This window comes from Ambystoma mexicanum, chromosome 6q, assembly GCF_040938575.1.
Source record: "Ambystoma mexicanum isolate Mex_15411 chromosome 6q, UKY_AmexF1_1, whole genome shotgun sequence".
In the NCBI taxonomy this organism is placed as follows: domain Eukaryota; kingdom Metazoa; phylum Chordata; class Amphibia; order Caudata; family Ambystomatidae; genus Ambystoma; species Ambystoma mexicanum.
The window spans coordinates 182,921,743-184,075,175 of record NC_090937.1 but is presented as its reverse complement, the minus strand read 5'-3'; the positions used below and the strand labels follow the sequence as shown (position 1 = coordinate 184,075,175).

The following is a 1,153,433-nucleotide window of genomic DNA, read 5'->3' as shown; positions in this document are numbered from 1 at the left end:
TAGGTCTGACTGAGCCTTTCCTACATCTGAAGCCTTTTGTATGGGTTGGTGAGTGTAAAATGTGTTGTGCTACAAATCAACCATTCTTCAATGCATTGTGGTAGCTTCAAAAATGAACATAGCCTCAGTATGGGGAAGGCCTAGAATTCAATTCCTCCAGACGGGGCTTGTAAAACCTGGCCAGAAACCCGCAATGATGAGAATGAAGGATTTGCTGGCGATTAGGTATCCATTCAAGACTGTGGAACCAAAGCATATCCTGCCTTTGCCAGCACACAACACAGTGATCTAGCACAAATTATGTGTATAGTACTTTAAAGTCTTCATGAAAAGGCTTGCCTTCTCACTTGATGCTGGCATTAGTTAGCCCATTGCCTGACCTTTATTTGTATGCAGGCCATATAAGTAGAAGGGGTCCTAGACAGAAGGGTGTTTACCAAATATACCCATATCGTTTTGTTTTTTTGTCATTTTAGGTTATGTTATTTGTGTACTTTCCAAGTCAGTTCTATAAAATGGGATTATTGTAGTCCATGAAAGTCAAACATTCACAGCCTTGCTCTAAGATAAGAAATGGGAAACAAAGTTGCAAAGTAAAGATATTTCAGACTGGGTTCAAATTGCAGTTTGACAATTTAATCAATGTGTGTAATGCTGGGTAACTCATTTAATCTCATATTGTCTAACTTGTCAAAAATGCCGTTCCCTACGCATTTTTAAATGATCATCCTCCAACAGTGATTTTTTTCTCAAGATATGATCTTCAAAAAAGTCCCAGTCTTGGTCTAACTGTCTATAGTCTTACTTCATATATAATGATAGTGACCATTGATATATTTATTACACGCCACAGCCATGTGTTTCTTTGCTCTCTAATGGCAACGCAACTTAAAAACCATAGCCCTCTTCTTATCTCAGTCTATGTCCGGAAGTCCAGAAACATGTTCCTTCCTTGTAGATCCTAATCTGCGTCTGCTATCTATTCTATGGTACTTGAGCCTTCCTCGTTGCTTCAAGTTGGCCTGCTGTATCCATGCATGACGACTTTTACATTCTGCGAGACTGCTAATATGAGTCCTATGTCTAGTCTGTGGTATGTGCACCTTTTTCACATGACCACTAATCTGTTTCCTGCATTTATATTTGAGCCTATAAACCTTCTTTGTGGACACTAGTGTAAAAACGTCTGCAATACCCTTGTCCCAGACTACGAATGTTTCCCTTGAAATGCCACTCATTTTTTATTCTGATTCCAGCAAAGATGAAGAAGGTAAGGTGACTGGAAGGGAGTACTATACTTTTAATAGCAACGCAGCAGCATACCAAGTTACTGGATGAGAGCACGACGTGGTGGGTAGGGGGGGTTGCAACTCTATATCCTGGATTCCACAACTTCTTTAGTTCTGTAGAGGGGGTTCCCAAAGGTGTCTGTGCCCCGGGCCCCAACATTTCTTAAAATGGCCCTGTCTGCATATATAAATCCTAGAACCCTAAACCTGACCACTCCTACCTAAACCTGCATTCTGCTACAATGCTTGTGGAGCACACACAACATGGACCGTATTGCAGCATAAAGGACATAACGTGAAAGCATATCACATGGAAGTTAATGCAACCTAAGCACATGGAACATAGACCCTTTGGCAGCATGGTATACAGACATGGACTTTGTAGCAAGCAGCATGGCACAAACAAGGGATATTCCCCTTTCATGAAAAACAAGACACTGTAAGTGGTTTCAACCCAGCACTACTCCTAAGTCAATGCCTAGCGTGTGATGCCCAGCTGGAACCCTTAATTATATATTTTCATGTGTAAAGTTCTTTTATTTCTGAATGATGTACCCTTATATCACACTCCTCTCTTTGAATCCCCCCAGTCTCACTGAACCAAGAAGTAGGTTGTTTTGCAAAGTTAAAATATTTATTATATGGATTTGAACAATATATATATATCACACTTTTATGAATTTGAACAATATCTAGATATCACACTATTAATATTTATACAATGATCACCAATGGGTGATATTACAATCAACAATCTCTTTAATCAATAGGAGTATGGATGAGAAGAATGATGTAGCATAGAATAAAACTTGTGTGGGTACAATGAAATGCAATGATAGGAAATTAATGCAGCACAGAATTAATACTTGATAGGAATTCAATCAAATGCAATGTAATCACTCTTTCCCCCTGATGCTACTCAATCCCCCCTAATATGCAATATAGAGATGGAAGGAGAGAAAACAGGCTTCAGGAATATACAATCTCACCAATTGCAATTTCAATCCCAATTCCCCCAGCAAGCTTAGAGAAACAGGAATGATTTAAATAGGTCAAATGCTTTTGAATGCGGTTTTGCGGTTTGAATGAATGGTAAAAACACTGAAAATTGATTTAATTCTCTAAATTGATTCAAAACTAGTGGCAGCCACTTTGGATAGCTTCAGGTAAACACTAGCAATGATGATTGAATGCCTGGCAGATAGGAAACTGAATTCAGAGGTTGAATGCAAGAAATAGCTATTTTACATGTGTTGAAATTGAGCCAAAAGCAGAATCGCAGCAAACTTTTCAGCGCACGAGAAATCCGATTACAGAAAAACTATAAGGAGTTGGAATGCGGTTTTAGGTTTGTTTGAAAGCTCAGGATGTTAGCTTCAATCTGACACTTAAACGGTTCAAAAGTTACAGAGGTTTTAGTAAAGGACGATTTTTCTCAAAAAGAGTCAAGATTTCAATTGAAAGATGCGCTTTTGAATATTACCAACAAGGATTTCTTAACACTAGGGGAGGCTATGAAGATGCAAGATACCCAACGGACAGCCACCAGAACAGCAGCGCCTCCGCTCTGACTTTTACCCGCCAAGACACTTGTCTTTCCTCAACAATATATTAGCGCAAAGATGAATTTATCACTACAATTAAAAAAGGACTATATAGATGAGGGAAAGATTCAGAAAAGACAAAAGATTCTACAATGCAGTATGGATATGCTAAAATGGTTTGGATAGGATTACTTAAGGCTAAGAGATTGGCTATGGACAATTCTATGCTAGATACTCACAACTATGGTTTTGGAATAGGCCCGTCAAAGATCTGGTCAAAGGTTTTGGACTGGGATCTGTTAGCCACCGGACAGGATTTAGGCACTTGGTTCTGCACTCAGCAAGGCACTCTGGTCTCTGCACGGCACTCTGGACTGGATCTGATGGGTTGGTTCTAGGTTACAGCTCTGCTCTTCTGGTTTCAGCTCTCTGGGTTCTGGCAAGCATTCTTGGCAAGAAACAGAAAACAGCACAGCCAGACTGTTCCATTTTTGATGTGCCCCTTGGAACTCTGGGGTTAAAATCAGGTTGCAAGATTTTAAAGGCCAAGCTGAGAAAGGTTCAGCTTTGAAATTGGGCCTTCTGCTTTCAGAGATCTGGAGTCTGGATCTGGGTTCTCTTGCAGAGCGCTTCGCCAGTAAATCAGTTGATGGGTGAATGTGTGTGTGTCTAGGTCCTAAACAGTCCCTATTTATCTATTTCCCAAAGGGGTGGATAGGCTAATTCTCCAGCATGGAGTCTGGGATGGATTCACATGCTCATGAATATTCCCCGTCGTCAGGCCGGGAATCCTCGGTATAGAAAAAATCAGTATCAGTTTCGTTTCTGATCTGTCTTTCTCAGTAGTAACCAATCACTGGTCTCTGGGTCATACTGCCCCAGCCAATGACTGCCCTCTCCCTAAACCCCGCCCCCGGCAGCTATCCTCAGATTTTTACTGCACGTTCAAGTGTTGGGAGTCCTCGTGCTGTAGCTCTCGAGCTATTGCTGCGTTTTCGCGCTTTTTTCAGGAGATTTTCTAATTTTTTCGGTTAAATAGAGCCTCAAGCTCCACCGTTACTACTTCCGATCAACGGCGATCCGTTTCGGAGTTTCTACGCCCCTCAAGGGTGAAGATTTCGTCGAGTTACGCTTTTGGAGGATTCTAGAAGTTCCGAGGCCTACCCTGGACATGGCCCAGGAGAAAGGGAGCTCGACGCCCGGGAAGCTGTTCAGGACCTGCCCTGGATGCCAGCTTCAGAACGTTTTCAAGGAGGATTGTAACGCTCACCTGGTTCCCACGGAGGCGCGGCGTCGAAGGCGCAGAACTCTGAAGATGGACAGGAAGGGCCCCTCTATTCTGGCTTCCCTGGCTCGTTGGATACCCTCCTGTGCGTGAAAAGGGAGTATTACCAACTGTGGAACAATGCTCAAGCCTCCCACTCCCTTCCAACCCTCCACGATACCTCCTCCACGATTCCCCGTGAAGCCTCACCTTAGGGTTTGGAAGGATGAGCTCTCCATCCTGCTTCTGATGCAGGGGCGCGTTGAAACCCAGTTACTTCACTGGATTGAGGATTGATGGGAGTTCAGGTAAGCTTGACTGTTCAGGTAAGGCGCTGTAAAAGTTCTGTTCAAAAGTTCAAACTTAATAATAATGTTCGTTGTCTAATTGCAGCAAGCGCTAATGCTTATGTCTTTTTCCCCTTAGGGGCCGGGGTTCGGAGTGCCGGAGATATGGCGCCGACCCGAAGTGAAACAGTTCTGGATGAGCGCTCAGGTAATATCTTTGCATTCGCTCATTCAATGTCTTTGTCTTTTTTCCCCATAGGGGCCGGGGTCCGGAGATGCCAGGAAGCGGCAGGACCCGAAATGCAGTGGGAATAATCCAACAGGTAAAACTTAAAAGGAAACTGAGCTTTCCTTATTCCTTTTCTCCCTCTCACCTTTGTTCTTGTCTTTTTTCCTCTAGGCGCCGGGGCGTAGCTGAATCCGGAAGATCGCTGCTGAAGATGGAAGCGCCTTGCAAAGGTGAGTAAAATGCAGCGCGCAGCGATCGAAACAAAATGCCTTTAAAATGATGTCTTCCTTTTCAGGGCCGTTGGAGAAATGACTCCGGGATGCAGATTTAGCAGGTAAGGGCTTTTCTTCTCCTATTCTCTTCCTTTCTCCCCTTGCAGGTGTTCCAGGGTGCTGGCAGGCGTGGCTGAAGTCAGGATGCAGGAGCTGACACGGTGAGCGTCCAGCTGCTAGGTGCAGAACAACGCGAAGCACGTGTGGCTGTTCGGGTGGGGTTTAAATAGCCTTGGAAGAAGTTCCTGGTATGTATCCTTCCACCAATCAGGTATGTATCCTTCCCCGACCACACCCGGGTGGTGAAGTAGTCCTACAGGTAAAGTAGTCCCATTCAGGCCTCAAGAGGGCCTGGATGAAGCAGCAAGGTCTGCATCAGGTAAGTGTGCACCCAAGCACTTAAACACATATCCTCTTCTATGAGCCTGGCGCCTAAGGCGCCAGGTCTGGGGTCCGCTATGAGCCTGGCGCCTAAGGCGCCAGGACTGAGTCCAAAGGGCCCCGACTTGGGCCCGCTGAGACTTCCCTGGGGAAAATGATGTCTGCCTCTGGGGTTGCTGGGCCCGGCCTGGCTCCTTGGAGGTAGGCATCATGACAGCACCCCCCCTCAAGGCCCCTCCCAAGGTCTTTTCCTCCGGGGGTTTTGGTTTGTGCGGGAATCTTCGATGGAATCGTTGAATTAATCGTGGTGCGTGAACATAGTTACTGGGTTCCCAAGATCTTTCCTGAGGTCCATATCCTTTCCAATCAACAAGATAGAAGAGTTTCGACTTAACTATCTTGGAATCTAAAATGTCTTTCACTTCGAATTCTAATTCTCCATCAATTTGGACAGGGCCTGGGGGCTCAGACAGTCTGGTTCCAGGTTGTACTGGTTTTAGAAGAGATGCGTGAAAAACGGGATGAATCCGCATGTTGGATGGTAAATCGAGTTTAAAGGCCACTGGGTTGATAATAGCTTTGATGGGGTAAGGCCCAATGAATCTGGGATTAAAAGTTCGCTGACCCTTGAGGGGTAGATGTTTAGTTGCTAGCCATACCTGATGATCTACTTGGTAAGGAGGAGTTTTACTTCGGTGCAAATCAGCGTTTTCTTTATACTTTTTCTTGGCTTGCTGTAAGTGGGTTGTAGCTTCTTTGAAGGCTTGGGTTATTGTGGAATGTAGGTGATTTACTGCAGGCATCTCCAGGGTCAGAGGTGGATCTAGGTCAGAGGTCCGAGGATGGTGACCCTACAGGGTATAAAAAGGAGTCTGTCCGGTTCCAGAATGCACTGAATTGTTGTATGCATATTCTGCAATCCAAAGGATGTCTTTCCAATTTAACTCGGATTGGTGTAACATGCACCGCAGATATTGCTCGTGTTACACCTTTGCACCGATGGTCGCTCTGGCGACAGCATCGTGTGTACAACACAATGCATTCTTACTCACCCAAGATGGCGGACGCCTCTGAATCTGTTTGTGAAGCTCACGCTGCAGAGGTTGCACGTTGTTTACCTTCACGCCGCGACGATCATGTGACTCCATATAATCCGACCAGGAAGTTCAGCAAATGCGTCGCTACTCTCCAGATCGGCGCTTCGTAAGTTCGTTCCTAGGGAATCTGTTTCATGTCCCGTCCTCCTATCTTTAGTCTTCTGTATCTAACTTCCTGTTCTCTCTGCCCCTTCCTCCATTAGGCCATTTTCCGTCATCCGTCCGCTCACCACCTCTCCTATAAGGTCCGATTCCAGCCTAAAGAGTGAGTTCTTGAGGGTTTATAGTTCCCTTCAATCCTCTTCCCCAATCTTAGCTCAAATACTAACATCCGCTTCGGGTTTCCGGAAACTCTCTCTCTTTCCTCATAGGACTCACCCCCTTCTCGAAGACTTTACACAGACTTCTCGAATCTCTCAACTCCATACCCGGAGTAAGTTAATCATAGCTTTTCGTATCAACAGCAGACTATCGAAAGTGGAGAAAACTCACCTCTCCTTTCTTTCGTCCAGGACCAGCTTCGTCTGCACCGGATCTTTTGAAGGAAAGCTGGCTGATTCATCCCGAAGGTCTACAGTATCCCGTCACAACAACACAGGGTTTTTCTTCCCCGGAGGGTTTTCCCTGGGGACTGTGGTTCCTCCGCAGCTGAAACTAACGGCTGGGAGGGAGCAGGGTTTCCCGGGAAGCCTTCACTATCTGCCTTGTTGCTGATACGGAGTCCGCCCGCTGCCCAGGTTAGTGAACTGCATAATTGTTCTGTCTCATATTGGACGCAATGTAATAGTTAGCGACGCCCTAAAAAGGAAATATTCTATTATAGGCTCTTGTGCAGACGGTGGACTCCGATGGAGCAACAAATGCAACAATTAATGGCTGCCATGCAGTCTATGTCTCTGGAGATGCAATCTCTGAAACAAGACAATGCTCAGTTAAGACAACAAGTCGCTCGAGCGTTTTCAGAAACTCCTCCTTATGCCTTACATACCGATAAGTATGACGGAAACCCGCACAAACTCAAGGAGTTCCTGGACAGTTGCCTGGTTCAGTTTACCTTTAAAGCACGTTTTTTTCCCATCTGATAAGGACAAAGTAGGTTATCTGATATCCCATTTGACAGGCCCTGCATTGGCCTGGGCGACTCCCCTAGTCACCTCAGGAAATGCCATTCTAGACTCATACACAGCCTTTACTAACAGTTTGCGGTCTATGTTTAGTAGGCAGGAAATTTCAGTCTCTACTCAGGAGAAACTACTAGATTTAAAGCAGGGAAATAAGGATCTTATGAGTTACGTGACTCAATTTAAACAGCTATCAGCTGAAACAGGGTGGCCGGATGACGGTCTCCTCACGCTATTTCGCAGAGGTCTTTCCGAGGAACTGAAAGATGAGGTCTCAAAAGTTCCTCGTCCCGCCAATTTAGCCGAGATGATTGCGCTCACGATGCAGATTGATTACCGTCTCCATGAACGCTTCCATGAGAAGAAAAGAGGGAAACCCTCTAAACTCTTCTCCAGTTCTCCTTCCCCGGTTTCTCGATCTCAGAATCCCGACGAACCCATGCAAATAGGAGTGGCCAGAGGCCCTTTGTCAGAGGGCGAAAGAGAAAGACGGATGAGTCAGGGCCTATGTATGTACTGTGGGGCTTCATCTCACATGCTGAAGGATTGTCCCGTCGTTCCTCCTCGTCGGATAAGGAATCCGATGCAGGGAAACGCCAAGACCCTGTCGTAAGGGGAACCACGGCAGGAGGTCCTGAAAGGAGTTCCCCAAAGAGACTTGGTACTTCTCTTAAAGAGGAGATTACGGAACACACTATGTTAGTACTTCCCCTGATCTTGAAATTACCAGACTTAGAGCTACGTGGGGTTCCGGCATTGATCGATTGTGGAGCAGCTGGCAACTTTATTGATGACCAATGGGCTGCGAAGCATGGAATCATTAGATCCGCCAAGACGTGTATAACTCCCATTCAGGGGGTGGATGGTTGTCCCCTTAGTTCTGGACCTATTCGAGAACAGACTACTCCTCTTACATGCCTGATTTCAGCCCACAAGGAGACGTTAGTTTTTGACCTGATAAAAACTGCTCATTTTCCCATTATTTTGGGCTTACCGTGGCTGCGAACCCATAATCCTTTTATAAACTGGAAGGCAGGAACTTTGTTCTTAGGTTCCGAATATTGTGTTTCCCATTGTCTTGCTCAATCATCTGTTGGCATTCAAGCACCTTCCATGATGGTAGTACCAACCGAAGGCTCCTCGATTGGGATGGTCAGTCAGATCCCGAGGTGTCATCAACAATTTCAGTCCATATTTTCTCAGCCAGAATTCCCTACATTACCTCCTCACCGTCGGGATGACTGTCATTTAGATTTGTTCCCTGATCGACCGATACCTTTCGGCCGAATGTACATCTTATCCCAGCCGGAAAAAAAGGCTCTCAAAGACTACCTTCAGACTAATCTTCAAAACGGTCTTATAACTGAGTCCAAATCGCCAGCCGGTGCTTCGTTATTCTTTATTCCCAAGAGAGATACAGAGGAACTACGGCCATGCATAGACTATCGAGGACTCAATAAGGTTACCATCCCGGATAAGTATCCAATGCCGCTTATCCCAGACATTCTGGAAGCCGTTCAAGGGGCTTCTCTCTATACCAAGTTGGATTTACGAGGGGCATATCACTTGATTCGCATCGCCCCTGGCGACGAGTGGAAGACTGCCTTTCGGACCCCATTCGGTCACTACGAATATAGGGTGATGCCGTTTGGGTTGGCTAATGCTCCCGCTGTTTTTCAGCGCTTTATGGACCATCTATTCGCCGATGTACTCCTTCACTATGTAATCGTCTATTTGGATGATATTCTAGTCTTTTCACAGAATATAGAGGAACACATCGGACATGTCAATTTGGTATTAGACCGACTTAAGGCCAACCAGCTGTATTGCAAACTGGCAAAATGCGAGTTCCACAGGAACCAGGTGACGTATCTTGGGTTCGTGCTGTCTGCCCAGGGGATTTCGATGGACCCTCGGAAGATCTCGGCTATTTTAGATTGGCCTTCCCCTTCAAACGTCAAAGAGATCCAACGATTTTTGGGATTCGCTAATTTTTATAGAAAATTCATCCCAGGATTCTCCAAGACCGTGCTTCCCATTACCAGTCTTCTGAAGAAGGGGAAGACTTTCGTTTGGGATGACCCTGCGCAGAAAGCTTTTTCTGAACTGAAGAATCTTTTCACGTCTGCTTCCATTTTGCTCACCCCAGACCAGTCTCGACCATTCATTGTCGAGACTGATGCGTCTCACCATGCTCTAGGGGCAATTCTTTTGCAAAAGGACGAGTCAGGAGAAGAAGGACCAGTTGCTTATCTCTCCAAAACCTTCTCCTCCTCGGAAATAAATTATTCAGTCCTCGAGAAAGAATTGCTGGCAATCAAGCGAGCCTTTGAGGAGTGGAGACATCTGTTGCTGGGCTCGGCCTACCCGGTCGAGGTTCGAACCGACCATCACAACCTCAAAGTATTACAACAAGCCCATACCACAAACAGTCGACAAGCTCGCTGGGCTCATTTTTTTCTACCGTTTCGGATAGAATTTACTTTCCTTCCAGGCGATCAAAACCTCCGAGCAGATGCGCTTTCAAGAAAGGATCCTCCAATCAAAAAGTTCCATTCAGAGCCTTTCTTTCCTAAGGCTAAATTTCTGGCAACAGTGACTGATTTTCTACATATTGTCAGACAGGAAACGGCACGTCTAGATCCGATCTGCAGGAACTTACAAGAGACTCATTCGCTGACTCAGGAGAAAGGATACTACTTTTTTAATGATCAAGTATTCATTCCGACCCCAACACTTCAGAAAGAAGTCCTGTTCATGTGTCATGACTCCAAGGCAGCCGGGCATCGAGGATATCAAAACACCCTTGAGCTGATTACTCGTCATTTTTGGTGGCCAGGGATAACCAAGGATATCCAAGATTATGTATCAGCATGCACGGTTTGTCTACAGTCTAAGACTCCCAGGTATCCACCTTTTGGTTTACTCACCTGTATGCCGATTCCGGACAAGCCCTGGCAAGTCATTTCCACTGACTTTATTGTCGATCTTCCGTTGTCCTCTGGTTACACCACCATTATGGTGACTATTGACTATTTCACGAAGATGGCCCATTTCATTCCTCTGCAAAAACTCCCCGGGGCTGCTCTGATGTCAAAGATCTTTATATCAGAAATTTTCTCTAGATACGGTCTTCCTAACACTATTGTGTCTGATCGGGGTCCCCAATATATCTCGCAATTTTGGAAGGGTATCTGTCAAACATTGGGAATCAATAGAGCCCTTAGCTCAGGATATCATCCACAAACAAACGGGCAGACTGAGCGCCTAAATCAAACATTAGAAACATATTTGCGTTGTTTTGTTTCTGCGGCACAAGATGATTGGAGAGATCTCCTACCCTTGGCTGAATATGCTTACAATAATGCCAGTCATTCGGCACTAAAGACCAGTCCTTTTTACTGTTCTTATGGTTATCATCCATCCTTTGAACCGTCCATCTCAAAGTCCTCCTCCAGATGTCCTGGAATAGACAGTCTAGTCGATGGTATTCAGAAGGGTCAACAGCTCGCTCGAATAGCTCTGCTAGCTGCCCAAGATCGAGCCAAGAGGGCAGCTAATCGCCGTCGACAAGATCTGCCATCCCTTCGAGTCGGGGATGCGGTCTGGTTATCAGCCCGGTTCCTCCCGAGACATTTGGTGCCGTCCAAGCTGTCGCCCAAATATTTTGGACCATTTAAAATAAAAGCATTTGTCGGTCCGGTGGCAGTCCGACTGGCGTTGCCTCCTTCTTGGGCCCGTCTTCATCCGGTCTTTCACGTCTCCCAGATTAAATTATCCGTGAAGGATAGATTTCAACGCACCCCTGCAGTTCGTCCTCCTCCGATGATGACAGATACGGGACCGGAGTATGAAGTGGCAGAGATTTGCGATTCCAGATATCACAGAGGCCGGTTGCAATTTCTCGTGGACTGGAAGGGCTATTCTCCTGCCGAACGGACTTGGGAATTGGCATCGGGGGTTCATGCTCCCTCGTTGGTTCGACGGTTTTTCAGGCGGCACCCTGGGAAGCCGGGTTATGCGCCTCGTAGGAGGGGGCATACTGTTACACCTTTGCACCGATGGTCGCTCTGGCGACAGCATCGTGTGTACAACACAATGCATTCTTACTCACCCAAGATGGCGGACGCCTCTGAATCTGTTTGTGAAGCTCACGCTGCAGAGGTTGCACGTTGTTTACCTTCACGCCGCGACGATCATGTGACTCCATATAATCCGACCAGGAAGTTCAGCAAATGCGTCGCTACTCTCCAGATCGGCGCTTCGTAAGTTCGTTCCTAGGGAATCTGTTTCATGTCCCGTCCTCCTATCTTTAGTCTTCTGTATCTAACTTCCTGTTCTCTCTGCCCCTTCCTCCATTAGGCCATTTTCCGTCATCCGTCCGCTCACCACCTCTCCTATAAGGTCCGATTCCAGCCTAAAGAGTGAGTTCTTGAGGGTTTATAGTTCCCTTCAATCCTCTTCCCCAATCTTAGCTCAAATACTAACATCCGCTTCGGGTTTCCGGAAACTCTCTCTCTTTCCTCATAGGACTCACCCCCTTCTCGAAGACTTTACACAGACTTCTCGAATCTCTCAACTCCATACCCGGAGTAAGTTAATCATAGCTTTTCGTATCAACAGCAGACTATCGAAAGTGGAGAAAACTCACCTCTCCTTTCTTTCGTCCAGGACCAGCTTCGTCTGCACCGGATCTTTTGAAGGAAAGCTGGCTGATTCATCCCGAAGGTCTACAGTATCCCGTCACAACAACACAGGGTTTTTCTTCCCCGGAGGGTTTTCCCTGGGGACTGTGGTTCCTCCGCAGCTGAAACTAACGGCTGGGAGGGAGCAGGGTTTCCCGGGAAGCCTTCACTATCTGCCTTGTTGCTGATACGGAGTCCGCCCGCTGCCCAGGTTAGTGAACTGCATAATTGTTCTGTCTCATATTGGACGCAATGTAATAGCTCGAGAGTCTGATTGGTTCTCTTGGTTTGTCCGTCGGTCTGGGGGTGGTGGCTGGTGGATAACCGCACGTCTATTTGTGCTAGTTGGCAACATTTCTTCCAAAAGTGGGAGATAAATTGACTTCCACGGTCTGAGACTAATATGGAAGGGAAACCATGTAACCGCACTATATTTTCCATAAATTCCTTGGCCAAGGTGGAAGCTGACGGCAATCCTTTTAAAGGGATAAAATGGGCCATTTTGGAGAATAGATCCACTATTGCGAGAATCGTGTTGTAACCACCACAAGGAGGCAGGTCAGTTATAAAGTCCATTGACAAGGTGTGCCAAGGTGCTGGTGGAATGTCCAAAGGTTGAAGTAGGCCGGCTGGCCTTTTCTTTTGACTCTTATTTTGGGCACAGATTCCGCAAGACAACACAAATGACTTTATGTCTTTTCTCCAAGAAGGCCACCAGAAGTGGCGTTTGATCTTTTCTTCTGTTTTCGCGATACCGGGGTGTCCTTCCATTAATGATTCATGATGACGGGTAATGACAAGTTCCTGCAATTCTTTACTTGGCAGAAATAACCGCTCTTGGAAGTAGGGTAAATCATCCTTAACGGTGTAGTGAGGACCCTTTTGACTCCATTCCAGTAAGGCAGAAGAGTCAAAAAGCTGTTTTACTTGAGCTTGGATGTCCTCAATGGTTTGCAATGAAGTCAAGCCCAGAATTCTTTGATCCGGTATGATTGGCACAGGTTCTAAACTCGAATTGGGTTCTTCCATGCCTATCCGGGATAAGGCATCTGCCTTACCATTCTTGCAGCCAGGGCGATAGGTAATTACAAAATCAAATTCCGCAAAGAATAAAGCCCATCGGAGTTGTCGCGAAGATTGAGCTTGGGCCGTCTTTAAATACTGCAAATTTCTGTGGTCCGTAATTACGGTGATGGTGTGTCTTGCACCGAGAAGATAGTGACGCCAAGCCTTGAAAGCTGATTTAATAGCCAGTAGTTCTTTGTCGGTAATTGCGTAATTGAGTTCAGGTGGAGAGAATTTTCTGGACCAAAAGGCTACAGGGTGTAGTTGGTTAGTTTCTGGGTCTCTTTGCGACAGGACAGCTCCCATGGCCGAACTGGATGCATCGGTTTCCACGATGTAAGGGAGATCTGGGCGCGGGTGCTTCAATACAGGTGCAGAGGTGAATTTGGTTTTCAGGTCCTGAAAGGCTTGTTCAGCCTCAAGAGTCCATTCAAAGCGTTTATTTTTCTTTAGGAGAGCTGTGATGGGTTGAACAGTTCGAGAAAATTCCGGGATGAACCTTCGATAGAAATTGGCAAAGCCAAGCATGCTTTGCACTCCCTTCACAGAGCTAGGAGATGGCCATTTGAGAATGGCGTCCACTTTCCGCGAGTCCATTCGGATTCCTTGAGGTGTCAGGATGAATCCGAGAAACTCCACTTCTGTGGTATGAAAAACGCATTTTTCGAGCTTGGCAAATAATTTGTGCTGGCGCAATTTCTCAAGAACTGCCCTAACATGGTTTCTGTGATCAGATTCTGAGGAGGAATACACCAGGATGTCGTCAATATAAACGATGACACAAACATCGATAAGTTCCCGAAGAACATCATTCATGAAGTACTGAAAGGCGGCAGGTGCGTTGCACAAACCGAAGGGCATTACTTGATATTCGAAGAGCCCAAATTTGGTGCGGAATGCAGTCTTCCACTCGTCGCCCTCTTTTATACGTACCAGGTGGTAAGCTCCTCGGAGATCTAGCTTGGTGTACACACGAGCATCTTTTACTTGGTCGATAAGCTCAGGTATCAGGGGCAAAGGGTAACGATTCTTAATCGTTATCTGATTTAGGGCGCGGTAGTCAATACAGGCCCTAAGGTCTCCTTCCTTTTTAGGTACGAAGAACAAAGCGGAAGAGACTGGTGACTTTGATGGGCGAATGAAGCCATTGGCCAGGTATTGATCCAAATACTGGCGCAAATGCAGGTTCTCAGGTTCAGTAAGAGCATAAATCCTACTACAAGGTAGTTGTGCATTGGGTACCAAGTCGATTTGGCAATCGTAAGATCGATGGGGAGGTAAGGTGTTAGCCTGCTCTTTCTGAAAAACGTCTTGGAATTCTTGGTATTCAGATGGTAGCTGTACAGGGGTGGAAGTTACAGAGGCTAGACCCATAGCTGGATTCCTTGGGTAACAGGTTGGTTCACAATCAGGAAAAGTTATCTTCTTTGCTCGCCAGTCTATTCTCGGATTATGTGTTTCTAACCAAGGGATACCAAGAAGTACTTGAAATTGTGGGGCCTTGATCACATCAAACACGATTGCTTCCCGATGTCCGTCCTGACCCACCAGAGTGATTTCAACTGTGGAATGCGTTACAGGCCCTGAGGCTATTTCGGTTCCATCAACTGTAGTAATTACATCTTGGGTTACTTTCGGGCGGAGAGGAAGCTTAATCCTGGAAGCCAATTCACGGTCTATATAATTTCCAATAGCTCCACTGTCTATGTATGCTTTTATAGCATGCAACTGCTGAGGCTGTTTTGGGTTCACAAGCACCATTGGCATGACAAAATGCGAGGTCAAAGAGTTTGTTTTCAAGCTCGGCAAGCGGACCCCTACGCTTGTCGGGCTAGGTCGTTTCCCGAACCAGGTGTCAATAACTCGTTATCAGTGGCTCCAACCACCTTCTTGGGTGGTTTAACTGGACAACTTTGAAGAAAGTGACCGGAAGTTCCGCAATACAGACAAAGTTGCATTTGTCGCCTTCTCTCTCGTTCCTTCTGCGTTAATGGTCCTTTAACACTGCCAATTTGCATAGGTTCGGAAACGTCAGTACTCTTGGAGTTAACGTGGGTCTTGATAGGTACTCTGGTTTCATACTTGAGCCGATCTGCTTTTCTATTTTGAAGTCTGTGATCAAGTTGAACCACTAAGTCTATGTAGTCTGCGCAGGCCTGGGGTGGATCTACTATCTGAGCTATAACATCTTTAAGCTCTCCGCGCAGGCCTCGATGAAACAATGTGATCCTTTTATTTTCAGGCCATCCGGTTTCCACAACTAGTCTATTAAAGGTGGCGATATAGGACAAAAGATCCTGATTACCTTGTCGTAAGGATAGCAGTTCGTTGTCAAGGGCCTGTCCCTGCGAGTGTCGAGCGAACAATCTTTCCATGCTGGCCTGGAAGTCCTGGAAATCCCGGAGAATGGGATCATCCTGATTTACCAATGGAATAGACCAATCGGCAGCACAGCCACTGAGGTAAAATAGTACAAAGGCTACTTTGGTCTGGTCGTTGGGGAAGGCCCCGGGCCTGCATAAAAAGTGTAAACGGCATTGGTTCATAAAAACGGCATATTTCTTGGGATCCCCCGCAAAACGTTCCGGCGGGGCCAAAGGCATGTGTCCAGGTAGATTGATTTGTACCGGGTTATTCAAACCCATTGTTGTAGAAATATCTCCGGAAACAGGTAAAGGAGTGTGCTCTGCCTGGCCCTGCAATAACCTTTTGGCCAGATCATCAGTTCTTTCCTTGGATAGGATTAGTTCCCTTCTGAGAGCATTAGTCTCCTGGCGGGCTGAGTGCACTTCTGCCCGTAATTCCCCTAAAAGATGGGCCAGCTGATCTGTCTCGGAAGTCTCCATAGCGCCCAGGTGGGAAATTGTGGTGAGGCTTCGCGTTCTGTAACGCTCACCTGGTTCCCACGGAGGCGCGGCGTCGAAGGCGCAGAACTCTGAAGATGGACAGGAAGGGCCCCTCTATTCTAGCTTCCCTGGCTCGTTGGATACCCTCCTGTGCGTGAAAAGGGAGTATTACCAACTGTGGAACAATGCTCAAGCCTCCCACTCCCTTCCAACCCTCCACGATACCTCCTCCACGATTCCCCGTGAAGCCTCACCTTAGGGTTTGGAAGGATGAGCTCTCCATCCTGCTTCTGATGCAGGGGCGCGTTGAAACCCAGTTACTTCACTGGATTGAGGATTGATGGGAGTTCAGGTAAGCTTGACTGTTCAGGTAAGGCGCTGTAAAAGTTCTGTTCAAAAGTTCAAGCTTAATAATAATGTTCGTTGTCTAATTGCAGCAAGCGCTAATGCTTATGTCTTTTTCCCCTTAGGGGCCGGGGTTCGGAGTGCCGGAGATATGGCGCCGACCCGAAGTGAAACAGTTCTGGATGAGCGCTCAGGTAATATCTTTGCATTCGCTCATTCAATGTCTTTGTCTTTTTTCCCCATAGGGGCCGGGGTCCGGAGATGCCAGGAAGCGGCAGGACCCGAAATGCAGTGGGAATAATCCAACAGGTAAGACTTAAAAGGAAACTGAGCTTTCCTTATTCCTTTTCTCCCTCTCACCTTTGTTCTTGTCTTTTTTCCTCTAGGCGCTGGGGCGTAGCTGAATCCGGAAGATCGCTGCTGAAGATGGAAGCGCCTTGCAAAGGTGAGTAAAATGCAGCGCTGCAGCGATCGAAACAAAATGCCTTTAAAATGATGTCTTCCTTTTCAGGGCCGTTGGAGAAATGACTCCGGGATACAGATTTAGCAGGTAAGGGCTTTTCTTCTCCTATTCTCTTCCTTTCTCCCCTTGCAGGTGTTCCAGGGTGCTGGCAGGCGTGGCTGAAGTCAGGATGCAGGAGCTGACACGGTGAGCGTCCAGCTGCTAGGTGCAGAACAACGCGAAGCACGTGTGGCTGTTCGGGTGGGGTTTAAATAGCCTTGGAAGAAGTTCCTGGTATGTATCCTTCCACCAATCAGGTATGTATCCTTCCCCGACCACACCCGGGTGGTGAAGTAGTCCTACAGGTAAAGTAGTCCCATTCAGGCCTCAAGAGGGCCTGGATGAAGCAGCAAGGTCTGCATCAGGTAAGTGTGCACCCAAGCACTTAAACACATATCCTCTTCTATGAGCCTGGCGCCTAAGGCGCCAGGACTGGGGTCCGCTATGAGCCTGGCGCCTAAGGCGCCAGGACTGAGTCCAAAGGGCCCTGACTTGGGCCCGCTGAGACTTCCCTGGGGAAAATGATGTCTGCCTCTGGGGTTGCTGGGCCCGGCCTGGCTCCTTGGAGGTAGGCATCATGACAAGGATGAGCATTCGTTATGCCTCTACTGTCTCCAAGAGGACAAGACGCACAAGGAAAAGGACTGCGCGTTTTGTGGGAACATGTCAGAGCAGACCATGAAGGATCGCCACCTCCGTCTCGCCAACTGGTTGGAAGGTAAGAGCCCGCCAGGCGAGAAGAAGAAAAAGAAGTCCGAGCGGTCTTCTAAGTCCTGTGAGGGTGCTCCGGCAACGGGGTCCCAACAAAAGGCTAAGCACCGCGAGTCCGTGGGCACCGGGAGCGCCGAACGGTCGGGCTCCTTGGCTGCCAGGCAGGGCGCATCCTCCCCAGTGCCATCGACCACGAGCCAACGCTCTGGCTCGGGTAAGAGGAAGTCCGAGAACCCGGCGAAGCTTCTGGAGAGGACCCGGTCGATCTCGAAGATTCCGGCAGAGGGGGAGCGAGGCTCAGACCCTCGCCCCAAGGTGAAGGCCCCAGGCGTACAGAAGGTGACGTTGGCCTTAATTCACCCTGCTAAGACCTCGATTGAGGATGTCGCCGCGGCCCTGGCTCAGCCTGTGGAGGCTACACCAGTGGAGGCGCCCTCAGGTACCAGAGTCTCCCTGCCACCGCGGAAGGAGTCGTCTTTCAGGCCCATCGAGAAGACCCCCACGAAGTCCTCGTTGGAAAGGGTGGGGGAGGGGTTGGTGGCCATTGTGGATACAGACACGACCTCTGAAGAGGAGCTCATCCAAGTCGTGGAGGAGGCCCAGCCCATCGGGAGGGATCCCGATGAGGGCGACGACGAGGGCGACGGTGACACAGACGAGGCTCCTCAAGAGCCCTCGCTCCCATCGTTTCCGGCACCGCAGGACACCTCGGCGGCCATTTTGTCAGCCATCCAGTCCTTATGCTCGGAGATAAGGACTAGGTTGCCCCTTCCCCCGACGGAGGTACCTGAGCCAGACCCGACGGGGGAACCGGAGCCAGGACCTTCAGAGAGCCCACCACTTAAGAGGAGGAGGACGCATCCTAGGCCTCCTCTCCCGCCTGTGCGGCCTTCTCTGCCTTCCCCCCGGTCCACTACCCACGGGGATGATACAGGTATGGACACGACTACGACGGGTGCAGATGATGACGGAGGCGACGACGGGACGTGTTCCCCGTCGCCCCCTGCCCGGGCGTCCCCGCCCGACGAGATTGGATCCTTCCATGCTATGATTTCCAGGGCTCTGCCCCGAAGAAAAGAAGAAGGAAGGGTTCCTTTACCAACGGCGCAAAGCTAAAAGGAAGACGGTCCTCGCCGTACCGCTTCTCGATGACATCTGGGAATCTGGGATGAGAGGCTCGCCCTCCTCAAGAACCCTACCACGGCTCCTGCGAAGAGGGACCGGTACGAGAAGAAGTACCGGGTCCCTGACGCTGCCCCCTTGTGCCATAGGGCGCAACCTACCCCGGATTCGGTCGTTTCGGTGGCAGCCAAGAAGAAAGCCAAGAAGAAAGCGGGGGGGGCATCGGTCTCGACTTCAACCTCAGGACGGCGAGGGTAGGAAGCTGGATGCGACGGGACGATGGGTCATCTCATCTGCAGCGACGACCATCAAGGCGGCCAACGCCCTGGCCATCATAGCCCGCTACGACAGGGAGTTATGGTTCAAGATCGCCCCTCTGTTGGACTTCCTTCCGGACGCCAAGAGGCCTGAGGCCCTGGAAATCTTACAGGAAGGTGAGATTGCCTCAGACCACGCCATTACGGTGGCTACGGACATCGCCGACACCGGTTTCCATCAGTTGGGCAACGGCGTTTGCCTGAGACGACGAGGATGGCTCAAGGCGACGGATTTCCGCCAGGACGTACAGACCAAGGTTTTGGACATGCCCTTCGATGGGAACAACCTTTTTGGCAAGGCGGTTGATGAGTCCCTTCAGGCGATCAAGACGGACACGGAGATGGCCCGTGCACTGGGTGTGCTCCAACAGCGACGGCCATCCTTTCGGAGCTCCGGAGGCAGACAGGGTGCCTCCAAGGGAGCAGGCAGAAGCTCCTCTACGTACCGTCAAGAGGCAAGATCTTCGTCACAGGAGGCCTACAGGGGACGCGGCAAGTCAGGTGGATCCCGCCGTCTTCGCCAAGGTGGTCAAGGAGGCAAAGCGGCCTCCAAGCAAGATTGAACCGACCGTCGGGTCGGGCCCCCGCCGAAGCACCCCGGTGGTAGGCCGGCTGACGAAGTTTGTCGGCGTGTAGGAGTCCATCTCCAACGACCGTTGGGTGCTGGACGCCCTGGCCCGGGGACACGCCCTCGAGTTCCACAAGAGGTGCCCCCGCATTCCTCCCATGGCCAGGAAGGAAAACCACGTCCCTCAACTGCTGTTGGAAGTAAGGACGATGCTCAGGAAAGGTGCCATCGAGCTCGTTCCAAAGAGGCTTCGGGGCTCCGGAGTTTACTCAAGATACTTCCTCGTAAAGAAGAAGACAGGAGGATGGCGTCCCATCCTGGACCTGCGACGACTGAACTAATACATCAAGGCACAGAAGTTCCGGATGGTCACCCTGCAGCACGTGCTGGAACAGCTGGAGGAGGGCAATTTCCTGTCGTCGTTGGACTTGGAGGATGCATACTTCCACATCCCTATTCTAAAGAGACACCGAAAGTTTCTGGGGTTCTCCATCAACTTTCCAAAATCCCACCTGGTCCCGTCGCAAGTCGCCTTGTTTCTGGGAGCACAGCTCGACACAGTGGCGCGGCGGGCCTCACCGTCGGAGGAGAGGATAAGGACCATCCTGGGAAAGGTGCAACATCTGCTGGCCACGGACGTGGCCAGAGTGAGGTCTATCAAGTCCCTCCTCGGAATGATGTCCTCCTGCATTTATCTGGTGCGCCACTGCAGACTTCGGATGAGGCCCTTGCAAGAATTCCTCGATGCCCACTGGATCCAGACGACGGGCAGCTTCGAGTACAGGATCCCGCTCGACGAAGCGTTCCGTCAGGCGATACGATGGTGGGGTGTCCGCTCTCATCTGACGGCGGGAACAGGTTTCCTAGCCCCGGCCCACCAGGTGACGGTGACGACGGATGCCTCCCTGGAAGGTTGGGGAGCTCACACCGGGGGTCTCCACGCGAGAGGCCTTTGGCTCCCGGAGGAGAAGACTCTCCACATCAACATCTTGGAGCTCCGTGCAGTGTTCTGGGCCCTCAGGTCCTTCCTTCCGTCCCTCAAGGGCAAGGTGGTGAGGATCTTCACCGACAACACCACCACAATGTTTTACATTCGGAAGCAGGGCGGAACCAGATCCCCTGCCCTATCCAAGGAAGCCCAGGATCTGTGGCATTGGGCCGTCGCCCAAGGGATGTTTCTGGTACCCTTTCATCTGGCAGGGATAAAAAAAACACCATCGCCGACTCACTCAGCAGAGAGCTGCGCTCGTGCATCGAGTGGGAACTGCGCCAGGATCAAGTGGACCGACTCTTCCGACGATGGGGCGAACCCCAGATCGATCTCTTCACGACGGCGGCGAACTCCAAGTGCCGGAGGTTCGGCAGCAGGTTTCCCCAACCGAGGAGCATGGGCGATGCTTTCTCGTTCCCTTGGGACAGCCTGTTCCTTTATGCGTTCCCGCCGTTGCCGTTGCTACTCCGGCTCGTCAACCAGCTCAAGAGTTCCCGGTGCAGGATGATCCTCGTCGCACCGGCGTGGCCGAGGCAGATCTGGTTCCCGGACCTTTTGGACTTGTCAGCGTCCACACCAGTCAAGCTACCGACGGACGCGGATCTTCTCTCCAGAGAAGGAGGCGCCATTCTTCATCACGAACCAGAGTCGCTGAACTTGCAGGCCTGGCTCCTGCAGCACTAGAGTTTGGAGGATACGACATCCCGGCCGACTGCAGAGAGGTTCTTGCAAAGGCCAGGGCATCCTCAACTCTCAAGTGCTACGGACACAAATGGAAGAGGTTCTCTGTCTGGTGCCGTGCACAGAAGATAACCCTCTGCGGATTACGGCCCCTCAAGTATTGCTGTACCTATTGTCCTTGGCCAAGGCTGGCCTGTCTCATGCTTCCATCAAGGTACATCTGGCTGCCGTCTCACGTTACACCAGAACTACAGGACGGGCGTCCTTGTGGTCTCATCGGCTGGCGAAGGAATTTATGAAAGGACTGTTCCGATCATTCCCGCCGGTGAAGGCCCCTGCCCCGGCGTGGGAGTTCAACGTGGTGCTGACTAGGCTCATGGGGGCCCCATTCGAGCCTATGCATTCAGTGCCGTTGAAGTTTCTGTCGTGGAAGACAGCATTCCTCGTGGCCATCACCACCGCACGACGAGTGGGAGAGATCCAGGCCCTGTCTGGCAAGCCTCCATACTTGACTTTTCACGACACGAGGGTGGTGCTAAGGACGCACCCCTCCTTCATGCCCAAGGTGCCATCGGACTTCCACCTCAACGAGCCCTTGGTGTTGCCAGTTTTCTTCCCGTCGCCTTCATCGCCGGCTGAGAGGACTCTGCACTCGCTGGATGTAGCTAGAGCGCTGAAGTTCTACGTGGACCGCATCAAAGAGTTTTCAGAAGACATCACAACTGTTTGTGAACTTTGGACCTGTGAATCAAGGGAAGGCTCTCTCGAAGACTTCCATCTCCAGATGGCTCTCCGGCTGCATCATGCACTGTCACCGGTTGGCAAACTGACCGTTGCCAGGCCGTCCGAGAGCCCATTTGACCACAGCGATCGCTGCTACTACGGCGTTCCTGTCTGGTGTGCCCCTGCTCGACATCTGCAGGGCTGCTAGGTGGAGGTCGACGCACACCTTCACGAGTTCTACTGCGTCGACCGGGATTCCAGGGAGGAGTCCAGAGTCGGCCAGGCAGTGCTGCGCAACCTGTTCACCTAAGGTGAGCCTGATGAGGAGGTAAGAGTTGCTTAATGTTGAGTTGTTGTATTGCTTGATATTGAGCCTTTTGCCACCTCCCGTGGTTGTGCATGTGTATACTGCTATGTATTCTTATATTCATGAGCATGTGAATCCATGCCAGACCCCATGCTGGAGAAGGAACAAGTTACTTACCTGTAACTGTTGTTCTCCAGCATGGGTCTGGCATGGATTCACATGCGAACCCTCCCGCCTACCCCTCTGCGGCTCTTCACTTGGTCATACTGCCACTTCACGTGCTACCAAATCTGAGGATGGCTGCCGGGGGTGGGGCTTAGGGAGAGGGCAGTCATTGGCTGGGGGCAGTATGACCCAGAGACCAGTGATTGGTTACTACTGAGAAAGACAGATCAGAAAAGAAACTGATACTGATTTTTTCTATACCGAGGATTCCCGGCCTGACGACGGGGAATATTCATGAGCATGTGAATCCATGCCAGACCCATGCTGGAGAACAACAGTTACAGGTAAGTAATTTGTTCCTTATACTAAGCCCACCCTCCAGGGATCCGATTGGTTAGCATATACCCTCTCTCCTGATTTGAGAAAGAAATCAAGTGTCATAGTGATGCTGCAATTTACAATCCAGGGAAAAACCTCCCCTTTGTTCCTACACAGAAAATCTATTTATCATAGAAAGCATATCTACAATATCACCAACCTGCTAATAATACATATCCACATCACATATTTAATAAAGCACATCTCCGTCCGAATCCCATCTTCTTGAGAGTTTCGGTTCAAAACTAACAATTTTTCGCGCTTTTGGTTGGTTACCCAGTGTCAGATCTGTACACATTTTTCCACATACATGCGCAAGACATCTGGGCATAATCCTGTAAACTTTTTCATATTCCTAGCATGATCACAATTGCTACAATATCAACATTTTCGTAGTCCGGTCTCTGAATATCGCACAAGGTTCAGATTAGTTTCAAATTGTGAGCGGCATTTATATATTAACAACCTATAAAACATAGATTTTTCCAAATTGTTCACAGTTTTCTATGAGTCTTTTTCCAAAAAGATATTTCCTTGAAATTTCAGATACACATATCAGTCTAGCTCCGCCTCCAAGGTTTGGCTGGGCCAGAGCTACCTGAGCCCCTCTTCCTTTAGCAGTTGATTTCTATTGACGCCCGAATTTGCATTTCCTTTCAGTCAAGGGAGCCTTTTGTCTCTACCCAGAGCAACAGGCCAAAATCCCCTCCCACTTTCCTTTACAACTCAATGCCAGTTCCTGAGCAGAGAGCAGGAGGAAAATTCCTTTGTTTGGGGAGAAGCTGTGGAATGTCTTTGAAGTCCATTGTAGCTGCCATTAGTTCACTTAAAAACACTGTTTAAAAATGGGCTTTTCTAAAATACAATTTACATTTTCTACAAATATCCACACAAATCTCTTCATTCCAGTCTTTTTAAAACATAGAAATTGAATTGTAGCAACCCATATTGCTTTTGATGGTAAGTCTCTCCTTTTCTACATTTTGATTAAGACACAAGTTTTAAACTGACAGTATAAGTAATGAGAGCTTCTGACACAGGCAAGCAGCGGTACTGCGCCCATTTCTGACATATTTTTCCCATGTAAGCACCTTTTGATGTGGATTTTTTTATGATGAAAGGTGTTCCTCCTGACATTGTGCTTATGGGGATTCCTTAAATAAGGTGATGGTGAACACCCCACAACGATGTTGGATCCTCTCTGCTGTTTGAGAATCATTATTTTGCAAATTTAACAGCCAAGGAAAAATGGATTTTAGGCACTTCTGGGGTTTCTTTGGGATGTAAAACTGCCTTTTCAAGCAGTTCTATTTTACTCTGTGGGCAGCCCAATGATAGGTTTTGGCAGTGTGGTCTCCTGTTTTACCACTGACATAGGCAAAAATAGATTTGGCAGCCTATTTTTCAGGTACCCCGTGCACTCTTCACAGATTTTTAGCGCACATAAGGCTTTTTGGCAGCAATTCTGTTGTTTTTGATGAAAGCAGTGCACAGTGATGTTGCAGGGCATAGACTAGTGGGTCAGAACATTCCACAACACATGGCCCTTTGGTCGAGCAAAGCAAGCAGTATGTGACATTAGATTTAGGAGTTCCCCATTATACAGCCCATGGAGCCAGACCCCTTTCTCCACATGTAGAGCATTTCATTACCTGACACTATCTCTCTGGTAGTGCATTCAGCGTGTCCCTCGCAACTTGCACTCTCTTTCACAATGGAAATAGCTTTTACTACGACACTCTACAAAAAACCAACAGATCGCAAAAACTTGTTTCATCGTATGAGTTTCCACCCTCCTAATATGATATGCGATTTACCGTTTGGACAAATGCTAAGAATAAAACAGATCGTGAGTGACCCAGAGGATTGGGAGAGACAATTGGAACAACTTCGAGAACGATTAAAAGAAAGAGGCTACCCTAAAAGGGATTTACAAACAGCACGTGAAAAGACAGAAACTTTGACAAGAGGCCAACTGCTTACTAAAAGAACAGAACATACAAACCCTGAACTAGTCTTTATTACTACATATGCCATACAAAGTGATAAAATAAAGGAGATCATTCAGGACAGATGGAATGTATTGACGAGTGATGCCCGGATTAAAGATTTGTTCCCACAACCACCCATTTTCGCCTACAAAAGAAGCAACAATTTACGCAACATGCTGGTGAACACAAGAGGCAACGATTCCAATAGGAAACCAGACAAACACCCCGGTACCTACCCCTATATGAGCTGCAGTAATTGCAATAATGTTATGAAGGGTAATACCATAATGCACCCCAAAACCGGAGCAAAAATTAAACTGAGGTACCATGCGACTTGTTTGTCAGAAAATGTGGTTTACGCAATTAGGTGCCCTTGTGGCATTTACTATGTAGGAGAAACAGCGCATAAAATATGAGTAAGGATTAATGAACATAAATCATGTATTCGCAACAGCAACATGACCTCAGCTGTTGCTAGACACTTTAAGGCAAATGGACACTCTCTGACACAACTGAGATTTGCGGTACTTGAGGTACAATCTACCAGAAAACCCAACAAAGATATGAAGAAATGGAGGGCCCAACAGGAAGCCTTTTGGATTGACAAATTAGATGCATTAGCTCCCGATGGGATCAATGAGGAGTTTGATTTGAGTTGTTTCTTATGAGAACGATTGCTTTCTTTTAAGAAGGTTACGATTTTTACTGTATAGCAAGTCCATGTGATTGCACAAGATAATGCACTAACCACATCTTTCCTATTGAACCGTGAGCCTTTTTTACTCGAGATTATGACAAATTTGGTGCCATTGTGATGTAAGGTTCATGCAGTCTGTCCAGGTTTATGTCTCTATTCGACTTAAGAATGCACGACTAATGGTTATTGTTACGAGTGGCATCTGAGTTTGGAGGTATGGCACACAACTGCTCTATTTATCACGATCACACAGGTAGTAAAGGTCACCTTGTATATTATGATTCCAACTAAACAACAATTTGGGTGAACGCAGGCATGAAGATGGTAATGGTTTTAAGTATGATGACATATGCCCATGCAATGTGTCAAACATCCAAATATCAGTTTGAGTTTGTGAATTGCATACATTTGGAGGACAGTGGTTAACTTATGGTTGTAAGGTATAAATATTTATTAATTACCCGAGGTATAGTTATTAATGTAGATCATTGGCACATCATATTATGCAACCTGACATAGGAAGCTCCAGCAACACACCTGTTGCAACCAAGCGATTGGTAAAGACATCCATATGAAATTTACAATACTTGATAGAATCGGTGTCTCCAGCAAAATATTTGAGTAATTTATTTACTCATCACTAGAAACAGCACTATCGAAGTTCTGATCACGTATGTACGTTACCTATCTACCGTCAACAAGCATTGCTTATAACCCATTTATTACGTACCCTACTTCTGGTCACACAGAGGGGTTATTTTTCAGATACGTGAGTAGTTTCACCTATACTGCCTTAGGAATATTTGTTCTGTCCACAGAACCATCATCCGGCTTTCCCATGCCGTGATGCAGTTGTAATCACATCATCGAATGGGATTCCTGCACATCGTAATTAGGTTGCTATAAGGAATCGTTGTAATGGGAAAGCAGTGCGATTCACCTTAATCGGTTCAGGTCTTTTGTACCATTTTTGAACACTTGATTTATCTGTACCTTTTGCAAACACTTGATTTATTTTTACCATTCGAAAACACACAAATTATTTTGTATGCGGAATGCTTTTATTTTGTTTCATTTTTTACACACATTAGCATTTATGTGGTAAATTTCTCCTTTCTGAATGTAGTGCTAGGTTTACACACGTTTATTTACACATTATATTGCCTGGATATAGGTTTAGGCTACAGTCTAATATGGCCGCCACTTTCGTTCGGCATTCCGCTTCTCTTGGCTCCAAGGTGTTCCCATGGTGACGCATAACAATAGACAAGCTTGTATCGAAACGCGCGTCCCCACGGTTTCACTGAGAGCTGAGGCGAGTCCTCCCACTACACTAGGTAAGCCAGAGCCCTAATTGAGATTGATTATATCCTTAGAAATCTAAATACAGGTTCTCACTTACCCTGTATATGTAGTTGCAGATTTCCATGGGAAACCTAGTTTCGAGCGCATGATCGCATGCAATCTCGTTTAGAATGCTTCCAGCCATTTTGCAAGCACCATTTCTCTACAGGACAGCCAGGTGAGTTTTAGTTTCTTTCTCCACATACATGAGTATTTGTTTACACCTTTAAGTAAGGATTAATTTTCATTTTCCTTCTTCTTTTCGGGTTGTCTCATGGCCATGCGCTCACCATTATTCAATATATATCCTTCCCGTATGTATACAATTTTTATATATGTTTTCTTCACTATTGGGTTTTAAAATGGTGGCACAACTACTTTTTTCCACACACATTGACACATTGAATAATTGGACTAATGTATACGATAATTGAATGAATGTGGTTGGCATAATCAATGTGCAATATGGACTTGTGAATTTTGGTCATTATATTGTTTTTTTGTTTTTTTTTAACATGGCGTTATTTTGGTGATGTTTAAATTTGAATTTGTGTCTTAAAATGACTATTAATAGGCCCTGATGAAGGAAGTTCATTCCGAAATTCATTGACCATCCCAATAAGCACCTGCTTTGAGAGAGTATATCTATTGCAGAATGATTTGAATAAAACTCAACTATATTAGAGACAAAACATCGAGTATGAGATTCATTATATCCAAGATACAAAATGTATAACCTACTTAAAGAAGCCACATATTAGTGGATATAGGAGTGCAGGCTGCACCGCTGGCCTCACAGCCAAGGTCTTTGAACATTGTTGCTCGCAGTGCCACTCCACGGAGGCACTATTTTCAGCGGGTTTGCACCCTAAAGTTATGAAATTCGCTTGAATTTTAAAGAAAAGAAGTTACTAAATATTGGTTGTGCTCACTCACCTCAATAAACCTACAATTTTTCATTCCTCATCCGTGGAATTCCTTGAGTTGTAGCACACCAGAGGGAAAATGTCATATGAAGATATTGAGCATCTAACAGACAAAAGAGCAACAACATTAGGCTTTACAGCCGATGAAGCAGATGCTATTTTGGGGCTGATTAAAGACACAACACGTACCAAAACAACTAATGACCCAACAAGTAAAATCAAACAACTTCAATACTCAATCAGGAAGTTAATCAATAGAAAACTGCATGCTGTTACATTAGGTAGATATTACAAAGTACAAAGAATCCCAAGAGGTTTAAGAATCCCGCTACGCCCCACTCTGTGTAAAGAGAGTAAGGACTTTGTTGAAAAATGGGAACAGATACTTAACAAGTGCTCCTTCATCCTGATACTGCTTACCATTAGAGAATTGTCAGGAAACATTGGACAACTTGAAAACGAAATTGAAAAACTGTCACACGAGATTATAGAAGTAACCAACACTGAATCTTTCACAGAAATTTTGGCGGACATAAATACCAAACTTGAAAGCTACGAGCGGGATTTAGAAGCCAGAAAAGTCAGAAAATTTCAAAGCGATACGTATGATTTTCTGAACAATGAAGTGTATACTTGGGCCGATAAGTACATGCAGCAGAATGTAAGAACAAATAGACCAACCAGTGATAACAGTAGTTCAGAGTCGGATACAACAGAACAAAGGCCACAACAGAGTACTTATAATCAGTCAGCAAGCGGTTCAGGAATAGAAAGAAGACCATCCCTATCTACGAATCAAGCCTCTGGGGGATTTTTAGACAAAAGAGGAAGAGGACAAGAAGAGGGAAGAGGAAAAATATACCAAGGAGTTCAGACCAGGCAACAGACGAGTCAAAACTAGTAGTCAATTGGTCTAAAAGAAGTTTGTCTAGCCAAGAGTTTTGAACATTGGAAAAAGGCTTGAACTTTGTACCAACTCACAGTACAAATAAATTTCAGACAAAGGGGGAACTGTACAAACTAATACGTAAGCTCCAGCTCAAAACCTATTTTGCAGAGACTGTGAATGCACCAGTTCCTGAGGCAGAAAGTGAATACTTAGAATTTAAACCTAAGAATGCATGTTGTGCACCTGTTCATGTACCAGCTATAGACATTTTCGAAAAAATGGTGTTGAAAGATTTATCTCAAATTCAATTCAAAAGTCCGAAGAGATATAACCTGAACAGAGGAGAGTTCTCCCAAATCAAAAGTTTGTTCACAGATGATTCTATCACAATCAGGCCAGCAGATAAGGGCGGCGCAATAGTAATACTAAATACAGAAGATTACCACAACGAATGTCTAAGGCAACTAGCGGACACAAATACATATAAAGAACTAACATACGATCCTACTCTGGAGATAAAAAATGAGTTAGAACTACTGCTAGATGACGCCTTGGAGAACTATTGGATTACGGAAAAAACTAAATCATACCTCTTTACAATATACCCTAAAATGCTGCATCTGTACATCCTAACTAAAATACAAAAAAGAATGGATAAACCACCAGGAAGACCAATTGTGGCGGCAACAGAGAGTATTTTACAACCTCTCGGTGCATATATAGACTATTTTTTGCAACCAATTGTACAAAAGACCCCAACTTTTGTTAAAGACACTACGCACTTTTTACGAATACTGAACCAGATACAACTAGAGGAACAAGATATCCTGTTTACTATTGATGTGGTCAGTCTATATATGAGTATACCCCATGATTGTGGCCAAGAAGCAGTTCAGACTCTCCTACTCCAAACAGAACAGATTGGAGCTAACAAAGAGTTTTTAATGATGCTACTCAAGTTTATATCCACACATTCTTGTTTTGAGTATGATCACAAATACTACAGACAAATATCTGGAGCTGCAATGGGGGCAACCATGGTGCCAGTTTACGCCAACTGTTTTAGGTATATATTCGAAAGCCAAAACATCCTTGAAAATACAAGATGGAAACCTTATTTGAAAACCTGGATCCGATATATCGATGATATTTTTGGGATATGGTCAGGAGTAAAGGGAAAATTGGATTCTTTTCTAAGATACCTTAACAACATATACCCGCGTTTACAATTCACCCTAGAAATTGGAGACCCTAACATTCATTATTTAGATGTACAAACGGTGATTAATGGGAACAGGATTGATACGACACTCTACAAAAAACCAACAGATCGCAACAACTTGCTTCATCAAATGAGTTTCCACCCTCCTAATATGCAACGCAATTTACTGTTTGGACAAATGCTAAGAATAAAACGGATCGTGAGTGACCCAGAGAATTGTGAGAGACAATTGGAACAACTTCGAGAACGATTAAAAAAAGAGGCTACCCTGAAACGGATTTACAAACAGCACGTGAAAAGACGGAAACTTTGACAAGAGACCAACTGCTTACTAAAAGAACAGAACGTACAAACCCTGAACTAGTCTTTATTACTACATATGCCATATAAAGTAGTAAAATAAAGGAGATAATTCGGGGCAGATGGAATGTATTGACGAGTGATGCCCGCAATAAAATTTGTTCCCACAACCACCCATTTTCGCCTACAAAAGAAGCAACAATTTACGCAACATGTTAGTGAACACAAGAGGCAAGGATTCCAATAGGAAACCAGACAAACACCCCGGTACCTACCCCTGCATGAGCTGCAGTAATTGCAATAATGTGATGAAAGGTAATACCATAATGCACCCCAAAACCGGAGCAAAAACTAAACTGAGGTACCAAGCGACTTGTTTGTCAGAAAATGTGGTTTACGCCATTAGGTTCCCTTGTGGCATTTACTATGTAGGAGAAACAGCGCGTAAAATATGAGTAAGGATTAATGAACATAAATCACTCTCTGACACAGCTGAGATTTGCGGTACTTGAGGTACAATCTACGAGAAAAACCCAACAAAGATATGAAGAAATGGAGGGCCCAACAGGAAGCCTTTTGGATTGACAAATTAGATGCATTAGCTCCCGATGGGATCAATGGGGAGTTTGATTTGAGTTGTTTCTAATGAGAACGATTGCTTTCTTTTGAGAAGGTTACGATTTTTACTGTATAGCAAGTCCATGTGATTGCACAAGATAATGCACTAACCACATCTTTACCATTAGACCCTGAGCCTTTTTCACTCGAGATTACGAGAAATTTGGTGCCATTGTGATGTAAGGTTCATGCAGTCGGTCCAGGTTTATGTCTCTATTCGACTTAAGAATGCACGACCAATGGTTATTGTTACGAGTGGCATCTGAGTTTGGAGGTATGGCACACAACTGCTCTATTTACAACGATCATACAGGTAGTAAAGGTCACCTTGTATATTATGATTCCAACTAAACAGCAATTTGGGTGAACGCATGCATGAAGATGGTAATGGTCTTAAGTATGATGACATATGTCCATGCAATGTGTCAAACATCCTAATATCAGTTTGAGTTTCTGAAATTGCATACATTTGGAGGACAGCGGTTAGCTTATGGTTGTTAGGTATACATATTTATTAATTACCCGAGATATAGTTATTAATGTAGATAATTGGCACATCATATTATGCAACCTGACATAGGAAACTCCAGCAACACACCTGTTGCAACCAAGGGATTGGTAAAGACATCCATATGAAATTTACAATACTTGATAGAATCGGTGTCTCCAGCAAAATATTTGAGTAATTTATTTACTCATCACTAGAAACAGCACTATCGAAGTTCTGATCACGTATGTACGTTACCTATCTACCATCAACAAGCATTGCTTATAACCCATTTATTACATACCCTACTTCTGGTCACGCAGAGGGGTTATTTTTCAGATACGTGAGTAGTTTCCCCTATACTGCCTTAGGAATATTTGTTCTGTCCACAGAACCATCATCCGGCTTTTCCATGCCGTGATGCAGTTATAATCACATCATCGAATGGGATTCCTGCACATCGTAATTAGGTTGCTATAAGGAATCGTTATAATGGGAAAGCAGTGCAATTCACCTTAATCGGTTCAGGTCTTTTGTACCATTTTTGAACACTTGATTTATCTGTACCTTTTGCAAACACTTGATTTATTTTTACCATTCGAAAACACACAATTTATTTTGTATGCGGTATGCTTTTATTTTGTTTCATTTTTTACACACATTAGCATTTGTGTGGTAAATTTCTCTTTTCTGACCGTAGTGCTAGGTTTACACACGTTTATTTACACATTATATCGCCTAGATATAGGTCTATGCTACAGTCTAATATGGCCGCCACTTTCGTTCGGCATTCCGCTCCTCTTGGCTCCAAGGCGTTCCCATGGTGACGCATAACAATAGACAAGGCCGTAGCAAACGCGCTTCCCCGCGGTTTCACTGAGAGCTGAGGCGAGTCCTCCCACTACACTAGGTAAGCCAGAGCCCTAATTGAGATTGATTATATCCTTAGAAATCTGAATACAGGTTCTCACTTATTGTGTATATGTAGTTGCAGATTTCCGTGGGAAACCTAGTTTCGAGCTCATGATCGCATGCAATCTCGTTTAGAATTCTTCCAGCCATTTTGCAAGCACCTTTTCTCTACAGGACAGCAAGGTCTGTTTTAGTTTCTTTCTCCACATACATGAGTATTTGTTTACACCTTTAAGTGAGGATTAATTTTCATTTTCCTTCTTCTTTTCGGGTTGTCTCATGGCCACGCGCTCACCATTATTCAATATATATCATTCCCGTATGTATACAATTTTTATATATTTTTTCTTCACTATTGGGTTTTAAAATGGTGACACTACTACTTTTTTCCACACACATTGACACATTGAATAACTGGACTAATGTATACGATAATTGAAATTGAATGAATGTGGTTGGCATAATCAATGTGCTTTATGGACTTGTGAATTTTGGTCATTATATTGTTTTTTTGTTTTTTTTTTAACATGGCGTTATTTTGGGCATGTTTAAATTTGCATTTGTGTCTTAAAATGACTATTAATAGGCCCTGATGAAGGAAGTTCATTCTGAAATGCATTGGCCACCCCAATAAGCACCGGCTTTGAGAGAGTATATCTATTGCAGAATGGTTTGAATAAAACTCAACTATATTAGAGACAAAACATCGAGTATGAGATTCATTATATCCAAGATACAAAATGTATGACCTATTTAAAGAATCCACATATTAGTGTATATAGGAGTGCAGCCTGCACTGCTAGCCTCACAGCCAAGGTCTTTGAACATAATAGCTTTTACTTTCACATTAAAGTTCAAGAAGACAGTTCTGTAATGTGAAACGGAGCGATTGCGAGCCGCCGTACTTCCTGACTAGCAGTAGTGCGAGCCTCTCCCACGTCATAGCAAACAGTAACCCAACACTTATCTGTGTGTCTGGGTGCCCTGCAGGGCAACCCAGACCCAAAGAATGAAGGCTGAATACACACCAAGCCGCTTCTGATCACCGGCGAGGCCCAGGCTTCTATGAACGCAGCATTCCTCCGGCGTCCCTCATGTCCGCAAAATGCTTCAAACAAACAGACGTGGCCGTCCGTGCTGGAAACCCACAATAATCCGAACCTGAGCACGGGCGGCCGGAGCAATAAGTAAGCCCTTTAATCATAATTAGTTGGTGTGGAGCGTGAATGCCCAAACCACACGATATGCCCCAGGCTGCTGGGTAATGTAGTTTTTACACGTTCTTAGTCACTTCACATAGATAGCAGGCTTTTTCCAGCCCCAGCCCCAATTCCTGACAACTAGCATCCCTATATTCAGATTACCACAACCCTTTTGAAAAAGGTGAAAGGTTAAAACAAGGCATTTTGGCCTGTTATATCTTTATTCTGTTCTAGGTTCTAAACAATTTGAAAACTTATTTTGAGAATTACACCTTTAAACCGAGTGAGAAACTGGTGGCACTCCGTGCAAAATAAAAGGATGAGTACCCCCCTTTTTATTTATACATCAAAATATATACAAACAAAAATTCCTTTCTCTTTAAAAACATCAAGGCTTAACTTATGTTCCATTAAAATTAAAAATGCTAATATGTTTGTTTCAGATTCTCTCCTGATGACCCACTATAAGTTAGTGGAGAAACGCGTGTTGAGAGAAAATATATGAGGAGAAAAGATTGTGCTTAGCATTGGAAAAATGTAAGATATGGTGGAAAAGAAATACATGGTACTGTGGTGTTATTGAAATAAATCACCTCACTATGATGTATAAAAGGAATCTATAACTACAGCTGGCGCCTTTAGGAAGATACCTTTTGCAAAAACTGTATCTTTGCTTAGCCTTTCAAAGTTCAGTTACTCCTGTTGGTTTTCAATTATATTTGCGTCACTCATCGCAAACGCCTCACACACTATTGCCTTTATACAAAGTTGCTGCTTGCAACCTTGGTTCAAAATACAAGCTGGTTTGGTATCAATCGCTCCAACTCACTGGCTGAGCTGTCTTTTCTGATGCTGCTTTGTTGTAGGAACCAAGAACAGTACCACAGCAGCAATTGCTTCTCCCCACCTGGGTTATCGATGTGGGAGAGCCCCAGGTATCGCCAACACACTATGCAGGTTTGATCAGCCTTATTTCATGGTCTTATGTTTCTTATTTTCCAAGGCTCATGAAAGTAACAGTCTTTGCAGGTCAAGGGTGCTTCACTCCCTGCAACCCCTTCTGGTCTCGCCGTCTTTCTCCTTGTACTAAACTGCCATCTTGGAACTGCTGTCTCCTCATGTGTTTTGCCTCGCTCAGAGTGTGCTTTCGTGCTCTGCCTTTTATCCTTGTGCGGAAGTGTGATGAAGACAGCTCTGTGTAATATTCCGTAATTGCCTGGACTTGCCTGACCGTGGTGTTGGGGACATGTCAGATATATAGCTCTGGTTTTAGTCTGTTGTCGCTCACGGTGGGCTGGCCATGAGAAAGTGTTTGCGTCGGGAAAGATGGTGGGGTTGAGTTCCCAGGTACCTACCTGGTACGATGGGGAAACAGTGTTACAGGAAAGGGCATACCGAGTCTCACCCTCCGGTGTCTCACTTCCCCTCCCCGAAAACCCCTCATCCAGGTGATCCTCCTACACTGGTCCACCCCCAGGATCTGGATCCAAAAGCGATGCCCGTGTCCGGGCCACCTGGATGACAGATCCCCGGGGACTAGAGCATGAAACACCTTCAGGTTTCTCACAGAGAACATTGTGACCTGTCAAGGAGCATAGGGGTTTAGGGATCAAAGCCAGAGACGGGATGGTTAAACTTTGGTAGGACAAGGCAGAAGTACTAGAATGAGAAAAAGAATACTGGTCACAGAACATACTGCCGCTAATAAATATTCAAACAACAAAGCATCTGTCTTTGAAAGTGAAATGGAAAATAACAAAGCAGCCTGAGATAGGAAAGTGGTAATAAGATTGAAGGAAAACCTCTTGCTAAATTCAGATTACCAAGCTCCTGGTGCAAGCCTGGGGGATTTGGCAACCACTACACTGGCCAGCTTCTAGCCTCTTTCTGCTTAGCATGCGGGTGCATGTGGGTCCTGGAGATGCAGGACGAACGCACCCCAGGAATCAAAGATGAGAAAAAGAGGGCCAGGCTCGACCAGCCAAGGGGTCAAGTGTGACGGGTGGCACAAAGAAACCTGCTCAAACAGTTTTTTGAAGGTTCAAGGTTTTTATTCTTGATTTAATACAGAAAATTGACTTTTGTGCGATCCCAGTGTTTGCAGGTCCTCAAGGAGCTTTTTGGTATGTGGCGCTAACCCTCTTGCTCTCTCATCTCCCTTGGGCTCCCACCACTCTAGCCTAGTCTTCCATAATGGTGTCCAGTTAAAGTACCGAATACAAAAGGATCGAATGCCAAAGGGTCGACTCAATTTGACCTAAAACAAAAGGGTAGAATTTTTTTTTTAACATTTTTTTTTTTTGGGTTTCCTTTTTGGTTTTTACCACAAAAAAGAGGATTTGGGGTGGTCTCCCCCAAAAAAAAATACAAAAAAAAAATGTGACCCTTTTGTTTTCGCCCCTTTTGATTCAACCCTTCAGTCATTCGATCCTATGCATTCAAAACTTTGACCTAGAACCTTCCATAATCCCAGTTAGAACTAGGGCTCGATAACCCCGAAATGTACAATGTTTCGTGCTAGGATGAGTCTGGTGGGTGTGGGTTAGGAGAGAATGTGTAAGGTAGAGTGTGGAACGTTGGGGGAGGATTCCAGTGTTGGCAGCTCGGGGGAGAGTGTGTAGACTGAAGGCGGAGCAAAGGAGCGCTATCCCTGAAATCACACTTAACAAGATAAATACAAATAAATTGTTACCATCACTACCAACCTCAGCATCCATGCCGTCATATCACTGGTGATGAGGATAAGATCAGAACCTTTGTGCATGCAAAGACGGGAAGGCGAGGGGAGTGACAAAATGTTTTACAGGTGTGTGGGGGGGGATCACTTGGTGGTGTCAAATGTATATGCCAGTAGGAAACGGATCTGTAGCAAATTCAAAAGATGCAGTCATTATGCAAATTACTGTCACCATTTTTGAGAGGGACCTTGGAAGGGTGTGAGGATGGTGGCGATACGTGCACTAGGGGAATCTTCCTAGGTTGACAAAGCAGAAAATGTGAACATGATAGATGTGCAGGTGCTAGAGAGTGAAGGGAGACATGTGGAAGATAAGATGAATGTAATAACCCATTGGCAAGGATACCGGGGAATGGGAGGGAGGTATCGACAATGGCTGACTCAGGAGAAAAGGTTACTCTGATATCGAGAGAGGTATTAGAGAATGAACTGAAAGGGAATGTTGATTAATTAAAACCACCAGATGTCAATTCGGGTGGTTACAATATGGTTAGAATTGAAATATTTGGGCATCTAGAGGCTACCCTGGAGTTCAAAGGAGGGGAAGTAATAGGTAAAGTTTACATATCAAAACAAGGTGCTTCATAATTAGGGTAGAGGGAGCAGAGGAAATTACATATCAGGCTTGATCTGAACACCGAGTAACAAGTTCTAGAGGTAGGGCATGGAAATGAGACTAGGGAGGTGAAGATGTTCCCAGAGATGTTTGCCGAAAGATTTGGAATGTTGAGGGGATTTGTGCATCAGATACATTTGAGAGAGGGAAGTATGCCTGTGGCAGCAAATTTGAGCAATGTGCCATTGGTTTTGAGAGAGGGTGTGCATTGTTAATTGGAGTGGTTGTGTAGCATGGGGATAATTGGGTTCCATGTGTTAATATCCCCGCAAAAATATTGCCATACAAGAATATTGCCATATTTTGCGCCGGTATTAAGCCATGGAACCTGCGGGGTACACCCCCGGAACTCCCATATTTTTTTTAATGGAGCGTGGGACACCCCCGGAACTCCCGGTCCCAATAATCCCATAAATTATCCCCACGAATAATATCGCCTATGGCCTTACCCCACGACCATATATATGGCAATATTATTGGTGAGGATAATATTACCTGATAACGATTATTGAGAGTATGGGTGTCGTGGATAGATTATCACCATTGTATGTAGCTCACAAACAGAATAGTGAGATAAGGTGAATAAGGATGGCATTGGGGAGCAGCACCCATTGCCGAATATGAATGAGATGTGATCGATAGGGAAGTGCAAGGTATTCACAAAGCTGGACCTCATGTCTGAGTGCCATCAGATGGGGCTCCATCCGGAGTCTTGTGCATTAACAGCTTTTGCTTCGTATGAGGGGGTGTTTCAGTTTCAAAGGATGCTGTTTGGGTTAATATCTGCATCCTCTGTGTTTCAGAAAACAATGTTTAAATTATTTGGTGGGATAAACAATGTAACGTGTTTCCAGGATGACATGCAACTGCTGTGTGGAGAGACCATGAAAGAACATGATGAGGCTTTGATGCAGGTATTGTGGAAATTGGCAGATAGCGGCCTTACCTTAAAAGTGGAGAAATGTGCAGTTCATAAAGGGATGGTGGATTATTTTGCACATGAGATCTCGAGTGAAGCGGTCAGGCCGGATAAAGAGTTGTTGAAGGGTATTCTGTGTGTGAGTGAACCCAAGAACAAAGCGGAATTTCGATCATTTTTGGGCATGAAGGAATTTTATCAAAAGTTAATATGAAATTTTGACGACAAGGTGTATGTGATGAGAAGGCTATTCAAAAAAGGTGTGGGGTTTGAATCGAGGGAGCAATGTACAAAGGAGTTCAAAAGGATAAAGGAAAACATTGATCAAACGGTTTCTTTGGGACAGTTCGATAAGCGGAAGAGGTTGATAACCACATCGCATGCGAGTGACATGGGTTTAGGAGCAGCATTGTCATAGAAAGAGGATAATGGGGAGGAATTTATAATTGCTCATGCACCAAGGTTGTTGAAGGGTGCTGATGAACGGTACTCAGTCATGGAGAAGGAAGCTTTGGGGTGCTATTGGACAGTGAAGGAATTTCAAATGTTTCAGTGGGGCTCATTATTTACCTTAAGAACTGATCACAAACCATTGATGGTGATATTAAAGTCGAATGTGAATTGGAGTGTGATGAATGCAGGGCGTTGAGCTGGTGATGTGGGGTTGGAAGAAGAGAGGCAATGTTGGCACGTGTAGTGCTGTTGATATGGTCTCTTCAAGCTGTTACTAGGGAAATTCCCTTTGAGTTGATGAGAGTGCGAGGAGCCCACACCAAAGTGTGCCTGCCATGAATGGGTCAGGCATCACAAAGAAGTGGGAATGTGGAAGGAGTAAGGGAACAGATTGAAAGGTCAAAGAGGGGGAGAAGAAGAGGAGGAATGAAAGGTTGGGTGTTTAAGAGCGAAATGTGAAAGAAGGGGAATGGGTGAGGAAGGCGAACATAAAAAGAAAGGGTGATGTGCTGTTTATAGAGCCCATGAGGGTGAGAAGAGTTACAAAGGGGGCAGTGGAGAGCGAAGGGTGGCAGGTGTGGAACATGGGCAAAATTGTGAAAATCGGGGCACCTCTTCTTCAGAAATGATGAAGGGGAAGCTCTGTTAGGATGGTTCTGGTGGGAGTGGGTTAGGAGAGAATGTGTAAGATAGAGTGTGGAAGGTTGGGGGAGGATTCCATTGTTGGCGGTTGGGAGGCGAGTGAGAAGGCTGAAGGTGGAGCAAAGGGGGTACTGCTGTTGCAATCATACATACTTAAGCATATTAATACAAATAAAGTGGTACCTGTACTACCAACTGTACTTTCATTTCGTTTTGCTTAGGACTAAGGTGGTTTTCCTAAGACAACAGCTCCCTTTGGACTTCCTAACTATCCCTAGCCTAGCCCCGCTTAGTGATCTAAGGGATGGTTGGGTCAGTACCTTGCACTCACTCTGGTGGACTCGTCTACACAATCACGTGCAAACTCTCCTTGCCCTTCTACTTGACTGTTCGCCTTTTGTTCTCCTCTATACCAATCTTCTCTTCTGATTTTTCACTCCTTCCACCTAGCCCCATCCTTAGTTATGATCTTCTCTGCCTCTCCTTCTACTGCTTTTTGTCACTTCCACTACCTCTCTTCCTACCGCTACTACATCCTCTCTGCTACGACTACTCTTCCTCTCATTTCCTCTATTACCAATTCTCTTGTATTACAGCTTCCTTGCTACTACCACTACCTCTCCCCTTCAATCCTACCTCTCTCTCTCTTCTCAACTATACTGTCACCCACTACTACTGCCTCTCCTCTACTGTACTACTAATACTTCTCACTACTACTATCATCGCTCTACTACTACCACAATCACTCAACACAACTACTACCTCTACACTGCTAATACTACTATCACTCGCTACCAATGCCATCTCTTCGCTACTAGCACTGCAAGTCACTTATCGGCACGGACACTCACTCTGCAGTACCCTTTTCTCTGACAATAGCCTCCACACTCCTCTCTCCTCCTCTTGGTCATCCTCTTAACTCCTCTGACCTCATAATACTAATCGACACTTCACCCTTCTCAGTTCCTTCCTTAAATAACCCAAACCAAGGATTTGCTCTCTGTACCTAGCCAATCACCTTGCCTAATATAGAGGGGCGTGTGAGGGGAGGACAGTGGAAAGTTCAAAAGGGCTTCTACACGGATTGCCGCGTTAATCCTGGCCATGCTAAACAGCCTTTTGGCATCGGTTTCCCCTCTCGTTGTTGCATTTTATTTTGTAGGCTTCCCTGGTAGTCTAGTGGGTTCTTCCACATACAAGTGCTCCAGCTGGTGCCAGTCACTATAGATGCATTCATTTCCCTGTAGCTGTTTCGGCTTGCGGGTCCCCTGGGTTGTGTCTCTCTCCCAGTCTGTGCAGGACAGGAGATTTCGGTGGGGACATGCTTTGCATGCTGCCTCCTGTGCCATCATGTTCCATCTGCCAGTGCAGCAGGCTTGGGCTGTTTTCCCGGGTCTCTCTACAACACTGCCAGCTCTCCATGGTGCGGTCTCTGCCAGCTCTAGCTCTGTGTCCAGCTCCACACCCCCCTGGGCTGCTCCAGTGCCAATTTCCTCTTCTGGGGCCGCAATCCACAGCTTCCTCTTCTTCCCTGGAGGCCACCCCACATTCTGGAGATAAAGCCCTGGAACAACCGCCACACCAGCAGGTAGGCAGGGCTCCCACAGGGTACTGCCTGCAGTCGTGCTAGCACAGAGGGAACAATGGGTAGGTCTGGGTCTCCTCCTCCCCTCTTTGACAAGCCCAGGGGACTGGCCTTGTCCCACAAGAAAGAAGTGTTGGGACATTCAAATACAACAGGCCTCCGAGTGACTGAATTGATCTTCTAACCCATAAAGAGAACCTGGATTGAGTTTTTCCAGTTGAGAGCTGAATTGAGAAACCTAAGGAGAAGACATTCTGTTTGAAGTGTTTTTTGTATTTGTTTAGCTTAGCACATGTATTCTTCCTAATCCTTATTCCTCATCGTCATCCTAGTAATTTTCCCCCACACTGCTTCCTCTTCATCATCATCATGGTACTTCTGCCTTGTCCTAGTCTTTCCTCCTCATCCTTGTCATAGTCCCTCTTTCCCATGTTCATGTTCATCCAAGCCGCTCTTAATTTTCCTCTTTCTGTCTTATTCCCTGTTCCTTTTCTGCTTCCTCGTCCTAGTCCCTCTTCTTCATTCTAGTCCTTCCTCGTCCCAGTTACCCTTCCTCACCCCATTCCCTCTTCTTCATCCCCCTTTCTTCTCCTCACCCATCTTCTTCATCCTTCACACACTTCCTTGTCTTAATCCACTTTTTAGTTCCTCCCCTACATCGTCTCTCTCCCTCACTCCCATACCTCTTTGCCACCTGTGTTCCTTGTCCTTGTTCCTCTTCTTCCTCCTACTCCCTCATCACAGTACCTCTTCCTCTTCTTAGTCCCCCATTCTAGTCCCTCTTCCTCATCTCAGACTCTCATCCCAGTTGCTCAACCTTGTCCTAGTCTCTCGTCCTAGCTCCATTCTCCGTCCTACTCCCCCCCCCATATATATCAGTTAATCTATCTTTTCCTATTGGCCCTTTCCATATGACCCTCTTTGGCTCTCTGTGTCTCTTTTTCTCTTGCTTGCTCTCTCTATCTTTCTCCCTTCCTCTCACTAGGGAGTGTATGTAAGAGGACCGGATACTTAAAGCATAAAATGTGATGAAATCTATTAAACTTTCCCTCAAGTATGCTAAAAACAACCAGCCATCAAGCGGTGTATGGATCTACGCGTAGACATTTTACATTCCAGTACTGGGGTCTCACTTGATTAGAGGGATCAAGATATACATGGAACTAAACTTCTGTTATCGTGTTTGGCTTTTATACTGTGCAAAACCACCACTCTAGCAGCGTCAGAGCAAATAGGCTGTGGTGTGGTAGACTGTGCCTCCACCAGCGGAATCCAGAACTCAGACTGCTGGAAGAAAGAAAATGAGCAAAGGGTAGATAGGAGGATGGGAAAGCGGGTAACAGATGCTACAAACACAGGGGCGGAAGGATGCAGTGGGGGAAGAATGTTCTGTGATAGCATGGTGCAGGTACGACTGGTTAGGTGTACCATGGTTCTGCAAAAGAAAGAAGGTGGATATGTTCTTAAGTGTTGTGAATCCTGGGTTATGTTTCCGAGGCAGAGTCAGAGAACTGTAAGTTAGTACACATTGTAATGTTTGCTGCTTGGGGGCCTCGAAAGTGTGATCGGGCAATCCTGGAAGTTTGGTGACTCATTTCCCCGGGGATCTCTATATATTATTCCAGGTCAAACTCCAAAATATTAATTCTGTGACTGTCAAGACTGAGCCAAAGGTGGCATAGTCAAGAGTAGACTATGTATATAAATGCTTGTTTTTGGTAAGGGCATGAAGTGGTCAAACTGGTACAGTAAAGAATTGAAAATTCCAACACATTGTTGTCAAGAGGGTTGTCAGTAAGAATGTGTTTTATATTCATGCTAAACTTTATTTTAGTTCACATTGAGAGAGGATGGTGCCTTTTTTCTTAGAGTAGGCTATCAAAGTATAGTAATACATAGCCAATTATAGTGAGAAAATATAGCCTGATCTCTGAACGGAGGACGCATTCATTAGACTATGTGAAAGGCAGAGGTGAGTGTGCAATCAACCAGGGAAGGTAAAGAGGAGGACCAGATGTCTGTCCTTCTGTATACAGTAACAAACTGCCACCCTTCTATAATGTTATGTTGCTATGCTGTGAAGTGTGAAAATTGCAAGAAAGCACTGAGTAGAGCAGCTGCCTCGGTTGTCCTGGAGGTAAATGGTAAGGCATGATTGTTACTCTAATCTTTCTCGGGCCGGAAAGGACTTATGGCCTTCACAACAAGTTATGACTAGCAGGGTTCCATGAATGTTGAGGCCCTCTTTGCATGGACATGCCTGGTGAACTGTTGCTTTATCGTGGTTCAGCCCAATAGTCACAGCTTGCTGCAAATTATAGTTCTCAAGCAGTTATTTGCACGCCCGCTACACATGAACTCATATACCATGTATGTCTACATTTATATTGGGATGGCATTGTCCTACAATTTGGACTTGTAGTATGGATAGCTAGAGGTGTCACAATCTTTCAGATGGCGTCCCTTCTCCCCAGGGGAGAACACCCTCTCCATGCGGCTAGGGAGGTGAGGCTGCTAACCAAATGTCCCCCTAGGGGTGGTAGGATCTCATGGAGAAGGACTCCTCTCCTGGGGATAGGGATGCGATTGGGAGACACTACCCCTTAAATACCAACCCGGTAGGCTGACGGTAGGACATGAACCTTATGGGTCGAAACTCCAGGTCTAAAACCATGTGGTACTGTGAAACATCAAACTACCCTGGCGGTTTAGGTACCAAGACAAAGAAGCTCCTGAGAATGCTACAAGAGAGCAGGAAAAACACACCAATCCTTAGAAAGAAAAAAGAATGGGAGATTTGTTCAAAAATCAGCTGTACGAAAATAATGTACAGCCGAAATCTTTTAATAAATCCCCCATTCGGTGTCATTATAGTGAACAAGGTGACTGGGGGCTGCAGGTGTGTCCCCTGCACATTTGTTCACTATAATGCCATCAGGAGTTGCGGGAGTGTCCCCCGCTCCCGAATAAATAAAGTTTTTTTTTTAAAAGAGGGCACTGCAGCGCTGGTTGCCATGCATGTAAGTGAAGGGAACCGGCGTGGCAGATGGATGCAGGAGACGGCGGCACACAATGAAGTGTGCCGCCAAAAAAAGTAAGAGTGCCGGGGGTGCGGGTTATCAGAAACGTTTCGGGGAGTGAAAACTGAAAGTCATTTTCATTCAAATGACTTCATTTTTTTCTCCCTCGAACATTTCTAATTCGGCTAATTCATGGTACTCCAAAAACACCAGAACATCTGAAGTCAATGAAATGGATGTTACGTCAAGACGGACATTACTGTATCAGTGCATCAGAAACAAACAAAGGCAAAAGAGTACCGGGAAGGATACTGGAGAGAGTATTAAAGAGAACAAGAGAGAGCAGTCAACATGGAGAGACAAATTGGCAACCAGAGATCGAAGCCGAGAGAAGACCAGAAGGCAGGCCCGAGAAACTTGAGCAAGAAACATGGAGGGTGTGGTTCAATAGAACACACAAGGACATCTGGCAGGCCCAAGGGGTGTTGGCCGTGGAGAAAGCAGAAACAAGGAAGGCAATAGGCATCATGTATGGAGGCAGAATGCCAAAAGCTATACAACTGGAAGCTGGTCGCCAGTGGGTGAGAAGCAAACCGAACAAGAGAAGGAGTGGCAGATCAACCCGGTTGACCAGAAGTACATTGTTCGTAACATGCAAATAAAGCATCATACCAGTCGGCCGAGAGTCGGCCCTATTGAAGGACGGAGACTGGGTTGTGGTGGCGAGACCTGTAGAGAGTGGACCAGGTGGTCCAACAACTGCACCCGAAACCTCTAACTTTATCCATTCGCACAGCCTGAACAGAATTCACAGAGGTGGTGGCTGGACGATCTGTACAGGAAAGGAAGGTCTAGTCCCTGGTCCGCTTCCCGACAGCCAGCTGTACAGAGCTCAAGAAGCAAACTGTGATGAGAGTAGGAGCAGGCGACTGACTGTCATCTGAAATCCTACTACCCCGGTGAAGCATCCTGACCCCAATACAGGTAACGGGAGTCAACAAAAGTCTGTGAGGGAGTGGACAAGCTGTTTAAGAAACCCTTTAGACATTGCATGAAACTTAAGGCAACAAGGGTGAACAGTGAATAATATGAACTGAGAACACCTACCTCAGCAATTGAGAAGATACATTGTAAGTGACTCCGAGATCCCAACTGCATTAAAACACCAGAAAAGGGGATATCAAACCTGGAAAGTACAGCAAAAGGGGCCTAAAATGGTGTGCATGCTCTCCTTCTCTATCCAAACATTAAGTGGCTGGGAAAACCCTTTTCAGAGGAAAGATGCTCTGTACACACCCACAGAATAGTCTAAGGCTGGTCCATCGAGCCAAACCCTAATCATCTCGCATGTCAACGCCACTGTTACTCATTACTGATTGGTCAACACCAGATTCTGCCAAGAGTCCTGTATTTTCAGCACATGACCTTAACCTTGCCTTCCTCAAAGATAAGAAGAAAACCGTTAATATTGTCATTTCCTTTGAGCTTAAAGGAAAATAGAAAACCCTTTTGAGACTGTAACCACTCCAGCTGGAGGATATCCCCCTGTACAGGATGTTTGCCTGTAGGGGGTAGTCTGTAACCACTCCAGCTGAAGGATATCCCCCTGTACAGGATGTTTGCCTGTAGGAGGTAGTCTGGAGGGCGCATGTGAATCCATGAAAGATACCAACGCTGGAGAAATGGAGTTACAGGTAAGAAACGACTCCCTTCTTCAGCATTGGATCTTTCATGGATTCACATGGTGTGAATAGATTTTATAGAAGTATACATGTTAGGAGGTGATCGATACATTTACATTTTCTGCATTAATGCGAGAAGAATACATACGCAAGTAGAGAAAGGAAACAACCCTGTAAGCTGCAGGGCTTACCTTACTGGAACAGCCATTGAAGGATTGCTCGTCCCATCTACACATCTTCAGTGTGTTGCTGATGTAAGCAGTAGTGACTGGTAAATGTGTGTGGCACTGCCCATGTTGCTGCTTGGCAAATGTCTCTCATTGTCACGCTCGGCGACCGCGGCCGCGGCCGCGATCGCTGGTGCTTATGGAGACGCTGGTGCTGGAGCGGCCATTGACATGGCCGCTACGCTGCCGCACGTTCTCCGACAGCGTTCTAGCGTTCGGACGTCTTTCCGACGGCGCACTTTATCAGGAGCGCCAACCCGGAAGTCCGCGCGTTGCAACCCATTCGCGTTAGGCTTCCGGGTTAGTACGCTCCTGTCTCTGTCCTCCGTGTTCCACTTACCTCTCCCCTATTACCCCTTAGTCTTGGCTCTTCTCTACTAGCCTTGGCTCTGCTCTGCTTGCAGTCTGGAACTTCTCGTGGTATTCTACTCCCTCTCTTTCCCCTACCCTCATAATCCTCCAAGCTTCTCTTCTTTCCTTGTATTCCGCTTCAGATAGTCCTCAGCCTTTCCCCTGGTCTTCCCTTCCTGGTCGGATGGTCTTGGCCTACATATCATTTCTATCCGGTATCCAGCCTGCGTACTCCATCAAAAGGGGGTTTTTTATGCCGGTTGGCTTTTTCCCCTGCATTGGTCTGCCCCGGTTCGGGGGCCCCCCTTAGGCCCCGAGTCAGAGGGGCAGGGTGGCTTCCTCTCGAGGCAGACCCCATCTGCTTTCCAGAGAAGAAGCTTTGAGAAGGAGGAGATTTGGACTCCAGACTAAAGAAGAGTCAGCAGGTGAGCAGGAGGGCATAAGGGACACCGTGGTTGGAAAGGAATCCGTTAATTCAGGGAGCAAATCTGACAGTTTGCAACGCCAAAGAAGCAATATGGCCTCCCCTGAGCAGATCCAAGAATTAGTGGCCGCTGTCCAGGCCATGAATGTGGAATTGCAGAATGTTAAAGCCGATAATGCAGTTCTACGGCAGATGATCTCCAATCGAGAAGCTAGAGATTCCGACCTACCTCCTATGTCGTTATCCACAGGCAAATTCGATGGTACCCCCAAACGCTTAAAAGAATTCTTGGAAGCATGTTCCGTTTACTTTGCATTCCGACCGCTGATGTTTTCCAATGACCAGGCCAAGGTGGGGTACATGATATCTAACATGAGCGGAAATGCCTTGGCTTGGGCCACCCCCTTTGTGACCAACAATAACCCTATTATTAGAGATTATGGGGGTTTTCTGGCCTTATTGCGTCAGGCCTTTGAACAACCTGAAGTAACCCAAGTAGCTGCAGAGGAACTTTTGGATGTACAGCAGGGCCCCCAGGATCTGTTGACTTACATCTCCACCTTTAAACGTTTGGCCTCGGACGCTGGATGGCCAGAAAGGGCCCAATATACTATTTTCCGTCGTGGATTGAAGGAGGAGATAAAGGATGAGCTGGCCAGAATAGCCCGTCCTACTACTTTGTCAGACTTATTCTCAATAGTAACACAGATCGACTACCGCCTTAGTGAACGCAAGGCAGAGAAGAAGAAGCAGAAGGGGTATCACAACCCTCCATCCAATGCCTTTAATAGCAGACATACTGGAAGCGGTACAAGGGTCAACCATCTTCTCAAAATTGGATCTCCGGAGTGCTTACCACCTTCTCCGGATAAGAGATGGTGATGAATGGAAGACTGCCTTTCGGACACCCTTTGGCCTTTTCGAATATCGGGTGATGCCATTTGGTTTGGTTAATGCTCCAGCCGTATTCCAGCGTTTTATGGATCGCTTATTTTCTGATCTACTATTCCTCAATGTCATTGTCTACTTAGATGACATCTTGGTTTTCTCAAAATCCTTCTCGGAACATACCTCCCATCTTCAGACAGTGTTTCATCGTCTACAGATCCAACATCTATTAATCAAACCGGAAAAGTGCCTTTTCTACGCATCCTCTGTTCCTTATTTGGGATATGTCTTATCTCTGAAAGGCATAACCATGGATCCCAGAAAGGTGTCTTCCATTCTAAGTTGGCCAGCACCCACGTCGTTGAAGGAGGTCCAACGATTCTTGGGATTAGCCAACTTCTATAGGAAGTTTATAGGACATTTTTCCCAAATAGTACTGCCCATTACTTCATTGCTCAAGAAGGATGCCAAGCCTTTCCAATGGTCGGAAACGGCCAACCATGCCTTTATGGACTTAAAGAAGAGATTCTGTTCCGCACCTATTCTGGCACAACCTGATCAGCATCAGCCCTTTATAGTAGAGGCGGATGCTTCTGCAAGCGCCTTGGGAGCGGTACTTCTTCAACTCAAGGACGGACTGGAACACCCTATTGCATATCTTTCTAAGACTCTATCCGCGAGTCAACTGAACTACTCCGTAATTGAAAAGGAACTTCTAGCTCTCAAGGTGGCCTGCGAAGAGTGGAGACATCTACTTCAAGGCGGTTCACATCCTTTCACTCTACGTACAGATCATAAGAATTTAAAAATTCTTCGAAACATGGAATGTGTAAACTCCAGACAGGTTCGCTGGGCACATTTCTTCAGCCAATATGACTTTTCTATTTCCTATATTCCAGGCACTCAGAACAGCTTGGCGGACGCTCTATCGAGGTGTCAGTCCTCCGATTATCACTCTTCGTCTTCTGGTCAGAAGATGTTTTTTCGGAACCGAATAGTGGGAATAGTCTCATCATTTCTTCAAGAAGTTAAGACCGCTACTCATCCCGATTTGGCAACCTCGGTGCCGGGCGTCTTACATCCTCAACTTCGTTGGTCTGAAGGACTTTTACTGGTGGGGCAACGGTTGTACATACCTTCTAAACCCCTACAATTGAAGATTCTAGAATGGGGTCACGACCATGTTACAGCCGGTCATAGAGGTGTCAAAGGTACATTGGAATTAATCTCTCGCTCCTTCTTTTGGCCTTCTCTTTCTCACGACGTGAAACAACACTGTAAGTCGTGTATGATCTGCGCCCAAAACAAGAACCCCACTCATAAGCCTTATGGGTTGTTGATGCAACCCGTATTACCAAGCCAACCATGGTCTCAAATATCCACAGACTTTATAGTTGACCTGCCCCGATCCCAGGGGCTGACATGTCTCATGGTAACCGTTGATTCATTCACTAAGCTGGCCCACTTCTCTGCACTTAAAGGAGTACCATCCGCTACAGAAATGGCAGAAGTATTCCTTAGGGACATATTCAGAATCCACGGACTTCCGGATAAAATTATTTCTGATCGGGGCTCTCAATATACCTCTCGATTTTGGGGAGCATTATGTCAACGGTTGGGTATCGAGAGAGCCTTGTCATCCGGTTTCCATCCTCAGACGAATGGTCAGACAGAACGCCTCAATGCATCCCTGGAACAATACCTTCGATGTTATGTCAACAAGAATCAAGACAATTGGGTGAGTCTTCTACCCACCGCCGAATTCGCGTATAACAACGCTGTACATTCGGCAACTGGACTCAGTCCTTTCTTTTGTTCTTATGGCTTTCACCCGAGAAGCATACTTCCAGTCTTCTCTTCTCCCTCTAATATACCCACCATCGAATCCTCATTGGATCAACTAACTACAGCTCACTCTACCGCCCAACGAAGTCTGGTATCCGCCAGACGCCGGTATAAGGAAGTGTCTGATCGAGCTCGTTTACCGGGTCCTGATTGGAAGGAAGGAGAGCGAGTCTGGTTGTCCACCAGATATTTGCCTAAATGGGTCCACCCAACCAAACTTACACCCCGGTTTATCGGACCTTTCAAAATATTCAAGAAGATTAACCCAGTGGCTTATCGACTACAACTCCCCAAGTCCATGTCTCGGATTCACCCAGTCTTTCACTCCTCTCTCTTCCGTCTAGTGGACCCAAACACTCCTGTTAAAAGGACCACTAGACTTATGTGCAATCCACAGTCTATCCCTGAAGAATATGAAGTGTCTGACATATTAGATTCCAGATATCGCAGAGGCAGATTGGAATACCTTGTGTCATGGAAGAACTACCCTAGTTCAGAGAATTCTTGGGAACCCTGGTCATATGTTCATGCTCCTAGACTGTTAAAAAGTTTTCACCGAACTCATCCGGGGAAGCCCGGTGGGTTGGGGTCTGGAGGGAGGCATACTGTCACGCTCGGCGACCGCGGCCGCGATCGCTGGTGCTTATGGAGACGCTGGCGCTGGAGCGGCCATTGACATGGCCGCTACGCTGCCGCACGTTCTCCGACAGCGTTCTAGCGTTCGGACGTCTTTCCGACGGCGCACTTTATCAGGAGCGCCAACCCGGAAGTCCGCGCGTTGCAACCCATTCGCGTTAGGCTTCCGGGTTAGTACGCTCCTGTCTCTGTCCTCCGTGTTCCACTTACCTCTCCCCTATTACCCCTTAGTCTTGGCTCTTCTCTACTAGCCTTGGCTCTGCTCTGCTTGCAGTCTGGAACTTCTCCTCGTGGTATTCTACTCCCTCTCTTTCCCCTACCCTCATAATCCTCCAAGCTTCTCTTCTTTCCTTGTATTCCGCTTCAGATAGTCCTCAGCCTTTCCCCTGGTCTTCCCTTCCTGGTCGGATGGTCTTGGCCTACATATCATTTCTATCCGGTATCCAGCCTGCGTACTCCATCAAAAGGGGGTTTTTTATGCCGGTTGGCTTTTTCCCCTGCATTGGTCTGCCCCGGTTCGGGGGCCCCCCTTAGGCCCCGAGTCAGAGGGGCAGGGTGGCTTCCTCTCGAGGCAGACCCCATCTGCTTTCCAGAGAAGAAGCTTTGAGAAGGAGGAGATTTGGACTCCAGACTAAAGAAGAGTCAGCAGGTGAGCAGGAGGGCATAAGGGACACCGTGGTTGGAAAGGAATCCGTTAATTCAGGGAGCAAATCTGACACTCATGGGTACTCCAGATCAGAGAGCCGCAGAGGAAGCCGCGGCTCTAGTGGAGTGCGCTCTGGGCGCTGTTTGCGATGGCCTATTGTCCTTCGAGTGGCAGAAGGAGATTGTAGATGAAACCCATCTTGAAATGCCCTGTTTTAATATGGATTTTCCCTTGTTGGATGGACCAAAGGTGACAAACAGCTGCTTAGTCGATCTGAAAGATTTTGTGCGATCCAAATAATAATTCAATACCCTTTTGACATCCAGAGAGTGCAGGGCCTTCTCCGCCGGTGAAGTAGCATTTTGAAAGAATATGGGCAGAGTTATGGTTCATTTTTATGAAACTCTGAAGGAACTTTAGGAATTAAATGATTAGTGGAAAGTACCACCTTGTCTTTCATGAACCGTAGATAGGGAGGATCTACAACCAAAGCTTGGCGTTCCGAAATGCGTCTAGAAGACGTAATGGCAACTAACAAAGCCACCTTCCATGTGAGAAATTTGATGTGTGCTGCACACAAAGGTCCAAACTGAGGCTTCATAAACCCTGCCAGGACCAGGTTCAGGCTCCATCCAGGTGGAATCCTTTTTTTTGGCGGAAAGGTACGAAAAAGCTGGTTAGCCTGTCACTGTAGAGAGGGGAAGATCTTTTCTGTGTAAATCTAGAAATTGCTGATAAGTGCACTTTGATGGAAGAGATTGCTAGACCTTCTTTAGCTAACTTTAGCAGATAAGGGATAAGGAAGGATCTGATGAGGTGTTATAGCTAGCGGCTGCAGGATAGGCTGTTGTGCACACCATGCACAGAATCTTTTCCATTTTTGGCTGTAGGAAATGTTGGTAGAAGGAGCTCTAGCTGCTGCTCGAATGCGCCAACAGTCTTGAGGGATAGTCAAATGACTGAATTTGGTGTTGTCAGGAGCCACGCTGTTAACTTGAGAGAGCCTGGGTCGTGATGAAAAATCATTACGTTGTCCTGGGATAGACGATTGGCATGAGATCCTAGATGGATTGGATCATCCGCTGCCAGTTGGAGGTCCGAGAACCAGGCCTGCCTGGGCCAGTATGGAGCTACAATGATTATTCTGCAACAATCTTTGCGTATCATCTGTATCGTTTTCCTGAGAGGAAATGGAGGGAACGCGTATGCAAACACGACTTTCCATGGGAATGAAAATGCTTCCCCTTGAGAATCAGGATGAGGAATCCTGCTGGCAAATTTCTGGCGAACAGGTCTAGAGGGGTTGGCCCCACCTTGAGAAAATCTTGGCTATCTGGATGTTGTGCAGTTGCCATTTGTGTGACTGCAAGGAATCCCTCCTCAGGGTGTCTGCTTCCTTGTTCTGTATCCCTGGCAGGTGGAAAATCTGAAGTAGAATGTTGTGTTGGGTGGCCCAATGCCAGATGGTCTGTGCTTCTTGCGACAGGGTGCTTGACCGTGTTCTGCCTTGCTTCTGTAGATAAAACATTGTGGTTGTGTTGTCCGTGAGCATGCGAAGGAACAAGTTACTTACCTGTAACTGTTGTTCTCCAGCATGGGTCTGGCATGGATTCACATGCTCATCAATATTCCCCGTCGTCAGGCTGGGAATCCTCGGTAAAGAAAAAATCAGTATCAGTTTCGTTTCTGATCTGTCTTTCGTAGTAGTAACCAATCCCTGATCTCTGCGTCATACTGACCACAGCCAATGACTGCCCTCTACCTAAGCCCCGCCTCTGGCAGCCATCTTCAGATTTTTACCGCACGTTCAAGTGTTGGGATCCTCGTGCTATTGCTCTCGAGCGTTAGTGCTATTTTTTCACGTTTTTTCTCGAAAAACTTCTATTTTTCGGTCAAAAGAGCCTCAAGCTCCACCGTTTCTTCATCCGATCAACGGGGACCCATGTCGGATTCGTCTACGCCCCTCAAGGGTGAAGATTTCGTCGAGCCACGCTTTTGGAGGACTCCAGAAGTTTCTCAGGCCCATCTCGGACATGGCCCAGGAGAAGGGAAGCTCGACGCCTGGAAAGCTGTTCAGGGTCTGCCCTGGATGCCAGCTTCAGAATGTCTTTAAGGAGGACGAACACTCCCTTTGTCTTTACTGCCTACATGAGGACAAGACGCACGTGGAGAAGGACTGTGCGTTTTGCGGCAATATGTCGGAGCGGACCATGAAGGACCGCCATCAACGTCTCGCCAACTGGCTGGAAGGGAAGAGCCCGTCAGGCGAGAAGAAGAAGAAGAAGTCCGAGCGGTCTTCTAAGACCTTTGAGGACGCCTCGGCGACGGGGGTCCAACACAAGGCCAAGCACCGCGAGTCCGCTGGCACCGGGAGCGCCGAACAGTCGGGCTCTACGGGCGCCAGGCAGGGCGCATCCTCCCCGGCGCCATCAACCACAAGCCAACGCTCTGGTTCGGGTAAGAGGAAGGCCGAGCACCCGGCGAAGCTCCTGGAGAGACCCCGGTCGAGCTCGAAGGCCCCATCGGAGGGGGAGCGAGGCAGTGACCCTCCCCCCAAGGAGAAGGCGGTGAGCGCACCTAAGGTGGTGAAAGCCTTAATCCATCCGGCCAAGGCCTCTATCGAGACAGTCGCGGCGGCCCTGGCTCAGCCTGTGGAGGCTACACCAGTGGTGGCGACCTCGGGGCTCAGAGTCTCCCTGCCACTGCGGAGGGAGTCCTCTTTTATGCCCATCGACAGGAACCCCGTGAAACCCCCGACGGAGAAGAAAAAGGGGGGGCAGGAGGTCGTCGTGGATTCGGCCTCAACCTCTGAGGAAGAGCTGATCGAAGTCTTAAGCCATGGCGTTGGCGTGGAAGAAGACCAGCCTGTCGGGAGGGACCCCGATGTAGGAGACGACGATAACGTCGAGGGTGCCGACGGGGCCCCTGACGGCCCATCAGACTCCCCTCAACCAGTGCCGCAAGACAACTCGGCGGCCATTTTGTTGGCTATACAGTCCTTATGCTCGGAGATAAGGACGAGACTGCCATTACCACCAGCGGAGGAACCCCTCCCGACGGGGGACCCGGAGCCAGGCCCTTCTGGGAGCCCTCCCCCTAAGAGAAGAAGGATTCATCCTCCACCTCCTTTTCAGCCATCGCGCCCTGTTCAGCCCTCCTCCCCGTCCACGACTCGTGGGGATGATACGGGGACTGACACGGCCGCGACGGGTACGGACGACGAGGTTTACGACGAGGATCTGCCGTCACCTCCCACCCGGGCTTCCCCGCCCGACGAGATTGGATCGTTTCACTCCATGATCGCCAGGGCATCCGAGCTTCTCCATCTCTGCCCGGAAGTGAAGAAGAAGGAAGGGTCCTTTATCAACGGCACGAGGCCAAGAGGAAGACGGTCCTCTCTGTACCTCTACTGGACGATATTTGGGATGAGGGCCTCGCCCTCCTCAAGAACCCATCCATGACGCCGGCTAGAAAGGATCGGTACGAGAAGAAGTACCGGGTCCCGGACGCGGCCCCCTTGTGCCTTCGGGCACAGCCGACCCCAGACTTGGTCGTCTCCGCGGCGGCCAGGAAGAAAGCGGGGGGGGGCGCGGCCTCTACGTCGACCTCCCCGCCGGACGGCGAGGGAAAGAAATTAGATACGATGGGACACAGAGTCATCTCGTCTGCAGCGACGACGATTAAGGCGGCCAACGCCTTGGCTATCGTAGCCCGCTACGACAGGGAGTTGTGGTACAAACTGGCCCCCCTGCTGGACTTCCTACCGGACGACAAGAGGGCGGAAGCCCTAGAGATCTTGCAGGAAGGAGAGGTGGCGTCGGACCACGCCATTACGATTGCGACGGACATCGCTGACACTGGATTTCGCCAGTTGGGCAACGGCGTGTGCCTTAGGCGGCGTGGATGGCTCAAGGCTACTGACTTCCGTCAGGACGTGCAGACCAGAGTCTTGGACATGCCGTTCGACGGAAACAACCTGTTTGGGAAAACAGTGGACGATTCCCTTCAAGCCATCAAGGCAGACACGGAGACGGCCCGGGCTCTTGGGGTTCTCCAGCAACGGCGGCCGCCCTTTCGGAGCGGCGGAGGCAAACAGGGTGCCTCCAAAGGTTCCGGCGGCGGATTTTCCACCTACCGTCAAGCGGCCTGTTCGTCGTCGCAGGAAGCTTACAGGGGACGAGGCAAGTCAGGCGGACCCCGCCGTCGTCGCCAAGGAGGACAAGGCGGCAAAGCCTCGTCGAAGCAGGACTGAACCGGCCATGGGGTCGGGCCACCACCGAAGCACCCCGGTGGGAGGCGGGCTGGCAAGCTTCGTCAGCGTGTGGGAGTCCATCTCCACCGACCGTTGGGTGCTGGACGCCCTAGCTCAGGGTCACGCGCTCGAGTTTCTAAAGAGGTGCCCGCGCGTCCCCCCTGTGGCCAGGAAAGAACATCACGTCCCTCAACTTCTCTTGGAGGTAAAGGCGATGCTCAAGAAGGGCGCCATCGAGCTCGTCCCAAAGAGGCTTCGGGGCTCCGGAGTTTACTCAAGATACTTCCTCGTGAAGAAGACGACGGGAGGATGGCGTCCCATCCTGGACCTGCGACGACTGAACAAATTCATCAAGGCACAGAAGTTCCGGATGATCACCCTCCAACACGTTCTGGGTCAGCTGGAGGAGGGCGATTTCCTGTCGTCGTTGGATTTGGAGGATGCCTACTTCCATATTCCCATCCTAAAGGGACACCAAAAGTTTCTCAGGTTCGTGGTCCAAGGGCGTCACTACCAGTTCAGAGCCCTTCCCTTCGGACTGAGGTCGGCACCCAGGGTGTTCACCAAGTGCCTCGCACCGGTGGCGGCGCAGCTGCGCCAAGAGGGGATCCACGTCTACCCCTACCTGGACGACTGGCTCATCCGAGCGAAGACGAAGGAGCTCGGCGTGGAGCACACGGCAAGGACCGTCCAACTTCTCACGGACCTGGGATTCTCCATAAACTACGCCAAGTCCCACCTGGTGCCCGCGCAAGACGCACTGTTTCTGGGAGCGAAGCTCGACACAGTGTCGCTTCTGGACTCTCCGTCGGAGGAAAGGACGAGGGCCATCTTGGGCAAGGTGCAGCGGATGCTGGTTGCGGACGCGGCCAAAGTGAGGTCCATCAAGTCCCTCCTCGGAATGATGTCTTCTTGCATTTACCTCGTCCGCCTGTGCAGGCTCCGGATGCGCCCGTTGCAGGAGTTCCTGGACGCGCGCTGGATCCAGACGACGGGCAGCTTCGAGGAGAGGATCACACTTGCGAGAGTTTCCGACGAGCGATCCGGTGGTGGGGCACCCGCGTGCATCTGACGGCAGGCATGGACTTCCAGACCCCTGGCCACCAGGAGACAGTGACCACGGATGCCTCCCTGGAAGGGTGGGGAGCGCACACCGAAAATCTGCACGCGAGAGGCCTTTGGCTCCCGACGGAGAAGTCCCTCCATATCAACGTCCTGGAGCTCCGTGCAGTGTTTTGGGCCCTCAGGTCCTTTCTTCCGTCCCTCAAGGGCAAGGTGGTGAGGATCTTCACCGACAACACCACCACCATGTTCTACATCAGGAAACAGGGCGGAACCAGGTCCCCAGCCCTGTCCATGGAGGCGCAGGATCTGTGGCATTGGGTCGTCGCCCAAGGGATGTTTCTGGTGCCGTTTCATCTGGCAGGGATAAAAAAAACACCATCGCCGACTCACTCAGCAGGGAGCTGCGCTCGTGCCACGAGTGGGAACTACGACAGGATCTAGTGGACCGCCTCTTCCGACGGTGGGGCACACCCCAGATCGATCTGTTCGCAACGGCGACGAACTCCAAGTGCCGGAGGTTCGCCAGCAGGTTTCCCCAGCCGAGGAGCATGGGCGATGCTTTCTCGTTCCCCTGGGAGAGCCTGTTTCTATACGCGTTCCCTCCATTGCCATTACTGATCCGGCTCATCAACCAGCTCAAGAGGTCACGGTGCAGGATGATCCTCGTCGCAGCTACGTGGCCGAGGCAGATATGGTTCCCGGACCTTCTGGACTTGTCAGCGTCCCTTGTCCCTTGTCAGTGCCCAAGATCACACAGTTGAAGTACACTTTAAAAGTCTTTGCAGATAGTTCAAAAAGGAGTTAGATCAGTTCAGAAAAGTTAGTTAACAGGTCTGAGGTCACCGCAGGATAGAGAGTCAAGGATTTACGGGACACCTTGAACAGTCTGTTGCAAGGGAGACCAGACGGGACACAGTACCTTCAATGGTGAGAAAGCTTCAGCGGGGGCAGTTGTTCCTGGCAGCGGGTGCAAGTCAGTGCTTCGTCCAGGGGAAGAGAAGATCTCGATATGGAGGAAAGCTGGAGGTCGTTGCACTGCCAGGGAAGAAACCAGCCGCTGAGTTTCCTGGTGAAAAGGTACTACCCTTTTATTCGCGGTAGTGGTGAAGCGTGGCTTTCCGGCCACCGGGGTGCTTGGCACGGGCGATTCGACCACGAGACGATCCAGGAAGGCGAAAAGAGGGCGAACTGGTTAACCCCACTAGCTCAAAGGAAGAAGACTCTCCTGTCGTTGGGAAGTGGTGAGTCGGTTCAGCAGGGCTCCACCGGTGGTGTCGTTGTTGCAGGTTGGCTCAGCTTCTCCCTCTTCGGATTCTTTAGGTCCTGTGGAGACTTCTGAAGTTCCAGTCCCCAAAGCCCTGCTTTTATGCAGAAAACCCCCATTCATCAGTCCTAGCTGTCACTCAAACATGCTAAGTGGTGAGCCGGGCGGCTCACCACTGGGCCAATCACACAAGAGTGCGACTTGAGTTGCCGAGGCAACTCAGTCCAGGGTGCCTATTCCCCCTCCCACACATCCTGTAGACCCAGACAGAGTGGCACCACTTTTGGAGGCTTCTGTGCAGAAGCCTGCCAAAAGTGGAACAAAGGACTCGACTTGGGTTGGAGTTACAGAGGCGAACACAAACGCCATTTTGCAAAAAAGACCCAACCGGGGAATAAATATTAAATAATCCGGCGATATCTTTAACATTGCACCAAAAAAATGGTGCATATAAAATGAATGGGAAAATCCCATAGGAAATATTCTGGTGGAATATTTCGCATGGTAACCGCTGCCACCAGCCAGAAACTCGACAAGGGGGGACTGGACAGTACCCCCTTGAAAAACAGACCCAGGGGCAATCGAATTACCCCTAGTAGTACTTCCACAATATGATGGTTTGTACTGGTTCTGTTCACAATTTAAGACTAGTAAAGCCAATGGTGACTTTACATGCCCTGGGAGACAGTAGTCAGTCCCAGGGTATGGAGTCTATGTTTGGGGGTCACTATGACACCCCTGTCTTACTGCACTGAGGGTGCTGTGTAACACACTTACCAAAAACACATGAAGCCCTATGAAGTAAAAGACCCCATAGCCCATAAAACACATTACAAAGTCAAAGGATATTCTCAAATCATGCCTAAGAGTGGGAGAAAAAGAGTCTCACTCTTAGCAGGAGAAAAAATTAAACCCCAAAAATCCAGCAAAGCTGCTGGGGGACTCACTAGGTTTGGGAAATTAGCCTTTACAGAGAATTCTCCCTAACAATGTCTGTTGCCAGACACATTGCTCCATTACCTGTGTCGATGTGGCCCACAGAGGTCTCAATAATATATTGGGGCACAATTTCACCACCACCAGACCCGCCATGAATGAGGCCTGCTTGTCCTTAGGGATATCGGGCAGAAAGTCTGATCTCCCTCCACAGGTATTGATTAGCTGCAGCGAGGATAGCATCCACGTAGGCCTGCCTGAGGTGTAGCCCGGCATTTCAATAGACCTTCTTCCCATATGATTTGAGGGTCTTTTCTTCCTGGTTAAGGAGGGCTGTCGTGGCAGTACTGGACGAGGAAGCCTGGGGTTTGGCGTACACGGACGCAGCCTTGATTTCTGATGACTGGGGCTGCGGGTGTGTAGAGAGTAGTATGCTGTCCCCCTCAGTTTGCCTGAACCTAGAATCAAGCTTTTTGTTGACTGGTTGTGTGGAGTGGGGCTTGAGCCAGTCCTTCCTTGGCCAAAGCTTCCGCATCCCTTTGTAGCGGGATGCCCGACCGAGCCTCAGCCTTGATGCTCAGGACCTCCGCCAGAACTCCAGCTTCAGGGAGCTCCTTTTGTGGATGGGGAATACCCAGATATTCTGACAAGCCTGCAATCCTGTTGTGAAAAGCGTTCGCCGAGGAGGGCGTATACTGCTGGCGGTCTGGGGCCACACCAGTGTTGTTGGAATCCCTGCACTGGGCTGCTCCGGCAGTGGAGCCGGAGGAGGAGGCATGAGGTTAGTTGCAGCGGGCTGCGCCAGGGTGGCCGGTGGCAAAATGTCTTTAATAATGCCCCTGAGGATTGTACCCATGAGTGACATGAACTGGTAAAAAAAAAACCTGTCCTCACAGGCTGGCTGCGAGTGGTCTTTCGAGGGGGCAGAGAGGGCGAATATGCCAACCGTCTGCCTAGCCCCTGTCCGTACATGGGGATATTGTACCCAGCCCCTGGCATTTTGGGATACGACGTGGACCAGGTGACAGGCGTCAGTGGAGCCCACTCTGTCCTAAGAGTCAAACTTCTCCTTTGCCGATCGCTGGCTTGACTGGCCTTTGCACCCACCTTAGAGCCTCCCCTCCTTTGCTGCTTGGGAGTGGCAGCCATCATGTCTCGATGTGCCATCTTGTCCACACCTTGAGCACGTGGAGCTGTAGCTGGTGTGTTTCCGGGCTTGGCCTCTGGCCCACCCTGCACCTCTGGTGTACACCCGGTAGGCAGTAAGCCCTCAGCCTCCTGACCGGTAGTGCCGGTCCTGCATGAAGGCGCTCCCTCGGGGAAGGACCCGGTATAAGTGCAAAGCCCCTCTGGACGGGTCCCGGTGGTCGTAGAGCTCACAACCCCTTCGTCTGCAGGACCGGGAGGGCCCTTGGACCCCTCAGCCATGAGGCCGGTAGCTTTGTGAGCCTCGGTGCTCCCTGCGCCGGTGTGAGGGCCAGACTGACCACTCCCACCAGAGGGCTTCCCTGGGAAGGAGTCGCCTCTGCGGGGTGCTTTAGAGAAGAACACAACTGTCTTCTGTGTCTTCCTCCGGACGTAGTCCTCGATGTTCTGCGGAGGAGTCATGTTGAAGAATTCCCTCCAACACTCGAGTCAGTGCTTGAGTGACCTGAGTGTGAGGGAGTCACAAGCGGAGCATCCGTCCCAACCGTGGTCCTCACCAAGGCATCGAAGACCAGCGCAGGGGATCTGCTGTCGGGAAGGAACCGTTGCACGATGGACACTTGCTAAAGCCTGTCGGGGCCAACATGCGCCGGGGACAGAGCTAGGGCATCGGTGGATGGTGTTCCCAAGTCTGCAATAGAAAGAAAAATTAGATAAAATGCTGGGGAAGTGCGTGGAATTACGAGCCAAGGCCTCACCCAGGTGCGCTAGTGGCAGGGTCCGTTCCCATCAACGCGGAAAAGGGGACTGAGGTGTGGTGCCGATGGGCAGGGATAAGAGAGCCCGTGCTCCTGAGGCAATGGGCAAGTAAATTTGAAGGGGAAAAGTCTTTCTGGTGGAAAAGATGTTCTGTTCATGTCCCTCACGAGGGTCGCTCATACAGGATGGAGGAAAGGGTACTGGATGTAGGAGTACATCTTGTAACAGGAGGTGTAATGGGAGAAGGCATACCTTATTGAACCAAGCATTGCAGGACGGCTCTTCCGACCTTTCCTTCAGCCTCTCCTCATCCCTCCATGCAGTAATGCTTGACAAAGGTGAGCGGGACTGCCCGGCATATGTTCGACATGGGAATCCCTGCCCACAGCGCTGCTGAAGATCCCACTGCTCTAGTGAATTGAACAGGTCCTTGTAGCACCGATTGCCCTGGCTGTGCGCTGTGAAATTGTGGCGGAGACCCATCTAGCAATACCTTGTTTTGAAATAGGTTGACAGGTTATGGGGGTACTGTTGCGCTGGAAGATGGCCACTGCCTGAAAGGGCGCAGTTGAAGGCAGAGAAATCCTGCGGCATAATTACACTTGCTGTGGGTCCCTTTGCCCCGAAAATGCTGGAGGGCAGCAGCGGAAAAGGGCTGTGACCTCCTGGGTTGCGGCGAGCGGGCTGCTCTGGCCCGTGGCCCACAACACACCAAAGTGATCCTCTGTGGCGGTGCATGCCAACATCCGTCCTATACTCGTGGCCACCTGGGTGCCCGCTGACTGTGCTTGGCCGCAACGGTGAAACAGTTTGTGACCGGACGGCAGCCTGGAGGCTGTCATACCCTGGTGCCGCTGCAGATCCCAGAGTGCTGAGGGCAGCTGGTGTGTGAGACGAGCCCGCAGTCCCCTCGCCCGCCTCGACCAGACCCGCAACAAGGAAGGTGGGTGTTGTGGGTGGGAGGGGCGCAGCGGGTCTCTGCGTGTGCTGCGGCCATCTGGCCCATTGCCTCCACCTCCTAGCCCATCACCAGCATTGCCGCGTTGGCCTCAGTGCCTTCGCTGGGCCCGGGCAGGCGGCGGCTGTGTGGCTATATTCCACAGCAGCACATCATTACAAAGCCACACAAAAAGCCCCCCCCCCTCATGAGGAACTGCAACGGGGCTGTGCCCCTTAACTTTGCCAGATAGGGAGTGCCCCCCACCCTCCCCCATGAGGAATAATGACGTGGCCTCGCCCCCTCAGCATGGTTGTCCTGTACACGCCACGGCTAAGCACGGGGCCCCAGCACAGACAGGCCACCTGGCCTGATGCTGCAACCAGCGAGACCACTCTTGGGCACTCCCGGAGGTTGCCCCGTCTGCATTTAACCACAACAAGGCCTCTCACCCTACACCCTGCTGGCTGGCTGGACCGGCAGATACTCAACCTTACCCTTGCACGAGCGGAGACTCCTTAGGACACTGGGGCACCACAAGATCTGTTGCCACCACCCTCCCCATCATGGGCAATCCGAAAAAAGACAGGCCAAGATGGACCAGTTCGCAAAGACCGATCAACATCCCTCTGCGCCCGCTGCGATGCAGGACCCAAGCAAGTTGGACATTTCCGCCTTGAATAAGACCCTACTGGCCCTCAAGTCCAGTACGGAAAGTCTTGGGGACAAAATAGATGCTCTGCCCTGCAAAGTGGACGTGTCAGCTGTGCAAATCGACAAGCTCTGTGGCTGCATGACCGAGGCGGAGCCAAGAATTGGCGATGGGGAGGATAAGGTTGCGGTACTACAGCGCAAAGTTGCCTCTCTTTAGCAAACGGTCAAGAAGGTGGTGGTGAAAAATTACGATCTTGAAGGGAGGTCCAGGCAAAACAATAAGTTACTCACCGTAGTGACTAACGTACTCTTAGCCCACAGTACCCTTTCCTCCATACGTCCCCCCATCCTCTCCCCTAATAAAACATTAGGCAATGCTAATATTGTTGATGCATCAATGGGGACTGAGGAATGGCGCCAGTGGGCGCAGTCAGTGGAGCGCATGCTCCCAGGGCCACGCGCCTCTATATTTAAAGGGGAATAAGATTTTTTCTGGTGAAAAAGGTTCAGTCTACCGTCCCTAGCAAGGGACGCCCATACAGTATGAAGGAAAGGGGACAATGGACTAGGAGTACTAGGAGTACGTTAGTCACTACGGTGAGTAACTTATAATATATTTCGGTTAGGTACGCAAGTGGTCAGCGCAGCATTGGAAAATATCAGGACGGTCAATGTTTGGGGCGTACACATTCACATTCACAAAAAGAAAGAATCCGCCAACCCGCTATCTCCCCTGCCACTAGGAGATACCGGCCATCATCATCCTCGATCTGCTTATGAAGCTTGAATTCCAAGGAGCGGTGTATGAACGTTGCCACCCCACAGGAGTTTGTAGAGAAGGATGAGCAATACCTATGAACCCACCTGGCAAGGGTAGTGAGCCTACCACCCTTGGGCAAGTGTTTCCTGTAGGCATAAAACATTATGGTTCTTGGCGTAATTTGAGATTGGTTGCGCCTTTTTACTATTAGTAAATCCACGCATATTCCAGATCCAAAGTGCGATTCCACCCTCCGAACCGCTAGATTCTCCCACCGCACTTGTATAGCTTTGTGGTTATCAAGTCTAACCGGGGCATACACCATGGCCATCGGGAAAGTTTTCCCCCGTGGGGGACAGAGGGGCCTCAGAGCATAGTGATGGTTTGTGATGTCCAAACATTTTGCTTCTTGACATAGCTGTACCCGATTAACCCTAACATCAAAAACTCCCTTAACCTCAACAATTTGACACCATCCCACCCACACCAGAAACCATAACATATCGGTCACGTATCCGTCCCCCACCCTACAATTCACCCAACATTGACACCAAGTAGTGGCGCCTTAGCCACTGAGCACGGGGGAATGTTGGTGGCTGGGTTCTCGGTATAGCTCAAGGCGTATTACCACATCTGGCGCTTGGGTTCAAAAGGTATTTATGAAACATATTAGGAATGTCCTGGAAGCACTAACAGGTCTCCCTGCAATATGGAGTTAGCGCATGCAGGCATGTCGCCAGCAGGGCGATGGGGCAATCAGCGGGGGTGGAACCCGAGTTCCAGAATATCCATTGTGAACTGTTCACAGCTTTGGGGGATGTGAAAAAGGAGACTTTGCCCCCGCGTACCACCCTGAGCTTGGCCGGGTATAGCATCGAGTAGCAAATTCCCTTCTTTTTGAGGATGTTTGTCTGTCTGATATGTCTTTCTTTGGTCCTGGACCCGAGGACTGAAATTGGGGAAGTGGCATATGATGGAAGACCCCCATCTCAGGACTTGTTTTTGCCTGGTGGCATGGAGCATGATGTCTCTATTACGTTAGCTGAAGATCCAAGCTATGATGGCCCTTTCCGGGGCCCCAGGACGGGGTTTGGATGCCAGGGACATGTGTGCTCGCTCCACCATGAACACATTCGTGACCGGGGGGTGCTCCAGAACATTCATGAGAAGTTTCTCTACGAACAGCTCCATGTTCTCCGCCGGGGTGGAATCAGGGATCCCGGTTATTCGGATATTACTGCTACGTCCCGTCCCCTTTCCTCCATAGTGCATGGGCGATTACAACTGAATGTAGCCCCAGTGTGGAGAGGTGACCCTCCTTAAGAAAAGTTTCTTAATACTGCCAGCCTGAATGTCGCATCTGACCTGGAACCGGCATCCAAACAGTAGTGCTTGCAAAAAGCCGAGGGAGTGGCCGACTTGGCCGCCCAGCTAATGACCTGCCACGGGACATGTCTCTGAAACACGACCGGTATCACAAAGGAAAGGTAAACTCCCTGATTTATTGTTGTAGGGGGATCAATTCTAAAAAGGGAATACAGATATAATCTAAACACAAAAGGAAGAATTGATTACCCCTCTCTACACCAGCCTAGAAGAAGGAAATGGGCTGGTTATTATAAATAGCTTAACAAACAAATGACATAGGGTTCACTAAATGACAAGAACACAACATGACAATTTTAGAACACAATCAGGCTTATTTTAATATTCATAATGCACAGCTTAAAAGAACAGTACTAAAAAAGATTGAACAAATAAATACATGAATATTGCCAAAGTTTCAAAACAAAGATTTGAAGAATTAAAAAACAGGGGAGTGGATCACTAGATGAACAGTACTAAGCAGAATTAATTCATTGGACTACTATCATTAGTGGTCTTTTTAGGAGATAGTCGACATGTTTCGACCATACAATAAATTAGACACTATGGGCCTCATCATGAGTTTGGCGGTAACCCTTAAATCCGGCGGTAGCTCTGTTACCGCTGGATTTAAGGGTCCGCCAAATCAGGGCTTCTGCGGATTTCTCCCCAGCTCTGAGCTGGAGGGAAATCCACCGAAAATTCGCGCACATACCGCCGGCGGGAAATCCGCCGGCGGTATGAGCGCGAAATTTCGCCATTGAGCCCAATGGGGAATTCCTGAATGTGCTCAATGGGGAATGGGGATTTCCAAATCCGCCAAACCCGTGATCCGGCGCTAATAGCACCGGTGGGTTTGGCGGTAGGGCAAATAGCGCCAGCGCTATTAGCGCCGGCGTCACCGCCCAACTCGTGAGGAGGCCCATATCTCTGGTGTCTTTTCGGAGATTGTTGTCACGGCCATCTTCAGGACAAAGGATTTCTTCCGGGAGATCTTCAAATAAATGATTTACCCCGTTTTGTAATGCCAAAATTGCATCACTGATCTAAAAAAATACAAACAGGTGATTATTAACTAAAAGTGATCTCGTGTCGTGTACAGGTGTTATTAGACCCAGTTTCTAATACCGAAATCTGAGCGCAAGCCAGAAAACATTTATCACACATGGTTTACAAAGAACCAGGAAAGGCTTGTACATTTCGCCAAAGACCTTTTTTCTAATCAGAAGGGGAAGGCGGGAGTTAACTGAGTGTTAAAGTAGCTTCATTCAATGTTTTGGTTTCACATATACACAAAGAGACAAATGACATATCAAGTTAAAAATAGAAATAACAACACCGATCTCTTACTTTCTTTTCCAGGCTAGGTGAGAAAAGGTTGACATGGGTTGGTCAAATATAATTTCTTTAGGGGTGCCAAAAAAAGTACCAGTGTTGGATTTAAGGCAGGGGACGTCTTGTCCTACAATATAATAATTATTGTTAGTTCTCATAGATAGGTTCATTTTGAATACACTGGAGTAATTTACAGTTTGCAGTGTAGTGCCAGACAAGGAGTGAAAGGCTAGCAGGGTCGTCGTTTGCCCCAAGTCAAAATGTTCTCATTTAAAAGGGAGAGCTCTGTTGCACTAAAGTGGCTCCATGTTCTAGGACATAAAGTACTACATAATGTGAAACTGGATCTCTCTCTGTCCACATTCAGTATGCCACAACGTTATAGGCACTATTCAGGGGACAGTTTAAGGCCAGAAGTGTGCACAGGCCTGTCATACGACCAAATTGCAAGGTTGCTTTTAATCAAAAACCAAGATTCAATGGCTTACTTTTAAACGTCTTAACTAATGCTGCAATTGTAGAATGCTAACGTCGTGTTCACATTGAGCTCTGCTTCAGAGCAGTTAGAAAGGAGGTTACTACACAGCCCAAAGGGTAGCTGGTGGGTGCAAAGACACTGTGGGATTACTGTGCAAGATAGAGAAAATTAAAGCCACAATTAATGATCTGAAGGGTATCAAAGGAAAGCATCAAGTGTTATTGTTATGTAAAGTAGGCAGTGACTTATTTCAAAACGACGGCTTGTCAATGCTAGAGTGGATAGAAACGGCTGTTGTCGAGATGCTGTTTTCAAAATGCCGTTGGGATACGGCCAGGCAGGAAATCTAGCAAGCTGATAGCGCGACAAAACACAGCGTAAAGAAGTCTGTTAAGAAGAGCTGGTTAAGAAGAAAACATGGGCCCCATTATGGCAGACATCGAAAAAATTCTCTGCGTATTCGGGATATAAAATTAATGTTGCTAAATCCGAGTTGTTCCCATTAAATTCCAGCATAGGGGCCATTTCTAATGTACAACAATTCAAATGGTCCCCGACCATGTACGATATCATGGCCTCTAGGGATAAAAACACACTATACGCTGAAAACTATGGGGATCTACTGCAATCTCTTTCTATTAAACTCTCATTTTGGACCAAACTCCCGATCTCTCTTTACGGGCGAGTAGCAATACTCAAGATGGTCGTGCTCCCTAAACTGCTTTATCTTTTTTGCAACATTCCTATCTGGCCAGGTAGAGGATTCTTCACAAGACTTAAGACGTTGGCCTCCTCATTTGTGTGGGGAGGGAAAACTGCTCGGCTAAATGGTCAAAGATGGTGGAGCCTTTCTCGAGGGGAGGGATCGTAGCTCGGGACTTTGAATTATATTACCTTGCTGCGCAGGCACACTTCGCGAGGTACTGGTATAACACAGATGATACAGCCACACACATCCCTCGAGAAAAATACGCTGCATCGCCGACGAACCTTCGGTCGGTGATGTTTGACCCCCAAACGCAGAGATCTCTGTGAATTCGACCCAGTCAGTACTACGACAAGAGCCTGGTTTAAGATCTACAAAAGAATTGGCCTAACAAACCCGTACGACCCTTAGATCCCATTATGGGACTTTCCAGGCATAACACCAACATTTGACAAGGCTATTGTTACGCTCACCTGGCTCCCACAGGGGCGTCGATCTGAACTGGACAGCTGCGGCCTCCACCAATGTGACGCGTAGTGCCGAGATGATGGACTGGGCTGGCCCACCTAGCTTCGTTTGCTTGGCCTGTAGGAATATTCTTCTGATGGTTTGGAAAGATGAGCTCTCCATCCTGCCTTGAGCGCAGGGGCACGTAGATACCAGTTACTTCACTGGCTCGAAGGAATTGGTGAGTTCCAGAACAATATTGACTCTGAAACTCCCGGCAAGACGCCTTAAGTATGTTGTTCGTAAGAGTTCAAATGTCTGACTTTCACTCTTGTCCGATTCCTTGCAGGTTGCAGCTTGACCCTCGCGAAGAGTTCCTCGTGGCAACTGGTAATATTCAGGTAAGGATTTGTATTATCCAACACAGCCCGATAAAATAATGTCAATATGTAACCTGTTGCTTTCTCCCTTATTCAGGCGCTGAGAGAAAGTATGAAGTCTCGGGGAATAATGCCTCCGGCGGTAAAATCAGATAAGTCTATTGTGGTGAGAAGGTTTCCCCTTGTGTGTCCCTTTGTTTCACCTTGCTGTCCTTTTGTTTCCCCTTAGGGGCGGGGTTTGGCGAAGATGCAGTGGAAGTTGCGCCGACCCGTGAAGAGGAATAGTACACCCGGTGGTAAATCAGGTAAGTCTATGGGGGGTAACTAATATTGCCTCTGTGTATTCCCTTGGCTCTCCTTGCTGTTCTTGTCTTCCGCTTAGGTGCCGGAGTGCGGCAGGAACATGCAGGAGGATGCGGTAGAATGTGAAGATGCTGCGAAGGCCGGTGAGTTCAGCCCGGCGCTGCAGTAGGCGAGGCGACGTGCATAAAATAACTTCTTTCTTCCAGCTCGAAGGCGCGATGGATCGGGAATTCAGGTAAGGATCAAAGGTATTGCTCTTGTTCTAACCTTTTCTCCTTCTTTCTCCCTTTTTCTAGGAGCTCCAGACTCGAGGCGGGTGTGGCAGGAGACTGGATGCAGACTTGCAGGCACGGTGAGCGTTACGCTGCTGGATGCAGAATAACGCGAAACGTGTGCTGCTCTTAGGGTGTGGTTTAAATAGCCTCCAAAGTCATCCCAGGTAAGTATTCCTCCCCAGCCCTCCCCCCCCCCCCTTTTGGCTTGGAGCTCTTTCAGCATGGTCTGCATCAGGTAAGTTTGCAGCATGGTCTGCATCAGGTACGTTTTAATCTATGAGCCTGGCGCCTATAGCGCCAGGACTGACTCTCCATATGAGCCTGGCGCCATAGACGCCAGGACTGCACCCGAATAGCCCCTAGCAGGGGTTGTTGGGCTTGCTTGGGATAACTTGATGCCTGCTTCCGGGCTTGCTGGACTTGGTCTGGGTCCCCGGGGGTGGGCATCATGACAGCACTCCCCCCCCAAGGCCCCTCCTAAAGTCGTTCTTCCCTGTGGTTTCGGATTGTCTGGGAAATTTCGGTGGAATATTTTCACCAAACGGGTTGCATGAACATGGTCACTAGGTTCCCATGACCTTTCCTGTGGTCCGTAACCTTTCCAGTCGATTAAATAAAAAAGTTTTGACTTTATCAGCTTGGAGTCCAGGATGTTCTTAACTTCAAATTCGGGTTCCCCGTCTACAAGGATGGGGTCTGGTGGCTTGGTTAGTCTTGTCCCTGTTTGCACTGGCTTCAAAAGTGACACATGAAAGACGGGGTGAATTTGCATATTAGCAGGTAAATCCAACTTGACAGCCACCAGGTTGATAATGGCCTTAATAGAGTAAGGTCCCAAATATCTGGGGTTAAAGGTCCGTGTTCCCTTTAGAGGTATATGTTTTGTGGCTAACCATACTTGGTCCCCTATCTGGTATTGTGGAGTATCACTTCTATGCCGATCAGCATCTTTCTTGTATTTTTCTTTCGCCTGTTTTAAATGTGCAGTTGCTTTCTTAAAGGCTTGTGTAATCGTAGCGTGCAGATGGTCCACTGCGGGCATTTCTAAGTCTTGGGGAGAGGCGCGGTCTGAGGTTCGGGGATGGTGCCCATATAAGGTATAAAAGGGGCTTTGTCCAGTTCCAGAGTGTACTGAATTATTGTATGCATATTCGGCGATCCAAAGAATGTCTTTCCAATTACTCTCAGTCTGATGTAACATACAACGCAGGTATTGTTCGAGAGTCTGGTTGGTCCTCTCCGTTTGACCATCGGTTTGGGGGTGGTGACTGGTTGATAACCTCACATCGATTTGCGCCAATTGACAGCATTTTTTCCAAAAATGTGAAATGAATTGACTGCCCCGGTCAGAGACCAATACGGATGGAAATCCGTGTATGCGAACAATGTTTTCGAGGAACTCCTTGGCCAGGATTGAAGCTGAAGGTAATCCCTTTAAAGGAATAAAGTGGGCCATCTTGGAAAAAAGATCCACAATAACTAGAATGGTGTTAAATCCATTGCATGGGGGTAGATCAGCAATAAAGTCTAACGATAAGGTGTGCCATGGTGTAGGTGGAATGTCTAAAGGTTGCAAGAGTCCAGCTGGTTTTTTCTTTTGACTTTTGTTTTGGGCGCAAATGCCACAAGACATCACAAATGATTTAATATCCTTTCGACAGGTGTGCCACCAGAATTGTCTTTTAATTTTAGCTTCAGTTTTTGCAATACCTGGGTGCCCTTCCATTAGGGTATCATGATAACGGGAAATGACTAGCTCTTGTAGTTCCTTGTGTGGCAGAAATAGCCGCCCTTGATAATAAGGCAGATCATTGGTGACAGAGTAGTCTGGTCCTTTCTTTACCCAGTCCTGCAGGGCTGTAGGATCAAAGAGTTGCTGGATCTTTACCTGAATGTCCTCTAGTGTCTGTAGAGTAGTCATGCCAAGAATCCTTTGTTCGGAAATTATAGGTACTGGTTCTGGGTTCACTTCTACCTCTCCCATCCCTATTCGGGATAAGGCATCTGCTTTACCATTCTTACAACCTGGTCGATAGGTTATCACGAAATCGGACTCGGCAAAGAACAATGCCCATCGGAGTTGGCGTGACGATTGGGCCTTGGCTGTCTTTAAATACTGTAAGTTCCGGTGATCATTGATCACCGTAATGGTATGCCTGGCACCGAGAAGATAGTGCCGCCAAGCCTTGAAGGAGGATTTAATGGCTAATAACTCCTTGTCGGTAACCGCATAGTTTAACTCGGGTGCCGAGAACTTTCTGGACCAAAAGGCTACTGGGTGAAGCTGGCCAGTTTCAGGGTCCTTTTGAGACAGGACAGCCCCCATGGATAGACTGGATGCATCAGTTTCCACTATGTATGGAAGTTCAGGGCGCGGGTGCTTTAATACAGGTGCAGACGTGAATTTCGCTTTCAGCTCTTGGAAAGCATGTTCAGCTTCTTCAGTCCACATAAAGCGTTTATTTTTTCGGAAGAGTGCTGTGATGGGCTGTACATGTGAAAAATCCGGGATGAATCTGTGTTAGAAATTGGCAAAGCCGAGCATGCTTTGTACTCCTTTACCTGAACTTGGTGATGGCCACTTAAGGATTGCGAGCTATACACAGCTCCTGCTGGTGAAATTTTCATTCCTTGCCGCTTCCTGGAGGAGGCGGAGCCAGCCCGCAGCACGTGACGGATCACGTGACTTTACAGGACTATTTCAGGAGCCGTGAGTCACCCTCGCGGCGATAAGCCCGGCAGCGAAAAGGGCGCTGCATTTCTGTTAGGCTGTTGGGCGGGTGAAAGGGCAAAGATAAAACCATCACGCTTTTCTGCTTCGGTCGATAGTGCAAGAGTGTGGTGAGTGCCTAGTTGTCCGTGCTCCACATTGCATAGAAGCCACTCTTGGCTATTATATCTGTTCCTGACTGCTTGTGCCTTGTAAAAATGAAACGAGGCTTCAACTCTTTAAAAACAGGAATGCCTCCTGCTACTGCTGCTCTTTTTACGAATAGCATCCATGCCGTGCCAAACGTGGCTGCGGAAACTTTGAACAAAACGAGATTGAGTTCAACTCCTCGTGTGAGGACTCAAAAAGTGATGTCCAAAAGTAAAGCAGTGTTATCCGATGGGATGGACATTCGATCTTTTTGTTCTAAATCCATTTATGAGATCCCCTGTGATTCTAATAACAGGGATAACACTTTGAAAGTAAATGACTGTTTGGTTGAATCTATTGCAGCTATAAAAAAGGATTCTTCACATGGACAACAAAATAAGAATAGTGTAATGGAGGATGTTTTGACGGGGGGGGGGGGGTTGCAAAAGCTGTCTCTTCAACTGAACCTATAGTAAAGTTTGCCAAAGAAAATGTCTCGCTTACAGATAGCATTTTGCTTAACAACGTACTGACTGGTGCCGGTGTGCCGTGTGATAAAATAGCTTATAGTCCTGTTATATCTATAAGTGATGCATCAAACTTTAAGACATTTATTTCGGATGAGGGCGAGGTGCCAGTAATTGATCTTGACATAAATGCCTCTGGTTTATCAAATCATACTTTACCTGAAAATCTTTCCAAATCGCCCATCTTGTTTACGAACATCAGCGTGGCAAATTCTGTAGCAAATCTATCCTTTTTAGCTCCAACTCCACGGAAAGTACCTTCACACAATATGCCAGAGTTTGGATGGGCAGAATCACAGAGTGTAAACATAGGATTTGCGCTTACCTCTTTGAATACGGCAATTTTAGCGTTAGCAAAGTTGTTTGAAGTTTTAGTTACAAAAGCCGATGCACACTCAGATCAATTAAATCAGCTATTAGCTGAACAACTTGTACATTCTAACAAATTGACTGGTCTAGGGCATGCTGACTCCATCTCTAAAAAAAAGAAGTCTGTAATGTCTCAAACCTCGGCTCAAGTGTCATGTAATCTTCAACAAACATATCAACCCATACCAAGTTTTCCAGCACCTTTAGTTGACCCTTTCATTCCCACAATCCAAACTTTAGCTAAACAGCAAAAAAAAACACCATACCCATTGTTTGATGTCAACACAAGTTCAGCTGATCAAGTGAAAACAGGGCTGAATAAAGCTGTTTCTCAACCGAAAAAGACAAAAAACATCAAATCTGTGACTAAATGTGCCTCACAAATTAAATCTTTTGTGAAGAACCTGTCTATACCAGCTGCAACCACTTTAGCTGCTGCTAAAGTAATATCAAAGAAATATGCTCTTCAGGCACAGTCAAAAAAAGCAAAATCAAATCCGGTGGTAGTTCCCCCGGTTGTAGACCATAGTCCCCTAAATGAGCTGATACGTGTGGCTACTGACGTGTCTAAAAATAACTCTAAAAATCGGACACCCAGTGACTTTACTCTTACACCTGCTACTTTGTCAGGAGCGGGGGTCAGGGATGTACGGCTTAAAGAATTAAGGCAAGCAATTGATGACTATATGGTAGCCAAACCTGCTCTTAAAAGTCTAACTTTCGCACCTTGTGAAACGGCTCTTGTTCATAAACCTGTTACGACGTTGACACAATCACCTCAAACAGCAAGTTCACAAGTCCCTTCTAAAGTGAGCACAGTACAAGCTGTGTCTCAGGCATCAGCCGCTAACGCACAAAACACCCCGGTACCTGAGCCCTTGTCTGCTAGTGATATCGAAAGGTTGATTCAGTCTTCGTTAATTAAATTCCTTGAGATTCCTCCCACGATCCAAGATAAAGTTTGTCCACCAGCCCAACCAATCTCGAACCCGCAGCCTCAGGTTGATACCTCAAAACGTGCGCGCATCTGTGCAAAGCGGCCAGCAATCCATGCTTTAACACTTAGTTGTTTGCCTGTACCTGTCAAGCAATATAACTTGAATCGTGCATCGGTGCTAGCTATATTTAGTGAGATTCCTGAGCTCGATGATATTGGGACGGTTGACATCGAGCTCGTTGAATTTGTTAACAACTCTAACTGGACTGCGTCAACTCTCTGGATTAATTCAAGGATTGTAGTAAATACACTTTGGTCTGTCAAATCACAACTGTTGGATCTGGGTTTCTCCCTTCAACTTAAATCTGATTTATTAGACTCTTCTGTACACTTACAACAATCGGCTAACCTAAAACAAACACTAAACAAAAATCAAGCGCTGTCTCATCCCGCATGCACTTGTGAGTTTAAAATCAATCAATCAATGTTAGCATGCGGAAATTACAGAATCTTGTTTGTCATTTGTAAGCTGGAATTCGAGAGGGAACAGACATCTGCTAAATAATGGGAGTGTACAGCTATTAGAGCATGACGTAATTATGATACAAGAGTCATGGTTTACTAGTGTTCCCACATGGAACAATTATGATGTCACTCTGATACCAGCTGAGAAGGGTCTTTGGGGACGGCCTACTTCTGGTCTACTGATGGGGGTGAAACAGACCGTGGGTCTGAAAATTGAACCTTGGTTTTCTCCAAATGCTTTTCTACAGATGACAAAGATCGGTGGCAAGGACTTTGTGGGTGCCGCTATCAATGTGTACTGGAACCCGTTGCGCATTTCTGATGAGTGTTTTTTGGAGTCTGTGGTTAAGGCTATCGATATTGTGATGCTCGAGGGCTTGTCTCATTTTATTATTCTTGCTGGTGATTTAAATCTGCATTGCCTAGGCCCTCCAGGTAAATTGGAAAAAAATCGCTTGAGTAAGTGGTCAACTTTAGTCAAATCTCGAAATTTGTTCATGTTAAATGGTGCCTTCCCGCAAGACACGCCACCAAGATCTACTTGGCATCGTGCTAACAGCGAGGGCATCATTGACTTTATGTATGTTAATGCACAGATGTTTAACAAGGTAACAGCATTCAAAATAATTGACTCAGACATGAGCGACCATAATATGCTATGTATGCTTCTGTCTGTAAATGTTAGCATCGACCAATTAAAACCTTTCTTTCTTATGGGCTCGCATAACATAAATCCGGCTAGAAATAGATTAATATGGACCGAGTCTTCGTTGGAAGCCTTTAGGACACACTATTATGCTCAACTTAATGATGGAGCATCCCAAAACTCTCTGCCAGTTACACCATATTATGACCTAATGCAGATATTCCAACCGGGGTCCATCAAACAGAAAGTGAAACAAACCCCCCATCTGCACATATTTGATCACCAAATTAGACTTGAGAAAGCTAGGGTACGTTCTGAGAGGAGAGCAGCCCTTAAGCTCCCTTTGCATATGCGACAAACTGTTTTGTCCCGTATCAAAACTAAATATAGAAATTGGGCAAGAGGAAGGAGGGCAAAGCTTTACCAAATTGATGGAATTAGCATATTAAAAACCTTGGCTTCAAAGAACACTGCTCAGTCATGGAACATCATAAATCAAGTGACTGCAGGGCATCAGGTGGCGGTTCAATCAAATGATGTGTCTGAAGCAAGGTGGATACAGCATTACGCTAAACTATTTGCTGAACCTCCGGTGCATTCCTCTAAAATCTCATTTGATACTCTCCCTCCTTTCTACATATATTTTGACAGAGAAGACATCATGTATTTTATCAAGCGAGCCAACAATTCCAGAGCCCCAGGCCCGGATGGCTTATCCAATGCTCACCTTAAACGGTTTCCGGACATCTGGGCGGATATCCTTTGTCTCGTATTTGATCATATTAACACCTCACAGAGAATTCCCCTGTCGTGGAAGCAATCTATTGTTGTCCCGATTTATAAGAAAGGTGAACGGGCCAACCCAACAAGTTACAGACCGATCTCTCTTTTGGATGTCCCGGGTAAGATCTTTTCTCAGCTGATCTTGCGTGAGCTGAAAAACTGGACAAAAAAATGCCTTAAGAGAGATCCTTTTCAATCAGGTTTTGTAAGTGGACTTGGCACACTTCCTAACATGATCACATTAAATATGTTGAAGTCGAAATATGCACTTAGGAAGCAACCTTTATATTTTGCGTTTATCGATTTTCGTTCTGCTTTTGATTCTATCAACAGAAACTTATTATTTTATAAGTTAAAAGTTTTTGGTTGCCCTTCTTCTCTCTTGTCAATTATCATTCAATTACACACGGACACGTCTATGCGTGTTAGGCTCTCTTTTGAAGGTCTTCTATCTTCTTCCTTTTCAACGTTCCTGGGACTCAAACAGGGGTGCAGCTTAGCATCAATATTATTCAATTTGTTCATATTGGATATGGGGAGCTATTTCATGCATACTTTGTCGGATGCTCCTGAACTTGGTGGTCGGCGCATACCATGGTCGCTTTATGCGGATGACCTTGTTTTAATATCGCAAACTCCTAGAGGTCTCCAGAACTTGCTGTCTGCATTGTCTAACTATTCTAAGGAGAACCAACTTCTAGTCAACTTGGAAAAATCTCAGATTCTAGTCTGTAAGTCAAGAGGGAAAGCTAAGAGCTTAAATATAGTGTGGTATTTACAACAACAACCAATAGAAATTGTGTCAGAATACAAATATCTGGGCCTATACATTCAAAATACCATCATCGATAATAGACACTCGACTGTGTTACAGTCAAAACTGTCAATGCTGCTGTCACAGGCGAAAATACTCGTTTATAAGTACGGGAAATTTACACTGAGGCATTTGTTTATGTATTATGAGCAAAAAGTCATCCCCATCTTGTTATATGGTGTAGAATCCAAGCTGTATTCTAATGACCAAGCTTGGGATAAACTTGAGGCCACATTTTGGAGAAAGGTTTTAAATTTGCCAAACTGCCTACCTTTGCCTATGCTGCGTTTTGAACTAGGGCTCAAATCATTATCTAGTAGGGTCAAATGGAGACTGTGTTCTTTCTTTCGGAAATGCATTCTTGGTGGTGGTGAGAACAATATAATGAGTACGATTGCTGGCTACTTGACCTCCTCCGGTTTGGCCTTTCCTAGTCGATGGCGTGGCTTTGTATTAAATGCTATGTCTGAAGCTGATATATCATTACAGCTGCTGATGGAGAACCCAATTCGTGCTAAAACAAAATATTATCAATGGGAGTGGATCCAGAACTATGAACGTTGCAGACAATATAAAGATTTTAATTCTAAAATCTTTGGCATTAAATGCTTGGGTCAAGCGCCAAGTTATCTACTAAAATGTCCCTCTGCGAAAATTCGGTCCAAGTTCTTGCGTTTAAGAATGAACTTGTGGCCTACGAGAGAAGTGTTGGTGAGGCGGAAGACTATTCCTCCTGAACTAAACTTTTGTCGGTTTTGTAATCGTCACAGTGTCAAAGAGACTTTACAACACGTGATAGTTGCATGCCACGCTTTGGAAGACATACGGGCAAAACACTTTACGAATCTGCTAAATGTGCACATGCAACGGGACGATTTGGAGATATGGAGTTCTTTAATCAACAGTACCAGATTTTCGGTTATAAAGGCACTGGTGCACTTTCTAGAATTTATATTTCCTTGTGAACTTTTTTTATGAACAGTCATATTAATAATTGGTTGAATGTACATGAGTTGATGTGGTTTTCTATCTTTTGAGATTGTTTAATAGGGCAACTTGTGCTGATGTAATTGTATTATTCTGCAAATTGTGGTATTTGTTGTCGTTCAGCTTTCTTTACTATATGTCCTTAAGTGTATGCTAACCATGTATTGGGACCTTTTTATGGAATTATCATGTAATTTTGAAAAGTTGATTTTATTCAGCTATAACAAAATAAAAAAAAAAAAGAAAATAAAAAAGTATGTGGTTAACTGTAGCCACTGATGGAGATGGTGTTGCAAGTTGCCCCCTACTTGCTGTAATTGGACCGCGGGTGTGCATATCCAACAGAAGTCAGGCTTGCTTTTGCTGCCTGCCCTTAGAGGTGGATGTCGTTGGTCGCCTTCTTGGAGCTTGCCTGTAGGCTTTGCTTATATGGGTACGACAGGCAATATCCCTGGTAGTACGCTTGCGAATATGAGGATGTCCTTTAGTATGCCCTTCCTCCTCTTACTTGTTGCCGTATGTTATGCGCGCAGGTTCTCGGAATGGGATACGTACTTTTCGTGTCACCAGAAAGAACACGGGAGTCAGCCGAGCTTTGTGTTGTGGGTCACGGGGAGGAATATCCCGAACTTCGGTCTTCCGAGGTGGCTGGAGGTTGCCATGGAAGCTTAGCAATGCGTTGCTAAGGAGACGCAACGTGCGTGCCGGTTCACGGCGGTGATCATGTGACATTGGGTATTTAATCCCACCCCCCTGCTTGCTCAGTGCTTCTGATCAAGCATTTTTGCCGCTACTTGTTTACTTGCCTTCCATCTTGTTTACCTGGTATCTTGAACCCTTGCTTCTCTAACCGACCTTGCTTTTGGATATTCCTAGTCTGTTTTGGTGCTTCAGTGATCTACTGGTTTTCGACCCTTGCCTTCTGCCCTTGGATGTTGTTATTGCCTATTCCTCAGTCTAAGTTTGCTCGTATGGATTTGACCCGGATTGTTTAAAGGATTTCTTTTGAATTTGTTGACTACATTCACTCTTGATACTTTTCGACTTACTTCTTGTACTGTCAACACAGTATCTGTTATTTCGTGGACAGCCTCCGCTGCAACGTGGGACAGCCTCGGCTACGCCGCGGGACAGCCTCCGCTGCAACGTGGGACAGCCTCGGCTGCGCCGCTGGACAGCCTCCGCTGCAACGTGGGACAGCATCTGCTGCATCACGGGAGTTGCTCACCATTAGGTAAAAACACTTCGACTTTCCGTATTCCTTCCAACTCAGACGGAAATCATCTTTCTCTTTCATCACGAATATTTACCATGTACACTTAACCCTGGAATCCCTCTGGTAAGAATCTCTGTGCTTTTTCTTGTTATTGGTAGTTTCGTGTAATAGGGATTGTAACCAGAGAGGTCGCTTGTTTTGCAGAATATTCCTATTATTTCCCGATTCCTGCTCAGATCGTGGTTAATCAACTTAGGATCAATTCTATCTCTGAGCAGGTTAGTGTGTGAGGAGTGTTAGTATTTAGTGAAGACACACGGTATACTTGGATACTAATTGTGCTTCTTTCCTTCTACAGCTACGGTGGTCTCGGGGGGGATATCCAAACATCTTTCAATTAATTGATCCCTCTGTATGTGTATTGTTACCATTCAGAGGGGTACATTGGTGGGAAGAATTCTTCTTCTACACTATGGGGTCAACCAGTGAAGAGGAATTCTGACACCGTAGAACAACTAGAGGCCCATCGGAAGGAGCAAAAAGTGTGCCCCCCTGTCAGTGTGGTGAGCAATCTCAGTATCAGTGTCTGCTTTTATGGCATCATCAATTATGGGACCAAAGAGTTGGTATCCCTCAAAAGGTATGGCTAGCACCTTTGCACATCTTTTCTGAAGTCTGTGCATTTTAACCATGCCCGTCTAAGTAATAATCCATTACTAATTTGTTTAAACCCCATTTCCGCTATGTCAACTGCTATGTTTATAAGATGATTTGAGGAGTTTTCACCCTCCGAGGATGTCCAGGGCACGTTTGCTTTGGTCTTCTGGCAGGTATTCTAGCAGCAGTGTGTACGGGTTCCACATCGAGATTATTGCCAGCGAGTTAGCCACTTTTACTGTCCTGGCTCCTGTGGCTAAGACTTCCTTACCGAAAGAGTCTTGCTTCCTGATATCATTGTCAGGTGGTACTGCACATTTTTGACCTTGCACGTTTCACTTTCTAGACGCTGCTGCTGATACCACAGAGTTCGGTGTCAGCAGGGATGTAAGACATTTAGGGGACACCTCAGGTGCCTTAAATTTCTTCTCCAAGTGGCCTTTCAATGCTGTCTCTGTGGTCTAGGATGGGAGTGGACATTACCGCCTTCCTGCGGTTGTGCATTAAATCAAAAAGGAAGCAATCCTTTTTCTGCTCAGATGTTATTAGGCCAGATTCTTCACAAGCCTTTTGTACAGTATTGTGGAAAGCAGTTAGGTCATCCGATGGAGACTGACCCAGGTTCTTCAGAATCTTGGATCAGACCCAAGTCTGTGTCCTCCCAGTCATGCGGTTGTGTAGATTTTGAGGTCAAGGTATCTGCGTCTGTTGCCTTCCTCATCTTCGGTAGTAGAGGATTGGAACTCTCCTTCCTCTCGACTGTACGGGGAATGGTGTGGTCCTGTTGAAGACCCTCATGTTCTAATGGGTGTGCTGGTCCTGTTGGGTCGTATGTGCCTCATAGGCCTGATGGGCGGTCCCCTAGGTTCATTCACCCGGTTTCTGTCAGGCCTTCTGGGTTTCCCCCAAAGGGCCTGGCACCTCTTTGGGTGTTTGCAGGAGGTGCTGGCTTACTGGTAGCCTGGTCTCTAGTTGTTGAAGTAGGTTCCGAAGAGTAAATGGTACTTTTAAAGATAACAGGGACTGAAGGGTTGAGTAGCGGTTCTGTTGGTTGTGGACGAGCAGCCAGGGTTGGTAATGTCGCTTGCAGTAATTCTTGTAGCCTTGGTTCCACTGGTGTTCTCTGTGGTGAATATTGGCTTTCTTCAGATGACTGGGGGGCGAGAACCCCTGTTCAAACTCTGAATCAATGTGGTGCTTCAGTAACTGGTCTGGAAGAGACCGGAGACAATGTTGGACCCTTGGTTGCTATTGGGTCATCAGTGTTCCCTTTGGGTGACAGAGGTAAAGAATGTTGGTGAAGAATGTTACCAATCTTCTGTTATTATGTCACGCCCATTCATGACGTTAAGCGAGTTCAGGTGCTTGATAGGCAGTTTTAGGACTATCTGACCTTGTTGGGCCGGTGCAGAGACCAGTATTTGCTCTTGCTCCTTCCTATTTGGCACATGTTTGTCATCCGACTTGCGCTTGTGCTTTTGTTTTTCTAAACCTTTAGTTTTCCATTTTTTATATTTTGTGCATACCCGTAGAAGCATTAATGTCCTTTTTCGTCATACTCAGCCGACAGCGCAGACATGAAAGGTGTTGGTGAACATTCAATGTACTGTTAGTGATGCCCCATTGTTTCCAGTGGACGGGACAGTCAACAAGGAGGAAGTTGCCGATTTGTCATCAAAGAGCCGAGTGTCGACGGGCATGTGGACAGTATCGTCGCAGATTATCTGCTTAACCGTCAACGACGATGTCGACAATGGCAAGGCCGCCGCCGCCGATGGGTTTGCAGAAGTCAACAATGGTTTGATGGTAGTTGACGATGAGGCCTATTATAACAGTTTTGCCGTCGAATTACTATTTTGTCATGGACGGTCTGAGTGCAGTCAGCAGTGGTTTCATTGCAACCATTGATGAGTGCCTATTGCCGACTCAGTCGCCATTTGTCATCTGCGATTTAGTCAACGGACCGGTTTTCCTTCTTTTTCCTTTTGTGGTTCACAGATGAAGAGGAAGACGCCTTTTGCTCCTTTGATCTTGCCCTTTTATAGGCTTTTGGCCTGTCTGATTTGCCTTCAACCACACTTCTAGAGGATTCTGCCTCTGAAGGGAGGTATCTGCCTTCCTTGAGCCAAAGGGCCAGTCTTCTTTTTCTATCCTTCAGGGTTTTTGTGCAAAAGGTTGCACAGATTTCACAATCCTCCTGATTAGGATAGAGGCAGTAAATGCATTCTGCATTCAGAATGCGTGTCACCCTCATAAGCATTAATACCACATGACTGGCATGCCTTGAACAGAGCCTTCCATTTTTTCCCCATATTAAGAAAATAAGAAGCACTTTTCTGTCTAGATTATGTATTTGTAAAGTTGTGATGAAATTATACATTTTTGTTGGTTCTTTACTTTTTTCGACAGGAGAGAAAGCCTCTGGGACTTCTCACAACGATGTGCAGTTAGAATCTGAAGATGGCCTCCTGGGTGGGGCTCGTCACGCGACGTCCCATTGGCTGAGGCACAATACACCCAAAAGGTCATAGATGGGCTACTAAAGTGAGTTTAATAACTATTATAAGCTTTAATAAAATGTTACTGACTATTCCCAGCCTGTCGGCGGGGAATATTCAAAGCATGTGAATCCATGAAAGATCCAATGCGGGAGAACCAAGTCAGTATCCATGAGCAGCTCTTTAATCTACTCCGGGAACCTCGGGAGCTTGTGGTGCAGGACAAAGCTTACTCGGAGGAAGCAGAAGTAGCTTGTACTTCACAAGGTAACAGATGCTACAGGATCACCATTTAAATCCAACAGAAGGGCAATTTTTGTCACATCCTATTTCAGTGCGACTGTAGGGACAATGGGGTAAGTAGTAATATCGAATACAAAACGAGTGAAAAAAAATAACGAATGAATCAACAACTAATAGCAAAATAACTAAACTAAAACTGGGGTTGAGAGGATATAATGTTTTTGGGGTGGAGGAAAAGTATTAAAACAAAAAAGGGGGTTAGGGGGTATACCCCAAAAACAAAATAAATTACTTATTTTGGAATTAGTGGTTTATCAGTTAATTTTTCATTAATTATTTCATTGTCTCGTGAGGATAGCTCAGGTACAACGCACTTGCCTTGGAAGCAGGAGTATGCTGAGCAACACAGGTTCGATTCCCGGGTCCACACTTAGAAACCTTGGGGGTATTAAGCGTGTTATAAATGACCAATTACAATTAGGTATAATTGCATGTAACCCATCGGTGCCGTTTAAGACCGGTGTGTCTGTACACGGTCAGTGTGGCTGAGGACAACATGAGTGCTGCCCATGGCAGACCAAGGACTTGTTGGGAAGGAACCTGGGTCCTCCCGAACTCCCCCTGCCCCCTAGCGCTTTAGAGTTAGGCAAGACCTCTTTAAGGAGCTAGAACGGACTAGGGGAGGAGGGGCACTGGGAAGGCTCTCTCACGCAAATAATCACATACACAGGCAAGCACTGAAGAAGGTAGTTATTGTCTAAATATAAAGGCACAATTAACTATTAGTTGGATAGATTTGGAATGTCAGATCCCAGGCATTTTAAAAGCTTAAATAGTGCTGTAGATTAGTCAAACTCCCCCTCCTTCCCAGAAGGAACGTGGCCTGTGGGATTCAAAATAGACTGCAGGCTTAGTGTGCAGTATCTGTCACCATGGCCAGCACAAACTGACTCACCAGGTGTCCACAGTCCATCAAGAGTCCATGGGCGTTAACACCAGGACTCGTGTTTTTGTGCAGCAAAAAGCAGAATGGGCTAAATTATAATTATAAAGTGTGGAAGAGACTACAGGACCCAGATAAACGTGAGCAGGATGAGTGGAATATGGATAGAATAACTGGAAAATGTTTGCACACAAAAAACAATGTTTAGTTTTTCCTTGGGCTAGGCCTCAAGGTTTGTAAAAGTCTGCAGAGCTGTATTATGTTTTTGCATAGCTAGCAAAATGTAGAACAGCATGCTCTGACTAAACCTCTGACAATGAAGAAAGAAGGCTTTGGAGCATTCCTATTATGGAAAAAGGACAGATTGGGATGAAGCCATGATCCAGTGACATTACCATGGCAAGACAGGCCTATAAAAACCCCTACTTGAGACCACTCTAGCAAATGTCTCCGATGGGTACCCCAGACCAGAGTGCCACTGAGGCAGCCGTGGCTCTAGTGGAGTGCACCCTGGTGGACAATTGTAACTGCTTGTTGTCCTTAGAGTGGCAGAAGGAGATTGTGGGTGAAAGCCATCTTGAGATGCCCTGTTTTGATATGGACCAAAGGCTTAGTCAATCTAAAATATTTTGTGTGATCCACATAATTTTTCTTTTTTAAAAAAACATATTTTTATTATTTTCAGCACCATATAACAAAAACTATTACATTATAGAACTTCAAACCACAAAAAAACTAAAATAAGTTTCCCCGCATCCCCCCGACCGGGATAATCTCCGTCTGTGTTGGTCTTCTCTAGGAGGTTCATTTCACCTTTCACGTAAATAAGTCCAGTATCCTTATTTTGTGTGGGCACCATTGTTCTTTATAGTCTGATTGGAGGAATTCCAGCACTAGCCCCCAGTCATTTCTGAACTTCATGTGTTCTCCTTGGATGTTGTATGTTAGTAGTTCCATGGCTAAGTGTGTCCAAACCCTTCTCGTTCAGTCTACTGCAAGTGGAGGGGATTTATGTTTCCAATTGTATGCGATTCCGGCCAAGCCCCTATTATTAGGCCCATAAAGTTCCTCTTCTGCATAGTGTTTAGACATTTATCCCTGGGATCCCATAGCCCCCCTAACCAAACTTCGTCTCCCAATTGCTCTGTCGCCGGGAAAATTTTGTGCATTTGGATTTTACTCTCCTCCCAGTAAGAGCTTAACTTCGGGCATTCCCACCAAATATGTCGCCAGTCCCCCTTCCCTCCAGCATTTGTTTGGGGTGTTTGCGAACATCGTGTGCAATCTCTCTGGGGTGTAGTGCCATTGCATCATTATTTTCACCCACATTTCTCTGGTTTCAATGGCTCTCGTCAATTTTGGTATCAGGTGCCATATGTGTTCCCATCGATCCCTGGGAAATGTATAGCCCAGGGTTATCTCCCACCTTTTCATGTATTGCCATGTGACAGGTTCAGCTTGTGCGTTTACATATTTGTATGTATTAGAGACAAATATGTGGGTACCTGTATGCGTCATGATGTAGGTTTCGAAAGGGGTCAACTCCCTGGTCACTGCTTCTTTTATGCGGGGTGTGCTCAACCAGTGGTGGAGTTGTTCATATTTATAGCGGTCTTTCGATGTTAAGTTCAATAGTGCTGTGCAATCCGCGAATGACCTTATCTGCTGGTCTAGGTGCATATCTCCCACCATCTTGCATCCCGCCTCTTCCCATTTTCGGAAGGCTCCCCTTTTCATTCCTGGTGGGAATTCTGGGTTACCAAACAATGGCATGAACGGGGCAGGATCGAGTTTCTTTTTTAGTAGCAGCGTCCCACACCCCCAATGTTGTCTTCATTATCTCACTTATGTGCCTGTTAACATGTCTGAATCGTCTGTTGATCCATAATAAATGTCTGGTGGAGGTTGTTGCAACCGCCCTATCCTACATCTCCTAGATTTTCTCCCCCTGTTCTAGGATTCATTCCCCTAATACCCAAAGCTGGGCAGCTTCAAAATATTTCTTAAAATGTGGCATGGCACCCCCTCCCTTCTATGTGCTGTCAGAACCGTGCTAGAGACTCTAGGGGTTTTGTTCTGCCAAACGTAGTTTGAGACCATCTTCCTGAGTGCCTTAAAGAATGCTGGGGGGATATTTTCGGGAGGGCTTGGAATATGTACATTATTTTTGGGAATATCGTCATTTTCACCGCTGTAATTCTACCCCACCAAGAGACTGGTAATGGGTTCCTTTTTAGCAAGTCTTTTTTAACATTTGCTGGGAGTTGTGGGTAATTGTGGGCATACAATTCGTCTAATTTCCCGGTGAGAGTGATTCCCAGATATTTAATTCCTGTGGTCGCTATTTTCAGTTGGCAAACCATTGCGATTGCTCGGACTTCTTCTCTATTACCAGCCAGGATCAGTATCTCCGATTTCTGCCTATTCATTTTTAGTCCCGAGATCTCTCCAAATGTTTCTATGACTGCCATTAAATGCGGGAGGGATTTCTCCGGGTCCCCTAGAGCCACTAGCATGTCGTCTGCATACGCAATCGTTTTATGCGCCTGTCCCACCATCTCTATGCCCTTTACCTCTGGTTTCTCCCTAATTTTTGCAAGTAGGGGTTCTAAGTAGATTGCGTATAGGAGAGGAGAAAGCGGACATCCTTGCTTCGTCCCTCTTTCTAACTGTACCATGTCCGATAGTCCTCCATTGACCGCTATCCTCATTGACGTGGAGTTGGTGCGGACCATATCTATATATCCCTTGCCCATCCCCATTTTCTTTAGAACCTGGAACAAAAATGACCATTCTACTCGGTCAAACGCTTTCTCCGCGTCGAGGGCAACCAACGCAGCAGGGGACTGTTTGATTCCTATTTTTCCGACAAGATGCAGGACTCTTCGTATGTTGTCGTGAGTCTGCCGATTTGGGACAAATCCTGATTGATCTTGGTGTATCAACTTAGGAAGGAGTGGTACCAGTCTTGTTGCTAATATTTTTTTTTTTAACTTTGTTTTTATTGACATCATACATATAAGGTAGGGTGCACGGGCAATCCCTGCCAGCAATACATTGAGCAAACATTGATGGCAGTTTACATTTTTTTTATCTTACCCGCCAACCCCCACCCCCCCCAACTTTTTGAACATACCAGGTCTAGAGGTTTTGCGGGTTATAGAAGCTGCAGAGAGAACATTCGGATATCAATATGTTATTAGACATACAATAAGACATAGTGGGGTCAGATCAGTTCACAGCGAGTAGGGGGCCCAAGCTAGGTCCCTGGAGTTAGTGGAGAGATGTGTGAAATGGGGCGTTAAGGGACGTACTTTACAGACGCATAGAGATGCAATCGTCATTAAGAAGCACTGCGGTCCATTCCTGTACAAAATCCGACATGGTGTCATTTGTTATCGCAGTGAGTTTTTCATAGGTGAAGATCGACCTAAGTTTACAAAGCCATTCCTCCTTCGATGGAGCTAGGACATTTTTCCATTTTTGAGCTAGCGCTAGCCTCCCCGCCCTCAACATGGCCCCAATGACCCTCGGGAATGCAGGCTGTTCTGTCTCCGGGATAGGAGTACCCAGGAGGATTTCCAGTGGATGTAAGGTCGGGGAGTACCCTTCTATGTCCTTGATCCAGCTGAGCAGTTCCGACCAGTACACCTGAATGACTGGGCATCCCCACCACATGTGAAACCAAGTGCCCCGTTGTTGACATGTCCTGGGGCAAAAGGGGGACACCTCCTTAAACATTTTGGACAGGGTGGCTGGAGGGCGATGCCATGAATGGAGTATTTTAATGCTATGTTCCATGGCAGCAATGTACAGTGAACCCGTGAATATAGATTTAAAGATTGCCGTCCATGTGTGGTCGTCCAGCGTCATGCCCAACCTTTCTTCCCATATTTGTTTGAAGGGCTGCCTACCCTCCAGATTAGCCGTTATCAGTGTGCCATAAAACTTAGACAGGGAGCCTTTCCTGGAGGCGCTTTTAGCTAGGACAGTTTAGAAAGGTGTGAGGGGGCATTTGAGGTTATCGGCCCACCGAGGGTGGGGGTCAGGATCCCTTTCAGGCGCAAATATTCAAAGACTGAGGGCGGATTGTCGCCCAATGCCTCAGTCAGCTGATCATATTCTATGAAACCCTCCTCCCGAGAGAGTTGAACAACCCTCTCCAGGCCCAAGTCCGACCATGCCTGTGTGTCTCTAAAGCCCCTGGTGTCTAGACCGAAGGGGGAACCCCACAGCGATGTTAAAGGGGACAGCCAGGATGACAGCAGCTTGTTGTCCTTGTTTGGCTTCCAGACTGCCCAGAGGGCCGCTAAGGTTGGGTGCGTTCTGAGGTGGGGGGATTAGGGGTGGGGCCCATAGCAGGTCCCTGACTTTTTTCAGGTGGGTGTGGACATCCTCAATGAAAGTCCAATATGTCCCCAGGTCATCCCTCATGTGCTCTAACATCACCCGGAGTTGAGCTGCTTTGTAGTAAAGTCTAAAGTCCAGGAGGCCAAATCCACCATGAGACTTGGGAAGAGTTAAGGTAAAAAATGTGACTCTTGTTCTTTTGCCGGCCCAGATGAACTGAAGGACTCGGGACTGTAGTGTCTCAAAGAAGGCCTCCGGGATCACCAGAGGGAGGGCCGCAAAGAGGTAGAGTAGGCGGGGAAGGATATTCATTTTAACCGTGACCATATGCCCAAACCAAGAGAGTGTGAGAGGTGCCCATCGTTTGAGATCACTACTAATCTTGGCCAAGATCCCCGGGAAGTTACATTGATAGAGTTGTGACAGATCCCTGGGAATGGTGGTGCCCAAATACCTGGTGGAAACCCGCTCTATTCTCACTCCCAGGATTTCGGAGTTACCCCCGATGTCATGATCCCCGGATCCCATGGGCATAATGCTAGACTTGGACGTGTTCACCTTAAGCCCCGAAAAGGTGCCATAGTAGTCTATAAGTCCGATTAATCGGGGTAGAGAGTCCTGAAGGTTAGTCAAGTAGCCCAGGATACTGTCTGCAAACAGGGAGAGTTTAAAGTCACAATTGTCACATCTAATCCCTGCGATTTCCTGGTCAGCTCTGATCGCTATAGCCAGGGGCTCCATTGCCAAGGCGTACAGAAGGGGTGACAAGAGACAGCCCTGACGGGTGCCTGTGGATAGGGCCAGCGGGTCTGAGGTGCCACCATTAACCAAGACTCTTGCCGAGGGACCGTTGTAAAGTGCTGAAACCCTACCACAGAAGTTGTCCCCCAGACCCATTTTTCGGAGGACTTTACCCATATAAGGCCACTCGACGCGGTCGAAGGCCTTTTCCGAATCTAGTGAGAGGAGATAGCTTTCCACCCCCTGCCTTGAACCCTCATGCATAAGATCCAGGGTCTTCCGTATGTTATCAGATCCCTGGCGACCCGGGATAAAGCCCACTTGATCTCTGTGTACTAGGGAAGGGAGGAGTCTCACCAGTCTGTTTGCTAAAAGTTTGGCCAGTATCTTTACATCGGCGTTGAGGAGGGATATAGGGCGGTATGATTGGCACTGAGAGGGGTCCTTCCCTTCTTTGGGGAGCACTACTATCAGAGCGGACATCATCGTGGGTGGAAGGGAGCCCAGTTCCAGTGCCAAGTTAAACATCCTTGCCATGAACGGGGCCAACGTAGACCAGTAGGTCTTGTAAAACTTAACAGTGAACCCATCATCCCCCGGGGCTGTTCCACTCTTCAAAGAGGATATGGTGTATATTATTTCTTGTGGGGTTATGGGAAGGTCTAGTGTTTCTGCCTTGTCGGGAGAGAGGCCCGGGATCGGGAGGGAGTCCAGGAAGCCATCTATTTCGGTTCCGTCCCCTGCATACTCCGAGCAATACAGCCATTCATAATATTGTCTGAATTGCTCAGCTATCTTGCTGTCTCTCACTGTCGAGTCCCCTTCCGGGGTGCGAATGGAGTTCACCCTCCTACTATTTCTGAGCTTGCGGAGCCTCCAAGCTAGTATCTTATCCGCTTTTTCCCCCTTTTCCATGTATTTCTGTTTCAAGAAAGACAACTTCCTTTCCGTTTGTCCCACCTGTAGGTCCACCAACCCAGAACGCAATCTTTGTAGCTCCTCCCATTGTCCGGGGAACATCTGCATTTTCAGTTTCCCCCCCGGTTGGATAGTGTCTATCTTTTCCCTCAATAGCTCCTCCTCATGGCCCCTCTCCCTCTTTTTTCTCGAACCTATCTCGGTAAGGATGCCCTTAATGGTTGCCTTGAATGCCTCCCAGACACCCATGACGCCAACCTCCCCATTGTCATTGGCAGAGAAGTAATCTTTTATGGCTTCTAAAAGGGTTTGGCGTACTTCCTTATCATGCAGGAGGAGGTTGTTGCACCTCCACAGGGATCCGGATGCGGGGGCTGGGGGGATGCCCATTTTTATTCTAACCAAATCGTGATCAGACCAAGGGACAATCTCCACCCCCGAGTCCGTAACCTCACCCCGAAGCAGGCGTCAGCCAGAATGTAATCAATACGGGAGAATGTGGCATGAGGCTTTGAGTAGAAGGTAAAGTCGGGGTCTCGGCCTTGCTTAACGGGGTGCGCATCACTCAAGCCCAATTCTCCATTGACTTCTTGGAAAACTTCTGCCAGTTTTTTGTGGAAACGCAAGTCTGGACATGGATTTACTGACTTCCTATCCCTCTCGGGGCAAAGAACCATATTAAAGTCCCCACCTACCAATAGGGTGCCCTCGGAGAAAGCCATCATTTTCTCTTTCATCCCTTCCCAGAAGATATCCTGTGCCTCGTTTGGAGCATAAATACAAACCAGGCTAAACGGCCGGCCCCTCACCTCCCCCTTGACCATAATATATCGTCCTTCCAGGTCCAACTTCTGAGCTTTGGCCACGAAGTGGGCCCCGGGAGAAACAAGGAGGGCCACTCCATGTTTTTTAGCCCGAAAGGACGCCACATACACCTGATCATTGTTTTTAGCCCTTAGCTTAGGTTCCTTGCCCCGAACCCAGTGAGTTTCTTGTACAAACAGGAAATGAAGGCACAGCCTTGAAAATTCTCTCACCACCAACGACCTTTTTGTAGGTGAGTTAAGCCCACGTACGTTTAACGACCCCACGGTCAAGAATTGGAGCGAGTCATCCATCAAAACGATGATAAAGTCTCATGGCTCCCTCCGTGGAGCGAGAAATGACAATGTTCCCGCAGAACTTTCACACCCTGCTGATGCCCAGAAACAATTCTATAAGTGCAAAGTAGACGTGAAAACCTGGTGTGACCCAACTGAATCCCCAATAAACAAGCCCCAACTTCTCCCTCCCACCTCCCGCCTCCCCCCGAACGCCTGGTTGATTAGCGGCTTCATCTTGTCGCCAGTCCAGGCCACCATTGTCTCCCCCCTCCCAAACTCTTCAAAAACAACAACTCGAGCCCCCACCACCCCCTTGTCCTTATCAGTCCATAAACAGTTGCGTCGCCTCCCCACTCACAGAATCAGGTACACGCTTGATCGTCGAGCTCCCGGGGGCTCTTCAAGTGTTGGGCAGCTCCGGGGATGCCGGCGCCACTCTTCTGAATTTCCTGTGGCCTCGGACCTTACGCTTTTCCTGTGGAGCCCTCGTCTGCCCGGGGCCAGCTGGGGCTCTCTTGCGTTCTTGCTCGCCCACTTCCATATTTGGATCATCCAGGAGCTCCCCCGATACCCTGCGAATATCGTCCTCCGTGAACAGGGCCTACTTGTAGCTGTCTAGCTCGAAGGAAAGTGAGAAAGGGTATCCCCACCTATATTGGACCCCTTTGGTCTGAAGCATTTTCGTCAGCGGGGAGCAGAGCCGACGTCTCGCCAGGGTGAAGGCAGACAGATCCTGATACACCGAGATCTGAGCCCACTCCCAGTCCACTGGGCCCTTCTTGCGGGCCAGTTCAAGAATTTTACTTTTCTCCGCAAAGTAGTGGAATCGTACTAGAATGGACTTGGGGCCTCTGTTGGCTGCACATGCTCTATGGGCTCTATCAATAGTCGGTTCGTTCGTGTTAGCCCCTTCAAAGAGTGATCGCACCACCGCGTTAACAGCTTTTATAATGTCTGCTTGTGTTTCGCCCTCACGCTCCGGGAAGCCTAAAAAGCGCAGGTTATAGTGATGTTCCCTGTTCTCCAGATCGTCAAGCTTTAGGGAACATTTCTCTTCCCTCCTCTCGAGCTCCGCCAGGCGCATGTCAAATTGCGTCTCAAAGATGTCGTTCGAGGCCGTATTGTTTTCTAGAGCTTGAACCCTGTCATCTATATTGTCCACTTTTTTGTCCAAAGTGTCCAGACGTAGCATTATATCCGCCCTGAAGCCTCTGATCTCCTCGAGGAGGGCGGCCATACCCTTGGTGACCGTGCTAGTGTCTGTTAGTTCCTGATGCGTCGAGGCCGCCATCTAAGCCGGTCAAGTGGCACAGCGAGTAGAGCGCTCGCTTTGACACCCGTGCAGAGCCTGTTAACGCAGGTTCGAATCCCGGCGGGGCCAAACTCAGCCTTTCATCCTTCCGAGGTCGATAAATGAGCACCACACACCGTGGGTAATAATAAGCAGCGCTCAGATACCTGAGGGTTTGTAGCGCTATATAAATGCCTAATTAATTATTATCTCAGGGTGAGTCGGGGGCCAGGGGCCAAACTTCGGAATTTCTGCAGATTCTTTCCAGTTCATAGGCCTCCCCCGGCTCCTCACCACTTCACGGGGTCCACCCCTATGAGCCCCAAGCCCAATGGGCACCGCCGCCGGGCCACAATACGCCTCTGAAGAGGTCCTGCCCGCTTACCGTCCAGGCCCTGTGCTCACTTTTGGGGTGGGGGTTATTTAGGCCTATTCTCCGGTTCTAGGTCAATGGCCGGCTCTCTTTGCCCCCAATATAATGCAGCACTTTAGGGCAGCCTTTCACCTCATGGGGGCTCCGGTGCCCCCTCTGCACATCTCCCGATCCACCGCCAGATCCAGGGAGGGCCCGAAGCGGGGGGGATGGGTTGGCTGCTGTGGGTACCCCTTGGGGAGGGTGCTCGCTCTTCTAAGTCACCAGAGGGTGCTTCTGCTCTCGCCAGACTCCAATGAGGTCTGGCCCCCCGGTTGGAGGGTGGGCCGGGGATGTCGCGGGGGCAAACCAGCTCTCCAATGGGCCCTCCTGGGCCGAATCCACTGAGAGCCAAAGCCCGGGAATGCAGCGCAGGCCTCTGCGCCCGGGGTGTGGCCCCAATGGCGGGAAGTAGCCCAAAGTGTCGCGCAGCCCTGCTGGGCTCTGTGGGGCATGGGAGACCGCTGCAGTCAAGTTTGGGGGGGGCGCTCTCCCCACGCTGTCCGATGAAGCTGCCGGCCTCACCTTATCCGCGGCTCTCTGTTGTTTTCGTGCGGAGCCGCAGCGCCGGGGGAAGCGGGGCACTCCCTCCCTCCTATCTTCGCGGACTCACTGCGCAGCGAAGGCGCCACGTCGGGAGACCGGAGTTGGGGTATTCAGGTGCCCCACGGTGTTAGAGGGCTGCGGTGGGGGTCGGCACTTCACTCCAGGGGTCTCAAGTCCCAAAAGCGGCACCCTTCGGAGGAGACGAGAGGAGATGAGTCAGTGTATCTCTGCGCCCCCTGGTGGTCTCCGTTGCTAATATTTTGGTGTACAGTTTTGCATCTAGATTAATTAATGCTATGGGGCGATAAGCGGTAGGGAGTTGTTCTTCCTTCCCCTTTTTATGGAACACCAACACTTTTGCCTCATTCATGGTTTGGCTCACGTTTCCCCTTCCCCCAAACATGTTAAACAAGGATGACAGTGGTGGGGCTAAGATATCTTTGTATGTCTTATAAAAGAGGGCGGTATATCCGTCGGGGCCAGGAGCCTTATTTTTTGGGAGGGACTGGATGGCTGCATAAACCTCTTCTATAGTGATTTCCCTTTCTAGAGTTTGCTTGTCTTCCTCTTCCAGAATGGGGAGTTGCACCCCGGCGAGAAAGGCTTCTTGCTGTTCCCTTCTTGGGAGATCGGTGGAGTACAATTTTTGGTAATATCTTTGAAATATCTGTCCTATCTCGGAGGTCTGGGTCTTGAGTTGGCCCGACTCCTCTTTTAAAGCCCTGATCATCTGTGCCTGCGGTTTGCCTTTCAGTTGTCTCGCTAACAGTTTGTCGGCTTTGCTCGCCTTCACGTAGTACCAATGTTTTGTGTGTAGGAATGCCCTTTCGGCTTTTTTTGTGCGGAGTGCTTCCAGCAGCCCCTGGACGTGTCTTAATGCTTGCATGAGTTTTCTGGTAGGGGTCTGGATCAGTTCTGCTAGGATCGCACCTATTTTCCCCTCTAGTTCTTTTTTCCATTGGCGGTTCTGTTTCTCTCTCTGAGCTTTGAGTGCTATTAAGTGTCCTCTTGTTACCGCCTTTAGGGCGTCCCATACTGTACCCTTGTTTGTTTCTGGGAGGTCCTTGCTAGCCAGATAGTCTTATAATGCGTTCTCTAAGCTTCTGACCCATTACCTGACCCCTAATTATATCCTCTGGGAGGCGCCAATTCCATAGCCGGGGGTAGTGCTTTGACCAGTTTATGGATGCCCACAGGGGGATATGATCCGAGAGTGTAATGGGATCTATCTCTGTCTGTCTTATCTTCCCAAGGAGGCCCACTGAGACCCATTGGTAATTTATTCTCAAGGCCGTATTATGCACATACGAGTAGTACGTATATCATTTCTGTTCGCCATTGCGCCAAGCATCAGCCAGCCCGAGATAAGGCATTTTCTGCTTTAAATTTTTGGATGGGGCGCCCTGATCCTGTTGCCTAGGTCCTGATCTGTCTAGGGATGGGTCCCATGCCATGTTGAAATCCCCCCCCCCCTCCCCAGTATGATATCCCCAGTATGATATCCCCAGTGGCCTGCTGCTCTAATTTGTCAAGCATATCCGTTAAAAAGCCGTCTTGGCCAGTGTTAGGGGCGTATACTGTGGCCAATGTGAGGGGTCTGCCTTCAATTGTTATTGTCACTATCAAAAATCTCCCTGGTTTGTCTCCCCATGTGGACTTTACCTGCGCATGCAAGGATTCTCTGATCGCAATGAGCACCCATACCTTTTTTTCTTGTGCGTTCGCCTGATGGATTTGGTTGAACCCCTTAAAGCATAGTTTATGTTTGTCTTGGGCTCTTATGTGCATCTCCTGGAGCATTATGATGTCGAAGGCTTCCTGCTTGAGGGATTGCTCCACCTTTTTGCGCTTGACTGGGTAGTTTAGTCCCCTAACAGTATGCGTCAGGATCTTTATCCCCATCCCTTCTTCTGTGGGAGGTGTGTTTCCTTAGGTTCTTTTACCCCATTTGAAAATTCAGAGTTATTCCCGGTCTTCCCCTGTCCCCAACTCACCCTCCACCCACCTTGTGTCATGCAATCCCCAACCGGCGTGTGCCCCACCCTTTCTCTCCCCAACTGCCTTGAGGATGAGGATGGCATGATTCTCTATTGTTGCTCAGGCATGTCGCTGTATGCTTCACACCCTCAAACACTCTCAGGGATAACTTTGAAGGGAATCCTAAACCCTTCCCCGTGACTTCAGTGGCTACCGGGTCTTCACCCCCCTCCCCTCCCGGCACCTGTTAGTTGGTCTCTCGATTCTGCTTCTGCCATGAACAGTCCCTGTGTTTGATGCTATGTCGTCATTCTGTTCTTGCGCTTCAGGGTGCAACTCAGATCTTTATTTCCTTCTGCTTGGGAGTCTCACCCTCCCATTTGCCGTTTTCCATTCCCAATGGTTCTTTCCGACTGTGGGGTCCATGCCGCTTGCCTATGGGAGTTCGACTTCCTTCTCCTGTAGATTCAGCAGTCTCTGACCTTCTTCCCTTGAAGTTATTCTTTTTTGCATCCCCTCCCAAGTGAACAGCAGGCCAAACGGGAATGTACACTTATATCTGATTTGGCGTGAGGCCAATTCCTTTGTTATCTGGGCCATGTCTCTTCTTTTCTCGAGCGTCGACAGTGCTAGATCCTGAAACAACTGTATATCCTCCCCATTCATTCGAATATGGTCCATTGATCTGGCTTTTCTTAGAATCTGTTCCTTTTGTGAGTATCTGGTAAGGGCCACCAGGACATCTCTTGGGCGGGCGCCCTGGGAGGCCGATCTTTTTGGTCCCACCCTATGAATTCGGTCGATTGGGACTTCTTCCTCCCCCTGTTCTAGGATGTCCATTAAGACTTGCTGCACTGCAGAATTGAGATCTTTATCCTCCACAGACTCTGGCATATTTTTAATTCTGATGTTTGATCTTCGTGATCTGTTTTCTAAATCTTCGCACTGGAGTTCCAGGTTGTGCGTTAGGAGGACCAGATGCGCCTGCGTTTCTGCCACTTGTTGCGTCTCTTCTTCCAGGTTCTGTACTATTTTCTCTAGGGTGTCAGTTATTTCCCCTAGCCCTGCTATTTCAGTTTTTAGTTCCTGCCGATTTGAATTCACTCTTCATGGAATCCAGGTGCGTGTTCATTGAGTCCATAAATTTCGCCTGAAACTCCCTCAAGTCTTCTTTCGTGGCCATTTCTTCGTGGGGGGGGGGATCTGTATCGGGGCCTCCTTTTGATCCCTTAGTTGGTTTTGCTTTATCTGGGGTCCCTTTGTGACTTCCCCAGAGGTGGACCAAGTTCTGGTCTTGCTTCGGGTGGTGGGTCAGAGGATTTGTTTGTCCTTGCTTCCCTCTAGATTTTGACATTTGGCCCAAGGCGTATATACTTCCCGATGGGGTCTTGTGGTGGCGGAGTGGTGTCCGTATCAAGCCTCTCTAGGTCCTCTCCTTTCTTTATCCCTCTGGGATATGGGACGTGTTTTCACTGTCTGATAGTGTCCCCTGCTATTTACCCCAGGGTGGGTGGGACAGACGTATTAGTCCTCACTCCTATCTTGGACTGCTTTGAGAAGGGGTGTGGGGGGCACTCCAGCCAAATGCGTCTGTGCCCTTGTATCCTGTTGCGGAGGTTGCACCCTCCCTTTCTATGGGGAGTCTGATTCCCCTGCTCTGTGTGTCGTTTCTCTGTTCATGGTCCTCTCAGGTTGTACATGAAGTGTGGGGGATGAGGGAGGGCGGGTCCGCGTGCTTATCTTACCGGTGCAAGGTGCCAGTGCTTCTTGCTGATCCTCGTGGCCCCCTCACCCCTGCGATGCAGTTATAGCTGCTGGGCCTCCGCACCGCCGTGTAATGCTTTCCGCGGGCAGCAGCTCGAGTGCGTCTCCTGGTGACTGGACTCCGCTCCAGCGGGCCGGGGGAGGGGCTGCTCACTGCTCTCTCCTCCCCACCGTCCCCTACCGAGACCGTGCGAGGCTCACCTTCGCCTCTGCCCCCGCTTCGCCGGCTGTCTGCAGGCGGCTGCTGTCAGGCGCTGGTCTCTTCTTTTCTCGGCCGTCCGGGGTGCTCACTCCGGCCCAGCCACCTTCTCCACTCGCTAGGTCTGCCCTGTCGCCCTCACTGCGTGGGCCCGCTGCTCCGAGGGCGCTGGGGGGCTCAGTCTCCAATGATTCCCACCATCGATGGGGGGTCCCGTTGCTGGACCATTTCTGGGCTTCTCCGCCATGGGCGTTACTCTTGGCGGGAGCCGCTACCCTCTCGTGCCGCTCCTCCTCCTACCCTCCGAATGCCTCGGTCCTTGGGGGTGTCGATCCGCTCCGGTCTGCGCTGAGGGCTCCGTCGGCAGGTTCTGGGGATCCCTTCTCGAATTATTCCGATCGAGAGTTCAGCTTCATTGTCCGGCTTCTGGTGCGGCCCGGGAGGGGAGACGGAGCTCAGCTCACGCACGTCCTCCCTCCACGGCGGCCATCTTGAAGTCCCAAATAATTTTTCAATGCCCCTTTTACATCCAGAGAGTGCAGAGCCTTTTCCGCTGGTGAAGTGGCATTTTGAAAGAATCTGGGTAGAGTTATGGTAGCATTTTTATGAAACTCTGACGGTACTTTAGGAATTAAATGAGGATTAGTGGACAGAACTACTTAGTCTCTCATGAACCGTAGATACGGAGGATCTACAAGCAAGGCTTGGAACTCTGAAACAGGTCTAAAAGACATGAAAACCACTGAAAAAGCCACCTTCCAAGTTAGAAAATTGATGTGGGATGTCGACAAAGGCTCGAATTGAGGCTTCATAAGCCCTGCTGGGACCAGTTTCGGGCTCCATTACATGTGGAATCCTTTTCTTTGGCAGGAAGGTACAAAAAAGTCCTTTTAAGAAGTGTTTGATTAGCCTGTCACTGTATAGAGGAGAAGATTATATCCATGTAAACCTGGAGATTGCCAATAAGTGCACTTTGATGGAAGATAGCCAGACCCTCGGATCTGATGAGGTGTTCTAGCTAGCGGCTGCAGGTTAGGCTGCTGTGCACACCATGCACAGAATCTTTTCCATTTTCGGCTATAGGAAATGTTGCTAGAATGCGTCAGCAGTCGTGAGGGATATTGAAATGACCGAATTCGGAGTGGTCAGGAGTACACTGTTAAGAGAGCCTGGGTCGTGATGAAAGATCATCCGGTTGTTCTGGGATAAAAGATTGGCATGAGATCCTAGATGGGTGGCCAGCACGCATGCCGTGAGGAGAGACTTCCACGGAGCTCCGTCCGTGATCCTTAGTTAAACGAACTGCTTTCGCTTAACCCACGTCCGAAACGTTATATAATACTAAAATCCCGCAGGGGAACCGATTGCCCGCACTTGACAGCAAGCTCAGGCGGAATCGGTGAGCAAACGCCGGAGAACGGGAAGCCTGACGCCGAGCCCCCTGCGCCTTCAAGATGGCGGCGCCCACTGCGGAGTGTAACTGATCCGGACTCGCCCGCCCAGGCCATCCAGCGGACCGCTGCGGCTGAGGGAGCCAAGACGGAGGAGCTTGCTGCCTGCGCCGCCAGCGGGCACTGGAGACTCAAAAACTGACATTGAGGTCCCCCGCAGCTGCGGAGGTCGAAGGAGCAGGTGCGTGGGCGCGACCCGGGAGAAGAATCACCCACCGAAGACCCAGGATCGTGGGACTCGGAATCGATCCCGAGCCGCCGACCCACCCGCAGGAAGGTGAGACCGGGTGGGCTTCCGACTGGGCGGAGGCACGGGGAGCGCAACCGCAGGCGGAGGGCCCTTGAACTACGCCGAAAGCGGGACTGGGCCCCCCTCTAGCGTCTGAACTTGCCTCGATTCCCCAGCGGCTCGAGGGTGCACTGAACGCCCGACCCTGGGGCCCTGCATTAACTCCTGCGAGAGGGCCTGGTCTGGCCCAGTAGGGCCCCTGCCGCCCCTGGAGGCCGCCCATGATCCAAAATAAGCAGACCCCCCCAAAAAAAAAAGCGGGAATCCACCCACAGCACTTAAGCCCAGAGAAGAAGGGCGAACATTATAGGGACTGGAGTCCCCAAGAAGTCCTGTCCATAGGAGGTGGGACAACATCTCCCCGCCGGCGACCCACTGGGGGCACACCCAGGAATCAGAACTCACCCGAATACAGACTGTGGTCCCGGACAGATCTGCACCACTGCGTCTGCAAGTCCGAGGCCTTCCAAAACCCGCGCCCACAAGCTCCTGTAAACTGGTCTCGGAAACGTGAGCTGCTCGAGACAGCGGAAGAGCTGGGGTTGCGTCCCTACGAAAACCAGCAAACAGGGGCCGGAGCCCGACCTGCACTCCGCAGGAGACTGCATTTATAGCCTCCAAGGCAAGAGATGTCTCCCCCCAGGGTCAAACCGAAACTAGTCACGATGGACTCCTTTACAACAATCAGATCTCAAAGACAGTCAACACAACAAGACCAAGAGTCCCCCGAAAACCCGCTTCAACAGGAAGAGGACCTTAAACACACGCAAGTCCTCCAAGCAATAGCTGCCCTCCGCACACCACTCGAGGGACGACTGTAAGAGGTGAAGTCAGATATACAACTCATGCGCCAGGATGCCCGCAACCTAACGGAACGAGTCACAGTGGCAGAGACCGCCCTGCATGAAAATGTTGAAGTCACCCGAGATCTAAAGAAGACCGTTAGAGATTTGGAACAAAAGGTGACAAGACTGGAGGCCCGCTCTGAGGATGCCGAAGGTCGTGCGCGCCGTAACAACATCCGTATACTGGGGGTCCCCGAGGATCTAGAAGGCTCAGACCCGACGACCTTCATCGAGACGCTCCTGCAACAAGAGATAGGGGCGGGAAACCTCTCCCAGGGGTTCTCTGTTGAAAGGGCCCACAGGTCTCTCCAGAAGCGCCCCCCGCCCGGATCTCATCCCCGGCCAATCATAGCTAAGATCTTAAACTTCAGAGATCGCGAAACCATACTACGGTTCTCCAGAGAAGGCGGGGAGATAAAAAGGAAAGACTCAACAATAGTTATATACCCGGACTACACCCCGGCAGTGCAACAGGCCAGAAACTCCTACATTCCAATAAAAGCCCGGCTGAGAAAGCTCAACTTGAAATACATGCTGCTATATCCGTCACGTCTCAAGATTTTATATAACGGAAAGGCGACGTTCCTGGAGACCCCGGCCGCAGCCAACCTGTGGCTCGAGCATAATAATCTCGCGGACGACAAGGAAAAACCACTGAACCCAGATCGGAGATGACCGTTCACCCCCCGGTGAAAGCAGGCAAAGGGCAGTCCCCCCCAAAATGAAAGTACAGGCAATAAAATGAACGGAAAACGAACTGCAGACAAATGTATCATCACGATAGTCCCGCTGTAAAGTACGCAACATCGGACGAGAGCTCGGAAGAACACACGAGTGGCAGACAACCAACCCACCCCACCAAGAAAGGTGTAAGCACTTTGCTCACACACAACCTGATCCGGAAGGCCAGGAGTGGCCTGGAAGGCTCAGGAACCCCTGAGCACTGCAAGTTAAAAGCAACTGCTAGGGACAGTTTGAAAAGTTTTGTCTAGTTTTTCCCCATTTAACATGATGGGAGTTCCACAAGTTCAAAAATCTCCAACCAGCGAAAAGATTGAAGCCGGGACGAGGAGCCAGGCGGAGAGGAGGCCGGGACATGGTGAAAAAGTGAAAAAAGGAGGCCGGCAGGGGCCAGACAACCGTAAGTGTAACTCAACTGCCCTGAAATGACGTCTAATGCAAACATAAAGATATTGACCTGGAATGTGAGGAGCCGGGGCTCTTACCTATGCCGGAATAGAATCAAATCCTATTTGACCAGAAAGAAAGTGCAGATAGCGCTACTGCAAGAGACACACTGTACGGCGGAATCCCTGGCAAGGTTGAGAGAACACTGGGGAGGTCAAGGGGTTGGAACTTCGTACTCCAAATATGCAAGGGGAGTATATACCTGGATTCACCCACAACTCCCTTTCCATTTAATTAAGTCGGAGGCAGACCCAGAGGGAAGGTTCGTAATACTATGGGGCAGACTAGAACAAATGGAGATTTGCATAGTGAACTCTTACCTCCCTAATACCAACATCCCAACCCACCTAAACTCCATGTACGCCAAGATTGCGCCATACAGGCATGGAATCCTTTTCTGGGGGGGAGACTTCAACTGTGTCCACAATGCGAAACTTGACAGGTCCCTCCCGCACCCAAAGGGGCCCTCAGCGGCTACAACAGCCCTCTCCCTATTAACGCATAGGTTACACCTAGCAGACACCTGGAGAGAGTGCCATCCTAGCGCCCGGGGTTACTCATATTTCTCCTCCCCGCACGGTCTCCACACGAGACTAGACTATGTCTTCATAAGCAATGAACATTTGTCACAAATAGTAGAGGCCCAATATCTGGGCAGAACCATTTCCGACCACTCGCCACTCCTGGTGGATTGGAACCACACGGGCCCTAAGCCTCCCATTCCAATGTGGAGAATGCCGATAGATGCCCTTGATGACCCAGTATTCAGGGAAGACCTACACAAATTTATAGAGAGCTTCATTGAAAGAAACACCGGAAGCGTGGACCAATTAAGCACGGTGTGGGACGCCCTAAAAGTAGCGACAAGGGGGGGAAACCATAGCAAGGGCGGGGGGCATTTGGAAACAACTTAAGGGCGAGCTGAATCACTGGGAGCAGCAGATTGAACAACTGGAAAGTGCCCCGGTGGCCACAGAGCAAAGAGAGGTCAACCTCAAAGAACTTAGAAATAACACTGCTTTAGCATGGGATAGGCTCGCCAAATTTGACTATGCCACCAAAACCGACAGGATACACACTGAGGCAGATAAACCTGGTAGAATGTTAGCTTGGCTCTGCAAGAAAGAGCACCCCAGGCACACAATCACGGGGGTACAGACTGAAGACGGAGGGGTAGCACAGACACAGTAAGCCATAAACGAAACCTTTAAAGGCTTTTATGAACACCTTTACTCTCATAAGGATCAGGTTCCCCTAGAGCAAATCATGGATACGCTGGAAGAGATAGGACTCCCCAGGATACCCCCTGAACACTCTGAGGCCCTAGATGCAGACATTACATCTGAGGATATCTCTGAGGCAATTAGATCACTAGCCACCCGCAAGACTCCTGGGAGCGACGGCCTGCCCACTGAGTTTTACAAGGCGTACGAGTCCACCCTAACGCCCCTCCTACATGAGGTCTTTCGGGAAGCACATGAAATAGGGATTCTACCCGACAGCATGAGGGAGACCCTCCTGATCCCAATCATTAAGCCTGATAAGCCCCCTGATAGATGCGACTCTTACCGTCCGATAGCAATCCTTAACTGCGATGTGAAAATCCTGACCACAGTGTTAGCAAACAGACTAGCCAGAATCATAGGGGACGTGGTACATGAAGATCAGTGCGGCTTTGTACCAGCCCGAAATACTACCATGAATTTGCGCAGAGTGCAACACGTTATTGCCCAAACCGAAGATTGCACAGAACCGTACGCCCTGTTGTCCCTTGACGCCATCAAGGCGTTTGACTCGATTTTTTGGGAATGGCTAATAGCAGTTTTGGAAGGGTTTGGCTTCGGCCCAGGGTTCATTAGGTGGATCAAGATATTATACACAAAGCCTAGAGCCAGGGTAAAAACCGGGAAATATATATCAGAGGTCTGGAACATATGCAGGGGAACCAGACAAGGTTGTCCTCTCTCCCCTATGCTTTATGTGCTGGGACTAGAACCCATTGCTATCTACTTCCGAAAACAATTTTTCGATGCTGGAATCCGACTGGGCAACTCGGACCACATTATCTCCCTCTATGCGGACGATGTTTTATTATTTGTCAAGGACCCATACAACAATGTGCCCACGATGTTGGACGTCCTAGACAACTTTGCGAAGTTTTCTGGTATAAAATTCAGCCGGGCAAAATCCTGTCTTTTCCCCCTGGCAAACCTTAAGAGAAAGGTAACTTCGCAACTACCCCTGATGGGAATAAAATGGGAGCACACCTCGTTCAAATACTTAGGGATACACATAATGCACTCCCCGGAACAAATGCATGAACGCAACACTAAGGCTGCTCTTCCTGCCTTGAGGAAATCTATGGCCTTCTGGGCGAAACTCCCCCTATCCATGATGGGCAGGGCCTCCATAATTAAAATGATCGTCCTCCCTAGATTCTTGTATGGGTTTCAAAACGTACACTTCTATATCAAAGCACCCTTTTTTCGCCTAATGGAAAGGATGCTGAGAGACTTCCTGTGGGGGAAGGGAAGACGTAAGATAGCACTTACTACTTTGTCATTACCCTACACCCAGGGGGGAATCCAACTCCCGAACTTTGAAAAATACTATCTAGCAGCACAGCTTGGCTTTATCACCAAGTGGCTGGCTGACGATGCCACATCGGAGACGCCATTCTTGCAGCCACTGATCTCCCCGTTGTATATGAAAGAACTTCCCTGGGCCCCCACCCACCTGATAGTAAATGCTCCCATGTTGGTCACCCTTGGCCGCAGAGTCTGGCGTAGGACTGAATCTCTTGCCCATGCCAAACATCAATACTCCCCGAACATACCGCTGATCTCGGACCTATGCAAATCCCCCGAGGAGTTACAGCACCTCAGACACTGGGAACAAAAAGGGATATACACATGGGGGGACCTGTACACAGAGGGAGAGTTCAAAGAATTCGAAACTCTCCAAGAAGAAAATGATATCCACACAGGCCAGTTTCTGTGGTACCAAAAGTTAAGATTCACGGCAAGAACCAACTGGCCGACATGGCCAGAGGAACCAAATTCAAACCCCCTGATCACACTACTATACGAATTGGGTGAGGGAGGTAGACCGGTGTCTCAGATCTATAGCCACCTAAGCGACACCCCCAATCCACGCAGCGCTCGTCTAAAATCCAGTTGGGAAGCAGATATAGGCCGAAAATTAACAGATGGCGAATGGGAGAGGGCCCTGACATATCCTAAAACAGTGTCCAGGAACCATAGATTTAGACAAATACAACTGAACCTCTTGCACCGGACATACTTAACCCCATCCAGGCTGGCCAAACTTCACAAGACTCAAAATTCCAAATGCACATGGTGCGAAATGGACAATGCAGATCTGCTTCACGCATTCTGGCAGTGTGCCAGGACACAGTCTCTGTGGTTCTTCATACAACAAACTAGTGAGAAACTGGGGCTGACCAGATACGAATGGTCTCCGGCGGTATGCCTATTGGGCACATATCCCAGACCAGCAAAGCTAAAGCACCTCGCCAAATTAATGGACATCATGTGCATCCTGGCTAAGAGGACAATCGCGATGTCCTGGAAGAAACCATCGGGGCCTCAACAGAAAATCTGGCACAAAGAACTGAAACGCTGGGTGCTAGCAGAAACAAAAGCCTGGGAGGAAAGTGTGGCCAGATCCGCAGATGCCTCGAGCATGACGTTGGATGCCTGGAAAGGACTCACAGACCCCTTGTTCTACCCCTCTGACGATAAGCCCCCATTAGCCGGCACAAACCCACTATAAGAAGATCCATAGACTAAATTGGAGCCCCGGAAGCAGTCCACTCATGGCTGCTCGTAGTCCCGACCAGAAGACCCCCCCTCCCCCGAAGGGCTTAGCCCCCCTTTACACCCCCATTTGGCACCGGCTTCTCAGGAAACAAAATTGGAGATAGTTAAAGTTCTAATGTTAAGTTATTATTATTGTTCTGAGATGCAATGCAATTCATCCTCTAATGGCAGCTGAGGTAACTGCCCTGTGGTTGTACTACATAACAAATGCCAATAAACAAATTTAAAAATAAATGAGATCCTAGATGAATTGGATCGTCAGCTGCCAACTGAAGGAGATCCGAGAACCAGGTCTGCCTGGGAGAGTACGGGGCTACCAAGATTATTCTACAACAACTCCCCCCCCCCACCCCGAGTCAGGATGCAGAAACCTGCTGGTAAATTTCATCCACTGCTTGTTGGGGCTGGTGAAAAGGTATAGGGGAGGGGGGGGGTGGAGGGGGCGGGGTTATGACCCCCACCTTGAGAGCATTTTGGTTATCTGGATGCTATGCAGTTGCCACTCGTGTGTCTGCAAAGAGTCCCTGCTCAGGGTGTCTTCTTGCTCATTCTGCATCCCCGGCAAGTGGAAGATTTGAAGTAGACTGTTGTGCCGGATGGCCCAATGTCAGATGGTTTGTGCTTCCTGCGACAAGGTATTTGATCGCATTCCGTCTTGCTTCCATAGATAAAACATAGTGGTCGTGTTGTCAGTGAGGAAGCGCAGCACCAAATTCTTGATTTTAGGAAGAAAGGATTTTAGAGTCCAGTACACTGCCCGTAATTCCAGAACATTGATCTAGGCCAGCTTCCTCGGGGGGACCAGAGGCCATTGACCTCCAAATGAGCACCCCAACCCGACTGGGAGGCATCGGTTACAAAGGTAAGATGGTAATTTGGTTCTATCAGTGGCATTCCTTTTGCGATGTTGCAGGGGTATGCCCACCATTTCAGTGTGTTTGACAGAGTCTGGGAGATGGTTACTTTGTCTGACCAGGTTTGGGACGATCTGGTAGCCAGAAACGTTTGCACTGGCCGCATGTGTAGCCGGCAGTGGGTAATAAGCAGAATGCAAGAGGACATGCTCTTAAGAAGACCATGTATGCGCAGACTGACAAGCTTGTTTGGCCTGAATGAGCTCGCTAGAGCTATCAATCTTTTGATTCTTTCTGCAGAAGGCTTGACCAGATTGTGGCCTGTAAGGAATTGAGCGCCCAGGAAAACCGAACTCCATGAGGGAACGGTATAGGATTTCGTACAGTGGATTGTAAAGCCCAACTGTTGGAGCAGTGCCTCTGTTTGGTTGAGGGAATATGAGGCTTGTTGATACATTCACCCTCGAACTAGCAAATCGTCCAAGTACGGGTAGACATGGTGGCCTTGTTTCCGGAGGAAGGATGCTACCGGTGCCAGGCACTTCTTGAATGTTCTGGGTGCAGATTTCACGCCGAAAGGCAGTACCCGAAATTGATAATGGCTTTCGCAGACTAGGAATCTGAGGTGCCTTGGATGTATTGGCACATGGAAGTAGGAACAAGTTACTTGTAACTGTTGTTCTCCAGCATGGGTCTGGCATGGATTCACATGCTCATGAATATTTCCAGTCGTCAGGCTGGGAATCCTCGGTAAAGAAAAAAAATCAGTTTAGTTTCTGAACTGCCTTTCTACTAGTAACCAATCGCTGGTCTCTGGGTCATACTTCCCCCAGCCAATGACTGCCCTCTACTTAAGCCCCTCCCTCTGGCAGCCATCTTCAGATTTGGTAGCACGTAAAGTGGCAGGAAGACCAAGAGAAGAGCCGCAGAGGGGTTGGAGGGAGGGTTTGCATGTGAATCCATTCCAGACTCATAGTGGAGAACAACAGTTATAGGTAAGTAACTTGTTCCTTCTCCAGCATGGGGTCTGGCATGGATTCACATGCTCATGAATACTAGAATACATAGCAGTACACACATGCACAACCATGGGAGGTGGCAAGGCTCAACATTAAGCATCTCTTAACTCCTAACTAGACTCACCTTCAAGCGAACAGGTTGCGCAGCACTGCTTGGCGGACTCTGGACTCCTCCCTGGAATCCCGGTTGACGCAGTAGAATCTTGTGAAGGTGTGCGTCGACCTCCACATCGCGGCCCTGCAGATGTCCAGCAGGGGCACACCAGACAGGAAGCCGTAGTAGCAGCGATCGCTCTGGTTGAATGGGCTCTCGGACGGCCAGGCAACGGGCAGTTCGCCAACCGGTGACCGTGCATGATGCAGCCGGATAGCCATCTGGAAATGGAAGCCTTTGAGAGGGCATTCCCTTGGATCACAGGACCAAAGTTCACTAACAGCTGTGATGTCTTCCGAAAACTCTTTGTGCGGTCCACGTAGAACTTCAGCACTCTAGCCACATCCAGTGAGTGCAAAGTCCTCTCAGCCTGCGACGAAGGCGATGGGAAGAAAACAGGTAACACCAAGGGCTCGTTGAGATGGAAGTCCGATGGCACCTTGGGCATGAAGGAGGGGTGCATCCTCAGCACTACCCTCGTCTCGTGGAATGTCAGATATGGAGGTTTACAGGAGAGGGTCTGGATCTCTCCCTCTCGTCGTGCTGAGGTGATGGCCACAAGTAACACTGTCTTCCACGATAGGAACTTCAACAGTCCCGAATGCAGAGGCCCGAATGGCGGACCCATGAGCATGGTCAGCACCACGTTGAGCTCCCACGCCGGGCCGGAGCCTTCAACGGCAGGAACTGTTGTGACTTGAGTGTCGTGTAGGCAGAAGAGGCCTCCGTCCCCAAATGCCGCACAGAGAGAACTTAAAGCCACTCTCTGTGCAGCCGTTGAGGCCACAGGCGAAGATGTTCAAGTCCGGGACCGCGAACCTCTGGGACCCCACACTGCTGCAAGAAAATGCGGATTAAGTACCAAGCAAAAACAGTAATCACAATGTTTAGGAAAATGGAAAGGTCTTACCAATCAGGGTCAAGGAAGAGGTATTGAACCTAGTGGAGAGGTCCGGGACCCACGTGGACGGAGGCACCCTGTAGTTCACCTGTTAGCAGGAGCTGTGGAGCTGTGAGGCAAGCAATCCAAAGAGTCAAAGTACAAGAGGGTGATCCAGGAGGCAGTCCTATAACAGTCCGTGGTCGAGAGCCGTGTATCGCTGTGCAAAGGGGCAAATCCAAGAGGAGTCCAGTAAAGCAAGCCAGGTCGATACCTTGAGTAAGTGATCCAAAGGTGATTCAAGGTTCGTAACGCCAAACAAACTGCAGAGCACAGCTGTGAAGCAACGAGTATCCGGGTTTTCCGAGTTTAAGTACTCGCGCTGCTGGTCACGTGATGCGCGGCTGGGTCACGTGATCGGGCAAGAGCATCACGTGACCTTACAGTTCCGCGACGCAGAAGTTCAGAGCTAGCCCTTCGCGATCCTAGGCGCCAGGGCAATTGCCAATGTAGGAACGGCCGTAACTTGACCGCCGTCCTGTTACGGACCAGGCGCAGGTGCGCTCGCAAGGCGTGTGAGAGTCCACGTGAGTCCTGGGGAAGGTGGGAAGAGATGGAAGGGCGAGACGGGGGATGGGGGAGTACCTTGGGGACCACATGATGAGGGATCGTGACAGAACTCCCCCCCCCAAGGGCCCACGACCCCGTGGGCAGGAAGGGTGATCCCGGTGGAAGCGAGCCACCAAGCGGGGAGCGTGGACATCAATAGCAGGAACCCAAGAGCGCTCCTCCGGGCCATAACCGACCCAATCAACCAGATATTGCAAGCGCCCCCTGCAGAACCGGGAGCCCAGGATGGAGGACACCTCATATACGTCTGGGGATGCCAAGGACACCGGGGCAGCAGAGGCGCGTAAGCGGGAAGGGGCCGGACACGGCTTGAGAAGGGAGACATGAAACACAGGGTGAACCCTCCAAGAACCCGGGAGAACCAGGCGGTACGTGACAGGGTTGATAACCCGGGAGACCACATAGGGACCCACAAAACGGGGCAACAGCTTCCTACAACCCACTAACCTCAAGTGACGGGAAGAAAGCCAAACCCGGGAACCCACCGAGAAAGCCGGAGCCAACAGCCGCTTTTTGTCAGCCTGGGCCTTCATGGATGACTGGGCCTCACGGAGATGTAAAGCAGTCTGGGCGTGGATAGAGGAGAGATCCCTAAGACAGGTACTAGCGGCCGGATTGGTGGAGGCCGCAAGGTCAGGGACCGGTAGCGTGCGGGGATGTTGGCCATAGAGTACATAGAAGGGGGAGAACCCAGTGGATGCATGAACTGCATTGTTGTAAGCGAACTCAGCGTGTCGGAGAGCACGCAACCAGGAACACTGCTGTTGCAGAATCAAACAGCAGAGATATTGCTCCATCGTCTGGTTCGTCCTTTCGGTCTGACCATCCGTCTCCGGGTGGTAGGCCGAAGAGAACCGGACATCAATACCCATCAATCTGGTCAGAGCGCGCCAGAAGCGAGAAGTGAATTGAGAACCCCGATCTGAGATAAGAACAGAGGGCAACCCAAAGAAACAAAAGACGGAATCAAAGAACAGGGTGGCCAGGGTGGAAGCAGAGGGGATACCCTTACAGGGAATGAAGCGTGCCATCTTTGAGAAGGAATCTACCACCACCCAAATAGTGTCGTAACCCTGTACCCGAGGAAGTTCTGTAACGAAATCCATGGTTATTGTATGCCAAGGTTTCGGGGGTACTGGTAAAGGGAGAAGCAGGCCTAATGGGCGTCCCCTACGGGTTTTGCATGGTGTACATCTGGTGCATGTATTGATGTAGCAATCCACGTCCCTTTTCATGCCCGGCCACCAACACCAGCGCTTCAGGAGGGACAACGTACGGCGTTGGCCAGGATGACCATTTACAGGGGCATCGTGCGACCATTCCATGGCCATATTGCGTGTATCGGCAGTGGGCAAGAATAGGCAATTCAGCACAAACGGGAGACCATCCTGGAATACCGGATCCCATTCTGATAGCTGGTCGGGATGCAAGGACACCCATTTGCGTACCGCGTCCACCAAGGGCACTGAGGGGGTACATAGACAAATAACCTTAGTGTCGTCTAGCATTGTGTCAGGAAACACCGGCAGAGAAACCCCCCCGGGAGAGCGGGACAACGCATCGGCTTTGCCGTGTGCAGAGCCAGCCCGATGTCGGATTTGGAAGTCGAATGCTGCAAAGAAAAGGTGCCACCTCACCTGTCGGCTGTTAAGACATTTCAGGGACGCCAAATCCTGCAGATTTTGGTGATCAGTGAACACCGTGACTCGATGCTTGGCGCCCAGGAGGTGGTGTCGCCACACACGGAATGCGTCCATAACCGCTAATAACTCCTTCTCGGTCACGGTGTAGTGTGACTCGGGGGTGGTAAATTTGCAGGAATGAAATGCAACTGGGTGCAGACGACCCGTGGCCTGACAAGCTTGGGACAAGACGGCACCAAGAGCGAAGGAGGAGGCGTCGGCTTCCACGATAAAAGGGAGTTCCGAGTCGGGATGCTGAAGGACAGGGGCTGTGGTGAAAGCAGTCTTCAGCGAATCAAAGGCTTTCTGTTGTATATCAGACCAAAGGAATGGAGCTTTAGGACTGGTTAATGCGGTGAGGGGGGACACGATAGAAGAGAAACCAGAGATGAATCTCCTGTAGAAATTCGCAAAACCCAAAAAGGACTGAAGAGCTTTCAGGTTCGTAGGAATAGGCCAATCCAAAACCGCTTTAACTTTGGAGTGGTTCATGGACAACCCCCCGGGAGTGATACAGAACCCGAGGAAATCAACGCTATCAACATGGAACAGGCACTTTTCCGGTTTAGCATATAGCGAGTGTTTGTGTAAGCGCGATAATACCTCACGAACGTGTCGCACATGCTCTTCCAGAGACTGAGAAAAGATTAAGATGTCGTCGAGGTAAACCACGACGTAGACATCTAAGATGTCACTCAGGATGTTATTCATAAACCTCTGGAAGGTCGCCGGGGCATTACACAACCCAAAAGGCATGACAGTATATTCATATAAGCCGTACCGGGTACAGAAAGCGGTTTTCCATTCGTCCCCGGAACGGACGCGGACCAGGTTGTAGGCCCCGCGGAGGTCCAGTTTGGTGAAGATGGTAGCGTGTGTGAGTCGGTCCAGCAAGGGCGTGATGAGGGGAATAGGGTACCGATCCTTCCTCGTGATGGCATTCAGGCGTCTATAATCAACACATGGGCGTAGATCGCCTTCCTTTTTCGGCACGAAAAAGATAGGACTTGCTGCGGGCGAGGTGGATGGTCGTATGTGCCCTAGGCTCAAGGCCTTCCTAATGTACTCCTTGAGAGTCGTTTCCTCGGATGGTGAGAGGGAATAGATACGCCCTGTGGGAATCACTGTGTCAGGGAGTAGATCGATGGGGCAATCGTACGGACGATGTGGAGGCAGTGTTTCAGAGGAACCACGATCAAACACAGTTGCAAAATCTTGGTAAACCTGGGGAACGTCTTGCACCACTAATCCGACAACGTGTTCTGATGGTATTTCTTGCGGGTCCTGCACTGTGAGACGGGCTATAGCTTGGGCAGGATTGTCGCTGAGTGCGTCTGTGGGAAGACAGAAATGTTGGCAAACGTCCGACTCAAAGTGAACCAAACCCAATTTCCAATCAATGAGGGGGTTATGTTCCTGAAGCCAAGGGATTCCCAGAATGAGCCCAAACTGTGGCATGGTGATAAGATCGAAACTTATGGTCTCCCTGTGTCTGGATTGTATGGTCAATAGCAAAGGGGCTGTTTGTTGTTTTACTGGGCCCGAAATCAAAGAAGAGCCATCTAGAGCCTGTACCGGTTCAGGCCTGGTCTTGGTCAAGAGGGGCAGGTTTAACAAACGGGCCAAGGAAATGTCGATAAAGTTACCCGTTGCCCCTGAGTCGATTATCAGAGTAACAGGATGCGAAATGGACGCTATGGGCTGTAGAGTGGCTTGTACATGAATGGGCCGGATACGCCCGAAAGAGGGTGTTGAGTTCGGGGTGTACGTGGTATAGCTCGATCCCGTCCCCGGTACTATGATCGAGCTATCTGAAAACCCTGTGGCTTGTGTTTGGGGCGGCGTGGGCATTCCTTAACAAAGTGACCTAAGGTGCCACAGTAGTAGCAAGCGTTACCTACCCTCCTACGTTCCCTTTCTAGAGGAGATATCGGGCTCCTGACGCCCCCGATCTGCATGGGTTCTTGGGAGGAGTCAGAGGAAGGAACTGCCGTGTGAGATGTAGAGGACTGAGTGAAACCTGCTTCTACTCTCCTTTCGGACCTACGTGCGTCCACCTGGAGTGACAAGTCAACCAGATCCTGGAATACAGTGGGTAAGGAGGGTACTACTGCTAAGGCGTCCTTCATGGGATTACTGAGACCCCTATAGAAGAGTACTGCCTTCTTGACCTCGGGCCAAGAAGTTTCAGCGGAGAGCTGGTTAAAACGGGTTATATATTCAATGAGGGAACCCCTACCCTGGCACAGATCCAGAAGTTCCAGATCTCGAGACTGGACCTTGTGTCTAGTGTCAAAAACCCTGGACATCTCGGTGACGAGGAGATCAAAGTCATATAAGGCCGGGTGGTCGTTCTCCAAAAAGGGGTTGGCCCATTCAGCAGCTATCCCAGCCAAATGAGAAAGGGTGAATGCTGCTTTCGTGGTGGAATCCGGGAAAGCCTGAGGTCGGCACAGGAAATGCAACTTGCATTGGTTTAGGAAGGTCCTGAACTTCTTGGGATCCCCCTGGTATCTCTCAGGGGCCGCCAATGGGAAAGGAGTAGGTAGGACCACGGAAACGGGGCTCTGAGGTGGGCGAATTGGAGGTGGAACGGGTTGGGAAACAGAGGGTGTGTCTCCAAATTCTGCATCTGGGGGTAAAGGGTGTCTGACACTTTGTATGTTGTCGAGACGTTGATGAATAGCCGTGTTGGCTGCTGCCATATCGGCTCGTAGCACTGTAATGGCTTGGACTATAGCAGTCATGGGGTCTTCAGCGTTCCCCTCCATTGCCTACACGACAACAGGCTTCACAGTCTGTTGTGACTTGAGTGTCGTGTAGGCAGAAGAGGCCTCCGTCCCCAAATGCCGCACAGAGAGAACTTAAAGCCACTCTCTGTGCAGCCGTTGAGGCCACAGGCGAAGATGTTCAAGTCCGGGACCGCGAACCTCTGGGACCCCACACTGCTGCAAGAAAATGCGGATTAAGTACCAAGCAAAAACAGTAATCACAATGTTTAGGAAAATGGAAAGGTCTTACCAATCAGGGTCAAGGAAGAGGTATTGAACCTAGTGGAGAGGTCCGGGACCCACGTGGACGGAGGCACCCTGTAGTTCACCTGTTAGCAGGAGCTGTGGAGCTGTGAGGCAAGCAATCCAAAGAGTCAAAGTACAAGAGGGTGATCCAGGAGGCAGTCCAATAACAGTCCGTGGTCGAGAGCCGTGTATCGCTGTGCAAAGGGGCAAATCCAAGAGGAGTCCAGTAAAGCAAGCCAGGTCGATACCGTGAGTAAGTGATCCAAAGGTGATTCAAGGTTCGTAACGCCAAACAAACTGCAGAGCACAGCTGTGAAGCAACGAGTATCCGGGTTTTCCGAGTTTAAGTACTCGCGCTGCTGGTCACGTGATGCGCGGCTGGGTCACGTGATCGGGCAAGAGCATCACGTGACCTTACAGTTCCGCGACGCGGAAGTTCAGAGCTAGCCCTTCGCGATCCTAGGCGCCAGGGCAATTGCCAATGTAGGAACGGCCGTAACTTGACCGCCGTCCTGTTACGGACCAGGCGCGGGTGCGCTCGCAAGGCGTGTGAGAGTCCACGTGAGTCCCGGGGAAGGGGGGAAGAGATGGAAGGGCGAGACGGGGGATGGGGGAGTACCTTGGGGACCACATGATGAGGGATCGTGACAGGAACGAGCGGAACAGTCCTTTCATGAACTCCTTCACCAGAGACCACAGAGACAACCGCCCCGGAGTTCTGGTGTTTCAGGAGATCACCGCCAGATGGATTTTGATGGAGGTGTGCGCCAGCCCCGCCTCGGCCAGCAACAGCAAGTACTGCAGCACTTGATGGGCCATAATCCGCAGAGGGTCGATCTTCAGTACACGGCACAAGACAGAGAACCTCTTCCATTTGTGTCCATAGCACTTAAGAGTCAAGGACACCCTGGCCTTTGCAAGCACCTCCTTGCAGTCTGCCGGGATATCGTACCCTCCGAACTCTAGTGCTGCAGAGCCCGGCCTTTAGGTTCAGCGATCCCGGGTTGTGATGGAGGATGGCACCTCCTTCCCTGGCGAGTAGATCTGCGTCCGTCGGCAGTTTGACTGGGGGGGACGCTGACATGTCCAGAAGGTCCTGGAATCAGATCTGCCTCGGCCACACCGGTGCGACGAGGATCATCCTGCACTGGGACCGTCTGAGTTGACTGATGAGTCGCAAAGGTAACGGTGGGAACGCATACAGAAACAGGCCGTCCCAGGGGAATGAGAATGCGTTGCCCATGCTCCCCGGCTGGGGAAACCTGCTGGCGAACCTCCGGCACTTCTGGGGATTGCCCCATCGTCGGAATAGGAGATCCACTTGATCCTGTTGAAGCTCCCACTCATGCCAAGAGCGCAGCTCCCTGCTGGGTGAATCGGCGATGGTGTTCTTTATTCCTGCCAGATGGAAGGGTACCAGGAACATCCCATGGGCAACGGCCAGTGCCACAGATCCTGCGCTTCTTTGGATAGGGCTGGGGATCTCGTGCCCCCCTGCTTCCAGATGTAGAACATCGTGGTGGTGTTGTCGGTGAAGACCCTCACCACCTTGCTCTTGAAGGACGGGAGGAAAGACCCGAGTGCCCAGAACATGGCCCGGAGCTCCAGGACGTTGATGTGTAGTGACCTCTCCTCCGGGAGCCAAAGGCCTCTTGCATAGAGATCTCCGGTGTGCACTCCCATCACTCCAGGGAAGCGTCCGTCGACACTGTTTCCTGATGTTCCGGTGCCTGGAAGTGCATGCCCACCGCTAGATGCGTGCAGTTGCCCACCACTGGATCGCTTGGTGGAAAGTCTCGTTGAGGGAGATCTGGTCTTCGAAGCTGCCCGCCGCTTGCATCCAACAGGCATCGAGGAACTCCTGTAGTGGCCGCATCCGCAACCTGCACAGACTACGAGGTAGATGCACAATGACATCATGCCAAGCAGGAACTTGATGGACCTCACCCTGGCCACTTCCATGGTCAACAGCCATTGTACTTTGCCCAGGATGGCTTTCATCCTCTCCTCCGACGGTGAAGCCAACCGCGCCACTGTGTCGAGTCTGGCTCCCAGGAACAGGACGTCCTGTGACGGTACCAAGTGGGACTTTGCGGAGTTGATCGAGAATCCCAGTTCCGTGAGCAGATGGACAGTCTTCGCTGTGTGATCAACGGCGAGTTCCCTTGACTTTACTCGGATGAGCCAATCGTCCAGATAGGGGTATACGTGGATCCCCTGCCAGTGCAGCCGCGCCGCCACCGTGCCAGGCACTTGCTAAAGACCCTTGGCGCTGACTTCAACCCGAAGGGCAGGGACTTGAACTGCTAGTGCCGCCCTTGGACCACAAACCGTAGGAACTTTCGATGTCCTTTGTGTATGGGGATGTGAAAGTAAGCATCCTCCAAATCCAGCAACGACAGGAAGTCGCCTTCCTCCAATTGTCCCAACACGTGCTGAAGGGTGACCATCAAGAACTTCTGGGACTTGATGCATCTGTTGAGGCGGCTAAAGTCTAGGATGGGCCACCAGCCGCCGGTCTTCTTTTAGACAAGAGAAGCTAAGGTGCCGAAGCGTTACCTGCTCAGGTACCACACTGAGGGCTAGTTTCCCTGGCGCAGGGTGGATGATTCTGCCTCCCTGCTGCACCAGATGATGTGCTGGGCCCGTCAGGTGTATAGGGGGCACCTCCGAGAGGCTGAGGTGCTCCGAAAACCATGGCCTGGCCGGCCACCATGGAGCTATCAGAATGATGAGGAGTCAGTGAGACTCCTTGATCTTGCAAATTACCCTGTGGATCAGAGGAGTGGGTGGAAAGGCGTAGGCTTTCATGACGGTCCACTGGATGTGAAATGCGTCGCCCAGAGAGCCGGGGCCCCGACCTTGCCAGAATACAAACTGCTGACACTTCTGCTTGTGCCAGGTGGCAAAGATCCACGTGGTGCTGATCCCACCTGTTGAAGATCTTCTGAATAACTAGGTTGTTTAACTGCCACTTGTACTTGTCCGCTCCCAGCCTGCTGAGCCTGTCCGCTTCCAGGTTGGAACCCCACGGGAGGTGGACTGCCGAGAGGTAAATGTGGTTTTCCAGGGCCCATTCCCACATGCTGATCGCCAGTCTGCACAGATGAGGGGATCTGGTGCCTCTCTGCTTGTTGACGTAGTTCATGCTGGTCGAGTTGTCTGTCTGGATGAGGACAACCTTGCCCTTGAGCAGTGGTAGGAATGCTCCGAGCGCTTACCAGATGGCGTTCAGCTCCAACCAATTGATGTGGTATTCTTGCTCCTGTTGGGTCCAGGTGCCGTGGACCGAGAGATCGTCCAGGGTGGCTCCCCAGCCCTCGAGCGAGGAGTCTGGTGATGGTGACCTGCGGCCAGGGCGGCCGAAAGGGCTTGACCGTCCGTAGGTTGCAGTCCATGGACCACCAGGTTAGTTCCGGGAGGAGAGATAGGGGGTGGGGGGGGTGTTGATAGGATTGCGAGCCCCGCTCATGATTCCATGAGGCCGCAGAGTGCAGCTGAATCCTTCTCATCCTTAGTCTTGTGTGCAGCACAGCTAACAGGACAGCTGCCAGTAGACCAAGGAGATGTTGGTACCACCATGCCAAGGTCACCTCTCTGCTGAGGAAGTGGGCGGTGGCCCTCTTGATGCCTGAGATTTTGTCCTCCGACAGGAAGATACTCTCGGAGCATGTGTCCCAAATGAGTCCCAGGAATGTCAGTCTGCGTAGGCTGCAGCTGTGACTTCTTGAGGTTGCGCGAGAAGCCCAGATCGTGCAGTGTGTTAATAAGGGCATGGGAAGAGTGGCAAACTGCTTCCGGAGATGTAGCCCTGATGAGCCAGTCGTCGAGGTATGGGTCGATGTGGAGGCCCTGCGCTCAAGGAGGGCCGTCACAGCATTCATGAGTCTGGTAAATTCCCTGGGGGCACAGTTGAGGCCAAATGGAAGGACTTTGTATTGAAAATGGTAGGCCATGATCCTGAACCATAGGAAAGAATGATGGGGCTGCCAAATCGGGACATGTAGGTACGCGTCCTTCAGGTCCATGGAGCACATCCAGTCTCCCTTGTCCAATGTCTCTGCTATAAAAGCTGGCGTAACCATCTTGAATTTTTGCAGGGGTAGGAAGAGGTTGAGGGTGGAAAGGTCCAGCACAACTCTCAGGCCCGCCTGGTTCTTCTGAATGGCGAAAATCCTGGAGGCTGGAACTTCCTCCACTGCCTGGCTCTCTACGAGCGACAGGATCTCCGCCAAAAGAGTTGCTGTCCCAACCTGTGGGAGGGGAGGAGAGGCTGGGATAGGAAGGCGGTACCCCGTGGATACTACCAAGAGGATCCAGTGGTCCACTAAATTGGAGAGCAAGCCTGCCCCCCACCAGAGACACGTGGACCCGAAGGGGCATGTTATGCCTTCTTTCCCTCTGAGGCTGAGGAGGGGGACTGGAAAAAGCCCTTATTCCCCCCACCCTTTTTTGTTGTTTGCACCAGTTCTGAGACAGTGAGCGGTCCGACTGCCTGGATCTGCGTTCCTGGAAGCCGTGGAACCCTCCATATGTACGACCCTTTTCAGAGCGCTGCTGAGATTGGGTGTACGATGTGGGCGTGGTCTTTGTAAGAATGGATAGATACTTTGCCGTTTTTTCATCCGTAGAGGAGTGGAAGATGTCCCCACCCACCTCATCGAACAGTAGATCTAGAATGCGCTTCTGGACATACGGGTTGAATTTCATTGCCCGGAGCCAGGCTGTTCTCATGTCCGTGGCAATGCAGCTGGCACAGCCTGAGGTATCGATATGAGCCACTGTGGATTCCATGAGGTCATGGGCCACAAGCTTGGCTTCAGCTAGCCCCCCCCTTAAAGCGCGATTGGCACTAGGTGGGGAGTTCCGGGAGGAAGTCCGCAATTTCCAGCCATAACCTTTGGTTGGCGGCAGCCAGCATGGCATCTGCGTTGGCCTGACGGAGGTGCAAGGATACGTTGGAGTAAATGTTCCTGCTGTACACCTCTAAGATCTTCTCCTTGCCAAGCAGCGCCGCAGAGGAGGCGGCTGAGGACGACGAAGGCTTGGAGTATAGTGATGCCGCAGCGATCACCAAGGAGTGTGGTGGAGGATGGGTTAAGAGCAAGAGTGTATCCCTCTCCATCTGCCTGTACTTGGCGTCCAGGCGTTGATTGACCAGCTGGAATGAGTGGGGCTTGAGCCAACCCTTCTTGGCCAGGGAGACTACATCGGTTTGCAGTGGAATCCCCGTGTTGGCAGAGGGGCGTTGCGTGAGGACTTCTGCCAGAACCCCCTCTGCCGGCTGTTTGACCTCAGGTTGGGGGAGGCCCAGGTACTCCGCCAGGCTAGCAAGACGTTTGTGGAAGGCCCTGGCTGAGGATGGCGTGTCTGGCTCCTCCTCCTCATCCATATCGTGCAGATCTGGAGGATCTTGTGGAGGAGTAGATGGCGCCGGAGCCTGGGGTACAGGGACTGCAGCCGGAGGCTGAGGAGGCGGTCGGAGGTTGCAGAGTTGGCTGTGGAGCCAGAGGAGGCGGCTGCACCGGGGCCCCGATGGAGGAGTCTGGTGCCGCTAGCATGGAAGGGATGACTTCCCTGATGGCGTCTTTGATGATAACCACCACCTGGGGAGACTTCCTGAGGTCAAGGAACTTCTTGCAGAGCATGTCCTCACTGGCTAAAGAGGTGGCAGGGGGTACAGACAGGGTAGCAGGGGGCTGCTGGAGCCACTGCATACTCGGTCCATATGGACGCAAAGGAAAGCTGCCCTGCGCAAATTAAGGGTAGACTGTAGGCCACATACCTGGTTGAGGCCAGTCCAACCTTCACACTCGTTCTTTGTTAGATTCCTGTAATGGCGTCAGACGGGTGCCTCTTTCGAGCCGGCTGCCACGTGCCCGCGACGTGGTGCCTGACCCGTTGGGCACAGCCTCGTCCAAGACTTTTGCATGTGGATCACGAGGCCTACCCTGCTCTCCGGGGCTCGTCCTGGTAGGTGTGACACCCTCAACCCAGGGGGAGGGGAGGTGAAATCGGTATAGCTGCATTTAGGTGCCCCCTCAGACCTATTGCCGGTGTTAGGGCATAGCCCCTCGGCCATGGTGCCAGTAAAAGGGTGTAGACCCAGTAAAAACTTTCTGGTCCCTCAACATTGCGCCCGGGAGGATCCAAGGATCCCTCGACCCGAAGGCTGGTAGCTGCAGCAGCCATGGTGGACGTGCTGGTAGCGGGACCTGGCCAGTAGAGGGACATTTGGTAGGCATCTCCCTTGCGGGGTGCGCTAGAAAATATTGCTCCTACCTTGGGCCTGGTTCGATGCTTGGTGAAGTCCTCGAGATCCTCCAGGGGGGGTGACCTCTGGAAGAGCTCCCTCCACCTGGCTAGTCTGTTCTTCAGCTTCTACGAGGACAGCAAGTCACACACCAAACATGATTGCCAACCGTGGTCTGGGCCAAGGCAACGTAGGCAGAGGGCTTGGGGGTCTGAAGTTGGGAAGACCCTATTCCAGGATGGACACCTGCTGAACCCTGTAAAAGTCGGCATGCGCTGGGGAGGAGCATGAAGCCTGAGAATCAAGTAACTGAATGATAGATAAGACAAAAAAGACAAAGAAGTATCCGCGTGTGGAATTACATGGCTGAAGCCAACCCAGGAGCGCTTGGGAATTCGGCCTGTTCAAGTCGATGCGGAAAAGGGGACTGGGGTGTGGCACCAGAAGGTGGAGTCAGGGCAGCTCATGCTCCCTGGGCCGCACCCCGCGCTCCTCTAAATTTAAAGGGGAAGGTTTTTTTCTGGTGAAAAAGGTTTGTCTCCCGTCCCTTGGAAGGGAAGCCCATACAGTATGGAGGAAAGGGGACAGGACATAAGAGTATGTTGCCTCACCTGTCTTTTGCTTCTTTGCCACCGGCTCCTCAGATCTGGACCTCTGTCTTGACAGTGACCTCCTGTCAGAGGGAGTGGTTGCTCTCCCACTCTGTGACAAGCCAACCTTCATTGAGCCAGCAGATTAGGCGTTGGTTCCTGTCCTTAAGGGTCTTTTGGGAGCAATGCTGGTAGATGTCACAGCTGTCAGCCGAAAGATTCGGATATATGCAGTAAAGACACACTGTGACTCTCCCCCTTGTAAGCGTTTTTCAGGCCTCAGGTTTCGCATGGCCTAAATAAAGACTTAGGTCCTGAAGTTTCCACGGTTGGAACTGGAAACAGATTTATTTCAACGTCAGTTGTACCAGAAGACGAAATGTGAAGAAAGTTATTTTCTAAGAAATGCAATTTTTTTCTCAGGAGAGAAACACAAGTAATGCCAACAGCTCGGAAGACAGTTGAAATCTGAGGGGGAAGCTGCTGGGGCGGAGCAATACACTCGTCATCCCATTGGTGGGCACCAAAAGCACCCACGACGACAAGACACTCAAGGTGTCAAGTTTTTCAGTAGGACAATTACTGAGTCAAAGTAACCAGGGTTTCCCAGCCCGACGGGGAATATTCACAGCATGTGAATCCATGAAAGATCCAATGCTGGAGAAGGAAGGTGGATGAGTTGCAGTGTGTGAAAACAAAGGGGGGGGGGGTGGGCTGGTCTGTATGTATTTTTTAAAACAATTTGTATTAGTTTTATTTCAACAAACACAAACCAAACTTGCAGTACATATAGTAACATTACATCTCTTTATCTGTGTCCACTGCTTCACCCCTTCTCCTACCCTTCCGAGCCTACTCTCCTTCAAGTTCCCTTTCTTCGTCTTGCAATAGGGATTCCTTTTCCACGTTTCCTGTTGGGTCCTGATCGCTTGACCAGTCTTGTGTGGGCCCAAATAATTCAGCTATCAGGTGTTTCCAGGCTATCAAGTTTTCAGCCTCCTCCTCCTCCTCCCCCCCCCCAACATTGCTCGTTACCTGCCATACTGTAGTTTCAGCCGCCGCCTATTTCTGTAGGTCTTTCCACCATACTTCTATTCGTGGTCTATGGCATGCCTTCCACCCCATAGCAATTCTTCTCTTCGCAAGTACATACGCCAGGTCTTTTAGTTTACTTACATGCTCGAGTTTACGTGGTCTGGGAAACCCTCCTATCAGACAGGCCCACCCTATATCTACCACTATCTTAATCCTTTTTCTTCCAGCCTATGTTCTATTTCTCCCCCAAATCTCTCTATTACTGGACATGACCAAAACATGTGTACCAGTCCGGCGTTTTCTTCGTCGCATTTGGGGCATGATTGTCTTCCTGTATTTTTGAATTTGCCTATCCTCTGGGGTGTCATATACGCCCTGTGGGTTATATATAATTGTATCTGTTGTAGTCTGGCATTTCTTGACACTTTTTTGTGGTACCCTTGGGCTCGTTCCCACATACCCTCACTCATTGTGGCACCCACTTCTTCCCAATCCTGTCTCAGTTGTACCACTTCCTTCCCCACTTTGGACATCATCATCTCATATATTCTAGATATCTCATGTCCCCCTTCCGCTATGTCGTATATTGTATCTATGGTGGCGTCCGGTTCATCTTCTAGTACTGTTTCGGACCATGTCTCTGATTCGCCGCACCACCCTATGATATATGATATACTGTCCTGTATGTAACCCCGTTTCCTCCCCCAGCACCTCAAAGTCTTTAATACTCCCCTCTTGCCACATGTCGCCCATTGTTGCTATCCCCACTGGTTCCCAGTGCTTCCTGATCATCAATCTTAATTGCTTCTCTTTTCCCGCCAGTGCAACTAATGGCACCTGCAGGGAACACGGGGAGGGATTCTCCATTATCTGACAGGCTCTACGCCATATCTCCCACCCGAGTATCATCATCTTTGGACGTCCTTCCATATTCGATCTGGGCAACCACATCATTTCTTTCAGTAAGAAAGGGGCACAGTCTAATCAGAACAGCCTAGACTCTGAGGTTGGTCCTTCAGAAAGCCATTTAGCTACATATTGAAGCTGACTTGCTATGTAATAGATTTCGTAGTTTGGCAATTTTATTCCCCTTTTCTCATGTGGGTTTTGTAGCTTCCAAAGAGCCACTCTGTTCCTCGTCCCATGCCAGAAGAATTCCCTGCATAATCTATCTATCCTAGCAAAGAATCGCCTTGATATCAAATATGGGATGTTCCCAAAGTAGTGCAACAGTCTTGGCAGAACCACCATTTTAAGCATTGCCCCTCGTCCCATCATCACCAAAGGGCGCTTCACCCAGAACTTCATACTATTTTCAATATTCTTGATCGCTTTCTCAGTGTTATGTTGATGCTCTGCTTCCACCGTATGATATATGTCTATTCCAAGATATCGAAACGTGCTGACCTCCCATGGGATCTGTAAAACTGGTAACTGCTCTAATGGGATCCCTCTATATCTGCCAAATGGAAACGTGCAGGATTTTTTTGGGTTCACAGCTATGCCAGACAGCCTTGCAAATCGCTCCATCACTTCCAGAACATACTGGAGGTTGTCTTCCAGGTAACGTAGATAGATCAACATATCGTCAGCATACAAGGAAATTAAATGCGGTTCCCCTTTTATGGTGATGCCTACTATGTTGTATTGTTGCCTCAGGTATATCGCCAGGGGCTCTAGGGCTAGAATATACAGCATGGGGGACAACGGGCAACCTTGCCTAGTGCCTCTACTAAGTAGCCATCTCTCTGATATTATCGCTCCTGTTTTAACCCTAGCCAGCGGCGTGCTATATAATAGTCTGGCCCATTTGAGATACCCAGGTCCTATTCGATAGTTGGTGAGGGCCGCAATCAGCCATGGCCATTTGACAGAGTCAAAGGCCTTTATAGCATCCAGCGATACTATTGCCATTTCGCCCGTATGCTCGTTTGCGTGTTCAATGACTCGATGGAGTCATCTAAGATTGTTGGTTATGTTCCTGTTGGGGACATAGCCTGACTGATCAGGGTGTATTAATTTATCGATGACCTTCCTCATTCTATTTGCCAGGACCGCTGTTAATATTTTACTATCCTGATTCAGCATTGATAGGGGTCTTTATGAGCCACAATCATGGCCAGGCTCATTTGGTTTGGGAAGTGGTATGATAATTTACTCTTAGGGACTCTGGTAGCCTTCCCACTTCATATTCCTCATTCAGCATCTCTAAGAGTGGGGGGAGTACCTCATTTTTGTACATTTTATAAAATTTGCTAGGGAGTCCATCGGCCCCCGGGGTCTTGCTAGTGGGTAGCTGCGTCACTACCTCTTCCAGTTCCTCTAGAGTAATTGGAGCATCCAGCTCCTCTCGCTCTTCTGCGCTAATCTGTGCTAATCTGCGGCAATCCAATGTCCTCCAGTGTTTCTTTTATTTCCTTGCTATCGCTCTCCCCTTCATCTCCATACAGGGGTCAATAATAGTCTGCAAATTCTTGATTAACACCATCTTGAGTGTCCACCATGTGCCCATCTTCCTTCGTTATCGTTCTGATCGTGAGCCTGGGGGTTTCGCTCTTATATAGCCATGCCAGGGCTCTCCCTGGTTTGTCCCCTTCTGCATGCTGTCTCTCTCTGTACTTTTTATAGTTAAGATTGCACAATCTCTCCGACTGTCCCGCACATCTCTGTTGCAGCCTAAGTATTACTTCATTATCTTCCTTGGTAGTACCTCCCCTTTTCAACGCTATTTCTAGCTCGGTTTCTGATTCTTGTAGGTCAACTAAGATCCCTCCTTGTTGTAGTCCCTTGGACTTGGCTATGGCTATCCCCCCTCACTACCACTTTAAAGGCTTCCCAGAGCATGCCCGCTGTCTCAACACTGCCAGTATTAATCTCAAAGTAGCTTATTATTTCCTCTCTCAAATCCTCCCTGAAAATGGCATCTTTCAACGCCTACACTCTGAGGCGCCATGTCGATATCTTTGCTCTCGGGGTCGATATTGCCATACCAGTATCAGGGGCGAGTGGTCTGAATGGACCCTCGCTTTATATTCTGTCTGCGCTATTTCTGTCATGAGCTCCTGTATAACGAACACGTAGTGCAGCCTGGTATGTAAATTTAGTGGGGCTGAATAGTGCGAGTATTGTCCATCTTGCCGATGGTAAGACCTCCATGCGTCCTCAAACCCAAAATCCGTTAAAGACTGCAGTGTCCTAGCAGCTGGAGTAGGTTTATCTGTTCTGCCATCTGATCTATCCATTTTCAGGTTTAGTGCGCAGTTGAATTCTCCTCCCCAAATCACTGCCCCCCCCCACCTAAGCACATGCTGAGTTTGTTGTACAGGGACCTAAAGTATACCGCTGTGTGCTGATTCGGGGCATATGTGTTTATAATACATGTTTTCTACCAGCACTCTTATTATAACCATCCTCCCGTCAGTCTCTACTGTAGACTGCAATAGCTGGAACGGGACATGCGGTGCAACCCCGGTAATCACCCCTCTAGCATAGGCCGAGTATGTGGCGCCTACAACGGTCCCCTTCCACTTCTTCCGGATCACCTCCAGCTTTTCTTGTGTGAGATGAGTCTCTTGTATCAGAGCTATGTCTATTTTCTGCCTATGCAGATACATCATGACCTTGTTCCTTTTTAAATAGCTATTGAGCCTCCTAACATTCCAAGTAACTACTTTAAGCTCCCCCATGGCATATTTGAATCCTGCTTCTCCCTCCGCAAGTACAGTCCATGTCTAAGGTTCCTCTCCTTCCATGTAAGCTCGCTCTCCAATACAAACTTCCCCTAACTATAAGAACTTCCCCTTCACCCACCTCCTTCCCCATCCCACTCCCCAACTCTTCCCCAACTTCTCTCCCCCCCCCCCCCAACTGTTGCCCAGCTCCATCCCTGGATCTCAGGCACCCCCGCATCTAGCCCTTTTTCCAGCTATTGCCGTACTCGTAGCTCAGCAGGGAGATATCACCCTATTGGCGATACTACTATTCTACTTCTCGGGGGTAGGGTGTCTCCATCCCGTTACACCTTTTTTGGTCAAGCTAAGCGCACCGGACGCCACCCATATTGCATTTCGCATTCTATATTCCAGTCCAGCATGTTCAAATGTCACATGTTACAGTTTCCCCATTACTGTCTTTTTCTAGCCGCACCATTGTTATCTGTTCTATTATCTCTGCCCCCACCCCTCCCACTCACCTCTTATCATGCATGGCTGTTTAATCACTTATCATATTCCTCTCACCTTTGTTCTTCGTCTCGTTCCGGAATCCAACCATGTCACCGCGTCCTCCGGGGTGTCAAAAAGATGCGCTTTGCCTTTGTGTACAATCTTGAACTTTGCAGGATACAGGAGCATGCATTTAAATCCAGCCGCACGCAGTCTTCTTTTGATTGCCACATAGCTATAGCGCTGTCTCTGTACCAGCATAGTATAGTCAGGGTATACAGTGATGGTCGCAGACGCTCGTTATCGTCCCTCCTTTCCGGAAGAATTCTAGGATCTTCTTCCTGTCCCTGTAGTTCAGGATCTTTGCTATAATTGCTCTCGGGGGTTAGGAGGGTGGCTCCGGGTTGCGGTTTCCTCATCAGGGCCCTGTGCGCACGCTCGATTGCGAACCCCTGGGAGTGCCCGCCGGCACCTCTCTCTTGTAGGAGCATGTTCTCCACATAATTTGTGGGGTCCTGGCCTTCTTCCCCCTCCGGCAGGCCGACCACGCATATGTTATTGCGTCTCGCTCTCCCCTCGGCATCCTCCGCCCGGTTCTCTAGGTTGGCCACCTGTTGTCTCAATATGTGGACTTCCTTGGCATTGTTTGTACTGGTGTCCGTGTTAATTTTCACCCCGCTCTCTAGGCCACTAGTCCTCTCTGCAAGCGCTCTCACATCTTGCCTCAGCAGATTGACCTCCATCCCCACCGCATCTATCTTGGTTTCTCACTTGGCGATTCCTCTGCCGCGGGTGCAGTAGCCGTACCTTGTGTTGGGGTGGTGGGGGGTCTGCTGCGGCTTAGTGAAAATGTCCATTGTGGGCTGCTTGCCCTTGGTTTTGCCTCCTTTTGCAGACATTTTCTGCCCTGTTTTTATGACCGGATCAGTTTCTCCAGCAGTGAGTAGGTCTTTTGCAACCTCGCAGCTTCTTCCCGTAGCTGTAGGTCTCCTATGGTGTGGCCCGTCGCGCTATTGCAGTCTTCCTCCTCTTCAGTCTCTCTTGTTTTTAGGTCCGGGCCCCGCCAAAGGGTTCATGCACTGTTTTGCGGGCTGGGTGTTAGCTGCTCTGTAGGGGATCCTTGCACCCAGTCATGAGATTTCCTTTCTCCCCTTCACCCCGTCCTTAACCACTGCGTGATTTATTTTTTGTGACGGACATCCCTCTGTGCTGCGCTTTCTGCTTAGATCTGAATGTTGTTGGCCAAATTTCCGGTTAGCGATGTTGCTTGACACTCCGTTACAGTCTTAGCTCCTTCTTTGCCGCCAGGTGAGACAAATCCAACTTTGGTGCTGCAGGCTAGCCCACTCAATGTATGGCACGCAGGGTCCCCCTTATTGTGTCACCACCATCCTTGTGTAGCAGGCTACACTTCTAATCTGGGACATGCTTTTCGTGCTGTTTATTCCTGTGTGCTTGGGTTGGGGGGGTGGGAGGGGTCAGTCAGTATCTTTTCCGGTCACACCAGCGTGCTTTCCCCAATGTTATATGCCTCTATGGCCTTTATTTGTATACTGTGCCTTCCCAGTGTCCACGTAGTTTGCTTTCCTTCTGCTGGAGCCCTTGGCCCATATTCCCTGGTTTGTATCCCTTGGGGAGCTATCTGTTTGCATTCAAGTGCCCGGTTGTTATACAGCGTATGAGTTGTTCGCGTACATGACTTGCAACATTATCATTTGTGAGCGTGTATTGACTGCGCACGCTTCGTCTTGTGGGGCCTGCCAGTCCGCAGTGCCTCATTTGTTATTTCAGCCAATTTCTGTAGTCTGCCGCAGGCAATTTTATTCCACGCTTCATCGCGGCTCGAGGGGGCTCCAACCCTATGTTGATCTTGCCTCACTGTGCTAGCAATGCCACACGCATTATGCCGCCACAGACCGCACTCCTCAGTGCCCCGGTCCGCACAGATTGACGCTTGCAGTGTCCGCGTCGCAGGGGGATACAGGTCAGCTGCCCGTTTGTAGTGCGCTTCTGCAGTGATGTGCTTCCCGGTCCTCAACTTCGCCAGGGGGGCCAATGCCATGTGGAGGTGCCAATGTTTCTTTTCTGCAGTCACCCAGTGTTCTTCGTGCCCGCTGAGCCTTTTCCTCATCGGTTGTTGTAGTCAGCACGTTGGGGAAAGGCTTTGATGTCCCGCAAGCGTTGTTTCTTTGCATCACCCTCCGAGGCTCCTTTGTTCAGGGACGACGGCCATTTTGGTTTCAGTCCATCGGTTGTTGACCGGAGCTTCAACCATCCATAACTTTAGCTATGCACGTCCCAGCTGCATTAAACCACTCTCGCTGGGATGCGCTTTATCTCCTACAGCATGTGACATCTTGTCTTGCCAGTTTGCGAAATTTGCAGGCTTGCGCTTCGGTCAGATCATTTTACGGATACAGCCGCTCAGGATGCGTGCAGCCTATTCCATGGCTGCCAAGCCACGCCCCCCTGGGCCGGTCTGTATGTTTGTGTAACAAGCAGCAGCATGCACAGCATAGCAGTAAGGTCCAAGAAAAGCATAAGAGACACACAATATTACGGGGACAGAAAACCCAATAAGACACATGCATAGGGCCCTGCCACTGTACTGCGACAGGAGAGAAAAATATCAGACAATGGGTGTTGGAAACAAGGGGGGGTGGGGGGAATGTCCTGCTCCTGGCCAGAGCAGGGTGCCCATAACAAACATGCTAGAAAAAATGTCCATCTTTAACAGCAAAATATAACGTAAAGTAGTAACAAAAAAAAAAGATTTTAGATCTCTGGCGGTTATTCGAGGATCAGGAATATAAAAAAAGATCCAATGTAAGGGGATATACCCCGTACCACCTAAACCTGCAGTAGGGTATACGAATCCAGTCCATAAGCCTCCAGTGGTAGAGAAATTGACGACAACCATATCATCAGGATCAGCAACTGGGGCCGGGGGGGGGGTTACTGAAGAGCTTTTGCACCTCCATATAACCCATCCACAAGCACAAACATGCCTGTAGCATCAGCGTACCCAGGGGGTTCACAAACAGATATGAACAAAGGGTTAAGAGCATTGCATGAAAGGTTGGTCTGGTTAAAAGAACCTGGAGAAGTAACACCAGAAATAAAGGTAATGGTGCAGAAAATAGGGGTCTGTAGAGACCAGCCAATTTTTTGGTTAGATTCAACCCTGGAGCAATAAGAGATGTTTGTGTCGGAAAAGATGGGGAGAGGGTATGGACCGTTCTGGGACAAGAAGTCAAAGCAGCGAGGGAAAATGAATGGCAAGATCAAGGTGGCAGAAATAAGAGGCAAGGGACAAAAGATCGAGGAGAGGAGGCGGCAAGAAACCCATCCCAGTCGCAACAGGCAGGGGGAAGGGATAGACCAAGAAAATCAACCAGATTTAATGGTGGTAGTAGAAGATCAGAAAAATACAAAAAAAAAGGGGTTGAAAACAAAATAGACATGCAGATGTTTCATACATAAAGGAGTAGGGATAACAGTATGTGCCATGGACACAAATAATTTGATGATGGCTCTTCCCCAGCTTACAGCCAGAGCCAGTAAATGGATCTATGAATTTGAGAGACAAACAGCAGGAGTAGCCTTAACACTAGGAGAGTAACTGGTCGCCATAGTTGGAGACCAGGCAGGTGACATATGGGTAAGGGCTGGGATAATTCTTGCAAATAACATGATGGAGCAGCCTTTAATGAAGTAAGGGCATGGGACACCCTACGAAAGATGTACCCAGATACCCTGATTTACATTCTTTAATGCAGTGCACAATGACTGAGGACCCAGTTTGGTTTATTCTTAAATTACAGGAAATGTGGAGAGTTGAGACAGGAGGGCAATGGGACCATTCAGTACCATTTTTCTATTTTATCCTAAAGAGGGAATTACCAAAATAAGTCCAGAAGGCACTAGATAAAATTGTGGGAGATGAAGCCAAAGGGTGGGAGATAGAGTATAATAGTCCATTGTAAGAGAATCAAGGAGCGTGACAGGGAGACCGCCCAGAAGCAGTAAACGGGAGGGGCAAAACTAGTGGAAAAGAAACTAAATCAGGTTGTCACCCAAGAACCAGTGACAGCTCAGTAGGAAAAGACAGTAGCTACTCAGATTGTGAATGCCACAATTGTGGCACTATGGGCCAAAGGAGGACAGGGACAATGGGGAGGGGGAACAGAACCACAAACCACAGTGGCAGAATGAAGGAACATCAAGGGGAAGATGGGGATTGAGGAGCAAGAGCAGGCGGCTTTGGGGCCGGGGGGGGAATAGGGCCCCAAGGAGGAGGATTGGGAACATCAGTGTGCTGGTACTGCTGCAGATGGGGGCATTTCATAAAGGAATGCAGGAACAGGCATGGTATGGGCCTCAAGGAATGGGACACCCACAATTTGGGCAATGGGGTCAAAAATCAGTTCACTTATGGGGCTGACAGGCAGGGACAACAACCACAGCAGGGTGAGGGAACACAGTTTAACAGGATGGCAGGGTGGGGTGGGGTGGGAACGGGTGCCCCGTTTCAAGGAGTTACGATGGCAGGGGTTGGCCCTTTTTAATTCCCAGGACAAATACATATTCTGATTAGGACGGCCCACAGAGAGCACTTGCACGTTCAAACCTATTGACAACCGCACAACATGCACGCATCCAACGTTACATCCCAGGGCATTCTCTCAGGTCAGTTGAACACGCTAGACTCTCCCAGCATTGCTTCAGTCTTGCCAAATTTGGAAAAACAAACTTTGATGTCATTGCTCCAGCAATGTGGAATTCTATCCCGCTTCACCTGAAGTCCTCCCCTCTTTGGTTGACTTTAAAAAGAACCTGAAGACCACCTTCTTCACCGCCCCCTAGTTCTCTGATCTTTATTTCCTTACTCGTATCACAGTCTTGTTTTGTTTCATGTGTGCCATGAGGTGGGCGATTCAGCGCTCTATCAAGAACTAAAATAAATAAAATGAAGGCGCCCTTGGTGGAGGCAGAAATAGGAAACAAGCCATTTATATTTATGGAAGATTCAGGTGCAACTAAAACATGCATTACGAAGGGGAACTTTCATTATCAGGTAAAACTCTTGACACGCAGGTATTCTCTGGGGCTATTTCTTTGGTTCCATACACTGAGGAGCTGGATATAAAAGTGGGGGGAATGGTAGTATGAGCCCCATTGTTATATTCAGAGAGTTCCCCTGTTAACTTGTTGGGTAGGTATCTGCTCAGTAAACTAAATACAACTATCATTCACTGATCAAGAGTTAGTGTTTTCCACTCAGGGGTGGGTGGGGGGGGGATTCGGGGTGGTAGCTCGAGCAATGGTAATCAATGCAATGGCAAGGGAGTCTGGAGTTCCTGTGGTCCCGGACATATTTGCCTAGGGCATCAAAGTACTAGCAAAAGCAGTGCCTCAAATTGGGAGAAAAAGTTGACGAGTGCCCACAGATTTTATTTTCCCACTCAAAGTGGGGGCGGGGACAATATTGTCATTAGATTTGCAAGGACTAGTAGTGTCAGTCAAGAGTAGTCCTGATTAGAACAGATCAGGACAGGTGCGAGGGGCACACTGTACTATGCGGCTTGCCCCGGCGGTTGTTGATACATGGCGGCGGGGAGTACTGGCAGTGAGTCGCCTGGAGAGCCCCGCCTGTCAACATCCTGCAGTGCGACTGAAGAAGGAACAGAGCGGCCGACCAAGCCCCATCAGTGAAGGTACGTGGCCCTGCAGAAATACGGGGGAGGCCTCCTGTGCACCGAGGTTGCCTGCCGCATGCCATTGAAATGCCCCGGAGCCCCATTCACACCATGGGGCTGCAGTCAGGCACAGAACCCTCCCTTCCATCTTCCTCTTCGCGAAAATGAATTAACAGCCACCCCGAGGGGCACCCAGAACTGGGCAACACTCCACACAACCTAAACACCCAGAGGGCACAGTGACAGAACCCACCCTATGAACGATACAGATGCTCTGCTGGCACATCCTCAAATCCACAACAGCTCAGACTGCCCGTGGGAACCCCCTGGAGGTCTGAGTTCCTCTTTTGAGCCACAAGGAGACCGGGGGGGGGGCCCTCATCCACACTGTACACAAGAGCGCCAAGGCTGATAAAGCATTTTGACAAGCAACCCAAGCAAGAACCAAACTGACCACTAGGGGCCAACACAGACAACCGGTCAGCTCGGACCCATATACAGGTATCTGGTATACACCCAGCTGACACCTGATACACCAACACCACAGTCTTGGCCAGTAATCCATAAGGCTAAGCAAACAGCTAAAACAATGCACCAGCAGCATCTGAAGCGCGGTGCAGCTTGTTTCAAAAGCCTGACGGAACTGAGGCAGCAAGCAACAGCTAGATGTGCTCCCTCAGTCCACACCCCTGAGAAAATTGTCAGAGGAACCCAATACCCTGCCAAAAACCACACTGACAACTCAGGCCCACGACCCGACCTCACCGAACAACCCTAACCATCAAAAGCAGCATCCGAGGGCACATCATATCCTCAAGCCAAGTGCAGCAAACTGCCCACCGATACGGGCATGACAAGGGGCGCCAGGGCTAACAAGAAAGGCCCCCATGGATGCGTACACGAGCAGACCAAACATGGACACCCCCCGCCCCCAGGAACACAACCCCTCCTTCCCAGGGTCTGTCCCACCACCAGCCAAACATGGATCCTTGCATGTCCGCACTCCAAGCAGGTTTTGCTGCTGTCAACAACAAACTGGACAATATAGTAACTACCATCACCTCCATCAGGGTGGACATACAAAAAGTGAATGCTAGGGTCTCGGAGGCTGAGGACAGGGAGTACACATCAAACACACATGGTAATGCAACAGAGGATATCCCAAAAAAAACTAGTCAATCCATGATAAATGTGAGGCCCTTGAGTCCAGATCGCAGCATAACTGTCATGATCTCTGCTTCCAAAAGGTCAGGGTTTTCCCAACTCCCTTGGAAGCAGATCCATAACCCAGGTTCCGAGTGCCAACCAGTCCCAATTGGGACCTTTTGGACCCAGTCCTGGCGCCAGTGGCACCAGGCTCATAAATATGCCCAGCTCTAGAAGCGCCGGGCTCATAATGCTTGGGTGGACTTACCTGCAGCAGACCATGCTGCTTACTTGCCTGCCAGTTGAGCCTCTGATCCTCTTCTGTTTGGAACTACTTTTCCTGTTGGGTGGGGCAGGAGCCACTCCCTAGGTTCAGAACACTGGAACTCTTCTGGAAAGCAGGAACTCTTTTCTTACCTAGGCGTGGCTGTGGAAGGAGACACCTAAGCACTACAGGAGGCTATTTAAACCACACCCGATGGATGAATCTTGCTTTGCGTTATTCTGCATCCTCTGCAGCAGAACGCTCATCGTGTCTTCTGCATCTGATCCTGGGCCTAAGGAAAAAGGCTTACCATCCTGAATCCAGTCTTCAGCAACACCTATAAAGACAAGAAAGAACAGTTTAGCATTACGGTCTTCAGTGACAGCTCTTCACTTACCTGGTCCATCGGCTGTCACCAACGCCTCGCTCTGCATTCCGGCATCTGAAAGACAAAGGCTTACCTACTCTTCGCACGCTCCGGAGGCCTTCGGCGCTGCATCCCGCATCTGAAAGACAAAACAAGGTGCGTTTAAAGACATTGGGGAACTTTAATACTCACGTGCCATTACTCCTTTCCACATCTAACCCAGTGGGTATTCCGGCACCCTGCAGCCGCTCCGAACTTGTACCTGCAAAATAAAAAGACAGTTAGAGCGCATCGTGAAGCAGGCAACAAGCGCTTACTTACGTGCTTCCAGGCGCTTCTATTCATCACACGGGCTCCATCTTCAACTCACTTCAGCCCGTCATCCGCCATCGCCGGAACCCTGCAAAACAAGAGACATCATTACTAAAGACTTTAAAGACAATAGAATTACTCGAAACTTACCGTTCGTGCAGTAAACGACGGACAGCAGTCCTCTGAAGTCAAGAGGCCTGCTCCCCTTATCCAGTGAAGAAACTGGTTACAGCACCCTGCCCCGAGGCAGATGGAGAGCACGGCGTTCACTTACCTAAGGTGAGAGCGTTAACCTTTGGGGTTCTACAGGAGAAGAGAAAGGGAAGAAGAGAGAGACATTCAATAACCCAGTTCATTAATCCCATATTTTCTATCTGCAGACATCTTACCCTTCGAGTCAGACATACAGTGCACAGAGGTCCAGCCCAAAGAGCCAGCCGTGTGTTACACATCACCTTTGAAGATACGGTATACGCCCAGTCAAGACCGGCGCCTCTACGAGAATCAGGTGAGCGTTACAATAACATAAGAGTGGTTGGGATGGTGGAAAGAAGAACAAATGTACCAACGGAGCAGTTAATTGAGGAAGTACTCCGCTCATTGTTCCCAGATGCCCAGTTCTCACAGCAATTCCTGGTGGAAAGGGTGCACAGATCTCCCGCCCCACCTCCCAAACCAGGTGCTCCACCACGAACAATAATAGCCCGCCTCCTTAACTACTGCGACCGTGATCCAATACTCCAACTGTCACATGAGAAATGGTCACTATCCTTTGACTCCAACCAGATCCATATCTACCCCGATTTTTCCAGCGGAGCCCAAGCAGCCAGACGGACATTCGACCAAGTCAAAAAAAAAACTAAGACTTAGACAAGAAAATTCCATCCACTGTCCTTGCCTGCAAAACATTGACTACAACACTCAGGCAGGGCCCACTTTTTTGAATCACCTGAAGAAGCCATGTCCTATATCTAATACATACCTGATGCCATGAACAACGGATGAAGCATGAAACCTATGGTACAGCGTCCAATACATATAAAAGCCTTTCATCCAAACTAGGAAGATACACACACTCCGAATCTATTAAAGGTTACATCTAAAAAAAAAGAGCAGAACGTTTTTACGGTTCACTGGAGTTGCCACACAAAGCCACTGACTACTTCAGACTGTTCTGTTGGATAAGGGAAATACTGTCCAGTTTGAGGGATTGTGAGGGGGACTGGGGAATTGGGATACAACTGAAAAAGCTGACAACTGTACCAAGATTGGCACACAAGATCGGCAACAGCCACACCACCACAAAACTTCCTGTCAGGAGACAACAGGCTCAATGAATAGAGTAAACTTTCTCTCATGGAGTGAGGGGTCCTGCAAATCCCATAAAGACCAGGAAAATACTAGCTTACGCCAGACAGCACCATATTGAGATCCTCTGCTTGCAAGAAACACACCACAAGGAGAATAGTGGAATTGTTTGCCAAAGACTGGGGCCCCATAAAAATTGGAACAGATTACTCCTCGCAATCTAGAGGGGTGCTAACCCTCGAACACCACTGCACATGTTTTCAAATGTCAAGTTCGCCAATTAACACCGAAGGGAGATATGTGGTCATATGGGGCACTGCAGTACCAGGAAGCAATCCTAATAAATATATACAGCCCAAACAGCGACACCCCGGAATTTTACATCATTAGTGACATCATGACACTAATATCACCCGTGGGAGACGCAAGGGTTTTATGGTTTGGAGAATTGAATACAATCTTAGACCTCCATAAAGAGATCAACCAGGTCACTCGGACCCCATTCCAAGGCCGCTAGGACAATAAAATAGGGCATGTCTGAGAAACCACTGGAAGATGTGTGGAGAGAACTCCACGCAGCTTTGGAAGAATACACATTCCATTCATCCGTTCACTCCTCCAGCTCACATATAGACTACTAGCTACTCTCACCAGAAATCATCCCACAGGCGGGCAACTGCTCCATCCTTCCACGCACATTATCGGATCACTCCCCGATGTTCCTTTAAATAAACTTGGCCGACGTGGAAAGAACACAACACACATGGCGGAAGCCAACGGCCCTGTTGAGAGATGAAACAATCATAGAACCCCTGAGGATAGATATCATAGAATTCTACGATCTCAACAAAGGCTCGGTGACCTTTTCAGCCACAATATGGGAAACATTCAAAGTCTGTATACGGGGCCACCTCCCATCTAAAACAGTGGGCACACTAAAAGCCATCCGGAATGACCAAAACAAGTCAGAAGTAACTATGTGCCTTGGAAAATGCACATGCATAGGTGCCAGGCAAAGCGACCCTCGGGCCACTGCAGGTCCAGTTGGAGCAATACAGAAACCTGGCAGAACAAGAAATAAGACATGCATTACTCACCATAATAGCATTTCTGATTATATCTGCTTAGATTCACATGCTGTGCATATAGTCCAACATCCAGTGGTAATAGAGCATTGCATCTCGTCTTTGGGGGACCGAAAGGGGACATCGGCATAGGCATGTCTAACACTATCCCTATCGTGCAGTGTACCCAAAATCCCTCACGCGCCCAGGTCCCTCCGACTGTATTTTTTCTGCCAAGGCTATTGTTAGTGAGTACATAAAGAGACAAAGTAGTAAGACGTCTATGTTCCTTCCATCTGAGCGGGGAGGAAGGGTGGGCACATGTGAATCTAAGCAGATGCAATCATCAGAAATGCTATTACGGTGAGTAATGCATTTCTTCCGATGCTTGTTAATCTGCTTAGAATCACATGCTGTGCATAGACTAGCGAGCAGCACCCTGAGTTGGAGGTGGGTTGTGAGAAGGAACAGTAGTGAAAACATGTCCTAATACCACTTGTCCCAACTGAGAATCAGATCTAGAATGAGTGTCTAGGCAATAGTGTTTTGTAAAGGTGTGTACAGAACTCCAGGTTGCCGCTCTGCAAACGGACTCAAGGGGACCATTTGCAATGAATGCTATGGAAGCCCCAGTGCCTCAAGCAGAGTGTGCTCTAGGCTTGAAAGGGCAGTTCTCTTAGCAGGAGTGCAACAGTGATGCATTTGACAATCCACCTTGAGATAGCTGATTTAGAGACAGGGCCCCCTTCTCTACCAGCTGCCACTGAAATGAAAAACGGGTTAGTTTTTCTCAGTGGCTTTGTTCTTTCCAGGTAAAACAGGACTTCCCAGCGCACATCTATTGTATAGGCTTCTTTCAGCCATGCTAGTGGGATTTGGGAAGAAAGTGGGTTCACATGGAACTTCCAGATGAATTTAGGCGCAAATCTGGGATGAGTGCGCAGAACCACCTTATCCCTGTGGACTGTAACAAAAGGGTCTAGAACTGAAAAGGCTTGTTCGCTAACCCTTCTAATAGAAGTGATAGCCACTTGAAAGGCAGTCTTATAAGTAAGGTCTTTCAAACTTGCTTTATGTATTGGTTCAAAGGGAGACCCCAGGAGCCTGGTCAAAACCACATTTAGATCCCATCCAGGAGCTGGGTTAGAAATGGGGGAGTGAATTCTTTTAACCCCTTCCATAAAGGCCTTAATAACAGGTATTTTCCTCCACAACACTTTCTGTTGTGACGTAGTGTAGGCTGATAGAGCAGCTAGATGAACCTTTAGGGGAATTAAAAACCAAACCTAGAGTCTAACAAATGAGTTAGGAACACCACAATGTGGATAGGCGAGCAGTCAATGGGATTGACGCCCTTGGTCTTAGACCAGATGAGAAAGCATTTCCACTTACTGGCATAGCAATAACGAGTGTTAGGTTTTCTAGCCTCCCTGGGTAGATCCATGCATCTCTGAGGGAGTTGAAGGTGTCCAAGCTCTATGACCCCAGGAGCCAGGCTGCCAAGTTGAGATTTTGCAGGCATGGGTGTAGTGTCTCCCCTCTGAGACATGTTGAACGGGCAGGATAATCTCACAGGGGAGGGCATTTCCATTAGATGAGCAAACCAGGGTTGGTGGGCCCACATGGGGGCCACCAGAATCATGGTAACTGGTTCCTGGTGCATCTTGTGCAGTATCCTGTTGAGTAGGGGAGTCGTTTAAGCATAGGCACATTTCCCTGACCATGTTATCCAGAGTCTGTTCCCCTTGGAGTGGTTCTGGGGGTACCTTGAGGTATAGTCTTGGCATTGGGCGTTCTCCCGAGTAGCAAACAGGTCGATCTCTGGGAAGCACCATTCTGCGAAGACGTTGGAGACTAGGTCTTCGTGTAGACACCATTCGTATTCTACGGGCAGTGGGAAATCTCTGCTGAGCATGTCCGCTAGAAGATTGAGTTCTCCTGGAACATGTTGGGACAGTAGGAACATCTTGTGTTTGAGAGCCCACATCAGTGTTCTGGTACAGCTTGGATAGCCCTGGAGAGTGTGCCCCCCCCCCCGCTTGCCTAGGTAATACATGGCTATGGTGCTGTCAGGACAAGTAGTGTCTTCCCTTGTAGTTATGTTCTAAAGGCTGTCAGTGCTTTGAACACTGCTAGCAGCTCTAAACGATTTATATGGTTGGATTCTACTTGTGGGGACCACACTCCATGCGCTGTCTGCTGAAGCAGGTGAGCCCCCCACCCAGTGAGTCCGTCATGAGAGTGGCTTCTACTGCGGGGGTGGTGAAGGTCTGCCCCTTTAAGAGGTTTTCCCTCGACCACCGCTGCAGAGAGAGCGAGACAACTACCAGATCTTCCCATTGTCCGCTGGCCTGACACCACTGGCTGTTGAGCCACTTTTGCATGGGATGCATCCACAGCCGCACCTGGAGAACTAAGACAATGCATGACGCCATCATACCTAGCAAGCGCATGGCCTTGCGCAAGTCATTTCCCGACTGGCTACACATTGAGGGATCAGAGCAAGCATGTTCTAAACCCTCTCGGAGGGGAAGACGAGGCTGTCTTTTGTCTGGATTAAGAGCCCCTAGAAATTGTTTGACTTGACTGGGGTCCTAAGCTGGATTTCTTCTCGTTGATGGAGAATACCAGATTGAAAAGGAAGCCTATGGTCTTCGAGTATTCAATAGGCATGTTTCCTAAGAGTCCCCGGTTATGAGCCAGTCGTCTAGGTAAGGGTAAACCGTGTCGGATAGTCTGCGCAGGTGTGCTGCCGCTACTGCCAGTACTTTTGTAAACACCCTCAGCGCCGAACGGGAGGACTTTGAATTGATAGTGCTTGTCCTCTACCACGAACCTTAGATTTTTTCTGTGCGCTGGTAACATATTAAAGTATGCATCTTTCATGTCCAGTGTTGCCATGGAATCCCCTCCCCTCTTCAACAGTGGGCTTACTTCCTGCAGAGATAACATACAAAACTTTTGGGGTTTGACAAATTTGTTCGCTTGGTGCAAGTCTAGTACAGGGCGCATGGTGAGGTCCTTATAGGGTACAAGGAAGTACACTCAATAAATATCCTTGTTTATCTGAAAAAGTAGGGACAGTTTCTATGGTGTCCTTTTCCAGCAGTGCTTTCTCCTCTTGTTTCAGGATTCGCAGATGGTCTGGTGTCAGGCGTCTTGGGCGGTCTGAATTGTGGGGGGTGGGGCGAATTCCACACAGTACCTGTGGGCGACTGTCTTTAAAACCCACTGGTCTGATGCAACTCCCTCCCATGCCGAAAGGAAAGCTGTTAAGCGCCCCCCGACCTGGGCAACATGGGAGGGGACCTGAATCTGTAGGTCATTTCTGACCAGAGGCTGTGGCTCTTCTGGAGTTGGGGCCTCTACCTGCGCCGCTGACCCCTAGGTGGATAGTTGGCGGGGGTACTGGATGTCTGCCCCGAGTTCCAGTTGTGTCCTGTGTTGTACGTATTCTGTGAGGAACGGGATTGGCCTCGAAAGGACCGACGGGAACCACTTCCCCTCTGGAGGGAGGGCTTCCGAGTGACTTATTGAAGAGGCTTAAGAGTCTCATGCTCTTTTTTGGCGGTCTCAAGAGCATCTTCGACTGCTTTACCAAAGAAGTTAGATTCCTCGATCGGCTTATTTATAAGGGCTGCTTGGGTCTCTGGCTTGAAGCCAGAGTTTCAGAGCCAAGTGTGCCGTTTGAGCAGAGTGCCCTGAGGTAGGGACCTTTCAGCCATCTTTGCAGTATCCAGGGTGTTTAATTATTTTGTGTTGACCTGCCTGCCCTCGGCCACGATAGCGAGTAATTTAACTTGCGGGTTCAGGCACTTCCTGGAGACCTTCTTGTATAAGGTTCCACTGCGGATCAGCATAACTGGCAAGCAACGTGGTGTTTGCTATGCACGTGGTAAAGGCAGCTGCCGTGGTAATAAGTTTACCCAAGGTATATCATTTTTTGACTCCTTATCAGGGGTGCCTCTCCCATAGCAAGGGGTACTCCCACCAGTTTCCGGGTGGTGGTAACCAATCTGGAGTAGCGTGGCTTTTAAATGTATTGAGGGTCACAAGGCGATGGCCGAAATAATTTCTCCACCCTTGGATTTACTGCCCTGGTCTGGTGTGACAAGGAAAGGAGCCAATCTCCTTTTAATGGAGTTTAGGAGAGGAATGGCTTGACTGGAGGGGGGGGGTTTTCTTTAAGAATGTCCTCCACGAAATCCTGTTTAGGTATGGCTTCTTGGGTGGCAAATCTGAATGTAATCTACTGCCTTCCTCAAGATGGCATTTAAGGCCATTTCATAGTCTATTGGTGAAGCTTGGCGGGCCGGAAGGAGGGGAGTCCACACACAGGACATCTGTGTCCCGATTGCGAGTAGCGAGTGCCCATGGCTCCGTCTCATCTTGAGTGTCTTCCCAGTTGTCCGTGGCATCCACCTGGTCATCTGCAATATAGTCCTGTAGGAAGGTAGTATCTTTTTCCTCATCATAAATGTCTTGATAAGTGTCCATTTGAATTTCATCTTCAGGGTGGATTGAAGTGAAATGGTCCTGAGGAGATTCTAAATTTCCAGGAAACCGTAAGGTTCACACAGCAAGAGGATCCTCCCGAGGTCTCTTGGGTGTAGGGTGCTCTGAAAGTGACAATCCTTTCCAAACGATCCATGCACCCTTCAAATTTTTCCCTGGTCCATTTAGACAAACCAGAAAGTGCAAAATCGTTATTTTCTTACCTTTAAAGCCGAAATGTATTACTGATCGTGCTAGACAAAGGCTCCCGCTCATCTTCATAGACTTCGCGAGCATCGGACTGCTGCGGCACGTCTTTAGACGTGTCAGTGGCATGCTCTTTGCATTTCGTCGACAGGCATCAACCCCACTGGCGAAGTAATCCTCGCGGTGCTTTCGGCAAGGTTTTGGTGAATCGGGCGTGCCGTACAACTAGTAGGCCTGGCGGTAGATTTTGCGCCTACCGATTGACTAGGAGGCCTAGCAGTAGATTTTTGTACTAACGGGGCCTTATAGGGCAAAGCATCAGCTGAGCGCGCTTCGCCGGCCAAATGTGATTGAGGTAGTGCCCTTAAGTTTCGATGGCCCAGTCACAAGCTGCTGCTGTGGGGAAGGCTATTGATCTTCAAGATCAGTGGATTCTGTTAAAATGTTCGTGTGCGTCTTATGTACGCCCCTGTCACCGGGTGTTGTCCCCGTAGCGTGACTTGCGTCAGGCCTAAAGGGGTCGAGGACGGGGGCGTGGCAGACTTGGAATTGTCCGTCATTAGGTCAATGGCATCCGATACGGATGCTTGGTCATCACTAGTGCCCCTGTCACTTTCGGCGGGTGCAGCGGTGGGGGAAGAAGATCCAGCCTGCAACATGCCATCGGCGGCCCACCGCTTAACGTGGCGCTCCATGTTTTAGGTCAGAGTCTACAAGCCGCGCATTGCACATCGTGATCAAGGGGCAGACAATGATTGCACTTATCGTGCTAGTTCTTCCATGGGTATCTGACCCTGCAAGAGGGGGAAAACCTAAATGGTGTCCTTTCCATAGCAAAAGGTAATGAAGATGACAACCAGACCTAGAGGGTGGAGGGGGAAAGAGGAGAGCCATAGCTAAAGATGATCACCACGACCCCACTCTCCCTACTGTGTAGGCTGGCCAGAAAACCCGGCCACGCGGAGGACTCTGCTGCTGGATCTTAAGCATCGAGGTCCACCGCCGTTGAAAGTTGTCGTAGTATTTGAAGCACTGTCAAAATTACTTTAGGGGAAATAACCAACAAAGTCGGTAAACAAGGATAAACAAGGTCTCTTATGAAGAGCTCCACATTGGGGTGACCAGTTATCTGGGTGGAAAAAAAAAATTATCTGAGGGACCTCAGCACAAGGGATTTTGGGTACACTACACCTCACAATAGTGACAGTGTTACAGACATGCGTATGCCGCCATGCCCTTTCGGTCCCTGAAAGACAATATGCAGTACTCTGCAGTTACCACTAGATGTCAGACCATATACACAGCATGTGATTCTAAGCAGATTAACAAGCATCAGAAAATATTTTACACAACCTGCAAGAGGCAGAAGATATGGGGAGGGTAACAAAGCCGGGAGGTTGATGGCATCCCTAATAAAATCAGAACAGGGGATCAAACTGATCGCATCCATCATGGGGCAGACATCACAGTCCACACGAAAGCCGACAAGATGAATGAGGTCTTCCTAGACTCCTACACCAAATTATACAAAAACACTGACCAAGTAGCAATACAAGAACTTAATACATGTCCTCAATCCTGCTCCCCAGGCTAGAACAGAGACATGGAAATACTCAAAAACCCGTTAACACAGGAGGAAATTGCTCAAGCGATTAAGGATCCGACTGCTGGGAAGGCCCCTGGCCCAGATGGTCTCCCGGCAGATTTTTACAAAATGTACTGAGCCGAATTGTCCCGCAATACACTTGCATTATGGGAAGAAGCCTTGACGTCCGGAGGTCTCCTAGGAATCCGTGAGGGAGGCCATCACAACCCTCATACTAAAACTGCACAAGCCCCCCAACAATCATATTGCCCTCTCATTAAATCAACAGACACCCAAATATATGCGAAGGTCATAGCAAATCTGCTCCTCCCCCACATGAACAAATTGAAACACCCTGATCAGGGTTCATCCCAGCCAGATCCACTTCCTTAAACATGGAGACTCTTCGCTATAATATCACTGCTAGACCCGGACACTGAGGCAGTGGTGGCATCACTAGACGCCGAAAAAACATTCGACGCAATGTCGTGGGAGGAACAAGTTACTTACCTGTAACTGTTGTTCTCCAGCATGGGTCTGGCATGGATTCACATGCTCATGAATATTCCCCGTCGTCAGGCTGGGAATCCTCGGTAAAGAAAAAACCAGTATCAGTTTCGTTTCTGATCTGTCTTTCGTAGTAATAACCAATCACTGGTCTCTGCGTCATACTGACCACAGCCAATGACTGCCCTCTACCTAAGCCCCGCCTCTGGCAGCCATCTTCAGATTTGGAAGCACGTGAAGTGGCAGTATGACCAAGTGAAGAGCCGCAGAGGGGTAGGCGGGAGGGTTCGCATGTGAATCCATGCCAGACTCATGCTGGAGAAGAACAAGTTACAGGTAAGTAACTTGTTCCTTCTCCAGCATGGGGTATGGCATGGATTCACATGCTCATGAATAAAGAATACATAGCAGTACACACATGCACAACCACGGGAGGTGGCAAAGGCTCAACATTAAGCATTACATCACACTCAACATTAAGCATCTTACCTCCTCACCAGGCTCACCTCAGGCGAACAGGTTGCGCAGCACTGCTTGGCCGACCCTGGACTCCTCCCTGGAATCCCGATCGACGCAGTAGAATTTCGTGAAGGTGTGCGTCGACCTCCACATAGCAGCCCTGCATATGTCCAGCAGGGGCACACCAGAAAGGAACGCCGTGGTAGCTGCGATCGCTCTGGTGGAATGGGCTCTCGGACGGCCAGGCAGCGGTCGGTTAGCCAACCGATGACAGTACATGATACAGCCGGAGAGCCATCTGGAAATGGAAGCCTTCGAGAGTGCCTTCCCCTGATTGACATGTCCAAAATTCACAAAGAGTTGTGACGTCTTCCGAAAACACTTCGTGCGGTCCACGTAGAACTTCAGCGCTCTAGCCACATCCAGCGAGTGCAAAGTACTCTCAGCCGGCGACGAAGGCGACGGGAAGAACACAGGTAACACCAAGGGTTCGTTGAGGTGGAAGTCCGACGGCACCTTGGGCATGAAGGAGGGGTGCATCCTGAGCACTACCCTCGTGTCGTGAAAAGTCAAGTACGGGGCCTTGCAGGAAAGGGCCTGGATCTCTCCCACTCGTCGTGCGGAGGTGATGGCCACAAGAAACGCTGTTTTCCACGACAGAAACTTCAACGGGGCCGAGTGCAGAGGCTCGAACGGAGGTCCCATGAGCTTGGTCAGCACCACGTTGAGCTCCCACACCGGGGCCTTCACCGGCGGGAACGATCTGAACAGTCCCTTGATGAACTCTTTCACCAGACGATGAGACCACAAGGACGTCCGCCCCGTGGTTCTGATGTATCGGGAGATCGCAGCAAGATGAATCTTGATGGACGCGTGTGCCAGTCCAGCTTTGGCCAGCGTCAGCAGGTACGGCAGTACTTGGGGAGCCGTAATCCGTAGAGGGTTAATCTTCTGTGCGTGGCACCAGACAGAGAACCTTTTCCATTTGTGTCCGTAGCATTTAAGAGTCGAGGACGCCCTGGCCTTTGCAAGAACCTCTCTGCAGTCGGCCGGTATGTCGTATCCTCCAAACTCTAGCGCTGCAGGAGCCAGGCCTGCAAGTTCAGCGATTTCGGGTCGTGATGAGGGTGGCGCCTCCTTCCCTGGAGAGAAGATCCGCGTCCACTGGCAGCTTGATTGACGGGGACGCTGACAAGTCCAGAAGGTCCGGGAACCATATCTGCCTCAGCCACGCAGGTGCGACGAGGATCATCCTGCACCGTGACCTCTTGAGCTGGTTGATGAGCCGGATTAGCAGTGGTAATGGAGGGAACGCGTAAAGGAACAGGCCCTCCCAGGGGAACGAGAAAGCATCGCCCATGCTCCTCGCCTGGGGAAACCTGCTGGCGAACCTCCGGCACTTGGAGTTTGTCGCCGTCAGGTCGATCTGGGGTGTGCCCCACCGTCGGAAGAGGCAATCCACTAGATCCTGCCGTAGTTCCCACTCGTGGCACGAGCACAGCTCCCTGCTGAGTGAGTCGGCGATGGTGTTTTTTATCCCTGCCAGATGAAACGGCACCAGAAATATCCTTTGGGCTACGGCCCAATGCCACAGGTCCTGCGCCTCCTTGGACAGCGCTGGGGACCTGGTTCCGCCCTGTTTCCTGATGTAAAACATGGTGGTGGTGTTGTCGGTGAAGATCCTCACCACCTTGCCCTTGAGGGACGGAAGGAAGGACCTGAGGGCCCAAAACACTGCACGGAGCTCCAGGACGTTGATATGTAGTGATTTCTCCGTCGGGAGCCAAAGGCCTCTTGCGTGCAGATTTTCGGTGTGCGCTCCCCACCCTTCCAGGGAGGCATCCGTGGTCACTGTCTCCTGGTGGGCTGGGGTCTGGAAGTCCATGCCCGCCGTCAGATGCGCGCGGGTGCCCCACCACCGGATCGCTCGTCGGAAACTCTCGTCGAGTGAGATCCAGTCCTCGAAGCTGCCCGTCGTTTGGATCCAGCGCGCGTCCAGGAACTCCTGCAACGGGCACATCCGGAGCCTGCACAGGGGAATGAGGTAGATGCAGGAAGACATCATTCCGAGGAGGGACTTGATGGACCTCACCTTGGCCGCGTCGGCCACCAACATCCGCTGTACCTTGCCCAGGATGGCCCTGGTCCTCTCCTCCGACGGGGAGGCCAGAAGGGACACTGTGTCGAGCCTCGCTCCCAGAAACAGTGCGTCTTGCGCGGGTACCAGGTGGGATTTGGCGTAGTTCACGGAGAATCCCAGGTCCGTGAGAAGTTGGACGGTCCTTGCCGTGTGGTCCACGGCGAGCTCCCTCGTCTTGGATGAGCCAGTCGTCCAGGTAGGGGTAGACGTGGATCCCCTCTCGGCGCAGCTGCGCCGCCACCGGTGCAAGGCACTTGGTGAATACCCTGGGTGCCGACCGTAGTCCGAAGGGGAGGGCTTTGAACTGGTAGTGACGCCCTTGGACCACAAACCTGAGAAATTTTCGGTGCCCCTTTAGGATGGGAATATGGAAGTAGGCATCCTCCAAATCCAACGACGACAGGAAGTCTCCTTCCTCCAGCTGACCCAGGATGTGCTGGAGGGTGACCATTCGGAACTTCTGTGCCTTGATGAACTTGTTCAGACGTCGCAGGTCTAGGATGGGGCGCCATCCTCCCGTCTTCTTCTTCACGAGGAAGTATCTCGAGTAAACTCCGGAGCCCCGAAGCCTCTTTGGGACGAGTTCGATGGCGCCCTTCCCGAGCATCGCCTTTACCTCCAGGAGAAGCTGAGGGACGTGAAGCTCTTTCCTGGCCACGGGGGGGACGCGCGGGCACCTTCTTTGAAACTCGAGCACGTGGCCCCGGGCTAAGGCGTCCAGCACCCAACGGTCGGTGGAGATGGACTCCCACACGCTGACGAAGTTCGCCAGCCGGCCTCCCACCGGGGTGCTTCGGTGGGGGCCCGACCCCACAGCCGGTTCAATCCTGTTTCGACGGGGCTTTGCCGCCTTGACCTCCTTGGCGACGACGGCGGGGTCCGCCGAACTTGCCTCGTCCCCTATAGGCCTCCTGAGACGACGAGCGGGCCGCTTGACGGTAGGTGGAGAAACCGCCGCCGGAACCTTTGGAGGCGCCCTTGCCTCCGCTGCTCCGAAAGGGCGGCCGTCGTTGTTGCAGAACCCCAAGGGCCCGGGCCGTCTCCGTGTCCGCTTTAATGGCCTGAAGGGAATCGTCCACTGTTTTCCCAAACAGGTTGTTCCCATCGAACGGCATGTCCAGGACTCTGGGCTGTACGTCTTGACGGAAGTCCGTAGCCTTGAGCCATCCACGCCGTCTAAGGCACACGCCGTTGCCCAACTGGCGAAATCCAGTGTCGGCGATGTCCGTCGCAATAGTGATGGCGTGGTCCGACGCCACCTCACCTTCCTGTAGGATCTCCAGGGCATCCGCCCTCTTGTCGTCCGGTAGGAAGTCCAGCAGGGGAGCCAGTTTGTACCATAGTTCCCTGTCGTAGCGGGCCACGATAGCCAAGGCGTTGGCCGCCTTAATCGTCGTCGCTGCAGACGAGATGACCCTACGTCCCATAGTGTCTAATTTCTTTCCCTCGCCGTCCGGCGGGGAAGTCGATGTGGAGGCCGCGCCCCCCCCCCCGCTTTCTTCCTGGCCGCCGCGGAGACGGAGTCCGGGGTAGGCTGCGCCCGGAGGCACAGGGGGGCCGCGTCCGGGACCCGGTACTTCTTTTCATACCGGTCTCTTCTAGCTGGCGTCGTGGAAGGGTTCTTGAGGAGGGCGAGGCCCTCATCCCAAATGTCGTCCAGTAGAGGCACCGCGAGGACCGTTTTCCTCTTGGCCTCGCGCCGTTGATAAAGGAATCCTTCCTTTTTCTTCTCCTCAGGGCAGAGTTGGAAAAGTTTGGATGCCCTGGCGATCATGGAGTGGAACGATCCAATCTCGTCGGGCGGAGAAGCCCTGGTGGGAGGTGACGACGGAAGATCCTCGTCGTCCGTACCTGTCAGTCCCCGTATCATCCCCTCGAGTCGTGGACGGGGAGGAGGGCTGGACGGGGCGCGACCGCTGAAAAGGAGGTGGAGGGTGAATCCTTTTCTTGGGAGGAGGAACGCCAGAAGGTCCCGGTTCTGGGTCCCCCGACGGGAGTGGTTCCTCCGCTGGCAACGGTAGTCTCGTCCTTATCTCCGAGCATAAGGAGTGTATACCCAACAAAATGGCCGCCGAGTTGACTTGCGGTGCTGGCAGAGGGGAATCCGACGGGCGATCAGGGGCCACGTCGGCGCCCTCGACGATGTCGTCGTCCCCTGCATCGGGATCCATCCCGACGGGCCGGTCTTCTTCTACGCCGAGGCCGTGGCTTAAGACCTCGATCAGCTCTTCCTCCGAGGTTGAAGCCGAATCTGCGACGACACCCTGCCCCCCCTTTTTCTTCTCCGCCGGAGATTTCACGGGGGTCCTATCGATGGGCATAAAAGAGGACTCCCTCCGAGGTGGCAGGGAGACTCTGAGCCCCAAGGTCGCTACCACTGGCGTAGCCTCCACAGTCTGAGCCAGGGCCGCCGCAACAGTCTCGATACAGGCCTTGGCCGGATGGATTAAGGCCTTCACCACCTTAGGTGCGCTCACCGCCTTATCCTTGAGGAGGGGGGGGGGGGGACACTGCCTCGCTCCCCCTCCGATGGGGCCTTCGAGCTCGACCGGGGCCTCTCCAGGAGCTTCGCCGGGTGCTCGGCCTTCCTCTTACCCGACCCAGAGCGTTGGCTCGTGGTTGATGGTGCCGGGGAGGGTGCGCCCTGCCTGGTGCCCGTAGAGCCCGACCGTTCGGCGCTCCCGGTGCCAGCGGACTCGCGGTGCTTGGCCTTGTGTTGGACCCCCGTCGCCGGGGCGTCCTCAAAGGTCTTAGAAGACCGCTCGGATTTCTTCCTCTTCTCGCCGCACGGGCTCTTCCCTTCTAGCCAGTTGGCGAGACGTTGATGGCAGTCCTTCATGGTCCGCTCCGACATGGTGTCGCAAAACGCACAGTCCTTCTCCACATGCGTCTTGTCCTCATGTAAGCAGTAAAGACAAAAGGAGTGTTCGTCCTCCTTAAAGACGTTCTGCAGCTGGCATCCAGGGCAGACCCTGAACAGCTTTCCGGGCGTCGAGCTTCCCTTCACCTGGGCCATGTCCGGGACGGGCCTGAAACTTCTGGAGTCCTCCAAAAGCGTAGCTCGACGAAATCTTCACCCTTGAGGGGCGCAGACGAATCCGACACGGATCCCCGTTGATCGGATGGAGAATCGGTGGAGCTTGAGGCTCTTTTGACCGAAAAAAACTAAGTTTTTGAGAAAAAACGTGAAAAAAATAGCACTAACGCTCGAGAGCAATAGCACGAGGATCCCAACACATGAACGTGCAGTAAAAATCTGAAGATGGCTGCCAGAGGCGGGGCTTAGGTAGAGGGCAGTCATTGGCTGTGGTCAGTATGACGCAGAGACCAGTGATTGGTTATTACTACGAAAGACAGATCAGAAACGAAACTGATACTGGTTTTTTCTTTACCGAGGATTCCCAGCCTGACGACGGGGAATATTCATGAGCATGTGAATCCATGCCAGACCCCATGCTGGAGAAGTATATGTATGCCATACTGAACCATATTGGTTTTGGCCCATGCTTCCAAAGCTTCTTCTGGCTGTTATACAGAGATCCCAAAGCTAAGATATGGACTAATCACACCCTGTCCCCCACATTCACCCTAGAGGGAGGCACATGTCAGGGTTGCCACCTGTCCCTTTGCCCTTAAAATAGAGGGATTGGCAGTATATCTACGCCAGAAGCATTCAGAGCAGGGTATCCAGATCAGTGGGTGTCCCCAGCTCATTGTTATTTCCAGATGACACCCTACCGTACCTACATAACCCTGAAATCAATCTGACGGTAGTCATGCAAGACAACAGTTTGCCAAATTTTCAGGCTATAAAATAAATCTAAATCCGAAATCATTCCTTTGACGCCGAGCGCCATAAGATCGGGCGCCATGACCCAATATCGATGGTCACCAAACATAGCCCGTTATCTTGGAATTGCGATAGTTACCGATAGAACCGTGCTATATGGCGACAACTACGGCCCCTACATTGCACTGCTAGAGACCAAACTAGGCCTGTGGAGTGAACTCCCTATAAAGATCTATGGCCGCATTGCTCTGCTTAAGATAGTTGTGGTCCCCAAATGACTTAACCTATTCTGCAATATCCCCCATTTGGCCAGGCAAATCGCTTTGAGAAACTGCAAAAATGTGCATCCAATTTTGTATGGGGAGGAGTTACAGTCAGACGGAACTGGGCCACAGGGTGCGAAATTCGATAGGGTTGGTGGAGGGGGGGGGGGGGGGGGGGGAATAGCTGCACCAGATTTCACCCTTTACTACCATGTGGCGCAGGCCCACTAGCCAAATACTGGTTCCAGGATACGGAAGCGCATACCCACATACAGGTGGAGACAAGCCGCTGCCCCAGTGGATTTTTTTCAATGATCTTCACCAGGAAACAAAAATATTGATGGCTTAAATCCAGTGTCCTGCACTACGTGGATAGGCCTGTACTGTAGGATATGAGGCGATAGTCTATTTATCTAGCGCCTATACACAATGCGTTTCAGAACGCTCCAAGGCAAGGGAGAGAACAAGGGAACATCCAATAACCAGGTTACTCACCGTAGTGATCACCTTACTCCTAGTCCATAGTCCCCTTTCCTCCATACTTATGGGACATCTCTCCGTCCTGTAGGATGGGACAGGAGCACTTTGTAAAAAGCATCCCAAAAATGTTCTAAAATTTGTCCTTCCTCTCTTTCTTGCGCAGGGCCCGGCACGCAGCCATAACCCCACCCACCTTGGCTCCTCCCCACGCATTGCCCATCAGTCATTTTCTATCGTCCGGTCAGAGACCTATTAGCAATAACAGAGGAACCTTAGGAGGGGCCGGCAGGCCGGCGTATGGAGGAAAGGGGACTATGGACTAGGAGTAAGGTGGTCACTATGGTGAGTAAGCTGGTTATACTCCTACGTTCTGTCCCCTTTCCTCCATACTTATGGGAGATTCCCAAGCACTCCCAATAGGAACTACGGGTGGATGGAAATACCCCTTACTGAAAAAGGTTCTTCAGCACAGCCTGACCAAACTGAGCATCAGCTCTTGAGCTCATGTCAAGACAATAATGCTTATAAAAAGCAGATGGGGAGGCCCAAGTAGATGCTCTAGCGATCGACTCCCAGGGGACATTTCTGAAAAGCAAACGCAGCTGCCTTGCCCCTAGGAGGCTTCCGCCCTTGGATGGTGAAAGACTAATGCAGGCGGCGATCCACCGGGAAATAGTCGCCTTAGATGCCTGCTTACCCTGAGGGTTACCAAAAGTCACAAAAAGTTAACTCCTAAGCTCAGATGTTCTGTCCAGACAGAACTTAAGAGCCCACCTAACATCGAGACAATGCAGAACCCTTTCTGCCTCTGAGGCAGGGTTCAGAAAAAAAGACCGGCAGGGAGATAGACTGATTCAGATGGAACTCAGATACCACCTTTGGCAGGAAAGCAGATTTTGTCCTTAGGAGTACTTTATCCTTGTGAAAGACCAAAAAGGGGTGCTCCACCGACGAGGCCTGGCGCTCACTCACCCGCCTGGCTGACGCAACGGCGACCAAAAAGGACACTTTCCAGGATAGGTACTTGAGGTCCACCGTGGCCATTGGTTCAAAAGGCTTATGGCACAATGCCGTCGGGACTACATTTAGATCCCACGGTGTGGGCCGACTACGAATTGGAGGGTAGAGGCGTGTCAAGCCTGCAAAATGCCTCTTAACCACTGGATTACACAGAGAGCAAGAGCATTGGTCCGTACAAACGTAAGCGGAGACCGCAGAAACTTAAGCGGAGACCGCTGAAAGGTAAGTTCTGCATGACAGAACATGAACACCCGACTCTGCTAAGAAGGAAATGAAGGACAGCACTGTGTCAATCGTAGCCCCCCTTGGGTCCAACTGTTTTTCCAAACACCAATGACAGAACCTCAGCCATTTACTTCTGTACTGGGATCTAGTCGAGGGTTTCCTAGCTGCCTGGATAATATGCATGTTATCCGCAGACAAGTTAAGATGTTCTAAAGACTTGAATTCAGGCAACATGCCGCCAAGCTGAGCGATTGTGGGGACAGGTGCCACAGCTGCTGTTCCCCCTGGTGAAGATCGGGAGTCACTGGCAACCTGATGGGCGGAAACACCGACAGGTGTTGTTCTGAGAACCAAAACATGGCCGGCCTCCACGGGGCTATGAGAAGGGAACAGTTCACAGAGTTCTTCAGCTTCCAAATTGCACGGTGACCTAGAGGCGGGAAGGCGTAACATCTCATGTTGTGCCAAGGAATCTCGAGAGCATCCCCCAGAGAGGAGGCTCCCAGCCCCCCTCTGGAGGCATACTGAAGAAGCTTCTTGTTTACTGCCCTAGTGAAGAGGTCCACCTCCGGTGTGCCCCAAAGCGAGAAAATACATGAGATGACCTCCGCCTTTAATTCCCACTCGTAGCTGACCACTGTCCGCCAGCTGAGGGCATCCGCTGTGACATTCAGCTAGCCCAGAATGTGCACTGCAAGCAGCCAAACACCATGAAGCACAGCCCACTCCCAAATCTGGATGGCCAGGTCCACGAGAGGGGGAGACTTGGTTGCCCCTTGCTTACACCACATTGTCCATGCATATGCGGACCACCTTGTTGGCTATGATCAGCCTGAACGCCCTGAGCGCTAGGAAGATCGCCAGAAGCTCTAAATGATTTATGTGGAGGAGCTTGCCCTGAGGCGACCAGAGATCCAAGACCTGAAGAGGATCGAACGTCGCACCCCACCCCAGGAGGGAGGAGTCAGTCGTGATAGTCACCGTTGGGGCTGGGTCCTGGAACCCCGCACCCACCGACAGGTTGCTGAGAGATTACCACCATTCCAGGTCCACTCATGGAAGCCGGAATCATTATCAGCTTGGAATCCAGGTCCACAGCCCGACGCAAAGAACTCCGAAGAGCCATCTGAGTCTGCCTCATCTTGAGGCGAGCAAGAGGAAGAGCCAACACGCACTAGGCCATGAGGCCCAGAAGCCTCTGGAACCACCAGGCCGACATGCTCTGCAACTGCACAAACATCTGACACGTGGCTAACAGATCCGCCATTCTGCCCCCGGTCAGGTACACTCTGCAGTCGATCGTGTTCAAGCGAAAACCCAGGAAAATCAAGTCCTGCGAGACTGTCATGGAAGATTTCTGCCAGTTCACCGACAGCCCAAGATGGAACACGAGTTGAAGGTGAGACTGAAGATTGCCCGCTGCTTTCAACGGGCAAGGACTGCGTAAGAGCCAGTCGTCCAAATACGGATACACATGGATACCCTGCAGACTAAGATAGGCCACAATCACCGACATCTTCGTGAAGACACGCGGCGCAGAGCTGAGGCCGAAAGGAAGCACTCGAAACTGGAAGTGCTCCCCTCCCAAAGAGAAACGGAGATATCTCCTGTGTGGATTCCAAATCAGAATATGCATGTACGCATCCTGAAGATACACCACGCTGAGCCAATTGCCCATCTGCAAGGAGGACCGTATCTGGCCGGGCGCGATCAACTTGAATTTCTCTTGGGGTAGGAAAATATTGAACTGGGAAAGGTTTAGGAGTTTAGGATGGGGCGCAGGCCAGTCTGGTTGGGTTTGGGCACCGTAAACAGCCAGGAGTAGAAGCCCTCCCCTCGCTCCCCGAGGGGGGGGGGGGGGGGGGGGTACAGGTTCTACAGCTCTGAGGTCCAGAAGTTTCTGAACCTCGGCTCTGAAGGAGGGTGAGCCCGACAGCTGAAAAGGAGGGTTGAAGGGTGGGGTAGGGGTAAGCGGAAGCCCGCCCGAGCGACTGACAAGACCCATCTTTCTTAGGTGATGGTCTGCCACGCCTCCCAATGAGACGCAATGCGTCCTCCCACTGGGGTCTCGTGCGAGCACGGAGAACCCTCATTTTGTAGGTTTTCCGGTGGTGTTGCCACCTGAGGAGGCAGCCGAGGAGCGGGAGAAAAACTGAGTCCGTTGTTGCCTATGGTGGATTCCCCGAAGGGGTATCCACTCTGCGAGATTTCCAGTCTAAGAAAACCCTAAAGCCAGAGGAGGGTCGGCTTTGCGACAACAGTCTCTGGGTTTTGAAAGGGGTCTTAAGAAGGACCGACAAGGACTTAACTGTCTGAGTGCTAGCCTTCGTCTTGGTGAGCTATACATCTATTGTAAAATGAAAGAGCTCCTTACCATCGAACGGGAGGTCCAGCACCTTGTCCTGCACTTCTTTTGAGAATTTGGTGGCATGCAGCCACGCCTGTCGGGAGGTATCAACCCCCAGCATAAGGCCCCGAGCCGAGGTGTCTACGTGATGAGCCGCAGCCTCGAGGAGATCCTGGGACAAGACCCTGGTGTCAGATAATCCCACTTTAAAGTCTTCCAGCTTCTGGACCGGGATGAACTCCTCAAACTCCGACAGACCTTTCCACATCTGCATTTTAGCCCCCAACACCACCAGTTCGGCATTGGCCTGCCTGAGCTGCCAAGCAGAGTTGGCGAAAAACTTTCTCCCAAGGGAGTCAAGGAGCTTATCCTCCTTTCCCACAAACTGAGTAGCCGTCGTGGAAGAGGATGCTGCAGGCCTGGACTGCAAAGACGCCGCAGCCACCACTGTGGAGGAGGGGGGCGGACAAGACGGGCCACCTTTACCGAAGAATGCGGCCCGTTTCGCGTGTCAATTATCTTATTGACGAAAAGTCCAGAGTGTGGCTTTTCCCAGACCCTGCGGACCTCGGCCAGAACGTCCTTCTGCAAGAACAGGCCGGTACGCTCCAAAGGAGCCAGGGTGAATGCCCCAGAAAGCACGCCCTCCTGCGGAGCGGGTGCCTCGGGCACCGGAACATCTGAGAAACACCTGTCCAGTACCCGGTCATGAAAACCTAATAGAGTGGGGGAGGTCCTCATTGTCCTGATCGCATAGGCAAGGGAGGCGCTGGCGGAACCACCGGAGGAATGGGTGGAGCCAGAGGCGCGGGCAGACATATCTCCCCAAAAAGCCCTTTGAAATATTCCCCCATGAGGTCGGTACCCATGAGCGTTTGTAATTTGCCGAAAAAAAGGCGTCCTCCGGGGACTGTTTTGGAACCAGAGGAGGTCTCTCGAGGAGGAGAATTCCAGGGACATAACGGGTAAGGGTGCCACACCGGCTCCTCCACATAAATCAAAGGTGCCTGCCCCGCAGTCAACGAAACATTGTGCGGAAGGGGCATCCGGGCGTTACAATCATAAACTGGCCGATAAGGATGCGCACAAGGAACTTTATGTTCACCCAGGGAACCAAGCCCTACACCTGAGGCCGATGGCACAGTTGTAGTGATAGCACCCAAAATGGTTGCCACGGTCATGGCGGGATCGGGCACCATTTTGTCATCACCTGAGGGGGAACTGCAGCATGTGAGGCAGGGGTCACCGTCGATGGATCAGGTGTCTTAACTTTAGCCTTAACATAAGGAACCTCAGCATAGCCGGTACTATGATGCCTGGAATGTTTCTGAGACATACCAACCGCCAAATTAGCCTTCCCAGGAAGGACCTTGGCACTGCCGGTAAAAGAACTTTCCTTCTTTGCCCCCTCAACAGATTTGGTGTCGCTGCAAGAGCGGGAATGGTGAGAAACTAAACTAAACTAAGGCCTTGTCAGGCCTCAGAAATGTTGGTAGCTTTAGCCTCTGTAGGAGGGACCTCAGACCCAGGTCCAGTAACAGCCTTATTCTCACAGGCCTCGAACATCCATTCGGTGACACCAAGCTCACCCACGGCCTCGGGGTGCACCCCGGTCTTATTCTTGAGAGAAGCCGATAGAGAGGCCTCAGAGTGAGCTCCGGTACCCCATGACTCAGTAGAACTGGGTCTACAAACAGCCCCCACAGAAGGGGCCTCGGAGCGTTCTCCGGTATCCACAGGCCCTTTACAGAGACCCTCGGAGAAAACTCTGGTACAATTAGGCCCAACAGGCACCTCAGAGCAATCCCCGGTGACAGAGCGATCAACACTCCTCCTGGCCCGGGAGGAACCTGGAAAGGTATCCCCCGGCCGGGGTGCTCTGAAAAGTAAAGAACTTACTGGGCGTTTCTTCTTTTAGTCGATGAACACCTGAAAATGCGAAGGAGGAGTTTGTCGGAACACCACCTCCCACCGACGTTGAAGTGCCCGGACCGAAAGGGAGTTGCAGTAAAAACAGGGGTTCCAACGGTGATCCAGACCCAAACACTCTAAACAAAGAGGATGCGGATCCGCCCTTGCGAAGCGTCGGTGACACAATGAACAATCTGGAAAGTCTAGTTTCAACGACAGACTAGTGCACGATCGCTAGCGAGAGCCAGAGAGGAAAAAAGGGAAGAAAATCTTCTGCAGATGCAAGTGCGTCCAGTCCCGAACGAGCGGAGAAAAGGACTGACGGGCGATGCATGGGGCAGAGCCAAGGTGGGCGGGGTTACGGTCGCATGCCGGGCCCTGCGCAATAAAGAGGGACATTTTTTGAAAAAAAAAATGGGATGCTTTTTACAAAGTGCTCCGGTCCCGTCCCATAGGACGGAGCGATTTTCTATAAGTATGGAGGAAAGGGGACAGGACGTAGGAGTATGACATTCTTACAGGCCATAAACAAAGATGTGAAATAAACTATCGTATTCGGCCTGACGACATTCCAGATAGTGCAAGAGCTAAGACCTAGATAAGAAAGGGAGTGGGAAGGAAATTGAATCAGACAGGTGACTACCGTACTAGGCCCGCCATTTCAGGTAGAGCCAGAGAAAAACAAAAGGTGAGGGAGGGGAGGAACAAAACAAGTGATTATCGTACTAGGCCTGACAATGTTTCAGATAGTGCTGGAGGGAGGGGAGGACAGTAAGGGGCGGGGGGAGCGACAGACTAGGTTGCCATCATACTAGGTCCAGGGACAATTCTGATAGAATAAGTGCATAGAAGAATTTAAGGGGAAGCGATGGGAAATGGGATATGAGGAGAGACCAGAGTAAGCTGTCAAAAACAGTGGAGAAGAAAGTGGAGAGCGCGAATACATTTGCAGAAGTCAGTAGTAACACAATGTTGCAAGCCAGGATACAAGACGAAGATGGGAACAGCATGATTCAGGGCCACCATGAGTACAAGATGCAAAGGAAGTCCAGCATCAGAGTTGAGAAAGGGTTTTACACCGTGAATCAATGAAGTCCATAAAAGTAAAATCCAGCATTGGCCACAAGACAGTGATGGTGAAACCAGAATGTATCAGGACAGACTCCTGTGTGCGGGAAGGGGGGGGGGCACAATGGAACATGGGGGGACCAGAGGGTGGGGATGGCCTGTGGGGACAGAGGGTGTAAACACATGTTTGTGCAGGCTTACCTGCTGTCTTATCAGGGAGGGGGGGGGGTGGTGGTCGGACCCTGGATCCTCCTGGTCCGAACAGATCCAAACAGGAATTGCCCTTTTCTTTGACTGCCCTTCACTTTGGACGCACGGGCGAGAGAAGCCCTTTATCTAAGAGTTAACAGCAGGAAGGAAGAGGCAGGGCTAAGAAGCTGGGCGGTGCTTAGGCCAGATGACCTAGATCTGGTTACACCTGCTCCACAGCTTCAAAGGAAGAGGCTGGAGGGCTCCTTAAGTAGGGAAAAGAGCAGCAAGCAGGAAGGCACCAGTTGGGCAAGGCTTGCTAGGTGGTGAAAAAGAGCAACAACCAGGAAGGCACCAGGTGGGCAGGGCTTGCTAAATGGTGAAAAGGAGCGGCAACCAGGAAGGCACCAGGTAGGCGGGGCTTAGGCCAGGTGACCTAGATCCACTTACACCTGCTCCCCAGCTGCACACCCTACTGAGCCCCCTCCCCAATATGGAACTACCCAGACATCATTCCTGCACTAGACACCTCTATGCAAAGGAAATGGGACCCTGAGCAAGTCCTCCACCTCACCGATTCATACAAGACATTATGGACCAAGATGCGTTCAGCGGAAATATTTCAAAGAAATATAGAACGGTCCAATCCCATACCCCTTCCCAAAACACTGAAATCCATATTGGAAAGGGATCTGGAGTCTAATCGAGGACATACAGTGGGCCAGCTACTGTCAGTACACCAAGACAGTATCTCTTAATGCCAACTTTAGTCTAGATCAATACAAAATTCTTAACCTGCACATCACCCTGTGAAAAAAAATCACCAAAATTGACTGATGTGCACAATCCCTTTGCCCTAAACATAGAACCCCAGAAACCAAATTTCATGTGTACTGGGAATGCCCACTAATAAGAATTCTGGGAAGAAGTAGCCACCAATCTCAGCACCATTCTAGAAACCCAAATACCGGCTACACCCCTAAAACACCGCCTAGGTGACATTGGAAAGACTTCAATTAAGAGACTTCTCGGCTGCAACCGTAGTGGCCAAATGTAATATACTCAGACACTGAAAGTCAAAGACTGCTCCCACAATCCAAGCATGGTTTTGTGACCAGATTGAAGTATATGAATATGAAGAGGGGTATGCAAGAGGCATTACACCCTCGAGCCGTCCTAAAGACATTTGTCTCCCCTCCGGCGATACCCGAATTAAACTACCCATGGCTCTGCAACAGCGGAGTAACCTGCAAGACTTGGGCCTGCCCACATGCCCATACTAACTATAAACACTACAGCCTGTTGTGAAAACATATGTAATGACCTGTATGCCAAAATGTTGATAGTGTACAAGTCAGCAGAAAAAATAGTAAAAATATAGGACTCCTGTTTGTGTGGAAGACACTACATGACCCAGATAAATGTGAGCAGATGAGTGGAATATGGAGAGAATTACTTTCCTTGGGCGAGGCCTTATGGTTTGTAAAGTCTGCAGAGCTGCAGTCGGTTTTTGCATAGCTAGCATTAGGTAGATCAGCATGCTCTGACAAAACCGCCAACAAAAGAAAGGCTTTGGAGCATCCCCATTAATGAAAAAGGACGTTTTGGGATGAAGCCATGATCCAGCTTCAGTGACATTACCTTGGCAAGACAGGCATAAAAACCCTTGCTTGAGACCACTTCAACAAGAAAGGTACAGGGAGGGGGGAGAGGAAAAGACTGTTCAGGCAGCAGAGTCCTTTGCTACCATCCTCATTTGTAAAGATGAAACTGCTTATGCTTACAAGATCGCCTTTTTGCCCAGTTTCCCTAAAGGGGTTATTCATTCAGGTGTGAGCATAATTAGGGACACCATTACAGACTTCAGTTGATCAGTGCATTGAAGGGCAAAGCAGATTGGCTTGGGAGTAGATAATGACCAGGCTAGGCCATAGTAGAGACCCATGGAATGGACCTTTGATGCCCGATCCCCATAGGACAACAAGAACTCTGCCATGCTGGGATTTGCACAACTACACGCTTGTGTACCTTACTCCAACAAACCCAATGACACCAGCCTCATGCACAAGATCATTAAGCGTGTCCGATGACCAGGATAACGCCCAAAGCGTAAAAACATGGGACTGCATCAGGAGGAAGAGTCACCATTTTTCCTGCAGAGTGAGCCTGCCATCATGAACCGGTTGAATACAGATGTCCTTTTAAGAAAACTTTCTTTAAAACTGGGAACTGAGGATTTAGTTTCTGAACCTGGATATACATCAATCTGCCAACAGAGTGCCACAAAACAGCCATTAACAGTTTGTTACTTTTCATTTATATAGCACCTTATGCACCATTGGTATGATCTCAAAAGCGCTGGTAGGTTGAACGCCCTCGGGAACCGTAGTTGAATTCAATAGAGAGTTATAAGGTGCATGTGTACACCGGATCTGCTGCTTCTTCGCGGTAGGTGTGGTGGTTGGGAGATCAGAAGTATGTGCTTGTTCTGGCAGGGTGATACCAAACTGATTCTGGCTGCGTTAGGCCCGAAGAGAACGCCTATGCTGGCGGGTGTGCAACCAGCTGTGTTTAGTTAGTATAATGGGGAGTATGTGGCAGGTGTTGGTATGAGAACAGCTGCACTGAATGGGTCATAGTATCGGTGTTCTAGTTGAGTGGTGGTGTATAGAAGAGAGTAAGCGTGGTGATGTGATATGGTGGTTTTCGGTAGGTGCTTGAGATCAAGCGCCTTCATGCTCCATGCATTCCCATGCACTCCCTCAGTGCTATGCACACGATCTGTTCAATCTTAGCCACACTCTTCATCCGCCCCCCCACTCATCCGCGCTCTACCCTTCATCCGTTCTACCCACGTCATCCGTCGCACACATCCATCTGTCCATTGCACTGGATTCATCTATTCCATTCGCTCCTTTCATTCCATGCACTTTGTCATTTCATGCCATCTATTCATTCCATGCACTCAATTCCGTGCATTCCATCCGTATCATGTACTCCTCCTTTCCATCCTCTCGTCATTTTATTCCACTCGTCCACTTAGTTCCTCTCGTCCATTTCATTTATTTCATCCATTTCTTAATTTCATCCACTTCACTGCTTTCATCCAGTTTATTCCCTTCATCCACTTCACTCGTTCTATTGTGTATCCCTTTTAATTTACATTAGCGGTTATTAGTTTTCGATTTCTCGCTCCGATCATGCTGCTGGATTGTTATTTATGATAAAGCAGCTTTGGGCTAAGGTCATTGATCACTGATAACGAGTTTGAGTTAAGAGTCAATTTTAGGGGAAGAGCCAGGTTTTCAGTAATTTGCGGAAAGACAGAAGGTCCTCAGTGAGTCAGATGTGAGGTGGAAGTGCGTTCCACAGAGTGGGGGCCAGGGCTGAGAACGAACAAGTTACTTACCTGTAACTTGTGCGAGCATGGGTCTGGCATGGATTCACATGCTCATGAATATTCCCCGTCAGGCCGGGAATCCTAGGTAAAGAAGAAATCAGTATCAGTTTCGTTTCTGATCTGTCTTTCTTAGTAGTAACCAATCACTGATCTCTGGGTCATACTGCCCCCAGCCAATGACTGCCCTCTGCCTAAGCCCCTCTGCCTAAGCCCCTCCCCTGGCAGCCATCCTCAGATTTGGTAGCACGTAAAGTGGCAGTATGACCAAGTGAAGAGCTGCAGAGGGGAAGGAGGGAGGGTTTGCATGTGAATCCATGCCAGACCCATGCTGGAGAACAGTTACAGGTAACTAACTTGTTCCTTCTCCAGCATGGGGTCTGGCATGGATTCACATGCTCATAATACATAGCAGTATACACATGCACAACTACGGGAGGTGGCAACAGGGTCAACATTAAGCAATACAACAACTCAACATTAAGCTTCTCTTACCTCCTCACCAGGCTCACCTTAAGCGAACAGGTTGCGCAGCACTGCTTGGCCGACCCTGGACTCCTCCCTGGAGTCCCGATCGACACTAGAATCTTGTGAAGGTGTGCGTCGACCTCCACATAGCAACCCTGCAGATGTCCAGCAGGGGCACACCAGACAGAAACGCCGTGGTAGCAGATATCGCTCTGGTCGAATGGGCTCTCGGACGGCTGGGAAGCAGTCGGTTTGCCAACCGGTGACAGTGCATGATGCAGCCGGAGAGCCATCTGGGAATGGAAGCCTTCGAGAGAGCCTTCCCTTGATTCACAGTTGCAAAGTTCACAAACAGCTGTGATGTCTTCCGAAAACTCTTCGTGAGGTCCATGTAGAACTTCAGCGCTCTAGCCACATCCAGCGAGTGCAAAGTCCTCTCGGCCGGAGACGAAGGGAAGAAAACTGGCAACACCAAGGGCTCGTTGAGGTGGAAGTCCTACGGCACCTTGGGCATAAAGGAGGGGTGTGTTGTGACTTGAGTGTCGTGTAGGCAGAAGAGGTCTCCGTCCCCAAATGCCGCACAGAGAGAACTTAAAGCCACTCTCTGTGCAGCCGTTGAGGCCACAGGCGAAGATGTTCAAGTCCGGGACCGCGAACCTCTGGGACCCCACACTGCTGCAAGAAAATGCGGATTAAGTACCAAGCAAAAACAGTAATCACAATGTTTAGGAAAATGGAAAGGTCTTACCAATCAGGGTCAAGGAAGAGGTATTGAACCTATTGGAGAGGTCCGGGACCCACGTGGACGGAGGCACCCTGTAGTTCACCTGTTAGCAGGAGCTGTGGAGCTGTGAGGCAAGCAATCCAAAGAGTCAAAGTACAAGAGGGTGATCCAGGAGGCAGTCCAATAACAGTCCGTGGTCGAGAGCCGTGTATCGCTGTGCAAAGGGGCAAATCCAAGAGGAGTCCAGTAAAGCAAGCCAGGTCGATACCGTGAGTAAGTGATCCAAAGGTGATTCAAGGTTCGTAACGCCAAACAAACTGCAGAGCACAGCTGTGAAGCAACGAGTATCCGGGTTTTCCGAGTTGAAGTACTCGCGCTGCTGGTCACGTGATGCGCGGCTGGGTCACGTGATCGGGCAAGAGCATCACGTGACCTTACAGTTCCGCGACGCGGAAGCTCAGAGCTAGCCCTTCGCGATCCTAGGCGCCAGGGCAATTGCCAATGTAGGAACGGCCGTAACTTGACCGCCGTCCTGTTACGGACCAGGCGCGGGTGCGCTCGCAAGGCGTGTGAGAGTCCACGTGAGTCCCGGGGAAGGGGGGAAGAGATGGAAGGGCGAGACGGGGGATGGGGGGGGGGGGGGGGGGGGAGTACCTTGGGGACCACATGATGAGGGATCGTGACAGGGTGTGTCCGCAGCACCACCCTCGTGTTGTGAAAAGTCAAGTATGGAGACTTGAAAGATAGGGCCTGGATCTCTCCCACTCGTTGTGCGAAGGTGATGGCCACAAGAAATGCCGTCTTCCACAACAGGAACTTCAACGGCGCCAAATGCATAGGCTCGAATGCCCACCCCCCCCCCCATGAGCCTGGTCAGCACCACGTTGAGCTCCCATGCCGGGGCAGGGGCCCTTCACCGGCGGGAACGATCGGAATAGTCCCTTCATAAATTCCTTCACCAGGCGATGAGACCACAAGGACGCCCGTCCTGTAGTTCTGGTGTATTGGGAAATGGCCGCCAGATGCATCTTGATGGAGGCGTGAGCCAGTCCAGCTTTGGCCAGCGACATTAGGTACGGCAATACTTGAGGGGCCGTAATCCGCAGAGGGTTAATCTTCTGTGCACGGCACAACCGCTTCCACTTATGTCCATAGCATTTGAGAGTTGAGGGCGCCCTGGATTTTGCAAGAACCTCTCTGCAGTCAGCCTGGATATCTTCACCTCCAAACTCTAGTGCTGCAGGAGCCAAGCCTGCAAGTTCAGCGACTCCTTCTCTGGAGAGAAGATCCGCGTCTGTCGCCAGCTTGATAGGTGGGGACGCTGACAAGTCCAGAAGGTCCAGGAACCAGATCAGTCTCGGCCACGCCGGTGCGACGAGAATCATCCTGCAACTGGACCTCTTGAGCTGGTTGATGAGACGGAGCAGTAACAGCAACGGAGGGAACGCGTACAGGAACAGTCCGTCCCAAGGGAACGAGAAAGCATCGCCCATGCTCCTCGGTTGTGCGAACCTCTGTCCAGTGGCGGCTGCTATCATGGGGCGGCCGGGCGCCGCCCCCCCAGAAAAGAAGGAGAAAAGAAAGAGGAAGCTAAAAGATTCAATCTGAGAACTTCTCTGATTGAATCTCTTTTAGCTTGCATTTCCTTTGCCAACAGCGCGGGGGCGCTGTGGCAAGGCAACAATGATAAAGGGCCGGGCCCGGCTGTTAACACAGCGGGGCGCGTCCCGTTTTACGCTTTTTTCTTCAATAGTAGAGTGAGTGGAGCTCATAGCTCCACGCACTCTACGTAAGCCCCCTTTAATTAGAAGGCTGGCGGGGCGCTTCAGGGGTGGCCCCGCCAGTCTAAAATGTGCGTAAACAGCGCACTAGGTCCGGATCGTCCCTCGTCACTGAAATTCCCTCCCCTCCCCTGCATGGACACAGTAATGTCATTGGCTGTTTGCCAGCCAATGACAACCCTTGCATTGGCTGGCAAACAGCCAATGACATTACTGTATCTATGCAGATCTCTGGTGCTGGGGGTGTGTGGGTGTACCTGCGCCACCTTCACACTCTCTTTAGACGACACGACGGCAGGAGTCACGAGTCGACGCAAGCCCAGCTGCCCGGCCCTGAAGACCATCCACCAGCCCAGCAGAGACGGCCTGGACCCTGGCTAGGAGCCGGCGGGTAAGTAGTAGCCAGGTGGTCCCAGCAGATTTGTTTGTGTTTTTGGGCCCGGGCGGGGACGTGGCCCACGGACCACAGCCCCAGTCAGCAACACTGAAAGACGTGTAGGCCAGGCCTACGTCTTTCAGTATTACTGACTGCGGTCAACTTAATGGGGCCTTGTTTTCGAGTCTCCGGCGGGCGGGCCTGGTGGTAGCGGGCCCGGGCCCGCCTACCACCACGGCGGGGGCCGCCAGGCCTGGGCCTTTACCCCAGGTCCGTGTGCCAAGGCCCAACGGCCTTGGTCCACGCGGACAGCAAGACCCAGGCAGGCGTGCTGCTGCTGCCCAGTGCGGGCCGCGTTACAGAATCTCCAATCCATCCAAAATGTGCCGTTTTATATTTTCTGCATTTTTTGTCGAAAAATGCCGAAAATATAAAAACGGCACAATTAGCATGATGCGGAGTGGTCGCGGGCCGCGGCTGATCAGCTCCACAGTGATGAGTGCCCTTCTCAAGCTGGGCGCAATGATTTCCAACTGGATGTCCCAGACTCTGCCTTCTCTGGTGGGGCTGAACGCCACCCGGCTGCCTTCCTCCGACCCTCTGGTAAATCCGGACTTGTCTCTTCCATCGCTGCCAGCGCTGAACCCCTTGCAGCTTTGCTGGAACTCAGCAGTGCCGGTTCGTTCCTGAGGCACGTGTGCAAACTTTCTGACTGCATGTTTCCCTTTTAACAATGACACTGCCTACTGCCATGATGCAGATGCCGGGGAGTTGAGCAGAGCTGTAGGATGCACCCGGGGCAGATGTTCAGGAGCTTAGAGAATTACTCAATATATGTTGCTGACAGGAATATTGCTTTGGAAAGTTTGTCTTCGCCCGACGACGCTGGTGCATTTCATTGACGTTATTGCCGTTTTCTTCTACAACATCAACTGCGTGTAAAACTTTGGGATGTGGTACCCATACTTGCCAGGTGTGTGTTCACGTTTGCCTTGCTACACACGTGACGTCGGGCAACTTCGGGTCGCATTTTAAGGATGTCTTTGGTTTTCCCACTAATTGCTGTGCTTAATGAATGCGCTCATGTATGTGTTTACTTATTTATTGAGGTGGTTGTTTAACACTGCGTGCACATGGCAATGCCATCCTGTGGGTAGAGGCCAGCTTTGCAACTACCTGGCATGCATGCTACATTCTGTACAGCATACCACTTGACGAGCAGACACATTTGTGAATGCAGAGGCGTTTCTCATGTTCTAATGATTTTATTTGGTTACCTGTGTTTTTGGTCAGCAAATAACGCTCTTTGGAACAACGGCATCCCCTTTCTCCTCACTAGAAAGACTGAGCAGCACGGTCCTGCGTGAATTGGAGCAGCCCTGCAGAATACACTTTGGACAATGCACACTTCCAAAGGTGTTAATGTTAAAGGGTACTTGTACCGTGCACTATCACCATCTGAATGGTCCCCTGGCGCTCTGGTGGATCTGAAAAAAGTGTGCAGGGAGGAGGGAGGGGGTTAGTATGGTATAGTGACAATAGGTAGAGCAAAAATCAGTGAGCAAAGGAATCCCCACTGATGCACAATGTTTTTACCCTTGGGCCAGGAGGTTATGTCTGTGAAGGAGCAACATGTATCCACTGTCTTGAAAGAGAAGTAACTTGCTCTCCCTGTAACAAATGTCACTCTTGGTCATGATGGCTTCAAGAGTTTTTTCTTAGACATTGTAGTAGTGAACTCTTGTGAGTACCTCAGACGTTAGCCCATTGCTCCATTGAAAGGTTGGGTACACTTTATGTGTGTGGTGCAGAGCAATCTGTTCCTCATCTGGGAGAGAGAGGATCTTTGTTCAAAGTCTTTTTGAAGACTTTGAACATAGCCCTCCAGGTTCCGGTCCTGGCTGGGTAAACCCATGGTTTGAGCGTTGTTTCTTTTAGGTGGATTTTCTATGTCCTCTTGCTTTAGGAGCAGTTGTTTGTTGAAGGCTTCGAGGTTCTCGTGGATAACATTGCCAGATCATAGGACTGTTCACATGCAGAATTTTCGAGATCATCCTCACGCCTCTCCACCTCTGCTACCAGCTTGTCCTCGAGATCTTTTGAGAAAGCTCTACCTCTCTCGCATGTATTTCAGTCCTGTAACAGGTTTTGAAAGTTGCATTTTATAGCTGGTGCATTCAGCAGTGGGTCAGGGGTGGGTGGCGTGGGGATCTGGCCCGCTGTACTAACTTCTTGATTTCTTGTCTGGTGTTGCTCCTATTGTCTGAGGATTGTCAACTCTTGGGATGCTTTGTCATCTTGTTCTCCGATGTGGGCCTGTTGTATCGGGCCAGTTGTCAGGGGGCTGAAAATTCAGTTTAAGGCCCACAGCGCCAGGACCTCAAGGCCCAGCTTTAGCTTTGATTTCAAGAGTGATAAGGTGAGGAGAGAATCGCATTAGTTTGCTGAATCAAATCACGGAGCTCTGGCTATGGGCGCAGGCGCTGCAGCAATGGGGGTGAATGGGAATATGCCAGATTTAGTTATTTATTTTATTGGATATTTGTATGGTGCCTATGCAACAATTGGTGCTGCAAGGCGCCACAAGACAAACAAATGGGGGGGGGGGGGAACAAGGGAGAAAGATAACAATAACGGTCCTACTAGGCCTTGTGACATTCTGATCGTGCAAGTTCAGTAACAGGAAGTGAGAGGGTCACATTATAACACACTGACCTACGGCAAACAACACACCCTGCAGAATGTGCAGATGTGTTGACAATGAGTGCTTGGTGCAAATGTTTCCATCATTACTGACTATATAATGAATTTCTTTATGCATACACCATAGTACCAGCTATTCTCAATACAAGCTGCTGTAAAATACACCATCACACTTGCACACGTAAGAAAAACCGAATGCTTTTTTCATATTTCTGTGGGTTTTTTGGACAGTAAATTGCACATTTTGTAGGCCATTTTTCCAAAAATGTCAAGGGGGGAGAACCCCCCCATACTCCCCCGTAACCCCTTTGGAGGGGTGGGCTCGCACGCTCGCTACTAAATTCACCCTGGGAAATTTACGCCCCACCAGCTTTCAAACTCACCAGCCGCCACTGCCTCTGTCACTTGGAGTTCGTCGCCGTTGGACAGGTCGATCAGGGGTTTGCCCCACTGCTGAAAGAGCCGATCCACCTGGTCCTGGCGTAGTTCCCACTCGTGGCACGAGTGCAGCTCCCTGCTGAGTGAGTCGGCGATGGTGTTTTTTATTCCTGCCAGGTGAAAGGGAACCAGAGACCTCCCCTGGGCGACGGCACAGTGCCATAGATCCTGGGCCTCCTTGGATAGGGCTGGGGATCTAGTGCCTCCCTTCTTCCGGATGTAGAACATCGTGGTGGTGTTGTCGGTGAAGATCCTCACCACTTTGTCCTTGAGGGACGGAAAGAACGATGCGAGTGCCCAGAACACGGCTCGTAGCTCCAGGATGTTGATGTGAAGAGACCTCTCCTCCGAGAGCCAGAGGCCTCTTGCGTGGCGATCTCCGGTGTGGGGCCCCATCCCTCCAGGGAGGCGTCCGTCGTTAGTCTCCTGATACGCCGGGGCCTGAAAGTCCATTCCTGCCGTGAAGTGCGCACAGGCACCCCACCATAGAATCACCTGACGGAACTCGTCGAGCGGGATCCTGTCTTCGAAGCTGCCCGCCGCTTGAATCCAATGGGCGTCGAGGAACTCTTGAAACAGACGCATCCAAAGGGGCACAAGGTAGATGCATGAGGACATCATCCCGAGGAGGGACCTGATGGATCTCAATCTGGCCACATCCGTTGCTAACAGGCGCTGCACCTTGCCCAAAATGGCCTTCGTCCTTTCTTCCGACGGAGATGCCAGTCGCTTCACTGTATCGAGCTTCGCTCCCAGAAACAGTGCCACCTGCGACGGGACCAGATGGGATTTGGTGTATTTGATGGCAAATCCCAGCTCCGTGAGCAGGTGGACGGTCCTCGCTGTGTTCGACGGCGAGTTCTCTTGACCTTGCACAGATGGAACAAGTTACTTACCTGTAACTGTTGTTCTCCAGCATGGGTCTGGCATGGATTCACATGCTCATGAATATTCCCAGTCGTCAGGCTGGGAATCCTCGGTAAAGAAAAAACCAGTATCAGTTTCGTTTCTGATCTGTCTTTCGTAGTAATAACCAATCACTGGTCTCTGCGTCATACTGACCACAGCCAATGACTGCCCTCTACCTAAGCACCGCCTCTGGCAGCCATCTTCAGATTTGGAAGCACGTGAAGTGGCAGTATGACCAAGTGAAGAGCCGCAGAGGGGTAGGCGGGAGGGTTCGCATGTGAATCCATGCCAGACCCATGCTGGAGAACAACAGTTACAGGTAAGTAACTTGTTCCTTCTCCAGCATGGGGTCTGGCATGGATTCACATGCTCATGAATAAAGAATACATAGCAGTACACACATGCACAACCACGGGAGGTGGCAAAGGCTCAACATTAAGCATCACATCAACTCAACATTAAGCATCTTACCTCCTCACCAGGCTCACCTCAGGCGAACAGGTTGCGCAGCACTGCTTGGCCGACCCTGGACTCCTCCCTGGAATCCCGGTCGACGCAGTAGAATTTCGTGAAGGTGTGCGTCGACCTCCAAGTAGCAGCCCTGCATATGTCCAGCAGGGGCACACCAGATAGGAACGCCGTGGTAGCTGCGATCGCTCTGGTGGAATGGGCTCTCGGACGGCCAGGCAGCGGTCGGTTTGCCAACCGGTGACAGCACATGATACAGCCGGAGAGCCATCTGGAGATGGAAGCCTTCGAGAGAGCCTTCCCCTGATTGACAGGTCCAAAGTTCACAAAGAGTTGTGACGTCTTCCGAAAACCCTTCGTGCGGTCCACGTAGAACTTCAGCGCTCTAGCTACATCCAGCGAGTGCAAAGTCCTCTCAGCCGGCGACGAAGGCGACGGGAAGAACACAGGTAACACCAAGGGTTCGTTGAGATGGAAGTCCGACGGTACCTTGGGCATGAAGGAGGGGTGCGTCCTGAGCACTACCCTCGTGTCGTGGAAAGTCAAGTACGGGGCCTTGCAGGAAAGGGCCTGGATCTCTCCCACTCGTCGTGCGGAGGTGATGGCCACAAGAAAAGCTGTTTTCCACGATAGAAACTTCAACGGGGCCGAGTGCAGAGGCTCGAACGGAGGTCCCATGAGCTTGGTCAGCACCACGTTGAGCTCCCACGCCGGGGCCGGAGCCTTCACCGGCGGGAACGATCTGAACAGTCCCTTCATGAACTCCTTCACCAGACGATGAGACCACAAGGACGTCCGCCCCGTGGTTCTGGTGTATCGGGAGATCGCAGCAAGATGAATCTTGATGGACGCGTGTGCCAGACCAGCTTTGGCCAGCGTCAGCAGGTACGGCAGTACTTGGGGAGCCGTAATCCGTAGAGGGTTAATCTTCTGTGCGTGGCACCAGACAGAGAACCTCTTCCATTTGTGTCCGTAGCATTTAAGAGTCGAGGACGCCCTGGCCTTTGCAAGAACCTCTCTGCAATCGGCCGGTATGTCGTATCCTCCAAACTCTAGCACTGCAGGAGCCAGGCCTGCAAGTTCAGCGACTTCGGGTCGTGGTAGAGGATGGCGCCTCCTTCCCTGGAGAGTAGATCCGCGTCCGCCGGCAGCTTGATCGGCGGGGACGCTGACAAGTCCAGCAAGTCCGGGAACCATATCTGCCTCGGCCACGCAGGTGCGACGAGGATCATCCTGCACCGTGACCTCTTGAGCTGGTTGACGAGCCGGATTAGCAGAGGCAAGGGAGGGAACGCGTAGAGGAACAGGCCCTCCCAGGGGAACGAGAAAGCATTGCCCATGCTCCTCGTCTGGGGAAACCTGCTGGCGAACCTCCGGCACTTGGTGTTCGTCGCCGTCGCGAACAGGTCGATCTGGGGTGTGCCCCACCGTCGGAAGAGGCGATCCACCAGATCCTGCCGTAGTTCCCACTCGTGGCACGAGCGCAGCTCCCTGCTGAGTGAGTCAGCGATGGTGTTTTTTATCCCTGCCAGATGAAACGGCACCAGAAAAATCCCTTGGGCGACGGCCCAATGCCACAGGTCCTGCGCCTCCTTGGACAGCGCTGGGGACCTGGTTTCGCCCTGTTGCCTGATGTAAAACATGGTGGTGGTGTTGTCGGTGAAGATCCTCACCACCTTGCCCTTGAGGGACGGAAGGAAGGACCTGAGGGCCCAAAACACTGCACGGAGCTCCAGGACGTTGATATGCAGGGACTTCTCCGTCGGGAGCCAGAGTCCCCTTGCGTGCAGATTTTCGGTGTGCGCTCCCCACCCTTCCAGGGAGGCATCCGTGGTCACAGTCTCCTGGTGGGCTGGGGTCTGGAAGTCCATGCCCGCCGTCAGATGCGCGCGGGTGCCCCACCACCGTATCGCTCGTCGGAAGCTCTCGTCGAGCTTGATCCTTTCCTCGAAGCTGCCCGTCGTCTGGATCCAGCGCGCATCCAGGAATTCTTGCAACGGGCGCATCCGGAGCCTGCACAGGGGAATGAGGTAGATGCAGGAAGACATCATCCCGAGGAGGGACTTGATGGACCTCACTTTGGCCGCGTCGGCCACCAACATCCGTTGCACCTTGCCCAAGATGGTCCTGGTCCTCTCCTCCGACGGGGAGGCCAGAAGGGACACTGTGTCGAGCCTCGCTCCCAGAAACAGTGCGACTTGCGCGGGCACCAGGTGGGATTTGGCGTAGTTCACGGCGAATCCCAGGTCCGTGAGGAGTTGGACGGTCCTTGCCGTGTGGACCACGGCGAGCTCCCTCGTCTTGGTGCGGATGAGCCAGTCGTCCAGGTAGGGGTAGACGTGAATCCCCTCGCGGCGCAGCTGCGCCGCCACCGGTGCGAGGCACTTGGTGAATACCCTGGGTGCCGACCGTAGTCCGAAGGGAAGTGCTTTGAACTGGTAATGACGCCCTTGGACCACGAACCTGAGGAATTTTCGGTGCCCCTTTAGGATGGGAATGTGGAAGTAGGCATCCTCCAAATCCAACGACGATAGGAAGTCTCCTTCCTCCAGCTGACCCAGGACGTGCTGGAGGGTGACCATCCGGAACTTCTGCGCCTTGATGAACTTGTTCAGACGCCGCAGGTCTAGGATGGGGCGCCATCCTCCCGTCTTCTTCTTCACGAGGAAGTATCTCGAGTAGACTCCGGAGCCCCGAAGCCTCTTTGGGACGAGTTCGATGGCGCCCTTTCTGAGCATCGCCTTTACCTCCAGGAGAAGTTGAGGGACGTGAAGTTCTTTCCTGGCCACGGGGGGGGACGCGCGGGCACCTTCTTTGAAACTCGAGCGCGTGGCCCCGGGCCAGGGCGTCCAGCACCCAACGGTCGGTGGAGATGGACTCCCACACGCTGACGAAGCCCGCCAGCCGGCCTCCCACCGGGGTGCTTCGGTGGGGGCCCGACCCCACGGCCGGTTCAATCCTGCTTGGACGCGGCCTTGCCGCCTTGACCTCCTTGGCGACGACGGCGGGGTCCGCTAGACTTGCCTCGTCCTCTGTAGGCCTCTTGCGACGACGAGCGGGCCGCTTGACGGTAGGAAGCGAAACCGCCGCCGGAACCTTTGGAGGCGCCCTTGCCTCCGCCGCTCCGAAAGGGCGTCCGTCGTTGCTGCAGGACTCCAAGGGCCCGGGCCGTCTCAGTATCCGCCTTGATGGCCTAAAGGGAATCGTCCACTGTCTTCCCAAACAGGTTGTTCCCGTCGAAGGGCATGTCCAGGACTCTGGTCTGGACGTCCTGCCGGAAGTCCGTAGCTTTGAGCCATCCACGACGTCGAAGGCAAACGCCGTTGCCCAGCTGGCGGAACCCAGTGTCGGCGATGTCCGTCGCCACGGTGATGGCGTGGTCCGAGGCCACCTCACCTTCCTGCAGGATCTCCAGGGCCTCCGCCCTCTTGTCGTCCGGCAGAAAATCCAGCAGGGGAGCTATCTTGTACCAGAGCTCCCTGTCGTAGCGGGCCACGATAGCCAAGGCGTTGGCCGCTTTAATCGTCGTCGCTGCCGACGAGATGACTCTACGTCCCATAGCATCCAATTTCTTTCCCTCGCCGTCCGGCGGGGAAGTCGATGTGGAGGCCCCCCCCGCTTTCTTCCTGGCTGCCGCGGAGACGACGGAATCCGGGGTAAGTTGCGCCCGGAGGCATAGGGGGGGCCTTGTCCGGGACCCGGTACTTCTTCTCGTACCGGTCTCTTCTAGCTGGCGTCGTGGAAGGGTTCTTGAGGAGGGAAAGGCCCTCATCCCAAATGTCGTCCAACAGAGGCACTGCGAGGACCGTCTTCCTCTTGGCCTCGCGCCGCTGATAAAGGAAGCCTTCCTTTTTCTTCTCCTCAGGGCAGAGTTGGAAAAGCTCGGAAGCCCTGGAGATCATGGAGTGGAAAGATCCGATCTCGTCGGGCGGAGAAGCCCTGGTGGGAGGCGACGACGGAAAATCCTCGTCGTATGCCTCGTCGTCCGTACCCGTCGCTGCCGTGTCAGTCCCCGTATCATCCCCTCGGGTGGACGGGGAGGAGGGCTGGACGGGGCGCGACGGTTGAAAAGGAGGTGGTGGATGGATCCTTCTTTTCTTGGTAGGGGGAACACCAGAAGGTCCCGGTTCTGGATCCCCCGACGGGAGAGGTTCCTCCGTCGGTAACGGTAGCCTCGTCCTTATCTCGGAGCATAAGGACTGTATGGCCAACAAAATGGCCGCCGAGTTGTCTTGCGGCGCTGGCAGAGGGGAGTCCGACGGGCGAGCAGGGGCCCCGTCGGTATCCTCGACGATGTCGTCGTCACCTGCGTCGGGGTCCATTCCGACGGGCTGGCCTTCTTCCACGCCTAGGCCGTGGCTTAAGACCTCGATCAGCTCCTCTTCTGAGGTTGAGGCCGAATCTACGACGACGCCCTGCCCCCCCTTCTTCCCCACGGAGGGTTTCACGGGGGTCCTATCGATGGGCACAAAAGAAGACTCCCTCTGAGGAGGCAGGGAGATTCTGGGCCCTGAGGTCGCCACCACTGGTGCATCCACCACAGGCTGAGCCAGGGCCGCCGCAACCGTTTCGATAGAGGGCTTGGTCGGATGGATCAAGGCCTTCACCACCTTAGGTGCGCTCACCGCCTTATCCTTGAGGGAGGGGGCACTGCCACGCTCCTCCTCTGCCTTAGAGCTCGACCGGGGCCTCTCCAGGAGCTTCGCCGGGTGCTCGACCTTCCTCTTACCCGACCCAGAGCGTTGGCTCGTGGTTGATGGTGCCGGGGAGGGTGCGCCCTGCCTGGCGCCCGTAGAGCCCGACCGTTCGGCGCTCCCGGTGCCAGCGGACTCGCGGTGCTTGGCCTTATGTTGGGCCCCCGTCGCCGGGGCGCCCTCAAAGGTCTTAGAAGACCGCTCGGATTTCTTCTTCTTCTCGCCAGACAGGCTCTTACCCTCCAGCCAGTTGGCGAGACGTTGATGGCGGTCCTTCATGGTCCGTTCCGACATGTTGCCGCAAAACGCACAGTCCTTCTCCACGTGCGTCTTGTCCTCATGAAGGCAGTAAAGGCAGAAAGAGTGTTCGTCCTCCTTAAAGACGTTCTGCAGCTGGCATCCAGGGCAGACCCTGAACAGCTTTCCGGGCGTCGAGCTTCCCTTCTCCTGGGCCATCTCCGAGACCGGGCCTGAGAAGCTTCTGGAGTCCTCCGAAGTGTAGCTCGACAAAATCTTCACCCTTGAGGGGCACAGATGAATCCGACACGGGTCCCCGTTGATCGGATGTAGGATCGGTGGAGCTTGAGGCTCTTTTGACCGAAAGAATCGAAGTTTTTTGTGAAAAAGCGCGAAAAATAGCACTAACGCTCGAGAGCAATAGCACGAGGATCCCAACACATGAACGTGCGGTAAAAATCTGAAGATGGCTGCCAGAGGCGGTGCTTAGGTAGAGGGCAGTCATTGGCTGTGGTCAGTATGACGCAGAGACCAGTGATTGGTTATTACTACGAAAGAGATCAGAAACGAAACTGATACTGGTTTTTTCTTTACCGAGGATTCCCAGCCTGACGACGGGGAATATTCATGAGCATGTGAATCCATGCCAGACCCCATGCTGGAGAATAGCCAGTTGTCCAGGTAGGGGTAGACGTGGATCCCTTGCAGGCGCAGCCGCACCGCCACAGGTGCGAGGCACTTGGTGAACACCTTGGGTGCCAACTTTAATCCGAACGGCAGCGCTCTGAATGGGTAGTGACGCCCCTGGACTACGAATCTGAGGAACTTTGTGTCGTTTTAGAATGGGATGTGGAAGGAACAAGTTACTTACCTGTAACTGTTGTTCTCCAGCATGGGTCTGGCATGGATTCACATGCTCATGAATATTCCCCGTCGTCAGGCTGGGAATCCTCGGTAAAGAAAAAACCAGTATCAGTTTCGTTTCTGATCTGACTTTCGTAGTAGTAACCAATCACTGATCTCTGCGTCATACTGACCACAGCCAATGACTGCCCTCTACCTAAGCCCCACCTCTGGCAGCCATCTTCATATTTGGTAGCACGTGAAGTGGCAGTATGACCAAGTGAAGAGCCGCAGAGGGGTAGGCGGGAGGGTTCGCATGTGAATCCATGCCAGACCCATGCTGGAGAACAGTTACAGGTAAGTAACTTGTTCCTTCTCCAGCATGGGGTCTGGCATGGATTCACATGCTCATGAATAAAGACTACATAGCAATACACATGCACAACCACGGGAGGTGGCAAAGGCTCAACATTAAGCATTACATCAAACTCAACATTAAGCAATTCTTACCTCCTCACCAGGCTCACCTTAGGCGAACAGGTTGCGCAGCACTGCTTGGCCGACCCTGGAATCCCGATCGACGCAGTAGAATTTCGTGAAGGTGTGCGTCGACCTCCACGTAGCAGCCCTGCAGATGTCCAGCAAGGGCACACCAGATAGGAACGCTGTGGTAGCTGCGATCGCTCTGGTGGAATGGGCTCTCGGACGGCCAGGCAGGGGTCGGTTTGCCAACCGATGACAGTACATGTACAGCCGGAGAGCCATCTGGAAATGGAAGCCTTCGAGAGAGCCTTCCCCTGATTGACAGGTCCAAAGTTCACAAAGAGTTGTGACGTCTTCCGAAAATCCTTCGTGCGGTCCACGTAGAACTTCAGCGCTCTAGCCACATCCAGCGAGTGCAAAGTCCTCTCAGCCGGCGACGGGAAGAAAACAGGCAACACCAAGGGTTCGCTGAGGTGGAAGTCCGACGGCACCTTGGGCATGAAGGAGGGGTGTGTCCTGAGCACTACCCTCGTGTCGTGAAAAGTCAAGTATGGGGCCTTGCAGGAAAGGGCCTGGATCTCTCCCACCCGTCGTGCGGAGGTGATGGCCACAAGAAACGCTGTTTTCCACAACTTCAACGGAGCCGAGTGCAGAGGCTCGAACGGAGGTCCCATGAGCTTGGTCAGCACCACGTTGAGCTCCCACGCCGGGGCCGGAGCCTTCACCGGCGGGAACGATCTGAACAGTCCCTTCATGAACTCTTTCACCAGACGATGAGACCACAAGGACGTCCGCCCCGTGGTTCTGGTGTATCGGGAGATCGCAGCAAGATGAATCTTGGACGCGTGCGCCAGTCCAGCTTTGGCCAGCGTCAGTAGGTACGGCAGTACTTGGGGAGCCGTAATCCGCAGAGGGTTGATCTTCTGTGCGTGGCACCAGACAGAGAACCTCTTCCATTTGTGTCCGTAGCATTTAAGAGTTGAGGACGCCCTGGCCTTTGCAAGAACCTCTGCAGTCGGCCGGTATGTCGTATCCTCCAAACTCTAACGCTGCAGGAGCCAGGCCTGCAAGTTCAGCGACTTCGGGTCGTGATGGAGGATGGCGCCTCCTTCCCTGGAGAGCAGATCCGCGTCCACTGGCAGCTTGATTGACGGGGACGCTGACAAGTCCAGAAGGTCTGGGAACCATATCTGCCTCGGCCACGCAGGTGCGACGAGGATCATCCTGCACCGTGACCTCTTGAGCTGGTTGATGAGCTGGATCAGCAATGGCAATGGAGGGAACGCGTATAGAAACAGGCCCTCCCAGGGGAACGAGAAAGCATCGTCCATGCTCCTCGGCTGGGGAAACCTGCTGGCGAACCTCCGGCACTTGGAGTTCGTCGCGAACAGATCGATCTGGGGTGTGCCCCCACCGTCGGAAGAGGCGGTCCATTAGATCCGGTCGTAGTTCCCACTCGTGGCACGAGCGCAGCTCCCTGCTGAGTGAGTCGGCGATGGTGTTTTTTATCCCTGCCAGATGAAACGGCACCAGAAACATCCTTTGGGCGACGGCCCAATGCCACAGATCCTGCGCCTCCCTGGACAGGGCTGGGGACCTGGTTCCGCCCTGTTTCCTGATGTAGAACATGGTGGTGGTGTTGTCGGTGAAGATCCTCACCACCTTGCCTTTGAGGGACAGAAGGAAGGACCTGACGGCCCAAAACACTGCACGGAGCTCCAGGACGTTGATATGGAGGGACTTCTCCGTCGGGAGCCAAAGGCCTCTCGCGTGCAGATTTTCGGTGTGCGCTCCCCACCCTTCCAGGGAGGCATCCGTGGTCACTGTCTCCTGGTGGCCGGGGGTCTGGAAGTCCATGACCGCCATCAGATGTGCGCGGGTGCCCCACCACCGGATCGCTCGTCGGAAACTCTCGTCGAGTGTGATCCTCTCCTCGAAGCTGCCCGTCTGGATCCAGCGCGCGTCCAGGAACTCCTGCAACGGGCGCATCCGGAGCCTGCACAGGGGGATGAGGTAAATGCAAGAAGACATCATTCCGAGGAGGGACTTCATGGACCTCACTCTGGCCGCGTCCGCAACCAGCATCCGCTGCACCTTGCCCAGAATGGCCCTCGTCCTTTCCTCCGACGGAGAGGCCAGAAGCGACAGTGTCGAGCTTTGCTCCCAGAAACAGTGCGTCTTGCGCGGGCACCAGGTGGGACTTGGCGTAGTTTATGGAGAATCCCAGGTCCGTGAGAAGTTGGGCGGTCCTTGCCGTGTGCTCCACGGCGAGCTCCCTCGTCTTGGCTCAGATGAGCCAGTCCAGGTAGGGGTAGACGTGGATCCCCTCTCGGCGCAGCTGCGCTGCCACCGGTGCGAGGCACTTTGTGAACACCCTGGGTGCCGACCTTAGTCCGAAGGGAAGGGCTCTGAACTGATAGTGACGCCCTTGGACCACGAACCTGAGAAACTTTCGGTGTCCCTTTAGGATGGGAATATGGAAGTAGGCATCCTCCAAATCCAACGACAGGAAATCGCCCTCCTCCAGCTGACCCAGGACGTGTTGGAGGGTGACCATCCGGAACTTCTGTGCCTTGATGAATTTGTTCAGTCGTCGTAGGTCCAGGATGGGACGCCATCCTCCAGTCTTCTTCACGAGGAAGTATCTTTGGGACGAGCTCGATGGCGCCCTTCCTGAGCATCGCCTTTACCTCCAAGAGAAGGTGAGGGACGTGATGTTCTTTCCTGGCCACAGGGGGGACGCGCGGGCACCTTTTTTGAAACTCGAGCGCGTGATCCTGGGCTAGGGCGTCCAGCACCCAACGGTTGGTGGAGATGGACTCCCACACGCTGACGAAGCTCGCCAGCCGGCCTCCCACCGGGGTGCTTCGGTGGGGGGCCCGACCCCACGGCCGGTTCAGTCCTGCTTCGACGAGGCTTTGCCGCCTTGACCTCCTTGACGACAACGGCGGGGTCCGCCTGACTTGCCTCGTCCCCTGTAAGCTTCCTGCGACGACGAACGGGCCGCTTGACGGTAGGTGGAAAATCCGCCGCCGGAACCTTTGGAGGCACCCCGTTTGCCTCTGCCGCTCCGAAAGGGCGGCCGCCGTTGCTGGAGAACCCCAAGAGCCCGGACCGTCTCCGTGTCTGCTTTGATGGCTTGAAGGGAATCGTCCACTGTTTTCCCAAACAGTTTGTTTCCATCGAACGGCATGTCCAAGACTCTGGTCTGCACGTCTTGACGGGAGTCAGTAGCCTTGAGCCATCCACGCCACCTAAAGCACACGCCGTTGCCCAACTGGCGAAATCCAGTGTCAGCGATGTCCGTCGCAATCGTAATGGCGTGGTCCGACGCCACCTCTCCTTCCTGCAAGATCTCTAGAGCATCCGCCCTCTTGTCGTCCGGTAGGAAGTCCAGCAGGGGGGCCAGTTTGTACCACAGCTCCCCGTCGTAGCGGGCTACGATAGCCAAGGCGTTGGCCGCCTTAATCGTCGGCGCTGCAGACGAGATGACCCTGCGTCCCATCGTATCCAATTTCTTTCCCTCGCCGTCCGGCGGGGAAGTCGACGTAGAGGCCGCACCCCCCCCCCCCGCTTTCTTCCTGGCTGCCGCGGAGACGACAGAGTCCGGGGTCGGCTGTGCCCGGAGGCACAAGGGGGCCGCGTCCGGGACCCGGTACTTTTTCTCGTACCGATCCCTTCTAGCCGGCGTCGTGGATGGGTTCTTGAGGAGGGCGAGGCCCTCATCCCAAATATCGTCCAGTAGAGGCACAGAGAGGACTGTCTTCCTCTTGGCCTCACGCCGTTGATAAAGGAAACCTTCCTTCTCCTCCGGGCAGAGCTGGAAGAGCTCGGATGCCCTGGCGATCATGGAGTGAAACGATCCAATCTCGTCGGGCGGGTACGCCCGGGTGGGAGGTGACGACAGCAGATCCTCGTCGTAAACCTAGTCGTCCGTACCCGTTGCGGCCGTGTCAGTCCCCGTATCATCCCCACGAGTCGTGGACGGGGAGGAGGGCTGAACAGGGCGCGATGGCTGAAAAGGAGGTGGAGGATGAATCCTTCTCTTAGGGGGAGGGCTCCTAGAAGGGCCTGGCTTCGGGTCCCCCGTCGGGAGCGGTTCCTCCGCTGGTGGTAACGGCAGTCTCGTCCTTATCTCCGAGCATAAGGACTGTATAGCCAACAAAATGGCCGCCGAATTGTCTTGCAGCGCTGGTTGAGGGGAGTCCGACGGGCGGTCAGGGGCCCCGTCGGCACCCTTGACGTTATTGTCGTCTCCTACGTCGGGATCCCTCCCGACGGGCTGGTCTTCCACGCCAACGCTGTGGCTTAAGACTTCGATCAGCTCTTCCTCAGAGGTTGAGGCCTAATCCACGACAACCTCCTGCCCCCCCTTTTTCTTCTCCGGAGGTTTCACGGGGGTCCTGTCGATGGGCATAAAAGAGGACTCCCTCCGCGGTGGCAGGGAGACTGAGCCCCGAGGTCGCCACCACTGGTGTAGCCTCCACAGGCTGAGCCAGGGCCGCCGCGACTGTCTCGATCGAGGCCTTGGCCGGATGGATTAAGGCTTTCACCACCTTAGGTGCACTCACCGCCTTCTCCTGGGGGGGGGGACGGGGGGACACTGCCTCGCTCTCCCTCCGATGGGGCCTTCGAGCTCGACCGGGGCCTCTCCAGGTGCTCAGCCTTTTTCTCTTACCCGAACTCGTGGTTGATGGTGCCGGGGAGGATTCGCCCTGCCTGGCGCCCGTAGAGCCCGACCGTTCGGCGCTCCCGGTGCCAGCGGACTCGCGGTGCTTGGCCTTGTGTTGGACCCCCATCGCCAGGGCATCCTCAAAGGTCTTAGAAGACCGCTCAGATTTCTTCTCGCCCGACGGGCTCTTCCCTTCCAGCCAGTTGGCGAGACGTTGATGGCGGTCCTTCATGGTCCGCTCCGACATATTGCCGCAAAACGCACAGTCCTTCTCCACGTGCGTCTTGTCCTCATGTAGGCAGTAAAGACAAAAGGAGTGTTCGTCCTCCTTAAAGACATTCTGAAGTTGGCATCCAGGGCAGACCCTGAACAGCTTTCCGGGCGTCGAGCTTCCCTTCTCCTGGGCCATGTCCGAGATGGGCCTGAGAAACTTCTGGAGTCCTCCAAAAGCGTGGCTCGACAAAATCTTCACCCTTGAGGGGCGTAGACGAATCAGACACGGGTCCCCGTTGATCGGATGAAGAACCGGTGGAGCTTGAGGCTCTTTTTGACCGAAAAAAACTAAGTTTTTGAGAAAAAAGGTGAAAAAAATAGCACTAACGCTCGAGAGCAATAGCACGAGGATCCCAACACTTGAACGTGCAGTAAAAATCTGAAGATGGCTGCCAGAGGCGGGGCTTAGGTAGAGGGCAGTCATTGGCTGTGGTCAGTATGACGCAGAGATCAGCGATTGGTTACTACTACGAAAGACAGATCGGAAACGAAACTGATACTGGTTTTTTCCTTTACCGAGGATTCCCAGCCTGACGGGGAATATTCATGAGCATGTGAATCCATGCCAGACCCCATGCTGGAGAAGTAAGCATCCTCCAGGTCCAGTGACGATAGGAAGTCGCCCTCCTCCAGCTGTCCCAGCATGTGCGGGAGGATGACCATCCTGAATTTCTGTGCCTTGATGTACTTGTTCAACCAATGCAGGTCCAGGATGGGGCGCCAACCGCCTGTCTTCTTTCTGACGAGGAAGTATCTTGAGTATACTCCGGAGCCTTTTGGGGACGAGTTCGATGGCACCCTTCTTGAGCATCGCCCTTACCTCCAACAGCAGTTGAGGGACGCGATTCTCCTTCCTAGCCACGAGAGGAATGCGAGGACACTTCCTTTGAAATTCCAGCCAGTGTCCGCGGGACAGGGTGTCCAGCACCCAACGGTCAGTGGAGATGAATCCCACATGCTGACTAACTTAGTCAGCCGGCCTCCCACTGGGGTGCTTCGGTGGGGGCACGACGCTACAGCCGGTTCAGTCCTGCTTGGAAGAGGCCTTGCTGCCTTGGCCTCCTTGCCGACGGCAACGAGACCCTCCTTGCTTGCTGCGGCCTCTGTAGACCTCCTGGGACGAAGAGTGGGCCGCCTGGCGGTAAGTAGAAGAGCCGCCACTGGATCCCTTGGAGGCTCCCCGTCTGCCTCCAGAGCTCCGAAAGGGCCGCCGTTGCTGAAGGACTCCTAGGGCTCGGGCTGTTTGTGTGTCTTGATGGCCTGGAGGGACTCATCCACCGTCTTTCCCAACAGGTTGTTGCCGTCGAACGGCATGTCCAACACTCTGGTCTGGACGTCCTGGCGAAAGTCCGTCACCTTGAGCCATCCTCATAGTCTGAGGCAAACCCCGTTGGCGAAATCCAGTATCGGCAATGTCCGTTGCCACCGTTATGGCGTGATCTGACGCCACCTCTCCTTCCTGCAGTATCTGTAGGGCCTCCGCCCTCTTGTCGTCCGGTAGGAAGTCTAGCAGAGGAGCTATCTTGAACCACAGCTCCCTGTCGTAACGGGCCACAATCGCTAAGGCATTGGCCGCCTTAATCGTTATCGCCGCCGAGATGATTCGTCGTCCCATGGAGTCCAACTTCTTGCTCTCGCTGTCCGGAAGGGAAGTGGAAGCCCCCGCACCCGCTGCTTTCTTCTTGGCCGCTGCTGAGACGACAGTCCGGCGTGGGCTGGGCCCCGAGGCACAAGGGGGCGGCATCGGGGACCCGGTACTTCTTGTCATACCTGTCCCTCTTGGCGGGTGTCGTGGAAGGGTTCTTGAGGATAGCCAGCCCCTCGTCCCAGATGTCACGCAACGGCACCGCGAGGACAGTCTTTCTCTCGGCCTCTCGTCATTGGTAAAGAAAACCTTCCTTTTTCTGTTCCTCAGGGCAGAGCTGGAAGAGCTCGGATGCCCTGGCTATCATGGCGTGAAAAGAGCCAATTTCGTCAGGCGGAGAGGCCCGAAGGGGGGTGATGACGGGATCCCGTGGTCATCGACGCCGTCGTCCGTCCCTGTATCTGTCACCGTATCCTCCCGAGGGTCCGGCGAGGGGGGATGAGGGGTCCACAGGCCTCGTAGGCACAAAGGGCGGAGCGGGGTGGACTCTCCTCCGCTTGGTCGGAGGGCTTCCCGACGGGCCCGTTTCTGGATCCTCCGTCAGGGTCCGTGGTAACCTCGTCCTTATATCTCAGTACATAAGGATTGGATCGCCAACAAAATGGCCGCCGAGCTATCCTGGGGCTCGGGTAATGGCTGCGACGGATGGGATGGCTGCTCCACTGGGCCCTCATCGTCGCTATCTTCGATCACATCAGCGGGAACCTTCCCCTGGGATCGAACCTCTCGTTGAGGCCTTTCACGGTTTCCACCGGATCCTCCTCCGAGGCTGAATCCGAGTCCGTAATGGCCACCCCCCCTCTTTTTCCGCCAGGGTCTTCACGGGGGTCTTAATGATTGTCTGAAAGGGATTTCTTCTGTGGTGGCAGGGAACCTCTGGGCCCGAGGCAGCCTCCACTTGCGTAGGCTTCGCCAAGGGCCACTGCGACAACCTCGATAGAGGCCTTTGCCGGTTGGATCAAGGCCCTCACCACCTTAGGTGCGTCCTGGGCCTTCGCTTTGGGGGAGGGTCATCGCCTCACTCCCCCTCGGCTCCCTTCGAGATCGACCGGGGCCTCTCCAGCAGCTTACCCGGGTTCTCGGACTTCCTCTTCCCCGAACCAGAGCGCTGGCTCGTGGTTGATCGTGCCGGGGAAGTCGCGCCCAGCTTGGCAGCCGAGGAGCCAGACCTTTCGGCGCTCCCGGTACCCACGGACTCGCGGCGCTTGGCATTCTGTTGGGCCCCCGTCGCCGGGGCACCCTCACAGGACTTAGAAGACCGTTCAGACTTTTTCTTCGCCTTCTCACCTGCTATGCCCTTCTCCAGCCAGGCAGGAACGACTATCTTGCTTGGTCCGTTCCGACAGCTTCTTGCAGAACGCACAGTCCTTCTCCACGTGCGTCTTGTCCTCATGAAGGTAGTAGAGACATCTCGAATGCTCGTCCTTTAAAACATTTTTCAATCCGCATCCTGGGCAGCTCCTGAACAGCTTGGATCCGGACATCAAGCTTCCCTTGTCCTGGGCCATGTTCGTTGAGGTAGGCCATAGATCTTCTGGAATCTTCCAAGAAGAGTAACTCAACGAAAACTTCACTCACCCTTGAGGGGCGTAGAAGAATTCCGAAACGGGTCCAGTTATCGGAAGTAGAAACGGTGGAGCTTGAGGCTCGATAAACAGAAAAAGAAAAAGCGCAAAAACACAGTAAAAGCTCGAGAGCTAAAACACGAGGACTCCCAACACTTGAACGTGCAGTAAAAATCTGAGGATGGCTGCCAGGGGAGGGGCTTAGGTAGAGGGCAGTCATTGGCTGGGGACAGTATGACCCAGAGATCAGTGATTGGTTACTACTAAGAAAGACAGATCAGAAACGAAACCAATACTGATTTTTTCTTTACCGAGGATTCCCGGCCTGATGGGGAATATTCACGAGCATGTGAATCCATGCCAGACCCCATGCTGGAGAATGATCCACCTAACCTGACTGAGTTGGTTTTTGGTATGACTAGGGGGCCGGCAGAGCTTGATCTTAGAGTGTGGAGGATGGTAGGGTTTTAGTTTGTCTTGAAGATATTGAGGTCTGGTTTTATGCATTGCTCGGTGAGATGCATAAGGTTTTGCAGGTCACCCTTCTGGCAACCGGAAGCCAGTGCAGAGTTTTGAGGACTGGGGAGATGAGATGTCTTGGGCCAAGTGCTAGTAGCAGTTTGGCAGCAGTGTTTGGTGCTCTTTGTAGTTTAGTCAGTTGGTACGTGTGGACTCCGAGGTAGAGGGGCTTAGCATAGTCCAGTCTTGACAATTGATTGGACCGCAGAGTGTGTTGGGAAAGGGGAGGTATGGAAAAATGCGCCTATGAGTTTTAAGGTGGTAGTGGCAGGACTTGGGGACATTGACTTGGAGCAAGAGGGTTTGGTCTGAGTCTAGGGTGCATCCAAGGTTTTGAACTGAATTTGAGGGTGTCAGGGAATTGCCCATGGCAGATGGCCAGGGTAGCGGGTGCGGAAGAAGTTCAGTGTTGCCACATACCATGATTTCAGTTTGAGAGATTCAGCAAGAGGTGGTTTGTGATCATCCAGTGATCTATGTCAAGGAGGCAGGAAGCGAGGTCGGGTTGGCAGTTGGGTTTTGAATTCATGAGTTTTAGGATTAGTTGTGCATCATCGGCGTAGTTGTAGCACAGAATATTGTGTGAGCGGATTATTCGTGGGAGGGTGGACATATAGAGGTTAAACAGGAGGGCTGATAAGTCATAATCCTGGTGGAACTCGTGTTGACTGGTCAGGCGTGGGAAGCATAGGTGGAGAGTAGGGTTATTTGGTTCCTATTGTCGAGGAAGGATGCTATCCATTTGAGAGCGTTTCCATGGATTCCCAGGGAGTGGAGGTGATCAAGGAGGATTGAGTGGTTGATTGTGTCGAAGGCGGCAGATAGGTCCAGGATTAGTGCGGCACATCCCACAGAATCAGTGTTTTTAAGGTCATCATTGAGGTTAGGGTGGTTTTGGTTCCATGTCGGGCTCTGAAACCCGATTGAGCGGGTTCTAGGAGATTGTTGGCTTCGACAAATGCATTTAGTTGGGAATAGGCGGTTCGGTCAATGAGTTTGGCAAGGAACTTGGTGAGATGGGGGTGGTAGTTTTTGGGTTTGAGGGAAGGTTTTTTTTTTTAGAACAGGCTTGACATGATCAGTTTTGAACGCCTCGGGAAAAATTCCACGAGCAGAGGGAGTCGTTTAGGATGGTTCTTGCGTGTTCGCCTATGCAGGTAGATGCGAACATTTATTTGAGGGTTGTTGCTGGGCAGGGAGCGAGATGGTTTGCGGGCAGAGAGAAGTTGAGAAATTGGTCAGTTGATATTGGAATGAATCAAAAGTCGGTTGGGTAGCGGTCGCAGGCGGTGGGATGGCAGGTAGGGTGGGTGGATTGCCTGGTGGGTGTAAGAGCTAGTTTGTTGGTTAGAGAGTATGTTCTTTCGAGAGCTGTGGTGTAAAAATGTAGAGAGTGAGAGTCGCACAATGATTGTGAGGGGGTGGGAAGGCTGTTGGTACATGATGGTTTGGCGAATTCGGCAATGATTTTGTGAAGTTCTTTGCTGGGGCTTTTACAGTTTAGGATTCGGGAGTTGTAATCAGCTTTTTTAGCTTTCCGGATTTCGGCCTTGTAGTGGCTATGGTGCCGGGCCAAGGTGGATCTGCTCAGGGATATTTTGTCTTTCCGCCATTTGCGTTCTAGGGATTTATATAGCCGTTTAGTGGTCTTCAATTCTGGTGTGAACCATCTAGGAAAAGGCCATGGCAAGCTGATAGTTTGCAAGAGGGGGTGAGCGGGATTAGTGAGGTGTTGAGCCATGAGTCAAAGGCGTCAGAGGTTAGGAGTTCATTGGGTAGGCGGGTAGGGTGAGGAGCTTTAAGGAGTTAATCGGCTAGGTCGAGAAGAATTTTGTTTCTTCCAGCATTTGCGTGGATTCAGATGTTCTGGTTTGGGTAAGGGGAGCGGGTTGGATGAGCGAATGGCGAAACAAACAATGAAGTGATCGGACCAGATGATAGGGGTGGAGGGATTGAAGATGGCATCAAGTGTGTGTCCTTTATAGTGAGTCAGCCCGTTTATGTGGGTATGGAGGTTCATTGCGTCTAGGCCGTCAACCAGAAAGTGGGTCATGGGGTTTGTGGGGATGTCAAGCCATATGTTGAAGTCTCCTAGAAGGGTGGGATGGTTTAGTTTGAGGGTGGCAATAGTCAGAGGATGTTTGAGAATGGTGTTTGAGAATGGTCCATCATAGCCAGGGGGTCTGTAGATGATTAGGAAGCTGTGGGAGAACGAAGGGGGGGGAGGGATAGTTTTATAAGGAGGGATTTCCAGGAAGGAATGGATGGCTGGTTGTCAATGATTGAGGCAGGGAGGTGAGACTTAAAGGCGATTGCTATTCCTCCTCTAGAGGGACAGTTCAGTTGGATGAGGGAGTAGTCTGGGGGTGAGGGAGATTATTCATTGGCGATAGGGGCGAAGTCGTCAGAGAACCAGGTTTCCGTGAGAAAGACCAGGTCCGGTTTGTAAGAGACGAGGAGGTCAAAGATGCTGTGTCTGTTTTTTGCTACAGATTGGGCATTAAAAAGGATGCAATTTACTTCGGAACAGGAGGTTGCAGAGGTGGGAGGCGAGAGGGTGAAAAATGGGGAGCGAGAGGGAGGGTGGTTGGTGGTCAATGGGAAGAGTCAGCAGGCAGTTTAGTTGGTGGGTTTGGGGGGAGGGGGTTGGTGTGACGGTGGATTTGAAGGTGTGGGTCAGGAGTTGGTCAGTGAGAATTCGAGGGAGAGGGGTTTCAGGTAGGGTGGTACGTTTTCTCTTCAGTGTTTGTTGCGGTTAGTGAGAGAGGGTAGGGGGAAAGGGAGGCAGCTACTGTTCTTGCCAGGGCGAGGCGTGCAATTCTTAGGGGGGGGGAGGAGTGTGGTCAGAGGGGGATGATGGTGGGAGTTGATGAGGGGAGTGGGGGTGGGTGTGCTTGGGAGGCTAGGCAGGCCGTTCGTCGGGAAGTGGTTATGACGATAGTAGGCGGGGATGGGAGGAGCAGTGGTTTTAGGATGCTTGGCTCACCATCATGGCTCTCTGGCTTGGTGTTTGGATAGGTGATGTGGTGGTTTGTGGAAAGGGGATGGGAGGTAGGGGTGGCGGGTGCGAGGGGGTCATTGTCGGCGGACCTTGGTGGGTTGGGTGGACTCATGGTTTTGATGATTTTGAACTGTGTTATAGTTGGCTTTGGATGATTTCGTTCACACCTTCCCACTTCAGCTATACCACCGGATGTTAATTGTACACACTTTCTATGATTAACTGTACTATCTTTACTGATAATTCACACTTTAAGTTCAACTATACCACCGGGTGAGATTATTCACACTTTCGAAGTTTAACTATAGCATAGGGTGAGCTTAATCAAAGTTTAAAATTAAACTATATCATATGGTGATATTATTCCCATTTCTAAGTTCAATTATAGCATAGAGTGAGATTAATCCAAGTTTTAAATTTCAACTATACTATAGGGTCAGATTATACAGTTTCTGAATTCAACTATACCACCGGGTGAGATCGAAGTTTAACTATAGCATAGGGTGAGCTTAATCAAAGTTTAAAATTAAACTATATCATATGGTGATATTATTCCCATTTCTAAGTTCAATTATAGCATAGAGTGAGATTAATCCAAGTTTTAAATTTCAACTATACTATAGGGTCAGATTATACAGTTTCTGAATTCAACTATACCACAGGGTGAGATTATTCACAGTTTCTAAATTAAACTATATCATGGACTATGGAGGATGAGTCATATGCACTCAAGATGCCTGCACCCCCCCCCTCCATCACTCCTCCCCCTCCCCCAATGTACATTTTACTCAGCTCACTTGTGACACAGGACTTTAAAATGTAGGGTTCCCTGGATCCATATTTTTTGGAGGCACAAAAAGGTAGTGCGCTCGTACCTACCCACAGGGCCTTTTCCCCCCCTCTACCACCAAGGTGGCGAGTAACCGTGGCAGGAACCAAGACCTTTTTAAATCCTGCAAAGGTTTTTGCCCAGGAATAAACAGTGCAAAAAAAAAAAAATAAGTCACATTAGAATTGAATTCTCTTTAATAAAAAGAAAGCTTCTGTAGCTGTAGAAAATTATTCTAAAAAAAAAAAAAAGAAATTGTCCGCCTTGAACAATTCCTACACACGCGTGGTAAAGACTACCCACCTCACTGGCTGCAGGACAACTGACCCAAAATGAGGTGGTCCAGATTTCTATTAAACCTATACAGAGGATTCCGGTCTGATTGGGGATATTTAAAACGTGTCAATCTATGAAAGAGCCAGTCCTGGGAGAGGAGAACAGGAGACTTGCAGTAGCCCAAACAAATACGGGAATGTACATGCTGATCAAAAGCAGGCAATAAGAGGCCTGCACATAAGTAAAAACGACTGTAGTTGGCTACATAATTTATAGGGGCATGACTGATGTGAGGGGCCACTTCATGCTGATCCATATTCTTATGGTCAACAGCACTTTTCTGCAAGGAAGGCATGGTGGTGCAAGCATAATCCAATGAAGTTGGGCAGGACGGAGAACAATTCAGCCAGGGAGGACGAGATAGGTGGAAATCTAGGGTTGGGCCCAGGCTTCCAAACATCCCTGCTTCAAGGTTTCTGGTTCACCACATCATAGACATCACAAACGTTTGGAGGAAGGAATATTGAACGAGTACGCCACAAAACTGTATTCTGTGGTTTGAAGAAAAGAAAAACCAGTTGTGGTGCCCAGGTATGCAAGTCACTTTTAGAGTTCCGACTGGAAATGTGACGATGGATGTTAAAGCCTAGCAGCTGCAAACAGATCAGACATACACTGTTCATAGGAGGCTACTGGAAACACTGACAAGCAAAAGCAACATTTTCCTGAAAATATTTTATGAAACTGAATGAGGGAGCAGTACTTTGCAAAAAGAAAAAAAATGCACAAAGGTGTAGCATATGCTTTGATGCAAATCATCATTGTATTGGTCATCCAAGTTAAGACAATTTTTTAATTATTTTGAGATTTACTAGTAAAAAAGCTGAACCCTTTTCTGTTAACTTCGTATTCTCATAATTTATTTTAAACATCTACGGTCAAATATTAAAACGAGCACAATGGTAGTTGGTGGGTGTGGTCTTCAGTCCATTCTTCCACAACCAAGTACAAAACAAGGTGTTACAGGTTTTAAAACTCTGGGCTAGATTAGGAGGTTTGGCATTGAACACCACCCCTTGGGTGATCCTCATCATCATCATGATAGGCTTCTCCATTGTAGTTACGCCTTCTTTGCTGGGATGGGTCAAAGTCCACTAGGTCAACTTGCTCCATATCTTCAGTTTCATTTATTTCCTTCCTGGCTGGCAGTAGTTTTTCCAAGAAGGGCACTCTTTCAGGTGAAAGAAATCCGTTCTCAGGAAAGTTCACCTAGAAAGTAATTTAATTATCAGTGAATCTGTCAAAATTCTCATTGCACTGCAAACTAACCAAATAGTTTCTTTGAAGTAATTAATTTCTTCAAATTGACATTTAATGAATATGAAGGACAAGTGTATCAGATAACTTAAACAAAGTTCAAAAATCTTTAATAAATCCAAGCAATCTTTCAAAAATATTTAAATGTGTTCTGTTCTTCATCATGGGCATGCTCAACACAAACAAGCACCAATATCAAGGCGCGAGAAGACCATACACGAAAAGAAGTCTCTTGAAAGGAACAAATTACTTACCTACAACTTGTTCTGCAGTATGGTCTTGCATGGGTTCACATGCTCATGAATATTTCCCATCAGGCTAAGAATCGTCGGTAAAAAGAGTTTAGCTTTAAGCTCACAACTGCGCATCACCTCTATAGCCTGTGTCCTTTGGGCCATACTGCCCCCAGCCAATGACACCAGTCCTCCTAAAACACACCCCTTCTGATCAACTTCAGATTTGGTGGCAAATTTTTTTTATAGATTCAAGCAATACAATGCTAGAGAACTATACCTACCGAGTAACTGATTTCCCAGCAATTGATCTTTTATAGATACATTTGCTCATTTAAATAGAAAAGGGAATAGTAAAACCCTGGGAGGCAGGTCCACAGATTGGAATCAACAGGTTTTTCAATACTGCTTAGCACTCCAACGTGATCAGCCTTTCATCCAACTAACAATGCCTGCAGCACTGCAAGGGACTTCCACGTGGTGCCATTGAAAGCCTCCCTTAACAGTGTTCGCCTGGAACCCCGCTGTAGCCGCCCCGTACCTTGGTGAATGGCATATCTTTTATAACTGTCAAACAATAGGCAGTCAAAGTCCAAAACAGTCAACCATTCACTTTAGGAAAGTGTTAGGGAGATGTGTACGATTCATCCCCTCTTAGTGAAATCCCCAGCACTTGTTGCTGGACGTCTGGAACTTTATCAATAATCCTGAATGACTGGAGCCTTTTTCCACTCATTTTCTTATGGGCCCTGTATCATGGAACTCTATTCTTTGTATTTTTACCTATGCTATGAGTCCATTTTTTCCTCCAAAGCTCTTCAAGGCATCTGTATTTTACTATTGCAGCAAATAGCACATGCAGTGTTGCTGGGGACCTTTAAGGTCCTTTGTGATTCTGCTCTTTATCCTAGAGTAACTACAGCTCTCCCACAAAAACAGTCAGATTGGCACACACCACCTTATGAAGTGCCAAAGGGATACCCAGTACCCCTTCTCTCTGCTCCTGTGACTTTTTAGTCACAATCTCCTAGTTGTGGCAGTGGACGTGTTCTACCAACTATTGTATCATTGTGTACTGCAGGCTATGTCCATAGACGGTAGTACACCCAAGTACCAACTTGCGGCCTCCCTTTTTTTGCCGCTACTAGCGTGGTTGTTCTTAGTTGCCCTTCTACCATTCTGGGAGGTGGATGCCAGTGTGTGGGTTTTGCCTTTGGCAGGAACCTTTAGGTGTCCACACCTAGGCCTGTCTGGGCAGGCAGGAAGAGGGGGAGGAGTGTTCCACTCCTGTCCTTTGTTTGCCAGTGCCTGAATAGAACCAGCTCCCACTGGGGGTCTTGGCTGTCCTTATAGGACAGCCAAACACCCCTTTCTGTAAATTGCTGAGAGATTGCAGAGGAGTGTTTGAACTGTATAAAAAGGCGAGGCTCCCGGAGTGAAAACCAAGTCGACCAATGGAAGCTGAAGTAACCGAAAGAGACCAGAGATGCCTACAGACCCTTTGCAACACTGAACCGACTATTGTTGTCCCGACCGTTTGTGCGACAGGAGCTCTGAAGAGTACTTTCCCTTCGGCTGGTGGGAACAACCAGTCCCAAGACAAAATTTGATTTGAGCACTCTCCCAAAGTAGTGTAGTTTCCAGAGCTGCGGAACACCAATACCAGGAGACCTGCTGCCTATTTGAGTGCATCATCATGGAAAGACTGAATAAGTCCAAATCTTTGCACTCCAGAAATCCTATCCAACTCGCCGAGACCCTCTCAAGAGTGCAGGAAGCGTAGAAGATTGACCGGGTGTATCGTGTCCTTTATTGGTGCTGCAGAGCAGGCGCCAAAACAGAAGTGAACAGAACAATTTGTGGGATCACTTCAACAAAAATTACCTTGACACTGCACACTTTTGGGCATGTATATATGCAAAATAAATTTTCTTTTACAATTCTACTCAAATAGTATAGTTTATTAATGATTCAAACAAAAATGTATGTCTGCTTGTTTATAAATGTTCCAAACAATCATTCAATTTAGCATTTTTTCATGCTCTATAATGCTTTGAATATAGAAATTTAAGAAATACAAAATATTCAAGACTTCTTGAAAGAGTATCACATTGTTCATTCAACAGTTCATTCTCTATTGGTTTGTAGGAATTTTTAGTCAATGTAATGATGCTTTCTCCAAATGGCAAATAGATTGCTTGTTTGTTGGTGTATTTCTCTAATGCACAACGTGTTTCGGGCAATTAACGCCCTTCATCAGGTGCAACCCAGTGATGTGTTTCAATGTGATGCTTTTCTGTAAGTTAAACACATGTTTCAAATCAAAACGCATGTCCATGTTATGAGAATGCATTACTTACCGTAAAAGCATTTCTGATGGTTGTATCTGCTTAGATTCACATGCTGTGCATAGGTCCGACATCCAGTGGTCACTGCAGAGTATTGCATTTTGTTTTTCGTAGTCGAAAAGGGGACGTCGACAAGGCGTGTCTGAAACACTATCCCTATAGTGACGTGCGTTGTACCCACAATCCCTCACGCGTCGAGGTCCCTCTGTTTGTATTTTTTCTGCCCTGAGGGAGCCTTCTAGACGTGAGTGAGTACAGAAAAGAGAGAGAGAGAGATATATATATATATATATATATATAAAGGAAGTCTATGTTCCTTCCATCCGAGCGGGGAGGAAGGGTGGGCGCATGTGAATCTAAGCAGATACAACCATCAGAAATGCTTTTACGGTAAGTAATGCATTCTCTTCTGATGTTTGTTAATCTGCTTAGAATCACATGCTGTGCATAGACTAGCGAGCAGTACCCGGAGTTGGCGGTGGGTTATGAGAAGGAACAGTAGAGAAAAGGTGTCGTAATACTGCCTGTCCCACCTGGGAGTCAGATCTAGAGTGTGTATCTAGACAGTAGTGTTTTGTAAAGGTGTGCACAGAACTCCAGGTAGCCGCTTTGCAGATGGACTCAAGGGGAACATTTGCAATGAATGCTATGGATGCCCCCGTGCCTCGAGTAGAGTGTGCTCTTGGCTTAAAGGGCAGTTCTCTCTTAGCAAGAGTATAGCAGAGAGTGATGCATTGAACAATCCATCTAGAAATAGTGGATTTTGAAACCGCATCTCCTTCTCTTCCTGCTGCCACCGAGACGAAGAACTGATTAGTCTTCCTCAATGGTTTGGTTCTTTCCATGTAGAACATGACCGCCCTGCGTACATCAAGTGTGTGCAGAGTCCTTTCTCCCAAATTGGAAGGATCTTGAAAGAACGTTGGTAGTTCTATAGATTGGTTTACGTGGAATTTAGAAATAAATTTTGGAGCAAACCTAGGGTGAGTGCGTAGAACCACTTTATCTCTGTGAACTGTAACGAAGGGGTCTACAATAGAAAGAGCCTGAAGTTCACTTACTCTCCTGATGGAGGTGATAGCTATTAAAAAAGCAGTCTTAAGAGTGAGGTGTTTAAGAGATGCTTTGTGCATGGGTTCGAATGGAGAGCCCATGAGTCTTGTAAGTACCACATTAAGGTCCCATCCGGGAGCTGGGTCAGCTATCGGGGGGTGTATTCTTTTTACTCCCTCCATGAAGGCCTTTATAACCGGGAACTTCCACCACGACACTTTGAGTTGGGAAGTGGTGTATGCAGAAAGTGCCGCTAGGTGGACTTTAATGGAGTTGAATACTAGACCTGAATCCAAAAGGTGGGTTAGGTATAGTACCACATGTGTGGGAGAGCAGTCAATAGGGTTGATGCCTTTACTCCTGCACCAGATGACAAATCTTTTCCACTTGCTAGAATAGCAGTGGCGAGTGTTCGGTTTTCTGGCTTCCCTGAGGATGTCCATGCATTTTTGCGGGAGTTGAAGATGTCCGAACTCTATGATCTCAGGAGCCAAGCTGCTAAGTTCATGTTCTGGGGGCATGGGTGCAGGGTCCTGCCCTTGTCCTGAGACAGCATGTTGTACGGGCAGGGGAGTTTTACTGGGGGAGATAGAGACATCTCCATCAAGTGAGCGAACCATGGTTGTCGTGCCCACATAGGGGCCACTAGTATCATGGTCACTTGTTCCTGGTGCATCTTGTGCACCACCTTGTTGAGAAGGGGAGTCGGGGGAAAAGCATAAACAAATTTCCCTGACCATTGCATCGACAGACCGTTCCCCTTGGATTGGTTCTGGGGGGTACCTGGAGGCGTAACTTAGGCATTGAGAGTTCTCCAGGGTTGCGAACAGGTCTATCTCTGGGAAACCCCATTGTGTGAAGACGTCGAAGACGATGTCTTCGTGCAGGCGCCATTCGTACTCTTCGGGCAGGGGGAAATCTCTGCTGAGTCTGTCTGCCAGCAGATTGAGTTCCCCGGGTACATGTAGGGATAGTAGGAACATGTCCCGTCTGAGAGCCCACTTCCATATATTTTGGGCCAGTTTGGATAGGCCTGGAGAGTGGGTGCCCCCCTGCTTGTTGATGTAGTACATGGCTGTAGTGCTGTCCGTGAGGACCATTACAGTCTTGCCTTGTAGGTGTTCTTGGAAGGCTTTTATTGCCTTGAATACCTCCAGTAGATTGATGTGTTTGGATGCTACGTTCGGAGTCCACACTCCGTGAGCAGTCTGATGGGATAGGTGAGCCCCCCCCATCCTGTAAGGGATGCGTCTGTGGTTAGAGTGGCTTCCGCCGCGGGTGTGGCAAAGGGTTTTCCTTTTTCCATGTTTCCCTTTGTCCACCACTGTAGCGAGAGAACCAAGGCCTGCGAGACCACCACTAGATCCTCCCATAGTACGCTGGCCTGACACCACTGGCTGTTGAGCCACTCTTGCATTGGGCGCATGCGCAGGCGCGCGCGTGAGGTACCAAATAAATACACGACGCCATCATTCCTAGCAAGCGCATTGCTTTGCGTACCGTTACCTCTTGGCCGTTTACATATTGGGGGATCTGAAACAGCATGTTTTGGACTCTCTTTGGAGGGGAAGACGAGGCCGTCCCTTGTTTGAATTAGAGCCCCTAGGAATTGTTTGATTTGACTGGGGTTTAAACTGGACTTCTTTTCGTTGATGGAGAAGCCTAGCTGGAACAAAAGGTCTACCGTCTTCTGGGTATTTGCGAAACATGTTTCGTAAGAATCCCCTGTTATGAGCCAGTCGTCGAGGTAAGGGTAAACTGGGATGGACAACCTGCGCAGGTGGGCCGCTGCCACTGCCAGCACCTTCGTGAATACCCTTGGTGCTGATGCTATACCGAAGGGTAGCACTTTGAACTGGTAGTGTTTGCCCTCTATCATGAACCTTAGGTATTTTCTGTGCGCTGGCAACATTGAAATATGAAAGTATGCATCTTTCATGTCCAATGTTGTCATGTAATCTCCCTGGGAAAGCAGTGGGATCACTTCCTGTAAGGTTACCATACGAAACTTTTGGGGTTTGATAAATCTGTTCGCTGGGCGCAGATCTAATACAGGGCGCATGGTTAGATCCTTTTTGGGTACAAGGAAGTACACTGAATAAATACCTTCCGTTACCTGAGATAGAGGCACGACCTCTATGGCTCCTTTTTCCAGAAGTTGTTGTACTTCTTGCAGAAGGATGGCAAGATGTTCCGGCGTCATGCGACGTCCCCTCGGGGGTCTGTAGGATGGGGAACTGTTGAATTCGATACAGTAACCGTGGGCTACGGTGGAAAGTACCCAACGGTCTGACGTTATCTCCTCCCATGCCGGAAGAAAGGATGTTATCCGGCCCCCGACCGGTGTTGCATGGGAGGGGACGCGAATGTTCGCGTCACTTGGAGTTGTTGGGGGCTTGGGAGCCTCTGGGGGTGGATCCCCGACCCCTCCCTTTGCCCCGGCGTTGGCCTCTTTGGCTGTACTGCCCACTATTGGTTTGGTAATTGGTGGCAGGGTATTGCTGATGTTGACTTTGTTGTTGGCGTTGGCCACGAAAAAAGCGTTTGTTGCCATAGTAGTGGGCTTAGAGATTTGGTCAAGAGTCTTGATAGTGTCGAACTCTTTTTTTTAGCCATCTCTAGGGCTTCATCTACCGCTTTTCCGAAGAGGTTAGCGTCCTCGACAGGTTTATTTATCAAAGACGCCTGTGTCTCTGGTTTAAAGCCTGAGTTGCGCAGCCATACATGGCGCTTTAGGAGTATTCCTTGTACCAGGGAACGTCCTGCTGTTTCTGCCGCGTCCAGAGAGTTTTTAACAATGCTCTGGTTCACTTGGGTTCCCTCGCCAATAGTTGACAGTAGGCGCGTACGTAAAGGCTCCGGTGCTTCCTCGGCGTCTTTTCGCAGTTTGGCCCACTGCGCGTCTGCGTAGCTTGCAAGCAAGGAATTGTTGGCAATTCTTGCTGAGAAGGCAGCCGAGGAAGTAACTTTTTGCAAGGGCATATAGCCTCTTGCCCTCCTTGTCAGGGGGTGCCTCACTGGTGGAAAGTGGTACCCCTGCCCTCTTTCTAGTATTAGATACCACTAGGGAATCCGGAATGGAATGTCCCCTAATGTAGAGGGGGTCTGAGGGTGAAGGAGTGAAACGTTTTTCAATCCGTGGATTGACCCCTCTGATCATTGCGGGAGTGGACAGCGAAGGTATGATCCTTCTCTTCACTGAAGCGAGGAGGGGAATGGTCTGGCTGACGGGGGGTTTTTCTTTAATCACTCTTTCCACAAAGTCCAATTCTGGAGAGAGTTCCCCGGTGTCGAGTTCGAAATGCGCTGCTGCTCTGCGCAACAGTGCATTGAAAGTGGGTTGATCGTCAATTGGAGACGTGTTCCTAACTGGAGAATTGTCCGGAGGAGTTAGGTTTAGGACATCAGTGTCGGAATACACTGATGGTGACTGCCAGGGGTGTGAAGGTCCCTCTTCTGGGTTAACCCCGAAGCCTTCTTCTATAATGTCTGTTCTGTCTTCCAGACATTCCTCCTGGTTCTGTCCTTCATTGTCCATGAATTCATCTTCTTCCTCGAAGTATTGTTCCTCCCCAGTGAGGTCATATACATCTTGGAAGTCTGAGGCTGTGTCCTGCTGGGGATCGACTAGCCTCGGATTTTTGGCCCTGGGGTCCTCCTGAGGCCCTTCTCTCTGGCGGGGGAAACATAGGGTTATCTAACTCGAAATGGCTCGACCTCTCCCAAAGCGTCGAGGAAAGTGTCCCGTCGCCCTCCGAAAAACCTTCAGGTGTGTCGGGTGACTCCCTGACTGAAGGGGGTAGTCCCTGCTTTCCTTCGGGCTTTTTCGGCGTATCCTTAAACTTATGCGCAACGCTCGACGTAATCTTCGGCGTACGCTTTTGGGCGTCGGCTACAGCGATCCTCGCTAAGCTGTCAGCGACTCGTTTGTCGGCGGAAGCTTGAGTTTTCGACGCTATGGGTATCGAACGCTCTACGGCGGTCTGCGCTTTCTGTTGATGCGCACCGGCCGATGGTTTGGTGGCAGCGCCCTTGTTTGCCGAAAGCCCAGTCGCAGGTCGCGGCTGCGGTTGCGAGAGGGGCTTCGAACCCGAACGGTCCGAGGAGGCCGCCGGTGGAACCTGCGTCTCCTTGGGCGCCGAAGCTCTTTTCGACTTCGTCGAAGAAGAGCCGTGGGTTGTGTGTTTATGTGGATCTTTGTGTGCGTCTGTGTCGCCGGGGTGTTCATCCCCATAAGCAGGGCGTGAGCCGAGCCCGTCGGGGCCGGGGACAGACGACGAAGCGCGTAAGCGCTCCTTAGAGGGGGTTTCGACTTCCGTAGCGGAGGTCGTGTTATCGCGTTCCTCTTCACTGTCGGTGGTAGCAGCGGCGGGTGAACCTTCGGCCTTCGACATCGCGTAGGCCGCCCACCTTTTAACCCTTCGGTCTTTTAGAGTTTTAGGCTTAAGAAGCCGACAAGCCGCACACCCTTCCTCCTTGTGATCGAGGGGCAAGCAGCGGTTACACCGTGAGTGCTTGTCCTTCCAAGTGAATTTGCCTTTACAAAGTGGGCAAAACCTAAACGGTGTCCTCTCCATAGCCGAGGCAATAAATTGCGATAAACACCCCAAGGGAAAGGAAGGGGAAAGGGAAAGGCATTCTCAGAAAGACCCAGAGATGTCCCACGACCCCACTCTCCCTACTGTATATGGCCAGCGAGACCAGGCCACGTGTTCGGCAGCGCCGAAGATTTCCTCCGCTCGACCCTCCGTCGACGATTTTTCTCGGCGGAGAACAGCTACAACTGCGTCGAGGGAGTGTGTATAAATTTTATGAGAAGAAACGACCAAAAGGTCGAGGGTTGCAATGGCATCTCAAGGAGCTCCGCGTGAAGGCGACCAGAAGCTGGGCGGAAAAAAACAATCTGAGGGACCTCGACGCGTGAGGGATTGTGGGTACAACGCACGTCACTATAGGGATAGTGTTTCAGACACGCCTTGTCGACGTCCCCTTTTCGACTACGAAAAACAAAATGCAATACTCCGCAGTGACCACTGGATGTCGGACCTATGCACAGCATGTGATTCTAAGCAGATTAACAAACATCAGAAATACATTTATTTTAGAACCAATTTTATTCATTCGTTTTGGTTTTATTGTCCTCATGTACCTGTAACTCTCTAGATCTCCACTTTAAAACATCTTGTACATGTCAATTTAGCTTTGTGGGTTGGCTCTAAGCCTCCTCCATTCCTTTGTGCACAGCGAGCAATTTGCTCGATCTGTTAAAGAAAACGAATGAACATCCGTTTTTATAGCAGTCCGGTATTTCTGTATGGGTGGGTTTTGTGCAGGGAACAGTCGCTAAAGCATAGCGCTGAGTCCCAGTCACAAAACCCAGATTAACTATCCTTGTGTAGAAGTTACGCGTTGAGCATCTTTCTGATATGTGAGCTCACCTTTATCTGATGGCTTTCCCAGGCAGACTCGTTAGTCGAGCATGCTCGCCCGGTGTTTTGTACTGCCTCGTTCTGCTCGGCTTTCTCTGCTTCGCCGCACAATATTCGATGTGTCCTATTTGTTGTGAGGTTCAAAACTACTGGTATGGCATTACTGTCACTACGCAGTCGCAATGCTTTTTTTTTTTAAATAGTGTGTATAGTCCATTGTTTCTTTCCATGTGCTCTGAAGTCACTGGCCCTTGTTGGATCCGCGGGCACCATCTGGTAGTTTCTTTGGAGGTTCGAGTGGTTGTATTGCATTGTGCTTGCTCGCTCAATCTCGCACTGGCTGCACCTATTTTTAGGTGTCCTTATTCCCTGTTTTTGCTCGGTAGTCCAGACTGCATTTTTTGTTTACATTGCATATCATAGGGTGGTTGCTGTCTTCTTCCCATTATTGGACGCCATCTTGTAGTGTACTGGGCGGTCTCAATCAGAACCTTGTATCTTGAATTCATTCTCTGCATGTTAGTACATAGTTTTATAATTGTTTTGAAGAATGGACACTGAAGCATACATTTTAGATTCAGCAGTCTGTGTTCCAGTTTACACATCTATAAGAAACTTCTTAAATCCCAATCAGCATTCATCCCATTCGGCTGCAGAGAGTTAAATTTTTCGATCCTGTACGTTTCTTTTTGTAAGAGCATTTTGTTTACATTTCCTCCTCTTCTTGATGCTTTTGTTTTTTCAAGAATGATGAATCTTATCTGCGCAATGTTATGTCTTTCTTTCTTAAAGTGTTGGGTTACTGGGGATTTGATGGCTCCTGGCCTGATGTTTGATTTGTGTTCCGACCATCTTGTTTTTGCCTTCCTCGTCATTCCTACGTAATATTCCACATGGGCATCTTATGCCATATGGCAATGCATTACTTACCGTAAAAGCATTTCTGATGGTTGTATCTGCTTAGATTCACATGCTGTGCACAGTCCGACATCCAGTGGTCACTGCAGAGTATTGCATTTAGTTTTTCGTAGTCGAAAAGGGGACGTCAACAAGGCGTGTCTGTAACCCTATCCCTATAGTGACGTGCAGTGTACCCACAATCCCTCACGCGTCAAGGTCCCTCTGTATTTTTCCTGCCCTGAGGGAGCCTATCAGACGTGAGTGATTACAGGAGAGGGAAAGGGGTAAGGATGTCTATGTTCCTTCCATCCGAGCGGGGAGGAAGGGTGGGCGCATGTGAATCTATGCAGATTCAACCATCAGAAATGCTTTTACGGTAAGTAATGCATTGTCTTCTGATGTTTGCTAATCTGCTTAGAATCACATGCTGTGCATAGACTAGCGAGCAGTACCCGGAGTTGGAGGAGGGTTGTGAGAAGGAACAGTAGAAAAAAAAAAAAAGATGTCTTAATACTGCTTGCCCCACCTGGGAATCAGATCTAGAGTGGGCATCTAGACAGTAGTGTTTTGTAACGGTGTGTACAGAACTCCAGGTTGCCGCTTTGCAAATGGACTCCAGAAGGACATTTGCAACGAATGCTATGGAAGCCCCAGTGCCTCGAGTAGAATGTGCTCTTGGCTTGAAGGGTAGTTCTCTCTTAGCAAGAGAGAAACAGAGTGATGCATTGGACAATCCATCTAGATATAGTGGATTTTGAAACTGCGTCTAGATATAGTGCAGTTTCAAAATACATCTCTTCCTGCTGCCACCGAGACAAAGAACTGATTCGTCTTTCTCAGAGGTCTAGTTCTTTCCATGTAAAACATAACAGCCCTGCATACATCTACTGTATGCAGGCTCTTTTCTCCCAAACTTGAAGGGTTCTGAAAGAACGTTGGTAGTTCTATTGATTGGTTGACATGGAATTTAGAAATGAATTTTGGTGCAAACCTAGGATGTGTGCGTAGAACCACCTTATCTTTGTGAAATGTTACAAAGGGGTCTAGCATAGAGAGCTCTTGTAGTTCACTCACTCTCCTAATGGAGGAGATAGCTATTAAGAAAGCAGTTTTAAGAGTGAGGTTCTTAAGGGATGCTTTGTGCATGGGTTCAAAGGGTGAACCCATAAGCCTGGTAAGTACCACATTTAGGTCCCATCCGGGAGCTGGTTTAGCTATTGGAGGGTGTATTCTCTTTACTCCCTCCATGAAGACCTTAATAACGGACTTTCCACCATGACACTGTGTATACGTAAAGTGCAGCTAGATGAACTTTAATGGAATTAAAGACCAGACCTGAGTCTAATAAGTGAGTCAGGTAAATAACAATCCGTGTGGGAGAGCAGTCAACTGGGTTGATGTCCTCTCTACACCAGATGACGAATCTTTTCCATTTTCTGGAATAGCGGTATCGTGTGTAAGGTTTTCTAGCCTCCTAAAGAATGTCCATGCATCTTTGAGGGAGTTGTAAATGTCCAAATTCTATGACCTCAGGAGCCAGGCTGCTAAGTTCAGGGTCTGTGGGCATGGGTGTAGTGTTCTGCCCTTGTCCTGTGACAGCATGTTGTACGGGTCCAATCCTATGAGGGATGCGTCTGTGGTTAGAGTGGCTTCCACTGCAGGGGGGGCCAGGGGGGCAAATTGTGTCCCTATTACGAGGTTTTCCTTCGACCACCACTGTAGCGAGAGAACCAAGTCGTGCGAGACCACCACTGGCTGTTGAGCCACTCTTGCATTGGGCGCAGTCGCACGTGAGGTACCAAATATATACATGATGCCATAATTCCTAGCAAACGCATTGCTTTGCGCACCGTCACCTCTCGACCGGCCACAGAGGGATCTGAAACAGCACATTTTTTACCCTCTCGGAGGGGAAGACGAGGCCGTCCTTTGTTCGAATTAGAGCCCCTAGGAATTGTTTGATCTGGCTGGGGTCTAGGCTGGACTTCTCGTTGATGGAGAAGCCCATTTGGAACAAAAGGTCTACAGTCTTTTGGGTATTTGAGAAGCATGTTTCGTAAGAATCCCCTGTTATGAGCCAATCGTCGAGGTAAGGGTATACTGGGATGGACAACCTGCGCAGGTGGGCGGCTGCTACTGCCAGTACTTTCGTGAATACCCTCGGCGCTGACCCTATGCCGAAGGGTAGCACTCTGAACTGGTAGTGTTTGCCCTCTATTATGAACCTGAGGCGTTTTCTGTGCACTGACATTAAAATATGAAAGTACGCATCTTTCATGTCGAGTGTTGTCATGTAATCTCCCTGCGAAAGTAGTGGAATTACTTCCTGCAAGGTCGCCATGCGACATTTTTGACGTTTGACATTTGTTCGCTGGGCGCAGATCTAATACAGGGTGCATAGTTAAGTCCTTTTTGGGTACAAGGAAGTATACGGAAGAGATACCTTCCGTTACCTGTGATCGAGGCACGACCTCTATTGCTCCTTTTAGTAGCAGTAGTTCCACTTCTTTAAGCAGGGCAAGGTGTTCTGATGACAGGCGTCGTCCTGTTGGGGGACCAACTGAATTCTACACATGCATGGGAGGGGACCCGAATCTTCGGGTCATTTGGTGTTGGTAGCTGGGGAACCTCTGCGAGTGGGGCCCCGACCTCTGCCTTGCCACAGCGCTGTCCTGTTTGCGTGTACTGGCCACTGGTTCCCAGAGTAGAGGACCAGTTGCCTGAAGTGTACTGCTGTTGTTGGCGTTGCCCTCGAAAAAAGCGTTTGTTGGCAAATCCTCGCTTATTGGGAGGCCTTGAGATTTGGTCCAAGGTCTTAAGGGTGTCGAACTCTTTCTTTGCAGTCTCCAGTGCGTCGTCCACTGCCTTCGTAAAGACGTTACTCCTCTATTGGTTTGTTAATGAGTGATGCCAGTGTTTCTGGCTTAAAACCGGAATTTGAGCCAGACATGACGCTTCAGAAGAATTCCCTGCACTAAGGAACGGCCAGCCGTTTGTGCAGCATCAAGAGTGTTTTTAATGATGCTCTGGTTAACCAGAGTTCCTTCTGTTACTGTGGCCAATAAGCGAGTTCTTAAGGGCTCAGGAACTCCGAGGTCTTGCTGTAATTTTCCCCATTGGGCATCAGCATAACTTGCCAGTAGTGCATTATTGGCAATCCTGGTTGAAAAAGCTGCCAATGCTGTAATTCTCTTACCCAGGGCATAGAGCTTCTTTCCTTCCTTGTCTGGGGGTGCTTCGCTGGTTGACAGCGGAACCCCCACCCTTTTCCTTGTGGTAGTTGCCACCAAGGAGTCAGGAATTGAGTGACCCTTAATGTATAATGGGTCTGACTGCGATTGAGTACATTTTTCAACTCTGGGATTGACCCCTCTTACCAGTGCAGGTGTGGACAGCGATGGAATAATTCGTCTTTTAACTGAGGCGAGGAGGGTAATGGTTTGGCTAGTGGGAGCTTTTTCCTTTAATGATCTTTTCCACAAAATCAGTATCGGGGTAATTTCGCCAGTTTCGATCTCAAAATGCACTGCTGCCTTTCGAAGTAGCGCATTGAAGGTGGGTTGATCTATTGGTGATTGATTCCTGACCAGTGTGGTCTGAGGAGAGGGAAGGTTTAAGATGTCAGGGTCTATAGACTGTTGGTGACTGCCAGGGCTGTGAGCCACCTTCATCTGGGTCTTCCTCGAAGCCCCCCCTCCCCCCTGCCCCCCCCCCATATTAGTGTTTCTCAAAACCTTCTGTTCCAAGGTTTTCACTATTTAAGAACTCATCTTCCTGGAAGTGATAGTCCTCTTCAGTGAGGTCATATGTATACATGTCCTCTTGGAGGGGGTTACATCTAGGATATTTAGCCCTAGGGTCCTCCTGAAGCGCCTCCTTTGGTCTCTTAGGTGTCTTATTTTCAGAGGTGGACATAAATCTGTCCAGCTTGTCCATACATGGCTGGAATCTCTCAGTACGGTAAACCAGAAGGGCCTGGAGGCGAAAAAGGAGGTCCCTCTGCCTCTATCCATCTAGGTATGTCCCATAACGTCGAGGATAAGGTCCCTTTGCCTTCTGAGAAACCTTCTCGCAGGCTAGGACCTTCTTTCGACGGCAGGAGCGATCCCTGCCCTCCTTCCGGCATCCTTGGCACTTCCCTGGCCTTGTGAGCGGGTTTCGGCGTGTCACTCGCCGTCCATTTCTGGCCGTCCTTGGAAACTATACGCGCCAAGCTCTCAACGATTAGTTTCTCCATCGAAGGTTCGTCTCAGGCCACGTGTTCGGCAGTGCCGAAGGACCTCCTCCGTGGAAGTTGCCGCCGTCTCAGCTACGACGTCGAAGGAGGGTTCTAATGTATAATCTTAATAACGACCAAAGGGTCGAGTAAATGTTTTTTGCAATTTCTCGAGGAGCAGCGCATAAAGGCAACCAGTATCTGGGTGGAAAAAAACAATCTTAGGGACCTCGACGCATGAGGGATTGTGGGTACACTGCACGTCACTATAGGGATAGTGATACAGACACGCCTTGTCGACATCCCCTTTTCGACTATGAAAAGGGGAAATGCAATACTCAGTGACTACTGGATGTCGGACTATGCACAGCATGTGATTCTAAGCAGATTAACAAACATCAGAAATTACATTTTTAGAGGAGTGTTTGAACTGTAAAAAGGCGAGGCTCCTGGAGTGAAAACCAAGTCGATCACTGGAAGCTGAAGGAACCGAAAAACAAAAGACGCCTACAGACCCTTTGCAACACTGAACCGACTACTGTTGCCCCGACAGTTTGTCCGCGCAACAGGAGCTCTGAAAAGTACGCCTTCCCTTTGGCTGGTGGGAACAACCAGTCCCAAGAAAATTTCATTTGAGCACTCTCCCAAAGTAGTGTAGTTTCCAGAGCTGCGGAACACCAATACCAGGAGAACTGCTGCCTATTTTGAGTGCATTGTCATGGAAAGACTAAGTCCAAATCTTTGCACTCCAGAAATCCTATCCAACTCGCCGAGACCCTCTCAAGAGTGCAGGACTGCAGGAAGCGTAGAAGATTGACCAGTGTATTGTGTCCTTTGTCGGTGCTGCAGAACAGGCGCCAAAACAGCAGTGACCAGAGAAATTGCTGAAAGTCGTGCTAGAGGTCCTCCCTCAAGACTGCTCCAAAGAAATCCTGTCCATTGTCCTGCTTTCAATCATCAGACCAAGGAATAAGGAGGTCAGGTCCAGAGCTACAACATCGGATCATCCACCACGAACATTCTTTACTTTAAGTTACAGTGGGGGGAAGGTATTGCTTACCTGATTCCAGAAAAACGCTCCAGAGCACTGAGGTGCATTTAGGTGTCCAGAGCAACCCCCCTCTTACCTCTGCCCCAATGCCGCTGCTGGTGTCCCTTTGGAGTCCTTTAACAGGGTACCCAATATTGGCTAAGCCTTCTTGTATCTTCCTTCCTAGAGACGGAACAAGTTGCATACCTGTAACTATTGGTCTCCAGCATGGATTCACATGCTCATGAATAGTCCATGTCAGGCCAGAAATCAATCCTCAGTAAAAAAGTTTCACTTTCACAAAAAATCTTTCTCCTATAAAGGAATCACTGAGCTCAGTGTCATACTGCTCCCAGCCAATGACTGCCCTCTCCCTAAACCCCTCCTCTGGCAGCCATCTTCAGATTTGGTAGCATGTAAAGTGGCAGTATGACCTAGAAGAGGGGCAGGGAGGGTGGGTTTGCATGCAAATCCATGCTGGAGAAATTAATAGTTACTCACTGTAGTGACTAATGTACTCTTAGTCCATTGTCCCCTTTCCTCCATACTGTAAGAGTGTCCCTCGTGAGGGACGAGAGACTACCTTTTCCACCAGAAAAATCTTCACTTTAAATTTAGAGGTGTGGGGGCGCGGCCCTGGGAGCTTGCGCTCACCTGACTCCGGCCACCGACCCCACTCAGTCCCCATTGAGGCATTGACAATATTCAGCATTGCTTAATGGCACCAGTATTATTAAGGGGGGATTGTGGGACGTATGGGAGAAAGGGGAGTATGGACCAAGTACGAGTCACTACAGTGACTAACTTAATTGCTCTTCCGTCCCCTTCCCTCCATACTGTATGGGCGATTACCACTCAATGCAGCCGCGGAGATGCTACTTAAGGAAACAGGTTTCTTAGAACAGCCTGTACAAACACTGCGTCTGACCTAGAAGCAGTGTCCAAATAGTGCTTACAGAACTCCAAAGGGGAGGGCAAGGTAGCCACCCTGCTGATTATCTGTCATGTGGCACATGAAGTTGCAACGCCGTGGTCTTGGCTCTGACCGCATTGGCATGCAAGTTAGCCGGCACAGATTTGAGCTGTCCCGCATAGGCCTCCTTGCTGGCCGCGACCATCCATCCTGCTATGGAGGCCTCGGATGCCTGGTAACCGGGCCTTCACCCACCGAGAGAGACAAGACGTCTGACTTGCGGAAATCCTTGGTCCTGTCTAGGTAGTATTTCAGCGCGTGTCTGACATCCAGACAGTGCCAGACCCACTGAGGCTCGTCCTTGGGGTCAGCAAAAAAAGTGGGTAAGACTATTTCCTAGTTGAGATGGAAGGAGGTCACCTTGGGTAGGGACACAGGGTGCGTTCGCAGGACAACATTGTCCTTGTGAAAGATAGTGTGGGGCCCTGAAGCCACCAGAGCCTGATCTCACCGACTCTGCACGGTGAGGATCAAGAGCAGGGCTGTCTTCACGGTGACCAGCCTGATGTCCGCAGACACCATTGGCTCAAAAGGTTGTTCGCCAAGGCGCCCAACATAACATTTATTTTTAAAGGCGGGTAAAGCCGGTGGAGGTCTGCCAGATGTCGCTTGACCCCTAGGTTGGAGGAGAAGAGGCTCTCCTCCGAATTCCTGTAAGCCCCTATGGCTGCCAGATAGGTGCGGCATATATCCACCTGTATGCCGGAGTGTGCAATGTGTGCCGAAAAGGAGAGCACGTCGTCCAAGGTGCACTTAAGAGGGTCAATCTCCCTCGAGTCGGCCCAATGACAGAATTTGGACCATATACTCTGATATTGGCACCTAGAAGCCTTGCTTCTAGCGCCGTGGATGACCTCTAGATTAGCCCGAGATAGGCTCAATTGTTTGTGTGACCTGCGCAGGAACTGCGCTGCGTGGGCTAGTGTGTGAGGAGCAGGGTGGAGTACCCTGCCCCCTTGCTGGGCCAGAAGCTCAAATGTCAGCCCCAAGTCTGTCAAGCCTGTCCGCTTCCAGGTTAGATTCCCCAGAGGTGGACCGCCATGAGGTAGAGGTTCTCCAGAGCCCATGCTGACTGTTAGGTTGCACAGCAGAGGGGGATCTGGTACCCGCGTCGCCCCCCCACCCCCGCTTGTTGACCTAGTACATGCTGGTGGGGTTGTCTGTCTGCATAAGAACTGTCTTGCCCTCGATAAGAGGGAGAAAGACTTTGAGAGCCAGCCACATGGCCCTCCATTCTAGCCAATTGATGTGGGACTCCATGGACGCTGTGGTTGTCCAGGGGGCTCCCCAGCCCTCTAGGGAAGAGTCTGTAGTGACTATGACCCGAGGGGCCAGCTGTCGGAAGTGCTTGCCCTGCTGCAGTCCGGACCACCGATGAATGTGAGTGGAGAAAGGGAGGAATGTTGGCTGGTTCCACTTGGGAGCCCTTCTCCCAATTCCATGAGGCTGCGAATGGCAGCTGTAATTTCCTCAGCCTTGTGTGGGGTACGAACAGGACCGCTGCCATAACACCCAATAGGTGTTGGTACCACCAGGCCGATTTCACTGACCTGAGGGGAAGTGAGCTGTGGCTATCTTGATGGCCGCAATCTTGTCCTCAGAGGGAAAGACTCAGAGCTTGTGTCCCAGCTAAGGACCAAGCAGGTCAGGCTCTGCGTGGGCTGCAGCCGAGATTTGAGATCAATAGTGGACCCCAGGTCGTGGTGTTAATCAGTGCGGACAGCGTATTGTGAACCACTTCTGGAGCGTTGGCCCGAACAAGCCAGTCGTCCAGGTATGGGGAGACGTGGTGGCCCTCTGCAGGATCAGGGGCTGCCACTGCATTCATTAACCTGATATACACTGGGCGCCGAGTTGAGGCCAAAGGATAGCCCCTTGTATTGGAAATGGCAGCCCTTGATCCTGCGTAGTAGTAAGGAATGATGCGGCTGCCAAATAGAGACATCTAGATAAGCGTCATTCAGATCCAGGGAGCAGATCCATGCTCCCCTGTCCAGTGTTTCCGCAATAAGAGCTGGCTTAACCATCCTGAAATGCTGCAGAGGGAGAGAAGGAGGATGGAAGGTCCAACAACTCTCAGGCCAGCCTGGTTCTTCTGTATGGCAAATATCCTGCAATAGAAGCCCAATCCTCGCTGGGACTTCCATTGCCTGGCTCTCGACGAGCAAGCGCATCTCTGCCAACAGAGTTGTTATCCCAATCTGTGGGAGAGGAAGGTAAGCGGTACCCCCATGGAGACTACGGTGATGCTCCAGGGGTCCGAAACATTCTGGTGCCCAATTTTGCATGTGAAAGGCAAGCCTGCCCCCCGCCAGAGACACGTGGACTTAAAGGGTCGTGTCATGCCTTCTTTCACTCCAAGGCTGTTGCAGAGGAGGGGGATTGTAAAGACACCCTGTCCTCCCCCACCCCACCCTTTTGTGGTTTCCTCCGGTGCCGACCGAGAACTGTCAGGTTACCTGGACCTCTGTCCTTTGAAGCCCAGGAACCTGCCAAACGCCCGCCCCTTGTCAGATTGTTGCTGCGACTGGGTGTAGGCCTTGGGTGTGGCCTTTGTAAAAATAGAAAGACCTTGCGGTTTGCCAGCTGATTTTTATCCATTTCCTCATCTGTGGTGGCGAGGTCCAACATGCGTTCCTGGGCATCGGGATTAACTTAGTAGCCCGGAGCCAGGCCGTCATCATGTCTGTGGCAATGCAGATAGCTGGGCCAGAGGTAGCAATGTGGGCCCCGGTGGACTCCATGATGCCCTGCGCTACGAGCTTGGCTTCTCCTAGGCCAGCCTTTAAGTGCGCTTGGCTGTGTGCCGGAAGTTCTGGGATGCCAGGAGGCGTTGGAGTACAACTTTTTTTCTGTACACCTCCAGATAATCTCCTGCTTGCCTAGCAGCGTCGAGGACAAGGTGTCAGAGGACAACTGAGGCTTAGAATAGAGTGACGCTGCAGCAATCACGCAACTGTGGTTGAGGAATGCGCCAAAAGAAAGTGCATCCCCTCCATCTGCCTATACTTGGTGCCTAGGTGCCGATTGACAGGTTGGGCAGAGTGCAGCTTGAGCCACCCCTTCTTGGCTAGGGCAACTAGGTCTTTCTGCATCGGGGTCCCTGTTTTGGTAGGGGGTCTTAGGGTGAGAACTTATGCCAAAACCCCCTCCGCGGGCTGCTCTACCTCAGGCTGAGGAAGGCCCAAATATTCTGCCAAACCTGCAAGGCATTCGTGGAAGGCCCTGGCCTAAGATACAGTGTCGGGGTTCTTATCGTCGTTGTCCACTAGAGTGCTTTGAGGGTCCAGAAATGGTGGAGGGGTGCTGGGTGCCGTGGGCTGCGGTGTGGAAACCAGAGCCGGTGGCTGCTGCAGAGGGTGGTGTGGAACAGCCTGTACTGTGGGAGGCAGGGAAGCCAAATCTGCTGGGGCAGCAGTGGTTGCGCTGGGGCCTGTCACCGGAGCCATAGAAGGAATGACTAGATGCCTGGTTGGCACTGGGCCCACGTTGTGACTCGTTCCTCCACCCGCTCTGCCAGAGGGGGTATAGGATGCGTGGCATCTTGTCGAGCCGAAGTCGTGGCGCCTGGCTCGCTGAAACCTGCTCTGTACAAGAAACTTGGTGTTGGAGCCTAAGGTCTATCCCGCACCTCAGGTTGTGACCTGGAAGGATCATTTCCCCCAGCAGAGCTGCCGGTATAGCTGAATGAAGGCACCCCCTCGGTCATGCCGGTACTAGGGTGCTGCCCATCGGGAGTAATCTCGGTAAAAGAACCTTGCAGTCCCTCAGCACTGACACCGGAAGGATCTGGAGACCCCTTGGCCATGAGGCCAGTAGCTCGACCAGCCTCGCTACGTGTGCTGGTGCTAGAACCCGAAAGGTTACTATCAGTCGGGTGCTTCCTTGGGAAGGAGTCGCCTATATGGGGTTGACAAAGTCCTTCAGGTCCTCCAGAGGCTATGGAAGAGAACCCTCCACCTAGCTAGCCTGTTCTTCAGTGCACATGAGTCAACGCGCTGCATGCTGAACAGCTTTCCCAGCCGTGGTCGGGGACAAAGCAGCGGAGGCAAAGGGTGTGGGGCTCAGACGTGGGGAAGAGACCCTTGCAGGCTCGACACCTGCAGAAGCCCGCTGAATTGGACATGCGCCGGGGAGGAGCGTGGCGTTGCAGGACCAAGTACCCATGGAAAAGAAAAAGACAAAGATGGAACAAGTTATTTACCTGTAACTGTCCTCCAGCATGGATTCACAGGCTCATGAATAAATACATAGCAGTAGACGTGCACAATCACGGGAGGTGGCAAGGCTCAACATGAGCATCTATTACCTCCTCACCAGGCTCACCTTCAAGCGAACAGGTTGCGCAGCTCTGGTTGCGCGACTCTGGACTACTCCCTGGAATCCCGGTCGATGCAGTAGAATCTCATGAAGGTGTGCATTGAACGCCACGTAACAGCCCTGCAGATGTCCAGCAGGGTCACACCAGACAGGAAAACCGTAGTTGCAGCTATTGCTCTGGTCGAATGGGCTCCGACGGCCAGGCAATGGTTGGTTCGCCAACCGGTGACAATGGGTGATGCAGCCGGAGAGCCACCTGGACACGGAAGCCTTGGAGGGCCTTCCCATGGTTCACAGGGCCAAAGTTCACAAAAAGTTGCGACGTCTTCCAGAAACTTGTGGTACACCTAGAACTTCAGCGCTCTAGCCACATCCAGCAAGTGCAAAGTCTTCTCAGCGGCGACAAAGGCGTTGGGAAGAATACAGGTAACACCAAGGGCTCGTTTAGATGCAAGTCCGATGGCACCTTGGCCATGAAGGAGGGGTGCGTCTGTAGCACCACCCTCATCTCGTGGAATGTCAAGTAAGGTGGTTTATAAGAGAGGGCCTGGGTCTCCAACGCGTGCGAGGTGATGGCCACAACAAAAATGACAGTGGCGCCGAATGCATAGGCTCCAACGGTGGACCAAAGAGCCTAGTAAGCACCACATTGAGCTCCCACGCTGGGGCAAGAGCCTTCACTGGCAGAAACGAGCGAAAGTCCATTGACTAACTACTTGACCAAACTATGCAACCATAAGGATCATCGTCCAGGAGATCTGGTGTAGCGGGAGATCGCCGCCAGATCTTGTTGGAAGCATGGGCCAGTCTTACCTTGGCTAACGACAAATACAGAAGCACCTGCAGAGCAGTGACTCGCAGAGGGTCGATCTTCTGAGTATGGCACCAAATGGCAAACCTCTTCCACTTGTGCCCTTAGCATTTGAGAGTAGATGACGCTCTAACCTTGGCAAGCACCCCCTTACAGTCTGCCAGGAGATCATAGCCCCCAAACTCTAGTGCTGCAGGAGCCAGGCCTTCAGGTTCAGCGATCCTGGGTCATGGTGCAGAATCGCTCTACCTTCCCTGGCGAGAAGATCTGCGTCTGCCAGAAGCTTGACTGGAGGAGACACTGACATGTCCAGAAATCATATCTGTCTCGGCCATGGCGGTGTGACGAGGATCATCTAGCACCTGGACCGCCTGAGGTGATAGACTAGTCGAAGAAGCAACAGAGGGAATGCATACAGAAACAGGCCAGCCCAGGGGAAGGAGAATGCTATCCAATAACGGGATCAAAAGTACAGTCCTCCCTCTTCGCCTCCCGGCACTGGTAAAGGAAACCCTCTTTCTCCTCCAGGAGAAGCTGGAACAGCTGAGGCCCTGGAGATCATGGCGTAAAACGAGCCAATATAGTCGGGCAGTGATCTGGCCAGCGGAGACGGGAGATTACTACTCCCCCCCCCCCCCCCCCCCCGGCCGCCCAGGCCGCTGTCATCCGTGCCAGTCGTTGCCATGTCTGGTTCCCTGTCATTCCTCAGTGGGGGAAGAGGTAGGCGAGGGGTGAAAAGGCAGAGGGAGGGTGATCTCTCCTCTCAGGTGGGTCCTCCGATGGCCCGGAGCCGGAGGTGGGGCCACCGGTGCAAGATGCATCCTCGTTCAGATTTCCAAGCACCGGTTATGCAGAGCTGCAAGAATGTCCACTAAGATCCCCAGGTGGCTGCTGGGGTGGAGGAGACAGGGACCGGGGCTTTTGCGGCTTTGGCTGATCCGCTCCATCGTCACCGCCCTGTTGCACCTCGTCCTTCTCCTTGTCGTTACGGTCACCTTTGTCATCACCCTCGTCGGGATCCCCTGTAGGGCCTGCATCTCCTCTCCTGGAGAACCGTGAGGCTGGTGAGCTCTTCCTCTGAAGAAATGTCTGTGCCCTGGAGGACTACCGTGCCCCCCGCACCCTCTTCTCTGCGACCAGGTAGACTGTTTCAGTGAAATGATAGACATCACCTTCTCCGGAGGCTTCTAGATGGGCTAGAACGAGGAGACTCTCCTGGCAGGCAGGGACAGCCTCACCTTAGGGGCCGTGCCCTGCGAATCCACCCCATCTGCCTTTGCGAGGGACGCCACCTCTACTTCAATGGAAGTGGGTGTTGGATGCACCTGGGCCTTCGTGGTCTTGACTGTGTCCTTCACCTTAGGGGGGTGGGGGGGGGCCTTCTCCGTCGGTCCGGCGTGGCTCTTCTCCAAAAACTTGCCCGGATGGTCCAACTTACTCCTTGAATAACCTGAGCGCTGGCGACACTGAACTTTCCCTGACCACTGTGGAGCCAGTCACAACGGCGCTCTTAGAGGCAGTGGACTTGTGGTGCTTAGCCTTATGTTCTGGGCAGGGGAGGCACGCTGCCGGGACTCACTTAGAGCAGGGGCCTTGGCCTGCAGCCACTCGCCGAGGTGCAAGCGTCAGACCATGTGCGCGGCTCCATCTCCCAACAAGAAATGCAGTCCTTCACATGCGTCTCGCCCGAATGCAGGCAGAGGGCACAGGGAATGCCCATCGTCCGAAAAGACGTTCTGTAGGTTGCAGCCGGGGCAAACCTTGGAGAGGTGCAGTCCTTTTTCTCTTCTGCCATAGCCACACGGTGTAGACCTCGAAGAAGCTTCTGGAATCCTTCAAGAAACAACTCGACAAAGGATTCAAAAAACGGCTTCCCGTTAATCGGATGGTTAATCGGCAGAGCTCGAGGCTCGACAGACCGAACAAAATTGAGTAAAACTCCTTGAAGAAAAAAAAACGCAGTAAAAGCTTGAGAGCAATAGCATGAGGACTCCAACACAAGGACGTTTCGTAAAAATCTTAAGATGGCTGCCAGAGGAGGGGCTTAGGTAGAGGGCAGTCATTGGCTGGGGCAGTATGACCTAGAGACCAGTGATTGGTTGTTAGGGGAAAGAGTTCAGAAGTGAAACAAACCGATTTTCCTTTACCAAGGATTCCCAGCCTGACGGGGAATATTCATGAGCATGTGAATCCATGCGAGAACCCCAAATTCATCAGCAGCGCGACAGTCCTCTCCATTGTTCAACGGCAGCTTCCCTCTGATGAGCCAGGCGTCAAGGTACGGGTAAATGTGTATCCCCTCCAGGCGCCGATGGGCCATCACTGGTGCCAGGCACTTCGGAATGAAGTCGGTGCCCAGGGTGTTCACGGTGGGAGGGCCTTGAATTGGTAGTCCCTTCCCTGTATTACAAAGCGCAGGAACTTCCAATGCTTCTTGTGAAAGGGGACGTGAAAGTATGCATCCTCCAGATCCAACTAAATCAAGAACTCTCCTTCCTTAAGTTGGCCGAGCACATGCTGCAACATGACCATCCTGAATGTTTGGGACTTTAGGTATTTGTTGAGACGCCGCAGGTCCAGGACGGGCCTCCAGCCACTGGTCTTCCTCCTTACCAAGAGGTAAACTCCAGAGCCACAGTGTTGCTTTGGAACCAGCTCTATCGCCCCTTATCTAACATGTCCCGTACCTCCTGCAGGAGCTGAGGGATGTGCTGCTCTTGCTGGGCCACCAGTGGTATCTGCAGGCACTTCTGCTGGAACTAGTGTCCGTGGGCGAGATCGTCCAGCACCCATCCGCCGGTGGAGATCTTCCACTCGCTGACAAAGCACGCCAGCCGGCCTCCCACTGGGGTGCATGGGTGGGGGCCAGACATCTTGGCTGGTTTAGTCTTGCTTCAGGACCTGCATGCCACCCTGGGAGAGACTGTCGGCCACCTCCACCGAAAGCCTTGGAACATCAAGGACCAGTAGGGTTGGCGGTATGTAGAGTACCCTCTGCCAAAACCCTTTGACGATCTGCCAGACTTCCTGCGGGAAGCACAAAATAGGCTGTGTTGAAGAGTGCCCAAGGCACGGGCCGTGTCAGTCTTAATGGCCGGCAACAATTCGTCGACGCCCTTCGGGGACAACCTCTTTGGGAAGGCTATGTCCAGTACCCTCGAATGGACCTCCAGACGGAAGTTGGTGGCTTTCATCCAGCCACAACGACACAGGCACAACGTTCCCAATCTGCCGGAAATGGCGCCAGGAGGACAGAAAGTGCCTCGAACAGCTTGTCATCTGGTAGGAACTCCAGCAGTGGGGACTTATACCACAGCTCTGTCGTCTGGCCAGGATTGCAAGGGCGTTGACAGCCTTGACTGTTGACACCACAGAGCAGATAACTTGAAACGAGGACGAAGATGAGGGGTTAGACTACTTTTTGCTGCCGCAGAGCCAACAGAGTCCAGGGAAGGCTGTCAACATAGGCAACTGGGTGCTAACTCCGGCACACCAGTATTTCTTTACTCTTGGCGGGGGTTAGATTTTTTTAATCAAAATCAGGCTGTCCTCCCAAATGTCAACCATGAGAGCACGTGTGGAGGTTGATGCGGTCGCCTAGGGTGCAGCTTCCTCTTTTGCCAGAGTTTGCCAAGGGCCGCCAGCATCTGCTTTTGAAACTCCAACACCAGGGTGTGTAGGGTCGAAAGGATGTCCTGGTACAGCCTTGGAGGAGTCTGGGCGGTCAGCTTAATGTGCCCCGTGCAATAGTCGCCAGTAGGTCCGCCATCACCTCCATTGCCATCACCCACGTCCTCCTGGATCATGAGTATGGACGCCAGGTCCTCCGTCCGAGGAAGAAATAACAGTGCGATAGAGGCCTCTTTTCACCCCCACCCCTCTTTTTGCATCCAGAGGGGTCGGGTTCAGGCTCAGGGATGGCATCCTCTTCTCTGGTGTCCTCTCAGGCTTGGCCGAGGCCTTGCGCCTCAGGGGAAGGGATACTCTGGGCATTGATGGGCTACCTTGACTGGGTCGGCACCCTTGGCCTTAAAGAGAGCAGCCGCCACCAACTCTATGGTCAATGACTTCGCCCAGACCACCAGGGCCTTATGGGGCAGGTCGGACACCTTTTCCTGCAGCTTCGTGGGGTTAGCCGATTTCCTCTTCGAGCTGGAATGATGGCTGGAGGTACAAGCAGATTGGTGACTGAGCGAGCCCAGACCCTGACTGAAATGTACTTGTGGCGCTTGGCAGGGTCTTGGGCCCCCACGGAAGAGGCGCCTTCAATGGGCTTAGAAGCCCAGATGTTCAGACCGGCCGGTCCTGGGTGAGGCATGGGGTAGAGTCCTTGGCACTGAGCCGCACCGCCAACCTACTGTGAGAATCCTTCACGGTTTGTTTGCAGAACCCGAGGCAGCTTTCACATTCTGCTTGCCTGTGATCATGGACAGTAGAGGCACTGGAAGAGTTTGTCCTCTACAAACATTATGCAGTACGCAGCTGGAGCAGAGCTTGAAAAGTGAGCTTCCCTCTGACATGGCCCGGAGTAGGCCTGATGGCCTTCTGGAATCTCTGAAACTTCGCCGGTTGTTGCCCTCGAGGGGCGTTGAAATCCACAAACCGATCCCTGCTTGTCGGCCGATGTAGAGAAAGCACAGGGGCTCTAAACAGAAAACTCAAACTTCACAGAAAAGTGCAAAAAACGCATATCAGCTCACAGGCTCCCAACACTTGAACGTGTGGTAAAAAGCTGAAGATGGCTGCCAGAGGAAGTGTTTAGAGAGGACAGTCATTGGCCAGGAGCAGTATGACACAGCTCAGTGATTGGTTTAGAGGGGAAGCTGTTTGTAAGTGAAACATTTCTTTTATCAAGAATTACCGGCCTAACTGGGAATAGTCATGAGCATGTGAATCCGTGCCAGACCCCATGCAGGAGAAGCCACAAAACATCTATGCATCTTCTACAGCAGAGGAAGAGTGGGCGCATGCGAATCTAAGCAGATCCAAGCATCAGAAATAAGATTACGGCGAGTAATGCATCCCTTCTGAGGCTTGTGGATCTGCTTACATCACATGCTGTACATAGGTGGTGGGTTGTGAGAAGGTACAGCGGCAAAAAGATGTTTTAGCACCGCTTGTCCCACCTGTGAATCTGCTTTACAATGTGTGTCAATGCAGTAGTGCGCAGTAAAAGTATGTATATGATTAACATTTATAACGCGCCTATACACAAGTTTGTCAAGGCGCGGAGCTCCATGTAGCTGCTTTGCAAATCGCATCCAGCAGGCGTTTGCAATAAAGGCCAAAGTAGCTCCTGTACCCCCTGGTAACGCGAGCTCTTGCTGTGACAAGCTGACTTGTTTGCTAGAGAGTAGCAGAGCTGTATGCATTTCACGATCCATCTGGAGATGGCGTTTTTTTAGAAACAGGATCACCTTCCCCTGCCAGGTGGCATGGAGACAAAGAGTTGGTCTGTTTTCAGTAGCGGTTTTGTTTAGATGTAAGGAAGGCGGGTCTTTACTATGTAGTCTATGGAGGTTCTCAGCTTTGCTTAAAAGGTTTTGAAAGAAACCAGGTAGTTCAATGGACTGGTTGACATGGAACTTCGATATGAACTTAAGTGAAAACCTAGGGTGTGATCTTGGTACCAACTTGTCTATGTGGATAACAAAGAAAGGGTCTTGCACTGACAACGCTTGTAGTTCACACTCTTATGGAGGTGATGGCCACCATAAGGAATACATTACTCACTTAATCGTATTTCTGGTGCTTGCATCTGCTTAGATTCACATGTTATGCATAGGCCGACATCTAGTGGAACCCGCAGAGTATTTGTTTTTTCGAAACTCGAAAATGGGTGTCGAAATAGGGCGCGCCAGTAATACTATCCCTGTTGTGACGTCCCCTGTACCCATGATCCCTCACGCGTGTAGGTCCCTCAGATTGTAATTTTCTGGCATGAGGAGCAGTGCGAGTACAGAGTTCCCAAACAGATACATATATATGGAAAGCTCAAGTAAACATTTATGCACCTTCTCAGGGGAGAAAGGGTGGGAACGTGAATCTAAGCAGATACAAGTACCAGAAATACGATTATGGTGAGTAATTTATTCCTTCTGTTGCTTGTGTAATCTGTTTAGATCACATGCTATGCATAGATTAGCAAGCAGTTCTACGAGAAGGTATTGGGTTGTGAGAAGGAGTAGCAGCAAATCGATGTTTTAGAAGCACTTGTCCCACCTGTGCATCTGTTTTGGAATGTGTGTCAATGCAGTAGTGCTGAGTGACGGTATGAACTGAGCTCCATGTACCTGCTCTGCAAATGTTGTATAATAGTATGTTAGCAAGAAAGGCTAACGTAGCCCCAGTGCCCCTTGTGGAGTGGGCTCTAGGTGTAGAAGAACAAGTTACTTCTTACCTTGTAACGTTCTTTCAACGGGATGTTCCTCCAACGTATTCCTTATCTTTGATAATACGATTCCAGCTTGCTGGCCTCGGAAATTTTTTCTGTTGAGGGCGCTGCGCGTCGATGTCCGCCGAGTCGATGTCCCTCGACAGCCAACGTATCGGCGCTGACGTCACCATGCCAATAGCCACGCGCTGCGTCCGTTGCTCAGTTCCGTTTTGTAGCATAAGAAAAGTCAACCTGAATTGGTTATGGACCTTGAAGGAGCGTAAGCTGCAACCACAAGGGAAGTATCACTGCGCGGATGGATGGGAGGGGCGATAAGGAATAAGTCGGAGGAACATCACGTCGAAAGAACGTTACAAGGTAAGAAGTAACTTGTTCTTCGAAGGGATTGTGTCCTCCGACGTATTCCTTATTTTTGATAGACTCCAAAAGCAGTGGCATGTAATTGGAGGTGGGAGTGAGAAGGTTATGTGTCCCTTTAGGGATGGACCGAATGTAATACGGCCTTGCCAAATCTGGTCTCTTGACTAGTGGAGGAATCCAGATTGTAATATTTTGTTAATGTATGTGCGGACGACCATGTGGCAGCCACACATGTCTCGGACCGGTACCCCTCTTTGGAGAGCCGAAGAGGCTGCGATACCCCTGGTTGAATGAGCCCTGAGATTTTGGGGTGGCTCTTTCCCTGCCAGTTTGTAACATTCCAGAATGGCCACAATCCAAAATAATCCACCTGGAGATTTGTTTTGTTATGCGTAGTCCCAACTTGTGACCAGAGTATCCTACAAACAGTTGTCTGCTTGCCTGATCCTAGCCATTCTGCTGATGTAAAAGCTGAGAGCTCGCCTTGGGTCCAGCCTATGTAGCCTTTCTTCCTCTTTCCCCGGATGGGGAGGAGGGTAGAACGAAGGTAAGATAATTTTCTGAGTAATATGAAATTCAGAAACCACCTTTGGGAGGAAATTAGGCTTCACCTGTAGGACAACTTTGTCCTTGTGGAAAATTGTATGTGGGGGTTTACAGGAGAGAGCTTGTAGCTCGCCCTCCTAGCAGATGTTAGTGCTACCAATGGGACAGTTTTAAGCGTGAGAAATCTCAGCGAACAAGAGTGAAGTGGTTCGAATGGAGTGCCCATTAGGAAGTTTAAAACTAAATTTAAGTCCCATAAGGGAACCTGGAATGGTTTTGGAGGATAAACATTAGTTAATCCCTTGAGAAATTGTATCACTAGAGGAAGTTTGAAATACGATGGTTCCTCCGCAGTGCGCTTGAAGATAGAAAGCGCTGCGAGATAGCCTTTTACAGTGCTAACTTGAAGGCCTGAGTTTGCCAAGTAGAGTAGAAACGATAACACTGTTGGTGTACCACATGAAAAAAGGTCGATATTCTCTTCCCTACACCAGCTGCAAAATTTGTTCCAACGGCAGCGGTATAAAGACTTTGTTGCTGGCCTTCGGGCCGAAAGCAACACCTCCATGACATCATCAGGGAGATCCCAATCCTTGTAGCTCACCCTTTCAGAAGCCAAGCGTGAAGGTTGAGGGTTCTGGTGTCTGGATGGAGAACCTGACCTCCCTTCTGCGAGAGAAGATTCTCTTTGAGTGGAAGACTGATTGGAGGACAGATGGACATATCTAGAAGGTCCGGGTACCACGTTGTCCTGGCCCAATCCGGGGCAATTAGGATCATGGTTTTCCAGAATCTTCTCAACCTCCTGATCATTTGAGGAATAACAGGGACTGGTGGGAACGCGTAAAGGAGTGGAAACTCCCAGTCCACTACGAACGCGTCTCCTAGAGCTCCTCTCGGGGTAAATTCCCGAACAGAACAGATTGCACTTCCTGTTGGTGCTTGTGGCGAACAGATCCACCTGAGGGGTTCCCCAAAGGGCGAAGATCTCTTGAAGGACTTCATGAGCTAGCTCCCACTCGTGGGAGACTGCTCTGCCTGCTCAGAGCGTCCGCTGTCAAGTTCTTCTCTCCGGGTAGGTGGACTGCCGATAGAGATTCCTTCTTGGATTGCCCAAAACAAGAGCTGCAGCGCCTCTCTGCACAGTGGCAGTGATCCTACGCCTCTTTTGTTGAGGTAGTGCATGGCCACCGTGTTGTCCGTCATTATCAGGACATTTCTCCCCTGTACGGATGGCAGGAAAGCTTTCAGCGCTAGTCTGATCACTCTCAGCTCCAATAGGTTCATGTGTAGTCTGGACTCCGATGGAGACCAACGACCGCTGATGGTCAAGTTGTTGGCATGGGCTCCCCACCCCGTGAGTGAGGCGTCTGTGACTACTGTTATCTCTGGCCATGGTTGCCAAAACAGTTCTTTCAAGATGTTCTCTGGATAGGCCCACCATTGAAGGTCGCGGGCTACCTCGTCCGGAATCCGGAGGAGATCTGTCATTCACCCTGAGAATTGCGACCACTGACTTCTCAGTGCCCACTGAAGAGATCTCATTCTTATGCGAGCCTCTGGCACAAGGAAGCAGGATGCCATGAGGCCTAGCAACCTCAAAATGGTCGAAGGCTGGGAGACGTTTGGCATTTTGAAACTTGGTGACCATCTGTAGAATATCTTGAGCCCTCACCTCTGGTGGCGAGGCTTTTCCCAGGGAAGTGTCCAGGACCGCTCCAATGAACTGGAGTCTGTGATGGTATCATCTGTGACTTCTTTAAATCGAGGGAGAAGCCCAGGTTGTGAAGGAAGTGGTAGACATAATCTAGCTGGGCTTGTTTCGAAGATACAGCCCCGAACAGCCAATCGTCCATGTAGGGGTAGACGTGGATCCCTTCCCTCCTTAGACTCGCCGCCACTACAGACATCAGCTTGGTGAAGACCCTCGGGCGGAGGTCAGCCCAAATGGCAGAACTCGAAATTGATAAGGAGTCTCGCCAATTGCGAACCTCAGGTATTTCCTGTGTTTGAGATGGATTGGCACATGGAAATAAGCATCCTGAAGGTCCAGAGATACAAGCCAGTCCTGGAGCTGGAGGGCCTGAAGGATCCGAGAGAGAGTTACCATCTTGAAATTGTCCTTCCTGAGGAACTTGTTCAATTCTCATAAATCCAGGATGGGTCTCAGTCCTCCGTCCTCCTTTGGTATGAGAAAGTAGGGGAGGAGGGGGGGGGGGGTACCAGCCCTTGTTCCTGTCCGCTACAGGTACCGGTTCTATGGCACCTTTCTCTAGCAGGTCTATAATTTCCTGCAAGAGGAGCGGATCTGGAACTTTTAGCGAGCTGTTTCCCGCTGGATGACAGAGGGATGTGTAGAAAGGGTAGGCAGTATCCCTGGGCAACTGTCTCCAATGCCCAAGCATCTGACGTTATAGCCTGCCATTCCGTCAGATGGTGAGTTAACCTGCCCCCTACAGGTGTATTGTGTGGAAAGGCCTCAGAGTGGTTTGGGGGCGGCTGATGCAGATGCCGGGGGTAAAGAGGCACCTGCTGCGGCGTTAGTACCTTTGACCCGTCCACCTCGGGTGGATCTCCTCTGGCCTCTTTGAGACGGCTGTCCTCTGCCTTTCCCGAATGAGGAAAAATAGCGAAAGGACTTTCCTCTCCCAGAGGGGCGAAAAGGAGTTTGGCGGATAGCAGCTCCTAAAGATTTTGCTGCTGCTTTAGAAGTCTGCAACTTTTCCAGACAACAGCCATTTTTCCGAATAGTGAAGAGCCGCCAAAGGGCATATTCAAAAGTCTGGCCTGTACATCCGGAGCAAAGCCAGACTTTCGCAACCACGCATCCCTGCGGATTGTTGTACTTGCCGCCATGGCCCTGCTGATACTGTCAGCGGAATCGATGCCAGTTTGAAGTGATTCGCACATGGCATCTATGCCATCTTTAATAATGTTAAGGAAGGCTTCCTTTTCCTCTCCTTCGGGTATGCAGTCAGCCGCTGATTAAGCACACTCCCAGTGTGTGACTGAACCTGGCGAGCGTACAGGTGGCGTAGATGGACTTCAACGCCATACTACAAGCAGAGAAGACTTTCTTCGCCATAGAATTGTACCTCTTGTCATCTCTATCCTGTGGGACAGTAAGTTAAGCGGTCGTAAGTTAAGCGGTCCTACTGCTAGATGAAGTTGCCGCTTGAACCACCAGGCTCTCTGGAGTCGGGTGTTTTGATAAGTATTCAGGGTCAGCAGCCGCTACCCTATACTTGGCTGACAATCTTTTATTGACCGCAGGGATAACTTCAGGAGTTTCCCAATTAGAAGGAATTTCCCTTTGTAAGGCTGCATGGAAGGGGACCACAGGGTCCTCCTGTGGACCTTTGTCTAATATGTCCGTTAGGTCATCCTGTTGATAAACAGGCGAAGGCGCAGACCAACCCATAAATTCAATAATTCTTGCCATAAGGATTCTATAGGGTGTTTTGGCATGTTCCCCTGGGTCTGTTTTAACAAATTCCACTTCTGGGGAAGTGTCCAGCCCACTTGCCTCATGTAGTGACTCCTTTAGGTCCTTCAACCTTCTTTCCTCAGAGGTGAAATCCTCTGAAATAGGCAGTGTGGTCCTCTGTAACCCAAATGTTTCCTGGTCAGAATCTTCCCCCCTCTTCATAAATTGAAGATAGTCCAGGGTACTCTGACCTCTGAAATGGTGTAAAACCCATCTCTAAGGCAGAAGGAGCCAAACTCGTCATTATTGGGCAAGAAAACGTTGATGTCGTCGACGCCGATGTGACAGGCTTCGAAAAAACTGGAAGGGGTCTCGAAGAACTCGAGAGGATCGGGATCCTACTAGAGGACATCGAGGACGGTCTCGGCATCATGCCGGAGGCCCTTGGAATCACCGTTGGCTGTGGAGAAGCCTTTGTCTTCTTTCATCGGCGTCGACGATGGCGTCAAGTCGATCGACCGATGCGTCGAAGAACCCTTCGACAACGGCGTCGATGGCGCAGATCCATGCGTCGAAGGAATCTTCGACGGCGTCGAAGATGGTGCCTTCTTACCCGATGGCTCGTGGCGCTCTCGGGTGGAATGTTTCGCTGGGTGCTGCGACTCACGGCTTTTTGATTTTTTGGGTTTTTCACCCGGGGTATCACCCTCAGCTGTCTTCGAGGGGGTCGAGGCCACTTTCTCGAAGACGCCTAACATTTTCTTTCTGAATTCCTCCCACTCAGCCTGAGAGCTGTGTTTTGTGGGACAGGAGACCCTTTCTGGGGAAACAGAAGACGAGGAAGGGGATCTTCGACGTCTTTTTGAGTGTCTTGATCTCGACGAATGATGGGAGCTACTTCGAGATCTAGAATGGGACTGTTTGACGGCGAGGAGACGAATGCCTCGACTCAGCCAAAGAAACCTTAGAGGAGGTTTTGACTGACTTAACTCTCTCGAGCTTCCCCTTGCGCTCCTTCAAGGCTTTCGCCGTCATGGACATGCAGTCCTCTCACTCCGAACAATGGTGCTCGGCTCCCAAGCACCACAAGCAGATTCTGTGTGGATCCGTTAGACATTTTTTTAACCGCAGTCTCGACATTTCTTGAAGCCGGATCGCGGCGTTGTCGGTTCCAATGAATATGCCATCGAGAACGAGTAGGTATTTATTCGAGTAGATATAGGGTTGTCCTGACTGAGCAACGACGTTATGAGGCCCCACGAAGCGCGGAAAAACAGAACTGAGCAACAGACGCAGCACGTGGCTATTTATGGGCATGGTGACTTCGGCACCGATACGGTGGCCGTCGAGGGACATCGACTCGGCGGACGTCGACGCGCAGCGCCCTCTACAGAAAAAATTGAGGCCAGCAAGCTGGAAACGTATTATCAAAGATAAGTAATACGTCGGAGGACACAATCCCTTCAAAGGCAGTGTTTTGTTCGATAATGAATAGCATGACTATCCATTTGGAGACTGCTCTTTGAAACGCGCTCTCCTCGTCTGCCTGTAGCCATGGAGACAAACAGTTGATCAGTTTTCCTAAGCGGTTTGGTCTTATCCACTTAGTGGATAAACACTCTCCTCGCATCTAATGTGTGGAGTCTGACCTCAGCTGAGCTAGTTTGCTTTTGAAAGAAGGCCGGGAGCTCAATAGACTGGTTTACATGAATCTGGGAAATAAATTTAGGTTAAAACCTAGGGTGAATCGGTAAAACAAATTTGTCTTCATGGATGACAAAGAAGGGGTCCTGCACTGACCAGGCTTGATCTCGCAGACTCTTCGTATGGAAGGGATAGCCACTAAGAAGGCAGTTTTATAGCTAATCTCTAAGGGTAGCCTGTTTCAAAGGCTCGAAGGGGGAGTTGGGGGGGCCGGGGTCCCATGAGTTTTGCTAGTACTACATTTAGATCCCAAACAGGCAGGGGGTTAGAGACTGGCGGATGTATTCTTTTCACTCCCTCCATGAAAGCTTTGTGACTGGCACTTTCCACCATGAGATCTTACTTTGAGAGGAGGTGTATTCTGATAAAGCTGCTATGTGGACTTTAATAGAATTAAAGACCAACCCTGAATCCAACAGGTGGAGCATGTAAGTAAGAATGTGTGATGGCTTACACTCAATGGGGTTGATCTGTTTAGATTGGCACCAAATGACAAATCTCTTCCACTTGTGGAAATAGTGTCTGGTGTTTGGTTTCGTTGCTTCCTTTAGGATGTCCACACACCATAGTAGAACTGACTTCAGGAGTCATGTCACGAAGTTCAAAGAGTGAAGTTGTGGGTGTAACGTTGATCCCCCCCATGTTGCATCAACAGGTTGACCTGGTACGGGTGCTCATTGGGACTCGCATATCGCCAGCTTGCGTAGATGTGGATACCACGGTTGTCTCACCCACATAGGAGCAACTAGGATGAGTCATCTGTTCCCTGTGTATTTTGTTCACCATCCTGCTGATTAATGGAGTCAAGGGGGGGGGGGGGGGGGGGGGGGGGGGAAGGGTAAGCAAATATCCCTGACCAGTTCATCCAAAGGGCAATCCCCTTGGTGTGGCTGTGGGAACCTGGACGCGAAGTCTGGGCATTGCTCGTTTTCTTTTGTAGCGAACAAGTCTAGAGAGGCGTATCCCCAAAGAAAGAAGATGTGGTCTACGATATCTGTGTGTAGTCTCCACTCTTGATCTTCTGGTAGAGGGTCTCTGCTGAGAGAGTCCGCTAGTGTGTTCAATATCCCTGGAACATGCTGGGACAGGGACGGGACATCCCTCGGAGTGCCCACTTCCAAGTTTTCTGTGGCAGCTTGGACAGATTTGGAGTGTGTGTACCTCCCTGCTTGTTGACATAGAATATTGCGGTGGTGCTGTCTGTTAGGACTTGTATTGACAGGTTCGTCAGGTGTTCTTCGAAGGCTTGTAGGGCCTTGAGGACTGCCAATAACTCCAGAACGTTTGCGTTTCTGTGCAGTCACTTGTGACGTGACTACAGGCCGTGTGCTCTGGTGAAGGTAGTGGGACGCGTCCATTGTGACAACCGCTTGTGCTTCCGGTTCGTGTAAGGGTTTCCCCTAGAGAACATTTTCTCTTGACCACCAGCGTAAGTTCTGAACCAGCGTTGGCTTAACCACTAGTTCGTCCCACTGACAACTTGCCTGAGGCAGTTTCACCCACCATTCCTGCATTGGTCGCAGGCGTGCGTGGCGGACTAGGTAACAGCAAGAAGACATCATTCCTAGCAGGCACATTGCTTTGCGTACGCTTATCCGGAGACCGGCTTGATACTGGGGTATTGGCCAAAGCATATTCTGCAATCTTTCCACAAGCCTGTCCCTATATCTAATACAGCTCCTAGTAACTGTATTTGTGTGCGTTTGGTATTCGACTTACCTTTTTCTCATTTATCGAGAAGCCCAATTGGAAGAGAAAGTCTAGTGTCCTCCATGTTTATTCTGCAAAGATGGTAAGTTTCTCCCGTGATCAGCCAGTCGTCTAGGTAAGGGTACACGGAGATGGACTCCCTGCGTGGGTGCGCTGCCACCACCGCCAGTACCTTGGTGAACACCCTTGGAGCCGAGGCTATTCCGAAGGGCAGCACTTTGAACCGACTGTGTTGGTTTGCTACTTTGAACCGCAAGAATCTTCTGTGCGCTGGGAACATAGAGATATGAAAATAGGCATCTTTCATGCCAATGTTGCCATGTAATCCTTTTAACAGAGGGATTACTTCTTGTAGCCTTGTCATGCAAAATTTTTGTGGTTTTACAAATGTGTTTGCAGGGCACATGGTCAGATCTTTTTTTTGGAACAAGTACGTTGAATAAATACCCTCGTTTACCTCTGTGTGGCACAACCTCAATGGCGTCTTTGAGGACTAGAGCTTTGATCTCTAGCAGGATAAGTTGTTCCTCCTGCAATGGTTTCTTTTGGCGCAGGGGGAGGTTTGACAGTCTAACTTGAAGCTCTATACAAAAACCCCATGTCACTGTTGACACCCCTCCCCGCCCCCCATTTGTCTGATGTTATACCCTCACAAGTCGGTGAAAAAAGATTTGCCCCCCACTGGGGAGACATGGGAGGGGACCTGTAGCGGGGCGTCATTTCTTAGATTGTTTCCCTCCACCTCTGGGGGAGCCTCTCCCTCTTCCGCGCACCCTGCGCTGACATCTGGGGTAAGCCTGGGACGCTTGTTAATTGGTATTCCAAGAGGAACCTTTGTTTTGGTTGTATTGGTTCCTCTCTGCGCGTTTTGCCCCCGAAAACGACGAAAATTACTACTACCTCTTTGGCCTGGTTGTTTAGTCAGTTGGCCAAGGGATTTAAGGGTCTCATACTCATCCTTGGCAGACAAGAGCAGCTTCAACTGCCTTTCCAAATAACACGTTCGGCTCAACTGGCATATTTAGTAGGGTAGCTTGAGTCTCCAATTTAAAGCCCGACTGTCTAAGCCAGCCATGGCGCTTTAAATGGTGCCTTCTGCAATAATACGTCCAGCGCTGTCTTAGGCGTCAGTTATTTTTTTAGGAGGACGTCTGCTGTAGCTCTGCCTTCGGCAGCCAGAAGGGAGAGTTTGCGCCGACTCTGCCAGGGCCTTTACCTCATCCCACTTTGTGCAGTCATAGCTGGATAGCAAGGTGGAGTTGTTTGCTATACGCATCTGGTATGCTGCAGTGGACGCCATCTTTCTACCCATGGCATAGAATGTATTTGCTTTCCTTGTCCGGAGGGGCTTCGGAGGAGGCCAAGGGGGTACCAGCTCTCTTGAGGGTGGTGGTTAGCAGAGTCCGGTCAAAGTTGGCCCCTTATAAGGGGTCGGAAGGTGCTGGTCTGAAAAGTTGCTCGACCTTAGGGTTCACCGCCCTGGTATCGTTTGGTAGTTCTAGGGAAAGCTGAATCCTTCTTTGGACCGACATTAGCAGGGGAATAAATTGGGTTGTCTTTTTATAAATCGCCCAACATTCTCTGCAAAATCCTTGTCCTGTTGGGCCTCAAGTTTCGATGCAGAAATGTTCTGCAGCCCTTAAGAGCATATTGTTTAATTGTGGCTGGTTCTGCACCGGGGAGTCTGTCAAGGGAGGGTCTTGCAGGACTGGAAAGTCCATCGCAAAAACCACAGACCTGGTGTCATCTTGGTCTTTATAGTCTTCCCCACCCGGCATCGTAACCCTCAATATCATAGCAGCGTTCACCCTTGTCTAAGTATTCATCCTCTCCTGCATCCTGGTCATAAAGGTCATGGGTGAGGAGTTGTGTGCTGGTTCAGCCGCCAACTCTACTGGGAAGAGATCTTTATACCCATAAAGCCGTTGCCTGCAAATGTTGTATTGGAACCAGACGCCTGTGTAGTGGGAGGCAGAGGCCAAGTTCTCCATAACATGTGGATGTTTTTCAAAGAAGTTTGCCAAGCAGGTCATGCGACTCATGACTGTCAATATCCTGTGCAGTCCATCTGGCTGAACTGGGTATAACACCCCCACCGGTAGGAGGGGACAGGAGTGGTATAGAAGGGGTATGTACAGGCTCCACTATAGTGTCCTGTAAGGGCATACTTTTATGTTGGCTAGCAAGTTGCTCCCTAGCCTTCTCCTTGTCCCTGGCCCTAGAGGAACTGTATTTCCTTATGGTCCCTACTCCTACACGATTTTTTGGAGCTTGGGGTCAAAGAGGGGGCTTCGCAGGACTCCCTGGGCTTGTCCCCGGATGTAGGCTGAACTTCGACCGAGTGGATGGCTTGCATAGTGTAATCGCGGGGCTGGACGGGGGAGTTTTGAGTCTGGTGACCTTTGTCTTGGTGGACTTGTCGTGCAGCGGCCGCTCCGGGCGCCCAGAGGACTTCCGATTGTTAGATCTGCCCTTCACCGTCGACTCTAGGCGTCCAACTTCACTCGCATCACCCTGGGCCGTGTGTTTGTGGGGGAGTGTGGTGCGCTTGCCGCTGGGTGTCTTCCCCATAACAGGACCGCCGGCCTGTCTACTAGGGTCAGGGCTGGCACTGGGGAACGTGCAAGTTCCCCGTCACCCTCGCTGTGTGAAGGGACAGCGTCGCTGCCGTTGTTGGAAGCCCTTCAACGTGCATGGCGGCCTAGGCCTGCATGGCGTGATGGGCCCAACGATTAGTTTGCCTGTCTTTGAGGGTTTTAGGTTGGAGTAGCTTACAAGCCCGACAATGAACCTCGCCGTGGTCTATTCAAGCAGAGGTTATAGACCCTATACTTGTTGACCTAAGTGAACTTCCTATTACAGGAGGGGCAGAACTAAGTACACTCCATAATATTGGTAGGCAGATGGGCGACTATGGGGAAAGGGGGGAATAAACAGCTTTATGACCACCCCCCCTCCCCCCCACTCTCCCTACTGCAAGGCGGAGGCCGAAAGGGCCATCCAAGGCCAAGTGGCGCCGTCGAAGTCTGACGGTCAGCATCAAAGTCTTCTTCAGTCTTCACTGCGTCGGTAAAGGACAGGAAGAAACACTAACTTATACAGTTCAACGGCGTATGCCGAAAATGGACTCGCTTATATTTTTGCGACTGCTCACGATGGCGAAAAAAAAAACAATCTGAGGGACTTACACGCGTGAGGGATCATGGGACGTCACAATAGGGATATTACTGGCACGCCCTATAACCAGACCACCCCCCCATTTCCCCCCTCCTTCAAATGTGTGGAAAACAGACAGAAGCGGCCGGGAGTAAACATTCAAGCTGCGCATCGGAATAGAGGTACGGGGGAGAAGAACATTCATGGAGAGACCAGAAGTCTGGCAAACAGACGCAAACCAGGTATCAATACTACTAAGGGGGTTCATCCCCTGGGCTCAGATCCTCCAACTAAAAAGACAGGCTGGCACTCGAGCCTGATCGAGGGCTAGTGACAAAACGGCAGCGAAGGGGCGCGGGTCACCTGGGGATGCTGACAACACAAGGCTACCCAGAGGAGGGCTATAATTACAGCAAGCCGCCCACCGCGCCAACTACAGAATAACCAAGACTTTGAGGCAACCCAACCCGGAAGGCCTCTGATACAAGGAACGCTTGACCACTATATAGACTGCCCAAGGGTCTGGGGCCCACAGCAGGAGAGGCGATACAGGAAAAGCATCCCTCACCAAACACCACACAGCAGAAGTCTTACCAGAACCAAATCCATGAACAAATCGCTACGATCCGTGAGGCCTCGAAGCCCCATAACGGAACAGTCTCAAAACCCCCAATTCCACAAACACTCTTGAGAGAGGGCATGCACAAGGGCAGAGGGGAGACCCTGCCCGAACACAGAAGCAGACCGAGAGAGGGGGAGCCAGCCAGGGACGGTTGATACTCCGAATAGACAAAGACCAGCACCTATGTCAAAGCCCAGGGGGAGACAAACTCAATCAACACCAGACACCCCCAGTAAGGCAAGAGCCAAAACTGCCCCAACTCTGCGGGGCAGACCCTACAACAAAGTCAAGAAGGAAGAATCAAGACTACCAGACTACAAAAAGACTCGCACGTCTAAGGCAGAGATGGCGACAAGATATGAAAGCGTGGTTTGGGGAGTTCCAAGCACAGTTCACGGCCACGATGCAGACGCAATTCGAGACAATGAAAAACGAAATAAAAACGGCCGTACAAGAACAGAAGTGACAAACCTCGGCAAGAGAACAGACACCTTAGAGAAGATAATGCAAAACACAGGAGTCCCAACAAGGTGCAGAGACACAGGAGCACTTATTACGTTTGCCACACCACCTCAAACCACAATGCGAGGACCTAGAAATCTGATCCAGGAGATCGAACATCAGGATAAAAAAATATGGTGGAATCGGTAGAAGACAAGCACTTAAAAGAAGCAGCGTCTTCAAGGATATCCTGGATGCGGGGGACAAAGTGGAAGCCCCAGATGACAGGATATACCGGGTGGGCCCAAGGAGAACAGACCAGGAACCCACCCTCAAGATGTTCTGGTAGAGCCTACTTCCTACTGCCAAAAGGAGCCGATCCCGCGAAAGGCAAGGACAATGGACCATATCGGTATGAATGGAGTGGACATTCATCTCTAGCAAGACATAGCGCAGTCGACTCTTCAGAAGCACCGCGAGATGGGTCCAGTTGTAAGAACTCGCAGCCAAACAAACCGGGTATAAATGGAGCTTCCCATTTGGATTGCTATTCTAGTGGGAAGGGAAGCAACAAAGAAGTACGACCTGCGAAGAGGGCATGCATTTAATGGGCATACAGGAGCAAGAGGATACCTCCAGGAAATAAAAAGCCGCCTCGAGGAGAACACCCTGGGAATGGAAAACAATTGACAGAAGGTTACGGCGGCCCTCGAAAAAGAAATAGAAACCTGTGATCCACCTCAGAACACACACAAGGCTGGAGCCCACCACCGCAAACATCCGAGGCCACACTTGGAGCAAGCCTCCCAAAATTCAGGGGGGGGGGGGGGGGGGTTGGGGAATCCAGTGGTGTTTAGAACTCCCTACAAGTTATCACTGAGGTTACAAAGGGCATGGCGCAGAAGGCCTTACGCCCGAGTGGTCATAGGTCCCAGAGCCCTCAGGGCAGTTATTTAAAGAGACTTGCAAGTTGGGGGGTTGCAGAGTTTTTGGGGGGGGGGGCCGAAGGGAACAAGCATAGGCAACACCACGAGACCCGCATTTAGGGAATCTGTCCACGACCGGATGGGGATAAAAATACTAACGTACAATGTCAGAGGTTTGAACTCTCCGGTAAAAAGAAAGTAATAGGAAACCCATATCAAAAGGCTGGATAGAGGGAAAGTGCGACTGAAGGGGTACAACCAAATACTACAGTTAAATGCACAAGAGAAAAGAGCGAGGGTCATGATCACCTTTCACGAGTCCCTAAATATACAGATACACAACACGGAAGTAGACAAGCAGGGGAGATACCAGTTTGTGAACATGAAATTGGAGGGATATCCCTTTACAATAGCGACAGTATACGCCCCAAACATGGTTTAATACAAAACACCATAGACAAACTAGAACATTTTGCATCGGGGGAGATCTTGCCGGTGAGGGGATTTGGGGGTGGGGGGGGGGCCTGATGGATTTTTAACATCGCCCCAGAGGACCCAGACAGCAAGGCCAGGGAACTCCATCAAAAGCCCTACGACACAAAATGAGTAACTTAACATTGGAAGACATTTGGCGAAACAACAACAACAAGGCTTCACATTTCTCACATGTTCACACCACCATGTCAAGAATAGATTATCTGGGGGTCTCGGCAGGGGTTCTGGGAAAGATTTAACAAACCGAGCCATTGTGGGCAGACATCATGCTAGCACACAGCCAGCCAATCAGGGCTATGGAGATGGACTCCCATCAGAAATCCGGGATGCTGTCATGGGGAACACTCAGGGAACACATAACTGACTATTTTGCATGGAATAACCTCCCAGAGACTTCCAGGGAAACACTATGGGAGGCCGTTAAGGCAGTGACAAGGGGACATCTCATTGCACTCAAAGCACAGAGGGAGAAAGAACAGACAATGGGAAATGGTTCAGAATCAATAGTCTAAATTAAAAAAACCTTTAGGCACGTCCAAGGGCAGCTGGAAACCCTCCGCATGAAAAGAGCAGAGCGAGAGACCTACTGCATCTGAAGCATTGGTACTATAAAAAGGGCGAATAAAGCTGACAAACTCCTCACTAGGCAATTAAAAGAAAAGGGACAGATCCAGACAGTAAAGGCACTAATAGATGACAAGGGGCAAACGAAGACCTAAACGTCGGCTATTGGGGACATAGTTAAGGAATATTACCAGAACCTCTCTTCAGACCACCCCGATGAGGAGCTGCAATCATCCTATCTGGGCTAGGCACTCCTCCCAGTAATATTGGAAGAGGAAAAGCAACAACAAGACAGAAATTACTGTAGAAGAGGTCAACAGGGCAATCCAGGACCTTCCCAGGAACAAAGACCCGGGCCCAGACGGCTACATCGCACTATTTTGCAAGACGTATAGGGACATACTAGCCCCAGTCCTTCAGAACTATATAATACATTTAAGGGTAATATTACCCAATCTATGAACAATACAAAATTTTTGGTCTTCCATAAGCAGGGAAAGAACCCGCAACTTCTAAGCTCATACCGCCCAATAGCGCTAATTAATCTAGATGCAAAGTTATTCACGAACATTCTAGCGAATACTCGCGCAGGTCCTCCTGAAACTGACTGACCAGGACCAATTGGGATTCGTCCCGAACAGACAAACCCACAACATGGGAGATTAATTCACCTGGTGGAAAATGGAGTGATCACACTCCCCTGCCATCTTATTGGCTCTCTACGCGGAGAAAGCGTTAGACCGCCTAGAGTGGTAGCTTCTCTTCCGTATACTACGCCAGATGGGCATGGGGAAGCATTCATAAGCATGATCCGGGCCAATTATAACTCCCCAATGGTATGCATAGCAGTGAATGGAGGGTTGTCTAAGAAAGTCCAGATAGGTAGCAGGACCAAACAATGGTGCCCCCTCTGACCTCTCCTATATGTGATATTTTTGGAACCGCTATTGGCAAGAATAAGATTTGCCAGACATAAGGCATAGAAATGGCAGGCCACCCCCATAAGATTGCTGCATATGCAGATGATATGTTGGTGGCCCTGGGAGACCCACAGCTCATGCTTCAGATTATCTTGCAGGAGATTGAGATATACAGAACTCTGGGCTGAAAATAAACAGACAAAAATCAGATTTGATACTCACAGGGAACATGTTTGATATCTAATCAGTAGCATCAGTCTTACAACTAAAAGGTGGCAGAAAACAGGGGCCAAATATCTGGGGATCACCCAGACGGAAAGGATAGGCAAACTATACGTCCAAAATTATCCCCAACTATTAGATAAAATCTAACGGGATGTAACGAGATTGAACCCTTTATCAACATCTTGGTGTGGCCAGATAATGGCGGGAAAGAGGACCATTTTACCTAGACTCATTTATCTGTTCCAGGCATTACCAATCAGAGTCCCCACCCTCATTGTTTAAGTCCCAGACAAAAATAATTACGGCGTAAATATGGCAGAAAGACTGCTCGAGTGTCGATGGCGGTCCTGACAGCACTGAGAAAGGACGAAGGCAGCGCCCTCCCGCACTTCCAAAAACATGAAGCTACCCAACTATGGGTGCTAAAAGAATGGTTACCGGAGATGTCACAAAATACGGGCAGCCTAAGAGCAGTAGCGAAACATACATTATGACACTGGCACAACAAAAAAAAATGTCTGACAAGTTTATAAATGCCCAAGTAGAAGAGGTCAAATGGCAATACATAAAAAGATGAGAACACTTGGAGGCACGCTCTCAAAGGAACAGTGAACATATTTGGGGGCAATCCCCAAACTCACAAGCGCTCTCCAGGCTAGAGAAATGTGGATGAAGATACTCATACAATTGCATTGCATGCTGGAAAGACTCGACACAATGTACAGAAACTCGCCAAATAAATGCTTGAGAGAATGCGGAGGGGAGAGAGACTTGCGTCACATCTGGTGGGAATGCCCGGCCTTGGAGCAATTTTGGGCAGACGTAAAGACCCAAATGTAATATTTCCCAAAGTCTGGGGGAGAAGGTGTGGCTATGCAGGCTCTGGGACCCCCCTGGAAAAACATCTGTCCATGACAAACGCAACTTTATGGGATTATTGATAGGGGCATGGCTGGAAATGGCACATAAATGTAAACAGACACCCACCTATAGCATTGGACTGGTTACGAAGAGTCTGGTCCCATTTAGCGATAGAACGCATCACGTATAACATTCAAGGGTATCAGCAAAAATTCAGAATGGACTGGGGCATGGCTCTGGACTTTCTCCAAAGTGACTGCATGGAACAATGGTGCCCACATAAAATAAGGATACTAGACATGTTCAATTAGAGTAAAGAAGGTTCTATGTCAACGCACAGACACAGAACGCCTTCTGGTGGGAGAAGTAGGTGGGGGCGGGGTAGAAAGGGATTGCTCTTGTTTGGATAGGGACTCCATAGTTCCCATGTTGTATAGAAATGCAATAAAAATACCTTGAAAAAAAAATTAACAGTCTGGTTTGCGTGCCTCCTTGAGGATTTCCATACACCTTTGAGGCCGTTTAAATGGCCAAACTGACTTCAGGATCCAAGCTGCCAAGCTCATGGATTGAGGATGTGGGTGTAACCTTGTCCCAGTGTTGCTTGAGCATGTTCGGGGGTACAGGAGTTTCATTGGATCGCACATCGCCCGTTTGGGCAGATGCGGAAAGCAAGGTTGTCTCGGCCACATAGGAACAAGCAGGATTAGCGAAACTTGTTCCTGGTGCATTTTGTTCATTATCCCGCTCAGTAGCAGTGTGGGGGTTGGGGAGGGGCAGGGGGAAGAGCCCTGACCAGCTCATCCACAGGGCGTTCCCCTTGGATCCGGTGGGGAAACCTGGATGCAAAGTCTGGGCAGTGTGTGTTTTGGCTTGTGGTGAAAAAGTCTAAGGGAGGATAACCCCAGATGGAGAAAATATTGTCTGAAATGTCTCTTCTGAGTTGTCACTCGTGCTCTTCGGGAACAGGATCTCTGCTTATCGAGTCTGCCAGAGAATTGAGTTCCCCTGGAACATATTGCTACACTAGGACAGATGCACAAAAGGCTTGTTTGGCTTTGAGCAATGCTAGAAGCTCTAAAATGTTTGTGATTTTTGGCCTGTGGTATGGGTCCAAAGGCCATAGGCTGTGTGGTGAAGGTAATGGGCTCCACAACCCGTGAGAGATAAGTCTTGTGACAGTCGCTTGCACTGTAGGGTTTTGAAAGGTTTTCCCCCCTGCAATAGATTTTCCATTGTCCACCAGCTTAGCGCTTGAACTACGATTAGCAAAACAATGACTAGATCGTCCCACTGACCGCAAACCATTCTTGCATTTGGCGCATGCACAACCGTGCATGCAAGACCAGGAAAATGCATGAAGCCATCATCCCGAGCAAGCGCATTGCATACAGTTATTTGGCAACCGGCTAGATACGGATGTATTTGCAGCAGTACGTTTTGCACTCTGACGGAAAGACTAGACCCTCTTTGATATTTATGACCGCTTGTCAAGGAACTGAAGAGTTGAATCCTGCAGGCTGGCCCACCTAGCCCCCAAAGCCTGCCTGCTCAACAATCCTTTTACATAAAACTATTGGCCAGGCAAACCCAAGGGGAATGGATAAACAAACACAGGAACTCTTGCTTCTGGCACTTCTGTTTGTCTTCACAGGAATGTCTCTGGTATTTAGCAATAGAGAACCTAAAAATGAAAAGGCAATCTTTTTTAATATTAAGCCAACTCAATATCTATTCTAAAAAACATACTCTGTTCCCATTACCTGAAGCCTATGCTTAATAGCCAATAGGCTAATGCCTTCTGTCTTTCTCATAAACAGGAGACTTCTGTAATTGTCTTTTCTTGACCCAACTTTAAATGCTATTCCAAGGAAGGACTTCTTATAAACTTCGTTTCTTCACTGAATTCTTATTCCTTGCTATTAATATTGTTCTGGAAATAATACCCAAATTATTACTATCTTATCTTTTTTGTTAACAATTTCCTCATATAAGAAATGCTTAATATTAAATACATGGTGTGGGTCTTGCTGAAAATAAATCACCATGAAGTCTGCAGGAATTTAATTTGTGAAATAATCATTCAATATAAAAATTCTGTAAAGTTTTCAAGTCACATGTGCGAAGCGTGACGAAGATTCAAAATGTTCAGCAATCCAAAAGATAGCCGCGACACAAGCACGAAGAAAATCCCAAAATGGCTGCGACGTACGACGCAATTCAAAAATGGCCGCGACATTCAAGCGACACTATAGGGTCCTTTTCTCTTAAGCGTGCGGTTAAAAAACAATACGCGCGCACAATAGCTACAGTCTCGCGCTCGTAATATAAAAGGTTAGTATTGTTATAAGATATGTTAGCAATTAAACAACTAAGCGAAAACGAATACGCTCACATTTAATTGACTAATCCAAATTTTCTCGAGTAAGGTGTTAAACTGGAACTTCAAAAATAAAAATATATACATTAAACAGATCCAATTGTTCAGATATAGTTCCAATAACAAAAATAAGTGTTTTTTTTTTTTAAGAAACACTGAAACTTTCAGAATTTCACTTAGCTTCGTCTTGAACTTGAAAAATCTGCCACTCAGCCAACCAAAGCTTCTTGGAATCTTATTTCTGCTGTAGATCTTCTCTCACTATAACTGGGAGCTACTAAATTAAATTCTGAGAGGAATTTATACTAAAAAAATAGTACTCTACTATATTGTAGTGAAACTATAACTTTATTCACTGGAGAAAACTAAAGCATGACCTACTCTTGGGAAATCTTTAATGAAAGGCAGTTGATAATTATTGGAAACATTCTAAATGACATCACAATGATGCCTGCTATAAACTACGCCAATCACTGCTGAGAAAGTGTTCCACCATCTTGGCTTGGGGAATTTTCATCTTTCTAAATGAAAGTTAGTTGAGGGAAAAAAATAGAAATAAAAACAGGAATTGTTCTACTCTCTAAACAGAATCTTTTTAATATTTAAACCACCTTCCCTTTCCAACTTTCCTGAAATAATATTTGCAACACTCTTTTCTCATAGGAATCTTGCCAATGTGAGGTACAGAATGTGAAAACCTGACACCGCTACTAAGAAGTGTTTTATCTTGCTTGGACAAAGACTATTTGGTCTTGTTTATTGAGAATCCCAGTTGGAACAAAAGATTGGTACTTTGCTTGCAAACTTGGAGTATTCCCAGTTACCAGCCAGTCCAGAGAAGGGTACACTGGGATAGATTCTCTGCGTTGGTGCGCTACCACTACCGCTAGTACCTTGGTGAATACCCTTGGAGCAGAGGCTATGCCGAAGGGGAGCACCTAGAACTGGCAGCATTGGTTTGCTATTTTGAAGCGCAGGGACCTTCTTGCGCTGGGGACATTGCAATATGAAAGTATGCATCCGTCATGCCCAAGGTTGCCATGTAGTCCTGTTTTAGCAGTGGGATTACTTCCTGTAGCGTTGTCATGCAGAATCTTTGTGGCTTGACATAGGTGTTCACAGGGCGCAGGTCTAGGACAGGGCGCACCGTTAAGTCTTTTTTGGGTCCAAGGAAGTACATTGATTAATACACTTGTTTACCTGGTTTGCCGGGACGATTATGGCGTCCTTCAGTAGCAGTGCTTTGACTTCTTCCAACAGGATGCATTCTACCTGTAGTTTGTCTCAGCGTGTGTTGGCTGGTGTTTGTATTCGCTATGCAATAGCCCCCTGCCACGGTGGAAAGTACCCACTTTTCCAATGTGATCCCTCCCATGCGTGGGTATTGAGAAATAAGAGGCATGGGAGGGAACCTGTAGCGGTTGGTCAATAATTAGGAGGGGTGGAGCCCCCTCTTGAGGATCTGCCCCTACTTCTGGGCCTTCGTTGGCCCCTTTGAAAATTATGTAGGGAGGACTGCCTCTGAAGAATCCCAGGACAAACTGCCCACCCTGGTTGTAATTTTAGGAGCACTGGCAATTCGGTCTTCTAAACCTGTGTGTATTTGAATCTTCTCTCTGCACAAGTGTTTTTGTTAGGGAGCTGTCCCAGGGATTGGAGGGTGTCTTATTCCTCCTTCGCACTTTAGTGTGGCCTCTACCGCTTTCCGAATAATGCGTTGGGCTCGATAGGCATGTTTAAAAGGGTAGCCTGGGTCTCAAATTTGAAACCGATTGACAAAGCCATGTATGTACGTTTGATGAGGGTTCCCTGACAATTTGCCGCTCATTGTCTGCTACGAGAATGTACCTTGCTACCCGTCACCCTTCAGCAATAGTGTGTAAGAGCTGTATCTTTAGGAGCTCTGGAACCAAGTCCATTTAATGTGCGACCTCGTCCCACTTGTGGCAGTTATAGCTGAATAATAGTGTAGTGTCTACTATTCTCACGCCGAGGAAATGACTTTCCTGCCCAGGGTGTAGATTCTTACACTTGCCAGGAGGGGCTTCGGCAGAGGCCAAGGGTGTTCCTGCTCTCTTTCGGTGGCGACTACTAGAGTGTCTGGCTTTAGCTGCCCCCTAATGAACTATGCGTCCAATTGGGATGGTCTGAAATTTCTCTATGCATGGGTTGACTACCCTTGTCAGATTAGAGGGTAAGTAGAGAAGGCTGAATAAGCCTCTGGATAGATTGATGCAGTGGGATGAACTGTGCTGCAGTCCTCTACCAAGTACTTATCGACTGCAGCCTTTAAGAGCAGGTCATTGTACTGCAGCTGGTTGTCCACCAGGGAAATCAGCCACTAGTTGCTTGGTATGGTCTGGGGATTGGATGATGTATACCTTGTCATAGTATTGATCCATGTCCCATTGGTCTTCTGGGTCTGTAAATGAGCCAGGGTCTTGTGAGCCTCGAGTGTCATAATAATGTTACCTAAGCCACGTCTTGATATGACGAGGTATTAAGTTGTGTAGCGTCCAGGCCGGCTTTTTTGGGGTTGGGCTGTTTGCTAGCTGCTTCGCCTTGAGCGGGGCCCTGAAGGTTGAGGAGTTGAGAGGGGTGTTCAAAGAAATGTACAAAAGTAGACATTCACCTCATGACGCTATCAAACTGTTCTGGGGTCCATCGGGAGAAGCTTGGCGTCGGGAAGAATACATGTAATATCAAGGGCTCCTTTAGATGAAAGTACAATGTCACCTTGGGCATGGAGGGGTGCGTCCATAGCACCACCCTCGTCTCATGGAATGTCAAGTAAGGTAGTTTACAAGAGAAGGCATGGTTCTCTCCCACTCGCCGTGCAGCGGAATGGCCACAAGAAATGCCGATTTCCACGACAATTTCAGTGTTGCCAAATGCACAGGCTCAAACGGCAGACCCATGAGCCTAGTAAGCACCACATTGAGCTCCGCCAGGGCCGGAGCCTTCAGCGGCTGGGAACAAGCAAAACAGTCCTTTGCCGAACGCCTTGACCAAACAATGTGACCGTAAGGATGATCGTTCCGGAGATCAGTTGCAGCGGGAGATAGCTGCAAGATGGACGCATGGACCAGTCCTGCCTTTGTCAACAACAAATACGGAATCACCTATACAGGGTTGATCTTCTGAGTACTGCACCAAACAGCGTACCTCTTCAACTTGTGCTCATAGCATTTGAGATTAGATGAAGCTCTGGCCTTGGCGAGCACCTCCTTACAATCCGCAATGGAGATCATAGACCCCAAACTCAGTGCTGCAGGAGCACAGGCCTTCAGGTTCAGCAATCTTAGGTCGTGGTTCTGAACCGCACCTCCTTCCCTGGCGAGAAGATCTGTGTCCGCCGGAAGCTTCACCGGCGGGGACGCGGACATGCCCAGAAGGTCTGGGTACCATATTGGTCTTGGCCACGCCGGTGCGACAAGGATCATACTGCACCGGGACCGTCCGAGTTGATTGACTAGTCGAAGAAGCAACGGAGGGAACGCACACAGAAACAGGCTGCCCCAGAGGAAGGAGAATGTGTCCCCCCCCATGCTCCCCAGCTGGGGAAACCTGCTGGCGAACATCCGGCACTTGCCGTTTGTCGCCACTAACTGATCCCATATGTGGAACAGGGGCATTGGCCTGCAGCCATTCGTTGAGGTGCTTGTGTCAGTCAGCGCGCATGCGCTGTACCACCTCCCGACAAGCCACGCAGTCGTCCTCCACATGCGTCTGGTCCAAATGCAGGCAGTAGAGGCACAGGGAATGTCCAGCATCCGAAAACATTCCGTAGGTTGCAGCCAGGGCAAACCTTGGAGGCGCAGAGTCCTTCTCCTCTGCCATATCCACGCAGTGTAGGCCTTGAAGCTTCTGAAATCCTCCAAGAAAGAAAATCCACCCTTGGGGGCACTGAAACCTGTGGAAGACGACATGCGCTGGGGGGGTGAGGGGGAGGACCGTGGCACCTGGGAACCGAGTATCTGAATGAAGACAGACAGTAGTATGTGCGTGTGGAATTACATGGCCTTAGCCAAACCCAGAGTGCTGGTGAATTCGGCCTAGCCCCGTCGACGCAGAAAAGGGTAGCGAGGTGTGGTGCTGGAGGGCAGAGTCAGAGCCGCGCATGCTCCCAGGGACACCACCCCCCCCCCCACACCTCAACTTAGAGAAGGTTTTTTTTCGGGTGAAAAAAGGTTCTGTCTCCCGTCCATAGGAAGGGATGCCAATGCAATATGGAGGAAAGGGGACAGAACGTAAGAGTAATTAATAGTCTTATGGGTTTATCTGCTTAGCTTCATAGACTTTGCATACTCCGACATCTAGTGGTTGGTGCAAAGTATTACCAAAGGGGCGTTGACAGGGTGTGTTTGTAACAATAGCATTGACTGAACATCACAAGAGGCCGACATATACCAAGAAGCCCTGCAACTTAGATGTGAACTGATCTTCCTGAATCCTACGTTTAGGGACTTGGACAATCCTAACAAATTGCAGAAGTGACTGCAGTATGGAGGTCCGTGCATGGGGGACGAGGAAGGGGAGCAGAGAGAAGGGATGCAGTATGTACTAGGAGCAATTTATACATTCAATGACAATGTTTATGCCTCTTGAACAATGAAAAAGAATCTACTCAAAATAAGAAGTTGTAAAAAAAAAAAAAAAAAAAATCCTTTTTCTGCGGATGATTTTAAAATTCCTCTGTACCCAGGGTTCAAAACCCTGAGCACACCAGCCGAACAAAGTCATTTCAAATTGCTCATAGGGCGGAAGTCTTTCCAACAATAATACAATGATTGAAAAAGTGAGAAACCAATCAGAATCAAATTAATCTTTACATCTGCCAAATAAAAAAAATACCTATGGAGAATGAACAATGTTCAACACAGGAGTTGAGTACTCTAGGCACAGATGACCCAGGAGTCCGGAGGACTGAGCAGGACACATGTACGATTTATTACAAGTAGCACATACTATCATTTAACAATGTACTTTTACTTTCAACAGATTGTTGCCCTTCAGGATTGAAAATCTCACCTTGAATTCAATGATCAGACGTCCCTTCTCATATGGTCTGCGATAGACAGGCATACCCTCACTTAAAACAGATTTAACATCACCATGTTTGACTATTTGACCTGCAAGATAAGTGACAGATTAAACATAACCCACAACATTTAAAAGTGATAAAACCACCATCTTCAATGAATTATGGTATGGTAAAATGTAAACATTTGACCATAGCGACTACTGCAGACCTAGCACAACATCACCCTTGCCTCCATATTGTAGGTTGTGTGCAAGTTCGGAGCATTGCTTCGCCCACCGGTTATGCTTGCCAGTAAAGGGAAGGGGGCAGGGGGAAGCATACAGAGCAAAGGGCACTAGGCCTATAGTAGGCACCGTTGTGAGTAGCTTATATACTCCAAATGCTACGCATTGCTCCATACGGATTGATTTATAAAAGCACACATTAACGGGCAGTTGAAAAAGTATTCATACTGCCCCGACTATGATCCCCAAATGAGTTGGCTTGTTACGGATACAGTTGGACCTGGCGTAGCCTACTTAACACCTGTGAGTTGCTAAAACTAAACGTAACATTTTTAAGCAATGTTTGCCTAAAACCTGCGTCATCCCTAGAGCAGTCTAAGGAACAAGTTACTTACCTGTAACTGTTGTTCTCCAGCATGGGTCTGGCATGGATTCACATGCTCATGAATATTCCCCGTCGTCAGGCTGGGAATCCTCGGTAAAGAAAAAACCAGTATCAGTTTCGTTTCTGATCTGTCTTTCGTAGTAATAACCAATCACTGGTCTCTGCGTCATACTGACCACAGCCAATGACTGCCCTCTACCTAAGCACCGCCTCTGGCAGCCATCTTCAGATTTGGAAGCACGTGAAGTGGCAGTATGACCAAGTGAAGAGCCGCAGAGGGGTAGGCGGGAGGGTTCGCATGTGAATCCATGCCAGACCCATGCTGGAGAACAACAGTTACAGGTAAGTAACTTGTTCCTTCTCCAGCATGGGGTCTGGCATGGATTCACATGCTCATGAATAAAGAATACATAGCAGTACACACATGCACAACCACGGGAGGTGGCAAAGGCTCAACATTAAGCATCACATCAACTCAACATTAAGCATCTTACCTCCTCACCAGGCTCACCTCAGGCGAACAGGTTGCGCAGCACTGCTTGGCCGACCCTGGACTCCTCATTGGAATCCCAGTCGACGCAGTAGAATTTCGTGAAGGTGTGCGTCGACCTCCACGTAGCAGCCCTGCATATGTCCAGCAGGGGCACACCAGATAGGAACGCCGTGGTAGCTGCGATCGCTCTGGTGGAATGGGCTCTCGGACGGCCAGGCAGCGGTCGGTTTGTCAACCGGTGACAGTACCTGATACAGCCGGAGAGCCATCTGGAGATGGAAGCCTTCGAGAGAGCCTTCCCCTGATTGACAGGTCCAAAGTTCACAAAGAGTTGTGACGTCTTCCGAAACCCCTTCGTGCGGTCCACGTAGAACTTCAGCACTCTAGCTACATCCAGCGAGTGCAAAGTCCTTTCAGCCGGCGACGAAGGCGACGGGAAGAACACAGGTAACACCAAGGGTTCGTTGAGATGGAAGTCCGACGGTACCTTGGGCATGAAGGAGGGGTGCGTCCTGAGCACTACCCTCGTGTCGTGGAAAGTCAAGTACGGAGCCTTGCAGGAAAGGGCCTGGATCTCTCCCACTCGTCGTGCGGAGGTGATGGCCACAAGAAAAGCTGTTTTCCACGATAGAAACTTCAACGGGGCCGAGTGCAGAGGCTCGAACGGAGGTCCCATGAGCTTGGTCAGCACCACGTTGAGCTCCCACGCCGGGGCCGGAGCCTTCACCGGCGGGAACGATCTGAACAGTCCCTTCATGAACTCTTTCACCAGACGATGAGACCACAAGGACGTCCGCCCCGTGGTTCTGGTGTATCGGGAGATCGCAGCAAGATGAATCTTGATGGACGCGTGTGCCAAACCAGCTTTGGCCAGCGTCAGCAGGTACGGCAGTACTTGGGGAGCCGTAATCCGTAGAGGGTTAATCTTCTGTGCGTGGCACCAGACAGAGAACCTCTTCCATTTGTGTCCGTAGCATTTAAGAGACGAGGACGCCCTGGCCTTTGCAAGAACCTCTCTGCAATCGGCCGGTATGTCGTATCCTCCAAACTCTAGCGCTGCAGGAGCCAGGCCTGCAAGTTCAGCGACTTCGGGTCGTGGTGGAGGATGGCGCCTCCTTCCCTGGAGAGTAGATCCGCGTCCGCCGGCAGCTTGATCGGCGGGGACGCTGACAAGTCCAGAAGGTCCGGGAACCTTATCTGCCTCGGCCACGCAGGTGCGACGAGTATCATCCTGCACCGTGACCTCTTGAGCTGGTTGACGAGCCGGATTAGCAGAGGCAAGGGAGGGAACGCGTAGAGGAACAGGCCCTCCCAGGGGAACGAGAAAGCATCGCCCATGCTCCTCGTCTGGGGAAACCTGCTGGCGAACCTCCGGCACTTGGTGTTCGTCGCCGTCGCGAACAGGTCGATCTGGGGTGTGCCCCACCGTCGGAAGAGGCGATCCACCAGATCCTGCCGTAGTTCCCACTCGTGGCACGAGCGCAGCTCCCTGCTGAGTGAGTTGGCGATGGTTTTTATCCCTGCCAGATGAAACGGCACCAGAAAAATCCCTTGGGCGACGGCCCAATGCCACAGGTCCTGCGCCTCCTTGGACAGCGCTGGGGACCTGGTTCCGCCCTGTTTCCTGATGTAAAACATGGTGGTGGTGTTGTCGGTGAAGATCCTCACCACCTTGCCCTTGAGGGACGGAAGGAAGGACCTGAGGGCCCAAAACACTGCACGGAGCTCCAGGACGTTGATATGCAGGGACTTCTCCGTCGGGAGCCAGAGTCCCCTCGCGTGCAGATTTTCGGTGTGCGCTCCCCACCCTTCCAGGGAGGCATCCGTGGTCACAGTCTCCTGGTGGGCTGGGGTCTGGAAGTCCATGCCCGCCGTCAGATGCGCGCGGGTGCCCCACCACCGTATCACTCGTCGGAAACTCTCGTCGAGCTTGATCCTTTCCTCGAAGCTGCCCGTCGTCTGGATCCAGCGCGCATCCAGGAATTCTTGCAACGGGCGCATCCGGAGCCTGCACATGGGAATGAGGTAGATGCAGGAAGACATCATCCAGAGGAGGGACTTGATGGATCTCACTTTGGCCGCGTCGGCCACCAACATCCGTTGCACCTTGCCCAAGATGGTCCTGGTCCTCTCCTCCGACGGGGAGGCCAGAAGGGACACTGTGTCGAGCCTCGCTCCCAGAAACAGTGCGACTTGCGCGGGCACCAGGTGGGATTTGGCGTAGTTCACGGAGAATCCCAGGTCCGTGAGGAGTTGGACGGTCCTTGCCGTGTGGACCACGGCGAGCTCCTTCGTCTTGGCGCGGATGAGCCAGTCGTCCAGGTAGGGGTAGACGTGAATCCCCTCGCGGCGCAGCTGCGCCGCCACCGGTGCGAGGCACTTGGTGAATACCCTGGGTGCCGACCGTAGTCCGAGGGAATGTGGAAGTAGGCATCCTCCAAATCCAACGACGATAGGAAGTCTCCTTCCTCCAGTTGACCCAGGACGTGCTGGAGGGTGACCATCCGGAACTTCTGCGCCTTGATGAACTTGTTCAGCCGTCGCAGGTCCAGGATGGGGCGCCATCCTCCCGTCTTCTTCTTCACGAGGAAGCATCGCGAGTAGACTCCGGAGCCCCGAAGCCTCTTTGGGACGAGTTCGATGGCGCCCTTTCTGAGCATCGCCTTCACCTCCAGGAGAAGTTGAGGGACGTGAAGTTCTTTCCTGGCCACGGGGGGGACGCGCGGGCACCTTCTTTGAAACTCGAGCGCGTGGCCCCGGGCCAGGGCGTCCAGCACCCAACGGTCGGTGGAGATGGACTCCCACACGCTGACGAAGCCCGCCAGCCGGCCTCCCACCGGGGTGCTTCGGTGGGGGCCCGACCCCACGGCCGGTTCAATCCTGCTTGGACGCGGCCTTGCCGCCTTGACCTCCTTGGCGACGACGGCAGGGTCCGCTAGACTTGCCTCGTCCTCTGTAGGCCTCTTGCGACGACGAGCGGGCCGCTTGACGGTAGGAAGCGAAACCGCCGCCGGAACCTTTGGAGGCGCCCTTGCCTCCGCCGCTCCGAAAGGGCGTCCGTCGTTGCTGCAGGACTCCAAGGGCCCGGGCCGTCTCAGTATCCGCCTTGATGGCCTGAAGGGAATCGTCCACTGTCTTCCCAAACAGGTTGTTCCCGTCGAAGGGCATGTCCAGGACTCTGGTCTGGACGTCCTGCCGAAAGTCCGTAGCTTTGAGCCATCCACGACGTCGAAGGCAAACGCCGTTGCCCAGCTGGCGGAACCCAGTGTCGGCGATGTCCGTCGCCACGGTGATGGCGTGGTCCGAAGCCACTTCACCTTCCTGGAGGATCTCAAGGGCCTCCGCCCTCTTGTCGTCCGGCAGAAAATCCAGCAGGGGAGCCATCTTGTACCAGAGCTCCCTGTCGTAGCGGGCCACGATAGCCAAGGCGTTGGCCGCTTTAATCGTCGTCGCTGCCGACGAGATGACTCTACGTCCCATAGCATCCAATTTCTTTCCCTCGCCGTCCGGCGGGGAAGTCGATGTGGAGGCCGCACCCCCCCCCCCGCTTTCTTCCTGGCTGCCGCGGAGACGACGGAGTCCGGGGTAGGCTGCGCCCGGAGGCATAGGGGGGCCGTGTCCGGGACCCGGTACTTTTTCTCGTACCGGTCTTTTAGCTGGCGTAGTGGAAGGGTTCTTGAGGAGGGAAAGGCCCTCATCCCAAATGTCGTCCAACAGAGGCACTGCGAGGACCGTCTTCCTCTTGGCCTCGCGCCGCTGATAAAGGAAGCCTTCCTTTTTCTTCTCCTCAGGGCAGAGTTGGAAAAGCTCGGAAGCCCTGGAGATCATGGAGTGGAAAGATCCGATCTCGTCGGGCGGAGAAGCCCTGGTGGGGGGCGACGACGGAAAATCCTCGTCGTATGCCTCGTCGTCCGTACCCGTCGCTGCCGTGTCAGTCCCTGTATCATCCCCTCGGGTGGACGGGGAGGAGGGCTGGACGGGGCGCGACGGTTGAAAAGGAGGTGGAGGATGGATCCTTCTTTTCTTGGTAGGGGGAACACCAGAAGGTCCCGGTTCTGGATCCCCCGACGGGAGAGGTTCCTCCGTCGGTAACGGTAGCCTCGTCCTTATCTCGGTGCATAAGGACTGTATGGCCAACAAAATGGCCGCCGAGTTGTCTCGCGGCGTTGGCAGAGGGGAATCCGACGGGCGAGCAGGGGCCCCGTCGGTATCCTCGACGATGTCGTCGTCGTCACCCGCGTCGGGGTCCATTCCGACGGGCTGGCCTTGTTCCACGCCTAGGCCGTGGCTTAAGACCTCGATCAGCTCCTCTTCTGAGGTAGAGGCCGACTCTACGACGACGCCCTGCCCCCCCTTCTTCCCCACGGAGGGTTTCACGGGGGTCCTATCGATGGGCACAAAAGAAGACTCCCTCCGAGGAGGCAGGGAGATTCTGGGCCCTGAGGTCGCCACCACTGGCGCAGCCTCCACAGGCTGAGCCAGGGCCGCCGCAACCGTTTCGATAGAGGGCTTGGTCGGATGGATCAAGGCCTTCACCACCTTAGGTGCGCTCACCGCCTTATCCTTGAGGGAGGGGGCACTGCCACGCTCCTCCTCTGCCTTAGAGCTCGACCGGGGCCTCTCCAGGAGCTTCGCCGGGTGCTCGGCCTTCCTCTTACCCGACCCAGAGCGTTGGCTCGTGGTTGATGGTGCCGGGGAGGGTGCGCCCTGCCTGGCGCCCGTAGAGCCCGACCGTTCGGCGCTCCCGGTGCCAGCGGACTCGCGGTGCTTGGCCTTAAGTTGGGCCCCCGTCGCCGGGGCGCCCTCAAAGGTCTTAGAAGACCGCTCGGATTTCTTCTTCTCGCCAGACGGGCTCTTACCCTCCAGCCAGTTGGCGAGACGTTGATGACGGTCCTTCATGGTCCGTTCCGACATGTTGCCGCAAAACGCACAGTCCTTCTCCACGTGCGTTTTGTCCTCATGAAGGCAGTAAAGGCAGAAAGAGTGTTCGTCTTCCTTAAAGACGTTCTGCAGCTGGCATCCAGGGCAGACCCTGAACAGCTTTCCGGGCGTCGAGCTTCCCTTCTCCTGGGCCATCTCCGAGACCGGGCCTGAGAAGCTTCCGGAGTCCTCCGAAGTGTAGCTCGACGAAATCTTCACCCTTGAGGGGCACAGACGAATCCGACACGGGTCCCCGTTGATCGGATGTAGGATCGGTGGAGCTTGAGGCTCTTTTTGACCGAAAGAATTGAAGTTTTTTGTGAAAAAGCACGAAAAATAGCACTAACGCTCGAGAGCAATAGCACGAGGATCCCAACACATGAACGTGCGGTAAAAATCTGAAGATGGCTGCCAGAGGCGGTGCTTAGGTAGAGGGCAGTCATTGGCTGTGGTCAGTATGACGCAGAGACCAGTGATTGGTTATTACTACGAAAGACAGATCAGAAACGAAACTGATACTGGTTTTTTCTTTACCGAGGATTCCCAGCCTGACGACGGGGAATATTCATGAGCATGTGAATCCATGCCAGACCCCATGCTGGAGAAGGTATAATCTCTACAGAATGAAAAAAAAAAAAAAAAAAAATAATCGGGTTGCTGCTTTGCAAAGGTCAATCTTAACATTTTGATAATCATGCGAGGTGACCTGTGCCCCAAACATATGAGCACATATGCCCTTTGGAAGCAGTCTTGTTCTGGGAATTATAGGCCTACAGAAAGTCTGGCATTAGTTATCTGCCAATTGAACCCTTGGATACCATTTTCCTGCATTAGGACAGGTCACCATATGGGACAGTCTTTCAGTTGTACTGATATTACTTAGTCTCTACAATTAAAAGGAGAGTTCCCTATGGACATTACAAGTCCCCCTTTGCCTCAGATTGAAGTTCCATGAAAGTGGGAAGACCTTTCCTGATTAACATGAAAGACAATGCATTACTTACCGTAAAACAATTTCTGATGGTTGTATCTGCTTAGAACTCTATCCCAGTTTCTTGAGGTACCCTGGAGCGGTCAGGGGGGAGAAAAGGGAGGGCCTTCTGTTAGAAAACGCTTCAACCTATCCCATAACATCGAAGAGAGGTTTCCCCTTGCCTTCTGAAAAGCCTTCTGGTAGGCTAGGAGTCGCTCGACGGAGCGGGCGGTTCCTGCCTTCCTTCTGACCTTTTCAGCGTTTCCCCAGGCCTTAATGAGCAGTAACCGACGTCTTTCGATGTCAGTCTCTCGGTGGAAATAATCCTCGCCAGGCTCTCGACAACTAAACTCGGTCGAGGGTACCTCCGGCGTCGACGTTCCAGGCGTTGCTTGCTCTACGCTGACGGGCGCTCTGCCGGTGCAAGTCTGGCAGTTTAGTGATAGCGCCCCTATCTGGGGGTAGCCCAGTCGCTAGTCGCATTTGCGAGGGGGGCTTCAGACTCTTACGGTCTGAGGCCGCCGACAGTAGGACCTGCATCTCCGTTGGCGCTAATGCGCTTAGTCTTCGACAAGGAAGAGCCGTGGATTGTATGTTTATGGGAGTGTTTTCTGTGTGCGTCCTTGTCGCCGGGGTGTTCATCCCCATAAGCAGGGCATGAACCAAGCTTGTCGGGCCGAGGACGGAAGATGAGCGTGAACGCTCCTTGGAGAGGTCTATGACTTCCGAAACAGACGTCGGGTTGTCACATTCGTCACTTTCGGCGGCGGGTGATGAATCAGACCTAGACATGGCATAGGCTGCCCACCTCTACCCTACGGTCTTTCAAAGTCTTCGGCTTAAGGAGCCGACAGGCCGCACAGCCGTCTTTGTGGTCGAGGGGCAAGCAACGGTTACGCAGTTTATGCTAGTCTTTCCAGGTAAATTTGCCTTTGCAACGCGGGCAAAACCTAAAGGATGTCCTCTCCATAGCTGAGGAACAGATTGCATGCGACAACAACCCCGAAGGAAAGGGAAGGGAAAGGGAAAGTCATTCTCAAAGAGAAACAAAATGTCCCACGACCCCACTCTCCCTACTGTATTTGGCCGTCGAGGCCAGGCCACGTGTTCGGTAAACGCCGAACAACCTCCTCCGTCGAAGGCACCGCCGTCGGAGATCTTGATCGGCGGTGAACAGCTTTGCAGCCACGACGCCAAAAGAGGGATGTAAGTAATAATAAGTTAAGGGCGACCAAAGGTCGAATTAAGTTTTTTGCAATGTCTCGAGGAGCTCCGCGCGTATAGGCGACCAATATGTGGGCAGGAAAAAAAACAATCTGAAGGACCTCGACGCGTGAGGGATTGTGGGTACACTGCACGTCACTATAGGGATAGTGTTACAGACACGCCTTGTCGACGTCCCCTTTTCGACTACGAAAAACAAAATGCAATACTCCGCAGTGACCACTGGATGTCGGACTATGCACAGCATGTGATTCTAAGCAGATTAGCAAACATCAGAAATGAGACTACCATCTCCATGGAAGACTGTACTATGGGGTGGTCCCCTGTTTATAAAGGTCCTGCAACTAGCTTAATGCTGGAATACTCAGTTGACAGACAGGGAATCCTCCAATTTAAAAATATGGAACAAGTTACTTACCTGTAACTGTTATTCTCCAGCATGGGTCTGGCATGGATTCACTTGCTCATGAATATTCTCTGTTGTCAGGTTGGGGAAACTCAGTAAAGAAAAAAAATCAGTTTCACTTCTAAACTGTCTTTCTCCTAACAACCAATCAGTGGTCTATGGTTCATACTGCCCCCCCAGCCAATGACTGCCCTCTAACAAAGCCCCTCTGGCAGCCATCTTCAGATGGTACGACGTCCTTTCATCGCGGGATGTTTTCTCGCTGGGTTTTTTGCTGAAAAAACGTATTGCATTTTTTTGGGGGGGTTAGAAAAATATAGAAATTGGGTGTTTGGGAATATTTAACAAATTAAAGGGGGGTGGGGAAGCCCCCACAAAAATAAAAATTAGATTGTTTCTTCGTAAAAAAATCTGCAGTAAAAAACCAGGAAAAAAACATCCCGCGATGAAAGGACATGGAACCCTTCAGATTTGGTAGCATGTAAAGTGGCAGTAGGACCAAGAGAAAAGCCGCAGAGGGGTAGGCGGTAGGGTTCGCATGTGAATTCATACCAGACCCACGCTGGAGAATAGTTACAGGTAAGTAACTTGTTCCTTCTCCAGCATGGAGTCTGACCTGGATTCACATACTCAAAGAATACATAGCAGTACACATGCAACCACGGGAGGTGGCAAGGCTCAACATTAAGCATCCAACCTCCTCACCAAGCTCACCTTCAAGCAAACAGGTTGTGCAGCACTGCTTGGCGGACTCTGGACTCGTCCCTGGAATCCATCAACGCAGTAGAACTTCATTAAGGTGTGCATCGACCTCCACGTAGCAGCCCTGCAGATGTCAAGCAGGGGCACACCAGACAAGAATGCCATATTTGCAGCCATCGCTCTGGTCAAATGAGCTCTCAAACGGCCAGGCAATGGCCTGTTTACCAACCTGTAACAATGGGCAATGCAGCCGGAGAGCCACCTGAAAATGGAAGCCTTGGAGAGGCCTTTTCAAGATTCACAGGGCCAAAGTTCACAAAAAGTTGCGATGTCTTCCGGAATCTTTGTGCGGTCCACATAGAACTTCAGCACTCTAGCCACATCCAGCGAGTGCAAAGTCCCGAGGTAACACCAAGGCCTTCTTTAGATGAGTCTGACGGCACCTTGGGCAAGAAGGGAATAGTTTACCTGTAACTCCATTTCTCCAGCATTGGTATCTTTCATGGATTCACATGCTTAGAATATTCCCAGTCGACAGACTGGGAACCCTCGGTAAGCTTATAAAGCAGTTTCCCATAGGAAAACGTTCGACACTTTCGTGTCCTATCTATGTCGTTTTGGGCCGCGCACGCATGCCCCACTAGGACGTAGCGGTATAATTGCTCCGCCCCTGCGGTTCCCTTCAGATTGACCCCTCCAAAGCAGAATGGGGTGAAACCAAGAACTACAAGACTATTGCATTTAGGGGAGGCCGGCGGGTGCATGTGAATCCATGAAAAATACCAATGCTGGAGAAATGGAGTTACAGGTAAGAAGCTATTCCCTTCTCCAGCATTGGATCTTTCATGGATTCACATGCTTAGAATAGAATGCACAGCAGTGATCCTGAAAAAAGGAGGTGTGAATGCAATCCAGCACCCACCCAATCCTGCGTATAGCGAACCACGCTTACATAAGATTCGAATTTAAAGTGTGTCATAGTAACTGCACAGAACAATATCCATATAACAGTATTGTATATATCCATACACATGCCCAAATCAGCATAGACCCTTCTTGAAAAAGGGCTTACCTTATTTAAATAGATGTCGCAAGACTGCTCTTCCCATTTGTATTTCGTCCGCATGCTGTCATTCGATGCAGTAGTGGCGGGTAAATGTGTGAGGCACTGACCATGCTGCCGCCTGGCAAATGTCTGTCACTGGTACCCCTGCCCACAACGCTGTCGCCGCCCTGGTTGAATGAGCTCTCGGACGTCCTTGTAGCGGTTTCCCCGCTTTTGAATGCCAGAAGGCAATCGTCGACGAGACCCATCAGGCCAGTCCCTGTTTTGAAATTGCCTTCCCTTTTGCCGAAGGGCCATATGCAACGAAGAGTTGCTGCGTAGATCGAAGTTGAGTTTGATGAAGGTAAAATTTTAGAGCTCTTGACATCCAAGGTATGTAGGACCTTTTCAACAGCCGATGAGGGGGTTGCGAAGAAGGTGGGCAGGACAATGGATGAGTGCTTATGATAAGTTGTAGGAACTTTTGGGATGAAATGAGGAGTTGACAGAATCACTTTGTCCTTGAAAAATCTTAGGTACGGAGGGTCTATGACCAACGCTTGCAACTCCGAGATGCGGCGAGCTGATGTTATAGCTATTAGAAAAGCCACTTTCCATGACAAGAACTTCATAGACTGTGGCCATTGGCTCAAAGGGTGGTTTCATTAACCCTGCTAGCACTATATTCAGGCTCCAAGTTGGTGGAAAACATTTAACCTGAGGGAATGTCCGGAACAAACCTCTCATGAAGTGTTTCACTAACCTGTCGCTAAACAAGGGAGAGGACTTACATTTTCTTGTGAACCTAGAGATGGCCGCCAGGTGAACCTTTAGTGATGAAAAGGACACTCCGCTTTTTGCTAGGTGTAGCAGATATGGAAGAAGCTGTTCCAGAGTAACCCTCTGAGGTTGCACTCCAGTCTGTCCTTGACACCACGCACAGAATCTTCTCCACTTACAACTCTAGGACTTGTTGGTGGAAGTGGCTTGCGCAGCTTGTAAGATCCTCCGACAGTCCGAGGAAATGTTCAAAGCACCAAATTCTGAAAAGTCAGGAGCCAAGCTGTGAGATTGAGACTGTCTGGATTGTGATGCCACACTGTTCCCTCGTCCCGGGACAGGAGGTTGGGAACGTTATCGGATGATCCGCTGACCGGTGAAGCAGGTCGGAAAACCACAGCTGCCTCGGCCAACACAGTGCCACCAGGATGACTCGGCACCTGTACCTGCGTATCCACTGCAGAGTCCTCCGTACCAGAGGAAACGCATAGAGGAATTCGTCAGTCCACGGGAAGGAGAACGCTTCCCCCAGCGAACCTTCCTGTGGCCACCTGCTGGCATACATCTCGCACTTCTTGTTCCTCTTCATGGCGAAGAGATCCAGCAGAGGCCGCCCCCATTTCTTGAAGACCTTCGACAATTGACCTGTGTCCATTTCCCACTCGTGAATCTGGTCCATATTTCTGCTGAGCGAGTCCGCCTGTTCGTTCCTTACTCCTGGAAAGTGATGAGCTACGATGGATATATCGTGTTTCAGAGCCCAGTGCCACACCTTCTGAGCCTCGATGGAAAGGGTTCTGGATCGTGTGCCGCCTTGCTTCCTCAAGTAAAACATTGCTGTGGTGTTGTCCGTCAAAACTCTCACTGTGGACCCTCTGATGCTAGGCAGGAACACCCTCAGGGCCCAGCGCACTGCTCTCAGTTCCAGAACGTTGATGTGCAGGAGAGATTCCCTCTGAGACCAACGGCCTTGTGTTGGCAGAGTGCCCATGTGTGCCCCCCAGCCAGTTAGGGATGCGTCTGTCACTATGGTTAACCGAAACTCTGGCTCCTGTAGGGGTACTCCTTTGGATAGATTCTGGACACTTTTCCACCACTGAACAGCTAGTAGGAGCTCGTCGACGGTCAGTTTGTCTGACCAGAGGCCTTGAGCCTGCGTCCATCGGTCCGCCAGAAACTGTTGCACTGGCCTCATGAACAGGCGGCAGTTGGCCACCAGAGGAATGTAGGACAATATAGCGCCCAGGATCGACGTATATTTTCTCACTGACAGTCTGGTATTGATTTTCAACTGAGTTTGGTGATCCTGTCGAGGGATGGCTTCACTAACCCTGACTGGGTCTCGAACTGTGTGCCCAGGAACACCAAGCTTGACTGTGTTAACGAGGATTCCTCGCGGTTTATCGCAAACCCCAGCCGTTGTAAGAGGTTCATGGTGGCCTGCAGACTTCTGTGCGTCGACATAGGGGAGGACCCCCTCACCAACCAGTCGTAGATACGGGTATACATGATGGCCTTGCCTTCGCAGCCAGGCTGCCACCGGGGCCAAACATTTTGTGAACGTTCTGGGAGGAGATTTCAGTCCAAAGGGAAGTACTGTGAACTGGTAGTGAGTCCGCCCTACCGCACGTCCTGCAGGTCCAGAGATGCCAGAAGATCTCCTTGAACTGACCGGATCACTTCTTGGAGTGTGAACATCTTGAACTTTATGCTTTCCAACGATTTGTTTAGCTCGCGCAGGTCTAGGATGGGACGCCACTTTCCGTTTGGCTTTTTCACCACAAAGTATCAGGAATAAAGCCCTTGACCCCTTTGTGACGACGGAACAAATTCTATAGCACCTTTTTGTAGCATAAGTGCTACTTCCTGCTGCAACACGCTCAGATGGGATTGAGCTACAAACGCTGGTGGAATGTGCGGAGGGTTGCTTTTGAATTGCAGAGAATGTCCGTATCTTACAGTGTCCAACACCCATTGATCCGTTATTTGCTCCCATTCGTTGATGTAACATGATACTCTGCCCCCCAGAACGTTCCGATGCCCATCATTGCTGGTCCTTGGTCTGCTCATCCCTCGTCGACGACGACTAACCTGCTCTCTTCTTGGGGGCCTGGTAGTCCCGGCAACGTTTAGCCGCTTGCTAAGCCCGTCTGTATCCCTGGGAGGGGTATACTGGCCTACTGAAGGATCTGTCCCTCGATGCCGAGAATCTGGAATTTCCCGATGCTCCCCTAAAGGGACGAAAAGACCGGAAACTCCGACCACTCTGGCGGGCCCCCAAGAGTCCTCTTTCATGCCCTTCAGGGCTTCGTCCACTTTCTCGCCGAAAAGGAGGTCTCCTTCAAAAGGCATATCCAGTACCTTGTACTGCATCTCTGGTTGGAAGTTGGTGCATTTTAGCCATGCCTGCCGTCGGAGAACCACACCGTTATTCACCTGCTTAAACACCGACTCCACGCGGTCCACTGCAATATTTATGGCATGATTGGAAGCCTCTTCACCTTCCCCGACCAGCAACATAGCCGCTTTGCGATGTTCATCCAGAAGGTGTTCCAGTATAGGAGCCAGCCGGTGCCAAATCTCCCTGTTGTATCTGGCAACTATGGCTAGAGAATTGGCCGCTTTCACTGTGGTAGCACCTACCGACAGCAATTTTTTGCCGAAAGCATCCTGTCCGGCATCACTTTCCGGGGGGGGGGGGGGGGGGGGGGGGGGGGGGTCGTGCACGTGTGCTGGGTCCTCTCCTTCCTCGCCGATACCACCGAGTCAGGAGTTGGTTGGGAGGAAAGGCACTTGGGAGTAGAGTCCGGGGCTTTACATTTTTTCTCTAGACGACCCTTTAATCGCTGGTTCCGAGAAAGGGTGGCGCATGGTCTGCAATCCTTCCTTCCACACATGAACCAGGATGGGTACTGAAAACACTGACCTTCCTCCCCTCCCCCCTCACCCCCCATGTGGGCGAAAAGAAAAGTCCTTTTTCTCTTCTTCCTGGGCCAGCCCGAATTCTATACAAGCCCTGGCCATCATGGTGTGAAATGACCCAATATCGTCTGGGGGAGACGGCTGAGCCGGGCTTCTCGGGGTTTCCAATTCTGCTTCGGACTCCCAGGTTGGACCCCTGGAGGGGGAAGGGAGACAACTGACGAGGCTCTGCTGTCTGAATCCATCAGCTCCCCTTCCTTGTGGCGTGGGGCCGAGAGGTTTGCATCCGGCGGCACTGCCGCGGGGGTTGACGGCGGTGGTTGACAAGACGGGCCCGGGTCGTCTATGACCGACCTAGCCGGAGTTGTTAGAGGTAGTCTGTCATCCAGTGTCTTCAGCAACGTTTGCAATGTGGACAAGACTTCCAATGACAAAAGTGACTAGATTGAACAGAGGGGTAGAACCCGGAATGCTCCCGGAGAGAGGCCTGGTAACCCCTAGGTCTGCAGGGCCAGCTATTCTCACATCCTCGTCTCCCGAGGACACCGACAAGGCCTTTTGCTGCAGGAGTGTCTCCGGCAAAATTGTGTCGTATACCTCTGGATGCCAGGCCTCTTGCGGGATCTCTGCCGATGAAGCGATAGTCGGCTCCGTCATCGACGTCGCCTGCGGTCCAGGAACGGTTGAGGCCAACAGCGTCAGCGGCAGAGTAGTCGACGACTGCCCTACCATAGACTATGGTGGTGGTGGTCGTGCAGGCCTAGGAGGCGTTCCTGCCTTTTCCGAACTCGACCTGCATTTTTCTGCATCTCGACCTGAGGCCGATCTAGGACGATCGCCCGAGGAGGATTTAGATTTTTCTTTTCTGTCTTTGCTCGTTGAAGAGGATGACGAGGCCTTCTACGATGAAGAGTCCTTGGAATGGCCTTCCGATGATTCTCTCCGCCGGTCGCGATTTCTTCACTGGGGGTTCTGACAACGTTGAGCGGCGCCCCTGAAGATTTTGACACCGAGGCCACGCTGCGCGTGGAGCCCACGTCCGAAGGCGGGTATGCCCCCGCTCCGTCGTTCAACCAAGCCACAAGTCTTCGACTCCGATCTTTAAGAGTCTTCAGGGAGAAGCCCTTAAATATGTCGCACTTGTCTGCCGAATGGTGGTGTAGACAGTACATGCAATCCATATGTCCGTCCCCGTCATACACCTTCAACCCGCACGTTGCGCACGGGCGGAACAGCGCTTTTCCCGACATCAGGAGAAAACTGCAACAGCACAACCTAAACAAAATAGACTACACAAGGTGGTCCCACTACTTTGGAGACGGTTGAAATCTGAAGGGAGCCACGGGGCGTGGCATTTTAACCGCTACGTCCTAGTGGGGCATGCGTGCGCAGCCCAAAACGGCATAGATGGGACACGAAAGTGTCAAACGTTTTTGTATGGGAAACGGCTTTATAAGCTTACCGAGGGTTCCCAGTCTATCGACGGGGAATATTCTAAGCATGTGAATCCATGAAAGATCCAATGCTGGAGAAGGAGGGGTGCGTTCGTAGCACTACCCTGGTCTTGTGGAATGTCAAATAAGGTGGTTTACAAGAGAGGGCCTGGACATCTCCCACTCCTCGTGCGGAGGTGATGGCCACAAGAAAAGCCGTTTTCCACAACAAAAATTTCAGTGGCGCTGAATGCATAGGAGGACCCATGAGCCTAGTAAGCACCACATTGAGCTCCCACGCTGGGGCCTTCACTGGAGTGAACGAGCAAAATAGTCCTTTGACGAATTCCTTGACCAATTGATGCGACCACAAGGATGATCGTCCAGGAGATCTGGTGTAGCGGGAAATCGACGCCAGGTGAACTTTGATGGAATCATGGGCCAGTCATGCCTTGGCCAACGACAGCAAATACGGACGAACCTGCGGAGCAGTGACAGTGTGTCGATCTGAGTACGGCACCAAACGGCGAACCTCTTCCACTTGAGCCCGTAGCATTTGCGAGTAGATTAAGCTCTGGCCTTGGCAAACACCTCCTTGCAATCCGTTGGGAGATCGTAGCCTCCAAACTCTAGTGCTGCAGGAGCCAGGCCTTCAGGTTCAGCGATCCTTGTTCGTGGTGCAGAATCACACCTTCTTCCCTTGCGAGAAGATCTGCGACCGCTGGAAGCTTGACTGGAGGAGATGCTGACATGTACAGAAGGTCCAGGTACCATATCGGTCTCGGCCACGCAGGTGCGACGAGGATAATCCTGCACTGGACCAGTGAGTTGATTGGCTAGTCGAAGCAGCAACGTCAACGGAGGGAACGCATACCGACACAGGACGTCGCAGCAGGAAGAATGCGTCCCCCCCCCCATGCTTTCCGACTGGGGAAACCTGCTGATGAACCTCCGGCACTTGGAGTTTGTCGTCGCAAACAGATCTGTGGGATTGCCCCATCTGCGGAACAGGTATCCACTTGGTACTGTCTAAGCTCCCACTCGTGACAAGCGCACAGCTCCCTGCTGAGGGAGTCAGCGACTTATTCACTCCTACCAGATGAAATACCCCCCTGGTCTACTGCCCAGTGCCATAGGTCCTGCACCTCTGGAGAGCGCCTGGGCTCTGGTGCCACCCCCCCTCCCTGATGTAAAACATTGTGGTAGTATTGTCCGTGAAGACTTGAATCACCTTGCCCTTGAGGGATGGCAGGAATGACTTGAGGGCCCAAAACACTGCCTGCAACTCCAGCACATTGATGTGCAGGATAAGGTAGATGCATGACATCATGCCTGCCAAGTAGAGACTTTATGGATCTCACCGTGGTGACCTTCAGTGCCAGTCGTTGCACCTTGCCCAAAATGGCCGCTATGCTTGCCTCAGAAAGACGGCAGGCACAAAACTTGAGTCGGAATCCCAGAAACTGCACGTCCTTCAATGGAGTCAAGCAGTTCTTTGCATAGTTCACCAAGAACTATGCAGATCCGTCAGGAGTTGGACGGTCCTTGCTGTGTGTGTTCGACGGTGATGTCCTTAGAGTTTGCCTGGGTAAGCCAGCCTTCCAAGTAAGGGAATAAGTGGATCCCTCGTAGATGCAGCTTCCCCGCCACCGGTGCCAGTCCCTTGGTGAAAACCCTTGGCACCAACTTAAATTCGAAGGGAAGAGCCTTGAACTGGTAATTGTGCCCCTGAACCACGAAGCGCAGAAACCTGCAGTGACCCTTGTGGATGTGAAAGTAAGCATCTTCCAAGTCCAGCGATGACAGTCCCTCTTCTAGCTGTCCTAGTACACACTGAAGTCACCATCCAGACCTTTTGGGACTTGGACTTGTTCAGACGACAGAGGTCAAGGATGGGACTCCATCCGCTGGTCTTTTTGACGAGTAACTAGAGTACACTCCAGCGCCCCGGACCCTCTTTGGGGCGAGCTCTATCACGCCCTTTTTTAGCATGGCCCGCACCTCCAGCGGCAGCCGATGGATGTGGTTTTCCTGCCAGGCCACTGGTGGTATACAGGGACACTTCAGTTGAAATTCTAGGGTGTGTCCGTCAGCGTCCAGCACTCAACGGTCGATGTAGATGCTTTTCCACACGCTGACTTAGTTTGCCTGCCGGCCTCCCACTTGGGTGCATGGGTGGGGGCCCGACGCCATGGCTGGTTCAATCCTGTATTGACGACCAAGCACCTCCTTGGGGACCTTGGCAATGAGCTCTAGATTTGGCACAGCCCCTGAAGGTCTCCTGGGCCGGTGAGCAGGAGGGCTGACGGTAGAACAACGCTCCTCCACCAAATCCTTTGGAATAACCTTGGGATTCTCTGCCGGAAGTCCGAAAGGACAGCAGTCGCTGTTGAAGCACGCCCAAGGCACGAGCCTTCTCGGCCTTGATGGCTTGAAGAGGCTCATCCACGATCTTAACGAAAAAATTGTCCCCGAAGGGCATGTCCAACACCTTCGACTGAACATAGTCGAAAATGAGTGGCCCTCAGCCAGCCCCGACAAAGGCAAACGTTTCCCATTTGGCAGAACCCCGTGTCTGCGATGTCTGTGGCCACCGACATGGCATGTTCCGATGCCACCTCGCCTTCCTGTATAATCGCCAAAGTTTCCATGCTCTTTGTTGTCGGTAAGAAAGTCCAGGATGGGAGCGATCTTGAACCAAAGCTCCGGGTCGTAACGCACTGCAATGGCGAGAACGTTGGCGGCCTGGATGGTCGTCGCTGCCAATGTGATAATTCTTCGCCCCATGGCATTCAACTTCTTCCCCTCACTGTCCTGGGGAAAGGAGGCTGCCGAAGGAGGAGCCCGAAGACTTCTTGGCTTCTGCCGAAACCAGAGTCCCGAGACAGTTGGGATCACAAGCACTTAAGCACAGAGTCCAGCACCCTGTACTTCGCATAACTGTCCCTCTTCGCCGAGGAAGGGTTTTTCATGAGGGACAACCCCTCGTCCAAAACTTCATCCAATGGCAGGATCGAAAGTACAGTCTTCCTCTTCGCCTTGCGGCACTGTTATAGGAAACCCTCCTTAGGGACGAGCTGTAATCGCTCCGAAGCACTGGAGATTATGGCATGAAACGAGCCCATTTCATCAGGTATTGAAAATCTGGGAGGTGGAAATGGGAGACCCACCCTCCCCAATCTGCAGTCTGTGCCAGTGCGTGTCGTAGCGGTGTTCCGGATCAGTCAGACGCTGCACTCTCCCTGGCCAGCGAGGACCCAGTCAAAAACAGCCCTCCCGTTGACAGTGGACTTGTGCTGCTTACCCTTTTGTTGGTTGTTAGGAGAATGACAGTTCAGAAATTAAGCAGATTTTCTCTTTGCAGAGGATTCCCAGCCTGGCAATGGGGAATATTCATGAGCATGTGAATCCATGCCAGACCCCATTCTGGAGAAGAGGAATACGTGCAAGTACACAATCCATTTGAATTAGAGTTACAGGTAAGTAACTTAGACTTCTCCAGCATTGGATCTCTCATCAATTAATAGAATACGAAGCAGTTAATTACAATAGAGCATGTCTCGATAGCCGGAAGGTTGCATCTGTATGTGCATGCGATATATATCTAACATACTTATAGCATACAAAGGCTACCAGAAAATACATGCAATGGGACCGTGGAAACAAGATTAAATGTTACGGAACTAAACGCTGCTCCTACCTTAAGCATATAAGTGTTGACACACTGCTTGTCCTACCACTGATTCCTTTCTGCTGTCTTCTTCCAAACAGTCATTTTGGGCAAACATGTGGGGTGCGCTCCAGGTGGCTGCCCGGCAAATTTCCTTCAAAAATACTGCCGGGAACACAGTAGAGACAGCTCTTGCTTTGGGAGTGTGCCATGGGCGCGGCTGTGGGTCCATTCAGATTTCATGATTCAACTGGAGACCCAACATGCTAGACTTTGTTTTGATATGCATGGACCCTTGGTTCGTCCTGAAATCTTTTGTTCTTTCAATGTAGAACTGAAGTGTCCTCAACACACCAAGTGAATGTAGTGTGTTCCTCTGCGGTTGTGTGGCTGCCAACAGAAAGTGGGCAAAACAATTCTTTCTGCTAAAATGGATTCAGATATGACCTTTGGAATTATTTTAGGGTGAGGCTGAAGAATGACTGTCCCTGTGAAAATGGACAGTGCTTGTAGTTGCCCAATGCGCCTGGCTGAGTTTAGCCACCAAGAAGGCTGTTTTCAACAATAAGACCTTTGTGTCACACCTGTGTGGCGCTCTCATTAGCGCGGCTAAGACTTAAGACTCCAGGCAGGAGTAATTTTCCTTTGTCTGGGAAAAGACTGCATAAGCCCTTTAATGAAAGCTTTGACCGCCAGTTATATCATCAGGCCTCGGAGATGGCCGAGATATGGACCTTGATGGAAGTAACTGTCAAACCGCTCCTTGCTTGAAGTAGAAGGTAAGGTCAAGTTTGTTCTGCAGATGCCCAGAGGGGATCTTTGCCAGCTTCCAAACACCAGGATCTGAACAGTTTCCCTTTTTTACTGTATGTCCGTCTGGTGGACGGAGGCCTGGAGGCTCGCAGTATGCCCCAGCACTTTGGCATCTAGAACAAGGTTGTGGAGTTTTCACTGCTGAGGAGCCAGCCCCGGAGGGATAAGCTGGCCAGGTTGTGGTGAAGCAGCTTGCCCTTGTGCTGTGACAACAGGTGCAAGTGAGGCTGGAGGCGAGATGGCTTCTCCAGAGCTAGTTGGAGTGCAGGGTACCAAATCTGGCGTGTCCACATTGGTGCAATCAGTATCATTGTGCAGGGTTTGTTCATCCTGCGCACCACCCACAGGATCAAAGGTGACAGGAACCCGTAAAGGAACTTCCCCCTCCTTTGTATGGAAAACTTATCCTCCAGGGAGTATCTCTCCGGGAACCTGGAAGCAAACTGATCACACTTGGTTCACTTGGGTTGCAAACAGGTCTACGGTGGGTTTTCCCCACCTGAGGAATAATTTGTTCAGGTAGCAGTCTCATCTCCCATTCGTGGGATTGAAGAATTGACGGCTGAGTTGGTCTGCAAACATTGTCCTTGCCGGGGAGATGTTCTGCCCTTATCTATGTATCTTGTGGTGTATTGCCCAGTTCGAGTTGTTGAGCCTCATCTAGAGGATGTTGGACGTGGTGAAGCCCTGTGTGTAGTGCATGACGTGGTGTTCGTCTGCAGTGTCACCATTTGTCCGGAAAGGAACGGTAGGAAGGACTTTAGTGCCCACAGAATGGCTCTGAGTTCCAGCATATTTATGTGTAAATGGGATTCTGCTGAACCATATGCCGCTGGCTTGTAGATTGCCCAGATGGGCCTGCCAGCCCGAGAGCAAAGCATCCATTCTCAAGAGTAGAGTGGATGTGGGTAGTTGGAAGGGTAGCCCCAGTAGAAGACTGCTTGATTGTTTGGCCCACCATTTGAGGGCCTTGTGGAAATTTGGACTAGATGCAATGTGCTCCCATGATCTGCTGTGCAGAACCCATTTGCTGTCCAGCTGTCCAGCTCCTCCTGAAGCAGTCTCATCTTCAGTCTGCAATCATGCCCAGGAGCGACTCATGTTGGGCGAACAGTGGAACTTGTTCTCTTTGAACCAGGCAATAAGGTTTTGCATTGTGGCCACTCTGTCCGGAGAGGGACGAACCCTGGGAACTCTGTTGTCCAGATCTGCTCCTAGAAAGATTGCCAACAGCAGTGACGATTTTTCCTCGTTGAGCGAGAAGCCACAGTATTAGAGTAAGGCTCTTTCCACTGCCTTGGACGCTGTTTGCAGGGTGCTTCCTTTTACTAGCCAGTCTAGGTATGGAAAAACCTGTACCCCAGAGCGCCTGAGGCGAGCGGCCACTGGGACCAGGCATTTCGCAAACATTCTTGGTGCAGATTTTAGCCTGAAAGGAAGTAATTTGAACTGGAAATGTTGGTCGCTGACAGTGAACCAGTTACTGTTAGGACTGTTTTTCTGAAGTCCAACTAAGGGCTTAGCAAAACCATTCAACTGAGGAAGTACAAAACTCCACTCTTAGTATAAGGCTGTACCACCCGAGTATATGGTAGCGTAGACATAGCCAGGCTTATCTTGGGAGAGCGGGCTGTAGAATCAGTACAGGTGAAATTGTAATACAAATGATCCAAAGAAACACAAACACTTTGTATTGTAAAAAATTAAGAATTTATTAAATACAGGTAGGCCCTGATAAATCTAGGGGTGAAGTAAGTACGAACACAAAATCACATTATAAAAACACATACTTGAAAGTACACAGACCCAAGTATAAACCTTATTTGAAGTACCCAACAATAGTTCTAGAAAAGTCAAAACCTTTTCATGCACATTCATTATAGGTCAAGCCTTTTCTTGGGGAGTAAAAACCAATGGTTACTTTCCGATTACATTCAGTAACGCAAGGGCAGTAGACCCTACCAGTTGTAAAAGGACTCAGTAACAAATCACATAAGCAGTCAACTGGACAATATACTTTTAATAGTGAAACTTATTCTAGGTGCAGTAGACACCTATAACTACTTTTGTCATAACAGTTATACTAGGTGAGTAAAAAATATAAGGATGTTCAATTACAGGTGCTTCTGAAATCAGGGAACCCCAGATTGAGAAGTAGTAACTTTACTGCTTTTTGGATGGCACACAGCTAACACAAGGTAAGTAAAACCCACATACTTTGTTTAATCTCACAATTTGGGGGGGAGAGGGGGAGTAAAACCCAATGTTACACTTTACTGAAGTTATTCTAGGTAGGCAACAACCTAATGCAGACTTAAGGACAGGCTAGCAGCAAGTCAGGGGAACAAAACCCGGTTGGGGGACACATACAATTATTCTCAAGAGACTAATCTGGTGATACCGTTAAGAGGCACAACCTAATCACAGGCATGTAAAATACCTTCACATCTACTTTGTATTAGACTGGCAAAACAATGGCTACGGAAGAAAAGATGTTAACCATACTTTTAAGAATAGTGCATCACACATTCAAGATCAGTAAGAACTTTTGTAACTGTTCACTTTTAGAATTACAGTTACCAACCAACTCTTTCCAAATAAAGAACTTGTAAAAAACAAAACTTAGCAGAAGTCCCAATCCCTTGACAGTCTTTCCCTTATTCTTGGAGCACGAGTGTTCTCAGTGGCAGAAGGGGGGGTTACTAGGACTAGTGACCAACAGGCAGTGTTATAATAGGTTCTTTAGTAGCAAAAGTCAGAGTTCCTTAGGAAAACTGGGCAAACTGGTTTAAGTATTTCACTGTAGAGTTAGAAGAGGGTCCAGGGGCTTTGCAGAAGACACCCTAGCAGGATTCTAGCAGTGGGACTGGGTGTACTGGACGAGGGACCGCCCAATCACAGAAACCACCACATAGCTACACAGAAATCCTAACAGGCCTAAGATAAGTACATACCCAAGCCAACACAAAACCTCTGCATTGAAGAAGCTTGGGCAGCAGGAGAACTTCAGGGTCTGTAGCCAAATACCCGGGCAGTGGATTCCTTGTCGTGGAGACTGAAAACAAGACCTCAGAAGGGACTTTGCAGCAGGGATCGATGAATGCTCTAGGCAAGGTTTCCCCTCGCAGCTGAATGCAGTTCTGCGGATTTGGTGCCTTTTCAAGGAGCACAGAAAAAAGCAGAAAATCGCGGTTGAATTCTTGTCGTTTTAAAGGTCCAGCACTCTGGTGAGGGGACTTTATGGACTATTTGTGTCTCTGGAGATCCACCAGGTTGCCCACGAAGTTTCAGCGAGATTCGTAAGACTGCACCGCACAATGGCTTGAGGTCCCAGGGTATACGGGTATTGCAACAACGCAAGATCGCAGCAACGCTTGGGATGGCTCAAATGTAGTCCCCAGGTCGATTGGAAGTAAGGGCTACAGCAGGCTTGGTGGCACAGCAGGCTCTCCGGTCGCTGAAAATAGTCTCAGCCGCTTTTCCTTCATCTTCCTCTTCGGCTTAAGTTCCAGTGGTCGACATATCTTCAGCTTTGCAATATTTATCAGGAATTACAGCACAACCTCTGCATCCTCTCCCTGCATTTTACAAGGGGCGGTCTGGTTGTCCAATCATGCCAGCCATAAAAAGAGTTAAAGATGGGGGCGTGGCTCAAAGCTGCCACAATTAGCATGATTTCCTAGGAGCTCCTGCCTGGCCCAACGCGCCTCAGACAATAGCGCCGGATCCAGACCACAACTGTTGCCGTGAGCGAAACATAGCGTGGGTGAAGTCTGCTGCAGTGATCACTCGAACAGGACCCAGGTTGGTGGCTGAATTGCTGGGTCCGACTCATCTTCCCAACCAGGACCCACCCGGTGGCAAGATGGCACTAAGACTCCAAGCTACAAGGAGCAACCATGACGGGGAGGGGTGGGGGGGGGGGGGGGGGGATGCTGGCGTGTTAGAGCAGCCGAAGCAGTCAAATGATTCCATGCTCACCCGCACTGCCCCAGGCCATCCTGCTGGCACCCCGAGGTATGACCCGGCATCTGGCCCCATAACATCCTGCAGTGCATCACCTCTGAGGAGCCGGGCGGAGAGATGTCCCGGCGCATGATGCCATACAGCAGCTGCTGCGCCGGCACTTGCCGCTCGCTGGCCCCGACTCCTCGCACCAACCCTCTGCTGACGCCGATTCAGACATTGCCAGCCGCACCGCTTACTGCGACTGGCTTCTGTGACCAGAGGCCGCCTCGCTCCTCTCGGTGCTTCCTCACCTGCTGGCGTGGTCCTCCGACAACCTGGAGGGGCAGCACTGCACCAGCGCGACACTCCCTGGACGACCCACGAAGCCCATCCAAAGCAGTGGGAGGACCCAGAATTATGGCCCGGAGTGAACATCTGCCCTCCGGACCTAAGGGTTGAGCAGCCAGGACTGCTTCCACCGACTCGCCACCAAAACTGGCGCGGCAATACCCATCCGGCCGGCCACATCTCTGGCTCCCCTGGCCTGTATGTTTGGATCTAGGAGGCAGTCGGGAGGAAAAGCTTCACAGAACACATCGCCCTGAGCTGCATGAGGTGAGGAGCCAGGAAGGGGGGGAAGGGGGCCCATCTGAGCTGTGTGGGGCTCCCAGGCCCCCCCCATAAGCACCACCCCATATTCAGGGGGCACCAATAAGGACTTCTATCAGAGTGCCCTCAACTGGGTCCCTGGGCCGCCATCCACTGCAAACAGCCTGGTCATTGCCGACCCGGACCCACCAAAGGACTCCAAGTTCCCCCTTACCCAGCAAAAGGTCCGCCAGGCGGCCTACGCACTTATAACCTCCCCCCGGTCACCCCCCCCTTAGACTGAAACATCTCGGCGGGGCTGGTATCTGGGGGGCAGGAAACTGGTGCACAGAAAGCTCAAGAGGGAACCTGGTCGAGAGCCAGCAGAAGGCGCAGGCCTCGTGCCCCCTCCCCCCCCCCCCCCAAGAAAGACCCCAACCAGGGATGATCAACCATCAACATTATCAGAGAAAACAGGTCCTCGAAATCCATGCAACGATTCTTATCGACTTGAGAAGTGCAAGCCGGATGGAATCAACCACCTCTTAAGGAGTCATTGGCCTCACAGGGCCGAGGATCCTCAGTGATAAAATGCATATGACTACCCTAGCAGTGCGGGTACATCATTCGAGCTCCATTTCACGTTTTGTTTGGCGGCACAGTTGGCCATTCCTGGCGCGTTGGCGCCACCAGTTTCCCAGTGGGATGTAGTCTTTCCTACTAGTTAAAATTCGGGGGGTTTACCGAAAGACCAACACAAAGCTCAGGGAGCGAGACATTTACGACCCGGCCCAGAGATGATCACAACATGCCCTAACATTGCCTAAGCTTCACCAACGCAACAACCTCACCTCGTTCAAGGACACCGCTCCCAGCGAGGGTCACAGTGCTAAACATAGCCAATGCAGAAGGAAGAGATGACGGCTGACACAAGCGAGATAGTAATCCTCTCGTGGAACGTCAACTCGCCAAGGAAACGAAGATCAGTTGAACATAGGTTGGGACAATTATCCAGAGACATTGTTCTCCTCCAAGAAACTCACCTGCTTCAAGAGGACGAACGCCGGGTGAAATTTAACAGGTATAAAAAAAGCTTACTTTGCAACATCTGGCAGAAGAAAAGAGGGGTGGCATTACTACTAAGCGACAGGATTCCTTTAACAAAAATCACAATAAAAGAGATCCGGAAGGCCGCTTTCTTCTACTTAAGGGACTAGTCGAGGAACTCCCCATCACTATCGCCTCAATCTATGGCCCCAACACGTCCCAAGCCAACTTTATTCCGGACCTAATCCCAACCATCCTGGACTTCCAAGAAGGGCACCTAATCATGGGTGGGGATTTCAACTCCATGCCAAATCCCCAAATGGACAAAACTTTGCCACCCACAAATACCGATTTTGCGCAAGCACTATCCCTAGCCAAACTTCTCAGGGAAACCGAGTCCGACGATGCCTGGAGACTTTTCAACGGGACCTCAAGAGACTACACCCATTACGCCTGCGTTCAAAGGTTTCTCAAGAATTGACCTTGTACTAATATCTGGGGTACTATACCCATGTTTAACTAAGACGGAAATCCACACCTGCATGATTTCTGATCACACCCCAGTGTCCGCAAACCTAGTCATATCGGGCCAAAAGCACCCCGTTCAGAGACACTGGAAACTGAATGACTCCCTCTTACTAGCTGATTATCAGAATGGAAGTGGAGGAAGCGATATCCAACTACTTCAAGGAGAAGACAACGGAGACCTCCCCCATCAATATCATCTGGGATGCAATGAAAGCAGACCGAGGATCCTTGATCAGCACGAGGGCTGAGCAGAGAAGAATTTCTAACATTGCTGCAGCCAAACTAGAAGAAAAGGTGAACCAACTAGAGGCCGAGCTGAAATTACGCAGTTCTAGGAGAACAGAGCTCTGAGGAAGGAAAAACAGCATTAGAAATGCACTGCGCCGACCGAACTGCCAAATCACAAGCCTTCACAAGGCAGTTCTACTATAGTTAAGGGAATTACCAGGTTACTCACCGTAGTGACCACCTTACTCCTAGTCCATAGTCCCCTTTCCTCCATACTTGTGGGACATCTCTCCGTCCTGTGGGACGGACTTTGTAAAAAGCATCCAAATTTTTCCAAAAATGTGTCCTTCCTCTTTCCTGCGCGAGGCCCGGCACGCGGCCGTAACCCTGCCCACCTTGGCTCTGCCCCGCGCATCGCCCCCGAGTCCTTTTCTTTGTCAGGTCAGAGACCCATTACCAATACAGATGAACCTTATTAGAGGGGACGGCGGGCGGGTGTATGGAGGAAAGGGGACTATGGACTAGGAGTAAGGTGGTCACTACGATAAGTAACCTGGTAATACTCCTACGTCCCGTCCCCTTTTCCTCCATACTTGTGGGAGATTCCCAAGCACTCCTTACAGGAACTACGGGTGGATGGAAATACCCCTTACTGAAAAAGGTTCTTCAGCACAGCCCGACCAAACTGAGCATCAGCTCTAGAACTCATATCAAGGCAGTAATGCTTACAGAAAGCAGATGGAGGCCCAAGTAGCTGCCCTAGCGATGGACTCCCAGGGAACATAATTCTGGAAAGCAACCGCAGCTGCCTTGCCCCGCACTAGGTGTGCATGAATACCTTTAGGAGGTTTCAGCTTTTGGACACTGAAAGACTCCGTGATACAGGCGGCAATCCACCTAGAAATAGTTGCCTTATGCCTTGAGGGTTGCCGAAAGTCACAAAAATTTAAGAACTTCTAAGCTCGGAAGTCCTATCCAGGTAGAACTTAAGAGCTCTTCGGACATCAAGACATTGTAGAACCCTCCCCGCCTCGCGGGGTTCGGAAAAAAGACCGGTAGGGAGATCGACTGATTCAAATGGAATTCGGTCACTATCTTCGGCAGAAAAGCCGGATTAGTTCGAAAGACTACCTTGTCCTTGTGAAAGACCAAGAAAGAATGCTCCACCGACAATGCCTGGAGCTCACTCACTCCTTGCCGATGTGACGGCGACCAAAGAGGACACTTTCCGAGACAAGTACTTGAGGTCCACAGTAGCCATCGGCTCAAAGGTTTATGGCACAGCGCCGTCAGGACAACATTCAGGTCCCATGGCGGGTGCGGATTACGAACTGGAGGGTAAAGGCGTGTTAAACCAGCAAAATGCCTCTTTACCACTGGGTTAGCCAGAGTACGAACACTGATCCGTAGAAAGATAAGCAGAGACCGCTGAAAGGTAAGTCCTGCATGACAGAACATGAACCCCTGACTCTGCTAGGGAGGACATGAAGGACAACACTGTCAACCGTGTGCACCCCCCCCCCCGGATCCAATTTATTCTCTAGACACCAATGACAGAACCTGAGCCATTTACTCTTGTACTAAGATCTGGTTGAGGGTTTTCTGGCTGCCTGGATAATACGCATGTTAACCGCAGACAAATTCAGATGCTCTAAAGACCTGAACTCAGGCACCAAGCCGAGCGATTGTGGGGCGGGGTGCCACAGCTGCTGTTCCCCCTGGTGGAGAAGATCGGGAGTTACCGGTAACCTGATCGGCGGATAAACCAACAGGTGATGGAGTTCTGAGAACCAAAACCTGGCCAGCCACCACGGGGCTATCAGTAGAAGAGAACAATTCACCGAGTTCTTCAACTTTCAAATTGCCCGGTGAACCAGAGGCAGAGGCGGGAAGGCGTAAGCTCTCATGTTGTGCCATGGAATCTCTAGAGCATCCCCCAGAGAGGAGGCTCCCAGCCCCCCTCTTGAGGCATACAGAGGAAGCTTCTTGTTCGCCGCCGTCGCGAAGAGGTCCACCTGCGGTGTGCCCCAGCGCGAGAAAATCTGAGGACCTCCGCCTTCAACTCCCACTCGTAGCTGACCACTGTCCGCCGGCTGAGGGCATCTGCTGTGACATTCAGCTGGCCCGGGATGTGCACTGCAAGCAGCCAGACACCATGAAGCACGGCCCACTCCCAAATCTGGATAGACAGGTCCACGATGGAGGGGGGTGGAGCGGGGGGGGGGGGGGGGGGGGAGGACTTCGTCCCCCCTGCTTGTTGATGTAATACATTGACACCACATTGTCCGTTCTTATGCGGACCACTTTGTTGACAATGACCGGTCTGAAAGCCTTGAGCGCCAAGAAAATCGCCAGAAGCTCCAAATGGTTTATGTGCAGGAGCTTGTCCTGAGGCGAGACCTGAAGGAGATCCAACGTCGCACCCCACCCTAGGAGGGAGGAGTCCGTCGTGATCGTCACCATAGGGACCGGGTCCTGAAACCCCGCGCCCCCAGACAGATTGCTGAGAGATGACCACCAGTCCAGGTCCACTCTCATGCAATCCAGAATCATCATCCGCATGGAGTCTGGGTCGACTGCCTGACGCCATGAATTCCGAAGGGCCATCTGGGTCCGTCTCATTTTGAGACGAGCAAGAGGAAGAGCCAGCACACAGGAAGCCAAGAAGCCTCTGGAACCACCAGGCCGACATACTCTCCGACTGCGCAAACATCTGACACGTGGCCAACAGATCCGCCATTCTGTCCCCGGTCAGGTATACTCTGCAGTCGATAGTGTTCCAACGAAAACCCAGAAAAATCAGGCCCCGAGAGACCTTCATGGAGGATTTCCGCCAGTTCACCGACAGCCCAAGATGGAACTGGAGCTGAAGGAGAGACTGGATGTTGCCCGCTGTTGCCAGCGTACAAGGGCAGCGTAGAAGCCAATCGTCCAAATAAGGATACACATGGATACCCTGAAGACGAAGATAGGCCGCAATCACCGACATCTTCGTGAAGACATGCGGTGCCGAGCTGAGGCCAAAAGGAAGCACCCGAAACTGGAAGTGCTCCTCTCCCAAAGAGAAACTGAGGTACCTCCTGTGTGGAGCCCAAATCAGGATATACATGTACGCATCCTGAAGGTCCACCACGCTGAGCCAATCGCCCACCTGCAACGAGGAGCAAATCTGGCCGGGAGTCATCTTGAATTTCTCTTGGGGTAAGGAAAGATTGAACTGGGAAAGGTCTAGGATGGTGCGCAGTCCAGCCTGGTTGGTTGGTTTGGGCACCCTAAACAGCCAGGAGTAGAAGCCCTCCCCTCGCTCCCCAAGGGGAACGGGTTCCACAGCTCTGAGGAGCAGAAGTTTCTGAACCTCGGCCTTGAGGGAGGGTGAGCCCGACAGCTGAAAAGGAGGGTTGAAGGGTGGGGTAGGGGGTAAAGGCAAGCAGAAACCCGCCCGAGCGACTGACAAAGACCCATCTGTCTTCTGTGATAGTCTTCCACGCCTCCCAATGAGACGCAATGCGTCCTCCCACTGGGGTCTCGTGCGAGCACGGAAAAACCTCATTTGGCAGGTTTATCGGTGGCGGTGCCACCTGAACCTGATGAGGCTGAGGTGCGGGAGAAATACTGCGTACGCTGTTGTCTATGGCGGTTATTCCCCGCAGGAGTAGCCACTCTGCGATTCTTACGGTCGAGGAATCCCATAAAACCAGAGGAAGGTCGCCCTTGCGACAACGGCATTTGAGCCTTGAAGGGAGGTTTAACCAGAACAGACAATGATTTAGCCGTCTGAGTGCCATCCTTGGTTTTGGTGAGCTCTACATCAGTAGACGAATGAAAAAGCTGCTTCCCATCGAATGGAAGATCCAATACTTTGTCTTGCACTTCCTTTGAAAACTTAGTGGCATGCAACCACGCTTGCCTCGAGGTATCAACCCCGAGCATCATGCCCCGAGCCAAGGTGTCTACGTGATGAGCCGCAGCCTCCAGGAGATCCTGGGACAAGACCCTGGCATTGGAAAGGCCACCTCTGAAGTCTTCCAACTTCTCGACCAGAATGTGCTCCTCAAACTCCGACAGACCTTTCCACATCTGCATGTTGGCTCCCGCCAAAATAAATTCGGCATTGGCCTGCCTGAGCTGCAAGGCCGAATTTGCAAAGATCTTCCTCCCTAGGGAGTCCAGGAGCTTGTCCTCCTTTCCCAAGACCTGAGTAGCCGTCGCGGAGGAGGATGCTGCAGGTCTGGACTGCAACGTGGCCGCAGCCACCACTGTGGAGGAGGGAGGTGGAGAAGACGACAAGGTCACTTCCTCCGAAGAGTATAGCCTGTACCTCGCGTCAATCTTTTTATTGGCAAAAAGTCCTGAGTGTGGTTTCTCCCAGACTCTTCGGACCTCGGCCAAAACATCCTTTTGCAGGAAAAGGCCGGTACGCTCCAAAGGATACAGGGTGAATGCCCCATAAAGCACGCCCTCCTGTGGAGCAGGAGGCTCGGGAACTGGAACATCTAAGAAATTCATCATGTCCAGTACCCGGTCATGAAAAGCTCCAACAGAGCGGGGAAGGTACTCTTTGTCCTGCTCGCCTTGAGGATCATCCGACAGGTCAGGATCCTGCTGAACTGTGCCAGGCACTGCCTTGTCCACTGGGGACAACAGTGGCAAAGGCGGAAGAGCAGGGGCAGGCACCACGGGCAAATGAGGCGCCGGCGGAACCACCAGTGGAACGGGTGGAGCCGAGGGCGCTGGTGGACAAATTTCCTTAAAAAGCCCTTTGAAATACTCCCTCATGGGGTCGGTGGGCATAAGCGCTTGAAATTTAACGAAAGAAGCGTCCTCAGGAGATTGCTTCGGAACCTGAAGAGGCCTCTCATGAGGTGGACAAACCCAGGGACATAACGGAGAAGGGTGCCACGCCGGGCCCTTGCCTGATGTATGCACATAAATAAAAGGGGCCGCTCCTGCAGGCAACGAAACATTGTGCGGAAGAGGCATCCGGGCGTTCCAATCATAAACGGGCCGGTAAGGATACGCACAAGTGACCTTAGGCTCACCCGAAGGACCGAATCCTACACCAGGGGCCGATGGCGTAGTTGTAGGGGTAGTACCTAACATGGCCGCCGTGGTCGTGGCGGGAACGGCTGCCATTTTGTCTTCATCTGAGGGGAACTGCGGCACGTGAGGTGGTGAGGCAGGGGTCCCCATCGATGGATCAGGGGTCTTACTTTTAGCCTTAACATAAGGAACCTCGGCAGAGCCGGTACTGTGAGGCCTGGAATGTTTCTGAAACATACCAACCGCCAACTGAGCCTTCGAAGGAAGGACCTCAGCACTGCCGGTAAAGGAACCTTGCTTCTTTGCCCCCTCAACAGATCTGGTATCACAAGAGCGGGAACGGGGAGAAACCGCTTTCACAGACAAGGCCCGGCCCGGCCCCTCAGAACTGTTGGTAGCCTTAGCCTCTGTACGAGGGACCTCGGGCCTAGGCCCGGTAATAGCCTTATCGGCACGGGCCTCGAACATCCATTCGGTAAACACAAACCCAGCCAAGGCCTCGGGGCGCACCCAAGTCTTGTTTTTTGAGGGAAAACAAAAGTCCTCAGAGCAAGCTCCGGTACCCTGTGACTCAGCAGAACTGGGTCTACACAGCCCCCACAGGAGGGGCCTCGGAAGTTACCGGTGTACACAGGCCCCTTACGGAGACCCTCAGAGAAACCTCCGGTAGAATTATTAGGCCCGACAGGCACCTCAGGGCGAACCCCGGTGACAGAGCGATCAACGCCCCTCCCGGCTCGAGAGGTACCCGGAAAGGTATTTTTCTGAAAAGTAAAGAACTTACCGGGCGTTTCCTCTTCTCGTCGATAAAAGCCTGAAAATGAGATGGGCGAGTGCGTCGGAACACCTCCTCCCACCGTTCCAACCGACGTTGAAGAGCCCGGACCGAAAGGGAGTCACAGTAAAAACAGGAGTCCCAACGGTGTTCCGGACCCAAACACTCTAAACAAAGGATGGGGATCCGCCCTCACGAAGCGACGAGGACACGAAGAACTGTCTGGAAAGTCTAACCTAAAAGACAGACAGACTAGAAGACGAACGCTAGTGAGAGCCAGAGAGGAAAACAGGGAAGAAAGTCTGAGGATGCAAGTGCGTCCGGCCACGATCGAGCGGAGAAAAGGACTGAGGGGCGATGAGTGGGGCGAGCCAAGGTGGGCGGGGTTACGGCCATGTGCCAGGCCCCGCGCAGGAAAGAGGAAGGACACATTTTTGGAAAAATGTAGATGCTTTTTACAAAGTGCTCCGGTCCCGTCCCACAGGACGGAGAGATGTCCCACAAGTATGGAGGAAAGGGGACGGGACGTAGGAGTATAAAGCAAACAAAATGCTAGCGCAAAAACTGAAAAAGATCCGCAGCAGAAACATCCTCAAACTGGTTGGGGCAGACGGGAAAACTACGCTGAGGTGGATAAAATTAGAGAACTAGTCAGGCATCATACCGACAATGACGGGGAAGAAGTATCACCCATCACGGCCGATGAAATCACATAAGCCATCAAATCTCTCAAATCCACCGCCCCAGGCCCAGACGGACTATCCGTAAATTTCTATAAGTATGCCAGAACCCTTGCACCCCAGATGGCGACTATTCAACTCTTTTCTGTCCTCAGGCTCTGTCACCGGGTCAATGGTGGAGTCGCTCACAGTCCTGCTGCAGAAGCCCGGGAAAGCCCCTGATCTGGCCACTTCTTACCGCCCGTTCACACTTATGAATAAAGATGGTAAGATTTTCGCTAAAGTTTTAGCTAGCAGGCTGGGTGCAGTTCTGCCAAACCTGATCGACCACTATCAAACAGGATTTGTCCTGGGGAGGGGGACCCATGACAACATCTGGAGGATGATGGCTATCGAGCGTCCACAGATCCGAGGCCAATATGGCGGGGGATGTCTTTAGACGCTCATAAAGCCTTCGATTTGGTGGATTGGGGTACCTCCGGGCGATCCTGAAACATTTCGGCTTCGGCCCAAATTTTATCACATGTTTAATGGCCAACTACCAAACTCCCACCACACAATTGCGGGTTAATGACACCAGGTCTAATGCAATACATATATCCAGGGGTACCAGGCAGGGGTGCCCACTCTCACCCCAGATATTCACCTTATCCATGGAGCCTTTTGCAAATAGAGTCAGACAGAGCGCGAGGATAAGGGGGGTCACCGTGGGATACCACGAACACAAAATTGCACTATATGCGGACGACGTGTTAATAACACGCACCGAGCGAGTACCTAGAGTACTGTTTGCTGTCTGGACCTGCTGCCCGGATCTCTCCTGCTTCTCGTGCTAATCTGCTTGAATCCTGCCTGGAGGACGTCTATTGCGGCAACACCTTGCCTGCCTGACTTCCAATACAGGAAGCACCAAAGGTGACTGTTGTGGCACGCTGTGTCTGGACTGGGGAGGGTGGTGAAATTGTGTTTAGTGTGGTGCCTCCTGCACATTGTATCTTGAATGGGCGTACATTAAAAAGGATGCATCAAGGGACGTTTGGTGCCTCCTGCACGTTGCGTTTGGTGGGCGTATCAGGATTGACACACCACTGTATTTGTCCCTCTTACCCCTTTTTCTGTGTTTATTACTTTTTAGGATTCCAATCAGAGATCCCTCCCCATCCTTGGCCACGCCTTCTCCCGCCTCCTTATCAACCATGGCCATTGCGCACCCGCGCTGCGCACCGAGCGAGTACCTAGAGTACTCTTTGCTGTGCGAGGTGCGGGGCGCGGGAGGCTGACACCCATCATCTGCCACTAACTTAGGGTATTTCAGCACCCAGAATCGAAATTCGTGCACTTCTCCTACTCCAAATTCAGATACCTTCGCAATCTGGTGGAGAAAGAATTTCAGTGTTTAGTATCTCAGCATCTAATCCAGCCATATATGGCGTATCGGCTTACGACAAATGCCGCCGCATATTCTGCATTTATATACTACATCAACAAGTAGTTTGATTCAACCAACGCATGACGAGGCCGGGGCTTTACCACAAGATTTTTATTCTGCTCACTCCTGCATTTTAACAGGTACCATGTTACCTACAAAACCAAAATTCACTTTTGATGACAATATAGACAAATCTATAGTCTCCATATCTTCAATGTCAACTTCCCATTTAGGGATCACTAAGAAATTGGAATACACTAACAAAGGAAATCCCTTCCTCATTAAAATCTCCCAAGTGTGAGTCAATCCGCGCCCTCTATCAGATATCACAATGTTAGCCTCTCCACGCAATTGCCAGCGTCTTTCATCATTGACATTTCTCAGATTTCCTTCCCCCCCCCCCCCCATTACTGCAGGATCAAACTGTCCTATCTATTCATGCCAGTCAAACTGAGTCTCCCATCCCATGAGTAGGACTGTTCATTAAACTGCCGAATCTCAGTGCAGCAAAATCTCCATGTCCGATTCGGCACCAAAGGCTTCTCACTCCATGTTACATTCATTTGCCCTACCTACTCCAAGAACCTTCAAGAAAATCGGATCAGACCTTTTTGTACAACACACAATCATGACTCAACCAGCATTGACAGCCATTAATACAACCATCATGAGTCTGTGCAAATTGTTTGAATCGGACTCAAGTGTCACATCAATCCAGGCAGTTTGACGACTTAATGAAGGTTGTTGACCCATTACAATTCCTCTCTACAAAAATGATTCATCGCCCAATTGGCCAAGAACGACTAACGGGCTTTTTGAGGGAGAGGTCGTACGACAGTGACGTCCAAGGTTCCTTTCTATAATGCTGCAGAGGTAGCCAGTTCGAAGGTTTGCGCATTACCTTTGATTACTGACATTATCCGACCAGTCAAGCCATCAGCTCACATTGAAACTTCGCTGAAAGAGCTTGCTCCTACAGCCCAAGTCTGTCAAACATCACTAATTCCCATGGCCATCAGTGTCTTGGCTGGCAAGACAAAAGCCAGTTCCACACTAGGCTTATTTCATCCAGTCCCTTCAAAGTTACCTATTGGGCCCTCGTTTATGCCTTCGAGGATACCCATACAGGAAAATGTTACACATGATTGTGCTCCCTTATCTCCATTGTCACAGCTGGTTTTATCCACAGATCGGAATATTGAGGCCGATAAACTAGCTGCCTTAAAATTACAAAATGCTGCACATATGAGATTTTTAATGAAAGATCACATAACTAACAGTGGGCCATGGACAGTCAAATAACAATTCTAACAGAGCTACACTGAGTATCCATTGTGACAAATTGCAATCTCCGGTCACGATTGCAAAACAACTCAGTATACAAAGGGAACAAAATTTGCCAGATCTCACGGCTGCTCTCTCAACCACGTCTCAGTTGGAGAATTTCAAACAAAAAAAATAGATGAATATTTGGCTGCCAGCTTAGCAAAAGCGCAAAAATCCCTAGCCTCAGCTGCGGAAGTTCATTTAACTCCGAAATCAACTGCCGCACAGTATGTGGAGAGGGAAGCAGATCCCCACAATTATGCCAACACAAACTATCAAGTTCCATACTTGCATTGGGCTCCACAGAAAGCTAACACTCAGGCAGTTTCACACCATTTAAATCCAGGACATGAACACTTTCACGCTTATCTTAAAATGCAGAGAGGGCAAGTTCCCTTGCTACGATCTGAATCTCCGAAGTGTTTTAAATATATTCAGAGATATTGCTGATCTAAAACATCTAGCGTCCAATGACAGATTAAATTGAATTTATTTCAGAATTATCGTGTTCAATTGTCAGATTGTGGATCCCTTCGGGTCTAGTTCGAGATTCCATCTGGCAATGTAGAATGCAATTGTTCAATATGTGTTTTCTCTTAGCAGAAGAACCCGAGAAAGCGCCTCCAAAAACTCAACATCTACTTCATAAATCAAACATTTATTGTGGAGGACAGAAGCAGACTGATGGGGCACAAAGCAAAGCTTTCAATTATCAGTAACCATCAATAGTAGGCAATACAGACTCAATTCTTTTTCTAAGTTGGAACACCAGGGGTCATTCCCATCTGCACTCTTCCATTGCCAAATTCACCACCTTTCATCATCTAATAGCCTTGCAAGAAACATGGCTCATTGCATGTCCGGTTTGGGATGGCTATGAATTCTCGCTCCTTCCAGCAATACCGAGTAGGGGTCGTCCTTCCTCGGGCCTATTAGTGTGCATCCATAGAGCCAGTGTATTTTCCATTACACCCTGGGCTTCAGTAGGTGCTCAGATTCAGCTAGTCCTCATCTTGGGACATTCCCAAGAACTGGCATTGGTAAATATCTATCGCAACATTTCAATCATGGGCGACAATGAATTTTACGATGGCTTAAATGGGATTTTAGACATCATTTTAAGACAGTCTGTCACTCGCATTGTGGCAGGAGATCTCAATTTGGATTGACGCGATATAGCCGATCCCTCTCGGTCAGCACAGAAATGGACAAACATGATGTCTGACCATAATTTATACAAGCTAAACGGTTCGGTTATGGCGACGCTCAAACTACACCTGGCATCGTGGCTCCAGCAAGAGCACTCTGGATTATATTTACATGAGCCCAAAATTGTTTCAAACCGTTCAACATCTCACCATCAGTCCCCACCCAAATAGTGATCATTGTCTTTTGGTTGCAGAGATCACATGGAGTTTTGAGTACGCCCCGCACAATCAAGTTCAACATGTTGTGGCAACAGTAAACGCCGCAAGAAATCGTCTCAGATGGAATGTTAGAAAGATTCAGACTCTAGCAAACATCTTGGAAGACAATGAGTGGCATTCCAATGGGGTACAATATCCAGATCTCAAAACCCTTCTTGCAAAATGACAATTTTGCTGCACAATCGTGCTTGCCACCCACATATCTTTGATCCTGAAATCAGGAATATGAAAGCTGAATACAGAAACCTAGTAAACAAATACTCTCCCAGAATGATCCATCTTGCTGGCAACTCCTAAATACCGCCAAATGTCGCTATAAAAATTGGTTTAGGAGTAGGTTATCGTTCCAGATCCAGCGTGACAGTATCTCCATGCAAGCTGCCATGTCAAATAAAAACTTGGCATTAATGTGGCAGTTGCTAAACAATCAAGACAAATTTACAGGGCGATGCACAAATTAATGGCGTTTCTGAAGCAGAGTGGATCAGGCATTTTTCCACCCTATATGCTGACCCAGCTTTCGATGACCTCAGATATACTCCAGCAACCAATTCCCCCTGGCAACTACATTGGTCTGAAACACCAATTCGCTCAACCATAATGCAAATCAGTTCATCAAGAGCACAAGGTCCCGATGGGCTCTTGAACTCTATGTTCAAGGCACATCCAAATGAATGGTCACACATCTTATCTTTAACAAAATTCTAATTACCTGTATAATTCCTCGTTCATGGAAAACATCTATCATAATCCCAATCTTCAAGGGCAATCGCTGCCTTCCAGACAACTATCGGCCGATTGCCCTTCTTGACGCTCCTGGGAAAGAACTCGCCAAACTTGTTCTTGCCGAATTCAATGCCTGGACCCTCCAATCACACTTACGCGACCCCCATCAAACGGGTTTTGTCGCAGGAATGGGCACGTCAATCTATTCACTTTGAATTCAATCAAATTGCAATGCCATCAGCAAAAACAACAAGTATTTTATGCATTCATTGATCTCAATGCAGCATTTGATGCAGCGAGCCGGGTTCTTCTGTTAGCGAAATTGCAGAGATCATTGTCCTGCAACTCTATTGGATGTAATATATGCCCTTCATTCATACACATCGATTAAAGTTCGCTTGTCTCTAGATGGCATGTTGTCAAAGCAGATCCACACATCACAAGGCCTCAAACAGGGCTGTCTGTTGGATTCCGCCATCTTTAACTATTTCATACAAGATGTGAGACATGATCCGTCTACCGTAATTTCAGATTCACCCAAATTGAATGGCCATACAATCCAAACCCTCTTATACGCAAATGATCTCTCTTAAACTCAAGTGGGGTTACGATTGTTGAACGCCTTTTTCAATTACACCCAGACTAACGAATTGAAAATAAATCTTACTAAAACCCAAATCATAGTCTCTTCTCCAAAAAGGCGATGCCCGCTCTCATGTATGGTCATTCAAAACCCCGATCAATAGGGTGCCTTATTACAACTATCTGGGCATCGTGTTGAGAGTTTAAAACATCCAACAGGACATTTAATGCGTCTGGAAACAAGGTTAACATCATTTATATCGCAAGCCAGCATTATAATGCACAAATTTGGTAAATTCTCGGTATTGCCAGCTTGGCATTTTTGGACTACAAAAACTATCCCAGCTCTATTATATGGTCTGGAAACTTTCCAAGAAATTCCGTCTCTTCAATTGGCAAAATGGGAGGCAAAATACTGGCGCCGAATACTACATCTTCCGAATTGCATCCCAGTTGCCTGGATAAGGTATGAACTTGGTCTAATTTCAATACAGGCATCTTTCAGTTGGCGCCAAAGTTCCTTCTTTAGAAAATGTCTGTCTACAACATCTCAAGTTCTACTAAAATGTTTCATCCTATATCTTTTAATCAAAACAGTTGTTCATTAAATCCTGGTTAACGAAGGTGTATCGTGTGCCAATCCGGGCGGAAGTATCATTAGACCTATTGATGCAAAATCCAGATAAAGCCAAACTAAAAATATATTATACAGACTGGATTTCTACTCGAACTGCATGTCTTGCATATCATGATGCTGATTAAGCTCGTTTTCCACACAAGAATATGCGTACACTACCATCGTATTTAATTCGTTGTCCATCACCCAAATATCGGAATCACATTTTAAAATTACGATTTAATTTGTGGGTCACTAGAGAGTTACAAGTCAAAAGACTGTTGAGTATCTCAATGAACTTTTGCATGTCGATGGACACTCGTGAAACCATGATGCACCTCATCACGGAATGCAGAGCTCTACATACGATGCGTGAAATTCATTTTGCGCAACATTGTAATTACTTCTTTCTCACATCTCAAGACTTGACCTGGTCTTTGATCCAGGGCTCAGGTTATTTGCCATTACAGATCGCTACTGTAAATTTTCTTTTAAGCCTAAATTTAGAGCCCACGTAATCAAACAACTAATTAATGGATTATTCAATATTCCTGTATTTTTTTTGCTTCTCTTTTAGGTTAATCTTATTTAAGATTAGGATTAACCATCTTCTGTGTTTCTTTTTCGGTTCCTTTGAATTTATGTTTTTTTAACGTTTATATAATAAAATGTATGCTAAGTTCCATATGTATATGCATTTTGTATTTGTATTTGAAAGGTTGATTTATTTCAACTAAAACAAATCAAAAAAATAAATAACAGCGTCAAACCTGGTGTCGTCCCTGGGGGCCTTATGGTAAGAGATCAAGGAGGTCGGGGCCTTAGCAGGGTTTAGAGTAAACCTGGACAAATCAGCCCTAGCAAATCAATATCTCCAAGCAGGATTGAACCAGCCTTAGTCCCCTAATGCAAATCCCATGGGTGAAAGATATAATCGAATACCTTGTGGTACATATTACAAAAGACCCGTCCCGCCTGTACTCGTCCAACTTCCCACAATTGATTAAAGACATGAATAGCGATCTAAAGAGATGAAGTCCCAAGGAATTTCTTGGTTTGGTCGGATCACCGCCATAAAAATGAATCTAATTCCCAGATGGCTGTACTACTGCACAGCATTACCGATCCGTATCCCGGGCCCTGTCCTAGTAGATCTACAAAAGAAAATCCAGGAATTTGTCTGGGGGGGAAACCCTGCATTGGTAAGCGAATAATGATGCGGGGCAAGGCGGGCTGGGTGTACCCAATGTGGCCAGATATGCTCTAGCGGCGCAGCTATCGCACGCCTTCTCCTGGGTACAAGAGTCAGACACTCTTAAGTGGACAAAGATCGAGGCGGCCTGGTGTCTGGTCACCCCCTCAGAACTCCCACACCTGCCAGATATAAAATCACAAGCAAACAACGGCCCCCTTTCTGCAACAACCACAATCGTCCGATGCTGGAAAGCAGCAGCCCGGAAATCGGGTGTTCGAGGTGCCCTGGGTCCCTTAACCCCCATTTGGAACAACCCTGATTTTTCACCAGGCAAACCTGCGCTCGGCTTTCAGCGAGTCAAAATTCGGGGTTGGACAAGCGGTAGAGATTCCACTATGCCCAAATCCGGCATTGGCTGTCCCACAGTGCGGTCCGGGAAAAATGCTCTAGAGAGTTAACGGTGCTGGAACTCTCCCTCATAACTCAAACTAAGAGGCAGAACTCTGTACCGTCTCCTAGACAGGGCCGACCCCTCCAAAAAAGAAAGATATGCTTGAATTGGAGAAGTACCCGGGTCGGGAAATAGAGGTTGAGGAATGGGAGAAAATCTGGATCAGACTGCACAAGAGCTCACAATGCATCACAAACAGGAGGGCGGCTACAAACTCTGTTATAGGTACTATATGACCCCAATTCCACTCAATAGGGCCAACCCTGACATCCCTGAAACCTGTTGGCATGGGTGCCCCGCCCCCAGCTCACTTTTCCAAATGGTTTGGAACTGCCAGAGGGCAGAAACATACTGGAGAGAGGTAATAAAATACATCAGGGAACTCACCAGGCTCTCCATCCCCTGGGATCCCAGGGTCATTCTTCTCGGTGAAATGAAGGGGTGAGGGGGGAAAATCAAGCATTCCCAGTCTCAGGGCACATTGCGCACCTATGCACGCACCTACTCCTAGCAGCAAAAATCACATTGGCCCGGTTATGGAAAAATGAAGACGGACCCTTCAGTAGCTTTATGGTGGGCCAAGTCTTGGGACATCACGGTCGCCGAAAAGGTCACGGCAATCCGTTGAGGCTCTGAACAGAGCCCTAAATATTTGGGGCCCATTTATGGGCTAAGCAGCTAAGTTCTCAGCGCTCACCAGAAGACCCCCACTCACCAGATGGCTCCAAGGCAGCCCACTCTATTAACCCATAGACTCAAGCCAGGGCAGCCCAGAGCATGGGATTCCGCTTGGCCACCGCGAATAGGTAAGGTTATGGACAACAGCGAGCAAGTTACCAATACACATTCTCCCTCGACATACAACGTGAACTGTGTTCTTGTGCCGGGGCGATTACCGATCACTACAATGTGGTTGATGTTGTGTCCATCTGTAAAACCCAATAAAATGTTATGAAAATAAAAAGTTAAGGATGTGAGTGGAAAAAGGAAAAATATCCCACAAAAAAAAAAAGAAAAAAAAAAAATAAATGTTCTGGGGTTGAACTAGGAAAGGAAGATGAACTAGTTCTTTGCAAATCTTACCTAACAGGTATGATCTGTGGGATGGATGGGTACATGGAAGTAGGCGTACTCAAAGTCTAGGGTAGCGAGGAAATTGCCCTTCTTGAGCAATGGAAGGACAAGTTTTAGGGCGGTCATCTTGACTTTTCAGACAAACATGAGGGCCCGTAGATCTAGTATTGGGTGCCACTGGCAGTTCCTTTTTTACTAGAATAAAGTGGAAATAGAATCCCTTTCCCCGTTGTAGATGTGGATGTTTTTTCTTGTCGGTGGGTGAGGTGGTCGTTAGTATGTCCCCCTTTTATTACTTGAAGCACCCATTTGTCCAATGTTATGGTGTACCAATGATTCAGGTGCTGTGAGACACGTACTCCCACTGGGGTGTGATGTGGAAGGCGAGCAGAGTAAGAGTCAGTATTTCTTGGTTTGGTACCTGCCTTGGCTTGAACCTTTTGCCACGTTGGTTCTGGGGCTTGGTGGAACCTTGTTAGTATCTACTTCCCGATTGGAATGAGGTTGAAGAGGACGCTTGCCCCTGGAACAACCTGCTCTATGACCTGTACTTTGAGCTGGCACATCGAAAGGAGCGAAAAGGACAGCGGTCCTTGTCCTTTAAAGAGCTAATCGACCTAGCAGTCAGTCTGCTTTGATGCCTTTCAAATGATCTTTTTTCTTGCCAAATAGGTCTTGCCCATCGAATGGCCTGTCTAGGATCGGAGCCTGTACCTCTGGCCTGAAACTGGTTGCCTTCAACAAGGCTTGTCATCTCAATATTGTGCCGTTTGCGATCCGTCTGAAACCACAGTGGGCGTGTCGATCATGTAGTGTTGGGGAGAATTTTCATTCTATGGCCAATTTCCCTTATCTATAGAGTCCCCCAGCAGCTTTGCTGGATTTGAAGGGTTTGTTTCTTTTTTCCTGCTAAGAGTGAGACCTTTTCCCACTCTTAGGTATTTTTGCTATGTGTGTTCTAGGCTATTTTTGTGTTTAATTTCTATGGGATTTTCTCAGCCCCATAGGAACCATCTTTATTCAGATGCGTTACACAGCACCCTCTGTGCAGTGACTCAGGGGCATCATAGCGACCCCCAAAAATAGACTCCATACCCTGGGACTGTCTCCCAGGCCATGTAAATTCCCAATTGACTTTAGTCCATTTTTATGAACTAAACCAGTACAACCCATCTTACTACGGAGATACTGGAAAGGGTTAATAGTTTTCCCCTCATGTTCATTTTCGAGAGGGTACTGTACAGTCCCTCAAAAGTTTCTGGCTGGTGGCAGTGTTTGTTTGTTTATTTGTATGGCGCACCTTACCCAGGGGCAACAGGGCGCAGGCAGAAGATAATTCGAAGCTTACAATGTTGCAGAAATATACACTTTGAGGTAGTGAAAGAGATAATCATAATTACAGAAGAAATGTACAAGTCTTCATACATACAAAGTCAATATCTATGCAGGGGTAAATATACAAATATGTACAGGGCTGTTAGAGGCGGGTACTCCTGAGAAACAATATTCAGGATTATAGGAATAGCAGGTATGGAAATGTATACAGCTTGCCTCAGCCAACCATGTCGCACTATCCTGATATGCTGGAGGGTCTCCCGCCAAGATGACCACTCCACTGTGTGTGTGACAGCTAGGCTGTATGAATGGGGATCTTTTTGCATAAAAGCAGGGTCCCGAGGACTGGAAGAGCAAGACGTCGCCACTGGAACTAAGAAGCCGAAGAGGAGAGAAGCCAAAGACATGTGCAACGACTGAACCACCGGTGAAGCCCTGCTGCAGCGTCTCACCACTTTTCTCCACACGAGAGAAGATCTTCATCTGTAAGAGCCTTCTTCCCTTGAGCTGGTGGGGCTAACCAGTTTGCCAATCGCCTTTCCGAACCGGTCTTGGTCGAATCACCAGTACCCTGTACTGTGAGGCCGGATAGCCAGGCACCAGTCCGCGATTTAAAGGAGCATACCTTTTATTCGTCGGGCAGACCGCGGCTGGTTTCATACCTGGGTAGTGCAGTAACTCTAACCTTCCTCCAAGACGAGAGCCTCCCTTACTCTGCTGGAACCCCTGAACTGCAGGAACAACCGCCACCGCAGGAGCTACTTCATTTTAAGGTACATTGTTCAGCCAGGCTGCCCTTTCTTCGCAGTAGCACTAAAGGTGTTTTAAATCCTTTACCTACCTGTTGGGTTAGCCGCCCCTCCCTCAACATTGTCTTTCACCTTCTGCATCCACCTTTTCAAAACCGTTAACCAAATACTTGACTGCAGCTACAAGAACATTTTGCTCCTGGGACCTTGCCCTGTACCACTGACTCTGGCACAGGCCTACTGACTCTTGACTACATTTGTTAGAACTGCCTTCTTTAGACTGCTTTTCGACTAGAACTGTGTTGATGCACCTACTTATAACTACCCTTTTCTTCCCCTTTCTAAACCTTGTAAAATGCCATTTTGCTCAGTTTTCATTTAAGTATTTCCTATACCGAGGCACTGTCTTGCTTAAACTGGTTCACAAACTTGTGGGAATTGTGCCAGGATGTGTTAGAAGCTATTTCTATGTAACGTGTGCTTTGCCTCACGTGAGAAGGAACAAGTTACTTACCTGTAACTTGTTCTCCAGCATGGGTCTGGCATGGATTCACATGCTCATGAATATTCCCCGTCGTCAGGCTGGGAATCCTCGGTAAAGAAAAAGAAATCAGTATCAGTTTCATTTCTGATCGGTCTTTCGTAGTAGTAACCAATCCCTGATCTCTGCGTCATACTGACCACAGCCAATGACTGCCCTCTACCTAAGCCCCGCCTCTGGCAGCCATCTTCAGATTTGGAAGCACGTGAAGTGGCAGTATGACCAAGTGAAGAGCCGCAGAGGGGTAGGCGGGAGGGTTCGCATGTGAATCCATGCCAGACCCATGCTGGAGAACAGTTACAGGTAAGTAACTTGTTCCTTCTCCAGCATGGGGTCTGGCATGGATTCACATGCTCATGAATAAAGACTACATAGCAATACACATGCACAACCACGGGAGGTGGCAAAGGCTCAACATTAAGCATTACATCAAACTCAACATTAAGCAATTCTTACCTCCTCACCAGGCTGACCTTAGGCGAACAGGTTGCACAGCACTGCTTGGCCGACCCTTGACTCCTCCCTGGAATCCCGATCGACGCAGTAGAATTTCGTGAAGGTGCGTCGACCTCCACGTAGCAGCCCTGCAGATGTCCAGCAAGGGCACACCAGATAGGAACGCCGTGGTAGCTGCGATCGCTCTGGTGGAATGGGCTCTCGGACGGCCAGGCAGCGGTCGGTTTGCCAACCGATGACAGTACATGATACAGCCGTAGAGCCATCTGGAAATGGAGGCCTTTGAGAGAGCCTTCCCCTGATTGATAGGTCCAAAGTTCACAAAAAGTTGACGTCTTCCGAAAACCCTTTGTGCGGTCCAAGTAGAACTTCAGCGCTCTAGCCACATCCAGCGAGTGCAAAGTCCTTTCGGCCGGCGACGGGAAGAAAACAGGCAACACCAAGGGTTCGTTGAGGTGGAAGTCCGACGGCACCTTGGGCATGAAGGAGGGGTGCGTCCTGAGCACCACCCTCTTGTTGTGAAAAGTCAAGTACGGCAGCTTGCAGGAAAGGGCCTGGATCTCTCCCACTCGTCGTGCGGAGGTGATGGCCACAAGGAACGCTGTTTTCCACAACAAGAACTTCAACGGAGCCGAGTGCAAAGGCTCGAACGGAGGTCCCATGAGCTTGGTCAGCACCACGTTGAGCTCCCACGCCGGGGCCGGAGCCTTCACCGGCGGGAACGATCTGAACAGTCCCTTCATGAATTCCTTCACCAGACGAGACCACAAAGACGTCCGCCCCGTGGTTCTGGTGTATCGTGAGATCGCAGCAAGATGAATCTTGGACGCATGAGCCAGTCCAGCGTCAGAAGGTACGGCAGTACCTGGGGAGCCGTAATCCGTAGAGGGTTAATCTTCTGTGCGTGGCACCAGACAGAGAACCTCTTCCATTTGTGTCCACAGCATTTAAGAGTTGAGGACGCCCTGGCCTTTGCAAGAACCTCTGCAGTCGGCCGGTATGTCGTATCCTCCAAACTCTAACGCTGCAGGAGCCAGGCCTGCAAGTTCAGCGACTTCGGGTCGTGATGGAGGATGGCACCTCCTTCCCTGGAGAGAAGATCCGCGTCCACTGGCAGCTTGATTGATGGGGACGCTGACAAGTCCAGAAGGTCCGGGAACCATATCTGCCTCGGCCACACAGGTGCAACGAGGATCATCCTGCACTGACCTTTTGAGCTGGTTGATGAGCCGGATCAGCAATGGCAATGGAGGGAATGCATATAGGAACAGGCCCTCCCAGGGGAACGAGAAAGCATCGCCTATGCTCCTCGGCTGGGGAAACCTGCTGGCGAACCTCCGGCACTTGGAGTTCGTCGCCGTCGCGACCAGATCGATCTGGGGAGTGCCCCACCGTCGGAAGAGGCGGTCCACTAGATCCTGTCGTAGTTCCCACTCGTGGCACGAGCGCAGCTCTCTGCTGAGCGAGTCGGCGATGGTGTTTTTTATTCCTGCCAGATGAAACGGCACCAGAAACATCCCTTGGGCGACGGCCCAATGCCACAGATCCTGCGCCTCCTTGGACAGGGCTGGGGATCTGGTACCGCCCTGCTTCCTGATGTAGAACATGGTGGTAGTGTTGTCGGTGAAGATCCTCACCACCTTGCCCTTGAGGGACGGAAGGAAGGACTTGAGGGCCCAAAACACTGCACGGAGCTCCAGGACGTTGATATGGAGGGACTTCTCCGTCGGGAGCCAAAGGCCTGTCGCGTGCAGATTTTCGGTGTGCGCTCCCCACCCTTCCAGGGAGGCATCCGTGGTCACTGTCTCCTGGTGGGCTGGGGTCTGGAAGTCCATGCCCGCCGTCAGATGCGCGCGGGTGCCCCACCACCGGATCGCTCGTCGGAAACTTTCGTCGAGTGTGATCCACTCCTCGAAGCTGCCCGTCGTCTGTATCCAACGCGCGTCCAGGAACTCCTGTAACGGGCGCATCAAAAGCCTGCACAGGCGGATGAGATAAATGCAAGAAGACATCATTCCGAGGAGGGATTTGATGGACCTCACCCTGGCCGCGTCCGCAACCAGCATCCGCTGCACCTTGCCCAAGATGGCCCTCGTCCTCTCCGACGGAGAGGCCAGCAGCGACACTGTCGAGCTTCGCTCCCAGAAACAGTGCGTCTTGCGAGGGCACCAGGTGGGACTTGGTGTAGTTTATGGAGAATCCCAGGTCCGTGAGTAGTTGGACGGTCCTTGTCGTGTGCTCCACGGCAAGCTCCTTAGTCTTTGCACGGATGAGCCAGTCGTCCAGGTAGGGGTAGACGTGGATCCCCTCTCGGCGCAGCTGCGCCGCCACCGGTGCGAGGCACTTGGTGAACACCCTGGGTGCCGACCTCAAACCGAAGGGAAGGGCTTTGAACTGGTAGTGACGCCCTTGGACCACGAACCTGAGAAACTTTCAGTGTCCCTTTAGGATGGGGATATGGAAGTAGGCATCCTCCAAATCCAACGACGACAGGAAATCGCCCTCCTCCAGCTGACCCAGGACGTGTTGGAGGGTGACCATCCGGAACTTCTGTGCCTTGATGAATTTGTTCAGTCGTCGTAGGTCCAGGATGGGACGCCATCCTCCCGGCTTCTTCACGAGGAAGTATCTTGAGTAAACTCCGGAGCCCCGAAGCCTCTTTGGGACGAGCTCGATGGCGCCCTTCTTGAGCATCGCCTTTACCTCCAAGAGAAGTTGAGGGACGTGATGTTCTTTCCTGGCCACAGGGGGAACGCGCGGGCACCTCTTTAGAAACTCGAGCGCGTGACCCTGAGCTAGGGCGTCCAGCACCAAACGGTCGGTGGAGATGGACTCCCACACGCTGACGAAGCTCGCCAGCCGGCCTCCCACCGGGGTGCTTCGGTGGGGGCCCGACCACGCGGCCGGTTCAGTCCTGCTTCGACGAGGCTTTGCCGCCTTGTCCCCCCTGGCGACGACGGCGGGGTCCGCCTGACCTGCCTCGTCCCCTGTAAGCTTCCTGTGACGACGAACGAGCCGCTTGACGGTAGGTGGAAAATCCGCCGCTGGAACCTTTGGAGGCACCCTGTTTGCCTCCGCCGCTCCGAAAGGGCGGCCGCCGTTGCTGGAGAACCCCAAGAGCCCGGGCCGTCTCCGTGTCTGCCTTGATGGCTTGAAGGGAATCGTCCACTGTTTTCCCAAACAGGTTGTTTCCGTCGAACGGCATGTCCAAGACTCTGGTCTGCACGTCCTGACGGAAGTCAGTAGCCTTGAGCCATCCACGCCGCCTAAGGCACACGCCGTTGCCCAACTGGCGGAATCCAGTGTCAGCGATGTCCGTCGCAATCGTAATGGCGTGGTCCGACGCCACCTCTCCTTCCTGCAAGATCTCTAGGGCTTCCGCCCTCTTGTCGTCTGGTAGGAAGTCCAGCAGGGGGGCCAGTTTGTACCACAACTCCCGGTCGTAGCGGGCTACGATAGCCAAGGCGTTGGCCGCCTTAATCGTCATCACTGCCGACGAGATGACTCTGCGTCCCATCGTGTCCAATTTCTTACCCTTGCCGTCCGGCGGGGTGGTCGATGTAGAGGCGCCCCCCCGCTTTCTTCCTGGCCGCGGCGGAGACGACCGAGTCCGGGGTCGGTTGTGCCCGAAGGCACAAGGGGGCCACGTCCGGGACCCGGTACTACTTCTCGTACCGATCCCTTCTAGCCAATGTCATGGATGGGTTCTTGGAGGGCGAGGCCCTCATCCCAAATATCGTCCAGTAGAGGTATAGCGAGGACCGTCTTCCTCTTGGCCTCGCAACGTTGATAAAGGAAACCTTTTCCGGGCAGAGCTGGAAAAGCTCGGATGCCCTGGCGATCATGGAGTGAAACGATCCAATCTCGTCAGGCGGGGAAGCCCGGGTGGGAGGTGACGACGGGAGATCCTCATCGTAAACCTAGTCGTCCGTACCCGTCGCGGCCGTGTCAGTCCCTGTATCATCCCCACGTGTCGTGGACGGGGAGGAGGGCTGAACAGGGCGCGATGGCTGAAAAGGAGGTGGAGGATGAATCCTTCTCTTAGGGGGAGGGCTCCCAGAAGGGCCTGGTTCCGGGTCCCCCGTCGGGAGCGGTTCCTCCGTCAGTGGTAGCGGCAGTCTCGTCCTCATCTCCGAGCATAAGGACTGTATAGCCAACAAAATGGCCGCCGAGTTGTCTTGCAGCACTGGTTGAGGGGAGTCCGACGGGCGGTCAGGAGCCCCGTCGGCACCCTCGACGTTCTCGTCGTCTCCTACGTCGGGGTCCCTCCCGACGGGCTGGTCTTCCACGCCAACGCCGTGGCTTAAGACTTCGATCAGCTCCTCCTCAGAGGTTGAGGCCGAATCCACGACGACCTCCTGCCCCCCCCCCCCCCTTTTTCTTCTCCGGAGTTTTCACGGGGGTCCTGTCGATGGGCAATTAAGAGGACTCCCTCCGCGGTGGCAGGGAGACTCTGGGCCCCGAGGTCGCCACCACTGGTGTAGCCTCCACAGGCTGAGCCAGGGCCGCCGCGACTGTCTCGATAGAGGCCTTGGCTGGGTGGATTAAGGCTTTCACCACCTTAGGTGCGCTCACTGCCTTCTCCTTGAGGGGAGGGTCACCGCCTCGCTTCCCCTCCGATGGGGCCTTCGAGCTCGACCGGGGTCTCTCCAGGAGCTTCGCCGGGTGCTTGGCCTTCCTCTTACCCGAGCCAGAGCGTTGGCTCGTGGTTGATGGCGCCGGGGAGGATGCTGTAACGCTCACCTGGTTCCCACGGAGGCGCGGCGTCGAAGGCGCAGAACTCTGAAGATGGACAGGAAGGGCCCCTCTATTCCGGCTTCCCTGGCTCGTTGGATGCCCTCCTGTGCGTGAAAAGGGAGTATTACTAACTGCGGAACAATGCTCAAGCCTCCCACTCCCTTCCAACCCTCCACGATACCTCCTCCACGATTCCCCGTGAAGCCTCACCTTAGGGTTTGGAAGGATGAGCTCTCCATCCTGCTTCAGATGCAGGGGCGCGTTGAAACCCAGTTACTTCACTGGATTGAGGATTGATGGGAGTTCAGGTAAGCTTGACTGTTCAGGTAAGGCGCTGTAAAAGTTCTGTTCAAAAGTTCAAGCTTAATAATAATGTTCGTTGTCTTATTGCAGCAAGCGCTAATGCTTATGTCTTTTTCCCCTTAGGGGCCGGGGTTCGGAGTGCCGGAGATATGGCGCCGACCCAAAGTGAAACAGTTCTGGATGAGCGCTCAGGTAATGTCTTTGCATTCGCTCATTCAATGTCCGTCTTTTTTCCCCATAGGAGATGCCAGGAAGCGGCAGGACCCGAAATGCAGTGGGAATAATCCAACAGGTAAGACTTATTCCTTTTCTCCCTCTCACCTTTGTTCTTGTCTTTTTTCATTTAGGCGCCGGGGCGTAGCTGACTCCGGAAGATCGCTGCTGAAGATGGAAGCGCCTTGCAAAGGTGAGTAAAATGCAGCGCTGCAGCGATCGAAACAAAATGCCTTTAAAATGATGTCTTCCTTTTCAGGGCCGTTGGAGAAATGACTCCGGGATGCAGATTTAGCAGGTAAGGGCTTTTCTTCTCCTATTCTCTTCCTTTCTCCCCTTGCAGGTGTTCCAGGGTGCTGGCAAGCGTGGCTGAAGTCAGGATGCAGGAGCTGACACGGTGAGCGTCCAGCTGCTAGGTGCAGAACAACGCGAAGCACGTGTGGCTGTTCGGGTGGGGTTTAAATAGCCTTGGAAGAAGTTCCTGGTATGTATCCTTCCCCGACCACACCCAGGTGGTGAAGTAGTCCCACAGGTAAAGTAGTCCCATTCAGGCCTGGATGAAGCAGCATGGTCTGCATCAGGTAAGTGTGCACGCAAGCACTTAAACACATATCCTCTCTTATGAGCCTGGCGCCTAAGGCGCCAGGACTGAGTCCAAAGGGCCCCGACTTGGGCCCGCTGGGACTTCCCAGGGGAAAATGATGTCTGCCTCTGGGGTTGCTGGGCCCGGCCTGGCTCCTTAGAGGCAGGCATCATGACAGATGCGCCCTGCCTGATGCTCGTAGAGCCCGACCATTCAGCGCTCCTGGTGCCAGCGGACTCGCGGGGCTTGGCCTTCTGTTGGACCCCAGTCGCCGGGGCGCCCTCAAAGGTTTTAGAAGACCGCTCGGATTTCTTCTTCTCACCTGACGGGCTCTTTCCTTCCAGCCAGTTGGCGAGACGTTGATGGCGGTCCTTCATGATCCGCTCCGACATATTGCCGCAAAACGCACAGTCCTTATCCACGTGCGTCTTGTCCTCATGTAGGCAGTAAAGGCAAAGGGAGTGTTCGTCCTCCTTAAAGACATTCTGAAGCTGGCATCCAGGGCAGAACCTGAACAGCTTTCTGGGCGTCGAGCTTCCCTTCTCCTGGGCCATGTCCGAGATGGGCCTGAGAAACTTCTGGAATCCTCCAAAAGCGTGGCTCGACGAAATCTTCACCCTTGAGGGGCGTAGACGAATCCGACACGGGTCCCCGTTAATCGGATGAAGAGACGGTGGATCTTGAGGCTCTTTGACCGAAAAGAGAACTTTTTCTGAGAAAAAACGTGAAAAAAGCACTAACGCTCGAGAGCGATAGCACGAGGATCCCAACACTTGAACGTGCGGTAAAAATCTGAAGATGGCTGCCAGAGGCGGGGCTTAGGTAGAGGGCAGTCATTGGCTGTGGTCAGTATGACGCAGAGATCAGTGATTGGTTACTACTACGAAAGAGATCAGAAACGAAACTGATACTGATTTTTTCTTTACCGAGGATTCCCAGCCTGACGGGGAATATTCATGAGCATGTGAATCCATGCCAGACCCCATGCTGGAGAAATTGCTAGAGTATCCCTGGTGTGTGGTTTACACTGCCGTTTTGCTCAGTTTTCACTCTGGTTCACTTGGTCTACATTTTAACTAGGGAGTGTATATTTTTCTTTGACTTATTTTAACTTGCTTGATAACTGTGATAAATGTGTTTTACTAGAAGTGTATAAAATACGACAATGCATTACTTACCGTAAAAGCATTTCTGATGGTTGTATCTGCTTAGATTCACATGCTGTGCATAGGTCCGACATCCAGTGGTCACTGCGGAGTATTGCATTTTGTTTTTCGTAGTCGAAAAAGGGGACGTCGACAAGGCGTGTCTGAAACACTATCCCTATAGTGACGTGCGTTGTACCCACAATCCCTCACGCGTCGAGGTCCCTCTGTTTGTATTTTTCTGCCCTGAGGGAGCCTTCTAGACGTGAGTGAGTACAGAAAAGAGAGAAGTATATAAAAGGATGTCTATGTTCCTTCCATCCGAGCGGGGAGGAAGGGTGGGCGCATGTGAATCTAAGCAGATACAACCATCAGAAATGCTTTTACGGTAAGTAATGCATTGTCTTCTGATGTTTGTTAATCTGCTTAGAATCACATGCTGTGCATAGACTAGCGAGCAGTACCCAGAGTTGGCGGTGGGTTATGAGAAGGAACAGTAGAGAAAAGGTGTCGTAATACTGCCTGTCCCACTTGGGAGTCAGATCTAGAGTGTGCATCCAGACAGCAGTGTTTTGTAAAGGTGTGCACAGAACTCCAGGTAGCCGCTTTGCAGATGGACTCAAGGGGAACATTTGCAATGAATGCTATGGATGCCCCCGTGCCTCGAGTAGAGTGTGCTCTTGGCCTAAAGGGCAGTTCTCTCTTAGCAAGAGTATAGCAGAGAGTGATGCATTGAACAATCCATCTAGAAATAGTGGATTTTGAAACCGCATCTCCTTCTCTTCCTGCTGCCACCGAGACGAAGAACTGATTAGTCTTCCTCAGTGGTCTGGTTCTTTCCATGTAGAACATGACCGCTCTGCGTACATCTAGTGTGTGCAGAGTCCTTTCTCCCAAATTGGAAGGATTTTGAAAGAACGTTGGTAGTTCTATAGATTGGTTTACGTGGAATTTAGAAATAAATTTCGGAGCAAACCTAGGGTGAGTGCGTAGAACCACCTTATCTCTGAACTGTAACGAAGGGGTCTAGAATAGAAAGAGCCTGAAGTTCACTTACTCTCCTGATGGAGGTGATGGCTATTAAAAAAGCAGTCTTAAGAGTGAGGTGTTTAAGAGATGCTTTGTGCATGGGTTCGAATGGAGAGCCCATGAGTCTGGTAAGTACCACATTAAGGTCCCATCCGGGAGCTGGGTCAGCTATCGGGGGGTGTATTCTTTTTACTCCCTCCATGAAGGCCTTTATAACCGGGAACTTCCACCACGACACTTTGAGTTGGGAAGTGGTGTATGCAGAAAGTGCCGCTAGGTGGACTTTAATGGAGTTAAACACTAGACCTGAATCCAATAGGTGGGTCAGGTATAGGACAACATGTGTGGGAGAGCAGTCAATAGGGTTGATGCTTTTACTCCTGCACCAGATGACAAATCTTTTCCACTTGCTAGAATAGCAGTGGCGAGTGTTCGGTTTTCTGGCTTCCCTGAGGATGTCCATGCATCTTTGCGGGAGTTGTAGATGTCCGAACTCTATGATCTCAGGAGCCAAGCTGCTAAGTTCATGTTCTGGGGGCATGGATGCAGAGTCCTGCCCTTGTCCTGAGACAGCATGTTGTACGGGCAGGTGAGTTTTACTGGGGGAGATAGAGACATCTCCAACAAGTGAGCGAACCATGGTTGTCGTGCCCACATTGGGGCCACTAGTATCATGGTCACTTGTTCCTGGTGCATCTTGTGCACCACTCTGTTGAGAAGGGGAGTCGGGGGGGGGGGAAAAGCGTAAACAAATTTCCCTGACCATTGCATCGACAGACCGTTCCCCTTGGATTGGTTCTGGGGGTACCTGGAGGCGTAACTTAGGCATTGTGAGTTCTCCAGGGTTGCGAACAGGTCTATCTCTGGGAATCCCCATTGTGTGAAGACGTCGAAGACGATGTCTTCGTGCAGGCGCCATTCGTACTCTTCGGGCAGGGGGAAATCTCTGCTGAGTCTGTCTGCCAGCAGATTGAGTTCCCCGGGTACATGTAGTGACAGTAGGAACATGTCCTGTTTGAGAGCCCACTTCCATACATTCTGGGCCAGTTTGGACAGGCCTGGAGAGTGGGTGCCCCCCTGCTTGTTGATGTAGTACATGGCTGTAGTGCTGTCTGTAAGGACCATTACTGTCTTGCCTTGTAGGTGTTCCTGGAAGGCTCTTAGCGCCTTGAACACAGCTAGTAGCTCCAGTAGATTGATGTGTTTGGATGCTACGTTCGGAGTCCACACTCCGTGAGCAGTCTGATGGGATAGGTGCGCCCCCCATCCAGTGAGGGATGCGTCTGTGGTTAGAGTGGCTTCCGCCGCGGGTGTGGCAAAGGGTTTCCCTCTTTCCATGTTTTCCTTTGTCCACCACCGTAGCGAGAGAACCAAGGCCTGCGAGACCACCACTAGATCCTCCCATAGTCCGCTGGCCTGACACCACTGGCTTTTGAGCCACTCTTGCATTGGGCGCATGCGCAGGCGCGCGTGAGGTACCAAATAAATACATGACGCCATCATTCCTAGCAAGCGCATTGCTTTGCGTACCGTCACCTCTCGACCGGTCACATATTGAGGGATCTGAAACAGCATGTTTTGGACCCTCTCTTTGGAGGGGAAGACGAGGCCGTCCCTTGTTTGAATTAGAGCCCCTAGGAATTGTTTGATTTGACTGGGGTCTAAACTGGACTTCTTTTCGTTGATGGAGAAGCCCAGCTGGAACAAAAGGTCTACCGTCTTTTGGGTATTGGAGAAGCATGTTTCGTAAGAATCCCCTGTTATGAGCCAGTCGTCGAGGTAAGGGTAAACTGGGATGGACAACCTGCGCAGGTGGGCCGCTGCCACTGCCAGCACCTTCGTGAATACCCTTGAATACCCTGATGCTATGCCGAAGGGTAGCACTTTGAACTGGTAGTGTTTGCCCTCTATCATGAACCTGAGGTATCTTCTGTGCGCTGGCAACATTAAAATATGAAAGTATGCATCTTTCATGTCCAATGTTGTCATGTAATCTCCCTGAGAAAGCAGTGGGATCACTTCCTGTAAGGTTACCATACGAAACTTTTGGGGTTTGATAAACTTGTTCGCTGGGCGCAGATCTAATACAGGGCGCATGGTTAGATCCTTTTTGGGTACAAGGAAGTACACTGAATAAATACCTTCCGTTACCTGAGATAGAGGCACGACCTCTATGGCTCCTTTTTCCAGCAGTTGTTGTACTTCTTGGAGAAGGATGGCAAGATGTTCCGGTGTCATGCGACGTCCCCTCGGGGGTCTGTAGGATGGGGAACTGTTGAATTCGATACAGTATCCGTGGGCTACGGTGGAAAGTACCCAATGGTCTGACGTTATCTCCTCCCATGCAGGAAGAAAGGAAGTTATCCGGACCCCGACCGGTGTTGCATGGGAGGGGACGCGAATCTTCGCGTCACTTGGAGTTGTTGGGGGCTTGGGAGCCTCTGGGGGTGGATCCCCGACCTCTCCCTTTACCCCGGCGTTGGCCTCTTTGGCTGTACTGCCCACTATTGGTCTGGTAATTGGTGGCAGGGTATTGTTGATGTTGACGTTGTTGTTGGCGTTGGCCACGAAAAAAAGCGTTTGTTGCCATAGCCGCGTCTGGTAGTGGGTTTAGAGATCTGGTCAAGAGTCTGGATAGTATCGAACTCTTTTTTAGCCATCTCTAGAGCTTCATCCACCGCTTTTCCGAAGAGGTTAGAATCTTCGACAGGTTTATTTATTAAAGACGCCTGTGTCTCCGGTTTAAACCCGGAGTTGCGCAGCCATACATGGCGTTTTAGGAGTATTCCCTGCACCAGGGAACGTCCCGCTGTTTCTGCCGCGTCCAGAGAGTTTTTTACAATGCTCTGGTTCACTTGGGTTCCTTCGCCAATAGTTGAAAGTAGGCGTGTACGTAAAGGCTCAGGTGCTTCCTCGGCGTCCTTGCGCAGTCCACTGCGCGTCTGCGTAGCTAGCAAGCAAAGAATTGTTGTTCGCAATTCTTGCTGAGAAGGCAGCCGAGGAAGTTACTCTTTTTGCAAGGGCATATAGCCTTTTGCCCTCCTTGTCAGGGGGTGCCTCACTGGTGGAAAGTGGTACCCCTGCCCTCTTTCTAGTATTAGATACTACTAGGGAATCCGGTATGGAATGTCCCCTAATGTAGAGCGGGTCTGAGGGTGAAGGAGTGAAAAGTTTTTTAATTCTCGGATTGACCCCTCTGATTAATGCGGGAGTGGCCAGCGAAGGGATGAGGATTCTTTTCACTGAAGCTAGGAGGGGAATGGTCTGGCTGACCGGGGGTTTCTCTTTAATTACTCTTTCCACAAAGTCCAATTCTGGAGAGAGCTCCCCAGTGTCCAGTTCGAAATGCGCTGCTGCTCTGCGCAACAGTGCATTGAAAGTGGGCTGATCGTCAATTGGAGACGTGTTCCTAACCGGAGAATTGTCAGGAGGATTTAGGTTTAGGACATCAGTGTCGGAATATACTGATGGGGATTGCCAGGGGTGCGAAGGTCCTTCTTCTGGGTTTTCTCCGAAGCCTTCTTCTATAATGTCTGGCCTGTCTTCCAGACATTCCTCCTGGTTCTGTCCTTCATCGTCCATGAAATCATCTTCTTCCTCCAAGTATTGTTCCTCCCCAGTGAGGTTGTATACATTATGGAAGTCTGAGGCTGTGTCCTGCTGGGGATCGACTAGCCTCGGATTTTTGGCCCTGGGGTCCTCCTGAAGCCCTTCTCTAGTCCTCTTGTGAGTTTGAGAGGTCTGGGTACTAATAAACCTTTCCATCCTCTCCATACAGAGGTGGAGTCTTTCCATGGTTTCATGGGGTACCCCAGAGCGGTCTGGCGGGGGAAAAAGAGAGTCATCTAGCTGGAAATGGCTAGACCTCTCCCAAAGCGGCAAGGAAAGTGTCCCGTCGCCCTCCGAAAAACCTTCAGGTGTGCTGGGTGACCCCCCCGACTGAAGGGGGTAGTCCCTGCCTTCCTTCGGGCTTTTTCGGCGTCTCTTTCGACTTATGCGTAGCGCTCGACGTGTCCTTCGGCGTACGCTTCTGGGCGTCGGCTACAGCGATCCTCGCCAAGCTTTCGGCGACTCGTTTGTCGGCGGAAGCTTGCGTTCGACGCTATGGGTGTCGAACGCTCTACGGCGGTATGCGCCTTCTGTTGATGCGCGCCGGCCGATGGTTTGGGAGCGGCGCCCTTATTTGCCGAAAGCCCAGTCGCTGGTCGCGGCTGCGAGAGGGGCTTCGAACCCGAACGGTCCGAGGAGGCCGCCGGTGGAACCTGCGTCTCCTTGGGCGCCGAAGCTCTTTTCGTCTTAGACGAAGAAGAGCCGTGGGTTGTGTGCTTATGTGAGTCTTTGTGTGCGTCAATTTTGCCGGGGTGTTCATCCCCATAAGCAGGGCGTGAGCCGAGCCTGTCCGGGCCGGGGACAGACGACGAAGCGCGCAAGCGCTCCTTAGAGGGGGTTTCGACTTCCGTAGCGGAGGTCGTGTTATCGCGTTCCTCGTCACTGTCGGTGGTAGCAGCGGCGGGTGAACCTTCGGCCTTAGACATCGCGTAGGCCGCCCACCTTCTAACCCTACGGTCTTTTAGAGTTTTAGGCTTAAGAAGCCGACAAGCCGCGCAACCTTCCTCCTTGTGATCGAGGGGCAAGCAGCGGTTACACCGTGAATGCTTGTCCTTCCAAGTAAATTTGCCTTTGCAAAGCGGGCAAAACCTAAAGGGTGTCCTCTCCATAGCCGAGGCAATAAATCGCGATAAGCACCCCAGGGGAAAGGAAAGGGAAAGGCATTCTCAGAAAAGACCCAGAGATGTCCCACGACCCCACTCTCCCTACTGTATATGGCCTGCGAGGCCAGGCCACGTGTTCGGCAACGCCGAAGGATTTCCTCCGCTCGACCCTCCGTCGAAGATTTTGCTCGGCGGAGAACAGCTTCACAACTGCGTCGAGGGAGGGATTATTATATTATGAGAAAAACGACCAAAGGTCGAGGAGTTGCAATGTCTCTCGAGGAGCTCCGAGTGAAGGCGACCAGAAGCTGGGCGGAAAAAAACAATCTGAGGGACCTCGACGCGTGAGGGATTGTGGGTACAACGCACGTCACTATAGGATTAGTGTTTCAGACACGCCTTGTCGACGTCCCCTTTTTCGACTACGAAAAACAAAATGCAATACTCCGCAGTGACCACTGGATGTCGGACCTATGCACAGCATGTGATTCTAAGCAGATTAACAAACATCAGAAATCACTTTAATACAAAGCTTTGGTCAGTGTTTCCTTGTGCCATAGTATTGTAGGCCTATTGTGTAAATCCTGAATACTGCTCATCTCCCTCTTGAGATAAGTGACTGCTCAGCCACAGCTACCAACTAAATCTTTGTAGTACAGAACTGATACCAAAGGGGATTTATTGCTCTCACCTGTAGTCCTAATCTTCTGTAGTGCTCCCCAACGGAAATGCACAGGATTCTGCCTAACATGTGGCCCAAGACCGCCTCGCCGCCTGAGACAATGGCTTTGGCCTCTGGGAGGTGTTTAGTGAGATGGGACATACAGAGCCATAGTTTTCTATCCAGCCTTGCCATCATGACCATGGCATTTCCGGCCGCACTGTCAACAATGCCACCGTTGAGACCTTACGCCCCATCGCTTCTAGTTTAGGTCCCTCCTTATCGGGCAGAGTTGTGAGAGGATAGGCCGTGTGTTGGTCTTTTCCTTGCCGCCACCGTGATGACCGTCAGGTTTAGGATGGCCTCCGAGACATAATGGAGCAGAGTCTAGGGCTTTGTACTTTGTCTGCTCCAGTTACCAGAGCACGAGTAGAAAGGAGTGGCCAGGCGTTTTTCACCCGCGCCCCAAACAGTCTCTAGTATTGGTATCGTGGTGCATAAGAAATATCGTCTTGAGGTGAGAATCCCCCAGTGAGTCACGTTTCTTCTGCTTCTCGATGACAATAGAGGCCCAATCGTCTGTCTGGGGTGTCCTAAGGCAGTTCACCCTCTTCACGCTAGTCATGATATTCAGGGTCAAAATACTCCCTAAATGGATCAGGTTCCCAGACATCTACAGTGTTGTCCGGACATTCTGAGGCTGTAGCAATTGAAGGCACATTATGCGCTTTGGATCTTTAAGACAACCTTGGAGTCGAGTCTTTTTTGAGACCTGGGTGATCCGCCGTAACGCGCGTATGGTGAAGATCGCAGAGGCGGCGGTGAATGATGTGGAGTACGACCTGTAGTAGACCTGCTTCCAGTGTGGTGCACCGGTGACGTGCTTTTCATACAGGAGCTTTGTGAATAACCAGGAGCCTTGCCCTTTGTCCCCTTTGGAAATAGTCCATAATTCTGCGCATTGACTGCAGTAAAGTATGGTCGAAAGGGTCTGCCATGTCTTCCATTACAGGTTGCCAGTGTGGACTATGCTCTCTAGGTTGTACTGGCTGTTGCTGCGCCTCCGAGAACTCCTCCTGCAAGGAGGACAGCAGTTAGTTCATAGAGGGATAGCACCTAACCAACCCATCTAGCTGCGGTGCAGGACGGTTACAGCTTCCTCGGGCCGTGGAAAAGACTGAATGTTTTGCCCTGCTCTTGGGGGCCACTTGTCGACTAGTGCTTTTCACCAGTGTCCTTAGTGGACGGGTACTGAGGTGGTTGGTTTGACAGTGTGCACGGTTTATCTGTCAACAGGACAGTTTTAGTGGATGGCGAGATTAGTCATGGACAGTGTCTCTTTGGACAGTCGATTCGCTGAAGGGGAAGAAAAGGAGGAACTTGCTTACTTTCTCAGGGTGGCTGGACAATGAATGTACAGTCTTGCTGTATTCCTCAGACGACATTTGCCAGCTCTCCAGGTCAAGTAATAGTCTATGCCTCTCCTCCCGAGTCTTCTTGGAAAAGGTATAACATTTTAAATGACTCGTTAGGTGGATAAAGAAAATAGATGCAGATTTTGAGGGGGTGGGAGGGGGGGGTCTCCAATTACCTTTTTATCAAACCTGGAGCAGTCCCTGAAAAGGAAGGTCTTCTCCTTTACAGCCATTACTGGAGTCTCAGCCATGAGGCGAGTAGGCAGGATAAAAACTACATTTTAAAAAAAGGTGGCAAAGGGTGGAAACTATAGCTCAAAAGGTGGAACCAGGAAGCCCTAGTGATAGGGAAGCTAAAAAAGCTTAACTTATGACAAAGGTCTAGAATATGTGAGGAAAAAACGAATTTGCTCAGAGCTGAAGAGGATTACCTGTTCAGTAGATCGTGACAAATCTGAAGATGGCCGACTGGGGTGGAGTCTGCCCTGCCACCTCATTGGTTTGGGCTTAAAAAAGGTCCAAAGGAGGTGGATGGAGTCCACAAGTGAAGGGCTACACAGGCCCTAGGGGTCTACAGTGTAGCTTTTCTTCCTAGGAAGATGTATTTAAATTACAGAGGATTCCCAGTCAGATGACGGAATATTCAAGCATGTAAATCTACGAAATATCCAATGATGGAGAAAGTGACACGGTCACTAACCACTTATGGTACTGTGCGTTTAAATAGAAACAGTTTGCCTTTACTGACAGCCTTCAGGACAGATTTACTGCCCCCAGAGTAAGTGAAGTGCAAAAGTCGTCATTTACCTCTAATGTCAAAGGATTCCAAGACAGACATTTGCTGGGCATATCATTGAAATCAATAGAGTAACAGCTAACCAAAAAACAAATACCCCCCCCAAACCAATGAGGCAAAACAGACACATGCTGAGTATTAACAGTCAGCATGAATCCGGCAACACCCACAATCATGGTACTTACCAGGGTGGGATGTTATGACAATAGTTCTACTGTCTAAAGTAGCGATTGGTCTCTGGAAGCCACACAATGCTTCAACCAGCTCAATTTCCATATGCATCAAAAGGTCATCGCCACGCCTGTGAGGAGAATAAAGGACAGTCAGGAACACCATCACCGCATTTCTGAAGAGCACAAGAAAGCACATAAATTACAAAATTTGTTGCGAAACATTAGTTATGCCGCTTTCCTCCCTTAGACTTACGGTACACCCTCTTTTTGCTTTGACTCCTGACCGGAGTTTGATATTTTTTATGTTAAGATGTATACCGTGCACCACTGCCATTTTTCATCTCGAGGCACTAAGGCATATCTGAAAAAGCAGGAGGGTTGGGAGGGTGTTGGAGAATTCTCATTTCTGTGCCAATCCCTTCAACATTAGAGACCCCCAGCTCTTTTGCTGGATTTTAGGACTTTAATTTTAACCCTGGAGTCAGATCTTCTAGCTCATATCTGATTTGGATTACATGCTTGCTTAGTTTTTCGGGGTCTGAAACTCCATAAGCATCTACTTTTTGTATGGTGACAGCACCTTCAGTGCAGTGTCACTGAGAAATCCATCCGATTTCTAATAGGATTTAAAATATCTTTTGTGTGAACTCAATTCAAGAATAGTAAAGTGAAATAACAAAGTTACTCACCGTGGTGACTACCTTACTCCTAGTCCATAGGCCCCTTTCCGCCATACTTGTGGGACATTCTATCTTTCAGGACTGGACTGGAGCACTTTGTTAAAAAGCAGTTTGTCCTCTTCTTACACGTGGTACTGCATGCGGCCGTATCCCCGCCCTTCTGAGCTCCGCCCCACACATCGCCCTTCAGTCCTTTTCTATCTTCTTAAAGGGGATGGCGGGTGTATGGAGGAAAGGGGACTATGGACTAGGAGTAAGGTAGTCACTATGGTGAGTAACTTATATACCTACGTCCTGTTCCCTTTCCTCCATACTTTTGGGAGATTGCAAAGCACTCCTCACAGGTACTAAGGGTGGATGGAACTTCCATACTGAAAAGGGCTTTTTAAGGACAGCCTGGCCGAATTGAGCATCAGCCCTGGAGCTCAAGTCCAAGCAGTAATGCTTACAAAAAGCTGATGGGAAGCCCACGAAGCTGCCTCAGCAATGGTTTTCCTGAGAACATTTTTGTAAGGCAACAGCAGCCGCATTTCCATGTACAAGATGGGCATGAATGCCCTTCGGAGGTTGAGTGCCCTAAATGGTATATGCTTCTGAAATACAGGAGGCAATCCATCGGGAGATCGTAGCCTTTGAAGCAGGTTTCCCTTTCGGGTCTCCGAACGTAACAAAGAGGAGAGGCGCCCCCGAGTCCAGATGTTCTGTCCAACTAGAACTTCCCAGCTCGTCCGACATCTAAATCGTGTAATAATCTTGGAATCTGAGGCCGGGTTTGGAAAAAAAAGATAGGTAATGTTAGATTGATTCAAATGAAAATCAGTCACTACTTTAGGAAGGAAAGATGGAGCGGGAGCACAACCTTATCCCTATGGAAGGTAAGGAACGGATGTTCCACAGACAGATTTAAGCTCACTTATACACCTTGCCGAAGTCACTGCAATCAAAAAGGCAGCTTTCCAAGAAAGGTACTTCAGATCCGTCGCAGCCGTGGGTTCAAATGGTTTATGGCATAAGGTGGTAAAGACAACATTTAAATCCCACCTTGTATGAGGATTGCGCACAGGTGGAAAAAGAGGCAATAGACCTGCGAAATGCCTTTTAATGATTGTTTGTCAAAGAAAAGACACAGGCGTCCGTGGACAGGTAGGCAGCAATAGCCAACAAGTCCTACAGGACAAGACATTAATGCCCGAAGCAGGGCGATGAGAAAAACAAAAAACGGTGTCAATCGTAGCATGTCTGGAATCTAATTGCTTAGCTGAACACCAGTGACAAAAATTGAGCCTTTCGCTCCTATACTGACAGCTCGTAGAAGGCTTCCTGGCAGCTTGAATAAAGCGCAGATTGTCTGGGGACAGGTTAAACTGCGGTGCGACTCGAATTCAGGCACCAAGCTGAAGGATTGTGGGGAGGGGTGCCACATCTGCTGAGCTGATGGCACTGGTGAAGCAGGTTGGGCATCAACAGCAGTCTGATCCGAGGACAAATCGACAGGTGAAGTTCTGAAAACCAGAATCTGGCTGTCATCAAGGAGCTATGAACAGTAGAGTGCAATCTGATGCATTTCTGGGCTTGCAGAGTGACCGATGAATCAGAGGAAGAAGCGTGAAGGCATATGCCCTCATGTTGTGCAACGGAATCTCAAGAGCATCCCCTAGGAGTCCCCGAGACTGTTCCTGGATGCATCAAGAGGAAGTTGCCTGTTCGTAGCAGTCACAAAAAGGTCCACATCTGGAGTGCCCAATTGGCGAAAGATGTTGGAGGGCCTCCATGTACAGTTCCCAGTCGTAGCGGACCGCTAAGTGAGTCTGCAGTCACATTGAATTGCCCCGGAATGTCAACCGCCAGCAGCCAAATCGCGTGCTGGATGGCCCAATCCCAAATCTGAATGGCAAGGTCCACAAGAGGTGGTGCCTTGGTACCACCCTGCTCGTTCATATAAAACATTGACACTGAGTTGTCTGACTCAGACCACCCGGTTCAAGATGGATGGTTGGAAAGCTTTCAGCAGCAGAAAAACAGCCAGGAGTTCCAAATAATGTATATGAACCCACCTGTCCTGCAGCATCCATAGATCGGAGACCTGGAGATGATCCAGCGTCACGCCCCACCCCAGAAGGAAGGAGTCTGTGGCAATCGTCACTTGTGTGCAGGGCTCCTGAAAGGGGGTCCCCACTAAGATTGTTGGTCGATGACCACCATAGAAGTTCCGCCATCATGCTGAGTCCAAAGCCTGACACCAAGAGCTCCGAAGAGCTAGCAGCATACGCCTCATTTTGAGACACACCAGAGGAAGAGCAAGCATGCATGAGGCCATGAGGCCCAGAAGTCTCTGGAACCACCAAGTAGTCATTGCTCCGACTGGATGAAGTCGACACGTGGCGAATAGATCCGCAATCCTGTCCGCCGTCAAATACACCCTGGAGTCTATAGTGTTCCAAAGGAAACCCAGCAAGATCAGGTCTTGGGAGACAGTCATGGAAGAATTTCGCCAATTCACAGACAGCCCAAGATGGAACAGGAGCTGGAGGAGGGACTGGAGATTGCTCAAAGCAATCAGAGGACAAGGGCTGCGTAGGAGCCAATCGTCCAAGTACAGGTATACATGAACACCCTGAAGCCGAAGGAAAGCTGCGACGACTGACATCTTCGTAAAGATGCGCAGTGCCGAGCTGAGACCAAACGGGAGCACACAGAACTGGAAGTGCTCCCCTCCCAGGGAGAACCACGGATATTTTCAAAGCGGCCTCCATATCAGGATGTGCATATACGTGTCCTGAAGGCCCAATACACTGAGCCAGTCACCCTTCAGAAGAGAGGACTTTATTTGGCAGGGTGTGATCTTACATTTCTCTTTGGGAAGAGAAAAGTTGAACTGGGAAAGGTCAAGGATGGTGGTTGGGTTTGGGCACCATGAACAGTCGAGATTAGAAGCCCTCCCCTTGCTCTAGGGGGGTGGGGGGGGGAAGGTTGGGGTACAAATGCTGGAGCCACTGGAGCGCAAGGTGGCGCCGGAGGTTCAGGGTAGATTTCCTTGAAAAGACACTTAAAGTACTCTTTCATAGGGTCAGAATGCATGAGCCTCTGAAATTTCCCGAAAAATACATCCTAAGATGAAGGTACAGGCACTGGGGTAGGCAGTGGCGTCTCATAAAGGGCGTACCACCACAAACGCAATGAGGATGTTGCCAGGAAGTATCAGACCAGTATGTAAAGCCCAGAGGGTCTACCTGGAGGGTACCATATCTGTCTCGGCCACGGCGGTGCAACAAGGATCATCCGAGTTGATCGATGAGTCGCGGAAGCAATGGTGGGAACACTCCCCCCCCCTCCCCCCCCCGGGGCAAGTAACCCAACTGGAAACCTGCAGGCGAACCTCCAGAACTTAGTGTTTGTCGCCATTGCAAACATATCGATGTGGGGATTGCCCCATTGTCGGAACAGGAGATCCACTTGATCCTGCCGAAGCTCCCACTTGTGACACGAGCACAACTCACTGCTGAGGGAGTCGGCGATGATGTTCTTCTCTTCACCCCCGCCAGATGAAACAGGATGAGGAAAATGCCCTGGGCCAGTGCCATAGGTCCTATATCTCTGGAGAGCGCTGGGGATCTGGTGCCCCCCCCCCCGCTTCTGGATGTAGTACATCGTGGTGGTGTTGTCCGTGAAGACCCGTACCACCTTTCCTTTGAGGGATGGAAGGAAAGCCCTGAGGGCCCAAAACACTGCCCGTAGCTCCAGAATGTTGAGGGGCAACGACTTCTCCTCCGGCAGCCACAAGCCTCTGGTGTGGAAACCGGATGTGTGCGCCACATCCTTCCAGGGGTGGGGCGTCCGTCGTGACCGTCTCCTGATGGGGGTCTGGAAGTCTGTGCCTGCTGACAGATGCGGAAACCCCACCACTGCATTGTCGACGGAACGTCTTGAGAGAGTTCTTGTCCTCGAAGCTTCCCGATACCTGGATCCAACGGGCCTAGAGGTACTCTTGCAGTGGCCACATCCGCAGCCGGCACAGCCAAACAAGGTATATGCATGACAACATCATGCCGAGAAGGGATTTTGATGGACCTCACCCTTGCGATCTTCAGGGTCCTGCCGTTGCACCTTGCCCAGGATGGCTGCTTCATCTCCAACGGAGATGCCAGGAACGACACTTTAGTCGAGACCCCAGAAACAGTGTCTTGCGATGGCACCAAGCAAGACTTCATAGTTCACCGAGAACCCCAGCTCAGTCAGCAGCTGGACGGTTTCCGCCGTGTGAGCAACAGCAATCTCCCTCAGATGAGCCAGTCGTCCAGGTAGGGGTAAATGTGGATCCTTGTAGACGCAGCTGCGCCGCCACAGGCGCAAACCCTTGTCGCTGACTAATTCGAAGGGAAGGCCCTTGAACCGATAGTGCTGCCCTTGAACCACAAAGCGCAGGAACTTGCAGTGCCCCTTGTAGATGTGAAAGTAAGCATCCTCCAAGTCCAGCGACAACAGGAAATCCCTTTCTTCCAGCTGTCCTACCACGTGCTAAAGGGTGACCATCCGAAACTTCTTGGATCTGATGTACTTGTTCAAGCGACAGAGGTCCGCCAACCGCCAGTCTTCTTGACCGAGAGTACACTCCAGAAGCCCGGAGCCTCTTTGGGATGAGCTTTATTGCACCCTTCTTCAGAATGGCCTGCACCTCCAGCAGAAGCTGAGAGACTTCGTTTTCCTGCCTGGCCACGGGTGTTATACGAGGACACTTGTTGGAATTCCAGAGTGTCCGTGGGTCAGTGCGTCCAGCACCAAACGGTCGGTGGAGATGGTCTTCCACACGCCAACGAAGTTTGCCAGCCGGCCTCCCACTGGGGTGCGCGGGTGGCAGACCGACGTCTGGGTCAGTTCAATCCTGCTTTGCCGTGGAGAAGCCGCCTCCGGGACCTTGGCAACGACAGCGACCTCCGGGCATGCTCCGGCCCCTATATACCTCATGGGTCGAAGAGCAGGACGGTTGCCGGTAAGATGATGTAAAGCCACGAAGCCTTTGGAGGAACCCTGGGACTTTTCTGCTGAGGTCTGAAAGGATGGCCGTCACTGTGGAAGCATGCACAAAGCGCACGCTGTCTCGGTATCTGCCTTGATGGCCTGAAAAGACTCGTCCAGTCTTGCCCAACAAGTTAACCCTGTTGAAGGGCATGTCCAACACCCTTGACTGCACATCCTGGCGTAAGTTGGTGGCCTTCAACCAACCCTGACAAAGGCAAATGCTGTTGCCCATCAGGCAGAACCCCGTGTCAGCGATGTGCGTGTCCACCGTGATGGTATGGTCCGATGCCACTTCACCTTCCTGCAGGATCTCCAGCGCTTCAGCTATTGTCGGGAAGAAGCCCAGGAGGGGAGCGATTTTGATCCAGAGCTCCTGGTCGTAACAAGCCACAATGGCAAGGGCGCTGGCCGTCGCTGCAGACAAGATGACTTGTCCCATGGCGTCGAGCTGATTAACCCCTCGCTGTCCGGTGGGGTGGGCAGAGGACGTCAAACCCGCAGACTTCCTCGCTGCCGCCGGGACCACCGAATCCAGGGAAGGCTGTGATCAGCACTTGGGTGCAGAGTCTGGCACCCTGTACATTTTCTCATACCGATATCTCTTTGCCGGGGCCCAAGTTCTTCATGAGGGACAGCCCCTCGTCCCAAATGTCATCCAACAGTGGGCTAGACCGCACAGTCTTCCTTTTCCTCGGGAGCCAGTTGGAACAACTCAAGGCCCTCCAGATCATGGCATGAAACGAGCCAATCTCGTCAAGTGGCGAGGCTCTGGGTGGCGGGGACGGGAGATCCACTCCGCCGCTGTCCGTGCCCGTCGTTGCCGTATCCGGTTCAGTCTTGTCCCTCTGGAGTGGAATGATGCGATGGATGGTAAGGATGATTGTGTGGGGGTTCTCCTGATGGCCCAGGTGCTGCAGGGTCTCCCGCCGGCGACGGGGGCATCCTTGTCCGAATCTGATCACAGGGTGTGCAAAGCCCGCAGGATGTCCGAGGCGGCGGCAGTGGCATAGTGTCCTCTGGATCCTGACCGCCCGGCTCCTCAGCGTCTCTGCCACCCTCCACATCTGCCTCGTCAGGGTCCCTTGCAGGGTCCTTGCTTCTTGATCAGGGGAGACTGTTTCGGGGAGAGGACCTGCATTGTCTTCACCAGTGTCTTTATGGGCAGATAAGGGGATTCCCTCCTGGCCGGCAGGGAAACTCACCGGAAGCAGTTTCCTGTGAACCCGCATCAACCCTGTGAACCCACATCAACGGCCTTTGCCAGGGACGCCACCACTCCTTCAATGGAGGTTTTCGCTGGGTGAACCTGGGCGTTCATGACCTTGGTTGCGCTTGTGGCCTTCACTGTTGGGGGGGGGGGGGGGGGGGTCAGCGCCACACCCTTATGCCTTTTCCGTCTGAGCCAACTGGGACTTACCGAGAAGTTTACCCGGGTGCTCCAACTTACTCTTCGCCAAGCCAGACCGTTGGCTCGTGGTTAAAAGGTGCCGGAGATGCTGCGCCCGCCCAGGCCGCTGAGGAGCCCACCCCAACGGCACTCCGGTGCCTGTAGTGTTTTGCCTTCTGTTGGGCCCCAGTCGCCAGAGCGCCCTCAAAAGGTCTTGGAAGACAGCTTGGATTTCTCCTTTTGGCTGGGTGACCGGGATTCACCCGACTGGAGCCACTTGGTAAGCCGCTTGCGATAGACCTTCATGGTGCGGGGAACCATATCCTTGCAGAACGCACAGGCATCCTCCACGTGCGTCTCGTCGGTATGCAGGCAGTAGAGGCACAGGGAGTGCCCATCGTCCAGGAAAATGTTTCGTAGGCCGCATACAGGTCAAATCCTGAACAGAGGCGGCGAGTCGATCAGCCATCTCCATGCGGCATAGGCCTCCAAGAATCTTTTGGAATCTGCCAATAAGGTGACTCGATTGGGGGAAAATAAATAAATAAATCACCCTTGAGGGGCGTAGAAAGGTCGGAAAGACTGATCCCCGTCAGTCGGATGATGGATTGATGGAGCCGGAGGCTCAATTTACCGAAACAACTAGAGCAAACAAAGAAAAATCTCAAACTCAGTAAAAGCTCGAGAGCTATAGCACGAGGCCTCCCAACACTTGAACGTGTGGTCAAAATCTGAAGATAGCTGCCAGAGGAGGGGCTTATGGAGAGGGCAGTCATTGGCTTGGGGTTCTATGACCCAGAGATCAGTGATTGGTTAGGAGAAAGACAGTTCAGAAGTGAAACTGAAACAGATTCGCTTTACAGAGGAGTCGGAGCCTGACAGAGAATATTCATGAGCATGTGAATCCATGCCAGACCCCATGCTGGAGAATGCATGTCTTCTGATGCTTGTTAATCTGCTTAGAATCACATGCTGTGCATAGACTAGCGAGCAGTACCCGGAGTTGGAGGTGGGTTGTGAGAAGGAACAGTAGTGAAAAGATGTCTTAGTATTGCTTGTCCCGCCTGAGAATCAGACCTAGAATGAGTGGCCAGGCAATCGCGTTTTGTAAAGGTGTGTACAGAACTCCAGGTTGCTGCTTTTTAAATGGACTCCAGGGGAATATTTGCAATGAATGCTATGGAAGCCCCAGTGCCTCAAGTAGAATGTGCTCTAGGCTTGAAGGGCAGTTCTCTTAGCAAGAGTAGAACAGTGATGCATTTGACAATCCACCTAGAGATAGTGGATTTGGAGTCCGAGTATTCGATGCCTGCTGCCACTGAAACGAAAAACTGATAAGTCTTTTAGTGGTCGAGTTCTTTCCATGTAAAACAGGACTGTTCAGCGTACATCAAGTGTGTGCAGGCTTTTGTCTCCAGAGTTTGAGGGGTTCTGAAAGAATGTTGGCAGTTCTATGGATTGGTTCACATGGAACTTTGAAATGAATTTAGGTGAAAACCTAGGGTGAGTGTGCAGAAAATAGAGCGCTTGTAGTTCACTTACTCTCCTAATGAAAATAATAGCTATTAAAAAGGCAGTCTTGTAGGGGAGATCTTTGAGACTTGCTTTATGCACAGGCTTGAAAGCAGACCCCCATAAGTCTAGTCAACACCACGTTTAGGTCCCATCTGGGAGCTGTGTTAGAAATGGGAGGGTGAATTACCTTTACTCCCGCCATGAAAGCCTTAATAACTGGTATCTTCCACGACACCTGTTGTAGTGTAGGCTGAAAGAGCAGCATAAGTGAACCTTTAGAGAGTTAAAGACCAGGCCCGAGTCAAGTAAATGAGCCAGGTACAAAATGTGTAGGAGAGCAGTCAATGGGGTTGATGCTCTTAGAGTTGCACCAGATGACAAACCGCTTCCACTTACTGGAATAGCAATATAGAGTGTTGGGTTTTCTTGCCTCCCTGAGTAGGTCCATACATCTTTGTGGGAGCTGTAGGTGCCCAAACTATGACTTCAGGAGTCAGGCCGCTAACTTCAATGTCTGCGGGCATGGGCGAAGCGTCTCCCTTTGTCTTGCGACACGTTGTAGGGGCAAGGCAGTTTCATCGGAGGAGATCGAGACATCTCCATCAGATGAGCGAACCAGGGACCACATGGGGGCTACCAATTTCAGTGACTGGTTCTGGTGCATCTTGTGCACCTTGTTGAGAAGGGCAGTTGGGGGGGGGGAGGGGGTCAGAATAAACTATTTTTCCTGACCAGGTTATCCAGAGTTCGTTCCCCTTGGAACGGTTCTGGGGTACCAAGAGGCGTAACCTTGGCATTGAGCGTTCTCTAGAGTTGCAAACAAGTCGATCTCTGGAAAACCCCATTCCGTGAAAACATTGGAGACTATGTCCTCGTGTAATCGCAATTCGTACTATATTGGTAGTGGGAAATCTCTGCTGGGTACATCTGCCAGAAGATTGAGTTCCCCTGGAACATGTTGAGACAGCAGAAACATGCGTTTGAGAGCCCACTTCCAAATGTTTTGGGACAGTTTGGACAGCCCTGCAGAGTGTCCATGTGGACAATGTCTTCCTGCTGGACTGGGACAGAAGGCTGATCGTCCTGATAATGAGTAGATTGAAGGATAGGCTCTCCACAAGACTTTCGGGGGAGGATGATCAGAAAAACTGATTTCTCTCCAGACGGTCCATACACCCCTTGAATTTCTCCCTGGTCCTTTCGGAAGACCCAGGAGGGCCTACGGGTGGAAAAACAGTCTTCCTCCCTACAGCGCCAAAAAGTGTCTTTGTCTTTGTTGGAACGAGGCTCCTAATTGTCCTCATAAGTATTGGGGCCCCATGGCGTATCAAAAGATTTGTCCGCGGCTCGCCCCATGATTTTCGGCGGAACCGGGATAAGTCCCACCGCCGTAGTAATTCTCTCAACGCTGTCCTCGATAACCGCCAAATCGGCGTGAGATAAAGGTTCCGATGGTCTATCGGTAGGTGTATTGCCTTCCATGGCGTTAGGGGGCCTAGAAGTCGTTTTTTCGACTAGAGGCCTAGTCGTGATTTTTGGGCCTAGCGCGGCCATCGGATTTCCGTGCTTCGACGTGTGAAGCTTTTGGAGTAGCGCCCTTACTTGTTTTTAATTTCCCCAGTCGCAAGACGCTGCTGCAGATGCGGGGAAGGCTTTGGATCTGCACAATCCAAGGAAACTGCCGAAATTTGACAGCCCTGCTGGCGCTTGACAGCCCTGCTGGCGCTTTCCGACGAGGACGTCGAAATAGGCGCAGGGGTTGTGTGCTTGGTGAGATGCGTTAGTATGCCCCGTCGCCGGGTGTTGTCCCTTAAGTGTGACCACAGTCAGGCCTTAAAGGTTCAGGGACGGGCGTGGTGGACCTAGAAGTGTCCGCTTTAAGGTCTATTACATCCGCAACGTATGGTCATCTGAAGTGCCCCTGTCACTCTCAGTGGGGGTGGCGGAAGGTGGTTCCACCCACGACACACTGTACTCGGCCCACCGCTTTACACAGTGCTCCTTAAGGGTCTTAGGCCGAAGGAGTTTGCAGGCCGCACACCGCTTTTCGTCGTGATCCAAGGGGAGACGGGCATTTCATGTCCTGTGTTCGTCCTTCCAAGGTTATCTGACCATACACTTAGGGCAGAACCTAAAAGGAGTCCTTTCCATAGCAAAAGGGGAAGATGACTAGACCAGAAGGGTAAAGAGGGAGGAGGGGGGAAATGGGCAGACATACCAAAAATATGGCCACCCTGACCCCACTCTCCTGTAAAGGTTGGCCAGAAGGCCTGACCACGTGGAAAATCCGGCTGCCAGATCTTAGGCGCCGAAATCCACCACTGTAGACTAATCCCCCGCAGTCTTCGAAGATGTTCATGACCGAAGTGACTTAACAGGGGATAACCGACAAGTTGGTAGAAGATCAGCAATGTCTTATGTAAGAGCTCAGGCTATAGGGCGACCAGTTATCTGGGCGGAAAAAAAAAAACAATCTGAGGGACCTCAGCGCGGGAGATTTTGGGTACACTACACGTCACGATAGGGATAGTGTTACAGACACCTATGCCGACATCCCCTTTCGGTCCCCGAAAGATAAGATCTGGATATCGGTACTATATGCACAGCATGTGATTCTAGCAAGCATAAGAAATGCCCTTTAGCTTATTTGCTGTTGAAAATGATAAGTTACTCACCATGTCCTACTCACCATGTCCCCTTTCCACAATACTGCATGGGGGTCCCACCCAAGGGACAGGAGACTAAATTTAAAGGAGAAGAAGGATTTTTCGGGTGAAAAAGGTTGAGGCGTACGGCCCTGGGAGCATGCGCTGCCCCGACTCCGCTGCCAGACCTCAGTCCCCATAGACACGTCGACAATAGACTATTGCCGAATGACACCAGTTTTATTAGCGGGGGGAATCATGGGAAGTATGGAAGCAAGGGGACTAAGTAAGTTAGTCACTACAGTGAGTAATTTGTGACACTTACGTCCTGTGCCCTTTCCTCCATACTGCATGGGCGATCACAACTGAAAGTAGTCCCAGGGTGAAGAGGAGACCCTCCTTATGCAAACAGGTTTTTAAGAACCGCCTGTGCAAAAGCTGTGTCTCATCTAGAGCCGGTCTCTAAACAGTAATGCTTGCAGAAAGCCGAAGGGGTGGCCCAGGTGGAAGCCCTGCATATGACCTGCCAGGGGACATGCCACTGGAAGGCGATGGCAGTTGCCTTGGCTCTGACCGCATGGGCATGCATATTGGCTGGCAGTGGCATATGCTGTCCCTCGTAAGCTTTGATGGCCGAGACCATCCACCGGGCTATGGAGGCCTTGGATGCCCGCTACCTGGGTCTTGGACCTCCAAAGGTGATGGTGTCCGACTTGCGGAAGCCCTTTGTCCTAGTCCAAGTAGAATTTCAGTGCACGCCTGATATCAAGGCAGTGCATGACTGTCTCGTCCTTAGGATCAGAGAAGAACGTAGCCAGCACCATTTCCTTGTTTAGTTATAACGCAGACAGCACCTTAGGCAGGAAAGCTGGGTGTCTGGAGGACCACCATGTCAATGTGAAACGTAGTGTATGGCTCCAAGGCGACCAGCGCCTGGATTTTGCTGATTCTGCAAGCTGAGGTGAGGCCGACTAACAAGGATGTCTAATGAGGACCAGCCTGATGTCCATGGACGTCACTGGTTCGAATGGTTTGTGCACCAGGGAGCCCAAGATTATATGTTGAGGTCACAAACCGGGTGCGACCTCTTGATGGGCTGGTAGAGCCTGGCGAGACCCGTCAAATGGCTCTGGCCAATTAAGTTGGACGAGGAAAAAAATCCTCAGTTTCTGTATGCCAGAATGGCTGCTAGGTAGGTGCAGCAATTGTCCACCTGCACACCTGTATGGTGAAGATGCGCCGAAAAGGAGAGCACGTCGCCCAGGGAACATGTCAGAGGGTCAAAGCCCTTCAAGTCTGCCCAGTGACAGAACCTGGTCAACTTGCTTTTATACTGGGCCCTGGTAGATTTGCTTGTGGCGCCCTGTATGAGCTCTAGATTAGCCTAAGAGGCCGAGATGTCCTAGCGTGATCTGTTCAGGAACCACACTGAGGGCCAATTTCTCTGGTGCGGGGTGGATGACCCTGCTGCGCCAGAAGATGTGCTGGGCCCGTCGGCAGGCGAATGGGATGCCTCTCCGAGAGGCTGAGCAGTTCCGAAAACCATGGCCTGGCTGGCCACCATGGAGCCATTGGGATGATGCTGAGGAGGCGAGACTCCTTGATCTTGCATATCACCCTGTGAATCAGGGGAGTGGGTGGAAAGGCATATGCGATCATCCCATCCCACCTGATCTGAAAGGCATCACCCAGGGAGCACTGGCCCTGACCCTGCCAGGAGGCGAACAGTTGACACTTGTTGCCCCAAAAGGCAAATGGGTCCACCTGAGGGTGACCCCATTTGCGAAAGATCTCCTGCAGCACTAGGTTGTTCAACTGCCACTCGTAATTGTCCGCTACCAGTCTGCTGAGCCTTTCTGCCTCCAGGCTAGATTTCACCGGCAGGTGGACCGCCGTTAGGTAGATGTTCTCCAGGGCCTACTCCCAACATGCTGACCGCCAGCCTGCACAGTGGGGGTGGGGGATTTCCGATACCTCCCTGCTTGTTGACATAGAACATGCTGGTCGAGTTGTCTGAATGAGGACGACCTTGCCCTCGATAGCCGGAAGGAAGGCCCCGAGCGCCATCCAGATGGCCTTCAACTCCAGCCAACTGATGTGGTACTCCTGCTCTTGTCGGGTCCAAATGGTTGTCTAGAGTGGCCCCCAACCCTCGAGTGAGGAGTCAGTGGTGATGGTGACCTGTGGTGTCGGTTGCCAGAAAGGCTTCCCCATCCGTAGGTTGCAGTTTCTGGACCACCATGTGAGGTCTGGGTGAAGCGACAGAGGTACTTTGATCTGACTGATGGCCCTGTTCCTGGTTCAAAGTACAGCTGTATCATCGTGTGGGGGATGGCCAAGAGGACTGCTGCCATGAGACCCAAGCCAAGGTCACTTCTCTGCAGAGAAAGTGCGCCGTGGCCCTCTTTATGGCTGTGATCTTGTCCTCCAAGGGAAATACTTTCTAGGAGCACGCGTCCCAAATGAGGTCCAAGGTGGTCAGTCTCTGCGTGGGCTGCAGCCGTGACTTGAAAACCCAGCTTGTGCATGGTGTTCGTAAGAGCATGGGAAGTAGGTGCACTGGTACGGGTAGATGTGGTGGCCTGGGCCCGGAGGAGGGCTGCTTCAGAGTTCAGCCTGGTAAAGACCCTGGGAGCCGAGTTGAGGCCGAAAGGAAGTACCTTGTATTGGAAATGGTAGCCCATGATCCTGAATCGTAGAAGGGAATGATGGGGCTGCCAGATCGGGACATGCAAGTACGTGTCCTTCAAATCCAAGGAGCTCATCGTCTCCACTATCAAAGCTGGCGCAACCATCTTTAATTTTTGCAGAGGCAGGGAGAGGTTGAAGGTGGAAAGGTCCAGCACAACTGAGGCCCGCCTGGTTCTTCTGAATGGTGAAAATCCTGGAGTAAAAGCCCACCCCGCGGTGGGAGGCTGGGACTTCCTCCACTGTCTGGCTCTTGATGAGAGCCCGGATCTCTGCCAAAAGAGTTGCTGTCCCCAACCTGTCGGAGTGGAGGGGGAGGAGGAGAGGCTGGGAAAGGGAGGCAGTACCCTGTGGAGACTGCAGTTGATCCAGAGGTCTGCGTAATGCCCACCACTGGCGAAACGTGGACCCGCAGGGGCATGTTATGCCTTCTTTCCCTCCGAGGCTGTTGAGGGGAGGGGGGTGGAAAAAGCCCTTACCCCCCCCCCCACAAACCCTGTTTTTGCACCGATGTTGGACGGCGAATGGTCAGGCTTCCTGGACATCCGTTCTTGGAATCCACGGAAACCTCTGTATGCATGCCCTTTCTCAGAACGCTGCTGTGATTGGGTGTACGGTTTGGTCATAGTCCTTGAAAGAATGGCTTAAGACTTAACCGTTTGAGAGCGGTTTTTCCTTTTTATCCAGCTCCTCGTCCATTGTGGAGTGGAAGAGGTCATCCCTTCGAATTGAAGAGCTAGTATGCGTTTCTGGACATCTGGGTTGAATTTAGAAGCATGGAGCCAGGCCATATGTCCGTGGCAATACAGATAGCACGGCCAGAGGTTGTGGGCCACAAGGACTCGATGCTCTGCGCCACGATCTTGGCCTCCAAGATAATCTCCTTGCCAAGCAGTGCCGGAGGCGGAGGACAACAGGCTTGGAGTAGAGTGATGCTGCAGCAATCACTGAGGTGTGTGGCTGAGGATGGGCCGATAGCAAGAGTATACCCCTCCATCTGCCTATACTTTGCGTCCAGGCGTTTATTCTCTGGCTGAGTGGGGCTTGAGCCAAGGCAACTATGTCCTTCTGCATCGGGATAACCGTTCTGGCAACAGGATGTAGCCTGAGGACTTCTGCTAAGAACCCCCTCTGCTGGTTGCTCGACCTCGGGTTGAGGAAGGCCCAAGTACTCTGCCAGCCCTGCCAGACGTTTGTGGAAGGCCTTGGCTGAAAATGTGGTGTGGTCCTCATCTGTCCACCTGGGGATCCGGTTGGTCCGACACCAGAGGGGGTGCTAGGAGCTGTGGTATGGGGACCGGAGTAGGTGGCTGGTGTGGACTTGCTGAGGCTGAACAGGGACCAGATGAGCCTGTACTGGAGCCGGGGGGACAATTGGACAGAGCAAGTCCCTGATGGCGCCCCTGAGGATGACCCCCATCTGGAAATTTCCTGAGCCCGAGGAACTTTTAAAAGAACCTATCCTCACAGGCTGGATTGGTCGTAGGCGATATTGACGGGTTAGCAGGCGGCTGCTGGAGCCGGTGTGTGCCTTGTCCCCATAGACGCAGCAGGAACCTGCCTTGCGCAAAGTAAGGATGAGCTGTAGGCCACATACCTGGTTGAAACCAGTCCCACCTCGACAGTGTCCTCCGCCTGCCTTGCCCTGGAGGGGTGTCAGCCGGATGTCTGGATTTTCTGCCACAGCGGCTTTCTTGTCGAGCTGCCTTACACGTGCCTGTGTCCGGTTGCTCGGCTCACTGGGCCCCGCCCTGTCAAGGACTAGTGTGGATCATGGGGCCTACCCTGTCCCTCAGGCCTAGGCCCAGATCACCATCGGCAGATCTGCTGGTAAAACTGCGTAAAGGTGTCCCCTCAGACAGGATGCTGGTACTAGGGCATAGCCCCTCAGGTGAAGACCCTGTAAAAGGACCTTCCGTCCCTCAGCACCCTCAACGGGAGGATCTACAGATCCCTCAGCTTGTCAACCGGTAGCTGATACAGCCTTGGTACTTGTGCTGGTACAACGACCTGGGTGGTCCCTCCCGTGCGGGCAAGTCCTTGGGAATGAGTCTCCCTTGCGGGGTGCACTCAAAAAGAGCGGCCCTACCTTGGACCTGGATCGATGATAGATTAAGTCCTTTAGGTCCTCTGGAGGCAATCTGTGGAAGAGCTCCCTCCACCTGGACAGTCTTTTCTTCAGAGACCTTGAGGAAAGCGCATTGCATGCGGTACAAACTTGCCAGCCGTGGTCAGGGCCAAGGCATCGTAGGCACAGGCCGTGGGGGTCTTTAGTCAGAAAGAGCCTGTCGCAGGATGGACACCTGCTGAACCCTGTAGAAGTCGACATGCGCCAGGGAGAAGCGTGACGCCTGGAGGACAGAGTACCTGAATGATGAAGACCGTATCCACAAGTGGAGTTACATGGCCAAAGCCAAACCCAGGAGCGCTGGCGAATTCGGCCCGTTCCAGTCGAAAAAGGGGACCGAGGTGTGGCGGTGGAGTCAGGGCAGTTTATGCTCCCAGGGTCGGACCTCCACATGCCTATACATTTAAAAAGGGGAAGAAGGATTTTTCAGGTAAAAAAGGTTCTGTCTCCCGTCCCTTGGAAGGGACGGCCATGCAGTATGGAGGAAAGGGGACAGGACATAAGAGTACAATGTTCACGAGACGCTTGCGTATCACGGGAGTCATCTGGTAGTGATTGGCAAGCCTGACAGCTTTCGTCTCAGTTTTCAGGATTAACGAAACCTTTGGCGCGGACGTGCTCTTATGTAGTTTGCTGCCGACACCCTTCTGACTAGAATGCCCAGACATGTCATTTCAACGGGAAGCCGACCATGGCGATTGGTGGGGTCTGTTGAAACTTTGATGGGCCTGTTGGCGTCTGTGGCCTTCGACGAATCCATCGAGGAGGCTCGTGGGGTTGTGTTTTTTTCATGGTGCGGGTGTGTTCTTGTTGCCGGGATGTTGTCTCCCCATAGCAGAACTGGTGGCCTGCCTGCTGGAGCTGGACACCTCGAACCTACTTGTTCCGCAGAGAGGTTGATGGCCTCCACATCGGAGCCATGGATGTCGCTTAAATCTTCGTCACTTGAGGCGCCTGCACCCATGGGCAACTACTCTCGACCTGCTGCATGGTGTAGACCGTCCACCACTGATCTTTTATGGTCTTTGGACATAAATGTTTGCAAGAGTTGCAGGATCGCTCATTGTGATCACGAGATAGACACTTGCTACATCGGTGAGTGTCTTTCCATTGATATTTGCAGTTACAAGTCCCGTCCGTAGCTCAGGTAAAAAGCGACAGCAAGACCAAAGGGAAAAGGGGGTGAGGGGGAAGGAAATGCATTCTACAAAGAATCAAACCCAGGGTCCCACGGTCGATGGCGTCGACTGCAGCACCAGCTGCCAAAATCTGCAGCCTTCGGTGTTTCAGAAGTAGTCGTTGGATGAACGAATATTATAAAACGGCTGTGGAGAATTACTTTTGAAATTTAAAAGCTGTGCATAAGGCGACCAGCTAGGTGGGTGGGGGGAAAAAAAAAACAATCTGAGGGACCTCGAGGGATTTTGAGTACACTACATGTTACTTTAGGGATAGTGTTACAGCCATGCCCATGTCGACTTCCCCTTTCGATTCCCGAAAGACCAGATGCACTCTGCGACTACCACTAGATGTCCGACAATACGCATAGCATTTGATTCTAAGCAGATTCACAACCATCAGAAATCTCTCCCATCTTCTCTAACTGATTCTCTATCCCTCTCCTATCACTAAATCTGTCCGGAAGAATCTGAGGGACATACTGGGCTCCAACCCAGGCCTTCCTATTGCAGACACCGATGTCACGGCTTCTGACAGAGACTTGTAGACTTTGGCCATTCCTTCATCCAACTTGTGGACTCAATCGCCTTTAACTCTCCAATCGCTTCTCCCATTAACGGTGGCACCCGCTGGCAGGTCCTCTTGACCTCTTCGCCGTTTCCAGGGCCATCATTAATGTATCGAATGCAACTATCATGGTTCAGGGTCCTCAACCCAACCTCTTTGACAGGCTCCTGCCTCTCCTCTCAAACCTTCTCTCCCCCCGGATAGGCTCCTTTGCCGACTGTGCCCTCCTCAGCACAAGCTCTTACCTGCTGTACCTTCCTCCTTTGCACAGGCTGCCCTGCCTGCTGTGCCATCCTCCAAGTCTCCCTCGCCATTCCCCACTGGGGGACCACCGTCCCCTGCGCCCCGCGGAAGACCTTCAAAGATGGCAACCTGTACAATATTGCCACGCTTAACTCTTGCTCTGCTGTCGAACACTCATCTGACATCTGCAAACCCCTTGAACCCCTGTATGTTGATGTGCTTGCTATCAAGGAGACAGAGTTTAAGGACAGCTCTGTCACAAGCTTACACTCCTGAAGGTTACAAGATCCTCTGTGCCCAGACTCAGGGATGGGGGGCTTGGGGGGGTGATCTTCTCAGAATGGATACCTGCGTCCATCGTCCCTACTCAGTCTACTCCTTCGAATTCCTAGTGTGTAGGCTCACGCTCTCTGAATCTTCTCTCCTTATGGCCACCTATCGGCAACCAGGACAGTCCACACTCTTCCTCTCGGAATGGGCTGACCTGGCCCCTCTACTTTCCTCCTCTTAACTCTTCATGCTGGGTGATCAACATCAATCGACTCTCCCAACTCATCAGGACCTTTACATAACCTATGCAATTCCCTCTCACTCTTACCCTCTGCCTCCAATCACACAGCTGGCCACACTTTGGATGTGTTCATCTCTACTGACATCCCTCTCACTACCTCTCTCAGACTGACCACTTCTCTCACACTTGAAGCTCTCTTGCATTGGCACACCCGGCGCAGCCACTGTCTCAAAGCCACCAGACCCATGAAAAGTTTGACAGCAGCTGCCTCCACCATTTCTGTAACGCTCACCTGGTATCCACGGGGACGTCACTCAGCCTGTTCTGACCTCTTACGACCTTGAACCCTTCCCTGGAGTCTACTCGACTGGAGACTGGTCCTGAAACACAGGATTGGCAGTTTAACTCGCTCTTGTCTGTGTGCTTGAACCCCTTCTTCCCCAGGGTCCAACCCCTCCCTTTGATCCACAGTTCACGTTTTTTCCGTGGTAAGTGTGCTCTCCGTCCTGCTTTCAGCGCAGGGGCGTGTTGATTGATGCGGGCTCGTTGCTGCCTAGTTACTTCACTGGCAAGAGTCCGACAGGTGAGTCTTTTGAACAGTTCTCCAACTTCGTTCCTTTCCTTCCTTAGATGATGGCCGGCGTCCGGGGATGGCGACGGGCTGCTGAGATGAGTACCGCTGAAGGTGAGTGAGAGCGTGATGCGACCCTTTCTTATTTGTATTCAACCAAGTTCTTTTTCTTGTGTCTTTTAGGTGCCGCAACGTTTTCAGCGTGGATGCCGGTTATGAAGAAATGCGGTGAGTAAGCGCGGTATGTGGCGCCTCTATCCACGCTAACCTGGAGTGTCTTTTCCCTCTTGCAGATGGATGAGAAGTTCCGGAGACAGTTCCCCCAGAGCAGCTGGGATTCAGGTAAGCGTTTGAAGCTTGTACAGTCCTTAAAAAATAAGCAAAGATTTGCTAATGCCTTTTTTCTGTTCTTTTCCCTTTTCCTTAGGAAGCGGCGTGCCAGGATGGGAAAGACACCGCCGAAGATGCCCGCAAAACAGAAGGAGCGATGAATGATGGGCAGAAGAAAGATGCAGGCCTACTGGAGACCAATCCGAATACGGCGAGTGTCACGCTGCAGGTGCAGAAAACAAAGCATGTTTCTCAGCCTGGGCGTGGCTTAAATAGTCTCTGGGTATCCCAGGTGTCTCTGGGCTGAACCACACCAAAAAGACTAGAATGCACATGCAGTTCTGGGAACCGAAATATGTGGGGGCATCCCATCTTGTCCCCATCAATGCACTACAAGTCCAATCCCCAATGTTACCCTATGGGAGTGAGTCTGGTGCCACAAGGGCCAAGTCTGACTCCAAGTGGGTCTTTGGAGGGCTGGAGAGGCCCTTGAGGGCCATGTAGGTGATCGTGGCATGGCTCCAGCCTGACATCTTGGAGGGCAGGGGACATGAGGGGCAGGAATCATGACAGTTTCCTACTCGTGCAGCTGACTCACACCCAGACAGAGCCCTCACTAACTTCAATTTCCATCTCTAACAGTATTAGCCTTTTTGACCTAAAACAATTGACCTTATGACCCATTTGATTGCATTTTGCACAGGCGATTTGGTCTGGTTGCATATATTGCAAAATACCAACCCTGGAGAACGGTGTCACAGGGTTGTACCCGCTCTCCATTTGATATTGCAATTTTGGGGGTGCCCTCTGCTTCCTTAAAATTGGAGGCAGGGGACCAAAAAAAAAAAGTATAAATTGGGCCCCGAGCAGATAAATTGCAGTCCGTTTGCAGCGATCAAACACATACCCAAACCTCTAACACCCTTGATACTCTTACCCCTGTCATGAGGGTCGAACTGAAGCCTTCAAAAGAACAAGTTACTTACCAACTGCTAACGGTTCTTCCGACTGGATGTTCCAACGTGTTCCACATCTTTGACATGTAATGTGCACAGCTGTGGACATGTCAAAGATGTGGAATACGTTGGAGGACAATCCATTCGAAAAGTGCAACTCCTAAAACACCAATCTTGCTGCCCTTAAATGCAAGTGTAGGGCAGCTGAGCGGAATAAAATTCGATGGGCGGACCCTCTGACAAACTGGCCTGCAGCTGCCTTCAAAGGCAATATCGACTCTGCATTCACACCAAGGAAAGTCTTTATTCAAGCCTGCATCTCTGTGGCATCAAATATGGCTGAACTTTTCAAAAGTCTTAAGCACCAACTAATCCTGCAGCAGCCTCCTCTTCGGTCGCACGAAACCAGTAACTTTGCTCGGCCCTGACTGCACACTTCACGCAAAAACCCAAGACATCCTTTCTCCTCTCACACTCTCCACATATCTTACACCAACACCTCTGGAGACTCCCTTGGCCCCTCCACCACTTCTCTCACTCCAGTCACACCTGATGAGGTCGCTGTACAAGTCCGGTCTATGAAGGCCTCCTCCAAACAATCAACCCCTGAGCTCCAGCCTTGGCTGATCTCTGCAATCTCTTGCCTAGAGTTTCCCCAAAAATCTCATAAGCACTCCTGTGTGCACCCTCTACTTAAACCCTCAGCAGACCCCTCCATTCCTGCAAACTACTTCCCTATCTCCATCACCCCTTTCCTGGGCAAACTCCGAGAATCGGGCCATCTCACAGCTCACCCTCCACACTGAATCTGCTGGTTGCTTGCACGACCATCAGCCTGGCTTTAGAGCATCCAGAGGCACGGAAACTGCTGTTATGAACATCAGAGCAGACTTGCTCTCAAATCCCGACACCAACACTAACTCGATCCTCATTCTTCTTGACCTCAGTCTGACAGTAAACTACAACATTCTGATTGCACATCTGCACAACACCTTGGGAATCACAGGTCAGGCTCTGGCGTGGTTAACCTCTGTTCTTTCCGACCACTCATCCCAGGTGGAACCTGGGTTCTCTGACTATCAACTTGTGGTGTTCCCCAGGGTTCTAACCTATCCCCCTGGTTCTTCAATGTCTGTATGGTTGCCCTTGCACATACGATTACCACTTTCATCTCCAACTTCCAGTGTTGTGGTTGACAAGCAATTCTCCATCAGGCTCACCTCAGCCACCTCTACCACGCTCATATCTGTCTGAATTCAGTTATGATTTGGTGCAAAATACCTCGGCCTCAACATCAGCAACACGGAGATGTAGTTTATATTGTGACTCCAGCTCCGGCTTTCCACACCAGGGCTGGCTTCCCTTGGCCCTGCGCCCGCAGCCACCTGCAAGGCAAAACACCTTGGGTCATGTTCGACTGCACTCTCCCCTTCGCCACTCACATTTCGGACAGCTCTAAAAAAAATCCAACTACCAGCTACACCTCCTAGGAGGTACTCTTCCTTTTCTGACCTTCCCCCAGTGGCTCACTGTCTCCAGAGCCCTGGTTGTCTCAAGGGTGGACTACTGCAACAGCCTCTTTCTCAACCTCCCTTCCTCTGCAACTCATCCAGAACAGAACTGCAAGGCTTTTCCTTGGCCTCAAGCCCAGGTACTGCATCTCTGGTGCTGAAATCCCCCCACTTGCTCCCCGTGGCTGCAAGGATCAAGTTCAAGATCTGCATTGTCCACAAGGCTTTCTCAAGCCTGGACCTACACATCTGCAATGCTGCCTACCTAAATACTGTCCTTCCTGAGCCCTCTGCTCATCTACCTCTAAACTGCCAGTGAGACTGTTCTCCAAGCAGAGATTTGGCGGGAGATCTTTATCCTCTGCAGAGGCCTCCCTCTGGAATAGCCTTCCTGCTGCACTCCGGCTTGAGCCTGATCTCTTAAGTTCAGAAGTTAAGGAGTTTCCTGAAGACATTACTCTTCTGTTCCTTCTCCATCTACCCTGCTAACCTTTCTCTCTGCTCCATTCCCCCCCCCCCCCCTTTTTCCGCAGACATCTGACTGGCTGCCTTTTCAGTCCTCACACTGGCCTCATCATTACTGCACTTGTTCAATGACCCTTGAGTGTGGCATCTCAGCACTTACCCCAGCCTGACTTGGTAAGACCCCACGGCACCCTCCCGTGCACTTGTCTCCCTCAACCTCTCCTGCAGCTGTCTGCGCACTTGGTCGATCTGAATGCGCCATGCCTTGAAGATAATCTGTTCTTCCCTCGTCTCCCCTCCTTGCATGGTGTCGCCTCAATGCACTTGGAAAAACTGCAGAATTGTCGTCAGACCCATTTGCAGTCATCTACACTGTTAATTGTATTATATTAACTTGTTCCATGCACCCACTCTGCCTGTGCAGACTTGCATCGTTCCTAAATTCAAGGGTTCTGAATTTACACTTGTTTCCTCCATCCTTAAACGCTTTGAAACACTTGCTGTGGGTAGGCGCTTTACAAATAAATACCATACCAAGTGAACGTTTTAAACAGAAGACAAGAAACGTCCAGTCAAAAGAGCTCTGGGTGTGTTCCTTAGTCTTTCCTTAGAAGGGGGAGGGGAACAATGGACTGGCTTCAAACATACTGGGTATCCTGCTTTGAGGCGGATGTCCAACATGAAGCAGGATAAACGATACAATCTTAAAAATAGCCACTAGGGTGCATTGTGAGGCCTTCGGACTTCTCTGCCTTAAAGAAACTGTTCCATTTCCATTACTGCATGCTGAAACTATTGGTTGCTGCCCATGAAGCCATTTGTTCCATTTTCTTTATGGAGTCTTCCTATACAGGCTTTTAATAGGAGAAAACACAAAGTTAACTGAGCAGATACAGAAGGATTAAATTCGATGAAATTATTAATTTTTACAAGGATTTTTTCTTTACATAAAAAATTTGAGGTCTCATCCCAAGATGAAGATTATTCAGGTTTATAAAGATCAACGAAGAGCCCATGATTGAGAACATTACCAGTGAGCACATTAGTAAGAACATCTTTATCGAGAACACTAGTAAGGGAAAACCTTTAATTAAAAACCATTAAACTACTAGGGACAAAAGTAAAAAGGGATATGACTCAGCGCTGAAGCAGGAGCAACTTGTCTTTTCTGCCATCATTTTCTCAAGTAGGAAGACAGCTGTTTACCTGGTAAATAAAGTATGATCCTTTTGATCCAAAACAATTACTATGTCTCCCGGTTCCAAACCTGGTTCTTGGTCACCTTCTCCATGGAAAGTAATCTTCTGACCATCTCTCATTCCTGCCAAAAGTAAAAATCATATGGCAAGTAAGGCAAAGGAAAACATCAGCGATACAACTCAATTTTAGAGTCCCAATGCAGTCACTTCCCATTAGATAAATCAATACTTTATTCTAAGCTCCAGGATCAAAAAGAGCATGAGTAGTTGTCACCAGTAACAGTAGTTGGGCAGCATGGCTGAAAAAATTATATGTTACTCACCATAGTGACTAACGTACTCTTAGTCCCCTTTCCTCCATACTGCATGGGCGTCCCTTCCAAGGGACAGGAGACTGAACCCTTTTCACCAGAAAAAACCTTCCCCCATTAAATTAAGAGGCGCAGGGGTGCGGACCAGGGAGCATGACCAGCCCTGACTCCACCGCCACACCTCAGTCCCCATTGACGCGTCGACAATAGATTAACATTGCCTAATGACACCAGTTTTATGGGGGGGGGGGGGAATACTGGGACGTTATGGAGAAAAGGGGACTAAGGACTAAGAAGGTGAGTAACTTATAATTACTCTTCCGTCCCGTACCCTTTCCTCCAAACTGCATGGGCAATTACAACTGAGTGTAGCCCAGGGTGGAGAGGAGACCCTCCTTAAGCAAACAGGATTCTAAGAACCACCTTTCCAAAAGGCCACGTCTGATCTAGAGCAGGTATCCAAACAGCTGTGCTTGCAGAAAGTCGAAGGGGAGGCCCATGTCATGTGGCCGCTCTGCTCAAGACCTGCCAGGGTGCTGGAAAGCGATGGCCGTTGCCTTGGCTCCGACCGCATGCGCGTGCATGTTGACCGGCAGTGGCTTATGCGGTTCCTTGTAAGCTTCTTTGATGAGACCATCAAACAGGCTATGGAGGCCCGATACCCCAGTCTTGATCTGCCAAAGGTGTGTGTGTCCGACTTCGGAAGCCCTTGGTGCTGTCGAAGTAGAATATCAGGGTACGCCCGGCATCAAGGCAGTGCAGAATTGGTAGGAATGCTGGGTGTGTGCGCAGGACTACTTTGACCCTGTGAAGTGTAGTATATGGCGGAGGCGACAAGCACCTGCATTTCGCCAATTCTGCGAGTTGAGGACAACTAGCAAGGCCGTCTTAATGGTGATGTCCGGACACAATTGTTTCAAATTGTGTGTGCACCAGGCCACCCAAAATTGTTGAGATTCCACACAGGGTGCAGCCACTTGATGGGCGGGTAGAGCCTGGGGAGTCCCATCAAATGTTTGACAATTGGGTTGGAAGAGGATCTCCTCAGAGCTTTTGTAAGCCCAATGGCTGCCAGGTAAGTGTCTACCTGCATGCCTGAATGGGCGAGGTGCACATAGAAGGAGAGCACGTCGACCAAGGTACATGCAAAGGCGTATGCTATCATTCCGTCCCACCAACTGTGGGACGCATCGCCCAGGGATCCCGGGCCCGACCCTGCCAGGAGGCAAACAGTTGGCACTTCCTTTTGTCCCAGGAGGCAAAGGTCCACCTGGGGGTGTCCCCAGTCCCCATTTGTAGAAGATCTCCTGCAGTACTAGGTCGTTCAACTGCCACTCAGTTGTCCACTCCCAATCTGCCGAGCCTGTCTGCCTCCAGGTTGGATCTCCCCGGCAGGTGGACTGTCGTGAAGTAGATGTTCTCCAGGGCCCATTCCCACATGCTGACTGCCAGTCCTCCCTGCTTGTTGACATAGAACATGCAGGTCGAGTGGTTGGTCTGAATGAGGACGACCTTGCCCTCGATACCCATAAGGAAGGCTCGGAGCGCCAGCCGGAAGGCTTTCAGTTCCAGCCAATTGATGTGGTGCTCCTGCCGGGTCCAGGTTGGGCCCCCCCTCCACCCCCGCCAACCCATGAGAGAGGAGTCTGTGGTGATGGTGACCTGTGGGTAAGTTGCCAGAAAGGCTTGCCCATCCGCAAGTTGCAGTTCCGGGACCACCATGTGAGGCCCGGGTAAAGCAACATAGGAACGTTTATCTCCGACTGGGAGAATAGCCCCTGGTTCCAAGATAAGTGCAGCTGTAGCCTCATCCTGAGTCTCATGTGGGTGATGGCCAAGAAGACTGCTGCCATGAGACCCAGTAGGTGTTGGCAGAACCAGGCCGAAATCACTTCTCTGCTGAGGGAGTGTGCTGTGGCCCTCTTGATGGCTGTGATCGTGTCCTCTGAAGGAAAAACTTTCTCGGAGCACGTATCTCAGATGAGCCCCAAGAAGGTCAGTATCTGCATAGGCTGCAGCTGCGACTTCTTCAGGTCGAGTGAAAAACCCAGCTTGTGCAGTGTGTTCATAAGAACATGGGAGGTGTGGCGCACCGCTTCGAGCGAGGTCACCCTGGCGAGCCAGTCAAGGTACGGGTAGATGTGGTGGCCCTGCGACCCGAGGAGGGCTGCCAGTGTATTCACCAGCATGGTAAAGAGCCTGGGGGCCGAGTTGAGGCTGAAAGGAAGCACCTTGTACTGGAAATGTAAGCCCATGATCCCGATTCATAGATAAGAACGATGGGGCTGCCAGATTGGAATGTTTAAGGACGCGTCCTTCAGGTCCAGCGGAAGGTGTCCACCTGAGGATGACCCATCTGTTGAAGATTTCCTGAAGGACCTGGCCATTCAACTGCCATTCGTAACTGTCTGCAACCAGCCTGCAGAGCCTGTCCGCCTTCAGGTTTAACTCCCCCGGGAGGTGGATCGCTGTCAAGTGCATGTCGTTCGCCAGAGCCCATTCCCAGATGCTGACCGCCAGGGTGCATAGAGGAGACCTGGTGCCACACTGCTTGTTGATGTAATACATGCTGGTGGAGTTGTCCGTTTGTATGAAGATAATCTTGCCACTGATTTGGGGCAGGAAGGCCTCGAGACCAAGCCAGATGGCCTCCGCTCCAACCAGTTGATATGGGCATCTTGTTCCTGAAGAGACCAAACTCTGCAAGTTGTGGTTGTCCAGGGTATCTCCACAGTCATCCAAGGAAGAGTCTGTGGTGATGGTAATCTGCGTTGCTGGTTGACTGAAGGGCCCACCTATCCTCAAGTTGCAGTCTGTGCTCCACCAGACAAGGTCCTGGTGGAAAAAAGGAGGAATGCTGACAATTTCCACGTGGGAACCCCTCTGGACTCCATGAGGCTGCGAAGTGCAGCGGTAAGACATGCATTACTTGCCATAATAGCATTTGATTGTATCTGCTTAGATTCACATGCTGTGCATATAGTCCAACATCCAGTGGTAACCGCGGAGTATTGCATCTGGTCTTTCGGGGACCGAAAGGTGACGTCGGCATAGGCGTGTCTAACACTATCCCTATCGTGACGTGTAGTGTACCCAAAATCCCTCACGTGCCGGGGTACCTCCGATTGTATTTTTTCTGCCATGAGGGAGCCCAAGGCTATAGTGAGTGAGTACATAAGAGAAAGTAGTAAGACATATGTTCTGTCCACCACGAGCGGGGAGGGTGCATGTGAATCTAAGCAGATACAAATCAGAAATGCTGTTACCTAAGTAATGCAGGTCTTCTAATGCTCGTTAATCTGCTTAGAATCACATGCTGTGCATAGACTAGCGAGCAGTACCCGGAGTTGGAGGTGGGTTGTGAGAAGGAACAGTAGAGAAAAGATGTCTTAGTACTGCTTGTCCCACCTGAGAATCAGACCTAGAATGAGTGTTTTGTAAAGGTGTGTACAGAACTCCAGGTTGCCGCTTTGAAATGGACTCCCGGGGAACATTTGCAATGAATGCTGCCCTGAGTAGAATGTGCTCTAGGCTTGAAGGGCGGTTCTCTTAGCAAGAGTGTAGTAGTGTGATGCATTTGACAATCCACCTTGAGATAGCCAATTTAGAGACGGGATCCCCTTCTCTACCAGCTGCCACTGAAACTAAACATTTGTTTTCCTCAGTGGTTTAGTTCTTTCCAGGTAGAACATGACTGTCCTGCGCACATCCAGTGTGTGCAGGCTTCTTTCGGCCATGCTAGTGGGATTCTGGAAAAAGTTAGGTAGTTCAATCGATTGGTTCACATGGAACTTCGAGATTAATTTAGGCGCAAATCTGGGTAAGTGTGCAGAAATACCTTATCCCTGTGGACTGTAACAAAGGGGTCTGGAACAGGAAGCACCTGTAGTTCGCTAACCCTTCTAATAGAAGTGATAGCCACTAGGAAGGCCGTTTTATAGGTCGGGTCTTTCAGACTTGCTTTATGCATAGGCTCAAAGGGAGCGCCCATGAGCATGGTCAAAACCACATTTAGGTCCCATCCCGCAGCTGGGTGAGCAATGGGAGGACAAATCCTCTTAACCCCTTCCATAAAGGCTTTAATCACCAGTATCTTCCACCACAACACTTTGTGATGTGGTGTAGGCTGACAGAGCAGCCAGAAAGCCAGATGAACCTTTAGGGAATTGAAGACTAACCCTGTATCCAACAGATGGGTTAGTTACAGCACAATGTGTGTGGGTGAGCAATCGATGGGATCGATGCCCCTGGAATTGCACCAGATGACAAAATGTGTCCATTTGCTGGCATAGCAATAACCTGTGTTCGGTTTCCTAGCTTCCCCGAGTATGTCCATGCACCTCTGAATGAGCTGTAGGTGTCCAAACTATGACCTCAGGAGCCAAGCTGCCAAGTTCAGAGTTTGTGGACATGGGTGTAGGGTCTCCCACACCCTACACCCACGGTCCTGAGACAACATGTTGTACAGGCAGGGCCATTTCCATCAGGTGAACGAACCAGGGTTGGTGGGCCCACATGGGGGCCACCAGTATCATGGTAACTGGTTCCTGCTGTACTTTGTGCACCATCTTGCTGAGAAAGGGAGTCAGGGGTGGGTGGGGAAGGAAGCGTAGACAAATTTCCCTGGCCAGGTTATCCAGAGACCGTTCCCCTTGGATCAGTTCTGGGGTAACTGGAAGTGTGGTCTTGGCATTTGGCGTTCTGAGTAGCGAACAGGTCGATCTCTGGGAAACCCCATTCTACAAAGACGGACACAATGTCTTTGTGTAGCAGCCATTCCTTTTCTTCAGCCAGAGGGAAATCTCTGCTGAGCACGTCTGCCAGAAGATGGTGTTCCCCTGGAACATGTTGGGACAACAAACATCGTGTTTGAGAGCCTATATCCAAATGTTCTGGGACAGCTTGGATAGCCCTGGAGTGTGAGTGCCCCCCTGTTTGTTCAGGTAATACATGGCTGTAGTACTGTCCGTTAGAATCGGCACCTTCTTCGCTTGTAGTTGCACCTGAAAGGCCTTCAAAGCCTTGAACACTGCCAATAGCCCCAGTAAGTTTATATGGTTGGATGCTACTTGAAGGCACCACACTCCGTGCGCTGTCTGCTGAAGCAGGTGAGGGGCCCCCCCCCCCCCCCGTGAGAGATGCATCTGTAGTTAGAATGGCTTCCACTGCAGGGGTGGTGAAGGTCTTCCCCTTCAAGAGGTTCTCTCTTGACCACCACTGCAGAGAGAATGAGGGCTGGCAAGACAACTACCAGATCTTCCAATTGGCCGCTGGCCTGACGCCACTGGCTGTTGAGCCACTCTTGCATGGGACATGCGCAGCCATGCATTGGGAACCAAGTATATGCATGACGCTATAATTCCTAGCAAGCGCATGGCCTTGAGCACCGTTACACCTCCCGACTGGCCACATATTGAGGGATCTGAAAAGCATGTTCTGAACCCTCTAGTTGGAGGGGAAGACGAGACAGTCTTCAGTCTGAATTAGAGCTCCCAGAAATTGTTTTGACTGGGGACGAGACTGGCTTTTTCTATTGAGAAACCCAGACTGAAGATCTGTTTTTTGGGTGCTTGAAAGACATGCGTCGAATGAGTCCCCCGTGATGAGCCAGTCGGTGCGGTAAGGGTAAACTGGGACCGGCAGTCTGCGCAGGTGTGCTGCAGCCACTGCCAGGACATTGGTTAACACCCTTGGCGCTGAGGCGATGCCGAAGGGGAGTACCTTGCATTGGTAATGCCTCCATCATGAACCTTAGATATTTTCTGTGCACTGGCTACATTGAAAAATGAAACTATGCATCTTTCATGTCCTATGTTGCCATGTAGTCGCCCTGTTTCAGCAATGGGATCACCTCCTGTAGTGTTACCACGTGAAACCTCTGGGGTTTTATTAACTTGTCTGCAGGTCTAAAACAGGGCGCATGGTGAGGTCCTTTTGGGTACAAGGAAGTACACCAAATAAATACCCTTGTTTACCTGAAAAGGGATGGCTTCTACGGCGTCCTTTCCCAGCAGTGCTTCCACCTCTTGATTCAGGATCTCCAGATGGTCCGGTGAAAGGCGCCGTGAGCGCGGCGGTCTGAATTGTGGAGGTCGGGCAAATTCCACGCAGTACCTGTGGGCGACCGTCTTTATGACCCACTGGTCTAAAGTTATCCCCTCACATGCCATGAGGAAAGAGGTTAATGGCCCCCCCGACCGGGGTAACATGGGAGGGGACCCGTTGGTCATTTCTGACCAGAGGCTGTGGCTCCTCTGGGATTGGGGCCTCTACCTCTGCAGCGTTTGACCCCTTGAAGGTTAGTATGCGGGGCTTCCCCAAGTTTGGCCTGTGTTAAAGTTCCTCGTACCATCATAGTTTTGACCAGCACGGCTTGCCCTCGAAGGGACAAGCGAGAATTCTCTCTCCCGGGGAGGGGCGGGGGTCCACAAGAGATTAGATTCCTCAATGGGCTTATTGATGAGGGAGGCGTGTCGCTGGTTTAAAACCTGGAAGTACGCAGCCAAGCGTGTCTTAAGTAGGGTCCCTTGGGCCAGAGACCTGCCTGCTGTTTCAGCAGTGTCCAGGGTGTTTTTGATCACATGCTGGTTAACTTGTTTTCCCTCGATTACAATTGCTTGGATTTGGTGGGTTCAGGAACCTCTTGGAGACTTTCCTGGAGCAGGTGCCACCAAGCGTCAGCATAGCTTGCAAATAGTGTGGTATTAGCAATCCACGTAGTGTATGCAGCAACCTAAGTGACTTGTTTGCCTAGAGCACAGTCTTTTGGATTCCTTGTCCAGAGGTTTTTTCACCATTGCAAGGGGTACTCCTGCCCTTTTCCGGGTGAAAGTGACTACCAATGAATCTGGCATGACGTGCCCTCTGATGTATAGAGGGTCGGAAGGGCGAAATAGTTTCCACTCTTGGGTTCACTGCCAGAGATTCAGCTGGTGATACCAATGAGGGGGCCAACCTTCTCTTGATAGAATTAAGGAGGGGGATGGCTTGGCTAGATGGAGGCTTCTCCTTAAGGATATCCTCCACAAAATCCTGCTCAAGCACAGCTTCTTGAGTGGAGATTTTAAAGTGTTCAGCTGCTTTTTTTCAACATGGAGTTGAAGGCCATTTGGTCATCTACAGGTGAGGCCTGGCGAGCCGGAGGAGAATCTAGGCACACAGTGTCCTGATCTTGCTTTGTCCATGGGTCTGTTCCTTCCTGCTGGGTTTCTTCCCAGTTGTCTGTGGTACCCTGCTGTTCCTCATAATTCTGCAGAAATTAAGCTTCATTATAAATGTCCCTATATGTGGACATTATCTTCCTGCTGGATGGGGACAGAAGACTGATCTTCAAAAAGATGGAAAAATGAAGGTTAGGCATTATACAAGACCTTTTTGGAGATGGATGATCAGAAAAACTGATAATCTTCTCCAGCCAATACATACACCCTTCCAATTTCTCTAGTCCATTCAGAGGGCCTACGGGTGGAAAAACAAGTTTTCTGCCCTACAGCACCGAAGAGTCTTAGGGTGTCGGAAAGAGGCTCTGGACTATCTTCATATGTATCGTAAGAATCGTGATGCCAAACCGCATTGGAAGATTTTTCCGCGGCTTGTCCCATGACTTCAGGCGGAACCGGTTAAGACCCACCGCCGCTGTAATTCTTTCGATGCTGTCTTCGATAATCACCGAATCCGCATGAGACAGTTGTTCCGATGGTCTATCGGTAGGTGCATTACCTTTGCAGCGCTAGGGGGCCTAGCGGCTGGTTTCTCAGGTAGAGGCCAAGTCGAAGTTTTCGGGCCTACCGCGGCCGTCTGATTTCCGCGCTTCAACGTGTGAAGTTTTAGGAGTAGCACCCTTACTTAGTTTTGGTTGCCCAGTTGCAAGATGCTGCTGCGGATGTGGGGGAAGGCTTTGGATCCGAGCAATCCAAAAAAACCGGTGAAATTTTCGGTGGACCTGTTGGCGCGTTCACCTTTTTCGACAAAGACGTCGAAAACGGTGTAGAGGTTGTCTTAGTGTGATGTGTTTGCATGCCCCCGTCGCCGGGTGTTGTCCCTGTAGTGAGAGCAGAGTCAGGCCTTAAAGGGTCGGGGACAGGTGTGGAGGACCAAAGAATGTCCGCCTTGAGGTCTATAACATCCGCAATGGATGTTTGGTCATCCGAGGTGCCCGAGTCACTCAGCGGGTGTGGGGGGGTGGGGGGGGGGGGGAGGAGAGAGGAGAAGGGGGTTCCACCCGCGATATACTGTACGCGGCCCACCACTTTACATGTTGCTCCTTTAGGGACTTTGGCCGAATGAGTTTACAGGCCGTACACTGCTTTTCGTCATGCTCTAGGGGGGGAGACAGGCGTTGCACGTCCTGTGTTCGTCCTTCCAAGGATATCTGACCCTACACTTAAGGCAGAATCTAAAAGGAGTCCTTTCCATAGCTAAAGGGAAAGATGACCAGACAAAAAGGGTAAAGAGGGGGAAGAGGGGGAAGGAGGAAAGACATACCGACAACATGGCCACCCCGACCGCACTCTCCCTACTGTACAGGTTGGCCAGAGGGCACAACCACATGTAAAATCCAGTCGCTGGAACTTATGCGCTGAAATCCACAGCTGTAGGCGAATCCCCCGCAGTCTTCGTCGAAGATGTTCTTGTGACCGAAGTGACTTAGAGAATAACCGACAAGTCGGTATAAGAAAAACAATGTCTTTTGTAAATGCTCCGCTATAGGGCGACCAGTTATCTGGGCAGAAAAAAAACAATCTGAGGTACCTCGACACGTGAGGGACTTTGGGTACACTACACATCACTATAGGGATAGTGTTACAGACAAGCCTATGCTGACATCCCCTTTCGGTCCCGGAAAGACAAGATGCAATACTCTGCGGTTACCACTGGATGTCGGACTATATGCACAGCATGTGATTCTAAGCAGATTAACAAGCATCAGAATCTCATTTTTAGCCTGGTGTACTGCAAGACGACATGCCGCCATGATACCCAGGAGGTGCTTGTACCACCACGCTGATGTCACCTCTGTTGACATAACATGACTCATGGACCTCTTGATGGCTATTCTTTTGTTGCCGAGGGAAAGACTCGGAGTTCGTATCCCATATGAGGCCCAGGAACAGTAGACTCCGTCAACTCCATCTGCAGCTTCTTGAGATTGATGGATAATCCCAATTCGTGTAGCGTATTCTTGAGGGTGGTGGTGTGCTGGACCGCCCTGACGGGCCAGTCTATATACGGATAGACATGGTGCCCCCAGAGTCCTGAGAAGGGCTGCCGCTGCATTCGTAAGTCTGATAAAGACCATGGGGGCTGAATTGAGGCCAGATGGTAAAACCTAGGAAGTGGAAGCCCATGATCCTGAACCCCAGGAAGGACCCATGGGGCTGCCAAATCGGGAGGTGTAGGTATGCGCCCTTCAGATTCAGGCAGCAAAGCCAATCTCCCGCACAGTGTCTCCACAATAAGCGCTTGGGTGACCATCTTGAACTTTTGAAGCGGTAGGGAAAGGTTGATGGTGGATAAGAACAACACAACTCAGACATGCCTGGTTCTTGTGTATGGAGAAAATTCTGGAGTAGAAGCCCATGACCAGCTGGGAGACTAGGACTGCTCCACTGGACGAGGGAGTGAGTTTCCGCCAATAGAGTGGTTATCCGAATCTGAGGGGGGGGGGGGGGGGGGGGCGGTAGGCGTTAGCCCGTGGACACTACTGACAGGATCCAGGGGTCTGCAAACCTCGTGCACCAATACTGTGCGTTAAGGGCAAACCTGCCCCCCCACCGGAGACACGTGGACCCGGAGGGGAGGGTCATGCCTTTTTCCCCCCCTGAGGCTTGTGCTGTTTGCGGCAGTGTTGACTGATACCGGTCCAGCTGCCTGGACCGACGTACCTGGAAGCCCCGTAACCCGCCAAAGGCCCACCCCTTGTTGGAACGCTGGTGCGTCTGGCTGTAAGTCTTGGCCGTGAACTTTGTGAGGATAGATCAGAATTTTGCGGTCTGAAATTTTATCAAGTTCAGTGGTGGAATGAAAGGTCAATACCACAAATTGAAGGTCCAATACGAATTACCGTACGTCCAGGTTGAATTTGATAGCACGTAGTCAGGCAATACTCATCAGCGCGATGCAGATGCCATGGCCTGAGGTGTCTATGCGCCACTGGACTCCATGATGTCTTGAGCCACCATCTTTCCTTCTGCCAGACCCGTCTTAAAGCGTGTCCTACTGTGCACCGGACGTTCCGGAACAAAGTCTATTTCCTGCCAAAGCCTCTGGTTAACAACTGCGAGCATGGCGTCTGCATTAGACTGACAAAGGTGCAGCGAGGCGCTGGAATAGACCTTTCATTAAGTCTCCAAGATCATCTTGTTGGCTAGCAGGGCTGAAGTCGAGGTGGCGGAGGAAGACTGCGGCTTCAAGTAGATGGAGGCTGCAGCAATCATGGAGGAGTGTGGTTAAGTGCTGACAGCAAGAGTATCCCCCCCCAACCCCTTCAATTGCCTGTACTTTGTCTAGAAGCGCCAGTTGGTGGGCTGTGCCAAATGGGGTTTAAGCCATTCCTTTTTGGCCAAAGCTGCAACATACTTTTACATCGGCATCCATGTTCTAGCCACAGGGTGTAGAGTGAGGACTTCCGCCAGGACGGCCCCGCCTCCGGCTGTTCGACCTGGTTGTGGAAGCTCCAGGTACCCGGCCAGGCCAGCAAGCCGTTCACGGAATGCCTTGGACGGAGTGTCGGTGTCGTCCTCCACATCAGTGTCCGCTAGGGTGTCGTGCTGGTCCGGAGGAGTAGTGGGTGTCAAAGGCCGAGGTGTGCTGACCGGAGACAGAGGCTGCTGCGGAGGCTGGTATGGCACCGCCTGGGGGCTGGCAGCAAAGGTGTGGGCCCCGTGGGGTCTGGCGTGGGTGCTGGGACTGGCAGCAGCATGTTCGATTGCATTCCGAAAGATGGCTTCCATCTGTGTGGGATCTCATAAGCGTGATGACTTTCTCAAAAAAAAAAAAAAAAAAAAAAAAAAAAAAAAAAAACTCAGGCCGTTGGGGAGCTAGGTGGCCTCGGTGGAAGAGCAGGACTCAAAGGCTGCTCAGGCCTGGGCGTACTCTGCCTGTATGCTGGGTGTATCTGACATTCGACGTAGAAGGATAATCTGTAGGCCACATACCTGGTGAAGCCAGTCCCACTTTGAAACTCATTCTCCCACCTGCTCCGTGCAGGGTGGTGGGGTTGGAAGAACGGCCATCTTGTCTGGCTGCATGCCCTGGGCAAATAATGTGGTGCTTAATGGGCTGTGCCCGGCCTCCTCTAGCACTCCTGGCGGAGCTTTAGGCCTAGTATGAGTCGTGAAGTTTGTTGCATCGCCGGTAGTGCTACGTACAGGTGCCCCCTCAGACATTTGTCTAGTAGTAGGGTGTAGCCCCTCGGGTGGACACCAGGTAAAAACATTGTGGTCCCTCAGCAACCTAACCGGTAGTATCCAGCAACCACTCGGCCTGGCGGCCAGTTGCTGAAACAGTCTCTGTACCTGTGCTGGTGTTAGAAACTGAACGACCCCTCCCGCTCTGATGTTTCCTAGGAAAGGCATCGCCCTTTCGGGGTGCTAATGTGAAGGGTGGCCCTACCTTGGCCCATGACTTGTGTCTAACGAAGTTCAAGTCCTCTGGAGGAGATAGTTTGAAGAGCTCTCTCCATCGGGCTAACCTATTCAGAGCGTGCAGAGTAAGTGCATTGCACGCGGTACAACCTTCCCAGCCATGATCGGGGCCAAGGCAGTGGAGGCAAAGGACGTAGGTGTAGGACATAGGGAAGAGCCCCTCGCAGGTTTGACACCTGCTGAAGCCCAAGGACGTAGACACGCGCTGGGGAGGAGCGTGGCGCCAGAGGAATGAGGACCTGATTAAAGGCTGAAAGACAAAAATTATAAGTTACTCACCGTAGTGACTAACATACTCAGTCTCCTTTCCTCCATACTGTATGGGCGTCCCTTCCAAGGGACGGGAGACAACTTTTCTTCAGAAAAAAAAAAAAACCTTCCCCTTTAAATTTAGAGGCGTGCAGGGGCGTAGTAGCCCAGGAGCATGTGCTGCCCAGACTCCACCTTCCGGCGCCACACCTCAGTCCCCATTGACGCGTCGACAATAGATTTAAGATTGCCCAATGACACCGGGGGGGGGAAGGTTGGTGGGACGTATGGAGGAAAGGGGACTAAGAGTATGTTGGTCACTACGGTGAGTAACTTAATTACTTACGTCCCATCCCCTTTCCTCCATACTGTATGGGCGATTGAAACTGAATGTAGCCCCAGGGTGGCGGGGAGACCCTGCGTAAGCAAATAGGCTCCTGAGAACCACCTGTCCGAAAGCAGCATCAGATCTAGAGCCGGCATCCAAACAGTAATGCTTGCAGAAAGCCGAGGGCAGGGGGGGAGGGGAGGTGGCGGCCCTGCTTCTGACTTGCCAAGGGACATGGTGTTGGAATGCAATGGCCGTTGCCTTGGACCTGACTGCGTGGGCATGCATGTTGGCCGGGAGCATCCTGTACTGACACTCATGCTTCCTTGAAGCAGCGACCATCCAGCAGGATATGGAAGCCTTGGAGGCCTGGTAGCCTGGCCTCAAGCCTCCGAATGTGATTAACAGGGCGTCCGACTTGCAGAAGTCCTTGGTCCTGTCCAAGTAGAATTTCAGGGCATGCCCGACATCCAGGCAGTGCAGCACTCTGCATTATCCTTGGGATCGGGAAATAAGGACTATTTCCTCTTCAGGTGAAATGCAGATTGAACCTCGGGCAGAAATACCGGGTGCGTCCGCATGACCACTTTGTCCTTGTGAAAGGTGGTATATGGTCAGAGGCGACCAGCACCTGAATCTCGCCAACTCTGCAAGCCGAGAAGAGCGACCAGTAAGCCAGTCTTGATGTTGACTAGCCTAATGTCCACAGATGCCATTGGCTCAAATGGTTTGTGCGCCAGCGCACCCAAGACTAAATTAAGGTCCCACACCGGGTGCGGTCTCTTGACGGGCGGGTAGAGCCTAGCGAGACCCGTCAAATGTTTGACGATAGGGTTGGAGGAGGAAAGAATGCCTTCCTCCGAGTCCAGTACGCCCCAATGGCTGCAAGGTATGTATGGCAGGTGTCAACCTGTACTCCCGAATGAGCGAGTCGCGCTGACAAGGAGAGCACGTCGTCCAAATTGCAGGCCAAGGGGTCAATTCCTTTTTTACCTAATCCATTTGCTCTTGTACTGGGCCCTGGTGGCTTTGCTCCTGGCGCCCTGTGTGATCTCCAGATTGACTTGTGAGAGGCTAAGGTGCCTAAGGGTATCTGCTCAGGTACCATGCTGTGAAGGCTAGTTTCCCTGGCACGTGGTGGATGATTCTGCCCCCCTCGCTACCTCCCTGCTGTGACAGAAGATGTGCTGGGCCCGGCGGAAGGCGTATCGTGGGACCTCAGAGGCTGAGGAACTACGAAAACCATGGCCTGGCCGGCCACAATGGAGCTATCAGAATGATGGAGTCGGTGAGACTCCTTTTTCTTGCAAATTACTCTGTGTACCAGAGGAGTGGGTGGAAAGGTGTAGGCTTTCATGCCGGTCCACTGTAGGTGAAAAGTGTCACCCAGCGAGCCGGGGCCCTGCCCTTGCCAGGATGCGACCTGGGGCACTTGTGCCAGGTGGCAAAGATATCCATGTGGGATGACCCCACCTGCTGAAGATCTGAGTAACAAGGTCGTTTAGCTGCCACTCATAATGGTCCACTCCCGGCCTGGTGAGTCTGTCCGCCTCCAGGTATATTCGTTTTCCAAGGCCCATTCCCACATGCTGATCGCCAGTCTGCACAGAGGGGATCTGGTGCCTCCCTGCTTGTTGACGTAGTACATGCTGTCAAGTTGTCTGTCTGGATGAGGACCACCTTTTCCTTCAGGAGTGGGCGGAATGCTCCGAGCGCTAGTCAGAAAGCGTTCAACTCCAACCAATTGATGTTGTATTCCTTTTCCTGTCGAGTCCAGATGCAGCGGACCGAGAGATCAGCCAGGGTGGATCCCCCGCCCTCGAGGAAGGAGTGTGTGGTAATGGTGGCCTGCGGAGGGGGCGGCTGAAAGGGCTTGCCCGTCCGAAGGTTGTAGTCCATGGACCACCATTTATGTCTGGGTGGAGAGATGGAAGAATGTTCATCTCGGATTGTGTGCCCCGCTCCTGATTCCACAAGGCCTTCTCATCCTTAGTTTCGTGTGCCGCACGGCTAACAGGACCGCCGCTGGAGATGTTAGCACCATGCTGCAGTCACCTCTCTGCTGAGGAAGTGGCCGGTTGCCCTTTTGATGGCCGAGATTTCGTCTTCCAACGGGAAAACCATCTCAGAGCACGTGTCCCAAATGAGTCCCAGGAATGTCAGTCTGCGTAGGGAGCAGCTGTGACTTGAGGTTGAGCGAGAAGCCCAGGTCATGCACTGTGTTCATAAGGGCATGGGAAGAGTGATGAACCGCTTCCAGAGATGTAGCCCTGACAAACCAGTCGTCAAGGTATGGGTAGATGGAGGCCCTGCGCTCTGAGGAGGGCCACAACAACGTTGATGAGTCTGGTAAAGACCCTGGGGCCCGAGTTGAGGCCAAACGGGAGGACTTTGTATTGGAAATGGTAGTCCATGATCCTGAACCGTAGGAAAGAACGAAGGGGCTGCCAAATCGGGACGTATAGGTACGCGTCCTTCAGGTCCAGGGAGCACATCCAGTCTCCCTTGTCCAATGTCTCCGCTATAAAAGTTGGCGTAACCATCTTGAATTTTTGCAGGGGTAAGGAGATGTTGAGGGTGGACAGGTCCAGCACAACTCTCAGGTTTGCCCGTTTCTTCTGAATGGCTTAAGTCCTGGAGTAGAAGCCAAAGCCTCACTGGGAGGCTGGAACTTCCTCTACTGCCTGGCTCTCTACGAGCGACTGGACCTCTGCCAAAAGAGTTGCTGTCCCAACCTGTGGGAGTGTAGGGGGAAAAGGGGAGGAGGCTGGGATGGGTAGGCAGTACCCAGAGGATACTGCAGAGGATCCAGGGGTCCGTGAAATTCTGGCGCCAGAAATGTGGAGAGCAAGCCTGCCACCCACCGGAGACATGTGGACCCGAAAGGGCGTGTCATGCCTTCTTTCCCTCGGAGGTTGAGGGGGACTGGAAAGAGCCCTTACACTACCCCCCCCCCCCCCCCGCCCCCCCCCCCCCCCCCCCCGACACCTCCCTCCTTTTTGTTTGCACCGGCTCTGGGACGGCAAGCGGTCCAGCTGCCTGGATCTGCGTTCCTGTACGACCCTTTTCAGAGCACTGGGCGTGGTCTTTGTAAGAATGGATAAAGACGTCGCCGTTTGTGAACTGTCCTTGTCCAGCTCTTCACCTGTAGGAGTGGAAGAGGTCCCCCTCGAACATTTGATCTAGAATGTGCTCCTGGACATCTAGGTTGAATTTCCCGGAGCCAGGCTGTTCTCATGTCTGTGGCAATGCAGATGGCACGGCCTGCGGTATTGATATGAGCCACTGTGGATTCCATGAGGTCATGCGCCACAAGCTTGGCTTCCGCTACCCCTGCCATAAAGCGTGATTGGCACTGGGTGGGGAGTTCCGGGAGGAAGTCTGCAATTTCCCACCATAACTGTTGGTTGGCAGAAGCAAGCATGGCATCTGCGTTGGCTTGACGCAGGTGCAAGGAGGCGTTGGAGTAGATCTTCTTGCCGTACGCCTCCAAGATCTTCTCCTTGCCTAGCAGCACTGCAGAGGAGGCGGCTGAGGATGACTCAGGCTTAGAGTATAGTGATGCTGCAGCGATCACCGAGGAATGTGGCGGAGGATGGGTCGAGAGCAAGAGCGTATCCCCCTCCATCTGCCTGTACTTGGCGTCCAGGTGTCGATTGACCGGCTGGACCGAGTGAGGCTTGAGCCAACCCTTCTTGGCCAGGGAGACTACATCGGTTTGCAGTGGAATCCCTGTGTTGGCGGAGCAGTGTTTCGTGAGGACTTCAGCCAGAACCCCCTCTGCCGGCTGTTAGACCTCGGGTTGGGGAGGCCAGGTACGCCACCAGGCCAGCAAGAGGTTCATGGAAGGCCCCGTCTGAGGATGGCATGTCTGGATCCTCCTAGTCCGTACCCTGCGGATCTGGAGGATCTTGGAGGAGTAGATGGCGCCGGAGGTAGGGGTACAGGAACTGCAGCCAGAAGCTGAGGAGGCAGCAGCAGTTGCAGAGTTGGCTGTGGAGCCAGGGCCCCGATGGAAGTCTGTGGTGCCGCTAGCATGGTGGGGAGGACTTCCCTGACTGTCTGATGATTCCTCCTCCCCCCACCCCCCCCCCCCCCATCTGAGGAGACCTCATGAGGCCGAGGAATTTCTCAAAGAGCACCTCCTCACTGGCCAAAGATGTGGCAGGGGGGTACCGACTGGGTAGCGGGGGGACAGAGCCGCTGCATAACCAGTCCATATGGACGCAAAGGAAAGTTGCCTTGTGCAAATGAAGGGTAGACTGTAGGCCACGTACCTGGTTGAAGCCAGTCCCACCGGGACACTCGTTCTTCGCCGAATTCGTGGAATGGCGGATGGTGCCCGTTTCTGGCGTGGTCGACTTATTGTCATGCTGCCTGCGACGTGTTGCTCAGCCTGCTGAGCACAGCCTCGTCCAAGACTCTTGCGTGTGGATCACAAGGCCTACCCAGCTCCTCGGGCTTTGGCCCGGTAGGTGCGACACCCTCCACCCGAGGGTCAGTAGAACTGCGTTTAGGCACCACCTGGGATGTATTGCCAGTGTTCGGGCCATTGTGCTGGTTTAAGGGCGTGCCCCTGCGTGCCTCTAAATTTAAAGAGCGAAGAAGGTTTTTCTGGTCAAAAGGGTTCCGTCCACCGTCCCTTGGAAGGGACGCCCATACAGTATGGAGGAAAGGGGACTGGACATAAGAGTACAAACATGATGGCAACATTAAAAGTATTAACGTATAACCTGAGGGGACTAAACGCTCCAATTAAAAGGAAAAAAGTGTAGCACCTGCTGAGGGGGCCGAAAGCAGAAGTTTAAATGTACCAGTAAACGCATATTAAGAAATTGGACAAACCACTTGAGAATGAGATGTTTCTCTCAAATTTACCAAGCCAATGTAGGGGAGAAGAAGCCGGGAGTTATGATAGCAATATGGACGTCAGGGAATAAAGGTGTAGGGAACACGGACGACAAAGGACAGGCAATATTTATTTCTGAACATAATAAGATAGGAAATTAACGCTGGCCTCGACTTATGCCCCCAATACCGATCAGGATGGATTTTTGTAGAGGTCCTGTCCAATTTGGAAGACTTTGCATGGGGTGAAATCATATGGCAAGGGATCTCAACTTTGCATTGGACCCAAACACCTGGATAGGAACACCACTACCAAACCAGCGGGGCACAGCCACCCCCCCCAATCAAGTGTCCTAAAAAACAGAATGGAAATGCTGGCGCTTCTGTGTGGAGGGCGGTAAAGGGACAAACTCTGATACACATTGCTCCCAGGTTCATTCTTCACCATCAAGGAATTATATATGGGCCTCAGCAGGTTTAGTGTGCAAGGTCAAAAGATATCTATATAGGATCAATTTCTGTCTTGGACCATGCCCTGGTCACTGCAACTTTTATAATGGGGCATGCTAGCGGCGAGGGGGGGGGGAATATGGAAGTGGAGGTTCCCAGCAGAACTCCTACGAGACTGTCATAGTGGACTCCATCAGAGGGTACATTTTTCGGATAATGACACAGTATAGTATGGGATGCATTTAAGGCAGTCTTGAGGGGGGACTTGATAGCCCTAAAAGCGAGCAGAGACCAACAAAGGCGCAGGTGGGAAGTGGAGCTGGAGGGGAACTAAAAGATCCAAGGGGAAATGTCAAAGAATACGACTAAGAAGAAGAGACAAGCTTCAAGACATTCAGGGCCAATTAGGAATGTTGCATAACAAGGCGCTCCTTTACCTAAAACACTTACTACATAAAAGCAAGGGAGTTAAGCTTCTGGCAAGGAAACTAAAAACGAAGAATAGAACAGTTCTGAGGCTTCAGGATGAACAAGGGCAGATCACGACTAAGGATGAGGACATGAGTGAGATCTTACAGGATTACTATCAAATATTGTACAAATCGGACAATCCTTTTCCTGATGGAACACGTTAATTACCTGTAACTGTTCTCTAGCATGGGTATAGCATGGATTCACATGCTCAAATATCCCCTCCCCCCCCCCCATCAATCTGGGAAGCCTTGGTAAAGAGAAAAATCTGTCACTTATGAACCGTCTTTCTCCTAACAACCCATCACTGGTCTCTGGGTCATACTGCCCCAGCCAATGATTGCCCTCCACCTAAGCCCCTCTGGCAGCCATCTCCAGATTTGGTAGCACGTAAAGTGGCAGTAGGACCAAGAGCCCCAGGAGGGTTTGCATGTGAATCCATGCCAGACCCATGCTGGAGAACAGTTACAGGTAAGTAACTTACTCCTTCTCCAGCATGGGGTCTGGCATGGATTCACATGCTCATGAATAAAGGAATACATAGCAGTATACACATGCACAACCACGGGAGGTGGCAACAGGCTCAACATTAAGCAATACAACAACTCAACCTTAACATTACCTTCTCACCAGGCTCACCTTAAGCGAACAGGTTGCGCAGCACTACTTGGCCGACCCTTGACTCCTCCCTGGAGTCCCGATGGACGCAGTAGAAACTTGTGAAGGTGTGAGTCGACCTCCTTGTAGCAGCCCTGCAGATGTCCAGCAGGGGCCCACCAGACAGGAACGCCGTGGCAGCAGCGATCGCTCTGGTCGAATGGGCTCGGACGGCCGGGCAGTGGTCTGTTTGCCAACCGGTGACAATGCATGATGCAGCCGGAGAGCCATCTGGAAATGGAAGTCTTCGAGAGAGCCTTCCCTTGATTCACAGACCCAAAGTTCACAAACAGTTGTGACGTCTTCCGAAAACTCTTCGTGCGGTCCACATAGGACTTCAGCGCTCTAGCTACATCCAGCGAGTGCAAAGTCATCTCGGCCGGCGTCAAAGGCGTTCGGAAAGAAAACTGGTAACACCAAGGGCTCGTTGAGGTGGAAGTCCGACGGCACCTTGGGCATGAAGGAGGGGTGCGTCCTCAGCACCACCCACTTGTCATGAAAAGTCAAGTATGGAGGCTTGCAAGATAGGGCCTGAATCTCTCCCACTCGTCGTGCAGAGGTGATGGCCACGAGGAATGCCGTCTTCCATGACGGGAACTTCAAAGGCGGCGAATGCATAGGCTCGCATGATCCACTTGATCCTGGTGCAGTTCCCACTCGTGGCACGAGCGCAGCTCCCGGATGAGTGAGTCGGCGATGGTGTTTTTTATTCCTGCCACGTGGAAGGGAACCAGAAACATCACTTGGGCGACGGCCCAGTGCCACAGATCCTGGGGCTCCTTGGATAGGGCTGGGGATCTGGTGCCCCCCTGCTTCCATATGTAGAACATCGTGGTGGTGTTGTCTGTGAAGATCCTCACCACTTTGTCCTTGAGGGACGGGAGGAACGACTTGAGCACCCAGAACACTGCTCGGAGCTCCAAGATGTTTGATGTGAAGGGACCTCCCCTCCAGGAAGCAAAGGCCTCTTGCGTGGAGATCTCCGGTGTGGGCCCCCCCGCAACCCTCCAGAGGCGTCCGTAGTCACCGTCTCTTGAAACGCCAGGGTTTGAAAGTCCGTGCCCGTCGTGAGGTGAGCCCAGGTGCACCACCATAGGATCACCCGACGAACTCCTCGTCGAGGGAGATCCTGTCCTCGAAGCAGCCCCTCGCCTGAAACCAGCGGGCGTCGAGGAACTCCTGTAGCAGACGCTTCCGAAGTCTGCAAAGGGGCACAAGGTAGATGCATGAGGACATCATCCCGAGAAGGGACTTGATGGACCTCACTCTGGCCACGTCCGTGGCTAACAGGTGCCGCACCTGCCCAGGATGGTCTTCCTCGGAAGGGGAGGCCGATTGCTCCACTGTATCGAGCTTCGCCCCCAAAAACAGTGCTACTTGCGATGGAACCAGGTGGGATTTGGGGTAGTTGATGGCAAACCCCAGCTCCGTGAGCAACCAGACGGTCCTCGCCGTATGATCGACGGTGAGTTCCCTTGACCTTGCCCGGATTAGCCAGTCCAGGTAGGGATAGACGTGGATCCCTTGCAAGCGCCGCCACTGGTGCCAGGCACTTGGTGAAAACCCTGGGTGCCGACTAATCCGAACGGTAGGGCTCTGAATTGGTAGTGGCGTCCCTGAACCACGAACCTGAGGAACTTCCTGTGCCTTTTTAGAATGGGGATGTGGTAGTAAGCATCCTCCAGGTCCAACGACGATAGGAAGTCGCCTTCCTCCAGCTGTCCAAGCACGTGCTGGAGGGTGACCATCCTTAATTTCTGCGCCTTGATGTATTTGTTTAACCGACGCAGGTCCAGGATGGTCTTCTTTCTAACGAGGAAGTACCTTGAGTACACTCCGGAGCCTCCGGTATGTCCACTGTTTCATCGCCGCCGTCATAGTCCGTTCCCGTATCCTCTCCCGGCGAGGGGGTCCACCGGTCTCGCAGGCACGAAGGGCGGAGCGGGGTGGACTCTCCTTCGCTTATTCGGAGGGCTTCCCGACAGGCCTGGTTCTGGCTCCTCCGTCGGGGTGCGTGGTAATCTTGCCCTCATCTCGGTACATAAGGATTGTATTGCCAACAAAATGGCTGCCGAGCTATCATGGGGCTCGGGCAATGGCTGCGACGGACGGGATGGCAGCTCCCTTGGGCCCGGTTCGTCATCGCCATCTTCGATCACATCAGCAGGGACCGTCCCCCTTCTCGAACCTCTTGAGGTTTATGAAACTCTCATTGAGGCCTATGGACCTTTCGTTGAGGCCCTCGGTCACCACCAGTTCCTCCTCAGAGGCTGATTCCGAGTCTGTAATGGCCACTGCCTGCCACCCCCCCCCTCTTTTTCAGCCAGTGGCTTCATGGGGGTCTTAGCGATGGGCTGGAAAGAGAATTCCCTCTGCAGCAGCAGGGATACTCTGGGCCCAGAGGCCATTTCCATTGGCGTAGTCTCAGCCGGCTCCGCCAGGGTCGCAGCGAGCACTTCGGTAGAGGCCTTAGCCGGGTGGATCAAAGCCCTCACCACCTTAGGTGCGTCCTTGGCCTTCGCCTTGGGGGGGGAGGGGGTCAGCACCTCGCTCCCCCTTCGAGATGGACCGGGTCCGCTCCAGCGGCCTACCCGGGTTCTCAGACTTCCTCTTCCCCGAACCAGAGCGCTGGCTCATGGTTCAACGTGCTGGGGAAGTAGCGCCCTGCTTGCCACCCGAAGAGCCTGACCTTTCGGCACTCCCAGAGCCCGCGGACTCGCGGTGCTTAGCCTTCTGTTGGTCCCCCGTAGCCGGGGCGCCCTCAAAGGACTTAGAAGCCCGCTCAGACTTCTTCACCTTCTCACCTGCTGTGCCCTTCTCCAGCCAGGTGGCGAGGCGGGAACGACTATCCGTTTGGTCCGTTCCGAAAGGTTCTTGCAGAACGCACAGTCCTTCTCCACATGCGTCTTGTCCCCATAGAGGCAGTAGAGGCATCACAAATGCTCGTCCTTGAAAATGTTATATAATCCGCATTCAGGGCAGTTCCTGAACAGCTTGTATCCGGGCGTCAAGCTCCCTTTGTCCTGGGCCATGTTGAGGTAGGCCGCAGATCTTCCGGAATCCTCCAAGAAGTGTAAACTCGACAAAAAACTTCACCCTTGAGGGGTGTAGAAGAATTCCGAAACGGGTCCCCGTTATCGGAAGTAGAAACAGTGGAGCTTGAGGCTCGATTAAAATGAGAAATACTCCTGAAAAAGCGTGAAAACGCAGTAAAAAACTCAAGCTAAACACGAAGACTCCCAACACTTGAGCGTGCGGTAAAAACCTGGGGGTGGCTGCCGGAGGCGGGGCTTAGGGAGAGGGCAGTCATTGGCTGGGGGCAGTATGACCCAGAGATCAGTGATTGGTTACTAAGAAAGACAGATCAGAAACGAATAGGATAATGATTTTTTCTTTACCGACAATTCCCAGCCTGACGACAGGGAATATTCATGAGCATGTGAATCCATGCCAGACTCCATGATGGAGAACCGTAGCACCACCCTGGTCTCGTGGAATGTCAAATTAGGTTGATTACAAGAGGGCCTGGATCTCCCACGCGTCATGCGAAGGGGATGGCCACAAGAAAAGCTGTTTGCCGACAAAAACTTCAGTGGCGCCGAATGCATAGACTCGAACAGGGGGGCCCCCTCGAGCCTACTAAGCCACACACTAGGCTCCCACGCCGGGGGGTGTAGCCTTCCCCAGCGGGAGTGAGCGAAATCATCCATTGACAAACTCCTTGACTAAACAATGCGACCATAAGGATGATGGACCATGAGATCTGGTGTAGCGGGAAATAGCCGTCAGATGAACCTTGATGGATGCATGGGCCAGTCCTGCCTTGGCCAACGACAACAAATACAGAAGCACCTGCGGAGCATTGATTCGATCTTCTGGGTACAGCACCAAACAGTAAACCTCATCCACTTGTGCCTGTACCATTTGAGATTAGATGAAGCTCTGGCCTTGGTGAGCACCTTACAATCCGCAGGGAGATCCAGTCCCCAAACTAGTGCTGCAGGAGTCAGGCCTTCAGGTTCAGCGATCCTCGGTTGTGGTGCAGAATTGCACCTCCTTCCCTGGCGAGAGCATCTGTGACTGCCGGAAGCTTCACTGGAGGGGCCACTGACATGTCCAGAAGGTCCGGGTACCATATCGGTCTTGGTCGCAATGAGGATCATCCGGCATAGTCGGAGTTGATTTCGAAGCAACGCATAGAGAAACAGGCCATCCCAGGGGAAAGACTGCATCCCCCATGCTGCCCGGCTGGGGAAACCTGCTGGCGAACCTCCGGCACTTGGTGTTCGTTGCCATCGCCAACAGATAGAGCTCAGGATTGCCCCATCTGTGTAACAGGTGCTCCACTTGGTCCTGCCGAAGTGGCCACTTGTGGCAAGAGCATAGCTCCCCGCTGAGAGTTGGCAATATCACTCCTGCTAGGAGCAACAGGATGAGGAACTTCCCCTGGGCTATGGCCCAGTGCCAAAGGTCCTGCGCCTCCTTGGAGCACGCCGGGGATCACCCCCCCACCCTCCTGCTTCTGGATGTAGAAAATCGTGGTTGTGTTGTCAGAGAAGACCTGTACCACCTTGCCCTTGAGGGATGGAAGGACTGGAGTGCCCAAAACACTGCCTGCAGTGCCAACACGATGTGTAACGACTTCCCCTAGCCACAGGCCTCTTGCATGAAGACTTCCAAGTGCGCTCCCCATCCTTCCAGGGAGGCGTCCGTAGCGACCGTCTCCTGATAAGGTGGGGTCTGGAAATCCACACCTGCGGACAAGTGCGCGTGCACTGCCCACCACTGTATCGCTCAACGGAAACTCTGAGTATGTTCTTGTCCTCAAAGCTCCCTGCCACTTGTATCCGAGGAACTCCTGCTGCGAGAGCATCTGTAGCCTGCACAGCCGAATGTTGTATATGCACGACAACATGTAGAGAGAGACTTGATGGACCTCACCCTTGCAACCTTCAAGGCCAACAGCCGTTGTACCATGCCCAAGATGGCCACGATCCTCGCCTCCGGAGTCACCAGGCACGCCACTGTGTTGAGTTGGGCTCCCAGAACCAGTGCGTCCTGCGATGGAGTCAAGCAGGACTTTGCAAAGTTTATCGAGAACCCCAGGTCTATCAGGAGTTGGACTGTCTTCGTTGTGTGGACGACTGCAATTTCCTTCACCCGGATGAGCCATTCGTCCAGGTATAGATACACGTGGATCCCTCGTAGACGCAGCGCCACCGTGGCCAGGCACTTGGTCAACACACGTGGCGTTGACTTCAACTCAAAGGGAAGGGCCTTGAACTGGTCATGTCCTTGAACCATGAATCACAGGTACGATGTGTTCCTTGTGTATAGGAATGTGAAAATGGGTATCTTCCAAGTCCAGCCACAATAGAAAATCCCCCTCTTCCAGCTGCCTTAACACATGCAGACGAGTCACCATCTGAAACTTTTGGGACTTGATCTATTTGTTCAGATGGCGGAGGTCCAGAATGGTCTCCAACCACTGGTCTTCTTTCTGACAAGAAAATTAAGATTACATACAGAGCCTCTTTGGGACGAGTTCGATCACCCCTTTCCTAACATGTCCTGTACCTCCAGCAGCATCTGAGGGACGTGGTTTTCCTGATGGGCCACTGGTGGTATCCGTGGACACTTCCGTTGGAAACCTAGGGTGTGACCATGGGCGAGAGCGTCCAGCACCCAACAGTCAGTGGAGATGGTCTTCCACATGCTGACAGTTCGCCAGCCAGCCTCCCACCAGGGTGCACGGGTGGGGGACCAGACTTCAGTCAGTTCAATCGACAACGAAGCGCTGCCTTGGAGGCTTTGGTGACGAGGTCCACCTCCAGACTTGGCACGGCCCCTGTAGGTCTCCTGGGCCGATAAGCGGCAGGGCTGACGGTAGGACGAGGCACCTCCTCCAAATCCTTTAGAGGAACTTTGGGATTTCCCTCCAGAAGTCTGAAAGGACGGCTGTCGTTGAAGTGTGCCTAAGGCACGAGCCTTAGTGTCTAAGGCACGTCTCAGTGTCTGGCACGTCTCAGTGTCTGCTTTGATGACCTGGAGACTAGTCCACGGTCTTTCCAAACAAATTGTCCCCGAAGGTCATGTCCAACACCCTCGACTGACCATCCTGGTGGAAATTAGTGGCTCTCAGCCAGCCTAGTCGACTAAGGAAAACGCTGTTGCCCATTTGGTGGAATCCCATATCGGCAATGTCCGTGGCCACTAATGGTGTGGACCGAAGCCACCTCGCCTTCCTGTAGAATCTTCAAAGCTTCAGCCCTCTTATCGGAAAGGAAGTCCAGGATGGGAGCCATCTTACCCAAAGTTCCCTGTCGCAACGCGCCCCGATGGAGGATGAGCTTGAAGACTTCTTGGCCGCCACCAAAACCACAGCGTCTGAGATAGCTAGGACCGTAAGCACTTGGCCGCAGGGTCATGCACTCCATTTCTTGTAGCGATCCTCTTTGCCGGAGCCGACTAGGGGGTTCTTCATGTGGGACAACCCCTCGTCCCAAATGTCATCTAATAACAGGATCGACAGCATGGTCTTCCTCTTCGTCTCCCGGCGCTGGTTATGATATGATATATGGTATTTGTAACGCGCCTATACACAAGTGTTTCAAGGCGCGACGAGGCAGGGAGGGAAACAAGGGGAAGACAGACAAACGATCCTACTAGGCCAGGTGTCATTCAGATCGCGCAAGTGCAGAGGTAAGGGGAAAAGGAGAAAGTGCAGGGGGATGAGGTGGGGGGGGAAGTGCAGTACAAGGTAAGTAGCGTAATAAAATAATAAATAATAAATAAAAGGGCCAGCTGGTGGCAAGTGCGAGGTAAGTGCAGAGCAAGTGCTGATAAGTGCTGGGAAGGGGGGCTGTAGGGATACAGTGACAGTCCCACAGTGCAGGGGGAGCCAGGGAGGCAGTGCAAGTGGAGAGTGGCTGGGCCCTGGACCGAGGTCGCTGAGAGAGGCCCAGATGCAGGTTTAGTGCAGAATTCAGTGGGGAGTTAAGCAGGTTTAGCAGGGGAGAGGGAGAGAGAAGGCAGAAGCGAAGAGGAAGGTTTTGAGGTACTTCCGGAACCGGAGATGGTTCTCCTCAAGTTTCAGGGAGGCAGGAAGGCTGTTCCAGAGGGAGGCCCCTGCTGCGGAGAGAGATCTACCCCCAGCTCGTTGCTTCGAGAAGCGGCCGACCATGAGGGAGTTGGAGACGGATGAGCGAAGGGCTCGTGAAGGAAGATATTTAGGAAGAGAGAGTTGAAGGTATTTAGGCCCCAGGAGGCCTTGTGGACAATGCAGAGGGTTTTGAACTTAATCCTCGCAGCCAGTGAAGAGATTTCAGTCCTGGAGAGATACGGTCCCTGGGCTTGAGGCCAAGGACAAGTCTCGCAGTTCTGTTCTGGATAAGTTGCAGAGGGCGGAGAGTGGAGGCAGGCAGATTAAGATAGAGGCTGTTACAGTAGTCCAGCCTTGAGAGAACCAGGGCTCGGGAGACAGTGAGCTTCTGGGGGAAGGAGAGGAAGGGGAGCAAACCCTCTTCATTCTCCTCCAGGACGAGCTGCAACAGCTCCGAGGCCCTGGAGATCATTGCGTGGAACGAGCCAATCTCGTCGGGCGATGACGATCTGGCCAGCAGAGACAGGAGATGCCCCAGGCCGCCATAGTCATCAGTGCCAGTCGTCGTTGTGTCAAGTTCGGTGTCATCCCTCAGGAGGTGCTGTGAAGGAGGCAAGAAGTGAAAAGGCGGAGGGGGTGGTCGACTCCTCTTGGGTGGTTGTTCCTCCGACTGCCTCTGCGCTGTGGGCGGGGCCACCGGCACAAGGGGCATCCTTGTCTGGATTTCGGAGCACAGGGTATGCAGAGCCAGCAAAATGTCCACTGAGACATCCTCAGGAGGCTGCTGAGGTGAGGGGGGACCGTGGCGTTTGTGGTTTAGGCTGGTATGTTCCGTCGTCACTGCCCTGTTGCTGGTCACCTTCATCAGAATCCCGCCCCCCCGCCCGTAGGGCATACTCAATGCATCTCCTTTCCTGGAGGACCGGGAGGCTGGTGAGCTCTTCCTCTGAGGAAATCTTAGTGCCTTGGAGGACTACTGTGCCCCTCCCCCCCCACCCTGTGTGACCATGGGAGACCGTTTAATGAAATGATGGGCATCAACTTCTCTGGAGTCCTTTCGATGGGCTGGAAGGACTCCCTCCTGGCAGGCAGGGATACTCTCTCCTTCATACCGGTGCCCTGTTAATCTGTTTAGCCTTATGTTGTGCCCCGCTGCACCCTCAAAGGTCTTAGAAGACCGCTCAGCTTTCTTCTTCTGGGCAGTAGAGTCATGCTGCCGGGGTTCACCCAGAGCAGGGGCTTGGCCTGCAGCCACTCGTTGAAGCGCTCGAGTCAGTCGGACCGCATGCACGGCACCATCTCCCAACAAGCCACACGGTCGTCCTCCACATGCGTCTGGTCCGAATACAGGCAGTAGAGGCAAAGGGAATGTCCATCGTCCGAGAAGACATTCTGTAGGTTGCAGCTGGGGCAAACCTTGGATAGGAGCCAAGTCCTTCTACGTCATGACACGCGGTGTAGGCCTCGAAGATTGGTTGTTAGGAGAGTGACAGTTCAGAAGTGAAACAGACGGATTCTCTTTACTGAGAAATCCCAGCCTGACTAGGAATATTCATGAGTATGTGAACCCATGCCAGGCCCCATGATTGAGAAATAAACTAGGTTTCAATGCCAACATCCCACCAGCAGTTTACCTCTATGTTCTGAGCCTTCTCGGTCATGGCCCGACAGGACCCACAGTCAGCAGTACAGTGCCCAGAGCCCAGACACCACAGGCAGACTCTGAGGATCAGTAGTCAACATTTTCAAACCACAGTCCTGGCATTTTTTAAAACTGATGGGCGTCGATGGTGTTGACATTTTCTCACGTAAATCTGTCACTGAAACACACCATAATTACTTTAAGCGTTAGCTCGGAAAAACGGGAACTAAAGCCAAAAGGTGCTGCACGCGCCATTTATGCCGAGGACATCGACGGAGGCCCTTGAGGGACATCGACTCAACACTGCATACAGCGCCCTCTGAATTTTTTTTATTCTGAAGCGACAAAGCTGGAGAGATACATCAGAAAATGAGGAATACGTTGGAGAAGACAATCCAGTCGAATGTTAGGATTGGTGAAGTGTTGGGGATGGGGAATTGTGATATGGGATGCAGCAATCCAAACGAGGGGCTTTGTCAACATTCGCTACCATTCCTACCAACACTTGGGTATCCTGAATTTCAACCAGGGATGGAAAAAACCTCATGAGAAGCAGGTACAGGCAGGGTGTCGGACAATTAAAAGATACTTACCAAAGGGGAACATTGATGGCATTACAAAAATGCACCAAAGCACTGGGGCTAATGAGGAAAGATAGTTTAAATACACACAACTTCAGCATTGGGGGTCAGTCCCCAACATGAAGCAAGTAGCCACTAGACAACCAACACCTTTTGAGACATTTAACAAACATGGGCTCAGCTAAACTAGTTGTAAGCATATATAGGTTCCTGAATAAGCAAGGGGAGGAAATCACCAACGATATGGTGAAGTGGCAAACATACACGCCCGATACAAGTGAGGTAAATGACCAAATATTCTTCAATGGCACTATACACCAGAGAGATTACATGCCAAGTTCCCAACAACTTCAGATAGATGTTGGAGGGTGCACAGGGACTGGAAGCACATCTGGTGGAGTTGCCCAGTAATATTTCTGGGAAGAAGTGAAACAAAAACAAAAAAAACAGGTGGGCAAGATGGTACAAGGCACAGACCAACTTCAGGAAAGGGTGTGGGGCGGGGTGAATATGGGAAACCTCAAAAAGGCACAAACAAAGGGGCTGCATGATCCTTGTAATTTCAGCATAGCTTTCGATTGCCCAGCAATGGAAGAAAAACTTGGCACCCACGATAGATGATTGGCTGCAAACAGTCTGGAACTTAGTTTCCCTTGAATGGGTAACCTACCACCTACAGGGGGGCCAGGAGGTGTTTAAGGACGAATGGGGCCAGGTGATTTGGTACCTACAAACTATATGCAACAATGGTGCCTCAAATACTCGAATAATGGACATTTTATACTAAAGGAAACTACAAAGGGACAGGATTCTGCACAGGAGGAGGGTAGGGAATAAAACTTTTTTTAAATGTGGGCTTTGCACCCAACTCATACACAAATCTTCTGCCCAATAAGTTTCAGATTCAAATAATCAGGATGTGGATTCAACAGCAAATCCCTCACAGCCATAAATATATCGAGCTAAGGCTATTCCAAGCTCCCACTTGGACTGTCAGGATGGGCATGCATATTGGGTGTAAACCACTTTTGTGGAGGCCACAAGCCAGTGAGTTACACATTGGGCAAAGCAGGACAGGGCAACCTGCTTTGAAGGAAAGTGATCAAGGTTAGGAGAGGGGAAAATAGGTGTTCAGGAAACAGTCAATGAACAGGGAAAAGCAAGAGTCTCAAAAGAAATAAGTACTTTTGTCTTAAGAAACTGGCTGCACTGACAGCAGGTCAGAATATTTTAGATTAGAGAGCTTTTGACAGAGGACTTTGAGGCTGTTAAGATGCAGTATTTAGCAAAAACATTCTCAAACTATTTATATAGCTTTGTAGATACACTGGTAGATTTCCTGAGGAAAACTATTACTTTTAAAACTGACAAAATGGCATGTGTCAAGGAAAAGATTACTTTTAAGCCAAGTTAAACAAACATGAATGTGAAAAAGAATTGGGAACTACAATTTCAGCCTTGAAATGCTTATCCAGTCATTTTGCAATAACTGTGCAGTGTTAATTGTGAATGAAGGGGACACCAGAGATTTGCCAACATGGCTTCTTCTAACCCAGGAAAGGCCAGATCTAGCATTTGTCTCCGATTTGTGCCAGGAGATGCACAAATGAATAGGAAGTTGGGTAGGTTTTCTATGGTCCAGTGAACAATGATGTGCCTTATCTACCTTTGAGATCTCGATTTAGCTTTGGATGAATCTAGGCCATCTAGTAACGAGTAAACTATTGTGAAAGAATAAAGATGGCACAGGTGGGAGAAGAAAAACAATTTACATTCCTCTGAAAAAGTTAGGGAAAGGTTTGACCAACTAGTCAAGCTTTTAGTGCCAAGAGTCACACATTGCACTGTCTACCTGGAATTAGTAAAGTACTTTAAACAAATCAAATGGTTGAAAGGGTAAGACCTGCATTACTCACCGTAATAGCTTTTCTGATTGTATCTGCTTAGATTCACATGCTGTACATATATTCAGACATCCAGTGGTAACCACATCGTATTGCATTTCGTCTTTCGAGGATCGAAAGGTGACGTCGACATGGGTGTGCCTGTAACACTATGGTGACATGTAGTGCACCCAAAATCCCTCACGCGTCGAGGTCCCTCCAATTGCATTTTTTCTGCCATGAGGGAGTCGAATGACTATCATGAGTACATGAAAGAAAGTAGTAAGACGTCCATGTTCCTTCCACCCGAGTGGGGAGGAAGGGTGGGTGCATGTGAATCTAAGCAGATTGCAATCAGAAATGCTATTACGCTGAGAAATGCAGGTCTTCTGATGCTGCTTAATCTCCTTAGACTCACATTCTGTGCACAGACTAGCTAGTAGTACCCGGAGTTGGAGGTGGGTTGGGAGAATGAACAGTAGTGAAAAGAGGTCTTCGTACAGCTTGTCCCACCCGAGAATCAGACCTAGAATGAGTGTCTAGGCAATAGTGTTTTGTAAAGGTGTGTACAGAACTCCAGGTTGCCGCTCTGCAAATGGACACCAGGGGAACATTTGCAATGAAAGCTATGGAAGCGTAAACATTTCCCTGACCAGGTTATCCAGAGACCGTTCCCATTGGATCGGTTCTGGGGGTACCTGGAGGCGTAATCTTGGCATTGAGCGTTCTCCAGAGATGTGACCAAGTCGATCTCTGGGAGGCCCCATAGCTCGAAAATGTTGGAGACTGTCTTCGTGTAGTCGCCATTCGTACTCTACGGGCAGTGGGAAGATTGAGTTCCCCTGGAACGTGTCGGGAAACAGGAACATCCGGTATTTGAGAGCCCATTTCCAAATGTTCTGGGACAGCTTGGATAGCCCTGAAGTGTGTGCCCTCTTGCTTGTTCAGGTAGTACATGGCCGTAATGTGGTCTGTCAGGATCAGGACTGTCTTCCCCTGTAACGGTCTGAAAGGCTTTCAGTGCTTTGAATACAGCTAATAGCTCAAACAGATGTATGTGGTTGGATGCTACATTTGGGGACCACACACACCATGTGCTGTCTGCTGAAGCAGGTGAGCCCTCCCCCCACCCCGTGAGAGACGAGTCTGCTGTGAGAGTGGCTTCTACTGCAGGGGTGGTGAAGGTTTCCCCTTCAATAGGTTTTCCCTTGACCACCACCACAGAGAGAACTAGGGCTGGCGAGACAACTACCAGATCTTCCCATTGTCTGCTGGCCCGACACCACTGCTGTTGAGCCACTCTTGCATGGGACGCATGCACAGAGGCGTGTTAGGAACCAAGTGAAAGCAGGAGGCCATCATTCCTAACAGTCGCATGGTCTTGCATACCGTCACCTCCTGACTGGCTGTATACTGGCGGGATCTGTAACAGCAGGTTCTGAACCCCCCCTCGTTGCAGAAGACGATGCAGTAGTCTGTCTGAATTAGAGCCCCTAGAAAATGTTTGACTTGACTGGTGTCTAAGCTTGTTGATGGAGAATCCCAGGCTGAATAAGAGGTTTATCATCTTTTGCGCGTTCAACAGGCATGTTCCGTAGGACTCTTCCCCCCCCCCCCCCATCCCACGTTATGAGCCAGTCGTCGAGGTAATGGTAAACCGGTACTGATTCTCTGCGCAGGTGCGCTGCTGCCACTGCCAGTACTTACATAAACACCCTTGGCTCCGAAGCAATGCCAAAGGCGAGTACTTTGAACTGAGGGCTTGACTGCCATCATGAACCTCAGGCGTGCGCTGGCAACATTGAAATATGAAAGTGGGCATCTTTCATGTCCAATGTTGCCATGTAATCCCCCCGTTTCAGCAGAGGGATTACTTCCTGCAACGTAACCATATGAAATTTGAGGTTTGACAAATGTGGTCGCTGGGCAGAAATCTAGCACAGGGCACATGGTGAGATCTGTTTTGTGTACAAGGAAGTACATTGAATAAATACCCTTGTTTACCTGTAGAAGAGGGACGACCCCTATGGTGCCCTTTTCCTGCAGGATCTCGACCTCTTGCAGCAGAATGTGTAGGTGTTCCGGCGTCAGGCGTCTTGATTTTGGTGGTCTGAATTGAGGTGGTCGGCAAAATTCTATGCAGTACCCGTGGGTGACAGTTTTGAGTACCCACTGGTCTGTCGTTATCCCCTCCCATGTATGAAGGAAATATAAACGCCCCCCCGACCCGGGTGGCATGGGAAGGGACTCTGATCGGAGGGTCATTTCTGACTTGTGGCCGAGATCCTCTGCAAGTAGAGCTCAGGCCTCTACCCTTTCCACACTGCTGTCCTCTAGGTGGATAGTTGGTGGTGGCATTAGATCGAAGGGAGTAGTTGCTTACCGGTAACTCCATTTCTCCAACGTTGGCATCTTTCATGGATTCACATGCTCTGAATATTTCCCCGTCAGGCTGGCATTTTCCTATGGAAAATTGACACTTTAGTGTCCCATCAAGGTCCTTTTAGGGTGTTTTAGGCCCCACCAAAAGGACATCTGGTATAAATAGCCCGCCACGCGGCTTCCCTTCAGATTTTAACCTCCAAAGTAGAGGGAACGAAAACCCAGGTTTGCCTGCAGGGGTGGCCGGCAGGCACATGTGAATCCATGAAAGATATCAATGCTGGAGAAATTGAGTTACAGGTAAGAAACTACTCCCTTCTCCAGCATTGGCTCCTTCATGGATTCACATGCTGTGAATAGATTACATAGCAGTACAACCAATGTGTGGTGGTGTGTCACAGGTGAATCAACAAACAGTACTTAATCACATACATAACACAACAAACCTAGCAAGTGATATCGCACAAAAAAAACTCTGAAGCTGCGGGCCTACCTTATTGAAACAGGCGTTGGAGGACCGCATGCCACACATGCACATCTTCCACATGTTGCTGCCCCAGACAGTAATGCCTGGTGAAGGTATGCGGCACTGCCCAAGAGGCTGCCTCGTAAATGTCCACCAGCGGTATCCCAGACCAGAATGCTGCCGATGCCGTGGACCACGTAGAATGAGCCTTCGGAGCACCCATCAAAGGCTTGCCAGCTTGTGTGACAAAACGAAATTGTAGAGGAAATCCAGCGGGAAAGTCTTTGATTGGATACGAGCTGCCCCTTGTTGGACGGCCCATACACCACAAACAGCTGCTGTGACTTCCTGAAGTCCTGTGTGCGATTTAGATAAAGCTTTAGGGCCCTCTTAACGTCCAGAGAATGCAGGGCCCTTTCTGCTGGCGTGGATGCATTAGCAAAGAACGAGGGTAAAGCAATAGAGGCAAGTTTGTGAAATGCCGACTGCACTTTTGGGATAAAGTGCGGGTTAGTGGCCAGGAGAACCTGGTCCTTCATAAAACTTTGTAAGGTGGGTCAATGACCAGTGTTGGCAATTCTGACACCCGGCTGGCTGAGGTAATTGCCACTAGAAAAGCCACCTTCCATGAGAGTAACTTCTAGGGAGCCGTCGACATGGGTTCAAAAGGTGGTTTCATCAAAGCCGAAAGGACCATATTAAGGGTCCATACCAGTGCAAACTTCTACAGAGGAAACGTCTGAAACAACCCCTTCAGAAAATGTTCCACCAAGCGATTACTAAACAGTAGCAGCATGGCGCTTTCTGGTGAATCTAGAAATCGCAGACAACTGCATCTTAAAAAATGACAACGCCAGGCCCCCTTCCGTCAGGTCTAACAAGTACGGGAGAACCTGAGCCTGGAAACGTCCAAAGGCTCAACCTCAGGCTGATTCTTACACCATTCACAGAATCTTGTCCATTTATGACCATATGAGACATTCAGGGAAGGCGCCCTCGCTGCCTTCCAAGATCTGTCGACACTGAATATTCCTAGATAGCCGAACTCGAAGTGGTCAGGAGCCACGCCGCCAGATTGTGATGCCACTCTGCCGTGCTGAGACAGGAACTCCTGATCCGCTCCCAACCGAATCGGCTCTTCCACCGCCAGATTCAGGAGATCTGAAAACCACATCTGCCTGAGCCAGAACGGGGCCACCAGAACCGAGCGGAAACAGGGGGAAACCATACACAAAGAGGCCCATACACAGGAATGAAAACGCGTCCAATGGCTCGGGATAAGCCCCTCTGCTGGCAAACTCCAGACACTGCTCGTTTTCCCCTCATAGCAAACAGATCCAACGGAGGATGCCCCCATCGCCGTAAGATCACCTGCTGCGCCTCAGCCCCCACTCGTGCAGCTGAATGGCGTCCCTGCTGAGCGCGTCCCCTTGAACATTGAGAACTCCAGGCAGATGGAAAGCGACAATGCTGATTCCCTTGAGCTAGAGGCCAAGGCCAAACGTCCTGCGCCACCGTTGACAGGACTCTGGAAGGTCCCCCCCCCCCCCCCCCCCATTTCCTTAACCGTGGTGGTATTGTCAGTTAACACCCTCAAGACTGATCCGCAGAAGAAACTGCTTCAGGGCACAGTGCACCGCCCTCAACTCAAGCACATTGATATGAACAGTCTTCACCTGAGACCACAGGCCCTGCACCTATGACTTGTCGAGGTGTGCGCCCCCCCCCCCCCCCTCCACCCTACCCGGGAGGGTCTGCTACGATCGTAAACTGGAACTCCGGCTCATGCAAGGGCATGCCCCTTACAAGATTGTTCGTGCATGTCCACCAAGCCTTTGTCGACCAACAACTTGTCCGACCACAAACCTCAACTTTGCGACCATCTGTCTGCGAGGAACTCCTGCACTGGCCTCATGAACAGGCAGCAATTGGGAAGAAAAGGGATACAAGATGCCATGCCTCCTTCCTCCTCCCACACCCCCAACAGCGGCATGTAACCTCGGACCAAGACTACAAAACCGCCTTCCCACTCACTTGCCTTGCAACTTGTCCACGCTCACTGCAAGGCTACCAGATTTTACTGGGTAAGAAACTGCCCGAACACCAACTCTGGACAGCGTCAAATATGATTCGTCGAAGTTGACGGCGAATCCCAGCCGCTGCAAAAGCTGCATGTCGCCATGAGAGACTCTTGTGCCCTTCCCCGCGACAAACCCTTCACATACCAATCGTCCAGGTAGGGGTACACATTATGACCCTCTCTCCAGAGGAATGCCACCACCGGGGCAATTCAGGCCAAACGTGAGGAACCGAAACTGATAGCGTTCTTCTCAGACCACAAAACGCAGGAACTTGGCGTTTCTGCCTCACAGGGATGTGAAAATGGGCATCCTGCAGATCCGAGGCCAGGAACTCGCCCGGCTGCACTGTCAGCATCTTTAACCTGAGGCGTTGCAGACTCCTGTTCAACGCCCGAAGATCTAGAATAGGCCTCCACTTGCCACTGGGATTTCTCACGACAAAGTACCGGCGTAAACACCTTGGCCACCTTCGGCAACCAGAACTGGTTCCATCCCTTTTTCTAGCACGAGAACCACCTGACACAGGATAGGAAGATGCGGCTGCAGCACATGCGGAATAGACACACGGAACTCGAGGTGCCAAGACGCACTGTGTCGAGCACCCAACGATCCAATGTTATCATTCGCCACTCGTCATGGATGGCGACCCTGCCCCCCAGCAGATTGTCCATATGGCAGTCATTGTGGAGCTTTCGTTTGCTGTCTATTAGCCACCGAGGACTGCAAACCTTTTTCGCTGAGCTTGGAAGTCCCAGCCCTTCTGAGCCGACTGGACGGATCACCGATAATCTTGCGACAAGTAGCTGGAGCGCCCATATCCTCCATCTCTGGTGGAAGCAAACCGGGCATGCCCAGAAGCTCCATGAAAAGCTTGAAAGGAGCGAAAAGAGCAACCACTTTGCAAGGAACCCATGGATTTAGTGGTATCCGTATCCGCTTTCATCCCTTTCAGGGCCTCATTTTCTCACCGAACAAGTGTTCACCCTCACAGGGCATATCGACTACCTTATATTGGACCTCTGGCCAAAAGTCCATGCACTTCAACCAGGCCTGCCGTCGTAGCACCACCGCATTATTGATTCGTTTAAAACCCGACTCCGCCAGGTCCACAGCAATATTAACAGCATTGCTTCCCTTCGGTGTTGCTCCGGCAGATGTTCAAGAATCGGGCCCAGCCGATTCCACAATCATATCTAGCCATAATCGCCAAGGTATACAGACGTAGCCCCTACCATCAAGACCTTCTTTCCAAAGGCGTCCTGCTTCCTGGCCTCACTGTCTGCAGGCGCAACATTTGTTGGCTCCTGGCTGTAAGACTGGAAGCTGCCGACACCACGACTCAGGCGTGGGCTTCGACACCAGGCACCTAGTGGAAGACTCAGGAGCCTTGAATTTATTTTCAAGGCAACCTTTCACCGCCAGCTCTGAAAACTGGTGGCGCATCATGCGCAGGCCCTCTTGCCACACATGGTCGAGAATTGGCACCAAGATGACTGCCTTCCTACGGTTGCCCATATGGTCTAAGAGGAAGCAGACCTTATGTGGCTCTTCAGGCGCCAGCCCAAAACTTCAGACACGCTTTCGACAGGGTGTGGAACGCCCCAATATCATCCGGGAGGTGATGGGTTTGCTGGACTACGGGGCTGCTCGGCCTCTGGGTCCCACACCTCTTCGGCAATGACAGTAGATTGGGCGTCCTGCGAAACAATCAGGGTCCGATTCAGGTAGCTCGCCTTCTTCAGGTTGCGACTGGACGGCCCAACACCACCGGCAATGGCAACCGTGTCGGAGACTTCCTAGGCGCCTCACCAGGCAACCCCTCGCCCGCCGGCCTTTGGAAGTGGCAAACTCACATCCAGTTGCCCCAACAAAGACTGAAGCGTAGACAGCACTTGCAACTACAGCAGAGATTGCAGGTTAACCAACGGGTAAAGGGGCGGTCCAGTCACCACCCCACTCTACGTCTAAGGCCTCAACACTGCAGACCCAGAGCCGACGGGTCAAACACTGGCTCCGGTTCCTCCATTACCTAAGAAACAGAAAACATAGCTGGATCCGGCTGCAAAATGTTCACATGAAGGATGACTTAAAGGCAGCCGACTGCAACAACCCTCCCGATTCCATCGGTGACAACAGCAGTGGACCACCGTCCGTCAGTCACCGACAGGACCATACATTGCAGCACTAATGTCAACGATAGAACAGTCTAGTCGTCGGAACCATGTCCTCTAGCTTTCACCGGAGACCTGGTTCTTCCAAAAAAATCCAGAATAGTGCTTCGAAGAATCCTCGTTGGACAAAGACTTGTGATGCTCCCTGAATGACGAGTGCTTCGACTAAGAGTCCTTCGGCTTTGCCAGGTCTTTCTCCGACATGATGCGGCCTAGACGAAGACTTGCTGCCTCCCCCCCCCCCCCCCCCACCTCCGACGCAGTCAATGCTGCCTTATGCTTCTTAGCAGGGGGCTCCGTCGGCGCTGCTCAGTGGACTTCTCTGCTCTTCATGAAGACTGGCTCCCACTGGGCCGAACTCCACCTCAGAAGCTGGGTACGTGCCCTCATTAGGCCAACATATAAGCAGTCGATTACGGTCTTTCAAGGTGGTCTGAAAACCCCCTACATATCTCGCAGGCATCCGCAACGTGAAGACAGTCCGTATGACCATCCCCCTCATACACCTTCATGCCGCAGGTTAGCACAAGGCCGAAAAAGACTTCTGGGCTACCGGTTACATCCGAGCCCACGAACCAAATACACGTGCAAAAACACGAAGAAACACAAGGTGATCGCAATTGGAGACTGTTGAAATCTGAAGAGAAGCCACAGGTGGGGCTATTTATACCAGACGCTCCATTGGTGGGGCCTAAAGCAACCAAAAAGGATGTTGATAGGACACCAACGTGCCTGAGTTTGCTATAGGAAACGGCTAAGTTAAAGTTACTGAGTTTTCCCAGCCTGATGGGGAAATATTCACAGCATGTGAATCCAGGAAAGATCCAATGCTGGAGAATAGTTTCCTGAACCAAACTGGTTGAGGGGAGCAAGATTGCCGACAAAAGGACAGACGAAAGCAGCCCCCTCCGTTGTGAAGGCTTTTGGATAATCTGTATTAAGGACGAGAGTCTCATGTTCTTTCTTGCCCGTCTCAAGTGCTTTGTCCATGGCCTTCTCAAACAAGTTGGTTTCTTCAACTGGTTTGTATTACACTGCCTGGGTTTCAGGTTAAAAACCAGAGGCATGCTGCTTCAGTAAGGTACCCTGGGCCAGGGTTCCACCCTCTGTCTCAGTGGTGTTTTAGTGTTAAGAACATTATTATTCACTTGCTTGCCTTCTGAGACAATTGCGAGCAACTTAGCCCGCATTGGTTCAGGTACCTCCTGAAGGCCTTCTTGCAGCAGGTTCCACTGGACGTCCGCATAGCTAGTCAGAGTGGGGTTATTGGCTATTCGGGTGGAGAATGCAGCAGTCGTGACCCTCTTCCCGAGAGCATACAACCTCTTGGATTCTTTATCATGCAGTGCTTCACCTGTAGACCGGGTTACACCTGCCCTTTTTCTAGTGGCAGTAACTACTAGTGAATCCGAAGTGGCATGACCCTTGATGTAAGCGGGGTCGGTAGTAGAAGGGCGAAACAACTTCTCTGCCATGGGATTAACTGCTCTGGTGTGAGCTGGCGTCAACAATGAAGGCACCAGTCTCGTCTTGATAGAATTCAGCAAAAGAATGGCCTAGCTGGCAGGAGGCTTTTCCTTCAGTACATCTACAAAATCAGAATCCGGTAAAGCATCCTGTGTGGCGATAGGAAAATGCTTAGCTGCCTTTTTTTCCAAGATGGCGTTAGCCATCTGAAATCCACAGGGGAGGCTTGACAGGCTGACGTGGAGAGGGGGAATCCATACCCAGGGCGTCATGTTCGGGGGTAGGAAGAGGGGCGCCCAAGGTTGACAACCTGATGGCTGTCTTCCCCAATTCTTCACTGGATCCGCAGGGTCATCAATATTGTCCCCCAAAGGGAGCATCATCTTGTACATAGGTGTCATAAGAATATTCATCAGGAGGAAAGAATATTCATCAGGAGGAAAGAATATTCATCAGGAGGAAAGAATATTCATCAGGAGGAAAGAATATTCATCAGGAGGAAAGAATATTCATCAGGAGGATAGTCAAAGATCCTCTGAAACTTGGCCATAGGAGGAAAATGAAGGTCTCACAGGGCCTTTTGAGAGCAAACCTCAGAAAGAGACCAATTTCTGTAGTCTGTCCATACAACCCTTAAACTGCTCCCTGGTCCATGAAGATGAACCACGAGTCCAGGGGAGAAAGGGGTCATTTTAACTCAATTCTTCTGTAGAGCGTCGAGATTTGGCTCCTAAAGCACTGGATAGAGGCATGGGGCTCTCAGAATAGTCCTTGCGAGGCTCTGGGCGCTGTCGGCTTCTCTCTAGGCCGTTCCCTTCAGTTTCGACGTCTCCTTCACCTGTTCCTTATGTCTAACCACTTAACCGATCCATGCGATACCATCACTGATGCTTGGGGTAGTAGGGAGGTGTGTCGGGTGGGCAGGTGGCTGCGCGGTGTATTTCGGTGCCACTGGGGCCTTAAGCGGTGTCGGCGCTTTCTCCTGCAGCATCTTCACAGCTGTGCGTGTTTGGTGTAGCGCCCTTTACTTTGGATTGCCCAGTCGCATGCTGCTGCTGTGGTTCCAGGGAAGGCTGCCGATCATAAATCAGCGGATCCCGGCGAAGTAGCCGACGGGTCAGTCAGCTTTGGAGCGATTCGTCTGTGCCCCCGAAGCAGAACCTTGGGCTGTGGGTTTAGTGTGGGAACTTTGTGCGTCCCCCGTCACCAGGTTTCTTCCCCATAGCATGACTCGTGTCGTGCCTGTTGGGGACAGCCGCTGCGCATCGAAAACTCTGCCGTTAGGTCAATGGCCTCCAAAACTGAGCATTGGTCATCGCTAGTCCCTTCATCACACTCCGCAGCTGTGGGAGCAGGAGAATTACTTTCGGCCTGCGACATACCATAGGCCACTGCTTCTGACGGCGCTCCTTAAGTGTCCTCGACGCACAAGGGATTTTGGGTACACTACACATCACGTTAGGGATAGTGTTACAGGCATGCCCATGTCGACGTCCCCTTTCGATCCTTGCAGACAAGCTGCAATACTCTGCGGTTACTACTGGATGTCGGACTATATGCACAACATGTGATTCTAAGCAGATTAACATGCATCAGAAATTTGATTTCAGAACCACAAAAGATAAAAGGATCCAACATTAAAAAAAAAAAAATGGGGCAGACCAAACATTTTAGATTTTCTTTCATAAGAAAAATACAAGACAAACTTTCCAAACCCCACACGACCAGCAGCATGAAACTGATGTCAGCCACATAGGAGCAGCATGACAGATGGGGCAGAAACGTGGGGTGCTAGTATCTCGTAGTTTATAAGGAGTTCAAGTGTTAGACACTATTCGCAGTGCTGAACGGACTTGCAAGAACAAGATAAATACTACCCCTCACCAAAATGGCTGGACATTACACTCCAAAACCACCAGGCACAAAATACACACGTGAAGGATCCAAAAAATATAAATACACCATGTATTACCTTTATCCAAGTGAACTTCTAGTATCTTCTTTTCCCTTACAATTTTCCTCCCATTGCAGTTTTTACATTTGTCTTTTGGATTGATGCGCTCTCCTTGACCCTGGCATTCCAAACACATTGATTGGATCTGTTGGACCATTCCTGGCCCAATTTGGTGAATTCTGATTTGCATGCCAGTGCCTCTGCATGTAGGACAGCATTCCACTGCACCTTTCTTGCCACCTCGGCCTGCGGAGAACAAAGGAAACGAAAATAAGGACCGAGTGCATAGAAGTTATGCCAAAGTTGGGTGGCACATCCAAGTACATTTTGTAAAGAAAAGTATACATCAGACACATTGGTGAGGGTGGAGAAAGGCAAAGTGAAAGGGATTTCAGTGCGGGGACAAAACGCAGTTAATGTTAAAGGTCATTTGTACCGCGCACTATCACCACCGGAGTGGTCCCCTGGCAGCTCTGAAAGAGGGAGGGAAAGGTGGGTTAGTGGGTGGATGCTGGAAAAGTGCAAGATTGCAGTGATGTGGTGTTGGCAACCTCAGCCCAGTGGTTCCGTCGGCTGGGCCTGGGGTGTATGCGGCCGGTAGTCGTCGTGTACTGATGTGCGAGTATGTGTGTTTTTTGTTTTGTTTTTACAGTGTAGTGAAGTTCGTGCGGTTTGCTGTGCTGGAGGTTTGTGGTTGTGTTTGGTTTGGAGTTTGAGAGGTGTATGCATAGAAGGAAATAGTTAGTTAGTGGTATTGGTTAGTTGGTATCTCTATCCTGGATTGAATCGGTTGGGCTCGTGTAATCTTACACGACGGGATGCTTGTGCACCCTGTGGCCTCAGGAGGTGCGTGCCCGTTTTTTGCATTCGAGGCCGTTTGAGGATTTAGCTGTCCCCTCCGCCTGCTCCCTTAATAACTTTGCATGCTCCTCACCCCCAACCACATGACTAGCGCACCTGCTAGTGTCTATACTTCCGATTGTGTGGTGATTGGTGGTATCTCGTCCGTTCCACAACCCCGTGGTATCTAGTTGTGGCTGTACGGGGGGTTGGGGATGGTAAGGGTTGGCTGGAGTTGTTGCCTCCGTCTCCCTGGGACTCGCAGGTGGACCCCTGTGTCCAGCGTCAGCCCTACTGGTGCTCAGAGTACTTCGGTAGGTTCTAGGGGCTTGTCAAAGTCTCTGTTGAGTCATTTGTCTTATTGTTGTTTCGGTTTTAGTCTCGTGTTGAAGAGCCAGGTTTTTAGTAATTTTCTGGATTTAAGGTGATCTTTAGTGTTCCTTATTACTTTTGGGCTGTTCCAGGTTTTCGCGGCTAAGTGGTAGAAAGCGGTGCCTCAGTTTCTTCTTGATGTAAGGTTTTTGTTCCAGTCGGATTTCGTTGGTTGACCCGAGCGGTCTCGTTGGCTTGTAGATGGTCATTTTCTTTTGTAGGAATTCTGCTCCTTGTCCGCAGATTGCCCTGTCGTTATGCACATTGTTTTGAAGATACGTTGTTTTACTGGGAGCCAGTGTAGTGTTTTTAGGGCCAGGGTGATGGTCTCTTCTGGATAGTTTGAGGAGTAGTCTGGCTGCTGTGTTTTGGATCCGGTGTAGCTTCTTCAGTATGTATTCCGGTATACCGAGGTAGAGGCTGTTTGCATAGTCTATACTTTACATGATGAGGCCAACGATAGTGAGTGTTTTGTGTGTGAAGGAGAGGAAAGGTAGTAATTTCCTTGCCGTGTGGAGGAGGAAGAAGCATTTCTTCACTGTTGCGTTTATTTGCGGTTCTAAGGTTAGGGTGTTGTCCATCAGCACTCCCAGATTTTTTACTACCTTAGATGGTGATGGTGCGGATCCCATTTCCGTTGGCCACGGGATGGCGGTTTCCTTCTCTTGGTCTTTGGATACAATCATGATTTCTGTTTTTCCTGGGTTGATTTTCAGGTTGTTGGCATTCATCCAGTTGAAGACTTTATTAGACAGTCAGTTAAGTTTGAATGATCGGCTTGGGTGTTTTCGATCTTGTACATGATTTGAGTGTCTGCGTAGTTGTAGCATTTGAAGTTGTGTTTCTTGAAGATTCTGATTACTGGGGTTTGGTAGATGTTGAAGTACAGTGATGATAGAAAGGATCCTTGTGGTACTCCATAGTAGTTGACTCGTGGGGTGGATTTGAAGGGTTTGATCCAAACGGTTTCAGTTCTGTCTGCTAGGAATGATTTAGTCCAGCGTAGCGCTGTGTCCGTTATGCCCATGTCTTCTAGTCTTTTGGTTAGGGTGTCATGGCTAACTGTCGAAGGCTGCGGAGAGGTCGAGCAGAATAAGGGCAGATGTTGAGTTGGAGTCTGCGTTTGTTTTTAGGTCATCCCAGATGGATAGTAGTGCTGTTTCTGTACCTCTAGTGGGTCTGAAGCCGACTTGAGCCTGGTCTAGGAGGTGGTGTTCAACGTATTCTTGGGTTAGTTTGTATACGTAGGTTTTGAGGAGTTTGGCCGGGTAGGGGATGTTGGAGATTGGTCTGTAGTTGGAGAGATCTACATCCCTGCTTGTGTTTTTCAGAAGTGGTTTGATGTAAGCCGATTTGAAGATCCTTGGTACGGTTCCTGTTGCCAGTGATAGATTTAGAAGGTTTCTGAAGTATTCTGCTGGTGTTCCTTGTGCGAGGATTGATTTGTAGATGTCCGGGGGACAAGGATCCGTCGGTGAGCCCGCTTTCTTGCTGTGTTTTACCAGCATTGCGAATGCCTCTGCTGATATTTCAGGGTAGTTATTGAGTTTGTGCTGTGGTTCTGATTTAGGTTTGTTTGGTTGTATGTCGCTGCTGGTTGGCCTCTGTTGGTTTGTCGGATGTCATTGATTTTCTTTTTGAAGTGGTCTGCAAGGTTGTTGCATAGTTTCTCCGAGGGGGTGGGGGTGTTGTCACAGCCTGGTGGGTTTCTCATTTCTTTAATGATAGACATTTCTTCTTGTGTGTTAGTGGCATTTGTGATTCTGTCATCATAATGCCTTCTCTTTGCCTTTTGAATTTCCTTCTTGTATGCGCGAATTTGCTTCTGGAACATTGTTTTTTTGTCTGGGTTGTAATCTTTCCTCCATTCCATTTCCATCTTTGTTTTCTTTTTTCATGGTGCTTAGTAGTGGGGTAAACCATTTTGCCATTGCTCTCTTTTTTGATGGTGTGAATGTTTTTTTCTGGGGCCATCTTGTCAATTGTATCTGCGATCCATTTGTGTAATATCTCTGCTTTCCCGTCTAGGTCAGCTAGGTCTAGTTCTGTTGTTGAGGGCTTGGTTAACTCCAGTTGTTCGAATAGTTGAGGGAAAGGGGCAGTAACAGTCATACCCTATGTAATCTGGCCACGGCATCACCATACAGGGCCAATATGATTAAAGGATGGGTGTTTACCAGACCTGCGGATCAGAGTTTCTCAAAGCCTTAAAACTGTTTGGGTAAGCGGCGAGAGCCCCCAGCACTGCCCAGCCAACTACACTGGAAGGTGAGCGGTTCAGTGTTCAGGTGCAGAAAATTTGCTTTTCAGAGGGGCTTTGAGCGGGACGACAAAGTAACCAGGGGAATAGAAGAGACCGCTGCCATGGTGTCCTTCAGCACCCAGATAGTAAGCTAAAGCAGTTTGCCCAGAAGAAACAAAGAGCAATATTTAATCTGTCCATGCTTGTTAGCAATGAATAGGGCTCCTTAAACATGGATTTCTTCTTTATTTTTTTAAACGTCAGCATGCAATTTTAACCAAAGACACAATCAGGACGTACCTTCACATTTGTCACAAATTGTATTCTTTTGTAAAGCCAGTTTTCTTGTTGCACCGTTATATAAATCTTCTAATGATACAGATAACTGATGAACAACATTTTTTCCTGTTTAAACAAAAAAAAACAAGTTTACAAAAAAACAATCAAAATAAAGACCATCTTGACATTAACATCTAGTACAACCAAGTCAATCGATCAGCAACCTACAGAAGCAAATATGCTTTAGGAGCGCAAACGAGGAGCCATTGTAGATAATGCCTTGATGTGCATGCAGTTTTCATGGCTCCAACACACAACAGCCTGCAAAATTTGCAGCCACTTGCTATTGGTTGGTTCGAAGTATGTTTGGGAAACACAAACATACAAGGGCATGGACAATGCTGTCCCTGCCCTATGTGTACCTATGACACTGAAAATATCAAATCACCCAGGTGTGGTATCAAAGAATAAAAAAGTTAAGATTTCTGCAGCACCCATGTGGGAAGGATGGGTGCGCGCACTCAACTCTGAACAGATAGCCCCAGTAAGGCTTTGATGCAAGTAATCTATACTGGAAGCTTGAAATTATGTTCAGATTTACATGCTTTGCATAAACTAGTACACCGTACCGGAAGATGGTGGGTGAGTTGAAGGAACAAGTCTTAAGATGGCTATCTCCACTTCTGAATCTGCTCTGGTGGGTCTATACAATAGTGCTTTGTAAAGGTATGAACTGAACTCAAGTAGCTGCCTTGCAGATACAGTCGAAAGAACATTTTGCAATGAAGGCTACTGTGGACTTCGTGGAGTGACCCTACAAGACAAAAAGGTAAGGGTTTGTGCGCCAACTTGAATGTTAATAGGGTAACTCCGTATCAAAAATGGCTGCTGGACTGCCTTTGCGGAGGGCCTTCTCCCCGTTCATGTATAACATAACTGCTCTTCGAAAATAGAGTGTAAAGTCCATTCTCCCGACATTTGGAGGTTAGGAGAAAAAAGTGGGATATTCAATGCATTTGTTCACATGGAACTTGGAGTTGCAGGTAAACTACTCCATCCATTTCTCCAGCATTGGTATCTTTCATGGATTCACATGCTGTGAATATTCAGTCAAGCTGGGAATACTGTTACCTTTTTCCTATGGAAAAAGGTTAACACTTTTGTGCCCCCATCAAAGTCGTTGTGGGTGCTTTGGTCCCCACCAATAGGACGTTGAGTTTATAGCGCCGGCCAAGCACGCCTCCCTCAGATTTTAACCACTCCAGCTAAATGATTATCCCCTTAAAGAGGATGTTTGCCTGTATGGGTAAGTTGGAGGGCACACGTGAATCCATGAAAGATACCAACGCTGGAGAAGGGCATAGTTGCTTACCTGTAACTCCATTTCTCCAGCATTGGTATATTTCATGGTTTTACATGCTTCGAATATTCCGTCGTCAGGCTGGGAATCCTCGGTAAGTTATATAGACCTTTTCCATAGGAAAATTTCCGACACTTGTGTCCTATCTACATCGTTTTGGGCCGCGCACGTCGGCGCCACTAGGACGCAGAGGTATATATAGCCCCGCCCCCGCGGCTCCCTCCGATTTCGGCCCCCAAAGTAGTATTGGGGAAGAGTAGGGGGGGGATCTCTGGTTTGCATGCTCAGGGGAGGCAGGCGGGCGCATGTGAATCCATGAAGGATACCAATGCTGGAGAAATGGAGTTACAGGTAAGAAACTATATTCCCTTCTCCAGCATTGGATCTTTCATGGATTCATATGCTTAGAATAGATTGTATAGCAGTATCCCCCCAACATTGGAGGCGTGTATGCAAACCAACATCACAATGCATATTTACCATGGCAACACATTACATTATAGTATGTTGACAGTGAAAGACACGACACTTTAAAGCATAGTTGCTGAAGGATGTAACCCCCACTTGGGGCTTACCTTATTGGAACAGGTGACTAGTACTGCACGCCCCATCTGTGTAACTTCAGCATGTTGCTGTGCGAGACAGTAATGCCGGGTAAACGTGTGTGGTACCGACCAGGAAGCCGCCTGGCAGATATCCCCCAGCGGAATTCCGGACCACAGCGCCGACGATGTAGATCTCGTCGAATGGGCCCTTGGACGCTTTCCTAGCGGTTTTCCGGCCTTGGAATGACAATAAGAAATGGCCGAAGACACCCATCTGGATAGTCCTCGTTTGGAAATCGCTTTACCCTTAGCCGCAGGACCATAAGCTACGAAGAGGTGTCTCGTGTCTCTAAAGCTTTGAGTGCGATGGAGATAAAATTTTAAAGCTCTTTTCACGTCCAATGTATGGCGAGTCTTCTCCGCCACTGAAGACTGTTGGAAAAAATGTAGGCAACACTATAGAAGCGTGTTTATGGAACATGGAAGGCACTTTAGGTATGAAATGCGGGTTAGTGGCCAGCACAACTTTATTACTGAAAAACCTCAAATACGGAGGGTCGATCACTAGAGTTTCTATTTCTGACAGACGTCGAGCTCAAGTAATGGCCACCAGGAAAGCCAATTTCCAAGACAAAAATTTTAATGATGTCGACGACATTGGTTCAAAAGGTGGTTTCATCAGTACTGCCAGAACCAGGTTTAGACTCCAGATCGGAGGAAACTTCGTGGGAGGAAAGGTTCGAAACAACCCTTTACGGAAGTGTTTAACTAGGCGGTCAACAATGGAGTTGAATGTCTCTTACGAGTAAATCTCGAGATGGCAGCCAGATGCACCTTTATGGATGAAACAGATAAACCGTTTTTAGCCAGGAGCAACAAGTATGGTAGGAGCTGTTCTGGTGTGATCGTCAGCGGGACCAAACCTGGTTGACCTGCGCACCATATGCAGAACCTTTTCCATTTTTATGAATATGAAGCGTTCGTGGAAGGTGCCCTTGCAGCTTGCAAAATGCGACAGTCCGCTGGAATCGCTAACGAGCCAAACTCGGAGAAATCAGGAGCCAGGCCGTCAGACTGAGGCTGTCCGGGTCGTGATGCCAAACGACCCCTTTCTCCTGAGACAGAAGATTGGGGATCTTCTGGAACCTCTTTGGTTCTGCCGCTGAAAGGTGAAGTACATCGGAGAACCACACTTGTCTGGCCCAATACGGGGCCACCAGGATCACCCGACATGAATATCCGTGGATCCATTGCAGAGTCCGACGGATGAGAGGGAATGGGGGAAGGCATACAGAAACTTGGCCGTCCATGGGAAGGAGAACGCGTCCCCTAGCGAGTCTTGTTGTGGCCACCTGCTCGCATATTTTGAGGATTTCTTGTTGTGTCTCGTTGCAAAGAGATCGAGGACCGGATGACCCCATTTCGCGAAGACATGGTGCAGTTGTTGGTCGTTCAGTTCCCATTCGTGTAGACGATTCATCTCCCTGCTGAGAGCGTCTGCTTGCACATTTTTTATTCCTGGTAAGTGGAACGCCAACAGATGTATGTCGTGTTGGAGGGCACAATGCCAGATCTCATGGGCTTCCGTCGGCAGGATCCTGGAGCGAGTTCCTCCCTGCTTTCGTAGATGAAACATAGTTGTCGCGTTGTTTGTCATGATTCTCACCACTGAGCCCTTTATCTGTGGTAGAAAGGATTTCAGGGCCCAAGCAGCGCCCTCAACTCTAGCAGATTGATCTGAAGGGCGGATTCTTCCGATGACCAACGACCCTGAACCTGTAGGGACTCCAGATGAGCTCCCCACCCAGTTAGAGAAGCATCCGTCACCACTGTCCTCTGGAACGCAGGTTCCAGCAGGGGCATTCCCTTCGTCAGATGTATGGAAATTTACCATTGAAGAGCCTGCACGAGCTGGCCGTTGATGGTCAACTTGTCTGACCAGCGCCCTTGACTCTGCCCATCGATCTGCCAAGAATTCCTGAAGAGGCGGCAATTGCCGATCAAGGGTATGCAGGACGACATGGTCCCCAGCAAGGACATGTACCTTCGCACTGACACACTGGTGTCGACCTGCCATTCCGATGCCTTTTGTTGCAGTCTAAATCCTTTCGAGGGATGGCTTCACCAGCCCCGACTGTGTGGAACTCTGCCCCCAAAAAGACCAAGGTCCTTGACGGCTTTAATGAGGACTTGTCGAAGTTCACTGCGAAGCCCAAACGTTGTAGGAGGGACATGGTGGCATCTAGGCTTTGTGTCCTTTCCGGAGACAATCCCCTCACTAGCCAGTCGCCCAAATAAGGGTAGACATGGTGACCTTCCTTTAAGCAGGCTGCTATTGGAGCCAGACATTTGGTGAACGTCCTGGGGGACGATTTTAGTCCGAACGGGAGGACCCTTAATTGATAGTGGGTTCGTCCGACGAACCGCAGAAATCTTGTGTCGTCGACGCATCGGGAAATGGAAGTATGCGTCCTGAAGGTCTAGCGACGACAAATAATCTCCGTGTTGTATTGATCGGATCACCTCCTGGAGCGTAAGCATTTTGAATTTTAAATTCTTGAACAGTTTGTTGAGCGCTCGTAGATCCAGGATGGGAAGCCATTTTGCATTTGGTTTGACAACAAAGTAACGGGAGTACACTCCCTGTCCTTTTTCTGCCATCGGGACCAGTTCTATAGCCCCTTTCTGCAGCATAAGCGCCACCTCCTGCAGTAGTATTTGAAGGTGGGGCTGAGCCGAGAACACCGGTGGAATGTGTGGTGGCTTGTCCTAGAACTGTAGAGAATGGCCCAGATGAATCGTGTCCAAAACCCATTGGTCTGTTATGCGCTCCCACTCGTCGACGTGACGAGACACTCGGCTCCCCAGGACGTCCTGAAACATGTCATTGTTGGTTCTTGGCTTGTTTATCTTTCGTCGACGAAGGGTAGGCACCCCGCAGTCTGGAGGTTTGGTAATCTCTGCCTCTACGAGAAGACTGGGCCGCACGTGTGTAGCCTTGGGACGAGTAGGAGGGTCTGCTGAAATCTCGGTCTCTAGATGACCCAAACCGGGAGTTACCCGAAGCCCCTCTGAAAGGATGAAAGGAACGAAAATTCCTACGACTCTGGAGGGCTCCAAGTGACCGCGCCGTGTCAGTATCCTTTCATGCCCTTCAAGGCCTCATCAACTTTTTCACCAAACAGTTGTTCCCCTTCACACAGCATATCCAAGATTTTATATTGCACCTCCGGTCTGAACGTAGTGCACTTGAGCCAGGCTTGTCTTCGTAGTACCACGCCATTATTGATTTGCTGAAATCCAGACTCGGCTAAGTCAGCAATGTTTATAGCATGGTTGGAGGCCTCTTCTTCCCGTACTAGCAACATGGCGGACTTTCTATTTTCTTCGGGCAAATGCTCCAAGATAGGAGACAGCCGGTGCCACATTTCCCCGTCATACCTAGACATAATCGCCAAGGAGTTGGCTGCTTTAACTGTAGTCGCACCGACCGACAGCACCTTCTTGCCAAAAGCGGCTTGCCTCCTGGCTTCGTTGTCCGGCGGGGTCGTGCATTTATGTTGAGACCTGGCCTTTCTAGCCGCTGCCGCAGATACCACCGATTCCGGCAAAGGTTGAGACGTCAAGCACTTGGGAGTCGATTCCGGAGCCTTGAATTTCTCCTCCAAACGATCTTTTACTGCCGGTTCCCAGAACGGATGACGCATGGTCTTCAGGACCTCTTGCCAGACATGGTCTAAAATAGGGATGGCAAATATGGATTTCCTTCTCTTGCCCATATGATCAAAAAGAAAACAATCCTTTTTCTCCTGTTCAGGGACTAGGCCAAATTCAGCACACGCCTTACTCATCATGGCATGGAACGCTCCCACGTAGTCAGGTGGTGATGGCTGCGCCGGACTTCTCGGAGCTTCCATTTCTGCTTCAGAGTCCCATGTTGGGTCCCTTGAGGGGGATAGTGAGATGTCTGAACCCAACCCTTCGCGGTCTGAATCAGATTCCGGTAGTAGTTCTTGTGGGCGAGGGCGATCTTCCGCAGCTTGGGAAGCGGCAGTAATCCTGGTCGTCGAGCAAGGAGCCGGGCCCGGCTCGTCGACGAGTGGCGTAGACTGTAGCAGTGCCGGGGATGTAACAGCTTCTGTAGCGTATTTAGCACCTCCAAGGACAGAACCGCCTGGGGGTTCAGTAATGAGGTCGTAGGATGGTACCCCCACTTAAGAGCGTCACTGCACTGGTTGGTTGCAACCCCAGGTCGGTTGGGTGCACGACCAGGCCACGTTCGTCAGCCGACAAGATGGAAAAAGCTGCCTCTGGTTGCAGCAGGGCCTCAGGAGGAACGGGATCAAAAACCTCTGGTTGCCATCCCATAGACGGAACCACAATCAATGACGATATGCTTCCTACAGCCGCCGTCTGAATCGTGGGAGGAGTCGCCGATGACGCAGGTGTCAACGAGCGGGCCGTCGACGAAGCAAGTGGCGCAGGGCCTTGAGGTGTTTCCGCCGCTTTCGGGGCCGACTTGCTGGCCGAGGCCTCTCGACACAAGGTGGACTTATGACGGTCTCCTGAGGAGGATTTAGATGGTTCTTTTCTCTCCTTTTTAGACAAGGAAGGAGACGCCTTGTGTGAAGAGGGGGCCTTCTAATGTTTCTCCGAATGCTTCTCAGAGGGGCGTCTTTCAGCAGAACGCGCCTTCTTCGTCGGGGGTTCTGACTTACTTCTCGAGGCCGTGGAGCCCACCTCCGATGCCGGGTACGCACCCGCCCCGTCATTGAGCCAATCGACAAGGCCTCTTTCGGTCTTCGAGGGTCTTCTGGGAGAAGCCCTGACAGATTTCACATGTGTCCGCTGTGTGGTGAGGATGAAGACAGTAAATGCAGTCCATATGACCATCCCCTTCATACACCTTAAGACTGCATGTAGCACACGGATGAAACAACGCCTTTCCAGACATTTTTTCAAAAAAAATAAAAGTCGCAGAAGTAGAAAGTACAACCTAACCAAATAGATACGCGAGGTAATCCCACTACTTTGGAAGACGGTTGAAATCTGAGGGAGCCGTGGGGCGGGGCTATATATACCTCTACGTCCTAGGGGTGCCGACGTGCGCTGCCCAAAACGACGTAGATAGGACACAAAAGTGTCAGAATTTTTCCTATGGAAAATGTCTATATAACTTACCGAGGAATATTCTAAGCATGTGAATCCATGAAAGATCCAATGCTGGAGAAATGGAGTTAAGGGTAAGAAACTACTCCCTTCCACCAGCATTGGATCGTTCATGGATTCACATGTGAATAGATTGGATAAACCAGGCAAACACAGATTATATACTTTCAAATTCTCTGCGAGAAGAATACATACGCAAGTAGACCGGGGGGAGGAAGGGGGACCTGTAGGGCTTTCCTTACTGAAACAGCTGCTAAAAGGACTGCTCGTCCCCTCTGCACGTCCTCAGCGTGCCGATGTAAACAGTAGTGCATGGTAAATGTGTGGGGCACTGCCCATGTTGCCACCTGGCAAATGTCTGACGGGTACTCCAGCCAGACCAGAAAACCATAGAGGCAGCTGTGGCCCTTGTAGAGTTTGCTCCAAGCACAGTTTGCAACACCCTATTGGCCTGCAAGTAGCAGAAGGAGATTGTAGATGAAATCCACCTTGCAACGGGCCAAAGGCGACAAAAGCGATCTTGTCCGGTCTACATAAGATTTCAATGCCCTTTTCATGTCCAGAGAGTGTAGGGCTTTCTCCGCTGGTGAAGTGTTTTGAAAGAAAGAATGTAGGCACAGTTATGGTTGCATTTTTGTGAAACTCCGATGGAACTTATGTCTTTCGCGAATTGTAGATGGAGGGTCTACCACCAAAGCTTGTAGCTCAAAAAACACATCTAGAGGATGTAATGGCTACCAAGAAAGCCACCATCCATGTGAGACACCGGGGCTCATAACCCCCGCCAGGACCAGGCTCCGGGTCCATACAGGTGGAATCCTTTTCTTTGGAGGAAATGTACGAAAAAGCTCTTTCAAGTGCTTGATTAGTCGGTCACTGTAGCGAGTGGAAGACCTTTAGCTTGTAAATCTAGAAATTGCTGATAAGTAACTATAGAGATTGCTCGACCACCTTTTGCCAATTTTAGTAGGTAAGGAAGGCCCGGATTGGGTTTTAATGCAAGTAGATGCAGGTTGGGCTGTTGTGAACAGCATGTACAGAATCTTTTCCTTTTGTGGTTATATGAGACGTTAAAAGAAGGGGCCCTAGCAGCTGCTAGACTGTGCCGACAGTCTTGAGGGATGTTCAAATGGTCGAATTCAGCGTGGTGAGGAGCCACGCTGTTAAGAGAGCCTGGATCATGATGAAGAATCGTCCCTTTGTTCAGGGATAAAAGATTGGCATGAGATCCTATATGGATTGGATCGTCCGCTGCTACCTGCAGGAGGTCCAAGAACCAGGTCTGCCTGGGCCAGTACAGCACCACCAGGATTATTTTGCAGTGACCTTTGCGCATCATTTGTATAGTTTTCCTGATAGGGAAACTTATGCGAACACGCCTTTCCATGAGAATGAGAATGTGTCGCCTTTAGTCTGGCTGAGGGACCCGGCTTGCAAATTTCTTGCACTGCTTGTTGTCAGTGGCGAAAAGGTCTAGAGGGGGATGACCCCACATTGAGAATATCTTGGATATCCGAGGTTGTGCTGTTGCCATTCTGGTGACTGCAATGAATCCCTGCTGAGGGTGTGCTTTTTTTGTTCTGTATCCACGGCAGGTGTAAGATTTGAAGTAGAATATTGTGCTGGATGGCCCAATGCCAAATGGTCTGCGCTTCTTGGGACAGTGTGCCCACGTTCCACCTTGTTTCAGCAGATAGTGGTTGTGTTGTCCGTGACGACTGGAACCACCAAATTCTTGAATAGTGAGAGGAAGGATTATAGAGCCCCAATGTACCGCCCGCAGTTCCAGCACATTTACGTGGAGGATGAGTTCTTCGGGGTCCAAAGGCTTGGACTTGTCCAAATGAGCTCCCCATCCCGCCAGGGAAGCATCTGTCACTATCTTGAGATGGTAATTGGGTTGCACAAAGGGCATTCCTTTCGCGATGTTGCAGGTGTATGGCCACCGTTCTAGTATGCTTGATAGCGACCGAGTGATGTAACTATCTGACCAGGAACCCCAAATTTGGGACTATCTGGAGGCCAGAAACCTTTGCACTTGCCGGTTGTGCAGCCTGCGGAGAGGAAATAGGGATGCAGGTCCCTGGGAGAGCCATGTATGCATGGACTGACTAGCTGGTTTGGAGTGAAAGTTCACTAAGATTATCAATTTTTTCATCCTGACGGTTGAGGGTCTGTGAGGAAATGAGTGCCCAAGAACTACATTTTTGGAGGCAACTGCAAGATTGTTTAATATATTGCAAATCCCAATTGTTGGAGCAGAGTGAACCTCGAACCAACCAGTCGTCCAAGTATGGGTAGACGTGGTGGCCCTGTTTTCAGAGGACGGCTGCTACTGGTGCCAGGCACTTAGTGAACATCCTGGGTGCAGATTGCAGGCTAAATGGTAGTACCCAAACTGGTAATGGCTTTCGCCAACCACAAATCTGAGGTACTTTCAGTGCCTTGGGTGTATTGGCACATGGAAGTATGCATCCCTGAGATCCAACGCCGCTAGATATTCGTGAGGTGGTACAGCCTTTACTTCCACCTGGAGTGTTACCATATTAAACTTCTGCTTTTTGAGGTTTTTGTTCTGCCTTCGCAAGTCCTTGATAGGCCGCCACTTCCAGTCTGGTTTTTTGATTAAGTTCCTGGAGTATACTCCCTTCCTCTTGCCTAAGGAAGAACTTTCGATGGCTTTTTTTAGCATTTGATGTCCTGCCTCCTTTAAAACCTGAAAGTGCGTAGGGAGATGGCTTTAAGGGAGGTATCAGATTTGTGTGTGTTCGAACTCAGTGACCATACTGGATTGCATCTAGAACCCAGCTGCCTTTTCATGGTTCACCACAAAAAGGATAAACTCAAGGCATCCAGGGGACAAATGAGTAGGGTAATTAACACACAAAGGGGAGTCCCCTAAATGAACCACTTTGTGATGTTCAAGCTCTATGAACTATTATGCTAAGGTCAAGCCACAGTAAATATACTTCTAATTTAGTCTTAGTCCATCAGACTGCACACATTTGGATAAAACAAAAAAAAAAAAAAAATAAGTATTCAGTAGGCCATGGGTCCAACCACAAAGCATGAAATCTGTTTTTGATTATACAGATAAAACATACAAAATGAGACAAAGTCCATGAATTCACTCTTCACACCTATAACTGAAGCCCAACATTAACTGTTAATAAAACCACTGGTAGGAAGATGTGGGGTAGGATGAGAGCCATGGCCCTGGTCCTGCTGCGCCCAGTCTTCAACAGAATCTTAGTCGCCCTCCTCGGAGCCCTTGCCATAGGGCGCGGCTCAGACGTTCCCCTAGTCGCCATCATGGATGGTCTGAAGGTAGCCAAACTCTTCCTCGGAGGAGATACCTGTGCCCTGGAGGACCTCCTCCCCCTTCCTTCGCGTCCAGCCGGGATGTTGTCTGGGAAATGACCAGCTGCCTCTCAGGGGGTTTTCTTAATGGGCCGGAATGAAGACTCCCTCCTGGCAGGGACACTTGCCTTCAGAAGGGCGCCCCTTCGAAAGGGATGCCACCACCTCGATAGAAGCTGGAGCCTTTGTTGGGTGTACTTGGTCCTTCACCGTAAGGACTGGCTCCTTGCCCCGCTTGTCCTTTGTGGCAGTCCCGGACGCCTTGTCCCGCTTGGCCTCCTGGGGTGATGGGTCAGTCTCAGTCCCCCCCCCCCCCCCATGTACTTTTCCTTGGCTGTCTCCGGACCCACCTTGAGCTTGACCGGATGGTCCAACTTCCTCTTGGACGAGGATCCTGAGCATTGACTGGCGATTGAAGTAGCCGCAAATGTTGGACGTGCCATGGCCGCTGAGGAGCCGGTCACAACGGCGCTCCTGACTGTATCGGACTTGTGATGCATGGCCTTTTATTGGACCTCTGTGGGAGAGGCGCCCTCAAAGGAGTTACAAGCCTGCTTTTCCCGGACCTGGGAGAGGCATGCCCCTGGGACGCACCCGGGGCAGAGGCCTTGGCCTACAGCCATTCTTCCAGTTGATTGAGCCGATCCTTCATTGTGTGCTTGGAGCGCTGGTGGCAAAATGCACAATCCTCCTACTTGTGCATTGGTTGCAGGCAGTAGAGGCACTGGGAATGCTTATCGTCCATATACACATTCTGCAAACCAGTCAGTACAAAGCTTGACGGAGGGGAAGCCTTCTCATCCGCCATGATCCATGCAGTGTAGGCCTTGAAGAATCTTCTGGAACCCACATTAAGAAACTCAATGAAATTTGCCCTGGAGGGGCACTGAAGAATCAGAAAAACTGGTACCTGTTGGTCAGAAGGTTGATCGATGGAGCACAGGGGCTTGATTTTACAAAAAAGAGAAATCAAAAGAGAAATCTCTTCTAAAAAGCGAAAAACGCAGTAAAAGCTCGAGAGCTAAGCACGAGGACTCCCAAAACTTGAACGTGCAGTAAAAATCTGAAGATGGCTGGCAGAGGGCAGTCACTGGCTGGGGGCAGTATGACCCAGAGCTCAGTGATTGGTTGTTAGGAGAAAGACAGTTCAGAAATGAAAGTGATTTCTTTTTTTTTTTTTAACCAAGGATTCCCAGCCTGACGGGGAATATTCTTTTGAATCCATGCCAGACCCCATTCTTGAGAACAGACCCTCTCGCTCGGGAGGCTAGCCTTTGCTCCATCCCAAATCTACTTCCCAAGATTCTTCAAGGAACAGTTATGGGTTGGGTTTTTGATGCTCAGGGACTGGGGAATTTTTTTTTTTTTTTTTTTTTTAAATCGGCTCTAAATAGATAAAATATGAGCCTTGCGCTCCTACGCCATTTTGCCTTAGGTTTTCTAAAACCCGGTTTAATAGATCGGCTTGCTATTTCACCGCCAACTTAATTGCTCAAATTGTCCGGAAAGAACGCCATTTACTAAAATTGGTGGTGTATGAACTGACTTTAGCGCAGGAACAGCGTTGTCCGACTTTCAATCCCGTCTCCCAGTCACAAAATGGGAACATCTCGTCACTTAAGCCTAAAACTCAAGCTGGCCTTAAAGCGGCTTCAGTCGAGGACTGGTCCTGGTTGGAAACAGCTGTACAAATGTTCACAAAAATAAAAACTTAGCAAAAAAACTAGGATTTTTATCATGAAACGTTTGTGGCTTTAATAACCTGCGCAGAGACATATATGCGCAATATGGGAATATAGTCCCGATTCAGGAGTCCATGGCCATTAACCCAATAGCATTGAAAGGTTTTCACACATACTGCAAGATGGCAACAAAAGATGCAAAGGGTCACTGTGGGGGGCTTGGCGATTGCCATAGACTTAAAATTAAACTGCAGCCATCAGCAGATGATTACCTCCACACCTGACCTGTTGGCAATAAGTCTTACATTGACAGGTAGTGGAGGAGTTTTTTTAATTATGAATGTGTACTTGTGCAGTGGGAGATAACTGAGGGCCAGCAACTTTTCAATCTCCCCCTGAATGTTTCCCAGTAGAAAACACGTCCCCCAGGCTCTTTGCTGGTGGAATTTCTGGCATTTGGAATGTGTTGCTGCAAACAGCTCAATCTGTCATGCCCCACTTGAGGAAAAGACAGTCCACTTGATCCGGTCAAAGTTCCCATTCGTGGCAAGAGCGCAGTTCTCTGCTGAAGGAGTCGATGGTGTTCGACTCCCGCCAGGTGAAAGGGGATGAAGTACATCTTTTGGGCAACGGCCCAGTGCCACAAATCCTGCGCCTCTGGAGAGCGCTGGGGATTTGGAGCCCCCTGCTTCCTGAGGTGAAACATAGTGCTGGTGTTGGCTGAAGACTCACCACTGGCCTTCAGTGACATGGAGACAGAAGCACCCTTCAGACAGTCTCCTTGTATGAAGGCTCTGAAAACCTGTTCGCCTGCAATGTTGGAGCGCAACCCCCACCATCTTATCGTTCGACAGAACTCTGTCGAGAGCAATCTTGTCTGCGAGGCTTACGGTTACTTGGATCCAGGAATTCCTGAAGGGGTCGCATCTGCAACCTGCAGAGCCGGATCAGGTACATGTACAGCATGCAGAGTAGTGACTTGATGGTCCGTACCAAGGCGCTCTTCATTGCCAACAGCCGTTGCTCCTTGCCCAGTAGAGCTGCTATGCTCTGAGCGAGCTGCCAGGCAAGACACTGGGTTGAGCCTGACCTCCAGGAACAGCATGTTCTGCGATGCTATCAAGCAGGACTTTGGATAATTGACAGAAAACCCCAGATACGTCAGCAGCTGGATGGTCCTCACCCTGTGTTACCGGCTACTTCCCTTGACCGGATGAGCCAGTAGAGGTACACCTGTATCCCCGCAGATGGGACACCACTGGTGCCAGGCACATCATACTCACCCTGGGCCCCGAATTCAGTCAGAAGGGGAGGGTCTGGAATTGGTAGTACAGTAACTTCCTTCCAATGCTTCTCGTGAATGGGGACGTGGAAGTATGCATCCTCCAGATCCAGAGACATCAAGAAGTCTCCCTTCCTCCAGTTGGCCAAGTACGTGCTGCAACATGACCATCCTGAATTTAGAGACTGGAGGTATTTTTTGAGACGCCACAGGTTTAGAATGGGCCTCCAGCACCCGGTCTTTACCAAGAAGTATCTGCAATAGACTCAGGAGCCCCATGGTCGCTTTGGAACCAGCTCTAACACCCCTTTTCTAATCAGGGCCCTTACTTCCTGCAGGAACTGAGGGATTATTATTTTATTTATGTGCTGCCCCTGCCGGGCCACCGGTGGTATCCAGACACTTTTGCTGGAACTCTAGGATAGGTCCGTGGCAAGAACATCCAGCACCCATCGGTCGGTGGAGATCTTCCACTCGCTGACTCCCACCGGGGTGCATGGGTGGGGGACCCGACACCCCAGCCGGTTCAATCTTGCGTCGGGGACTTTGTGCCACCTTGGAAGAGACCTCTGCCACCTCCACCAAAAACATTGGAGCAAAAATTTAACGTTTTAAAGTTACAAAAAAAAGCATGGAAATGCTACTTTTTACATGTAAAAGTGCATTTCCATTGAAACCAGTCCATGTATTTTGATGGACTGGTTTAGATGGAATTACACTTTCACATGTAAAATATTGGTTGTCAATGCTTTGGCAGACGATGGTTTGTATTAGATGCTTTAGTATGTCAACGGTTTATTTTCAATGGCATCACTATAAACCACGGCCCATACAGTATGGCGGGATGGGACGTATGCGTATTGAGTGTTATACAACATTTCTGGATGTAATGTTGCTAATTTTTCTATATTTTATTGTAATTTTTAGTTTACAAAAAAACAAACTTATTACATGAATACGTGAATCCTACACTTATTGACCCTTCATACTAGTTAATTGTGTTCTCTAACCAAAACATCGGTTTTCTGGCAGTACAGAGTCCATAAAGTTGATTACTGCACAAGTCAGCCGTGTGTTCCAGTAATTAGGTAGCTCCACCACTCGTTATTTATTGGCGCAAAGGCTGCAAGATGCGACCATTGGGCTGTAATAGCTGTGCATTCAATTATCAGGTGTTTAGCTGCATGGTCTGTCTGAAGTTTATGGATCGCGCCTCAACATTAATATTGCTTTGGTCTTATAAAGCAAGAAGCACAATCTCAAATTGGGTATGGTGGTATCGCAAGGGGAATTTGCACAAGTACTTGGGGGTTTCATTAAGTCCATGCAACGAGGTTCCCAGGTCTTGTGTAGATGTAAACTTTCGCTTTTCATTGTTCTGTATCCAATTCCAACGTCTCAATTTTATTTTAGCTCTGTGGCATTTTTATTACGAGTTTGTCAGTCAGACCGGCACATCGCATTGTCGCAAGAAGTTTTTGTTCCCACTTGTTTATTAGATCAGACGTGTGAGAGTTGACTTTTTTTGTAAGATTTCGTTAAGGGCCTGCTACTGGAACCATTCTCATTTTACGCCATGCTGAAATTGATTTCCACAGAACTGTGCCATATAGTGAATCTATGCCCAGTTGGTAAAGAATCACTGTTATTGAAAGGTTCTGTGGCAGGCACAAGACTTCACGCCAGAATTTGCCTTCAAGTTTACACCAAATATCAGCAGGTATGTTCCATCCCCCTTCGCTGCCAAACGTTATGGAAGGTACAACTTTTTGCAAGAAGGAGAATAGTTTTTAACGTGAATTTGCCATATGCAGCATGAAGTTTGAGTGCTTGCACAGCAACCATTGTTATTCGCGTTAGCAGATCTTGAGTCCATTTCCATTCATGTATTGAGACCTTAAATTCAACTACTAGATAAAAAATGGAATTTGTAGCATCTAGTTTTTCATGGTTTAAATACCAGCTGAAGTTTTTTTGCTTGATGTTCGTCCGCTGACAGTCGACATGATCTTTGATTTGTGTGTTTATTAGGTCATTTTTGTTGCAGTACATTTGTAACCCAATATTTGTGTAGTGTCCAACAGGGCGATATCAGCGTATGTGACCCAAGTAACATGATGATTGTTTATCTTTTTGGGGGGGGGGGGGGGGGGGGGGGATTTCCTCAGTTCGGTTAAAGCAATGGGGAGGTCCGATATAAAAAGTTTAAACAATAGTGCTGCCAATGGGCAGCCTTGTTTGACTCCCCTCTGTGTGTAAACTACATCGAGAAGATCACCTTTTGAGTTCAATCTTACACGAAAGGAGGCATTGGAATGTAATGCCATAATGGGCTGCAAATCTCCAGAGGACATGCCCATGAAAGTAGTTCTCCCCATAGTTTCTGCCGGTTGATATCAGAAGCCTGTTTCAGGTCTATGAAGGCAAGAAACATTTTTGCTCATCTTGGATTAAAGTTTGATGGTATTTAGAATAATCAAATTTAACTCGACACGGACTCCTTTAGTAAAGCCCGTTTGGCGCTGGTCAAATCACCTTTGCATGCTCGGCCTAGAGCGCTAGTTTCTTTTGAAGGAAAGCAGCGAACACCTTTCCTATTGTGTCAAGGAGTGTAAATGGACGATAATTTGTCGGATTGTTACGGTCGCCTCTTTTGAATATGGGCACGACTATTGCCCTTCCCCAAGACTCAGGTAGGGTCTTGCTGGCTGCGATCCTCTCGAACAATGTGGCAATGAACTTTGGCCATAAGGAACTATTTGTTTTCAACATTAAGTTGGAAATGCCGTCTGGACCGGCCGCTCTAGAGTAGTTTAGTTTTTGAATTGCACATTCTATATCCTCCAGAGTTTCCACAATGTGCCAACTGCAATTTCCTTCAGTGTCGGGTGTTGGACATGACACTAAATCGAATATGGCTGTGTAGTGGGAAACCCATTTAGCATCGTTTACACCATTTGCCATGTCATATGCTGTTTTTACTGAGCCAATATCGATTTCCCATAGCAATCTAGTGTCTTTCCGCATGAGGAGCTGTAACATTTCAGCTTGCTCCTGGTCGAGCATGATGTTAAATGCCTTGAGCCAATATCGGTATTGATGTTATTTTATTTGAATGGCGCAATTCTTGCCTTTGCCCCTTTTTATCTTCATTAGGTCATTGCGCATTTGTCTTTTCTTGGAAAAGGATTCCACTAAAGGAATGTCTGTTGGATATTTGATTGATCTTTTCGATTTGTTCTCTCAATTCTGAACTGCATCATAAAAGGGCTATAATTTATGTTTGATTCCAAAGTTGAGGTTGTCTTGTATTTTTCAGTGAACGTGTTCAGTTTGGCGTTCTCAACCTTGATCCTGAATAGTTTGGGGGTTATAGATCCTGTATATTTGACATCGGAGCTCGGCTTCTCTATCTCATACCAAGTCAACAGTAGTGCATCATGGTCACTGTTTTTACTGTTGTCAGGTGTGTGATTTTACTTTTTAGATTTGACACCCAAATGTAGTCCAGGGTCTTTGAGCTGGTGCCACGATTCCATGTGGGTGCAGCGGGGATGTCTCCATTAGTACATCCATTTAACATGATGCAGTCTCTTATCGTCATCTCCTTCATCCATCGGACAACTGTTGGTTGGGTGCTTTTTGGACTGTTTTACAGGATGATTTCCACTCCTTGAACCTAGAATAATTCCAAGTCGCCACATATGATAATTGCAGGATCAACAAAGGAGATTAGGCACTCAATTAATGCAGTGACAGCTGTTTGTTTTGGGAGATCGCTGGATTCCAATAGACTATTATTAGCAAGTGACGCCCGGGACTGTCATTGGTCTTGGGGAGTTGTAACGTGGTTGCTTGGGTGCACAAGTTCGGATTTACAGCCTTTACAATAGTCCAGTTGAAGTTGTTTTTGATCATCGTAATTAATCTGGCAAATGGGCGACCAAGCCTGTTCTTTCCAGCAGCATTGAACAAAATTGTATATCTGTCACTTGCTGGTTTTTCCCGAATCCAGGTTTCTTGTAAGCATAAAATTGTGCATTGATCTAATTTTGGCCATTTTTCTTTGAATAAGTGAGCAAAACCCTCTTGTGTTCCAAGATGCCAAACAGTAGGTAGGGGTCTTTTCTCTGATCCTAGTGGTCACATATCTTATGCACAGACATATCTGACATAGACAGGATGACAGTGGAGGGTCCCATTGCGGGCCAAGATTCTGTCATTGGGAACCTCCTAGGCAACAAGGCTCTGGGGCCCGAAGCCAAACACATTTTATATAACATTCTAGTCCCAGCTAGTCCCTCTCACCCTGCTGAAAAAAATCTTCAACGCCTTTGGGGTGAGTTGCAGGTACGATGGGGGGCGGGGGAAGAGTCCAGAACTTTATTTTGAAAACCGGGGAAAGATTCTGAAGATTGTAACTCATGCAGACCTATATCATTGTTTAACAGGGACTCGAAAATCTTCACTAAGATTTTGGGCCAATAAAATCAAGGATTTTTGTCTTTGGTCCCATGCTTTTAAAGGTGGTGTTTGGCAACGTTGCGGATTCCTCCACATGGTTAAGGGTAAACAGATCCTATACAGGGACAATAAAGATCAGACGGGGGAACCAGACAGGGATGCCCTCTGTCTCCGTTGTTTGCCCTAGCCATGGAGCCTTTTGCCCAAAGGGAGTGATCACAACATCACAGGATCAGGCTTTATGTATATTTGACCGACCCGGAGCACTGTCGGCCTCTAGCAATGCGGCACCCATTCCTGGTTTTGTAATAATTATGGGAAGTCTGTGGCAATGGGAAATGGGGTTCCCGCAAGAGCTGCTGCAGAATCAACCTCTCCTTGCAACTCAATTATACTGTATAAGGTGAACTTTACGGGCTTATTGAAGGACTGAGGATGATCTGGAGTACTGGGAGCATCTCCTGGCTAGGTAGACTAGCAGCAGTCAAGATGTCCGCTATCCCTCGGTTGTACGCATTCATGCCCTACCCGAGAGAATCCCTGCAAAACTGATCCCCCAGCTGTAGGAGAAGGTACTGAAGTTTATTTAGGGAGAGTGAGCAGTAGTTTGCGGTCCCCCTGGCAGGAAGTTCTGGGTTCCCTCACAAAAGACACTTGGTAGCTGCTCCGGTGAACTTCTTTTGACCGGGGATGTGTGCGCAGGATAAAATAGGTTTATCTGCAGCAGGAGGTTACGTCAATCCCCCTGGATGGCATGCCATTTCACAGAGTTCGGGTGGAAGGGGGCAAGCACCTCCACACTACCAAAACGTTGCTTGTGTATTGGGCTATGGGAGGCCGTATGCTGAAGATCCCACTAGGGCTGGTAATATGCAGCATGGGATGTCTCTTGGAGGCTTATGTTTACTGGCACAGAACCATTGACTTGAGGCATGTAAAGATTCAGTCGCCCAAATGAGGGAAAGGTATCCATTACGTCTAACTCGGGCACTGAATCACTAATAATGACGTTCGACTCGGGGGGGGGGGGGGGGGGGACAAGGGTACCGACGGGGATAGAGCCGAGCCTACCCTTACAGAAGGTCTGTCCAGTAGGCGCACTGCCAACTGCTTTCGATTGCTGGGCCTGGACATCGGATACACTACATGCAACAAAAAAAAAAGGGGGGGGAAGGGAGTAGGACATCCACGTGCACTCGTATTTGGGAGAAAACTCATAAGGCATCCTGCTGTTCGTGTCTAAAGGAATGCAATTATAGAATCCTATGCATATTGTATATAGGCACGATATAAACTATATCCTATGTGTTTTAAAGCGCTTCAAGGGAGGGACCAAGGGAAAATACAATTACATTCTTAGAGGCCATGAACAGTAAGGATGTGTCATGATCTCTGCTTCCAAAAGGTCAGGGTTTTCCCAACTCCCTTGGAAGCAGATCCATAGTGCCAACCAGTCCTAATTGGGACCTTTTGGACCCAGTCCTGGCGCCAGAGGCACCAGGCTCATAAATATGCCCAGTCCCAGCGCTGGAAGCGCCGGGCTCATAATGCTTGGGTGGACTTACCTGCAGCAGACCATGCTGCTTACTTGCCTGCCAGTTGAGCCTCTGATCCTCTTCTGTTTGGAACTACTTTTCCTGTTGGGTGGGGCAGGAGCCACTCCCTAAGTTCAGAACACTGGAACTCTTCTGGAAAGCAGGAATTCTTTTCTTACCTAGGCGTGGCTGTGGAAGGAGATACCTAAGCACTACAGGAGGCTATTTAAACCACACCCGATGGATGAATCTTGCTTTGCGTTATTCTGCATCCTCTGCAGCAGAACGCTCATCGTGTCTTCTGCATCTGATCCTGGGCCTAAGGAAAAAGGCTTACCATCCTGAATCCAGTCTTCAGCAACACCTATAAAGACAAGAAAGAACAGGTTAGCATTACGGTCTTCAGTGACAGCTCTTCACTTACCTGGTCCATCGGCTGTCACCAACGCCTCGCGCTGCATTCCGACATCTGAAAGAAAAAGGCTTACCTACTCTTCGTGCGCTCCGGAGGTCTTCACACTGCATTCCGGCATCTGAAAGACAAAAGCTTACCAACTCTTCGCACGCTCCGGAGGCCTTCGGCGCTGCATCCCGCATCTGAAAGACAAAACAAGGTGCGTTTAAAGACATTGGGGAACTTTAATACTCACGTGCCATTACTCCTTTCCACATCTAACCCAGTGGGTATTCCGGCACCCTGCAGCCGCTCCGAACTTGTACCTGCAAAATAAAAAGACAGTTAGAGCGCATCGTGAAGCAGGCAACAAGCGCTTACTTACGTGCTTCCAGGCGCTTCTATTCATCACACGGGCTCCATCTTCAACTCACTTCAGCCCGTCATCCACCATCGCCGGAACCCTGCAAAACAAGAGACATCATTACTAAAGACTTTAAAGACATTAGAATTACTCGAAACTTACCGTTCGGGCAGTAAACGACGGACAGCAGTCCTCTGAAGTCAAGAGGCCTGCGCTACCTATCCAGTGAAGAAACTGGTTACAGCACCCTGCCCCGAGGCAGATGGAGAGCACGGCGTTCACTTACCTAAGGTGAGAGCGTGAACCTTCGGGGTTCTACAGGAGAAGAGAAAGGGAAGAAGAGAGACATTCAATAACCCAGTTCATTAATCCCATATTTTCTATCTGCAGACATCTTACCCTTCGAGTCAGACATACAGTGCACAGAGGTCCAGCCCAAAGAGCCAGCCGTGTGTTACACATCACCTTTGGAGATACGCTATATGCCCAGTCAAGACCGGCGCCTCTACGGGAATCAGGTGAGCATTACAGGATGTGAAATTAACTAGCGTACTCGGCCTGACGACATTTCAGATAAGCTAAGACAGATGAGGGGGGGGGGGAGGGGCAGTCGGAAGGAAATGGAAAAAGACAGGCGACTACTGTACTAGGCCTGACATTTCTGGTAGAGCCGGAGAAAAAACAAAAAACTGAAGGAAAGGGGTGCAGAAAGGGAGGAACAGAACAAGCAACTATCATACTAGGCCTGACAATGTTTCAGATAGTGTCGGAGGGAAGGGGGAGGGATTGGGGGGGGGGGTAACAGTAAGGGGATGGGGAGCAACAAACGAGGTTGCCATCATACTAGGTCCAGGGACAATTCTGATAGAATAAGTGCATAGAAGAAAGCAAGGGGAAGAGAGAACAGAGTAAGCAGTCAAAATGAGAGAAGCAAGAGGGGAGGGCGAATACAACTGCAGAAGTCAGTAGTAACAATGTTGCAAGCCAGGATACAAGATGAAGACGGGAACCGCACGATTCAGGGTCACCACGAGTACAAGATGCAAAGGAAGTAAAGCATGAGAGTGGAGAAAGGGTAACGCACAGTCTATCAATGAAGTCCATAAAAGTAAAATCCAGCATTGGCCACAAGACCGTGATGGTGAAACCAGACCGTAGCAGAACAGACTCCGGTGTGTGGGAAGGGGGGCACAAGTGAACATGGGGGGGGGGACCAGAGAGGGTGGGGATGACCTGCGGGAACAGAGGGTGTAAACACATGTTGGTGCATGCTTACCTGCTGTCTTAAGCAGGGGTTCGGGTCCTGGATCCTCCTGGTCTGAACAGGTCCAAAACAGGAATTGCCATTTTCTTTGACTGCCCTTCACTTTGGACACCTGGGCGAGAGAAGCCCTTGATCTTGATCTAAGAGTTAAGAGCAGGAAGGAAGAGGCAGGGCTAAGACGGTGGGTGGTGCTTACACCTGTTCCCCAGCTGCAAAGGAAGAGGCGCTGGAGGGCTCCTTAAGTAAGAGCAGAGCGGCAAGCAGGATGGTATACGTCTCCAAGCAAACTGCGCGCAATTAATCCCAATATCTCAGATCTGTGTTGGATGGGGTGTGGAGAGCGGGGTAAACTGAGGCACATATGGTGGCTCTTCCTTGGGACCTGAGGGGGATTATGCTGGGGGACACCGATGAAAGTAGCTATGCAAGATTGCATGTGCCATCAGGCAGCTGATGGTGGCTGCCAGCTTGACCTTGGCACAAACAGGTCAAGTACTAGTCTTTGCGGAGGACACCAGTGCTGAGGAAAACTGGTTTATTAGGGGATGGGCAGAGCAAACTAGTGGCAGGACCTGGTCACGTGAGCAGCAGCCACCACCTCCATGCATTCTGCCTAGTGCTGCAGTTAAGAGATGCATTAGATTGTTCCATGGAAGTCAGCCACCTGACCCAGATTACCAGAATAGACTTGCTATGGGGATCAAACCATAGCAAAATGTAGATTTAAAATAAAAAATAAAAAAAAAACACTTCCCCCACATATGCCTCCCCATCCCAAAAAAAACACCATAAAGCCATCTGGGCCTGGGTGTGCAAATCATTTAATTGTGGTGAATTCCAGATAAGCTATAGGTATGTCTAGGGCTAGACTATGCATAGTGCCATGGCCATCATTTTGAGGATATGCTCTTCTGGGATTTTCAGCCCCGCTAGGTCACACCTCTCGCTTTAAAAATTCCTGAAGCGATTTTGCAATTAACCTTAGAAATTGTTAGGGGTGGGGCTCAAAAAGAAGGATCAAGTTACTTACCTGCAACTATTGTTCTCCAGCATGGGTCTGGCATGGATTCACATGCTCATGAATATTCCCCGTCAGGCCGGGAATCCTCCGTAAAAATCAAAACCAGTTTCACTTACAGTCTTTCACCTCTAAACCAATCACTCTGGGTCATACTGCCCCCGGCCAATGACTGCCCTCTCCCCAAGCCCCTCCTCTGGCAGCCATCTTCAGATTTGGTAGCACGTTAAGTGGCAGTATGACCAAGAAGACCCGCAGAGGGACAGGAGGGAGGGTTTGCATATGAATCCATGCCAGACCCATGCTGGAGAATAGTTAAAAGGTAGTAACTTTCCTTCTCCAGCATGGGGTCTGGCATGGATTCACATGCTCATGAAGAATACATAGCAGTACAACATTACACAACCACGGGAGGTGGCAAGGCTCAACGGAAGAAATTACTCTTCCCCCCCCGAACAGGCTCACCTTCAAGCAAACAGGTTGCGTAGCACTGCTTTGGCGACCCTGGACTCCTCTAGAATCTGATGCAGTAGAATCTTGTGAAGGTGTGTGTGAACCTCCACGTAGCAGCCTTGCAGATGTCCAGCAGGGGCACACCAGACAGGAACACAGTCGCAACGATCGCTCTGGTGGAATGGGCTCTCGGACGGCCGGGCAGCAGTCTGTGGGAGTAGTTTAACTGTAACTCCATTTCTCCAGCATTGGCATCTTTCATGGATTCAAATGCTGTGAATAATTCCCACCAGGCTGGGAAACCTTGGTAACTTTTACATAGTGGTTTTCCTATGGAAAAACGGACACTTTTCAGTGTCCCAGCAACGTCTTTATGGGTTCTTTAGTCCGCACCAATAGGACGTCCGGTATATAGCACCGCCCCCACGGCTTCCCTTCAGATTATCTGACCCATGAAACATGTGTCAGACTTTCGCACCCCTCGGCTGACTCACCCCGACGCAGCCCTTTCATTGCTCCACTCTGATCCGATACTCTTGATGTTCTTGCCCCAGTCATGCGGATCTGCTTGAAGCCCAAAGTCAAGTGCTACTCTTGGTACGACTCAGACCTCGTCACCCTTAAACACAAGTGCAGGGCGGCTGAGAGGAATGGCATGCTTCTGGTACATCCGCCTGCTCCAGAGAAAATACAGGCTCTGGCCGCAACAAGAGCAGCCCACATCCAAGCCTGCGTTTCAGCGGCATCTAACAACTCGGCTGAACTCTAAAATCTGCAGTGAGCTGGACAATCCTGCTGCAGTCTACCTCTCCCGTCTCCTCCCAGAACCTCTGCACCACCCTGGCTGCTCGTTTCCTCTCTAAAACTCAGGACATCATGTCCTCTCTTCCTCCCTGCTCCTCCTATGGCCCATCTCCGGCCACCTATCCTCCCTAATTCACTGCCTTTCCCCCGTCATCCTCAGATGTAGTTTCTAGAAGAGTCCAATCTATGAAAGTCTCCTCCATAACCATCAAGTACCACAGCGACACCCTGGCTCCTGCTGATTTCTGCAACCACTCCTTCGCCACTGGAATCTTCCCCTCCCCCTAAAGCACTCCCTTGTGCACCCTCTTAAACCACAGCCGACCCTTCCTGCCCAGCTAATCATTGCCCAATCTCAATCACTCCTTTCCTGGGCAAACTCCTGGAAAGGCTGGCCATCTCCCAACTTAATCTTCACTCTGAATCTGTTGATTGTCCCCATGTCCATCAGTCTGGCTTCAGAGCTGCCAGGAGAACAGAATCTGCACTCCTGAACATCTGTGAAGACCTGCTCTCCAACCTCAATTCCAACACCAGTGCCCTCATCTTACTTGATCTCTCTTCGACACGGTCAACCATGCCATCCTGCTCCACCTTCTCCATGATCACCTGGGTTTCCCCCCCCCCCCCCCCCCCCCCATCATGCCCTGGCTTATCGACCCTCCCAGGTCCAACTTGGGTCCTCCCTCTCCATCTTTCTCTACCTGTGGTGTTCCCCAGGGGGTCCAACCTCTCTTCCTGGTTGTTCAACTAATACCTGGCACTTCTTGACCGCAGCATTGCTGCTCGGCCCAAACTTTGTGCTATGTGGATGACACACCAGTCAGTTTCACGCTACCTTCAGCACCTCTTCTCATCTGTCTGCTATCCAGGAGGGGTGTGCCAACAATGATCTCTGTCTTAATGGCAGTAAAACAGATCCTCCTCATCGGCACACCTGCTCCCTCCTTGCCCTGTCACTCAGGCCGGCCTCTTGGCCCTCTTCCTGCTCCCAGCTTTGAGGCTAAAAACCTTTGTGTCCTCTTCGACTCCACACTCCTCACAACTGACCGCTCTAAGAAGTGACTACCAGCTGCACCTCCTCCGAGGTATTCTTCCTTTCCTCTCCTTCCACCAGAAGTGCTCCGTCTCCAGAGCTCTGGTTCTCTCTAGACTACTGCAACAGCCTCTTGCTAAATCTGCCGGCCTCTACTCTTCGCCCTCTGCAACTCATCCAAAATAGAACTACAAGACTTGTCCATGTCCTCAAGCACAGGGATCGTAACTCTCCAGGACTGAAATCTCTGCACCGGCTCCTAGTTTCGGCAAGGAGCCAGTTCAAAACCCTCTGCATTGTCCACAAGGCCTTCTGGGGCCTCGGACCTCAATACCTTCAACTCTCTCGAACTCTTTGCTCATCCGCTTCTCCCTCAGGGTTAATCGCTTCTCCAAGCAGCAAGTTGGTGGTAGATCTCCTGCTGGGGCCTCCCTCTGAAACAGTCTCCCCGATACTTGATGAGGACCATCTCTGGAAGCACCTCAAAACCTACCTTGTTGCTTCTGCTTTCTCTCCTCGGCCCTGCAGATCTCCTGGCTGACTGAAACTGCACCGATTACCTGGCTACCCTGTGATCTCAGGCCCTGGTCCCGCCCAGTCAGTTGCACCCCTACACTGCCCCCCTTGGCAACCCTTGCACTCTGGAGCCGTTTCTGTATCCCCTACAGCCCAAAGCCCCTAGTAGCACTAACACTCAATGTCAGCACTTACATGCAACCAGCTGGCTACACTTATTTATTGTCAATATTTATTTTACTGTTATCCTATGTACTGCACTGCCCCCTCCCTCCCTCCCCTGCACTTGCACGATGGCAATGTCACCTAGTCTAGTAGGATCATTATTTCTGCTTTCCCTCTGTTTCCCCCCTCCCTTGCCTCGTCACGCCTTGAAACACGTGGATAGGTGCGTTCTAAATGCCATATCATGAAAAATACCAATGCTGGAGAAATGGAGTACCTACTCCCTTCTCCAGTCTTAGAACTTTCATGGATTCAAATGCTGTGAATAGACACTGTAGCAGTAAGCAGACGTGGTGGTGCAGACCAGGCAGCAGTAAGCAGACCTGGTGGTGCAGACCAGGCAAACAAGACCGATCCTACCAGCAGTACAACCATACAGAAAAATAGCCCGTTAGGAAATGTTGAATCAATCTGTCACTGAACAGAGGAGATCTTGATTGCCGCCATATGTACCTGGATAGACAACGCCAGACCTTCTTTCGCCAACAGACAAAACCTGCAAATGGCTGCACATCCAACTGCTTCGAACACCAGATATAGAACCTTTTCCATTTCCGTGCGTAGCACGTGTTTGTAGACTGCCCTCGCTGCAGCCAAAATACGGTGACATTCCTGAGGAATCAGGTTTCTGAACTCTGCGTGGTCAGGAGCCATGCTGCGAGGCTGAGGGAGCCTGGATTGTGATGCCACACTCTCCCCATGTCCTGCGACAGCAGGTTCGGCTCCGACCGCAGGTGAACAGGACCGGCCACAGCTAGATTGAGAATGTCCGAGAACCAGGTCGGTCTGGGCCAGAATGGGGCCACTAGAACTCACCCGGCATGGGGCCATCCGGAACCTTTGAATTGTCTTCCGGATCAGGGGAAGGGAGGAAACTCATAAGCAAACAACCCTGTCCACTGGAACACGTCCATCCCCCTGGAGTCAGGATGAGCCACTCTGCTGGCGAAGAGACTACACCGCTTGTTCTCTGGGCTGGCGAACAAGCCAGAGGGGGAGTCCACCATTGTCCGCATATCCTCACTGGATTGTCCTTCAATCGCCATTCGTGCATTTGAGCTGAGGGCATCAGCTTGAACATTTTGAACTCCTGGCAAGTAGAACACTGCAATCTGAACCCTGTGTTCCATAGCCCAGTGCCAAATCTCCTGAGCTTCCTTGGCCAGGAGCTGAAAGTGTGCCCACCCCCAGTTTCCTCAGATAGGTGGTATTGTCCGATTATCTGCACTGCTAAATCCCGAGCCAGGGGAAGTAAAGACTTCAGTGCACAGTGAACCGCCCTCAATTCCAGAACGTTAAGCAACAAGGCTTCCACAAGGACCTTGGACCTGGAAACAGTCCAGGTTTGCACACCATCCAGCCTGCAAGGCATCAGTGATGTATTGTGTGCCGAACGTTCCGCCAGGAGCATACCCTGCACGATGTTGCTGTAGTAAGTCCACCACCAGGAACCAAAGGTCTGCAACCACCTGGAGGCAAGAAACTCCTGTACAGGGCGCATCAACAGGCGACAATTTGGGATTAGTGGGATGCAGGATGCCGAGGAGAGCTAGGTAGGCACAGACCGTGACCGACTTGCCTGGTACAAATGATTCTCTATGATCCTTCGACAGCCTGACTTGATCGAGCACCGTCTGAAAATGAGCCCCCAGAAAAGCCAAGTCAGATAAGACTATGCAAAGTTGACTGCAAAGCCCAGACGCTCCAACAGCTGCACTGAGCGATTCCGACGAGAAACCCCTCTGACCAACCAGTCATCCAGATCGGGGTAAACATGATGACCTTGTCTGCAGAGGTAAGCCGCCACCGGAGACAGACACTTTGTGAACATTCTTGGTGCCGACTTCAGGTCGAAAGGAAGCACCCGAAACTGATAATGCTTGTTCCCCATCATGAAGCTTAGAAATGTGATGCCCAGGGTGCTTTAGGATGTGGAAATACACATACTCTAGATCAAAGGACGCCAGGACCTCCCCCGGCAGACCTGCACTGAGTAAGTCTTGCAACGTTGGTATCCTGAACTTCTGGTGTTTGAGATTTTTGTTGTGCGGCCTTCGGTCCAGAAGGAGGTGCCATTTTCCGTTTGGCTTCTTTATGACAAAGATCCTGGAGTAGGGCCCCGTTTACGGCACCGGGACTACCTCAATAGCGCCCTTTTCCATCAGACGTACCTCCTGCCGCAAGACCTGTAGATGTGGCCTAGATCTTTTCACTGGAGAGGGTGGCTGCCGTACGAGTAGCATAACTGGATGGCATACAGCACCTATCTGTTCGTTGTGATCAACTGCCACTCTACGACTTGGTGCGCCACTCTCCCCCCACCGACTGCCCTTATGGCAGTCAGTGTTGCAGCTTGACTGACTGCCTCTCTGCGAAAAGGAACCCCTTTTAGAATGTCCTTGACTGGAATGACCGTCAGAAGCCCCTGGAGAAATAGGTAGGTTTACCATACCCTTGTCCCGAGAACCTGTGAACCGTGCGTTCCCAGTGAAAGGGGCAAAAAGAAACTACCTTGCAGAGCTGCCAGGGACTTCACTGAGTTCTCCATATTTCAGTGCATCAATCTTTTCACTGAAAAGATGCTCCACCTCGCAAGGCACGTCCACCACCTGGTGTTGAACTTCAAGCCGAAAATCAGTACAGCGGAGCCAGGCCTGGCGCTGCAGAACCACACCATTATTCACTTGCTTAAATCCAGTGTCAGCCAAGTCAACTGCAATGTTAATGCTATGAATGGAAGCTTCACCTTCCCGAACCAAAAGCATCACCTCTGCTCCGGCAGATGATCCAACAGAGAAGCCAACCTGTGCCACATTCCGCGATCATAGAGCGCCATGATGGGCAATGTGTTGGCAGCCTTGACTGTCTCCCCCACCGCAAGGGCCTTCTTACCGAAGGCATCCAGCTTCCGCCCTTAACTTTCGGGCAGAGTAGCACACTTGTGCTGGTCCAATCCTCTTACTGCTGCTGCCGACACCACCGCCTCAGGAGTAGGCAGCGACGTCAGGCACTTGGCCATTGACTGGGGCCTTAAACCTTTTCTCAAGACAGCCTTTGATCGCTTGCTCTGTAAACTGTTGGCACATGGTCCACAACCCCTCTTGCCATGCAGGGTCCAATATGGGGGAAATCGTCTCCTTCCCATATTATTGAACAAAAAGCACTCTTTTCTCCTCTAGGATGAGGCCAAATTCATGACACGCCTTCGACACCATGGCATGAAAAGCCCCCAATATCATCCAGCAGTGATGGTTGTGTCGAGCTACTCTGTCCCTCCAGTTCGGGGTCCGTATCCTTTGTATCCGCCCGTCATCGTAACATGGAGACAGTCGATAGTGTGTGACTCCACCAGTTCCCCTGCTTCCTGATCCGATTCCTTCGCAGGCTGAAGCCCCTCAGCGAGGGTGGTGGAGGCAGAGCTAGGGAGGACCTTTCACGATGAGACCATCCACTACGAGGGGCTTCCGAAACATCTCTGCAGAGGACCAGCAGGTAAGGCTTGCACCACCGGAACAGCCTGAGGCACAGGGAGTCTGGCAGCGAACTGCCCCAGAAGCACCTGCAACGTTGTCAGCACCTACATGAGAGCAACGAATGCAGATTCACCAGCGGATATTGAGGTGGGACTGCCCCAGATGTGGGCGGAAACAGCTGCACGCCCAACACCAAAGCATCCAGAAAAGGTGCTTCTTCCACCTCCTGATCGGAGCCAAATCCATACGTCACTGGTGGCTCATCCAGAAGAATCTCGACTGGGAGTAATCATGTAAATGCAGGCATGGACAGTCATATCCGGAGTGCTCGTTGACGGAGGCAGAGTCGTCGAGGCCGTCAATCTAGGCAGTTGACGGGGAATCACTAGCATTCACTACGCTCAACACCTAGGTTCGATGACGGCACCATAGCTGGCACCAACTGCAAGTCTTTCGCTGATGAGGCCGTCTGAACAGACGGCTCAACTGTGTCGTGGTCTCCAGCCCTGCCAACTCTCCAGCCGGCGAAGGGGATGGCTTGGATGTGGACCTGGAACGGTGCTTAGAGGACTCATGGCCCGAGGATGAGTGGCGCCTCTCCTTCGACCAAGACCTCCTTGTTGTTGAGGACGAATGAGACTTTGCCTTGTCCCTGTCCGACGCGGACTCCTTATGCGAGGGCACCACCGCCTTCTGTTCTGAAGCAGTCCTTCTGCCGTGGACTTCACCTGAAAGGGTCCGGTCTCAGCCCCCCTGCTTCTCGGCTTCTTAGGCCCCGCCGACTTCACCCTCAGGTGCTCCGAAGGCCTTGGACCTGCAGGACAAGCCCACCTCAGACGCTGTCTAAGCCCCTTCATTCAGCCAACAAATCAGTTGCCGGTTCTGGGCCTTGAGCGCCTGAAAAAATCCCTGAAAAACGGTACAGGTGTCAGCAGAGTGATTGGGGTAAAGGAAATACAAACTATCTGCATGGCCATCCCCATTCTTGAGGCAGGTCTCACACGGCCGAAATAGCGATTTCTTCGGGCCCACAGATGACCTGGTGGTTTAGAAAAGCAAAGTAATACTGAAGAGCAGAGAACACAAGGCGATCCGAACAGTTTGGAAGATGGTTGAAAGCTGAAGGGAAGCTGCAGGGGCGGGGATATACTGGCCGTCCTATTGGTGCACCCATAAAGACGCAGATAGGAGATGCAAGGTGTCGAAGTTTTTCCATAGCATGGCACTGAAGAGTCGCAGATGCTCTAGCCCTAGCAAGGACCTCCCTGCAGTCTGCCGGCAGCTCGTACCCTCCGAACTCTAAAGCTGCAGGAGCCGAGCCTTCAGGTTCATCGATCCTGGGTTATGGTGTAGGATGGTTATGGTGTAGGATTGCGCCTCCTCCGACGAGCAGATCCGTGACCACCAGCTGCTTTACCGGGGGAGACACTGACATGGAGAAGATCTGGGTACCAAATCTGCCTCAGCCACGCGGGGGCGAGGATCATCCTGCATCGGCACTGTTTTGAGTGGATTGATTACTTGCAGCAGGAGAGGAAACTGGTACACAAACAGGCCTTCCCACGGGAAAGAAAATGTGTCTCCCATGCTCCTCGGCTAGAGGAACCTGCTGGCGAATCTCTGGCATTTGAAATTCCGTAACCGCAAACAGATCTGGGGTCTGCCCCATTTGAGGAAGAGGCTGTCCACTAGATCCTTTTCAAAGCTCCCACTCGTGGCACGAGCGCAGCAAAGGGAGGCAATGGAGTTCTAGACACCCGCCAGGTGATAAGGAATGAAGCACATCTCTTGGGTGACAGCTCAGTGCCTCAAGTCCTCCACCTCTCTGGAGTGTGCCGGGGATCTGGTACCCTCTTGTTTCCTGATGTAGAACATTGTGGTGGTATTGTCCATGAAGACCCTAACCACCTTGCCCTGGAGGGAAGGAACGACTTAAGGGCCCAGAACACTGCCTGCAGTTCCAGGACATTGATGTGGAGATAACGCTCCTCCAGTAGCCATAGGCCTCTGGCATGGAGACATCCTGTGTGGGCTCGCCAGCCCTCCAGGGAAACATCCATTGTGTCTCCTGGTATGGGGCTCTGAAAATCTGTGCGCCCGGCGATGTGGGCGCGCATGCCCCACCACCTTATCTTATCGCTCAAACAAACTTGTCGAGAACAATGTCTGCAAAGCTTCCGGACACCTCGATCCAGCAAGCGTCCAGGAATTCCTGAAGGGGTTGCATCCGCTAAATGAACATCATGCCGAGCAGCGACTTAATGGTCTGCACCATGGCAGTCTTCAGTGCCAGCTGCTACCCCTCTCTTCCGAGGGGGCTGCCAGGCAGGAGACCATGTTGAGCCTGGCCCCCAGGAACAGTGCGTTATGCGATGGTATCAAGTAGGATTTTGGATTGTTGACAGAACCCCAGATCCAACAGCAGTCAAACAGTCCTCTGTGTGTTCAATGGCAACTACCCAGGACTTGACATGGATGATCCAGTCGAGGTACGGGTACACATGTATCCTTTGTAGATGCAGATGGGCCACCACTGGCCCCAGACACCACAAACACCTAGGGCGTTGACTTCAGTCCAAAGGGAAAGGCCTTGCCTGTACCACGAAGCGCAGGAACTTCCACTTCCCCATTCACGAGAAGCATTAGAAGTATGCGTCCTCCAGATCCAACGACAAGAAGTCTACTACCTCCAGTTGGACAAGCACGTGCTGAAACGCGACCATCCTGACATTTTGGAACTGGAGGCATTTATTGAGGCGCCGCAGGTCTAGAATGGGCCTCCAGCCCCTGTCTTCACCAAGAGGTATCTGGAGAAGATTCGGTGCCACTTTGGGAGAGACATTGGCCACCTCCACCAAAAGCCTTGCAGCAATACTGGTGTATTGAACAAAGGTCATACTGAATGGTCTACTCAGTATGCTGAGCTATCTAACAAGTGTGTGGTTGATGGATTTTCTGATTCAGCCCTGTGGACAGACTAACTGTTCATCAGAATAACATGGCCTCCAAAACACAAATGTCTAGCCAACCTATCTGGGTTGGGTGACTTGGAGGGTGAGACTGGCGAGGTTCAGTTAAGCACGCACAGAGCACCTTGAATGCAAGTTAGGCAGAATGTATTAATAGTTTAGGTCCAAGACAAACTTAGTGAAAAACCACAAGTATCACTAGAACATTAAATGTATACTCGCCTTGTTATGCTCAGCTAAGAGCACCAACATACTTGCATGCAGTTTTCAGGGTACTGTGGTAAGTGTAGTAAAGCAAGAAATAAAACCACGGAAGTTAAAACGGACCACTAAAAGGCTGAAGTAAAACAATTTGCAAACACTATACACCATCTGATGAGCAGGAAATATTCGTTACCAACCTAAAAAAGCCAAGGCCTAGTGCCCTTAGAGCCACTGGTCCTAATGAGTCTTTTCAAGTGCAACAAGTATTGGCTCAAGTCATCAAGTAGTTTACAAGTAAACAAAAGAAAAGTATTTAGAACGCCCTCTACCAATCCAATCACCTTAGGGAAGACCCAAGGGAGGATTACCCGACCAGAACACTACCGTCCAAGCTAGGGAAGGTAGGGTTAGTTCTTCACACCAACACAACCCTATGGAGATGGTTGTAGGCAGGATGTTTGAGGGGAGAGCAAACTGGTATTTTACTCACCCTGTGTACTCATTCTGTCAGGAACCACCATAGGCGCTCCTAAAATCGCTGTGCCTTCTAGATTTGTGCTTTAGTTGTATTGGAGGAAGTCCAAGGGCCTCAGGTTTAGAGGTCACTGCTGGCATTAGTTTATTGGGTCTAGCTAGTTTGTGGTTCCCATCTCGGGTGGATAGTTTCTAAATTATAGACAGCTGGATACAGACTACAGGACCACCACATGCATCGCATCATGGGAGTCCTTGGAGGCAGTGAGCAGCGATGGCCCCTTGAAGAAAGTGACAGAATGCAACACTTATGGTGGAAGCTAAGAAACTTGTCTTGCAAGGCTCCCTCTTCGTGGTGGAAAGTTGCAACTTCAAAGAAATTCCTGGTAAGGTGAGAATCTGTACAGTCGCAAGGATAAACTCGGGACAGAGCGTTGCAGGTAAGTAGCCCAGGACAAAGTCTGGCTAGCCCACAGCATTACTCCAGGACCCTTAATAGGACTTTCAGCAGCTATATCTTCCGAGTAGAGGTCAGGACTAGTTGACCCCACTGGACGAACGACAGATTGAGGTCTTCCTGCGATTTGCAGAGCGACCGTTTAGGGTCTTCAGCGGGTTGCTCTCGGAGCTGCCTCAGTCCAAGAAGCTGCACCATTCAAGCTTGGCAGGTGCTGTCCAAACCTGGACAACCTCGCCACTACATCTGCCCAGTAACAGACATGAATATCGAGTTGGTCCGGAAGATGCCAGCCCCAAAATATGGCCACACAAATATAATTGCTTTTCCCGCGAAAGCTGAAGCTTTCCATGGGAAAAGCCCTCCATGTCTGGAAAATCCAGCCACTCAAGAACAGTAAGGTCAAACTAGGTCAGGCAAAAGTCTCTTGGCACAGCCATTTAACAATATGCAGTACTCTAAGCCTAAGCAGTAAAAGTATCGTGCCACAAGCCCATCCTGGATATATCATGCAAGTAACCACAAAGTTACCAAATACAAAGACACAAATTGTCTACCGCACTTACAGGTGTGCAGGAAGGTAAAAACAGAATTTGACTAATGAGAACAGTGGTCTCCTGCACAGTCGGAGGCTGATCAGTGCGTTCAAAAACAGATTCAATTCGTTTTGCAAGGCAAGAGAAGTAAAAAGGCATTACTAACCTCCAAAAGTCCATAAAGGTTAAATATAGCTAACGTGGGGAGTTCCATTGCCGTCTAGGGAGGGAAAGTAGCAACAAAAACCAACCAAAAAACAGGTTTAATTTTTGTTAGGAATGATAAGTAAGCCCTTCAGGTGTGGATCCAAAAAAATATAGTAAAGTTGCAAAAGGGACACCCAATGCCTACACTAGAGCAACAGTACCAATCTTTTATAGCAACCCAGGATGTAGGTGAGCACAAGATGTTGTTGCGGTTGAGTAGACGCAGGGTAAATATAACAGATCATGCAAGGAAAGACAACAGGACTCCACTCCCAAGAGCCACCACTGTACAATAATAAGCAACAGGGAACCAAGCATTGATGCCAAACAAGATCTGTAAGTGGATGAGCAGTAAATACGTCCAGGTCCGTGTCCTTTCACAGGAGGTATCCCCACCCACTCAAGATCAGCAGCACTCAGATTTAGGGGCTCTCAGGATGCAGTGAAGGACAGTGAGCTGACTGGATAAGCACATTAACTTTCTCCTTGTTGAGAAAAAGGGTAGAGCTCAGCCTTGTGCTACTGGAGAAGCAATGAAGGCTTCTGGTAGAGACTGCTGCATCATTTATGGTGCAGACAAAACTAGGGGCTACCCCAGCCCTCCAATCCCCAAGCAAGGAACATTCAAAGTTCTGGCGGCCATCCAACACCATTGATGACATCAATCCAGAGGGGATGTGGATTACTGGCTGCCAACACCTGAAACCGGTTAGCATTCACTCAGGCTACCCAGTGTATACCCGACACAAAAAGGGGATGATCATACATGGTCATTGCTTACTTAGAAAGCAAGACCACCAACAAAGCCAGTGGTTAACCAGGACTCTGCTTAAGACACGACAGCCTCATGCATTCAAGATATTAAACAACTTGGTGCTCCATAAGAAGGGGGAAGAGGAAAATACATTTTCAAAAAAGGAAATGAGGGTCACTGCCTGCAAGAACCCTACACAAGAAGAAATGTGGGGGACAGAGACCCTCTGTACTGACAGTAGAACAAAGCTGATCAGAACCAATGACCTACAGAAGGTTGTACTAAATTATTTGATCCAATCATGGGATGAACTAAAGAAAGCCACAGAATGTCTGGTTTGTTTCTCCAGAACAGAAAGCCTCTGCGTAAACCAAAAAACGAACTATAAAAAAAGAGGATTAAAGCAGTCACTCAAATCTCTAGATGATTCCCTTCCCCAATTGGCTCTGCAGTCTGGGTGGTTATCCCCTGGGTTCTCATCCTACTTACCACACGTTTTGGTAAGATTCTCTGGGTCTTATGCCTGTGAGAACCTGCCGTCGGCGATTGTGTGCACAGAAGTTTGGCAGCCAGAAATCTATACCTGGGGCATGGCCGTCGAAGGCCTTAGCAGGTTCCCCTTGCTGTTGTGTTTAGGAACATCACCCTGTATACCAGTGGCGGCTCCGCCTCATTAAGTCACATTAATCTTGTACGTATAGGTACCTCTACTGCCGATTTCAGGTTCAGCTATTCCCTCATCACCTTTGATGGGTCACATGCACCCACTTTCCATCACACCACTAGTTGCCATAGGGTGCATGGCTTCCTCAAATCCCCATCTGTTCTCCCCACCCGCAGTACTTTTCAAGGTTACTTCTCAAATCACTATATTCCTCCAATGTCAGCTTCTGCTCTATTCTTCCGCTTATCCCATAAGCGCTTCACAGCAACTGGCTCTGGTTTGTCCCCCCCCCCTGGAAAATGGGAGGCCAGTAATTGGTCTACATGCAAGGAATGATTTAACCTCTGCAGGCACTGCGGTGGATTGTTGGTATTTGCTGAACAGTCAGATTCTTTTCATGCGTTGATTCTAAGGCCCCCATGCCACAGAATAGCAGAGCAAGGAAACTATGGGGACAACCATCTTGGAGTCAAAGATCAAGAGCTGCTGTGCCCGCAGCAGGTTGCCAAGCATCCATCCTGCCACATCGCCCTACAGTAGTTGGTCCACCCTGCAAACACCTCTGCCGCCGCCACCAGCTAACAAGCAAGAGACCACTTACTCCAGCACGGCATCCACTTAATATGGCAGATAGCACATACAACCAGATTTAGGTCTCCACTGTCTAACAGAAACTGGTTCCTAGATGCAAATCTTTGCAGGGTAAAAACTATACATTTACTGAAAAGTGCATAAGGTGAGGCCTTAATTGACACCAGCACAATCTCAGGCAATGTGACAAGCCCATGCACATATGCAGGATGAGTAAAGCTAGGAGTCAAAGCACTGCCCCCTCCCCAGCATTTAGTGTGAGGTGGCACCAGCTCCGATGACTTCACTGAACACTCCACCCCCTCTCCCTTACCAACAGGTCAGAAAGTGACTAGTTAATGGAAGACAAGGTTCCGCGCAATAGCAGCCCTAGGAACTGGCCAGTAGTGTTTAAAGAAAGATTGTGGATTAGCTTCATTTAGGGCGAGGAATAAAAGTAGCTAGCAAAAATCATGGACCGGGGGGTGGGGGGGACTCACAGGAGGCAACTAAAAAGCAACAATAGTGGGTCCCTTACACTTTATGCTGGATTCTAGTTGTTTTTACTTTCGTATGCAGGGGGGCTTCTCTCCCCTCTCCAATGGAATGGAGTAGTATTGAGAATGAAAGAAGACAGGAGGAAGTGTAAAGGTACAGTGCAGGAGACAGATTGCGGAGAGGAGGAACAGCATATGAGTAACAAGAACTGCAGATGGTTAGGTGGAGGGCATGATCATGGATAGTTCTGTAGATTATGATTTGCATGGATATCCAGCCTACAAGGTGATCGGAGTGGTGGGGAGGATGCGAGCAGCAAATTTGGGAACTGTTTAGAAGCGAGACCATGCAGCAGGCTTGAAGTCAATTTTGCTGAGGCTTACTTTGTCCAGTTTGCCAATGACAAAAAAAACTAAAACCTGTGAAAATTGGAAACCAGCACTTCCCATTCTTGGATATTCCACCCTACCGGCCCCCCCCCCCCCGCTCCATCTACTTGGGTCACTGAAGTTCTTTATCAAAAATTGACTTTATAGAGGGACCAGTTTATTAGAGAATTTAATTAAAAAAATAAAATGCCCCTCTTTTCCAATGGGAAAACATTGGACAGCTTACACATTGTGCGCGCCAAAATTATACCTACGGATGAATCGGAACCAACCTAGATCCAGTACATGTATCCAACTGCACTTTGGGTGACACCTTGTCTTAATGGTTTGATGAACCCTTTAAGTCCCTCTATGTAAATCACTGTGGGTCCAAAATGTTTACCTTTTAGGCACACATGTCCTATAATGAATGGGAGGTTTGGCACAATACCCTTGCTGGCATAGATATTCGAATGTGCTTTGGAAATCCATTCACCCCATATCTTCACATTTTAACTTCGAGTTTACTACAAAGTATATGGCATACATTATCTAGGAGTGTTAAGATAAACACAAAGGCCCAATTACTTTTTATATAATTGCATTGTTTTACTGTTTGAGTTCTACTCCGTAGTACAAAAGTAGTAACTTAGAGTATATTTTTCAGTAAACACTTATGTTCTTCAGTTACCCACTGTACCCTTCAGCCACCTACCCAACCCTGAACAAACCCAGGCCCGCTCTATTATTGCTACCACAGAGCAACGTTTGGAACCCCGGTGACCACTAGGATGGCTATTCCCTCACCATTTAGAAAGGCAAGAGAAAATGTTCCAACAATCATGTGAATAGGTAATCTAGGTAGGAAGTTAAGCTTTCTGGGGCCACTGTCCAAAATACCTTCAACTATCCCTGAGCCCTTTTGCTCCTCTACCTCCAACTCCCTCAAGGTCAGTTTTTCAAAGAAACGAGCCGGGGAATAGATCCTTTCTTCAGCTGGTGACTCCCTTTAAAACTGCCTCCCTGCCACCTTGAAACTTGAGAACCATCTACGATTCCGGAAGCTCCTCAAGACCTTCCTCTTTGCCTCTGCCTTTGCCCCTCTTCTCTCCTGCTGATCTGCTTTCTCTCTGCAATGTTGCACCTGGCCACCCTGTCCGTCTGGCCCAGGTACCTGCTCACCTTGCCGCTCTCCTGGCCACCCCTTGCACTGGGGCCTGTATCTGTACCCATACAGCCCCTGCCCCATTCTTCTGCACTCAGATACACCCTGACTAACCTTGCACTTTAAACAAGGTTGATATATACTTTGACTGCGCCACCTCTGTTATTCCTTGAAAGAAATATGTGGTCACTCTCACTTTGGCGATGTTGGAGACCACATTTCTTTCCAGGAATAACAGAGGTGGCGCAGTCAAAGTGTGTATCAACCTTGTTTACCTTGCAACCAAGGGAATGAGGGGATTGGTCCTTCCCTAAAACAGCACACTAGCGCGACACCAGAGCAACAGGAGTGATGGAACAAGTTACTTACCTGTAACTGTTCTCCAGCATGGGTCTGGCATGGATTCACATGCTCATGAATATTCCCCGTCGTCAGGCTGGGAATCCTCGGTAAAGAAAAATCAGTATCAGTTTCGTTTCTGATCTGTCTTTCGTAGTAGTAACCAATCACTGATCTCTGCGTCATACTGACCACAGCCAATGACTGCCATCTCCCTAGACCCCGCCTCTGGCAGCCATCTTCAGACTTGGTAGCACGTGAAGTGGCATTATGACCAAGTGAAGAGCCGCAGAGAGGTAGGCGGGAGGGTTCGCATGGGAATCCATGCCAGACCCATGCTGGAGAACAGTTACAGGTAAGTAACTTGTAACTTCTCCAGCATGGGGTCTGGCATGGATTCACATGCTCATGAATAAAAGAATACGTAGCAGTACACATGCACAACCACGGGAGGTGGCAACAGGCTCAACATTAAGCAATACAACAACTCAACATTAAGCATCTTACCTTCTCACCAGGCTCACCTTAGGCGAACAGGTTGCGCAGCACTGCTTGGCCGACCCTGGACTCCTCCCTGGAATACCGGTCGACGCAGTAGAATTTCGTGAAGGTGTGCGTCGACCTCCACGTAGCAGCCCTGCAGATGTCCAGCAGGGGCACACCAGATAGGAACGCCGTGGTAGCTGCGATCGCTCTGGTGGAATGGGCTCTCGGACGGCCAGGCAGCGGTCGGTTTGCCAACCGATGACAGTACATGATACAGTGGAAGCCTTTGAGAGAGCCTTCCCCTGATTGACAGGTCCAAAGTTCACAAAAAGTTGTGATGTCTTCCGAAAACTCTTAGTGAGGTCCACATAGAACTTCAGCGCTCTAGCCACATCCAGCGAGTGCAAAGTCATTTCAGCCGGCGACGGGAAGAAAACAGGCAACACCAAGGGCTCGTTGAGGTGGAAGTCCGACGGCACCTTGGGCATGAAGGAGGGGTGCGTCCTTAGCACCACCTTTGTGTCGTGAAAAGTCAAGTACGGCAGCTTGCAGGAAAGGGCCTGGATCTCTCCCACTCGTCGTGCGGAGGTGATGGCCACGAGGAATGCTGTCGATGGGCATGAAAGAGGACTCCCTCTGCGGTGGCAGGGAGACTCTGGGCCCCGAGGTCGCCTCCACTGGTGTAGCCTCCACAGGCTGAGCCAGGGCCGCCGCGACGCTCGATAGAGGCCTTGGCAGGGTGGATCAAGGCTTTCATCACCTTAGGTGCGCTCACTACCTTCTCCTTGGGGGAGGGTCACCACCTCGCTCCCCCTCCGACGGGGCCTTCGAGCTCGACCGGGGTCTCTCCAGGAGCTTCGCCGGGTGCTCGGCCTTCCTCTTACACGAGCCAGAGCGTTGGCTCGTGGTTGATGGCGCCGGGGAGGATGCGCCCTGCCTGGCACCCGTAGAGCCCGACTGTTCGGCGCTCCTGGTGCCAGCGGACTCGCGGTGCTTGGCCTTCTGTTGGGCCCCCGTCGCGCCCTCAAAGGTCTTAGAAGACTGCTCGGACTTCTTTCTCGCCTGACGGGCTCTTCCCTTCCAGCCAGTTGGCGAGACGCAGATGGCGGTCCTTCATGGTCCGCTCCGACATATTGCCGCAAAACGCACAGTCCTTCTCCACGTGCGTCTTGTCCTCATGCAGGCAGTAGAGGCAAAGGGAGTGTTCGTCCTCTTTAAAGACATTCTGAAGCTGGCATCCAGGGGAGACCCTGAACAGCTTTCCGGGCGTCGAGCTTACCTTCTCCTGGGCCATATCCGAGATGGGCCTGAGAAACTTCTGGAGTCCTCCAAAAGCGTGGCTCGACGAAACCTTCACCCTTGAGGGGCGTAGAAGAATCCGACACGGGTCCCCGTTGATCGGATAAAGAAACGGTGGAGCTGGAGGCTCTTTTGACCGAAAAAGAACATTTTCCTATGAAAAACGCGGAAAAAGCACTAAAGCTTGAGAGCAATAGCACGAGGATCCCAACACTTGAAAGTGCGGTAAAAATCTGAAGATGGCTGCCAGAGGCGGGGCTTAGGGAGATGGCAGTCATTGGCTGTGGTCAGTAGGACGCAGAGATCAGTGATTGGTTACTACTACGAAAGACAGATCAGAAACGAAACTGATACTGATTTTCTCTTTACCGAGGATTCCCAGCCTGACGGAGAATATTCATGAGCATGTGAATCCATGCCAGACCCCATGCTGGAGAAATTTAGGTCGCTGGGTCAAAAAGCTACTACCAAAGCAACCCCCCCCCCCCCTCAAGAATAAATAATAACCTTGCACTTTGCCACTCACAGGCTGCAATACCACTGTCTTTGATATTTACTTATTTATCTGGTTCCCTATGCTCTGCACTTTCCAATTTCTCCCCCCTCCCCATGCACTTGCGGTTCTCAATGTCACTGGGCCTAGTAAGATCGTGGTTTTGTTTTCTCCCTGTTCCCTTCTCTTTGCATGGCCGCGCTCTGAAACACCTGTGTACGAGCACGATACAAATAAAATATATATCCTCACAATAAACACATTTGCAATGAAGGTATGAAACAGAATAACGAAGTATGAGTGAGAAGGGATCTTTACATAATTCCCCCCATTTGATCTCAACCAATTGGTTCAATTTAGTACAACAGAACAAGGTAGAAATTAGCAATTTCACAGCTCAACATCTGTTCAATGACAAATAGCTTACTGTAATGGATAAAGTATTACCTCTCCTTTCTCTTTGCATTCTTCCGCCACCTCCAAAGAACATGTCAAAGATGTCCATAGGCGAGCCAAAGCCACCGCTGCCCATGCCACCTTCTTTTATGGCCTGTTCACCGCCTTTGTCATACAATCCTCTTTTCTTTGCATCAGAGAGTACTTCATATGCTTGAGAAATCTGTTTGAACTGATAGAAACATCTTATTGGAAATAAAGTATGACAATTCCATCATTCTTGGTTTTTACACCAGTGCCTCCATGCAAACGAACCAATCTGATCAGACACTGGAGTTAGTTGTGCTCACATTTACAAAGATCTGAACAGGTCAATCACAGCAAAGGCAACCCCCCCCCCCCCCCCATCAGTTTTTAGCATAAAGCAGCACTAATACTAAAGACACTGGTTTGTAACTTTTCCTTCCAGCTTCAAACGCTCAACTACTTTTACCAAGTTAACAAGGTTTCAAACTTTCTTCCATGCGCCTCCAATCTACTGGCATGGTTGCCACAACAGTATTTAATTGTTACTAAACTGTACTCCTAGTTCCCCATCATAGGCATCTTAATTATAAGCATCATTCACAAGCCCTTCATGGACTAGATTTAAACACTCACCGGACCACACAAGGGGCTCTCAAAAACATGACTACACTCTTCAGTGCAAGCCACCTCGGCAAACTGGTTTAGCTCAACTTAAAGCACCAGCATGCAGCTTGGCCTAGGACCCTCTTGCAATGTAGACTACCACCCTGAAAGACCTGCAGCAGCAAACCGATGACTGCGATAAGCAGGGAGAGAAACCCTCTTCTGTCAAGAAGATGAACAGGATGAAGGAGGACATTAATTCCTATTGCTCCATCTACCGGATGAAGAGTTCTAATTGAGGTACTCTCCAAACGACCAAAGAGGACATTTATTCTATTACAGCTGGAAATCATTTCAGAAACAAAGAAAATCTGCAAGTCACTGCACAAAGTGGCACAGGTAACAAGAAATTGGACTCCTGCTACAGGGAGGTCACAGACTTTAAACAAATCCAGGAGATTACGGCACAGTGATCAGCTGTGTTTCCAAAGGATGAAGTGCATATCATCCAGATCCACTTTAGCGGCAAACAGGAAAACATCCTGAACGCAATAGGTTTAAAAAAAAAAAAAAAAAAAAAAAGGTATGGGTGCTACACTTCAGACAGGTGACCTGCATTTCAATCCTTGCATTCTAGAACAAGCAGCTCCGGCACAAGATGGGAGGCGTTTGCTCAAGACCCAACATTTATCCATCAGTTCCACCTGGCTTGTGGAAGGAGAGGATAGTTGCACACGACTTGCTAAAAGCAACTTCAGGGGCATGATGTGGACATTGCTGCAAGGGACATTAGGGGTGGACCCAAAGCGAGATGAATGAAGAGGACAAACCCTACCCGAAGTAGAGGTTGTCTGCCCTTCGATGGCCTTACTTTTACTCACCCCAACCATTGATGAGGAGCTGACAAAATAACGCACCAACTGCAAGAAGCTTTTCTGCCATCTCAACACCCTTATGGTCAAAGCATCAAAGTTGTTTCGGATTCCTGGCAGGCACCCAGAGCGTGCCTAGAAGCCAGCAGACTGCAGAACCTCCATCGAAAGAATACTCCGGCAGCCAAGGGTTCCTTGAGCACAGCTCCAACCCAGGCAGAAAAACCAAAGGTTTGACACCAGTGGCCCAGATACTAACCAAACTCTGCTGCCAAAAGTAACAATTATTAAAGTAAAAAAGTATTAAAGATTTACATTTTGCAACATTTCCCTGCTGAGTTTCTGGAACACCAACTTTGCTTTATTTTTAAAGCTGTCCTGAGGTTTTGATGGGAAGTAAAATCTTCAGCTTCACTTCTTCTGGTGTTATGGGGGTAACTGACTAATCCTTTGGAAAGTCCATACAGAGAAACAGGGTTCCTTTTAAATTCTTGTAATTGCACACTGCACTTACAGCACAGTAATGGGGGCCCCCTACATTTTTACATTTAGGATTTTTGGTTACTTTTATTTGTAACCAAAGACAATCTGGTAAGGCAATAACAGGAGGCAAGGGGTCCGCTACATGAAAATGAACTATGGGAGGAAAAAAAAAAACACAATAAAACCTTAAGTTAGATCACTGTTGCCATGCCATAATATATCAATATCACAATACCATCATTGGTTCAATAATTGCAATCCTTGCATAAAATTCACTATGGAGTTCAGTAAACATGTGATGGTCATTTACAATGCAGAGAACGAAACAGAGCGAGCAAAACACTACTGAACTACAAAAGCTTCCATTCACCCAGCCTCAAAGAAAATCTCTTGGCTATTCAGGAATTGCACACAACTAGCAGACTTCCAGCGAAACGCTGAGGTCTTGGATGAACGTTTTAAGATTAGAGGCTACCTAAAAAAATTTTGAAAAAAAATCTCATGAGCAAGTCTAAAGAGCTAGATCTACACCTAGGGAAAGGTTACTTGTAGCTCCTGACAAACCAACAAAGGATTCTAAAATGACATGTTCGTACACAATCTTCAGCCACACCAGCTTTGCAGAAAATTATTAAAAATGTTGCCCATAGTGCAGCTTTCTCTCCCAGATGAATAATTTCCAATGTCTGCCCTTAAACGGGACAGGAATTGGAGACCAATTGGTCCACTCAGTTACAAAAAAAACCTGCAAAGACGTCCCATGAAGGGTCACTTCCCATGCGGCCTATGCTCAGTATTCACACAAAAGAAAAAACTACCTTCAGTATTCGAAATTGTAAAACTAGCGATTGTTTCGTGTAACTGAATTGAAGTATGTTGGCCAAACAAAGACCTGTACACATACGCATCTCAGAACATAGATCGAGAATGAGATGCAAAAACCCCAGTGCCCCGCTCGTCATTCACTACCTAGCTTTGAAACGCCAGATGACATTAAAGGGTGGGATGTAGACCCTAAAAGGAAAAACAATGTAAAACAGTCACTTCTACTAAGAGCCAGTATGCTTACCCATATACAAGGTCTCAATGAGCGGTTTTTGCTCATATTTGGGGACATGCACGATATAGCATGGCCAGGCTGGTACAGCCATTACAGTTGTCTTTATTGCCAGCTTTTGAAAAGCTGGCCAAAGGATAGATTTAATAATTTTGGGATTAGACCTCCATACCATCATAATACAGGTTGCGACAATCCTTAAATCAGTTTCTGACCCCCCCCCCCCCCCCCCCCCCCCAGCCCTTTGCGATATTGGTCCCTGGAAACTTTTATATTCACATGCTGTGCATAGTCTGTCATCTAGTGGTAACAGAGTATTGCATCTCGTCTTTCAAGGATCGAAAGGGGACGTCGACATGGGCGTGCCTGTTACACTATCCTCAACGTGATGTATAGTGTACCTAAAATCCCTCCCGCGTAGAGGTCCCTCAGATTGTATTTTTTCTGCCGTGAGGGAGATTTGACCATCGTGCGTGATTACAGAAACGAGAAAAGCAGTAATATGTCTAGGTTCCTTCCATCTGAGCGGGGAGGAAGGGTGGGCGCATGTGAATCTAAACAGCTACAATCAGAAATGCATTATGGCAAGTAATGCATGTCTTCTGATACATGTGAATCTGCGTAGAGTCACATGCTGTGCATAGACTAGCAAGCAGTACCCAGAGTTGGATGAGGGGTGTGAGAAGGAACAGAAGTAAAAATAGGTCTTAGTACTGCTTGTACACCTGAGAATCAGACCTAGAGGGAGTATCGAGGCAGTGTTTTGTAAAGGTGTGTACAGAACTTCAGGTTGCTGCTTTGCAAGTTGATTCGAGAGCAACATTTGCAATGAATGCTATGGAAGCCCCAGTGCCCCAAGGAGTGTGCTCTAGGCTTGAAGGGCAGATCTCTTGGCACGAGTGTAGCAGAGTGTGATGCAGTTTACAAACCACTTTGAGAAGGCAGACTTAGAGACATGATCTTCTCTGCCAGCTGCCACTGAAACGAAAACTGATTAGTCTTTCTTAGTGGTCTCTTTACCAGATAATATATGACCGCTCTACGCACATCAAGTGTGTATAGGCTCTTTTCTGCCATGAAGTGGGGTTCTCGCAGAAGGTGGGCAGTTCCATGGATAGGTTCCCAGAGTGTGCAAAACCACTGTATCTTTGTGAATTGTAACAAAAGGGTCTTGAACTGTAAGGGCCTGTAATTCACTAACTAATTGAAGTGACTAGCACTAGGAAGGCAGTCTTGTTAGTGAGGGCCTTAAGGCCAGCCTTATGCATAGGTTCAAAGGGAGCTCCATTAGTCTAGTTTATGTTATAGGAACTTCTATAGCGCACCATCACCAACGGAATTGGTCCCCAAGCGATCTGGCGGATCCGTAAACAAGAAGGAAGGCGGGAAGGGTTAGTCAGGTGAGAGGTGGTGTGCCGTTGGCGGCTTCAGCTCGGTATATACCAAGTGCTGGGCTTTGGTGCGAGTATTGGATCGGGCGAGACCTTGTGTGCTGTAGGTGCTGTTTGTGTTGATGCGGTGTGGCACAGTGCATGCAGATTGCCGGGAGAGAAATGGTTGTGCAAGTTTTATGTGGGTTGAGTATGGAGAGATTTGAAGGTTGGGTTAGTGGGGTCTGTATCCTGATACTTCTGGTTCCGTTTGAGCTGCATCCCTGTGGGTGGGGTTGTTGCCGATTCCTTATAGGCTGTCACGCTGTGGTGTGTGAAGGGGCAGCGCGGATCCAGCTGTATCCTAGTGAGTATTGTATGGAGTGATCGCTATGTATGAGCCTTTCCTTCGGGGGTGGAGCTGAGGTTGGTACTACCTATTCTCTTGTTATCTATTGTGACAGTGGTCTGTGGAGCTTGGAATGGTTCAGAGTCAGTGTGCCGTTGATGAGGCGTCCTAGTTCTTCTGTTTTGGTCAGCCTGTGCATTCAGTCGTTAGGTTTCCTCCTAGCATGACTATCTTTGTTAGTCCTTCAGTTTAAGAGCGATTGGTTGCCGCTTGTGTGTGAAGCGGCGCATTGTGCTTCCCGCTGCATCTTGATGAGCATGTGTAATGTGAATGCCAATTCTGTTTCTTACCCTCAGGTTTGGAGCTAATGGATGGGAGTTCCCTATTCCCTTGCTATCTGCCATGACTGGGTCTGTAGGGAATGGCTATGGTTTAGGGCCAGGGTGCTATTGATGAGTCGTCCTGGTGTTCCCGTCTTGCTATGTATTCAGTCTTTTGGGTCCCATTACTGCAGTCTCAGTCGTTTGGTATGTCGTGGACCATTTTCCTTCCGATCTTTCCCAGTCAATTGCTTGGTATGGGTCATGGTCTGTCTCTTCGTGCATCGATTTTAGTTGGGTGTGTACCTGTGGCTGGTCTTGTTATGACGTGAAGAGAACCATGTTTTGATTAGTTTCCTGAATAGTAGGTGGTTTGTGTTACATATGTACTTTGGAAGATTGTTTCAGGTTTTTGGCGCTTGGTGAGAAAGAATATCCAAGTTCTTTTGTTGAAGTGTTTTGGTTCCAGACAGATGTCATTGCTTGATCCGAGCGTTCTTTTGGTTGATGTAGATGCAGTTTGTCTCTCAGGAACTCAGCAGCTTGATTGTGTACTGCTTTGTGCGTGATGCACATTGTTTTGAACTGTATTCGTTGTTTTATTGGTAGCCAATGTATTGTTTTTAGCACTGTGTGTTCTCTTCGGGGTAGTTCAGAAGCAGTGTGGCTGCTGCATTTTGTATGCTTTTTTTTTAGAAGTTGTTCAGGCATACCCAAGTATAGGCTGTTGGCGGTCTACTCTAGACATGACGAGAGCGATAAATTGCTTGTTCTGTTGGCAAATAAGAACGGTAGGATCCTCTTTGCTGCTCGCAGGAGAAAGCAGCATTTCTTGAGTAAAGCCTTTACTTGTGGGTCTAGGGTGAGATTGTCCATCAGGACCCCCAGGTTTTTACAATCGGCGAAGATGCTGGGGTTGTCCAGAGTTCCCTTGGCCAAGGGATGAAGTGGTTTTCTCCTCCCATTTTTTGTGACTTCGGTTTTGCCTGGGTTGATTGAGGCAGTTTGAGTTCATCCAGTTGAATACATCGCAGAGGCAGTTTGCTAGCGTTTGGTTCATTTCTGGGTTGCCTTGTATTTTGATGATTGTGTATAGTCTGCGTAGTTGTAGCATGTGAGGACATGAGTTTTGATGATTCCGATTAGTACATATTGAATAGTAGCGGGGAGAAGGATGATCCTTGTGGTACTCTACAGGTGGAATCCTCAGGCTGGATTTGAAGGGTTTCATCCATACGGTTTTCGTTCTATTTGTTAGGAAAGATTTGATTCATAGTAGGGCGGTGTCCGTTATTCGAGTCCTTCTAATCTCCGAGGGTGTCGTGATTAACTGTCAAATGCTGCAGATAGGTCTAGAAGTATCAAGGCAGTGCTGTTGTCCGAGTCTTTCATTTTTAGGTCTTCCCATATAGAGGAGAGCAGATTCCGTTCCTCTCATTGGTCTGACGCCAACTTGTGCCTGGTCTAGTAGGCAGTGCTCTTCTATGAATTCTTGGGTCGTTTTGTATATGTACGCGCTTTGAGCAACTTGGCTGTGTACAGGATGTTGAGATGGGTCTGTAGTTGGAAAGGTCCTCTAGGGTTCCCGCTGTATCTTTGAGAAGTGGCCTGATGTATGCCGATTTGAAAGCTTGTGGCACTTTCCCAGTTGTGATTGAAAGGCTGAGGACGTTCCTATGACATTCCATGGACGTTCCTTGCTGAAGAATAGATTTGTATATGTCCGGGGGGGGGGGGATGTTGCAGGGTTCGAGGGGTGGGGACCCAGAGTTTCTTTGATTCACCAGTTTGCAGTTTGACGAAGGTCTCCACTGATATTTCTGGAAAGCTTCATAGGTTTGTTTGGGCATTCCTCCTGAATGTAGGTAGGGATTGTATTAAGATCGGGTGGTCTGTTTTGTATGGTTTGTTGGATGCTGGCGATTGAGTTTGGTGGTCTGCAAGGCCATTGCATAGTTTTAGACTTGGTGTGTTGCATCCCAGTGGATTTTTAATTTCATTTATGATTTTGAAGAGTTTTTGGGTGTTTGGTCCTTCCAAGAATCGGTTGTCGTAGTGTTTACTCTTCGCTTTTTGTATTTTTTTTGTATGCGCTGTAAAAAATAAGTATAGGCACAGTAACAATTAAAAGAAGTAGGGAGCACCGCTCCTGCCCACTTTGACCACTCGTGACACCTTCCAATAAAGGACAAGTTGAGTACGCCTCTTGCAGTGGTGAGGGAAACGTGATGAAATTAAATGATCACATGCGTTTACGAAATAATTGGCCCAAACGAAGTTAGGCCGGTCAATTATTGCCGGGGAGGTTACCAACTGGTTATGGCCTGAAGTGAAGGGGCTTTATTGCCATTAGGTCATTCGACCCAATCAAGTGAACAGTTCTAGGAGGAATTTCTTCTGACCAACCCTCCCAGGTCCAACTTGGGTGCTTCCTCTGCTATCTTTTTCTCTACATGTGGTGTCCCCCAGGGGTCCAACCTCTCTCCCTGGCTGTTCAACCGATACCTGGCACTTCTAGCCCACCACATTGCTGCTCTCTGCCCCAACTTCCAGTGCTATGCGGATGACTCTGCTTATTTTCAGGCTACCTTCAGGCACCTCCTCTCCGTCTCATCTCCGACTGTATGCTATCCAGGCTGAGACTCCATTTTGTATGCACGGTTGTGTAGTAGGAATTTCAGCTTATTCGCAGTCTCGTTTTGTTTTCTACAATCTAGTTCTAGTCTTCGGTTTTTCCTTTTCATGGTGCTGAGTAGTGGGGTGAACCGTTTTGTCATTGCCCTTTTATGGTCCCACCCAGGGGCTGGGTTTGAAATAGGGGGATGAAGTCTTTTATCCTCTTCCATAAATGCTTCGATCACTGGGATCTTCCACCAAACTCCTTTTGGGACGTGTAGTGTATGCTGAAAGTGCAGCCAGGTCGACTTTCAGTGAATTAAAAACCAGACCCTAGACCAGTCAGCTATGACGCAATGTGTGGAGGAGAGCATTCGATCGGCTGGACAAATTTCCATGACCATGTTATCCAGAGACTGTTCCACTTGGCGGTTCCTGGAGGCGTAATCTTGTCATTGTGCGTTCTCCAGAGTTGCCAACATGGCCCTCTCTGGGAAACCCCATACTGCAAAGCCGTTTGAGACGTCTTTGTGTAGTTGCCATTCGTACTCTTGGTAGAGTGAAGTCTCTGCTGAGCACGTCTGCCAGGAGATAGAGTTACACTGGAACATGTTCAGCCAGGAAGAACATCCCGTGTTTGAGAGCCCACTTCCAAATGTTCTGGGACAGTTTGTATAGCCCTGGAGTGTGCTCCCCACCCCCTCTTTGTTCAGGTAATACATGTCCGTGGTGCTGTGAGGACCAGTACGGTCTTCCCCTGAAGTTATGCCAGAAAAACTTTCAGGGCTTTAACACTGCCACCAGTTCGAACAGGTTTATGTAGTTGGATGCTACTGCTGGGGACCAAACGCTGTGCGATGCAAGGTGAGCCCACCTTCCACCCCTTCAGAGATGCACCCGTAGTGAAAGTGGCTTCAACCGCAGGAGCGGTGAAGGTCTTCCCCCTTCAAGAGGTTTTCCCTTGACCACCACCACGTCCGATTGTCCGCTGGCCTGACCCCACTGGCTGTTGAGTCATTCTTGCATGAGGCACATGCACAAACTTGTGTGTGGGACTAAGTAAATGCAGGAAGCCATCATCCACAACAGTCGCATGGCCTTGCGTAGTCACTTGCGACTGGCTACATCGTGAGGGATCTGAACCGCATGTTTTGAACCCTCACGTTGGAGGGGGAAGACGAGGCAGTCTTCTGTCCGAATTAGAGCTCCCAGGAATTGTTTTGCTTGGGTCTAGACTGGAGTAAATCTGTCTTTTGGGTGTTTGATAGGCATGCGAATCCCCCCCCCGTTATTAGCTACTCAAAGTAAGGATAGACTAGGATGGACTGCCTGCGCAGGTGAGCTACTGCCAGTACCTTTGTAAATACCCTTGCGGCTGAGGCAATGCCAAAAGGGAAGGACCTTGAACTGAGTGTTTGTCCTGCATCAGGTATTTTCTGTGCGCTGGCAGCATTGAAATCTGAAAGTATGCATCTTTCATGTCCAATATTGCCATTTAATCCCTTGTTTTAGTAGAGGGATTACCTCATGCAGTGTTGTTGTATGAAAGGAACAAGTTACTTACCTGTAACTGTTGTTCTCCAGCATGGGTCTGGCATGGATTCACATGCTCATGAATATTCCCCGTCAGGCTGGGAATCCTCGGTAAAGAAAAATCAGTATCAGTTTCGTTTCTGATCTGTCTGTCGTAGTAGTAACCAAGCACTGCTCTGCGTCATACTGACCACAGCCAATGACTGCCATCTCCCTAAGCCCCGCCTCTGGCAGCCATCTTCAGATTTGGTAGCACATGAAGTGGCAGTATGACCAAGTGAAGAGCCGCAGAGGGGTAGGAGGGAGGGTTCGCATGTGAATCCATGCCAGACCCATGCTGGAGAACAACAGTTACAGGTAAGTAACTTGTTCCTTCTCCAGCATGGGGTCTGGCATGGATTCACATGCTCATGAATAAAATACATAGCAGTACACATGCACAACCACGGGAGGTGGCAAAGGCTCAACATTAAGCATTACATCCAAAACTCAACATTAAGCAATTCTTACCTCCTCACCAGGCTCACCTTAGGCGAACAGGTTGCGCAGAACTGCTTGGCCGACCCTGGACTCCTCCCTGGAATCCCGATCGACGCAGTAGAATTGTGAAAGTGTGCGTCGACCTCCACGTAGCAGCCCTGCAGATGTCCAGCAAGGGCACACCAGATAGGAACGCCGTGGTAGCTGCGATCGCTCTGGTGGAATGGGCTCGGACGGCCAGGCAGTGGTCGGTTTGCCAACCGATGACAGTACATGATACAGCCGGAGAGCCATCTGGAAATGGAAGCCTTCGAGAGAGCCTTCCCCTGATTGACAGGTCCAAAGTTCACAAAAAGTTGTGACGTCTTCCGAAAACTTTGTGCGGTCCACGTAGAACTTCAGCGCTCTAGCCACATCCAGCGAGTGCAAAGTCCTTTCGGCCGGCGACGGGAAGAAAACAGGCAACACCAAGGGCTCGTTGAGGTGGAAGTCCGACGGCACCTTGGGCATGAAGGACGGGTGCGTCCTGAGCACCACCCTCGTGTCGTGAAAAGTCAAGTACGGGGGCTTGCAAGAAAGGGCTTGCATCTCTCCCACCCGTCGTGCAGAGGTGATGGCCACAAGAAACGCTGTTTTCCACGACAAGAACTTCAACGGAGCTGAGTGCAGAGGCTCGAACGGAGGTCCCATGAGCTTGGTCAGCACCACTTTGAGCTCCCACGCCGGGCCGGGGCCTTCAACGGCGGGAACGATCTGAACAGTCCCTTCATGAATTCTTTCACCAGACGATGAGACCACAAAGACGTCCGTCCCGTGGTTCTGGTGTATTGGGAGATCACAGCAAGATGAATCTTGATGCAAGCGTGCGCCAGCCCAGCGTCAACAGGTACGGCAGTACTTGAGGAGCCGTAATCCGCAGAGGTTTAATCTTCTGTGCGTGGCACCAGACAGAACCTCTTCCATTTGTGTCCATAGCATTTAAGAGTTGAGGATGCCCTGGCCTTTGCAAGAACCTCTGCAGTCGGCCGGTATGTTGTAACCTCCAAACACTAACGCTGCAGGAGCCAGGCCTGGAGAGAAGATCCGCATCCACTGGCAGCTTGATTGACGGGGACGCTGACAAGTCCAGAAGGTCCGGGAACCATATCTGCCTCGGCCACGCAGGTGCGACGAGGATCATCCTGCACCGTGACCTCTTGAGCTGGTTGATGAGCCGGATCAGCAGCGGCAATGGAGGGAACGCATATAGGAACAGGCCCTCCCAGGGGAACGAGAAAGCATCGCCCATGCTCCTCGGCTGGGGAAACCTGCTGGCGAACCTCCGGCACTTGGAGTTTGTCGCCGTCGCAAACAGATCGATCTGGGGTGTGCCCCACCGTCGGAAGAGGCGGTCCACTAGATCCTGTCGCAGTTCCCACTGGTGGCACGAGCGCAGCTCCCTGCTGAGCGAGTCGGCAATGGTGTTTTTTATCCCTGCCAGATGAAACGGCACCAGAAACATCCCTTGGGCGACAGCCCAATGCCACAGATCCTGAGCCTCCTGGGACAGGGCTGGGGGGATCTGGTACCGCCCTGCTTCCTGATGTAGGACATGGTGGTGGTGTTGTCGGTGAAGATCCTCACCACCTTGCCCTTGAGGGACGGAAGAAAGGACCCGAGGGCCCAAAACACTGCACGGAGTTCCAGGACGTTGATATGGAGGGACTTCTACGTCGGCAGCCAAAGGCCCCTTGCGTGCAGATTTTCGGTGTGCGCTCCCCACCCTTCCAGGGAGGCATCTGGTCACTGTCTTCTGGTGGTCCGGGGTCTGGAAGTCCATGCCCGCTGTCAGATGTGCGCGGGTGCCCCACCACCGGATCGCTCGTCGGAAACTCTCGTCGAGTGTGATCCTCTCCTCGAAGCTGCCCGTCTGGATCCAGCGCGCGTCCAGGAACTCCTGCAACAGGCGCATCAAAAGCCTGCACAGGCGGATGAGATGAATGCAAGACGACATCATTCCGAGGAGGGATCGAGGGACCTCACCCTGGCTGCGTCGGCAACCAGCATCCGCTGCACCTTGCCCAAGATGGCCCTCGTCCTTTCCTCCGACAGAGGCCAGAAGCGCAACTGTGTCGAGCTTCGCTCCCAGAAACAGTGCGTCTTGAGCGGGCACCAGGTGGAACTTGGCGTAGTTTATGGAGAATCCCAGGTGCGTGAGTAGTTGGACGGTCCTCGCCGTGTGCTCCGCGGCGAGCGCCTTTGTCTTTGCTCGGATGAGCCAGTCGTCCAGGTAGGGGGGAAGACGTGGATCCCCTCCAGGCGCAGCCGCGCCGCCACCGGTGCGAGGCACTTGGTGAACACCCTGGGTGCCGACCTCAATCCGAAGGGAAGGGCTCTGAACTGTTAGTGATGCCCTTGGACCACGAATCTGAGAAACTTTCGGTGTCCCTTTAGGATGGGGATATGGAAGTAGGCATCCTCCAAATCCAACGACGACAGGAAATCGCCCTCCTCCAGTTGACCCAGGACGTGCTGGAGGGTGATCATCCGGAACTTCTGTGCCTTGATGAATTTGTTCAGTCGTCGTAGGTCCAGGATGGGACGCCATCCTCCAGTCTTCTTCACGAGGAAGTATCTTGAGTAAACTCCGGAGCCCCGAAGCCTCTTTGGGACAAGCTTGATGGCGCCTTTCTTGGGCATCGCCTTAACCTCCCAGAGAAGTTAAGGGACGTGATGTTCCTTCCTGGCCACGGGGGGGGGGGGGCGGGGGGTAGAAAGGGGGGAACGCGCGGGCACTTCTTTAGAAACTCGAGCGCGTGACCCTGGGCCAGGGCGTCCAGCACCCAATGGTCGGTGAAGATGGACTCCCACACGCTGACGAAGCTCGCCAGCCGGCCTCCCACCGGGGTGCTTCGGTGGGGGCCCGACCACACAGCCGGTTCAGTCCTGCTTCGACAAGGCTTTGCCGCCTTGTCCTCCTTGGCAACGACAGCAGGGTCCGCCCGACTTGCCTCGTCCCCTGTAGGCTTCCTGTGACGACGAACGGGCTGCTTGACGATGGGTGGAAAATCCGCCGCCGGAACCTTTGGAGGCACCCTGCTTGCCTCCGCCGCTCCGAAAGGGCGGCCGTCGTTGCTGGAGAATACCAAGAGCCCGGGCCGTGTCCGTCTTGATGGCTTGTAGAGAATCGTCCACTGTTTTCCCAAACAGGTTGCTCCCGTCGAACGGCATGTCCAAGACTCTGGTCTGCACGTCCTGACGGAAGTCAGTTGCCTTGAGCCATCCACGCCGTCTAAGGCACACGCCGTTGCCCAACTGGCGAAATCCAGTGTCAGCGATGTCCGTCGCTATCGTAATGGCGTGGTCTGACGCCACTTCTCCTTCCTGCAAGATCTCTAGGGCCTCCGCCCTCTTGTCTGGTAGGAAATCCAGCAGGGGGGCGATTTTGTACCACAACTCCGTCGTAGCGGGCTACGATAGCCAAGGCGTTAGCACCCTTAATCGTCGTTGCTGCTGATGAGATGACTCTGCGTCCCATCGTGTCCAACTTCTTTCCCTCGCCGTCTGGCGGGGAGTTTGACGTAGAGGCCGAGGCCCCCCCCCCCCCCGCTTTCTTCCTGGCCGCCGCGGAGACGACCGAGTCCGGGGTCGGCTGTGCTTGATGGCACAAGGGGGCCGCGTCCGGGACCCGGTATTTCTTCCCGTACCGATCCCTTCTCGCAGGCGTTGTGGATGGGTTCTTGAGGAGGGCGAGACCCTCATCCCAGATATCGTCCAGTAGAGGTACAGCGAGGACCGTCTTCCTCTTGGTCTCACGCCGTTGATAAAGGAAACCTTCCTTCTCTTCCGGCCAGAGCTGGAAAAGCTCGGATGCCCTGGCGATCATGGCATGAAACGATCCAATCTCGCCGGGCGGGGAAGCCCGGGGAGGAGGGGACGACGGGAGATCCTCGTCATAAACGTCGTCTGTGCCCGTCGCGGCCATGTCAGTCCCCGTATCATCCCCACGGGTCGTGGACGGGGAGGAGGGCTGAGCAGGGCGCGATGGTTGAAAAGGAGGTGGAGGATGAATCCTTCTCTTAGGAGGAGGGCTCCCAGAAGGGCCTGGCTCTGGGTCCCCCGTCGGGAGAGGTTCCTCCGTTGGTGGTAACGGCAATCTCGTCCTTATCTTCGAGCATGGCCGCCGAGTTGTCTTGCAGCACTGGTTGAGGGGAGTCCGACGGGCGGTCAGGAGCCCCGTCGGCACCCTCGACGTTCTCGTCTCCTCCTACGTCGGGGTCCCTCCCGACGGGCTGGTAGTCTTCCACGCCAACGCCAGGCTTAAGACTTCGATCAGCTCCTCCTCAGAGGTTGAGGCCGAATCCATGACGACCTCCCCCCCCCCCCCCTTTTCCTTCTCCAGGGGTTTCAGGGGGGTCCTGTCGATGGGCATGAAAGAGGACTTCCTCCGCGGTGGCAGGGAGACCCTGGGCCCCGAGGTAGCCACCACTGGCATAGCCTCCACAGGCTGAGCCAGGGCCGCCGCGACTGTCTTGATCGAGGCCTTGGCCGGATGATCAAGGCTTTCACCACCTTAGGTGCGCTCACCGCCTTCTCCTTGGGGAGAGGGTCACCGCCTCGCTCCCCCTCCGATGGGGCCTTCGAGCTCGACCGGGGTCTCCAGGAGCTTCGCCGGGTGCTCGGCCTTCCTCTTACCCGAGCCAGAGCGTTGGCTCGTGGTTGATGGCGACAGGGAGGATGCGCCCTGCCTGGCACCCGTAGAGCCCGACCATTCGGCGCTCCCGGTGCCAGCGGACTTGCAGCGCTTGGCCTTCTGTTGGACCCCCGTCGCCGGGGCGCCCTCAAAGGTCTTAGAAGACCGCTCGGACTTCTCGCCTGACAGGCTCTTTCCTTCCAGCCAGTTGGCGAGACGCAGATGGCGGTCCTTCATGGTCCGCTCCGACATATTGCCGCAAAACGCACAGTCCTTCTCCACGTGAGTCTTGTCCTCATGCAGGCAGTAGAGGCAAAGGGAGTGTTCGTCCTCCTTAAAGACATTCTGAAGCTGGCATCCAGGGCAGACCCTGAACAGCTTTCCGGGCGTCGAGCTTCCCTTCTCCTGGGCCATGATCGAGATGGGCCTGAGAAACTTCTGAAGTCCTCCAAAAGCGTGGCTGGACGAAATCTTCACCCTTGAGGGGCATAGAAGAATCCGACACGGGTCCCCGTTGATTGGATAAAGTAACGGTGGAGCTTGAGGCTCTTGACGAAAGAAAATTTTCCTAGGAAAAAACGCGAAAAAAAACACTAAAGCTCGAGAGCAATAGCACGAGGATCCCAACACTTGAATGTGCGGTAAAAATCTTAAGATGGCTGCCAGAGGCGGGGCTTAGGGAGATGGCAGTCATTGGCTGTGGTCAGTATGACGCAGAGATCAGTGATTGGTTACTACTACGAAAGACAGATCAGAAACGAAACCGATACTGATTTTTCTTTACCGAGGATTGCCAGCATGACGACGGGGAATATTCATGAGCATGTGAATCCATGCCAGACCCCATGCTGGAGAACTTGTGGTTTGACAAATTTGTTCACTGGGCGCAAGTCTAGCACGGTGAGATCCTTTTTTGGGGTACAAGAAAGTACACTGAATAAATAGCCTTGTTTACCTGTAGAACAGGGACTACTTCAATCGCACCCTTTTCTTGCAGGATCTCAACCTCTTGTAGTAGGATCGTCCGGCATGACATTCGCCTGAAGTTGGCGGCTGTTGTCGAGGTGGTCAGCTGTACGCGATACAGTAACCGTGGGTGGCGGTTTTGAGCACCAACTTGTCTGGTAATTCCCTCCCATGTGTGGAATTAGGTTATCCATCTCCCGACAGGAGGCATGGGAGGGGACCTGGATTATTAATTTTTGATTTGAGGCCGTGCAGCCTCTAGGGGTGGTGCTTCTACCCTTTCCTTTGCCACAGCACTATCCCCTAGGCTGATATTGGATTGAGGCAGCTGCGCCCCCCCCCCCCCGTCCTGAGGACCATGTATTTCCCATTCCGTAATGATTGTGGGGTTGGGGGGACGACAACGTGGGGAAGATGGTCTGCGAAAGTGGCGGCAAGAGCTACTCCCCCCCCTCGCTGATAACGGGGTCTGAGATATCTGGTTTAGTGACGTCAAGGTCTCATGCTCACTTTTTGCAGTCTCTAAAACCTCATCCACCGCCTTACCAAACAGGTTAGATTCTTCTACCAGCTGGTTAATGAGGTAAGCCCCTTTTACGGGTTGAATCTCAAATTCTTCAACCACGTGTACCTTTTCAACAAGGCACCTTGGGCCTGTGTTCCTTCCGCGGTCTCTGCAGCATCCAGGGCGTTTAAGAATGTTTTGATCCCCCTGCCTCCCCTCAGACACAACTGCAAGCGGGCGTGACCGTGTTGGCTCTGGAACTTCCTGCAGGCCTTCCTGGATTAGATTCTACTGGGCGTCGCTTAACTAGCCAACAATGTGGTATTGTTGGCAATCCTGGCTGAATAGGCTACTGCTGTTGTAATGCACTTTCGCAGGGCATACAACTTCTTGCAGTCCTTTTCCGGCGGAGCCGTGGACGAGGGTACCCCTGCTTTTTGCCGAGTCGTTACCACTAGGAAATCTGGAGTGGCATTTCCCCGGATGTAGTGGGTCTGCTTCCTTGTGTGTCCCTGTCGCCGGGGTGTACACTCCCCATAGCAGAAACGGTGGCAGGTCAGACGTCTCAGAGCATGGCTGCTCCGAAGATAGTTCAAAGTCCTCTGTCGGAGCCACGGCTGTCGCTCACTTCGTCACTCGAGGAGGCAGGGGGAGCTACCCTCAACCTGCTGCATGGTGTAGGCCGCTCAGTGTTTTACTCGCCGTTCTTTTATCGTCTTAGGACGTAAAAGCTTGCAAGACCGACAGGACTCCTAGTGATCGAGGTAGACACATTACACCTCTTGTGTGTTTCTTTCCAAGGAGACTTGCCTTTGCAAGAAGGGCACAATTTAAAAAAAATAATAAAAAAAAAGTGTCCTGTCCATTGCTCAGGTTTATAGCAACAGCAAAACCAGAATGGAAAAGAGGTGCGAAGGAAATGCACTGTTCCAAAGAAACAGCCCTGGACCCCAACTCCCCACTGTGTAGGGCTGGCTGAAGGGCCAAGGCCACGCTGTCGACGGGAGCACCAGTCGAAGTCTGGAGTTGTCGTCCACGGTCTTCGGCGTTTGTTAAGTAGTTGTCAGTGAAGGGGACGAATATTAACGACCGGAGGTCATGGACAAAGATATGTATTCGCAATTTTTCGAGCTCCGCATATGGTGACCAGCTAGCTGGGTGGACAAAAAAATAAATAAAAGAGGGACTTCAATGCGTGCAGGATCTTGGATACACTACACGTCACGATAGTGTTACAAGCACGCCAATGTCGACGTCCCCTTTCTCAAAAGGCAAGATGCAATGCTCTGTGAGGACCACTAGATGTGGTACTATATGCACAGCATGTGACTAAGCAGATTCAACTTCATCCCCAATTACCCTGAGGGGTAATTAGAACCCCCACTTATTTGTCTGGCTAGTTCAGGCAGGAAGCTCAGCAGTACATTTGTTATCTTTTGAATTGCCATTGGTGCATCGAGTTGTCCTATTCGACTACACATGTCACCCCTCGCTCTTTAACATGCACACATGTCTTTTTAGACCCAGAACACATATTGCTGGATTTGAAAGAAAAGTCACGCAAGATTAGAACCACATACAGGGACGACTTTTCTTTGAAATAACACTGCAAATAAAGGGCATTTTAAGCAAGAAAAGGGAATTGAAATGATCTTGTACTATACCCAAATTTCTGTTAATTGATTACATAGAGTTTGGATCTATGTTGATATAGATCTCAATTTATCATAACTGGATCTTTGTGTCTGTACAACAAACGAGATGTTAATTTGTCATAGAAGAATAAGTTGCTTACCAAACTGGTAACGTTGTTTCGATGGGATGTTCCTCTGACATATTCCTTATCTTTGATATAATCCATTCCAGCTTGCTGACTCAGATTTTTTCCAGTAGAGGGCGCTGCGCGTAGACGTCCCTCGAGTCGGTGTCCCAACAGCCTCTATCGGTGCCGACATAATCATGACTTCAAATATTGCGCAGCGTCCGTTGCTCATTTGCATTTTGAAGTTTAGTTTTGCTTTGCATTAATTTGGTCGATAGCCTTGAAGGAGCGTAAGCTGCAACTACAAGGGAACATTTTTACTGCATGGAAAGATGGGAGGGGCGATAAGGAATACATCGGAGGAACATCCCATCGAAAGTAGTAACTTGTTCTTCGAAGGGATTGTGTCCGACATATTCCTCATCTTTGATAGACTCCCATAGCAGTAGTATATCGAGGAGGCGTGAGTAAAATGAAATGTTTCCCTTTAAAGATGTACAGAATGCAACACAGCTTTTCCAAATGTTGTCTCCTGGCTAGAGGAGGAATCAAGGCAGTAAAATTTGGTAAGTGTGCTGACGACCATTTGGCAGCCACACATGTCCTTAATTGGAACTCCTCTTTGGAGCGCTGAAGAGGCTGCGATAACCATGGTTGAGTGAGCCCTAAGATTTTCAGGGGGCGTTTTTCCTGCCATTTTATAGCATTCTAGAATAGTTAAAATAATCCATCTTGAAATGGTTTGTTTTGTGATTGGCAAACCTAATTTGTACCCTGCATATCCCATAAATAATTGGTCTGCTTGTCTGATTCTTGCAAGTCTGCTAATGTAAAAGCTTAAGGCATGCCTTGGATCCAGCCTGTGTAATCTCTTCCTCTTTCCCTGGATGGGGAGGATAGAACGAGGGTTAAGTAATTTTCTGATTAATGTGGAATTCTGAGACCACCTTTGGGAGAAAATTGTGCTTCACTTGTAACCTCATCTTTATGAAAGATTGTATGAGGAGGTTTGCAAGATAAAGCTTGTAATTCGCTCAATCTTCTGGAAGAAGTTAAAGCCACTAGAAACAGTTGAGGAACTTTAATGAACAGGAATGAAGGGTTTCGAATGGAGTACCCTTTACGAATTTCAAGACTAGGTTTAGGTCCCACAATGGAACTTGAAAAGGTGTTGGGGATAAACATTAGTTAATCCTTTCAGAAATTGAATTACTAAAGGTAATTTGAGATATGAAGGCTCCTCAGCAGTACGCTTAAAGATTGACAGCGCTGTGAGGTAGCCCTTGATCGTACCAACTTGAAGACCTGCATTTGCTAAGTAATGCAAGAAAGATAACACCATCAGTGTATTACATGAAAAGGGTTTAATTTTCTTTTCTCTACACCAGCTGCAAAATTTGTTCCAACGGCAGCAGTCTTTGTTGCTGGACTTCTGGCTGAAAGCAACACCTACATGACGTCATCGGGGAGATCCCAATCCTTCAACCTTTCAGAAACCAGGCATGAAGGTGGAAGGTTCTGATAGCCGGATGGAGAGCCCGACCTTCCTTCTGCGAGAGAAGATCCTCTTTGCGGAAGACGAATCGGAGGGCAGATGGACATGTCTAGAAGATCCAGGTACCACGTTCTCCTGGCCCAATCCGGGGCAATTAGGATCATGGATTTCCGGAATCTCAACCTCCTGATCATTTGAGGAATGACGGGGACTGGAGGAAACGCATACAGAAGTGGATACTTCTGGTCCACTACGAACGTGTCCCTCGGGGGAAATTTCCTTGAGCAATACGGATCCCACTTCCTGTTGATGCTGGTGGCGAACAGATCCACTTGATGGGGTTCCCCAAAGGGCAAAGATCTATTGAAGGACTTCCTGCGCTAGCTCCCACTAGTGGGAGACTGTTCTGCCTGCTCAGAGCGTCCGCCGTCAAGTTCTTCTCTCCGGGTAGGTGAACTGCCGATAAAGATTCCTTCTTGAATTGCCCAAAACCAGAGCTGCATTGCCTCTCTGCACAGTGGCAGTGACCCTACGCTTCCTCTTGTTGAGGTAATGCATAGCCACTGTGTTGTCCTTCATTATCAGGACATTTTTTCCTGTACTGGCAGGAAAGCTTTCAGCACTAGTCCGTTTGCTCTCGGCTCCAATAGGTTGATGTGCAGTCTGGACTCTGATGGAAACCAACGACTGCTGATTGTCAAGTCATTGGCATGGGCGCCCCACCCTGTGAGTGAAGCATCCGTGACTACTGTTATCTCAGGCCATGGTTGCCAAAACTGCTCCTTTTAAGATGTTCTCCAGACAGGCCCACCAATGAAGGTCTCGAGCTACTAAGTCCGGAAGTAGTAGATCTGACATTCTCCCTGAGAATTGTGACCACTGGGTCCTTCATGCCCACTGGAGGGATCTCATTCTCGGGCGAGCCTCTGGCACTAGGAAGATGCAGGATGCCATGAGGCCGAGCAACCTCAAAAAGTTTAAGGCTGGTAGATGTTGGGCATTTTGAAACCTCACCTCTGGTGGCGAGGCTTTTCCCAGGGATGTGTCCAGGACTGCTCCAATGAATTGGAGTCTGATGTTATCATCTGTGACTTCAAGTTGAGGGAGAAGCCCAGCATGTGAAGGAAGTGGCAAACAATCTAGATGGATCTGAGCTTGTTCCGGGGATACTGCTCTGATCAACAAGTCATCCAAGTAGGGGTAGACATGAATCCCTTCCCTCCTTAGACTTGCAGCCACAATCGCCATTAGCTTGGTAAAGACCCTCAGGGCGGAGGTCAGCCCAAATGGCAGAACTCTAAATTGATAATGAGAGTTGCCAATTGCAAACCTCAGGTATTTCCTGTGTTTGAGATGGCTTGGCACATGGAAATAAGCAGCCTGAAGGTCTAGAGATAACAACCAGTCCTAAAGCTGGAGGGCCTGAAGGATCGGAGAAAGGGTTACCTTCCATCTTGAACTTGTCTTTCCTGATGAATTTGTTCAATCTCAAGTCAAAGATAGGTCTCAATCCTCCGTCCTTCTTTGGTACTAGAAAGTAAGGGGAATACCAGCCCTTGTTCCTCTCCGCTACAGGTACCGGTTCTACGGCACCTTCCTGTAGCAGGTCTGAAATCTCCTGCAGAAGGAGCGGGTCTGGAAATTCAAAGAGTTGTTCCCTAGTGGATGACTGAGGAGTTTGTAGTAAAGGCAGGCAGTAACCTTGGGCAACTGTCTCCAATGCCCAAGCATCTGATGTAATAGCCTGCCATTCTGCCAGATGTTGAGTTAACTAGACCCCAACTGGTGTCTTGTGAGGGGAGACATCACAGGGGTTTAGAAGCGACTGATGCAGATGCTGAGGGTAAAGTAGCACCTGCTGGTGTGGATTTTCTACCTTTGACCCGTCCACCACGGGTGAATCGTCTCTCGCCCCTTGGAGCTGGCTGCCCTCTGCCTTTTTTCGAATGCAGAGTAAAAGCGAAAGGATTTACGCCTCCAGGATGTACCTGTGGGGCGATTTGGAGTTTGCCGGATTGCAGGCCCAAGGGATTTCACTGATGCTTTGAGGTTTGCAATTTCTCCAGGCTGTCATCAGCCTTCTTTCCAAATAGAGAAGTGCCGTCAAAGGGCTGGAGCAAACCTAGACCTCCGCAACCACGCAAATCTTCAGATTGTGGTACTCGCCACCATGGCCCTGCTAATGCTGCCAGAGTCGATGCCTGTTTGAAGGGACTCCCATTGCCTCCTTTCCATCCCTGATGTTCCTAAGAATGCTTCCTGTTATTCCCCTTCTGGGAGAGAGTCAGCCACAGATGAAGCACACTCCCAAAGTGGGTGGCTGAATCTTGCTAGCGGGCAAGTGGCGTTGATAGATTTAAGCAGCATACTACATGCCGAAAATACTTTTTGACATGGCGTCAAATCTTTTATCACCTCCATCTTGTGGAATAGTGGGGTATGCTTACTTACTTTGATGAAGTTGCTGCCTGCACAACTAAACTCTCTGGAGTTAGATGTTTGCTTAGATATTCGGGATCTGAAGCTGATACTCTATTTAGCAGAGTTTTTTATTTACTGCAGGGATAACTTCAGGAGTCTCCCAATTTGCAGATATTTTCCTTAACAGAGCAGCATGAAAAGGGACAACGGGATCCTCTTGGGGTCCTTCATTTAATATATTAGTACGGTCATCTTGCTGAAAAGGTGCAGGTGTAGTCCACCCCATAAATTCAATTCTAGCCATTCGAGCCCTACAAGGTATCTCAGCATGTTCTCCAGGTTCTGGTCTAGCAAACTACTTCTGGAGATGTATCTATACCACTTGCCTCATGTAGAGACTCCTGTAGGTCTTTTAACCCATTTTCTTCAGAGATTAATGCCTCTGGAATGGGTACTGCAGTACTTTGTAGACCAAAAGGTTTCTCATTGTCAGAGTCTTCCCCTGCTTCATATATGGAGGACAAGGCTCTAAAGTAATCAGACCTAGGATATGGAGTAAAACCGATTTCTAGAGAAGAGAGAGTCAAATTTGTTGTTACTGCCTGAGAAAACGTGGTTGTCGACAGACATAGGCTTCGACAATTCTGTAAACTGCGTCGAAAAAGGCCTCGAACTCGAGAGGATCGGAATCCTCAGCGTCAAGATTGTCGATGGCACTCTCAACGTCATGGTCGGGGCTTTCGACACCTCTGGTGCCTGTGACGTAGAGGCAGTTCTGGACTTATCCTTCATTGGAGTCAATGACGGCGTCTAAGAGGCAGATTTATGCGTTGACGGTCCATTCGAAGACGCAGATTTGTGTGTCGAAGGAATCTTTGACAACGGCGAGGACAGTCTTAGTGCCTTTGTATTGAGTATTTTTATTCGCCGGGTTCAATGACTCGCAGTGTTTTAACCCAGGGTATCACCTTTAGACGTCTCCGAGAGGGTCGAGGCCGCTTTCTTGAAAATGCTAAGCATTTTTGTACGGAATTCAGAGAGCTGTGTTTTGTTTCATGGGGCAGGTAACCCTTTCCAGGGAACTAGAGGAAGAGCTACGGCGCCTCTTAGAATGTCTCGATCTCTAAGAATGATGGGAACCGGTTAGAGATCTCCATCGGGAAGGTTTCTTTTGACGAGGATACGAATGCCTCGACTCAGCCGAAGAAGCTTTTGAAGGGGTAGAAGTTTTACCTCTAACTTCCCCTTACGCTCCTTCAAGGCTTTCGCCGTCATGAAAACAGTCCTCACACTCCGAACAGTGATGTTCTGATCCCAGGTACCACAAACAGATCCTGCGAGGATCCGTTAAAGACTTTCTTTCCACAGTTGCAACATTTCTTAAAACCGGACCGTGGAGTCGATGGTTCAGATGAAGAAGCCATCGTTATAATTTTTGATTTTCGAAGAATAAGAAGATTTTATGAAGAATGGAACCTAGCATTACGTTTGAGGCTCATGAAGTGGGGGAACTGAACTGCGCAACGGAAGCTGCGCAAGTCTATTTGTACTCATGACGCCGTTGGCACCGATACAGAGGCTTTTGAGGGACAGACTCTAGGGACGTCGACGGGCAGCGCCCTCTTCTGGAAAATAATTACGAGGCCAGCAAGCTGGAATGGATTGTATCAAAGATAAGGAATACGTCGGAGGACACAATCCCTTCGAAATGTGTTTGAACGCCTAAACGTGGCTTTTTGATTGTGTATTTAAGTTACATATTTTTGGCTTATATGAACATTTCCGATCAGTAGAAATTGGGATGACAAAGGGCTTCATCATTTTTGTTTTTATTGGCTGAATAAGGGCCGCCTCATGGAGCCAATATATGCTGAGCTTAACAGATTTATCGAGGCACCAAGCAAAACCATAAGGATGGGGTCCTCTGCGTCAGGTAGTTCATGGACCCTGACACGTCACAGCCACTTCAAATGTGGGGCTGCACAACATTTTCTATATAGTTCTAACGTTGTGCACCTGTTGGATATGGTTACTCTCGAATTTGCATTTACTCTCCAATTATAAGTGAGTAACATACTCACCCCAAAATCTTATCTCGAACATTACTTTCCTTCTTTATTTGAATGCCATTTTAAAAACCTATGGCAACTGTAGGTTTGATTGTGCAAGATCACCTGCTCATTTCAATTTGAGTGTTTGAGGCCTAGAACAAACATAGTATTTCTATACATCCCAAGTTAATTGTGCGTGTGGACCGGACACCACTCACATGCCCGAGAATAGCCTTGACTGCTCTGCTACTGCCTTGATAACCTCTCAAGAGTTCTCCTGATCAACTAGGATGGCCTCCTAAAATCTGTCCAAGCCAGATTCTAGAATCAATCTTATGGCAGAAAACCCACACCCGAGAACAGTCAATGATGGCATCCAGCCAGTATGGCTAAATGTTGTCCTCAAATGTAAGCAATGGTGGAAGTCGACCAGCAGGTAGGTAAAAAGCCCTGTCATGAGGCCAAGCCTTCAGATAAGCATCGTACCAGGCCTTTTTATGCATTCAATTCTTACAAAAATGAACAATTTTTTTCAGTGCATATTTATGCACTACTGAAGAGCAGAGGGCATGTGACTTGACAGAAACCATAGCATCTCAAATGGTTCTCTGCCTGGATGAACTTGCAGGCCAGTAGTTTGAAAAGAGGACATTTGCTCATGTGTGCAACAAGCTTTCCTGAAAGAGAGCAAGATAAATGGTTCCTTTTGTTGAAGTTATGCTGTGCTTTGTATCTAGATTGTTCATGGAGTTATTTAATCTTGTTTGCATGTTAGAGTCCTGTCAGCAATAAGATATGAAACGTATTAACAATTGATTGCGATGTATCCCTCTTAACAAACTTTAAGGCAATACTCCATGCTTGCATTGCACTAAAGTATTTTTTCTGCGTTGTGTGCATCAGGCTGCATCAATTTGGTGCGATTATACACCGTGTAGGAGAAGGCTTGCCACAAATCTAATGCATTGTTCGAAGTCAGACATCTTTGCTAGACAACTGATCTTTCAAATGTGTTCTATTCATTTTCAAGTTTATTCATGATTTGGTTGCCAGTCGCATACATGTTGCACTCTTTTGCAGGCAAATCGTGTATAAAATACTCCCACCTCAAAATCTTATCTGAGGGATGGAAGAGTATGGAATGTCTAACATCCGCCAACCCTGGAGCCAATGTGGTAAATGTTAGCATAGACGTCAGCGGCCATAAGGCCCTTCCTCTAGTTTGAGCCATTGCCATTTCACCAGTTTCCCCAGCTCTTTCAGAACTTCATGACTGCAAACATAGAAGCCCCCCCCCCCCCCGACTCTGACCTATGCAAGCACTGACAAAACAGAAATGTTTAAATTTGTTACTGGAAGACCACCAGGGGGCGCAGACATGATGGCAGCCTAAGCCGTCGTCTCCCTCCCCGGGCATCACTACGCGAGGAAAATCCACAGGAAAACGAATACTTTATACTTCAAAAAGAACGTTCTGCTTCATGAACTATCCGCGCAGCAGTGTGAGAAACTTCAAGCAAAAACGTGCACGCTGTGATAAGTAATTGGCCTCACATTGAGGGGACGGGGGGAATTGGGGGGGGGACGGGGGGAGAACATGGCAGCCGCGATGCGTGGGCCTGCCTAAGTAGAATTCATCTCCTCCTGCGAACGACAAATCGCCAAACGAAAGAAAAGTGTTAAAACCATAGGGCGGTGAAGTGAGGTGGAAGTGGCTGCCTGATTCGCCGCCGTAACCTCTGCTTTGTGCTATCCCAGCCAGCTGAACCGCCGAAATTCTCCAGCCACCCACATACGACGGAGCCGTGCTGCAACTGTCCTGGCAGTCCCGCTGGCACCAGGTGACAGGACCCGGTGAGCAGAGCCCTGCTGCTGGCACCCCGGTGGGGGAGAGACCAGTGGACGGTGGACTCTGGCCAGCTTTGATTCCCCCTGAGGAGAACGCAGGCGGCACCAGCGAGCGAAGGGTGCCCGCCTGAAGGCGCGGACACCCGCCTACAGCGGAGGACAGAGCGGGTCCCGGCATCGGCTCCAGAAGGAGGGAGAGTTGCACCGCACTGAGGAGGAGCTCGCGTGCTCTGCACCCTCGGCTGATCCGGCCGCGGGAGAGAGCGGATCCCCTCTCCCTGTAAACACTCTACAGCCATCAGCGGCGGGTGAAGCGAGGCGACCCCCACTACCCTCTACAGCACAAGGGTGGACTGCAGCACCGGCATTGGGGCAGAAGGGGGCCTAGGGCCTCAATACGGGCAGGCAGCCCAAGCCCTGCCACCACCCATCGGCATATAAGGTAGGACCTATGGCGACGGCGTCTGGATCGCCCCGGCCCCTGGGGCAGTCAGACCTTACGTTTACCGCCGCACACAGAGGGCGGCCGCCAGGAAACAAGGAGAACATTACCGCGCCCGCAATGGTCTCCCGCTTGGAGGGCTCATTCTCTGCAGGGGACCAGTACTGGCAGGCTGGGCTGCACGGCAGTCTAACACCAAATCACCCGAAGCAAGCTCCCCTTATGACACAAGCCTCTATCAGGCCCATGAGAGCGCGAGTCTGAGCCTTCAGCCCTGCAGATCTGCCACACTCTCCCTGTTCAGGCTGGCGACCCCCAGAGGGGGATGCAACTCACGTATTACCACCAATACTAATAGGGGCCATTTCTAGCACTAGCGGCACACTAACCCCTGTCTCCCGGTACACACTGCTACTTGTGGACGGACCTCAGGAGAGTCGGCTATTTGCGATATCCAGGGATCCCAGCCAGTTAACCACAAGCAATACTGAACTGACATAGCAAGCCGGAGCGGCTCTGGACAAGGAATCCGAAGTGTCTGAGGTCTGCTTCCTGGGCCTACGTGGGAGGCCACATCCCTCTCTGGGGACAACACACACTACCTAATAGCGTGGGGTACCTCTTGAATACCACTACAGTTGCCTTTTCTGGGGGTGGAGGTGCGGGGGCTCTTGCCCCGTCCCAAATTAACTCATCTGGCCATATCCTGTGGTCCTTGACTGGACCTTTGTTACCCAGAGCTTACTATCTGAACCCACAGCTGGTGGGCGTTTGTATGGACAGCAAGCCCGGGGGGGGGGCCCACAAGAAGACGCACTGCTCCTCCTGTAAGGCTGGCGCTGCCTGGCCAATGTAAAAACTCCCCCTCAGACCTCAATGGCACGCATCATTAGGCATATCTGCCTAGACCCCCCAATCTGCCCTAACCCCCCCCCCCCTCTCCCGTACTGCTGGCGCTCCAGGCGGACCTGTCGAGCGCTAGCGGTCAGCAGGGAACCGGTGGAGGCGAATTCCAGCAGCCATGCAACCTCAAGGACAATCGGTAAGACGCGCTTAGCAAGAGTATAGCTGCGCCCCGGCAACCGATGCGGTCCAACCATACATAAACATAGAATCACCGAAACGGTGCCTTAAAGTCAGGGTTGGCACTCTAATACCCAGTCCTACAGCATGAGAAAGTGGGTCCACGGACTACAACACTCCTCCGAAGTCACTACAAGTCCCGTAAGCAAATGTGATCTGTCACTCCAACGTCCCAGAGAACGCCACAAGAACCACCAGGAAGCACCTTACGGCCCTACAAACTCTATGCGGTGAAGGAAGCGTACGCTTGGACTCAAGGAGTCATCCCCCCTCGACTTCCGAGCAGCTCTGTCTGCTCCCGACGGATCAGCCCTGAAGCCAGGGGTCAGAGGTAGAACTGGACAGTCAAAACCAAGAAGCCAAGTCAAAGCTCAAGTAGGCCAAACTGAAAAGTGCTGGGGTCAGAGTCGACGAGAGGAGTCAGTCAACCCCCCCACCCCCTACTGGTTGAACGTACAGTAGAAACAATTCCACCCACAATATCAGATAAGGAGGAACTTCTGAACTGTCTGAAGGGAATGGAAGCCCGATTTACGAACTCGTTCCACAACCAGCTGGAACAGATGAAAGAAGAATTGAAATCCTCCCTCCAGGAAGTAAGCAGAGACATGACGGGCCTGGGAAACAGTTGAAAATGGCTCAACTGTTGCAGGAGAATCTACCCAGAACAGTGTCCTCCTGGAACAGCTGGCCAGAGCAACAACCAACTTACAACTACAGGCAGAACACCTTGAAAACCGCTCAAGACGATTCATCAGGGTTAAAGGCCTCCCCGAAACGATCCAGGAGTGTGACCTTCAAGATACAATGCAACTGTGCTTCAGCAGCCTTCTGCCAGAAACTCAATCAGACTAAATCGGCTTCGATCGTATACATTGAGGCCAAAAACGGAATGATCCTGGTGCAAGACCCAGAGATGTACTAATAGCGGTAACGTCTTCCTGTCAGAAAGAAGATTTACTGAGGGCAGCAAGATTCCACAACGACCTCACAATCAATGGCTCCCACATCCAACTGTACCAAGATCTGGCACTTATCACGCTTCGCAAAAGAATGATGCAGCTGATTACAAAAGTACTACAAGCAAAACAGATAAGATACAGATGGACTCACCCTTTCGGCCTCGCATTTACATGAGAGGGCAAACAGCGGAAGATCTCTACTTGTGAGGAGGGTGGTGCAATCCTGCAGCTAGAAGATATCCAAGATCAACCGATTGCCCGAATGCGTCCCAATTCCCAAGACACAGCAAGTAAACCATGGAAATGGTCAATTGAGAAAAAGCGTAAATCCAAAAAAAACAGAAGGCCAAAACCCAGCAACAGAGTCAGGAATGACAAGTTGTGGAAAGAAGCTCACAGAAGCGACAAATCGGGGAACGAATAACACCTGTATAATGAAGGCCTACAACACATCAAAACATGAAATATACACAGAGGAGAGGGAAATGCACTTCTAGAAGGTGGGAGCTGAGAGGGAGAACTGCTAGGCAGCGAGAAGAGCAAAACGAATCAAGAACCACAGCAACAGCACGAACCCGAGTCCTAGGGCAGCCAAAAGTGAATGTGGAAAACAAGGAATCCAAGCCTTTACCAGCGCAACCCCTCCTATACCAAAATGGCTGAGTCAAGAGTCATATCTCTGAATGTACGGGGCCTGACCTCACCAATAAAACGCTGAGCGATACTAGACAGGCTGAAATTAATGCAGACGGCCATTGGGCTTCTGCAGGAGACATCTCCTCCCCAAAGACGAGAAGCGCATGGCCAGCCGGTGTTTTCCACAACAATACTTCGCTTCAAGTGGTGAGAAAAAAAGAGGGGTGGCCATACTAATTGGGAAAGCACTCAACTTTAAAAAACTACAAACTTGCAAAGACAAAGGGCAGATACTTGGGGCTCAAAGGGCTGATAAACGGGAAATTGTACACAATCATAGCAATTTATGCTCCAAATAGTCAAGTTGTGTTCCTAACGGACCTGCTGGGCAGTCTTGGCAGCTGGTGTGAGCGCCAACTGATAGTGGGTGGAGACTTCAATTGTGTTATGGACCCAATGTTGGATAAGACACTTCCCCCAACAACCACTGATCAGAATAACAGACGAGCTCTGGGTCGGTTCTACAGAGAATTAGGAGTGATTGAAACCTGGCGATTTTTCCATGGAGACCGGAGAGACTACACCTATTACTCAGCAGTTCACCTTGGTTATTCCAGGATAGATATGATCCTAGTATCCACAACATTAGTTCCGCAAATAACAGAAGTGGAAATTGGTGTGGAATATCACACAGACCATGCACCAGTGATGTTGGGTGTGTAAGGAAACAGTGTTAGACCACCTTGGAGATTAAATGAAATCCTCCTAAAAAGGCTTCGCATTAAGAACTCATATGGAGACCGCCATCAACAATTCTGTTAAAGAAAACTATAACGGAGAAACGGCCTGGGGGGTAATATGGGACGCAGGAAAAATCAGTGATCAGGGGAGAATTCATGTCACAAGCCTCAGCATACCACCGCGAAAGGGCACTAGTGACAAACCAACTAGAAAAAAAGGTGAAAGCTGCAGAAGCCCAACATAAGACTCGATGCTCTAGGAAATCCTTGAGAGCACTATGGAAAAATCATGGCTCAACTGGAGAATCACACGGCGGACCAGGTGGCGCAGTCGCTACTAAAAACAAAACAATCCTACTACATACATGGGGCGAGGCCAATCAATTCCTGGCAGCAAAACCAAGAAAACAAAAAACCCGGAACTACATAGTGCAGCTAAATGACTCCCATGGGAAATCCCACACAGCAGAGCTGGACAAGAAGGAAATCATGAAACGTTTCACATGGAACTATTAAAGGGGGAAAATCTAGACCCAGGCCATCAACTTGCCTATATCAACTCTCTTCAACTGCCCCAAATCAGAGACGGAATCAATCTTGGGAAACCGATTACTGCCCAAGAAATCGGCGACGCTATCACAGCACTACCAGCAAATAAGACGCCAGGTCCGGATGGTTTTGGCAATGGCTATTACAAGACATTCCGTACACAACTGAACTATTCAACACAATTAGGGAAGAGGGGAAGTCCATAACTATCCTACCGCTAAAGCCAGGCAAAGATCCCAAAAATTGTGCAAGCTACCGGCCTATAGCACTGCTGAACACTGATGTAAAAAGCTACACGAAAATTTTAGCAACTCGTCTAATGGAAATCCTTCCAAACATAATACATGATGATCAAGCAGGGTTCATCGCAGACAGACGTACACAAGACAACGTCAGAAGGGCAGTGGACGTCATTGATGCTGGACGACGATCACAACAATCATTTGCTGTGGCAGCTCTGGATGCCACCCGAGCCTTCGATAGCATGGACTGGGGCTATCTGAGCTTGATGTTGGAGCGGTTTGGTTGCGGTCCAGAATTCACGAAAATGGTGCTCGCCAACTACCAGCATCCATCGACAAGTTTCAGGATCAATAGTCAGGGCACAGAATTCGTGGAGATCGGAAGGGGCACACGACAGGGCTGTCCTCCCTCCCCTCTAATTTTCACAATGGCACCGGACCCATGTGCTATGCAGATCCGCCAAGACGTCAGAATCAAGGGAGTTACAATAGGTCAGGAAACCCACAAAACAGCCCTATACACGGACGACATCATGCTCTTCATGGTAGACCCAAAAGATACAATGCCCAGAGCTATGGCCCAGCTGAAGGAATTCAGACGTGTCTCGGGGTTCTCCATACATTTCTCCAAATCGAAAGCTATGAACATAACAGCAAAGAGAGAAGATAGCGACATTGGCGAGATCATTCCCGATGAGCTGGGTTGAAAGAAAACTAATATCTAGGAATTTATCTTGCCAGCGATCCGCACAAATTATATCAGACAAACATAACGCCACTGTGGAAACAACTACAGGAAGACTTGCGCAGATGGGACTCCCAGGAGTGGTCATGGTTCGCCCGCATCACAGCGGTCAAAATGACCATCCTCCCCCGCCTCCTCTATGTGGTAAGCTCATTGCCAGTGCCAATACCACCAGGCAAGATCCGAGAATTGCAAGATGCGATATTCAAATTTACATGGCATAATAAGAAACATAGAATTCAGAAACAAATCCTAATGCGCTCCCCTCATCTGGGCGGTCTGGGAGTTCCAGAAATGGACAGATACATTATGGCAGCACAACTAGCACCAATGCTGCGTTGGGCAAAACCAGAGGATCATAAAAGTTGGTGCAGAATCGAACAATCAGTCTCATTCGTCCCCCTAATGCCCCTCTTGAGCCTGAGCAAAGAAAACCGAAACAGAAGCTCTACTAGAAATGACGAAATGGTCTTTACTAAGCTGGGACAAAGCACGGAAAAAAACTCATTCCTGGTGGAATGAGTCCATATACGCCACTGATGGGCAATCCAGACTTCACACCGGGTCTCCGGCAGGGATACTGGGTGGGCTGGTCGGGGGCAGAAACAATGCAACTGAAAGACATGTACAAAGACGGAACCCCACTGCTCTTCAGATTGCCAGTTAAAATTCAACATAGGGGAAAAGGAACAAGTTACTTACCTGTAATTGTTGTTCTCCAGCATGGGTCTGGCATGGATTCACATGCTCATGAATATTCCCCGTCGTCAGGCTGGGAATCCTCGGTAAAGAAAAAACCAGTATCAGGTTCGTTTCCGATCTGTCTTTCTTAGTAGTAACCAATCACTGATCTCTGCGTCATACTGACCACAGCCAATGACTGCCCTCTACCTAAGACCCGCCTCTGGCAGCCATCTTCAGATTTGGTAGCACGTGAAGTGGCAGTATGAACAAGTGAAGAGCCGCAGAGGGGTAGGCGGGAGGGTTCGCATGTGAATCCATGCCAGACCCATGCTGGAGAACAACAGTTACACGTAAGTAACTTGTTCCTTCTCCAGCATGGGGTCTGGCATGGATTCACATGCTCATGAATAAAGAATACATAGCAGTACACACATGCACAACCACGGGAGGTGGCAAAGGCTCAACATTAAGCATCACATCAAACTCAACATTAAGCAAATCTCACCTCCTCACCAGGCTCACCGTAGGCGAACAGGTTGCGCAGCACTGCTTGGCCGACCCTGGACCCCTCCCTGGAATCCCGATCGACGCAGTAGAATTTCGTGAAGGTGTGCGTCGACCTCCACGTAGCAGCCCTGCAGATGTCCAGCAAGGGGACAGCAGATAGGAACGCCGTAGTAGCTGCGATCGCTCTGGTGGAATGGGCTCTCGGACGGCCAGGCAGGGGTCGGTTTGCCAACCGATGACAGTACATGATACAGCCGGAGAGCCATCTGGAAATGGAAGCCTTCGAGAGAGCCTTCCCCTGATTGACAGGTCCAAAGTTCACACAGAGTTGTGACGTCTTCCGAAAACCCTTCGTGCGGTCCACGTAGAACTTCAGCGCTCTAGCCACATCCAGCGAGTGCAAAGTCCTTTCAGCCGGCGACGAAGGCGACGGGAAGAAAACAGGCAACACCAAGGGTTCGTTGAGGTGGAAGTCCGACGGCACCTCGGGCATGAAGGAGGGGTGCGTCCTGAGCACTACCCTTGTGTCATGAAAAGTCAAGTACGGGGCCTTGCAGGAAAGGGCCTGGATCTCTCCCACCAGTCGTGCGGAGGTGATGGCCACAAGAAACGCTGTTTTCCACGACAAGAACTTAAATGGAGCCGAGTGCAGAGGCTCGAACGGAGGTACCATGAGCTTGGTCAGCACCACATTGAGCTCCCACGCCGGGGACGGAGCCTTCACCGGCGGGAACGATCTGAACAGTCCCTTCATGAACTCTTTCACCAGACGATGAGACCACAAGGACGTCTACCCCGTGGTTCTGATGTATCGGGAGATCGCAGCAAGATGAATCTTGATGGACGCGTGCGCCAGTCCAGCTTTGGCCAGCGTCAGTAGGTACGGCAGTACTTGGGGAGCCGTAATCCACAGAGGATTAATCTTCTGTGCGTGGCACCAGACAGAGAACCTCTTCCATTTGTGTCCGTAGCATTTAAGAGTCGAGGACGCCCTGGCCTTTGCAAGAACCTCTCTGCAGTCGGCCGGTATGTCGTATCCTCCAAACTCGCTGCAGGAGCCAGGCCTGCAAGTTCAGCGACTTCGGGTCGTGATGGAGGATGGCGCCTCCTTCCCTGGAGAGCAGATCCGCGTCCACTGGCAGCTTGATTGACGGGGACGCTGACAAGTCCAGAAGGTCCGGGAACCATATCTGCCTCGGCCACGCAGGTGCGACGAGGATCATCCTGCACCGTGACCTCTTGAGCCGGATCAGCAATGGCAATGGAGGGAACGCGTATAGAAACAGGCCCTCCCAGGAGAACGAGAAAGCATCGCCCATGCTCCTCGGCTGGGGAAACCTGCTGGCGAACCTCCGGCACTGGAGTTCGTCGCCGTCGCGAACAGATCGATCTGGGGTGTGCCCCACCGTCGGAAGAGGCGGTCCACTAGATCCGGTCGTAGTTCCCACTCGTGGCACGAGCGCAGCTCCCTGCTGAGAGTCGGCGATGGTGTTTTTTATCCCTGCCAGATGAAACTGCACCAGAAACATCCTTTGGGCGACAGCCCAATGCCACAGATCCTGCGCCTCCCTGGACAGGGCTGGGGACCTGGTTCCGCCCTGTTTCCTGATGTAGAACATGGTGGTGGTGTTGTCAGTCAAGATCCTCACCACCTTGCCCTTGAGGGACAGAAGGAAGGACCTGAGGGCCCAAAACACTGCACGGAGCTCCAGGACGTTGATATGGAGGGACTTCTCCGTCGGGAGCCAAAGGCCTCTCGCGTGCAGATTTTCGGTGTGCGCTCCCCACCCTTCCAGGGAGGCATCCGTGGTCACCGTCTCCTGGTGGCCGGGGGTCTGGAAGTCCATGCCCGCTGTCAGATGTGCGCGGGTGCCCCACCACCGGATCGCTCGTCGGAAACTCTCGTCGAGTGATCCTCTCCTCGAAGCTGCCCGTCATCTGGATCCAGCGCGCGTCCAGGAACTCCTGCAACGGGCGCATCCGGAGCCTGCACAGGGGGGGATGAGGTAAATGCAAGAAGACATCATTCCGAGGAAGGACTTGATGGACCTCACTCTGGCCGCGTCCGCAACCAGCATCCTCCGCACCTTGCCCAGAATGGCCCTCGTCCTTTCCTCCGACGGAGAGGCCAGAAGCAACACTGTCGAGCTTCGCTCCCAGAAACAGTGCGTCTTGCGCGGGCACCAGGTGGGACTTGGCGTAGTTTATGGAGAATCCCAGGTCCGTGAGAAGTTGGACGGTCCTTGCCGTGTGCTCCACGGCGAGCTCCCTCGTCTTGGCTCGGATGAGCCAGTCGTCCAGGTAGGGGTAGACGTGGATCCCCTCTCGGCGCAGCTGCGCCGCCACCGGTGCGAGGCACTTGGTGAACACCCTGGGTGCCGACCTTAGTCCGAAGGGAAGGGCTCTGAACTGATAGTGACGCCCTTGGACCACGAACCTGAGAAACTTTCGGTGTCCCTTTAGGATGGGAATATGGAAGTAGGCATCCTCCAAATCCAACTACGACAGGAAATCGCCCTCCTCCAGCTGACCCAGGACGTGTTGGAGGGTGACCATCCGGAACTTCCGGATCCGAAGCTCGCCAGCCGGCCTCCCACCGGGGTGCTTCGGCGGGGGCCCGACCCCACGGCCGGTTCAGTCCTGCTTCGACGAGGCTTTGCCGCCTTGACGACGACGGGGTCCGCCTGACTTGCCTCGTCCCCTGTAAGCTTCATGCGACGACGAACGGGCCGCTTGACGGTAGGTGGAAAATCCGCCGCCGGAACCTTTGGAGGCACCTTGTTTGCCTCCGCCGCTCCGAAAGGGCGGCCGCCGTTGCTGGAGAACCCCAAGAGCCCGGCCGTCTCCGTGTCTGCTTTGATGGCTTGAAGGGAATCGTCCGTTTTCCCAAACAGGTTGTTTCCATCAAACGGCATGTCCAAGACTCTGGTCTGCACGTCTTGACGTAAGTCAGTAGCCTTGAGCCATCCACGCCGCCTAAGGCACACGCCGTTGCCCAACTGGCGAAATCCAGTGTCAGCGATGTCCGTCGCAATCGTAATGGCGTGGTCCGACGCCACCTCTCCTTCCTGCAAGATCTCTAGGGCATCCGCCCTCTTGTCGTCCGGTAGGAAGTCCAGCAGGGGGGCCAGTTTGTACCACAGCTCCCTGTCGTAGCGGGCTACGATAGCAAAGGCGTTGGCTGCCTTAATCGCCGTTGCTGCAAACGAGATGACCCTGCGTCCCATCGTATCCAATTTCTTTCCCTTGCCGTCCGGCGGGGAAGTCGACGTAGAGGCCGCACCCCCCCCCCCCCGCTTTCTTCCTGGCTGCCGCGGAGACGACGGAGTCCGGGGTCGGCTGCGCCCGGAGGCACAAGGGGGCCGCGTCCGGGACCCGGTACTTCTCGTACCGATCCCTTCTAGCCGGCGTCGTGGATGGGTTCTTGAGGAGGGCGAGGCCCTCATCCCAAATATCGTCCAGTAGAGGCACGGAGAGGACCATCTTCCTCTTGGCCTCGCGCCGTTGATAAAGGAAACCTTCCTTCTTCTCTTCCGGGCAGAGCTGGAAGAGCTTGGATGCCCTGGCGATCATTGAGTGAAACGATCCAATCTCGTCGGGCGGGGAAGCCCGGGTGGGAGGTGACGACGGCAGATCCTCGTCGTAAACCTAATCGTCCGTACCCGTCGCGGCCGTGTCAGTCCCCGTATCATCCCCACGAGTCGTGGACGGGGAGGAGGGCTGAACAGGGCGCGATGGCTGAAAAGGAGGTGGAGGATGAATCCTTCTCTTAGGGGGAGGGCTCCCAGAAGGGCCTGGCTCCGGGTCCCCCGTCGGGAGCGGTTCCTCCGCTGGTGGTAACGGCAGTCTCGTCCTTCTCTCCGAGCATAAGGACTGTATAGCCAACAAAATGGCCGCCGAGTTGCCTTGCGGCGCTGGTTGAGGGGAGTCCGACGGGTGGTCAGGGGCCCCGTCGACACCCTCGACGTTATCGTCGTCTCCTACGTCGGGATCCCTCCCGACGGGCTGGTCTTCCACGCTAACGCCGTGGCTTAAGACCTCGATCAGCTCTTCCTCAGAGGTTGAGGCCGAATCCACGACGACCTCCTGCCCCCCCCTTTTTCTTTTCCGTCGGAGGTTTCACGGGGGTCCTGTCGATGGGCATAAAAGAGGACTCCCTCCGCGGTGGCAGGGAGACTGAGCCCCGAGGTCGCCACCACTGGTGTAGCCTCCACAGGCTGAGCCAGGGCCGCCGCGACTGTCTCGATAGAGGCCTTGGCCGGATGGATTAAGGCTTTCACCACCTTAGGTGCGCTCACCGCCTTCTCCTTGGGGGGAGGGACACTGCCTCGCTCTCCCTCCGATGAGGCCTTCGAGCTCGACCGGGGCCTCTCCAGGAGCTTCGCCGGGTGCTCGGCCTTCCTCTTACCCGAACAAGAGCGTTGGCTCGTGGTTGATGGTGCCGGGGAGGATGCGCCCTGCCTGGCGCCCGTAGAGCCCGACCGTTCGGCGCTCCCGGTGCCAGCGGACTCGCGGTGCTTGGCCTTGTGTTGGACCCCCATCGCCGGGGCGTCCTCAAAGGTCTTCGAAGACCGCTCGGATTTCTTCTCGCCTGACGGGCTCTTCCCTTCCAGCCAGTTGGCGAGACGTTGATGGCGGTCCTTCATGGTCCGCTCCGACATATTACCGCAAAACGCACAGTCCTTCTCCACGTGCGTCTTGTCCTCATGTAGGCAGTAAAGGCAAAGGGAGTGTTCGTCCTCCTTAAAGACATTCTGTAGCTGGCATCCAGGGCAGACCCCTGAACAGCTTTCCAGGCGTCGAGCTTCCCTTCTCCTGGGCCATGTCCGAGATGGGCCTGAGAAACTTCTGGAGTCCTCCAAAAGCGTGGCTCGACGGTGGAGCTTGAGGCTCTTTTTGACCGAAAAATCGAAGTTTTTGAGAAAAAACGTGAAAAAAAATAGCACTAACGCTCGAGAGCAATAGCACGAGGATCCCAACACTTGAACGTGCGGTAAAAATCTGAAGATGGCTGCCAGAGGCGGGGCTTAGGTAGAGGGCAGTCATTGGCTGTGGTCAGTATGACGCAGAGATCAGTGATTGGTTACTACTACGAAAGAGATCAGAAACGAAACTGATACTGGTTTTCTCTTTACCGAGGATTCCCAGCCTGACGGGGAATATTCATGAGCATGTGAATCCATGCCAGACCCCATGCTGGAGAACTAACGCTATAGATATGCGCAAATCAGGCACTGGATTACACACCCAACGGTGAAGAAAGCGGGCACGAGGACTCCATCAGGCCTAGAACTGTCGCTTCAAGAAGGCAATACTGCGAAAGGGGTCTCTAGACTCTACAAACTCCTCTCCAATGACCTACCAACTGATCATCTCGCATACAAAACAAATGGGAGAGATATGCAAGAGTCACTAACAGAGGAGGAATGGTACCAAATATAGTCACGTGCACACAGCACTTCCAGATGCACCACAATAAAGGAATCTGCATACAAACTGCCTCAGATGGTTTATGTCCCCGAACCGCATCCACAAAATTGCAAAGTCTTACTCACCAAACTGTTGGCGAAACTGCGGTGAGAAGGGAGACCTGTTCCACACGTGGTGGACGTGCCCTAAAGCAGTTGCCTACTGGAAGGAAATACTAAGCTACATAAAAGACCTCTCCAGGGTGGATCTACGGAGATCTCCGAAGACAATCCTCTTAGGAGTCCCTATAGAAGGGAATTACTCGATGTCAGGAGCAACAGCTAAACTCATCAACCATCTACTATCAGCAGCTAGAATGACTCTTGCACAAAATTGGAAAAACAAAGAAGGTCCAATCTCAGCATGCTGGTGGGTTAAGATCTGGGGGGTGATGGCTATGGAGAAGATATGCGCCATCAGCACCGGCAAATACCCAAGATTCCTAACTATATGGAATCCATTTCATGAACACGTACGGGACAGAGAAGCCCATTTCTTCAAACCCTGCCTGTTCCGAAATACACATGTAACCTGAACTCTCTCAAAAATAAAGATAGACACGCTGTGGTTAAGAAAGGGAAGAAAACAGTAAAAGCCTGGATTCTGAAATATAAAATACTTGTAGGGGGGGTTGAGGATTGTATAGAGGTGGGGGATTAATAAAAAGAAATGGGGGTAAGAAAGGAGGGATGAGGGAGGGAAGGAGAGAATTGGGGAATCTCAGGAGGTAATGCAAACTATAACCTTCTGTAAGACAAGAACATGAGTAAAAATGTAGAACATAAGAGTTCAATGTGCTCAAAAGCTATGCTGTAATAGCTTATATGCCCTGGAACCAAAAATAGACATGGAAGCTAGACCGAAATGGTAATGTCGGACTGAAAAACAGCCTTAGAATGGACTGTCACTAAGACAACTCAATCCTATATAACGCATGTAAGTGAAATTGATTTTGTACATATAAAGCTGGTTAAAAGCACAATTTCTTTTTTCGAAACCATACCAAAAGAGCATGGCCTAAGCACTGGTGGTAATTAATTGAGTTGAACTGAAGGCATTGCAAATGACAACTCTGAGGTATTAACGCTTCAGTAAAACATTGACGGGGAGACGAAGCAGGGAAAGCAATGTATTGCAAAGTTTCACAACGGGAACCTTAAGTTAGAGTCCATTGTTATGGGCAAAACCCTTCCCGAATGTACCCCTATATGTTGCATATCCGATCTCAAGCCAAATCGGACTATGTAATAAGGTTGCTAAGTGTAGTGGGGAGGATAATCGATTTTTGTCTATTAACTGTTCAAGGGCTTTAGGAGATGACCGACTGTTGCGCTTATTCTTGTTGAATATCGATCTGTTTTATCCTTACTGCTCTATGTGTTATAAATTGAAAATCTAATAAAATATTTGTTTAAAAAATAAATGTGTTACTGGAATAAAACTAAGCAAGATGGGGGCGCTGTTGCGCAGCGATCCAAGATGACCGCTGCCTGAGAAGCTACGACAGCACCAACTGGAATAACTGCTGAAAATCCTGCCTTCCGTGCCTGGTTCCCATTAAACTGGTGGGATCAGGGTTCTGCATGCCCGAGCCCCCTGTGGTGGATGTATAAGCCCCAGCTTGCGCGTGGGAGTACTCGGCTGCAGAGAACAGAGCTGTGGGCCGTCATTGTGTGGCGTGGGCAAGGGCGGCGCTCCAAGATCGGGAGTTATTGCTGCGACCGTGGTCTGGAAATCCCTTCCCCTGGGAGGTTGCTTGGCTGCTGGACATTGCTTGACAGGGCCGGCTCCTGCACTGGAGCAGCTGGGGCGCCCTGACAAGCGGAGCCAAAGTGGGCAGAGACATGTACCGCCGGACGGACTTCGTTGCTGCTGTGGGGCGGACGTTCCCTGCGGCTCGGCCCCTCCTGGACTCGTCGGCTGGGGAAGACTCTCCCAAGGATCGCTGGTGCTGGCACGGGGTGCGCCGTGGAGGCGCGGCAACTGGCCGACTCTCTGCGGGGGTGCCTGGAGCAGCCCTCTTAACGGGACCTGCTTTGAAGTGCTCCCTGGATGTCCGGGGGCGCTGCCGGAGAGAGGCGCAGCCACATGACAGCTCCCCAACATATGAGGGGAATACATATCTGACGTCCTTGGGACTGGTACACCCCCCCCGGGTTGGATTGGAGGGGGAGAGGTGTCTGAGGGTGCGGTGACAGTAGAGGCTGCTATAATAAGAACTGGTGAAAGGCAACGGCCTAGGAAAGTTATTTGCTCCCTGCACATTGACTTATATTGTTGTGCACCCTTTGCGTTGCTGGTGAAGGTGGATGATGGTGCAGCAGTGACTTCACTACCCTGTTTAAAGGCGTGGTTGCGCTTGCTTCCAGTGGCATTTTTATCCTCGGTGGACCACTTGCAGTGTGCTGGTGGAGAGGTGTTACACACTGCACTGTGACGGAGGCCCCAGTGCGGCTTAGGTGCGTCTGGCAGGCGCCCCGGAGACTATGGGCTTGGGGTGAAGCACACTCACAGGCTCCACTGGATATTACTTAGGGCCTACTCCATTGATCTAGCATGGGAAATAACAGACGAGGATGGAGCAATTTGCACGCAAAGCTCAAGATCAATCGGCACCTTCTGGATCGCAGACCCAATCTACAGGACAGGTTGATGTTGCTGCGCTGTATCAGACATTGCTGGCATTGAAGGGCAGCACAGATTCCCTTGGCGGTAAAATTGATGCCCTCACCTGTAAGGTGGACATATCAGCAGTGCAAATTGAGAAGCTACGCAGGCGCATGGAAGAGGCGGAGCAGAGGATTGGATCTGCTGAAGATAGTGTCACTTCTTTGCAGCGCGAGGTGGCCGGCCTGCAACAGATAGTTAAAAAATTGCAGCGAATAATGAGGACTTGGAGGGCTGCTTAAGGAGGAATAATATCTGCATCACAGGGTTACCAGAATATAGACAATATGGAAAAATTTGTCGAGAAGCTTCTGCTTGATGTGCTGGATAATCCTCCGCTGTCTGGAATGTATATGGTAGAGCAGGCGCATCGCTCGTTGGCGGCTAGATATTCACCAGGATTTTTTGTTATCGAGAGAGATGCCATACTTCGGGCAACACAAGAGAAAAAGGAGTTGCGGTGGGGGAGCTCCATCATCCGACTGTTTGCAGACTTCAGCCCGGCAGTCCAGGATCAGAGGAAAACATTTCAATCTGCGAAGAATATCCTGCAGGATAAGGGCATCAAATATTCTATGCTTTACCCGGTTAAACTCTGTTTGCAGCATAATGGCTCTACAAAGTTCTTCACTACTCGGAGGCAGCGGTGCAGTATGATCTGAACCAAGGGTTGGGGGGTGGGGGGGGCTGGCGGGGGCATGTACCCTGACCGGGTGGAGTTCCCCTTCATAATGGACGGCAAGGTTTATGGAAGGGAGGCCAATTCTATTTGACTTACTGGGAGCTGAAGCGAAGGAAGGCAAATTCGTTTTTTCTGGTTGGTTGTTGTCATAAGGAGCGATGGGGCTGTCCTCAGGCCCCCACATGCTGCAGACACTGCAGTGTAGTTTTGTTGTGGTTGATATGGTTGGGGGAGGGTCGGGCGCCGTAGGTTATGGTTTCTGGCGTGGGTGGGTTGGGGGAAGGGAGGAGTCACTGTTTCGCTACTTTGAGAAGGCTGGGTGGTAACGCCAACATGAGGTACAGCACAACTTACAAGACCTTTTCGTACAGCTGGAGCCCCGAGAATGCTGGGACCCTTACATTACGTCTCGTTTGGAGCTCTGGAGGAGATTGTGCTACGAATGTGTAGCGGTCAACTGCTATGGTAACTGGCGGTAGGCAGGGCGATCCTCTTACAGCGATGTCTTGGAATGTGCTGGGACTAGCCACAGAAAATTCTTACGATAGCGAATTTTAGTAAGGCCCATAAGGTTAATATCCTATGTTTGCAGGAAACGCTCATCTCGTGCTGCCCCGCTTCCCTGGATGGGGAATACATAGATACTGTTCATCTTATTCAACACATTCCAGAGGGGTTGCAATATACATACATGGTTCATTACAATTTAGGCTGCATGAGGCGGTGCGGGATACTGAGGGCCGATATATTATTTTTTGCAGGAGAGCTGTGTGGTGATAGATGTATACGCTCCAAATACGGATTCACCCGATTTTTTTTTTTTTTAACCAATGTGCCCAGCGTATACATAAATTCCCGTCCTATGAGATAATTTGGGTTGGTGATTTCAATTTGGCTCTCACCTTGGAGTTGGATAAATCTGCAGCCTCGCAACAGGTGCTTCCTCAAGCGGCGAAGGCGTGGTTGGCAATCTCCTCCTATCACTATCTTTGGGATGTGTGGCGAACTGAACACCAGTCGTCTAAAGTATTCACCTTTTACTCTGGGGTACACCATAGCTAATCGAGAATTGATTATATTGTAGGTCATAGCAACTTCTATACTTCCCCGTACTCTGACCATTCTCCTGTGCTGGCTCAATTTAGATCTCTGAACTGCCCACAAAGACACCTTAGGTGGCGATTAGAGCTACGGCCCTGCAGGATGTGGCGTTTAGGGAGGGAACAAGTCAGGCTATCGAAACCTTGTTTCAAACCAATGAGGGATCGGTCCCCGACGAGAGCACGATATGGGAGACTAAGGTTTATATTAGAAGTAGTTGTACATCTAGGGAGGGAGGGATGTTAAAATCTGTCCGGCGATCCATGAAGAGGGTGGGAGAAGCGAGAGCTAGCGAATGAACAGGGAAGAGCAGACTCCTGAACTACGGAATAGATTAAGGGTACAAAGGGAGGAGTTCAGGCAGCTGGCAGCCAACCAGGAGCGGTTCCTGGGTGATCTAGGCGACTAAATATGGGGAAGGGTATCACCCCAGCAGAACGTTGGCATGGGCTATAAAGCAGGAACAAACAATCTCCCCCCCCCCCCACCATGGAAATTACAGGGAAGGAAGGGAAATCTGTTAAAGATCTAGTTGGAATAAATGAGGAATTTCGAGACTATTATTCACGGCTATATGAATCCCGAAGGACGGGACACAGTACCATTATGCAATATTTGGATGAGATTGTGCTTGGGTGGCTGGATCGAGAACAGGGCTTGGCCCTGAATGACCCAATCACGGAGGAGGAAATTCATAATGTGATTCAGACTCTCCCAAGTAGTAAGGCTCCGGGGCTGGATGGGATAACGGCCGAGTTTTATAAAACGTATGCCAAATCTTTGGTACCCCACTTACTCCGTGTATATGAGGAGTCAATGTCCAAAGGGGTACTTCCCGAAACTACTAGGTCGACATTAGTGACAGTACTTCCCAAACCTGGCAAGGACCCCCCCCCCCCCCCCCGCCCGACACCTGGCTGTTGTCATTAATACTTATTAAATATTGGCCAGAATCCTGACGGATCGGCTGACCCCACGTATGCCTACATTAGTCCTGCCGGATCAGTCGGCTTTATCCGGGGCTGATCTATGCAGCATAATCTGCAACGATTGTTCCACCTTATGCATAATGTGAACCCTGAAGTCCCTATAGCTATAGCCGCACTCGATGCGGGAAAAGCCTTTGATTCCATCGAGTGGTCATTCCTTTTTGAAGTGCTACGGATGTCCGGGTCTGGCCTTGTATACATTAATTGGGTTAAGCTCCTTTATACTGCTCCTCGGGCTGCCATTTATACGAATGGGGTAGTCTCGGATTTTATACACCCCACTCTGGGTACGAGGCAGGGCTGCCCCCCTCTCCAGCTCTGTTTGCTTTAGCTATGGAGCCGCTAGCGGGGGGAGGGGGGGAGGAGATAATGGGTGAACGCTTCGCGTACGATCACATCGATGTACGCAGACGATATACTACTGTATGTTAAACATCCCAGTACGAATTTGGCTCTGTTGATCCAGGAAGTGATTAGATTTGGGGAGCAGTCCGGGTTGCAGATAAACTGGAATAAATCTGAGGTTCTCCCGTTAACCCCTGGAGTGCAACAAGAAGATGTGGGTGAGGAATTTCGATGGTGTACACAGGTTATACGCTATCTGGGGATTGAGATATCCACACAGGTGCAGACACTGTATAAGAATAATTATGTGAAGGTATTAGAAGGTTTGGAACAGAGGGTGGAGTCGTGGATTCGGCTTCCGATCGCACAAGCGGCCCGTGTGGCACAGGCCAAAATGGTTATACTCCCCAAAATGCTTTATATTTTTAATAATGTGCCAATATGGCCCCCGACCGGGTACTGGACCCGTGTTAGGAAGATGGTTAAATTGGTATGGGCTGGGGGGCAGCCCCGCATAGCGTACAACATTTTAACCTCCAAGTACGAGCATGGCGGACTGGAATACCCGGATATGCAGGCATATTACAGCGGCTCACCGCTCACGGTTCTCCCACATGTAAGAGTGGCCAAGGCGGTTTCTTATCCAAATGCCTTATGGGGTTTGATGGGGAGAGGGGGGGACAGAGGCTCACACCCTAGAGGCGAAGTTCAGCCTCTGTTTCCTGTAGAGCTTGGGAGCAGTTGGGCCAAATATTATCGTGCTCCCCGGGCTACCACCCTGAACTTCCAGTGTATGATGTAATAGGCATCCCAATTTCCCATGAGCAATCATTTACGGAACACTTTCAAAGATTTGGGATACAGAAATTGGGGGACTTCATAGCAGATGGTAGATTCAGGCAATGGGATGATTTGTGAACACAGGGAGAACATAACGCGGCTGCATTATTACACACTTAGAGGGGTAACAATGGGGAGATTTGTGGCCACTATTCTAGAAGTGGGAGGGGACAGCAGAAAGAGGGCTTCATGGCTCAATGGGAAACTGACAATGACCCAGGTGCAATGGAGATAAGGAAGATCTTGTTTAATGCTAGTAATCAAGCCTACTATACCCCACAAGTACTACATAAATATTACCCAGAGAAAAGTGTTTGCTTGCAAAAGGTGTGGCAGGGAACTAGCAGACTCATCACATGGCTTGGGACTGCCCGCGTGTTACATCATACTGGGAAGCTGTGGAAGGCGCGATGAAGGAGATGCTCCCCGACGTGTGCACATTGTCACCGGCACTGTGGCTCTCGGCACTAATTGAAAGTGGAACTCGTACAGAGAAAAAAATGTTAGGCATGGCGTCGGCTGTGGCCAGATACGTGATAGCCAAGGCATGGGGCAGACTTAATCCTCCAGCGTTTACGGCCTGGCTGGAGCATATGAAACTGAACTTCGAGAAACAAGATACGCTGCGATGCTCCCTGCAAATAGTCAACCTCGGGATTCTGGCCCCCATTTCGCCGATATGTTCTCCAGTTGGAACATCCCGAACATGCTTCGGAAGGGAGCGCGGAAGATAAATGTGGGAATTCCGGATAGATGGGATCAGCCTGTTGATTAAAAAGTGTGATGGGGAGGGAGAAGTTGGATGGTTATATGTGATATTCGCTAGGCTGTTATGGTAGGTTGTGCTGGATGACAGAAGGGAACAGTGACTGGGGGGAGGGAGGGCAAGGTGAATTGTTTGAGTATTAAAATGCAATAAAGAAAAAAAAAACTAAACAAGATAAGTCCCAGTAAAGGTAAACCAGGCAGGTAGTTAACTTTATGTAGTGGATCATGCAGTCTTCCTTCAACTTCTAAGCACTGATTATTATAGCCTTAGTCAATGTATAGACTTCTGAAGGGTGCATTTGACCAGGAGATTGGTTACATGCAAGTGAAGCTCAGTGTTAGAGGGTGCTTGCGCTACTGTTTCCATACTTTCTACTCTTGCAAAGGAGAAACCTACTTCCTTGAAATTGCATTTCTGCTTAGAGTTTGAAAATGGGGTATAAAATGCTTCATATCTGAACACTGCATGAAGTGTTCTATAATTCTTTTGCTGTAGAGTGGCCTTTTCCCCCTTTTAGATGCATTTCCATACTGAACTTCTGCCTGGCTGTAACGCAGTCATCAAGCAAGGAATGGACTCTGCTAAATAAGAAGAGAGACAGGCTTTGCGGATAGAAAACTCTGCCCCGAAAAAGACCAAATTGGGCACAGTGCAGGATTTGGTGTAATTGATCGAGAATCCCAGGCGTTTGTGTGTGCACCATGTCTTGGACAGCTTGCAACGCTTCCCGTTTCGTGCCTGCCATTACCAACCAATCATCTAGGTAGGGATAGATATGGTATCCCTCCTTAGGAAGGCTGACACTTGTGCCAAGCACTTTGTGAAGGTGGTGATCGAAGCCCAACCGGCAGTACCAGAATTGATAGGGGTCGCTGCCTACAGCAAATCTCCGACTTGTGAATCAGGACTTGGAATACATGTCCTGTAGGTCTAGTTCATTAACCAACCTACTAACAATCCCACCCCTCTGCATACACCTCTTCAACTCTAACCAAACAACCCTAAAGCACAGAAAATTGCACAAACTTAACACCAAAACAAATCGCACAACAGAACGGCTCCCGACCGAAAAACACCTAAACTCAGCATACAGTGCTACCTGAACTGAAGCTGTCAACAGAAGACTACCCTTGAACTTTTTCCGCTTTGTCCCACCCCCCCCCCCCCAACTCACCCCCACCTCATCCCTCTTTCAGATCCACCAGAGCGCCAGGGGACCACTGATAGTGTGCAACAAACATCCTTTAACATTATCAAAGAAACGTGAGTCTTTGGGACCCTTTGTATTGCTTGTTCGACAAGCATCTCTACCACGTCTTGTAGGACGTGTAAAGAACAAGTTACTTACCTGTAACTTCTCCAGCATGGGTCTGGCATGGATTCACAGGCTCATGAACCCCGTAGTCAGGATGGGAATCCTCGGTAAAGAAAAAAAAAAAATCAGTTTCGTTTCTGAACTGTCTTTCTACTAGTAACCAATCACTGGTCTCTGGGTCATAATGTCTGCAGCCAATGACTGCCCTCTACCCCAAACCCCCTTTGGCAGCCATCTTCAGATTTGCTAGCACGTAAAGTGGCAGGACCAAGAGAAGAGTCACAGAGGGATAGGCGGGAGGGTCTGCATGTGAATCCATGCCAGACCCATGCTGGAGAACAACAGTTACAGGGAAGTGGATTCACATGCTCATGAATAAAGAATACATAGCAGTACACGCACAACCACGAGAGGTGTCAAGGCTCAACATTAAGCATCTTATCTCCTCACTAGGCTCACCTTCAAGCGAATAGGTTGCGCAGCACTGCTTGGTTGACTCTGGACTCCCCGTCGATGCAGTAGAACTTCGTGAAGGTGTGACCTCATTGTAGCAGCCCTGCAGATGTCAAGCAGGGGCACACAAGACAGGAACGCCGTAGTTATAGCGATTGCTCTGGTCGAATCGGCTCTCGGACGGCTAGGCAATGGCCCGTTTTGCCAACCGGTGACAATGGGTGATGCAGCTGGAGAATCACCTGGAAATGGAAGCCTTGGAGAGGGCCTTCCCATAGTTCACAGGGCCAAAGTTCACAAAAATTTGCGACGTCTTCAGAAAACTCCTTTGTGCGGTCCACATACAACTTCAGCGCTCTAGCCACATTCAGCGAGTGCAAAGTTCACAGCCGGCGACAAAGGCATCTGGAAGAATACAGATAACACCAAGGGCTCGTTTGGATGAGTCGACAGCACCTTGGGCATGAAGGAGGGGTGTGTCCATAGCACCACCCTTGTCTCGTGGAATGTCCAATAAGGTGGTTTACACGAGAGGTTCTGGATCTCTCCCACTCGTGATGGCCACAAGTAAAGCTGTTTTCCATGACAAAAGCCCCTGTGGTGCCGAATGCATAGGTTCGCACGGGGGACCCATGAGCCTAGTAAGCACCACATTGAGCTCTCATGCCGGGGCCTGGTAACGAGCGAAATAGTCCTTTGACGAACTCCTTGACCAGAAGGATGATCATCCACGAGAACTGGTGTAGCAGGAAATAACCGCCAAATGAACTTTGATGGAAGGGTGGGCCAGTACTGCCTTGGCCAACAACAACAAATTCTGGAGCACCTGCGGAGCAGTGACTCGTAGAGGGTCAGAGTATGGCACCAAACAGCGAACCTCTTTCACTTGTGCCCGTAGCATTTGAGAGTAGATGAAGCTCTGGCCTTGGAGAGAACCTACTTACAAAACGCGGGGAGATCGTAGCCCCCAAACTCAATTGCTGCAGGAGCCAGGCCTTCAGGTTCAATGATCCTGGATCGTGGTGCAGAAAAAGATCTGTGTCCGCCAGATGCTTGACTGGAGGGGACGCCGACATGTCCAGAAGGTCTGGGTACTATATCAGTCTCGGCCACCCCGGTGCGACATGAATCATCCTGCACCGGGACCGACTAGTTATGAAGCAACGGATGAACACATACAGAAACAGGCTGTCCCAGGGGAAAGAATGCGTCCCCCAAGCTCCCCGACTAGGGAAACTTGCTGGCGAACCTCCGGCACTTGGTGTTAGTCGCAAACAGATCGATCTGGTTCTGTGTCATCCCTTGGTGGGGGAGAGGGAGGAGAGGTCTTCAGAGCCCTGTTGCTCCTCAGTCCCCTAGTCTTTGTTGTCGCCCTCGTGGTGATCTGAGGAAATGTCTGTGCCCTGGAGGACTACCGTGCCCCCCCCCCCTCCCCTTCTCTGCAACCAGGGGAGCCTTTCGGTGAAATGATGGGCCTCACCTTCGCTGGAATCTTTGATGGGCTGGAAGGACTCCACCCCCCCCCCCCCCTCCTGGCAGGCAGGGATACCCTCGCCTTAGGGGCTGTGCCCTGTCAACAGCGTGGGCCTTCGTCTGATGCACCTGGGCCTTCCTGGTCCTGGCCTAGTCCCCAGCCTCCACCTTAAGGAGAGGGGGGGGTGGGGGGGGGGGTCGGAGCCCCGCTCCCCTTGGCCTTCTCTGTCAGGCTTGGCTCAGTCTTCTCCAAAACCTTACCCAGATGGTCAGACTTTCTCTTCTAAGAACTTGTAACGCTCACCTGATTCTCGCAGAGGCGCCGGTCTTGACTGGGCGACTACCGTATCTTCAAGGTGATGTGTAGCACCCGGTTGGCTCTTTGGGCTGGACCTCAGTGCACTGTATGCCTGACATGTAGAGTAAGATGTCTGCAGATAGAAAATATGGGGTTAATGAACTGGGGTTATTGGGGTGTCCCTATCTCTTTCCTCTTCTCCTTTCCTGTAGACCCCCAAAGGTTAACGCTCTCACCTTAGGTAAGTGAATGCAGAGCTCTCCATCTGCCTCAGGGCAGGGTGCTGTAGCCAGTTTCTTCACTGGATAGGTAGCGCAGGCCTCTTGACTTCAGAGGACTGCTGTCCGTCGTTTACTGCACGAACGGTAAGTTTCGAGTCATTCAAATGTCTTTTTAAAGTCTTTAGTAATGATGTCTTTTGTTTTGCAGGGTTCCGGCGATGGCGGATGACGGGCTGAAGTGAGTTGAAGATGGAGCCTGTGTGATGAATAGAAGCGCCTGGAAGCACGTGAGTAAGCGCTTGTTGCCTGCTTCACGATGCGCTCCAACTGTCTTTTTATTTTGCAGGTACGAGTTCGGAGCGGCTGCAGGGTGCCGGAATACCCACTGGATTAGATGTGGAAAGGAGTAATGGCACGTGAGTATTAAAGTTCCCCAATGTCTTTAAACGCACCTTGTTTTGTCTTTCAGATGCGGATGCAGCGCCGAAGGCCTCCGGAGCGTGCGAAGAGTTGGTAAGCTTTTGTCTTTCAGATGCCGGAATGCAGTATGAAGACCTCCGGAGCGCACGAAGAGTAGGTAAGCCTTTGCCTTTCAGATGCCGGAATGCTAACCTGTTCTTTCTTGTCTTTATAGGTGTTGCTGAAGACTGGATTCAGGATGGTAAGCCTTTTTCCTTAGGCCCAAGACTGGATGCAGAAGACACGATGAGCGTCCTGCTGCAGAGGGTGCAGAATAACGCAAAGCAAGATTCATCCACCGGGTGTGGTTTAAATAGCCTCCTGTAGTGCTTAGGTGTCTCCTTCCACAGCCACGCCTAAGTAAGAAAAGAGTTCCTGGTAAGAAAAGAGTTGCTGCCTTCCAGAAGAGTTCCAGTGTTCTGAACTTAGGGAGTGGCTCCTGCCCCACCCAACAGGAAAAGTAGTTCCAAACAGAAGAGGATCAGAGGCTCAACTGGCAGGCAAGTAAGCAGCATGGTCTGCTGCAGATAAGTCCACCCAAGCATTATGAGCCCGGCGCTTCCAGCGCTGGGACTGGGCATATTTATGAGCCTGTTGCCACTGGCGCCAGGACTGGGTCCAAAAGGTCCCAATTGGGACTGGTTGGCACTCGGAACCTGGGTTATGGATCTGCTTCCAAGGGAGTTGGGAAAACCCTGACCTTTTGGAAGCAGAGATCATGACAGAACTTGAGCATTGGCTCGTGGTTGAAAGTGCTGGAGACACTGAACTCACCCTGGCCGCAGAGGAGCCCGCCTCAACAGTGATCCCAGAGGCAGTGGCCTCACAGTGCTTAGAAGACCGCTCAGCTTTCTTCTGGGCAGGGGAGGCATACTGCTGGGACTCAACTGGAGCAGGGGCCTTGACCTGCAGCCACTCATTGAGGCGCTTGCGTCGGTTGGCCCACGTGCGCAGCACCATCGCCTGACAAGCCACGCAGTCCTCCACATGCGACTGGTCTGAATGCAGGCAGCAGAGGCAAAGGAATTCTCATCCAAAAAGGCATTCCGTAGGTTGCAGCCGGGGCAAACCTTGAAGAGGCAGAGTCCTTCTCCTCCGCAATGACATGCGGTGTAGGCCTTGAAGAAGCTTCTGGATTCCAAGAAGAAACTCTACGAAACTCCACCCTTGAGGGGGCGCTGAAGCATTCAAAAACGGGTCCCTGTTAATCAGAACGTTAATCGGTGGAGCTTGAGGCTCAATTGACCGATTTTAAAAAAAAGAAAAAAAAAAAAAAAAAAAAAAAAAAAAAAAAAAAAATCGCAAAACGCAGTAAAGAGCTATAGCACAAGGACTCCCAACACTTGAACGTGCAGTAAAAATCTGAAGATGGCGGCCAGAGGAGGGGCTTGGGTAGACGGCAGTCATTGGCTGTGGGCAGTATGAACCAGTGATTGGCTGTTAGGCGAAAGAGTTCAGAAGTGAAACTGATTTTCTCTTTACCGAGGATTCCCAGCCTGACGACGGGGTATATTCATGAGCATGCGAATCCATGCTAGACGCCATGCTGGAGAAATTAGGTTGCTGATGAGGGTCTTGGGACACTAAGTACATGCCCCTTCCGGATAATGTCTAATACTCAGGCGTTTTGGTACCTTCCGTCCATTGTTGGAAATGATTTTGGAGGTTGCCTCCACAAGTTTATCATGTTGTGGGTTACAGCGAGTCAGGCTGGTTTTTGCTGTGTGCTTTCTGGGAGGAGGCTCTTGTCCTTGAGCTTTGAAGCCCTTTGACTTATTGATATTTGAGATAACCCTCGAGAAGTAGGATCCACTCGGGTAAGATTTGCCTCCTCTGGCCATAGTAGTGGACCAACTAGAGGCTCCCAAAGGGCCAAAACGGATGCCTGGAGATGAGGGATCTGGCCGTGTCAGTTTCGAAGGCTTTGAACTTTTGGGGTCAAATAACTGGTCCCCCTCGAAGTGCATATCAAGCACTTTAGCTTGTAAGTCTGGATGAAAATCCATACACTTTAACCAAGCGAGTCTGCAACAAACCGCCCCATTACCGATCCGTTTAGAACCGGTTTACACTATCCACTGAAATGTTTGTGGTTAGACACCTTCGCTTCCCCATGCAGGACAGCAAGTGCCTCCTTATGTTAATTCTCTGGTAAATGTTCCTGAATGGGAGCCATGAGATTAAACATTTCTCGCCAATTGTGTGCCATCATTTCCAGGGCGTTTTCTGGCCTTAACTGTGGTTGCTCCTATGGTAGCGTTTTCCTGCTGAAGGCGTCAGCCTGCCTGCCATCTGCATCTGGTGGACTGAGCACTTGGAGACCCGACTGACTGCCGCAGATTCTGGGGGAGGCAGGGGTGGGGCTCATCTGAGGTGTTAAGCATTTAGGAGAGACATCAGACTGGCTACATTTGTTTTCTAGCCTCTTCGTTAATGCCGTTTCCTATGAGATACCCAAGGGTGTCCTCACCAGTAGTAATCCGTGTGTTCAGGTGGCCAGGGCAGGACCATCACTCTTGGATCCTAACTTTGGTGGTGAACAAGGAAGGGTGGGGGGGGGGCTGGTTAGAGGGACATATGGGTAGGGGGTCCTTTGGGACAGAGGGGAGCGAGCCTGAGGGCAGGATATGGTATAGTCCAATCCTACCCCAGCACTGCCCGTCTCAATAAAGGGAAAGCAGAATCACGGGAGACCAAACCCTTGCACAACCCGATACAAACTGTGTCCCTCTTTGCTTTCCCGGAGGATATGCTACGAGCTTACCCATTTTCCATCCCGTCATCCCTCTAATAAGGTCCCAAAACCAAGGGAATTATCCTCTGACCCCCGGTATGATCACTGTTACCTGAATATATGAAGTCAGAACACCACCAATTTTCCTTCTGAGAATCCAAGATATTCATTCCTCGAACCATTCAAGTACTGAGACAAGGGGGAGCCAAGAGCAAACCTGCACTCAGTACACATGTCCCACTAACAAAGTCAGTCACTTAACACTAACTATCAGCACCTGCAGCCTATCAACCTTTGCTGGATGTATAAAATGGAAACAGTAAGACCACAGGTAAAGCAATGCACGAGGAGCAACAGGAAGGGGAGGGATTTCATGTCCGGGAGTGTCCCTGAGAGAACAAAGTGGCAAACTTTAAGAAGTCTGCGTGGCAAAGTCAGGAGTGTGGCCAGCTGCATCTACAGGCGGTCCCTGGGGGTGGGGGGTGAAGTGGGGCCGATGTGGGGACACCCAGAACAGCTAGTTACCCTAGCTGGAAGCACCAGCCCAGGGTTGTCAGAGGGGCGGTGGAGCACCCCTACCTTTTTAAAAGGTAGAGCGCCAGAGATCCAGATGAGAACACCAGTGAGTTGCAAGGGCTGAATTGAAACCCAGCACGCATCTAATGTGAAGATATATTGTGACCGCATAGTCAAGTGAAAAAAGGAACAAGTTACTTACTTGTAACTGATGTTCTCCAGCATGGCTCTGGCATGGATTCATATGCTCATGAATATTCCGTCGTCAGGCCGGGAATCCTCGGTATAGAAAAAAAACAAATCAGTATCAGTTTCCTTTCTGATCTGTCTTTCTTCGTAGTAACCAATCACTGGTCTCTGGGTCATACTGCCCCCAGCCAATGACTGCCCTCTCCCTACGCCCCGCCTCTGGCAGCCATCCTCAGATTTGGTAGCACGTAAAGTGGCAGTATGACCAAGTGAAGAGCTGCAGAGGGGTAGGCGGGAGGGTTCGCATGTGAATCCATGCCAGACCCATGCTGGAGAACAGTTACAGGTAAGTAACTTGTTCCTTCTCCAGCATGGGGTCTGGCATGGATTCACATGCTCATGAATAATAGAATACATAGCAGTACACACATGCACAACCACGGGAGGTGGCAACAGGCTCAACATTAAGCATCTCTTACCGCCTCACCAAGCTCACCTTAAGCAAACAGGTTGCGCAGCACTGCTTAGCAGACCCTGGACTCCTCCCTGGAGTCCCCATCGACGCAGTAGAATCTTGTGAAGGTGTGCGTCGACCTCCACGTCGCAGCCCTGCAGATGTCCAGCAGGGGCACACCAGACAGGAACGCCGTGGTAGCAGCGATCGCTTTGGTCGAATGGGCTCTTGGACGGCCGGGCAGCGGTCGTTTGCCAACCGGTGACAGTGCATGATGCAGCCGGAGAGCCATTTGGAAACGGAAGTCTTTGAGAGAGCCTTCCCTTGATTCACAGTCCCAAAGTTCAAACAGCTGTGATGTCTTCCGAAAACTCTTCGTGCTGTCCACGTAGAACTTCAGCGCTCTAGCTACGTCCAGCGAGTGCAGAGTCCTTTCAGCCGGAGACGAAGGAGACGGGAAGAAAACTAGCAACACCAAGGGTTTGTTGAGGTGGAAATCCGACGGCACCTTGGGCATGGAGGGGTGCGTCCTCAGCACCACCCTCGTGTCGTGAAACGTCAAGTATGGCGGCTTGCAAGATAGGGCCTCGATCTCTCCCACTCGTCATGCGGAGGTGATGGCCACGAGAAACGCTGTCTTCCACAACAGAAACCTCAACGGCGCCGAATGCATAGGCTCAAATTGGGCCCCCATGAGCCTGGTCAGCACCACGTTGAGCTCCCACGCCGGGGCAGGGGCCTTCACTGGCGGGAAAGATCGGAACAATCCTTTCATAAATTCCTTCACCAGTTGATGAGTCCACAAGGACGCCCGTCCCGTAGTTCTGGTGTATTGTCAGATGGCGGCCAGATGCATCTTGATGGAAGCGTGAGCTAGTCCAGCCTTGGCCAATGACAGTAGGTACGGCAATACTTGAGGGGCCGTAATCCGCAGAGGGTTAATCTTCTGTGCACGGCACCAGACAGAGAACCTCTTCCATTTATGTCCGTAGCACGAGAGTTGACGCCCTGGCCTTTGCAAGAACCTCTCTGCAGTCGGCCGGGATGTCGTACCCTCCAAACTCTAGTGCTGCAGGAGCCAGGCCTGCAAGTTCAGCGACTCCGGGTTGTGGTGAAGAATGGCGCCTCCTTCTCTGGAGAGAAGATCTGTGTCCGTCGGCAGCTTGACTGGTGTGGACGATGACAAGTCCAGAAGGTCCGGGAACCAGATCTGTCTCGGCCACACCGGTGCGACGAGGATCATCTTACACCGGGACCTCTTGAGCTGATTGATGAGCCGGAGCAGCAACGGCAGCAGAGGGAACGCATAAAGAAATGGGCCGTCCCAGGGGAACGAGAAGGCATCGCCCATGCTCAACTGGGGGAACCTGCTGGCGAACCTCCGGCACTTGGAATTCGTCACCGTCGCAAAGAGATCGATCTGGGGTTCGACCCATCAACGGAAGAGTCGATCCACTTCATCCTGGCGTAGTTCCCACTCGTGGCACGAGCGCAGCTCTCTGCTGAGTGAGTCGGCGATGGTGTTTTTTTTATTCCTGCCAGATGAAGGCACCAGAAACCACCCTTGGGCGACGGCCCAATGCCACAGATCCTTGGCTTCCTTGGATAGGGCAGGGGATCTGGTTCCGCCCTGCTTCTGGATGTAGAACATTGTGGTGGTGTTGTCGGTGAAGATCCTCACCGCCTTGCCCTTGAGGGGACGGAAGAAAAGACCCGAGGGCCAAGAACACTGCGCGGAGCTCCAAGAGGTTGATTGAGTGACCTCTCCCCTGGGAGCCAAAGGCCTCTCGCGTGAAGATCTCCGGAGTGCACTCCCCAACCTTCCAGGGATGCATCTGTCGCCACCATCACCTGGGGTCTGAAAGTCCGTGCCCGCCAACAGATGAGAGCGGTTACCCCACCACCGGATAGCCTGACGGAACGTCTCGTTGAGGGATCCTGTCCTCGAAGCTGCCTGTCGACTGAACCCAGCGGGCGTCGAGGAACTCTTGTAAGGGGCGCATCCGAAGCCTGCAAAGGCGCACCAGATAAATGCAGGAGGACATCATCCCGAGGAGGGACTTGATAGATCTTACCCTGGCCATGTCCGTGGCCAGCAGACACTGCACCTTGCCCAGAATGGTCCTGGTCCTTTCCTCAGACGGCGAGGCCAGCCGCGCCACTGTGTCGAGCTTGGCTCCCAGAAACAGGGCGACTTGCGACGGAACCAGGTGGTATTTTGGAAAGTTGGAGAATCCCAGGTCCGTGAGCAGCTGGAAGGTTTGCAGTGTGCTCCACGGCGAGCTCCCCTGTCCTTGCCCAGATGAGCCAGTCGTCCAGGTAGGGGTAGACGTGGATCCCCTGTAGGCGCAGCCACCGGTGCGAGGCACTTGGTGAACACCCTGGGTGCCGACTTCAATCCGAACGGTAGGGCCTTTAACTGGTAGTGCCGCCCTTGGACCACGAAGCTGAGGAACTTTCGGTGTCCTTTCAGAATGGGGATGTGGAAATACGCATCCTCCAAGTCCAATGACGACAGGAAATCGCCCTCCTCCAGCTGTCCCAGCACGTGCTGGAGGGTGACCATCCGGAACTTCTGTGCATTGATGTACTTGTTCAGTCGTCGCAGGTCCAGGATGGGGCGCGCTCCTCCAGTCCTCTTTTTACGAGGAAGTACCTTGAGTAAACTCCGGAGCCCCGAAGCCTCTTTGGGATGAGCTCAATAGTACTCTTGAGCATCGCCCTTACTTCCAACAGTAGTTGAGGGATGTGATTTTCCTTCCTGGCCACGGGTGGAACGCGAGGGCACTTCTTAAACTAGAGGGTGTGCCCTTGGCCAGGGCATCCAGCACCCAACGGTCGGTGGAGATGACTCCCACATGCTGACGAACCTTGCCAGCCGGCCTCCCACCGGGATGCTTCAGCAGGGGCCCGACCCCACAGTCGGTTCAATCTTTGGAGACCGCCTTGCCTCCTTGACCTCCCTGTCGACGACGGGCACCACCTGACTTGCCGCGTCCCCTGTAGGCTTCCTGGGACTAAGATCTTGCCGCTTGGCGGTACGTGGAGGAGCCACTTCCGGATCCCTTGGAGGCACCTTGTCTGCCTCCGGAGCTCCGAAAGGACGGCCGTCGTTGGAGCACTCCCAGTGCCCGGGCAGTCTCCGTGTCTGCCTTGATGGCCTTAAGCGACTCATCAACCGCCTTCCCAAACAGGTTGTTCCCGTCGAAGGGCATGTCCAAAACCTTGGTTTGTACGTCCTGGTGGAAATCCGTCGCCTTGAGCCATCCTCGTCGTCTCAGGCAAACGCCTTTGCTCAGCTGACTGAAACTGGTGTCGGCAATGTCCGTTGCCACCGTGATGGCGTGGTCCGAAGCAATCTCACCTTCCTGTAGGATTTCAAGGGCCTCAGCCCTTTTGGCGTCCGGAAGGAAGTCCATCAGAGGGGCGATTCTGAACCACAACTCCCTGTCGTAGTAGGCTACGATAGCCAGGGCGTTGGCCGCCTTGATAGTCGTTGCTGCAGATGAGATGACCCGTCGTCCCATCCTGTCCAGCTTCCTGCCCTCGCCGTCCGGCGGGGAAGTTGATGTCGAGGCCGATGCCGCCCCCCCCGCTTTCTTCTTTGCCGCCGCGACGACGACCGAATCCGGGGTAGGTTGCGCCCGAAGGCACAAGGGGGCAGCGTCGGGGACCCGGTACTTCTCGTACTGGTCCCTTTTTGCTGGCGCCGTGGCAGGGTTCTTGAGGAGGGCGAGGCCCTCATCCCAGAGGTCATCAAGAAGTGGCACGGCGAGGACCGTCTTCCTTTTAGCCTCACGCCGTTGGTAAAGGAACCCTTCCTTCTCTTCTGGGCAGAGCTGGAAGAGCTCGGATGCCCTGGAAATCATGGCATGAAAGGATCCAATCTCGTCGGGCGGGGACGCCCGACCAGGGGGCAACGGGGGACACGTCCCATCGTCACCTCCGTCGTCATCTATACCTGTCGTAGCCGTGTCAGTGCCTGTATCATCCCCGAGGGTAGTAGACCGGGGAGAAGGCAGAGCAGGCCGCAGAGGTGGCATAGGATGCGTCCTCTTATGCAGTGGACTTTCCGAAGGTCCCGGCTCCGGTTCCCCGAACGGGTCTGGCTCCGGTACCTCCGTCGGGGGTTGGGGGGGGACGGAGGGACAAACTTGTCCTCATCTCCGAGCACAAGGACTGAATTGCTGACAAAATGGCCGCCAAAGTGTCCTGCGGCACCGGAAACGACAGGCGCGAGGGCTCTTGCGGAACCTCGTCGGCGACACTGCTCTCATAGTCGCCCTCGTCGGGATCCCTCCCGATGGGCTGGGCCTCTTCCACGACTTTGATGAGCTCTTCTTCAGTGTCCGTATCTACGATGGCCACCTGCCCCTCCCCCACCTTTTCCAACAAGGACTCCGTGGGGGTCTTCTCAATGGGCCTGAAAGACGACTCCCTCCGCGGTGGCAGGGAGATTCTGGGTCCTGAGGTCGCCTCCACTGGCGTAGCCTCCACAGGCTGAGCCAGGGCCGCTGCAACATCCTCAATCGAGGTCTTAGCAGGTTGAATTAAGGCCATCGTCACCTTCTGTACGCTTGGGGCCTTCACCTTGGGGGGTGGGTCCGAGCCTCGCTCCCTCTCTGCCGGAATCTTCGCGATCAACCGGGGCCTCTCCAGAAGCTTTGCCAGGTTCTCCGACTTCCTCTTACCCGAGCCAGAGCGTTGGCTCGTGGTTGATGGCACCAGGGAGGATGCACCCTGTCTGGCAGCCAAAGAGTCCGACCATTCGGCGCTCCTGGTGCCCACGGACTCGCGGTGCTTGGCCTTTTGTTGAGCCCCCGTCGCCAGGGCGCCCTCACAGGACTTCAAAGACCGCTCAGACTTTTTTTCTTCTCGCCTGACGGGCTCTTCCCTTCCAGCCAGTTGGCGAGACGGAGGTGGCAATCCTTCATGGTCCGCTCCGACATGTTCCCACAAAACGCACAGTCCTGCTCCGTGTGAGTCTTGTCCTCATGGAGACAGAGGCATAATGAATGCTCGTCCTCCTTGAAAACATTCTGAAGATGGCATCCAGGGCAGGTCCTCAACAGCTCCCCGGGCGTCGAGCTTCCTTTCTCCTGGGCCATGTCTGGGGTAGGCCTTGGAACTTCTGGAATCCTCCAAAAGCGCAACTCGACGACATCTTCACCCTTGAGGGGGTGTAGAAAATTCCGAAACGGATCCCCGTTGATCGGATGTAGAAACGGTGGAGCTTGAGGCTCCATTTAACCGAAAAATGAGAAAAATCTCCTGAAAAAGCGCGAAAACTAAGCAAAAGCACGAGAGCTACAGCACGAGGACTCCCAACACTTGAACGTGCGGTAAAAATCTGAGGATGGCTGCCAGAGGCGGTGCTTAGGGAGAGGGCAGTCATTGGCTGGGGGGCAGTATGACCCAGAGACCAGTGATTGGTTACTAAAAAAGACCAATCAGAAACGAAACTGATACGAATACGGATTTTTTTCTATACTGAGGATTCCCAGCCTGACGGGGAATATTCATGAGCTTGTGAATCCATGCCAGACCCCATGCTGGAGAACCAAAAATATCTGGAGTCACAGAAACTTTTAGGGTCAAGACAATCTGGCTTCCGCCCCCTACATGGGACGGAAACTGCCTTGATTGACTTGAAAACTGATCCATGAGTTGAGACACAAAGGGAAGACAGCACTGTTTACTTCTTGATCTCTCAGCTGGTCGACCACAGGGCCCTCTGCAGGCACCTGGACTCAGCAGCCCACTTCTCCACTGAGGCCATCAAATTGATAGAATCCTTCCCGAGTGAGAGAACTGTGGGGGCGTTCTCCCCATCAGCAGCTGCAAAACCCTCTCAAAACCCTCTACGATCTAATGTGGTGTGCCTCAGGGGTCCTGTGTATCCTCCCCTACTCTATACAATAGATTCACCAAACCCTTGTTTGATGTTCTGGACCTTCTGGGTATCTCCTATACTAATTATACAGATACACAGATTCTCCTCCCGTTTTCTGGGGATCATGGCAAAGACTTGGCGTTGGTGAATAGGGTATACCTCATTGTTCAGGCAAGGATGGCCACTCACGGTCTATGCCTGCACGATGACAAAATCCTAGGCACTCACTCAAACAAACTAGGACACAAATATGCCTCATTTACCACTGATGGAAATATTATCAAGGTATCCAAAGAGGTAAAAACCTTTGGCTTTTACCTTGATTCCACCATGTCCTTTGACAAACAATTGAAATCCCTGGCCTCTACCACTGCCTACACATGTAAGCTTATTAGAGCGGGTAAGCCATTCCTTACTAATCAAAGTTGCATTATCCTGGCTAGAGCTCTAATCCTCTCTAGGCTGCATTACTGCAATGCCCTTTACAGTGGGGCCAACAAAGCCATCAGAAAACAAATTCTGCAAAACAACGCTCTAATAGCGGCACTAGGTATGCATAAAAAGGACTTGTATTCCCGCTACTAGACATACAAGGAACAAGTTACTTACCTGTAACTGTTCTCCAGCATGGATTCACATGCTCATGAATATTCCCCGTCGTCAGGCTGGGCATCCTCGGTAAAGAAAAAAATCAGTATCAGTTTCGTTTCTGATCTGTCTTTCGTAGTAGTAACCAATCACTGATCTCTGCGTCATACTGACCACAGCCAATGACTGCCCTCTACTTAAGCCCCGCCTCTGGCAGCCATCTTCAGATTTTTACCGCACGTTAAAGTGTTGGGATCCTCGTGCTATTGCTCTCGAGTGTTAGTGTTTTTTTCACGTTTTTTCTCAGAATTTTTTTTTTTCGGTCAAAAGAGCCTCAAGCTCCACCGTTTTCTTCATCCGATAATCGGGGACCCGTGTCGGATTCGTCTACGCCCCTCAAGGGTGAAGATTTCGTCGAGCCACGCTTTTGGAGGACTCCAGAAGCTTCTCAGGCCCATCTCGGACATGGCCCAGGAGAAGGGAAGCTCGACGCCCGGAAAGCTGTTCAGGGTCTGCCCTGGATGCCAGCTTCAGAATGTCTTTAAGGAGGACGAACACTCCCTTTGCCTTTACTGCCTACATGAGGACAAGACGCACGTGGAGAAGGACTGTGCGTTTTGCGGCAATATGTCGGAGCGGACCATGAAGGACCGCCATCAACGTCTCGCCAACTGGCTGGAAGTAAAGAGCCCGTCAGGCGAGAAGTCCGAGCGGTCTTCTAAGACCTTTGAGGGCGCCCCGGCGACGGGGGTCCAACAGAAGGCCAAGCACCGCGAGTCCGCTGGCACCGGGAGCGCCGAACGGTCAGGCTCTACGGGCGCCAGGCAGGGCGCATCCTCCCTGGCGCCATCAACCACGAGCCAACGCTCTGGCTCGGGTAAGAGGAAGGCTGAGCACCCGGCGAAGCTCCTGGAGAGACCCCAGTCGAGCTCGAAGGCCCCATCGGAGGGGGAGCGAGGCGGTGACCCTCCCCCCCCCTCCCCCCCCACCCAAGGAGAAGGCGGTGAGCGCACCTAAGGTGGTGAAAGCCTTAATCCACCCGGTCAAGGCCTCCATCGAGACAGTCGCGGCGGCCCTGGCTCAGCCTGTGGAGGCTACACCAGTGGTGGTGACCTCGGGTTCCAGAGTCTCCCTGCCACCGCGGAGGGAGTCCTCTTTCTTGCCCATCGACAGGACCCCCGTGAAACCTCCGACGGAGAAGAAGGGGGGGGGGGGGGGGCAGGTCGTTGTGGATTCGGCCTCAACCTCTGAGGAGGAGCTGATCGAAGTCTTAAGACACGGCGTTGGCGTGGAAGAAGACCAGCCGGTCGGGAGGGACCCCGACGTAGGAGACGACGAGAACGTCGAGGGTGCCGACGGGGCTCCTGACCGCCCGTCGGACTCCCCTCAACCAGTGCCGCAAGACAACTCGGCGGCCATTTTGTTGGCTATACAGTCCTTCTGCTCGGAGATAAGGACGAGACTGCCGTTACCACCAACGGAGGAACCGCTCCCGACGGGGGACCCAGAGCCAGGCCCTTCTGGGTGCCCTCCCCCTAAGAGAAGGATTCATCCTCCACCTCCTTTTCAGCCATAGCGCCCTGTTCAGCCCTCCTCCCCGTCCATGACACGTGGGGATGATGCGGGGACTGACACGGCCGCGACGGGTACAGACGACGAGGTTTACGACTAGGATCTCCCGTCACCTCCCACCCGGGCTTCCCCGCCCGACGAGATTGGATCGTTTCACTCCATGATCGCCAGGGCATCCGAGCTTTTCCAGCTCTGCCCGGAAGAGAAGGAAGGTTTCCTTTATCAACGACGCGAGGCCAAGAGGAAGACAGTCCTCGCTGTGCCTCTACTAGACGATATTTGGGATGAGGGCCTCTCCCTCCTCAAGAACCCATCCACGACGCCGGCTAGAAGGGATCGGTACGAGAAGTACCGGGTCCCGGACGCGGCCCCCTTGTGCCTTCGGGCACAGCCGGACTCTGTAGTCTCCGCGGCGGCCAGGAAGAAAGCGAGGGGGGTGCGGCCTCTACGTCGACCACCCCGCCGGACGGCGAGGGTAAGAAATTAGACACGATGGGACGCAGAGTCATGTCGGTAGCGACGACGATTAAGGTGGCCAACGCCTTGGCTATCGTAGCCCGCTACGACAGGGAGTTGTGGTACAAGCTGGCCCCCCTGCTGGACTTCCTACCAGATGACAAGAGGGTGGAAGCCCTAGAGATCTTGCAGGAAGGAGAGGTGGCGTCGGACCACGCCATTACGACGGACATCGCTGACACTGGATTTCGCCAGTTGGGCAACGGCGTGTGCCTTAGGAGGTGTGGATGGCTCAAGGCTACTGACTTCCGTCAGGACGTGCAGACCAGAGTCTTGGACATGCCGTTCGACGGAAACAACCTGTTTGGGAAAACAGTGGACGATTCCCTTCAAGCCATCAAGGCGGACACAGACGGCCCGGGCTCTTGGGGGTTCTCCAGCAACGGCGGCCGCCCTTTCGGAGCGGCAGAGGCAAACAGGGTGCCTCCAAAGTTTCCAGCGGCGGATTTTCCACCTACCATCAAGCGGCCCGTTCGTCGTCACAGGAAGCTTACAGGGGACGAGGCAAGTCAGGCGGACCCCGCCGTTGTTGCCAAGGAGGACAAGGCGGAAAAGCCTCGTCGAAGCAGGACTGACCCGGCCGTGGGGTCGGGCCCCCACCGAAACACCCCGGTGGGAGGCCGGCTGGCGCGCTTCGTCAGCGTGTGGGAGTCCATCTCCACCGACTGTTGGGTGCTGGACGCCCTAGCTCAGGGTCACACGCTCGAGTTTCTAAAGAGGTGCCCGCGCGTTCCCCTGTGGCCAGGAAAGAACATCACGTCCCTCAATTTCTCTTGGAGGTAAAGGCGATGCTCAAGAAGGGCGCCATCTGCATGGGCCCGAGGACGCCTCATCTCAGCGGATATGGACCTACCAGCCTACCCAGAGAGCCTTCCTCTCCTTCGGGGGGCCTGCGGCTGTTCAGGGGCGGTTGATTCCCCCACCTTCCTGATTAGTCACCCAGCTTCTGAGAGCCTCTTCTCTCTCCCCGAGGGCCTACAGCCATGGTTCTGTGGGGGGAGGGGGGGGGGGGGGGGGGGGGGGCTCCGACTGTGGACTTCTCTGGCTGCCGGATCATTCACCCAGCCTCGTAGATCTCCAAGCCCTCAGCATCCCCACACAGGAACAGAATCTCTGGTTTACCACACATCGGGAAGGCTGGTGGCAGTCAGGGCAGTGGCGTGTCCGACCATCAGTTCCTACCCCTCTATTGCATAAGGAGCCGCCAAGGCTTGTCTGCAAGGACCCGGGCCACAGGCCCGGCGTGACCCAGGGGTATCACAGTGGAGCGGGGGTGCTGACCACCCCGCAAGAAGCCTGACCCCGATTGATCAGAGCCATGTCTTCGGCTGGAACTTCCTCAGAAGCTGGGGCGACTATATAGAAACGGTCTCTGGTTGCGGGGCGCCTTTTTGAGCAGTAGGAGGGGTTATATGGCAGGTTGGGTCCATCTCCCCCGGTCAGTGTTTGGTGGCTTGTTGGGAGGTGGGAGGGGGAGGGAGGTGGTGTTTTCACTTCCTCCTGGGCCCTCGCAGCGAAACTATAGCACTTGCTCTGATCACATGGGGAATTAAAGCACTTTCCTGTTCCGGTCGCCTCACGCCATTGAGCTCACGGTTGGAGCCTCCAGATGTCCAGTTGAGAATAAGGATTCTCAAGTTGGGGGTGGAGGGGGGTTGGGATTCCCCTAGTTCAGTTAGGGTTGCTCCGATCCTCCATGTACAAGTTAGAGAAAAATCACATTGTTCTGTGGTCCATGTTTAATTTAGGAACCCATTGCCTGCTCAATTCCTATACAGCATTGCATCGCTTGAATATTCCGGTAGGTCACGCCCCATAGCCAAACTCACTTCCTTTCCTTGCAATGCAGGATGATGGAAGTACACAAAATACTCTCCTGGAATGTGCAGGATTTAAATTACCCGGGAAAGTGTAGATCAGTGAAGCACATGCTCGACCTTTTTTCTGGGGACATAGTTCTCCTTCAGGAGACTAATCAGTTGCAAGTAGATAAAAAATGGTTGAAGAAAAGGGAAGTAGCCATACTATTGAGTGAAAGGGTCCCCCTATCCAGAATAATAGTTGGGAGATTTCTGCTACTGAAGGGTTTACTGGGGGAACGCCCAATTACCATAGGGGCGATTTATTGCCCGAATTCGGCCCAGGATAAGTGTAATCGCAGATCCGATTCCATCCATCCTCGCCTTTGCTGAAGGGGATTTTAACCTGGTCCCAAACCCTCTCCTGGACAAAGCTCTCCAACGAAATCAGACAATACCCAAGCTCTGTCCTTCGCGGGGCTCCTGAGGGAAACGACTACCGTTGATGCATGGAGATTAATGACAGTTAGAGGGACTACACGCACTATTCACACGCACACCGGGGCTTCTCACGTATAGATCTCAACTCTAGCGAGATCTTCCTATGTCTGGACAAGGTGGAAATTCTCATTCTAGGTCTTTCTGATCATGTTCCAGTGGCCGCAGGCCTTAGCATAACAGGTCATATTCGCCCCCGCCAAAGCTATTGGCATCTTTACGACCCCATCCTACTGGATGTTGGGGGAGGGGGTTGGGTTCAAAAGCGAAATAGGTGATGTCCTTACTAAGTACTTCATGGAGAACTCCACCCCTGATGTGGCGGTGGCTACGATCTGGGACGCCATGAGGGTGACGGTGAGGGACGCTTTGATCAGCGCAGGGGCAGAACAGAGCCGGGTAGCCAGCTTAGAGGCGGCAGGGTTGGAAAGAGTGGCACATCTGGAGAAAGAATTACAATCCAGCATGAAGTTCAGAGGGCTTTATTGAAAGCCAAGACCGTTTGAGATGCACTGGGCTGACCGTTCCGCCAGGTCACTAGCTTTCACAAAACAATTTCATTATAGTAGGGGAAATAAAGCAAACCTAATACCGGCATACAAGCAAAAAGACTCGTAACAGAACAACATCTCCCGCCTCATTGGGGCTGACGGTCGCCCGCGTTACACGGAGGACAAGTGTCATGATGCCTACCTCCAAGGAGTCAGGCTGGGCCCAGCAACCCCAGAGGCAGACATCATTTTCCCCAGGGAAGTCTCAGTCGGGGCCCTTTGGACTCAGTCCTGGCGCCTTAGGCGCCAGGCTCATAGCGGACCCCAGTCCTGGCGCCTTAGGCGCCAGGCTCATAGAAGAGGATATGTGTTTAAGTGCTTGGGTGCACACTTACCTGATGCAGACCTTGCTGCTTCATCCAGGCCCTCTTGAGGCCTGAATGGGACTACTTTACCTGTAGGACTACTTCACCACCCGGGTGTGGTTGGGGAAGGATACATACCAGGAACTTCTTCCAAGGCTATTTAAACCCCACCCGAACAGCCACACGTGCTTTGTGTTGTTCTGCACCTAGCAGCTGGACGCTCACCGTGTCAGCTCCTGCATCCTGACTTCAGCCACGCCTGCCAGCACCCTGGAACACCTGCAAGGGGAGAAAGGAAGAGAATAGGAGAAGAAAAGCCCTTACCTGCTAAATCTGCATCCCGGAGTCATTTCTCCAACGGCCCTGAAAAGGAAGACATCATTTTAAAGGCATTTTGTTTCGATCGCTGCAGCGCTGCATTTTACTCACCTTTGCAAGGCGCTTCCATCTTCAGCAGCGATCTTCCGGATTCAGCTACGCCCCGGCGCCTAGAGGAAAAAAGACAAGAACAAAGGTGAGAGGGAGAAAAGGAATAAGGAAAGCTCAGTTTCCTTTTAAGTCTTACCTGTTGGATTATTCCCACTGCATTTCGGGTCCTGCCGCTTCCTGGCATCTCCTATGGGGAAAAAAGACAAAGACATTGAATGAGCGAATGCAAAGACATTACCTGAGCGCTCATCCAGAACTGTTTCACTTCGGGTCGGCGCCATATCTCCGGCACTCCGAACCCCGGCCCCTAAGGGGAAAAAGACATAAGCATTAGCGCTTGCTGCAATTAGACAACAAACATTATTATTAATCTTGAACTTTTGAACAGAACTTTTACAGCGCCTTACCTGAACAGTCAAGCTTACCTGAACTCCCATCAATCCTCAATCCAGTGAAGTAACTGGGTTTCAACACGCCCCTGCATCAGAAGCAGGATGGAGAGCTCATCCTTCCAAACCCTAAGGTGAGGCTTCACGGGGAATCGTGGAGGAGGTATCGTGGAGGGTTGGAAGGCTTGAGCATTGTTCCACAGTTGGTAATACTCCCTTTTCACGCACAGGAGGGTATCCAACGAGCCAGGGAAGCCAGAATAGAGGGGCCCTTCCTGTCCATCTTCAGAGTTCTGCGCCTTCGACACCGCCTCTGTGGGAACCAGGTGAGCGTTACAACAAGATGGCAGTGTTGGTGGCGCACCACAAGACTAATGGCCGGACAACCAACGACCATTGGGAACTTACCTTCATACTCACAACCTTGTAGCCTCCGACCGGAACTGTGCCTATTAGCATTTGGAAATCTAATCGGGGGGGCAGGGGGTGCTGGGGCTTAGGAAATCCCTGAGGCTATCAAATCCCTTAAAAATGCGGCTCCAGGCCCCGACAGGTTGACTGCAAAATGTATGCGCAAGTCCTGGTCCCCCCCCCCAGCTCACCATTCTGTTTAACTCTTTTTCCGACTCTGGGCTTGATCAAGTCAATGGCTGAATCAATCACGGTCCTGGTACACAAACCAGGGAAGGACCCGGAAATGGCCGCTTCATAGACCAATTTCCCTGATGAACAATGATGGGACGGTAGTCTCAAAGTTCTAGCGTCCCGATTGAAACCATACCTCCTGAATATCATCTGCAGTGATACCACGGGGTTTAACCCTGGGATGGGTCTCAGGATAACATTAGACAAGCCATAGATATCAATGGTGGTTCTTTCCTTGGCCACTCACAAAGCGTTTGATCTGGTGGATTGAGGCTATATTGGGGCGGTGATGCCACACTTTGGGTTTGGGCCAATTTTTTGTAAATGGGTTATGGCAAACTATCAGATCCAGACCAGGCAATTAAACGGCAGTAGATCTGAGACGATCAGGATCACCAGGGGAGACATGGTTGCCCCCTCTCGCTAATGATCTTCGCTCCATCAATGGAGCCCTTTGCAAATCGATTCCATAGTAACCCAAACGTGAAGGGGCTTAAGGTGGGGGGGACATGAATATAAGATTGCGCTTAATGCAGATGACTTGCTTTTGACCCTCACGATCCCAAGCTCATCACTGGGCTTCCTATGGGAGGAGATCAACTAATTCAGGCAGCTGTCAGGGTCAATCTAGGCAAATCATCTGCGCTGGCGATTAATCTCACTACACAGCGAAGGGCAGAGCTGGGTCCTAGTTTGGCAATCCCCTGGGCAAAGTCCGAGATTGAATAACTAGCGGTGCAGATCCCCAATGACATCCCACCTCTACCGTTGTAACTTTGCTTAGCTATGGGACGACTTTAGGTGGGATTTGAAGTACTGGGTGAACCAGGAGATCTCATGGTTCGGGCAAATTGCTGCCGTGAAAATGGAAATCTTCCCTAGAATGCTATACTACTGCAGGACACGCCCAGTGAATATCCCTCCAAATGAATTGCGGGCTTTACAGAGGAACATATTAAGATTAGTCGGGTGGGGGACGAGCGACCAGGGGGGACCCGGGTCAGGAACTCAAGGTGGAAGATTTGGACTGCACAAAAGTACACAATATATCACTGATAGGGAGGGAGGATATAAGGTCTGCTACTGGTATTTCGTCACCCGAGCTCAAATGAACAAATCTAACCCTGAAATTCCTCCATATTGCTGGAGGGGCTGTCCAGCTATGGGCATTCTATTCCATCTGTTGGCCTGCCCCAAAGCAAGCGGTACTGGAGGGAAGTAACTAACCAGATTAAGGCCATTACCTGACTGGCTTTCCTGTGGAATCCAGGAAGCATACTACTGGGGGACACTAACCTGGTATCCACGGGGACGTCACTCAGCAGCTCCTGGCCTCTTACGACCTCAAACCCTTCCCTGGAGACTCTTCGACTGGCGACTGGGCCTGAAACACAGGATTGGTAGAGTTTAACTCCCTATTGTCTATGTGCTTCAACCCCTTCCTCCCCAGGGTCCAACCCTTCCTTTGATCCACAGCTCACCTTTTCTTGGATGGTGTGCTCTTCGTCTTGCTTTCAGCGCAGGGGCGCGTTGGTCCCTAGTTACTTCACTGGCGAGAGTCCGACTGCTAAGTATAATGAGTCTTTGAACAGTTCTCTAACTTCGTTCCATTCCTTCTGAGATGATGGCCAGCGTTCGGGGATGGCAGCGTGCTGCTGAGATGAGTGGCGCTGACGCCGAGTGAGCGCAATGCGCAATACACCCTTTTCGTATTTGTATTGAACCGAGTTCTTTTTCGGTGTCTTGGGTGCGCGACGTTGTCAGCGTGGATGCCGGTAATGAAGAACAAATGCGGTGAGCAAGCGCAGTATGCCGCGCCTCTAGAGGTTTCCACGCTAACCCAGACTTAAATAATGTAGGCAGAGGCTTCCTGTGGCAAAAGGGGGGAGGGGGGGGGGGGGGGGGTGAGAGGGGAGAGAACGAGTGGCACTCCACTCATTACAGACCCTACGCTCAGGTGGTATTGAAGAGCCCGAACTTTGAATTGTACTATCTGGCATGCCAGCTACAATACGTAGTACAATGGATGCCAGATGCCCCTACTGGAGATATGATTCTGCTACAACCAGCGCTGAAGACTTCCTTAGGGATCTGATCTGGACCCCCAAGAGATTACAGCCACACGTATTTAGTGAAACTAAGGATACAAATATGGAGGACCTGCAGAACCATGGGACTGGTAGACCAGATACTCACCGCAGCTAGGGGTAGCTGAGGTAATGGCTGATGGGCATGGATGTAGAACAAGTGTAAGACGACTGGGAGGCCTGCGGGATTGCGACAACGGGAGATTTGAAGGGTGAAAACAGGTTACTAGATTTTGCGGAATTCAGAGGCCACAAATATACACAGGGCAGTTTCTGCTACAAGGGACCATGATTAGTACAATTAAAAGAAGGTGTCCTGTTGTCAAAGGAGACTACAGAATGTGAAGACATGAAAACATTCAAACATCTGGGGTGGGGAAGGGGGGGGGGACATGCGATCTCCAGAATCCAGAAATCTATCGCGCCTCGAAAACTGTTAAAATGTGAGAGACAATGGGAGGAAAAGTTAGGGAGAAAATTGGAGGACACGACATGGCAAAATGCCAAAGCATAGCCCTCCATCACAAAGAGGTCTCTAGGAATGCCAGGCTACAGCCAATGCAATTGTACATAACACATAGGGCATAGTGTCACTAGCTGCAATAGCGAAATTTAAAAAGGAGCAAGTAGGCAAGTAGGCAAGCATGTTCTAAATGTGATTAAGAAAATGTGGGATCGATGCACATGTTTTGGTAATGCAGGGCTTTTGGGATGGAGTGGCGAGTAAAGTAGCTCTAGGTGGTATCACTCTGGATATCCAGTCCCCAGAGGCGTGTTTGCTGGGCCGGTACAGTAAAAACCGCTAAGCAAAAGCCCTTAACTTGATCTACATATCAGCTAAGCAAAGCCTAGCCATGCATTGGAAGGCTACTAAAGAGCCCAGTAAAGAAAGGTGGTGGGAAGACCTCAAGAAATGGTCTGAGGCGGAAACGGGAGTATGGGGAAAAAGATATGGTAGAAGAGAATCTTGACATGGGAACGGATATGCACCAATGGATTGCCCCAACGGTGACTCGGTTCAATCAAAAGGAGGAAATGGATGCAACCCAAGGAACGCTGGTTGGAACCGAGGAAGTGTGAAAGAATACATATGGCAGTTTAAAGGGGGGGGGGGTTGGGGAGTTAAGAGGAGAAATGTGAACCGAATTGTATTGCAGCAGGTGATTAATGTTATTTGATTTAACAGCGTTCTCTTCGCTTACATAAAGTTATTCTCATATGTATGGTATGTGCCATGTTATAGTTGCTGCTGTTATAGCATGTGCAATGCAAATAAGAGCTTGTAGAAGATCGATGCGATTAAATATATGAACCCATTACCCTCAGTGTCAATTACGTATTTGAGTAATGCTCGAGCATGGTGTCTTTTGAGTGCAAAGAACTTCAATTTCCTGGCTGTATTTTAAATTATGCTAATGGGCGTAAACCCTCAGTAAGGCTGTCCCAAGCACTAGGTCAACTCCTGGGGTCACCATTATCATAAAACATGACTTCTGATTCCATGTCCACGTTCCACAGCCTCAACTGAGGTGGTGGGAAGGGGGCAGGAATCAAGCTGGACCACAGACAATTAAGTCAGGATGTTCCCTCCTGTTCCAGGGATTGTACTGTACAGGAACCTGCTTACATTGTGGAAGCACAGTCATGGGAATCTATTACTATAGGAGGTTCACCCGTGTCTTTGGCCCCCCCCCCCGCCCCACCCCACTCGGGATGTTGTCCAGGAGATGACATTAATCCCCACCGAAGATTGCACTCATCTCCTTTCGCGATAATGCACATTTTTGCTTAGTCAATGGTGCCATGGTTAACTTGCTCACTGACAGGGTTTTTTTTCGACAACTGTTAGCTGACACAGAGGACTATTTTTCTAGCGACAGTATGGTTAACATTCGGCTCGTCTCCGACTGGTGTTCAACAGCGTGGTGGAAGACCCTTGGCCGGTTGTCATGTTGGCGGAGACAATATCTTGTGTGCAGTTGACATTAGACAACCATGTTGTAGTCGACAACCCACGCACAGTGGACAGTGAGTTTGTGGTGGCCCATTTCCGTCAACAGTCATGGATGTGGTTGTTGATTTAGCAACCACGGACTTAAGGGCTGCAAACAAGTGCTTTGATGAGGTTGTGGCAGATGCAGTTATGCATAGGAACAGTCATTGAAACATTGTGTATAGGCACATTATAAATGCCATATCATATCAAACCAGCATTGTTAACGAATAGACCGGTTGAACCGCCAGGTCCCGAGTGATCCTCCCACCTCTGCTTTTTAGTAAGGGCTGGAGGCCTCTATGATCCAGCCCTCTTGTGGTACAAGTGATTGACAGGGGTCCTTACTGCCACTCTGCCTCTCAAGGGTAGTACTTACCGTCATTAAGCAAACGCACAAGAAGTCTGTCTAGCCCTTAAGGTCTGGTAGATTTGGCAATCTTCAAGCGTATGATTGAGAATATATGCACTCCCTGTGCCCGTCCCCCTTCATAGACGTTTGATGCCACATGTCTCACAGGGTTTAAAAGGACTTTTTGGATCTCCCTTCCATACTTGACCACCTATTTCTGAAGAAACGCAATGTCTTGGGATAAATACATTATGGGATAAATAATCTCAGGAGAAAAAGGTTTGTAGGACTCCTCAGCACGACGTGCGGTTACAATCTGAAGATGGCCTCTATGGTGGGCTGGATACTAGTCATCCCATGGTTGGGACTAAATGCAACCAAAATGACATTGATGGGATATAAAGACATACTGAGGGAACGGGGGATTCACAGCCTGACTGGGAATATTCAAAGCATGCAAATCCATACGAGTACCTTCCTTGCTCAGCATTGGATATTTCATGGAACAATAAACTAATTATCTATCTGACCTAGATTCAAAGAGCAATACGTAGTTACGTGTGTGTGTGTGTGTGAGAGATGGGCGCTGAACAGCAACACGTGTACGTACACCTTTCAAGGTAAATAGAAAAACATAAGCCAATACTAAGACAATGTGTGTAGTCTTTCAAGCAGCAAGGCCCCATGTCAACCCTAACCATTCCTGCCAACACTAGGGCCACAAAGTGATCGCAATGCAGGACCAATATCCCAATTAAACAGCAAAAAACCCTCTGCACTGCCCCCTCCTCCCCCCACCCCTTGAAGGAAGCAACATCTCCAGGCTTTGGCCAAACATGGATATTCACTGCCACTCAGATCCTTACAGAGCCCATACAACTCGTCACAATGTTAAAGCGCTCAAAGTTAACTTGGCAAATTGCAGAAAAACATAAAGGAGGCCCCGGTTGTAGCAAAGTAAAAAAAATAGGTAGTCCTCGTAGGGGAGCCTGGAAGACCAGTCTGTAAACATGATATCGGCATAGAACATTGCAGGGGGACAATACAAACCCACCAGTGTGCTTAATTGCGCGCAAACAAGGATTCAAACGCAATGGTGGTGAGGCGGCTAGAACGGTTTGAAGAGTACAAGGGAAACCTAGGGCAAACTAACCAGCCAGAAATGTGCCAATAGTTCTACACGGGAAAACAGCACCTCAGTGTTACTCACTACGATTCAATCATCACTTGGGAGTACAAATTAAGACCCAATGACAAAGCCTAGAAAAATTAAAGGTCCTTCAAATCAAGGAAAGCCACTCCAATCACGACAACTCATGCAATTTATGTACTGCCAGCCTCCCAACAACCTCAAAACGAAGTGAAGATCACTACATTTCAATTTGAGACATACATGAAGGGTCCTCTGCTGGATACAGTCTGGATCCAACCTTGGTCACACAACAAAGTTAGCAGGGTCAAAATATTCTCTGCCTCACATCAAGTGCTTATATAGTGCCGCCCAGTTACAAAAACAAACCACACTTATCATCAAGCATGCCATTAGTGGCTGGATCCAATATTTAATGGCAGGTCATTGAAAGCCAGTCATTGTACTGCTTTAACAGAACACTCGATTGCACACCATCTAATTCCCCAACCATTGACTTGAATGCCATTCTATGCATCCCGAGTAACCGTTTGCTCTTGGTTTTAAAGATCTGATTACCACTAATCAACAGGAAATAGACTATTCAGTGAATGATTTACAAAGCACATTAACATGACCACTCACTGGACTCCCATGCAAGCATTTGATTTTACAAAATTATGCAGCTTAAATTTACTTTTAAACACCTGAAAATAATTTACCTTTTCACCTTCATTGGGATTTTTATCGGGGTGATACTTCAGTGCTAGCTTTCGATAAGCTTTTTTCAGTTCTTCTTGGGATGCATTTGGTTTCACACCCAGGAGGTCATAGTAAGCAGTTTCCTTCACCATTTTTCAAACCCTAGAAAAAAAAAAAAAAACCTTATTTACTCATACACAGTGCAAAAATGTGACTAGAAATGTTGCCTCAAGGACTGCGCTTCTGGGCTCCCAATTTGCACAGAGAAACTGGCTCTCCCGATTTTCTATACCTTTTTAGACCAGTAGGCCAAACAATGTCACTGCATTGATTGCACTTGTATTTATGGTGTGTTCTAAACTGCATATTGTCCACAGTGGGCTTCTGAGACAGTGTGGCACAAAAAGAGGCTATGTACCAGAGAAGTTGAGCACAGAGTCACCTTTGTATCCGTGGCCAGTGCAGGCTGGTGGCAGCTTTGTACTTTTTACATTGTTGCAGCCTACCTAACGGTCTACAGCGAAGATACCTTTAAGTCTGTGGGCCAAGTTGCTCCTGGTGCTTTAAGGCACAGAAAAGGCAATCAATTTCCATTAGGCTTCCTGGCAGGAATAACCATTTACAGTCATTCTTCACTACTGGAACTAGTAAATGGTTCTCGCTCAAGCCCAACGCCATGGGGTTCAGAGAAGCCCAACTCCAGGGTTAAAACCTGAAGTAGAAAGCTAAAACCCAGAACCAAAGTCACTTACCCTCTCAACTCCTGCACACATCACACCACTTCTTACTTGTCAGTCAATTATCAGTTGCTTATGGTAGATGCAGGTCTTGAGGCCTGCCTAACCATTATTGGTAAACAAGACTTAATGAGACTGGAGTCAAGTACAAATGAATCGTTTACAATATTCCCAAGTAAAAGATTGCCAACAGGCAAATACTGAAATATATAGTATATTAGCAATCTGTGCGCATTAGGTCATGCGCAACGATAAAAGCCACAAAAGTGTTTGAAGCAGACACCAAGGGTACTTGAAATACAAAATGTATACAACATACAAGGTTAGAATTACAGCTGGGGAGAAGGTCCAAAAAAAGGGAAGATGTGTCAACGCTGTGGCTTGGAGGTAGAAACTCTACAGCACTTGGTAACGAGTTGTGTTGCACTCTCGGCCTCTAGAGAAAAATGGTTGGAAAAAACTGAGACCTTTGAGTCCAAACTTCCGCACGAGAGGTGGTCTATTTTAAGATGGGGAGGAAAAGTATCTTTGGCTTTATTGAATTTTGTGAGAGACACCTTTTCAAATTTAGATACGTAGCCCTGGTTTCAAATTTTCCTCCCTATATAGTTGTGTAACTTTCCAATCTGTTTTCCGAAACCTATGCATTTAAAGTTCTTGAACTAATTGATGCTATAATAAAAATAAAAAATTACAGCTCCCGTTACCAACCCTAGGTAGTACTCCTGTAGTAAAACTTCCAGCTCGGCTAAATCAGTAGCAGATCAAGAATGGTGCCCCTGGTGATAATATTCTGGAAAAATGGTTTGATGAATAGATATGCTAGTCGGCACGAGAGATTGTCCCAGAGTTGCTAGCACCCACCATCACTATAGTAGTCAGACATTGCATCACTTAACCTACTGGGGCACAAATCTGGAAATGACACATCGCGCGCCCCCCCCGCCCCACCTGCCTCAAAGAGCTGTATCTTGCAGTGTTACGAGCTTGGAAGGCGTGAGCCTCAATGAAACAGACTGGAGAGGCTGTATCTAGGATTTGAGAGCAGAGTGTGGTGAGATGGCGAGATACTGACAGACTACCAAGACAAGTGGATGATAGGAGTTCACCGAGGCGCTCAGCCATCTTTAACAGCGAATAGTCTACCACGCTTTCCATCTCCCCACCCCCTTCTGTCGACCACCATACATTCCTCCAGAAGATCTGACAGGACCTTGGAGGTAATCACCCCGAGAGGGAGCACTTAAGAGGCTGAAGGTGTGTGCAGATAAAAAGGCTCCCACCACGGAGAGTTGGACTACCAGAGAGAATCGAAAAAGGATCCAAGGAACGTAGATATGGCTGTTTGACCAAGTAGGCATTCATGGAGTATGGGGGATCTTCACAGTAGAGATTAAGCCACCACTGCCAGGGATAATGGTGGCCCTTTGTTGGGAGATTCTTTCACAGCCCTCTGAGGATCTAAAACCAATGAACCTAAAGGTTAAACCAGTTTTCCAACCAAAATCAAAGACCAAACTAACCAATGAGGTACTTAAAACAAGCACTTCACAGAAGGTAGAAAGGCAGGCTGGCAGGCAGTTTAGTACAGTTTTCTACACTAGTTCCTCGCAGAACCACCACCACACTGGTATACTAAATTCGTTAAAAAAATAAAAAGTCTGCAGAAGTTCAAATAAGTGCTAAGCATAACATACTGCATGCACACAAACAGTAATGGTCCAATACATAGGACCCATGCAGAAAAGTAGACTGAAATAAATGTTCTTTGCCGAAAACTCCAGTGGAGGTTTCCAAAACAGACAGTGCAAATTCATAAAAATCCCACTAGGGAGGGTTCCTCATTTTACATACTAGACCTAAGAGACATGCACTTGCCCCAAGGAGACTGGTGACAACATATTTACCAGTGCTTTTGTAAAATGGTGCAGGTCATAAGCATACTTCATATTTGCTGCAATCCTGTCAAGCATGCACAGTGAAACCTGGATTTACCATTAACGGCAAATTGCGTTTGCAGTAAATTAGTTTCTAACATCCCCCATACTCGCCAGCAAGGTCGAGTATCATGCGAATGGTACTCACCCAGCTTAAAAAACTACTCTACCATGCTACTGGGCTAGTAGAATTTGCAAGCCCTCCAAGACATTACCCTAGATATTTCTCCAATGCAACGTTAAATGATTCTGCTGCTTCAGGATTTCAGACAATTGCCCTTTAATTTGGAACACTGAATACATGAGATACATACACAATAACGAAAATGTATAGCAGAGCCCCCAGCAGTACATAGTTATCCTAAGGGTTCATACACCAATTTGTGCAGAATTACCTTGTACAGTGCTGTGCCCCACAGCATACAGCAGAGTCCCATAAAAATTTGGTCCAACAGTTAGTCTTTCAAAATACTCTGCATCGGTGTATCTACTGAACAGGAAACTGCAATTGCTGCTGCATGCACTGCAATACTCTCAGACTAGGGTCTGCTGAAGGGTCATCCTACCTACAGCACGTAGACACCATACCATATAGCAGGAGAAACTGTACAAATATAAGGTAACAAACATTCCTCAGACAAACAGGACAGTATAAGCTCAGCTGCCTTCAGTGAGAAAATCAGGTAACTTCTAGCCCACAGGTGCAGAGAAGGATGCAACCTACCCGACAGTATGTCTGATGAGACCATTCGGAACAGTTCCAGGTTCGAGACTTGGCCTGAATGCCGCTTTGCTTCCTTCTGGGGCTTCTAAGTAATGCCAAACCAAAATAAAAGGGGGACCTGCAGAAACACGAACAGGGACCCAAGGGACAAAGCCGAGAGCCTGTTTGAGGAATAAACACCAGCTCAGGACTCAAAGTTCCCACAGCGACTGTTTCAGAGATGAACAGCCAAACAACCAAGTGAATCAGTCTTTTCTTTCAGTTCAAAATACAGGGTCCAATGGCCATGGGACCTGCTCTCCAGCTAATGACAACAAAAATGGGGAAGGGGGGGGGGTACGTCCCATGAAAGGGGACAGGCACTCACAAAAGTAAACAGCATGGGTACCTGAAGGCGTAAGGATCCATGGTTTCCCAAGGTAAACGGCCAACCCTAAACCGGTACCAAAAAAGAAAAACGAAATGGGCAATTAATTATTAAATAGACGGATATCGGATGAGGTCTGGGAAACTAGGTACTTCAGTTTTGCACAGGGATGCAGACAGTGATCATAGAAATAAGCAACCAAAGTGTTGCAGAAGATAGGACAATCATTCAGGCAGTGGAGTACGAGCCAGGGAAATTGTTGCAGAAGAAGGTGGTATGAATGGGTGAAGTCAGGTTACAAAGCCATGCATCCCCTAAGTGAACATGTTTGAAACCACCATCTTAGTTAAGTATATTCGAAAGTGAACTATGGCTTGTGTGTTGGTTAAGGAGCAGCCTCATGTTGGCATGGTTAATGTCGGTATGACATACTTGTAAAGTGTAGGCTGGTGTTGGGAATTGGGATGGTTCTGTGTTTCGGTCACAGCTGCAGGGCCAATGTTGCACTAGTTGTCAAAAGTCAAGTTACCAATTGGTAACAAGATCAAGAGGGGTGGGATCTGGCAGCTACTTTAAGACTGTCAAAATGTCAATGAGAGACATAGGGAAGAGGAGAGGGACTGCTCCCCCCAAATAACTATTGTGTCAATTAAAATGTAGACTTTCAAGAAAGCGTCCATGTAACATTGAGGGTCTGGGGGATGGGCAGGGGTTGAAATCAAGCCACTGGCACACTTGGTGAGCCCTCAAGCGTATACTTTCTTTGTGGCAGCCCCTCACCCTGCATCGTGCACCACACAGTTCATCCTCTCTCAGATCTGGTAAGGGGCCTTTTCCATCATGGCCATCAGCAGGCAACTTCCATGGGAAGGGCCCACCACAATCGCGACTGTGCATCAAGGTCTTTATGCTCGGTATAGTTCTGCATGTTAAGCATCTGTCGTATCTGCAACAAAGCCTCACTGGCCCCACTCACGCTGCTTCCTGCTCCCAATCACTGCTCTCTCCATATCAGTCTCTGTACTATGCAGGCAACCTGCCTTCTTCACTGGCCACTACTTTAAACTCCGTCTCAGACCGATGGCCAATCCTGCCCAACTCCACCTGCACATAGAGCAACAATGTCTTTACCAACTCCTCCTGGACGCCTCTCAACATAGATCCTTTGGTCTCCTTGGTCTCGTCTTTTGCATTACCTATGTTTTACAGTTTGCAACATGTTTCAGCTCCTCTTTGCATCTCATTGCTGCAGCTGCTTCTAACATGTCCTCAGAACTTCCTAGTGTCGTTTGCATCTGCTTGGTTCTCTACTCCTAGCCTCACCCAAAGGCTACCTCTGTAGGACGGCCATATATCTCCCTACTGTCGGTCGTCTACTACCCCTCCATTTCAATCCCAGATATACCAACATCCGTGCACCCTCCACTTTAAACTGCATTTGTGTGCTCTTTGGCAATTTCGACTTAGATGTGCTTTTTTTCCATGCAGCCTCCATTTTGTACATGATTCCACTAGACTAGTTGGACATTCAAACCCCCCCCCCCCCTTGGCTGCTAGGCCGCCTGGTGAGTTTGTGTTGTGCAGTCATACTCTACCCTGTACCCTCACCTCTATTCCACCTCTATGGCACTCTCCATCTCCCCTAACTATTCTAACTGCTATGCCATCTCCTAGCCCTCCCTCAAAGAAATCAGGAAGAAAAGTTCATTTTGAACCTCCTGGCCACTAATCCTGGTTTACCCATCGCCGACACCTATGTCAGCGCTAATTCCAAACCGATATCCTCTTTTCTGGCCCCTCGTCAGATCTCTGGACTCATCCGATATCCACTTTCTCCTATTCTTCCTCACCCATTGATGGAGGCTCTAGATGTGAAGTACTCTTGCCGGGCTCATCAGCCAGGTGTATCATTGTCCACTGCAATGGTAGTCCTCAACCCAACCTACTTGATTGGCGCCTGCTGTAACTTCCTTCACCAGCTACTCTCCCTTCCCTCGCTGCCTCCTGCTCCGACCAGTGTACTACGCCCCCGAACCCCTCCTCGGAAAAAGCCAAAGGTGGTGACCTACGCCATATGGCCAAGCTTAATGCTCGCTCTGCTTCCTTCTGCTGACATCTGCCTCCTTCTCAAAGACCTGGACCTTCTCACTTACCGAGACGTTGATCAATGCCAGCTCAGTCACCGCTTTCGACTCCCTCCTCTGACAACATCAAGATTATCTCCAAGCCTCATTAGAAAAGAGCTGGCGGTGGAGTTGCCCTGATCTTCCCCGAGTGGGTCCCTTCTCTGATACCCACCCAGACTCTTTCAAAAGCCTAGTCTGCAAACTGCATCTCTCCTGCCTCCTCTCACCATTACTACCAGCTACAGACACCATGGCTCACCCCCCCCACCCCCACATCTGAATGGTCCGATTTCTCTTCCACTCATTTTCAACCAACTCCTTCTCCTTGGTGACTTATAACATCCATCGTGATTCTGCCACCTCTACCTCTGCACCATCTCCCTCACCATTCTCCCTTCTGGAACTACCCACTCCCTCACCATTCTCCATTCTGGAACTACCCACTCTGCTGGACACCCGCGCCCCCCCCCCCCGACCCAATGCCATCATTCACTCCACCCTGCCGCTCACCCAACCTCTCCACCCCCCTCATTGTAAGAGCACTCCCTTCCCCTCCTCCCACTGGGGAGTTCTTGGCGACCTGACCAAGCCTCCCCCAGCACGGCCAGCCACCTTCATGGACATCCATCCATTGAAATGCGAATGCAGCAACCGACGCCTCTACAATCTTCATCTCACCATCACCAACACTTGACATTCTTGCCAGTCACCTATATCAGCTTGAAACTGGTCACTAAGCTGAACAGTTGGTATGACTCAGATCTTGCTGCTCCCAAATGCAAGTACAGAGCTGCTGAACTGGCAGACCTCAAGGTCATCCTCTGGACAAGGCGACAGGCCGGTTTATCAAAGGCGACATCGTCTCTATCCGCTCTAAGAACAGAAACCACATACAGGCGCACAACTCAGCGGAACTCAAAATCGGAAAGGAACTCACCAATCCATCTGCAGTCTCTACCTCACCTCTCCCGTCTCAGGCAAACTGCACTGGCCACTCCTCTGCGAAACTCAAGACATCCTACTCCCCGCCCCCCCCCCTCCCCCGTACCCCCTTAGCTCTACTCCACCTCTGCGCCTGGCAACCCTCTGCCTCCCCCCCGCCCCTTCCCCACCAATCACTCCAGATGAAGGCACTAGATTAGTCCACTCTATGAAGGTCCCATCCAAACAGGCCTCCCTGTTCTTCCAGAACTAATAGAGCACAAAATCTGATCCCTTGATCCTGCTCACTGATTTCTGCAAGCACTCTTGCATCTGGTTCTTTCCCTTCCTCTTTAGCACTCCCTTGTACACAGCCTTCTACAAAAAAAAATGCCATCTACTGGCCACTCCTCTACAGCCAACTACCGTCCAATCTCTACCACTCCCTTCCTTGGGAAACTTCTGGAGAAGTTGGTCTTCCCCCAAATGACCCAAGACACTGAACTAGTTGGTTGCTTACATGACCATCAATCTGGATTCTGATCATCTAGAGCCATGGAAACTGCCCTCCTGAACACATGTGAATCACTCCCCTGCTGTTCTCATTCTCCTTGACCTCTCTTCTGCCTTAGGCAATTAACCACTCCATCCTCAAATAACAGCTCCATGACACCATCTCGGGCCGGAGACTGGATTGACCACCTTCATCACCGAGCGCCCCCTCCCTGGTGATCGTTGGCCCCTTCACCTCCATCTCAACCTGTGGTGTTCCCCAAGGTCCCATCCTCCCGCCTTGTGTTTAAAAAAAAAAAAAAAAAAAAAAAAAAAAAAAAAAAAATGTAAACATCTATGTTGCTCCTCTTGCCGATCTGATCTCCTTCTCCCCTTACTTCCAGTGCTATGGACACCCACATTTTTCCTTCAACTCCCTTCCCACCTCCGTTATCTCAGACTATCCAGTCTCGGTGCACCACCAACAATCTCTGCTTCAATGCCAGCACCAAGGCTCACCATTCCCCCCCCCCCCCTTGCTCCTGCCCCTCCTTGCTCTGAAGCCAAAATTCTTGGGAGTCTGGCTTTCTCCAGGCCGGACTACAATAACAGCTTCTGCCTTAATCTACCTTTCTCTTCTCTACCTCCAACTAATACTGAATAGGGATGCTCGACTTATCCTTGGCCTCAAACCCAGGGCCCATATATCACCAGCACTAATGCCTCTCCAATGGCTTCTGGTTGCTGCATTCTCCCCATTCCCCCCCCCACCCCGGTTTCAAGCCCTCACCTTCCTGCGGTGCTGTCTTAGGCTCCCCTCCCTGGGTCTTTTCCACCTAGCAGTTATCTGTTGCATTGGGCTCCAAAGGCACATCTCCCCCCCCCCCCACCCCCACCCCCAATGTGGGACCCCATGCACTTGCCTACCCCCTCTTCACCCCTCCTTTCTGCACTTGCACGCTCCGAATGTCACAAGGCCTAGTAGGAGCCTTGTGTTGGTTCATTGTCTTGCCCCCCCCCCCCCCATCTTCATTGTCATGACTGTTCCCGCTTGCTTTGAAATGCTATTTTTAGATGTTGAAGCACCTTATAAATGGCCAATAAATACCGGAGACTCTGCCCTTCACTGGTGTTGGGGATTGAGAGTGGGCGCAGAACAGAGAGGCACAGAAAAGGGGACCGCTAAGTGTTGTGCACCACAGGCCTACCTGAAGGCCAACCAGATGTCTAGGACCCACCTACAGGCTCTACCCTGGGGGCCCCTTGAGGCATGCACTCACCCAAATAAATATCAAGAGTATGGGGCGTCTGCACGCAGACAATCACATGTTATGTTATGTTATTTGGCATTTATATAGCGCCTTATGTATCACTGGTATAATCTCAAAGCGCTGGTAGGTTGAGCGCCCTCGGGAACCGTAGTTCGAGTCAGTAGAGTCATAGGGTGCGTGGGTGCACCCGATGTGTGCAGCCGTTGTAGCAGTTGCACGATAGCCGCTTCTTAGCGGTAGGTGTGGAGGTGGGGCAGTCAGTTGTATGTGTTCAATTCTGGAGGGTGGACACCCAGATTGCTTTCTGGCTGCATTATGCCCGAGGAGACGCATAAGCTAGCGGTGTGTGTTAGCTGTGTTTAATTAGGATGGAGTATGTGGCGGGTGTTAGCGTGAGAACAGCTATACCGAATGAGTCATAGTATTGGCGTGTTCTAGTTGAATGGTGGTGTATAGGAGAGAGTAAGCGTGATAGTGTGAATGGTGGTCATCAGTAAACCGCTCGAGATCGAGCGTTCCATCAATTTTTTTCCCTTCCCATCTGCTTCAACTGCCATTTATTCATTCCATCTATTCCATCCGTTCCATTAATAACCAGTATGTCCGCTCTGTTCCATCCGGTCCAAGCAGCTCCTATCCATTTTATCTGTTTTATTCACTCGTCAATCCAATCACTCGATTTGTTCAATCCGCACATACTGTTCCCTGCAACGCTACGAGGAGAGCTTCCATAGGGAGCCCCCCCCGAGATGCCACATCTGCTCAAATGGTGGACACATCTCCCGTCATGGGCGACAAAGGGTCCAAAAAAATAAATAAAATAAAAATCAAGGGCGGTCTATCATTTGCAACCTCAGACCTGAAAGGATAAGTGGATATATATGGTTGAGGGAAAATTATGTCAGTAGACCTCATGGAAAAAACAGAAGGTCGCATGCAGGAATTACAACAAAAGTGAAGTGATCAGGACCTCAAAGTGGACGATCTAGAGAATTTTTAGTGGCTTTTGGCATTTTATTTCTTTCAAGAGGTTGTTCCAGGTTTTTGCAGCTAGGTGGGAGAAAGAGGAGCCCCTAGTTCTTTCCTGGCATATGGTTTTAGTTCAAAGCGCATTTCATTGCTTGATTTGATGTGTCATTGGCGTGTAGTTTTCTTTTGTACAAATCCTGCTCCCCATCTGCTTATTTGGTGGGGCGCACGTTTACAGGGATTTGGGTTGTTTGCCCGTTTCACAGCAAAAGATCGTAGCCAACTTGGCCGTTACTGTCAAACATGAAGTAAATGCCTCCCCAAGCATACCCTACAAATACACCCCCCGCCCCCCAACCTAGGTTTTGGCTGCACACCTTGTGTGCTGCCGACTCCCTGCAACACTGGTTCCCTTCCTATTTTGTTTCCTAGCTTTATTTCCCCCACCTATGCGGGGGACACCCTTGCAACCCCCAAAACGGAAAATGCTGAACATGGGGAGTGGGTGAACCACTGCTCGGTATTGTCGTATGAATGGTACAGGCCTTTTTCGGTCGTTTGTACCATTTGTACAAATGGATGCAGTCTTTTGGAATATTTCTGACCTACAGTGCAGGGTGGTAGGATCACGTGACAGAAAGGGCTTATTAAGCTGCAGAGCTGGAATCAAAGGGGGCTCTGCAATCATATTAAAGCACAGAAAATAGTAGCGCAAGAAAACCAACATGGGGGGCCAACATCTTGTCTTGGAACAGGCAAAGATGAATAGCTTCAGGATGGGGTGATCAGGAGGTACTAAATTTCATACTTCACATACAGGAGGAGCGACGATACTAAAAAAAGTCAGTTTGATTCACGTGTGCTGGATCTGTAATTGACGTCTATGCATTGAAAGAAAAATAAAAAGTGGTACTGATGAATAGCTATGGTCCTACTATTGAAGACCCTGTACTACTGTTCTCATATCCAGCAGGAGCGATAATTTGGGGCGGGGACAATACCATATTGGATATTGTCAGGAACCGATAGTTCTGGCCACTAGGTGATCACCAAGGTAGCCTGCACGATAGTGGAGGGTATGCAAGAGCTGCATTTGGTGGATATGTGGAGGGTGCTAGGTGAACAGCGGAAATACACATTTTAATCTACTGTGCATGCTATGCACTCCCGCATCGATAATGGTGTGTGGAGGCACTGCTTCGGGATGAGGAGTGTACAATTCTCCCTCACACAGAGGCCAGTCATCTCTAGTGCTGGGTATGGCGTGGGCTGCAGAAGGAAGGCGTAGGCCCATATGAGGATTTAAGTCAGATGCTGTCATGACAGATCTAAGTTAAGACAGCTATTCCAGCCTACGCGCCCTGTAGCCAGAAGACCATGGAAAAGGTAGATGGCAGCTATTTTCACAATAGTCGAATAATGGTCAGCGAAGACAACACACGTGTTGCTGGGCGGCTTTACCAACGCCCAGGAAGTTAGGCCTTCCTGTTCTAGCACAAGAGCAAAACCACGAACGGTAGCTCCCTGTGTCGAGCGTTCACTTCAAACCATTTAAGGTTACATCGGATTAGAAGTCAAAGAACAGGAAGTAAGCAGACACGAATAGCACGTCCACACTCTACAAGACTAGAAAGAAACCAGTAACATATCCATCTCTTCGCTGAGCTAAAGCCCATGCAATACAATTAAAGCTTTCACTGGAATCGTACATAGTATACTGTGCAAAGTGACACTGAGCTGCAAGTCTTTACTCTCCCATATAATGGATACGACGCTCGCACACGGGCAGGCAAACCATGTCCCTTCATGCATATAAAGCCCAAGCAGAAAGAGGAAGACAGCAGACTTGCCCATCGAGAAGCAGAATCACAGGTCAGCGTGGCTGGGGAAGATTCCAGAGCAGAGAAGGCATGCTCAGAGCAGCAGCAGGACAGAGACAGCCGGGCCCAGCTAAGCAGACTTTGTTAAACCTCTGAAGGCGCAGTTTCATTTGAAGCACGTCCGGATCTAAACGCGAGTGAAGGATGGGGACTTGGTGAGTGCATCAAGACTGATGGCGTGTCGCATAGCATATCTCCGTTAGGAACAAAGCTTACACATGCTGTTAAACTGGAACTAAAACTTTTTCTATTACTTACCTAATCAAACGTGCTGTTTGCACACATAGAAATCCTGATAATTTGTATGTTAGGTTAGCTTTTGCTTCAGCTTGTGTAAGGAGAACCACCCTTAGAAGGTAGGGTGTCATTAAATATATCAACAGGATTACTCTGAATTCTCCTGTGTCAAGTGTGTAATTCAGAGTAATGTGTGAGAGTGGTATCTCTTGGAGTCCAAATAACTTTACAATTCCTGTGGTTAATCATGTCGGTAGACCCACAAACCTAGGCAGGCCTGTCTTGGGTGAATGTCAGCACGAAACGACCGATGGCCACCATGTCCATTTTCACAGCCTCAATTGAGATGGAGATAAGGGGCTCGTGGCCTAACCATAGGCAATCTTGTCGTCAGGTGGCACATCTTAGAGATGACCATAACATTACTAAATCGTAAAATAACCTCATGCCCCAGTCACAATAAAACAGACCGGATAAAAATATTTATTCTTTAAAAAAAAATGTTTAAGTTAGGTGGGTACAGTAGATAGCTCATCACAACATACCCATCCATTTTAGAATGGCGCTGTTCGAGTCGCTTAGAGCATCTCACTGTCAGGGAGTTAATACCAACTTCACAGTAACGATAACCCAGCTAAGTGGGTTACCGGCCGATCGCCCTTTACTTAAAACAGCAGTTAACAAAAACCCCAGCTAACAATACAAATGTTTATGCAACTCTCCTGATCAGCAGAGATTAACACCATCCAATATTGCCCATAGCGGTTTCCTGAATTGGCTTCAGCACATAAAAATCATGTCAACTAGTTTGGAGGTAATCTAGTTTATCCACTAACAAATGCTAGGCATGGCCATTCGCCACATCCAACCTGTCACTAGAATTTCTAGCCTAGTTCCAAACCGTAGAGGACCCTTTTAACAAAGGGATCAACTACTAGTTGCACACCGACACTGCATAACCATGCATTGCAATATGCTGTGCAGCAAGGCTTAGTGCCTTCTCAGCCACCACAAGGACGGATGGCTGCAGGAGGAGTGCAGCCAATACCATTACTAATTATATTAGGGTCTTGCCCTTCTAGAAATGAGGACATACCCCAAGTGGTATTCAGAGAAGCTAGGAAAGCTGCAAGCCGCCTATCCCCAGGTTACGCCACAGCAAAGGAATAGTGCACTAGCCAAGTTCCTTCCAGCTGGCTGCACACCTCCTTTAGTGAGCTGTGACAGCTGGAATTTATAGCTGGCTCCATTTACAGCCGATAAACGGCGTGCCTATCACATAACTAGCATTAATATTAGCAGACATAGGAACACAAGGCACTGCTAAGGCCTGTCCATAGCATCCAATTATCAAATGGTTGAGAGCATAATTCTACCCTGAAAAAGGGAGCCTGCAAGGTGAGAGGTTCATAGAAAAATTGTCCCAATGGAGCTATTTGGGGGACAGTGACATCAGTCGCTAGGCACGAGACCTGCAGAGGCACAGAAAAGCTAACAAAGATGATAAGCCAGACAAGGAGACCCACCAAGAGGGGGGAAGCATGGGATTGTTTCAAGGTAAGGGTGGAAAACCACATAGGCGACAGTTTGCCAATGGAGGAAGAGAAATACCCAGAGCATGGCCAAGGAATGGGAAAGCTACAGGAAATTGGGCTGCCTCACAGTGGCAAGGCACTCAACAGCAGACGACGATCTTGGGGTAAGCCTAGGGCCAGTCCCATTTTAGACCAAGGGACTGATTCAGACAGAAAACACAAAAAGTCCACAAAATTATGGTACTGATGAGGGTTCATCTTTTTCTTCACAGGCAAGGACACCAGACCTTTCTAAAACAGAGGTGGGGGTAAGAAGAAACACTGCAGCCCTAGTTTAGCGTTTCAAGATTGACCACCAATGTATGTGAGACAAGTACCGAGAGGTGAAGAGGTAGCGATGCCTGCCTTTTCAAAGGAAAAGAGTGGGGAACTAGTGCAAAAATATGCATGAGATGGGAGGCGAGGCCAAGCAGCATGCCATGTGGACGTGTCTGCTGTGAGCTCTGTGCCGGAGCACCCGATCTTCACTCTGAAATGAATCCCGTTCTCCTCTAGACATACTCCAGTGGTGTCCCCGGGTGAGAAGATGGTCCAAGGAGCGAAACCACAGCGTGGCAAGCTGTAATCAAGGAGCTTTCCCAGCCGATATCGGAGCAGCCTCGATAGCAAGATGGCAGCCAGTGTGACAGACGCGGTGAGCCCTGAGCCTGGAAACACTCCAAGCCAGTGCCCCCCTGTGGGAACAGACAACCTGCCGACCCGACGCATCTGTGTGGGAAAGCCGCTCAGTGTTATTGCAGCTGGAGCCTGGGACTCAGAGCATCACTGGCTACCTGGACATGAAGGCAGGCACGGACACCTGCAAAACCCCGGGCGGCTGCCTTTTGGTCCCACCCACAGATAGACAGTGGAAGGAGCTGGTTTGTGTGAGCATCCGGGTGGGCTTTGAAGTGGAGGCAGCCCAGGTCTCAGTGAAACAGGCAGCCAGACCAGGGGACACCATCTCCCACCTCCAGGTTCATACTTTCCATCAACATCAGTGAATCAGTCCGGGGGCCAGTCACTGCTCCCTCCCTCCCACAACACCTAAACACGGGCCTGGGCAGCCCGCCGAATTGGATATGCAGGGACCCTTGGGAAGCATATGCGGGCGGCAGAGGATGCGGAGGCCCCCCACTGGGCAACATCTCTGAAGAATCGACCTCTTTGAGAAAGCACTGTGCCAACACCATCTTCACACCGGCATGCAAATGTGTTGAGGCACCAGTTTATGGAAACCGCTGGGTAGACTGCATAGTCTCTCCAATTCAAGGACCAATCCCAAACTTTGAACTATCAGAGGTTTGCCGGTTTAGGACTGGTACGCCTCCCCTCACCAGCTCACTCAGCCTCTGGGTCCACCCTGGAAGTACACTTCACCTCTCCACCTGCACAGTTTGGGCCTGCGCTGTATTAGGGGACACCTGAAGACCACCCGGGATCAGGCTCAGCTTGTGCTTACTGGGTTAATCCCTCCCCTCTGGTGGAAATGCAAAAGGCTACCCCAGCAATGCCCAAAGCAGCAGCAAAAGGGAAATCAGACCATCACAGCGTTGATATCCCCGCAAGATTCAGGGAAACTGGGAATGCGGGCAGTTAGGGCCGAGGTCCACTTGCACCCTCTGGGTCCACCCCCCTCTCAAGGACATGATGAAGGGTTTCAAGCAAGACATCACTCATGAGATAAAAAGGAGAAAAAGCCTCCAAAGACTCCCTGGCCCGATCAATTGCGGCCCTGAACTCACGAATTAACGACCTCGAAAATACAGCATGCGATCAGGCCCATGACTATGCAGAGTCCTCGGAGAGAGTAGAGGGAATCTAGGAACACCTTGGGAGGCCTGGGCGAAGCAAGCAGATTTAGAAAACCGGTTGAGAAGGAACGTGGGGTTCCTCGCCACGTTAGAGACCAAGAACTTGAGGAATATGAGAGTGCTCTCTTCAAATCTTTGCTATCTCCCAGATGCATGAGACAGGACCCAATGGGACTACTCGTCCGCCCAACAAAGATGTAATCGGTTCCCCGACGTCCTCTCTCATGTGCACTTCTACCACCACGATTATGGCTCCAGCTAGGAGATCAGAACTGGTGACTTTCTTTGATTACCACAATTGGCATTTCTCAATTAGCTCAGAAGGAGGCGAAAGAGTTATGGAGGAGGCGACCACCACCAACGGCCCAGAAGTCAGACGACACCCAATTCAAGCCCACCCAGAGAGATAAGAGGAAACCCAGAGGTCAGGGTAACGCAACAGCGACATCGAGGGCTGGGTCGGAGTCCCTGCGCCCCCCCGCCCCCGATTAAGTTCCTGCTCCAGACACCCATCACTGGCACCAATAACTTTAGAAGAGGAGCAGTCGACTGCTTGTGACCAATTGACTAGAAATCCACTCACCACTGGAGGTATGCAGACAGGTGATGCGGGGGGAATGCAAACCTAAGCACACAATTTCTTTTCTTGAGCTCCCCTCATCACGTCAAGAAGGACGTGGCAATAATTGGGTGCCCTGAACAGATAACCAACAATGACATATCAACAGTAATGGGTGTTTTTTGCAAAACGCCAGTGTTTTTTGGATTAATTTTGAGTCATCCTTATTTGTATGGTAACACGCTGCCTGGGTATACAGCCTCACCAGCTGGAGCCACTCTCGGCCGAGCAAGCAATCTTTTACTGCTTTATGGGCACGCCCGAGCGATTTCATGATGGCGACTGACGTTAACTGCCTTACCCTGAATGTACAGGGTTTCAATTCCCCCATTGAAATGCAAGCCACTCACAGAATGGCCACCCTTAATTCCGCGCTCCTATCCCTTCAGGAGACTCACCCTCTTGCTCTCAGGCAAGTTCTGACTCAACAAACTATCCTACAAGATTCTGTGCCTCAAGCAGCTTGAAAAAAATGCGGAGTTCCCATCCTGGTACGCAGCGACCCCCACTGAAAATGTTATATATCTTGCGGGACGGGCAAGGGAGGTATATCATGGTGGTAGCACAGCTATATGGGCAAAAAAGTGACGTCTCGATATAAGTCCCCAATGCACAATAAGAAACTTCCTATGCCTCCCTTTCAAACGCAAAGGGAATTTGCTGAAGTGGATGTCATCTTGGGCAGAGATTAACCCCCTGGTCGATAAAGCCCTATGCCTGACTGTCAACGGTAAGAACAACTTTATATCCCTCACCACCCTACTAGGTGAGCATTAAGCGAGGCCTGGCGCTTCTTTCACCTGGAATAACGTGACTACCTTCTGCTCAGCGGTCCATAAGGAGGTAGACTGTATATGTTCCTCCACTCCGACACCCTTATCCCACAAGTAACGATCATCGAAATGCTCCCAAAAGCCCCATCAGACCATGCCCCACTGATGCTCACGATGACCCCACACTGCCCAGTCACCCCCATCCAATCCCCCTTGGCGGGCTGAACGAATTCCTACTGGCGGACTAAAAAAAACCCTCCCCCACCCCACCCCCCCAAAAGTAAGCCATGGCACGAGGGAAACAGTCTCAGGCCAATCTTGAGGAGGCGCTGCGAACAAAGGAGATATTCATAGGTAGAAGGTCCCAGCGCCAACTCAGGACCTGCGCATACCCCAGAAGGCTCGAGGCACACCACACAATCGGTGTGCACGCACTCCCTGCTAAAATACTTTTACAAGAGGGGGGAATAAGGCCAATAAGTTATTTACATCAAAATTGAAACAGGCCAGGCGGCACCACATGTTCTACTGGATGCTAACGGGAAGTGCGAGTCCTCAGAAGAGGGTAAACGCCGAATTATGGAGGACTTCACCATGTGCACTCGGCTGCACATCATGGTGATCACCAAGCAATGCAGGGTTTTATAACTCCCAACTTCCCCAACAGGATTCCCTGGAAAGCCTATCAATGATCAAGAGTTAAGTGCAATTCACTCACCCCCCCTCCACCCACCGGGGAAGGCTCCCCGACGGCTTCACCAACAAATTGTATAAAACCTTCAGTACTGAACTGACCCCCTCCACTGGACTAAACTACCTCCTTTTTCTCCTCCGGGACAGCGACGCATACGATGGCAGAGTCCACCACCATGTTAATCCTGAAACCAGGTGAAGACCCGGTGGAGTGTACATCTTACCGTCCAATCACCCTGCTTAACACTGACGCGAAGCTGTTCAGTAAAATAATGCTCAGAGGCTTGGGGATATCCTCCGACTAGTAATTAACTATCAGATGGGCTTCATAGAAAATCGCGGCCCACGACAATATTTGCCAGGTCATCGACCTTATAGCTCTGGCCTCTCAAACCCCAGGTAAATTATCACTTTTATCCCTTGATGCTCAGAGCTTGCGATGTGTCCTGGGACTACTTGAAACAGGTCTAGTGGGGTTTGGTTTGGCCCCACACTTCACCAAACTAGTTGTAGCAAATTTTCAGCCTACAACCACCCGGGTCAGTGTTCATTCCCAAAGGTTCTTCCCAATAGCCCTGGGTAAGGGGACCAGAAGGGATGCCCGCCCACCCCCCCCTCACTTTCCCCCCGGTATTTGCCTTGGCGATGAAGCTTCTGCTCAGCGAGTTCACCTTCACCCAGACATCCAGGGCTTTAGAAATGGAGGCCACAATTCACAGCAGTCTCAGGGTTCGCAATAAACCTAGAAACATCCACAGGTATGGGCATGACAGAAACATCGGCAGTCCTGGAAACCCTGCTGGAATTATTCCCCTTCCGATGGTCGAATACAAGCATCACATACCTGGGAGTGCGCACCCGACACCCACCTATCCCGGCCTGCTGTGGGTGAACATCCCCAGCCTTTGGAAAGAAGCCAAGGAGTAGCTTCAAAGATGATTCCCAGGAAACCTCGTGGCTAGGACCAATTTGCACTGCCAAAATGATGCTCCTCCCAAGCGGCTGTATTTTTATTTTTTCACGCGCTGCCTGTGCTTATCCCTGAACAGGAATTACTCGCCCTGCAGAAGTTAGTGCGACAATTCGTTTGGCAGCTTACAAAAAAAAATAAAGAAAATCCCAAACAAGGTCCTTACAAGAGGGAAAATGCTGTTATGCTGGGTGGGGGCAGATTAAACTCCCAAATGGAGGGACAGCAAGCAACTTGCATCCCCCCCACCCCCCCCCTCCAAGTCATCTGCCATTCCTCCCCAAGGAAGCGTGTCAGCATCATGCGGACCACCACTCTGACGACACTGGGACAAAGCCTGTGCTTAGAAGGGATTTAAATCGGGCCTTGGTCCGCTCTCACCCATTACCCAGTATCCAGCTTTCACCCCAGGCCTACAAGCAAGAGCGTTGCAGCTCTGGACCGCGGGCGAACTCCTGAGACTGCAGGACCTTTATGATGACTGCCCCCCCCCCTGACCTTTCTACAGTATAAGGAGAAGTTTAACCTACCTAAATCAGAGCGCTTCCGCTATGGACAACTACGCCATTGGCTGACAGCCCACTGTACAACAGGCAGCATCCCGACTCGCATCAGGGATAGAACTTATTAGAGGGGCAGAAATCCCAAAGACTTGCCGCGTGTTAAAGGCTTCTGGAAACGGCCATGCCGGTTTGGATATGGACCAGAGCACCAAAAAAGCTTGCATTGCACAATCGTGAAAGGTCGACCAAGTTGTGCTTCAGATGGCATCCCTCCCCGCAAAGCTTGCATGGTATGAACTCCACCCTTTCCAAGAGATGTTGGCACGGATGCAGGGAGACATTGCTCATATGTGGTGGCACTGCCTCGTAATGCAATCATTCTGGCTGGATCGCTCCACAATTAAAGAGATGAACCCCTGGAGATGCCCCCAACGGCGGGTCTCCCCCCCCCCCCCCCCCCCCCATGTCAGGAGCCAGAGCCGAACTGACCTCCATGCTGCTTATCGCAGCCCGAGTCACCCAGGCACGCTTTTGGAAGCTAATGGAGGCACCAAACATGTCTTAATGGTGGGTAAAGGTGTGATAATTGCTGGGAATAGAGAAACTAATAGCATTGGCAGAGGGAAGGTTGCCTAAATTCTCATGCATATGGGGTCCTTCCTTGGAATATATAGCAGAAAAGGAGCAAATATTCTTTCAACCTCTACTTTTGAAGCACCTTATGAAGCCATGATTAATAAGGCGAACAATGACTGAAATCGCCATCTCACCCAAACACAGGAGCGTAGAGTAGGCAATGTGTTACTCCCTTTTTCCCTCTTCTTGCTTTTGCCCCTACCGGCTCCTCTTGTCAAGTTTCTCCCTCTTAGCTTTACTTGATGGTTAAAACGGCTGTGTTAAGCATTATGGTTATATATGGACAAAAAAAAAACGGAATATTTCAATGTCATATTTCATTTGGGAATCATACAATGTTACCCTTGTATCATGCTCATTGAAATTTAAATATATTGTTTAAAAATATGCACGAGACTGGGCAGCAAAAATCATGTAGGGCATGATTTTTAAATATCCAGCGCATGCGCTTCCAGTACTGAAACACCCTCACCACAGGGGCAGTATCCAGTCCAGCCACAAGCAGTTGCCCACATGCAAACCGTAGTGGACCAACTAATGGACCAGGGAGGGTAATTATAAAGCAAGCCTGCCCACATACAAGTCCAGTGCTCCAAGTTTTACAACCGGATGGTACTTAGTTTTATTGTGAATTTTAGAATTTAATACAGAGGCAGTCCAAAACCAACACTAGGCTCACTAGGGACATTCGAAGAAGACCCAATGACCCTCAATACCAACACCAAACCCAGCTCGCAAACTCTTACTCCGACTTCTATCTAGGTCTGAATGACCAGAATGACACTAATCCCACCATCATATCAAATACCATCACAAAAGCAGGCCTCACTCTCAGTAACAGACCTACCCATACAAAAGGTTGCACCCTGGATTGGATCGCAGACATCAACTGCCTGTCCATCCAAGACAGTCCTCAAACTAACTCGGCTAGACCCATAGCCCCTCCGGCCCAAACTAGAAACAGAAAAAACACCACAGTCCATAACCTCCTGCCCCTACTCCAACCCATCACCAACTTTGTGAACCTACCCTCCAACCCTACAGATCTGGTTGTCTGTACAAGAATACCATTAACTCAGCTATGGATACCATTCACCACTTAAACTCAGCAAAGAGAAACCCATATCGCACCTAAACATGTGGTTTAGTCCCAGCCTAAAAGCCCTATGCAATGAGAAAAAAAAATAAAGCTCCTTCTCACATCCTTGGCCGCCAAGTACAAAAAGGAAATCTAACAAAAAAAAAATAATAAAAAAACCACCTTCAATGATAAGACTAGAAAAAGCCAGCACAAAACACCAGAGAAATCTTCACGATCCTAAGGGAATTGGAAACTCACTCCTGCATAAAAATAAATCCTGGTGTACAGACATCCAAAACAGACCTCTGCAATAAAAAAACCTTGCTCCAAGAAAGAATTAATGCCAAATAGCACCCTACATGAGATTGCCCTAGAAACGCAAGAAGCCATTCTGCAAGAATCCTCCTCCGAACAAACCAGCTCCAGTCACCAATTTAAATTCAACTCCATCTCAACCGCTGAAGCTGAGAGAAAAAAATAAAAAAATAAAAGTCTTCCCTAAAACCGTCTAAATGCCTTAGACACATGCCCATCACCTATTAAAGAAGCTGCTAAAAACCTTGCCCCGTTCCATCTCCACTTTCATCAACACCTCCTTAATATCCTGCTCAGTACCCACCAATCTCAGATGCCTACCCTTACTAAAAAAAATGTTTTACAAAAAAAAACTAAAAGGGTAATCTAGACCCCAATATTCCCACCCACTACAGGCCAATCACAACTGTACCCTTTCTTCTCAAAATCCTCGACAAAACTGCCTAGCTCCAGATTCCAGCTTATCTGGAGATCAACAACCTACTGGGTATGCGTCAATCAGGCTTCAGGCCTAGACATGGGACCGAGACAGCCCTCATTGACCTGAAGAATCAATTAGATGACGGAAAGAAAGGTGAAGCCTCCATCCTTCTCCCGTTAGACCTGTACACTGCGTTTGACCTAGCTGACCATAATGTTCTGTGCAATCACCTCAAAACAGCCGTCCACTTTTCTAAGGAAGCCACCACCTGGATAAGCTTTTTGGACAACAGGTCCATGCAAGTCTTCTCACACACCTCTTCAGCAGACCCAGTACCCATTGCATGCTGTGTACCACAAGGCTGCTGCGTCTCCCCAACACTATATAATATTTCTACAAAGCTCCCGTTTGACTGTCTCATACCAACTATCAACTACTAACAAACTGCAACGGATCCAAAATGCAGCAGCAAGACTACTTCTCAAACTATCCAGAAGAGACCACATCACTCCTGCCCTAAAAACACTACACTGGCTCCCAGTAAAACATTGCATCACCTTCAAAACAATGTGCATAACGCACAGGGCAATCAGCGATCAAGTAGCAGAATTCCTACAAATGAAAATAATCTACAAACCAACGAGACCCCTCCGATCAAGCAACAAAGTCCGCCTGGAACGCAAACCATACCTTAAGAAAAAACTTGGAGGCACCTCCTACCACTTAACCGCAAAAACCTGGAACATCCCAAAAGAAATAAACACCGAAGAACACCTAAAATTTAGGAAATCACTAAAAACCTGGCTCTTCCAACACTTCCGACTCAAACTGAAAACAAAAAGAGAAAAACGATGACTAAACTGAAAAGGACTCAGACATCCCCAGACGCAGCTCCCATGGCACTTTGACAGGTGACACCGAATTGACTGGAACACAGGTGACACGCACGGAGACAGAGTCAACTACCCCAGTCAATCCCACCTAAAATCTCCACTCCCCCCTTAGTTACCACCAGATACCACAGTTTTGTGGAATGGTCGAGATATTGGCAATACCCCACACTACCTGACTCAGGAGTATGAAGGGGGGGACAGTAAGGAACCTTGGAATGTCAGATGGACCCGGTTCAAGACAGAGCCGAACCAGGGGAGACCATGCAAGCCCAGCGCCTCAATTCAGGATCGAGATGCCAACTAACCAACTCCACTAACAAATCCCCCTCTGCATACGCCTCCAAACCAAACAACCAAACCTACAGCACAACAAACGGCACAAACTGCACTACACTGCAACAACAAAACAAAAAGGCACAGTCTTGAACAGTACACGACTACCGGCCGCAAACACCCCAGGCCCAGCCTACTGACCACCGGGCTGAGGCCGCCAACAGCACATCACTGCCCTCTTGCACTTTTCCTGCTTCCTCCCACTAACTCAACCCCCCCTCTTTCAGAGCCGCCAGAGCGCCAGGTGACCACTTCAGTGGTGATAGTGTGCGGTACAAATGTCCTTTAACATTAACTAGGCAGACTACACCCAGTTTCTCATCCCTATCCTAGGTGACTAGGACAAAGACAACCATGAACAAAACGTATCAATTATACAAACATGGATGGCCATCTGCAGCCTATGTCTCAACGATGAAAAAAACGGAGCTTTAATCGTTGTGTGCCCTAAAATAAACGGACTAAATTATCTACCATGTTTAATTCCATCCTCATTGATGGAATTAAAATCAAAGTTTCCAAGGAGGTCAAGGCCCTAGGTTTTTACCTAGACTAGGCTCTCAACCTCAATAAACAAATCAACAGTGTCTGCCACCAGCTATAGATGCAAACTGATTTATGCATGCAAACCATTGCTGTCCACTGTAAGCTGTATTACTATCGCAAGGGCCTTAATCCTTTGCAAAGGGGGTTACTGCAATGCCTTATATCAAGGCACCAGCAAACTAAACAAGACTAAATTACAGACAATCCAGACTAATGCCCTAAGAGCGGCTCTAGGCATACCCAAATCCCACATTTCTCACATGAGACGTGATACCAATTGGCTTTCCATGAATGACAGAACAAGCTCAAATCACTCCACCTTACTCAGAAATGCTGTCCAACAAGGCTCCACTATACCTCACGGACAGATTCACCAAACACCTTAGCACGTCCCATCAGAAAAGCACAATCCAGTCTCAGAATACCAAATTTCAAGCAAAAAAAAAAAAAAAAAAAAAAAAAAAAAAAACCCAACCCCAGGAGGTGCTAGCTTTCCAGTCCTAGCTGCACAACTTGGAACTCCATCCCGACTCATTAAGAGCCATATTTCCTTCCCATTGCTTCAAGACTAACGTCAAGTGGCAGCACTCCCTAGAATGTTGACCCCATGATCCGTTTGGTGGTACCTCCCTCTGTAGACTTCACCCGAAAAATAAACAGTAACTGATTGTATGCAAGTACTTCGATGCCACATTCACCTGTATTTATCTGCACATTATATATACTGTTTATTCTGTATATTTTATCCCCATCATATGTAACCCTGCAAATTTCTCTGCGCCCCGATGCCTACGGGCCGGGTGTGCACTATAAATGAATACATTATATTTCTGGACTGCTAGCCAATTTATACAGATGCAAATCTAAGCAATTGGTTATTTCACACAACCTTTAAGTGTAGAATGCTGTTAGTACCTACAAGTGTCAGTCCTTGTAGGTACACTTAGTTAAATGAGGGCGAGATGTGATATCCACTATACACTAAAAATCACAGATGAATGTGAACCGATAACTCAAGATAGAAAATGTTATGCAAGCAATGATGGATGGAATATCCGAAACAATTTGGATACTTGTTTAAATGTTTGAATTATGATTGAACTGACTTGAACCAAGAACCAGTGAAAGTTAGTTTGAGTCGTGTTATATAAACAAAACTGTATAAAGACTCCGACATTCTGACTTTGTGAAATATATGTACCAAACTTAATTTGTAATGTAAATTAAGTTGAACCCTACTTTTTAGTACTATATTAAAAACAAAAAAGGTTGCCTCGCTTATATGTTGAACTGATTGTTCCCTAAAGTTGTTGGACTTATGTCATGTATAATATTAAACATTGAAATATTGAAGTGCCATTGGGTGAAGGAGGTCAATAGACCCCAACAGAGTGCACAGGGGTTACCTGTTGGCGACAACAGGTCGGTACACGTATTATTAGCCATCAATGGACCAGGAGAGAATACCCCTTTGCACCTGAAGCACAGAGTCTTTTTGCTAACATACAGAATATCAAGACTAGTACATCAGTAAGGACTTACAGTTGTGTCCCTCTACGTATGTTTACGCTGTTTTTCCCTCTAATCTCATGTGTGGATGCCATGGTTTAAGACATTTAACGGGCCAGCCAAGCAGCAGCAAGTCCACACTTTTTGAGATTGATGAATCCAGATTGTTTGCACCCAGTAATCCTGTGCCCAGAACAGAGAACTAAGTTCCCGACATTTGCACAAAATGCGTTATTTGACGATGTTGAGCATCTCCATGAGCTGGGGTCCCATGTGTGTGATGTGCGATATTACAATGCCATTCTACTTGTCAAGCATGAGCCCATCCTGTGGGCATGAGCCCATCCTGTGGGCAAAATACACTTTCTGGAACACTGCAGTGCCTTTTCAAACCGATAGTCCTGAATACCAAGCACAGTTCCCATACATTTCACAGACACCATACTGAACAGGGCAACATGTTTGAAAATCAGTATGAATTCCTTTAAGAGCCACATAATGCACAACAAATGTATGTTGCAGATTCAGTCGTTTTTGATAGAGAATACTTTTCAAACAGGGCGGTAAACTGTCCCTCTATGGCATGGGTGCACAACATACGGCCCGCGGGCCAGTTGCGGCCCGCCATGCTCTTTTGACCGGCCCGCGAGACACAAAGACTTTCCTAATGGAGGGCGGCCTGCGGCCGCCCTCCATTAGGAAAGTCTTTGTTGTCTTCCGGGCCGGTGAAAACACTGGCCCTCATTGGCTCAGCACACACACGCATCACGTCGCTCCTACGAGCCACGTAATGCGTGTGTGCTGCACCAATGGAGGGCCAGCACTACGGCTGGCGTGGTCCATAAGGCTTGATGCCGGAAGGCATTTCAGCCTTGGACCATGCCAGCCGTAGTGCGATTCCAGCATTCCAGCTTACCTGCCGCTTACCTGCCTGCCTTCCAGAACGTCTCTGGTAAGTGGTCTGTTTGTGTTGGTGTGTCGGGTTTGTTTTGCTTTATGTTTGTGTGTGCATTTTGAGATGCGGAGGTGGGGGGTGTGTCGGATGTGTATGAATGTTTGTGTTTGAATGTATTTTGAGTGTATGTTGAGATGCGGGGGTGGGGGGGTGTGTCGGATGTGTATGAATGTTTGTATTTGAATGTATTTTGTGTGTATGTTGAGATGTGGGGGGGTGTGAATGTTTGTATTTGAATGTATTGTGTGTATGTTGAGATGCGGGGGTCGGGGGTGTCGGATGTGTATGAATGTTTTGATTTGAATGTTTTTTGTGTGCTAAGTTGGGGGTGGGGGTTCGGGTCTGTATGGGCGCTTGTTTGAGAGTTTGCTGATTTGGGGGGGTGGGGGGGTTCGGGTCTGTATGGGTGCATGTTTGTGTGTGCTGAGTTCGGGGGTGTGGGGGGTTCGGGTCTGTATGGGTGCATGCTTGAGTGTGTGCTGAGTTGGGGGTGGGGGTTCGGGTCTGTATGGGTGCTTGTTTGAGAGTTTGCTGATTTGGGGGGTGGGGGTTTGGGTCTGTATGGGTGCATGTTTGTGTGTGTGCTGAGTTGGGGGGTGGGGGTTCGTGTCTGTATGGGTGCATGCTTGAGTGTGTGTGCTGAGTTGGGGTGGGGGGGTTCGGGTCTGTATGGGTGCATGTTTGTGTGTGCTGATTTGGGGGGTGGGGGGTTCAGGTCTGTATGGGTGCATGCTTGAGTGCGTTTGGGGCATAGTGTTTGGTTGGGGGTGAGGGGGCCATGGGGCCTAGTGTTTGCTTGGGGGGTGAGGGACAGGGGGCATAGTGTTTGCTTGGGGGGTGAGGGACAGGGGGCATAGTGTTTGCTTGGGGGGTGAGGGACAGGGGGCATAGTGTTTGCTTGGGGGGTGAGGGACAGGGGGCATAGTGTTTGCTTGGGGGTGAGGGACAGGGGGCATAGTGTTTGCTTGGGGGGTGAGGGACAGGGGGCATAGTGTTTGCTTGGGGGTGAGGGACAGGGGGCATAGTGTTTGCTTGGGGGGTGAGGGACAGGGGGCATAGTGTTTGCTTGGGGGGTGAGGGACATGGGGCATAGTGTTTGCTTGGGGGGTGAGGGACAGGGGGCATAGTGTTTGGTTGGGGATGGGAGCCATGGGGCATAGTGTTGCACTCCAAGAGTGAACTCAATAATAAAGCTAAAAACAGGCACAGTTAGGAGATGTATATCCTTTGCTTTTTTGAGGAAACCCGACTCAACGAAGGCCATACTCCTCTTGGGTAACCCAAACAGCAAACTATAGCAGTCCAAAATAACGGAATGTCCAATTAAGGGTCAATAAAATATATATAATTTAATTAAACAGACGATATACAATAACTAAATCGAAATAAATGATAGCAATGGAAAATGTGTAGTACAAAATGTAAGTTTGAAATGCAATAAAAATCGTCACCCCTCAAAAACATATCTTTTTCCATGTGTTTAATACAAATTGGGGGTTGAAAAAGCCTCCTGACATGTCCCGCCTACCGCCCCGCCCACTTACTTTTCGGCCCACTATAGCCCTCATGTAAGGTACTTTCGGCCCTCTGTCAAAATCAGTTGTGCACCCCTGCTCTATGGTCTACTTGGGGTCAACAGATATGGCAAAACAAGGTGTTCACACATTAGACATGGCATGTATTTTTTAAATTGTATGCAGTTCCAGACCACTTGCAGTAATAGAACTTGCTTCTACCCAGATTGGAAGGAGAGTTCTGGAGTACGTCTTATAGAGAAGCAAAAGAACGCAATGGCACCAAGCATATTACATGCATCAGGGTGGCCTGTGTTACGGGCGGTTCAAGCAAACTAATGCAAAAAAAGAAAAGCAGGAACCATTGTGGGCCCATATAGGGCTTGGAATTCCCAGAACCCTTCCATGAGACAAGCTATATCCATAGGTAACCTATGCCAAGGAATGCTTTTGCAGCATCACCCGAGTGAGGTGATCTTCATAGAAAAGAATTGGACAGCTAACATGCAGACAGCTGCTGTCAGGAGGCACACAAAGTGGGCATGTCAGGAGAGCAGCTACCTGCACCGTCTGACACTGGAGTATCTTGTGAGGTGGCACAAGTGTGCATAACAGGTAGAACGTACACTTGGTCACAAGCAATAATGCAAATTCTGTAGAATGAAAAGTGAGACAGTGAGGCTAGGATTTCATGCTTCAGATTCTAATGAAGCAGCATGAGAGCAGGGCTTCAATGCACTACGAGTGGTCATTGTGGATGTAGTGTGACCAAGAAGCCGCAGTAAGTCCTTCTGTGGTAACAGATTTTCTGGATACTCTTAGGAGTCGTCCCAGATTGGAATGTAGTTTCATGGCCAGAACAAATAAATGCACCTGTCCAAGGTTGCAGTATGCAATGTCGGGCTCCAAGTTCTTGATGCTTTGAGTACTACAAAGAGTTTGCAGCATCATCTTCCTGGGCACCAGGCTTGAGGGCGTGTTAAATATTCCCCTATAAGCGACACCTTCCATGGAATGTCAGGAACTGCATTTCAGGGAAGATTATGTTGTGCCATATTCACAACTTGATAAACTGAATAAAAGGAAAGGACAGTAAGAAATGAGTACCCTTGGAGACGTACAAAAAGCGTTTGGAAGAGACTAGAGGGATAATGGAATTCAAAACATTTTGCATTAAACATCGCATTACGAGAACGAAGAGAGATCTAGTTCAATTCACACACGAGAAGGCCTTACGCTACACCAAAGCGGGCCATGATCCTTTTAATACCCCACAAGGAGTATTTAATGACCAGCGGCAAGTCAGGTTTGGCAACACATCGTACAGCTCGAGTGATGGGAGCACCTACAACTACAGAGGCCAAAGACCTTATCGTAATCGGGGTAGGGCACAAAGAGGTGGAGGTCTCAATAGACTTGGTGCAACGGTGGCACTAATAACCAGTTCTACACAGGCCAGCCCCCTCCACAGCAGCAGCTACAAGCATCCACTTCTTCCTCCTCCTCCGTCCTGACAATTGTAACTACAAAGAGGACAGGCAGCAACCATCCCCATTAGTTAATCTGTCTGCTTATGCTCCAAATGAGCAAAACATTGCTGTAATTAACAAAGGACTTGGTTTTGTGCCTAGAGTATGTTATGATAAGATCCAAACTCAAGTAGAGATAGGACAATTGATATGCAAAATTCATCTTCAACAATAAAAATGTAGACATGCAAATTAATGAAAGTGGTTTGCAGAATCGTTCCACCTTTGAACCTCCAGTAACTTGTCATACACCTGAAGCAGAGGTCTTTGCCAAGAGAGTTTGCCATGACTTAAACCTTCGGGAACAGAATAAGACATCTGAAACTTTTCATAATTTCAGAAATGCCAAAAGGGCAGCCGTCAAAAGTCTAGCTCAGAACCAAGATGTAGCGATACGCAGGGCAGATAAGGTGGAGCAGTGGTGTTACAGAACAGAGCGGCATATATCAACGAATGCACTAGACAACTACAAGACAACTCGTTTTACTTGCATATCATTGAAGATCCAACCGAGACTTTCTATCCTGATTGCGACTAATTGGATTAAGCTTTACAGAGGGAATGAATTTGTAGACAAGAGCATGAGTGTCGGTTCAAAAACCAATGATAACTACATTTTATACTCTTCCTAAAATCCACAAGTCTTTGAATAATCCACCAGGCCGTCCCATAGTGTCAGGGACAGGCCCTTTTGTTGGAGCTCCTTTCTAAATAAGCAGATACATTTTTGAAACTGTACACCTGTATTCCACAAAGAAACACCGTAGATGCACTTGAAGTACTACTTAACAGAACTACTGGGATCACCAAATAATTTTATACTTTGGTGTGCTGAAATAGCACCGACTGAAAACTACTTAGTTTCAATCATAACCTGTACCATCAAATCCATGGAACTGCCATGGGGTCTCCAGTGGCCCTGGCAGCAGCCAATCTAGATGTTCAATTTTGAGACAAATTTATCGTGACACCAATCCATTTCAACAGATTTCTTTATGGGGGCGTTTCATAGATATTTTAATATCTGGGACAGCTCTAGGACATCATTTTTAGTCTTTGTCGATTGGATCAACTGAATCCATATCTGAAATTAAGGCGGCTTTGAAAAGATTGAATAACCGCGAAGCTCTCTTGGAATACAAAACTAAAACCATGGATAACGCAAGGATGGCGTTTGTGAGCACCTTTACGCATAAGTCTAATGAAGTGACCAGAAAATTAAAAGGAATTGGCACATTCTTCAAGGGGGTGAATGCCCTTTGGAAATCCTCTTGTGTGCTTACAAGAGAACGGCCAACTTGAAAGAACTACCGACTAAAAATTCACTAAAATCTAAAGAGCAGTAAAGTGTTACGGAACTCTGGGGCTTACCTCCGTTGAAAGGACTTAACTTGTTGTAATAGCGTCAAATGTAGCTTTACAGCAAGGTCCACTGAGGTAGATAGGTCTACCAGTGGGCGCAGACCCAGTTCACGAATTGCAACTAATGTGATTTATGCAATGGTGTGTGCTCGAAGATCTACATTAGGTATGACTGAGCGCAGAGTTAAACTAAGGATTAGCGAGCACAGGAGCAGCATCAAGAACAAGGTTGTAACAGCACCGTTAGTTGGCCATTTCTTGGCTATGGAGCACGGAAGTGAAACTCTGAGATGGACGGTGCTGCTCCATGTTGCCACTACATCTAGCAGTACGGCTCTGACTTACTGAACAGAGCAATGCTGGATCTTTTTGACCAAGGCATCAGACAGGTTGAGTGGCACAATTGTTTTTATAAAGGTGATCCACTTCCAGCGGTTATGATATTTTATTTGTATCGCGCTCGTACACAAGTGTTCCAGAGCGAGACTAGACGAGGGAGAACACCCTTCCTTTCTCCCCTCATGCTGGCAAGGACTTGAATAGGCATGCCACGTACACAATTTGACATCACCTTATCGGACAACCTGGGCTGTAACTGAAATGTGTAATCCATCAGCCCTTTTGAGATGTCCTTTTTAGCCAACGTCTGGGGTATAGAATGTGGATCTACTCTCTGCTCATTGAAGTAACTACAACATGGTTGCACAAGTCTTTAGACAAATATCTTAGATAATAGTCTTTATGACCGTGAGTAGAAGTACACTCCATTTTGTTCAATCGGACAACGGTTATCTGGTCACCTTATGAAAGGTGAAGACCGCCGGTTGTTTCAGTATCTAACACCAGTGCGTAGATGAACACGTGACTTTGTTTCTACGTACACTCTGGCTGTGCAGTTACAATGCGAGTTGAGCATGGGTGTCACGTAGGACAGATCATGCCACTGGCCCCACAGAGACAGCGAGTCAGGAGTAACAGCACCATTTTAACCCCGTAAGATGTTTGCAGCAGTTTTTGAACACCATGCATACGCCCCAGATTCGTTGTGAAGCTTAACCTCAAATTGAAGTGGATATTGCACGGTTTTGTTTTCCTCTAGTGCACAAAGCACGCTTTGACTTACCTTGGTACTATCGCCCTAGTCTTTCAGGCATGCATTAAGATAACGTCTGAAGGCGTCTGCCAAACCTAGCGCGCCGTTTACTTTTCGCGGGCTTCTTTGCTATAGGACACGTCAGCTTAACCCTTCTACTCCCCTTATACCCTCGTGTTTTGAATCGTTGCTACGCGAGAGCACGGTGAGCGCGTTTTGCGGCTTGAAGTTAGTTTCCCACGAGACGCAGTCAGTGTTGGTCTGCAGCACGCCAGAGCGTGCGCGAACAGCATCTAACAGTTCAGTTAAGACCGGGTCATTGGTAACTTATGTTGCCTTGCATCTTTGACGTTTTTGAACATGAACAGCAGACTTGATGATTTTATTAGTGTAGGCGGGTGTGCCTTTGATTAAAGTTGTGACTCGAACGCTGATCAGGCATTTTTTTTTTTACATTTTTCGTGAATTCTGTACTCATACTAGCTTTCCCTGTTCCCCAGAGGCATGTCGACTTAGAGGACGCTCAAGCTTGTAAGGTGTAGACTGTTGTGCCCTTGAGGCTTTAGCAGCGAGTTATTTATTATTGATTTCTAAATGCTGCCTATGCCTTCTCCCCCCAGATTTTGAACGTTCATTGTGGTGTGTTTTGGTTACTTCTTGGAAGTTTATTGCATTGTGCATTTCGTTCCTAGTACGTTGGTCCCCTCAAGAAGTTCTCAGACAGTTTGTTTCAAGAAATAGAAGAACGAAACATGTTGGGTCTGTAGGCACTGGACCTTGTTTTAATGACATTTAGGTTTGTTACCTTTCGTTAGGAAAGGATTTGCTCAGGACCATTTATTAGGCGATAGGGTGACCCACATTTGCTATATTACCAATGTTTTCTTGCACTTTATATGTTCACTTTATTTTTATTTTTTTAGGCTGCTCATACCTTCAGTAGGCGATAGTCTACTGTTAGGTCTTAATATTAATATATTGTAAGTTTAAACTAGGGATATTTTGGTTTGAGATGCAACATGTTTTATTGTTGTTTCACACCTATGTTATACACTATATTTTATGACAATGCTTTTGTATGTTTAAGATTTATTGAAGATTTAATAAAACTACATTTAACAACATCTGTTGGAAACCTTTACTCAGTACCTATTAAATACATGGACTGAGTAGTCCTTTTACAGGACTAGTCTGAAGTGTTCCTTGGTCTCAGTGTCCATTGCTTGTTGTAGGGCTGAATGTGTCATTAAATTGCCCTTGGTCTCTTATTGTATTGTTGCGTCGTATTCACATGCATGTGTCGCCTTCAAATCCCGAAATGACACTACTCATAACGTGAATGCAGAGGTCCTACGCGCATAGTTTGTTCGTGCGCATGCTGCACCAGTAAATTCCTGTGACAGTAACACTAAATGCACACTTCACAAAGCACCAATTGCATTTTTCTTTCACTGTCAAGTACACAGCTTATCCAATGGCTCATATCTGGTACATTTCAATGAGTCCTGTTCTGTTGCAATGGGGTTCCAGCCCTGGTTACTGCGAGTATACAAGTGCTGTGGGTTTATTCTGAATCCACCTGGGCCATCCCAATTGAAAACCCTACACTGGCCTAGTTTCAAGATACAGAAATTAGAATATCCAAAATTGAGCTTGCACATGGCACGACTGCAAAACATGCGTCTAAAATGTGTGTAGCAGTGTAGAGTCTCATTGAGGCACACTGTGCTGTGGTCAGATATGCATCTCCACTAGCCTCAGAGGATACAATGGAAGAGGCCATGCACTCTTTGCCAGCTCACAGTTCGGTGGGCTCAATACTGTTTTTCTGTGGTTGCAGCTGCTGCCAAACTCAAAAGGGCTCACCACCTTGGACACGTTCATTAGGACACTGACAGAGTACGTGGGGTTGTGGACTGCTGTTAATATTTGGAACCTCCATCGTGTATTACTGCAGAAACCGAGTTATGGAGCGTCGCAACATGAAGTGCCCTGAAGCAACGGTTCAGAGCTGAACTATGCAGACACCTTGGATACCAGCAGTGTAATTTTGTCATTGATCAGGAAGTGGTCCATGGTCTCAGCCATTGCCAGATGAAGTGTGCGTGCCAAGGAATCGCCTATTTCCAAGAACATGGGGGTTAAAGTCTCATCCTCCCGACTTGCATCGTGGCATAACAGACTTGCCAAAACGTTGTCCGTGCACAGAGACATGTGTGGCATCCAGAGAGTATTCCCTCAAAGGTTCTTTGATTTCATTGAACCCCCCCCGCCTTCCGAAGCCCCCCCCCACACTCCCCCAGGAAGCCATGCCTCACCATGGGGACATGCCAAGGGAAAGTAAACCGCTCAGAGGACTAAAGTTACGACCATGTCCAGATGGCTCCCGTGAGACCAACACCCCAGCAAAGGAAACAGCCGAGCCTCCAGTCGCCAAGCCCGATTCAAGCCAGACAGGATGAAAAATGCCAGACCGACCCGTCACAGACATCCTCTGTCGTTCCTGCATCAGATCTATGACTCTGCACAGGAAGGGCGAGACTGCAGTCACCCAATGCCCCACCCTAGCATCTCCCATTGTCCGACAGTACTCAACCACTACCACCACAATACAGGGGCGAAACCTCGCCGCCCACTCCTAACCCAGTCCTAGCTCTCTTCCCCTCCCTCCCACTCAACGCAACTACTCCAGAATCCCCACACCACCCTTCCCCTTCACCCCCACAGCCTCTCTGCAATGCAGACCCCACACTCCCCCGTTCAACATCCACAATGGCGTCCCATCAGATATCCTGCACCCTCATCAATGCCAGGTCTTATCAAAAAAGAAATTCCACATCTACGACCTCATCACAGAAGAAAACCCAGACAGCCTCTTTATTACTGAGACCTGGTTCTCGGATGACTATGAACCTCTTTCATGAGACATTCCCACCTGGTTACACTCCCTGTTCGGAACAGATCTCGTAGGGGAGGTGGGCTCGCAATATTACACGAAGACCAATTCAAGATACTAACCAATGACACCTCTACCAGCACCACACTACGAATCCCTCCTGGTAAAACTCTCGCAACATGCACCTCACACTGCTTCCTACTCATCTATAGACCCCCGGGCTATAACACAAACTTCACACACATTTGGTGAAGCGCTGGCCGCCAACCTCATCCAACCCCCTACCCTCACCATCCTAGGAGATTAACATATGGTTCTACTCCCCACTAAACCCCATGACCCGGTCACTCACTAGACCCACTCAACCTGAAACATCACATCACGCTTCCACCCTAACGAGAGGTCACACCCTTGATGCAATATTCAGCACCACCAACAGCCAGCCGCCCGGTCTCATGGTCTAATCACTCACTCCGTTTCACCATACCTCTCAACACAGTGGTCAGCGGCCAACAGCCACTTCGTCGTCAGGATACTGCCCCCCTCTATTCTCCAATCATGGAACAAAGTGGTAATCACCCCAGATCTTGAACTCCCACTCGCTCAACCCTCTCTTCCTAGTAGCGGAACCACCGGCTGATTAATGCCTTCACTCACCCTGTCAAACGGTCCTCACAGAGATGTGGACCATCTCCAAAGTGGTTCTCTCAAACAGTCTGGAAAGGGCCTGGAGAGCAGACCCCTCAGCCCAAAACAAAGCCACCCCAAGCAAGGTCACCCAGAGCCCAGAGCTCGGAAATCAGGAAAAGCAACAAAAAAATAAAAAATCATTCTATGGGAACCGAATCCTAAATGCCCGCAACCAATGTAAGAAACTACATAAAATCATAGCAGAATCACCATTGCCTGACCACCCCAAGCGACACCCTCTCACTTATACAAGGCGCCAATGAAAGACAATATCACCAAACTAAAAACCCTACCACCACCACTCACCCGCCTGCAGCAGACTGTACAAACCCCACCCCAATCACCTTCTTTTGACTCCTTCTCTATCACTCGACAAGAATTATTGTTGCTGGTAGCAGCCAGCCGCCCCTCAGGCTCTCCAGAAGACCAATGCCCACCCACATTGCTCAAGAAAATACTAACCGCCACCTGTGCAGGTAACGTCGCCCACGCAATCCTTAACCATTCACTCACCTCAGGATCTTTCCTGAATTCCCTAAAATCATACCCCAAACCAATCTTCAAAAAACCGAAGCTTGACCCACTTCTTCCCCAAAACTACCGACCAATCTCCAAAACACGTCTCATAGCCAAACTGACAGCTCTGACAATTTGCTGAATCCAATAACCTCCTAGACCCAGCACAATCAGGTTTCTGACCACTAAGGGGAACAGAAGCCTCCCTAGTCTCCATCTGGGATGACCTAAAAAGAACAGCTGACGCAGACGGTTGCGCGGTTCTCATCCTTCTAGACCTTGCCACAGCTTTCAATGCCATCGATCACACGATTCTCTTAGATTACAAACACTAGGAATCACAATCCCAGCCCTCACATGGATCGCCTCCATCTCCAACCTGTCCCAAATCATGCACCTTGACCAATTCACATCCATATCACGTCCAATTTGCAAGTGGGTTCCCAAGGAGTATCCACGTCACTGCTAATTTTTAATTACTACATATAACCCATACAGCCTTAACTGCTACAACTACGCAGATACCCAGATCATCCTCAAAATCCCAACTCCGAAAGGACCCGGCCGCCTAAACTGTGCCTCTCAGATTGATCACTGGATGACGTCCAACCACCTCACTGTACGGCACTGTCCCCTCCCCACCCCACACTTTCCCACTTCCCATGCACTTTTGCAATCTGAATGACACCTGGCCTAGTAGGATCGCTGTCTGTCTTCCCTCTGTTCCCACTCCCTTGCCTCGTCGCGCCTTGAAACACTGGTGTATAGGCGCATTATAAATGCCATACCATATACATCCTCAACCCAGGGAAAACCGAAATCCTACTGTGTGGGAAAACATTCCCAAACCAATCCCATGGCCCGACTCACTAGGCCAAGCACCTGCACCCTCTAACGTGGTAAAAAATATTGGCTGCCAACTAGACTCCGATCTATCCCTCACCCAACACACCACCAGCGTACCCAAAAATCTGTTTATTTCACTTACGTATCCTCAGGAGGATTTTCTCCTACCTCGCCTTTCCCCACAGTTGCTCGGCCATCATCCTCTCCCGCCTTGACTATGCAAACTGCCTCTACATAGGAGCCCCCGCATCCCAACTACGGAAACTCCAAAACGCAGCAGCACGCCTTCTCATTAACCTGCTGCCAGGGAGCACATCAGCCCTACACTGACAGTCCTCCACTGGCTCCCTATTGCTCGACGCACCACCTTCAGAGCCATGTGCATCACCCACCCCGCAATCCACAACACAGGACCCTTATTCCTTCGAGACAAAGTTGTCCTTTAACGACCTTCCAGGAACCTCAGATGGCACAATCACTTAGTGATCCCACCGCACAACTCGACAAGACTTGGCAGCTCCTTCTCTGTCCAAGCACCAATCCTCTGGAATTCCATTCCCCAACACATCCGCAACATCGAAAACCTGAAATTCAGGAAGGCCCTTAAAACATGACTTTTCCCAATACTCTAAGCCTCTCCACCCTGTGAATAGACCACTAACAAAATCCACTGCTTTCAATCATATTTCAGTGGCCGGCAGCTCTTGCAGTGGTTTCACCCAACACCACCACTTAACGCTAAACACTGCCGGCCTACTATACACCAGCAGCCTTTGTTGTGGCATTCCTGATCCACCATCACACCACCCACAATAACATTCCAACCCATCAAGCACCCGAGCTAAGCCAGCAGCCTTCGATTTGGCTACACTTAGCCTACTCTCCCCGACCCTGCCCATCAGACCACATGAGACATGACAATGAGGTAAGTGCCCCCCCCTACAAACCTATATCCGAAAGCCAGGCTTAAATCATTGAGGACTGATATTACGGATACCTACAATAAAATAGCCTATCAAGCACAGCCCCCTGCACTGACATGAACCTAGGGGTAGTCCCCTCCGTTTATTAATCAACCTACAAATGGGGGAGCATGGCTACGGTGTGGAGCGGTTACTAGGCTCCGGCAAGCCCTGCCACTGTACCCTACCCCAGAACTGGGACTATTAGCTTGCCCCACAATAGGACAAGAACTATGACCGTGACCTCTACTCCAAGGTAGCACCATTGTGTGCACCTCCTGCATTGCATCTAGACAGTAAAAACTAGCAGGTGCTGCCCATTGTCAATTGTGACTACTAGTTTATGCCTCATTCAGACAGAGTTGGGAGTACTGGTAGGTGCAGTGTTTGAATGCTGAAATGTGCCGCACTTTGACGTAATGACGAATAGACCTGGAGCAACATCGCAGCCTAAGGTACGTATATCTCATACCACTAGCGTGGACATGGGCCGCAGGCACGGCAAAGCATCTATGCATGATCGAACACGCCTATGGCCAAGCACATCCGGTCTAGTGCACATATAGCCGAACAGACTGAAACATCTGACGTACCTCAACACCTCTGCCACTAGCATACAGCGACCACCACCCAAAAGGAACTTGATATAGCTGGCCTATCTCTAACCCTCACCAGCACCCACCCATGTGTCTGACCTCTGGGTCTGCTTAGTCACACCTTGCCAGCCACCAAAATCCTAGAACGCAACATGCACATGCATCTCTCAAACTAAACCCCCTAGAACTTTCCAACCACATCGACTACGGTCACCAAGGGACTTGAACCGAGGAAAAAGCGCTATATAAAAAAAACAATATGGTCTCTGTGCTCTCTTTCTCATCTTCTCCTATTAAAGGCGGCACCCGCTGGGAGGCCCTCCGGCACCCCTTCCACTCCTCTAAAGTCATCATTAAGGTCTACAGGCCAACCTGCTCTTTGATAGACCCTTCCAGCGCCTCATCAATTTCCCCTTCTTCTCCCGCTGTCCCTTCTCTCCATTCCTTGGCTACCTTGCCCCCTCCTCCTTCCTCTCCAGCCCCCCAGGCTCTGTCTGCACGTCCACAGGGAGTACCTCTGATCTGTACCCCTCCCGGAGTCCTTCAAGGATGGCAACCTTCTCCATATTGCCTCGGCTTTCAAACACTCCTCTGACCTCTGCCGCCTCCTGGAAGAACTTGACCTCTGTGTCCTCGGTCCCACCAAGACATGGTTCATGGCCAGCTCTGTCACGAGCTTTGGCACTCTGACACTACAAAATCCTCTCCACACACAGATCCACCCGGTCCAGAGGGGGTGTAGCCCTGATCTGCACAGAGTGGATTCCTGCTTCTGTCATTTCTATGCAGACCTACTCTCTTCGGAATGCCTCGTCTGCAGGCTCTCTCTCTCCTGGCCACTCTCTTGCCATTGCTACTATCTCCTGGCCACTCTCTTACCATTGTTATCAGCCACCTGGTCAGATCACCTCTTGCCTCTGAGTGGGCGGACCTCTTGTCCTCCCTCCTGGCCTCCACCACTCAACTCCTTCTTGGGGACCTCAACATCCATCTGGATGTTCCCTGTTCCGCCTCTGGACTTCGGCAACCTCTGCAATTCTCCTTCTATTCTCCAATCTGGCCCAACTCACACTGCAGGGCATATACTGGATGTTCCGATCGCCTCAGACCTCCCCCTCTCCATCCCCCAGACCACTCTCTCCTGGAATGATCACTCCCATCTTTCCCTCACGACCTCAGGCCAAGCCAACTCTAACACTAGCATCTACCTTCTTGGTCATCAGACCCATGAAGCGGGTGTCAGTTGAGGCTTTCGCCACCACTTCTCCCACTCCTCCGGCTGACTGCTATCCTGACGCAGCTTTTTCCATGCTCTACTCCCATCTCCGATACTCTGAACTGCTTGAAGCCCAAAGCCAAGAGCAACTTTTGGTACGATTCCAAACTAGCCACCCTTTAGGGTGGATAAGAGGAAATGGTGGGTTTCGTGTACATCCAATGACAAACTGGCCTGCCGCCTGCTGCAAAGGCAATAGCAGATCTCTGTCCACACCAAGAAGAGCCCACATCCAAACCTGTGTCTCTGCAGCATCTAGCAACTCAGCCGAAATCAAATCTGCAAGGAGCTGGCCAATCCTGCTGCAGTCTACCTCTCCCATCACCTCCCACGCCCTGGCCTCATTTCATCTCAGAAACCCAGGACATCCTGTTCACCATCTACCTCTGGCACTCCTGCAGCCGCCCCCACTCCCACTTCCTTTCCTCTGTTCTCCCCTGGCTAGATTTCCAGACAAGTCTGATCTATGAAAATGTCAAAACAGGTTCGTCCAAAACCATCAAGGACCACATGGACACCCTTCCTCCTGCTCAGGAGGACTTCTGCAACCTCTCCTTCGCCTCTGGATCCTTTCCTTCCCCTCCCCTCTGAAGCACTCTTGTGCACCCCCTTCTCAAGAAACCCACAGCCGACCCCTCATGCCAGGCTACATCACTCCTTTCCTGGAAAAGCTGGCCATCTCCCAGCTTAATCTCTACACCGACTCTGTTGGTGGTCTCCATGACCATAAGTCTGGCTTCAGAGATGCCACAAGCACAGAAACTGCTCTCCTAAACATCCTTGCAGACCTGCTCTCCAACATCCCTTCGGTTCTTATCCTACTCTACCACCTTTGACAGTCAACCATGCCATCCTGCTTAACCGACTGATAACGTGGGTATCAACGCAGGTTCTGGCTCCTCCAATCGACCCTCCCAGGTCCAACATGAGTCCTTCCTTTCCTTTATCTCACGCTCTACCTGCGGTGTTCCCCAGGGGTCTAACCTCTCTCCCTGGCTTTTCAACCAAAACCTGGCACCCCTTGGTCCACTGCATTGCAGCTCTCTGCTCCAACTTTCAGTGCCATGCCCATAACACTCAGCTCATTTTCAGGCTTCCCTCTGTCACCTCTTCTCTCATCTCCGATTGTATGTCTGCTATCCAGGAGTGGTGTGCCGTCAATGATCTGTCTTAATGTCATTAAGACTCATCAGCACACCTGCACCCTCCTTCCTTGTCACTATGGCCAGCCTCCCTCGGTCCTCTTCCTGCTCCCACCTGGGAGGCCAAGAACCTCAGGGCCATCTTTGACTCCACACTGCTTTTTTTCCCTCACATCTCTGATGTCTCTAAGAAATTAAACTACCAACTGCATCTCCTCAGAGGTATTCTCACTTTCCTCTCCTTCCCCCAGAGGCTCATCGTCTCTAGAGCGCTGGTTCTCTCTAGGCAGGACTACTGCCAAAAGCCTCTTTCTAAATCAGCCTTCTTCTACCCTCTACAACTCACCCAGAACAGGACTGACTTGGCCTCAAGCCCTGGGATCTTCTCTTCAGCCTTAGAAATCTCTTCATTGGCTGCGAGGATTACATTCAAGACCCTTTGCATTGTCCACAAGGCTTTTCGGGGCCTGGGTCCACTATACCTACAACTTGTGAATACCTTCCTACTCAAGCTCTTCGCTCCTCCACCTCCCAACTCCCCCAGGGTCAGTTGCTTCTACAGGCAATGAGTTGGTGGTAGCTCTCCTTCGGCTGGGGCCTCCCTCTGGAACTGCCTCTCTGAAACTGGATGAGATCCATCTTTGGTTCCGGAAGCACCTCAAGACCTTCCACGTTGCTTCTGCCTTCGCTCTTCCTCTCCCCTGCTGATCTGTCTGCTTCATCAGAGGGTTAACTTCTGATTTTCAGGCCCAGTTCCCTGCCCACCCAGCCACACCCACACTGCCTCAATATTTGCACTTAGTCTGTATCTATAGCCCTACAGTCTCCTTACCTGCGCTTTAACCTTGTACTTGCCACCTTGCTGGCTGCACTACCAGTTTTATCCCTTGCTCAGCACTTTCCACTCCTCCCCCTTGCACTTCCCCCTTCCCTATCCCCTGCATTTGCGCGTTCTCAAATGTCACTGGGCCTAGTAAGATAGTTCCTTTGTCCTCCCTTGTTCCCCTCCCTTGCGCTCTGAAACACTTCTGTATGAGTTCAATACAAATAAAATATCATTTACATATAATTCATGCCCCGGGCTGCCGCAATATTGTGCAGAAGTGGGCCATGTGCTCCATACTGTGATCAACCTGGAACCATTGTGTCACCTCAAGTATGTGTGCTGGGATATATAGGCAAGCTGCCAGAGGTTCAACGCAGGTTTTTGAACTTGCGTCCATTATTAGACAAAGGGCGCATACTCCATGGATCAAAACAGGAAGTACTATAGGACCATACTGCCTGCCAGGTGCAGCCCTAAAGACATGTGGGGAGGGGGGGAGGAGGGGTCAGACTCACCAGTACCTAAAGGGCCAGTTTGAGCCTAGATGGTGGGGAAGACACTGGGCAGCACGATGACACCACTTAGTGTTCCAAATTAAATTTAGTTTAAAAAGGATGGATTGGATGGGCCACCAGGGGGCGCGCTGATGAACAGTCTGTAGCTGCACGCTCTCACACCGGGCACAGAAAAGTCCAGTTTGCACCCCACTCATGAGGTGAAGACTCCCCCCGCACTGGTGGAACAAAGAACGGAAGAAAACTGTCAGGGGAAACCTGGAGACTGCTATGTTTCAGCCGTATGGAAATTACAGGGCTCCCGCCAGCACGGCAAGCAGTGAGTGGCGCACTGGCACAGCCTGCACATGGGTCAGGGTGCCTGGTGAGAGACCGAGGAAGTGGAGGCGCCACTTCGACTGCAGCCCAGCGGTTCAGAGGTGTCCCTGAAGTGCAGCCTGCAGCGATGTGAGGAGAGGGCAGAGAACACAGACCATCGTACGACCATATTAAGCGTACCATAGATGCAAGCTTGACAGAGTTGAGTGGCGCTCGAGAGCTTGAAAGCAATGGCTCGTTAGAGGATCTCCCAAACCGCAGTCACATAAGTGATCCAAACGCTGACGTGATTCTTGTTCATCAGGCCAAGAATGTGCATCTTTCTGGCAACCCCCTAAGGTACCATGAAAAACCACGAGTCCGACATTGATGAGGCGTTGAATGAAGCAGAACACACCCCTGCCGGTGACCTACTGAATAGCGCACAACCAGCAGGAGTGCAATCCGCAGGGAACACTGCGGAGGTACTCCGAGGCACAGCTTATCTCCATTGTGGGGCTAAGTGAGATTGGGCATCCACACAATACTATCTGGCTCATTGGCCCCCACCCCCTCACAACGCTACTCAACCCTCAAGAGTTCACGCCTGGACACAAGAGGCGGCGGTTGGGAACCCCGTTTGGCCGCTACCAGCTAGAAGGTGCAGGGGGAGTGGTGGCCCCACCCCTCTCACAATCAGCCCTGCGGTGCCTGTTCTTTTCCGGCATACGGTTAGAACAATGAGGACACCTACCAGGTATTGTGCCCAAATAAAAGAACAGTCTCACAGAGCCCCATGTAACACCCCAACAGTGTCCAAGGGGACTCGGCACCTCCAGGCCTCACATAAGCCCCCAGGCCCTGGCGCCAGACCAGTGACAGGCCACCCTTCCCCCATACTGCTTCACATGGACACGAAGGACCCATGGGAGATGAGACTGCTGGTCCTGACCTCGACCGGCAGCTCAAGGGGGTGTCATTGTGAGCAACGCCGGGCCACCGTCACCCCAGGACCAGGACAAGAGCCTTACTGATAGGGCAGAGGGAGAGTCCCCAGAGAGTCTGGGTATTTCCAGCACACCTGGAGTGGCGGACGGAGGAGCCCACACAGATGAGGACTGTGGGGAGGATACCTGGCAGTGCAGGCGTGTCCCGCCAGGGTGCGCAACCCCACAACACGAGACTGGAGGAGTAGGCTACCCCTCTGGAAGGACAAAGCATGACCTAGCAAATCAGGCCTAAACTCTGGACATATCCACCTAAAACCACCTATGCCTGGGTGGCCTTTCCAGCACAAGGGGACAATTGGATAGATCTCAGTTTTGGAAATATCGCCTGCACCCAAGCACTTAAACGGAGAGGGGAGGTGGTGTATGGACGCAAGGGCTAAACTGACCAATTTTCAATACAAACCGAGGACAAACGTAGAAGGCCCAGACAAACGGGGCACCATGTCACGGGGAGATGAAGAGTCAGCGGCGACCAAACAAGAAAAAAGACGCTGCAGCACTTATGGAGGAATATGAGAGCGAACATTGGGGGGAGGGGGGGGGGAAGAGAAGAGTGGATACAAAAAATTAAATAAAAATCACCTCAAGGATCGATCAGATTGAAGAAAGACTGGAGGTAGAGCATAAATCAGCCCCCGCACCCCCCCGGACACCCAGATGGACGTACTCCTTTTGGATGTCAGGGGGGTGGGAGGGGCAAGAGATACTACTCAAAATGGATGACCGCGAAAATCGTGAAAGGCAAAGTAACCTCTGAATCTTTGGGATTCTGGAACGAAAAAAGGGGGGGGGAGACAGAGACTGACTTGAGGAGAACCCTGTACGAGATCACAAAACTTGACAAGGATACGGTTGACGAAGTGAAGATTTAAAGGATTCACAGGGCAAGTGGAACAACTGCAGCCCCTAGCCCGCTTCCATAATTATGGCGACAGGCTTAAGATCCTTGAAAGGGAACAAAGGGAAAGGGAAGTACAAAGGGAACAGTGCTATAAGGTACCACAAGGATCACAGTCTTCCAGGATCTGTCCTCGCGTACCCTCATGGAGACCGCTTTGCTCACCAAGTAGCTCAATGAGAACGGGCTGAGATACAGGTGGGGGTTCCCCTGCGCCCTTTTCTTTGAATTGGAGGGTCACAACTACAGGCTCTCCACAGCGGAGGGCATAAACAGGATCCCCAAGGAGCAAGCTTACAGGCACTGAGGAGGCTCTGCACACTTCAAGGGAAAACACAGAGGAGAGTTGCTGGCAGTTGAGTCCAAGAAGGAGACGTATCCCAGGAAGTTGGCGGGGGGGGGGGGGGGGCTTGGGGTAAGTTGTTTGATGGGCCTGGGCCCGTGGGAACGGGAGCCCAGGTGATTCGGTTATAACCTGGTGCCTTTGACGAGGGACTGGATGCCTCATAGGGGAGGGGCAGGCGTTGGTACAGGCTCCACTCCTTAGGTTAGAATTCCACAGCACAGTTTACATTAAAACCTGCATCCCTGGGGGGTGGCAAGTATCAAGCCTCCGAACAGGTATAATGTGATTGCTATGGCACAAGCGCAGGACTAGCTGAAAGTGGGCACCCTTAATGTAAAAAGGGCTTAACTCACCCACGGAGATGTAATTAGTGACAAGACGGGGCTAGGCATACTGTTCCTGCAGGAGACTAGATTCTCTAGGAGGGAGGCTGATCCCAAGTGGGCAGATAGGCACTCAATACTATGGTTCGGGTCCACTGCGGAAGGCAGGAGTGGGGATCCTGGTTAATAGATTGCTTAGAATGGAATTTACCAGGGTCTGGTCAGATGTTGGGGGTCAGGCCCTGGTGGTCCCGGGTAACACAAGGGGAGTGTGGTTCTAGCTTGCAACGGACAATGCCCCAAACCAGGGCCAGCTCCCATTTTTGAAAAATGCACTAGCAAAGATACTGGTTGAGAGTATGGGTCATCTCATCACCGGTGGGGACTTAACCTATGGGCCGATAAGGAATTAGACAGACACTACAGGATAAGGACCAGGATCCGTCTGGGCCGGGACACTGGGAATTCCAGGAAGCACTTGAGGGGGGTATGGGCTGAGATATATATAGAGAGACCTCAACCCCCGTAAAAGGGGATACACTTTATTCACCCCCACATGGTAAATATACCAGAATAGACATTTATATGCCTAGGGAATTGTGGAGAGGCGAAAGACTCCGGGATTAGCCCGATAATTGGTCTGACCACGATATGGTCACAGTTGAACTCCAATGGTTGGGAATGATCTAAGGGGACAAAGTGGAGGTGTAACGAATCACTGTGGAAGGACCCCGTATTTCACACCAAGTTGGGTAAAGAAATTAGGGAATACTGAAAAACAAAATCGTACTGGTGAGGATGCGCAGGATATTGTACTGGAGAGGGATCCTAATTAAAGAAAGAAGGAACAGGCTTTAATCGAAGGAAGGTTGCAGGAAGAACAACTGGCCAAAACAGCACACAAGCAGTCAGGGAGACGGAAGGAACACTTAGCGGCAGCAAGGGGGAAACGGGAGGATTTACATGTACTGGAAGAGGGGAAGATAATCCGAAACCTCCAGTATTTGAAACAAAAGTTGTAGAAGGGGGATAAAGCAGACATTACTGGCGGCTAGTGAGGGGGCAGGAGAGGAACGTGCCAAAAGGTGGGTTACAGAAATTGAGGGGGCAGAGGGAAAAACAGACTCACTTGGTGGTGGGATTGTGGAAACCTTTGCAACCTTTTAGGAGTCATTGTACGCCTCAGGTAGCCCAGGAAGTGGGTGACCTTAAACGGTACCTCTGAGATTCACCAACCTAAACTCTCCCCTACCAAATCTGAGGCGTTAGACACTCACATAACTGAGGACGAAGTCAGGAGAGCTGTGGGTAGATTACCACTGGTTAAGGCTCCAGGGGAGGACTGATTCACAGCAGGGTTTTATAAGTCATTTCTCTCCGCCCTGTCACCATTCATGACAGAATTGTTTAATGAAATAATGAATACGGGAAAGGCCCCGGAATCATTTGGGAGGGCACTCATCACAGTTATACATAAGGAAGGGAGGGACGGACCCCCGGGGGAAGCGCTTCCACCACCCGATTTCCCTATTGAACAGACACGAAAATGTATTCTCCGATCCTGGTGACCAGACTGGAAGGATATATGCCGGGGCTAATCCACCCAGACCAGGTGGGATTCATTAAGGGGCGACAGGGAGCGGACACAATGCGGAAGACCCTTCACATGATCCACACATCCCAAGACATGGCAGGCGATCCTTCTCTTCTGTCATGTGACGCTGAGAAAGAGTTTGATAGGGTGGAGTGACTTCTGTCCTAGTCGAATTTGGAATGGGGACAGAAAACTCCTCTGGGGTATAATGGACTCCAAGTCGTCCCCCAGCGCGAGCGTTATGGTGAACGGAGGATACTCCTGTTGGTTTAAACTGGGGAGCGGAACGAGGCAACGCTGCCCCCTATCCCCGACACAGTTTACACTCTATAGAACCACAAGCCCAAAGGATTAGGGCTGACCCTGGGGTGGCAGGATTCCTGGTCAGGGGGGTGGGGGGGGGGGGGGAAATATAAAACTGCACTATATGCTCCTGCATGTAAGGGACCCACTGCAATCGATACCTGTGGTGCTCCCTTTGATCGGGCAATACGGCCGTAGGGCAGGACTGAAAATGAATAGACTTAAATCAGTGCTTTTCCCCGACAGATAGGAAAAGTGACAGGGAAATAAAAAAAGGTTCACACCACTAGGGATGCAGATAAGTCTGGACATGATGAAATAGTTGGGCATAAATGTTACAAGAACTTGTGGTGAACTATTTGAGGAAAACTTCCCCTACCTGATGAATAAGATAAAGGAAGACTTCCAAAAGTGGGGAAAGCCAACTATCTCTTGGCTGGGCCACCTCAAAGCACTCAAAATGGTGGTTCTCCCCAGTGCAATTTGTGTTCCAGATGCTTCCCATTCGCATAGCGGATGTCTTCCTTAGAAAGATTTAGTACTCCACCTCACAGATTCTGTGGCAGGGGAAAAAGGCAAAGATGCCCAGTACGACATTGGTATTACCCAAAGAGGAAGGGGGAGTGGGCCTCCCAGGAATGAAGCTTTACTACCAGGCTGCACAGCTTTGAGTCCTCAAACCTCATATTCGATCTCAGCATGACCTGCAGTGGATTGTGCTGGATAACCTACAACTGCACCTGGCTACTGTGGGCGAATGGTTAGGGTCCCGAAAAACAGAATCCCAACGAGGATTCTTGATAACACTATTGTTAGTACCTTGTGGGACATCTGGCGACAAGGGAGGGACATGAAGGGGGTCACCCCATAGCCCTCCACATTGGACACCTTTGGGTCCCAGGGGTGCAGGACAGGATACTGAACCCTGAAAGGTTCCAGAAATGGTTTAAAGCAGGGCTGGAAAGGATAGTCAACTCTGGAAGGGGGGGGGGGTTTGGAGGAGACACAGAACATGGGCAAGCTATCAGTATTCACTTACCTACAGCTAAAAGGGGCCCTCACAGGAACAGACATGAGGGAAAGATACAAAGGGAACCCACACCCTTCGAACCGCTATTTGATAAAGGGACATAAATGAGGGGGCTGATCTCAGCTATGTATGGGGCCCTGGGCGGAGTAGGGGATACACCGATAAACTAAAGGGTCGATGGGAACGGGTCTTTAGCACCAACATTTATACTGACCTCTGGGACAAATGGGGTAGCAGACATCAATCTCTTGCCAATATAGACTCCACTCCATCAAGCTACTCCATAGATGCCACTACGAATGTTCCTAAATACAAGTCCCAAGTGCTGGAAGGGGTGTGAGAGGAACGCCTATTACTGGCATATGTGGTTGGACTGGCCAAGGTTACGCATTTTTTTGGGACGAGGTCTATGGGTGGATAAATGACAGATGGGCTAGCCCGCACAAAATCACCCCTTATGATCTTGTTGTTTGGTAAAGAAGAGGCGGAAGGGCAATACAAGATGCTCCCTAAAAAGGCTGCAGCATTGCTGCAAAGGCATGTATAGCGACCAAACGTAAGAACGAGCACCACCTGGGTAAAAGTGAATGGATTAATATCGCCAGGAACTTGTATGTTATGGAAAAGTATTACAGCGGGCCTTCATGGCCAGGCTGGTCCTTCTGAGATGGAAAATTCACTGAGAAATATATGAGCCCGGAAGCGCAGACTACCAGATGGGTAGTGGCGGGGATGTGGGGATTAATGCGCCAATTACTTACCGGTACTCTTCATTACTCCTAGTCCTACTCTTCCTTGTCACAGTACTTACCTCATGAGGCCCCTGCCTCCGACACAGGACCTTCTTTTATTTATTTTTATTCCTATAACTCCCCCCCCCCCCACGTCACTTAGTTTCATATTACCAAGCCGTAGCGTGGGACCTCCCCCGCAGGGAGGAGGAGGGTCGTCAGTACTGTGATTAGGAAGAGTAGGACTAGGAGTATTTAAGATTACCAGTAAGTAATCAGAGCATTACCTCCACGTCCACTCTTCCTCGTCCCAGTACTTACCTCATGAGGTATACCAAAGCAGCAACAGGGAAAAAGGTCCCAATGAGAGTCAAAACAGTGCAGAAACAGACACTCCAAATTTACATCCCTAAAGACAAAACTTCAACCCCGAAGGGACCAACCCCCGAGTGGGAGACATTCAACCTATAGTGGTTGATGAAAGTGCTCTGATCAGCCCAAGTGGCAGCCCTACAAATCTCCTGTAGAAACCCCCCTCGCATAAGCCCATGAAGCCGCCAAACCTCTGGTGGACTGCCCCTGAACATGCGCAGGCACAGGCAGTCCAGAAGCCACATAGGCCATGGAGACCACAACACGGATGCACTGGCTAATAGACACCACAGATGCCTTCCGCCCAGCCAAAAGTAATTATAAGACTCAAGTGGCAGAAAGGGGCAGTCCTAGCCAAATACTCAACACCGCCCGCCGCACATCAATGTTATAACAAGCCACTTCCTCTGGCGGATTCTGAAAAAAAAAAAAAGGCAGGGAGAACCAGATCCTGAGAGGTGTGAAAGCAAGAAACAACTTTAGGGAAAAGCTTCGGATCACACCTCTGCACCAGCGAGTCCGGCAGAACCCTCAGGAACGGGGGTAAGGGGGTGACATAACAGAGCCCTAATCTCCCCAAGCCTATGGGCAGACGTTATGGCAATCAGAAAGGCAGTCTTCAGCATCAGATGTTTCATATCAATCTCGGAAATGGGCTCAAAAGGAGGCCCTTGAAGGAACTTTAAGACAAGAGGGAGATACCAAGATGGAAGCCACTTTAAGTACAAGGACGAGAAGAAAAACCCCTGAGCAACTTCCCCCATCCTGGTGCAAACCTTCCTTAACTTAAACCGGGTCCATTTATAAGGACCAGGGCTACGATGCCCTGCGCTGGCCATAGCCCAGCAGAAACCAGGCAAGGCAGCCTGACTCGACCGTGTTCCGAGCCCGCAGGGAACCCAGGAGTCTTGCTGCACCTGAGGGAGCCAAAGGCACCACACAGCCCCACCAGGGGGCCAGCAACCCAACTGGAGCTCCCCAGCGCTGGGAAGAACACAAGCCCAACCGGCCGGAGGAAGGAAAAATTAAAGTGTCGTGGGGGAGGAGTTATAGGAATAACAAGAAATAAAAGAAGGTCCTGTGTCTGTGACGAGGAAGAGTGAAGGTAATGGATGTAAAAACTCACCATGAGCCAAGGATCCGAGTTTACAGACTTTAATTAGGGGCTCACCTAGGAGGAAATGTTAAATTAATAGATTGAACTATTGATGTGCTAATGTGACTGGAGGGACAAAATGGACCTCCAGTACTTCAGGTAAGTTACAGGTTCCTTTATTGTCCATGTCCAGTACTCTTCCTCAAGACACAGGGATGGTAGGGGACAAGGGAAAAACACTGGGCTCACCCCCACATCCATCTTCTCAGCTCACTCTTCACTCTAACTTCCAACCGTCACTCACAGAACCCTGCACACCAACATTCCACCTAAACATTCCAAGAGGTGATGTCACACACTGAAAGCAGATTACTACAATCATCTAAATCTCGATGTATCTGGAGGAACAAAGCTTTGTTATGTGCATGGGGGTGGGGGTACAGAACGGTGTGGGGAATTATTTCATGTTGTTCAACGTTCTGGTAGCCCCAAGGGGCTCAAGTTAGTTCCTGGTCACCGGAGTTTGCGTTATATGTTGTAAGTGGTTTAAATCAAAAATAAAAATTTAAAACCCAAAAAAAAAAAAAAAAGCCGGTTGAAAGGTGACGCAAATGGGACAGTCTACTTTGCCAGTGGGCAGTAAGACGTATAATGTTCACGAATTTTGGAGGACCACGGTCGAGAAGTAAAATGGATAAACGAGGGCACGTGTTCCCTAAAAAAAAAAAAAATCCAGACAGTTGGCCATCAAGCGTAGACGTGACGGATGCCTGACGCTTCTCTGCTGAAGAGGAAAACAAACCGCGGCTATGAACAATCCCAGGAATAAATGCGCACTCTCCTCAACACCACGCAAGATAACCACAGCAACCCGGTGGGCGGGGACTAACAACGCAGCAGTTTCCGATGTTAAGCCCCGAAACCCCCTCCCTCCTTTTACCACACGCGTGAAGACTCAGCGAATGAGTGCAACAATTTACACGCCTCAACCACTCAACTCTGCTTACCCTTCACGTGGATGTGACAAGGTACAACTGGACCCAAGACTAAGCATACGGTGCATTGCTAAATGGATCCGATATCGTGCCTCAAAATTCAAGCCATCATCCACCACTAGGGGCGCCTTCACCAGCAAATCAACACAAAGGTGTCAATGAAACCTTAATCCGCAGAGAAGCGGTTCCCTCGACGACGGTCGCTGACGTCACACCGAGAACGCGTCAAAGGGACGAAACGTCATTTTAATTTCTATTCTGAAAAACTGAGCTTGACCCTTAAAAAAATTCAGTCACCGTTTTCGGCTACTGCTACCGCTAGGCACATATATAGAGAATCCAGATGTCAACCTTCCAGTCTGGCGCCCATATAAGTTGTTGGCAATACGGCGAACGTGGCATACTTGGCTCACCAGAGACAGTCGGGGGGCGTTCAGCGGTCGGATGGTGCTTTTGCTGCTCTGCGGCACCTAGTTGTTTCCTTGCCGCAGCTTTCTGGAAAGTTCGGGTGGAGCAGAGCATCCGGGGAACCTAAGGCGAGGGGCGGGCTAAAGAGTCACGTGCCGGCAGGAAGACTGTAAAGTCTACCCAGACTTGTGCGGCCATGTTAGGAGTAGTAGGGAGGTCTTTCGAGGGCTACATGTGTTTAATGTTCAGTATGTATACTTTGAAATTATTCCATGCATTAATGATTATTTATTTAATATATTCTATTCGCCGAGAGCTAATTAATCTCTAATTGTGTGTACGGCAAAGAAGCCCAAGATGCCACAGATGTCTGCCACTCAGTGCTAGATTACGATTGTTTACATTTCATCAGCACCCTATTGTCCGATGTCCAAGGCTGCAGGAAGTGAACAAAATGTTACACGATAATTTTTAATCTACGTATGCCGCATAGTGAAGTGCGCTGTGGTTATTACATTCAGAAAGAGATACAGTGTTGGAAAAAATGTGTAGCGTTTTTGGATACTGAGCCTCATAATTTCAATTTCCCTGTTGGAATGCGCAGTTTCGGTTGTTGTTTATTTATTATTTTTTTCCCCTTGATCTGTGATACCTTGACACAGTAAAGTTGGCGTCACAGTGTTATAAAGCTGTGATGGGGGTCCTTTGCTAACGAGATCACTCCGGAGTGTATAGGATGAGAGAAAGGCTTTCCGTTTTAGAACGGTGGCTCAATGAGAAAAGCGGAAAGGGCGGTCCCGGCAGTCCCACTTTATTTGATCAGAACAAGTCATTTATGTGATGGTTTGTATCTTCGTTTGGCAGAATCTGAGTATTTTTTCTCTCAGGCAGCCAGCTGAGCAGCTGCACACTTCAAGGCGGTCTTAGTGATACGGGCGTTATATATTTGCTGCTGCGAGCTGGACCGTCCTGCAGTGGGGGAACAGCTGCTTCGCGGAGGTGAGCCAGACCAACATTGAGTGTTTTGTCACGTCAGCATGCACTGAAGTTTTGGAAGAGACGGTGAATATGGAACATTCAATGTTCCTATTTCGTTTGACGTACCCTCCCGCTCAATCTGCACTGTGTCCAAGGCGGGTGAATCATTTTCAGTTGCAGTCCATGGAATTGTGTACGTTTTGGAGGGTGATACAAGTTCACAAGGAAATGGAGTGCAAAAAAGCTAAGAAAGAAGTTTACGAAAAGAAGCGGAACTATGATCCCTACTGGCCTGCACCGCTCCCCACAAACCCCATCGCCCCCCCTTCCCCACGCACAATACAAACCCCAAAACACATGCCTGCTGTTGAAGGGAACGTGCCATGCACTGAAAGTACAAGTTTCAACTTCTTCCTACACTTTTAATTTAAAACGAAATCATTCTGGAACGGTTTCTTTTTAAAATAAGAGTATATGTTATGTTAAAGGTACTTACATAGCGCACCGTCCCCAAACGGATCTGGAAACAGGAAAGAGGGCGGGTAGGGTTAGTCAGGAGGAGGGGAGTAGGAGAGAGGGAGAGGTGATGTGCTGTTGCCAGCTTTAGCTCGTTATACACAGAGTGCTGGGCTTTGGTGCAAGTATCGATCCGGTGAGACCTCTTGTGCTGTAGGTGCTGTTTATGTGTTGTTGATGTGGTGTGGTAAAGTGCATGGGGATTGCTAGGAGATAAATGGTTGTGTGAGTTTTGTGTGGGTTGAGTATGCAGAAAATTGAGGGTTGCGTTAGTGGGGTCTGTATCTTGGTTGAGGTACTTCTGATTCTGTTTGAGCTGTATCCCTGTGGGTGTGGTTGTTGCTGGTTCCTTATGAGTCGTCTCTCTGTGGTGGTGCTGCGCGGATCCAGCTGTATCATAGTGAGTATTGTATGGGGTGGTAGATGTGTCTGAACCTTTTCTTCAGGGTCGGAACTGGGTTGGGACTATTTATTCCCTTGTTATCTAATGTGACACTGGTCAGTTGAAGCTTTGAATGGTTCAGGGTCAGAGTGCTGTTGATGAGGCTTCTTAGTGTGTGCGTCTTGGTCACCCTGTGTATTCAGTCGTTAGCTTCCTCCTATCATGACTATCTTTCAGTTAGTTCTAGGGTTTCTGTGGGGTGACTTCCTTAGGGCTATTGTTTAGTTGTAGTTTGTGTGTGATGACACGTGTTTCCCGCTGTATCTTTTTGATTAGCATTGTGTAAAGTGGGTGCTTATTCTGTTTCTCACCCTCTAGGATGGAGCTACTGGTACAGGGTTTCCTGTTCCCTAGCTGTCTGCCGTGATTGTTTGTTGGGAATTGGTATGGTTTAGGGTCAGGGTCCTATTGATGAGTCGTACTGGTGTTTCTGTCTTCGTATTGCTATGCGTTCGGTCTTTGGTCCTATTATGGCTGTCTCTCAGTTAGTTGTTTGGTTTGTTGTAGGATTTTTTCCTTAGGGTTTTTCTGTCTATTGCTTGGTGTGGATCAGGGTCTGTCTCTTCGTTGATCGATTTAATTTTTTTTTATTTATTTATTTTTTATTATTTGTAAAAACGTTTTTTTAAAAAAATGTTTACATTTGAAAAATACATTTTTTGTTCTTTGTTGTGGGTGTGCACCTGTGGCCGGTCTTTCTAGTTATGACGTGAAGAGCCAAGTTTTGAGTAGTTTCCTGAATAGTAAGTTGTTTCTTGTGTTACGTATGTACTTTGGAAGGTCTTTCCAGGTTTTCGGTGCTTGGTGAGAGAAGGAAGATCCTCCAGGTTTTCTTTTGTTGTAGGATTTCGGTTCCAAGCGGATGTCAATGCTTGATCTGAGCGTTTTTGTTTGTTGATGTAGACGCAGTTTGTCTCTCAGGAACTCAGCGCCTTGGTTCTGTACTGCTCTATGCCTGCTGCACATTGTTTTGAATTTTATTTGCTGTTTTATTGTTACCCAGTGTAGTGTTTTCAGCGCTGGCATGGTGTGTTCTCTTCATGTTAGTTTCAGAAGCAGTCTAGCTGCAGTATTTTGTGTGCATTTTATAGTTTTTTAAAAAGTCGTTCAGGCATACCGAAGTATAGACTGTTGGAGCAGTCTACTCTGGCAATCACAAAGGAAATTATGGTGGCTGTTTTATTGGCGAATGATGGGAACAGTAGGATCCTCCTTTTGCCGCTCGCAGGAGGAAGAACCATTTCTTGAGAAGAGCGTTTACTTGTGGCTCTAGCCTCAAATTGTTGTACCTCAGGACCCCCTGATGATTTTGTGACAATCATTATTTCTGTTTTGCCTGGGCTGATTTTGAGGCAGTTGGATTTCATCCAGATGAATAAATCGCGGAGGCAGTTTTGTAGTGTTGTTGTTTTCCAGGTTGTCTTGTATTTTGAAGATTATTTGTGTATCGTAGTTGTATCAGGTGAGGCCGTGACTTTTGATGATTCTGATTAGTAGATGTTGAATAGTAGCGAGGAGAAGGATGATCCTTGTGGTACTCCACAGGTGGAATCTCTCGTGCTGGATTTGAAGGGTTTCATTCATACGGTTTCCGTTCTGTTTGTTAGGAAAGATTTGATCCATAGTAGGGCGGTGTCTGTTATTCCAAGTCCTTCTAATCTCGTTACGTGGCTGTCGTGATTAACTGTGTCGAATGCTGCTGATAGATCTAGGAGTATCAAGGCAGTGCTGTTGTCCGAGTCTGCGTTCATTTTTAGGTCACCCCATATTGAGAGGAGAGCGGATTTCGTTCCTCTCATTGGTCTGAAGCCAACTTGTGCCTGGTCTAGTAGGCTGTCGAAACGCTTAGGGAGGAGGAGATCAATCCCCTCTCCCGAACAACAGAAGCGGAATAGATCGACCCTCCCACCGTGGTTGGCACGGGCACCTGAGTTAACAAATACAGCAAGCCACGTGGCAGCCAGTGGGGGGAAGACGGAGTTAGGGAAAGGGGATGGAATGACAAGGGAAAGTAAGGGAAACACACTATGTATACATAAAACACAGTTTTACCTAATCCAGCAATTCCTGACTTAATACTTGGAAATGCTACCACACACCCTGATCCTGACCAACTCTCTAGACATTGGAAGGCATACTTTAACTTCCGTAGACTCACTGACACCTTACAGAAACATGGACGTTAGTAGTAGTTACTTGAATAACTTGCAACATCAATATTCCATTCTTGGACATATAACATAACATTGCATTAGCATTTAACGCACATATAAGACAGTCATGACAAGAAACGGACTGTCGCACATCAATATTCCACTCTTGGACATATAACATAACATTGCATTAGCATTTAGCGCACATATAGGACAGTCATGACAAGAAATGGACTGCCACATGCCCTAGCAGGACCTCAGAAGCCACAATGCACAAAACATAACACAGAAGGAAAACATAAACTTGTTGGAAGAACTTTTGCCAAGCCCTTCCCGAGTTCTCCTAGTTGTAGGGCGTACATGTGAACACCACACGTTGACTTATTGCAGAAAGAACTCTAAAGCATACCGAAGAAATAGGAATGTTTATGTAGCACTTAACTGCGTGCCCAGACATCTCTTGAAAACGTCCAGACTCAAAAGAAATGCAGCATGAAGGATTTTATGGCATCATAGTATTTTATGGCCCTCATGAATCACCGCCGCAACCCGGGAATGAACCAACCCGCATCCCATGTCTAAGCAACTCAAAATAGCACTTAAGTGACTGTCCGGGCGCCTCCTGCGGCTGCCCCGGACCCAGAAAACACATGCAGCAAAACTCCTCTTCCGTTTTCTTACTGCCGCGACCCGGTGATTCGAGCATCCTCGCGTACCATCTCCACAGCCACCGCCCGTGCTCTCCAGGATGGCGGTTTTCAACACTTCCCTGATTATGGCTAGCTGGTACTGGCGCACATACTTCCCTGATTACGGCCAGCTGGTACTGGCACGCGTATGAACTACACAAATTCCCCATGCCTGCTGGGAATTGTAGTTGTCTCATTTGTGCACCATACGCCTCCTTTTACACCACCCCTGACAGTACCACGTCTCCCAGGGCTCTTCCCAGGACCTGCCTTTTCAGGATGTTGTCTATGAAACAGTCTCACCAGGCGTGGAGCATTAATCGAACTAGCGGGTTCCCAGGAGCAGTCCTCCAGACCATAGCCCGCCCATTGGATGAGGTACCACAAACCTTGCCGTCTTCTCCGTGAGTCCAATATCTTCTTCACCTCATACTCTCTCTGACCCTCCTTGTGGATGGCTCGAGGTCTCTGCACACGTGTTCTAGGCACTGCGGGTTTAAGCAAACACATATGGAATACTGGGTGTATTTTCAAGTTTTTAGGCAATCGTAATTTCACAGCAACTTCCGACACACATTGCACAATTTCATATGGTCCAATAAACTTTGGAGCAAATTTGCGACATCCAATTAATGGCAAATTACGTGTAGATAACCAAACTTTGTCCCCCACCTTGTACTGAGGGGCCTTTCTCGTCTTTTTGTCTGCATATAGTTTATATTGTGCCTTTACCTGTTCAAGATTGTCTCAAGCCTTCTGTCGGATGGTTAGAAGCAATTGTTTTCTGTCTTGAAGTACTGGCAGGTTCATCACCTCAGGTAACTGCTCTGGCAACATCTCCTGTACCTGACCATACAAACATTCATTAGGAGCCATCCCCAAAGAGGCATGTTCCGTATTATTATAGGTGAACTCAGCCAACCATAATGCCTGAACCCATGACTCCATACCTTCATGTAAATAACAACGTAGGTATTGTTCAAGCGTCTGGTTGACCCTTTCTGTCTGTCCATCTGTCTGAGGATGATAACTGGTGGACAAGGCACAATTGATTCCTAGCATCTGGCAGAAGGCGCGCCAAAACTTGGATGTAAATTGCGGACCTCTATCAGATACAATACTACGAGGTAACCCGTGTAACCTGACCACATGTTGCAAAAATAATACTGCCAACTCGCCTGCTCCAGGAATTCCTCTACAAGGCACAAAATTAGCTTGTTTAGATAGATAATCCACCACCACCCATGTAGTGTCATATTGGTCATCCGGGGGTAGATCTGTGATAAAATCCATGGATATATGCGTCCATACTTTCTCCGGAGTAGGCAATGGTTTGAGTAGCCCTACTTTCCCTGTTTGATCAGCTTTACTTCGTACACAGGTTTCACATCTCTGCACACGCTTAAGTACATCCTGTCTCAAATTGGGCCACCAAAAATATCTCTCTACCAGAGTTTGTGTCTTTCTACTGCCGGAATGTCCTGCCAAAGGTGAGTTATGGCACCAATTCATTGCTTTCTTTTGTAGCTCCAAAGTGGGCAAATCTAATTGTCCATCAAAATAAGGAAGCTTATCTTACCCCCCCCCCCATTACAATTCCGGGGCCACTTCATTTCCTGTCTTACTTGTTTCAATAACTTGCTCACTACCACTTTCTCCGCCGGAATTATGGGTTTTACCTCAGACACCATATTCTCTAAATTTTGCTGACAGGATAAGGCGTCTGCTTTCCCATTTCTTTTCCCGGCCTGAAAGTCGCCACAAAGTTAAACTCATTGAAATATTGAGACCAACGTAATTGTCTGGGACTCAATGTATGGGCTGTCTTAAAAATATTGTACGTTTTTATGGTCCGTTACCACCAACACCTGGTGATTGGCCCCCAGTAAATAATGCCTCCATTCCAGAAAGGACGCTCTGATGGCTAGTAGTTCCTTATCTGTGATGGAATAGTTTTGTTCACATTGAGTGAGTTTTCTGGAATAGTATGCCACTGGATGCCAAATTTCTTCTTGATCCTTTTGAGATAACACCGCCGCCACCGCCACATTTGATGCATCAGTTTCCACTTGAAACATTTTCTCAGGATCAGGATGCCGTAGTACTGGTGCTGACGTGAACGCTTTTTTCAATTCTTGAAAAGCCTCTTCAGCCTCTTTTATTCCAACAAAAATGTGTTGCCTTTCTTAATAATCTTGTTATAGGTGCAACAGTCTGTGAAAAGTTGGTAATAAACCGTCTATAGAAATTTGCAAAGCCCAAAAAAACGACTGAATATCTTTAACACATTGGGGTTTGGGCCAATCCAGAACTGCCTGTACCTTACTTTTGTCCATTGTTATACCTTCTGGAGTCAATATGAACCCCAAAAACTCCACCTATGTGGCATGAAAGGCACATTTTTCTAATTTCACATACAATTGATAATCCTGCATTTTTTTCAACACAGCCCTCACATGGCTCACATGTTGTTCCTTTGAATTGGAATAAATCAAAATGTCATCAATATATACGATAACAAAAATGTCCAAAAATTCACTCAAAACCTTCTGCATAAAATACTGAAAAGCCGTAGGCGCATTACATAAACCAAAAGGCATAACCAAATACTCAAACAACCCAAACTTAGTCCGGAATGCAGTCTTCCACTCATCCCCTTCTTTTACACGAATCAAATGATATGCTCCACGCAAATCAAGTTTGGTATAAACCACTGCTACCTTTACCTGATCTAATAATCCTGAAATTAACGGCAGGGGATATCTATTCTTTACCGTCACTTTGTTCAAAGCACGATAATCAATGCATGTCCTCAGAGTGCCTTCCTTTTTAGGAACAAAAAACAATGGAGATGAAACTTGTGATGTGGAATGGCGAATAAACCCCTTCTTTAACATATCATCTAAATACTCACGAAGATGTTGATTCTCAGTTTCTGTCAACGCATATATTCTACTACACAGCAATTTAGCTCCTGGCTCCAACTCAATTACACAATCGTACGGTCTGTGAGGCGGCAATCTCTCTGCTCCTCCCTTATCAAATACATTTACAAAATCTTGATATTGATCAGGCACCTTTAATCCCACCGCACCCACAACCTTAGATGCCGGGGACTGGTCCACCAAAAATAATGCAGGGCTCAATTCTTCTTCAATATGGTCCAGCCATTCCTGATTCTAAAAAAAAAACCTCTCTAGTAACCCAATCAATCCTTGGATACTGCATACTATGTTAACCAGGGAATGCCTAAAATAAGACCAAACTGAGGTGCGGCTATTAAATCCAGTACAATCTGCTCCACGTGTCCTGACCTACACCTCATTCTAATAGGTTGAGTTTGCTGGCAAATGGGTCCTGATATTAACAGAGACCCATCCACCGACTGCACATCTTCTGCATGTGTCTTCTCTCTTAATGGTAAACCCAACCTCTTGGCTAAACTAATGTCAATGAAATTACCAGTTGCCCCGGAGTCCACCATGGCTGACGCCATCTGCTTAGTACATGCAAAAAATAAAATTACCAAGATATACAAATGAGAATTACCCTTTCGTGTAGTATTTGCTACCCAAGTGGGGAACCTTCCTACTACTGAGCCTGACACCTGAGTTCCCCCTAAGACCGGCCCAATCCTTTTCCCGACTCCCCCTTGCTCTTTTCTCCACCAGCAACCTTTTTTGGCGTGTTTGGACAAGTGCGAATATAATGTCCGGGTTGCCCACAGTATAGACACAAATTATTAGCCTTTATCTGCTCCTTTTCTGCTGCCGATAGTGGACCTCTAACCCCTCCAATCTACATTGGTTCTCCTTCCCCATTTCTGTTGATTTTTCCTCTATCCAATCTTACAAATGGTACCACTTCCGGTCTTTTCCTGTCTCCCTTGCACTCATTCATCCAATGGTCCAACCTTAACGCCAAATCAATCATGGCCATGCAAGTAGTAGGTTGAGGCTCTACCTGTACCATGGCATCTTTTAATTCTTCTCTTAAATCTTGATAAAACAGGACTGTCTGTTTGTTTTCTGGCCAATCTGTTTCAATTACCAGTCTGTTAAAGTGCGTTACATACGACACCAAATCTCTTGCCCCTGTTTTAACGCTAACAACTCTTTATCGTGAGACCAGAGAAACTTCCCTGCGATCAAACAATCGCCCAAATTCCGCCAGAAAATTATCCCAATGATATAACAATGGATCATCTTTCTGCACCAAGGGCATCGCCCAAGCCGCGGCAGCTCCTGTCAAGTAGGATATTACAAATGCGGTCCTAGCTTGAATAGTCTCAAATGCTGAGGGTTTACACAGAAAATGTAACCTACACTGTGTCAAAAACATCATAAACTTCTTGGGGTCTCCTGAAAACCTTTCAGGTGCTGCTAATGGCACACTACTGGGAGGTTGAATAATTACCGTGGTAGATCCCGCTGCTCTCTGGCTTGTAGAAGGCCCTGCTTCCTCCAACGGGGTTCCCTGTGCCACTAACCCCTGCACTTGTGTCTTCAATGTGCTGGATTCCTGTCTAACATGTACCAATTCTACCTGCATGTCTTGTGCCTTTAGCACATCAGCTAACGAGGGAGGGTTTTCCATTTGGCCTGGGTGGTTCAGTAATCCCGCAATCGGGGGCTGCTGATTCTGTCAAAACGCTTAGGGAGGAGGAGATCAATCCCCTCTCCCGAACCACAGAAGCCGAATAGATCGACCCTCCCACCGTGGTTGGCACGGGCGCCTGAGTTAACAAATACAGGAAGCCACATGGCAGCCAATGGGGGGAAGACGGAGTTGGGGAAAGGGGATGGAATGACAAGGGAAAGTAAGGGAAACACACTATGTGTACATAAAACACAGTTTTACCTAATCCAGCAATTCCTGACTTAATACTTGGAAATGCTACCACACACCCTGATCCTGACCAACTCTCTATACATTGGAAGGCATACCTTAACTTCCGTGGACTCACTGACACCTTACAGAAACATGGAAGTTAGTAGTAGTTACTTGAATAACTTGCAACATCAATATTCCATTCTTGGACATATAACATAGCATTAGCATTTAGCACACATATAGGACAGTCATGACAAGAAATGGACTGTCACACATCAATACTCCACTCTTGGACATATAACATAACATTGCATTAGCATTTAGTGCACATATAGGACAGTCATGACAGGAAATGGACTGCCACATGCCCTAGCAGGACCTCAGAAGCCACAATGCACAAAACATAACACAGAAGGAAAACATAAACTTGTTGGAAGAACTTTTGCCAAGCCCTTCCTGAGTTCTCCTAGTTGCAGGGCGTACATGTGAACACCACACGTTGACTTATTGCAGAAAGAACTCTAAAGCATATTGGTGAAATAAGAATGTTTATGTAGCACTTAACTGCGCGCCCAGACGTCTCTTGAAAACGTCCGGACTCAAAAGAAATGCAGCATGAAGAATTTTATGGCCGTCATAGTATTTTATGGCCCTCATGAATCACCGCCGCAACCCGGGAATGAACCAACCCGCATCCCATGTCCAAGCAACTCAAAATAGCAATTAATTGTTTGTCCGGGCGCCTCCTGCGGCTGCCCCGGATCCAGAAAACACATGCAGCAAATCTCCTCTTCCGTTTTCTCACCGCCGCGACCCAGTGATTCCAGCGTCCTCACGTACCATCTCCGCAGCCACCACCCGTGCTCTCCAAACAATAATCAGCAGCACCGGAGCACGGGCAGATGGCAGTTTTCAACACTTCCCTGATTGCGGCCAGCTGATACTGGCGCGCGTACTTCCCTGATTACGGCCAGCTGGTACTGGCGCGCGTATGAACTACACAAATTCCCCATGCCTGCTGGGAATTGTAGTTCAGTCTCATTTGTGCACCATACGCCTCCTTTTACACCACCCTTGACCCCTGACATAGGCCGTGCTCTTCTATGAATTCTTGGGTCATTTTGTATATGTACGTTTCGAGCTTGGCTGTGTACGGGATGTTGAAGATGGGTCTGTAGTTGGAAAGGTCCTCTATGGTTCCCACTGTATATTTGAGTAGTGGCCTGATGTATGCAGATTTGAAGGCTTGTGGCACTTTCCCAGTTGCGATTGAAAGGTTGAGGATGTTCCTGTGATATTCCGTGGGGATTCCTTGTTTAAGAATCGATTTGCATATGTATGGTGGGCAGGAGTCTTCAGGAAACTGAGTTATTGCTTTCATTCACCCGTTTGACAAATGTCTCCACTGATCTTTCTGGAAAGCTTCATAGTTCGTTCGGGTGTTCCACCTTAGTAATGGTGGGGATCATAGTCGGATCGGGTGGTCTGCTTTGTATGGTTTGTTGGATGCTGGTGATTTTGTTTTTTAAGTGGTCTGCAAGGTGATTGCATAGTTTTGTAGACGGAGTTGGTGTGTTGTTGCGTTCCAGAGGGTTTTTAATTTCATTTATGATTTTGAAGAGTTCTTTTTGGGTGCTTCAAAGATTCGGTTGTCGTAGTGTTTCCTCTTCGCTTTTTATATTTCTTTTTTGTATGCGCAGTAAAAAAATAAAAGTATAGGAACAGTAACACTTAAGAAGTAGAGGAGCACCGCTCCTGCCCACTTCTACCACTGGTGACCCCTTCCAATAAAGGATGAGTTGAGTACGCCTCTTGCAGTGGTGAGGCAAACCCGATGAAATTAAATGATCACGTACGTTTATCCAATAATTAGCCTAAACGAAGTTAGGCCAGTCAATTATTACCATGTATGTTACCAACTGGTTATGGCCTGAAGTGAAGGGGCTTTATTGCTATTAGGTCATTCCACCCAATCAAGTAAACAGTTCTGTTTTTTAAACTAGGAGGAATTTCCTCTGTGACTGATCCTCCTAGGTCAAACTTGGGTCCTTCCTCTCCGCTATCTTTTTCTCTACCTGTGGTGTCCCCAAGGGGTCTAACCTCGCTCCCTGGCTGTTCAACCAATACCTGGCACTTCTTGCCCACCGCATTGCCGCTCTCTGCCCCAACTTCCAGTGCTATGCGGATGACACTCGGCTAATTTTCAGGCTACCTTTGGCCACCTCCTCTCCGTCTATCATCTCTGACTGTCCGCTATCCAGGAGTGGTGTGCCGCCAACAACCTCTGCCATAATATCAGTAGGACTGAGACTCTCCTCATTGGCACACCCGCTCCCTCCTTTCCTGTCGCTCTCTGGCCGGCCTCTCTTGGCCCTCTTCCTTCTCCCATCTGTGAGGCTAAAAACCTCGAGGTCATCTTCGACTCCACACTCTCCTTCTCTCCTCACATCTCAGACGTCTCTAAGAAGTCACACTACCAGCTGAACCTCCCTCCTCAGAGGTATTATTCCTTTCCTCTCCTTCCCCCAGAAGCTCACTGTCTCCAGAGCTCTGGTTCTCTCTAGGCTTGACTATTGCAACAGCCTCTTTCTAAATCTGCCTGCCTCTATTCTCCGCCCTCTGCAACTCATCCAGAACAGGACTGCAAGACTTGTCCTTGGCCTCAAGCCCAGGGATCGTATCTCTCCAGGATTGAATCTCTGCACTGGCTCCCAGTGGCTGCGAGGATTAAGTTCAAAACCCTGTGCATTGTCCACCTTCAACTCTCTATTCCTAAATATCTCCCTTCTCGAGCTCTTCGCTCATCCGCCTCCAACCCCCTTCAGGGCAAGTCGCTTCTCCAAGCAACGAGTTGGAGGTAGATCTCTTTCGTCGGCTGGGGCCTCCCTCTGGAACAGCCTCCCTGAAACTTGAGGAGAACCATCTCCAGTTCCGGAAGCACCTCACAACCTTTCTTTGCTTCTGCTTTTTCTCCTCCTCTCCCTTGCTGACCTCCTGGCTGAAACTGAATATGCACTGGCTACCTGGTCACCCTCGGGCCCAGGTCCCTCCCCCACTAGTCACACACACCCGCACCGCCTGCCTGCAACCCCCTCACTAGGGGGCTGTTTACTGTATCCCTACAGTCCCACTACCAGCACTTGACACCTGATGTCTGCACTTGCCACTTGCTGGCCATTACTTATTGCTATTACTCTATTCCCATGTGCTGCACTGTCCCTTCCCCTCGCCCCCGCACTTTCCACCTTCCCACTTGCGCAATCTGAATGACACCCAGCCTAGTAGGATCGTTGTCTGTCCTCCCTTTGTCCCTCCCCCTTGCCTCGTCGCGCCTTGAATCACTTGTGTATAGGCGCGTTATAAATGCCATATCACATCATATTGGGACAAAATACTCATACTAGACGTTATTTCCCTCATCGATTGCATGGTATCCTGCGGATAAGCGCGTACACAGATCAGTACTTTTCCAGGAGTCCCTTGGTTAATGTAAGTATCGGACTTCTCTGCATGCTCGCCATACCTGAGAAGAAACTGTGAGGTTGCAAGGGGAAATGAACAGTATTGGGGGGCAGTGTTTATTCCTCTTGATTCACAAACTGCGTTATTTTGGCGCAAGCATTTAGGTGAAATGGTTTTGCTTAACCAATATGTTCCCTTACAACCATTGGAATCTCATGCGAGCCAACGAAACGGTGGTAGGACCCCACTACCTCTTCGTTGCTAGTGCATTATAATCATAACCTTTCAGGCTGTATCAACCTAATCTGCAATAAATTGAGGCTTTTTACCTGAACAGATGACTTCGGAACTGCCACTCTCATTCTTATTGTAATGTAGGTGTTTTTATGCAGTGCTCTTGCCATTTTGCAGCAGCACTTAAGCGCGCTTGATTAGAAAAGCCGGTGAGTCGTGACAGGGTAAAGCAGACACCAGTCAGCATGTTCAGGCCAGGGTCATGGGACCAGCTTCTTCAAGTTTCTATTCCAATAATGTTGCATCCCCCGATGCAAAATCTCACATTAACAAACGAAAAAAAAAGTACCTTTCCTGAGGGGATGGCTTTATCCCTGCTCGGTCACTTCTTCCTCTCAGGATCCCTCTTCTTTCCTGGGCGCCAGTCAGCTAGGATGAACAGCAGAGCGGCTGCACAAAGTGGAGAGAGGGGCGGGGGGCAGAGGCGAATGTGGGCTTTTTAAAAATTGTGCGACCCAGATGTTGTGAGCCCTTGTGGGAAAGGGGAAATTGTTGGCAGGGCATGGCGTTGGGCCTTGGGAGAGTCTAAAAAGTAATACATCTGGACTATTCTGCAGTAGCTCCTTTGTGCGATTGCTCTTTCCCCTTGTTGGGCGACTGCTCCAGGTCTCAGTAAGCTGCATGGTCCTCCTTGTACTGGAAATGGTCAATGAACTGCAGAGGAGGGGAGATTTATAATACTTCTTAAGAATTTCCCTTCTATTTTACTTAAGCAGGCGACATGGGTTTGAGGCAAAGATGCCAGACAATATAGGCTTGGTATAATGCTTACGTTGGATACCTCTGAGAGCCAGAATATTAGAGCCCCCACTTTTACTAATATATTGTTTTGCAGCTGACCATTTTCTCCAAATACAGGGACACACATTTCTGCATGATATATGCTCGGTTCATTTTTAATATTAAAACCCAAATAACAATAATGATCAAATGGAGGGGGCGCTAGAGGGCCCGACAAAGATGGCCGCAGGCCCGTGAAGCTCTCCAGCACCATGTTAATCCGGTCCGCTATCCGGCTGTCTCTGAGCTGTAATACGTGATCACGTTGTGTGATTAGCTGTCTGACTGCGGTGAGCCCCTGGGGACTTCATTTTGGACCAACCCGGTGCAGGTGTGGCAGGCTGCAGCCGTGGGCCGATCTGGAGAGGAGTGGGGGAGGTGCGGTCCTGCGGCGGGCCTAGTGAAGTGTGGCGCCCCAAATTTTCCATCTGGAGTGTCCACTGACCGGGCGGAGGCGAACGTTGGCACCCCTGGGGGACCGTCGCCTTGGGGGTGTACGCCCTGGGACTAAGTCTCTCGGAGGCACCGCCGTGCCTGGTGTCTGGTGGTGTGCCTTGCTGGGAGAGGATCACGAGGCAGCGGCGGCGCCAGACTGCAGAGTGTGCTGGGGGGGGGGACCATAGGACTGACCCTGACGGCGGTAGGAGGTGAGCCCTGCACTTTGGTGGTGCTGTGGGGGTCGGGCACCCCCTGCGGCTGGAACAAATCGGAGGACAATTGCCTTTTGCCCGCCGGGGAAGCTCCGGCGGGAAACAGGGGCCATTGAAGTCTGCTCCCCTCTGGCGGAGCGACTCGCGAAGCTGCGCCGGCCCTCTGTGTGCAGCCGGCTGAGGGGAGCCGGGCTGTACCAACGAGGCCCCAAGGCAGACGCGGCCATAGGTGAGGACACTACAGGAAGGGGGCTAGTGAACGGTCCAGGGCCTTGCTGCAGGAGCAGAGAGTCGTTGTTCAGTGAGGCACTGGGGAGGACGGGGTCGTGGATTGCAGACTGTGGAGGCTAGTGATTTGTGGAAGGAGGAGGCGCCGAGCCAGGACTGTGGGGTCCCATACTGGAACCCACTACTTGAGTGGCCCTGCCACGAATCTGGGCTGTAAGGGACACTGTACAGCCATCATAAGGATTGTGTGTGTCTTGTAACAACCTTCAGGGCGTCTGTTTGATACGCCTGCAACCTGGGTGCACAGTTGGGTTCTGGCTGGGTGGGGGTGGAGGAACTGATCTCAGGTGGAGCGGGTATACCTACGGCATTTGCAATTACGGATGGTCCGCTTCAGTGGGCATAAGGACGCCTGGGCCTGGCACGCTGCCTGTGGGGTGAGACGATCATTGCAGACTGGGGGGGGTGGCACTTCTCCTTTGCACGTGTCATCGGCAGTGGAATTTGGGATTGACCGCAAGGTTAGGCCTGGACCCCTGAGGGGAGAGTGGTGGCGGTCTTAAGGGAACCAGCGGCCCTAGCCATTACATACTGCAGATTGCTTTGGCGGCCCATCTGTCCCATGTATCATGTGCAAGTCAGGCAAGGGAGGAAAGCAGCAGTCGAAGCTGCACTTGGAGACAGCCACTCCAGCCAAATGTAGTGGAACAATGGATAGCGTGGTAGTGTCTGAGCCGAATCCTGCAACTGCTTTCCAGGACATAAAGGCCATGTTTGCGCAGTTGCAGTCCGGTATACAATCCCTGGACGGCAAACTTGATACGCTAACCTGCAAAGTGGACCACATGCAGGTCCGTCTGGACAAGCATGGGGAAAGACTGGACGAGGTGGAGGGGCGAATATCTGGAGTGGAGGATGTGGCAACCTCAGTCTCAGGAGAAATGTCCGTGGTCAGTAAAGCTTTGCGGGAACTCAAGCAGAAGCAAGATGACCTCGAATCGAGATCCTGTAGAAATAACGTCAGGATTGTAGGTCTGCCCGAGTCGGAGAGCCTGGGGGAACATGGAGTCACTGGTGGAGGACATACTATGAGAAGCACTGGGGTCTGAAGGCTTCTCCCCGCTGTGCATCGTGGAAAGGGCACATAGGATCCCGAGTGGAAGGAGACCTTTCCCAGGAGCCCCTCCGCGTCCACTGATTGCCTGGCTACTGAATTACCGGGATAGGGATACGGCTCTCCGAAAGGCTAGGGAAAAGGGAACGGTATCCTATAAAGGTGATGTGATCAAGTTCTTCCCGGATTTCTCGGATAAAGTGCAAGCGGCTAGGAAAACGTTCCTGGATGTGAAGAGGAGGCTTCGGGACAGGGATATAAAATATGCCATGCTATTTCCGGCCAAGTTGCGGATTGTGCATAAGGGGAAGGCTCTGTTTTTCCAAACCCTGGAGGAAGCCGCCTCCTTCCTTGATATGTTACCAAACTCCCCCGGTTCAAGAAATAATAATGATTGAGGCTGTTTAACTATGGATGAAACATAGGTAGCGTGATGTCATTGTATAGTTGGAGTTACACATATGTTGGGAGACAATACTCCTGTAATGGTGCATGGAGGGGTCTGGCTCGTAGCCGCCCCTTGAGCGAAAGCTGTCTGCGCACATGCTAAGGGCAGTTACGGTGCTGGAAGGTTGGGGTATCCAGCGTGGCGGGTGGGGGTTTGTGTTTGGGTTCAGCGGGGGGGTGAGTTAGCATGTGGGGGGGGGATCACCGACAAGTTGGGGGGGGTTGTTGGTAGAGGTAGGGGTGGCGGTAGGGGGGGAGGAGGGATTAGGCGGTACTGAAGGTATGGTTATGTGGGGTGCCATGAGGCGATTGGTCGGCATACACCAAGATATTCCCTGATGGCGACGCTGAACCTCATGACGTGGAACGTCAGGGGCCTTAATGGCCAACCTAAGGCCCGGAAGGTTCTGCAATACCTGAGGTGACATCGGGTGGAGGTGGCCTTCCTCCAGGAGACCCACTTGACAGCGGCCACTGATTCTAAATTCGGCAACAGCTGGGGGTGCCATAGGTATTTTTCTTCCTATTCCATGGGTGTTTGTATTTTGGTGCATAGCTCGGTGGGATTCAGACTGACAAAAGTTGTGAAGGACCAGGAGGACAGAGCCCTTGTGGTGCAGGGGAGTATTCAAGGGAAGCTCTATACGCTAATTTGTTATTATGGTCCCAACCTAGATACGACGGGCTCGTTGGATTTGGTGGAGAGGCAGTTGGGGGGACTTCCCGAAGGGGAAATTGTTTGGGCAGGGGATTTCAACTCTGTTCTGGATCCGACTTGGGATCGGGTAGGTAGCACTACACGTTTGAGTAGTAAAAGCTCTATAAGAATTTGGGGCAGGCTCACAGTGTGGGGTATTTAGGACATTTGGAGGGTGGCAAATCCAGGGGTGAGCCACTTCACACATTACTCTGCACTGCATGGCTCGGCCGCTCGGTTAGATTATTTCCTGGTGTCTCATGCAATTATGGGCCGGTCTGCGGGGGTGGATATTCTGGCCCGGACTCTTTCGAATCATGCCCCCGTTCTTTTGTCTATCCGGTTGGGGGGTCATGGGAGGGCAAGACCCCCGCAGCGATTTTAAGAGTGATGAGCTCATGGATGTGGTCTTCAGGGAGGAATTGGCGAGGGCCATAGATGGATATTTCGAGGTGAATGATGGGTCAGTGGCATCGGCTGGCATCTTATGGGAAGGATTTAAAGGCGCGATAAGGGGCGAGTGTATAGCTAAGGAGCTGTGAATCTTGAAGAAGATACGAAGGGACCTGGCTGCTGTAGAAGGGGAGTTGCGTGTCTTGCGGTGGGGGGGGGGGGCTTGCCCCGACAAAAACCCAGCAGGGGAACATCATGCAGAAATTACAGGAATTTCATGCTTTGGCCCAGCGGGAGGTGAAGTATATGTGGGATAGGGCAGCCCCTCGCAAGCATGGAGAAGGTCAAGCCCCAGAGAGGTCGCTTGCTAAAGCCACCCGGATACGTGGCCAAGAGAACAGGGTAGCAGTGATCACAGATGAGCGAGGGGTAGATCACTTTGAAGACAAGGGGATCCTTCATGAGTTCCAGGAATTCTCTAGTCACCTGTATTATGGGTCCCAGCTGCAGACCGCGCAGGCCGATATTGAGGCGTATCTGGACAAGGTGGGCCTGTATTGGTGTTCAGAGGGGCAAAGAGAGTAGTTGAACAAGCCGGTGACGCTAGAGGAAGTGGTGGGGGCCATTAAATCATTACCGCGTGGGAAGTCCCCAGGCCCAGACGGCTTTACTGCTGAATTTTATAAATGCTTTGCTGACAAATTAGCGCCATATCTTCTGCGAGTATATCATCAGGAGGCAGTGTCTTTGGGCCGGCTGCCGGACTCTCTTAAAGCGGCGGTAGTGGTTGTATTGTTAAGGCCAGGGAAGCCGGAGGGAGATTGTTCCTCGTATCGCCCGATATCGCTCATCAATCTGGATAATAAGATCTTGGCAAAAATTATAGCGACAAGGCTGGCACCGTTGATGCCGATAATGGTGAGGGCAGATCAAGCGGGATTCATTCCTGGTCGGTCGACATCGTTTGGGCTGCGGAGGATGTTTGGTCTGATGGCGGCACTGCTGAGGGAGGACCCAGTGGTGGCGGTTTTGTTGGATGCCACCAAGGCCTTCGATTCTATTGAGTGGCCGTTCTTATTCACGGTTTTGCGCAGGATGGGTCTAGGTAGGTTCTTTATTTCTTTGGTGGAGCTATTGTATACAAATCCGGTAGCCAGGGTGAGGGTGAATGGGTTTACCACTGGGTTAATACTACTTGAACGGGGGACACGCCAGGGCTGTCCATTGTCTCCTTTACTATTTGCCCTGGCGATAGAGCCTTGGGCTGAAAGGGTTAGGGAGCTACACCTGCATTGGGGAGTCCAGTTGCATAAGGTGGTGATTTTGTTGTATGCGGACAATATGGTCCTATTCGTTCGTCATCCGGAGGTCAACCTAAACCCGATCATGGTGGATGTTCAGCAATTTGGTGAGCTTTCGGGGATTAAGATAAACACCAGTAAGTCGGTCATATATCCGTTGACGGGTGGGGCGTGTCAATTCCAGGATGCCTGGGGATTTCAATGGGACCTGATTAGCACTCGCTATTTGGGGATCACAGTAGCTAGGGAGGAGGAGGTAGCATATCGCAGGAATTATGGGGAAGCTCTTGAGTCGGCCAAATTGGCGACGATGAGGTGGGACTCCCTCCCGATCAATTTATATGGTAGGATCACTGCTAAATGACCATTTTGCCCAAGCTCCTCTGTGTTTCTTAACGTGCCTATAAAGGTACCCAAAAATATTTTCGAGATCTCTGCTCGCTGGTGTTAAAATTTATCTGGGCTGGTAAAAAGGCTTGTGTCTCTTGGGATAAGCTCATTGCACCGGTTCGGGAGGGCGGCCTTGCATTGCCAGATTTGGAATTATACTATATGGTAGTTTTCTCCGTTATTGGTATGGGATGGCGGCGGAGCGTCGGCATGTGGAGATAGAAAGGTCAATTGCATCACCAGCACTGTTGCGGTCGGTCATTCTGGCTGCTCTGAGCCGCTCGCAGATACAGCGGAATTTGGTGGAGCTGACATGCAGGGCCTGGTCTCTCCTGGAACGTGTGTCCGTAGGTGGCATCCTCTACTCGCCAGAGCTCCCAACTATATTTATCACTGGCGTTCCCCTGACAAGTGAGGCACAATATGTGGCGATGGTAAAGAGGTTGGGTGTTACTAAATTTGGGGATTTGTTCCCGAGTGGAAGGTTTATTTCAATTGAGCAACTGAGGGAAAAGGGGGCCCTCTCAGGATTAGATGTTTTTGTACTATAGGCTGCGGGTGTCGCTACAGCGGCTGTTCTCAACCTTTCCTGACTCACCACCAGTGGCTGTGATGCTTGATAAAATTATACGGGGAGGTACGGGGCAGCGTGTCCTCTCGGAATTGTACGCGATGGCCCTGAGGAGCAGATCTGGTGCTGTGACGTCATCCCGAGAATTGTGGTAGGGAAATATCGGCAGCTACTTGGGGATTATTGTTGTGAAATGACCAGGAGGGGGGCTGTCAATACAAATTTCAAGCTGATTCACTTAAAGTTTTTGCATAAATGCTACTACACCCCGATTCAGCTGAAGGAGTATTTCCCTCAAAAGCCGGGGGCCTGTATTAGATGCGGGCGAGAGGCGGCTGGATTCCTTCATGTGGCTTGGGAATGTGGGGAGCTGGAGCACTTCTGGGGGCAGGTGTTTGTGGTGATCGGTGACATTGTGGGGCAACGGCTCACGCCGGATCCCGTTATGGCTCTATTGGGGTATACCAAGCAAATACCTAGAGAGACCAGGAAGTTGATAGGCCTCCTCCTGTTCCTGGCTAAACGCAGAGTGGCAATGGGATGAGGTAGGAAACGAAGCCCGACAGTCGCCCAATGGACTGAAGACATTTTATATTGGAATGATATGGAGACTAGGTGGGGCGCAATGAAGGGGACGAGCTGGGGAGATAGGCAGATGTGGGACGCATATACGCTTTATCTCCTCAAGCAGCCAAGTGTAGGGGGTACCGGATCCCCATCACCACAGGAGTGTCTGTCTCAGCCTGTCCAGTAGGAGGCGCTCACCTATTGACCTGTGTTCTATTTACGGACCATGGTTGAGGGACAACACTGGCGTCTGGATTTGGGACTAAGAGGATGCTATGATGTGGCTTGAATCTCCCGAGAGTGTTAATTGTGGGTCGTTGGGCTTGCCACCCATATTGCGTCAGACTCATACTGATGGCTGATATAGTATACCTATCAACATTTGCTATTTCTTCCCTCCTTTTTTTGTTTTTTTTTTTTTCTTTATTTTTTTTTCTTTTGCCTTTCCGGAATGTCCCGTCCTGAAAAGACTCCATGCCTTCATGAATGTACCGGGGGGAGGGGTGGACAGGGTAGGGGAGGTCTGTTGGTTGTTTGTATTAATTAAAATGCCAATAAAGAAAGGTTAAACAAAAAAAACAATAATGATCAATTATCTCAAGAATGGGCATTAAGTCTCCACTCCATGACAACTTCCAATCTGTCCACCTCACCTGAGGGGTGCTGGACTCCACCCCCATTACGACTATGAGTTCCATAGTGATATTCACAGACCTCCCACATCTTATCATCCCAGCTGCTGTCTATCCTCTGCACTTGCCTCGGCTCACCCTTCACCACTGGCGGTTGCACTTACCTTTCTTCATAACACTTCACCTGCTGCTCTCCATGAACACCACAGCACCTATCCGATACGCCTCTGCACTTGCACGTTCTGAACACTCACAAGGCATAGTAGGTTTGTCTTCCTCTCCCCGTTGTCTCTACTTATATTGTTGTATTTAATTATTTAACATTGTTGTAATTACATGTCTATCATCCCCTGTACCCTCCCTGTCCCCTCCCTGTTCCCTGTGGGCGCTTTGAAACAGTATTTGCTTCCTGTATAAGCGCCTAACAAGTGAACAATAAATAAACTGGATCGGTCTGCTGTGCACAAGGCCATGTCTCTGGCCCAGTTATCCCAGGTCAGTCAAGGATCTGTGGTACTTTAATCACTGTGCATACTTGAATAAGTCCTTAGTTCAAACAAGTCAAAATGGGACAAGGGTGGCTTAGTAAAAGTCTGCTATAAAAAGGAAAAATCAAAGGAACATAATAAAAAGGACTTTATTGATGCAATGGCGAGAACAGATTCATCATTTTTATGATGAGGGGAATGAGGGGGAGAGTCCACCTGTAAAGGAAATGTTTCCCTCCACTCTTCCTTCGTTTGAACCTTTTATTAATTTGATTGAAACGATCTGCTTCCTCAACCCCTTTCCCCCATTGCACTTTAGTGCAACCTAGACGTATCAAATGTTATTCCTGACACACTCTAGTCCCTTGCCCTGCTATATGAGCAACCAAGGTTTCATTGGGATCAGGCCAATCTATTCCCCTAAAATACAACCTAAGCTTCAATACACATTTAGGCATCCAACTCTCTCTGGAATTGGTGTGTCTCACCGGACGCTTCCTGGAGCATTGAAGAAAAGTAATCTCCCTAGAATAACTTCCCTTGGGGTCTGGAGGGTCCACTATTAACTGTTACTTAGTCCTTTCTACAGCCGCATTTGTGGCCGCAAACAACAATCCCTGCCAAGAAACAAAAGAATATTATTTAATTAAAGAAGAATTTGGTTGGCTTAACATTTACAGGTCTAGTGTTCCTATTATACAATTCCTGTAGCAGTAATAATGTAATACATTGGAGTGGGGCGGGGGGGGGTAAATCTCAACCTTTTCCTTAAATTGTAATTCAGAATAGTGGCAGTAGAAGGAAAAATCCAGCAACTAGACCGTATAGCATAAACATTTATTTTGAAAGAATATTTTTATCTGCACTGTTGTGGCTACTTCTTTCTCTGACTTCACATTGACAGATGATCGTTATAGGCAGTACACAGTGGCAGTAGGGTGGGCAATCTGAAATGCCATTTTCTCATTAAACAACTTCTAGCATATGCTCACTATACAACCATTATTTTCTCCCCTTCCTTTAATAGATTTTGCGGCTTTAGAACTTGTTTTGTCCATTCCTACTCAAACTCAAGTTGTAATCTTACCGATTTCTTCTTGTCTTCTGCTAGCTAGTATACATTAAATCGCTGCATTCTTGTTTGCAAAACAAAGTGAAGGTCTACCAAGGACAGAGATACTAGTTCCGTGCAGCTGTCAATCTTTTGAAAAAGCACCTTGCCCTGCAGAGTAACACTTGTTGCAAACCCATCGGAACATCTTCTATTAGCCACTAGCACAACCTGTCCACTTCTTTACTTACTAAGCTGTGCAGCTGTGGAAGTTGTAAGGGTAAAACATTTCAATTTCATCCATTTCCTAACAATAGGTCAGTGGTTGTAACGAGCAGGACTTCCAGGGAATTCATACCTCCCACATGTCTCTGTTCTAGTTTGTCTGCCCATGGCCCTGGTACAATTTTGCTTGTTTGTGCCCATGTTCCACTGACCGGACCACTGGCTTGAAAAATGTATGTCACGTCAATTTTTCGCATCTCCATTCGCTGTATTTCCACAGATTTCTCCAGTGCCACAGGCCATTCTGGATTTCGGAGTAATTGCGGAGGATCTTTTGCCAGGTGTGGTGGAGCACATCTTCCTTATACTGATTAGCTGATTGCCTGTGTCAAAGTGCCAGATTTCCTGAACAATATCTGAACCCAGATCTATATCTCGCTCTCCTTCTCCCTCTCCATAATGTCTGAGACAATCTTGGTGGTGTTGTGAGGTTCAGAGATTTCAAATGCTTGAGAAGACCATATGCTGTATTAGTGAACATATTCGATATTCTATATCCTTATGCCAACATCCTACCTGTGAAGTATTCAAACAAGCCCTAATTCTCTGGGGTATTCCTGAAACTCAACTTAGTTCTTCAGAAAACAGAACCATTCAGTAGCATCATTAAAATTGGTTTCTGATTGCAGTCCCTGAACCTCAATACCACGTGTTCCTGTGAATGCCACAGTGCGAAACCCTGGTTGGCTATCTATTGCTTTACTTGTCAACTTCTCATAAGACCTTTTGGTTTGAAGTGTTTGCCACCTCTGCGAGCACAGGCCTGTTTTGTAGCCAAAAATGTTCAGTTCCTTTCCCAAAAATATAATTTTTCGGCTCTGGCACAACTACAGTTGCTGAAGTAAGATTAATGGATGTAGGCGAAGTCTGAATTACTAGTGTGGGGTTTAAGCATAACATTCTGCAGTAAATGCTCGGGCATAGCTGTCTTCAGATAGTCGGTTCGGAAGAGTTTCACATGGCTAAGAGACTTGTCCTGACTGACACTGAGCTGGCTTTAGCAAAAATCCCAAACGAAGATCAACTCTACATTCTCAACCTCCTTTTAAGTTACATGTCCCATCTTTATAGGATACTGATAACTGTAACATGATGCAACCTCCGCTGTGGTAACCACATCAGCCACATGTCTAGTTCTAACAAGTTTCTGTATTTTAGAGGAGAAAAGAGCCATTTAAAACAAGAAAAAAAGCAACAAAATCCCCAAGTCGGCAAGTGTGCAACAGTTCTATTGCTCATTGTTCCGTGGCAACAGCGCACTTGCAATGGATGGAATGAATCCAGTTAGATATCTCTTTAACCTTAATGGCTGAATTAGTTGTTAACAGTACCTAATATGGTCCGCACAACCTGGGTGCTAATGCACACTAAGGCGGATGGCGTTTCACCAGCACAAAGTCCCCCTGCTGTAGCAAATGGAAGGCCTTGGTCTGCTCCCTTGGCTGTATTTTTTTTTTAACCTGTTTGTGGATAGAACTGATGGAAGCGATAATGGATCTCACATAATCAAGCAGGTTATTGTCTGAGAAATGCACATTCAAGTGGATGCTTCAACAGGAGGATAGTGGGCGATTAAGGCCACCTCATGGGGTGATATGATATATGATATTTTATTTGTATCTCGCTCTTACACAGGTGTTTGAGAGCGCGACTAGGCAAGGGAGGGGAACAGGGAAGAACAACAACACAACGACAATCTTACTAGGCCCAGTGACATTGAGAATGCGCAAGTGCATGGGAAAGGGAAAAGGGGGGAAAAGTGTATGGAAGGGGGGGGGGAGTGGAAAGTGCAGATAAATAATAATAAATAAAATGAAAAGAAAATGGAGGCAATAAACAGTGGTAGTGCAGCCAGCAAGTGGCAAGCGCTGTGTTTAAGGCAGCAAATTGAGTATGTCTGATAAGTGAAGAAAAAGAAGAAAATGGTGGAGGGCTGTATGGGTACAGATATAGTCCGCAGTGCAAGGGGCGGCCAGGAGGCAGTGCAGGAGGGTGACAGAGTGAGTAGGTATGTGGGCCCAGGGGACAGAGGGTGGCCAGGTACACAGTGCCAAGAGAGAGCAGATCAGCAGGGGAGAGGGGGAGTGAAGGCAGAAGCAAAGAGGAAGTGTCCATATTTATTTATTTAGATTTGTTGAGCGCATTGCAGCCCTTGGGCATCGAGGCGCTATAAGAGGAGCTTAGAAGGCTTGATTCTGGGTTACATGAATGCTGCCCATGGAAGATTCTTAGACTGGGTACAGGGTTATACAACATAAGTGTGACACGGGTTACATAGTTACAAACGCTGCGGTAGTCCAAGCAGGTTTAGTACAAGCATATCAGACAAAGAGCATAGTTTTGATAGCCTTGCGGAAGGCTGCATGAGAGTCAATCAGCCTGATGTGCGTAGGCGTTCCAGTTGTAAGCATCCTGAGTAGGGAAGCTGCTTCTACCAGCACGAGTTTTGTGAGTTTCAGGAACGGTGATCATGTTGGTGTAGGGCGTTCTGGCTGGCTGGGAGGAGAGGGATTTGGAGATCCTCTGGGCCAGGTAAGGGGGGGCCAGGTCGTGGAGACACTGGTGGGTAAGGGCAAGGGTCTTGAAGATAATTCTCTCCTTGACTGGGAGCCAGTAAACCTACCTCCTGAGTCCTGAGAAGTGGTCTCTGCGTGAGAGACCTGTGGCGGCCCTGAGGGCGTTGTTTTGAGCAATTTGTAATTTAGCTATATTTTTCACTGAGATTCCAACAAGAAGGGCGTTGCAGTAGTCCAATCTCGAGCCGATTATTGCCCTTGCGATGGTGAGACAATTTTGCTGGGAAAGGAACGGCATAACTGAGTTGGTAAGTTTAGAATGATAGGCCGAAGAGGATGCAATGACGTTGACCTGCCTTTCCATGGTTAGGTTAGGTTCAAGGTAAACGCCTAGGGTCTTGATCGCCTGAGACCCAGTGATGGGAATATTGTTGACAGAGAAGCAATTGTATTGCTTGTCCAGCTTGCCCAAGGGGGACAGGGATCTAATCAGCAGAAGTTCTGTTTTCTCACTATTGAGGCATAACAAGTTATCTGCCATCCAGGATTGGCTTGTAGAGTAGATCGAATTGAGAGTGTTTGAATCTGATGCGTAATCGCACGATAGGGGAATGAGTACCCGTGTGTCATCAGCATAGTTCGTATATGAGATGCCCAGGGCATCCAGGAATTTGAACAGAGGTCTGGTGAAAAGGTTGTACAGGGTGGGAGCAATGCATGAACCCTGGGGAACACCGCATTTTGTCATGATCTCTGCTTCCAAGGGGTCAGGACTTACCCAACTCCCTTGGAAGCAGATCCATAACCCCGGTTCCGGGAGCCGGCCAGTCCCAATTGGGACCTTTTGGACCCTGTCCTGGCACCAGTGGCACCAGGCTCATAAATGTGCCCAGTCCCAGCGCTGGAAGCGCCGGGCTCATAATGCTTGGGTGGACTTACCTGCAGCAGACCATGCTGCTTACTTACCTGCCAGTTGAGCCTGATCCTCTTCTGTTTGGGACTACCTTTCCTATTGGGTGGGGCAGGAGCCACTCCCTAGGTTCAGAACACTGGAACTCTTCTGGAAAGCAGGAACTCTTTTTTTTTTTACCTAGGCGAGGCCGTGGAAGGAGACATCTAAGCACTACAGGAGGCTATTTAAACCACACCCAATGGATGAATCTTGCTTTGCGTTATTCTGCATTCTCTGCAGCAGAACGCTCACCGTGTCTTCTGATCCTGTGCCTAAGGGAACAAAGGCTTACCTTCCTGGAATCTAGTCTTCAGCAGCACCTATAAAGACAAAGACAGAACAGGTTAGCACTACGGTCTTCAGTGGCAGCGCATCTCTTACCTGGTCCAGCGGATGTCACCAACACCTTGCGCTGCATTCCGGCATCTGAAAGACAAAAGCTCACCGGCTCTTCGCACGCTCCGGAGGCCTTCAACGCTGCATCCCGGCATCTGAAAGACAAAAGAAGGTGCGTTTAGAGACATTGGGCAACTTTACTACTCACGTGCCATAACCCTTCAGCTTCTCTAAAGCTCCGAACTTGTACCTGCAAGGTAAAAGAGACAGTTAGTGCGCATCGTGAAGCAGGCAACAAGCGCTCGCTTACGTGCTTCCTCCAGGCGCTTCTATTCCTCACGCGGGTTCGATCCTCAACTCTCTTCAGCGCGCCATCCGCCATTGCCGGAATCCTGCAAAACAAGAGGTATCATTACAAAAGAACTTTACATAAGTCAAAAGCCACACCTTACGCACTTAAAGACTTTAAAGACATTTGAAGTGCCCAGAACTTACCGTTCGTGCAGTAAACGACGGACAGCAGTCCTCTGAGGTCAAGAGGCCTGCACCCTTACCCAGTGAAGAAACTGGTTACGGCACCCTTCCCCCGAGGCAGATGGAGAGCTCGGCGTTCACCTACATAAGGTGAGATCGTTAACCTTTGGGTCCTACAAGAGAAGAGAAGGGGAAGAGGAGAGAGGCACCCAATAACCCCAGTTCATTAATCCCATATTTTCTATCTGCAGACATCTTACTCTCTGCGTCAGACACACAGTGCACAGAGGTCCAGCCCGAGGAATCAACCGTGTGTTACACATCACCCTTGAAGGCACGGCATTCACCCAGTCAAGACCGGCGCCTCTGCGGGAATCAGGTGAGCGTTACACATTTAATGATGCTGGTGGTGGCACATGAGGATCCAGAGAATACCTTCATTGCTCTCTCCTGAAGGAAGGAGCTTATCCAGTTGCAAGCACTAGGCTAAAAGTTGGCAGCGGTGGTGAGATGGTGGCACAGGGTCTTGTGATCCACCAGGTCAAAGGCAGCTGATAGGTCGAGTAGGAGAAGGATCACTGATTTGCCAGCGTCCCTGAGGTCATCCATTTGGTTCTTAAGGTTGAGGAGGGCCGTTTCAGTACCATGATGTGGCCGAAATCCTGACTGACGGAGACCAAGGAGGTGGAATCTTTGCACTTGCAGATAAGCTGCTTTGTCAAGTATTTTAAGTAAGAAGGGAACAGTGGTGATGGGCCTGTAGTTCCCTGGGACCGAAAGGTCAAGGGAAGGTTTTTTAAGGAGCAGACAAACCCACGCTTCTTTGAGTCCAGTTGGGACATGGCCTGACTGGAAGGAGGCATTAATGAAGGCCGTGATGAGAGGGGCAAGGGAAGCTGCGCAGTCCTTGATGACTTGTGCTGGGCAGGCGTCCCCTTTGCAGTTGGACGGTTTGATGGATTTGAGGAGTGTGATGACTTCAGGGACGGTCACGTCCTTGAATTCAAACGTAGGAGAGTGAGAAGGAGTGGTAGGTGGGGGAGAACTGCTGTGGCTGTTGGCTGTAAGATTAGAGATTGCTAGTTGGTGAGAAAGGATTTTACAGTGCAGGGTGACGTTTGTCCAACATGGCTGACTGAATATTATTACACCATGCTTCATCTTTCAGGAGTGTAGGAGGTGGAGGGGCAGCGTTCTCCAGCTCTCTGAAGATGGTTTTGCTCCTGACTTGGCATCAGAGATTCTGGTGTTGTAGGATGTGGCTTTAGCTTTGATGATGGCAGTTTTGTAGTCTTTTGATAGAGCCTTGAAGGCTGCTAGGGTGTCTCTGTGAGCTGCCTGGAACTTCCTGAGAGTGCAGCTGGGAGAGGGATAGTAGGCTTAGGCTGATCTCTGGTGTTAAGGATATCAAACTTGATACAGTGGTGATCAGACCATGGGATAGGGGTGATCACTTTGAGAAGGAGTGGGTAGTTGTGATGGGACACCCAATCTAGAGAGCGACCCTTGATATGGGTGGGCTGAGAGATGGCTTGGGTGAATCCAAGTGTGGAGAGAGCTTTGTGGAGGGCATTGGCGTGGGAGTCTTTAGGGTTGTTGAGTCCTAAGTTAAGTTCACCAAGGACTCTTTTTTTGTTTTTTTTTTTTTTTTTTTTTTTGATGACTTTTTGAGGTTGTTGGAGAGGGAGTGGATGAGGGCTTCCTGAAAATCGGTGGCTGGTCCAGGGGGGCGGTACACCACATGGAAGGCAATCTTGCAGTTGTGGGAGACTTTTAATATAAGCAGGAAGAAGTCAGAGCTCTGATCAAGGTCACAATGTAATTTCCTGATCTGGAGAGTGTCCTTGGCAATGACTCCTACACCGCCTCCTCTATGAGAGGAACGGTCTTGTCTGTAGATGGTGTAGCCATCAGGTATGGCGAGGGTGAGGGCAGGGCCGGAAGTGTCATTGAGCCATGTCTCGCTAAGGAAGACTATGTCGAGGCTATTACTGCTGATGAGGTCATGCATGTCAAGGGCGTATGCAGGTAGAGAGCTGCAGTTGATGAGGGCACATTTAAGTGGGGCATCCGCCACGGGAACATATTGGTAGTGGGCTGGGAAGGTGTGGCAGGGTTGAGGTGGTCAGGGGCGCTGAGCATGGGAGGGGTATGGCTGGCCACGTGAGCGGTGACTGTGCCACACGGCATCTGTGCGGTGACTTAGGGTGGCGGGGAGATGGGTAGCACTATGGTCTCTGCTGTGGGGAGTGCAGAGAAACATTGGAGTCACACGGTATGCTATGCAGAATAACATCAGCACTCTCATTGGAATCACGGTATGCTATGCAGAATAACATCAGCGCTTTCACAAGGTGCCATAGTAGCATCAGCAGGGCAGTGCATTGAATCAACAGAGGCGTCGAAGGGTAATGTAACAACATTTGCAAGGCAGTGCAAGATAACTTCAGTAATATTAGCAGGGCAATGAAAGGTGGCATTCATAGTATTTACATTGGCAAGACAGTAGGTATTTCCTAACATGGCAGTATATTTCGTAGTAGAGAGCTATGCAAGATGGGTGAAAGTGACTTCAGTGGGTGCACATGATACAGTAGTAGTTCCAACAGGGTAAGGCATCGTAGTAGCAAAGTCATTGCAAGGCACGGCGTCAGAGTTGATGTGATCCGGCATTTACGGCGTGCAGTGAGCATGTACTAATGCTGATGTAGTCCCTAGATTAGCAGCCGAAGACGGGTGCCTAGTGTGCGTAGATGACTTGTTGGAGGGTCCTGAGCCATAAAGGCGTCTTGGCGTGCTGGGAAACACTAGCAAGTTCGTCGAGGGACATGCTGTAGCGCACACACTGCTGCGCTCGCTCGAAGGAGGAGGGGAGGAGGTGAGATGAGTGGCTGAGGTGCGCGCTAGTCTTGTGCGGAGGGGGGGCAGGCCTGCAGGCAAGCCTTGGGGTGTTGGTAGCGGAGGGGCGGAGGAGTGCACGTGAACGTAGTTGCTCGTTTCTGGCTGTGACTGGATAGGTACAAGTATGACTGGGAAGGGAGGTTGAGTGACCCTTACCTTGGGGAGAGGAGAGCTGCTGTGGGCAGCGGTCAGCACTGTCGAGCAGCAGATCTGCAGAGAGCGAGCTGCTTGGCCTTTTCTCCTGGACTTCGCTCCTCTGCGGCTTCGCCTGTCGGCACTCCTTCCCTCCATATAAGGCCGGTTGGGAGAGGAGGGCCGGGCCAGGCGGCGAATGGCAAGAGCCCATGTAGTCTTGTTGTGTCGTTGCAAAGGGAACCATGGCGGTGGCCATCTTAGATTTCAGGAATCCCTCATGGCAAACACTGTTCTCCGATGCGCCGGAGGCTTAAACAGATATTCCTGCGCAGTGGGGGCGATGAGGGCAGCCATGGGGGTAATCGGGTGAACTGATGCTGCAGACGACTTCTTTGTGCGCTCCAGTGCACTCGTAGAGGTTGTGCCAGCTGATGTTATATTCAGTCTCTCAGGACTCAGTCCATCCTCCGGTAGGGAGTGCTTCTCATATTGACCAGAACCCAAGGGAGTGCCATCAGCTACCGCTGACACAGGTGTCCGCTGTGGCAACGCTGGAAGCTTACTCCGTGTCCTACCACAGTCCTGTACCTTTGCACCCCATCAAAGATGGCGATGCAGCTGCGGCACGTTGGTACGTATCTTCTACGGCACATCACTTCTGTGTTCCGATTCCCAGTGCTACCGTCTACTTACAGAGTGGACAACTACGGACCTGTGCACCGCAACGCTAAAAGTAGCCCCTTTCTTGGTTGTCGCGCTTGTTTGTTCTACTTTGTTCCTTGTCCTTTTGCCTTTCCTGGTTCTCCCACACTCCTTTCTCGTCCCTTCCTTATTTTGCCCTGCTGCTTGGGTCCATACTTTTCCCTACCTCGTTATGAGTCCTCAATCCATTGCCATTTCCTCCAGTTGGTTTAATCTGTATCTTCCTTCTCACGATCCAACGCAGGAGACCTCCATCTTTTATCACTCTTATTATTTTGGAAACTTTGTTTTTGTTTGGCACACACTTGAACAGTTATCCAACAGCAGATTTAACATTCCTTGGACCATAAATCAGGGACCAGCTCAACCCATGTTTTACAATAAGTTGTGCATACACCAATCACATTGAGCAGCAGACTTGGCCAGATATATCTCAGCCCGGGACCCCAGCATGCTGACAGTACTGTGGCCCATTTTAATTACTTTGGAGTCTTGCTTGGTAGACCCAATATTCACAACAAATATCCTTCGACTTGGACGTGCCAGGCAGGGGGCTTATGTAGAGGTCCTCACATTTCTCCAGCCCGGGTTAGATCAGACATCCAGTCTTTACCCAACAGAGGACTTGCATTTTTCCACTTTTTCAATGTGCGACGTTTGGCATTAAGACACCCAATGTTGAGGAAGGATCTGTCATGATGCCTACCCCCAGGCATCCGGACCAAGCCCATCAGCCCCGGGAGCAGGCATCTAGACATTTAGTAAAACCTCAGCAGCCCCGGCTAGGGGCTAAGGCGCCAGGCTCATAGTAGGAATCAGTCCTGGCGCCTAAGGCGCCAGGCTCATAGTCATTACTTACCTCAGGCAGACCATGCTGCAAATTACTCCAATGCAACATGAAGCCTGAAAGGGACTATTTTTCTACAGGGACTATTTTTTTACTCGGGTGTGGTTCTAGGGACTTCTTCTACTTTTGATGCTATTTAAACCACGCCCGACCAGCAACACACGCTTCGTGTTTTTCTGCATCCAGCAGCATAACACTCACGTTGCCTGCAGCCTGCATTCAGTCTTCTGCCACGCCCACCTCGAATCCGGAGCTCCTAAAACAAAGATGAAAGAAAGGGACAAGGTGAGAAAACTAACTTATTTCTATTCCACACCTGATTCTGGATCCATCTTGTCTCCGGACCTGTAAAGAACACCATTTCAGCACGCGCCGCACCTCCAGCTGCAGCGCTGCGCCATACTCGCCAGTCTTCACAGCATCCTTCGGGTCGGCGCTGCCTCCATCATTTCTTCGCCGACCTTCGGCACATAGGAGACGAAAGAAAACCACAAGGTGAGCCGAGGGAACCAACAAATATAATTCTTACCACCATAGACTTACCTGATTTACCACCGGAGGCATCCTTTTGTGACTCTCCATATTTTCACGTGCCGCATCTGTAAAGAGACACAAAACACGTTTTCCTCGTGCAACATTTACCGGACAGCTCCGGGTAATACAGACTCTTACCTGAGCGCCACCAGCTGCCACAAGAGCATCTTTTCACGAGCCAGCTGCAAGACAAGAAAGGAAGGGGGGAACAAGAGTGAACATCGGACATATTGAACTCTATGAACTTAATACTTACTGGTCCTCACCAGGAACCTCAGAGTCAATACTCCCGGAACTCTCCCGAGCCTTCAAACCAGTGATGGAACTGGAGTCGACGCGCCCCTGCAAATCCACGCAGGATGGAAAGCTCATCTTTCAAGAATATAAGGTGAGATTGCTGTGAGGGCATTTCGGAGGTGATTAGTTGGGGAGGACTGTGGGGGTGCCATCACTTGAATCCACAAGTGGCTAAATTCATCTCTCCACTTACAGGAGAATATTTCTACGGGTTAAGCAGACAAGATTAGGAGGGCAGATCCAGTCAGTCATCGCTGCACTACGCATCACGTGGGTGGAGACCGCAGCTGTCCGGGTCCGACCGATGCCCCTGTGGGAGCCAGGTGAGTGTAACAGGATCTGACCCTCCGCTCGGGAACACCCCCCTACCCCCAGCCCAAATGGAACACTCATGGGAGATTATGACAAGTTAAGTTGTGACTGTCGATTTCTGATAGGGTGTCTTTCACATATTTCCAAAACTTGTATAACTTACGGCAGTACCACATCATGTGTGTGCAATTGATCAGCCCTCTCACCCTTGCATCAGGGGCACCTACCATCCTTTTCTGGATAGATCGTTTTAAGTCTGCTGGGGGTGTAGTGCAATCTATTCAATATTTTGTACTGAATCAGTAGATTCTAGTGATCTAGTTTTAGTCAAAGAACACATCGTACCCCACGGTTCATCAGAGATCTCAACCTCCAGCTCCTCTGCCCATTTTTGCTTGGCAAAAATAATCTGCCCACTTGATTTGTCCACAATCGTCCTATACAGTGTTGCCAGTATTTTACAACACCCAGAGGAATTGGAGATATGTCAGGAACTTGTCACCCTGGGGTTCAATAGGGTATGCCTCCCACCATCTGGACACTGCAGCCCATAGCCTGTAATACTGTAGGATTTCCGTCATTATGCCCATGTGCACCTGTTTCTAGGTCTGCATAGTGAGAAACCTCCCCTCTAGGAATAAATCCCCCAGTGCCTAGTCCCAGTTTCTCCTATACCCGTACAAAGCGATCCATTCAAAGTGGGGTCAAGTCCAGGAAATTTCCACAGAGGCAACCATTTGTAGTAAGGGTGTACCCCCCTTTTATTTGCTAGAGTATGGTTCGCCATGCCCAGATGGTGGTGTGCACTGGGTCAAACGGGCAGTCATCTGTATATGTGGTGTCAAGGATAAGGGATCGGATGTGTGCTTTGTCAGCTGCCAGTCGCTCCAGTCAGACTTTTTAAAATGTATTTTTGTTTATATAGCGCCTTAGACCAAAGTGCTGAACATCATAACAACATGATAGATAAAACAATAACAGTGGAAGCAACTTACAATAATGAATCAGTCCAACAAAACAGTGAGAAGAGCAATTAAACTGGAGGGAAGAGGGGAAACTTAGCAGTAGAACTGAGAGGGAGGGGGGAGGAGGAGAAAGGGGAGGGAAGGGAACGGAAAAAGGATGAGTGGGGAGGAGGGCGAGAGGAAGGAGATGATCAAGGGGAGAGAGGAAGGAGGGCGAGCAGGAGGAGCAAGGGGTTTCATGGCGGAGAATGGAGAAGGAGAGATTTAAGGGATGTGCAGAATGAGGAGAAGGAAGGAATAGAGCGGATAGAGAGAGGTAAGGGGTTCCAGTGCAGGGGGGCAAGGAACTGGAAGGCACGGAAGCAGGAGGGTGCACAAGGGGTTGGAGGGACGGTGAGAAGGAAGTGGTCAGCAGAACAAAGGGAGCGGGACGGATTGTAGAAAGAGAGGAGGGAGGAGAGATAAGGGGGATCAAGACCATGGAGAGATTTAAAGACTAGGCAGAGGAAGTGAAATTTAAGTTGGGAGTGAAAGGGGAACCAGCCAAGGGAGGAAGGGGAAGCAGAGATGGAGTCACCGGAGGAGAGGAGACAGAGGGTACGGACGGCAGAATGGTAGATAGATTTGAGGGGGGCGAGATGGGAATTACGTAGTCCAAAGAGTAAGGAGGAGCAGTAGAAGAGGCGGGAGAAGATTAGAAGTTTAATAGCATGGAAAGTGAGTGAGGGGCGGACTTTGCGAATGTTAAAGAGGTGGAAGCGACAGGCACGAGAGTTGAGAGAGATATGATGGGGGAAAAAGAGAGAGGAGTCAAAGTGAATTCCTAATTTGCGAACGTGGGCATAGTTAGGGAGATTAGAAGGAGATTAGAAGGAGGAAAGTGAATGAAAGGTGGAGGAGAGGGAGGGGGGAATAGAGTTGGAGGGGAAGAATAGGACTTCAGTCTTGTCAGTGTTGAGAGAAAGCGAGAGGACATCCAGTTTTTTAAAGTGGAAAGACAGGAAGAGAGTTTAAGGTGGAGGTCGGAAGAGAAGGCAAGGAAAAGCTGAGTATCATCAGCATAGAAATGGTGGGAAATGCCGAACGAGGAGATAACGGGGGCCAGGAGGGAGGTGTAGAGTGAGAAAAGGAAAGGGCCAAGCACCTTGGGGTACGCCGTAATTATTGAGGGGACCCTTCAACACCATAACCGAATGATGCAAACTGTGCCTGAGCCACTAACCAGTATGTCTCAAAGTTGGGTGCAGCTAACCCCCCCCCCCCCCTATCATATGGTTGTGCAATGTCCACCCACTTTTTCTTGTGGATTTTCTGTATGTTGCTTTGCTGACTGCCATTAAAAATACTTAACAATTTACCTGAAGATTCTGTGATTCGTTTGCACAACACTGTACAACACTTTTTCTGCTGGTTTACATTTGACTTGGTTCTTTAAACTTAAAAGAACAATAACAAGTCTGTGATTGTTCTACTACCTTTGTGCTAATGTGTATGCTTTTCTGTGTAAAAATCACTTCTCTTCACCTAGTCCTCACAAAGTGGATGATACTATTGTACTGGTCTGTATAATCACTTTGCCTGCTGACTTTTGTATCAGGGGTCCTCCAATCCCACCATATAAAAAAGTGATTTTTAAAAAAGGAGCACACACCGGGCAAGAAACAGTGCTGTTTATTACAGCTGGGTGAGCACAAATCAAACAGAACAGTGGATTGGAACTGATTGAGCTGACATCTGGGCATACAGCCAACATTCGTTTTATACTACAAATACAATGGTCAATACATTTAGAAACAATTGCAACTCAGAATGTTCATATTTTCGATGTTTCCCAAGACACTCCTTGACTAAGGTACATGATATCCTTGGTGCTAAACGTATGTTAGTGAAATGTGATTGGATCAAACAAGTCAATAGTATCCCAAATCAACTCATCGCCTCCCAATGTGGCGCCACATCGCTTCTCGCCCCTCCCAGGAACAGTTTGCAATTAGCAAAATCACATTTGTGCTTACAGCTGGAACTTTATTACTATCCCATTGGTTAGCACGATTGTGAAAGAAACACAAGACACCCTGCTTCGGGTGGGAAAGGAGACATTTTGCACAGTGCCTGCTGGAACAAGACCGAAACATGTTTGGGGATGCTTGTGGTCTCGTGCAGAAGAGATGTGACCTAGCAGTTTGGACTAGACTGCCCCTTTTGGGGTGGGTGTTCTAATCTTGATGGTCGTGTAGATTATAGAACCTCAGTCCCCAAGTACCACACGGGAAGATAGTAAAACAACTGCCCATGCAGTCCTTGAGGCCACAGGTGTTGAGTGCCGTCAGACCAAAACCAGGAACGCCGGAAGGACCCCTGACCACTACAAGGCAAGCAATGAGTACAAATAAGACAATGGCAATGCAGTATGTAATCAGAACACCAGAGAGGCACCACAATAAGGCTTACCTAAATGGAGGGGGAACGGATGCCTACCATACTTCGGGTGGGACAATGGGGGCAGGAGCCTGCAGATAACCGGCGGCAGCAGGAGGCGGGTGAAGTCTGAAGTAGCACTCCGGCAGAGAGGACCAAAGATCAGTGTGCCAAGTAGGTTGATCCGTAAGCAGTCCTACAAACATTCCAAAGCCAGCAGCTAATGACAAGTCCAGGGGAATCCAGATCAAAACCAGGTAACGGAGCCAAGAGTCAGAAGTTCCAGGAAAGACAAAACAGTGTGACAGTTCGAGGGAGAGACCAAGGAATCAGTAAAGCTGTCCATAGTTAAGGTAGCTGTAGATATCAAAGGAACGAAGCGCCAAATGGTACTCGTAATAAAGCAGCTGTGAAGCGTTGTTTGAGCACTTACCTAGTCTGCACTGATGAGTCATGTGACCCGAGTCACATGACGCATGCTCCGTGTCACATGTTCCATGTTGATATCAGGTACTCGCTTCTTCCTAATCACGTGACGCGGAGAACAATGCGAAACCAGGTAGTGCCGATGTCCACGGCACACCGTTGAATAACGCCATGGTACTTGCCAGTGGAGGAACGGTCTCAAGGATCTCAGGTGACCGTCCAAGCCTCTCCTCTTCTGGGTGTGCCGGATCTGAGCACCAAAATGCTGCCGTTGGGTATGTGGAGGTAAACGGGATATAGAGGGGGATTGGTAGGTACCTAAAAGGGCACCGAGGCTACAAGAACGGGGTCTTGCGACAGGAGACATGACAGAGCCGCCCCAAAGGCCCACCACCCCGTGGGCTGGATATATGATCCCGATGGAAGCGGGCAACCAACCAAGGGGCATAGACATCCGGAGCAGGCGCCCAAGAGCGATCCTCGGGACCATAACCCGACCAGTCCACAAGATACTGCAACCACCCACTAAAGAAACGTGAACCCAGAATGGCACTGATTTCAAACACATCAGGGGACACTGCAGAAACGGGTGCCGGAGGAGAGACAATACGGGTAGGGTCAGGGCAGGGCTTGAGTAGAGAGGTATGAAATACCGGGTGAATGCACCAGGCAGAGGGGACCGCAATGCAATAGGCTACTGGCTTCAGGACCTTGGATACCCGATGAGGACCAACAAATCGGGGGAGAAGTTTACGGCACCCAGGAATGTGTAAATGACAAGAGGACAACCAAACACGGTCACCCATATGGGAGGCATTTAAGGTGGTGGTGCGTGGGGTAGCTATATCAAAATCCAAAGGGCCCCAAGGGGGTATTGAACAGGAACTGCAAGAAACAGAAAGAGAGCTGGAGGGCCTTATACAAAGTAAGGGGATCACCCGAGAGAACAGCATCAAGATAAAGGACTTAAAGTTAGCTTGTAGTGAACTCTGGGACAGATTATGCAAATTAAATTATAAGAAATACACGGAGAGGCTACATGCAGGGAGGGATAAGCCGGGTAGATTGCTGGTCTGGTAATACAAAAATGAGACCCCCCCGCTCGGTGATCAGAGAGGTCAGGGACGCGGAAGGTCAAATCTGTAATACCCAGGAGGGGGTAAACGAGGAGTTCCTCAAGTATTACAGACGATTATATGAGGACACAAGAGAGGATATGAGTCGAGAACTACTGGAAACAATAGAGGATATAGGGCTACCCACCTTGGATGACCTAGAACGCGCAGATCTGGACGCCCCCATCACCTGGGACGAACTGGAGGCGGTGATCCAACACCTGTCCACATGTAAAGCGCCCGGGTCGGATGGGTTACCCAGCGAGTTTTGTAAAACATATAAGCAGGAACTACCCCAGCCGCTGCTGGCCATGTTTAATGAAGCCTATGAGCGGGGGGAACTGCCGGCGTCCCTACACGAGGCAGTGATCATCCCGCTCCTGAAACCAGGCAAGCCGGGCGTGGAATGCGGGTCCTATAGGCCCCTGTCCATGCTCAACCAGGATACCAAAATACTCACGGCAGTGCTAGCCAATATACTAAAGAGGGTAATTGGCAAGTTGATACACCCAGACCAAACGGGTTATGTCCCCGGTAGAAATATCACAGACAACCACAGGAGGCTGCACCATATCATTGATCAAACCGAGGAAGACCTGGGCGAGTTGGCTATCGTGTCGCTGGACGCGGTTAAAGCCTTTGATTCAGTGCGGTGGCCATGGTTGAAAGCAACCCTGAAAGGATACGGAATGGGACCAGGATATATCAGATGGGTCCAGATGCTATATAGCTCCCCGATTTGCGAGAATTAAAACAGGAACCATAATTTCAGATAAATGGCAACTCCGCAGGGGGACCAGACGGGGATGCCCCTGGTCACTCATGTTATACATTCTGTCATTAGAGCCGCTGGCAATATGCCTGTGGCAACAATACGGGGAGGTGGGGATTCATACGATAGGGGGCATACACCTGATATCACCGTATGCAGATGATATGCTCCTCTACTTGCGCTACCCGGAGGAGAACCTGCAATATGTGCTGGAAGCGATGGATCGTGATGCCACCCTCTTGGGCATATCGATGAACCCCGGGAAGTCTAGTTTGTTCCCCTTGGGATGGTATAAGAGTACCCCATTGGAGAGGCTACCCATCCTGCAGATACCCTGGCAGACCGTGACATTCAGGTATCTGGGCGTAAACATTTACCATAAGATAGAGACAGAGCACAAACATAATACAGAGAAAGCGATTGAGGGAATTAAGAATAGCATGGCGTTCTGGTCCAGGTTACCCTTAGCCATGATGGGGAGAGCAGCTTTGCTCAAAATGATGGTTTTGCCCAGACTCTTGCATTTTTTTGTGAATATCCCGTACTTGATCCCCAGACGCTTTTTTGCGAGACTGCATGGCATGTGCAGGGGCTTCATATGGGGCAACTCCAGGAATAGGGTGGCCCTGTGGAAACTACAGAACACATGTGATAAGGGGGGCATAAACCTGCCGAATTTTTAACTGTATTACTTGGCGGGGCAGCTGTTATATGTGGCCAGGTGGTTGTCTGCAGAGGACTCGGCAGAAGCTAGGCTTTTGCAAGGTGACTCAGCTCCATACTTTTTGAGAGAGACAGTGTGGCTGCATAAAACTAAAATGGTGGGGAGGGGGAGACTATTGGAGCTGGGCTGGGCAGTTTGGCGCAGAGCATGGAGAACGGTGGGTGACCCAGATCTGCTCTCTCAGCAAGTCCCACTGGTGGGGCTATATGGGAATAACTCCCAATTGTTCGAAGTGGTCCGCAGATATTGGGAACCGGTGGGCCTAGCCACCCTCGGAGATGTATGGCAGGAAGGGGAGGCACTGGAATTTCAGAGGTTGCAGGAGGAGACAGGGGTGCATACAGGCCAATACATTACTTATACCAGACTCATGAAACGGGTGAGGGACAGGTGGCCTGAGACAGTGCTAGCGGAAGAACCTGATGCCACCCTGGAAATGATGTATGATGTCTCAGAGGGTGGGCATGAAATATCCAGGATATATGAGCTCCTGAGAGCGAAGGCAGGGAAGGAGCTGCTCCAACTGAGGCATGACTGGGAGGAGGAGGTAGGAGAATCCATGACAGAGGGGCAGTGGAATAGAGCTCCAAGGTACCAAAAAAAGGTGTCCCGGAATGCGAGACTCCAGCAGATTCAGTTGTATGTCACCCACAGAGCTTATCTGACCCCCGGAAGAATAGCCAGGTTTGGAGGCTCGGCCATACAGAAATGCCCCAGGTGTGGGGAGGAGGAGGCAGGATTGCTGCACATGTTCTGGGCTTGCCCTGAGGTGCACAGATTCTGGGAAGAAATAAAGACGAAAATGGCTGGTGGGGGAGTGGTGCTTGATGTGAGGTCTGCTTGGGCATGCATGCTTGGGAATTTTCCCAGGCCACGTAATTCAAAGCATATCAGCAAGATGAAGGACTTGGCCTATATCCTGGCCAAACGCAGAATTGCAATGTGTTGGAAGGCAGCCCATAGGCCTAGAATGGAGACATGGTGGGCGGACCTCTTGAGATGGGCAGAAGCAGAAACTGCAGTATGGTTTGAATCTGCCACCAGGGGGGGAGAGGAGGAAGTGGGCCCCCTGATAGCCTGGAGGCAACTGGTGACCTCTATGGCAAACCCCCACCAGGTCAATCATAAAACCGAAGACTCAGACGAGTCGACAAGCACTGAGATTCCTGAGGATGCCCATGTAGATGACACGGATGAGACGGCTCGAGTTTGTGGGGAGCGAGGGCGGAGGACGGAGAATAACATTGTATAACGTGATGGTTTGATATTGATTATGAACGTCCTAAAAAGTTGTAATGTTTGGTGTTTTGTTTTAAAATAATAAAAACCTATTAAAAAAAAAACACGGTCACCCACGCGGCACCTAGGAGCCTCCACCCGCTTCCTATCTGCAGCTGCCTTCATAGACTGGGCCTCCCGTAGGTGGGTGAGGGTCTGGGCATGGACTGTGACAAGGTCGTGGGCACAGGCAATGGCAGCAGGAGTACTGGATGTTGTTCAATCAGGGAACGGAATGGTGCAAGGATGTTGGCTATAAAGGGAGTAGAAAGGGGAAAACCCGGTGGAGGAGTGCAAGGTGTTGTTTTATGTGAACTCAGCGAGGGGAAGCAAACTGAGCCAGGATTTCTGATGCTGAAGAGACCGACAACGCAAGTACTGCTCCAAAGCCTGTTTCACCCTCTCTGTCTGCCCATCGGTCTCTGGGTGGTAAGCGGAGGAGAACCGTGCATCGATGCCAAGAAGTTTGGTAAGGGCCTGCCAAAAGCGGGACGTGAACTGTGATCCACGATCTGACACGAGAACCGTAGGTAGTCCGAACAGACAAAAGATTGACTTGAAGAACATTCTGGCCAAAGCGGGGGCGGAAGGGATACCTGTACAAGGAATAAAGCGGTCCATCTAAGTATAAGAATCCACCACCACCCAAATCGTGTCATAACCTTGTGTTCGAGGCAAATCAGTAATCCGATCCATTGTGACTGTATGCCAGGGCCTTGGGGGTACCGGTAGTGGTTGGAGCAGTCCTAGTGAGCGACCCCGGCATGATTTACACTGAGCCCACACCGAACAGGTGTTCACGTAGTTCTCTACATCGCGTCTCATCGACGGCCACCAGCACCAACGTTTTAGCAGATCTAGGGTACGTTGTTGCCCCGAGTGCCCGTTGATGGCAGCGTCGTGAGACCATTCTAACGCCTGGTTACGGGTGTCACTAGTGGGCAAGAAAAGTTTCCCATGTACGAAGGGCAGTCCGTCCTGGTAAACAGGATCCCACTCCGTTAGTGTGTGAGGATGTTACGAGACCCATTGGCGTATACCGGACAACATGGGTTGTGAGGCAGTACAGGCACAGACTACGTGACCCTGCTCTAACAACGTATCTGGAAAAGATGGGCGTGACACACCCCCTGGGGAACGTGATAATGCATCCTCCTTCCCGTGGATCACCCCCGGCCTATGTTTGATCAAGAAGTCGTAGGCCGTAAAAACAGAATCCAACGTACTTGCCGGCTGTTCACACATTTAAGGGAAGCGAGATCTTGTAGATTCCTGTGATCAGTGTACACAATTGTTTGGTGTTTAGCCCCCAGAAGGTGGTGTCTTCAGACTTGAAACGCGTCCTTGATGGCAAGGAGCTCTTTCTCAGTGACCGTGTAGTGTGCTTCAGTGAACGTGAATTTACATCAATGGTACGCCACCGAGTGTAGGTGGCCAGTCGTCGGGCATGGTTGGGAAAGGACAGCCCCTAATGCAAAGGATGAAGCGTCAGCTTCTACGACAAAAGGGAGTTCTGGATCTGGATGTTTGAGGACTGGGGCTGTGGTGAAGGATGTTTTAAGAGACTGAAAGGCTGCCTGATGTACGGTGGACCAATGGAAAGGGACAAGAGGACTGGTCAAGGCTGTTTAAGGGGCAACAATGGAAGAGAAACCTGCAATAAAACACAGATAAAAATTAGCAAATCCTAGGAATGACTGTAGTGTCTTAAGATTCACCAGAACAGGCCAATCCGTGATTGCGCGTATCTTGGACTGATTCATAGTCCGTCCTCCTGGTGATATATGGAACCCCAAGAACTCTACTTCTTTTGTATGAAATTGGCATTTTTCAGGTTTAGCAAATAGTGCATTCTTGCTTAGTCGGGATAACACTTCTCTGACATGGATTATATGTTCCTCCAGGGAAGGGGAGAACACAAGAATATCATCTAGATAGATTACGACGTAAGTGTCTAAGATGTTGCTGAACACATCATTTATGAAACGTTGAAAAGTGGCTGGGGCATTACATAACCCAAAGGGCATCACTGTATACTCAAATAACCCTTGACTGGTGCAGAATGCTGTCTTCCACTCATCCCCTTGCCGCATACGGATCAGATTGTACGCCCCCCCGGAGATCCAGTTTGGTGTAAATGGAGGCATGTGTTAGTCTGTCTAAGAGCGTGGCAATGAGAGGGATGGGGTAGCGGTTCTTGATCGTGATGGAGTTTAGCCGCCTGTAGTCCACACCAGGGTGAAGATCCCCCTCTTTTTTTCGGGACAAGAAATATAGGGCTTGCTGCGGGTGAAGTTGAGGGTCGGATGTGGCCCAGACGTAAGGCTTGTATTCCTTTAGGGCCAGCTCTTCGGATGGTGACGGAGAATACATCCGGCCCTTTGGTATTGAAGCACCGGGGACCAGGTCTATGGGGCAATCGTATGGCCTATGTGGCGGCAGGCCCTCTGCCGAATGCCTTGTCAAACACAGCTTGGAAGTCATGATATGCTGTGGGTATACCGGCTAGGACTGCACCCACCATAAGCGGGACCGTAGGTGATTCGTTGTCCTCGCCAATTGCCAGAAAGGCAACAGCCCCAAGGGCTCGTGCAGGGTTGGGCATTCCCTCGGGTTCCACAAGACAGTAATGTTGGCATGTTTCGGATTCAAAAAGAACTTGACCTGTACCCCAGTTAATCAACGGGTTATGTTGTCGTAACCAGGGGATGCCTAAAATGACCCCGAATTGAGGTGTGTAAATGAGGTCGAAGGAAAGCATTTCCTTATGGGTACCCTGTATGACTACCTCAAGGGGGGCGGTTTGTTGCTTGATTGGGCCGGAAGCGAGGGAGGTCCCATCGACAGCCTGTACCGGCTCGGGGTGTTTCTTAGCGATCAGTGGTAAGTTAAGTGTATTGGCCATTGTGATATCTATAAAGCAACCAGTAGCCCCTGAGTCAATCACAATATGTACAGAATGTGTGCAGTCACTGGTAGGTTTTAACAGAGCTTGGACTATGATTGGTCTTATGGGACCGAAAGTGGGGATGGCTTCAGAGGGGATCTGAGAAGAGCTTGTCCGTACCCCCACTTTCAAGGGCGAGCTTTCTGAAAACCCTGGTTCTTGTCCTTTGGGCGACGAGGGCACTCCTTGACATAATGCCCATTGAGACCGCAGTAAAAACAGGCATTGTCTGTTCTGCTTTCTCGTTCAACATGGGTTATGGCACTACGTATCCCACCTACTTGCATGGGTTCACTGGATGCATCTGGTGGAGAAAGAGAGTGATTGCCAGAAAGGCCAGCTTCTGCCCGACGCTCGGTTCTTCGGGCGTCTACCTGCAAAGCCAGTTCGACCAAATCGGAGTAAACGGCTGGAAGAGATGGTACTACCGAGAGGGTGTCTTTCATAGCGCTACATGATCCCTTATAGAACACCACGGCCTTCTTGTTCTCGGGCCAGGATGTTTCTGCAGACAACTGATTGAAAAGTGTTACATATTCAATCAGGGTTTGTCTGCCCTGAGTAAGATCCAACAGTTCCAGGTCCCGGGATTGAGCCTTGTACCCAGTGTCAAATACCTTGGCTATCTCGCTCACCAAGAGGTCAAAATCGTAGAGGGCTGGATGGTCGTTTTCTAGCAAAGGATTTGCCCAGGTTGCTGCCACACCCGTCAAATGGGAAAGCAAAAAGACGGCCTTGGTGGTAGTCAGGGAACGCCTGCGGTCGGCAGAGGAAGTGAAGCTTACCCTGATTTAGGAATGTGCGATACTTTCTGGGATCGCCATGGTACCTTTCCGGGGCTGCTAGAGGGAATGGGGTGGGAACCACCACTGGAACAGGAGCTGCGGAGGTCATGGAGGGACCTGGGTTTTGGGGTGTAGTATCCCCAAACTCGGAATCTGCTGGTAATGGGTGGCGTGCACTCTGTAGGGAGTCGAGGCGGTGGTGGATTGCAGTTGTGGCTGCAGCCATGTCTGTCCTAAGGGCCGTGACGGCTTGCATTAGAGCGGCCACGGGATCTCCGGCTGAGGCTTCCATAATCTGGACGACCAGTCAGGCTTCACAGTCTGTTCTAATCTTGATGGTCGTCTAGATTATAGAACCTCTGTCCCCAAGTACCACACGGGAAGATAGTAAAACACCTGCCCGTGCAATCCTTGAGGCCACAGGTGTTGAGTGCCGTCAGACCGGAACCAGGAACGCCGGAAGGACCCCTGACCACTACAAGGCAAGCAATGAGTACATATAAGACAATGGCAATGCAGTATGTAATCAGAACACCAGAGAGGCACCACAATAAGGCTTCCCTAGATGGAGGGGGAACGGATGCCTACCATACCCCGGGTGGGACAATGGGGGACAATGGGGGCAGGAGCCTGCAGATAACGGGCGGCAGCAGGGGGCGGGTGAAGTCTGAAGTAGCACTCTGGTTGGAGTATTAACACCTGAGCCGGCAGAGAGGACCAAAGATCAGTGTGCCAAGTAGGTTGATCTGTAAGCAGTCCTACAAACAATCCAAAGTCAGAAGCCAGCAGGTAACGACAAGTCCAGGGGAATCCAGATCAAAACCAGGTAACAGAGCCAAGAGTCGGAGGTTCCAGAAAAGACAAAACAGTGTGACAGTTCGAGGGAGAGACAAAGGAATCCGCAAAGCTGTCCGTAGTCAAGGTAGCCGTAGATATCAAAGGAACGAAGCGCCAAACAGTACTCGTAAATAGCAGCTGTGAAGCGTTGTTTGAGCGCTTACCTAGTCCTTTTAACTGCACTGACGAGTCATGTGACCTGAGTCACATGACGCATGCTCCGTGTCACGTGTTGATATCAGGTACTCGTTTCTTCCTGATCAAGTGACATGGAGAACAACGCGAAACCAGGTAGTGCAGATGTCCACGGCACACCGTTGAATAACGCCATGGTACTTGCCAGTGGAGGAACGGTCACAAGGATCTCAGGTGACCGTCCAAGCCTCTCCTCTTCCGGGTGTGCTGGATCTGAGCACCAAACTGCTGCCGTCGGGTATGTGGAGGTAAACGGGATATAGAGGGGGTTTGGTGGGTACCTAAAGGGGCACCGAGGCTGCAAGAACGGGGTCTTGTGACAGGAGACATGACAGTGGGACCAAGCATGATTTGCATGTGGTCTTTCCCCTTCTGTAATGGCTTGGCAGGCGAACAACAATGGCCTGGAGGGTTTCCCAGAGCAACCCTCCAGGCTACAAAACCATTATATTAAAAAAGACAGTCACAAGGGGTTAAGATTCCTTCTAAACCTTCCAGCCATCACCTCTTTGTTTTTACTCGGAAGGTTGGCCACCTCCTAGGGACATAGAAACGTACTATTTGATTGGTCTTCCCAGGAACACCACTCTGTCCAGTTTCACATTCTCTGTCGACAGGCATTCGTGACCATGTGATTGGTTCTCTGGCTCCGGTCCACTTTCCCTCTACCCCCCCGAGTGCCCGTAGGATTGGCTTGCCACCCTTTCATTATATCACCCAGTGGTGTCTTAGCTGCTTTGGTTTGCCCGTGACGAGCAACTTAAACCCCGTCTCCCTCCTCCCCAACCCGTGGTGTCGATCGTGTTCAGGATAGGTTTCCCGGACAAGCCCCACCCTGGGGGCATTCTCTGCTAAATGTGTTTTATAACATAGGAAGGTTCCCTGGGCTGATGGTATACACAGTGCATCCCTACCCCCACATTTCCCAGCAAGGCCTTCTCTCATGGTGTGACTGCTGTTTGTTTGTGTACCTGTGTTTTTTTCCCCCCCTAGGAGGTGCTCCCTCCTCTCTTGCTTACTCTCGTAGGGGGTAGGTGCGCCTCCTATCTGGCACTGAGTTAGTACCTTTTAATACACTTTACATGTGCTTTAGTCCTTTCCCAAAACCTTTGTCTATGATTTACTTTTTCTAAAGTGTATATTTTTCATTTAATCCTTTTGTGTACTTGTGGGCTGCCGACCTGCATTTCATGACCACCTTGCTCCTCTAAGTAAAGTCTGACTGCTCTATCACCAAGGTGAGAGTCAGGTCTAACTTGGTGATTAACCCTTCCTAACACTGGACGTTTCGTTTTTCTATGCTCTCCACAACAGAAACAGGAGCAATCTCCCTACCAGCTGGTGTGGGACATTTGCATTGATTTGTGGTAGAAAACTGCAATTTAGTGGCTACATGGTTTCATTGCCCCTGCCCCCTCCTACAAGAGCACAACCGTTGAATGATTTTGTCATGTTTGTTGATGTCGGAATTGGTTTTCTGAGTGAGCTGATTCTTTTTGATTTTTTTTTTCACCTCAATGTTGTTGACAATCATAGTTTATTTGTTTCAACATATTTCATAAAATGGCACATTTGCATTGCATGTGCTAAGGACATCTTTGATTGCATGCAGGTACATATGACTGTTTATGTCACATATTGACGTTCAAATTAAGTTGGTTTGCTTACCTATACCCTTATTTGTAAACCCCTGCCCCTCTAATCTGTTTTCCAACAGTGTAGCCATGCGTGAATGCTGGCTGGTGAGTGGGGATAAGCCCCAGCAGCGGATCAAGCTTCCCCACTTGGAGACAGTGGCAATCGGTCGAGGGCCCAAGACTGAGATACGGGACAAGAAATGTTCCAGGGTACAGGGTAAGTAAAACAGTGGATGCAACTTTTCTATTTTTGCATATTTATGAATCGTTTTCCATCTGCACACGAGTGCACCATTCCTTGGAAGACTACCTTAGCCATACCTTTCACAATATTCACAGATATCGCTACTTACAGAGCCATCAAAAGGGCCACCCCCAATAACCAGACCAGGGAAAGCAACACAAATCATCAGTGCTAGAAAGACTTTCAGCAAACAGGTTTACCCTCCCACAGATGGACCTTCAAACACATTGAATGTGTAACTTTGCAACATTTGTAACCGGATAATTTCTCTCTTGTACAGTATCGCCTCATAGAAACCTTTCAAAACCTCCCAAAAGAAGAAAGTAAGCTAGATGGTTCACCCTCAAACTAAACTGTATGAAAATAAAAATCGTAAACTGAAGAAACCATGGAGAAACAATTAAAATCTACCCAGCAACAATTCTACTTTTACAGGGCAGAAGTCCTCCAAATGAAGAACACGCACTACTCCGAAAGCATTGATTCGGCAAAACCCAACCAAAGGGAAATGTTAAAGATCATCCAAGACTTAAAAAAACTGAAAGCCTACAACACAACTCCAATTCCGAATCAACAACTATGTGGTTAGATTGCTGCACGTTACAACAGCAAGATCCTTAACATCCAGGAACACACTTGACAATAAAGGATGCTCAAACTTCTATTTCACTAACACCCTGCTTACGTCTCCGTCCATCTCCTCACCAACCACATTAATCTCCTTTCCACTGCAGACTACCATCTTGTTACCATTGAGTCATGCAACCCAACCGGATCTCTCCAGAAGATACGTGCCCTCCAAACTATTGCAAACCCACCATTAAAACATCCTGAATTCACAACTATTTTCATATCCTTCCTAAATGAATCCATCAGCACCCTTGGTGTCCCATGTAAGGAAGGCATGGTATCAAACAGTGAAGACAGACACAAGTGATCACAGTTCAAGAGTGTTTATTGAACTTCAATGGGTTGGATAAACGCCTATCTAACCCTAAATCTAAGGATCGGAGCAAGCTACAACCATCTAGATCCAAAGGTGATGTCCGTGCCCTGGCCACCTGAGAGAGATCCCCGGGGACTAGCTGGTCCTATACCAGAGGCGGAATGATGGAGTTTGGGGGAGGGCGTAGTCCTTGCCCCCCTGCAGTGTGCATTGTATATGACTGCTGGTACCATTGTCTCTTCCACTGTACCTGTCAGCCCGCTTATTGCAAAAGTTCTCTTGAATCTTTTTCAGAACAACAACTTCCAGAAAGTAGTGGGGCACAACCAAGAAAATCCAGACTGGAACTAAGGGAATGGACTAGACACAGAAATCCTCCCCAAACCTAGTTGGAAACATAACTCCTCACAGAAAGAAAAACAAGCAGCCTGAGCACAGGGCTGCCAACACACAATTGAAAAGGCGTGTGCTAAATGCCTTTAAGAGGAAGTCCCATCCCTCCTTGAAATGTCTTACCCAGAGGTTGGCGATGGGGAGCATATGACATGGGGGAGGCACTAGGAGTGTTGGCAGGGAGTAGGCTGATCTCTTAAAAATACAGCCAACTGTGGTAAACCAGAAGGAGTAGAAGTGGTGCCATGTTCAAGGGTTCTTTATTCAAATTAAAATGCCTTCCTAGCTCTTCTGTTATGCCTAACAAACTAAAAAGTAAAGGTGGTCGTCAAAGTTCAAAAGAATTAGTCCTTAGTCCTAATCCTATTAGGTAACTGGCCCTACCACTTAGGAAACAAATAACAAAAAGAAGACCAGAGCAATAGCTGTTTTGGCTTCTGCCTGGCTCAACACTTCCAAGAAGGCTGTATTTTCAAAGTTCATCTTTTTTAATTTTGTTTATTTTATTTCCATCAATTTCTTGCAGTACAGTCCTCTCGGCAGACTCTGTAATACATATTTCATATGGTTCCCTTTTCTCAGAACACAATTCCACCATTTCTGCCTTGGTGCTTGATGGTGTCTGTGTCTTGTTTTTAAACATGTAAACCCTCCAGGTTCTCTCTGCTCCCAGTTCTGTTAACTATGTTTCGTGCTTCCAGGACTCCCTAAAGTCCTCTGGCCCTCTTGACAGGCTTGTTTTTGCAGGGCCTCAGTGGGGCGTCTGCCTTTTTGGGGTTTCCGGGCTTTCCTAATACTTAACAAAAATAAATAAAAAATATATATATATATTTTTATTACATTTTACATTATAACAATAAACGATAACAAAACAACACAATAGTGTACATGATCATATTCCAGTATCTGTTCTCAATATTCCCTACAACATGCCAACCCCCACCCCCAAACCAGCCTGTGCATAGTGTCTTAATTGCTGATGCTTGTTAATCTGCTTAGAATCACATGCTGTGCGTATAGTTCGACATCCAGTGGTAGCTGCAGAGTATTGCATCTTGTCTTTCGGGGACCGAAAGCGACGTCGGCATAGGCGTGTCTGTAACACTATCCTTATCGTGACGTGTAGTGTACCCAAAATCCCTCACGTGCCGAGGTCCATCAGATTATTTTTTTCCACCCAAATTACTGGTCGCCCTATTTCAGAGCTCTTTCATAAGAGACTTTATCACTTTGTCAATCGACAATCATATTAAGTCATTTCAACAGTGGTTCCTGCACTTCGCCGAAGACTGCGGTGGACTTTCGATGCCTAAGATCCGGCGGCAGAGCCATCCACGTGACCGGGCCCTCTGGCCGGCCTACACAGTAGGGAGAGTGGGGTCGGGGTGGCCATATCATTTCAGCTATGTCTCTCCTCTTTCCCCTCGTATGCCCTCTAGGTCTGGTCATTGCATTTATTGCCTTTCGCTATGGAAAGAACACCATTTAGGTTTTGCCCCTCTTGCAGGGCCAGATATCCTTGGAAGGACGAGCACTAGTGCAATAATTGTCTACCCCTTCACCACGATGAAGCACGGTGCGCGGCCTGTAAACTACTGCGCCCTAAACCGCTTAAGGAGCACCACGTTAAGCGGTGGTCGGCCTACGGCATGTCGTGGGCTGGCCTGATGTTAGTCACGCTGTGGGGATAACACCCGGCGACAGGGGCGTACAAGATCGAAGCCACACTAAACACACAACCCCAACCCCGGTTTCGGCAGTACCATCGAAACGGGTGAAAGCACCAAAATGACCGCCGAAAATTTCGACGGAATCCTCTGATCTTCAAGTTCAACGGCCTTCCCCCGCATCCGCAGCACCGTCTTGCGACTGGGCCTTCTAAACCAAAGAGCGCTACTTCCAAAACACATCCGGCCATCGAAGCGCACGTAGTTGACACTCCGACGCTCCAGAAGGCCCCGGTAGGAGAAAAATCTACCGCTAGGCCTCCTAGTCAACCGGCACATCGGCTCGATTCGCTGAACATCTCCGAAAGCATCGCTAGGATTGCATCGGCAGTGAGGCTGAAGGAGAGGTCTAAGGAGACGACGAATCGCAAGGAGCGGTCTGCGGACAAGACGCGCCTCAGCGCCCCGATGCTTGCTAGGGCTACGAAGATGGATCTGTGCATTTGTCTAGAGCTATTGGAGACAAATTCCGGCGCCGTAGGGAGGAAAATAAAAAATGTCCACTCTTTTGGTTCATCTAGATGGACCAGAGAAAAATTTGAAAGGTGTATGAACAGGTTGGACAAGTTTGTCTCGTTTTTCAGAGCAACCTACACCCAAGAGACCTCGGGAGGACCCTCCCTCTGTGCCTGCTTCAAATTATCTAGGAAAATTAGGACCTTCTCAGGAGGATTACACTTCCATCCATCCCAAAGACGAGATCCAGATGGACACTTATCAGGACATTTATGATGAGGAGGAGTATGCCAACTTCCTACAGAACTACATTGTGGATGACCAGGCAGATCCCACAGGATACTAGGAGGACAGTCACCAGGGTGAGACGGAACCATGGGCCTCCCCACTCACGACCAAGACCCTGATGTCCTATGTTTGGATTCCCCTCCCTCCACTCCGGCCCGCCAAGCTTCCCCAGTGGACGATCAGATGGCGTTCAAAGCAAAATTGAGGATGTCGGCTGAATACTTTCAGATAGCCACCCTGGAGGCTTTGCCTGAAAAGGACTTTGTGGAAGATATCCTCAAAGAAAAGCCCCCTCCAGACAGGCCATACCTCTTCTCAATTCTATCAAGAGGAGACTGGCTCCTTCCTTGATCACGGCAGCCTTGACTAGGGCAGTAAATCTGAGGGTGGAGAGATTATTTCACTCATCACCTACTGACCCTACATACATTAAGGGCCATGCCACCCCAACTCACTAGTGGTTACCACCACCCATAAACTGGCAAGGGTCTCCCTTGCTACAGGAGAGGCACCTCCTGATAAGGAGTCAAAGAGGCTGTATGCCTTGGGAAAACGGATCACCACAGCAACTGCCTTTTCCATGCGCATAGCAAACACTCCATTGCTTGCTAGTTATGCCGATGCACAGTGGAACCTACTGCAGGAGGGCCTCCAAGAGGTACCTGAGCCCGCTAGAACCAAGTTACTTGCCATCGTAACCGAGGGCAGGCAGGTCAACCAAACCGTACCGAAGAACACGCTGGATGCTGCGGAGACGGGAGGAAGAGCACTAGCTCAAGGCACCCTGCTGAAACGGCATGCTTGGCTTAGGAACCCGGGTTTCAAGCCGGAAACCCAGGCAGCTCTTATAAGCCTGTTGTGGAGACAAATCTCTTTGGTAAAGCAGTCGATGATGCCCTTGTGACTGCCAAAAAGGAGCAAATCACCCAAAAGCCCTCCCCCAGAGGGGAAGCGGCTGCTGCAGGTCCTTTCGGTGCCAATCCTGTTCCAATCAAAAATTATATAATACAGGAAATGCCTGGGACTCTGGACAGGCATCCAGCACCCCTGCCAACTATCCACCCAGGGGACAGCGGCACGGGAAAGGCAGAGGCCCCAACTACAGGGGTACTACAGCCTCTGGTCAGAAATGACCTACAATCCAGGTCCCCTCCCATGTCACCGCTGTCGGGGGGACGCTTAACATCAGACCATTGGGTTCTCAAGACGGTCGCCCACGAATACTGTGTGGAATTCGCCCGACCACCACAATTCAGACTGCCCAAAGCACGGCGCCTGACGCCAGACCATCTGCGAATCCTGATACAAGAGGTGGAAGCACTTCTGGAAAAGGACGCCATAGAAGCCGTTCCTATTCTTCAGGTAAACCGGGGTATTTATTCAGTGTACTTCCTTTTACCCAAAAAGGACCTCACCATGCACCCTGTACTAGACTTGCGCCCAGCGGACAAATTCGTCAAACCTCAAAAGTTTCGTATGGTAATTCTGCAGGAAGTAATCCTATTGTAAAAACAGGGGGATTACATGGCAACACTGGACAGGAAAGATGCATACTTTCATATTTCAATGTTGCCAGGCACAGAAAATATCTAAGGTTCATGATAGAGGACCGGCACTATCAATTCAAAGTACTCCCCTTTGGCATTGCCTCAGAGCCAAGGGTGTTTACAAAGGTTCTGGTGTAGCTGCAGCACACCTGCACAGACTAGCTGTCCCGGTTTACCCTTACCTCGACAACTGGCTCATAACAGGGGACTCCTACGAAATATGCCTATTGAATACTCGGAAGACAATAGACCTCTTGTTCAGTCTGCATCAACGAGAAGAAATTCAGCTTAGACCCCAGTCAGGTCAAAAACATTCTAGTGGGCTCTAATTCGGACCAAAGACTGCATTGTCTTCCCCTCTGAACATGCTGTTTCAGATCCCTCAATATGTAGCCCGTCGGGAAGTGACGGTACGCAAGGCCATGCGACTGCTAGGAATGATGGCGTCCTGCATTTATTTAGTTCCTCACACCCGGCTGCGCATGCGTCCCATTCAAGAGGGGCTCTTGAAAGGGAAGACCTTCACCACCCCTGCAGTAGAAGCCACTCAAATGACAGACGCATCTCTCACGGGGTGGGGGCTCATCTGCTACAGCAGACAGCACATGGAGTGTGGTCCCCTCAAGTAGAGTCCAACCACATAAACCTGTTGGAGCTATTGGCAGTATTCAAAGCACTAAAGGCCTTTCAGACACAGCTACAGGGGAAGACAGTTCTGATTTTGACAGACAGCCATGTATTACCTGAACAAACAAAGGGGCACACACTCACCAGGGCTATCCAAGCTGTCCCAAAACATTTGGTTGTGGGCTCTCAAACACAAGATGTTCCTCCTGTCCCAACATGTTCCCAGCGAACTCCACCTTCTAGCCGACGAGATTTTCCACTGCCCAGAGTACGAATGGCACCTACATGAAGACATCGTCTCCAACGTCTTCGCAGAACTGGGCTTCCCAGAGATAGACTTGTTTGCCACTCAAGAGAACACCCAATGCCTAGATTACGCCTCCAGGTATACCCAGAACCGCTCGAAGGGGAACAGACTCTGGATAACATGGTCAGGGAAATTTGTTTATGCTTTTCCCCCCCCGACTCCCCTACTCAACAAGATCGTGCACAAGATGCACCAGGAACCAGTCACCATGATATTGGTGGCCCCCATGTGGGCCCGCCAACCCTGGTTCTCTCATCTGATGGAGATGTCCCTCTCCCCTCCTATGAAGTTTCCTTGCCCGTACAACATGTTGTCTCAGGACAAAGGAGAAACACTTCACCCATGCCCGCAAACTCTGAACTTAGCGGCCTGGCTCCTGAGGTCCTAGAGTTCGGACACCTTCAAATCCTTTAGAGATGCATGGATATACTTAGGGAAGCTAGGAAACCTAACACCCGGTATTGCTATTCCAGTAAGTGGAAACGCTTTGTCATCTGGTGCAATACCAAGGGCATCAACCCGATTGACTGCTCTCCTACCCACATTGTGTTGTATCTACACACTTGTTAGATTCGGGACTGGTTTTTAATTCCCTAAAGGTTCACCTAGCTGCTCTCTCAGCCTAAAATACCTGTTATTAAGGTTTTTATAGAAGGGGTTCAGAGAATTCATCCCCCCGTCTCTAACCCAGCTCCCCGATGGGATCTAAACGTAGTATTGACCAGACTCATGGGGTCTCCCTTTGAACCAATGCATAAAGCAAGTCTAAAATACCTTACTTACAAGACAGCCTTCCTATTGGCTATAACCTCTATTAGAAGGGTTAGTGAACTTCAGGCCCTGTCAGTTCTAGACCCTTTTGTTACAGTCCACAGGGATAAGGTGGTTCTGCGCACGCATCGCCGATTCGCGCGTAAATTCATTTAGAAAGTTCCATGTGAACCAATCAATTGAACTACCCACTTTCTTCCAGAATCCCACTAGCATGGCCAAAACAAGCATACACACACACACTAGATGTGCGTAGGGCAGTCATGTTTTACCTGGAAAGAACAAAACCACTGAGGAAGACAAACCGGTTTTTTGTTTCAGTGGCAGCTGGTAGATAACGGGATCCTGTCTCTAAATCAGCTATCTCAAGGTGGATTGTCAAATGCATCACACTATGTTATACTCTTGCTAAGAGAGAACTGCCCTTCAAGCCTAGAGTACACTCTACTCGGAGCACTGTGGCTTCCATAGCATTCATTGCAAATGTTCCCCTTGAGTCCATTTGCAAAGGGGGGACCTGGAGTTCTATACACACATTTACAAAACACTATTGCCTAGACCAGAGGTCTTCAAACTGTGGTGCGCGCCCCCCTCCTAGGGGGGGCATCAAAGCCCAGCATGAATTGTAAAAAAAAAAAAAGTTTCTTTTTTTTTTAGATTGGAGGAGGGGGCAGCTCACATGGTCAGACTGGACCATAAAACGGTCTTAGGCACCAATGAAAACATGGCCAGCAGTTGCAAATGGCTATTCAGTCCTTTAGTCACAGGCTGTTTGAATAGTACCCAAGGGGTTGTTTTTTATTCAAATGTAAACAAATTGTGATATTTAAAGAATATTTATTCAGCAACAATGGTCAAAACTACTAGCTGCATAGTGAAGCAACTTCTCAAACTGGCCCACATTGGCCAAAAAAGTGGCCCATTTTGATTGGCCTACACTAGCATTTTGCATTTTTGGTACAGTCATCGCCCTATTGCCCAGTCCAAGCCTGCCGACTCATCCATAATGGGTGAGGGGGCATCCACCCACTGGCCACCTGACCCATTATGGAGGACCCAGCCCAGTGAAACACTGAGCACTCCCTCTGCTGCTTTTTCCAGCTGAGGGAGTGCTCCTGGGCTGGCTGAACTGTCAAAGGTAAACACTGTTTGTCTTTGACAGTTCATTTGCCCAGCCGCACATGATCACTGAGCCATGCAACGTTGGGGGTGTTTTGCTTCGCCAGCCTTGCATAGCTCATTGGAAATGCTGCCTGGGGCACTGCATGTATGTATGTGCGAGGGGGTGCTCCTGCGCCTCCTCGCACATACGGGCAGAGTAATCTGGAACGGGGCATTTTAGCAACCATGCGCAGGCCCCTGCAGAAGGTAAGTTCATGGCGATTTATTTTTTATTTAAATGTGTATGGATGTGTGTATGTTTGTGTTATGGGAAAGTGGTCGGAGCAGGGTGGGCGGCAGCACTGGGAAAGTGGTGGGAGTATGGTGGGGGAGAGCCCAGGGTCTGTACTGGGAGTAGGGTGCGGCGACGGTACACAAAAGTTCATAGCGATTTCTACATACTGTCCATCCGGCACTTTTAGGGGGGCCCGGCCTGCCCAAACTTGGCTAAGGGGGGCCAGAGCCAAAAAAGTTTGAAGACCACTGGCCTAGACTCTCATTCTAGATCTGATTCTCAGGTGGGACAAGCAGTACTAAGACATCTTTTCACTACTGTTCCTTCTCACAACCCACCTCCAACTCCGCGTACTGCTCGCCAGTCTATGCCCAGCATGTGATTCTAATTAGATTAACGAGCATCAGAAGACATGCATTACTCACTTTAATAGCATTTCTGATGATTGTATCTGCTTAGATTCACATGCGCCCACCCTGCCCTCCTCCACCCCGCTAGGGTGGAAGAAACATAGACGTCTTACTACTTTTTCTCTTTATGTACTCACTCACAATAGCCTTGGGCTCCCTCATGGCAGGAAAAATACAATCGGAGGGACCTCGGCGCGTGAGGGATTTTGGGTACACTACACGTCACGATAGGGATAGTGTTACAGACACGCCTATGCCGATGCTCCCTTTCGGTGCCCGAAAGACAAGATGCAATACTCCGTGGCTGCCACTGGATGTCGGACTATATGCACAGCATGTGAATCTAAGCAGATACAATCATCAGAAATGCTATTACGGTGAGTAATGCATGTCATATACTTTCCAATCGCACTATCTCTACTTATTCTGATGTATCTTGCTTCGCAACTTCCCCTTTATCAAAAGTAAACAGAGTCACAGTCCGAGCAATCCACCTTTGGATGTCCTACCCTAATTCTTGCTTTTGTTCACCCAGCCCCTTTTCCCATACCCCAGTTTCTGCTGTTGCCCATTTTTTCAAATCTTCCCACCATCTGACAATGCTCGGTTTCTTTGTGTCCTTCCACCTAATGGCTATGCTGCGTTTAGCTAGTATATACATCAGATCCTTGATCTTGTTCAGTGGTTTATTCTTCATGCTCCTCTTGTAGCGGCCAAGCATGCATACCTCTGGGGATTGTATTTCAAGTTCTATACCTCCTTGGGCCGCTTTATGTGCTACTTCTCTCCAGAACACCTGAACTACTGGTCATCCCCAGAACATGTGCACAAAACCTGCCTCTCCTTCCCTGCGTCTAGGACATTCTTGTTTGCCTGCTCCCTTGAATTTTGCAATGGCAGCTGGTGTGAGGTATGCCCTCTGTGTAATGTAAAGTTGTATTAGTTGAATGATGCTGAGTTGCTCTCACACCTTTAACTGCGCCACAGTGAGTTAATAGGTGCAGTGATTACATTGTGTTTCCATTCAAAAAAGCCTTGACTGTGTTGGTAGTTTCATGTTTCTGCTGTTTACTTGATTATCATAACGTCTTTACTGGTCGAAAATCATGGGGTTAGATCCCACCTCTGTGTCTGGTTCTACGTCTATCGTCCGTTGAACAATTTGGTATTTTCAAACCCCCATGTTCATAGGGCCTTTGCAATATACTCAGCGCTACCAGTGGCGTAACACAAAATTTGGGGGCCCCCCTGCGAGCCATGCTGAGGGGGCCCCCCCAACTCGGCAACAAATCACGGGTCGCGCCACACTCTGGGCCGGCCTAGATTGTCACGCTAGCGCAATATACACAAACGTGCTGCTGAAGGGGTATGCCACACACTGCACAAGGAGAAAGATATAAAGAACAAGTTACTTACCTGTAACTGTTGTTCTCCAGCATGGGTCTGGCATGGATTCCCATGCTCATGAATATTTCCCGTTGTCAGGCCGGGAATCCTCTGTAAATAAAAAAATCAGTATCAGTTTCTGATCTGTCTTTCTCAGTAGTAACCAATCACTGGTCTCTGGGTCATACTGCCCCCAGCCAATGACTGCCCACTCCCTAAGCCCCGCCTCTGGCAGCCATCTTCAGATTTGGTAGCGCGCAAAGTGGCAGTATGACCAAGTGAAGAGCCGCAGAGGAGTAGGAGGGAGGGTTTGCATGTGAATCCATGCCAGACCCATGCTGGAGAACAACAGTTACAGGTAAGTAACTTGTTCATTCTCCAGCATGGGGTCTGGCATGGATTCACATGCTCATGAATATAAGAATACATAGCAGTAAACACATGCACAACCAACGGGAGGTGGAAAAAAGACTCAACATTAAGCATTACATCAAAACTCAACATTAAGCAGTTCTTACCTCCTCACCAGACTCGCCTTAGGCGAACAAGTTGCGCAGCACCGCCTGGCCGACCCTGGACACCTCCCTGGAATCCCGGTCGATGCAGTAGAATCTAGTGAAGGTGTGCGTCGACTTACACGTAGCAGCCCTGCAGATGTCCAGCAGGGGCACACCAGACAAGAACGCTGTGGTAGCAGCGATGTCTCTGGTCGAATGGGCTCTCGGACGGCCAGGCAACGGTCGGTTTGCCAACCGATGACAGTGCGTGATGCAGGCGTAGAGCCATCTGGAAATGGAAGCCTTCGAGAGAGCCTTCCCTTGGTTCACAGGTCCAAAGTTCACAAAAAGCTGTGATGTCTTCCGAAAACTCTTTGTGCGGTCCACGTAGAACTTCAGCGCTCTAGCCACATCCAGCGAGTGCAAAGTCCTCTCGGCCGGTGACGAAGGCAATGAGAAGAAAACAGGTAACACCAGGGGCTCGTTGAGGTGGAAGACTGACGGCACCTTGGGCATAAAAGAGGGGTGCGTCCTCAGCACTACCCTCGTGTCGTGAAAAGTCAAGTATGGAGGCTTGCAGGATAGGGCCTGGATCTCTCCCACTCGCCGTGCGGAGGTGATGGCCACAAGAAATGCAGTCTTCCACAACAGGAATTTCAACAGTGCCGAATGCAGGGGCCCGAATGGCGCCCCCATGAGCCTGGTCAGCACCAAGTTGAGTTCCAACGCCGGGGCAGGGGCCTTCACCGGCGGGAACGATCGGAACAGTCCCTTCATAAATTCCTTCACCAGGCGATGGGACCACAAGGACGCCCGTCCTGTGATTCTGGTGTGAGATCGCAGCCAGATGTAGCTTGAGGGAGGCGTGAGCCAGTCTAGCCTTGGCCAGCGACAATAGGTACGGCAGCACTTGAGGGGCCGTAATCCGTAGAGGGTTAATCTTCTGTGCACGGCACCAGACAGAGAACCTCTTCCACTTATGTCCGTAGCACTTGAGAGTTGAGGACGCCCTGGCTTTTGCAAGGACCTCTCTGCAGTCAGCCGGGATATCGTACCCTCCAAACTCTAGTGCTGCAGGAGCCAGGCCTGCAAGTTCAGCGACTCCGGGTCGTGATGAAGTATGGCGCCTCCTTCTCTGGAGAGAAGATCCGCGTCCGTCGGCAGTTTGACTGGTGGGGACGCTGACAAGTCCAGAAGGTCCGGGAACCAGATCTGCCTCGGCCACGCCGGTGCGACTAGGATCATCCTGCACCGGAACCTCTTGAGCTGGTTGACGAGTCGGATTAGCAATGGCAACGAAGGGAACGCATATAGGAACAGGCCGTCATAGGGGAATGAGAAAGCATCGCCCATGCTCCTCGGCTGGGGAAACCTGCTGACGAACCTCTGGCACTTGGACTTCGTCGCCGTCGCGAACAGGTCGATCTGCGGTTTTCCCCATCGTCGGAAGAGTCGATCCACTTGATCCTGACGTAGTTCCCACTCGTGGCACGAGCGCAGATCCCTGCTGAGTGAGTCGGCGATGGTGTTCTTTATCCCTGCCAGATGAAAAGGCACCAGAAACATCCCTTGGGCGCCAGCCCAATGCCACACATCCTTGGCTTCCTTGGAGAGGGCTGGGGATCTGGTTCCTCCCTGCTTCCGGATGTAGAACATCGTGGTGGTGTTGTCGGTGAAGATTCTCACCACCTTGCCTTTGAGGGACGGGAGAAAAGACCTGAGAGCCCAGAACACTGCACTGAGCTCCAGGATGTTGATGTGGAGCGTCTTCTCCTCCGGGAGCCAAAGGCCTCTCGCGTGAAGTTCTTCGGTGTGTGCTCCCCACCCTTCCAGGGAGGCATCCGTCGTCACCGTTATCTGGTGGGATGGGGTCTGAAAGTCTGTGCCCGCCATCAGATGAGTGCGGGTGCCCCACCACCGGATAGCTCGTCGGAAGGTCTCGTCGAGCGGGATCCTGTCCTCGAAGCTGCCCGTCGCCTGGATCCAGCAGGAGTCGAGGAATTCTTGCAGATGGCGCATCCGAAGCCTGCACAGCCGCACAAGATATATGCAGGAGGACATCATCCCGAGGAGGGACTTGGTGGACCTTACCCTGGCCACGTCCGTGGCCAGCAGACGCTGCACCTTGCCCAGGATGGCCTTCGTCCTTTCCTCCGACGGCGAGGCCAGACGCGCCGCTGTGTCGAGCTTGGCTCCCAGAAACAGTGCGACTTGCGACGGGACCAGGTGGGATTTGGGAAAGTTGATGGAGAATCCCAGGTCTGTGAGCAGCTGGACGGTATTTGCTGTGTGATCCACGGCGAGCTCCCTTGTCCTTGCTCGGATGACCCAGTCGTCCAGGTAGGGGTAGACGTGGATCCCCTGCAGGCGCAGCCGCGCCGCCATCGGTGCGAGGCACTTGGTGAACACCCTGGGTGCCGACTTCAATCCGAACGGGAGGGCCTTGAACTGGTAGTGCCGTCCTTGGACCACGAACCTGAGGAACTTTCGGTGTCCTTTCAGAATGGGGATGTGGAAGTACGCATCCTCCAAATCCAACGACAACCGGAAATCGCCCTCCTCCAGCTGTCCCAGCACGTGCTAGAGGGTGACCATCCGGAACTTCTGTGCCTTGCTGTACTTGTTCGGTCGTCGCAGGTCCAGGATGGGGCGCCATCCTCCTGTCTTCTTTTTCACTAGGAAGTACCTTGAGTATACTCCGGAGACCTGGAGCCTCTTCGGGACGAGCTCGATGGCACCTTTTTTGAGCAACGCCCTTACCTCCAATAGCAGTTGAGGGACGTGATTTTCCTTCCTGACCACGGGTGGAATGCGGGGGCACTTTCTTAGAAATTTGAGGGTGTGCCCCTGGGCGGGGGCATCCAGCACCCAACGGTCAGTGGAGATGGACTCCCACACGCTGATGAACTTCGCCAGCCGGCCTCCCACCGGGGTGCTTCGGTGGGGGCCCGACACCGCTGTCGGTTCAATCTTGCTTGGAGGACGCCTTGCCGCCTTGACCTCCCTGGCGACGACGGCGGGGCCCACACGATTTGCCTCGTCCTCTATAGGCTTCCTGTGACGAGGAGCTGGCCGCTTGGCGGTACGTAGAGAAGCCACCGCCGAATCCCTGCTTGCCTCCGGTGCTCCGAAAAGAACGGCCTTCGTTGCCGGAGAACGCCTAGGGTTATAGCTGTCTCTGTGTCCGCCTTGATGGCTTGGAGGGACTCATCCACCTGTTTTCCCAAACAGGTTGTTCCCGTCGAACGGCATGGCCAACACCTTGGCTTATGCATCCTGGCGGAAATCCATCGCCTTGAGCCAACCTCGTCTAAGGCAAACGCCGTTGCCTAGCTGGCGGAAACCGGTGTCGGCAATGTCCGTTGCCACCGTAATGGCATGGTCTGACGCCACTTCGCCTTCTTGCAAGATCTCCAGGGCCTCGGCCCTCTTGTCATCCGGTAGGAAGTCCAACAGGGGGGGCTATCTTGTACCATAACTCCCTGTCGTAGCGGGCCACGATCGCTAGGGCGTTGGCCGCCTTAATCGTTGTTGCCGCCAACGAGATAACTTGTCGTCCCATTGCGTCCAGCTTCTTCCCTTCCCTTCCAGCTTCTTGAGGCCGATGCCCTCCCGCTTTCTTCTTGGATGCCGCTGAGACGACCGAGTCAGGGGTCGGTTGTGCCCTAAGGCACAAAGGGGCCGCGTCGGGGACCCGGTACTTCTTCTCGTACCGATCCCTCTTGGCAGGCGTTGTAGACGGGTTCTTGCGAAGGGTGAGACCCTCGTCCCAGATATCATCCAGCAGAGGCACGGCGAGAACTGCCTTCCTCTTGGCCTCGCGCCGTTGGTAAAGGAAACCTTCCTTCTTCTTCTCTCCGGGGCAGAGCTGAAAAAGCTCGGATGCCCTGGCGATCATTGCATGGAAAGATCCGATCTCGTCGGATGGGGAGGCCCGGGCTGGCAATGGTGTCTGTTCCTGTGTCATCCCCAGTGACGGGGGACGTGGGTAAAGGCCGAGCAGCCTGCGAGGGCTGAGAAGGCGGGGCCGGATGGATCCGTCTTCTCTTGTTCGGGGGGCTTCCTGCCGGGCCCAGCTCTGGTTCCTCCGTCGAGCCTGGTTCCGGATCCTCCGTCAGTGGTAAGGGCAATCTCGTCCATGTTATGTTAATGTTAATTGAACTTGGTAAAGCACATGTACACCCAAAGGCATCTTGGCGCTGGCTTGGCGTTGGTCCTTATCTCCGAACATAAGGATTGTATTGCCAACAAAATGGCCACCGAGTTATCCTGCGGCTCCGGAAGCGATGAGCGCGACGGGTGACTAGGACCCTCGCCGGTGCTGCCGTCACCCTTGTCGGGATCCCTCCCGTGGGGAAGGTCCTCTTCGACGCCCTCGTCGAGGCCCTCTAAGACTTCTACCAGCTCCTCCTCGGATACTGTGTCCATGTCCACAATGGTCACCGGCCCCCCCTGCCTCTTTTTCCGCCGGGGACTTCACGGGGGCCTTTTCGATGGGTCTGAAAGAGGCGTCCCTCCGCTGAGGCAGGGAGACTCTGGGCCCCGAGGTCGCCTCCACTGGTGTAGCCTCCACAGGCTGCACCAGGGCTGCCGCGACATCCTCGATAGAGGCCTTGGCCGGGTGAATCAAGGCCTTCACCGCCTTAGGCGTGCTTGAGGCCTTCACCTTGGGAGGAGGGTCACTGCCTCGCTACCTTTAGGCCGAATCCTTCAAGATGAACTGGGGCCTCTCCAGAAGCTTACCCGGGTTCTCGGATTTCCTCTTCCCCCGAACCAGAGCGTTGGCTCGTGGTTGATGGTGCCGGGGAAGGCGCGCCCTGCCTGGCAGCCGAAGAGCCAGACCGTTCGGCGCTCCCGGTGCCTGCGGACTCGCAATGCTTTGCCTTCTGTTGTGCCCCCGTCGCCGGGGCGCCCTCACAGGACTTAGAAGACCGCTCAGACTTCTTCTTCTTCTCACCTGACAGACTCCTTCCTTCCAGCCAGTTGGAAAGACTAAGGTGTCGGTCCCTGATGGTCCATTCCGACATGTTCCTGCAAAACGCACAGTCCTTCTCCACGTGCGTTTTGTCCTCATGAAGGCAGTAGAGACATTTCGAATGGTCGTCCTCCTTGAACACATTCTGTAGCTGGCATCCAGGGCAAACCCTGAACAGCTTTCCGGGCGTCGAGCTGCCTTTCTCCTGGGCCATGTTCGGGTAGGCCGCAGAAACTTCTGGAATCCCCCAAGAAGCATAACTCGATGAAATCTTCCCCCTTGAGGGGCATAGAAAAAAATCCGACACAGATTAATCGGATGCAGAGACGGTGGAGCTTGTGGCTCTATTTGACAGAAAAATTAGAAATTCTCTTTGAAAAAGCGCTAAAACGCAGCAAAAGCTCGAGCGCTAAACACGAGGACTCCCAACACTTGAGCGTGCAGTAAAAATCTGAAGATTGCTGCCAGAGGCGGGGCTTAGGGAGAGGGCAGTCATTGGCTGGGGGCAGTATGACCCAGAGACCAGTGATTGGTTACTACTGAGAAAGACAGATCAGAAACAAAACTGATACTGATTTTTTCTTTACCGAGGATTCCCGGCCTGACGGGGAATATTCATGAGCATGTGAATCCATGCCAGACCCCATGCTGGAGAAATATGTATTTTAATGCAATATGCAGCACACTTTGAGACTATAAAGCCACAGTGTTTGCAATTGTTTTGTAGGTTAACACTGTTCCAATACATGTAAGTCACAAACGGTGCACAGGAACATTAATGCTTCGCTATTAAAAATGCCATGCCACAATGAAAACATGTCAAACTGGCTGCACAGTGTAGGCCAGTGTAGACACGTAATAACATTACAGTAAAGCATGCCAGGCCACATTTAGACATACCTAGACTGGTTGCACCAAAATGCCAGTCAAAGCAATACCACTCATCAAGAAGAGAGCACACATTAAAGCTTGCATCTCCGCGGCCTCTACCAACACGGCCAAACTCTTTAAAATCTGCAAGGAACTGGTCAATCCTGTTATGGTCTCTTCCTCTCTTGTTCCCTCCAAGGCCCTCTGTACGGCTCTCCACTAAATCTCAGGACATCCTGTCCTCTATCTCCTCTTCCTCTCCCTCTCCCTCTTCCTCTCTCGGCCCCATTCAGCCATCTCTACCTCTCCCCCTCCATTTTCTTCTTTGTCTCTGTCAACACCTGACAAGGTTTCTAGAACAGTCCAATCTATGAAAGCGTCGTCTAAACGGGTGCTCCCCTGCTCCTCCAGAACCATCAAGGACCATATTGACACCCTTGCTGCAGCCTTGGCCGATTTCTATAATCACTCTTTAGCCACTGGAATGTTCATCTCTCCCCTTAAGCACTCCCTTGTGCACCCACTCCGCAAGAAGCCGTCTGCTGATCCTACCTGCCTGAAAAACTATTGCCCAATCTCCATAACCCCTTTCTTGGGCAAACTCTTGGAAAAGCTTGCCATCTCCCAGCTTACTCTCTACACTGAATATGTTGGTTATCTCCATGACCAGCAGTCTGGCTTCAGAGCTGCCAGAGGCATTGAAACTGCTCTCCTGAACACCCGTGAAGATCCGCTCTCTAACCTTGATTTCAGCATTCCTTCTATCCTCACCCTCCTTCTTTCCTCTGCTTTCAACATGGTCAACAACGCCATCCTGATCAATCGACTCTGTGAGAACCTGGGCATCACAGACCAGGCCCTGGAGTGACTGACCTCCTTCCTCTTGGATCGCCCCCGCCCTCCAAGGTCCAAACTGGTCCCAATCTCTCTGCCACCTCTCTCTACCTGTGACGTTCCCCAGGGCTCTATACTCTCACCATGGTTTTTCAACCTCCACTTGGCCCCTTTGGCCCACCTGATCTCTACCTTCTCCTCAAACTTTCAGTGTTATGTGGATGACTCAGCTTTCCTTCAGGCTCCCCTCAGCCTTCTCGCCTCTCTCACTCATTCCTGACAGTCTATCCGCGATTCAGGATTGGTGCGCCTTCAACGATCTCTGCCTTAATGCCAGTAAGACTGAGATCCTTCTCATTGGAACCCTGGCACCAGCTTTCCCTCTCTCACTCTGGCCGTCCGCCTTGGGCCCTCTTCCTTCACCTTCCTGCAAGGCAAAAACCTTGGTGTCATCTTCTATACCACTCTCTCTTTCTCTCCTCACATCTCGGATGTCACCAAGAAGTTCCACTACAATCTGCTCCTCCTCAAAGGGACTCTTCCCTTTCTCACTTTCCACCAGAAGCTCACTGTCTCCAGGGCCCTGGTTCTCTTTAGGCTGGACTGCTACAATAGCCTCTTTCTCATTCTGCCTTCCTCTACTCTCCGTCATCTGCAACTAATCCAGAACAAGACTTATCATTGGCCTCAAGCCCAGGGATCATATCTCTACAGCCCTGGAATCTCTCCACTGACTCCCGATGGCTGCAAAGATCAAGTTCAAGACCCTTTGCATTGTCCACAAGTCTTTCTGGGGTAGGGGCCCGCACTACATCCAGCGCTCTCTTCCAAAATACCTTCCTTCTCGAGCCCTTCGCTCAGCTACCTCCAACTCTCTAAGGATTAGATGCTTCTCCAGGCAGATGGTGGGGGGTAGATCTCTCTGCTCTGCTGGTGCCTCCCTCTGGAATGGCCTCCCTGCCCCTTCAAACTTGAGCCAGACCATCTGAAGTTTCGGAAGCAGCTCAAAACTTTCCTTTTCTCCTCTGCTTTCTCTCTCTTCCTCCTCTGCGGACCTACCTGTCTGCTGCTTTTCTGACCAGTTGTTTGCATACCCTCAGAGTCTGTATGAGTCCAGGCTCTTTCTTGATCGGTCCCCCTTACACTGTCTCCGTGCCTATCATGCACTTAGGGGCTGTAACTGTAACCCTGCAGCCCCTTGTTCTCCTTGCACTACACATAGCTGTGCTGCCCTGGCTGCACTTACTCAGAGCATTGCAGCCCTGTTTTCCCCTCCCCTCTCGCTTGCACTCCCCCTCCCTCCCTTTCCTCTTGCACCTCTCGTTCTCACAATGACACAAGGCCTAGTAAGATTGTTTGTCTTGTCCTCCCTTTATCTTCCCTCCCTTGTCTTGTCACGCATAGAAACACTTGTGTACAGGCGCGTTATAAAAAATGCTTTTATCATATCATTTTATCACAAAGTCCCAGAAAAATATACAATGCCGCAGTAAGAAATGGCTAGACTGGCAGGACCCAAATGCCAATCTAGCCAGGTAATTACACTTGGCAGGACTGCTTTATCAGAAATTCCCAGTTAAAAGAAAGTCATACCAAACTGAGGAATGACTAGACTGGCTGCACCAAAATGCCTCTCTAGCCATTAATACCACATATCATGCCTGCTTAGCCTGGACATGGACAACCATTATGATTTATTGCACAATAACGCCCCCCCCCACACACCCCCTCTCCCTCCCACTCCCCACCCCCTAAATCAGCTCATTGGCCAAGAATTACCTCCACATCCCTCTTCCTTGTCCCAGAGCTTACGTATGAGGCTCCTTGCCTCATAGGTAAGTACTGGGATGAGGAAGAGTGGGACTAGGAGTAATGAAGATTACAGGTAGCTAAGTCAGGCATTACCTCCATGTACCTCTACTTCATCCCAGTACTTGTTTAGGAGGCAGAGTACACAAGTACTGCCTTATACATAAGTACTGGGACGAGGAAGAATAGGGCTAGGAGTAATCAAGGCATTAAACACAAGTAGTGGCACAACACCATTGAGTTGACTGGGCTTCAGCACTTGCCCCCCCCCCGCCCTTTGACATTTTGGGCTATGTTGACTCGACCTGGCTGACCTTTAGAGCAGTTGCCAGACAGAACGGGACACAGATGTTAAACGGTACCTGGGTTTTAATGTTAATAAGGGCCCAGCAATTACCAACGTAAAGCATTTCACTGTTTGTACCTGCATTCAAATGCCACATTTTTTAGGCAATTGAAATCGCGATGTGGGTCTAGTACTTGCGTGCCAGGGGGGTGATTGGAAGGGTAGAGAGGGAATAGGAGACTTAAAGGAGAGAGTTAACTGCTTGTAACATTGAAGCTGCACTAGAATAGTTTCATTAAAACGCGTAAAGTTAGATGCCCCCACACAAATAAGTTTGCCCCTCCCCACCACCCGTAAAGTTAGCGTCTCTCCAAACATTTGAAGGGTTAGCCCCCCCCGAAATGCAGGTTTTGTTGTGCCCCTGTACACAAGCACACACACCATTCACCATATACACAACCAACCATCCATACATTTAAGTGTGCACCCTTTCACCGTACACGCACACACGCACACCCAGCGACCCATACATTTGTGTGCACCCTTTCACCATACACTCACACACGCACACGTCATGGGGTTGAGGGGAGCCCTATTACTTCAAAAAGAAATTGGGGCTCATTACGGGTCCGGCGGTAACCATGCCGGCGGGTTGCCACCAGCCCTGTAAAAAAAATTACCAGCGCCTGACTTCCTGGTGCCGCTTGGCTCTTCCAAGTCCAGCAGCCGGGAATTCAGGCATCAGTAATTTCGGTAATCCCCATTCCCGTGGAGTCCCCTAGGACTCCATGGGATTGGGGACACGGGAGAACCGGCACCGTTGCTAACGGTGCTTCTGTGACGGGTCTGCCTACCATGGCCGCTGTGGCCGGCAGGGTCAGTCCTGTCGGGCACAGCGGCCCCAGCAGGTAGACCTGTTAAATGCAGGTCCGGAAACAATGGTGCCGGTAAGCTTACCAGAACAGTTGTTTCCGGGCCTGTATGGTCACAATGAGCACCATTGTTTCTTTTTGAAGTCACTCTAACTTCATTAAGAAATTATTCAGTTAAGGAGCTAACCATAACGGAAATAATTTCTTTATGAAGGCAGAGTGACTTCAAAAATAAACTATTTATTTTTGAAGTCATGGGGCTCCACACCACCCCATGACATGCAGCCCTTCAGCCTAGGGTCTTCCATGTCATGGGTTGGGGGAAGCCCTCAACCTTCAAAAAAAGTTTCTTTTTGTAGTCACTCTGCCTTCATAAAGAAATTATTTCTGTTGCAGAAATTATTTCTTTATTAATTCAGAGTGAATTCAAAACAAAACTATTTTTTTTTTTGTTGAGGGGGAAAAAAAAATATTTGGAATTTTTTTTTTTTAAAGTGTGGGCCCCTCCCAGGACATGTGCTGGCGGGGCCCCCCGCACCGTGGGGGCTGCGGGGGCCCCTGTTGCTAAAGGAAGCCCCCACATATTTTTTCTAATTCTTGAAGAATGGTTGTGGAATATTATACGGGACATTTCCAAAACAATGCATGAGTCTCGGCAGTGCCACCATTTTTAGTAAAGCCGCCCTTCCCACCATAGACGGGGGGTAACTTGCTCCAAAATTCCTTTTGATTTCACTAACCCATTTTTAGCCTGTAATGTGTTGAATTCATGCTCACATTTGGGATCATGGTGAAGGAGGTGTTGCTCCATGGCAGGGGGAAGGACTGGCGGGTCCTCTCTCTTGACAGTTGCTGTCTTGGCCAGTGGGAATAGACATGACTTGCTCTTGTTTATTTTGATTCCTGTCAATGTACTTAAGTTGTCCAGCACCTCCAGCACAAATGGCAGGTTTATCATTGGATTGCACAGGTACAATAACATATCGTCAGCATACATGGATACTATATGCTTCACAACATCTATCTCGATTCCAGCGTCCCTATACTCCTGCCTCAAATAGGCAGCTATGGGTTCAGCAGCTATAATACATAGCATAGGGGACAGAGGGCATCCCTGTCGAGTACCCCTATATAGTTGCCATTTGTCTGAGTACATGCTCCCTGTCCTGACCCTGGCCAAAGCGCTTTACATTCTAACAACAAGAATACAATAACAGTAGAAGCAATTAAAAATATGAGTCAAACCAGTAATACAGCAATTGGAACAATTTGCCAGTGAAGATAAATGAGGGAAGAGGGGGTGGAGAGGGGAAGGAAGTGGGGAACAGGAAGTGGAATAAACTGAAGGTGGGAGGATTTGAGGGGGGCAAGATGAGAAGCAGGGAGTCCAAAGAGGAGAGAAGAAAAAGGAGGAGATTAAAAGTTCAGTGGCGTGGAAGGTGAGAGAGGAGCGTACTTTGTGAATATTGAAAAGGTGGTAGCGACATGCGCGGGAAGTGAGAGAAATATGGTGGGTGAAGGAGAGGGAGGAGTCAAAGTAAATGCCTAGATTACAAGCATGAGCAGAGAGGAGATGGGAGGTAGGAGTCGAGGATGGAGTAAAGAGGGGAAGGATGAGGCGGAGAGGGGAGGTGAAGATTGAAATCGCCAAGGACAGTGCGAGGAGAAGGAGAGAGGGAGATAAGGGAGAGGAGGTGGTCAAGGTCTTCATAAAAGGAGGAGAGGGGGCCAGGAGGTCTATATATAATTAGAAAAGAGATAGGGTGAGGGGAAGAGAAGGATTTGTAGAGATATTCAAAGGAAGGGAAGGTTGGGAGAGGTACAGAGGAGGTAGAAGAAAGGTATTTAGGGTGGAAGAGGAGTCCAATGCCTCCACCACGACCAGAGGGACGTGAGAGAAGAGAAGATGTAGTGAGAGAGGCAGGAACAGTAGAGTTGTGAAGTGGGATCCAGGTTTCAGTTATACAGAGGAAGTGAAGGTTAAGTCGGAAAAACATGTCCAAGACAGCTGCGGTCTTATTGCAGATGGATTGAACATTCCAGAGAGCAATGTTGATATGCCTGGAGTATTGGAGAATGGGGGGGTAGATAAGATTAGGACGAAGGGGAAGGGAAGGAAGGGGATGGGGTGGATGGGAAAGGAGGTTGAGAAAGGGAATGGACATGATGATGAGGGGAAGGGAAAGGAGAATAGGGAGGAGGGGGGAAGAGGGAAAGGAGAGAAGGGGACAAGGAGAGTGAGGACTGGCAATGTGCATGACAGAGAAGCTTGAGTGAGTGGGTCAGGGGGGTCCAGGAGAAAGGCGGGTCGTAGGAAGAAGGGGCTCAGACAGTATCAGGAAATATAAGTCGAAAGGGGTCCAGATGGTAGGGGGGGTCCAGCCGACAGGAAGGCCCCCGAGGAAGGTCCAGGGTCCAGTTTGAGGCAGGCAGATCTTCGAGAGATAGAAACTCTGTGGGGACAATGGGACGACAGACCGAAGGGGCACAGGAGGTGGCAGATGGTTAGTAATCATGTAGGACTCTGGCGATAACAGTTAGTCCGAAGGAACAGATGGCTCTGGAGGCAACAGATACCCTCAGAGGAGAGAGATCAAATTATGGTGGGGGCCAAAAGGTCCAGGGGGTAGTAGGCAGTTTGCAGATCCAGGCGTTACGGTGGTAGCCGGCAGACAAGGGAAAAGAGAATCCAGATGGTGGCAAATCCAGTGGTTATGGTGGGAGCAGGCAGTCCAGGGACAAGAGAGTCCGGTGAAGGGGGATGGTCAGTAAATATGGAGGGACCAAGAGGCGGCAGGGGTCAGTACACAAGTAGGTCCCGGGTTATGGCAGCCAGTGCAGGAGGCAGCGGCACTGAAGGTGGCAGGTAGTCCGCAGGATTGTGTCTGCAGGCTTAAGGCAGCCAGTGCGGGAGGCAACAGCAACTGCAGGCAGAGCACTAAATAGATGCCCCGGTGGTGGTGCCCGGGTGAACCCAGGTGAGAGAGGGTTGCGCACTGATGAGTGAGAAGTTGGCCCAGTACACCCACCTGACGGAGGCAGTGACAGTGCCCGCTTTAGTCAAGGAGAGGCAGGGATAGCAGTAGGTTCCTCCAGGCAATGAGGCAGGAGAGGCAGTGAAACCCCCACAGCCTCGGAGGGGCCGGAGGAGAGGAGATCCAATGGAGAAGTTCGGGCTGCGGCCAGTAGAGGGTCAGCTCATCCGCCCAGGATGAGAGCAGGAGGCCCGCGAAGAGATGGCCGTGGGGCTGGGGCTCGGAGGTGTCTGCAAAGAAGGGCAGAGCAAGCCGGCAGAGACCCAGGACACCCGCTCGGGACAAACGCTGAGAAGGGGCCGGAGCTGGGAGGCGCCGGCACAGATGGGCGCAGCAACGGCCGGCAGAGGCCCAGGACAAGAACGCCAAAGAGGGTCCGCCAGGCGCAGGCGGCGAACAGCAGCAGAGGAGAGGTGGTGAGCCAGGCACGTCCAACAGGGTCGCCGCTGCAAGAGACGGAGGCTGCAGGCACGGACGGCGGTTCACCGTATCAGAGAGGAGAGGCCAGGGCAGGAGCGTCAGCGGCCCCCAGCACAGAAGAAGCAGCAGAAACTTGAAAGATGCAGCCCTGAGACTTGAATTTGCAGCACTTGAAACGTAGGCTGGAGACGTGGAGGAGAAGCCAGGACAGGGGTGTATACAACCAGGCTAGCATTCTACCGGGTTTATCATCTTATGCGTGACTCCTTTCTAGGTATCTGGCATAATTCCATTTCCCCAGCCTGTCCCACTGCACTAGGCATGCTTGTTTCAACCTGATTTCCTCTTCCACATGTTCCTTGTTTACCTTCACCTTCTTCTCCAGTTCCAGGAATTTCTTAGGTCATTCACAATAGATTTCTGGACCCTCCCAGGCTCCGCTATAATTTCTCCCCTGATGACAACCTTGTATGTTTCCCAGACCGTGCTCACCTTTTTCACACTTCCCTCTTTTACTGCGATAAAGTCCACACTACTTTTCCCAATGTGCTCATGAAATGCCCTGTCTAATAACAATTTGCTTCTCAGCCTCCAGGTGGGTATTGGTGGTCAGTGAATTCTGTTGCATGTTCATCCCCTGCAAACAAGTGCTCTAGTCGTGTGTAAACTTTATGTGGGGCATAGTAATGGGAATATTCTTTATTATCACCATGTTATGCCCTCCATAGTTCTCTCAACTGGAAGTTCTTCAGGAGCGAGTTTAACACTTTAGCTGGGGGGACGGGCGTCTGTGTCTGGTGTCAGATCTGTCCATGGTGGGGTCCAGAGTGCAATTGAAATCCCCTGCCCATATCACTATTCCATCTCTGTAAGGACCCAGCCTAGCATATAAAGATCTGAAGACTACTGTGGTGTCATGATTTGGTGCATAGGTGTTCACAATACATATTTCTTGGTTCTCTAGCATGCCATGTATCATGGCCATTCTACCTTTATTATCCGTCCTAGTGGTCAGTACTTTAAATGATATGGCCGGGTCCACCCAAATGAGGGACCCCTCTTGCATATGATGAATATGTGGAACCCACCATCACTCCTCCCACGCATCTGCTTTGTTCTTTTGTTTTTGTACATCTAAATGCGTTTCCTGCAATAGCGCAATCCCCACTTTATTCCTCTTTATGTACATGCTTACTCTTGTGCGTTTAACATAGTTATTTAGTCCCCTGACGTTCCATGTCATGATTTTAACTGTTTCAGCCATTGTATTTCCATACCCAGGGTATTAATGGAGCCTCAAGTCTGATGTGAGCTGTAGTAGTAATTTTATGCAGCGTATTTCCAAATATGCCAGGGTTCTCTCCACTGTCCCCCCCCCCCCCCCCTCAACTAACCCCAAAACAAACATAACTTGTCCAGCTGTGGTAAGCATGCTAATACTGCCCCGTTTCCGCTCCATTCGACGTGGTCAATAGACCAGTCTCCTGGCGCCCTACGGACAGGCCTTTTGAGCAACCGTGAAACTTACTTTTGTGAGAGTAGTGGGTCTGCACGTAGAGTTCCCACTTCCCGGGTTTCTGTGGTTACACTGTACTGCTCTTGCTATTACTTAAACAATCTATCACTTCCATGCGTCTCGTTGGCGACTCTCGCAATGGAGTCTAAGCATCTCGCCTCCCTAATGTACATGTCCGTGCATCTTCAGGTATGCTATGGAGGTCTACTCAGGATCTTCTGGCTCTTGTCTAAGTACGTTGACTTTGTTCTGGAGTCTCTGGGACCTGAGCGTTGTCCATCCAATCCTGTGCTTCCATCGGTGTCGCCAAGAAAAGTACTTTGCTATTGTGGATTACCTTCAATTTCGCCGGGTATATTAACATATACTTTCGGCCCGCCTTCCTGAACCTTGCCTTCATTGTGATGTATTGAGCCCTTCTCTGGGAATACTGAGAACTTCGCTGAGGCTCTTTGTATTGTTCCCACAGTCCTGGAAAAAGCAAGGATTTTCTCTCGGTCTTTATATTTTTGAACTTTAGCTATTATGGGCCTGGGTGGTGCGCCTGGCGGTGGCCTTCTGATGAGGGAGTCGTGCGCTCTTTCCATTGTGAAACCTTGCGTAAGTTCCTTCGCTCCTATTTCTTGTAGTAACAGGTTTTCGACATATGTAGTGGGGTCCAACCCCCTCTGCGCCTTCAGGTCACCCCACAATTCTTATATTGTTTTGGCGTGCCTGACCTTCCGAGTCCTCGACTCTATCTTCCAGTAATTTAACTTTCTGTAGGAGGATGTCAATGTCCTTCGTTGTTTGCACCCTGACCTCTTGTGTTTTCTTTGACTTGTTCTTCCAGCTTTCCCATGCGTTCCGCTATGGCCCGTACATCTTGTCGTAATAGTCCCACATCAATGCCCACTGTATCGATTTTAACTTCCAATGTCTCTTGTAGCATCGCAGTAGCCTCCAGGATCTGTTGGTTCCTCAAATCTGCTGTGTCCATTGGGGGGGACCCATGTTCCCTCTTTATCTTCGCTGTCCCCCCTCATGTCGGTGTGTTGGGCCTTTTGTGAAAGTTTCCATTGTTCTTAGATTTATTTCCTTTGGTTGCCATTTTAGACTGTTGGCTTTATTTGGACTGCCTATATCTGAGGGGACTATCTTCCCTTGTGGTCTCTTGTCCTTGATCTTCTGTCTTGCTATGGGATACCTATACTTGTGCTCTTGTGTGACCTAGGAGCCCTTCCGTTGACGGCCTTCTTTCGTTTCCGCCAGCTTGGGTGACTTCCTTGCAATGTGCCCAGCTGGAGGTACTAGAGTGTTTGTTGCTGCCCACCACTCTCTTCTTTCTTTGTCGCCAGCCAGCCTGCTCCTTTGCTTGGTTCTGTGGTCTAAGTACGCTGATCTTTATAGTATCTGGTGCAGCACTAGTTGCAACAATAAAGAGAGTCTGCAAGTGCTGCACCCTTAAAGTATGTCTTCTGTACTTCCATGCCCTGGATCAGGAGGGGATCTTGGGGCCAGCCGTGAAAGTCTGTGCTATTGTGCAAGTGCCCTCTTGCCTTTCTTCACCCCCAAGTCACTTCCGTGGTCCCCCGATCAACTTTCTGACTCAGGCTGCAGCTATATTGGGGCATGTGTGTGTGCCTTTGGTCAAGATATATGTGGCTGTTTCTTGTCCCGACATGCACTTTGCGTCTTGTTTTGGGTGGAATCCCTTATTATATTGCCTGCGTGTGGCAATATAGCTCTGTGGCGGTCATGCAATGTACCATCTTCCACTGAAGTTGTGCCGTCCCTTAGTGCAATTTTTGATATCTCACTAAGGTCCTATTATTGCACTAGGGCCTTTCCTGTCGTCCAGCATGTGCACCGCTCTTTGTTTGTCCCTCCTTAGCAGAGGTCGGAGCATGCAGGAACAGGCACAGCACTCGTCTAGGGGAATGGGGGGGGTCTGCACCTACGAGGAGATGTTGTCCCTTCTAGTCTGCTTTGTATAGGCCTTTGTAGCATAGCGCTAAAGTTCAGAAGGTGGCAGGAGGCGGGGGCCCTCTTCAGACTGGTTCACTGTGCTGGCTTGTGCCCAGGGCACCTCCTGCCCACTGACTCCTTACCGCTGTCTGTGTGTGTTTTCTTCCCCTCCTCACCGCTCGTCTTCGGTCTCCGTCAGCGGTCCCTGCATTTGTTCTCTGGGGAAAGGCCCCTGTGTTAAGGATTTTAAAGAGGCGTCACACTCCAGATCAGGACTCTTTATACCGGCCAGGGATGCAGCGCACAATTAAAACGCTTTTAAATGTATGAATTTGGATTCAGCTTTGAGAAGGCAGCCAACCCGTCTCGCACCCCCTTAACATACACCCTGTGTCGCAATGGACCATGAACCAGGTAACAAAGCAAGGGATGCAGTTTTCTGGTTACTGGGGGTTGGGGGGGGAATACTTGCAAAGAGCCTTGAATGGGGTAGTTTGGACAGCCAGCCAGTTCTTTGGACAGCGGAACAGGGGTCTGATCACTGCCCCAACAGCTGGGCTCTCCTCTAGGGACACAGCGAGGCAACAGGGGTCTGGTCTCTTGGGCAGCGGGGTGCATCAGCTGGGCAAAGCAGGTAGCTGCACAAAGCAGGTCTGGTCGCTTGATAATCCCAAAGGGCTCAGCAGCCTCCCCCCCCTTTTTCCCTGAATTATTGGGATTTTGTAGGGTTTAATTCTGGTTCAGCCTGGGTAAGCGGTTCTGCCTGGATCTGCTCTCAGCTGCCCCTGGCCTTGCACTGGAATCTGGAATCTTGCAGGGTGAATGTGGAATGTCTTGATCTCTGGATGTTGATTTATGAATGCTGAATTTTCTTGAAACTTGGATTTTTGAATGTCCTGACTGTCTGTATGTCTCCACCTTATATAGACCGGATGACATCAGAGGATTTTGACTACGTAGGCAGAACTAAGCTAGACGTACCTCCAAATCGGATAGGTAAGCCTGTAATTGTCGCCGCCTCCCTGTAAGCAGATTGGACTGAAGGAAGTGACTCAGTTTTAGTGTGTGTGTTTTTATGAGGTGCATTGTTATGCCATAGTTACTTTTACCTAAATCAGTTATGACACAAAACCCCCATATTTACAATTGTTATCTTCCTGAAACTTAGAAAGGCAGGCTCCATATTTTACAAGGTATATGCTGTTCCAAATCCCAAGTCGGTGCGATGCTGTTTAGACATTCTGGCAATCTTTCGCCATTCCCATGGAAAACATTTCATCTAAAATTCTACAATTGTCCACGTGTATATATATATATTATCACTGGGCATATTTTCATTACGTTTCAAAACTGTACCATGTATGCTTTCCCCAGAAATTACATTTTACTGGCGTTTGCGTCCACAACATGTCAGAAAAACCTACAATGTCTTATTTGAATGGCACAAAAAGGACATTTAAAATGGTCCTAATTCCACATTACTGTTTCTTTAGATTACTGAAATAAATATTATGATATGAACAGTCTTTGAAATCAAATGGGCTGGCTTTGTTTTCAGTCAAATGTCCGTCCCTGATCAACTTACTCATGGGGTTGCTATGACACCCCTTTGATCCTAGGCAGTTTGAAGCTGAGGAGAGTTGTCTGAGGATTTCACACCTCTGTGCCAGGGCAGTCCATTGTCTCATGCTGCAGCAATGCCGCTCCGTCTGACGAGGTCGCTAGATTCTCCACCTTTGCCCCTTTCATGTGCCCAGGGGGCTGGTCCACTTGGGGAAGGTCAGTTTTTCTCTTTCTTTCACAAAAGCCAGACTTTTTGTAAATATATTATACATTTAAACCAAACCCCATCCCCACCTAAAATGCTATTTCTGTGCAAGTATTTGGGATGATTTCACATTTTAACTTTCATAGTGTTATTTCACTGCTGTTGCAAAAACGAATTTACACGTGTTTATTTTACATGGGGATTTCACCAGATGCAGTTTCTTTAACACATTTTTAGAATAGCCTGGACAGATCAGATCAATTTCATGGCAGGGGAAGGTGCTAGAAATAGTTTTCTTTTGTAATTGACGCATAGCCAGGGAGAAAAGCTTTATTTTTGAAGTCTTCTGCACGGGTTAATTTGTTGCAAAAGTAAACGCGGGTCATGCGGCCTGAAACAAATTTCTCTGCTGTTCATAGATTTTGCTTGACACACAATGCCTTTCAGGGAGGAATGGCCCTCATTAGATGGGGTTCATTTCTGAAGCTAGATGGGCATGGCTGTGTTATACTAGAACCAAACTGTGTGTTGAAGGATGAAAAATAGCACCAGTGCAAAGCCATTTTAAAAGCAGAACATTTCCTTTTTCAGTTAGAAGCCCTGAGCTTGCAGCATAGCAGCGCTGCACCAGGCTGCTTTTGAATTCTTCTTTTTGGTGCACACGAATAAAATAACTGCAGCAATTCTCTGGGTGTTCTATGTTTCATCTTGCCCCATATGTGCGCACCAGAACCAGCGCAGCCATTGTTTTTGGTAACTGCTTAAAACGCAGTTGTGTGATTTAGGGGGAAGTTCTGCTGGGCTGGTAAATGTACCCCACACCTGTCATAAGCGTTGCCCCGGATATTTGTTTCCCTCTGTCGTGGTACGCCTGCTTACAGCCTCCATGGTATGCCTGCTTACAGCCTCCAGGTATTATCCGGGTCCCCGGAGTGTACTGCCGGTCTTCCTCCGTACCATCGCCATATCCGCAGCAACTGCCTCTGCTTTTCCTTTGCAGTGTCTCTGCTGCGCCGCTAACCAGGTCTCCGGTCTCCCTTTGTCCTTCGCTAATTCAGCCGCAGCTTCACGGACACCCTGATCTGCTGTCCCACATTGCTGCTCGCACTTTGCATCTTACGAGCGTCAGATGCATGCACTAATTACGGCGTCCCAGCTTTTCTGAATGTGTTGGTGTCTCCCGGCTCGTTTTGTTTCGCAGCTGCTTACTTTCACCTCGCTGCCATTTTCTCCACATCCCCCGTGGCTCTGCTCTGGCATGAGATTTCTCCTTCTTTAGAGACGTTTGGGGCGCATTACTCGAACATCAGCCTCTCTGGTGTTCTTGGTAGTCGCTTTGCTATTTATTTAATTATAAAATCATTATATGAAGCGTCTCATTACACAGATCTGCCGGAGTCTCTAGTAAGCACGTCTGCCTCACATGGCTGCTAGCCACGCCCCCTAGAGCTCTCGTGATACTTCTGGCTCTCCCAGCCTTGATTGTTAATGTGTCTTGATTTCTCATGGCTCCCCAAAGCCCTCGTCCCTCCGATAGGCTTGCTTTAGCAGGGCCTCAGTAGGGTTAAGGGTTTCTTTGGCTCCTGTAACCATTGTGGCTTTCCCAGACTCTATCACTGTTCACCCCTCTCATCAGTGTTATCTCTTCGGGAGCATTTGCTTCCTTTCCGCTGCTCGGTTCAGCAGCTAATGCACTTCTCATGTAGAGATCCGATCTCTCTGCTGCGGTCTGGTTTCGGCATCAGTTAACGTACCCCAGGCACACCACGGCCTCCTTGTGGTCACGCCTCCAGGCGACACGGTTGCTTTACTGTCTGTCTCTCTCAACCAGGGCTCCTTGGCCAGTCAGGACGCCTCTGGCTACCGATTCACTCGCTTTCCATGCTACCGACGGCTCTGTGGTAGATCGTGACTGTGGCCCTCCAGGACGTCCTCCCGTCAGAGGCTCTCCTCCGTGTAGGATTCTCTCTCCTCCATTCAAGGTTCCTTGTCATTTTATGTACGCCATCATAAACAAAAGGGGTGTGTCGTTCCTCTTTGACTGTGGAGTTCAGGCGGGATCCAGCATTACCTGAAGCCAAAGAGAGTGAAGAAATATCACTATTTAGTTTATCCAAAACAGAAGTCGTTCCAATTCCCATGTAGGCAGCCAATGCACTCTGGACCAGGAGCTCCTTGTAGGAATGTGAGTCCTTGACCCCAAGAGGGTAGCCTCTCCCAGAGAGGTCCCACGTGCCCAGACCCTTAGGGAGGGTCTTGCTGAGCAGGCTCACCTTCTTAGCCTCAAAGGGGGTGTTTCCCCAGAGGGGAGTGGCTTCCCTCTGGGGAGAAAGTAAGAATATTCCAGCTTCGTCGCACAGCACAGATGGCATTGGAAGGTGTGCGGCTGAGGCCATGTGGAGCAGTTATGGACCAAGAGTCGAGGCAGAGGGCCAATGTTGGAATGGAATTCTGAGGAGTGTGAGGAATTTGGACAATTCGTCCTGTCTCTCCATTGGGGAGAAACCCCCTTTGATGATGGGGAGTTGAGCCCGCTAAGCAACGCCCTCACTAGGGGTCTGGGCAAGTGGGACCTCACAGGGAGTGACTCTCCTCTTGGCAACAAGGAACTCCTGGACTAAACCACCCTTTCTGCATATATGGATGTTGGAAAGACTTTGGCATTCCCCGTTACAAGCATAATCAACAAAGATCCTCCTTTGCTTGTATTGTCGTCAGGTAATGCTGAACAATGCCTGAATGCCATGATCAAGGAAGACTGACACAATTCCATTTGTTCCAATGATGTGTATCAGGAGAGAATGGACTATGAATGGAAGAGAGACCTCTCGGAGGGAGGAGAGCAACCACTACTCTGAGGCGAGCTTCTGTAGTGATGACGTCTTGGAGGGGCAAAAGCCATGGAGCCAGCCGTGGCATGAACGCAGGGAGACCTGATTACTGGGGGCTGGATAACGGGTGCTTTGGCCGAGCAAGAGGCTCCGGTCTGGGGAAAAGACACGACGGGGTCTTCTCTGGTGGTGCGAACACTGAAGTGCAGTGATGGGCCGGTCGCCCAGCAACAGACGGCGAGATAGGAGAGGAGCCCGGATCCCTGCGCTCCACCAGACAAGTGCCTTTTACGCCATATGGGTATCTTCAGGAAGAAGGACGCTATTGATTTGTGGATGCCAGTGAGGGCTATGACGGTTGGTTTCACGGAATACCGAAACCGACGCGGGTACAAACAACTGAGTGAAAGATAGAAACACTGTATGTAATGGCAAGAATAGCTGACAAAAGCACAAAAAGTTAAGAGAAGATAATGGGCACACTTCCCCACTGAGCCAGTGTGAAAGAGATGAGAATATTTTTCTTTCCGTGGCTGGGGTCGACGGCAGCGCTGCAATGTCTGCCTGTCTGGTCGTTTTTAGGTGCTTTGCCATCTTGGACAAGGTGCTTTTGACCAGGTCGGACGAATCGGGGACCCTCTGTGCTGCCGCCCATGATGGTGACCAGGGCCGTCAGAAGATAGCGGAGCACCACTGCCGCGTTGCCCCTGTCCCTGGCATACCTGGGTGCCGAGCTGCTCCAATGGTCTGGGGTGGGCATTCTGGGAGATGATGAAAGTCGGCGGTGGATGCCTGGGCCTGCATATGTTCGGCGGGGTGCCCATCGGGCCGCTCCTTGCGCTGCTGGTGAGCCGGTGCTGGTGAGCTGGGGGCGTGGGATCACCCACGGGCCGGCAGCGGCTTGGCCTGCTGTGTCCAGATGGTATTGGCGGCTCACGCCGTGGCAGGTCAGCGGCAGGCGGCCGGGGTGAGAGGGAAGGAGCCCCTCGGGCAGGTCATCAAGCGGCTCGGCTCTGCAACAGTGATCCAAGCGATTCCAGCTATAGAGGGGGAGAACGGCACTCGGAGGCAAAGTAGGGTGCATTCGTTGATGTTGATGTGTGCTCCCAGGATCGGGTCCCCAGCCGCGCTTGGAGCCTCCAGTAGGTTCAGTGCGGGACTTCGGGCGCCATCTTGCTACGTATTGCTTTGCCCTGTGGGTTTGCCAGACGGAGGTTCTCACAGCTCTAGGTCTGCAGGAAGGCAAAAGTCGGGCAGAATATACCCAGGCCTTGGGCAACCGCACACGCTGGTTTTGTGCTCCGAAAGTTTGGTTTCACCGGCGCATTCTTGTCTGATGCGTGGAACCCCAGTCCGGAGCGCTGACGGAGTCGATCCGACAGCCATGGCTCCAAGCCACGCCCCCATGACACATGGTTTTAAGAACCGCAGCCACAGTGAGGCAGTAATAAATCAACGAGCTCACAACAATAACAGTAGTCAAGTAACCAGAAATGGCTATGAAGGCTGGAGCCGAAATGCCGAAATTCAGGGTTTCTGACCTGTACTGCAATATCAAAGTTTGTGGCAGGGGAATAGATTTCAGTTCATATGGGGAAGGCTGCGTGCTCGATGCAGTGCACCAAAATCAGTTCAGTTCAGGGCACTGCCGCCAATAGTTTGTTAATGGGGCAATCTACAATGTTCTAACCTGGACTAGGTACTGAGCAAAAGTTACAGTTTAGTGTTTGCAGCTGTTAGTGCACTTCCTTCTAAAATCTCAAGTTGGAAATATCCATCATACCAGAGCCACAAGCTCAGTGGTCATCAGGGCAAAGAGAATGACCAAGAGGTGGTAACAGGTCCAAAACCAGCTGGCACTGGCATATCGTTGGTAGTAGCTTCCAATTTATGCCAGTGTACTACAACATCAGCAAAATGAATCGTCGTTGAGTGTTCAGATCCACGGGCAAATGGGAATGCCGAGTGGCACTCCGTCCTGGGTTACTGACCCTATGGTAGCCCCCCCACCCCCACGGGATCGCAGGGTGTACCTTCCCCGGCCTGAGTGGAGAGATCCAGTGGGGTCAGACACTGGAGGTGTTATGCAAGGAGCAGGAACTAAATCGGTGTCGTCCCCTCTGGTGCTTCGATCGCTTGATGAAGGAGCCTGAACAGCAGCTCTTGCAGGGAACCCACTAGTATAAACAAGTTGAGAAACTGGGAGTAGTGGTTCAGTGCCTGGTTGTACTGGTGCACTGAGAGCAGCCGACTCCGCTTCAGGCATTGCTTTTGGAAGGCCTCCGATATCCGATTGGTATGTGTGATGAATCCTGCGCCATCACTGATCCCCGGCCTAAAGTCTCCTCCCATGTGGCCAGGGGAAGGCATCCGCTGCCCGACCATGACCCTGGGGTGGTATTCTGAGGGTGGATCGCATGGTAGGAGATGGCTGTCAGGGGAGAGTGGTGACTCCACAAGGAGAGAAGCAATATACTTCTCTTTATTGTGAAGAAGAGCCTTTAATTCCAGAGTTTTTGTTGGCTTGCTGCCATTATTCAAAACCATTTGATTTTAAAACTCTGAAAAACACTCTAATTAACAAAGCCATAGTCAACCTTCATGTATATATGGTGAACATAGAACACATGAAATATCTGTCGTTTATGTTGATTGTCATTTTATTTAAACTCTCCAACTATTGGATTTAAAATCCATTGAAATTCACGGAACGGTCTGAGACACTGAAATCACTCAAGTTGGGGGGGGGAAAGGGGTGAGGGTGGGTGACTGCTGGGGGTATGGGACATTTGTTAGGGGAATACGGTAAAACCGTGGGAGCAACTGAACCACCGTGAAATTAAACAATGGTTGATCACTACATGATATTTAATGTAAGCAAAGTACAGTAGTTATAACTGTTGTATTCGCTACATGCTCCTGCTGAATAAATAAAATTTGTTAAAAAAAAGAATCCATTGAAACTTCCCTGGACTCGAGTCCCAGAAAGCCTCAAGACTGTGACGAGGAAGAGGAGTAAGGAGTTCACGTGGAGAAAATGTGACCCTAAGAACACTGTGCAGTCTAGTTGTCATAAACCTGATCTGCTGCACAAGACCTTTACATTCAGCAGATGGAACGAAGGAGAGAAAGGGAAGGCAGCAGAGTGCGTGGGAAGCGTGACCGGGGCAGAGAAGATCCCAACGAAGGGCCGTGGGGAGAGACGATTGCCAGAAGAAGGTTGGCAGTGCTCTGGAACGGAGGAGGTAAACTCTGGATGAGAGAAAGTGGACGGTGTGCTGTAGGGCTGGGTGAGGAGACCCTATCCTGCAGAGCTGTGCAAGTCTTGGTGTTGAATGACAGGAGAGCCGACATGGAGACCTAATGAGACGCTGCTCAGAAGAGGAAGCTGGCCCCTCGCAAGCACATCCCAGCAGCTGCACGGTTAACCAGCGAGTCAACCCAGCAGCGCAGGGGACCCCGGGGCGTGTGACTATGCTAAAAGCATTTTGAAAGTACTTTTGAATTCCGACCTAATAGAACTGAAGGGAAAAGGCGAATGTGCTGCAATTCTCCTGACACGAGATGTCTTTTGGAGGAAACCTGGGGCCAGCATTGCCTAAGCTAAAAGACATTGTCAAAATACAGACTGGGGCAGATATGGTGTAATTCTCCTGACATAGAGGTCACGTGGGAGAAACCTGGAACCAACATTGCCAGGACCGATTGTGAGAGAAATCAAGAGACGTTTGTACAATTCTCCTGACATGAGATGTCAGTTGGAGGAAACCTGGAACAAATATTGCTAAGAATCAAAAGATAGAAATATCTAAGGAGAAAGTGAATGTTGTAGAGAAGCCTGGGGAAGAAAGAGATACCTTGCAGTAGAGTAAACCTGGATATTAAGAATTTTCAGTTGGGTTTCCTGGCATAAGTGTACCGGGAAACTCCTGTTGAACTGGTGTGTTGGAGAGAGTTTGTCATTTTAAGTTATAATTTCTATTGAACATTTTGTTTGTTTGTTTATTTGTATGGCGCACCAAACCCAAAGGTAACTGGGTGCAAACGAGTACAGAATACAAGCATACTTCAAACTTAGTTACAGAGTAAGGCAAGGGTGCATAAAAACACATTGCAAATAAATATTTGAACAAATCTAGTGAAAGAATATACATATATATACAAGCGTAGTAGGCAAGAGTTAGGAAGGGATTCAGAGGCTAGCTAGTTCGCGGTTAGTCCTGAAGGTCGTTGGAGTGTAGCCATTTGAGAATATTACGTCTGAAACTGTAATAGGATTGATCTATTCTAATGTCAAGTGGGAGTGCGTTCCAATACTGGGCCGCCTTAACCGGGAAGCTACTGCCACCTGTTTTATTTTTAAGCCTGAATCTAGGTATCTGTAGGCAATAGGAGTTACCAGTTCTGGTAGGGCGGGTCGATTTTCTTCTCACTATTGTCATATTGCATCATTAAGGCACTTAAAGGTTAGTGAAGTTGTTTTAAGTGAAATCCTGTTGCTAATTTTTAGCCACTGTTGTTTTCTTCTCATATGATATGTGTTCTCTAGTGGGTAAGTTAAGGGCAGTTCCAAGGGCATTATTTTGCAATATTTGAATTTTGTCAATGATGTGTTTGTTAGCTTCCAAGTACAAGGCATTGCAATAGTTGAGTTTATAGAGTATAAGAGCGTTGGCAAGGATAATGCAGCTGGCCTGTTTCTTCAGCGTCAAGGTAAAAGCCTAAGGTTTTTACTACTTTGGCTACTGTAATTATATTGCTGTCGATGTTGAATGCAGAGAAGTTGGGGCTACGTTTTTTATTTATTTATTTATTTATTTTTTTAGGTTGGCAGCAGAGCCGAGGAGCAGGATTTCAGTTTTGTCGTCATTTAGGCAGAGGCCATGAGTAGCCATCCATGCCTGAATGATGAGGTATATTTCATTTACCAAGGCCGTATTGGAGACAAAGTTGCCGGAAAGGGGAATGAGGAACTGGGTCTCATCTGCATAATTTGTGTAGGTGACACCCAGTCTGTCCAATTTGTCAAATAGGGGCGTGGTAAAAATGTTGTACATAGTTGGAGAGACGCAAGAACCATGGGGTACATACACCGCAGGCTATTTTGATGGGTTCCGCTGATGCCGATGTGGAGAACTTTTATAGTTCGGTTGTTCAGAAATGATTGGACCCAGGCTATGGCCTCACTTCAGAAGTGGGCAGCCGATGCTAGGTGTTCACACAAGACTCCGTGATTCACCAAGTCAAAGGCTGCCGACGGGTCAAGGCGGAGTTGCATGGCAGTGTTTCCCTTGTCGTTGAGCTCGTCAATTTGAGTTTTAAGATCAATTAAGGCTGTCTCTGTGCTATGTTGTGGTCTAAACCCAAATTGGCGGGCACCTACGAGCTGGTTAGATTCAAGATAGCGCTGCATTTGAGCTACTCTGTGTATTATCTTGAGAAGGAAGAGTACAGTGGTAATAGGCCTATAGTTGGTAGGGATAGAGGGGTCTAGGGTTTGCTTCTTGAGTAGAGGTAAAACCCATGACTAAATTACTTGGGATGGTATTGGTGGAGAAGGAGGCATTAATCAGTTTAGTTATAAAGGGGGCTAGGTCCCTTGCTGCATCCTTAATTAGTTGGGCTGGGCAGTTCTCGCCCTTACAGTTGGAGGGCTTAAGGGATGCAATAATCTTTTCAGTTTCTTGGATGGAAATTTTTTTTTTTTTTGGCGAATTTGAATGGAGCTGGACCTGGTAGGTCTGTGGTAGGGCTGGTAAGTGGTGTCTCATTGGGGTACAGGGAGTATTTTTTTTTTTTGTTATTATTTTTTTTTTTGTGTGTTAATTTTAGTTCGGAGTGTTGTTATTTTGTTACCTTTTGGGATGTTACATTGACTTATTCCCAAGCGGCCACATTTTACCAAAAAGGATGACAAATGACTCCCTTCTCAGTGTTCAAAGCCTCCACATCTTGTGGTTTTATTCTTTCACTTTTAGAATGTTCTGGTGCCCTATGTGATTACACGTGTTTCGATGACTTGCTCATCGTTTTCAAATCCGGGTTCTTCGTATTACATAGAAAAAATATATTGTTTACAAATATTAAACAAACAGTATGATGTTCCCATATTGACATCGCATGAGAACCATTAATACGTCATGTAAGAACATTCAAATAAAGAACATTTTTTCAAATAAACGAAAAAATTGCCATTTTTGAGGGGGGGTGAAAGGGTAGGAGTGTTACGGGTTGAAGAAAAAACAATTTGGTGAGAGAAAATGAAAATAATAAAGTGAAACAAAAAAATAACACAATGTTAGGTTTTGCTGATTATCTTCAAAATGTACAAACAATAGTCATGTAATCGTCCATGAGAGTCTTATTTTTGTGGTATCCGGTTCGAAGCGCATGACCTTACCTAATTGTACTGTCGCACTAGTATTTTTTTTGTCTTTTGAATAATTTCATGGGTTAAATCCCAGATCCATCTACAAAATCAAAAGGAGTGTTGTTGGGATGAATTGTTCGTCCTCTTATACATCCTCCAGGTTTAATTGACAATAGTGTCCCATCTGGTATTAACAATTGTAAATGTTGTGTGTTTACATAAATCGTATTGCGCTGACTCATATTTCTTAATCCCCATAGTTAACATGACTTGAAACTAAAAGTGTAAAAAAGTTAAAAAAAAGGTCAAAAAAGTAGAGAACTATAAGATCTTGCCTATATTATCTCTTCATGGCGGTAGTAGCAACTAGTGAAAAACGTTACATCTACATGCTTGGGGTCTTTCGTATTTACATCGCACATTGTTTACGTGTTTAACCCTCTTTTAAAGATTAACTTTTAACTTAAAAAAGCTCCACGTGACACCGCGTGGGCGAGATGTGCCAGACCCCTTAGTTTTAAGCCCCCCGTGCAGCCTTACCTTAGCTGATTAGTCTCGTACCAAATTGTCCTCGTATTTTTGGTGTCCCTGCCTGACTCCTTCTAATCTACAATGATGTTGCTTGGCAAGCAGGTCCTGCTTCGATGCTAGTAACGGCGGCCATGTTTGGTTGGGACACACTAACTTTGTCCACATCGTACCTATGGTTCCGATCTGGAAATATCACTTGGGGTGCAATCCGTTCTTTAACAATGAATATTACGATGCGTAGTGTTTAGTTTCTGTTATTTAAACTGGATGACTCCTGTGATACTTAAAATGAGTGTCATTTTTAAAATTCCTTAATTATCGTGAATTATGCACAGCGTGTTCCCTAATATATATAGATTAATAGTATCTTGGGGTATCTCCTATGATGGATTTTTTTGTGCTAAATTATACCACGTTGTTCCTAGTCCTTCCTCGATTACTAATTTCGCTGCCATGTTTTGGGCAGCTAAGGAGTATAGTCTTATTTAATGTGTCTTGTCAATCCATGTCCCTATTGTGTCGGATTGTGGTTTTCAATAACTATGTTTTAAGTCAAACTTTTGATGTCAATGTGTAAGAGCTTACTTTGTTGCACGTAAATCTCCCCTGATACCATACATCCCTTACCATGGCTAATCTGGATTTTAACAGTTCTATACTGTTTAATGCAAACCAATAAATATATGCACTAAATCTATATTCATGATTAATACAGGCAATTTTACATTTGCACAATTTTTAATTATTGAGCCATACTTATTCTCAGCCTGAAAGTTCTGCCTTTCCATATTTCACAAATACACGTTTTTTTGTTTTTATAACTTATTGTAAGACACACGTAGTTCACAAAAAAGAGGTCATCTCATTATCTGAGTTCAACCCTTTCTCTACAGCCCGAAATTTACAAATTAGTTTCGCTTCTTGTTGCCTAAATTTTAATTTTTGGTCTCCACCACTTGGGCCTAAGGTCACTTTTTTGAGACCAACAAATCTCAGCGCTTTCTTATCGTACATCTGGTGCTTCTTCTGCCAATGTCGGGAGTCATCCAGTTTAAATAATAGAAACTAAACACTACATATCGGAATATTCATTGTTCAAGAACGGATTGCACCCCAAGTGATATTTCCAGATCGGAACCATAGGTACGATGTGGACAAAGTTAGTGTGTCCCAACCAGACATGGCTAGCATCGAAGCAGGACCTGGTTGCCAGGCAACATCATTGTAGATTAGGAGTCGGGCGGGGACGCCGAAAATACGAGGACAATTTGGTACGGGACTAATCAGCTAAGGTAATCCTGCACGGGGGGGCTTAAAACTAAGGGGTCTGGCACATCTCGCCCACGCGGTGTCACGTGGAGCTTTTTTAAAGTTAAAAGTTAATCTTTAAAAGAGGGTTAAACACGTAAACAATTTGCGATGTAAATACGAAAGAACCCAAGCATGTAGATGTAAAGTTTTTCACTAGTTGCTACTACCGCCATGGAGAGATAATTTAGGCAAGATCATATAGTTCTCTACTTTTTTTACTTTTTTACACTTTTAGTTTCAAGTCATGTTATGATATGATATGATATGATAAGGTATTTGTAACGCGCCTATACACAAGTGTTTCAAGGCGCGACGAGGCAGGGAGGGAGGGAAACAAGGGGAAGACAGACAAACGATCCTACTAGGCCAGGTGTCATTCAGATCGCGCAAGTGCAGAGGAAGGGGAAAAGGAGAAAGTGCAGGGGGAGAAGGTGGGGGGGAAAGTGCAGTACAAGGTAAGTAGCGTAATAAATAATAAAATAATAAATAATAAATAAAAAGGGCCAGCTGGTGGCAAGTGCGAGGTAAGTGCAGAGCTGGGAAGGGGGCTGTAGGGATACAGTGACAGTCCCGCAGTGCAGGGGGAGCCAGGGAGGCAGTGCAAGTGGAGAGTGGCTGGGCCCTGGACCGAGGTCGCTGAGAGTGGCCCAGATGCAGGTATAGTGCAGAATTCAGTGGGGAATTAAGCAGGTTTAGCAGGGGAGAGGGAGAGAGAAGGCAGAAGCGAAGAGGAAGGTTTTGAGGTGCTTCCGGAACCGGAGATGTTCTCCTCAAGTTTCAGGGAGGCAGGAAGGCTGTTCCAGAGGGAGGCCCCTGCTGCGGAGAGAGATCTGCTAACTATGGGGATTAAGAAATATGAGTCAGCGCAATACGATTTATGTAAACACACGGCATTTACAATTGTTAATACCAGATGGGACACTATTGTCAATTAAACCTGGAGGATGTATAAGAGGACGAACAATTCATCCCAACAACACTCCTTTTGATTTTGTAGATGGATCTGGGATTTAACCCATGAAATTATTCAAAAGACAAAAAGAATACTAGTGCGACACAGTACAATTAGGTAAGGTAATGCGCTTCGAACCTGATACCACAAAAATAAGACTCTCATGGACGATTACATGACTATTGTTTGTACATTTGGAAGCTAATCGGCAAAATCTAACATTGTGTTATTTTTGTGTTTCACTTTATTATTTTCATTTTTTCTCACCAAATTGTTTTTCTTCAACCCGTAACACTCGTACCCTTTACTCCCCCTCAAAAATGGCAATTTTTTTCGTTTATTTGAAAATATGTTCTTTATTTGAATGTTCTTACATGACGTATTAATGGTTCTCATGCGATGTCAATATGGGAACATCATACTGTTTGTTTAATATTTGTAAACGATATATTTTTTCTATGTAATTGTGATAGAGAACCTGTAGCAGCGGACAGATTATCGGGAAATGATAAAAAACAAAATGGTATAAAGGGGCAGACCTCACACATCACAGCAGGCGGAATGATTGCTACAGTAACGACACGGACTACAACTCTCAGAATGCCTCAACAGATGCATTTTTTAAATAAAAGCCAACGACGGGGAAAAGAAAACGGGGAAAGAAGGCGAGAATCCACATTTCCTTATATGAATAGACTCTCCCAGTTAAGGGTGAAAACTAACGCTGATTCCACGTGTATGAAGCAGGAAGGAGGGGAATTAGCATCGGCTGTACTGCGCCCAGAGGCAGCACCTGTGATTAATTGCTGGGGAGGAGGAGGGGCCCACAGGTTTAAAGCTGCACTAAACGCCTCAACGGGTGTCTCATTTTTCAGGAGTGGAAGGCGATGGCCGGCGTGGATTCCGAGTGGGAAGAGACCAGCTCACAACACCGGTGGGCTTATTAGAGGAAGAAGGGAACTCTGCAGGACGAACCCTTATCGAGACGGCAGGCAATACTGTGTGCGGAGCAGAGCACAGTCACCACGAGAGGGACTGTTCACAAGGTGATAAAAAAAATACTGGAGTTTTTTGAGTTTGTCGTTTCACTTCAAGGACGGCAAGAATACTGGAGGAACTTTATATGCCAGATCGCAATCAAAGGCTAGATCTCCCTCTACCACGGGTGCTCAGACGAGCGTGTGAAGGAAACCGCTCAGCCCGGCACGAACGAAGGTGCTAACAGAGGACTTTAAACCGTGAGGTCAATGGTATAAACTGAGAGGGGAAAAAAGTGGAAATAGTTGAATGGCCGTGACGAACTGCCGGTTTAAACATACCGATCCAGGGTATTCCTTCATGATATAATATCGTTTTCTTGGAGGTAAACCTGAACCTATGATTACGGTCACATTCTGAAAAAGGAATTCGGAGAAGCCTGGATGGCACTTTAATTTCGAATTGAGACTTTTTGCATAACCTCTTTTTTTGCAACTTGAAGTGCTATAAAAATAAATATCATTTGTAAAAATCCTCTGGTGTCTCCGGCTCACTAGTTTACAGTAATACAAACAGCCCTGATTTGAAAAAGATGAGCAAGTCATCGAAACACGTGTAATCACATAGGGCAACAGAACATTCTAAAAGTGAAAGAATAAAACCACAAGATGTGGAGGCTTTGAACACTGAGAAGGGAGTCATTTGTCATCCTTTTCGGTAAAATGTGGGCGCTTGGGAATAAGTCGCTGTAACAACCCAAAAGGTTTCATTCATTAAAACGGAGTTGAGGAACTAAGTACTCCGCTGTTACTTTCCAGTGCGACCCTGAAAAGTCAAACCAAAAACACAACCAAGGGCGCTGAGGTCCAGCAACAGGATAACCCCACCCCAAACAGTTCCTCCAAAGAAATACAAATATTGTTATTTTGTTAGCTAGGGCATTTTGGACGCTGGTGCACCATTGTTTATCTTAAGGTGTATTATCAGGGGGAGGTACAGGGGGTTCCAGTTCCCTTAGGATAGCAAATAGTTCCTTTGTGTTGGGATTTGCATTGGAAATCCTTTCATTGAAGAGGCTTTTTTTAGTGAGTAAGATTTCTTTTTTGTAGTTATTAGCGAAATGTTTACGTTGCAATTTGTTTCTTTCAGAAGGGGTGTGTCGCCATAGAGATTCTAGTTTCCTTTTTTGTATTCTTAGTTCTTTTAGGTGAGGGGTGAACCAGGCATTGTGGTGTGCTTGTTGTTTGCTTTTGCGTGGTTTCAAAGGTGCAGTGGTATCTAGGGCTTTAGTTCTAGCGTTGATTGTAACTCTCCACAAGGAGTTCAGGATCCGAGTTATTAGGGAAAGCATTGATGATAGGGAGTAGGAGAGGCAGGAGGTTGTCCGGTGTGTTACATATTTTAGATCTAGTGGGTAGGGGAGGGGCCATGACTTTCTTTGGTGATCTGTTTATCTAAAGTTAAGGAAAAGTCGATTAGGTGGTGGTCTGTCCATTGTTCAGGGGTAATTTTAGTGATGGTGGTATCACAGTTCAAAGTAGCAACCCAATCAAGGGTCCTTCCTTTGATGTGCATTGGGGTAAGGACTTTTTTGGTTTAGGCCATGTTCAGCTAGCATAGTGGCTATAGATGGGGCTGGTTTGTCCTCGGGGTCATTAAATCCTAAGTTGAGAGCACCTAGTAATAGGAGTTGCAAGGAATCTTTAGTATTATTAGCTAAGAGGCTGGATAGGTCCTCCTCGAAGGTGCCAGTAGGGCCAGGTGGTGTGAGGGAGAATTTTCACTTATGGCTAATTTCCCTCACCTAGTGAGTCCCTCAGCAGCTTTGCTGGATTTCAGGGGTTTCTTTCTTCCACCTGGTAAGACTGTGAGCCCTTTTTTCCCCACTCTTACATGTGTTTTGCCATGTGTATTTCTACTGTTTGTGTGATCTTGGGCTCTGGAGCTACACCACTCCATGAGCCCCACTTTTGTGTGTTACACAGCACCTTCCGTGCAGTGACACAGGGTTGTCTTTGAGACTTCCCTCTGACTCCCTTTTTCTGGGGCTGCCTACTGTCCCCCAGAAACAGGTAAAGTTGCCATTTACTTTATGTAGTCATTTAAAATTACAGACCCAGTACACCCCATCTTACATGGAGTATTGGAAAGGGTTAATTCCTATCCCTTTTTGTCTATACCTCTGAGATTTATTTTGCTCTCTTAACACTAAGACTTGGCTGGTGGCAGTGGTATCTACCCTAACTTTTCTACCGCGATTATACTATATAAACGTGGTACTGTTTTAGGCTATTCTATTAGCCTCGAACTTAAACCCGCTTGACCATACTTTTTATTTTGGCTCCGGTTGGGTTTTATCACCATTACTGTCCAGAAGCCCTCCTTTGGTGTCTGGGTGTCTAGGTGGACTGAATGTGAGGGAGGGGTGTAGTCCCCCCCCCCCCCTGCACAGGGTATCCTTGGAGAACCAAGTCGCACTTTGTCTTGATTGGCTGAGGTGGTTGTCCGGGCTGCACAACCCCCCTGCTGAGTGATTGACAGCCAGGCTGTGTGAATGGGGGATTTTGGCATAAAAGGCAGCTCTCTTGAGCTGGAAGTCATTCGCCACTGGAACTGCAAAGAACCGAAGAGAAGCAGAGAACAATACGGCTGTTGCAACTCCCAAGTCCCGGTGAAGCCCTGCTGCAGTCCTGAGCTATCTACCCTTCAACGACAAGAGAGATCCAGTCCGGAGTCTTTTTCCCTTGAGCTTGGTGGGATCAATCAGCTCTGCTTCCACAGGAAGAGGATCCGCACACAGCTGTAGTGGTCCGGATAGCCACCTGAAGAGCCTGTCCTGTTTTAAAGGAGCGCACCTTTTATTCACTGTTGCTTTTGCTGCTGCTGGCTTCATCCCTGGGTAGTGCAGATTGCTCCAGACGTCCTCCTTCTTGTCCCCACGACTGAAGGTTCAGGAACCGTGAGTCTGCAGGAGCTACCTGGAACAACTGCTGTGGCACCATCTCTTCTTCATACGAATAAGGTACTGTGTCCAACTTCGAGGAACTAGGGTGAACCCTTTTCTCCTCACCAAAGGCTTGTCCTCATCTTCCTTCCCTCTTATAACTTTTGCTTCCCTTTTGACAATATCTAAGTACTCCTGGCAATCTCGAATTGTGAACTGTTCTAACCTTGTTATCTTCGACAACAGGACCCCTGTCCCATTGACACTGGCGCAGGCCTATTGACTTTTATCTACGTTTTGGAAAGTGTTCCGTGATTCTATCTGCCTTGACAAAAGTATTACCTATGATTTTTATCCCCAAATCTCGTGTTAGTTCATGTGCTAAGTGTGTTTGACTAAGGTAACATTTCTGTTCGGGGGTACGATAAGTCTGGCTGCTCCGCTACTGCTACCACTCTAACTGTGTAGTACAGGCTTGTACCAAAGGTGGAATTGTACTACCACCTGTAGTCTTAATCTTGTGTAGTGGTCCTTAAGGGCACTGCCCAGGATTCTGCCTAACAGGTGGCCTATATATTAAATAAATTATTCAGGTACGGCATTTGGAGATGGGTAATTTAGCTGTGAGCAGTTCACAGGATTTAAGGGGGGGTTGAGTTAGTAGTCTTAAAGAAAGGTTAGTTTTCGTTATAATGGCAAGACCGCCTCCTCTGCTGTTAGTTCTGTCCATTCTAATTAGTTGGTAGTTTTCTGGAATGGCTAGGGAAATCGCTGGACCTGCTGCTTCGTGCAGCCAGGATTCCGTGACTGCCAGACGGCAGAGGTCGTCAGAAGATAGGATGTCAGCTGTTTCTGTGGCATGGACCAACAAGGATCTGGCGTTGGTCAGGGCTCCAGTTACCGTGGTTGAATTAGGCATATTCTGGAGTTTTATAGGAATAAGTTTAGGTTGGTTGGTGTAGTCGCAGGATGTGGTTAGACTGGGGACTGGCTCAGGGTGCAGTGAGGTGGTTTTATGCTGGGCATTAAGGACCTTGTTGCTGTAAACTGTGTGCTCATAAAGGCGGGGTAGTCTAGCTTGGATTTTGACAACCAGAAACCTTGAAAAGACTCCCTTTTTACCATACTTAAATCGCTGTTGTGGAAAAGACCTTTATTTTGCCTTCCTGAAAAGCATTAAGGACTTTCCTTTGCCTTATTCTAACCAGGGTTGTGGAAAAGCCATTTTGTTTTATCATTCTGATAAGCTAGGAAAGGTTTCCTCTTTTGAATTAGTCTTGTGTTTTGTCATCCTGAGGAGAGTATTGGGTAAAAGAAAACCTTGGTAATGCCTTTAAGAGCCACAGAACACTATGAATCGTTCATAGGAAGGGATACTCTTGTTAGGATAGGGAAAGGTAGGCCTTTATTCAAACCCCTTTCTGTTAATAAAATGGATAATGTTGAGAATGATACTACTTTGTGTCCACCTCTCATTTCTGATCCCTCACAACTGCAACACAAACCAGTTTCATTTGAAGCAAAGGGCCTGTTTTAGGCCACTGAACGAGCTGCATTGTCTGTTACGGCATATCCTTGGGCAATGAAGGATATAGTAGGGTCATGTCCCTTGCACTTAACAATAGCCGGGCAGATGGGAGCACAGCGCATGCAATTAGGGCCGATACATACTTTTCCATTCAATATAGGGCTTGGGGCTACAGGTGGAGGTCAAATGACCATGCTGCTTCCATAGGACACCGAAATCGTACACAAAAACATGAGCGTACCCGGTGTTGGTGTAAACTGTAGTCGATTTTTCCCATCCCAGGGCATATATTCTGGTGACGGTGACAAGTTCTGTGACCTGGGCAGACTTTGCATTCGGCAATCGATAAGCTTCGGACGAGTGAGGTGTACATACAGAGTAACCAGAGACTAGTTCTCCCGTCCCCTTGCTACGCAGGCATGAGTCATCCACAAAGAATATCAGGTCAGGTTTCTGCAGTGGAACATCTAGTAAATCAGCACAATCAGACAGGGCAACCACTATGTAACCGTGTGGTTCCCAGTCCTGCGGGGTGGGCAACAGAGCGGCAAGATTCAAGACAGGATAGCGGTTTAATGTCGCATTCGCAGCAGAAATTAGCAATTTCTCGTACTTGGTAAGGCAGGAATCGGGCACGTACTGTGCCTTTTCCTAAGCAGCAAGGCCAGCACTGAGTTGGGCACAGAAACATTGACAGTGTGACCGTGTACCAATGAATTGGTCTTCTCCATCAACAGGGCGGCAGCTGAAACATCCTGCAGGCAAGCTGTGAGTCCTGCCGCTACTGGATCTAGCACTACACTGTGGTACGACACAAGCCGATAATTATTACCATGCAACTGTGTTAACGCTGCTTGGGCAAATCCATTGCGCTTATCGCAGTGCAACACAAATGGCTTATCATAGTTTGGTAGACCCAATGCTGGGGCCTTTGCTAGAGCATGCGTTATGGTGATGAAGGCATCTTCAGCATCCTGGGACCATGGCTGAGGTTCTGGGGTTGAATAATGCGTGAGGGTCTGAACGGGTTTAGCTATAGTGGCATACACTGAGACCCACTATCTGCAGTAACTGACCGTCCCGAGTAACCCTCTCATTTGCTTTCTGCTATGGGGCTTGGGAACTTACTGGATCACCACAATACGATCCTGGGATAGCTTTTCCCAGCTGAAATTTCATGGCCCAGATATTGCACGTGGGGGTAAGCACAGCTGTGGCTTGTCCTTAGATGCCTTGTAACCTTTTTCAGCAAGAGCAGTCAACAGAGCAAGGAAATCCTGCTCGCAGTCTTCCAAGGAGGAGGGCTAGTAGCAGTTCATCTACATACGGCACCAGCATGAGCCCCCCTGGGAATGCCACAGAGTCGAGATCTTTCTTCAGGATTTAGGAAAACAAGATGAGGCTCTCTATCTACCCCATATGAAAGCGTGTGAACATTTACTCAGTGGATTTATAAGTATAGGCAAACAGATATTGACTGTCAGGGTGGATTGAAATGGAGGAAAAAGCTGAGCACAAATCTACAACAGTAAAATAGGTGATACAGGACAGGGTGGTAGCTGGATTGGTGCCCACCAGAAAGGCTGGCAGGATAGCGGCATTCTCCGTCCACAGGTCTTGTATGAAACAGAAGACCTCTTTACCTGTCTTCTTGGTGGTCAAAATTGGGCTATTGCAGCGACTCTGTGTAGGCACAATAATACCCTGTTCAAGTAGGGACTCTTTGGATATCTTATTCTGCCTGTCTAGATAAGGGATACTGAAGCACATGTCTTGTGGGTTGCCTCAGAACTCACCAATACAATTATAAAAGTAATCCAAAAAAGGATGTACACCAGGCAAGGTAATGCCATTTATTCTGGGCCCAGGTGTAGCTGGGAAAGCAAAAGTCACATAGACGGTGGAACAGTACTGCGTGAAAGACGCTGCCGAAATAGGCCCCTAAGACAATTTTTTTTTTTTATAACCATACAAACTAATTAGCATTAAAGCACATTGCAAAATTGAGATAGTCTTCCATGTGGAGCTGATTGGTAGAGGTACGTCATTCCCTTAGGGAAAGGCAGACATTACCCCACCGTGGTTGGATCTTGCAAACCTCACCACACCACCCTCAACCACCTCTGTGACGTCACAGTCCAGCCCACAATTCCCACAATAATAGTTCCAAGACAGTCAGACATTTGAGATGACCAGCGGATCTTTGTTCATCTGCCACCGGTCATCTCCTTCTGTTCCTCATGAGAATATAGTAGATCATGATATTGGAGGAGCCTTGAACCAAATTACCATTTTAATGTTTCATCTTAAGAGCTCTACTAACCTTTTCTCAGGCTCACATGTGCCAAGGGGCAATTTAAAACCACTATGAGGCACTTTGAAACCACCAGAAGACCAATATCATAAATTAATTTGCCGAATTATAAAATGATTGTGTGCCCCATGCCCTTCGCCGGCACCCATAAGATTAGCTCACTGATCTCGAAAGTATCAAGAGCTATTAATCTCTCACAGTATAATCCTTAGAACATGTCATTTGCAATGTGCTGTCACCCTCTGTGCTGCTAAGCACATTAGTAAAATGTGAATTAGTTTCTAATGAAAAGCATGCTCTGAGGCCTGTTTACAGTGCCTCGATCTAATGTAAAGCCACGTATACTTACCTGTAACCGATCTTTATGTTTTTTTGCTTGAAACACAATTATTTAGGGCATTCTCCAGCCTAGTGCATAAAACTGTGTGGCTATCGACAAAGTGTGCTAATCCTGCAGCTGATAAATTTGCCATTTTACCGTGCTGAACTTGCATTTTTACCACACACACATGGCAGAGGTTTGGCTGGGTTCAGGGTGCTCTTGACTGGCTTGACATTGAGCATATAACCAGCTTTCTTTGCATGAGTCGACCATAATTTGGCAGGAACACGATCCAACGCTCCCTGCTACAGCAAGGGCCTACTGACTCTGTCTCCATGATTCTAATGGGGACTCTCCTGTAGCACACCCAAAACCCCAAGTTCCCTGTGGGCACGGATGTCAAGAAATATGCCATTGGGGGAACAGTAAATGGAACAACTCTGTTTACGTAACAAATTTAACCCAAACAAATTGACTGGGGAACAAGGACTCCACAAGAAAGCATGGTTTTATGAAATAAGGCCCAACGGCGTACCTCCAATACCAACAGAAATGACAATTTCATTATATGCAGAAATTCAGAAGCCTTTAGAGCCGAGCGTGATGCTTGGGTGTCAACCAAAATTGAAACCTTTTGACCAGCCATAGTGCAATCAACACAGGGAGAAGCAGAATTAAGCGGTATGAGTGGTGCACAAGTTCGGGACCCCCCTGACAATCCTAATGAGAGCACTTTGTGCAGAAAGCAGTGAAGGCGGTGGCACATCCACCCCAATAGGTGCGGTTGGCTGCCCACCTCGATGGTCATACTGAGGCCAATTCGGACATTCGGCTTTCCAGTGTCCATCATCCTTCCTGTAGTTGCACTGGTCACTGTATTTATTTTTATATCTCGTGTTGCTATGGTCTGTTGGTGAAAAGTATCTGGTCCCCTTGCCTGGCCACGGCCCTGGCATGGAGCGGAGCCCACTACTTCCCTGCTGTATCTTTAGTGCCATGAGCTTAGCCTCTGTACTCTTTCTAGTTTTTCATGGAAATATTGCGCAGCAAGCAGAACCTCGGTCAAATTCTTTCCCTTCCAAACTAGGAGGATGGATTTTATCCCTTCTACCTTCGGTTGTAACCCTATAACAAATTGTGACACCACAGCCTGGGGCTCTCCAGTTGCTGTATCAATGATCCCAGAATACTGTTCAAAATATCATTTCAGGCACTCAAAATATTTCACTGAATTTTCACCCTTCGCCTGCTTACAATTGTTGATTTTTCCCAATCAAGAGGACAGATTTTGATAATTGTCTGTACCAGTCTATCTAACAGCGTTTAACCATCAATAGAGAGCTCTTCGTCTGGCCAGTTGCAACGCTGTTTTAGCAATTGTAATGAGCCAAAGTAAGCAAAACACACCAACCAGGGGGAAAGAGGGTTCATGTGAGTGAAGCCATAGAATAGATCAATGGAATGAACTGCTCACTGTAAAGGAGCTAAATGTGGGGATAGATCAGGTCAAGGAGCATAAAAAATTGTTCAATCTTTAATAAACACATATTCAATTACCATACACATGATAAAAACAGCATAAAAACATATAATCAATGCTGAACATATCCGATTAAAGTGCATATTAGTTTAGTAGCCATCCTAAGATGTAAGAATGAGTGCACTGTGCATAACATAGTTCAAAAGTACATAGCATCCGAGGACAGCAAAACTCCCCAATTGGTGCCCAATCTATATTCAAAAAAAGTTTTTATAACCAAAATTAAGGCAGAAAAGGGGAAAAGGGAAAATAGGAAAGGTATACAAAAGTTTTTAGAAAGAAAAAAAGGCAAAAGAAATATAGAGGGCAACCCGTCCACACAGACCAGGATAATCAATATTTTCTGCGGGATAAAGCAGGTTGTACCCTAATTCTTACTTCTTAGGATGGCTACTAAACTAATATGCACTTTAATCGGATATGTTCAGCATTGATTATATGTTTTTATGCTGTTTTTATCATGTGTATGGTAATTGAATATGTGTTTATTAAAGATTGATTGAACAATTTTTTATGCTCCTTGACCTGATCTATCCCCACATTTAGCTCCTTTACAGTGAGCAGTTCATTCCATTGATCTATTCTATGGCTTCACTCACATGAACCCTCTTTCCCCCTGGTTGGTGTGTTTTGCTTTGGTTTTCCCCTGGGTTCATGTTGTTGGGGACGCCTATTCTGGATTACATTGAGCCAAAGTAAGGACATGGACTCTCAAATGACATTTTTCAGTATGTATTATTCAGTGGTCGAAGTGTACAGAAAGAAGTAGTGGAACTATGTTCTATACAGGCCTGCACCGCTCCCCACAGAACCCAGCGCCGCGTCCCCTCCCATGCAAAATTAAAAGCCCCAAAAGGCATGTGCCTGCTCTTTAAGGAAACGTCCTGTGCGGTGCACTGAAAGTGCAAGTTTCAACTTATTCCTACACTTTTATTTTAAAACGAAACCGTTCCGGAATGGTTTCTTTTAAAAATAAAAGTATAGGAACAGTAACGCATAATTAAAAGAAGTAGAGGAGCACCGCTCCCGCCCACTTCGACCACTGGTTTTTATTAAAGTAAGAATTATAAGGCCTAGCTTTCCCTATAACTATGGATGGTCCATACCTATCTTACTAAGGTGCTTGTGAATCTGTTGTGGAAGTCCAAAAATAAAGATGTCTGCTGTCCAAAACTATCCTCACTGACCCTAGCATTATATAAACTAACTTAAATGGCTTCCTTCTCCTCGGGATACTTCTAATATCAGTCTGTAGCTTAGTATATGATCCTTAAATAGCCTCTTGCGACTTCTTTGATCAGTCTGTGATTCTACAAATGGGCTACTGTATTTTCCTCCTTCTTTAGGCATTTCCTTCAGGGATCTCTTATGTTTTACACTACTGGGGCCAGATTACAGAAACTTTGCACTGGTGCAAGGGCAAAGTGTGCACTGTATTAGCACTAGGGCAAAGTTTGCCCTATTTTTTTAAAAACACTGTGACACATTAAAAAACCATTGCCCCTCAACAAATGCAGTTTGGCATAATAAAAGCACTAGGGCAGACATTGCCCTAGTGCAAAAAAGATGCATTTTCACTACATTTTTGCACCAGGGCAAAGTTTGCCCTAGTGCTAACACAGAATGGTATTGGCACTAGCGAAAACTTGGCCCTGATGCAAAAATGTAGTGAAAATGCATCTTTTTTGCACTAGGGCAATTTTTGCCCAGGTGCCTATAGCATGCCAAACTGCACTTGTCATGTTACAATAGTTTTCCAATATGTTGCAATGTTTTCAGAAATAGGGCAAACCTTGCCCTAGTGCTAATACTGTGCAACGTTGCACTTGCACCGGTGCAAAGTTTCTGTAGTGTGGCCCCTGGTTGTGCTTCTCAGTATCTCCCCCCTGCATATATTTGTTGTTTGGGGCACCTGTCCCCCTTTCTTTATTATAGCTCAGTTAATTTTGGTCCTTTTGACCTTGCCTCCGCTGTACTACTTTTGCCTTTTCCCAGGGTATTATGGTTTCTGGTTCTTTTCTCTTTATTCAGCTTTTCAGTATGTTGCTCTTTCGTGCTAATACATTTTAAGTTCATCAAGTTCAAGTGGAACTTAAGCTCTTTTCCCAGGGTAAATTGGGATCAGTGGTTCTTCTTTCGCTACACAGCTTTTGAACAATCGGTTCTTCGGTATTATTAAACTTTAAATGTACTTGTTTTAAGATTAACTTTATTTTTTTGACCAACACCGAGACGAGTTGGCGGTATGGTATAATGATTCCCTCCTTGTGGCCACCCACGACTCACATTCTCCTGGTTACCTGATCCTTCACGCTTGGTCTGGGCCTCCGGTGCCTTTCCTTCTTCTGGACTTGCTTTCTTGCAGTTCTTCTTTGCTTTCTGGTCGTTCCTCTCCTCGGTGCTCAGATGTGGTACCGGACGCCCTGGGGCTCCACACTTAGTGATATCGGTCAAGTTGCTTGGACCAGCAGTCCACCACAGATCATCCCACATGGTCCCGCCCCCATTGGTTCCCTGGCTTCGCCCCGGCTGAATTCTTGTGTGTCAGGTTTGCCGACGCTCTAGCGTTTCGCTCTCTGCTGTGGACCGATTTTGAAACTTGCTGGCTTTCTCGTTCATGCTTCCTGCAAGTGTTGCGCAGCTCGGGGCCTTCCTGGTCCGATGTCTGCATTCCTCTCTCTCACTTCTCTCTCTCTGTGCCTCATCGAGGTTACGTTAATCAACATGCTCATCTCAGTACTTTGATTACTCTAATTTAAAGGGACATATTTTTTTTCTGTAAGATGATGGCATCTCTAAAGTGTTTCTTCATCCCAGTCTTAATGTGAAAAGGTTACGTAGCAGTTGGTTTAGATTTGCGCATGTGGAACGGTAGCAGTTTATTATGACCTATAGTTCCTCTTGAAACATCTTCTCATATTTGAGTAATATTAATTAAGGTTGGTGGCATTCCATGGTGGGGGCTACTGTAACTATGGTATTTCATTTTTCCCATGGAGCTCCCTAAGCGGAAATGCACAAGTGCTGGCCGTTGCGGGGGAACCTGGGATCCCCTCAAAGGTGCAGGAGATAGTGGAAGATGGTGACTGGAAGAGATTGGAGATCTGAACTTGCAGTGCAGCGGATACTGGGCTAGTCCTGGAGCTCCTCCGGGTGGACTGGAGATAGGGCGGTAGTTGGGTGGAATCTGGACTAGCTGTGGGACATGGGGCTACCTAGCTGAGGAGATGTCTGCAGAATTCCGAATGGCTGGATTGCATGAGTCCAGAATGTCGGTGGGGAGTGGGGGATGGGAGGGGCTGATTCCTGGATGACAGTGTATAGACTGTTGTACCTGATTTTGTGGGCAGGGACTTGTAGGTTTGAGCACTCTGTCTTTAGTGTCTCAACTTGCTTCAGAATCTACTCTTGGGTATCTTTCGGGGTTCAGGTATTTGCTTTGGACTGTTTCTATGTGGCTTTGGTGTACCAGTCTCGATAGCTGTCCCTTGCTGTTGGTGTACTCATCTTTGGTCCAGCCTGTCCGGTTCTTGTTAGCGTGAAGCATCCTTAGTAACCATGGAAGTGTATCCACCATTACCACTATGTAAGCCTCCCTTTTCCTGTTATAACAGCGAGGAAGGCATGGTATCGAGCAGTAGACACAGACACAATGGATACAAGTTTCAAAAACCTTTATTTAATATTTTGGTTGGGATGGTAGAATTCCTAACTGGCCCTAACTCTAAAATGGGAGTAATCTCGACCATTAAACAAAAATAAATACGTCCAAGTTAGTCTGGTAAAACTAAAAAAGGCCTATACTAAGAAAACCTAACTTCTGCTCTCCTTTTGAAAATGACAAATGTGTTAAAGGGAATGCAAAAGGAAAACAGTGTCTCAAAAAGAAATGTCAGAATGTCTTTAGTACCAACTCTCTTCCCCAGCTACAACCCCATGGGCTCTAGAGAGTCTCTTAAAAACAAAGGATAGGTGAATGGCACAGTTCTATCAGTCTTGCACACTTTGGCTTATTGGTACAATTCAATAGTTCAATCTTAGGCTTCCAACCTCTGGTAGTTCAGTCACTTCCTTAGGCTTCGCCCGCCTTGCCATTAATATTTAGTTCATATTCATTTTCTTAATTTCTCACAGTTCTGCACAGGCTTCCCTCTGCCGGGCTCGAACCTCTCTCCTTCGTGGGGTTCCCTTGCCCACTTTTTATCTTAGGTATCCTTTCGCTGTCGAAGACTTTCGACACTGCAATGAATTTACATTGACCTCAGCATGACCACTTCGACCTCTCTTTCAACAATCCTTCAATTCACAATCAATACTTGTCTTGTCGTACCAACTTCCTGGTACTTGTGGCTCTCAATCTATTTAGTCTGCCCTCTTGGCCTTTTCAAAAGTTGAAGTGTTACACCAATACCTCTTGGCTTTTCTTTTCCCCTAATGCTGCTTGGTACTTGTAGTTCTTATTCTTTTTAGTTTGCCCCCTTGGCTTTTTCCAAAGTTCTTATATTTTGTCTTTGCCCTCTTGGCATATCCACAGTTCACATATTTCACTTCCTCTTATTCCACTTTCTTTCCTTATAGTGGTTACTTTCTTTCATTTGATCTCCGCTGTAATATCTTTCAAAATTCATTTCACAGAGACTTTCGAATGTGCGACTTCACCTTGCAGAACCACTCTGCTACTTTGTATCCTTTTCTTTCAACAATTGTTCACTTCATTCATGTTTTATCGGCAGACGCGCACACTTCAACTTTCAAATTACAGTCACTTTCCCTTTAACATCAACCAGACTTTTGTGGCCCTCGATAACTCACCGGTCATGTTAATTGGATTTCTTTCATCTTTTTCCTGCAGCTCAAGGCTGTTACCAAATGCCTCCTCTGCTCCTCCCCAACTCCGCCATTCACCCGGGAGGGTCGCGGCCTGCTTTCTGGCAACTTCAAGGTTTCTTTCCTCCACTCGCTCGGCTTTGCTCCTCAAACTCTCACGGCTTCCCGAAAGCATGGAAATCTTGCCTGGCTTTCGCTTGATCCTTTGCACTGTCGATCAGCCCGTTGGCCTCCCAGCTTCCACAGCTGGTTTGCATCAGCCTCAGAAGAGCTGTTCCTTCTTGTACCCAGCCTCGCTCAAAGTGTGCCTGTGCGTGCCACTTTTTATCTTCACAGGAATGTTAATAAGTGGCAGGTGTACGTTATTAGAGCTACGTGCCTGGCTCTCCCTGGCCTCATTTCAGGGACTGGGCCAATGGAAGTCGGGGGAGGTAATCTTTCTGACCTCATTCCTCATCTTCCTCAGCGCAGTACTTTTGTCAAGATAAAGTGGGGAGGAATTATGGGAGTTGTAGTTTCCCATTAAATAAGTAGGGATAGGAGTTAGATGGGTTGTGGTAAAAGGGGGATACCATGTCTCACCAGTGGGTGCTTCTCCCCACTCCCTGAGAACCCCCTACCCAGGTGATCCTCGCTCGTCCACCCCCAGGGTCGGGATCCATAAGTGATGGCCTTTCCCTGGCCACCTGAGTACAGGATGCCCGGGGACTAGGATGTGAAACACCCTCTGGTCTTTCACAAAACAGACAGGAAAAATAAGGCTGCAATAGGGAAAGGGTGTCTTAATGGTTGCGAAATAAGGCTGCAATAGGGGAGGGGTGTCTTATTGGTTGTGCCCCCTTTCTGGGTTTCATTCTGGATCATGGACTCTGAAGCTGAATTGGGCGACAAAAGGTAGCCTGTTAGGACTTATTTGAGACCCTCCAAACACAGGTAATAGACATTAAATTAGAATGGGACCTAATTACCTACTCTCCTGATGTGTGTGGCTCAAACCATCTGGAGTGTATACTTCCCGTTTGTATTATAGGAGTAAATCTTCCAAGTCAGGTTTTAGGATTCTTGATAGCGTATCAGGAGGGAAGTCACTGACAGCCCCTTTGATCTTGTCCCACTGCTTGTGCAAAATAATGTCCTGCTTTGAATTCAAGAAGTGGGACTTGGAAAGCAACAAAAGGAAATGCGATCCTTGGGAGGCTCGGGAGACTAGATTGCAGAAGGGTCCTCATAAACATGCTGAACGTAAAGTAAACTCTCCCGCTCCCCTCTTACCTAGCTAAAGACATCGATTGTGATCCAGCACAAAAGCAGTTGCGAGAAACGGCTGTCTCGTTTCCTTCTGTTTTATGCCTGAATGCAAGCAACACGTAACGACTCGTATTTCTGTTTTTCGGTGGCCATTTTGCAGGGATACTAGTATGCATGTCCTTGGAAACCATGGAGCATTCCCGGGGGCCATCCTTAAGTGGTCTTGTGAACGTCTCAGTGTGATTTATAAATGTAAACTGCTGTCTTTGTCTGGAATCTAAACGCTGATTACATAACATGAATGACAACCTGTCACCAGTTCCTGCAAGGGGTTAAGATTCTTATGGTAACCTGTTCTCGTCGTGTCCATGTTGGTTGCCAAAGTCTACCTGGCAACAAGGGAGCAGTTCTTGGACGTATCCTAATACCTTTCTTCCCTAGTGCCTTGCACAGCATTGTTTTTTTTGTACAAGTCAAATGTGCCTTCGTGCAGGAAATGTCTAGGTGACTCATTCTGGGTATAATCGTGTAATTTATCCAGGACCTTGCAGGCTTTGGGGCGAGTAGTGTGTATTCATAAAGTGTGTTGAACTTTGGAGGAAGTGGCACTTCTCTAGACTACCCTGAACCCATTCTTGCAGGGGTGGGATGAAACAAGATATGACTTATTGCAGAACCAGGTCCGTACCCAACGCTTGTCTGCGTCTGGGTACTACAGTAACCCGAGGCTGGCGGGATTGGCTCGGCTCATAGCTGATTGCTTTGTAGCATCTATCCAGAGGTTCAAATGATGGCTCATGACCTCTGCTCTTCCCCCGTTAAAGACATTCAGTGACTCCTGCAGGTGTTGGTCAAATTTATATCCAGATGACTGCTGATTACAGTCGATGTTCCCCGTTACACTAACCACAATACAGAGCAGTGTTCAACTTTCCAGAGACAGAGTTAGGAAAGGGTCGAAGCCAAGACACATAATTGGAGGAAACAAAGCCTGTTACAGCTCCCGTACTATGACAGAGGAAAGCGTGAATGCAAAGTTGGGCTTGCAACTACGTTGCACATGCAGGGTTTCAAGTATCGTAGAAAGGGCTGGACAGGACAAGAATGGGACTCTCATCCAAAATGTTTTCTTCACACTCATACAAGACAGACTAATTCCAGATTTTGGTCTATTCTACTCTACTCGAACCGGCACAGCAGCCTTATGTCATCATAAGTGAGTAGGGTGCATGGATGCGCTGCTTCATAATTACTCTTAACTGTGGTGGCCAGCCGCTTTTGACTTTTCTGATCAGATCAAAACCTGTTCATAGGTAGCATACCTTCCTTCCAATGTCCTAGGACAACCAATTTCCAGATTTCATTTAATCGAGACATACATTAACCCGACCCGTTTCCAACAATACACACAACATGACAAATCGCAATGCAATTAACTGCGCTCACCAACCCACGACTTTCAGTGGGCTCCTCTTGTGCGTCTGCTGTGTCTACTCCGCTACCCCCTGAATCCCCAGTCACCACTGGACTGGACTTTGTATGAATATTGGAGAACCGCAAACCACAATCTTATTACAAGTCTCGTCTTGCATTACCAGTTCCGGAATCTGGTTTTATTCCCGGTGAGGGTTTCCAGAGGACGTTGTCCACTGGGTGCACAGTCCTGTTCCATATTAGGCCCCTGGACACCTGGTGAGGCTCTCCGCCTAACTTCCTCATCTCCCTGCAACCGCAACAAACCGTGAGTAAATCTTACATACCTAAGACCGCCGTATGCTGAAAAGATGCCGGTCCTGGTAGGGTCTCTGCTGTTCGAGACCTTGATTACAAAGGCTGTGCTGCAGGAAGCATTGGGACTGGCGGCTTTCCCCCTGAGGATCACAGCTGCAGAGGGCGCACAGCGTTTAGCGAACAATTTGAGAGCTTTCCCCATTTCCAGTCGAGCGTCGTTGGCAGACGAGCACTGGAGAGCTTCCCACGGCCCACGCCAGTTGAAAGGGAAGCCATGAAGGAAAGATTGCTGGGCTGCATAGGGAAATGGAAGCAGATGACCTGGAGGTAGTGAGGTGAACGGACACGCATGCCAGACCCGGTGAGTCCTCTTGCAGATTGTAACACCAGCGTGCTCTGTGACCGCCCGCTGGCCAAGTCCAGGGGCCTTGAGCGTAAAAATATAACCTGCAGAGTGAAGTGGCAGAAGAAACCTTTTGGTGAATATCAAACTGATATAAAACAAAGTAATGGCTCTATTACTAACCAAGCTGAATTAAAAAGGAGCCTATGGCAGAAAAAGAATTGTTCTATCGGACCAGAAGGGTGTGATTTTTAACTGTTTGGGTCAGATTAAAAGCCACCAACAAGAGGGCAATAAACCGAGCAACCAACTCGAACAACTGTTGCCAAAGCCAAAAGAGACGTGTAGCAAGGCAAGCTATAAAGTATCAAGATTGGCAAAGCCAAAAGAGGGCAACTAAGAAGTCCAGTGTTTGTAAAGCATACTGCCCATATATAAAGGAAGTGCTATGAGGGACTGGCTTAAACCCACAATGCCAAAAACCGAAGAAGTGCGAGGTGTGAGAAGGAACCATTGTCAGCATTTGATTAATGCAGAAGTGGGGAAACAAAAGTGTCTGGAGGGCTGTTGTGAAGCAAACAACATTGTTAATTTGTTGGAAGATAACCGTTGCCACAGAAGTACTTATAGTTAGTTTTTATTTGTGGTGGCACAGAATAAAATAGTAAGGATACATCTTATTTCCAATAGAATCTTTTCCAAAAATCATAAAACGACTAATCTCAACAGTTTTTTTCTGGGTTGATCGACTTTTTCCATTTTGAGATACTACATACAAATATATTAGTAATAATGACCCTATACTATTTCCTTAAAACATTCTAAAATTTTCAACCACATATGATACATTGTAAAGTTCAGGATTGTGCATTCAGGCTCCATATTTGATCACTGTGATAATTGTCCAGCTTGTATCTAATATTATAATATCCCTTTTGATGGATCACATTCAATTTTACACATTCTGTTAAAAGATGTCTAGGTGTTCCGATTTTGCAATTGCATAATCTACAGAACAGTTGGGAATAGGTTATGTTTTCCCACGCATCAATTCTCCAGATAGTCGGTAATAATTCCCGTCTTATTGACATTATGAATCTTCTTACATTCATATGATAATGACTTATCAGATAGCTGTAAGGAATATCCACTGGAAATGTCTGCTTCACATAGTCACCATATTTTTTGTATTTACCCAGATAGGTAATATTGGTATTCCGATCCCAAATTTTTGCCAGCTTTTTCATTTGCATTTCATTTATGGTTATATGACTCGACATCTACATAAAATCCTATATCTTCAAAAAACAGAAATACATCTTCTCTCCATCGCTTCAGTACACCATCCAGGCTGTCTTTTTGTAATATATTTTTTATAGTTGGGGATATATACAATCCTGATTGATTCTATTCATCATACGAATATAGGATATACCCATCAGTATCTTTTGCGTTCCTAATTCGCAGTCTAAACCTTCTACAGGCATATTAGTGGGCATACAAACGCTTTCTTACATATTTTCCCTTATATTTTTTTCAAGAAATAGGATTCTCTTGCATTAAATACCTGAAGGCCATAGCTCACAAATGGAACTTATTTATTCTGTCCTTGCGGGAGAGTACACCAGGGCAGAGAACCTTGTAGTAGCAGGCCTGGTAGGTGTGTGGGCCAGGTAGAACCATTAAAGTTCTGTTATGTGGTTAAGTCTTGCAGAAGAACTGGCAGAACCATTAAGATACATAATCATCCTGACAACCTGATATCACTGAAGCAAGTGTTGTATGAACTGCTGCAGAATCATTTAATATTGTTAAATCAAGTGTTTCAAAGCTATCCTGACAAATGCATTGTTGTTGATCCTGATGACTTCTTGAAGTACTCTTGGTTTATGAGAAGTTGTTATGAGCTCTTGTTATACGTGGAAAGAGGAAAATCTTGCTGATAAGAAGTTGGTTTGAGCTCTTTATCACAAGTGGGAATAGGAAAAACCTTGTGAACATTCGTAAACTGTTTGTTGAGTTCTAGTTGGAACTTTTTCTTATCAGGTTGGAACCAAAAGAACTGAAGTGGAACTTTGTTACAAGACAGGATTTCCTTATCTTTTTGGAACTGTTGAATAGAATCCTGCTGGAATCTGGGGAATCACCCAGATTCTAAGGAGAGACTGTTATTAAGTTGTGAACTTAACTGATACATTTGTGTTATTTGAATGTCCGCATATTACTTTATCGAGTTGTTGTATGTAGAAGTGTGAGGGATGAATCCTTTTATTAGAGTTTAGTTTATTTTAGGTTGGGGGAATCCTTGTCCGGGTAGGGATAGTGATGCGTTCATGCAACCCTTTAATGGCATCATTTGAAAAATCTTCACAAAGTTGACTGCCTCACATTTCTGACCCCTCACATATGGTGTCGGGTGTGAGATCTGAATCAATTGCCACAAATTGGGGTAACTTTAAATTTGAGAAACTTAGCAAATAGCTACTGAACAGTCCATAGTCTTTGCTATGTATAATAGTCGAGGAGAGTTAATTCAACCAGGAGACTGGGCTTTGATCCCCACTGACTGATCCTTATTCCTCCCAGCAGTACTTATATCAGACTTGCCTCTACGTCAGGCCTAGCCTGGCGCGGTGGCATGGAAGTATTGGCAGCGGTTATTGACTCTGACTATAGAGGAGATGTTGACATACTGATGCAAAACAATGGAACGAAAGCATACCAAATTAAAGCAGGGGAACAAATTACCCAGTAGCTATTGGACTAGGCTCTGTTTTCAAAATCAAACAAAGTTAATGATAAGACTGTGAGAGAAACACAGGGTTTGGGGAAGCAGATCTAGAGCCTGTGGTAAAACTCAACACTGAGGGTGAGGAGGAGATTGCTGCAGACTTTGCTTTTGAACAACGTAATGATCCTTTGTTGGCAGAACCTTTTATTCAGGTAATGAGTGAGGAAGAAGGGAAGAAGGAAGGAGAATGCATGTTTTTAATGTAAATGTATTTTTTTTGTTTCGTATAATTTATGTTTTTTTTTTTTTTTAAACTGGTTGGTGGGGGGGACCCCCACCCACCCCAAAAAAATGCGCATTAGAAAAAAAAAATTCCAACCATTTTGTGTCGAAACATTTGTATTTCGACAATATGACTGTCGAAAAAGTGACTAGGAACCATCATGGACCCTATTTGCTGTACGGAAAACCACTTATGGCATCTACAGAAGTTTCTCCCTTTGAACTGTTGTATTGGAGAGAAACCAAAGATGTGTTAGATATGCTAGGTGAGACCTGGCAGGAAAGGGAGAGGGCTACTACACTGTTGCCCCAAACTGCCCAAAGACTGAAAGAACATATGACGGCAGTTTGAAATATAGTAGAAAGAAATATGGCCGAGCACTGGAGCATCAGAAGGAATGTTATAACAAAAAGGCTGTTACGAGTTTGTTTTCTGTGGGGCAGAAAGTATTGGTCCTACTCCCATCATCTGAAAATAAAAGGCTTTCTAGATGGCATGGACACTACGAAATTATAGAACAACTGGGACCTTATAATTAAGTGGCTCAGCCCAACGGAAAAATCAAAACTTGTATCCATTTACTTAAAGAATGGAAGGAAGATCCCTTGAAAAATACTTCAATTATATTAACAAGCTTGTTGTCTGAAGAAAGTGATGCTACCCAGTTAACTTCCACTGACTTACCCCAGAATCAATAAACAAAATCCATTAGATCTTTTATAGCAATTCTTTGATGTGTTTAGAACTGAACCAAGTGAGTATACCATTACATCCATACTCCTCCCTGGAAATGTAGTCCATCAGAAACCCTATAGAATCCATGAAAGCAGAAGCAAAATTATCCAACATGAAATAAAAGCAGACATTTTTGAAAAATCACAAAGTCCTTGGTCCTCTTCTATTGTATTTGTGGCAAAACAAGATCATTCTTGGAGAGTTTGCATTGACTTTAGGGAGGTCAATGTGGTATCACAGTTTGACAACTACCCCATGCCCAGGATAGAATACTTGATTTCCAATTTGCTTAAACAGATTAACTTTGATATAGAAGCTTTGAAAGTTAACCCAGAGAAAGTGAAAGCTGCTTTCTACGATGGGGATTGGAATGTTTCTATTGATCAGTTCCATAGTTACCCCTCACTTTCCCACTTGGCTCATGAACACAAGAAACTGGGCCTTGCAACTCCATATTTGCTTTTATTTCCAAATCGTTTTTTTTTTAAAAGCGACTTCTGCTCCTGAGATGGAACTTGTTGCTAACCCGTGAGGTTCAGTTAAGAAGGAAATTGATCGGTATTGGAGAAGCGAATTGTTGATTTTGTAAAGATAAAATGATTATTGAAACAACTAAACATTTATTTTTGGAGTGCTCTGCATCATCTGTGCAAAGAACTGCATATTTTAGGAAAATGCTTTTATTAATCCAGTGGGCAAATATTGAGAATTTATGGAAAAATTGTTTATGCCCCAAGTCGACACACGTGGGAATTGCAATAGCTGGATTTGTTAATTCCCAGAAGCAGGCACACATGAAGGATTTTGGGGCCCAATTAGTGTGAGGCAAAGATAAGTGTAACTTGAGTTTAAATGTCTCTGCTCATAAAAAATAAAAACAAAATGCAAATAAAATTTCTTTGGAAGAGAAGTGATGAAATGAGAGATGATTATGCACTTTTTTTTTTTTTTAATCGAGTTTTAGGATTGTGATGTGTTTTTGTGAGGTCAGGAATTTTAGATCATAATTAGGGGTATGTTATCGTGATGCTGCTGGTTTTAGACTTGCTTGATTGTATTTATATCTGTTTTTCACTAATAGTCTCTATAAGCATGTATCGTTGTTTGTATTTAATCTGAATTGTAAAGGTTTTTTTTAACCATATATAAAAAAAAAACAATTTAACAGGTTGGGTGGTGCTATATATCTTTTGACTATTGACCTAGCGAAAGATTATTAGCTGGTACCAGTCAATCTCATGGATAAACCCAAAACAGTCTTTTCTACACCCCTCGGGTTGTTTCAATTCAAAGTGTTACCTTTTGGGCTGAATGGGGCCACGCTACCTTCCATAGACTCGTGGACCAGATTGTAAGGCCATATTCATCATTCTGTGGGGCATACCTTGATGGCATTCATTCGTAGCAAGCAAAGCCTGGTATAAACATATGTCACATTTATACCAAGTCACCCTGGCATTATGGAAAGCTGCGCTAACTGTGAACCCTAAGATATGTCATCTGATAGATCTGCAGTAAAATATTTGTGTTTATTTGTTGGGAATGGACTAGTTCAGCCTAAGACTGAAAAGGGTAAAGCCATTATATAAACGCCAGCTTCAGAAACTAAAAAGGAATTATGAGCCTTCCTGTTCTTAGTTCGTTACTACTGTAGGTTTGTTCCAAATTCATCTTCCATCTCGGCCCCTTTTACTGATAAACTTAAAAGGAGAACCCCAAAAATGTAAGTGGCGGCAAGAAGATCAAAATTGTTTTAACCAGTAAAAACAAACCTTGTGTAGTGAACCTATTTTGAAGGTGGCAGATTTCCATAGACCGTTTATCTTACAAACTGACGCCTAACATATTGGTTTTGGGGGCAGTTCTATCACAAAATCGTAACCGCATAGAACATCCTATGCTTTACATTAGTAGGAAACTATTTGCCAGAGAAAAGAACCATACTACCCTGGAATTGGAAGCATTAGCCATCAAATTGGCTTAACCATATTTGAATTACTAACAGACGGATCAGAAATTTAGATTAGTTACTGACCATGCCCCCCTTAAATGGCTATGTCTGAGAAAGGATAGCAATGCTAAAGTCATGCGCTGTTTTTTAGATAGACAGCCCTATTGTTTTTCGCTTGCGCATCGGAAGGGAACACAGTAATGTTGACTGCCTTTCTCGATTCCCAATAGATGCTGAAAAAAACAGGCCATTAGGGGAAGGGTATGCGATGAATCAGAGAGGATTCCCCCAGAAACAGGTCGCGAAGAATGGGATAATCCTTTTTGATAACTTCCCCAGAGATCCTACCCGTCTGATGGCATATTGTAAAATTGAAAAAGTGGAGAAAACACATTATGGACTCCTTGTTCCATAAGTACTGGGACAAAGAAGAGGGCTGCAGCTGGGAAGGAGAGGTTGCCGGGCCCCGTAGGAAAACGGAAGCCGAGGAGCTGGAGGCAGCGAGGCGAAGAGACATGCACACCAGATCCTGTGAGTTCACTTGCAGACTGTGACACAGAAGCACTCCGTAACCGCCTGCCTGCCAAGTCCAGGGGTCTTAAGCATACAAATATTACATGCAGAGTGAAGTGGAAGAAGAAACCTTTTGGTGAATATCTAACTGATATAAAGCAGAGTAATTGTTCTATTACTAACCAAGCTGACTTAAAAAGGAGCAGATGGCAGAATAAGAACTGTTCTATGAGACCTGAAGGGTGTGATTGTAACTGTGTGGGTCAGATTAAAAGCCACCAACAACGGAGACTACCAGGGGGCGCGGATAAGGATGGCTGTGTGAGTGTGGAGCTCAGCGCTCTGCCAGAATTGTAAGTTATAAGGATCCCCTTTTGAGTGCAGCAAAGCGAGTAGAGAGCATGCTGATGGAGGTTGGCGTGCGACCCCCTCCCCCCTTGGCAAGACCTCAGGTGGGCCAGGGGAGACGTGCAGGCCTAGGCCCACACAGCACCAGCAATGCGACCCAGACTGCCAGTACCATTTCCAAGAGCGCATGGTGTGGAGGAGTGGAAGCCTGCGGCCACGGACACCGAGGAGACCTGTGAACAGGTGAGTCACACCGGCCACTAGCACCCCAAGTAAGGTTACCCACCCCCGCCAGGGCTCCCACGGGTGTGGACGCAGCAGCTGGGAAACGCTGCTGCCGTTGTATGGACTGGGAGACATTTTACATTTTGGGAGACGACGGGTGGGTCCCCCTCCCGCACGACACGCCGTAGCTCCAAAGAACCGGGGAGAGGTTGCGCGGGCAGGTCTCACCAACACGGGATACTCAGCCCCCTTCCCGCTGCAGCTACATCAATGTGGGGAGCACTGGCACCATTCTAGCTACTGGGGGATGGCCCCTCCCCAGCATGCACTCCATGCACTCCCAGCGAGGAGGAGGACCTGGCCACGGCAAAGGCCAGGACAAGAGGTGCCTGGAACTCCCAGGAAGGCGGGAGGGATCCCCCTTTCCCACAAGTCGCACAAGGCAAATCCGGAGCTACTGCAGAGCCGTGAGCGTTAAGACCGATAGGACCACCATCTAGTCCCTGTCACCACCCCCTGTGGCCAAAGACAGCTCTGACAGAGAAGAGGAAAAAGAGAGGGGGGAACCGTGGACAGCAGCGACACCAAGAGGGACACGCAGGACTGTGGGAATGGACAGAGGGGCCTTGGGGAGCATACAACAGGACATACATGCAGTACTATCAGAACTGCAAGCATTTAGGGCGGACGTCCAGGGCTCACTGGGCGCCCGCTCCAAGGCCGAGTGGAGGCCTTGGAACACTCGCACCGCGCCGCGTATATAGGTGATGTGGAGGTACAGATGCGACTAAGGGAGCTCAAGCGTCGGAACCGAGTGGTGAGGTCCAAACCTGACCATATCGAAAACAGAGAGGAGAAACAATCTACGTGTCTGGGGGCTCCCAGGCAACTCAACAAACACAGGAGCTTGAAAAGTCCCTACTCCGTCTCGTACCGGACATGCTGGGGGCCTGCCCAGAGAGAGACATAAAGTTTGACAGGATCCATAGTGGTGCAGTCCCAGGGAAGGACTGCGTTTAGTGGTTGCTAAGTGCACTACTACACCGGCAAGGAGGAAATCCTATGGAAGGCAAGGGCGTGAGGCACAATCGAATGGGAAAGAGCGCAGATCAGGATTTTTCAAGACTTATCCACCTATACCCTGGACAAAAGGTGTCATGACCCACACAGTGCGCCCCTTTTGGACTTCATGGTCCTTATCACGACGGGGCTTGCACTCCTTGATAATTCCAACATGGCCGTCTAACGTGGAACTCCTTCCTCTGTTTTACGTCAGACGTAGCGTCTTTTACAAATAGGCCGCTCCCCCCCGCGGCCCCGCACATCTCGATGCTATTGCAATCAGAGACTAGACGTGTGCTCCGTAGTTCGCTACTCTGTTATCCTTGTTCCTGGACCTCCTAATTCCATTCCCATACCCCTCTTCCTCTTCCTTGTTTCCTGGACTCGTGCGCCGTGTGCGCACCTTCTTCGTTCCTGATCCCGGAGAATCTGAATCCCGGAACTCTGAATGCATGCTGGAGTCAGAAGAGGCTTGTGCGGGCTTATACAAGACTAGGTCCGTGCGTAAGAAGACACCACCCAAGAAATCCTGCAAGGATTGCCCCCAGGTGAGAAAGGGGGAATTCCGTGACAAAAGGTGCAAATTTAGGCCCCCTAACGAAATTGCTTCAAGACAAGAGAATGAGGTACCGTTGGCGCTTCCCCTTCGCCCTCATGTTCCAACTCTTGGGGGGGGGGGGATACATTCTGCATCAAGGCGAGGACGCAGACAACCTGCTTAAAGAACTATAGACTGAGGAGGCGCAACCGGAGAGAGAGAGAGTCAATGCCAGCTGAGGGAGCGCTTCAAAAGTGCATTCGCTTAGCCTAGAGGGACCAAAAGAGATGGCAGCTCCAGGCGATCAAGGAAGCCTAGGACTCAGCACTTGACCCCCCCCCTCCCCACCCCCTTGAAGTGATGTGTTTTAGAGAGCAATTTGATGAAGACGGGCGGGGGGGCGATTGAGTTAATGCCCTGTCAGCCCTGAGCTTGCTCATTGGGCGGGGGAAAAGACGGCCTGGCCGACCACTCTCCACATACCCTGGTGACCTGGTGAAATTCAGGTATCTCTACCTAGTTGGGCTTCGAGCCCCATTGTTTGGGGTTTTGTGGGTGGGTTTGCTGTTGTGAGTAAGGGCGTGAGGGTAGGGACAGGGGAGGCGGGGGTGGGGGGGTTCGGCATGCACAATGTAGGGGCTTCCCAGACAGGGATATAGTTGATTTGAAGGTTGCAACTCTTAAACTCAAGGGTCTGAATACACCAAATAAGAGGTCCCTGACCTACAACATGTTCCGGTTCCTCAAGCCATCGGTCCTCTTCTTGCAGGAAACACATTTTAAACAAGGGATGGAGTGTCCCCTGCAGAAAGCGGTAGTGGGGCAAATGTTCTGGGCTTCCAACAGGGATCGTAAAAAGGAAGGGGTAGGATTTGTGCTGGCAAAATCCTTTTGCATGAAGGGGCCTCAAACTAAGACGTGCTTTGGAGGGAGATTCCTGCTGCTCAAGGGACAAGTGGATGGGATCCTGTTTACCTTGGCCACAATGTACGCACCCAACGTAGGCCAGATTCACTTTCTAATGAGGGTCTTTGCCACACAGGAATGGGGTGAGGGACACCTTTTAGTTGGGGGCGACTTCAACCTGGTGCAGGACCCGGGACCTGACTGGTGGTCAGCAAGGGGGAGAGCACTGAAGCAGGCAGGAAAAGAGAACAGAGTTTACGGCCCTCCTCGAGGACCACTTTTGGGCGGACGTGTGGAGGGTTTCTCACCCCTAGGTGGGAGGATATACCTTCTTTTCCCGTCCCCACTCTACCTACACCAGAATAGACCTATTATTAATCCCTAGGGAACAAGTGGAGGACATCACATCTCCCACAGTGGAAGCAGTCACATGGTCAGACCATGAAATGGTGATGACATCTTGGCAGTTTGAAGGAAAAAAAAGGTTAGCCTGGGGTTGCACTGCAATGATGTTCTCCTCCGGGACTCTGTTTTCAGGGAGTACCTGGGGAATGAGAATTTATCTTTCATCGAGGTCAATGAGACGGGGGAGGTACACCCCAATAATGTGTGGGAAGCGGCTAAGCCCACAATACGGGGGCTGTTAATAGTATTTTATTTATTCATTTGCTTATACCGCGCCTACAGCCCGCAGGCATCGGGGCGCCACAAAAACACACCAAGACGAACAAGTAAGATGGGACAGTGGACTTCTATGAAGTGATTGTCATGATCACTGCTTCCAAGGAGCCAGGACCATCCCAACGTCCTTGGAAGCAGGCCCCTAACCTTAATCCTAGGCACCAGCCGGTCCCCACTGGGACCTTTTGGACCTTGTCCTGGCGCCGGTGGCACCAGGCTCATCAATGCCATCGGTCCCGGCACTGGAAGCACCAGGCTCATAATATATATGAAGATGCTTGGGTGGATTTACCTGCAGCAGACCATGCTGCTTACTTACCAGCTGCATAGGAATCCTCAGTAAGCCGGAACTACTTTCTTACCTGGGTGGGGCAAGCTCCACTCCCTGGATACAACACTGGAACTCCTCTGGAACAGGAACTCTTTTCTTACCTAGGCGGGGCCGTGGAGGAAGACGCCTCATCACTCCAAGGCTATTTAAACCACACCCGATTGATGAAACGTGCTTCGCGTTATTCTGCATCTGCAGCAGAACGCTCACCGAGTCTGTTCCAGCTTCTCTTCTTCCGATCCTGAACCTGCAAGAACAATACTTACCACTCCTGTATCCAGTCTTCAGCAGAACCTGCAAGAACAATACTTACCATTCCTGAATCCAGTCTTCAGCAGCACCTGTAAAGACAAGAAACAACAGGTTAGCATGGCAACCTTCACATGCAGCGCATTCCTCACCTGATCCATCGGCAGCGACCATTTCTTCACGCTGCACCTCCGCCTGTGAAGACAAAAGCATAGTTATTACTTACCAGCACTCCGCGCATTCCGGATGTTTTCAACGCTGCAAACCAGCATCTGAAAGAAAAAAGAAGAGACATTAAACAGGTATTTACTTACGCCCATCGCGCTCGCCACAATAGAACGCCTGCAAATACTCCGGCGTTTTCCAGCAACTCTTCAGCACGAACTCACAGCTGCAAGAGAAAAGACAGTTAGAGCGCTTGCATTACTTACGCATTTCCAAGCGCTTCATTCCAAGGCTCTGGCTCCAGCTTCGGCTCTCTTCACACCATCTTCTATCTCAAGAGCCCTGCAAAACAAATAGGAGAAAGCATCATATCGAGCCCTGTTCTATATTACGTGCCCACGCACCTAAAGACTATAAGGACTAAAAAGGTGTCCGGAAACTCACAGCTCGTGCAGTTAACGACGGTAGCGATCCGCTGATGTCAAGAGGCCTACGTTTCACCCAGTGAAGGAACTGGCAACGGCACCCTGCACCAGACGCAGATGGAGAGTCCAGCATTCACCTATCTAAGGTGAGCACGTTGACCTGGGGGCTATACGGAGAAGCTAGGAAGAGAGAGAGAGAGAGAGGGACACTCAACAGCCCAGATCATTAACCCCCATATTCTTTCACCTGCAGAAATCTCACCCTTCGAGTTCGACACACAGTGCGAAGAGGCTCAGCCCCAGAAGCCAATCGAGTCCTGCACATCACTTTTCGAGTCACAGACACCTTCCTGCCTAGACCAGCGCCTCCGTGGGAATCAGGTGAGCGTTACAGTGATACCACAGTGTGGGTTTAGGGTTAGAAGAGCCAAGAGGAAAAATTACCCAAAAAGATGTGTTTTCAGTGCTTTCTTGAAAATCTGTAGATTATCCATGGCTCGGATATTCACTGGTAGTGAATTCCAAAAAGAGGAGGCGCTAGCTGGGAAAGATCTGTCCAGACCTCTAGATCTTGAGTACCTCACTTCTTGTAAGTGTATGCAGCTAGAGGATTGCAGAGTCCTCTAGGGTTGGTATAGGTGGATCTGGGTTTTGATGTATTCAGGGGCTTTGCCGAAGAGTGAATGGTGTATTAACATACCAATTTTGAAATGGATACGTTCCTGCCCCGTGATCCAATGTATCTTTCTCCTGAAGTTCGAAATATGGGATTTCCTGGGAATTTTCAATGCAATGCGGACCGCATCGTTTTAAATTCCCTGAATGACCCGGATGTTGGATTTTGAGGCTCCGCCAAGTAGTGCGTTATAATAGTCCATCCTGGACAGTATTGTGACTTGTGTTACCATAACCGCGTTCTGTTCGTTAAGGAAGGGCTGAATGGCTCTCAGAAGACACAGGTGGTAATTGCACGTCCTGCAGAGGTATTGCACCTGGGAGTCGAGTTTAGCGATGCCTCCAGGAAGACCCTGAGGGTCTTAACCTTTGAGTGCATTTTGATGGCATGGCCCCCAATCCGCTCGATGACTGTTAGGCAGAATCCTGTGCAGTGCCCTTAGGGACCACTACACAAAATTAAGACTACAAGTGGCAATACAAGTTCACCTTTGGTATAAGCCTGTACTACATTGTTAAAGTGGTAGCAGTAGCGGAGCAGCCAGACCTATCTCAAGAGCAAATGATAGAACAGAACAGCAAATGATAGCACAGAACAACGCCCTAAGGGCTGCTACTGGCCTTTCACGCAGGGAACACATTTCCACGATCAGGAGACAGGCCCATTGGCTACCTATTAAGGAAAGGGTTGTCTTCAAAACACTAGCCCTTAACCACAAATGTATCCACGGCCTCGCCCCCAGATACCTTACGGAAAGGATCTCCAGACAAACAGCCGCCAGACCCGCAAGAACTGCATATGCTAACCGCATCACAGTACCTCACACACGCAGAGTGTGTGCTGGTGGCTCTAGCTTCCCAACTATGGCCGCCACTCTCTGGAACAAACTCCCAGATCAGATTAGATCTATCGAGTCCCATGCCGCCTTCCGTAAGGCCCTAAAAACAAGGCTCTTTGTCTAATGTATTATTCCTCGTGTACAATGTCCATACGACTGTTATACCACATACTCTGTATTGTAGAACATTGTACTCAGTAACTCTACTGTATAAACAACTGCATATTATTAAGCTTCACACATTGGGCCACTTATTGTAACCCACGAGCAAGCCTCCTTAAGTATACTTATAGCGCCTCGTTGCCTAGAGGGCTGCAGTGCGCTTTACAAATTCTAAATAAATAAATAAATAAATGAGCAGTAGTAGAGATTACACAAAGGACCACAATTACTGTGACTCAAGCAAACACTGGCTCAAGATTTTTGGTTAAAAAGCAAAAGTACATTTATTTTTGACCATCTGTTTGTAAAACACTTCACTTCTATTAAATTAAAACCGCACGTAAAATACACTACACAAAACCAATTAACTTTGGATAAAACAATTCAAGGTAAGTACCTTATGATTTGACGGACCGGTGTTGTGAAACAAAGACGTTACCGAGAATACATAAGCAATCCCTTTTTGACAGTAATGACAGTTTGGTCTTACTAAAGATATGCGTATCCGTGGAAAGAAATGTTACTGGGGTAAAACCATACTTAGCACCTGAGTTACCAAAAGAGAGTTGGGGCAAAAATCAGCAGCAATACTTTTGTCAAGGCAGACGGAATCAGAGAATACTTTCGAGGGGATTGGGTCCTCCGACGTATTCCATATCTATGACAGGTAATCACCACAGCTTTGCTGATTACCTGTCATGGATGTGGAATACGTCGTCGGACCATCCCATCGAAAGAACTTTACTAGGTAAGAGAGTAACTTGTTGTTCTAACCCAAAGATAAAAGTCAATAGGTCTGCACCAGTGTTAGGTGGAACAGGGTTCCTGTTGTCGAGGATCACAGTCAGATAGTTCACGATTCAAGGATGCCAGGAGTACTTGGATATTGTCAACCAGAGGATGCAAAAATTATAAGAAGGAAGGAAGACGAGGACAAGCCTTGGATGAGGAGAAAAGGGGGTTCACCCTAGTTCCTCGGATTCGGACACAGTACCTTATTCTCTGAAGAAGCTGGTGCCACTGCAGTTGTTCCTGGTAGTTTCCTGCAGGCTCACAGTTCCTGGAGCTTCAGTCGTGGGGACAAGGACGTCTGGAGGGAGCTGCACTACCCAGGGATGAGGCCAGCAGCAGCGACAGTGAGTAAAAGCTGCACTTCTTAAAAACAGGAGAGGCTCTTCAGATGGCTATCCGGACCACTACAGCAGTGTGCAGCGATTTCGACCACGAAGAGGATCCTCTGGCTGTGGGAGATGAGCTGGTTGACCCCCAACAGGCTCAAGGGAGGAAGGCTCCAGACTGGATCTCCTCTGGTCGTTGAAGGGTAGATAGCTCAGGACTGCAGCAGGGCTTCATCGGGACTCAGTAGTTGCAGAAGCCGTCTTCTTCTCTGCTTCTCGTCGGTTCCTTGCAGTTCCAGTGGTGACTGACTTCCAGCCCAAGAGTCCTGCCTTTTATGCGAAAATCCCCTATTCACACAGCCTGGCTGTCAATCACGCAGCAGGGGGGTCGTCCGGCCCGGACAACCACCTCATCCAATTAAGGCAAAGTGCGACTTGGGTTTTCTAGGATACCCTGTGCAGGGGGTGACTACACCCCTCCCCTCACATTCAGCCCACCTAGACACCCAGGCGCCAAGAGGAGGGCTTCTTGGCAGAAGCCCACCAAATGACGGTGAACAAAGAAGGCAAACCTGGTTTGCCGCGCAAAGGAAAACACAAGAAGGACTTTAACAAAAAGAAATGGCGAATAAACCCGACCGGAGCCAAAAAAAAAGAACATTTGGTCAAGCAGGTTTATGTTCGAGGCTAATATAATAGCCTGGAACAATAACATGTTTATAGAATATAATCGCGGTAGAAAAGTTAGGGTAGATACCACTGCCACCAGCCAAGTCCAAATGTTAAGAGCAAAACAAAGCTCAGAGAGGCACAGACAAAAAGGATAGTAATTAACCCTTTCCAGTACTCCATGTAAGATGGGGTGCACTGGGTCTGTAGTTTTAAAGTGACCATGTAAAGTTAATGGCAATTTTACCTATTTCTGGGGGACGGTAGTCGGCCCCGGAAAATGGAGTCCGAGGGAAGTCTCAAAGACAACCCTGTGCTACTGCACTGAAGGTGCTGTGTAACGCACACAAAAAGTGGGGGCTCATGGGGTGGTGTGCTCCAGAGCCCAAGATCACACAAACAGTAGAAATACACATGGCAAAACACAGGTAAGAGTGGAAAAAATAAACTCCAGAAATCCAGCAAAGCTGCTGGGGGGACTCACTAGGTGAGAGAAATTAGCCATAGAATGAGAATTCTCCCTAACAGTGTCATCGGCGTACTTTGTGAAAAACATGACAATCTCTTCTAGTAGAGTACATAGAGATCTGATATACACGTTCAATAGGAGGGGGGAGATGGAGGCCCGTGGGGAACACTGTACTCCATGATGGAACTGGGGGAGAAAGCTGTGCCCCAGTGGATCTTGGATACGTGCTTAGACAGGAAAGACCGAATCCAGTTTGCCGCGGATGTGGAGCAAGCACTCGGTTGTTGTAGGGACTGGAGCAAAACCCCCACCCCGGGCTTCCGCTCCCGACAAAATTGGCACCTTTCACGCCATGATCGCCAGGGCATAAGAGCTGTTCCAGCTGTGCCCCGAAGAGCAGAAAGAGGAGAGGTTCCTCTACCAACAACCAGAGGAAGACCGTCCTCTCAGTCCCGTTACAGGACGGCATCTGGGACGGAGTACTGTCCCTGTTGAAGAACCCGTTCACGGCCCAAGCGAAGAGGGACCGGTACAAGAAGTAGTACCCGGTATCAGACTCCGCTTCTATGTGCCTCAGGGCACAGCTGTCCCCAGATTCGGTGGTCTCTGCGGCGGCCAAGAAGAAAGCGGCAGGGGTGACGGCATCAACATCCACTTCCCCACCGGACAGTGAGGGGAAGAAGCTGGACGGCATGGGACAACTGGTCATCTCGTCGGCAGCCAACGCCCTCGTGATCGTTGCCCGCTCCGACAGGGAGCTTTGGTTTAAGATTGCTCCCCTACTGGACTTCCCTCCCAAACGTCAAGAAGGCGGAAGCCCTTGAAATCCTGCAGGAAGGCGAGGTGGCATCGGTCCACACCATCACTGTGGCATCGGACCACGCCATCACGGTGGCCATGGACATCGCCGACACCGGTTTTCGTCAGTTGGGCAAGGGCGTTTGCGTTCACTGATGCGGTTGGCTCAGGGACACCGATTTATGCCCATCGACTGGAACAACTTGTTTGGCAAGGCAGTGGATGAGTCACTGCAGGCCATCAAGGCAGACACCGAGACGGCCTGGGCCTTGGGCTCTCTCCATCAGCGACGGACCTTTCGGACCTCCGGAGGCAAGTCTCAAGGTGCCTCCAAAGGATTCGGCGGCAGCTCGTCGTCGTACCGCCAGGCGGCCCACTCATCGTCGCAGGAAGCCTACAGAGGCTGCAACAAGGCCAGTGGACACCGTCGTCGTCCCCAAGGGGGCCAAGGTGGCAAGGCCTTGGTGAAGCAAGACTGAACCGGCCGTGATGTTGGGCCCCCAACCTGGCACCCCGGTGGGAGGCCGGCTGGCGAACTTCGTCGGCACGTCGAAGTCAATCTCCACCGACCGTTGGGTGCTGGATGCCCTGGCCCACCGGCACACTCTGGAGTTCCAAAAGAAGTGTCCCCATTTTCCACTAGTGGCCAGGAAGGAAAACCACATTCCACAGCTGCTTCTTGAGGTACGAGCAATGCTGAAGAAGAGCGCGAGGGAACTCGTCCCAAAGAGGCTCCGGGGCTCTGGAGTATACTCTGGGTACTTCCTCATCCGAAAGAAGACCGGCGACTGGTGGGCCATTCTAGACCTCCACCGCCTCAACAAATTCATAAAATCCCAGAAGTTTCGGATGGTCACCCTCCAACACGTGCTGGGACAACTGGAGGAGGGCGACTTCCTGTCGTCTCTGGACCTGGAGGATGCCTACTTCCACATCCCCATACACAAAGGACATCGAAAGTTTCTGAGCTTCGTGGTCTAAGGGCGGCATATCAGTTCAAAGCACTGCCCTTCGGTTTAGTTGACGCCAAGGGTCTTCACCAAGTGCCTGGCACTGGTAGCGGCACAGCTGCGGCTGCGCCTGCGCCTGCGCCTGCAGGGGATCCACGTCTATCCCTACCTGGACGATTGGCTCATCCGAGCGGAATCAAGAGAACTTGCAGCTGACCACACAGCGAGGACCGTCCGCCTGGTCACGGAACTGGGGTTCTCGATAAACTTTGCAAAGTCCTGCTTGGTGCCATCTCAGGACGCCCTATTCCTGGGAGCCAGACTCAACACGGTGGCACGGCTGGCATCACCGTCGGAGGAGAGGCTCAAGGCCATCCTGGGCAAGGTACGACGACTGTTGACCACAGAGGTTGCCTGGGTGAGGTCCATCAAGTCCCTGCTCGGCATGATGTCTTCATGCATCTACCTCGTGCGACTGTGCAGGTTGCGGATGCAGCCGCTGCAGGAGTTCCTCGACGCCTGTTGGGTACAAGTGACGGGAAGCTTCGAAGACAAGATCGCCCTCAACAAGACTTTCCGGCAGGCGATCCGGTGATGGGGCACCCGTGCGCATCTCGCAGCGGGCATGGACTTCCAGACCCAAGCGCATCAGGAAATGGTGACGACGGACTCCTCCCTGGAGGGATGGGGCGCGCACACCAGAGATCTCCACGCAAGAGGCCTTTGGCTTCCAGAGGAGAGGTCTCTACACATCAACGTCCTGGAGCTCCGGGCCGTGTTCTGAGCCCTCAGTTACTTCTACCGTCCCTCAAGGGCACGGTGGTACGGGTCTTCACCGACAACACCACCACGATGTTCTACATCCGGAAGCAGGGGGGCACCAGTTCCCCAGCTCTATCCAAGGAAGGGCAGGACCTGTGGTACTGGGCGATCGCCCAGGGGATGTTCCTGGTACCCTTCCACCTAGCAGGAATAAAGAACACTGTCGCCGAATCATTCAGCAAGGACTTGCGCTTGTGCCACGAGTGGGAGCACTAACAGGATCAAGTGGATCTCCTATTCCGATGATGGGGCAATCCCCAAATAGATCTGTTCACGCTGGCAACGAACACCAAGTGCCGGAGGTTCGCCAGCAGGTTTCCTCAGCCGGGGAGCATGGGCGATGCATTCTCCTTCCCCTGGGACGGCCTGTTCCTCTATGTGTTCCCACCGTTGCCGTTGCTTCTGCGACTCATCAGTCAACTCAGGCGGTCCCGGTGCAGGATGATCCTCGTCGCACCAGCGTGGCCGAGGCAGATATGGTTCCCGGACCTTCTGGACATGTCAGCATCCCCCCCAGTCAAGCTACCGACGGACGCAGATCTTCTCGTCCGGTAAGGAGGCGCGATCCTGCATCCCGACCCAAGATCGTTGAACCTGCAGGCCTGGCTCCTGCAGCACTAGAGTTCAGAGGCTACGACATCCCGGCGGACTGCAAGGAGGTACTTGCCAAGGCCAGGGCATCCTCGACTCTAGGTGCTATGGACATAAATGGAAGAGGTCCTCTGTCTGGTGCCGTGCACAAAAGATCAACCCCCTACGGATTATGGCCCCACCAGAACTCCGGGGTGGTCGTCGCTGTGGTCGCACCGCCTGGTGAAGCAGTTCATGAAAGGACTGTTCCGCTCGTTCCCGCCGGTGAAGGCTCCAGCCCCGGCGTTGGAGCTCAAAGTGGTGCTGATCAAGCTCATGGGCCCTCCATTCGAGCCTTTGCATTTGGCGCCGCTAAAGTTCCTGTCGTGGAAGACAGCGTTTCTTGTGGCCATCACCTCCGCACAACGAGTGGGAGAGATCTAGGCCCTCTTCTGTAAGCCTCCATACCTGACATTCCACGAGACAAGGGTAGTGCTGAGGACGCACCCCTCCTTCATTCCCAAGATGCCGTCGGACTTCCATCTCAACGAGCCCTTGGTGTTACCTGTTTTCTTCCCGTCGCCGGCTGAGAGGACTTTGCACTCGCTGGATGTAGCTAGAGCGCTGAAGTTCTACGTGGACCGCACAAAGAGTTTCCGGAAGACATCACAGCTGTTTGTGAACTTTGGCGCTGTGAACCAAGGGAAAGCCCTCTCCAAGGCTTCCATTTCCAGGTGGCTCTCCGGCTGCATCATGCACTGTCACCGGTTCGCAAACCGGCCGTCCGAGAGCCCATTCGACCAGAGCGATCGCTGCTACTAGAGTGTTTTTTCTGGTGTGCCCCCTGCTGGACATCTGCAGGGCTGCTATGTGGAGGTCTACACACACCTTCACGAGATTCTACTGCATCGACTGGGATTCCAGGGAGGAGTCCAGAGTCTGCCAGGCAGTGCTGCGCGACCTGTTCGCTTGAAGGTGAGCCTGGTGAGGAGGTAAGAGATGCTTAATGTTGAGCCTTGCCAACTCCCGTGGTTGTGCATGTGTGTACTGCTATCTATTCGTGTATTCATGAGCATATGAATCCATGGCAGACCCCATGCTGGAGAAGGAACAAGTTACTTGCATGTAACTGTTGTTCTCCAGCATGGGTCTGGCATGGATTCCCATGCGAACCCTCCCTCCTACACCTCTGCGGCTCTTCTCTTGGTCCTACTGCCACTTTACGTGCTACCAAATCTGAAGATGGCTGCCATAGGAGGGGCTTAGATAGAGGGCAGTCATTGGCTGGGGGCAGTATGACCCAGAGACCAGTGATTGGTTATTAGTAGAAAGACAGTTCAGAAACGAAACTGATTTTTTTTTCTTTTACCAAGGATTCCCAGCCTGACGACGGGTAATATTCATGAGCATGTGAATCCCTGCCAGACCCATGCTGGGGAACAGTTACAGGTAAGTAACTTGTTCCTTACTGCACACTTCCTATATATGGTTAAAAGTAGGGTTCTGATATTCTTATGGGCGGGCAAGAGGCCTAGAATAGCACACAGGACCCTCATCTTGTAAAGGGAGGAGGGTGGGGTGGGCGCTCTGAACCTGGAGACCATACTGTATGTTAATGTTAAAGGATATTTGTACCGCGCCCTATCTCCACCGGAGTGGTCCCCTGGCGCTCTGGCAGCTCTGAAAGAGGGAGAGGGGTGGGGTGAGTTAGTGGGAATACGCTGGAAAAGTGCAAGAGAGCAGTGATGTGCTCTTGGCAGCCTCAGCCCGGTGGGTCCGTTGGCTGGGCTTGGGATGTTTTACGGTCGGTAGTCGTCATGTGCTGTTGTGCAAGTCTATGTGCGGTTTGTTTTGTTGTTGCAGTGTAGTGAAGTTTGTGAGGATTGCTGCATTTTAGGCTTGTGGTTGTGTTTGGTTAGAATTTGAGAGGTGTATGCAGAGAGATGAAATTGTTAGTGTATTGGTTAGTTGGCCTTGCTGTCCCTGCAATTATGTCTAGGTGTGATGTTTGCCATCATTTACCATTCCATCGGAGTGTGGCGCTTGCCAATTTCAATATTCTGTCTAGATGTGAGGAAGGCTAGTGATCATGATTCCATTCAGATGTTGCACTTGTCATCATTAACAGTTTCAAGTGTGGCGCATGCTAACATTCATAATCCTGTCTAGATGCAGCGCAGGCTAAAGTCAAGAATTCCATTTAAGTGTGGCACATGCTAACATTATTACACCCGTCTAGAGGTGCCGCAGGCTAATCTTGACCGTTCTCTATAGGTGTAGCACTAGTTAGCATTGGCTAGTATGTTAGTGTGTAATGCAATGCGACATTTACAGTCTAGCCAAGAATGGATTTCTGCTGGTGGTCACAAATCTCTCTAAGTATGCATGATGTAAATTTATGGCAGTCTACGTTATGGAGAGGTAAGGTAGAGTGGTGATGGCTTTCTGGAGTAGAGTAATTGCTCTACACCCCACCCATGCCACACTTACAATTTTGTTGGTGTCTGTTGGCTTCCTCTGCGGGCACCTGCAGACACGTCTTGGAGCTGCCAATTCAGGAGCCGCCCTTTGCCTCAGGGTTCTTAGCCGCAAGGGATGCCAGGCAGAGGGCTTTCCAGGTCTGGCCCAGGATAAGGAAGGAATTGCCCAATAAGGACTGGAGGACGCATAGGGATGCGGGACAAAGGCAGGGGAATCTCCGGCACTGCTGGGGGGCCCGCGAGGCTCACAAAACTCAGCGCGCCACCATGATGGTTCTGCAGGGGGCGAGGGGGTTGCAGTGCACACGCTCACCTGTTGCCAAGATAGGAAATGGCACAGGGAGCGTTTGTGCAGGGATTCCCAGGCCACAACTCCAATGGGAGGACTGGCCAATCAGGAATGGAGGATGGATAGGGAGGCGGGACAAAGGCAGGGGAAGCTCGAACTGCTGGGGAGCCCGCGAGGCTCACAAAACTCAGCATACAAATTATGTTTTTTAGCCTTTCCAACATTCACTAAACCTAAAGGAGATACAATATGTACTTTTTTCGGTTTAATCGGGACGTTTAAGAAACTGCACCCGGAAAGAATGAAAACAGTCGCTTGACTCTAAATTGACATTTTTAAACTGCCTGGCAACAAACGAAAATTGTGGTAAGTAATTTTTCATGACTCTTAGCAGAGAGATGTGCCATCCACTCGGAGAGCACATGTTATTAAATAATCTTTGTGTTTTCTCTCATCCATCCCCATTTCCCGTTCTTTCACCTACAGGTGCAGTGAGCAGTCATTGCAAAACTCTCCTTTTTGTCTTTATTGGCAGCACTGTATGAAGTGCTGCGGCCCTGAAGAAAGTGGTTAATCCCTAGACCACTGAAACCGGCAGGCCAAATTAGACCTTTATCAAGCAAAGGAACACTGGGATGGCCCTAAGGTCTATGCAAGTAGATAATATAACACTTGCCTAAAGTGATATGACATTTTGAGAACATCACTATAGACAATGTCATGTTGGGGAAGTGACAAAACATGGTTCACTAACCAATGAGAGTTGTTCTACTCGTATGTTTTTTATTTGTTTGCCATTTTAAATTGCCAAGCAAGGAAAAAGAATAAAGTAATCAGATTTCACCTGCAAGGCATCGCGCACACTTCATAAATGAAAAGTTGTGCTTTTTAGATAAAAACAGTAGCGACTGTGATACAATAGCTATAGGGCAAGTCTCTAATCTATCTCCTCAACCTAGATAAGCGGCCCAGTAACGCTGTCTAGGGCTAGCCACCTCACTAGGGGATATGAAGAATGGTTGGAGGGCAGGTAATTCTGAAGTTACACAGGAGGTAACTGTAAAGAGGAAAATAAACAATCATTTACCTGATCATTTTTTGTGTGATAAAGTATTGTGGTGTATTGTCAGGTTCGATACCTCTTGATAGTCCCCCAAGTGTGTTTTTGATAGGAATACAACAGCCATGTGGAACCAAAATGAATCCTATTCCATAACATAGCGGAAAAATGTTTCAAATGAACATTGGGCCAACTAGTGTTCATGGTATGGGTCGTGTCTCTTAAGGCCCTCAGTTGATGGTGCTTGGTAGCAGGTTGGAAGAATTGTGACATTACAAGGAGGTATAACAGAAATACGTAGAACTGGATGATAGGTAAGCACACAGAAACCATTTATGATTATACATACATTCAGTAGGTTTCTCAACAGCAATTTGTTATGTCCTGTCTGTACTACGTTAAATTACAGGACAAACAATGACTGTGTTTAAAGCTGTCACCTGTGACGAATCCTGAAAATTCATCCCTTCTCCCCAAGGGGGAGCCGCCGCCAGGAGGCTAGGGAGGTAAGCCTGCTTTGCAACACCCTGCCTAGGGGTCGTAGGACCTCACCAAGAGAGACTCTTCCCCCCCGCCCCTTTCGGGGACAATGACTCCTGTTCCTTTGAGGAACTCCCTAAGAAACCTTCCAACCATAGCTCTTAAACTCCAGTAAAGAAATGCATAAAGAAAATGCTAACATGTACTATTACAATCAAGAAACTCTGATTTCTCATTTACAAGAAAAATTATCTACAACTGACACTAAGATCATCTGTGGACGAATAAAGAAGACCGAACAAACGCAAAGAAAGGAATACGAGACTCTGTCGGGGAAGACCCAAGGCTACGTAATTAAAAAAAAAAGGGGGAGGGAGACTGGAGAGAGAGGAGAGATGAAGCCCGCCAGTTACAAACTTGTTTGTCGGCTTATGTGAGGATGAGACTGGATGCACGGTGCCCTGTGATTGAGAGGAAGCAACTTGCAGTGTTAGACACGCAGCATTGAGAAACCTGATGGACGAGAAGCCAAAGCGGATGCAAGGCATCCTTATCCTAAGAGAAGGTCAAGTGGTGGCGTGACCACAACCGATCTGCGGTGGACCAGAGGTCCCTCAAACTACACCAATACCACTTTGCCATATCCAATGTGGAAAATACCAGCAGATGAGATACCAGGGCATCCGCCTGTACAGCGACACAAAGGAACAGAGGAATCACAAGAGGACAGTATGACTCTCTGGAGAGAAGGTCCCAGCCGAAGAGCAATCCCAGTGACGTTATCCCTGAACACAGCAGGTAACAAGGAAAACTGCAGACCTTGGGAGGGGTTGGGGGGGCGGCGGGGCAGAAGAAAATCATTGCTGGAGCACTCATACGTATCCCAGTCGAGACAAAGCATTGTCATTGAATGAAGTGAATGAGGATTAATACAAAAGTGTTCATGCTTGTTCCAGTTAAGGAGAAAGTCTTGACATACTACAAATGAATACAAGGAACAAACCTCAAGACTAGAAAGTTCATAGTGAGATCCAAACAGACCAAGAAGGTCTAACCAGAGAAGAGCAATATCATAGAAAAGGAAGGTGGAATTGGAGAACAAGGGCAAAAGCCAAAGAGAAACCAGAGACTATGAGCTATGTATCAAGGGCCAGAGAAGCCTAGGAGAAAGTTCAGTGTTGGATCAACGTACCTTGGACAAAGGGGAATAACTCATAAGTCTAGAGAAGAACAAGAAAGAAAGTAGAGAATAATGATCTAAGCAAGAAGAACCAGGAATTTGCATAATCCTGTAATAGAACTGTATGAATTTATAAAAACAGTCACAGGGAACTATCTGGGCATAGTTTACTGAACTGATCCTGGTGTAAAGCCAGCCTTCAGGAGAAAGGATTCATTCTGCTGCTTTTGTTATAAAGGTGGTATGGTTAGAATAGGTTAGTTTGGACATCAGACAGATTCTGATTTGGACTCGCTGACGACTTAAGAGCACAGTAGGGAAAGGGAGGCATTTATGCTTGAAGTTAATAAAACTTTAAAGAAGATGGAAAGTCTGCGTCCTTCCGACCTGCCACACACCGTTGGTGGCCTTGAGCAAGCTAACCTAAAGGCCATGTTGAGAAGAATAGGAAACGCCACCTGGGATGTCTAAGGGTGCTGAGTTATGAGTCTGACACAGTGGTGGCATGCGTATTGGCAAAGACTTTTATTATCAAAATAAAGAAAAGGAAAAACCTATCTTCCTATCTTGCCCTATCTTAACAAAAATATTACGTAGTCTGTCAGGATGTTCTGTCAAATCAAATGTCCACCGTCCTGTGTCCAAAACTATTTCCGTCCCTTAAATAAAAATTAACTAAGGAACATTGGGGGTCTTCTTGATACAGAAGGAGGCTCCTCTCATTCTGGAGACTAACGTTAATGTTCAGTTCTTGTTTAGAAAACACAATGCGCAACTTTGTAATACAGTTCCCAAATCTCTAGGGGGAGTCTCTTCCCCTTGTTCCCTTCTTCCACTCACAAACTTTTGATCTCAAGTCCAGTGTCCTATCCAGCCAGACTAGTCTATTGAAATTGGTATTCCAAAAAGTATTTCTTCCTTTTTTTACAGTGGGTCTTCAACCCCTTATTTTTTACTTCTTGTATTTCTCCTTCTTTCTCTTTCTCTGAGTTCTCTCAGGATCGCCCTGACTTGTTCTGTGATTTCTTTCACCTTCTTGTGGGTCCCAGACTCATTTATATTCTCTTGGGTTCTCACCAACTTGATTTTATGCTTCTCTGGCCTCGTGTGTCTCCTTGACTCCTGTACCTTGCTTTTGTGGGGTTTTCCCAACTTCATACGAGTCCCTGGACTTGGTGTGCTGCTTCTGCAGGTTCTTTACTTCTGCTCCACTCAATATCCTACTGAACAGACATGGTGTAGATACTGTTGCATCTATCTTTTTACAGTTCGTTTGTTACGCTTCCATATCTTTTCATATGGGTCCCAGACCCTAGGGTGCTTGTATTGCGCTTTTTCTACTCCTGCTTGAATCAATGCCCAACTGAACAGACCTGGTGTACTCTCCTGCCAGGTACTGTTTCACATAGGAGGCTTTATCAAGTTTGCTCTAGCTTTTACAGTTTGTTGGTTATCCCTTTTTGTATCCCTGTTCGTGTTCTGGGGTAATGAGGGGGGTATCTATTCAACTTGTTTCGTGCCCTCTGCTACTCACCAGCCGGCCCGACCCTTTCCCTATCTTTGGGAAATGTTGTGGTTTCTGGTCTGTCCTGGGAGCTGAGCGGGGCTTCTGCACTACTTCTGTTTTCGGCAGCTCCACAGCTGTAAGTTCTCTTGCGTGTACCCACCTGTGCGTCCTCTGCTAGTTTTGGCTTTGCCGGTCGGGTTTCTGCTTTCAGCGCTCTTCTCTCTGTGGCTCTGCAGTGGTAGGCACTCTCTCGCGTACCCAGCTGCGCACCCTTCGCTCATTTTGGCTTTGCCAGTCGGGATTCTCCCTCTCACATCAGCAGCTAGGCTTCAGCTCCATGGGCCCTCGGAGACACTCGCTCCTCATTAGCACCGTCTCATTTCCTGCTTCTCGGGCCTCTCACCAGGGAATTGGCGTCTGTTTCGTCGCTTGTCCAGGGCGGGCGTGCCCTGACTTGTTCTGACCCAGTATACAGTCCTTCCTTTTTATCGTTGTTGCCGTTTGTACTAGACTGTACCGTGTTTGTTGGTTCCGCGGTTGAATTTTGCCTCCATGATTGATCTTCCTTGTGTCCATTACTATAGGTCCTCCACCTAGATAAGCCTTACTCTTTCTCATCTGTGTTCTCTGTTTGCCTCTTTTTTTACAAAGATACATAGAGGTGTTGGGGACTACAGGGGATTGAGTGGGGGGAAAAGGTAGGAGAGGACTGAAATAAAGGAGATGAATACCATGTTCTCCCAAGGTGATCATCACTGGTCCCATGGAGGGATTCCCTCCCCGTGAGATCCACCCACTGAGTACCACCCCCAGAGGGGAAATCGGGCAGCAGCCTCCCCTCCCTGGCCTCATGGGAAGGGGCTTCCCCCATGGAAGCAGTGACGATACCCTGGGATTTGTCACATATGCCAGTGAGGTCTACAAACAATACCAAACAAACAGGAAAAAGAAGGGCTTTAACAACAAACTGTGCCCAATTTACTACACAGTGACGCTATATAAGGAGCGAGTAGGAGAACTTTATAGAACAGAGGAAAACCTGTAAGCATGTATCGAGCAACGGGATATCCAATTATACAGGTCCACACACTCCAAGCAAAATGGAACAAAGGGAGCAGAGCAGTGTACAAACAGAAACAAACCCAAATAGGGAGCCCAAGAAACAGGAGCTAGGAAAAACTTGAACAAATGCCAAAACCTCTCCCAAACCAGGAAAGTAAAAAAAGAAAAAGAAACAAAACTTTCCAAGAAGAACAAGCTCAGGAAACTGGTTCACTGCAGTACTGGTCTAGGTCATGGGACCATGATGGTGCAGGTTCAGGATACAAGATATACTCAAAACAAAACTAGCACAGTTAACAAGATTGTTGCCAAACAGAAGAAGCTCATGAAGGGGTGGAGGAGACTGCTCAGAAGCCTAGCAAAAACGAAATCCAGGAAGAAGGAAGCAAGAATGAGTGGGCCAACCCATGACCAATGCTAAACTGATGATTTTAAAGATGATCAGTGATCATGAGCTTCTGGTGTGATGAGATGCAAACTCTTTCCCGCTACAGTTGGTGCTGCATCCTTAAGCTGCAAAGGAAAAGCAGTGTGCAGGGTATTCTGAAGAAATGTAGTTTCAATAATAAAAAAAACATGCTCACTGCCACAATCCTGAACTGAATCGTTATGCGAGGGGAAATCTGAAGTTTAACCCTAGGGATTTCTGACCCACTACAGCCAAATTCCACACAGCCTAGAAGATATTTCACCCATGTGGAAAATGGAGTCTGCACTTTGGTCCTGGCTGATGTGCAAAGAAACATGGAAAAAGCATACTTTTCTTCTTTTTGACAAGGTCAGTGAGCTGACCTTGTCAGGAGGGGATGGGGACCCCTCACAGCCTGTGGTGTGGCTGTTCGGAGTCCCCCAGTTCCTGCCCCCTCCCTAAGCACAGTGTTTGGCCAGTACAACTCTTAATCAGCCCATACCTGTATATGAAGTGTGACGGGGTGCCTGACACAAATAACCACTCTGACGTGCCAATAACGTTCCAAGGGTGTTTATTTAAAATGACAAGTAGTTCTAAGGGATTCTCTGGTAGTTCAGGGCTAAGAGGGGTCTTGGAAAGTTGGCGCTAGGGCTGTCCCTGTCTATCTTGACTTCCACTGCCTTTCCCTCCTCCCTGCCTTTCCCTCCTCCCTAACCCAGGCTTCCGGAAAAGGGTGTTGGTACTGGCCAACTGTTTGCTGACTTATACTGGTGGTGGTTTCCCTAAGACAAAAGCTGACTAACTCCCATGGGATTTTGTCCACTTTCCGTAACCTATCCCGCTTAGTACTATAGGTATCGTACCAAAATGTGACCACGTTTGTGGCGACATTACCAATACTGTGCCTTTGCGCATTACAAAAATCCCAACCCCTCTTCCCCCTTTGCGCCGACTGAGGGGAGCGGTGGCTCCCCTTGCTCGGGGTAATGGGTTTCAGGGGTTGCGGGGTTCTCCCCGCTCCCATTCGATGGAGAGCGGGAGACAAAGTTTAGAAGAAAAAACATGTTTAAAACAAATTAACCTTGCAGCGCCAGCTCTGACGCACGTAAGTGGTTGGGAACTGATGCCGCAGGGATAGTAATGAGTCGGCGGCACATACAGAAGTGTGCCGCTAAGAAGGTAAGTGCATGGGGGGATAGGGAGATACGGGGAACAAGTAATCTATGTGATCCCTGCGCTGCGCCACACCGTAATGGAAGTTGACGTTTTCGTAGTCGACATTACGGGCAGCGCGTTGATCACATAGATCCGTACTATAGGGAGTAAGGGGATGGTGGCTTGTTTCGTGCGGTGTCGCTCACTTTTCTCAAGCCCGCTTGTGCCTGACCCTTTACTATACTGGACTCTTCAGATGTCTCCACTCGCCATCTACTGCTCCTCGACTCTCACACTGGTCCTACCTCCACCCTTTGATATTTGTTCCCCTCCTGTTTATCAAAGCCTTCACTCCGTACTGTCGTTACCTCCCACTTCATCTGTTGGTATCTTCTCCTCCTTTCTTCCTCCTGCTCTTCTTCTTTGCATCTACTATTCCTCTGCTACTATCGCCTCTACGTTATTACCACTACTCCTTATTCTACTACTCCCCTCTTACTATCGCTTCTCTGCTACCACTACTACTATTTCACTACAGTTGCTCCCACTCTACTCCTACTACCACTTCTCTACTACCACTACTGCCCCTAATCCCTTTCTACTTTCCATCTTATTCTTTACAGCCGCTACCACGCCTACTACTTACTACCTCTCCCTCTGTTATTCTACTAATCTCACTACCTCTACTCCCAACTACTACTACTACCTCCCACTCTGTGGCTATCCCACACACCTTGCTCTCACTCACAAACAATCCACAGACCCCCCTCTCTCTAATAGCCTCCATACTCATTTAGCTCTCGCCTCCTCTGGTCGCGAATGGAAGAAGACAGAGTAGAGCTTGAGTGGTTCCATGTGATAATTCCGCCGCAAAAATATTGCGATACAAAAATATCGCCATATTTTTGCGGCGAGATTCGCAATGGACCCTGCGGGGGACACCTCTGCATCATTTTTTTATGTGCGGGGGACAGCCCCGCAAGCCCCGCTCCCACATAATATCCCCAATAAAAATATCGCCTATGGCGAACCAAACGGTCATATTTACGGCGATATTTTTGTTGGGGATATTAATACCTTATACCGCTTGAGTGTCTGGGCGGCAAACCCGCGAACCCTAAAACTAACCCAAAAGCAGTGGTAGGACACACTTAGGAAGTACCGGAGGCAGTTAAGTAGATAAGGTGGTTGCCTTTAGGCTCTCCTGGCCAGGCAGTTGGAACCTAGACAGTAGGGGTTAATAATCAGTAGATACCAACCTGTGGAGTAGGGACACCTAGTTTAGGGGGAGTTTTGCTTTCTCTAGACGAAAATGAGGGGTGATCCTTGGAGGCATTTTCAAGTAAATCTTAGTGGCACTGGTTTGCCCTGAAAGAGTTTGGGACTTTATGGCTGCATTTCAACTCAAACGATTTTACCCTTCTTTTGAATTTCATTGTCCCAGGTTTTGTCTGACTAGACCCCCAGGTGTTATGAACCATCTAATATTAAAATCCCTATTGCATTTAAAGTGCTGTGCATAATTTGCACTTCTCAGTATAGTGAAGAGAATGGGAACTTTGCTAGATGCAGTGCACTGCATGCTGGCCTGCGATTGTTAGTAAGGAGTGACTTTTCATATACTTTAAATGCTAAGCAAAGCAAGAAAAGGCTTATTTAAATTGGTTTGTTTTGCCTTGCCTGAACAATTAATTATCCATACTTGAAAGATAATGATGTATTAGTACATCCTTCGGTACACATTTTTAGCATGTTGTTTCTTCAGTTTCTTGCCAGTGTGTCCTTTTATTTGTTGGTGTAAAAGTATTCACTTTTTGTATTCAGACATACTGTGGGATGTATTTACCCATGCATCCGAGCCCTACCTCAAAACTGTGCAGTACTGACATGGAAAACCTCATGATGGCCAGAGCTTCCCAGAAAATGCACAGGGAAATGCATGAAGAATAGGCTGCCACTCATTTTTGCCGATGTTATGGGCACAGAAGGACACTCCCTAAAACCACCATTGGACTACCCACACAGTAGTCTGAAACCATTGGGAATGGCAATGCTGATTGCCAAAAGCAAACCCATAACTGTTGGGAATTCATTTTCTTAAATCCCAAAAAGGGGTGCAGTACCAGTACTCACCACTATCCAAAAGCCGGCGTTTTAAAACCACCAGATTTTGTAGAAAACTGAATAAATGAACTCGAAACAGGCCAAAGAAAGACTTACTGAGAGGTGGATCCAATGTAAAGTTATATTCTGAAGTGACTTGAAGGTTTATAACAAGACTGGCTGCGCTGTGGATTTCAGCAGTTTAAGTAAATTTGGACTGAAAGACACTAAAAAAAATCTAAATGTTTAAATTGACTGAGTGACCTACTTTTGAGTGTCACATAGGTTGCAATTGTTTAAATGTCATAGTTTTAAACTTAGAATCAGCCTTCTAGCTGCATATGTGAAAATGTTTAGTTTTATTTGAATGCAGAAACTGGGGAACAGAAATGACAGCTTAAAGAGATTCCAATTTGCCTGGCAACTACCCCATCAGGAGTGAAACTTGAGTCACAGCTGTGTTCCCAGGCCTAGCTGCCCTTTTGCTGCTCACACTAAGGATATGCCATCTATCTGATAATTGAATTACCTGTGCTCTACAGGAGCTCTGAACAAAGCCCTGTCCTGGCTCAGGCAAAGGTTTTATTGGCAGGAGTCGTAAATGGTCGTAAAAAGTGGCTTCCTCCTGAGGAAAGGGGAGGGGCACTGCCTGTGAGAGCAAGCTGGCTTGGCAGAACTGGATAAACCAGTATTTCTACCTTGTGCTGAGAGGAAACCACACCCCTTTGGAGCCAGAACATAACTTTAAAAAGATGGATCATTCATAGAGCGGACATGTGAAAATTTTATAAATGATACCATAATTCTTGTGATTTTTCTGCCCACAGTTTAAGAGGTTTTTAGAACCGGTGGTATGTACAGGGGGGTGTCAGCGGAAAAGTGGATATTACTCTAAATGTGTGCATGTTAAAAATCTGAAACTTCATCAATTAATGTCCATACCCCCTGCGCACATGTATGTAAAGTTGGGTCCATGTCAGAAATTGAAAAATCAGTTAAAAAGTCAATTATGTGCCATCTCTGAATGCAAGCTCTTAGAAACAGCAGATTTGGACAGAGACATGGCTAAATTCAGCCACACCATGTATATGTAATTTCAAGCAACTGTGTAACTGTGAAATATGTCTTTTATTATCAAATATAGAATGTGTGCAATCTGACAGAGGAGTGTCCTATCTGCAAGCCATAAAATGACATCCCTCTGACTCACAGTTCATTCCCCAATCAAATGATAAATGGAAGCTTGACCAATTAGAAGCTGAGAGAGAGGTAGGGTCAGTGATGCTAGAACACACCCACATTCTAAACACATAAAAGCAGACAGACAGGACAGATAGGGACCTTCAATTCCATCTGCAGCGGGACGCTCTGCCGGAAAAATCCATACTTTACCTCCATCAAACCTCCAGAGAGCCAAACTAGAGACTTCAATCTATCCAGAACTAGAGACCCAGACCAGAGAACCAGAGAGAGCTGACCCAGATCACTGTGAAGTGCAGAGGCCAGAGTCCCGTCTAAAACCCTGACCAGATCCGTGATGAGGCCCATTTCACTCAAGAATATAGTGTGAGTACCTAGAAAACTGTGCAGAACCAATGTCCTAGTTAAAATAATATAATTCAATCTATTTAATCTAAGTAGAACTGCCTCCTAACTGTCACCTGTCATTTGTAAAGCTGTCACTTGTCATTTCCTAGTTGCAAGCTGCACTTGTCTTTTTGAACTTTAAAATTTCAAATCTGAAAAACGACCTTCACAAAATCGCTCATATCTCCGCAACCGTTTGGGCTAGAGACTTGCAGTAACTTTTATCTGAAAGGTTAGAATCGTGGCTTTCCTACGAACCTAGAACCGTATTCCTACCCCCTATAGTTTTACCGCAATCGCGGAACACGCATCCGCGAATTTTACCGCGATTTGCACATTTCTCCACATGTAAAATCAGCTGCTGCTTGCCTTCCATTTGCCAGAAATTCGTTTAACCTGCTAACTATCCCTGCCTCATTGCTAGTGTGAGCCTGGACTAATATTAACTAGATACCACTCACCCTGAACCTCTGAAAGGGAATTAAAAGCATTTCCAGCATATTTCTCATCCATTGCTAGCACATATCAAAGCATTTTGCCCGTGTTTTCAAAACTCCTATTTGTTTTCTGTAGTGTAAGCTTGCTGGGGTGAACTGATTTACATTGATTGCATTTCTGAGAACTGTGTGTTTTCCTTCCATTTCCTTGCCTTGCATCAAGGGGGGGAGGGGATTGCCAGAGAAAAGTGATTACATTGTTTGGTTGAAATCATATTGAGTATTTTCTGTACTGCATTCATTGAATATTGCATCCACCTGAGCTTACATAAAGCATCCTCTACCACATTATACTTTTGTTCCTATTTACCAGTGTGCTACCTTATCCATTTCATGTCAACTCATTAGTGATTATAAGAAGTGTGCTAGTGCCAGATTCTCCGTTGTTGATCTTTATCATATCAGATTAAGTGTGCTATTCAATTATTAATTTATTATAAGGTGTGATATATACATCTCTTGTTTAAATTATCAAATAAACCTTTTAACTTGCAAAACAGAACTACTTCTTGGCTCAGTGGGGTCAGGGGGATTCCAAGAGAGGGGTGTTATATAGGGGTAGTCATCCAGAACGCATGAACTGGACATAAAGATATATCAATAAGGGTTTTCATTCAGTATTAAAGACTAGGCGTTGACTTAGCTGTAGTGTTGAATTGAATCCTCTTACAATACATACCCTGCACTTACACAACATTTACATTACATGATATGAATACACTCACTGGCTGCTAAGGGACAAACATGACTGAAAACCCTCTCTGCACACCGACAATACGAAGCATGGTTGTGTCGCTAATGTCTTTTTTTGTTTTTTTGTTTTGTTTTTCTGTCACAGTTCAGCTGAAGGCAGACTACAATAAAGGATATGTCACCGTGAAACAGGTATGTTTTTACAGTGTATGTGGCGGCATAAGTAATATATCAGAGGCTTTAGCTGAGCGGGAATTGGAGGGGAGGATTCAAGGTAAATGAGGATGCATTATCTAATTTGCTAATTATGTTCCATCATGGAATATGTCGTAACACATATTTTTCCAATACTTTCCAGTAGTCAAACCAATTTTCATGCCCTTTAAAGTATACTTGCTGGGAGCGCAACCTGAGTTCCCTTTAAATAGATTGATTCTACATCTGTACGGTTCCGAGCTCCAACAGGCGAGACTCTTGTTATACGATCTCTCTTAGACTTTTTACACAAACATTTTTCGTGCATCTGAGGAGGATATCTAAATGCTGTTTCTATGTCTAAGCCATCTTAGCCAAAGTATTACGATGGGGCTTTTCGGATTCATTTAATGAATACAAAGGTGTTTGGCTTGCCGTTTCCTTCCTGTAGAGCATTGATCCAAACAGGTTTGTGCTTGGCCCTTAGAAGACGGTGAATGGCACACCCTGATAGTATGAATGCTCCCATCACTCCAATTGCTCTGGTCACTCCTCCCACTGCTAGCCCATACTTGAAATTTTCTTCTAGTCATTGATCCTCGTCGTCCTGCTTTGCCATAGTCCTTCTCTGATGTAGCCCTTTGTTACAGCCCTTCTGCTTTGTAATGTCCTTTGTCTTCTGCCACCACAGTTCTTGTGCCACCACAGTCATTGTGCATCTAGCCTCTTAATCATTAATTCACGCATTAGCTCCTAGACTTTCATACAACAGTCCTCCCATTCATCTTCATTCATCCAACCCTTCTACAACATCTCTCCACTCTATCTGCTTTCCCTTCGACATATCCCCATCTGCCTGAGTCTGTGTGCATTTACTCAGAAAATATGTTCGCCACACAACAGCAAAAACGATTGGCTTCTTGAATGCTTGTTAAACTTCTTATGTTATTTTCTCTAATTTATGTCTTTTTGAACGTCTGCTTTTTTTAAATCAAGGACCTCTGTTTAAGTGTCACCAGCACAGCTGTGTTGCCACATTATGTCGTCGGAGCTCACTCTTGAGACTCCTAACGCTATCTCCCATTATAAAAAATTACATTTTTGTATAGTGCTTCATGCCGGAATTCTCATGTTTCAAATCACCATTTACATATTTGTGTGCTATGGAGTGCATTTGCAGTTTTTTTCAGTTTGAGGTGCATGTGCAAAGCCATCAGCTTCCTCGCAATGATTTTTTCAGAGAAGTACACTGGAAGTATATTGGGATTTTGTAAACTGGTTATCAGATCTGAAATATACCCGGCAGCTAACACTGGTGGTATGCTGGAATATTCAAACTGATTTTTTGAACTGGGTAGACAGTGGAACTCTCTCATGACATATGATGGTAGTGTGCAAAATAATGGAGTATACTGTGGTTATTGAACTAGGGCTGTACTGTTTGTCAAATAGGGACTATACTCAGAATTCAGTGATCAAACTGGGACTGAACTGTCAATTTGACAATTGGGAGTGTCACTCTGGGCATTTCATTATACTGGAATTCTGTGCAATAGGCTGGGAAATTAACATGAATCAAATGGGGCAGAGAATACATGCTACTGTGTATACAAGAGTATAACAACATTGTGCAATTGTAAGGTGTTAGTATGCCGATATTGTACAAAGTTGTTTATATATTGATATAGTTTGATTTGGAAAAATCTGTTCTAGTCAAACTGGTAAATTAGTTGAATCCTGCATACTTGAAACATACCTTGGTAGTTGAACTGGGAGTGGGATTTTAAAACTAGAAATATGTTATGGTTGTACATGCCTGGAAACCTCCAATAGTTAGATTGTGCAAACTGGAAATCTACTGAGGCTGGATGGACAAACTGGGAATATACCAGGGTTAGCTAGGCTTGGTAAATATAGGGCTTGCACATTCATTTGTACCACCAATGATGGGTGACCAAATAATCTGGGGATTGGGATATGCAGATGATGTCGTCTTGGTAGGCTGCAGAGATTGATCAATGCATTCGCGACCTCTGCCAAGGAGAACGATCTATTGATCAATCCCATCAAACCGCTGTGATGGCACTTAAACCGGCCAGGAAAGGTGCTCAGAGCAGTTTTAGGCAGAGCCCTGACGAGATTAAATTACCGATAGTGAAGGAAATAAAATATCTGGATTTCCAAATTGGAACTAAACCATCAATGCTAGCTATTGAGACCTATCTTGGTGGGAAAATCATACAATTGTCAAGCCAAATGAAATCGATTCTGTATAAATACTGCAAATTCACTCTTGTTCCCATGCTCAAATTTTATAGTGGAAAGGTTATCCCAGTGCTAATGTATGGGAAAGAATTGGAAAAGCTGGCTGTCAAAATTGACTGGACTCGCCTCGAGGGTGGATTGTGGAAAAAAGTTCTCAACCTGCCACCCTCTTCGCCGATGTCCAGGCTGCGAGATGAACTAGGTATTCATCTTTAGGTTCTCACGCAGCTTGGTAAAGAATTGCATTATACTGGTTAATTTTGGTTCCAAACACAAATATTTTCCTAAAAGAGCTAAAGCTGGAGGTTTTGACTCAATTGTTAACTTGTGCTTCATCGGAAAGGGAATTGATCGAAAATCCATTGAAAGTAAAAAAAAAAAGAAAAGGTTAGCTTAGTATGATTGGATTGTAACAAGGGCCTTGTTTGTGGACAAGAAATGTTTTGAATCGATGACACCTCTTGATAAATATCTGGGTTGTTTGCCAGCGTATATTGAAAGGTTTCCAAACCAACACTGGCGTGCACATTTCCTGAGATTTGAATGAATCTAGTCATCACTAGCGATCTATTAAGGATCAGAAATAAGGGTCCTGAAATTGATGGAATATGCAATCGATGTGACCAGGGGTCAAAACAAAATGTTAAGCATTTGTTGATGAAATTTCCGGGCACTAGCGATCAGAGAAACACGTATTTCTATCACTTCGTCAATAGCATCGATTGGCTGACAACAGATGAATTTTGGTCACATCTTTGGGAGGTGGAAGGAGATGTTTCTCTCGTTGGAGGAACTAGGATTTCTAATGGAGATCGAAGTGCCTAAAATGAGTTGAGCGCTCACTGTTTTCTCTCACCTGAAATGAGATTTGATAATAGTTAGCATGTATTTACTGGAGAATGAGATGCAGTCTTATTCAACAAATTTGAACATTTTGAGAATCAAAACTGCTTGAGCTTTTATTTTTAATTTCTTTATTTCCTTTTTATGGTTATTTCTGTTTTATTGATTTAATTGTATTAGATTGTATGATATGATGTATGTGAATATTTCTTTACTGTTTGTGAAAAGTCAAATTTTGACTAATGCACAATAAAAAAAAATATATATATAGAGCTTGCACAAAGCGGGTATCAATGAATAGACTGAGGTTAAACAAACAGGAAAAATAGTGAGTTGCTTACCGTGATTTTCTAAAATAGGAGTATACGACCATTTAAAGTGGAGAATGTCCTGGTCCGTGAAAACTGGGAATATATTGTCTTTGTCAAACAGGAGTATACCACGGTTCTCTATAACAAAGCTGTCGAACTGGTAGCTGTGGCAGATCTAACAAAATGTCACACTATATGTTTTGAAAGACTTTTTATCTTCTGAAGTGTGACTGTATCCCAGCTAATCTTTTTGGTGGATGGTAGGGTCGCCATGGGGGCCAGGTGCCACCACAGGCCCAATAATGCTGGCACTTGGGGCAGCTTTGGGAGGATCTCCTAGTAACCCGCCTCATGCCAAATGAGGAAGGTAGGGGCTCCTCACCTTGCCACTTTAGATGCTCCTGACCCTTAAAGGGAATTCCGGAATGGTGTTCCTGCAGCGCCAGCTTGCACTGATGCAGGAATCCCATATAAGTTTACAGAGCAAAAAGGAGAGACCTGCTCTAGTGCCATACATTTAGGAAGAAGTTAGCCAGTCTTCTCACAAGGCCTCAACACCCAAAGAGCTAAGAACAAATAGGCTAATGAAGTCCACCACAAGGGCAGGTTCAGGTTGTGACCACCATAGAGCACCACCCAACTTGAGGGCCTAACCTGCTCAAATCTCACCTCAGAACTAAGGCGTGGGGACAATCACCCAATACCTACACCAGCAGCCTGAAGAGACACAGCAGAGGTCACCTACTGCAGAGAGAGGCCGTAAAGCAGGGCCATGGTGTAGCAGGCATAAGCCATCCCCCAAAGCGGAGCCCAACAACCCATCACTCTCTCACTTAGCACGCCTGAATTTCCTTTCACTGGAGAGGATATAGGCCTAAGCCAGAAGCATGGTGGAGTTAGGAGGAGATCATTTGGAGATGGCTGGCAAGGTGAACAGGAGCTGCACCAAGAACTATATACAGAAGAATGGAGAAGAGCTCCAGGTGCCTGGGGAGCAGAATGTTGGAAGACCGGCGCAGAAGGGTGAAGGAGGCTGCAGGTAAGATCAAGAAGCTAGGGGAAAGGCAGACTCTGGAGGTAGGTAATTAGGATGACCAGCTGGCTGGTCAGAGGGACCCTAGGATCTGTGGAGAGAAGGGGCCAGAAGAACAGAGTGACCCAGCAAACTGGGAGAAGAGACCAGCGTGGGATAAGAAACATTTGGAGGGGTAGGGGGGGTTGGAGTAAAGCCTTGTTGGAAGTAAGGAGGAGGTAGAGAAAAGCACTGAGGAGGGGAGTGTTGCACTGGGGAATATTGGAAAGGTGATCATGATAGAAAAAGGGAATCAATGAGGTCATGGCAAAGGGTGTACGAAGGGGTGAAGAAGGTGGGAAAGATAATAGGGGATTGGAGAAGCCTGACTGGTACAAGTGCTGCTCAAATGGGTGAAGAGGTTTTGAAGACTAGTAGATGGCTAAAGCAAGAGAATACTTGTGTGCAGTTGATAAGAAAGGTAAAAGGTGATAGCGTAGAATTGCTGAAAAGACATCAGACTGCAGAAACACTGAGACGGAGGAGGCAATAGAGGGGTGGTAGAGGAGGAGGAGTGCTAGAGTATTGGAGGTGGAAGAGGGAAGTTTGGGGAGGGAGCAAAGGATTGATAAGGATAGAGATTATACATTAATTTAGAGGCAAAAAAATAGCGAGGGGATTAATCTTCAGTGGCGGAGAGTGATGCCGTGAGTGGTTTACTGTGGCAAGCTATCATACTGCTGGAGTCGGTTTGTAGTGTCTTTTATTTAGGTGGAGGAACCGCTGTGCCAGCGTTGGTAGCGAACCGAATTAAAACACAGTTGCCAAGCGCAGAGTGGCACCGTGAGTTGTCTACTGTGGTCTATTGAGGTGCACGGAAGTGGCGGCCCATTACAGAAAGCACTTCACGGCAAACAGTGGGTCAGTTTTGTACTGGTCCCGGAATATTGTAGACTTGGCTCCCCCATGTGATAAGTCGAAACGTGGTTGTTTTTTGTTTCCTGCTTGCCATGTAAAGCGGGGCGTGCAGTGTTAAGGCAAGTGAATAGTGAGCAGTGACTAACTACTAATAATATAATGTACGCACTCCATAGCTTCGCAAAACATACCATCTTGTCACTACTTGAACAATGTTGGAAATGGTTAAGGATATGCCATTACCAGAGTTCCCAGTGGAAGGGAGCCATATTGGAAACAAACGCCACTGAACATGGCGCTATTGTGAGGAATAAGGAAACAAAAATCGCAGCTTACTTTATTTCAGTTAACAATGATACTGATGTTCATGGGGGAGGAGTATTGTCTCAGCAAAGGTCCTCGTCTGAGAGGATTCAGCCCTCCATATCGGATGCTGAAATGTTAACATCTGTGGCAGCAGCGGGGAAGCTGGGTACACAAAGATATAATTTCTCCCCTTCTTTCTATTCAGATGAGGAGGGGGGCATGATTGAGAACACTATAACCTCATGCATCTTTCCCACAACCGGCAACAAGTAAAGATTCCATTTCCCCTCTTAATGATACGAGGGTTGATGGCAATGCAAACGACCAGACTGCTCTGACAGCCCTTAATCAGGTGATCTCTACATTTCCATCATTGTATGAAGATGTAAAAGCTGAAGTTAGGATGCATTCAATTGCTTTGGGTGCAATTCAAAATAAGGTGGACATTATGAGTAACAGATCTGGTCCCGTGGAATTACTACATCAGAATCCTGATAAAGAGAGATCAGACCTATCCCAGGCTATTCAGATGCTGCAAAATGTCACCCCTCTTACTAGGCCTACTGACATTCAAAGTCCAAGGAAGTTTTTGCCTCATGAATACAGGAGGTGATGCCAACTTAAGTACTGCCCTGCAGACTGGATGTGTGGATGGTGAGGCTATCAAAATGCCCCAGAAACCGCGGTAGGCATTGGAACAAATGAGTGAGTAGCCATATTTGAGCAAGTAGGCATCCCAGAAAGGGAACAATATCATGGGACTGCAATGCAAGAAATCAAAGAACATGAGAAGGAACTGAAGTTGCAGAATCTTGTATAAAGCGGATCTGAGCCCTCATGAGGGGAATCCAAGGTGAAGAACATTGTGTAAAAAGGATTTGAGCCCGGCTGAGGGGGATCTGAGGTGAATAGTGAATCGCCTGACAAATTGAGTACTTGTGAAAAACTAAAAGAAGAAAGGAACTTGTTTGTTGCTTGCATCAGACTCTCTAATTCAAGAGACTTTGAGAGGTAAAGAGACTTGAACATGGAAGGCCCTGATGCTAATGTTTGAACAACTATCCCTGTGCTAGAAAATCCAGAGAATGTGCTAAGCTCTAGTTCCCCACCTTGTCCCCTGCTGAAAACATGGAGAAGGGAGGCCAACAGCCTGAACATCCAGACATATCATTTTGTGAACACTTCTTTCTTTTTCGTAGTATTGTTTCCCACACTATTTGTATTTAGAGGTAAGGATTGGCAATAGGTTTATTAGTATAGGCCCTTTATTTTGTCAAGACACCACTAGGACTGAGTTATTATTTCATGGTCGTATGTTGCTCCCATCTGTAGTTTTAGGATTACATGCTTCTTTTTCAAACCCTTTGTTAAATTCAATAAACACCCTTGAACTGTGGTCACTTGTCTGTCTTACTGTTGATACCCTTTCTTACAGGTGATTGACAACTTCTCTGAGGATGAGGTTGATCCACATAATGGGGCTCCTCTAGGTGTGTTCAGAGAAGGAGTTAATGTGTTGAACAGTTTTAATATCATGGCTAAAGTTAGTAATGTCTGCACTCAATATGAGTTGAACTTTGGCTATATCGCGTGTGATTAGACAGGGAACTTCATGTGGTTTATCCTCCCCGCCCGTCGCAAAGGCAACATCAATGACGACGCAATAGGAGAGTATAGGTGTTGATCAACCTATGATCCGAAGGGAAATTACTGAGGTGGGGGAAAAAAATGTTGAAGTCCATTCCGATGTTTTCGTGACAATCTGAACGTGCTTTGGTTTCTAACACAGATCTACAGACTCCTCTGTCTTTTCACTCTGTTGGTCCTTTACAGCAAACAAAACCCTCAGATTCTAGTTTGGTTTCCTTGAATGTCAATGGGACAACATATATCCATGAGAAGCTGTGTCCTTTAAGAGTTTCAAACCACATGGTGGCTATGAATTGATGCCAAAAAGAGCTCCTTCTACATTCTCAATATTGAAGGGGGCAGGGGGTTGGAATCAAGTTACATAACAAAGTAGGAAATTAATGAGAATCTAACGGAGGTCTAAAAAATGAATTAGTACCACAAGAACTTCGTGTTATTCCCCTGCACAACTTGTTTTAAAGATAACCGGAGACCAATTTTAAATTGACCAGGCATTTTATCATTGTTTTCAAAGATTTTAAACTTAAGTGCAACATCCTCAAAGGAATATAGAGATGGTAGCATTTTTAGATCGAGAGAACAAACATGGTGTTTCTTAGTGTTTTAGTACAGAGCTGTTTACAAGCTGATTTTGAAAGAGTCGATAACACTGAGGCAAATTGGTTTCCATTTGAATCTAGTATGTTAACTAAAGGGAGGTCGAGCAGAGAGGCCTTAGATATAGTAAGGTTTGCCCCCTAATGAAACTTCTGTAAATTATGGTTTCCTTATACAAAGGAGAGTACATTTTGGGAGGGGTGAGATCAGGAATGGAAATCAAAACCAAGATTGGTCCTGGCTATTTAAGTAAACAAAGGTTAATAGTGGACTCCACGAATAAACTCTAGCGCCAATCTCTCAGAACATAGTATAATGTATTCTGGAGGCCATATACAGTTATTTACAAATCCCGAGACAGGGTGTTTAAGAAATTTCAAAATTGTTTGTTTGCAAGAGTCTTGGCTGATTAAACGACCAGCATGGGATGGGTGTACTGCCTGCCATCAGCTCATTACCAAAGGCTTCATGGGGGGAAACACAGGGGGGCTTGGTAATTATGTTAAAATCAGTGTGTGGCTTTACTGGCATTAAGAAACATATTAGAGAGGGCTTATTGACAGTGGTGTATCGTATTAAAGAGAAGGGTGTCTCCATACAATTCTTACTGCGGAATATTTACTGGCACACTGGGATATGCCATCTGGATACATTTTTGGCATGTCTGTTGGAACTTATTACCTTCTGTACGGGTATGCACGCTAACGGTCATGTGTTGGTTTTGGGAGATTGAAATTCATCTTGTCCTAAAGGAAAGGAGGAGCCGAAACAGTTGTGTGCTGACTCCTTTCATTCTCTCAATACACACAGATGTAATTTGGTAAAAATTGGAAACTGTGGCAAATGGCTAAATGGACTTAGTAACAGTGGCCTGCATAAATTAAACGATGTAATAGAAGACGATTTGGCGCGTCGCCCAACTTGGCACAGTGGAGCTGCTTCATCCACCTTGGATTACATCTTTGTGGATGAGCTTCTTTTTGGGAAATTTAAGTGGTTGGAAATCAGCCAGAATACGTGGAGTGACCACTGCATGCTGAAGTGCTCATTCAGTTTGGAATTGCATTCTTCTAATGATTATTACATGGAAGTGGTGGCTCCTAATGCTGCATCGAATAGTCTCATGGAATGGCAACTGTATTGAAAGAGCAAATAATGAATTAGCAGGGGGATTGGGGTCCTCCACGTATGACTGGAAGCTGCTCACATTTACTCCTAATCATTTAAATACATTTTTTGCTGAATTGTGGAAACGATCATTGGGGAGAAATCAAAATGTGAGGGTTCAACCCTCGAAAATACCCCAAAAGACAATACCCCAAAAGACTCAAAAGTAGAACTATAGTCTAGCCCAATGAAAAAAAGAAATGTTTGGCTATTAGGCATATTAAAAGGGGTAAAATAAATGAGATTGGACAAAATGAGAGAATGAAAAAGGTTTAGTAGCGAATCAAAAATTGGGTAAAAAATTCAAAAGTCTTGCTCTTAGAAGCAGACACGTCTCAGCTTAAATGATACAAGATCTTTCTAAAAATTGGTTAATGCTTTAAAGACAGGGCACTGTGAGCAGAGTATTAATGCTGTTTCGGAAACAGATTGGGTGTTACATATAGAGTCTTAACATTAAACATAGAGGTAGAGAGTTTCTACACCCTATTATGCGGTGCACAAATTTGTTAGGCAAAAAATATCAAAAATATTTTTTTGTCAATAAAATGATGTTAACATAGATATTTTGACTCAATAAACCAATTACAGTTAAAACATCTATTTAGAAATTCAGTACCAAAGAAGGTCAATAGTCACAACCTTACATTTAGCAGATCACTTGTACAATACATATTGTTGTGTTGTCTCTTTCTTGAGATTCTTCTTTTTTGAGATTCTTATTAACTGTAATTGGTTTATTGAGTCTAAATATGTATCTATTTAAACTTCATTTTATTGAAAATAGAATTATTTTTTGCCTAATGAATTTGTGCACCGCATCATAGGCTGTAGAAACTCTCTACCTCTGTTAGGTATAGACTGCACATTTAGCATAATAAAAGGGTACGTCCCAGCATTCCCTCTCTATTTTAAGCATATAGAGTAGTTACGCAGAGACTGGTCGCCGAGTGATTTGGGTAGGGGTATTACGACTAATAAATGTCCGTTTGATAATATCCTTGAATACGATGTGGAGTACGTATATATAGGATCATCATGGGTGCCAGTAATTCCAGAGCGCTTGGACCTAATCAGACGTCTCACAGATTAATCAAAGGCGACTAGAAAATTTGGGCTGTAATGTTAAAAGTACTTTTTGACGATATCTTGAAGACAGGGAATCTTCCTACTACCTGCCGGACATCCTACATTATACACATATTTAAACGCATTATCAGATCGGACCCAGAAAACTATCGTCCAATCGGAATACTAGACGCAGACAGTAAAATCTTTGCAAGTCTGGTATTGAAACCTCTAGAGGATTGCGCGATAGGTGGCGGACGAATTAATAAAAACCAAACTGGATTCAGAAAACTACATGGGTATGATCTCAAGGGGTTTATCATAGGGTGCTTTCAAGATTTAGTAACTAAAGGAAAGTATGAAGTTGGACATCTAGCAGCCATCAACTTATCCTCTGCATTTGACATAGGCGACTATGACAAAAACTGCACGGCTGGGGAATTTCTGATACCTTGTTAAAAGTGGTCATCAAGCTGCATAAGATTCTAACGTGCAGGTGCGGCTGAACCAAGAGGGGGCCCTGTCTCAGAAAATAGCAACTCGTAACGGCTTAAGACAGGGGTGCATCTTGGCCCCCTTGCTTTTTTTGTATGTATCAAATGTGGGTACATTCTTAGAACCTGGTGCCTTTTTGTTACATGTAGAATTGGAAAGTCATCCATTTGTTGGTTGGCCTATGCCGATGATTTTATTTTAGCAGATTGCAACGGCATAGGGTTACAGAGACTCCCTTCAGCTTCTGATAGTTATGCAAGTGCAGACTTTTTAAAGATTAATGTGGGAAAATGAAAATGTTATCAATAACAAAGAAAACAACAAGCCGCTATGAGATGGACTGTGAAGGAAATTCTATTAGATTCAGTTAACCTGATATATCTGGAATTTCCTATTATGGGCAGCCCTGACAAAGTTTTTATAATAATTTGAGGAGGAAAGCAGAGGCCCTTATTTCTCAAATGAAATTTATAAAGAGTTGGTACTGTACATTTTCGTTTCTCCCTTTTAATGAAGTACTTTGTGGGGAAAGTAACACACAAACTCCTTTACGGTATCGAATTATTGCATGAGTGGGTACTGGACTATTTAGGAACTTTATGAAGCTTAATATAGCGCAGGGTACTAGGGATTGCTAATGCTGTGCCAACAGTCGCAATTCGGTTCGAGCTGGGGGTAGATTGCCTTAAGTCTAGAGGACCGCGGTATATCCCGTGCCTGTAACGAAAATGCCTGTGCCCTCCTGGTAACACGCTATATTATGATATTGGGATCCTATTTGAAGAAGGTTCGGGACCAGCTCTGATTGACTATGTTGAACGATGAGGGCTCATCATGGGTGCCTGTGGCTTCACAAAAAGTGAGCTGATGGAGGATCCCATCAGGGTTAAAAGATCTCTACTCAAGAATGATTGGTCTGGGGGGCGTGGCCAGCATCGGAGCGATGAGGACGTGAGCCCCTGGAGCTCCGGCGGCCGCTGCAAACATCCTGATTGAATAGCCTGCTACGAGAGGCTAATCGACCCAAAACGCTCTCCTCCTGTGGGTAAGCGCCTTGGGCGCACACGGACAAAGTCACAAGCCAAAACGCGACATTCTGAGCGGGTTCGGTGTGGCGGAGTAAAGACGACTCGAGCGCGGCACTATGCGAAAAAAATGGCCCTTGGGAATGGAACCGGGAAGAGGAGAACCGCACTGAAAGAGACCCGCGACAGTGCCCACCCTGGACTGTGAGTGGATGGGCCGTCGACCGCTCCCACTACACCACCCGAACTGTTGCACGGGAGCCCCGACAGTCTCTGGCTGGAGAGACGAAGCAGGCGAGAGCCTCTGCAGGCAGTGCGGCGAACTGAAACAGCCTCAGTGCTGGGAGAGGACCGGGCTGTTGGCCACATCGGAACGACCCTCATAGGCTCCCGAATCCGGGAATAGACGGCGCGATTTCCGGGAGAACCGCTAGCGAAGCGACGGTGGTGAGTCGGAGGGGGGCTGCGTGCCCGACAAACACGTATACCCCCGACGCCTGATGTGGACGGCGCAGCGCCGGGGTGCGGTCCTCCCAGACAGCAGAGGTGTCAGCGGAAGTGAGGGCCCAGCGGACGCGCAACCTGAGGCGCACCGGCCGGACTCGGCCACGATCTAGCCTGGGGAGGCTGCTGCAGACCCCCTGTCAAGTCCACGGCCAACAGCCGAACGCGGCCAGGAGCCCTTCTCCCTCTCCCTCCCCCCCACCCACAAAAGGGGGGAAAAAAAACAGACGGTCCAAAGCATGGCACAGTACCACATGCCCACACCCGCGATACGGCCCGGAAGGCTGCCATAAGAGGCCTCGAAGCAGAGGACAAACACGCGCAATCCACCGCATGCACACTTGAATGGTGGGCTGTAAACTGGGGGTGGATTGCCAGTACTTGGAAATTGCCCGCGACTGCAGGTGCAAGAAACAGGATTCCTCTATCTCCCCCCCCCCCATCACATTGGCGCAGCATCCGCGCTAAGCGGGAACAGTTCGCCTCTCAGCCTGACACATGACTGCTGTACCCTAAAGAAATTAGAACACAGTGCAGAATCACCGACAGCTGCATCTGCAAACCTGCAACCCGGCCGCAGCGGAACAAGATAATCGGGACGGATAGTCACTGAGGACAGCGGGCTCCCGCATCAGCCAGACCATACGCCCACCACCGACACGTTGAGGGTGTACTAAAAGAGTCACCTTCAATCCTTACAACAACACAACAACACAGCAACACAGGCAGATATCCAGCATGGGCAAGGACAAATCTAAAAGGCTGATCTCCCAGAGCAGGATAGATCAATTCACCACGCCATCAATGAACAGCCAGCCAGAGCAAGAGCAACTAGACACCATGGCAGGCATGGAGAGCACGATATCACTAAAGGACATCATGGCAGCCATAGCAGACTCGCGCGCCTCTATGGAACAGAAAATGGATGGGATCAGCACAGACGTCTCCCTCCTGCGCCACGATCTTCAGAAGTTGACATCACGCACCGGAGAGGCAGAACAACGCATATCTGGCACGGAGGATAGAATAAGAAACATAGAACAACAACTGGCTAGAGTCACAACGCACCTGAAAACCATGGAGGAGCGAGTGGATGAGAGCGAGGGAAGATCTAGGCGCAACAACGTTAGGATCCTGGGATTACCGGAGAAAGCAGAAGGCCCACAGATGGAGCTATTTGTGGAGCAGCTGCTCACATATGTTCGAAGCAAACACGTTCTCTAACTTTTTCTCCATTGAACGAGCCCATCGTGTACCAACGGGTCGTCCACTGCCAGGCGCCCCACCCCGTACAGTGATCGCCAAACTACTGAACTATCGTGATCGTGATGCACTGATTCAATCCGCAAGGGCAAAAGGCACTCTTACCTACAATGGATCCAAAATAGCATCCTTCCCGGACTACACCAGAGAAGTGCAGAAGGCTAGACAATCGTTTGACCAACTGAAAAAACAGCTGCAGTCCCTCAAGGTGAAATACGGCCTGATGTTCCCTGCCCAACTCAAAATTTACCATGGAGGCACGACGGTCCACTTCACCGACCCCAAAGAAGCGTGGAAATGGGCGGAACAACACATCGAGGGAGATTGGACGGCGACAAGGGGCAACAGAAACAGAGACAGACCATTCCGTGCTCGACCAGGTCCTGAACCGCCAGACCAACGGCCACCTGCACCGGGACTCGCACCACAGCTGCAGGAATGAGAGCATCGGCTCCTGAAATGTATGCGAGAAGGAACACTTGTGACCCTACTATATGGGGTTTAAGGTACTGTATATCAACTCAATGCTGAATATGGGTACAGAACAGCCACGTAGAAACACACAGCCAAGCGGCCAGCCCAGACGGAAGCCCCCCCTTCCCCTGGGATGTCACTGTGCGACATCGCACCGGGATATGTCTGGAACTTACGCACAGGGATACAGTTCCGAGCAGTTTACTTGTTAGCGGGCTCACTCAGCTGCGGTTAGCTGAGGTTTATATTTGAATGTTCGGGCGACAGATGCTTCGAGTTGGAAGGAGTATAGGGTGGGGGATGGGAAGTTTGTTAAACATTAGTTTTGTTAAGAAAGGGGTCCCGGGTCCATATCCAGAACGCTTTGCCACAACACCACCAGCAAATGACACGTGTACACGGTGCTATGAACCAGTGTCTAACCCTTACTCCTCGCTAAATGGCCTCCACTAACGTAGATGTCAGAACCCTACGACTTCTAACCTGGAATGTTAACGGGATGGGAGGCGGGATCAAAAAGCGACTCATCACACAGCTCCTAAATCGGCACACACCTGATGTAACCTTCCTAACTGAGACCCACTTAGCCTGCACTACATGTAATTTGTTCAAACGCACGAACTACAGAGTTGCAATACACGCTGGGTTCACCACAGGCTCTCGTGGGGTACTTATATTAATACACAAACGCCTGCCCCTGACCATGACACGGGTGATCCAAGACACTAGTGGCAGGTATACGTTCATTTCAGGAACACTATGGAACCAGACGATAGCCCTGCTCGGGATCTACTCGCCACCAGCATTGATTACCACATTGCTACAGGATATTACACCTCTGATATCGGGAGATAACTCAGACCTAATGATAATTGGGGGCGACTTCAACGAAGTCATGGAGGTGGGGATGGATCGCTCACACTTAAGAGGAAGAAACCCCACTGCCCGAACCAAATTAGCAGCGTTCACCGCGGCGATGGGGCTGCGAGACGTGTGGCGTGACCTGCACCCGGGCAAGAGAGAATACTCCTTCCATTGAGGGGTACACGCCTCTTTATCACGACTAGATTACTTCTTTCTGCCAGGGCCAGAGACCCACAGGGCCGCAATGGCAACTCTACTGCCGCGTGGCATATCAGATGACTCCCCCTTGCTAATCGAGCTTAACATGGCTAGACCACGTCCGCCTCCCTCCTGGCGCTTAAATAACTACTACTTGGGCCTCGCAGACTTTCTGGAACAAATACAAGAAGCGACTAAAACATACTTTGAGTTAAACACGGGATCGGTGGACGACCCCAGGATCCTGTGGGAGGCGCTCAAACCGGTGCTGAGAGGCGAGATTCTGTCATGGTCTGCTGCACACAAAAAGAAACACCAACAGAAATTAACAGAAGCCGAAGACCAAGTGACACAGGCTGAACTAAACCACTTGGCAGCAGACCAACCGGCAACAAATCAAGCATTAATACTTGCCCAAAAACATTTACAGAATGTGGCACTAGATAATGCTAGACAAGCGCATAAGACGATGAGAGCCAGAATATATGAGACCGGTGATAAGGCCGGCAAAATGCTGGCTTGGTTAGAAAAACGCGAAATAGGCAGCAGCCAGGTCAGAGAGATAAGATCAGAAAGAGTGGAACCCTTACTGACCGACCGAGATATAGCCGAGGGCTTCGCAGCTTACTACACAGGGCTTTACAGGCCACCCACACTGCCTATCAACAGTTCGGTACTAAACGACATAACCCTCCCCATGCTCGACACAGAACAGTAGGCTCTACTTGAGAGGGATATTACAGAGGAGGAATTGATAGCGGCCATGTCGGAACTCCAGACAGGGAAAACAGCAGGGCCAAACAGCTTCCCGATTGAGATGTGGCGTAAATTGGGTACGAACGAAATTGCCCCCCACCTGCTACGAATGTTCCTACAATCCAAAGAGCGAGGATGCCTACCGGCAGACCTCCGGAAAGCCACGATAATTGTGATCCCCAAAGCAGACAAACCGCCGGACCTCTGTAGTTCATATCGACCAATTTCACTCATAAATAGTGAGACCAAAATATTAGCAAAAGTGCTGGCCAACCGCTTGCAACAGGTCATCACGGCATTAATCCACCCTGACCAGTGCGGTGTATGCCAAAACGGTCCACCCGCATGAACATTCACAGGCTACATACAGTAATAGAGGACGCGCCCACCACCCGAGGTCCCCTGGCTGTACTTGCGATTGACTTTGAAAAGGCCTTTGACTCTGTGTACTGGGAGGCAATCTGGGAAATAATGTGCAGGATGGGGTTTGGCCCCCAGTTCCTCAGCTGGGTACAACTCCTATATGAATCCCCTGAGGCACAAATGAGGGTGAATGGGTGGCCATCGCACACTTTTAAGCTTGGGAAGGTAACCAGACAGGGGTGCCCACTGTCCGCCATGATATTTGCCCTGGCCATAGAACCGCTAGCAGAGGCATTGAGAACGTCACCGGCCTGGCACGGTATTCAATGGGAAGACGGACGAGAGGATAGAGTCTCCCTGTACGCGGATGACCTGCTTCTTTACTTAAGACCCACACCACGCCTGCCCTGTGATTGTAGACATACTAGAGGGCTTCAGTGTTTTCAGCGGGCTAAGAGTAAACTGGTCCAAATCAACTCTGTTCCCAATAGGCACCACAACCTTTATACTACCAGACAATTGTCCCTTTCGCTTAGAAACTGAGCAGTTTAAATACCTCGGCATTCAGATTACTAACGACTTAAGCAAATATGTGACCAACAATCTCCACCCGAAAACAACCAGATTCACAGAAGATACCAGACACTGGGTCTCTCTCCCATTGACCCTACTAGGAAGGGCAGCATTATTCAAAATGATGGCTCTCCCACATTTTTTATTACATACTACAAAACGCCCCATTACACATCCCAGCGAAAGAATTCAAAAAGATAGACAGCGCACTAAGGAAACTCCTCTGGAACAATGGACATCCACGCATTGCACTGAGCACTCTGCAGCGCTCCATATGGAAGGGAGGAATAGGGCTCCCCCGCCTACAGTCCTACTACTGGGCCAGCCAAATGGCAGTGGTCAATGACTTACTGCACGGGGACACCACGTTGCCACACAAGAGACTGGGAAGCATCGGAGGACGCGACAGACCTCGAACTGAACTCCTCTACAGAGTAATAGGTAATTCAACCCCACAGTCTATGCATTCACACGTTGCCTGAGTTTGGAAAGACACACACAGGTTCCTGGGATGGGAAAGGAAAATCACCCCACTACAACCACTGTGGAACAGGAATCTACCTGAGGTGCATAAGCTTCCGACGTGGCGCACATGGTTACAACATGATATCAATACAGTGGGCGATATTGTGGAGGGGGGTAGACTGGTATCCTTTGAAACCCTTGAATCCAGATTTCACCTCCCAGGCACTGAACGGTTCCAATATGCGCAGATGCGGCATGCCCTGCAAGCACACCTCCCAGCACTAGAAGTCATGGCCGAAAGCACTCCCCTAGAAAGAAACATAGTTGAGGCAAACATCGAGAGTAAAGTAACGTCCACCATGTACAATGTAATTACTTCCTTTGCCACCACCGAACTAACCAGCCTAAAAAACAAATGGGAAAGGGATATAGGGCCTATACAACCGGAAGACTGGGTGGGGGCTCTCATGTTCCCTTGGGAGGTGGCCATTTCGGCCAGACTCAGACTAATCCAGCTCAAAATATTACATAGGATCTACTACCCAAGGGTGGCGCTATATCGCTGGGGGAAAACAACTGACCCACACTGTCTACGGTGCAAGAGGGAGGAGGGAACCTTCCACATACTGTGGGACTGTAACCATATACAACAGAACTGGCAAAAATGTTGCGATGAACTTTCGCGGGTACTGGGGAGAACAATAAACAGAGATCCGAAGCTATTCCTGCTTGGGGTGGAGGAGGAGGGAGAAATTTCTAAATACGAGAGGTTGCTCCTATCGACGACATCAGCAATAATCAAAAGGAACATTGCACAATTGTGGGGCTCGGAAATAACACCGCAGTATGAACAATGGGTGACGGACGTCAACATTTGCATTGCAATGGAACGAAGGGTATATACAGCCAGGGGGTGCACGAGGAAGGCAGAAAACGTATGGAATAAATGGGAGGAGGCCCAGTGAATGACTGTACCAACATGAATAATGGACGATAAGGCACAGTGTACAAAAGTAGTACAAAAGTAATCCAATCTGGCACATAGCGTGAGAAACAATGAACATTGCAAGACCCTTTTCTTCCATTTCTTTTTTATTTTCTCCTTTATTCTTCTTTCACCTAACCAAGAATTGTTTTATTGGTTATATAGGTGGAATGGTTATATGAAGAATGTATGTTTAATGATGTTAAGATGAAAAACAATAAAATGTGTTATCAAAAAAAAAGAATGATTGGTCTAATACAATTCAAACTTTTCACGATTACGCTAGTTTAACACACCTATCGGGGGAACATAAGCGAAGGGGAGCTGTCGCTTCCCACCTAAAATTCTTTGTATCCTAGGATTAGGAAAGACTTTGTACGTTTTAGGTGGAATTTGTATCTCACCAGTGAAAGGAGGCATCAGGTTGCAGATTTTGTAAGCAATTGGGAATTCTTGAAACCATATAGCATTTACTGGTGTAGTGTCGTTGTTTGAAGGGTCAGAGATCTATGCACTTTAAAAAAGTTTGTACAATGTGAATATATTGAGTGTGATACATTTTGGGAGATGTCGCTGAGTGGCTACCCCACATCAATTGCTATATTGGTAGTGCATTTCTTGAACGGTTTGCACTTGGAGGGAAATGATAATAAAATAGGTTAAGTAATTACAAAGAATGTTGGTTGGACTCGACTTGATGAAATTATATTGTAGGTTTGCACAAATAATGTTTGAATTTATTATAACTGAAGGTTTTATCAATTTTTATGCACTTTGAGGGTTGTACAATGATTTATATTTTGCCAGTTTGTGGTCTATTGAAATAATGTATGTATTAATGTAAAAGTGTGTGTGTGTGTATATATGTATGTATATGTGTGTATATATATATATATATATATAACAGACTGTCACACATCGTCCCGCTAGGATAGCTCAGCGGCAACATGCTCGTCTTGAAAGCAAGACGACACACGAAGCAACACAGGTTTGAATCCCAGGTCCGCGCTTAGAAATCTCTGGGTATTACGTGCGTTATAAAGAACCTATCATATATATCATACATGACTTTAGATTTAATTGTTAAGAGTCTTCAAGTCATCGATAATGAGGTCTTCGAATAGATCCATTGTCGGACTGTTAATGTTAGATGGATTCAATTTAGACTTGTTTTTCACATTGCTGCATTCTGCCATGTTTGTGTTGATACTGGTACACTCTTGTCCATTCATCTTTATCTTCAGAAGTTGTGTTGGATTTTGGCTTGTCTCTGCCTAAAGTATTCAAGTCATTGAGTGCCGTTATGTCTTGAATTCTGAGTTCAGATGGGATTGGAGCTGGAACAGGTTTGCCTGCATAATCACTGTTGACCTACAATTTGGCTAATCTCAATTTTCTGATAAAACAGTAGAGATCAATTCTTGATTGAGGACAATCAAATTCTGCAGTTGGACAGAAAGTTAGCCCTTTTCCCAAAGCTTCACAATCCATTTTTGTTAAAGCTCTGTTCGATAAGTTTATCACTTGTATGGCATTGTTGATTATTGGCTCTTCTTGTTCTTGGCAGACCTCGTTAGATGGCCTTGTGACTGTTCCCAATGCTTTTTTCCTGTGTCCCCTGCGTCCCCCTTGTGTTCTTCCTCTTGCTGGGGTTTGGTTTGGAGTTGGTTTGTTTTTTGTTTTGATTTCTTCCTTGTATCGCTTTGCCCGCCTGGTGCAAGAGTCTCATCTCTTATAAAAAATTCAGTTTGATGGGAGTGTCTTCATTGTTGGTGATGGAGATGTCTGTCGAGGTGCTCGCAGTTTCATCTGTATCCGATTCTATTTGTTGGTTACTCTGTGCTTTTGGCTCTGTTGTTGTCTGTATGCGAATGCTGTCATATTTTCTTGCAAAAGTGTAAATACGGCCGGTGGCATAATCTTCTTTGTCCCTTAGGAATTTGCGTTGTTTCCGATCCTTAATTTACTCCTCGCATTTGCTTAGATTTTTCTGCATTTGCGTTTTCATATTAGCCATATCTCTATCAGAGCCTGCGAACACTTCCTTTTCCAATTCATCAATACCTTTAAGTGCTTTGGCTCTATCGCTTTTGGCATATTTAACCAAAATAGTGGGGGGCGTGGTCTGCACGCATGGTGTGAAGCCGCGAATCCGCCAGGCTCCAGCCCAAGATCCTGAAGCCGCCGACACTACGGTGGCAGAATCGAAATAGCAGCTATAACAAATTAAGAGGCACGTAGAGGAACCTTATCGCTCCACGCGGCCGAAATCCCAGTGGAAATCGGAGCTGGCAAAGAGAATAACGGAGCGTTTGAAAAAGCTCCCCTATGGCATCCAAGATGGCGGCGGAGGACCGCGAGGGCCGGACTGGGCGGAAGCAGATGAGATTGTGAACGTTTGCCCTCCGGATCGAGACGCACGGCAGAGACGCGGAGTCTTGGGCTGAGACCCCACGGGGGAGAGCGACCCCCGCCGGAAGCCTGCCGAGGAGCTGGAGCGGAGACGGACGGAAGGAAAAAAGCCTACCCCTTCGGCGCTGTGAGGCGAAGAAGATCGAGGTGACCGGAGTCAGTCGACCGGGGCGCCAAGATTGCTGGCGGCTGAGGAGCGGGGACGGGCAGGTACACGAGCAGTCCCGAAAGGCTCGACACAGCACAGGGTTCCCTATCACATACAACTGGCCCCTTACCTCGCACCTGGAGGGCAGACAACGGAACTGGGATTAGGATTAAGACCTGCAGCCCGCCCTGTCCATCTGGAACCCTCCAACGGAGCCATGTCGCCTCCTAAGAACAGATCAAAGGCCGCCACGATGGACGCTTTCACAACTGCATTCCCGAGGCAGCAGCTACCGCAGGAAGCAACCCCGGCGGCTGACCCGCCATCCTCGGCGTTGGACCCCCGAGACGCTCAAATCTTGCAAGCAATTGCAGCGCTACGCACATCTATGGAAGGCATGATCGGAGAAATCAGGTCAGATATACAACTGATGAGACAAGATGCCCGCAACCTGACGGAAAGGGTAACTAGAACTGAAACGTCCCTGCAAGAAACCAGCGAAGACACACGGGAGCTAAAGGCGGCGGACAGTGGCTAGACTAGAATCCCGCTCAGAGGACGCGGAGGGACGGGCCCGCCGCAGCAATGTCCGTATCCTCAGGGTTCCGGAGGACATGGAAGGCCCAAACCCCACCAAATTCATCGAAACGCTGCTGCTTCAAGAAATTGGGGCAGGCTCACTTACCCAGGGGTTCTCAGTGGAGCGGGCCCACAGATCCCTCCAGAAAAGACCGCCGCCGAGCTCGTACCCACGCCCGATAATTGCAAAAATTCTGAATTTCCGTGACAGGGAGGTGATATTGCGGTTCTCAAGAGAAGGAGGGGTGATAAAGAGGAATGGCTCCGTAATAGTTATATACCCAGACTACACCCCCACGGTGCAACGATCGCGGAATTCCTTCATACCTATAAAGGCCAGGTTACGGAAACTCAACCTGAAATACATGTTGTATCTGGCGAGACTTAAGATACTATATAAAGGGAAGACAGTCTTCCTAGAAACCCCAGCTGCCGCTAATATGTGGCTTGAGCATAATAACCTGGCCGACGACACCGAAGAACCTGAGAAGGGGTCCATATGACTAAGGATTGACTGAATCTATGGAAGGGACCACACCAACAAGCTGGAGATAAGGTCAGCGAAACATCACTTAACGCTGCAACAAGCTGAAGTCTTGATTGGGCAGGAGCACGAAGGCCCAAGCGCGAGACCGTCAACGACCCACCCCGCCTAGAACAGTGCAGGCCAAATGCCTACACCCCACCCGTACCGAAAGGCCTGGAGAGGCCCCCGAGGCTCGGGAGCCCCTGAGCGTCGCAAGTTCAAAACGGCTGCTGGGGGCAGTTACTTGTTTTGTTTTTCGGTTAATGCATCCTCCATGTTGGAGGATGGGAAGGTTGGTAAGTTTCCGATGGTTAAGCCTACGACAAGGGACGGGAGGACAGAAACTCTGAAGATATTGGACCTAAGCCTATTACAAACGGGGAGGGATGGGGACACAGCCGCATCAGCATACAGCCCTTGCAGGAGTGGGATTGCTCCCAGACCCCCTAAGAGACCACCATGGTTGTACAAATTAAGATTATGACTTGGAATGTGCGGGGCCTGGGCACATATCTCCGCAGAAACAGAATCTAGTCCTACCTGCAGCGGAAGAAGGTGGACATTGCTCTACTACAAGAGACACATTGCTCTGCCGAGTTGGAGACGAAGCTCAACGAACACTGGGTGGGACAGGGTTTTGGGGCCCCCTATTCCAGATTTGCAAGAGGGGTCTACACCTCGATCGGCCCCCACGTACCCTTTCAACTCACTAAAATGGATAAGGATCCTGAAGGCAGATATGTGGTACTATGGGGGACACTTGAACAAAGGGAAGTGTGTATAGTGAACTCGTACTTCCCCAACAACAATATCCCACTACACCTGAAAGATCTGCGCTCCAAAATGCTACAGTACAGAGATGCCTTCTTTTTATGGGGAGGGGACTTTAACTGCGTCCATGATCCAACGCTAGACAGATCCAGCCCCACAACGAAGGGCCCTTCAACGGCCACCACATACCTGAAAACCACGACCAATGATTTGGACCTGGCGGACGTCTGGCGGGAGCTGCATCCAGGAGAGAGGTTACTCGTTTTACTCGTCTCCACATGCCCTCCATACCCGGCTAGATTACCTCTTCGTGGGCAGGGAACATTTACTTCAGATGGGGAGTGCGCAATATCTGGGAAGAACTATTTCAGATCATTCGCCACTGTTAATTCAATGGAATCAGACCGGCCCGAGACCACCCATCCCCATGTGGAGGATGCCTGCGGAGGCCTTGGGGGACCAGGCGTTTAAGGATGAGCTACACGAGTCCATAGACAATTTCATAACCGAAAACACTGGGAGTGTAGAACACGTCAGCACGCTATGGGACGCCCTGAAGGTAGTGGTGCGGGGGGGGAAGTCATTGCTAAAGCGGGCGGTATTAGGAGACTTCTGCGCAGCAAGCTAGATGAGGGAGAATTGAAAATCACGGCACTGGAGGCAGCCCCGATAGACACCCCAAAGAGAGAAGAAGATCTTAGAACTTTGAGGGAGAACTGCACCGATGCATGGAATAGGCTATCAAAATTCGATTTTATTACTAGAACCAAAAGGACACACGCCGAGGCAGACAAACCCGGCCGACTGCTAGCTTGGCTTTGCAAAAAAGAACACACCAGACATATAACCACGGTATTGAAAGATGAACTCGATGAAACTCACAACACTCAACAGGGTGTCAATGACACCTTTAAGAATTTCTACGAACAATTATATACCATGCGGGCCAGATCCCCCGAGATCAAATACAGGACACTTTAGATGAGATATGCTTACCCAAATTAACCCCTGCACGTTCTGAGGCTTTAGATGGGGACATCACACCCGATGACATTACGGAGGCAATTAGATCCCTGGCGACGTGTAAGACCCCGGGCAGCGATGGGTTGCCCCCGGAGTTTTACAAGGCATTTGAACCCTCCTTGACGCCACTATTGCTTGAAGTCTTCCGAGAATCCTATGAATGTGGCACCCTCCCCATTAGCATGAGAGAAACTTTGGTGGTCCCCATACTTAAACCCGACAAACCCACAGATAGGTGCGACTCTTACCGCCCGATTGCGATGATAAAATACGATGTTAAAATACTTACGACAATCCTAGCCAACCGACTAGCCAGAGTAATTGGAGACTTAGTGCATGAGGACCAAAACGGCTTTGTACCCGGTCGTAATACGACCATGAACCTGCGTAGGCTCCAACATATAATAACCCATACAAACACAAGCAAAGAATGCTATGCACTACTGTCCTTAGATGCTATTAAAGCATTTGATTCAATATATTGGGAGTGGCTAGTGGTGGTCCTGGAGCGGTTTGGTTTCGGTCTGGGGTTCATTAGTTGGATCAAAATACTGTACAATGGACCGAGGGCACGAGTAAAATCTGGGAGCTTTGTATCAGAGTCGTGGGATATCCGCAGAGGTACCAGGCAGGGGTGCCCACTCTCACCCATGCTGTATATACTGGGCCTGGAGCCCATCGCTCTTTTTTAGGCAGCAATTCTTCGATGCAGGCATTCGGGTTGGAGGGGTAGACCACATCATCTCCTTATATGCCGATGATGTGCTGATATATGTCAATAATCCCCTTCTCAATGTACCAACAATGCTGGACGTTTTAGACAATTACGCCAAGGTCTCGGGCATAAAATTCAGCAGAGCCAAGTCCTGCTTGTTCCCGCTCGCGGGACTGAAAGGAAAGGCCATTACGGAACTTCCTCTGGTGGGTATAACCTGGCAGACCACTTCATTCCGATACCTTGGGATTCAGATTCTACACACCCCAGAACTAATGCACGATCATAACACTAGAGCGAAGATCCCAGCGCTACGTAAGTCCATGGGGTTCTGGTCTAAGCTGCCTTTATCCATGATGGGCAGGGCCTCCATAGTCAAAATGATTGTCTTCCCCAGGTTCCTGTATGTGTTCCAAAATGTGCACTTCTATATTACTAAACCTTTCTTCCGTTTGCTGGATACAATAATCCGGGATTTCCTATGGGGGAGATGCAGGCACCGGGTGGCCCTGTCCACATTAGTCTTACCATACAAATCGGGTGGGATCCAACTGCCTAATTTAGAGAAATACTACCTGGCCGCCCAGTTGGGCTTTGTATCAAAATGGTTAGCAGACGAGGTCACTTCAGAGACCCCTCTGTTGCAGACCATGATCTCCCCGTTACGCTTAAAGGAATTGATCTGGGGCCCTCAGACCCTGATAAGCAACCCACCCTTCCTGGTGACCCTTGGTAGGAAAATATGGTACAGAACCTCAGTGATTATGAAATTAAAGCAAACATATTCCCCGGAAATGCCACTGCTCTCGGGGTTGAATAAGACCGATACCAATCTAAATAGTGTCAGGCTCTGGGAGGGAAAAGGAATCTACACGTGGGGAGACCTGTATGAAGGGGGGACCTTTCGGGAGTTCTCTGAGTTACAGGCAGAGTATGATATTCCCTCCAGTCAATACCTATGCTATCGGAAGATTAGACTGTTTGCCCGAACGAATTGGGAAAATTGGCCAGAGGAACCAGACATGAACCCCTTTATAACACTGCTTTATAGTTTGGGAGAGGGTGGAAGAGTGGTGTCCCAAATATATGGCCATCTAGGTGACACACCTAACCCCCGAAGCGCAGAACTACGGACCACATGGGAAACAGATTTAGGGCGGGAACTAACAGATAGCGAATGGGACAGGGCACTGTCATTCTCTGGAGAGGTCTCTAGAAATCACCGATTTCGACTGATCCAGATGAACGTGCTATACCGCACCTATCTGACCCCGAGTAGATTGGCCAAATTCAACAACAATGTGCCGCCAAACTGCACTTGGTGCGGAGCTGATAACGCGGACTTAATCCACATGCTATGGACCTGCCCCAAGACCCAGACTTTCTGGTCCAAAATAAAACAAATGTGCGAGGAGGCGGGTCACACCAGGTATGAATGGACTCCACATGAGTGTCTCCTGGGCACCTATCCTAGGTTAGCTAAACTCAAACATTCCGTCAAACTAATGGATTTGGCATGCATAATGGCGAAAAGGACTATGGCTATGTCATGGAAAAAACCCGCAGGTCTGATTTTCACAGTGTGGCGTAAAGAACTTGAGAAATGGGCGAACGCTGAAACAAAGGCTTGGGAAGAGAGCGTAACCAGGTCTACTGAAGACTCGAGTATGGCGCTGGTTGCATGGAAAGATACCATGACAAAACTGTTCTACTCCCCTGATGATAAACCCCCTTGAATAACCCGCAGGAAGCACACCCAACCACTGCGGAAAAAACATACCAGCTTCAGCAGGTCCATCGTGAGACACAATGACCCCCTGGTCTGGTCCATGTCCCCACCCCCTTCCCACGACAGAAGCATCCGCCCTGTCAGTCATCAGTGAAGCTAGACTTGGCTCGACACCGGAGACAGTTACTGTTCATTGTTGTTTGAACTTATTGTTTAACATATTGCTGTATAAGTATGCAGACTTGTTTATTGATACTGAAGCTGGCACCAGAAAGAGGTGCAGTGTTTGTGAATATAACAAAATGCCAATAAACACATTTTAAAATAAAAATTAACCAAAATAGTCGCCATCTTAAATGAACACTTAGTGGCGTCGCCCCATTCGTTGAGCATTGCTGGGTCTGGGTCATCGTATGTTGGTATGGTAAAAATCCTCAGACCCCCTCGGTATCCTTTTTTTGAAGTTTGAACATCTTCTGGTTGTATGGACCTGGTTTGTTGTGGTTGTGTTTTTTCCATGGATTTAGGATTGTGATTGTGAGTCTCACTGTATAAGATCAATGTTTCTGCATCTCTGCTGCCCTCTTTGTCTTTCATTTCCTATGCTGGAACTTGGGTATACAGTCATTTTTCGAAAACATGGTTTCGAATGACAAAAGTTTCGGGAAAAAAAGCATTTTTTAGTAGGTAAAGTTTTTATTTTATTATTATTTTTTTTTACTAAAAGGGGTGTTAAGGGGTAAAAAAAACAGGGGTTGAGGGGGACCCCCCATTAACATTTTTTTTTTTTTTAAATGAATTTTTTTGATGCAAAACTTTGCCATTCAAAACTATGGCATTCGAAAATATCACTATAAACCTGGAACTTGGTATCAAATGCAGCCTGGGACAGAAAAATATGTCTGCGTTACCCTGGTCCTCTGACTCGTGCGGCGCGGTTGACGGCAGACTCTGTATCTCTGCTTCTGGCCGTTTGCACAGTGAGATCCAAGACTTGTAATAAAGAGAATTCTTTGAGTTGTGCTCACAGGGCTGTATACGCTGAAAGATCTCCTTTCTATTTACTGGAACCGGCTGGTTCGCGTTGCACTCCCGCTACATCAGTAGAAGTTGATTGTCTTAAATATCTTTTTATTAGCATTTTTAATTAAAACAAAGTACCATACAGTTGAAATCACTGTGCAGACAAAATGCATGCTTTTGAACATAGTTTCTGTTATGTATGACATGTTTAACTTAAAATGATGGTTGTAAGCATTAAACATGCTTCACTATTTTGCTACCCCCGCACCCCTGCCCCACTTAGTTCCCTCAACCCTTAATCAACATAAACATTTCCCCCCACCCCCCCAACTATGAGTTGCTCCCTTGCGTAGTTGCTCCCTTGCGTTTCTTTCCTTCGCGGCAGGGTGTTGGTGTGCGGTTTGCCCCTATCGCCTTACCGATTTTGTCCCGTATTGGGTTGCTTGTCATGCTTATATAGTATAGTTGGTTGTCTCCACCCCCCTTCTACCTCTTATGTTTATGGATCTGTTAGTTCTCAGAATTGTATTGCTCTGGAGGGGTTATGTGTCTGCTGTCTCGCGATAGCCGTATGCTCCATTCTACAGGTTTTCGAAAGGAGTGCAGCTCGCTCGACCGAGGAGGCAGGGGCTTCCAGTGGGTGATAAGGAGTTTCCTTGCCGTAAATAATAATAAACCAATGAGTTTGCGGGTTAGCCTGTCATCATGCCAGGCGTCAGCCTCCGCCCCCAGTAGCATCACCTTGGGGGTGACAGTGGCCCCATTGATGTCGCCTATCTGCTTATGCACTTCCCTTCAGTATGGGGAGATCACGGGGCATTGCCAAAGTATATGTCCCATTGTGCCTGTGGCACCGCACTCTCTCCAGCATTCGTCTGTTTGGGAAATCCCCATCCGGTGTAGTGTTGTGGGGGTGACATATAGTTGTTGAAGTATTATATATTGGATCTCTCTGTTTCTGATGTTGGTGGAGATTATTGGTATGGCGGTGTACTATTCCAGGATGTCCGATATCCCAATTTGGACCCCAAGGTCCTCGGACCAGATGTGCGCTAGCGTGTGGTTCTGTCCCAGGGTTTTCGGAACTGCCATTTAGTAGAATGTGCAGAAGTGTGGGAAGGATTCGAGATGTTGCTCCAGCTCAATCTCGCAGGGAGCTGGTGCCGGTGGATGGGTGGGTTGTGCAATGTGGCGACGTAAGTGGTGCATATTGTGTGGTATGTGAACCAATCGCCTATGCTCAGGCCGAGTTTCATGCGCACGTCTTGGAACGTCTGTAGTTTCCCAACCTTGCATATATCCATTACTCTAATATTGGCCCACTCTTAATCCTGCTTATGGTGTGTTCTGTGCGTTAGCCCGTAGGTTAACACCGCCCGGATGCTGGACCATGGCGGTGCGTGCTTGGTTTGGACCCCTTGTGGTGTCAAGATTTTGTGCCATTGCGCGATTGTGGGCCCTATTATGGGGTGTTTCTTTGTTTGGTGGGAGCCTGTTTGGGGGAATGGCCATGATTTCAATTGGGTAAGTGCTTTCATCAGCTCAACCTCCAATGCCCTCCAACTGGAGTCGTCTGGTGTCTCCAACCAGCGTTTTATCCAGCACACTTGAGCCGCTTGGTAGTACGCCTTAAGGGATGGGGCCGCTAGTCCACCGTTTACCTTGGCGCCTTGTAGGACTGGTAGGTGGACTCTCGCCTTCTTCCCTTTCCAGATAAACTTAGCGATTGCCTGGTCTAGTTCTTTCAGGGACTTTGGTGTCGGGTTGACTGGGATCATCATTGCGATGTACGTTATCTTGGGGAACAAATTCATTTTCAGGGTGTTTATCGCCCGGTTAAGGAAAGGTTTACGGTATCCCATCTTTTGAGATCCTGACATATGCCCATTATTTTCTGTGGATAGTTTAGGTCCCTGATGTTACCGAATGAGGCGCTTATGTTAATGCCAAGATATTTAATATGGTGCGTTTGTATAGAGAAAGGAGCTACCCCCCTCATCCCTGGGGTCCCACGTGAAATCTGGGCATATCTGATTTGCTCCAATTGACTTTATATCCCGCCATTGGGTCTATCTCGAGTAGTAGCACTCGAATATGTGGGAGGGATGTGGGACCTTTGCTAACATAAAGTAGCATGTCATCAGCGTAGAGGGACACACGGTGTTCCTCGCCACCCTGTACGATGCCTGCCCATCCCCTGTCTGCCCGGAGCTTGATCGCCGTTGCCTCTATGGATAGGGTGTAGAATAGGGGCGACAGCGTGCACCATTGCCGCCTGCCCGATTGTAGTTCGATGCCATTGGTTACAACAGCGGCGGTAGGGCCCGTATATAGCAGTTTAATCAGTTGGACAAGGAGGAAAGCCGTATCGTGGTAAGACTCTGAATATGAACTCCCACTGCAATTTGTGAAAAGCCTTTTCTGTGTCTACTGCCAATATTAGGGCTTCCGGGTCTCTATCACCTGCTACCATGTGCAGCAGTCTTCTGATGTTGTCGCTCAAGTGTCTATTTCTTATGAAGCCCGTTTGGTCTTTATGGATGATGCTTGGGAGGCTTTTTTCTATGCGTCTAGCCAGGCACTTCGCTAGAATTGTGGCATCTGCATTTACAAGAGATATGGGCCGATAGGAGCCACACATTTCTGGGTCCCCCCCTCCCCCTTGTGAAAGACTATTAAGTTTGCAATGAGCATAGACTGGGGGAGGCGGCCTCGGGAGATTGCCTTATTGAATACCTCCTCTAACCGGGGTGCGATTTCTTCCTCTAATTCTTTATAGAGGTCAATAGGGATCCCTTCGGACCCTGCCGCTTTCGCCGTGGACAATGCGGCTATGGCGTTTGATATTTCTGCCGCCGTGATTCGGGCCTCCGGGGCAGCTTTATGGTCGGGGGAGGGGGGGATTTTTGGGATCTGTATAGAGTCTAGGAAGAGTTCAATGTCTTGGTTTGTGGAAGCGACTGATGCCATGTATAGCTCTTTGTAGAATTCTGCGTATTGTGCATTGATTTGGGCGTCCCCCGACCAGTCGCTCTCCCTCCTTATCCTGTATAGAGACTAGTGTTTGCACGGCTTGTCTTTGTTTCAGGGCCAGGGCCATCGACCTTCGAGGCTTGTCGCTTTCGATATAGTATGACTGAGACCAGCTGATGTACGATTTTTGGGCCCTGTCAGCCGTTAACTGACCAATTCTGGCTCAGAGTTTAAGTAGTGGTCTTAGGTGTTTGTTTCTGGAGCTTTTGTGGTCCCTCTTAACTTTGTCGAGTTCCACTGTTAGGTGGGCTACTTCTTCCCCCCCATGTTTTACGCTTGTATGCCCAGCACGAAATACATTGTCCCCTCATGTAGGCCTTGAAGGCGTCCCAGCACGTATGGGCTGTGTAGTCCTGTACTAGATTGTCATCCTACAACCGCTCTGTGTCCGCTACAAGTTGTTCTACGAGATCAGGGTATTGGAGCATGCATAGGTTTAGTTCCATGTGGGTGGTTTGCGTGTTGTCTGGAAGGGTGATGCGCAGGAGGCCGGGGGCATGATCTGATAGCGTGGTCGGAAGGATTGTACAATCTGTCCCTAGATAGCGTGTGTTAGCTGGGGTTAGCCAGTAGTCCAGCCGGGAATAGCTATCATGTGGGTGTGAGTAGAACGTAAAGTCCTGTTTTTGTCCGTTTATATCTCTCCATATGTCGATTAGGCAAAGGTTGTGTATTATTGACTGAAAAGCTGCCCATTTCTTTGATGTGCTAGGGCCCCCTGCAGCCATGCCTTGGCAATCAAGTAGAGGTTCTAGGGCTAAGTTGAGGTCTCCACCTATAAACTGGAGATTAACCATATACTGGGGACAGGTTGCAAACATCTTGGTGAAAAAGGATGGGGTGTCCAAGGTGGGGGCATACACATTAAGGAGTGTGATTGGGGGGGGCACTGTGGAGCAGCCGACGTGAAAGCTCGCTGCTCCACTGGGACTGCTCTGATCCTGAAAATATCCTGTGCTTAGAGATCCAACCCACAAGTTTCCTGCGCTCGACAGTGGCAGGAACCTTCCCTACAGATATCCTCGAAATCCCGATGGAAATCGGGTCTTTTTCAGGTCCCTACGAAGATCGAAGCGGGCTGTAGGGGAGAAGGCAGGAAACAGTCCGTGCCCTGCGATGCACAGGCTCGCTGTGAAGACCGTGGCGAAGACTGGCCAGCTCACCAATGGAGCCTGAAAAGCCTGCAACACTACAGTGAAGCTGTGGCGGACGCCTGCGGCAGAGAAGTACACCGGCAGGCCCCAAGACGCTGTTCTAATGCTCCCACCACCCTAGCCACTAACCCAGGAGAGGCAGGGAGGACTGGCCCAACGATCGAGTGGCGGCAAACCTGAAATCGGCAAATCCGTTCAAGAAGGGGGTCGGCCTTGGTGCAGCGCTGCTGAGGACCCATGCATAATACGGACCCGCTTGCAGCTCCTGCGGTACCCTGAGTATCTGGGCGCCAAAGCGTCCCGAGAAGGTGGACGAAGCCGGCATACGACTTTGTTGGCTTGGGTGGAATATGGAGCGCATATATGGACAGTGGGAGGGGGCCTTGGGCGCCCTAGATAATGCAGAATTATACCCGCTGCTATGGCCATTGACCCGCACCCAGCGTGGAATGAGACTAGCTGATGTGCTGGGGCACTGAGAACGCACTACTAAACATGTGAGGGTCTGAGAAGAACCCGCAGTAAAACTTGGTTGTGCCCGGGGGTTGCCGACAAAGTGGAGAGAAGGCCTTCTGTTGCCCAACATGTACATCGCCCTGGACCGCTAGGGGCTTCTGTCCTGGTCCCCGTTTAGCGCCCCGCATGACTGTTGTTGCATGAAGCCTTTGAAGCTGCCAGCAACCCCCTCCTCCACTTGTGGCTTGCATACCCAGCATATTTGTACCAGGCGACGGCAAGGAGGTGCCAATGCACTGGGCCGGACCAGGTCGGTAGGTGCTCCCGTCGAGCACGTATCCTGGCGCAACCCCCTGCTGTCATCACTGACAAAGGTAAGGGATTAAGATACCGGCCAGCATTGGAGGAAGTGAAGAACGCTTATACAAGTATCGCACACATCTGGCAGAGATTCTGACGGGCCGCGGTGCTGATTTTAGAGCTAGACTCTTCACCCGGCGCCCATAAAGCCCAGTAGAGGCTGCTAAATCACTGCAGGGCAACACAAACGCCTCATGTCCCGGAACCCCAACAGACACGGGCCCCCTCCATGTCTAGAACAGAGGACCACCTTGGGGCCACTGCAGTCGAGAGCATAGCCATTGGCCCGCCCATGTATTCGGCAGTAGCCCCGTGGGCGCGCAAGCGGGGAGCCACCCTGGAACTGACCGCTATGGCTTCTGAGATCATGGTGAAGGACATGCCCCGCAAGGGGCTGGCGCAGCACAAGATGGACCGGTACACAACCAACACCCCTGCAAAGGCCCACACAGCAGGTGACACAGTAACGAACGATGGGGCAAGCGGATGTGCTGAACCAGTTCCCTCGCTGACCGAGATTATGGCTGCCATCGGGGAATCCAGGAAGTCGATGGAGACGAAAAACGACAGGTTGGCCTCTGAGGTCTCCTTCCTACGGCAGGACTTGCAAAACCTGACCTCCAGGGTGGGGGACACTGAACAACGGATTTCTGACGGAGAGGACGCAATCAAGAAGATGGAAGAACACCTGGAGGCAATGACACAGACACTCCCCACCCTGGAAGCTCGTTCAGAAGACAGTGAAGGCAGGTCTCGGCAGAACAACCTGCGCATACTTGGACTCCCAGAAAAGGAAGAGGGCCCGTCCATGGGGCTTTTCTTGGCGGGCTGGTTCGCAGACCTTATGGCACCGAAGAAGCTTTCTAACGTTTTCTCCAAAGAACGGGCACATAGAGTTCCTACAGGCAGACCAATACCTGGCACCCCGCCACGGACTGTGATAGCCCAGCTCTTGAACTATTGAGACCGGGGCACCCTTCTTCATATGGCTAGGGTGACGGGCCCGATCACATACGACGGCAACTGCATAGTGGTCTTCCCAGATTACACAAGAGGTGCAAAAGTCCCACCAATCCTTTGACTCAATAAAGAAAGTTTCATCCCTGGGGATCAAATACGGTCTGTTCTTTCTGGCCACCCTCAAGCTTGATCACAACAACAAAGTCCATGTTTTTCAAAACCTGAGCGAGGTATGGGACTGGCTCGAGATACAAGTTCTCTCCGATCTGCGCCTGATTAAAAGGAGAGATTGATTGTCCCGGCAAGAAGGCGACATGGCGAACTCTCCCCATTCGAAGACCCCAATGCTGCACAGTGACGACGAACAAGGAGGATCCCTGAAACGCACAGAAACCACATGAGGGCCGCATGCCGAGGAAGGGTCCGATATGGGCCCACTGTCCCTTGAGAAGGGGCTCCCCCTTGGGCTCATTGGTTAGGGTTGGTTCACCCAACCCCCTCACATTGAGAGTGGCCCCAGCGGGGAGCGAGGTGGCCGTAGACTGGCCCCCACGAGATATCTCAAACCAGTTCCTACTGGTTTTGAGTTTTCTCAGTTTGGGCGACAGGTACTTCTGATTGGCGGTGGGGTTGCGAGGGGGAGTAGTTTGTGGGATTCAGGGGTTGGGATTGGGTTGGTGTCATGATGCCTGCCTCTAAGGAGCCAGGCCGGGCCCAGCAACCCCAGAGGCAGACATCATTTTCCCCTGGGAAGTCCCAGCGGGCCCAAGTCGGGGCCCTTTGGACTCAGTCCTGGCGCCTTAGGCGCCAGGCTCATAGGGGCCCCCAGTCCTGGCACCTTAGGCGCCAGGCTCATAAGAGAGGATATGTGTTTAAGTGCTTGGGTGCACACTTACCTGATGCAGACCATGCTGCTTCATCCAGGCCCTCTTGAGGCCTGAATGGGACTACTTTACCTGTGGGACTACTTCACCACCTGGGTGTGGTCGGGGAAGGATACATACCTGATTGGTGGAAGGATACATACCAGGAACTTCTTCCAAGGCTATTTAAACCACACCCGATCAGCCACACGTGCTTCGCGTTGTTCTGCACCTAGCAGCTGGACGCTCACCGTGTCTGCTCCTACATCCTGACTTCAGCCACGCCTGCCAGCACCCTGGAACACCTGCAAGGGGAGAAAGGAGAGATTAGGTGAAGAAAAGCCCTTACATGCTAAATCTGCATTCCGGAGTCACTTCACCGACGATCCTGAAAAGGAAGACATCTTTTTTAAAGCATTTCGTTTCGATCGCTGCAGCGCTGCATTTCACTCACCTTGGCAAGGCGCTTCCATCTTCAGCAGCGATCTTCCGGATTCAGCTACGTTCCGGTGCCTAGAGGAAAAAAGACAAGAACAAAGGTGAGAGGGAGAAAAGGAATAAGGAAAGCTCAGTTTCCTTTTAAGACTTACCTGTTGGATATTTCCCTCTGCATTTCGGGTCCTGCCGCTTCCTGGCATCTCCGGATCCCGGCCCCTATGGGGAAAAAAGACAAAGTCATTGTTGAGCGTTTGTAAAGACATTACCTGAGCGCTCATCCGGAACTTACCTGCCATTTACTGAAGCGGCACGCTTCACTTCGGGTCGGCGCCATTTCTCCGGCATCCGAACCCCGGCCCCTAAGGGGAAAAGGACATGAGCATTAGCGCTTGCTGCAATAAGACAACGGACATAATTAAAGAGCTTGAACTTTTGAACAGAACTATTACAGCGCCTTACCTGAACAGTCAAGCTTACCTGAACTCCATCAACCCTCAATCCAGTGAAGTAACTGGGTTTCAACGCGCCCCTGCATCTGAAGCAGGACGGAGAGCTCACCATTCCAAACCCTAAGGTGAGGCTTCACGGGGAACCGTGGAAGAGGTTTCGTGGAGGGTTGGATGGGAGTGGGAGGCTTGAACATTATTTCCGCCAGTTGGTAATACTCCCTTTCCACGTACAGGAGGGTATTCTTGCGAGCCAGAGAAGCCAGAATAGAGGGGCCCTTCCAGTCCATCTTCAGAGCCGCGCCTCCGTGGGAATCAGGTGAGCGTTACAGTTGGTGGACACGTAGGAATGTAATAAAACATGTTATAGAATGTCTAGTTTCCACACCCGACCCACCCCGGTTTCAGGCAGGGGGGAATGTCTGCACCTGGGTGTTTAAGGTTATTAGGTGTTTGTAGTTCATGGTACATGGTCACATGGCAGCAATGATGGGCAGTAGGGAAAGCAAAGATATTAGCATTGGCCCGGGACACACGACTTGGGGTAGCGCACTTCTCATAATGTCCCCCTTGAACTTGACAAGACAAAATATATAGGAATGAGCTCCAGACGGTGCTGCTGGTGGAACGGGTGGACTTGTGGGTCCTGGGGGGAGACTTTAATGAAGTAATGGAGCTTGACCGGGATAGGTCACATTGCGGCATTAGAAGCCGAAGTACCCCAACTAAATTCTGTACCTTCATAGAAGCTGCAGGGATGGTGGCTCCTGGAGGGCGCTACATGCCACTGCCATCGGATTCTCCTTCTACACCAGCGCACACAGTTCTTTCTCAAGGATAGATTATGCCTTAGTCCCCAAAAGTATGTCCGACCGTCTATCGGTAGTATTCCTGGCAAGAGGCATCTCATACCACTATAAATAACACTTCAGAACTGGTGGGACAAAACAAATCGCATCTGGCTCTTGAACACATGCTATCTAGGCATACCAGAGATTTTGCAGGGTCCCTCCCAAAACTCCACTGAATACTTTGAGCTCAACGAATGGACGGTGCCATGCCCGGTTACGTTGTGGGAAGCCTATAAGGCAGTAAGGGGGGAGGCCATCTCATTGGTGTCGGCCCACCGCAAACAACACTTCCATGAGATTGCTGAGGCTGTAAAACAAGTGGCTAGAAAGGAGGAACAACTCCTGGAATTGGGGGCCAAGGCCTCACAAGAGGCCCTAGTTATTGCACAACAGATCGTGAGAAATATCGCCTTGGATAATGCACGAATGAACAAAGCAAGGGGCTGGTTCGAGCCATTCTTTCGAGTTTGGGGGAACTGCTAACCGCGGTGGCTTTTGCATCCTTTTATGAACAACTCCTCTCCTCCCTCGCCCCCCACCCAGGATAGCCGAAACGGACAACTCACACTTTCTAGATTCCATCACACTCCCCCCTCCATTCCCCCCCGTCTCTCCGATCAGCAGGCAGTGAATCTCGAGGCCCTGATCACGGAGGAGGATATCCAAACTGCCCTAGGGCAACTCCAATCGGGGAAAACTCTGGGGCCCAGCGGCTTCATGTTAAGCTCACCTGATATCCACGGGGACACCTGTGAGCCCTGGTTGCCGGACCCTCCTCTCCCCCCCCCCCCCCCCCGATGTACTCAATTCGGGATGATGTCTTCTATGGCAGCTGGACCTTGTTATGATGTCTGGCGTGCTCTCTGTCCTGCTTTCTGCGCAGGGGCACGTAGTTTCTGCGGGTTGAAGCGACCGAGTTAACTTCACTGATGCCAACCCATTCAAGTGTCTTTAAAGAGGTAAGTTCGATTATAGTAGTCTTTGAGGGCCTTTGCTTTCTTGCGGGCTATTAATGTCTTTCCTTGATTGTTTCCCCCTTAGGTATGCAGAGGTTCGCTGGGTGTGCTGCTTGGGTTCGGCTCCTGCCAGGATTTATGGACGCGGAGCATAGGAAGAAAGGTAGGTTCAGCGCGGTCAGTTTGATGGGAACCCCCATAAGGTCAAAGAATTCCTAGGCTCTTGTGCCGTACAGTTTACGTTCAAGGGGGCATTTTTTCATACCGATCGAGACCGTGTGGGTTACATGGTCTCACAAATGACAGGACCAGCCTTAGCCTGGGCAACCCCTTTGATTACTAGTAATAATCCCATCCTGGACTCTCATACGGCCTTTTGTAACAGCATTCGCACCATGTTCGGCCGACAAGAAATCCGGGTGGCCTCCCAAGAACACCTCCATGATTTCAAACAAGGAAATCTTGATATACTGACCTATATTACTAAATTTAAGCAGATGGCAAGTGAGACCACCTGGTCCGACGATGCCCAGGTTACGATCTTTAGGAGAGGGTTATCGGAAGAACTTAAGGACGAAGTGTCCAGAGTATCACGGCCCACCAATCTAACGGAATTCATAGCTCTAGTTCTACAGTTAGATTACCGTATGAAGGAGAGACTGTTAGAAAGGAGAAAAGGCCGGACTCCTCGATTCGCTTCTAACTTTCCTCACTCGCCCAGGACTCAGGTTACAGAAGAACCTATGCAGTTAGGATCAACTGCAAGAGGGCCTTTAACGCCAGAAGAACGGAATCGCAGAAAGACCTTAGGCTTGTGTATGTATTGTGGCGCCAATACTCATACTTTACCAGACTGCCCGATTACACCGCCTAGGCGCTCGGGAAACGCCAGCGCCCGGTCGTAAGAGGAACCACGATCCGGGATCCCACTCTTCAGCCGGGTTCCTCACAGTCTTTTCATTCTTCAATGTGTACTAGTCATCCTGATACCAACATGGTAGTGTTAAGGATTTCATTTTCCTTTGGAGATAGAATTTTACGGGATATTCCAGCACTTATCGACAGCGGAGCTGCAGGGAACTTCATTGATGACCACTGGGCTGCTTCACATGGTATCCCACGCTCCTCAAAGGCAGAATCAATACCAGTGGAAAGCGTTGATGGAAGTCCATTAATTTCAGGACCTATCAAAGACCAGACCAGCCCTCTGTTGATGTCCATTGCATCTCATCGGGAGAATCTCACCCTGGATATCATCCGAGCAGCTCATCATCCCATCATCTTGGGTATACCTTGGCTCAAAAAGCACAATCCATTCATAAACTGGACCGCGGGCTCTTTTTTCTTAGGGTCAGAATATTGTCTGGCACATTGCATAGAGGATCAACAAAAAGTACTGGTAGACTCAATGTCCACTCTCCAGGGGTCACCAGGGGTTACGACTCTAAACCAGATTGCCGGTCTTCCAGAAGCATACCAACAATACCGAGAGGTATTTGCCGCTACTGAATACAATCAATTACCTCCTCACAGAAGAGATGATTGTACCATTGAGCTGATTTCAAATCAACCTTTACCTTTTGGTCGGATGTACATCCTATCTAATAACGAAAAAGAGGTTTTACGAGACTACCTTAGAACCAATTTAATAATGGATTGATCAGAGTCAACCTCACCAGCAGCCGCTTCCCTGTTCTTTGTTGCAAAGAAAAACACTGCTGAACTCCGTCCTTGCATAGACTTTCGGGGACTGAATAAGATCACAGTTCCCGATAAGTATCCGATGCCCTTAATTCCTGACATCTTAGAGGCCGTTAAAGGGGCCACCATCTATTCAAAATTAGACTTAAAAGGAGCTTACCACCTTATCCGAATAAAATCAGGGGACGAATGGAAAACGGCATTTCGAACCCCTTTTGGCCACTTCCAATATAGAGTGATGCCTTTTGGCCTTTCTAATGCTCCAGCTATCTTCCAACGATTTATGGACCATCTGTTCGCCGACCTCCTCCTTCACAACGTCGTTGTCTATTTAGATGACATTTTAGTCTATTCCAACACAGCACAGGAACATGAGAAACATGTTGAAGAGGTTCTACGGCGACTCCAGCAGAATCATTTATACTGCAAGCTGGAAAAGTGCTCTTTCCACCAGCCCCAGGTTACTTATTTGGGGTATGTTCTATCCGCAAAGGGAATAGCTATGGACCCGGAGAAGGTGTCCGCTGTTCAGGACTGGCCTACGCCTGCTTCCTGCAAAGACATTCAACGTTTTGTGGGGTTTTCGAACTTCTACCGACGATTTATACCTGAATTCTCCAGACTAACACAGCCTTTGACAAATCTTCTGAAGAAAGGAGTCCCTTTTCTCTGGACAGAAACAACAGATAAAGCCTTTAAGAGGCTTAAGGAGCTTTTTACCTCAGCTCCAGTGTTGTTAACCCCTGATCAGAACCGTCGGTTCATTGTGGAAACCGACGCCTCACAATATGCTCTAGGGGCTGTCTTGCTTCAAATAGACAACTCAGATCTTGAACGACCTGTAGTGTACCTGTCCAAAACCCTTGCTCCGGCGGAGCTAAACTATACGGTACTGGAGAAAGAGTTATTGGCAATCAAACAAGCATTCGAAGAATGGCGCCATCTACTACTGGGAGCCAAATTTCCGGTAGAAGTCCGGACAGATCATCATAACCTCAGGATCCTACAATATGCCCAAACATGTAACAGCCGTCAAGCCAGATGGGCCCATTTCTTTTCTCCATTTCGAATCACGTTCACATTCATCCCAGGAAAGGAAAATCTAAAGGCCGATGCTCTATCCCTTAAGGAACAGCTTCCGAACAACCCTTTCAGGTCTGAACCCATCTTCCCTTGTATGGCTCTGGAACTGCACACTGTGCCCGATTTTCTCTCACGTCTGAAATCACAATCCTGTCCTACTGTCAAGAAAGAACTACCACGGTCTACACAACTGGCGTTAACTTTGGAAGACGGTTGCTATTTCTTTGGACACAGGGCGTATATTCCGACACGAACACTTCAGGAAGAAGTTCTCAATATGTGCCACAGTTCAAAATCAGCTGGACATAGGGGCTTTGCCTCCACCCAAGAATTGGTTTCTCGTTTCTTTTGGTGGCCATCATTAAGAAAGGACATAAAAGAATATGTTAAATCATGCCCCATATGTCTCCAAACTAAAACGTCTCGGCAAGCCCCTCTAGGACTTTTGGTCAAGATGCCCTTGCCCTCACGACCGTGGCAAATAATTTCCACAGACTTCATAGTGGACCTACCACCATCACGAGGATGCTCGGCCATAATGATAACAATAGATACTTTTACTAAGATGGCACATTTCATTCCACTTGCCGGAGTGCCGTCTGCTGCCTTGATGGCTCGCATCTTCATCAACCACATTTTCACCCTACATGGCTTACCAGAGACAATCATTTCGGACAGAGGTTCACAATATACCTCACAGTATTGGAAACTTGCCTGCCCTCATCTTGGAATCTCACGGGCTCTCAGTTCCGGCTATCACCCCCAATCCAACGGCCAGACAGAAAGACCCAACCAAACCTTAGAAGGATACCTCAGGAGCTATGTCTCCGCGGCTCAGGATGATTGGAAGGATCTATTACCTTTAGCCGAGTTCGCTTATAACAACTCTTTTCACTCGGCAATCTGTACTTCTCCATTCCATTGCTCCTATGGGTTCAACCCATCATCCTTTCCCACCTTGAAGAAGTCTGAGTCCAAATTTCCAGATGTAGATTGCCTGATAGACCAAATCCGGCAGGGTCATCGCACAGCTATCACTGCGCTTCGACAGTCCCAGGAAAGAACAAAGCATTTTGCCCCGATAATCAAACCAGGAGATTGGGTTTGGCTGTCATCGCGTTTTCTCCCTCGGCATCTAGCGCCGTCCAAACTTTCTCCCCGATATTTTGGACCATTCCAGGTGATCGCCGCGATAGGATCAGTTTCCTTCAAACTCCGTCTACCGAGCACATGGGCTCGCATCCATCCGGTGTTTCACGTATCTCAATTAAAACCAGACAATCGGAGTTCCTTTCACCCAAAAACCTCTACTCGTCCTCCACCAGTTATGGTCGCATCCGGACCTGAATTCGAGGTCAAAGAGATATGTGACTCACGGTATCACCGGGGCCATTTACAATATCTTATTGACTGGAAAGGCTACACACCCGCGGATAGGAGTTGGGAACCTGAATCAGCTGTACACGCGCCCAAACTAGTAAAAAAGTTTCATCTATTGCATCCGGACAAACCAGGAGGGAGCGGTCCTAAGAAGGGGCATACTGTCATGTTCTGTACGGCAGATCCTTATCCTGGGAGGTACTTCAACATGGCCGCCGTATCTGACGATTATAGCACACACAACAGTCTAGATGTTCTTTCCCAGAACACATTGCAGCTCACTGATGTCACATCCTCCCAAGCAGCTTATCAACAGGATCCTCCAAGAGTCCAGTGCGTTGCTACTCTCTTAGGAGTATACAAGCGCTACGTGAGTTAGTTTGTTACAGTTAACCTCTCCTTGCTTCCTTATTCCCGACTTCATCTGACACTCTCTCACCTCGCTATTTTCCCTCCTATTCCTGATCTGCAGACCGCGACAGCAGTACGGGAAAAGACATTACCAGACTTCGGACGAGTTAAACCACGCCCCTTTGGAGCGCGGTCCCAGCCCAGTCTCTCTTTAGTTTGGAATACAGATCCTCGCCCTCCACGAGGTATTCCGTACGCTTTATTATCCTTCTTCCATCTGCAGTCTAGGGAGTTCCGTAATCGGTTGTTCCCTTTTCATGTTTTCATTCTAGCGCGGTTACCTACCTCAACATCCCAGGCCTACTGCCAAACCCCCGTGAGCAGTCTCCGGGAGGCTTCCTTTGTTTACAAACTGGTAGGCTTTATATTTTGTGGTTTTTCTACTATTGTGTAGTGATCATTAGCTATTTCTCTCTCTACCCTTTCTTTTCTATTCAACTGTTTTCCTTAGCCCATCGATTCAGTACTTCTGGGAACTCCAGGTTACCTCTCCCTTCCTTCACATCGATTTCTCAGGGCGCCTCTCTTCCTACTAACTGGGGGTAAGATATAGAACAGAAGATACAAAGGGGGTCTGGCAAACTGATAGACAAGGAAATTATATTCTAATCTAAACCTTATCTTCTTCACCAGAACTTAGTCTCAATTGCTAAGAAGCTCCCAAACTCAGAAGGCAGAATTCCATCCCGCGCTGGAACATCTCGGGGAGACAACGCTCTCTAGCAGCTCTCCGCAGGGTTTTTTCCCCCGTGAGGGTTTCCCTGGGAACCTCCCGGGGATCAAGCCTTTGAGCAGGACTCCGGAGGGGTTTTCAGGGGAATTCCTAATTCAGGGAGAGTCAGAGAGATCCATTCCAGGCACTCACCGGGCCACAGGACATTTCTCTTCGTTCATCCAGCCCAGGTAGGTGATTTTCTGTTTTCCTTCTCTATTCACCTGGAGCATTTGATATTTATATCTAACATTGTATATTTGCTGACACGGCGTGAGGTTCCTGTTTGCTTGACTTTCCAAAGGAGAAGTGTCCGATGCGCCATACGCAAGGATCCAGGGATTATCAGCGCGTCCGGCACAGCTTACAACCCAGATGAGTGTTCGTTTATTGGGTTTGTTGTGTGGTCCATTGGTGTGGCCTTATGCTTTCAGCGCTTTGGTCCCCAACCTTTCGGGCATCAGCCATTTTGTGGCATTTTCCGCTTGTATGTGGTCTTTCTGGGTTTGGGGAGGGGCGGCAGTCTGGTCGCTACGTCCCTGGTCGTGGTTGTTGGGTTCAAAGTCTGTGGTGACTATGTCACGCTGTTGGAGGAAGCGCCACGCTGTTTCCGGGTCCTCTAAGTTGGGCTATTGTTTGTCCAATTGGACACACCATGTTGCTGGAAATTTCAAGCAATGACGGACATCCAAGTCTTTCAGCGCTTCAAAGATCGGACTGAATTCCTTGTGTCTCCTGGAGACCTCCATCGAGTAGTCATTGTATATTCGAATGTCTGCTGTTCCTACTTTTATGAGGCCTGCCGCCCTTTAGGCTTTTAGGATCACCATTTTATGCTGACAGTTGAGAAGGCGCATAGTTTTTTTTTTTTTTTTTTTTAACTTCTTTTTATTGGTTTTACAACATAACATAACCCCCTTTCTTCCCTCTTCCCTCTTCCTCCCCCCTCCCTCTCCCCAAAGGCAGCCGCAGTATGTTTATGGTCCGATGCCTCCTCGGGCCTGGCTCAAACAGATGTCGAGTTTATAGTGGGGGGCCGGTCTCTTGGCGACCTCCCTTCTTTCCCTGGGAGTTTCCTCTGCTTTCGTCCATGTGTGTATTCGCTGGCCTTTCCAGGTAGGATTGCATTGTTCAGTGTGTGCGTTGGTCCTGATCTCGTCTCCTTCTTCCCATTTCTTCCCTTTCTCTAAGTTATGTGGTGCCCCGTCGGCGTGGGCGGGCCAATTTCTTAATTTCCTGAGTCGCTTGGGTCGTCCGTGTCATCCCTGCTTCTGCTGCCAAACAGGTCCTGCACCAGAGAGTTCCATGCCAGTAGTCTGGTCCCACTGTTGCTCTCCCCCTTTTGCGTGGCTCTCGCCCAGACTGCTGTCTCTGCTATTGCCCATTTTTGTAGGTCGGCCCACCAGCCCTCCCTCGAGGGGCCTTCGCTCTTGTTCCATGCCATCGCTATGCGGCGCTTCGCTAATATTGTCATCAAGTCTTTCATTTTTGCCACATGTGACATCTGCCGGTGCCCCCTTGGGAACAGGCCCAATAAATATGTTGCTGGCGATCTTGCCGGCATATGTATATCTGCTGTCAGCGCCTTTTCTTTCACCATATTCCAGAAGTCTGTTATCTGCGGGCATGACCAGAACATGTGCACCATGTCGGCTTGTTCGTCTCCGCAGCGCGGGCAGCACCGGGTCTGTCCGTCTCCCATCCTCGACATTCTCTTGGGAGTTAGGTATGCTCTATGCACTATGTAGATTTGCAGTTGTCTAAACCTGGCGTTCCTGGACACCTTTTTTGTGTACGTGAGGACTTTGTTCCATTCCTCATCTTCGAAGGGTTGTTGTAGTTCTTCCTCCCATTTCGTTCGTGCTTTTAATGTCTTTTTGTTGGTGTATCCCAGTAGTTGCTCGTAGAGTCTGGACACAGTGTGTCCTCCCTCGGAAACATCATACCATGCATCTAGTTCTCCTTCGGTGTCCTCAGGCTCCGGCATGGTGTTCCACCTCTCCTTTATTGTCCGAACTAGGCTATTGTACAGGATGAATTGGCCCCTGTGTACATCTTGTTCATCCATCAGGGTCTGGAATTCAACCCATTGTCCGTCACGCCACAGGTCCCCTACTTGTGCTACTCCTCTGTCCTCCCATTGTGCTCTATACGTGGCCAGGCTGGCCACTCGGGTGTCTACCAGCCCCGCCAGTGGGATATGTCTTGAGCAGGGGTCTCGTATGCCTTGTATCTTCCAGGCTCTTTTCCATAGTGTCCGGCCTAGTTGGGCTATATTGGGTAGGTCTTTGGCTTGGGCGGCTTTTATCCATAGTAGTTCTCTCAGGTGGTATCTCCGGAGTGTTGGTCCCATAAGTATTGTGTCTATCGAGGTCTCTTCTCCCAGCCATCTCACCACAATTTGGAGTTGTGCTGCCAAGTAGTAGTATTCAAAATCTGGGAGTTTAATGCCCCCCCATTCGTAGCTTCTTTGTAGTGTGTCTAGTGCCACCTTGTTTCTCCCCCCTCCCCACAGGAAGGTTCTCGCCATGGTGTGTAGGTGTTTGAAGAAGGACCTTGGTATGTTATATGGGATGTTTGTAAAGTAATATAAGAGTCGGGGTAGGACCGTCATTTTTAGCAGTGCCGCCCGGCCTATCATGCCCAACGGCAACGTCTGCCAGAATTTCATGGCGTTTTCGATTTTGTCTAGGGCTACTTGTGTGTTACCTGCATGTGTTTCCATGGTGTCGTGGTAAATGTCCACTCCCAGGTATTTGAAGGTGTTCGGGGCCCATGTGATACCCAAGTGCGGCAATTGATCCGTCGGTATTGCGCGTAGGCCTGCCAGGGGAAACAGTAAGGATTTTTCCCTGTTGACCACTATTCCGGACAGCCTACCAAACGCGCGCAGCGCCTCCAGCAAGTCCTGCAGGTGGGTGCGTGGATTCTGTATGTAGAGGAGTATATCGTCTGCGTATATGGATATCTGGTGTATTTCCCCATCTATCTCTATGCCCATTTCTTTGTAGTGCATTCTTAGGAATACTGCGAACGGCTCCAGGGCCAGAATATATAACATTGGGGACAGGGGGCATCCCTGTTTTGTGCCTCGCTCTATGCTCCATTCCCTAGAAACTTGTCTACCCGTCTTGACTCTTGCTCTCGGGTCCTTGTATAGTAGTTCTATCCATCGCGTAAACCCTCGTCCGATCCCGTAATGGGTGAGCGTTCCCAGGAGCCAGTCCCATCCCACTGAGTCGAATGCTTTAATTGCATCTAGTGAGGCTACGGCACACTCCCCTCCCTCTTGGTTCGTTTTTTCTATAACATAATGGAGTCTGCGTAGGTTCCAGGACGTGTTTCGTTCTGGCACGTACCCTGTCTGGTCTGTGTGGATCAGGGTGGGTAGCACTTTTTTAAGGCGGTTAGCTAATGCCGCCGTCGGGATCTTGGAGTCCTGGTTTATTAGGGAGATCGGTCTGTAGGAGCCGCATTCGAAGGGCGGCTTACCTGGTTTAAGGATCGGGATTATTATAGATTCTGACATGCTATTCGGGAGTCTTCCTTTCTCATATGCTTCTTCTAGTGTTTCTAGCAGTCTCGGGGCTATGTCGTTTTTGTATTGTTTATAAAATTCCCCCGGGAGCCCATCTGGCCCCGGAGATTTCCCTGTCGGCAGCTGGGCGATCACGTCTGTTAGTTCCTCTACAGTGAGAGGGGCGTCTAACATTTGGGCCTGTTCCTCCGTCAATTGTGGGAGTCTGATTTCCGCGAGGGCTTCCTCTAGGTCCCCTTCTTCCGCCTCCCGGACCCTGGAGTATAAGTCCTCGTAAAATTGCGAGAACACCTCGTTTATTCCCTCTTGGGATCTAATCACCTCTCCCTGTCTATTTTGAATTTCATTAATCGGCTCCCGCCTAGTTTCCTGTTTGGTTAGCCAGGCCAGGAGCCTGCCAGGCTTGTCCCCCTCAGCATGTAGTTTCTGTATATATTTCCCATAGTCGAGCCGCCCTAATCTTTCCCAGGTCTCCGCACACTGTTGTCTCAGGGTGGTGAGGTTCTCTCGTTCCGCCCCTTTCTGCCCCGCTTGTCCTTCGGCCTTCTCGATTTTCTTTTCTAGCTCATCTAGTTGTGCTAGGGTTTCTCGCCTGAGACCTCCCATTTTCCCCATCGCCTCACCTCTGACTACCACCTTAAAGGCCTCCCAGACCGTTCCTGTGCTTTCCACACTACCCACATTATGTTCGAAATAGTCTTCTATTACGTTTTGGATGTGTTCCTGGAAGCCTACGTCCGATAATGCCTCTGCCCTTAATCTCCACGTGGGTATAGGGGCTCTCCTGTGTGTGTGCGCCCATGTGATTCTCAGGGGGGCGTGGTCAGATAGGGTTCGCGCGTGTATGTGTGCCTCAGTAAATTCCCCTAGTGTCTCCTTGCCCGTAAACAGGTAGTCTATCCGTGTGAATGTCCCATGTGGGGCACTATAATGCGTGTATCCCCTCTCTTCCCCATGTACCTTCCTCCAGATGTCTTCGAGGTCGAGTTGGTCTAGTGTCTGTCGTAGTGCTCTCGCTGGTGGCGCCGCTCTCTTGTACTTATTGTCCGACCTGTCCAGCCGGGGGTCCAATGTACAATTGTGATCGCCTGCCCAGATCACCGTTGCATTCCTGTACGGGGCCAGCCGGGACGGAAGCGTCCTGAAGAAGGCCGTGGCGTCATGGTTGGGAGCATAGGTGTTCACCAGGCATATCTCCCGATTTTCTAGCATCCCGTGGACTACCAGGATTCTGCCTTCCACGTCTTTTTCCTGGTTGATGAGCTGGAATGGGACACCCGGGGCGACCCAGGTTATTACTCCCCTTGCGTAATTAGAATATGTTGCACTATACCTCTGACCTCCCCATTTTTTCTTTATTTTAGCTTGTTTTTCGGCCGTCAGGTGCGTTTCCTGCAACAGTGCAATGTGGGTCCTCGTTTTGTTCAACCAGGTATAAATTCTCAGCCTCTTGACATATGCATTCATCCCTCTGACGTTCCACGTGACAATCCTCAGGTCATCTCGGTCCTTGTGGGGATTAGCGCTCGCGGTCTGTTTTTTCCCATGGGCCCGCTCAGTGTCTTATTCTCTTGGTTTGCTCTTGTCGGGGATTTGTGTCCCTTTCTCTGGCTGTTGAGTTTTGAATCGTCTATTCGTCCGCTTTCTCGGGTTGGTTCTCTTGCTGTTGGCTGCACTCTGTTGTGGACGGTCTTACCTTGTGCTTTCCACCAGCTCTTTGTTTGTGGGTGCTGCTCCCTGAATTTGCTTTTCATGCCGATTCTTTGTGTGTGACAACTGTTGTTTCCTTTTCTGCTCTTCTTCTTTCCTTGCGGGCTTAGCCTTAACTTTCGAACTATTATAACTATTAACCTAAATAACATCAACAAACGCCCAGCCTCCCCCCATCTGCTCGGGCTCCACCGCTCTCCAGGTGCCGCTTCTTCCTCCTCGGGCATGCCTGTCGCGGCGTAGTGTCTTGAAACTGACACTATAGACTTTGTTTTTACTGGGGTTTCTCTGTGGGTCTTGGCGGTTCCACTTCCCCGAGTCTTGTGCTCCCTTTGTAAGTCTCTTTACTGTAGGCTTTTCAACTTGGAGGCTGTCGGTTTCCCCATTTCGTTATTTCCCGGTAGGGTGTCTCTACCGCCTTGTTCCCGTAGTGTTGGATTCGCATGTCGTGTTCAGTTCTAGTCCCTGTTTTGCCGGGGGGGGGTTTCTGTTTCGCTCATTTCTCTCTGCTAACTGCGGAATCCCTCGTTGGTCCATCCACTCCTGGGCGTCGGTCGTTGTCTCGAAGATCTGTGTCTTTCCGTCATGCAGTATTTTTAGTTTGGCTGGGTACAGCAGCATGAATTTCACCCCTGCCGCTCGAAGGCGCTCTTTGGTCTGCCAGAACTGGGCTCTCTGTCTTTGTACGAGAACCGTATAGTCTGGATATATTGTTATCCTGGCCCCGTTTCTTGTTATGTTCCCTCCTTCTCTTGAGAAAGTCAGGATTTTTTCCCTGTCCTTGAAGTTCATGATTTTTGCTATCATTGGTCTTGGTGGTGCTCCTGGGCGCGGTTTCCTAGTTAGCGCCCGGTGTGCCCTCTCTACTACGAAGCCTTGGGACAGGGTCTCAGCTCCCACTTCTTGGATCAGGAGGTTCTCTATGTAGTTCGTGGGGTCTCTACCTTCCTCCCCCTCTGGCAGCCCCACTATGCGTACGTTGTTGCGCCGGGCCCTGCCTTCTGCGTCTTCAGCTCTGCGTTCTAGTATATTGATTCTCTCCAGTGCCTCCGACATTTGTGTTCGCGAGGTGGTTACTTCCACTGAGTTGCTCTGTACTTGTTGTTCTGCTGTTGTCATCCTCTCCGCCAGGTTCCTCGTATCTTGTCTGAGGAGTCCTACATCCACCATCACTGCGTCCAGTTTGCCTTCTATCGACGTCTTTAACGCCCCTATGGCTTCTAATATGCTGCCTTCCACTTGCCTGATCTCTCCTTGCGTGGCGTATGGCTCCGGCGTAGCTTTCTCCCCTGCCTCCGGTTGCTGGTCATCACTTTTGCGGGCAAATGTCTCCATGACTGTTTGTCTTCCTCTGCCGCTTTTTGGCTTGTCTGGCATGCTGGTACCTGCTACTCTTGGCTTGCAGTTAGGTCCTGCTTGGTCGGGGTCTGTTTGCGCTTCGGTGAGTTCTTACACGGTCCTCGCACTCACTTTCGCACTTTCCTGCGTGTGTTGGCTTTTAGTGAGCGTCTTCCTTCTGTTTCTTTTCCCCCGTTGTCCGTTTGCCGTGTCTCTCTGTAGTGTTCTCTTCCCGCACGCCTGTGGGTACTTGCAGTCTGTGTTTAGCGTGGGGCGGCTCTTCCCCTAGTCTCTGCCTTTGTTCTGGTGTTGTGGCGGGGGGTCCGTCGTGTCGGGTGGATTTGTGGCTCGTAGTTACTGTTGAGGTACTGCCTCGTGAGTTATGTTCTCTCACCCGCTTACTAGTGGTCTTTGGGGCAGCCGATTGGGCCGGGGTCTGGGTCTGTGTGTATTTTTTTTTTTTTTTTTTGCACACCTCGTTATGTCGGTGGCTACCTCTCTCTTCTGTGCTGTCCTTGTTGGGCCTCTGCTCCCCTCGCAGGCTCCGCAGTCTGTCTCTTGTTTCCCCGGTCTTCGTTCTGATGACTCGGCGCTGCCTCACCTCTCAGGATCTCTCGCTGCTCTGCCGGGTCTCCGCTGCTGCTGCTCACCTCCGCGTCGGCAGGGGAGGGCTCTTCTTCGGTCCGATCTGTGGGCTGCCTCCCATTCATGGGTCGCGACGTTTTTACCTTCTCCAGTTCGGTGCCACGCGATTTCTTGCAGTGCTCGGGCTCCTCCTTCGCCTGCTGCCGTCGGTACCTTGTCCTTCCGCCGCTCGGGGTGGTGCTCCGGTCCTGCTCGGGCCGGGTGTTGGTCCGCTGTCTCCCTCGGCTCCGCTCTGTACCGGCAGGGAAGGGCTCTTTTCGGTCTGGTCTGTAGACCGCCTCTCGTCCTCCGCTGCCTCGCCTCTTGGGATCTCTCGTTGCTCTGCTGGATCTCCGCTGCTGTAGTTCACCTCCACGTCTGCAGGGAAGGGCTCTTCTTCGGTCCGGTCTGTGAGCCGTCTTACGTTCTCCACTGCCTCGCCTCTCGGGTTCCCTCGTCGCTCTGCTGGGTCTCCGCTGCTGCTGCACACCTCCGCGTCGGCAGGGGAGGGCTCTTCTTCGGTCCGGTCTGTGGGCCGCCTCCCGTTCTTCACTACCTCGCCCCTCGGGCTCACCTCCGCGTCGGCAGGGAAGGGCTCTTCTTCGGTCCGGTCTGTGGGCTGCCTCACGTTCTCCACTGCCTCGCCTTTCGGGATCCCTCGTTGCTCTGCTGGGTCTCCGTTGCTGTTGCTCACCTCCGCGTCGGCAGGGAAGGGCTCTCCTTCAGTCCGATCTATGGGCCGCCTCCTGTTCTTGAGCCACGCCGTCTTTACCTTCTCCGGTTCGGTACCGCGTTGCTGCGTGCAATGTTGTCTCGGGTTCTTCCTCCACCTGCTGCGGTTGCTGCCTCGTGTTTCCGCCGCTCTGGTGGTACTCCGGTCCTGCCTGGGCTGGATGTTGGCCGGCTATCTCACCCGGCACCGCTCTTCTCCTTCGGTCTTTCTTCGTGTGTTGGGACGCGGGTCGCTATTTCAGCATTGTGCGCCCGCCATTTTGTTGGTGGTGCCGCGCGTCTCTCCCTCTTCCCGTTTTCACTCTTCCGACCTCCGTTTTTCCTCGGGTCTTCTCCCGTGTGTGCCTTGGGTCTTCCGATGCCTTTTCCTGGCGTTTGTTCGGTTTTCTACACTGTATTTTCGCCTTTCTCAGGATCGTTAGTCGGATCTAGTGGGAGCCTCTCGGAGTCTGCTCACGCTTGCATGGCCGCCAAGCCACGCCCCCCGAGAAGGCGCATAGTTATGATCCGTGGCCGTTGAACCAGTGTTGGTTTCGGTATTGGTGATCTGTGTACCCTTTCGATTATGGGTTCTCGATATTGAGGGTGTTGCGTAGAAAGCAGTGTATGTATGTTTCGAGGTTCGCTCCCTCGAGGTTCTCAGATAGGCCACCACCCGTAGTTTGTTTTCCGGCAGGAGCTAATTTCTTGATCATCAATTATTTCGCCCAGTCTTTGGACCTCTCCGCTGACCCCGTCTACGTCTGTTTCCATTGTTGTCTGGTTGTCTTCTATTGCGCTGATCCGCTGTTCGTTGTCTGTGATGCACTCTGCCTGAGCAAATAGGCGGGTTTGGACGTCCTGGAGATCGCGCTTAATGTCCAACACTGTATTATTTGTTTCATGAGTCCGTTGTCCGATGATCCGCATTTCAGCCGGGATGGTCTGTAGCTGCGACTGGACTTCCATCTCCGCCTTGTTCCGGTTGGATCTCCTTGGCTGATTGGGTGTAGCGAGTACCGTTGGCTCTTCTGTTATTGGGACGTGGCCTTCTTTTTGCATGCCCATTCGACTCGTTGTTCCTGATGCTCCCCTGGGTGCCTGCCGGGTTGGTGGGTCGTGGCGCCTTGCGTCTGCATACTGCGTGGGCCCCCAACACTTTTGATTGTTCTGTCCTGCATTAGTGAGTTGGTTTCACCTCTATGTTGGGGGATCTCCTCGGCCTCAGGGTATGTGCAAGCACCTCCCACTGTTTGTGGGGTCACTTCTGATGTGTCCCCCTGCTCTTCCCTAGGTCTGCTGGCACAGAGGCAGAAGTCCTGGGGATGTGATAAGGCCAGTGTGCGTTTGCCAATCCCGAGAGTAGCAGGGTTATTGCCTGTGGCCTTTGTTTGTCGCTTCTTTCAGGTGCGCCGCTGTCAGAGCTGTCGTCCCCCGGGTTGTGAGAAGAGGGAAAGTCTGCTTTGGGGCTTGCCGTGGCGGTGCAGCGACCCTCAGCGGGCTGCACGCCGCAAGTACTGTTTGGTGCGGTCAATGGGCAGTTTGTTCTCTGTTTGCTAGTGTTCTCTGTAATGGTTGCAGCGGCTGCAGAGGCATTCCGCTACGGTTCTAAGCTGGTGCACGTGTGGCTGTGTACCGGCCCGTGTTATGGATGCTTGGCTTCCCCCTACTGCTGTGGGGTGGTTGGGCTTCTCCCCACCCGCTGAAGCACAGCTCTTGCGGGGGACTGAGGTGGTCAGGTGTATTTCATTGCTGTATTTCCCTCTTTGGAGCGTGCGCAGGGTATGCTTTATGCGGGGCCCGCTGATGAGGCTCTTTGTTAGTAACCTCCAGTTAAGGGGGGGCTAGGCCAGTCCGTTCCCCCACCTTGGCTGGCGTTGCGCGGGGCCTTACGAGTTAATTTCCAGTATTCTTTGATGCTTGTTGCAGGCTCATGGACTATGCGCTGTCTGACTTCCAGTTGGCTGCCGTGGGTGTAGTTGTCACGGGGGTTGCGCGGTTTATGGGTGCACTGCACCACTGGGTACCTATCAGCGCAATGCACGTCCCCGTGCAGGGATGGATGGGGGAGGCTTGGCCCGCTAGGTTTCTGCCCGCAGTGTGCTGGTGTGTCCCCCGCTCGTCAGACCTGATCCTTCGACCCGCTTATTTGTGGTTCAGTTTTGACGTCTCAGTGCAGTCTTTTTGTCGTCTGTCCCGGCCCCCGGATGTGGTATCTTTTGGCTGGGACCTTCAGCTCTCCGGTGGTGGCCGCAGGTTGTCAGGAGGCGGCAAAGCACTGTCCGCCCCGGATGTGGCAGCCCAGGGTGATTTCCCTGTTCAGCGACTGTTAAGGAGAATTCTCACTTTATGGCTAATTTCCCTTACCTATAGAGTCCCCCAGCAACTTTGCTGGATTTGAAGGGTTTGTTTCTGTTTACCTGCTAAGAGTGAGACTCTTTTTCCCACTCTTAGGCATTATTGCAATGTGTGTTCTAGGCTATTTTTGTGTTTAATGCCTATGGGATTTTCTCTCGCCCATAGGGACCATCTTTATTCACTTGTGTTACACAGCACCCTCAGTGCAGTGACACGGGGTGTCGTAGCGACCCCCCCCCCCCCCAACATAGACTCCATACCCTGGGACTGACTACTGTCTCCCAGGGCATGTAAAGTCCCCATTGACTTTACTAGTCAATTTCTATGAACTAAACCAGTACAACCCATCTTACTATGGAGGTACTGGAAGGGGTTAATAGTTTTTCCCCTATGTTCATTTTCGACAGGGTACTGTATAGTACCTCACTCAAAAGTTTCTGGCTGGTGGCAGTGGTTACTACCATAAATATTCGACCGCAAATATTTCTCCATGGCATTTTCCCATTGTTCGAGGCTACCACTTTTTCTGACCGCCTCTAACATACCACCGGTGCATTTTAATATTAACTTTGCTTTGGTGGGTTTTATTTGCCAGAACTTTAATATAACCTCTTTCTCGTGTCTTTCTCTACAATCCTAACCCAGGTCGGGGATCCTTTGTTCGTCCGTTTGGCGGGCTTCTGCCCAGAAGCCCTCCTTCCGGCGCCACTGAATCTGGGGTGGGTCAATTGTGTGGGAGGGGGAGTACGACCCCTGGACCGGGTTGCCTCCGCAACCCATGTCGCACTCTATCCTGATAGGCTGGAGGGTCTCCCGCCAAGATGACCACTCCACTGTGTGAGTGACAGCTAGGCTGTATGAATGGGGCTCTTTTTTGCATAAAAGCAGGTTCCTGAGGACTGGAAGAGCAAGACGTTGCCACTGGAACTAAGAAGCCGAAGAAGAGAGAAGCCAAAGACATCTGCAACGACTGAACCTCCGGTGAAGCCCTGCTGCAGCGTCTCACCACTTTTCTCCACACAACGAGAGGAGATCTTCATCTGAAAGAGCCTTCTTCCCTTGAGCTGGTGGGGCCAACCAGTTTGCCAATCGCCTTCCCGAACCTGCTGTGGTCGAATCGCCAGTGCCCTGCACTTGGAGACTGGATAGCCAGGCAGCTATCAACCCGGACCGCGATTAAAAGGAGCGTACCTTTTTAAAACTTTGTTTGGCAGCACCGCGGCTGGTTTCATCCCTGGGTAGTGCAGTACCTCGAACCTTCCTCCACGACGAGAGCCTCTCTTCCTCTGCTGGACCCCTCGAACTGCAGGAACTACGAGGAACAACCGCCACCGCAGGAGCTACTTCTTCACTTTAAAGGTACATTGTTCCGCCAGGCCGCCCTTTCTTCGCGGTATTGGTAAAGGTGTTTTAAATCCTTTACCTAACTGTTGGGTTGGCCGCCCCCCTCTCTTAACATTGTCTTTTCAACTTTTGCAACCACCATTTCAAATATCGTTAACCAAAGACTGCAGCTACGAGAACATTTTGCTCCTGGGCCCTTGCCCTGTACCACTGACTTAGCACAGGCCTATTGACTCTGGTCACATTTGTTAGATCTGCTTTCTCGAGATTGATTCTCCATTCGAACTGTGTGGTGCACCCCTTTCTTATAACTACTCTTTCTTCCCACTGCATAATCATTGTGAAATGCTATTTTGCTCAGTTTTCATTCTAAGTATTGCTTATATTGATGCACTGTCTTGTTGAACTGGTTCACAACTGATGGGAAGTGTTGCTAGAGTGTGTAAGGACCTATTTCTGAATAACTTCTGCCCCCCTCACTCCCCCCTTGTGAGGAATTGTTAGAGGATCCCTTGTGTGTAGTTTTCACTGTGCCGTTTTGCTCAGTTTTCACTCTGGTTCACATGGTCTACAATTCATATAGGGAGTGTGTATATTTTTCCTTGACTTAATTTAGCTTGCTTGATACTTGTGATACATGTGTTTGATTAGATGTGTATAAAATAAATATATATTTACCTTTTAACTACAAAGCTTTGGTCAGTGTTTCCTTGTTCCATAGTCTAGTGTGCCTAATGTGTAAACCCTGAATACTAATCATCTCCCTCTTGAGATAAGTCTGACTGCTCAGCCACAGCTACCAACTAAATCTTTGTGGTGCAGACTGATACCAAAGGGGATTTATTGCTCTCACCTGTAGTCTTGTGTAGTGCTCCCTAAGGGAACTGCACGGGATTCTGCCTAACAGCGGCGTAGGGGCCGATGCCCCTGCTTCCCCTGGCCGTCAGCCGTGGGATTGATGCAGCGTTCACCTGCTCCGTCTTGCAGTTCCTTTTCAGTTGTTGGGGGCTGCTTAATCTTCCTGGGTGTATGCTGTGAGGTTAGGAGGAGGACCCTGACACCATCATCAGCCAAGGCCTTCCATGAACGTCTTGCAGGGCTGGCAGAGTACTTGGACCTTCCTCAACCAGAGGTCGAGCAACCAGCAGAGGGGGTCCTCGCAGAAGTCCTCACGCTACGTCCTGTGGCCAGAATGGGGATCGGATGCAGAAGGACGTAGCTGCCTTGTCCAAGAAGGTTGGTTCAAGCCTCACTTGGTCCAGCTGGTAATAAACGCCTGGACGCCAAGTACAGGCAGATGGAGTGGGATACACTCTTGCTAATGGCCCACCCTCAGCCACACTCCTATGTTATCGCTGTGGCATTACTATACTCCACGCCTCAGTCATCCTCGGCCTCCTCCTCTGCAGCAGTGCTAGGCAAGGAGAAGATCTTGGAGGCGTACGGGAAGAAGCTGTATTCCAACGCGTCCTTGCACCTTCGTCAAGCCAACGTGGATGCCATGCTGGCAACCATTAACCAGAGGCTCTGGCAGGAAATTGCAGATTTCCTCCCAGAGATTCCGGCACAGAGCCATTCACGATTCAAGGCGGAATTGGTAGAGGCTAAGATTGTGGCGCAGGACATCATGGAGTCCACCGTGGCCCACATTGATGCCTCTGGCTGTGCCATCTGCATTTCCACGGACATGAGAAGAACGGCCTGGCTCTGTGCAACGTAATTCAATACGGATGTCCAGGAATGCATCTTAGATCTTCCATTGGAAGGTGGTGACCTCTTCCACTCCACAACGGATGAGGAGCTGGACAAAAAGAAAAGCAGCTCACAAACTGCCAATTCTTTATTCATCTTGAAAAAGACCATGTCCAAAACGGACACGCAGTAACAGCGGTGCTCGGACACGGGGCGTACATATGTAGGGTTCTGCGGCTTCCAAGAACGGAGGTCCAGGCAGCCTAACTTTTCGCCGACTCAACATCGGCACTAACAACAAAAAGAGGGCAAGGGGGAGTAAGGGCTTTTACCAGTCCCCCTCCTCCGCAACAGCCTCAGAGGGAAAGAAGGCAGGACACGCCCCTCCGGTCCACGTGTCTCCAGTGGGGGGCAGGCTTGCTCTCCATGCACATTTCTGGTACAAGAATTTCGCAGACTCCTGGATCCTCTCGGGGTTCCGCCTCCCTATCCCAGCCTCTCCTCCCTCCTCCACTCCCACAGGTTGGGACAGCAACTCTTTTGGTGGAGATCCAGTCGCTCGTCGAGAGCCAGGCAGTGGAGGAAGTCCCAGCCTCACAGCGAGGCTTGGGCTGTTACTCCAGGATTTTCGCTATTCAGAAGAAGTACCAGGGAGGTCTGAGAGGTGTGCTGGACCTTTCCACCCTCAACCTCTCCCTACCGCTACAGAAATTGAAGATGGTTACGCCAGCTTTGATAGCTGAGACATTGTGCGAGGGAGACTGGATGTGCTCCCTGGATCTGAAGGATGCATACCTACACATCCCGATCTGGCAGCCTCATTGTTCCTTTCTACGATTCAGGATCATGGGCTACCTTTTCCAATACAAGGTGCTTCCTTTTCGGCCTCAACTCGGCCCCCAGGGTCTTTACCAGGCTGATGAATACAGTGGCGGCCCTACTCAGGGCTCAGGGCCACCCCATCTATCCGTACCTCGGCGACTGGCTCGTCAGGGTGTCCTCTTCGGAAGCAGTTCAACACACTTCCCATGCTCTTATGAACACAATGCACTAGCTGTTTTTTTCACTCAACCTCAAGAAGTCACAGCTGCAGCCTACACTGAGACTGACCTTCTTGGGCCTCACTTGGGACACATGCTCAGAGAGGGTTTTTCCCCCTCAGAGGACAAGATCACAGTCATCAAGAGGGCCACAGCGCACTTCCTCAGCAGAGAAGTGAACTCGGCCTGGTGGTACTAACACCTACTGGGTCTCATGGCAGCAGTCCTCTTGGCCGTCCCCCATACGAGACTCAGGATGAGGAGGATTCAGCTGCACTTTGCAGAATCTTGGAGCCAGGTGTTACGCTCACTTGGTTCCCACAGGGGCGTCGATCGGACCCGGACAGCTGCGGTCTCCACCAACGTGAAGCGCAGTGCAGAGATGACAGCCTGGACTGGCCCGCCTAATCTCGTCTGCTTGACCCGTAGAAGTATTCTCCTGCAAGTGGAGAAAGGGATTTAGCCCCGTGGATTTTAGTGATGGTCCCTCCCCACTGTTCTCGTTCTCCCCAATAGTCCCCTCCGATATTCCCAATTAGTATCCTCACCTTATGTTTTTAAATGATGAGCTCTCCATCCTGCGTGGCATGCAGGGGCGCGTAGATACCAGTTACTTCACTGGTTTGGGGTACTGGAGGAGTTCCGGAGGAATATTGACTCCGGGGTTTATAAAGTTCAAAGAGTTCAATATGTCCAATGTTCACTCTTGCATCCCCTTGTTGAATTGCAGCTAAAAATATTGCCTGGAGGCTGCTGATGGCGTTCAGGTAAGAGTCTGTATTACCCAACACTGCTCGGTAAAAGTTGCGCGAGTTTAACTTGTTGTTGTTTTCTCTCCCTTTATAGATGCGGCATAAGAAGATGTGGCGTATTGAAGGGTAATGCCTCCGGTGGTAAATCAGGTAAGCCTGGTGGTAAAAGTGATTGTATTTGTCGGCTCTCTAGGCTCACCTTGTTATTCCTTTGTTTTCCCCCAGGTATTTGAGTTTGCCGAAGAAAATGATGGAGGCAGCGCCGGGTCGAAAGATGCTGTGGACTGGTGAGTATGGCGCGGCGCTGCAGCTGGCGATGCGACGCGTGCTGAAGTAATGTTCTTTCAGGCTCGGAGTCGTGCAAGATCCAAAATCAGGTAAGGAATTAAAATAATGTCCGTGATCTAACCTTCTCTCCTTCTTTCCCCTTTTTCTAGGAGCTCCGGAATCGAGGCAGGCGTGGCAGAAGACTGGATGCTGGCTTGCAGACACGGTGAGCATTACGCTGCAGAATAACGCGAAGTGTGTGTTACTGGTCGGTCGTGGTTTAAATTGCCTCAAAAGTAGTCCCAGGTAAGAAGTCCCTAGAACCACACCCGAGTAAAAAATAGTCCCTGTAGTAAAATAGTCCCCTCCAGGCTTCACATTGGCCTGGATTCATTTGCAGCATGGTCTGCCTGAGGTAAGTAATGACTATGAGCCTGGCGCCTTAGACGCCAGGACTGATTTCTATTATGAGCCTGGCACCTAAGGCACCAGGACTGAACCCAGATAGCCGCTAGCCGGGGCTGCTGAGGTTTTAATAAATGTCTGGATGCCTGCTTTCGGGGCTGATGGGCTTGGTCCAGATTCCCGGGGGTAGGCATCATGACACCAGGAACAGGGCCATCAGTCAGAGATGATCAACGCTCCTCCACCGCTTCGCCCAGACCTCACATGGTGGTCCAGGGACTGCAACCTTCGGACGGGCACTGGACACTTGCCGCACCTACCTGGCAGCCATTGGGTCTTACAGAAACTCTGAGGAGGAGATCTTTTCCTCTTCCAACCCGCTTGTCAAGAAACATTTGGCAGGACTCGCCAGGCTCTACCCGCCCGTCAAGAGGCCGCACCCCGTGTGGGACCTCAGCATAGTCTTGGGTGCTCTGGCACACAAACCATTTGAACCAATGGCATCCGCGGACATCAGGCTGGTCACCATTAAGACAGCTTTGTTAGTCGGTCTCACCTCGGCTCGCAGAATCGGCGAAAGCCAGGCGCTGGTTGCCTCGGAACCATACACTACGTTTCACAAGGACAATGTAGTCCTATGCACACCCCCAGCATTCCTACCTAAGGTGCCTTCCGCATTCCATCTGAGCGAGGAAATAGTGCTGCCTATGTTTTTTGCTGCGCACAGGGGGTTCTGCTCTACCTTGAAGTCAGGCGGGCCCTGAAATTCTACCTAGACAGGACCAAGTCAGACGAGCAAGTCGGACGCTCTTTTTGTCACCTTCGGCGGATCAAGACAGGGTATCGGGCCTCTAAGGCCTCCATAGCCCATTGAATGGTTTCGGCCATCAAAGAAGCTTACGAGGGACAGCATAAGCCACTGCCGGCCAACATGCACACCCACACGGTCAGAGCCAGGGCAACGGCCATCGCTTTCCAGCAGCATGTCCCCGGGCAAGTCATAAGCAGGGCGGCGACCTGGGGCACACCTGTGGCTTTCTGCAAGCACTACTGTTTGGATGCCGGCTCGAGATCAGATGCAGCCTTTGGACAGGCGGTTCTTAGGAACCTGTTACCTTAAGGAGGGTCTCCTCTCCACCCTGGGGTTACACTCAGTTGTAATCGGCCATGCAGTATGGAGGAAAGGGGACGGGACATAATAATTATAAGTTACTCACCGTAGTGACTAACATACTCTTATTCCTTGGTCCCCTTTCCTCCATACGTCCCACCATCCTCCCCCCCCCTTTATAAAACTGGTGTCATTAGGCAAAGTTAATCTATTGTTGATGCGTCTATGGGGACTGAGGTGTGGCGCCGGAGGGCAGAGTCAGGGCAGTGCATGCTTCCATGGCCGCACTCCCTGCGCACCTGTAAATTTAAAGGGGAAGAAGGTTTTTTTCTGGTGAAAAAGGTTCCAGCTACCGTCCCTTGGAAGGGACGCCCATGCAGTATGGAGGAAAGGGCACTAAGTAGTCGCTACGCTGAGTAATTTATAATTACTTCCAATTTTGGTAATTCGCTGCTTTAGAGCTATCGGCTAATTCACATTGTCCGGTACATATCAACTTGTTACTGTTTCTTATTCCCCCCCCCCCTCACCAAACCCGTTTTTTTAAAACACTTTTTTTACCATACAAACTTAAAATAAACGGTTTAATATTAAACAAAAATACATTAAAACTTTTTTTTTCAGAACTTTTGTCATTCGAAACTATTGTTTCGAAACTTTGACTGGACACCTGGGCTTCTCTTCTTCTCGCGGCTTTCCGATAAGCATCTTGCTGCTTCTTTCCACCAGCGGATGTACAGGAGCCCTGCGATTGCTTCTGGCGTTTCCGCAAGGAATCTTCTTCATGCAGCCTTCCTCTGTTCGATATTTAAGCCACTTGGCTTCAACATTCTTCTCTCTGCTCTTCAATAGCACGACAAGCTGCAGCCCACTCCAACCAGCAGTCTGCCATTTCTTCTGGTGATCCTGTTTTAAACATCCTGGGCACAGGTGCACGCTTCCAACAACTAGAGCGTTGCCTGTGCTCGGGGTTTCTCCTGATCTGTATTCCTCCATTCCTCTTCCCTGCCGCAGTGTTAAGGTGTTTTTGGGAACAGTAGTTCCTTTCTATTAACTTGCACAAAAACATTGTATGAATGGTTTTAACATGTTCTGAGGGCAAGCCATTGTTTGAAAGAGGATTTGTTGATTTGATTGAGAGAGATTCAGCACTCTCCTTTGAGGGAGCAGGGAATGAATTACAATAAGCCATTATGGTGTTCTGTATGGGAGAGTCATCCTGCAAGGGAAAAGGGGGATATCATATCTCATCCAGGGATACCACCATTCCCTCACAGATGATTGCTTCCTCCCATTTATAGCTGCTCCCAGGGTCAGGTAGCGGTTGCCATCCCCTGGCCACATGGAACAAAGTCACCCCTGGGAAGACAGTGATGGTTCCATCAGATTCATCACAGCTTTTGGCCCCTGAAGTTACTAGATATGCATTTTGATCGGCCACACATATTTGGACTGAAGGGAGATGACAGCCTTGAGAAACTGTGTGCTTCCAAAGCTGTAGCAAAGTCCCTAGGGGCGGCGGTAAGGCAGCCTGCTTAAACTTCCTCTCAGAGGCAAACCTTTTTGTTATTATGGCTACAGCCACAAAGGGAAGCAAATCACTGCCCGCCAAGGTCAGACTTTTCTCTCGACCTTCCACAGGTAGGGGAGGTAAACCACAGACCACTTCCACGTCTGTCCCCTCCAGTGCTGCCCCTGGCGCAAAACCTCTTTCAGGACTTCTGTCATGTCGCACCATTAGGGGGGGCATCTGTCACACCATTTATAAGAATGTTGTGTTACTAATTCAGGCGCATGGACACTTCAGGTAGTCAGTCTCCTAAGGTTGCTGCCTTCCCTATTTAAAGCATCCACCAAATTTCCTGCCTCTCTCCAGACCACCTCCTGTTCCAGATCCACTGCTCCTGAAAGGTTTGTGCTACTGAAAGGGTGCCATGTGTTGGTACCAAAAAAGAACAGGCGGTGGTACTACCATTATTTTTTTTTTTGGTCCCTAAAAAAGACGGATGTCTGCAACCCATCTTGGCCATGAGGCCCTTGAACAAGTTCCTCCCGAAGGACATGTTCAAGATGGTAACACTCTTGCAGAGCCCTAGAAATGCAGTACTGATTGGTGTCTCTTGACCTACAGGATGCTTACTTCCATGTGCCGATCCACCTAAAGCGCATTAAGTACCTGAGATTCGTCATAGGCTACACTCACTTCCAGTTTAGAGTTCTGCCTTTTGGGCTTACCTCTGTCCCGAAGGTCTTGGTGGCAGTGGCAGCTAGTCTCAGGAAAGGGGGATGCATGTCTTTATCCTACCTGGACGATTGGTTAACGAAGGCACGGTCTCGGCATCAAGCCCTGGATCATCTCAATCGCACCCACCACCTCCTTTGCAAGCTGGGCTTCTCCCTAAATTTATCGGTGTGGTCTAGATTCTCCCTCGGGCAAGGCTTTTCCTCCCGAGGACGGTGCTCTACAAATCCTACAGATGGTCACCAGATTCCCGACCGCCCAATACCTGCCAGGCCTAGGCTTCCTATGAATGAGAATGAATTTGCTCCAATGGGCCCTCCAATCCCAATGATTGCAGTTCTCTGGCAGTATGACGGACTTGATTCAAGGGCAAACGTGTTGGCAGGAGAACACTTTTGGCTGTTCCATGTCATTTCATCGCGGGATGTTTTTTGGCTGGGTTTTTTTACCGTGATTTATTTTTCTCGAAAAAACTCATTGGATTTTTTAGGGGGGGGGGTTTGCCCCTCACCCCCCCCCATTTTCAAAAAAATGTGATGGTTTTTAAAAAAAAAAAAACATTTGCGGTAAAAAATCTATGAAAAAACATCCCGCGACGAAAGGACGTTGTACCCTTTTGGGAACCTTGGACAGAGGTGAGCATAGTGACGGGCGCATCACCGAAAAGCTGGGGTGTTCACCTGAGTAAATGGACTGTGGTCGCTGGTGGAGACAAAACTTAATCTAAACCTGGTGGAGCAGAGGGCAATCGGAATTGCGCTAATGGCTTTTTTTTACCCCCATACAGGGGAAGACTGTCCTGATCATGACGGACAACACAGTGGCCATGCACTACATCAACAAGAGAGGTGGTGTAGGGTCACGCCCCCTCTACATAGTGGCGATGCATCTCTCGTTTTGGGGATTAAAAAGAACAAGATCTCCCTGTCAGCAAATCCTCTTGTCATGTTGTAGAATATGACGGCCGACCCCCTGTGCAGGCAGAGTCCAGTTTCCCACAGATGGCATCTGTGCCAGGAAGTTCTTCTAGAGATCTTTGCACTCTGGACAACCCCCCCAAGTGGATCTGTTTGCATCCAGTGTGAACAGGAAGTGCAAACGTTTCTGCTCTGGCGAATTTCCCTCAAGAGCAGCATTCAGGGACACATTTGTGGTGGGAGGAACATCCATCAGAAACAACATTACCAGGGGTAAGTCATTTGTTCATCTCAGTCTGTGCCCTTTACCATCCTGCGTATTCTGTATCTGTGCATGAACATGCTGGATGCTTGTGGAAAGTAGAATCTGTGCAGGGGAGAGTTCTGGGAGTGATGGTTGGGGGGGAAAACCGGCTGTGATCATGGAGCTTGTGGTTGCCTTTCAGTCTTTTTGTTGAACTATCTGTTTGTACCTGTTAATACAATAAGGGTAGTGGGCTTGTGTGGTGCGGCCATGCTTCAGGGGCCTGGTACTACATTTTGGTGATGAGTTTCATGAACCTGCTGTCATGCCAGGCTTCTTAATGCAACTACTGCTGTCCCCAGCCCTCCCTTGGAAGCGATACCCCATCTACAAATATTCTTTGAGCTGAAACATTAGAAAGGAAGGTGGAATGTGATGCTTACAAGCTCACAGTGTGCATGGTCTCCACTGTGGCTTGCTGAGGGGGCAGAGGCGAGGAGTTGACTGGTGTGCAGATGTATTGGCCCCAGGGGAAGCCCAAGAGCCCTAGATGTTTTGTTTGGGGTCGAAAAATATATATCGTTTTGTTGGTCCTGTCGGTCCTGATGTGCCATGCATGTTGATGTGGAGGTCTCTGGGTGTAACGCTCACCTGACTCCCACGGGGGCGCTGGCCTGGTTCGCGCTGCTGTGACCTTGTCTAAGGCGATGCGCAGGGTTCGGAAGACGGACTGGACCGGGCCCCAGATCTGGCTTGTCTGACTCGCAGAAGTATCCTTCTGTAGGTGAGAATAGGGGGTTAACTGTCTGCAGAGTAATGCAATCGGCCTCCCACTTCCCCCTCTCACCCTCCTCAAACCCTTCTGTGCTTCCCCGTAGCGTCTCACCTTAGGGTCTGGAAGGACGAGCTCTCCATCCTGCTTCTGATGCAGGGGCGCGTTGGTATCCAGTTACGTCACTGGATTTTCGGATGGGTGAGAACCAAACTTGCTTGGCTTCCAGGTAAGTTTTTCTATAAGTGGTTCCCCTTGTGTCCATGCATTAATGTTCTGATGCTAGTGTCTTTTTCCCCATAGGGGTCGGGGTACGGAATGCCGGGGAACAGGCTCCGACCCGAGGTGAGCGGTGAAATCCTTGAGGAAATCAGGTAAGTCTTTAATGAGTGTTTTGGTAATGTCTTTTCATTCACTCATTAACGCTGATGTCTTTTTCCCCTTAGGGGCCGGGGTCCGAAAATGCCTGGATGCGGCGCGGACCCGAAATGAAAAGGGAATGACCCAACAGGTAAGTCTTGACATGGAGTTTTAGCTTCCCTTTTCCCTTCTTTCTTTCACCTTTGTTCTTGTCTTTTTCTCCCTAGGCGCGGGGGCCCGACTGCGAATCCGGATGGTCGCTGCTGAACATGGAGGCGCCCTGTAAAGGTGAGTAGAATGCGGCGCTGCAGCGATCGATGCGATGTGCTTTTAAAAATAAATGTCTTCCTTTTCAGGATTGTCGGCGAAATGTCTCTGGGATGCAGATTTAGCAGGTGAGGCCTTTCCTTTCTTCTGTTCTCTTGTTCCCTTCCTTTGCAGGTGATTCAGGATGCTGGCAGGTGTGGCAGAAGTCAAGATGCAGGAGCAGACACGGTGAGCGTCCAGCTGCTAGATGCAGAACAACGCGAAGCACGTGTGGCTGATCGGGTGTGGTTTAAATAGCCTTGGAAGAAGTTCCTAGAATGTGTCCTTCCTCCAATCAGGTATGTATCCTTCCCCGACCACGCCCAGGTGGTAAATGAGTCCCACAGGTAAAGTAGTTCCTTTCAGGCCTCAAGGAGGCCGGGGTTCTGCAGCATGGTCTGCATCAGGTAAGTGCACCCAAACACTTTCATAATGAGCCTGGCGCCTATGGCGCCAGGACTGACGTTTTCTATGAGCCTGGCGCCATAGGCGCCAGGACGCTGTCCAAAGGGCCCCTATAAGGGGTTGCTGGGACCTTCCTCGGGGACTTGATGTCCGCTTTCGGGGACGCAGGGCCTGAGCCGGCTCCCCGGGAGCGGGCATCGTGACACTGGGACCATGTGGTCGATTCCTGCACGGTGTGTACCGCACGACAGGCAAAGTGGCTGAGACTTGGGGAACAACTCTCCTGTGTACATGGAGCACAATTTTCACGTTGTATCCCAGCCAGACGTTGCCGGAATGCATGGATAGCTTTGGCATTTCTCTTGCTGTTCCAACCCGTGTTCCAATAATGGTCGTAGGATGCACAGGATCATAGCAGTGACAACCCACACCAGATCCTCTGGTCACAGACGCATACTGAACAAACATGCCCTTCAGGCAAACCCCCGTCCCTCTCCACCAACCCCTAGAATCTAGCGATGTCATCACTCCTTTCCCAGGAAAAGTCTCTCCTCATGTGGCCAGGGAAAGGCAGAAGCTACCTGATCCTGACCTTGAGGGAGGCAGCCGAGGGAGGACCCCATGAGGGGAGACAACCCTCATGGGAGTAGGATACTCGATAGATCAAACATAGTATCCCCCTGTTCCATTAGGACCTAACAACACTCCTTCACCTCCCCATTCTTGTAGGACATATTGTAGGGTGGATAAAGAATCTCCCTTGTTTATTGGTCACCAACCTTGTATGCATACCTCTCCCTTTAATGCAAAGACAAGAAAGAGAGAGGGATGAATTAAGGTCAGTAGAAGCAGCAAGCCCACACCGCATACTGGTATTAGTAGGAGGATTTGCTGCAACTTGTCCCCTCCCTTTAATAGCACTGAAACAACAAGTGCATTGACTTACCCTTCTCCCCCTTTTTATAACACTGAGACGAGGAAGAGCGATAGCGTGATGATCACTAGAAGCGGCAAGCCAGCGCCACATTCTAGTCGTTGGAAGATGTTAATAGGTTCCTTGACATTCAAATATGGAACACCTGAATAAGACGAGAGAGTCAGCCCTCCCGACGCTGGTTTGGACACAGGAGGAAAGCGAGCTGTAGACCGGAGCGAAGAAGCTGGCGAGGACTGCGTCCAAGGAAGTCAGGCGGAAGAGTGTTTGCCGCGCTGCCATCTGGAGCAGCAGGAGCTGCCGAGCGAAGGAGTAGGCCAGGCGGGAACTGAGAGGCCGACGAGACGCGCTCCCAGCCAACAGACGGACAGCGTAGGAAACAGTGAGCCGCGGGGGATGCCGAAGCTGCGAGAGAAGGCCGGTAAGCCCAGAGAAAGAGATTGGGATACCGGGGCACTTCAGGGCGGATGTCATATGCCATTAGTAAAGAGCAAAAACCCACACAAAGGAGCCGGGACATTTAACACAGTTGGAGAAGCGTCGAGGGCTCGACATATGAAAGGTATAATTACCTGAATACAGAAGCGAGTGAATCTTAAGAGGAGTGTGAATGTGGTATTTGCACTTGAATATTGAGAAGACTCGAAAAGACCTGGCAGGAAAGTAAACCAGGCAATCGGCGAGTTTGGGACTTGCACCCAAGTAGCTAAATAAACCCCTGGCAGGAGAGTAAACCAGGTATTGGAGAAATCGGGCAGAGACCCCCAGAAAGTGTGGAGAAAACCCCCCTTTTTGAATTGTTGACCAAAAGGGAAGAACCATACCCCTTTCTGAAAAGGGCATCAGTGTTAAGATGGGTTTCTGGACTCTGACCTGGTGGGCAGAGGTTCAGAAGGCCAGCCTAGTATCTTGGAACAGGGTAATCTTCAGGACAAGCGAGACCAATCAAGGTAGCATTGGTGGTGGTCAAGACTAGGTCTCAGGAGGGGTGAGGGTGACTGAAAGACCTCAATGAGCACACAGAGTAAATTGACACTTACAAATCACTCCCAGTCAGGTGTTTAATATATAAACATACAAATACATTTATTTCAAGGCCTTTGAAAGTTCACCGCACAATAACAATTGCAGTAATACTTTTAGATCAATACAATCCTATCTAAATACATATATACAAGACCAATAGGGTCTAAAGGGTTAGTGCACGAAATGGGTCCGTAACCTAAAAGGGGAAGTAAACAGGCAGTGCAAATAGTCTTTAGTCCCTTCTGCATCCAACACAATCCTAACTGAGAGGAATTTGGTAGGCCGGATCCAGGGGATCATGCCGACTCTTCTTATCGGAGATTGAAGTTGAGAGTTGTGGAGTACCTGGGTTGGGCCAGGCCTCCGGTGCAGTTTGATCAAGATGATCTTAAAGATATTCTGGATCAGGGTCTGTCCACCGACCCGGTGTTGCCAGTTCATTCGGCATTGCAAAAAGGGGTGGCTGCTACTTGGAACGCCCCGGAGAGTATTCCGTGGTCAACAAGTCATTCACAAAGACATACCGGCCATCCTGTAGCGACCCAAGCTACCTGTCCACACCCCACTCCGGAGAGTTTGGTGGTTCAGGCAGCTACGGCCACCTTGAAGCAGGCAGCGTACCCTACCATCCCTCCCAATAGGGACGATGAACGCACGGATGGATGGGCACGCAAGGTATTTTCTGCGGGGAGTATTGTGTTGAAGTCGGCCAACCCCACCTGTGCCTTAGCAAAGTCTTTGCACACTCTGTGGAATTGCGTCTCTTTAGCGGCTGAGCATATTCCCTAAGGGGAAGAAAGGGATGGCTTTCTAGCTACTGTGAAGGGTGGCAAGGATGCCATGTGTGAATCCCTTCAGTCTGCGTTGAAGACTGCGGATAGCGTCAGCAGGTCCATTGCCACGAGCACCGTGATGTGCAGATTTGCGTGGTTGCGGAAGTCCGGGTCTGCACCAGATGTGCAAGCTTGTCTTTTCAACATGCCCTTTGACGGGTCGCATCTGTTTAGCAGCAAGGCTGAGGAGAGCCTTGAGAGTTCGCAGACCTCCAAAGCAGCTGCCAAATCTTTGGGTGCAGCTGTTCGACAACCTCCACCTTTTCGTCCTAAGGGACAGCGATGGAGGGGTTCCTTTCGCTACTACTCCTCATTTGGAAGGGCGAGAGGGATGGCCAGTCAGAGGGGCCAACATAAGTTTCCTCGTGGTGGACGAGGTAGCGGTGCCAAGACCGCTCAAGCAGAAGCCTCAAGCGCTGCCGCAGCCTCTTCAAAACCGCTCTGAGGCCTTGTCTCATTGTTCACCGGTAGGGGGCAGGCTGTCTCAGCAGCTCGAAGAGTGGCGAGCCATTACTTCGGATGCATGGGCTCTGGAAACAATTGCCCACGGTTACTGCCTTCCTTTTCTACGATGACCTCACAACAATCCACCAGGGAATCACTCTTTGAGGGTTCCGGATCCGCTCCTTGTGCAGGAGATTTTGACCCTGCTAGAGAAAGGCGCTATAGACCAGTGCCTGTAGCAGAGAGGAACACAGGTTGGTTTTCCCTGTATTTTTTTTATTCCCAAGAAGGATGGAGGACTGAGACCCATCTTGGACTTAAGATACTTGAAGAAGTTCCTCAGCAAGGAGAAGTTCAAGATGGTTACTCTTTCTCAGATCCTTCAGGCTCTCCAACTTCAGCATTGGTTGGTGTCATTGAACCTGTGGGATGCTTATTTTCATGTGCCAATCCATCTCTAGCACAGAAAATACCGAAGGTTTGCAGTTGGCGGCTCGCACTATAAGTTTTGAGTCCAACCATTCGGGTTGACTTCTGCCCCGAGGGTCTTTACCAAGCTCATGGTGGTGGCAGCAGCGTATCTCAGGAAAGGGGGGATTCGCATCTACCCCTACCTGGACGATTGACTGATCAGGGCGCGTTCTCCTGAACAAGCATTGGATCATCTCAGCGTTACCTGCCACTCCCTTCACAAACTTGGCTTCTCCCTCAATTTCAACAAGTCGCATATGACCCCTTTCCAACAGCTCCAGTACATTGGGGCTGTGTTGGACACGTCCTTGGGGATGTGCTCGCCCCCCAAGGTGAGGGCTGAACACATTCTTCAGATGGTCTCCAAGTTTCAACAAGCCCAGAGTCTTCTGGCTTTCGAATTCTTAAGGTTGCCCGGCCTCATGGCATTCTGCATTTTGCTGGTGCCAGCAGCCCAGCTGAGAATGCAATCCCTTCAGTGGGCTCTTTGGACTGAATGGTCCCAGTTCTCAGGCAAGATGTCGGATCTTTTATGTTCCCATCAAGGTCTCCCAGGATCTTCTGTGGTGGGCCAGCGAGGGAAATCTCATGAAGGGGGAGCCTTTTTGGCAACCCTGGCCGGAGGTTACGGTAGTGACGGATGCTTCCCTCCTGGGGTGGGGGGCTCGTGTCAACGATCTGACCATTAGCGGTCATTCGTCTCCATCGGAGTCCAAACTACACATCAATCTTTTGGAGCTGAGAGCAATCAGGCTAGCACTGAAGGCTTTCCTGCCGTCTGTACTGGGAAAGAATGTCCTGATAATGACAGACAACACAGTGGCCATGCATCACCTCAACAAAAGAGGCGGTGTAGGGTCACTCCCTCTGTGCAGGGAGGCAATGCAGCTCTGGTTCTGGGCAATTCAAGAAGGAATCTCCCTGGCGGCGGTTCATCTGGCTGGAGAGGAGAACATGGCTGTAGGGGCTCTGAGGAGGCAGAGCGCATTCTCCCACGAGTGGGAACTAGCTCAGGAAGTCCTTCAGGAGATCTTCACCCTTTGGGGAACCCCGCAGGTGGACCTGTTCGTGACTGGAGCCAACCGGAAGTGCGAAAGGTACTGCTTGAGGGAATTTCCACCGAGAGGAGCTCTAGGAGACGCGTTCATCGTGTATTGATTGTTCCCGCTTCTGTACGCATTTCCTCCGATCCCCATCATTCCTCAAGTTCTCAGGAAGTTACGACGGTTCGGGTCCAGCATGATCGTCATTGCTCCAGATTGGGCCAGGAGAACGTGGTACCCGGACCTTCTAGACATGTCCATATGTCCTCCAACATGTCTTCCCCAAAGAGAGGATCTTCTCTCGCGAGAGTAAAGTTGGGTTCTCCATCCAGAGGTCAAGAATCTCAACCTTCACGCATGGTTTCTGAACAGTTGAGATATACGGATTGGGACCTCCCAGATGATGTGATGGAGGGGTTGCTTTCGGCCAGCAACAAAGCCCCTGTACCGTTGACGTCGGTTTTGCGACTGGTGCAAAGGAAAGAATGTTGATCCTTTTCAGTGCTCAATTCCGGAGGTTCTCTCCTTCTTACTTTCTTTGGCCCACAGGGGCCTTCAGGTGGGAACCATTAAAGGTTACCTGGCAGCGCTTTGATCTCCAAGCGCTCGTCTGAGTAATGCTCCTATTTTAACATTTCACTGATCACTCAGTTTCTGAAAGGGCTCATGAATGTGTTCCCACCGTTGCTTTTTCAGGTACCGGTCTGGGACCTTAATTTGGTCTTAAAGTTTCTGATGTGTGCTCCGTTTGAACCTTTGCACTCTTCTTCCGTTGAGATTATTGACATTTAAGACTGTTTTCTTGGTTGCAGTTACCTCTGCTCGTAGAGAGAGCAAGTTGCAGGCACTTTCTTCTAAGCCACCCTTTACTTTGTTCCACAAGGACAGGGTTGTATTGAGAGTATGTCCGTCCTTCCTACCTAAGGTAGTGTCACAATTTAATTTATGTCAGAAGGTGGGGCTCCCCGCCTTCTATCCTCCTCCGCATCCTAGTAAGGACGAGGAGAGACTCCATAGGTTGGATCCTAGGAGGGCATTGAGCTTTTATCTTTCTAGAATGTCCAGGGTCAGAGTGGACGACCTGCTCTTTGTGGGGTATACTGGACACCGATTGGGCCAGGCTATTTCTAGGCAGACCTTGTCTAGATGGATCATCCTCACTATTTCAGAATGCTACACGTTGGCTGGCAAGGACCCTCCTTAGGGCTTGTGGGCTCATTCCACTTGGGGCATGGCTACATCGACAGCCCTGCAGAGGGGTGTACCGGTAAAGAACATCTGTGATGTTGCAACATGGTCTTTCATACACAGGTTGGTTAAGCATTATTCCCTTCATAGTTCCCATGCTCAGGATGTCGCCGTTGGTAAGGCGGTGCTTTACTCTGCCATTTATTTGGGTGTGTCTAAATTCTTCTCCATCCTCCACTCATAGATACTGCTTTGGGAGTCTGTCATAGATGAGGAATACGTTGAAGGACACAATCCAGTCGAAGAACAAGTTACTTACCAACTTGTAACGTTCTTTCGACTGGATGTTCCTCCAACGTATTCCTCATCGTCCTCCCAGCCTACCCCTCTCAAGAATTTCCCACGCAATTACAGCTTTCGTTACAACAAGTGGACTCAATGCTGTATTATGGGCACGTGTGCCACACGTTGTGAGGGGAAAATAAAATAAACTGAGGCTACGGGCGCTGCGCATGCTACTTATAACATCCAATGACGTCACCCTCGACGGAGGCCTTCGAGTGACATCGACCCGATGCCATCGACGCAGGGCGCCCTCTGCCGAAAAAATGTCCGAAGCAGCACAGCTGTGGACATTACATGTCATAGATGGGGAATACGTTGGAGGAACATCCACTCGAAAGAATGTTACCAGTTGGTAAGTAACTTGTTCTTATGCCTTAGTTGCCTTATTAAGGGTTTTTCATGGTACTAAGTGCAAAAGGTCTTTTTTTTTTTTAAATCAAATAAAAAGACTGATTTAGAAAGACTGTTGTGTGAATGCACTGAGCTGTCTTTCTAAATCTAACTGTCACGGCCCTGCCGCACAAGAGTGCGCGCAGGGGCTGAAAGGCATGGCTGAGAAGTGGAAAGTGGGAAGAGGGGTAAGTGTGTCTGTATGTTAGTGTACGGAGGGGACGGGGAGAAGGTGTATGTGTGTTTGTGTAGGCGTTAGGGTGTATTTAAATGTTTTGGGGGTATCATAGGGGCGGCAATGGGATGGTGCAGGAATAATGGAGGCGAGTTTACGCGTGACCCCCCCGCCCCATTTTCAGATGTGAGGGGGCAAGGGGGTTGGAAAAAAGTGATAATGGCGAATAATGAAGGCTGCACCTAAAAGATCGAAAAAGTATTTTTTTTATGTGCAACCTTCAATATTTGACATTATCCCATAGAACCTTTCTCACAACTTCTTGGCTGATGGTAATGCTGGTTATGCGCTTCACGCAGGGGTTGCCTGTATGTGGTCTGCCTGTAGCTTCTTGGCTGTAGATCATGTTGGTTAGAGACTTTCCCCGCTGGTGGTTTCGCCCAAAGTCTGTTAACAGCCTCTTGGCTGTAGGTAATACTGATTATAAACTTTTCCCTCTTGCAATTTGCCCAAAGTATTCTTACAGCCCTTTGGTTGTAGGTAATGTTGGTTACAACCTTTCCCCTCTTGTAGTTTTCCCAACGTCTTTCTTCATTGCCACTTTACTTCGTTTTCCTTAATTAAAAATGGTATTATTCAAATACATTCTGCTCAGATGTATTAATTGTTCGATATTCAAAATCATTAGTTTGTTACAGCTTTCATGCTCAGAGCACCCCGGGGTCAGCATTCACTCTCTGCCAACTCACTGGTTCTTCGCAGCGTCTCCTTCTGGCTGTCGGCCCTCGCGGCAGTGCTTCTGCAGTCAGTCTGCCTTCTCTTCCACTCCAGTGAGCCTCGGGTAAGTTGTGCAGTGGTTTCCTGGAGCAATGACAGCTCAGGAGATCTCTGTGGCTTTCCCAGTCTGCTTCACGCTGCTTCGGTAACGTGTCTCCTTCACTGCTGGGCTTCTTATTAGTACGCCGTCTTCTGCTGCACGTACTCTGCAGTTCTTCTGGTTTTCACCCGTTGGGGTGACTTCTTTTGGCCGGATTATCTCTGTGGCTGTTCCTGCACATCGGAGGGCTTGAGCTCGATCTGCTACGCCTCCCGCACGGCCATGAACTGCTTCTTCCTCTGCTTCATCTTCACTCCCCAGCTGAGTCTTATGCTGTGTTTTAAATATCCTGCTCAGGTGCTCTAATGGTGAATGACTAGACCGCACCTCTGAATACTCCTATTTCTGAGTCCTCATTGCCTCTGAGTTCCTCTTCTTCGTCCCAGTACTTTTGCCATTATGGGAATCAAAGTCAATAGGAAAGGGGTCTAATATTAAGTTGTTCCATTTTATTTTGATGAAATCAGATTGTCCTATAAACTGAGAGTTACTAGAGTAAGGGGAACTTGGGTACAGAGTCTGGCATTTTACAACAGGCTCTCTGAACATTGATATTAGAGCAGAGGTCTTCAAACTGTGGGGCGCGCACCCCCCCCAACCCCCCACCCCAGGGCGGCGCAGATGCATTCCTGGTGGGGGTGGGGGGGCTGTGATTCCCCAGCCTGACGTTTTTTATTTGTAAGGCCTTTGTTTTATTTTTATTTTTTAATGGAGGAAATTGGCAAGGGCGGCTCACAGGGTGAGCCTGGAGGCATACAACTGTCTCGAGCACCAATGAAAGTGTCCCACAGTTGCAGATGACAGTTCATTCCTTTGGTGACAGACTGTCTGAATAGTACCCAAGGGGGTGTTATTTGTTAAAATGTAAGCAAATTTTGATATTGAAGGAACATTTATTCAGCAACAATGGTCAAAACTACTAGCTGCATGGTGAAGTAACTCATCAAACTGGCCCACATTGGCCAAATAAATTGCCCATTTAGACAAGAAAAGTGGCCCACACTAGCATTTTGCATTTTTGGTTCGGGTATTGCCTATAGGCCAGTCGGAGCCTAGCAGCTCATCCATAATAAGTGAGGGGGCATCGTCCTAGTGGCTCCTCACTCATTTTGGAGGTTCCAGCCCAGTGAAACACTGAGCATTCCCTCAGCTGCTTTTTCCAGGTAAGGGAGTCCCTTTGACAGTTCAGTTCCCCAGCCGCACATGATCACTGAGCCATGCAAGGCTGGGGGTGTCCGGCTTCTCAAGCCTTGCATAGCTCATTGGAAATGCTGGCTGGGGAACTGCATGTTCGTATGTGCGAGGGGGGGGCTCCTGCACCTCCTCACACATGCGTACAGAGCAGCCTGTATCTGGGTGGAGAAAAGTGCTTGTTGTGTGAATGTGTTTGTGTTGGTCCGTGGAGCGATTTTGGCGAATGCGGGGGAGGAGGGTTGCACAACAAAGGCATGCCTTTGTTGCACAATCCCCTTACCCACCTAGCAAAATCAGCTCTCCTTCTGGGGCGCTGTGGAGCCGGGGGGACAGGTATAGTATTTTTTTTACTGGACAACTATCATAGATGCCCAGTCAAAAATACCATCCTTTCCCCCGGAGCCCCCCAGCACCTTGCATACACACACAATCATGTTGATTGTGTTAGGCACTCTAGGGGCCCAGAGGAGAGGGATGATATCTTTTTACTATCATAGATGTCTAGTAAACAATATCATGCCTGTCCCCCCTCTTCCCCTTGGCCTCCCAGCGCCAATTGCAAACTGTTTTTTTTTTAAGTATGCTCAAAATGCAAAGTTTGAACCAATTTGTTTTTTAAAAATTCCCGGGGGGGAACCCCCCCAAACCTGCCTTGATTGTTTTGGGCTTCCTCGCTACACTCGGTCGCTAGGGCATATTTGGGGGAAATATTTATGCCCCTCCGCTAAAAAACTTCACCAGCCGCCACTGGCCCTGGCAGTGTGCTGGAAGCAGGGTGAGGGTCCCCAGGGACTGTGGTGGGAGCAGCATGGGTGGGAGCCTTGGGATAGTGGTGGGAGCAGGGTGGGGAGAGCCCAGGGTCTGTGGTGGGGTGGGAGAGCCTAGGGACTGGGTAGGAGTGGGATGAAGGAGCCCAGTGGCTGTGATGGGAGCGGGTGAGGGAGCCCAGGGACTATATTGGGAGTAGGGTGCGGTGACGGCACGCAATAGTTCATAGCCATTTGGACTGACTGTCCATTGGGCATTTTTGGGGGTGGTCTGGCCTGCCCACATTTTGCTTGGGGGGGGGGGGCGTAAAAAGTTTGAAGACAACTGCATTAGAGGGACTGGTACATTGACAGCATGCCATCAAATATCTGGGAATGGCTTCTTCCTCATCTTCAAAAGAAGATTAATACTGCTTCTCTCCTCGTGGAGTCACCACTTCCTCTCGATAGCCGTCTCCTTCCATGTGATCATTCGCCCTGATACCATCCCCAGGGTTAGGATCAAGTAGTGGCTGCCTTCCCCAGGCCACATAGGAGGAGACTTTAGGCTGGAGTTTGGTGATAACTACACAGGATTCATCATGATGGGCACGGCCCACCTAAAATCTGTAAATACCCACTCGGCAGCGCTGTGTGGGCATTTTGCAGAGCTCTCAAGTTTCCCCTGGCCATGCATGAGAAGGACATCCATGCAGACTTTTGGGACTTTTAGTTCTCAATTTTGAAATGGGAAAGAAAAAACAAGTCACATAAACCAAAGGGAAAAAAATGCAGGAATGCATGGCTGCCTTTTGCATGGCCCTGGGAAACTATGCTAGTAGTTCTCCATGTCGCAGCTGAGCAGCAGAGTCCACTCTCCAGCTCTTCCGCGTATTTCGGGAACGAAGAAGCTCTCCCTGCTTTTCAGGTTCCTCTCTGCATGGATCGTGGGAGCCGGAGGCCTTGAGAGCAGCTGAGGCGGCATTGTGTTGAGTCTGGAAGGAAACTGGTATTTGGTAGGGAAAGCATTTTTGTCTGTGTTGTGAGAAACCTGAAGCTGTCTTGCTTTCTAAACCTTGAGGATCCGTTATCCAGGTGGCCTGGACACGGCCATCGCTATTGGATCCATTTTCTGGGGGTGGACCAGTGAGGGCGGATCACCTGGATGGGGGTGAGGGGGGGTCCTTGAGGAGTGACAGTGGGACAACGATGGGTGAGATGTGGTACCATCACGGGGGGGGATGGTGAGGGGAAAAGTCCCTGTAGCTTTTATAAGCTATTCCCGCTCATCATCTCTTCCACCCATTGAATCTCCTTTACCCAAAGGTAAAACCAACAACCCATTTATAGCTGATAAATACCCTAGGAACACAAACCCCATCAGAATCAAAAAACGCCTCTGTCAGAATCCAAATACTCCCAGTCATTCTTCTTACCGTCCCTCTGACTGCTATCTCCTGCACTACCAACTTGCTCAGATAGAATACTACAATGCCCACAATCCCCTCTGTTCTGTTCTTCATCCCGGCCATTCTCGTCCATTTCACAAACCTTCCCTGTCTCGTCCCGTAGGATACTCTAACATTCCACCCCTCCCCAAACCCCTTTTCCGACACAAACACCTCTACACACCCAAGACAACGAACTAACACTTTTGTGAACTGTGATCAAAACTGTGCTAATGTTAAACCTGTTTACCTGACATGTCCCAACCCAATGGTCTGGCGAAGTCGAGGCAATTAACTTGAATCACACATACTTGATGGACCTTCCTTTTCCCCACAGGGATAAAAGGTAGAGCAAGAGAGTGCAGTACCAGCACGTCAGATGGCACGACAAGACAGCTATTCAAGCGCGGCAGTTCAAGAGAAGGAGAAAGGCGGCATGAATCGAGAGGGTGACGAGGAGAGAAGTGACCTTCCCCTTTTCGTCCCAGACCTGCATAACATTTGTGGAAGAGAGCCTAAGACCGCGAACAATAGCACAAGTGTCTTGCAGCAGATGTCACTGCTACACGGGACAAGCTTGCGCCGATAAGCAGGAGCGAGGGAAGCTCCCACACCTGTGGTACCGGCCTTGACTCCGATGAACAAGAAAAGCCAAGTGGTTCATCACAGCGGATGAGTCGAAGGGGAAATGATAAGAACCAGGCTTTGTTGAGTGAGGATCACAAAGTGGCAAGTTTTGAACCAAAGTTCGATGAACTATGAAAGAACTGTAAAGAGTGAAAAGGGGAGACCAGCTGCAGAGGGAAAACAGACACCACGTGGGTGCTAAACTCAAGAGCCTCTGGTTGATCCTCATCTGAGTGAACTACAATTACCGGAAGGCCGTAGGAGGGCCAGCGAAGTAGGCTAAAGTGATCATACAGAGGGTCAAGCAAATTCCCTGTACAATCGAAAGACTTTGATCTACAAGCACTGTGAAACAAAGGGAAGTGAATCCGGAGACCATTGAATTGTGTAAAAAGAGAACGGTGAAAGTATAAAGGGGTCAGCACCCAGAAGAGCGGCACCCAGTAGTGAACCACTATCACCCTGATAGAAAGCCACAGTAAACCCAGTGAAGGGAGGCTAAGAATCAAGAGGGGTCGCAATCTGGCAGAGGGGGATCCAGGGGTGAAAAGTTGTCAACCCAGGATTGAGAAAAGAGAAAGCAAAAGTTAAGAGATGGCAAGAGTGAACACAAGGGATGGATGCCAGAGAAGAAGGGTCCAAGCCCGGGAGAGGGAGATCCAGAGATGAAGCTATCACCCAAGTTCTAGCAGTCAAGAGAGGTCCCAGCCCGGCAGATGGAGATCCATGGGTGGAGCCATCACCGAGTACTGACAGTCAAGAGGGGTCCACGCCTGACCAAGGGAGATCAACAGGTAAAGCGATCACCCACATTTCAGACATACAAATTGAGGAAAATGATGCGTGAAGGGTCAGCGCCCAGAAGCGGGGGATCCAGGGGTGAAACATTACCATTACCCTATCTGGACTGTGGATTACGAGGGGTCAGCGCCCAGAAGAGGGGGGACACAATGGGTTAATCATTATCACCCTAACAAACTTTCATTTGGTTAAAGAACTTTTGTTTAGTTTTCAAACCCATCAGGCCCCGAAGGCAAGAGACTTTCAAAGGAAGCAAGACTTAGCCATCAACGGTCCTGAGAACTGCTATTGGAACTATCGTCTCGTGCTAGAGAAGCCCAAGACTGGGCTGTGCTCCAAGCTCCCACCTTACCTCCTGCTCAAAACGTGGGGAAGGAAGGCCCAAGCTACCGCATCCTGACGTTATTTGAGTACACTTCTTTCTTTTCATAGAAACTATCCCACACCCTCTATTTGTATTAGTTGTAAGGTTGGCAATAGATTTCTTAGTATAGGCATTTTTTATTTGATGCAACACCACTAGGACTGCCTTATTTTCATGTGATGGTCGACGCTTGCTCCCATCTTAGATTTGGGTTTAGATTAGGCGTTTCTCCAACCTGCATACAGAATTCATTGTTCACTAAACCCCCTTCAACTGTGATCACTTGTGTATGTCTTTTTATTTATTAATTTTTTCAAACTCTGTTTATTAGATTTTTTTTTTAACTCAACCGACGCCATTGGGTCAACTTAACATAAATCCCTTAGACTGTGGTTCAGGTACATTACATTTTATCAAGGTACAGCATTCGAAGTGCATTAATTGAACATCACGATAACAATTTGTTTGATACATCAATTCTGGATGTGTTAGGTACAGTATTTAGACAAGCTATCTCTGTTACATACTCACATGTTTAAGTCTTATGTCTCTTCCGCCTGTGCATCAACATTATGACTTTGTTTATAGGGGACCGTGATCGGTTTCTCTCTCCTGTTTGTGAGTGCGGTATCAGATATTGAGTGTATGGATCCCATATATCTCTGAGCCTGGCTTGCCAATGTGACAATATCCTGCATTCCTTCTTCATGTCATTACTATACATAATATAAGCCTGCCATTGGTTCAGTCTGTGAGATTGCGTGCCAGCCCACATCACTGCTATACATCTCTTGGCCAAAAGCAGCCCAACAAGTTTCTGCAGACCTCCAGGGATGGACCTAGTGTAGCCTAGTAGTGTCAGAGTTGGTGTGTGATAGAATTGGTGCAGGTATTTAAAATGAATTAATTTGTATCTGACATTAATGGCCACTTTCCTCGTACCTTCACAGCAGTACCTCCAGACATCCTCCAGCAGCTTGCACCCCAGCGAGAGTTCCCATTGCTCCTGCAGGGTTTGTTGACCCGGCACCCAGCATCGATGCACATAGGGTACATAATTGAGACTACTTTTTCGTGGCAGCCTCCCTGGAGTATCTTATCTAGTATTGGGGCTACTTCAGGTTGACTGGGAAAGGTCGGGAGCACCTGTATATGGAGTTTCGTAGCCGGAAGTACAGAAACGCATCCAGAGCTGTGAGGCCCCCTCCCTATTCCATACCTCTGTCAGTGTTATAAACTGCCCACTCCGGACCAGGTCCGGGAAACAGTTCAACTTCACATGTTTCATAAACATAACAGAACTCCTTTCGATAGTAAGGGGAATCCCCGGTATATAACTAACCAGCCGTTCCGGGGAGTAGATGACCTTGCCCTTGATTTACGCTCAATTCAAGTCCATGCCCTGCAAGTGAGTCCGACCATGTTGTGTACTTCGGTTATTCTGTCAGGTGCTGTCAGGATCATGGACCTTAACAGGAATGGAGATACTAGTGCTCTTTCCACCTCCACATGCTCGGTCTCCCCGATCCCTGTGCCAAAATAAGAGAAATCCCGCCTGGGCTACATCATAATATATCTCGAGGTGAGGTAGTGCTAGCCTCCCCCGTGCAGTGGTGCCACTAATTTATTCCACGAGACCCTAGACCGTTTCCCGTCCAGGTAAACCGTAGTATCACATATCTTGGGTCACAAAAGTATTCTCTAGGCAGTGCTAATTGAACGTTGAGGAACACATACAGAAACCTGGGTAACAGCACCATTTTGATCAGGGAAATCCTACCATTGAGGTTGAGAGGCAGTCATCCACTGTCCATCGCTCTTTAAGCCTGCTCTAGTACTGTTCGGTGGTTGTGCTTATACAGAACAGTAGGGTTGCAGGCTATACTAACCCCTAAGTATCTAGTCTGTTTGATGTGCCACTGAAACCCCTGTATGGTTCCACTGTGTTCGTCATTGGGAAAAGGACCAATTTCGTGGTGTTAATCCTGAGCCCTGAGAAATCCCCAAATGTCAGTACATTACACATAATTAGGTCGAGATTGCATGTGGGGTCATATACAAAAAGCACCATGTCATCTGCATAGAGCTACATCACCACCCTGCGTTTACACAGCTGCACCCCCCTGTGTATGTGCTCCTCCCTGATCACCTCCGCAAGTGGCTCTATCGCCAGTGCGAACAACAGTGGTGAGAGGGGGGCAACCCTGTCTGGTCCCCCTTTCCAATTCTATGCTAGGAGTGAGCACTCCATTTACACAGATCGTAGCCTGGGGTAGTGTGTACAGTAGTGACACTAGCAAAACAAACTGCTCCCCCAACCCCTTTTTACGGAACACTGGAAATATAAATGGCCACTCCACCGAGTCAAATGCTTTAGTGGCGTCCAGTAGTGCGGGCGGCTACTATAGACTGCTCTTCCTGCAGTGCAGATATCAGTCCGAGCATCCTACGGAGACCATGGGAGGTAGAGGAGCCAGGTATAAACTCAGACTGGTCAGCTTTTACCATTCCCTGCATGAGGGGCACCAAGCTAGTGCCAATATTTTGGCTAGGATTTTGTTATCTAGGTTAATAAGAGATATGGGTCGATAAGAGGAGCAGTCATTTGGGGCCTTATCTGGTTTAAGTAGTACCACTACCACCCCTTCTCTGAGACTCTGGTAACTGCCCATCCCTCAGACTGCAGTGATACATCTGTAGCAAATAAGGGGCGAGCCTCTCTGCGTAATGTTTGTAGAATTCCGTAGTAAACCCGTCTAGCCCGGGTGATTTCCCTGATGGGACGGATCGTATTGCCCCAAGAACCTCTTCTAGAGACTGGACGACCCAACCATTACCACCCCCCCGTCCGTGCACCAGGAAAGGTCATTAAGCGCTTGCTGAGGCACCCGAAACTGAGATGAGTACAATTGCCCATAGAACTGGCAGAACTCCTGAACAATCTCTAGATATGCGTACCTCTCTGTTCCTAGGGTATCTTTTATTGACCTCACTCGATCTTTGGGGTTATTTGATTGTACCACTCTGGCCAGCCATCTACCCGGTCTCTGCCCCTCCCCGTATTGCCCAACTGCAACTCTCCCCAGGAGGAATTTTACCTCTCTATGTGCTAGGTTATTGAATAACTGCAGCTGCTTCTTGTTTTCCGCTAGTTCTGAAGGTGCCAATGCGGGTTGCCCTGCCCATAGTCCCCTTATATGGGCCTCCACTCTAGTTATATCACTTTTTATTTGTTTCAGTAACCCTGATTCCTTTGTGATGCACTCCCCCCTGATTACACGCTTGGAGCTCTCCCAACATTAATCTAAAAAAATGTATTTTGCTCCCGACAGAGCTTCCTGATACACCACGTCTGTCAGTCCCTCGCTTTTAAACACCCATGTCTTTTTCCCCGCTCCCCACACAGACAGTTGGACAGACAGTAACACACAGACATGGTCTGATGGCGTGCGTGCTAGGATAGACACCTCAGTGACCCCACCCATTAGTGTGTGGGAAACCAGTAAGTAATCCAGTTGGGATGCTGAGCCATGAACAGACGAGTGGTAAGTGTATTCTGTTGCCCCTTGGTTCTTCATCCACCAAACATCGGTCACCTCCCACATTGAGCACATCTCTTGTAATTTACAAGTCACCTTAGGTGCCAGGTGATGGATGGGCTCCTACCGTGCAGTCTATGCTTGGTTCCATGACCGCTTTGAAGTCACCCGCCCAAATGATCTGCCCTGTTGGCAATGTTTCCAATTGCTGATAGATCCACTCCAGTGTTTCCACTGTGTCTTGATTGGGGCCATAGTAGTTGCCCAATGTGTACAATTTGCCCTCTGTGAGACCCTGCACCACCAGACCTCTCCCCTCCCGGTCTTTGACCATCATTGTGGAGTGAAACCCAACAGTGTTGTGAATGAGAATGCACACCCCCCCTGAAGTATGAGGAGTAGGACGAGAAGTAACTGTGGCAACCCCAACTCCTCCCAAACTTTGACTCTGAGTCCGATGTCCAGTGCGTCTCTTGTAGAAACACGCTTTCCACTTTGTCTTTGCATATATGAGAGCACCTTGCGGCTTTTGGGCGGACAATTTAGTCCCCTTACATTCCAACTCCTGTTTCTAAGCGACGCAGACATCACCCATCCATATCCCCGGTCTGACCACATATTGCCCATTTAGCACTGTACACATTAGTATGATACTTTGTAATCCCATAAGACACAATGATCAACAATACTTCTGTATGCACAAATCTTCAACCTCTGTCATAACCCTCCCTCTGCACACCCCAGCTCCCCAAGCCCAACTTGTCTCTGCTCCACCTAAATTGGAAACCAACCATCTCAACAATAGTCGTGCACCCACTGACCATTCGGGGTGGCAGTACAACTTGCAGTTCCACCGTCCAGCCCCGGTTAACCCCCCAACTTCAACCTTCCCTAGCCCTCCGCCTTCCCCCCTCCCCCACTGACAACCCAATCCATCAGTAATCTGATCCCCCGTACCCACCCCCAGCTGACAACCCCAACTAATCAGCATTGCCCTCTCTCCCCTTCAACAAATGCTTCTGCTTGAGAGGTTGCTAGACACCCAGCCTTCACTAGTACCTCAGTTAATTAGACCTACGTGCCTCGGCTAATCATCAGAGCCCTTCCCTCTACTCGCACCACCAAGCCACGGGCAGGTATGTAATATGCAGTGTCACCCATCGTTTCCCCCGTGTCTAGGATTCCGTGGCAATTGTTCGAGGAAAATGTTGGCTTCCTCCGGGTTTGGAAAAATAGTCTGCGCTCTCCATGCTCGATTCTTTGTTTGGTTGGGAACATCATAGCATAGCACATGCCTCTCTGTCGTAGTCTCTTTTCACGTCCATATAGGTTCTACGCAATGCTTGCACCTTATCAGAGAAGCCTGGGAAGAGTTTGATGGTGTCTCCCTTGCACGTCATGGTCCCATTTTCCCTGGCTTTGCGAAGGGCTAGATCTCTATCCCGATAATTCAGCATTCGGGCTATGATTGGGCGTGAAGGGGCCCCAGGTATTGGTTTCCTTCCGCTTGATATTCGATGTGCTATTTCTACTATGAATACCATTGAGAAGCCATCCTCTCCTAGTGCTTCTCTCCGGATCTCCTCAAGCAGTGGTTCCATGAATCTTTGCACCACTGTTTTAGGTACTCCTATTATTCGCAGGTTGTTCCTCCTAGAACTAGATTCAAGATCCTCCTGTTTATCAGGGAGTTCTTTGATTGCCCGCTTCACTTATGTTATTTCTCTAGAGGTCGATGCTTTGTCATCCTCTACCATAGAGATTCAACCCTCTGCTTCATCCAGTCTCTCTCCATGCTTTTCAAGACAGACCTGAATGTGGTCTACCTTACATGTTAGTGTATCCATCTTCCCATCGAAAGATTGTATGTTTGGTAACTAATTAAACATTTCCTTGATGTCACGGAACGCGACTGAGGTATCGTGGGTCATAGGTTGAGTACTCCCCTCTAGTAGATCCTCCATGGTCTCATGGGTTTTTGTTTGGGAGGGGGTGTCAAATTGAAGCTTGGATTGCTGTTTCCCCCCTTTGTTTGCTTTCAACAGCTTGCCGGATGTCTGGGACTTGGTAGTTTCTCCTTCGCTATCCCCTCATTTTAGTCTGGGAGTAGTTCCCCAGTCTAAGTGCAGCTATTTAGCCCGTTCTCTCCTGTTACAAGACCAACCCCTTGCTGAAGTTCTGGTGTATCTGTGTTCCTGGGCCCAGCCGCTCTGTCTGCGAGTCTCTTTTTAGTGGCCGGGAGTGGAGACCACTTTCTGACGCGTCTTCTTTTGCATCCCACCCCCGATCACTTTGGGGAGTTAATGCTTGGATAGCTGTGTGTGGGCCTCGAGGGGTTGACTAGCTTGCTGTGGCGTCTGGGGCGCTTCAGTGCAGCCCTGTTGTAGCATGCCTTTTTTGGGAGGCTGGGGGGGTAATCAACATCTCTGGTGCCCCAAACCTTGTTGGACTGGCAAGTGCTATGCTTCAACACACCCGGGGTCAGTGGTTCCTGCCTCGCTTCTTATTTGTATGCATATGCTTCCCCGGCAGATTCCAGTTATTTCCCCCAGTGGCCCATGCCTGATCCCAGGAGTCTGGCCTCTTATCAGAGTATTGCCTCTGTGGGGGTGTGATGGTTTGCGTCCGTGCTCACCCTCCCTTCTACACTCCCTGCTTGAATTAGTAGTTTCCACGTTCCTGACACACACCAAAGTCTATGATTCTCCGATTCATTACTGTGCCTCCCAGATAGCTACCAGCGGTCCTCCCCACAGTCTGTGCCTATTCCTTGTCACGCGGACGGAAGGAATCCCAAGTCCAACCTGCGGGGTCCGTGCATGCCAGATGTGCCCCCAGATGTAATAATCGGTCCCGCAGTGCAAGGGCGCCCGCTCTGCTCCTCTTCCTTAGTGGGTATGGTGTTGCCCTTGGTCGGGCCGCTATTGGGTCCATGCCGGATTGGCTCGGGAAGGGGCTCGCGGTGCGCACCTGGCCACTCTGGTGCTCCCAGCTTGCTCAGGTTGGCGGTTGCTTGCTTTGCCTGATTTCTTCCTGGTTTTGCTGCCGACGTATGACTCGGTGCCGCCCTGGATGACTTTGTCCTCCACTTTAAGCTTGTTGCACACCCCTGCTGGCCCTCCAGGAGATGTGTCGTGGCCCGCACCCCCGTGGCGCCGCGCCGCCTCGATCGTACCGCCTGTTGCCCGCACCTCGCCACTCGCTGAGTTATGTCCCTCTTGGGTCCGCCTCTGCCCAAGGAGAACCTTACGGCCGCGCCGAGGCTATGGTGGGAGGAGGGGGATGCTGGTCTCTCCATATATATCTCCACTTCCCAGAGTTCAGTGGACATCAGATTTCTTGGTGGGGGGACCTTTGCAAAGCCTGACACCACTTAAACTTATGTCATTTTGCCAGCAGGACGACAGGATCTTGTCCGGATTGATAGAGGTACCAAGAGCTCACTTGCCCGTGGCCATCTTGGCTGGGCTCTCTAGCGCCCTCTGTGTATGTCTTACTTGTTGCCACCGGGAGTTATTTACAGTGTATTCAAGGATTGTATGTATGTATGCATGTATGCTTGCAAGGGTGTGTTTCTGTAAGTGTGCATGTATAAATGAATGCAGTGGGAATCGTATGCATCGGTGCAAGAGTGTCTGTGAAATGAGAATGCAGTGTAAATGCTGTGGGTGCTTGTGTTGATTCAGAGAAGTTATACAGGTAAGTGATTTGTGGGGGAACGTTTGGGTGTCTGTGCGTTGCTGAGGCCCAGGGGGGCATTCGATCATGGACAATTACTTTTACTGGAAGGTTATTTTGGGCAGGGCAAAGCCAATTTGATGAGTCTTTTTACATTGGGGGCGTGTTAGGATGGGGGAAATGGGCCTGGCAATCCGGGCCTTCATGCTGTGGCATGGAATGATTTACTTGCATTAACGCAAGGCCGACATGATGAATGTTCTTAAATGGGAAGTGGGGGAGAAGGCGGTGGGGGGGGGGATTTGTCTGTCGAAGGCAACATCAGTGTTCTTACATGGGAGGGGGGAGAACATTTATGCTTTCTTAATGTGGCACTGCTCTTTTTTTACTGGTATTAAGGCAAAGCCAACGGGAGTATATTCTTATGTCGGGATACTGTCCTAAATTGGCAGAGCCAGCATGAGCATGTTTTCTTTTAGAATCATTACTGGCATTATGGGCAAAGCTAACATAACATGAGTAAGTTCTTATGTGGAAATACTGGCATAGATTTGGGAGCACCAGCATGGACAGGTATGGCCTTAATCGGCATTAAAATGTGTTTTACACAGGCAGAAACATATAGTGGGCAAAGACATCATGAAAATGAGTTGGAAAATGATCCTGTGCATTGCTGGTGACTTGACATTTTATGGATCTTTTTCATGTCTTTCCCTACAAAACAGATTGTGAACTGTGTGGCTTTGTACCTAATTTGTCAAAGAAAATGTGCTGTAAAATGCATCATTTAAATTATTACTTAAAATGTGTTCTCAGGGGCCCTCCCGTTGGTTGGTTTGTCCTCCCTCGCTACCATCTGTTGCTCCTGCCCAGATACAGAACACATCCTCTTCCCTTTGCTGGCTACCTTTGGGGTAGGCCGAACTACATTGGCTTCAGGCTCCACTTGTTATGCAATCATGGCTACGCCTCTGGCTGGAAACAATTGCTGTTGCGAAGGCTGTGTATATTTGCCCATCAGTTTGCAAAAGGTTCACAGTTGGAGTTTACACTGCTTAACAATGCAGTCCAAATATTCTCATAGAGCAATTCAGAGACACAGGAATGACGGTATATGGTCAAACACAGGGGATATTCCTATATGCAGAGGATGCCCTCCTTTATGTGCAGAACACGGGGCTACATATCCTGTATATGCTAGATCTGATGGAGCGAATAGGCACGTTGTCCTGATGTCGAATTAATACAGCAAAATCAATAGTCTTCCCATTAGGTACTCCCAAAGAGAAATCATGGGGGACCTTCAGGTGGGAACACACCAGGAAACCGACACGTTTCCGATACCTAGGCATACAGGTTCACCACACGGCAGCAGACACCTTTTCAATATAATGTGGGTAGGGTGTTAACGGGTATAGAGAACAGCATAGGGTTTTGGAAAAAACTGCCTCTATCCCTAATTGGCAAGATAGCAATATACAAAATGATTATGCTGCCCAGATTGATGTACCTATTTGCCAACATCCCATACATGATTAGGTCTCCTTTTTCAAAATTCTCGACAGCAAGAAATATGAATTTCTCTAGGCCGGCACAGGGTATCGCTCAAAACACTTCGGAGAATATACCAAGATGAAAGACTTACCCTCTTTGATTTCGAGCTATATTTATTAGCCTCTGTGAAGGCATCATGAAGTAGACACAGGTAACTGAATTCAAGTTTTTCTTTGAACTTTTATTTAACAAAAAAGGGTTGGAAAAAGTCGTAGCTTGCCCTAGCTAAGGTGGGATTTCCCTACCTAAATGAACTAAGGATAGTCTGAGTCAAGAAGTCCAAAGCTATGCTTGTCCTCACATTTATTTGTATTCAATGTGTAGAGTGAGAAACCTGAGGGTATTCTCCAGAGTAGACTCGAGAATCCCATATTGAGGTGGCCAGGGAAGGGCTGGCGCTCTCAGGTCCCAACCGTGGGGGTGGGCGAGTAAGGGAGGATCACCTGGGTATGAGAACCCAGAGGTGTGCTCAGGGAAGTGCCCCAGGTGAGACGCGGTATGGCACCAGAGAGGAAGGAAGATATTTATAGGTTACAATAAATCTGCCTCGCTTCCTCCCCAATAAAACTCTCTTGCCCAGATCCAAAAACTCCTCCGTACATAACCAATGCTCTAAGGTCCCAAATCCAGTTGCACCCAAAAAGTATGTATCCCAGAATCCCTGTTTCCTTGTTTCCTATCCGAATGCTCCCAATCGCTCTTCTCCACGTCCCTCTGATTATTCTTGCCCGAACACTCCTGAACATTTGTTTCCCCATTGCTCTACTTATTCTTTCGCGAACACCCAGGCTACTTGGATGACACTATCGTTCCCACAATCCCCCTGTTTATTTCATGATATTAATCCCGTTCATTCCAGTTTGCTTTACAAACCCTACCAATCTCACCCTTCTGACTTTACCAACACCCCTAGGATGAAGAATATTATTTCGCATGACAAACCCTTTCTTTTTAACACTAACACTTTCTTACCCCATGGAAGCATGGAAGACGGCAGACTAGCCACAGAGGTGTTTACCTGACAGGTCCCGACACAAGGGTCAGGCAGAGTCGGGCAATTAACCTGAATCACACACACCTGACAGCCCTTTCCTTTCCCCACAGGGCTAAAAGGTGGAGTACAAGAGCACAGGACAATCAAGGCAGACCGCACAATGTGAGATCTAACTCAGCACAGCAGTTCTTGAGGAGGAGAAAGACAGCGCAGACAGAGAGAGTGACAAGGAGAGAAGTGACCTTGCCCTTTCCGACCAAGGCCTGTGAAGCCTCCGCAGAGGGAATCATAAGTCTGCTAACAATAGCCAGCGTGTGTTGCAGCAGATGTCTACGGTACATGAGGCCCTCCTGCACTGATAACCAAGCCAGGTAGAGACACGGGTCTCTGTGATACCAACCTTGACTCAAAGGAGAAGAAAGCCAAGCGGTTCATCACGACCGGTGAGTCGAGGGAAGAGCCGATAAGAAACCGAACTGTGTTGAACAGTAAACAGCCACTGGCTAATTTGAACTTTTGAAAAAGCATAAAGAAACTATTGATAAGAGGGGTCTGGCACCACGTGGGTGCTCATGAAGAAAACTCTGGGCAATTACCCGAAGGTAGAAACCACCATAAGCAGAAGGCCTTGGGAAGAGGGGAAAAGAAGTGGTCATACTGGGTTCTTGTAAAATCCTCTGTACTGCCGAAAGTCTTTGACCGACAGATGATTACGAAGCTAAGGGAATTGAATACTGATTGGTGGAATGAGCGCATGAATATATTGTGAAGGTTGGCAAGACTGAACCCAGCAGAGTGATGCTAACGGAAAGGGGCGAGGTCTGAAGTTACCATGAACAGTGTGTTAACCAAAGTAAACCCGATCGAGGGGTGCCCACGGTGAACTGTCAGTAAAGGTTGGTGAGAATGAACCCGGCAGAGGGAAGCTGACAAAAAGGGACAAAGCCCGAAGAACTGCTTAAAAAGACTTTAAGATTTGTGAATGCAAGTATTGGAAGACCACGGGAAGTTAATTGTCCCCCTTGTCATTGGGGTGCAAGGCCGGCAGAGGGAGGTCCAGGGGTGGAAAGTTATCACCCAAAGTTCATTGAAAAAGGAACTGTTTAGTCGATTTTGTTGAATACGATTTTGTGAAGGATCTACGCCCAGAAGAGGGGGACCCAGGGGTGAAGCCACCAACTAAAGCATATGTGAAGCATAACGTTTGATTGTTGGATACATCAGGCCTCGAAGGCAAGAGACTTTTTGTTGAAAAGAGACTTAACCATCGAAGAACCTGATAGCTGATGCAGATCTGTCGGCTTGTGCTGGGAAAGTTTGAGCGTGTGCTGTGCTCAGTAGATCCACTTTGTCCTTGTCGTGTCTCCCAACATTCGCCACCATCGAGACTCACGTGACTTTCGTGTCCCTGCACACGAACGGCGGCGATCTCCTGCCAAACAAAGGAGACCCTTACGTTACGGCCCGAGGGATCTTCGCGCCTTCCTTCACTGGCACCTCCCATGGAGGTTTTCGCACGACTGGCGCTGCCGATTGGGCATACACAGAACCGCACGTCACGTGACAAGGCATCCACAACGGCCTTCGTCATCATCACGGGTCATGTGACACGGACTTTTCACGTTCCCCTCCCGTGATTGAATCATGTGACCTTCCACACAAGTTAAAGGGAGCAGAAAAACACGGAAGCACCGCTTCACAGCTGCTTCCTTCACGGACTGCTTTGGCGTTTTTGGATATTTTGCTACCACGATTACTTGACCACGGAACTGTACACGTATTGCCTCATCTCTGTCCCGGATATCACGCTGTTTGTCTGCCTTGCTGGAAACACCCCTGGATTGCCATTCTGTTGGGTTCCATTGTCTACTACTGGTTTCTTGACTCGGAATTGTTCACTGGACTGCCCCACGGATATCCTATTGAATACTGAATTTTTGGTTATTGACCCCGGAACTGCCTTTTGGACTGCTCACGGATTGTCCCACGTATTTGCCTCAGAGGTTTTCCCATCTCGAGTCCTGTCAGAGACACAACCGACCAGTGCCTGCTGTACCCCCACTACTCCTGCATACATCTCAGGCCACCCTCTCCTTCACTTTCGGGTAAGCCCATTTCTGCTATCCTATCATATGGCATTGTTGTTCCTTCCCTGTGTTGATTAACCCTCCGTTGCCTTACAGTGGTCAGGGGGTCCTTTGGCGTTTCTGGTTCCTGATAAGACGACATTCTCCACCTGTGACTTCAAGCGCTGCACGGGCAGTGTTATTATTTCCTGTCTGTGTGGTGCTTGGGGACGGAGGTAGTACTAATCTGCACGACCATCAAGAGCTAGACAGTCCTGTGCTCAAAACGTGGGGAAGGGAGATATCCCTGGCAATCACATCCTGACTTATTATTTATGAACACTTCATTCTTTATAGAAAACCCTATCCCACACTCTTTTTGTAATTCGTTGTAAGGAATTGGTAATCGTTTTTTTTTTTTTTTTTTTAGTATATGCCTTTTTATTTTGACACAACGCCACAAGGACTGCCTTATTTTTCATTTGATGGTCGAAGCTTGCTCCCATCTTTGATGTAGGTTTAGGTTAGGTGTTTTTCCGCCATGCATTTATAGTTCAATAAACACTTTTAAACTGTGATCACTTGTGTCTGTCTTTACTGTTGCCACCATGAGTTCCTTACAGTAGGGATGTCAACTTCAAAATGAGAAAGGTTCTGAGCTTCTTCCAGCACCAAAGTTCAGGATAGTTCACAATCCAAAAAGGGGTTCCCTTCCCCACGCTTTCAAGACTTTCAACTGCTTCAAAACACAGTTCTTGGCAATACCTTCCAGCTCTTCAATTCCTTAATTTCAGTGTACTCACTTTCTTTTATATGCAATCACAAGCTTCTTTGTGGGTATCTTGAGTGTTTTTTTCGTAGGTGGGTGCCCTCGGTCTAGGTGCATTTGTCGGATCACACGGTCCACAGGTCACGCAACCGAGGCACCTATCTTGCCTCTTCTTCCTTTTTACACACGTTGCCACTGTTTCAGCTCTACAGTGGTATTTGTTTCAATCCATTTCACAATTTCACATCTTCATGATGCTTTACGAGTTCTTGCATTTCCACTATACACTTGGCTGCCTTTGCCACTATTCACTTGTTGCACTTTCATATATTTTTATGGCTCTTGCCAATGCTTGTTTTCCAAATTTACACAGTTCCTTCACAGTGTCTTATTCCACAAAACAGCTTTCATTTAGCTACATATTCAACTGTGCTAGTTTTGGATCAGTGTTCAGAAGTGCTTGCTTTTTTGCTTTAATTCAAAACGGTATTCAAAAAGGTTTGCTTTCTTTTAGTTCGGCACTCATTAAAGTTCCACAAGTGTAACATGCACCTGCCGCTCCGGTGTCCCCCTTCCTAGGTTGACTCACTGGTTGGTGCTAACGGCGCTCCAGCAAGGTCTCCGGCCACCACAAGTTCTCTTTCGTGCTGCGCCTCGCTCAATCTCCACACCGGCTCTTCGTAGTTTCGATCCTGCCACTTATGCGTCTCTCGCAACTCGGGCCTCACTTTTAAGCTTCGCCTGGTAACTCTGGTTCCTGTTCCATACTTCGCTGCAGGCCTCCAGCTTCTTTCAGTCTCACTTTCTGCTGCATACACTCTGCATTGTACTGGGGCTCTCGAGCACTCAGTCTGCCACGCCACATTCCCAGAGAGGTCTGCGCTCCTCCAGCAGTCCGTAGACCTGCTTCCACAGCTGGGTCAGTTTTTGTCATTCTTCCTGTTTTTAAACTTCCCAATAGGTTGATTGGTCCGCAAAGGACTAGGCCGCTCATTTCCGAGTCGACTTGGAACTTCTGCATTGCTCTTGCTCGCCTCCTCCTCGTCCTAGTACATAACTGGTGTGTGAATCAATAAAGAGAGGATGTGTTTTTCTAGTTGGTCTTTTCCTTTTCCCAGTACTTAACTGGTGTCTGTTGGGAAATGATTTACAGGTAAAGTAGGGATGGGTTTGACAATAGCCTATAAAGGCATGGGGGACATTGGACTCATGGTGAAAGGGAAATGGGAGAACACTGTGTCTCAGCCAAGGGTGCTTCTTCGAGGGGATTGGGTCCTCCGACATATTCCACGTCACCCGATGTGATAAGTAAGACGCACGACGCCCATAGCCTCAGTTCCGTTTTTTCCGCGAACGTGTTCACTTCGTGAATCTCGGTACGCCTCGACTCGTTGGAGTTACTGTTTTCTTTCTCGGTTCGTTGAACCTGTTCGGTTTATTTGTGGCGATGTCTTTTTCATCTTCGACCCCGCGTCCGTGCTTCAAGAACTGCGGGGACTGTGGGTCCAAGATGTCGGTCACGGACTCGCACAACGCCTGCCTCTTGTGCCTCGGGGAGGCCCACGATACGGACGACTGTGTCGACTGCCAGTCGCTCACTGCGAAGGCCTTGCGAGTACGCAAGAAGAAACTGTCGGTAGGTCGAGTGTCTAAGCCCCGGAAGTCGAGGTCTGCGGGGCTTTCGACCGATGACTCGAGGGGTGACTCTCCGCGTCGTCGTCGGAAGTCCGGTGGGTCTCCTTCCAGGAGTCGGTCTCGCCACTCCTCCGCCTCTTCTAGGCATTCCAGGAAGCGCCGGCATAGGTCGCCTGCGCCGTCCTCTTTCGAGGACTCCGCCCGTCGGCGGGTCGCTTATTCCTCCATGCAAGCGACACCGGAGGAATGGGCTTCCTTCGGGAAGCAGATGCTAGCGATGATTCTGGAATCGCAGGGCACCGGTACGTCTGCGCCTCCGAGTGGGGTCGGTCGGCACCGGTCGAGAGACACTGCCCGTACGCATTCGGGCTCGGGTGGTCGGCATGGCTCGCGGGAGAGGTCCCGCTCGGACAAGGGTAGCCGTTCTCGCCATGCCCGTTCGTGGTCCCGGTCCTCGACGCGCTCGAGACCGCGTGATCCTGTGCCGTCTTCGAAGAAGACGTCGACGCCTGTGGCGCCGAGGTCGTCGACGATTACTCTCGAGGTTCCGTCTTCGAGGGGGTCGTCGGCGCCCAGGCTGTCGAGAGACACACTCGGAGCTCCGGCTTCGAGGACTGTGTCGACGCTGCCGATGCTGGAGGCGTTGCAGCTGACGTCGACGCCTTTTCTGTTGACGCCGGCGCCGACTCGCTCGGCGCCCTCGATGCCTTTCGGGGCGGTGGTGTCGGAGGGGCCCCGTGGCACGGGGTTTGCCCCTAAAAAGGCTATAGCTAAGGTCCGGCACTGCTTTGGTCCGCAGAGGTCTTCCTCTCCCCGCCTGGAGTACATTTCAGAGGGTGATGAAGGCTCTGATGGCGGTCTGGTTCCGGTTACGGTTCCGGATGAACTTATCTCTGATCATAGTCAGTTTGATGACCTAAGACAGTCACTGCATGATGCCAGTATATTGGACACCTCTCCGGAGGTGGTGTTTTGTCGGCCGGAGCCTGGCACTCATGCCGATTCGTCATATCGGCGCCTTATGTCTCGGGTTACCGAGTACTTGGGTTGGTCGGCTCCCCCAGGGGAGTTCGTTCAGGATGATCTCACGGACATCCTTGATCTCGGTCCACCCACTGACTGGGTTTTGCCTTTTCATATGGCTTTGCAGAGAAGGGTGGTGGCGGCTTGGACTGCTCCGGAGAGTCTCCCGGCAGTGGGCAAGTCTTTGTCGCGAAAATACCGTCCAGCCAGAAGCGACCCCTGCTACTTGTCTAGGCACCCCACCCCGGAGAGTTTGGTGGTGCAGGCGGCTACGGCCCCGGCAAAGCAGGTGTCGTATCCTACCATCCCTCTGGATAGGGACGACAAATGTTTTGACGGCTGGGCGAAGAAAGTGTTTTCTTCTGGGGGTATGGTGCTTCAGGCGGCCAACTCCATATGTGCCTTGTCTCGTTTCACACACACTCTGGAACTGTGTTGCATTAGCGGCTGATCATATTCCTGAAGGGGACGAACGGGATGGTTTCCTTGCTATGGTTCAGGATGGCAAGGATGCCATGTGTGAGGCCGTTCAGTCAGGTTTGGACTTGGCGGATTGTGTCAGCCGGTCCATGGCGGCGAGCACCGTAATGCGCAGGTTTGCGTGGTTGAGGAAGTCTGGGTTCGCTCGTGATGTGCAGTCCCGGCTCCTTAACATGCCTTTTGACGGTGAACACCTTTTTGGCAGCAAGGCTGACGAGAGCCTTGAGAGGTTGCAGACCTCAAAAGCTGCAGCGAAGTCGTTGGGCGCTGCAGTTCGACAACCTCCGCCTTTTCGTCCTAGGGGACAGCAATGGAGGGGTGGTTCCTTTCGCTATTACTCGTCCTTCAGTAAAGCGAGAGGAGCTAGCAGTCAAAGAGGCCATCGTAAGAGTGCCAGAGGTGGAAACAAAGGTACTCAAGGTGCCAAGGCCACTCGGGCAGTTGCCTCTTTGCCCTCAGGCAACGCCGCAGCCGCTACCACTCAGTCATGAGGCCAGGTCTCATGGTTCGCCGGTTGGGGGAAGGCTGGCGCAGCATCATGTAGAGTGGCAAGCCATTACTTCAGATGTGTGGGTTCTGGAGATCATAACCCACGGCTACTGTCTTCCTTTTCGGCAGAGGCCTCATGACAATCCACCAGGGAACCTCTCTTTGAAGAGTCCGGATCCGCACCTTGCACAGGAAATTCAAGCACTGCTGGAGAAAGGCGCCATAGAACTGGTGCCTGTAGCGGAGAGGAACAAGGGATGGTATTCCCCTTATTTTTTGATTTCAAAGAAAGACGGGGGTTTGAGACCCATCATGGACTTGCGCGGTTTGAACAAACTCCTCAGGAAGGACAAGTTCAAGATGGTCACTCTTTCTCAAGTCCTCCAGGCCCTTCAGCTTCAGGACTGGTTGGTGTCTCTTGACCTCAAGGATGCTTACTTCCATGTGCCGATCCATCCCAAGCACAAGAAGTACCTGAGCTTCGCGGTTGGCGACTCGCACTTTCAGTTTCGGGTCCTGCCGTTCGGATTGACCTCTGCCCCGAGGATTTTCACCAAGCTCACGGTGGTGGTGGCAGCGCATCTCAGGAAAGGGGGGATTCACGTCTACCCCTACCTGGACGATTGGTTGATCAGGGGGAGCTCTCCCGAGCAAGTCCTGGATCATCTGTCCGTCACCTGCCACTCCCTTCACAGGCTGGGCTTCTCCCTCAAATTCAAGAAGTCCCATTTGACACCAACGCAGCGGCTCCAGTACATCGGAGCAGTGCTCGACACGTCCCTGGGGCAGTGTTTTCCTCCTCAGGTGAGGGCTCTTCACATTCAGCAGATGGTGCACAAGTTTCAGTTTGCCCAGACTCTCCCAGCGTCCGAGTTCTTGAGACTGCTCGGCCTCATGGCATCCTGCATTCTTCTGGTGCCAGAGGCTCGTCTGCGGATGAGATCTTTGCAGTGGGCACTCAAGCTCCAGTGGTCTCAGTCCTCCGGCAGGCTGTCGGACCCTGTTCAGGTGCCGCCCTCGGTAGCCCGGGACCTTCTGTGGTGGGCCGTCGAGGGCAATCTTATGAAGGGTGCCCCATTTTGGCTGCCCTGGCCGGAGGTGCCGATCGTGACGGACGCATCCCTCACGGGATGGGGAGCTCATGCCAACGAGCTGACAGTCAGCGGTCGTTGGTCTCCGTCGGAGTCCAGACTCCATATCAATCTGTTGGAGCTGAGGGCCGTCAGGCTAGCCCTGAAGGCTTTTCTGCCGACTGTGCGCGGGAAGAGTGTCCTGATTCTGACGGACAACACGGTGGCCATGCACTACCTTAACAAAAAGGGGGGGCAGGGTCACTTCCGCTGTGCAGGGAGGCGATGCAGCTCGAGTTCTGGGCCATCCAGCAGGAAGTTTCAATCTCGGCAGTTCATCTGGCCGGAGACGACAATGAGACGGCTGACGCTCTGAGCAGGCAGAGCACGATCTCTCACGAGTGGGAGCTGGCTCAGGAGATTCTCCTGGAGATCTTCGCCCTTTGGGGGACCCCTCAAGTGGATCTCTTCGCCTCCAGTGTCAACCGGAAGTGCGAAAGGTTTTGCTCGCGGGAATTTCCTCCAAAAGGAGCCTTAGGAGACGCGTTCGTGGTGGAGTGGTCATTCCCACTGCTGTATGCGTTTCCTCCAGTCCCCGTCATCCCGCAAGTGTTGCAGAGGTTACGGAGGTTCGGTTCCCGGATGATCCTCATTGCTCCGGCGTGGGCCCGGAGGACGTGGTTCCCGGACCTTCTAGACTTGTCCATCTGCCCTCCACGTCGTCTTCCCTACCGAGACGATCTGCTCTCACGGGAGGGGGGGTCAGGTTCTCCATCCAGAGGTCAGATCCCTCAATCTTCACGCTTGGCTTCTGAAAGGTTGAGGTATAAGGATTGGGACCTCCCTGAAGACTTGATGGAGGTGTTGCTCTCGGCCAGGCGGCCGGCAACTAAGTCTCTGTACCGTTGCCGTTGGAGAAAGTTCGGCGACTGGTGCAGAGTTCAGAATGTGGATCCTTTTGAATGCGACATTCCCATGGTTTTGTCTTTTTTGCTTTCTTTGGCCCACAGGGGCTTGCAAGTGGGGACCATTAAAGGTTACCTGGCGGCGCTGTCCATATTTAAGCGCTCTTCTGAAGAGTGTTCCTATTTTAAGATTCCTTTAATTTCACAGTTTTTGAAAGGGCTCACTAATGTGTTCCCTCCGTCACCTTTTTTGGTGCCAGGTTGGGATTTAAACCTTGTTCTTAGGTTTCTTATGGGTGCTCCGTTTGAGCCTTTACATTCTTGCCCTTTGAGGCTGTTAACTCTGAAAACTGTGTTTTTAGTTGCGGTTACTTCCGCTCGCAGAGTGAGTGAGTTACAGTCACTTTCAGTTAAGCCACCCTTCACTGTATTTCACAAGGACAGGGTTGTCCTTAGAGTTCGTCCTTCTTTTCTTCCGAAGGTGGTCTCGGAATTTCATTTGAGCCAGAAGGTTGTTCTTCCGGCGTTCTATCCTCCTCCACATCCTGGTAAGGAAGAGGAGAGGCTCCATAGGCTTGATCCTGGGAGAGCGTTGAGCTTTTATATCTCGCGCATGTCCCGGGTCAGAGTGGACGATCAACTTTTCATTGGTTACACTGGAAAGCGTTTGGGACAAGCTGTGACGAAACAGACTTTGTCTCATTGGATTATTTTAGCTATCTCCGAGTGTTACCACTTGGCGGGTAAGGACCCTCCGGCTGGCTTGCGGGCCCTTTTTACCCGAGGAGTGGCTGCGTCTACTGCCCTGCAGAGGGGAGTTCCTATTCATCACATCTGTGATGCAGCCACCTGGGCTTCAGTACATACTTTTGTACGTCACTATTCCCTCGATTCCATCAGGGGGCAAGATCTGGCCTTTGGCAAGGCAGTTCTCTATTCCGCAATTTGATTGGGCATGCTAAATTTGTATACTAAGTTCTTTCCCAACTCCTTGCTTGGTACTGCTTTGGGAGACTGTCATAGATATGGAATACGTCAGAGGACCCAATCCCCTCGAAGAACAAGTTACTTTCTTACCTGGTAACATCCTTTCGATGGGATGGTCCGACGATGTATTCCATATCGCTCCCTCCCTGCCTTCCCCGCTGCAGAATTTCTTTTGCGATTGCAGCTTGCGTTCCGCAAGGCCTTGTGTGTCTGACTGGCAGGAAACTGGTGGCACACGTTCTGGGAAAAAACTATAACTGGGGCTATGGGCGTCGTGCATCCTACTTATCACATCGGGTGACGTCGGCCGTCGGAGGAGGTCCTCAGGGACGGCGCATTGACGTCATCGACGCAGGACGCAGACTCCAAAGATTTTCAGAAGCAGCACAGCTGTGGACATTACCTGTCATAGATATGGAATACGTCGTCGGACCATCCCATCGAAAGAACGTTACCAGGTAAGAAAGTAACTTGTTCATCTCCACTCCCCAAGTCTCCTCCACCCAGGTAGTCCTCCCTCGCATATCCTCCCCCAGGATCAGGATCCAATAATGTGAGACACCTGAAGGTGTCTCACCCGCTTGTCCCCGGGGATCTGTCATCCAGGTGGCCAGGACATGGCCATCGCTTTTGGATCCACCTTTACTCCATCCACCCAGGTACGATACTTAGGAACTCAACACCACCCCCCTCTCTGCCAACACAAACACTTTCGCACGGACAGCTCACTGTGAGAGAAAACGAACCTGGGCAGTATACCCGACATGTCCCAATACAATGGTCAGGCAGGGTCAGGCAATTGCTGATCATTACACACACCTGATTTCTATCGCGCATCCCCACACGGATAAAAGGCGGAGCACACTCTGAGCAAGGCAAATCACACGAGGAAACAGCAGTTCCAAGATGGCAGTTTAATACAAACCGAAGAGGATTGCAAGGAGGCTAAGTGCCCTTGACTTTTTCAACAAAAGATCGTTGCTTTCATGAACCTTGTAGAATAGGAAACGTAAGACCAGGAATCGAGGCTGAAGAATCCTGCACTGTGTGTTGGAGGTACCCTGAACTCTGCCGCGTCGATAGTCAAGGCAGGGATAATTGTTTGCCGCTGTGGTACTGTCCTTGGCTCCTACAACAAAGCAGCGCCAGTGAAGACAGCACAGCCGGTGAGTTGGGGAGACTGATACCAGAACGGTCTGTGTTAAAATCAAGGTTGCAAACGGCAACCTTGTAAAGTGAAAACTGAAGAGAACAGTGTATGAAGCGTATGTGGCAAGCGACACGAACACAATTAAACCAGCAGATGAGTGATTGAACTTTGAAGCCAAGGTACGATACCGTAAACGGAGTGGGCCAGCCCCTCGTGGGTGGTGGGTTCTCATACAAAAGTCTGTTAGGTATCCAGCTGAAAGATGGCAAATGTGAAAAGTGACAAACAATTGTGAAATCGAAGTGGTCCTGCAACGGGTCAAGCAAAAACCCTGTGCACATTTCGAAAGTCTTTGATAGTTGATGAAATTGTGTAGGAAGTTGTTCCGAGCCCGGCAGAGGGAGATCAGCTAAAAGCTTTTGGTTAAAGCAAGTTTGTGTAACGTTATGAACATGGTGTTAAAAGGCATCTGAGCCCGACCAAGTGTGATCTTTAAGGAACTCATTGTGGCAACAGTAAAGACAGGCACAAGTGATCACAGCTCAAGGGTGTTCATTAACTGTTTGCAGGTTGGAAAAACGCTTAATCTAAACCTAAATCTAAGAGGGGAACAAGCGTTGACCATCAAATGAAAATAAGGCAGTCCTACTGGTGGTGTGTCCAATAAAAAGGGCCTAACCTAAGGAACCTATTGCCAAACCTTACAACTATTACAAAAAGGGTGTGGGATAGTTCTCAAGAAAAGAAAGAAGTGTACACAAATAATATGTCAGGGTGCGGTAGCCTGGGACTCCGTTCCCACGTTTTGAGCACGGGGTAAGAGGGAATCTTGGAGCACAGCTCACTCTCGAGCATCTCCAGCACGAGACGACAGTTCCACTTGCAGCTATCAGGACCGTTGATGTCCACTTCTCGTTTCTCTTGAAAGTCTCTTGCCTTCGAGGGGCCTGACGTATTCAAAAAACAAAACACAAAGTTCCTTTCCACGTATTCTTTGGGTGATGGATTCACCCCTAGGTCCCCCTCTTCCGGGCGCTGACCTTTCACAAATCGTGTTCCACAAATCAAAATAAACAGTTCCCTTTTTGTGGGTTTTAGTTGATAACTTTCACCCTGGGATCCCCCTCTTCTGGACACACATCCCTAGACCATTCTTTACTAATGTCAGGACCTCGGATAGCTATGTTCTCTTGCTTTTGAGGGCCTGTCAGGTTCCAAAGTATCGAAACAAAAGTTCTATCACAGCGTTCTTCTTTTTACTTGGATGATAGTTCTTCACCACTGGATTCCCCTCTTCCGGCGCAGACCCCTCTTTTGTTTTCAGCCTCCCTCCACCGGGTTAACTATGGCTTTTCCTTCCTTCACATTTGATGTCTTTTTAAACAGTTTCAGTGGACATCCCTCGACCGGGTTCACACTTGTCAACACACTGTTTCTTGGGACTTTAGACTTGCCCCCATCTCGTCAGCATCCCTCTTCTGGGTTCACTCTTGCCAACTTCACATTCACATTAATTTTCAATGTTTACGGGATTCACTTCCCTTGCTTTCTCACAGTTCTTAGGTCAAATGCGTTCGACTGTACAGGGATTTTGCTTGACCTCCTGTATGACTACTAGGACCTATCTTGGTGGCACTCCTACGGCCTTCTGGTATCAATAGTTTTGCTCAGACAGGGATTGACCAGAGTTTCTCAGAGCAGCACCCACGTGGTACCGGTCCCCTTTTGCAGCTGGTCTCCACTTTAAAATGTTACAGTTCTTTGGAATTCTTTCACTTTGCCAGTTTGCGACTTTCATTCACCACAGCCCGGCTCTTATCGGCTCTCCTGTTGACTTACCGGCTGTGATGGCCCGCTTGGCTTTCCTCTTTACTGGAGTCAATGGAGTCAAGGCCAGTACCACGGAAGCAGTAGTCTTTCTCGCTCCGGCTTATCAGCATTTATACGCTCCGTATACAGTTGACATCTGCTGTAACACACTTGGGCTATTGTCCTCGGTCAGCCAGGGTTCTCAGCGTTTTGTCGAAAAAGGGCAAGGTCGTGTCTCTCCTCATCAGCCTCTTGATATTTGCCGCCTTTCTCCTCTTGAATTGCCGGGTCTTGATAGCTGTCTGGTCGTGCGGTCTGACTTGCTCGTACTGTGCTCTCTTGCTCCACCTTTTATCCCTGTGGGGAAAGGATAGGGCGATCACGTGTGTGTGATTGTGATCAATTGCCTGACCCTTGTATTGGGACATGTCAGGTAAACGGCTCTGGTATTAGTCCGTTCTCTGGTGTGTCGTGTGAAGTGTTTGTGTTCAAGAGGAGCGGGGGGAAGAGGGGCGGGGGTAATGGTTTTGAATTTCCTATGTGGTAGGATGGGGAAAAGGTGTTCAAAGAAGGGGATACCGCGTCTCAACCATTGGTGTCTGTTAGGGAGAATTCTCATAAATGGCTGATTTTCCTTTACCTAATGAGTCCCTCAGCAGCTTTGCTGGATTTCTAGAGTTTATTTTGTTCACCTGGTAAGAGTGTGAGCCTTTTTCCCACTCTTAAATGTGTTTCGCTGTGTGTGTTTTCACTTTTTGTGTGATCTTGAGCACTGGAGCCTCACCTACTCCATGGCCTCCTAATTTTCATGTGTGTTACACAGCACCTTCAGTGCAGTGACACAGGGTTGTCTTTGAGACTTCCCACTGACTCAATATTCTGGGGCTGACTACTTTATTTTAGTCACTTTAAACCACAGACCCAGTACGTACACCCCATCTTAAATGGAGTATTGGAAAGGGTTAATTCTTATCCCTTTTTGTCTTTTTCTCTTGGAGCATTGTTTCGCTCCTTTTACATCAAGACTTGGCTGGTGGCAGTGGTAACTACCCTAACTTTTCTACTGCGGTTATCTTATATAACCATGGTATTGTTTTAGGCTATTATATTAGCCTCGAACATAAACCCGCTTGACCAAATACATTTTATTTTGGCTCTGCTGGGATTATTCACCATTTCTTTTTGTTTTACTTGTTTCTCGTGTTTTACTCTGCGCACCAAACCGGGGATGATTCCTTTGTTTGCCGTCTTTTTGCGGGCTTCTGCACAGAAGCCCTCCTTAAGGCACCTGAAAGTCTGGGTAGGCAGGATGTGAGGGAGGGATCTTCGGATCCCAGCCATGGGTTCCCTTGGTAATCCAAGTCGCACTCCTGTTTGATTTGGCTGAGGGGACTGTCCTTGCTAGGACAGCCACACTGCTGTGTGATTGACAGCCAGGCTGTATGAATGGGGGAAAACTGCATAAAAAGCAGGTCTGTGGGATTGGAAAGGCACAGTCGCCAGTGGAACGAAAGAACCAACGAGGAGCGGATGGAAGACGACCCCTACAACGACTGAACCGCTTGGTGAAGCCCTGCTGCAGGTCCGAATCTTCAGAATCCGACGACAGAGAAGATCCTCCAGGAAACGTCTTCCCTTGAGCTGGTGGGACCAACCAGTTCACACAAACTGCAAGCCAGGACCCCTCCTCTGGTCAAATTCGCTGTACAGAGCTACAGTGGGCCGGATAGCCAGGAAGGTGTCCACTTGGGTGACAGATCCCCAGGGTTTAGCCAGGGAGAATCCTTCAGGTTTCTCACAGATCCGAGATCTGGGCCCGACTGAGGGGTATCCGGGGTGCACCATGAGTCGCCCGAGAAAGAATACTTTACGAGAAATTATCGCACAAATAAAGTATGAAGATTGTGTTGAAAGGATCTGAGCCCGGCTGAGGGGGATCTGAGGTGAAATCACCTAAGAAATGGAGTACTTGTGATAATCTGAAAGAGGAAAATAACTTGTTTATCGCATCAGGCCTTCCGAATAAAGAGACTTTGAAAGGCAAAGAGACTTGGGCACGGAAGGCCCTGATGCTAATGATTGAATGGTATCTTCGTGCTAGAAAAGTCAGAGACTGTGCTAGGCTTCAGTGTACCGCCTTGTCCCATGCTGAAAACATGGGAAAGGGAGGCCTGAACATCCTGACATATCATTTTGTGAACACTTCTTACTTTTTCGTAACATTGTTTCCCACGCTTATTTGTATTTAGGGGTAAGGATTCGCTATAGGTTTATTAGTATCGGCCCTTTTATTTTGACAAGACACTACTAAGACTGTGTTATTATTATTTGATGATCGTAGCTGCTCCCATCTCTAGATTTAGTATTAGATAGGCGTTTTTCAAACCCTTTTTGAAATTCAATAAACACACTTGAGCTGTGGTCACTTGTGTCTGTCTTACTGTTGATACCATGCCTTCCTTACAAAAGCAACAGCCTTTTCCTGGCCACCTGGGAGGAGGATGTATCAGGGAAATAAGTGAGGACACCCTCGGATTCCTCACACCTCCCTGTTAAAACGGGCAACCAGGTGGGATATCGGAGATAATGGACCAGACAGGTTGCTAATGGGAAAACCCCAAAGACATTACACAGGCATGGAAATGCTCTGGAGAGAGGTGGGGAGATTTTGGGCGTCCTGTATAACTCTGAGTGCTAAGTGTACAGCAGACATGGAAAAGAACTGCAACAAATTAAAAATAGGGATTGGTTACAGTCCCAAGATACCTGGACCCCAAGGTTGCGGAAATTATGAGGGATATATCTACAACCAAATGCACCAAGGTAGGGTTGCAGATGATAGGGGACCTCGTCGAAGGAGGACACTTGTTACCCTTCACAGAATGGGCTATAAAGTATCAGATGTCTAATGGCCAAATCCTAAATTTTGCTTGTCTGGCAAAACTCTGGCGAGCACATGGAGCTCTATGCCAGAGGAACCCCCAATCACTACAGCCCTTGACACTATATTTACTATAGGAACAGAGCGAAAAGTGATATCCAGAATATATATAGCATTACAAGACAGCGGCACACAACCCCAACTGAAGGTTAAGGAAAAAGGGGAAAGGATTATGGGGCATATAATTGACAAAAAATCATAGTCTAAAGTGTGCTCACGTGTCAGCAAGGTATCTAGTAACGCCTGATTAAAGTTAATCCAATTCACACTGCGTTTACATTACCCCCGACCCCCCAAAAGCTACACATGATAAACTAGGACAATCCACACTCCGAGATGCAAGGAGGGATTGGCTTGATTTTGGCATATGTCCTCGGAATGTTCAACTATAGAACGTTACTGGCGCGCAGTAACCCTTAAAGTAAACAATTTATGAGGCAGACAACTAAAATGCATCCCCAAGGGTTGTCTTCCGGGAATACTCTAAGGGGATAAACGTAGAAGACACAAACAAATAGCTGCCTTTCTGCTTTTAATGGCAAGACGTCATATGGCCATTTCCTGGCAATGCCCCAAGGGACCCCTACTAAGCCAATGGCTACAATACCTGCTGAAGTGGGTGAGCAGGGAATTGAGGATGACTCAAATGACATGGAATTGGAATGGGGCACTCTTCTACGTGAATTGGAAACATCCCTGGACGACCTACTACTGTAAAGGAATGTAAATAAGAACATTCGATAATGGTATACTATACATGATGTTTTTTGTAAAAATATATTTATTGGGGTTAAAGTCCAACAAAACAGTAGCAATCTGCCCCGCTCTCTTTCCCTCCCCATTTTGGCCCTCTGTATCCCCCCCCCCCCCCCCCCAAACCCTCAATTTCTTATTTGCCATTCCCGTCCCCTTCTTCCCTCCCTCCCTCCTGGTTCCCTGCCCCTCCCTTTCCAACTCAAAGATTTCACTGTTATTCGTACATTTTTGCCTCTTGTGAGGTCAGTCCATAACTCTAGCTCTTATGAGTCCTGAGGTGTTTCCATGGGGCTTTTAATGTCCAAGTCTGCTCCTCTCTCCTTCACGGAGGAAGGTAATCTGGAGATCTGTGAAGGTCGTTTTGGAGGGTGCCCCACTGCAGTTCCATGTCATCCGATTCCTCATCCCTTTTCTGCTCTCGCACTACAGCTTTTTCTGCCGTTGCCCACTTTGACCTCTTGGGTCCATTGTTGTATCTGTGGGCTTTTGGGGCATTTCCATATGATCGCCATGTGGCATTTCTCCAGAACTATTAAAAACTTTGCTATTTTGTTTGAATATTTCCTTTCCTTCTGTTTCGCACCTGGTAGCAGTCCCAACAAACATACTTTAGGTATACATTCTAGTTGCCTCCCCAAAAAGCATGTCCACACCATATGCCAAGAATCTGCAGACTCGCCTTTACATCTTGGACAGGTATGTGGGGTTTTTGCATATATCATGTGCAGTTTCTGCGGCATCGTGTGCACCCGATGTATAACATTAAACTGAATTAATTTAATGTTGCTGTTTTCTGCAGGTTTTAGCATGGTGAATGGTGCTTTCCCCTCTGACCGCCCAAAACAATATACACGGGTTGGAAAGTAGCCTTCTGGACTATATATTTGTGGCTAATCGCTCTATTCTGATTGAAAATATGTGCGTTTCAACACGCCGTGATAGTGACCGCCATCCGCTCATTACACGACTACATCTATAGCTACAACCTTCTGGGCCCCTAACGACAGGCCGATTCACTGTAAATTCCACAAGCAGTCCGATTTCATGGTCGGACAGATCTGTGGAGAGGGCCTCAAGTGTATCTCGAGAAGCCTTAGGTGCATATGATTTGTATTCTTCTGTTACTGATGCACTGACTAATGAAATTGCTACTTCATCCATCACACAATTGGGGCTAACTTTGGAGGGCATGAAGAACTGCTCCCTTGTTAAGTCTAGGACACATTTTTATTTATTTATTAGGTGCTGAAAGCCCGCAGGCATTAGAGCCCCATGAAACACAACAGGCTTACAACATAACAAGCAGAACGGATCAGTTTTAACAAAATAATAAATAACCAAATCCCAGAGTCCCACGTTCCATGAAATGCAAACTAATCTACTAAACTATTAACTTCATAGAAGTAAATCTACAAACACAGAATCTAAAGATGACAAATGGACAACCTCAGAGCACCAAAACCGAGGGTAGGTTTAACAACCACCTACAGCATGGGTGCACAACATACGGCCCGTGGGCCAGTTGCGGCCCGCCATGCCTGGCCCGCGAGGCACAAAGACTTTCCTAATGGCGGCCGCCCTCCATTAGGAAAGTCTTTGTTGTCTTCCGGGCCGGTGAAAACACTGGCCCTCATTGGCTCAGCACACACACGCATCACGTCGCTCCTACGAGCCACGTAATGCGTGTGTGCTGCACCAATGGAGGGCCAGCAGCACTACGGCTGGCGTGGCCCATAAGGCTTGATGCCGGAAGGCATTTCAACCTTGGACCATACCAGCCGTAGTGCGATTCCAGCGACTTCCAGCTTACCTGCCTGCCTGCCTTCCAGCACGTCTCCGGTAAGTGGTCTGTTTGTGTGTCGGGTTTGTTTTGCTTTGTTTGTGTGTATGAATGTTTGTGTTTGAATGTATTTTGAGTGTATGTTGAGATGCGGGGGTGGGGTGTCGGATGTGTATGAATGTTTGTGTTTGAATGTATTTTGTGTATATGTTGAGGTGAGGGGGTGTGTCGGATTTGAATGTATTTTGTGTATATGTTGAGATGCGGGGGTGTGTCGGATGTGTATGAATGTTTGTGTTTGAATGTATTTTGAGTGTATGTTGAGATGCGGGGGTGGGGGTGTGTGTCGGATGTGTATGAATGTTTGTGTTTGAATGTATTTTGAGTATGTTGAGATGCGGGGGTGGGGGGGTGTGTCGGATGTGTATGAATGTTTGTGTTTGAATGTATTTTGAGTGTATGTTGAGATGCGGGGGTGGGGTGTCGGATGTGTATGAATGTTTGTGTTTGAATGTATTTTGTGTATATGTTGAGATGCGGGGGTGTGTCGGATGTGTATGAATGTTTGTGTTTGAATGTATTTTGAGTGTATGTTGAGATGCGGGGGTGGGGGTGTGTGTCGGATGTGTATGAATGTTTGTGTTTGTATTTTGTGTATATGTTGAGGTGAGGGGCTGTGTCGGATGTGTATGAATGTTTGTGTTTGAATGTATTTTGTGTATATGTTGAGATGGGGGGGTGTGTCGGATGTGTATGAATGTTTGTGTTTGAATGTATTTTGTGTATATGTTGAGGTGAGGGGGTGTGTCGGATGTGTATGAATGTTTGTGTTTGAATGTATTTTGTGTATATGTTGAGATGCGGGGGTGTGTCGGATGTGTATGAATGTTTGTGTTTGAATGTATTTTGAGTGTATGTTGAGATGCGGGGGTGGGGGTGTGTGTCGGATGTGTTTGTATTTTGAGTATGTTGAGATGCGGGGGTGGGGGTGTGTATGAATGTTTGTGTTTGAATGTATTTTGAGTGTATGTTGAGATGCGGGGGTGGGGGGGTGTGTCGGATGTATGAATGTTTGTGTTTGAATGTATTTTGAGTATGTTGAGATGCGGGGGTGGGGGTGTGTGTCGGATGTGTATGAATGTTTGTGTTTGAATGTATTTTGAGTATGTTGAGATGCGGGGGTGGGGGTGTGTGTCGGATGTGTATGAATGTTTGTGTTTGAATGTATTTTGTGTATATGTTGAGATGCGGGGGTGGGGGTGTGTGTCGGATGTATAGTCTCTTGAGGACAATTCAAAGATTAGTGGCTGTGGACACATCCCAATCTTGAGTCTTTATTTAAACGCAGGCATAGTGCTGGACTCACAACCAACAATGATAGTCCGTGTTGTCCCCGGAGCACCAATTGCTGATCTGTGTTCTACAAAGGACTTTCAGGTGACAAGATCTAACGCAGTTAGGGCCCACTATATGGTTAAACCATGCTAGAATTTTGTTTTTTAGTGGCTCGCTTGATTCCACTTGTCTAGGCTTGACCACATTGGTTAAAATGATGTTTCTTGGATCTAAAGCGAAACTCTGTTAGGCAGAAACCTGTGCAGTTCCCCAGCAGCTTTGCTGGATTTCTGGAGTTTGTTTTTTTCCTCCTGCCAAGAGTGAGACTCTTTTTCTCCCACTCTTGGACATGATTCATGGTATTCCTTTGATTGGTAATGTGTTTTATGGGCTATGGGGTCCTTTACTCCATAGGGTCTCGTGTGTTTTTCCTATGTGTGTTACACAGCACCCTCCGTGCAGTAACACAGGGGTGTCATAGTGACACCCCACCATAGACTCCATACCGTGGGACTGACTACTGTCTCCCAGGGCGTGTAAAGTCACCATTGGCTTTACTAGTCCCAAATTATTAACAGAAACCAGTACAAACCATCATATTGTGGACGTACTGGTCGGGGCAATTCGATTGCCCCTGAGTCTGTTAGTCGAGGGGGCACGTCTCCGTCCCCCCTGATCGAGTTTTGGCTGGTGGCAGTGGAAACTACTTTTTATATTCGACCGCGAATATTTTCCTATGGGATTTACCCATTGTTCGAGGCTACCAACTTTAATTATTTAATTCTCATAGCCTCGAACATACCGCCGGTTTATTTAATTAATATTAATTCGCCGGTTGGTATTTTTTGCCAGGACTCGATTCTAAAATGGCGTTTGTGTTCTCTTCTGTGACTCCAACCCCAGTTGAGCCCTTTGTTCCACTTTTTGGCGGGCTTCTCCACAGAAGCCTCCAAAAGTGGTGCCACTCTGTCTGGGTACCACAGGGGGTGTGGGAGGGGGTTTAGGCACCCTGGACTGAGTTACCTTGGTAACTCAAGTCGCACTCTTGTCTGATTGGCCCAAGTGGTGAGCCGGCTGGCTCACCAATTAGCATGCTTGAGTGACAGCTAGGCTGAGTGAATGGGGGTTTTCTGCATAAAAGCAGGGCTTTGGGGACTGGAACTTCAGAAGTTGCCACAGGACCTGAGAATCCGATGAGGGAGAAGCTGAGCCGACCTACCACGACGACGCCACCGGTGGCGCCCTGCAGAAACGACTCACCACTTCCCGACGACAGAGAAGATCTCCCAGCTGGAGAGGCTTCTTCCCCTGACTGGTGGGCACAACCAGTTTTCCTTTCTTTCTTCATACCCCAGCCTGGTTTGTGGTCGAACTGCCCGTGCCAAGCACCCCGGCAGCCGGATAGCCACTCACCACTGAACCGCGAATCACCGGACCGCTCCTTGTACCTGAGAAACTCCGCAGCTGGTTTCTTCCCTGGCAGTGCAACAGACTCCTGTCTTCCTCCACGACGAGATCCTCTCTTCCCTCGGACAAAGCACCGACTTGCACCCGCTGCCAGGAACAACTGCCCCCGCTGGAGCGTTCTCACCACTTTAAGGTACCGTGTCCGCCAGGCCTCCCTTTCTAAAGATTGCTAAAAGGTAATAATAACTCCTTAACCTTCTGGACTGGGCTGGCCGCCTTGACCCTCTGACTGGTCCCTTTCTGTGGTCCAACTCCTTTTTGAACCTTTACAAGACCTTTGTGCACTGCAGCCGTGTGACCTTGGACACATTTCGTTTGGATCCTCTGAAGGTGGATCCGGCCTCTTGAACTCTAACTTCAAGGTTTTACTTTGCCTTCCTCCCTTGTTGTGTTCTTGAAAAAGTGTTGGGATCTGTTTTCAATTTGTTCTCTGCTTTTCTCTCCCTTTTTAAAACTAACTATTAGAGTGCCATCTACGTTAAGCGCTCACCGCTGTCTGAAAATAAGTGGGGCTTTACTTAAGACTCGTCTAATATTCTTTTAAGGGAGTGTATATCTTTTAGTGTTTTCGAATTGCTTATTATTAGTGCCTGTGTGTTTTTCTAGATGCGGTTTTAAATAAATAATTATATCTCTTTTACACCAAGCCCTGGTCAGTGTTTACTTGTTCTATTGTGTGCTCTTGACCTATTGTGAATACTCTGTATACTGCCTAACTCTTCTTGAGGGAAGTCTGACTGCTCGTAACAGCTACCAAGTGAATCTGTGTGGTACAAACTGCTACCAAGTGGGTTTACTGCCAAACACCTGCTGTAGTCCTAAATCTTTTGCAGTGGTCCCAGAGGGAACTGCACAGGTTTCTGCCTAACAAACTCCTCACACAAGAGTCCACACTTTTGGGCATAGTGGATTTTGTTTGACAAATATCCTTGAATGGAAAGCAGAACGAAAGTAACACAGGATTATTGGGGGAGGGAGGGGCAGAATACTCTCCGTTGAATCTGCACTCCCAGAGCTGGAAACCTGGGGGACTGGCTTTACTTGCCGCGGCAGGCCTCTATGCAACGGCACAGTGAAATCTGTTCAACATCCCAAATTAACCCCATTCGAAGAAACGAGGGTTTGGGACGCTTTTTCCACTCTTATGGGTCCTTTTGAATAGGATTCAGTGGAATTGGCATGTGTAGCATAGACATTTTTCGTCCGACGGAGCCGACCCAGAAGTGAAATTCTTCAAAGTTGGAGCATGACACAAGGTCCCACAACATGTGCTCCTTGAAGCACAGCCAGTTGGCTGGTACTTTAAATCCCCTCTGTACACTTGCTACTTCTTCAGACTGCACACTTTCTTTCAATGACTGGCCTATCGGAGCCTGACAACCCTCAAGTACAGGGCTTCCTGATTTATCACAAACCTTGTTCGTAAACAGCACCCCCATTACCCCTCCATGGCTGCTATGCACATCAAGGGCCTTTGGCTGAGATTGTATGGGTATACCCAGGTGGGGGCAGGTAATGCCGTCATCGCTCATGGGATCTTTATTACTTTGCAAAAAGTTTGTTAGCAGAAGATGTTCGTTTTGTAGTTTCAATCTCCTTTTAGCACTAAGTGCTAGAACCTCTGATAATCGACCGCCACTTCTGTGGAGGGCCTGTGGTGTAGACTGCAATGGGGTATCCCCCTTGCTCAGGGCAATGAGCGGTTTACCAGCAGGCCCCAGCGCAGGACTAGAGGCACTAAGGGGCTCAAATGGTGAGTCTGAATCATTGTCTCTAGCGGACATTATTTGCGTGGATTGCAGCATTGTCACATACATATTGCCAAAAAGTTGAAAAATAAACCCACAAGTAGGGACACAAGGCAGAACAAAGGTTGTAAAGGTAATTAATGGTTACCCGCAGCAATTGCCCAGTGCCTTCTGAGCACCAAACTGCAGTGAGACTCGATACACAGCTGCCGCGTGTTTCCCTGGGAGCGACTACATGGACAGCCCTCAGAGAGCCACACAAGTCCACAGCACCAGCACCTGACATGGCAGATCTCGCAAGACTCGTGTACTATCAAGGAGAAAAGCAAAGCGGAGGTACAACCCCGCAGCCCAGGGCACTATGAACCACCCCACTACAGCACCACGGCCAGCCTCTCAGATCGCTATCCCACTGTGGCACAACCCAGCGCCACCGGAGGGCAGGGGCTGCAAGGGGGGGCCAGGAACCGAAAAGACTGGAGTGTGGACCATGCATAAAATGCAAAAGATACCGTCCGACAGCCAAACAGACGGAGAAGCAGCTGGCTGCTCACAGCTTCCGCGTCGTCGGATTCCGAGAAAAGGACCCTACGCTGAGGTAATGACGCGTCAGGCCGCATTGTCTGACACGGCCGCCTCCGACCCCGGGCTCTCTCATTCTGTCATCATTAATTGACCATGTGCCCATCTCAAAGGATTCAACAGAGAAATCAGAGATAGGAAAAGTGTGCTTCGACAAGTACTTCGAATGTTAGCAGGGAAGGACTAGGGTCCCATGGAGCATAGTGGCAAAGTTAGGGAGACTAAAAGGGAGTACACCAAATGGTTAAAAAGGTATTGCTTTTTTCTGGAGTGTTAACGTTGGAAGTCTTTGGTGCAGGCTTCAATCACCAATGACTCCACAGAATTCTGGAATATAATTAATGGCTCAAAGGGCACCATTAGAGACATTACTGGTGTCTCTGTGGTAGCCTGGGTGTCGCACATTACACAGACCTTTGGCGGCTCCAAGGAAGACACTCTGTCTATGGAACTTTTTCCGGGACTCTGGTATTTCAGGAATAGCATTGAGGAAGTGCGTGGATACTTTGGCACTAGTAGAACCTGGCCTGGACGTTCTATGCAGCTCACTGATCAAGATGAACCCTAATAGCTGGTCAGAAGCATAGTGTTGGTTTTCTGCCATTGAAGTTACTCAAACCATTCCTATCTCATGGCATGGCAGTGTTTTCGTAGTTACGAAGACCCACAAAATGATCAACTCCTAGCCATGTTAGACGCTCCAGCAAAGCTATTCGCTGGAGTACTGCTGAAGGAGCTCGAAGAATGGGCTGCGTCTAATAACATACCTTTCAATCAAACCGGATTCAGGAAAGATCATTGTACTATCACAAACTGCCTGGCCATTATTACCACTGTACAACAGGCCTGGGAGAGCAGGAGGATCCCGGTCTACGTGGCCTTCGTGGACTATAGTGCCGCTTTCGACACAGTAGACCGGGTACGCTTATAGCATAAGTTACAAAATTGGGCAATCCCTTTGGGACTCCTCAAGGTGATTATCATGCTTCATGACCAAACCAGGTCCAGGTCTGACTCGACCAACAGGGTCACGTATCTCCCTGGAGTAATACTAATCAAGGACTGAAACGGGGATGTATACTAACACCAATGTTATTTAATCTTTAACTTTGTGACCTGGGTAATGCTCTTGAAGACAGTTTGGCTATTCCTTCTGTGAGAAACCAGAAGGTGTCTCACTCGATAGTCTCTGCGGATCTCTCTTACAGGTGGTCAGGGCACGGCCATCGCCTTTGGATCCGGACACTGGAGGTGGACCAGAGTGGGAGAATCACCTGGGTGAGTGGTTTTCAGGGAGTGGGACACCGGATGGCGAGACGCGGTATCCCTTCCCCTGTAACACATTTACCCCATCCTACCAGGTAGGATACGTGGGAAACTTACCTCCCCCTTTTCCTTTTGCAGCACTTTCACATGAACCGCCCGCTCTGGGAGAAAACACTCACACCCGAGCAGTGTATCTGACCTGTCCCGCTACTGTGATCAGGTGGGGGTCAGGTAATTACTGACAGTCACTCACACCTGACTTCCATTAGACTTCCCCACATGGATAAAAGGCGGAGCACGAGAGAACACTCTGATCGTGGCAAAGCACACAAAGATAGAGCCGTTTCAGGTCGGCAGCTGAACGAAGGGAGAAAGATGGCAAACCAAGAAGGGATCGTAAAATGGGAATTGCCCTTGACTTTTTCGGCCAGACGCCGTTAGTTTAAAGAAACCTCAGAGGCAGAAAGCGTAAGACCAGGAAACCAGACTAAATAACCCTGCATTGTATGCCAGAGATACCAAAGGCCCTCCCGCGTAACTGACCAAGACTGCGAGGAGGAGGAGGATCAGCAGCAGCCGCTGCTGTGGTATCGTCCTTGGCTCCAAGAACAAAGAAGTGCCAGAAAGAGCAACACAGCCAGTGAGTTGGGGAGACCGATGCAAGACTAGTCTGTGTTGAAATCAAGGCTGCAAGCAGCAACATTGTATAACGAGCGCTGGAACAAACATTGTTAAACGTGTGTGATGAAAGATGCGAGTAAAGCTAAACTGCTGATGAATGTTGAACTTATGAAGGAAAGATACTATTCCGTTGACAGTGGTCCGGAACCGTGGATGTGCTCAATTGAAAGTCTCTGTAAGGTATCCCGCCAAGAGAAACGAAAGTAGAATATTTATGAGAATAATTGTGTGAAGTTAATCGAAGTGGTCCTGCAACGGTTTAAGCAAAACACATCACACATTCGAAAGACTTTGATTTTTATATCAAGAGGATCTAAGCCCGAACGAAGGAGATCCATGGTTCGAACCCGAATGAGGGAGACCAAGTGTGAATATTGTGACAAAAAGGGGGGCTCAGCCTGAAGAGGGAGACCCATGATGAACATTGAAAACGAGAACTTAGGCATGTGAAAATCCTGATAGGAATGGAACTATGAGACTTTGTTTGTTACAACAGACCCTCTGCAGTAAGAGACTGTTATTGGAAAAGAGGCTTTTGCAGAAGGCACTGATGTCTGTGCTTTGAACTGTATCCCGGTGGCCGAGAGGCAAGTGTGTGCGAAGCTCGAAGTGCCACCTTACCCCGTGCTGAAGTGGGGAAGGGAGGCCAGCTGCTCAACCGTTCTGACATATTTCTCGAACACTTTCATTTTTGCATACACCATTGTCCCACACCCTTTTGTATTTAGAAGTAAGGATTGGCAATAGGTTTATTAGTATAAGCCCTCTTATTGGACGGATATTTGACTAGGACTGCATTATTTGATGGTCATAGTTTGCTTCCATCCATAGCTTTAGGTTTAGATAGGCGTTCAACCAACCCATTTGACGTTCAATAAACCCCCTTTGAACTGTGATCACATGTCTGTCTTCACTGTTTGATACCATGCCTTCCTTACACTCCTAAACTTGGTACCACGGTGCAACAGTGGCTTGGTTACGCGGATGACTTGGTCATTCTTGACCTCACCCCAGTTGGCCTACAAGTTTCACTGAACAATTTGAAGAAATACTCTGATCTTAACTCATTGGTGGTAAATGCAACCAAAAGTAATGGTCTTTAACTTGTCAAGCAATCATCCCCAAAAGGTCGAATGGGATCTAGAAGGGGTCCAAATTGAAGATGTGTATTCCTATAAATATCTAGGGATTCACTTGGACTGTAAACTCTGAGGAACTATACATTTAGATCATATTCGATCCCGGGTATCATTGATTGTGGGACGTATTGGGGGCTTTGCCAATAAGGGAGTGGGATATTCTATTACAATCCTCATTCTGCTTTGTCGGACCAAGATTACCTCTGACATTTTGTATGGGGCTGTAATTTGGGCCTTAGCAAACCTGTAGGAGGTGGCCAAATTCGAACGCTCTTGATTGTTGAGACTGCCAGCCTATACGTCTATTGAAATGGTATTGCTGGAATTTAACATCATGCCGGTCACCCAAAGGGTTCAATTAGGTTGTGCAACCACTCTGTGGAACTTGGCAAGGGCCCCAGTGCTGACTTTACAGGCAATGATTTATGATGTGTTCATAACTAGATCCCAGTTTATACCAAATTGCCACATCGTTAAGATCGTGGATATGGTGAATAGGCAGGAACAGATGGCCTCAGAGGACTTTCCAGGCATGACATTAAAACAATTTAAGGACACAATTGAATATATCTTGGCTGACTGTGCTCTGGAACAATCCATCACTAATCTAGCAACTCATAATCATGCCTTGGAATTCCTTTGTTACGTTCAGGAGAGGGAGAGGGTGCCCACTTATGTAAAACAGTTTATAGGGAACTTCCTGATCTGGCAATATCTGAAAACAAAATGTAATATGGTCCGAACACGTGAAATAGTGGGGGGCTGGACTCGGAACTCGAGAGGCCATTTGTGCAATGGAAACAGCGAAACCTCTTCTGACACAATGCGAATCTTTGCACAATTTGAGACACTACGCACTTCTGCGAGCAGGCCTTAGAGAGGACTTAACTATGGAAGGTATTTGGAGTTTGGTCATGAGTGGAGAACACGAAGCATGCATTATTTATTTTAGTTTATTCTGCAAAAAGTTATATTTTTTACATTTTAATGTAAGTCTAATTTTGATATGGATTTTTATTTTTTTTAGATGTTTGTATGACAAATAATTTTTAAGATGTTTAGTAAGTGATAATGTATTAGGATGTGTTAGGATGCCATCAAACATTGTTCTTCTTATGTCATATGATGTTTAGGGCTTTGGATTTGTGAAACGTTTGTAAAAAAACAGTCTAAATAATAATTAATTTAAAGCGGGCATTAAGCGAAACCTTCGAGATTCCCGTGCACACCTTAATCCATGTTTTCTCGTCTAGCGGTGCACCCAAATCTCAGTCCCATTTCTCCTTGACCTTGAAGGGAATAGGCGCCCTACTTTCTTGGAGTGCTGATGTAACCTCGTAATTACATGTCTTTCTCCTCCCATTGTGAGAATGGCTTGGAGAACTAGGGTCACTGGGGATTCCTCCAGGGTGAAGATGCATATTCCTGCTAGGGTTCTTGTCAAGTGTGCAAAATGTAAATGCCACAACCCCCCACGCCCGCCATATGATGACTTTTGCGCCCAGGATGAGAATGTCATGAGGAAGCCCCCCGGAAACATATGCCGCAGCGTCTCCAGCTTTGCCCCTTCACACCTCTTGGAGCCTATATCATTCAGTATCTTTTCTACTGTGGGGCAATGCCCTCAGCAGTATTTCTGGGCAATGCAGCAGGGCCGCCCAAGGCAAGGCAGGGTAACTGATGTTACCATCAGCAGGCCAGGAGAGGGGCAGCCCAACCCCCCCCCTGTCTGCTCTTCTCCTCTCCCTAGCTGCAGAGACACGCAGTCTCTGCCACACAAAGCTGAGGAAGGGTGAGGTGTGAACAATCACCTCACCCTTCCTCCAAGCAGCAAGGTGCACCTAAGGAAACCAACAGTCAGGCAGGGCCCAGGTTCAAAGACCCCCCCCCCCAGGGGGCCAGACAGTCTGCTACCTGGCCGGGGGCTGGAGCACAGACCCACTACTATACACATCAAAGACCCAGGGCTCCCCTGGGTCTTATAAATAAGAGCAGCATGCTCTGAGAAAACACAATCTGTTTGTGGACCCTGAACGGGGACCCAAACAAACAGGAGGTTCACTTTTTACTCTGTGTCTTCCAACCTTTTGCTTCTTTAGCAAACTCTTTGAAGTTCACTGCACTCGCAGTGTCTTTCTACCTCTTGAACATTGCCCTGTTCAGAACTCTGCCGCCCGGCAGCGAGTGGCGAAAACTGAATAAACAGAAGAGGATCCCCGGGACATGCCGTGCGGGATCAGGACTCATGCCCAGCTGATCGAGGGAAGGGCAAACAAACAAAGCAGCCCGGCGTTACGCAGTGGTCAATTACAGCTTGCAGGTGAGCCGCTACACTGGGTTGTGAGGGAAAATGAATACTATTGTTGCAACGCGAGTGCTGATATAAACATCCCGAGGGAGCCGGCAAGAAACTGATCCCTTCAGCTGTCAAAGTGCGCACGCTGTGTCAATTACAGAAAAGAATGTAACCAATTCTAATCCCAGGCCGCGGGGAAACTCAGCATCTGAAACCTCACGCAAGAGACTTGATCAGGCGAGAAAGGGGTGTCCTGGGTAATAATAAGCAGCGAATAGATACATAGGCTTCATAGCACTATTATTAATTCTTTACTAGGGTCCATGCCAACAGCGGGTATAAGTTTACCCACACTGACCCCTGTTTGTAACTTGCATGAATTAGCTGGCATTGGAAAGGGACCTGAGGAATAATATGCAGCGCTCAGACACCAACAAAATGTTTATAACACGTGATAATGCATGATTGAAGTCAAATAAGCAACGGAGCATAATTTCTAGCTACCCTAGACTTGGAACTCGGGCACAAACAAATGTTTTTAGCCAGTAAAGACAATATATGCCAGTAAGCTTGAGGGACAAGCAGGGGCAACACAGAGGCCTGGGAGCAAGCCAGCTCTGGGGGCTGAAGGCAATTGGCTAAACAGAAGCCTTGTAACTATTGAGCAACACCTGACAGCTACCTAACCCGGGCAGCAACATAACAAACTTTGTGAGAAACTCCACAAATACAGCAGCCCACCCATTCAAAGCAAAAAAATGTTTTCCCTTGTGTCAAAACAGGCTAAAGAATCATGGGTCCCAAACGAAAATCGCAGGAACCCCTAACATCGGCAGAAAAGCCCAGGTCACCTCACCTCCTAGCAGCCATCGAGGCGGCGGAACAGTATGGTTGGGCATGGGTCAGGGAAAATATGTATGGCCTACCAAAGGAAGGGGCACCCATACCACCCAGTCAAGATGACGACACAACACCATCAAAGAGAAGGAAGGTAACGGAAGGCACAAGAAAAGGTAACAAAAAACTGCCAAAACATGTCTGAATTGTAACAATTATTGCTCGAAATCAGGGGAAAACAACTACCCCCCAGAGGGGGAAATGGGCCCATAAACCCCAGCATACCTATAAAACCTGTCATAATGGTGACCCCCCCCATCAGCAACAATCCCAACAACACCGGCCCCAGCAACACCACTGCCACAGGTGCCAGCAACACCAACAGCCACCACAATTCCGCCAACAGCAGCAACAACAGACCCAGCAGGTGCTTTAAAAGCATGGGCAACCCCCATTACAGACACTCTAGGGCAGATGGGGGCAAGCAACAACAACCCAACAGACATAGCAATGATCTGCAATGCCCAATTAGACTTAAAAATGAAATCCTTCCAGACTGAAATACTAAATAGATACAAAAGATGCCTAGCATGGAACATTGACACCACAATCAAAGAGGCCATATGGGCCAAAGAGTTCATAGAAATCTTTTCACTTATAGAAGCCCAGCGCAAAGGGAAAGATGCTTTTAGGGATCCCAAAAAGATAGAGGAGAAAGCCATAGCCAGAAACGCCCAGGTAGAACAGAATTGGGACAACTGGCTGCAGGTCTTTGCCATCCTGGCAACGATATATGAAGAAAACTCTCCCAAGTCCAACATTCCATGCAGGAATTTTGGAAAAAACCTGTGCACATGGGGGAAGGAATGCTAGTACAAGCACACTTGCACAAACTGCAACGGTGACCATACAGCAAACAACTGCACCAGACTGCCAGCCAAAAATTCAAAAGACTAGCACCAACTCCTCCCCACCAACCCCAGTTTTAGCACCAGGCAGAACTCCCATCAACCCAAACAATTTTAGAGAAGCGCTCAGAAATTACCCAGACAGGGAAACCAGCGAGGCGATATGGCAGGGTTTTACCAAGGGTTTCATCGTCCCTTTCAAGGGCATTGGGTCACAGAATGTCCCAACGAACCTGAAATCCGCCAGGGACAACCCCCTGATGATGGAGAGCAAAATCAAGAAGGAACTACTACTAGGCAGTATTGCAGGACCCTGGGACCACATGCCCCTCAAAGACTACATAATATCTCCACTAGGTTTGGTCCCCAAAAAGGAACCCGGGAAAATTAGGTTAATTCAACATCTATCCTATCCCAAAGGCGAATCTCTAAACAACGGCATTCCACACACGGAATCCGCAGTATCCTACACACACTTCCAAGAGGCGGTAAGACCCATACAGGAATGTGGCAGGTACGCCCTGATGGCCAAACTGGACATCGAATCCGCTTTCAGACTATTACCAGTCCATCCGTATTCTCAGCAATGGCTAGGTTTTACTTTTAATAACAGATTCTATGTAGACAGATGCCTCCCCATGGGGTGCGCAGTATCCTGCACCGTATTTCAGCTATTCAGCTCCTTTTTATCAATGGGCTTTCTACAAACAGAGACCAGGGACCAAAATAGTACATTACCTCAATGATTTCATGGTAATGGGACCAGCAAATTCTGAGGAATGCAGCAGGGCCCTGGCGGCACTAGAAGGAATGGCCTCACAGTGGGGCGTACCTCTAGCAATGGAACGACCAAACCTGCCATCAACCTAATTTTCCTGAGTATTGAAATAGACTCTGCAAGGGGCTTATGTAAAATCCCGAAAACAAAAATAGCAGAACTCCTGGAGAAAATACAAGCCCTGATATCAAAAGACAAGGGCGCAGTAAAAGAAATTCAATCATTAGCAGGTAGCCTCAACTTCGCAGCCAGAATAATCCCTCAGGGGAAGGTATTTTCCAGAAGTCTGGAGCTAAAAATCAAATCATACACCAAACACCACCTACACATCCGGCTATGCACAGAGGTGAAACGAGATCTGGAAATTTGGGGGAATTTCCTTAAAGATTTCAACGGGACCTCACTTTGGCGAACGCCATTGAACACATGGACAAAAAGGGTCCTTTTCACCGATGCAGCCGGGAGCAAGGGGTTTGGAGCCATACTAGACTCAGAATGGGTGGCAGGACACTGGCCCAACTCATGGCAACTGGCAGGGTGGACAAAAAACATCAACCTCCTAGAAATATTTCCTATTTGGCTAACCTTACACATCTGGGGCAGGCAGCTAGCTAACACGGAACTCTTGGTCTGGTGCGACAACATGGATGTAGTGGGCTCCTTAAACAGAAGGTATACCAAATACTCTCTAGTACTGAAAGTCCTATGAGCCATCACAGCAGTCACACTACAAGAAAACATTGTGGTCAAAGCAAAGCACATCTCGGGGGCGGATAATAACATTGCAGATGCTTTATCTCGCTTTCAGTGGCCAAGATTCCGGGAGCTAGCGCCACACGCCCAGGAGCAGATGACGCCAATGCCAGCGGAATGCTGGGCAATAATGGGAAATCAAGAATAACGGCATCAACTCCAGCGCCAGAGAGCCTAGGCCGGGATGCCCAACAAGAACCAGGCACCTCAAAAACAGGTGCCACCAACCCACTGCCCACAGGAATCACGAACCCTAGCCCAGGGTTCCTAACGGAGATGGCAGAAAAAGCACTGGCAAGCACTACCGCAGCGCAGTACAGTAAGTGCCTACAAACAGTATTTAGAGTCACAGGTTTAAACCATGTAGAGTTAATAACGATTAAAGACAGAAATATTTTTAAAATGGGCGCGTGAACAGGGCTTTAAGAGAGACTGGGCAAAAAGACACCTAGTTGCAATCTCATATTTTTCAAAAATACAGGCGATTCAGACCCCACCCAGAACGCCCTCATTGCCTACGCAATGAAAGGATGGGGCAGAGTAGAGGGCCCCCAGGTGGACACCCGCCGCCCTCTTGACTTCAACAAGCTGGTACAAATAGCAAGCCAGCTGGAAGCCATATGCTGGCGTCCATACGAGATCATATTATTCAAAACAGCTTTTTTCCTGGCATACTTCGGGACGTTCCGGGTAGGAGAATTTATTGCCCCCAGCACCAAGGCCACAAACGGCTTGGGTGTCATGGAGGTAGGTCAGTGTTAGACAGGAGAGCGTCAGCATAGAAATCCAACAGTCAAAAACTGGGGCCAAAAGAACCATCAACATTTGTTGTATTGATGAGACAACAACCTGCCCAGTATGTATCACCAATCTTTATTACACACAAAGGCCCAAAGTGGGGGGGGGGGTTTCTAATCCACAAGGGCGCCTCAGCACTAAGCCGCTACCAATTTAAAAGGGTGCTGCTGAAAGCAATCAGCAAAGCAGGGTGGGACCCAAAGGCTTTGGCACCCACTCCTTCACGATAGGTACCGCCACCTCAGCATGGCAAGAAGGCTTAGCACCTCAACAGCTAAAAAACATAGGGGGATGGAAGTCAGATTGCTACAAAAGATACATCAGACCACAGCTAATGTAGCCATCTTGCCTCATTTTGCTTTCTCTTCCCCCCCACACCCCTTGCAGAAACGACAGGCGAAGGGAAGACCCCACTCCGGTCAGCATGGATAGTCGGCCACTCATTTATCTTCAGGACGGGCCGATGGGCAGAAGAGACCAAAGAAAGGCCACCCTTCAGAAACACTATTGCTTCATGGTGGGGATACAGAGGCCTAAGATGGTCCGATATCCACGAAACACTAGCAGAGCTGGTCGCATACAGAGACCCGCCAGAATTTCTGATTATACACCTAGGGGGCAATGACCTGGTTTCCATTGGAAGGAGGACCTTATTCGAGGACATTTGCTCCTCCCTAGCAGGCATTTCTCACAACTGGGGGGGAACAGAAATATATTTCTCGGCCATCCTACCCAGAAAGAAAAGGCAAGGGGCCAACTGCTACAAATCAGTAGACATCTCTAGAAGAAAACTGAACAGGGGGCTAGAGAAATTCTGTACAACAAGAGGACTGGGCTTCATAAAGCACCTGGCCATTACACTGGGTGACCTGGACCTTTTTCTCACAGACGGCACTCATTTATCAAATCAGGGCATGGAACATTTCTTTCGAGAAATCACAGCAACTCTATCCTCCAGGGGTTGTCACTGGGAGATACTTTCGGGAGAACACGGTCAGCCGTCAACCTGCCCGCGTGTGGCGGCACGGGCCAGAGGGGGTAACCTCAGGACCCGGTGCACAAAAGTATGTTAATATTATGATATGTGATTATTACCTCCATAACCATATCTGTACAATAAAAACCTACAGCCTTTTATTGCCAACACTTGACAACATTGTGTGAGCCAAATTATTCTGGGTGAGGGTAAGGGGTCGGCCAATACCAATGCATGCATATGGGTTCAGCAGTTATGGGCAATGCCATAGGGCCGCCCAAGGCGAGGCAGGGTAACTGATGTTACCATCAGCAGGCCAGGAGAGGGGCAGCCCAACCCCCCCTGTCTGCTCCTCTCCTCACCCTAGCTGCAGAGACGCACAAAGCTGAGGAAGAGTGAGGTGTGAACAATCACCTCACCCTTCCTCCAAGCAGCAAGGTGGTAAGCACCTAAGGAAACCAACAGTCAGGCAGGGCCCAGGTTCAAAGACCTGCCCCCCGCAGGGGGGCAGACAGTCGGCTACCCGGCCGGGGGCTGGAACACAGCCCCCACTACTATACACATCAAAACCCAGGGCTCCCCGGGGTCTTATAAATAAGAGCAGCATGCTCTGAGAAAACACAATCTGTTTGTGGACCCTGAACGGGGACCCAAACAAACACGAGGTTCACTGTTTACTCAGTGTCTTCCAACCTTTGCTTCTTTACCACAGAACCCTCCCACCCTACAAACTAAGGGAGAAGAACAAAGGAAAAGAGGTACAAGGCACTGTACGGTGCCCACAACAAGTCGTGGGACATGAGAAGGGGTGCTCGCAACAAGTCGTGGGACATGAGAAGGCGGCACGGGCCAGAGGGGGTAACCTCAGGACCCGGTGCACAAAAGTATGTTACTATTATGATATGTGATTATTGTTCTCCATAACCATATCTGTACAATAAAAACCTACGGCCTTTTATTGCCAACACTTGACAACATTATTGTGTGAGCCAAATTATTCTGAGGGTAAGGGGTGGGCCAATACCAATGAATGCATATGGGTTCAGCAGTTCTGGACTATACCCTCCTCCCAGCTTCAGTTTGAGGCATGCCCTTCCACTATACATGATATTTAAACTGGAATCTCCAGGATGCCAGTGACTCACTTATTTGTACCCGAAAGGCGGGGGTCCAATTGACTCACCCATGGATCTGGGTTGGATCATAGGAGGGGGTGGGGCAGCTGGAAGGCGGTAGAGGTTTTCCCAAATCGGAGTATAGTTTTAGTTTTTCTTGTAAAAATCAATGAACACGCGTAGAGAAAAACAATGCAGTTTAAGGTTTTTATATCCCCACTCCACTCAATGTTAACAATATTTGTGGCAGTACCTTGCGCATTGGTGTGTAGCTTTTAGTTTAAACTATTATGTGCCACCATACAGTTAACCTTGTTCATGATTCTATTAAGGTTATGCCTTTAGCCATCTCTGCGTAATTTTATGTGCGGTGCAAGGGTGTATTGCATTCATTAGTGCAGTAACTCTTCTTGCATGCTGTCTGACACATTTTATTTTCTTACCAAGGTTCATTAGGTTTCTTAGGGCGTCACACTTAAATAACGTGCTGTGTATTTCTTTTTTTTTTTTTTTTGCTAATGGAGATCGTTGTAATTTATGAGATGCTTTTTTTCTTGCTCTGGTTTTCTTTGTACACTTGCCAATACCCATGGATTTTGTTTGTATTTCTCGTTACCTGGCACTACGACTTTTCACGTGCTTGGGTGTACATATACATATTCGAGTTTCATGTTAATTATTTCATAGGGTGCCTTCTTTTGATTTTATGCAGCGTCATGCCTCCTTACAGGTTTGTCTTCTACATCATCTTATGTAATGCATTGTTACATTGCTATGGAATTCCGAGGTATTTACTTGTACATCCATTCATATTCTAGTTGCAACTAAAGGCGTGAATGCCAACATGTTCCTTGCGTGAGTGTGTCTGGTCAGATGCGATATGCAGACCTGTTCTACCACTTTGTTATTCATAACTCAAATTCTTGTGGTATTATGTCTGTTAGAGTAATTAACCCATGACTACATGCTCCCTTGTGTCCGCTCCTTTGTGTCTGTTGTCTTGGCTGGGTTCTCTTGTCTTGTTGGTGCTTTGCCTTGAATATTCCTAATGCTCTATGGTTTCATTTTAACGAGGTGTGATGATCCTGGTTCCAGTGTTTGTGGTTGAGTTTGGGGATTTGCATGGTCGCGTTAGTTTGTGGGTTTCCTGGTGCGAGTTGTTACATTATGGATAATAGACCTGCCTCATTGGTAATGAAGTAGTGTTTGATCTGTGTGAGTATTTTCTGGTGACAATGTGACCCCGTATTTTCTTTATATGCCTTTATTGCTGTGACAGGGCAAGTTGGGAAGGGGGAACCCGAAACCTGACCCCTCCCAGCCCGACCGGGTAGCAGGACCCACTGCGGACACGGCCGGGAGGGCGGCGGGGAGAGCCGACGCTGGAACGGCCAACATGCAGCCCCCCAGTGTGCCAGGAGAGCGGAGGGGGCGGTGCCAGAACAGAGAGGGACGAGAGGAGCGTGGTGGTTGTGGCGAACTGCATCAGCTGGAGACTGCGCACAAGGAAGAACCATTAAACCACCAAGGACGTTGTTTAACAAAAAAGAAAACGGCCTGTATGAAAGCATGGTGGCAGGGGACAGTCACCCATGGATTATCCATCTGGCTGTGCCCTGAACGCGGTACATTGTGTATATCAAAGGCATGTCCGAAAGCCCCGTGCCCTGTCATCTGGGGGCAAGGGTTAGAATAATGTCAGTGCTGCCTTCCCTCCGGGGCCCGGCCACTCCCATTAGCTCCATGATGTGGGGAGGCGCGAGAGAGAGGCAAGCAGGGGGTCGATAGGGAGGCAATGAGCGAGGGCGGGGGCAAGAGAAGAAATCCGAAAGTTAGGCAATGCGATGGGAAAAATGAAAGTAAGACAGGAGGCACTGAGGGGACATGAGAAAAACAGCCAAAAAGCCAAGCAGCGATTCAGAGCCCCCTCAGCAACTGCACCATGTTGCTATTTAGCAGTTTTATACCATGGCAATATATGGATCTTTATATCACTTTTGTTCTGCTGGGGCTTGCTTTACAAGCCGTATTTGTGGGATCCTTTGCGGCTGTCACTTCCCTTGGGGTGAGGCAGGTTTATTTTTGAAATATTTGATGTGTCAAGGGCATGAACAGCATCAGGGCCTTTCAACATTTCAGCTGAAAGCGGCCATGAGCCTCAGGGAGGCCCCCAGCAACTACCCCATGTTGCAAATTAGCAGTTTTATAACACAGCATATATTTCTCTCTATATTACTTGTGTTCTGGGGCTTGCCTTACAAGCTGAATTTGTGGGAGCCCTTGCGGCTGTCACTTCTCTTCGGATATACAGAAGTGTTATCACCTCGTTGCCTTTTGACACTGGTTCCTCCAGGCATTGTTGAAATAGAAGTATGTATAGCTTTTCAGTGGTTATTTCGTGTTTCACCTCACTGCTGGTTGGCCATCTCGTGATTATCAGCGGGCATGTTTGAAGAGGAAAATGTGTTAATGATGAAGAAGCTGGTCACAGTGCTCACCTCTCACTTATTTGGTACATTTCTTTCCAATGATGGGTCAGAGGATCTGGGATAGGCCACACCAGGCAGTCTCTTCCTGTGATCTCTTCAAGGCCATATGTCACTTCAGATCGTCATTTCCTGGATGTCATAAGGTCAAAGTACATGTGACATTTCATGTGATGATATCATTATGCTAATTACTATTTTTGAAACTTTAAGATTCCTACAGATTTTTGGTCACAGAATGATGGCTTGTATGCAAAGGGGGCGAGGCTTAAGCACTCAAAACGTTTTCCAGCCCCTTCCACAGACACCCCATGGAATTTAGGTAAGTAGATTGGCAAGAGGGAGCCAGCCGATCCTGGGAAGAGAGGGTGATTTAAGGAGGGAACAGGAAGGCATTAGTGTGGCTCAGAAGGTTGAGGTCAGAGGTGGCAGGAAGCGGCCAAGAGAAGGAGTGTGTAGGTGGTTGGAGATATGGGTACTGCAGCATGGGTGTGCATGCTTTAGTGAGTAGTGGCAGTAGGAGGTAGTAGTGCATGGAGATGAGAGGAAGTGGAAGAAAGCCAGTAGTCGTAACAGAGGAGAGGTTATGTTGATTTGTACTGCACAGTGCTACCATAGTAGTGGTGAGCTGGTAGTAGAAGAGCGGGAGTAGAGAGGAAGTGGTAGGGGAGAAACCGTAGTAAGTGAGGAGTGGTAGTGGAGAAGCGGTAGGAGGAGAGGTGGTAATGGCACTAGGAGGAGAGTAGTAGCAGTGGGATGGTAGTAGTGGAACTGAGGAGTGGTAGTGGAGAACTAATAGTAGCCAAGAAGAGAAGTGGCTGTGGAGAGTAAAAGGAGAAACTGCAGTTCCGAAAGGAGAGGAATAGTAAGTGGAGCCCCTAACCCCATTGCAGTTTTCCTGTGAGTCAACGAAGTAAAAATGTTTATAGTCCTTTGTCCTTGGAAATGCCGTACTATTTTTATAGTTCTAGAAGGGGTATCTTGTGGATGGTTTGATTGTGGCCTGAGTAGTGGACTGTAAGTTGATTTTAGGAAGGGAGATGTGTACAATCCTGTGTGCTTGTGTATTATGTTAATGTTTGCTGTAGCATGAAGTGTGCTTGTGAAATGTGATGAGTGGAATGTTGAATGGGTGCAGGGGAGAGTTCTGGGAGTGACGGCTGGGTGCAGACTGGATGGGATCATGGAGATGGTGGTTGCTTTTTACAGAGTCTCCTCCATAACTGCCTGTATGACAGGGTTAGGAATCTTACCCTATCAAGAGGGGATGGGAACCCCTCTCAGCCGGGATTGGGAGGTGTACAGAGGTTTGCTTTAGGGCTAGTCCTGCCCCTGAGGCATGTTGTGGGAGTTGGGAGGGCCTCTATCTCGGTCCCTTCTACATCTGCCTGACTGTTTAAATCGAGTACCACTTCTTTTTGTCCTTTAGGACCTCCAGATCCAGCATGCACAGCGATGGAGGAACAAGTGAGCAGCCTGCCTGAGTGAGAGAGTGCGGAACGCTGCAGGGCCTCAAAGTGGTTCCTAACACAGAAACTGTACGCATCATGGGTCAACACAAGGGAGGCCACTCCAGCTGCAGCAAAGGCACACACCTCAGAATAACCGCTATCCCAACACGGACCACTTAACCCTCAGCGACCATGTTTTGCATGCGCCAGAACCCCTCAGGGGTCCCCCTGGCAAACTGGCATCTTGCATCTACTGGGAAACCCTCACACTTCCCTGGGGGAAAGAAAGCCATTGGTTACCCGTTGGGACCAGGTGAGGGAGAGGGCAAATGTAGGGGCAAGTGGGAGTATACAAGGAGGGGCATTAAACAGGAAGGTTTTAGTTATCCAGCCGAGGGCGAAGGAGGATCAAAAGACCAAGGAGAGGAAGGATGGTGTAGAAGGGTGTGTAGGAGAATTACCAAAGGAGCATGCAAGGTGAGGTATTAGTTAAAGAAAGTGGTACTTTGACTTGAGTGTGCATGCAAGGTGTTTGAGTAAAATAACTAGGGGGAGAGTAGTGTGAACGAGAAGGTGACTCAGAGTGAAACAAGGGTAACTGCAAGAAGGAGTGGGTTTGAGGGGAGGGTAGTAGTGTGGATAGGGGCGAGTAGTAGTGTGGAGAGGGGAGAGGTAAACAGTGTGAAGAGGAGAGAGTAGTAGATGGAAAAATCGGAGGGTGGAGGTACGTAGTAGAGAGAAACATCAGAGGGGGAAACTACTAGTGAGTGTGAGGGAGAGCAGGGAAAGAAAGGGGATGGAGTAGCAGAATGAAGAGTAGGAGGAGGAGGAAAGGGAGAGAGACAGAGGCCTAGGGAGATGAATACCAAGGCATGGAAGGAAGGGACAAAGTGGAGCCTGAAGGGTACCACGAATTATGCTACACTACATTAGGGAACTTGGACAAGAGACCACCTAGATTGTGCTTGGTGGGAGTTAGAGAGAGAATGTGTTTTCCCTTTAGGCCATTCTGACCAGTCGTAGATTATAGGGAGACACCAAACCCTAGATTCAAGTCTGGGGTTGAGGGAAGCCTGGGCTAGAGAGGGAATGCCGCACTAGACGAGAGGGACAGCCCTAAGTGAGCCCCTCTACCTTGTGAACATAGGGATATGGATTGTTTGACCGAAGTTAAGATTCGCGGTGGAATTGACCTTAGTCGATTTCGCCACAGATCTATTTGACCTTCAGTCAACTAACCCAAATCCCTGCCAGCAGTCCTATACCAAACCCCTGGCCTACTTACCCTTTTCGCCAGCTGCTGGTGCTTCTGCTGTACCCCTGCTGTTTTATTATAATTTTTTTAGTCCCCCGCTTCTAATCTCTTGGAACCAGGCAGGTGACACCCCCGCAACCCACAAATCCCATTTTACCGAACATGGGGAGCGGGCGACACCCCTACAACTCCCGCTCCTCATGTTCGATATAATGGATTTCAATTTTCTTTTTTTGTGTTGTAATGGCCGAAAATCGAGACAATTATTTTTGGTCAACTTGGATGTTTTCCGAAAATAACACTCAAACTGTCTTCAGAAGTTGATGTGTTCTTGAGGCCATCTGTGATGCCTGTTTGTACCTGTGACTACAATAACGACTAATCTTGCTATAATGTAGATTCCTGCCTGGTTCCTATGTGCCACTTCCATGCTTCAGATGGCTGGATACTACATGCTTTTGCTCTTGCCACAGCCAAATAGTATGCCTCCCTATGTAACTGAGGACCTCATCCATTTTCCCTTCTAGCCTTCCGTTTGAGCCAAGGTCCCTGGGTCTGGCTTCTGTTTGTTGGCTTCCACACTTTCTCCTTCCACTCTCTGGCCTGTGACACTCGCCTGCACCAGGCTCTCTCCAACTTACAATGCCCAGGTCTTCTCTGGACTTCTTTTTGCGTGCAATGCCCTGGCCTGCTTCTGCTTTTCTCCTGGCTACAGTGTACCAGTCTGTAGCACGTGGATCTCCAACTTCCTGGGCAACTGTGCCCCTATCTGGTTTCACTGCCTTTTTATTGTCTGCGCTTTCCGAATCTACTTGTCTCCTTATCGTAGATTGTTTCCATTCCTTTGGGGTCTCTTAAGGCTTCAGACTAGTGTGGTATGTCAGAACCAGGAGTCTGACACAAAGGTGGTATTTTGGCTGTAGACTTTTATTTGTAAACCACAAAACACCTACTTTTCCCAAGCTCTATAGGGGGATCCCTACCTAAAGTAAATGTAACTGGCTCCTTGTCGCCAGGATGAATGACCAACCAAAATAACCATCCTCTGTCCCAAAATCCTCTTCTGTCCCTACCACTAAATGAAGGGAATAACTAGGAAATAAAGATCCGGAGGATGACTCCCTCCTACAGAAATAGTGCATCACAATCATGTGACAAATAACTAAAGAATAGTTCAAGTTCAAATAAAGGATCAGGAGGATGACTCCTTTATCTTGGTTTATCAAATTTCAACTGTGATGACCGTCTCTAATGCACTGAGAATAATTCAACCTAAACCACACTCTTCGGGTCTTGACCCTCCTTTAAGGATTGACTCTGTATTCTGTTGCTTTACTGTCTGATTTACCAACCAGGAGAATGACTACCTTGTCCTGGGTCAAAGTAGGTGGTGTTCAAGATCAACCATACTCTTAAAGAGCCCTTGTAGCTCCTTCTGAACTCCTTTTAGGGTGAACTTAAACTCCTTTTCCTGGGTTCTCCCCCACTCAGGAGACTTAGTTGTTTCGCCTTATTGAATTTGAATGTCTAAAACAAGCACTGAGATTCGTAGGGCCACTAGGATTAAAACAACCAGTCCTAGTGTAATCTTCTTCCTTCCGACTCTTGGTGGTAATTCTTAAACAGGTGAGGCCAATCGGCCTGCTTCTTATGACATTCTCTCTTTTATCACCCTCACAATGGTGAAGGGAATCACTCCCGTTGTATTTGATATTTAAGTTTCTATTATATTCTCTCTGAAGCGCGCAATCACTCCTAAGGCTTCTCACACTGATTTTACATTCACCACCCTTTGTGAGACAAGGGAGATCTTTCTTAATCGTATTCACACTTGCGGCACTTTGTTGGTAATCACAGGGATGAGAAAGATTACTCCTGAGGCTTCCCAGACTTCTAGTTTTTCTGTATTTATCACTAAAACTGCATGACCATCTGCAGAATATGTTGAGCCCTTACCACGGGTGGCGAAGCGTTCCCTGAGGAAACATCCAGGACTGCTCCAATAAATTGAAGCTTTTAGGAATGTAGCATGTAGGACTTCTTAAACTCGAGAGAGGAGCCCAGGGATTGGCAGGTGATGCTGAGATGTTCCAGAACTTGTTCAGGAGAACGAGCCCTGATCAGCCAAGGAGTAGATGTGAATCCCCCCTTCCTTAGACTTTTTGCTTCTACTGCCATCAATTTGGTGAAGGCCCTCAGGCGGAGGTGAGCCCGAATGGCAGAACCCGAAATTGAAAATGAGAACTGCCAATGGTGAATCTGAGGTACTTCCTGTGCTTGGGATGTATGGGCACATGGAAGTAAGCATCCTGAAGATAGTGACACCATCCACTCATGGAGCTCAAGGGCCTGGAGTATTTGCGAAAGAGTGACCATCTTGAGCTTGTCCTTCCTGAGGAACTTGTTCAAGCGTTTCAAGTCTAAGATGGGCTGCAGTCCTCCTTCCTTTTTTCGAATTGGGAAGTAAGGGGAGTACCATCCTTGGTTCCTCTCTGCTGCAGGTACCACTTCTACTGCACCTTTATCTAACAGGTTGATAATCTCCTGCAAGAGGGGCAAATATGGATCCTTCCAGGAGTGGCTGCTTGACAGAGAATTCAGAGGCCTTTTCAAGAATGGGAGACTCTAACCGTGGGCTACTGTTTGCAGGGCCCAAGCAGCTGAAGTAATGCTTCCCAATTCTTCCAAAAGCTGTGTCAGTCTGCCTTCCACCACAGTTCTGTGGACTAAGGCCTCAGAGAGGTTTTGGTGTTGCGGCTGCTGTGGATGGCAAAGATGCAGTGGTTGTTTGGGGAGCTCTACCCCCACGTCCTCGTGAACCACGAGGTAGTCTTCTCTGTCACCTTTGAGAGAATTGTCCCCTCGCTCTTCCAACCAAAGGATAGAATCGAAAGGACCGACCCCTCTAACTCCGAGAGGCTGACTGGGTTTTGCTGTGGTTGGCGAATCGCTGCACCCAATGATTTTGCAGTTGTATTTGGAAGCTTGCAACTTTTCCAAACTTTCATCGGCCTTGGAACCAAACAGTTGAGAGCCATCAAAGGGCATATCCAATAGCCTTGCCTGAACGTCTGTGGCAAGACCTGACCTGACTAGCCACACAGTCCGTCTGGTTTCAGCCCTTGCCGCCATTGCACGACTAACAGAATCTGAGGTACATAAAACCGATTGCAGAGACTGGCACATAGCATCCTTGCCATCCTGCCCAACGTTGAGGAAGCCTTCCCTTTCCTCACCCTCAGGAATATGCTCTGCGGCCATTGCAACAACCTGCCACAAAGTGTGTGAACATTTTGCTAAGGGACAAGTAGGATGAACTGCCTTTAGCGCCTTGCTACCCTCTGAGAACATATTTTCCCAGGGCCTCAAACCTCTGGTCATGCCTATCCCACAATCCCTCCAGATAGGCAGTAGCCTTTGAGGTTGATGTGGCCTCCGGAACAACCAGGCTTTCCGGAGTTGGATGTCTCGACAGGAATTCTGGATCTATCGCAGAAGGTCTGTACTTCCTAGTCAAGTCCTTATTTACAGCTGGAGTAGTATCATGCTTTTTCCAGTTCTCCAGGACCCTGTTCTTCAATGCTGTGAGAAAAAGGCAGAATTGGATCCTTGGGAGCTACCTTATCAAGGATGTCCATAAGATCATCCTTCACATATTCAACCACAGGCCTGCTCCAATCCAAACAGAGGACTTATCTCCTCTTCTTCACAAATGATCTTTCTTTGCTAAGGGCTTAAAAACTTCAACCAATCGGTTGAGGATGTCGATGGCTTCGATATCAATAGCTTCAGTGTTGAAAAACCCGAAGTCGAGTCCTTCGCTGGAGCAGAAGAGGATAATGATGACTTCGACTTGATTCAAGGAGCCGAATCACTTGGCATATTTCGAGGACTTCCTGCCTGGGCTTTTGGACACGCGAGCAGAAGATTTTGACGACACCCTGTCGGCCTCACGAGTCGTGATGTGGTCTGAAGCATTTTTCGGTTCACTGGAAGAGGTGTCAGGGATGGCACTCTATTAAGAGTGGCACAGGACACCCAGAAAGGGTTTGGGTGGTTGTGCCAAAATAAAGTGGACAGATAAGTACACACAGCTGAAAGGAAAGAGAACGAAGAGTAGGCAAGAGTAGCAAGGAAAAAGGTACAGAATGAATTCCCTCTTGGGGTGTATGCAGATATAGGAAAAGAGTATTCCACGAACCTTAGGAAAACTCTAGCCTTCTGCACAGTTTGCTATAACAGAGGCCCACGCTGTTTGCTCATAGCTTGGAACAACAGCTAAGGGTGTCTAACGCAGAAACGATACAAGGGAAGGGGCAGAGATTGCCTGACGGAAACCAACAGACAAGCTCTGTACAAGGGGTTTACAAACAGTACAAGAGAAGACACTAACAGATAAATCCAGGAAAAAGGAAGTTGAATAGCAAACTAGCAGAAGGAAATGAAGGGAAAGTCCTGTAGCAGGATTGGATAACAGAGGAACAAGGTTGAGAGCTCAGAGGAGCAAGAAAGCAATGAGCAAGCCCACAGGAGCAGGGCTGTAAAGTAGAGAGCCCAGAGGGAAAGGGCTTAGGGCAGCGGAGTAAAGCAGGCTGCACGGCAAGGAACCCAGAAGGGCCGGGCAACAAGGTGTGAGCCCTGAGGGGCAGGGCCGCTGACCGTAGAAGGTTGCAGAGGACTGTAGAGGGCTGCTAGGCCGAGAACCCAGCGGAAAAAGGTAGATAGTAAGCAGCGGTGCGTGATTAGGTGCAAGGTAGAAAGCCCAGAGGACAAGGGCTGTAGGCAGCCGGAGTGAGGCAGGCTGCAGGGCAGGCTGCAGAGGACTAGGACTGTAGGCAGCCGGAGTGAGGCAGGCTGCAGAGCTGGGAGCCCAGAGGACAAGGGCTGTAGGCAGCCGGAGTGAGGCAGGCTGCAGAGCTGGGAGCCCAGAGGACAAGGGCTGTAGGCAGCCGGAGTGAGGCAGGCTGCAGAGCAGGGTGCCCAGAGGACAAGGGCTGAGGCTGGAAAGCAGCAGAGCGTGATCAGCTGCAATGTAGAGAGGCCGGCAAGGCAAGGGCGGAGTCTGGAAGGCAGCAGAGCGTGATCGGCTGAAATGTGTAGAGACCGGAAGAGCAGGGCAGAGGCAGGGAGCCCAAAAGGCTAGGGCTGTAGGCAGCAGGGTGTAGCAGGCTGCAAGGCAGGACGCCCAGAGGAGCAGGGCTGAGGCAGGGAGCCCAAAAGGCTAGGGCTGTAGGCAGCAGGGTGTAGCAGACTGCAAGGCAGGAGCCCGCCAGGGCACTGGAACAAAAAGCAGGTGAAAGCAGGAAACACCATACAAAGTTTGTAGCTCGAAGCAAGCCGGAAGGACTCTCAATGCAAGAGACTGAGCTCTCGCAGGCAGCAGCTTTTATACTGCCCAGCCCAGCACAGTGGCAGGCTAATTGGTTGCACCTGGCTCAGCACACCTGCAGACAATCGACCACCTCCCTCTCTGTTCCTGAGCTGGTGGAAGCAGAGCAAATCCCTAGGGCTTCTGGGGATTGTAGTTCTGATGAAGAATAGGAATAGCCAGGAATAGATGGTTATAGCCAAGTGCATTATGGTAAGTGTAGTTTTTTGGGAAAAATAAAAAAGCACCAAAGTCTCGCAAATGGGAAATAAAGTCAAAATAGTGAATAGCGGTTGATCCAAGAGTTTTCTGTAGATAAATGAATAACAATTTGTCCATATTGATCGCCAATGTATGCGCCCATGGCGCAGGCATGACAAGAGGTGAACACCTAACATTTTGAGGCAAAACACTTCCAAAACACTTCCAATTCGGCCATAGAAGCCGAGTTACTCAGAAATCTGACCTGTTTCCTATCGGGTGAGGAGTCAAAAGAAGACTATCAGGACTGATGGTGTCGCTTCTTAGACTTCTTATGTGATGATGAGTGTCGGGAACTTGACCGAGCGCGCTTAGAATGTTTGCTGCGCTTTCTAGCTCTGTGAGGTGAAACCTCTGTGAGGGGTCCGGAATGTGAAGCGGGCAAGGTTGGATAAACGCGTCACTATCCCAACCCTGACAAGAATTTCCTTTCCTAAAAAACCCCAAAAGGAGACTCTATAGGATATCTGTCCCTCACACTCATACATACAATAAATCAATAAGGTAATATATGGAAGTTCAAAAGGTAGCAAGAAGATAGATGTATATAGATATCACAATTGAATTCATAATGTAACCGTCTTTATAATCTGGGCGAATTCCCCTTCCCCAGATTCAGGCAGGGTTCTGCTCCATAGGTACAAAAAAAAGAGTTGAAGTCCTGGTTTGCGACAAAGTTTCAATCTAAGTTATGACATCAGAAAGTTCCAACACTCCAGCTATTCAACAAAAAAATCAGAAGATTATTTCTCTTTCTTGAGCAAGAGCAAACTTCAGAATGATCCTCTTCACAGGCAGAATAGTTTTGCAGTTCATCAAAAGCAACTACAATTGTCTTTGGCAGGATGATTTGCCACAACAGAGTATCGCTGAAGAAATGCGATTCATCTACAGCAGTTTCATACAGTACTTTCTTCAACACCACAAACAACGTAAATTGTCTCGGTCAGGACCACTTTACATCACTTTATTAACTTCTACCTGGTTTACTTCCATGCCAGGTTTACTACCTCAGTCGCACCTGGTTTTCTCCCGTGCCTTGCCTACTACTTCAAGGGTCTGCCGTCCCTTACTCGAACAGCGTTTCACAAATAGTAAGTACTTCTGTGGTGAAGAACAACTTAAAATAGCTTTGCAACATCTTCACAATGTTTAGTATTTTGTGGCATTACACTTTTAGCAGTTCTTCAGGGAAAACAACATTCACGTTGGTGCTCTTCAATACTCCTCTGCAAATGATGCTCCTCTCCTGAATAACCTTTTCCAGACGGTCAGCCTTTTTGCCACCTGCGCAAGTAACCAAATACTGACAAGGAATAGGGTCTTATATTGTTTCTTCCTTGGCTTTGGCAATGTGTGCTTATACCAGCTGTGTTGAATTGCTTCTCAAAATGTGAGTAACAAGCTGCACAACGTTTGGGCCTTTCCTTAGTCTCCCTTCGCCTTTGGCAATGTCTGCTGGGTTTGAATTGCCTGATTTCTGGTCTCTCTTGGCTTGGGCAATGGTTGTATGTATTCGCCTTTAACATTAGTGCCACATCAAGCAGTTGGGTTTTCCATAAACTCACAAGTTTAAAGATAGTCATTTGGCTTTAACAAGTGTGAATCTTGCTGTTTTCTAATAGTTTGAGATTCAAAAGTACTTCTAATATCACTTTCACTTATACGCAAGTGTTTCTTAGTAGTGAAATGCCTCCTTTGAACCCGCGAGCAGGTTCGGAGTGCTCCAGGGTCACTGTAAGCTGGTGAACTCACCAGGTAAGGCGTGCATGTCCGATCTCTGTGCTCGCAGGTGTTCTGCTTCTGTAGATCCTCGTGACCCGGCAAACAGCTAATTCTGCTCCGCTGCCGCCCGCGCCACTCGTAAATTGAGCTTTCGTTCGCTCCCGAGGCTCCCTGGTGCTCACCAGCCACCTGAGATAGCCTCTTGGGAAGGAAAGCTTCCCTTGCTTTCGCTTCCCGCTGTGCAGCCTCTGCAGTCTGGACTCCTGGAGGCACAGACCCTCTCACGACCCACTACTGTCATCTCTTTGCTTTAGCGTCTGATGCATGCACTGATCTGCCTGCTCGTTCTGCTGGACCTGCTCTCTTGGCCTGCACCTGAGGGGGGCCTTTTACGCCTCCCAGTCTCCCTCAGGTGTGGGTAATTTCCGTTAACAATCTGACCATTCCTACAGCATTGTTCCTCTTTAGCCCTCTTCGTCCGTGTACTTGGGGAATTATGTGACTTAAAGTCCCTAATGGCAAAGTTTGTTTTTGTCACTTTCTCTATTTTGCAATAAGCCATCAGAAGAATGGGGTTTCGTGGAAAGTTGAATAAGGGGTTTTCCCATTCCTTCTGCCTGCTTACCCCCACCTCCCTCCTGATCCTCCAGCAGAACACCACCCACAGGGTTGGGATCAGAAAGCATCTGCCTTTCCCTGGCCATATGAGAAGGGTTCCAGGCCAGGTTTTCTGGGGAAATCATTGTTGATTCATCACACCTCCCTCAAGCTCTTGTCATCCGACGACCTCATCTTCAATGGGATAGTGGAAGGGGATTTGGACAAGGGCCTATCTAGGGAGAGTTTACCCTTCCTCTCCTTCAAGGCCTTAATGGACATCGACTGACACAAGCCACAGTCATAAACCGTTGGCCTACTCCTAAACAACAGAGGCATATTTGGTGTGGATCCGTGATGGACATCTTTGACCCACAATCCGAGCACCACTTGAACCCGGTCTTTGGGGGTAGAGATCTCGAGGATTGTGGTAGAGCAGTAGATAAATCTGAGCTGAACGAACTGTGTCGAAATGAGCTGTGTGGAGAAACAGAACTGAGGCAACGGGAGCGGTGCGTGCTACTTATACCAGCGTCAATGTCGCTGCCGAGAGCAGGATGGAAACAGCAGAGGGACCATGAGGTGACGATGCACAGCACCCTCTGCTGTTCAAAAGTTTCCGAAGCTGCAAGGAGGATATTGGTTATCAAAGATGTGTAATACGTGAGAGGACATGACGCATTAGAATAGGCTTTTCAGCAGAGGACTGGTTAAGACAGCCTGATTAGCACCCTTTTATTATTTGCATTAGATGGGGCAAAGAACCACTGTAGAAGTAGGGGTAAAACCAACCTTACTTTCTTTAGTACAATAAACATCAACTTGTAAACATGACCCCTTGTCAGTCTCCAGAGTCTGACTTACGACACTAAGGACTTCCTAAGACTTTCCCGACTTTCTCTGATGATTAGCGTTTTATAATGGTAGGGAATGTGCCTTGCGGCTGCCCTGCATTGTTCGCTCATAAATCTTCTCTCGCTCATGCTTTCCTTCTTTCTTCTCTGTTTTTCTTACTACTGTCCTCCTCAACTCCACCCACCTTACTTCCCTTCTCCCTCTAATGTACTGTTTGTCCGATGTTGCTCACTTTTTCTAGGCCTTGCCTCCACCTTTGTTACTTATCCCTCTCCCTTGATACCACTCCCTCCTTCACACTACTCCCTCCTCCACCCAAATTCTACTGTCGCCCTCCTTTTTCTCAGTATCATACGCTTTACAATCCCTCCCTACACTTAACCACACCTGCCACACTACCACACACTCACACTGCATTACCACTTCCAATCCTTAGCCAATACTTCATCTTCTCTCCCGAAATCGCCTCCGCACTTCCTCTCCTTACTTTCTCCTGTTGGTCTCTTGGTAGTCCACCTCTGACCTGACCCAAATAATGCACATTTCCTACTTCCCGCTGTATTTTGTATTTGTATTTATTAGGTTTATATAGCGCTTTACGCCAACGCGCTTTACAATACAACAACAAGAATACATAGTAAACAAGAAGCAAAAAGTTACAAAGACCTGAAACAAACCATCAAAAACAGTATGTCGTTCAAATGACCAGTTCTAAAGAAGGAATGGATAAGAGGAAGAAGAGCTGGTATTGACCTTCTATCCCCGACTAATCTGGCCCTGTCTTCCCTACCTTGGGCATATTAGAAGATTGAAAAGTCATAAGTAGCAGACGTCGCCCCACCCACGTTTCCCCCCCACAAGTCTGCTGTGGAACAACAATGGCAGTCCGGGAAGACAATGTTCGTGTTTCGGGCATGTATTCCGGGTGCCCCTAAGATAAGTACCAAAGTATAGGAGGACTCCCTTTTCTTGTCCCTGGTGGTCTAGGGATTGTCTGCGTGTTAGTGCATATATGCATATCCTCCGGCAGCACCACATGGTCCTTCTGCTGGCTGTGTCTGAACGCAGGTTCTCTCTGCAGCACCTTCTTCGCAAGGGCTCACCTGCAGTGTAAAACCACATAGGTTCAACAGCTTCTCTTTCTCTTTGCGGGTCCATGTGTGCGGATCACTGCGGTGGCTGGGCTATTGGCCAATTTCTGACTTTTCTTCATGGGTTAGGGCCACTGGGGTAATGATTCTGATTTGGAGCCATCCTCTTGGTTTCAGGCTGGAACAATGCATCTCTACAAGAAACAGAAACACTGCAAACATCTTGTATTGGATGCATGTCTTGACAGAGGCGTATTGCTAAGTAACATGATGGCACAAGTGGGGGGCAGTAATTGCGGCCCTCCTAAACTGCCACCGTACACCTCAGATGTAGGACTAGCTGTGGGTTTCTCCCAGGTAGGCCTCCCATCACCTCTTGACACAGCCACATTGCTGACCTTGTCACAATATCTCAATTTTAAATATGCAAAGCGGCAATGTGGAATGCTATTCACACATTTTGTAGCTCATGCGGTTTATACTGTGTGAGCTTTGATACCCAGGTCAGCAGGCATCCCTCTATAATCCATTTAAGTATATTGGCCTCCAATTCTTCACCTTACCTGTAGTTGATGTTACTGCTGTGAAATAGATTTTGGTTTTGAATTTGAAGTCGGTCTTATGCTGAAGAAGGAAAGGTTACTTCTCTTCAACGCTAGCTCTCCATCTTGTGTCTCCTTCACGGGTTCATAAACAATACTTCCCTTATCGCATGATTAAGACTGCAGAAAAACATTCAGCTGTTAAGGGTGTATAAAATTATTTAAATTTGTTATACGTAGTGCTTTTCGGGTACAGCCTGTGGATGATAATTATTTTAAGATTCGGAATCTCATTTTACACATTCGGGTGCAAAAATGCATGGACATTTTCTAACTAAACACGTTTGAAAACCTTAATGTCTGTTTGTTTTTATATATCTTATCCTAGGTAGGCGTTAACCCAACCAGTGTTGATTTGGTGGATATAGGCAAAGACCAAGAGACAAAGATTCGGCCACAGCAGATATTGCACATTGTTAATAAATTATACCCATACCGAGTTGAGTTCTCTGGAAAAACGGGTGAGCAGCCACCAAACACAGAGGGAAAGCAAAATATTGCTAAGAGACAGCATCAGAATACGAATATGGAAAATATACCTTCGAAGAGCATGAAAATGGGACATTCTGAATCCGGAGAAAATAATTGCAAACGACCTATTAACCCCACCAAGAAGGCTGCTGATGTAGCTAGTGACAAGGTATGATCACTGTGCGATCGACCATATGTAAATGCAAACTTTCTCTTTAGTAAATTATATTTTCTGATTTTGTTTGGGGCCAAAATGCATGCTTCTTTAATCATGATCAGCATGTGAAGTTAAGTCTCAAACCATTTTCATATTTTTACTGAATGTTGAGCATTTGTGGATCCTATGCATACTCTTCTGAATTGTTTGCTAGAAAATAAGCTTTTTGACCACTTATTTCCTCATATATTATTTGACTGTGTTCTGTGATGCTCTAACCTTTTTTTCCCCCCTGTGAGTTCTATCAAGATCTCACACAGCATTTGACTCAGTAGTGCGGGGCCCTGTTTGGACCCTTATGTTCTCCAAAGGTGGGGGGGCTACCTCCTAGGCGTTCCTTCGTCTCCAGGGGTCAGTCTGATCCAGAAACTTCTATTGGTTTTGGTTGGTGGAAGTTTACTTTTTTTAAAGTATCTACAAGAGTTGCAGCAGGTTTAGCTCCCAGGAATCCTGTTCTTCTTGGACACTCTCAAGGTGAAGTCTCTAGTTTTGTGATTTTTAGTATATGGGCCATTTTACTTTTTTGTACTTGTAAATGATAGGGTGGAGACCAGGGATGACAATGTAAGGTCATTTTCTTGTATGAGCTCTTTTCCAGGAGGTCACAAAGGACTGTGTGTGTAAATGAGGGGGTGGTCAGGCTGTCTGAACTCCTGGAATTCACATTCACTGAGTTTGCCTGGGGAAATGCCCCCAAAAGGTGGTGTGTGTGGTGGTGGCTGGCAGTGATTGGCTTGCTGCCAAATAATTGAATGGGGTATGATGATGCGATTGGAGGTTAAGGTCACTGTGGTTGGCATCACAGCTGACACTCGTTACCAGAAACGTTATCAACTGCTGTTATTTGATACTGGCACTTCCAGAGAGAGGTCTGACCAGAAACATGCAATGGAATTGCCATCAGTCAAGGGGGAGCCCTGGCTTTTTTGATTTTTATTAACATAGAAAATAATACAGGTAATTCAGTTTCAGGTAGCAAATTCTGCGGATCAAATTTCCCTCTCATAAACTCCATGCCAAAAGCATAGTGTACACCTGTGCCCTGATTAATCAGTGCCATGATCAACCCCTCCTGCTCTGCAGTGGCAAAAAGCAGGTTCAGGGGTCACAGGTGCCCTCTTCACTGCTGCAGTGACAGATAAGACTCTGAATTGCAGGGGCTGCATTTAAAATATGTCTCTTTTAAAAACTACATAACTATGAGCATGCTATCCTTGTGGCATGTTAAACTGTAAATATAAACCATACCTGCCTACCCGCAGGCATCTGGACCAAGCCCATCAGCCCCGGGAGCAGGCATCTAGACATTTATTAAAACCTCAGCAGCCCCGGCTAGGGGCTATCTGGGTTCAGTCCTGGCGCCTTAGGCGCCAGGCTCATAGTCACTACTTACCTCGGGCAGACCATGCTGCAAATGACTCCAATCCAACGTGAAGCCTGGAAGGGACTATTTTACTACAGGGACTATTTTTTACTTGGGTGTGGTTCTAGTGACTTCTTACCGGGGACTACTTTTGAGGCTATTTAAACAAGGCCCGACCAGCAACACACGCTTCACGTTATTCTGCATCCAGCAGCGTAACGCTCACCGTGCCTGCAAGTCAGCATCCGGACCTCTGCCACGCCCGTCCTGAATCCGGAGCTCCTAGAGAAGAAGGAAAGTAGAGGCAAGGTTAGAAAACGAACTGTATTCCTGTTTCTCACCTGATTCCGGAACCATCACGTCTCAGCACCTGGAAAGGACATTCTTTCTACATGCGTCGCATCGCCAGCTGCAGCGCCGCGCCATACTCACCAGGCCTCACAGCACCTTTCGATCAGGCGCTGCCTCCATTTTTTCGCCAGGCTCTGGCATCTGGGGACAAAAGAAATAACCAGGTGAGCCGAGAGAGCCAACAAATACAATCTCTCTTACCACCATAGACTTACCTGATTTACCACCGGAGGCATTATCCTTTAGCTCTCCACATCTTCCAACGCCGCATCTGAAAACGGAGAGAAACCAACACGTTAAATACATGCATCATTTACCGTTCAGCATCGGGTAATACAGACTCTTACCTGAACGCCATCTACCGCCACGAGACCATCTTTTCTCGAACTCCACTGCAAGATAAGAAAGGAATGGGACAAGAGTGAACATCGGACATATTGAACTCTATGAACTCTATACTTACTGGTCTTCGCCAGGAACCTCAGAGTCAACTCTCGTCCGGAACTCCCCAACGCCTTCTAACCAGTGAAGCAACTGGTATCTACGCGCCCCTGCAATCCACGCACGATGGAGAGCTCATCTTTCAAGAATATAAGGTGTGAGTACTGGAAGGGGATTTCGGAGGTGATTAGTGGGGAGAGCAGGGAGGTGCCATCACTAGAATCCACGGGTGGCTAAATTCCTCTCTCCACTTGCAGGAGAATCCTTCCACGGGTCAAGCAGACGAGATAAGGAGGGCTGGTCCAGTCTGTCATCTCTGCACTACGCATCACGTTGGTGGAGGCCGCAACAGTCCGGGTCTGACCGACGCCCCTGTGGGAGCCAGGTGAGCGTAACAATACCGGAGTTTGAGATATGGCGGCTAGTAGCTCTCATTTTTATCCAAGCCACATCAATTTGATATCACAGATATCAGCCTAGTTTAGCTGTGGAAGTGTTGTGTATCTCCCCCCACACTCCCTCCACACCCCAAGCAAGATTTCCTTGCTGCTGTCAGCATGACTGTAGCCCTGGGGGCTGTCTCTCTTTGTTCCTTTGTGGGGGCAGTTAACACCCTCCCCAGAGAGACGGCCTCTTCACATGTATCTCTCCCGGAAACAGAAATCAAAGAGCACGCCCCTTCACAAAAGGAGCAGCCTCACACAAGGGCATACCAAAGGAGCCTTTTGATTCTATTGAGAAGTGAGGGCGGGCTTATTGTAGGCAGGGGGAGTTCCTTACCGATGGAGGAAGGTTCCACCATCTTGTTTCTTTCTGCCTCTATCTTTCATTCCTGTTCCCTACAATTTTTCTGTAGTACAAAGCACTTTGTGTATGATGTCAGGAGGCAAGGTCCCCTTTTCCTAGGACAAGGATACGACCCTCAAAGCATGCTTGCTTTTGTCTAATCACCTGTAGACTTTTGCCTTTTAAAAGAAGGGCTCTCCCACTCCTTTGAATCATCTCTGGACTTCAAACCTTCAAGAAGATTTTGTTTGACCCTGTTGCTAGGGCAGTCCTTTTCAAAGTCCTCCAGTTGTGAGATGAAGACAGGTAGTCCAAGGCAGAGGACAAGCTCTGTCACTAGGCACATTGGGGGCAACCTGCTGCTGAAGCAAGACCTGCACCTCTGCCACCCACACTGCTGCCCAGAACTTCACTGTGCTGTGTTCCTTCCTCCCCTGTGTTTTGGAACTAGAGAAAAGGACTACTCTTGCCTCGATCCTGGAGTGGGAATTTACAGCCCCTGAGACCTAAGACACCCAGGATTCCTGCTCTTTCGCGGCCAAACCATTGCGGGCAGTGATTCAAACTCGTTCAACACCGTTTGAAACCAACAGACCCTACGGAGCTGCCTTTGGCACTCAACTTTTGAACCGTCGTTCCGCTTGTTCAAACCTGTTCACCACTGCACCAGCTGATGCGCGTCCTTGCCTCGGCTTGAGCAATGAAGTATCACTTCACTTGCATGCTTGAACTGTTGAACTAACCCTGGTGTTATCTCTGAACCGCATCCTTAATGACTCTGCATCAAATCAACTTGCCTGCGCATCCCCTCATCGGCTCGACACCGAACCAAACCTGGTGACTTTCACATCACGCATTGCTGAGTAACACTTTGAACCGCAGACTCCTTCCGTTCGACCCAAGCCTCAACACTTGCTTGCCGCTGGACTTTGCAACTGCCGCATATCGAACCGCCGAACAGGCCCGAAAAGCCTGGTGTGCCGTGCCAAACCACCAAGAGACGCAAAGGTATTATTGACTGACAACTGCCCCTCTGGTCCATTTTGGGCCCTAGAGACTGGCTAGGTCACATTAATCCCCTTTTGCAACTCAAGACCATCCTTTTTGAACATTATTTATTGCCTTTTCTTCCCCTGTCTCCTTATCCAGAGTGCTCAATCGTGCTACCTTTTATATTCTGTGTTCCTTCGACAGAAGTGAGGTTTTTGTAGTGTGTTCTATTTAGTTATTATTGCTTATGGTGTATTTAATTAAATCATATGTTTTTATAGACCCTTGATTGGACATTCCTTTATTTTGGACTGTTCTACTTTGCTGTTTGGGTTGCTGCTATTTCAGACTTGCACTCCTCTTCATCCAGAATATAGCCTTCCCGTGGTCCACATTGCCACAAAAGGCAAAGGCTGTATATCTCTTAACTGTGCTGGTTTTACCTTTGTGATTCGGTTGCCTTTTTAGTTTGTAGAAATGTGAGGGCTGAGTAGACGCTTCAGTCTCTGCTCATTCTTGTACTGAAGTCAATTTGTCACAGTACGTGCATCTTCTTGGATATAAAGAATCCAGACAGTGAAGCTCTGCCTTTCTAACCATAAGGAACCGTGTTCCGTGCTATTTTCTCTTGATCACTGTGGACAGCTGCAGGCGCCACACTCACTGTGTTTGGTGTCTCTCAGACCCCTATGGCTCACCTGTTCAGCTTGACCCCTGGAACCGAGCAGAGCATTCTTCTGGCTTATCAGCATGACAGTTTCTTCTGCTGAAAAATGTTTTGAAACTTAGGCCTCCTTGTGGAACCCTGGTACTGTTCTCCCATCGCAGAGCCCTCTAGTGTTGTGTCCTGCTGCTATCAAACCACAACTTAAGAACCAGGCTAGGATCATTATTGCTATGACTCTGATCTGAAGTTGCTGAGCCTGTGTTATTTGACCTTTACACCTCTAGGGGTTTCTCTGAACTCTGTTGGGCTTCTTGGTGCCTTCCTTGGGGATATTGTTTTGCTGTCGACATCATCCAGCTGCCAAATTTGCTATTTCAATGACTTGACTCGCCAGGCTTCTCATCCGTGTGTCTCAGGCTTTATTTCCTCTCTGGGATCACTTTTTGGCATGGCCCTTATTCACCTCTGGAATTTGGCGTCACAATTTCGTTGCTGCACGCTCCTGTGCCAAGACTGCTCATCTGTACCAGAATTGCAAAGTGCTTGCTGGTGACATTACTACTCACCTCTGGACTTGCCTGTCCTGGAGAGTGGTGAGCGAAACTCTACCTGGATCTTGTCTTTTATGTCCTCTCAGCCCTCTGGAGATATTCTTTGAGTCGTGTTGCTTGTGTAGCCCCGAGTTAAGACTTCCTATGTGCCGCCTTTGATTAGCATTGGTCCATTGCTTCCTATGGGCCCATATACTTAACATTGGGACTGTTTTCCTTCTTTCTGAGGCCTATGAAGCCCATTAAAAGTCCAGTTAGATGTTGTGGACTTGTGTGAACATTTTATGACTGTGTGATCACTAGTTGTGTGCAAGAGTGTAGTAGAGGAGCAGTTGGAGCATTAGTGAGAGAGAATGTAAAGGAACAGAGAGAGCATAAGAGTAGCTGGAAAGGTAGAGAGACCAGAGAGTGAATGGAGTAGTGAAAGCTATTTAGTGGAGGGCTGAGAGTGAGCGGGTAGTAGGAGGACGAGGAATTGGCTAGAGGTAGGTGGAAGAAAGGTTTGAAAGAACTGAAGGAACAAAAGAGGAAAAGAGGTGGGAGTAGAGAGAAGGGAAAGAGAGAGGGGGTGAAGGAGAGGGGAGAAGATGAGAGTTGGAGAGAGGCAAGACCGAAGGCTGTATGAGGTGTGATAAGAAGGTGGGAGAGTTGGAGGAATACCAAGGAGACAGTGGTAAAAGGGGAGTAGAAAATGAGACATCAGATCAGGGAGATTATTGAAAGGGAATGAGGGGGAGAGAGTGGTTGAAGAAAACCAGTACTATTAATTTTAAAGCCCATCTTCTTGGGAAGAGCTAGAGTATGGGATCCCTTGGGAAGGCTTAGAAGGAGTTGAATGGAAAAGACTGCTGTTTTTAAGCTGTGTGGCTATTCTATATATTAGAGGTTACCAATTGCTAGTGTTCAAGTTCACCTTGGGTGTCGGGGAAGCCTGGGCTAGGATGGAGGGAGCCCTGGGGAATTAGAAAACCCCTATAGTAATCCTGCCCGGCAACTAATACTGCCACACTGCAGCCACCCACAAAACCTGCAAATAAAACCCCTTGATCCATATATGAAATTTGTGAATTTCTCAAGGCCATCTGTGACATTAACTTACCTGTACATATTTTGTAATTTTTTCCTATGCACAACTTTATAATAAGGAATGTGTTTTTTAAACTATTGGGTCTACATTCCCTTATTGTTTATTTATCAATGGTGTTTGCTGTACCTTCAAACCAGCTTACATTTTTTGGAGCATTGCATTTTGTAAGGAAGGCATGGTATCAAAGTAAGACAGACCTAAGTGATCACAGTTCAGGGGTGTTTATTAAACTGTAAAAATGGGTGAGATAAACGCCTAATCTAAACCTAAATCTAAGATGGGAACAAGCTACGACCATCAAATAATAACAGTCCTAGTGGAGTCTAGTCTAATAAACGGGGCCTATACTAAATAAAACTATTGCCAATCCTTACTGCAATGCTACAAAAAAGTGTGGTATACTGTTCAAATGAAAAGAAAGAAGTGTTCACAAAATGATAAGGCAGGATGTTCCCTCAGTCGGGTCACATTTGCCTCCACAGCGTGCCAAAGACTTTCGACTGTAAAAGGGGTTCGGCTTGACCCTCGTATGACCACTTTGACACCTTACGCCAGCCTCCCTTAAGGCCTCTTGGTACTTGTAGTTTCTACAACAACTGAAGGCTTTCGACTATGCACAGGATTTAACATAACCTGCTGTCATGATCTCTGCTTCCAAAAGGTCAGGGTTTTCCCAACTCCCTTGGAAGCAGATCCATAACCCAGGTTCTGAGTGCCAACCAGTCCCACTTGGGACCTTTTGGACCCAGTCCTGGCGCCAGTGGCACCAGGCTCATAAATATGCCCAGTCCCAGCGCTGGAAGCGCCGGGCTCATAATGCTTGGGTGGACTTACCTGCAGCAGACCATGCTGCTTACTTGCCTGCCAGTTGAGCCTCTGATCCTCTTCTGTTTGGAACTACTTTTCCTGTTGGGTGGGGCAGGAGCCACTCCCTAGGTTCAGAACACTGGAACTCTTCTGGAAGGCAGGAACTCTTTTCTTACCTAGGCGTGGCTGTGGAAGGAGACACCTAAGCACTACAGGAGGCTATTTAAACCACACCCGATGGATGAATCTTGCTTTGCGTTATTCTGCATCCTCTGCAGCAGAACGCTCATCGTGTCTTCTGCATCTGATCCTGGGCCTAAGGAAAAAGGCTTACCATCCTGAATCCAGTCTTCAGCAACACCTATAAAGACAAGAAAGAACAGGTTAGCATTACGGTCTTCAGTGACAGCTCTTCACTTACCTGGTCCATCGGCTGTCACCAACGCCTTGCGCTGCATTCCGACATCTGAAAGACAAAGGCTTACCTACTCTTCGTGCGCTCCGTAGGTCTTCACACTGCATTCCGGCATCTGAAAGACAAAAGCTTACCAACTCTTCGCACGCTCCGGAGGCCTTCGCCGCTGCATCCCGCATCTGAAAGACAAAACAAGGTGCGTTTAAAGACATTGGGGAACTTTAATACTCACGTGCCGTTACTCCTTTCCACATCTAACCCAGTGGGTATTCCGGCACCCTGCAGCCGCTCCGAACTTGTACCTGCAAAATAAAACGACAGTTAGAGCGCATCGTGAAGCAGGCAACAAGCGCTTACTTACGTGCTTCCAGGCGCTTCTATTCATCACACGGGCTCCATCTTCAACTCACTTCAGCCCGTCATCCACCATCGCCGGAACCCTGCAAAACAAGAGACATCATTACTAAAGACTTTAAAGACATTAGAATTACTCGAAACTTACCGTTCAGGCAGTAAACGACGGACAGCAGTCCTCTGAAGTCAAGAGGCCTGCTCCCCTTATCCAGTGAAGAAACTGGTTACAGCACCCTGCCCCGAGGCAGATGGAGAGCACGGCGTTCACTTACCTAAGGTGAGAGCGTTAACCTTCGGGGTTCTACAGGAGAAGAGAGAGACATTCAATAACCTAGTTCATTAATCCCATATTTTCTATCTGCAGACATCTTACCCTTCGAGTCAGACATACAGTGCACAGAGGTCCAGCCCAAAGAGCCAGCCGTGTGTTACACATCACCTTTGAAGATACGGTATACGCCTAGTCAAGACCGGCGCCTCTACGGGAATCAGGTGAGCGTTACACCTGCTGCAGGACCACTTAGATTTCTCAGTTCAACACATTCTTCTTGTTCAGGAGCGAGGCACCAGTCGCAGTCCTTCGAATGAGCGCCCACGTGGCGCCAGACCACTCTAACTCTACCAATTTGGTTTACAAAAGACCTTTGTGGTGCTTTAGTCTTCTTTCTTCATAAAATGTTGCTGTTCACAACCTTGAGCCCAACAAAGTCTGATCTATTATCAGCTCTTTCTGACTTTCTTGGCGTCTCCTGCCTCTGGAGTCAAGGACGATGCCACAATGGCAACGGCTTCTCCCCGCCCTGGCTATCAGTACTGGAGGGTCCCATGTACCGCTGACATCCTTCGCACCATTCGCCAACTGCAATTCCCGGTTTTACATTTCCCTTCTCGGAGGCTCCACGGGTCTGGGTTGAAAAGGGCAAGGGAAATTCCCTCCTCGTCATCCTTTCAGGTCTTGCCGCCTTTCTCCTCCGTTTGAAGTGCTGTCCTGGAATAGCTGCTTCCTCATTCGTTTTGCCTTGCCCAGAGTGTGCTTTCGTGCTTCGTCTTTTATCCCCATGGGGAAAGGGAAGGGAAGTCGGGTGTGTGTAATTATAAGCAATTGCCTGACTCTTGTGTTGGGACATGTCAGGTATACAGCTCTGTTGTTAGTCTGTTGTCTTTCATGGTCATCGGTCTTTGAGAAAGTGTTTGTGTGAAGAAAGGGGGGCGTTGAGTTTCTAGATATCCTATGGGGTAGGATGGGGAAAAGGTGTCGTAAGGAAGGGGGTACCGCGTCTCACACTTCGGTGTCCAACTTCCACTCCTCAAAGACCCCTCTCCCACGTGATCCTCCTGCACTGGTCCACCGCTAGGAACTGGATCCAATAGCGATGGGCGTTTCTTGGCCACCTGGATGACAGATCCCCTGGGACTAGTGGGTGAGACACCTTCAGGTTTCTCACACTTGACTGTGCAGCCATTCTGTCACTTGGGAGTCAGGAGTGCAAAATGAAAACCCTGCTAAATGAGAAGCTTGATCTAGAACTCTGGAGATTTTTCTTAGACCTTACCAGTTATGGAAAAAACCTTTCAATTGTATCCAATCTTCAACTAAAGACTTTCAAGCTCTGCAGATGTTTGAAATATTCACAAGTGTGCCTTCCTCTCCTCCCTACTGTAAGGGATCAAGAGTAAGACTCGGACACAGTGGCATGTTAAGTGTTGATTATAAACTTTTATTCATCACAAAATAATAGGGGTTGGGACAATGCTCATCTATGCCTAATTCTAAGAGAGGTTTCCCTGCTTAACGAAACTAAGGAACCTCTGTGTCAGGATGTTAAACAAAAGAGCGTCCTCTATCCTGGGTCTAAAACCCTAAACTGACCCTTGCACACTAAACTCAATATAAAGTGTGTATATTGGATTTCTGTAAGATAGGTACTTGTAGCTTCCTCTGATTTCAAAACATAAAGTTCTAAGGTGTCGAAGACAAAGGAATAAAGTTCCACCAGGAAAGGGGTCCCTTCCCCTAGATTTTGTCTGGTAGTTTGAATGTCACTTCATCACAGTTCAAGGAGGGATACTCTTCCCTCGAGTCTCTTTTAAATACACAGTTCTCTTGTCACGATCCTACTCACCTGCCACCCAGCACTGCTACATGCGTCTATGCCTTTTATTTCCTTGTTTTACTGCTGCAGTTTCGGACTAATCTAATTGCATGTTCTATTCAGGCTTTTGGGTTAAACCAACAAATGCATTCTGGGACATGTATGCTGTCCAAAAGGCAGATGGCTGGAGGAGGCATACTAAATACATTTGTTTGCAGCAAGCTACATAGAGCTCTAGAGGGCCTGATTGCATTCACCTGTTCCAAGCTACTGCAGGCTAGGTTGAGGAGAGCTGGAGAGCACTTGATTAGACACCACTGCTGCAGGCTACTGAAGCCAGGGCTGGACTTAATTGAACACAGCTGCCAGAGTCTGCAATCAGCTCCACCCTGCTGGCTGGGAGGACCTTTATAAGCTCACTTTGAACAGAAGCAGTTGTCAGTAAACTGCTTCCTCTGGGAGTTCGTGTTGGTGCTCCTGTTACCAGTTTTTGACCTTTCCTGGAAATCCTCTTTTGGCCTTTTGATTCCTGTTGCAGTTGATGCTTGCAGCTCCCTTTCCAGTCTGCTGCAGCCTTCTGCCCTGTGTCATGATTCCTGCCCCTAATGTCCCCAGCCCTCCAAGATGTCAGGCTGGAGCCAGGCCATGATCACCTACATGGCCCTCAAGGGCCTCTCCATTCCTCCAAAGACCCACTTGGAGTCAGACTTGGCGCTTGTGGCACCAGACTCACTCACTCACTCCCAGAGGATAACGTTGGGGATTGGACTTATAGTGCATTGATGGGGATAAGATGGATGCCCCCACATATTTCGGTTCCCAGAACTGCATGTGCAGTCTAGTCTTTTGGGTGTGGTTCAGCCCAGAGACACCTAGGATACCCAGAGACTATTTAAGCCATGCCCAGGCTGAGAAACATGCTTTGTGTTTTCTGCACCTGCAGCGTGACACTCGCCGTGTTCGGATCGGTCTCCAGTAGGCCTGCATCTATCTTCTGCGCTCAGCTCCTGCAAGAACAAGAACACTGTTAGGAACAGCCTTACCTTGCAGCGCTTCTGCCCATCATTCATCACTTCTTCTGTTCTCCAGGCATCTTCGGCGGTGTCATTCCCATCCCGGCACGCTGCTTCCTAAGGAAAAGGGAAACGAACAGAAAAAAGGCATTAGTAAGCATTCAGCAAATCTTTGCTTATTTTTAAAGACTGTACGAGCTTCAAACGCTTACCTGAATTCCAGCCGCTCTGGCGGAACTCTGTCTCTGGAACTTCTTATCCATCTGCAAGAGGGAAAAGACACTCTAGGTTAACGTTGAAACATCTAGAGGCGCCGCATACCGCGCTTAATCACTGCATTTCATCTTCATAACCGGCATCCACTCTGAAAACATCGCAGCACCTAAAAGGCACAGAAAAAGAACTCGGTGCAATACAAATACGAAAGGGATGCATCGCGCTCTCACTCACCTTCAGCGCTACTCATCTCAGCAGCACGTCGCCATCCCCGGACGCCGGCCATCATCTAAGGAAGGAAAGGAACGAAGTTAGAGAACTGTTCAAAAGACTTATTATACTTACCTGTCGGACTCTTGCCAGTGAAGTAACTAGGCAGCAACGAGCCTGCATCAATCAACGCGCCCCTGCGCTGAAAGCAGGACAGAGAGCACACTTTCCAAGAAAACTAGGTGAGCTATGGATCAGAGGGAAGGGTTGGACCCCGGAGAAGAAGGGGTTCAAGCACACAGAGACAATAGGGAGTTAAACTCTACCAATCCTGTGTTTCAGGCCCAGTCTCCAGTCGAGTAGACTCCAGGGAAGGGTTTGAGGTCATAAGAGGTCAGAACAGGCTGAGTGACGTCCCCGTGGATACCAGGTGAGTGTTACACCCTGCTCCTCTGGGCTCTGCTGCACTCTGCTGCCTTCCGCCCTGCTCCTCTGGGGTCCCACCTGGCGGCTCTTCCACACTCCGCTGCCTTCTGCCCTGCTCCTCTGGGCTCTCACCTGACGGCTCTGCCGCACTCCACTGCCTTCCGCCCTGCTCCTCTGGGCTCCCACCTGACGACTCTGCTGCACTCCGCTGCTTTCCGCCCTGCTCCTCTGGGCTCCCACCTGGCGGCTCTGTCACACTCCGCTGCCTTCTGCCCTGCTCCTCTGGGCTCCCACGTGTACCTTCTACCCTGCTCCTCCTGGCTCCCGCCTGACGGCTCTGCCACACTCCGCTAACTTCCGCCCTTCTCCTCTGGGCTTCCCTGCCTGGCAGCCTTGCCACACTCCTCTGCCTTCTGCCCTGTTCCTCTGGGCTCCTTGCCTTGCTTCCTGCCTGTTCCAACTTCTGATATCCTATCCTGTCCTGTACCTAGTTATTTCTTTCAACACTGCTTTCTACTTGTATACATCTTGGTCCACTGTGGCGTCTCCACTTGAATCTGTTTTACACTGTGACCCTGGGTGGGTCTCCGTTGAGATCAGATACGGGAAGACTTCTGATGCCTTCACCTAGTCAGTTGAAGTCGTACCTGCCTCAGTATATGGTCTTTCATTTTTACCCTTGCACTGAGTACAACAGTTTCCTCGGCACGCCTAAGTCATGATGTTGCTGTATGACTGTTAAGAGTAATCTGCTGGTACCTATCCCAAGGGCTTTCCTTAATCCCTGGAGACCCCTTATCATATTCCAGTACACCCTTATTTCTGATCAATCCAAGTTGCCCAGCGTACTTGCTTGTCTTTGCCTTTTCTCTGTCTCTTTGTTTACAGCCTGCTCCTGCATTTGCTGTGAATACCTGTTTCAACTAACAGCTTGGTATGTACCTTTAATCTGTTATATTCTAGCATTGTCTCTGGAATCTCCCTTAATCTACTTGCATACAGCCCTAGTCTCCGCCTAGACTTGTGACATCTCTTAAATATTCAGTTTATCCCACTCTGTATCTCAATTAACCTTAAAGGGGAATGGTTCTTCCCTTTTCCTTTGACTATTCCTCTTTTTACCCCTTGTGTACTCTTTTGCCAGGTTATTGCGACTTTAGCACTGATCCTTAAAAGGGGTGTGGGTCTTCACTTTTGTATCATTCTTACGGTTCCACTGTTTCAAGTTTACTTTTCTTCTCACTCCCGCTTTACTCTCCTGCCATGATATCGTAGTTCTATTTCTTGGGTGCGGGACCCAGACTTGCATAGTGCCTGATTTACTCTCCTGCCAGGGCTTTATATCCTTTAATGGGTGTGAATCCCAGACTCACTCTTTGCCTGGTTCAGTATCCTGCTAGGGCTTTAATGTTCTCAGCTTACCCTTTCTTTCATAAAAAAAATTCCCAGTATTGAGTCACAGACCCTTTCTCAGCAAAGTTCTCATGGCTATCCACTCCTTTTCAAATATTGGTTCACCGACCCTTTCTTAACACTGGTTGTATTAGTCTCAATGTCCTTTTCCAAGCATTGGGTCACTTACCCTTTCCTCAAACTGTTAATATTTGTTTCAACCTCTCTCTCCAATTATTGGGTCACCAACCCTTTCTTCACACTGTTTGTATTTGTATCAATCTCTCTTTCCAAGTATTGGTTTGCCGACACCCTTTCTTCACACTGTTTGTATTTGTATCAATCGCTCTTAATATTGGGTCGCTGACCCTTTCTTAACATTGTTCGTATTTGTATCAATCTTTCGTTCCAGGATTTGGGTCACCAACCCTTTCTTAACACTATTTGTATTTGTATAAGTTCCTTCAATTACTTAAATGGGGCTTTCCCGCACTGTTGATGATATGCGACACTCGCTCTCAAACGCTCCAGTAACTCACTCGGTTTCTCTGGATTTACCGGTCAGCTTTTAGCTGTTTGGCTCCCGCTTTATGTTCCTTTGCTATTGCAGTAAAGCGGTGAGCTTCTCTTTGCCTGGTCTCTCTGCACAATGTTCTCGTGAGCCTCTTTGCTGCCTTCCACAGTGTGCTTGCCTCCGGCGTTCCAACCAGCATCCGCACAAGCTCCGTTCTGCTGCAGTCTCTGCCTCTCATTCATATTCTTTTCAGCTGTGTGTGTTTTAAACTTCCTGGCATTAGTTAACACTTCCCAAAGACTGGAACGCAGAGTTTCTTTACCGCTTCTGGTCATCCTCATTGTTACAGCCCTCTTCCTCGTCTCAGTACTAAAAAAAGGGTGGGGGAGGTAAATAAGGTTGTTGGTCAAGAAACCTTGTGAGTTTATCTACATCACAATAGCCCATACAGGCATGTTGCAAAAGCACATGGGTGTCATTAAGAAGAACATGTGACGGTTTATGCAGTCCTAGTGGAGTCTCGTCAAAATAAAAGGGCCTATACTAAAAAAAAGTATTGCCAATCCTTACCTCTAAATACAAATAGTGTGGGGTAGTGTTTATAAAAAAGAAAAAAGTGTTCACAAAAATGATATATCAGGATGCTCAGGCCATTGGCTTCCCTTGCACAGTTTTTGAGCACGGAATAAGGTGGTTCACTCGATCATAGCACACTCTCTGGCTTCCTCAGCACAAGGATACCGTTCCCTTTCCAGAATCAGGGCCTTCTGTGCCCAAGTCTCTTTCTTTATTAAAGTCTCTTGATTCAGAAGGCCTAATGTACCAAAACAAATGAAAAGTTCCTTTCCTCTTACAAGTACTCAATTCAGGTGTTTCACTCTTAACCCTGGATCCCCCTCCGCCGGGATCAGATCTCTTTTTTATAATGATAGTTACTTTGGATCCCCCTCTTCCAGGCTCAGCTGCCCTTTGCCAATGTTCAGAGAATATTCTTTCTCTGGTGACTCACGGTTCACCCGGATGCCCCTCAGCCGGACTCAGATCCTTCCTTTTACACAATTAGTCTCCCTCAGCTAGGCTCAGACCAATTTCAGTTTGCATTAGCTATCAAATATCAAAGACTTTCGAATGTGCACAGGGTTTGGCTTGACCCGTGGCAGGACCACTTCGATTTCACAAATCGGGGGCGGGGGGTTTGGGGGGTTGAGTTCCTAAGTATCCGATCTGGTAAGATGTGGAAAAGGTGTTACAGGGATGAGAGGGATACCGCGTCTCACCATCCGGTGTCCCACTCACCGAAGACCCCTCATCCAGGTGATCCTCCTGCATTGGTCCACCCGCAGGAACTGGATCCAAAAGCAATGACGGTATCCTGGCCACCTGGATGACAGATCACAGGGGACCTTCAGGTTTCTCACTGTGGTCATCCCGCAGATAGCCACCCCCAGGGTCAGAGTCGGGTAGCTTCTGTCTTTCCTTGGTGGCATGGTATCAAAGTAAGACAGACAAAAGTGGCCACAGTTCAAGGGTATTTATTGAACGTATCAAGGGTGTGATAAATGCCTATCTAAACCTAAATCTAAGATGGGAGCATGCTACGACCATCAAATAACGCAGTCCTAGTGGAGGCTCGTCATAATAAAAGGACCTATACTAAAAAACCTATTGCCAAACCTTACCGCTAATTTACAAATAATGTTGGGTAATGTTCATGAAAAAGAAAGAAGTGTTCACAAAATAAGTCAGGATGTTCAGGCCGTTGGCCTCCCTTACCCACGTTTTCTGCACGGGAAAAGGCGGTTCTCTCGAGCAAAGCATGCTCTTGGGCTTCTTCGGCACGAGGGCACAGTTCCATTACAAGCATCAGTGCCTTCTATGCCCAAGTCTCTTAAGTTATCAAAAGTCTCTTGATTCAGAGGGCCTGATGTATCAAACAAACAAAAAGTTCCTTTCCAAATATTCAAGTAGGGCGATTACCTATTCACCCTGGATATCACTCAGCCGGGCTCAGATCCTTTTTACCCAATTAGTCTCCCTCAGCCGGGCTCAGACCAGTTACAGTTTGTTTTAGCTATCGAAGCCTTTCGAATGCGCACAGGATTTGACTTGACCCGTTGCAAGACCACTTCGATTTCACAGTTCACAATTTTACTTTCTCAGATGGATACCTTACGGAGACCTCCGAATGAACACCCACGTCATGCCGGACCACTCTGTATATGGTATCTTGGGTTGTCTCCCAAGATTCAATCACAAAGTTCATTTACTTCTTTGGTTCCAATTATACTGGCTTCGCACATCGCCAGTGCCTCACATACGGTTCTCGATATACAAAGTTGCTGCTTGCAACCTTGGTTCTAATGCAGACCAGTCTGCTATCAGTCTCTCCGACTCACCGGCTGTGCTGACTTTACTGGCACTACTTTGTTGTGGGAGCCAAGGACAGTACCACAGCCGCATTCACTCCTCCCCGCCTCGGCTGTCAATGTGGGAGAGTCGCGGGTACCTTCGACACACATTGCACCTTTCTACAGCTTTAATTCCCAGTCTTATGTTTATTATTCTCGAGGGCTCGTGAAAGTAGCAGTTTTCCTCCGAAAAAGCCATGAGCAATTTCCTTCTTGCAACTCTTTCTGGTCTTGCCGTCTTTCTCTTCGTATTAAACTGCCACCTCGGAAATGCTGCTTCCTCGTGTATTTTGCCTTGCTCAGAGTGTGCTTTCGTGCTCTGCCTTTTATCTGTGTGGGGAAAGTCTGATGGAAGTCAGGTGTGTGTGTAATTATCAGTAAGTGCCTTACTTTTGTATTGGGACATGTCAAGTATATAGCTCGGGTTTTAGTCTGTTTTCTTTCGCAGTGAGCTGTCTGTGAGAAAGTGTTTGTGTCGGGAAATGGGGGACGGGGGGTTGAGTTCCTAGGTATCCTACCTGGTAAAATGGGGAAAAGGTGTTATAAGGAAGGGGATACCACGTCTCATCCTCCGGTATCCCACTTCCTCCCCCGAGGTCCCCTAATCCAGGTGATCCTCCCGCACTGGTTCACCCCCAGAAACTGCATCCAAAAGCGATGGCCGTATCCTGGCCACCTGGATGACAGTTCCCTGGGGACTGGCGAGTGAGATACCTTATGGTTTCTCACACTGGCCACGTAAGAGAAGCTTCCCTCCAGAGTTTCAGTGACGATGTTGCTAGATTCTTCACACTACCTTGATAACAGCTTTCATCATATGAACCCAGCGCTCCCACCTTCACTGAAACCTAAAGCGAAAGGTAAGACATGGAAAGAGCCTCCAAGGGTTGAAGAAAAACCTTATTTAAAGACTGCAGAAAATGTGGGAGGTCAAAAATGTTCCTGAAAGACCTACATATGCATTGGATTTATTTCCTCCATGCGTTTTAATAATTCTTATGAGACCTCATTTTGTACACCCTTCTCCCCAAAAATACTCATGCTGTCACCTACCTTTTCACCTCAGCAAAGGAGTTCTATCATCTTCTGTTGAAGAGGCCACCCAAACAGCCCCTGGGGCTCTTGATGGGCAAGATCTGAAGTGAAGAAAATCTCCTTTAAAAGGATAGCCTATTCTGAAGACTTGGCAAATGGGGCGTAAATGATGAATGGCTCCTATATGACCCTGGCTACAAAACCTACTAAGCCCTTAGGAGGAGAAAATCCATGAACATCCTGTGTACCCTTTGACTCACTCCGTCAGAACCCACATGACACAGACAACAAGGAGGGAGACAATGTGACTTTTCCTTCATCACTGATGCTTTCACTCCAACGTGTAGTTAAGGAACATGTGAGAAGGAAATTGACAAGTATTTTGGCTTCCCCCAACCCAAAATTAGATGGATAGGTTCACCCACATCAGATGTCATGCAAGAAGATACCCTTCCTAATCCTTTGATGCAAACTGAGGAGCCACAGGTTCCAATCCATCAACTGGTACCTCAAATGGCAATTGAACAGGTCAGAAAATGGAACTGATTTGAAAATGTAGTCTGGGTATCATAACCAGTATCTGAGTGTTGTCGACATGGGGCACCAGGCAAGGCTGCCCGCTATCCCCCATGCTTTACATACTGGGTCTGGAACCCATCGTCATTTATTTTAGGAAGCAATTTTTGGATGCGGGGATACGCCTGGGAGGAGTGGACCACATCATCTCACTCTACGTGGACGATGTATTGCTATATATCAGAGATCCACATTCCAACGTGCCAACCATGCTAGACCTTTTAAACAACTACTCTAAGGTCTCAGGCACACAATTTAGCAAGGTAAAATCCTGCCCCTTTCCCCTGGGTGGCCTAAAGGGCAAGAGCATAGAGGAACTTCCTTCGGTGGGGATACAGTGGGCAACCACCTCATTCAGATACCTCGGAATTCAAATAATGCACACCCTTGAACTAATGCATGAGCACAACACAAAGGCAGCAATCCCCGCACTGTGCAAATCAATGGGTTTCTGGGCACAACTCCCCCTGTCAATGATGGGCAGAGCCTCAATAATTAAAATGATCCTCCCCAGATTCTTATACGGTTTCCAAATGTGCACTAGAACATCAGTATTCCCTTCTTTCGCCCGCTTGAGGCGATAATCCGTGAATTCCTTTGGGGGAAGAGCAGACACAAGGTAGCGCTCTCCACATTAGTCCTACCATACAGACAGGGGGGAATCCAACTCCCAAAGCTAGAAAAATATTACCTGGCAGCACAGCTCCGCTTCGTGACCAAGTGGTTAGCGGATGACTCCACATCTGGGACACCCCTACTGCAATCCATGATCTCCCCGATACAACTAAAGGAACTCATCTGGGCGCCCCACCAACTGCTGAGAAAACGCACCCTTCTTAGCCACCCTGGGAAGGAAAATATGGCACAGAGCAAAGGCACTTACCCACCTAAAGCACCCATACTCCCCAGAAATGCCAATAATCTCGGACTTATGCAAAACAGACGCGGACCTGCAGCACATCAGGTACTGGGAAAAGCAAGGGGTCTACATTTGGGGAGACCTGTATGCTGATGGCACCTTCAAGGAGTTTGCAACACTACAGGAAGAGGATGGCATTCACACAGGTCAATTCCTATGGTATCAAAAGCTACGCACCATAGTGCGAAACAAATGGACAACATGGCCAGAGGAACCTGAATCAGACCCCTTAGCTACATTGCTGTATAACCTGGGTGAGGGATGGAAACCAGTGTCCCAAATATACTGCCACCTAAGTGACATTCCTAACCCACGGAGCACGGAAATGAGAAGCAAATGGGAGGCAGACGTGGGTCGAGAAATAACAGATGGGGAATGGGACAGAGCACTAACGTTTCCTAAAGCAGTGTCCAGAAACCATAGATTCAGGCTGATACAACTAAACATCCTGCACCGAACATACCTAACCCCATGCAAGATGGCGAAATTCAATAAACAAACACAACCTAACTGTGTCTGTTGCGGGGCAGATAGAGTATCTGCTTCACATGCTTTGGGAATGCACCAAGACGCAGTCCCTTTCGGGACAAAATAAAACCGACAAGTGAGGAGGCTAGCTTGACCAGGTACTAATGGAAACCGGACGAATGCCTCCTGGGAACATACCCCAGACCAGCCAAACTCAAACATCTGGCAAAATGAATGGATATAATGTGCATACTGGCAAAAAGAACTATTGCAATGTCGTGGAAGAAGCCCGTAGGGCCCCAATATACACAGAACTAGAGCGGTGGGTGAACGCCGAAACAAAGGCATTGGAGGACAGCGTTGCCAGATCCACAGATGTTTCGAGCATGACGCTAGAAGCATGGAAGGAAATTACAGGAAATAGATTTCACCCCTCAGACGACAAGCCCCCATGAACAAAAACAGCCCAAAGAACACCGATCTGCAACCAAAGTTGCGAAGTCTTAGGGGAGACCGGAGATGTACCAAACGGGACCCTACTGGCCCAAAAGCCCCCCACCCCTCTTGCCTGGCTACCCCCCTTATGCTAGCAAACATGGACCCACCCCATTGGGACAAAACAAGGAGACAGGTAATGTTGTTTTGTTTAAAATGTTAATGTTTTATTATGTGATTCCCATAATCCTTTAGCCACTGGCATGGAGAATGTCATGCAAATATGTAAAATGATAAATGCCAATAAACAAATTTAAAAATAAACTGAGTGTTGTCGACATGAGTTGAGTGGGAGATCAAAAAGAAATCGTAGAGGTAAATGTAAAAAGTGAAAGAGTGAGTAGTCATGAAGTGAAGGATTTGGCATTTCATGTGGAGGGGCAGAGATTCTCACTTGTTAGAAGAAGGACCTTTTACTGGCTAGCTCAGTTACTTGAGATCTGACTGAGATGAGAAGTGGACGGGATCTGTCGGGCAGTAGATGAGTGGCTGGGGTTCCATCCAGATGGGAAGGTAATAGTTATGGGAGACCTGAACGCAGACTGCGACCATTTTCACCAATTGTGGGAGCCTGACGAGATTCCTAATGTTAATTCAGGGAAGAAATCTGCGGGACAGAAGTGGTGGGTGGGATTGGGTTGTAGGGGATTATTCCCCCTTGTGGGAATAACTGTTCACTCCCGCAACATTGGAGAATGGCATATGTGGCACAGAGCGGACAGTTCTTTCCTGATCGATTATATCTTTGTTGACCTCTTCCTTGTGAATCGCTGTCGGTCATTTGATACCCAGAGGACTGACTGGAGTGCTCACTCCATCCTTACTGCGCAGTTCGATTGGGTCCCTTGTATTAAAACATTTCGGCAACAGCTTCAACTGACTGCTAATGTAGCGGGTAATGCAGTCAGATGGACTGACTTGAATATTCGCTGTTTGTACACTAACATTCTACTGGCACTTAATCGTTCGACTTATGAGTGGAAACTCACTAATTTTAATGCGAATGAGCTCCAGTCATTTGTCGGACAAATGATAGATGAGTTGGGTGTGGGGAGTGGACCTAAAAGGAATCGACAGGTTAGACATATCCACTATTCTAATGCTGAACTGGCCGATGCAAAAGAGGAGAGCAACGAAACAGATCCAGCGTACTAACCTTGACGAGGCTACTCGTAGGGAGCTAATTAGGAAACCTAAGCAATCATATAAAAATTATTGTAAATCAATCCAATCTCAAATGCTCCAATGTGACGCAGAAAAGATGCTTGGGATCTTAATTACCGCCTATTTGAGTGCCTTTTGGTATTTGGTTAACGGGCAGGATCCCAACTATGCAACCTGCCAGTCAAACTCAATATCTGAACAGGAATGGGTCAAATTATATGAGGAAAGGTTTGGGTTATCTGAGGTGGACCCCACATTGGTATTCGATCTAACCAGAGATGTAAGTTGGAACCCTCCATTGGACCTTGACACTATCCAAAAACTGATCTCCAAGTGCAAGCGATCACGGGCCCCGGGGCCTAACGGCCTCACAAGTAATACCTTTAAGGACAACCAATCTAGCTGGGCTCATCTTTTGTACCTGGAGTTTAGTGACATTCTGGCCACAGGTGTAACTCCAATTTCCTGGAATACGTCCCACGTTGTCCCACTCTTCAAATGTGGTAGCAGGACTGATCCATCTAACTACCGCCCAATCTCACTTATTGACGCTGATTGTATGATCTTCTCGTCATTTCTGCTATCATTTCTGCTATCATGGATGGGCACATATTTACCATCCGTTGGACCAATTCCAGACTGGTTTCAGGAAGGGCCACTCGACCATGATTAACGGGCTTGCCCTCAAGTGCGTGCAAGAAGCAGCGTGGATGACATCACAGGGTTGCAGGTACATGGCCTCGATTGATTTGACTGCTGCTTTCGATTGTGTAGATCGGGGCAGACTGTGGAAAAGCTGGCTAATTGGGGTATGCCTATGGGGCTCTTCAGACTAATTAGCGGAGTTTACGAAAACTGTGGTATCCAGGTACGTCTAAGCCAAAAGGGGGATCTCTCAAGAGAATTCTTTCCTAACAGGGGCTTAGACAGGGTTGCACCCTGTGTCAGGTGCTCAATCTTGCGCAGGGGCAGCACGTACACCTACCTCCCCGTTGGGTCTTGGCACCTGGTTAGGTAGACAACACAGGTCACCGCGACCCGCCGGGGAAAGAGGGTTAGGATCCGTTGAATTGGATAGGTAGAGGGTTGTTTGGGTAACCGGGTAAAAGGGGAGGAAGGGTAGGAATGGGTTATGGATAAGAAGAGATTTAGGAAAGGTCCGCCTTGATGTGTTCTGCCTGAGGCTCCTGAGATCGACGGTACTCCGCCCATGCACGCTTCCACACTCCCAACTAACTTGCCCACAAAACTCTGTGACATCTATACACGGTTCACTTACAGAATTGAAGATTAAACACCATAGGAAAAAAAGTTATGAACACGCTATAGCTTCTGACATAGAGTTGGCAGTGTCATCTCTACCAACCCACTGGTTAGCATTATCAATAACACCCAACACCTTTAAAAGTAACCAAATGAGCACTTAGCTTCATTTGATGGTGCCGGGTGGCGTGCCAGGCGACTGCCAGAGTTCTTGCCGTTAGACTACGGCGGCTCAGCGGGTTCAGGCTGCTGATACAGCGGGATGCCGCTACAAGGGAATCAGAAACAAGAATGAGCTCGGGTCACGGACTGGGCCCATCACATAGCTCTCACACGCTGATGAGTTTCCCCCAAGAATCTACATAGGCCGTGTTGCTTCACACGGCAACAAAATAGTTTAGACTGGGTTACGAATCGCCCCAAGAATCAACAGGGCCGTGTTGCTTCACACGGCAACGAAATAGTTAGAGTTACGAGGAGGCCACTTGGCCTTGACTAGTATCGCCGGAACTTTCCTCAGCCCGGGGCTCACACTGGCTAGGAAGTTGTGGGAGAATCCCACAACGTTGCATGCACTACAGTTTTGTTCTGTGAACAAACTATTTGCAAAGGCAGAGAATTGCACTTATCTTGCCGGAGGCGCGGGGCCTGCAGAGATCACAGGCGGGGGAATGGCCCCGCGGGTCGCAGCCTGCAGGAGCCCTCAGCCTACATCTCCGATCCGAGTCTGTTAGCGCAAGCGGGGATCCGTGCGCTCGTCGCGCGCATGCGCAGACCGTCGGGCGTTGTTCCACGTAGTTCCACTGCTTGCGAGCAAGCGAGCTTGCTGGGACTTGTAGTTCCGGCTACCGGATGGCGTTTTCTGCCATCCGCAGCCAATGTTCTGCAACGAGGACACAACAGTGTTCTGAAATATAGCAGTTTATGGCTCCTACCAGTCCTAATCCCCACACTGGACACAGCTGAGGCAGTGGTGGTCCTGACACCCTGGCCCCCTGACTTTTCAACCAATATTTCTCAGACATCGCGCTATCGCTAATGAAGGAAGGACTTCTTGCTCCTAAGTTTGGCAATGAAAACATTATATGGCTCGCATATGCAGATGACCTATTAATTTTTGATCTCACCAAGGTGGGGTTACAACGGTTTCTCACAAATTTTGAAGTATATGCTCAAGCCAATGGGTTATTAATTAACCCCAATAAAACTAAAATGTTATCCTTCAGGAAAACGAGGGCAAAGCCCTCTGGGTTTATTGGAAAGTTGGGTGGGTTTCCCCTGAAACTTGCTGGGTCAGTGCAATATCTGGGTTTCAACTTTTCGGCCTATCAGGGCTCCAAGGTAATAACTGAGCCCATTATACATAAGTCGAAATTATTGGAGTCTCAGATGGTAAAGATCGATAGAAGGTTTGGAAAATGTTCTCTGAAACCCCCATTTAACTTCTTTGAAAGTAAAATAATACCCAAACTAATCTATGGCCTGGAATTAAAATCTGAGAAAGTAAGGGAAACCCTGAACTGAAAAGAGGGCCATATTTGGAGAAGCCGCATTTTGGGCATCCCGAATGTGGTTCCTATTTCTGCAATTCGGTTCAAAATAGGGACAGTCTCTATGTGGGCACGGGTACAATGGGCCTGCCTTTCTCTTTATTTAAAAATTAATACTGCACCTCCAAATACCCTGTACCATCTTATGGGTATAAATATACATTTTTCTAGAACACTGATCTCTTTGAAGAACATATCTGAAGGCATTCTTGATGAGATTGGATCATCTGTTGAGATCTTGATTGCAAATCCTATGAAGGTCAAGCGTGCCTTATTTGGTCTGGATTGGTGTGAGACCATCCATGACTTTCATTCCTATCCCTCGTTACCTGAATCATGAACATAGAACCCGAGGCCTGCCTACGAAGGTAATTCTCCAATTCCCAAATAGATCCTATAGAGGCTTTAGTCTTAGGGTCCGATGGAATGTCTTACCTACCAGGGAAATTTTAGCAAGGAGATTGATAATAACGGTGGGTTCAGCCAGTTGTAGGTTCTGCTCGGTTAAGCTGGAGACTCTAAAACATCTGGTTATGGAGTGTCTGCCATTACAGCCATTGAGAGTAAAATGTCTTGAGCCCCTATTTTGTATCATGAAGAGTGGGCATGGAAACGGTGCCTTAATATCCATACTATTCATGAGGGCCTAGCATTATCAGGTTCTTTTAAAGTTTGAATTTGTAGTGTGCATTTACTGGAACTCATTTTTTTCATTTCTTTCACTTAATGTTCCTATTGTATATAGACTATGACATATGAATTTGATACATTTCATTTGTTTTTTATTCCTTAGGAGAGATTTATTTTTGGTGTGTGTGTGTATGTATGTATGTATGTGTATATATATATATATATTACACAGCCACAGGAGTGGCTGTGCAGTTATGGTTAAGTTGCTGTTTCCATAGGAAGAGCACTTTTTGGGCGGCTTATAACTTCGCTCCCCCTGGACGAATCCTCACCAAACTTTGCAAAAAAAGTATATGGGCCACTCTGAAGGTCTCTGCAAAGTTAGGTGATGTTTGGTCCAGGGGGGGTAAAGTTATAGGGGGGGTCCCAAAACGTCTGTTTTCCCATAGACTGAATGGGGTAAAAACTTTGCGCATGCCTACAGCCCAAACCGCTGGACGGATTTTCACCAGATTTGTGGCAAGAGCAGGAGCGTGGTCCCGAAAGTGTGCTTTTGTAAATTTGGTGACAATCCGTCCAGTAGTTTTCTTTAAAATGACCAAAAAGTATGTCTAAAAAAATTAGTGATATCTATGTCCGCTCTGCGGTCACACTTCATTGTTTGCTCCGCGGACAAGATAACGATTGGCTAATGGGCTCGCGTCATGACTGCGGACACGCGACGTGTCCGCTGATTGGCTGGAGTGAGGCGTGATGTGCGTCAGATTGTTCGGATGCGCCCGCCATCTTGGCTCCGCCGACAGCGCGGCAGCGAACAGAGGCGAAATGCAGTTTTGGGGAGTGTTTTGGTGTGTCAGAGTGCTTGGGGAGGTTTAGGGAGTAAGGGATGGGTGAAGTACTGTATTTGTTTAGGCGGCAAGTGCTACTGATGTATTCGCCATGCCCGCACTGTCCGGGATGTTTGTAATTACTGAAAATGAGGGGTGTCCTAAGGATAGTATTTCCGTCCGTGCTGTGCGCAGGCAAGTTGAAACTGTTCTAAGGACACGAGTGGTGGCAGCGGACATTAAAATTGAGTATATGCCGCAGTTAAAATGTTTGATTCTATGGGTGTGATACTGAGCTATAAGCCACCATGGCTGTGATATGCTGCGGTGGTTGTGACCAGGCCCTAGAGTCTTGGGTACATGGCTGCAGGCCACACACCCAAGACTCTAGGCCCTGGCCACAACCACCGCAGCATATCACACCCATAGATCACACCCATAGAATCGGCTGAAGGCCATGCACCCAAGACCAAAGTTCTAAGTACTGAACTTACAAGGCACAATGGGTGTGATATGCTGCAGTGGTTGTGGTCAGGACCTACAGTCTTGGGTGCATAGCCAAAGGCCATGCACCCAAGACCAAAGTTATAAGCAGTGAAGTTATAAGCCACCATGGGTTTTATATACTGTGGTGGTCAACCACCGCAGCATATCACACCCATACCATCGAATATCTATCAGGTAATTGTTTGCAGGGCCTAGAGTCCTGGGTGCAAATTGAGTATATGCCGCAGTTAAAATGTTTTATTATATGGGTGCTACAATGAGTTATAAGCCTCCATGGGTGTGATATGCTGCGGTGGTTGTGGCCAGGGCCTAGAGTCTTGGGTGCATGGCCGTAGGCCATACACTCAAGACTCTAGGCCCTGGCCACAACCACCGCAGCAGATCACCCCATACATCACTCTAGGCCCTGTTTGCAGGGCCTAGAGTCTTGAGTGCATGGGCGAAGGCCATGCACCCAAGACCGAAGTTATAAGCACTGAAGTTATAAGCCACCATGGGTTTCATATACTGCGGTGGTTGAGTCCAGGACCTAGAGTCTTGGGTGCATGGCCGCAGGGTGTAGGCCGTAGGCTATACACCCAAGACTCTAGGCCCTGGCCACAACCACCGCACCATATTACAGCCATAGATCACACGTATAGATTTGAATATGTATGAAATGTTTGAAATTATACTTACTGTTTCATTTGTTGACATTCAATATATTTTTTACATGACTTTAGTACCTGGAGGAAATATTCTTTTTCAATTTCTGTGATAAAAGAAAAGAGCATGTTAGTGTATATTTAGTAAAGACTTATTACATTGCATAATAGACATTTTAGCTTTTTTTCGACCCTCATATTTATTTTCCAAACCAATGTACTGTGCATTTTGTTCCTTTTTGTGTTTGTTTTTTAAATCATTGGGTCTGGGGGAAAAAAAATCCTTATCGGATTAAAAAAACTTTTTTTGTTATGCTACAAACTATTTGTTTCCTTTGAGTGTTCACTTGTTGTTTCTGGTTAATGTTCTATCTGTTGGCTTGTTGCAGATTTTTGAAGCAGTTAGATACCTGTTGGCGTATTCTAACTGTCTATTTTTTGTTACAATTCAGTGCTATTCATTTATCTGTGTGGTTATACAATCTTGGGCCAGTTAGATACCTGTTGGCGTATTCTGTTTATAGTCTTTTAATTGCATTTTTGTTAATGTTGAAGTACAGATTAGTTATTAAATTTTGGCTTTAAGAAGATTAAATAAGCGTTTGTGAGATTTGCTGGTAATCTCTGCTTTAGAGTAATGCTACTATCATTACATTCGAACCATCCATATTTCTTTTTAGTATATGCAGTGTAGTGACGTGCATTGGTTGTGGCTCAAGCGTGGTAGATTGTTGTGAAGGTTTTCTTACCAAGTGATACTTGACCATGTGTGAATCCAGTCAGCTTGCAGTTGTTTTTGGTACCATCTGCATTGTAACGTAGAAGCATTAGTATTACGTAGTTACTATGTGTTTGTTGGTATTAGTAAGGTGGAGCGATTATCTGAATTGCAGATAGTACATTATCTGCCATGGTTTGCATTTTGTACAAGTTGCTGAAATGGAATGGATTCACAATTAGGTATGGATACATACACAAAGCGCTCATTAGGGATTTGTGCCTGTGTCACATTGTTGCAGAGAGTGCATGTATGTGTCATGATCTCTGCTTCCAAAAGATCAGGACTTGCCCGACTCCCTTGGAAGCAGACCCATAACCCCGGTTCTGAGTGCCAGCCAGTCCCAATTGGGACCTTTTGGACCCTGTCCTGGCGCCAGTGGCACCAGGCTCATAAAGATGCCCAGTCCCAGCGCTGGAAGCGCCGGGCTCATAATGCTTGGGTGGACTTACCTGCAGCAGACCATGCTGCTTACTTACCTGCCAGTTGAACCCCTGATCCTCTTCTGTTTGGGACTACTTTTCCTGTTGGGTGGGGCAGGAGCCACTCCCTAGGTTCAGAACACTGGAACTCTTCTGGAAAGCAGGAACTCTTTTCTTACCTAGGCGTGGCTGTGGAAGGAGACACCTAAGCACTACAGGAGGCTATTTAAACCACACTTGATGGATGAATCTTGCTTTGCGTTATTCTGCATTCTCTGCAGCAGAACGCTCATCGTGTCTTCTGCTTCTGATCCTGGGCCTAAGGGAACAAAGGCTTACCATCCTGGAATCCAGTCTTCAGCAGCACCTGTAAAGACAAGAAAGAACAGGTTAGCACTACGGTCTTCAGTGGCAGCGCATCTCTTACCTGGTCCATCGGCTGTCACCAACGCCTCGCATCTGAAAGACAAAGGCTTACCTACTCTTCGCATGCTCCGGAGGTCTTCACACTGCATTCCGGCATCTGAAAGACAAAAGCTTACCAGCTCTTCGCATGCTCCGGAGGCCTTCGGCGCTGCATCCCGCATCTGAAAGACAAAAGAAGGTGCGTTTAAAGACATTGGGCAACTTTATTACTCACGTGCCATTACTCCTTCCCACGCCGAATCCAGTGGGTATTCCAGCACCCTTCAGCTTCTCTAAAGCTCCGAACTTGTACCTGCAAGATAAAAGGGACAGTTAGTGCGCATCGTGAAGCAGGCTACAAGCGCTTACTTACGTGCTTCCAGGCGCTTCTATTCCTCACGCGGGTTCGATCCTCAACTCTCATCAGCCCGCCATCCGCCATCGCCGGAACCCTGCAAAACAAGAGATATCATTACAAAAGACTTTTAAGACATTTGAAGTGCCCAGAACTTACCGTTCGTGCAGTTAACGACGGACAGCAGTCCTCTGAGGTCAAGAGGCCTGCACCCTTATCCAGTGAAGAAACTGGTTACGGCACCCTGCCCCGAGGCAGATGGAGAGCTCGGCGTTCACTTACCTAAGGTGAGGGCGTTAACCTTTGGGGTTCTACAGGAGAAGAGAAAGGGAAGAGGAGAGAGGCACCCAATAACCCGAGTTCATTAATCCCATATTTTCTATCTGCAGACATCTTACTCTTCGAGTCAGACATACAGTGCACAGAGGTCCAGCCCAAAGAGCCAACCGTGTGTTACACATCACCTTTGAAGATACGGCATTCACCCAGTCAAGACCGGCGCCTCTGCGGGAATCGGGTGAGCGTTACAGTATGTTTCCACATGTATGAAATCTGGAAGATTTCATTTATAGGTATGTTTTTGTTTTCCAGTACTTGTAGTAAGTACATTAGAAATTCTTGTGGATCTTCTTGTGAGTTTATAGTGAACCTCACCATTCCAGAACAGTAGTCCAATTCTTGTCTTATTCCGTGAACACTATACGTGTTGTCAGGATTGTTTGTTGCGTTTCTATGGTGGACTAACATTTGCAAACACAATTGGTCTGTACTGTGTAAGTAAATGTTGTTAACAATTGGTGGCAATTGAAATAGAATATTCATTGCTACATTTGCGTTGCAACTTACACCAGTTACATTTGAAAATTTGAATAGACCAGATAGTTCTGTGTCCGAGTCATTTTTTTCGGAGTTTGTGTTGCTTCTTTGAAGAAGTACCTGAGTTACTTTCAGTAATAGGTTCTTCTTTGGTTGTGGTAATTGATGACGTATTACCTTCTTTTACTCTCTGTGAAGGATTTGTAGTCAGATCCTGTTGCATTTCTGTTTGTATTAGTTTTCTTTTACAACGTTTTCCTTTTTGTGGAACAGGATATGATTTCAGATGGGGGGTGTACACTGAACGTAGTGTATTGTATTCTAAAATGCAAGGAATATCAGCGTTTACTTTACTTGCATCAAAGTTGATTAGGAATAGACCGTCAAGTGTACGTAAGCGTGATAGTGCTACGTAGCTCATGTATTCTTTAAAGACTGTGTTCCCAATATCTATCGATGCTTTGTCTAGGGTAAGACCTTGTGATTTATGAATGGTGACTGCATATACAAGAGTTAGCGAAAATTGTTCTCTACGTACATACATGTCTTTGAAGAGAAGGAATCGAGCTGTTGAGCGCCCTATCCTTTTTACTTCTGAAAGTTTGTTAAAGAGAATATTGACAAACTGAATGTTGTTGTCACGTGGGTATGTTTGAAAGCCAACAACTGTACCCAGTGCTCCATTAACTAGACCTTGCTCCACATCAAGGTTACGTTTGCGCATTACTCTACAATTTAAGGAACATTTTAATATTTTTTCCAACCCAACTGTGTTGGAGATTAAATACCTTAGAAAATTCAGTCTTGTTGTGGCTTGCTGACACATGGGTAGTGTCATACCATGTACTTCCAGTTTGTCTGTGGAGCAAATTTCAATTATTGGTTGCATTTCTTTTTTTACCATTGTTTCATTGAATTTGGAACAGCTTGCGAGAGTTGGCATTAAGGCCATACAATTGACATTTTTGTGCGCTAATTGTTCCATAACATCAGTAGCACATGCGTTATCGCCATAAAGTGCATTGATGTGCCGGATTTTCAATATTGCTTGTGCTTCTTGGGACAGTACACCAACTCTAATACATTTTAAAATGTTGGCGTAAGTGAGGTCTACAGATTGAGGCATGTTTTCTGTTAATTCTCTGTATTGGAAATGTTGCCAAAGGTTGACATTTCCTAAGCTGCCAACAGTTTTACGGCAGAGTTTGTGTCCTAAGGTTTTAAAAATAGGGTTCACCTTTCACTGGTGTCAATTGCAGAAGATCTCCGAAAACAATAATGTGTTTTCTTCCAAAGAGTACTTCGTAGTTTGTTTTAAGTACTTCTTGCAATCTGAGGTGAATCAAAGCCGCATTAGGTTGGAGACCATGCTCACTTCATCTATTAGTAGCATTTTCATTTGTTTTACTACTCTGCGTAGTTCCATTGCAGCTTCTGTAGAAACTTTGTAATAGTCTAATTTGTTTTGGTGTTCTACTGGAAGGAGTAGTAATCGGTGTAAAGTGACACTGCCTATGTTGTAGGCAGCTAAACCTGTGGGGGCAGTTGACAGTTTGTTGTTTGTCAATTGTTGAAGGAACTTGCTGATGATTTTGATTTAAGAATGTTTTGCCTGAACCAGCTTCACCACTGACGTACAGCAGTATAGGTTTGTAATTTTGGCAGGTACATTCTTTATTTTCGTGTTGTACACCATATGCAATTTCTTTTATTTCTTCAAAAATGGTGTGCTGATCTTTGTTAAGTTTTGATTGTAGTACAGTTAAGTCTTCTGTATCTTCTTCATAGTGACACATGGTATTTTCTACTTCTGTCATAGCTAATTCTGCCTCATTTGCTATTAGTGGCTGTCCCAGTGGTTCTTGGCTTCCTGTTACAGAAGGTTCACTACTGTCAGAAGTGTCCTTATCTAGTTGGGCCTGGAGTTCTTCGTGTTGCTGTGCATTGTGCAACATTGTTTTGTACTGCGTAAAGTTTGCATCAGTGATAGTGCTTTCATTTGCTTTGAAAGCGTCTTCATAGCAGTCATAGTTATCTAGTATCTCTTCTTCTTTTCTCCATGGTTTAAGAAGTTGTAGCAGGGACATGTAATATAGTTCTTTCTGTTGAGGGGTTTTGACATGATTGATTAAGCTTTGTTTGGTAAATTTCACTAAGCTGCCTTCACAATCTGTCACTCATTGGGTTTTATATTATTTTTGTATGCAAAGTTTTGGGCTATGTGGTATAGACACATGGTTTCCAAAGTGGTACTCCTGTTCAGGTAGTATGTGTCTAGTAAATTGTTTTTCAAAATGTCTTGGCTGTTGGGATCATTTTTGGCTATTGTTTCTATGTCCTCATATGATTTTAGAACTCTTTTTCTAGATTTAGCAGGACCAAGACTTAGCCATACTATATTTTCAGATTGTCAGTACAAAGCAGTACTGGTTAAACGGTCTGCAGCTTCATAGCAGCCACATTTTCTATGAGAGAGCATTGTTATGCTTAAGCTGTACAATTTCTGTGACAGTGTTTTGTCAGATGATAAGTCATCCCAGAGGTCCTGAAGCTCTGTTTTCTCTGCTTTGGTTAAGTAGGCTGTGACATATCGTGCAACTGCAGTGGAATTGTCTGCAATGTACTGCACATCTATGTTTGCATTTCATAAGAGGGCAATGATTGCATTGTAATCATTGATTACAATGTAATCATTGATCATTGTAATCATTGATATATTTTGATTCTTCTGTTCTTTTTATGTAATATGTGTTCTTAGGTGATTTACCTTTGACACTATTTGACACTATGTCTAACTGAAGACATGAAGTTGTTTACTTGACCTGTTGTTGTAACTGGTCTAGGGAAACCAAAGCGGCATTTGGTGTAGTATTTCCCTTTGTTTTTATATTTGCGACAATATTTCCCACATTTGTGTCTTTGAAATTGTAAAATTTGTGCATGAAGGTCACTATTTGTTGTTTGTGAAGGAATTTCATAATTGACATATTGTTCGATAAACTGAAACAGTGACATCACTTTCTTGACCAAATTTAGGAGGATCTTTAATCCATAAAACCATGTGGATATGTGGTGCTCCTCTGGCTTGGTATTCTTTTCTCCAAAAGAAGTGTTGCACTTCTCCGAGGGGAAGAACAGTTTTATTACAAATGATGTGCAGCATAGCAATGAAGCGATGATGGAAATATCTTGAAACATTAACAGGATCTCTCAGAGCAGAATTCTCCAGGTGTTAGTATATATATATATATGTTTGTTATGTTTTTGTTTGCTATGCGCAGGAAATCATGTAAATCTTCCCATGCATAGTCTGCACAACTTAATGTAACAAACCAAGTGGGTGGGCCAAGGTTTCTTATCATACAACGTACATCTCCATGACGTTCGAAGCAGTATTGTTTTGTACAACGCATGTTTGCTAACAGATTTGTAATGCTTGATTGTAGAATCTCATCTTTTTCTTGCACTTTTTGTAGTAATTGCATAGCTGACATATTTTGAAAATGGGTACCTGATTTCAATGTGTGCAACTCCGTAGCATAGAGTTGCTAGTTTACTTTCAAAGAGTAGGTGGAATATGTGGATCTTCAGAATACATTCCTAAAGAGTGGTATTCTGATGCTTTTATCTGAGTGGGTCTATCATCGTACCTTCCTCCTTTACCAGTAGGAAAGAGTAGAGGAAAGGCACGTGCTTCTATACTTTTTTCCCATATGCTGATTGGTGATCCTTTGGTTTGTCGCATTTGGTACGTTTCCAGTGAATCATCTATGGTGTCTTTAGAGTGTAATGGATGAATTGTATAATGGTCTAAAATATTGGATACTGTAGCTGGATCTAGAAGTTGAAATTGACCAGTTTCTGGTGACTCGTGAATTATTTCAGTGGTTTCCCTCAGGTTTTCTTCAAAATTAATTTCTTTGTAGTATTCATTTTCTTTTAGATATTGCAAGGCTTGTCTAACTTTATGTAAGTCCACGAGTTGTTGCCAAATTTATTTGTCTTTTGTAGGTACACCATTTACTAAGACAATTAAAGATCAATCTATTGGACGTTGCACTCCCAGAGTGTGTACATTTTCTTTCAGATCTAATGGTAAATAAACTACTTTGCCACAAATGCCTTTCACTAGTTCAGAGGGAGGTAATTTTGCTGTTTTTGGTTGAAGGCATATTATTGCTTCAAATGGGTGCAATGTTTGAATTATGATGCTCTCATATAAATTGAGTTGTTGCAGGGGTTTTGGTAGTGGGAATAATTCCAAGTTAATTGTGATAGCATGTGAAGGAGTTTGGTTATTGTCAAGTTTTGCAGTGCAGTGACTGCAAAGTATTAAAGAGTCAGTTATTTCGTATTTGTTTTCTGCTATAAGGTAGAGGGCTAATTCAAACCATTTGGAATCTTCATTGTCTTCTATTTTGTATGTTATGTCCACCGTTTTTGTGCTATTTCTATTTAAAAAAAGTTCTGCGGCAACACACACACACACATGGTTTGGTACTTCAGCGGATGTACTTTTTTACATTTTAGTATTACTTTTTTGTATATGTGTAGTAGAAGGTTGCCATCTCTACAATTGTTGCTAGTCTGTTGTAAAGCTATTGCATTTTGTAAGTGGCTTTTACTTCCAAAATATTTTCTCTGGATATGCTCTATTTCTTCGAGTAGATCTTTGGCTGTACCATGTAGAAGATTGTTTTTAAATTGGCTAGTGCTACAGCAAGACTTTTAGCATAGTACAGTTTATGGACCAGATTTCTTATATTTGAATGATGTGTTGATATCATTTTGATATGATGGAAGGTGCTTTTGCAAATACGTCCTGAAATGCAGGCTAATGAATGTCCTTGTAGTCCTGTGTATTTGCGCACTGGACAGGTATACATATTTTGTAGTAGTTTCATTTTGAATTTGTCTTTGCCTTTCACATACTGATTGAGGAACTGGCGTGAAGATTTGAAAGATTTTTTTGGCAATGTTACACATTGACGTGCACAGCCATTTGTACACTGGACGTTTTGGTTCAGTCGAATGGAGAGGTGATACTGAGTTTTCTGGGATATTTTTGTAAGCAGCATTTCTTGTTCCATTATGGTATTAAGTTTTTCATACCCTCATCCACTGCTGTGTATTGCAGTTGTTTGTATGCTTCTTCATTAAAATATGGTTCTGTGCTTGTGGTGTGACTCCATTCACCACAGAAAGTTCTTTTTGTTGACATTCCGTTTATTGAGAAGTCTTTTTTGTAGTTTAGTAGTTTGTTTTGTTAGTGGTTTCATTCTGTTTAAAACTAAAATAAATAACTTCCTTTTGAGAAGGATTGCACTGTCTATGAGAACTTCTAAGATTAATTTTCTACGGTAGGTTTTAAGGGTTGTGCATGATATATCTCCTGTTTTTATAAGATTCTGAAGGACTCTGTGGCGGAACATTTTTTGTAAAATACTTTTTTTGGTATGGTTACTTGCCACTACATCAAGATTTATAGGAGCAGTGTTAGCAGTAGTGGTAGCTGAATTCTTGTTGTTCACTTTCTGTTTCGTTTTACATTTTGAAAGAGGAGGCAAAGATTCTGTACTGGAAGCTCGTTTTGTTTCGCTTAATGACTGTATTAGCTGTTTTGTTTGAACTTTTTGTACAAATTCTGCTAGAGATGGATGCTTATTTTGGACACTTTTTTATTTTGATTTGCTCTACTTCTGCATTGCTTTCTACGAAGTTGCTTTTTGGTAGGCATTCTTTGGAGTCTGTTGGAAAAAAAAGAAGGTATGGGTTGGGCTGTTGTGCAATGTATGTGTGCTGTGTGCATGAGTATGATGGTAAGGATGTATGTGGAGGTGTGTGATTGTGCAATGGCCAGCTACAACAAGTTGGGAAGGCTATTCTTGTATTTGTGTGTTAATATACTGGGGTTCAGATGACAATACAAAGTAAGGTATTGGTGAGGTGAAACACTAATACTAAATCTAATGGTATAGAATTAAAACAGTTCTTTGTTCTGCAATACTAACATTCTAGGAGCCGATTCATGGAATTTGTGTGCCGAAAAACAGGGATTTGTGTGCCATTCTGCCCACAAATCCCGGTTTAACAAATGGGGATTTGTGGGCAGAACGCCGCACAAATTTCATGAATCAGCCCCACAGTGTGTTTGAGTAACAGTTAGAACATTATGGTAGTATTGTACTTACTTTTTTGTATGGAAAGAGTAGGTTTCTTCTGAGTTGTTTATACTTCAGATGCTGCTGCTTTTCAGGAGAGTGGTCTTCACTACAATTGTAAAAGAAAGACGTTAGCAATTTTGTGTGTTTATAGCACTGTTGTTAATTTAGACGTTGATTTTTATGTTTTTGTAGTAGTAGTGTTTTTTGATAACTGAACATAGTCTGTACATGCAGTTTCCTTTTGCCTATGTGCAGCCTGTATATTTTACTTAGAATCTGTTAGTTGAACATGCTTTGCAAATTATTATAATACTAAGCATATGAAACTCACTTGGCTTCTTAAGGGTGTGTTACTGGATGTTAGGAGATAAAAGAAATAATCATATAGTTATTTTGCTATTTTTATAAGGTAAATGGCAGAAACTGTATGGAAAAGCATGGAATGTATGCATTTGTGAAGGTGTGGGTAATAAAGCAGGACGACGTGATGTAGAGGCAGTGGTGTTTCAGCTGGGAGCTTTTCTAATGATAGTGTCTATCTGTGTGAGTGTATAAAGATGCATGAACTCATCCTGGCAGTGTGTCATTTTATAATACACAGCAAAGTGTTTTTCTACAATTGTACTGTTATTTCTCCCATCGTTTAATATGAAATTGCACTTTTTTAGATAACTGTGTGTGTAAAAAAAGAATTTGGATAGCAGACAGGTTTGCAAATGACAGTTGATTATAGCAGATGGGGAAAAATGACAGTTCATTTTGTAGGTTATACGGGTTAAGTGACAGTTACCCTGTTTATATGCATTTATACAAGAGCTGTACGTGTACTGTGCAGAAAATATGCATACCTGTAGTTTGTATTCTTGCATGTGGAAATGCATGAAGCTGCAAGTAGAAATCTTGGAGACTTGTACAGTAGTTTTTGTAGTAGGTGCTTTCCAATGACATGAGACTTGTACTCTGAGTGATCAGCAGTACATTTGAAGTGCTGAACTATCATGATGGAGTTAGATGTAGAGTTCTTGGATGTGATTGGTGGATGGTTGTGTGGCTGCTTAGCTGTATCCAATGAGGGAATGGTACAGAGAGTGCAGTGGAAAGGGTAGAAGGGCTCCCCAAGAGTTACGCGCTCTGCGGACACCGCGGCTGTCCGCGGACAGGGCGTGCCACATCCAGGGGTTTTCAGCAAATCCAGCATGGAAAGGGTACTGTAGGGATTAGCCAATCGGGTGTTGAGGGTGTGGATTTGTGTTGAAAGAGGCTGTGTGTAGTGAAGATGGCAGAGGTGGAGAAAGTCAGGTTGTTGGTGGTTGGAGATATTTTTCTGCATGGTTTGGAGCAGTATGCTAAATGCAGGAATGTGGCAAACAATTTTGATGTTCAAGGAGTGGAGGTGGTGTGGAGCACTGTGCCTGATTTCAATGTGCAGGGAATTATACAAAGATATGGGCAGGATGAACAGTCCCAATGTGGTAGTTTTACACTGTGGTGTTTTGCATTTGGGCTATGTCAGTGCCCTTACTTTGTTGGCAGATTTGGAACACTTGGTTCAAGCAGTAATGAAAGTCCTTCCAAATGCCAAAGTTATTTTTTCTGGTTTAGTACCTAGGGCAATATGGGACAATAGTTCTGTTTTTTGTCCTCAGCAAAACATTGCTAGGTGTACAATCAACCGAGGCATGTTTGCTTCCATGCTTAGAGCTGGTATGTGCTTTTGTAATAATGAGAACATTGATTCTGGTAATGCTGTTTATTTTAAAGAAGATGGCATTTCTTTATCTTTTATGGGAAATGCCATGATGTTTTGGAACATAAGGGCTGCTTTGGAGAAGCTTATGTGAAGATTTTAGGAGTGAAATAAGAAAACAAAACCAAAAAGAAAATACAAAATAAAAGGTGTCTCAAGCATCTGCAAAAAAACCCGGCTCTTTTCAGAGCCAACCTCAAAGGGGAAATGGGGCACACTATTTAAATTTACATTCATCACGCTCAGATATTTCGATTTGTCCACGGACACTGCGGTTGTCCGCGGACAACACGTATTACATCCAGGGATTTTGGGGTTGAGAGGCAGGAGCAGAGCAAGGGATTGGTCAATAAGGTTTACTCGGTGTGTTGTGTAAGGAGAGAGTTTGTTAGGAAGTCTTTTTCTTGAGAGAAGAACAGATGGCTAAGGCTGTGTGTTTCAGAAAACAGATTATCTGGATTTTGGGAGACTCATGGATAAATTGGTTGGAGGTGCATGCAGAACGCTGTGGAGTGGCTGCACATCTTGGATTCCCTCATGTGGAAGTGCACTGACATGGAGTGCGTGGAATGAAGTGGCTGGATTTGGTACCTCGCTGTGCTACTTTGGTGACAGATTGTCATCCAGACATAATTATTATTCATTGTGGAGGGAACAGTTTAGGACATGTGTCTGGAATTTCTTTGCAATTTGCAATGAAAGAAGGACTTGGGAAGGTCATGGACATGTTTCCAAATACCCAAGTAATTTTTTTTCGTATTGCGCAGAGACAAATGTGGCTGCGTTGTTCTTCATTTGGTGCACAAATGGAGAAAGCTAGGCGCAATGTCAATAAGGCTGTTTGTGCCTTTTTAAGAGATGTTGGCATGTCCTCTTTTCACAATGAAAATATTATGTTTTATAGCGCATACATTTTTCGCAGAGATGGAGTACATCTTACTTATGCTGGCAATCAGATTTTTCTGCGAAATATACAAAATGCATTGCAACCTTTTTTGTAATTACATTAATAAATTTTGCAGTAGGTGTTAATCATTTGAAGTTTTTGAAACTCTATAAAAAACCCCAAAAGGCTCTTTTCAGAGCCACCACTTCTTCCCATAGAAAGGTGCAATGGTTCTGATAGGGCCAGCACCCCCACAAAATAAATGTCCGCAGAGTTCTAAAAACAAATGCACAGGGCCCTGCACTATTTATTTGTCACTTCTATTTTTAAACTGTGAAAGGCGGCTCTGAAAAGAGCCTTTTTTGGAGGGGGTTTTGTTGTTTATATATCTTTTTGTTTTTTTAAACGAGACACACAAGGAAATGAGGGTAAGGAAGGGACACCAACCACGGGGATAAGAAAGGGCAGGTGGAGAGAGGAAGATGTAGGGTGGGCCTTATTTAGGTAGGTAGCAGACCTTCTCATGCTCCTTGACCGCAGTCTCGAAAGCACTCCGAAGGTTCTCCCCCCTGCAGATTACTGCGTCGCAGTACATACACAATATTGTGACCCTCGACATCCCGGACATCGAGTGTGTTCCAAGAACAGTTCCATTTTGATTGCGAACAGTACGGACAGGTATGGTGTTCTTAGGACACCTCCATTTTGGGCGATTACGGACATTCCGGACACCCGCGCTGTCCGCGGACACCTTAACTGCCTTTTTAAAAAAAATAAGACACAGAGGAATAAAGTAACAACACACATAATATTTTATTATTATATACAAATATAAAATTTATGAAAGAGAGGGGGAAGCTGAAACTGACACAAATACAGGGGAGTTAGGGGTTTCGAGATGATGGATGGGAGGCGATGAAGGGATGGAAGTTTCATCATAACGTTTTTCTTGGTGGTCAGGGTTTGGGGATAGTTGACTGGGACATGTAGAGGGGGAACAGGTACATGTGGGACAATGATATTTAATGTTTTCTTTAATGTGGTCCTCCACAAAACGTTTTAAAAGATTGACATTTTTCATTAGCATATCCATTTTGTGTTCCATTCACTGCAGAGCATGTTCTAATGTCTCTTTTGGTATATTATTTTCACTGTTTGGATGGTCTCCTAAAAATAAAATGTGTTAAGTACACATAAAGTAATGGTTATTAATTGGCCTATATAGAGAAGTGTCTACCATTAGTATCGCTGTCTTCAGTCATTTCATCACGTGGCACATTTTCTTCAAGCCATTCCAAAGTACTGGACATTGCTGTGTGTGTAAAAAAAAAAAAAAAAAATATATATATATATATATATATATATATATATATATATATATATATATATTAATATTACTTTTAGTGTACCTAATACAGAAAGTTTAGAACTGCATAAGAAAAATGAAGTTTACTTACTAGTTTCTGGTAAGTTTTGTTGTTACTGTTGTGTAGGTCTGCTATTGCTTTTTGCTGTGCAGTTTCTGTGAGGTAATTATGTTGGAGGCATAGCTTTTTTTGTTTTGGTATATTCCATTCTAGTACATATGCTATTTAAATGGATGCTTGATGTCTTGCATATATAGGTTCCACAACTTATTTATTATTACATATCATGTGTTCATGTGCTGCTTTTTGAACTTGTTCAGTGTTTATATTGCATGATAGAACAATCTAAGATACCCCCTGAGTTTTTGGGTAGTGTTGATGTTGACCGCATCTGTCCGCATGACATTAGCACAGTCCGCGACATCAAAATCACTAGCTGGGGGTTCAGTATATTCTATGTTACATGTATATAAAGTAAGGGAATCCTAGTAAACACCTCAAATTCACATTATGTATATCTATATTCAGTAAAACAACTTTGTTAAAGGGACGGTTAACTTATGGTTAAGTTGCGCTACTAAAAACCTATGAAATTCAGTGAAAAAAACGTTGTTAAAGGGACTTTATGGTTCCAAGTAAGACCGAAAACCCTCTAAAATTCGCCAGTTATGGGAACCTAAGCAACCATAACTCGCGCCACCAGCGTGCACTTCTAAGACTAACACCCAGGACATCACTGATGACATCACATGTCTAGCTCACTCTTTTTTTCCTTTACTGACATATCTAGGTCAGTAACAGTAAGGAAGTAAAAATTCAAAAAGTACTGTATTTGTATACTTATACTTCAAATATGTTCTTACAGTAATTCACTTGGGGTTTACTCACAGCATATGAAACATATACATAGGGGAAAACGAATCTTGAAAGACAGCAATGCTTTCTATGTATGAAGATGATCAGTAAGGTTATCAACACTTTCTTATAGTTCTGCTGTTTTTTTTTTTCACTGCACTTTCCCTGGATATGCTCATATTTGTATACATTGTGCTCGCACTACTTTCCTTAGGGTCTAGTCACATAATTTGATACTTCTACATAGGGAAGTAGTAGCTTTGAAGCAGAGCAATCATTTCTGTGCATGAAGATAATCAGTTAGTTTATGAAGATTGTCTGGTAATACTGCTGTTTTTTTGTTTACTTCATTCTCTCTGTATAGGCTCATATTTGTATGTGTTTTCTGATTGTGTTTTGTTTGCAATAATGCAATTATGTAGTAAGTGGGTTTTATTAGGTACTTATTAAATGTTTCACAGTATGCAAAACTCTAATAAGAAAGCATTTATCATTTTACTATTCAACATGGAAAGATTATTAATATTGCACCTCCATCATGTATGCTGCACACAATGCCTATGTTTCTACATGAGTAGCTTAGTATACTGGATAGAACTTCATAATATAATGCTATTTGTATCAATACATTGCTTAATGCACTACGTACCTCATGACGTTTATTCCAGTGATCCTTGACACTTTTTTTATCAACATTGCAATAAGAATCCCTTGTACAGACCTTTCATGAAAAGTAAATGCACATGGTACAGAGGGCCTCTGCTTACTCCGCAACAATGGTTAAGGCTGCTGGCCTACTGTGAAGCATGTGAAACGCAGGATGTTATCACCCCGATGTCGGCGGAGGGATATCTGGGGCCCATTGAGAAGGTATTTGGAGAGGTCGCTGGATGGAGGTGCTGGCTCCAATAGGGATATGGAGGGACGCTCATAGGGACAGGAGTGGAAGCCCTTGTGTGGAAGTGGGAGTGGAAGTCGCTAGTCGGCCTTCCAGGATAGTCCCCCTAGCTTCCCTGCCTACCCCCCTTCAGACTCCTTAACACGGCTGTGCTTACCCCGTGTTGTCATAATATGCACTGTATCAGTATTTAAAAATTGCATTGTGTAAACTAAGCCTTTTCTCCCCCTTTCAGGATTCTCAAACTTAGGTGGTCTCTCCCCGTGATGTTATAATATGCATGTATCAGTATTTAAAAAATGGCATTGTGTAAACTAGGCCTTTTCTCCCCCTTTCAGGATTCTCAAACTTAGGTGGTCTCTCCCCGTGATGCTATAATATGCACTGTATCAGTATTTAAAAATTGCATTGTGTAAACTATGCCTTTTCTCCCCTTTTCAGGATTCTCAAACTTAGTTGGTTTCTCCCTGTGTTGTTATCTAGTGTCCTTCGCTAGTATCTCCCCCTCTCCTTCCACCCCTCCCCTGCCACCTACTCTATAGTGCTCTCTGTCTCTCCTATCTTTTCTAACGGCTTCTCTATTGACTATCCTGCTCTCATCACTAAATCTGGTAGGAAGAAGTTTAAAAAGGACATCCTGGTCCCCAACCCAGTCTTCCCTATCGCTGACACCTACTCCAGTGCCTCCTCCAAGGAAACTCATCAAGATCCTCTTTGTCGTGCCTTCACCTGTCTTATGAACTTTCATATGGTCTGTGTTTTATCTCCTTTCTCCTCCTCTCCCATTAATGGTGGCACCCTTTGGGACGCCCTCCTGGCCTCCTTCCATTCCTCTAAGGTCATCATTGTTTGCTCTAATGGGACCTTCTTGGTCCAAGGCCCTCTGGTCAACCTTCACCTCTTTGATAGACGCTTCCCACGCCTCATCAACTTCCTTTCTTCTCTGGCTGTCCCCTCTCCCCTTTCCTTGGCTATCTTGCCTTCCCCCTCCCTCTCTGCCCCCTCTCGGGCTCCTTCTACACCTCCGCAGGGCGTACCTCCTGATCTGTACCCCTCCCCGGAAGTCCTTCAAGGTTTGCAACCTTCTCCACATTGCCACTCTTAACCCTTGCTCTGCTGTCAAACACTCCTCTGATATCTGCCGCCTTCTGGAAGAACTTGACCTTGATGTCCTCCGTCTCACCAAAACATGGTTCACGGCCAGCTCTGTCACCAGCTTTGACAAGCTCCTACCTGATGGCTACAAGATCCTCTCTGTGCCCAGGTCCTACTGCTCTGGTGGGGGTGTAGCCCTGATCTTCCCCGAGTGGATTCCTGCCTCTGCCACTCCTACGCAGGCCTACTCCTCCTTTGAATGCCTCGTCTGCAGGCTCTCTCTCTCTCTCCCCTAGCCATTCCCTTACTGTGGCTACTATCTATCGGTCACCTGGTCAGAGCTCCTCCTTCCTCTCCGATTGTGCCAACCTCTCCTCCTCCCTCCTGGCCTCAACCACTCAACTCCTCCTTCTTGGAGACTTCAGCATCCACCTGGATGCCTCCTGTCCTCCCTCTGGACTCTTCCGCGACCTCTGTGACTCTGTCTCACTCACTATTCTCCCCTCTGGCCTGACTCACTCTGCAGGGCACACTCTGGATGTTCTGATCTCCTCAGACCTTCCCCTTTCTGTCCCTCTCACCACTCCTCTCTCCTGGAGTGATCATTTTCTCGTTTCCTCCCATCTCACCCTCTCTACCCCTCAGGCCAAGCTACCTCCATCACTGCAACCCACCTTCTCGGTCATCCGACCCATGAAGCGCGGGTCAGCTGAGGCTTTCGCTGCCACCTTCTCACCCCCTCCTCTCCCTTTGGCTGACTCTCACCCTGACACAGCCCTCTCCACGCTCCACTCTGCTATATCTGATACTCTTGATATCCTTGCTCCTGTCATGAGAATCCGCCTGAAGCCCAAAGCCAAGTGTAACTCCTGGTACGACTCAGACCTCGTCGCCCTAAAACGCAAGTGCAGGGTGGCCGAGAGGAAATGGCGTGCTTCATGTACATCGTCTGACAAACTGGCCTGCTGCAAATGCAATACTGGCTTTCCGTCCTGGTTCTAGGTCAAATGTTCGAATGCAAGTGATCGAATGACCAAAGGGTCGAATCAAAAAGACCGAAAACCAGATGGTCGAATTATTATTTTTTTCTTTTGGGGCGGGGGGTTCCCCTAAACCCCTGTTTTTGGTGCAAAAACCACTTTTTTTTTACAATACGAAAACCCCCCAAAAAAAGATATTTTTAAAAAATAAATTCGACCATTTGGTTTTCGGTCCTATTACCTCGACCCTTTGATCATTCGATCATTTTGGTGTCAAACCTTTGACCGGACACCCTCCGTCCTCACCAAGAAGAGAGCTCATATCCAAGCCTGTGTCTCTGCGGCATCTAACAACTCGGCTGAACTCTTGAAAATCTGCATTGAACTGGCCAATCCTGCTGCAGTCTCTACCTCTCCTGTCCCTTCCCAGGCCCTCTGCACGGCACTGGCTTCTCACTTCATCTCTAACACTCAGGACATCCTGTCCTCACTCTCCTCCTATCCCCTCCCACTCCCTGCTCTTCCTCTGGCACTTCTGCAGCCACCTTCCCTCCCTCCTTCTCTGCCTTTCCCCTTTTCTCTGCAGACAAGGTTTCTAGACAAGTCCGATCTATGAAAGTCTCACCGAAACAGGTTCACCCCTGTTCCTCCAAAACCATCAAGGACCACATCGACTCCCTGGCCCCTGCCTTGGCTGACTTCTGCTATCACTCCTTTGCCACTGGAGTCTTCCCATTCCCGTCCCACCTGAAGCACTCCCTTGTGCACCCTCTTCTTAAGAAACCCTCCTGCCCGGCTAACTATCGCCCAATCTCCATCACTCCCTTCCTAAGCAAGCTCCTGGAGAAACTGGCCATCTCCCAGATTATTCTCCACACTGAATCTGTTGGTTGTCTTCATGACCATCAGTCTGGCTTCAGAGCTGCCAGAAGCACGGAAACTGCTCTCCTGAAAATCTGTGAAGACCTGCTCTCCAACCTGGACTCTAACACCCCCTGTGTCCTCATCTTGCTTGATCCCTCTTCTGCCTTTGACACTGTCAACAATGCCATCCTGCTCAACCGTCTCTGTGATAACCTGGGTATCACTGGTCAGGCTCTGGCCTGGCTGACTTCTTTCCTCTCTGACCGACCCTCCCAGGTCCAACTTGGGTCCTTCCTCTCAGCTATCTTTTTCTCTACATGTGGTGTCCCCCAGGGGCCTAACCTCTCTCCCTGGCTGTTCAACCAATACCTGGCACTCCTTGCCCACCGCATCGCCGCTCTCTCCCCCAACTTTCAGTGCTATGCGGATTACACCCAGCTCATTTTCAGGCTACCCTCGGCCTCCTCCTCTCCTTCCCTCATCTCTCATTGGGTGTCTGCTATCCAGGAGTGGTGTGCCGTCAATGACCTCTGTCTTAATGCCATTAAGACTGAGATTCTCCTCATCGGCACACCCGCTCCCTCTTTCCCTGCAGCTCTCTGGCCGGCCTCTCTTGGCCCTCTTCCTGCTCCGACCTGCAAGCCGAAAAACCTCAGGGTCATCTTCGACTCCACACTCTCCTTCTCTCCTCACATCTCTGACGGCTCTAAGAAGTCACACTATCAGCTGCACCTCCTCAGAGGTATTCTTCCTTTCCTTTCCTTCCCCCCAGAAGCTCACTGTCTCCCAAGCTCTGGTTCTCTCTAGGTTGGACTATTGTAACAGCCTCTTTCTTAATCTACCTGCCTCTACTCTCCGCCCTCTGCAACTATTCCAGAACAGGACTGCAAGACTTATCCTTGGCCTCAAGCCCAGGGATCGTTTCTCCTCAGACTGAAATCTCTGCACTGGCTCCAAGTGGCTGCGACGATTAAGTTCAAAACCCTCTGCATCATCCACAAGGCCTTCTGGGGCCTGGGGCCTCAATACCTTCAACTCTCTCTTCCTGCTCGAGCTCTTCGCTCATCCGCCTCCAACTCCCTCAGGGTCAGTCGCTTCTCCAAGCAACGAGTGGTGGTAGATCTCTTTCCTCAGCTGGTGCCTCCCTACCTCCCTTAAACTTGAGGTGAACCATCTCCGGTTGCGGAAGCTACTCAAAACCTTTCTCTTTGCTTCTGCTTTTTCTCCTCCTCTCCTCTGCTGACCTCCTAGCTGTAACTGGAACTGCACTGGCTACCTGGACACCCTCTGATCTCGGGACCAGGCCCCCCCCCCCCGCCAGTGTTTCACACCTGCACTGCCCACCTGGCAACCCCCACAATTGGGGACTGTCTCTGTATCCCTACAGTCCCCCCTCCCAGCCCTTGACACCTGATGTTGCACTTACCCATGCACTTGCCACATGCTAGCTGCTACTTACTTATTGTTATCATCTTGCCATGAACTGCACTGTCCCTTCCCCCTTCCACTCACTTGTGCGATCTGAATGACACCTGGCCTTGTAGGATCATTGTCTGTCCTCCCTTTCTTCCCCTCCCTTGCCTCGTCGCGCCTTGAAACACTTGTGTATAGGCGCGTTATAGATGCCATATCAGATCATATCCTATATCATTGTAGTAGCTGGTGTTCCTCTTCCAGTGTTTCTGGCTTAAGTGGCGTGGCCCAGAAGCTGTGCATAGGGAGCTTGACCCGATGGAAGGGAGTTGGGCAGTAACAAAGGAAAAAATGTCAACAGGTTTGGTGGGCTGGGGGATAGCGGGGTGGAGCGCAGGACTGATTGGGTGGGGGGTGGTATGACTGCAGTAGGGGCTGTATTGTTTGTTTTGCAACCCTGGAGACCAAACCTCTCCAATAATAAATCAAACGGAAGGAGGGTACCCTCTTGCACCACGCCAACCAGTTCTCCCAATTCCTAAAGTGACCCATCCTGAAAAGCTCTGTGTGATGGGAGTTGTTCCGAAGACCTGACTGAAGGTGGGTCTCCCACCCCATTCCACATGCCTGTGAGCCTCGGCCCTTACTTGCTGCACATGTCTCAACAGGCGAGGAAGCGCACGCCCTCCCCTCTTCCTCCCATATAGCACTTTTATCGGAGACCTCCCCACCATCCAGCCCTGCTCCACTACGATGTGCAGTAGGCCGTGCTCCCTGTGCAACTACTTGTTCACCACACCCATTTGAGCCGCCCAGTAGTACCATTCTAAGCACGGCAGACCGATGTTTTTTTTTAAAAAAAAAAATGTTTCCCCCCCTCCCAATACGGTTGCTGCAGAGTTATGAGAGTGATGCACGCCCACTTGCACACGCCCCCCTCAGAGGAGCTTCGTAATAACCCTCTCAATCTTCCAAAAGACCAACCGAGGAATCGGGACTGGGAAATTTGCCAACATGTACAGAAACTGGGGCAAAAACCTCATCTTAAAAAGGGCTGCCTTGCCCATAAAATTCAGTGGAAGGGTCTGCCAGTGTGTGGTACATATTGAAGCTGAGAAATACTGAGAGGTGTCTACTCAACTGGATCCCCAAATATTTGAATCGCGTTGTCGATGCCTAGTATGGCGAGGCCTGCGGAATTGCTCTGTCCCCACCCTGTATGGGAAACAAAACTGACTTCTGCCATTTGACCTTGAGGCAGCTGAATCCTTGGTATTTGTTTAGGATTTGCGTCACTGCATGGCAGGAGTCTGGTGTATCGCCCCTATAGATCAGCAGGTCATCAGCATAAAGGGAGACCCGCTCTTCTCCTCCGCATGGCCATCTGAAACCGACTCAGTCCGGGCTGGGCCTTGGCTCACCGCTAGCGGCTCCACTGCCAATGTGAAAAGTAAAGGAGAGGGGGGCATCCCTGCCTCGTCCCACGAACCAGGGGGAATATTCTTGAGGAAATTCCATTGACCCTGGCATCAGACACCAGTGAGTTGTATAACAGGCGTACACTGCCCAGGTAGCTCTCCCCGAACTCCATGCTCTTCATTGTGTCCCACGAGTCCCACTACATCGAATGCCGTCTGTCTACTGAGAGTAAGGCTAAAGGGCCCGAGAGGTTGGAGGCTAGGTCCACAGCCATATGCACCCTGCGGATGCACATGCAGATACATTTTGATGGTAGATACCCACATTGGTCCGGGTGAACCAGATGTCCAATAACCCCCCAGCAGGCGATTAACTAGGGCCCTGGCCAGGCCTTTTGCCTCCCCATTTATTAGCGGGATTGGCCTGTAGGAGGCGCAGTATTCTGGCGGTTTGCCCAGTTTAGGAAGCACTACTGTACGCGCTGCTCTAAAATCTTTGGGCAGTATATCGTCCTGCTTACTTCGCCAGAATAACCAATGCAGCGGTCCCACCACCACTTCCCCCAATCTCTTCCAGACTTGTAATGGGAAGCCATTCGGTCCCACAGACTTCCGGAATTGGAGCTGGGAAATAGCTGCTGCTATCTCTTCCACTCATATGTCAGCCTCCAGGTCCGCTCTCTGTTGTGCCGTCAACTGTGGTAGGACCGCCTGATCAATCACCCTTGGTCATTCGACCCAGGGTTGTCTCACCGGAGCCCCATATAAGGCCTCATAGTATGTTGCAAATGCCTCTGCGATCTGCGCACCCTCTGTGAGTACCTACTCTGTATAAGTCTGTAGGAATCGCACATGGTTGTTTTTTTTTTGTTTTTTTTAAAGTTTACATAACCTTTTACAACTGAAGAAACAAAACACAGACATCTAAAAAAACACTAAGACTCCACAAAGAAAAAGAGTATCTAAAATGAAACATAAAAACACATTACATAACGTTTTCCAATTTCTCCTAGGAGCCATTATGAATAAAACACGAACCCTCACAGGATTCTACTTCCTTTCACCTCAGATCACTATTTTACATCTTTCAAGCATCTGGATTACTGCTATTGTCATGGCCTGTGAATGACAAGCAATCAGTCTCTCCCAAAACGTTTCTGGGGTATAGTGTGGGGATTCGAAGCCGAATTTTCCAAAGAGGGCTGATCTTGCTTGCCAGGTACCTTCACAATCCATTCATAGATGTCTAGTGGTTTGTGCTTCAGCATTTGTGCATACCTGGCACAGGCGGATTGCGGAGTCTCCCAGTCCTCTTTGCGAGCACCTTCCCTGTGTGTATTGCATTCAGCCGCAGTCTTAGAAATTTCTTTCTGATTCTCCAATCCGGGAATTTCACCAGATATTTGTTCAGATACCCTAACTTTTTGTCTGCTCTCTGGAATGGATTTGGATTGGGTGCCGTACGTACTTGCTCAATCGTTCTGCTCTAGGTCATCTCGTCCCATCTTTTTTTTGCTTTTTCCGGGTTCTCCATTAGTGTCTGAATCTCAATGTCTGCCTCGGCTAAACAAATTTCCACTTGTAAACGTAATTTTGTCAGAATTTTTGATTTGATGTTGTCCATATGAGCCTGTATGTCTGCATAGAGTTCCTTCTTGGGCTACTGTTATGAGACAAAGTGAGGCTAGTTTCCAACCCGTTTGCCCTTTTAGAGATCTTATACCTAATTCCAATCTGATGTTAAACATCGAAAGACACAATGGTAAGCCAAGAACATTTTTCCACAGCATTCCCTCCCATTTTCCCACGTTCCATTCCATAACTGTGGCTTTACTTCCACCCCGTACAATACAACCGGGATTGCCTTTGCTTGGTAACATTTTATTAGTGGGATGATAGAGAATCTGCCGTACCTCGTTAGAATTTTCTTCATCTGCGCAGATAATTTTTACTTTCATTATGATGTCATTTTCTATTTTACATTTCGCTGGTAATGCATACATTTTATAACCTAGGTATACCAGATCTTCTACCCTTGGAATTTGTTGACCTCCCATTGACCAGCCTGGGAAAAGCACTTTTTTTGTTCTTTTGTCTGAAGACCATTATCTTCGACTTAATTGGATTCAGCGCTAGCACATTTTCTTTTGCATAACTATGCAACCTATTCAATAGACGTTGCAGCCCAATGGCTGTGCTGTCTAGGAGAACTATGTCGTCGGCATAAGCAAGCCAGTGAATCTTTACCCCATTCACCACTGGACTTGCCAATTCCGATGGAGCTAGGTATTCTCCCATGTTGGCCAAAATGGTGCTCCCAAGCATCCCTGCCGGACTCCCCATTCCACTTTGATTGGCTCTGACAGATGGCCCTCTTCGTCCAACCGTACTCTTACTGTGTTATTTTTGTGGAACTCTATGAGCATGTCAGGAATGGCACTCTGTCAAGAGTGGCACAGGGCACCCGGGTAGGTTTTGGGTGGCTGTGCTGGTGTAAGGTGACAGATAAGCACACACAGCAGGAAGCTCAACAAGAAAGAAGAATAGGCAACAGTAGCTGTCAACAAAAAGGGGCGGGGTTACAAAGGTACAAACAAACTGGATTCCCTCTTGGGGTGTATGCAGAAATGGGAAAGAGTGTTCCACGGACCTTTGGAAACTCCAGCCTTCTGCACAGATTGCTATTACAGGGGCCCACTCTGTATGCTCATGGCTGGGAACAACAGCAGTGGGTGTCTGTATCTGAACCCTAAGGCACGAACAAGGTAACAGTACTTGCCAAGACGGAAGCCTGTACGGGTCCAGCAGGAACCAAACAATGACACGAAGTACAACACTGAAAACGCGACAAGGGAAGGGGCAGAGGTTGCCTGCCGGAAACCAACAGTCAAGCTCTGTACAAAGGATTTACATAAGACACAAGTGAAGACAAGAACAGAAATATCCAGGGAAAAGGAAGTCAAAGAGAACAAGGTTCAGAACAGGATCCGGAAGATAGGAAGGGCAGAACCTAGTATCTAGCTGTAAGGAATGGTGACCGGAAACTGTACACGTAATAGTAGAACAGTAACTCAGGGCTGGTAAGACGAGAGAAAGCTAGCAGAAGGAAAAGAAGGAAACCGTATAACGGAAATAGATAACCTAAGGGGAGGACAGAAGACTCAAGGAAGAGAAGGACAGGGATCAAGAACAGGGGGTTGCAAACAAGGAAGAGAGCAAGGGAGCAGTAGCCAGGAAACAGGGGGGCTGCAAACAAGGAAGCAGGGCTGCAGTAACGGATGGCACAAGGTGCAGCCAAATGGTTGTGGACTGCAGAGGACTGTAGCAGGCTGCAAGGCATGGAGTCCAGAGGAGCCGGACAGAGAGCTGTAGTAGTCTGCAGACAGAGCCCAGAGGAGCAGGGCAGCAAGGAACGAGCCCAGAGGAGCAGGGCAGCGAGGCAGGGAGCCCAGAGGACCAGGGCTGAAGGCATTGGAGTGTAGCAGGCTGCAAGGCTGGGAGCCCAGAGGAGCAGGGCTGCAGGCAGAGGAGAGGAGCAGGGCAGCAAGGAGCGCGAGCCCAAAGGAGCAGGGCAGCGAGGCAGGGAGCCCAGAGTACCAGGGCTGAAGGCAGTGGAGTGTAGCAGGCTGCAAGGCTGGGAGCCCAGAGGAGCAGGGCTGCAGGCAGAGGAGAGGAGCAGGGCAGCAAGGAGCGAGCCCAAAGGAGCAGGGCAGCGAGGCAGGGAGCCCAGAGGAGCAGGGCTGAAGGCAGAGGAGTGCAGCGGGCTGCAAGGCTGGGAGCCCAGAGGAGCAGGGCTGCAGGCAGAGGAGAGGAGAGGAGCAGGGCAGCAAGGAGCGAGCCCAAAGGGGCAGGGCAGCGAGGCAGGGAGCCCAGAAGACCAGGGCTGAAGGCAGAGGAGTGCAGCAGGCTGTAAGGCAGGAAGCCCAGATGAGCCGGCAAAGGGCACTGGTTCAGAAGCAGGATAATACTGCAACAGGAACAGCATACAGATCGTGGCTCAAGGCAAACAGGGGCTGGGAGAACTCTTGATGCAAGAGAGTGTGCTCCTGCAGGTAGCTGCTTAAATACAGCCCTGCCCTGTACTGAGGCAGGCTAATTGGCAGCACCTGGAGCAACACACCTGAAGGTAATCTGCCTCCTCCCTCTCTGGTCCTGAGAAGGTGGAAGCAGCACTGATCGCTAGGGTTTCTGGGGATTGCGGTTCCAATGCTGATGAATGGGAATATCCAGGAAATGATAACTGTAGCAAGGTGCATTATGGTACATGTAGTTAGCTGAATTAAATAAGAAAGTACCAAAGTCGTGCAAATGGAAATGAAGGACCAAAGTGTGAATAGGGGTTGTTCAAAGTGTATTATGAAGATAAATGAGTTCCAAATAGCCCATGATGGTTGCCAATGTGTGCGCCAGTGGCACAGGCATGACAGAGCATCCCTATGATGCCCTCTGGGATCCCCTTTGCCCTAAGCTTTAACCAGAGCCTCTCTCTGTCCACCTATTGAAGGCTTTGGAGAAGTCTACTCATGCCCCAAATAACAGCCGCCCTCCTCTACTCCTTGAGTTTTCACTCATTATATTTAGCTTTATTCCGTTAAGGGCAGTGGACAGGCCCCTCCTGAAGCCTGTTTGGCATTTGGATAGAATCCTCCTTTACCTTTCCCTTTCCCAGTGCTCCAGTTCCCCCAGCAGGATCTTCATGAATACCTTACTGTCTATATCCAGGAGGGCGATAGGACGGTAGTTACTTGCCACCATCCTATCACCCCCCTTAAACAGAGGTATAACAACTGCAGATTTCCATGAAGGGGGCAATTCACGTTTTCCAAGATTTCCCCCAAGTAACCAGTTTAGAAGTTTTGCCCAGAGGGAGAGATTGTTTTTCAACACCTGATGTCAGGCCATTTGGGCCTGCTGCTTTTGACGCTGAGCCTTTCCCGATGAATTCAACAATGTATTGTTCATCAAAGGATAGGCTCCAGGTTGATTGTGTGTTATGTTGCATTAAGGTTTTCTCGAGTTTCCCAAATACCAACCTTATATGATCAATCCAGTCTTTTTCAGAGACTAGATTGCACTGCCCGTTTACTGATTTTCCGTCCAGTTGATGCAGCACAGACCAAAAATCTCTTGTATCTCTTTTTCCCAATTATGCTGTAATCTCCATATCTTCCTTGCAACTGACCAAGTTTTATAATGCTGCACTAAAGCCCTTGAATCTTTTTTACTGTTCTCACTGCACCTATTGCCCTTTGTAATGCTTCTTAGCCTTTTATTTAGTTATTTTTTCCTCCACATGGTTTCTTCATCGAATGATTGTCGATGAGTCTGTTTTGGGCCACCTCCACTACTTAAGGGGGGGCAAGTAGACCAAACAAACTTCCGAAAACCCTCTGGGTTACAATTCTCGAACTGGGTGTATTCTGACATCCCCATTAAGTTGTCATTAAGCTTCTTTCCCTCATATTTATATTTAAGGAGGCCTACTCTTCCTTTCCTACATTCAATTGCTTGATTAGCCCTTTCTTGGGCATCCATTATTAAATCAGGGAATACTAATTCCATCTGCTGATGATCACTTCCTGCCCCTTCTACAACATTTAACATGGCCTTTTGTTCGAAAAGATCCTCTGATAGAAAAAGATAATCCAGTGTGAAGTCTGTTAGGTTTGTCCGGGATATCCCCCGGTAGTTTCCCATTTGCCATATTTAACCCCCAGTCATTCAAAAATTCCACCCATCGTCGACCATTCTGAGAAATCCTACGTGATATTTGTTTTGTTTGATCTTTTGAGAGTATGGTGCATTGTGAGTAAGTCCCCCCGCTCCCCTCAATATTATTGAGGCTCCTTCAAACATGACTCTGATTTTCCCTAGAATACTTGCCAGTTCATCAAGGAACAGCCCCAGTTCTGAACACAAGGGGTTCCAATAGATATTTAAAAATATCACCTCCAAGGCATGACTTTGTTGTCTCAGCTTAACTTTGCAAGCCTGAATTCCCGTTATCTTTTAACGGGGTAACATCTGTAAATTTAGAATTTTTAAATGCCATAAGCAGGCCTCCACTTGGTCTACCTTTTGGTTTTTTGCAGGGCGGCTTGCGTAATTATGGAATAACCTTCCACTGCAATTGAGTTAACTAGCCACGTCTCTTGGAGCATCAGAACATCCCCCTTCTTAAACAGATATTCCTTCATGTTCCTGGAGGTAATATTATTGGGACCCCTCTTGTGTTCCAGCAAAAAGCATTTAGACCCAAATGGTTAAAGAGGCTTTTGGCCTATTCCCAGCCTCTGAAACACTTCCAACAGTATGCTGGGCAACATAGACAGTGGTTTCTCTGGTGTGGATCTCCCCGGCGATTTATCTCCTTTCGGCTGGGATTGTGGTTTTGACATGTTCTCGTCGTAGCCTGCTTTCGATATCCACTTTGGACCCTCCATAGCTGATTTTTTTCATTCCCTCTGGCTCAGAGGTGGATACTAGGAGATCCTGTTTCCTTAGATCAATAGACGCTCCCTTGATCGCCCCATAGGCTTCTCTTGATGCTAGACCTACTTCTGCTACGAATGGGTACTTGTGGACTGGGAATCGCACAAACTCAATGTCTTGTGTGTTGAGTAGGTACAGGTTGGGAACCTTTTTCAGCATGGATAGGATCACTCCCCTGCTTAGATTTCACCTTGTTTTTATTTGAGACGAGGGTATGATATGATATGGCATTTATAACGCGCCTATACACAACTGTTTCAAGGCGTGACGAGGCAAGGGAGGGGGAACAAAGGGAAGACAGACAACCATCCTACTAGGCCCAGTGTCATTCAGATTGTGTGAGTGCATGGGAAGGGGGGAAAAGGGAGAAGTGGGGCGGGGAGGCAGAAGAGGGGGAGGGGGAGAGGAGGGGAGGGAGAAGTGCAGTACATGGAATAAAAGCATAAATAGGATAAGATAAATAAAAACGGCCAACTAGTGGCAAGTGCACAGTAAGTGTAGACATAAGTGCTAGTCGGGGGACTGTAGGGATACAGAAAACCCCAGGTGTAGGGGTTGCCAGTGAGGCAGTGCAGGTGGTCAACTGGGTGAGCCAGATTGTTGGCATTGCAAAAACTAAGATCAATTTCAGCAGTTTTTTTCACATGCTTGTCTTCATTCAGTAGATATTCTTTATTTGCTAGCCTTTGTTCAGGTATCATTTCCAGACTTCTTGATTTTCCTGCTCCGTTGTAGTCCAAACCCACCATACTACATTTCGCTTCACCCAATCTAATTTCATCCGTTGGTTCAGGGATAATGGACTTTTTCTGCCCCTTCATCAGAAAACTTGGGGCGATCTTCTGATTATTTGGCGCTCGATTACCCACGTTATTAGCTGGTTGTTTCCCAACTGCCAAATTCTGATTCATCTTCGTGAATATTGGAGATATCCGTAACCCTTCCTCTAATCTTTGTTTATTTCTGGGTCCAGAACTACGGGATAGTGTTTCCGCCATATGTTAATTTTCTTTCTGCTCCATAGTACTTTTTGTTTTTTCTGTGCAGCCCACCATTCCTGGGATTAACCCTTCTGTTTGAAGGCCCACAGAGACCATTTTGTTATCTGGGTTCTCTTTAGGGACCATTGTTCCTTGAAGCCCTGGTTTTTGCTGAGCAATATTACCATACCCCTCTTTGCAATTCCTGTTCTGATCCTCATAACTAGGTTTTTGTCCTGTGGTGTTTGGATCAACCACTTCCTGTTCCTCTGTCATTGTTGCCATTGACACGTTGGAGATTTTTCGTAGGAAGGCATTTGTGTCTGATTTTTTTTTACTTTCACAGATTTTCTTTTTTTGTTGATTATTTTTCTGTTTTCTTCTTTGATATCTCTTTTAATTTTCTTTGCCTCCCTGCCTCTCTATTCCTTTCTCCTCTTCCGCCTGCAGACTGTCAGGAGTTTGTGTCTACCACGTCTATGATTGACATGTCCTTATCCTGTTTTGAAGTACTGTCCAATGATATTGATACCAGTGGCTCTTCATCTTGATCACCTTCTCCCACATTTGTTAATCTCCTGAATTCTTCTAACACTGATTCCGATAACGGTGTGTCATCCATCTGTAAAATGGTCTCCTCCCTGTTCACACTTTCCTCGCTGACATGCCTGGATTCGTACATGGTCTGTAGTTGTACCTGAATATTCTGCATAAAATTAAGGTGGGCCTCATCTTCCCTTTTTCTTGCTGCTAACGTTTGTTGGATCGCTAATAGATCTAGACCTTGTTTTGTTGTTTCCACTTTTAGATCCTGCAACCTATGCATTATTGCAGAATTTATTGCATTACTGCAACCCACCACTGATCCGTCCAGATTTACAATTTCCTTCGTAAGTTCTAATAATGTACCTGTTTGTGACTGCACTTCTCCCCTCAGCAGCTCAGAAACTGAGACGAGGGTATTAAGAACGTAGTTTAATGCTGATAGGGTGTTTTCATTTATTTGATTTCCCGCTACACAGTTTTGGGCTAACTGCGGGACGTGCCGATCTTTATCCAACACACCTTCCATGGTATCCACGCCCTCATTCGTTATTTTGCAGCTATTTTGGTCCTTGTCTATATCTGACATGTTCAATTTTTCTGGTGCCACTTGAATTTCCTTCCCATAGGGAGAAGACAGCGATTGCATGCTGTCCTTGTGTGTGCGCTTCCTGGACTGGGGTTCCTTATAATTGTTTAGTTCCACTTCCTCTTCATTTGCACTTTTACTTCATTTTTGCCAAAATGGTCTTCTATTTTCCGTTGAATTTTTCTTGTTGTGACCATGAATTCCAGGCCTTTTTGTCCAATTTTGTATAATGCTGTTTTGGGTACCTTCTGACCCCCCCCCCCCGCACCCCTTCTCTGGTGTAGGGGGTGCCGCTTCTGCATGAACTAGGGCTTGACTACTTTGTGCCCCAGTCAAAGGGAGGGTATCACCTGCTGCCAGGAGCCAATGAAAAGCTGCAGCAAAGGGGAGAGTAAATGACTCATTGGACCTAACAAACAGGACAGCGAGATCCCTAGTGACTTACGCCGGAGAGATCTGGTCCACCACGTAAAGTCAAATCCAGACCCTGGGGCCCGGTAACCGTTGAATCGAACTAGGGACATCTCGGCTAGCCCATCCCAGCTGCCCGAGACCCCAGTCTTTACGGGACAAAACACTCTCATAAGGCTAAATTCCCATCACCACCGGGAAGAAGACACGGGTCGCCCTTCCACATGCCGAGGACTTCTGCAGATCACAGCTGGTTGAACTTAAGAGATAGAGCAAACTTAATTAACCACAAAGGGCGCATTACGATCAACATGTCCACCAAGAGCAGGTCTGCCTGCCAACGGTAGAACCCCTGCTGCAGGACCACTAACCCCCCCCCCCCCCACCCCCCCGGCTTGTGAAGACCGAACCGCCTTTCGCCTAAGAGCGCTGAAAATCCACACTCTACCCCCCCCCCTCCCCCCACCTGAATTGAGGAGACTTCGGAGGGAGAGTGCCACAATGTGAGACCGACCCGACCAAGAAAAGTGCACCCGTTACGAAGTGCATGAAAATACGGGAGAAGCTGGCAACATACAGATATTTCTCCCCGCCTCGAGCCAAAATCACAAGGATCAGACATGGTAACCTCCGGAGCAGAGGCCGCAGCAACCAAGGGTGACGTGGCGGCCCTACTCAGAGAAATCAAAAATATGGGTGCGAACATCAGAGGGAAGATTGATAAAGTCACCCAAAGAATGGACAAGATGGTGGAGAGACTCGAGGGAGTTGAGAATAACCAAACCTCCCTGAACACCCTTGAGACTCAGTTTCACCAAAGGATCACTGAGATTGAAACTGAGAAGAGGAATTCTGTCTCAAGATGGACGATTTGGAGAACCGAGAACGACAGAACAACCTAAGGTTCTTTGGCATTCTCGAAAAAGATGGAGAAACGGAACGAGACCTCAAAAAGACCCTGCACGAGATTCTGAAACTGCTATTTGAAGATGATGCCGTTGACTAACCAAAGATCGAGAGAATTCACAGAGCAGGTGGAGCAGCTGGCTGTCCGAGAACGGTCTTGGTGTGCTTTCATAACTACCAAGACAAGGCCAGAATCCTGGAAAAAGCCAAACACAGCGATGCAATTACCTTAGGGGCAGCAAGAATAATGGTCTTCCAAGATCTCTCGTCCCTCACCTTGGACCTGAGGCAGATGTGCATACCTCTCACAAAATGGCTAAAAGAAAAAGGGGTCTGCTACAGATGGGGATACCCATTCTCTCTTACCTTCGAACTGGATGGCAGAAGAGAAAGACTGAGGTCTCAAAAAGACATTAAGAACTGCAAATCCGAACTCTTGAGGAGGAACAAAAGAAATCAAGACCTGATGATAAAGTGGCGTATCCAGGGCCCGAAACGACGACGTATACCCGGATCCAGAAAATAGCAGAGAGGATACACCTCCCCAGATGTGGAGACCTGAAAACCCCCGAATGTGTTGTCATATAACCAAATGTTGTAGTGAGTACAAAGTTCATGTGGGGAGTTGGGAGGTGGGGGGTTCGAGAAGGGGGCTCAAAGTTAGTTAAGTTGATACTTAGATAGGTCCGGGGGAAAGCCGGTCTCCACTGGTGGTCTGAACTTGACCTGGTGAAGTCTTCTGGGTTAGACAGGATGCCGTCAGGGGAGGGGGATGAGTGGGGTAGGGAGGTGGGAGAGATGAATTGGAACGGGATCCTCTTGCAGCAGCGGAAACGTGGCATATTTTGTGTCCCCTTAAGTTCATGGCCACCAGCGCCTATGGACAGTCACCATGCCCTAACAAGAATAAATGGCGGTTGATCTAGACCAGCATGGAAAAGGGCTCCTCAAGGTCGGACCACTGAATGTAAAAGGGTTGAACTCGCCGACAAAAAGGTCCCCAGTGAATAGAGCGTTCCGCAGAGCAGGGCTCGATTTAATGTTTTTGCAGGAAACTAAGTATGCAAAGGGGCAAGAGCGGAGGATACTGCCCCCAAAGCTGGGACTCAAATACTGGGACTCTGGACCCCCGAGGAAGGCAGGAGTGGGTATTCTTATTAGTAAAGGGATAAACCTCCAGGTGACTAAAGTGTGGGCAGATGTAGAAGGAAGATCCTTACTGATAGTGGGCATCGCACAAAAGGTAACTCTCACACTTGCAACAGTGTACTCGCCCAACACGGGGTCAAACCCGATTCTTGGAAAGGACACTCCCCAAAATAATGCTTGATGCCTCTGGGCATGTGATTATAGGAGGGGACTTTAACTGGTGGGCAGACATCGGATTGCATAGGAGGGTGGGCACCGGTATAGAGGGGCCGAACAGGGGTTACGGAAATGTTCGAGCTTTATAAGCTGAGAGATGCTTGGCGGGAGCTCCACCCAGAAGAGACAGGCTACACATTTTACTCTGCGCCCCATGGCACTTTTACAAGGATCGATTACATATATATCACTGACGATCTGGGGGTGGCGGTGTCACGGTCGAGATTGTGCCAGTCTCATGGTCCGATCACGATATGGTAACGATAGAGGTGGCCTGGCAAAGCCTCCCCCATCAGGGACCGAAGTGGAGGTGTAATGAATCATTTTGGAGAGACCCAGTCTTTAAGGAAGAAATGGGTAACCAAATTAGGGAATAAATCAAAATAAACAACACAGGAGAGGTCTCAAAAACGGCGGTATGGGAGGCAGGGAAGGCAACATGCAGAGGCAGCCTGATCAGAGAGGGGGCCCTCAAGAAAAGGGAAAGGGCTCTGATTGATTGCAAAGAGATTGAGGGCAGAGATAACCCAATTGGATGAGGCGGCAAAGAGAAGTGGGGGGGGGGGGATAAAGAGGCTATGGTGTTAGAGGCCAAACACAAGAGGGATGAGCTTCCGCATTTGGAAGAAGGGCAGGTAATCCAAAAATTACAGCTCCTCAAACAAAAGTTCTATGAGAAAGGGGACAAGGCAGATGCGATGCTGGCAGCCAGGCTTCGCGACCAGTGCGCTGAGAGAAGGGTCACGTCCATAGAAGAGAGGGGTAGCACCCAAACCACAGAGATTAGAACCATCCCGGAAAAGTTTGCAGCGTTCTACGAGACCCTATATAAATCCAAAGCAGACCCCTCACCCTCGGGAATAGACCACTATATGGCAAGGGTAGAGATCCCAAAGCTTTCCCAGGGGGACTCTCTAGGCCTTGACGCCCCAATCACTCCTGAAGAAATTAAGAAGGCAGTGAAGAGCCTCTCTCTGGGGAAGGCCCCAGGGGAAGATGGCAATACTGCAGGGTTCTATAAATCCTTCCTCACTCAACTCCTCCCCTTTATGGTCTAGCTTTTAAACAACATCCTCGAGTAGGGTGTCGCCCCTAATTTTTTCTTGTATGCTCTCATTACGGTGATTCTTAAGGAAGGCAGGGACCCCACACAGTGTTTCCTCATATCGCCCCATATCATTATTGAATATCGATGCCAAGATCTACACAAGGCTCCTCGCCGCGGGACTGGAGACTCTTATGCCCCACCTGATACATTCCGATCAGGTCGATTTCATTGCAGGGAGACAGGGCGCGGATAATATGCGAAAGACCCTACATCTAATTCACGAATCGCAACAGATGACAAATGACCCGGTCCTCCTTTCAGTCGACGCGGAAAGAGCCTTCAATAGGGTTGAATGGGGCTTTCTGGAGGTGGGTCTGGGTAAAGTGGGACTGGGGCCCAATTTTAGGAAAGGGATTAAGGCGGTCTATACATCCCCCAAAGCCTCGGTGTTCGTTAACAGAGAGTACTCCCATTGGTTCGACCTGGGAGAGGTACACGACAGGGGTGCCCCCTATCTTCCATATTATTCGCTCTTTCCCTGGAACCATTAGCACAGAGGTTCAGAGACGATCGGGAGATTGAAAGGCTTCAGATGGGAGGGAAAGCATATAAAGTAGCTCTATATGCAGACGATCTGCTCTTGCACATCCATAAACCCCTTAAAAGTCAATCCCTAAAGCTAGACACCTAATTGAAAAATATGCAGAGCTCTCCGGGTTTAAAATCAATAGGAAAGACCACTAGGGGCGCGGATAGGAATGACCGCCTAAACTTCGGATACCGCCACACCGGGGGGAAAAGAGATGAAAGAGAGCTAATTTTGCCCCAACATCGAGCTGGCAAGCCCAGGAGAGTGGTGTGGCCAGCGCCGTCCTGGATGCCCGACTTGGGGGTGCAGAAATGACGAAAACCTAGGGACATCCCCATCACCCCCAGGCCTGGTGGCAAACGGCTAGCTGGCGTTTGGTGCAGTGAGAGGAAAGGACCCCGGCGCGTGTCGGACCAGACCCCGACCCAGCAGCAGCCTGAGAGAGGGGAGTCGGGCCAACGAGCTACTGGATACCAGCAAAGCTGCTGAAGCAAAAGTAACCGCCCACGATCGCCAGCGGGAATCGAGTGGGGCGGGGGTGTGTAAGGAGCCGCGGAAGGCACCAGATAAGAGGTGGAAGCTCTGGAATACCCGACACAGTGCGGTTTCGGGCGGCTCCTTTCACCACCTGATAGGCATTCAATGAACTTGTTATATATTGAAAACCAGATCGAGCAAAAAGGCCAGGGGAAGGACAATTGCCCGGTTGCACGGAGCCAGCAGAACTGGTAATGATTAGCACTCCCGAGGTGCGGGGCCAACGGCATTAAGGCCCCGATACTGGCTTGCGTGTACGTGCTTATCTGCCATAATCTGCTCTGCTGCCCATAGTCCAGCCCGCAAAGTGGAAGGGAAGACTAAAGTGCCCCAGGCCAGCAGTAAGTGCTGACAACCAAGCGAGCCTGCATGACCCGGCAGGGAGGCCCAACATACATCCTGTTGAAGACTGGCTGGGCCAACGGCACACACCCAGGAGCCCTGCGCGAAGGGGGAGCTGACCCCACGCAGACCTTCAACAACCAGGCCAGGGACCTCTGGTTCGCTCGGAAGCAAGATCCATTCCGGCGCCAGAACGAGGCAGCCCCAAGAGGAGACAGAGGGGCGATCAAAGAGGTGAGTGCTCCCCCCAGTAGCCCTGGCCCACAAGCAGGACAGCAACGTGCCGCAAAGCGGAATGAAAGTTCCTGCATAGCCGAGCTGTGAGTTTACACCACCCCAAGCCCGGACAGTACGGTGGGCCCGGCCAAACAAGGAAATGGCCCCCAAGCGAGGAGACAAGAGCTCGCCATCTGTTCAACCCCTCCCCCGACAACTGGGACAAAAGGTTGTACCGAACTCCTGCATAAGGGGGAATGAGCCCCCAGGGGAGGTGTTAAAGGGGAGCATAAGCAACAAGAAGACCCAGGTGACAACAAAATAACCTGTGGGGCCTGGGGGACATACGAACTGATAGCAAGAGGCACCAAGATCTGATCCTGGGGAGACATCAAACCGGCAGTAGTAAGGCACAGAAAAAACAAACCTGGAAACCGCAAAAGTGCCCCGAGGGGAACCCCCCGAATCACCACTGCTTGTCTTGATGAAGGGGGAAAGAGAAGAGTGAAGGCCAGCACTGCCAAAAGCCTAGATAGACTGCAGCAGTATAGGCGGGAAGAGGCTCGGCAAGATGACATTGCGGGAATCATGGCGGAAATCCGGGCATCAAGAAAGGATATGCAAGCATCCATCTCAGAAATTAAGGGGAAGGTGGAACGCATAGAGGGAAATGTCGAGAATCTGGAACACAACCATATCAGCACGGACCTAAGGGAAATAAGCTGAATGCACGGATGACCGATATAGAGCTGAAAAAGGAAGAACTCGCGCTCAAAATAGATACTATGGAAAATGGGGAAAGAAGATCCAACCTAAGAATCCTAGGCCTAGAGGAGAAAGAGGGGGAGACACCTGCCCAAGTGGAGAGAAAGGTACAAGAAATGATTATTCACCTATTTGAAGCCAAAGAGGGTATGGAGGTACACATTGAGAGAGCCCATAGAGGAGGTTGGGCATTTTCAGGGGGCCCACGCTCAATATTGGTCAAGTTTCATAGTTACAAGTGTTAGGCAGAAACCTGTGCAGTTCCCTTGGGGAACACTGCAAAAGATTTAGGACTACAGGTATTAGCAGTAAACCCACTTGGTAGCAGTCTGTACCACCCAGATTTACCTGGTAGCTGTGGCTGAGCAGTCAGACTTCTCTCAAGAAGAGTTGGGCAGTATGCAAAGTATACACAATAGGCACTCAGACACACCAATACAAGCAAACACTGACCAGAGCTTTGGTATCAAAGTATATAATTATTTATTTAAAAACACACCGTTTGAAACTCTCCCGCACTCTTGTTGTAAAATATTCGAAACAGTTACTATTGTAATATATACACCCCTTTTTCCTTATCAGATAAGTCTTAGTAAAACACCACTTATTTTCATACAGAGGTGAGCGCTTAACTAGATGGCACTCCAATAAGTTTGTGAAGAAGGGAGGGAAAAAGACAGAATATGGAAAGGTACACCACTCTAAGATTCAGGAACACTGTTAGCAAGGCAGAAGAGCAAAAGTCACTGTTTGTTTGTTTGTATTCATTTGTATTGCGCACCAGACCCGAGGGTATGAGGGCGCATGGGCAGCAAGGTCATTCAAAGCTTGGTTACAGGTTGCTTATACAGTGCATTACATAATTGCAGTGTGACAATGAAGGACAAGTGTGCAGTTTGGCAGGCAGGAAGGAGATGATGCAGTACATATATAAAGAGGATTACATATATTTTGCAAATTTACATATAGGCATACAGAGCATACATTTTACAAATGTACATATAGGCATACAGAGCGTGAAGCAACCGTGTGGTATAAGAGGTGTTAATGGTTCGTGTTTATCCAATGGATGTAGTTGCGTCTGAAAAGTGAGTAAGATTGGGGTGTTGGGAGAGATGGTGGTAGGGAGTTCCAGTGTTGAGGTGCTTTCACCTGGAAGCTTTTGCCGCCCATTTTGGTGCGTTTAAACCTGGGGACAGTGAGCAGGTTAGTGTTGGGGGTTCTGGCGGGTCTGTTGGGGATGTGTTTGCATATTCTGTCTGCCAGGTAGCGTGGGGCAGCGTTGTTCAGGCATTTGTGGGTGAGCGATGCTACTTTAAGCAGGATTTTGTCTGTTGTGCTGAGCCCGTTATGGGATTTCCTGATGTTGGATATGTGTTCCCTCCTGGGAATGTTGAGCGCTGCCCTAAGAGCGTTGTTTTGTAGCGTCTGAATTTTGTTGATTTGCTTGCTGGCTCCTATGTAGAGGGCATTACAATAGTCAAGTTTCGATAGTACCAAGGCTCTGGCTAGTGTAATGCAACTCTGAGTGGAAAGGAAGGGTTTGGCTGCTCTTATAAGCTTTTATGTGTAGGCCGTGGAGGATGCCATCGAGCTAACCTGTTTGTGGAAGGTAAGGGAGGAGTCGAGGTATATTCCTAGTGTTTTCACTTCTTTGGAAACCTTGATTAGGTTCCCGTCTATGATGAATTTGGCATAGTTGTGGTCGAGTTTGGTTAGGTTGGAGGTTGAACCTAGGATGATGAGTTCAGTTTTGTCATCATTCAGGCATAGACTGTGCGAAGCCATCCATGCCTGGATGATGAGATACACCTTGCTCACCAAGGCCAAATCCTGGTTGTAATCTCCCGTCAGCGGGATGAGGATCTGTGTATCATCAGCATAATTAGTGTAGGTGATACCCAGACCATCTAGATCGTCAAACGGGGGCTTCGTGAACACGTTGTACAGAGTGGGGGAGACGCAAGAGCCCTGTGGGACTCCGCATGTGATGGGGATGGGGTCGGCGGCAGCAGATGAGGAGAAGACGCGCATAGATCTGTTGTTGAGGAATGACTCAATCCAGCTGATCGCTTCTTGGGAGAAGTGGGCGGCTGAGTCTAAGTGCTTGCAGAGGGTTTTATGGTCAACTAGGTCAAACGCCGCGGAGAGGTCTAGAAGGAGTAGTAATGCGGTTTTCCCGTTGTCTCTAAGGGCGTCTATTTGGGCTTTCAGATCTGTCAGGGCGGTTTCAGTCCCATATTGGGGTCTGAAGCCTGATTGTCTTATGCCTAGGAGGTGGTTAGTTTCAAGATATTTTTGAATTTGTTGGTATGCTGTCTTGTCTAGTATTTTGAGCAGGAATGGGACGGTGGTGATCGGTCTGTAGTTGGTTGGGATGGACGGATCGAGGGAAGGTTTTTTGAGAAGAGGGAGGACCCAGGACTCTTTGAGGTTGCTGGGGACTGTCCCTGAGGAGAATGAGGCATTGATGAGTCTGGTGATAAATGGCGAGAGGTCTCTTGCCGCATCTTTAATGATTTGTGGGGGGGCAGAGGTCGCCTTTGCAATTGGAGGGTTTAAGACCAAGAATGATTTTTTTCTACTTCGAGAGTAGAGACTTTGGAGAAGCTGAAGCGAGCGGTGTTAGGTGTCTGGTGTGGGGGTGTAGGGCTAGAGTGGGCGTTGAAGGGATTGGTTAGTTTGGTGAGGGAGTCTTTCTTGTTTTTAATTTTAGTTTGGAGGCCGCTGACTTTGTTGTTTAGTGCGTTTTGGACGCTGGTGCACCATTGTTTATTCTTAATGCAGGTATCTGGGGTTAGTACCTGTGTTTCCAATTCTTTCAGAATAGTAAATAATTCTTTGGTGCTGGAATTGGAGTGTGAGATTCTCTGGTTATAGGATTCTTGTTTGGCCGCTATGATTTCTTTTTTAATAGTTGGCCGTTATTTTGTTGAGCAGTAGTTTGTTGTGAACTGTCGGGGACTGTCTCCAGTCTTGTTCCAGTTTACGCTTTTCCGATCTAAGGGTTTTAAGATGACTGGAGAACCATTGATTGAGGTGCTTTTTTGGTTTGCATTTTCTGAGTTTCAGTGGTGCAATGGCGTCTAGGGCTGTGCGCATGGTGTTATAGCCTTCTATGAGGTCATAAGGATTAGAGTCTTGGAGTTGGCTAAGCGTAGGAAGGATGAGCGGGATCAGTTTTTCCACTGTAATGTTTTTTTGCTTCTCGTGGGGATGGCTGCTGCTAGTACCATGTTGGACATGGGGCTTGATGCCTCGAGAGAGAAGGAGAGGAGGTGGTGGTCAGTCCAGGATTGGGGTGTGTTGTTAGTGATCGATGCGGCACAGTTGTAGTCTGATATCCAGTCAAGGGTTCTCCCTTTGTTATGAGTGGAACTGGATACTTTTTGTGTGAAGCCTAGTTCAGACAAAGTGTTGCTGATGAGGGTGGCTTGATTGTCTTTGGGGTCTTTGTAACCTAAATTGAAGTCTCGTAAGAGGAGGCATTGTGAAGAGTTTTTTAGGTTGTCGGTAAGGATGGCACTGAGGTCTTCCTCGAAGGATCCCAGTGGTCCAGGCGGTCTGTATAGCAGGTGAATGGTTATAGTTTGGGAGTTGGCAGTGGGTAGCTTGGCTGTGAGTGATTCACATGATGGGAGGTGTGTAGCGGAGTTAAGTCTGATGTTGAGGTAAGTTCTGGCAATGATGGCCAAACCTCCACCTCTAGCATCAGTTCTGTCCGCTTGGATGATGGTGTAGTCAGTGGGGATGGCTAGTGAAAGGGCTGGGCCTGCCGCTGCATGGAGCCAGGATTCTGTTATGGCTAGGAGGTCTAGATCTTCAGCTAGGATGAGGTCAGCGATGTCCATGGCATGGGCAATTATGAAGCGAGCGTTGATGAGAGCAGCTTTTATAGGTGGGGTAGTGGTTTTGGCAGGGGAATGGGTGGTTGCTGTGATGAGCGCTTTCTTAGTGGTTGTGGTGGTGTAGGGGTGTTTAAGTTTGGTTTTTTTTAGCGTAAGGTTAGCGCAGGTGCTAATGGAGGTTTGGTTTGTGAGTTTGGATTGTGTGGAGTCCCTGGCTTTGGGATCATGTATTTTGGGGAGTCTGGATCGTAGTCTGGTCAGCCTGTCTGAGAGGCATGGGGGAGAGAGTAGGGTAAGCATGATTCTGGAGCTAGGCTCAGTGAGGGTGGTGCCTGGGCTGATCAGGTTGAGGGGTGGGCTGGGCAGGCATGCGGAATTAATGAGGTGGAGAACGATTCTCAATAGTATAGAATACAGGCCTGGGAGGAACATTGTGTATGGCGGGTAGGATGCAGTGTGTGCATTTGGTGTGTAGATGGATAGTGTTGGCCACCTAGAGATGAGCAGACTAGCATTTAAGATCAGGGTAGCATATGTTTGCAAAACATCTAGGACTAGGGAAGCACATAGGATCACTTAGTGGCACTTGGATTCAGAGTAACACCTAGCTACAGAGTAACACCTAAATACAGAGTAACACCTAGATACAGAGTAACACCAAGGATCAGAATAGCGCAGGTTTGCAGATTAGCATTTAGATTCAAGGTAGCATATGTTTGCAAATTAGCGCAGCATTAGATTTTAGAGTGACACAGGCATACAACAGAGTAGTACATGTTGGCGACTGGGAGTATTAGCCAAAAATATAGTTAGCTAGTAAACGTCATGGGTGGCATGTAGTTATAGTGTTGGGACGTATCAGCATAATGAGTCCTGCTGTAAGAGTTTGATGCTGCTGCAATGTTCATTGGCTGTAAGAGGGGTTAGGTATAGGCGGTGCAGTGAGTGCCGCGGGTGCTTACGGCGCCAGGTGTGTGGAAGTGGCTGTGGGCCGGCGTGGATTCGGGCCAGAGATGCAGGGGTCCAAAGTCCAAAGGCTGGGCCCACTCTTAGAGAGAGCAGAGCACAAATGCGCCCAAGATCACACAGTTACACTAGGCTTAGAAAGTCTTGCAGAGAGTTCAAAAAGACTTTAGAGAGGCTTAGGAAAGTTTAGCCAGGGTGTCCCAGGATAACCCAGGTTCGAAAGCCGGGGGCTAAATCTACCCCGTACAGTCGGTAGCAAGGGAAGCCAGGCGGGACACGGTACCTTAAGTGGGAAGGATCCTCCAGCGGTGGCAGTTGTCCCTGGCAGTGGGTGCAAGTCACGTCGTCGTCCTTGGGAAGAGAAGATCTCGACTTGGAGGAAAGATGAAGGTCGTTGCACTGCCAGGGAAGAAACCAGCCGCAGAGTTTTCCGGTTAAAGGTGGTACCTTTTGTTCGCGGTCGTGGTAAAACGTGGTATCCCGGTTGCCGGGGTGCTTGGCACAGGGAAGGCTGCCACGAGGTACGTCGGTAAGGCGAAAAGACGGTGAAACTGGTTATCCCCACCAGTCAAAGGAAGAAGACTCTCCGGCGGGAGATCTCCTCTGTCGTTGGGAAAAGTGGTGAGACGGTCCAGCAGGGCTCCACCGGTGGTGTTGTCGTGGCAGGTCTGCTCAGCTTCTCCCTCGTCGGATTCTTAGGTCCTGTGGCGACTTCTGAAATTCCAGTCCCCAAAGCCCTGCTTTTATGCAGAAAACCCCCATTCACTCAGCCTAGCTGTCACTCAAACATGCTAAGTGGTGAGCCGGCCGGCTCATCACTTGGGCCAATCAGGACGGAGTGCGACTTGAGTTGCCTAGGCAACTCAGTCCAGGGTGCCTAAATCCCCCTCCACCCCTCCTAAGTACCCCAGACAGAGTGGCACCACTTTGGAGGGCTTCTGTGGAGAAGCCCGCCAAAAAGTGGAACAAAGGACTCGACTTGGGTTGGAATCACAGAAGAGAACACAAACGCCATTTTAGAATCAAGTTTTGGCAAAAAATACCAACCGGAGAATTAATATTAATTAAATAAACCGGCGGTATGTTCGAGGCTACCGTAAATAATTAAATAAAGATAGTAGCCTAAAACAATGGGAAATCCCATAGTAAAATATTCGCGGTTGAATATAAAAAGTAGTATCCACTGCCACCAGCCAAAACTCGATCAGGGGGGACGGAGACGTGCCCCCTCGACTAACAGACCCCGGGGCAATTGAATTGCCCCAGCCAGTACGTCCACAATATGATGGTTTGTACTGGTTCTGTTCAGAATTTAAGACTAGTAAAGTCAATGGTGACTTTACATGCCCTGGGAGACAGTAGTCAGTCCCAGGGTATGGAGTCTATACTGTGGGGTCACTATGACACCCCTGTGTTACTGCACTGAGGGTGCTGTGTAACGCACATCACAAAAACACATGAAGCCCTATGGGGTAAAAGACCCCATAGCCCATTAAAACATCTAGATTCAAAGAAACCCACTCAAATCATGCCCAAGAGTGAGGGTAAAAGAGTCTCACTCTTGGCAGGAGAAAAAAATAAACCCCAAAAATCCAGCAAAGCTGCTGGGGGACTCACTAAGTTAGGGAGAATTCTCTGTTTAGGCTGAATTTCCTAACAACAAGGAGAAAACGGAGATCCCCCTGAAAGCAAAACAAATGCAGGACTTTGAATTCCTTGGCTCCAAAATAAAAATCTTCCAAGACCCCTCAAACTTCACACTGGGAAGAAGAGCCTGCAGACCCCTGATGGCATGGCTAATGGAGAGATCAATAGGATACAGATGGGGATACCCCTTTGACTTAACTTTCATATACAAAGGAGAGGAATACAGAGTGGTCACCCCCGATGAAGCAAGTCAGGTGCTTAGACACTTGTCCGAGCTGAGCGATGATGGAGCCCCGGTCGGGCCCAGTGGGACCCAGGCCCCACAGGCACAGGCGGAGGAGGTGCCTCACAGATGGAGAAAGCGAACCAAAGCAGGAAGGAAATACGTACGCCTGAATCCATTATCTCCCAAAAAGAAACCACAGTGAGAAGGTACACGAAGGAGGGGGTAGAATGTCCTCTAGTCACACACTCGGCTATCTTTGGACCAAAAACTGAGGTTGAAAGAAGAGACCCTAGGGAGGGAGACCAGTTTCAAACCTAGTGGCCCTCACATATGCGAGGGCGTCTCTACCTCAAGAACCTGGGAAAGTTAAAATGACCGTGGTTCAGTTAGTGGGTCTGTATGGTTACATTTTAGGGGAATTGGTGAGGGAAGGGGACTGAGAAGATGGACAAAGGGACACAGGATACAAGAAAAACAAAGGTCACTAGAAAGCAGAATCAAGACAGAGTGGGTGGGGAACTAGAAACCTATCACAATGATGGCCACGCCTCCTAAGAATGGAGCGGTGATAACGACACTAAGGGTAGCCACCAATAATGTCAAGGGGCTAAATACTCCTACTAAGAGATCACTCGTGGTAAGGGAGTTAGATAGAGCAGATGTAGAGGTGCTCTTTATACAAGAAACCAGGCTTAAAGCAGGGGGAGAGAGGTCATTGAGAGGGAAGGGAGAAGGGCAGACATTCTGGGCTTCGGCCGATCAAAAGAAAGTGGGGAACCCCTGATACTCCATAAAACAGTTAAGCTCACAAAACCGGAGGTGCAAGCACTAATGGGAGGCAGACTTCTGATAGTTTAGGGGGAATGGAACGACATCCAGATCACCCTAGCAGGGTTCTATGCACCCAATCAGGCGCAGGAGGCATTCATTAAGGAAGCCCTCACCGCGATTCTGATGAATAGTAGGGGCCTCTTGGTGATAGGTGGGGATTTCAACACGTGAGCCGACCCTCATATTGATAGGCAAGCTACAATGGCACTGATCAGAGACACCTCAAGGGAAATGGGGAGTAAATTCCTTGCTCGAGTGGCGGAAGGGAACCCAGTAGCTGTCTGGAGAACGGCCAACCCGAACAAGAACAGATTTACCTTTTAGATCCAGTGTCCACGAGACATTTACGAGAATAGACTATTTGTTGGTAAGCAGGGAAACCAGCCCTAGAATTCAATGTAGCGATATACGCCCTATAGGCTCGTCGGACCATGACTTGGTCTGGGCAACTTTGAACGTGGAAGCACTCAACGGGAGAGAATATAAATGGTGCTGCAACGAATACCTATGGAGGGACAAATTATATATTCAGAAGAACTTAATAAGGCGATACAGGAATACTTTCAAATAAACAATAATGGGGAAGTGGCGATAGGAAAACTGTGGGAGGTGGGAAAGGCAGCATGGATGGGCCACTTGATGAGGGAAGGGGCCAGGCGGAAGAGAGAGAGAAAACTACAGGAAGACACGTTTGAAAAGAGATCACTGCCCTTCAAGATAAAATGCACACCCTCAGGTCTTATCGTGAAGTTCATATGGAATCACTAAAACAAAAGAGAATAGAGCGAAAATCACTGGGAAGAGGGGACGTCCTGAGAAAATGTACTTTATTGAAACAGAAGTTTTACGAAAAGGCGTGCAAGGCCTATAAAATGTTAGCCGCAAGATTGAGAGCAGAACGAGCGGAGAGATGGGTGGACAAGATCAGAACCGAGGAAGGAGGTTGGGAACAAACCCCAGAGGGCATAGCCGTGCAATTTGCTAGCTTCTACACAAAGTTGTATACCTCAGAGGGAGATCAGGACGAGGCAGAATACAAAAGAATACATCAAGAGAGCGGGACTAACCCATCTAACTCCAGCCGAACAGCGCTTGGACTCCCCTATATCTCCAGACGAAGTGAAAGCAGCAGTAAAGAGGCTCCGGGCTGGGGGCGTGCCTGGCGAAGACGGATACTCTATGGGCTTCTGCAAGCATTTTGCAGACACATTGGCCCCACAGGTCGCGGTCCTATTTAATCACATACGTGAAACTGGGCAAGCGCCCCCGTCCTGCTCAGTGGCCCACATAGCGGTAATTCCCAAGTCGGAGAAAGATCCCTCGTTCTGTAAAGCATACCGCCCGATATCTCTCCTCAATACGGATGCCAAACTGTATGTGCAAGTCCTAGCCACCAGTATGGAGGATATAATGCACCGCCTGATCCACCCAGACCAAGTGGGCTTCATAAAGGGGAGGCAAGGTGCAGACGCAATGTGCAAGACCCTGGATATTATGGAACACTCCTGGGGGAGGAGGTTGAACATGCTCTCATCAGTGTTGACTCAGAGAAAGCCTTTGACCAGGTCGATTGGAGCTTCCTCTGGGCCACACTGGAAAACATAGGATTTGGCGAACAATTCATTAGGGGAATACAGGCAATCTATAAAGACCCGAAGGGTAGAGTCGCATGTGAAAGGCACCATCTCGGACATATTCGGCATGACCAGAGGTACAAGGCAGGGATGCCCCCTCTCACCGCTCCTCTATGCCCTATCGATTGAACCCCTGGGCAGCGTAATTTGAAATGACCAGTCGATTAAGGGAATCAAAGTAGGAGATAAAGAATACAAACTGCCGATGTTCGCTGATGACATATTGCTGTACCTCTCTGACCCCTCCTCAATTATACCAGTGATCCTGCGCAAAATAGGAGAAAATAACTGGTGGGATTGAAAGTCCATGCTGAGAAATCCATGCTCTTTTCAAACTAAAAACCCTCCAGTCCAAGCGACGAAGGCACCCCCCCCCCCACCCCCGCCCCCGGGTGAAATACCAAGCGCTCACGATCACTTGAAGTATCTAGGGATCAAGATCACACGAAGGACAAAAGACCTATATGAAGTGAACCTTCCCCCACTCTTAGCGGAGATATCAAAAGACCTAGAAAGATGGAGCTAACTCACGGTGTCCTGGATGGGCGGCCTCAATGCCATAAAAATGACGGTTCTGCCGAAAATATTATATTACTACCAGATGCTCCCAATCGCCATCCCTCAAAGCCACTTTCAGGAGATAAAGGCCAGAATCATAAAATTCTTGTGGAATGGGAAAAAGCAGCAAATCGCCTATAACACCTTGATCCAGCCAAAAGAGGGAGGAGGAACAGGATTCCCAGACCCATACGCATATTACTGAGCAGCCCAGCTCCGCGCCTTGGTCCGGCACTTGAGAAAGGATGCTCAAAAGCAATGGGTAACAATAGAAAACTATAGAATGCATCCAGTGGCATTCAGAGAGTGGCTATGGGCCCCTAAAAAATCTTTCCCCTCAAGTGTAATTCATCATTTTGCAATGGGCTCGCTCCTGAAGATATGGTGGTGCAAAAAGGATATGAAAGGTCTGACGACATGGCCTGCCCCCTTGAGCTGTATATGGGTCTGCCCAATAAGGAATGACCTCCAAGAGCCCAATCGATATCAAACATGCTACGAAGCCGGTCTCGAAAGAGCAGGCCAAATTATGAAACCCAAATGGGTGTATGCCAATTCAAGATCCGGAAGTGGCCCTGCAAATTGGCCCATTAGAAATATTCTCACCCCGTTCGAGAAAATAATCAGCGAAACCTGCTCAACCAAAGGACTCATCTCACTTATATACAAAGCCCTGATAGGGGAGATAGAGAACAGAATTGAACACTTGCGGAAGAGATGGGAGAAAGTCTTTGGCAATCCCCTGACAAACCACCTGTGGAGACAAATCCTTCCTTGCCCTCAACTGCTAACTGTGCCTGTTTCTCCAGTCTGAGAATCTCCTCCTGCAATCCCTGTTCAATAATGGTCTGCTCCCTCTTTTTTTTTTGTGCTGCTTCTCTAATCAATAATCCATGGCAGGTTGCCTTCCCCGATAATTCTCTTCGCTACCTCCCCCGTATTGTTTATGATAAAGAATTCCCTGTTCTCTGTTTGCAACATCTCCCGGAATACTGGGTCTTTAAGCAAGGATTCATTACACAACCACCTCGAGCCATTAAGGTACATAACCAACCCAGGTCCATCGTCACCAGCTCATGATCAGTCCAAGAGATTGGGTGAATCTCTGATCCCTGGGCGACGTCCCATAGATCTTGTGAAATGTATAGGTAGTCTATCCTTGTGAAAGTGCCGTGGAGAGGAGAAGAACGTGTAGCCCTCTCCTGCGGGTGGAAGTGATGCCATATATCTCTGACCATGCAATTCTAAGGTCTCAATCTCCCCAGGGCCTGGCCTCGGGAGCTCCGTCCCCTTTCCTGTGTATTCTGCCTATCCATTGCCACATCGGCCCAGGTGTTAGGTCTCCTCCCAGAACCAGGTGTCCTGAGCTCTCACACAGTATCTTGGAGTGTACCCTTCATGAATCTCAGTTGTCGCTGGTTGGGCGTGTAGATCGTGGCAAACGTATAGTTCACCTTCCGGATGCTTCCTGATGCCAAGAGAGCCCGCCCGTCCACATCTGACCACACCTTTGAGACCACCATTCTGAGCATCCTACGTACCAGGATACCAACTCCAGCTTTACTGTAGGGGCCTGAGCCTCAGATTTCGTGTCCCACCGCCAGCCCCATTCAGGATTCTCCTGTCTTCCCCCTTCTTGAATTTTATCTCCTGCAAGGAGAGGACATCAAGCCCTGACCTACGGATGTCACAGGTTTCCCCCCTTCTCACCTGTCTATGTTGCCTATGTCCTCTTTAGGTGGAGTCTTCTTTCGTATGGTTCGGGACTTAAATAAGCCCGCTCGGCCGTCCTCGGCTTCCAGATTACGTTCAGCTTCGATGTCCAGGATCACAGGAAACTCCGGGAGTATTCAAGAAGGAGTTGGGGGGCACGCGGAAGCGAAGTAGGGATTCCGGGAAGTTAGGGAAGAAGTCGGGAGAAGGGAATCCAGGGGCCAGGGAATAGTAAGTAGCACTAGAGAAGGTTCGGAGCACACGTCCGATCACTGCTAGTAGCAGCGTTGAGACGCGCGGGGCCGCGGGGGTGTGGCTTCTTTATAGAGGACGCTGCATAGAACGTGAAGACTGGCGAGCAGCGTTCCGAGCTTGCCACCATCTTGGTAGTATTACGGAGTGTAAGGCCCGACGTGTCAGGGACCAGGAGGCCCAGAAGGGGCACATTCATGACAACGGAATTCCCTAGCCACCAATGATCTCTACGTAGGGAAGTTGAGGTCCTTTACATTTGGGGTACCTACCCTCAGGACGCCCATTTGCTGCCCATCAGTAGGCGCCGTCGTCATGTTATCCCACTGCCAATGCCCCCTTTACTCCACTTACTATGCCACTGTAATGTGCACACATTTTCATGAACCAAAGCACACTTCAACATAACTGAGCCAACATCCCACCAACCCCCTCCCCACCTCCCCCCATCCACTTGGTGCTCGGCCAGCCCCAGGATCCATCCTAGGATATGGCCGAACCACCAACCTGACCTGTCATGCAGGTCGTTCCCAGTAGCATCTTTGAATCTTTGAGCCCCCACACTCCCACCGGTTTCTACGTTTAATACATGCAGCATGCAATCGTCTCAACACAACAACCCTCCCCCCCCCCCCCCCCCCCCCCCCACCTTGAATGTCCTCCCTCCCCCCGGTACTCAACCCCTCAGTGAATAGAGTGCGGTTGAATCCGTTGACATTTCCACCCCACCCTCTCCTGACCTTGGGGCTGATTTACAGTTCTATGTGCCTGCTTCTTGGGGAATTCAAGTTCAGGCTGCAGGTGATGTACTCCATTTCCTGTATTTCCAGGCCCCCAGTACCCGCTTTCTTCTCGGGCCCTTGAGTTGCCACTGTCTTCCCTTCGGCGCATGTCTCCTGTGAGCCAGAGGGAGCCTCAGCATCCTCGAGGAGTTCGGCCTTGGCTCCGTTGATCTCCTCCTCAATCACCAATTTATGCCTATATCCGTCGATTTCGAAGGAAATTGAAAACGGGAACCCCCATCTATATTGGATGCCTTTGTCCTTGAGCCACCTGTGAGGGGCTGGCAGAGCCTTCTCTTGGCAAGTGTCAGGGATGATAGATCCTGGAAGATTGTGATCCTGGCTTCCCCATAGGTGACTGGCCCCACCTTCTTTGCCCTCTCAAGAATGTTGACCTACTCTGGATAATTGTGGAAGTGGAAGAGGACAGATCTGGGGCCCGCAGGGGTGCCACCCGCTCTGTGTATCCTTTCAACTTTGGGTTCATCTATGCAATCGTTCCCCGAAATGAGTTTTATAATTTCATACAGATTACTTTTCAGGTCCCCCTGCGTCTCGCCTTCCTTGTCGGGTATCCTGAAGATCCTGAGATTATTTCTCCTTCCTCTATTCTCATTCTCAAAATCGTCCATTTTCAGGGAAATCACGGCCTCTCTGTGTTCAATTTCGGTCATCTGCACGTGAATTTTGGGTTTCGATTATGTCCAGTGAGGACTGGTTGTGTGTAACCTCCTGCAGTCTTTCCTCTGTCTTGTCAATCCTTTGGGTGATCTTATCCAACTTGTCTGCTCTCATGCTTCTGATTTCGTCCTTTATGGAGGCTACATCTTTTTTTGTTGCCAGTGAGGAGTTCTCTTTTCCTGCCATGTTGTAGGTTTAGCCTGCCAGCTTCAATGACCAGTCTATGTGACTCTGCCACCCACGGGGTGTGCTCGTAGGGGGTGTCTAGGAGGAAAAGCCCCCAGGGTCTCGTGGGGAGTCCCAGGTATGGAGGATCTCTGCGCCCCTCAGGAAAGTTCTCTGGGGTCTGCGCCGATGAGTTGACACTCCTTCCGCAGCTGGATTGTGGCTGATCCCGCTAGGCCACTCATCCAAAGGTGGGTGCGTGTCCCTATCCGGGGGCCCGCTCCCTCTTGGGCCTATGTACTTCCCCTGGGCCTTGAGAGTGGGTTGCCCCTAGTGTTCAGGGGGGCTCCCCCTCTGCATTAGATAATACAGGGGGCTGTCAGGTCCTTCTCCTCCCATGCCCCAGAAGCCCGCCTCCCCCTTTGTTGCTCCCGCCCCCAGGGCCTGTACGGCGGTTTACTCTGCTTACTGACTATCTTGCCGGGGAGAAAGGGGCTCCTTATTGCCCACTGTCTCCAGGGGGCGGGCACACGCCCCGGTGTTGGGGGCCCGTACCTTCCTGTGTGTTTATGCACCGCTAATACCTGGGTCCTGGGCCCCCAGGCATGCGCCGTCCACTACCTCTCTTCGGGGGCTGGGGGCCATGTGTAGACCCCACAGGGCCATTCTCCGTTCTGCCCCTAACTGGTGGAGCCTCACCGAGAGCAGTCCTGGGCCTCCATTTTGTCCAGTGAGGGGGAGCTCTCTTCGGTCATGTTCTGTGGGGGGAGGGGCCGCAACTCACGGGGCAACAGGTGGGCAGGGGGCAGTCCTCCAGTGCATCAGGGGGGTTCCATGTGTTAAAATCGCAGCAAAAATTGACGTGGTTACAAAATATCGCAGCCAAAACAGCATGGTTTTGCCGTCGCAATCCATGTAAAGGATGCGGGGGGACACCCCCGCAACCCCTGGACCCATTATACCATTTAAGGGGAGCATGGGACGCCCCCGCAGCCCCCGCTCCCTTTAAATGGTATAACAGGGTTCACCTTTACCGGGTCAAACCACAATTTGTTTTGTATAGGTGTCCTTTTTGCCGCAATTATATCACTGCATACCATCAGGGGCTTGCTCCCCCTCTTAGTTGAACGGGCCCCCTAGGCCTCTGCAGCGCATACCTCTGTGTGCACTGTGTCCCGCCGTGGGGCGAGGAGTTCCCATTTGCCCACTATCTCCTGGAGGGTGGGTACACGCCCCGGTGTCCGGGGCCCACACCCTCCTGTGTGCTGGGGCACCTTTGATATCTGCGGCCTGGGGCCTGGGGCCTCAGGCCGGTGCAGTATGTTGCTCCTCTCCAGTGGGTAGGGCCACGCAGTGATCCAGCAGGCCCGCTCAGGTCTGCCCTCAGCTGTGATGGGGCCTCTAGGAGGAAGGCTCTGGGCCTCTGTGGTTTCCGGGAGGGAGGGCTCTCTCCTGTCTCGCTCTACGGTGGAAGGGGCCGCTGGCCGCAACTCCTGGGATGGCAGGCTGACGGGGGCAGTCCACCTGGATCTCCCGGTGGGGGCCACCCACCTGCTGCTTGTGGTGTCCTTGGCGGGGGGGGGGGTTCTCTCCTCTGGGCTGCTGTGAGTCCCTCACGTCGCTCCCTAGCAGCACTCCATTCGATGCGCCAGCCGCTGCGGGCGGGGAAAGCTACTTTCACGTTTCCGCTCACTGCGCGGCCGGCCTGTTTTCCTCTTCTCCGGCACTGATCATGCCCGTTCGTGGAGCTCACGGGGATTGGGGGCAGGGGGTGTCTCCCACTGCTTGCACTCTGCATTGCATGCACCCAGGGGGGGGTCCAGAAGTGGGGGCGCCGGTCACTTTCTGGACCTCACGGGCCACAAGCACATGGCTAGGAAAGCATAATCCGTGCTCCCCTGGTGGCCATCCATCCCATAACGCTTTATCGATTTGTCGCTCTGTCTATCAATGGCTGTCAGGAAATGGGCGTGAGAGCCCACGCCAGACTGAGGTGGAGCAAGGGGGGGGAGGCTGAGACTCCAGCGCTGGACTTCAGTTCCCAGAGGCTCCAGGTGAGGTGGCATGTACGGAAGGGATTAAAGACGGGTGGCATGCTTTCACAGGTGCTTGTAATTTGCACCGGGAACCATGCGCGCGTGCCTCATGTGCATTTCCCCTTTCCTTTTAGTTGGAGTAGCTCGGAGCATGCTGCCCTCGGTGTGACTATTTGGCGATTCAATGTGAACGATCGGGCCGCCACGGTGCATATGAGAGCCGAGTCTTGATACTGGAGGAACATTTGGGGTTACTGTGGTTGTTGAAGCCGGGCCGCGGCAGTGAGTGATCCCAGCTAATTTAATGCCCGTTACTACACGCCCTTGAAAACGCTCCCTGGTTCAGGGCCCCCCAGATAAGTGCATGTTCATTTTGTTCATCTTTGTGCAAGCAGTTAAAGCGTCTTGTTTTTTGTTTGTGTGCCACAAACATGAACTGCTATGGACTTCTCTTTTTTTCAAACGCATGAGGAGTGTGGAATTGTACAGTGTTAAGTGCTTGGACTGAGCAGTGTTGGACTGAGCAAAAGAAGCACTTGGAGTGCGGCATGAAGATTACAAGTATTCTGTGATTATGTGCATTGTGTTAGGAGTATGCTCAGGGTCATGTGAAAGCATGCAGTCATACATGGATAGATGACAAGGGGTTGAGAATTGTTGCTTTATGAGCAAATGACGAGGAATTGGGTTTTCATACATGGATAGATGTCAGGTACAGGAGTTCAATTGAAGCATGAGGCAAGTGATGTATACAGGTGATAGGAGAAGTGTGCTAGAGAGTTTTGAAATCAGGAGGGCAGTTCTGGAAAAGAGTGAGATTGCAGGAGCATTGTGTACTTTCCCCTTGTCCCCCTTCCCATCCATTACCTCTTCCTAAACCTCTTTCCTGTCATCCTAATTCCGTGTATCTATCCACAACCTCTCCCTAACCCTCATTGGTTGCATTGAGGTGGCTTGTGTATACAAAGTAGGCATCTCTTTCTAACTAAGTTGGGAGGGTCGTGTACTTGCAGCTTATGTGGTTAGGTTGAGGGTGCAGATGGCACTATTGACAATGGTCTAGTCGGAAGACCAGATCAATCATTGCAGAACATTCGGTAGGTTGTGGATCTTCTTGGGCTTTCAGATCTTTCAATTTTTTCATGTAGCCCCTGATAAAAGAGGGCGAATCTCTTTTCCCTTGGCCAATTGGCCTCTACCACTAGACTATTAAAGTGTGTGGCATACATCACCAAGTCTCTGCTGCTTTGTCATAGGGACAACAGTTACCTGTTCTTGACTATGGATGAGGCTTGCCTTTTGGATATTTTGTCAAATTCTTCCATTAGCAACTCCCAATCGTATAGAACCTCGTAATCTTTTGCCACCAATGGTGTGGCCTACGCGGCGGCGGCCCCACTTAAATAGTGTTACGCTCACCTGGTTCCCACAGGGGCATCGATCAGACCCGGACAGCTGCAGTCTCCACCAACGTGATGCGTAGTGCCGACATGACTGTCTGGACTGGCCCGCCTAATCTTGTCTGCTTGACCCGTAGAAGTATTCTCCTGCAAGTGGAGAAAGGGATTTAGCCACCCGTGGATTTTAGTGATGGCCCCCTCCCACTGTTCTCGTTCTCCACCTCCGATATCCCCTTTTAGTAACCTCACCTTATGTTTTTAAATGATGAGCTCTCCATCCTGCGTCGCATGCAGGGGCGCGTAGATACCAGTTACTTCACTGGTTTGAAGGTACTGGAGGAGTTCCGGAGGAATATTGACTCCGGGGTTTATAAAGTTCAAAGAGTTAAATATGTCCGATGTTCACTCTTGTTCCATTCCCTTGTTGAATTGCAGCTGGTCCAAAAGAATATTGCCTGGAGGCAGCCGATGGCGTTCAGGTAAGAGTCTGTATTACCCAAAACTGTCCGGTAAAAGTTGCATGAGTTTAACTTGTTGTTTTATCTCCCTTTATAGGTGCGGCATATGAAGATGAGGCGTATTAAAGGGTAATGCCTCCGGTGGTAAATCAGGTAAGCCTATGGTGGTAAGAGATTGTATTTGTCGGCTCTCTTGGCTCACCTTGTTATTTCTTTTGTTTTCCCCCAGGTGCTGGAGTTCGACGAAGAAAATGATGGAGGCAGTGCCGAGTCGAAAGATGCTGTGGACTGATGAATATGGCGCGGCGCTGCTGCTGGTGATGCAAAGCGTGCTGGAATGATGTCCTTTCCAGGCTCGGAGATGTGCTGGATCCGGAATCCGGTAAGGAATTGAAATAATGTCGTGATCTAAACTTTTCTCCTTCTTTCCCCTTTTTCTAGGAGCTCCGGATTCGAGGCGGGTGTGGCAGAAGACTGGATGCTGACTTGCAGGCATGGTGAGCGTTATGCTGCAGGATGCAGAATAACGCCAAGCGTGTGCTGCTGTTCGGGCGTGGTTTAAATTGCCTCCAAAGTGTTCCAGGTAAGAAGTTCCCCAGAACCACACCCGAGTAAAAAATAGTCCCTGTAATAAAATAGTCCCATCCAGGCCTCACGTTGGCTTGGATTCATTTGCAGCATGGTCTGCATGAGGTAAGTAATGTCTATGAGCCTGGCGCCTATGGCGCCAGGACTGGTTTCTAAGATGAGCCTGGTGCCTAAGGCGCCAGGACTGAACCCAAACAGCCCCCAGCCGGGGCTGCTGGGGTTTTAACAAGTATCTGGATGTCTGCTCCCGGGGATGATGGACTCGATCCGGATGCCCGGGGTAGGCATCATGACAAATAGAAGATAATGAATGCCGTTCTAGCTTGTGTTGTATGAAAGGCTCACGGCTTCGTTAGAAAATGTAACTGACACTGTGTAACAAATGTCGGGTATTTCTGGGGGTCCCCTACATAACTTTCCGGTGAGGCTAAGAGAACCGTGGAATCGGGTGTGACCTGCACCAGGATAGGGGACGGTGTCAGCAGGCACACAGGTAAGGGGGTAGTTTGTGCAGCTAGTGTGATGAGTTGTGCAGAGTCATCACTGATTCCACGGTGGTGGACTCCTCCCACATGGCCAGGGAAAGGCAGACGCTACTGGATCCTGACCCTGGGGGTGGTTTCGGGAGGGAGGATCATGGGGGAGGAGATGAATGCCAGGGGGGGGGGGTGATGACTCTGACGGGGAGCCGCAGTATTCTTCCCTTTTGTGTGAGGAAGAAACCCTAATTCCAGAATCTTTGATGGCATGTTGTCATTTAACATCTAATGTTTATGATGATTGTCATTTAAATAAAACTCCAACAATGTAACTTAAAATCATCTGACGCTTCCTTGGTCTCCAAGTCCCAGAAAACCTCAAGTACTAAGACGAGGAGCCAGGAGTCAATGTGGTGGAAATGTGACTCCTAGTAAAATGTGTAGTTTACTTGTGCAGATCAAAGTCAGCTGTGCGGGACATTTAAACTTCAAAATCACCTGCAGTCTCGGATCGGAGAAGGGGAGAGGAGAAACGCTGCAGAGTATGCAGAGCAGGAAGCAGGTCTAGAAGCAGAAGCAGGCTCGGGGAATAGCCATGGGAAGAGCGAGGAACGTTTGCTGGCAGACTGGAGGCGTTCAGGACCGGAGAATGCCAATAATCTGACAGTCAGTGGTCGTTGGTCTCCATCAGAGTCCAAACTACATATCAATCTTTTGGGGCTGAGATCCTAATTGCCCCGGATTGGGCCAGGAGGACGTGGTAGCTGGACCTTCTGGACATGTCCATCTATCCTCCGATGTGTCTTCCACATAGAGAGGAGCTGCTCTTGCAAGAGGAGGGTTGGGTTCTTCATCCAGAGGTCAAGACACTCAACCTTCACGCTTGGTTTCTGAAAGGCTGAGATATAAGGATTGGGACCTCCTGGAAGACGTAATTGAGGTGTTGTTTTCGGCCGGAAGGAAGTCTTTGTGCCGTTGGAATAAATTATGCAACTGGTGCAAGGAAAAGAATGTATATCCTTTTCTATGTAAAACACCAGATGTTTTATCCTTAGCTAATCTGGGGCTCCAGATTGGTACCATTAAAGATTACATGGCTGCGCTGAACATTTTTAAGCGCTCGTCAGAGGAATGTTCCTATTTCAAAATTCCACGGGTGACACAATTTCTAAAGGGGCTCACCAATATCCGCCCCTCCCCCATCTCCTTTCCAGGTTCCATTTTGGGACCTAAATCTGGTTCTAAAATTCCTAATGCTTGCACTCTTTGAACCTCTGCACACATGTCCTTTAAGGTTATTAACCTTTAAAACCATTCTATTAGTATCTCTGACGTCAGCCTGTAGAGTGAGCGAGTTGCAGGCACTTTCATCCAAACCACCCTTTAATATCTTTCACAAGGATAGGGTTGTTTTAAGGGTCACACCTTCTTTTTTGCCCAAAATCATTTCTCATTTTCATTTGGTATCAAAGGGAGGGGCACCTGGCTGTTCCTCACCATTCCAGGCTCTGCATAGCCAATCCAAAAACAGTTGATCAGGGCGAGTCCAAACACGATCATTCATGTAACAAAGAAACTAGTCTTCTAGGTCAAGTTTCAAAACATGATTGCTGTGTTTTTTGCATAATTCAGTGAATACATGTACCATACATGACATACCATACCGTCAGGGTTTAGTGAGCCTAACACATTCCCCATAAAACACAAAGTTCTAACGCATAATACATTTACAAAAACATCTGGCAATTTATAACAGACAAAACATTGTATTGTCAAGGATTTTAATTGCTCAATCTACAAAGAACATAGTGCCTTTTAGCCTCTTTGGCATACTAAAACAAAAGAAAAAGTCGACAAGTTTTTCGGCCTGTTACATTTCCTCAATTTCGAATGTAATGGCCTTCATCAGGACGGGAGTTATGGAAGCAATTCCTCACTGCCTGTGGTATGTGTCTATAAAGATTAATACATAAAGTGAGTGTTCAGTGTCTGGAATATTTCTTTCAAAAGAGCTAGATAAATAGCTAGAGAGCTGGCCCATGCGGGACAGAAAAAGACTTACCGTGATGCAAAGAGAAGTTACGGAAAGCCTAAGATGCCACCAAAATGAACGCCAAACGTGCGTAATGTTGGAGCAAGCAGATCGCAAGTTTAGATGTTACCATAATGAGAAAAATTATGCCCTATATGTGGGCATTTTAATATTGCAAGGGGTGTCTTACCTCGTTGCAAAATGTCATCCACAAGGTCAACTAATCCCCAGGGAGATGAACATCCATCCTGTGTGGCAGGGGAAAACAGAAGCCAAAATCACTGTGCTGCTGTTGTGCATTTACAGTTGTATATAATGTAATGTGGGCCATGAGGTATCTTACCTCTATAAACCTGTAATGCGGCGTGTGGCGGCGAAACTTCACCAGTCCCAACACCTTCCTGTTATGTTAAACAGTTCACCTGTAAAAAGAAGTGATGCTTATGCGCTCTGCCTCAAAAACAAGTAGAGTAATTGCATTTCCCAACTATATCAAAATTCTCTTTCGTATGAGCTGTGACACATCATTTTGCAACGAGGTAAGACACCCCTTGCAACACTAAAATGCCTTGGGAGATGAGTACATTTGAACCGATATTGGGGGGGGGAAAATTACCCCAGCATGCTTGTCTGGTGTTCCTGCAATCGAATTATAGGAGCATTTGTAAATTACGATGGCACGTTCCGATTTCAATTGTTTCAGGTGCTCCCAATAACAAGTGATGCCATTTCATGCATGCTAGGTTTAATAGCAAGGAGCTCTTTTTCTAAGACTGAATAGTTGCGCTCAGATTCTGTTCATGTTTTTGAGAAATAAGAAACAGGATGTTTTTCTCCGTCCTTTTGTAGTTGTTTTAGGACCATGCCAACTGCCTTGTCTGAAGCATCTGTCTGTAAGACTAAAGGGTATAGTAGTGTCAGGTTGCACCAACATAGGAGCTGTAGTGTAGTAACCTTTTTTTTTTTTTAATTGGTTTGTTAAACAACATACAGTAGTGAACATAGCTTACCTCACGTAAGCTTCAGCATAGCCCCGCTCCCACTCCTCCCTCCCAACTTCCAAGACCACTACCACTTCATTCTGTGCCGACTTCAGTAAGAGATCTGTCCGAGCCACCTGTGTCTCCCCTGGAGGTAGCTTCCTCTCTTGGATGGAATAATGTCACCGTGAGCGCCACCCATTGCTGCAGGTCTTCGCTACTGTCTATTCTCTGCCTGCTAAGTGCAGTCTCCCAGGCCCCTGTTTCTGCGGCCACCTTAGTTCCAATTTGCGCCCAGAAGGATTGTAATATTCGACATCCCCAAATCATGTGGGTCATCCCTGCACAAGGCTCGTTACACTTGGGGCATGCAGTGGTACTAGCACCCTTAAATTTAGAGATGACTGCGGGGGTGAGGTACGCCCCGTTGATAACGTAAAACTGTATAAGCTGCAATCGAGCATTTCTGGACACTTTTTTATGGTAATGCGCTATGACTTCCCATTCTTTGTCTTCGAATTGCAGTCTTAGCTCTTGTTCCCATCTCGCTTTGTACTTGAAGTCCTGCCTAGTAGTGCAGTCCAGCATCGATTCATAGAGCCTCGAGGTTTCGTGTCCCCCTTCTGCCGCGCCAAGCATGTTCTCTATGGCCTCTGTCCCTGTTTCGAGGTTCTCCACCTCTGGCCATCGTTTTGTGAATTTTTTAACTACCGCTCCATGCAGAAGGAACTGCCCCTCTGGCAGCCCAGAGATCTTGTGCAGTTCGGCAAACCTTAAGATGCCCTAGTCGCTCACCATATCACCTAGCGTGGCGATTCCATAGGGTTCCCACATGGTTCTTATTGCTGCCGGGCCCCCCGGTCTGGTTGCCATAGTAGCTGCAATCGGGATCTGAGGGGAGTAAGGGTTGTCTATCCCAACGGCTTTGCAAGCTTGTTTCCAGATCTGTATCCCCAGATTTATTAGGTATGGGTAATATAGTTTGGTCTTTGGCATGGTCCAGAGTAGGTCCCTGAGAAGTTCTCGGGGGATAGCTGGTTGCAGGAGACGGGTGTCTGTGGTGATTTTGTCTGCCATCCATTGAATCACGTGCTTCAGTTGGCCTGCTAAGTAATACATTTCAAAGTTGGGGATTTTCAGTCCTCCCCTGTCATAGGGTCTCTGTAGCACTTCCATCGCCATTCTGTGCCTCCCGCCCTGCCACAGGAATCTTCTGCATATTTTATTGAGTTCCCTGAAGAACTATTGGGGGATGTTGTAGGGGTCATTGGTGAAAAAGTGTAGGAGTCGGGGTAGTGCCACCATTTTAAGCAATCCCTCCCTCCCTGCCACTGAGAGCGGTAATCTGCCCCAAATGTCCATTGCTTTCTCCAAGCTGTCTTTGGCTTTAACTGTGTTGAGGGTGTGTTCGGTCTTGGGATCTCGATGGATGGTAATGCCCAGGTATCTGAAGGAGGTAGATTCCCATTTAAATGCCAGTTTTGGGAGACTCACTGCACTGGCTTTGCTTAGGGCCCCCAGGGGAAAAGACATGATTTATCATGGTTAATTTGGATCCCTGTGTATCTCTGGAATCCTTCCAAGGTTTCAAGTATGTATGGCAGTATATGTTCAGGGTTGCTTAGGTAAAGGAGCGTGTCGTCTGCATACATTGAGGCCAGGTGGGTTACCCCGTCTATTTCTATGCCCCCGTCCGAGTATTCTTGCCTCAGGTACGCCGCCACCGGTTCGGCAGCTATGATATATAGCATAGGGGACAGGGGACAACCCTGCCTTGTGCCACAGCAAAGGCGCCATTTATTTGAGTAGGTGTTGTTTGTGCACACTCTGGCAGTGGGGTCTGTATATATGAGCTTGACCCACTTTTGAAAGGCCGGCCCTATTCCCATTTTAGTCAGTGGCGTGCAGCCAGTTCCATCGGACTGAATCAAATGCCTTGGTGGCATCCAAGGATGCCACTGCGCTTTTACCCGGCCTACCTTTGGTGCTGTGTATGACATGGTGCAGTTTGCGTAGGTTTTCCGTGATGGTACGCCCAGGTACATACCCTGTCTGGTCGTGTTGGATCAGTTGCGGGATCACTCTCCGCAGCCTCCTGGCCAACAGTGCAGTCAAGATCTTGTTGTCTGCATTTAGCATAGACAGGGGTCTGTACGAGCCACAGTCATTCTCATCCTTTCCGGGTTTCAGGAGTGGTATGATAACTGCCTCTCTCATAGTGTAAGGGAGCGTGCCTTTCTCGTACGCTTCACCATACACCTGGGTCAATAGATGGGCTAATATGTCTTCATATGTTTTATAAAATTCTCCTGGGAGCCCGTCAGTTCCCGGTACCCGGATGGGATTGACCTGATGGTGGCTGTGACCTCTTCTGGGGTGATGGGCTCCTCTAGGGCCCCGCCATCTGCTTGTCTAGTGTGGGCAATCTGATGATGTCCAGGGCATCGTCAATCTCGGTGTCCTTAGGTGGGGGGGGGGGGAATCGGTATAGAGGGCTTGGTAGAATACCGCGTTTATCTCTGCCTGCGTGTGTGCTACCGTGCCATCGGGTCTACGAACCTGACAAATGGGCTTTCTGGGGGCTTCTCGTTTATAGAGCCATGCTAGCAGCTTCCCTGGCTTCTCGCCTAGGGCATGACTTCTCTCTGTGTGCTTTGCGTAGCTGAGTTTCCCAAGTTTTTCCCAATGCGCAAGGCAGGCTTGTTTGAGGTCCATTACTATTTTTAAATGGGCCGGGTCTGGGGAAGCCACAGCTTCCAGTTCCCTCAGCTCATCTTCAGCATGGGTCAGCGTGGTTGTTATGAACTTCTGGGCTCCCCCTATGGTGGCTATCATTTTCCCCCTCATGACCACTCCGTGATGATGTGTTGAACACTGTTTTCGTTTATTTGCCAATAGTCTACTGTGCTCTTTCGGATCTGTTCACTGAAGGCCCTGCCTAGTAGGGCTTCACTTCTTAGCCTCCACGTGGGCACTGGGGGTCTAGGAGCAAGGACCGTCCAGGTGGTTGTAAGTGGGGAGTGGTACCACTCTAGAACTCTAGCCTGGTATTGTGTGTCCCCGAACAAGGCTTGGTGCTCCTTGCTCACGAATATGTGGTCTATTCTGGTGTGTACGGCGTGTGGGGGTGAGTAGAAGGAGTATACTCTTGCCTCGGGTTGCTGCTCCCTCCATAGGTCTCTAAGTGCAAATTGTTGTGTAAGCGCTTTCAGTATTTTGGCCGGGGGGGGGGGGGGGGGCGAGCATGCTTGCTGTCAGACCTGTTTTTGCTGGGGTCCAGGGTGCAGTTGTGATATCCTCCCCATATCAAGATGCTATCTCTGTACGGGCCGAGTCTGGTGTATAGCGAGCGAAAGAAGACCGTGGCATTGTGGTTGGGGCCATAAGTGTTAATCAGGCTGACCTCCCTCCCCTCGATGGTGCCGTGTAGCAAGCCCATCCTGCCCTCATCATCTGTCTTTGTGTGGATCAATTTTATGGGGATGGTGGGGGCAATCCAGATAATGACTCCCCTGGCATATGTAGAGTACGTGGTGCCTATCAAGGTTCCTCAACAAATCTTGGCCAAAGCTGTAAGTTTATGCGCATTCAAGTGAGTCTCTTGTAGGAAGGCGATGCCCACATTGTTGCGCTTCAAAAAGGTCTTGATGCAGTGTTGCTTGACATAACTATTCATACCCCTGACATTCCATGTCATAATCCTGATTTCATCCGCCATGGGTTTTGCGTGGTCGGGTATCCATGGGTGGTGCTCGGGGTGTGTCCATTTTTAGTTCCGGCAGCTTTGGGTGCTCTGGGTGGTCTTGGGTTTTGTGCTCATTAATCCCTAACTGGGGTCCCTGGGTCCAGGTTCCCCTTCCCCAAAAACTTGAACTCCCCTGTAACAAAACAAGTCTAGCGAGGTTCCCCCCGTTCTGACTATCCTGTTTCCGCTCCATTTGACCTTTAGGTCTCTTGGTGCCCTACGGGTGGGTTCAATGTATCCAAACCTCTTCTGGGGGTGGAAGTGGGTCCGCCTCGGTTACTGTTGGTCTATGGTGTATGACAGTCCGATTCCGGTGTAGCTCCTGGGAGGATCAATATTGCTGCATTGTGTTGCGTTTCAGAGTCTGTGTGCACCATTCCTTGGTGCTGGGTCACTAATGCCACTTAGCTGATGGATTCTGTGATTTACGCTCTCTTGTTTCAAGGTCGGGGAGCTGCTCTGTAGCCATCCATTTGTTAACTACCGCCGGCCTGTCAAACAGGTGCGATTGTTGTTATGCAGCACTTTTAACCTAGCTGGGTAGAGGAGCATGTAGCGCAGGCATGCCTTTTTTAATCTGGCCTTGGTGTATATGAATTGGGCTCTCTTCATCTGGTCTTGGAAAGTGTAATCTGGATATATCGGTACTTTCGCAGAGTCTCTTTTAATGAGGCAGCCTGATCGAGAAAAGGCTAGGATCGCCTCTCTTTCAAGGGGATTGGGTCCTCCAACGTATTCCATATCTGTGACAGTAATCACCACAGCTTTGCTAATTATTTATATTATTTCAAAAGGTTCATCTTTAGCCATCCTCTGTCCGCAGGGGCTCGGCCGGCAAACAGGGGGGAGGGTAGGCCGCTCTCCTGATATGTCGGTGCCACTTTGTAGCTGGGCCCCCTCTCCCTCTCCCTCCTCACCTCCTGTCCCCGCTGCGTCCCCGCACTCCTCCTCACTCCGACCTCTGACTCCTGCCGTGCTTCTCCTTCTGCCGGGCTCGCTGCTCGTAGTCTGCTTCCACTCGACCACTGCGGGTGGTCGCGTTCGGGCTGCCTCCTCGCTTCCTCCCTTGATGCTCCTGCGCCACACACTCGGTGCCGGCCCCCTCGCAGAGCCGGGGGGTGCCGGGCCGCAAGCCCCCGCAACGCCTGCACGGCGCGCTGTTCATTTGGCGGGCGCCATTTTCAGCTCGCGTCCGCCTCCACTCGCCTCGGTGTATCTCCGTCATGGAAGGTCACAGCAGCGCCAAATTTTGGGCGTAGGTGCCCCGAGTGTTCAGCCGTAGTTAAGGCGATTTTCAGCTGCGTTGGCGGCTCAGAACTGCAGTTCTGTAGCAGGATCATGGACACATCCAGGGGAGCTGCCTGGAAAAGCGTTCCACTTACATGGCGGTTAGCCACGCACCCCTAGTGTAGTAACCCTCAAGTAGTGAAAAGGCATTGTCCGTCATGGTATCCTTATTAAATTGATGACCTTTCTTAAGGAGTTCCTTCACAGCTAAAACCTTTTCTGACAATACCGCAATGATTTGATGGTAAAAGTTTGCCAGGCCCAGAAACTGTTGGATCTCTTTTACATTGCGAGGAGGCTTCTAATCTAGTATGGCTCGTATTTTTTTAGGGTCCATGGCAATACCATGGGATGACCATATGCAGCCTAAATAGTGAACGGAGGATGCGCCAAAGACACATTTCTCAGGTTTTGCCTTCAAGGAACATCTTTGTAAACAACATAGGACTTCTTTCACATGTAGTTGATGTTCTTTGGGGTTGCTAGAATAGATCAATATATAATCTAGATATACTATCACAGTGTGTTGTAAAAGGTTGGAAAACAGGTGGTCGATGAACTTCTGAAATACTGCTGTGGCATTGGAAAGGCCGAAGGGCATTAAGCAGTATTCAAAGTGTCCAAAAGGAGTTCTAAAGGCTATTTTCCATTCTTCCCCACTCTTGATCTTGACTAAATGATATGCCCCTTTTAAATCGAGTTTTTGTTAATATTGTTGCTCCTCTGATGGCCTCCAGGATATTTGGGATAAGAGGTAAAGGTTATTTATCTTTGTGGGTGATCTGATTAAGACCTCTGTAATCAATACAGGGTTGAAGCGCAGTTGTATCCCGCTTGGTGACAAAAAATAGTGAGGCACCTCCAGTGGAGGTGGTTTCTCTTATCAGACAGTTTTCCAGGTTTTCTCAAAGATATACTTTAAGGGCTGTCTTTTCCGATGGAGAGAGGATGTACATTTTCCTAAATGGTGGAGTCGTATCTGGCAAAAGGCCAATTATGCAATCCTCTTGTCTGAGGCAGAAGCTTCTTACTAACTTCTTTTTCAAATACTTGATGGGCAGAGTACTGGACAGGAATGGTGCAATTGATTGTTCCGCATTTCTCCTCAATTTGTTGCTCTTTACAGAGAATTTCCTGTGGGGCAATAGAAGATGTATAGGAAGTGGAGGCACAGTATTTAGATCCTAGCGTCAATGTATTTGCTGTCTAATTGATATAAGAGTTGTGGTGAGTGAACCATGGGATGCTGAGAAAAACAGGATAATATGCATCTTTGATTATGTCAAAGGCCAGCATTTCGTGGTGTTAAGCTGTTGCATGTGAGGGTCTATGATATTTTCTTTGATCAGACCTCCTTCTAAGGCTCTGCCATCAACCCATTCAATGGGGAGGGCAACCTCTTTGGTCACACGAGGCACTCCATTTTGTATAGCCCAAGTATGGTCCATACATACTCTGCAGTCCACTATTGCCAGTAACTCCCAAGAGATAGTCAGACCCCCAGAGAGTCACTTTTATGATTCCCACAGGTGTCTGATTGAATTGATTAGTATGCATAGAAGAAAATTACTGTATAGAGGGACATGTAGCATCCTCCCGTACCTCTGTCCCTTTTAAGAACAGGAGCTGGCATTTCCCTGCCGTCTTGGTGGAGCCAAAGGACAGAATTGCAACAAATGGCTAGAAGAATCACAGTACAAACATAACCCTTTGTTCCGTCGATGTGTTCGCTCTGCATCAGTTAATGGACCCCTTGCGGCACCAAGCTGTATAGGTTCGGATGTTTCGTCTGTGGAAGCCGTATTTGCTTCTGGAGACTGTACAGAGACTGACCGTGGTAGGGGAGGTCTTCCTCTCTTCCGTTCTGATTTCCTTTGTTGTAAATGGAAATCGATCTGCAGCACCAACTGTATCAGTTGGTCAAATGATGGATGTCTTGGTGCTCGGGCCAATTTGTCTATTAACTCGTCTGATAAGCCCTTCCTAATGACTAAAGCCGGCATCTTCCGCCAAGCTGGCTTCTACTGCGAGTTGTTTAAATTGATTAGTATATGTCAGAATGTCAAGATTATTTTGATGAAAATCCAAAAGCTGTTCATGAACAGTATAGGTAAGGTCTGGTATATCTAAATATGCCTTGAAGGCAGTCACAAAGGCATTAAAGTAATTTAGAATAGGGTTATCTCTTATGACCAGATGAGTAGCCCAAGAAAGGGCACGAGCTCATATGGGTGTCCAAGAAACCTACCTTCGCTTGGTCAGTCTGGAACATAGCCTGCCGAGAAGAAAACACTACGGTACAGGCATCAAGGAATTCCTTTAACTTTTTTGGATTCCCATAATATTTTTCAACCTGGTGACCTTTTGCTAGGGAACCCACAGGTAAGGCGTCTTATGCTGCCACAGCTTGGCGTAACACATTTTCATTTCTTTAAAAGCTTAACCTCTGCCTTTAAATTATGCATGGCAGCCACTAGGTCCTGCATTTGTGCCATGGTTTCTTCTGTTTGGTGTCGCAATCTGTCAGTTGGGCGCCTTACATGTGGTGTTGGCTTGGTCTTTTCAGGGAAAAGGAAGGGCCTCTCCTTTTGGGCAGCCACCTTGAACCCTAATAGCACAGGGGGAGAGAGAGGCTGGTCCTAGAGCTAGGTCCAAAAAGTAGAGGAAAAACCCAAACTGGGAAAAAACCTCTACTGCAGTTATGTGCTGCTTGAATGGTATCAGTAGCAATTCCAGATGGTAGCACAATTCAAGGGAGATCACAGGTAATTTCCAAATGGTAGCACAGAGAACAAATGAATGGTAACAGAGTGAGAGTCAAGAAGTAGCACAGAGAAAGGTGGGTGAGAGGAGCATCATGGAATTAACCATTAGAAAGGCTGGAGCGAGGCAAAGATGGAGAGCAAGAGAGAAGGAAAGGGAAAGTCACGGAGCGTCAGTGCAACAGAAAACGGTTGTGACGCGTAGCTTACCGGAGCGCGTAGCTTTCATAGCGGTTCTTTGGAAGACGGGACTTCTGGCTGGACGTGGCTTTCCTGCACGCAACTTGCAAGCCGACGACCATGTTGCGATGGGTGATACAACACGGCGCGGGCGCCATGTTGGGAAGGGCATTCGGCTTCACCATCGCAAGCAAATATTGTCTAGGGAGAAATCTGACATCTGTTACAATAACACATAGTGGTTTGATGGATGTCTCTGAAGTTCTGATATTGTTGTTCTAGAAGAGAGGGTACTAGGGAGTTCCTGTGCAGAATGGGAATCCTTGTTCCCCCAGAGGGAGGGTCTCTCCCTGTGAGGTCCTGCATGCTGCCACCGCTACACGGATTAGTGCGTAGCAGGCTCACCTCCCTAGCCCCACAAGGAAAGGCCCGCCCACCGAAGCGTGTCGAAGGAAAGAACACAAGAAGGCTGAGAAGCTGTGCTGAAGGACAACGGACCAGAAACAAAGAAGTTCACTGATGCTGACCCATTACACCAAAGGTGAAAGGGAGAGCGGGAGACCCGGGGAAAGGGACGTGAGGAATAAGTTAGACAATCATATTTTTGTATGTTGGAAAACCGTTCATAAATATTGGAGTAATCATACTCGTCCCATTGAATGGCTGAGTATAAGAAGAGTGAGAATTATTCAGGGACTTATCATACTTTTCCCAGTGAGAGGCAAGTACATAAGCCAAGCAAGAGTCAAATAACTCAACCTACTTGTGTGTGTGTGTGTGAGACGCTAAAGAACAAAAGGAAAGAGACTTTTTCAGAGAACATATTTGTTTATCTGAAAGAAGAAAGAAGGGTTGTGAGGAACGAAACATATTGGCACCGGTGGAAGGGTGCTCAGCCAATCAGGTGGCTAGAAGAGTGGGCACGAATACACAATCCCTGCCTGCTGTTCCAGCCACCTGAGGCTCTTCCCCCGGGTAGCGCTTTTCTTTCCTTTCTTCTTTTCTAATGTGGGGAGGCAACCGGGAGCCACTTCCTCTTGCCTCCCCTCCCCAAATCACCTTATTCCCCTTCCCCCCCCCCCCTCACTTAACTGGGGAACTGGAGACTTGCACCCCGGTCCCAGAGCCCCTCTGGCCCGAATTGAAATAGAAATGGAAAATATTTTCCATGGCCGCCATCATCCAAAATGTCAATTTCAATGGCGGTGGCCATTTTGTCATTTTTCTTTCCCTCCGACGGTAGATGGGCTTGCGCTGAGCTCACCTCCCGTCGGACGTAAAAAATAAATATCCGCACCATGGTAAATCCTGGGGTGCATATAGCTTTCATGCCCCGGCTGGGCGGCGGACATGGGCTTTAACGGCCTGCAGCCCGAGTTGAGGCCCTCGCTTGGGCGTGAAAACTATATTCAGAGACTCAGTCAAGAATTAGAAAAAGCCCAGAGAGGAATCTGAAGAGTCAAGGGAATCAATATCTGAGGGCCTGGAAAAGCCCCTTGAATGAACTGAAGGACTTATTAGGAGAAATGGCAAAAGACTATCTGAAGATTCCGTATTGAGGAGAACCTTGCTGAAAAGCCACCAAGGAGAAGGGAGTAATTCTCTTGGTGTTTTGTTCTGTAGTAATAATGCTAGGTATATAGAAAATAAATATTGGACCTAGATATAAATGAGTATAGTTGTGGTTACACCTCTTGCATTCATGCGCCACACTTGTCAAAAAATAATACCTCCACTCGGTAGGATTGTGATTATAAAGTGCTATATTTATGTGAACGTGTGCCCTTTTAGGATGACACGTGTTTCAACGGACCCAGCCGTCTTTCTCAAATCAGGGCCAATGGTAGTATTTTGTAAATTTGGAACGCCGCCTTTCAGCAAGTTTAACTATGTCATGGGATCAATCTCAGCCTCCGTACCAATCTGTCCGCTGGCAAGAGGTGTAACCACAACTATACATTTTTCTTTGAAAACGGAATAGAGGAGCCAATATTTCTCCGTTGTTACCCTGCTCATGTGACAAATCCATTGCTTTAATGAGGGCGCCGAGGTCTAATCTCATAAGTGTCCACTGAAAAGGTTCCTCATTTCAATTCACTGTAGATATAAATGAGGCTAGCGAAAATACTTTTACAATTACAAAAAAGTTCTTGCAATAGAAAAATATATTTTTATTTTCACATATAGTTTTAACGTTCTTAACTCAGAACGTATTTACAAAACAAGAATTCTTTGACATCACACTCTCTTCTTTCATACTTTCACTCATACACAAAATATACAGTATCTTTTTCTCTTTCACAGAATAGTGAAACTAAAGTCATCACATATGAACATAAGACAATCCTGTCCGTATCAGTATTTTTCTTTCTGTTTCTCAGTATACACTAGATGTTCACAGAGTAGTTATAATTCCTTTCTCTTGGATCTACAAATGTTTTGGTCGATCTTGGACGCCACTGGGTCTGATATTTCTACGACCTTCTTCAGGATCTAGAAACCCCTCATCCGGGTTCCCGGTATAACTGAAAAAGTGTTGTCTTCTGTGATAAATACACAAAACAACCTATTAGACACTAGCCTCTTCACTTTTCACGACACAATTGACTGGTGTGTATCTTTCTCTCAGAGGATATTCATCTACACTCGCCTCTAACCAAAATCGTGTCAGTGGTAGTGTTGATGCCAGAAATCAATCCTCCAGGTTACTGAATTAAAGTACATGCACCTGGAAATATTAGGTAGAAAGGATATGTCAGTATCCCTTCTTCATCTTTTATTTGTACACTTGTATATCTACCCAGAGATCATACACTTACATGTGTCCTCTAATGATATAGGGCCACAGAGGTCATCTCCCTCGTAGGAGCTTGTGCTGATTTTAATTCTTGTGGATAATTCACACTAGATCGGTATAATCCACTGCCACTGCAAAGGAAGGTAGAGGGCGCCAATCAGTCTCATAACACTGTATGCCCCACAGTTACAGAACAAGAACAGATCTCAGTCACAGGTTCCACTCCCCCCCTCTCTGTAGTTAGGAGGTCTGGAGGGTAGTCTTGATGCCAAGTTCGATAACCTCTTGGTGCACTAAAAAGAATTACAAACGCGTGTTTTAGAAACACGGATTTTAAATATGCTCACCATGTATGCAGGTTCACATACATCCGCTCAATATGAATTCTACTGGGCACATTACCCGGCGTTTATACGCTCATAACGCACTAGTGTGATCACCTCCTCACTAATGCAGCACTCCTCATTGTAATGCCATTGTTGGTACCTCGCATATCCTAGCATGCATAATATGTGACAACATACATTTTCAACTCGCACGTTTCCTACTAAAGGATACGCCTACCTCCTCATCACTATGCCTGCAGGACCCAAAGGGCCCATGTAATCACAATGCAGTCTTCAAACGTCCACTCAATGGTCCCGCACTCCTCATGGGATTGCCTTGTAAGGTACGGCATTCTCGCCTCTACTCGTATAATAAGAAATATACAAACACAGGTGTAGGTGTCAGGGTTCCATTAGGGTCCTCTTTGTCTGGTCATGCAGCGGTCTCACACAAGAAGAAATGTTCCCGAATTCCCAGTAGATGTGACCGTTTACATTAACCTCGGAACCCTGCTTCATCATTGTTTATGCGTCCCTTCAGAGAACGCTATATGTTGCCTGCGCCCTTTGCATTCTCCTATGCGTTCAGGCCTACGGCGGCGCATTGTGCATGCGGTCAGCTGATCTGTACTTAAGCCCCGCCCCCGTGCACAACAGTGCTTCTGAATTTGTAATTTCAAAGCTATGCATTGCTATCTTGTTTTCAAGTCCTTCGAACCTCTGCTCTGTCATCTACCTTGCCTCGTTCTTGTCACTTACCTGCTCTTTGCTAAACTCGGAACGGTCAAGGACTGCATTTGCCTCATCCCTGCACATCTTATCTGCTTGCTGCCAACTCGGAACGTCCACAGACTGTATTTGTCTCATCCCACACACCTTACATGCTTGCTGCCAACCCGGAACGTCCACGGACTGCATTCGCCTCATCATTGCACGTCTTGCCTGCGGATTGCCAAATGAGGCCGGCTATTGAACTGCTTCAACTCCAACCATCGCTTACAGCTCAAAGACTCTAAGGAACTTAAAGGACTCTAGCGCATCGGCGCACGGATCAAAGGACTTAGCGCAACTGCGCAAGGATCAGAGACTCATTAGGCGTCCTTGTGCCAGCGGGAATAGGAAAACAAGACATTGTGTTCCCAGGACTACCGCTCCATTCCTACAATTTCATCTATAGAATCCATCCAGACCACTTATTGGTAAGCACACTACTGTCTTTCTATCCTCTGCTCATGGTAATAGTTACCTTCTCTTGTTTCAGGTTACTCACCAATCTAGCTTGGAACTAGTTAGTCCCAGTCTACTTTTCTTGCTTGCGTACATCTGCTCATCACCTTGCTTAGATATAACATTGTCTTGAGTCATATGTTAATACTTGGTTAATTTCTCTTGCAGCCAGCTGTCTGAGTACCAGGGTGTACCAATATTTTCGGACAATACTCCCCTCAATCTGTCCTTTTGTACTATTGAGGGGTATATTGTCAGAAAGACTTAATTGCATCACGACGTGTCTAGCCACCACTGCTGGATTTAGCCCTTGGGCCCTAACAGTAGGTCCCAGCCCATGCATTTCATATTCAGGTGGAGCGCTTACCTCCTACTCTCATGTATCTCTTGTTCACAGCCGTTCAATTTAGTTTCTGCATCCACGGCGCATGCGTCCGCTGCCAAATTATAAACACTTGAATGGCCTAGAGAGAGGACCAGTTGTTAGTACGGCCATAGGAAAACATCCACAGTGAGTCATAGAAAAAGGACTCAAACTGGTGTGGCAGAAAGGGAGTATTACTACGATAGAACAAGTCTGTGTGGTGGGCGCGGGCAAACTCACGCGACCTGTCATAGACAGAGGAATTATTATTTTCCTACAGACAGAGGGTCAAAAGCTTGTGTGGCGATGAATGCCCAACCAGTATAGTAAAGCAAGTTTTAAACAATAAAATAAAACTTCTGCACTTCAAAAAATGGAAAAAAAAAGAATAATACATAGAACAAATGAAAAAATGGGCGTGGCCTCTTCTGTGGGTCAATCAGATGTCATGATATATCATTTTCACATCAATGTGTATAAAAATAGGGGCAGTTACATCTCGCCCAGGTATTTCATACACACAGGCCGAATAAATATGTCAACTTACTCCATTCGATCGAAACATTCAATCCCTGCTTTACACTGTTGAGAGTATAGATCATTCGAGGGGATTGGGTCCTCCGACGTGTTCCATATCTATGACATGTAATCACCACAGCTGTGCTGCTTCGGAAACTTTTTTCTGCGTCCTGCGTCGATGCGCCGTCGTCGAGGACATCGTCCGACATCACCCGATGTGATAAGTAGGACGCACGACACCCGTAGCCTCAGTTCTGTTTTTTCCGCGAACGTGTTGCTTCGTGAATCTCGGTTAACGCCTCGACTCTTTGGAGTTCTGTTCTTCTCGGTTCTTCGAACCTGTTCGATTTTGTGAAAATCCTTCGTGTGAAGATGTCTTCTACTTCGTCTTCGACCCCGCGTCCGGGCTTCAAGAAGTGTGGGGAGTATGGGTCCAAGATGTCGGTGACGGACTCGCACGACGCCTGCCTCTGGTGCCTCGGGGAGGCCCACGACACGGATGACTGTATCGACTGCCAGTCGCTCACGTCCAAAGCCTTACGCGAACGTAAGAAGAAGTTGTCGGTAGGTCGGGTGTCCAAGCCCCAGAAGTCGAAGTCTGCCGTGCTCGACGGATGATTCGAGAGGTGACTCTCCGCGTCATCATCGGAAGTCTCGTGGGTCTCCTTCTAGGAGTCGGTCTCGCCACTCCTCAGCCTCTTCGGGGCATTCTCGGAAGCGCCGACACCGGTTGTCTTCCAGGTCCTCTGCCCGGCACGTCGCTTACCCCACCAGCCGTGCGACGCCGGAGGAATGGGCTTCCTTCGGGAAGAAAATGCTGGCGATTCTTGAGTCGCAGGGTACTAAGCCGTCCGCGCCCCCGAGTGGGGTCGGTCGTGAGAGGTCAAGAGACACCGCTCGCAAGAGTGGTCGGCACGAGTCACGGGAGAGGTCCCGTTCGGACAAGGGAACTCGTTCTCGACATACCCGTTCCAGGTCCCAGTCCTCGATGCACCTGTGATGTCGAGGGCGTCGACAGGCTTTCTCGAGGCTCTGGCTCCGAGGAAGTCGTCGAAGCCGTCGACGCTCAGGTCGTCGAAGGACACGCTCGGAGCTCCGGCTTCGAGGACTGTGTCGACGCCGCCGATGCTGGCGGCGCTGCATCCGACGTCGACGCCGATTTACTCGACGCCGATCCTCTCGGCGCCGATGCCTGTTCTCTCGACGCCGGCGTCGATTCACTCGACGCCTTTCGAGGCCGGGGTGTCGGAGGTACCCCGTGGCACGGGGGAACCCCCTAGGAAGGCTCTGGTTAAGAGCAAGCACTCTCGGGTGCCTTCTCTTCGCCACCTGGAATATATTTCAGAGGCGGATGAGGATTCTGATGGCCTGGTTCCTAGTCAGGTTCCAGATGAAATTGTCTCGGGCCATAGTCGGTTTGACGATTTGAGGCAGTCACTGCATGATGCCAGTGGACTGGACACCTCTCCGGAGGTGGAGTTTTGTAGGCCTGAGCCTGGCTCTCATGCCGATTCCTCGTACCGGCGCCTTATGGCTAGGGTTTCTGAGTACTTGGGATGGTCTGCTCCCCCAGGGGAGTTTGTGCAGGATGATCTAACGGACATCCTTGATGTTGGTCCCCCAACTGACCCGGTACTGCTGTTCCATATGGCTTTACAGAGAAGGGTGGCAGCGGCTTGGACTGCTCCGGAGAGTCTCCCGGCGGTGGCCAGGTCCTTGTCGCGAAAATACCGTCCAGCCAGTAGCGACCCCTGCTACTTGACCAGGCACCCCACTCGGGAGAGTTTGGTGGTGCAGGCGGCCACGGCCCCGGCAAAGCAGGCGTCGTACCCTACCATCCCTCCTGATAGGGACGACAAACGTTTTGATGGCTGGGCGAAGAAAGTGTTTTCTTCTGATGGTATGGCGCTTCAGGCGGCCAACTCCATTTGTGCCTTGTCTCGTTTCACACACACTCTGTGGAACTGTGTTGCGTTAGCGGCTGAACATATTCCCGAAGGGGGCGAACGGGATGGTTTCCTTGCTATGGTCCAGGATGGTAAGGATGCCATGTGTGAGTCCGTTCAGTCGGGTTTGGACTTGGCTGAATGCATCAGCAGGTCCATGGTGGCGAGCACCGTGATACGCAGGTTTGCGTGGTTGCGGAAGTCGGGGTTTGCTCCTGATGTGCAGTCCCGGCTCCTCAACATGCCCTTTGACGGTGAGCACCTTTTTGGCAGCAAGGCTGACGAGAGCCTTGAGAGGTTGCAGACCTCAAAAGCTGCAGCGAAGTCGTTGGGCGCTGCAGTTCGCCAACCTCTGCCTTTTCGTCCTAGGGGACAGCAATGGAGGGGTGGTTCCTTTCGCTATTACTCGTCCTTCAGTAAAGCGAGAGGAGCTGGCAGTCAGAGGCCAAAGCAGGGGTACCAGAGGTGGACGACAGGGTACCCGTGGTGCCAAGGCCGCTCGGGAAGTTGCCTCTTTGCCCTCAGGTAACGCCGCTACCACTCAGTCATGAGGCCATGCCCCATGGTTCGCCGGTTGGGGGAAGGCTGGCGCAGCATCTTGTAGAGTGGCGTGCCATTACTTCAGATGTGTGGGTTCTGGAGATCATAACCCACGGCTACTGTCTTCCCTTTTGGCACAGGCCTCACGACAATCCACCGGGGAACCTCTCTTTGCAGAGTCCGGATCCGCTCCTTGCGCAGGAAATTCAAGCCCTGCTGGAGAAAGGCGCCATAGAACTGGTGCCTGTAGCGGAGAGGAACAAGGGATGGTATTCCCCTTATTTTTTGATTTCGAAGAAAGACGGGGTATTGAGACCCATCATGGACTTGCGCGGTTTGAACAAACTCCTCAGGAAGGACAAGTTCAAGATGGTTACTCTCTCTCAAGTCCTCCAGGCCCTTCAGCTTCAGGACTGGTTGGTGTCACTCGACCTCAAGGATGCTTACTTCCATGTGCCGATCCATCCCAAGCACAAGAAGTACCTGAGGTTCGCGGTTGGCGACTCGCACTTTCATTTTCGGGTCCTGCCGTTCGGATTGACCTCCGCCCCGAGGGTTTTCACCAAGCTCATGGTGGTGGTGGCAGCGCATCTCAGGCAAGGGGGGATTCACGTCTACCCCTACCTGGACGATTGGTTGATCAGGGGGAGCTCTCCCGAGCAAGTCCTGGATTATCTGTCCGTCACCTGCCACTCCCTTCACAGGCTGGGCTTCTCCCTCAATTTAAAGAAGTCCCATTTGACGCCAACACAGCGGCTCCAGTACATCGGAGCAGTGCTCGACACTTCCCTGGGGCAGTGTTTTCCTCCCCAGGTGAGGGCTCTTCACATTCAGCAGATGGTGCACAAGTTTCAGCATGCCCAGACGCACCCAGCGTCCGAGTTCTTGAGGTTGCTCGGCCTCATGGCATCCTGCATTCTTCTGGTGCCAGAGGCTCGCCTGCGGATGAGATCTTTGCAGTGGGCACTCAAGACGCAATGGTCGCAGTCCTCCGGCAGGATGTCGGACCCGGTTCAGGTGACGCCCTCGGTCGCCCGGGACCTTCTGTGGTGGGCCGTCGAAGGCAACTTGATGAAGGGGGCTCCATTTTGGCTTCCCTGGCCGGAGGTGACGATCGTGACGGATGCATCCCTCACGAGATGGGGAGCTCATGCCAACGGGCTGACAGTCAGCGGTCGTTGGTCTCCGTCGGAGTCCAGACTCCATATCAATCTGTTGGAGCTGAGGGCCGTCAGGCTACCCCTGAAGGCTTTTCTGCCGACTGTGCGAGGAAAGAGTGTCCTGATCCTGACGGACAACACAGTGGCCATGCACTACCTCAACAAAAAGGGGGGGCAGGGTCACTTCCTCTGTGCAGGGAGGCGATGCAGCTCGAGTTCTGGGCCATCCAGCAGGAAGTTTCGATCTCGGCAGTTCATCTGGCCGGAGACGAAAACGTGACGGCGGACGCTCTGAGCAGGCAGAGCGCGATCTCTCATGAGTGGGAGTTGGCTCAGGAGATTCTCCTGGAGATCTTCGCCCTTTGGGGGACCCCTCAAGTGGATATCTTCGCCTCCAGTGTCAACGGGAAGTGCGAAAGGTTTTGCTCGCGGGAATTTCCTCCAAAAGGAGCCTTTGGAGACGCGTTTGTGGTGGAGTGGTCATTCCCGCTGCTGTACGCGTTTCCTCCAGTCCCCGTCATCCCGCAAGTGCTGCGGAGGTTACGGAAGTTCGGTTCCCGGATGATCCTCATTGCTCCAGCGTGGGCTCGGAGGACGTGGTACCCGGACCTTCTCGACTTGTCCGTCTGCCCTCCACGTCGTCTTCCCTACCGAGACGATCTGCTCTCACGGGAGGGGGGTCAGGTTCTCCATCCAGAGGTCAGATCCCTCAACCTTCACGCTTGGCTTCTGAAAGGGTGAGGTATAAGGATTGGGACCTCCCTGAAGACGTGATGGAGGTGTTGCTTTCGGCCCGAAGGCCAGCAACAAAGTCTCTGTACCGTTGCCTTAAGTTATGCGACTGGTGCAGAGTTCAGAATGTGGATCCTTTTGCATGTGGCATCCCCATGGTTCTGTCTTTTTTTTACTTTCTTTGGCCCACAGGGGCTTGCATGTGGGTACCATTAAAGGTTACCTGGCGGCGCTGTCCATCTTTAAGCGCTCGTCTGAAGAGTGTTCTTACTTTAAAATCCCTTTAATTTCACAGTTTCTGAAAGGGCTCACTAATGTGTTCCCTCCGTCACCTTTCCTAGTGCCAGGTTGGGATTTAAACCTTGTTCTTAAGTTTCTTATGGGTGCTCCGTTTGAGCCTTTACATTCTTGCCCTTTGAGGCTGTTAACTCTGAAAACTGTGTTTTTAGTTGCGGTTACTTCCGCTCGCAGTGAGTGAGTTACAGGCACTTTCAGTTAAGCCACCCTTCACTGTATTTCACAAGGACAGGGTTGTCCTTAGAGTTCGTCTTTCTTGTCTTCCGAAGGTAGTGACGGAATTTCATTTGGCCCAGAAGGTTGTTCTTCCGGCATTCTATCCTCCTCCGCATCCTGGTAAGGAACAGGAGAGGCTCCATAGGCTTGATCCTAGGAGAATTTTAAGCTTTTATGTTTCACGCATGTCCCGGGTCAGAGTGGATGATCAACTCTTTATTGGTTACGCTGGAAAGCGTTTGGGGCAAGCTGTGACGAAACAGACTTTGTCTCGCTGGATTATTTTAGCCATCTCGGAGTGTTACCGCTTGGCGGGTAAGGACCCACCGGCTGGCTTCCGGGCCCATTCTACTAGGGGTATGGCTGCATCTACTGCCCTGCAGAGGGGTGTTCCTATTCGCAACATCTGTGACGCAGCCACCTGGGCTTCTATGCATACATTTGTACGTCACTATTCCCTCGATTCCATCAGAGGACAGGATCTGGCCTTTGGCAAGGCAGTCCTTTGCTCTGCTATTTGATTGGCTATTCTAAATTTTGTTTATAAATTCTTTCCCTCCTCCTTGCTCTGGTACTGCTTTGGGAGTCTGTCATAGATATGGAATACGTCGGAGGACCCAATCCCCTCGAAGAACAAGTTACTTTCTTACCTGGTAACGTTCTTTCGATGGGATGGTCCGACGACGTATTCCATATCGCTCCCGCCCTGCCTTCCCCGCTGCAGAATTTCTTTTGCAATTGCAGCTTACGTTCCGCAAGGCTTTGTGTCTGACTGGCAGTTGACTAATGTCTCACGTTCTGGGGGAAAAAACTACAACTGAGGCTACGGGCGTCGTGCGTCCTACTTATCACATCGGATGACGTCGGACATCGGAGGAGGTCCTCGACGACGGCTCATCGACGCAGGACGCAGACGCCGAAAAAAGTTTCAGAAGCAGCACAGCTGTGGTGATTACATGTCATAGATATGGAATACGTCGTCGGACCATCCCATCGAAAGAACATTACCAGGTAAGAAAGTAATTTGTTCGTCTCTGTTCTGCGCAGTGAAGTATAGTTGGCATATCGCCACCTCTCATCGGTAACTTAAATGTTTGCAACACTTATGTCTCTGTCAGTGTGCCCTTTTAGATGAAAGTATTCCACCAAGGGTTTGTCCGCAACATTATTACGTATACAAGAACGGTGTTCAGATATACGTTGACGTATCTGGCGGCCTGTCTTCCCCGGTTTATAGTGATAATACCGAAAACAAAAATCTCAAACAAAAGGCCGGAAAAAAAAATATCGAATTTTTTTTATGACGTTTTTTTCTCGAAATGGGGGGTTCCCCCCAACCCCCCTTTTTTCTATTTTTTTTTTATTTTAACCCTTTTTTTTACTTACCTGACCCCAAAAACACATATAAATAATTCGATATTTTTTTTTTCGAGATTTTGTACTCGAGATTTTTGCAGTTCGAGATTTTATTTTCGGTATTTTGACCGACCACCGTCTTCCCCACATAGATTTTATTACAGGGGCATATAATTATATATACCACATTTTTCATCAGACAGTTGGTATGTTCCATCATTTTCCACTTCGTTTCACCCCATTCAAATGTTTTCCTTGTCTCTGTAAATTGGCGTGCCACACAGTTGCCACACTTATAGTGGCCCACAATCGGCTCCAAACCCCATTGGTTTGTTCTGTCGTATGTGTGGACCAGCTTTTGTCTCAGGTTCGCACTCCGTTTAAAGGCAAATAGCGTTTTTTTAGCTAAGGTGCAACCTGTTTTACCAGGTGCCAATATTTATTGATACTCTTTTTCAATATGTTACTAATCGGTGAAAAAGTAGATACGCACACCAATCATTCATTGTCAGGTTTAGTCCTTGGTGTAAGGCAGATTTCACGGTGAATGTTCGCTGCCCTTTTGCATTGTTGTTTGATCAGCCTCTTCGGATAACCTCTGTCAATCAGTCTCTCTTTTAAGGTATCTGCATGATGTTTAAAGTCCTCATTCAAACTACAATTTCTCTGAATCCACAAAAATTGCCCATATGGCAGATTTTGTTTCAGGCCATTGGGGGTGGAAGCTCGAGAAATGTAGAAGACTGTTCTTATCAGTCTTTTTCCAGAAGAGGGTAGTTTCTAACACTAGGTCATTCTTTTTAAACACAAAGTCCAGAAAACTGACCTGTAGATGGTCTCTCTCCATGGTAAATTTAATGTTGGAATCACAGGTGTTTATCCATTCAAAAAAATTGGTCAACGATTCATCGGACCCTCTCCATATGAGGAAGACGTTGTCGGTGAATCGTTTCCAGACAACTATCTTCCCATTCAGCTCTTTACTCAGGCCGTTGTCCGGGCCCGATATGAACTTCTTCTCAAAATTTCCCATGTATAGGTTGGCCACATCCAGAGTGAATGTGGCCCCCTTACTCGCCCCTCTCATTTCTTTATACAGTTGTCGTTTGTATAAGAAAAAGTTTTCACTCATTGCTAATCTAGCACATTCTTGAATGAAACTTGTTGGGGGTTTGTGCAGCATTTCTCTTGTATCAAGTATCATGCCTGATGCTTCCAAGCATTCCCTCTGTGGATTTGACATATAAAGGAATCCAACATCCATAGTTACTAGGATATCTCGGTTTTCCATCACTATATCTTTCAGGATATTGATCATGTTTGTGGTGTCTTTGATGAATGCCAGCATACCTGTAGCGTGGGGTTTCAAAAAAAAAAATCTGAATAAATTGAGAGGTTCCAAAAGAGAGTAGATAGCCGACACTATTGGTCTCCCTGGTGGACATAATGGGTTCCATTTTAGGCAAAATATAAAAGGCAGCTCTCTTGGGATGATTTTTACATAAAATCGCCTGCTCCTCCTTGCAGATCCATTCCTGTTCTACTGCACGTTTCATGAGATTCAATATTTCCAATTGGAATCTCTCCGTAGGATCATAGTCCAATTTCTTATACGAGTTTTCATCCCCCAGGAGTCTAAGACATTCCTCGTCATGTTTAATGGTGTCCATTAGAGCAATGCCTCTGCCTTTTTCGGCTGGTTTGATTGTTAAGGAATCATTGCCACACAACTTTTTCAGACTATCTCTCTCGTCTCTCCTCAAGTTATCATGATGAAAATTATGTTTTTTCAATGCTTCCTGTGTCTGTTTGATCACTCTGTTCTCGAATGTTAGAATTTCTGGTGGACACACATACGCCGATGGTGTGAACTGGGATTTGTTTTTGAGCCCTGTAATATTCGATATCTCTGTTTCATTAGTACTCATCACATTCTTTTTATTTTGGCTCGGGAGGTATACTTCAAAATAGTGTTTTAACCTCACTTTCCTGAAAAATCTCTGAAGCTCCATTTCACTTGTAAAGCCGTCGGCTTTTGTCACAGGTACAAAAGATTGTCCTTTAGCTAAGAGTTCTTGTTCTGCCCCTGAAAGGGTGACTGAAGATAAATTGAAAATTGGCATTTTATCTCCCTCTACTGGTTTTGGTGCCACTGGTGTGTTCTGACCCCTGGGCCAAATTGCAGCTGCCTCCGTCTGGGACAGCCTCTTTGACCCCCCCCCCCCCGTGGGAAAAAAACAGTTTGTTGACCTCTCAAAATCCCAGAGCTTGCGCTTGGTTGTGCCACACTTGGATCCTCCGAACTACTGGATGACCCAGAGGGGTTTGAGAAGGTCACAACTCTATTCGGTCTTCCATATTGGGACCCGATGGTTGTCTCTGTATAGAACCCTTCCCATAACACTTTCATCTAAAAGGGCACACTGACAGAGACATAAGGTGGTTTGTGTTGCAAACGGTTACCGATGAGAGGTGGTGATATGTCCACTATACTTCACCGCGCAGAACAGAGATGGATCTATACTCTCAACACTGTAAAGCAGGGATTGAATGTTTCGATCGAAAGGAGTAAGTTGATACATACTTAATCATTGACATATTGTTCTGCCTGTGTGTATGAAATACCTGGGCGATATGTATCTGCCCCTATTTTTTATACACATTAATGTGAAAATGATATACCATGATATCTGACACACAGAAGAGGCCACACCCATTTTTTCATTTGTATTATGATTTTCTTTTTATTTTTTGAAGTGCAGAGGTTTTATTTTATTGTTTAAAACTTGCTTTACTATACTGGGTTGGGCATTCATCACCACACAAGCTTTTGACCCTCTGTCCGTAGTAAAATAATCAGTCCTCTGTCTATGATGGGTCGCGTGAGTTTGGCCGCGCCCACCACACGGACTTGTTCTATCGTAGTTATACTCCCTTTCTGCCACACCAGGTTGAGTCCTTTTTCTATGACTCACTGTGGAGGTTTTCCTATGGCCGTACTAACAACTAGTCCTCTCTCTAGGACTAGAGTAGTAAGGTAAGCCACGCCCGCTGCCATTCAAGTGTTTATAATTTGGCAGCGGACGCGTGCGCAGTGGATGCGGAAATGAAATTGAACGGCTGTGAATAAGAAATACATGAGAGACTAGGAGGTAAGCGTTCCGCCTGAATATGAAATGCATGGGCTGGGACCTACACCTGTGTTTGTATATTTCTTATTATATGAGTAGAGGCGAGAATGCCGTACATTACAAGGCAATCCCATGAGGAGTGCTGGACCATTGAGTGGACGTTTGAAGACTGCACTGTGATTACATGGGCCCCTTGGGTCCTGCAGGCATTATAGTGATGAGGAGGTAGGCGGATCCTGTAGTAGGAAACGCGCGAGTTGAAAATGTATGTTGTTGCATATTATGCATGCATGCATGTACCAACAAGGGCAATACAATGAGGAGTGCTGCATTAGTGAGGAGGTGATCTCACTAGTGCGTTATGAGCGTAGAAACACCGGGTAATGTGCCCAGTAGAATTCATATTGAGCAGATATATGTGAACCTGCATACATGGCGAGCATATTTAAAATCTGTGTTTCTAAAACGCGTGTTTGTAAATCTTTTTAGTGCACCAAGAGGTAGTCAAATGTGGCATCAAGACTACCCTCCAGACCTCCTAACTGCAGAGAAGGGGTGAGTGGAACCTGTGACTGACAGATGTGTTCTTGTTCTGTATCTGTGGGGCATACAGTGGTATGAGACTGATTGGCGACCTCTACCTTCCTTTGCAGTGGCAGTGGATTGTACAGATCTAGTGTGAATTATCCACAAGAATTAAAATCAGCACAAGCTCCTACGAGGGAGATGACCTCTGTGGCCCTATATCATTAGAAGATGCATGTTAGTGTATGATCTCTGGGTAGATATACATGTGTACAAATAAAATATGAAGAAGGGATACTGACATATCCTTTCTACCTAATAGTTCTAGGTGCCTGTAATTTAATTCAGTAACCTGGAGGATTGATTTCCGGCTTCAACACTACCACTGACACAATTTTGGTTGGAGGTGAGTGTAGATGAATATCCTCAGAGAGAGAGATACACACCAGTCAATTGTGTCGTGAAAAGTGAAGGGGCTAGTGTCTAATAGGTTGTTTTGTGTATTTATTTTAGAAGTATATCACAGAAGACATCACTCTTTCAGTTATACCGGGAACCCGGATGAGGTGTTCCTAGATCCTGAAGGTCGGAGAAATAGCGGACCCAGTGGCGTCCAAGATCGACCAAAACATATGTAGATCCAAGAGAAAGGAAGTATAACTTCTCTGTGAACATCTAGTGTGTATTGAGATACACAAAGAACAATAGTGATACAGACAGGATTGTCTTATGTGAGGACTTTGGTTTCACCATTCTGTGAAAGAGAAAAAGATACTGTATATTTTGTGTATGAGTGAAAGTATGAAAGAAGAGAGTGTGATGTCAATGAATTCTTGTTTTGTAAATACGATCTGAGTTAAGAACTTTAAAACTATATGTGAAAATAAAAATATATTTTTCTATTGCAAGAACTTTTTTGTAATTGTAAAAGTATTTTCGCTAGCCTCATTTATATCTAGGTCCATTACTTATTTTCTATATACCTTACCTGGAGTACCTATGGTATTTACAGGTACCCTTATATTCAGCCCATAATAATGCTAGGGTCAGCCTAGGTTATTTTGGACGGAAGACAGACTTTTGATTGTGGAATTCACCATTGACGACAAGCACACTTGTTTGGTTGTGTTAGGTAAGGAAACCCTTAGGATAGGGAGAGTTAGGCATTTTCTTTATTTTTTTCCAATAAATCTTTTAGAAAATTGCACCTATTGGTATGTCTCCTCCTTCTGACTTACCACACCTCCTTCAGAGATGGGAAATCTGCTAAGGAAATCGACGTTCCCCTGCGCTTTTCCCTTTCTGTGTTCAACAGTAAAACAGTAAGGTTGGATGTAGAGGAATCATCGCATGATATGAGCATTAGATTCTTGCCTTAACCATGTAAAGGGAGAATTATCGGTTTTGAAACGCAACCTTTCGACTTGTCGGATAGTATTTCAGGTAGTTTATTGCCCACTTAATGGCTAAGGCCTCCAACTTGATTGTTGCATTGCTTCGTTCCCTCGTGAATAGTTTTCTGCTAATATAAAGGATGGGATGTTCTATTCGTTCATACTCCTGAGAGGACAGCCCCAATACCCACTTCAGAGACATCAGTTTGAACAATAAATTCCTTGTTATAATCCAGAATCTTAAGGACGGGCTCGCTACACAAGATGGTGTCTAATGTGTCCAAGCTGTCCTGGTCTTGTTTGTCCCACTTCAGTTTTTGAGGATCTGCATTCTTAAATGTGTCTGTCAAACAGGAAGTGATTGTAGAGTAACTAGGAGTAGACCTACTGTAAACCTGTAAGTCCTAAAAAGGTGCAGAGCTCCCTTTTGGTGTTTGGTGGAGGGGTGGCAGAAGAGTTCACAGATTTGATTTTTTTTTTTATTGATTTTTAAAAAACAAAAAAAAATTTATCTGTGGCTGCACTAAGCCGTTGCCTGCAAAGAATCCTAGGTATGTAATGGCGTTCTGCGCCAGTTAAGATTTCTTCAGGGTTGTAATTAGCCCAGCTTTCTTGTAATTAGCCCAGCTTTCCTTAATGACCTAACTATCTCATACAGAAGAAAGAGAGATTCCTCCGAGGTTTCGCTGTGAATTACAATGTCATCAAGGTATGCACCACTGAAATGAGAAAAGGGTCACATTACCTGGTCCATCAAGCACTGGAAAGAAGCAGGTGCACAGTGCAGCCGGAAGGGTAGCACCTTAAATTGAAACACCCCCCGGGGAGTGGAAAAAGCAGTTTTCTCCCTTTCGGGAGGGTTTAAAGGGACTTGCCAATAGCCTTTGGTAAGATCAATCAAGGAGATATACCAGGATTGGCGTAGCTTGTCTATTAAGTCATCGATTCTCGGCATCGGGTAACTATCAAAGTGTGAGATGGAATTCCGTTTTCTAAAATTGATGCAAAACCTCCACATGCTTTGCCACCAAGACTATTGGTGAAGACCAAGGACTCTATGATGACTCGATGATGTCAGCTTCTAGCATAGTTTCCACTTCCTGGGGAATTATTTTGTTTCGGGGCTCAGGAATTCGGTAGGGTTTTAAGTTTACCACCTTCCCTGGGCGTCTGGATTTTATATACAAATCATTTAACCTTCCCTTGTTGATAGTGTAAGGCGTCAGGGAATTGAGATCCCCAATGTCTTCTTGTTGGTTAAGGGGTTAGTTTGGGCGTATTGAGATTGTTCTCCTGACCGATTTCGGTGAGTTAGGTGGCCATAGTTATTGATGCATTTTCAGTGGGATCTTCCCTCCACTCTTTTAACAAGTTAATGTGATACAACTGAGATTTCTGCAGTCGATCTGGTTGGGAGACCACATAATTACAAGGCCCTTTTTTCTCTATAATCTCATATGGTCCGAACCACTTGGATAGCATCTTTTGGTTGAAAGTAGGCAATCGGACCAACACTGTTTGACCTACTGAAAAGGAGCTATGGATAACCTTTCTATTCTAGTGGGCTTTTTGGATCATTTGGGCTTTTCCTAGATATTCATTTATTACCTCACGTACGATGGCCATATGTTGCTTAAGGTGTTGGGCTGTTTGGTTGATTGATAAGGCAGCTTCTTCACTGTTTTCCCAAGTTTCCCTCCGCATATCAAGCACGTCTCTAGGTTCCCTACAGTAAAGAAGATCAAAGTGGGAATATCCCAAAGAGGCATGACGTGATTTCCTTACTTCAAAAAGTGCCTAAAGGATCATTGTGTCCCAATTCTTGCTGTCTCCTTCTGCTAGTTATTTTTAGTATTTTCTTTAAGGTCTGATTGAAGTGATCAATAAGTCCGTCAGCGTGTGGATGATAAACGGATGTTCTGAGCTTCTTGATTTACAGTATCTCTTTCACCTCTGACATTATGCGCGACATGAAGGTGGTCCCTTGATCTGTTAAGATCTCTTGGGAATAAGGCGACAGCTTTTGGAAGCAGCTTTAATTAATGCTGACTTAAATCTAGCCATTCTACTTAGCCAACCTCAATGTGTCAAAAAGAAATGTGACTTGTGGTGTTGGATCCAATCCCGACCTGTTGCTAACAAAGCCTACATTCTTGAGATCAGGAATCGGAGAACACAAGCTCAATGTTCAATGTCGATATCTGGTAACCTGTCCATCACGACATCATCGCGATCAATTCCTGAGACTGCATTTGAATGCGTTGAACATTAGGGAAATGCAATTTTTACGACACATTAATGAAGCAAACGGCAACCTCTGCCACTTCTGCAATCTTCAAATCGAATCCATCGAACACCTAATCACAGGATGTCCTGCGATAACCACACGAGTGTGTCATCTAGGGGACTTTACACCTGTAGAACCAGACACCCGGAACTGGTGGTCTTATGCCGTTACTGGGTAGAACATCAGGCTGACCTGTGCTATTGTGAACTTCTTAGACTCTCTACATTTAAATGAGAAATGACTTAAAAAGGAACTTCTGAAACAACGTTAAAACTAACGATAATGACACATAATATTTTCTATGGGAAAGAAGACATTTCATAAATTGTCAATGTTTTGTGGACATCACGGGAAAGACGATGTCCTGCTGTAACTAAAGTTCTGCGGCTTGTTAGTTTACTATCAGGTTTGCTGAGCTGAAGTTCCAATAAAAATCTTTTTTTTAAAAATAAGGTGTTTCAAAATCTGTTGGCTCATATTGTTCCAGAGGGCAAAAGCTTCAGGGTATCTCGTGGCATAATCTACTTTAACCAGAATTAACTTTTTCCCAAGTTTTGATGGTTTAAGAGGCCCAATGATGTCCATACCAATGCAGGAAAAGGGCACTTTTAATGGGGAGAGGTTGAAGGTGAACTTGATGTACTGATTGGGTGGAAGGTTTCTGACACAGGGAACAGGTTATCACAACATATTTGACATTGGCGTAAATTCCAGGGCAATGAAATGCTGGTGCAACCTGACTGGATTTTAGTCACCCCCTCGTGTCCTGTCATTGAGTGTGCGAGTTCTAATACTACCCTCCATTGACTCTAAGGGATCACCAGTTGTGTTCTCGGAGTGCCTTCTGGAGATGCATCACCTCTGTAGAGAAGAAATCTTTGAAAACATTTTTTTAAAAGAAGGGATCCGCTTTAGCCCTTCCTTCTGCCTCAGGTACAACCTTGGCAATTGCCTCTGTCAGAATACGATCATTATGTTGTGCAAAGGCTAAATCAGGAATTAGTGGTTCAATTTGAGGTGCTTTTTGGTGATACCCTTAGAAGTGTACTCTCGCGACCGATAATGCTGCTCCAAATCTATTTGGAAATTGGAATTTTTGAGTTGGAGATGTTGTTTTGTTATCCCTCGGTATGTCGCACAGGTTTATGCAAACACGGAGACCATGAGCTCCTCCACTCCGTTAGTAAAAATAGAAAACATTTTTGGTTTTGCTTGCACCTTTTTTTGTGCCAGTACTTCCTGTCTTCACATATATGGCTTGTGCTATTCCCAACAAATAACTGAGAGCATTCAAGTCCGTCTGTGTGTAGATTTTTTTATTTATTTTTGTGATAATTGTAGGCCCTTTTGGATGACACTTGTTTCGGCATTACAATTTGCGTTTCTCAAATCCGGGCATTTCCTTAAGAATCGCGGTCCCGATATTCAGCTTTATTGCAGTCCAAGTTAGTTATTGGGGTCAAATCCCATCTGAAAAAAGTCCAATTCTTGGTCCAAGTGTCGAGTCAGGCAAAATTAGAAATGGACCAAATTGTGACATCAAATGAAGGCAAGTGTTCACCTGTCTATTCCCTCTGAAGGGGTCAGAAGGTGACATATTCTCAGTCGGTCTGAACAGGGCATTATTGCACATGTTCTAACAGGGTGCTAGAATGAAGTTTTCTGCATAGTCCTGATGTGGGCGAGACGGCTCTGGTATTCAGATCTCCCACTTATCTCTGTAAAGGATCACATTTCACTAGGAGGGCATCCACCATTGCTCACAGTGGAGCATATTTGGAGACTCTTAGTTACTAAAGACAACTATTGAAAGAAGCCAGAATGGTTATCCAGCAAAGAGGTTTCTTCTACCTTCACTACTGAAGCTTCACGTCCTTGAGACCGGATAACTGTGCTTCACACTTGGGCAGCACCTCTGCATCGACCGTTCTCCTGAGATATCCTGAGATCATCTGCTTGCTCCAACCAGTAACATCTCATGATCTCCAACTGCAAAGTACCCAACTGTTTGCCAATCCCTTGGGAGCAGCTTCTAGTAACCTTCTAAGAGCTGAGTGCCTTAGTATTTCAAAGCTCCTACAAAGATGTGTGAATGCTTCTGAGTACAAGTCCTATTTGTTTTTTATTTGTATTTGGTTTATGAAAAAACCTTTACCAAAAGAAGCAAATAAAATGCTCCCATTTTTCCATTTCTGAATACAAATTTTCAATAAAATATGGGCAGAGAACCCATACATCAAAAGTGTAGTTTCAGGTGCTGGTTATAGGAATCAATGTGCCATCAATAGCCAGTATGCTATTTTAAAAAGCATAATTCTCTTAATGTTTCAACCACTGCCCGGGTAAGAAGAGTTTCGTAGCCTGAAATCATTCTGTTCCATAGCTGTTCTGATTCGATTCTCTCCTCATTCATAACAAATCTCCTACATTTGTTGAATCTCAGGTTCAGAGTCCCTTCACACTCCATTAGTAGGTGAAAATGAGACTGATTTTGTGGGATAGTAGATATTTTGCAGAGTGGAATGGAGGTCTTACCCTGTCGGCGGGTTTCCAATATTTCCCCTATGGGTAATATGTTCAGTCTGATTCTTAGAAAGCTGTCCCTAGCCTTGTGGTCTGGATACGTCTCCAAATATCGAGGTAGGGAACCCAATTTTTTTATCCACTACTAGGAAGGTATTCTTTGGTGTTGAGTTCCGCACTTTGAGATCGTCTCTATCCAGTTCTAGTTGTTCCCGATTTCTCTTTATTTTTAGTGGATTCAGAACAAGCATCTGTGTGTTTAATTGAGTGTTTGCCAGTAAACTTTTTGTCTTTAGTTCTAGTTTACAAACGTTTTGATTTGGAGTTTATTGTCATTTCTTTTAGATCTTCATATAGGGATTTCGTTCTAGGTGTTATAGTCTCTCTGTATAATACCATCTACCACTCTGCCCAACATTCTAGTGAGTTAAGGCCGAGTTAAAATCACAGGTGCCATCCTGGGGTACTTGATGGTAAGTTGAAAGCCCCTTTCCACAGCCTGCCTTCAATTTTTGACCAGTTTTGGCTCCAAAGATGTGGTTTGGCTTCCAAGCCATAAAGCAAGATGGGAACTACTTTCATCTTATAGTACTTAATCATTGGCAAGATCGAGAATTTGCAGTATTTGTTTTTGGTTTTTTTTCATATGCGGGAGCAATTTTTACATCTTACTTAGGATGTCTAACTCCATTTTCGTTTCCGTATAGTATGCGAGAATCTTGTACCACAGGATTATCAAATACAGGTGAACGGGTCAGTAGAACTAGCATGCCCCCTTATCGCTCATTTTCAGTTCGCAGAAGATTTAAGTACCACACCTAGATTGTTGTAATACTTCTTTTTATGATTTGTAGCATATACTTGCTTATTGGATTTAGTATAATGCTGAACACCTACAATTACATCTAGAGCAACACGACATTGACCCAGCTAGAACAGAGATGGGTCCACAAACTAGACACTGTCCAATCGGGCCTAAATATATCTAGAGTGGAAATCCTTTTTTATGAAATCTCCATTGTGATATCTATATGGTCCCCACTGTGTACTGTATAGGCTTTTGCCCACTGCACTGTACATCACCAATGCTTTTGTTGGACCCACTATTGTTTTTTTTACGTCATATGACATTGGTACCTGTTTTGTATCATCTAGGCATCTTCAGCTGTAGCAGCCCGCACATACATGGAGGAGCAGGGCCCATACTGATCTACACTGATCCTTGTTCTCAACAAGTGTTACAGTAGCGAGACCGTGATATTGGCATCTAGTTCGCCACTCGGGCCATGGCTGCAAGCAAGCAACTATTATCATGTTGTGTGACACAAGTGACGTCTAGTACCCATGTAAATAGGTCCATCCGTCACCCTAGCTAGTAGCCATATCAATCAGACACGGGAGTGCCACGTGCATCTCGTTCTTTAGATAAACTATATCCCTCTCAGTCAGTGTTACAGCCACAATAAGCGCTTCACCACCGATTGCTTTTGCGCGGATCTCAAGGGGCCATAATATTTTGGATACAACGTCCAGCGGTATGCCCCCCCCCCCTTTCACCATGACAACGGGGATTGCATATGCATTTTTTTTGCATTCTTTTCACATTGTCTACAGTTATGACAGGTGCCTCTGATATCCTTGTGGATTACATGGGGCCGCATTGATTTACTCGCGCTATCTAGCGTTGTGCCTTGCACACCGTCCTGTCACCATGGCAACAGTTGTACACTTATGCTTCTAACTCCGTGACATTTATACACTTGAAGCCAGGAATAGGAGTAATGTACTCACTAATTTTTCCTTGCACATAGCGAGTAGATGGACCACACTATATTCTGATCGCTACAAATACCGTTTCAAGATGGTCGCCGCTATTTATAGCACCTTGCCCATAGCAACAGCGTCCGCATCGCTAGATCGCCGTACCTGTGACCTGTGACAGAGCTCTTGCCACATCGCTCTGCTCGTCCTGATTCACTACAGGACTCCTGGCAAACACCTCAACGACTTCTTGCTCCCAGTCCTGGCACCAGCACTGTAACTTGTGCCACACGACCCAATCACAGGTATTTGTTTTTTTCAACGGGACAGAGTACACTGATTGCTGGCATTAGCCCGAGTAGCTTGTATTTACTTTGTGCCCTCTTTTTAGGGTATACTCCAGATCCAGTCCCACAGCACTACATCATGTGGCTGTGATCCCGCGGCTACCTAGAACTAGGTAAGCGCTTTCTTCCTTGTTGCACAATACACAGTGCTCCTCCCAATAGAGTAGGGATACACTAAGCTCTCCCATTCTATTCCTCCTTTTTCAATAGGCGTCCATTTTGACTTTGAGCAAGGAGACACTGTAGGTCTCTGGACTCTATCTTTACGCCTGTGGCCCCATTTACCTCCCGCAGGTAAGCCGTGTCCACCTGTCTGTCATGACCCGGCGAAATTGCCCCTTCTGGACCTCATGGTCATTGTCACGAAGGGCTTGTACTCCTTATTCCTCCCAACATGGCCGTACCAAGCTCTGTGCTACGCACTAGCTTTCACGTCGTAGCACGTACTATAAATTGGTTACGCCCCTGCGGGTCCGCGCGTCTCAACGCTATCTTCGATAGTGACCCGACGTGTGTTTGCTCTCTACATTTGCTTCCTTGATCCTCATACTTCCTCCCTTGCCTTTTTTCCTGTTCCTGGACTTCCCCCCTACATTGCTTGTTTATCGCTAATCCTGGACACCCTGGAACCACGAACTTCCCGGAACTCTGAACGTGCTCTGCAACCTGACGAGGCTCGGGCGAGCCTATTCAAGACCCGAACCACCCACAGGAAGAGTCCTGCGGCCGAACAAGGGAGATCCCGATCACAGGTGAGACGGGGGAGATTTATGACAGTTTGAGATACTGAACGATCAATACCGATTCTACCATGGAGAATGCTATTCAGGACCTGATGCGCGGAATGCAAGAACTTTCCACAGAGATGCAGAATATAAAAGCCGAGAATGCGGCGCAAAGACAGCTCGTCTTGTCACGCGACTCCGCGAACAAGGACAGCGTATTATTGGGAGGAGTGGTTGATAAATACGACGGTTCAACAAAGACCTTACGTGGATTCCTGGATTCTTGTTTGGTACATTTTACCTTTAAGTCCTACTATTTCACAACTCCTAGGGCTAAGGTGGGCTTCATAATATCGCATCTTTCCGGTAATGCCCTTACATGGGCCACTCCATTACTCAATTCAGGGGATGCTCTCCTGGATGATTATGAAGGGTTCATCGCGGAACTCAAGACCATGTTCGAACGACCAGAGCTGGTTCACAGTGCTCAAGAAAAGCTACTTGACTTCCAACAAGGATCCCAAGACATGTTGACCTATGTTACCAGATTCAAACAGCTAGCCAAAGAGGCGGACTGGCCCCTGGAAGCCAGTTTTACTTTGTTTCGCAGAGGTCTAAATGAAGAGATTAAGGACGAGCTAGCCAGGGTGGCACGTCCTAGTTCATTCCAGGCCCTCCTGGACTTGTCTATGCAAATAGACTTTAGAATCCAAGAAAGAAAGCCGAAAAGAAAAAGAATAAAGTATCAATTCAAAGATACTCCCTAGAGAATACTACAAGGACAGAATCTGCTAAGAGTCCGAGCACTGATTCTGAACCCATGCAGCTTGGAGCCTTTCGTGGACCAATTTCCCCGCAGGAAAGGTTAAGAAGAATACACACAGGCTTATGCATGTATTATGCCTCGGATAAACATCTAGTTAAAGAATGTCCTCTGGCTCCTCCCCGACGCTCGGGAAACGCCAGCTCCCGATCCTAAATGGAGCAAGGTTTTAGGAGAGCGATGTTTGTTCCACATCAATTCCATCCTTGAACTCTCCCGGACAAAACAAATTGGTGATATTACAGGCCTTTTTATCGCCATCCAAGGACAAGGTCTACCCCATACTGGCCTTTGTGGATTGCGGAGCAATGGGAGTCTTCATTGATCAAGATTGGGTCAGAAGTCATAACATTCCGTATGAAGCAAGAAGTTTTTCACAGCCAGTGGAAGCGATCGACGGAAGACCTCTTTCCTCAGGACCCATAAGTCTGCAAACAAGGGAGATCCATCTTTCCATAAATCATCATCAAGAAAGAATTGTTTGACATTATAAAATCAGCCCATTACCCCTTGGTTTTGGGCATGCCCTGGTTACAAAGGCACAATCCATATATCAACTGGACGGCCGGATCCTTATTCCTGGGCTCGGAGTTCTGTATGAACCATTGTTTAAACCTGGATACCTCAGTCACAGCCCCTAAAGGTCCACCAAGGTGTCCGGAGACACCACTCATGGTTTCCAATATTGTACAAGTTCCAGAGATCTATCAAGGGTATGCTGATGTATTCTCTACTGCCATCGTTCAAGCCTTACCTCCACATAGACCCGAAGACTGTGCCATAGATACTGAACCCTCAGCAGTGATTCCCTTTGGCAGGATGTTTATCCTTTCAGAACCTGAAAAGAGAGCCCTCCGGGAATACCTAGACACTAATCTTGAGAATGGCACCATAAGACCTTCAAAATCACCAGCTGGTGCTTCATTGTTCTTCGTTCCTAAAAAGGATACCAAAGAGCTCAGACCTTGCCTGGACTATGGGGGCCTAAATCAACACACCCTGAAAGACAGATGCCCAATACCCCTGATCTCGGATATCCTTGAAGCTGTGAGAGGTGCAGTGATATTCACGAAACTGGATATCTGAGGTGCTTACCATTTGATCCGTATCCGGGAAGGAGACGAATGGAAAACAGCCTTTAGAACACCCTTTGGTCACTTTGAATACCTAGTCATGCCCTGTGGTCTGACTAATGCTCCTGCAGTCTTCTAGCGTTTTATGGATAGGGTGTTCTCTGACATGTTATTTCTCAATGTTATCGTCTACCTGGATGACATATTGATCTTCTCAAAGGATTCCTTGAAACATGAAGAACATGTAAAGGCAGTACTTCAACGTCTCCGTGAAAATCAACTCTTAGCCAAACCAGAAAAATGTTTGTTTCATGCTACATCAGTTCACTATCTGGGGTTTGTCATTAGTTCAGAAGGAATTAGTATGGATCCTTCAAAGGTGAAGGCCATACTGGCTTGGCCCGCCCCAAAATCTGTAAAGCAAATAGTCCTTCCTGGGGCTTGCCAACTTCTACCTGAAATTCATTCCCACCTTTTCCGAGATTGTTCAACCCATTGTTAATCTCCTGAAGAAAGACGTTCCATTCAACTGGTCTATACCACAAGACAAGGCATTCCAACGCTTGAAAAAAGTATTCACTCGGGCCCCCATCCTGGCCCAACCTGACATAAATCGTCCTTTTCTAGTGGAAACAGATGCCTCCAATTACGCCATAGGAGCAGTTTTAAAACAAGAATCCGATGATAAGTTGGAACATCCCATTGCTTACCTTTCACGGACCCGGACTACCAGTGAGACTCACTACTCAGTTCTGGAGAAGGAGTTATTGGCCATTCGTCATGCCTTCACTGAATGGAGACATCTACTCCTGGGTGCTAAATATCCACTTCAAGTCCGTACTGATCATCAAAATCTTCAGGTCCTACAATCCATGGAGTGCAGGAACAGTAGACAAGCTCGATGTGCCTACTTCTTTGCTCAATATCAATTTCAAATCTCACATGTTCCTGGACCGCAAAACATGATTGCCGATGCCCTTTCTCGGCGTCCCGACTACGTTCCCTTGGAGGATAAGATCTATCCTAAAATATTTCCACCTACAATCTTTGTAGCTCAAGCGATCAATCTCATGGAGGAAATCAGAGTACAGACTCAATCATCTGAACTCTGGAAGGACATATCTGAGAAAAATCCCTAGCGTTTGACAATCAAGGAAGGATATTTATTCAAGAACAATTCAGTGGTCATTCCGACAAAAGAACTTCAACAGACGGTAATGAATCTATGCCATGATACTCTTCACTCCGGCCATCGAGGGGTAACCAACACCTTCCGTTTTATACAAAGACAGTTCTGGTGGCCAGGGATGAAGTCCAGTGTAGTTCAATACATCAAGACCTGTGCAATTTGTAGTTAGAACAAATACGATAATCAGAGGCCGGCGGGTCTGCTTCTACAACCTACGTTGCCAACCAGACCCTGGGAAGTTATTGCCACTGACTTCATTGTTGAATTACCACCTTCCCGAGGATATACAACCATCATGGTAACCATTGACTTGTTCACTCATCTAGCTCATTTTACACCATTGTATAAACTACCATCTTCCTCAGAACTTGCTGGAATTTTCCTGGAACATATTTTTCGTCTTCATGGCCTCCCTTCCAAGATTATTTCGGATCGGGGACCTCAATATATTTCACAATTCTGGAAACATCTCTGTCGTGTTCTAGGAATCCAACGTGCCCTTTCTTCAGTCTATCATCCACAAACCAATGGGGCAACGGAACAAGTAAATCAAACCCTGGAACAATATCTTCGTTGTTTTGCCACCAAGGTTCAAGACGATTGGTCTCTCCTTATACCTTTAGCCGAATTCTCCTACAATAACTCGGATCATTCAGCTCTCAAGATCAGCCCTTTCTATTGCAGTCAAGGTTATCATCCGTCTGTTTTACCATCAGTTCTTCCAGAATCTACTCCGGTACCTACCCTTGACTCTTGGATTCAGACGTTGATCGACTTACAAAGAGAGGCCAAGGATCAGTTAGAACAGGCCCGGACTCGAACCAAAAGATATGCGGACTCTAAGAGAAGACCATCTTCCTATTCATTTGGCGATCAAGTCTGGCTAGCCTCGAAACTGTTACCTCGACATCTACCACCAAACAAATTGGCTCCTCACTATTATGGTCCATTTTCTATAAAGTAGATCATCAATCCTGTCTCCTTCCGACTTAAGCTCCCGGATTCCTGGAAGAAGATATATCCAGTCTTCCATACTTCCCTGTTGAAACCCTACGTTAGTTCTACTCGAAAACCCTTCAAACCCACACCTGTTGTGGACGACCAGTTGGAATATGAGGTGTCCAGGATATGTGATTCCAGGTATAGAAGGGGTCGATTACAATATCTGGTCGAGTGGAAAGGCTACCCCCCTAGCGAGAGAACATGGGAACCAGTTTCTAATTTAAAGACCCCTCGTTTGCTGAGCAGATTCCATCTTATTCACCCAGGCAAGCCTGGAGGAACCAGTCTTCGGAGAGGGCATGCTGTCATGACCCGGCGAAATTGCCCCTTCTGGATCTCATGGTCATTGTCACGAAGGGCTTGTACTCCTTGTTCCTCCCAACATGGCCGTACCAAGCTCCGTGCTACGCACTAGCTTTCACGTCGTAGCACGTACTATAAATTGGTCACGCCCCTGCGGGTCCGCGCGTCTCAACGCTATCTTCGATAGTGACCCGACGTGAGTTTGCTCTCGACATTTGCTTCCTTGATCCTCATACTTCCTTCCTTGCCTTTTTTCCTGTTCCTGGACTTCCCCCATACATTGCTTGTTTATCGCTAATCCTGGACACCCTGGAACCACGAACTTCCCGGAACTCAGAACACGCTCTGCAACCTGACGAGGCTCGGGCGAGCCTATTCAAGACCCGAACCACCCACAGGAAGAGTCCTGCGGCCGAACAAGGGAGATCCCGATCACAGGTGAGACGGGGGGAGATTTATGACACTGTCTCCCTAGGGACATTGGGTGATTTAATCATGTGTTGTTAAATTATTTTCTTAGCACCTCCCTTACTGTATCTCATTCATTTTCACAGTACTCTCTGAACAACAAGACGACAGTCTTCCTTGTCCTGACGAAGGCCCTAAGAAGAACATGGCTCACGTAGCCCCCACATAAGGCTGAAACACCGTGGTGTAGACAATTACTCTCGAATCACAGTGCTACAAATGTTTTCACTGTACCTAACTGTTATTCAATGTATGTACCCATTGCAATTGTTCATGTGATATGACCCCTGTCGTTTTTCTGTAGATCGACAGCAGAATCTGTACTATGTTGACTGTATATATATATATGTATGTGCAAGGAATCTAACTTGCTTCTGTTCATTGTGCAATCTATGTTGCTCTAGATGTAATTATTGGTGTTCAGCATTATACTAAAACCAATAAGCAAGTATATGCTACAAATCATAAAAAGAAGTATTACAACAATCTATGTATCGTACTTAAATCTTCTGTGAACTGAAAATGAGCGATAAGGGGGCATGCTAGTTCTACTGACCCGTTCACCTGTATTTGATAATCATAGAGCCCCCCCCCAGGCAGAATAGGGTAATCTCCAGGAGCCCTTGTTCATAATCTCTTGTACCCCAGGTAAATTAATTCCTCCACTCTTGGGATACTCTGCCCATTCAAGACCCAGTTCTTGAATTTGATTTTTTTCAGCGGGTGCTTGAAGACCAGGATTTTTTTATTTCCCTGGGTTTATTGCTAGTCCATTTGCATTATCATATTCTCCTAGTTTTGTGAGCAGTCTTTGCAACCGTTTTGCTGTCTTGTCCAGGAGGACGAGGTCGGCCGCATATGCCAACCAGAATATTTTCCTCCATTTACTTCAGGGCTGGCCAGTGCAGAGGACTCTAGTAACTCTTCTAGGTCTGAAAAGTTGAATACTAGGGGCGCACCTAGACATCCTTGCCTAACTCCCTCTCCACCTGTATTGACTCTGAGAGGTGGCCTTGTTCGTCCAGCCGAACCCTGACCGTGGGCCCTCTGTGTAAGTCCATCAGAATTGATAGTAGAGTTTCTGGTATCCCTCTCGCCCTTAGTTTGGCCCAGAGTTTCGCCCTGTCTATCTGATCGAAAGCTTTGGGTAGGTCTATCCATGCACCGTATACTGGCGAGCCCCCTTTTTCTCTTGCTGGCTCGCTTATCATATTCAGGATCAGGCGATTTATTGATGTTGATAGGCTGCGCCTGAAGCCTGTTTGGAAGTGTGACAGTACCCCCTCATGCTCAACCCAGATGTTAAAGTTCATTTAGCAGCAGTTACATAAAAATCATGCTCTCGATGTCCAGGAGGGCAATCGGGCGGTAGTTCTCTGTCCTGGTCCTGTCTCCCCCCCTTGAAAAATTGTATTATTAGAGCTGTTTTCCATGAGGGGGGAATTTTTTTCGTCCACAGAATCTCTTCAAATAGCTGTTTTAATAGCTTGACCCATAAAACTGTGTCATTCTTAAGGACTTGGTGCGTTAGGCCATTTGGCCCGGCCGCTTTGGAGGTTGAAGATTTCTTAATTGTCTCTTTGTTCTCGTCCTCCGTAATCCTTAGTTTCCAATCTGTACTGGTGTTCCAGGATCTTCCTCTCCTATTGGTTTCTTAAAGGATTCCGTAAGATACGTGACCCACACCTCTTCCAGTACTAAATTACATAAGGAGCTGTTTGATTGCGAATCCAAGTTGCCCATTACTGACACGTCCTATTCCTCCCCCTTCTTACTGTGCAGTGTTAGGACATCTCCCACCAAGCTAATCAGAACTCTGCCTGTGTCTCCTGTTTTTCTTCTAGGGGAGATCTGTACCACAGTGAAGTAGGAGTAAGCCAAGCCATTTCCCTGGGAACTCATTGGAGATCATTGACCATACAGAGCCCTAGTGAACCATAAAGCAATCGTGGTGCTGTTGTTGATCATAATCCTGCAGTTAAACACTAAACATGATTCCAACAATGTACTTTGAGTTTTCTTCTAGCTAACTAACAATAGCAGGTAAGTAATAGTTAACTTGGGGGTCAACAGTTTTTTCATTCAAAGTATTAGACTTACTCTGCACTTTTGCTTCACTTGCATCCGTCCAAGGTACTTGGTCTTGATTGGTTGACCACTGCCATCACTAGGTAAGCCAAGGAGAGACCATGTCCTGTCTAGATGATTGCTCGCATTGACCGTACACCAGGGCTCTTGTGAAAGTTGCTGGCATTTCTGCTTTTGTTGTATAAGGCTACAAAAAGTGATTTTGCTGGTTTTACCCTCTCTGAATGTCTTTTTTTCTTGCTTTCAAGAAACCTGGTCATTGGTCACAGGGGTTGAAGGTTTCAATGATGGATCCAGATATGCAGGTAAGGATTGCAGACTTCTAGATGCATTTTCTTGCCCCTCAACTTATGACTCTAAGTTGAAATGATCTTGTCATTCTTTTTGTTATGTATCTGATAAGGTGCTCGATGAGTCACATGACAAATCCAATAAGATTTTAGTTTTTATTCAAAAAATGGTGTTACAAAAACATGCACTTTAGGCTCTTAGTTTAAGTGGTATTCCTGTATGCATTTCCCTCCCCCTTTTGAGGGGGCTCCCCCCTACTTGGCCAAGTCACCCTACACCAACAGGTCAAAATGCATTGGCAATTCACTAAAGCCAGGTTACCCCAAATGTCTGATTTATGCCTGTCTCTAGAGGAGGCCTAAAGGGTATGGCCTTATGTCATACTCTACAGTCTCCCTCCCCTAATATCGGGGTTGGTCTCCTGCACTCTACTACAAGCTAACAAAGAGCTCTTTATGATAAATAGGTTGTGTATATATAAGACAAAAATTACTTATAAATTCAATTGACTTGATTCCAGAAATGTAAAGCAGGCATTTTTATCGATACATGTATAACCTAATCACACACAAATGTAAATTTGAAGAACACAAGGTATTTCCTTAATTCTTGTCGATAATTAGTCCAAAATATATAAATGTACAATGAAATGTATACATATTGTGGCAGCCCTGGAGGAGGAAGCGGACTCTCGGAGGACATTTGCAAGGTGTATTTGTTTAATAATAGTATGAATGCCTAAATATCCGTATTGCTATGAGGTGTTCCCTACCTATATGAATACCTAAGGTGATTGTAAGTTGTCTTTGAATGTCCAAAAAGAATATGTCCGCTGTCCAAAAACTAATGCTAACTGATGCTATCACTAACTTAACTAAGGTTGGGAGAATGACGCAATTCTCCTGATAGGTGCTTCACACACTCGTCTTAATCTTCAGGTTCCTGGTCAATATGTAACTTTTAAATAGTCTTTCGTGGCATTTTTTATAAGGTTGCCTAGGTTGTCAGCCGGGCTCGGACCAATTGTGATGTACTTTAAACTATCGAAGACTTTCGAATGTGCACAGGGTTTAGCTTGACCCGTTACATGACCACTTTGATCTCAATATTCCTTTTTCTTACACTCGGCATCAGTTGGATACTTAACAGAGACTTTCGAATGAGCACCCACATGGCATTGGACTACTCTGTGTATGGTATCTGTTCTTGCACTCCCAAAGTTCAATTATAAAGTTTAACTACTCTTTTGGTCTCCAATTATATTTGTGTCGCTCATCACAAAACGCCTCATACACTGTTCTCTTTGTACAATGTTGCAGCTTGCAACCTTGGTTCAAAACACTAGCTGGTTTGGTATCAGTCTCTCCGACTCACCGGCTTAGCTGTATTTTCTGATGCCACTTTCTTGTACGAGCCAAGGACAGTAACACAGCGGCAATTGCTCCTCCCCGCATTGGTTATCGACCCAGGAGAGCCCCCGGTAGCTCCTACACACTGTGCAGGTTTGATCAGCCTTAGTTCCTGGTCTTCGGTTTCTTACTTTCCAAGGCTCACGAAAATAACGGTCCTTAGAGGTCACAGGTACTTCCCTCCTTGCGACCCTCTCTGGTCTCGCTGTCTTTCTCCTTGTATTAAACTGGCATCTTGGAACTGCTGTTTCCTCGTGTGGTTTGCCTCGCTCTTAAGGTCTCCCTCGGACCCCTCTCCTCAAGATTTATATTTCACTGAGAAGACTTGCCTCTGCCGGGTTCGAGCCTCCTCTCAAAATTCACAGTTTTTCAATCTATGGGTTTTGGAGTCCCAGTCCCGGAATGCACTGTGATCCCACTTCACAGCTCCCCAAAACAGGATTCCATGATTTAGGGAGCTACAGGACCCAAAGGGGGATGTTCGAAGGAGGTTAGGGTCTCATCTCCTGCCCCTCAGAGACAGGGTTTGCCTTCTTGGCACAGAGGAGGAGTTGTTCTGTGTGAACCGACAGGCAACCCCCGCTGTCCCTGGTCTTGCCTTCTGAAGATACAGTTCTCTCTCCACACTGCAGTCTCCTCTCAAGTAACAGGTCCAGTGTTTTGGTGGTTTTCTCCTCCTCCAGGTCTCCCAGGGTCTCTGCAGCTCGCTAGGTCTTTCTCCTGCTTCCCGGCACCTTCCAGCATCCCCAACTCGCTTGAAGTGTGCTTTCCTTTTATGCTGTCTGGGAGAGTCAAGTGAAGTCAGGTGTGCGTAATTGAAGAGTGAGGCCTGACTTGGCCTGGCTTCATTAATGGGACAGTCTGCTGTAGGAAGTTTTCTGTGTCCGAGTGTGTTCCTGAATGGTAATCTTAATCCTCCCAATCTCTCTCCTCCTCGTCTCAGTGAACATTGGAAAAATAGGGGTGGGGGGAGTTGGGAAGTCAGTAACTCCTGTATAGTAGGATGCAGAAGAGGTCAAGAAGGGAAGTGGATAGCATGCTTCATCGGGTGCCCCTACCCTGCTCCCCGAGGTTCTGTACAGTGAAAATCCCTTGGGTTTTCCACAAGGCAAAGCTAGCTTTGGCAAGGTATGGTGGTGCTGTTACCAGGTTCACTTCTGAGCATGGAAATGGGGTGATCTTGGTGCCACTGGAGGCATATAAAGCACAGACAAGGCAAGCAGTACCGTATGGGTTGGAACTGTGGGGCCATTTGAATGTCGACATCTTGGCGGTGGCAGTGAACACATTTTTGAAAAAGATTCTAGGTCTGCCTAATAGTGCACCAAATACACCAGTGCGGCTGGATACTGGTTTGCAGGGTATTGAATCAATCTGCCAGTCATGCCCTGTGCTATACTGGGTCCGCCTGTGGATAAATAAAAACGTACTGAAATACAGAGAGGCGATGACAGACATTTTGTCTCAGCAAGGGGTTACCACACTGAAATGGGCAATCCATGTCAAGAGTCTGTTGGGGACTTTTTGCTCAACCCAACTGTTATGGTTCCTCACTCTAAGGTTGAGGTAAAAAGGACGTAGCTGATCAGTGTATCGGGATGTAGTCCTCAAATCGCGGGCCTCTGTATCCCTGGCCCGTTATCGCACCATAAGAAAACTGGCAGGTTGTGAGGATTATTTGAATTCTCTGGCATTGGATCTTTGATGGATTCACATGCTGTGAATATTTCCCGTTGTCAGGCTGGGAAACCTCGGGAACTTTAACCCAGCGTTTTCCTATGGAAACCTTCGACACCTTAGTGTCCTATCGACGTCCTTTTTGGGTGCTTTAGGCTACCCAATAGGACGTTCAGTATAAATACCCCCACCCCGCGGCTTCCCTTCAGATTTCAACAGTCTCCAAACAGTTGGGATCACCTTGTGTCTACTCTTCGTGTTCTACACATGCTCTTCGTACTATCGGCCATTGTGTCACCTGTTGGCCAGAAAAAAATCGTTGTTTAGGCCATGTGCTACCTGCGGCCTAAAGAAGGTCTTCGAGGGGGACGGCGATGCAGATTGCCTGTATTGCCTTTACCACCCTTTACCCCAATGATTCGGCGGATGCCTGTGAGATCGGTCATGGTTTTCACAGAAAACACTGAAAGGCTGCAACCGCTGGCTGATTAGTTGGCTCAACGAGGGCACTTACCCGGGTTCGGAGGTTTCGTCCCGCGGAAGCAAGTCCTTGGCTCTGCCGGTGAAGGCGACTACGTAGCAGAGGGCGATGTCATTGGAACCCACCGTCAAGAAGCAGCGCACAGAGGCGCCAGCATCAGAGGTGGGGAAAGGTGGCTCCTCTGAATCCAAATCGCATCGGTCAAAAGGTGCGAGAAGCTCTTCGCTCTCCGGGTCGGCGAGACCAGACAAGTCCAAGGGGTCGAGCGATAGGCCCGAGAAGTCAGCGCAGACGTCCGTGGAGAAGGAGAAGGCAAGGGTGGGAGAGTCCTCTTCGAAGCACTCGTCGTTTAAGGACCGCCATAGGTCCTCTTCCAGGCTTGTGGAGGCCTTAGTGGTGTCGACGAGGTCGTGGACGGAGGTTCCATCGTTGGCGATTGTGGTACAATCCTCACTTCCTTCGTCGACGGGGGTGTCATCGGCTCCGTCTATGGCCGTGACTGTCAGTGGCCCATAATTGCTTTCGTTGGCGCAGCTGGAGGTGGATGGTGGTTTGTTGCTGACTGGGGATCTGTGGCAGTCTGGGGCCGGCTTTGGGCCGTTGCTCCCGGTTGACATTCTCCAAAAGGATCCAGCTTCGTATTCAGTCTCCTCTGGTCTGGAGGAAGAGCATGAACCAGGTTTCCATCCATCGCCATTGGGTCTGCGGGAGGCAGTTCCATCTACGTCTAGTGGGGTTGTGGCTGGGTCGTCCCTGTTAAGTACACTCCAGTCGGTGTTGGGACGATTGGATGCAAGGCTTCCAGTATCTCCGAGCCCAGTGGCTCCAGTGGTGCGTAGTGTGCATGTTAAGGCCCCTCGCAAGAGTCTCCCCAGGAATTCGCCTCTGGTGTGGCTGACGTTGCCGTCACTGGTGGGGTTGGGCCTTCCAAGAAGTCATCCAGAGGAAGGAGAGCTGGTCGATTCGGGTCAGGAGAGCAGGCCTTGTGACACTTTGTCGACGGTGTCCTCGTTGCCCAGGAGAGATGATACGTCGGATACAGACCCAGAGGTGGAACTGCCTATTAGCCCAGCTCAGCCGTCTCCGCCAGGTGTTTCACGCTATGATGGCAAAATCATTCCAAGAATTTGGCCTTGCTCCTGAGGAGGAGCGGAAAGACTGTTTGTTTTCTTTTAGATCACATGGGGAAGCAACGGAAGGCAGTCTTCCCAGTCCCATTTTGGACCATGTGTGGCAGGAGGGCCTGCGCATGATGCTTTCATGAACCAGCCGTGAAGGGACGTCTGGACGTCTGGAGAAGAAACTTAAGGCTCCTGATTCGGCCCTCAAGTGCCTCGTGTCTCAGCCCACCCAGTTGGTGGTTTCGGCGGAGGCTCGCCGGAAGGCAAGGAGCCAACACAAGTGTTAGTTACACCACCGGACTGAGACCAGAAAACAAGATGCTTTCGGGAAGAAAGTCCTCACGTTGGGCGCTACGACAGTGAAGGCGGTGAATTCCTTGGCCATTATGGCCAGGTATGACAGGGAGATGTGACACCGGTTGGCCCCGCTCTTGCAACATCTCCCAGATCAACAACACAAGGGAGCTATGCTGCTCATTTGAGAAGGGGAGGAGGCCTCCAACCACAGCATCAACACTGCAGTGGACTTGGCAGAGTCAGGCTTTAAACAAATTAATAACAGTGTTGTTCTCCGGAGGCAGGCATGGTTGCGCTGCACTAACTTCCGTCCAGAAGTCGAGCATAAAGTCGTGGATATGCCCTGTGAGGGGGAGCAGCTCTTTCGCGAGAAGATCGATGAGGTGCTCAAGGGCATGAAAGAAGACACTGAGACGGCAAAGTCCCTGGGGACTCTGCAAATGGCCGTTCTTTTCGCCCTTTCGGGTGTTTCGAGGGGCCTCTGGTAATGCCAGATTTGCCTCCTCCCTCGACCGAGGTTACAGTCGCCCCGGTTACTCTTCCCAGGGTTTCAGGCACTGGTTCCAAGCAGCACAGAAAAGCAAAGACTACCAGGCGCAGCGTAAGAAAGGTCGCCTCATTCTGGCCCAGACAGATGTGGTTCTCAGATCTCATTCATTTAGCGGTGGAAGAGCTGCTTCGTCTGGGGGCGGAAGAGGATCTACTATCACAGGACGAAGGGAGAGTGTGGCATCACGATCCGGCATCTCTAAGTCTCGGCTGCCTGGCTCCTGACCAGTCCGAGTTTGGTCATTTAGGTATTTCACAGGAGTGCCGTCGGATCCCGGAGGCGGCAAGGGCGCCTTCCACTAATGTCTTGGGTGAGATTCTGTGCCTGGTGTGAACAGCAGCCGGGAGTGCAGCCTTTGGAGGTTACTCCGGTCCAGGTTCTCCATACCTGCACGGCACCATTCTACTCCTCCGTTTAGTGTCAGATTGGTTAAGCATTTTCTGAAAGGACTTTTTCGGACCTTTCCCTAAGAGAAATGTGGTTCTTGCTGCTCTCATGAAACCGCCCTTTGAGCCCATGTCGACAGTGTCCTTGAAGTTCGTATTGTGGAAAGTCGCATTTCTAGTGGCAATCACATCTGCCAGGAGCATTTCAGAGCTTCAGGTGCTGGTCATTGACCCACAGTACTTGCGATTCATGAGGGACAAGGTTCTCATGTGTACTAATCCGAACTTCCTACCAAAGGTGCCACAAACACGCTACAATTGCCTTACCCTCGTTCTTCGCTAAGGCGTCCACACCTGCATTCTCTGGACGTTAAGAAGGCACTGAAGTTTTAACTGGCCCATACTCAGGACTTCAGGCAGTTGTAACAGCTGTTTGTGGCGTTTGGTCCCTCCAGCAAGGGGTGATCCATTTCCAAGTAAGAACTTTCCCGTTGGGTCTCGTCCACAATTTCGTTTTGTCACGAAAAGGCTAGAAAGCCCTTGGGGGGGAAATCCTAAGGCCCATTCTACAAGGTCCACGACATCGTCGGAGGCGCTCTGGGCTGGAATCCCGCTCATTGACATTTGCCAGGCGGCTTCTTGGGCGGTGCTGCATACCTTCAACCAGATACTATTGTCTGGGTCAGCAACATGTGGAAGATGTACATGTGGGACGGGCGGTTCCTCAACACCTGTTTGAATAAGGTAAGCCGTGCAGCTTCCGGGGTTTGTGTTTTACTCTATCACTTGCTGGTTCTGTTATCATGCATGTTGTTGGATGTTATTCGTTAAGTTTATGGTTATGGCCTGTGGGCATGGAGTTGGTTTGCCTGTCGTGCACCTCCAAGGGTTATTCGTACTGCTTTGTAATCTATTCACAGCATGTCAATCCATGAAAGATCCAACGCTGGAGAAGTGAGTAGTTTCTTACCTGTAACTCAATTTCTCCCGCGCTGGTATCGTTCATGTATTCAGATGCGCCCGCCGGCCTCCCCCTGCAGGCAAACCGTGAGTCAGGTTTCCTCTACTTTAAAGGTTGAAATCTGAAGGGAAGCTGTGGGGGCGGGGCTATTTATATCGAACGACCTATTGGGTTGCCTAAAACACCCAAAAAGGACGTTGATGGGACACTAAGGTGTCGAAGTTTTCCATAGGAAAACGCTAGGTTAAAGTTACTGAGGATTCCCAGCCTGACAACGGGAAATATTCACAGCATGTGAATCCATGAAAGATACCAACGCTGGAGAAATGGAGTTACAGGTAAGAAACTACTCCCTTGTATTACCCCCAAGCAAGAAAAATCTATATATTTAAAGTTCCGATTAGGAATTTTGCCTATAGCAGTACTCTTGCATAAATGGAACATTGTAGTATCTGCAAAAGTGCATTTTATGTAATGAATCTGACGAAGACCTCTGTCACCTAATGTTCTTCTGTCCTGTCACGAACCTCTGAGGAAACGTTTTTTGAAGCTGCTCTTTGTGCGTCGTGGCTGTAGGACCATTAGGGAAGCCACAACATTGTGCTTAGACTCGCTGAGGGGCCTGTTATTTTTTAAACTAGCAGTTACCTCAAGTAGGTATGGAGAGTTTGCTGGAATAAACTGAGACACTCCGCTACCCCATAGCCCTGCTGGAAAGACACTGTGTTGCTATGGTCTGGGGAGGAGGCATGCATGATATTTTGTGTTTTTACAATGAATTGATGATTTGATGTTTTATTCTGTATTTGTTTTTTTAAATGTTTTTATATTCCTGTTTTACGTATTGTAGTTTTTATGACATTCAGGCGAAATCAAGCTTATGAAATGGAAATGGCTTTCCTTGATTCTTATCGAATCTTTAGCTCAATCCTAAAGGGTTTTGCATAAGCCGCCGAAGTATAGTTTCCTCCATAATTCTGTTCTCCTGGAGACTTGTCGTTCAGCCCTTTGTGGTCTATTTTGCCTTGTAATTGACTTATCGTAGAGGTTTCTCTGGCTTTCAGTTTATCAATTCTTTCCCTCTTGTATTGCACTCTTTAACTTTCATCCTGGAATTAGCAGTCCCCGCTTCGCAGGGTAGTCGTGCCCTTGTCTTATTTCCCTCTCAGGGATTTATTATTCTCTTCCTTTCCTTTAGGCAGTTCAGGTTTCTTAACTTTACTTCCAAGCCTTTCTCATTTGTACTGAGACGAGATTCTCCCAGAATTTCAATTATATCGATCTCCCTCTCAGGTACGTTTATTATCTTCTTTCTCTCAGTAAAGCAGTTCAAATGTTTTAACTTTTTTGCCCACCTTTTCTCCATTTCACTAGGATGAGTTTTTAGGAGCATATAAGGAGTCCTTTTTAGTTTCCGGTTCCTTCTGGGTTCCCCATTGCCTTCCGTACTGGCCGGGAATGTCAGAGGAATCTTTTGGGCCTTGGACCTGCTTTGCTTCTCCATCTCGCGCTCTGCTTGCTTTCGTCGGCGTCCTTATTGGACGTCTCTCGCTCCTGCTCTTGGCTTCTCGGTACTGTGAAGGGGAGCAGTGCCATTTGCTGTGGCTTTCCCCCAGGTGGTGTTGGCGTAGTTGTACAGGCAGCCTGGCCACCACGGCAATTTCATGATCACGCCACCACCGTATCTTACTCCACGGTTTCTTCTTCCGCACGCCATACTTCCAGCGTTTGCTTTGCTGGATCCAAACAAGTTTGGATTTTCAAAGCTCACGGTCCTTTCGCGCCTTTGCCTCCTGCTGGTGTAATGTTACCAGGGGACCTCCTCTGCTCTAGAGTGTGAGGTCCTCTTTCCTTCGTCCTTTGTTTGACGAGTACTCCTCTTTTATCCTACTTGTTGCACTTGATTTAAAGGGACTTCTTTCTCTTCCTTATAACAGTACATTTGAACTCTTTTTTTTCCATTTAAGTCTGTACTTGGAAATAAGTTTCTAAATTTTTCATGAATCCGAATGACGTCTGCATTTTTAGTCTGACGTGTTTTGAATAGTAATCTATTCTTCTGGTAACTGAAACATCAGATTTTCTACACTTTAATAAGATGGGTGTATTTTATTAAAAACAACTTGGGAGAATCTTCTCAATCGTATTACCTTCTCTATTACTAAGCTGATAGTTTGTTGCAAATCACTCAAATCACTCAATTTCCAATGTGCCAAGACTCTTATTAATTTAAAAGAATCACATACCTGTAATAAAGAGACACAAAACCCTGATGTCAATAATTTCAACTCTTGTCTAAGCATAGTAATATATATTGTTTAGGTGCGAAACCACCGTTTGTCGAGTGGCACTCCTGTAACTGATCCAGTGAAAAACAGCAGAAGTCCAGAGAAAGCTTTTTAAAAAAAAAATATCTTAGACTTTATTTGAAAAAACACATAATAGGTTTAAAAATTCATCATCCCATTTTGTGTGTGCCAGCAGAGGATGGCAGTTGACGTGTTTCGCCACGCTCTCGTGGCTTGATCACAATATCCACCTCCATATGAGTTGCATACATATACATTAGTGAAGTAGTACAAAGTGAGAAAGGATTTACACATTGCACAGGATTGGTGGCCATTTTGCCTTGGGTTATTCAAAGGAGAATGAAAATGCCATTAAAACGTAAGCCGGCAGGCTAGTCGGTTGTCACAATTGTTACTGCCACTGTTTAGCACAAGCACTATAAACATACATTTAGTAAAATTCACAAGTACGTTTTCCGATTGAGTTGATAATGTTTGCCCCGTTTTGCCACAATCCTGCCTATAAAATAAAGATTTGTGCCTTTCCAAGACTGCAATTGCACATCTAAATTGGTCTAGATATAGATACTAGTGCAGCCAATGTCAAATTAATTATCAGACCATCAAATATAGGGTATGGGTGACATTTGCGAGTGTTGGACCGTGCAACGTAAAACTTTTTAAAATAAATTTTATTTCAGGTCGGACTGTTGCAAACATTAAAAAAAATGTAAAGTGTCTAATGCTTGTTGTTTAAAGTGACTAGTGCATGGCATGTTCGGACAATGTATCAAACATCCAGATAGTTAGGATAAAGTGTCTAGTGCAATAATTAGAGAAAGGCTAGTCCCTGATATATTTTTACAATGCAATATTATGTCTATATGTGGTTAACACAATTAAATGGATAACAGCTAATGGCCATCGTACAATCGTGGTAGAGTAACAGCCTTTAGTTCACTGATTCAGAATCACGTCTGACAATGTATTGAACATAAGTACTTAAAGTGTAAGTAACTCGGGTACAAGCAGTTTATCTAGAAAAAATATACATTCAATCCTCCAGTAATATCAACTCTTAAGGCATGTGACATCTAATGGGCTGGCAAGTGACACCTGCGGTGCAACATAGAACATAAACGTAACCAACCGGTAATATATATCCCAAGTGGGAAACATCTAACCACAGTTGGATCATAGAAATATATATGATTAAGACATGTAGGACATAGACAAAATAAAGATAAATATAAAAATCGAAACATTGCACGATTATGTATCAAAAAAATAACAGTCATTCCACACCCAGGAAGGTATATAGTTCTTCATCAAGATTATGTCCTCCAGGATTTTTGCTCTCAAAATCTATGATGGAGCGTGTTTCTTCCTGTTGCAGTAAGCGTTCTTTATCTCCTCTTCTTGGTCCTGTATCAATCTTATGTATCCCAAACAATCTGAGTTCTGCAGGATTTCCTCCATGTAATTCAAAGAAGCGCTTGACCATGGGATAAGCAGCATCCTTATTCTTGATTGCTCTCACGTGCTGCAGGATACCAAGCTTAAGTTTACATTTTGTGCTGTCCAATATAGTACAATAAAAAAATGCTTACTGATCTTCAGGGGAAGTCAATTGGCTTCACTAGCAGTGATGAAATGGCCTGTCGTAACAGGAGATAAAAAAATCAATTATAAAAAATATATAAATACTACTTTTCATCGATATCCTGGACACGGGGAGAGCACCGGACTCATTAGTCCGAGCCCTTATCTCGTTGATACCAAAGGAGGGCAGGGACCCCAGATCCTGCGGCTCATATCATCCAATCTCGCTCGTTAACATTGTAACGCTCACCTGATTCCCGCAGAGGCGCCGGTCTTGACTGGGTGAATGCCGTGCCTTCAAGGGTGATGTGTAACACACGGTTGATTCCTCGGGCTGGACCTCTGTGCACTGTGTGTCTGACGCAGAGAGTAAGATGTCTGCAGATAGAAAATATGGGATTAATGAACTGGGGTTATTGGGTGCCTCTCTCCTCTTCCCCTTCTCTTCTCTTGTAGGACCCAAAGGTTAACGATCTCACCTTATGTAGGTGAACGCCGAGCTCTCCATCTGCCTCGGGGGCAGGGTGCCGTAACCAGTTTCTTCACTGGGTAAGGGTGCAGGCCTCTTGACCTCAGAGGACTGCTGTCCGTCGTTTACTGAACGAACGGTAAGTTCTGGGCACTTCAAATGTCTTTAAAGTCTTTAAGTGCGTAAGGCGTGGCTTTTGACTTATGTAAAGTTCTTTTGTAATGATACCTCTTGTTTTGCAGGATTCCGGCAATGGCGGATGGCGGGCTGAAGAGAGTTGAGGATCGAACCCGCTTGAGGAATAGAAGCGCCTGGAGAAAGCACGTAAGTGAGCGCTTGTTGCCTGCTTCACGATGCGCACTAACTGTCTCTTTTACCTTGCAGGTACAAGTTCGGAGCTTTAGAGAAGCTGAAGGGTTATGGCACGTGAGTAGTAAAGTTGCCCAATGTCTCTAAACGCACCTTCTTTTGTCTTTCAGATGCCGGGATGCAGCGCAAGGCGTTGGTGACATCCGCTGGACCAGGTAAGAGATGCGCTGCCACTGAAGACCGTAGTGCTAACCTGTTCTGTCTTTGTCTTTATAGGTGCTGCTGAAGACTGGATTCCAGGAAGGTAAGCCTTTGTTCCCTTAGGCACAGGATCAGAAGACACGGTGAGCGTTCTGCTGCAGAGAATGCAGAATAACGCAAAGCAAGATTCATCCATCGGGTGTGGTTTAAATAGCCTTCTGTAGTGCTTAGTGTCTCCTTCCACGGCCTCGCCTAGGTAAAAGAGTTCCTGCTTTCCAGAAGAGTTCCAGTGTTCTGAACCTAGGGAGTGGCTCCTGCCCCACCCAATAGGAAAAGTAGTCCCAAACAGAAGAGGATCAGGCTCAACTGGCAGGTAAGTAAGCAGCATGGTCTGCTGCAGGTAAGTCCACCCAAGCATTATGAGCCCGGCGCTTCCAGCGCTGGGACTGGGCACATTTATGAGCCTGGTGCCACTGGTGCCAGGACAGGGTCCAAAAGGTCCCAATAGGGACTGGCCGGCACCCGGAACCGGGGTTATGGATCTGCTTCCAAGGGAGTTGGGTAAGTCCTGACCCCTTGGAAGCAGAGATCATGACAAACATAGACACCAAGATTTATGCTAGGGTCTTGGCTGCAAGATTGAAGGGGCATCTGCCGAGACTTGTACACTCAGACCAAGTGCGGTTTGTGGATGGGTGCCAGGGTGCAGATACTATGAGGAAAATGCAGAAAAGGCCTTCGACAGGGTTGAGTGAGATTTCTTGGAGGCGGTCCTTACCAAAATAGGGCTGGGCAAGAGACCTTTTTTTCTTACCACAACTTTATTTATCATCTCAATGCACATTTATAGATAGCTTACATCCATTATACATATTGTGTTGCTTTCATTCAACTTATTGAACTTCAACTGTAACAGTCAATAACGTTCCCCCTTCTCCAGTCCTCGTCGGTGGTCCTTATCATTTTATCGTTCTGTGCCAGCTCTTTCCTCTTCCTATTCTAAGATTCCCAGTACCTGCAGTCTCTTCGGGATGTATAGATGCGTTGTGTCCCTGATTGCGTGGCTTATGAAAAGAGACCAGACTTTACCAAACGCCTTCAGCGTCCCTCTTATTGTCGCTGTCATTTTTTCAACATCTATAGTGTCCCAGATGGCGTAGTACCATTGTATCATGGATGGGGGTTCCTTTTGGTTCCACTGCCATGCGATACATCTCTTTGCGGCCATTATTAAGTTTGCCCACAGTCTTCCGGCATTACCCCCTAATGATTGTTGCTGATCAAACATGATGCCTAGGAGTATCTCTGTCCCCTCAAATTCCCGTTCTAGTTCCAGTATCTCCAGGACTTTAGATTTTACTTCCTGCCAAAAGTGTTTCAATCGTTGGCATCCCCACCATATATGCTCCATCATTCCTTTTCCCCACACCCCCTCCAGCACAGCTCGACCTTACAGGAAATATTTTATGTAGCCTCTCCGGGGTATAATACCAGTGATGTAGGAGTTTGTAATGTAGTTCTTGATGTTGTACCGAAGTGTACGATGTGTGCCAGCCCCTTAGCACCCTATCCCATTCCTTGTCGTTGAGCGCCTTCCCTCTAATCTTCTCCCATTTTTCCTGCATGCCCCCCCCCCCCCCCTTTCCTCCTTCTCCCCTTTCATTAGTACCTTGTATATTGCTGAGATCAGGCCCTTATTGTTCTCGGTCGATGTAATCAGTTTTTCCCATTCTGTTTGTTCCCTAATGGCTCCTTCCAACATTGTGGGGCCACCTGCCCAGTGTCTCAGTTGTTGGTATGCGAACCAGTCCTCGTCTTTCACACCAAGGTCCCTTTTACAGTCTGCAAATGCCCGAAACTGCGTCCCTTCGTAAAGATCTCTAATCACCCTTATCCCCCCTTCTATCCATCTCTTGAACCTGCCATATTCTTTGCCCCGGGGGGGGGGGCGTGAGGTTCCCGAATACTGCTGTGTTCGGAGATGGCCAGGGCGATAGGTTCAACCTACCATTCACCTTTCCTAGATCCTCTGGGTATTGCTCGTGATTGGGTTCGCAAGCAGTCCCTCTGGCCAGTCCCTTTTCCTCAATCCAACCAATTTCCACAAGTGCTCTCCCGCCACCGCCTGCTCCATGCCCACCCATTGCTTCTGATTCTCTGCCCTTCCCCTATCTGCAAGTGCCCTCAGTTGTGCCGCCTGGTAGTATTTAATTATGCTTGGGCAGGCTGTTGGGGAGAATTCTCTTCTATGGCAAATTTCCCTTACCTATAGAGTCCCCCAGCAGTTTTGCTGGATTTTAAGGGTTTATTTTTTTCTCCTGCTAAGAGAGAGACCCTTTTTCCCCACTCTTAGACAGATTGCTAGTGTGTGTTTTAGGCTATCTTGTGTGCTTATGGTCTATGGGGTTTTTCTCACCCTCATAGGAATCATATTTTTACATGTGTGGTACACAGCACCCTCCGTGCCGTACCACAGGGGTGTCGTAGCGACCCCCAAACATAGACTCCATACCCTGGGAAGTCCCCATTGACTTTACTAGTCAAATCTTATGAACAAAACCAGTACAACCCATTTTACTATGGAGTTACTGGGAAGGGTTAATAGTTTTTCCCTAGTGTTCATTTTCGAGGGGGTACAGTACAGTCCCTCTCTCAAAGTTTCTGGCTGGTGGCAGTGGTTACTACCGTAAATATTAGACCGCAAATATTTCCCAATGGGATTTTCCCATTGTTCGAGGCTACCACTTTTACTGACGGCCTCGAACATACCGCCAGCAATTTTAATATTAACTTTACTCCGGTAGGTTTTTGTTGCCAGAACTTTGATTAAAATTCTTTCTCGTACTGGTCGGAGGTTCTTAGCTGGATCAGGGACCTGGACAATGAAGGAAGGGTGCAGCACCCAATGTTCATCCTGTTTGGTCTGATCGAAACAGGAGACAAAGTTGTAAAGGCACCTAGGATGGTACACGGTCTACTGATGGCTGCACGAGCCTGTCTCACTATGGTATGGAAGAGGCCCAAGCTCCCTAGTAAAACCGAGTGGCTTGGGGTTGCCCAAACTCTCTATAGAATGGAATGCTTGACTGCCGCCTTACGCGGAGATCTTACTGATGGCGAAAGTGCCTGGTCTGAGTTCAGAGCCAAACATGCCTTGTAAAGACAATGTGTGCAGAATATTGTTGCGATCTGTGCCAATATTGACAATGAACGATGATTCTCGTTGTGGCGGTTCCTTGGGCCATGTTATGTGTCCTGGTCGGATATCATATTTGTACTCGAAGCTTTCTGGTGTTGTCTCACTGTTTAATGTTGTTTTTCAATCCCGTACTTGGAGATGTTGGGGAGGGGAGGGGGGAGGGGAGGAGAGAGATTGGGTTTTACAGATCTTATTTGCTATACTGTTTGATTCTCAGGAATTATTGCGCATGCCATACGAAGACGGTATTCACCTTACATGCTTTTTCTAATATTTTACTGACAAATTCTGTATGTAAGTGATTGTTGAATTTGTATAAAATCAATAAATTTTGAATGTAAAAAAAAAAAAATATTTCTCTATAGTCCTAACCCAGGTCGGGGATTCTTTGTTCGTCCTTTTGGCGGGCTTCTGCACAGAAGCCCTCCTCTAGGCGCCACTGAGTCTGGGGTAGACCGGATGTGTGGGAGGGGGAATGGGCACCCTGGACAGAGTTGCCTACGCAACCCAAGTTGCACTCTGATCCGATAGGCTGGGTGGTTCTCCCGCCAGGAGAGCCACCCCACTGTGAGTGACAGCTAGGCTGTATGAATGGGGGTCTTGCTACATAAAAGCAGGGTCCTGAGGACTGGAGGACAAGACGTTGCCACTGGAACTAAGAAGCCGAAGAGGAGAGAACCCAAAGACACCTTCAACGACTGAACCACCGGTGAAGCCCTGTTGCAGATCCTCACCACTTTTCTCCAACTACTCGAGAAGATCTTCACCTGCAAGAGTCTTCTTCCCTTGAGCTGGGGGGGTCCAACCAGTTCGCCAATCGCCTTCCAGGACCTGCCTTGGTTGAATCGCCAGTGCCAAGCACTAGGTGACCGGATAGCCAGGCACCCGTCCACCCGGACCGCGATTTAAAGGAGCATACCTTTTATTCGTTTGGCAGCAACGCAGCTGGTTTCATTCCTGGGCAGTGCAGTAACTCGAACCTTCCTCCGGGACGAGAGCCTCTCTTCCTCTGCTGGATCTCCCGAACTGCAGGAACTGCCTCCACCGCAGGAGCCTCTTCCACTTTTAAGGTACATTGTTCCGCCAGGCCTCCCTTTTCGTTGAGTACTGCTAAAGGTGTTTTAAATCCTTTACTTACCTACTGTGTTGGCCGCCCCTATCATCTAACATTGTCATTCACCTTGTGCAACCACCTTTTCGAATCGTTTAACAAAGACTTGACTGCAGCTACTAGAACATTTTGCTCCTGGGCACTTTGCCCTATACCACTGACTCTGGCACAGTCCTATTGACTCTGGCTAAATCTGTTACAACTGCCTTCTCTAGATTGCTTCTCACCTAGAAATGTTTTGGTGCATCTAACTCTTATAACCACCTTTTCCTTCCCTCTTTTTAAACTTGTGAAGTGTTGCTGGTGGCTTTAAGAGTATATTCATGTATAACTTGGTCTTTCCCTCCCTTTTGAGAAATTGCTAGAGTGCCATTTCTGCTTGGTTTTCACTGTGCCGTTTTGCTCAGTTTTCCCTATTGCTCAAACTTGTCTACAATTTAAATAGGGAGTTGTGTATACTTTTCTTGACTGATTTAACTTGCTTTGATAATAGTGATTTGTGTGTGAACATCAGAGTGTGTAAAATAAATATATATATATATTCTTTTTGAAACAAAGCTTTGGTCAGTGTTTCCTTGTTCCATAGTATTGTAGTCCTAATGTGTAAACTCTGAATACTGCTCATCTCCCTCTTGAGATAAATCTGACTGCTTAGCCACAGCTACCAACTAAATCTTTGTGGTACAGACTGATACAAAAGGGGATTTATTGCATATACCTGTAGTCTTAATCTTCTGTAGTGCTCCCTAAAGGAACTGCACAGGATTCTGCCTAACACAGGCCACTCGCCCCTGCGCCTTGTTCCTAAATAGCGTTTTCCTTCCTAACTCGTTTTTTTCCCTCCCCATATAAAGTTCATAATGCATTCTTGAATCTCCTTCACGAGCTTCCCAGGTACTGCTAGGGGTATTGCCTGGAATAGGTATAATAATCTAGGTAGTACCTTCATCTCAATCGCGGCTACCCATAAAAACCAAGATATCTATAGCCTTCTCCATCTTACTAGATCTGCTTTGATTTGCTTAACCAGTGGATGGTAATTAGTCCCTACCATCTGTTTAATGGACGCTGTTAGGTTCACCCCTAGGTATTTGACTGGCCCCTTCGCCCATTAAAAAGGGTTGCTTCTTTCCAATTGGTCCTTTTCCGATTCCCCTATAGACAGGTTCAGGATTTCCGTCTTGCCAGGGTTCACTTTAAAGCCAGATACTTCTGCATATGCTCTTATCTCTACCATTATTGCTGGTAACGACTAGCTCTGTGATCATTAGGATTACGTTGTCTGCAAATAGTCTTATTTTGTGTTGCGTCCCTATCCAACTGCCCCTCGGAACTCCTCATTTCCTCTTATGCGGCACGCGAAGGGCTCCATCACTAAGGCAAATAGGAGCAGGGACAACAGGCACCCTTGCTTTGTCCCCCTTCTTACTGCGAATGGCTTGGTTAGCCGTCCGTTGACTTTAACCCTGGCTTGCGGGTGGCAGTAGTTTGCCTGGATAATTCTCATAAAGTTTGGTCCCAGTCCCACCTCGCGTAGTGTTTGTTCCATGTAGACCCAGTTGACCCGATCAAATGCCTTCTCGGCGTCCAACATCCTCAGGCAGGTGGGAGTGGGCCCCCCTTTCCCCGACTTGTCTTATCACGTGTAGTACCCTTCTTATGTTGTCAAACGTATTTCGACCCTGTATGAACCCAGTTTGGTCCTGCGTCACCAGCCCCAGTAGTATCCCCTCCAGTCTTGCTGCTAGCACCCATGTGTATATCTTGGCATCCACGTTCGAGTGCTATGGGTTGTTATGAGGCGGACGCGTGTGGGTTCTTCCATGCCTTTGGGATCAAGGTGATGTGTGCCATGTTCATGGATGTAGTGACCTCTCCTGTCTCTCTAAAGTGGTTGAACAAGTTTGTGAGTGTTTTGGTCAGTGGGTCTCTAAATGTTGTATAGAATATTGCCGTTAGACCATCCTCACCCCAGGCTTTTATTCGCCTTTAACCGATATATTGCCCTTTGCACCTCTTCCAACCCTATGGACTCTTCTAACTGATCCTTTTGCTCGGGTGTTAACCTCGGCCCTTCCCAACCCGCCAAATACGCTCCTTGCTTCCCTCTGTCCACTGGGTCCTCCCCATATAGCTCCGCGTAGAAATTCCTTACAATGTTTCTCTTGGCTCCCTCGGCCCCCACACGCCTTGCTTCTTTGTCCTCCAACGCATTGTCACAGTTGTCTAGTTGGAAAAAATAACCACTCACTGCAGGTCTGCTTTCTCAAGCGAAACTTTTATTTTTAAAACAAGTCATACAGTGTAGAGCTTGAGAGGGTGAGAGCTCTTAGTTCATTTAATATGTTCAATGTCACCCCGATATTATCGTCTACTTCTTGAGTTCAGTTTAGTGTGGGGGTTTAGCACTTGATTTTCTCCTTCATGAACCTCATTAATACCAGGAGAGCGAATTCAGGGCAAAAGTGTTTCCCACTTATTTCTGCGTGCCGTCTCATCTGCAGGGTAAAGGCTGCCTCTATTGGTGTGGTTTCTCCCTAGTTCAACCTCTGACAGGTTATGTCTTCCGTAGATGCCACCACTGCTCATGGGAAAAGTTACTTTCAATTCATGCACATCACTTCAAAGACCTGCATGTAGTTCCTGCCTCAGCTTCTCTGACTGCGTTTGTTTTTCCAGTCATTTCATTCTCTGACTTCAGGATAAGGCTCTGAGCGCGAGCGCTTATCAGTTTCACTCGTAATCCTTTTATAATAGTTTATTATTCAGGCCGTTCTATTTATGGCCCCTCTGTATTGCTTGTCCTGACAGCCGGTTCACTTTGACACGCGCTCGCGTTCAGAGCAGTGTTAAAATAACAGTTTCATACACACTAACGGATACAAAGGGGTTTTCTCATGCAGTTCTCCTCACGGCCCCTTCGTTGTGTCGGCTTACTTATTCATTCCCCTTCTGTCAGTCTGACATGTCTCTGTGTGCGAGCGTGTCAATTTCATTTGCAATCCACTTGACAGCCTCTTCTCTCTCAGGCGGTCAGGTTGACAGATGCAGATTACAGCTCCCTCTTTATGAAATCACACGGCTCCGAACGCGAGTGCGTGTCAGTATCTCTCTGGTCTCCTGTGACAAAACTTCTTCAACATTAAGCTCGGCAAACTCACTCCACCGGCAACGCAGATCAACCTTGCCGCTTTTCACACTTCAGCTCAGCGTAACTGACTTTTATAGCAATTGCTTCTTCACAGAACGCTGGGGCCTCAGTAAACCCATTCAAAGACCTCCTCCTCCTGAACTCCGGCTCTCTGTCAACGAACTAACGTTTTCATTAGAGAATAGCCCCCACACTTTTTCAACCCATGGGTCATTCGTTCTTTTCACTTGTCTGTCAATCCCCAGGGACCCTCCTCCTGCAGCTATCCATGCAGCCTTTCACTGCCATGATGTTCTGTGTTGCTCAATTTCTCCTCAGGGCTCTCCTTCTGTATGTTAACCCCTTCACACGCATCTATAAATGATTTCTGTTCTTTAGCCCTCATTTGTCTTGCCAGTGCTGTTACCACTCTATTTACCTGTCCATAAAACCTCTGTCTGTTCCTTAAGAGAGTGCTCTCGGCTGCCTTGTTAGTCAACTGCCTCAACTGACTTCTTGCATGCGCCAGTTCCTTCGCCACTTTATTTGTGCCCTTTTCTTTGTGCCTACTCTCGAGTTCCTGTATCTCCTTCTCCAGGCCCTCCTCCACCACCTCTTTCCGCTTCTCTCGCATCTTCTTTTCTGCCCCAATGAGGAAGCTCTTTATGTGCTGCTTGAACGCGTCCTACATCTCCCCTGGGTTACCCCCTTCCCTTCTCCCCCTTCAAATCCCGTATTTCCTTCTCCATCGGTTGCCTCACTTCATGGTCTCTGATTAGGTAATCCTCCAGTCTCCATCCCCTTGTCCCTCTCCTGGTGTTGCCTCCCTCCCACTCTAGTGTGACTGGTGTGTGAGCTGAGAGTGTCATGTTTCCCATTTGTATATTACTGGTCGCTTGGACTATTCCTCTGGTTGTCATCACATAGTCTATTCTAGAGTATGTCTTGTGGATGTGGGACTAGTAAGAGTAATCGCAGAGCCCCTCGTCCTGAAACCTACTCAACAACTCCCCAGACATTGTCCGTGTTGCGTGCCCCTTAGCCCCCACCCGACCTATCCCATATGAGGTCTGTTGCCAAGTTGAAGTCCCCCGCTATAATCATCTCCCCTTCCCCGAAATTTGCTAAGCCCTTCCAGGAGTCCACCCAAGAAACCTTCTTGACCCTGTATGGGGGCGTATACTGATGCCCATGTGTACATCTGGCCCCTTACTTCCCCTTTTACCAACACATACCTCCCTTCCGTGTCCCGTTTGACCTGTATTCCCTCAATTCTCATGCTTTTATGGATTGGGATTGCCACCCCAGCACGCTTGGATGTTGCCGTGGCATGATACTGGTATGGGTAGTTCCTACTACACAGGCGCCCCTCATTTTCCCTCAACAGGTGTGTCTCCTTTAGTCACACTATTTCTGGTGTCTCCTTGTCCAGCTCTCTCAGGACTGCTACCCTTATGCTGGGGCCGTTCAGTCATCTTACATTCCATGTCTTCAGTGTATACATCCCGCTTTAAATAGTTTTCCCTCTGTGTCCTCTGCCACTGCCCGTGTCTTCTGTGTGTTTGAGCCATCACCCCTTCGTCTCTCTTCCCGCCCTTTGGTCTGGTGTAGGTTCCCCCCCTGTAACTTTCACTGGATCCTCGTCCAGGTTCTTGACGTGTGTTAGGCACAATCCTGTGTAGTGCCCTTAGGAAACACTACACACAATTAAGACTACAGGTGAAGTACATTTATTTTTAAACCATTTGTTATTAACACGACACTTCGATTAATTCAAAAACCACACGTAAAATATACTACAACTAACCAATTGACTTTGTACAGTATTATTCGAGGTAAGTACCCTGTGTTTGAATGGACCGGTGTTCTGAAACAGAACACGTTACCGTGAATACAATTGCGATTACTTTTTGACAGTTCGGTCTATTAGATAAACGCGTATCCGCGGCAAGAAATGCTACCGGGGTAAAAACACACTTAGCACTCCAAGTACCCAGAGAGAGTTGGGGGCAAAATTCACAGGCAATATGTTGGTTAGTCAAACAGAATCGAAGAACACACATAGACAGGAATTCAAGAGTCAAAGGGCCGGAGCCAAAGTCAAATGACACCGGGTGCCTGTTGTTGAGGATCACACAGTCGGACAGTTCAAGATTCCATGTTGCCAAGAGTACTTTGATATTGTCAATGTTCGGAAGCAAAAGTTATAAGAAGGAGGGAAAAGTAAGGACAAGCATTAAAGTAGTGAAATAGGGATTTCACCCAAAATTCCTCAAACAGGACACAGTACCTTTCTCAAAGAACGAAGCTGGTGCCACGGCAGTTGTTCCGGTTGGTTTCCCGCAGACCCACGCTTTCATGCAGCTTCAGCACGAAGGACGATGAGGGGGTCCGCACCACACAGGGATGAGGCCGGCAGCAGCGACAGTGAATAAAAGGTGCGCTCCTTAAAAACAGGAGAGGGTCTTCAGGTGGTTATCCAGACCACTACAGCAGTGTGCAGCGATTTCGACAACAAAGGTGACCTCTGGCTGAAGAAGATGAACTGGTTATCCCCACCAGGCTCAAGGGAAGAAGACTCTGGACTGGATCTCCTCTTAGTCGTTGAAGGGTAGATAGCTCAGGACTGCAGCAGGGCTTCACCGGTACGGGGTAGTTGTAGCAGTCGACCTCTCCTCCACTTCCCGTCGGTTCCTTGTAGTTCCAGTGGCGACTCTCTGACTTCCAGCCCAAGAGACCTGCCTTTTATGCGAAAAACCCCCATTCACACAGCCTGGCTGTCAATCTCCCAGCAGGGGGGTTGTATAGCCCGGACAACCACCTTAGCCAATCATGACAAAGTGCGACTTGGGTTTCCTAGGATACCCTGTGCAGGGGGTGACTTCTCCCCTCCCTTACATTCAGCCCACCTAGACACCCAGGTGCCTTGAGGAGGGCTTCTAGGTAGAAGCCCGCCAACAGACAGTGAACAAAGAAGGCAAACCTAGTTTGCTGTGCAAAGTAAAACACAAGAAGGAGTTTAACAAAAAGAAATGCAGAATAAACCGCACCGAAGCCAAACGAAAAAGCATTTGGTCAAGCGGGTTTAAGTTTGAGGCTAACAAAATAGCCTACAATATTACCACGGTTATATAAGATAACCGCGGTAGAAATTTAGGGTAGATACCACTGCCACCAGCCATGTCTAAATGTTAAAAGAGCGAAACAATGCTCTAGGAGGTACAGATAAAGAGTTAAGAGTTAACCCTTCCAGCACTCATGTAAGATGGTGTGTACTGGATCTGTGGTTACATTTGACTTAAGTAAAGTTAATGCTAACCTTACCCTTTTCTGGGGGACAGTAGTCACCTCAGAAATGGAGTCGGTGGGAAGTCTGAACGACAACCCTGTGTCACTGCACTGAAGGTGCTGGGTGACACACACCAAGAAGGGGGCGACTGAAGTGGTGTACTTCAGAGCTCACAATCTTAAAAACAGTTAAGACACATAGCAAAATAGGTGTAAGAGTGGGGGAAAAGCTCAAACTCTTACCAAGTGGAAAGAAATAACTCCAGAGATCCAGCAAAGCTGCTGAGGGACTTGCTAGGTAAGGGAAATTAGCCATAAAATGAGAATTCTCCCTAACAACGTGGTCCTCACATGGCGAACCGTGCTTGGTATTACCCCCCTCGCCCCAATTTCTTACCGAGCATCAGGCTATTTTCTATTCCTTTAGTTACTTTTGCTGTGATCGCCAACTCATCTTACACTGCTCTTCCTTATGTTTTCCTTGCCTTTTTCATAGTCCAGTCCTGCCTCCCGGGTCTAACCTCCGACGTTGCTCCTTCCTGGTGGGTTCCCATATTATTGCCTTCCCTCTCCTTTTAGGGAATCCCCAGGGCCCTCAGTCCATCCTCAACCTTGACGACCTTCTTTTCTTCGTGGCCCATGAGGAATTGGATCCGAATCGGGAAGAGCCACCTATATCTCAGCTTCCTCTTTTTGAGTTCCTCCGTTAGTGGCTTGAGAGCGCGTCTCCTCGCCAATGTGGCTTGGGATAGGTCTTCATAGAACTGTACTTCTTAGCCTTTCACTCGGATCTTGCCCTTTCACCTATTAACTGTGCCTTGTCCTTGAAGTTGTGCATTTTGACTAAGATGTCTCGGGGCCTCGCCCCTGGGTCCATTCTCTTGTTCCCCACTCTGTGTGCTCTCTCTATCCCCATGGTTCGGGACGCCTCTCCTTCCACCAGGGCTTCAAACATTTCCCGTAAGCAGGCTTCGAGGTCGGTACCTTCTGCTCCTTCCCCCAGATTTCTTATCCGAATGTTATCCCTTCTCGACCTGTTTTCCAGGTCCTCACGCTTCTTTTAAAGTGCCCCGAGAGACTCCTCTGCGTCCCTTGTTTGCTATGTCCATTCAGGTCCTTTGCATCTAGCTCTGTTAGGCGCCCTTCCATCTCCATCACTTGCTCTCCCAATGCATCTGTCCTTCTGATTATTTGTTATGGTTTGCGATGGTTCCTCCGCCTTAACAGTTTCTGTTAGCTCGCCTTTGAATTTGGACAGGGCTGCAAGCAGGTCTTCTTTGGTGAGGGCCATTGCGCCTGCGTTCTGCTCTGCTGCAATGACAAATGGAAGCTTCGTTTGAGTGTGGCCCTTGTTGCGCTCTTCCTGCTCACTATCACCCAGGTTGAGGTTCTTCTTTTTTGGTCCCATCGACTTCAATTTTCCATTGTTATCCGTCGCCATACTCGGAGTCCCCGGCTATCTTTGTTCTCCTGGTGCGTGTCGCTCCTGGCTGCTTAATGTTCCTCTGTTGTCTATTTGGCTCAGCTGTTGCCCTTTCTCAGTAGTTCACCCCTTATAGGCCTCTACTCCCCCCCCCTCCCCTTCCGGCGTGCTCCTTTAGTGCGAGTTGATGTTGTGTCCCTTAGCGCCTTAGGCCACTGTCTTGTTTTTCCCACTTCTGGGATCCTGGGGACTTTCCCCTTTCTCTCTGGTTTAGTTCTTTCGTGCCCCCCCCGTGAGTCAAGCGGGCACCTTCCCTCAATGGTGCTCTTATATGCTGGCATGCTGTTCCGTTTTTCGTGCCCCCCCCCTTCCCTGCTTAGGGGGAAGCTCAAACTTAGCCTTTCTTTCTGTTAACTGACCCCGGGTTTGTTGGGGCCGGATTTCTCTTGGCTGTGCTTGTGTCCAGGTAGTGCCACATGCACAAGTGCCTGCCCCACCCCCCGCCAGTTTTAACACTGCTGGTGCTTCCTGGGGTCTTTCTGTCTCTCGTCGGGTTTCTAATTGCAGGGCCCCCTTTTTCCAGCTGCTGCACCTAGCATACTTTCTTATGTGGAACATGTTCCTTTCCGGTCCCCTTCTGTCAGCCTTAAACCTGCTGGCGCTTCCTGGAGCCTCGCCAGCCTTTGCCGGAGCACCAGCTGCGCGCCTCTCACCGTGCTCAGGCTCTTGAACTTGCTACCAGCCTCCGAGGGCTGTTCTCTTTTCCGGGAGCGCCTCCACTGGTTATACTTGCACCGGCTCACTCAGGGGTTCCTCAATGACTCTCCCTCCTGCTTGGTGCTCTCTTCTTGTCCTCCGATGGGCCCCCCTTCCAGGTGCTATGTCCTCTCACCTTGCGGCTTCCTCGGCCCTCCTGCCGTGTATGCTGCACCATCTCTGCGTCCTGCTGGTCTCCTCCTGTGCCCCGCTCTTCGGTCCCTCCTTCTCGCCAGGCTCCTCACCTCTCGCCGGGGCCGCTGTCCTCTGTCTCCCGCACTTCCTGCAGCTTGGATACCCTGTGCTGCGGACCCCGCTTACCCTCTGGCGATCTTCTCTGCACCTTCCTGGCACCTCGTCTCGGCACTCGCCCGCAGGCCTCTCACTGGATGGCGGGCCGCTCCGTATTCTCCACTTCCCGCCTTCCTCACATGCACACTGCCTGGCTCTCCACTTTCACCGAGCTTCTTCGTTACGTTGCGGAGTGCTCGTCTCGCTCACTCTGCTTCCTTCCTGCTGTGGCTCCGGTTTGCCGCTCTGTCTCTTCTCCCTCACTGATCCCGATCCCCCAGCCCATGGACCGTTGCAGCTCTTCAGGGCTATGCGAGGTCGGGCGCCATTTCCCTTCTCTGCTCTCCTGCCCTTTTCATCACTTCGGTCTCTCCTCTCTCCCTTCTGCTCGCTGGCAAATCATCCACAGTGCTGCTCTCCCGCGGGCTGCTTGCTGCTGCTGTTCCCGTCTATTGTCTAGCGTGCCTGATGTTGGATTTTATTATATTTCATGGGCTAGGATGGATAACGGAGCTACTCCAAAGCACGTCCACTCAGCCAGCCATATCATGGCGATTTATTCCTTCCAGAGGGACTGCGTGGTGGTTAACTGGGGATACTGGAGGTGGTTTCACCTGGGGAGGGGGACAAGGCAGGGTTGCTAACTTTCCCCCGCTCTGTGCTTTCGCTGGAATCCCTGGCCCAGAGACTGAGACAGGACCTGCAAGTTGGTTTATCGTGGGAGGGTTGACCTACAAATTGGGTCTGTATGCAGATGACATGCTCCTACATGTGGTGAACCCACTGACCGCGGTCCCAGCAGCGCTGGATGTGATTGGACGATACAGCCACATGGTAGGGTTCAAAATAAATACAGGCAAGTCGTCCTTTTCCCCTTGGATAAAAGCAGGAATGGCAATGGGGGTAGGGGGGTGTTTTATCCCCTGGGCATGAAGGTAGGTTTGGGGACACTAAGGTATCTGGTCATTAACGTCACAAGAGAGCTAAAGGGTCTCTATGAGGCAAACCTCCCCCATCCTGACTATAAAAGTGGAGAAACACCTAGCGAAGTGGATTAATTTGACCCTATCGTGGATGGCTAGGTTGAACGCAATTAAGATGGTGCTACTCCCCAAGTTTTTGTATTTATTCCAAATTCTCCCAATAAAGATCCCGCGACTCCTTCAGAATGACCAAGGGTACTCTCACACGATTCCTCTGGCAAGGGAAGAAACCAAGGGTCTCTAGCGTGACACTGAGTCTTTTAAAGGACCAGGGGGGAGTGGGACTCCCGGATATACAACTATACTACAAGGCCACCCAGTTTAGGATCCTAATTCCACACCTCAGACAATGGGAAAATTTGCAATGGGTGGGTCTCAATAACTATCACTTAAGACCGGAGTGTTTGGTACACTGGGATAGACTAGGTAAACTGAGTTACAGGAAATATGTGGAACAGCAGCATGCTGAGGGAGATAAACCAGGGTGCTTGCTAGCCTGGTTGTACAAGAGCGAGACGGAGTGTAGCATGATTCGAGCAATCACAGCAAAGAATGCAGAGCTTTGTGAGACGCAACAGGACATAAACAGCTGCCTCTGTGAGTTCTATAAGACGTTATATGAAAAGACATCGGAAACCCGAGAGTCAGAGATGGAAGAGGCTTTAGAGCAGATAGACCTTCCAAAGCTAGATACGGAAGAAGCAGTCAAGCTGGAAGCCGCCATAACTAAAGAAGAGTTGGAACATACCATAAGAGGGCTTCTGTCAGGCAAAGCTCCAGGGGCGGACGGACTACCCAGTGAGTTCTATGAAGAATTCATGGTAGAAATTACGCCCCCACTATTGGCAATGCTGAATGAATCAGTAGATAAAGGCATTTTGCTGCAGTCATTACGAGAGTCCATTATAGTTCTATTGCTGAAGCCTAACAAACCTGACACCGAATGCAGCTCTTACAGACCCCTCTCGCTGCTTAATCAGGATTAGAAAATACTGACGGCTCTGCTGGCTAACAGGTTGAAACCAGTAATACACAAACTTGTGAACTCAGATCAGTCTGGATACGTCCCACATAGAAATATCACATGTAATTTAAGACGATTGCACCACGTCATAGACCATACCTAAAACAATGCCCTGCCCATGACGGTAACCTCATTGGATGCAGTCAAGGTTTTCCATTCGGTCAGATGTCCATGGCTACTAGCGGTGTTACAAGGTTTCGGTATAGGCCCCACATATATCAGATGGGTAAAGCTACTATACAACAACCCAGTGGCTAGGTGAAGATGGGTACCACAATATCAGAACAATGGGAGTTAAGTAAGGGAACCAGACAGGGCTGCCCTTGGTCTCCGATGTTTATATTGGATTTGGAACCGTTAGCAGTATACTTACGGAAAGAGTATCACGAGGCATGCATTAATATACGGGGCAACACACACCTGATCTCCCTATATGCGGATGATATGCTCTTCTATCTACAACAACCGGAGACCAATTTACAATACATATTGGATGTGTTGGAGCGTTACGCAGACTTGTCTGGGATTACAATGAATGCACAAAAGTCAAGCTTATTCCCCCTAGCAGGGTACAGTAGAAGTCCCTGGGGAGCGTTACCGGTGTTACCGATTAAATGGGAAACAAACATTTATATATCTGGGAGTAGTCATTTTCCATAACCCTAAAGTAGAACCGAGCAGAATACGGTGAAGGCGGTCAATACAATAGAGAACTCCATGAAATTCTGGCTCAAGCTGCCGCTGTCACTAATGGGGAAGGCCGCGTTTTTGAAAGTGGTGGTGCTGCCAAGGCTGCTGTATTATTTTGCGAACGTCGCATATAATATACCTAGTGCCTTTTTCAAGAGGTTAAATACCATTTTCTGCAGCTTCCTATGGCATAATTTGAGGTGCAGACTAGCGCTGTAGAGATTGCAGAGGCCGTATGAACAAGGAGTGATAAAAGTGCCAGACTTTGAGGGGGATTTCTTTGCGAGCCAACTACAGTTGCCATGTTATTGGCTATCTGATGAACAGACCCACGATACAAAGTTACTACAAACGGCATGCATCCCTTTCTTCCTGAAAGAGATGGTGTGGAACAAGGTTCCACAAGATCTTGGGCCCCCTCTGCTGCTGAAACTAGGCATAGTAATGTGGCAAAGCGCCTGCCACTTTTTGGCCGAAGACGCACCTTATTCACCCCAGATCCCATTGGTGACACTTAGGAGTGAGGATGCTCAGCTTAGGCTGAATGTTCGGAAATCTTGGGAGCCTAGAGGGGTGGTGACACTGGGCGATATATTGATGGAAGGACGACCAAAGACCTTTAGCGAGATAGCTGCTGAATCAGGAGTTCGTGCGGGGCAACACATAACCCACGCCTCACTTCTACATGGGCTGAAACTGAAATGGCCAGCAACGGGGGGAGTTCTGGTAGAAGATGAAACAATAGAAACACTATATGATATCTCCGAAGGGGGACACGCAATATCAAGATTATGAGATTCTGACGTCGAAGCCGGATAGTAATCTGATACAGATTAGGCAATGCTGGGAAGTAGATCTGGGGGAGCAACTGCCAGACGAGGCTTGGAACAGGATCGTGGGGTATCACAAGAAAGTGTCCAGAAACATGGAACTACAGTGGATCCAATTATGTTCATCACAGAGCATATTTAACTCTGAGAAAAATCACAAAATTTAGCAAAACAACACAAAGTTGTGCTAAATGTTGCCTCGTCAAACACAGACTGATGGATATGTTCCGGGCCTGTGCTGAAATACGCTTATTATGGGAAGAAGTGACCCAGACCTTAACCAGGATCGGCCTATCGGCAGATTCGGTCACCCCCAAGGCATGCCTACCAGGTATTTTCCCAAGACCAAGCAAACAAGACACGTTAGCAAATTGAGAGATCTAGCGTACATTTTAGCGAAACATAGGATTGCAATGGGGTGGAAAGCACGTAAAGGCCCAAGGCTAAACACATGGTCGAGAGACCTCCAGAAATGGGCACTGCCAGAAACGACTGTGTGGCAAGAAGCATCCCGCCATGGCCAGCAGGAGCAAAACATGAATCTGATAGCCTGGAAGCATATGATACAGGAACCGGAGCCCCATGCACAGGTGGACACACAGACACAGTTATACCAGTAACTACACCACAGTTGCACCATCACAAAAAGCGGAATGAGACCTCGGTGAGAAGTTCAAGCAGGTTCACAGAGAACACAGGGAAGACATAGCAGGTGGAATAGGCTGGGGCGGTGGGAAGGGAGGACTGGGGAGAGTTGAACAGACAATGTGATGGATCATCGGATGATGTTTGCGAAGTCTGTATTTTATTGTGTGAAAATTAATAAAACGTGTTTTAAAAAATCTATCACTTAAGACCAGCGATGGTTGGAGAATGGCTGTGTTCCCAGGGCTAATCTGTTGAGGAAGATAAGAGAACACCCTATTTTGGGTACTATCTGGAGTGTTTGGCGCCAGGGAGCGGGAATGGGAGAGGTCACAACGTGGCCTTCTCCCCTGGGTCATCTCTGGGTGCCAGGGATCAGGGACGCCATTCCGAATCCCGAGAGGTGCCAAGCGTGGTATGAGACCGGTTTGGAAAATGTTGGACAGCTGTGGAGAGATGGCAAGTTTATTACATTACAGGAATTGGAAGAGACCCTGGGGTTGGGCAAGCTCTGTGTCTTCTCGTATCTGCAATTGAAGGGTGTTCTCACAAGGGAGGTTTGGATAGAGAAAATCCAGAGGGAACTCGCGCCATTCGAGAAGATTCTAGATTACGCCTCGAGCTCGAAGGGACTGATTAGTGCACTATACACGGCCCTGGTGGACAAGAGAAGGGGATGCTCAAACAGGTTGGGACCGAGATGGGAGGGAGACCTAAAGATGGACCTTTCCCCCCCAGACGTGGCTAAGAATGTGCCGGGGAGCCTCCCAGGCTTCAATCTCATGCCAGTACAAACTGCATGCCATTAAACTGTTACACAGGTGGCAGTACGACCCGGTCAGGTTGGCCAAAATGTTCCAAAGTGTCAGCCTTATGTTTTGGCATGAGTGTGGTTCGAGAGTCGACTGTTGCATTATGTGGTGGGGTTGTGATGTCGTCCAGTCCTACTGGGATGAAGTCCTTAGCTGGATCAGGGACCTGGATGGGATCACGAGATGCAAAACACTGATGTTTGTATTGTTTGGGCTTGAAGAGCAGGAGGGTGAGTATATAAGATTACTGAAAATGGTGCATGGTCTGCTTTTGGCAGGGAGGGCATGCCTGGCCACACATTGGAAGAGAGAATGGGTCATCATGGCCAAGAACCTATATCTGATGGAACGCCTAATGGCGACATTACACAGTGATTCTGGGTCTGTGCAAACTGAATGGGCTGGCTTCTGTGAAAAACGCATCCAATAGGTGGGCATGTGACTACACTGATCGTTGGTAGTTGACCATTTTTACAAGGAGGTTATGGCGCACAGACTGAACTCTGTACCTATCAAGGAGATTGAAGTTAGTCAGTTTAAGTGAACATTTTAGAGCCGTTTCATTGTTAAGTGAGCCAGGGAGGGGGTGGGTTTAGGCTGGGGAAGGGGTGGAAGGTGGGCAAAGTCTAAATGACACCTTCAGAGGTCTTTTGTTGTGATCTCTCAGGTGTGGTGTGATGATACTAATGTTGTACCATTCTTCTGTCATTTCTGTTGAAAATTCAATAAAAACTGAAGTTTAAAAAAGGCCCGTTGGGCCTTCCAAGGCCAAAAGGGGTCAGTCGAAAGTTGACTTCGTCTGACTGAGGCTTGTCCTTTTCCTTGTTCTTCACCGTGTCGAGAGCATGGCGTTGGGCGTGAAAGGACAGAAAGAGAAACTATCTTTTAACTTTTCAGAAGCAAATTGCGTTAGCCGAAATTGAACTCTGCTTAATGCGACCGCTCACAATGGCGGAAAAAAACAATCATAGGGGGACCTCGACGCGTGAAGCACCATGGGTAGAGTGGACGTCACACTAGGGATATTATTACTAGCACGCCCTGTCGTCGTCCCTTTTCAAGTTTCGAAAACAACTGTAATACTCTGCAGCTTCCACTAGATGTCGGCCTATACATAGCATGTGAATCTAAGCAGATACAGGCATCAGAAATACGATTACGGTGAGTAATGTATCCCATATAAATAAGTCTGTTCCAAAGGACTGTGAACTCACATTTCTAAATAACTCGACCTTCTGCCCCAAACAACAACCTCAATCTTACCTTTGAAAACCGTCACTAGCGCTTCTTAATGGAGTACAATGCCGAGCATGGCAAAGCAAGATACCTTGCTAAAGATTTGGCTTTAAGTACCTTCTATCCTTGTCCCTAATCACCTGAGATGTTGCAGCTGTGACATCATCAGTTAGAGTCCAGTTATGTTATGTTTGTTATGTTAAGAGGTCTTATAGAGCGCTCGGTGGCCCGAAGGCATCATGGCGCTAGAGAGGGAGAGAAGCCCAGCATACTACCAACCAACGCTCATCAATGGCGAGATTAGAAAAGGTGTGTTTTTACTGCTTTCCTAAAAGCCAAATGATTGGGTATTCTTTTCAAAGTCAAGGGCAACTTGTTCCATAACTGAGCTGCCGCGGTTGAGAAAGCACGTCCCCAATTCGGCTCGACGATAAGATGGCACACAAAGCAGGCCAGCTGATTCTGACCGCAGTGAGCGGCTAGGAAGGTAGCGTACACATTTAGTGTGAAGATACTCTGCCCCCAGATCATGCAGAGCTCGATGAACAATACAGAACGCCTTAAATTCGTTCCTTTCTGTGTTAGTCTAACAGCGGTCTAATAGGAACATCATTTTAGAGTGTATGCTCGTAATACAAACAACGCTAATGTAAGTAAGTTAGCATTGCTCGCTGCGTAAAAATATAAACCCAGTAATATAACAAAGGTCTCTCATATTATACACTGTTTTCCCGTAGAGTAATCCACACTATTCTTAAAAGAAAAAACTAATGGTCATTATAACATGCTCTTATAAGATCTGAAGACTTGTACAGGGGCCATCTTGTAGTGGTGTGACTCCTTACACTTGTTACCCTTAATCAATTTTCTCTAAATCACTTTATTTTTATTCTGAGTTGGTTTGAATACATGTTAATGCTGTCCATCAGATCTCTATATTCCTCTAATATAAATTTAAGAAGTATATCATTTGGCAAAAAGTACAAGATATATGTATTTATTTTGAAATTTGTTTATTGGCATTTCTATACTTACAGTGAATCACAGTACATTATTCAATAATTTTGCATGAGCAACGCCAAATAACAAAACTAATAAAAAAAACGACAACTAAGCGTGCATGTATGGTACAATTTACCAGTGATCATTGTATCGCAAGGGATCCCAGTGAATGCAGCAGTGCAGTGGAGCGCATCAATGAATCCTACTGACTGACAGGACTTGGGGACTCAACATTCATGTGTGTTTTGAGCACTAGTACAGAGCAGCAAAGATAATACATTCAGGGTGGCTTATCATCCGCAAGGAGGAACATTGTCAGAGTCAGCAGCGTCCAGGCCTCAAAAGCATTGGTTGAATTGTTATCATGCATCCGCAATGCCCCCAACCAGGCTTTTGTCTCAGTATCGCACCAGATTTGAAAGTCGTTGCTGTATACCACAAATTGCTGACCATTTTTGTGTTACCAAGCCAGGCACCTCTTGGCCAACACGCGTGCCAGATCCATACATTTGATGGCATGCTTATATTTGCTTGGGCTAGGATATATACCCAATAAACATTCAAGTGGGCTCCAGTGATACCTGGTAATTCCATCTGCTGTGCAAGCCCGTTCAATTTGAGCCCAGAATCCCTGTGCCTTCGTACATTTCCAAAACATATGTATTAAGTCTGCACCTTCTCGTTCACACCAGGGACAGGTAGATGTAGCGTTCGGGTTGAATTTAGCCCGAGGCGAAAGGACGAGACGCTGCTGTATGGGAAAAGTGGAAAGCTGCTCTTGACGTGCTCTGTGATTTCAATTTTGCCAAACAACTGGGTCGTTGTGCCCTATTCTACTCTGCATACAAAGCTGTATTGACTTTGGTCGCTGGTGTTATCACATTTTGCACGTAGAATTAACGTAACGTGGCTTCTTTAATCTGTGAAGAGCCACTGTGAAGATCAGCGTGGCGTCAGCTGTGCTTATAGACACGCCTAGCTTATAGAAATTCTGTTCAACTGTATTGTGACTACACGGACTCTGCATAAAGTAGTCTACTATATTTTGGAACATTGAAAGGTAAAGAGGACTGTTATATTTTCGCATCTAGCATTCTGACAGTGGTTACTGGGTGAGGGAGGAGAGATGGACTCTGGCCTTTGATCTGCCCAGTCCGTTACTTTCAACCTGGCGGAGGGGAGTGATCACATCAACCATAGACTATTTCTTTGTAGATGAATCTCTGGTTCCATTATCTTCTGAAGTTTTTGTGAATTTCGCTAACTGGAGTGATCATAGTACCTTGAGTGTCCATTTCTCCCTCCTTTCTGTATTGTTAAAAAAAGTAGTATGCTCCAAAATGATGCAGAGTCAATGTTACGTGTCTTGGTGAAAAGAGATCTTTGGGCTTTCTGGGGCCTTATTAATTCTTAAGATACTCCATTAGTAATCGATCAATTGAATAGTGTATCCGAGGTACAAAGGGTCAAATTCTTCTCTGAACTATTTGGACATGGGGCAGAGGGGTCCCATGCTATAGATAAAGGGGATGGTGAAGATCTTATTCCCTGGGAACCGATTATAGAATATGGGGAGATATTTAAATTAATTATGAAAGCTAAGAACTTGAGGGCTCCTGGCCCAAATGGGCTGACAAATAATACATTGAAAGCTCTGCCAGGAATGTGGGCCTATATACTCACTATGCTATTCATAAATGTGGTGGGGAGCGGTACTATACCTACTAGTTGGCAGACAGCCCAGATAATTCCTATCTTCAAGAGAGGTGACCGAAATATAAAAACTATAGACCGATTGCATTGATTGGTGCAGACTGCAAACTTTTTACTTCTCTGCTGTTAACACATCTCAATGGTTGGATAGCAAACAACCAAATATTGAGTAAATATCAGACGGGCTTCAGGGCTGGGCACTCTACTAATCTAAATGGTTTCATTCTTACTGCCCTACAAGATACAACTTGGAGCAAATACGGCAGGTCTCTGTATGTTGCCTCCATTGATTTGTCAACTGCGTTTGACTCTGTTATTAGGTCACGACTTTGGGCCAAACTCTACAATTGGGGCATCCCTGAAGGCCTACTAAAACTCATTATGGCTATGTATGAGAATTCAGGGATACATGTGCGTCTGAATATAGAGGGAGCCTATCTCGAAGAATTAGAACTTGGATAGGAGTGAGACAGGGTTGCTCCTTGGCACCCTGTCTCTTTAACCTCTATATGGCAGACGCAGGAGAATTCATCAGTGAAGCCTGACTGGTGAGTGCTAAATTGGGGGAAATCAGGTTTTCGTGGTTGGCATATGCCGACGATTTTCTCCTGTTTGATCATACCAAGGTCGGATTACAACAGCTGATCTAGAAGTTTGAACAATTTGCAGAACTTAATGGGTTAAAAATTAACCCTAGTCAAACCCGCATTCTGGTAATCTCGAAGGGAAAAAAGGGGAAAAGATTGGATTGGAAAATTGGAGGGGAATCCATTGTAAGAGCCCAAAAAATTCTGTACTTGGGCTTCCCGATTTTGGACCAACGATCGGTTCCTGAACTTAGATTGTACCTTGGACAGAAGGCTATTCCACTAATAACCCAGACCATCAAGCTGGATAAAAAAAATTGGAAGATTTTCCCTAAAACCAGCGGTAGACTTTTATGAAGGGAAAGTTGTGCCAAAGCTGCTATATGGTATTGAGCTCCACATTTTGGATATCCAGACTTACTGGGATATCATAGAAGGAATAATCTGGAGAAAAGTGTTGAAGCTTCCCAACAACATCCCAGTTGTGGCAATTAGATTTGAACTAGGCCTTGCTTCGCTGAGAGCTAGATTTCTGTGGCGGTCTATGGTCCTATTTCATTCTTTTCTTTGTCCTAAAGATGATTCACTCTATGTAGATTTGGGGACAATTCTTTCCTTTCAGGGGAGTTTGGTCAGGAATGTTTATCTTAACAAATTTAGAGATCTCTGTGATAAGACTCTTAAAGATCTGTCTACTGATAGGGATACATTAATGACTAATCCAGACAAAGTTAAAAAACTTTTATTTGTATATGATTGGAACAACACGACCGAAAGATTACATTCTTACTCTTCCCTCAGTTATATTAAAGATGAACATAGGAAAAGAGGCACATTCTTTTATTATGACACAATTTCCAAATCGCTACAATCGTTCCCTCCTTCTAAAACTTAGGTGGAATATACTACCAACTAAAGAGGTTTTGAAGAGAAGGAACATGATTGGAGATTCTAACACCTTATGCAGATTTTGTCATAAGCTGGGGGTTTTGGACCTATTTGTCATTTATTCCTAGATTGTACCGAGTTGAAAGGTACCAGAACCTTATACTTGGGAACATTTGCTATCCTAGGTTCTTTGGGGAAGACAATTACATCTGGTCAAGATGTTTATCAATCTGTAATACAGTGGAAGGTCTAGCAGTAGCAGGTTTCATTAAATTATTAGATCCCTATGCAGCCTTGGAGTGACCAAGATACCAGTAATTTAAGGGATTTAGATATGTTAACCTTTCTCTGCAATGTCCCTTTTTATTGGGGATTGTATATGTACTTGCTTAGATTTTAAATTGCTATTCTGATTATTGGTCATAGATATGAACTCTATTTACAAAATATGAAATTATCTATTTGTAATATGTGATATTGAATCTATTCCGCTACTCACTGATTTTATTCTATTCTTAATATATTTTGTGATGAAGATTATTGAGGTTGTTATTAAATGTAAAGGTTTCGTATGTAAACCATAATACAATTTTAAAAAAATGTAGCCACCCTGCTGTGAGTCGTATAGGTATGATGGAGTATATTGATTTGAAGCAATCTGAATCTCGCATTTCGGGAAACGTTCTTTGTAAAGATCAATGCCTGATTCCATTGTGTGTTGGATATGTCGGAGTTAACATCGGTCTCTCAGCGCACCTTCAGTGTTACATTTCTAGTGGTAGTCCCCTTTAGTAGACCTTTATACAGTCTAGAAACGGGTCTCCAACCATCCTCTAGATGGTACAGTAGAGCCCGAAGTAGGTTTTCCTCTGTCTCAGTCGGCCATACATCCCATTGGGATCTAGCTGTCTTCATCACCCTCATATACCTCAAAAACTGACCTTTGGAGGGACCCTCCCGCAGCAACAGACTTTCCAAGTCCCTGAACCTCCCATTATCATACATGTCCCCCCAGGCGGATACGCCCAAGGCTTCCCATCGTCTCACAGCGTTCAGCTCACTCACGTTTGTGCATTCCCCTGTTACAATCGGGGCATTTGGTGAATAAGCGTGACACACTCCAAGTCATTTCAATGCCCTATTCCAGATCTGAATGCCCAATTTTACAAGCAAAGGCTGGGGATTAATACATCCTCTCGGGAGCCAGAGAATCCCCTTAATCCAGGCAGGTCTCACAAGTGTCTGGAGTAATTCAGATTCAGTCGTGCAATTATCGGTCAGCCATTTTGCAACAAAACTCAGCTTGGCTGCTAAATAATAAAGTTCCAATTTTAGCAATTGCACCCTGCCATCTCTGTAGGACAGGCACAACATATTCATTGCCAGTTTATACATCCTGACCCCATAGTAAATCTCTCAAGACGCCAATAGAGCGGAAAAAAGCTGCCTCGCTATAATAGTGGGCATTAGTGAAATGGCACAACAGCCTAGGAAGAACAATCCTCTTGATTATGGCAACCCTGCTCATGAGGGAGAGTGGTAGCCTAGACCAAAAAGCCATAGAATTCCTAATACCATCTACTGCTTTAAGCATATTACACACATGCGTTTCCCGTGGTGTGTGTGCAATATGAATACCAAAGCACCTAAAAGAACGCAACTCCCATTGTAGATGCAGATCAGGGAGAGTCTCACTACCCTTCCCATGTAGCCCTGCCAGGGGGAAAAGACATGACTTTTGTTCAAAGGAGATCCCAGCAAACTCATCTAAGACCTCCAAGACAATGTGCAATTATGTTGGGGCTGACGCAGATAAAGAGGTAAGTCCTCTGCATACAACGAAATGAGATGCATAAGCCCACCCACCCTGATGCCAGCTTCCAGATATTCCTGCCATAGATGCACAGCTATAGGTTCCAGAGCAAGTATGTACAACATTGGAGAAAGTGGGCATCCCTGGCGACTACCCCTCTGTATGTCCCAAGAGGACGATACCGGTCTACCCAATTTCACTACAGCCGTTGGGGAAGAGTAAAGTAACGTCACCCAAAGAATAAAGCCATCTCCAAACCCAAACCGCCTCAAAGCAGCCGCTATCCACTCCCAGTAGACCGAATCAAAGGCTTTGACAGCATCAAGAGATGCAACACAGCTGTTGTCCTGGAGATTAGTTTGATCAATAACATGTTGTAAATGTCGAAGGTTCAGGGTAGTGTTACGACCTGACACAAACCCAGTCTGATCTGTATGTATGATGGAGTTGATATTCCTATGCAACCGGGCAGCTAGCATCATTGTGAGTAGTTTCACATTGCAATTCAACATAGCCAGGGGGCGATACGAGTTGCACCTCTTCGCAGGCTTCCCATATTTGATAATCGGTATCGCCAATGTCTCCCTCATGCTAGCTGGAAGGATACTGCTTTCATATGCCTCCTCAAAGACTTTTAACAACGCTGAGGTCAGGGTGGAGCTATATCCTTTATAAGGTTCCGCCGGGAGGCCATCACTTCCTGGCGTTTTACTAGTAGAAAGAGAGGTGATTGCTTCATTGATTTCGTCCACCGTGATGGGTTAATCTAGGGAGGCACTCTGGTCAGTGGTGAGTTTCAGGAGTCGAATTAATCAAAATGCTTCAGCTATCCTGTCAGGGGGTACTAAAGTATCATGGCTGTATAAACAAGTGTAAAGGGTTGTGAAGATGTCATTGAGTGTAGCCTGGGAGCGCCAAAATTCACCACATTCATCTTGTAATAGTGTAGCCAAAGGTCTACGCCGTTCACGTTTGCACAACCAGGCTAAAGTTTTCCCAGATTTGTCTCCCTCCATAGGGGTGTGGGCTACCTTCATACCGTAGTCAAATTTAGATAATCTCACCCATGCTTGTAAGCTTTTAGAGCGTTTGAGGGTTAGTTCCCCTTCAACAGGACCTGATCCAGTGTGTGCTCCTCCAATGTGCTTATACTATTCCCCCATGACCTCCAAGTCTACCCGCAGTTCCCTGCGGATGCCTCCTGCACTAGCTAGGATTTCTCCTCTAACTACCACCTTCATGGCCTCCCAGACGATACCCCAGCTATTCACGCTGCCAATATTATCTTCCATAAATAGCATCACCCAGAGCCTCCGTAGGCAAACGCCACATCGAGATAGGGGGCCTGGGAGCTTTGGCCTCACATGTAATCACCAGTGGGGAATGATCCGATATTGTGCGGCCTATATATTCTGCACTTAGAAATTCGACCAAATGCTCTGCACCCACAAAGAAGTAATGAATTCTAGTGTGCACCTTGTGTGGGGATGAATGGAACGAATAGGCCGTAGTCTCTGGGTGCAGCTTCCTCCACACATCTACCATGTCTAGTTTAGACAACGCTTCATTCAGGGCGATGGTGGCCGGGGGAGGACCTCAGCAGGGAAAAGAAGTTCTATCAAGCCCAACATTTTTCACACAGTTGAAATCCCCTCCCCATATGAAGAAAACATGACGTCTGGAGGCAATATAACCATAGAGTATGGGAAAATGATCTGGTATCTTCTGATTCAGAAAGTAAGAGTTCACAATACATATTTCTCTGTGATATAGGTGGCCCTGTAGAATTAAATACCTCCCTTCCTTGTCTCTCACTTCAGTTCTTGAAATGGTATTTTCCCATCTATCCATATAAATACCCCTCGTGCAAATTTAGAGTATGGAGCACCGTAGCCTAGCCCCCCCACACTTCTAGTGACCTATAAGTGTGGCCTGATCTTCAGCCAGTAGATGGTTCTCCTGAAGTAAGGCTATAGAAATCCTCCTAAGTGTCAGGTAGGATTGTACCCTGTTCGTGCGCATATACGACCCTAATCCTCTTACATTCCAAGTCAGCACCTTAATTTATGACATAGTTTGATTGCCACCGCTCCTACCACCCCGGTTTCCACGTGGCCTAATCCCCATCCAATCATGCTATCCCAAAGGGGTCCGATTCTTGTCCCAGTCAACCGCCACCCATCAACCCAGCCAATGAAGATAATGCAAGCCTGTTTAGTACATAGCTACTTCCTCAGTGAATCCACCCCTTCTCTTGTCTGAAATATATTGTAAGCCTTCCAACGTTAACCAAACAACAATTCCCCGAACCTGGGGATCGAACATGGTCTAACAGAGCTGTTCTGTTCAGACAAACCCATACCTCCGAAGGCCACCATAGCCAACGGCTACCAGGTAAAGCCACCCATAACAGGTAGGTGTAAAGTAACACCTGAGTCGAGGTCGGCTGAGTCCACCCAGTGGACAACGGATCTTCATCCCAACTGAATATGAAAAATGTTATGTGCACCATTTAGTAACGTAATACAACATCAACCAGGAAATCTCTGAACCAATATGTTTCTGGGCTCAGTTCTACAGAAAATCGCAACATATCCGCCTGCCTAACATAGAGTTCAATCAACAGGCCACCGTCCAGGATCTTCATAATGGTGGAAAGCAGCAGCGGATTTCAAAATAGCAGCAAGACCATAAATCATACTTCGAATGGATGGTGTCCTCCCACGTATTTCTCATCTTTGATATTCGATAGCCAGCTTCAGCTGCTTCAGAATTATTTTTTGGCAGAGGGCGCTGTGTGTCTATTTAGTCGGCTGAATGTCCCTGGAGGACCTCCATCTCGAGGATGATGTCACCAAAGGTATATATAGCACGTGCAGTGCCCATTGGCTTCAGTCCTGTTTTTCTGAGTAAGCTTACGCTTCGAAAAACTATGGCACGCTTCAGTTCAATTTGCAATGTCTTCTTCCTCGACACCTACTACCCCGAAGACCGGGTTCAATAAGTGTCAAGACTACGGCTCCAAAATGTCCTTAACCGACCCACATCGAGCATGTTTGTGGTGTCACGGTGTGGAGCACAAGACTTCGGCCTGCTCCAAATGCCAGGCGATGACCGGAAAGGCTCTGAAGGAGCCAAAGGGGAAATTGGCGATGGGTAGAAGCCCCAAAAAATTCCAGTCGAAGAAACCTTCTTCAGACAAGCCGAGAGGCGACTCTCCTTGAAGGAAGAAGGTTAAAGGTTGCAGGTCAAGAGGCTCCCACCACTCCTCATTGTTGTCGAGGAAGTCGAAAAAGAGACACCACAGGTCGCCTTCTTCGACTTAGTCGTCAGACACCTCCCCTGAGAGGGTATCTTGTACCACAAAAGGCCTTCACTCCTCCTGAATGGGAGGCATTAAGGATAGAAATGCGAACAATATTTGAGAAAAAAAGCCATGCTCCTAACGTGCCTTCTAAAAAAGCCGGCATGGAAGAGGTTCGTGCCAAATCCTGCGTGCCCGGGATGACGGCCAGATCCTCATTGAGTGCTGTCGAGGCATCAGCACTATGAGAAATCATCAAAGGATCCTTTGAGCCATAAGTCAAAGACTAAATCGAGGTCGTCAACGCCGGCAGCGCCTTCGACGCCAGCTGCTCCTTTGACACTGGCGGCACCATGGACACCAGCTGCGCCATTGATGCCAGCCACACCATCTACTCCAATGGCACCTTCAACACCATTGAAGCCTTCAAAGCCAAAAACGACTTCGGAAAAAATATCGACTCCTCGAGCATAGAGTTTGACATTTCTGAAATCTTCGATGCCCATTCCAGATAAGTCATATATTCCTTTACCAAGGAAAGATTACTTCAAATCACTAACCTCAATATATGAGGAAAATGAGCCATAAGATAACAATGTGCCATTTGGCCTTTAATATGGTATACCAAATGTGCCTGAGAGTTTTATCTCAGAGGAGTCTAGATGAAAAGATCTTTATGACAACTTGCAAACAGCCAGTGGGGTAGACACTTCACCAGAATTTGGTAGGCCTGAAGCTGGTGACCATGCAGATGCATCATACAGACAGTTAATGTCTAGGGTTGTACACTACTTAGGATGCGATAGGCCTACCCTCCCCTTCGAGCAGGATGACCTATCGGACATCCTTGATAAGGATCCACAAATGGATCCCATTTTACCATTTCACATCGCTCTCCAAAAAGGGTGTCCGCAAATTGGGAAACCCCAGAGTCTAATCCGGCAGTAAACAAAAACATGACTTGAAAATACCACCCATCTAATAGTGACCCCAACTACTTATCTAAACACCCCACTCCAGAAAGTCTGGTAGTGCAGGCAGCTACGGCAACTTCAAAGCAAGCAGTTTATCCAACCATCGCTCCAGATAGGGATGACAAGAGAGAAGATGCATGGGCAAGGAAGGTATTTTCTGTAGGGAGCATGGCTCTTAAATCAGCCAACTCCCCATGTGCCTTAGCAAAGTTCTCATTCACTCTATTGGATGGTATTTCCATGGCGGCAGAGCACATTCCCGACTAGGAGGAAAGAGGCGGATTCTTGGCTATTGTTAGAGATGGCAAAGAAGCCATGTGCGAGTCTCTTCAGTCGGGTCTGGATTCTGCTGACCTCATCAACGGAGCCATGGCAACAGGCACCGTAATACAGATTTGCATGGTTGAGGAAGTCAGGATTTGCGCCGGATGTGCAGTCCAGTTGCCTTAACATGCCTTTTGACGGGTCTCATCTTTTTGGCAACAAGGCTGACAAAAGCCTTGAAAAGTTGCAGACCTAGAAGGCGGCAGTCACATCTTTGGGTGCCGCTATTAGGCAACCTCAGCCCTTTCGCCCCAGTGGACAGCCTTGGAGGGGTAGATCATTTCGCTACTACTACTCAGTTGGAAGAGCGAGAGGAATGGCTGGCCAAAGAGACCAAAGAAGATTCCTTCGTGGTGGACAAGGGAGAGGTGCAAAGCCCGCTCAAGCAGGGGCATCTTTACCAACAGCCACTGCTTCAGCTGCCTCAAAACCTCTTTGAGGTCTTGAGTCACGAGACACCAGTGGGAGGCAGGATATCTCAGTATCAGAAAGAATGGCGAGACATTACTTCAGATGCTTGGGCATTGGAAAGCATAGCCCAAGGTTACTGCCTTCCCTTCATACAGAGACCCCAGAACCATCCACCGGGGAGCCACTCTTTGAGGATTCCATATTCGCTCCTTGTGCAGGACATGTTACCCCTGCTGGATAAAGACGGTTTAGAACACGTGCCTGTAGCGGAGACGAACAAGGGATGGTACTCTCCATATTTCCTAATAACCCAAAAAGGTCAGAGGATTGTGACCCATCTTGGACTTGAGATACTTGAACACGTTCCTCAGGAAGGACAAGTCCAAGATGGTCACACTTTCTCAGATCCTTCAGGCCCTCCAACTCCAGGATTGGATGGTGTCATTGGACCTTCAGGATGCTTACTATCATGTGCCAATCCATCTCAAGCACAGAAAGCACCTGAGGTTCGCCCTTGGCGGTTCTCATCATCAGTTTCGAGTTCTGCATTCAAACCACTTTTGTGAATTGTCCATATTAGCAATCTCATACCATTCAATCACTTGGTTGCATGTGTGTCGGTATGCCCCAGCTTCCCCTGCTCCTTTGGGCAGACTCACTGTTCGTTTCCAGCCTTTCCAACGCTTGGCATTCCTCTGCAATGCATTCTTACTGGTTGAGCTTCTCTCACTGTGCAGACGTTTCCCCAGCGATTCACATGTAATTGCGTTTGCATGTGACATCATCGCATAAATGCATGTCAGCATGTGCACTGGTTAGATTCACATAGTAGCCTGTCCTGCATATGTAATTGCACAAAAAGTAATATTTAGTGCATGTAGGAGTATGAGACTGTCTCCCAATTAGTATATGTGGTAGTCATTCTTACTGTTGTTTTATTGGAATGATAAGAATAAGGCCTCACTGTCCCTAATCTGTGGATTTCCCTGCCTAACAAAACTAACTATGGTGCTCGTCAGTTGTGAAATCCAAAGCAAAATGTCTGTCTTCCTTCCGAAACAAAGCTATGCTGACCCTACTACTAAGACAAAACTAAAATCCAGGAGAATGAGCCCCTTCTCCTGGAGTGCCAGTAACGATATGTACCTGGGTTCGTTACATCAATGTTACTGGGATGAGTATGCTTCTGGTACTTGTTATATATCGTGCTCCCTCCCGGGTCTCCCGCCATTCCCCGTTACCTTCTCTTCTACGGTTGGCAGGTGGACCGAGAGACCAGGTGTTGCTACAGGTGGAAGGTGTCAGTCCTTCCTCCCCAACCCACCACACAGGCCGGAAATAACAGCCTGTGGACAGGATGACGGCAGGAGGTGCCCAAAAGGACCTCTTCAAGGCTGCAGCAAGGGAAAAAAGAACAAGGCAAGTACTGAGTGTGAATAATGGTTGCACTATTCCTCTCTTACCTGTTTGTGCCAAGAGTAATACACAAAAGGGAAAGACATACATAAAGTCAATAGGTCAGGCAACCCATTCACAAAAATAGGGAAAAGAAATGAACAAGGGACCTGACCCCGGCAGCACGAGGGCAGACGCTAAGGGAGCGCAAGTTTCACAATCCAACTGGTAAAGAGGTTGAAGTTCCTGACTACAAGATCGTAGAGGAGGGATCCAGTGAAGAGAAAAATCCAAAAGCATAAAGTCCAGTCACCCAATCCAAAGGAGCATGCGAAGAACCATTCAGTGGGAAAAGGTCAGGTTGAGAATGAATCGAGTACCAAAACACCAGAACAATATAGGAAAGAAGGAGAAATACTGCTTCAACGTTGCCGTAGTCCAGAAATCGGGGTCTGTGATGCGGAGGAAGACGACGGGTGCTCACGAACAGGGAAAAGCTGCATTGAGTAGCAGCGTGGTATCAGAAGATGCAAGTATTTACTTCTGCGTCTGGGGATGTCAGCATGTGGTGTAACGTTACCGCCATACCACAGGGGAGTTGTATTTCAGGGTACGGTCCCAAAGACGCCATTGACTATGCCAACCATGCTGAGCATTTGACACAAGGCAGAATCATGACACCAGGAGGAAGACTTAAGGTGGAGTGGAGTGCCAAGTCGTCTCTGGTGGTGTTTGATGTGAGTTTGATGCTAAAAGTGAGAGCGATGTCAAATTAACAGTGGGTCTGTGATTGTGAGGAGTAAATATTGGAAGAAAGCATGTGGCAGATTGTCGAGTGAGTGGGGCAGCAGAGAATGGATGGTGAGAATAGTTTGAGGGGAGGGTGGACATAGGAGGGAGAAATTGGTGGAGGAGGGAAGAACGTGAGGTAGGTAGAGAGTATTCTTAGAGGAGGTTGGAGACGGAGCGTAGTTGTCGGAAGACAGAGAATGATAGGAGCAGAGTGATGAGGAGAGTACATACAAAACATGAGAGGATAGGAGGGAGAGACTGGGAGAACGGGAGAGGAATATAGAGAATAGGTGGGACTAAGAAGCCATGAGGAAGACCGGTATAGAGGACCTAGGAAGATCAGAGGGGGAGAGGGAAAGGTAGAGAGAGGGGGGTTCTAAGGAGGGAGCAGGATAAGAACCAGAGATAGAAAAGGCAGTTGGAAGACCAGGGAGAGGAGAGAAAGGGAACACGAGGAACAGAGTGAGTCTGGGAGGTATAGGTACAGCCTTGAGTACCATTCTATGATTCTGGGGAGAACAGTAGAATAGGGAGGCCTTTGAAAGTCCCTAGGAAGTAAGATGGATAATGATTTGGCCATTAGGCCTCACCTTAAGGTTAGGTTAGCTTAGGCAGTAGGGGCTACCTATTTCTAGTCTTCACTACTGCATCAGGGAATAGGGAGTCCTGTGCTAAAATGGAAGGATCCCACAGGAGGTCGAGGGACCAGACCGGGAAACGCATTAGTGGGAAGCATATACAGTCTTATAAGTTCATCCAAAATACTTTTCTTTGTAAGTTAATAGTACATTTTGAACCATCCTTTGGCGCTTGAAGGCTATTCGAGCCATCTGTAGCAGGTGGTAAACATCGAAGAGCAGAGAGAACAGGAGAATTATAGAGAATGGAATGCTAAAACATCTGCAAAGTGGAGACATTTCCAGTAGGAAGGAATGGTAGTTGGAGGGAAGGAAGAAGGATTAGAAAGTAAGGAAAAACAGTATTGGGAGGTCTCATCAAGATTTAAGGACAGCGTTGGCCTGAACGGAAGACGAGAACAATCTCACCATGGTCTAGAAAGATGGGGAGGAAGATCAAGCACTTTTGTCTAACATTGAGGAGGCTAGATGACTGCCTGGTCGAGAGATAGTGTAGACACTCAGCAACAAGTCAACAGGTAGGAGTGCAGCATCTCAGTGAGGAAGGAATCTAGAGAGACTTGCATGGTAGTAGGTTTAGTCCCTAAGTCAAGAAAGTGAACCAAAACCTGACTCTAACCTCTCAGCATTCTGACCCTAGCCCATTCTGTGCAGATCACGTGTAATGATTTTTTTTAATTGTGTTCTGGTTTTAAACCTTGCACATAAATCTAACAACATATCATAATATATGATAAAAGGCCAGATGTATGTATGTCCGAAGCCATCCTGCCCGCTTTGCTTGTTATCACCGCTAGAGGGAGCTGTTGCCTTGCGTATAAAACAATAAGAGCAAGTTCATCTTCCAGGCAAATAACATGTGTATTTCAACAATGATAACCTACAATTAGCTGCAGAAAATGCACAAGACGGGGAGGACAATTTAACAACATGCTTCAAGTTGCATACACTAAGAAAATATATACATTTAAAAAAAAACATATAAACAGAAATTCATTCGATTAAGCACTATTTTGCTAACAGAATAAATTACTTTTCAACCCTCTGAAATATTCTGGGTTGTAATACAAACCATTGAAGCGCCAACAGGTGGGGATGGAGACCTCATCTTGAAGAAAGTTGAACAAAAATGGATATTTAAATTGGATTCTGTAAAAAAAAGGCCTGAATACCAACATTGAGTGGGGTCTGTTCATGCATTAATGTAAAAAAAAAAAAACGCTTCAGGGGAGGAAACTAGAAATACACTTGAATTAAACAATCCATTTTTCAAGGCAACAAAAACAAAAATAAAATGTAGTTGTACTGTTCAACAATAAGTTTACCCGAAACAATGAAGGATGCAGGATGTATATTAACAAAAGAATGAACGATGTGCAACTACCGGTCTAGCAAACCGACCTTAAAAATACACAATGAGTATGCCGTCCCTTAATGGAGAGTTACTATATACAAAACAAGATGTTAGGTACAATTGTGGTGCAGACCTAATACAAAAGCCCTTTATAATATTATCGTAGTTCCAACAAGATCATCATGTTTTTAATAGTGGCCAAATTATGCAGATGCCAAGATCCCCGATTTGGAATGCATCAATGTACACTATCAATATAAGTGGCCTCCGTATCGAAAAAGTCAATACACACGCATAAGCCAATACAAAATTGCTGTGTCCCACACCCAATAATGGCACTCAGAAATGACTCACGAATACAACGAGCAGAACCTGTTGGTTATAACAAAAGTGAGGTCGCGATTGTTCAGCCGCATCACGCAGTGAGAGGTTTCAAGATGGTAGGACCATGCAAAATAGCGAGAGGTAAGAAGAAACTTTTTGATTTCATAAAACATACCACACGCCGGCATATTTAACATTGTGAAAGCAGTTGTTATGCTGCTTCTAGAACAATAAACAGACACAATAATGACTTTACATACGTTCAGTGTTGTCTAAGAACTAAGTAGACCAAAACAAACCGGCGTACACGCGAATAGGGGGCTGAACACATGTGAATGAAGAAACGGTTCTGCATGGGTCTGGTATTTGGGTTTTTGTCTCAAAAAGAACACCACATGCCGGCACATGCCGGCACAGTGTGCTGTCCTGAGAAGGAAAAAAGACACCCTAACGTTGTATACGCTCTGTGTCTTTAAAAATCAATTAAGTAGATAAAAACAATTAGGCACACATGTGAAAAGATGCATGGTGTCCCAAAATGAGTTAATGATTAAATACATTGTCAAATGATGTGGGATTGAAGATTCATCCAGCTCTTGCGTTGATAGGAGAATATAAACGAGACCTATATGACAACCACAACACTCTCTGTATTTAGAGGAGAAAAAATAACGAGATCCATATAAGTGTCCTGTGGAGATCATAGCAATACACAACGAAGTTATGATGAGCTGCGCAACATAGAAGTGCAGCCCTCACTGAGGTTAGTGACAAAAAGTGAATATAGATACCGATGCCCCGATAATCTTAGTTGGAATGAAACGTGGTAAATGTAGGAAATGTGTTTCCATATTTAGGTGAACTCCAATGATCTAAAGAAGAAACTTGTTCACATTGCCCACCTCCACCCCTTTCAAGAACAAGGTTAGTAGTGATCACTCCACAGCAAAACCTCACACAATTAAATTGGCTGCCCATTCCTGAAATCCTCATAGTCCATACAGTTTTTCTACACTTTGTATTGTAGTGCGTCAATCTGAAAACGGCGGGGTTCATCGATCGTGTTGCATATATAAGAAATACTGTCCTGAGGAAAGTCCAGTCAACATCCATAAGAAACGTTTGAGCATACGTATTCATATTAAAGGGCTGAAACACGTGTAGACAAATAAGACAACTTGAATTACAAGAGGTCTTCTAGTTCCATTCAGGTGTCTTGTGTATAATAAGTGGACTCTGAGGTTCTTTCATGTGTTTTATATCCAAATGAAATATGTTAAAACATAAATGGAATAAGAACTGTATTTAAAAAGCAGATGTTAGAAATGACCGAAACACATCCCTTACGAAACCTATGACACAAATAGTTTTTATATGTAATGTTTGTAAATGTTATCACTGATATGAATGAATTTTCATAGTGAGTCAGTGTTTTATGTATGAATATTTGTTCTTGGTTTTATTTGATTATGTGAAAATACCATGAATAAATGTATATATTTGTAAGAAGTGATTTCTGGACTGTAGAATGCTCAATTTAATAAAGCATTGAAAAATGATCACTACTAAAAGGTGTGTAGGTAAGGGAGGGGTAATCAGTTGCCTTGCTTTGGAAAATACTTATGTATTATGTAATTATTCATTGTAATATTTCTTGGTTTATATTATTATATCAATAATATTCTTCATGTACGTTTTCAACTTTATTTGACGTCAATTTACTTTATTTCATGATCTCATGTCTACTTTAAATCATGCTGCACGTGAATTTTATCACTCCGACATCCCTCATCATTGTATATTTGAGTCCAAAACCCGTAAGTGGAATCCAAGACAATGAGGAGCAGATAATACAATTGGCCGTATGTACTATGTTGAACTTACAACAGATTTTGAGATTTTGTTTGAAGTTACTAGCTCTCCACGTAAAAGGAGCAAGATCCCTTACAGAAAACCTTTTTTTCTATTAACATTACGTTCCAATACACCACATAATACATTCACACTCTGAAAATGTTTTCCTTTATGCACATTAGCCCGTGTACACAGGCCTTTCCACTAGTAATAAAATAATACAATAAAATACAAAATCAACTCAATCCATTAAACCGTTCATTAGTAAAAATACAATTAATCAAATACAGTTTTACAAGTTCTAAATTTAATATATTGAGTCAGCAAAGGAAAGTGACAATTTTAAAAATACAATGCATCAACAATTCATCAAACTTCATGATAAAGACGAAGAAGGTTTACACCGCACAATTCATTTATATATTGTAGGAATCGGCATATGTGTAAAAACTCATAGCAAACAAATAGGCGCTGAAGATAGCCCCAGATCTTAAATTTGAAGGTCTAGGATTTTATTTGGCTGCCTTAAGGTGGCCAATATTAAATAGTCCTTTGAGCCTGCACATATATCAGACCATAATTGAGCACACCCATGTGGTTTGTCCTTTTCAAACAGGTGTTTCTAACGTTCTTATCTGGTCATTTGTAAACTATAAATAATATGTTGCAGTGACTCCATTTCCTCCACATTGCTGCAAAAGCGTCAAGTGAGGCCATCAGCTTTCATATTAGACCTAAGCCCTAAGGCCTCCCTTGAAGGCAATAGAAACAAAATCTCAGAAATTAGACTCTCCACTTATGGCATGGAAATTGTTTCAAGTACGGTTTTAAGCTGTTGGGCCACTCGTCAGCAGGTACTATGTATGAGGGACGGTAAAGACCATCCTGTCTCCGGTGATAAATGAGTCCAAGTCATAAACTGCTTTTTTGACATCCTTGGGTCTATTAATCAATGTTTTAGTTGTGTGATTCAATGTACTCAATAGTTGTTTGCAATTTTTGATCCAATATTGAGCATCAGAATTTTTCCTAACCTCATATGCAAATCATTGAATAAGGACATTGCTGATGGACACAAGTTGTTCCTATAGAGAGATAGTATTCTCCACGAAACATGCCTCTAAAGAGATCAGGACCAATTAATATCTCAGGGTTGACATTGGTATACGAAGGAGGCTGACACAAAGGTGGCATTTGTGGGGCTAACGGCTTTTATTGAATAGGAAGGAAAAGGAAAACCTATCTTTCCCTATCCCTATTCCTAAGAAGGGTTTCCCTGCCTCAACTAAAGAGATGATGGAACTGTCAGGATGTCTGTCAATTCAAGTGTCCACCGTCCTGTGTTAAGAAAACCTTACTTCTGTCCCTTACACTAGAAACTAAAGAATAAGGCTGCACTGTTCTGGTTCCAGGATAATGACTCCCTTCTCATGGGGTATGGTTCCTGGTTTGTTGAAACCATTCCCAAATCTTAGAGCAGTCTAGTGTCTCTCACTTTGTCATAGGGAATGGCTCCCTTCCCCTGGCTCCCTTCTCCTGATGGTAACGTTCCAAACAATACTTTCTCACACCTCAGGGGGAATGTCTCTCTTCCCCTGATGGTAATGTTCCAAACAATACTTTCCAATGGATAGGTCCTTCCTCCTACATTTTCCTCATCTACCTGGCCAAGTACCACATATTTGTAATGCTCGCAACTGTGGGAGTTCTGTGGTTTCTAAACCACTAAGTACATGGAAAATTGGCAGAATGGAAATCATGGGGTACAGCAATCCAGAGTCATGGGCACCAATATGCCAAGCAGAGCAGACACCAAGCTATAATGCATCCCTGTTGGCTGAAAATGTTTTTGATACCATTTTGTGCTTGGGAGATATTTCTAAGACAAGAAACCAATGAGAGTAAGGACTTATCCCATCAGAACGAATATTACCAAAGGTAAGTAATTTATCCTACTCTATGCAACATTTTATTCATGTATTGTGTAATTCTGGAAATGCTTTGGAGGGACAGGGCCTTTTCGTCCTTGTCCCCCTACTTCCCTGTTGGGGTTTTTAGCTGTGTTTGTCTGCCACAGGAGTCCAGTCTGGACCGCTGGCAGTGCAGCTCCACATTTTTAGTGAACAATACCCATGGCCTACCCCTATGGTACCCATATGTAGTGGTACCCCTTGCTACTCCTAGTGTGTGTTTTTGGGAACCTGGGGTTTCCGCATAGAGCATGGTATGGCCTGGTGGCAGCTACATGCTGACTTGGCAGTGGCTCTGGGTCTCCCACATTTTGGGACACCATGTCCCTGCCATAGGAAGCAATGGATTCCTGTACAAAGGCAAGATGCCCACTGAAAGTCTCATTGCTTCCTAAGTTTCCCTTCCAGTTTCTCGAAGTCTTGAGAATCCCTGACTCTGTCTCCCTTCCCTTGATTGGATGTTGGGTGGAAGGACCATATATGGCTCTGTGGCTGTCCCTGCAAGACTAGTAGGAGCCTTCCCAGTGACTGCATGTTTTGGCTACACCCTAGGGGTGGGACCTGAATGAATGGAAAGGGGAGTCAATTCACATTCTGTGCTGTGGGTGTCTGGTTTTGGTTGTGTATCACAATGCCTGTGATCTGCCTGAGCCAGCCCTGTCTGAAACTGGAGTGAATGCAGTGTGTGCTCTGAAAGACTGGGAGTTGTCCCCAATGCACAATCACTGTTTTGAGTATCTCTTTTGGGGTGATTGACCTGAATGCCTGTGAGTCTGATTGGATGCTGCCTAATGAATGTCCTAGTGTGTCGCTCAGCCAGCCTGAGTGAATGGGGGGATTTGTGTATATCTGAAGACCTCTCACTTACCTCTATGTCAGAAGCTTAGAATCCTCTGTGTTAGAAGCCTGAAGTGTCCTGCAGGTGTATAGTGAATCCAGATGGAGGAAGAAGTTCTGCTGCTCCAGCTCTTCACAAGATCCAAAGGCTGCTGTTCTGATTCAAGGACCGATCAAGAGAGGACCTGGACAAGCTACCTCTTCCCATAGCTATGAGGGGACATTGTTCAACTGCTGTTTTTCACCTGAACTGTCCTGGAAGCCAGTCCTGAAAGCGTGCGGTCCTGCAGAGGTATCTTTGTGGGTCCAGAAGAAGAGTGGCCGGACATCTTGAGCCCAAGAAGTCCACAATCGTTGTCCTGTGTCTGGAGGCTGTCCATGACCAGATGAAAGCCAGATTGCTGTGTATCGCCCAGAAGAGGGGGGGTAACCTGGCATAGTGCTGCTCGATGCCCAGAGCTTTCCAAATTCCAACCAACCGAAGAAATCTTCAAGTGGCCCTGCAATCACTACATCCGTTGACTTTTCCACAGCTGAGGAAAACCGCCTGCAGAAAAGTCCCAGCTGGTGGGTTACCGCCATTCTGAATCGAAGAAAGAGTCCTCACGGGCCAAACTTGGTGGTGGCCCACAGAGAAGTCCAGTGCTCGACCCAAGTTGCAAGGAGACATCCTGTCGTCCGTGCTGTGGCTGCAGCACTGAAGAATAGAACAGTGGCCTACCGTGAAATACCAAAACCAGACACGTACTTCTGTCACTGCACTTGTCGCCACCGAAGGTCATCAAGGAAAGCCAAAGGTCTCAACCTCGCCTCCCAAGCCTTGTCGAGGTCCACAGTGAGTTTGTTTCATGGGACATCCACATCCAGCATAGCAACCCGACCAATGAGACCACTGCAACACTTTCACGGCTGCCTTTCCGGCACTGCTTGATTCCTTTCTTCTGCTTGACAACGACTTCTTCCAGAGGGGATCCCTCCACATGGGGCCTTGTAGAGTAACTCTGAGGGTCTCAACCACTTTGCCTTCCTAGGCACCCAAGGTACTGTGACTAGGAAGAGGGGCTTCCTTCCTCAGGGGCCATCCAGGGGTCTCACATTCGTCTTGGGCCTGGCTCTCCAGTTACTTCTCAGGTACTTTGGGGTGGTGGATCTGTTGAAACAAAAGCGAACACATAAGAATTGGGCATTAACACACAAGCAAAGCCTAACTTATCTTTTATTGCAGGTTGCCCAGTTGGGGGATCTTCACACAGAATTGCATTTTTACCCTGAAAGGTATTCTGACAGAGTTCTAATGCATTATTTGCATTTCTACATTCATGATGTGGGGTTAAACAGTGTTTAGTAATTGTAATGCTTTTTAATAACTGTTACCAGTTGGTGCATTATTGCTGAACTAAGAATAACTGTGGTACCACATAGTACTGTATATATTGTGTTAGCTATGAGTACAAAGTCGGTTTTATTTATTTGTATATATTCACGTAAATCTTGTTAGTTAATAAAAGAACTTGGGTAGCACCTAACCTAATGCGTAGACATTCCTTTGCGGGGGCTTAGGGATTCACTGTACCTAAGAATCAGCCTGCATCACCTCCCTTGAATCTCAGCCTTGTTTGCTCGTCCACCACTACCAATTGAGAGCCTTGGCTGGGGTGCCTCTATGCCCCTAACCCAACCATATAGTGAGTAGCAGATACCTCCCCAGCCCCCCAGTCTTTACTCATTGTATTAGATTCATGGATGCTCAAATGCTGATGTAGTTGTAGCGTACAATAGCAAATTAAGTAAGAAATGTGATGACTCGATGAATGTGTATTTCAAGGAATTCTAATTTTACTAAAATGTACCTTTATGTTTTGGTGGTGGCAGGTTTTCAAAGATGAAAAGATTGTGGTTATTAAGGACAAATATCCCAAAGCACGTTACCATTGGTTGGTTTTACCATGGGAAGCAATCTCTAGTCTGAAAGTAATTAGACAAGAGCATCTACCACTTCTGGAACACATGCAAGCTGTAGGAGAGAAGATTGTACGAGACTGCCCGGGTGCAACCAGCACAGCATTTAAACTTGGCTACCATGCCATTCCTAGCATGAGGTGAGAAAAGCATATTTTAAAATGTTCCATTATTGAGTGGGTGTTTCAGTATGTAAACTATTGAGGTATCTTAAGTCATGAAAATAAAGTGGACCAGGACTGACTCTAAGATAAAACATTCCCCAGCACATAAACGTTCTTAAATTTGCAATCTGCCAGGGAGGATCCAGGATCACCTTTTTTATTGCTTGGTACACATTGAAAGGAGTCTTCATAACTCGGCAGATCCAAGTATCTTTTGCATTCCAAGATCTTCTGAAATGGAAGATTCCATTGTACTGCCCAACAGATAGATGCGGGTCAATTCAGTGTCTACGTATGTCTGTAAGGAAGGCATGGTATCAAAGTAAGACATACACAATTTTTCACAGTTCAAGGGTCTTTATTTAACAGTAAAGTGGGTAAGATAAACACCTAATTTAAACCTAAATCTAAGATGGGAGCAAGCTACTACCATCAAATCCTAATAATACAGTCCTATTGGAGTCTAGTCAAATAAAAGGGCCTATACTAAGAGAACCTAATGCCAATCGTTACCGCTATGCTACAAAAGAGTGTGGGATAATGTTCACAAGAAAAGAAAGTGCCCACAATATGATAAATCGGGATGTTATGGCCGGAGTCTCCCTTCCCCACGTTTTTTAGCATGGGACAAGGCGGGACTCTTGAGCACAGCACACTCCTGGGCTTCTCTGGCATGAGCTTACAGTTACTTTTCGCTATATCAAGTCCTTCTGTGACCAAGTCTCTTCCTTGGAGGGCCTGATATGCCAAAACAACAAAACAAAAGTTCCTCACTGTAACTTTCACGTTGGGCGATTACTCTTCACCCTAGAATCCCCCTCAGCCGGGCGCCGATCTTTCTTTCAGCGTTCGCCTCTCAAAGCACTTGCCAATATCACAGTTCGCACATTGTTCCCCTCGGCTGGGCCCAAACACTAGCTTCACACACACTCAGTCGGGTTCACACTTTTCACATTTCACAATTTCAACATCTCATCAGAAAGCGGGTGTTCCCGTCCCCTAACTTCCTCTTGGAATCCCTCCGTCGGGTTCACATTTGCCACTGTTCATATCTCAACAAAAGTCATTCTAGATCCCTTAGGTTCTTCCCTTTTCCTAAGTCTCAGCCCCCAGTCAGGCTCTCTCTAAAGCCCCATGTCAGGCTCTCTCTAAAGCCCCATGTCAGGCTCTCTCTAAAGCCCCCAATCAGGCTCTGAACAGTTGGTTCACACAGTGTATGCGCAGGCGTCCATCCGTCGGGTTCACGTCAGCCTCCACAATGCGTCAAAAACATATACAATGTGTCGAGGACTTTTGATTGTTCAAAGGATTTGGCATGACCCTTGTATGACCACCTTGACACCTCACACCAGCCTTCACTATGGCCTCATGGTACTTGTAGTTTCTCCTGGTTAGGTAGAGGAGGCACCAGCCAAAGACCTTCGAATGAGCGCCCACGTGGCGCTCATTCACTCTATCTCTGGTGCCAGTCTCAGTCTCAAAGTTCACAAGGGACAATATGGCGGTTGCCCATAGGAATTAATGGCCCAGGGATTCCTATGGGTAATATTTATTCCTCCTTGTTGCTTCCTGTTTTTTGCAGTATTTGAAGGACAGCGTGAATGAAGGGGATTCTGGGAAATGCACTGAGTTGCGGATTTTGGTAGAAAATCGGCTGAATAATAAAAAAAAAGCTTTGTTAACAAAAGAACAGGGATTATGAGTTTGTAGTGTTTGACTGAAGGGAAGGTTATTGTCAGAAAGGGAGGAACAGATGTATCGTTGTGGATAAAGGTGTTTTCGCCTACCTTTTCTTTTCCATATAACTTTGTATTAACATTTCCCAAAATGTCCAACACTTTGTGAAAACCCCACCAGTAGTCCAATCATGGATGATTGGCCCTCCTTTTGCATTGTCTCCAAGCATAACCTCTGAGTCGACTGTCCAGCTTTAATCTACCAGTCTCAACAGTCTCATTCTCCTCGGACACCAGCTCCCCCTTGCCCCTTTCTGGAGAAACCCCAGGACTTGGGACCAATCCGCCAGAAATCTTTGATAATCTCCTTGTAGAAAGTAGGTTGCCCATTCCAGGGCTGCAAAGTTCCAAACTTTACCCACCCACTCGTGTTCAGTGGAGGGGTTCTTCGATTTCCATTTTTGTGCCCCCTACCCCCAAAGCGCCCCTGCCATCATCAAGATCACGTATATTTTACGTTCTGCTCTGGTGGACGGATCTACCAATTGTCCCCCTAACTCCAGGATTGACATACCTCTATTGCCCCCTCCCCTCAGACCCATTGCCTCTGTTAATGCTTCCCATATTACCCTCCAATAATCCTGGATATGAGGGCAGTCCCACCAGATGTGGTTCCAAGTTCCCACCATTCCACATTGCTTCCAGCATAGATTGGGTACTGAGGGGTAGAATATGTATTTTGTCTGGAGTTAGGTGCCATTGTAACATAAATGTAACCCATATTTCCTGGATGTTTAGAGATCTCGTTAGTTTGGGTATGTTGGCCCACAATTGCTTCCATTCTGTTACCTCTATCAGTTGGCCTGTTGCCCCTTCCCAGGATGCCATTTATTTCCTTTCCGCTCCATGTTTGATGTGTTAATAAATCGCCCCTACTAAATGTTTATCCCCGAAGTCTTTTGTTAGAAATTTCTCAACGGGGGTTAAGCTTTGCGTCGCTGCCTCCTTAATGGAAGGCTGCATTAACCAGTGCCTTATTTGGAAATAATGAAACCTCTCTGCTTCTTGCACTCCAGAGTCTACCTTACATTGAGAGAATGATTTTATGTCTGGCTCCTCGAACATGTCCCAGATCCTTTTGCAGGCTCCTTCCCGGCACACCCCCAAAGCCATTTTCTCTGATCCATGGAGTGAAGTGCAGGTTGCCAAGAATTGGTGTAAATAGAGGTGGGAATGTGGTGGTTTTGGCTTGCTTCATGAGCTTGTCCCAGGATTCCCCTACCACCAACAGTATCTTACTGCAGTACATATTTTTAGGTCGATCCTTTCGGTTTCCATAGTGCCCCCTCTATGGTTTCCCCGATTACTGCATTATCAATTGCCCCCCATATCTTATCCCGGTCATCTTTCAACCAGTCCCTCATCGCCCTTATTTGTGCCACCATAAAGTATAATTTAAGGTCTGGTACCCCCATTCTGCCCCTACTTCTGAGCGTCATCATTACCCTTCTAGCTATCCATGGTCTTTTATTGTTCCAAACATATCTCCTTTGTATTTTTGGATAGCTCTGAAGGAGACGGAGACCTGGATCGGGAGAGTCATGAAGTAGTAAAACAGATGAGGGAGAATAACCATCTTTAAAACATTGATTCTACTCATCCAGGTTATCGTTAGAGGTCCCCAGTTGATCAGCTTATTCTTTTTTACTTCTAGCATGGGCAAATAATTGGCAGAGAAAAGCTTGCCCATTGTTATCGTTGGCTTTATTCGTAGATAGGTTATGGACTTCTCAGCCCATCTATAAGTAAGCGTGCCCCTGAACCCCTCTACTGTCTCTATTGGTATCATTAGATTCAGGATTTCTGTTTTGTGTGGATTTATTTTTAGCCCTGCAACCAACTCTGACCTTTAGCATCTCTAACCCATTGCATCAAGGAATCTCTCTGGGTCCTTAAGGTCAACATGTCGTCCGTAAAAGTGGCAATCTTGTGGACCCTTCCCCCAAACGGAATCCCCTCAATCTCCCCATTCGTTCTTATTGCCACTATGCGTGGCTCCAGATAAATTGCATAGAGCAGGAGGGGAAGGGGGCAGCCCTGCTGTGTGCCCCTTTGGATCTTGGTGGGCACAGAGAGCTGGCCATTAATTGCTAACCCCAGGGATGGGTTCTGGTAGTTGGCCTTGATCTTTGTTAAAAAACCTCTCCCCAAAGCCCATTTGTTTCATTGTAATGAACGGGAACCGCCACTCCGTACTCCCTTCTTATTTCCCTGTTCGCTCCCACCCCCATCCTGGCCATTACCCTCTTTAAATTTCCCTCTAAATCTTTCTACCAGCCTTAATTTCCTGTCCCAACAGGCCTTAATCGCAATGATTTTCCCCTTTATTGTCAGGTGTGTTTGTGGCTTGGCTCCAGCAGCCATTTTCCATTTGCTTCGTGGACAGCCATGTGGAAGGATGTGGCAGGGAAACCAGTCTGCAACCAAGTGTAGGGGCTGGTTGATTGTGAGTGAGTAGTTTCACAATGACTGAAATCCGTTTTTGGGCTGCTTTATGCACTCTTTTGGAATGGTGTGAGTGTTTTTTGCAATATTATTATTATTATTTTTTTTTAATTGTAATTTTATTATTTACTTAATCATTTATGTATTTATATTTTTTGGTGAGCGCTGTGTGCTAATCTGGTGTCTGTCTAGTGTTTCTTTTGGCTTCTGAGCCTGTTTTTCTGTGCTTGGCTGCATCCAAAGGGTGCAGACTGTGGGGTGTAGTACTTTATTTGTCTCTGGCCTTTTCCCAGTCCCACCCTCCCCACGTCAACCCGCCCACCTCCCCTGATTGGTACATTCACCTGGTCATAACTGACCTTCCCAGGGCAGCCCTCTGCCCGGCAGCCTCTGTGGCCAAGGACCCCAAGGCAAAGGGCGGCTCCTACATTGGCGGCTCCAAGACGTGTCAGCAGGTGTCAGCAGGGGAAGCCAATAAAGCCAGCAGTCAACAGACCCAACAAAAACTGTAAGTGTGGCATGGGTGGGGTATAGAGCAATTACTCTACTCAAGAAAGCCCCCGCCACTCTACCCTACCTTTCCATAACGTAGACTGCCATAGACTTACACCATGCAAACTTAGAGAGATTTGTGACCACCAGCTTAAATCTATTCATGGCTGGACTGTAAATGTTGCATTGCATTACACACTAATTTATTTGCCAATGTTAGCTAGTGCCACACCCAAAGAGAACTGTGAAGATAGGCCTGCGTCGCATCTAGATTGAAATGTGAATGTTAGCATGCGCCACACTTAAGTGAAACTGTGAATGTTACCAAGTGCCACACTCGGATGGAATAGTGAATGATAGCAAACATCACACCTAGACATAATTGCAAGGACAGCAATGCCAATTAATCGGTCCACTAACAATTTCACCCTTCTGCATACAGCACTCTAACCAAACACAACCACAAGCCTACAACACAACAATCCATACAAACTTCAATGCAACAACAAAACAAATCACACATAGACTTGCATAACAGTACACAACGACTGCCGACCGTAAAACACCCCAAGCCCAGTCAACAGACCCACCGGGTTGAGGCTGCCAACAGCACATCACTGCTCTCTTGCACTTTTCCAGCTTATTCCCACTAACTCACCCTTCTTTCCTTTTTCACAGCCGCCAGGGGACCACTCCAGTGGTGATAGTGCGCAGTGCAAATGTCCTTTTAACATTAACATAACCTTACCCCAGAACTGTGAATGATAGCATGTCCCACACTTAGTCAGAATTGTAAATGGTAGCATGTCCCATAAAGTTCAATTTAGAAGGTATTCCCAACATCACTATTCTCACATCTGACTTTTCCTCTGTGTCTAGTAGGTCCACAAAGATGCCTTTTACCACTGCTTCTAGGTCTTTGTCTGGGACATCCTCCGGGAGATTGTTTATCCAGATGTTCTCCTCGACCTGTTCTCTAGGTCCTCTGTCCGGAGATCGAGGTTGTGGGTCACGGTTGCTAATTGCTCAACCCAGGTTTTCGTCTTCCTAGAGTCCTCTGTCAACTCCTGTATAGCTTTCTCATTTATGTCTACCCTTTCATCCATTTTATTCACATCCTGCTTTATCTCCTGGAGTGCTGATGCCAGGTCCTCTCTCATTATGGTCATTTGCTCTGGACTGTCAGCGATTCTATACCCAAAATCCGAGAAGTATTGTTTAAGTGGCGACTGCGTCACTTTTTGGTCTTGTCCTTTTTCTGTTTAGGGATCACCTTAGTCTGTTTGTTCCTGTTGCATTCCCTGAGGGTACCTAAGTACTTTGCTCCACATACTCTTAAGATTGCTCTCGGGGGGGTTTCCTGGAACCCTTTGATGTTGGTGGTGGGTCTTTTCCCCTGGTCTTAGACATATTTGCTTGCCTTACTCCTTCCTGAGTGCCCGTTCCCTCTCCAATGTAAGGGACTCCACCCACAGGGATCTCCTCACTGCTTCCTTCTGGTTTCTTCCACTTTTCCCTGCGTTGGAGGGGTGAATGTTCCTATTTGGGCTCCTGTATTAAGCTTATTTATTACGGGGAAGTTACAAAGTTTCCTGTAGGCTTATTACTGTCTGTAGCATTCTTACCCCTCTTGGTGAAAGCGTTTGTTCTCTCCTCTCCTCCTAGATTGTTGTATGTCCGTGCTTGGGCCACCTTTCATAAAGTTGTGTGATCAGCGCCGGGGTCCAGGCCCCTACGTTGCTGGTGGGGCCCTATGTGTCTGGTGTGGGCCTCACTCCCTCTGGATGTCCCCCTCTACAGGCGTGTACACCTTTGCCTCGAGCCTCGGCCTTTCTGCCCATCTGCTCTTCAGTCTGTGCCTTTCCCGTCTTGAGGAGTCCCCCCTGGTCACTCTGTGGTCCTGAGCAGTCCTCTTTGCTCTAATGAGGGCCTTGCCCATGGCTGCCTCCCCCCACCACCTCTCATCTAGTGGGTGCTCCTCCTCTCTGTTCTGCGCTTACCCCTGTAGTGTCTCTGGTTGTGGGGTGCTGTTGATAACTGGTCTTCAGATGGCCCCTTCCGGAACTCTGGTCCACCTTGTGTGATGCCGGGGGTCACAAGACTTCGTGGTGTCCCTCGCCGCGCTCTTCTCCACTTTCCTTCACCCCCTCTCTGGACTTACAGCAATCTTCTCCCTGCGAGGTCCCCAGGTGTCTTTGCGCACTCCTGGCCATGCCCCTCAGCCCTCCTCCCCCTCCTCACTTTTCCAGTGCACGATCCCGGGCTGCTCCGTAAGGTCGCCGGCTGCAGTTTTATGGGCTCTGCTGCGTGCGCAAGTGGTTCCGTCGGTGCTAGAGAGCACGCTTTTCTTTGAAGGGGAGGGCAATAGATTTAGCCCCCACTTGCTCGGACTCTTCCACTACGGTTTCCAATGCCTGGGGAGGGCAATGAAGCTCAACTAAGCGCGTTAGGGGACCCGAGGTTCAGGAGAGCATCGGTCACAGTGCTCTCCTAGTGGCGGCCATCTTGGAATCCTCCTACCTTTTCTTAAAGGGGAGTACTGGGGTAGGATGGGACTGTGGTGGCAATATCCCATAAACACTGATGGCTTGTTGGGTAGGGGTGTATCACAAAAAAGGGGATACTGGGTCTCGCTGAAGGTGTTCCTTTCGCAGTACCCAAGGGCCCCTTGCCCAGGTGTTCCTCCCTCGCTTGTCCGCCCACAGGGTCGGGATCCAAGCACGATGGCCCTCCCCTTGCCACCTGAACAAAGGATTGCCAGGGTCTACCAGTGAGAACACCCTCAGGTTTGTCATGTCGCTGTGAGGATTCCTTTACATGAACTGTGCCAGTTGTTTCACATTTGAATCTCATTTTGGGGAATTGCTTTTGGCTGAATTTTTAAGTGTCCAATGTTCCCCCTTTTGCACAATCTATTATCTGTGTTTAGTGGATACCTTATTCTTACAAATTCTTAGTCTTTTGAAATTGCTTCAGGCAGAGATTCGACATAAAAATGTTTCAATAGCCGCCCAGGCAAGTTGTTTCAGTTCCATGAGCAGCTTTATCACAACTACATGGCTGCCATTGCTGTCCAAGGTACCTTAGCAAGTGTGTGCTTGTGAATGTACTACATGAAATGTAAGAGGCTAGGCCACTTCAGCTAACAATTAGGAGATGGGGTGGGCACTGCTTAAATTTCTACTTGTTACTTATTTTGCAGTCAATTGTGGGGGCTCACCCTTGAGCCTAGGCACTAGGTTCTAAACAATATCCATACAGTAGGGCTGGACAACTTCCAACCCTGCGTGAGCTCGCTCTCACTCCCCTCGACGGGTTTCAATTCACTCATCAGTAATTTATATTTCTTTCATTAAGTAATCCACCATTCTTGGTATGATATTACAAATATTTCAATTATTTATTTATTCCTGGCCAATCAGTGTTTCAAAGTTATTGCCAATGCATTTCGGACCTCCGTCCATCTTCAGGGCTATCAACACTATTATTTACCAATCTGTGACATTCCCATCATCATGACCCATTCCCAATGATTCACCAAAAAGTGAAATTAATAAAGTAAATACATGCACATACCAGGTTAAAGTTGTGTTCCGTCATGGCGTTCAAATCAATATGACAAATCAAAAAATACAAAAACATCCATTATAGATCATTGTTAAGCCTCATTTCACAATATGATTTCATAATATACCAAACGCTTTCTACCTGTTTGGCTTTTTGTCCCAAAAGTGTACGTTCACCTCTGTTGTCAGTATCCTTATCTAGCGCGTGTTCTCTGAAACAGATATTTATATGTATGTATAGTTATTTCCTCGTCTGTGGTCTCCACCCTCCTGTATTTCCACTTAGCCTCCTCCTCCGTTGTGCTTACCTCTACTCTCCTGCTCTCCGTACTCGCCAGCTATCCGAAAAGAGGTGCCGCCACTCGTAATAGCGTTTATAGACGCTACTCATTCTCACACATGCGCGCAACTGATCGCAATGTCGTATTACGTTTCACTAATCTCCGCGCATGCGCGGATGTGTCTTCTCCACAATTCGGAAGTGTATTGCATATATCTGCTCATGTGACTGTCTATTTTAATAGACTTGACTCTGAGACTCAAGGTCTATTTGGTTACGCAACAACTGGTACTCACTATGAAATCACTACATTCGCATTAACAACTTGGATCATGGGGACCCCCGCTTACGCTGTGGTCCCGTTGGTAGTGTCTCTATATTGTGTAGTGTGTAAATGGTATGCTTATCAAAATATTAATTATATATCAAACAACTGCCATTACAACTTTAATCACTTTAACCGGAGAATCCCTTACCGGTGGGTCAATTTTCAATACATACTCCCAAAGGGGGGTGTTAGTAAGTGAAAGAGTCCACTGTTAGGCAGTGATTAGCTGCCTTACGTCCCACAGGGAAATAAACCCCTGCGGGACATACCGTGAACTCCAACATTAAACACATTCATTGTCCACTGCTAGGCAGTGTTAAGCTGCCTTACGTCGCACAGGGCGATAATTCCCTGCGGGGCATGCCGTGAACTTCAACATTCGTCACTCCATGTCTATAGGTCATAATATTCCCTTCATTAACAGATCTTTCTCATGCGACACACATCTTTCATCATAGAAAACACATAAAGTTCAGCTCCTCATTGATGCCCCCTGGTCTCAGGGAGTCAAGCCGGTCAATCCAGAATGATTCTCGTTGATTCAATCTTCTTCCCAAATCCTCATGTGCATTGTTTTGTATAATGACCTCCAAGATTTGAATCCTCATCTGGCTGATGTTGTGCTTCATTGTGTTCCAGTGTCTGGCTACTGCTGAGTTCGGATTGTTGTTCCGAATGCACGATCTGTGCTCGTTCCATCGCAACTTGCCAGGTCTTTTAGATTGTCCAACATAGTAAATGCCACACGGACATTTAATACTGTACACTATGTTCGAAGTGTCACATATTGCATATCCCTTCAGTTTTATTTTTTCGCCTGTGCGAGGATGATCAACTGTATCCCCTTTAGTTAGTTATAAAGTTACAGTTACTGCAATGCAGGCAGGGATAAGTTCCTTTTCTCAATGTGTCTAATGCTCTCTTTTCAGGTCTTGTTTTGACCAATCTATCTCTCAAGTTTGCACTCCTCTTGTACGCAAAAGTAGGTAATTCCTTGAACAAGTGTTCAACTCGCATGTCATTGGTCAGTGTACTCCAGTTCTTCTTGATTACACTCTTTATCTTGTTGCTTTGTACTGAGTAACATGACACATATACAATATTTGGTTCCTTGTGCCACTCTCTGTGGGTTCCATTACTCGCTCTTTGGCTGATTCTATCTCTGCAGGTTTGTACCTTCTTGCTTCAAATCTCCTCCCCATGTTCTCAATTTCTACCGCGCACGTTCTTGGGTCATTGACGATCCTTTTTACTCTCATCATTTGACTATAGGGCAAATTTCTGATTAAACTCGGTTGGTGGAAACTTAGTCGATGAAGTAGATTGTTGTGATCTGTTTCTTTTCTGTAGATGTTGGTCAGAAATTTGTTGTTGTGAATACGTATTTCTACATCTAGGAAGTGTATACATGTTTTTGAAGTTTCTTTTGTAAATTGTATGCGTTGATCTATGTTGTTGAGATAGGTAAAAAAGTCATTGAGAGATTCCTCTGGGCCATTCCATATTCCAAAAATATCATCTATAAATCTGACCCACATCGTTATGTAGTTTCTCCATACTGCATGATCAAGTACATGTTCCTTTTCGAATTTGTGCATAAAAGTATTTGCATATGTGGGAGCCATTGAGGCCCCCATCGCTGTCCCAGATGTTTGGATAAAGAATTTGTTTCTATATTGAAAATATTAATTTTCAGATATAAACTGTAATAATACCAAAATAAATTCCTTGATAGCTTTCAAGTCACCTTCTTGGAGGAGTAACCATTCTATTGCTTCTAGACCCAGGTTGTGTGGAATAGAAGTGTAAAGACTCCTTACGTCGATCGTAAACATGATTGAGGTTTCTGTGAATACATTTTTCTCCAGTGTTTCCAGAAGATGGACGGAGGTCCGAAATGCATTGGCAATAACTTTGAAACACTGATTGGCCAGGAATAAATAAAAAATTGAAATATTTGTAATATCATACCAAGAATGGTGGATTACTTAATGAAAGAAATATAAATTACTGATGATATAGATGATATTTTTGGAATATGGAATGGCCCAGAGGAATCTCTCAATGACTTTTTTACCTATCTCAACAACATAGATCAACGCATACAATTTACAATTTACAAAAGAAACTTCAAAAACATGTATACACTTCCTAGATGTAGAAATACGTATTCACAACAACAAATTTCTGACCAACATCTACAGAAAAGAAACAGATCGCAATAATCTACTTCATCGACTAAGTTTCCACCAACCGAGTTTAATCAGAAATTTGCCCTACAGTCAAATGATGAGAGTGAAAAGGATCGTCAATGACCCAAGAACGTGCGCGGTAGAAATTGAGAACATGGGGAGGAGGTTTGAAGCAAGAGGGTACAAACCCGCAGAGATAGAATCAGCCAAAGAGCGAGTAATGGAACCCACAGTGAGTGGCACAAGGAGAGAGAAGAAGGAACCAAATATTGTATATGTGTCATGTTACTCGGTACAAAGCAACAAGATAAAGAGTGTAATCAAGAAGAACTGGAGTACACTGACCAATGACATGCGAGTTGAACACTTGTTCAGGGAATTACCTACTTTTGCGTACAAGAGGAGTGCAAACTTGAGAGATTGGTCAAAACAAGACCTGAAAAGAGACCATTAGACACCTTGAGAAAAGGAACTTATCACTGCCTGCATTGCAGTAACTGTAACTTTATAACTAAAGGGGATACAGTTGATCATCCTCGCACAGGCGAAAAAATAAAACTGAAGGGATATGCAACATGTGACACTTCGAACATAGTATACAGTATTAAATGTCCGTGTGGCATTTACTATGTTGGACAATCTAAAAGACCTGGCAAGTTGCGATGGAACGAGCACAGATCGTGCATTCGGAACAACAATCCGAACTCGGCATTAGCCAGACATTAGAACACAATGAAGCACATCATCAGCCAGATGAGGATTCAAATCTTGGAGGTCATTGGACAAAACAATGCACATGAGGATTTGGGAAGAAGATTGAATCAACGAGAATCATTCTGGATTGACTGGCTTGACTCCGAGACCACGGGGCATCAATGAGGAGCTGAACTTTGTGTTTTCTATGATGAAAGATCTGTGTGTCGCATGAGAAAGATCTGTTAATGAAGGTAATATTATGACCTGTAGACATGGAGTGTCGAATGTTGAAGTTCACGGCATGCCCCGCAGGGAATTATCGCCCTGTGGGACTAAGGCAGCTTAACACTGCCTAGCAGTGGACAATGAATGTGTTTAATGTTGGAGTTCACGGTATGTCCCGCAGGGGTTTATTTCCCTGTGGGACGTAAGGCAGCTAATCACTGCCTAACAGTGGACTTTTTCACTTACTAACACCCCCCTTTGGGAGTATGTATTGAAAATTGACCCACCGGTAAGGGATTCTCCGATTAAAGTGATTAAAGTTGTAATGGCAGTTGTTTGATATATAATTAATATTTTGATAAGCATACCATTTACATTTACACACTACACAATATAGAGACACTACCAACGGGACCACAGCGTAAGCGGGGGTCCCCATGATCCAAGTTGTTAATGCGAATGTACGCACATTAAATAGATGTGATTTCATAGTGAGTACCAGTTGTTGCGTAACCAAATAGACCTTGAGTCTCAGAGTCAAGTCTATTAAAATAGACAGACAGTCACATGAGCAGATATATGCAATACACTTCCGAATTGTGGAGAAGACACATCTGCGCATGCGCGGAGGAGATTAGTGAAACGTAATACGACATCGCGCGCAGTTGCGCGCATGCGTGAGAATGAGTAGCGTCTATAAACGCTATTACGAGTGGCGGCAGCTCTTTTCGAATAGCTGGCGCGTACGGAGAGCAGGAGAGTAGAGGTAAGGACAACGGAGGAGGAGGCTAAGTGGAAATACAGGAGGGTGGAGACCACAGACGAGGAAATAGCTATACATACATATAAATATCTGTTTCAGAGAACACGCGCTAGATAAGGATACTGACAACAGAGGTGAACGTACACTCTGGGGACAAAAAGCCAAACAGGTAGAAAGCGTTTGGTATATTATGAAATCATATTGTGAAATGAGAATTAACAATGATCTATAATGGATGTTTTTGTATTTTATGATTTGTCATATTGATTTGAACGCCATGAAGGAACACAACTTTAACCTGGTATGTGCATGTATTTACTTTATTAATTTCACTTTTTGGTGAATCATTAGGAATGGGTCATGATGATGGGAATGTCACTGATTGGTAAATAATAGTGTTGATATCCCTGAAAATGGACGGAGGTCCGAAATGCATTGGCAATAACTTTGAAACACTGATTGGCCAGGAATAAATAAATAATTGAAATATTTGTAATATCATACCAAGAATGGATTACTTAATGAAAGAAATATAAATTACTGATGAGTGAATTGAAACCCGTCGAGGGGAGTGAGAGCGAGCTCACCCAGGGTTGGAAGTTGTCCAGCCCTACTGTATGGACACTTCAGCTAACAAGCCACATATGCTACAGCGCAAAAGAATGGCCATGCTTGCAGGTTTACCTCCAGTACGGAGCCAATGAGCAATGCAATGTCAGTAAGCAAACTAGCCCAAAAATATGCATTTTACTCCATAAAATTGTCTTGGCCTTATTGGGCAGTGCTGTTTTACATATAGCTTTAGAAACCCAATATCTCCTAAGGATGAAGACAGCCACAAATGCATTTCACCCTCATTAAGTATCATCAGTGTGGTATAGTTTGGCATCCTTGTTATTGGAACATTGGGGTTTGTTTAGCAAAGACCATCAATACTATGGTATATTCTACTCATATATGGCCTATTCTACTTTCACAATTTGGGTAGGGAGAGTTATCCACACATTTTTCAAACCACCCTAACATTGATGGTGTTTGCTACATAAACCCCAATGCTCCATTGATGAAATGTGGACGTAGGTGCCTGCATCTTTGAGAGCTGTCTGTCTCGAATTGATAACGGAGAACAAAGACAAATGCAATTTCATGGCTCAAAAGCTATGCTTTTGAGCTAATTTATATACCCACAGTGCATTGCTCAGTGACTCTGAACTGGTGGTTAACTTCCAGGAACTGCTAATAGGTTGCGCTGTGGCATGTGTGGTTTGTTAGCTGAAATGGCCTATATTATGTAGTGTAAGGGTGCAATAGTAAGGTTTGGATACAATGGTGGCATGTTTTTGGGTATAGACTTTTATTAATTAAAAAAGGATTGGAAAAAGACCTCTCCCTAAAGCTAAAATGGGTTTCCCTGCCTCAAAGAAAAATAGTGACATTGTCAGGAAGTCCAAAACTAAAAGGCCCGTCACTGTTGTGTCTCAAACCCTACCTCGTCGCCAACACTAATAATCGAAGGCAACTGTGCAAGAATGATCTCTTCCCAAGTGTGTTTTCAACCAACAGAAAAGTCCTCCTGTTTCTAGTAATAAAAGGTGATACAAAATAATGTTCCAAAATACCAGATTACAATCCTAGGGTTTTGCTCCTTTCCCCTAGATTTAGGAACAGTTTCTCGACTTCCCAGCTCTTTATCCTACCAGCTCAGCACACTCCACTACCAAGCGTAGGATCCCAATGCTAAGGTTGTGTTCTTTTCCCTTAGCCATCTTATCTTATGCACATCCTTTAGATATTCTGAGTCCCTTCATCCCTCTTGGTGAAGTGTCACTGGGCAATTCACAAGGAAATACGTCTTGGGTTACTGCTTCTTTACCCTGACAACTTGGCACAGTTCCCCATCAAGCGTAGTGTTCCTTCTGTCAGTTCTAGGGTTCTTATTTGGGTGCGGGTCCCAGACTCGCAACATTGATATGATAGGTTATTTATAACGCGCTTAATACCCACAGGTTTCTAAGCTCAGACCCGGGGATCGAACCTGTGTTATTCCGTGTCGTCTTGATTCCAAGGCGAGCACATTGCCCCTGAGCTATTTTCCCTTGGCTCACACTCCTTTCAGGCCAATGTATTCATATGGACTGTCTCCCTTTCTCTCTGAATTCCAGACCCTCTTATGCTTCATCGGTCCCAGACTCACACTGCAGCGTTGTCTCTGCTTGGTACGCTTTCCTTCCAATCATACAACTCTTCCTCGTCTGCTTCTCTTATCATCAGGGTCCCAGACCTTCTTATTCTTATTTGGCTCTGGTCCCAGACACTCAATGTAATGTTGTAACCGCTTGGTTCACACTTGTGAGAAACCTGAGGGTATTCTGCCCGATAGACTTCGAGAATCCCTTATTCAGGTGCCCTGGGAAGGGCTGGCACTCTCAGATCCCAACCCTGAGGGTGGACGAGCGAGGGAGGATCACCTGGGCAGGGGAGCCTGGGGTTATGCTCGGGGGAATCCCCCAAGCGAGACGCAGTATTATACCGGAAAAGAAGGCGAGGAGGACGAAGTCCCTGAAGCTTTTGTACGCTGTTTCAGATCTTCTTCCTTCCACCTGATGATGAATCTCCCTTACCCGAAACCTACAACCCATCCACCTATAGTAAACCCATTAGGAACCCAAACCCCATTGCCGTTGGAAACTACATCTCCCAGGATCCCCGTTTTCCTGTTGCCTACCTGAGTACTCCCAGTCATTCTTCTCCCCGTCCCTCTGATTACTTCACAAGTTCCCAGTCTGCTTTAACCAAACACCATCACCCCTATTCATTTCACAAACCTTACAAATCTCGCCTGTCCGAATTCACAAATCCCCCTAGGACAAAGAATATAATTCCTTATGACACCTTTTCCCGATCCTACCCAGTAGGATACTTAGAAACTCTACTCCCCCACCTCGACACAAACACGTTCTCACACTGTGACAGACAACAGACTTACACCAGAGCTGGTAACCTGACATGTACCAACCGAAGGGACAGTCACAATCAGGCAATTAACGATAATTACAGACACCTGACTGCCCTTCGTTTTCCCCTTAGGAATAAAAGACAGAGCACACTTTGAGCGAGGTGAAACGTACGAGGATGCAGCTATTCAGGAGGGCAGTTCAAAAGGGGGAGAAAGGCAGCGAGAACTGAACGGATGACAAGGAGTGAAGTGCCCTTGCCCTTTTCGACCCAGACGCGCAAAGCCTCTGTGAAAGTAATCGTAAGACCGGGAACTACAGATAGCGTGTGGTGTAACAGATGTCAACAGTGCACATGGCCCTCCCACACTGATAACCAAGGCGGGGAGAGGCGCTTGCTACCGTGGTACCGTCCTTGACTCCAGAGACCAGAAACGCCAAGCGGTTCATCACAGCTTGTGAGTCAGAGGGAGAAACAATAGTAAACTGAACTGTGTTGAGCGAGTTGCAAACAGCAACATGATATGAATTGAAAGAACTTATGAACAAAGAACCTGTGTGTTACTGAACTTTTAAAGCCCAGGGAAAGACCAGCTGCAGAGTGGTCCAGCGCCACGTGGGCGCTCATTCAAAAGATACTGGCTGGTCCCCTTTTGTTGAAACTACAGATACCAGAAGACCCTAGGAGAATCCGACGTGAGAGGTCAAAGTGGTCATACAAGGGTCGAGTGAAAAGCCCTTGTACAGTAGAAAGTCTTTGACACATTGGGGATACCAAGTGAACTGTGTTTAAGGCAAACGTGAACCTGACTGAGGGATGCCTACAAATTAGGGTGACCAGTAACACACCGAGAATATTGTGTGAATAGAAGTATGTGAAGCTTGACTGGGGCTGAGACCCGGACTTGGGTAAGAAAAAAACCTGATGGGTCTAGTACAACCGTGGCAAGAGTGAACCCGACTGAGGGATACTGAAAGAAAGCTAGGGGAAGGGAACCCCACTTTTCTGATGAGATGATAGCCATTCTAACACAGTTCACGATTCTATGTGAACCCATCGGAGGGACGCCAAGAGGAAAGCTAAGTGAAGTGAATCCTGCATTGTGATAAAGGAAAGTGAACTGTGTATTTGGCAAATGTGAACCCGGCTGAGGGATGCCTGTGAATTGGGGTGAACACTGATACACCCGTGAACATTGTGACGACAAGTGTGTACCCTGCTGAGGGATGTCCACACTGAATGGTAGTTTAAAAAGACATTGAGACTCTTGATTGTTACAAGTTGCTGATATTTTGGATGAAAGGCCATAGTGAACCTGACTGAGGGAGGCCCACGTTGCAAGAAGGATCGGAGCCCAGTTGAGGGGATCCAAGGGTGTAGAGAAATCACTCGACCTGAAGATTACTGAAAGGAACGTTTGTTTGTATTGTATTGGCACATCAGGACCTCGGAGGCAAGAGACTTTGTGTGAAAGAGACTTGGCCACAGAAGGCCTTGATATTTTTGAAGAGATTTGTAAGCTTGTGCTGGAGAAGCCCAGTAGTGTGCTCCCGCCTTGTCCTGTGCTAGAAAATATGGGGAAGGGAGACCCCAGCTATAACATCCTGACTTATCATTTTGTGAACACTTTTTCTTGTGAACATTATGCCACACTATTTTGTAGTATACCGGTAAGGACTGGCAATAGGTTTCTTAGTATAGGCCCTTCTATTTGACTAGACTCCACTTGGACTAGATTCAATATAAGGGCACCTGGCAAAGCCCAGAAAAACCCAGGTGGGTGTACTTGAGTAAACAAAACCAAAATTTCAGGGTGAGAAGGTCACACCAATCCTACATATCAACACATATCAAAGTCACAAGTATATGAATTTCTGGACTGAATGCATATCTTGACAAAAAGATATAATAGGAATAGAGATCCAGGAGTGTTTAAAATACAATACAAGTGCGTATAATCCATTCAAACAGCTGGATTTAAATGTAATCAACATAAACAGAAACAACTGCCAAAGATTAGTCAATCGGTTCAATTGTGCAGTTACAGAATGAACATAAACATGGTTTCATGGACATTTGGAGAAAAAACAAACAGCAATGCTTAAGCTGTGCATTGTTCAGATGGTGTAATCGTCGAAACAACGTTGTTTCGGCCTAGAAGGGAGCTGTAAAGTGCAGCTTTGTGGACAGGCCTTCATCAGGACGTGTGATGGGGTAGCTCTATCAGTAGCTTATCCAGTGCATGGATGAGCAGTAATATCCATCATGGGTGTAGATATCTGGATGGCAAACGGTATGCCAGGAAGGGAACAAATATGTGCCTCAGGCGGTAAGAAGTGTCTTCTTTGGTGCAAGTGGTGGAGACACCCACTGGGCTTCAATAGTATCTTCTATAGTTGAAGTAGTGAAGACTCTCACTGTGCTTCACAACTGCTAAACCTGGCTGTCCATATGTAACATGACTACTACACGGTTCCTTCCGCGTTCGTCTGGGGCTGAGCTGCACGGTGTCTCCGGCAGCGAGAAAGTGCCAGAGACGCCGCACAGCTCAGCCCCAGACTCACCCATTAGTGCAGTTAAATAAACACCCTTGAACCGTGACACCTTGTCTGTCTTATCTTGATACGGGGCCTTCTTTACAACTCTCCTGCCAAGTATGCAACTCTTCCTAGTTTATTTTGTTTGCAATCAGGGTCCCAGACTGTTGGGAAAGATTTCCATTTCATGTGTAATTTTCCCTCCAGTTGTGTACCGCCCAACTTTTTGCTGATGTTTAACACCATAGTCTGACTTTACCAGAGGAGCCCAGCCTTCTGCTGCACTCCTCTGGGCTTTTCGCTCACTTCTTATTGGGAAACTGACATGCCCTTAAGACAGTCAGTACTGGGAGACTTTGTTTCCCTTAGTCCTTTCCAATGTTGCAACTTTACTGCAACATGTAACAAGTGCACAATGTACCTTCCAGTACAGTACACTTGGGTCTATTAGTCATTTCCAAAGGCCCTAGATAATCTCAAAGGATTTTTTAGGAGAAGTGCAGATGTGCCTTGGACAGGGCTGGTGACAGCTATCATTTCGTATATTTTTAACCCTTTCCTGCCAGATAAACCGTGATTACCGCGTTTGGCACAAATAGGTGGCCTGGCTCCAAAATGGCTATGCCACGAGGTTCTTTGTCCTGTCCTTTGGCCATCTTGCCCCTTCCCCTTCCCCTTCCGCTTCCCCAGGTCGAGCCGACCCGGGTCAGTCCTTATTTGGGCATGCATTCTCCCGCTAAACGCCAAGCTTTCGCAGGCTTCTGCATGCCTTGTGTCTATGTCTCCAGGATGTGGGCTGGAACGTCTGGTTCCAATACACATCCTGGGTGCCAGAGAGTCTGGAGTGCTGCGAATGCCTGGGACCACCATTGTCCGTGATTGGTCCACGTATGGAATGCTTGATTGTGAGCAGATCTCCCGTTGGGTCATCTTTGTTTTGGCACGAAGGAGATTCTGGATAAGAGAAGGCCCCAAAACCCCATACCATGTCAATCTCTGGAGTTCTCACTGAACGAAGGATAGGATCCAAGTATCCTGAAACCAAGCCGAGTCGAGGAACCGCTGCTGACCCGCTGAAAGGTTGGCACCCTGAGCCCGCTGTCGTCCCGTGGGACCCCTCTGTGCATCTGGTCGTCCTAGAAGGTCTGCGAAGATGCTTCGATCCATTGAAATGGTGGGACCAACTATTCTCTGCACCTTCATCAAAACCTGCAAGTAAGCCTTCTCGGAAGTGTCCCTGGCCTACCCATTGTTCTGGCCAGTTTACACAGGCTCTTTGCCCTGATACCACAGCCGTTTCGAGGAGGCCCTCGAAACTTGGTATATCGCAAGCTCTGTGTTCATGGCACCCTCACACTGAATTTCGTACACTTGGCGTTCCCAGGTCTGAAGTGAGATGAGTGCACCAGAACCGGAGTACACGCGGTTACTGTGCCACCCAGCCGTGGTGAGGAACTTTGCAGGTGTGCTGCATGTGTGCCCCTGAAGCCTGCTGCAGTGAAACTGGCCTCATCCATCCACCAGGAGCTGAGAAATCGCCACTGTCCCGTTTGGGAATCGTTACTGTATCTTCGCTGCTGAAAGCCGCAGAGCCGTCAAATTGTTGCACTTGAACCTGCAACCGAAGTGGACTTGACTGCCGAAGTTTGGTTTGGAGAGCGCCAGGGGTCAGTGAGTAATCGCAATCCAAACCGGTGGCCCCAAGCTCCTCCATCCATATTTACGCACGAGTGGCCCCTGGGGGGGGCCCTCTCCTTTCCACTGGTAGCAACTCTTGTATTCGACTCTGCCCTCAAGTGGAGACCCTCCTCGAATAGTGGGAACCTATTCTTCATCGCCTCACCCACTTTCCTGAGTTGCTACAAACCCTTGAAGAGGCCATGTTTTGCCCATTTGAACTACCGTGTGCGCTTGCATTGCATGTACATTTGAGCATTAGGCTCCACTCTTCTAAGGGATTGGACTGCCTCTCAGTTAGGAGTGTGTTGGATGCGGAAGGGACTAAACACTATTTGCACTACCTGTTTCTTCCCCTTTTAGGTTGTGGACCCATTTCGTGCATTAACCCTTTAGACCCCATGGGGTCTTGTATATATGTATTTAGACAGGATTGTGTTGGCTTAATAAGTATTACTGTGATTTGATTTGTGTGTTGAAACTCAAAGGCCTTGAAATAAATGTGTATGTAATTTTAATATATCTACACCTGACTGGGAGTGATTTGTAAGTGTCCTTTACTCTGTGTGCTCATTGAGGTCTTTCAGTCACCCTCACCCCTCCTGAGACCTAGTCTTGACGGCCGCCAAGCTACCTTGATTGGTCTGGCTTGTCCAGAAAGTTACCCTGTTCCAAGAAACTAGGCTGGCCTTCTGAACATCTGCCCACCAGGTCAGAGTTCAGAAATCCATCTTAACACAGACCCTCTTATTCTCAACTTCTTAATTGGGTGCAGGTCCCAGATTCGCACTGTAGCATTGTATCTGCTTGGTTCACTCTCGTGCCAAGTGTACAGCTCTTTCTGTTTTGCTTCAGGGTCCCAGACCTTTTACTTCCAGCTTCTGTGTTCACCTCGTGGCTTCCCCGGACCTCTAGCACCTCACAGGCAACCCGCATACCTGTTTGTCTCGTTCTCGTAGGTATCGGTGGTTCCCGGCAGCTGCACCCCTTCTCGAGGCTCTGGTAACATTCGGGCACCTAGCAGGGTCTGCAGTGGCTCTGCACTCTCCTGACGCTTCCCGGCTGTGTGTTCTCCCTCTCTCGTGCTTCGCCTGGGCCTGGGACAATCAGAGGATGCACTTGGCAGCAACCTGATTAGTCCTTTTGTGGTGGACCGTTTTCCTCCGGTTACGTCTCCCTTTGCGGCTCCGGTGCACGGCTCCCGCTGTTCCTCCTCAGAGGATTGCTTTCTCCCGTCCACGTTCCAGCTGAGCTGCTTTCAAACTGGTGTACTGCTTTGGGCCAATCACTTTTGTTAAGAAGGTTTACAGCTCACTCTGCTTCTCTAGAGTGATCCTTGGACTCCCGGTCATCTTCTTCTTCACAGTACCAGCTTCCAAACTATATGCATGATATTGTTACTTCTTGGTCTATCACTCTTGTCATGCATGTTAGGTTGACTGATTTGACAACAAAACACATTTGCATATCTACAAAGGGGGAAGGAGGGTTTAGGGTTGGAGAAGGATTTAAAGTATTGAAGCGGGGGGGTCAGACGTCATGCTCTGCTGATGGTCGTCCCCAATCCCATAGAGGGATTCCTTCCCCATGTTCTCCCTCTGTGCACCACCCACAGGGGGATTATTGTACTGTGGACGCACCGCCCTAGCTCCATGGAAAAGGTCTCCCCCTAGGGGAGAAGGGACGACCTCCTCAGATTAGTCACAGTATATTGTCACGGCTGCAGCAGTATTGTTAAGGTTACATGGGAAAACGCAAAAATGGCGTCCTTGTTTTTCGTATCTATGAAGGTTCACCAAATTTGACTTTAAAATTGTGTCTAAATCTGAACTCTCATGTGTGGTGACATTTTGTAAGTGTTTTCATGCCTAAAATGAGCCCTAAAAAAGCTTTTGGGTGGGGGTTCCATGAATGCTGAAAAGTCACTATTTTAGATTTTTGGCAAAAACCTAGGCCTTAGCCTGAAGAAGTGCATGTAGCGAACATTTTGTAACTCAGCTATACTCCAGAGATTGACTTTCAAAGTTAAGAAAAAGTACACATAGTTAAAGACATGTGCAGTAAATGTTATAGGGTTTAAAGAGGGTCAAACTAAATTAAACCTATACCGGCGAACTGTCAGGAGATGCACAGGGCATCCTAGGTGGGTTTGGCAGTGGCTATGCTGATATAAAGGGGCAGGCAAGTGCATACAGCAGGAGGGCAAACAAGAAGGAATAACAAACAAGGTGACTCGGGACATTGGAATGGGAAGAAAAGGCTTACCTCAAGTGTGAACAAGAAGGGATGGAAACCATATACTGGACAACCAATGAGGAATCCCACTAGGGGTGTACATAGGCTAGACCTGAGAGTACCCACAGAAATAATGGAAGCTCAATGCCTCTGTGCAAGTTACTCTTACGGCCACCACACCATGCAAGCCCGTGGAAGGGCCACCAAGTGTGGCTTCTGTATCTGGACACAAACAAGGAGTGTACTTACACAAGACAAACCTTTGTGGGTACAGCCGGAAAACATAGTGGATGTCTTCTGTGGGAATAGAACACAACACACTGTTGCCTGAAATTCACTATACATTACAGGTAAAACGATAGAAATGAAGGGGCAGAGATTGCCTCCTTGGGTATAAGAGCCAATCCCTGTACAAAGGACTGCACAGAGGCACGGGTGTGGACACCATGAAACATTTAGCAGGAACTAAGAGCTCCCAAAGGGAGAAAATAAATTCAGGGAAGGAAAGCAGTAACTAGGAATGCAGAAAACTGTAGCATGGAACTTGTACAAGGCAGCAGTGGCAAGGAACTAGTACAAGCTAACTGAGGCAAGGACTTGGTGCAAACAACTGGCACAAGGTAAAAGAGACAAAGAACTGGTACAAAGTAACAGAGGCAAGGAACCGGTACAAGTTTACTGAATCTTGGTAACAGAAGCAGGCTGGAAAACTGGATTGGAAACACACAAACTATATAAGGTAAAACTGTGGCAAACAGGACTAGAACAAAAGGAAAGGGGTACATACCAGAACAAGATAAACCGACTGACTAATGGGGTAAAGCCTGATATTCAATAGACCTGAGAAAGGGATGGGCAGAGCAAGGAGCATAGAAGGAGACTGAATGGAAACAGTGCAAGTAACGAAGGTTGAAAGCGGCTGGAAGTCTGGACAAGAAACCGTTGTGTTGCTGCAGAGCCACAGTACAAAGAGAAGAATAAAACACACTGGCAGAAGGCAGAGCTTGTTGGACTGAGCCGGCAAGGCTCTAAGAATTGGAGCATTGAAGCGTAACAGGCAAAGCACAATGCAGAACAGTCAGCAAGGCAGGGAGATATTCCAAATGGGTCGCAAATGCACGAGGTTCAGAATGCAAGTACTTGGAGCACTGCTAGCAGGCAGTAAAGCCTGGGTGGAGATGCATGATTGGGCTGCACACAAGCACTCACAGGTGTGGTTAATGGAAATCCCTGGCATGGACTTTGGGAGAGGATTCATTGCTGACAAACTGCCAGAGGTTTTGTATAGAAACAAAAAACAATCATTGCTGTGGCATTTTGAATGTTGCAGTCCATTGAAATAAGTCTGTCTCCTTATGGCCACAGTGAAACCAGTGTGCATGCAACTCCGATTCCAAACAGTTTCCGGATTGGGCTGCTGGGCTTTCCAGATATCTTGCAGGGGCATTATCGGAATGGAAGTCTGTTTCGGAAATACAGATTTTTGAAAGGAAATATTAAATAGTGATTCTGGGGCTTCTCTGGAGATAGTTGACAATGCGCGAGGGTTCTGCAGACCGTACCAACCAGAGGCAAAGGTGCAGAGAAATGCCACCCACAGACGGAAACATTAGCAACCAGCACACCCAAAACAGACCTCTCGTGCACTGAAAGGTTGGAGGGCTAAGTGAACTTTAGTTTATACAGGCTGTCACGCCTGGAATGGGGCGAAAATGGCTTGACAGTCTGTGAAACTCAAGTTAGTGTTTTTTAGAGAGAATTTTACAGGGTTGGGCAAAATAATAAACTGATTTAGAATAAACTCAACGAAAGGCTCAATAACAACTTGAAGTGAGCTAAAGGTTCAAACTTCAGAATAAACTAAACATTCAGTGTGCCTTTTTTGTTACCATGCGCTTGCTTCAGAGGTCCCACACTGATGAGCTTTGCTTGAGTGCTTACGCAAGGACTGTAACTTGTCATGAAAGTCTGAGTTCATCCCCAGCATGTACAAGTTCAAGCGTCAAGGCTACCCACACCTTTCTTCTTGGAGCTCCCCAACTCTGGCATAAGGGTTGCCAAAACTCTTGTTCTCCATCTCAAAATCTATCCACTTTAAATCTCTAACCTGGGATTCAGGGTTGCTCACACTATTCTGCTCTCTTCACAGCCTCATTCTCTCCTCTTTCCGAGTTTGTTATAGACCATAGTGGATGCCCCGGTGAGGGACCTAGAAGGTGTTGTGCTAGTTATCAGTCGGTGGTGCGGGCCAGGAGGGGGTGGCAGGGTGACAGTGGCCAACTTCACTAACCACAGGATATTCACAGCCCTTTGTACTTCCTTCTTTCATTGAGGCTCATCTGCTTCTGGATCCTATCGCTTTGTCTTTTTCTTATTGGGCTATTCACACATTCCTCATCCCAGTCATCTTTCACTTTCCCATTTTTTCTCCACCTCTTGCCTCCTTCTTTATTTCACCCCTTTACCTACCTCACTCCCTCAAAAACACCTCTATTGGTTCATTATCTAACCCTCCTACTTTGCCCCTTTGGCACCCCCATCTTCCAAGAAGCAACCTCAAGTGACCTATTACCGGCCTCTCCTTAGCCCCTTTTGGCAACTCGTTTTGGCCAAATTGTGGTCTTAAATAACCAAGCTATCTTTGGTCCTCCTCCTCCTTAATAATGCCTTCTTGTTTACACTTCCTTATATCCAGCTCCAGATCCAGATGTTTTCCTATCCCTTCCTAATAGACACTTCCACACCCTTCTGATGATGTTTGCTGACCCCTCCTGTTAATTCGTACTGTCCTTCCCCACTGTGATATTTGCTGCCTCCTGCTTTTTGTTGTCTTCATCCCTCCCTGATGAGTTGTGCTGCCCCCTTCTCCTCCTGATGATTTTATCTGTCCCCTCCCCTGATCATTTTTGCTGCCTCCTTACCCCTTGATAACCACTTCTTTTCACCTCTTGTATTAAACATCTAGAACCACCTAAAAACCATAATCTTCCCCAAGGGGTTTACCGTTTTCTCCTCAAAATGACTCCCTCTTTCCTAGTATTCTCACTTTGCCCACTACTCCCATCCCACTTCCCCTTGCTCCATCTTACTAGACTTCTTGGTCTGGTCTCCAGGGCTCCACCTACAGTTCTGTGTGTTTTTACCAAAGAATTTTCACCGCAACCAAGCACCCGCCCCCTTACATTCAGTGAAAAATGTGCAGGTAAAAGAATTCACGGTAACATTTCCTCAGTGAAGACCGGATACCTCTTCTACAGGTTCCAATGAACCCTAGCCTCCTGTAATCTCTTCCAGTCTCTCGGGTTTTGCTCAGTCTCTTGCACTCTTCTCTGTCTGTCTCCAAACAATGTCCTGTCTCCGGTCTCTGCTCTACAGCTACTGCTCCAAATACCCACACAGCCAGACTGAGCTTGTCTGCTTTTATATGGTTTTGGCCCTGCCCTTCAGCCTCTCTAGTGAAAGAGGACTCTGGTGTTTTAACTGGGATTGGCTGCTGCTATCTGCAACTAGGCATGGTTTACAGCTCTGATTTGGGATTGGCTTTTCCTCTAGGCAGTCCACTGTGCATGCTACACCCTGGCTCTACTTTGCAGCCTCTGTGGGATAAGGGAACTCTACTGTGACTCTTCAGACAGCTGGTATGAGGATTGACTGATTGGCCGCGCCCCTGAAGATGGCCTCTAGTCCTGATGCAGGACTTTGGATTGGTTAGTACCTCCTCTTGGACGGTCCTCTCTGGTGGTCACGCCCTTCCCGGAGATGGACTTCCTTAACATATATGTTCTTAACTGTAAGGTCTGCTGGCGATTTTCCCATCCTAATGCATGTACTTCCCTAGACTTACAAGGGAATTACGGTAAATATTAGAGGGGATCAGAGCATAGAGGCACTGCCCTTTGGCCCTCCAGTCCCTTGATTACTTTAAAGGGGTATGAATGTGTGCATTGGCAATGTGACTGTCCCCTACCCTCATAGGGGGAACTCAATGGGGGTGACCAGGGGCTCCTTTCTCTACTACCATCGCAACTACCAGAGCTAACATGGAAAAAGTGCACAGGATGGTGGGAGGGAAAAAGTAATGTATAGCCATAACATACAATCATCCACACCACCCAACACAAATACATAGCAGAAAGTAAACACCAAAAAAGCACAACTTTGCGCACACACACGCACACACACGTTCTGTTCGCACAAGCAAAGTAATGCATGCCAAAAAAAACCCATTACAGATGCCAACATGCAAGCAAAAAAGATATGCAACGACCCATCAGATGTCCATGCTTCTGTGTAGACCCAAGCCTTAGATAACCATGCTACTTAAATGGACAGGGCCAAACAAAATGGCGTGTACTGCCCAACACACATGAGCATCACGTTATGCACACACCCACGTGCACACGCACTCATCTTTTGCCACAGGTGAAGGAATGCTTTCCAAAGAAAAATCTGTTGTGTGACCATGTGCTCCTAAGAAAGGCGATGACCTACCATGCATCCACGCACTAATGCAAACCCTCAAAACCATATCTATGTCCACACTGAAGCTTATGCCACTGTGAGATGGTCAATTGGTCAACAACCTAATTGATATTAACAGTAATACACCGATTCCTTCCCCACAGAAAGGAACAGAAGGTAAGTGTCCTACACCAGTGTCGGCTCCGGCACCCGCTGCGTACTGCACAAGCCTGGGGATTATATCCTTATTGGCACGGGCTCACACGTGGTTTTGACTGTGGCGCTTACCTGCAGGGATTACACTGCTCCTCCGCTGTTCCACAGGTGACTTCGGCCGGCACCATAGTTGTGGGTCCGAAGACCTGTTCTCGTTCCCGGTGCTGCTCGGCGCCGCCATGTCCATCAACCTTCTTCCCTGATGGCATCACTTTACAGCATTGCCAGAACTGTCGGATTGGAGCCTGGGAATGCTGTCTCGTTTCAGTTCCTGGATATTCCTTGGATGGAGCTACAAGATGTAAGCGCTGTCCAAGGCTATGCACCTGTGAGCGCTACGAATACGGTCATGCATTTAGAACAGGAATACACTTTTGCAGTCACTGCACATGGGTTGATAATGTATCGAGCCCTCCTGCCCTTATGAAGATATTGAGGATAAAATCGCCTCATTGCAAGTCCCTGAATAAACACGCACAGGACATACATGATCTTATCTTGGATAGGAACCTGGAGGTAATGTGTCTCAGTGAGACATGGATCACTGAGGCCAGTGGCCCTATGATCGACTTAGCGGTCCCTCTAGGTTACTGAATCTTAAGTAAAAATGGAGAAAATGGTCATGGAGGGGGAGCAGCTTTCATCTTCAAGAACAACCTGGAATTCTTTACCTCACCTTGTTACTGCCATAATTGCGAGATCTTAAATATCAAGATAACTCCAACTCACGAGGGCTGCATTCACTTTATCTTGATATATCGCCCCCCATCTGCAATGCCAGATTTCAACAGTGAAATCTCTCAATTATTGAGTCATTTCTCGTGCTTAAATTGCGCCACACTTTTTTGGGGCAATTTAAATCGGTGGAGAGGAAATCTGGCAGGCAAGGAAGCTGTTTAGGCTAGGAATTGGCACTTAACATCAATTTCCAAGTCTACAATTCAGAGCTCACGAATATAAATCACATTGATTGGATGACTGCCCGAAATCTAGCGATGTGTTTTGAGTGTACCACACCATGTATATGGTTGGATCACCATATTATTAATTTCATATCCAACTAAAAAGCCCCCCTTTGAAACCTCAAAATAAGATCAAAAAAGTTTGCCAGTCGAAACTACAATAAGGTACAAACTGCAGATCTTCAAACAGGTCTGTATTAAATTATGTCATGCACAACAGCCTCTGACTCAGCTGAGTCCCTAGTAACTACATTTTCCGGCCAGTTTGAGGAAATGCTGGACAGGACAGCCCCTCTGAGATCTAAAATGTTTAGGCCCAACAGTGGTTTACCTCCCAACTCAGAGCACAGAAAATGGACGAACGGAAAGTCCAGCAGGTCCTGCAGATCAGATTTCGTGGACATCTGCGTGAACATAGCGGGCAGGGGGTCTGTGCTGTGTACCTGTGCTGTCGCCATCTCTGTACGCTTGTTCCTGTCCACCATCTGCAGCATAGTGGAGATATCCCCGTTTGCCACTCTTCAGAGCTTTAGCCATTACAGTAGACATGGGGGCCTGGGGATCTGGGCGGCTGAGCGCCTGAACAATCTGATTCTCCCTTCCTGATGGGGATGTGGGCCGCCTATGGTCGAGTGCCGCTTCAGCAGTAGTCCACCAGCTAATTGCCCAGGTGGGCTGTGATGGGCACACTCAAACTACCCAAGCTCCTCCTGAGGCTGACTGTGGTCGAGACGCCAAGAAGTCCCAGCCAGTGAGAGTGGCCCACCCCCGAGAAAAGACGCCTGGGCAAAGGTGGTGCAGTGCTGTGGACTAAACTTTAGATCGCTTGTGGCCCCTGTAGACCGGATCCCCTATGTTGCGCTGTGGCCTCGGAACACCTCGCGCCCTTCACCACCATCAGGCTCCCTTTGCTCCATTGGTCAGGCGCAGTTATGCCGGTGGATTCCATTCTTAGCTTGAGTAGATAGGTGCCATAGCTCAGGGTGGCATCTGTTCTACAATTAGGGTTGCCCGTTCTCCCCTGCTTGCGTCTCCCTCACAGGTCGCCATCTCATCACCCACAAATTTCTCCAGTGTGCAGCGCTGGTGGTGCCTGCCCCACCAGCCTCCACAAGGGCCAGCCCAGCAGAGTCCCGCTGCCAAGGCAGTTCGTCCAGAGGGGGCACGGGATGTGCCTCACTCCCTCCACTGTTGAGATGGATTTCTGAACTCTGACCTGGTGGGCAGATGTTCAGTTTCTTGGAACAGGGTAACCCCTGGACAAGCCAGACCAATCAAGGTAGCTTTGGCAGGCGGTCAAGACTAAATCTCAGGAGGGGTGAGGGTGACTGAAAGACCTCAATGAGCATACAGAGCAAGGGCACTTACAAATTACTCCCAGACAGGAGTTATATCAAAAATATAAACACATTTATTACAAGGCATTTGTAACTCAGACCATAGAAAAAGAGTCACAGCAATACTAAGTAAAACAACACAACACAACACAATCAATACAAGATATATACAAGACCATTGGGGTCCAAAGGGTTAACTGCACGAAATATGTCCACAACCCAGATGGGGAGAAAACAGGCAGTGCAGATAGTCTTTAGGCCCCTTTGACATCGACGACGCACTTAACTAAGAGGCAGTCCAAGCCCTAAGAAGAGAGGAGCCTTATGCTCAATAGTACATGTAGTGCAGGTGCACACGGTTGTTCCAATGGGCAAAACGGGGTCTCTTTAGGGGTCTCTAGCAGCTCGGGAAGGTGGATGAGGCGATGAAGAATAAGTTCCCACTATTCAGGGAGGACCTCCACTTGAAGGCAGAGGCAGTTCCAGAATGCGGGATGGAGTCGCTAGTTCGCACTAGCAGTGGAAAGGAGAGCGACCCCCAGGGGCCACTCGTGCGTGATAATGGATGGAGGCGCTACGGGCTACCGGTTAAGGTTAGGGTTACTCACCGCCCCAGGCACACTCCAGACCAAACTTCACCAGTTGAGTCCACTTCGGTTGCGGGTTCTACTGCGGCAATATGAAGGCTCTGCGGCTTTCAGTTCCGAAGATAAAGTGAGGATTCCCAAACGGGACAGTGACGATTTCTCTGCTCCGGGTGGATGAATCGACCCAGTTTCACTGCAGCAGGCTCAAGGGGCAAGAGGGTCACAAATGCAGCGCACCTGCAAACGTTGTTGCCGCGGCAGGGCAACACGGTAACCGCGTAGGCTCCGGTCCTGGCGCACTCGTCTCACTTCAGACCTGGGAATGCCAAGTGTATGAAATTCGGTATGAGGGTGCCCGCGGACACAGGGCTCGCAGTATACCAAGTTTCGAGGGCCTCCTCGAAACAATGGCAGAGACAAAGCAAAGGTCTTGCGTAAGCTGGTCAGCCCACTGGTTGTCAAAGGGACGCTTCTGAGAAGGCTTACTTGCAGGGTTTGTTGAAGGTGCCGAGAATAGTTGGTCCCACTATTCTAATGGGTCGAAGTGTCTTTGCAGACCTTCTAGGACCACCAGTTGCAGAGGACAGCGGGCTCAGGTTGCCAAACCTTCCAGCGGTTCACCAGCGGTTCCTCGACTCGGCTTCTTAGTTTCAGGATACTTGGATCCTATCCTTCGTTCAGTGAGAACTCCAGAGATCGACATGGTATGGGTGTTTTGAGCCCCTCTTATCCATAGTTCCCTCTGCGCCAAAACGGAGAGGACTAAATGGGAGATCTGCTCACAAACACAAACTCCATACGTGGACCAATCACGGCCCACGGTGGTCCCAGTCATTCATGGCACTCCAGACTCTCTGGCACCCAGGGTGTGTATTGGGGACAGACACCCCAGCCCACATCCTGGAGGCACACACACAAGGCATGCAGAAGGCTGTGAAAGCTTGGCGTTTCGCGGGAGCAAACTGCATGTCCAAATAAGGACTGACCCGGGTCGGCTCGATCTGGGGAAGGCAAAGGGGCAAGATGGCCAAAGGACAGGACAAAAAACCTTGTGGCATGGCCATTTTGGAGCCAGGCCATCTATTTGTGCCAAACGTGGTTAACATGGCAAGAAAGGGTTAAAATAACACGAAAAGATAAGTCCATGACACATCTGCACATCTCCAAAAAAAGTCCTACGAGTGTATCTAGGGTCATTGTACTAGACTATGAGACCCAAGTACACTGTCCTGTAAGGTGCATTGTGTACTTGTTACATGTTGCACAAAAGTTGCAACATTGGAAAGGACTAAGGGAAACAAAGTCTCCCAGTACTGACTGTCTTAAGGGCATGTCAGTTTCCCCATAAAAAGTGAGCGAAAGCCCAGAGGAGTGCAGCTGAAGGCTCTGCTTCTCTGGCAAAGTCAGTGTATGGTGTCTAAACAGCAGCAAAAAGATTGGGGGTTTACAACTGGAGGGAAAATTACACATAAAATGAAATCTTTCCTAACACCCACCCCGCGATCGCTCTGGTACCTGCCGTTACAGGAGATGTTCTCACCGCCACCTGCTCCTCGCCTCCGAGGGGGCACCCCTTAACTACTTGCTGTCTCCTCAGCTCCCTGCACCAGCGCGGGGTGCCGGACACCACCCTCCCGCAGGCAGGAGGCACTCGTAGGGTGCTGCGCTGCTCCAGCGGCCCCCATGGCATGCAGGTCAAGCTGAAGCCGACTCAGCAAGGCTTGCCCCAGTGCAGGGCTTTTCAGGCCCAGCTGGTACGGGCCGGCAGATCCCCCTCCGCACTAGCAAATTCCCTGGGCGCCCACATCGCTGCAAAAGCGGCTCCGACCAGGGACATCAGTCAAAGTCGCAGGGTGGCCCCAGCATTCTCCTCACTCCTTCGACCGGCATGAAGCTGCCATTTTCGGCCCACCACGCGGCTCCTCCAGGACGGCCCGTAACCAGTGAATGCCGGCACCCCCAGAGCCAGGCACGTCAGCAGGGTGTAGCGGCTAGTGTCCGGTGGTCCATTCCACCATCCACTTCAGGGAACGCTTCCCACAACGGGCTGTTTTTCTCCGCCTCCGCTCTCTCGATGCCAGAGGCTCTCAGGTGGCCATCTTCTCGATGGCGCACCAAGCCATGCCCCCCCATTATCGGATTGTCATTTTAATAAAGTTCAGCCGTGCCATCCATGAGAGACCAATCCGTCCCCAGGGTCGCATGTCGTCCTTTATTTTATTCCATAGTGGGAGATAGCTCTTCCCAAATAGATTCTTGGCCTCTCACGTGATTTCTATCCCAAGCTATCGAAAGCCCTCCTGTCTCATCTTAAATCCCCATTTCTCAAACCAGTTACTGTCCTCCTAATTCCAGTTTCCTGCTAGAAATGCCACTGACTTTGTAAGATTTACCCGGAACCCCAATAGTTTCCCCATACTCTTCCAGGCCCTGTAGAAGGGTTGTACCGAGGACCGCGGGTTTATGAGATATAACAATGTGTCGTTCGCAAACAGACTTGCTTTATATTCCTGTCCACCTATGTGTACCCCAGTTATGTCCATGCATCCTCTCAGTCCTATTACCCATGTTTCCATGACTAGTGCGTATAGTACTTGTTAAGATGGATTTCTGAACTTCAGAAGGCCAGCCTAGTTTCTTGGAACAGGGTAACCTTCTGGACAAGCCAGACCAATAATGGTAGCATTGGCGGCGGTCAAGACTAGGTCTCAGGAGGGGCGTGGGTGATCACACTTCCACAATGAGCACACACAGTAAACAAAACCACAAATTACTCTGTCAGGTGTATATATCAAAAACACATATGCATTTATTAAAGGCCTTTTAAGTCAAACACAAGATGAAACTCAGCAATACTAACACACTATACTAGGGAACATATATACAGTAACTATTGGCCTAAAGGAATATTCAGCAAGGAAAGATCCACAACCTGTAACAGAAGAGGGTCAGACAGTGCAAATGTCCTTTAGGCAATTCTTCAAGAGTCTCAACCCTAACTAATAGGCAGTCCAAGCCCTACGTAGTGTGGAGCATTGTGCTCAAACGTACATTCAGCGCGGCAGCACTCAATCGTGCGTTAAAGTACAGAAGGGGTCCCTTCAAGGGGCTGTAGTGTTGCAGGAAGGGGGGTAAGGCGATGAAGAATAGAGTTCACGGATAGTCGCCACAAGGGCACACAGCTATTTCCATGAATTGGGAATAGGATGGTAGCACATGCTACCCTAACAAAGAAGAGTGGCCCTTAGGGGACACTTGTGCGTATAAGTCTATGGATGCACCAGGGGCCACCGGTAAGTGCGCAAGTACTCACCGATCCTCGGCGCACCCTGGACCAAACTTGGCCAGTCAAGTCCAGTTCACTTGCAGGTTCGAATTCAGTAGTTGCGCGTCTATCCGGCTTTCAGGGGCTGTGTTCCGGGACCTCAGTCCGTGGCGGGACAGTGGCGATTCCTCCGCTTCTGGGGCAGGTATCAGGCCAGTTCCACTGCATCTAGTCTTAGGGCACAGAAAGAAGGCACCCACGAAGCTCGTCACCACAGCAGGGTGACATGGATACTGCGTAGGCTCGGGTTCAGGTGGACTCTCCTAATTCCAGACCTAGGAATGCTAGGTGTACGAAACTCGGCGGAAGAGTGCCTTCTACCAAGAGCTTACGGTTCCCAAAGTCTCAGGCCGAAACTCGAGATGGCAGCGGTTCCAAGGCAAAGGTCCTGTACGACCTGGTCAGTTCACTGGGCGGTCCAGGAACACTCCCGAAGAGGATCATTTGCAGGTTAAGCAGGAGGTGCAAAGACTCCAACGGGTCGAAGTGCCCTTGCAGGCCTTCTATGATCGATGAGAAACGGGGGCTCCGACAGGACAACAGCGGGGTTAGGGTGCTAAACCTTCCAGCGTGTCACCAGCAGCTCAACAGATCTGCTTCTTTGGTTCAGGATGCTTTGCTCCTTTACTAAGTTTGGTGTGAACTCAGAAGATCGACCTGGAATAGGTCTAGTGTCCCTTCTCTTATCCAGAATCTCCTTTGCGCTAAAACAAAGAGAAACAAATAGGAGATCTGCTCACATTCAACTATTCCAGACGTGGACCAATCACAGACCACAGTGGTCCCAGTTATCCCAGCACACGAGACATCCTGGCACCCAGATGTGTATTGGAACTAGACTGCTCCAGCCCACATCCTGGGCGCGCACACACAAGGCATGCAGAAGCCTGCAAAAGCTTTAGTTTGCGCAGGGGTCTGCATGACCAAATAAGGAATTTCCTGGGTCTGCTCGACCTGGGAAGGCAAAGGGACAACATGGCCAAAGAACAGAACAAAGGACCTTATGGCATGGCCATTTTAGGCACTGGCCACTGTCCTAGGCCAAACACGGTAGACACGGTTTGGACCATTGGAAAGAGTCAAAAATGCGTTCAAGGTAACTGCTGCCACCAGCTCTGTCCTGGACACACTTGTACATTCACCAAAAATCCTTTGAGGTGCCTACGGCCTTAAAAATGAGAGACCCCAGTGCACTGTACTGGAAGGTACATTGTGAACTGATAAAATGTTACCAAAAAATGGCAACAAAGTGAAAGACTAAAGGAAACAAAGTCTCCCAGTACTGACAGTCTGAAGGGCATGTCCGTTTCCCCATAACAAAATTAGCAAAAGCCCAGCGGAGTACAGCAGAAGGCTGGGCTCCACTGGAAGAAGTCAGGCTAGGATGGTCAGACAAAAGCAAAAGGTTCGGGGTTCGTAACCGGAGGGAGAATTACCCACAAATGGAAATCTTTCCCAACACTTGCCCCTCCCAGACCATTGACAGGGGGAACTAATCCACCCCTGAATGAGCTTCTTGTTCAGGTCGGTTAAACCTCCTGGACAACCCATCAGCATTGCTATGTTGGACACCTGGCCTATGCTTAAAGGTGAAGTCAAACTCTTGCAGTCTTATGGACCACCTGAGCAACTTTGGATTCTTTCCCTTCATGTTCATGAGCCACTTTAAGGGCTTATGGTCAGTTTGCACAGTGAAATGGGTCCCATAGAGGTAGGGCCTCAGCGCCCTTAGGGCCCACACAACAGAGAAACATTATTTCTCTACTATGGACATCTGAGCTTTCTGTTCTTAAATTGGCGACTGATGAATCCAATAGGATGTTCCTTTCCTTTCTCATCTACCTGTAATAGTACAGCACCTACCCCAGTGTCAGAGGCATCTGTCTGCACAATAAAAGGTATTTTGTAGTCATGGGCCCTGAGGACAGGGGCCTGGCACAAGGAGTCGAGAGCAGTCAGAGGGGCAGCTATGGTACCATAGTCTGCCATAAAGTTTCTGTAATACCCAGTGAGACCTAAAAAGGCTTTCACTTGAGTTTGAGTGGTGGGGTACGCCACTCTTGTACTGCTTGTACTTCACTGGGAAGAGGCTGAACTCTCCCTCCACCTACTTCATGCCCAAGGTAGACCACTGAACCTTGGCCAATCTGGCACTTGTTGGCCTTTATGCTCAAGTGGGCCTTCTGAAGGGCCTGCCACACAATTCTGAGGTGTTTCACATGATCCTCCCAGGTGGCACTGAAAACTGCTATATCATCCAGATAGGCAAGACAGAATTACTTCAACCCATTAAGGACATGAGTCACAAGCCTTTGTAAATGGCAGGTGCATTCTTCAATCCAAATTGCATAACTCTGAACTGGTAGAGGCCTTCTGGAGTTAAGAATGCTGTCTTCTCGGCATGTTCTGCTAGGGCTATTTGCCAATACCCTGTATTGAGGTCAAATGTGCTGAGGTACTTGGCGGCACCCATGGTTTCCACCAGCTCATCAGTTCTAGGCAAGGGGTGTGCATCTGTCTTGGTGACAGCATTTAGAGCCCTGTAGTCCAAACAGAACCTCAGCTCACTGGTACCTGCCTTTGATACTAGAAACACAGGACTGGACCAAGGACTGCTGGAGGGCTCAATCACCTCAAGATCTAACCTCTTGTTGACCTCTGTCTTGATGTAAGAACTCACTGTGTCTAACATTCTGTACACCCTACGTTTGGCAGCTACACTATCTCCTGTGTCAATGTCATGTTTGCACCAAAGTGTCAAACCAGGAGCTTGAGAAAAAAAGCGAAGAACTGCCTCAGCAAAGTTCTCACCTCATCTTGTTGACCAGACGTCAGGGGAGGGGCCACTTTGACACCCTCAATCGAGCTGTCTGAAAGACTGCCTTGGAAAAAGGTCAGGAAGAGGTTCTGATTCCTCCTCTTCTACATCTGATGCCAAGAGCAGTGCAGCAATTATAACCTTAGGGATGAAAGCCTTCAGCCTATTCATGTGGAATACCTTTGGAGCCTGTCCAGCCCTTCCAAGGTCCACTAAATAGTTTACCTCACCGAGTGGCTCCACTATTGAGTAAGGGCCTGACCAGTTATCCTGTAAAGCTCTAGGCCTTATAGGGTTCATGATTAGGCCTTGCTGGCCTGGTGTAAAGTTGACAAGGGAAGCTTTCTGATCATACCAGTGTTTCACCAGAGGTTGCCCAGCCTTCAACTTATCACTGGCCTTGGCCATCAGGAGAACCATTCTCTTCCTCAATCCTAGCACATAGTCCACTACATTGTTAGTGATAGGGGGGGTAGCTATCTCCCACCCCTCCTGGACTCTAGCCAAGGGCCTCCTTACAGGGTGACCAAAAAGAAGCTCAAAGGGGCTGAAGCCAACCCCCTCTTGAGGTACCTTTCTGTAGGCAAAAAGTAAACATGGAAGGAGATCCCATGTTCTCTTCTGGGGCTCTTCCTGAGCCCCAATCATGCTTTTGAGGGTTCTATTGAACCTCTCAACTAAGACATTGGTTTGTGGGTGTGTTAGTCAGAAACCTGTGCAGTTCCCTTAGGGACCACTGCAAAAGGTTTAAGACTACAGGTGTTGGCAGTAAACCCAATTGGTAGCAGTCTGTACCACCCAGATGTACCTGCTAGCTGTGGCTGAGCAGCCAGACTTCTCTCAAGAAGAGTTAGACAGTATATAGAGTATACAAGATAGGTACCAAAATGCAGTAGCACAAGCAAACACTGACCAGAGCTTTGGTATCAAGTATAGAATTATTTATTTAAACACACACTTAGAAAGACTCTAGCACTATTATTATAAGTAAGTTCAACAACACAATCACTATTATCATATGTACAACCCTTATTCCTTATTAGACAAGTCTTAGTTAACACCACTTATGTTCAGACAGAGGTGAGCGCTTAACTAAAGATGGCACTCCAATAAGTTTAAGAAAAAGGGAGGGAAAAGGCAGAAATTAGGAACAGCACACAACACAATCTTTCAGAAGCACTTAGCAAGGCAGGAAAGTCAAAGTCTACTTGTGAGCAAAAGGTTCAGAGGCCAGGCTCCCTCTTGGAGAGAGTAGAACACCACTGTGCCCAAGGTCACAAAGTTTAAAAGGCTTGGAGAGTCTTGCAGAGAGTTCAGAAAGGAATCAGTTCAGTTTAGAAAAGTTCAGTTAGCCAGCCTGGGGCCAACCCAAGTGGTAAGTTGAGGCTTTAAGATTCAACCCACACAGACCGTTGCGAGGGAGGCCAGGCGGACACAGTACCTTTTAAAGTGGAGAGGATCTCGATGTGGAGGAAAGCTGAAGGTCGTTGCACTGCCAGGGAAGAAACCAGCCGCTGAGTTCTCCGGTTAAAAGGTACTACCCTTTTATTCACGGTAGTGGAGAAAACGTGGTATCTCGGTTGCCGGGGTGCTTGGCACAGGCAAGGTGGCCACGAGATGATCCGGGAAGGCGAAAAGGCGGCAAACTGGTTATCCCCACCAGTCAAAGGAAGAAGACTCTTCGGATTGAAGATCTCCTCTGTCGTCGGGAAAAGTGGTGAGACGGTTCAGCAGGGCTCCACCGGTGGTGTCGTCGTTGCAGGTCGGCTCAGCTTCTCCCTCTTCGGATTCTTTGGTCCTGTGGCGACATCTGAAGTTCCAGTCCCCAAAGCCCTGCTTTTATGCAGAAAACCCCCATTCATCAGTCCTAGCTGTCACTCAAACATGCTGGCTCACCACTGGGCCAATCACACAAGAGTGCGTCTTGAGTTGCCGAGGCAACTCAGTCCAGGGTACCTAAACCCCCTCCCACACCCTCCTGTGGTACCCAGACAGAGTGGCACCACTTTTGGAGGCTTCTGTTGAGAAGCCCGCCAAAAAGTGGAACAAAGAGCTCGACTTGGGTTGGAGTCACAGAAGCGATCACAAACGCCATTTTGGAACCGAGTTTCGGCAAAAAGTACCAACCGGTGAATTTATATTAATTTAATAAACTGGCGGTATGTTCGAGGCTATATTAAAAAGTGGTAGCCTCGAACAATGGGAAAATCCCATAGGAATATATTCGCGGTCGAATATAAAAAGTAGTATCCACTGCCACCAGCCAAAACTTGGTCGGGGGGGGACTGGACAGTGCCCCCTCGAACAGCAGACCCCGGGGCAATCTAATTGCCCCGACCAGTACTTCCACAATATGATGGTTTGTACTGGTTCTGTTCACAATTTAAGACTAGTAAAGCCAATGGTGACTTCACATGCCCTGGGAGACAGTAGTCAGTCCCAGGGTATGGAATCTATGTTTGGGGGTCACTACAACACCCCTGGGTTACTGCACGGAGGGTGCTGTGCAACCCACATACCAAAAACACATGAAGCCCTATGGGGTAAAGGACCCCATAGCCCATAAAACACATACAAAGTCAAAGGAACACCTCAAATCATGTCTAAGAGTGGGAGAAAAAGAGTCTCCCTCTTAGCAGGAGAAAAAAATAAACCCCAAAAATCCAGCAAAGCTGCTGGGGGACTCGCTAGGTTTGGGACATTAGCCTCAACAGAGAATTCTCCCTAACAGGGTGGTATGCTGAGGAAAACCTATAAGTGACCCCACACTCCTTCCACATAGCCTGCATGTACTTGGATATAAAGTTGCTGCCCCTATCAGACACAACTTTAGGGAAGCCAATCCTAGTGAATATGCCAAGCAAAGCTTTAGCAACCGACTTGGCAGTTAGTGTTTTTAATGGAAGGGCTTCGGGCTATGTGGTGGCATGGTCGACCAGCACCAATATAAACCTATTGCCTGAGGATGTCTGAGGGTCAAGGGGACCAACAATGTCAATCCCTACCCTCTCAAATGGTACCCCCACAACTGGGGCCTGGATTGTTTTGCCACTTTTACCAGATAACTGGCAGGTGGCACAGCTCCTGCAGTGGCTTTCTACCTGGACCCACATCTTGGGCCAGTAGAAGTGCATGGCTAACCTTTACTTGGGTCTCTTGATGCCAAGGTGACCCGCAAGGGGAAGTTTATGCGCCAGCTGCAAGACGAAGGGTCTTATATGAAGGGGAACTACCAACCTCCTATGGTCTCCTTCTGTAGACCCTGTGGGCTCACTGTACAGGAGCCTACCTTCCCAATAGATCTTATGCTTCCCAGGAGGTTCACCCTCGAGCAGGCCTGTGTCGTAAATCTCCCCCCGTCTCACCTGAGATCGCTTCTTGCTCTGTTCCGCGGGAGGATTCCTCTTGTAGACGGATCGGGTCTTGTATAGACTCGCTCGAGTCTCGTCCGGCTGCAGTGCGCGTTCAGAGTTCCGGGAAGGCCGCTGTTCCAGGATGTCCAGGAAAGTAAGTAGCGGTCGCTAAGAATGGGTATTCCAGGAGTCGAATTGAGGGAAAGGGGAAAGGAAGGAAGGAGGAAGGAAACCAGAATCTTGGATAGAAGATTCGCCGAACAGCACACACACGTCAAGTCACTGCCGAATGATAGCGTTGAGACGCGCTGGGGCCACAGGGGCGTGGCCAATTTATAGGACGTGCCGTGTGCGACGTGAAGGCTGGTGTGAGGCAAGTCGCTTGTTGTGGCCATGTTGGGAGTAACAAGGAATACAAGCCCCGGCGCGATAAGGACCAGGAGGTCCAGAAGGGGCAAGATCTATGGGTCATGACAGCCTGTCTCCTAAGGCCTTCCAATGACGGGCACTCATGTTGGCCCTTACTAAACTCAGCCCTATCAGGACCACCTTTAAACAACAGACCTTGGAGTTCAGGATGGTCATGTGGATTGAGAAATTTCAGGCAACACCTCTTTCTCGTCAGGTTCAGGTGTTTGGCCAACTACCTCCACCTCAGTGGTAGGTGAGTTAGGGGGAATGTTTTATTTCCCTCTCTTGTCTTTCTTGACTTCTTTAGCCTTGGGTTTCCCCTTTGGCTTGGGCTTTGCCTTGGTCTTGGCTAAAGCAGCCCTTGTTGTGACTATGTGCATGGCCTGTTTGCTGTGTCCCCCACAAGACCTAAGTCTCTGAGATCATTCCCCAGCAGGTCCTTACCTGGGACTTGCCTCTGTATGCTCACTGAAATCCTGACCATTGTACCATCGATAGTAAGATTTACAAGCATTACTGGGAACTTGAGAGGGGGACCTTCAGCTAACTTGGTGGGCATTAGAGGAGCTGTGACAAGCTCCTCAGGGTTTACCAAATTGGAACCCACCACCGTTCTGCTGGCCCCACTATCCCTAAGGGCATGAATATCTACTCCATTGATAAGCATGCTGTCTTTAAAATAGGAAGGCTAGCATAAACCTCTGAGACTTTACGCTCCCAGGAACCCAGGGAAACTAGGACTACCTCAGACACTATCCCACTCGGCAAGGAGTCTGAGGAGAAGGATGCCCCTCTGACCTCTTCCTCCTTATTGGAGAGGAAGGCCAGACTCGGAGTGGACCCCCAAGGTTTTGACCGTACATCTGTGGTCCCCCTACACATGGTTACTTGCTCCACAAGCCACACATGATCCACTGGGTCTTGGGACATAGGAAGGCTTACTATAACCAGAGTTCTGTCTGGGAGTATAATTGAACATTCTCTTGGGACTTACCCTTGTTTTTCTTTTTGTGGCTCTTTTGCGGGGACGGTTTATCAGATACCACACCCTCCTTGTCTTTGTTCTTTTTCCCCTCCTCCTGCTTACCCGGAATAGTCTTGTTCTTATGGTTCACTCTGTGTGACACCCACAAATCTGCTGCACTGGCTAGCTTCTTAGGAACTATCGCCTTAGAATCAGCAAGTGCTGCTTTAGCTCATGGGAACAAGATGCAAAAATATGTTCAAGCATGACCAAACATATCATACCCTCAAAGTTGGTGACTTGATAGCCTTCAACCCAGCCAGTCAAGTATTTCAAGGAATCAGTAACATAGGACACCCAAGTGTTACCTTCTTTCTTTTTGTACTCTCTAAATCTCTTCAAGTATTGAGCAGGAGCCTTCCCAAACTTTACGATGAGAGTTTGCACCAAACTTTCAAAGTATTTTCTGTCAGCCTTTGACATTTTCATAATGGCACTGCAGCCAGAATGGGGTAGTCGACTGAGCAACCATGCCATCTTGTCAGCATCCACAACCTCTTGTACTTCGCATGCACACTCAAATGCAGTTAACCAGTCCATGATGTCATTCTTTTCATCATACATACTGAACAGATCTTTAGGAAAATGTGAATGAGAGGAGGACCCAGACCCATTTCCAGATCCCTTAGAGGAGCCAGTTGTAGCCTGAATCTTGGCCAACTCCAACTGGTGATCTGTCCTTTTTTTTTTCCATGTTACTTTTTATTAAACATTTTCATAAACATTAATAACAGTGAAACTCACCCCCATTTCGGAAGGTTTTCTTGGGACATTCCGTGTCTTCGGCTTTTACCCTTGTCCCACTTGAGTTATTCCACAAGACCTAGCCGTTTCATTCTCCTCGGAGACCAGGCCCCCCCACTTGACCCTTTCCGGAGAAATTCTATCACTTTGACCAGTCCTCCCGGAAGCGATTCTGTTCTACTTGTAGGGAGTACGTGGCCCATAAGGGCGAAGTTACACACCCTGCTCACCCAGAGGCTTTCCGTGGGAGGCTGCCATGACCTCAATTATTGCGCTATTCCCAACGCTCCCGCCATCATCCGAATGATATACTGTAGGGCGGCTGAGAGGAAATGGACGGATTCTTGTTCATCCTCTTGACAAACTGGCCTGTCGCCTGCTCCAAAGGCAATACCGACTCTCTGTCCACACCGAGAAGAGAGTCCACATTCAAGCCCGTGTCAGGGCGGCATGTAACAACTCGGCCGAACTCTTTAAAATCTGCAAGGAGCTGGACAACCCTGCTGCAGTCTCTACCCCTCCTCTTGCATCCCAGGCTCTCTGCAATGCCCTTGCCTCTCACTTTATCTCAGAAACCCAGGACATCCTTTCCACCCTCTCCTCCCCGCCCCCTCCTATTCCAGGAGCAGTCTGTGCTTGCTGACCCTCCTTCAACCACCCCCCACCCTCTTTCTCGTCCTTTCCTCTTTTTTCCCTGATGAGGTTGCTAGACAAGTCCGATCTATGAAAGCCTCATCAAAACAGGTTCATCCCCGTTCGTCTAAAACCATCAAGGACCACATTGATACCCTCGCTCCAGCCCTTGCCAATTTTTGTAACCTCTCCTTTGCCTCAGGAACCTTCCCCTCCCCTCTGAAGCACTCCCTTGTGCATCCTCTTCTCAAGAAACCCATAGCCGACACTTCCTGTCTGGCTAACTATCGCCCAATTTCCATTACTCCCTGGGGGTAGATGGCATTCAGTCTCTGCGAGGTTAGGTGCCAGCGAAACATACATTTGATCCATATTTCTTGAATCTGTATGGACCTGGAGAGTCTCGGGATGTCCGCCCATAGTCGCTCCCACTTCTCCACTTCCATGTCCCGCCGTCTGAGACTCCCCCAATAAGACATAAACCGCCTTGTTCCAGGCAACTCTCCTTGTTTTATTAGAGCGTAGCGAGATCCCACTAAGTGCTTATCTCCATAGTTCGATGTTGGATATTTCTCAAATGGGGTTCGGTCTCGCAAGGCCGCCCCACGGATCGTGGGATGTAAGACCCAGTGTCTAATGTGGAGGTAAGAGAAGCTCTCTATTTCCTGCAGCCCAAAGTCCTCCTTGCACTGGGTAAACATTTTAATTCCCCAACCCCCATGAACATGTCACAGATTTTTAGGCATCCCCCTTCCCGCCATGCGCTGAAAGCCTGTGTCCCCGTCCCGAAGAGAACTCTGGGTTATCGTGGATTGGAGTGAAGGGAGACAGGAACGTGGTTATGTGAGCCCTTTTTATTGCCGCGTCCCATGCAGAGAATTGCGCTGTGAGACATTATCCTGGGCCTAACCTCCTTGGGTTTCCACAACACCTCTTCTATGTCTCTTCCTATCAGTGCCTTTTCCATCGCTCGCCAGGTTTTCCCCCGGTTATTCTTCTGCCAATCCCTCAATATCCTAACCTGGGCCGCCCAATAATAGGACCTCAAATCCGGTTCCCCCAACCCTCCACTGTTTCTCGGGAGCCTCAAGATCCTCCTAGCCACCCTTGGTTTTTTATTGTTCCCCAGAAATTTGCCAGTGTGTTTCTGAATTGTCTTGAGGTAGCCGGGCGGGACCTGAACTCGGGAGGGCCGTAAAATAATGCAACATTTTTGGAAGGACCACCATCTTCACACCATTGATACTGACCAACCATGTTATCGCCAGGGGGGCCCAGTCTATGAGAATAGTTCTGATGGTCTGAAGGAGAGGATTATAGTTGGCAGAGAAGAGCTCCTCAATGGTTCTGGTCAATGTTATTCCCAGCTAAGATAGGTGCTTCTCGACCCATTTGTACGGTAGTGTATTTTTGAGTCGTTCTACCTCGTTCCCCGAGGTGGTACGGTTTTAAACTTCCGTGTTTGTAGGGTTCATTTTAAGCCCTGCTACTCTCCCAAAAGCCTCCACCTCTTTCTCCACTACCTTCAGGGAGGTCCCCGGGTCCCCCAATGTTAGGAGCATGTCATTGGCAAAAACCGCCACCTTGTGGGTCCTTCCCCAAATGGTATTGCTTCTATGTCTTTGTTCATGCGAATTGCTACTAGCAGAAGTTCCAGATATATAGCGTATAGCAGGGGAGACAAGGGGCACCCCTGTTTTGTGCCCCTCTGATTCCAAACGGGCTCAGTGAGTTGACTGTTGATGGATAGCTTTAGCAGGGGGGTTTGATATTTGGCTTTTACCATGTGAAGGAACTTTTCCCCAAATCCCATTTGCTGCATTGTTCGGAACAAGAAACCCCACTCCACTCTGTCAAATGCTTTCTCAGCATTAAGGGCGACCGGTATCGCCGGATAGCCTGTTTTATTGACCTTTTCAATGAGGTGTGCAATCTGTCTGGTGTTATCTGTGGGGTGTCTGCCCTTAATGAACCCTGCCAGGTCCGGGTCAATTAAGTATGGGAGTAGTCGGTCCAGGCGATTGGCCAGGACCTTTGTATGTATCTTGGCGTCCGTGTTGATCGGGGCTATGGGCCTGTAGAAGCCACACTGAGTCGGGTCTTTGCCCTCTTTGGGGATCAGCACCACCTTCACCTCTTCCATTGTAGGTGTTATTCTCCCCTCCCCTGCCCCATCCCATTGAACAACGGGACCAGGTGTGGGATCAATACCTCACTATAGGTTTTGTAAAAGTCTGTGCTGAACCCGTCCGGTCCCAGGGCTTTGACCGGGGAGGGCCATTATGACTCTCCGGACCTCTTCAACTGAGATATCCTGCTCCAGCTCATCCCTGACTGGTTGGTTGATTTGGGGAAGCTCTTTCGTTTGCATATAGAGGGCTTGACTATCCTCTGAGGGGTTGGCCGAGGAGTATAGATCTGTATAGAATCTCGTAAATTCCCTGGCTATATCTCTGGTGTCGATGCTGATTCCCCCCCCCCCTCCTTCCCACCTAATTTTAAGGATTGTTTTCACTTTCTCCTCCTTCCTGATCATTCTAGCCAAGAACCTGACTGCTCTGTTGGCCTTTATGCAATACTTTTGCTTCAGGAACGCCAGGGCCTTCTCAGCCGCCCTAGACTGTATTACCTCCAACTGGGCCTTGATTGCTCTATGCTCCTTCCTCATTGCCCCACTAGGTCCCCGGGCCATTTGTTCTGTTAACTCCTTCAGTTTCCCCTCCAAGGACATTTCCTCTAGCCTTAACTCCCTCTCCCTACATGACTACGTGACTTAATTGCTATGATTCTTCCCCTGACGGTGGCCTTAAAAGCATCCGATCTCACTTGAGCCGGGTTCTCCCCTGCCTTATTGTCCACAAAGTAGTTCTTCATCTCCTCCTCAAGAACTCATCCTTAAACAAGTATCCTGGGTAGCTCCATTTCCATAGCCCAGGGGGGGCCTGGCCTTCTAGCTATTTGGACGGTGATAGGGGCATGGTCGCATAAAGAGATCGCCCCCACCTCAATTTGCCTAACCCGACCCAGCAATTTCCTGTAATCTATTTTCAATGACATTCGTTATATGTGTGAGTAAAATGTGAAGCCCTCCCTATTCCCCTCCTTCTCCCTCCAAATGTCTACTAGAGCCAACTGCTCCACCTTGTCCTTCAGCTCTTTCAAGGAGGTCCCTTGGTTCCCTCTAGTGCTTGTGGACCTATCTTTTCCTGGGGCCCATGCCAAGTTAGAATCTCCCGACAGATTTATGGGGCCTTTTGCAAATTTTTCCAGTTTCCCCAGTATAATTTGTATGAAGGCATCTTGACCTTTGTTGGGGGGCGTAGATTGTTGCTCTCCCTTTCACATTAACCGAGATATATCTCCCCAGTGCGTCCTTGTCTATGTCCGTGACCACCAGATCCAGATTAGCCCATAGGCCTATTAATACCCCTGCCTTCTTTGTCTTGTCTAGTGATGGTAGAATAATGGGGAATCCCTACACCCTTAGGCGATCCTTGTCTCGCGTCTGTATGTGCGTCTCCTGTAGTGTTATTATGTCTGGACTCTCTCTCTTTAAAAAGCTCTCCAGCTTCTTCCTCTTTACCGGGGAGTTCAGACCCCTTATGTTCATCGATAGCAGGGTGAGGTTGTCACATGACCCCATTGTGAGGCTTTACTCTCCTGCCCTTTCGATCCGTTCCTTCCTTACGGTCGGGTCCCCCCTCCCGCTGACCCTGTAGCCTCCCCCCGTCCCCATGGCTAGAGAAACTTAACCGGCCTCTGCCCCCCCACCCCCCAACCCCTCTTGCGGAGATTGAGTTGCCTTAACCACCTAGCCAGAGCCCTAGCCGGGTCTGCCCTACTCGTATTGGATCCCGTGACCCCACCCTCCCTCCCCTGGAGCCCCCTCCCACATACGCTAAGTACGCCCTCCCCAGGTTTGTGTTGTGCTGGCCCCCAACTTTACCCTTATGTAACCCCTTCCTGTGAAGGGTTAACTGGCCTTTGCATCTCCCCCTCTTCCTTTCTCGGGGCCCTTCAAGTGGGGGTGGTATTCCCCTTTCTTGTCCCTTCTTGGCTTAACCACTGTTAACCACTCCACCCTTTTGCGTTGCCATTGTTCCTTCCGATTTGGAGACCTTGGCTCCAGGGTTCGTTCCTCTATCCCTAGGATCTTTGGTCCCTCCTCCGTTGTGGTTATCCTGTGTTGTCTACCCTGGCATTAAAAAACAAGGCCAAATGGAAATGTCCATCTGTAGCGGATATCTTTCTGCCCGAGTGCCTGGGTGATAGGGGCCATGTTCCTTCATTTCAGCAGGGTCGTCTGGGATAGGTCTTGGAATAGTAGTAGCTCTGCGCTGTTATAGGATATCTGTTTAGCCTTCCTGGCCTGGATTAGTATCTTCACCTTAGGTTTGTAGTCCTGTAGGGATGCCAACACGTCCCTGGGACGATCCCCGTGTTCCCTCCTCTACGGCCCCACTCTGTGTATTCTTTCAATCCTCACCTCCCGTGTCTCTTCCGCATCTTCGAATACACCCTTCATCGCCTCCAGATCCCTGTCCAGTACTTCTTACGGGACATTTTTCACCCTAATATTCGATCTTCTGGTCCTATTCTCCAGGTCCTCTGTCTGCACCTCTAGGTTGTGGGTGGCTGTTGCCAACTTCTCTACCCAGATCTCGGTCCTCCTAGCGTCCTCGTTGAGTTCTTGAATGGCCCTTTCGTTTGTGTCGACTCGCTCCTCAACCTTGTTAATGTCCTGCTTTATTTCTTGGAGAGCGGAGGCAAGGTCTTCTCTCATCATGGACATCTGCTGTTGTAGTGTGCCCGTAATCTTCTCAGCTAACTGTGTGAAGAATTGTTTTAATAGGGAGCGTGTTACCGGTTGGTCCGTCCCCTCCTTCTCCAGAGTGGCCCCTCGCTCACACTGCTCCTGATCTTGCATGTCTCTCCGGGGGGAGGACATCTCCTTACCCCACAGTTTTTGGAGACGGGAGTCTGGCCCCTTCTTGGTACCCTTTGGGGCTGGGGGCAAGTCCTTCCCTCTGGATTTGGACATCCTTCCTGCTCTGAGGTGGTCCTTGTTCCGGATCCCTCCACGCAGTTGTCGCAGCAGGGGGGTGGATTTTGACTACCCTGGTTCTTCAGTCTCCCCTCCCCCCCCCCCCTTGCTGTAGAAGTTTGGGGAGAGTGCCCTCTGGGATAGATGACACGCTTTTTGCTCCCCCTGGATAACTGTAGCAACACCCCTTCAGCTCCACTACTCCCCCACACCTCCCTGGGAGCGCAGCAAGCAGTCTGTCTACTATCTTGTGGTTTCTGGGGAGACTTCTGCAGGGTGGGGCCCCTTCTGTGTCCTTCTCTTTCAAGATCAACTCCCCCCGTCCCCCAGACTTTGCAGTGGGGGGGGTGCTTCTCCTCTTCCCCTACCCTGCTGGCAGACCGAGGACCTTCCTTTCTCACCCCTGTGTGTCCCTCTCCAGCTCTGCTTTCTCTCGAGAGGTCCCCTCCTCCTCCTCACGGATTAGCTGGCCGGGTCGTATGGCTTGAGGCTCCTCCGCTTACTCCTTACCTCCTAGTCTGTGCTGAAGAGTGCTCTGTCTGGTGTTTTGCTGGGGGGGTCTCTTAGGAGCCGGGAGCGCCTCGCTGCTCCGTGCTCCCTCTCCAGGCCGATCTCTGCCCCTCCTGTACTGCGTCCACGTCGGAGCCAGGCCGGCCGGAGTGAGGGTGTTCACCACGGATTACGCCCAGAACTTGTGGGAGAGTATGCCGGTGTGGGTCCTCCGGTGACGCTCTCTCCCACGGCGCACCGAGGCGGGCCGGCCTCTGGGGCGGTCTCCCGCTTCAGGCTGCTTACCCGGGACCCCGACAGTGAGCCCTCCCCGGGGACCGCACAGGATCGCCGGAGTGGCTTTCTTCTCTGCCGCTCCCTCACTTTCAGAACAGTTGACGGCGGTCCCGGCTCCGGGCTGGTCTCGCACCGCGTAGGGTTCGGTACCACTCTCCACGGAAGCTCCTCACAGTCATCTTACTCAGTATCCCCTCTGAGGGTTTGCCCCTTCCTGCAACTGGGCAGGGATGATGGCCCCCACCTCTGGGGGCTTCTTCTCCTCAGTGTGCTTGGTGCCTGGGGAAAACTTCACCGCTCTAAGTCCGCTGAGGAGGGCCAGGGGTCGGGAGAGCATCGATCTGTCATAATTCCTGCCCCTCATGTCCCAAGATGTCGGGCTGGAGCCAGGCCACGATCACCTACATGGCCCTCGAGGGCCTCTCCATCCCTCCAAAGACCCACTTGGAGTCAGACTTGGCGCTTGTGGCACCCGACTCACTCACTCCCATAGGATAACATTGGGGATTGGACTTGTAGTGCATTGATGGGGACAAGATGGATGCCCCCACATATTTCGGTTCCCAGAACTGCATGTGCAGTCTAGTCTTTTGAGTGTGGTTCAGCCCAGAGATACCTGGTATACCCAGAGACTATTTAAGCCACGCACAGGCTGAAAAACATGCTTTGTGTTTTCTGCACCTGCAGCGTGACACTCGCCGTGTTCGGATCGGTCTCCAGTAGGCCTGCATCTTTCTTCTGCGCTCAGCTCCTGCAAGAACAAGAACACTGTTAGGAACAGCCTTACCTTGTGCCGCTTCTGCCCATCATTCATCGTTTCTTCTGTTCTGCGGGCATCTTCGGCGGTGTCATTCCCATCCCGGCACACCGCTTCCTAAGGAAAAGGGAAAAGAACAGAAAAAAGGCATTAGTAAGCATTTAACAAATCTTTGCTTATTTTTAAAGACTGTACGAGCTTCAAACGCTTACCTGAATCCAAGCTGCTCTGGGGGAACTCTGTCTCCGGAACTTCTCATCCATCTGCAAGAGGGAAAAGACACTCCAGGTTAGCGTGGAAACATCTAGAGGCGCTGCATACCGCGCTTACTACATTACTTCTTCATAACCGGCATCCACGCTGAAAACGTCGCGGCACCTAAAAGACACAGAAAAAGAACTCGGTTCAATACAGATACGAAAGGGTCACATCGCGCTCTCACTCACCTTCAGCGCTACTCCTCTCAGCAGCACGTCGCCATCCCCGGACGCCGGCCATCATCTCAGGAAGGAAAGGAACGAAGTTAGAGAACTGTTCAAAAGACTCATTATACTTACCTGTCGGACTATTGCCAGTGAAGTAACTAGGCAGCAACGAGCCTGCATCAATCAACGCGCCCCTGCGCTGAAAGCAGGACTGAGAGCACACTTTCCAAGAAAACAAGGTGAGCTGTGGATCAAAGGGAAGGGTTGGACCCCGGGGAAGAAGGGGTTCAAGCACACAGAGACAATAGGGAGTTAAACTCTACCAATCCTGTGTTTTAGACCCAGTCTCCGGTCGAGTAGACTCCAGGGAATGGTTTGGGGTCGTAAGAGGTCAGAACAGGCTGAGTGACGTCCACGTGGATACCAGGTGAGCGTTGCACGATCACAGTGCTCTCCACCCGGTGGCCATCTTGGAAGTCCATCTCTGTCCTTTTTGTTTTTCTGCTTGCTCAACTCTCAGCTTTGCCCTGTTGAACTCAAGCTCCTTCTGCTTATACAGCAGCTGTTGTTTATTGAATTCAAGCGCGACTTCAGCATCAGAGCCCACAGACAAAACTTGGGACTCTTCATCATCCCTGTCTTCATGGACCCCATGGATGAGGACAGGGACAGCTCTGCTAGAGCTGTCAGTGAGACTAGCCCCACCACCTTCTGCACTCTCATCTGAGGTAATGGCATCGAGCTGAGCCTCTTGCCAATCCATGATCCTTTGGATCATTTCACCTTTGGTACATTGAGTGGATACGCCTCTCTCGGAATACAACATTCTCAGTGTCTCTGATATGGAAGCATTCAAAGTTATATTAGTTATTGCTTCCATGCTCTAAGATAGGTTGTTAGCTTTTACAGTTCAATTTCTACTACGGTCACTATGTGTCCTCGGTAAGTGTAATCTGGGTACCCTTACCAGTGCGCAACACAGGGTACCTTCGATCCTATTCCACTGCTGTACACTAATTTGTTAAGATGGATTTCTGAACTCTGACCTGGTGGGCAGAATTTCAGAAGGCCAGCCTAGTTTCTTGGAACAGGGTAACCTTCTGGACAAGCCAGACCAATCAAGGTAGCATTGGCAGCGGTCAAGACTAGGTCTCAGGAAGGGTGAGGGTGATCGAAAGTGTTAAGCAGAAACCTGTGCAGTTCCCTTAGGGACCACTGCAAAAGATTTCGGACTACAGGTGTTGGCAGTAAACCCACTTGGTAGCAGTCTGTACCACCCAGATTTACCTGGTAGCTGTGGCTGAGCAGTCAGACTTCCCTCAAAAAGAGTTAGGAAGTATGTAAAGTACACACAATAGGCACTCAGACACAATAGCACAAGCAAACACTGACCAGAGCTTTGTTATCATGGTATATAATTATTTATTTAAAGACACTCCAGCACTATTATTGTAAATCACTTCAAACACAGTTACTATTAATCTATATACATCCCTTATTCCTTATCAGACAAGTCTTAGTTAACATCACTTATTTCCAGACAGAGGTGAGCGCTTAACTATAGATGGCACTCCAATAAGTTAACGAAAAATGGAGGGAAAAAGGTAGAATGTAGGAAAATACACCCCACTAATACTTAGGAACTCTTAAGCAAGGCAGGAAAGTGAAAAGTTACTTGTGAGCCAAAGTCCATAGGCCGGGCCCACTCTTGGAGAGAGCAGGGCACACATGCACCCAAGATCACACAATGACAACAGGCTTAAAAAGTCTTGCAGGGAGTTCAAAAAGGTTTTAGTTAGGCTCAGAAAAGTTTAGCCAGGGTGTCCCAGGCTAACCCAGGTTCGAAAGCCGGGGGCTAAATCTACCCCGTACTGTCGGTTGCAAGGGAAGCCAGGCGGAACACGGTACCTTAGGTGGAAAGGATCATCCAGCGGGGGCAGTTGTTCCTGGCAGCGGGAGCAAGCCGCGGCGTCATCCAGAGGAAGAGAAGATCTCGACGTGGAGGAAAGATGAAGGTCGTTGCGCTGCCAGGGAAGAAACCAGCCGCAGAGTTTTCCGGTTAAAGGTAACACCCTTTGTTTCGCAGTTGTGGTAAAACGTGGTATCCCGGTTGCCGGGGTGCTTGGCACGGGCAAGGCGGCCACGAGATGCTCCAGGAAGCGAAAAAGGAAGGCAGACTGGTTATCCCCACCAGTCGAAGGAAGAAGACTCTCCGGATTGGAGATCTCCTCTGTTGTTGGGAAGTGGTGAGACGGTTCAGCAGGGCTCCACCGGTGGTGTCGTTGCAGGTCGGCTCAGCTTCTCCCTCTTCGGATTCTTAGGTCCTGTGGTGACTTCTGAAGAACCAGTCCCCAAGACCCTGCTTTTATGCAGCAAACCCCCATTCATCAGTCCTAGCTGTCACTCAAACATGCTAAGTGGTGAGCCCTCCACCCCTTCTAAGTACCCAAGACAGAGTGGCACCACTTGGAGGGCTTCTGTGGAGAAGCCCGCCAAAAAGGTGGAACAAAGGGCTCGTATTGGGTTGGGGGTCACAGAAGCGAACACAAACGCCATTTTGGAACTGAGTTTCGGCAAAATATACCAACCAGCGATTTTATATTAATTTAATAAACCGGCGGTATGTTCGAGGCTATATTAAAAAGTGGTAGCCTCGAACAATGGGAAAATCCCATAGGGATATATTCGCGGTCGAATATAAAAAGTAGTTTCCAATGCCACCAGCCAAAACTCGATCGGGGGGACGGAGGCGTGCCCCCTCGAACAACAGACCCCAGGGGCAATCGAATTGCCCCGACCAGCACGTCCACAATATGATGGTTTGTACTGGTTCTGTTCAGAATTTGCGACTAGTAAAGTCAATGGTGACTTTACATGCCCTGGGAGACAGTAGTCAGTCCCAGGATATGGAGTCTATGTTTGGGGGTCACTATGACGCCCCTGTGTTACTGCACGGAGGGTGCTGTGTAACATACATCACAAAAACACATGAAGCCCTATGGAGTAAAAGACCCCATAGCCCATAGAACACATATAGAGTCAAAGAAACACACTCAAATCATGTCCAAGAGTGAGGGTTAAAGAGTCTCACTCTTGGCAGGAGAAAAAAATAAACCCCAAAAATCCAGCAAAGCTGCTGGGGGACTCACTAGGTTTGGGAAATTAGCCTTTACAGAGAATTCTCCCTAACAGAAAGTCCACAATGAGCACACACAGTAAACAACACCACAAATTACTCTGTCAGGTGTATATATCAAAAATACATATACATTTATTAAAGGCTATTTAAGTCAAACACAAGATGAAACTCAGCAATATTAACATTACTAACACAACACTATACTAGGGAACATATATACAGTAACTATTGGCCTAAAGGAACATTCAACAAGGAAAGATCCACAACCTGTAACAGAAGAGGGTCAGGCAGTGCAAATATACTTTAGGCAAGTTTGTATATGCTGTTGGAGCTTGTAGGCACTGTGGATCTCTGGGCTAAGTAGTGAGTCTGTGTTGGTGCTTGATGCTTGTTGTACTGGTTGTTTCCTGCTGCCTGTGCGTGGGTTTCCAAAAGGACAGAGCTCATGCAGGCCTAGTTCTTAGTATATGTTAATTGCTGGGATTGGGACCTTTTTGTACGTTGGCGCTGTATCGGGTAACAACCCGTTGTCAAATGACAGTCCTTTAGTATCTTCTTCAATAATGTTGGACACTTTTTAGGCTTTGAACATGTGTTGATTTTTATTGTGTCTGTTGTTCACAAGTGTTCATTCGGTTGGCATTCGTTGTCACTGGTGTGACATACATCCTAGTGCGTGCGTTGTTCGAAATGCAATTCATGCAGCTACATGCTAAGGGTTTAAAGTGCCGACACGTGTTTCAACTGATGGTTTTTCTCAAGGCAGTTGATTATGTAGGGATATCCTTGCGGGTCTCTGTTAAGCGGATCGCCGTGAGACCACAGAGCACGCACAAACCAACCGGGAATGGATGCTATCCAGCCGACCACCCGCATACCCCTTAACAGAGACCCGCAAGGATATCCCTACATAATCAACTGCCTTGAGAAAAACCATTGGTTGAAACACGTGTTAGCACTTTAAAATCCTTAGCATGTAGCTGCATGAATTGCATTTCGAACAACGCACGCACTAGGATGTATGTCACACCAGTGACAACCAATGCCAACCGAATGAACGCTTGTGAACAACAGACACAATAAAAATATACTTTAGGCAATTCTTCAAGAGTCTCAACCCTAACTAATAGGCAGTCCAATCCTTACGAAGTGTGGAGCCTTGTGCTCAAAAGTAAGTTCAGCACGGCAGCACTTGATAGTGTGTTAAATTACTCAAGGGGTCTCTTTGAGGGGCTGTAGTGTCGCAGGAAAGGGGGTAAGGCGATGAAGAATAGAGTTCCTCTTTTCGAGGAGGGTCTCCACAAGGGCGCAGAGCTATTTCCAGGAATCGGAATAGGATAGTAGCACAGGCTACCCTAACAAAGGAGAGTGGCCCTTAGGGGACACTCGTGCGTAAAAGTCTATGGATGTGCCTAGGGCCACGGGTAAGCGGTGTAAGTACCCACCGACCCTCGACACACTCCGGACCAAACTTTGCCAGTCAAGTCCAGTTCGCTTGCAGGTTTGAATCCAGCAGCTGCGCATCTCTCCGACAGTGGTGATTTCCCCGCTTCTGGGGAAGGGATCGGGCCAGTTCCACTGCAGCTAGTCTATATGGCACCGGAGGGCACAGCAACAAGGCACCCACGAAGCTTGTCACCACAGTGGGGCGACATGGGCACTGCGTAGGCTCGGGTTCAGGCAGACTCGCCTAATTCCAGATCTAGGAATGCTAAGTGTATGAAACTCGGCGGGCGAGTGCCTTCTACCAAGAGTTTACGGTTCCTAAAGTCTCAGATCGAAAATCGAGACGGCAGCGGTTCCAAAGCAATGGTCCGTACAAGACGGTCCGTTCACTGGGCGGTCCAGGAACACATCTGAAGAGGCTTGTTTGCAGGTTAGGCAGGAGGTGCCAAGAGTAGTTAGTCCCACAACTCCAACAGGTCGAAGCGCCCTTGCAGGCCTTCTATGATCGATGAGAAACAGGGACTCCCACGGGACAACAGCAGGGTCACCAGCTGTTCCACGGATGTGCTTCTTCGGTTCAGGATACTTGGCTCCTTTTACTAAGTTCGGTGTGAACTCAGAAGATTGACCTGGAATGGGTCTAGAGTTCCTTCACTTATCCAGAATCTCCTTCGTGCCAAAACGAAGAGAAACCAACAGGAGATCTGCTCACATTTAACCATTCCAGACATGGACCAATGAAGGACCACAGTGGTCCCAGTCATCCCAGCACACCATACATCCTGGCACCCAGGATGTGTATTAGAACTAGACAGCTCCAGCCCATATCCTGGGTGCACACACACAAGACGTGCAGAAGCCCGCGAAATCTTCGGTTTGCGTGGTGGTATGGATGGCCAAATAAGTAATTTCCTGGGTCTGCTCGGCCTGGGTAAGGCAAAGGGACAAAATGGCCAAAGGACAGAACAAAGTACCTCGTGACATGGCCATTTTAGGCACTGCCCACTGACCTAGGCCAAACGTGGTTTGGAACATTGAAAGAGTCAAAAATGCTTTTAAAGTAACTGCTGCCACCAGCTCTGTCCTGGACACACTTGAACATTCCCCAAAAATCCTTTGAGGATATCTAGGGCCTTTAAAAATGAGACCCCAGCGCACTGTACCGGAAGGTACATTGTGCACTGATAAAATGTTACCAAAAAATGGCAACAAAGTGAAAGACTAAGGGAAACAAAGTCTCCCAGTACTGATAGTCTGAAGGGCATGTCAATTTCCCAATAACAAAATGAAAAGCCCTGTGGAGTACAGCAGAAGGCTGGGCTCCACTAGAAAAAGTCAGGCTAGGATGGTCAAACAAAAGGAAAAAGTTGGGGGGTTCACAACTGGAGGGAAAATGACCCATAAATGGAAATCTTTCCGAACAGTGATAGTGATAGGGGGCCTCCCTGCCTAGTTCCTCTGTGAAGCCTTATTGTCCTAGATATGTTCCCATTAACCACCACTCTTGCTCTAGGGGTATGTTACAGGGCCCTGATCCACCCCATCCACTTATCTCCCGTGCCTATCTCCTAAAGAACCCCTTCTATAAAGGACCAGTTTACCTGGTCAAATGCCTTTTCGGCGTCAAGGAAGAGGACCAGGGCCCCTTCCCTTTGTGTCTTAGGGTTGTTTATGATGTGTAGGGTTTTCCTTGTGTTATTAGAGCCTTGCCTGTTTTGAATGAATCCAGTCTGGTCTGGGTGTATCAGGCGGGGCAGGTGTATCTCCAGGTGGGAAGTCAAGATTCTGGTGAAAACCTTTGCGTCTACATTGAGCAGGGATATGGGCCTATATGAGCCACAGTCTGTCGCGTCCTTACCCTGCTTGGGGATTACTGTTATGAGTGCTTCCCAGAAAGTATGGGGCTTATCCTCCGCTTGTCTTATGGAGTGAAAGACCTTTGCCATTGGACTTTCAAGGATTTCTTGGAACTGCTTGTAGAAGCCTGCTGTGTATCCGTCTTCCCCAGGTGCCTTCCCTGCCTTCAGCTGGCCTATTGCCCTCTTCACCTCCTCCGTTGTTATATCCATTTCCACCATAATTTTCCCTTCTTTTGTCAACTCTGGAACGGGGAGTTTGCCCAGGTACTCCTTGACCTCCCTCTTCCCTCATTTTCCTGGTTGGGAGTACAATACTTCATAGTAGTCCGCAAAATGCTTGGGGCTATTTCCCCTTGGTCTGACCATCTCCCCGTCTTAATCCCACAGCGTTTGGACCCTCCTGTCACCCCTACATTCCCTGACCCTATTTGCCAGCAGAGTCCCTACTTGGTCTCCCCCTTCGAAATACCTTTGTTTAGTGTAACGCATCCTCTTCACTACTTCCCATGTCAAGAGTGAGTGTAGTACTTGTCTCTTATCCCACATGGTTTCCAGTAATCCTCTCTGCCCACCCCTGGTCTCATTAAACCTGTCCTCATATCCCTCAGTTCCTCCCTCACCCTGCTCTCTATCAGCGCTCTTTCCCTCTTTTTACGCGCCCCCTCTGCTATAGGAAGGCCTCTGGCCGTCGCCATTGTCGCCTCCCATACCATTTTTGGCTGCGTCTCCCTTGTGTCGTTTGTCTAGAAATATTGAGTGATCTGTGTCTGCAGGAAGTCCCGGAATACTGGGTCTCACAGGAGACCATCATTTCATCTCCAACGCGGCTGTCCCTTCCCTCTTCTATGCACCAATCTCTTGTGACCATCTCGTGGTCTGACCATGTCACTGTCTCTACCTCCGGTGATGATACCATGGCCTCCTGCTCCTTTGGGACCAATAGGATATCAATTCTGGAGTATGTGCTGTGTGGGGGTAAAATGAAAGTGTAACCTCCTGCCTGTGGGAATCTGGACCACCATACATCAATCCAGAAGTGGTCCTCCAGGAGTTGGTGAAAGGTAGGGAGCATGAAGCATTTTCCCATGTCCTTGTCTCCCTTTGCCTACCACCAGTCCACTGCCAGGTCAGTTATCAAATTAAAGTCCCCTACTACTATCAGTATGCCTTCTCCCCACTCTTCAAGCATTGAGACTGCCTTCCGGAGGAAGGCCATCTGGTGCACATTTGGCACGTAGACGGACGCTAGGGTTATCAGCCGACCCTCCACTCGCCCTTTCACTGCCACAAACCTACCTCCAAACCCTCTCTTCACTTGCACCTCACATAATTGTCTGGTTCGCGAGAGGACAATCCCCACTCCTTTCTTTTTGCTTGTCTTGTGCGAGGCCCAATAGGTCTGCCCTACCTCTACCCCTTTTAGAGCTCGCTCCATCCCTTGTCTATAGTGTTTGTTGTAGAAACAATACTGCTATTTTAGCTTTGCGGATCATATTTACCGTGAGCGATCTTTTGTTTGCGGAGTTCAGTCCTTTCACGTTTAGCGTTGCCACCTTCCTATTTGCCATCGTCCCTTCTTTGTAACCTACATCCACCTCTGTCCTTGGTCAGACCTTTCCCCCGTTCAGTTGTGATATGGCCCTGCATGTAGCCCCCCTCTTCCCATCCCCCTTTTCAATCTGCCCCTCGCCCATGTCAATGGGCTTTCTTATCTGTGCCCAACTTTCACTCTGCCCCCCTTCTGCCTCGCCTTCCCTACCCCAAACCCCTTTGTTCCGTCCCCCCCATCTTCCTGCTATAGGCATTCGGCCACCCGTTCCCGAACTTCCAGGCTTACCGCCCGAACCACCAAGGTAACTGCCCCTGTCCCATCCACCTTGACATTACCTACGACTCCCTCCGCGTTTGGAGTTGTAGAATAGTTTGACCCTCCTTCCCGATCAGATTATCCCAGTCTTATCCCCCCTTTTTCCACTCTTTTCTCTCCCGTGTATCCATGACCCCTCTGTGTCCTCCTCCTCCTGCAGCCTGAACCGTAACATGGCAACTGCCAAAAAACTCTCCCCTCCCTCCAAAGGTTCATAGCTTCAGCTCCCCCTCGCCCCACCACCCACAGATCTTCCCTCAGAAGCTCAAACAGAAGTAAAACAACTGGGTTCTGAGCCTGGGGCTTCTAGATCCCCATGAGACCAATAACTGCCCTCTCGTGGCCTGGCCCCCTTTAGGTTACGTCTTTTCTGGGGGATGGGGTGCTGAGCTTCTGGAATTTCCTGTCACTTGCGTTTTATGCCTTCCATATTCTGCCTTTGGGCCCCTGTGTTCCCGCCTCTTGGACAGTTCTTTGACCCCTTCTTCCCCTTGATGGTCCTGTGGTGGTCCTGTTAACTCCTCTGTGGCCCTTTTGATGTCTTCTTCCAGGAGCAGGTGGTGTCTTTCTCCTTCCATTTCGAATGAGTGCAAAAGGGTACCCCCAGCTGTATCTCACCCCTTTCTCTTGAAGCCACCTCGTGAGGGGGCCATACTTGTTGCGTCTCAAAAGGGTCTGTGCAGAGAGGTCCTGAAATATCGATACTTTTGAGTCTTCGTAGTCGATGGTCCCCATTCGCCTTGCTTTTTCCAAGATACCAGCCTTGTCATGATAGTAGTGTAGTTTTGCCAGCATCAAGGGGCGTCCCCTGGTGCCACCTCCCGCTTGGTGTACGCGATCTAGGGCCACTCGTTCACCCTCCTTAGTTCCTAGGACCATTCCTATAATCACCTGGATTTTTCTTTCGAGTCCGCCTATCGATTCCCCTTTCTTTTCTTTCAGCCCAAAGAAGCGAAGGTTATTGCGCCTCTCGCTATTTTCAATATAGTCCACTTTGAGCCCTAGGTCCACCTCTCTCCTCTCAATGTCTGAGTCAGTCTTCTGTCTGTGACCCCAGCACTCCTGAGGAGGCCTGATTCACCTCCACAGCTTTTATTCGCTCTTCCAGTGTGACCACCTTCGCAGACAGGTCCGCCACTTTCGCCCCAATGCCTGTGCGCATTCTGCAGTTTTCCTCCAGAATCATCTGAATGTCACTTTTTTTATAGTGCCAATTTCCATAGAACATGGGTGGGATCCGCCCTCTGCCTTTGTCGTCGCCATGTCTCCCCTGTCCGGTTATTGGAATTGCGAGAGCGCTGCTTTCCAACTCATTCACCTGGCCTGGCCTCTACGTTGCCATGTACCCTCTGCTGCCACTCTTCCCCCCCCCCCCCCACCCCGGGACCACCTACCTCTCTGTGCCTCTTTCGTCTCCATGCCACTTGTATCTCCTTAACTATATGCTCTGGTTTGTGGTGGGCTTGCCCCTCCATTCGCACTTCGTGTCCCTTCTTCCAGGAGTGTTGCCCCAATTCACTGTCCAGGTATCTAGTCCCTTTTGCTCCTCTTCAGGGGTTGAGTTGTGTTTACCCCCGGGCTACTTCTGGCCACCTGCTGTGCCTCCCTGTGTTCCCTCTCCTCTGGGGGCTGATCCCCCTGCTGGTTTTTGCACTCCTTTGGGTCTGCCGCTTTTTCCCCCCTCAGCCTGTGGCCCTTAGTGGTCACCTTAATCCACTGTATGCCACTGATGGTGTGGCTGCTCCTCTGTCTCTCTCTATGCAGGGTCTGCTGCCGGCTGCCTCTCTATCCCCAGGCCCTACCTCCTGGCCTCCAGTGATAGGGCTGTCCTCCACTCTGTTTTTGTGGCTTGTTCCCCTAGTGTGGGCTCCGGCTCCTCCTCGCCGCCACTTTTAGGCTTCCCTTGTATGGCTTCTCCCTCCACTCGTGGCCCTTCCCAAGGGGCCCCCCACTTCACTATGTGTCACTGTCCTGGCTCTCCTCTGCGGCTTACTCTGGGGGGGGTGGTATTGCTCGATTTCCAGCCCCTACCTTCAGGCCTCCAAGGAGAGGTCTATCCCCCACTAGCCTCTTGTTGCTTGCTCACCGTGTGTTCCAGTGTTTTGGCTGCGGCTCCTCACCACGGTTTCGCTATTCTTGTCACCGCTGCCTGCAGCGTCTGCGACTCCTCTTGGGGGCTTGTCGTGGGTGTGCGCCACTTGTGGTTTAGAAACTCTGCCTCCTCCTCAGATGTGGCTCCCGCTTCGGGCTGTGCAGCTGGCAGAGGCTACGCTGATTCACTTGCTGCCTGTGGGGAGGCCTTGCCTTACAGTGCTCCGTTCTCCTTCTCCACCGGCCGTAGTTGCCTCACGTTTCGCCAAGCTATGCCTCCACACCACCTGTGCCTGAGGAACCCTGAAACGTGGTTCCCGGGTCTAGCTCTTCGCAGTTACTCTGCATACATCTGAGGCAGGGGCCGGAGTGTTGCGTTCAATCGTCCATCTTGCATGCGCCCCCTGGTGGCCTCCCTTAATGTCTTTTTAAACAGGTTTTCTCTGCCGGGTACACTCTGCCGTCTTCACATAACAGTTCACTATGGGACTTCAGACTTCGCCCCTCATCGTTGGCATCCCTCGGTCGGGTTCACTCTTGCCAACACACTGTTCATGCGCTCTCCTCACCAAGCGGGATTAATTTCCCTTAGCTTCTCAATCATCTGTTTGTCTAAGACTTTCGACAGTAAATAGGATTTTACAAGACCCTGTGTATAACCGTTTTGACCTCTTTTTTCGCCTCTTCGCAAGGGCTTCTGGTTCCGGCAGTTTCTACCATCGGGTAATCGCCCAGAGTGTCTGCGTGAGCACCCACCTGGTTGCGGCCTCCTCGGTCGCTGGTTTTCCCCCCTTTGTTTTTCAATAATATCTCTCAATGTTCAAATTAGCCGGTGGCTAATTTTCATTCAACACAGTCCGGTTTCTTATCGCTTCTCCCCTCGACTCAACGGCTGTGATGAACCGCTTGCCTTTCTTTATCCCTGGAGTCAAGGTTGGTACCACCGAGAATAGCATGCTACTCCAGCTTGGTTTTCAGTGGAGGAGGGTCTCGTGTTCTGTAGACATCTGCTGCAACACACGCTGGCTGTTGTTAGTGGTCCTATGTTTCCATCTGCGGAGGTTTCACGGGCCTTGATCGGAAAGGGCAAGGTTACTCCTCTCCTCGTCACCCTCTCAGTATTCGCTGTCTTTCGCCTCCTCTTGCACTGCTGTGCTGAGTTAGCTCTCACGTCGTGCGGCCTGCCTTGCTCGTCTTGTGCTCTGGTGCTCCACCTTTTATCCCGGTGGGGAAGGGAAAGGGCCGTCAGTTGTGTGTGTGATTCTGGTCAATTGCCTGAGTTTGCCTGACACTTGTATTGAGACATGTTCGGTGAACAGCTTTGGTGTTAGTCGGTTGTCTTTGTGCTGTGTGGAGGTGTTTGTGAGGGAAAAGGGTGGGGGGGGCAGTGTTTTGGAAATCCTACGTGGCAAGATGGGGAAAAGGTGTTGAAAGAAGGGGGATTCTGCGTCTCACCCGTACGTGTCCCACTCCCCAAAGACCCACCATCCAGGTGATCCTCCCTCACTGGTCCACCCCCAGGAACTGGATCCAATAGCGATGGCCGTGCCCTGGCCACCTGGATGACAGATCCCGGGGACTAGCTAGGGAGACACCTTCAGGTTTCTCACATACTGCCAGCAATACTTTTTCATTGTCTTTCTCACTCGATCATAATCCATCTAAATACTTCTCCCTTATCAATGCACTGTCATATTTTAAATTCCTTTTGGTTTGTTTTTTGGTTTTGGACCAGTAGGTTCAACAAAGTGTAACTGAATGTACAACTCAACGTGTTCTTGCGTCTATCAATAATTGTCCAGCTAAGAACTGGTATCTTCATACTCCCCTTTGAAGACCCGGTCCCTGCAATCAGCATATCTCTCTGTCCTTTGACATGGTGCCGGGCCTATTATGCTAGCTTCCTCCACATCCATCCCCCCTCCCGTATCAATGGCAGTTCTCTATTGGGGCCATGCACTCGCAATGGGAGTGTGTGGATGGGAAAACACAAGGTGCCGAATACCATGTATAACTGAGGGGTCTTTTGCAGGTGGAAAATTGGCCCAATGGCCACCCCAGACATGGTGTCTCCATACTCCCCGTTGAAGAACCCCGTCCCTGCAATCAACATATCTCTGTCATTTGACAAAGTGCCGGGTCTGTTGCGCTACCTTCAGCCACATGCCACCTTCGCACATCAATGACAGTTCTGACTTGGGGACTTTTTAAAATGTATTTATTACATTTACATGTATGTAGCTGCCAGACCCAGAGGTATCACAGCGCTTGAATAGGTAGATGATCAAGACTTAATAACCGAAGGTACACATGAAGACAATAAGGACATTTTAATCATATTTTTTGATCAGGTTTTCACAAGTTTTCAGAACATTCGGTAGGAGGGCTCATTTTTGATGTTGTATGGAATGGAATTCCAAAGGATGGAAGGGAATTTCAAAGGGTGGGCACCATGACACAAAAACTGGAACTACCTGCTCATTTATTTTTTAATCTAGGGGTTAACTGTGCGATCCTGGAGAGAGGACATAAAGAGTGCACAAAGGGTTTTAATGAGATACAGGGATAGAGGTAGGAGGGAATGTCATTATGAACACAGCAGTGCGTGATAGCCAAAGTTTTGAACTTGATTCAAGCTTTGATGAGGACCCAGTGGGTATGACGTCTGGTTAATTAGATATGGTCTGAACGCCTTAAGCACAAAGCTACTCTGAGTGCCTTATTTTGCAATAATTGATGTTTGGATAGGTGCTTGGTAGATGTGCCCATGAGTAATGCATTTCAATATTCCAGTTTACTGCCTATGATGGCTCTAGCACGAGTTAGGCATTTGTCCAGTGAGAGGAATTGCCTAATCAAGGGGATGAGTTTGGACGTATATGCTGTAGAGGATGCTAAAGCATTAACGTGTTTAGTCATGTTAATCTCTGCGTCCAGGTAGACAGTCTTTACATACTTCGAGACCAGGATGGATGTGCCATCAATGAAAAAAGCAGAGAATGTGGGGAACCGGTTCTTGAGCCGGTGAGCGGATCCCAAATGAGTAACTCGGTTTTGTTATTAAGACAGAGGTTATGGGTAGCCATTCAATTCTGGATGATGCCGTAGATCCGGTTGACATTGTCGGCCTTGTGGAAGTAGTTTCCTGCTATGGGAAGGAGGATTTGGGCATCATCGGCGAAGTTGGTTTAAGGGATGCCAAGGGTATCTAGATGGTCAAAGAGGGGCTTGTTGTAGGTATTATAGAGGGTGGGGGAGATGTAGGAGCCTTGTGGGACACTAAGTGGGATGGAGATGGGATCTGCAGCTGCATCACCAATGAAAACCCTTAATGTGCATTCGCTAAGGAAGGAAGGACTTAATCCACATGGATGCCTGCTTGGAAAAATACAACTTGGTGGAGAGGTACTGACACAGAAAATCGTGGTCGGTGAGGTTGAATGCTGCAGAGAGGTCAAGAAGAAGCAGAATAGCCTGAGTTGCGGATACTGTCTAATTGGATTTTAAGGTCAAGGAGAGCTTTTTCAGTGCTATGCTTGGAATGAAAACCAGATTGTCGTGACCCGAGCAGGTGGTGCTGTTCTAGGATTAGTTGGATATTGGAATATGCCCTGCAATCCAGTATTTTGAGGAGGAAGGGAACTGTAGTGATGGGGTTGTGGACAGAGTTGGAGGAGAAAGAGGCATTGATGAAATCAGCGATTTATGGAATGAGCTTTTGAGGTATGTATGCTTTTTTTTGGTAGCAATTTTGTCTCTCAATTTGTCAATTTTATTAGAGAGGGTGATTTGAAAGGTTGAGCACCAGGCTTTGTCAGTGTGAGCCTGGGAGGTGGTAGGGACGGGTTGTCTTAGAGCAAGCTTTGGTGATACTTGTGTTGTAAGAGTTGGCTTTGGTACCGATCCTTGTATTTTTGTAGGTTTTGGCTAAGTTGTTGAAGGCCTTATGGTTGGCTGGGCTAGGGTGTTTTCTCCATGTAAAAATTGTTTGTGTCTGCGGAGTGCGATCAATTCGTCGGAGAACCATTTGTTGGCATGCCTGCCTGGTTTGGGAATTTTGGATTTAAGGGGGGCATGTTGATCCATGGTGAGCAGGAGGGCTTGGTTGTAATGGGTAGCTAAGGCCTCAGGATCATTATCGGTGGGCTCATGGGAGGTAAGTAGCCGCTGTAGTATGGGAGCAAGAATTTCTTCAGTGAGCCTTCAGGTGTTGCGTGCTAAAATGGTGGATGGAGGAGTGGTGAGGCTTGTGGGGGATTGGGAATGGGACACTTGGAACTCAAAGAGTGATCAGACCAGGGCATATGGCTGATAGCAGTGATAGTAAGGGTGGTGTTGAGCATGAGTACCCAATCAAGGAAGCAACCTTTAGAGTGAGTGGGGGCGGAGAACTGTTGAAAGATGTTCATCTCTGAGAGTGAGTTTGAGGGCTAGAGCTCTGGTGTCAGACGGGTCATTGAAAGCTAGATTACAATCACCCAAAAGGATGAGCTTCGTGGCAGGTTTGATGAGGGGTGTGAGAAGTAGTGGGATGTCAGACTCAGGGGTGCTCTGCGAATTGGATTGCCTGTAGAGAAGTAGGAGATTGATGGTAGTATGAGGATTGAGTCAATTTGGTCAGTAACATTTTCAATCATGCGGTCTGGCATGGATTCACATGCTCATGAATATCCCCCGTCGTCGGGATGGGAATCCTCAGTAAAAAGAAAAACTGTTTCCCTTTCACTTGCAAACTATTTCTCCTCTAAACCAGTCACTGTGCTCTGGGTCATACTGCCCCCGTCCAATGACAGTCCTCTCCCTAAGCCCCTCCTTTGGCAGCCATCTTCAGATTTTTACTGCACGCTTCAGTGTTGGGAGTACTCGAGTTTGCTCTGCGAGCTACTTCGAAGTTTTTTCGTGTTTATCGCGGAAAAAGATTCTATTTTTGCTCCGAAAGAGCCTTTGTGCTCTTCTCTCCATCTGCCGACCCGTTGTTGGTGAAGTTCAGCGCCCCTCAAGGGCAAAGATCGTCAAAGTTTCCAGAAGGCCATCGAGCCTACTTGACGCCATCCGACCATGATGGAGAAGGAAGGATGGTCCTACTTCAAGTCCTGCATTAAGTGCGGGCTTCGAAAATGTGTTTGTGGAGGACAGGCACCTACAATACCTCTACTGCCTGCATGTGGACCACCAGGAAGGAGATTGCGAGATATGCCGCAGCTTCTCCAAGAAGACAACGGAGAACAGGCACAGTAGACTGGCTACGTGGCTGAACGCCAAGGCCTCTGCTGCGTGCTCTGAGCATGCCTCATCCAAGGCCTGTCGGTCCGAGGAGCGGTCTTCTAAGTCATGTGATGGTGCCTCATCCGTGGGGTCCCAAGATAAAGCCAAGAACCGCAAGTCCAGGTCCACCGGGGACACCGTGGAAGCGGGTCCCACAGCAGACAGGGTGCGAGCCACATCACCTTCCGCCTCCATTGCCAGCCGGCAATCAAGCTCCTCCTCGAAGAGAAAGTTGTCCAACCCAGCTAAACTGCGGGAGAAGCCTGAGAAGCCGCGGACAGAGGAGAAGGCGGCCAAGCTGCTCAAGAAGGACGAGGCGGCACAGGATAAGTCTTTGTCAACGATAGAAATAGTGGCAGCTGCTCGCTCGAAAGCTAAGGGGGCTGATCCTGAGAAGGTAGCCCCCACGACTTTGACAAGGTCTCCAGGCACGCCGGAGAAGGGGACACCGTCTCAGAACCCGGTTCCAGCCCCTCAGGGTGGAAAAAAAGGGGGGGCAAGGAGGCCCCCGGATCAGTCCCAGGCCATGGCACAAGCGGTACGAGGACCTGGAGTCCCTACACACGGTCCACAAGGACATGGAAGATGACGGCGCACGGCCTAGTGTTCCGATCACGCCAGTTCCACCGAGGGATGTGTCTCTGGACATCCTATCAACCCTCCACACCTTGGCATCGGAGATCCGGAAGAGGAAGCCACAAGGGCCGGTTCCATCAGTCCCCCCTGACCAACTGCCGGCAAAGAAGAGGAAGCGCCATCTGACACCCCCATTTCGGCCACCTCTCCCCCAGCAGACCCAGATACGGGCATGGGGACGGATACGGCCACGGCAACAGATGATATCGTCGGAACGGGCAGCGGGTCCCTGCAGCCTGGGGCGTCCCCACCGGACGAGGTGGGGTTTCTCTATTCCATGATCGCCAGAGCCTCAGAGCTGTTCCAGCTTGTGCACAAAGAAACCAGGAAGATGCGTTTCCTGTACCAGAGGCGCAAGGCCAAGAGGAAGACAATCATGGTGGTGCCCCTCTTGAATGACATGTGGGAGGAGGGCCTGGTCCTCTTGAAGAACTCTTGCACGGCTACAGCCAAGCGGGATAGGTTGGAGAAGAAGTACTGGGTACCGTAATCCGCAGCCAAGAGCCTGAGGTCGCAACCATCGCTGGATTCAGTGATTTCGGCGGCCGTGAGGAAATGTTCATCTAACCCGTCGTCGTCTTCAGTCCCTCCGGACAGCAAGGGTTAGAAGATGGACGCCATGGGGAGGAACGTGATTTAAGTTCAAGTTCATCGATTTTGAAAAATGTTTCCCTGCTGAACTTGCAGAAAGAAAAAGCAAAGCTATGGACTCTGCTGCCTGATATCTTATCTGAAGTCCTCCAACGATTCAGTGCTAGTGGAGACCTTCTGCAGGGTTGCCAGAAATAAGTCAATCTCTCCCTTTTAAGTTGGAACATACGCGGTCCCTCACTGTTCAAAGTCGGTGGGATGAGCCACCAATCACTCTCAAAGACAAAGACCTGCTTCTTCTTCAAGAGACATGGCTAAGGGAAAAAGTACAAATAGACGGATTCACAATTATAAATCAAAATGCAATATGCCCCAATGGAGGCAGACCGTCTGGTGGCCTTCTCATTGCCAAGAGGAACAGCATAGCTAATGTCATTTGTGTTTGCGACAATGTGGATGGCATCCTTGCTTCTAGATGCTTGATGCTAGATGTTATTGGCAAGATAGTGTGAAAGGTCTAATTCTTATGAACATCTATTGGAACCCCATGCATAAGAGCATTTTAGTATTCCTTGAGGATTTGTCAGGAATTATGTCTGATATACACATTTTGTATGGTGACAATCTCATAATAATGGGTGGCGATTTTAATGCATACTGTTCACCATTGGTTAGGCAATTGTCAAAACCGAATTTGAACAAAAGTATTGGTGAATTATGGAATGCTTGGTTTCTTGATTATCTAACTATTCTTAATGGGAATCTGAGTGGTGATGCGACACCAGCATTTAGATGGACAAATGGAGAAGCAGTGTTGACTATTGATTATATTGTGGTGTCAGCAGAGTTGCATCAATATTGCTCAGAATTCACAGTTGAATGTATGAAGCATAGCGATCACAAAGCATTGTTGGCTAGGTTTGTAACTAACAATATCGTATCCCACACTGAATACCTTCACCCTCTTCATGTATCTACACAAGGGCATCGGGTAGTTAGCTTCGCACAACAAGGGAGAGCTCTAATTTCTAAACTAAACACCCTCCTGGAATTTAGTCCTGAAGCAGTAAACCTCTATCTCAAAGCCCCTGGGAGCTATGTAGAATTCTTGTGGGATGTAGCTCAACCTAAAGCCAAAAAATATATTCAATTCAAATGGACTCGACATCCCTTTGATGAGGAAACTTGCATTAAAAAAGAGCTAAGAAGAAATCTAAGAGCAGTGAAAAAAGAGAGACTTGACAAGGAAAGTCTGAATAGAATACAAAAAAAGTAAAAAAACACATTTCGCCACTGGGTTCCCATGCAACGCCTTACTTGTAAAATTCACAATGGACATACAATGTTGCAAGCTCTGCTTCCTCAGCATTCCAGAAATATGTGTCTGATTATTAATGGCCAAACACAATCACAAGGGATACAACAAGCTTGCCCAATTTCAGACCATATTTGGAAGGAATATTTTTCAGACTTCCCTGTAGTGTCCCCAACTAATGAAAAAGAAATTGCGGACAGTACTGAGTGGACTCTTAATATGTCATGAAAAGAAATTGAGTCCCTCATCACAAGATCCAGATCAGCAGGTCCCAACAGACTAACAAATATGATCTTGAAATTGGACCCTTCATTATGCTCCAATATTTTCTATGACTTATTTGTAAACATTATAAAGTGTCGTCCACTGCCGGAGTCATGGAAGCGTGCAATTGTTATCCCGATTTACAAAAAAGGAGATAGCTACATAGTTCAGCGCCATCGCCCTATTACACTGCTCGATTGTGAGGGTTGGTGCTTGAAGATCTGGAGAAGTGGGCCGAAGGTGAAATGATTATCACGAAACACCAATTGGGCTTTCGTAAAGGTCTTTCTACTATATTGAACGGCCTAATTATCTCGACACTGAAAGATCAAAGTACTCGGCCCAAATCCAATCCCACATATATTTCACTGATAGATCTCAGTAACGCATTTGATCTGGTGAATAGTGACAAATGATGGCCCAAACAGAGAAATTGGGGCACCCAAGAAGGTCTGCTAGCAATTATCCTAGGCCTTCACAATAAACCACGTTCAGAGTTAGACTGAACCTTAGAGGAGATTTGGCATCTAAAATGTCTACTAACAGCGGAGTAAGACAAGGATGCATTTTAGCGGCATACCTATTTAATCTGTATCTAGCAGACTTTCTAATAACTTGCTTGTTGGCCTGCCTCAAGATCGGTAACCACCCTGTCCATTTCCTGGCCTATGCAGATGACATAGTTCTCATAGACCACACCCCAGTCAGCCTTAAACATCTGCTGACAGCCATGGAAGAGTACGCGAAGATGAATGACCTAGTGATCAATCCATCTAAATCAATACATAATGATTTTCAGTAACCAGCCAAAAAGTAGCCAAACATACAATTGGAGACTGAATGATCAAAATTTGCCAGTGGCGAAAAAAACGAACTATTTAGGCTTTAATTTAAGAACTTCAAACTTGTTGAAAGATCTTAATGAGGAATTGGAACTTAAAACTATCCAATTAATCAGTCAACAGAAAAAAGATTCTGAACAGCCTCTGCAGATTTTCATTATTACCCCTGAAAAATTTATACAATTGGAAAGTCACACCTGTAATTCTTTATGACGTGGAACTCAATCAGATCACAGGGAAAATGAATTGGGACAAACTAGAAGGACGGATATGGAAAAATAACTTAATCGCCCATGTCCCTCCCTATTGCGCGACTTAGATATGAACTAGGCTTGTCGTCCCTTCAATCTTACTTTCAATGGAAATGCTACTTGCATATCGATCGATCTTAGATCCCTGTAAACATTCCCTATACGAAAATTCAGGCATTCATATGACCAAAATGAAGTGTGGCTACTTGCTAAACCTGAGAAATGATAAAGAGCAAATACTGTTGTCCTGTGAGGTAACCAGCAAAACACTAATGGAAAATCCAGACAAAGTGAAACGTGCCCTGCTTAGAACGGATAGGATCTCAACTAGAGCACAACTCTAGTGTAATTCTCAAGAGTGCACACAATTTCAGTGTCTGTGAAAAATCATGTAAGTATATTTGACCATATCTGAGAAGATTTCCGAACCCCGCATGGCGCATCGAACTATTAAGATTCAGATTAAATTTAGTAAAGACAAAATAGATCTTAAGAATATGGGACAATTTAGAACCCAATGTAGGGGTCTGCGACTTATGCTGTGAAGGTTATGTACAAGACATCGGACACCTTCTAATAACCTGCACTGGTACATTGCCCATCAGAGAGAAATATTTTACTAGATTTATACACCACACATTTTGCATCAACACCCAAGATATTTGGTACAGGCTTTCGGCGTGCAAGGATATCTTTCTTTCAATTGAGCTACCAAAACTGCTGAATGAATTAAAGCTCATAAAATTTGACTTATGAAACATCTAGAAAGTTTAGAATTGTAAGTGTGTTAAAGTGCGCAAGTACACAGGATGGAGTTCTTCATATTATATATCGTTTTTAATGAGAATTATACATGTTAGCAAATTGTCTAATAGCAAGTATGACTGTATTTTTTTGATAATTGTAAATTTTGATTGTTTTTTTTTACTTGTTTTTGTTTGTTTTCTTGGTAATTAAGATGAATCTGTCTAAAAAAAGTCAAAACTTCTGTATGCACAAAAAAATAAAAAGGTGATTTACACCGCGGCGTCCAGCGTCAAGGCGGCCAACGCACTGGCGATCCTAGCCAAGTACAACAGGGAGCTGTGGTACAAGCTGGGTCCAATTTTGGAGTTCCTCCTGTATGACAATAGGATGGAGGCGATCACCCTCTTCCAGGAGGGAGAGGTAGCGTTGGATCATGCCATCACGCCATCATGCTGGACGTTGCCGACACAGGGTTTCGGCAGATGGGGAAACAGTGTCTACCTTCGTCGCCAAGGCTGGATGAAGGCCACAAATTTCCACCAGGGGGTCCAAATGAAGGTACTGGACATGCAGTAGCGGAAGTGACATCACACGCCCCTTGACCTCTAATGCATCACATGAATTGATGTCATTTCACCCCACCCCAAAGTGACATCACGGGAAGCGATAGAACACGACCTTTCACCCCTCGACAAAACAAAGTGGCATCACGTAGCATTGTTTCTAAGTACACTATGAAAAATATGGTTACGATATCACTGTAAAGTGATATCCATTTCATACAAGAATGGATCACCATATGTATCGTTAATATCAGTGCGTCTATGGGGGATTCGCGTATACCCATACCTCGACGACTGGCTCATCCGGGCCTGCTCGCAATAGTTGGCCATCGGGCACACGGTGGCGGCCGTCAAGATGCTGACAGATCTAGGATTCGCCGTCAATTATCCAAAGTCCTGCTTGACACCATCGCAGAACGCGCTGTTCCTGGGAGTCAGACCCAATACAGTATCCTGCCTAGCATCATCCTCGGAGGAGAGGGTAGCGGCCATTCAGGGGAAGGTGCAGTGGCTGTTGTCGATGGAGACGCCCACAGTGCGGACCATCAAGTCGTTGCTCGGCATGATGTCCTGCATCTACCTCATCCGGCTCTGCAGGTTACAGATGCAACCTCTTCAGTAGTTCCTGAATGCTCGCTGGGTTACAAGTGTCCGGCAACTTTGCGGACAAGATCACTCTGGACGACGAGTTCCGTCGAGCGATAAGGTGGTGGTGCGTCCGCTCCAACATCGCCCAGGGCACTGGGTTTCAGAACCCTCCATTCCAGGAAACGGTCACCACAGATGCTTCCCTGGAAGGCTGGGGATCCCAAACCAGACGTCTGCACGCCAGAGGCCTGTGGCGGCCAGAGGAGAAGGATCTCCATATCAACATCCTGGAGCTACGGGCAGTGTCCTGGACCCTCAAGTCTTTCCTTCCGTCTATGAAGGGCAAGGTGGTGAGGATCTTCACGGACAACACGACCACAATGTTCTACATCAGGAAACAAGGGTGCACTTGATACCCGGCGCTCTCCGGGGTAGTTCAGGATTTATGGCACTGGGCCGTCGGACAAGAAATGTTCCTCGTCCCTCTTCACATAGGAGTCACCACCACCATCGCGGATTCCCTCAGCAGGGAATTGTGCTCCTGCCACGAGTGGGAACTTCGGCAGGACCAGGTGGACCACATCTTCGCCAAGTGGAGCAGGCCCCAGATCGATCTGTTTGCGACAGCAGTCCACTCCAAATGCCAGAAGTTTGCCAGCAGATTCCACAAACCGAGGAGCCAGGGGGACGTGTTCCTTCCAGTGGGAAGGGATGTTTCTGTACGCATTTCCTTCGTTGCCTCTCCTGCTACGAGTCATCAATACACTCAGACAGTGTCAGTGCAGGATGATACTCATCGCTCTGGTGTGGCCGCGGCAGATTTGGTATCCAGACCTTCTCAGCCTGTCAGCGTCGCCCCTGATTAAGCTACCAGTGGTCCTGGATCTTCTCACCAGAGAAGGAGGCGCGATCCTGCATCACGACCCAGGATCACTTCTGCAGCCCTAAAGTTTGGAGGATATGAGTTGCCTGCAGACTACAGGGAGGTCCTCGCCAAGGCCAGGGGGTCATCGAGTTTGAAGTGCTACGGTCACAAGTGGAAGCGGTTCGCTACACAGTGCTGGTCGCAGAAGATTACCCCTCTGAGGGTCACGGCCCAGCAGATTCTTCCATATTTGCTATCCTTGGCCAGGGCCGGACTGGCGCAAGTCTCGATCAAGGTACATCTGGTGGCTATCTCCCGCTACACTAGATCTCCAGGAAGGCCTTCACTTTGGTCTCATCGACTCGTCAAGGAATTCCTCAAAGGACTTTTTCAATCTTTCCTGCCGGTGAAGGCTCCTTCCCTGGCATAGGAACTCAACGTGGTGCTGACTAGGCTCATGGGGGGAGGGGGCCCTTTGAGCCTATGCATCAGGCCCCTCTAGTTCCTCTTGTGGAAAAGTGCTTTCCTTGTGGCCATCACCTCCGCCAGGAGGGTGGGTGAGATACAGGCCCTATTCTGCAAATAGCCATACCTGACTTTCCACGAATCGAGGCTGGTGCTGCGGACGCACCCCTCTTTCATCCCGAAGGGTCAGTCGAAATTCCACTTCAATGAATCTTTGATGTGCCCAGTTTTTTCCCCGAAATCTTTCACCGGCTGAAAGGACCTTGCACACGCTGGACGTTGCTCGTGCCTTGAAGTTCTACATGGCACGCACAAAGAGTTTTCGAAAGACTTAACAGCTGTTCGTGAACTTTGGTCCTGTGAACCATAGGAAAGCATCATGCACTGTCATCAGTTGGCGAACCGACTGCTGCCCGGCTGTCGGAGAGCCCACTCCACCAGAGCGATGACGGCGTTCCTTGCTGGTGTGCCCCTGCTGGACATCTGCAGGGCTGCTAGGTGGAGGTCCACACACACCTTCACAAAATACTACTGCGTCGACAGGGATTCCAGGGAGGAGTCCAGAATCAGCCAAGCAGCGCTACGCAACCTGTTTGCTTGAGGTGAGTCTGTTCCAGAGGTAAGAGTTAATTGCTTCTGTTGAGCCTTGTTACCTCCTGTGGTTGTGTAATGTTGTAGTGCTGTGTATTCGTTATTAATGAGCATGTGACTCCATGCTAGACCCCATGCTGAAGAAGGAACAAGTTACTTACCTGTAACTATTGTTCTCCAGCATGGGTCTGGCATGGATTCACATGCGAACCCTCCCTCCGTCCCCTCTGTGGCTCTTCTTGGCCATACTGCCACTTTACGCTCTTACCATATCTGAAGATGGCTGCCTGGGGAGGGGTTTAGGGAGAAGACTCCTTGGATGGGGGCATTATGACCCAGAGGACAGTGATTGGTTTAGAGGAGAGATACAGTTTGTCAGTGAAAGTGAAACTGTTTTTCTTTGTACCAAGCATTCCCAGCCTGACAACAGGGAATATTCATGAGCATGTGAATCCATGCCAGACCCATGCTGGCAAACAATAGTTAGAGGTAAGTAACTTGTTCCTTTCGCAACCTGACAGTGGTTCGGTAGGAATCGCACTGAAGTGTAGGGAGGATTTAGCGATAAAGTCTACACCGCCCCCAAGTGTGGTGATGCGGTCCACTCTGCGAATGGTGTATCCCGGGGCAATAGCCAGGAGAGGGGTGGACCCGCTGCACTATGGAGCCAGATTTCAGAGATTGCAAGGATGTCAAAGTGATATTCTACGATTTATGTTGTGTATGTGTGTGGCGTAGGTGCATAAGGTGCGTTCAACAAAGAGCCCTTCAGTTGAGAGATGTGGTTGGCTTTCGGAATGCTCTTAGGACCGGGATATAGGCTGGAGTCTCATGGTGTAGTATGGGTGATGGAGGTGGGGAGGTGCGTAATGAGAGTCTGCGATGTCTGATGTCACCCGTAGTGGGTGTGTGACTGCACGTAGGGTGTAGTTAGAACTTTAGTTCGGGACAGGAGGTTGGCCAATCTTTGTAGGCCATTGCTCGAGCCAGATCGAATGGATAAGTGCTGACATTGGGTGACTGGGTGAGAGGGGTATGGGTTGTATGGGAGGGGAATGGTGTGGAGAGGAAGTAGGAAAGAGATTGGGTTGGGTAGTGGAAGAAGGCAAGCGGGGGTCAGGATGGAATGAAGAGTAACAGTGAGGAGGTGAGATAGGAAGGATGTCAGTTTCGGTAGTGGGGATTGGGCAGTGCATGATATATGATCACTCATTTATAACTCGCCTGTACACAAGTGTTTCTAGGCGCGACAAGACAAACGATCTAAATAGGCCTTGTATCATTCAGATTGTGCAAGTGCGACAACGCCAAGTGCAAGGGAAGGGAGAAGGAAGTGTCAGGGAGAGGGAAGGAGGAAGTGCAATCAGGGCAGCCATGCTTCTGAGTAAGTGCAGCAAAGCCCTGGGTAAGTGCAAGGAGGAAGAGTACTGTAGAGGTTACAGTTTCAGCCCCTAAGTGTGCGGTAGGTCGGAGGCAGTGCAGGAGAGACTGATCATAGAGAAGCCTGGTGGCCAAGCAAACAGTCGGCGCAGTAGACAGTTGGTCAGCAGGGGAGGGAAGGAGAGAAAGCCAAGGAGAAAAGGAAGGTCTTGTGCTGCTTCCGGAACTTCAGGTAGTCCAGCTCAAGTTTGAGAGGGGCAGGGAGGCCATTCCAGAGGGAGGTACCTGCAGAGTAGAGAGATGTACCCCCACTCTCTGCCTGGAGAACCTTCTGACCCTCAAAGAGTTGGAGGTAGCTGAGCGAAGGGCTCAAGAAGGAAGGTATTTTGGAAGAGAAAGTTGGATGTAGTGCGGGCCCTGGCCCAAGAAAGCCTTGTGGACAATGTATAGGGTCTTGAACTTTGCAGCCACCAGGAGCCAGTGGAGAGATTTCAGGTCTGCAGAGATACAGTGCCTGGGCTTGAGGCCAAGGATAAGTCTTGCAGTCCTGTTCTGGATTAGTTGCAGAGGGTGGAGAGTAGAGGAAGGAAATTGAGAGAAAGGTTGTTGCAATGGCCCAGCCTAGAGAAAACCAGGGCTCGAGAGACGGTGAGCTTATGGGGCAAAGTGGGAAAATGAAGAATACTTCTGAGAAGGTGCGGCTGGTAGTGGGCCTTCTTGGCATGGTTCGTGATGTGCGCAGAGAAGGAGAGGGTGGAGTTGGAGATGACACCAAAGTTTTTTGCCTCACCGGAAGGCGAAGGAAGAGGGCCCAAGGAGGGTGGCCAGAGTGTGAGGGAAAGCGGGAGCAGGGGTCCCAAAGAGAAGAATCTCTGTCTTACTGGTATTAAGAGAAAGGTCGGAGGTGTACCAATCGTGGATCGCGGATAGGCAATCCGGAATGAGCGAGAGAGGAGAGAAGGCTGAGGCGAGCCTGAAGGAGAGCGGAGTGTCATCTGCATAACACTGAAAGTTAGAGGACAAGGTAGAGATCAGGTGGGCCAAGTAGACATTGAAGTGCCACGGTGAGAGGTTAGAGCCCTGGGAAACACCACAAGTGGAGAGAGAGGTGGTGGAGAAAAAGGACCCAAGTTGGACCTGGGAGGGTCGGTCCAGGAGGAAGGAGGTCAGCCACTCAAGAGCCCGATCCGTGATGCCCAGGTTCTCAGAGTCACTTTATCAGGATGGAGTGGTTGACTGTGTAAAAAGCAGAGGAAAGGTCAAGGAGGATGAGGACAGAAGGAAGGCTGGAGTCAAGATTAGAGAGCAGATCTTCACAGGTGTTCGGGAGAGCAGTTTCCATACCTCTGGCTGCTCTGAAGCCAAACTGATGGTTATGGAGACAACCAACAGATTCAGTGTGGAGAGCAAGCTGGGAGATGGGCAGCTTTTCCAGGAGTTTGCCCAGGAAAGGAGTGATGGAGATCGGGCAGTAGTTTGCCCGACAGGAAGTATAGACAGAAGGTTTTTTGAGGAGGGGTGCACAAGGGAGTGCTTGAGGAGAAAGGGGACAGATCCAGTGGCGAAAGAGTAATAGCAGAAATCAGCCAAGGCTGGAGAGAGAGTGTCAATGTGGTCCCTGATGGTACTTGAGGAGCAGGGGAGCACCTGTTTGGAAGACACTTTCATAGATCGGACTTGTCTAGAAACCTTGTGAGGTGTTGTCAGAGAGAAAGAGGAAAAAGGAGGAAGAGGCGGCCAGAGGGGGGGCTGCATGAGGTAGAGGCAGAGGAGGAGGAGGAGGAGGAGGAGGAGGAGGAGAAGGAGAAGGAGAGCGAGGACGGGAAGTGTAGAGTTTTAGTGGTGAAGTGAGAAGCCAGAGCCATACAGAGGGCCTGGGTTGGAACTTTAGAGACTGCCAAAGGATTGGCCAGCTCCTTGCAGATGAGTTCAACCATTTTGCTACAGGCCACAGAGATGCAGGCTTGGATGAGGGCTCTCTTCTTGGATAGGACACAGTGTCTGTATTGCCCTTGGAGCAGACGGCAGGCCAGTTTGTCAGAGGATGCGCCTGAGGCTCTCCACTTCCTCTCGGCCACCCTGCACTTGCGTTTCAGGGCGGCGAGGTCGGAGTCATGCCAAGAGTTGCACTTGGAGGTAGGCTTCAGATGGATTCTCATGACTGGGGCAAGGATGCCTAAAGTGTTGGAGATAGAAAGATGCAGGTTAGAGAGTGCTGTGTCAGGATGTGAGTCAGCCGCAGGAGATGGAGCAGAGAAGGTAGAGGCGAAGGCATCCACTGACACATGCTTCATGAGCCGAATGACCGAGAAGGTAGGTGGCAGTGCAGGGGTGGGCATTGCCTGGGGGGACAGAGTTTCAGGTGAGAGGAAAGCAGAAAGTGGTCAGTCCAGGAGAGAGTGGTGGTGAGAGGGTTAGAGGGGGGTTGTCTGAGGAGATGAGAACATCCAGGGTGTGTCTGACAGAGTGTGTCGGACCAGAGGGTAGAATGGAGGGAGTGTGTTGCAGAGGTTGCGGAAGATCCCAGAGGAGGGATTAGAAGCATCCAGGTGGATATTGAGGTCTCCAAGGAGGAGAGGTTGAGCGGTAGAGGCAAGGAGAGGAGTGGTCAGCCCACTCTGAGAGGAAGAGGGCAACCTGGCCAGGTGGCCTGTAGATGGTGGTCACAGTCGGGGAGAGGCCAGGAGAGATAGCGAGCCTGCAGGCCAGGCATTCAAAGGAGGTGTAGGCCTGCGTGGGAATGACTGAAGCAGGGACCCACTCCGAAAAGACCAGAGCTACTCCACCTATGGGTCGGTTGGTTCTTGGCTCAGAGAGGATCTTGTAGCCATCAGGGAGGAGAGTGTCAAAACTTGTGACAGAACTGGCCGTAAACCACATCTCTGTGAAGGGAGGACATCAAGGTCAAGTTCTTCCAGGAGGTGGCAGATGTCACAGGAGTGTTTGACAGCAGAGTGAGAGTTGAGAGTAGCGATGTGGAGCAGGTCACCACATTTGAAAACCTTCCCGGGTGGGGTACAGGCTTGAGGTACACCCAGCGGAAGTGGTAGAGGGGCCCTAGACTGGGCAGAGGTGGTAGCAGGAGGTGGCCTAGTTGCCAGAGAGGAGGAGGAAGGAGCCAAAGAGGCGGCAGAAGAAGGAGGTGGCAGAGGAGCCAGAGAGGTGCTAGTAGGAGACGGAAGGAAGTTGATAAGGCACAGGAGACTCCCATCGAAAAGAAGAATGGGCTGAGGGCCCTGGACCGAGACGGTACCATTCAGATAGACATTAATGATGGTCTTGGAGGAGGGTAAGGAGGCCAAGAGGACCTCCCACTGAGTGCCACCATTAATGGGAGAGGAAGAGATAGGAGAAAGAGCCCACACCATATGAGGGGTTCAGAGGTCTGGTGAGGGAACGACAAAGAGGATGTCTATAGGAAGCACTGATGTAGGTATCGGCGATAGGGAGGCCTGGGTTGGAGACCAGGATGTCCCTCTTGAACTTCTTCTATCCAGATTCAGTGAAAGGGATAGGATAGGAGATAGAGTAGCAATTAGAGAAGATGGGAGAAACGGAAAGCACCATAGAGGGTGCAAAGAGGAGAGTAGGAGGAAAATCGAGTGAAAGAGAGGAGAGACGCACAGCTCTGCGCAGCACACCACAGGATGAGCAGGGGGGGCACTGGTCACACAGTAGGGAGCACACAGGGGGAGCAGACAGGTGAACACAACAGGACAATAGCAACCACAATAATCGGGACCCAGAGAGTGGGAGGGAGCCTAGTGGGACACAGATGACAGTAAAACATAACTACAGAGGGGGACCTAGAGAGTGGGAGAGAGCCTAGTGAGACACAGATAATAATATAAGGGTAACCACAGTGGGGTGGGGGTACCAAGAGAGGGACCCAAAACACAAAGTATGGCTAACCGCTAAGGGGAGAGCCTAAGATTGCGCAGAGACAGAGTATGTTATATCAGACGATTAGGTGGAAGTACATGCAAAGGCCGGGTAGTTTAGTAGGGAGCAGTAGTGGCTGCTCCCCCTTCCTGCACCTTTCTTACCTTTCGACCGCCGATGGTCAACGGCTGCACAGCATACTCGCACTCAGCGCTGCACCCCTTTGTCGCCAAACTTCTGCATCGCACAACACTGCTGTCATGCCTAGGCGGCCTGCATGGTCGCTGTGGGGCAGGTGGAGACATGTGGGTATACACAGTTTCTCCTCAGCTAAGATGGCGGCGGGTGTGCCGTGTATCAGTATAGTCTTTCCCGACGGCCATGTTGGTCTGGCTCTACCCGCAATGAAGGAGGATGCTTATCACTGTTATCCGCCCGCACAGAGTTTCATTGCTTCTCTTATTGATGCCACGCTCCGTAAGTTTGCTTAGCTTTCCATACTATCCCTATCTTGGATTATCTACTAGCGCCCTTCTAACTCTCTCCCATTCTTTCCTTCTGATAGTTGTGCATTCTGCTTTCCGTGATTCTGACGGTATCGGGTCGCATCATCTGATCTATCAGAGAGATAGAGAGACTATGCTTCCTTCAGTACGAGCTAAGCTTACCCTTCTGGAATTAATCAGTGTATACCGATCGTATCCTTACCTTTCAGTTCCTTTAGTTCCCATTACAGCACGGCTACAGCCGAGCTCACCCCGCTTCCATCCACTACCCAAAACTTCTGGTTTTGATTCTCTGACCGCAACAAGCTTCCTCTGTCTGTGGTTCGCAAGAAAACGAAGCAGTAGGTGCTGTCCTCTGTTTCTTCCCTCTTCACCCGCAACATTCTATCTCTCACGCCTCAACTCTTACTCTTGTACTGTGCTTGCAACTGTAGCCCAAGAGCCCTGCACAAAAAAACAGATAACCACAAAAAGAATTCCCGCTGATCAACTATAGTGCTACTTCCATCAGCTATCGGTTTCTCTTACAAGAGGTTATTTGTAAACTTGCTTCTACCAAACATTGACACTGGTTCTCTATTTACAGCTTCACTGTGGGCATCCCCATTTTTTGAAGACCGAGTGAAGCACGCTTTCAACTCCTCCACTGAGAAGGTCTTCCTGTTCATTTCGACTAGGGTTTTCTCCCTAAGAGGGTTTCCCTGGAAGCTTACCCCCTCTTTGCCTTTGTAGCACAGAGCGGGAGGGCAACTAGGTAAATTCTCCCAGCAACTATCCAACATCTGAAACCGGTCGGTGAGCCTTTTATGTTACCCATTAACTGTGTTCACCATGAAAAGTGATACTATTTATTACAGTAAGCAACGCCCAAATAACAGTAGGGATAACTGACAAGCTGCCGACATGGAACAGATGCAACAGTTAGTTGCAGCAGTCCAATCCTCAACCGCAGAGGTCCAGAATCTTAAACAGGAGAATGCTGCTTTAAGGCAGCGAATAGGGCGTTCTCCTCATTGTTCAGAAATCCCACCGGGTCCCCTGCCTAGAGGTCGGTTCAATGGGAACACCCATAAATTGAAGCAGTTCTTGGAATCCTGTACAGTACAATTCACCTTTTAAGGCAGGGTTTTTTCCCACCGATAGGGACCGTGTGGGGCATAGGATCTCCAATCTAAATGGGGCAGCTTTTGCCTGGGCAACTCCACTTGTTACCACAAACAACCCAATCTTAGATTCATACCCCACCTTGACTAACAGTCTGAAGATGATGTTCAGACATCAGGAGATTACCATCTCCTCTCAAGAAAGACTTTTGGATTTAAAACAGGGAAGTCGAAGACGCCCTTATTACTCTATTTTGCCGAGGGATTAATGAAGACCTCAAGGACAAAGTCTCTAGAGTCCTGCGATCGCCTAACCTAACTGAAATGATCGCACTTGTGATGCAATTAGATTATAGATTGCATAAAAGACATTTAGAGAAGAACCACCGCCCCTCACAGGCTTTCACAGAATCTCTTCATTCACCTAGCAAACAGTCCACTTCCGAAGAACCCATGCAATTGGGTACAGCTCGGGGTCCGTTGTCCTCAGAAGAACGAACCCACAGAAGAACCCTTGGACTCTGTATGTATTGCGGGTCTAAAGAACATTTGGTGTATGAATGCCCTCTAGCACCTCCTCGGAAGCAGGGAAACTCATCAGTCTGATCGTAAAAGGAACCGACGATCGGAACCCTCCCAAAGTTTGCTCTACTACTTCCATCTCCTTCCAAGGCACAGATACTCCTGATTCTGCCATGGTAGTTCTTTTACTTATATTTTCATGGGACAAGCTACAGGTCACTAATGCACCAGCCTTGATAGACAGCGGGGCGGCAGGCAATTTTATTGACAGTTGGGCAACCAAGCATGACATTCCTCGTACGCCAAAGACCATGTCCATCCCTGTGGAAAGTGTGGATGGAAATCCCCTCCCTTCTGGCCCTATAGTTGAACAGACCGAATCTCTTCAGGTTAACATTGCTTCTTGCAAGGAAATAGCAACCTTCAACATAATTAAAGCAGCTCACTATCCTGTAATATTAGGTTTATCTTGGTTAAGGGTCCATAACTCATACATAAACTGGACAGCTGGAACTTTTTTTTTATGGTCGGAGCACTGTTTAGAACATTGTCTTCCTCAAAGGAGCGGTGGGATTTCATAGCCCTGCAGCTGTTTTATCAACCCCTGCTAGCCCTGCTATACTCAATACCGTTCAGGGACTACCAGAACCTTATCACCAATACCAAAGTGTTTTTTTCTAAAGCTGAATACTCTGCGTTACATCCACATCGCAGGGATGATTGTGAAATTAAGCTAATCCCAGACCAGCCATTACCCTTTGGGCGAATGCACATCCTATCGGCCTGTGAAAAGGAAGTCCTGAAGGAATACCTTCATACTAATCTGCAGACCGGTCTCATAACCGAGTCTACTTCACCCACAGGATCCTCGCTCTTTTTTTATTCCTAAAAAAGATACCCATGAGTTAAGGCCTTGTATTGATTTCCGTGGGCTTAATAAGATAACGATCCCAGACCGATCCCCTATGTCACTCATAACCGACATCCTAGAAGCCGTTCAAGGGAAAAAAAAAGATTTACACTAAATTGGATTTGAGGGGTGCTTATCTCATCCGAATCAAGCCTGGTGATGAGTGGAAGACGGCTTTTAGAACCCCGTTTGGGCACTATGAGTACAGGGTCATGCCGTTTGGACTATCCAATGCCCCAGCCGTCTTCCAGCGGTTTATGGACCATCTCTTTTCTGACCTTCTTCTCCATTACGTAATAGTATTTCGAGGGGATTGGGTCCTCCGACGTATTCCATATCTGACATGTAATTACCACAGCTGTGCTGCTTCGGAAACTTTTTTCGGCGTCTGCGTCCTGCGTCGATGACGTCGATGCGCCGTCCTCGAGGACCTCCTCCGACGTCATCCGATGTGATAAGTAGGACGCACGACGCCCGTAGCCTCAGTTCCGTTTTTTCCGCGAACGTGTTGCTTCGTGTTTCTCGGTTACACGCCTCGACTCTTTGGAGTTCTGTTCTTCTCGGTTCTTCGAACCTGTTCGTTTTGTGAAAATCCTTCGTGTGAAGATGTCTTCTACTTCGTCTTCGACCCCGCGTCTGGGTTTCAAGAAGTGCGGGTCCAAGATGTCGGTGACGGACTCGCACGACGCCTGCCTCTGGTGCCTCGGGGAGGCCCACGACACGGATGACTGTATCGACTGCCAGTCGCTCACGTCCAAAGCCTTACGCGAACGTAAGAAGAAGTTGTCGGTAGGTCGGGTGTCCAAGCCCCGGAGGTCGAGGTCTGCGGGGCTTTCGACGGATGATTCGAGGGGTGACTCTCCGCGTCATCGTCGGAAGTCTCGTGGGTCTCCTTCTAGGAGTCGGTCTCGCCACTCCTCAGCCTCTTCGAGGCATTCTCGGAAGCGCCGACACCGGTCGTCTTCCAGGTCCTCTTCGGAGGACTCTGCCCGGCACGTCGCTTACCCCACCAGCCATGCGACGCCGGAGGAATGGGCTTCCTTCGGGAAGAAAATGCTGGCGATTCTTGAGTCGCAGGGTACTAAGCCGTCCGCGCCCCCGAGTGGGGTCGGTCGTGAGAGGTCGAGAGACACCGCTCGCAAGAGTGGTCGGCACGACTCACGGGAGAGGTCCCGTTCGGACAAGGAGACTCGTTCTCGACGTACCCGTTCCAGGTCCCGGTCCTCGACGCGTTCGAGACCGTGTGCACCTGTGAGGTCTTCGAAGAAGACATCGACGTCTGAGGCGTCGAGGGCGTCGACAGGCTTTCTCGAGGCTCCGGCTCCGAGGAAGTCGTCGAAGCCGTCGACGCTCAGGTCGTCGAGGGACAAGCTCGGGGCTCCGGCCTCGAGGGCTGTGTCGACGCCGCCGATACTGGAGGCGCTGCATCTGATGTCGACGCCGATTTCCTCGACGCCGATCCTCTCGGCGCCGATGCCGGTTCTCTCGACGCTGGCGCCGATTCGCTCGACGCCATCGACGCCTTTCGTGTCGGAGGTACCCCGTGGCACGGGTGAACCCCCTAGGAAGGCTCTGGTTAAGAGCAAGCACTCTCGGGAGCCGCCTTTTCGCCACCTGGACTATATTTCAGAGGCGGATGAGGATTCTGATGGCCTGGTTCCTAGTCAGGTTCCAGATGAAATTGTCTCGGGCCATAGTCAGTTTGACGATAGATAGAGATTCATCGACACTACAAGTGAGACCTTTTCATAAAGAAACAGATAAGAATTCGATGTTACTATACTCTAGTTTTCATCCCAAACACACAAGACAAAATTTACCATTTGGACAATTTCTGCGGATGAAACGTAACAGCAGTAAAAGAGGGGATTTTGTGAGAGAAGCAGACAATCTAAAACAAGACTTGATTTTGAGGGTTTATCCGAAAAAGATTGTAAAAACAGCATATAAAAGAGCATCCAACAACCATAGAGAGGCTATCTTGGAATATAGGCAGAAAAAGGTTAAAGATGACAACATTGTGTTTGTTAGTACATTCAATCCACTATCCAATGCCATTACTAAGATTGTGAGAAAAAACTGGCATATACTTGAAAAAGGTGATTGCCCACTATCAGTACCCAAGTGTGCATTCCGTAGGAGCAAAAATCTTAAGGAACTGATAACAAGGAATGATGTTGCATTGAAAACAAGTGCTCAACAAACCTTGACTGAAAGTTGGGGGCTACCTAAAACCACAGGTCATAGCCCTTGTGGCCATTGCAATTGCTGTGCCCAAACTTCTCATACTAAAGACATTGATTTAGGACTGGAAAAAAAGTGGGAACAAAGAGTATTGACCAATTGCAATTCTATGATGGTAGTTTATGCCATCTGGTGCCCATGTAAGAGACTCTATATTGGGAAGACAGAGAGAAAAATTAAAGTTAGGATAGGCGAACACAAAAGTTGCATCAGGAACAATACCATTAATGCACCTCTGGTAGGCCACTTTGTTAGCCAAGGACACAAACCAGAAGAACTGAAATGGACAGTGTTGATGAAAATTGGACCTACACAAGACCTTTCTAATGACAAACACACTCTGAGTGTACAAGAACAAAAAATGATTTTTTTGACTAAAAGCTATCCAGAAGGGCTTAATGAAAATATAGATTGGATTGTATTCATTAAATAATCCAATTATGAGTTGTAACGGCTCCGTTAGAGCCTTAAAGTGTTTGTGTTCTAACCTGTACCTAGCCATTTCTCTATTTATATCCTTATCCCTAGCAACACTAGCTGCGTGCACGCGCAATGCATACACACTTCATTAACACCTTAGGGTGTTTTTCTTTTAATAACATGAACCCATCCTGTACATCTTATAAAAATCAGAACAACATGTTTTGTCCTTCCATTACCTCGGAGGATGTCTGTCTCGAGCGCTTCCAGAACCCTTTGTATTTCAGGCACTTAATAATGCCTGACAACTGCCGTCTCTATAAACAAATATATTTACTTTCCAACTGTGCGCTTTACCTTACTATCAGATGACAATCCATGGAGGGTACGCACACTAATTCCATTTATATCCATTTATATACATTAGTCGATTTATCCAATCCATTCTTTTTTGGGCTCCAGAATCTGTTATTTTATATGCTTCATATACTCTATTTGAGTCCCAGGCAGCCACATTACTCCAAGGACTGCGATCGTTAGTCCACATCAGCCACTAAGCAGCTCCAGTAGAATAGCGATTAGCATCTTAACCATTGCGCATGTCAGACACTCTGTTCTCCAACTAACGGTGCACTCGCTTTTTCTTTGTATTAAGCTAATAGACGCTATCTATTAGCAGCTACTTAGCGATAGCCATAATTCCTCAAACATACGATTAAAAACGTACCCAGATTTATTCTCGAACAGCATTTTATATCTTGATATCTTCACGTACACGGCAGTACAGACGCTAGTCACTTGACGCATGCGCAGCCGCAGACACATATCGGATTGAGTGAAGAAGAAAGTCACCTCTTCACACAGCAGCTTTCCTTTCCGATCGCCATTGTGCGATTCAGCCACACCACAATGAAGCACCTATGGACCATCCATTTCAGGTAATCCATTACCTAGGGAGGAACTACGCCACAAACATGTTTGAGAGTAGCGTTAATATAGTTTGTAAATTCAGCGTTTTCCTTCGATTTGGGAGCAACTGAACTCTAGATAATCGTTTTCCAACTTTGCTATTTGGCAACAAGCTATGAATTGGCGCCTAAGTCGTTCCACCCGAGTTCTGTTTTACCCATGGAAAGATAATGTTTCCTAGGCATCCGGCTGCTATCTGTTGCCAGATTGCTTTATGTTAGTAACCTACCTGGTAGCCATTTCGCATTAGCTCTGGTTTACAACTAGCCAGACAGAGTTTTGAATCTGATAGTCCCATATCTTATATCCAGCTCCCCATTGCCTCCATTTTTTACAATGTATAGGTTTCCTTCATTGATGAATATATTTAACTACTATCCTCGACTATATATTAATATGGGTTCCACTTTCTAATTTACAGAATTTGGCACTAAACCCTGTATGCCTGTACCAACGAGATTATAAAAGGCACTCCAATTCTTCAACGACTTTTCCAAACACATGAGTGTGGCTTTAAGTAATTTTTTCTAACAATATCTCTTTTTTATATATAGCCCTAATCTTTTGGGCCTGACAGGAAGGTATGTGTTTTTGTATCTGTATATCTATAGGGACCCCATTGGAGACTGCAATACTGTGACTCCAGACAGTACTCACGGGCAGCTTACTAACACCAACAGATGGTAAGCGCCTACTCTAAGTGCATACTCTAATTAGAATTGAATATTGATGTAACTTATCGAGCAACCACACTAATTAATATGTGGTTTTTCTTGTGTTTTGCTTGAATAGGTGTGGCCAGGATCGTTTTTCTTGTACTTCTAACAAGATAACATGGACACTATCTCTCAGAATTGTCTGTCAAGAATAATTGAAAAAGACTTCTCACTTTAACGACAGCCAGACAGTTAATATTTGAAGCTAGGTTGGGAGTGCTCCTTGCCCCAACCCCTACACACAAACAACTCCTTTTCCCCTGAAGAAGTTCCTCCCAATAATCTACAGGACTATAGGAACGAAACATGTTGGGCTTTAGACAGATACTAATGCGAAATATTTGCTTTATAGATGCACTTTTAGGTATTCTTTGACCAAGGCATCTGAATTAGAGACACCCAACAAAGAAGATCTCTATCTCTATACTTTGTGTGGTTTCTTTGTTTGTTGTATTGTAATTGAAAGAGTGAACTAGACTTATTTCAAAAAAGATAAAACAGCCTACAATTTTGTATGTACAATTGGAGCCATGTATGATGCTTGTACCTTGCCCTTTTGTAGCCAGATGGCTAATAGCACTTAGCACTTTGTGTTGTTAACACTAGTCATTTTGTCAGCACGTATACTAGATTTTACATGTTAGCTCTACTAAGTTGATTTTAATACTTGCATGTTTTTTATTAAAATTTCTATGTGAATCGTATTCCCTAATGAGGCCAGGTTGTATTTTCCTTAGGCTTCGTTTTTTGTACTGTCTTTTAATTATCCCTGAGTGTGTTCTCTTTAGTGATTTAGTAAAACGCATGCTCACAGCCACATTAGGCGCGGGAGCCCCAATTTTGCTTTTTGACGATTTCAGACAGTCACTGCATGATGCCAGTGGACTGGACACCTCTCCGGAGGTGGAGTTTTGTAGGCCTGAGCCTGGCTCTCATGCCGATTCCTCGTACCAGCGCCTTATGGCTAGGGTTTCTGAGTACTTGGGATGGTCTGCTCCCCCAGGGGAGTTTGTGCAGGATGATCTGACGGACATCCTTGATGTTGGTCCCCCAACTGACCCGGTACTGCCGTTCCATATGGCTTTACAGAGAAGGGTGGCGGCGGCTTGGACTGCTCCGGAGAGTCTCCCGGCGGTGGGCAGATCCTTGTCGCGAAAATACCGTTCAGCCAGTAGCGACCCCTGCTACTTGACCAGGCACCCCACTCCGGAGAGTTTGGTGGTGCAGGCGGCCAAGGCCCCGCCAAAGCAGGCGTCGTACCCTACCATCCCTCCTGATAGGGACGACAAACGTTTTGATGGCTGGGCGAAGAAAGTGTTTGTTTTCTTCTGGTGGTATGGCGCTTCAGGCGGCCAACTCCATTTGTGCCTTGTCTCGTTTCACGCACACTCTGTGGAACTGTGTTGCGTTAGCGGCTGAATATATTCCCGAAGGGGACGTACGGGATGGTTTCCTTGCTATGGTCCAGGATGGTAAGGATGCCATGTGTGAGTCCGTTCAGTCGGGTTTGGACTTAGCTGAATGCGTCAGTAGGTCCATGGCGGCGAGCACCGTGATACGCAGGTTTGCGTGGTTGCGGAAGTCGGGGTTTGCTCCTGATGTGCAGTCCCGGCTCCTCAACATGCCCTTTGACGGTGAACACCTTTTTGGCAGCAAGGCTGACGAGAGCCTTGAGAGGTTGCAGACCTCAAAAGCTGCAGAGAAGTCGTTGGGCGCTGCAGTTCGCCAACCTCCGCCTTTTCGTCCTAGGGGACAGCAGTAGAGGGGTGGTTCCTTTCGCTATTACTCGTCCTTAAGTAAAGCGAGAGGAGCTGGCAGTCAAAGAGGCCAACGCAGGGGTACCAGAGGTGGACAACAGGGTACCCGTGGTGCCAAGGCCGCTCGGGCAGTTGCCTCTTTGCCCTCAGGTAACGCCACAGCCGCTCCCACTCAGTCATGAGGCCATGTCCCATGGTTCGCCGGTTGGGGGAAGGCTGGCGCAGCATCTTGTAGAGTGGCAAGCCATTACTTCAGATGTGTGGGTTCTGGAGATCATAACCCACGGCTACTGTCTTCCCTTTCGGCACAGGCCTCGCGACAATCCACCGGGGAACCTCTCTTTGCAGAGTCCGGATCCGCTCCTTGCGCAGGAAATTCAAGCCCTGCTGGAGAAAGGCGCCATAGAACTGGTGCCTGTAGCGGAGAGGAACAAGGGATGGTATTCCCCTTATTTTTTGATTTCCAAGAAAGACGGGGGATTGAGACCCATCATGGACTTGCGCAGTATGAACAAACTCCTCAGGAAGGACAAGTTCAAGATGGTTACTCTCTCTCAAGTCCTCCAGGCCCTTCAGCTTCAGGACTGGTTGGTGTCACTCGACCTCAAGGATGCTTACTTCCATGTGCCGATCTATCCCAAGCACAAGAAGTACCTGAGGTTCGCGGTTGGCGACTCGCACTTTCAGTTTCGGGTCCTGCCGTTCGGATTGACCTCCGCCCCGAGGGTTTTCACCAAGCTCATGGTGGTGGTGGCAGCGCATCTCAGGCAAGGGGGGATTCACGTCTACCCCTACCTGGACGATTGGTTGATCAGGGGGAGCTCTCCCGAGCAAGTCCTGGATCATCTATCCGTCATCTGCCACTCCCTTCACAGGCTGGGCTTCTCCCTCAATTTAAAGAAGTCCCATTTGACGCCAACACAGCGGCTCCAGTACATCGGAGCAGTGCTCGACACTTCCCTGGGGCAGTGTTTTCCTCCCCAGGTGAGGGCTCTTCACATTCAGCAGATGATGCACAAGTTTCAGCATGCCCAGACGCTCCCAGCGTTCGAGTTCTTGAGGTTGCTCGGCCTCATGGCATCCTGCATTCTTCTGGTGCCAGAGGCTCGCCTGCGGATGAGATCTTTGCAGTGGGCATTCAAGACGCAATGGTCGCAGTCCTCCGGCAGGATGTCGGACTCGGTTCAGGTGCTGTCCTCGGTCGCCCGGGACCTTCTGTGGTGGGCCGTCGAAGGCAACTTGATGAAGGGGGCTCCATTTTGGCTCCCCTGGCCGGAGGTGACGATCGTGACGGATGCATCCCTCACGGGATGGGGAGCTCATGCCAACGGGCTGACAGTCAGCGGTCGTTGGTCTCCGTCGGAGTCCAGACTCCATATCAATCTGTTGGAGCTGAGGGCCGTCAGGCTAGCCCTGAAGGCTTTTCTGCTGACTGTGCGAGGGAAGAATGTCCTGATCCTGACGGACAACACAGTGGCCATGCACTACCTCAACAAAAAGGGGGGGGCAGGGTCACTTCCTCTGTGCAGGGAGGCGATGCAGCTCGAGTTCTGGGCCATCCAGCAGGAAGTTTCGATCTCGGCAGTTCATCTGGCAGGAGACGAAAACGTGACGCGGACGCTCTGAGCAGGCAGAGCGCGATCTCTCACGAGTGGGAGTTGGCTCAGGAGATTCTCCTGGAGATCTTCGCCCTTTGGGGGACCCCTCAAGTGGATCTCTTCGCCTCCAGTGTCAACCGGAAGTGCGAAAGGTTTTGCTCGCGGGAATTTCCTCCAAAAGGAGCCTTAGCCATTCCCGCTGCTGTACGCGTTTCCTCCAGTCCCCGTCATCCCGCAAGTGCTGCGGAGTTACGGAAGTTCGGTTCCCGGATGATCCTCATTGCTCCGGCGTGGGCTCGGAGGACGTGGTACCCGGACCTTCTCGACTTGTCCATCTGCCCTCCACGTCGTCTTCCCTACCGAGACGATCTGCTCTCACGGGAGGGGGGTCAGGTTCTCCATCCAGAGGTCAGATCCCTCAACCTTCATGCTTGGCTTCTGAGAGGTTGAGGTATAAGGATTGGGACCTCCCTGAAGACGTGATGGAGGTGTTGCTTTCAGCCCGAAGGCCAGCAACAAAGTCTCTGTACCGTTGGCGTAAGTTCTGCGACTGGTGCAGAGTTCAGAATGTGGATCCTTTTGCATGTGACATCCCCATGGTTCTGTCCTTTTTACTTTCTTTGGCCCACAGGGGCTTGCAAGTGGGTACCATTAAAGGTTACCTGGCGGCGCTGTCCATCTTTAAGCGCTCGTCTGAAGAGTGTTCTTACTTTAAAATCCCTTTAATTTCACAGTTTCTGAAAGGGCTCACTAATGTGTTCCCTCCGTCACCTTTCCTGGTGCCCTTGTTGGGATTTAAACCTTGTTCTTAGGTTTCTTATGGGTGCTCCGTTTGAGCCTTTACATTCTTGCCCTTTGAGGCTGTTAACTCTGAAAACTGTGTTTTTAGTTGCGGTTACTTCCGCTCGCAGAGTGAGTGAGTTACAGGCACTTTCAGTTAAGCCACCCTTCACTGTATTTCACAAGGACAGGGTTGTCCTTCGAGTTCGTCCTTCTTTTCTTCCGAAGGTAGTGACGGAATTTCATTTGGCCCAGAAGGTTGTTCTTCCGGCATTCTATCCTCCTCCGCATCCTGGTAAGGAAGAGGAGAGGCTCCATAGGCTTGATCCTAGGAGAGCTTTAAGCTTTTATGTTTCACGCATGTCCCGGGTCAGAGTGGACGATCAACTCTTTATTGGTTACGCTGGGAAGCGTTTGGGGCAAGCTGTGACGAAACAGAGTTTGTCTCGCTGGATTATTTTAGCCATCTCGGAGTGTTACCGCTTGGCGGGTAAGGACCCACCGGCTGGCTTGCGGGCCCATTCTACCAGGGGTGTGGCTGCATCTACTGCCCTGCAGAGGGGTGTTCCTATTCGCAACATCTGTGATGCAGCCACCTGGGCTTCAGTACATACATTTGTACGTCACTATTCCCTCGATTCCATCCGAGGGCAGGATCTGGCCTTTGGCAAGGCGGTCCTTTGCTCTGCTATTTGATTGGCTATTCTAAATTTTGATTCTAAATTCTTTCCCTCCTCCTTGCTCTGGTACTGCTTTGGGAGTCTGTCATAGATATGGAATACGTCGGAGGACCCAATCCCCTCGAAGAACAAGTTACTTTCTTACCTGGTAACGTTCTTTCGATGGGATGGTCCGATGACGTATTCCATATCGCTCCCGCCCTGCCTTCCCCGCTGCAGAATTTCTTTTGCGATTGCAGCTTACGTTCCGCAAGGCTTTGTGTCTGACTGGCAGCTGACCTATGTCACACGTTCTGAGGGAAAAAACTACAACTGAGGCTACGGGCGTTGTGCGTCCTACTTATCACATCGGATGACGTCAGACGTCGGAGGTCCCACGAGACTTCCGACGATGACGCGGATAGTCACCCCTCGAATCATCCGTCGAAAGCCCCGCAGACCTCGACCTCCGGGGCTTGGACACCCGACCTACCGACAACTTCTTCTTACGTTCGCGTAAGGCTTTGGACGTGAGCGACTGGCAGTCGATACAGTCATCCGTGTCGTGGGCCTCCCCGAGGCACCAGAGGCAGGCGTCGTGCGAGTCCGTCACCGACATCTTGGACCCGCACTTCTTGAAACCCAGACGCGGGGTCGAAGACGAAGTAGAAGACATCTTCACACGAAGGATTTTCACAAAACGAACAGGTTCGAAGAACAGAACTCCAAAGAGTCGAGGCGTGTAACCGAGAAACACGAAGCAACACGTTCGCGGAAAAAACGGAACTGAGGCTACGGGCGTCGTGCGTCCTACTTATCACATCGGATGACGTCGGAGGAGGTCCTCGAGGACGGCGCATCGACGTCATCGACGCAGGACGCAGACGCCGAAAAAAGTTTCCGAAGCAGCACAGCTGTGGTAATTACATGTCATAGATATGGTATACGTCGTCGGACCATCCCATCGAAAGAACGTTACCAGGTAAGAAAGTAACTTGTTCATCTAGACGATACACTGATATTCTCTTCAAATCCCTCTCTGCATGAAAAACATGTCCAGGAAAACTTGAGACGCCTACAACATAACCATTTGTTTTGCAAAATAAAGAAATTTGAATTTCGTCAGAAGAAAGCCGCCTACTTGGGTTATATCCTTTCTGAAGGGGGAGTTGCAATGGATCCCTGGAAAGTATCAGCTATCATGGAATGGAAACCGCCTTCTTCGGTTAAGGAGATTCAGGGTTTCCTTGGATTTGCCAATTTTTACAGGCGTTTTATTCCTGCTTTCTCCGAGATAGCTAGACCACTAACCTCCCTCCTTAAAAAGGATGTGCCTTTTCACAGGTCAGTCGATGCTCAGCGGGCCTTTGAAGGTCTCAAACTCCGATTCTCTTCTGCCCCTATCCTGATTTCTCCCGACCAGAACAAGAGGTTTATTGTAGTATCTGCGCTTCCCACCATGCTATAGGAGCAGTCTTCTTACAAGTCGATGATCAGGGGTTAGAAAGACCTGTGGCCTATTTGTCCAAGACTCTGAACACCTCTGAAACCAATTATACAGTGTTGTAGAAAGAACTTCTCACCATTAAGCAAATCGTTTGAGGAATGGGGACATCTGTTATTGGGAGCTAAACACCCAGTTGAAGTACATACAGACATCACAATTTACGTATTTTACAATACGCTCAGACTCGCAACAGCCGCCAAGCCCGATGGGCGCATTTCTTTTCTCCTTATCGGATCATTTTCACCTTCATCCCCGGCCGAATCAATCTACGAGCGGATGCCCTTTCACGTAAAGACACAGTACAGTGCTCCCTGTTTCGCTCGGAACCTCTTTTCCCAAAAGCAAAATTTATACATGTTATCTCGGACTTTCTACATAAGAGAGCAGTTCAGTCCAAACATTTAGACTCACAAGAACCGCAGGTAATCTTGCAGTACAATCTCACCAAATCCCAAGGCTGTTACTTTCATGAAGACAAGATTTGCATACCTTCGGGAGGTCTTCGCCGCGAAGCACTGCACATTTGTCATGATGCAGTATCAGCAGGACATTGAGGGGTACACAACTCCTTGGAATATACCCAGAGACACTTTTGGTGGTCCACAATGCAAAATGATGTCAAGGAATATGTAGACTCCTGTGCGGGGTGTCTATAATCCAAGGCTCCTCGGCACCCACCGTTGGGTACTTTAACTAGAATGCCCCTACCAACCAAACCCTGGCAAAGGATTTCTACCGCTTTCATAGTAGACTTACCTCCCTCTCCAGGCTGTAACACGATTATGGTTACTATTGACTATCACTCCAAACTAGCACACTTCCATCCTTTGCCTGGCGTACCTTCGGCTTCACGGATGACACGTCTCTTCATCCAACGCATTTTTCTGTGGACCCCAGTACACTTCCCGGTACTGGAAGCAGGTCTGTGCCATTCTGGGCATCAAACGCGCCCTGAGCTCCGGTTATCATCCCCAAACTAACAGACAGACGGAGCGGGTTAACCAGACACTCGAAGGAAATCTTAGCTGTTACACATCGGCCGCTCAAGACAATTGGAAGTCTTTAATTACCCTTAGCAGAATTTGCATATAACAATGCAATCCATTCCTCCATCAAAGGCAGTCCATTTTTTTTCTGTACCTATGGGTACCATCCGGATACCTTCCCTACCTTGTGCCCTTCTGCTACAGCCTTTCCGGACATCGATTCTCTGATTACTCAAATACAGCAGGGTCATAGAACCGCCGCTGCCGCCTTGAAAGCTGCTCAAGATCAGATCAAGCTTTTTGCAGATCGTCATCGCTCCCCAGCTCCAGAGATCAAGGTGGGGGACAAGGTCTGGCTTGCTTCTTGATTCCTTCCGCATCAACTAGTTCCCTCTAAGCTTTCTCCCAGGTATTTCGGTCCTTTTCCTGTGCTCGCCTTGAGAGGTCCCTCGGCTTTCCTTCTTTGCCTCCTGACATCCTGGCCCAGGATTCACCCAGTGTTCCACGTCTCGCAGCTTAAGAGGGATGTCACTAGTTGTGTCCATCCTTCTCGGTCAGTCCTGCCTCCCCCAGTTGTCACCCCATCGGGTCCTGAGTATGAAGTGGCCGGTATTTGCGACTCTCGTTATCACAGGGGTGTGCTTCAGTACCTTATCGACTGGAAGGGTTATTCTCCTGCGGAACGTACCTGGGAGCCTGCTTCGGCGGTTCATGCTCCGCGCTTGCTTCAAAGCTTTCACCGCCTACACCCGGGGAAGCCGGGTTATGCTGCCCTTCGGAGGGTGCATACTGTCATGCCTAGGCGGCCTGAATGGTCGCTGTGGGGCAAGTGGAGACATGTGGGTATGCACAGTCTCTCCTCACCCAAGATGGCGGCGGGTGTGCCGTGTATCAGTATTGTCTTTCCGGACGGCCATGTTGGTCTGGCTCCACCCCCACCGAAGGAGGATGCTTATCACTGTTTTCCACCCACGCAGAGTTGCGTTCCTTCTCCTATTGATGCCATGCTCCGTAACTTCGCTTAGCTTTCCATACTATCTCTATCTTGGATTATCTACTGGCGCCCTTCTAACTCTACCCTGTCTTTCCTTCTGATAGTTGTGCATTCTGCTTTCCGTGATTCTGGCGGTATCGGGCCGCATCAGCTGATCTATCAGAGTGATCGAGAGACTCTGCTTCCTTCGGTACGAGCTAAGCTTACCCCTCTGGAATTAATGAGTGTAAACCTATCGTATCCTTAACTTTCCGTTCCTTTAGTTCCCATTACAGCACGGCTACAGTGGAGCTCACCCCGCTTCCATGCACTACCTGAAACTTCTGCTTTCGTTTCTCTGACCGCAACAAGCTTCCTCCATCAGCAGTTCGCAAGAAGACGAAGCGATAGGTGCTGTCCTCTGTTCCCTCTTCACCCTCAATATTCTCTCTCTCATGCCGCAACTCTTACTCTTGTACTGTGCTTGCAAATCTAGCTCTAGAGCCCTGCAAAATACACAGATAACCACAAATAGAATTCCCGGGGATCAGCTATAGTGCTACTTCCATCAGGTATCGGTTTCTCTTCCAAGAGGCTATTCATTCACAAATTACTTCCCAATGCTTTTCCAACTGTATTCCAACACACACTGAGTAAGGTCGGTAGTGAACATGAATGATTAATAAATGTTTATATAAACACATTTGTGAATAAATAAATTAAGAAAAGTTATCGCCCAATTTATTGAACTTGTATGCCAATAGATAATGAGATGAAAGGATTGGATGGAGTTTTTGTGTAATATTGGTATAGATATTTTGTCAACTTTTCTATTATGCTACAATTTACACATTTATTTACATTTTAGATGTTGTCCTTGAATAAATACCCACTTTTGGGATGCACAAAAAGTTCACTGCAATGTGAGTCTTTCTAAAAACTTGAATATCAGTATCTGTAAACGGGTTATTTTTCAAATGTAATTATTACAATTACTGTCATTTATATAGACCACACTGATGGAATTCAACACTGTTACCTCTGAGGAAACGACAGACACCTCAAATATCCAAACGATGAGCCCTACTGACATGTTCATAACTGATTTATATTGTATTAAATGGTCTATTTTTTATGACTAATATATCTTTACTATTGACCATTGTTATGAATATATAAATTGAATAATGGAACAAGCTTCAGGTTTTCTGGAATCGACATCGAGCTCACTTCCCTTTGAAGTAATATTTCAAAATGTATCTGGCATGTGCAACTATTGTCTGGACGTTTCAGGTCTGCCTTTTCTGCTAACTCAGCGAATCGGGCCCCCTTGCAGCTTCGAGGTTTCTTGATGTCTCCTATTCATTTGAGCATGGTTGCACTGTCCATCTTGTTCGTTTTTTTTTTTTTTTTTAAACCTTTATTTTTTGCTGACACGTATAGCACAATCACACAGACCTCGGGAGTGATTCTAACAGTTACACAGCGAAATAGCAGTTGACTTTACCACTTACATGTCATATATATAACATTGTCTTCGAGCATTCATGAAGAGTCCTCTGTGCCACTGTCCAAATTGTCTCTGAGATATGCTCGTAAAGGAGCCCAAATGTCTTTAGGTCTGTTGGTAGGTGTGACACTGTTAACATATCGTTCCTTGGTATCCTGGACATATAATAGGTCCCGCAACCGTGCTTTGTGTGGGGGCTGCTTTGGATTTCCATGCCTATGATATATTTCTCTTGGCCACTGCACATGCAATAGCAACCAGTCTACGGGTCTTAACTGATGCCTTCCCTATGTCCCCCAGGAGATATTTATGTGGGATAGCCGGGATATGTCTTCCCATAATATCACTTATACTTCTTGCTACTTCCACCCAGAAGGCTTTGATAGGGGGATACTCCCAATACATAGGCATTGAATTCGCATTGTGGACATTACATTTGGGGCATGTCACCTGGAGGGTAGGGTCAAATTTGGTGACCTTTCTCTGGGTCATATGTAGTTGATTTAGTATTTTAAACTGAATTGACCTAAAGATAGTTAATCGAAATGGATTTGGTATGCTGGCAATATCTGGCCCATTGGGCATCTTCTATGGTAATGCCAAGATCCCGCTCCCATTTTTGTTTCATGGTGTTCCCAGTTGGGCATGTCCCTGAGCTGCTCCATACAGTCTAGATATAGTTCCCGTAAAGCCACCCTGTGACATAACCGCAGACACGAATTCATATATCGAGGGGGGGCATCTGTATATAATGAGAGCAGCTGGGAGCCCTCCTGATTCGGATGCCCCTCCATATGTGTTCGTGTCTGACCTTACCATGCCCTCTATCGTAAGTGCGAATATGAGGGGGGACAAAAGGCAGCCTTGCCGCGTGCCTCCACCCAATGCAAATAGAGATGCTATAGTGTTGTTGGTTCTTACCATTGCAGCCGGGTTCTTGTATAGCAGATGAATATAGCAAATAAACATTGGACCAAACCCCAACTTCCCATCATTGAAAACATATAATTCCATGATACTGAGTCAAACACTTTTTCAGCGTATAGAATGATTGCCACTGCTTTAGCGTTTGGGTTCAGTTGTGATGTAATCGCGAAAAACCTCCTCAAATTCAGCATTGTCGATCTGGTAGGGATAAACCCTGTTTGGTCCGTATGGATTAGTTTGTTCATGTGTGGAATCGGATGGTTTGCCGTTGCCCTGGCGTAGATTTTTGCGTCCGAGTTAATCAGTGACAATGGGTGGTAAGAGGCAGGGTCTTGAGGAGAGTGGGGCTTAAGTAGGACAGTTATCGCCTCTCTCATAGTACTCGGTAATTCACCCCTTCCAAGCGCCTCTTCCCAAATCTCCAGCAGTCTCAGAGCCATCTCAGCTTTAACTACCTTGTAGAAGTTGAGTAGGATACCATCCGACCCAGGGGCTTTACCTGCATGTAGATCTGAGATTGCTTCTTCAATTTCCTCGGTCGTCAATGGAAGTTCCAGCAGGGACCTTTTCGCTTCCCCCAGTTTAGGCACTGGAAAAGAATCCATATAAGCTTGGAGTTCTCCCGGGGTCACTGTGCCCGCATTAGTATACAATTTGGCATAGAACAGCTTGAATACTTCATTAATTGCTCTTGGGGTAGTTTGCACTATCCCGGCTGAGTCATGAATGCTAGTAATATGTCTCGTTCCCTGTTCTGTCCTAATGAGGGTTGCCATTGCCTTACTCGCCGTGTTCCCCTCTCCGTACTTTCTTGCCTTCATTGGTTGGGTTATATAGTACTGTTCCTTTTCTGCCAGGGTCTTAAATCTTTCCAGTTGTTCTTGTATTTTTTGTAGATGTACCCACCCTGCGACCACAGGCTGTTGGAGCTGAAGGTCCTTAAGTTCCTGTTCAGTCTGGCACAAGTCCTTTCTGATGTTTCTCAGGGCCCCATAGGTTGTCCCGATCAATTTGCCTCTCAGCCATACTTTGAATGTTTCCCATATTGAACTCTGGGTCCGAACTGTGCCTGTTTTTCGCTCAAAGAAGTCCTCTATTTCGGTTCTGAGTGGTTCTATCACCGACTCATCCTTCAATGGTTCAGGAGGCATGCGCCAGGTTCGGGTAGAGTACGCTCCATATCTTTTAGGCCCAGCTTCAGGAGGACTGGGGCGTGGTCTGACAGCGTACGCGGGAGGATTGAGCACTGTTCTGTCTCTGCGATCAACCCCGGGGAACATAGCCAGTGGTCTATACAGGAGCTGGATCTGTGTACCCCTGAGTAGAATGTGTATTCCCTTTTGAGAGGATGCAATTCCCTCCATACATCTTCCAGGGGTAGTATGGTCATAGCTTGTCTCAGTACTAGTGCTGCTCTAGTATATTGTCTGCGGACTCCAATCGATCGGTCCAATATCACATTGAGGTCCCCTCCCCATATTACTGTTACCGTTCCCAGAGGTGATATCAATTCCACAACACGTAGATGGAACTCTGGGCTGTTTATGTTGGGGCCGTACGTGTTGACCAGTACGACTTCCCTGTTGTACAGTTTCCCCCATATAATCACGTAGCGGCCATTGTCGTCTGTCAGTGATTTGGACATTTGGAAATTGACACGCTTATGTACGACTGTGAGTACTCTCGCCATTGAGGAGTAAGTCTTAGCTACCTTTATGGGGCCCCAGTTTCTTGCAAATACCTCTGTGATTTTCTTAGTGGCATGTGTCTCTTGCAATAGGAGTACGTCGATCCTATGTCGATTTGCATACGCAATTATCTTCCTCGCTTTTATCAGGTGTGCCAGGCCCCGTTTGTTCCAAGTGAGCAGCCTAATTTCCTGCATGTTCGGCAACTTTAGTAGTGGTATCGTGGGTATGTTGCTTCCTCCTATTCATCTCCTGAGGCGCCATGCCATATGCGCCACACCGTCAGTGTTTTTGTTAGTAACATTCCTCTCCCGCTCTTGTGTAGATTGTGTAGATTCGATTCCCATATCAGCCTGCATGTTCGTGGACCACCTTTTGTATGGTGGCTCATCCCTTGCAACCAAAGGGCAACTGGCCCAACTTCCCTCCCACCGCCCCCCTCCCTCACCATCCCCCCAACTGGACAGTGTAAACCCCTCAAGAAACATCAACCTTTGAAAAATTGGATGGCTCTGCACGGTTATTCTGGTCTTTCCGTGTGCCAAACAGACCGCCCTATACGCCGCTGCACCTGTTACCTTGGGTATCCAGGAGTCTTGGGTTAAGTGTTGTCGTGCTCTCAGTATATCTTCATGTACTGGTCCGGGTAGTGGGTTCTTATCCTTTACCGACTGCGGTATATTCCGTTCGATGTACCCCATGGCCTCTTCAGGGGATTAAAAAAAATGCATCTTCCCAGCGTATTGCAGGCGTAGTTTAGCGGGGAACATCATTGCATAGGGGACTGACCTTGCCCTGAGTGCTCATTTGACTTGGTCGAAATGACGGCGGGCAGCTTGTACTCCATTTGAAAAGTCAGGATATATATGTATTCTAGTAGAGTCATAGACCAGGGTATCTCTCTCTCTCTTGGGAGAGAGAGAGAGAGAGAGAGAGAGAGGTAGAATCATGTCCCTATCGCGGTCATTTAGGTGTCCGGCGATGACTGTGTGAGGCGGTGCCTCAGGTTTAGGATGAGATGTCAGGGTTCGGTGGGCCCTCTCAATTAAAAACTGTTGTGATAGATGTGCGTCAGGGAGGACTGCTCGGATTACTTCTTCCACATACACCTCCATTGGAACATGGATTTGTTTTTCTGCTAGCGCGACCACCCTGATGTTGTTGCAGCGGGATCGTGATTCCAAGTCTTTGCACTTCATTTGAACAAGTTTCAGGTTCTTTTTAATGGTCTCCATTTCCTTAGCCTGTCCTGTCACAGTGTCCTCTACAGTGCTTATCCAGTTCTCTGCTTCAAGTACTCGTGCGTTGACCTGTTGGAGGTCTGCTTTAATGGACGTTATAGTGCTTCCTATGTCGTCTAGTTTGGTGTTGACTGCGGCAAGTCCTGCCTGTAATGCCACCATATAGGGATCTGGTATTTCATCTGTTGCGGTTCGTGGCTCTGGTGTGGCGGGCCGTGACATTCCGGCGCTTCTGTCCTCCATGGTGGCGTTAGTAAAAGCGTCCATGGGTCCCTTTTTAATTGTTTATTTGTTTTATTGCCTCTGGGCATGCTGAGCATGGGCAGTATGTTAAAGTGGTCAGTAGCCCCAAGCTAGGGCTCAGCTAAATGCTTTCTGTATGTTTTATGGACAGTACCAGGCCCCATGGCACTTAACCGTGTTGATGTGGTCACGTGGTTGGTGTTGGGGATCACTTCAGTTTCACTTGCCACACTTCCAGATACCGCGGTTTATGGCAGTGTAGTCGCCACAGGCTGCTGTCCGCTAGGGTGTGTTGTAGGGTCTCAGCCACTGCGTTATACGTTCCGGCCCCCCACTGTAGTATGTGTGCTCCATAGATATCAGTATGTCAGAGGGGGGGTGGCCTGAATCTCGCACCGCGGGCTCGCAGCACTTTTCCCCTCGCCCAGTAGCCTCCTTTGTTCGGCAGCCGACCCTACTGTAGCAGGTATGTTGATGGGGTCCCGGCGTCATATAAGCGGCGAGTAGACACTCGCACACAACTATGCAATCATTCCTGAAGTGTGGAGGGGGGCTCACCCTCAACCCGGCCGGCCAGCCGCTCGCTCACAGCGCACACGGCGGGCTCCGTGGAGGGGAGGCCCACACCTCCCACTTACTTGTAGTGATTTCAGGAACTCTGCACCATCACTGTTCCCAGCCCGCACCAGATGACTTGATGACTTTTGTTCGCTTCTCCCCCTCTGCTTACACGCTCTCTTCGGGTCGTACGCGGCCACTTCCTGATGGTGCTGGAGGGCCGCAAGTTCGCAGTGGGTGGGGGATGGAAAGCGGCCACGTTAACGCTTCCCTTCCTGAGGCTCTGCCGGCTGTTCAACACGGTTTTTCACTGTATTTGCTGGTCTCTGTATCCCCACAAGAGTGTCCGCCGGTCCTCCGGTGCCTCAGCTTTCTCGCCCTTTGCAGCATGTATGTATCGATTCTATGGATTTGCAGGATTTTATGAAGGATTTCTTGCGCACGGCACAGCTACACAATTAGGCGGCCATTTTCGTTGGTGTCCGGCAGCGCCCCCCGCACTGTCCATCTTATTTAACATGGCCACTTATTCTTGTTGCGTTAAGCAAGCTTAATATGTATTCTTATGTGTCTTGCATTTCTGTGTCTATGTGGAGCATATGTTTTCTAGTGTCAATTGGATGCAAGCATATTCTTGTCAAAATGCAGTCTTATCTATTTTTGTCTATCTTTGTGATGGAAGCGTATCTGCTTTGTGTCTAATGCGCCTGTGTGTAACCGGTCCAGCAGTGACTTCATTTGCTTTCATCATTTTGATTACAACTTGTTCATATCCTCTATAGCTTGCAAATTCAGCGTCTCTTCGATCCCCGTGGGGTAGGGTTGCCTTAATTAGTAGCACCTCTCGCATTTGCAATATGACGGTGGTGAGGGGGCAGATGCCAATATCAAAATGGGGGAGAGGCCAATGTAATGAATAACACATTTATTTGCCTCTGTTCAATACCACGTTCTCCCTCGACAGTCCTCACTTTTCCCAGAGTGGGGGTCTCCACCAATGGGATCCTCCCACTAAGTACTACCCCCAGGGGGGGACTGTCGTGTAGCAGCCTCACCTCCCTGGACCCAATATGAAGGGTCCTCCTCCCCGGGAGGAGTGACGACACAAAGGGATTTGTCACACAAGGCGGAGGCATCGGTTGCCTCAATCACTGGAGAAGAGATGCAAAGAGCGATCAATAGATTACCTAGGGGCCAGGGGCCAGGCAAAGATGGATACATTATTGGATTATCTAAAAAGTAAGCAGGGTGTTGCTCCCTCACCTTGTTAAGCTCTTTAGTAGCATTCTTGAGACGGGGAGGGCACCGTCATCATTTAGTAAATCACTGATATCTGTCATACCTAAGGAGGGAAAGGATCCGGTGCACTGCCAATCAAATCACCCAATTTCGCTTTTAAATGTGGACAAGATCAATATGAGAACTCTGGCAGCCAGTTTTAAAGGTTGGATGCCCTGAATGGTACATTCGGACCAAGTGGGGTTCATACAGGGACGTCAAGGGGCAGTCAAGGGGCAGACACGCTAAGAAAGAGATTCAATCTCATGGAGTTTACCAAGGAAAGAGAAGAAGATTATATATTGCTTTGTCTTGACGCTGAATACACTTTTGATAGGGTTGAGTAGAGGTTTCTGTTCGCGGTCCGGCCAAAATTAGGTTTAGGAGATGGGATGATGAGGGGTTTACTGGCTCTATATAAGGACCCGACTGCCCAGGTTTTTGTGAATGGGAAGAGCTGTCATTCTTTTCACCTGTGAAGGGGGACTAGGCAGAGCTGCCCGCGATCACCATTATTGTTTGCCCTATCCATTGAGCTTTTTGCAATCAAAATTCACCAAACCAAGGAAGTGCATGCTCTTATGGTAGGGGATACAGAATATAAGATTGGTATGTATGCCCACGACATTCTCCTCCACTTGCATAATCTGGAAATTCCAATCCCAAGGGTCCTACTTCTTGTGGGAGACTGGCAGATTTGCAGGCCTCCAAAGTAAATTCAAACAATTTAACAATTCAATCCTCTTTCCTAATGGAAGCGATCCGGGAAGTTCTGTATGCGATTTGTATTTGTTGAATATACCCATGAAGAGATAAAATACTTGGGGGGGGGGGGGGGGGGGGCAGTAGCCACCAGAGACCTGGGTTACCTATATAGGGCCAACTATCCTCCATTGCTGAATGCATTATTTGCTGAAATGGCAGTATGGTCTAAGCTCACTCTATCGTGGATGGGGAGATTAAATTCAGTTACAATGACACCCCTGCCAAAGATCCTATACCTATATCAGATGCTCCCCATAGACATCCCATGAGAGCACTTTGCAGAGTTGAAGCGTAGGATAGTGCGGTTCATTTGGCAGGATAGAAAGCAAAGAGTGGCATATACCACCCTGATAATGCCACAAGATCAAGGGGAGTGGGACTACCGGATACAAATTTAGCTTTCTAGACTTGTAGCGAGGGCCCTACCAGGCGTTATGGGCCCTGAAGACTGAGTTAATGGCTCGAGCTTTGCTCAGGCCCTTTAACGCGGTATGAGGGACCATAAGGTGTTAGGCAGAATCCTGTGCAGTTCCCTTGGGGAACACTGCAAAAAGATTAGGACTACAGGAGTAAGCAGTAAACCCAATTGGTAGCAGTCTGTACCACCCAGATTTACCTGGTAGCTGTGGCTGAGCAGTCAGACTTCTATCAAGATGAGTAGGGCAGTATACAGAGGATACACAATAGGGCCAAACATACAGTGGAGCAAACCAACACTAACCAGAGCTTGGTATCAAAAGTATATAATTATTTATTTAAAACACACTTTAGGAAATACACTAAGCACTATAGATCAAAGCAAGTTCAAACACAATCAGAAAAAGTATACACACCTCCCTTTAATAATTATTAGACAAGTCTAGGTCAAAACACAACTAGCTGTAAAACAGATGCGAGCGCTTAACTTAGATGGCACTCCAATAATTAAGTTAGAGGGAGAGAAAAAAACAGGTCATGAAAATAAAACGGTTCCCAACACTTCAGCAAGCTAGTGAAGGCAGAGTCTACTGTAGAGCCAAAGTTCATAGGCCAGGGCCACTTTAAATGGAGCAAGGCAAAATGTGCCCAAGATCACACAGTTAAAAAATGCCCTCAAGTCTTTGCAAAAATGTTCAAAAGAGGTTGGTTTGATGCGAAGGATAAAGTTAGAAGGTCTGGGTGCCAACCCAGTTGGAAAGCCAAGGATTTAAGGGTCACCTTTAGCAATCCGTGGAAAGGGAGGCCAGGTGGAACACAGTACCTTGAAAGTTGAGGAAGCTCCAGCGGTGGCAGTTGTTCCTGGCAGCGGGTGCAGTTCGTGGTTTCGACCAGGGAAGGAGAAGATCTCGTCGAGGAGGAAACTTGGAGTCGTTGCACTGCCCAGGGATGAGACTAGCCGCGGAGTTGCTCGATTAAAAGGTGCGTTCCTTTTATTCGCGGTCCTGCTGGACTGAAGCTTGGCTATCCGGCTGCCGGGTGCTTGGCACTGGCGATTTGACCAAGGGATGTCCTGAAAGGCGAATGTCGAACTGGTTGTTCCCACCAGCTCAGAGGGAGAAGACTCTTGCAGCAGAAGATCTTCTCTTGTCGTCTGGGAAGTGGTGAGGTCGTTGCAGCAGGGCTCCACTGGTGGTGTCGTTGCAGATGGCTCAGCTTCTCCCCTCTTCAGATTTCTCAGGTCCAGTGGCGACATCTGAAGTTCCAGTCCCAAAAGCCCTGCTTTAATGCAGAATAACCCCCATTCAACAGCCTAGCTGTCACTCGTACATGCTAAGTGGTGAGCTGGGCGGCTCACCACTGGGCCAATCAGAACAGAGTGCGACTTGGGTTGCTAAGGCAACACAGTCCAGGGTGCCAATTCCCCCACCCACACATCCTATGAATCCCAGACAGAGTGGCACCAGTTGGAGGGCTTCTGTGGAGAAGCCTGCCAAAAAGTGGAACAAAGGGCCAGACCTTGGTTGGAGTTACAGAGACGGACACATACGCCATTTTGTAAAAGAGTTCTGGCGAAAAGACCCAACCAGCGATTTTTTATTAATTAAATAAACCGGCGGTATCTAAACAATGCACCAGAAAAGTGGTGCGTTTAAAATGAATGGGAAAATCCCATAGGAAATATTCCGGTGGAATATTTTGCGTGGTAACCACTGCCACCAGCCAGAAACTCGACAAGGGGGGACTGGACAGTGCCCCCTTGGAAACAGACCCAGGGGCAATCTAATTAACCCCTTCCAGTACTTCCACAATATGATGGTTTGTACTGGTTCTGTTCAGAATTTTGAACTAATAAAGCCAATGGTGACTTAACATGCCCTGGGAGACAGTAGTCCGTCCCAGGGTATAGAGTCTGTTTGGGGGTCACTATGACACCCCTGTGTTACTGCACTGAGGGTGCTGTGTAACACATATACCAAAACAGATACCCTATGGAGTAAAAGACCCCATTCCCATAAGCACATACCAAGTCAAAGACATACCTCAAATCATGCCTAAGAGTGGGAAGGAAAGAGTCTCACTCTTAGCAGGAGAAAAAAACAAACCCCAAAAATCCAGCAAAGCTGCTGGGGGACTCACTAGGTTTGGGAAATTAGCCTTATAAGAGAATTCTCCCTAACATAAGGCCCGGTACGGCCCGAGTTGCAGGTCTTTAAAGCTATTAGAACACCCGCAGTATTTAATTAAGTTAGAAAAAATACAAATGATTAATATATGCTACATACATTATTTTTATTGGGAAAATGGTTGCAGGGTAGAAAAGGTAGTTCTGTAAAGACAAACCTCTATTTTAGGTTCAAATGTGTGGTGCCATAGAAATTGAGGCTGCAGTTAACAAATTCCCTACCAGTGTTTTTCCTGGTTGTGCATTTTTTTTTATATGGTTGTGGGAGGTAATTAGTAGTGCGTTGGTGGAGTATTTAATTGGGGAAAATGCAGGTGTGCGTTTTTTTTTCAGGTATGCAAAAGTGGTGCCAAAGTACTTACACATTACTTACAAATAAACAATAAATACTAATTTTCGTGAACATTTAGCATGTGGGTATTGGTATGCTGGTGTGCCCACTGTTCGTCCCCAGCCCTTGGGCAAATGCTGTGTACAGGTTTGTAATAAATTTAAGCGGGGTGAGCAACAGCAGGTAAAATAAACGGTATGCCTGCCAACAAAACGCTGGTTTGTACTAACTTGAAGCCACAACCCACAGTGAAAATGTCTACTCCATACCCAATCTTGGTAAAAACTACTAGCCGGATGCACAGAAGACATTACCTACCAATTAATGTGCCCAGCTGTGCGTGAATGTATACTTGTGCATGTGTCCAAACAATAGCATCCTTTTAATTCCCCTGCACACACTAGAGAACAAATAATTCTCCAACCCACCAATTGCAATGCATTAAATCCTTGTGGCACGGCGACCGTCCAAGGGACATCATTAACATTCCCAAGTAAATCCCCATGCAGCATGGCGACCGCCCTTGGGATAAAAAATTAAATGAAATAAAAGGATGCCTTACCGAACAAATCACTAAGCTGTGCAGTGAACGCTGTAATTAAGTTAAACGCAGCAAGTGTGTTTTGAAAGTAATGGGCGGCCACAGTCAGCATCAATTATTTACCGTGCTGTATTGAGTCTGCAGGCTTTACCAGTTTGTATAGCCCGCCGATTAGCCAAACATGTTTGTGGAAACACCACTAGGGTGTTCTAATAAGTATTATAGAGTGGCTCAGTTACACTCAATCGTCCCAGGTTTGCGGAATTGCATGGATAAACAGTGGGTAGCTTTGCAAAACTATTTGCTTTGGCCGGTCTCAGTTGGAGAATGGTTATGGGTCTCCAAAAAGGCTCTCCCTTTAAGAGGCACAGGATATTGGGTCATTTATGTACACTGGGCGGGGAGCACAGAGATGTGTGGGATCACCAGGTGGCCTTCGCTACTGAGCCATCTCTGGGCCCCGCCGATCCGTGGCGATATAGTAGATCCAATCTGAGTCATGGTTTGATGCAGGATTGGAAAGGATTGGCCAGCTACTGAAAGGCCAAGTGTTCATTGCAATAGAAGAGTTAGAGGAGGGGTTACATCTAGGAAAATTATCGGTTTTTATGTATTTGTAGTTGAAAGGAGTCCTGATGGCGGATAAGTGGAAATCCGAGTTACAAAGGGATTTAACTGATATGGAACAAATTCTGTCCACTGCAACCAAAACGGGGGTACTAATTTCAGGTCTTTATTGGTCCTTTTTGCTAGCAACAGGAGGGGGTGCAGAACCTTACAGGAAAAGAGATTTAGGGATAGACCTGCATGACAGGAAATGGAGAACCCAATGTCTCAATGAACACAAAACATCAATCGCATGCCATTATAAATGACGTGGCTTGAAATTATTGTATAGCTGGCAGTACGACCCAGTGCGCCTTTTGAAGACGTTTTCGAGGTGTTCACGCTAGCTGTTGGCGAGGGTGCAGCGAGAGGCAGCATACTGGCACATGTGGTGGGCTTGCTCAAAGGTGCAATGTTATTGGAAAAAAGTGCTGTGTTGGATTAGGCATTTAGATGGGATTGACCAGTGTTTAGACCCTTTACTGATGTTATTTGGAGTCGAGGAGGTGTAAGCGGAGTGGAGGCATCTACCACACATGATCGCCTTCTCCCTGGTTGTAGCCAGGGCGTGTGTTATAGGATGGAAAAGAGCATTCCTTCCTAGGGAAAAGATGTGGGTTCTGAAGGCTAGGGAAATCTATGAAATGGAACATATCATGGGGCGCTGCACGCTTTACTGCCATCTAGGGAAATTTAGTAGTCTGATTTTCTTCAGAAATGTGCCACTTTCCCAGTAGTCAGCCTTGATTGAAATGTTTGCAAACACAATTATGTGATGGGATTAGATATGGGTGCATAGTAGTCCACTCATCCCTGAATAGAGAATGCTGTGAGTACTGCTGGAGTTATATTTTATACAATGCAAGGTTTCCCCCGCCTGTTACCATGGGTGGGTGGGAGGGTGGGTTTGAATATGGGGGTGGTGAAGGGGGATTGAATTAGGCGGGACGTGCATTTAACATTGACAAGATTTGTTGATTGTGATGTTAAATATGCTGTTGTAACACGTTAACAATATACATTTAAAAAAAATGTTTTTTTAACAATAATTGATTTTGAAATGTACCTGTGGAACTTCACTAGTATCACAGGGAATTTGTGTTAGTAAGCTCTATACTGTCCTAGTTCAAAATTAAAGTGAATACATTATTGACACCATAAATATGCTGTATTATGGTTTTTCACTTTTTGCAATTTAGATGTCCAACAGTATATTAATACATGCATAGAACGTTTAGAGAATAAAAGATTGTGTACTTAATCTACAGTACTAGTTTTTGGAATGGATTATTGTTAATGTTGCATCTAGGAAGTTGACTAACACTACTACATTGATGATTGCATGCATTCAGAAGTTTCGACAATGTTAATACTTGTAAACAAATTATCATTTGTTATTACTTGTGATCAAAATATCATTTATGTTATTACTTGGAAACAAAATATCATTAATCAACAATCATTAATATAACTCAATAAAGTATCACATGTCATACCTCATACGCCTGACCGGTTGAATTAGAAGAAGAGTATGTTGCTGCAGTGCTGTCATCCTGTATATCATTTTTTTTAACAATTATATTGTTCTCTGAAGTTTAGCAATATAAATTAAATGAAAAGAAAATAGATATTGTAGTAAAAATCAACATTCTAATTATTATCAATAAGAAATATAATCCATAACAATTAGCAATTTTTTTTTTTAAAGGTAAGGTTGAACTTCTACATTTGTAGTGTAGCCTCAGATAAATAGAATTGAAGAAAATATTACTTGAACCATAAGTGAGCTTGATGTTGATTCCAGGAACCCTATTGGTGATGAAGCTTGTTCCTTTATTCAATTTATATATTCATAATAATGGACAATAGAAAAGATATATTAGTCATAAACAGTTGACAATTTAAGACACTATAAATCAGTTTGAGCATGTCAGTAGGGCTCACCATTTGGATGTTTGAGGTGTCTGTCATTTTCTCAGAGGTAACAGTGTTGAATTCTAAAAGTGTGCTCTCCATAATGAGTCATTGTGATCATTATATTTAAAAATAACCAATTTACAGAGACTGCTATTCACGTTTTTAGAAAGGTGCACATTGCAGTGAACTTTTTGGGGATCCCAAAAGTAGGTAGGTATTCAAGGACAAACTCTAAAATGTAGATACATGTGTACATTGTAACATAATTGAAACGTTGACAATAAAATAACTATACCAATATTATACAAACTCTAATTCTTCTATCCCTTTTCCTATTGGCACTCAAGCTCAATGAGTGCTCATTTTTTTCATAATATATTTATACACAAATGTGTTTATATAAACATACATTAATCATTAATGTTCACTACTGACCTGAATCAGTGTGTGTTGAAATACAGTGGATCAGCATTGGGAAGTAATTTGTGAGCGAGTCTGGGGACGACACTTTTTAGTGAACTTTAATGGTTCGTACCATGAAGTGCATGCTGCAGATGCGGAATCGATTGCACCTCACGTCCACCAAGACATTCTTAGCTCGGCTGTCAATCTCGGATACTTGAAATCCACAATTGACCAACCTTGTTTGTATCAATGACATATCCTCATAAACAGTCTCCATGATACCCTAGGCATCACAGACCGGGTACTGGCGTGGCTTACCTCCTTCCTTTCAAACGGACCATCCCAAGTGCAAATGGGGCCTTTTCTCTCTTCCACCTCACTCTCTACCTGTGGGGTCCCTCAGAGCTCTATCATATCGCCATGGTTTTTCAACATCTACCTGGCCCCTCTGGCCCACCTGATCTCCACATTTTCCCCTCATTTCCAGTGTTATGCAGACAACACACCGCTCTCTTTCGAGCTGCCATCATCTACTTCATCCTCCTCCTTCATATCCGATTGCTTGACTGCTATTCAGGCATGGTGATCTGCCAAGGATCTCTGCCTGAATGTCAATTAAACAGGGATTCTTCTCATTGGGACGCCTGCTCCCTGTCCTCCCCGGCCCCCACTCTGTGGCCAGACTCTTTGAGTCCCCTACCCTCACCCACTTGTGAGGCAAAGAAATGGGGGATCATCTTTGTACTGAGTACTCACTACGGTGAGTAACTTTAATTACTCGTACGTCCTGTCCCCTTTCCTCCATCCTTGTGGGTGATTCCACTGAACAAGAAACATAGGGTGGAGCTATGGTGACATGCCTCATATCTAGGACGATGCAAAAAGGTTCTTCATAACAGCCTGACCAAACACTGTTTCGCGCCTGGAGCTGGTGTCCAGTGAGTAGTGCTTACAGAAGGCCGACGGAGTATCCTATGTAGTCGCCTCGCTGATGACATCCCAAGAAGCATGTTTCTGAAAGGCGACGGCCGTGGCCTTGGCTCTGACCGCATGGGCATGAATTCCCTCATGAAATGTTATACTCATAGCTGTGTGTGACTCTGAAATGGCCTGAACCATCCGACGAGTGATGGAAGCCTGAGCGCCGGGGGAGGAGCCCCAAAAGTCACAAACGATGCCTCAGACTTCCTGAAGAATTTTGTCTGAGAGAGTTAAAACTGGCCCTCTTGAGGTCCAAGGAATGCTGGGCCCTCTCTGCCTCTGAGTGCGGGTTCAGGAAGAACACCGGCTGGCAGATCTCCTGATTCAGATGAAACGGAGAAACCACATTGGGCAAGAAGTAAGATTACCTTGTTGTGAGACGTGGGAAAGTGCTTGAATGAGGACAATGCCTGCAGCTCACTAACCCTGCGCGCAGAGGTGAGAGCCACCAGTAAAACCTTAGTGTAAACAAGCTGATGTCCACAGAGGCCATTGGCTCGAAGGGCTTGCGCTGCAAAGCTGCAAGAACCACATTGAGGTCCCCAACTGGGTGCGATCTATGCACTGGAGGAAAAAGCCTAGACAACCCCTTAAGGTGGGCCTTAACCACCAGATTGGCTGCCGAAAACACATGCTCAGGGGAATTCTTGTAAGCCCCAATGGTCGTCAAATGTGTGCGGCAGGTATCCACCTGAGGTCCAGAATGAGGCAGGTGTGCTGAAAAGGCCAGTATGTCATCCAAAGGACAGGTGACAGGGTCCAGACCCTTGTCATGAACCCAATGGCAAAACCTAGTCCATTTGCTCTTATACTGGGACCGAGTCGAGGGTCTCCTGGCCTGCTGAATGATGTCCCAGTTGTCATCGGACAATTGAGCCTGTTGAAGCCTCAGCTGATCAGGAACCAGGCAGCCAGGGGCAGTTTGGCCGGGTCCGGATGTTCCACTGCCCCCCTCTGCTGTGTCAGGAAGCCCCTAGCCCCTGCTGGGGATCGGAAGATGTACAGGACTCCGGGAACACAACTGCAGCAGATCCGAAAGCCAGGGTCTCGAAGTATAGTGGGGGGTAACCAGGGTTAGGCTGCAACCCACGGAGGACCAGAACTTGAGAAGAGTTCGTTGGAGCAGAGGGGTGGTCGGGAACGCATAACACCTGCGGCTGTGCCAACCGATCTGGAAGGCATCTCCCAGTGACCCCTGACCTGCCCATAAAGCAAACTGGGGGCACTTCGAATTCAGCGGGGATGCAAACAAATCCAGGTCTGGGAACCCCCAATGCTGTAACAGGGGCAACAAGGAGTTGTTGTGCAACTCCCACTCGTAGGTGTTGAACCTCAACTGGTCCGCTTCTGCATTGGTGTCCCCTGGCAGTGGACTGCCGAAATCCAAATACCCTCCGTCAGGGCCCATTCCCAGATCTAAAGCGCCTCCAAGCAGAGGTGTGGGGAACAAGTGCCACCCTGCTTGTTCAGGTAAAACATTGTAGTAGAATTGTCCGTCCTGACCAGAACCAACTTGTCTCTGATGAAGGTCAAGAACGCCTTGAAGGCCAGGCCCACTGCCATGAGCTCGAGCAAATTGATATGCTGGAGGGCTTCCGTCCTGGTCCATGAAACACGTAGCCCCCTGACCCGAGAGAGGGGAGTCTGTCGTCATCACCAGGGTAGTAAAGATCGGGCAGCAGGAGCAGTGGTATTGGGATCCTGTCCAACTGAGCCCCCGTCTCCTGATCCCAATTGGCCACCAGTTGGAGCTGGAGGCGCCTCATCTTGAGGCGAGCATGCTGTACAGTGAGCATGCAGGTGGCCATCGGGCCCAGAATGTGCTGCGGCCACCATGCCAAGGTGATTGAGTTGGCCTGTAAAGGACATAACTGTGATTTCCTCTGGTTGAGGGATAACCCCAGCTGATGAAGGATATTCGCCAGTCGTCCAAGGGTATAAATGATGGTCCTCCAAGAGGAAAAGGTCGGCCACTGCGTTCATCAACTTTGTGAAGGCATGAGAGGCCAAATTCAGGCCGAAGGGGAGCACCTTGTACTGAAAGTGGTACAACATAATCATGAACCGCAGAAACTTCTGATATGGTTGATAGACAGGTACATGCAGGTAAGCATCCTTGAGGTCCATGGAACCACATCCCCAGTCCCTTGCACACAAAGACTCGGCTATGTGAGCGGGAGTAATCCTCTTGCAGCGCTCCAGCGGTAAAGACAGATTTAGAAATGACGGGTCCAGGACAACCCTCAGGCCAGCCTGTTTGTTCTTGGGTACCGCAAAAATCCTGGAAGAGGAACCGGTTCTATCGCCTGTGTCTCCAAGAGAGAAAGGACCTCTCGTAAACGTAAAAGAGCCGGGAACTCGATCTGCGAATAGGAGGAGAGGAAGACTGAAGCCCATGGATACTACAGATAAGATCCATGGGTTGCTGAAAAAACACTTCCAGCTGTCCTGCAACAGAGCCAAACGGCACCCCACAGGCGAGCTATGTTCCCTGACCTTGTCGTCACTGCTTCTTGGTGTCGGAGGTGGCGCCATGGAGGGGGAGCGGATCCCACACAACATCCTCTGCTGCTTACTCATGTTGTCGCTGGGCGACCTGTTAGGCCTCTGTGTACCGCCGTCCCCAACCTCTTGAATCCGGAGAAAGCGCTGGGCTTGAACTCGGTCGTGCCCTGGGACTGAGGGAAGGATTTTTTACCTGGTTTTGTCAGGATGGCCAAGGACTTTGCGGTTTTAGTGGAGGTTTTCTTCTTGGTCACTCATCAGTTGATGAATGAAAAAGATCCACGCCCTCAGAGAGCAGATCCAGGATCCGCTCCTGCACATCAGAAGAAAACCTTGTGGCGTGCATCCACACCGTCCTTCTCATGCTGGCTGTGTCGATGTGGGGGACCGAAGACTCCATGAGGTCCTACGCAATGGCCCGGTCATCTGCCAGAATGGCCTTAAAGGAGGCTTTCTTGCCTGAAGGGAGGTCGGACCGAAATCCCCCACGCGCCCGCCACAGCTTATGGTTAGCCGCAGCCAAGAGGGTGTCCGCATTGTCTTGCCGCAGATGCAGTCCTGAGATTGAATAACAGTGCTTTCCCAAAGATTCAAGGACTTTGTCCTCCTTAGAGAGGCAACTGGAGGTGGCTGCTGTGGAGGAAGACGACAAAGCCGATGGTTAAGAATACAACAAGGCCACTTCCACCACAGAGGAATGGGGCTGCGGATGGGAGGGTAGGAGGATTGACTCTCATTCAGTCAGCCTAAACCTGCTGTCCAAATTCTTATTCATCTGGGCGTTGGCCCTGAGTTTCTCACAGACCTTTTGCTCCACCTGCAGGACATCCTTCTGGAGGGGGGGGGGGTGTCAGAACAGATCGTAGTGCATTTCCCCAAGACCTCTGCTAGCATACCAGACTCCTGGGGGGCTTCCTCAGGAAGAGGGACCCCCAAGAACTCTGCCAGGCCCTGAAGGCGGTCATGAAAGGCCTTAACGGATGCCGAGGGCTCATCGTCCTGGGTGTCATCAGCATCATCTTAGTCATTGCCCCCCCCCTTTTCACAGACATAGGAGAATCTGGGCCCTGGGACACAGGTGCCGGCGGGGTCCTCCCCCAGGTCCAGAGTCGCAGACAAGTCCAATGGGTGTTGAGGGGGAGGCGTTGGTGGTACAGGAGGAGGTGGAGAGGTCAGAACGACCGGTAGGGCCTGAACGACCGGTAGGTCCTGAACCGTTGGAGGGACAGACACCGGGAGTGCAGGAGGAAAGGAAGGGGTACCCAGCGAGGGGGCCAGGGTGGTGCCACCTACGGGATGACCTTCACAATGTCTTTCAGGAGCCCCTTCATCTGAGGGGAATGCAAGAGGAAGCGTTTGAAGAAACGGTCCTCACAAGCCGGTGGGTCACTAGGGGCCTGGCCCTCCGAGGCGCTGGGCCTCCGCTTCTGGTCAAAGCGCTGAGGCACCTGGTGTGTGTAGCCGTATGGCTGTGATGGATAGATGTATCCATGAGGGGACCAAAACCCTGCAACGTAGGATCCGATGGGCGAAAGCACTGGCGGGCCCCGAGCTGGATCCAAGATTGCCGCCTGTCTGGCAGGTTCTGCCACGTGCCGCTTTGCCATTTTGGAGCCTTGCACCACACCCTGGGCGGGAGTGCGCAGAGGCTCTGAGCCAAGAGAGGCCTCAGACACGAGAGGATACATACCCGCAGCAGAGGCGTTGACCTCAGAGATCACTCTGGTAGGGGCTGAGCCCTCAGCCGGACAGCCAGCAGTCTTAACGCCCTGACTCATGACCTCAGAGCGAGCTCTGGTAGGCTGGACGCCCTCGGCACCTGTGCCTGTAGCCATGCTGGATCTAGCCGAGGACAGACTCTTGGAGGTGGCACTCAATGATATCTTACCCCCTTGGGTAGAAGAAGAGGATGAACTTGATCGCCCTTCCAAAGACAGCCTGGTAGGGCCACTGAGCCCTTCAGCTTGGGAGCCAGTAGCTAGGACGGTGTCATGACCCTTGCCCCTGGCCCTCACTCGCAAGTCAGCCTTCCAGTTAGGGCCAGGTCAAAGGCCTTAAAACCTCATCCAAGACTCTCTTGGAGTCAGTCCAGGCGCCTTTGGCGCCAGGCTCATAACCATCATGAAGACCAACATTAGAATGGGACTATTTACTTGGGACTATTTAACTTGAGGGGGGGGGGGGTTCAGCCAACATGGAGGCACACATATAGCTCAGTTACAAGGAACTGAGCTATGCGGTCTAGTCTTTTGGGTGTGGCAGGCCTGGGACTACTTTACCTGGACTACTTTGGGTGTGGCAGGCCTGGGACTATTTTACCTGGACTACTTTACCTAAGACTATTTAAACCACACCCAAGCAGCAGAACATGCTTTGCGTTATTCTGCTGTGGGCAGCGTAACAGTCACTGTGTCCAGTTCTTTGATGCCAGCTTACCTGAAACCAAGGACCTGCAGAGAGAGAAAGAACACTACAAAACTTACCTGGAACAGTATCCTGTCTTCAATCCATCGCCGACTTCAGTTCCACTCACCTGAAGGTACGAACGCCATCATCCGGCACCTCATGCATCCTGGAATACCATAACCTGGAAAGAGGAGAAAGAAAGACAGCATTAGCAAGCGTTTACTCACATTTCCTCCCGAATGAAGAAAGCCACACAATTCTTACCTGGGTAGTCCTCTCTTGGTCAGTATCATTGCTGGAACATTATGGCGCTCGGCGAGGAACATCGCAACCTGCAAGGAGAGAAAAGACACAGGTTAGCAATATAAAAGGCCAAACAGCGCCGCGCATTACTCACTGGACAGCATCGCACACACCGTGCTGTCACCTACCAGCCCATGCTCATCTTCAAACTGCATGACAACACCAAAATACCTTTCCATACCTAAAAGGAAAGAAGCAAGACATTATTGTTCGAACTAAGAGGAACATAAGAACTGCATATAAAGAATGTAAAGCAGCAAACCTACGGAGTCGCAGCAGGCCTGGATTCCCACAGGGGGGCTTGCACCAGTGAAGTAACTTGGTTGCTGCTCGCCCCCCACATCTACGTGCCCCTGCCACAAGGAGCAGGTCGGAGAATCCACCATTTACAATATTAAGGTGAGGAGAAGGCACAAGGGGAGGAAGGAGTTGAGGCCAAGGGAGGTGGGAAAACATAAAGACAATCTTGTATTGAATCCAGCTCTCCTATATTGCAGACCCATCTTTAACCAGAGGCCTTACCAAGGGACTGGGAGAGGGTTCGAGAGTGCAAATCATCCAACCAGGGCTGGGCGGCGTCCCCATGGATACCTGGTGAGCGTAACAGACGGCCTCAGGTCTGTCCCCAGAGCCGGTAGCATTGGAGGCCTAAGTCCCACCAGAACCTAAATCCGAGGATCCTCGATCTCTGGGAACCCTGGGGAAGGAGTCGCCATGCTGTGGAGCCATGCGGAACAAATGGCCTACCTTGTCTTGACGAGAGGTTCTGGAGACAAAGTCCTTAAGATGGGGCGGAGGAGAAGCAATGAAGATCTCCCTCCACCGCAAAAAACGATTTTTAATGCCCTGTGACCGAGAGCACTGCAAGCCGAACATGTGTCCCAGCGGTGTTCGGGCCTCAAACACTGAAGAAAGAGTGCATGGGGGTCCGAGGCTGGGAACGAGTGGTCATATGAGGCATGTATCATGACTCCTCCTTCGGCCGACATGCGCCGGGGGAGGTGGGGCACCAAAGGAAAGTTGAAGAAGATTGAAAAAAACTAACTGGGAGCAAGCTGGAAGCTAAAATCTCTGCACTAGCTGCCAGTTCCGACGCTGTCCGTGTGGAAAAAGGGACTGAGGAGATGCGCCAGTGGGCGGGGCCTCTGGGTGGCGTTCCCACGCCCGAGGCCGCGCCCTAGCACGGTATACTAAATTTAAAGGGTCCACTCAATTTTTCAATGCCAAAGGTTCCGGTACTGTCCCCATGTTGGGGAACGCCCACAAGGATGGAGGAAAGGGGACTGGACATATAAGTAACACCTACAAGCATTGCATCCCTCATCATACACAATCTCCTCCTAGATGTACTACAGTGTAATACATTTGGTTTAAAGTAAGCAGCACCATATAGCTAAAACTAAAAAGAGCTAAACACCTGACCATGAGGGGATGCAAAAAAGGAAGATAGAGAAAATGTATTGCCTTCTCCAGCATGGGGTCTGGCATGGATTCACATGTTCATGAATATTCCCTGTTGTCAGGCTGGGATTCCACTGTTTCTAAACTATCTTTCTCCTAAAAGCCAGTCACTGAGCTCTAGGTCATACTGCCCCAGCCAATGACTGCCTTCTACCTAAGGTCCCACCTCTGGCAGCCATCTTCAGATTTTTACTGCACGTTCAAGTGTTGGGAGTCCTCGTGCTTAGTTCCAAGAGTTTTTTGCATTTTTTCGTGCTTTTCGGTAGAAAATTCTTTTGTTCAATTTAGCCCATGTGCTCCATCATCTGCTCATCCGATTAACGGGGATCAATTTTTTGGCATCTTATCACCCCTCAAGGGCAAAATCGTCGCGTTTTTTTCTTCTTGGAGGCTTCTAGAAGACCATCAGGCCTACACCGCACTGGACCATGACGGAGGAGGACAGCGCTTCCCTCTTCAAGCTCTGTGCCAGCTGCGGTTTGCGGAATGTGTTCACGGATGACCAGCATTCCCAGTGCCTGTGTTCCCCGCACCTGACGCACAAGGAAGAAGATTGTGAGATCTGCCATGGCTTCACCAAGCGCACGTTGAAGGATTGACACGTCCGGCTGGCAACATGGCTTAAAACCAGGGCCTCTACACCGGGTGGTTCACAGGGGCAGGCCGGATCCAGCCAGCCCGAGTGGGCTTCTAAGACCTTTGAGGGCGCTCAATCCGTGGGGGTCCAAGACAAGGCCAAGCAGCGCGAGTCCCCTTCCATCAGGGTCGCCGCGCAAGCGGGTCCTGCGATGGACAGGGCGCGTTAATCGTCTCTGTCTGCCTCGGTCTCCAGTCACTGCTCCAGCTCCTCGTCCAAGAGAAAGTCAGCTACCCAGGGGAAGCTGTGGGAGAAACCAGTGTAGGCCAAGCAAGAAAAGGCGGCCGACCTGCCCTTGGTGGCCCAGGCCAAATCGTCTTCCTCAATCAAATTGGTGGTGACCTCACTTTCCAAGGCAAAAGGGGCTGACCCAGGCCAGGGTGCCCTGGTGGCGGCCAGAATGACTCTCCCTGCCAGGCGAGTGTCTTCGTTCAGGCCAATAAAGAAGACTCCGGAGAAAGGGATGCCAGACCTCAGCCTGAGACTGACCCCTCGGGACCCAAAGAAGGGGGGCGGTGAAGAACTCCAGGGCACCGACATTTCTTTGTCCGATGAGGAGGAGATAGTCTTCGTCCACACCATCCATGAGGAGAACGTCAAGGGGACGCGCAGCAATGAGAACGTCAATGAGATGAGGACACAAGCGCTGATCCCAGTGGCCCGATCCCCCTGCTAATGCAGAGAGACCTCTCCCAAGATATCCTCTCAACCCTCCACATGCTGGTGTCAGAGATTCAAAAGAGGATGCTGATGGCACCCCAAGCAGCACCACCAGCAGCGACCCCGTTGACACCAGGGCCACCACCGCCGAAGAAAAGGAGGAGGCACCCTACCAGCAAGCCCCACTTCTCCCCCTAGGGGAATGGACACGACGACGGATACTGATGACGGTGGAATGTCCCCGCCACCGTGGGCGTCCCCGCCGGATGCAGTGGGATCTTTTCATACGATGATCGCCCGTGTGTTGGAGCTCTTCCAGCTCACCCCGGAAGAGAAGAAGAGAGAAGGTTTTCTGTACCAGTGCCGGGAGGCGAAGAGGAAGACCATTCTGTTGGTGCCGCTCCTGGACGACGTCTGGGACGAAGGGCTGTCTCTGCTGAAGAACCCCTCCTCAGCCCCAGCCAAGAGGGTCCGGCTTCAAAAGAGGTATCGGGTGCCTGAGTCTGCGCCCAAGTGTCTGTGGTCCCAACCGTCGCCGGATGCAGTGCTCTCGGCCGCTGCCAGGAAGAGGTCGGCAGGTTCGTCGTCTTCATCTACACCCCCGGACAGCAAGGGGAAGAAAAGAAGTTGCGTCCATGGGTAGAAAAGTCATCTACTCAGAGGTGACACCAGTCAAGGCGGCCAAAGCCTTAGCGATTGTGGCCAGGTACAACCGGGAGCTTTTGTACAAGATGGCCCCGCTCCTTGATTTCCTCCCTGATGACAAATGGGTCGAGACGTTGGAGATCCTCCAGAAAGGTGAGGTGGCATCAGATCACGCCATCACCGTGTCCCTGGACATTGCTGACACGGGTTTCTGGCAGGTGGGAAACAGTGTTTGCCTTCGTTGTCGTGGTGGGCTCACGGCCACCAATTTCATGCAGGAGGTCCAGACGAGGGTCCTGGACATGCCACTCGATGGAGACAACCTGTTTGGGAAGGCTGTTGATGAATCCCTCCAGACCATCAAGACCGACAGACAACCCATGCCCTGGGCATGCTGCAACAGCACCGTCCGTCCTTTCGATCCTCACGAGGGAAGTCTAACAGGTCCTCAAGGGGTTTCGGCAGGGGCTGGTCCTCTTACTGCCAACCCTCCCGTTCCATGACCCAGAAAACCAACAGGGGACGCTCCAAGGTCTTTGGAGGTGGCTTCCGTCGTCGTCAAGGCTCTCACGGCAGCGCACCAGTTGCCAAGCAAGACTGAACTGGCCAAGGCATCGGGCCCCCACCCCTGCACCCCGGTGGGCGGCCAGCTGGCGAACTTCATCAGCGTGTGGGAGACCATCTCCACCGATCAATGGGTGCTGGACTCTCGCCCACGGACACACCTTGGAGTTTCAACGAAAGTGTCAGCGGATACCACCGGTGGCCCCACAGGAACAACACATCCCTCAGCTGCTCCTGGAGGTTCGGGCCATGTTAAAAAAAAAAGGGGGCGATGGAGCTAGTTCCAAAGCGACTCTGGGGCTCTGCAGTCTACTCAAGATACTTTCTCGTAAGAATAAAGACTGGGGGCTGGAGGCCCATCCTCGATCTACGACGACTCAACAAGTACATAAAGTCCCAGAAGTTCAGGATGGTCACGCTGCAGCATGTGCTCGGCCAACTGGAGGAGGGAAGCTTTCTGTCGTCTTTGGATCTGGAGGACGCTTACTTTCACGTCCCCATCCACGAGAAGCACCACAAGTTCCTGCGCTTCATTGTACAGGGGAAGTATTACCAGTTCAAGGCTTTTCCCTTTGGACTGAGTCAGTGCCCAGAGTCTTCACAAACTGCCTGGCTCTGTGGCAGCCCATCTGCGACTACAGGGGATTCATGTGTATCCTTACCTCTACGACTGGCTCATCTGGGCCAAGTCAAGGGACATCGCCGTCGATCACACGGCGACGACCGTCCGGCAGTTGACGGACATGGGGTTCTCAGTGAATTAGGCAAAGTCTTGCTTGACTCCTTAGCAGGACGTGCTGTTCCTGGGATCCAGGCTCAACATGGTGTCCTGCCTGGCGGCACCATCGGAGGAGAGGATAGCGGCCATCTTGGGCAAGGTACAACGGCTGTTAGCAATGAAGATCGCTATGGTGCAGACCATCAAGTCGCTTCTCAGCATGATATCGTCATGTATATACTTGATCTGACTCTGCAGGTTGCGGATGTGTCGGCTCCAGGGATTCCTAGACGCCCTTTGGATCCTGGTGTCCAGAGGCTTCCAGGACAGGATTGCGCTCGACGAGGAGTTCCGTCGAGCGATAAGGTGGTGGGGTGTGCGCTCCAACACAGCCATAGCCACAGGCACGGACTTCCAGAGGCCCCCTTACCAAGAGACGGTCACGACGGACACTTCCCTAGAAGGGTGGGTAGCCCACACTGGGCGTCTTCACGCCAGAGGCATGTGGCTGCTGGAGGAGAAGACGTTCCTTCCGTCCCTCAAGGGCAAAGTGGTAAGGGTTTTCAGAGACAATAACACCACAATTTTACACCCGGAAACCAGGGGGAACCAGATCCCCAGCGGTCTCCAAAGAGGCGCAGGACTTGTGGCACTGGACGGTCGCCCAGGGGATGGTCCTCATTCCGTTTCACCTGGTAGGAGTAAAGAACACCGTCGCCTACTCTCTCCGCAGGGAGCTGCGCTCTTGCCACAAGTGGGGACTTCGGCAGGATCAAGTGGATACCCTTTTCTGCAAGTGGGGCAGTCCCCAGATCGATCTGTTTGCGACGGCAACGAACACCAGGTGCCATAGGTTTGCCAGCATGGGGGATGCATTCTCCTTCCCTAGGGAATCCCTGTTTCTGTATGCGTTCCCCCGTTGACTCTACTGCTGCGAGTAATCAGTCAACTCAGACGGTACCGGTGCAGGATGATCCTTGTCGCACCAGCGTGGCCGAGGCAGATCGGGCTCCCGGGACCTTTTCAGCATGTCAGCATCCCCTCCAGTCAAGCTGCCAGTGGTCACAGATCTTCTCGCCAGGGAAGGAGGCGCAATTCTGCTCCACGACCCAGGGTCGCAGATCCTGAAGGCCTGGCTCCTGCAGTGTTAAGAGTTCAGTGGTTATGAGCTGCCGCCGGATTATAGGGAGGTCCTAGCTAGGGCCAGGGCATTGTCGACTTTGAAGTGCTACGGACATGAATGGAAGCATTTTACCCATTGGTGCCGGTCGCAGAAGATTAACCCTCTGACGGTCACGGCCCCCCAAGTCCTTCCGTACTTGCTGTTGTCTAAGTCAGGGCTGGCCCATGCCTCCATCAAGGCGCACCTGGTGGCTATTTCACGCTACACCCATTCTCCAGGATGATCTTCCCTTTGTTCGCACTGTCTCGTCAAAGAGTTCATCAAGGGACTGTTCCATTTGTTCCCGCCGGTGAAGGCTCCGGCTCCGGCTCGGCGTGGGAACTGAACGTGGTGCTGACCAGGCTCATGGGGGCCCCATTCGAGCCTCTGCATCAAGCTCCGCTCAAGTTTCTGTCTTGGAAGACAGCTTTCCTCGTGGCCATCACCTCTGCCAGAAGAGTAGGTGAGATCCAGGCCCTGTCCTGCAAGCGGCCTTACTTGACTTTCCATAAGACGAGGGTGGTGCTGCGGGACGCACCCCTCCTTCATGCCCAAGGCTCCGTTGGAATTTCCTCTCAACGAGCCCTTGGTGTAACCTGTGTTTTTTCTGACTCCTTCGTCGCTGGCTGAAAGGACTTTGCACTTGCTGGATGTGGCTTGAGCGCTGAAGTTTTATGTGGGCCGCATAAAGAGTTTCCGGAAAACTTCTCAGCTGTTTCCAGATTGCTCTCCGGCTGCATCACTCATTGTCACCGGTTGGCAAACCGACCGCTGCCTAGCCATCCGAGAGCCCATTCTATCAGAGTGATTGCTGCGACAATGGCGTTCCTATATGGTGTGCCCCTGCTGGACATTTGCAGGGCTGCTACGTGGAGGTCGACAGACACCTCCACAAAATTCTACTGTGTCGACAGGGATTCAAGAGAGGAGTCCATAGTTGGCCAAGCAGTGCTGAGCAACCTGTTCGCTTGAAGGTGAGCTGGTGAGGAGGTAAGAGTAATTGCTTCTGTTGAACTTTGCAACCTCCTGTGATTGTGTAATGTTGTACCGCTGTGTATTCTTTATTCATGGGCATGTGAATCCATGCCAGACCCCATCCTGGAGAAGGAACAAGTTACTTACTTGTAACTATTGTTCTCCAGCATGGGTCTGGCATGGATTCACATGCGAACCCTCCCTCTGTCCCCTCTGTGGCTCTTCTTGTTCATCTTGCCACTTTATGTGCTTACCGAGTCTAAAGATGGCTGAACAGAGGAGGGGCTTAGGGAGAGTACTGTCATTGGATAGGGCAGAATGACCCAGAGGACAGTAATTGGTTTATAGGAGAAATACAGTTTGTAAGTGAAAGAGTTTTTTCTTTTACCAAGGATTCCCAGCCTGATGACGGAATATTCATGAGCATGTGAATCCATGCCAAAGCCATGCTGGAGAACAATAGTTACAGGTAAGTAACTTATTCCTTATTCCTGAGCCAATGGTTTTTAAACACTCAGCGTTTGTATGGTTAACTTTCCATTCTGTGGTCTTTTTGAGAAACAATAGTGCTTCGTATACATTTGCCACATATCTCTTTCTTTCCTGGAAAGCTGTTTGTATTTGTGATTCTTTTGCCTACCGCAATAACCTAGCTCACAACAGACCCTCATTTGGAATGTTCCTTTTAGTGGCCAAACCACTCAAGTTCTCACCCTCCACATATATTGTCTTTTTTTTTTAACATTTCAATGGAAAGTTTAATTGGGACCATCATTTTAATTTCACAAGAACGTCCTCCCATTTTAGGCAAGTGATGATGTCAGGACCTGAACGGGTTGACGAGCCTCTCGGAAACCAGGAAACATGCACACCCTAACCCCAGAGTCACAACCCCACAAGCAATGCTGAAACGACTGTTGACCGTGACCCTGAGGCAGGAGTGCTGGGCATGCCTCCTCAGTAGTACAGACCCTCAAAACGTGAGGTTACCTCTGGTCCAGGAAGGTCAGCCTTGACGGTTCTAGAGTGGCTGTGGTAGTACAGTGCGTGAGACGAGGAGTAATATATGGAATAAACATATGTTTCCTGGGTCTATAGTAGCAGCCAGGACTTGAGAAGGTACATAAATGCAGAGTAGGTCTAAATACTGTGACGGTTCTGAATTGAGGGAATTAATCTGTTCTCCCCAAGAGGGAGTTCTGCCCCCACTCCTCCTCTGTGAGGCTTGGGAGGTGAGCCCGCTATGCAACACCCTCCTTAGGGGTCGAGGCAAGTGAGACCTCACCCAGAGAGACTCCCCCATCGGTGACAGGGACTCCAGTTCTTGTGAGGAACTCCCTGATGCCCCCCATGTGATAGCCTATATGGAACTATCTAGTACAAGTACACCAAACCATTACAAGTTCCATGATTGAGACGAAGATAGTGACTGTATGCAGTTATCAAAGGGAAAGAGAAGCTGTCCCCTTAAATCACAATCACCAATGGACTGTGCTGAGTACATTGAAGAGAGAGGAGACGCCATGGGAAGGCGGTGGAAGGAAGAGGCAGACTGGGGAAGCCACGTGTATGGAGAGGACCTGTAGGAGGCAGGGCTGGCGGGGATGGCGAAGCCTGCATAGTTCAGAACTGCTTTGAGTTGAAGCAGGACACGCTGGAAGCCCGGCGTACCAGACAAACGGGCAGCCGAAACAGCTGGACCAGAGAGCTTGGTGGTGGCGTGCCCACAAAGCAATCATGGTGGGTAGGCTGTCCTCTCAAAGACGCTGACACCACCTCGGAGAGGAAGCAACGAACAAACTGATTACCCGCAGCGGTATCGAGAAGCCAAGCAGGAGACGCACACGAAGCGGACATTGTGGAAAGCGAAACAAGAAGCATGCCCAAGGAAGGAAAAGGAACGAAGTACCTACAGGCACCAGAGAGGTTCCCCTGCAATATGGAAGGTAACTGGGAGAACGGAAATACAGAGAAGCCAAAAGGGACTCGTTCTAGAAGTATCTAAACTCGTCCTAGTACAAATGACAAAAGTGTGGAAAACAAGTTGATAATGTCGAACTATATTAATGTGGTAATGAGAAATACAGAGATCACAAAGATTGAGATGAATATAAGTGGAGCATTGCTAAACACAGGGACTATAAAGAGTGAAAGGAATAGAATTGGAGTGTTGATGGCTTGGGAAAACGGGAAGGATCACCCAATATCCAAGAGTCTGACAGTGGGCCACTTGGGAATTAAATACCGGAGAGGTCCCTAAGAAAAGACCACTTTGGGAAAAGAGGAATCATAAACATTTGGATAACAAACTCCCCCCTCCCCCCAGAGAAAAGGACACCATACAGGTACACTCGCAATCCTATAATAAAGAGGGAAGCATTCTGACAAGAGCAAGGAAGAACCCTAACAAAGAGGAGAAAAATATAATCAGCCCCTTAAGGGAGTTGAAGCAACTAATACAGAGAATAACATGAGACTATTTAAGGATTGTATATTGATCAGATCTCTGGAAAGAAGAGAACATAAGTGTAAAAGCACAACTATCAAGAGAAGGGAGTCATTCTACTGACTTTAGTTGATTAAAATAGTGGTAGGGGCAGTTAGGTTAGCTTTGGACAGCAGACTGATTCTTTCAGACATTTATTCACGACTGAGGAGCACCTTATTAAAGTAGGCAATAAACATCCCATAGTAATAGGGAAAGATAGACCTTCTTTTTATTCTTTATTAAATTCATGCCAAAAATGTACTCAAAGTCTGTGTCCTCCTCCTGACCCTCCAGATTACCCTCCTAATAACAGGAGGGCTATGGATACAGATGAGTGCCTGAACAAACGCCTTTGCGCAAACGTATAGTTGGGCATCTCTTGTGGCTTCATGGTCTCCCGTCCTTGGATTCTGACATCATCGTACTCCGTTACGCATGTGCCGTCAGAACCGAGGAAGGGACCCTTCTGCTTGCATTGTCATGGGCTTCCTTGTCTTTTTCCAGAGGGTGCCTTGGGTGCCTGCGATGACGGTTTCCCATCCTCCAAGGTAAGCAGTGGGGAGGACAAAAGTGGGGATCATGAACTATAGCCATGTGAAAAGATCCATTAAGATAATTGATTTAAGAGTTACTTAAATGATTCAGTGTTTTAAATTGCAGAATAAAATGTGCAGTGTGATATCCGCCTTCTAAAGACTGCTAAGAGGCATCCCGGAAAGAGGACCCATATTTTAAGAAGAATGTTGATAAAGAAGGGGACTTTGAAATGCTTCCTTATATTTTATAAGGGATCCAGCAATCGAACTAAAACAAGTTGGGGTATAAAATTAAAATAACATGAGTGGTTTAGTGACTCTTGTATTTTCCTGTATGTCATATGTACTGCAACAGCTGCCCTGAACTTTGTGGATGTAATGATTTCAGTATAACATTTTGTTTTTACTTTGGTCATCTAGCCATGTCCATCTTCATGTGATCAGCCAAGACTTTGATTCTCCTTGCCTTAAAAACAAGAAGCACTGGAACTCATTCACTACGGAGTACTTCCTAGAATCTCAAGGTGAGGGTTTCTTTCTTTTGTTCAAATACATTTCACTACAGAGGAAAATAATAAACTGTTTTCTTCTGCCTCCATACATCCACACACTCGTAGCATTTAAGGCCATTATTCATCATGCTACCAGATCAGAAACCAGCCAACCAGCGTGTGAAGCTCTACTCAACTCCAGCTTCAGAACCTTATTAGTATTCTCCTAGTTAAAATATATAACCCAGCAAGTCTCGGCCGGCAGAAATACTACCTCAAAGCCAGTGGAATCAAAATTTGGGGCATAGAAATTGACTTAATAGTAGCCTCTGATTTCTCACCTAATTACCACTGCCTTGCAGGTCAAAGGCCACTTAGTCTAAGCGAAATCCCAGTAATATGTGAATGTGTGTAATTACGGTTGTTACTGCTTGTGTGTGCTGAATAGTATGTGTTGATCCCAGCTATGTGTCAGCCCATCATGTTCTAATCAAAAAGGTGGCATAGCTACACCAACTGCATCCATGTCAGTTAAGCCAGTATCTTAAGATGCCTCTTATTGTTTAGCCCTTTACAGATAAAGCACTTTATAAACCTCATAGTCACAGTAACAACCTCATAGCCACAATAACATCCCCACAGAGCTGTATATCCGACCAAAAAGCTTTAAACGTGTCATTGATGGAACTTCAGTGGTTTCCTATGTAAATGATGACATGTATTTAAGGGCAGTGAAAGGGTTCATCCCCAACTCAATTGAGCCCTACCTAGTCCCAAAACCATCATGTGATTCAAAATACCCTCCTGTTGCTCTTCCTGATTAAACATAACCAAACTGAACCAGCAGTGAACGTCCAATAAGATTGCTTGGTCTTAGGCCAGAGTGGGCCTCCTCTTGCGAGACCTTGCTTGCACAACCTTCCAGAACTCCCAGACTCTTATCGCTGAGTCAGCGCTTGATATATATGTTCATAGATCACAATTCAGTGACAGCTGGCAGGCCTAATGATCCTGCCGTCTGATCACCCGGTCCCAGTAGTCCAGCGACAGGCACACTGGTCTCATCGAGTTACATCCTCAGGCCAGGCCATGAGCGAAGGTAAGTCTGTTCCATGCCCATTGTATCATATATCCAGATGTCTGCTTTGCAGGGTTGGCCAGTCTACCATTGCCCATATCTGTCCCAATCCAAGCCAGCAACTGCCTCTGTCAGCCGTCGGTACCTCATTCATTAAGCTCCTGAGCACAAGATCTGATACAATTTACTTGGATAGAACTAGCTTTCAAAATGGTTGTGCCAAAGAGGTCATGTCCAGCTCCTGGGTACGGCCTTGTGTCATCCGATTTACCACAGAACTGTGACTCCACTGCTGCAAATGAGCCGGCACATGTGAAGGAAGCAGGAGGGCTATGGAAAGGATGGCATCCACTACACTGCAGCCAATTTACATCTCTGACCCTCCTGTCCAAGCTTCAAGCTCGGCAGTCACATCTCTGTAACTGGTAAATCTCCTCGCCAGAATAAAGCGGTTGTGGATTCCATAAGGGAAAACGTGATCTGTTGCCCCAAATGCTCCATCGCGACAAACCCACTTGTAATAATATTGTTTAAAAATCAGCAACACACTGCTTTGGATAATGGGAGCCTAATGTTGGATACGTTTGCCTCCTTATCAACTCGTCCCACACGAACACTGCTGTTCGAGCCAGACCACATAGCCTCTCCAGATGAGGCAGTGTCAGTCCTCTGGCTTCGTGGGTGTCCCGGCTGCAGGGCTATTTTAGCATTTGTTCAACGTAGTCTAGAGCAGTCTTGGGATCAGTAAATAAGCGTGGTCCATTTCCATGCATAAGCTTGTTTTGTAGTGGGTAGATGGTGTATTCACCAACTTTAGCGGGTGTGCCTTCTTGACTTCCTAGCACATTTTCTGGCCCTTTGCACTGTAAGCATCGAGTAAGGATGAAAGCTGATCATAGATTCTACTAGCTTGATGCTGTCACTGTTGCGAACAAGTCACAATAGGTAAGGACTTTGGATTTGTCTCTTTGACAGGGGAGGCAGGGAGACAGGGAGACAGGCAGTGCTCCAGATGAGATTTTGAAATGGGAGTATTTTACTCCCTATTTTCTTTAAAGTTGTGAATAAAAATATAAGTCCAATTCCCAATGTGATAAGCAAGTAAATATATTTTAACTGGAAAACAAATGGTTTTGTAATCATTATTCCTTTGCACCTAGTTATTCATACACATTAAAAGGTTTATTTTTTTCATTCAGACAGTGATACTAGTAGTTTCCTCCTGTGGTGCTATGGGCACTAGTGGTCCAAACATATCCATTGAGCTGTGTGGGTGAAAGCAGGGGCACAAGGTCCTACATGTCCGTTTCCTATTTTTTGTTGGGAGTATTTTGACTCCCTATTTCTATTTTTTGGGAGTATTTTCCTATTTTTAGGGAGTACAAGTGGCCGATATACCCCTTATCTATAGGACTGGTCACAGGTCCAGAGCTCATGTGCCCTACTAATGATGAATCCCCATACGATCTGCAGTTTACACAGCAACTTTGCATAATTATAGACAACTTGTTTGACACTTCAATTGATTAAGTGTCAAATCCCTGACACTGACAGTCCATTTACAGACTCTACAGTTGCCTGGCCGAATCGCAGGTTCTGTGAACTCATCCAGTGCATTTTGGTACCATTGAGCTTGGGTATATCCTCTCATTTATACCTTGGATATAGTGGCTTACATACACAAGTAGCAACCACACATTTTTTTGTGTTAAAATGATTGGAACTTAATAGCATCCAGCTACATATTTTTGTCTCAACGGACTCCTCCGTAAAAAGTTGATAAGGAAAATCGAATTGTCAACTCAAGATCAAGCATACTGAACTATCTTTTACATTTCAAACTTGTGAATTTCAGTGATCTATTTATGGGCCTTGAAAACGACCGTTGGTCGAAACACGTGTCGGCTGTTCTTCTTTGATAAATTAAAAACATTTCTCTTTGAGAATCACTACACTGATGGACTTCTTGGATTCACGTGGCTTTATTACAGAAAAATATAGATGGTTGACTCATTGTTTAGAATTTCTGATCAAGTGTGTGGTGTGAGCGCGAGATATCTTCCCGAACCAGAATTTTCTTTTACATACACAAGTATGTTTACATCTTCCTCCTGATGAAGACATTGACAAAACCAGCATTCCACGTCGAAACCGGTCGAGAAAATTTAAAAGGGATGTGATCTTTTTAATCTTGCTGTTTAGATCCACCTTTGCGATAGATTTTATGTAATAAGTTCTATTGCTGTCTTTAAAACACAAAAAATAATAAGACTGTTTGTGGGGATAACTTCTAAATCCCTCTTCTCAATGTTTTTGGTATGTTTTTTAGTAATTGTTGTATGTATGATTGTCACTGTGTGTTGAGTAATGGCTGAATGTTGCACTATGAATGTAAAGTGTGCTTGACTTTTAGCTATTTTAGGCAAATCCATGCTGTCTTGCTATGTTAAATAATGATGAAGTGTATAGTAGCATGTGATTGACAACTTTTTTAACATTTTTGTATCATGCTAAATAAATTTTGATACGCCATTTATAAAATAAATTTGTCCTCTGGATAATTTTTTTCAGGTTTTTGTGTTACAATAATACTCTGGTCCAGAGTGTAGAGTTCCCCTGCGTCTTTCAGTTTTGTACTACTAATGATGATGACATTTGATAGGTGAGCAGGGCCTTCCAAATAATTTTCTCTGTATATAGTCCCATCGATTTGCACAACGTGGTCTTTGAAACCAAGAGTATACAGAGGTTGCCCAAACTAGCCCTGCCCCCCACATTCTTGTAGTATCACTGTGACAGACTTTAGGTGGTCAGAAATCGGGATTTCTCTTCCAGGGCTACCAACTGGTCTTCTGTGACTCTGATCCGGGTTTCTGCCTTGTGGTCCTGCCCAACGGCTCCACCAGCAACTGCTACATGGAGTTTCGGATGAACAACCACGGGAAAGGGGGGCAGGCACCCGGAAAGCACTGCTGGATCATAGAATCATCGTTTTAGTAGTAGTACTTTATTTATCAAGCGCAAAAGTAATTGGCAGTAAAACTAGTTTCAAGGCACCATTTACAAAACGCATGCAAACAACAACAAATAATAATAACATAAGAAAACAGCACACGATTTTCATCATATCCTACTTGCCATCCACTCCATAGGTAGCTAGAATGCCACCTCAGGCTGTAGCAAGTTTTGTGACAGAGAATAGTGCTTTATCTGACGCAAGTCTCTGGAGAGAGTTGGATTTCTGTGATTAGTGCAAGAGAAACCACTAGCCCTGAGCACTTGACAGGTTTACTATTGGACAAACATGTTTTTGTGGGCCTACCTTACAACATGTAAGAACCATTGTTTAAATTATTAGCATTAGATGTCCTGTGCTGTTTTAGCACTAAAACAAGCATTTACACTTGAACTAAAGTGCCTCTTTGTACTCCAAACTAGAAATAAACAAAGAATATTCACTCTTTTATTTAACATTTATGCATATTTTTTTAAGAGATATGAGCATTACAAATTGTCAAGCAGTACGTCCCCAATATTAACAATGTAGTTCAATATAATCCTAGCATCCTACTACTCTCCTATTCACTTGTAGAAATCAAAAGCCTACAACTAATAGAGTATAGCCACCTAAAATATTGCACGGTAAAAGTTACAAATATATTCTTACTAGTAATCTAAAGCCATGTATTCAAGTGCAGGTTAAACCGTTAAAATACAGCTTCTGACTTTCTCCCTGCATACGTGCATATATGGATCCACTTATCCTGGCTAGGGAACTGCAAGTAGAGCAGAGGCATCTGAATGCACTTTGCCCAACCTTAATGTAAACCAACATCTGTGTACATCCACAAATCGGAGAATAGTTGGACGCTAACCTAAACAAAAATACACAGTGCCACCTAGTGGCTATTTACAAAGTGACACATTTATCCCAGAAAGCATGTCGACTTACTCTGTATGGTAAGCCGAGCAGTGATACAAATGACTTTTCAAACAACTTTTAGTCATCCAATAAGCTCCATGCTGTACCTAAAAGTGCAAATGTCAGGATAACAGAAAATTGGTCTTGTTACCAGAGATACTTTCTCCCCCTATTGTATCGGGTTCCCTAGCGTTGACAGGTCCTCGTCTTCCCTCTGCAGACATCAGAGAGTCCATAAACCTAGTTGAACAACAGAGATCCAAGCGATTGGCCAGCTCAAAAGTTCAAAACCTACCCTTCATTAGTCCATACCTATTGTAAATAACATGTAATCACTTGCTTATTTAGGCTACTGAGTCTGGGCCCCCTTGCTGCCCTCTCTGATTCCACCTTTGCTCCCCCTCTAGGTCTTTTCTCTGCTCTGTACCGATCAGCGGGCATATCCAGTGTAAAGGTTTCCATATAAAAGCCATCTTTACAAAAAGCTGCCAGAAAAGGGCTGTGGTGTGACCCGCCCAATAAAAGTGTCTCCGTTAAACCAAACAAGGAGAGCAGGGGTTCCGGGGGTGTCCCCCGCTTCCATTGCATGGGTTGCGGGGGCCACAGCACAGCCTTTTTCCGGCGGCTTTTTGTAAAGACGCCTTTTTAAACGGGGACATGTTCACATGGAACCGCAGCCGGATGAGCCTCAGTTACTATTGGTTTCTTTAACCTGGGTCTGTTTGTGACCCAAGTGTTCTTTCAGTGGTCAGGGTCTTTCCTCACCCGTGACGTATGTCAAGTCCTGGCTCCAACAGGAGTTGTGTGTGATTTAGACTGCCATCTTTCACACAGTCTTCTGGCTCCTCCCAAGGCTTCCTCCCCGGATTGTAGAAATACACACTATGGAGATGGCAAACGACCTCTGTCTCTGGTTTGTTTGGTTCTGTTGGCTACCTCGGGTCCAGGTTTCCATGTGACTGAGTGTTGCCTTAAATTACGCAGATGGGGAACATGCCTAATGAACATTACCGTCTTGTCACCCAGCCCCAGTAGTCCAGCAACAGGCACAAGGGTCTCTGTTACATCCACCCGCCAGGCCATGAGGAAAGATCAGTCTGTTCCTTTCTCATCCTTTCATATATTCATAAGTCTACTTCGCAGGTTACAGGGTTGACCTTGGATTGCATATCTTTTTGAGTCGGTCCTTCACTAGACTTTTTTGCGTTTTTTCTCTTTATATGAAGACTTCCGAATCTCTAGTCTTACCATGGATCTCCTTTGGACCTTGGCTTTACTTGGACATCACGTTAGGTCTCTTCATAGAACTCAATTCTTGCCTTCACAATTTGGTTTCAGGTTTCCCAGTATGCCTCTCTCACGAGCCTTGGTTCTCAGGGTTCCCAGCAGACCTTTCTCCCTAGCCTTGTTTTAGAATATACATCAGGCATTTTAGGCCTCAGGGCCTTGGAACACTTGCCCTTCTGCTATGGCCACTGTATTTACCTTGGGTTGCCGGTGGAGTTTATATGCCCTAAAGCCTCCAATTTCCGCAAATCAGAGGTATTAATTTTCACTGTTTGGTGCTCGTGGAATACTGACTCTCCTTCTAGCAGATCCCTTCAGCGGGTGGGGGGGGGTTCAGCAGCTTCTCCCAGAGACTGGACAAGCTCCATCAACTAATGTTATGCAGAAACCTGTGCAGTTCCCTTAGGGACCACTGCAAAAAGTTTAAGTTAAGACTACAGGTGTTGGCAGTAAACCCAATTTGTCAATTTGTAGCAGTCTGTACCACTCAGATTTACCTGGTAGCTGTGGCTGAGCAGTCAGACTTTTCTCAAGAAGAGTTAGGCAGTATATAGAGTATACACATTAGGTACAAAAATACAGTAGCACAAGCAAACACTGACCAGAGTTTTGGTATAAAAGTATATAATTATTTAAAAACACACTTGTAAAAAAAATACACTGGCACTAATATGTCAAGCAAGCTCAAACAGTCATTAGAAATATATACACCTCCCTGATTAATTATTCGACAAGTCTTAGGAAAAGAACACCACTTATTATCAAATACAGAGGTGAGCACTTAACCAAGATGGCACTCCAATAATTATTTAAAAAGGGAGGGAAAAGGCAGAATTAGAAAAGCACACAATACCAACACTTTTAAAAGAACCACAGCAAGTCAAGAAAGGCAGAGTCTACTGTAGAGCAAGAAAGTTCATAGGCCAGGCCCACTCTTGGAGAGAGCAAGGCGGAATGTGCCCAAGATCACACAGTTGAAGTACACTTTAAAAGTCTTTGCAGATAGTTCAAAAGGAGTTGGATCAGTTCAAAAAAGTTAGTTAACAGGTCCAAGGTCACCCCAGGATAGAGAGTCAAGGATTTACGGGACACCTTGAACAGTCTGTTGCAAGGGAGACCAGGCGGGACACTACCTGAAATGGTGAGAAAGCTCCAGCGGGGGCAGTTGTTCCTGGCAGCGGGTGCAAGTCGGTGTTTCGTCCAGGGGAAGAGAAGGTCTCGACGTGGAGGAAAGCTGGAGGTCGTTGCACTGCCAGGGAAGAAACCAGCTGCAGAGTTTCTTGGTTAAAAGGTACTACCCTTTTATTCGCGGTAGTGGTGAAGCATGGTTATCCGGCCGCCGGGGTGCTTGGCACGGGCGATTCAACCACGAGACGATCCAGAAAGGCGAAAAGAGGGCGAACTGGTTAACCCCACCAGTTCAAAGGAAGAAGACACTCCAGGAAGAAGATCTTCTGTCATCGGGAAGTGGTGAGGCGATTCAGCATGGCTCCACCGGTGGTGTCGTCATTGCAGGTTGGCTCAGCTTCTCCCTCTTCGGATTCTTTAGGTCCTGTGGCGACTTCTGCAGTTCCAGTCCCCAAAGCCCTGCTTTTATGCAGAAAACCCCCATTCACCAGTCCTAGCTGTCACTCGAACATGCTAAGTGGTGAGCCGGGCGGCTCACCACTGGGCCAATCACACAAGAGTGCGACTTGAGTTGCAGAGGCAACTCAGTCCAGGGTGCCTATTCCCCCTTCCACACATCCTGTAGACCCGGAAAGAGTGGCACAACATTTGGAGGCTTCTGTGCAGAAGCCCGCCAAAAGTGGAACAAAGGGCTCGACTTGGGTTGGAGTTACAGAGGCGAACACAAACGCCATTTTAAAACCGTGTCCTGGCAAAAAGACCCAACAGGGGAATAAATATTAAATAAATAACCCGGCGGTATCTTTAACATTGCTCCAAAAAAGTGGTGCGTTTAAAATGAATGGGAAAATCCCATAGGAAATATTCCGTTGGAATATTTTACGTGGAAACCACTGCCACCATCCAGAAACTCGACGAGGGGGGACTGCACAGAGCCCCCTCGAAAAACAGACCCAGGGGCAATCTAATGACCCCTACCATTACCTCCAGAATATGATGGTTTGTACTGGTTCTGTTCACAATTTAAGACTAGTAAAGTCAATGGTGACTTTACATGCCCTGGGAGACAGTAGTCAGTCCCAGGGTATGGAGTCTTTGTTTGGGGGTCACTATGACACCCCTGTGTTACTGCACTGAGGGTGCTGTGTAACACACATCCCAAAAACACATGAAGCCCTATGGAGTAAAAGACCCCATAGCCCATAAAACACATTACAAAGTCAAAGGACATTCTCAAATCATGCCTAAGAGTGGGAGAAAAAGAGTCTCACTCTTAGCAGGAGAAAAAAATAAACCCCAAAAATCCAGCAAAGCTGCTGGGGGACTCACTAGGTTTGGGAAATTAGCCTATACAGAGAATTCTCCCTAACAACTAACCTTCTTAATACAAGTTTCCTTCCTCTGGTTCTCCCCTGGCCGCAAAGGAGTAGGGACTAACATATCTGTATCCCTCGGAATATGCTCTTCATCTGGGCTATGTTGGCCATTGTCATACTCCCTTCTGCCTGGGTTTAGGGTCTCTTGACATAGGTTTTTCTTTCCTTGTGTTTGGATCTGCAACCTTTTGGTTAGTCCCTTCATATAGGTAGCTCCCCCCTCTTTAACCCTTCTCAGCCTTGGGCTTATATTAATTAATTACCTGAGGGTCTTGATTGGCCATAGTCAGTCTCCCAGAGGAGTTAGTGAGCCGCAGCCCTAGGTGCCATCTTGGATTTTACCAGGTTGTATTGCGCCATTCTGCCTTTCCCTGGACAGATCAGTCCAGCATCCTTTCAGTTTTGAGGATGCATTATGCAAGTATGTTTTTGTTTCTTCATACTTCGTCCTGATAATCATCCTCTGTGGTCTTGAGGCTGTCTGCGAGCACCGCTGATATGCGCTTCACGGGTTTTGCCATATTCTTCCATCTCCTTCCAGAAGCCTGCAGTGTTCTTTGCAGCTTTACCGGTTCCATAAGAAATGGTTTCCAAGTTTGGGGAAGGTACATGGGTGGATTGACCTTCACCTCTTGGATCCCATCTCTCGGTGTTAATGACCGGTATCTGTTTCCATTCGGGATCAAATGGAACAAGGGTGTTCTGGGACTTGTAGTCCCTCCAGATCTCCAAGGACTCCCAGGATGTTAACTGTGTCTCCTGCAGACCAGGTCCATGGGATCCTACCTCGACAGCCTTCGAGGAAACACATTGGGTAGTGGCCATCCCAACCCTATCCCTAATGATACATGATGAATCTTGCAGAGTCATCACTGTACCCCAGCCTAATATCTCCTCCAATATGGCCAGGGGATGGCAGCCGCTACCTGATCCTAACCCCGGGGGGTGTTATCATGCAGGAGGATTGCGTGGGAGGAGAAGGCTGTCGGGGGGGCGGGGGGGAGGTGGAGGGGCGAGTGGTTACTCCTTTGGGAGAGACACAGTATTCATCTTGTGAGAATGAATGTAAGTATCTGATTGCATGCTGTCATTGCACAAGTCCCTCTCATAAGGAAACCCAAGAAAATGTCTGTGAAAGGTTACCTAGACAAAATAAGTTGCACCCCTTGGGAGTTCCCAAATCTAATGTAATATCCTCCAATAGTCAGGATTCTGTCTTGTGTGGCAGTCCTGACCCTGACATGAAGTCACACATCAATTCTATAACATTTCCTAACTCTGATGACATCCAATTCAGTAGTCCCATAGCAATGAAAGGATATAAAAAGCTCAAACCCATTATGGACTTTAATATCCATAATGACTGTGGTATTGAGATGAGGAAGAAGAACCGGGAGTCAATGAGGTTCAGAAATGCCATTGAAAAGAATATGCGGTCCACTTGTTTGGATGCAAGACACCCGAGCGGGACCTTTAAAATTGAAGATGAAGAACAGCTGTGGGTAGTGGGAGATGGAAGCAGAAGAAGAAGTAGAGACTCTGCTCTCCGAGGCTGCAGCTTGGGACCAAAGTGTGGGTGGGGCATCAGGTGTAAAGAAGAGCGAGGAATTGTCAGAGACGGTGTCCACAAGGAAACGGGGAGATCGGGAGAGCCGTGGTTGCAGGAAGCTGATCAGCTGAGGCTCCCAGATGGAGAGACACAGACAGCGTGAGAACCAAAGAGGTCCCTGAGATGCCACCAAGAAGAGCCACCGTACCGCACAGTACCTAAGGACATTGAAGCCACCAACAGTAACCAGTGGGCCTCAGAAGAACCACAGGGCACTGGGGCACTTCATAATGTTTTCGGCTACCGTGAATAAGCTATGGGTAGTCTGAGAGCGAATTAACAGAAGGCGGGGGGCAAGGACAGATAAATGAATGCCTAACTAACACCCCTTATTGGAGAAATATAAGAAGGCAAACAGGGTGCAATTTCCCATTTATTAGAAGTCAAATTGGGGAAACCTGTAACCCTCATTGCTAACAGCCATAAGGCTGTCTAGAAGAAGGAAAAATGCAAAAAGGGAACAATTGTCCATTTATGAGACGTCAACTTGGGGGGAAAACTGTAAACCATATTTCTTCTACAGAAACCAACTGTTGTGGTAGGATTTCTCTTACTGACAGAAGAGGGAACCATGAAACTGACCTTTTAGAGTTAGTCCTGGCAGGCAAGTAGACCAGGAGAGAAATAGTTGATTGAAAGAAATGTGGTTGTGGTAAAAGGTGTTGAAGAAGATACCTTGAGAATTGTTCTTTTGACAAACTGTTGCATCACCAACAGTGGTGGGTGTGCTATGCTGACAAAAGCATTCCATTGCAAGAAGCATTGTGGTGTGTTAAGATTTACTTTGAAGTCTGAGAAAGACACTATATGGAGAAAACAATTGCCTTGGTTTATGAACTGGTATTTGTGAAAGAAGAGCGCAATTGCTTTGGTTTGTGAACAAGTGTTTGTAAAGAAGACATTTGCTTTTTGAAGTGGAAAGACGTAACGTATGTGAACACATTTGTGTTGAACTGAACATATTTTTGTTGAATCAGAACCTCTTTAAGGCTACTCCTGAATTTATCCAGGTGAAGGGGGTCCAACCCTGGTCACAAGGAGTACTTTCAAAAACATCTAATTTTGAGCTTTTGCATTGTTTTGTTGAACTGAAGTTAGCCAACTATTCTTGTCCATTTGTGTTGCATGTATTACTGTGAGTGTCAGAAACTATTGGGCATTAGGTCATCTTTCTTCAGTTTTAGTTTGCTAGGTAGGGATACTCTTGTTAGGATAGGCAGTGGTCCCAAACCTTATGTGCGCAATAAGCAAAATGTGTCACGAACCGCCGTCCCTGGAAACTATGGTGGAAATGGAAGAAGGGCTACTGAGTGGAAACTAATGCAGCGCTCTAGTTGTTTACGGCGCGTCACGTACAAATACGTGTCACGCCTAAGCGACGATGCGTTGCAACCCTCCTTCTTTGGGTATACACGCTTGTTCTCCGTCCACTGTTCTGGTGGTTCCCGCTGCCTTGCCGCCTTCCTTGCTTTGTCTTCTCCGCACCTCCTTCCTTTCTTTCTCCTAGCGGTTCGTTCTATTCTTCCGACCGCCATTCTGCCCCTCCTGCGCTCCGCTTTCCTTCGGAGCGTCCTTCCACTCCGAACCTTCCTTACTCTTACCTTGTGTTTCTACAACGCATCTGTTAACACGCATTTGCGTATCCTCTTCCATACCTTCTGGAAAGACGGGATACGCCATTTTCGTCTCACAAAGTCGACTGCATTCAAGAACCGCAGTTTAACATCATCCCAGGGTTTTTCAGCTTTGCTTTTCCCTGGCCGTGGGGCGGTCCCCCTGGAGGCCCCCACTGCCAGGCTGGCTGCTAGTAGGCAGGAAGGCCTCCGGCGGGGCTCTTCCTAAGACTCGTCCAAAAAAGCCAGAGCACGCCTGGAGGAGCCAGAGGGAGATATCTTCAGAAGACTCATCCGAGGAATCACGGACAGGTGAGGAGGAAGGGGAATCTGGGTCAGAAGAATTGTTCTTGGATAGTTTACCCCACATTCCTGAGAAAATGTGCAGATCTAATGAAATGGTGAGCAACATTCATTTTTCGATGGAACATCCCAGCACTCAGTTGGCGGACAAATGATTGCAACACAAATTAGAAATGTGATACACTGAAGACTGCTTATAGAACATCTTAATTTGCAGCACTTGGTAATCTAGACCACTTGCAATTCTAGAAAAGTGAATTTGCATGGCCTTTGAGCTTCATTTGACATTAAGTGGTTGTTTACAGGAAATGTTGAGGACATTGAGTGGTCAGTAGTGCATTTTTAGACGAATGGGTCCCGTTAAGTCGTTAAAAATATAGTACATTGGTCAATTCACAGGACTTCCAAGAGTGGGGAGATACAAGTTTACAATTGCATATTAGCCATATGCTAGCTGCATGTCAAGAAGTGCCAAAACGTATTTCGTCGTAGGGACTTTTTCAAGGCATGGCTGCGCAGGCACAGTTGGGTGGGTAGCTGGTAAGCTTTGTGTATGTTCGGACCTGGTAGGTCCTGGGGGTGAGTAGCTGAGTAGCTTCTAAAGCCCGGCTGGACTACGTGTCGTGGAGCGGTTTCACAGCGATCGTCAGTTTTTGCAGCTAGCATATGGCTAATATGCAGTTGTAAAATTATGTGTCTGCCCACTCTTGGCAGTGCTGTAAATTGACCAATGCACCATTAAAATCCGACGAACTATAAAGATCCAACTGTGTCCAACAGTTTCCCAAAAGGTAGCAGGCGCTCCTCTCCAGAGAGAACATGACATGATAACCTGTTCTGAGATGAGTTTGCAGCACACATTACAAAGTCAAAGGACATTCTCAAATCATGCCTAAGAGTGGGAGAAAAAGAGTCTCACTCTTAGCAGGAGAAAAAAATAACAAGCTTTTTGCTCACTGTACCTTTCACAGATGGGAAATATCCATTTGCATATCAGTCTTTGTCCCGCCCACATGGGCAGTCCAGCACCGAAATGCTATGGCAATTCCTCTCTGAACAAGAGTAGCAACAGCAACCCCATACACGTGTTTCAGCCTTGTTGGGCCTCATCAGTGAGATGAAGCTGTGCCTCTCTGAGCACAGTGAGCAGGGAGACCACGTCTGGTTGCCCCCAGGTAACAAATGTGGGCGGGACAAAGAATGATATGCAAATGGATATTTCCCATCTGTGAAAGGTACAGTGAGCAAAAAGCGTGTGCTGCAAACACTCAACTCAGAACAGGTTATCATGCCATGTTCTCTCTGGAGAGGAGCGCCTGCTACCTTTTGTGAAATCTGTGTCCAATAGTTATTGGGTATGTAAACTAGGTACTACCATACCTTTTGGCAACTGCCATCTCCAGCACCATTACAAGCGAGGTTCCAAACCCAATTCCCCAGTTTCAGACAGAGGAGCTCTGTCCCACTGGAACCTCAACACGAGGCAACAGAAAGAACTGTAACCGACCCAAGAGAACAGATCAGCACAGGGGTCACACCTTTCCTATAAGTTCCTACCCTCTCAATACAAATATAGTAGGACTAAATAAACATTAGCAGTGGTTTCAGGCTCTCTATCAAAATAGTTTAAAGAAATGTAGTGCAAATGTTTGGACCGTAAAATTGGTCACAAATGGAGCACTAAGTTGCAGGTGTACTTTCGGATTCTGCCTGGGTATTTTCTGGGATCATTAGGGGCAAATGGTGCACTCCTAAGCATACACGATCAGCAATATTGTTCCACAGTCATTGATTACTGTATTGTGGATTTTATTTTATTCTGGAATATTATTACATTTTGCAATTCTGATTGAACAAAGAGTGAACACTAACCTCTTGATTTAATTTTCCAATGGCCAGGATAGGCATCACAAAGAAGTCAGCCAGAGGCGCTGGTTGGCGATGCCTAAACTCGTCAAGGGGACATTGAAAAGAATTACAAAATCACATGAAATTAAGATATTCTCACAAAGGAAAGTGTTAGTTTGTTTGAGTCTTTGGTTGAAAATATCTGGGACAGGGGTATTGACAAACAGCATCCCCAGGTTCAGGAGGGCCGAGTTATAGAAAGTGATGCCCCATTGTTCGATGCAGAATGTCGAATTTCTAAAACAACACTGAACCATTATTTTATGAGTGGTGTGCACATGGCTGCTCAAATTTATAGTTTCAAAAGGCCATATAGAAATTGCCAAAAGACACAAAAAAAAGAATTTCTTGATAAACAATGGGAGCTTTTCGAAGGACACCAAATTGTTTCATGTTTAGTGCAGTTGTCGAGACACGCATGATGCCATCTTCTTGGACAAGTAATGCTTGGACCACCAGCCTTCCACGGTTATAGGCCATCCTCACTGGGCATCGCCAGTAAGATATTCCCCAAACGTTTGTTGTTCAGACTGGACAAGAGGACTCAAAGTAACAATATCTTGAAACCCTCCCAAGCAGGTGTCAGGAGAGGGCTTAGTATAGTTGGCCACTGCTTCACTCTGCGCGCCATCATGAAGAAATGCAGCAATGTTAAGTGAGGGAGATTATTTGGGGCTTTTTTCAGATTTAGAGAATTTGATTTGATTGATAAGAAACAATGTGTCAGAATTTACATTTGATTGAAGTCCCTAATGTTTTATTGAATCTTATCCAACTGTGATATGCAGACATCTCAGCCTCTGTCCATTATACAAGATCAGGGAGTTATACATTGTTTTCCCACACCAATAAAGGTGAAAAGCAGGGCTGTCAGTTGGTGCCAATTTATTCTTTTCAGGTGTTGATTCAAGTACTTCTCTTAGGAAAGTTAATCCACCCTCTCCGAAGGGTACATTTTATAGCATGCTTTTTAATGCCAAAGACACAGCTATTTTGGGCTTAACACCGGCAGGTCTCCAGCAGGACCTGCTAATTACAATTTACATTTTTGGGAACTATAGTTGGAAATTGAATTTGATAAAAACAAAAATGATGGTATTTGTGAAAAGGGTGAAACCTTGCAGCTAGTTTAAAATGAACATACAGACGAGGGGGCAGTCTCATTTTCATTTGAACCTACTCGTCTCAAAGATCAGTGCTTGGGTCATTCATTTTAAGAAGACAGACGAAAGTGCATCATTAAGGATAAAATGTTTTTTTACATTTTTATTTTAAGATTGGGGCATTCTGATTGGGAAAGTGCCTGGAGGTATACAAGGCAAAAGTCTGTTCCATGATTTTTATGGAAGTGGAATCTAGGGTGATTCAAACTGTTATGTCCTGGAGGGGTCGAAAAATAAATGAATGTACCAAATAGCACGTTTCCCTGCAGATACAGCTAGTTGCTCCTTATGAGCTGAATGGGGGATTTTCACTTTAAAGGGGTGGGGCTAGTTAAGATTTTGTACTTATTTTTTAAAAGCACATCTGAGATTTTCTGCAAATTTTAAAGATAAAGTGAATTTCAGGGTAAGTTATATTGCAGCCTCCCCTGTTAAACAAAAATACTTGTGCTACAATGGTTTGTAATGCACTATCTATTTGGATAGGGGGTGGGATATATCTACATTTAGCACATTAAATCAACTCAAAATAGCTTTTAAACCAAGAGCCTGTCCGATGGGCAGAGGCCGATGTCCAAAATATGCATAGGCTAAACTCTTTAGCTGTGTATACAGACTTATGCACACATATAAGATGGCAAGGAGAAATCTGTGAAATAAGACCCCCAGAATACAGGAGGCTGATACTAATGGTATGTGTAAATGTACCCACCCCTCATTAATTTATGATTTTATATATAGCTTGTTTGAATATGTTAAAACTGTTTTTTTATTTTGAGCTTGTTCTATGTGACTTTTCTGAAATATGATACAATAAATATTGATCGAGTAATACTGGCCGTTACATGGTAGGCTTTGACGATCATTTCACTGGGGCTTTGGAGGTTACCTCCTAAGAATTATTTTGGCATGTAATGGCAATTAGTACCCGGCGAGGCTCAATGAGCTTGTTAAAAGCAAGCTCATGGGCCCTCGCCCGGGTCTTACCTGCCTGACAACGCTCTGAGGATCTGGCATCCGGGAGTTCTTTTCCACGAGTGGCCACCATGGAAAGGAGAAGGGACTGCGTATAGTCCCTTTGCCCCTTCCATGGTGACCATTTTGTTTGTTTATTTTTTTCTGTTCATTTTAATGGCCTCTATGGAAAGGGAGAAGGGACTACATGTAGTCCCATCCCCCACGATCCCTGGTGGCCAATTTTGTTTTTCTCGAGTCGAGAAACGGTTGCAGTGCTGTTTCTCAACTCGAGAAAAATTTCTCTTAGTACCCCGGTACGATATGCCGGGGTGCTAATGGCAATATAACCCTTGGAGGGGGGCATTACTGCTAGGGTAATGCCCCTGGGGCTTCGTTTAAGCCCTCGCTTTGCTCAGGCTTCTAACTATGGCCTCAGGGGCATTAACCTACCAGTAATGCCCCCCTCCTCGGGTTGTATTGCCTAAAAAGTGCATTTTAAAGCTCCTGAGGCCTCTTACATTGGTAAAAAAAAAAGTGGCTAGGTATAAAAATAAGTTTTCTGAAGGATTTGGAGCCTCTTTTCTCTACGCAAAATAGATTTTACACACGTCTTGGTGGCAAACATTGGTCAAAACTCAGCATTTGATGACCACTTCATAGAGGGGTGTGGTGTTAAGTATTTAGCTGAATTAATTGGTTTGTTAAATTTATTAACACTTTAACTTAATTGGATTTGAATATAGGGCAAATTAACTAAGACAAATGTTGCATGCATTTACCTATCTGTCTATTAGCCACTGGCCAGATGCATCTTTTCCACTAGGACAATATGTAATAATATTTCTGATGTTTGTTAATCTGCTTAGAATCACATGCTGTGCATAGGTCCGACATCCAGTGGTCACTGCGGAGTATTGCATTTTGTTTTTCGTAGTCGAAAAGGGGACGTCGACAAGGCGTGTCTGTAACACACAATCCCTCACGCGTCGAGGTCCCTCAGATTGTTTTTTTCCGCCCAGTTTCTGGTCGCCTTTCGCGGAGCTCCTAGAGAGACATTGCTAATACTTGCCACGGACCTCGGTCCTTTGTTATACTTAATATATTGTTAACGATCCCTCCCCTCGACGTTAGCTGTGAAGCTGTTTCTCCGCCAAACAGATTTTCGACGGAGAGGAAGAGCGGAGGAGATCCTTCGGCGCTGCCGAACACGTGGCCTGGCCTCGACGGCCAACATACAGTAGGGAGAGTGGGGGTTCGAACTTTCATCTTCTCTTTGAGAATGTCTTTCTTTCTCCCCTTTCTTTCCCTTGGGGTTGTTATCGCCAGCTATTATTGCCTCAGCTATGGAGAGGACACCTTTTAAGTTCTGCCCACGCTGCAGGGGCAAATATACTTGGAAGGATAAGCACAAGCTCTGTAATCGTTGCTTGCCCCTCGATCACAAAGAGGACAGCTGCGCAGCCTGCAAGCTCTTGAAACCTAGAACCCTTAAAGAGCGAAGGGTTAAGAGGTGGGCGGACTACGCGATGTCGAAGTCAGTTTCCTCACCCGCTGCCGCTGTTACTGAAAGTGACGAGGAGGGCGATAACTCGACGTCCGTTACGGAAGTCATGAACCCCCAGAAGGAGCGTTCCCGCTCCTCGACGTCCGTCCCCGGCCCCAACGGGCTCGGCTCACGCCCTGCTTATGGGGATGAACACCCCGGCGACAAGGACGCACATAAACCCCATAAGGCTAAACATACAACCCACGGCTCTTCTTCGTCGAGAACGAAGGATCCATCAGCGCCGAAGGGGACGCAGGGCACTCCGGCGTCTACCGCAGACCGTAAAGGTCTCAAGCCCCACCCGCAAACGCAGCCGCGACCAGCGATTGGGCTTTCATCTAACACGGGCGCTACCCCAAAAACATCTGACGTAACGCTCCATAGAGCGGCTGTCGAGGTACAACGCGCAACGCACACAACGTCGACACCAGAGCCCTCGACTGACAAACTCGTTGTTGAGAGCCTAGCGAGAATTGTCTCCGAAGACAAACGTGTGCGGACGACGAAACAAACGTCGAATACCGTGACGAAAAAGCACAAAGGTAGCCAAGAACTGCCCCTTTCATCGAAGGACGCTTCTGAACTACCGGAGGGCTTTTCAGAAGGAGACGGAAACCTCTCGTCGACGTTGTGGGAGCGTTCGAAGCGGTTCGAAGGTGAAAACACAGATTTCCCCCCTCTAGACTATTCAGGGGTACCCCATGAGACCCTTGAAAGACTCCATTCTTGCATGGAGAAAATGGAAAGGTTTCTAGGAAACCAAGACCCACCCACTCACAAAAGACAATGGCCCCAGGATGACCCTAGAGTCAAGATTCCTAGGCTGGTTCCCCCTTCCACAAATGTATATCACCTCACTGAGGAGGAGCAATACCTTCAGGAAGATGAGGAGTGTTTGGGTGGGGAAGAAGAAGAACTTGAGGAAGAGGGGTTCGAAGAAGATCCTTACACTAATTTCGAAGAGGATACAGCTACCTCGCAGCCCTGGCAATCCCCGTCAGTGCAGCCTTGGCAATCCCCATCAGTGCACTCAGACCCTGATGCCTTTCACCCTTCTCCTCTCAAGGATTCACATATTGGGAACTCATCTCCCATAGATGACCAACCTTCCCTCAATGCACTATTGTGCAAGGCAGCAGCGCATTTTGAGATTGACACAGGGGAAACTCTTCCAGACATAGACTTTGTAGAAAGAGTTATTAATGAAAAAGCCCCTGTTAGCCAGTCTATTCCACTCCTGGCTTCTATTAAGATAAGAATTTCTCCTTCCCTTTCTAATCCAGCTTTAGTAAGAGGGGTCAACCCTAGAATAGAAAAGCTCTTCAGCCCTTCATCCTCTGACCCTTTATACATCAGAGGACACTCTATTCCGGACTCCCTTGTAGTTACCAACACAAGAAAAAGAGCAGGGGTACCACTATCCACTAGTGAAGCACCACCTGACAAAGAAGGCAAGAAGCTTTACGCACTTGGGAAGAGAATCACGACCTCCGCCGCCTTCTCTACTAGAATTGCTAATAACAACTCCCTATTAGCTAGCTTCGCAGATGCACAGTGGAGCAAGCTGCGCAGCGAGGCAGAGGACGCACCTGAACCCCTGCGGTCACGTCTGCTAACTGTAATATCAGAGGGAACACTTGTAAACCAGGGCATCGTTAAGAACTCCCTAGATGCCACTGAGACTGCTGGCCGCTCCCTGGTTCAGGGAATACTTCTCAAACGACACGTTTGGCTACGCAATTCAGGTTTTAAACCCGAAACCCAAGCCTCCCTCATAAATAAACCCATAGAACAGACGCATCTGTTTGGGAAGGCAGTTGATGAGGCACTAGAACATGCTAAGAAAGAGTTTGATACCATCAAGACTCTTGATCAAATATCTAGACCCCCTAACAGGCGAGGCTATGGTAATAGACGCTCCTTTCGTGGCCAAAGACAGCAGCAAAACCAACAACAATTTTACTCTGCTACCAACTGGCCCTCTAACCAGGGTAACACCCAGGTCAGTCAAAGAGGCCAACGGCGTGGCAGAGGAAGAGGTCGTGGCTCCAGCCCCAGAGGTTCCATGCCCAATACCAGCAAATGACGCGAAGATTCGGGTCCCCTCCCATGCATCACCGGTCGGGGGCCGGCTCACATCGTTCCTATCAGCATGGGAGGGAATATCGTCAGACCGATGGGTATTATCAACCATAACCCACGGATACTGCATAGAATTCAACGGTTACCCGAAGTACAAACCCCCACGAAACCAACGCAGATCACCGGAGCACCTCACCATTCTTTTACAAGAAGTAGAAGAACTACTGAAAAAAGAAGCAATAGAAGCTGTCCCCCTATCTCAGGTAACAGAAAGTATTTATTCAGTGTACTTCCTTGTACCCAAAAAGGACTTAACCATGCGCCCTGTATTAGATCTGCGCCCAGCGAACAACTTTGTCAAACCACAGAAGTTTCGTATGGTGACCTTGCAGGAAGTAATCCCACTGTTATCACAGGGGGATTACATGACAACGCTAGACATGAAAGATGCATACTTTCATATTTTAATGTTGCCAGCACACAGAAAATACCTCAGGTTCAAGATAGAGAACAAACACTACCAATTCAGAGTACTACCCTTCGGGATAGCTTCTGCTCCAAGAGTATTCACAAAAGTACTGGCAGTAGCAGCGGCCCACCTGCGAAGGCTATCCATCCCAATATACCCTTGCCTCGACGACTGGCTCATAACCGGGGATTCTTACGAAACATGCTTCTCCAATACCCAAAAGACCGTAAACTTTTTGTACCAACTGGGCTTCTCCATCAACGAAAAGAAGTCCAGCTTAGAACCCAGCCAAACCAAACAATTTTTAGGGGCTCTAATTCAAACAAAGGACGGCCTCGTCTTCCCCTCCAACGAGAGGGTCCAAAACATGCTGTTTCAGATCCCCCATTATGTAACAGGTCGGGAGGTGACGGTACGCAAAGCTATGCGCTTGCTAGGGATGATGGCGTCATGTATTTATTTGGTACCTCACGCGCGTCTGCGCATGCGCCCAATGCAGGAGTGGCTCAACAGCCAGTGGTGTCAGGCCAGCGGACAATGGGACGATCTAGTGGTGGTCTCGCAGGCCTTAGTTCTTTCGATGAGTGGTGGACAAAAGAAAACCTGCTAATAGGGAAGACTTTTGCCACACCCGCGGTAGAAGCCACTCTAACCACAGACGCATCCCTCACAGGATGGGGGGCTCACCTATCCCATCAGACTGCTCACGGAGCGTGGACTCCGAGCTTAGCATCCAAACATATAAACCTGCTGGAACTTCTAGCAGTGTTCAAGGCACTGAAAGCCTTTCAGAAACACCTGCAAGGAAAGACAGTGATGGTCCTCACAGACAGCACCACAGCCATGTACTACCTCAACAAGCAAGGGGGCACTCACTCTCCAGGACTGTCCAAACTGTCCCAGAATATATGGAAGTGGGCTCTCAGACACAACATGTTTCTACTATCACAACATGTACCAGGGGAACTCAATCTGCTAGCAGACAAGCTCAGCAGAGACTTCCCACTGCCCGAAGAGTATGAATGGCAATTGCACGTAAACATCGTCTTAGACGTCTTCACGCAATGGGGATTTCCGGAAATAGACCTGTTCGCAACTATGGAAAACTCACAATGCCAAAGTTACGCCTCCAGGTACCCCCAGAACCAGTCCAAGGGGAACGGTCTGTCGATTCAATGGTCAGGGAAATTTGTTTACGCCTTTCCCCCGACTCCCCTTCTCAACAAAGTGGTGCACAAGATGCACCAGGAGCAGGTTACCATGATACTAGTGGCCCCAATGTGGGCCCGGCAACCTTGGTTCGCTCACTTGATGGAGATGTCTCTATCTCCCCCAGTAAAACTCACCTGCCCGTACAACATGCTGTCTCAGGACAAGGGCAGGACTCTGCATCCATGCCCCCAGACCATGAACTTAGCAACCTGGCTCCTGAGATCGTAGAATTTGGCCATTTACAACTCCCTCAGAGATGTATGGACATCCTCAGGAAAGCCAGAAAACCGAATACTCGCCACTGCTATGCTAGCAAATGGAAAAGATTTGTCATCTGGTGTAGAAATAAGAGCATCAACCCAATTGACTGCTCTCCTACTGACATTGTCCTATACTTGACCCATTTACTGGATTCAGGTCTAGTGTTCAATTCTATTAAAGTCCACCTAGCGGCACTTTCTGCATACACCACTTCCCAACTTAAAGTGTCGTGGTGGAAGATACCAGTTATCAAAGCCTTCATGGAAGGGGTAAAAAGAATACACCCTCCAATAGCTAACCCAGCTCCCGGATGGGACTTAAATGTGGTACTTTCTAGACTCATGGGCTCCCCTTTCGAACCCATGCACAAAGCAACTCTCAAGGACCTCACTCTTAAGACTGCTTTCCTAATAGCTATCACCTCCATTAGGAGAGTAAGTGAACTACAGGCTCTTTCTGTACTAGACCCCTTCGTAACAGTTCACAAAGATAAAGTGGTTCTACGCACACACCCAAGGTTTGCACCAAAATTCATATCAAAATTTCATGTAAACCAGTCTATAGAACTACCAACGTTCTTTCAAAACCCTTCCAGCTTGGGAGAAAAAAGTCTGCATACACTAGATGTACGCAGAGCAGTCCACTGAGAAAGACTAATCAGTTCTTTGTCTCTGTGGCAGCAGGAAGAGAAGGAGATGCAGTTTCAAAGTCCACTATATCTAGATGGATTGTTCAATGCATCACTCTCTGTTACACTCTTGCTAAGAGAGAACTACCCTTCAAGCCAAGAGCACATTCCACTCGAGGCACTGGGGCTTCCATAGCATTCATTGCAAATGTTCCCCTTGAGTCCATCTGCAAAGCGGCTACCTGGAGTTCTGTGCACACCTTTACAAAACACTACTGTCTAGATACACACTCTAGATCTGACTCCCAGGTGGGACAAGCAGTATTAAGACATCTTTTCTCTACTGTTCCTTCTCATAACCCACCGCCAACTCCGGGTACTGCTCGCTAGTCTATGCACAGCATGTGATTCTAAGCAGATTAACAAACATCAGAAGACAATGCATTACTTACCGTAAAAGCATTTCTGATGGTTGTATCTGCTTAGATTCACATGCGCCCACCCTTCCTCCCCGCTCGGATGGAAGGAACATAGACATCCTTTTATATACTTCTCTCTTTTCTGTACTCACTCACGTCTAGAAGGCTCCCTCAGGGCAGAAAAATACAAACAGAGGGACCTCGACGCGTGAGGGATTGTGGGTACAACGCACGTCACTATAGGGATAGTGTTACAGACACGCCTTGTCGACGTCCCCTTTTCGACTACGAAAAACAAAATGCAATACTCCGCAGTGACCACTGGATGTCGGACCTATGCACAGCATGTGAATCTAAGCAGATACAACCATCAGAAATGCTTTTACGGTAAGTAATGCATTGTCATATATAGGTGACACCAACATTAATTTTTCCAATAAATATAATGCATGGTGGCATCAAACAAACCTCACTTCTAAAAAGGATGAGTTCATGCAAATTATTGAATAAAGGAAAGTTGGGAATGCATGCCACTTATTTGTCCATTATGCTCCTACAAGGAACAGATTATGACAATTTTCCCCAGGAGACAAACATGGTTCAATTATTTTACTCATTAATACCTTTGGCAGCTGGGAAAAGTATCTGAATATGACAGGGTTTTAACATTAGCAAAACAAAAGAGGTGATGGCTGGAAGGTTTGGAAATAATCTTAACGCCTGGTGTTGCTTTGGGCAACCCTCCAGACCATCGTTCTTCTCCTGCTAAGCCATTACAAAAGGGGAAGACCATATGCAAATCAGCCTTGGGCTCACCCCAAAATGGGCAGTTCAGTCCAAACTGCTCGGTCGCATGCCTTCTGCATGAGCCCACAAGCATCTCAAACATGTATTGGTTTATCAGTGACACTGCTATAACAAGTAAATACATTTACCGAAAAATAATTAGCATGGTGGCAACAAACACAAATCGTGCATGTATAAAATATAAAATGCAGCTGGAACCACAGCAGGCTCATTGGCCAACATTCTCACACTGTCTAGGAGTCTGTCCTGGATATATTGTACTGAGGTCTCATCTCCTCAGCACCTCCTTCTAGGCCTCCACACCATGGCCCAGAGCAACTGGCGAGCAACAATTTAGGGTGCTGTGAGCAACATGTTGCTCCCGAGCTACATGTTGGGGATCACTGCCTTATCATATCCTCTTTTCAAACTTTGCACTCACCTCTTTGCAACCTGATGCCTATAATGCATAATGCAACGAACAGTAAACTCCAAAATGATTGGCATTGCCAATGCGTGTTAGCTTTCTGTTGAAAATTATAGTCACTGCAATTTTTACGAATCCGTATGAATTCCCATTATGGGATATTTTTAATTACATGTCTGTGATGTAGACTTATTGCAAATAAGGACGAATTTGTAGTAGTGGGTTTATGATGGGGTAAAATGCATCTTATCTACAGTATCTATTTTTAGATCTTGACACTCTGTTCCCATTTTACAGTTATTATCAGTAACTTGTGTGTGTTATTATTCAGACAAAGTATGAACTTAGTGTTTGAATTGCATATCAAAATAATGTAGTCTATATAGTGATTCGTTTCGAATATTTAGTAGATGCTAATGTTGTTGTTAATTAAGCAATATTACCCGAGCAGGGTGGGCTTTACCGAGCATGTTAATGTCCCAAGCCAGGTAGAAGCCTGAGCGAAGCAAGGGCTTTACTGTTAGCCTGGTACATTACCAGGCCCGGTAATGCCCTCCCTCCCTCTGCAAGGGTAATATTGCTAGTGGTATCCTGGCACATTTTATCGGGATACTAATAGTGGTTCTCTTTTTGATATATCTGATCAGTGAGAAAACAAAATTCAGAATGCAAAAATGTCATTGTTTTGTTTATAAAAATATATTTCTATTTTTTATTCTTCGTTTTGTATTCTTTTCATGCAATTATATGCAGGGGGAGACCCCCCATACTCCCCTTATGTAATATATTACCCTAACCAACCCCCATATATAATTTCAGCGATAGCCCTACAGAAACGTTCAGCATTTTTGCATACGCAATTGTAAATGTGTGATACCTTTCTATTTTTTAAAAAAAGTTGAGAATGGATGCACATGCCGTTTTTCAACTTAAAAAAAAAAGCCACCATGTATCTTGGGATAAGGGACTACAGCTAGTCCCTTCTCCCTTTGCATGGCGAAAAGTCACACGTCTGCATGCACAGGGAACACTACTGTTACCAGTGCCGGCGAGGGACGTGGAAGCTGAACTTAAGTGGGGCAGGGATGGGAGGGGGTGAAATATATGGAAAAGAGGGTGATGGCGGGGGTAGAGGGATGGGGATACGGGGAAACACCTTATTATCCGGCAGGGGAAGATGGCGGCCTCCCGCTCTGAGGAGGCTTTGAGCTGGGTCTTTACTGTGTGGTGAAGCCCCCCATTCTGAGTCTCCTCATTGGCAGGGAGGCCAAGACCACACCCCTGCGGTGTACTAATCATAGATATGTTGGTGTTCCAATTGTCCCCTAAACAGATTTACCATGCCATGATGAAATGTTTTTCTCATGGCCGTTCCCCTCATTTGAATATACATTTGGGGTGGGGAGCGGCAGGTGAGGAAGGGGCAGGTGGGGGAGGGGGTGAAGGATTATTATTATTATTATTTGATTGTCCTAGCTTGCTCCCATCTGTAGATTTAGGTTTAGATAGGTATTTTTCAACCCCTTTCGAAAGTTCAATAAATACCTGTGGTCACTTGCGTCTATCTTACTTCGATACCATGCCTTCCTTACAAAGCAAGAAGCAGATTTTAGCTTAAAGCTCTACTGCTTTATATTACCTAGGATTCCCTGCCTGACAACGGGGAATATTCATAGAATGTGAATCCATGTAAAAGCCATCCTGGAGAACAAGTTACAGGAAAGTGACTTGTACCATCCCCTGAAACACAACCATTGCAGACTCGAAGTCCTTTTTCGGCAAACAAGGTTCCCTGGTTTAATGTATTCCCATGACTGGTCTTGAAAGGCTTTACCCACCCCAAAAGCCAGCCGTGGTAGCTTAAATATAGACTGATATGCTGGCGGTTCCAATGAAATCAATAGTAAAGCTGGAAAAACAAAAACGTTCCCGAACCCGCGCTTAGGCCCAAAAATGATTGAGAAGTATCTATACTGAGTGTGTCGGAAATGCTGGCTGTAGTGAGTGTGTCGGAAATGCTGGCTGTTTCACCATCAGTCAGAGTTAGAAGTCCATGTTGACAAATTCTTAATTGAGTATGTTGATCTATTCTTTTTGAGTGATCACACTAGTTTTGGTAGTTTGTGAGAGAAAACATGTTTTAATTAAAAGTTTCAGTAAATTTAAATAAATCAAAATATATTATGGCAAAATCTACAGCAGTATGTCAGACAAAACAGTATTTTGTGCCATTTCTATTGGCAAGATAGTATTTTTTTGTTGAAATTATTTCAGATATGGTTCCGTCTTAAAAAAGTTCAAGGGGGATCAGGCAGTCCGTGGGGCTCAGATCACTACCTTCCCTTCCCCAAATTCTCCCCTGCATGGAAACCTGCAATTCACTCCGGCTGCCACCCCCGCGCTGAGTTTCGATCCATGGTTCTCAGGGGGATGTAGGATGCTGCGAGACTTGCTCGTTGAAGGCGAGGTGAAAAGCTTCGAGCAGTGCAAGAAAGACTTTGGTGTGGGGGAGCAACAGCGATTCTCATACCTCCAGTTCAGGCACTGGATCTCCCACCCGTCTGTAAGACGCCCGGGTTCGCACCCTCTTACCCAATTTGAAAAGTATTTAGATAGCAACTCGGGGGATAGGGCAGTGGTTTTGTCTGTTTATAAGCTCATAAAACGGGAAGAGGCACTACATTCCAGGTCCTGCATGGGTAAATGGGAGACTGATCTAAGGGCTGGCGTAGGGGAGCAGGAATGGCTTAGGCTGTGGTCCCAAATCCCGAAACTCGCTAGGTCTATTCAAATCCGGGAGATGTGGCTGAAGCTGCTACTTAGATGGCACTGTACCCCGCTTAAGTTAAACAAGATGTACCCCACACACTCGGCGCTTTGCTGGAGGGAGTGCGGCGAAGTGGGATCCTGGGCTCACATTTGGTGGGAATGCCCGAAACTGGCTGCCTTTTGGTCTTTAGTTCGGCAGGCGATAACTCAGGTGCTGGGTCCTTTGCAAGATGGAGGTGTGGGGCGCGACGTAGTGGGCCTTAACGGAATGCTTGCCACCCTGTCCACCAAAGCTGACCGCAAACTATATGTAATAATGTCGTCAGCGGCAATGATCCTGGCCAGGAAGTGGAAGTCAAAGGACCCGCCGCAGGAACACGAGTGGGTGGCGAAACTGTGGGCAACGGTGGCGATGGAGTGGCGCACCTATGCGATTCAAGGCATTCACTTGAGGTTTTACTCGGATTGGGCCGCCCTGTTGTCCTTCTTAAAGACGGGACCCCTCCGGGCCTGGTGCCCCAGGGCGATGGAGCTGTTGGGCATAGTTAGCCCTCAAGATGAATCGGACCTTCAATGTTGAAGTGTGCTACCCATTTTCTTTCTCCTACTTGTTGAAATTGGCTGCTCAGAGAATCTGTAGAATCTGGGTGGGTGGGAGGAAAGACAGGGGGTGGGGTGGAGAAAAGGGGTTTTAGGAGGTTCTGTTTTTTTTTTTCTTCCTGTTAATGCTCTTTGTTGTATGAATCACAAATGGTTAATAAAAACTTATTGGAAAAAAAAAAGTTCAAGGGGTCTGAAACGCGTTTGATGTGGCAGTGACTTCACCAAGATATTTTGTTTCTTATCGACAGGTTTTGGAGAGGAATACAATTCCAAAATCTGTCATTGTTTATTAGTGATAAAGTAGTAATATTGCTAAGAAATCTCATTTGATACTCACAAAATTAGAGAAAATTCAGATTTTAATATTAATGAGCCCTTGTTTCTTCATGATTGTTTTGTACTTGGGATGGTGGATCAGTAATATCACCAAACAAAACTGTTAAATGGTATTTTGCAACTATCGTATTACTTTGAAATGAGTGAAATTGATATATTTGTAATCTTTCATACAAAACATTAAATCACCCTTCTGCTGTGCTTTTAGCAAACGGTTATAAGGATCTAGTGCCAACCTAGCCCCTACTTTCTTAGGATCAGTCAGAGGTATAGCACCTAGCTGCTGCTTTGCTCAGTTTTCCTTCACAGGTGTATAGTGCCCTTATTACTATTTGGAATCTAGTCCAGGAGGATGGTGCCTGGCTTCTTCCTTCTCCAAACAGGTACGGTCCAGCCCTTCCTAAAGGATGTAGTTTCCCAGGGGATACTATGCCCTGCTCCCACTTATTAAGAGTTATGCTGCCCTTATACCTCTAAAGAGATATTGTGCCCCTCCCGCTGATAAAAGTGATAGAATGTATTTCCCTCTGAGGAATAAATCCCCTTCTCTTACATGCAGTTCAGTCTCTTCAGTAGCCTCGGGTCTCTCAGCACTCCCAGACCACTCTCCTGTTTCCTGCTGGACTGCTATCTCAGGCCTTTGCTCTCCCAGTCGCTCTGCTCCTATACCTCCAGCTCCTCCTGCAATATTGTTCACATCTCCCAGAATGTCTGACCAGAGCCCCTTTTATAGCGCCCAGTCTGGTAGCATTTTATTTGCAGTTATAGGTTTATGACCAGTTACATCATTGTCTGAGGTTTGGTGGTTTTTGACTGAGGGAGAAAGTCCTAGGGGGGCAATTTGAATCTCCACCATGTGCTCCCATTGTTTGTTCGGTCTGCAACCCTAGTTGCTCCCTTCCTGCTTTGCTGTTTTGTTTCACAAGTTTCCTGCATCTGGATGTTGGTGTACTGGTGCTGTGAAGGCATCATGAAGTATGGCACAGACAACAGATTTTATTTTCTAAAATAAAGTGGTTTATTTCTTAAATGTCAGGATGGAGTAAGGCCTACCTTGTCCTATACTAAGATGGGATTTCCCTACCTAACGAAACTAAGGATAGTCTGTGTCATCAAGTTCAACTCAAAAGCCTGTCTGTGTCCAGAACCTATACTTGCCCTCACAACTAAAGATATACAATGTGTAGGGATGTCAGCAACCAAAGAAACAGTGTTCAAAATACAGTTTTGAGCTTCTTCCAGCTCCTGGCTTGCATTTCAGCTTCCCCTTCCCCAAGTTCAAAACAGTTCCAAAGCCCTCAGGGTTCCTTTCCTCAAGTTCAACATAGTTCCAAAGGCCTTAGGGTTTCTTTCCCCAAGAAGCCAGCTCTTCTAGCTTCAAAATCAATCAATTCAAATCTCTTAACCTTCCATAAGTATTCCAAATCAACTTTGTAACCTTTCAGACTTTTCAACAGTTCACATAACTAGCTCCTTTCTTTAACCACTTTGACATTTGTAAGGCACAACAGCTTCAGTATCTTGACTTTCCTTGGTTAACTCCAAGTAGGGGTTACTCAGTCTAGGCGCAGTTGTTGGACCACGCGGTCCACCCATTACAGTTCATGCAACCGATGACCCTTGGCGCTTTGTTGTGCTTCTTATTCGACTTCCTTGCCAACACAGGCTTCCTCTCTGAACCTGTGTAATTAGTCCACTTTCAGTTCATTATTTCTACTTGCAGTCTCTTGACTCTGCCACAATGTAACTTTCACACAGTTCACTTTGTGGTATTTATCCCTTGTCACCACCTTGCTTTCACACCATCCAATAGTGCTTATCATTTGCATTTCACTTACTTTACAAGCCCTTATTACTGGCTTTCATTTGGCTCATGTTTTCACATTGTCCATAAATGCTTATTACTGATTTCAGTGTTCATAAATGCACGTTACTTTCTTTTCACTTGTGCAGTATTTTTCATGTACTTTGCATATCTTTTCCTTAGTTCGGTATTCAAAAACTCATAAAGTACTTTGCAGTTTGAGCGGTATTCAATAATCTTCTATTTGGTCTCTAGACCCATTCATTAGAAGTGCTTGTTCGAGCAGCATCTTTCTCAACTCAAATCCAGCCCCTGGAACGCCCCAGCAGGAGTGTTCCCTCTCTGTCACTCACCGGTCTGCGGCCGCTCCCCCGAGTGCCTTCGGTTTCTTCTCCAGATTTCTCTCGCTTCCCCTCCACTTGTCTGGTGCCTCCGAGAGCAGCGCTCGCCTCTTCCGAAAACCTGCTGATGTGGTCTGCGACGTCCTGGAGGTTTGTGTGTCCCACAGCTCTGTCTGTGGACACACAACTAAGGGATCTGCAGTGATCTCCCCCTCTCGTGGCCCATTCTGGCCTCAGCTTCCTTCTTGCTCTTCTGCACCACTCAGCGTCCTTTTCAACCGACCACTTTCCAGCATGCTCTACGTCGGATTGCTGCATCCTCGTTCCCAAACGGGTTTCCTCTTGTGACTGATAATCTACAACGGCATTGCTGAGGGTAGGGTGCATTTTGACAAGGCGAAAGGGGGATACCATGCCTCGCCTGTAGACATCCTCTCCCTACTCCCAAAGCTGCCCGCACCCAGGTGATCCTCCCTTGCATAGCCACCACCAGGGTCAGGATCACACCGTGATGACCTTCTCCTGGCCACTTGAGAAGAGGATCCAAGGGGAGTAAATGGGAGGATGTCCTCAGTTTCCTCACAGTGCCTCTTGTTTGCTCTTTTCCCAGTGAATTTAGAGTTGGGTTCCCTTAGTGCTTTAGATGTCTGTGTAAGTGTTCATGTATGTAAGGCCTGCTACTGAACGAGCGGTTTTCCTTCTGAATAAGGATGACATACTGTTATTGCGTGAGGGGTTTGCAGGGATAGGGGTCTCCCTGTCGATAACTGCGCTCTTGAGTTGAAAATAAAATAAAGGTTCTAAAAAAAAAGAAACGTAGTGTATCTGGGAGGAAGCACTATACAAAAACATTGTATAATGGTTCTCCAGCATGGGGTCTGGAATGGATTCACATGCTCATGAATATTCCCCGTCGTCAGGCTGGGAATCCGCGGTAAAGAAAAAATCAGTATTAGTTTCGTTTCTGATCTGTCTTTCTTAGTAGTAATCAAAAACTGGTCTCTGGGTCATACTGCCCCCAGCCAATGACTGCCCTCTCCCTAAGCCCCGCCCCTGGCAGCCATCCTCAGATTTTTACCGCACGTTCAAGTGTTGGGAGTCCTAGTGCAATAGCTCTCGAGCTTTTACTGCGTTTTGCGTTTTTTTCAAGGAGTTTTATCTCATTTATTCGGTCAATCGAGCCTCAAGCTCCACCATTTTTATTTCCGATCAACGGGGACCCGTTTCGGAATTTTCTACGCCCCTCAAGGGCAAAGTTTTCGTCGAGTTACACTTCTTGGAAGATTCCGGAAGGTCTCAGTCCTACCTCGTGGACATGGCCCAGGGCAAGGGAAGCTTGACACCCGGATCCAAGCTGTTCAGGAACTGCCCTGGATGCGGATTACAGAATGTTTTCAAGGAGGACGAGCATTTGAGATGCCGCTACTGCCTTCACGAAGACAAGACACACGTGGAAAAGGACTGTGCCTTTTGCAAGAACCTGTCGGAACGGACTATAAGGGATCGTCGGTCCCGCCTCGCCAGCTGGCTGGAGAAGGGCCCAGCAGGGAGAAGAAGAAGTCTGAGCGGTCTTCTAAGTCCTGTGAGGGCGCCCCAGCGACGGGGGCCCAACAGAAGGCAAAGCCTTGCGAGTCCATGTGCACCGGGAGTGCTGAAGGGTCAGGCTCCTCGGCTGCCAGGTAGGGTGTACTTTCACTGACGCCATCAACCACAAGCCAACGCTCTGGCTCGGGGAAGAGAAAATCCGAGAACACGGCTAAGTTTCTGGAGAGGCCCCGGTCGATCTCGAAGGGATCAGCTGAGGGGGAGCGAGGCGTTGACCCCTCGCCCAAGTTGAAGGCCTCAAGCGCACCAAAGGTGGTGAAGGCCTTGATTCACCCAGTGAAGGCCTCTATTGCGGGAGTCGCGACGGCCCTGACGAAGCCTGTGGAGGCTAACCCAGTGGAGGCGACCTCGGGGCTTAGTTTCCCTGCCGCCACGGAGGGAATCCTCTTTTCAGCCCATCGATAAGACCCCCATGAAGACCCCGGTGGAAGAAGAGAGGGGAGGCTGGTGGCGGTCACGGACACGGATACAACCTCTGAGGAGGAGCTGGTTGAAGTCGTGAAGGGCCTCCACAAGAGGTTCGAAGAAGTCTGGTCCCACGGGGGAACCCCGAGGAGGCGGACGAAGAGAGCGAGGGTGGCGCTGACGAGACTCCCGTGGAGGAGGAGCAATCATCGCGCCCGTTGCAGCGAGTGCCCGAGCCTCAGGACAACTCGGTGGCCATTTTGATGGCAATCCAAACCTTATGCACGGAGATAAGGACGAGATTGCCCCTCACCCCAACGGATGACCCAACAGAGCCGGCCTGTCCCGGGGGATGACACGGAAAGGGATACGGCCACGACGGGGACGGATGACGACGCTGGTGACGGGACGGGCCTTCCATCATGACTCCCGCAGGCCTCCCCGCCCGACGAAATTGGCTCCTTCCACGCCATGATTGCCAGGGCATCCAAGCTTTTTCAGCTCTGCCCTGAGGAACAGAAGGAAGGTTTCAGCGGCGCAAGGACAAGAGGAAGACGGTCCTCACGGTACCATTGATTGACGACATCTGGGAGGAGGGACTTGCTCTCCTGAAGAACCCGTCCACGACGCCTGCCAAGAGGGATCGGTACGAGAAGAAGTACCGGGTCCCCGATTCCGCCCCTTTGTGCCTTAGGGCACAGCCGATCCCAGATTCGGTCGTCTCAGCGGTGGCCAAGAAGAAGGCGGCGGGGGCGTCATCCTCAACTTTGACCTCCCCACCTGAGGGGGAGGGAAAGAAGTTGGACGCCATGGGACGACGAGTCATCTCAACTGCGGCGACGACAATTGAGGCGGCCAACTCCCTACCGATTGTGGCCCGCTATGACAGGGAGCTGTGGTACAAGATCGCTCCCCTGCTGGACTTCCTACCAGACGACAAGAGGTTGGAGGCCTTGGAGATCCTGCAGGAAGGTGATGAGGCGTCAGACCACGCCATAACGGTGGCCACGGATATCGCTGACACCAGATTCCGCCAGTTGGCCAACAGTGTTTGCCTTCGACGGCGGGGATGGCTCAAGGCAACTGATTTCCGCCAGGACGTGCAAACCAGAGTTTTGGACATGCCCTTCGACGGGAACAACCTGTTTGGTAAAACAGTGGATGAGTCACTTCAGGCCATCAAGACCAACACGGAGACGGCTCGGGCCTTGGGAGTGTTGTAGCAATGACGGCCGCCCTTTTGGAACGCCGGAGGCAGACAGGGTGCCTCCAAGGGATCCGGCGGCGGCTCCTCGATGTACCGTCAGGCGGCCTGCTCCTCATCGCAGCAGGCCCTCCGAGGGCGCGGCAAGTCAGGAGGATCTCGTCATCGCCAAGGTGGCAAGGCCGCCTCCAAGCAGGACTGAACCGGCCGTAGCGTCGGGCCCCCACCTGAGCACCCCGGTGGGAGGCCGGGTGACGAAGTTCGTCAGCGTATGGGAGTCCATTTCCACCGACAGTTGGGTGCTGGATGCCCTGGCCCACGGGCGCACACTCAAATTTCTAAAGTGCCCCCACATTCCTCCCGTGGCCAGGAAGGAAAAATCACGTCCCTCAGCTGCTGTTGGAAGTAAGGGAGATGCTCAAGAGTGCCATGGAGCTCGTCCCCAAGAGGCTCTGGGGCTCCGGAGTATACTCAAGGTACTTTTACGTCAGAAAGAAGACAGGCGGTTGGCGTTCCATCCTGGACCTGCGGCGGTTAAACAAGTACATCAAGGCACAAAAGTTCAGGATGGTCACCCTCCAGCACGTGCTGGGACAGCTGGAGGAGGGCGACTTCCTATCGTCGCTGGACTTGGAGGATGCTTCCTTCCACTTCCCCATTCTAAAAGGACACCAAAAGTTTCTCAGGTTCGTAGTCCAGGGGCGGCACTACCAATTCAAGGCCCGGCTGTTTGGGCTGAAGTTGGCGGTTGGTTTACCAAGTGCCTCACACCAGTGGCGGCGCGGCTGCGCGTGCGGGGGATCCACGTCTACCCTTACCTCGACGATTGGCTCATCCGTGCAAGGACAAGAGAACTCTCCTCACAGACCTGGGATTGTCCATCAACTACTCGAAATCCCACCTGGTCCCGTCGCAGGTCGCACTGTTTCTGGGAGCCAAACTCAATGCAGTGGCGCGATTGGCCTCGCCGTCGGACGAAAGGACGAAGGCCATCTTGGGCAAGATGCAGCACCTCCTAGCCACGGACGTGGCCAGGGTGCGATCCATCAAGTCCCTGCTCGGAATGATGTCCTCATGCATCTACCTGGTGCGCCTGTGCAGGCTACGGATGCGTCCTCTACAAGAGTTCCTCGATGCCCATTGGATACAAGCGTTGGGCAGCTTTGAAGACGGGATCCCGCTCAACGAGGCTTTCCGCCAAGCGATCCGATGGTGGGGCACCTGTGCGCATCTCGCGGCGGGCAAGGACTTTCAGACCCCGGTACATCAGGAGATGGTAACGACGGACATCTCCCTGGAGGGATGAGGAGCGCACATCGGAGATCTTCACACGAGAGGCCTTTGGCTCCCGGAGGAGAGGTCACTCCACATCAACATCCTAGAGCTCCGAGCAGTGTTCTGGGCCCTCAGGTCGTTTCTCCCATCCCTCAAGGTCAAGGTGGTGAGGATCTTCACCGACAACACCACCAAGATGTTCTACATCTGGAAGCAGGGAGGCAACAGATCCCCAGCCCTGTCCAAGGAGGCCCAGGATCTGTGGCACTGGGCCGTCACCCATGGGATGTTTCTGGTGCCCTTCCATCTAGCAGGAATAAAGAACGTCATCGCTGACTCACTCAGCAGGGAGCTGCACTCGTGCCACGAGTGGGAGCTGCGTCGGGATCAAGTGGATCGACTTTTCCAACGATGGGGCAAACCCGAGATCGGCCTGTTTGCGATGGCGACGAACTCCAAGTGCCAGAGGTTCGCCAGCAGGTTTCCCCAGCTGAGGAGCATGGGTGATGCTTTCTCGTTCCCCTGGGACGGCATGTTCCTGTATGCGTTCCCTCCGTTGCCGTTGCTGCTCCGACTCATCAACCAACTCCAGAGGTCCCGGTGCAGGATGATCCTCGTCGCACCGGCGTGGCCGAGACAGATCTGGTTCCCGGACCTTCTGGACTTGTCAGCGCCCCCCCCAGTCAGACTGTTGACGGACGCAGATCTTCTCTCCAGAGAAGGAGGCGCCATCCGCCTCCATGAACCGGAGTCGCTGAACTTGCAGGCCTGGCTTCTGCAGCACTAAAGTTTGAAGGGTATGATATCCCGGCGGACTGCAAGGAGGTACTTGCAAAGGCCAAGGCGTCCTCAACTCTGAAGTGCTACGCACACAAGTGGAAGAGGTTCTCTGTCTGGTGCCGTGCACAGAAGATTAACCCTGTGCGAATTACGGCCCCTCAAGTGCTGCCGTACCTGCTGTCGCTGGCCAAGGCGGGGCTAGCCCACGCTTCCATCAAGATCCATCTTGCAGCGATTTCCCGTTACACCAGAACTATGGGACGGTCATCCCTATGGTCTCATCGCCTGGTGAAGGAGTTTCTGAAGGGACACTTCTGATCGTTCCTGCCGGTGAAGGCTCCGGCTCCGGCTTGGGAGCTCAACGTGGTGCTGACCAGGCTCATGGGGCCGCCATTCGAGCCTCTGCATTCGACACCGTAGAAATTTCTGTCGTGGAAAACAGCGTTCCTTGTGGCCATCACCTCCGCACGACGAGTGGGAGAGATCCAGGCCCTATCCTGCAAGCCTCCATACTTGACTTTCTACGAGACGAGGGTGGTGCTGAGGACGCACCCCTCCTTCATGCCCAAGGTGCCGTCAGACTTCCACCTCAACAAGCTCTTGGTGTTGCCAGTTTCCTTCCTGTCTCCTTCCGCGCCAGCCGAAAAGACTTTGCACTCGCTGGATGTAGCTAGAGCGCTGAAGTTCTACGTGGACCGCACAAAGAGTTTTCGGAAGACATCACAGCTTTTTGTGAACTTTGGACCTGTGAATCAAGGGAAGGCCCTCCAGAAGGCTTCCATTTCCAGATGGCTCTCCGGCTGCATCATGCACTGTCATCAGTTGGCAAACCGACCGTTACCCGGCCGTCCGAGAGCCCATTCGACCAGAGCGATCGCTGCTACTACGGCGTTCTTGTCTGGTGTGCCCCTGCTGGATATCTGCAGGGCTGCTACATGGAGGTTGACACACACCTTGACGAAATTCTACTGCGTCGACCGTGATTCCAGGGAGGAGTCCAGAGTCAGCCAAGCAGTGCTGCGCAACCTGTTCGCCTTAAGGTGGGCCTGGTGAGGAGGTAAGAGTTGCTTAATGTTGAGTTTATGTAATGCTTAATGTTGAGCCTTGCTACCTCCCGTGGTTGTGCATGTGTACTGCTATGTATTCTTATAGTCATGAGCATGTGAATCCATGCCAGACCCATGCTGGAGAACAACAGGAACTTGTTCCTTATTGTTACTTTATTCAGTGCAACCAACATAAGTCCCCATGATCAGCTATCATGAGGACTACGGGCTGGCAATCGAGGGCATAGCAATTGGTAAGGCTTTGCCAAAGAGGTGTATTGCCATATCATATACAAGAATAACATTTATAATAGTAACTTTAGAACCTCCCTTTCTTAAGGGAGACCCTGCTTTCACAAAGACAGGAAATATATTGTCTGAGGCGTAATTCATTCAGGGTATTTTGGGATGAAAGACGGGCAGGGCATATTTTCTTCTGCCTGTCTCCAAAGTGGGCACTTACTCATACAATTCAGGACTAGAACAAGGACCTTTGACAAGATGATGGGAAACGTCCCAAGTGAAAAGCAGTACTGTACCAGATGAAGTACGTGAGAAAAAAAGCCATCTAAACCTCTAACTGCTTGCTTCTGTTCAGATGAAGGCTCCTGGGTAAGCATGTCACCAAACTTCATATCCCAGGCCCATTGTTTAGTGGTGGCTTCTTTGTGGGTAAAAGACCAAATTGCTTCGGATGGCAAAATAGTGTCTTATGCATGAGACCCACTGTTTTTGACTACATTGCATTAGATTAAATCAATCTTAACAGTGGGAGACAAGTTGGATATGCTTGTGGCAATGATGATTATAGTGACTTTCAAACAATATGGTCCACTACTTAGCATACCAGTAGCTTTCTTTGCATTTCATTCCATAAATCGTGTGACACTAATGTCTAGTCTGTTTTCTTCCTCCAGATGTGATAGAGATGATAAAGCAAAAAGGACACGTTGCAGTGAAGGAAGGCACATCTGAACTCCTGAAGGCTCCTCTCAGATGTCACATCTGCAGACAGCAGCAGTCCACCATTCCAGAACTAAAATCTCATCTGAAGAGTCATCAGTAACTGATGGTGCAGACCTGTTGAAACTCTATCCCAGAAGAAAGGGCGTTTTGAGGGTTATAGGCATTAGATCTGTCAAGTCACATTGTCAAGTCCCCAAACCAAGTTTCTTTGTGGCAAAGACCACATTATAAAAAACATAAACCAGAGATGCCACATAATTGTATTGCTCCTACATACATCCCCCATTCACGCATGCTCATTCGATGTTGTCCCAAAGCGCACACAATGAGAACATTTTGCACTGCAAAATAGGTACATTTGAATGGGGATGCAAGGGTTCATGCCCACCAATCCGTTTCTTTGCCATGGCAGTGCTGGATGCATGTATCGCATGGCAGTGAGTTTTCTCAGTTCTTTACATTTTGATTACGTTTTTCCTTTAATGAGGACCACAGCTCGCTCCTGGCCTTTATTCCATGCCTAAGATCTAGGGGGTTTAGAGTGCAAATCATGTGCACACTTTCTCGCTAGTCCAACCTCCACACACTCGGAGTATGTAAGCCCCACCCATCACTGGCAAATATGTGCATCCTGTGATACTTTCCTTTAGGCTCTGACTGTGTGGTTTTGGCAGTGGGCGAACCTCTCTCAAGCGCCTTCCCCTTCAGCATTGAAGGACTTCTCATGTTCTGTCCAACAACTCACTGCGCACTCTTCATAAAAGCAATCTATCTGGCAACTATTTATCATTTTGTGTGCTTGGCACATGAGCTTGGACTCTTCTCCATTGAAATGGTTATCAGTACTAAGAGGTGACTCATTTTGCAGTATTGAACAATATAAATGATCCAGGTCACGGATTCCTTATGTCCGGGGAGGTCTGTTGGGGCTCTCGGATGCTTACCATCCCATCAGTGAAGGAAACGTAGGGATTCCCTGCTCGGGACTAATATCTGTATTGTGAACACAGATCTTCCCAGATATTCTACCTGAGCGTAACCTCTCTGTGCCGTGCAATGCATCAAGGTCAGGAGGACAGGGGACAGGAGGGTGTCCTCTATGGGCCCTTTTGGATCTACCACAAGGAAATCTCCTGAGGCTCTCTTGTGCTTAGTAGCAGATAAGTCAGACGGTTTAACAAATCCAGATGCCAAAAGTGGATAGCGGATGCAACTATACCCCACAGGCATTCAATTATTCAGAGCACCAAACTAGTTTGGAAGATTGGCAACAAAGCTGAAGTACTGGTTTTCGGTTCCTGCGCGCAATAAGCCTTCCAGCACACATCCATGCCCCGTTTATGCCAAAATGTTTAAAAGAAAATGACCGAATGCGTGATTTGGCTGAATTTTGGCCATTTGAAAATAACGAATGGCCAAAAACTTCGACCAGATCACACATTTGGTGCTGGGGGCTGTGGGGGTGTCCCTCACACCCTTACTCACTATGTTGTGAGCGGGGGCGTCTCTCGCAGGCATCCCAGGGGAAAAAGGAGTGCTGCAGGGGTGTCCCCCGCACCTTTACTCACTATATTGTGAGCGGGAGTTGCGGGGGTGTCCCCCGCAGCCGTCCCGAAGAAAAAAAAGAAGGGACCCTGCAGCGCCAGTTCCCGATCACGGAAGTGAAAGGGAACAGGCGTTGCAGGGACACAAGGTAAGTAATGGGGTGTAGGTGGGGGTGGAGGTGGGGGTGGAAGTGGTTGGTTCGTGGGTGTGGGCAGTGGCCAAGCTGTAAATGTTCAGGGGACAAAGACCTAAGATTGTTTTGGAAAAATAATCTTCAGTCTTTTCTTCCTCAAACATTTGTATCGCAGGCTTTCAACCCCGATCCCCATGCCCAGATGCCAGTGACCCATTGTGTGGCCCCCCTGTGCCTCCCTTCCTTCTAGACATGTAGAGATGTTGCCAGATGTAATGTCCGCTCCTGCAGTGATATAGGGTTCCTGTTGGCCCCCAGTGATGGCCACTGATTTTCCTTCTCCCCAGGGTAGACTGTACTCTTGCAACATTGTCAGAGCTGATATCTTCAGACTATTTCCTCTTCTAGGCCTTGCCAAGAGTCAATACTGAGCTCATCTCGTCCTTTGGAGAAGATCTTGGACATATTTCAGAATTTAATGCACTCTTGGACCATGAAGTCTCACTTCAAAGACCTTGTTAGGGAGTTTCACTCTGAGGTCCGAAGCCATCTAATGAAGCACCAATCATTCCATCTTCAATGGCACTTCCACCTCCCCCCCCCTCATCCGCTTTCTAAGATGGCTCCTTTGCATCTACTGAATCCTCCAACGGCGCATAAAGGCAGCACAGCACAGGCACAGCTATGTCCTGAGGGCAATGGGGATCAGTATGTTGCAGATGACAAAGTGCCTACTTTCCCCTTCTGACATATGTGTCACGTTTCTGTGACTCCTCTTTAAACTACTCCGATACCAGGTCCCTCAGCGCCCCTCATAACCCTCCTCTGCCAGCCTCCTCTCACCCTCATGTTCTGGTGCCATGCCCTCCTTGCTCGCTCTCCTCCAAATCCCACGTCTAGCTCACCTTCCTTATTCTTTCCTTTGCCTAGTCCTGGAAATAGAAAGTGGATTTGGCTTGCAGCCCATGCTATGATTTTTCAATGGATTAACTTTTTCTTAGAAGGTCTCCTTATCCTGGGCATTTTCTTAATGGAAAACGTGTTTTAATACAAATGTGCTCATCTATGAAACATCTTATTTTGGTGATGTATCTTTATATTTGTGCTTTCATGGCTCTGAAATTGGCAATACAGCAGCATTTTCAGTGGTGGCTGTGGCCATTATGTGGACTAAGGGGCATTCAAACCCTTCAGATGGTCTGCTGAATATGGAGGAAAACAAGGTGGACGCTATAGGGAAAATAGTTTGAGTAGTCTTCCCTCCATCTTTGCCAAGCCAATACAGATACTATGTTGTTGTCTTACCACCAGAGCATCTGGAAGGAAATTGGTGTGGTTAACCAAGTTCTTTCTCAGGGCAAGTAAGCACAATTCATATGGTCAGGAGACAGGCGTGACTCAGCAACAAAGCTGAAGCATGATGCCCAGGAAAATGTGCTTTGCCTTCCCTTCAAGGGTGTGAATTTGTTCCATTCACGGATGAGAGGACTGTTCAGAAAGACGAGCACTGAGAGTCATTGGTCGTATTGACCAAGCAGCCAGGTAAAGCACATGACGATCCTTTACAGGCTTTAAACATTTTAGGGCATACAGAGCCCATCAGCTGGAACACTCCAACAACGCAAGCCTGCTATCAAGGGCTTTGTCTTTCAGCCTTCCTCGCAAGAGAAGGTAAAGCAATGACAGCTTACTTTTGGCTCACCTGACTACCGTGGGATGGAGGCTTTCTCTGAAGGCTTACAGTTCGACATCAATTCATGGGTGCTCTCAATAGTGAGCACTGACTACCACTCTCCCTCTCTCTCTGTCGCTCTCCCTCTGTCCCTCTTCTGTCTTACTGCCTACCTCTGTCTCCCCCTCTAATTCACTCAGGTACGGTTGTGGTGGGTTCAGAAACATCTATCAATCAATATTATAGTGGAAGCTTCCTCGTCCACAAGGTCACAGGGTTGTTTTACAAGGTCCTTCACAGTAGCAAAAATAACCAGGCTGGCCTAAACACTTACACCTTTCCTCCTTCAATGTTTTCCCACCAGTGGGCAAGTCCAAGATGATTACTCTTGCACAGCCCCAGTACTTCCGCTATTGGCTGTTACCCCTTTCTGTCTGAAGGGAGAACACATATAGATCCGAATATGGTGACATCACAGGCACCGTTTGAGGTTCTTGATAGGGGACATACAATACAATACAAGGTTCTTCCCTTTGATTTTAGGAAAGCAGAATGTTGCCAAAACTAGTGGCAGCAGTGGTCTCCCACTTCAGGAGGTAGGGAAAAATATGTATCTCTTCTTAGAAAAGCTGCACAAGCTCTTCTTTCCTTTTTTGAACTCTCGAGCAATGAAAACATGCAGACACCTTCTAAAGCCTCCACCTTCATTGGCTAGATAGAACTGGGACACCTTACTGGCCAGATTTTGCCCCACCGAGAAGATCATTCGAGACATTCAATCAGCCTCATTGAACTTCCTCTTGGAGTGAACTGCAGTCTTCTGCTTTCAGATGTTCTTGGGCTTCATGGCCTCTTACATAATGGTAGTACCATTGGCAAGATTTTGAATGAAGCGCCTGATTGTACACCTTGCGGCCAACTAAAATCAGTCCTGCACTTCTCAGCCCACATTCTGGTCCATGAAAACCTTTTGATGCTCATTAGATGGTGGAATCATCGAGCAGCCTCTTGCATGAAAATCACCTTCCCTCTTTTCCGGGCTTGGTTTGGGCATGACATGAATGGGGATGACCGTAAAAGGCCTGGTTGTGCACATTCTTTGTGAATTAAAGTTGTGTATTTCTAGCCCTTGAAAGCCCGTAAACAAGGGGGTTCAAAGACCACCCTCATTTATGCAGGTTAGCATTGGCATTTTGAGAATGGACTCTGGAATAGTGCATCCAATAACAATCCCTCCCATGTGGCTGGAGTGATCAGCTAAGGGACAAACTCGTTGAGCAGACTTAAAGCTGAAATACAAATACGTTGAATCTGCTGGGAAAAGTTCTCCCTTGGGGTTTCCCAAGGTCGATTTTTTGTGACTAGCCTGAAAACCACATGTCAGATTTGTGTCATGGGTGCGACAGGAACCTCTATCCCTTATCTTGAGACACATGCCTTGCCTCCTTTCTCCTTGATCCTCCAACTGGTGGCAAAATTCAAGAATTGAAGAGTGTGTAGACTGTTGTTGGGGGCTCACCTCTGACACATTAGATTCGGTTCTCTGACCTTATTCAGCTATTGTTCAGCCATCCGTGACTACTCCTAGAGAGGGCAGGCCTGCCTTACCATCAAGGAGGCATGATTCTACACCCCTCCCCACCATCAGTGAGCTTGGCAATACGGTTTCTGAACAGCTGACCCTAAGCCACCACGGCTTATCCACTGCCGATTTACAGATTGTGCATTCTCTCAAAGCCCTCAAGAAGATCACTGTATTGCAGCAGTGATTGCATTTCTGACTTTGGTACTGGAGAACCAGGTCAGTCCTCTAGGTTTTTAGATGGCATATCATTCATTACAGACCTGGGTACGTCTGGTATTCGGGTAGGTTTTTACAGGTCCTACCTGACTGCCAATGGGGCCTAAATGATGCAGAGATATTCTCTTTCAAACTCAAATGCATTATGACAACCTTCACCTTTTCCCCCCTTTCGCAGAACCTTATCCTTTTGACCAAATTGTGGTCTTTTAAGGGCTAGCTTAGAAACCCTTTAAGCCTGTGGCTTTGGTGGAACAAATATAAGTTTCCTGGAAGAATACTTTTAGTATAATTCACTTCAGCACGTAGATTCAGTGCGCTCCAGTCACTGTCATTAAAAGATCCCTTACTTGTCTTTCAAAGTGGTGCGTTGGACCCATACCCCAATTTATTGACAGTTGTATCTGATTCTCATATTAATCAGAATCTTTTTACTGGCTTTCTTTCCAAACTGGGCATCAGAATCAGAGAGGACTTCTGCACAACCTGTATACGCGCCGTGCTCTTAGGTTGAACCAAAGTTGTCCAGTTCTCATAATGTCCTCATCAAATATAGAGGTGGTTCTTTGGGCAAGCAGTCAGCAAATGCATCTATTGCATCGTGTTATTGCATTCAGGGCTATCGTCCCTAAAAGGCATCTGTGCTTAAGTAGTCATAGCTAAAGCAGCTTCTGCCAATTTTCGGAACCATGTTCCTCTAAACGTTATCTGAAGAGCAGCCTCATTGGCTTCTCCCTTTTCCTTCTGAAAGCATTACTTTCTTGAGTCAAGCTCAGATCATCCCGGCGGTGCTTGAATAGCTTTTTGGTTAGTCTGAGCTTGGACTCCCTCCCTAGTCCACTATTACTTGGCAATGTTTCATGAATATGGAGGAAAGGGGACGGGACAGATTAACATGAAAGTTGTGGCATACAACTTACCTTGGACAGGGTCCCAAAACCAGATGGCAAAATACATGTCAGTTTTGCGAACATACCTTTTGTTATTTTTGGCATATAATGTTGTTTATTTCATCCATTTGGCTGGTTTTGCCTCAGTTTGCCTTTTTTGTTATCTCTTCAGTCCTGGGACCCTATTGACGAATAGGCGGGGACTACTTTTGACATCACCAACCTTTTATTAATTACAGGTTAATTCTGTGTCCTTTTTAGGCAAATAATAAAATTGCAATTTAAAATCAAATCATTGGGAATTCGGAATAAATATAGATTTGTTTTGGGTACATTGTGCAGTTCTGTTTGTGTTTTCCCCCAAACCAGGTCAGTGTCATTATTCAAAGCAGTCTCCTGTAATTGACCTATGGGTGAACAATTAAAATATCAATGTGTTAATGGCTGAATAAGTTGTAGGAGATAGCTGCTATGTAAAGGCTCATGGCCCAGATGACGGGTTCCAATGGAACCCGCTAATTCAACATCTCACTTCCATTAGATTGACTTGCTTTAAGTTTAGAAGGTTGAGATATCTTTAAGGTTCCGGATCAATGGATTTGCACTGTAAAATGTTACTGATCTTGAAATGATTATGGTAATTTGGTAGAGGCCTTTTGCTGCTGCAGGGTGTAACGGGGGAAAGAGGGTGTTATGTTGTAAAACCTAATCAAAATAACACATGGCCAGGGCAGTAAGAATGTATGGGTCCCATGTTATTTCACCGAAAAAAAATTACTTTTTGGTAATTTACTTCAAAGCAATGACCTCAAAATTTTTTAATTTGGAGAGATCCCCAATGCCCTCTTTCCCCCTCACTACCACCCCTACCAAAACCCCTCCACAACCAATTTTGTGCACTTTAACCCACAACTACATATATGTATTTCAAAGTCTTTGAAAGAGCGGGATTCCGAATGTATGAATGCAAAGACAGAATTAAGAATGTGTAGTATTGTTTTTCACTCAAGTGCTAAAGATTTGGAAATAAACAGTTCAGCTATTGAAAGGGGACCCACTACTCTTTTCTTGTACTATAGTTGAATATTTGTAGTTTTAGAGGGAGTAATTTGTATCATGTGAAATACTTTTTGTGTTCACGGAAAGACTGCACCCGTTCTTTTGTCTATATTCTGGTTCTTGCACATGGAACCTCTTGTATTTAGTTGGCTGCTTTATTATTCAACCAGACGACTCATCCAGCACCAGAGCCGACAATGAGGCAGTGTAACCATATGAAGTTTGTGTGTAAGTGTACATGGGGGCATGTTGCCGCCCTACAGATGATTTTACTCCCTACAAGCAGGCAAGTGCTCTCAACAAAAATAGGGAGTAAAAGTACTAACAAAAGAAATGGGCATCTGGCACATGGCAGCGTGCCCCCTGCATCCACCCTAACAGCTGCCTGGACATGCTTGATCAGAGCCGAGCAGTGCCACAGGAAGATGTACTCATATTTCTGCAAAATCTGAAGAGGATTCAGGGACAAATGCATAATTTAATTCGTATTAATTACTAGGTGAAAAGATGTATGGCTCACAAAAAAGATCTCTTTCAAAAAGAAAACTCTACTGAGAATAGGAATTACTTTTTTACTTCCAAAATATCATTTCAATCCCGTTTTAAAAAAATGGGGTAAAATACTCTCAATTTTATACTTTTTTGCAGTCCTTAACACCAGTGTTTCCTAAAAACTCTAGTAGCTGCCACTTGACGTTGCAGGGTACTAAAAGGTAATCAACAAACCTCACTTGGGCATGGAAACACTTTGGGGCATCACATATCCGAGAATGTTCAACCCTCCTCACCACACCAAGAGTAAAACAATGCTTAGTTAAGTAGATATTCTTGATTGTTGTATTGGAAATTGTTATATGGCTGGAGAGGCCCGTCCAATGACCTTTACTTTTAGTTTCCAGGCAGTCGCTTTTTCTGAACTTTAGTGACAACCTAGAGACTTAGCCTTCGAAGGGAGATGCAAAGATAGGAAGTGCCTTTTCCTCGGAGACTGCCATCTGGCGAATCAGAAAACCATGATTTCCAGTTCCATGAGGCACCCAGAATTACTAATGCTGCCTGCCTCTTGATATTGAGCAAAACATTGGGTAGAAGGGGTAAGAAGATACAACTTTTAGCCATAGAATGGAAAGGTAATTGTTCCAAAGGGCACATGTTCTTTGGCTTTAAACCGAATTTGGGGCAAAGGGTGCACGCTCGGTGTGCAGTGTAATCCAGGACTGATTCAACGAACCTCTACTACATCTGTTTAAAATCCAGAGAGATTTCCACAAAGGGTGGGAACATTCTGCATAGTGTCTGCTCGCCTCTGCCAGGATGTATGGTAGCTTATAGCGAGAGGAGACAGTGTTCTGCCCAAACCAAAACTCTTGAGCCACCTTTGGCAGTGATTGGGATTTCATATGCCTGTCCGTTTATGCATGGCTTTGTCACACTATTGTCTGCTTGAAACAGAAGAGCAGTACTCTGGGAAATGACCTTACAGTCCTCCGTATGGCAGAGAATTACCTCCAGTTTGAGGATCTGACTTTCTCATTCGACCACCACCTTCCTTCAGACTGGCATGAGTGGTGAGACACGGGGAGACTAGAAGGGCTAGACCTATTCCATACACAGAAGTGCCACCACATGAGAGAGAACCAGAACTGAGATGAGACTGAGAGCTGGAGTTTGTAGTTCAGGGGTTTTGGAATCCAGTGGTCGATAATGGGCTTCACCAGGGGTTTCATGTGCATACTGGTCCATGGCACCACAAACAACACACACGTTGCTGTATCACTTTGTACTCTTGGTCACTGCTGAGTTAATGTTTAACCTTTGGTCTTCCAAACTTAAAATTGTACAACTGGATTACAAGGGATTGAAGTGCTCATTAGGTCTTGGTGAACAGGCTGAAAGAATAGTGAAAGGTTTCTCCCTATATAGGAATGCCTCTTCGTAGAAGCTACAAATAAGGTCAAGGAGCAAAGTATTTTCAAACAGTGAAGACTGCCCAATTAGAGTTATTCTTTTTATAAACACGGGCTTAACTGGTTCTGAACTAGGGGTGTACATGTGTGCCTCACTATGTAGCGTGATTCCTAAAAAATGTCACCAAAGTGACATTGTTCTTCACAGTACATTCATTTATCTGAAAATAGCTAAAGAAAATTGTAACTTTTTTCATCAGACAAATGTTTGAGAAGCGAGTGGCACAGAGGAACATATACATACTTTAAATCCAAATCAAATGTATGCTAGGAAAAGAAATGAGTGCTACAAGAATTCTCAGATGAGATTGGAGTAGGAGGATCGTTTTGGGGAGGAAGAAACACACTTGCCTCTACAGTTTAGGATACAGCACAGCTCAGGTCAGTCCAACCGCATCCATCCAAACTGGTCCAGAATTTAATGGACCATCATCATATCCATGCTCATATGCTGTAAAGAGGAAGAAAGAATCAGTCCATCTTTCAGATACAGATGGATGTAAATGCCTTTGCCACGGAGCAAGGCCACAAGCAAGGTCAACCCCTTGTGAATACACTTGGTGTAGACGTCAGGCCGCTGGGGAGAAGAATCATGAATTGCAACAAATTGTACCACAGACTGTAAATGAAATAGTTTGTGATTACAGGTGTGAAAGCAGTCTCCCCTCCGGGGAGGCAAATGTTAACAGTGGAATTATGCCCATAGGAAACCCTGCCTGTCATGGCAAGCTGAAGTGAGTGACTGGCAATGACATGAAGTGTACCGGGCCGAGTTTCGGCCAGTTCGAGAGGCCTGCTGGTGACATATGTGAACCGATCCTCATGACCTGTGGTGCGGCCTGCGAGTTACGTCGGCAGAGGAGCTGTGCCGGAGTGGAGGTTGCTCAGTGGATTTGATTGTTGGGGACGTGGTGGTGGCCAATCCTGGGAGGTCCTATATGGTGATCAGGAGGCATTTGGAGTGCGTCCCCAGAGGGAGCTGCTAGACCCATGTAGTCTCGCTTTGGGGGTTGGTGCAGTCCTTGGCACACCTGGACCTAGATCATGACTGGGTGGAGCAGAGACTCCGAGGATGTCGCCCTGCGTGTGTGCAGCGTCCAGAGACTGGAGAGCCCGGTCCCGCTGTGGCTGTAAGGGCTGCGGAGCTCCCAGGAAACTTGCTGACTGTGGCAACTAAGAACCCTTTGCCTGGTTGGGGAATCGGAGGTGGAGTTGAGCCAACTGCGGGCTCCCCTGGGGAAGGAAGCGGAACAGCTCCTCTCACCAGGCACAGAGGGGTTATCTACTGACACTGAATCTGCCAGGGAACCCTCAGTTGAGAAGTGGAGCCGAAGTGGGCCCCTGGGCGAAGGTAGGGAGAGGACGCAGGAAGAAAAAGGGTGAGAGGGACCACGAGCACCCTACCTGAAGGCATGGGCAGGACCTGAGGAAGCTGGCTGCGCTAGAGGAAGAATGAACTACACGGCTGCACCCACTTATTACTTTACTGCTTTTATCCAAATGTCCTGATAAGTACGCAGCAGCGCATTCACAGATGGACAAGGTCTAAACTTACTGAATCTCTGGTTGACCTGTTTGTGTTTTAACCTCAGAAAGCAATCTTTCTGATTATTATGACAATTTGTTTGGTTAGGTTGGAAAATTATGGGAGTGGGGAATACTTATTTATTTATTTGTATTTGTAAAGCGCTCTAGCAGCCCAAGGGCATCGAGGCGCTGTTGCCTGAGATTGTCTTAGTTACACAAAATTGTCTTAGTTACATAGGGATACTTGGCTCTTGGTTACAGTGAGCGTGATATGAGATTGTCTTAGTTACACAAAATTGTCTTGGTTACATAGAGGTACTTGGCTCTTGGTTACAGTGAGCAAGATACAGTTCCAGTGAGAGGTACAAAAATAGTCAGACTGGAGAGAGCCGTATTCATAGGACAAAGGTGGTTAGGTGAACAGCAAGGTTTTGATTAACTTTCTGAAGGCTAAGTGTGATTCGCAATTTCTGACCTGGGGGGGGCAAGGCGTTTCAATGTGTCGCTGCCAATACAGGGAAACTAGATCCTCCTGTACGCTCTCTCCTTGTTTTAGGAACGGATATCCTATTAGCGTAGGTCGTTCTTGTGGGTCTGGTAGGAACCTGCTTAACCACTCTTTGAGCCAGGTACAGAGGTGCCTGGTTGTGGACACATTTGTGTGTTAGGACGAGAGCTTTGAAGACTATCCTCTCTGTAATGGG

General features: G+C 48.8%; 2 protein-coding genes across 5 annotated transcripts; one reads left to right on the top strand and one right to left on the bottom strand.

Moving 5' to 3' along the window:
* Positions 1-184,350: 184,350 nt before the first annotated feature.
* On the bottom strand, positions 184,351-528,350 carry DNAJA1 (DnaJ heat shock protein family (Hsp40) member A1). 2 transcript variants are annotated; one of them, XM_069630611.1, is made up of 9 exons: positions 528,091-528,285; positions 477,760-477,901; positions 405,349-405,529; positions 364,496-364,600; positions 360,760-360,987; positions 320,061-320,175; positions 296,475-296,590; positions 235,952-236,052; positions 184,351-184,825 (listed from the first exon to the last, which is right to left on the bottom strand). In XM_069630611.1, the coding sequence occupies exons 2-9, from the start codon at positions 477,889-477,891 to the stop codon at positions 184,604-184,606; spliced, it is 1,200 nt and encodes a 399-aa protein (XP_069486712.1). In that variant the 5' UTR covers positions 477,892-477,901; positions 528,091-528,285; the 3' UTR covers positions 184,351-184,603. The 2 variants fall into 2 exon arrangements, with proteins under 2 accessions (XP_069486712.1, XP_069486711.1); XM_069630610.1 differs by having other exon boundaries at positions 184,448-184,825; positions 528,207-528,350.
* A 38-nt stretch (positions 528,351-528,388) lies between these two features.
* Positions 528,389-1,149,224, top strand: APTX (aprataxin). Of its 3 annotated transcripts, none has more exons than XM_069630613.1 (8): positions 528,389-528,449; positions 575,348-575,484; positions 667,230-667,276; positions 804,477-804,788; positions 926,862-926,918; positions 980,126-980,352; positions 1,104,757-1,104,860; positions 1,142,087-1,149,224. In XM_069630613.1, exons 2-8 carry the CDS (start codon positions 575,355-575,357, stop codon positions 1,142,233-1,142,235), a joined length of 1,026 nt encoding a protein of 341 aa, XP_069486714.1. In that variant the 5' UTR covers positions 528,389-528,449; positions 575,348-575,354; the 3' UTR covers positions 1,142,236-1,149,224. The 3 variants fall into 3 exon arrangements, with proteins under 3 accessions (XP_069486714.1, XP_069486713.1, XP_069486715.1); XM_069630612.1 differs by lacking the exon at positions 528,389-528,449 and adding an exon at positions 528,912-529,200; XM_069630614.1 differs by lacking the exon at positions 528,389-528,449 and adding an exon at positions 528,970-529,044.
* Positions 1,149,225-1,153,433: the final 4,209 nt, after the last annotated feature.

Bases quoted from the DNA above. Each gene is read 5' to 3' on its own strand.
- APTX (XM_069630613.1), top strand. From the start codon at position 575,355: ATGCGTGAATGCTGGCTGGTGAGTGGGGATAAGCCCCAGCAGCGGATC. The intron at 575,485-667,229 runs GTAAGTAAAACA...TTTCTGTCACAG, and splicing joins GAAATGTTCCAGGGTACAGG to TTCAGCTGAAGGCAGACTAC. The intron at 926,919-980,125 runs GTAAGGATTGCA...TGGTGGTGGCAG, and splicing joins TGATGGATCCAGATATGCAG to GTTTTCAAAGATGAAAAGAT.
- DNAJA1 (XM_069630610.1), bottom strand. From the start codon at position 477,891: ATGGTGAAGGAAACTGCTTACTATGACCTCCTGGGTGTGAAACCAAAT. The intron at 360,988-364,495 runs GTACGTCCTGAT...TGTTCTCCGCAG, and splicing joins AATTTGTGACAAATGTGAAG to GCCGAGGTGGCAAGAAAGGT. The intron at 296,591-320,060 runs GTAAACAGCTGT...TTCTCCTCACAG, and splicing joins GATCATACTTTATTTACCAG to GCGTGGCGATGACCTTTTGA.